A 972,565-nucleotide genomic window follows, 5' to 3' on the forward strand; every position below is an offset into this window, starting at 1 on the left:
AGAACAAGAAATACAACCCCAACCAGCCCTTCAGGCAGCCGGCCAATTAATCTTCCCTTTGCTGTCTGCTGCTTGTTCACCTTTCTGCCTTCAGCAGTTTTGGAAGATCTAAGCCAGGCAGCGGCAGTGACTTCCTCCCGCCTGGCCTGCAGTGAACCCCCGAGAGCCGGCCCAGAGGTGAACCCAGCAATTCCCTGGGCTGCATCTCCCGTAAAGGGCCGCTCTGGAAATCACCCGCCACTCTCGGCACGGGCTGCCCTGCGGGCCAGGCCAAACGCCGTGCGCTCCCCGGTGAGGCGAGGGGCTGCGTAGCCGCCCGCAGCTTACGAGCCGATGTCCGCGGAGCTTGCGGGTGGCTTGAACTCAGAGGACCGCCGGCCTCCTCGGCGCTGGGACCTGGGGACCTTTCTAAGGACAGTTCTCTCATCACCTGGGGTTGCTGCAAGGAGGGAGGAGGTACAGAGGCGAGACGGGTCGGACAGAACACGTCTGTGCCGTTGGCACTGCAGGATGGTGCATGGTAAGGGACAGCACGGAGCACTGGTTTCTCTCCCCACTGCTCCCAGAAGGTTGCCTGAAGCCACAAGCCCACATGCGGGTTTGCATCCATGCAACGTAGGTTGAAGGAGGACATGGGCTGAAGGGCAGGCGAGGCCCCTTGCCCAAAAGACGGCACATGTGATGTCACCAGCCATGAGGGGGTTAATACTGAAAGGCTAACACTTCTCCAGTACAGTGAGGGAAGGCATCTTATTCTCTTCCTTTGCACGTGATTAAAAAAACCCACCCAAAACAAAAAATAAAAAATTCCCAACAAAACAAATCCATATTTTCTCATGCAACATTTTAAAATGAAAAAATTTGCATCTCAGATCAGAAATATGATGTCAGCAAACTCCCAAATCCCACTTGTCAAGAGTAGTTTTCCTCAATGTAGCATTTCTAATATATTTTTTTTTAATCGGAAAAAGCTGACTGATGAAGCTAATCAGAAAGAGGTTGATAAGCCCCAGCAATTTTTGTTCTGACAAAATATTCACTTTCCCGTCAAAGAAATTTCCCATTAACATTTACTAGGCAGTAGAATAAATGAGGCTGCAGAGCAGAGCTGTTCCACAGATCTCATTAAAACTGCTAACCTAGGAGCTCGGCATGCTCCATTTCGGAGCACTTGTGAATGCTCTGCTCCTCTGGAAAGGCAGGGGTGAACCATTCGCATCAGATATCTCAAAAGTCACAGAATTCCCAATCAGTGGCCATTTAGAAGATGTTGGCCCCAGTTCAATGGATTTTAAGTTTCAGCTACTGTACATGTCATAACAATCAAACTGCATGAAAAGAGACACAGAAAGCAGCAGGTTCCTAAGAAATACTAGAGCCAGGTCTTGTTGAGTAATGAAGGAAAATGCTCACCTATGGGACTTTCCACAAGTCTTATCAGTTGTCAAAAACCCCCAAGAGACACACATTCTCTGGTCTCACTTTTTTTCTGGGATGAACTTCCCAGCACTCTGGGGAGGGGGGAGAGGAGTGGAAGAATAGAAAATCCTTCTTGAACAAAACACTGAAGTAAATGCCATTAAAACATTGATATTTAAAACACCCGCTCACGTTTGGACAGCCTGGGAAGGTCAGCCTGCAGTGGATTCCCCAGCCCAGTGCATAGAACAGCTTCTGGTTTTGTCCAGCTGGGCACTATTTCCAATAAAGCCTGTCCTCATTATTGCATCTTCCCATCCTGACACACAAAGGGATAGGGAGAGCAGGGAGGACGTGATCTCATAGGAAAAGAGGCCATTTTATGGCTAAAATCATAATTGCTAGAGCAGAAAGAGTGATTTCTTGCTTTCTGTACTTCAGTATTTACTTGCCCTCCCCAGTCACAACACAGCTGTCACTTCAAGGAGGGCAGAGACATTGAATACCCCAGCACCGGGAGTGCCCGCATCTCTTGTGTAGGTTACCACCACTAACTCCTTCTCCTTTCTGGGACAGCTTTTGTGGCTTTTCTTGTACAGAAGGCAAGTCTCAGGGCAATAAAACCAGCCACCTTGCCCTACTAGCAACACAGACGCTGCCTCATCTCTGTAGCAGAGGGAAGCTTTTCCCCAACAGACCCTGCCTGGCTAAATCCTACTGTAGCAACGAGCTGGAGTCAGCCTGTAAACAGCACACACATCTGAAAGCAGCTGGGCAGCTTGTGTAAATGCTGGCATTCACAGTCAAGCACTCGGAGCCCTGCTCAAGTGGAAAAATTGTCTGCAGTGCAGTCCTTGCAGTAGGGAGCTCTTAGCTTCGTGATCAAGCCCAGGAGTCGTTTCCCTGAAAAATCCATAGACCAGCACAGATTAAAGTGGCTGCAAGGGAAAGGCTTTGCTGGTACATTTTGGCCCCTGACTTCAGTGTTAACATACTCCCAGCTGAGCAGGAATAGGTCAGGAGATATATGGCATGCCCTCAGTGGGAAAAGAAGAGGACAGATATATAGGGATCTGGGGACATCAGTTTATACTGGTTGAAAATCTAGCCCTAAATATCTTACAAAATTTGGTAGGAAACGGCACAGACCACTGCCAAGAGGGATGCTCCATCCCAGGGCTTCAGAGAAAAGACAGAGGCAAATTTGAACCTGTGATTGTCCCCAGAATCACCCAGCAGAGGCCCAGCAAGAGAAGTGCTGCATTTGAAACAGGCTCATATAGTGCCAAACACTCCCTCTGACTCTCCCAGATAAAGGGAGAGGAGTTGTTCTTCCACCCCCCAGATCAAGCCTTGAACAAGGTAATTAATTTGAAGAGGGCAATTTGATTAGACTCAAATTTGCCTGGGGTAAAAAACATCCATTAACAAACACCAACTAATGGGAAGGTGTCAAGTTTCCCCTCGGCTTTCTGGCTATGTCAGTTGGGAGCATGTACTGTGGTGGATTCATCAGCACTAAAGGTGACAAGTTACGGTTTAACATGAGGTACTGTAAACAGCCTTTTTCAGACCTTCACATAGGAAACAAGCCCAAGATGCTCAGCTCTTCACAACACTGACGTCCAGAAGGGGTGCATGGGCAAACAACACACAGACGCCTGCCTACGTCCCCACCACCCCAGACATTGTCCCAGGGCAGGAGCTGCCACGCCAAAAAACCCAGTGGTAAAGTCACCTCCAACAAACAGCAGCGTAAAGCCATCAGTGGCAGGTGGGAGCTACTGCCGTGGTGGGAGATGCTCCCATGATCAGGCCACAGCTAGCTTGGCTCACTGGCTCAAATACCCATAAATCCCACATCTCTACACTAAAGGTTGACCTTACAGCCACAACTTCATTTTACGAGTTTGAATGTGGTTCATTAAACCTATCTAAATGGCAGATGACAACCTTTCCTGGAGGACCACACAGGCAGAGTTACAGAAACACTAGGTGCAGATGCAGAGCCATTGCTGTTCTGGTGCTGTGCTTGCTCTCAGTCGAGGATGCTGGAAAGTGTTCTGTACAGCTATACATAACTTCCTCGCTCAGTGACTGTGTGTGCATATCCACCCACTCACGTGGGCTCATTCACGGCTCTGCAGTATAGTCTGGGCACAACCTGATGACAACATTGTCACGGCCTGAGGTCCTGAGGTACACTGCCACCAAGCATATGCATACACATTTAATCTCACAGCAGAAGCAGCAATGTCTCCTGGGACACTCAATACAGAGTCTCTAAGGGGAAAACCAGCTACGCCAATCACATGGATGCCTTTGAGAGCATTTGTCAGTATTGTCATAACACGGTATCTGCTGGTTCATGCACCAGCAGATCCATTTAGCGCTAAATGGGTAACATTTTGACTAACTCCCGTTGTTTGAGCCAAGCTTGCAGAGGACACCTATGTAACCATGGTACACCTCCCTACTGCCCTCCCCTATTGGGCTTGAGTTCATGGCAGACCCCTTGGAAAACCCTGGAATATCTCCTTATTGCACAAATTTTAACAATAGCCTTTGTGCCCTGCCTGTGTGGTAACGGAGTGTTTAAGCTATTGACAACGCTGAGTTCCTTGAAGTTGCTAATGGGTTAAAGCTGGGACATCTGGTGAAACACTAGCCTCAGCTGTTCCTCAAATGACATCTTCTTGGGTCAAATTTATCTCTTCTTGCCAGTCCATCTGCTCTCAGCCTGTCAATGGTAAACACTTGAGAGCCACAGAGCAAGCGAGGCGGCAGACAGCAGTGAAGGACAGCATCTTGGAGTCTAACTAGATAGTGATACAGGAGCAAAAATAGCCTCCGTGCTCTCCCCCTCCCAGTCATCTTCCTCCCGCTGCGCTCCAGGGTCAGGGTCAGGCCAGGGAAGCAGTGTGCCACCCTGAGTACAGAGCCCAGACCAGGCCAGCCGAGAGCTAACGAGAGACTTGTTTGTTCCCTAAGGCAACAAGGAAAAAGCCACCACGCACAACTCAACACACTACTGTACTTGCTCATTCTTCAGATGCCCCAGGGGAGCAGTTCACGCCCATGCTGCCAGCTGGTGAATGGTCATTTCTTTCAGCAAGGCACTCCAGAGCCTCCTGGTCTTTGCTTGCCACCCCTGGGCAGTCCTGCTCATATAGCACCAGCCCAGAGCAACGCAGCAGGAGGCACAGGGGACCTGGAGGCTACCAGGGAAGGCACAAGATGCTTCTCACTTCCCGAGGAGTTGGTACATTCAAGGGCAATTGCCTCCTTGCCCATGTCTCTAGGAAGGACACCTTTCTTCCAGAAGGCAATGACCCTCACTGTAGACATGACTATAACCCTGCGCAGACACACACACACTCCTCTCCAAAGCACTAACTCAAGAGCTCCAGATCACCTGGCAGCCTGTAAAAACAATAAGGTGGGAAACATATATGGCTTCCCCTGCTGCTCTTAGGAGATTATGTATCGGGGGGGGGGGGGATCATATAAAACCCATCCAAAAGATGAAATATTGCAAGGATTCCTAGAGGTCAACTGGTGTGCAAGAGTGGGCAGGGACTCACCTCACAATTAGGGTAATCTATGAAAAGCAGATTAAGCTGTCCTTGGTGTCATCTGACCAGCAACAACCTCTGAAGATGCATTAACCTGATGGGTCACAATCTGGTGAATAAATCTTGTGGTTTAAAAAGGTCAAACACAGCACAGGGGCCATAGTTTGTTCCATGGGTTACGAGGGGATATTCACAGTTAACGAGCACTCTGTGCTGTTGTGTCTTGCTACCACAGTGGTGATGTCCTGCAACTAGTGAGGATCAGTTTCAAGTTGGCCCTTTTCTACGCAATGAGAAATTTCTACATTGAGTCACTCGGATTCTTTCACAACAGTGTCATAACACTGCACTGTGCTATTGCAGGGCACCTGCTCGTGGCCTGATGCTGCCCAAAACACGGCGAGGAAACATCATCGTGACACCCATGAAGCAATGAGGCTTCTTAGCATGCTACAAATACTCTCGAAGAGAAAAAGCTCTTTCACCCTGCCAGTGCTATGCAATTGCTCTAATGAGCCACACGACTATAAGAAAAGCATTTGTCTTCTCCTTCACAGACTTCTCCATATCCCCAATTAACTACATTAACATCATAACTAACCCTCTGTCCCTGGCGCGTGCTGGCAACTGGCAAAGCCCACGTTTCAAGACGTGCTTGATGCATCACTGCACAGTGGATCAGGAGACAGACATTTTAGTGTGCGTCAGACACCGCATTTCTCCATCCTTGAAACTGATCCTGCCGGAGTGTGCTCTCTGCAGAGCCAGGACTTTAACCCGAGAGCGCAGCTGCATTTTTAAGTATCATGTTAATACAGTGTCGTGGTGGGGATTTTGTTCAAGGGAGGATGGCTCCACTCTGACCTTTGGCTCCAGAGGCACGCTTTAAAATTAAAACCTTGCTTATTGCGTGACCCAGCACTCATTTCTCTCCATTCATACAATAGTATGATTATAAGAACTGGTCACATTCTCATCTGATAGTGTGCATGGCACTCTGTACGTGCCAGCAGAGGCCAAGAGAAGAGCAGTACATACTCTAGTGTTTTTAACCCAAGAAGTCTTTTATAGATGTGTTAACTCAGAAAACAGAGAAAGATCTTGGTATTGTCCCTCTGGCTTGGTGGTATCCCAGCTCTGAACTTGGGTTCAGAGCCACAGCTCGAGGACCCTGGACTCTGGTGAGGAGGGAGCAAGGAGGACGGTGGCCAGGAAGAGCAGGAGCAGCACCGGGAGCCCTGCTCGACTTCTGCTGCCACGCGCTCCTGCTTCACCGTGGCAAGTCCTCTCCTCACCATGAACTTGCTTCTGCTCCTGCACTGCCCCATCCATCGGGCAGCAGGTAGCCTGGAGGCACTGCCTGACCACAGGGTCTGCGGAGATCTGACCATCCCTGCTGTGCATCCCCCAGCACAGCCAGTCCGACTTCAAGAAATGAGACCTCCTTATGCTTTTAATTGTGCTACCCTCTAGTGGCCAATCCCATCCCCTTGAAGCTCAGATCATTGCTCTTGGCAGAGGAGAGGCATTGGACTGCAAACCTTCAAGAGCAGAAACCAGCTTGGTGCTGTGCAAGAGTGACTTGCACATTTCAAAGGAGGCAGAGACCTGGCAAGGTCAAGTGCCAGCGCAGGCAGAGTGCACTCCACAACCCTGTCTCTGCTTTGGCCTTAGGAAGGGAAAGATCCCCCTGCTCGGGCTGAGAGGTCTTGGCAAAAGCAGGGTGCAGTTCAATATCACGTGCTTGCAACACAAAAACCACCACCAAATTTGGGCTCTTGGCAGGCTTTCCAAGAGAACATGCTTCCTTCCTCCTCCCTGCTTTCTTCCCCCACTGTCTCACACAAGGCACTCCAGCAGCTTAGATGCGGAGCAGAAACACTCAACACGTCAATAAAAATGGGTTAGAATTCAAGGAACGTCCTTGCAATTACTGAGATAATTGCTACATTTCAGAACCAAACATTACTTAATGGTGCTCAATTATCTTGTGGCAGGGCCTGCAATGGCAGCAACTAATTGCTTAACTAAAGACTTTCTTCTTTCCACCCTGTGTCAACATGCACGCATGCAATTAGGCCATTGGTGCAGGGAGGAGAGGAGATACCTGTTGTGAAAAGAGTCGTTAAGTAGCAGCCACAGCCATGTTTCAAAGCTCAGAGGACAGGTGTCTTGCCTCAAACATTATAAGGATATGAAGCAGAACTGGAGAAGCCCAGGAGGGAGCAATGATACAGATTTTTGCTTCCTGTGTCTGAACAGGGAACTCAAATGACTGCACAATGTGACTAGTGCCACTCTTAAAAGTCTATACGCCCCCCCCAGGCTCAGCTGTACGTCAGTACCCTTTTCATAGTTTATCAGTCTGGAGAGTTCATGGATACGAGCAAAAAAAAAAAAAAAAAACAAACACAAAAAATTCAACTGCCTAACGAGCTAATAGAAGACTTTTTTTTTATTACTTTCAAGCTTGTTGAAAACCTGCTTGTTGTTCGCCTCTTCACGGAACAGGTCTCTCATATGAAAGCAAACCAAAGGGAAAACAGGTGTACTTTCCTTGTTATTTGCCATTTCATCATTTCTTCACAATCCCGTTTACTATCTCAATAACTCTCATAAGCAGAGTCTTTGACTCTGTTTTGACACAGAACTACTCCCCGTCCTCCAAGCCCCCATCCCTTCTCCATGGCTTTTTCAGCCTCTCCTCTATCTGAAGGTGAAGCGCAATGTCCCAGATCAGGCCATTACCCTTGTGAAAACATCAGGTCTAGGTTTCTATTGCTCCCTGCTCATGTTTGGTCTGTTCCTCTGACCAGACAGAGCTCACCACAGAGCCAGCCTGAGGCCTCATCTCCTGAACATTGGGTACCCTGGATCCAAGGGCTGTGCCTGTTCAGCTCTGCTCATCCTTCCCAGACTCACATTTCTCAGGCATGAATTCCCAAGGCTGTTTTGTTGTTCTATTACCAGCTCAGCTCGCTCCCTTTGAAGCCCCTCTTCGCTACTCTTAATGCCATTTTTTTCTACAGTTCATCATAGTTTCCACAGCACTAGTAAACAAACTAGGGTTGACTGTCCAGCTCAGAGACCTCCTTGGGGGCCTTCAGCTTTATGGAAAACTGTTCTCATCCTGGTTTTGTACATTTGACAGTTTCAAATCATAGCAATGGTTTACTCTCGCCCTTCAAGTTACTGAATGGCCCTGTAAGGATTTGAGACAAAGACTTCAAGACCCCCAAATTATATCTTTCAAATCTCCTTTTTCCTTTTTGCTAGATGAACAGCTTTCATGGACTAAAGAACAGTTTCCTTTTCAGAACACCATGCAGGTTTGTCCTCATTTCTCCCCATCATTCAAGTCCTGTGCATGCTCTTTGGACTCATTTTTTCACTTACAAGCCTCGGATGGGAACAAGAGCCAGTGGGGTACTAAGGTTTTGTGGACTCAAACTGGTCACTTAGAAGAATTACAACTTAGCAAGGAAATAGTTTACATCCCCTAAAATTGAGGACAGTTTTATAGCAGACACTTCAGTTTGCTAGTAATGCACCCTCTCCATTTTCACATGTGCACGCATGGGCTAATTGTTTCACAGTAGTAACCTCACCTGCAATTAGCCACTGTTTTAAGTCTTTGATCTTTATAACTCTCCAGAGGACAGCAAGATTCCCACATAAAAGCCTTTTATTATTTTATTCCACATGTGGGAGTGACCCTATGCTCCTGTATTTATTAAAAAAAAAAAAAAAAAAAAAAAAAAAAGTCCTTACCTGATCTCAGAGATTCCCATTGAGCTGAGTGAAGCTGTGGCAAGGGGGAAATCTCACTCTGGGGGGTGGCTCTCCCAGGTGCTAAGGATAAGCGATTACAGCCCCCACCTGATGGCCTTCACCTGCTCCCCAAGCAGACTGATTCTCTGCTGGCATCACAAGCATCGAGCCCATCCTGGAGATGGACTTCTTGGGAATGTGTCTTGTCTTGCTGATTCTTTTCCTAGGGTTATTTTTATTTGTTTGAGCTATTGTCTAATTCACAGTTAAGGATCAGCACACATTGTCCCTTTCTAGGGAGTTTACAGTAGCCAATCGAGCTCAGCTACATGCTGCGGAGGAGAAAACATCTACATCTGCTCCCCTAGCACACGCTAAGGCAGGAGGGTGTATGCGGCTCCTTAAGAGCCAGTTGCTGGGGTTTGCCTGGCTGTTTTTTCAGGGAAAGCGTTGGGGCAGAGCGGGTAGCTCAGAGGCCCAAGCCATAGGTCTGGTCCCAAAGAAAACAAAACGTCAGGGCCTCAAGGCTCTTAATTAACTCTATTAGAGTGATAATCGTGGCCTGCCCAACCCCAGGGGAATGGAAAAAACCCTCCAGTATGAGACATGAATAAAGGTACTGGACTGAAACATGAATATTTTTACCCACTGTCAGTGGTTAGAAGGCAGTGGGGGGTGCGGGGGAAGGGGAGAAGGAAAGATCCTCAGCTCAAGGAGCTTCTGGTTTAGCACCAACACGTAGGAAGCAACCTAGAAATCAAAGTGATTTCTGTGAAGTGCTTTTGCTTTTCGCAGGACTGCTTTCGAAACATCTGAAAAATTTAGACTCTATATCCTTTACAGTTCATTAGTGCACAGTAAAATATGCCCCTAACTACTTCCTTTTTGTCTTTTTTTTTTTTTTAATTAGAGTTGGCTTAAAAATAAATCTCTTTCACATTTCCTTGCAAAGGAGCTATTGGGACAGTGCTGTAGGGGAGCCAGCATTGCTTCTATGCCTCTGTAAAGAGCTGGGCTCCAGCGAGGAGGCTCTTTTCATCTCACAGGGATGTTCTTTCCAGAGACTGGTCTGAGGAGGTGGGAGAGGCTTCTGGTTGCCACAGCTACCAGAGTCAGACCAGTCACTGGTACAGCAGCTTCAAACACCTTCCAGAAAATTCCTCTAGATACAGCCAGCTGGTGGAACTGATTTAGCACTGGGGAAGTAAATCCATGCTGTCCTACGTTGCTTCCTGCTGAAGGAATGAGCAGAGGGGTTTTGTGTGGTTCTGCATAGCAGAGAGTCCCATGGGTCTAATAAGCCCTTCTCCCAGTGGCAGATGCAGTTCTGTCCCTGGGGTGCCTCCTTCTCACTCTCTGGATGTGGAGAGACCTTACGGCAGCCAGGGCAAAGCCACTCCACGTGAGGAGCACCCTTGGGCTGATGTGAAAGTACACAACATCTGGCAGGCTGTAGGAGGCAGGAAATACTCATATCACTCAAACTGTGTGGGTTTGGGGTTTCAGAGGTAGGGCCAATGAAGATGCATAATTAGAGCACCCCAGAAGCTGCTTTAAATTATGAAATCATCTTAATTTGTCTGCTGCTTTTGGAAGGAAGAGAAAACTTCACACCGCCTTTCTCCATCTGAGTTTACAGGCAGGAGATGCTGACCTATGCCTTTCAGTCATCTCAGCACAGTGTTTTCCCCTGCCATTTGCAGTTGTGTATCTATCTCCAGCACATGCTGATAGAAGATGTTTTAGAAGACAGCCTGAAATGCAGCGTTATCAGGGTGCAGTCCTGGCAGGCTCCCCTGGCTCTGCATCTGGTAGCAGCTTCTCCCAGCTGTCCACCAGTGCAGCGTTCTTGTGTTTAAGCACATGGCACATGACTGCCACCAAATTAAAAAATCCCTCACTCACTAAGCACCCAGCTCAACCCAGGGTCTCAGCCCTGAGATGTCTCTTTCATCTGCTTTGGCTGTAAAACCTACAGCATTAGCTCATCATTTATAAAATGCCTCATATCACAAAATTGCTCTGAAGTATGGTTTGCCCCAGTTATAAAAAAAAATAATAAATCAAACAATCAAAAATAAGGTATACTGAAAATCATCAGTTGAAGGTTTCCTTTGCTTTCTGGTTTCTTCACTTTCAGGCAACACATGCTTCACCTTTTCGAATTTGCCTTTGCTAATCTGGGAACTAGAAATTCCCTTTGATCTTAATGCACCCTGAGATGGGGGCAGAGAAGTGCAAGTGACTGACTGGCCCCAGCTTAATGCATAACTATTCCCCAGCTGAACCACAGGCTCACCACTCTCCCATCCCGACCACGAGAGCTTCAGCTGATGGTGCAGCTACTCTGCACCAGAGGAAGCATGTTACTCCAAGAGCCTGAACTCTCTGCCATGCTTCTGGAGCTGGCATGCTATGGGGGAAAAAAATGAAAGGGCAAGTAACATGAATTTCCGCATTAAAAATCCTGAATGGTGACACTGGAACTCAAAGTCAGACTTTATTTTCAGTTTTAACCCCAAAAAGCCACTTGGATGCCAGCCCTTCTGTGTTGTTGCTGGTGTTACTGCATCTCATGGAGGGCAGACCCCATCAGTCGTTTCATCGCCTCTCTCCTTTCATCTCGCAGGCCCCTTACCTTCACACATGACTGGAAAAAGACTGTATCAGCCAGAACACATGGTCTGTACTGCCCTGGTACCTGCGGGTAGCATTCAAAAACAGGTGCTGCAAGCACAGGGCTGCTCCTGCCCTGACACTCGTGCCAGATGCCTGTCAAGCAGCTGCTCAGTCTAAACTGTACCCTGCTTAACAGAGCACAGTGCCTGCCTTTTTTTTTCCTTCTCCTCCTCTGGGAGCTCATATTTCTCACCTCCCACTGTAACACTTATCAGAAAGTATATCCTTCACCTCTAGCCTCAGCGTCCCCTTCCCCAGGCTGGAAAGTCACTGATGATGGGGGTGGAGGGTGGCAGCTTGTTCTCAGCTCATCAATCTATCACAAACCTCTGCAGCAGGCTAGCTGGCTCCAACCCTTATTTATTTTCAAGCACAGAGGATGTTTGTGTTTGATCGGATATGCTGGATAAATTATTTCAAGCTGTGGATTTCATTTCATCACTAATCACAGACGTGGGTTGAAATCCTGTTCATGAAGTTGGCGGCTAAACTTCCATTGACCTCCCTGGCAAGGTGGGACGCTGGTCACCCTGAAATAAATAATAATGTAAATTAAATCAAAGGAGGCCACAGGAAGGGGATATGCAAGAAGGCATCATTCATATCATCCTTAACTTTACTCCTAGTCTGTGGATTCACATATGAAAGGGATCTTTGCTTTCCTGTGTTACTAGTAGCTGTGAAACAGAAACATGTCATTAAGGACTCTCACAATCCTAGCTAAGATAAACCCCAGAAGCTTCTAAACAAGTCCCAGGATGCTCTTATAACATCAGTCAGACCTTTCAGCTTAGTTAATAGCTTTGATAACCCTATGGATACAGGATGCCTCTTCTCTGGGAACAGAAAAGTCTTACAGAAAGCCTTCCCGTGAGGCTTCCACCATCCTGCTGGAAGTGGCGCTGCAGGGGTCAGGGCTGGCAATACGGCTTTTGGCTTTCTACCTTCGGCATCGTTCACTTCCCTTTTCACTCCATGCCAGCAGAGACGATGACCCGGACTCCCTTTCCAACGACATGAAAGGTTTCCCCTTCCAAATTGGTAAATCATGCAAGTGCTCAACATGGAGCTCCTCCCAGGAATGAGGAGAGCCATTTCATTTCTTACTCTTTTTTTCTTAAATGGTATTGATTGATTGTGCAGTAGGAGCTATATATGAATGCTTGGCTCTTTTTTCACAAAGACCCCAAACCCAGAAGTCGGACCAGGGAAATCAGATATTAAAGCATCTCTCTGCACCTCTACTCTGCCCAAGCAGGCTACACTGACAGTTGTTCAGTGTTCTGCATGAAATGAGCTGGTGAGTTCTCAGCCCAGCCCTGCAGTATAGCATCCTCTTTGAACAAAGACCCTATAGCATGTATAACATCACAAAGGAGAGACAGAGGAGAAGAAAATGGAGGTAACTGGGTGACAGAGTGAATAGAGAAGACAGCACAACAAAGAAAGATCATGACCTGTGCATGTTACTAGTGCAGCAATACTCTGCATTTCACAGCTTGTAGTCTGTGCCCTGGAGCTGCTCTAAAGGCCCTCTTCTGCTTCTGTGCTATGATGTGCCATGTCCTTCCCTGTGCACAACAGGGCCAGGAGGGAGCTTTTGGGGAAAAGCTGCTCTGCATTAACTATAATGCCTGTGCTCAGCAGGGCAACGTGGGCATCGCCTCCTTGTCTTAACAAGGAATGGCCTCAGCATTGCGACCACCACAAAAATGCACTTGCCCGCATGTCTCTATGGCACCTCATTGGCCTCCAGAGACTAATTCCTGAAATTAGGTTCTAGGGCAGAGGTTTTTGCTTTCCAAAACAGACAATGTGCTGGAGAGTGGCCAGAGGCTGTGGGTACACTGAGGGTGGGGTAATTTGGGGGGGAGCTTTCTGCCTACAGGGAGAGCAGGATGCGTGAGAGCAGGTCTACAGCACTCAGCTGGAGCAAAATTACAGCAGATCATCAGCTCGATAGCAGGATTTAGTGCAGGGAGGGCCAGGACAGGTGAGTCACGGTGCTGCTGCTGCCAGTCACAGGCTGCTGACAGCTGTGATATCCCAATGAGCGTGGAGTGGCGACCAGCAGGGAAATTGCCAGGTTAGTTGTGGAGCCAGGCGCTCTCAAAGGTTGGCAGCTGCTGCCTGTGTCTGTGCCCCTTCACAGCACCAGATACTGGGCAGGACAGAGCACCAGCACCCAATACTTGCTGGCTTTTGCCACTCATTACTGGCTTGGGCTGCACTCTGGGCACGGCACAGCCATTTCTCCCCCAGGAATTGGGTGAGGAAGCAGGTTTTGCTCCACCAGGAGCACCTCCTCTGGGGTGGACGTGAGGAGCCCAACCACAGTATGGCAACAGCTGAACTTTGCTCACTGAGCCGTGGTTAAGCACTGGGGACCCAATCCCATGGCCAAGTTTCTGGGCAAGCCCAGACCAAGGATCTCAAAGAACAAAAGCAGAGAGGAAGAAAGAAAAAAAAAGAACAACAACCAAAAACCACCCCAAAACAAGAAACAGTCATTCTGGTCATCTTCAGGATCACCAGGCCCTGATGGGACAGGCAGGTCTGGGCTCCGCTGTCTTCAGCTCAATCACTTGCCACAGCAGACGAATGAGCTCAGATGCTTGCTAATTACTTCAGACGTCGCATACCCAGCACCCCACTGACCCCCAGCAGGTACTGTCACATCAGCTGACATTTTGACACAGTGGTATCTGACTGTTTCTCTGTGCAGGTCTAAATAGCACTGGGATGGGCTCCCAAACAGTCAAGCTCAGTCTGTTAACCAGGGATCACGTCGCACCAAAGGGTGAGGAGAGGCCCTTGACACCAAAACATTTTGACAATCAAACAAACATCCCCAAGTGACTCTAGGCATCGAGCACAACTGATGCACAGGTAGCCAAAGCAGCTTTGAACTGTCTAGCCAAGCAGCCACACAACAGAGAGCTCAGCAAATACTTTCTGAGAAGCTGGGTGAACTCTTGGGTTACTGCTACACATGAAGCCAGCTGTCCTGCCTGCACATCCAGTGCTATCTATGCTAGCTAGTCTGATGGTAGCTCCAGTCCATGCAAGCTGATAACCTGGTGCAGGCCAGTGCTACTACCTGCATGGTTTTAAGGAATAACATCCACTGTATAGAGTACAGTAAACTCATCACCTTCTGCATGCCCTTCCACGTGGCCAGCACTGCACCCACCAGGCCTTCCCCACAGCAAAAAGAAACACAGATTGCACATACAAGCTGCTGAACAGTATTTGCAAGCATGAGGCTCCACAGATTCACTGTTGTAAGCAGTAAGGGATGGAGAGTTCAGGTTCCCTGGCTAACACTCCTGCAACTCCTCTTTAACAGCAGAGATAGTTACTTCCCTTGCTTTGCAATCAGGGTCTCTGCCCCATGGATGCAAACTAAGCCCAAACACACCATCTACCCATTGCTGGGGCTTCCCCATTCCCTTTGCTCCAGGTGGAGGTGGTGACTGGAGGTGATGAGGTGCTACTTGGCCTGAAAAATCTTTAGATGTTGCAATTCAGTGCTCAGGGGCTGCAGCTGGAGTAGATTAGGTTAGACCGGGCTAACCAGAGGGATTTTTGCTGGGTTTCTCCAGCACCATGTTAACCACAAATCATGAAGCAGCAAGAAGACCTAAGAAAACGTTCACATCTGAAATGCTTTCTCACAGAGCAGGTCCAAAAAATAAAAAGTCCCATGAGTTCAAAAGAGAAATGAAAATCAATCGTCAGGGTCTGAGGTTCTACAACGCATAGAGTATTGAAATGACTCATCCTGCCATAGTCGAGCTACCAGATTTCCTGTTTGCTCTGCCCCAATCTTTGGGTGTTTTTCAGCGACTGGAACTATGAATTAAACTCCTACACTAGAAAACAGCTGGTGGCAATGGAGGTGGGGTAATTTCATGAAGTAACTGTGACACACCAATGTGAGAAGGCTTGTGATCCAGTTTTGGTTTAAATTTGGAAACTAAAGTTCACCTCAGTCCTTATTTTGTCCAAATGGCTTATTCAGCCCAAGAACATATTTTGCATCCCTATTTCCCCTGCTGCACAATGCAATATGATGCCATGCACTCTGCTTGTCATAGCTCAGATCCTGTCGTACATTTCTCTAATGCCTTGCATGCTGGAGAGTCTTGGCATGTTTCACAAGCTGCTGTATACATAGCCAGAACCAGACATGCGGCCACTTCTAGGGTGGAAGACAGCAATAACTGCATGTGCTGCACTAGGAGGAATAAGATTCTGTCCCGGAAGAGATACTTTCGCGTAATATGTCATTAATGTCAATCTCTGAACACCCAGCAAGCTGCTAGCTACAAGTTTGGCTGCATCTGAAGGACTGGAAATATTACTGCTGGGATGTGAACCCATAGTTCCAGACAATCTATTTCTGCTTAACCTGCTAGGTTGTTGGTAGCTGTTTTCATTGCTTAGATACACTGTAGCCCAGTAATAGGTATATATCAATGTAGATGACAACCTTCTGTGCCTTCTGGGAGGGGTAATGCCCTCTCAAAGGATGCCTTTGAGGAAGGATCCAACACTAGGTGGGAAAGGAGTCAAATTGCCAGAAAAATCATCTTCTCTCTTCCACCTCTCATCATCTGCAGGTCTCTCTTCTCCTCACTGCCCCAAAATGTGGAACTGCAGCTGGCAGAAGAGGCAATGCAAGGAGGCGAGTCCTGCAGGTTGGGAGGGTGAAGGCAGAGCTGCAAGGAGGGAGGTCGTGGTCTGGGCTGTGATTCTCTCAACACTGCATTAGCTGCAGAGATTGAGGAGTGCGCGGCAGTAAGGATGTGGCACAGGCTCTGTCCTCCCAGTGCCTTCTGCAGCCCTCAGGGTCCTGCACATCCCTCCCCTGGTTGAAGAGGTAGCAGTGTGACAACTCGACTATCACAATGCAAGTTTGGTGCCCAGAGCTAACGTATCCACATTGAACACACTCTTTAATTCAGGCTCCCAATCCTACTTCCTCATCAGATGCCAAACTCCAGGCTTCCTGCAGCTTCTGTAACACCTACATGGAGCCCTTTGCCACAGCCTGCCCACTCATATCCATCCCCTCTCCCAAAAGCCAAAAGCATGTCCTTTTGGTCCGAGGGAAAGGTTCCAGCAAGGTTCCTGTTGAGGTACCTACTAGTTGCCTTGCAGCACTTGGGATGGTGCCAGTGAAAAGGCAGGTGATGCTTAGCAGATAGGACGCTGACCAAGAGCACCTGTGACCTGGTCACAATACTGCTGCCAGCTCCTTCCTCAACTGGGTTTTAGTTTCCTTGCTATTATGACTTTTGACAGACATACAAACTGGCTATTCTTAGAGAAGGAGAAAGAGAGGGGGGAAAAATTCCCTTTCTCCATGCCAGCCTTTCTTAACGTCACCCTGGAGCTAAAGAGGGGAGACTGATGCCCCTTTCTCCCACACTGTGAGAAGGTACAGAGGAAAGAGCAGTTCTTGTGGCCCTGAGCACTGCCTGGGGCAGTGGCTGGCAGCTGAAGAAGACCTGGTTTCCAGCCGCACACCCAGCTGCTGCGGTGTGCATCCTACCTCAGCCTGAATCACAGCTGCTGGCGGGAGTGAACACCCGGGTTTGCAGGGGAACACTGCCTTCAGCTGCACCCAGTTCTTTGTGTTCAGGAAACCACAGCCCTGGTTTAGTGGTGTAGCTGTAATGTGGGTGAGTGTCTTTAAGTACACTCACAGTGGGCAGACTACAGCTAGTTTTTAGAAGGCATTTGCATTTTGGTGGGGTAGAGGATACAAAGTGATTGCCTAAAAAACAGGGTCTAGCATACTGAAAAAAATGTTTGTTGCTGACACACAGTAGCCCTGAGCCAGTCAATCCAACCCTTGCTCTCAATGGCCATGTGGCCACAACAGCCTCCCAAGCAACCAGCTAAATGCTCTGCGTGCAGTGCAGCAGGGTGCTGGGTACCAGATAACGTTTGGAGTTTGCTGGAACGTTAACTTAGCTTCCTTGAGCAACCGTGCAGAAACAAAAGGCTGCTTAAAGAGAGCATAGCCGCTGAATAACCTCCTTACAGTTAAGATGGACATTTTGAACTCATTGCCCTGTATGCAGAGTAACTCCATATCACAGACGGAGAGCACGGGGGACCGGGCTTCCTGCACGTCCACCAGCATCTGGTCCTGCATGTCTGTTCCGTGAAGCAGCACAAGCGCCTGCACAGTGCAGCCTCACTTGTGGCTGCTGGGCCCAGCACGGGGTAGGCAACATGAAGAGGAGCCACTGCGGTTCTGTACCAGCACAGCAGGGAATTTTGAGCAAGTCTATTCATCCAACCACCATGCAAGCCCTCCTGAAAACACTGAAAGTGTGTTATATCAGTCAACGTTGATCAGCAGCAAGCACTTATTTTACTAGGCACTGGCTACTTAAAAGCTCTTCCTATTTCTCTCCAATCCTAAATCATAGTCATACTCATTGTTTTACTCAGGTAAAGACTTTTGGCTTTACACCAGGGCAAGATTTGCACTCGTGTAGGAATGAGAGGTCCACTGGTGAGCCCACATACCAGCCCATCTTTATAGGATGCTGTGGCTGAACAGGGCTGAGGCCGCACCTCCACTGAAGTTGGTGTCTGGATACTGAGCTTGAAATCAGCAGAGAAACAGAAGAAAATCAGACTCATTCCTGGCTCTGCCTTTCTTTGCCACCATGTGCCATCCCAGATGCTTCCTGCTTCTCAACAGCATCTTCCATTTTACAACACTTTACAGTGTTTCCCTTCATCTTAAAAAGCACCGTGTGGGGCAGGGAGACAGCAAAGCTGTTGCCCGATGTCTCACAGCCTCGTCTCTGCCTCGTGCATTTCTGCGCAGTGCCGAGAAACATCGGGGCGGGCAGCCCTGGGACAGCCCCTATCTTCAGCCCTGCCTCTTCTCCCTGACCACATGCAAACCTAGTGCTGGTTCAGGCCAGGATGTCTGTACCAGCCTCCAACAATGTCATTTCTTCCATCACCTGGACCTGTTGTTTTCAAAGGAGCAAAGGGCCAAGGGATATATTTGTTGATGGTGTGTATGTTGGTTACTACCAGGATTGGCAGTTTTACGGATTTTCCATGTATCGTGTGTCCCTCCATGTTGCAGTGCTGTGACCCAGACACAACACTGACAGCTGCAGGGTAAATAAATAAAAACAGAGTATTTTGATCTTGGAGGGAGAGGTGGTTTGGAGGGGAAGGGGGGGGCAGGGTGTCAGCCAGACAGAACAGGGTGGCCACAGCTGTGATGGGAACAGATGCGGCACAGGGAGCGGGGAATAAAGTTCTGCAAATGTAAGCAATGCTGGAAAGTCTTGGAGAATGGCACGCATATTTGGGACAGGTGGGAAGTGTTTACATTGAAATAAGAAGGACGATGGCCTAACAGAACTCTGGTCACGTTTCCTGTGACCCAAACTGACCGACCACAGTTCTCATGGGCCTAGAACATGAGACCACCATCTCTCTGTCACAGCAGAGCCCAGTGAATGCATGTAGGGTCCTGCCCAGTGCTATGGGTGTCTGGTGCACGTAGGTCTTTTGTCTCTCTCACAAGCAAGCTGACATTGGCTCTAAGCCAGCCTTTATCCCAGTCTAGCTTGTAGTAGGTCTCCGTAGTACCCCTGTGCAAGCCTTAGGCCAGGTGGGTACGAGGCAATGTCAAGACCAGGCTCACCTGAGCCAGCAAACCTGCCAGTGTGGTCTCCAGCACAGCTGGAACACAGCTGTCAATGCCCCAGGCTGACCCCAAACAGCAGCCCTGCCAATGGCTGGGTCCCACGCTGGGTACAGTGGTTTGGTGGGGTTTTTTTGTTTTTCGGGGGGGTTGTTTTTTGTTTGGTTGGTTGGTTGTTTTATGTCTAGCAGAAGCTATTTCTCAAGTGATGTTTAAATGATGAAACAACTAGAGTAGCACAATTTTTTAGTTCTTGGAAGCGGCCCTGCTGCCAGGAGGAGCTCAGCGAGGCCCTTGCAGGACAGGTAACCTGCTGCTAGCCGCTGGCTGGCTGCGCTGGCATTTTGGTACAAAGCAGTTGCGGTGTGTGCGCTCTCTGCTGATGGTAACTAAAGATAAGAGGTTGCAGGGGAACTTTGCAACGCTCCAGTGAATTCTCTCCATCCTAAGGACTCATCACAACTAATGACATGAACAAAATCCTTCTTTTCTCCTGGCACATTATACCCTTTCCATAAAACATTAAGGGCTGGATTTTTCAAGAGTCCTAGAGGCACCTGTGTTCTCATTTAAAATTAATGGAGGGCTGGGAATCCATCTCCCTAAGGTGCTATTGAAACCCCAGCTAAATGAGTTGAGCTGAGCCCAGCAAAGGCATACAGTGCGGCTCTGGCGTAGCTGCGAGATGAATGCCTGCGTCACACCTACGTCACCTAAGAGTGGCGAGGAGAGTTGTCCAAGGTCATTTCATGTGGCAGTGGTGCACTGAAGAATAGAGACCAGAGGCTCCACCTCCTAAGCCTCCAGACTGCCTCCAAGCTTCCCTTTTGCTCCTGGCTGCTTGCTGCCTTGTGTGACCCATGGGAGAAGAAATCCTTCTCAACTGCAGCTATTTCACCGGAGGATGCTCAAAGGCAGCTTGCAAGAAAGTTTGAGCATTTCTAATCAAGTTGAAGGAAGGCTCAGAAACACAAAGTCATGTTGAGAGACATTCTCTGCATTTATTCACACCCTAGCCCCTAGATAAAAATAGCTTTATATGTTAAGTTTAGGACCACAGAAAGCCCAGAGGATAGCAAGGGATTATCACAAAAGGGCAGCAAGGCAGTCAAAAAGAGCCTGAGGGACATCTTGTACAATTTCCATGAAGGGAATAATTAATTCAAACTGTATACAGACAGCTCTGGGAGTGTCCACTCTGGAGATGTTCAAAGAGTCCTTTGCTGCTTTGGGCTCACTTTAAATCAAGTGTCCTAAAAAAACACTTCAGCTATGCATTTCATTTCAGTTATACAGGGTGTTTAAATGCCAAGGGATCAGGGAAAACTTTGTTATTAAAGAGCTGCAAGACTTTAATAAGGTACACAGTCATTAGAAAGTTGTTGAGTCATGAAAATATTCTCAATAATTTGAAATTAATGTTTAGTGTATGCTGTACCATAAAATGCTTAGATGTTGTGGCCATGGATACTAAAGAAAAACCTTAAGGCCATGACTACACGAGCAAGTTACCGCAAGGTAAGCTCGGATGTAATTTTAGAGCACACCACTTACAATAAGGTAACTTCCCTTTTGCCAGCTCTTGTCCTGGGAGCGGGGAGGCAGTTAAGACCTTGCTGAAAATGACACAGGCTGCCCTTTGAGGGCTGCTGGCTGAGGGCATGCGTGTGGCTGGGTACAGTAGAACAGATAAGGTGCAGTAAATCGGTGCAGTAACTGACCTTTTAGTAACTTTGCTCTCCAGCATAGATGCAAGGATGGATGGACTACCTGTAGCAGCCAATGCCATAGAAATGGACACAATTAGATAACCAAGAAGCTAAACAGAAAGGGCTGGAACCTAATGCAGAGATTCTGTCTCATGATAAGAATAAATACATATATTAATAAATGCTTGCAAATGATAAACAGGGCTCTAGCTTCCTTATACCAGTGGCTCTATCAAAGAGGTAGGGAAAAAATTATTAACTACCAAGAGTTTCCCTCTCTCCTCTCTTTTCCAGAAAAACACAACTATTTGAATTCAGACTGCTTCTGGTGATCTGCCCTTTCTTTTCCATCTCTGGATCCTGCCAAGCAAAATTCATCGAGTTCCACTTATGATTTTAATAAGGTCAGAATTTCTTGATGTAGCTGTTGTGGAGTGTGTTCCTGATAAATCATTTAAAACCAGAACAACTATCCCAAATCAAGGATTCATCCCTGAGTCTGCCCTGAGCCTGTCCAATGCTAGGTGGAAAATCGCTGTCTTTCTAACCCCAGTGGCTAGGGCATCCTGGAGCCTGGGGATTTTTCTTTTCAACTCAATAATGATCATTGCAGGACTTTTCTTTCTTTCTGCCCACTGGTTATTGTAATGAAGGGAGAGCTGTAAGTGTATTTCCTCTCCAAATTTTGGAAACTGCTTGTACCCTCTGTTGTAAAACAGGGAATGGAACTTCACAAAGAGAGCCCTGCTACTACTGCTCAGGTGAGGGGGAGGAAGCTCCTGAATCCTCCCAACCAGCCCTCCAGGGCAGGTGAGCAATCCTGATATTCAGACCATGTCTACAGTCTCTTCTTCCATCGAGGCATATGTTATAAACTTTGGGAGAGTGAAAGAAAGAGACTACAAAGCAAACCATGAGCGTGGTGAGTACAGCAATCAACTTTCATTGCCTCCCACAAGATTAAGACTTCATCAGATGAGAGTGCAGCTTCCTTTGGGAAGATGCATTATATTCAGCAATGACACCTATCCATCCCGCATATCCCTCTCGTTTCACGTTAAGAACTAATGATCCCATACCCCTTCCCTTGTGGGCTGGCCTGTAGATCAGGGCTGTAGGAGTCTCACTGGTTCATGAGCACCTTAATCAAAGCAAAACTATAAATATAACTTGCTTATATCCCCAAAACCAAGACAGACCTAGAGTACTTTTGTAAAGCCTGGCCTATGCTACATAAGTTTTGCAGGCATTGCACACCACTTTGTATTCTCCAGGTGGGGAAAGTGGGAGAAGATGAATAGGAAGAGGAAGAAAAGGGTTTTTTCTCACATCAATTGTTTTCTTTCCTCATACTCCTACAACCCTCCCTCTGCGCCCAACATGACCTTTCTGACCAAGGGAAGAGGGAAGCATTTTGGAGCTGTCACGGCTTACACCGCAGAGGAGCATACCATGGTAGATGTTGCTCAGCATTCCTCATAATCCTTATGGAAGCTGGGGGCAGGATGCAGAACCCAGCCAGCACACTGCCTGAAATTACAGAGGAAATTAAGCAGAAATTGTGGTTCCCTTGCTAGTAAAGAGTAACCTACATTTTTATTGTTGCCTAGCTCTATAATGAAGAAGTATTTTTCTGATGGAGTGCACAGTACTGTAACTGTCCACCACTGCTCTTGTCTGTAGGCATCTGTTTTCTTCAGGTAATCACTATGTCAGTGTCTCAAGAGTTAAACTACCTGGAAGAAGGGGATTTTAGTAGAAGATCCGCAGCAGCAAACATTATCAGCAGTGTTAATCTGTCACATCTTTCCTGGACTGTACATACCATGCTCCATCACTCTGGCATGTCATGGCCTGCATTGTTACAAGATGTACTGAAGCTGTAGCCAGCCATAGTTTGGCATCTCAGTGAACCTTCTGATCCAAGAAAATACGGGAAGGAAAAAATAATAATGTAATTTAAAGAAAAAAACACCAACCAACAAAACCAACCCCCTACACAAACCAACCCACCTCTATAAAAAGCAACCAAAACGAACCCCAAAACTTCTAAACAAATATTAAAATAGAATTTTTCAAATACAACTATAGAGCAAACCTGTTTGAATGAAAGGTGAGCTAGACCCTTGAATGCACACCACTAAGGGATGCCGGATGGCTCAAAAGCTAGGGTTTTTCTTTGTCATGTTTCTCTCATATTCAGACACATACATAGAAAATAAACCAAAACCCATTTGTTTTCCTGGTTCCCGTTTCTTGGTTCAGGCAAGAACCTGGCCAGCAGCCAGGCTGGCCTGAAAACATCCCATGTTATCTGAGCTTGGAAATGCAGCAGACTCAAGCTGGACCAGTCCTTGGAGTTGACACCACCAGAGTGCCCAGAGCCCACACCCTGAAGCAGGCACTGGACTGCAGACACCAGATGAGAGGGAAGGCTCTTGGCTCTATTGTTGTTGTTGAGCTCCTGGAAAGGAGCTCGGGAGAGGAAAATGTTCTGGATTGGATAAAAAAAGTCTCAAAGGAATGGATGATCTCACTTGTCCACACACACACGCCCAGATGTACAAATATATATAATTAACTGGAAAATACTGTGTGGTACAAAGGTTTCTTCGGCTTGGGTTCATCATAGCTGGGCTAGTCAACGTTGGTACAGCCATAACAAAGAGTACTTCCCACACATCTCCTGCTAAGAGCCCTTCTACCACATCACAGCATTTCAGCATGCATTTATATCTGTTGATAGGTACCTCTATGCTTTCCACACACAGAAAACTAGACATGTAATACAGTTATTAAATGTATATGTAATAGCCTATACAGTCATCAATAAGACTATATGGGCTCTATGTACACACATGTACTTATACAGGCAGTTCGTTGACCCCTTTAAACTGTTGCAAGGGTGTATAAGGGGCAGAAGATGAAAGGACTATCCAATTCAAATGCCATAAACAAGACAACCCAAAAGAAAGAATAAAACCAAAAACTACTGAAGGCAGTCTCTCAATCTGCTTTTGTCCCTGTGATGCCATATTGCGTGACAAGTCTGTGCTCTGTTCTGTTACAAATAGATACTTTTAAAATCTGGGCTTATTTTAAATGAAGCACATATGCCTCTTTTTTTTTTTTTTTTTTCTGGGGGGGGGGGGGGAGCAGTTTGGGAGGGGGATTTGGGTTTAGTTTCTTTTTTTTTTTTTTTTTTTTTTTTTTTTCAGGAAATGCTATTAAGCATTGCCACATAGTTTCCGCTCACCCTGCAGATGAAATTGTGTCCCTGAATACAGCTAGTGGTGCCCATAGTTTCCAGCCTGGAGGTGCACAGGTTCCCACAGAGGCATCCTCAGCTCTGACCAGGCATCCTTATTCCTCGGGAGCCAGAGTCTGAAAGCAAAGCCAAACTTCCTTGCAGGAAGCCCCCACATCATCTCCTAAATCTTTGCAAGACCCAGAACTGTCTTAATAAAACCAAGGAATGAGAGGGAGAGAGAGGAGCTGTGCTACTTCTGCTTAGATACCTCCAGAAGCCACTACATACTTGTAGCATTAAATGGAAATAGTTCACTACTTCTACTGTCCCGCTAGAGTAGGAGCTGGTATGTTGTTTGTCTTGCACTGAAGAAGTAGGCCAGTGTTTCTCAACAGGAAGGCTTGTCTGGATCCCAGACAAAGAGTTCTCAGGAAGACCAGCCCTCAAATAACCTAACCACTCGCTCATCCCGACCCTTTACACATTCAAGAAAACTCACCACCACAGCTGCAGATTTATATCCAGCTTCCCCACAAAACAGTTAACTTAATCCCTGAGCAGAGATACTAATGAGAGAAGCCAAGAATGGTTATTTTTTAGGTAACAAGAATGCCCCAAACTTTACTGGCCTTACATGACTTTTAGCTTCTTGTTCCAAGCTCCAAGCTACTGAAAAGTTTGTCTGTTTTTTAAGACTCCAGGTCATTCCTTTCTCTGAGTCCAAGCTGTTCTTCCAATATCTTTATAAATTGTGTTCTTGTTTCCAGTGAGTAGACTCTGAGCGACAGGAAAAACTCTGTAAGAGAGATTGTCTTCTTGCATATAAATCTCACTTTGAAAGAAGACGGTATTTTTGGAATTCAAGGGCTGGTTTGTTGGGTTTTTTTCCCTGCAATATTTTTTGTTCTGCCACTTACTCGTGTCTCTAGAAGGAAGATGCTTGTTCAACTCTAACCTGAAACAAGGGGCACGAGGTAAAACTCTCCTTTCCTAAACACATTTTCTAGATGAAGGAGATGTTTTCTTTTCACCTGCTCAGGCCTTTCTTCATTTGTCTACATCCAGGTGTGCAGGACTTCTAATGGGTAATATGTCTTCCCCCTAAATCAATACAGCATAAATTTTTATTTTTTGTCTCACTCTAAGATGCCCTGTCTGCTCCATGCTTCCCCTAATCATCAATCAGGAGCAATGGTACTCATGGTACAGACAACTCAAAATGTGTAGCTGAACCTCAAAGCATCTCTAAAAGCCTTGACCAAAACATTATTTATCACTGGTTACTCAACAACACCAGCAACAACAACAACAACAGCAACAACATCAACAACGACAACAACAACAACAGATGTAAGCTTTCAAGAATGAGTTAGGAGTGTCAAAGGAAGAAAAGTTTGCCCCAAAGGCTTATGCTTTTTACAAACATGATGACCAGAAAGAGCACAACACAATGAAGAGAAGCTCAGAAAATGGCTTAACATCAGAAGCAGTGGACAGGTTTCAGACGCCTGCAACTATACTCATTAAAGCCAGCTCCTCACCCTTGAGGACTTCTTGCATCCATCCCCTGGTCTATGCACCACTGCTCTGACAGGCTGGCTAGTAGAGACTCTGCTGAATGCCCATGTCTGTCACCAGTGTCTGGAAGCAGCACAGAGCTGGAGAACAGCTATCAGGCCCCCCACACACTTAAAAGTCAGTTAAAAATCCCCCTCTGTGAGATAAGCCTGGCGCTATGGGCTTTTCTTCACCATGGGACCCAACACACCCCAGCACAATAGGTCATAGCACGGTCTTATGCTTGGGCAAAGGAGATACGAAGAGATTTGGGGACTTTGTGTGTAACTGATAGCAGGTCTTAGTAGGCTCTGACATCCTAGAAAGAGGAAAGACAATCATTACTCAACAATGTGCCCAGGTGGTTGCACTAACCATTGAGGCATACCTCCAGGTATCTAGCTCATTAAAGTGCAAAGAAGGAGATATAAAAATTCAAGATGGGGCACTGGCTAATAGCTGGCTGTTCCTTTCTCATCCCCAGAGACAGCAGAAGACCTGGAAAACATGGACAAGGGCAGGACAAATCAGCTTTCTCATCTGTTAATGCTTACATGGCCACACTCAACATGAGAACAGGGAGAGGGATTCAGCTTGCCTTACAGTGCAGGTATCTCCATCCAACCTGAGCACTCTGGGCTCATATCATAGCTGTTGGAGAAAAATAGGCATATTTTTAGAGGACATTAGCCAGGCTTGTTTGAGCTGTCAGGGTAAGGTGACTCAGCCCCTAGAAGCACCTCTTGCTTTCTGCTTGTTGGAAGGGATGTCTAGACAGCTCAGGTGTAGGCGTTGCCGTGTCCACATTCAGTGGGATGAAACCCCCTTGAAGAACTACATGCTGTGCCCTCTAATGAGGCCCTTGGTAAGCAAGGCAGAGTGATACAAACAGGGAAAATAGGTGTAGACCCCCACAGGGATTTAGTGGCCTCACTCCTGGCTGACTTGCACAGTCATGCATGGGCTGTATGCAAAAACCAGCACCCAAACGCCAGCTCTCCTCTGCTCCCAGTGTGTTTTAGTAACTCTGCCGCTACCCTCTTGGAGCTCTGCAGAGACAGCAAGGAGCCATGCAGAGAGGGGGCAGGCGCTGACAAAGCTCCCAATTAACCTGCCTGACGGATGGGCTTCTCCGAGCAACTCGCAGCATCTGGATGCAAACAGGCACGCTGCCCTCGCTGCTACATGGTCTCCAGGGCAACATCTGTGGGTGCGTACACAACAGGACCGCCAGGTAGCTGCTTGTGTGCCACCAAGCATCATCACAACCTTTTATTCCTGGCATGGGGCACAGAGAGATGAATGAGGTTGATATGAAAAATGACACCACCCTGCTATAATGTGTCTAATTATCAAAAGATGACTATGTGTCTACATACATACACAGACACACAAACACACCTCACTGCACTTTGTCACAATACCACTCAGTTGTACCAGCACTACTTACCTTAAAAGAAGCTAAGAAAGCCCAAAATCTGTACCTAACATGTTCCAGGACACCATAACCTCTCTCTCTCTCTTTTTTTTTTTTCCCCCCTTAAATTTATTTTCAATACTTCTGGTCTAATCCTAGTGATGTCCATATGTAGCAAAGGGTGGCAATCATCATGTTTGTCTTTGGGAATGGGCTCAAATAGCTTGGGACTGAATAGTGGTACGTGAATAGTTTTCATAAAAATGTCTAAATACAAACAGAAATTTGGAGCCCAGTCCTGCTTCCATTTGCAGTCAATTCCTTGAGTAGAGAGGTTCCAACAGTAACTCTGGAGATATCTCCAGTGTCAGAATGAGTGAGGTCTGGAAGATCCTGCAGAGAAGTTGCCTGTCCTAAAGGCAAAAAGGACTCCAAAGAGAAGATTTAACGAATGAGATTTACTGCCTCGCAGAGTGGGCATTCACTTGAAGAACTCTACTCTCTATGAACCAGCTACAGCAATTTCACCAAGTGCCTTGGTGCTCTTGTCTGATGGCCTGTAGGTTTCCAGTTCTCCAAACCTTGGAAAGCACTATTAAACAGCTTGTTTTACTTTTACCACATATATCAAAGTTCAAATAGCTGCACCTCTTTTGGTAACTGGGCCTATGATGATGACCATGAACTTAATCAGTCAAAGGACTTTTCAACCACTAGGACCCTTCCCAGAGGCATGAAGAAAAGACAGCCCTGGAAGTCAAGGGACAACGAATACACTAACAAGTAGGTAGACAGGGATTTGTGCAGAAACATCTGCATGTGCATGTGTGAGGGGAAGAGACAAGATGAACTAATCCCTTTCCTTGAGGCTATGACTTTACTCTTTCAGACTGGCACGTGTCTCCTTTGTTTTCGATAATAGAGGTAATTATATCTGAAATGTTAAACTGTAAATCTATCACGCAATTAAGGGAATTCAAACTGCACAGAACTATGGGAACATTTAAGGATGGATTATGGACAGAGATTCTGAAAATCACACTCCATGTTTTCAATCGCTTGACTCAAAGACTCAGGCAGTTTACTTCTTTCCCCAGGGACTGTCTATCTTCCCACCACAAGATAAGAGAACCACACACTGATTCCAGTGAAAATCACCAGTGTACTGTGGTGGAACAAAAAAGCCTTCAGAGAGGGGTTTACGGTTTGGGTTTCCTTTCATTTTTTTTGACCCTTCTTATCACTAAACAAAAGCTTGTGGTCTTTCCTAGATAATCAACAATTAAACTCTTATAAAACCGCATGCCTGGATAAAGCTACTCTTATGCAACTTGGATGAAGCTTTTTTCCCACTGTAATTATTATTGAAGAAATCTATCATTATATTTTACAGGGAAGCCTAAAACGAAAAGCACTTAGTTAAAAATACAGTGTATTTCCAAGTCCTCCCACCCTCTACCACCTATATTTGAAAATAAAAGGAGAAAGAAAAAAAAAGTACTAAAAAAAGACGACTCATTCTTTCCTCATAGGATCACCAGTAATACTCACCTTTCATGGGCAGTGAAGGAGGGAGTGCCTGTGCTTATCTTACAGTTCTGTCTGTGTGGAAGCCTCTCCAGTTAAATGCTGGAGCAATGGCACTGGTGAAATCACGGATCCAAGGGTGGGCTTAAATACAGGGTCTGGTGTCCTTCATGCCTATCTGTATTGGTGGCTGCTGGCCCTGCTCAGGCCCAAGGTATCGGTCCTTGCTTAGAAAGAGTGAGCTTGGACTTTCTGCTGCTGGGATGGTGCACAGCCGTGCACAGCTGGCCTGAGCTGCCAGGCCAAATGAGAGGAAGGCACTGTGTTTTCCCCCTTGGGAAGGGGGCCGCCATTTCAGTATTTTCTTATAGGAAAGGAAGGAGAGGGTGGTTTGAGCATAGCCTCAGACGTGGGCTCACCAGCAAAACAGAGGCAGAGATCAGGAACAAGAGATTGCTCAGATCCTGCTGGGTCTATCTGGTTCTTAGTGCACGGGTGAGCTGTATCTGACATTAAGAGCAGAGACAAGAGTCATTTGCACCTTTCTTCCCAGCAGTTCTTTCCCAATGTGAAGAGAGTGTGATTTTTTGGGGGGTGATCTTTGGGTAAGGAATGCCATTACTTACACCACAGTCACTTGGGGTAATATTTATTACCGATAGCCATTCATGGGGCAAGCTCAGGCAAGAAAGATCAAATCTTTGCTTCAGGGTATCCATTGACTTGTAACTGCAGAAATGCCAACAACAAAAAAAGTCAAAAGCAAAATGGAACATGAGTGTACAGAGGTTGACTCAGAAACCATAAGGTTTGGTGAGGTTTTTCTGTTTTGTTTTACTTTGGGGTTACATTCTACATAAGTGTAAGGGCTAGAAACACATTTTGGTGTTTTGTTTTGGTTTTTTAATGAGAACTGAATTTCTTAGATAATAACAGATTATTTTTTCCAAAAAAACATCACACTGCAAAATTCAGGATGAAATTATGAGAACTGGCTAAATATTAACTACTACTCCCACTTCTACATGGAGCATTGCAAAAATGTTAAGTTGATTCAAAACTAGACAACTTTCTTCCACTCACCACATTTGGATTGTTAAACAAACCAAGTATCTTCATATTTTGAGTATCATCCAATCTTACTTGAAACTTTTTGACTGGCCTGGATTAGTTTCTTTGCTGGAATGACTGGGACAAGTACTCCACCCCTCCTTCTAAATAGACTTAAGCTGTATCATTTAAGTTACTTGGAACAGGGTGCAGGGACTGTCAGGAAAGGATTAACTGTAACAAAATCTTTGTGAGGTTAAAAACTGGACAAGCTGCCCATTTAAACTCTGTGATGGGCCATTTCCCTGTAGCAAACCAACCTTCCAAAAAACAACCTAATTACATGTATCTGCCCTAAAGGTGATGTATGAGGGTTTCTGTTGTTACTGGAAGATGCGCCAATGGAAATGCTTCCATAAAGCTTTTAAGAAGCCACCAACTCAGACAGAGCGGACAAGTGGACTACAGACTAGGATTTAATCAGTGAGAGGCGTGAAAAGCCAGCAATCCGGCCCAGCATTCCCTGGATTTCGTCTCTGGCACAGGAAGGGTTTGCATGTTTCCCGCTTGTGGCTTCTATTTTAGCCTGTATTCATTGCTGAGATGCTTCGACACAGCTGTGCTGGTTCATTAACTGCCCAGCATGTCACTCAGACCAAGCAAATGGCTTTGGGGAAGTGTTTTCCAACAACTCAAGGGAAGGGTAGACCTCTGTAAGGAAAGGAAGGTGTTGGTCTAGGAGATATTTGAGAATCTCATGAGTTACATTAAAAATGAAGACCAGAGAAGACAACACGAGGAGGAGCAAGGCAGCTTCCCACAGCAAAATGGCTGGGACTCGAGTGGATATTTCAGGAATAACGCTCAGCCGTTGAAACCCTACTGAGACGCCATTGGCCAACAAACCAAGATCTCCTTTGTGTTACAGCTAATATCTCTGGTAGAGAGCTCACTGCTCCTGTGGCTCTCCTTGTAGGCTCAGAAGTGAACACTTTGCAGGCACTAAGAGGACACCAAGAATGAGGGAAACGGACACTCAGCATCCCCACCCTCTTCTGCTCATTGCATCCTGCTCTCAGGCGAGAGCCATTCGCAAAATTAGAGCACACTCAAGCCTTGCCCTTGAATGCTTCAGTTAGGAAAGTGCCCTGCCCTGTTCCAGAAGCTGTGTCAGAGATGTGCTGAGCCATGCAGCTGCTAGTTGGGCGCTGTTTCCAAAGAAACGGGGTCCATATCGTGCCACAAGTGACTCATGCTGAGATCATCCTACTCAGGAAAAGACAGAAGGAGCAGTCCCACCTCTTCCTCCAGGGAGGGTTCACAGCATGGAGGAGCAAAGCAGGTAGTGCAAGCAGGGAGGTTTGGGGCTTCCCGCTGCCTTTGCTCCTTGGATCCCTGCTTGTGCAGAGGAGAGGGAGACAGGCCATGAGGTACCAGCTGTCTGCCAGCCCACGCTATGGCATCCATCACAGTGACAGCCCTTGGCCACGGGCAGCCTGGAAGAAGCATCCCCAGCATGTGGTTCCAACATGCTGGCATGCCTCCGCTCCTGTCCCCAAGCCTTGCTGTAACCACTGCGCTGCCCCACCATAACGCGGTTTCCTTGTGCCTCACCATGTGCATTAATACAACCCCCTGTAACTGCCCGCTTCATCCTTCACATGGATAGTCTCTGGAAGACCACTATGGGCCAGTTAGAGTAAGGGACTGTGGATACTTGGTTTTAAAGGCAGGAGATTAGGAAATCCACATGGCACCATAACAAGCATGAAGTCTCCGTGACTTTTGCCATGCTGGTACTAACCCTATCTCAATAACAAGCCATGGGGTCACTCATCCAAAACGTTTCCCAAGGCATCTCAAACAAGTTTAGAAAACACTAGTTTTATTCTAAAAACCTGATTCAGTCTCAGGTGGCTCAGCAAGAAGTGATCCCAGCAGCTCTAGAGCTTGTCAGTCCAGTCCCCTGTTGTGGCACAGCATTGCTCAGCAGCAACCATTGCCAGGTCTATCATTTATATGCTCGCATCTATATCTCTAGAAGCATGGCTGCTTAAGAAAATGAGGACTCTGTTACTTCCCAGTCCATCCTGGTCTGCCTGTCCCTGGGTTGTTTTAGCCTTTGACCTGTGCCATTACAGTTCTTCCCAAATGGGTTCCCCTGGTAGTTGCCTCCCATGCACATGTACTCACACATGTCTGCACCACGCAAGCTGCTTACGCCTGCTCTTCCAGGCACTCATTGCTGTTCAAATTGCCCATTAGAAACCCAGCTTGGCCCAAAAACTAAAGAGATTAACAAAAACACATTTTGCTGCTCTTCCTGCAAAACTCCTGAACTCCTGAAAGTTGAACACATGAAAGCAATCTGAGGTTAGCGTGTAATACACAAACCACATAAAAGAGATAATTTAGCATTAGACACATGTTACCAGAAGCAGGTTGAAACTAATACAGGTTTTGCATTCAGGTCATAAAATACAGCACTTATATCATCTTGTGAGGCGTCCCTACTTAGTGTACCTTGATGGAAGAATAACTACAAGTACTCTGATGCGGATACAAACTGAACACAAAAACCACCCTTCTCCTTCACCCTTTTCCTCCCTCTGTGAGAGAGATGCTCACATCTGCAGGACTGTCTCTGAACAGTGACAGACAATTCAGGAGAAAGACTGGCCAAAACTATTTTCTTCTTTTCTATTCCCATTCCAAGCCTACTGAAAGGCCACACCAACAAGCTGAATCCAAGCACTTTGGTTATCCTATAACACTATTTTTTAGCACTGATGTAATATGCCTTAAAAACCTGATGCCAGTGGTCCAGTTGGAGCACTAACAGGGAGAGTACATGGTCCCCAGCGCTGCCCACTGACTATGCCTCTGGCTTGGAGGCATGAGCGCAGAGATCTGCCTCCGAGCAGTATTAAGGAACCTGTGTGAGATCTCTCTTCTGATCCTGGGGGAAGCCACACACAACCTAATGCTAGCAACTTCTGTCCGCGGTTGACTCCTGTAGGATTCAACCATGTTACCACTGTTTTTACAGATCTCATAGCCCAGCTTCTCACTTTAAGCCAGAAAAAAACCCAACAAATTCAACATATTTCAAACAAAATGGAGTTCTGAAAATAGACCTGTGTTGCACCTTTAAAAAGTATGTTGGCAGAGAAACTGGATTTACTTTGAAAAGTTAGTTTGGTATGAAAGAGCTACACAGCAAAATGCTAAATCCCTTTAGAGAACAGAATTAAATAAAAGCAGATTTTTTTTTTCTTAACACCTTGTCAGCAAAATTCTCCTTCCTGGGCAAGATTTTTTTCCTTTTGCAAAATTATTGTGCTAGTTTGCCAACGATGCTTTTCTAAGAACAACCGCCTAAGCAACGTAGCTGCTTTCTCATCCTGCCTCTCCCAACACTTCAACACTCCCTCCTGCAGCCCAAGAAGAAAATTCTTTGCCTTGAGGCCTGCAGTGAAACTCATACAAGTTACTGGGAGAAAATGCTGTAATGATGCAGAACCCATTTCCCTCTTTTCTGTGTAGCCATGTGTTTTTCTAAGTTCCTGATGCTGACTTTCAACTACTGTTCTAGCTAGAGTTTGAGAAATTGATTTGATTTGAGATATTTCTACCGATTTGTTTTAGACTCAAACAAACTTATTGAGGGATGCTAAAAACATGAAGATCTATCAACTCAAAGTTAGGCTGAAAAAACCAACAGTGTGACCAATGGCCTACTTACCTTCTGTTCCTAATGATGTGCTGGGCAAACATAACAATTCAACTGATTTTGCAGTCTGCATTCAACTTACTCAGCCTTTTAAAGAAAAACCTGGATGGAAATATGAATATTAATCAAAACACACTATCACCAAGAATGTTTATAGGACCTTCCTGTAAACTGGGCTATCATCAAAGACTAAAGGAGAGTCTACGTCCTATTTTTAACTATTTATTCACCATCCGAGAATAGCTGGAAGAATAGCAAAGTTATCACACACTGACCTTAATTAAGACTGTGATTCACCCTTTGCTCTCTGAACACAAACAGAACAGCTTGGAGCTGGGAGGCTTACATGCAAAGAGAGATTGGGTAAAGAGGTAAAAATTACCACGCAGGACCTCTTTTGAGGTAGAATATAGGGTTCCTGAAAGACACATTATCCCGGAGAACAAGCACAGTCATCCATTTGTTTTTTCTGGAAACCTAGGGAAACACAAGTACGGAAGATAGTGGGTTTTGAAAGTCTGGAAATCCCAAGTTAACACATAATGGTACTCTGATCCTTATAAAAACAAAGCCTTAATCAATCTAACGATACAATATATTTATTAAAAAAAATAAAAAAATTACAAATCCAGAAAACAGAGACGAGGGGTTTTTTATTCTTCCTCACCTCATTTTCTTGTTCCAGGTGAAATGCTCTTCCAGAATATCTCCAGAAAGAATGTTTGCCTTGTAAGATTTAGCATGACATATTTCAGTATTATTTTTGCTTTAATTGGATCCTCAAAGTTAATTTCAACAGCATTTTTTTCCTTGACTTAGGAGATCCAATATTGACAGTACATTGGAGAAGGGAAAATTTCTTTCTAGTTTTATCACCGAGTTGTTGCAGAGGTCTCCAACTGATCCAAACCAAAGGCTACCACATTCATACAGCACCTTAGACTGGTAAAGAGCATTTCCTTACTGCATTGCAAAGCTCCTGGATTTTGACTTTAAAGTAGATTTCAAAAAACAAAACATGGAAGAGGACATAGATAATTTGCTGTGCAGCCCGGTTTTTGCAATCCAAGAGCAAATGCTCTTACAATGCTGTTATAACCAATGGCATGGGTGGCTGACAGTGGGCTAGAGCACTTAGCATAAGCGCAGAAACTGCGAACACCAAGTTCACAGCTGAACCCTTCCAAAACTTTGGCACAGCACATGCCCTGGACAGCTTCCCCGTCAGTCTAGGGTACTGGTTTGGACAAATTTCTATGAAGTGAGGGAGCATTTGCAGCTGACCAATACTTACGTGCATTAGGGATGAAAATCCCATGAAAAAATGTGCTCAGAGAGTGAAATTCAACCCTGGCCAGAGAGCCAGCAAAGAGTTTGCCACTGCTGTTGTATGGATGCTTCCCAATACATCCACAGGCGTGATCTCTGTGATGAAAAGGCTGTGTGCTGCCTTGAAAAGGGGTGTATTCCCTCCTTTAGCATTCATAGAAATGATACTATATTTGGGATTTAAAAAGAAAGAAAAAAAAAATTAACAAGAAGTATCCCTTAGAGTTCCCTGGGGGATGGGATTTCAAAAGCCCAGGTTTGCACAGGCAATTGAATAATCACACTTGTTCTGATTCCCCAAAAAGGCCAAGAACCCTGTGTAGGTGTCAGCATGGAGTGGCTGGTGCAGGACCACAACCAGCACAGACAAGTGCTGGGTCCTTGTTCTGGGCTCTCTTCACAGCCTGGGTCGAGAAAAGGAAAGGGAAGATAGTTTGTCCTATAAAAATGGGGGAAAACTAAGCATACGGAGTCAACTTCAGTCATAGCAGAGTCTAAGTCTTATAAAGGAGCTTCTGGAGAAAGCATATTGACATGAAAGCAAACAAAAAAACTTGAAATAAAACATTTCAGATCAAGGCTTCAACAAAATTTCCTTGCATCATATTATCCTGGTGACAACACCTTTCTGTAGCAGGAAGCAAAGTGGCCTCTCTTTGGTAAACTCAAGGCTCAGAAATCAAAGCAGCCCAGCAGGGAAGTGGGTAAAATTTGGTTTGATTTGAAGACTTCTAAGTGGTCCTAGAGAAGCAAACCAGAAAGTAGTGTTTCTAAAAAGGAAAGAACCCAAATCCAAGGCTCAGAAGTGCTCCAAACTTGAGGTCTGATCTCATTCAAAGAATGTTAGGATTCAATCCCAATTTAGCGAACACTGAGATGTGCCATGCCCATTTCTGTTTTTAAGGGCTGGGGAAGATTTCAGGCAGACTTCCTTCTCGCAGGGTGTGTGCAGTATGGGTAGCAAAAAGGCAGGCTTCCTTGCTGTGCCATTGCCAATGTGCTTTTTTGCTGCCCAGCAAAAATGTCTCCTTAGAGAAGAAGGCAGAATAACGGCCAAGGTGCAGACTGCCTGGTAGTAGAAACTGCTAGTTCAGGCTTTGTTATCAAGAATGTCAGGGGTAGGACCTGACACCAGACACATGGTTCTTCTCTTCCCTGCTCTCCCTGGTCTGTTTCATGAATGTTCGTGGATCCTTCTGCCAAACTGACTTCAAGCCTTTGAGAAAAGGAGCCTGACTCTAACTGTTCATTCAAAACCTCCTGCCCTGCCCCCTGCCAAAGGCTGTGTGCTGATATGCAAATTAGAAACATGGAGAAATGGTTTTGAAATTAAAATCTAGTCCCTAAGCTTTTCACATGATCAAAAAAAATCTCACATAAAAATACTTCCACAAATTCTTGTTTTTCCTATCCAGTCCTATGGTGAGGCTGGAGAATGGAGTTTAGGATCCAGATCAGACAGCAGAATTTGTATCCGAAGGATTTTGTGTTTCTATGTTATGAACATTCGGAGTGAGAGCTCCGATTTATAAATTAACAAAGCTAGAGAGGACAGCCATGGTCAGCTAGGTTTGCCTTCTGAAAGGATGCCAGCAACAAGGCTGCTCTGAATGAATACCCTGCATGAACCAGAGAGTAACTGATGGAAAAAGTATCCTATCTCTACTGCCAATGACAGAATAAATCACAGCCCTGACTTTCGGTCCAAGAATGGTTTCCACAGTTAAAATTTGAAGACTTATATACAGTATGAACTCATCCAACTTCTGACTACCAATTCTTATTAGACTATTGCCTGAAGGAGCTTCTGTTCCTGAATTTCTCTTCCTTATATAGCATACTTGAAAACCAGACTTGAGCTTTTCTTGACTTGCTGTTTGGTAAGCTAAGGAGATGGGCTCCACTGTAAGGCATGTTTTCAATCCTTCAGTCATTCTTGTGGCTCTTCTCTGAAAAATCTCCAGTTTTTCAACATCCTTCTTCAATTGTGGGTACAACAGCTGGATGGAGTATTCCCGAAGTAGTTGCACCAACGCCAAACACAGCAGTAAAGTGATCCCTGGGTATATAAGCAGGGAATATCAAGTAGGCGTTAGAAAGGATCCAAGGATTGGTTTAGACCCTTTGGCTACAGCACTGGAGTGAGAGATGACATTTAGCCAATTATCCATTCAAACCCTCAATCCTTTTCCAGATTCCTATTTCTCAACACAGTCTATTCCATCTGGTACATAAATCTCAGAGCTTTAATTTCCTTTACCTGTAGCATCCTGAAAGAAAAATTATTTGCTATTTCCATGCTATCAAGGGATCCAAACTATGCTAAACCAGTCTTTCTGTCATCTGCTAATATCAGCAGTGTGGAGTTAACCTCTCCTTCCAGTCACTGCCACACCATGAACCGACTCAAAGCAACAACTGGATCCCACTAGGAACCCAGCTATTTGATGTGTTTACACTACAAATCTATTTACAAATCCCACTTTGAGATCTGTAACTGAAATGGTGAGAATCCATGTACCATTTCCTATTTGACACTGTACCATTTGAGTTTATGAATCCATACATATGGAAGCAAGTGAAAGGCTTATAGGAAGTTCTTACATCAATGTTAGTATAATAATCAACCAGGTATCTTTTTTTTTTTTTTATCCAAGCAAGGTTGACCAAAGTTATTTTCAAAAAATCAATGCTAGGTGCCTCTTCATGTGCTACATTGCTTTAGTATGCCATTCGTTGTACAATTACCTTTGCATTTCCTTGAATTATTTAATATTAATGTTAATTATTAATGATCATAGCAATCTATTTAAAATATTGATCTAAAATTAGATTTCTTTTGCCTCTAGAACTTCCCCAGTGTTGTAAGGCTTATTAGAAATCCAAATAAAAGACCTAGGGGGCTCTTCAGCTTTGTAACTCTAGGATCTGGAGTTAGAAAACCCTAGTGATTTGCATACGTAACTTTAGAACCTGACTGTTAACATAATCCCAAGTTCCAATGAAGTGAAAACTATTCCATTACCCAGAGAAAACCTTCATCCTCTGTTTATTCACAAGACACAAAGAAGGCTCTTTCTGTGCCACTATTGCCAATTTTATCACAACTAGTTGGCCAATTGAACTTCTACGGATTTAGTTTAAACTCTGTTATTTTCTTTATTTATCTGATTTTCCAAGTGATAGTGCCCTAATCAGACCTTCCATGAGGCACCAGAATTGAACACTAATTGGACATTCATGGGCAAAGGAGCAGAGGCAGTTTTCATGCTTATGAAAGCAAAGAATCCAAGCATCCTGAAAAGATCTGGCACACAGCATTTTTTTCAGGCCACAATCCTACTGTGAGTGTTCCCATACTTCCTTACTCTCTAAAAAGCTGTAGGTTACCTTCTGCCTCATTGATGGCAGACTCACTCCACACTGGTTTGAGTGCTGCCTCCCTGAAAACATGGATTTCAGATTACCAGCAGCTAGCTGCCGAGGGAGATGCTGTTTCAGAATTGTTAAGTTTGCGATTTTACTGAAGGTCATTTTCTCCCCATCTGCAAGCGAGCACGGCCCGACTGGCTGGTGCATTAGAATAAACAGATGCTATCAGCACCAGCAACAAATTATCTTCTGAGGCTTTGTAATTTCTAGAGAGTAGCAGGTTGTGGCAAGTCGATTTACATTTAGGATGGATAGGGAGTGAAACAGAGGTTATATCGGCATTAACCCGTAATTCAGCATAAGGGAAAAGGAACAGTAAATTGAAGCTGGACAACTACCCTGTGAAAGAAACCATTATCTGTGCACCCATATCACTCCTAGTGAGGTACACAGCAAACCAGATATGGACATACGGAGGTTTTGCATCTGAAAAAAATTCGTGTTTTATGCTCAAGTGGTAAAAACCCAGAAAGAGCATGTGCATATGCATGTAAATGCTCTGGGAGATGCAACTGTTCACATGAAACGCTTCCTTGCACCAGGACTTAGGGGTGTGCTGCAGTCGGCAGCTGGAGGGGAGAACTCACTGCTTGCTGCTTCCTGGACAGCACTTTTCTAAGGCTGAGAATCCCAGTCCCAAAATGAGAGCGGTGGCATAACTGAATTCAGGAATCCTTTCACTGCTTCTCTGCAAGAGTGGAAGAACACACCTCCCTATATATTTTCAGATGCACAAGTAGTTTAGCTTAATAGTATTGTGCATATGTACCTGCACATAAACTGGCAGAACCAGCTGAAAGCCATGGAGGAACTTTATAATAAAATGAGGAACGGAGCCCCATGTTCCCAAAACCCAGCTTGAAGTCCCAGTGAACAAGACTCACTCTGCTTCCTTGACCCAGACTTTGTCTCTGCTACATTCGGAGGCAGCGCACATGCCTGTTTGTGTACGGAACTGCAAGATAAGCCTGTATTTGTGAATTTATGTAGTATATCTGGGCAAGGTACCCATTAAAGGCAAGTCCTACACCTCTGCTTTTAGCCACTGTATCTCTCCACCCACTTCATATTGGTATGCAGGGTCTGCACTGCTTTTTCATAACATTTCCCTCAGTGTTTTAAGAAGAATTCATTTTTTCTGATTGGGGCTGAGGAGCAATGAAACCATCTGCTGCAATCTTATTTGCAGAAGATACCAGCCACCCATTTCAAAACTAAACTGGCTTTATTATCACAGTGAAATACGCTATTTCAGCATTCCTATGTCAGAATGGAAAAGCAAAGCTTCCATACATCTCTATGCAGGTGGCTGTTCCTCCCTCTGGACCCAACACATTCTGGGATCTACCTCCCTTCCCACGCTGGCTGGCACAAATGTTTATCCCAGCACTCCGGGGCTTTAGCGATGTTGTTTTCTACCACTGTCAAGAAAATATCTGCAGATATTGATGAGTTTTGATGTTACTCTCACAGCAGTCCAGAGCTGCCTACACAATCTGGCATTAGTTTTCATTTCCCCAGCCCAAAAAGGAAACTAATCTTGCCAGTCCTGAAAGGCTTCAGTACAAATGTGAGTAAGCCACACATGCAACTCAAAGATATAGAAATTCCTTTACTTTTTCTATAACATCACATATCTATTTTTATTTTAGAGGAATATGTAAGTTAGTCATCAGTGATGTTTGCAGGCTATGTTAGAGGGAAAAATTTCCAAAAAAATAGCCACTTGCATAGCATTTCAAATATTACTCTATGTTCCCTGTCAATTCTTCTCTTTTTTTGACACAACTTTTGATCATTGTCACATGACTACAAGGTTCACAAGGAAGCTGTCTCAGTTGGTCTTTCTATCATGAAACACAAGAAATTTTACATGAGGTAGTTCAGCAACTCAGGTTCAAGACAGGACCATCATCGTTTAGTACCTATGGTTTTCACCTGCTGTCCTGATTCATCATTTCACTTACCTGACAGAGCACGCTGAAACTTCCACTGCAGCTCTTTGCCTGGTGTTCAGTGAAGGTCTCATAGGAGACACTTGTAGACCAAGGGTATCAATGGAGCAGGAGCAATCCTTCCTTCAAATGATTCGAGGGATTTCTCATGCCTTCTCCTTTCCCCTACTAGATAACCAATTCAGAACAAAGAAATACATTCAGTAAGATGACTCAAAACTAAGAGTTCTCAACCATTTCAAGACAGTAGCTTTTCAAATTCTAGGGCAGTCTTCACGTACAGCTGAAAGCAATTGGTACCAATCTAGATCATTCTATGAAGAGTCTGTTTCATGTCTCTCTTTCAAACTGCTGGGTGAACTGTAGTACAAGCAAAATCAGGCTGGTGATTCTATGATTTAAGAGCATTCAACACTAGAAATCAAAGAATCCAGTCTCCTGTCTCATTTGGACTGCTACCAAACCTGGGCTGCATCTCATCTTTCTAGCATAATGTTTACAATATTCTGTTATTCCTCTCTCAGTCACTGCTGAGGTTCCTTGATTTTCAATTCAGTTCAAGACAGGGGCAGTACTTTTTCTTTCTCTGTCCTAATATATGTTTGTATTTTAGGGAAATCCAGGTGAAATGGCCTGTAATTAGCTTTCAAGCAGCAGATCTATAGATTTTACTATAGACAAATCACTACATCTCTCAACATTTTAAATGATGCTGGGGAAAAAAAAAAAAAAAAAAAATCTCACCAGAGAGAGAAGTCCAATATTGTCCCAAGAAAATTGGGCTAGCACACTTAAAGCACAAAAGTTTCCATAGCCAAAAACATTCACATCTGGATGCTTTTAACATTGTCAGCATGGCCAGACACCCACTTGTATCTGGGTGTTGTGCAATTCCAGCATGAAATTCAAACTCACACCATGAATCCACAAGCAGCAGCCTAACACTCTGCCATAACACACTTTCTTGTAAATCTTCAGTCCTAGAGAACTTCTTCCAGCTCTAGGGTTTGGAATAACTTGTTTTCAGACCAAAGCTGTCTTCTCCAAACCAAGTCCTATATCGTGGCTGAGTTAGCTGGAGTTAAATCAGCATAAAACTAAAATAGCACAATGGAAAGTCAGGCCTACTGTTAAATCATGCTTCTATTTTTATCTGGCAAAGCACTTAAACATGTGCTTGAGATCCACAGAAGTTAGTCCTGTGTTTACATGCATTAAGTCAGGGCTTATAAAACAACTGATTTTGTGAATCTGGCTAAAATTTTGTCATTTTTAAAAGAAAACACACAATGCTGATCTCCACATACAAAAAGTGATCTATAGGCTCAAGATGCAGAAACTTGCACATAAGCATGAAAAGCTGAGTACTTGCAGTTGGGCCAAAAACTCACAAAACTTACAGAAAGGAAAAGGAATATTTCAGAGAGAACTGTGAGATGGCACAAAGCAGGAAACAAAATTTGGAGTTAAGCAGGTTCAACCTTAGTAGAAAAGGGATACAAAAATGGTGGTGCAGATAAAGCCAAGCTTTACCTAACCCAGCAGTTTACCTGCAACACTGTCCAAAAGCAGATACTTAACAGACACAAAATGCAGGACAGGCACAGAATGGTTACAGTCTTCCAGTTTCTGGCCATTGGTAATTTAGGGACTTGAGGCAATCTCCAAGCCCACACAGGCCACTGTGTTTAGTAGCCTCAGATGAATGGATCCTACAGGATTTTGGCTGATCCTATCTTAAATTTATTTCATTTTGCTATTTCCAGTATCTATCATTACTTCCACAATATAATAATGAAAAAGTACTCCTTTTATTCTATGCTACTATCCTTTTAGTTTCTTTAGCACCCATGGTTCTTGTGTTACAAGGAGGAGGGAATAATCAGTTCCCATTCACCTCTTCCATATCACTCATGGTTTTATGAGCTTCTGTCAAATGCTTCTTCAGTTTTCAAGGCTGAGGAGCACTACTTTATTTAGACTTGTCCATAAAAAAAAAAAAAGAGAGACATTTCACACCTCTAGCTACTCTCACTGCTCTTTTCTATGTCTTTTCTATTTTTAATACATCTTTTTTGAAATTGAGTGAGCAGTCCTGCATGCAGCAGCCAAGATGAAGGAATGCTACAGGAAGATCAACATCTCTGTCCCTCTCCTGTATAAACTGCAGTGGCATAACCTATTTGTTTTGTTCTCAATTATTCCAAATAACTCCAAAAATTTCTCTTTGTCATTTATAGGACTTCTAGTACTGGTCTGATATTTCTGGAAAATCAGCAACAATGACTTTATTAATTGTTTTCCTGAATATAGAAACCATAGAAAACATAGCTACCTAGAGGCATAAATGGCCAAGATTATTTTCCTCTCTATTATTTATGTATATTAACATTGACTTTAGTCTGCCACTGTACTGCTCAGTCTCTCAAGATCCTCCTGCAAAGGACCAAAAACCTTTTGTTATCACTGTCATAGTGATTTTTTGGCATGAATGAACTCCATATTAATTTTTTTTTTTGCAGGTAGGACTGTTGAAGAACACAGCTCCCCCTGCCCCAGGAACTCTACGAGGACTGACCCCCCCCCCCCCCCCCCCCCCAAAGGATCACAATAAGGAACATGAAAATTTTCTATTGTGATAATTGCCTAATTATAGCTATCTTTTTCCTCCTACCTTGGTGAGACCTTTTCAAAATCCATTCAAAACCCCAAGTACACTATATTAAGTCTCACATGCTTCTCCAGATGCTTATTCATTCCTTCAAAGAACTTCAGGGTTTGCAATGCATGCCTTTAATTTACAAAGGCCGTGTTAACACAGCTGCAATATATTGTATTTATCTATGCTGCCACTAAATTTGTTATAATTTCCTCTCAATTTTTCCTGGTACAGAAGCCAGACTTGCGTAGCCTGTAGTTTTTTTAATCCCTGCTGGAACCCTTTTTAAGATTGGTGTCACATTATTTACCTCCTCTGGGATCAAGGCTGACCGAACCCAAAAGTTTCATACCAGAGTAATTTAGAACATTTGAGTGAATATCATTTGTCCTGCTGATTTCTTATTGTTCATGTCATGAACCTGTTTTAAAAGCTCTTCTATTAACATTCAATTAGAGGCCATTCCTTGGGCTCAAATGTTGGAGGACTTTCTACTTGCTAGGCAGCCAGTGCCTTCTGCCACCTGCTATACAGTGGTCTTACTGACTTCCACTGCTCCTTTCACACCTCAGTCATTTGCTGAACGCACCATTTGCAGGCAGACTGCCAGCTCCTGTCATATTTGGAAGAGCTTTTGTTATTAGTTTTCATGTCTTTTGTGAGTCACTCCTCAAACTATTTTAGTTTGTGTTGTTGTTATAGTTTTACATTTAACTTGTAAGAAAATATATTCCTCTCTGTTTTCTTTGCTTAGGCATGATTTCCACTTTTTAAAGGACACCTTTTTATTTCTAATAGTCTCACTTACTCCACTCTTTAACTGTAGTAACTTTTTGGTGGGTTAGATTTGCTTTGGGAACAGATGAGATGTTTTCTCCAATTTACAGGGATGCTACTTACACTCTTAGCTCATTTACCTGCTCCTTTAATGTTATTTAAACTGCTTTTTAAAGAAAAATATTGTCATGGTCTTTGGGGTTTTCTTAGTGCTATTATTCCTGCAAAAGTATTGAATTTGACCATGCAATGGTCACTACTGCCAAGCAACTCTTCAGTGCAACAGCTATAGTTTAAACAAGGTCTTAGTCAAGAGTGTCTTTCCCTTTTATTTTTCTTTTTTAAAATGTTGACTAAAAGTTGTTCTTTATATCCTAACTAGGACAAATCTTCTCCAGTCTATTTTCTTGTATACTGTCTTTCCATTGCCTCTGATCTTTCTTAGTATTTCATGGATATTTTCACTGCCATGGTCAGCTGTTTAAAAGGGTAAGCTTATTATAATGTTTTTCTTGATTTGGCATGGCAACTTTCAATCCATAGAGAGTGGGTGGTAAATGATGACACAGATAACTGATTTATCTTATTGGACTCTCATTTCCAACAGACTGTGAGTCACTCCTCCAACGGCAAAATCTATTCTTGTCATTTCTACATAATAAGTATCCTGATAGTACAGCTTCATACTGATTAGCTTCATTCAGTAAGATTTCTAGGAGGCCAGTACATTAAAATTCACCGATCCTTACTTTATATACATTTAATATTTATAGAAAAGCACAGATACTTTTGGTCTTTCTCTAGCTGCCCATCTGTGTGTGCCTTGTTTAACTGTGGATTTGCTTAGACTGCTCTATTTTATTTACAACCTGAATGTTATTGGTGGCTGTCCTACCTTGCTGTGACGGTACAGAGATTTCCATGGTGGGGAACTTGTCACCAGGATGAGTGTGTTCTTCTCCAGGTCCTCATCTCAAATAAATTTAAAGATACCTCTAGTATTTGTTTTCATTCCAAGTGCCACTAGCCTGGTTGCCCCCATTTTACAAACGACCAACCCTCCCATCCATTCTTAGCATCTCTCCTGTTTCTAAGAAGTCTTCTGCCCACACCACTTCCTTAGGCACACATTGCATCTCTGTGTGTCTGGGACAAGTATTTCCTGAATGCTGTAACAGAGTTCCTGTCCTTTACCATCCTCTCCCAACAAAATGTTATGTTTTGCCTCCTAGAGCTCTCCCTTATATTTTCCTGGTGCTCATATGACCATGACCAGACATGACGCACAAGGAAGGTCACCAGCTCCTTTTCAGTATCCTCTCAAAGGCTGCCCAGATATCACAGGATAGAAAGCCTCCAGAGCTTAGGCAAACCACCACATGCTCCTTCCTGGCCTCATATAGCCAGTTATCAATCCCACACAGCACCACAGCCTGCCTCTTCCTACCCAGCGGGATTGTTGTCCTTTTGCCATGTGTCTTGCTGAAGTGGATACACAAAGTCGCCTTCCAGCAGGAGGGAGGTGTCACGTGGTCAGTATCTTTTGCACACATGTTTACTCATTCGGTCTGAAACACAATTTTATGATTTGCCTTATTGTCTCCTAATTCAAGCATCAACAGCAAATCGAGCCAATTATTCCAACCAAATCTCTTCTAAAAGTTCATTGTACATTCAGCACCCAGAAAATAGAAAACTTCTTTTACCACAAATCTAAAACCAACACAAAAACACGTGAACATATTTTCCAGAGAGAAAATTTGGTGCTTATACTTCCTATCACCACAGTTCTCACTCTCCTGTGTTTAGGCAAGTTTTCTTCTATTTGGAAGCCAACCTTTCAGGGAACGTGATTTTGGTTTTCACATTTATGTTATTTTCTAAAGGCTGACTCTGGGTTTAATTTTCAGAGACCACATGGTACATAACAGATCAGGGAGTCTGGCACAGAGACAGGAGGTACCTTCATCCCTTGGACAATTAAGCATGAAATGTAAAACCTGGCAAGTCTTGCTTTTAATCCTCTTTGCACCCCATAGCCCCCTGCCAAAGATCAGAAATCCTTCTCCTCTTAAAAAGAATAAAAGATTTCAGAACACACCATCAACTCCTCCCTTCAGCCCTCAATACTGACAGTTTTATCTCTATACACAAACTTCTCCCCCTTTCTCCAGCTTGGCAACAAAACCCAAGCTCAATGAATATTTTATACGTGTGTGGTTAATGGAGCATTCTGGCTCCTGTCCATTAGGAACCTTACACAACGGTGTATTAACTGCTTCTCAATGTAACATTTTGAGTCTGTCCAAAAGGGATGTGTGTTTACCAGTTGAACCAACACACTATTATTGTCTTGTCAGCCTAGTTCCTGTCTTCACTTCAAGAGCAGGGTCCCCTGCCACAGCAATTTGCCACCATTGTGCTCCCAGCAGCTACCCAAGAAGGTTAGCCCAGCTCCAAGCTCTATTTTTCCACTCTACATTTTGAGGTCTGTATCTCATGTGGGGTGGGGAGTGCCTGCAGTCTTTCTCCTTCAAAGATATACACAGGGATAAGCAATCACAGCACAGATTAACACAAGGGTAAATATAAAGTAGTTAAGACGAGATCTTTAATTTCGATGGAAACTAGGCCTCCATATTCTTTCACCAGCTCTGAAATTTTGGCCTTAAAATCCACCTGATTGATCGAAAAATTGACAGCAGAATGACAACATTTGACAAAGTACTTATCACCCTCTCACTTTAAAAACCTCCTTTGTTCCTCAGGGCCATCACAGGCAGAGCTCCATCTCCATCAAAATCAGCACAAAGTCATCTCAACAGACAGATAGGCACAGATGACTCCCCTCAAAACAAGGGACAGTATAATTCTACCCTGCACATAGATAACATCCATGGTAAATGGTAAAAAGAAGAGAGCTGCTGGATTTCTCAGATGAAGAGCCCTGTGAGAGTTAGGGGTCTAGATCTGAATGTTCACCTACACCTCCCTGACAGTTTGTGGAGAAGGCAGAAGCTTCCAAAGCATGAATCATCCCAACCTACAGCAGATGTCTAGAATGGGTAAGATGAATGGCATGGGCTGTTTATCACTCCTCACCGACCAAAGAGGGAGCCTAGATGACAATCTTAGACTTTATGTCTAAGTTTCAGATAACTAAAATCAGGTGAGATGATTCCCAGCCCCAAGGTTTGCAGACTCATTACCAGACAAGCCGCAGACCCTGACAGACTTAAGGCAGAAAACAACAAGATAAAGAAAATGCTGATGTGGAAGGACTGATCTCATTCCTTCCCTGCCTGAAAGCAGAAAGAGCTTATGTTTCAGAAGGCAAAGCCCATCCTTTGCTCTCATGTCATTGCTGAAGCACAGTGGAAGAAAGGGAACGCTGTTGTTTCATTCCGCAGGACCCCACAGTGCTGTCTACAACATCTACGTGAGGTAGTAACCGTCTACGAGGGGCTTGGGTATTACAGGCCAGTAAGCAAGGCCCAGAGGAGCCAGGGGGAGACTGTTGGCCAAAGAATAGATGAGGTGAAGGCTTTCAATAGGTAGAGATCACCCCTGGACAAATGGTGCTTCCTCACCCAATAGTGACTGCACACCCATGACTTACCCAAAACAGGCAGTGGTAGAAGGTTCTGGAGCTGAAGGATGAGGGGAGGGGGCTCAAAGACACATGATTGAGGGAAACTCCACGCAAACTTTGAAGGAATTTCCTATTACAAGGATTCGGTAGAAAAAGCAATAGTTTCCCAAGAGCACTGACAGGATCAGCATGTCTCATATCACACTTGAGAAAGGACAGGCACTGCACAAATATAATCAAAAGCCATAAATCTGACTAACCAGAAGCTCAGCTGCTCTGAATACAGCTCTGAAATCAGGTTGTTTCTCTCTCCTAGAGGCACATGCAGCAAATCATTCCACCAGTAGATAATCCAGTTACCAGCCCTCTTTCTTCTCCTTCCCAGATCTCTCAGCTCCCCTCAACATTTCCCCCTCCCCTTCCCCTCCTTCAGAGCTATCATCAATGGAAAGTTTTGAGAATTAGCCGAAAACAACCAAAGCGCCTAATTGACTGAAGAAGGGAAATGGCAACTTCCATCATCTCAAAAAGCTGCACCTTTCTCCTACTCATCTCAAAGATGAATAAAGGAATTAAAAACATAGCCTGGGGCAGCCAGCAGAGATTTACAAGAAGCAGACATTAGTTCTCACTCTAAAGGTTGGGCGTGTGCGTGTGAGCCAGAAGGAGCAAACACAGAGAAAGGGAGCAGAAACATACAGCGTCTTTGCATTTAAAGAGGAGGAAGGAGAAGGGGGAAAAAAAAAAAGAAATCAACAACGTTTAAACCCTTCCTAATAAAACAAAGATCATCCTGGCAACGTGAAATGCTACCCTACTTTGTTTATTTATCGACACAAAGAAAGAAGCAAGTTGGCACCTCAGAGGGTATTAAATGCTGTTTTTTTGCTGACTGAATGACCTCAGCCAAAATATTTTCCATGACAAGAGCCCAGAAGACGCTGGCACAGTGTCAGACAATAAGATTTTCAGAGTGTATTTACATTCTATCCATGGCCCCAGGCTGTTCCAAACCCATAGGCAGGTGCTGCCTTTATCTGTTCTTTGCTCACCTGGCTCCCTAGCAAAATGTTCTGAGGCCTGCAGCTCAGCTGCCTTAACTGTTTGCTGCCTGGTGCTTAGAAAGCTTCAGAGACATCTGGGATCCTGGCAAATGGAGATGGTGACTCTGGTTGCCCCTCAAAGCTGACCAGTGAGTGGTGTGTAAGGAGTTTTTCCAATAAGCAGAGGGAAAACAGTGGTGATCCAATGGTAAAAAGACAACTAAAAACCAAATGAGTTCACGCTGAGAAAAAAAAAAAAAAAAAAGATACTTTTTAAAAGAGGGAGAAGGTAGTTCTTTCAGGGATGCACTGCATTCTTCATCACTTGGGATATTTAGCTAAGTCTGGATAGCTCTCTAAGAAGAACACACGCAAGATCCTGCAGAAGACCAGTGGAGAGGGTCACAATTACAACTTCCAGCCTTGAAAGCTGTGCAGGACAATATGCCACTGTCAAGCAGGGGATGCTCACCAACCCACATCCCTGCAGCAGTGGACAAAAGAACCACAGGGTTGTGTCTTCCAGCTCTACGGCACAAATTCCCTACATCACAGGCTTCCAGCTACATATTCTCCCATAGACCAGCTCCTGACCTGGTCTTCAGCAAAACAATCTGTTCCATCCCTGCGGTGGAAACAGCTTTCTCTTTGCTCAGTTTAATTTGGCTTCTAGTGCACAACTCCTCTCTCTTGAGTAATAAGCCTCCAGGAGATGCTGCAAGAGGATACGCCCTTAACACCGCGCAACCAGGAAGAATGATAATTACACTTTTAACAGCACTATATACAAGGCAGCCACCAAAGCAGAGGAAGCATGAATTAAAGCAGGATAAAAAGGAGGGGCTTTACCATCTACCTAATAAGGTATTATTCATGCTTTTGGAAAGCTTCCTTGCAGAGAGATAAAGAGAGACATAATGGGCAGTCAGAAGCAACTGCCTCTGGAAAAGGAAAGGCCTGGCTGCGATCTCACAGCTCCATTGTCATGCTGGACTCAGCTTCTACCTTCCTAGCCTTCAGCTTCCCTCCCTTTCCCATCTTCTCGCTATTCGTCCTTTAACCCATTTCGTACCCAAGTCAGCTCCCCGTTACCCATGTGCATGGCTCAGGACTGTCCCACTCACGCACGCCTTCACACCAGTTCCCTCCAATCCCTCTACCTTCACCCAACGAAGGAAAATTTCTTTTTTCCTTTCTTCTTCCCTTTCTCTTATCCCTATCTTCCCTGGAAAGTTCTTCAACTCAAATTCACTCCAGGCCTAACGTGTGCAAAGCACATTCCCTTTCACGTCCCTCCTCCAACCTACACCTATCAGCTCACCAATGCCACCCCACATCAGATAGGGTGCACACATCTGCTAACTGTGCTTGTAACTGTATTTATGTTTTTGTCTGGCCTCACTTTTCACCCAGGAAACAAAACTGTGACCTTGCCCTCCAACAAATTTATCACAGTAAATTTTCACTCATGAGCCCAAAACAATGCTGAATTTTAAACATCTTCCCAAAAGTAAATTAACCATTGCTCACTTGCATAATTTGTCACCATTCTTTTAAATCCTGTCCAATTGGCTACGATAATTTGTAAGTATCTTGCAGTCTCTGCCATTTCTGAAGCTGCTTCTATGTGTGCTCGATGGAGCTGTGCAGGATTTGCCACGCTGGGAAGTGTACCCCTGGGAAGCCTTTCCTGCCAAGCAGAAAAACAAACAAACAAACAAACAAACGAAAAATATCCACCCAGATCATATTTCATAAGGCTTTAGCTGCATGGTAGATGGACCCCTAGTGGAATTTCAAAGGATCCTGATAAAGTTAGACAATTCTGTCCCATCAAAGTCACAGCAATTTGGGTATCCAACAAGCTAAGGCCCTGTGAAAGCTCTGTATGCACCTTCAGGAACTAAAATGCCTTTGGAAATTGGAACTAGGTGTTAAACGTTTAACCAGGTCTGTAGGCAGCTCTTTGGTGCCTATCCCTGGATCAGATCAGACGCATACATGCACTAGGTAAGACCACCACACAAGTAGATGCACAGAGAGCACCTTTTCAAAGCTGTCCCTTCCCTGGCTCTGCAGTCCCAACCTAGCATCATTACAGACTGGTTTAAAAAAAAAACAAACCACACAGCAAAAACAAACAAACAAACGACCCCAGCAACACACTCAATCAAACAATCTGTAGTCCTCCTGGGATTAAATAAATGTGCTATGAAAAGCTCCTCTCAGCTGGAACAGTGAAGATAAAAATGGAAGAAAACATGAGACTAACCAGGTACTGCACATGGTTATCTGCCCCCTATCACTCCCAGCAGGAACTCTGAGTGATGCCTGCACACAATGTTGCTGCTACTGTCCAAAGCAAGGACATCTTTTAAACAATGCTTTACTGATAATCCTGTAAGGATTTTCAACTCTGTCCTGTATAGTATTTTAATTACTCGCACTGTTTCAGGAGCTCAGTCATTTATGAAAGGTATTTTCATCCCACTAATTGTAGGTTTCCCAGAGTAAGTACAGTATTTCACATCCTCAGTGCTATTAAATGCTTTAGGAAAGCATCCAGACTTCCAGAAGTCCATTTTTTTGTGTGCATATGGTTCTGGGGAAGAAGAGGGCAAATCAGAGAAAGGAAGATTTTTAGGCCTTAAACAAAAAAAAAATTCTGGCTGTCAACCTTCAGGAAAAAAAAAAAAATCAAAAAGACAATATTTCAGATAATATTATAACAGCCTCATCTAAGTCAGCAGCAGGTCTGGAACCTGCTATTTCTAATGCTAATAGCATGCAGCTATACCCCTGCACCGGGAAAAGTAATTTCATTAGTTAGTAGCTAAAGGTTATATCTATATCACTAATAGCATCCACACCAGGGAGCGATTCCCAGCCTCCCAGGACAGGTAGTACAGAACATCTCATGCTGACACCGCCCAGGGCTAGCTTGGCTCTAGAGCAGACTGGCCATGCCCATAATGCATGGCACTTGGCCTTGTGGCCATAAGACATAATAGTTGCTTGTGTGTGGGCTTGAAGTCAACATGCCTAAAATAATTTGAGAGTTATGTGGCAGCCCACGAAAGCAATGTTTTTACAGCCTGATGCTGAAGGGCTGTGTTGCATGCCCTGCAGAAAGGGGTGGTGGTGGCAGGGTACAGCCAAGAGCAAATTTGGTCTGAGATGTGATGGAAGGACTGCAAGGGGCAGAGGGAAGTCAAACCAGGCACAGTGCTGTGCTGCCTGCTGGGAGCAGTCCTGCAGGTCTTCTCTCAGTGGGGTCTAGCTGGTTCACCCCGCCACCAGACATAAAAATGGGCCAGGAGACTGAGTTGTCTTGCAGTGTAGGTACATTTACTGCAGGCTGTCACCCCTCTGAGCAGGCAAACCATTACAGAGTCAGAGACCCACAGCCTCCAAATGCATTAACTACAGCCATGTATTTTGAAGGAAGGGAAGAATGGAGATTTCCAAGTGTATCTATATAGCATATCTGAAAAGCAATAATTGTATGCTACTGCATTCCCTGGAGTGGTGGTAACATCATCCCTTCCCTCCATGCCAAGGGAATTTAGACACAGCCCAAGGAAAAAACTGCAATTCTAGTGGAAAAAAAGGCTGAGACCTGCCAGCTCCCTGGAGTTCACAGCAGTGGGAGGGTGGTGGAGATACAGCAGGTGGGGGTCTGTAGCCTAAAGGACAGCCCCTTTTTCCAGCCCCTTCCCATGGGGTACAAAGTGCTCTAAAGTGAAGATATTGTTCGGCCTTGTTCTCCATGATCCTGTAATGGTGGAAAAGGCTCACAAGTGCTGTCCCATCAATGAAGACACTTGTGCATTAGCTGACCCATATACATGCTCTTAGTTACGTGAAAGGTAGGTTTGGCACCTTGGCTTATAACAGGGGCTCTGAGCTGATCAGCAATAAAGTATTAGATTGCTGTACATTAACCGTGACCTTGAGTCTTCAGCAAAAAAAATTCCATAATTATGATCTCTGGACTGTTGTGGTATGCAGATCCCAGGAGGCAAGTCTGGTTTACTCTGGCTCTTAGCGAACGCGAATCTGCGTCACAAAACCCATTATCACAGTTGGCATTAACCAGCAAGCATCTTGCTAATTATGTCTGCAAAAATACCCAGTTGAAATGGCCTGGGCAAGCCAGAAGACCCCTACCTGCATGAGAAATGTCCACACTGATGTGAATTGGCTGCTCAGGATATGAGAACATGCAGCAGCTCTGCCAGTGCTGAAGAGGAGACTTCCTCCAGCAGCTCCTTTTGTAGCTCTTTATAGATGGTTTTTGATGCCAATTAAAGATGATGGATCTTAGCACTGGGTGGAAATTAAATCAAATGGAGCTCCACTAACCAAAAATAAAAATAACGACAAGACAATCCATTGGCAACTTCTCTGGACTTCAGGTGTGTTTCCACTCAAAAAGTTGACATGGATTGCAAGGACAGGACCACTAAACCAATTACCTGACCTGTGGGTCCTGTCCTGACAGCGATTTTATCTTGAGAGAATTCACTTGCACTACCCACAACCCTGCACCCCAGCACTCTCACTTGGCATATCTGACTGGGGTAGACCAAGAAATATTCCAAAAATGGAACTTTTACATCCCCCACAGGGGTACAAAGCACAGAGCAAATGGCATGACTCAGATACTGCCTGGAACATATAATAAGCATATTAAACTAGATCGTCATTTTATAGGTTACTTTATTTTTAATTGAAAAAAAAAAAAAAAAAAAAGAGAAAACACAGAAGCCAACCAACCTACATATTTGGCCTTCAGATGAATTTTTGGTTTTACGTGACAGCTTTTTCCCCTACTTAAAAATTTGCATAAATACTGTCAAGACAGGACACGCATGGTAAAGAATATGCAAAAGCCAGAGCTAAGCCCAGCTGCCTGCCTCTCCCACTGTGCTCTGCCAGGACAGCAGAGATCAGCAGGGGCTGGTACTGGGAGCAGTCCCTGCTTCTGCATGTCACTAGATCAGGGACTTGGTCCTGCTGGCACACCGCCTTCTCTTTAGAGAGCCTTTCCTGACAGACCCTAAATGGAGAGCCTGATTTCATTTCACTCAGCCCTTTTCCTGCATAGTCACCGTGATGGTGGAGAATGAGGGGTTACTTATTTTCCTGTGGGAACTGAGAAGAATAAGCTTCGATGTGACCTCCCTGCCAGGGAACTGCTGCCATTTCCCTGCCAAGAGGGGAGAGCAGGAGGAGCACAGCAGGGACAGACGAGGACGCTGGAAGGAAGGTGTCAACGTGAGGTTGTGTTTACCCACGCAAGGGCACCCTGCACAATTTCACACAGATTTAATTCAGCTGGTGCAAACTCCCGTGCAGACACTTACTTGGGGTTCAGGGAGGTTTATCTCTGCTAACAGGATTAGGAAAGGTTTAAGCTAAACCAAAAGAGAAGAATGCACACAAGTGCTTTCACAGCTTACAAAATAAACAAATACAGAGCAAATCTGACTTTAGACACGGCCAAAGCAACCAGAGCTCCCTTCCCAGCACCCCTCCTCACAGAGAGCATTTTACCTAATGCCGTCCTCTTTGCTGCTTTTCCTGCTGCAACCCTACCTTACCGCCCAGTCACTACAGAAGGTTGCTGCACTTTACACTTACATACTGCTAAATAACTTACATCACTCCAGAATTTGGCCCCAGTAGCCACACTGGCATACGAAGAAGTGTACAAAACAGCTAAGCAAATGGGTTTTGTCCTTCTAAGATGGCAGTGGGCAGCAGAGTGTGCCTGTGCTGTGAGAGCCTGGCAACATGCTGCAGTAGGAAGAGCCAAAGGCAAAGGGGAGGGAGGCTCCAGCCGCTATGCCGTGTTCAGCCCAAGGAAGCTATTGCTCAAACCAGGTCCCACTAGAGCTTCCAAAATCCCTACTGGTGGGAAAATACCTCCCATTTAAGGTCCCTTTCCAGTGAGGACACTTGCACACGTTAATTGAAAGGGCATTTGCTGCCTGCCCAAGTAATACTGCTGCCATCTGCACTGAACTCTGCAGCGGTTCAGCTGGAGGTATAACGTGACCAAGCAGTGAAAGCAAAGTTTACTGCATCCTCCTGAAAGGGCAGGGTGGATCTCCATCTGCAGGGTGCGGTTACCTTGAGATGGAATTTGGTTGGGACTCAGGGGTAATAGCAGGAGTCCCGTGATGTTCGCTCTCAAGAGGTGAGGATGTTGGTTTTACATTTTTTCCAAAAGGTTAGGGAGTTGTGGTGAGCCTAATCATTCTGGCATGTCAGCCTGTGCTATCTAGGGGGAAGAGCACCACCTTCTGAATTACCAAGTCAAATTGACTGTAGCAATCAACTTTTCCTTCTGAGTCCCCATCCAAAAACAAACAGGCCCAACCCTGCTTAACTTATGAGATCATAGCCCAAGGCACTGTAGCTTTCTGGGACATCACTGCCTCGCCCATCATCTACAAACATCAGTTGTGCAGGGATGGTACGGATCTCTCCCGAATTTCACATACACAAAGATCTCTGACCAATGACATAAGCCCACTAGAAAGTGCCTGCAGCACCTCTCCGAGGTGGTAGGTAACCAGCAGAGCCATGGAAATAAGGACAGAGTGGTGGAGTCATCAGGAACATGTACTGCGCAGAGCTCTAACCTCTCCTGGCTGGCTCCCAGTGAAAACTTCTTGCCCAAACTGGTGCTTGTCATTCAAAGGCTGCCTTTTGTGAACCCTGCTGCACCAACGTTTTGCTGCTGCTCAGCTCCACTCCGAGTAGCGTATTCATCTTCCCATCATCACTTCAGAACCTATTTATTTGCATTGTTAAATCACTAAGAGAAATTGTTTTTCCCTTGACATCTTTAAATCAAGGCTGCCTGAGCTAGAGATCTTTCTTTTGTTAAAGCATGTCACTACCTTTAATGGGTTTCCCAAACACATAATCCATACCTTGCACTTCAGAAGTCATAAAGACTTATTGTCCCACAATTCAGGCCTGGCCCAACATCTTCTGAAGCAAAAGCAAAAAGTTCTCATTGACTTTTTCTGGGATCTGGCCTTTTCATAGCATTAGTTCTCTGACCTCAATGTAGAAACCCTCGCCACTGCCTAAAGAAGTAACTTTATTCATCCATACCTTACATGTGACAAAATACAGGCATGACAAGCTGCAGATATTTGTGAAAGGTCAGGCTGTGACTCTAACTCTGAGCTGAGATCAGAAGGTCTGAACTCTGGATCCAAGATAGCTCTTTAACCACTACCTACCACTTTCCATTAGGTGCTTTGCAACACAATCCTCTCCTAGCTAGAGCAGGAGTACTGCTGCCTGAAGTATGTAACTGATACATCTGATGACCATTTCATAAGTCTCATCATCTTGGGCATTCTGCTTGACAGCCTTGTGCCTGGGAATCAGTTCCATTCAGTAGTTTCACAAACAAAATTAAATTAAATAACTGAGAATATGTATACTACTTCTGCAGGCAACAAAGCCAGGAAGAGCTGACATCATATACAGCAGAGGATTCGAAGTCAAAATGATCTCGATGATCTGGAAAAATTGCGGGGGGAGGTTTAATTCAGTAAAAATCAGTGCAAGAGACTGTGCTTGTAGAGGCATCCTTCCTCCCTGCTCAACATAGGTATGGTCTCGAGAGTTGGGTTGCCTCTAGCCTCAGACCCACCCTTCAAGAAAGAGTGGACAGACCGCAGAGTCCAGAGAAAAGCAGAAGGCTGGGAAACACCATCTCCAGCAACTACATGAGCTGGGGTGTTTAGGCAAGGGGAGAGCTGGTTAAGAGGAGCAAGAGGGACATCTTCAACTGTGCAAAAGGCCATGCAAGAAATGGGTTGGACATCAGGGCTTCCAACCAGCCCTCCTCCAGTGACTGTATGATAATTTCACTTTTGATTCCTGGTGCCATTTCTGTAACAATTGTATGCTTTCTGGCTAAGAAAGAAACTTGATAATTTAAGGCTATTATAAAGGTTTTAAAAGTTGAAGATAAAAAAAAAAAAAAGCTTGAAAAAAGTTTGTCTTATGTCATGATTTGGCTCATGCGGGATGAGAAGATCCAGAATTTATCATCACCTTTTGGCAATGCTTACTTGCTTCCCTAAAGGGTTTTAAAATGGCACTAACATTATATCAACCATGTTACCTCCTCCCATTGTCTATGTTTTTACTGACGTGGGTATCTTGAACCTGATGCAGCTTTCCAAAGCACCCAGACTGCACAGGGGTGGGGAGCGCCTCTCTCTATTTTATTGCAACTTAGCACCAAATTATTCCTTATTTTTCTGCAGAACTTTCTAAATCTCAATCTGATTTGCTCTGCACTGACCTATGTAGGTCTCGCAGCACTCTTCACCTCACAGATTTCACTCTTTGTGCCCAACAAGCATTAACATTCAGAGTAAGTTTTCCCTCCAGGTATGAGCTTGGCTTTCTTTCAGAGCAGTCTCATTTTCCTACATTCATGCACACTTGTATTTCCTTAAAGAGCTTGAACTCCCATTAAATAGGAGAGTCTAAATGACAAGTGTTAAAATAATTTTTTTAACCTGTTCTCATTCAGTAGGCGCCCTACTTCCCTGCAGACTGGGCACTGTCTCCAGCCTACTCAAAAATCTGTGTCCTTATTGACACCAGCATCGCGTTCTTATCCTGATTTTCTGTTCCTTGTAGACAACAGAAAACGTAGCAACTTGTGTGGATCACATCTAAAACCACGTGCATAAGTTCAAAGATAATTATCCTTTTAGTTGCTAAATGCTGTGCAAAGCACACATTTAACAGCTAAAACTGATTTTAATCTTTGCTTAATTCTTTTGCCAGAGAGTCCCATTCATAGTGAGGCAGCTGTCTAAATATCTCGGCCCCTTGGGGCGAGGAGACAAGGGAGCCTCTTGCAATGCTCTTGAGTGACCCCACCTGGCTACTCCCCCGGCAGCACCCAAGAGCCCCTTCCAACTCATTTGGGGCAGAGGATGCCAGTGGAGCTAGACCCCCCAAAAGACAATGTATATGTGAAGTACAAAAACCGTCTCTTTCCTCAGTTCAGGTAACCCTTCTTAAAGTTGTAACAGAAAGTTGGGTCGCAAGAGCAGCAAGATTAATGCAAAGTAATGGTCTTACTAGTGAGGAATTACATGGATTTACACCCCACTGCCTTCACGCTGGCTAGGCACAAAACCATCAGTCACTGCATCCTTTGCCCCACATGACAGTTAATAGAGTCTCTCCCTTGGGTCTAAAAAGCCCTCAACAGCCAGAGGGCAACTGCAAACGGTGGGACAGTTGCACAACTGTTGTACCCAAAACCACAAGGCTAATATTTTTTTCTTTCATAACACCTTGTCTAAGCTTTGCTATGCTATGAGCATCACCTTGTAATTATACTCCTTAAAAGCAAGTAAATATTTTTTTTTTTTAAATCCTCTCAAATGGCCTTCTGCAGAATGTGATTAGACATTAGTGCTTTCTATAGGCAGGCAGTGTACACACATCCAATGAAAGAGATGATGCGAGGACACAACAACAACAACAAAAAATTAATCTGCTCTCTGCAACAGGCAGTAGCCTACACTGAGGTTTATTTACTCCAGTGTCTTAACGTTCTCCAGCATTTAGGGAACCAAGACATTGCTGCGTAACCAGATGATTACCCCTGCGTGCGGGATATGTAACGCACCGAGATGGGAAGGAGCTGAACTAAGGAATATGCCTATGCCTGTGATATGATGAGAAAATATGCTTTGCTCCTTCTCAAAAAGGCTGGTGCATTCCTCAGCTGCAGTCCAAGACTGACTATCATTTTAGTATTAAAATGCACATTATGCTTTTTTATTTTTGCTTGACCAGTTTCTCTCTTATTGGCCCTTAGGTTCTAAAATATAGGGAGTGGCATAAAAAATTGCATTATCTTCAATACGTTCCTGACATTTAATCAGGCAAGGCTCTCAGTTACAACTGCTCGCTAGTCTTTTCCTCCCTCAGACCCTAGGAGACGAGAGGACACAGATTGCGAGAGACATTTGGAAGGTGAACAGCCACCACAAGACAACATTTTACTTTCAGGCCCACGTTCAGACCATCTAAATTGTCAGTCAGTCCCTCTGCCAAATATTTCCCATTGGGTGTCTCTCAGTGGCTCCCCTGCTCAGCACCATACTTCAATCCCAGGAATAACTCCTCAGAGACACAGTGTCAATTGGGAGTACTAAGGGCTTAGGAGGAGTTCAAACGCCCTCCAAATGGCAGGGAGTTTTGTTCACCTACTCATTTACCTAAGCTGTACAGTTAGCTAATAGCTTGCACAGCACTTTGAAAAGGGAACTCTCTAGACAGAGGAGCATTAGAATTAGTCATATGAAAGCTAACATGAAGAAAAGACTTTTGTTATTTTCCACCAGGTTCCCTATAAACCCACTATCTCAGGTCTAAAAGAGTATTAGCTCACACAAGAATGATAAAAGCCTGATCTTGAATAAAGAGCCAATGGGGCTCAGAAATCACACCTAAGAAATGATAGAAATGATTGCCTAGAAACTGAGATTTAAAAAATAACAACAAATCCATTTGGGATCCTTCAGACTTGCCTGCGAGCCTTGCAGTCACCTTCATAAGAGTTCACACCCACACTATGATTATACAAGCCCTCTTCTCTTGCAAAATCAAGCAGAAAACAGAGTCTATCACAAGACAGATAATAAAAACATGAGATTGACAGCTTTACCCTCAACATCGCTACTATTCCCAGTTTGAGATACCTTTTCCCAGCTTTTACCATCCAGGAAATGCTACCCTTTCCTTCTCATGTGAGGTTGGTGGTTGCTGAGGGCCTCCTACAGCTCAACGACGGGCTCAGCTCTTGCAGGATACAGCTTCAGATCAATGTTCTCCGCTGGGTAGATAAAAAATACAAATAAATCAAACCACAACCAAAAAAAGCCTCTGGCAACCCCAAAGACAGCCAGTAGTCATTATATTCATCTGCAGGATGTGAACTTTCCCTGTCCTTACTGATTTCTCTTATTAAGCAATCATCAAGCACTGATAGGATTTTTTTGCAGGAAATGGGAGTACAATTGTTCACAAGAAAAACACCAATAGAGCAGGCAGCCAATATGAGCCCACTTGACATTTCAGGAAATTAAGTTATACTGTGGTCCCAGCTTATAAGTTCAGCAAGACCCACGAGGGAACTCTTTGGAGACCTGCTCTGCTTTGATTTCAAATGCAACGGCCACATGGGCTAATTGAGGGCAGTAGCTGTGTGTGCTCTCTCACAGCCATCCTGCTGCCCTTCCTCTCTCCTGGCAGTTCCTACGCTGCTCAGAGCCTGCGTGCCCCAGCCAGCTTTGTCCTTTGGATGCTGAGCACGCTGTTCTGGGGGTGAGAAAAAAAGAAGATTTGGAAGGTCAAAAAAACCCAGGGAAAAAAATAATAGAGTTTCACAGAAAGCCTCAGATCTCTGTCAAACAGAGCTGAATGTATTTTTTGGGACGCCAAGTTCAAAGCCCGAAGTATCTCAACCCTGGGTGACAGATCACTTGGGGATTGCAGGTATTGCAAGTACAAACTGGGGAGCCAGGGTCAAGCACTGAAGCTCACAAGCTGAACAGATTTATAGGTTGCTTTTGTCCCCATCGTTGCCAAGAAGGCAGAAAGGAGGAGGTTGAGCAACAGCAGTATATGGGCCAGCTGTGTGGGAGATAAGACAGCCATCCTGAAATGAAGGAGGCAGCCACCAAGGCTGGTGTTTGTTCAGCCATGTTCCTGGGGGACCTCCCGCTGATAGACGTGGGGACAAGTCACGGTGAGCCACCTCGTAGAGAAACATCCTCTTCTCCCTATGATGGCAAGAGAAAGACAGCTATAGCAAAGACGACACACCCTTCCCTTGTGAGGAGGACAGAGAGAAGAGGGAACTCTGGAAGCTCCTGGGGACTGTGCCCAGGCAGCCCTTCTCTCAAGGGAGTGCCACATACTCTTTTCTGGTCAAAATTTGCTTTGTGAGACCAAGGACTGCACAGGTACAAACGCAATTCTGGTCCTCAAGGCTCTTGGCTGCTCTCCACTTTTTCCCATCCAAAATGCTTGGATCATCTTGGAAAGCTTGCAGGATTGGAGCCAGTACTGCTACTATTCCCAGTTAAAGGTACCTTTAAGGTGTCACATAGGAAACTACTACTTACTCCTCCCATTAATTTGGTGGGTGCTGAGGATCTCCCTTTCAGCCCACTGAAGTGATCAGTGCTTGCAGGATATGGCTTTGGACCAATTTGGGATGGGCAGCTGCGTAGCTGCCCCGCTGCTGCCTCAGTATTACCCCGTGCACACAGCCTGGCTAAGAAGGGCTTCAATACCCACCTCAGCCTTCAATTTGCTGTGTGACATCAGGCAAGCAGACAAAAGGGAGGCCTGAGAAGCTGAAAAGACCTGCTTGAGAGATCACCCAGCTGGTCAAGAGAGGATCAAGGAGCAATCAGCGTCCCCCAGTCCCCATCCCCCTGGCAGAGCCATGCTCCTGAAAGAGGAACAGTCAGGGATGAATCAAACCCAGCAAACTTCACCCAATGAAGCATTATAAGATTGTAAACCAACCCAGCTACCAGACCAGCCTATTCAAGGAACAGCCAAAACCTTTTGGGGAAGGAGCATTGAGAATCCCATCATCTTCCATCCCCTATAACATCTGCTCCATCATTTGCAATGGGCTCATACAGAGAAGTCACACGAAGGTAAAACACTTAATTAAAACACTAATGCTGCAAACATTCACCTCCATGTAGGCGTGGAAACGTTCAAGTTTCCTTTTTATTATACGGATAGGATCCTGCTTTTCATTGGCACAATAGAAAATAGCCACAAAAATTCCACACACACAGCATCAGACCCCGGGACCAGCCTCGACACGCAGAGCGTCAGTAATAAAACACACCCCTACAGGGATTTAGCACTTTGGCTTGTGCTCAGCTCGGGGACTTGGGCAGGACTTTCACTCTTCAGACATAAAAAAAATATTAATTATAATCAGCTCTGTCATTATTTCAACCCCCGCATCCTCCCCCCCCCCCCCCCCCCCTTCTCTGTCAGCAAAGGGGAAAGGAGCCATGTGCTGATGGGATTGTGAGTTTGCATGAACGAGATGGGGCCAACTATGTGTGTGTGTACTGCATCTACCCTGGAAATCAAACAGCAGCTTTAGAAAGGGCATCCTGGGAAGGGCCCTCAGGTGCCAAAGGAGAAATTCAGGGAAATATTCTTTTATTAAAACAATTACAACAGCTGCTACATGTACTTCCTTACGCACATATGCAGGCACACCCCCCTTCCTGTCCACCACACACATCCCCTCTGCCACAGTCTTGCACAACCAGGTGACAAAGTAGTTTTCAACTTAAATCTGTACAGGATCCACAGCCCTTGTCTTAGCAATATGCCTTACATGGCTGGTGTATTTGTTCCCCTCACACCTACCGTTCCCAATGAATGTCCTGCCCTGTCCCACCAGTAGAAAGTGAGTGTCCTAAGTGCACACACAGGGGAGGTTGTGTGCTGGCACCACAACAGGCACTGCAGCCAAGAGGGCAAGGTAGAGAGTGCAGTGGGTCTGAAATGGCCAGCCAAGGCAAGGACTTCCCAGGGATTCTTGAAATGGTCTCCTTTCCTATAGACTCTATTTTACTCCCTTGCTAACTGCCTCTTCCCATGAACTGAAGTGGTGGTGTCCTGCAGCACTCTTTAATCAATGGTTAAGTGAGGGGTAACACACCAAAGTTTGAGACTTAGCTCTTTGCCAAACACTTCTGTGCTCATTCATGTGCATGGAAAAATAAAACTACTAAAAAAATATCCAACTCCCCATAAAAATTTGCAAAGCTGCTTCCACAATGCCTAGAAACATTCTCCCCTAGGGTCCTGGTTAGACTAGTTGCAAGGTGCAATTCCTGATTTTCCACTACACCCTTCCATTGTATTGTCACTTTCTCCTTCCAGCTCTACTCCACCCACATGTCTGAGCTATCCTGCTTTGGCCATTTATCTGGTATCTAGTCTGGAAGCTTGACTGGGATGGTCTCCTTGCTAGCTGTCTGTGTAGTAACCACCAACATGGGGCAGTGATTCACATCTAAAGGCTTTAGGAGGGAATCTGGTAACCCATAATACTAGGAGGACATGCAACTATGCTGTCTTTCATTGAAAAGCCTGCAAAGAAGCAGGAAAATGCAGACACGTTGGTGTTCCTCCCTCCTCTTACACATGCTCCCCTCCTTCCCAGTTTACCTGCAATACAAATGGAGTTTGGGAAGAGCTCAGGGCTCCAGGCAGGACCACTGAGCAGGCCAGGTCATCCCTGGACACACTGCATGGTGGCATACCTCTCTGCTTCCCACAGGTGGCTGCAGGGCTTAATCTGCAAATTGATCCAGATGGACAACTACTAGAAAGATGGGGCTCCAATACAGGATGGATTGAGACAGGAGGGAAGGCTATAGATATAGAGTGCTGGAGACTAGTAGAAAACCCGTAGGCTAAGATTGCCAGCTTCATTTTTACCTTCAGTGCTGCTGCTTATACTTTCACCTGGCCTTGCACCCTACCACAGCAGAACAGGTACCAGATGCTGTTCTTCAGGTCTGTTAGCGTGACACCTTTGCTTTGTGCAGGTGTTGACAACCACACTTGCATACAAAGCAGGGCAAAATCCAGCCTAGGCTGGAGAGCACCGCTCCAATGTGATCACTGGAGGCTACATTTCAGCTTGCAGGCACCACCCTGCAATAGGGTACCATGATGCTACAGCATATATAGAAAACGCCATCTTGTTCAAGGAAGGCACTTACTTACTTTATCCTCTATAGCTGGTCCGTCTATGAGAATGGTCTTCTCCTGCTCCAGCCAACTCTTTGTTCTTTTGGGGTGCGCTGGGAGAAGCAAGAAGGCATGCTCCAGGCAATTGCCATTTGCCTTTGGACAGGATGCCCTCTCTCTTCACACAAACGTACTCCGTCCCTTCCGAGCAGGCTGTAGTACCAGAAACAGAGGGATATTCCGATCAAGACCCAGACTGAGTAACAAGAAATTTGGAGTTTAAGCATTTTTCTAGTTAGACTTGCTTGTGACAAACAGCTGCAACTCACTATGCCTCAACTTCTCCATAAGGAAACTGAAGGGATATAAGACTTCTGAAGCTCAAAAAAATCTAAAATGGACAAAGGTTAAAGGGTTGCTAATAAACCCCAGTAACTTCCAACTTGCCTCAGCAGCATCTGTCTACATGCAACCGATATCCAACTAGTCTTGGTAAAAAGGGGTCAATAAGCAGACAGGAAACCTTTTGACCTGCAAGACAGCCATCGTTTGGCTAGTGGAGGCTTGCAAAATGCTCAAGCACCTTTAACAACAGCACTTCAGCTCTAAGATTTGAAGAAGGGTAAGAGCATCTGCAATGGGTTCATAGAGGGATGCATAAAGGTCTCCCAGAAACATGACACCTAGATGGGCAAAGCATTAATGTCTGTGAAATGTTTCTGTAGGGGCAGAAAATTGGCTGAAGCTGTGAAAGATCTAGCTCAGCATCTCGGTCCATTGCCCAAAATAACAAGGTGGTGGCATGTGGGATCCTCCCCCACCAAGCCCGCCAGCAAATGCCCCCAGAAATCCCAGCGTGTGTTCACCCCTGTCATCACGCTTTGCTAGGTATTAGTGGTGGACAGCACCCCACCCCAAGAAAACATGGGGCATTCTTGGCACTCCGCCCTGAAGGCAAGGTCATCAGACATTGATGATGAATTCTTTGCCTGCCATATCCACAGTGGTATGCAGGGAAACGTGATCCTGCCCCAAGCAAGAGCCAAGTTTGATTAGGGCTCATCACTCCAAGATCCTTCCTGCGAGGATCTTGCAAAGAGGGAGTCACTGGCCATCCGGAACGAGCCCAGAGACAAGAACATGAAGGCTTGCGGGGAGTTTGGCCAAGTCTCCCGAAGATATTAAGCAGAGCGGTGGAGCCCATGGAAAAAAGATGCTTTTTCTGGTCGGAAGTACAGTGGAAAGTGGCACTTCTCCCGATGCCCTACAACCCAGCATGCACAAGTCATCACAAATGGACATGGCAGAGCCGTCCAGGCATCCCTTCCAACTTGGCACTGATTTGGCCCTTGGAACGGAGAAACTCTGGCCTTTTCCACAATGACTTGCCTCACACAAGGCTCAAATACTTGGCTGAGCAGAGCTGGGATCCACCCTCATTCTCCTTCAGGCACCCTCTGTGGGACCTTGAATGGATCTCGTCTTCTGTACTCTGTGCTTCAGTTCTCCATTGAGGACAACAGCTCTTTCTCACCTCAATGGAGAGCTGTGCCTAAACGTTGAGAGGACACTCTGGTAGCACAGTGATGGCCTCACCCCACCCCAGCCAGCTCTGGGGCACGTATCTTGTGAAGCTTTCCCTCCTTCTCTCTGCAGCAGCATGGCAATGCCACCACAGATGCCTCGCAGATCTGCTGAGGCCCACCGGGATCCAGAGGAGTCCGAAGGGAAGAGCCAGACCAATGTGCAAGGCCTCCATGGAAATGACAGCTCAAGTCCAAATTATATTTATTTTCACTGTGTGCAAACTACATCTCAGTCTTATGTGTCATCTTTCTTCTCCCTGCGACAGAAACCCACCCTGCTTCAGCTAGCAAACAAAGGAAACTACAGAGGCAGCAAACATTAACAAAACCCTGTCCTAAAGCCTCCCCCCACCATATTATCCCCACTGCCATCTGTTTTGCAAATGCAACAAACTAAACAACCCCCCGGTAGCTAAATTCCTTGCGTCTCAGAAAGTACATGAATCCCTGTGCCAAAGCAAACAATTTCATGGCTAGTTTACATCCAAAAAGTGCTTTAACTTCATCATGAGCAAAGGAACAACAAATTGCTTCAAAGCCTGCCACAGTACACTCTATGGGAACACCCCCCAGAGAAGACAGGAGCAAAATAACCATAGTGGGACTTTCAATGCACACTCAGCCTGGCACCCTTACCTTCAAAACAGCTTAGGAAATACAAACCTAGTGTTCCTACAGCTGTCACATTATTATGTGCCAACCAGCTTCCCGCTAGTGCTGCAGGTTTAGTGGCGGTGCAGTGCAAAAGGCAGCAAGGATCATGCAGTTAACAAAGGGAGAAGGAATTACATGGCCCTGTTGGCTGGCTGTGTGGGAGACCTGGTTATGGGCTGGCTGAGAGCTGCATCAGGTGCAGAAAGCCATTGCAACGCAATGTCTCTGCAGCCATTCACAGCAACATGATGATGCAGTGATGGAGGAAAAAAAAGAAGGACTAGAAATGTGCTTTCTTCACATGGAGCTTCCTTTTTCTTTGGGTTCACGTGCAAGCACTGAGTTCTGGGATATGAGCAAGTGTCCAACAATTCAACCCAAAACCGATCTTCAGTCAGTACAGACTACCAGCCTGACAGTAGAAAGAGCTGGGGAGGGAAAAGAAAACTCTCCCATTTCCACACAAGGCTATGAGCTGGCCTGCCTTTGGCTCTGATGATTCCTGAGCTGGAAGACCACCTCCTTTGGGGAGAGTCCTAGACCCACAGCTCTAGCTGGAGTCTCAAGTTCAGCGGGATGCAGGCTGAGGACAACCCCGCTTAGACTGGGCCAGAAATCCCTGGAGTTTGGCCTCAGGGGCTCATGATTTGAGGTCCATTCTTTCAGTACATCAACCACCAAATTCAGCTCTTTATAAGGATACGCTTCAGTGTGGCCTAAGTGAATTCAGATGAAAACCCAACCTCACACTGAAGAAGGAGTACGCAGATACACTTTTCCACCAGCTGAGAAACAGACTTTAGTTAAACCTGTGCAATTTTCCCAAAAAGGCAGCATTGTGCAGCTTGAATTCAGCAGCTCCTGCCAGAGCCCAAAGCTGGGAGATTTATGCAGGTCACTCATTAACTGGCTCTAGTACAAACTTCTTTCAAGTTGTCCATGCTCACGTCATGTTTCAATTACCAGGACCCATAAAAAGAGGCTTTTCGATCCAGACTATAAAGAGCTGCAACCTAAATGCATGTCCCAGAGTGTTAGCTCACCCATGTCACTACCAGGAGGAGTACAAAAGGTGCCTCCCACAGAGCAGAAGTGGGCTGCTCGATGACGCTGCCCCCATAGATCAGTATGGCACTTTTCAAAAGCTTCTACAAAAAAACCTAACAACAACAAAAAAAAACCAACCCAAAACCTCCCTATAATCACTTCAAAACACATTGATTTGGAATCAAAATGCAGAGAACAGATTATTCTCACATGCCCCAGCTCCTGCAGAGACCCATGTAAACTGGCGTGGCACCCCAGGGCTACTGCAGAGACTTGGGAAACAGTCTGAATCCCAGGGGCCTTGCTTAAGTATCACAGACAATTCTCTTTAGTATCAGTTACAGCAAAGGAATCAGGGAAGATGACAGATTAAAGAAGGGCAATAGAAAAAAAAAAATATGTTTTTTTCCTCTCATTACACACTCCTGGAGGTGGCATACTGCAGAGAGCAACTGAATTAAGCAAATGCTTTCCAGTGTTTTAGATGTATTGATTATTTGATGGTCTTCTGTTCAATCAGTAGCTTTAAAAGCTCTTATGTAAAGGACATAGCTGAAATAGATAGAGCTCAAGTTCGGATACAGTCTCTGCTGGCATAAATCAAAACCAAGTCCATGGATAAGAACAGAATTAGAGTGGATACAATGAGTACATGAAAAATACTCAAGGCAGCTTACAGATTTAATACATTCTGCTGATGGGGAGGAGCAGGGGGATGTTGTTTATTTAATCCAGAGAGTTTTGGGGCATACAGAAAAACAGAAGCAGGTAAGGCTAAACCTGGATCCCAGTGCAATTTGAGGAGGTTTGCCTATCAATTTCTATGGCTTGGAGCACTTGCTTCTGAAGGCAAAGTTCAAATGAGTATTGCCCAGGTGGCACCATACAGTCCCCAAGTTGCTAATCTTCATGCCGGAGAAGCCAACAAATTGGCAAAACTAGTTCAGAGGGCAGTCAGAGGAGGGATGGAAGCACCACACAGTTGCCTTGGAGTTATCCAGGGTTATCTACACATCATGCTGTACGCTCCCTGCTTCTCATAATTAGAGTGTCTAGACAGGAGATGATGCTGGTGAAGCAGCAAGTAAAAAGGTTTTGCAGAGTTTTTCAGAGGAGCCCAGCTAAAGCAGTGATTACAACAATGACAGATACAAGACTTGCCGAACCCAGCTGAGATTAGAGCCAATTTTGACCTGCGTAAAGGTCCTTTCATAACCCTTCACATCCCCCAAAGAGCTGCTGAATCAGTGCACTGATGGCTCAAGCACTCAGGAGAGTTCAGAGCTTTTGAACCAGCCTCAGACTGGAGGTTTCTGCAAAAGTAATTGCAGCTGCGTCTCAGCTTCATCCAGATGCTGGCATTTAGCAGCCTCAACTTGTGTAAACCAGCTTCACTCCACTGAAGTCAACAACAATTGACACCAGCTGAGAATCTGGCTCTCGGTGTGGTTTAAATATAGTCTAAAGAAAGAGAACTTACAGAAGGATTGCCCAATTCCTCATGTCCATTTCCCCCTTGGGGTAGGGCTGAATAAGATGAATTTTTTCTTTTTAATTTAGCTCCAGTTATTTTTAACAACAGCATTATGAGCTCACATTTATTACAGCACCTTCCATCCTCCAGGAGCCAGGCTGCCTTTCAGGCTTCACCAGGAATCACAGAGACATGGACACGGTGCTCTGCACAGCACCAGCATGGAGCCGCTTCTGGATGTAACACAGCGGATGCTCAGTGCACACAGAAGCCTGGCCACAAACACAACAAATCATTGAGGGGACTAAAACAATTTAGCTTCAGCGTTGCAAGAGCAAGCCCCAGCCATTCGCAGAAGGAAGCAATCCAAGCGGCAGTTTCAAATCCCCCCTGAGCTGGCCAGAAGATGGACATAATGTTTTTACATCCATGCAGGGTGTCGTGATCACACACTGTGGCCCTACACACACAACACGAGGCCAGATTACCACACATACTGCTGGGGAAAGGCAAACATGAGTGACCTTTGAGAAAGGAAGAGTAGCTGGATCACTCCCACTGTGACAAACCAGGCCTCTGTTGGCATTCACCCATTCCTTTAGCTCAAACCCCTGCAAAGCCGAAGGATATGGCCCCGAAGCCAGTTATATGGCAATCTCTGTGTGCAGCATTACCAGGCTGCGATTCTCCAAAGATTTAGCCACACTGCAGTGACACTTATACTGATTGCTAACCAAGGCAGTGGGGGGTCACTGGTGCCAGTGGCAGGAGAGACGTTTGCTTCAGAGGAGCTTCAGAAAGCTCAAAGGTCTGACATCCCTGTTTGGGAGCAGGTGGGATAGTCACCAACTCTTTTTCAATACAAGAGAGAAACTGGGAAAGTAGAAAAGGAAAAATAAGCTGTCTTATGTGCTTAAACCTGTGCAGTTATGCTAGAGGTAGAGTGACAGCAAGTTTTGTCAACAGTGGTATGGTCCCTTTTTTCTGCTCTCAGACTAAGAAACTAGGGCCCACTCAGATGCTACCATATGGGAACTGCACGGAAACAACATCTTCCAGACAGTTCCCCTCAAGCCACCACAGAGCAATGGAAATGCAACAAATAAAAGCTGTGGCCACCACCCAAATGCTCCATCAAAGACATGAACTCTGGCCTCTTAAAAAAAAAAAAAAAAAGAGAGAGAGAGAGAAAAAGAAAACCAACACAAACAAAAAACCCAGATCCATTAATGAAAAATAAAGCACAAGGCAAGGGGTGATGAAAACAAATAAAACTAAGGCTGTAAAATGCCTGGTATGTAAGATGTGTTGAAACTTGCTGCTGACAGCAGCTTGAGCACACATTCACATGCAGCCATTCATAAGATGCACAGTAATTACCTTCTCCGGGAGGCTGTATTATGATGATTTCTTTAAGCAGAGCACAATATCTCTAGCAACAGGATATAATTACAGCAAAGGATATGCCTCTTAACCTCCTTCCACCCCCCCAGCCAGCTCAGGGAGAGAGCTGGGAGCCGGGGGCTCTGTGGGGAGGGTGAAAGTAGTTTACCCTGTGCTACTGCACTCATTACCTAGAGCCAAGCACGCTTTTGATGGGAGATTGCGGTGGCATTGCTCTCGCAGGAACCCGACCTCTCTCCCCCTCGGCTTAGGGTGGAAACACTCCCAGCACTGTGGGACTTTGACAGAGCTGGCAGCGGCCACCAGGCCACCAGAGGAGTTCGGCACAGCCAGCCTGCTCTGGGCCGACACCTCGGTGGTAAATAAATAAACACCAAAAATAAACAGGCAAGGGAATGACTCAGAACTGGAAGGTGCTGGCAGTGCTGTGAGGCGGCAGGACTTCCCATCTCCAGAGTGGGACCTTGCTGGCCCCACATATCCCGCTGCAGGGCCCCTTTGCAGAGCTAGCAGGCTCTAGAGTGGAACCCAAGGCTCCCAGATATGGACTGGCACCATGCCCAGCATGGGCTGTGGTGTCTCCAAGGGATGGATGCCACCTCCTGGTGATTACCTGGCCCCCCTGCAGCAGCCAAAATGCCAGAGTTGGTCCTCCCAGCTCTGCTCCCCGTGGCTGACTCTGCTGCTGCACTTCCCCAGCCCTCCTGCAGAGAGGCACAGGAAATCCTATTGCTGCAGCTGTTGGATTAATTCCTTTACGGTCCAGAAGTAGAGAAAGATGCAGGCAATGACAGAGCCCTAACAGCTGTGTGCTCAGCCAAGGGACCCGGTCTCTCACATTGCCCCCATCCACTCCCCAGTACTCACTTCTCCAGATTTCTCTGGGATCGTAAAGCGGCCAACGCAGTCAATGGCGGTCAGCGAGATTTGCTGCACTGGGAAGCAAGTGAAATGTGGTGAAGTCCCATTTGCAGACCAGCAGGAAGGAGGCCGTGAGCAGCATGACTTTCTCCTTCTAATTATTTCAGTCATCAGTCCTAGGGGTAAAAGCAAAGGGTTAACCCCTAGTCCCGTGCCTCTCCACCCCAAACCAAAAATGCAATGCTGCATCTGACCCTAGGCTCTGTTGTTTCTAGCCCACACACTGATTATCTGAAAAGCAAAACAGGAGCTCAACCTTCATTTTCCAAAGGCATCCGGAGTAGCAGCGCTCAGTGGCTTGGGCTGTCCATGTCAGATACTGAGAGCAGATAGTCTGGGAGGTTTTCAGAGCCCCTTTTCAAGATCCAGGCAGGTTTAATTCCCATTACAGGGTAGAGGATGTTTTTTATAGATGAGAGACTGGAAAGCTCCTTTCTCTAATATGAAACAACTAAAATGAAAGAATAACCAACATTTTCCTCGCTAGTCTGGAAACTGTGTTACAAGTGAGAGCCTGGTGCAAGTTTGCAAGCTGTGATATCAGTAGGAGAATTTCCCTTCCCATTTACAAAAGGAAATGAATTTTGCATCCACCGGATGGCAGTATAGGGAGAACAATCATACTAGTTGTAGTATTATTATTTTCCTTGTAAGCCTCTCAAAACTGACTGCAGACACAGCAATTCATTGCTTATTAAGATCCTCCTGCATTACAACGAGGGAAAAAATCTAGGTCTCATTAATAAACCATCTTCTAAGTTCTCTATAAGAAGACAGACTCTGATTAGCCAAGATCGTTCAATAAATGATTTGGCTTGTTGGGCAAAAAGAAATGATTGATTGGGAGTGTGCTTTAAATAGTTCACTCTCTATAATAAAAACAAAGACTTTAGATAGAAATACAAACAGTAAAAAGGCAGTATTTCTACTTCAACAGGAGAAAACTTCATGCACCAGGCTGGCAGGTGCTGGCAGCATACACGGAGTTCACTTGAGAGTTCAGACTCCGCAGGACCGAATTATTTTAAGCCTGCAACGGGAACGTTTTCTGCAGTTGCTCTTGTCAAAACGTTTCGGTGAGCAGGAAAGTCTGTTCTGCTCTCAGACGCGGCAGGACATTAGTTATCGACTGCAGAGAGCAAATTTTTGTTTCCTGCATAGCATAAAGCTCTAAATAATAAAGCTGAACGTTAAAATCCAGGTCAATAACATTACTGAAATCCATCGTATCAACCAGACGATCGCCCCAGAGTAAGAAGCGGTGGAAAACGAGCAGAACCCAGCGCTCGGGAAGCCCAGCCACAGGCTGTCCCACTGCCACTAGAGGGCAATAGCAAACAAGCGACCAAAAAAAAACCCGAGGCGAGGCGTCGATTGCGAGGAACCGGTCAAAAATTGTCGAGTTGTGTTTCCAGAGGCAGGAGCGGCGGCGTCCCGGGGAGCTCCGGCGCAGCTCTCCCGGGAGCAGCGGGAGGTGCCGCCGGCGCAGCCCCCCGCTCTCGACCCGGACCCCCGAGCGGCAGGCAGGGAGCGCCTGCCCTCGGCTCCGGCTTCGGGTTCGTCTGGGTTAGGCGGTGGAAAATAGTCACAGATGGGTTTTGGTCTAGAAACGAGCCACGAGTAAAAGAAACGCTTTTAACGGCGTGTTTTTAAGCACCATCAAATAGGTGGTCAGATCGCCGCTCTGAACAGATGATTGATCCGGCACAACACATCATTCAATTCCAGATGTTGCAGAGAGAGGGAAGGGGAGATGGAAAGACTTCAGCAGCCTGATCTGTTTGGCTTACTGAAGGGAAGGTTTGGAGGTGATTTGATCTAAATCTATTACCGTTTCTCAGTGGGGGACTGTGGGAGATGCTAAAGGACTCCAAGAATCTAACAAACAAAACTCTAACTAGATCCAGAAGCTCAAAGTAAAAGCTGGATAAAATCAAACTGGAAATAATATGAACATTTAAAAATTAAAACTTGCAACAATGCCAGTAGTTAATCGCTTGAACAAATCATGCAGGGGAGAGTTTTATTCTCCACCCTTGGAGCTCTTAAGACAAGATTTGCTGTCTTCCTAAAATATGTGCTGTAGCTTAACAGTGAATTATTAGCCTTGATGCAGACATTACGGGTACAGGTCTCGTCTGAATGAGGCAGAAGGTGAGACTAGATTAGCAGCATGGTCTCTTCTTGTAATTAACAGTCTACAAATATCAAGGTTCTTGTTGCAGAGAATTGTCTTTCAGCTGTAGGGGCTGACTCCCACCTTTGCAAACTCATTTCACAGGCTGTGTCGACACAGCAGTGACAGCGGTTCCAAGGACTCTGCCACACAAGGAGCAGAGGTGGCCTTCGGCTAATGGGACAGCTTCTGTTGCCCAGTCATTACCTGTCTTTTCAAAGAAAAAGAGTATGAGCCTAAAGAAACTGTTCTCTACACCAAACAACCAGGTCATTCTTGTACCCCAGCTGGGGTACTGGTTCCTGGGCTGTGGTGCCAGCTGAGAAGAGGCTTGGGCAGGAACTGATATGTGAGTGATGGAGAAGACCTGTGGGCCAGTTTCAGTGTTTTGAGCCTCCAGAGATGTTAGTTGCACAGGGGTTATTTAGCACAGAAAGTAATGTCTGCAGTGCCTACCCTTCTCCTTCCCAGTCCTGGGCGACAGGGAGATCTTCAGTGAAGGAAAAGGTATTTATAGTGGATACAGCTCCTTAGGAGTTGCATGTTGCATAGACAGACACAGACCTGTGCCTCGGGTATCCAAAAGCATCGTACCACTGAAACACCCCCAGCCTCAGCCCAGCCCTTGTGTGCTGCAGGACAGACAACACCAACATAAACACAAGCTCAGCCTTTCCCACCAGAGACACAGAGCAGTGCTATTCCAGCTGTAAACTGTTTCCAACCTAACCAAATGTCAGTGCTTTACAGGACCGGACAGTTATAAACCAGACAGAATGTGATGACAGCACATTGGCCTTTGCAATACTCAGGGGCATTTCTCTGCAGAAGCAGTATGGGGTGGTGCAGGAATAAGGCAGGTAGCGAGCAGAAGCACACAGCACTCGGTGCTCGCACTCCTCTGCGGAAGAAGGGCTTGCAGACCTGTCCAAGTTTTTTGTCAAGGCTGAAAGGTGCTGTCAGTGAGCTGAGGGAGCTCACTAAGAAACAGCGCAGGCACAACAGACATGGTGCACTGCACTGGACAGGGGACGATGGCCCAGGTGACTACACCTGCCAGGCCTCCGAAGGTCTGCCTGCCATAGTGAGGGGCTGATGGCTCAGTTTTCTGAATTGGAAAAAAAATCCCACCAAATTAAAGCAAGAGGATTTGCTGTGAAAAGGGGGGTGGATAAGAATGTGTTCGGACGTTGTACTGTTTTATAGGACAGGATATGCCCTGGCCCAACCTCCTTCAGGCATTCCCCCCATGACTCATCCGCAGCAAGTCTCCCCCCTCTCCTTCCTCCCACTAACCCCAGTCTCATGTAAGAACTCAAAGGTGTCACTCCTCCTTTCTTCAGGCTTGAACTCTCACGTGTCTGCTCACACATGATGTCTCTAATGTCTGCAGCCTACCCCTGACAAAGAAACCACATCTAAGCAGGACTCCTGTTTAGCCAAAATAATCAGCAATCAAACCCCATCTCTTCGGATCAGCCTGCACTGCCTTTCTTCTTCTGGAGTGCAACTAGAGCAGTTCTACAAATCAACAAGTTGCACTACTCTTCTGGGCAGTTCATCTCCAAAGCAGAAGGCCTGGAGCGACAGTGGCTCTCCCCCTTTCCAGGGCCACTGGCATATGGGGTGCACCTTTACGCACGCTCACATGCAAAGCAAACACCATGACCTTAAAAGTAAATGCTGGAGCCAAGACCATGTCCCTACACTCCCCTACTCAATTTGCAGAACAGGAGGAGGTTATGGGGCAGCAAGTCTGATACAGGCAGCTGTCAGACTGACACACTGCTAGTGGATGTAGGAAAGTGAAAGCATCTAGGTGGGAGTGCATAGCCAAATTAGGGGTCGAAGGGTTAAGAGAAGAGAGCCCATTATTCATCACTACCACTATGTTCCAGGCATAAGAAACATTTGGAGCTAATTAGAGGGAGAGCAGAACAATGCACTAGAGAAAGCAACAATGCCCTGGTTCAACCCAGCAGATGAGCTCCGTGCTCAAAGCAAATTGGTCTAAAATGAGTACTGCTCCATCTCAAAACCAGAAAGGTGTGACCTACTTCTCTGACCCTGGCATCAGCTGGCAGGAAGAGAATTGACAGAATGATTCTTCGTTCCATCATGCGAAGGCTGAGCATATTCAATTCCATTTCAGAAATAAAAGCCAGTAGCTTTTCCAGCTGATTTGGGGTAACTAATAACACAGAACTGCACTCATTAACTAAGCTGGCTTGTATTGTAAAAAGCTCCGAGGCAACAACTAAACGGACTTGATACAAACAGCCATGGTACTGTCTATGTGACTTAGGAGCCTTAACTAATAGCCTTAACATTTTCAAATGTAAAGTATATTCAGTTTTTAAATTATTTCCGTGGACTTTTGTGGGAATTTCGCTCCTGAATAGTAGCAATTTTCAAAACTGACACTACAGCACCCGGATGCTACACTCTATGCGAGATCCGGGAAGTACTTGGGACCCTCTCAGACAAACACCCCCAGAGAATCGTAAATAATTAGCTGTAGTTCTGGAAGTTATTTTCCAAAGCCACTTACAAGCTGCAGTGTCAAACTAGCTTGATTTTATTGTGAGCTGATTATTTGGGTGTCGTCTTTTAGTGAAGCCACTCTCAGCTTGCTGATCACAGGGTTCATGCTCTGAAGAAGAAATGAATACCTCGTTTTGGTGTCTGGGGAAGGAGGGAAAATGTTGAAGGCTCAAAAGAAACTCATTTATCAGTGGACTTGTGGGTTTACAAGCAGGTACTTTTAGGCAGCCTGGTTCCCTGGTATTTGTCAACAAAGAAATCTCAAAAGCTCCTGGGTCCCAGAGTGTCTCAGTGAAACCTGCATGGGCACTACCTGTATTTGGTAGCCACTAGACAGGCAGCTTTAAAAACTTTTGTCTACAGGAAGAAGTCTACAGGACTGTAGACTTTTGTCTACAGGAACAAATGACAACTACTCTTTATAAGGGATGCCCAGCAAACATTTTCAAACCTTACACAAATCACCACTTCAGCTGAACTGGCTTGAAAGCCACTTTGACACATTTTCACCACACATAACAAAGCGCAGGACATGGAGGATGGCAGCAGGCTGTCCCAAAGGGAAAACTGTCCCATGAGCCAGTCTGGCCTCCTCAGCGACCCAGCTATGCTTCACATAAGGAAAAGCACATTGCATTACATCTGCTCTATGCCACCTTCCTTTGCTACATGGGCTATTTGGAAAAATAAAGCAAATACGCATGATCGCCAGGACAGACAAGTGCTACCTTGAGTATCATTGCTAAAAGGAGGTATTACCTCCAGTCGTCCAGGAAGAATGTGGATGGGCTGACAGCGTCAGGGGATCACAGCACCATTCCCCACCCACAAGGGACCTGCACTTACTGTTGTTTCCAGTTGGCGCTTAGCCTATCATTAGGCTAAGCAACCTGCAGTGTAATTACACTGCCATGGCAGTCTGCACCCAGCCATTACAAGATAATTTCACTGTAGTTACCAGGATGCTAGAGGCTTCAGTGTATGGATGGTAGCCCCAGGGCTGCCACTTGCCAGACCAAACGCCACTATGACAGTGCAGAGTTGCCACCTAACTAATTGCATCCTTAAAAAAGTTAATATCACCCCCCACCACCCCCCCCAAGAAGGGCAAGAAGTGAAAGCAGAAGGCAAAAGTCAATGGCAGGGATAAAATGCCAAACAAGAGAGCAGAAACCTAGCCTTTGTGTTTGCAGGACTCCACAGACCTGGATTCCCATCTTCTGCCAGAAACTCCCTGCATCTCAGAGCCTATCCAGTACAATGGTATAGATCCTTGGGAGCGGACATTGAAGAGATGCCTGCACTGAGGAGGCAGAAACAGCCTGTTGACAGCGTATGTTCTTGTCGCCAAATGATCACATCAGTTGTTGCAGGAATCCGTGTATATTCCCTATGCTGTCCACAACAACTGGATAATAACAATGTTTTTGAGACCAGATTCTTCTGTGCCCACACCAGCTTAAAACTGGCTTCGAAAAAGGAGTTTCTCCACCCCTGCTTTGTCTGGTTTGTTCCAATCATAAATTCTTTGGAAAAGGGACTGGCTGAGGGTCCGGGCATGTGTAAATGTCACCCAACTCTAGCAAATGCAGCATCAGTTTTGGCATCTTGTGGCAAGACCACATAAAAGGCAGACTTGGCACCTTCAACCTGGGATTTAACAACAAGAAGGTATTTCAATGACATCTGGGAAGAAAGCTGTCTGGCCACTTAATAATGGCTGTCTGCTAGGTTGGAAGATCTTAATATTGTTTTAGTAAGAGCAGTCTCTAGAAGTGGCAAAGCCGTTTACTCAATCTTCTCTACTCTTTTCTGCCTTCACCTGCTCCACTTAGATCAAACAATGCTTCTTGTGTGAAGTGTCACTTCCTGCAAAAGCAGAAAGTGGATTTTGATTATAGACTTGGCCTGAGCAGCAATCAGCTGTGAAGTGGGTTGGTCCCAAGTTCAGATCCAACCTTGGACAACAGTGGGAATTATTCACTGCCATAACACTGTCATGGAAATGGATGCCTTGCAGTAATTCTAGCCTAAGCTATCTCCTCCTTTCAACAGTCTTTTTAGGCATGTTGAATAATAATAGTATGAGAGTGAGAGAGCATATCAATGCCAGTTCTCTATCAGTGATGCTGGCTCCTCCAGCAGCTATCCATTCTCTTACTGGTATAAATGGCCACCTTCCTTCCAGCCACATTAACCTTCACTAACTCAAGATCAAGTGGGGACTTCTTTTCTGCTCCTCTTTAGAATGGCAAATAGAAACATGACAAGTTTTTCAGAAAGTATCGCTCAAGAAGGGAATCAGTATTTAAGACTTGGAAAAAAAGGCCTTCTCTCAATGGATGACATTTCATGGATGATATCTCAGGCTGATATACAGCTGTTTAGCACAAAATGGCTTTCCAAAGCACCTAAACGTGATCCTGCCAGTATCTACTCCTGCACTTTTCAAATGGCTTTGGGAGACCTCAGAATTGTCAGGAATGGCAATAGATGTTATTCTTGTCTCTGCTAAATCTAGGGTGCCACCTGCAAAGATTCTTAAGTACAGAACATTTACACTCCCAGACAAGAGTGATGTGCCACCTATTAGACTGAAGAGTTGTCATTTGCCAACTGCTAGGATTTTCGTAACTAGAAATAGGCACTGCAGAGAAGCACCACGTTCCAGCAAAAAGAAGAGCTCTGGCATCAACCTTTATTGTTTCCTTTAAAGAAATTGCCAGCAGAGACCTTTAAAGTGAAATCAATAATGATTCAAGTTCCCATCTCCCCTTGCCTGCTCTGAGCAAATCACAGATTCACTGACATTGACATGTCTGTTATTATTATCTTGTCTAAACAAAGAAAATAGTAATAACTTCAAAAACACATCCAGAACTTGTAATCAGTATGCCTCCAAGTACTTTTCAAAAAGGACAGTGTAATTATCTCAGTTTTATGGGCGATTATCTGCATTTTAATAGTGGAATAACTAAGGCACGGGAAGAGGAATTAACTTGCCTAGCTGGCCAATGAAATACCAAGGAACAGAGCCAGATACCTGAATCTCTATCAGATGCCCTCCAGATAACACTTTTGCTAATATAATCAATTAGAAACATTATATATCACCCATCTTCAAAGAATTTCACAAACAGTGAACAGACATCATCAGTGTTAAACCACACTGTGCATCTCGGTATCCCATTGCAGCACCTGCTTTGATCATCTTTGCTCTGTGCCTATAATTCATGTAATTAATAGTTCCCATTCTAAGAGGAGTGAGATTATTTATTTATCTAGCAATCACTTCAGAAAGAATATTATTGGAAATAGGTCTGCATTCTTAATATACACCTACTTCTAGGTAAGTTAGGCCAAATACCAGCTCCATCCAAAGCGATGCTAGCACCAAGGCCGGCATAATCCAACTGCTTGGGCATTTGTCCTGTGCCCACACACCTCACATGCACTACTGTGTTGCACCTCTCCCAGGCCATCCATGTCTTCTTTCCAACAACCCATCACCCACATCATTACCACTGCCAGACCCCACAGGTACTTTCATGACCTCTCAGTCAAAATCCAGAAGCTTGAGAAGTTTTCTCTGTGCTCTTGATGACATGGACCTTCTATGGCTTGGTCAAACACTCCTGGCTAAAATAAGGGAACGTTGCAAAAGAATAGTAAAATAAATCTGACAATAAAAGACCACAGCTAAAGTATAACTACTTCAGCTTCATTTCCAGATCATCAGATCGATGTCAAATGTGTAGATGGTACCTTCATAGAAAGCCATTAACATTAGTTTGCTTTACATCCTGTGCTCCATAGTAGCCAAGCCAAATTTACTCAGCTAGCCCATGACCTACCCAATATCTGGCTTAAAAAAAAAAAAAAAATAGAAAAAATCTGTCCCAACATGTCTCATGCAGATGGCAACAAGGCAACCATAACATCCTCACTGACAGTCTGTCATAGGATTCATCACAAGGGAAGACCTACTAGCTTTGAGCAAGCAGTATCTCGGTCACCAAAAACAAAACGCTGAAAACTACCAAAGCAATCTCAAAGATCTTGACCTGTTACAACAGAACACAAAATGGAAGTACAGGGAGCTGCGTGGGTTACTACAATCATTTGTTGGTTTATGGAAGTTTCTAGCATGTTTAAGCGGATTCCTTTTTGCACGCATGTTACTTCAGCAGCTTTCCTGAAACTACATCAAATGTAGAGCAATGTTAAATAACGAAGGAAAAAAGAAAAAGAAGAAGAAGAGGAAAAAAAAAAAAAAAAAATCTAGCTGATTAAAAGAAAATCTAGCTGATTCTGTGTATCAACAGCTGACACAAAAGACAGAGCTGGAGGTGAAAAAGTGTGTAGCTACTGGTTGTCTCTCCTGAGATATGAGAAGGTGCAAGAGTTGTGTGAAGACCCCAGACCTCACGTGTTCCTCCACCTAGAAAGTCCACAAGCTTCAACATGAGTGGCTTTTCACGTCAGTAGCAAAAGGCAGAACCAGGAGCATTTCAGATGGTTTCAGACTCCCTAACATTCCTCCTGCACAGCTCTGATTTGACTGTATTGATCATCTTTGCTCAGAGGAGATAAAGCTGCTTTCCACAGAGAAGCGCAGAGCAAAAGGATTAGACAGAAAGGACCATAATTAACAAAGCGAGATATTTTTTCTGCTAGCAAGTAGGACTCAGTTCTGAAAGTTACTGTCTATACCTTTAGTGCCCAAAGCACTTCTGATCTGCCTCCCAGCGTTGGATTCAAAGCCAGTAAATAGTGACTTTCTCACATAATCTTTACACTTGGGGTTTTAACCATCTGAATATTAACCTCTAAAATGAAGGCTCAGTTATGAGTGTGCTTATATGTTTGATTTCATACATTTGTGTTATTATTTGACTCATGCAGGCAGAGCATTGTGTGGCAGAAATCTCCAGATTAGTTTTTAGGAGTATGTAGCAAGCCCGAATTGGCAAGACCCAAGCCTAAGCACAGGGAACTTGCCTATTACAGTTTTGCTGCTCACAGCACAGTGCAAGCTATGGCACAGCAACAAAGAGCCATTAATTAGACAGTAACGATCCCATGGGTTTAGCTCCATTCCTCTATACATCACATGTTCTTAACTGTCAAATTCAGGGATAATTATTTCCGCCTCCCCTTTGTCTTTTGGGTACAATAGCTCATGGACAGCCACTGATGGCAGCTTATAAATATCTCTGCTGATGAGTACGGCTCTCCTGAGGTGGTGTTTTGGAACAGCAGTCTCCAAGAAAGAACTAAAGACCACATTCACAACATGTCACAGATTAGTGGCTTTCAATGCTACTTTTTTCCTTCCAGAAAGCCTCTGTACCCATCCCTTAGAGTGGTACAGAAACGAAGGACACAGCCTTGCAAGGTGCCAGCAACTTCTGTTTCAGTGAAGGTAGCAGGAGTTTAAAGCGTTTAAAATTGAACCCTTGCAATAAATGACTGACACAATAAATGGCAGTGATCGACGAAGCACACCCTAATACCATCCTTGAACGTTCCCATATTACATTTACTACTATCAAAGAAGGTGTTGCAGTTGGTCACTGCAAGGTAATTTCAGCCTCTACTGTGGCCTGCTTCCTAAGCATAAGGGGATAAACCACCACCAGTATAACTAATTAGACAGCAACATACGTTAGGAATTTGCTGCAATTCCAGCCCTCAGTGACTAGCACAGCTTCAAGTGTAAACAAACAAAAGCTGCAATTTGCGCCAACTGTTTACTCTGATTTTAAGTCAGGGTTAGCTTTGCCAGTACAAATTATGCCTCCCTTTGTCTTCAAGAAAGCTGGCTGTAGACTAGAGGAATTGGGACAAATTTTTTTTGTATTAAATGAGCTGTCTGATTAGATAGATCCCTTTTCACCAGCTTATACTTCTCTGTCAATGACCAGGGATTTTACAGCATTTATTATATCCCTTGTCTTCCACCATTACTCAAGTATAGATTTATCCTGTATCCTCACTAAAAGTTAGGGAGACAGATTCATCTGCTGGTGCAAATAACAGCATGAATACCAGTGAATGAGATTAAACTACTGGGCACTTCTTTGCTCTGTTAATGTAAGTCATGAAACTCCAGTTCAAATTTGGGGTCATTACAGCAGAGTGCCTATGATTTTCTTGGCTGTATAAAAGCTGAGTATTCCAGCTGAGACTCCAGCTCCCCAACAATTCTCAGCATGGATAGACCAGTGAATAGTGAAAATAAACTGTTATTGGCTTAGCTTACCCTGGTAATGAAGAGCTTTCTCATGGGATGCTGCTATGCACAAGAGCTTGCACAGAGAGTTGGTTTGGAAGTCACAGGTGAGGGCATGGGACTCCCAATCAAGTGAGAATCTGAAGCTTTCTCATTACTATCTTTGTCATGCTTCTCTTCCAGTTGCCCCATCTGGAATTCTTGCTTGTTTTTACCATCTGACATTTCAACAGCCTAAAACCAAGCAAAACAACCCCTTTAAACAACCAAAATGTTTGATCAGATCTTTTATATAAATGAAATGCTAGTGTACGCCAGGCATCTGAACTTGGTAAAAATAAATGAGTGCTTCAAACCCACTATTGTTCTCAAGGTCTCTGACCTTCAAAACATCATTCTATTCTATTTGTAAACAACACAGACATGACAGAACATGTGAATACCACTTCACCCTTTGGTAGCAGCATCTATCCCAAGACCCCAAAGTGTTCTGCAAACATTAGCTAAGACTCTCATGCCTCTAAAGAACTCCTACTCTTCTACAAATACTAGCTGAATCTCACTCCCCACCACTCAGCTTATAGGAGCTTACTACTATTCTCCAAGTTCAGAAAGGTTGAATGCTCCAGCTAAGGTTATTCCAGAATTCTGTAAAAGACTCAGGCAACAAAAATATGAACATCCAAGACTTTTATGTATGCCTGAACCTTTGGAAGCTTGTCCAGAGCATAATCCAAACCTGCGTGCCACTTTTGGCAACTTTAATAACATCAGACCCAAATCTAAACCAATCCAGATTTAATTTATAGAAGAGAAAGCAACCAGGAAAACTAAAATGCTAGTTTAACCACTCACTTTCTCTTCCCCACCGTTTTAAGTCTCACAGTCGTTTATCCTTTTGTGCACAACCAGGTAAACCAAGGAATAGGAGGCCTCAACTTGCATTTAGTAAAGACCAAAAAGTGGCATGGGGCCTGAGTGCAACACACTGCACAGTTAAAGTGAGTGGTGATGAACATTAGTTTAACTCACCCAGGTTTTAGGTAAATAGCAGTTTAGCACAGCTGCACTGGGCCAGTTGCTAGCCACTGATGTACGAACACAAAGATAAGGGCATGGTAACTTCAACAAGGTAAATAGCCTAAACTTCCTAAGAGGGCTCATTAGAGGCAATTCATTTCCAAGGCACAGAAAACACGATCGGCTTTTGCTCATGTCTCTCTTTTGCATATTTTGTAAAACCATTCATGGACATTTATTTAATGGAAATTTTCAACACACCTTGTCAAAGGGCATCACTCTGAGCTCTGGCCAAAACTGCAGTTTACATTGATTTTGATTCCCTCTGGGCTATGCCTCCATCAGATAGGAACACCTTACCTCTGTGCTGTTTTGCATCACCCAGGCTTCCCAAGCTGCCCGTCCACTTCAGGATTACCACAAGAAATAAGCCTCACATAACTGGAAGCTCAAAGCCTGCATGTTGTAAAGTTGAAACACAAAGCAAAGTTTCCAAATATGCTTTTCTGGCCTGTAAATGACAGTTTATTTCCATCAGGGAATCAGTTAAGAAGAGTATCTTCCTAAAGGAGTGATACTACTCTATATTAACATGAAATTGTACCCAGTCTAATATGATAAACACAATGCCCAGATTACAGATATTGATATATAGATAACACATTACAGATAATGTGTTAGGGGGTTTTGCCCCACAGAATTCTCTCTTCTGTATTTTATGCAGTCTTCAATCTGCATTGCACCTAAACTGAAAGAGCTGAGCAATGTTGACACAGAAGAAAGCAACGATGATAGCAGTCAGTATGAGGTTACGGTTCTTCAGGTGGTTACTTTATTGTTGGATAGAAAAGGCCAGTCCACATGGGTGTTGGCTTTTGGCATTTTTAGAACATATTGTTGACTCTCGGAGTGCACTGTGACCATTACACACCAATAACGAGCGTTCCCAGAGCCTTCCAAGCACCACAGGAGCAAGAAGAGAAGGACAATGGACAACTTCATGACAGCCTACAGGTACTATCTGGTTCCCTCAATAGGGAAAGCTATTTATTACTACAGTGCACTTAAAGCCACAGGTGAAACACAGAACAAAAAGTGAGAGCTAGGAGCCTGAGCCAGCCAGCCAGCCAAATTCAGAAGGAAAACAAAACCTGCATCATTAACTTGGGGTTGGGTGGGAAGGTCCAACACAAGTGAAGTGGTGGACTGTTTCCCTGAATGTCTGCAGCTCAAGACTGGGTACATTTCTGGAGGTAGAACAGAGGCCCCAGCTTTTGGTGGAAGGGTAAGCATGCAGATTTTGGTGCTGTGACTTACGGAGTTGACTAAACTAGAACAGCCAGCCTCAGTCTTTGATACAGTGGTTCAAAGTGGGGAAGCCAAAAAACCCAAAAACTGCCCAAAACCCACAAAAAACCAAAAAGAGGTCTGAAATCCACTTCCCTTATTCTGTGACTCAAGTTGTTAGAAGGAAGAGAGAGTTCTTCAATCAATAGAAGTGATTTTTCAATCAGCAGAACTGACACACAGGCCAAAAGGGTTAAGAAACACTTCTGCTCTTCATAAGAAGCCTGCAGGACTTAGAATGGCACCCAGATTCCCTCTTCCAAGAGGTCTGATGGAGGTCATGCTCTCAGATGGGTAGTGTGCTCACTTCCCAGGCACTTTGGCTTTGCCTCTTGGCTATTGTGCCCTGCTCCGAACTCCTCACCACCTTTCTCTTGAAGCCGGGTGTGCAGTTAAACACTGTGTACCCCTGAACATGGTTACCTATCTTCATGCTCTCCAAAGGCTTGAAATGCTTCTGAGGCAATCCAGTGGGGCAGAGTGTCACAATTCTGGAGAGTTTCCTTTTTTCCAGAAGTAGGTTAGGAAAAGGAATCTGCCTCCTCTTTTAATAGGCTCCTCCAACTCATAATTCCCTGGCTAAAGAGCTGCTCTCAAACCTCCTCTTAGCTGGTATGATGGAAAGTCAACATCTCCTTGTGCTGCCCTACTGCAGATGGTGTAGAAAGGTGCTCAGCTGGAATTACCCCAGCACAGGGAGAAGGACAGACAACCTGGTTGCTGTATCGCTCCCCCCTCGCTGCACAGAGCCCCAAAGACTCCCCCTGGGACTTGCTGAGCTGAACTGGCTCTGTGGGCTCCAGACTCGCCGGGCGAGTCCCCCCACCCTCCCATACACACAGGTTACAATCAGCACTGCCAAGAGGCCCCAGTACCACAGGCAGGTTCCCGTTCTGCAGGATGTTGTATAAATGTAAGCTAAGATACTCCCTGCCCTGAAACGCTTTATGTTAAAGCAGAAAAGAAAAACAAAAGATAAAAAAATAAAGAGGTGGCCTTAACGAGCGTACACAGTTAATCCAAGAACTTGGGCTTTTGTTGCAGAGCAATGCAAGGTTTACCACTGATGCTGCTGTTGGTGTTTCTAATAGACCAGTGGAGTCACAACACACCTGGTGTGTCTGGTGCTTCCCACAGGCTGCGCACACATCCGGGGAGTGCTTGGAGTTAGGCGACCTTGTCTTTGATGTTGGATGTCGGGATGAACAGAGGACGAATCTGCCTTCGAAGTAGGCATACCTTCATACCTATCAACTTATGCCACACCACAGACTTCTTTTGAAGCAAGAGCAGTTGGACAGCATTCTCATCTTTGCTTTCCTGCTGCCCCATCCATCCATCCATCCACGAGGAGGTCACATCCCCTCTAACAACTTCTTTGCTTTGCAGCTTACTCCTGCTCATTTCAAAGGAGCTGTCAGTGTTGCGTTCTTTTCGTAGAACCCCAGGGAACTTCTAACCTCAAAATTAAGCAAAACAAAGTCCTTTGAATATTTTCCAATTAACCTGAGATTGACACTAAGGTTTTTCTCTTAGTGTTCCCACTATTGGAACAACTGGATTTCTCCTGTATGCCCCTGTTGCCTGGCCTTTTACAGCATCAAAGGTCTAAGTAATTCCTTTCCCAAAGATCACTGGTTTAAAACACAGAGACCCTTTTCTGCTAAGTTCACTTCTACATTGCTCTTCTACACTGTGTCATTTAGCAGCAGACATCAGAGAAGCCTTGCAGCAGCACAAATCCAGAGCAGATATCAAAGAAGAGACAGCATGGCAGGTTTCTCATATACCAGCAATGAGGGCGAGTTAACACTGCTGAAAGCCTTCAGGGTTGCGTTCTGCTCCCAGTCTCACAGCATAAATATCCAGAGAAATGCCTTGCTGTCATGACAGAGGATTAGTTCTGGATGTCCAAAGCCAGCAGAGAGCATAATTGCAATGCCATAAAAAATGTCAACATTTGTAATTCATGCAAGAGGCTGGAGGTAGCAGGCGCTGTCCCAGTCTGGTGCTTGCAGAAGCATGCCGGCCTTCAAGAGCCTGCAGGCACCATGGCCCATTAGCCAAACTCCATTTGAGCTGATGGCAATGCTTGAATACAAGAACCCTCTCACTCAACTAAAAAGGCAGTTCTGCCAGCAAAGTCACAGGCGGCTTCCACGCAACCCGGAACAAAGGGAGGAGAAAGCTCCCAACACATGGCAAAATAGCAGTACTCCCTGCAGATAACACAGACCACACAGCACCTAGGGAGCAGCCAGCACATTAGAGACAATGCGTTTATACCATTTATCGCCCACTGTTGCTTAGGTAAGGCACATCTAAAAGCTATTGGGCGAATTGCCAGCATGTCCCAACTGCTGAGGTGGGGAGTTTCTGAGCGCTTTCTGTCCATTAGCTTGCAAACGTCCCTCTGAAGAAGGTAAAATATTGTCACCCACACTTTATAGATAGGAAAAGTGAGGCACAGAGAACCACCTATCCCAGTTCTCCCTCCCTTCTTTCTAAACCATAAACAACAATAATCCTTCCCCCAGTTACTGCAGCCAAAAGGCTCTTTCAGAAAATGGGAAGCTGCCCCTTGCCTGGAACCAAGTAGACAAGAGTAGCTGGAGGTAGCAGCCTGAAGCCTATGCAGTGCCTGACATGGTTTTACCCTGAGATCTTTTCCTCCAGCACGTCTCTGAGGTCCTTGCTTGTACTCAGGAAAACATGCTGTGCTCTGTATGCTCAAGGAGTTCACCTTCAATAAATAATCCGAACAAAGGGAGTAAGTGCTGGCACAGTTGCACGGGTTGCTGCAGGGAGAGTTTGCAGCAATGTCAAACTCACCTTTGCTGGTGGCTGCTGCCACTTGCTGGGAAGGAATCCAGCCCCTAAAGGGGAACACTTTGGAATATCAAGAGCCAAGAGCAATTTCACCCCCATTAGTTAATATCAGATACAAAGGACACTTTCCAGCACATAGCAAGCAGTCATTGCCTCCTTGAAAGACAGTTAAGAAAGATCTGGGGTTTAAGATCCTTAAATGATAAAACAGAAATATATAGAAAGAATTTGTTTTGCAGAATAATTGCACGATAATATTGCTCAGTAAGCATCAGTAGCACTCAGACTACTGCCTGGAAAAGTCCTGGGTCAGAGGCATATTGTTGATCCAATCCAGAGAGCAAGCAGTGAGCCTCATGGGCAGTACTGTTCAGGATGTTGGGCAAAATGGCCAATAGTATCCTTTCTGGTTTTAATAAAATGAAGTGGCATTCATTCTCCCTGTCCTGGAAAAACAGAGAAAACAATGGGTGACAGGTCATTCTGAAGGAAGAGCAGGATCCAGGATTAAACAATAAAGACATATCAAAGTACTGCTGAAACAAAGTACTGCTGAAACTCCCCAAAATAGTTAAGCAGACCCACACTATGAAGCAGAACGATGCAGCTTTCAAGCCGAGATCCCTTGGGGTACTTGGGGTCTCTTGCAGCCCAGAGCAGACTTGTTAGTGTTGGGTCAGCGTTCCAGCCTGAAGCTGGTCCAGAGAATGCTGTTTAGTCTACAGGTGTACAACAATAGGCTTCAGCAGCAAAGGTGGTCCTTCCCAACACTGAATTTAAGAGGATGAAGGAAAAGATGCATTCACCTCATGGCCCTTGAGAGATGACTGCAGCCCTACAGAAAGGTAGTAAAAGGAGCAAGAAACTTAGTAAGGGTAACGAACATTGAGAAGAACAGTAGTCAGCTTGTCTAGGAATGCAAGTTTCCAGTCTGGCTAGCCCAGAGCTGATGGTAAAATCAGGCTCATCCTTTGACTCTCCTGACCCTTCAGGGACAGCAGCTGTGCTGCACCACTAGAACACAGCCTGCCTTCGCTTGGGCCAGGTTGGAAAAGAAAAGCTGATGAAGGGGTCATGTTCAGATGGTGGATGTTCACAGAGCAAGGAAAAGGGACCCAGAAAATTCCTGGCTGACTTTGGTTCTTCCATGGATGCTCTGCATGGCCTTTTGCTAAACATCAGCCTTCCTTTCCTTCTCTATCCTCTCCTCTCAAAATCCTTTGTTTCTCTACCTGGAAAAACTCAGGAATAAAAGAACTTTCTCCTCTTCCATGAGTCAAATACACCAGTGACAGCAAAGCATATAACAAAAGTTGTTATTGCCTAGAAGAGGAGAAAGAAATTCTCCTTCCTTAAGGTCCCTACCACCACCACACTCTGCTACAGTTTCTAAGTGCAGCAATTCCTAGCAAAACCTGGATCAGAAACCAACTTCACTGCTGAATAAGTGCTAGTACAAATAGGTAAACAGCCTTGCACTCCGTCATACTCCCTGAAAGACTGAGCATGCCAGCAAAGGCAGCACAGACTTTCAGAGCAGTAAATAACCAAGTAGGCAGAACAAACAAACATTTGAAAGTCCATATGGCAGAAAACCTCTCTTTGGAAGGAGGGGGCGAAAACAATTTTGTCAGAAAGGAGGAATTTTTCTCCCCTTCCCTTCTCTCCACTTCCCCAGCCCTTCCTTCTCTTGTTTGCTTTGTTTCCCTGTTTCTAACCAAGTAAGAGAAAATCTGGTATTTGTGGAACTGGGCTCTTTCTGTTTAACTCCAGCTGTGCCCACAGCCCGCATACTGGCTTGGTAAAATTTGCCCAGTCTGACAAAGTGGTTTCTCAAGCTTGAAATAAAACCATAGTGATTTTTACACTACTAAAATGACTGGCCCTTGACGGGACTAGCAATTATCTATGAATTCCAAAGAAAAAGCTTGTTGCATGGCACAGCACCATGTCTGAAGATGCAGGGGCTTTTTGTTCTTTTTGCTCTAGATCTTCAGCCTCTTTTGAAATATGGCAGTACAGGGAGCTCCACAGCAAAAAAAGAAAAAAAAAAATCCCACAGAAAAACAACTCAGAGAATTTTTACCTGTCACAGGTGTGGGGTTGGAGGGACCTCACTGTTAGTCTCACATCAAGGAAGAAGCAGCATCCAAATTCAGAGAAAAACTCTTGCCAGGAACACCAACCATGAGGCTCCTTGGGGGAAGCGGGCTCCTGCTGTGGTCCCCGCTACAGGGTGGCTATACCACTTTCTTTATGGGGAATACCTGCATGCATAGACCCAGAGATGAAGAGGAAGGCAGTTGATTTCCTTATGTTTGATTTAGGAGGAGTGGCTGCTTTGGGATCTAACACCCAGCTCTTATCAGAGAGGGTCTGGGGCCTGCAACTGTGTTATCTGGTATCGGAAAGTCCCCTTGGGCAGGGACTGTGGGAGCAGATGCTGACCTCAGCCAGGCAGCGTGAAAACAAACCTCAGCACAAAAGGGCAGGATGCCATGAAATAAGAGTCCTTGGGAAAGGAAACAGGGAGAAACCAAAGCTGAAATCTTGATGCTTCTAGGAGACGTGGAGAGGGATAACTGAACAGGATGAGACATGGCCAGCGCAGGGTTGCACGAGGGCAGGCTGAGGGTCTGAGCAGGGCCAGCAGCCTGGGCCAGCTGGGGGAAGAAGGAGCAGCAACACCTCTGCTGCAACCAAGGGCTGCTTCCAGGGCGGCAAGCAAAACCTGTCAGTGCCAGCCACGCTGCTGCTTTCCGTTTGTCTGCTCGCTGGGGTCTGGCAGACAGACGCGCCCTTCGATGTCCGCCTGGTCAGTGCCCAGCATAGCAGCAAGGGCCTCTCAGTCCTGCTTGAAGGGAGAGAACAAACCTTTGCCCAGGATGAGACAGGCACGGGGAGGGTAGTGACAAGCCTGTCTTGCTTTCATGTCTTTTCAGACTGAACGTTTTGGAAGGAAAGTTTGCCTCGGACCGAGCCTCTGTCTGGGATTAATTCAGCTCAAATTTGTAGTCACCGCAGGCAGCAGGGAAGCTGCAATAGCTATTAGAGAAAAAGCCAAAGAAGTAAAAGCAAGCAGGGACAAAGAGTAGCCCTTGCCCTCCCCTAAAAACGGAAAGGAGGCACAGGGATCCAAATTAAAAAGCAACTACTAGTCACCAGTACTAGCAAGTCACTGCGGGCTGGCCAGCAGCACGACAGCCGCCCCAGCCAGAGCCTGTCTGCCAGCAAACGGCTCTGGCGCAGCAAGCGTGGCACACCCTCCTCGGGCGTTCAAGCCCCAGCCGAGCAGCCCAGAGCCAACTGGGAAGGCCAGCGGAGCTGGGAGCGGCCGCGAACTGCGGTGAGGGGAAGGAGGGAGAGGAGTCCTGCTCCCCACTCGCAGCTCCGCTGCAGGGGATGGAGAGAAGCGGACAGCTTGCCCGCTCCTGCAGTCGCTCCTGGCCGGGTGCCTCCAAGATGTTGGTGTCGGTCATTCTTTGGCTGCGGGATCCAAGCGGCCAAGATACCCGGCAAGAACAAACTGCAAAAGGAAACGAGACCGTTGCATGGCGGAGACAGGAGAAATGCAACGAGACGGGTCAGCACCCAGCGACATCCCCCAAGATGACTGACGTCCTCTCTGCCCTCGCACACATAGGTACCACTGCCAAAGCCTCGAGGAGATGGCAACTTCCTACCTGAAGGCTGGAGATGGTTTCCCATCTGCTCATCTTGGCTTCCTTGGCTTCGTGCAGGCTCTGGGCAGCGCCGGGCCCCCGTGGTCCCTCCCCACATGCCGTCGCCTGCTCGGACGGGAGGTGGCAGCAGATGGCCGCCTATAGCACCCAGCCAGGCGACACCCTGGTACCCGGGGGAGAAGCCCTCCCCGACCCCCAGGGACGGGGCAAGGATGGAGGAGCTGCTCCCGGAGAGCATCCGTCCTCCCCGGGGCGCGCTTTGTCCCCAGCCCGGCCCTGCTGGCTCTGGAGCCCCCATCCATTTTCACACACGCCACACCCTGGAAGAGCTTTGCCACAAATTGAGATGTTTTAAAAAACAGCCCGTATCGAGAAAACAGATGGCAGCAGCTAGGAAGCTCTGATTATTATTGATTAATGCAGGATTACGGCTGGCAATAAGAGATATCGGGAGCAGCAGAAATTAACGCAGACGTTACCAGTGGAAGGGGGAAAAAAGCTCAAGGAAGGAGAGAGGCATGCTTCCCAGGTCTCAACATGCTCTCAACAATCAGGAATCATGCTCAGATAACATCATGATCTGCAAATGTTTGTCCCCTGCATCATCTGTCAGCCTTCACCAGAATAAAACTTTTTCTGAAGTTCAAAAAAAAAAAAGTAACTAGAATTATTTTCCAACATTTTGAAATTTCCATTTCCATCTGCCAGCTTAGGAAATACCAATAGGCAATCAGACCAGCCCAGAAGAAACAGGGAGTCCCAGAAATCCATTCTTTCTGGTCCCTAGGGCTACCTTCCTCAGATCTCTAAAGCCTGAAAAACAGCTGGATTTTAGAGTTCCTGCAAGTCATCTCTTCAGAGCGGCAAAGGAAATCTGAGAGTTTGGTAATAGTGTATTGAAAGAATGGCACAAAACATCATGGACACCAGTACAAGGAATGGACTGGGACACCCCTGTTGGCCAACCCCTACCATTTCCCATCTCCACAGTCTGGTGCCTGGGTCACTCCAGCCTCTGTCCCCATTCAGATGCCCATTTCACGCAGGCATCCTCCAGGCAGTGCACCACTGGCTTAGTTTGCTCCTCTAGCCCAAGTGAAACTTGGTCTTTCAGGGAAAGAAGCTGTGATGATTGAAGTTGCTCCTTCAACCATCCTTTTTTATTTTCATGTGCGGGACCTCACCTCTCTCACATAGTATCTGCCCTTCCAACAGGAGAGGTTCACACACAGCTGTCTGCCAGAGGTGGCATCAGACAGAAACCAGCAAGCAGTTTTCATATCCTCTTCCCAGAAAAAAACAGACCTGCTTCCTAGGAGAAACCCCTAGGAAACATAATGGATCATAGAAGGTAGTGTGAATGGGAACTCAAAATTCACCAACACCATCCCCAGTGTCTTAAGACACAATCATCTCCACTCAAACTATTCCTGGTCTGGGTTTCTTGGGAGTTGGGTTTGGGTCTTTTTTGGGGGGTGAAGGGTGGGGGGTTAAATCTCCAGCAAGGAAAATTGTATAACCTTGTTCAGAAATACATTCAAGATTAACTCCTCTTACCCTCAGAAAATACTGTCTCATGCCTAATCTTGATCACACTTTCTGTTTCAAGGTAAGCCCAAGACTTCTGGGCCTATCCACAGGCGATGTGAATGTTTTCTCTTTGCAGTGTCTGTTTACATGTTTGAAGACTGTTCACAGTTCCCTGTCTCTTCACCTGCAAAAGAACCCTTCAGGTTGTCTAGCTTGATGTAATGGCAACTCACATCTGTTCAAATTTATTGGCCTTCTTAGGCTGTTTCAAATATAACAAATAAGGGGAAGCAGAGGGATAGATCTTGAATCCAGCAGCTCTTTAGTAGTAATGGAAGTTACATAATCCAAAAGTGTGGTTTATTTTGGTTTTTGATTTTATTTTTTTTAAATCAGATGTACAATCTGTTTACCAAAGACTGTATCAGAGTAGAAGATGTAGACTTGCCTGCTTTACAGGTTACTATGGAGACATTCTTCCCTTCATTATTCTGCAAACAGACCATGTTACACAGAAGTGAGAAGTTCTTATTTTTGGCCATTTAAATATTGGCCGTGATTAGAGCGTTTCATGTGCTATGAGCTAGCAAACATCTCTGGTGAATTGGTTTGTTTTATCCCAAGCTTGGCTAGGGGGAACTTGACTGACCAAGAGATGAAGGTCAAAGATACACATTTTACTGCCTTACTGTTCTTCTTTTGAAGTCCCATCAGAGAACTGATGGCTTCACTTGCTGCTAAGTTCCCAAAAACTTTGATATCTGTCCCCAGAATAACACAGGCAAACCCATCAAGAATAATTAATCACACCCCCTTCTCCTCAAGCATGTTTGTAAGGAATTATTGTAAATTACTTTGCACAGTGTCAGAGTAGAACTGATATCAAACATTTGATATAGATAGCACTGTCCATTGATTCCCAACAGCCTTCAGGTCACAACTACCACATTTTTTTCTTTTAGATCATTACAAGTAAACTAACAGCCCTTTTCTGTAATCAACACTATGGCAACACCATTATCAATGATCTACGGGTCCTAAAAATATGCCTTCAACTTTCTCTTTTTAATTGCACCAGCACTCTCCAAATGCCCAAGCTGCAGCACCTGTTAATCTTGGCCCTTAATACTGCTTCCTCTGTACCAACTTCTTGACAGTTCACTACAGTTTGCAGAAACTACAAGAATTTTCATGTATTTCTATTGCTTATACTGCAGTTCTCTTTCTGTAAAGCTTTCCCAGAAATCAGAACTAGGACAGTCAAAGCTGCAGTAATGAGGATACAAACCAAATAAGAAACAGGTAGCAAAAGATCAGCAAGGCCTAAATAGAAGCAGAAAGCATAACCCATTGTGAAGGTGGCTCTGTCAGGAAGCTCTTGCTTGAGTCAATCAAAATCCAAGTCACAAGCCATGCATGCAGCAACCCTGTTGGACAACCTCCTTTTGGAGAGGTGGCCACAAACAGTGCTCCCATGTAACCAGGAGTCACTCATGCCAAAGGGACAAAAAGCTCAAGCACTTTTGGTTATCAGAAGTGCTAAGATCACCAAGATAACCAGCAGTGACAGGACAGAGATGGTCTCCATCAGACACCATGAGGACACTATACCTCTGCAAACCAGACCTCTCACTTTTCAAGGCTGGGATAGCATTTAGGGCAGGGTTCTAAGTCATCTGAAATGAACTCTGCCAGACTGAATCCACAAGCATCTGAGGGCTGAGAGCTGTAGGTATTTCCCCAGAGCACAACGGTATCAGTGCCAAGAAAACCTTGAGCAGGACATCACAGGCCTTGTCTGTCGTTGTCATGGGGCACCAGAGCATGGGAGCAGAGAGGAGTGCAGCACAGCCTAAAGTCTCTGGTGATGGAACCTGAGGATATAGGTTAAAAACAAAGAAAACACCTCCTCAGAAAAGAATCCTCCCTTCTTCCCTTTCCAGATGCAGAGAGTTTCTGCTCAGTTATTTATTTTGCAAAACCACAGCTATTCCATTGCTTTTTTTTTTTTTTTTTCTCCTTACATGGAAATATGGATGATTACCAGAAAAACAAATAATTGGGATGGAGCCCAGTTGGATATCACTGAGGCAACTAAGTGAGTATGCCTTGTGGAGGAGGAGAAGAGAGAGTTACACAGTTAGGAACTGTCTGTTGTCACATTTAGGGTAAACATGACAAGCAAGAGCTGCTTGTTCTCCAGCTACTGAGGACAAACTAACCACTCACAGTCAGGAAAAAATTGACCTGCAGGTTTCCTCAGAAGGAGGTTTAAGCATCTGACTTAGGAATTTATTTGGAAATACCCCCTTTTCTACCCCTATTCACGTACGCACATAAACACGCATATTTATTCTTAAATTCCATCATATTTTCAGAATTTAAACCTGTGCTAAAATACTTTCTTGAACTGCATTTTTATCTTCCTGGATTAAATTTGGATTAGTCACCTCCTAGGGGAGATGAGATGTCTCTTGGTCTACTTGGTTCTCACAATGGTTTCAATAGCCACAACAAGCAAATACAGCAGTAGCCTAAAGCTCAAAAATGAGACCCTCCTAGGTCAATCCTTGCATTTTTAATTGAAGTAAAGAAGACAGAAAGATGAGGTTGGATTGAGGCTGGCATGAGCACACCTATTTTCTGTCTCCATGTAAAGCATAGAATTTTCTTCATGTGAGCACACATGAAATATTCTGGCCATCTGGAACTGAGGAAGGTCCAAAGTCTACCTCATCTACTCTCTGGTCCAGGTCTTTCTCCTAGCTACAGCCATTCTCTGAGAAAAAACTTCCTTAGCCAACAGCTTGTTTCTGTTCTTCTCACATATCCGCCTATAGCTGTCCCCTTCTACAATTGCCACAGCATTATGGGTTAGGACACTAAAATATTCACAAAGTGATATTGCAGATATGAGAACCAATGACAGAGCCAGAATCCAAGCTAGGTAATATACAGTTTCCTATGACACAGCTCTACCAAGAGGTATAGAGAATTGTAATAAAGAAAGAAGCAGTTATATCCAAGAGGCACATTATTCCTATTTAAGCATAATACTGCCAGGAAGCACTTTGGGATGCTACAGTCACTCATAGCTTCAACCATACAGGGTTGAATCTTCCAGGATGGAAGAGTAGCCTTTGATCTGCTGCCACCTTTCCTTCCTATATCTCAGAACTTGAGGTTGTTGTAATCACACTCTTGGGCTACTGACACTACTTCTGTCTCCAGGTCTTCTTGACAGCCAGATGCAGGCCTACATTGAAATAACTTCTACTCATGAGTAATTGTCAGAGAAGTTTCTAAGAAAAAGCAGGTGTTAAGATCAAATGCACTCAGTAACTTTTACTTCTGACCTTAGCCCACAACCTTAACTCTGCGATTCTTCACACATCAAAGGCTCAGGGCACCAAACACACATCAGCAGTTTTGCAAGTAACAAATAACACGAGTGTGCATGAGTAGAACAGATGCTTGCGGTCCTCAGGGTGGGATTGACCAAAGAGAGCTACAAATAAGCCAGCAGTGCAAGCTCATGACTCAGATGCCCATGTCCCTGCCAGGCCACGGCAATAGATTTCTTGCATCAAACCCTTCCCTTCAGATCCAGCTTGTATCTTTTTCACTAAGGCCAGAGCTCTGAGTGCCTCGGGGAAGAAGAGCCAAAGACATCCATCAGAGCCGACAGTGAGAAAACACTCTGAATTATTCATAACACTCAAATAGCAAAATTAAAATTAAACTACCTTACATGACAATGGGAGATATGCTAACACTGAAGAAATTCCAGGGCTACTTTTATGTGCTGTGCAATGAGCTAAAGCTGGAATGAAATACTTAATGGCTAAAAGGCTTGCCTGTTTGTTTTCTCTGTGGATGGATATATTTCTTGTTTTGCTTACATTTATTTCAAGTCTTTACATAACTGTTGGCTTCATACCCGAGGCTATCTTCCTGAATCAAAATCTCCCCCATACTGGTAGCAGAATAGGCTGCTTCTAGCTTTTTAGCTTGTTAATAATGAACTTGCTCTTGTCTGATTCTCCTTGTCCCCTTTTCCCTCTGCGATACCTGCCTTGGGAAGTACACGGCTTTTGCATCAGTGTTCAAGTCAGTTTTCTGTACTTGCTTAGATGGCTGTCAGGGCTAGTTTCTGAGGTACAGTCTCCCTTCGATGGCTCCCAAGAAGGTGTGCTAGAGGAGAGCCAGTTCCCGAAATATATTTCTCTCACACTTGTTTTTCAGGGTTCTCCACTCTGCAAGGACTGACAGTGTGGTAACGAGAGGCACTCCAGACTGGATTTAATGCTACCATATGCTAGACAGAATGAGAATCCATACTGCAGGAGAGCAGCCGGTACATTTCCACGTTAACAGAAGCCTGATTGCAAATTGCATTTAGTCTCAACAGCTCAGTTCACTGCACACAGATGCCATGGGGGACTGTAAAGTTAGCAAGATGTGGGGGAGTATGGCTGAATTTTTAAAAAAGAGCCTTGGCTGATAGGATGCCACAGACATTTGGAGCTGATGCCATGGAAGAAAGTTGCTGCTGCATTTGTTCTGCCAGAAATAAATAATAAGAATAATGTCATGAGCTGTTAGTCAAATTACAAAGTCTTGCTAGGCTGGTGATTGTCTGCTGATACAAACGGCAGTACCGGCACTGTCAAATGCTGCTTTTAACTTGACAGCCAGCACATAAATGAAGTCAGAGAAGAGGAATTTACTCTTTCAAAATAGGTCAGCAAGAGATGAGATGGGTTTTCAGACGGAGTGTGCCATGTCTCCCTGGGCTGGCTGCAAAGTGCACCTCTTAGCTCTTACAACAGACTTCACGCAACTGGAGGTACAACGAGACTAAATGACTCAGGCAGGTTTTTCTCTCAGCTCATGGATCCACTCGAAGCTGGTAGAGATCAAGAGCTCTTCTCTGCTTACTTGCGCATGATCAACCAAATCAACTCAGTGGACTCTGTCCAGGGCCTGTGCCACAAAAATACTCAGCTCAGTTCATCCGAATTGGCCTTTTGATGAGCAGGCTGAACAGGGAGGCCAAGGACTTTTCACTCCCTGGCCTGAGCCACTGGGACACAAATCCAGGACAACGTAAAGATGCCAGGCAATATTTTACCGGGGTGGTACAGAGGATTTCTCTATCCCAAGCTCACAGGCCATCACCAACGCACAGATAACTTGAGCATTTTAAATACTAAATGGAACCATGGGTGCAGAAGTACTACATGTAAACACAGCCCTTACGTTGCAGGGTAAATGCTCTGCTCCATGTGAATCAGGTGAGATCTCTTCCTCCCTCCTCTGCCTTACTCATCGGAAGGCATCACACGGTTCAACTGCTTAAATCAGTGTTGGTAAATGAAGCAGGCAATCTCTCAAGACCCCTTTTCCAGTCTGATATCTCTATAAAGCATTCCCACATTCCTGAAGAATAAGGAAAAGCTTTCCGCACCCCCACTGTACAGCCAGCCTGCAAAATTCACTGTTACTGAAGGTCACCAAGTCAAACACTGCAGCTGGGTCATTTTAGAGCCATTAATAATCCCTGTAGCTCGGAGAATAAAGATAAAAGTGATCTAAATCCTGCTCTTTAGGACATGAGCCAATCTTCCCCAGGGTCAGGAAGGAATTGCTCCCACACATACATCACATAAGGGATTGTACTGTCCACCAGGTGCTTAGGGGGGGTAATTTCTCCCCCCTCTCTCCCACCATGTGTTACCAGAAACCACAGGGGCAGACAGGAGCATGCTGTGTACCACGCTTCTGTAGTTTCACAGATCAGTGACCACCAGCCGGAAGATCCAGGGCTCCAGGTTGCTCAGACATGAAAGCATTTGCATAATTTCCTAAAGCCCCACATCAGTGAGGTGGCAATAGCTCCCACGTGCTGCGAGCTGCCTCATGCAGTTCCAGGAATAAAGTGCTATGGCTCAGCAGTCCCCTGTGGCACTGGCTTTACATTTCTAGGCAACAACTTTACTGCTAGGCAAAAGGCGTTTTCAAGACTCTCCCTCTAAACAGATTCCCAGGAATCAAGCATCCAAATGAAGAGAGAGAAAGAGAAGAGCCAGTTTCCCAGGAGGTCTCTTAGTAAAGCCCAAACAAGAAAAAAAAAATAAAATCAGATGAGTTTGGGATTTCAGACAGTAAGAAGAGATGCACTCTCCCGCTCTGCCCACTCCACAGGCAGGATGGGCACTACAGACCTGTTGGCAGAGAGCTCTGTGTCTAGGGAGCTAGGAGGATTTTGTGAGGAGCAAGGATGGTCTACATAGGGCTACCAAACATCAAGCTTCCTCAAGGAAGGCCTCTTTTCCTACCCACAAAGCACCTAAAGCGCATTAGTCGTTTGTCTAGGGATGTTCAAGAGACCAGGATAAAGCTCCCAGTGAGAGCTCAGCTCTCAATCCCAGACCAAAATACAGCAATAAGAATTGCTGGGAGAAGATGGCCAAGTTGTTTGAACAGTCAGCAAGGAGCTCTACATAGGAAGCAAACCCACTCGAGCAGGTAGCTGCTGAGTTGGCTGGTAGTGAGCCATGGAGCTGGCTGCCTCTTGGGTGTCCATGCAGCTGAGCAAATCAATTTAGACCTGCAAAGTAGACATGAAAGTGAGATCCGGTTCCCAGCTGGAGCTGGATGCTCCCATGAAACTTATTCTGTGCTTCCAGGCATTCATGCTTCATCCCACAAAGGCAGAAAATCCCCATGCTTTTATACATTTCTTGGCTTTAATTTTCCACTTTTTCGTTACATAAATTGGTGGTTTAAGGTTTCCTTCCACTGCTTAGAGTTCTTTGTGAGGCAACTGACTCCTTCTCGCACTCCAACATGGATGGTTGTGTTGTGCTCTTGCAGCACCCCATTGTGTGCTGAACAAGCCGAGGAATAGAATGATTCAAATGCTAAGGGTGTGCAGCACTGAGTTTAGTGGTCAACTCTTATCATCAGCTCTTTCACTTAGTCACGCCTCAATGCTCAATCTTAATTACAGCTATCAGAGCTCCAAAAAGGCACCAAGAAATATCACCCTGAGGAATACCAGCATTTCCAAGAGCAAGCTCCTCTCCTCAAGTCCAGAGGCGTGAGGGGAAGGTGAGTGGATTCCTGAAGCTCCTAAAAGAATTGTTGCTCCAGGCGAAGTTGTGAAGCTGCAATGAACTCTCAGAGAGGGCAAGATTGTTTTCTTATGACTTTGAGCAGAGAAAACCAGGGTTCTACTAGTGTAGTCACAGTATGGAAACCCCCTTTAGTTTATGCATTGTGTGGAGACCTCCTTTACTTTCTGCATTATCAGTAAATAAAGAAGTTAAGAAGTCTAATCTTAACCTCCATTGTGGAGACTCTCCTAGTGACAGGATCCGTAACTATTTCCTGCACTTAACCATGCTTCCTCTTCCCTGCCCCATTTATCAGTCTCACCTGTGTTTTTATCAGTCTTCCTCAGTCTTCTGCACAGGACTTTCCTTAAGACCTTCAATTGTTCCTGTGGTTTTTACAGGATTGGTCTGAGCAGCCAAACCAGGGAGGAGCCAATGACCCAGGAGACTGGCGTGTTCATACCAATACCAGCAGCATAACTCTTGTTTCTGTCAGAACAGTAGCCTACAGAAGGGCCTTCCTTAGAATTACGGAAGATGTGCCTAACATGATCATATAAGGGTGGTTTTCTGGTAACGCATCTATTAGAAAGATGAGAACTGTGTAGCCCATATTCAGATTTTCCAAGCAAGACGTTAAGATACGGATTTTCCACACTTTGGAGCAAGACTCTGAAATATAACTCAAGTACTGTGGTTGAGAATATCTGCCAGGTCCTAGCCACATCCATCTGATTGACACCATTTCCTAGAGCCTGGCCCTGCAATAACCCCCTTCAGCTGGGAGAAACACCACCAAAGACAGAACTGCTCAGCCTTACCCATATTCCCATCCCAGCAGAGGAAATATCATGAGGATTTGTTGGCAGACCCTGAACACACTGAAAGTGCTTTTTTTTTTCCTCTTTTCCATTTTTTGAGAGAGAAGAGATGTATAATTCAGCAATAGATAGCTTCCCATAGACATGTCATGCAAGGCACCTCCTTAACACCATGGAAACCCCATGAACCCTTTGTCCTCTAAAATCCAAGATCCTGCTCTAAAATATGGGACTTAAAGAGAACAATTAAGCTTATTTTTGTTATTTGCAAACAATTTCCAGTCTCGTTCTCCAAAACAGCTGAACCACTTTAACTGGAACTTTCCAAAACACAACGAAAGAAAATAAAAACAGGACCAAAATCAGAGAGAATAATGACCTTTTGCACTGTAGGCATCAGCTGAAGCAGTTAACCTCCGCAACCTGTGAGCTCCTGAAAACAGCCGCTTTTGATGAAAAAGCATTAACCTTGGTGATCCTAACATCTCTACCTGTAATGCATATACTGTAAAAACTGACACTGCTCTTCTCTGAGTGGCTTGCACAATAGGGGAGAATTACATACTCCTGCAGCATAAAGGAAAAGTCCTGGGCCCACCAGCATTCAATAGTTGGCTTGGCTGCAGATGCAAGGCTTGACTCAAATGAGAGCAATTCTGCTTCTGCCCTGGACAAGGTATTGCAGCTTGTCTACTGCACCGTCACATCACCCCATTTCACACTGCACAGAGATAAGTCACCCTAAAGATTACAGTATGACAGGTCTGGGTGCCAGCCAAACTTCCTCAACAGGAGGCAACTTTTTTTTCAGAAATAAACAAAAAAAAGAGGTGCTGTAGTTGGTGCCACTGTATAAGTCATCTACCCATAGTCCCATTACTGACCAGGCAGCATGCAAGAGCCAAGCCTCAACTAGTTCTCCTGAGCATTTTCTTGGCCTCTTTACCTGGTCTTTAAAACTGCTTTGAATTTCTTGGATACCAAAACTTTCCCTCTGAGTTGTACTCAAGCTCCAAATGAAAAAAAAAAACACAAACAAACAACAACCCCAAAACACTAAGCACCACATACAAAGCTGTTATATCATCCAGCAAACAAAAGGCTGTCTACTTGAAGCTCTGGTTGTTTGGTACCTACAGACAGCAGCTGTTTCTCCCTTTGCCTCCTTCCCTCCACACCCAGATATACTGGTGGGTCACAATTATGAAAAACAGAGCATTGTACCTGGATACCTAGCAGAGATCAACTCAAACTGGATCTTTTCCATGACTTAAGGGTGGTGTTCCTGCCATGCTTCAACAGGACAGCTCCTTGACATCCATTCTGGGAGATTTTTCAATACCAAGGATGCTGGAGGGGGAAAACGAACAAAAACCCCACAATGCACAAGTGATTTCATATTGTCCTGATTTAGGGACTGAACAGCTCAGTCCACAAGAGGGTTTATTTCAGGTCCTATCTATACCACTAGTAAACCACTCATTGTTCAACATCCCTTTGGTGAGTTTTGTGACTTGGGACTTTGCTCTTAGCTTACTGCTAGCTAAGCAGGCTACCAGGTACCACCCTGTCTTTCTGGGAGCACCAAGAACCATTTTCCTGCAGAAAGTAGACAATTCCTGTTGCTCTGTGAGTGATTCCCTGGTGCAAGTTCTTCCTTGTTGCTTCTCTGATGTCTACTCATGAGCAAGCAAATGTTTCAGTCTTTTCCCCTCTTTGGAGCTACTCGGTGTTTCTTTTGTCTCTGGCAACCCCTTTCTTTGAAAACTTGCAGGATTGTAATACCTTGGTTGAAGGTTCAAGAGTTGTGTGGTATGGGACTGGGAACGTGCTCTATCCTTCCTTCTCTTCATATCAATCACAAGCAACCCCCCCAAACACATGCTTTCCAGGGTGCAAGCTGTCTGATCATGCTCCATCTCCAGAACGCCCTGTACCTCTGTACAGAAAGTCACTTGCCATTCTAACAAGAAGCATAGAGCTTGTATCTCCTGTGTGGGCTAAGCTTATCTGGAGGTGATGGAGGACATTCCTCCTGGGACATTGTCTGGCAGTACACCAAGATGACAGACCTATGCTGGTCTTCACTGCGCTATGGACTCATTGCAAGCTCTAGATGTAAAAGCAGCTAGCTAGAAATTCAATGGACAACTAAGGGTTATTCTGCACTTGTTTGATTGTCAAGCACCTGAGATATGACGACAACACATTGGCACACTGTAATTGCAACATATTATTAAGTACCTTCAGTCCCCAAAGGCTAAGACACTTTTAAAAAAATAATAAAGCTAATGCACATAATAGCCTGTGTCTTGTTATTTAAGAAACCTCTTCCCGGCATCGGACGTCGACAGTACGTGTAAATGCACTTTCTCCAATAACTATGCACAAGGAGCAGTTTGATGGAGTGCCAGAAAGCACAATGACTGTTCTACCTTAGCAATGTACAGAAGATGACATGTTCCCTTTAGAACTAATTGCTTTATTCAAAAAAAGCCATTTACTAAATCCTAGCCTGGTCTCTTCCCTTGATGAGCAATTTCAGACTCCACATCGGAGCTTTTGTTTGTTGTTAAAAGACAGGGACAGAAAAGTGTTTTGTTGAGTCATTTTAATTTTCATATTTAATGGAAAAGAGTTCAGAAGGGTATTTTTCATTATATTATTTGAACATTTGCATTATATATTCTGCTGGGCCTTCCCTTATGTGACTCAAGGCTGACAAGTTCAGGCTGTCAAACACAACCCTTTGCATCAAATAAATTACCCAACACCAAGATCCAGTTATAACTATTGACACAGACCAAGCTACACATCTGAAAGTCAGAAAATATTCTTAACTTTGTTATTATCTTTGTTCTGCATTCTCACACGCATAACATGAAAGCACTTTCAGAACTGCTTCCAAAATTCACTGCATTCTTACTGTCAGACTGCTCTCCACTTCCCTGCATTAAAAAAAAAAAAAGTCAGGAATTCCTCTTCTTGTGCCTTCAAGACAGAAACAGCTGTAATGACTTCACAGACAAATCAATGCCATTTCCAACAGAATTATTTCATTTTTTCTCCGTACTTCGAAAAATTAGAACAATTTCACAATGAGCCCTGGGGAATGAGCTCATGAAAATGCACAGAGCAGACAGCATGAGAAAAAGTCTTTGGTTATATATTTCAGGAGGCAGCAAATGATCCTATCTGCTGCTCTGTGAGCAGTGAGAATAATTATGTATGCATTTGCTGCATCCCATAATCATCATCATCACGGAGATGACATTTCATAGCTGAGTTGGGAATCTGCCTTTCCCAAAATTATTTTTTGTTTGGAAGGAGAAATTATTCTAAAAAACGTCTGGGGAGGATAGATATAGGAAAGCATAGATTTGAGAGTCAGACACTCTAGAGTCATAATCCTATCACCAGCTCTCTAAATAATTCTATTATATCGTTAAGTTAACTCCACATTTGCAAAATGGTAACACATCTGTCTATGGCAGAGTCCCAGGCTACTGGGAATTTCCATGAGGTATTATATACTGGTGCATTAACATGAACTAGTCAGACTGCGTCTGCATGGAGGAACCCCTGTGGGCTTTGTAAAACCTTGGCCAGATTTGGAGGGTGGGGGAGACTCTTCATTGTTTTATCCTGGTGAAAGTGCTCCAGGACCCAAGTCATTGCCTTGCCATAGAACAATAGGCACTAAGGACAGGGAGCATCATGAACTTGTGTTTATTAGGTGCACCTCTGCTTCTCTTGGACAATCCAGAAGGAAAGAGCTCATCTCGTAGCTCAGTGATGAAGGACAGGACAAGAGGAAGAAGGACCAGCTTGGGGCACAGTGGGCTCAGTCAACATCCCTTCCCTAGGACTATTTCCACCCACTGGGTCACAGCTAATGCCATGAAAGATGCATCAAAGCCCTGTTATCAAGCTCCAAACCCAGGGGAGGACTTACCCAGTTGCTTGGACTGAACAGGCTGCTAGATCCCCACAGCATGGAAGAGAGGCCCCATATCCAGCCAGGCTCACATACCTACCCATGCCTCTTCTCCAGTATCCTGGCCTGTCTTCAAAAGAAAACCAGACTGTCTTGCTAGTTCCATATTAGGCCACACTAACTGATCACAGAGCCGCATCTCATCGCTTTTTCTTACTGGGATGGCGCTAAACCTAACCATGTTCCTTACCAATCCTCCAGCTTGGGTGGAATGAAGATCAGGGCATAGCTGGACCTGTAGCAGCTCCTCCATGGGATAAACTGGATTGTCAGGTAGAAAGTCATGGCACTTCTAACCATAAGACCTTAGGTGAATTATTTCACTCATCTCCCTTCTTCTGGTGGTCCTGGAATCTGGATGTTGTCTTGAAGGGGACAGAACTCCAAAAATTCTTTTAAAAAACTAATTTCCATTTTCACTGGTGTGGCAAGACAGTGGAGCCCTATTTATGACACAGGTGCTACAACAGTTTAAAGAAAGCTGAGAGCAAATGAGACCCTCACCTCTGGAAGGGCTGTACTGTCATATTAGGCATGAGGACTTCATTAATAGGCACACTGGGTTAACATCACAGCACTTCTTTGCCCAATATTCCAGTGGAACTTTGGCTTTCTGATCCACACCAGCTTTTCATAGCCAAGAGGTTTGTACAGGCTGACTGGACTGGTATGCAACAGCTCGGACCAAACTGCCTGCTTGAGTGCAACACTGGTTTGAAAAGGTTTCCTTGTAAGTATGTAGTGCCTAAATCCTAATGCTAGGAACAGTATCTGCAAAAAAAATGTAAGCTTCAATGCAATGAAGGCTCAAGCACTAAATTAGCCATGAGACTGTCTTTGTCTGCCTAACACACACAGATCAGCCATCTTTGCTTCTCTGCTACCTCAATATGTAGCAACTACTTGCAAATGCAAAGCATATTCTCCAGGTGTGCTGTAGAGTACACACTGTGCAGAAAACTGCTACCAAACTTCAAACCAGGACAAATTGCTGGCTGGACAAGAAAGCAACACTCACCCAACAACATGATGTCATTTATGCATATGTGGGAGGAGGAGAAAATCTTGATTTGTTCTGGCCATAGATGAGGACACAGCTTGAAATTAATTGATCATGAGTGCATTCAAAGTAACAGCTTGATCCAGTTCCAGCAAAATGCAATGGCAGAACTCTGGTGCACAATATTGAACGTGCCAGACTTTCTTCTCCAAAACTTTATCTCACACTTCACTGTTTAGAAGCAATCAGACCCTCTCTGTCACCTTGCTAGGGGAAGTTCTGATTAGGCATTTGGACCTGAGCTTTCTTGGGGGTGGGGTTTAAGAGGGGAAAGATAGGCTGATGTGTAAAACATTTTCTTTGTTTAAAGAATATTTAAGGTAGAGAACCAAATTAATTAGGATGAAACTTGTGTGACGATCCTTCAGCCAGGAATCCACTTCACAGCTTGTTCATTCTTTCTACCTGCATGATGTCCACTATCATAGTGTCTCAGCATTTTACAACCTCTCTTTCTAGCTACTCTTTGAGGCAGGAAGATGGCTGCTGTCCCCTTTCAACAGATACATCTCTGCAGAATTAGCATAAGTGTCCTAACAGCAGTATTCTGTAGGATAACCCTTCCCTCTTGCAGGTCCAGCCTTCGTTTGCTGCAATGCACTTTTCCCTACTGTTTGCTTTTCCCCCACTGATGCCTTACACTCAACTTGGAAAGCAAAGCTCAGCCAACCTGCTTTATTCCCATTTATAATCAATTTAACTTCCTGGCTCTGGGGCACCTTTTGCTGTGCTCGAGACCACTGCCACAAAGTTCTGTTTAAGTCCAGAATAATTTGCTGACATGGAAATTAAACCATTGTTCTTCTGATGCCAATAAACTGAAGTGCTGACAATTGAAACAGTCATTCCAGCAAAATGGCCAGGAGTATTCACGTTTGTCATCTCTTGATGACTCCAGATCAAGAGTGCTCAATTCATAAAAAGCCAGAAGATGAGTTCTTTAAGTACCAATGTCACAAAATTGGAATCTCAGTGTGTTTTCTTAGAGCTACTTAATAGAGAGAAGTGTCTTTATTTAGCACCTGTCATCTCAAGTTCCCAAAACGCTCTCTCAAAAATTAAGTTTCCTAATAAGCTTCCTAGCCAGACATCAGGCTCCAATTTACAAGGGGTAAACTTGTTTAAGGTCACCCAGCATGGGAAAGAAGAGCTGGGAAGCAGCTCCAGGAATCTAGAGGACCACACCCCTCACTAGCCACTAGACCACACAACTGTCCCCATTTCACTCGAGTCATTATTAAGCAGGATAGAAGAGCACTGTGGTTTTATTTTATGTTAGCTGAACTCTTGCATTAACATTTTACTGTCCCACTGATGTTTTGCCTAGAACATTCTGTAATCCACAAATTAATATGTGAAGAACATCCAGTACAGTTTGGAGGAATAAAAAAATTACACAAATGGCAATGGAGTTTTGATTTCCAGCAGTTTCATAAATCAGAAGAGTTGGAGAAAGAAGGTTCCTTATTTTATCACACATAGCCTTGTGTAATGCCAGCAAAACTGCTGCCCTTCCCAAAACCAAGCAGAAACCCTATTGTTGCGGCAAACCCCATCTGGTCACATGGAGAACTTGAAACCTCGCGGCATTCTGTTTTGCATGGACAGAGGGAGTTTTGCTCCAAATACATGACAAGGGCCAAAAATAAGTGTGCTCTACCTATGCACAGTATCTGAAGCTTTTGTTGCCTGCTCTTATTCATCACTTCATGTTTTCTATGATCTTGCCTTTAGCTTCTGAAACAAGGGTTTCTCTGTCCTGCAAATCCTCCCCTAATCTCATTTTTTGTTAAATTGCTTTAAATGCTTCTTCTGGGTGGTGGAAGCAGATCCCCTCCTTTTAAGGATGGGTCCATGCCACACACAATGCAGTGAAGCACAAACGTAAGGCAAAACCCAATCTCTGTTCAGAAGGTCTTTAAGCAAAGTACCAGGAAACTTGCCCATGATAATGAGGCTTGGAGCAGGCATAGGCCCTGCTTCCTCAGAATGCAGCTGGGGAGGATGTGTCCGATCACAGAGGTGTGCCCCATCAAGAAAAAAACCCCATTGCTATCACCAAGAAGAAAAAAACCCCATTGCTATCACCAAGAAAAATCCAGTGCTCCAGCCCGACTCGCAGACTGAGCATGGAGCTAGGCAGAGCGTAAACTCTAATCCGCACAGAATTATTTAAAATCTGTTTAAGGCAAACTAATTAGGAAACATCTCCCATCTGCCAGATAACGTCGGATGTTTTGCATCAACACCGCCTGAAGTTGCAGTCCCCGCAGAGCTGGCACTGCGCGGTGCGGAGCCGGCTCAGCGCCCCGCTGGAGCTCTCCCAGTGCTGAAGGGGCCCCTCCTCACAGCCAGCCCTGCAGGCTGGAGCGGAGCACGGTTAAATATTGAGCGAAGCTGCGGGGAAAAAAAATGCAACTACAGGGCTGAAATAAGACTTAGTAAGATCGACTGACAATGAAGGAGGGGAAATGCCAGCAGGGAACATCTCTATTGCTGGCATGAGCTGGGTGGAGGAGAACAGCAGCGTGCCACATGTCGAGTTTGAGAAAAGTGGCTCCTTTCTACCCCCCAGGAGCCTCTACTTAATAAGATGGTGCTCTCCCTTTGCCTCTCCTTGCAAACCTAAGAACAGCGTAAAAAGCCTCATGATGATAACAGTTTAAGAGAAACGAAGCTAAGTTCCTCTGGTCATTAAAGGTATTATACCACTTCACCCAAAAGCAGGACTGTTAACCTTAGTGTCCTTGGCCAACTTCCAGCTTGGCTTGTCAGAGTCTGTGCACCTAAATTCAACTCTCAGCAGTAACCAGAGAGTCTGTCCTGCTTCATCCTTCACGAGTAAATATTGTTCTCTATCATAATTCCAGCCAGAGGTGGATACATGTGCCTAGACATCCAGCACTTTGGATGGGCTTCAGGCACATCTAGAATGGAAGAAACTAAAATACAGATCAGAAGGTCAAGGAGAGGAAGTTTTAATACTCCTCAGTAGGCACGAGCATAACACAGCTGTCATGGCCTTAGTAAAGGAACACAGAGAAGGTGTGTCTCCTCTTCAAATTACCTGGAATGACAAAACTGAACTTTGATGTCCTAGTCTGAGGCAGCAGCTTCCTTAGCATGCACAAGATCAATTTTATTTGCTCTGTCAGCATAACTTCTTGATCCTTTGTGGCCACCCACAGACTGATGTAGAAGTGATTGCCCTGATACTAGCCTGGCTGGTATTTACCCCAGTGATATCATCTATCCTAGGCCACTTCAGGGATCCAGTAGTTGTTTCATACTCAGTACTAGGCTGCTGCAAGTTTGGATTTTGCCAGATTGTATGCCACTCCAGAATCAGTGTTAGTAAATACAGTAGCCAGTGGGCTAATGCTGGGTTTGTACAGCACAGAGTAAAACATCAGAATAGGAGGTATTTATGTTGCTCTTACTGAGGAGCCTGGAAAGCAAAAATCTGTGGAAACAAGTTTTAGCACTTTTGGGCCAGTAACAGGATATCTACTGTAGGATCAGGGGAGTGTAAACTAGTGTTATATGGGAATGCACCTGTAATCACTTCTCCAAATGGGAAAATCTCATAATAGAAGCAATTTTAATAGGGCAAGCACACTGCAGACATCCCCATTGCATCTATCAACATGTACACTTGGGGAAAGCCAAAATATGACCTGCTTCACCTCTGGTTATTATGAGGTTGCAGAACATATGCAGCTACCCAAATTATTATGCATATTACTACTGTGCTTAGAGGCTGCACCTGAGATCTTAGCTGCCCTATAATTAGACCTTCCTAATATAATCAAACCTGTCCTGTGAGTGAAAGTTTAGGGGCTATTCCCCACCAAGCGACAAGCTATGACTGAATATAGCAGAAGTAACACAGCTAACCTCTTTCTCCAGGGGCTTACAGTCTAAATAGGCAAGGGAGATAAAGACAGATTGGCAGAACAAGGTAGGCTGGAGGAACAGTTTTAAAGAAATGCAGTGTAAGTGATGGTGATACTGCAAGCTGCTGGGGTCAAGCAGTAAAGACCTGTAAGGACACACCTCAGAGGAATCAGCGTCAGGAGAGAATCAGCATCGTGGAGAGCACTAATGCTGGGTGTCACCACAACCCATCGAGGTGACAGAGGGGATCTGGCACTGAGGTAAAATCTAGTGCCAGGGAAATCTGTGCCAATGACTTTGTAAGGACACAACACATTACCTAGATGAGCAACAACTGCTTTGCTTATGACAGTGGCAAAAGGCAGCCAGCACTGGCCATGCACGTTAAAAGAAAGTGCACAAATACTTAAAAGATAATGGGATGCAGCCTGTCAGTGCCTCTGCCAATGTTTAGGCATGCAGTCCTTCCAAACACGCAGCTAGCGAAACCAGTGCAAAGGAAGCTTCAGCAGAGGTTATGGATCTCTGCAGACTAATGACACAGTTGAAACAGGTGAGCATGATCTACTGCTTGTATAACAGCAGTGTCCAAAGGTTTGACCCAGAAAGCAGATTCACCACACTACACTGCAAACATTCACAAGGGCAGACTCTGTTCCAAAGAGCTAGAGATTCAAGTAAATAAGATAAAGACAGGGTCGTAGACAGGTTTGAGGGCTTGCCTGTGGTCATGTGTGTCACTGGCTGCCTTCTCAAAAATCCAGCTAATATCTCCTGAGCTTCAGTCTAGCTTCCTGTCCAAACACCCCACCTTCTCTTTAGCTAATACTTCCTTGTCTTAAAGCAAGCCACAGAGAAGACACTTCGAACTACAGTACAGCCTTTGCACTGGAAATGAACACCTTTAAAGAGGCCAACAACTATGTTTCTGCATCTACTGTCAACTGACTAATTTGCTAGTTTTTTCCAAATATCTTTTCCAAACATATCTATTTGCAAGTCAAACCTCCAACGGTGCTGAAAAATAACAGCACCTCCTTCCACACACCGTGTTCCTTACCCATGGACAAGATCTCTCTCTAACATGGTGATGAAAAGCTGCTTCTGTAGAAGCTCAAAATTACTATTCTTCCTGCTCTTGTCAGTGGCAGTCAGTAAGGTCAGTGCAGCATGAGCTCCCATTGAATGTCTAAAGCTATTCAATTAATCTTAGTTTGCTGAGAACTCAGAGAATTTAAGTAAGGTCAAAGAGTTAAAGGAGATCAGGAGACACTACACTCCCACTGACACAATACTTCCTGAAGAGCTGACACAGACATATAAGTTACTCCACTGACAAGAAAAGAGCTTTCTGCAATCAACACATATACATTCACTTTGAAAGATAGCAAAACATCTGGACAATCCATCTCTGCTTGCTGCTCCCATCATTTTTCTGCAGGAAAAGGCTCTGTTTTTTTGTTTTACAGATCATTTGTTCTGTAGTTATTGTGGGGTTAACCAGACATGCTTATCTGCTTCCTCAGGTGAAAATCAGACTCCCATGGGTCAACTGCTGTAGTCCTGGGGACATCATCAGCCCCAAATACCTCCTCCTTATGTGCTAGGCATGGGGTAGAGCTCTTGAAGATCTGGGCACTGTTCTCACACACCAGAAATCAATAGATGAAGACAGAAACGGTGGGAAGGGTGCAGATCATAGTGCTGAAAAAAGGGGAAGTCATGTAAAGAGCTCTAAGCCCACAGAAAGAGCCATGCAAAGTGGACCCAGACATCCCACAATTGAAGTCTGTCCAGGCACATTAGAAGACAAGAGACCCGAAAAATTTCCCCCTTTATCCAGCCTCTGCTCCTCAAGGAAGCCCGCCAGTGTAACCCTTATCTGTCTGTGCAAGGGAGAGACCACAGAGCTCAGGAGCTGAAAAGAGCAGCACAGAAACCAGGCAATCAGCAGCAGGACAAGGATCCCCACAGGGAACAGCAAGTGGGAATTATTAGGTGCCACTTTGAGCTATAGAAGTCACGGATTGTGCCCAGGCACAGGTAGGTAACAGGACATGAAAGAGGCCTCAGTCAGAGGTACACCAAATCCAGGTGCCCCCAGAGACTCAATCACAATTGACTCCTTGAGGCAAGCTGTTCTCATGCATGACTCAACTACATGCGCACACTTCAGCATGTCCCTGAACATGCATTTGCTCAAACTAAGTTCAAAGCTAGAGGCTCTCACCCCAGTACTAGGGACAATATTTGGGACTAGTGCTGAAGATACCACCTTTTATGGTCAGCGTCACACCGAAGGAAGCAGCACTGGAACAGCCCAGCTAAGCAAACCTGTCAACTAGCCCAGGCAGGGCTAGTAATGGTGCATGCAGGGATCTGCAGTCCCCACCCAGGTCAAACCTCAGTGCCTAAGAGCTAAGCAGGACAGCATTCAGCCCAACTTAAATCCCCAAGCTCTAGCTAAAAGGAGCTTGACAGCCTTCTATCAGGCTAGCTTTCATTATCACTTCTTGGACTGTCTCCATTATTTGCAAATGCAGAACAGATTAGAAGGTCTATCTATATATTATGAGATTCTTCCTGCTGGTGTAGGAATGCATTTCAGTAGTTATAACTAAGTGGCAGCCACAGAAACCCAGCTTTCCTGATCATTTTACAATCGCATCCTTGTAAACAAGGAGACAGATGTTGCTCTGATCATCAGCAATGGAAAAACAGCTCCTAAATGCCATGTTGAACACAAAGCTGTGCTTGTATCACCCCCGCAGTTGCCTACGTAGCAGGGGATTCCTGGCAGCTTCCTTAACAGAGAGGGCAAGCCAGGGCAAGGAAGCAAAGTGGTAGGAGTGTAGTTTTGCCAGCAGTGTTAAGCCAGAGCAGCCCCCAGGCAGCTCTAGGATGAGTTAGGGTGGGGAAGCAAGGAGTCATGATTCATAGTGAATCCTTGCTCCAACTCCCATTTCTTCTCTCCTCAGCCGTACAGAGTAGCTGGGTGAAAGACAAGACTGTCCTGCTCCTAGGGACAAAGCAGGAAGACATTTGGGGAGGTAGTCACTCTACAGAGTAACAGGGAGAACTGTTAATGTTCCAAAATAAGCATAAAGGGCATGTTTATAACACTGATTGCTACAAACAACATGCTCTCGCCTCTCTTGGTCTAAAAAGGGACTATGCAGACAGGAAGGATGGAAGGTGATGGTAGGCAAAATGGTCCTGGGAAAACATCCCACTGAAAATATTTACAAGGGAAAACATGCATAACTTTGGAGGCAGTCAATGCTGCCAGCAGACCAACCAGAATGAATCCTTGCCATCAAGATGACCGCTAGGGTTTGTAAGCCCTTTGCTGGGAGATGCCAGGATCCATAATGTATGGATTCACACAAGTTCCCTCTTACAAGTAGAGAGCACCGTGAACACCATCCCCATGTACTTGCCTGCTCTTCTGGGATAGCTGCATTTCCTTAGTCTCCAGCAACATTAGCCAGGCACTGTTCCTCCACTTGCCAATGAATAGCCTGGTAGGAAACAAGGATAGCTTTATTCAGGAAAAGTGCAAAAATGAAACACCATTTTGGGAAGACACAGCAATAATTTGTCTGCTTAAATGATAAATAAAATACTTTCCCATGTAACCTTGGCAGTCACCCGTCAGCAGCATTCCACGACCACTAGTGGTCCAATGGGCAAACATCCCTCTTCCGCATTACCTCCCTCTCCCATCCACTAAACCCCACTCATGGTTTGGCATCAGTGGGTAGCAGGGACCTAGCATAGCGAGGTCACTTAGGGAATAGCTCTGTATGGCATCTTGCAAAGTATTTCTTGATTTGTTGTGAGAATTCACCACTGATCCCAATTACATGCCACAGTGTTGGGAAGGGACTCACTGGAACTAACTCCACTCATTCCTCTGCAATCTTATGCAAAAATTTCTGTTCAGAGAGCTGCCTCTGCTTCAGCTTTTGCTGAAGACTGCCATCAAATGCAAAGTCTTAAAAGGGAGGCAGTATTACACATGAGTAAAGCAGAGACCTTGCTATAAAGAATCCATATTCTGCTAGAAACTAAAAGCCACTTCCCCACTCTGTAATTTAGCTCCCATCACCTAAATGTTTTTAAGGCTGTGTCATACTACAGTGACTCCCAAGGCATTACTAGAAGACTTGTGAGCACCCTATCTGTATTTCCTCATCTCTCAGAGTTTGTCTTTACAGCATTGTGTATGAAAAATTTCTGTGGAAGAAGCGATTCTGCGCTCATCCTTCTTGCTGTTCAACAACAAGAGTAGAAAGCTCATTGCCTTCTTCTGTGCCATCATACTGAAGATGACTGCATGGCTATACCATCTTATGGAGTGTCAAAGACTGAATAGGAGTTTGCTCATTGACCTTCGTGCCACTGTTTTTAAACACCCCACATTTTTTCAAACATTTTATCAGTTTTTCCAAACTGAAAAAAATCCCATTCATTATCTAGAAAGCAAACATTTCTCATCTGCATCTTACAGCCAGAGAAACTGAGACATCAGTTGTTTAAGCAACTTCCACTTCCCCAAAAGAGGAACTGGGACATAGAGGACCCTCCTCTCAAAACCACTCAAACACATAAAGTTGAGAGACTCAGTCTCGGTATTGCTAGAGTAAAGTCTCCAAGAAGGGAAAGCACTTCCCTTCTGCCAACTCTATGCAATGTCAACATTAAAGATGCCTGTGTCCATGGGTGCTCCTCGAGGTACTGCAAGGAAGCAATACCTTGTAAATGCAAGGGCTGCAGTTCAAGCATGAGACTGATTTCAAGGGTGACCTTAATGCCCATTTAACAAGAAAACTCCAGTCTGGCAGCCTGCTCAGAAAGGAAGGGCAGGTGTGTGGCAGCTGGTTATACAGCTCCCACATTATGTGTTCTGCTCTAGGCAGACTAAATCCCTAAAGACAAAGAGAAAAGCAGCCTATCCTACCACAGGCATAGCCAATGGGCTTCTACACAAGAGACCCTGTCCTTGAGCTACCTGCTACAGCATTACCAGGAGGCACATGCAGGGCCTTAGCAATACCCTACCTTGCAGAAACACAGGTCCAGACCCTTGAAACGATTCACGTGCCTATTACATGTGTTTTGGTTTTGTTTTGGGTTTCGGGTTTTTTTTTAATTAGCTCACCTTACTTCACACCTTCCTCTTCAGCCTGAGGGCTGGGACCAAGTTGGCAAAAGCTGAAGTTCAGAAGAGAACATACCTGACAAACAGGCCTCCCTTCTCTCACCAAACAAACCAAGCTTAAGGCAATTCCCACCTCACAGGCATCACACCCAAAGGACAACACAAATAGAAACAGCCTCCCAAGCAACAGCAAACATCCAAGATTGAAAGGAGGTGTGACTTGGCTTTCTTGAGTAGAAGTGTTAACCTCCCCAGAGGTCAGATCCCACGTGAACATGGGCTTATTATCAAGGAACTGAAAGAGGCATTGAAGAGGCACCAACACCTGACAGAAAGGTCTCATAGCCCAAACCACACTTACACTTGGCTCTGTGTATCCACTTGTCCCTAGCTCTCTTCTCAGTCCCAACATTCCTATATGTCTAAAAGCACCACCAGCCTCCTGCTAGGCAGCTACCCCTTCTACATTACAGGTGCTCTTTGTTTCAGGAAATAAGTAGTGGTTATTTACTCTATTGATTCATTAATTTCTGCCTGATGGTTTTGGAAATAGCAGGCTTAGCTTGGCTTCTAGCAAGTCCCACAAGAAACAAACCATAACACTAAGAAGGATGCTTGTACTTAGTACACAAAGTCAGAATTTTGCTCACAAGCTGTTGATACAACGGCTATGTGGTGTCATATAACATTAACACCAAGCTACAGGATCACTTGCTTCCAGAATTTTATTCTAAGCCTTGGATGAAGTTCTCCCCAAATCCTATAGTGTGTAAGTTAACATCACAGTAAGGCTTCCAGCTGGGAGAAATTTAACAGTACTGGTTTATATAGCACATCTCATTAATAATAAGTAAAGCATTGGACAGTTAGAAGACGAATATCTACCCTGTGTATATGGAGCTAACAAGGTCACACATTCAGATGTTAATATTGGTATGGTGTCACACTGATCTAGAAAACCTTCTGGAGCTTCTTTTATCTCCTCAGTACACAGATTTCTAAGACAGCCAAAAGTTGAAGGACTGTACAGATTGATTAGACCCAAACCAGAGTTTAATGAAGCTGTGAGAAACTAGGATAAGAAGATGGTCAAAACCAGGCAAAGAAATTAAATATCCATGAGTACTGGATCCGCAAACCTAGGAAAGAACAGAAAAGGCTTTCTGGTGGGTTCCATGGCTTTGCCTTTCCCAAATGGGAACACCAGGATAAACCAGGTTAGATAATTTTTCCGCTTTTTAGAGTCCCTTCAGATCCATTTACATTTTATCCCCAGCCATATGCAAAAGAAATCCCACCATCAGCCTAAATTCTGACTTCTGATTTTGAGCAACAGATTCAGCAGTATTTGGAGTGTTACAACAATCTTTTGATACACGTATCCTAACCCTTGTTTAAATGTCTTCAGAGTTTGAGTATGTTTGGGTGCACACTCAGAAGCCTGCAGTCCTGCTCCTTAGATGCAATCTGGAAGGGACATACTAACAGCAAGGTAAGTGGTGTTGCTTGGTTAGCCATGCCAATCATCAAAACAGTGCACTTGGGTGTAGCTATTCTCTGAAAAACATTTAAAATAGAGCCAGATCATACCAGGCTGCATGCCTACTGTGCCACTTGGAAAAATGCTCTTGGAGCAGAGGTCTGGGTAAGCTCCTGAAGAGCTACCTCTATAGGTAATATAAAAGACCAGGCATTACTACCTTCTGAGCAAAGAGGAGTCTGAGACGTACTTTAGGCCAATATGCAAGAAAAGGCACCATTCCCATTACACTGCTGCCTCTTCCATAGCTGAGTGATGGAAATAACCCCCTATACAGCTGTTACTGATCTCATGCTGCCTTCTAAAAGCAAAACAGCAGGGAGTCAGCTAAGATATAAGCACTTTGCCAGAGCACCTGAGACTAATTGCTGGCCCACAGTTTTGTTATAGACTTTAACTACTAACTTCCAAACACAGGTATTTATGTGCTTAAGTCTATTGCTTTAGCATCACCATGGCTAAATTGCACACACAGTATATCTGAAACACTGGCTTGAAACTAGAAAACAGGAGTAGAACTAGGTCCTACACCCCTTAAGACCCTTCTCCAGTCAGAGTATCTCAGCACTTCTTGCTCTTCCCAATGGTAGATCTCAAAAAAATATAGCTACACAAGTACACAATAAATCAGTGACAAAATAGGAAACTGAACCCAGTTTGGATGCCCTGACTGTATGGAACTTGCTGTCTCTAAAGTGTACAGGATCCTACATTTTCCAGCACTTTGTCCAATTCACTTCTAAACATCTCCCAGAGGGAAAAATATTTCATGGTCTAATAAGCATCAGTGTTGGGAAAACCAGCTAACATTTCCCTCTGGGGTTAATGTGGACTAAACACCATGAGAATTACATTTTGACTAAGTAACTCAGCTTCCTCTTATGATTTCAAAGCACCCATCTCGGTTGAGGTCTCAGGCATCAACTCCTCAGGCATTTTTGCCTGGTTTACTGTCTCCGGTATCAGCAAACACAATCCAAAATTTGCTGAAGTCAATAGAGGAGGTAGTTTAGCTTGAAGTAAAGCATTTTCTCTATTCTAAGGCTTATGGTTTGCAAAGATAGTGTGGAAAAGTTTCCCATAACTCAAAGAATTTGAAGGATATATTAGATAGTTATGAGAAAGTGTCCTAAGCAAATATTGGTTACTTCTGGTAGCTGAGCATGAGGTATGTTATTTTTCACGTTTGGCTAACCTAGTCTTAAAAACCTCTGACCAGGAACCCCATGACATTCCCAGATACTTCAAACTACCACATCAATATCTTTACCACTAGAAAGCTTTCCTAAGTGTCCAGCTTGGCTCTTTCTTGTTACAATTTAAGTGCATTATTTCCCATCCTATCTCCATTGCTATGGAGAACAGCATCTTTCCCTGTCTCTGCATGAGTCTTTCTATATATTTTGAAAATTCTGTTGTACTTGCTTTATTTTAATTCCAGTTTAGCCAGCTTCCCCCCCCCCCCCCCCCCTCCTTGTTTTGAGGTTATGCTTTCAAGATCTACAATTGTTCTCCCTGTTCTCCTTTGGCATCTCCCCATTGTCCACATCTTCCCTGAAATGTACCCAGCAAATTGTACACAATGCTCCAGCTGGTTCCCCAGGACTCTGTAGATTAAAAGAATTACAGCTGCCTCTCCTGACACTACATGAGTACTCATGGTTCTTCATAAATCTAAGTTTTGTTCCTTCTCCTGCAACTATATACCAACTCCAGATATTACCTTCTGTTCTCCAAGATCTGGAATAAGCAAAGTTCTTCAAAAATACAGTAAGGGATGTTAAAAAGAATCCCAATTTAAAAGAGGGTTCCATTAGAAGTCATCTTTATCCTCCATTTAAGAGGAAAAAAGTCTCTTCGTCCTTTCATTAACTTATCTGTACTCTTTGTGCCAGGTCTGTTTAAGCACACTGAAGCCTGTCAATAACATTGGAAAGGAAGAAGAAATTAGTTATTCTCTGGAGGCATTATTATGAATAGCATGTGTTCCTGGCTGTTTCCTCTGGGCCTATTTTATGAATCAGTCCCGAAAAGCAAACAAGTCATTCAACAGTCTCACAATAGGGTCACTCATGAGCTCAGGTTTTTATTTTACCAGGACAGTAACTAATGTAGAAGTTCTAGGCTACTGAAAATTCCAGCTTGGTGCCAAAACAGAGCGATGCTACTGAATCAGAGTTAAGCTCTCTTCCACACTAAAGAGACAGCTGCATTGTTCTCTAGTTTGTGCTAGAGTTGACAGGAGCCATCTCTCAGAAGGGAGAACACCAAACCCAGACTTGTTACAGATATTAAGCTGCCTTTTGTTCTTTCCACATCAGCATAGAAATATTGGCCTCAGAGTCATCCTAGCACTGAAGAGTTACTATACAGAACCTGCATCACTTCTGCAGGACAAAGCAGTGGTTAAGCTGCTGTCTAGAGAAAAAAGGCACAAAAGCATTGCCATGCACTTCACAACAGGTAATCAAAACAATCCAATGAGGATTAAAATACAAAAGCCAGAATGTAAGGCAAAAATAAAAAAATATTATTGTTTGCAAGTTCCAAGGCCTGTATTTCCACCTTCCTCCACCACTTTGGTTCTGCAAGCTTGTGAAAACATGCTGTTCCCTCACAGGTCGTCAGGCTCTTTCTTTATAGGCTTCATTGGCCTTTGAGGTGGCGCAGTAGATTTTGAACAGGAAAGGCGAGTACTGGACTATTTTATTCAATAGAACTAGAAGATAAAGGGAAATGAACTTCATATTTTTTGGGTGCAATGCCCAGAATTACAATCTAGATTGTACTTGGATCCAGAGAATTAGTTCCATCCATTGTAACAAATGGAACCAATTGCAAAATTTGGATGTGGGTCAGTATTTAGACTCAAATCCAACAGTTGATGGCAGGCTTTGTTGCAACTCCTAATGTTTAAAGAGCAAGGGAAGAAAGAAATTAGTAAAGAAAGCCGATTTGGCACAAGAACACTCTGAAGTGCTGAAACCCTGAATATCAGGATACCTCCTGATCATCAGGAACAGAAGATTAGAAATAAAAAGTGGCATCAGCCAATCTTTTAAACACGGTTGATTAATAAGGTACTAGGAGGAACATTAAAACACAATACTTGGTCCTGGGTGAACCCCTTTCGGTATCCTGATTGGATTTTGAGCCTTGGAAATAGTTAGGGAGAGCCCAATACAAGACCCAAAGACCTTTGGGCAAGCAATATGACCACCACCTATGCTTTGATATAATTTTATCTACTGCTGCTTCCAAAAGGCTCCCTTCACCCCACTCACTACCCCAAACACCACCATTTCCACCTTCCAGTCTCAAAAGGGCTGGAACAGCCACATAACCATACTGTGCTTCCAAATACTGCAAGTTGAAAGTTGGGATATTCTGCTTGCAAAATACAGACACAGGTTCTGGAATCTCCAGGTGAGCTAGTGCATTTCAACATAGTCCATTTTATGCTTCTGTTTGCAAACTATTTTCCAAGCTCACACCAGTGGCTAGGAGAAGCAACAGTAGCCTACATAGGTGAGCACCATGTGCCAATTCAGTTTCCTCTAATGAATCAGGCTGGTAACTCAAGGACAAGCAGTGCCACTGTGAGGGGAGACACAAAGTTGTCACATGCTTCAGGCATGGTAGCAGAAGCCAGGAAAGCCAGCACTGGGACAGAGATGGGCAGCCACATCCCCTCACCTCTTGTGCCTCCTTTTCTGAAGCAAGAGTAATCCTACTTGCCATTCAGCCTTCTGGGGGCATCATCAAGGCTTGTTAATGCCTGCACAGTATTCAAAGATCCTTGGAACCAAGATCTTTTAAAAGCACAGACTAAAGCTGGAATTTTAAGTCAGCCAGTTCAAACAGTAAACAGGACACTTATTTTTAACAGGGAAGGGGTAATTGGCCTTTGGCACTGCTGAGACACTCACTCCGGATGGGAGGACTTTGTGCATGCCATGGTTCAGCTCAACCACCAGATATGGGCTGCCTGCAGGAGCAACTGGCTGCAGATCTCTGGCCTGTGCATATTAGCTAATGCCATCCTCCTGACCCTGCTCTTTCTAGGCAGAACTATTTTAAAACTAACCTTAAAATCTCTTCCACAGAGCCAGCAGCAGGAAAAAACCCTCGTTAGACTGGAGACTGCTACTTCCACCACTCACCAGCATTTCCAGAAGTAAATTGGCTGAAGAACAGGAAACTATGGAGGTTTCAATAATCTTTTAGACACAGGACTTTAGCACTAGTTTTTGTGCCGCTCAGGCAGCAGATGTTGACAACACCAGGAGGCTGCCCAACTCTCCTCTACCAGCCCTGTTTGTTACCTGGAAAGAGTGAAAAAACAGGAGTATTTCAGCTTGCTAAACTTCACAGCTAGATTCCCCCAACCCCTGGTTACATCGGAAGGTTTGCTCCAAGTTGCCGAAGAGGCTTTTACGGTCAGAGATGGAAGTTATGGGCAGGATTTAAATGCCAGCCCTCCAGAGAATACTCTGGGTTCCTGTAAACAGGACTACAGAAACAATCAAGCCCTCCAAATTCAAAGAGGACCCTCATTTCTAGGTTTTGACAGTTTGAGCCTTCCTTAATCCAGGGTCACTTCCTCCCAGTGTACTCCCACCCCAGTTCTGAGGTTAGGAGTTTTGATCTGGTGAGGAGGCAAGTGGTTATATCCTTGCATGTGCTTTGAAGGACTGGGAGCCCTGCAGCATGTGTTGACCCAGGACAAATACAAAGTGAATTTGTCTTCAGTGACAATAGCAATGCCATAAACAGGCTGGTGAAAATAAAAAACAATCACTGTGCCTACAGGAATACAGCAAGAATATTAGCACCCCAAACTCTCTCAGCAGGCATTGCTTTGAAATGCTTTTGTCTTCTGAGGTTGCCCCCCACCCTTTTTTTTTTTTTTTTAATAGGTTAAAATTCTAAATTAGGCAAGCAGAGATCATCACCCACATCAAACTGTAAACAGTACCCCAAATTAAGGGGTGCTTACAGGGATAAACCTGATCTCCAGACGCGAATCTCTCTCCTTAAACACTAGGGTGGCTTGAAATCCTGCCTCAGAGATAAGGCCAGGCTTGAGTCCATCTTCCAAACAGAACTATTCCAGGCCCAGTGAGTAATGCTGGGTGAGAGTCAAGAGAGCTGGAGGGCATAAAACCCCCTCCTTTTTCATATGTTAATTCTGTAAAAAATAAAACACAAATGAAATAAACCAGGGGACTCATAAATCTATAAAATCCAGGGGGTAAAAATAATAAAGTTATTTGCAACCAAGGATTTTTGGACTGCTGCGAGTGATTTTTCCCATGTGTGTCTCATGCTTTCTGCATTGGCTATTTGGGCTGAACTTGGGGCGGGGGCGCATAGAAAACCATGGGAAAAAAACCCCACCACCGTAGCCTGCAAGAGCAAGGAAAGCTTTTCAAAAGGAGGGGAAGGAATAAGACTCACCTGCGCCAGGAGAGGGCGTTTTGAGCAGCCGCGGCTGCAGTAGGAGCCTACAGCCCTGCTCGCCCCCCGGCAGCCGGGCAGCGCTCCCGCCGCGCTCCGGGCTCCTGCGCTTCCCAGGGCGCTCCGTATCAATTCTGTCAGCCCTGTTTATCCCGCACAGCTGGTCATTCGTCTTCTCCAAGCCGACAGGTTTTTTTTTGCTCCGCTCGCCTGGCTCCATGTTAGCGCTCGGCTGCCTTACATGACACCATGACCTACTTTCCCCCCCCCGCCCCCTTCTCCCGGAGAATAGCAAAGCGCTGCTTCAGTGTGGCTTGCAAGGAGGAACAGCAAAATTAAGGAGTGCTGGCAGAGCAAGCCAGGGCCCTTTTCAAAAATTCGTGGCTGTTTGCGAGAGGTTAGGCAAGGAGAGGTGAGGCCAGCCCAGGCTCTCCAAACTGCACAGCTGAAAATGAGGCAGTAACAGGAAAACTAAGAGAAGGGTCTTGTGTTTTGAGTCTGAAAGAAGAGGCCTGTAATAGCTTTACCAAAATCAGAGCATTTCCCCACCTGGCTACCGCAGATCTAAAAATCAGCCAATTCAGAGGCAAGGGTAAGAAACACCATCATGGGCAGCAGCAGTGACTCAGGCAAGGGAGGATTGTGGCTCAGGAGACACCAGCTCATTTCCATCCTCCCCTACAGACATGATCTAAGGAAAATGCTTAGACCCAGAGCCTCCAAGATAATCAATTACATGCCTATATACCAGAAAAGTCAATCAGCTTAACCCTAACCCCAGGGAAATCCTGCTATCTCCACCAGTTTCCAGTGCAAATTACAAATCTACATTCCTTTGAGGATGTGGATTTTAGTCTCCATATGTCTCACCTCCCTGGTGTTTGAGAAGAGATAAAATTTCCCTAATTCTGCAAGGTATTCTGTGCAGCAGACTGTCAGGCATGCCTAATAACTCAGTGAAGGAGTACCCAAAAGAATAAATTGGAAATACCTACTCCTAAAATAACTAGAATTTGGTCTGTTCTGTGAGGCTAAATAATCCTTCAAGGATTTTTTTATTCTCTCGTCCACCCAGACCTCTTTAGTTCTTGAGCTTTCAAAAGCTTGGCCAGCATGATTTCAAAGGTACACTGCTCTGGCTTACCATGGCTTTCTTGAAATACATGGATGGTTGTCCTTGGTAGCAAGCTCAGAGCACAACTGCAGCAAGGCAAGCAGTATTAGTCTGCACTCTAGCCAGACTGAAGAGTCAAGACAAGCTATTTCCAGGCTGGTATTTGCTTTCTTCATTGCTGGAGAGCTTGCAGGACAAACAGAATGTATTCCCACGCTTGGAGGTCAGGTCCAAAGGGGTCCTCATGATTTTTGCTCTTTTCATTTCAGGACCTAGTTTGCAATGGAGCCAATACAGACATGGTTTGGCAAGAATGGCATAAACCCTGGTAGCAACTGGAGAGCATTCATGTGCCTTGGGATAACGCTCACTGGCAGAAGTGTAACCCTGCACCAGGTTGTAAATGTCTGACCTAAGGAATAGCTCTAATCACTTGCAGAAGCTGCAGGCTTTTATATCTTCACTCTCAGACCTTTAATCATTACAGTGCCTGCTGCCAGGGAGGAGCAGAAGAGCTCCAAGGTGTAGCACTAAGCTTTGAGAGCTTCTTACTGCCAAGTTTAGGACCTGGCCCAGCTGGATATCTGCTGGAAGTCACTGCATTGTACTTACTACCCACTGATGCAGAAGGGCTGGGCTACATTGCTGCGGTTCAGGGAAAAGCATCTTGTTTCACTCACCCCTGTGTATCCCCTTAGTGGTTATTCTTGCTGAAACATGTCAGTAGCTGGGGCAGGAGGTGCTAAATGTCCAACCTGTCACACCTCACTTCAGTACAGCACAACACCAAGGCCCCTTCCAGCTCTATGTTCCAGACACACCACTTACCCTGTGCTGTGTTTGGCTGCACTGGCCCACAGGGCTGGAGCAGGAGATGCTGCAGCTGAGAATGTTCCAAGTACCCATACCCTGCTGGAGAGCCAGCTGCAGATTGCAGCCTCTCTCCTATCACATACCATCCATGTCTCCTTCATGTATGACTCTGATTGGCCCTCACATATTAGGAGAAAAAAAAGAAGAAAAAAGTTCTGATGAACTGTTCTTCATTACAGGATGCATTTGTGAATAGAAAACAGGCTCCAGGGCTCACAACCTCACTGCTGCCCCCAGCAGCTCCTAAAAATGCATCTCCAAAAAACCACACCTGAAAACCACCCTCGAGTGCAGAAGACCCTTTTCCCTTCTGAGCATCTTTTTTTTCCAGAGCCCTCCTGGAACTCAGGTGCTCTGCTAAATCCCAACTCAGGGACAGCACACAGAAGCCCAGCACAAGCTGCTCTCAGTTTTCCACTGTAATTAGCATAGGTGTTGTTTATCTTATTTTAGAGTAACCCAGCTCCTCTGGGGAAAGCCCTTGTCTCCAATTCACTCAGAAGGACACAGCCATTGCTTCTGTGCTCTCAGCATGAAGTGGCCTTGCAAATGGTTGGGATGGATGACTATAGGATAAATGAGAGTCACTACCACCTAGGCACTGAGTATGCACAAGCTCACCACTAAAGAGCTGGAATCCTCCCCCAGAGTCCACACATAAGTCTCAGTGGCCACGTCAAAGGCTTAGGGAGCTTCTTTCCAAAAGCCACAGATTCCTCAGATTCCCCACAGGTTGCCCACAACTTGTGGATGGAAGAGCAAAACAAACTTCTTTCAACTGACCTACATGCAAAGAATAAACACACAAGAGACAATTGGCAGGATCAAGGCACCCTGTACTCTCTCAACCCAAACGCATGCTTTTGGGCTTTACAGTTATGCAGCCAGCATGCTCCAGGAGCTACTTCTATCTTCAGACATATGTTAGCATGCCTAGAGCATATCTACACAAGCGTCTGAATTCAGACAAACAGGTTGCTTTAGAAGTAGATCTCCCAGTTGTCCCTACTTACTGCACTTCAGTTCACATCACAGGGTGATCTTGGAGGATGCAACCTGGACTCCTTTCGGATGAAGCTAGACTGGGCAATACATGCCAGAACACACCAAATGCACTCCATCCACTAACATCCAGTTCTAAGGACTGGTCCTCCAAAGCAGAGTTAATCCAAAGTAAAACACCCCTCGAAACGCAGATAGCACTGATCTTAATTTCTCACCCCCGTCTGATTTACTCCACAGAGCCACTCGCGCTGCTCAGTGGCACCCTCAAAGCCACTCCAGCTACACTTTGCTCCCACCCATCTGACTGTTTTCACCTGCTTCTTTTGCCTGGTGCTTACATGATCAGTCCTCAGAGACGAACCCTCAGCTTTCATTGCATACAATTGCAACAGCTATTCAAACAGGGCCCTTAGCCCTCCCTGCCTGAGATGTCTGAATAAAATGAAATTAATTCATTGCAGTTTTTACTGCTTCCAAATTTGCTTTCTACAGATGTTTCCCCCATTTCACCAGGAACCATTATACTTCAGTTGCAGTTGCAGAGACCATTAACCCATTATGAATGGGCAATATTGGCCTATTTTGAAGAGCTGGTTCTAGTTCCTCTGCCACAATAAACAATAGCAGCAAAGCTGCTTGGCACTAGCCACCTTCTGAGAGGCTATTCATATTCTGGTGTTTGTGCACACTGCATGGTTTACGGCAGGGATTTTGCATTGTTTATTTTCTGTTCCTCTGCAGACAGTGGCATTGTTAAACAGCATGTGTCCGAGAGAATCCGCCCTCTCCATGGGATCTCCTCCCAGCTATTACAGCACTTCCCAGAAACCTACTGCGCTCTGGAATAAACAAGTCTCAATGGGGGGACTGAGCCCACACCCGAGTGGAGTGCCATGAAGCATCCACAGCAATGAAAGTAACTTGGCTTTGCATGAAACCTTCCTTTTGCCTAATGAAAACCCTGTGTTGTCACCCTTCCTAATGACGCTTTCTTGTCCCTTGCAGGCAAAAGATGGAATAATGGACCTTTCTCCGACTTGCTCCAACTGTGGTATGGGCCACAAGAACTGATGTTTTTTTCCTTCTGACCCAAGAGCTTGGACACTCAAAGCATTTCACCTTGGACAGAAGGAACAGAGATCAACCTTCAGTGCAGATGAGTGGTGGGATGGGGGGGCATGCCAGGGTTCCTCCCACATGCTCAGCTGGTTTGGTTTTCCTCACCCATGCAAAGTTAGACAATTGCCAGATCTGGGGACAGGAAGGAATCTCCTTCAAGTCAGATTGCCGTGACCATTATGTAAATAACTTCTGTTTGTCTTCCCCCCTGCCCCTGCAGTTTGGGGCCTGGTACATCCTCAGTGTCATCTAGCCATCCTCTCCTGGCAAACACCCTCACAGCAGCACTGGAAAGCCTTTGCTGGCATTGTGCCTTGCATACATACACTCATCTTTTGTCATGGGATACGGAGAGATGCTCTGCAACATGTTGTATTAACAAGGGTCAGGAAGACCCTGCTGGTCTAAACATCCCATATGCAGTAAATTAAGATTGTGGCAACTTTGATTCATTGATTCAGGCAGTTCATTTCATACTCCCATTCCTAGGGGGGCGGTTCTGGCTGGCAACAGATGTCCAACATTTCTGCTGCACAAGCGAATCACTAGCAGTTAATATGCAGACTCGTTGCAGGATCTGTAGCTGGAAACCCACCTCTCTTCTGGGCCAGACCAGGTCTAGGCTGACAAGCAGTATCAATGATTGTTCTCCCTATGGCACGGCACGCAAATATTCTCAAATCTCCCTGTGAACACTCAGTCCTGCATTTCAAAGATTTTGCCATCTATCTGACCTTAGATTTGCTCTTTTTTATATTGTCTTTGAACAGCCTTTACCCACCTATCTGGGTCTTTCAATGTTGCTATGTTTACAAGACATGCACATTTTGCTCCTATTCATAATTCATTCCCACTATAGTCTAGCGCACACACAATCAAAGCAGAAGCCCTTCAGAAGCACTAAACCCAGTACTAGGTTGCATAAAAATGATAGTTCCCATATGTCCTTATAAACACCATGCCAAACTGTATTTGTACTGTATTTACATTGTGTTAACATCTACCAAATTACCAAGCCAGCAGGAGAACATACACCCATTCACATTTCTAAACAAAGCTTATAGTCTGGGTGAGCATTTATTTTTTTTTTTTAAAGCAATGTGTATGAAAAAAGAAAATTTTAGCATAATCTTGGCCTGCAGTTTCATGTTACTTGCCAGAACTAAAACATCTGCATCCTGCAGTATCAGACTACTTGGGGACTTTGTTAATTCAGAGGCAGCTAGAGTCTCAGATGGGATTACCCTGGGAGAGCTTCCTGTTCTCCTGACATTTCACATGGTTCAAAAGAAGAGAATTTAAGCTACCATGACTAAATTCTTTCTCTCCTTTACATTTTAGTCTATTTTCAAGCATACAGTTCTCCAAAACATGGAACCAGGTCCATTAATACAAGCTGAGGTTCTGAAACTACACTCTGGAAAGTTCTTTTCCTATCCAGGGATATTTCCTGGCTAGCAGCCTTCTGATTTTCCTTGGCGTGAGCTTTCTTTATAGTTAGTAGCTGATCAATCTCAAAGCTTGTAATGAGACCCTCCCTGCAGTTTTTCAGCTGAGGACCAAACCTGAAGTTCACTCTCTGGGGAGACATAGGAAGTCAGAAGTGCCAAACAGATCAGAGCAATGGTCTGTTAAACCTGTCCCTCCCTAACAGCAGCACAAGAGAGACAAAGATTTAGACCTCCTGCCCAGGGCCATGAAATATTTTCCAGGCCTGACAAACTGGGCAGTAGATTGTATTTTTAGGCAAAAGGCTGGGATCTTTCCTTTTAATACTGCTTGTTACTTATATCTGTACACAGTAATTGGTAAGATTCATCCTAAGACCTCTGTGAGGTATCTCCACTACTACAGCAAACCAAATCACCCAGCTCAGATTTGAAGCAGAGGCTGAAGCCAGGATAAAGTAAAAGTTATCTGTCCTTTAGAGGTAGGTGTCAAAGGTTCACTGTGCTGTACATTCAGGGGAATTATGGTTGCCTCTTCCAGTATAAAGAGCTGTTCAGTAGGATTTGAGCAGCAAAGCGCATCAGTGCCCTGACGCGTCAGTGCTGAAAACTGGAGACCGTAATGAGAAGCAAACCTGAACCAGACCAGAGGCTGGAGACAAGCAGCGCAGTGGGTCACACTAGCCCCTGTTGCACGACCTCAGAGCACTTGTATACAAGAGGGTTCCACCATGGGACCACTCAGGCAGGCTTTGATCATAGACTATTTTTCTTGCTGTTTACTCATAAGTCATCACACTCTCCAGCATCCCTTGCACAGCTCACTAGACAATGGCAGTTTTCAGTCTGCTGTCTTGGGCTTGATCTAAAAGGACAGCCAGAAGAGATAAAAGACCTTCTAAAGTGTTGCTCAATTGTCCACTAAACCTGTAGCACCAGAGTGGAGGAGTGGCCATAGGCCTTGATTCCTCATACACTGAGACTCTATGTAATATTGTGGACATATGAAAGTACAAATTCAAATTAATTTGTCATAGTCTAAGTACTAGTTTATAGTTATTATATTGATGGCAGAGGGCAAAGCACAATGATGTTTTGAATTCATCATACATGCGTTATTACAACTTTCTGCTTATTCTTCACATTTGGGACATTTGTCAGATCTAGAACAAAAGGAACACAGATCCCTACTTTCAGGCCAACAAAATTAGAGGAGATGATTTTCAGATACTTCAGTTTTGAACTACACATGCATTTGGTAGACAATGCAAGTGAAAAGCTTTGTAGTTAGGAACTCGGGCATAAAACCCAAGGGAGTTCCTGGGTGGTCATGTCCAACTCTCCAGGCAGCCATATTTTACACAGCATTTCAGATCATCTTTGCAGGCAAGCTTATGCTCAGGCCCCGGATTTCAACCAGGATTTTGTCCTGGTTTTGTATGTGTGATGGTGATGCTGATATACTCAGTTTGCTCTTGTAGCAGCATACCTTGACTATACAGGATGAGCAGAGGCAAGGAATGGTTCAAGAAAGGATCTCGTGCATAAAGGAGGATTTAAGCATATTAAAAAAGAAATCACTTATTTTGTCAGGAAACCTAATCTGCATCAAGACTTGTGGTTGTTTCATGCTACTCCAGGGTTCAACTGAAAAAAACATATGAGAAGATGCCCTTCACTTAGCCCAGCACCCTTCCTCTCCCTCATTTCTTTGAGGAACTCAGAATCTGATAAAAAAGATCACCACAGGAGCAGGTAGGACACACACATCCTGACAGCCCCTGGTATACAGGGTGGACCAGCTACCTTTCTAAGAACAAGTTCACCCATTCTTCTGCAGGGGAGGAAGCAAGGCACAAGAATTTGCCTGTGGTCCACATCTTATTTATAGCCACAACTACAGTTAGAGCTCAGGTCTTCCTGGCCACTAGGAAAGCACAGTCAGAGTTCCAGCCATCTGTTTGAGGGTTAGGCAACTTCAATCTCTGCCAGCTCCTAAACTTTAAATAAAAAAAGAGTTGTTCTTTTTTCCTTCCCTTAAATCTCCTCCTGAGCCTAGATTCAAGTGCCTAACAGTAACATTTCCAAAATGCCTCAGTGATCTGGGAGCACAAGTCACAGTAATTTCATGCAGACACTGTGGTGAAGACTGACCACTGACCAACTCCTAGTATGGAAAAATTTTGGCCACCATCATTCTGAAAGATGGTAAGGAAAGGGCTAATCTCCAGAGAGCCTCAGTACAGCCTTTGAAAAACATCTTAGTAATACTTTGTCATGCACAGCGTCAATGCTGGAGTTGCTAGAACTCATTCCTCTGGGATATAAATTCTTTTCCCCAAAGTGATATTTAAACCATATAGTCATTGTTTTTGAGCACAGTTCAAGACATTCCTTTTCCCTTAACATATATGCCTGTTTAACCTAAAATTAAGAGTTGTGCGAACTCTGAAGGACTTTTGATAAGTGAGCTAAACTGTACGTGAAGGAATATAATAAATTAATCTTGAAGTCAGGGAATGTCCACAATCTAAACTGTAGATTTCAGTTAAGGTAACAGAACATCTTAAAAAAGTCTAAATCTAGCCTGGAATTTACCTGTGTCTTTTGTGATGAACATATTTCTTAATATCAAAGTGAGTCCAGTTTTCTTAACATCTACCATGTTGTCCTGAAGTGGCCCTTCCTACACCATCTAAAAAAAAAGCCAACACTGTCTTCCCAGAGCATTGGTGGGATCTTTCAGCTGAAAGGGTCAACCGAGGGGTCATAAAATGCTGGCATTTAATTTCAGTGTAGAAGAGAAATCTCATCCTTTCTTCCTTCTAGAAAAGCTTCAGGAAATGCTTCAAGACCAATATGTCCTGCTAGCAGAAGCCTTATTCCCCATAACCTCCCAGGGGAAGTCTCACAACAGGAAAGGCTCTCCAAGACAAAGTTCTCTTCCAACCAGCTGGTAAACAACATGCCTTCATTAATCCACTCAAGATACTGGGAATTTCGCAGAGGTATGCTACAGATTTGTGCAATACGTAGTGTTACAGCTCTCTGGTCTCCAAAAACAACGTGAAAGAAGGGATGGGTGGGAGAAGCAGCCTGCAATAGAGACCTCTAATTTCTGGTCTTGCATCTGGCACCCTTTTTAGAGTAGCATAAGGAAGATCAGGACTCTCCAGCATTGTATACCTGCTGTATCCAGGGATGAGCGAGCACCCAGCTGCTTGGTTTGCCCCTGTCCATACACATCTCGCCCAAAGATGTAGAGGTAGAAGCTCTTGTTACTCCCTCACTGTCTATCACATATAACATCTGTCACCTCCAACTAGTCGCTCTCAAGCACAGAGGTGACCCCTGCCCAATGCAGTTCCCAATGACAGAGAAAGGTAACACAAGTTCCCCAATGTCACACACCAGTTCAAAGCCAAGAACAGAGCCCAGTAGCCCTGGTGTGCAATCAAAGTGCTTATCCCCTTCACCTGCATGCTTGCTGTTACCAACTGACAGCACACAATGTAGATATGAGGGTGAAAAGACTTGCATCTGAACAAGTTTGCACATCAAAACAGAGTTAACATTTTCCTCCTTCGCACAAGTCTAACCAAGATCACCACTGAACACAAACTCTGTGATCTCCAAGGACCACAGAAAAAAAAAAGCCCTGCTAATGAACTGTCTGTTCAGTAAAGAAAAGGCCTTAGTCTCTCTGGGATGGAGATGAAAAAAGATATGGAGCATAAAAACAAATGGTCACAGAAGACTGGCTTGGCAAGGACTCCACACCAGCTGAGCAGCTCTAACATCTGGGAGCCACGAGCTCCTCAGATCACAAGCTCCCAGACATGCACTCAACACCACGAACAAAGCATTTCAAAGCAAAGGGTAAGGTGGAGGCAAGGCTGGATTTACTTACCGGCAGCATCCAAACGTGCTTGAGAGGAGGGACCAGAATACCAAGCCAGTCGGAGAGGACAGTCAGTTATCACTCAGCAGGCAGGTAGGGAGCTATCTCTCAGCACATCATCCACTTCCATCAGGGCTTCAGTTCCTCCATTAGCACAGCTAGGCTTGCTGTGAGCAGTTGGTAGCGACCATCAGTTAACAACACCAAAGATACTCTCCTAAACCACAGTCCTTCCCCAGAGCTAGTAGCAGTGCAGTATAACTTCCTTATCCTCCCCCATCTTGAAAAAAGTAGGAAAAGGTGGCATCATCAGTATTGCCTTTCTTGCTGGGTTGGACTTTGCCATTGCCTGTTACTTGCTCCTGACCAAGAACATCCTAGAAACACCCAACACTGAACAGAGCCAGCACCAAGCGTAGGAGAGGGGCTAAGCACAGCAATGGGTCCTCTTAAAAGACAAGGTGCAACGATCAGGAATAGCAACTACAGGTATTTTACTTTCCACACGCACAAACACCACATTAGGAAATTCTCTGGAAAGCAAGAAAAAAATCCCCGACTTTTTCTGCTCCTTAAAAACCACCAACACTTCCCAGACAGGGAAAGGCGAGTGGAGGGTCAAATAACAAAAACCCCAAGTAACTTGAATGACAGATATGCATTTTGGCACACAAATTAACTCTCCAGACAGCTTCTGCAAGGCCTAAGCAGCTTAACAAGCATGTGAAGACCAAGAAAATTTCAAGAGGCAATGAACTATGCTGCTCTGAAATAGGTCAAGCTTTCCTAGCCTGGCTACTTCCATTATCCCTGACTTCATCTTTTCCTGCAGCCCATGACTGAAACCTTTCACCATGCTGTGAGGGAAGAGGGCTTTGTGATCAGATTTTAGAATAGGCTTCAGACAGGCTGGGGTCAGCTCGCATCCCAGTCCACCACTTGCTCCCCATGGTTGTCCCACACCTCCATTTGTATAGACAGGCAGTAAATAAATTAGCAATCTACACCGTTCTGGATCAGTTATGACAAGGGCCATAAAAAAAGCTATGAATGCATCAGAGTCTGCAAATCTCTCCCTTCCTCCCCGTTCTGCCCTAGGCTTGGGTTTTGTTCCCCCCCTTTCCTGGGAAATGTGATGAAGAAGGGTGGAGTGGCTCGGGCTATGTACAAATATTCAGACAGTCTCTTAGCAATAAATGGATCTCAGTCAGTTCTATTATCTGTCTGGCTGTGGCTCCTATTATCTGCTGTGAATTGTAGCAGCGATCTCTGGAACAGCATTCAGGCACCATCATTACTAACTTCCACACCCTCCAAAGACCACACTGTAACAAGGCATGCTGGATAATACTTGCCATTAGAAAAGGAAACATAAAGGATTCAAGCTATGACTAACACAGTAAAAAGCTCTGTATGGAGCTTTACATTCATTGACCCTGGTTTGTTATTAAAGAAAATTCTAGGTTCAAAACCTAGACCTGCATTTTATACAGTGCATCAGCTAATTTACACAAAAAACTGATTTCATCCTGTTCTTGCTCACTCCCTCCCCACCATGCTAAATCTTTATAGAAGAGTACAGCTGGAGAGAGCAGGGAAGGCACAGCACAGGTCTGCCTGCAGCTTACGTTCCCTGTTTGGGGACCGTAAGCCCAAAGGGGTAAGTTTGTCATGCCCGACAAAGCACCCAGGAGCCCGCGATGCACCACAAAGGGTGACACTGCAGGGAACGTCTAGCAATTCAGGGCTAAAAGTCTCCAAAGCTGCACTCAGATGGCTCCTTGTTAGGAACGGGAATTTCGGGATCCAAACCCACATCTGACTTCCTTGTGTTTTTCACAAGCCCTCCAGTTCATTTGGGGCCCGTCTGCAAAGCCTAGATTGAAATCCAATATCCTTCCCCAGGGTAGGACGAGGGTTTTAAGAGAAAACTGCTTAGGTCTCCCTCCCATAGCCAGTAAGGCAAGGCCACAGACATTAGCTCCACCAAAGCTCATTTTCTTATGGGTTTCTACCTGGCAATGGATTGGTTTCAGCCTCCTGGGCATAGAAGCTCTGAACAGAGGCTTTCCTGAAACTGGGATGTTTCAAAAGCCTCCCTCTCCTGTACAGCTTCCCTGATGCTTTTCTCACTTGGAGACCTATTTCATAGCAGGGCTTAATATCTGACTATTACCCTTCATTCAGCATGGCTGAAAAATTAGTCATCAACCTAAAAAAGTTATTAGGAAACACTTGATACTATGATTGCTTTCCTGTGGAATGAAGGAAAGAGAAGAGGTGGGGGAGGGAAGGTGGGTGAACCCTCACACTTACAGTTGGGAAGGCTTTTCCAGCACAGGCACAGCTCTCCCAGGGACCTCAGCCCACAGGGGAGCACCCAGAATCCAAGCTTGGCACAGCTGCTCCCACTGCTGATAGCCCAGAGGCAGCTGGCAGAGACTGCCTTAAATAGAGCTGCTGCTCCCTGCAGCCATCTCTCCGGGCAGCACCACCCATGGCTAATGCAGTCCAGCTGAAAGTCATTTATCGTCCAGCAATTGCTCACAGGCCTCAGCTGGGAAACTCAGCCGGGTGCTTCTCTCGGGTCTGCCCATAAGCATTCGGGTGCAGGAGTGGGACTGGCTGCTGTCCCATTCGTGTGCAGAACGGCACAGGGATGGTGTGAGCAGCCAGCTCTGAAGCATCATGCCAAGGGTTGTGAAGCCCAGGGAAGGGCTGAAGGTAAGGGAAGGAGCACAAGGGATGAGGTCCACAAGGTCCACTCAGGTCAGGGACTCACAGCTGTTGCCACCACCACCATCTCTTATGCGTCCCCATGAGGAGTCACTTAGGCAAAGTGGCCCAGTGCTGTTGTCCTGCATCCTTGGATGGCTTCTGGCCACCCCAAACTGCTGTCACAGCCCACCCTCTGCTCTTGGCACCACTCCTATCCAGCATTCTGGGAGCTCCTCCAGCTCTGCAGATGGTGTGAGGGGCAAACCTGGGCTGGAGACAGCAAATGGTGCTGGAAGAAGGGAAGAGTTACAGTGGAAAGATATGGAGGAAAAGTAGGACCCCTGAAAAAGGCTGCATGGCATTGACCACAATCATGAAAAACATGGAAGAACAGAGTATTACACCTCTTCATGGCCGTTTTCATACCATGCACAATCTAACTTAAGTCATCTCAAAAGCTAGGGTGGAGGGAGAAGTAACCTGTTGATGAAAACCAAGAACCAACAGCCTGGAAAAACATGCCATCTCCTTAGGCAAGATTTTTTGCAAGGCAGAGCACAGCCATTGTACCTACCCACTCAACCCCACTGCCCTACAGCTGAAAAGGCATTTGCTGGGAAGGAGCTGCCGCTGGCTAATAGCCCTCGTGCCCACAGCAGGGCTGGCTGGAGCTGGCCGTCTAAAAAGCTGCATTTTAAGTGGCTTTCTGGCAGGCAGTGCTAAACATTTGCAGAAGATGTTTTGAGAAGGAAAAAAAAAAAAGGACTCCCCCCCATTCTTATGGTAATAAAATCATATTTGATTTGTATACAGTTTATATGCTTCATAAAAATGCTAATTACTCTCCCAAACAGAGGAGAAACAGAGCAATTTTTTGCATCACACCCTTCCCCCTGCACTACCCTTTATACTTTTATGACGCAGCATTTATTTAAGTCGGAATTGTGCCCAGCTCGTTCTGTCTTTCGCACGGCGAATCCTCTCCTCTCTTCCCACTCGTAAAAAAAAATAATAATAACTTGCAAATTTATTTCAGTGGAAATTTGGAAAAACATTAGGAGGAAAAAAAAGCCTCCAAACATAAAGCACATAAGGACTCCAACACTGTCCCCCTCCCCTTCCACAACTTTTTCCTTTGGTGCATACATTTTTCCAAGGTCACCTCGGAGGCTTTTCCTAGTTGGCTATTAAAACAAAAAAAAATGCCTGCCCCAAGAAACACATGAAGCCATCTCTGTGGCTTGGACTGTTTCCCTGTGTACGGATGCCACGGGAGAAGAAGCAGGGCGAGGGGGGAGCTGATATTTTTCCAAGACTTTTTCTCTCACCAGAGGAGGAGGATGAAGATGGAGTGATGAGTGAGGTTCCGTTTGTCCGGCAGCATGAGTCACTCAGCAGCAGTTTCCGATACACACTTTTTTTTTTCTTTCCATTACAGAATTTGGTGTCATTTATTCCTTCCTCCTCCTCAAGAAAAGAAAAAAAAAAAAAAAATCCCGCTACCGTTATGTCTAATTTATTCTGGGAACTTGTTTGAGGACCCACCAAACATGGTGGGGGAAGGGTGATTTGAAACTCAATCCAAAATATAATCGGCTCTGGAAGCTTTTAAAGAGACTCCTTTAAGGCTGTGCCAAACCTTAAAGAAGGAAAATACTTCCACTAAATCCCTCCCACCATGAATGGGATCCTGTATGTCTGAGGCTTTTTATTGGCTGGGTGGGTTTGGGTTGTTGGTTGTGTTTTGTTTTTTTTTTATATCAAAGATGTTACTCTTTCAAATAGGGTCTGAGCTCTGCGGCTTTTCGGCAGGCAACGAATTCTTGCTCCTCGGGCATGCAGTGATCTGACACAGCCCTCCCCCACACTGGGTCGGGTTCTCATGCTAAGATCTGGCTCCTGGAGCTTGAGCTGTTGTTTTTTTCTGGAAGCTGTTTTTTCCCCTCTTCACCCTTTAAAAGCAAAACTAAACACAACTAAGCCCTTAAAAATAAAAATTAAAAAAAAGGGAAAAAAAAATAAAGCCAAGTTCCACAGGGCCCAGAAACCCAGCCTGGCCTCCCTACTCTTGAAATATCCCCATCATCTGTCGGCAAGGGGGGGTGGTGCCCGCTCAACCTCCACCAGCTCCTCTGCAGCCAGCCAGCACTGGGAGGTGAGGCAGGAGAAGGCCCCATCGGTGGGCAGAGGATGTGCATGAGACATCGCTGGCGTAGTCAAGACGACCCAATCAACGGTTTCATGAGCTATGTATGGACATGCGTGGCCATGTTGCCTCTTATCTCCCCCAAAGTAACTCCGTTCGGTCTTGCTCCAGATCTCAAACTGAGCAAACCCGAGCGGTCCCCCTGCCGTGACTCCCTCCCCTGGGTACCTTCTGACAGAGTTGGACCAGGTTTGAAATGGTGACATTACCTATCCCAGTGCTAAACCAGTCCCCTGCATTGGCAGACAGCAAGAATGATTGCAGGGTTCATCTGTTTATCTATTTTGGTGGAAGAGTATTTCAGGGAGCTCTGGAAGCACTGTTATATTTTATCTAGAGCATGAGGTCCTGCTGCCCTGTCGCTCTTTCCTTCCAACTACACTTACATCCAGGTCTGGAAACGCATACCGCTACCATTTCTTTCTTGCAACAAATGGCACTAATTCAGCCCCACAGCCTGTGCAGTATTTAATCCTGATTGTTTATTCTTTCAGATGCCACATTTAGCTTCTGCTCCTCTGTCCAAGTCTCAGTCTCAGCTCCACCAGTCCACTCGGCAGAGACGGTAAACAGGAAAACTCAGCAGCGGGGAAGGCAGTGCTCTAGGAGCAGCAATCTCCTTCCTCAGTTCAAAAGGCACAGGGAAGAGGCTGCAGGGAAAATGAATGGAAGTTTGGTTGGAGTGAACCCCGTTTTGTCTGAATCCAGGCATACGCTGGAGCCAAAGAAGGGACCTTTGCTCCATTGACTAGGAGGTCAGGGACCTCAAGGCATCCTGCCCACAGCAGCCTCATTCGTCACATGCCATGAGCAACTTCTCTTCTGCATTTCAACTTCTTCTCCAGTGCAATCTCACCTGAAACTGGTAAGGCCCATCCTTGTACCAGTGACTCTTCTTCTAATTCAGACCGGAAAGCCAGACAGGAACCCTGGCACCCTGACAGTGTTTTCTATTTAATTAATATGCTTCTCATAGGGGACAGCTGCAGTTCAAATATTTTATTGCTGTTTCTCCTCCTTCCTCCAGAGAAGCATGTGCTCTTGGACTCCACCGGCAGCTACGTGCAAATGGCTGCAGCAGAAGGAAGCTGGCTGTAGCCAGACCTTTCCTAGCTGGGCGCTGGGTGACTCTGGAGAGTATGGCGTTTCACCTGGCCACCTCATGGAGTGGCCCAGGTCGCCGTGTGGCATTGTGCCACGTGCCACGCCGACCACTGACTCGCTGTTTTCTGCCTGGCCGCTCTTAAAACACTTGGTCATTTGGGGCTCCAAAGCAATCTCGGACACCCCACGAGAAATACTCCCCCTCAGTTTTGATTTCCTGTTTACAATGACGTTTTGGGATGTGCTTCCAAGCCAGTGTTTAATCCTTTTACCCTGCCACATTGATTTTGAATTATTCTAGTTTAAGTGTTATGAGTACCAAGACAAATATTTTTCATGAGTCTCAAACCACAAGTATCTTTATTGACCTCATTTTTAATTTCATCACAAATAATCCCAAGTTTAGCTTGACAGGATCCATCTTCCACAAGGTACCAGAAGCCTTCTGATTAAGAACCAGCCTCATGAAAGCAGCTACTTAATGGGATTTCAAGGCAGCTCTGAAAGAAATAGGTTCAGACCTCCTACCCCACAGTAAAAAAGGCACATAACCCCCTCCAGGAACGCAACACAAACTGTTCTGGAAGAAAACAGAGCTCATCCAGCTTTACATTTCTTATGCATTAGGTTTCAGTAGCTGCCAAAACACGACTGGCATTTCCCAAACACACACAAACATTATTTATTAAAGGAAATTGGAGTCCTCTTCCTGAACAGACAGTGGGTCCTCAGTCTAAACAGAACACAACTCGAGCGAAATCCAGAGCATGCAAGTACTGCGGACTCCGAGCACTGCCACATCCATCTACAGGTTTGTGCCTATTTGCAGCTCAAGACAAGTTCAACGCAAACTGAATGGCCAATTCTCTACGCACAAGAATACCATGGGATTTTCTGGAAAGACAACTTGCAGCAGAAAGCTCAATGTATTTTTCTTCCCCGTTTGACAAAAGTTGTGATTCAAAGCACCACCGTGACCCAGCAGAATGTTTTTTGAATCTGTGGAGGAACCCAATTTAAACATCACAAGTTAAAGGGAAGAAAAAGAAGCCAACCTCACATTAGGTTTTGTGTGCCAAACCTCACCATATAGGCATGTGCAATTATGGAACTTCCTGAAATATATTTTTGCTAGAAAGAGAAATGGGTAGAAGTTACATGGGACTCCAAAGAGCCTCATGAAAGGATGCAGGATCATAACCAAATGACTCACTGAGTGGGGAAAGAAAACCACGGTGCCCAGTTTCAGGTGGCAATCAAAGTCCAAGCTCTCAAATGTATATGACAAAGAAGGTATCCACATACAATGCATGCCAGTGTGTTTTTTTAAAGCACTGATTATACCTGCAAGCAGCGGGCCATGTGTGCCTTGCTGTAGATTTGGAGTTACTGGCATGAACCCGCTCTTTCATTTCCAGGAAAAAAAACCCATTTTTTTTACAGCAGTGTGTTCTAATCTAAACTTCTCTGGCCTCTCCTAAAATGTCAGCACTTCTGGTCAACTGCTCAGTATCACCAAGAGAGAGCTGGAACCTCTCCCAGCGCAAGAGCCCACATCTCACCCCCTGCGGGGCCCTGGGACAGGCAGGGTTTCTTCAGCCTTCATTGCGTTCCGATGTGCTCACTCATACAGCTGTTTGTGACCTTTTATAAGGGTGATTTTTACTTTTTTTTTTTTCTTTTTTCCTGATCCTCATGAACCCTAATTATGAATCCAAGGTCATTATCAGCGATGTCAATTATACAATGGCTGAGCAGCTGCTCCCCCTGTTGCTGGCCTAATAGTGCCATGTTGAAGTAGACAGCAGAATTTCTTGTGCCATTTAAAATTTGCTATATCATGAGTTTCCTTTCAATTGCAAAAGCAGAAAAACAGCTTGAGTACTTTTCCTCCTACATCTTTACTTCAAGCTGCTTTTACAGTCCTCAGTACATCCTTCAGCATCTCCCGCCTTAAATACATATCCCAAGGGGAATAAAGGGGTATTTAACAAAGAACAATTTTTCCCAGATGGTACCCAAAGTCATCTACAAACACAAAGATAGGAACTGCTTTAAAATAAACTCTATTGGAGATTTTTGGCTGTGGGAGTGTAGGGCATGTGGCCATTCACATGTTACGAAGTGCTGTACTTGGTACTAAAATACAACCACTTCAGGGTGAGAACTCAGAAGCAGCTTACTAGTGCAGAGCAACAACAGATAATGTTTGAGCACAGGAAGCAGAGCAGTATTTCGCGTGCAGCTGAAATGAAAGGGGGCCTTTCTTCACCTTGATATATTTTATAACAGTTTAGATGACTAGAGGGAGGTAGCCCCAACAGCAAACTATCACAGTTATCAGCAATTTCCTCTTCTGTGTGCGGGGTGAGGAGTGTGGTGTGCCACATCCCACCATATAGGAAGTGTGAACAAGCACTGACTTTTTCATGGCAGGCATACAGCTAGCAAATATCAAAAGAGACCTAACTCTTCCCCTTTCACATCTTTCACTTATTTTTTTCCTTCTTCACCTCGAAAGATGAAAGAAGGTAGCTGAATTCACACGGGGTGACCTCCTCTGTGACTTCTTTTACAAGGTGACACACACTGGCACCACTCGGAAACACCCATTTGCCAAACCTAAAGTTTATGGAGGAATCTGCTTCAGTGCCTCTTCTATGTAAAGCAATACTAATGTGATGTTGTACAGAGGAACACGGCTGTCTTTTAGTCTGCACATCAAATGTTCATAAATGGTTATGTCTTTTACTGAAGAGCTAATGGCCTCCTCTTCCCGTCAACCTCCTTACTTCCCATTCCAAATTTCTGCCTTGCAAAACTCTTATTGGGGCCTGAGTCTAAAGTTGTGTTCTTCCTTACTGAGTATTATCCCCAGCAAGGAAAACCAATGGGCAAATTTATTGTCGTGTTGATGCTTGCATGATCCTATCTCTGTCCCGGTCTTTGCTGTGCCCCCTCTTACTGTGCTAATGAGGATAGAAAGCAAATTTAAAAACCTTGCTGTTGTCAGTGCAGCCAGCAGCTATGACTCAGAACACACAGAGGCTGCAGATCTGGTGAGTAAGATGGAGCTTTTTCTCCCTATACCCTCCCCGCTTTTTTTTTAAAATAGTCACAGTAGAGAATAGAAAAACTTCAAAGAATGTTACTCTCTCAAAATTACTATATGATTAAGGATTTCTGCTGTAGCCACCTTTTCAGCTAACTCCAGTGACTGATGAGGTTCTCCATACTGCCAGTTCTGCCTGGTCTAAGTAGTTCCAGAAGCTTAAACACCTCCCTGAAGCCCTTAGGGTTTCCACATCTGGGCTTTAACCATGCGAGATCCAGAACTCTTGATGTCTTCAGACTTTGAGAACTTCCTGCTTAGGCCAGGAGGATGCTGTCAAAATAGACTTCTTTACTGAGCGACTCAGTGTTGCTTTCAGTCCTTGCCAGAAGCCGAGTACAGAGGCATGAGGAAAACAAACAGAAGTTACTGAAGCATTTCAGAGCTTTCAGAAAAGTTTGGTTCAGCTTTAATTCCAGTAAGCTCAGAGAAGGATGAAGCAGAAAAATATTTCCTAACCAAATTCCCCATGCAAAGGCTCTTAGTAGACAAGCATGTGCAAATTTTGCACCAGTTTTGCATTCCTGGTCAGGACCTGTGAGGTTCCACATCCAGATGATGGGAAGGACAATGCACACACAGAACACATGGAAAAATGCCCTGAAGATACCAGCTCAAGTTTTGCCCTCAGTTCTACTCCCATGGCCAACAGACTTCCCTGGAATTGCATAAGTGTTTCAGAGCAGACTTCAGCCTCTTTTTTGTTTAGTGTTTTTTTTTTAGTTGTTGTGTTTTTGAAGCGCTATAATCACGTTATGGAAGAGCCTGGCAGACACCAAAGGCTGCACGCACACAAGCATGCTTGCTGGGAACTCTCCCTTAGGAATGCTCAGCTTGGATCTGGCCAGCTTTTCATATAATTCAAACAGTATAATACCAGTTTTGAAAACAAAATAGTCCAAATATATTTAAGTGTGAAAAACAAAGCTAAATTTGCCTAAAGTTAGAGGAAAAAAGTTAAACCCCAGACATGCTCGCAAAATAATTCCATGCCAAAGCCTGTCTTGGATCTGCATTCACGCACTCCCTCATAGGTTGTTTGTGACTAACATCAGTTTGAAACTGGGGAAAGGGAACCATTGGATACATCAGCAGCTTCTTCCCTCCTGCCTCCCCCCAGAAAAAGTACTGTAGCTCAAAGTAGGACAGCAAAGCAAAAAACGTAGTCGCCCCCCAAAGCTTGTGATAATGCCACAATGGAAAACAGTATGACAAAAATGTTGATATGCCATGTAAAAAATTGATTTAACGTAGTCTGGGCCAAAGAACACTGAAATTTCTTCTTCATAGCAACACAGTTATTTTGTAACAGTGCTGAACAGCAGAGGGAAGTTCAAGTCCCTGAGAATACTGCTACAATGATATTATTTTAACTTTAACCTTTTAAAATTTCTTTTAAATATAACTGTCTGCTTCATGGGGTTTATAATACTGTTATTTGGAATCATTCAGCCACCCTACTATTTATTTTTAAACCATGCATTTCACATACATGTATACGCACAAACTCAAATCCATCTTAATGAGAATTCCCCAGTCTTTAAAATTACCAAGAAAGCTACACAACCATACATGGAGATCTAGCCTGCAAACCAAGGAGGAACACAGGCTCTGCAGCTGGATGCAGCTATAGCACCTATAGCCACAGCTGATCCCAGGGTCCAGACGCGTGCACAGCCCACCTCCTCCCATCAAGTCACCAACACCATAACATCATTTGGCACACACAGCTGCAGAGAAGGGTGGTCATTTCTCCTCCGCAGATTCATCTTGATCAATAGCCTATCTGCAGGCTGCTTAATCCTAACAGACAGTAAACAGTGATAACGTACCTTAATTGCAAGCTGACATCTTTAAACGCAGCTGTGCACAGGGTGTCTCTGAATTTCAGCAAATCTCAGATGCTGTTTTGTTCCATCTTTACAGTTATTCAGAGCAGAAGCATTTATTTTCCCCTCATTATTTACAAATTTAAAGTCTCCCATTCAAACTAGTTAATGAAGCAACTTGTAAGTTCTCTGAAAAATCCACAACATGCAAAGTCCAAGGGCTACAAATTTAAGGAAGTCAATAGGCTATCTTTTCTATGCAGGACAAGAGGAGTTAACTCTAGCTTTTTACACAAAATAGAGCCTGTGATTCATCACTGCACCAACTGACTAGCACAGTTAGACCAATTTAGGCAGTTTCCAACAGACTACAGAGCCCAAACCAAACAGTCAACAAAATTAGACCAAAAACCTGTGCTTCGGGGGGGGGGGGGGGGGGGTGTGTGCATTCTGACCCAGCCATAAACAGCAACTGCAAGTTCTTCAGTCAGTGTTTGTAAGGTCACACTCCCCTCATCAAACTCGCTGGAGATCCAGAAGACAACTTCAATGGGTTCTCCCAATTAAATAGCTCGTTTGGATCTAATACAACGTTTATTGACTCCTGGGCCTGTATTGATCCTGAATAGTCTACAGCTAAGGTTTAGTAAATGCCTTGGAGATAAATCAGCATGCAGGTAATAAACTGCAGATCACATAAGCAAACATGAGTTAATTATATTCCTATTAATATATTGAGTCTGTAATGAACTTTTGAGGCATTTAATTATCAATTTGACAAGATAATCTAGGGGTAGTTAATGATGGACCAGTAAATTCTTAAAAAAATACAGACATTTAATAAGTCTCCTAACTGACACTGAATTAACTTGTTTTAGCTGTCTGGTTAAATAGACAGCAGTTAATTACAGAGTGCTTAAAGTCTTACAATTTTAATATATGACCTCTTTGCTGTGCAGTAACCATACAGCAGGAGACACAGGGCTCCATGTATTTCCTTCAGGTGGCTGAATTACTTGCTGTTGCAACCACTTTGTCTTCAGTAAGATTCAGCAGTTAGGCCTTTATTATTTACAAATGCAATGAACCACTCCCTCTCTTTAGAGATCAGAAATCCTTGTGTGTTTCAGTCCCTGCAGGGTTAATAACAAAAAGGAAATTTTTCACTCATAGGAGGGGTAACACATTGGAAATGGAAGTGGTCTCCATGAAGCTCCAAGTGGTCCCTGGACACACAGGGACAACTTCTAGACATCCTTGCTAGCCATGGATGTCTGAACATTGCTGTCTAGATATTCATATATATCCAAGAAATGTTTTTTACCCAGTGCCGAAGTGCAGCTCCTTCTTTGGATAAAATCTGACACTTCACTGCAACAACTGGTTCAGCACTGACTCATAAAAGATGATCACTTGCCATAGTGTTTTGGGAGCATTAAAAAAAAAAAAAAAAAAAAAAAAAAAAAAACACAAAAAAACCCCAAAAAACCAACAGGCAAATGAGCCAGCAAAGGCAGCACCAGAGACAAGAATTAACAGTTCATCCCAGGGGTTAGCGAATAAGGGTAACAAATATTAATAGCTGTGACACCTTCTCTAGGAATAGCCTCAAGCTGCACTGAGGAAGTACAGCTTCCTCGAGCTGGGGAAGTCTTGGCAATAGTTGGTTTGAAATGTAAAATACTGCTGATAATCCTGGGTTGTGCATGAATAAAACATTGTAGATCCTTCATCAGCTGGAGAAAACACACACAGGTCCTTTAAGGAAAAGACATTTCAGGAAGTAGAAGCAATGTTGTTTGACTCCAGGAGTTCAGAGGCCCCAAGTCATCAGTCTCTCCTATCATTAGTTTAAAGAGAAATTTTCAAGTGCTGGTACTTTTAATTTATTTACTTTGGGGAGTCTTTAAGGACCAAGCTTTTTTGCCTCAGTAATTATGCAGCCTAAAAGCCCTTTCTCCAAAAATAAATAAAAACATTCATGCAATAGCACAAATCTAGGAAGAAGGGCTTTAAAAAGCCACCAAATGTTATGAGACTGAAAAACGTAAGCAGAAACCCCAGGGACCCTTACTCAGCCAGACATTTGCATGACAGTGCAATGACACCAGCAACATCATTCTGCTCTTAAAGTCATTAGCAGCTGTGGTCATGTTAAGTAGCAGGGTGAGTGGGTAGACTCCTTCCATCACAGCCTCCTTAAGGTACAAATTCAGGGGAGACAAACCCTCTGTCTGGGAATGAAGAAGTCATCGTGAAACCTGTGTCTCTAGCTGCTTCATTTAAGTCATGTCATGTTCTTCAGAGCCAGGCCAAAAAAGACTGCACAGGCTTGTTGCAAGGCACAGTTCCCAAGGCATCGTTCTCCAGCTTCACCCAAATGAGAGGAAAAGGTTTCTGCCACCTCTGGTCTGCCAGCTGGGCTGAGGGCAGCTTGGACACCTGAGGAGGCTCTGTTGGTTGCTGAGGACACCCCCATCTTCAGCTTGAGCAGAGCTGCTTAACTGTCCCTGCAGACCTGTTCTCCCCAAGGAACGCAGGAAAAGCTGTAAGGAATCTTTGCCACCGCCAAAGTATTGCTTGCTACATGGTTATCAGTGACAGAGAGGGAGGGAAAGGACCAGGTCTTCACACTCAGGTGTTCCCAGGTCTTGCCCTCTCACCCAGCTCCCCCAGACTCAGCACTGATTTCTCATCCACTGAGCAGTGACATCCCTTTGAGATGTACCAGGTCATTTTAGGGCAAATCATGGTAAGACCAGCATCTACACTGATGGCTCCTCAGAGAGGGAGCAGTAGGGGAGGCTGCAAACATGCGCAGCCCTTCAGCTTGTGATGCAGGTGGGACCGTGGCTGATTCACAGACCATCCCCTCAACACAGCAAAGAGGAGAAGCAGCGCTGAGTTTAACCCCTTGCTTACTGAAAGAGAAGGCAGTTCTTTCCCTGTGCTGCCACCAAGCCAGCCAAGGTCACTGCCAGGGCTGTGCTCTGCAGGATACTTGCTCATGCCCAGTTGTTTTGGGCATGCCATTAGAGAAAGCATTTTGCCAGAAATGTTGTCAGATTTTCCACCAGCTCTGCATGTGGAACTCAGCACACAGATCATCAGTGTGCTGCGGTGTTTTTCAAAAGCCACTTTTTGTCCCAGCACCCCTCGGGATGTCTAGAAACAGGCTCTCACTGCACGCCAAGAAGCACAAGTGCGGCCTATGGTGTTTCTGGACTGGCTGGTGATGGAGTGGTTGGTCATGGCACGCAGCTGTGCTGTGGCCTGGGAGACCGGCTCACAGCTGTGGCCCTTGGGATCCTTGGCCAGTGCTGCTGTGGTCCAGGGCCAACTTGAAAGCTGTCGTCCTTCTCTTCAAGACCTCTGCTTCCTCTGACCTCTCCCCGCAGGCTCTTTCTGTGATTTCTGCTCACAGTGGGCAAGACACTCCCATTGCCCCAGGGCGGGCAGCTGTCCTGCCCTGCTGGGGCTGCAGAGGTGGGCTGTGGGTGCCACCAGCCCTTCACCTCTCCTCCCAGCATGGATGAGTGCTCCAGCCTCTGCACATCCCTCCTTCTCTTGCCACAGATGGTTGCCGGGGTTTCTTTTTGGCTGCCGCTTTTGGGCCCAGCTGCAGGAGGGCTCTGCTCCAACACAGGCTCAGCTGGGCTAGCACAATGGGAAAACAAAGGCCCGCTCGCTGGGGATCTAAGCCTTTTCAGCCCCGTTTCCTTTTCCGATGCTTTCATTTCCTCTGAGCAAAATGCTGCTGAAAGGAGGACAGTGTCGCTGTGGCTGCTGCCGTAGGCATGAGGGCTTGGATGTCACTGGCTGCTTCGTCTGGGTCAGTGATTTCTAAGGGGCCTTCACTCAGCTCCTCCCTTAGAGATAATATTTCTTCTAAAAAGGCTTACACAGGCAATCAGTAGAGACCTGAGATCACTCTACCTTAGAAACAGCCAGCTTCTCCTGACCTGTGTTCCCACAGCAGATCCCAGAGGAGGTGCTGGACATCCCAGAGCGAGTACAGGCGAGACAGAGCCTAGCAGAGGCTTCTTGATTTTTGGCATTTGCTCTGCAGTCTTCAAGGCACCCAGCAAACCTAAGGAAGCATTTGGGGAGCTCAGGAGCACCTGGGGAAGTTCATCCTTTGGCACTTACGGGGTGGGGTGGGAAAGGAGAGGAGGGAACGAATGTGGCTTGATTTATAGCTTGGCTTTACTGCCACCACCTTTGACATTGAGGGGCACTTTCCCTGCTGGAGAAGGGGAGGCTGCATCAATTTAAAAGTTTTTTGGCAGGTGACAAAGGTGTCCTTGCTCGATAAGAGAGAAGGTGTTAATCTGCGCATTTGCTAAGGAAGAAATTAATATTCCCTGACCTTACAAAAACTTTTAAGTTAAACCAAACGGAACCGCGTACAGAAGATTTCCCAGAGGTGGGGCTCCTCAGTGACCCACACCTCCCCAAACAGCCCCGTACGTGACTCCATCACGCTCTCAGGAGAGCTGTAACCCCTCAGAAACGCCACCTCCACCTCCCCACGCCCCCGATTCCAGCCTATGCCTGCTTCCCCCCCCCTCTCCATGGAGGCATTCCGTCGTGGTTTTCGGCTTCCCCAGGACCGTCGCATCCAACGCAGGTGGAAGGCTGCAGCCACCTGCGCGGCCGCCTCCCGGCTGCTCCGCCCGCCGGCACCGCTGGGGTCCGCGGGCAGCCGGGCCCGGGCCCGGGCCTAGGCCTGGGCCCAGGGCCTGGGCCCGGGTCCGGGCCTGGGCCTGCCCCCCCCTCCCCGCCGCCTCCGCCGCCTCCGCCGCCCGCCCCGAACCCCTCGGCCTGCGCCAGCCCGGGCTCGTCAGCAGAGGGCACTCGGGGAGAAGGATTGCCGTGGGGCCGGCCGGGAAGGGGCGGCCCGGGCCGGGCCCGGCGGTGGGGGTATCGCGGCGGGGTACGGGCCCCCGGGGCCGGCCGGGCAGGGGTTGCCGGCAGCTGAGCTGCCCGGTCGGTGTTGAGGTGGCCCAGAAAGGCGGCGGGGGGAGGCTGTGGTTTCTGCGGTGCATCGGCCAGAGAGGGGCTGCCCGGAGCCCGGCATCCCGCTGGGATCGGCCCGGTCCTTCGCCGGGCTCCCCTTCCCGGGGGCGTTGCGGCCCGGTCTCGGTGGTGCTGGGATGGAGGAGAGAATTGCGCCAAATGTCCTAAACGCCAGGTCAGGGGACCAGCCTTTGGCCTGGTCTGCTGCAGGACCCAGAGTGCTCCCGGGATGCGGCTCGTTTCCACCTGGGCCAACCTGGCTCACCTGGAGAAGACCCAGCTTCTGAAGGCAGCACCTTACCCTGCTTCTCCCTATCCCAGCAGCGCTGTGGGCTCTTTTAAAAAGGAGAATGGATTAAGAGCAAAGGAAATGCGTGTCTGAGTGGAAAGACTCGTGGGGGTCCCAACATAAAGGCACCAGGCACAGAAGCAAGCAGTGAGGTCCTTGGCCAGCCCAGCCCAATGGCTCCTAAGGATGGACCTGCTCCAGAGGAGGAGGAAAGGGATGGAAGCAAAGCACCTCTGAGGACAGAGTCTGGCAATGTGACATCTTTCTTCCCCTCTCGCATCCACTCCACTAGCCTCCATCCTGAAATCTGCTTGCTGAACAGCTACCAAGAGTTGTGGGAGATGGGGATTTTTGGAGATGCAGCACCCTCTCCCTGCCCCTTGGCTGCCTCTGGCTAGGACCCCCATTTCTGGGGGACCCACCCCCTTCCAGCCTGCAGAGCCTTCACTGCCGTTGGTTTGCTTTATTGCAAGTTGCACCAAGTAACACGGGCTGCATCGTTTAAGCTCAGGACCTTCCTTGGCCCGTTGGCTGCAGTTTCACAGCACTGCACCCCTTCCCATGGAGGGGAACCAGCCAGCTCCTCCAATGCAGGAAGGCAACTCATGGAGATGGTGTGGCCAGAAACATCGTATATGGCTGTGCTGGGGATGGCAAAGGGAGGTACATAGGTCCACGGGACGATAGCAGCACCCGCTTCAACTTGCACAAGGGTTACAGGGGGCTGCAACCATGCAAAAAGGCCCTTACTTTGAGCCCCTCTAACCACGAGCAGCAGGAGCAGCACGCCTCTGGAAGCGACTGGTTTGCTCCAGTAGCCTCTTTACAAGCACCAAGGGACAGCTGCTCAGGGACCGCTGGGTTTTTAAAAGGCCACTTATAAGCTTTAATACTGTGCTGGGGGAGAGGGTAAGGAGAAGGGGGGGTCAGGGAGGGGTGGTTGCATTGACTGGTTAGGACTTAAAGCTGTAAACCTCTTCTTCCCTTGCTCATTGCTGGGACGTTTTTATTGGCGAGATGAAGGGAGACAGAGCACAGCTCCACAACTTGCTCTTCTTCTAGAGGTTAATGACCCAGTTAGCAGCTCTTGGCTGCATTTCCCGACATTTTGCAGACATCAAGACCCGTCTCCCTGCCAAGTACATTCTGTTCCCTGGAGCTCGGCCAATGCATCTCAGATTACTATGTAATGCGACAAAGAGGGAGAGCTGGAGGTGAGGGTGGGGGCTGGAGGGGAGATACAGGAGCTGTTGGGAAGGGGGCAGGGAAAGGGTGGGAGAAGGGGAAGCACCACTTCTAAATTTAACATCTCAGATGGAAATGAATGTCCCAAGGTGCTTATTTGCTGGATAAAAACGTGAATCCCAGGATAAATTGGAGTGATGCTTCTGGGAAACAGATGCAATCAGCAAATAATTCCCCCCTAGGGACCGCACAGGCCTGAAGCTCCTGCTTCTGATGCCCTTGTGCCCAGGACAAATACTGCTAGGGAACTGGGGCTGCTTTCCTGAATGAGTCCAATATCCCAAGAGAAGTAGGGGCTTAGCCAGGAAAATGGGGGATAAGGGGAGAGAAGAGGAAGAAGTTCCTGTGTAGTCTTCTACTTATCTTTTTGCACCTGGGGCAAAAAATGCTGCTCAGACACACTGTGCTTGGCAAGCTTGTCTGCTTCAGATCCAGTCACTTGCATAGTACAGGGAGTAAAGTCAGACCGTAGGGAAGGCTCTGCTGGCAAAGGTTGAACATGCAGCTCGCAGAGTGGCCAAGGTACCAAACCTATTAGTAGGAGTTGTCTGCCATTGCTAGAGGCCAACACGATCATACACCCTACACATGCCTGCCAAGCCTTTGCCCAGTGAACACCCTGGTGTCCTCTCCTGAGCCATGCTGGGGTCTTCCCCTGCAGCTCTGCTGAGATTCCTTGGCTATTACACACACTGAGACCCCCTTGGCCCTTGCAGACTTCCCCTCCCAGGCATCCTGTGCCACATTTCTGATGAAAAAACCACATTGTTTTCCAGGTGGTTCATTGAACCAGAGACCCTCACGTGTTGGCAGTGTGGAGAATGAAGTTTGAGGTCCTCACCTGAGAGGAACCTTTGCATCCCCTCCTCTCCCAGGCTGGCATCTCTGTTACAGCTTTCCCATCCTACCTAGGTGCAGTATCTCCTGCTAATTCAGCTCTGGCCCTTGCCCACAGTTGCTCTGGGAACCTTGCAGCTAAACCTGCAGGTCCATCATGCCCTGGGCTTCTTGCACTGCCCTGGTGATGTGCCACAAGCCTTTCTCTGCTTGGGGCACAGTCTCTGGCACATGGTTATGCCACTTCTCAGCCCCAACCCTTGCCAGGCATGGACTTTTCTTCCCTCCCACCCTCTGGCATCTGTGCCAGCTCCACCTGGTCCCAGCATGTTCATTACAGACATCCCAGCCTTGGGCTCTCTGCCCAAGCCCACACTGCTGTAGCAACTCACCTGGTCCCATTCCTCCTCTGCTGCTCTTCTCAGATATAGCCATGCTGCTGCATCATGGTCCCAATCCCAACCCATTCCATCTTCCATCCTGCTCCTGCCATATCTGCCTGTTCCCATGTTGTCTCTCCTGCTCCAGCCCAGCCCCTCCAGGGGACAGCCTGCTGTTGTAGGGCACCAAGAGTGTGTGGGGTCTCCTCTCCTGCTGCCAGCATGCTCACAGCTGAGCCTGCTGGCACAGCCCTCTCGCAAGGAGATGTGCTGGGAAATGAGCCTTGTGAGCCACTTCTGACCAAGGTGTGCATGGACAGTGTCAGGAGCAGTGGATGAAGGTGGGAGTCCACCGAGCAAAGCAGGAGGCCTGGGGAGAGCTCAGGGGAACAGGTTGCCACACACCAGGTGTCAAAGCCTGCCCACAGAACCTGAGATACCCTGTGGGCATGCCTAACACTGCTCCAAGCCCTGCTCTCTTCATGGCATGGCAGGAGCAATCAGGCAGGGTCTGGGCTCACAGCTTGGAGAAAGGGTTAATCCCTGGCATTGCAGTGCAGCCAGGACATGCCTCAGGCAGAAGGTCTGTTCCCCCGTTCAGGGGTGGCTGGGTGGGAGCCAGGCTCCCTGGCAGCACTTCGGGGCTCTCACCCTGCTCCCACAGGCTCGACAGCCCCCTTTGCATCACCCCTCAGGATGCTGTCTCGTGAACTGGGAAGAGAAGAAACATGAGAGGTCTGGCTCAATGGGACTGCTTATCTCCCCGGAGTAGAGCCCTCCCTCCTCTTCAGGAATTATTTCCTTGAAAGAGAAGAAACAGCACAAAACTGCCTCTTGCTCAGCTCCATCTGCCACGCGGGGGCTGAGTGCTGGGAGGCCACGATTGCTCACTGCGTTTGCCAGAAAATGGCTTTAGGGGGATTTTTCACCACCTGCAGCCCAAGAAAGAGATGAGCTGGGTTTACCTGTACCAGGAGTTGCCCAGGGAAGTCCTGGAAAAAGATGTGTGTTTCTGTGGAGAGGAACTTCATCAAGAACCACAGTAAATGCCAGCAACTAAAAATCTGGCACTTCATTACTTCACTGCTACGCATCTGTCCTCAAGGCCAGCCCTGCAGACAGAGTCATCAAGGGCCAAAGCATCCCCTAAAACACAAGCCTAGGCAAACCACAAACATGCAACCCTCCTGACTTCTAAGCCACATGTCAGCTGCCTCCAAAGGATAAGAAGGTCCAGACACAGTTCTGTGATGTAGGACAGCTGGGAGGAGGGCACAGGTTGCAGGAAGGGAGGAGCAGCTCCTGCCCGGCAGTACCCTTACAAGAGGAGCTGGGTGGAGGCGTACAAGGAGTCTCAGTTTTCCGGCAAAGTCAGCCTTATCCTCTTTGTCTGGCTCACGTCGTTCCACAGCAGATGCCCTGCTATGGAGATGAATCCACGTCACAGCACAGTGCTAGATGCTGCATGAACCCAGCGTGAAATCGGAGTCCTGGCCCAATGCGCCTGCCATTTTGCTGCCCAGCAGAGCTGTTTGCAAGTGGAACAACTTTCAGTCAGCAGGGAGGGCACAGATGACGATGGTGTGCAAATGGGGAAAAAATTGCCAGAGGCATCTCAGCATCTAGTACAATGCTGAGAAGACTTAAGTTGGGACAATTACAATTTTAAGTATTGCTGCTATTACCAATGCCAGAAGAAGTATTTGCCCCTTTTTGGGCTAAATAATAGCAGGAAGGTGACTGCTAAGTTCATGCTACTTTTTCCCACCCTTCCGTTGCCCCACAGATCCGTGCTGGAATAGAAACCATGGCAGCGGACAAGCATCAAGGCCAACACGTATAAAGACAGAAAAATGTTTCACCCCTGTTTATGGAGCAGGTCGAGCCAGGTGAGCACCAGCTGGGTCCTCCACATGACTTGTCCTGAGTGGGGAAGCTCATCCCAGAAGCTAAGACTTTTTGTGGGTTTAGGAGGCTGGTGAAGGCTTCACTCCCATATCAACTGGCTCTTGAATTTACCAACTCACAGAAACCATCAGGCAGTTTTTGTGAAACAACTACAGCCAGTCCGGGCTCAGTTTCTCACTGGATAATATCACCCCCAGATCCACCCACCAGACAAAGCAGTAACCCAAGTCGAGTACAGCTGATTAGTCCCATGTGGGCAGGGCAGGAAACAATAAGCTTAAAGTGCATCAAGGAAGGTTTAACTTTGGCACTATCTCTAAACATCTCAAGTAATAAACACAGTTAAGCACTGAAAAGATTTCCTAGGGAGACAGTGGAGTCTGTATCTTGAAATGCTTTCAAGAACAGGGCAAACATCTGCCTGGACTCGTTTGGGTCCAGCTGGTCCTGTCTTGTGGCGTGATATGGACCAGGTGACCTCTTGTTATGCCTCAGCCTTCCCCGTCCCAGTTTTCAGGTGTGTTTGTTCAGCTTCCCTTGGTCTCGTGCTGTCCCCTCTCTGTGTGTTCACAGGATGTGTGGCACACTGCTGAACCTGATGCTGAGCAAGTTGGTCTGACTTGTGAAATCGTATTTTCCTTTAAATTAGGATGAGTTTTGAGATATACATAAATGTATAGAATCCCAGAGAATATTTATTAGGGTTGAAATTAACATTGATTGATTTGATTTTTGCTGATTAGCTAATTATGAGAACTAAAGGGGTAATCACCTTTTCGACGAGGAAATGAAACAATCATCCAAGTTAGACAAGTCCTGAGTTTCTAATTTGAGCAGGGGGGGGTGTGTGTGTGAAGCTACAGGTGAAGATCAAAGAGCAGTATCTATGCCATGTTGTCTCTCACTCTCCAAGCAGATCTGGGCTTTTCCTACCATGCTCATCTCAGTTTTATGCATCGATACAGTGCCCTGTGAGATCAAGCAAGGAGAGTCGAAAGGGTTAGCCCAGGGACCAAAGCAATGCAAGGACCAGTTCTTGGCTTAGTCTATGCCTAGAGGAGGAGGAAGAAGCCTTCCCTACAGCTCTCCACTTCACCAGAAGTATGGCCAGATCTGTCAAGTCCCTGACAGCTGAAAATGAGGCTCATGCGAGCAAGTCCTGCCTTGCTCCCCTCCCTGGAGGTGTCTCTTGCACATCTGCAGTCCATCAGGGCCTCTCTCCCCCAAGGTGCCGGACTTGTTTGCTGGATGTTTGGGATATCTTCAGGGCTCAACATCTCGGCGCTCCGGGATTTCTTCCCCAGCTAGCAACACAGGAAGAGGCCACTGGGTGCAAACTTCAGCCTGACACCCCATGTCTGCCAATTGCAACCCCTTGCTGGCTCATGTATGGCTTGGACACCCATACCAGTGCCATGGCTCCTTTTCCCTGTTCCCACCTGTATTATAATGGATGAAGGGAGGCTCTGGAGACCCGGCTACCATCAGTCCCTTAAAAACAAAACAAACAAAGGACTTTTCTCAGCTGCAGTGGCATGAATGGAGCTTAGTCCCCTTGGCCCCTCCAGGATGTGGCTGAGATATATCAGGGAAGAGCAGCTGTCAGCATGGATGTGCCTAAAATTAGCTCAAAGGGAAGGTTTCCTCCATTTATTTATTTATTTGCTCCTTAAAAGGCCCCTTCTTATTAGATGCAAATTCAGCACAAAAGCTTCAAGCCAGTACAAAGGCGCTGCTAATATTTTTCAATTACACTGTGAGGGAGGTCACAGCACTTTGTGTTTGAACTTCTGCTTAGTTCTAGATATTCTTGGGATAGAGGCTGTAGCGATGGGGTGACTCTTTGGATGTTTGGCTGCAGGAATGTATTTGGAAGAGCTGTACCAAGTGCAGCAGGTTCAGGTGGTGAGTTGGTGTGCTGGAGACCAGCATGTCGTTTATTTGGTGTTATAGGTGCTCCAGGAAGGAATCATGGAAAATGGGTCTCTAACCTTAATTTATGTCCTTTCAGATATACCCACATACCCCCACACCCACACCCCCCAAGAGGTTTCTTATTATACATAATGGCATTACCTGCTTTCATTTGTTTGCCATCTTTTTGCTACCATCCATCTTTTCCACCCTCTGATAACTTCAGGACTCCCTAACCAATTTCACTCCCTCAAACTGGAGGGGAAGGAAGGGGGTGGAGAGGTCTTAAAGATACTAGATTCCAGCAAGTTTTTGTCAGAGAGAAATACCTCAATAAGGCCTTTTGTAAGCAAAAGACTAGAGGGTGAATTCGCTCCTTCTTAGCAAAGAATCTGTAGAATCTTGGCATAGATCCGTAGAAAAGCAGGCTCGATCGCTTCTGCTGCTCAGGGGGACCAGCTGTTAATTATAGAGCTCAAAAAACTTCATCTGATCTCCTCCATTTGGCTTGTGCCACAGGGATTGAAATGGGAGTACCTATACAGACATTTAGAAGTACTGAAAAGTAAAAAGAAAAAACTTTATGGAAAAAACAACCCCAAATTTCTTTTAATGTACCTATTCCATCTCACATATCTATCTCAGAAAAAAGCCATCATATTTCTTTGAACATACTCCCAGAATGGGCCTTACAGGACACCCATGTCTGCCTTCGACTTCTTCCTGACATCTTGCTCTGCAATGACCCACAGCCCATCAAGGGCTGGTTTCCTGAGGCTGCTGCCTTTGTGCTGACTTGCAGCTCTCCCAGCTGCCTTCTCTTGCTGCCTTTCATTTTTGACTCTGCTTATCATTTTTTTGAGGTGAGGAATTGCTGTCACCATTGCACTAAGGCACTAGGCAAGACTGGGGCAGGTGGCTCCTACTGCAATATGAAGAGCCAATTAATGAAGTGGGCAGTAAGTACCAATAGCTGTTAATGTGGCTTCACAGCTGGCGATCACCCCTACACACAGTTGTGCTACAATATAATATAGTCTGGTCTAGCCTAGTCAAGTGGTGCAGTAGTCTTTGTCTCCTGAGTCTACAAGTATTTGGACCCAAGTTTTTGATTTGTACAAGCAAGGGAGGCCATAGACTACGACAATGTGCTATGGGAGCATAAATAGTAGGTGAGCTGGAGTGCTGACTCTGATCAGACCCTTCCATCTAGAGCCAGTCTCTATATTCAAGGTCCAGGAGCAAAGTTTCCAGATTACAGCTTCAATTTTTTTCTGATCCACCAAGTCAACTGGAAGCACACACAAGCTGGACCTTGAGGACCTTATGGCCTTTTAATGAGAAGGTGAGAACTATTTACACTCTGCATAAGCTTTTCCCTTGAGACAGCAATCCTGGGCAGGGCTAAAGGCCTGCTAGAGCTACCTGCCTACGGTATCTTTATCCTCTTCGCCAGGAAAGTATATCAGAGAGCAGTCAAGTCAAGTCAAGCAGCTCACAGTACAACTGGCTTAAAAAAAAATAATCCTGCCCCCCCCCCCATATTGCTCTTCCGTCTGCTCTGATGGCTCTGAACAGCACTGCAAGTAGTGCTGATTGCAGAGCAGCAGCAGGAAGATGGGAGTCATTAAAGAGACCGAGCCAAAGCCCTGTAATTAATTAGTTAGAAAAGCATCTTGGCGTTATTAGAGAGGCCTCAGCAGAGGAAGCGACACCTCCGTTCTAACAGACTCACCTTCCGCCAGAGCTGCTGCTGCGATGTTTGACATTGTGCTGGTGTAAACAGAAATTAGAAGTTGGTGTGACAGGGAGAGGAGCCGCTGGCAGGCTCTGTCCTTGGCCAGCGCTGTGCTGTGTACCGGGAGGTTTCCATGCTCTGCTTGTGGGCAGAAATCAGATCCTGGAAAAGGCTCAGGTAGGGATGATTCCTACTTAACCAGGAAGACCCTGATTTTTGCTGTGATTAAAAGCAAGCCCATTTTTCCCAGGGTGCCGAACAGAAAGCTGGTTATCCAGGTGTTTGTGATTATAAACCGCTGAGCATATACAAAATTGTGACCCGAGGCACCAGGAACTGGTGTCTCTTGGGATCTATACACATGCAGGATGCTGCTGTCCCTGGCAAACATGCATAGGCTGGCTGCATGGAGAACTGGGCCATGCTCAGAGCTGCATATTCATGGCATGCAAATGTTAAGCTACTTGCAAACTCCCACAGCTGTCATCAGCAAACACTACCATGGCCATGAGCCCCAGAGATGGAATAATATCCTATGGGGAGCAGCAGGACGCTGCAAGATCTGTGTGCTGCTGAATATAAGAGCATCAAAAAGAAGATGGAAAGACAAGACTAAAATAGCCAGGATTGCTTTAAGGAGTCTTAATTTCCTTTGGGGAAGGAGGCCAGGCAATGTGGCTAGTACATGGGGCGAGGAGGCAGGAGGCCTGGCTCTCCCACTGACCTGCCGTCATACCTTTGGCAACTCTCTTTTTTCCCATGTGCTAATTTTGCCCTTTCCCCACTTGGTACTGTCAGCCTTTAGGAATTCATAAGTCTTGAGTTGGGCCTCCAAACACCATGATTTTGGCTTAAAAATCAAGAGCTATAAGCATATACATATGAATTATGGGCCTTTTTGAAAGGCATTGTGGTTTCTGACTCTTTAGGGATCATATTTCCAACTGAGCGGGTCAGATTTTTTTATTATGATTATTATTATTTTAAATGAAAGCCAGGAATTTCACATAAACACAGGGCTCTGGCAGCTTGAGCTGGCAGCGCCGCCCGCTCTTCATGTCTCCTGCCTACTTAGGCTGGGAGCGTCTGAGGCATGGGCCGTCACTGGCCATGCCTGCACAGCATCAAGCAAAACCTGCCCAATCTCAGTTGGCTTCCTGCACTTCCCCAGGACAACTGACAACAAACAGCCATTCCCCCAGCTGTTTCCAGTGAGGATGGTAGGTGGGATAACTCCTCTGAGTTTGACCTGCATTAGAGAACAGGTGACCACTGCAAGTGAGCCAAGAATAGGCTCCCAGGGGAGATTTTTGGTGCATCCTATTTTGGCCCTGCTGTTGCAGCCTTGCCAAGGTGCTTCAAGTGCTCTTCAAGGTAGCAGAGAGATTAAAAACTGAGACCATGTCAGTGCATGCATTTGCTGTTCTGTCTGCTGAGTTTCAGTCCGGGTCCGGGTCATCCTCTGGGCAGAGGTCTGAGTGGGAGGTTGTGCTTCGTTGAACTGCCTCACTCATCCCATGATGTTGAACAACTCATATCCCCCGCGTTTTACCTTGCAGATGTGTGGATGCACGATGGGATGCTCCCTGTCTGAGCAGCTGTCACCAGCTCTGCAATGACAAGAAGCATGTCTTTGGCTCTCAGATCTGAAGCTCATCTCTTTACATTCTGAATTGAAGACATTCTCTGAATAAAGGAACAGAGATCTTCAAATGAACAACACATTCTTCCTCAGGTCAACTTTGCAGAGAAAGCAAATATTTCAAGAGAGTATGGTTACTGCTCATAGCTCTTTGGAGCCAGCCTGCTAACTCCTCTGCGGTGGCTGTAAATCTGGTGGTGGTTCAGTTTAAGGACCTCACAGATGCTGTTTCAGACTGATATAGTGTACCATAAATGGGATTGAAAGCTCCCACCTATAGCAGACAAAGCCTTTCTGGTTCATTCAAGCGCTGAGGAAACCAACTATTGTATATATGCGCAGTTGGGGTTCATCCAAAAGTGAGTGATAGCCGAAAGAATTTACACGTTCCTTGGCAGGGGAACATGTTGATTTCAGAAGGCAGCAAAGGTAACGCAAGGATACAGGGAGACTCCCTTGCCTGGCATTTAGTACTTGAATCTCGTCCTTTGACTCACCTCAGATGCCCTGTGAAAGGGAAGAGTCCCAGAAGGACGGAAGACCCCCCACCATATATGAGATATTCCTGGTTTAAAGGCAACAAGGCCTTTGGTCTCCATGGGATGGCAAGCAAATAGAAGCTGCTCCCACAGCCTCAGGCTGAATTTTAGGGGGTGTCTGTCTAGTTAAAGAGATATATCAATATATGTAACATCACAGTCTTCTATAAAGCACTGTGGAGAACCAAGTGACTCCAAAAAGGTTTGGAGGTGTAATTCATCAGCTCTCAGTACAAGTAACAGCTACCAAATGCACCATATAATGATAAAGGTTAAAAGCAAACAAGTAAACCCAAATGGATGCTATGGTGGGGGGAGCCTGCCTTCAAAGTGTGAAACCGTCTCTAATTAACGGGGGTCGGGGAAAGGTTCTCGGGGGCAGACCGCCACACAGCGGGGTGTCCTGGGAAGCAGTGCTTCTGGCATCAGTCCCACGTGGGCCACAGAATGAGAGGGATCCTTGGTCTGATCCTGCCTGGCAGTTTCTGTGCAAAACGGGGCCAGTTTGCTCTGAAGCTTCCCACCCCCAAGGAGGGAAGAGGTGGGCCGCGAGTTTAACAAACATTTTGGTATTTGGAAGTCATTCCCAGCTCTCGTTTAACACACAGACTGCATTTCCCATTGCTAACTGGCAGCAAAGAGCTCATCAACATTTAAATAAGAGGCTTGTTAATGCCAGCGTGAGGCAGGTTTGCATGCCAAGGCTGGCTAAGGTTTCGTGCCAAGGATTTTCTAAGAGAGAATTTCTCTAGGAAACTCCTTCAAAAGGAAGAATTCACTTCTGGTTAAAGAGAACGAGGGCTTAATTTGAAGAGGTGCTGAGCTGGTTAAGTCAAATGGATGGTGCAAGAGCTGAAAGCCTGTGAAAATCAGACTCCAGCTTTTAAATCAATTAGCTGAAAAATGGCATGTGGTGTTTTGCAACTGATTATGCTTTCTGCAATGCAATAACTGAAGGAAAAAAAGGCTATGCATCACCTTTTCCATCAGTGCCACTGACTTGCCCATCAATGCTAAATATACTAAGGTGAGGCTTTAAATGCACCTGTTACCCAAGCGTGGGAATATTATTTTCTACAAAAGGTCAAATGCATAGTACAGGTTAGTACAGGGAGGATCTGCAATATTTGACTGTCTTTCTAGATCTCAAGTGAGTCCTATAAATTACAAAGAATTTTTACCCTGTGACTTTGTTTTGAGCCTTCCCTATGGAGACTGAGCCCTCATTTCAGAGCCAGTGGAGAGGAAGGGTGCTGGTTTTGGCAAAGCTGGAGTCCTATACTATACATCTCTAGAGCATGGTTTATTGCCTTTCCTTGTTCTGTCATAGAACAGGAGTAATGTCCATGGTGTCGGAATATGCGCATGGTAATTGGCTTTTGCTGTAATTAAATGCCTCAGTGCCAGCGTTTAATCAGCCGCCAAAGCCGTTTATTGCTTCATATACTGCTGCACCATGAGCATTACCCCTTAATTAGTTGCTGAAATAGTGATGATTTAGCAGCGTCTTTATATTTATACTTTAAGACAGCAGATTCAGTCCAACATCAACAATATTGTAAGATAAAAAAGCAGCTCATTCTGCCATGCACCGATTTGGGCTTATTAATTTTTCCTTACCTTGTGGAAAACAGTGTCATGTACATCTCCTGGTGACACCGCACTGAAGGTGCAGTTAGCACTTCAAAAGCAGTTGCTATGTCTCTGCTCCGCTCCAGGACTGACCTTGTGTATTTTAAGTGGATTCAGTATCAATAAAACATTTTCCCCAGAAACTCTCAGTAGCAAAAGAGGTGCAGGCTTCCCCCACTTTGACTCACCGTTACCAAAAGCGCCTGGATCTGGTCGAGCAGACCAGAGGCAGAGACCTCCCAGCCTTCCTCCCAAAATCTCCCTGTGGAAGGGAGCTCCTCTGTGTCACCTGCGGAGTGGCACTTCATCTTCTATGGCCCTGGCAGGTTGTGACAGGTGACACTACAGGAGCAGCAGTTTTCCTGACAGCCCCATCCAAACTGCTCTTCCCTCCTTTCCCTGCCTGCTTGTTTTTGCAGCAGAGGTGGTGCTGTGTTATGCAGCCAGCCGCTTGCCATTTTGTGGGGAACAGGGCAGTGAAAGAGCATACTCACTGTGTCCATTTATCACCTCCGATTTCAGTTGTCTGAAAATGAGAGGTCTGGTCTATGCTGGTCTTTCAGAGCCCCTTGACAGTTAATGGACTGAGAGGTATCTCCAGAAAACAGTTCATCCTGCCATGAAGAAGGTGTCCAAGAGATGTTGAAGGAATGGCCCTTTGGAGGTGTCCACCTATCACAGAGGGAGCCCTGCAGTTTGCTTGCATTGGACTCTTCTCTCCCAAACTATTGGAGATGGAAGAGATGAACCCTGCGCAGAACACCAATACTGCCTGCTAAGACTGGCACTGTGGACAGATTCCCCAGCTTTCCAAGTTTGTTCCCAGCTTTGAAAACCCCCAAAGAAGCTTAGAAGGCCCCCGAGGTCTTCTCAAAATTGACCAGAAAGTGAAAAAGTCATCCTTGCTCAGTAACACAACTCCATTTGTGACACAGAGGAAGTCATACAGCAAATTAGCCGGATATCTTCAAGATAAAGATACAAGACCCATCTCTGTTTAAAGCCAGGTGGTTAAATCTACAGTAGCCACAGTTGGAGACAACCATCGCATTGGAAGAATGCAGCTGTACAACTGCTTCTTCATTCGACCAGGAATGGCACCACCAGAGCAACCTGTGGGGCTGCCAAATAGTCTACATTGCCTCCATCCCCCCCTAAACCCCTGGTATGGCTAGCCTTGGCACCTGGGTTTTAGATACACTTCACCCCCAAAGCTATCATTGTCTTCAAAGGATTCTTGTTACCTTTGATTGCAAGAAAAGCAGCGCCAAACTATCGAATGAATAGCTCCCCCACCCTTGGCCCTCGCCTCTGGCCCCCGGCCTGATAATGCATTTTGATTTGTGTGTGGACAACATATCCCTGGAACTTTTCCATCGTTACAAGGTTAGGAAAAAACACCTTGTGCTATAAAGGAAGTAATAATATCGAGTTTGGAAAACTATATAGCAGTTTGAATGGACTTGAAAGCCTACACTATCACACTCCCTTTACTGCCAAGACAAAGCCTGTTAGACTCCCATGTCCTGCAGGAACAAGCTGAAGAGTTCATCCTTTCCTGAGGGAGAACACAGGCCCTTCCTAAAGTCCCCTGGGGAAGGGGAGGAGGAGCTGGGAGTGAAGCTGCTGCTTGTATCTCCTTCCATGGCTAACAAGCATTCCCTGACAACACACAACCTACTAAAGAAGTCCTTCATGTTCACTGGAGGTGGGAAAGGAAGTATGAGATTTAATTTGCAGCCAAGAATATTTAGTCTGGACAGTAGGAAAGACTGTCCAAGGGCGTAGGCAATGCCGCTATGGAATGGGCTGCCAAGGGAGGTTGTGGGATCTCCACCTGCAGATGTCTTCAAGGGGATGCTAGATAAAATTTTGTTGGGAGTGACAAACAGGGAATGGCTTTAGCTCTATTGTGGGCTTTGGGATCTTTCTACAACTCCGCAAAAAACTGTTTTAAGAAAACTACTTTTGCTGATATTAATGGAGGACAGTATTCATCTCATTTAACCCTTAAAGACACAAACCAAACCTGTCTCAGATGCTCACCTAAAGAAAAGATGACAGATCTTCACCGACTACAGGGCCACCTTGGACAACAAAGCTTTCTTCCAGGCTGCTAAAATTCATTGAGATGAATCCCACCTTGAAGACAGCCTGTGCTGTCTGCACAGGAGATTTCTGAGAGCAAAGAGCTTTTATAAAAAGGTCCAAGGATAGAGAGGGTAGAAAAAACAGAGGCTATTAGCAGGGTGTAGATATTTAGCGGGCAAGAAACAGTCATTGGAAAAGCTTACCAGGATACACTGGATTCTCCATCACTTGAAGCATTTCAGTCAGGGAAAGCGTTTGGTGAGGGTTTGGTGCTGTGCCAGGTTCTCTGACTGGAGAGGTGAAGGTCAGGCTGTGTGGTGATCACCGGTTATTTTTGAAGCAGATTGGACTGGACTGGGAACAATCCAGATTATTTACTGGACAGGGAACAAAACAACTTCCTAGAAGAGATAGGCTTTGCAAACCACACTTCCTTCTACTCTCCCTGTAACAGTTTGAATAATGTTCCTCCATTCATCTACAAAGCAAGGTGTTTGGATCTGCTGTTACCCCATTGGAACGCAAATTTGAGAATATTCAAAATAATGAGGCAACTTCAGCATATAACCCACCTCTGTGGATAACCTCATGGTTTAGGAATGGAGCGCTCTACTGCAAAGGTGCACATTTTTAAGACAGTGCAAAATTCATCAAGAGATGGCCAGTACAAACATGGGGTAGCCTCTCTTGTGACATATTTTGAGCATCATTGCTTCACCCAACAGTGAAAGAGGCTCTTGAATTAAGTATGTTGAGGAGCCACACAGTGAAATTTTGAACCCGAGAGAGAGAGATGGAGGATATGAAGCATAATTGCAGGTGGAGGTTGGGAGAAAGTAAATACCATTTGACTTGAAAAAATAATTTCACACGCTAGCAAACAAAAATGAAATTTATAAGAAGTTTATTGGATTGGTAAAATGTAATAAAAAAGCATTTGTGATACTTCTTCTGCAAAGAAAAAAGGCATCTGGCGATTTTGCATATTTATTTTCCCTTACAAAACATTAGAAAAGCATAACTGATAACAAGGATAACAACTGAAAGAGCAGAGCAAAGAGGAAAATACATCTCAATATAATTGGATAATGCGTAATAAAAATACAGAAAACACATGCTTAAAACAGCTTTCATTCTCTTACTGTAAAAAAGTAATTTTACGTGTTGAATAAAAAATATATGCCGGTTGCTCTGAAAATAGCAGTTTAGAAGAGGTAACTAGCTGAGAACAAAATATATATATCTATATATATTTATAAATATAGAAAACGTGTATATGCTGCATCTGTCCTCAGAACAAACTGGAATAAATGGTTTTCAATTCATGCACACAAGTTACCAGAGAAAAAACTTCATATATTACCTAGTGGACCAATCCTGTAAGGTCCTGACTGCATTTCCTGAGTGCCCTCAAAGCCCTATGGATGTAGTCAATGAAGGAGACAAGTAGCCTGATGGGTTCGGTGGCAAGGGAGGCTACTCAGCAGCTCACAGGAGGCGCACTCAGCACTCACAGGATTTGGGAAAACTCCAATGGCAGCAGGATTGGGCCCCTCACAGACTTGGGTAGTGCTTGTGCTCAGCAAGGGGTAAAACTGGTACCCCTGAGCTATGACAGATAGGAGACCAGTCCTAATAGCTCAAGTAATGTTACTTCATTAGGATCTGAGGGCATGGAGTGTGCAGCAGAAGGCATCCCTCATCCAGGGAATGCCTCCTTGTGCCCCTTTCTTGCCCAGATACCTAGGCTAGTGATTCACATTTAAAAGGAAGATGCTTCCCATACCTCTGAGAGCCTCTGTCTGCTGGCGCAGGACAAGGAGAAGTGTGCTCAGTCACGCTCCACTCCCAACAGCAACAAAGGCAACAATGCAAAACCTCCTCTATCTCAAGGGCTAAACCAACAGCTACTATAAAGCTGAAATACCACCTCAAGCCTAGCCTAGTCATCCACTATGAACTACTGCACATCCAATAAACATCATCACTGGTGAACCCTAGAGCAGACATGTCTACAGTTGGCAGGGATTAGGCCAAAGCATAGCAGCTACATAGGACAAACATTCCTGGGGGCACTTCTTCCTTGCAGTTTGAAAGATCTAAGCCAATCTCCCAGCCCTTGGTGGGTTTGCCATGGGGCATTTAAGCCAAGAGGAATCCTTCTGGAATGACCCATGTGTGGTTCAGACCCCCTCGTATCAGCCCACAGGTAAAGCCAGCATGAGAGATTACGCTCTGAAATACAACAAACCTCTGCTGTTTGTTCGGAGCTGGAAAGTGCCGTTACCAAAACCGCAGAATTAGTACTCCTGGTCTCTCATTTGACTAACTGGAGGGAAGGCACTGGGGGCTGCCCTCCAGTCTCTCTGACAGTCCAAAACACAAGCTGTGGTATGGGAAACTATAGGCCCCTTAAGGGAAGCGGAAGTCTCACCAAGGCAGATCCTGTCTAGCATGATCATGAGAAAGTCCACGCATAACTTTGCTGTGCCTACACCTCTGCCAATATTCAGTCCTCACTCTCCAGACAGAGGTCACAGTGGTGCAGTACTGAGCATCAAAATATCAAACCCTTCCCTTTGCTGCTTTTCCAATAAACCTTGCATTTCCTCTCTGACCACAGCAGGGAGAAGTTTCCTAAAACACGATTTTGGGGATTGAAAGTGAGAGCACATCAGCCTTTTTAATACAGTAGCACCAATCAAACACCCAGCCTTTGGTTCACCTTCAAATTTTCTAACGTTATATAAAAAATGAATAATGGAGAGCTTGTAAGAGACAATATTAAGCGAATAAAATCTCCAGATATGAACGACTCTGGAGTTCTGATAAGATAGAGACGTTTGAGGAGATATACTCAAGTACCTTTGCTACTGAATAGTTGCCTACCAGACAATGAGGTGTGTTAAGCAAAGTGACAAGCAGTGCTGATGGGATAAGCCATTGCTTTGCTCATCTCAACGGAGAACAGATGCTCAAAATTAACCTCTTACTTCTCTTCTACATCATTCTCATAGTTCACATCCCTGCTCGGCACTAGGGCTATTTCTCTGCTGCCCATAAAGGAGCACTGCAGGTCTCTGAAAAGGCATATAGTGAAGAAAGTGGAATACACTTTTTGTAAAAGCAGCTCTGTTAATAGCCTACTCTTCACCTTGCGGGTTGTTCTGCTTAGATGCTTGTCAGGTGCTTAGGCATTAGGCACATTAGAAATACTACTTTTTAGGTAGATAAAGCAAAGAACTAGATCAGGCTGAGGGGACAAGGCAGAAAATGTCCATGTGCCAAACCAAAATGGGTTTCCAACCCATACAGAGCTGTCAGTAAAGCACTGGCAGATGTAAAAAAGTGCCCCAGTTCTGCATTTTCAATGGGTACTGTCTCAACATAGTTGAAACGCAAACTACAACCTCCGGCTGTGCATTTCAGTGCAAACTGCTCTTATCTCATACAGCCCTGAATGAAACATTAGCACAAAGGCAGCCTAATTGGAACAGGATCTTCTCCCTCCCTGCAAATCCTAATCATTGCACACAATCCCATAGCTAACGGCAGAGAGAAAACACCTGCTTCTGGCAAAACTACTTGCACTAGGAAGGCAGGATCAAGCCCTAGGCTGGACACGGACTCACCACGGGGAGCAGCTCTGACTATGGAGAGGATGAGGTGGACCTTGCTTCATTAGCAGATCTTCCTCGCTCCCATGCTGCAGCAGTGCGGCAAGCTGGAGCTGGAGCAAACATTTGCAGAGCAGGTGCTAGGCTTGGGCTCTAGCTTAGGGAACACTTCAGAGGGTGGCATTTTTCTCCTTGGCCACGACCAAGGAAGACAATACAAGCAACAAGAAACTACCCTGAATGGCCATCTCCCTTTCATTCTGAAATCTGAGCGCTTTCCCAAATGAAGGCATTTGTCCTATCTAGAACTCATATTTGGAAAACCTCCCTATATCAGAACTGGAAAATATTCTGATTGCATTTTCTGGTCCTAAACTCTAGGTGAACTTTCCTGGACAGAGCTCCTAACTTTGTTTTAATTCTGTGCCCAAACCAAAACGGCTCCATACCATATAGAGACCAGAGCAAGACTAGGACACCACAAACGACAAATAAAGAAAAATGACACCATGAAAAAGGACATGGTCCTATCAGAAATGCTGAATAAGCGAAGCTTCTATGGAGCAAAATTAGCATGAGATGTAGGAACAGTCATTAAGAAAAAAAAAAAAAATCAGGGCAATTATGCCCTTTATTCTTTGCCACATTTATTATTTTCACCTCTCTCTTCTTACAGATGAAATGGGGCAGGCCAATTCTTTCTCCTATTCAAGTCGGCTTTGCTCTCCGGGCTGTCACGCTGCTGGCACAGACCTGCGGAGACAGGACTTCCCGCACTTCAGGGGAATGCTGAATTGGGGCTATTTTTTAAACATCAAACTATTCCTGTTCACCATACACTCTGCTTCCAAAAATAAAACAAGCATCCGAGTCTTTAAACAAGCGGATGGACCCTTTAAAGTTTCATAACAATGTTTTAAACCTGGGGTAGGAGGGATGGGAACAGGAATACATTTTCCTACTTATGGGAAATAATAAAACCAAAGTTTCTGGATATGAAAAGCTGGGTAATAACAAATCAGAGGTCTGTTGCTGAGCCCGTTCTGCCAGCCCGCCCCTGTGAGAAAAAGACAGCAAGAAAGGTGGGGTTTTTTTGTACTGATGAACTTAAAATGAAAGGAGGGGCAATACACGGGAAGGAAGAGGGTAGACAGGTACACAACATGGAAATGACTTGCCTGGAGCAACCACACAAGTAGGCAGAAAAATGGCAAATATAACCTGCCTCCTTATTCCCTTAGCCCTGTTTCCAAAACTAGTTTGGGAATGAACTGGGGGAAGGGGAGGAGAGAGCAGCAATTTGAACACAGCAGATGCTCCAGTTTAAACCGTATCTTCCCAAAGAGGAACCGAGGGTGGGGGCAGGAGAGATGGCTATTATTAATGTCCTTCCGTATATAGCAAAGCAGACATCCTGCATAATGGCAACACAATACATCAATAATAGCCCAAGAATAGCTTCCTACCGGTTTTTTTTCCCTTGACAGTTAGAAACATAAAGAGAAAAATCAAGCTGCTGAGATAAATAGCTGAGTCTCCACCCCCACCTCAAATTGCCTTGGCATATTTTAAGAGATAAATGGTTCTATGAGAAATTTAAATAGCTTTCTCTTTTCTTTTTTGGCAGCTGCAGGAACTGGGTCAGGTGTAGAAATTATTAATTTCGAAGCCTGAAAAACCCATGTTTGAAACTAAGTTTTTTTTCTTTAAAGCATCAACTTTCTTAGAAGTAGAGTTAGAAAAAATTTAAAAATAATTGAGCTTTTTTTTTTTTTTTAACAGAAGTCAGACCAAAAATAATTAAGTATCAGTGCAAGCTGGAGAAAAGGGACAATTTGCATAACAGTTCAATGGACATTAAAAGTATCCATAGCGGGTTGTTAATATTTTTTTGCATAGAGTGTAGTATTTGCACAATGGCTTTCATTACTCTTGATTAAACATAGCACTGGGAGTATGCCTTGAAGAAAAAGACTGGGGGGCACCATTCTGTAGTTTTACCCTACCTTTAGTGCACATTTCCAAAGAGACAAGAGATTACTGCCAGAGTGACCAGCACCAAACGCTTTCACAAGGAGCCCATTTACTTATTGCCAGGTCTCAGGATTGAAAGCCCAGCGAGCCAATCTGCTTGAGGCTGTGCTCACTGGTGCTCAGTGCTGGTGAACCTGGTACTGAGCCACGTGTAAATCACTGCCTTCCCCTTCCACTCAAGTTACTCTTGCTTTACACATTGATACCAGGATTTCTAGCCCAGCTTCTCTGCAAGATGCCAAAAGCCATCTCCCTCCTCATGCCATATGTGGAAGGATCTCTTTGCAACCATAAACCCCTAAATCTTACAGAAAAGAAAGGTCAAATCCTCTGAGCAAAGAAATGCTGATATATAAACTCCCTCACAGGATAGTACACTAGTTAAGACCTGTAAAAGGTTCAAATTTCCAGTCCTACAAAGATTCCAAGATCTTGAAAGATACCCAATTGGCATGCAGCCTGCTCCCTCTGCTGCATGGCTGGTAAACCCCCTCCTGTTCCCTGTGCTCTGTTCCGTGTCCCAAATCAGGCAGATACCTGAGAAGGACTCTCTCGTTTAGACTTGCTGCACCTCGACAGGGCTCACAGCTTGTGCTCTACTTCCCTTAGTGACCAATCAAAAATTTAAAAGCTGACAAAGACACAGATGTAAATAGAACTGTGGTGCCTAGAAAGTCAGAGCACAGATAGGATCAGAAGACAGACTGTAATTACAGGCCCTGCTACTTATTACATAGGCCAGTTGTGCTACATGAGCCTTCGGTGGAAACTTCCTGTGCAATTAATAAAGGAGAAACAGAATACTTTTGCAATCACTTTTCTAGCTTTCACTGTGGGGGTCCAATCCTGCCATCCTGGATTGGCTCTAATCATGGACAATCTTTCTCTGTGTAAACTGAAGGCATCTGTTCTGTGAGACTTAACAAAAAAAGAAAAAAGGAATAAAGAAAAAAAGGACAAACCCCTCATTGCAAACCTACACCATGCAATCAAGAAGGAAAGGAAATCGATCCTGAAAACCCCCACCCAGATTGTAATCTGACAATGTTTTCAAGGCATCTGGCAAAAAGGAAGAAGAAAGAAGAATGCTATGAAATATTTAAAATCCTACTTTTGCCAGGAATACGTGAGAGGGGAAAGGTGAGGTTGAAAGGGCTGCACTATTTGTAAGCCAAAACCTGAAAGCACCACCTTTTGCATAGGAGCACGAGATGCCCTTGGCCCAAGCCAGAGCTGTCCTGAGAACATGTACCAGGCGCTGATTCAACAGGGACTGGCGTGACAAAGTCAAGGCTGCGCGTAAGCAGGACAAAAGAAGCTGTCCTGCGCACCACGGCAGGCACCATGGGATGTCCAGGGTAAGGCAAACGAGAGAGTTAATAATACAGTAAAATAGCTGCGTGTTTGCATCCCATAACTGATCCTCCTCATCTAAAGCTTCAATCGGATTTTCAACAGCATGAGAAATAGGGCATCCCCAAGGGAGGATTTCTCCTAAAAGCACTTCTCTTACTGCTGAGACTCTTACCAAAGAGGGACATGCAGGGAAGGGGAAACTGCCCTGTGAGGTCTGAGATGCACTGAATGGCACTTCGATTTGCTCCTGCACCCAGGATCTTGCCCTCTCCATTCTCAAATCCCCAATGGTGTGGAGCACCTTTGCAGAAAGATCTCAGCCAGGCCTCACCACTGGACTAATCCCAACCTGCAACAGGAAAAGCAGGTGCAGAAAGAGGCTGGATGTGCCCAGCTGTCATAAGGAGGGGAGCAATCAAGCTGACACTCAGGAGTTACAGTGCTCAGCTGCGCCTTTGCCTTGGTCACATCCACCTGCCTGCTGTACAGTTCCAGTAGAAACCATAAAAGACTTCAGGACAAGCACTGGGCATACAAATGGGGTCAAAATGGTCCTGAAGCGCGGAAACAAAAGACACTTTGGAACAAAACTGGCACAGACACAATCCCCACAACGCTTGCATAAGATAGAAAGAAAGAATCCCTAGAATGTATTTATCAAAAGCCATTTTATGCAGATTTTTCCTTCTGAATATTTAAAACATGGTGAATATTAAGCTTCAGAGATTCTTAATACGTTCCAAAGCCCCACGGACCTTTGAAATGCTAGCTCATCAATATGCAACATCTAATCTTGTCAAAAAAAAAAAAAGGGGGGGGGGGGGAAGAAAAGCTATTCATCCTCTGCACATAGAGGTTACAGCGAGAATCCCAAGGAAAAAGAAAAAAAAAAAAACAACCTTCCAGCATCTTATGCAATAGGTTAAATTTACTCTGGTTGGGAAAGTTTCACTTTCTGCAAGAGAGAAAGTGCCTGTACGTGCACTGCTGCTGGAATCTTCTTCTGAAGTGTGAGGCTGAAACTGTGTAGCTGGATTACAGTAAGTAGTTTATTAAAGAAACCAAAGCTTGTGGCTTTGCATCCTGCTCCACTCCAATGTAGTCTCAGGATCCCCTCTCCAAAGGCCAGCAGACAGTGCGCCACCTAAAAATCCATTCTAGTCCAAAATGCTGTGGTTGAAATGGCTTTGCTTGTTTATAAAGTTTAGTGTTTCATATCGCTTGCATCTGACCTTCAGCAGAAAGAAAAGCTCAGTTAAATTGTGCAAATATGTACCAAATGGGAGCAAGGGAAAGCAGCCAAAAATGCTGCACGAGCTTTTGCAGGGCTGCAGCCTTTCAGGAGCACCAGTGAGATGAACTGGATGAGAGGCCAAATTGATTTAGGCTCCAGGCAGGAGCTTAAAACACCATGACATCCAAATTCACAAAGAAAATGTTCTGTTACTGCAACCCCAAATTTCCTGCACATGAAAACACTGTTTTCTTTCATCTTTAGGAGATGCTCGTTCTGTAAACCGACATTTAAAAATGAACAAACAAACAGAAGTCAGCTGACAAAGGATTCTTGCTGGTGAATGGAAGTAGGTCACTCTGAGTATTTTGCCTTTACAGTCTGGCTTAATATTAGTGTTGTACACAAAACAGTAACAAAACTGCACTGGAGACAGGGAAAGACTCTAATTTTGTCTCTTCTATGAAAATTAGCATTAACATTCGGCATTGATGTGCAATGCCTCCGAAGCACCCGATATCTGGTTAATTAAAAAAAAAGAAACCACAAAGCAAACCACACACTAAATTAAACAACAACAAAAAACCCTTACTGGTCAGCCTACATTTAAAGACATCTAAGTATGAGTAATCAGGCAGAGAGGAATTTTCCTGAAGGAACATAAAAGAAAATGAAAGTTCCACATACAAGACCAAATAAAATCTTCTGTCTCTCACGAATGCAAATTCTGGCTGCCCTTTTACACAAACATATTAAAGGAATAAAACTGGAGGAAAAAATAAAAGAGGAAAAAACTAATAAATTTGGTTTTGGAGAAAAAAATATTTAAAAACAAACAAACTATCCTTCAAACAAATTTCTTCATGATAAATCCCTGCAATCATGTGGTTCTAAATTATATGGTTAAATATGACTGAAAAAGTAAGGCACAATTTCATAATCATTTTAAAAGCAATAATTATAATCATTTTCTTTGATATCCATGTGGCAGGCCACTGATACTATGGATGCTCAAAACTATTGGATTAAAGATCTGGAAAAGTTTTTCCAACTACTAGCTAAGACTCACAATACCTCTGTGAAGTAAGTAACATACCGTCTTCACTGCAACGATGAGTACACATTGAGCAAATGGAAAAAGCGAGTAAGAGAGCTGCGTGCAGACAAAGGGAGGCAGAGGCAAAAAAGTAGAGACGCTCCAAGTGTCATGTTCTTAGTGAGGGACTCTATCCCTGGAAATGTAAAGGTTATGCCACCACCTGAGCCTTCTGTTTCCTTCCTCATTTTCTAGAAGATCTAGGTATGATGAGAAATGTGGACAAACAGCAAAATAAATAAAAAAAAAAGTTTGAACTGAATGCTCTTGATACCAGTGATCAACCCCATTGCCTCCACATGTAACATGAAGCCAAAGAGACCAGGAACGCGTAGCCAGGAATAAAGCCCACTGGGGTATAAATAGCAGTGCGCAATATTGCAGCCTGTATTTCTACTTAGTTGTAGCCCCACAACCACCTTACGTGTGCGTGTGAGTGCATATGTCAGAGTGGTTTGCAAGTGTTTGAGCTTAGGTTTTTCAGATCACAGCAGAGAATTTCCAGGCTGAAATGAGAGCTGTTCCACAGTGGCCACCAGGAAATCTACCACGGTTATGGTTTTTTTTGCTTAGATTTTAGATGCTGGGTGAATGTTACAATTTCACAAGTCTAAAGTCTACTCTCTCTCATGCTCCACATGCCAGTCAGGCAACCAACTGTTGCAAATTCAAACCTGAAATGCTGAGGAAGCCAGGTAGTATTTCTAGAAATGTTTAAGGAGAAATGCCATTCCCAAGCCCAGAAGGGTATGTGGGAAGTTAAATCAGTATCTCTTGGTCTTTGTGGCAGTTGCCATAATGTGCTTATATTCTTCAGTAATTTCAGGGACAAAATAAAACACCCGAAGAAGAAAATTGCAATTGCCACAGAAAAAGACCCTGGCACTCCCCATAGCCAGCCACTCCATGGCTTTAAGACGCGAAAGAAAAATGAACCCAACAGAAGTAACGCTGTTATCTTAAGAAAAGTCACATTATTTGGATCGTTCTAACAAAGGAAGCAGTGACTTCAAAATTAGCAAAACTAGTTAGTTAATAGGGAAAAAATATCTTGTGAAAAGTTTCAAAGCTTTTTTTTATGTCACCAGGTCCAATATTGAACCACTTCCCAAGAACACATGTGCTTGTTTTTAAATAGAATTTTTATCCAAAGAAGTTTTCAAAATAATCACAGAAACTTCAATTTACCAGCAGATGAAACCCAAGAACTACAAAAAACTGAGGAAGATGACATGGGGTTTTGAGAAATAAAAATATTTGTTAACAATTCTGAAATTTATTTAGATAAAAATTCAATATGGTTTTAATAATAATAGCAAAGAAAACCCAAGTTGTTGTGGATAACATTGCAAAAAGAGAGAATTTCTCATTAAAAAAATGGCCCTTCCGACATCACATAATTTAGTGTAAAAATTGTGACCAGCTCTAATTAGAAATAGTGTTCTCACAGCTCTCTCTTAGTTTGTACTTTACTAACCTCTAGATAGTACTAAGTAGTTCTTGCTATCCTTTGGCAACAAACGCTCAATTACCATCACTAGTGTTTTCTTGTGTGAATTTCACTACAATGAGATTCTTCAGCACACCTCTCTCTGATAGCCTTGACTTACAGTATTGAAGTCTATATAAGGTGTAGTCAACCCAGCTCAGTGAACAAATAGCAAATCTACATGATGAACCAACTGCAGGAAACAGATATCAACAGAAAACAGTTATAAACTCAAATCCTTTTTGAGCCATTCAGCTGAAGCTCCAGGTGTCTAACATTTATCTCTGATGCTGAAGAAGGGCAAAGACACAGAGTTTCCCTCAAGGACCTTCTCTTGGGTCCTGTTATCCCTCATCTGCTGGACTTTCTCAAAATCAAAAGGAACCAGCATTTATCAAACCTAAGCTAGGCTTAGCTGACCAGGGCCAGACACCAGCCATAACAGGTCCAAAGAGATTTCAGTATGACTTGTTGCACATTCTCTTCAACAACCACCATTTCTCTGAAAGACACTTTTTTGTCATTCTTCTCAGGCACATTTTGTTGACAGGCAGAAAGTCAACTTAAGGCCTGTGTCTCATCAAAGTCTCACTCCTGCCGTCAGGTTGAACGCTATTATGTAGAGTTCACTATGATAAACACTTTGGTACTCCCACACTTCTATGATTAAGTCATTACCCCAGTGTTTCGCAGCTGTGATAAAAATCCAGAATTAAAACATTAGAAAACCCAAAACAAAATTAAAGGTGCATTATCTCATAGGCTAAGGCAATTGTGTTGCTTTCCGTTTTTAAAAACAATGTTCAAGCAATGATTAAAATAGGTGACAATAAAACCATCACATTCACAAAATACTAGTGTTAGCCTTGGGGATGTGCTTAAGGATTGGGCTGTAACCAAGGCAACCCAATCTTCTGGAGAAAGTTTAAGCAGACAGTTTTAAAGCCATGGTTCAAAGATACAGCAAAACTGGCTGTAGGGCTACTTGTGACACATGGAAAGTGCCACAGCCACCCGACACAAAGCACTGATCTTGCGATAACTCATCATCCTGTTGTCCAAATGTTATGTTGGATCAGCCACTGGGTGCCTTCCTGCAGTTGTCGTAAGGGCAACACAGGACCCATTTCATGTGTTCTGGGTAATTTGACAGAAATTTGACTGTGTCCACATCCTACCCAGATCAAATCTGTATGACTGGGTGATACAGAATCAGTCTGGTATTAATGACTGTAGACCCATGGCTTATGTCACACCATGCAACGGCTTTAAGCCTGTGCTTAAACAAACCCCAGGGGCTTAAATATTTTGCTAAATTAGAACCTGATCCTGGACCCTCCTGTGCCCCGTCTGGCCACACAAATCATGGGATCAGGCCCTACTTGCCAACAAATGCTAGAGAAAGCCAAAGCAGCATAAGCAAAAACTGCAGACTTGAACAGAAACGTCTGTGTGATCTTCCAATTCTTTCTGAAAGGAACAGTTTGGACATTACCACAGCCACAGATGACGTGAAATTTTATCATGGCTAAGAAGTCCACCTTAAGAAAAGCAAGGTCTCTTTGGCAAAAAAACTCCTTCTTTGGAACAGATAAAACAGGATATATTATAAATATGTGATAAATATTGTGATGAAGCAATATCCCAGTGGTTCTTAATTGCAGTGCAATTGAGGTAAGTCCACCAGCATTTCCTAATTAAATCCTGAAGCATCAGAGGGGAGATTTCCATACACATGCGGGTGATGTGAGCCTCTGCGACATATGTACATTTATGCAGTATCTTTTGAATACATTTATAGCAATTTTAGAAGCCAAAACCACATGCATTATAGAAAATAGAGTGTTTTAGATGCTCACTCCTTCCAACAGGCAGATGGGTTTGGTGTTTCAGGGGTGAAAACAAAAGGATGATAATACCTTTGACCAGATGTGTCAGGTTTAGAAATTAGCCACAGTACCTCACATATCAACACTGCTCAATCTTTGTCAAACGTCATCCATCCATGGGTTGTTTAATGCTTGAAAAGTTTGGCTCTCACCTCCCTGCAGTCAGCCCAACTCACCACAGCACCCTAATAACACAGAAGATTCAGATCTAGATCTCCTGGCTGGCCCTTAGCTTTGAAATGGGCTGGAATCCCAAACCTACATACCAGCAAAGTTTTCTGGAAAGAGAAGACAGAACTCTAAAAATCAGTAGTTTGGGTCAATCTGTGATTAGTTTAATTCCCATAACCTCCCTGGGAAGTTGGAAAGAAGCCCTCTCGTGCAGAGGGCAGAAGACGAGAAGCCATATGACTTGCTCCAAGTCCAGCCTGTGACAGGGCCATAAAAAGCCCAAAGGCTCTGGACTTTGGTCCTCCTTAGTCTAGGTCACATTCTGCAGGAAGGCACAACAGCTCATTTCCATCAGTTACCCCAGTGTTATTCAAGAGTCTCATCAGCCACTTGATATAATGCTAACAAGAATAAGGAAGATCAGAGCTATGTTTGCTGCCTGATGAATGGCTTACTCTGCACCCGAGCGCATCACGTTCTCCCCTGTGCTTGCAGAGATGTAAAATCTTCCACGGGGATACAATGGCGTTAGCAATCCAAGCTCTGACCTCCCATGTTTTTGTAGGGTTAGTTCGAACTGGATTTGCTCAATAGTTGTGAGGGTTTTTTGACTGGTGGCAATGCAGACTGCATGTAAAGAAGCAAGCTCAGAAGTACCTTACGTGCCATGGTTCAAGGAGCAGGAGCCCAGACGGAACCTGGCAGGAGTCATGGTGCAAAAAAATCTGTTTATGTCTGAGACAGTAAAGTTCTTGAAGGCCAGGGTAGAAATCTAGTATAAAAAGGCAAACTGCTTCAGTACAGCCACGACGGTGGAGAACGATTTCTTTGCTTAATGATGCCACCCTTCTAACAAAGAAGGATTCATTCTGAGCTGTGAATTTTGGGAAACTTCCCTGACACTGGTGGAGTTTGCCAACATATAAACCATGTAAGGAACAGAGGTTTCAGACTGGTATTTCTGTATTTGAATTTACTGTATACAGCTAAAGCTATTAAATTTCACAGTGCTCTTCCATAAAGGTTAGTGCTGAACCGAAAGGAAATGCACCATTTGCAGGAGCTGCAGTGAGTATCTCAATTTTTCCTCTTTGTTTCCTATCGGTCTAGCTCACCTAACTTTTCTTTTCAACGTTAGTGGGTATAATTATACCAGGTTTCTGTTATGGAGAATAAAGATGAAAGCACCACATTCTTACTGTTTTTCAGTGGGTGCATGAAAAAAATTCTTATAACCTACTCTTGAAAAGTGCCAGTTTGTCACTTATATGGTCAATCAGCCTGCAACTCTTTCAGATCTGCTTCTTAATTTGTTAAGTGCAAAGAAAAGTATTTTCTTTGATTACATCTGCAAATAAGATATTAATGTCAATTCAGTGATATGAAAATTACTCCCTCAGTGTAATTTGCACCTTAGTTATTATGGGTTTCATGAACAAGAATATTACAGCTGCTCAGAGTGCTGTGTATTTTTAATTTTTAATTATTTTTTTTTAATTAACCAAACTAAAAAAACCCCCACCAACATGAGAAAAAAAAAAGATTATTAGTGTCCAGCTTTTATTTACCTTGGCATATATATTAATTCTGGACCGAAGATGAAAATGCTGCTGCTGGCCCAGCAGTCTTCTGCAATGACATTTCACCAGAGAGAAGTTATAAGTAGCTGGGATGAAAATGAAAGAGGAAGAAAAAAATGCTTCCTTTTTGGAATGACATAGAGAAGGGTTTAATACCTTCTTCAGCTTTCTTAAAGATAAAAACTGAATGACAGCATGTGTTTAGGAGGATCCTTTTTGCCGTTGTTGAAATAAAAGATCCTTAATTTTTTTAATGAGAACTCCAGATCATGTGTGTTAACATCAGAGAAATGTATATCCCAAGGCCTGATGCAATTCCTGTTACAGGTTAAGGAAAATCCTCCCACTGCAATAAACAAGAGATGGAACAAGACTCTATTGCTTAAATGTCTACCCAGAAACCACCACTGCCAGTGGTCCCATTAGAATGGGGTATGTGAAAGAGTGGCATAAGATTTTTTGTAAGCATCGCTTTGCACTGCAGTTCTATGTAGTCATATGTTTTTTTTTAACCACTGGGATTTTAAAAATGTGTTTCCAGCCCCACATCCTTAAAAGACCTTTTCAATGGACATGATTGGCTTATACCTCTGGTAAATCAAAAGCACATTGTGTGTATGTGTGTGTAGTGTGTGTGTAGTGTATAGTGTGTGCAAGCTCACATCTTGCTGTGATTGTTCATACATTGTGAATTGGAAGCATCACTACTGAATAAATTTATGCAATAGCAAAATATAATTTCATAAGAAAAAGAAGAAAAACCCTATTGAACTGGAAGGAAATGGAGACAAGTAAGGGCCTAAGAAAAATGATATAGGTAACAAATCTGTGTCCCAAGGATACAAGGTCACACCTACACTCTTACGTGCAGTACAGTTGAAGTTGCATTGTTTGCGTTGTGATGAGAGGAGTGCTGGGTCTGCTCCCACACTTCCTAGGGCAGTGGAGCTACTTCTGCTGGTGATGCAGATACTATTAAAGTCAAATGGAAGCTCCTCATGACTTCAATGAGAGCTGGTCAGGTTCTCAAAATAACTTGGGAGAAAGAACTAGCTCAGCCATCTTTCAGCTTCTACCTTCATGTACCTCTTAAGAGACAGGAGTCAAACACAGCATTATATTTGGGACCATGTTCAGACCTCCTTCTACAGGCAGATAACTTAGGTGCTGTGACCACTCATCTCCATCAGCTGCAGAGACAGCAGGTGGTCTGACTCACTGCCCTCCTGAAAAGTCATGTCTAAATTAAGTGCCTGTCATGGGCAGTCTGAACACGGCCTCTTGAACTGCCCTCTTGCTCCAAGGCCTTCCAGTTTTCCTTTTTTTTTAAACACAGATTCAGACCCTAGGCTGGAAAGAAATCATGCAAAGCTTGTGCAATATCCCCCAATGGGCATCCTAGGGAGGGTCACAGTTGATACTCAGAGATCAGTGCTGGCCTTGGCAGTCAGAGCCTGGATCCGAGCAGAGTTGCAGGTCTTGCAAAGGATGTGCCCATCCAGAGGGTAACAGCCCTGATTGTCCCCTTCAGACAGGAGGCCACCACAGTCCTAGGAAATAAGCAAACACAGAGAGCAAAGTAAATAAGAAAGGAGAACAAGATTAAGCGAAGAATCTATTAGCCAAAGAAACCCTCTCCTCACTCTCCACCTTGTAACAGGATCCAGCCTGAGTCAGCATAAAGCATGAAGCTGAGGTACGTGATGTCTTTCACGATTAAGCCATTTCCTGATAAGAGACAATGCTTCAGAGAAGATGGGTTCCCAAGCTCTCTGCTGAATTTAATCCAATTGAAAATAAAAGGAGATTATTCTCCTCACATTTCTGAGGAAGGAAAGGTCTTTAGCATTGGAGAAAACATCAAACTTAAGCACATATTTATTAATGCAAAAAAGGATAAAAAAGAAGCATCACTGGGAAGAAGTTTGGAACTAATATCTGACTACAAGTAATCTCTTTTGGAAGAGATAATGCCGCAAAGCTATAGCATCCATTCCAGGGGTGACAGCTAAGCAAACTCCCTGCCTGTCTACCATTACCAGAATTGTCACCTGTGTTTGTACTGCAACTGGCCCAAAAGGTTGTGACTGAAGGGAAGATGTCACTGAGACAGGCACATGGAAACCCCACTAAAAGGCCCCAAACCTGCTCCAGAGACCTCAGACTCTAAGTATGTAAGGCTAAGCATAGCTGCTAGGAAAGTTGGGAATTATCCCTCACTGTGTGATCAGGCAATCACTTGGCCCAAGACTTCTAATGGAGCTGCAGTGAGGGGATTACGGCTTGCTTAGAGGCCCTGCCTCTTCATCATAAATCTGTTTGTAAATATACTTGGCAAGCAAGTGGTGGAAAGAGGAATATCATTGTTGTTCTTTTTGAGATAGCTGAGGCACAAGGAGATCACGGCCAAGTGAGTGTCTGTGTCCTGTGTTCTCAACTGCATCTACTTCTGACATTCATGTGTGTGAAGCCTAGGTATCTCAGCAGCCAGCATGGGGACGTGCTGTATGATGAATTAGGCTCTACAAAATGTAGTGTAGGAATGCCCCAGTGTCTTTAAAAAACCTGGGCCTAAGTAATGGGCTGATGTGTACCCTGGAAGCCAAGGTCAGATCGAGAAGTCAACCAGATGCCTCAAGTTTCAGCCTAGACCTTTAAGCCTTAGTCCATCCTTCTTTCCAGTTAAAGTTATTAAAACCTGCAACTGCAATAAGAAATACATTTGGTCTTATTTTCTTACCCTGCCATCTGGCTGATGTATTATCCAACAAGTAACACTTGCATTGAAGAATTCTTGAAGGTTCCCTAACACAGCTGTTCCCACATGTTAATTGCTTTAAGGTGATTTTTCTTCTCTGTCTTCAGATTCTTACCATCAAAATTATATGAAGTGCGTAATGAAACTGAACAGGAAAGTAGCACAAAAAGCATTGCACAAAACAAGAACGATCATGTTTATGTGTCCATTAAAATTCTTCAACCCAGAGCCATATGTTGAGTTTCCTGTACAATCTTGCTCAAATTCTAACATGCATTAGCTTTCATTTTAAGAACATAAACATGACCAACATTTGTGTCCAAGCTATAATTTATGAAGTTCTCAAATATTAGGCCCTAATTACCTGAGTCACATTCTCTTGCTCTCCTAATGAACCTGTTATAAACAAGGGACCTGATTTTCTTCTCATTTGCGCTGATATAAATGAGGAAAAATTCCTTGCATGCTGAAGTCAATGAAGTAATTTGATTGTAGAGCCAGTGTTACAATAGGGTATGCCTGTCGTGCGTATAACATGAGACGGTGATGAAATTAAGCCAACCTTTGCCTTCTGTCCTTCATGTGATTAACATACTAACCTCACATCGGTAGCACTGGACATGGAAATCACGATCCAAGGCAACAATGCGTACAGTCTCCTCTTGTCCTGGGGCTGGCATGATGGGCTCCTTACACACGGAACATCTCGGTGCAAATTTCCTGAAGAAAGAAGAGACGGTCCCAGTCATCCTCAAACTTGGAGCAAAAGTTTTTATTAACTGCACCAGCAAGCCAGAAACATGAGCATTTGTACAAACACACACACTCATACGTACACATGTGTCACAGTTTGCAGCTTTGCACAGCTGCTTCCTCGGAAAGAAGACAGGAAGGAGTACTTTAGTCTTACAATGCAATTTGAGGCTTGCAGGCTATCAAAGAGCATTTTGCAGACTATTAGGAGAGGACTTCAAGAATATCTGACAAGCAGCAAAGCATAATCTGCTTGCCCTATTTAATAACTAAAGTGCCTGCTGAATGACCCATGATCGTGACACCTATGCACTGCCATAACCCTCAGGCTCAACCCCCAGCCTAACTCTAAGAAAGTCCATGCAAATCTTAAGGTTAGAAAGATGACCAGAATCTGCTTCAAGAGCATCTCTTTAAAAAAGTTTCAAAATATTAAAATTTGGAGATTGGAACAAATAGGTAAAAACTCTTAATAGACATGGTAAAAAGATTTGTCTCACACTACACTAATTTGTTGAGGTTTATCCCATCCATTTTAAACTTCTGAGCCATCTTACCCACTTATGCACACAGGACTACACTCCTGGCTGGGCTCACTCTCAAACATGAAGCATCAGGGCAATTCTGACCAGCTGCATTTTCTAGCTAACCAACTCTCCATTATCCATTAGTGGGTTGCCCAGGCTTGAAAGAGAACAGGTCTGGGTGCAGAGACACCAATGCTCTCTTCCACGGTCAGCCTGAGTCAGAAGTGTGTAGTGACAATCACTCACTGTGTGAAGGGACTGACCTGAATCGGGGTCAGCTCAGGGATCAACAGGAACACAGACCTTTCTTTTTCTCCTTATATGGGCCACTGTATGCCCTTCTGTCTAATTCACATATGTTCTGTATTAGCTCTGGTTTTGCTCCTCCCAATTGCCCATAAGAAGTGGCCATCTCTGCTCCTAGGCAGGTGGGTATGCTTGAGAACCTTTTAGCCTGTGGTGAAGCATTATTTGCTGTTTTGGTTCAAAACGTATGGGTACCAATTCCCTGCCTGCAAATTCTGCTTACAAAACCCAGAAACTTATACCTACAGAATCTGCTGCCATGTAATGAGAGTTGGGGTCACGGGCTATGGAGCGTGGGCTATGTCCACGACAGAGGGCAATGCTTACGGCAAACGTCAGAATATGAGGAGATCAAAGCCCTTTTCTTCTGAAATGCCTAGGAAAGATTGACTCTGCCACCCAGTCTGTCACATGAACCACCTCAGAATTAACTAGCTTAGAAAAGAAAAAAAAAAAAAAAAAAAAAAATCAATCTGTACTAGGAATAAAGAAAAATATTAATTTCACTGGCAGCAGATGAAAGATGCCTGTGTAGCTGCGATCTAACGAAAAAATGAATTAAACAGTGGCTATAGCAAGCGCTCTGAAAAATAACTTAAATGGATCATGATATGACCGGAGCTGTAATCGGAGTTAATTATATGCTGCTTCATGCAGGCACTTCGTTGTGCCATTTAGCTCAAATGTGGAGCTTAAAAATACTTCAACATTTCTCTGTCCAGGCCACTGTGGGTAATTCATTATGAGCCAAATATTAACTCCCAGGACCCAGAGATGACTCCTGCAGATTTCAGGGGATGTGGATGTGCTACTGCAGGGCCTAAGCTCAGGGGATACCTAAGTGACAGCATGAACATCAGGTACAGTTTTGTTATCAAGAGAATGTACAAGAGCACTTGACCTCCAGACCAGGAGGACATGTCATCCCTAATCAATTAAAACTGGGCTGGCCAAAGTGCTGCTAAACACGTGGCTGGCCAAAGATTTCTGAGTGTCACGTTAGGTCTCGTGCTATTCCCGTCATCTTTCACTCAACGATTGTGTGTCCTTTCCTTGGATTGACAGCCTCCCACTTTCTACTCTCAGAGCCCTGAGGTCTACATCCAGTCACTGCCAAAAGGCTTCAACATGGGACATCAGCTCTTGCTCCAAACCTTTCTCCTGAAGGCATGTGAGCCCTTGGCCTGTGGGGCTTGGGGAAGGAGCAGTTTCCAAATCGTAAGTGGGTGTTAGGGAAACCCTTCAGGAGCCTGAGCGGTGTGTAAGCCTCCTGCTGGGCCTGTGCTTAGGACCAAATTTTACCTTACGCACAACTGCTGGCACAGAAAAGCAAGGCAACACAGCAGCTGCCAATTAACCCAGCCTATCTGAGCTACAGGGAACATCCTCATGTTGGATTTTAACTTGCCAGTTGATAGCGGCTGCTTCCCTTTCTGTCAAGTCAGCCTGCTGCTTTGAGCTTTCAGGCCTACACACTGATGTCACAAGGCTCTAATTAAGTCTACCCCCTTAGAAATTAAGAGATAAATGGTTGAGATGTAAACTCACATTTGTCAGTATTGATTTCCTCTTTTAATTGAGGGGTGTAATGTGTCTGTCTTTTCCATACAGGGGAAACATTTGTGCTCTGATTATATCTACCTGTCTTCCCTAGATTAGTTGTTATGATGGGGGTGGTAGCGTGGCAGTGACAGAAACTACTTGCAACTATACCTTTCAACTTACTTTAAATAGCAGTTTCACTATAAATTATTACCAGGGCTGTATTTTTAGCAGCTTTAAAAAGCTAATTAGCAACTAGAAACAAAAGGAGCTGTGAGCATCCTATAGCCAGCTAGATCCCTCTAGCCGGTAAGCAAACACCTGCGGAGTGCAACGGTACAGGACCTCTCTTAATTGCTCGGCAGAAGAAGCGGGGAGACGCTGATGTGGAAGTGCAGGTACAGGCAGCAAGGAGAAACACGCACATGCTGAGTGCAAGGGAAGGCAGGGGGAGTGTGGAACATTTAAAATGGAAGAACACAGAGGATATCCATAAATTCAGATCTAAGCAAAACAGAGATGAAGCAGCATCGGCTCCTAACCAATTAATCTTGTATGCCACAGTGTGCCTGCTTGGAGCAAAGCTCTGCCTACTATTTAAGAGCCTTGGGAGGAAGCGGCAGAGGGTTCAGATCTTTTTGGATACTCAGACTAAAAAAGGGAGAATTTTTATGGACAAAAGAGAAAGACAATAAGCAAAGCCACTGACGACAGCTTAGGCCGTACTTATGGAAATCCTCGATGCAGTGGATGTTCCCACCAGCATCCACGGTGAAGGGGATCCCATCCAGGCTGCGATGGCACATCACGCAAGTGAAACAGTGGGGATGATAGGCCTTCCCGGTGGCTCGGAGGATCCTTTCCATGATGGGCTTTGCACAGACACTGCATTGCTCCAGTGTGTTCTGCAAACAAAACATACATAACAGATATAAGCACCATCTCAGCAGCACATTTACAAAGGTCAGCTGGGTTGCAGGCTGCTGCTGGTCTACTTGGAAGCTTTAGGTACTTTCTTTTCATTTCTTCTACATAAGTGCAGTACAGGCAACAAAGAGTATGATAACAGCACAGGGCCTGGGTTAAGCCTTTAGTATAGTGTGAGAACACAAATCAGAGCCTTCTCTCAGCAGCTCTGATAAACCATCAGAGATGGCCCATCAGGTGGGTGCATCTGAGACATTACAGCTTCTGTAGCCAAGAGCACGTGAAAGAGTTATGCAGCTTCCACGCCTGGGTTTTCGCCTGCGGACTGCCCAGCCTGAATGACCTTTTGCAGCTGAGTTGATTAGAGACAACCTCCACAGCGTGCAGTGCAAAGCTGAAGCGCCAACTCCTGGGGCTGCATAGAGACCCCCTAACTGCTCTGCCAATACAGCTCCCATGAAGAATCTTTATCTGCCTTGTAAGAAAATCTTGATCTTCCTCTCCCACCATGGAGACTACTGTTGAGTCTGGGGAGAGAATAAAGAAGTGTCTGCAATGAAAGCATTGCAAGGACAGGAGTTCAGGATGGTTTAAACTGTTCATTTATCCCTGGCTCAAGATGTTTGAGATAATGACTGGGAAATGCCAGCCCTAAGGCCATGATCCTTACTGCACAGCTTTTACATACTGGCCTGCTCTTGAAGCGCTGGAGCCAACACCCCCCCCCCCCCCCCCCCTTTCAAGTGGGGTCCATTGAATGATTCATCTCATTTCAATCCTCAGTCACCCTTGCAGTTAATTATAGAAACACCAAGATAATTTTGCTTCAGATGGTTGTCTGTGAGCCACACCAGCCCTTCTGACATCAACTGTGCAACTTACTCTTTCAAACCAAGCACTTTAAAGATACGTGCCGTGAAAGGAGGGTGCAACCCACATAGATGCAAACAATAAATCTGTGGCAATGATTTGAGTCATTTCACTGGACTTTTGGAAAGCAAATTTCACCTATTACTCTTACTTGGTGCATCTGGAGTTATCAAATAACATTATCAACCAGTGTTTGAATCTTGGATGAGGTAGAAAATCTATGATTACAATATTGATTATGATTAAGATAGAAATAAGGAGGGGGAAAAAAAGGAAAGGAAAAAATCTAATGGGACAGAAATACAGCTGCTGGAAGGCAGATCATGTTGACAAACACAGGAAGGCTAAAGTTCTTCTGCTTCCTCATGCAACAAAATTCCCAGGGAAAGTAGTGCTCTGACTGACCACATTGTTATTGCTTCTTTGAGCCAATAGTCTCAGGGGCAAGATTCAGTCCTTACATGTGCAGCCAAAATGTACTGTCAGGAGATGAATCACCCAGGAGCTCAGAGAGGTTACTTCTACACTTCTACATATTTGCTATCGGACGTTATCTCTGGGCTGCAAATCACTGGTAAGATACAAACATAGAAATACACAGGTTCGTATCAGGAGATCAAAAGGATTGCTTTTGGAAAGGTCGATATGAACAGTCCTGAATTTCAACCCATATGAGAACTGCCTCACACATTTTTAAAGAGAGCACAGCCAGATTAGTGTTGGTTTCAGACTGGGTTTTGCTTTATGCCTTGTAATAATGGGCAGGAAAGAATTATTGCTGGCCTTTCTGTCTGGTTGTTGTCACCATCATCATCATTGTAACAGTAGCTGGTATGCCAGAAAAAGCAAGGTCAATAATTTTCTCCTTGGGAGAAATAACCTGGCAAATGTACCATTTTGCTTTGCATAAGCAGATCGCATCATCTCAGTCCGTATTCATACTGCTCTCTATATTGCCAAGGAAGGAATGCAGCTCACCTGCAGATACTGATGGAAGATTGTGCCATTCACAAGGCATTTACTATGACACCTTCTGACTATATGCAGGTATGGAGTGTTTGCCTCACCAGGTCACTGCTTGCTTAATTTCCAACGGTTGCCAACAACAGAGGCCAAAGTATGAGAACAGGGCAAGCAAAACACAGCAATTCCTTAGGCTATGCTTCCAGCTTCCAGTGATTTCTGGCTTAGGGACTTCCTGAGCCAGAGCTTGGCTTCTCCATACTTAGCCTCAAGTGGATGTTTCTCCCATGAACTTCCCTAATCACTTTTTGAATTCTGATAAAACTTGAGCACCCACAACATGGGCAGGAGTTTCATGGCTTACCTACACAGTGGGGGCTGATCTGCTAAGCAGTTCCCTTGGTCTCCTACCGCAGCCTATATAACAGCGCTCCAGACAGCAACACTGAGCACAGCCTACCTGGTACTGTGAACAGAGCGGAAACCTGGAGCTGCAACCTACCCTGCAAAGGGATTTAACACCAAACAGCGTGACCTGGAAACGCTCTCACTATGGATCCGATACAACCCCTACTCGCATGTTTCAGACACAGAGTTTAAGACGGCAAGGGATCATTACAATCATCTTGTCTGACATCTCGCATTAGCGCTGACTTTGGTGGGAGTTTTGCAGTGACCAGGACAGCAGGTAATCATGCTTCTGGATTATACCTTCAGAAAACACTTCTTCTGCTCCCAAATCTCAGCTCAGTCACACTGTTTGATATTCTCACAGCTAAGTAAGACAAGCATTTTAAATTAACCAACTCGTGATTAAACCTTCTATACAACCTGAAAATCAGACCTGAGAAATTTATTCTTTTCATGCTTCCAAGTCTGTACCAGTGAGGAAAAACAAGGTCATTAGTTTCAGACTCCAGCTCACTCCCCGTCTGGGAGTGTATTTGCTTAAGCCTCTTTCCTTACTAGAACCTTGGCTCAGACCCTTCTCTTCAAGGTGTTACCAGAAGATGCCAAAGGGAAAGCTTCTTTCATTCACACCCATTTGACATCAGGTTGCTGTAAGGCAGGATTTGGCCTGTGGAGCTAACAGAGTTTTCTTTGATTCTCTAATCAGGTTATCCCACATGCCTAAGTGCTGCCCCAGCAGCTAACAACCTGCATAAAGGTATTTCTGCACATTATGGGAATAGCATCCCTGTAGGATTAGAAGTTTGCCTTCTTGATTTTGCTCTCTTTCACAGTTTAGCTAACTCTCCTAGCACCTCCTGGAGCTTTCAGACCTTCAGAAAGTCAACCAAGATGAAGAAAAAACCAAACAGACCTATTTTTCTTTTCTCCCAAACTGCTATTGCCAGCTCTCTCTGTAATCAACAGGTAGAGCTAAATGCATCTGAGGAGCTACAGAGAGGGCCAAAGCTAGGCACAGAAAAGAAAGATAAGAACCAGCTAGGAAACATCAGACCTAAGGGTGGTGATCAAATTCATGTCATAAAAATATGGACCACAAATCCAGCATGGGCTGAGGGGAAAGTTTATCATCTTTTCCCACATTTTTGGCTAAGATGCAGAGGGTGCCCTTCTTTTTTAGAGACACTCATGTCTCCAAATCCAACTAATTTTGGGGGTTTGAAAAGGATGGGGAAGGAACCATCCATTTCTAAATGGAAGATTGGCCCAAGGTTAAAGGCTGATTCTGGGTCCACATCTCTTGAGGGCAGAACTGCTTATTCATGGCAAAAGAAAAGAATCTCACCTGGGGAGAATAATGCACCCTAATATACCAGTAAGAAAAATAACCCCAAGCAAAGACACACTAAAATATAAGCAAAGAACTGAAATGACCAGGACATCAAGCATCAGCTTGCAAGTGAAAACTAAGAGACTTAAACATATACAGCACAATCAGCAACACAGTGGGAACAAGCTGCTTGGGAACAAGTATCTGACAGCAAGTGGTGGGGGAGTTGTTGGAGGGCCTCCCTATAGCAATACTTGGCCCTTTAGAAACCACAGAAAGCCAAAGGGAGTTGCTCTGCAGATGTTAGGTTTAAACATGGGACACAAAGTGAAAATCCAAACTGCTGGAAAAGACTTCTGGGGTGCAAGAGCCATTGAAAACTGGAAGTGGGAAGTGTTTGAATCCCCTCCTGAAAACCTCACAACCCATATGGACAGCTGGCAAATGGCTTCGGGGCGCAGAGCTGCAGTGACAACCTGTGGGCTGCAGCTCATCTTGCTTTCCTAATGCTGTAGATTATAACCTCTCATAACCAAGTTTTGGGTGACAGCAGTAACTCACAATATAGTGCAGCACAAGGACCCTCCCACAGTGACCTAGCAATGAATACAGAAGAAAAACCACACAGAGATTAGTCATTGCTTCTTCTGTATCAGCAATTCATCCAGAGTTCTAATGAACGTAAATAATCTCTCCTGCACTCTGAACAGCAGATCGAGAGCTCACACACAGGGACATGAGCATGGTATAGCTTATTTTGCTGGGAGAGGGGAGGGAAGTTGCTGGAATAAATTACATTGGCAACACATGCACAGGGACATGAACTCACTTTCTGCGACCATGGCAGAAGAAACACATTTTTTGGAGTGACTGCACAGAAGAGATGGTATTGGCTGCGGGAATCAAAAGTGACTGTTGTGCTAAAAACAGGCATATGGTCAACTACTGTAGTTGAACTGTAACTTAGTAAAGTGTGGTAAGTGAATTGCTTTAATCTTGTGACTCCGTCCTTCATTTCCTCAGACTGTGAGGAGAGCAGAACAGGAGACATTCTCCCCATTGTGGGATAATTTTTGAGGCTTGAAAATGTTTCCATACTTAAGTGAAGACAGAACACTTTAATCTCAAGAAGTCTGGTGAATTTATAAACCCCAAATTAGATCAGGTCAATTGAAACACTGCACTTCAAATAATTTCAAATGGTTTCATTTAGGTTTTAGGTCTGCAAATACATAGTTGGATTATAAATTAAATATAAAGCAGACATTGGTAGAGGGGTTAAGTGTCAAGATGTAATTTCAACACTTTTGAAACCTTATTTTTGGCATTATTTCTAGAAAAGGAAAATCTAAGACCTGATTTCCACCCCCAAAATCCCCAGCCATCCCCAATTGCTATCTTCACAGATGGGTAAATCTTGGCAAACACAACATTTAATTCACTAATGGCCAGCATGAAACTCCTTCCTCCATATTTGAGGAGAGAATTTGGGTATGTGGGAGTTAATCTTTCTCACTTAGCTTGACCAGCTGGCCACATTATTAGCAGTGGGTGACACTCCCCTTCCTGCTGCTCTCAGAGGGATATGTCCAGCAGGGAAGAGCCCTGCGGAAGCATCTTGGCCGATTCTCTGATATTCGGGCCACATTGCCATAGCTGCATCTGTGTGTTGGGGCAAGAGATGTGACCCCTGACAGCCTAAAATATCCTGGCAAAACCCCCTAATTCAGACACAGTGGTAAGCAGTGAGGGTGCTCTTTAGCTGGTATAGCTTGTTTTGCTGGGAGAGGGAAGATACTGGAATAAATTACACTGGCAACCCTGTAACATTACCAGCATGATGTGGGTCTGAGCTGGGCATACAGCTACCAGCTGCATTGCATAGACTCAGGCCCTGGAGATTGCTGTATTCAGTGGCTTTCAAATAGTTCTACCATTCGGCTCAGTTTTTAGTGGCTTTCCCAGCACAGTAGCAATACCATGGCTGGCATGCTTCCCCTCTGCTGGAATTTGCTTTTCTTGTCAGGAAAACCGAATTCAGCTTTGTACTTTTGGACTCAGAGCAGCTGGAGGTGAATCTGGCAGAAAGTCCTCTCAGCATACAGGGTGAAGGAGTCCCTGTCCCTTGCCCTATAACTATTAGAGAAAGACTAGATATATTTTATGGCTTATGCTAGTAGCAAAAACGACAATGACATGCAATTGAGTCCACAAATGTGCAGTAACATAAAGGCCGTGATGAAAATGGAACAGGGCTTGAGAAACGCTTCACAAACGATATGCAGATGTCAAAATACATTCTACAGTGAGAGAAGGAAGGAGCTCCATTTTCTCCTTCGTAAGACAGCTGTCTTATCAAGTGAAGGCTAAGGGATGGCTTTGCTATTGTCTGAGCATACCAAAGGCTGGAGAGGAAACCTAGAGAAGGCTGCTGGTTCCAGCAGGCACACAAGCTGGCCATACTACCTGGAGAAAGGTATATATTTTTAATCATGAATATAATTAACGTTTGGAACAGCACAGGCAGGGACAGGGTGACTTCTCTGTTCCTCAGCGCCAGTTTAGGTAAGACCCACGTCTGTCTCTAGTACCACCAAGTTGAGAGTGATGAAGGAGCATCAGAGTTAAATGATCTGCTCTGCATTGGGCTCAGTGTCCAACCACAATCACACTGACTCCTTCCAGCTAAAAATCCACAAGAAGCCTGATGTTGGAAATGACTTAAGTACTTTCTGGCACTCAAAGCTACTCATCTTCTGCACACTCCTTGCTCTGACAACACAGAGATCTTTGTCACCTTAAAACAGCAGTGCTTAAGAATGTAACAAATGAGGGACTCGTTCTCTAAACTGGTGGGCTGGAAGATAAAATGCCTGGATTTTACTTCTGGCTTTTCAACCAAGTAACTGTCAGAGGCCAAGCACTCCCATGCTCTATGCCTCAGTTGGCCTGTAAATAAAATGGCTGTAGACATTGCATATTCCAGTGAGAAACTGGATGCTGTTAGGCTTGATAAATACTTGTGAAGTAGTTTGTGTGCCCAAATGGTTACTTGATGGAAACAAGGTATTTTTAACAGCAAAACCTCAATTTTTTTAACCTATAACAATTGCACACACCTCAAAAGTCAGCCAGCTCTGACTTCAGGAGGCGCAGTACTGGGGAACAGCACCTGAGCTGCTACTCGGAGTACTCCAATGTGGCTACAGCAATTTGCAAGAGTAAAGTATTTTAATACTGCAGAAATGCTTCTAACTTACAGTTGACTTTTAAAAAACATGGAGAATAAAAGGGTCTATGCTTATGAAATTTTTTCAAAACAATAACTATATTCGCATACAATACTACAGTAAACCAAGCAACTGAAAGCACCCTTAGCAACTACTATGTAAAAGGACATCGTTAAAAATTTTGGTAATCGGCTCCTGTTCCTTCAGTGATTTTCATTCTAGTGAAGGTGCATTTGCAAACCTTCTCACATCTTTTCTACTGCCAGCAGAAAAGAGGAGCTGCATATTCCCCACAAAATTGAGACAGTGCGTTGTGCATGTTGGCAAGCACAGCTCACGCTTGCTGTCAGCACTGCCGACCACACCAAACACCAGGTATGAAGCCCAGTATAACCACGTGAAGTCAGTCACACTACACCAGGACTGCATCTGGTCCAGAAAACATCCAACCACTAGGCTAGGGCAGGCTTCTGGAGTGCTGGAGAGATGAGCGTTTGTAAAGCACCAGCAGCACCACCAGAGCACAGGAGACAAGCCTGCCTTGGCACAGAGGGATGATCTGATAAGACAGTTTCCATCTCTGATTTCTTCAATCCAAAGAGATCCTGAGCTCACGACCAGACCTTTGGCCCTCGTTCCAAACTGTTGCATAATACAACGCCTGGCGCAAGATGCTGATTTTCAAAGATTTCTAATTTGAAGGAAATCCCTCAAAATCCCTCCCAGAATGCCAGAGGTAAACAGTTTGTTCGAGGCTTCTGCTGCTCAGACAAACTGGCACAGAGCTACTGCTGAAATCCCTAGACCCTGTCACACAACGGCAGCTATGCCTCGGAAGATTAGTATTGCTTCATAACACTGGGGTCGCTACCTAGAGATACATCATCTGCTGGCTTTGCCGACTGCAGAAAGATGGGTTCAAGGATTTGTTAGGACTCTTTTTTCCACTGGAGTGAACCTCGGTAGCTTAAAAACTATGATATTCTATTAGCTTTCCTCCAGAGGGACAGCGGGAATACATCGCAGGTTTTGATAGCCTGAGCTTTTACCTATTATTAACACCCGCATGTCAGGTGACAGCACCTACAAACCATAATCATAACTTGGGGCTCTGCAGTACAAAGTGCTCTGGGGGATAAAGCAAAGCTGTTCCCTATGCCCAAGCGCTTCCAGTCTGCACTATAGATGTAGCACTGCTTGCCTTTACATGTTCTCACCATCAAATCCACCTCTTTGCTCAAAACATGATGTGCCTGACCTTGTATGCCACCCTGGGAGTTTTGTCTAAATAAAGACCGAAGGATCCGTCCTGTTGCGATTACTTTCTGCGCAGGCAGCAGAATTACATGCAGCTGGGAGATGTGGCAAACAGTGAGCAGATAGACTCTGCTCCTTGTTTAGATACAATTGTGGACAACAGAGATTTCAAGCTTAATTAGCAACACTGAGGAAGCTGTTAGGCATTTCAAACCGCTTGCAGTTTAAACTGATTAGAACTTTGTGAAAACAAAACAAAATTGTGTAGCAAATTGTTAGGCTAAAATTCAAGTCAAACCGAACTGCATCAAAGGATATACAAAGAAGTGACTATCGGCAAGAAGTGGGCTTTTTTTTCTTTTCTTTTGGTAGAGAATTTAATTTCATAGCCTTTAATAAACCTGATGCTCCAATCCAAGCTTGCCACTCTGGCAAAGAGCTTAACCAAAATAACACTGGAACTCATAGCTGGCAGACCAAAGAGACTATAAATTGGTCAAATCTGGGCAGAATACAAGAAAAAAAAAAATCCAAAATTCCATTCAATCTTCCTGTTTTAGACTTTTGATGTAACTGACCACTGACATGGAAATGTTATCTTGACCTTAACTGCTAAAGCTGAGTTGTGGAGGAAAAAATGACTGACTCTGTGACATCTCAGTGGTTATTTATAGTTCCCCTCACCCTCCTCTTTCTTGGTATTTTTACATTAGAAATGAATTCTTGCCTGCCATGCTTTTCCTGAAGGACTGTCTGAGCAGTGCAAGAATTTGTGACATAAAAACCATCAAGAAAATGGAATCTTGTTGATTAACATGGAAATCAAATTTTAAGTGGAAACTGTCAGTAAACTAGTATCCAGCAAAGCTGAGCTTTTCTTTTTGGTTACAGATTGAACACCACCAGCCTTTTAACTACAACCTGTTTAATGCTGGCATTTTATGCTTCCTGCGCTCTCCAAGAGAGTTTTCCTGGACAAACCAAGGGAAAAGACAGGGCTACTAGTTGAGAATCGAGGTACTTCTAAACTTTGTACAAAAAAAAGGCAGAATCCTTCCTCTTCACTCCTTGAGAATAAAAAACCCCTCATCTCTCTAAGCCACAAGAAAAGGCACACAACCCATTTTCCCCTGGTTATTTCATGTCACAGATAATGGCATCTCTAAGTTGCTTCTAATAGCTACCAAAGGTTAAATATTTCAGCTGAATATCAGTTTAACAGCTCCCCCTTCCACCTAAATTGCTCAAGCAAAGAGAATGCAAAGCTTCTCCTGAATTTGTCTTAAAAGTCAAAAGAGAAAGTTGTGTTTTCTAGTGGCAGGGGCAGAGCACTGGAAACTAAAGGTGCTTGGCTTCTGTCCTTGGGTTCACCAGTGACTCTGAGAGTTTAATTTCATTATTTTCCACCTCTGTGCTTCACATTATCTGTGGAGTGGTTTTAGTAAACTGTTGGGAGGCCTGTGATGCTCTGACAGAAGTCATGTCTCTCTTACAAACACCAAAGTTGGCACCTAGAACTACCAAGAAATAAACAACTCTCCAAACTGAACCAAACCAAAAAACCAAGCAAGAAGGTAATAAGATTTTGCACAGAATTTCACAGAGCTTTCACCAAAACACTTTTTGAGTGCAAGATAATAATTTTTCAGTGTACATGTGCAAGGTGTGAAATACAGGTCATGGCAACAGTTCAGCATAAAAATAGCTGCTTTTAATAGATAACGTAATCCAGTATAAAGCTTGGAAAGAAAACCCCAAAACTCACAGCACTTGGATGCTGCTGCTACCCAAACTGACAGTAAGAATATGATCCCCCCAAATCCCTGATGTGTTTCTTGAAGAGTTGCCAAATGCATTTAAGTCCCTGATGTGATGAGAATGTATTGGAGCCTTTAGGGGAATGGGAGACTTATCTGTGCCTGGAATATGACAGCTGAAAAGTTTGTCGGTGCTCTGAGGTCTTTCCAAAGGAAGGGGAAAAGGTGGCTTCTTATTTCCTGAAGAAATGCTCCTGAGTGATATGCATATTTTAAAGACTTTGGAAGAACACTGGGCAGGGACCAGAGGCAACCAGCACTGGCCATTGACAAGAATAACACAAAGCAGAATTTAGTGAGTCAATATAAGGCAAGAACTGTGTTTCTATACTCTTTTCTCCTCTACAACAAGACCAGGATTTTTTTTTTTTTTTTTTTGGGGGGGGGGGGGGGGGGGGGAGGGACCAGGATTTCTTCAGAGGCTTGAACTAGTTATCCCCTGGAGCGACACCTGTTATTCTGTCTAAAGTCAGACTCTAATTGGAAATAAATGCAGGCTGCTGAGTAAGTCCAGGGCCAAATATATCACCTAGCAGGTACTGGGATTATATTTAGATGCACTGACATCCCTATTCTTTTCATTCAGATGACCTGGCTGTTTGCTTCAGCTCCTGGTCCGGAGAAGCAAGTTTGAGCCACCTGCAAAGATAAGAGTGACAAAGAAGAAGGGGATACAAAAAGGGAAAATGGAGACAGCTATGTTAGAAGAATCCAGACAAGGCATGGCACAGATAAGAGAACTTCCCAAAGAAGTCAAGTGAGATGTGAGAAAAGTGAAAATCCACCTGCTTTCTAGCTGGAGACTGATGTTCCACCCCGAGAACCCATCCATCGCCTTCCTTCCTGCACTATGAGATGATCTCATTCACAGAAAGACAGAGATAGACAAGATGATTTACATCAGCCCCTCTGCGCCTCCAGCACACCTCCGAGGGTGATTCTGCTAGAACTTAGCAAGATGTACAGTTGGGAGAAAAAGGATGATACATTATTCCTTCTAACCTTACAAACTGATACCCGCGCTATAGATGAGAACCTTCCTGGAATGTGTGAACAATAGCTTTAGGCTACTCTTCTATTCAAGGCACTGTGATGGGACTGGTGGGCAGAAGATTCCTTGCAACACAACTGCCTACCTAGTTGATCTAACCTCTTGGCACTGTTCTTTTGCTCTCAAACTAGAAAAATTAGGCTCCTTGTGAAAAAAAAAAAAAAAAAAAAGAAAAAAAAAAAGAAAAAAAAAGGAGTTTTCTTATTTTGGACAGACAACGTGGAGACTTGGATACAGAGATATTGGATGGCAAAACCATTGGAATGCAAATAAAAATGTCTTGGGCTCAGAGTTGCCATCAAGAGCATGTCTGAGTAGGTGGTAATTCTCTGGTGTCAGCAGGGTTAGTCAAGGATGTTCAGAGCAGGAAACCTGCACTCTAAAGTAATTTCTTTCCCTTTCATCACCACAAGAAATTTTGGATTAATTTGGAATATGAAGGACACTGGTCTGAGCTGTCGGGAAGGTTTATGTCAGAGCAGAGCAGACTGAAAATCAAGCTGACAGTTGGCATTTCTTTACCAGGTCTTTTACATCACTTGAGGAGGCTGCCCTGGATGCTATTTAAAGTTGAAAAGCACAGCCACTGAACACTGTGCTAGTCAACTAACTGTCAGTTCCTAATATATACTAACCAGATTACTCCTGAGTTTGTGAAAGCAACACCAAAGGCTTCCAGCCAAATATTACATTTTAAAAAAGAAACAACAGTTGAGAAAAAACAGCAAAACCCAAACGTGAATGGAGCTTTTGAAGAGAAGAGATTCACTTGGTCACACACAGCAGTAACACAAACTCCACAGTCTTGTGACAGCACTCAAGAATCAACAAGCAAAGCAGAACAGCAACGGAAGGAGAAACCAACTTGTCCAACCTCACTGTTTTCCTAGTGACACAGTTACATAAGAAATGTGCATTTATATAAACACACTGAATGTATAATGATATTATATAACGTGTTCATTCTCCAGTCAATAGCGTCCTCTCAGTGTATGGACTCTCCGGCTGAAATCACAGTGGTTATGGAGTATAGAGGAAAAAATAACATTATTCCAGGATCATTCTGTTCTGTAACTGTTCCATTTTGTTATGGGGATTTTCTTTCCATAACAGTGGAAAAGACCATGCTCTGGCGCTTCACACAGTATTTTAAAAGGCCTGAGATCACCTGCACCAGTGGTTGTTTCTCATTAACGTAACTGCGGAATTGCTCATCTCCATCCTAATACAAGTTACTTCCAACTTTCCTTTCTGAAGACCAGGAATTGCCATTTCCCCAGCAAGAACATCTGAACACCCAAAGTAATCTGACCCTTGCCTTTTGCCAAGTAGCTCACGCAAAATAAAACTGGTATGGCCCGCATCTTTCCATAGCTGCTGATTTAACGGACCCACTAGTAACAACAGAAGGAAGGGCCGTTCTTTATCACGCTCCAACTACGGACCAGACCCAGGTGCAAAGGGACAAGACAGTCTGGAAATAACACGTGTCCCGTGTACCTGATTGATCCAGCTAACGCAGGCAATATGGACGAGTGCTGGTGGTCTCCTAATGAAGGAAACACATTTTGTTGCTGGCACCATACCACCCTCCTGTGCAAAGTGGTCCCTCCCCCCAGCTTCCAAAGAGATGAGGGAGAAGGACAGAGGGACAGGGAGTGGCAGTGAAGGGTGGGGAGCAAGGAAGCGATCTAGGACTTTGTGAATCATCCTCTTTTTCCGGGTTTGCTGCTGGGGCAGCATAGCCCAACTCTGCCCTACCTGCAAGTTTTCCTATGGAAAAGTTAACATTGGCTCCTTCACATGCAGCGTGAGTCCAGCGAGCATCCTCCTGCCAGTTCTGCAAGGGCAGCTAAGGAGTCTTGCCGGAAATCTGGCCCCAGAGAGAAACAGCAGTGGAAAGCAGCCATTTCAGAAGCACATTATTAAGCCATCAGACCAGTAGCTACAGGATCCCGATGGAAAAGTTGATCCAGGCACTTTGTATAATTACTTGAGCCCTCCCAGAGTCATTTATTCCCCTTTGTGGTTGGCAGGGAAAGTCAATATCTTCTGGAGCTGCAAAGTCATAGGGCTTTTTAAGAAGCCAGGTTTGTAGGTGAAGACATTTCTCTTTGCAAAATCTTTGCTTGAGTACAGTATTCAGCAGCAATCCAGGCTTTCTGCAGAGCTAATGCAGCAAGTTCAAATGAGCATGGCACACAGGCAAGTTTAAGCTTTCCATTTGCTTTACCCACATATGTTTTAACACTCACATTTTTAGATGAGGAGGCATAAAAATAGCTTAATTGTGCATATTGCCTACAGTACTGCTGGACTCCACCTGTGGGAAGGAACTGGAGTTTAAATTTTATTAAAGTTGCACATGTTTCCAGGAGGTTGCTAATTATCCTGCGTGTTTTATACAGTATTTCTGGCTCCAGGGTCTTTCTGTACTTTTCTGAAAGAAACCCAACACAAAAATATTTGAGCTGAGATCTGGAATGCGTGACTGAAAACCAGGCACTCACTCCAGGGTTCATCTGACCCCACATATCCTTGTTCTTACCAGGCTTTGGAAAGCGCCTTGAGATCTGCTGGTGAGAAAATACTGCCTGGATACCAAAGACCTGTCTTTCCAATTTAGTTCTCCTGCTTCCACGCACTTTAAACTCCACCGTTTGCCTGGCATTCCTAGGACTACAGCTGGGTGTAGACCTGATCTTTTCAGGGCCTACTGTGTGAATTAATTCACTTAGGGTACAACCCTCCTTTTAACTACCAGTCACTCACAGTCACACACTGCAAAGTGTCCTCAGGGATGGGGTGTTCTGTATTTTAGGGTGGTTAATTCAAACCGCCTTTTCTTAAAGACGCTCTATGCCTGCAGCTTGAGTTGGGGTATGTTCAGCATCTTGGAAAACCAAAAACAAACAAAGCAGCCCATAGTCTCTCACGGAGAAGACAAACCACAAGATGGCTAGAAAGGAGGCCAATTTTTGTAAACACCAGCTTTTACCTCTTCTGACCTAGATGGCTGGCCACCCCAAGCACCACCTCTAAGTGCTTTTCTTGTGCTCCTTATACAAAGGCAGACAAATCTCCAGTGGCCATAAATCATCATTCTTCAGTGGTATCTGCTGGAGTTACTGACATCTGGACCTGCCATAGCAGTAGTCTAACAGGAGGAACGTGTTAGCTAGTGCCATGTACGGGACATGGGGATCTTGCCAACATACGATGTGCATGCTTCCCATCTTCCCACCATGCCTGGGCTCTCTGCTCTCTTTTGGGACTGTGACAAAAAGAAAACAAAACAAGGCACCACTCCTTCTACCCCAAATCCACAGTTCGTGAGACCCTTGGCGCTATCACAGCATTGTTTTTGTGCAGAATCCCTGGCATCTAATCCACTTATGATTTTTAGTGCTTTACAGGTTTGACTAAATCAAGACTTCCGTAACAGTGTCCAGGCATAGTCTGAAGACATCAAGAGATGCAGACTTATTGCTTACTAGTCTTTTGTTCCAGTAGTAACCAGTCATACTGTTAAACTGTCTCGTTTCTACTACAAGTGTTTGGCTACTGCTTCCACCATTGTTCTGCCTTTCACCACTAGAAAAGTTTCTTTATTAGCCAGTACATCACCCTTATACATTATGTCACACCACCTCTGAGAAGCTAAACTGTCTGAACTCACTTTAAAGTATTTTTTCTCCCACCTTTGGCTCTTTTCTCCACCTTCTTCAGTCTTTTAGTGTCCTTGCTGAATGGACAGAAGACTAGACAGGGGATTCCACTCTCTCCCCAACAGTGGGCTTGATATAAACCCACTCGTCAACTTAGTCTTCCCCACTCTTTGCAAGCAGGTCTTTTGCAAGGGCTAGTATCAGCCCTTTTTGCCACAACACTGGAAGGCTTCCTTAGCTGGCTGTACAGAAAGCTCTGTTCCTTCCTAAGGAAGGCACTTTGCAGCATGAGCCTCCAGTTGTAGATAGAGCTGGTGTGCCAGAAAGTTATAGTTTTGTTCCTGGACAGATAGATGGCCTCACAGTTGGGTGTATTAAACCAATTTTGCTCAAATGAATCCAGGATGTTCATCAGTCCATGCCCCTCCATTCCACTGCTCTGACATCTTACTAATTCCCTAATTTTATCAGCAGTTTTTTTCTTTATTGCTAATAACAGATTATAGATAAGCATCAATTACTATCAGTTGTAACAGTTCCGAAGTACTGCACTAGAAATCTATTTTAGCCATGCTCTTTCACATGCTTTCTCTTGTAGGGGCCGTTGCACTGCTCCCAAAGAGGTGGTTGGGGGACAGACTGTTTAGCCCAGGCTGCCTGGTTATCATCACAGGGAGTCTTAAGCAGAAGCCATTAATAAGCTGTGTGATTTAACGGCATTTCAGGGTTTGCATAATGTGTAGTAGTTACTCCACATGTCTATATGAAATAAAAACTTCAGTGTATAAAAGGTTTTTGAGAAAGATTTAAGAATTGCTTCAACAGGAGAAAAAAAGTATTTTACCTTACTACAGGGAAAAAAACCCCAATGCTAATCACTCTGACAAGTCCCTGGAAAGCAACAAGCTGACTCTGGTTATTATTGTGTAGGTGATAGTTGCATTTAGGTATGTCTGAGTGACAACATTTTCAAAGCTACTGGTCAAGCCTACTTCTGCAACAAGGAAAGGGCTCAAAATCACCAGGCAGAGATAATCCTAAGGCTGGAAGCATGGAGAGAGCTTGGAGACTGACTATCCCCCAAATGACAAAACTGCAGTATAAAAGAAAGTGCATTTCCAATACCAGACCTTTCACAAACAGAACTACGAGAAAGAAATGTGGGGAACTGGGGAGCATCTGCAACAGCAGATACAGAGTGAGGGAAACCTCTGAAACTAACCTAAGTATAAGGTAGTTTTATGCATCTGTAACTCCATTTCTGTAGGCTGCAACTTTATAAACCTTATTAATAATTCAGTGTCTTTGGATGTTACACTTACTTGCTGTAACCTTAACTCAGTTTGAATTAATGGTGGTGATATTACATTAAGGTACTTAAAGTGGAGTACCAGGAGCCTCTAGTGATGCCCTCTGTCAATAATACACTGCTGCAGAGAAGAGAACGTTTACCGCAAGCTGCTCTGGCTAGCCTAAGACATGGTAAGATGTAGAAGAGAAATCCAGGTAGGAGAAGCTCCCAGCACCCCAGAGCTGTGGCCATCCAGTCAGCTAAGCCCTCTGAAGTCACTCCATGCAAATCTCAATGAACAAACGATTAACATCAACCCATTTCTCAGGGAGGTAAAACCAAGGCACAGTGAAGCAACTCAAGCTGAGCAAAAAGTAGACATAAGGCAGCAGAAGAATTCAGAGTAAGAGCAAGGGCTGTGAGATATGGACCCAGGACTGTGTTCAAATAGCTTAGCCCCAGCTACTTTAAGTTAACCAGATTTCTCATTTTCTTCCTCCTGCTCTAGGGCACTCTCAGCAACTTTGGCATGCTGGCTTGAGGCCAGCACACAGACCTGCTGGATTATGGATTTAGGAGCTAAGGGAAACACCGAGGGGAAGGACTGGCAGGCACCTGAATGGACATAATGATGCTCTGGGCAGAGGGAGGAAAAAGCCATTTCCCAGCTGGCTCCCAGTGCCCAGACATTACAGAGTACAAGAGGTAACTCAAACACCAGGAAAAACTCTTGAGGGCAATGTGGACAGAAAACCTCAGAGTTGAATGCAGCTCTGGCAGCCTGGCCATGCCACCCCAAATAGATCATGTCACAGAGGGGCATAGGCTAGCTCACCTGCCCATACCCTATATGGGGTAAAAGCAGCACCACAGGACCACTTTCCCATGCTGGGACCTCCTCCCCACAAAGCACACCAGGACCTCCTTTTGGCAGACTTTTGAAGGGCTGGTTACATTTTCCCCTCCCCTTCCTACAGGTACTGCTATTTGGCACGTACAGGTGACATTAGCTACACATGCACCTGAGCTTTGTAAAACCCGTGTAGGAACATGCTAGCTCAGACATGCAAGATGAACTCAATGCATATTGGAAGAAGAGTGACATAAGTAGACCCCCATTTTTTAAATCTTTGGCAAGGATTTCAGAGGGTAGGGTTGTCTCTACCCTCTGTTTTCATAGGCTAGGATACTTTCCAAAATGGCTTGTGCTTTAGATCCCACGCACTGCTTAAAAAAAGATATTTTTCACCAAAACCTACTGGAAAAGAAATCTATCGACAGAAAGGGGCAGCTGCACCTTGCAGATATGCACAGCTGAAGATCTTTTATGTAAGAATCCCCCTGACCGTGTGGAGAGCTGTTAAGATGTCAGATCATGGTTTGTTGCTCCCAGGGAAGCTGCTGCAGCACTCAGTCAGAACAAGTTTACGTCTTGGAGGAATTAATTTGTCTGAATAATGTCATCCTGGTTAAACAAAATGTTAGGGAAAATATTGCAGCGTTCTGGTGCACCTCCCTGAACTGATGCCTATATATGGGGATTAGCCAGCGTGAAAGGGATCCTGCTGAGTCAAACTGGATTATAGCAGTATTATTTTATAGAGACAGAAGAAAAGGGGAGGGAAGGAGGAGCTAGGGAAGCCTTGCAAAAATATCAGCTGTTTGACATGTTAAAGCAAACAGCACGGATGTGAAAATGCTGCCTGCTTACATGAGTGCATCAGAGCCAGGTCAGCTGACAGCAGCAACCAAAAATAAGTTTTTACCCCTTTTAGCCCTGCAGGCAACCCAGCTCCCAGAAAGCAAGGTGGACTCCAATCTCTTCTGAGGCATCAGATGTGTTGGCTGCGTACCCGCCATGCACCCAACGACGTGGCAGCAGCCTGGTGGTGATGTTCCTCACATGGGGAGGATGTCCTGGAGAGCCTCACTAGGCCTGCCCGATTGCCTAAACAGCACGTAAGGGAGCAAACGAGCTTGCAGACTCAGCTCTCGGAGCCCTTGGGAAGCTGGTGCAGATGGCAGGATGGAAAAACATGCAGGCTTTCAATAAAGTCCCTGAGGTGCCTCCATTTTTCATCACCAGGCATTCACACAACCACTTATGCGCTGATTGTTCAATGCTGGCTGGAGACTTGGGGCTGGTGGCAAGTCACAAATGGGACATGCCCTTGTACATCTTGTTTGCAGAGCTGGATCTGCAGTGTGTTCTTAGAGCGTGCCTGGAGGGCTGATGTCCTCTCTCTCCAGCAAACAGCTTGACCTTACAGTGATAGCATCAATTCCTCTGTCTGTCTCTCTGGCCCAGCAAATATTTATCTGTGCAAAGCAGAAATGCTTGCCCAGGAGAAAGCAAGAGATGCCTACACCAACCATCTGTACCCTGCAGAGCAGGGCGGCACACTGAGGGCTGCCTTCCACCCCTCACTTCAAAATCAGCCCCAAATATCCTACATCTCAGGTCAGTGCTCCGAACAGTGAGACTGTGCAAAGGGCCTGAGGGTGGGTGAAGAAGATGCCCCCCCTACCCTGATTATGTCATTAAAGGACAGACCTTGCTTAAGCACAGAAGAGCAGCAAAACTCAGGCAGGGGGAGGAGGTGGTACTTTTGAGGCCAGAAAGAGATGCCACAGTAAGAGGCAAGGCTTGTGCCTCTTTTTGTAGTGCTTCTATTCAGCAATGCTGGCTTTGGTGGATCAAAATCCCCATGCCTGCTCCTCCTGGGAAGTGTCAGAGCCTAACTGAGTGTGGTGGACTGTGCTAAAAGTTGTGCTTTGCAACACTGAGCTGAAGACTGCTGTGGTAGCAGTGGAAAAACACTCCTCCATCCTCCACTGCCCAGTGCCAGAGTATCAAATGCAATGCTATGCTAGCCAGAGCTTACAAACACATGGTTCAAAGGGAAAAATTCAAATGGATTTGAGTCATGGGAGTATGAAAAAAAAAGATTCTCAAAAAAACAAATAGAACATATCAGTCATGTTGTAACTTAGAAAGCCAAAATTTCCTCCCAAAGCCAGCAGTGAAACAGTTTCCAAGATTCCAGGGTGCATCTCTGTCTGGAGCTAATATAGACATTTTTTTAATCCAAGTCTCAAGCCCAGTAAAATCCACTTGACAATAAGAACCCCTCCTGTCCAGCCAGCCAAAGAAATCACACCTCGCCCTCCCAACCCACCTTTTCCCCACAGGTAGCATTGTAGCCCATACAGCTGTACCCCTCCAGCATCGCCACCAGCATCCAGTGCCCACCACACATCTACCATGGAGCAAGACCCTTTTCCACCCCATTTTTGCAGTCAGCAGTATTAGCCCTGTGCTATTCCAAGTGGGGAGCTGGAGCAGGTTGGTAGCCCATGGTGGAAGGAGAGGTGCAGTCCTGACCCACATCCTCCCAATGAGTACTTCCATCCCTTCCCGGCCCCTCACCAGCCCTGCACATCCCAGGGTATTATCTGCACGCTGGCCTCCACTGGAGCTGCAACAAGACCTCTCCCCAAGCAGCCTCTCCACTCACATCTCCCCTACATCTCAAGGAAAGGGCAGTTTTGAGGTGGTTTTGCCCTCCAGTTGAGGAGGTTTCAGAGCCCCTGTCACTCATCCCCATGGCCCGTTTCCCAACCACATACTTCTCAGAAAACAGTCCGGGCGTACCGCACCTTCACTTTCTTTTCCTGGCTGTGTCAAACAAAATGGTCAGAACTGCCTTTTCTGGTGGAGCCAGCCCTGAACGAGAGTGAATTAGAGCATGACTAAACAACCAGGCCATGCGGGAGCTACAGGTGGAAGAAAACCTACTTTCTAGGTACTCAGATGCAGCTTGCCTTAAATACACCGAGCAAAGGTGACATCGACACTAGGGTGATTGCAAGACAGTTGTAGGTAGGGCTGGTTAAACTATTCTTCCCTGAGAGGTACCAACGAGTCTCCGCCGTCACTCCCAAGAGACGTGCATGTCAGACCAAGCACATGGCTTGTAGCTAGATGAAGTTATCTGGGATGAATTCCACCACAAGCATCAGACCCATTTAATAGAAATCCAGTTGTCTCCAAACCAGACAAAAAATGCGCTCCCTTAAAGAAATAGCAGTAAAAAATAAAACACACACACCCCCCCCCAAACACCCTGTGTGTAAACATCAACAAAAACTAAGTAGTTGAATACATTTTGCAAAAGTAAAACCAGAATAAATGCTTTGCCTCCAACACATAAGGAACATATTATTACCACATTGTCTTCAGTGATTATTCCAGCAATGCATTTAAACATTTAGAGAGAAGAATGTTTGCTAAAATATTGTTATGTAACATGGGGAAAATGACTAATTCTGCCCTTGATCTTTTCGTATTTTGCTCCAAGTAAGAGTCACTAGATCTTATTCTCTGGTCAAAGCAGCAGCACGGCTGAATTCTGACCCGATTCCCCCAGTGGCTTTTACAGTGGGCCGATCCCATCCTCTGCAGCTGAGTTATTCCAGAGTTACTGAGCATAACTGTCTTCTGAATCAGTCCTTCAGGGCTGCACATTTCCAAAGACAGGTGGAATAAACAGTGCGCATTTCTCCATGCTCCCTGCTGACAGAGGTCAGAGATCATTTACTTCCAGCTCCTCATGACTTGCGTGGAGTCTGGAGCCTTACACATAAGCCAAGTGGGGCCAACCCCATCCAGCAGTTGTAAGCATACTTCAGCAACTGCTGACTCATGGAGTGGGTTTGCTACGTGAATTCCTCTCCTCTCCTGATATCAGATGCAGAAGTTACTGAAGATCTATCCTGTGGGTATCCTTATTGCCAGTGCATTTGCATCAAGAGTATACATAAAAGACAAATAGGTCTGTTCTTACAGACACCTACTGGAAGCTGCCATTTTCCTATCCCAGTGGGGGAGGAGGGGAAAAAAAAAAAAAAAGGAAATTTGGGGTTTATGAACTTTCAATAGCCTTTTTTAAGCTGTGGCCCAATTCAACCTGTATTGGAGTAAAACCTGTCCTGCATACACAGAATGAAGGTGACACTGACCCTGGGGGGTATTCTCAGAAGACCTGTAGTTAGGGCTGGTAAAAAAATATTTTGTTTAAAGCTTCAGAAATGCTCCTGACTTTCCCTCCTCAATGAAAATTTCCATGGGAAATGTCTGATCCTGACACACTTTTGAAAGGAGCTTTTCACTAGTAGGGAGAAAAAAAAAAAAATCTGTTCTTGGGGTTTCCTTTCAAAGCTTTTAGATTCCATCCTTGAAAACATGTGATTAAGATCTTCCTGTTGGGGGATAACTGGGGTGAAAACAGAAATTCCCAACCATCTTCCTTCAGCTGAAATACATTTCTTGTGCAACTTTGAGTACATGCCCCTAAGTCACTGGAGAGGCAGTGATGGGTTTTTGCTCTCACAGGGCTGTGTTGCCCCATCAGGTGATGCATCACAGCTCCGGTATCTGCAGTCCTCATCAGGCTGGGAGTGTGTTTTTATCCTTTCTATAACCTCCAAGTAGGAGCATCATGCTGTGCATGATGAGATGGGCTGGACAAATCTAGGTCTTGCTTAGGTTGGAGTTAAGAGGGAAGAGAGTTGTTGAAATCAAGCGTTTGGGATTTATCCAGATACTCCCCCAGACAGAATCCAGCTCCTTGGAGCCAACCCTATAACATTCTCCCTCTTTTCCTAGAGGCTTCCTCAGACTGAGGTTGAAAGGCACTCATGAAGCTCTGTCACTGTATTAACCTGTACCAGTGAGATTTACCCAATCTGCCACAGAGGCCCTAGCTGTTACCCACTGAACACCTGTTACGACACTTCTGTTATTTTTAATTAACAACAGCCAAAGCAAAATTACCAGCTCAGTCCTCAGTGAGTCTGACTTGAATCCATGCCCCCCCAGTAACAGCAAGGTCTGCTGTAAGCAGATAAAAACGCATCAACCTGCTAAGGGACAGTGAGGCAGAAAGCTCCTAATCATACCAGAAAGTTTCAGAAGGCAAACAAGGCTCCTTCTCTAGCTAGAGCACCAGGGCTTATTTTGCAATTAGGAAAGAGAAGATAAAGGGACAAGTGAATTTCCTGCTGTGATGGGGCATTTGCAATAGAGTCTCTATAACTACATCTTGTTCCTAGTGGTACCGGTCTATGCAGTACTGGGTTATTATGTAGTGTCTTGGACTGCTTGGAGGTAATAAACATTCACTGAAAATGGACTGCTATTAGCCACCGGCAAAAGCTGATTATAATAGTGCCAGCACTGGAATATGTTTTCCACCCATTTACAAGAGGAGTAAAATAACAGGAGGAAAAAAAAAAAAAAATCACATTTGCCAGTGTTTGGAGCGTAGTGTGCTCTACATACAATTATCGAGAGAATGACAGGAAATTGACCCATTTACTCAGAAAAGTTCCTATCGTGTTCTGCACTATTTCATTTCATGCCCATTTGAGAACAAGTCATTTCTCTTCAGGGCAGAAGATAAATTGTCAGCTCGTACACACATCTCTTTTCATTGCCAGGCACAAAAATATCACAAAGAAACATTTCCCTGCCCTCTGCTTAATTTTCTTCTTCTTCTTCATCTTCTCTAATAAATGGTGCTAACTATAAAAGTCAACGGACTGTAAATAAACTCAATTCTATACCTACCTTACCTTATGATTGATTTTTGGACATGATGTATTCCACCCACAAGGTCTTTTGTCTGATTCGACCGACCACTCTTCTCAGTACCAGAGAAAAATCAGATAACAACCTCAGTGGAATAGCTTTATGTAAAAACAGAAACATTTGGCAACTACAGTTTTCTTAATGGCACGTTGTAATACACGCTACACTGCATTATGGCCCAGTGGACAGACTTTGTGTCAGTACCAAGAGCGTGTCCCCTGCAGGGGGAGTCTTCTGTGCAGGGCCTTCCCTGTGCATTTAGGCAGAGGTGCTGCCAGCATTGCCACTACAGAAAAAGAAGCAGCATCAAGAGGTGCTTAGGTAATGGTAGGTATGCATGGTAGACCCTAGCCACCTTTCCAGCTCTGCCCTTGGACTTAACCTGTCATTTGACCCAACCACTTCTCTCACCCTGAATGTGCTTGACAGAGGGGGCAAAAGCAGCAATTGGATCACCATAATAGACAGGAAATTCACACAAAAAGAAGGAGCCAGAGACCTGAAGGCAGCAAGGTGCAGGGAGAGAGGCAGCAGGTGCGGGTAAGAATCAAAAAAGGATGTCATGGAAATACCTCTATCTACATCATGAGCTCAGGTTTCTAGAGAACTGGGCTTGCTGTCCCTTCTGCTTTCAAGCGACAATGCTCAGTCCTGGTTAATATCAAGGACATCAATGAACACAGAGTTAAATGGCATCCCCGATGGAAGTACCAGCAGTCTGGGTCTGCAAGCAGAATGCAGGTGTCTCCCATGCTGTACGGCTGGAGAACTGCTAATGTAAGGATGAGCCTCAGGCACGGAAGAGCCAGCATGGCAGTAATTTTGTACTCCCCAGCTCCAGCCATATCCTTCAAACACCCTTCCAGTCCTCAGCTGTGGGTTTGGTTTTTTTTTTTCCCAGTTTCTTGATGTTTAAGTTAAAGCAGCCCAGCAAACCCTGGGTTCACACAACCTTTCCTGCAGCTGGCGTGTTGGCCAGCACACCTCAGCTTACCCTCCCAGCCACTGCTCTGCAAGGCATAGCCTCCTATTTTGTATGTCTGTAGTGCATACAGGGAACACACTGTTCATTTGCTCTAGGACTTCATATTCAATCTGATCACTCACCACAGTTCTTTTACCTAGGTATTAGCTTCCCTGTGCTCTTCCATCGTGGAGCATCATTGCCAGGAGTGAAAATTACCAACCATTTGGAGCAGGAAATGAGATGGGGAGGGGAGCCCAGACACAGCACCAGCCTCAGTAGTTGTAGCACTTCAATCCTAGACCAAAAGCAGCAAAACTCCTGTTTTGCACAGAAACCAGCCATGGGAAGTGTTATTCTGACCATAGTTTTGACTATGACACAACAGGAGCTTGGGAAGTGTCTTGCGAAGAAAAGAAGAGCCTTTCTTCACAAACAAGCAAAATGTTCAAGGTTCTGCTAATTCACATCCAGGCTACTTTTTTTTTTTTTTTTTTTTTCTTTCTCCCCCAGAAAACTGTTCACCAGTTAGGAGAAGGGATTAGCAGTGTAACAAAAGGAGGAGTTTCCAGGTCTAGATTCATTTGGAAATTATAACCAAAACCAAAATGTTGGGGTCTGCTCTTTGTCCCAGGGAAAAGCTGTTTGCTGCTGCTTAGTACAGAGCACAGCTGCCTCTGAAACCCAGAGTCAGCACATGCCTACAGGGAATGTGAAAAAAGGAGGAGAGAGAAAGAAAACAGCTCCCTGCCTCTCAGCGAGAGGGTTTTGTTCCTTTCTGGCTGACAGCATGGACCTTTGGACATGTGCAAGGGAACAGCAGAGAGCATTACCTGCTTGGGAAGAGGACTGTTGTTCCCCCCCGTGAGGGCAGTTGGATTCACTCAACTCCCTAGAAAAACAGCGAAAGCATTAAGAGACCTTTTACCTTCCTGTCTTCATCAGCTGAGGAAAGAATTTCCTGTGGCTAATTACATATTTTAGCACCAAGACTGTCCTCTGACTGCAAATATCTGCCTCCACCTGGGGTAGAGCCCAGCTCTGACCACAGGACCTTGGGCACTGGCATCAGGCAGCTGCAGGACAGGATGGTGGTCCCTCACCTCCTGCCCTGTGATGCAGACGCAGTTACGGGAATGTGAACCTTGCTGAAATGGGATCCAGCACTGGAGGAGCCAGCTGCTGACTGTGCAGCCTCCTGCTACACGCCAGCCCCAACCAGTCCTCCTCCCAGCCACCCTCCCTGCCTGCTCAAAGCCCACATGGGAGGCCTTTGGGTCTGCTAGCTACCAGGATCGGAGGTCTTCCCTTAAGGTCAGACTCAAAGCCCACCAATCCACATATCTGTGGCAATTTTTCCACTGATGGGGTATGGCTTTAGCTTTTATCAGGTAATTGTTTGCTGCTTATCCACAAGCCAGGCTCATTGGGCTCACTCTTGGTCCCTTAGAAGATAATCAAATACTTCCTAACACTGAAAAAAAGAAGACAGGGCTCTTCAAATGCATGCCTTACTCCCTCTCCTTGCTTCCTATTCCTTTGTTCATAAATGTTGAAGTATGAGCTAAACCTTGACTGTTGTCACAGCCCTGAAGTGATGTCAATTCCCATACAAGGGTGAGAGCAGGGATGTGACCCACCTACCTGTCCGTGCAGGAGCAAACTCCCTTGCACACAAGGAATTTACTTCCTGACTCCCCACCTCGCTTCATACAGCAATGCTCACCTTCTCTCAAAACAAAAACAAACAAACAAACAAAAAGGAAGAAATGAAACAAATATCTTCCTCTGCCAACACATACATGCATACACATGCACAAATATTTTGGAAAAATTGAAGAATCTGTAGATGGAGGGGTTAGTGCCAGATTTTAAAAATTATTAAACATTATGTACAAAGAAAACATAATGAGCTCCTACGGGATGTAGAAAAAATTACCCATGAATGAGGGGAAAATGGATAACCACTCCTGGGTTTGCCACTTGTGAATTATTTAATAATCACTCCCCAGCAGATGGAATATATTTATCCACCCCATTGGAGCACACTTTGCAATTTATTTACACTGCTTTAAAATATGATTATTTATTTAAAAAATAAACAAGGTATCCACAAGGGAATAGGGAAGTAAACACAAGCTTAAAGGCGGGGAAAAGCACGTTTTTAGCTTTTCAGTTTGTTTTAGGGAATTTCCACTAAAATTCACTTGAATCCTCCATACTTATCTTGTACTTTAAAAAATGGAAACTGAAAACTCTTCTAATGAAGCCAGTCTAGATTCCTCACACAATCAAGAGGACCACTTTATGAGATGGGGTCTATGCATCTTACAGTTTCATTAGCCACATTGTCTTGGGTACCAGAAGTCTGATTCAGCTCCCATTAATATCAAAGAAAACATTCAAATCAGGATCAGTGAGAGCAGGCCTATACCTTAGACTAATTTGATTTACGGGATCAGATCCCTTGTCTAATCTAGATTGACTCTACACCCATGGCCCGCCAAACAGCACTTAGCCTTGCCATTTAATTAGCTACTTACTCTAAAACGCAAAGGGTGCCATTTAGAAAAAATTGAAAATGCAAAAGGTACCATTTAGTGCCGTATAAGTGCACGAGTATACTGCCGGCTCCTAAAATTAAAAGTCCAACTGTGAGCAAAAGGCTTTGCCCACTCAACAGCAAAGTATAGAGCTGATAATTGCAAAGCGATCTGGACAAACCTGAGGGAAAGTCCACGATAGGAAGGAATACCTTTCCCAGGCAAATGCCAAATAATTTCAGACTGCATTCAGGCTTCCAGATTCTTCCTGTGCAAGCCTGTGTGTACGTACATGTATACATTGGCCATGGAAGGGTACACAGAAACTCTATTACCCAGCTGGGCACAGATGCTTTTAGGAGCCAGAAGTCACCTGGGAGAGGAGAGGTCCTAAGACAGACCCCACACTGTAACACAAGTTTTCATACTTTGCCCATACAAAACAAAAGACAACCCCCAGCCCAAACCCACTGTCCCCTCACCAAAGACAAGACTAGTCGCTGCTGGTGAAAACTCTTCACAGTTAGTTTTTCAACAATCCATTGTGATTTTCTTTAAGACCAGTGAGGTTTATTTATAGATCTCAAATGTGGGAGAGTTCCATGGCAAAACCACCATCAGCAGCTACTATAGAGGCAACACTTTGGATGTAACACTTTCAAAAGTGACTAAAGAATAAGATTACTTAGTAATAAGAGTTTAGGTCTCATTGTCAAAAGTGAGTTAGCAAACCAAAAAGCAGCAAGTTCCTCAGTTGTTTATGTGCTTTTGAAAATGTTTCTCCAGGTCCTGAAGCTAATTTCTTTCTCATACCCGGTTTCCCCTCCCCAGACCAAGAAAATTTGCCACTAACATGGATCAAAAATACATATTTGTAAAAGATACCACCTCAAAAAAATAGAGATCTGATAGATGAAAATTCAACTGCAGGCATGGATGTCAATGCTTTACCAGATAGCTAGTTTAGTAAAAGGCTACTCTATAAATAAACTGGTATAGTGAGTGAATGCTATACATCTTTAAAGTCAAAATGAACTACTAGAATACCATTACTTAAAGAGTTCAGACTGTGGAGAGCAAATCGAGGCGTCCTCCTTACTAGGAAAGGGCTCAAACATAGGCACGCACCCTTTTGAACTGGGAGTGCTGCACCTTCCAAAAAGAAAGCCAAACTGACCTCCAAAATCTCAGCGTCCTGGAAGAATAAAAGCAAGTTCACTGCATATTATTTCTGGAAAGACAGACAGCAGATTTCAAAAATTGCTTCCACCACAACAATCTAACACATGATTACAGACACAAGTACAGATGTGCTCTTCTCTGCTGGGATGTGGACATTATAGGCAAGGGAGCAAAAATGCTCCCCTACCCCCTCCCGAGAATGCAAAATGGAAGTGTCAAACGCCTCATGTAGAGTTATGCACTCATTTATTTTAATGACAGAAAGGATTAAATACATCTACATAAAGGAAAGAAAAAGTGTTTAAACAACAATAAAAAAAGATTTAGTGGTATTAATAAAGAACTCCCTTAAACCAGCGTGTCACCATTAAAGTAATTAATAGGGCATGCAAGACACTTCAGCGGAAAGTGAGCAGTGCTCACATTAGAGCCTTTTAAGTTTTCACATGACCTCAAGACAGACTACGGCATTTCTGTGCAAAAGTACCCTCTAAAACAGAGATGGGGGCATTCAAGTCTATAAAAAAAGTGATTTTAAAATTTAACTGATATGGTCTAAGTCTAAAATACAAAGGTTAAGGGAATATTAGAAGGGCAATAATTCTATCTGATTAAACTTTTATCCAAAGTGACAATAAAATGTTCAAAATGAATTAAGGATTTTATTAACAGATGCAGAAGCTCTATAAAAGAGTCTGAAATCTAAGTAGCAGAGAAGAGAGGTTTTATGGATTTTTTTTTTTTTTTTTTTTGTCTGGATGGAGGTGATATTGCTGTAAAACTTTAATCTTATTGCCATGCCACAGTGAAAGTAAACCTGTCAGAGGTAATAGAGCAAATCAGGACTGCTTTGTCTTCTTCTCTATGTTGCAAGGGCCTCTTTCCAGCATATGAGTATGAATATGTACCTTCGATGTATGGCATTGATACTATAGGTGACAGACACATGTAGACAGGTTATGTGCTGGTGATTCACCTGGACTTCTGCTCGTTGCAATAGTCCCAAGGTGGTAAGTACAGGCAAGTTATATGGACCATTCCAAATGAGTACTGAGTAAGAATTGGTGCTACACCACCAGGGACTCTTCAGAACATTTCAGCCTTTCCAAAAAGGAATTAACTATTTCAGGACTGTTTCAGATATTTTAGTTGTTTATTAGTACTTCTGTGTAATAAGAGGATCGCACCAATTTCTGAGCTATTGAACAAATGCATTTCACTACCTTAGAGTGATTAAGTTTAATCCCATAAATCTGTGGAACAGGATAAAATACAAGACTTCTGTGAAAATTATTACTAAAAGCAGGGCATATATTACTTAGAGCAGAGCTCAGCTCCATCAGAGCAGTTTAGGCTCAGTAGCATTTGCCAGCCGTGATTTAGGCCATCACTAATTTTTCCTTCTGCCTTGCTGCAGCTCAATTTTGGCAACTTGGTTGCCTTGGTGATGGCTGCAGTGTCTGGGGCAGATGCACTGGAAGCCATCTTCCAAAGTGGTTTGGCTTTTCTGGGAACTCTTGAGCCTTTTGCATGTTGATAGGTGTGCTGCAGTGGCCACCTGTGCCGTGGTGGCTATTCTACCACGCGCCGACCCACCAATGCCAGCTGCGGGCACAACTTGTTCCCTAACCTGACCCTGTCACACACCGCATCCCCCACGCAAGGACCCAGGGCTCAACCTCTTTCACTCCCTGCAAAGCCCCATCATGTGCTACAGCTGTCCCTGACTGCTGCTGAGGAGTGAGCCCAAAAGGCAGCTTCAGGAATGCCTATACCCTTCTTTTGCCCTACACTACCCATGAGAAAAGCACAGCTCCTAAGAGGAGCAATTGACTGCAAATTGCCAGGGAGACTAGGATGTCAAACAAATATTTTTCTTTTCACAACAGAACATAAATATTTGGCAGCACATTTAATTTAAAAAAGTCTAAAAGTTACTCAAATAGAGTGGAGAACATTGCTACGATGTTCGTTTGCTTCCTAAAATATGACCAGTCACAGATGGCTTGCTGTAGGAAATATTAAATAAATTTTTAAAAGCGTTGTCTGGCTTTAACACAGATTGCATTTACACAGATACCTCTGCTGGTGGAACGCCAAGATGGTGTATTGGTTCAAACATGTCCTTAAACAAAAACCTACATTGTCAGGAGCTAATGGAATATTCATACTTAAAATATCAATCCCTGATAACATCTGAAAGTTAATTTACATTTCAACACTGTTCTTTTTTTTCTCCTCTTGCTATATTTCCCTTCACAAGCAAGGGAAAATATCCAGGTTTGGTCAGCAGCAACTTTTAGGTTTTGGGCACCATAACCATTATTTGTTTGGATTTTCAGAGTAGTTTGAAAACATACCTATATAAAGAGCATTAGGTAACATGAGAATCTGAAAACAACAGAAAGCCACTTAGTGTTAAAGAGTCAAACAGCAAGGATATAAATACAATGAGCCACAGCATTAAACTATCACATGTTAGCAGATTAACTTCAGCAAGACAATAAAAATCAAAACAATACAAAGATCTTTTCCAATCCCCAGTGTCTGCTGGAGCACATTCCTATGGTGCCTGAAGAAGCCTATCAAATCCCTGCTTTATACCTGAAACCAAAGATGTTACAAAGGTTCTTGGTATGGGTTTTTCCCCTCCAGGAAGCTCCATTTTTGACAACAACAAAAGCCTTTGGAAACATGGGCTTGTAGTGTAAAGACTGCCACCAGTTTCCGACTCCTTGCACTTACTGCGCTGCCTCAGAGAGCTGCGTGGTAAGCTGCTTTGAGAGTTACAGCATCAGGTTGCTGTGAAAAACCCATGTGGTGCTTCTACGCCAAACGTTTGTCAGGAAACAGCAGCCAGGGAAAAGCAGGGGCAATCCTGTGTGGATCTCTACTCATTTTAAACCATCCATATGCCCCACCAGCTCCATGCTCGCCGATGCACGTGGTGCCATCGCTGCCTCAACTCATACGGATGGTCCTCACAGGGATGGGTGCAGGCACAGGGACCACAGGTCTCACTGGCCACATTAACCAACGTGCTCTCCGCTCCCATGAAAACTGCTACCTAATAGCGCACAATAATCTCTTGTCCCCAGCAAATGCTACAGCACCAGAGTTGAGCTATAATCTGGTCTTCCTTCTGCCCAAAATACCCCAGTGGATGATTTACGTCTTCTGTCAATATTGTACTTGGCCCACAAATTTATAATCAAGGCAGCTGAGAAAAAACAACATACTTGCAATTTGCTTTGACCCTCCATGAGCACCAAACACTCACCATACTCTTAGAATCAATGACTTTTTCTCCTGTCATCATTCATGCTTGTCGCGCTTTCCCTAAACTGGCATGATTTTGTTTTTTCTAACCAGAAATCTACCAAGTCCACTGGGGTTTGTGTGTGTGTGCGGATGGCAAGTTAAACAGTTTCCTCTACTGCAAACAAACATTGCTCACAGGCAAACTGATGTCCTGGAGTGAAGAAACAGAGGCAGGACGCTAGAGGGAGGATCGACTCACAGACTGAGCTTTTGCCAGAGCAAATTCCTCAGAGTGTGGCTTCACCAAGGAGACGGCTGAAGTGGCACGCTGCAAAAGCCGCCTCGCCTCCCTGGCACTCAGGCTTGCAAATCACTGTCTGGATCGAAGTAAGAGGGCATCTGGAATTGGAGAGTGAGCGAGACAAGACTTTCTGTTCTCTGCAAGGCTGCTAAGGGGAAATCATACCTGCTAAATCCAAACACACCCCTCCCAGGACAGATTCAGCTCTGTTACTGGCAGGTATCACAGCCTGGCTGCAAGGCCTATACTTTACCAGCAGCTCTGCTAGCATAGGAGCAGCAGTGCAAAATAATCAAAAGATTTTGCTAAAGATATTAACCCTGTATTTGCTTCAGCGAGTTCTGATTTTTTATCTCTGGATGCTGTGCAGCGCTTTGGCATCACTGCATTAGGAAGGACAGAGCAAACTCAATAATACATGGATCTGATGGAAATGCACACCTAAATTACAGGCCCTATTCCAAATAAATCACAGCCTTTCCAAAATAATTGTTTTCAGCAGTTTGAATTGACAAATAACTATGTGGGGTTACAAGCAAGCAGTAAGACTTCATGGAAGGGAACACTGCCATGGTACCTCCCACCCTCCTGGGTTTTCCAAGAGCCCTCACTCAGCTTTCAGCTGCTTGTCCATATTCATGCCCAGTCCTTAAACAGGAGTGGTTTGAGGAGGGGAAGAAAAGAGAGGTAGCTCCTTCACTTGAAGATCTTTGCAGGCTGCCACTTGGCAGAACATTGGGACATGGAAGACCTGAGCTGCATGCTGCAGGCTGTATTTGTGGTCCTGGACAGGTGACTTGAGCTCAGAAATGAATGAAGCAGGGCTAGAAAAGACCCCTGGGCCTGCTATTGCCCAGAGAAGGCTCAGCTTCATCTTAACTGTTTTTTACATATGTTTGTCCGACCTGTCCTTGAAGGCTTCCAGCAATGGAGATCCATGCTGTAAACAAACTGCATTTGGGATCAGTTCTCTATCTGCAATATGGAGGCAATGCCACTGGCTTCCCCCCGTTCCCCCCTTCCTTGCTGCTGTTCACCATGAAGGTTTTTAGAGGCAGAGGCTATCGTCTGCCATTCACTGACACACCACAATGAGAGTTTATTACAGTAGGATCTCTAGATGCTACTCAGGTGGCAAAGGGTGAAAGCAGCAAATAGCTTGCTGAGAAGGTGGTGAAGTACAATTGAAAGAAAAGCAGGGATGAATGCCACAAACACTAGACATGGCTTGCCATCTAATACCCATCCACACTTGACCGCAAATGAAAATTTTCCCACTATTACAAAGATGCTGGTGCATAAGACTTTACTCTTTCCTTATAAGCTGTTTCTGCTAGCTTTCAAAGTCATACAAGAGCTGGGCTATCTTCTAAAGGGAAATCTGAAAGCACAGCTTGAAGTCATGCTAAATGACTTCAACATCCCCTCTACTGTAGTATGATCCATAAGCAGATGTATAGCCAGGAGCCATAAAATCCCAATGGACCTGCAGAAAGGAGACTATTTTCTTCCTAAGAATATACAGTTGGGTCAGTGGAATTCACCCTGTGAGGCGAGAAATTCACTGCATGGCAGCAGCTGCTCCTTCACAATATCATCTTTTTTCAGTTACACTAAGAACTCCCTACACAAAGTTTCCCATGGTACAGTTTTTCTAGATTACACATGTCAAATCAATGTCTAGTTCATATAATGAAATATGAAAAAAGCCCCTAATTATGAAAGCACAGAGACAAGAAGACAATTCAAGTTGTTATGGCTGCCAACACATGCAGGAGGAAAGATCTGGGTTCTACCAAGCCATCACAAAGGTCTCAAGTAAGCCAGGTGCAGAGGAGGAGTCTTCACCTAATAAGGACACATTCTTAAAGACAGACCATGGAGAGGAGTGGGAAATCCCTCCCTAGCAAAACTTTGAGCTACCAAGACATCACTGAAGTAGTTAATCAGCACTGTGTGCCCTCTCTTTCAACACAGACGTATCTATTACGATACTGTCCAGCACCACGGTGACTTTTCCAAAAATATCCCCCTCATAACACTGCTATCATTGGTAGCAGCAAGTTGCTTTATCTCAACAATCCATAGCTGGTCTTCCTCTAAAGCAACACTCTGCTCAGCTTTCTGGAAAGTCAATTATACCAAAGTGTGGCCTGATCCTCTCACTACCTACTTCAACTTCAATCAGCTGCATTCACAACAGTTAACACCATGAAAGCAAGCAGCAACTGTAGGTTGAAAATAGTGTGCACTATTGCATCTTGAATCCCATCAAGTGATTTTCACAAGTTAGCCAAGCACATCCTGCTGCACTGACATCCTCTAAGCCACCCACAGCAGACAAGTGTGTGGTCTCACTCAGAGAATCCTTTGTCAAGGTGGTGAGCCCAGTGCAATTCTTGGCAGGGCTCATACTCTCATGTCTTCTAAGAGCACTAGGATTTTTTCCTCTTACATCCTTGGTTTGTAGACGTCTTGTCCTGTCCTCGTTGGACAGTGAGATGAATTGTCTCTGTCCTCTTTGATATGAGCCTCTGATCTCCACAGAGGAGTTCCTATATTGCATACCTCATCATCTGATGGTATGCTTTCTCCTCTTTCTTTATAATTACAGTTTAGAAAGGAGGTTATTGACCCCTGTCCACCCACAAAGGAACCTTTTCCTGCCGTCTAGTGACAAAATAAGAGGTGTGACCCATCTGCTATAACAACTGGTAGGCCACTGAAAAAACAGATGCAGGCTTCAAGTGGGTCAGCTAAGTTCAGCATCCTTCCCAGTATTCACAGAAGCTGTTTCATTGACATATTCTCTGTCTCACACACACACACACGTTTTTGTACATCCTAGACTTGGACTCCAGGAAGCTCCATGGGCAGCTTATGCAAAAGCACCCCATCCTCCTCTATTTTATGCCCTGATTGCACAAGACCATTTCCCACTCAAAGTAGTAGCGCTGAGCTTATGGCCGCCATTCCTCCCCCAGCTTCCATCTGTATTTTTTATATCAACTGTTGCTGGGTGATATTAATAGAAAGGGCTGTTACACTCTTAAGGGATTTATTCATTTTTCTGTTTTACAAATGATGATCAGTTTACCAGGAATGAGTCTTGCCATGATTGTTTTACAAAGAACTAGCAAAACTATCAAAGCTAATAATCAATAGGATTAAAACATGCCTGTAAGCAAACCAAAACTCTGGACCTGTTTTGTGTCTGCTATGCCCATGGACATCTTCTGTTGTGGGTAAGAAATATCCAGGGCAGGAGCCCACTGCCGCCTGGTGCAGCCAAGCTGCATCTCTCCACTACAGCAGCCCAGCCTTAATGCTTTTAGATCCACAGGTCACAGGTTCAGCTCACTGCTGCTGATGACTCATGCAGGAGCATCGAACTAAAACTAGCAACACCAGCTTTTTTCTAGGAGAGGAACTGAAGAAGAGCATTGATCTCAGTGAAATATTTTGAGGGCAGAAAAATTCCACCACGTAAAGAGTGCGTGACTTCTCTTTAGTTTATTTTATATTTTTGTTCCAGTTGTCATTTTGAATTCAAACTCTTTGGAAAGCAGGCATAATAGTCTTAATGATCCCATTGAGCAGTTTAAATTCAAATTGTGGAGCACTCGCAATACCATGCTGGCAGCACTTTCCATAAATTACTCTCAAATTCAATACGTTGCTTGACAAAAACAAGAATAAAGGGCTTTTTACTTTAAAAAGAAGAAAGCTTGTATCATAAAAAAAATCTTTAAATTATAGTTTCTCTTTTCTGGTCCAATTTAAATTGTTACATGGTTGCTAAATTAGTGCTGTAATCTCTGCTTACAAATTGCAGAATTATTTTTAAAAATAGATGTAATTTTACTGCAGGGATCAACCTTACACTTCAAATTGTATGTGCTGGAGGTAGCTGCTCTTGCATAGCTTTCAAACATCCGTACTCACGTGCGCACACAGGGTGAGGTTTACAATACCAGTCGCACTGAAGCCAATAGCAGTTTTACCAGAGATTCAATGAGCACAAATTGAGTTAACACTGACATTTCAGAATGATTAGCAAAATTAAGCTTTCCCAGGATGCTCCATGGTACCAGAGGCTCTAGTCATACCGTTTCCTAAGACATCAGCACTTCTCTTGTGTTCTGGTCTGAACTATCTTCTCCTACTGCACTACAGCCTCTGATAGGCCAGGAAGTTAGAAGCTAGTAAGAGAGAGAAACCTTGAAGATATGTTTTGCTCACAAAAGAAATAATCGGGGGAAAAAAATGGAGCACTATGATCGTGAGTTTAAAGCTGGGGAACAGCAGTGATCAGGGCGTGACTTCCATGCACAGCTCTTCCCCCTTCAAGCACTTCCACAGCTTTAGTACTACGGAAAGATGAACCTCACCCTGCAAAATCCTTTTAAGTGATCTTTGGGGTAGGGTTTACAGTCATGTCCTCAATATCTCGCAGCACGCAGCAGAAACAGGAAACCTCGATCCCCGAGTCTCCAGAGGGCACTGCAGATCATATCCACCATCTTCTCCCCCTCCAGCTAGACAGACAGACATGAGACAGTTTCTTTCCTCTCCTTCAATTGCTCATCGTTTCTAGCCCACCACTTCTCTGAACTCTCTTTCATCTGACCCTGGTTATTTCTGCTTTGCTTGGTTAGTTATTTCTGCTTTCTTGTCCCCTTCCCCATCGCACCATGGTCCTTCCCTCAGGGCCCAGTGGTGGGTCACATTGACTTGGACACGAAGAGAAACCCCCGGAGGCCAGGAGCATCTGCAAGATCTTGCTGCTTTCTGCGCCGACTGCAGGTACACAGCAACCTCTCAGCCCTCAGCCTCAGAGAGTTTATCTCCAACTGCCAACCACCAGACTGCCAGGAAAGGGGATCAAGAATGGAGGAAAATTTCCACATCCCGGAGAAAGTCATCTGGACATCAAAGAACATCCCATTCACAAAACAGCAGCATCACTCTTGCCAGACCGGTGTGCCTGGTTAACCTTGTGTTCAGTCCTTATGATAATACGGTATTTGGAAAGGAGACAGCTGGCACTGCTCTAACATCTTGCTCTTCAATCTTTTATAACAACGGTTCCACTGATACTACTCTTAACCTTTTCTCTGCACCGAGTCCACTGCTAAAATCTCTTCAGCTACTTAGAGGAAGCAAACCAAATGTTTTTTGTCAGTAATTTGCCCTGTAAGGGAGGGGAAAAGTATACTGGTAACATACTGCAGACACAGCATACATCACGTGTACAGCCGTACGCTCATTACACTGGAAACCCTATCATGATATTTCAGATGTTACTTGACTGTCTTAATGACTTGGAGACATCTGTCTCCTATTAACACTTTATTTTTTACAGTTGCTTTTAGTTCAGCAGAAGTGTCTTAATGGAGAAGACTGGTACTCTTTTAGAAATAACATCAATAATGAAAGAATCCTTGGATGCAGAGCAAAACCAGCAAACACATTGGCAACAGAACTCACTGCATTCATAAGATGTAACAGGAAATGATAGTGACTGGCTTTTGGGTGGGGGTATTTTTGTGTGAAAGAAATTAACTCTGGTACTCAAATTCCCATTAGGAAAAATACTTTTTTAAAAAAAAACAGGTGATTGATCTCCTTAGACATTAATTCAGACTTTTGGGGAATTTCATCTTAACTGGGTCACTGATAAATAAAACCAGAAACAAAAACAAAAAAACAACCCTTCTGCAGGCTATTTAGGCTTGGTATTGACTAACCAGTAATTAAATACAGCTCTTCGCAATAATCTTAATTATGGCTTCACTCCACCACAACTAAGAAGAGTCACATAATAAACTGAGAAAATTAGCCAATTCTAACTGTTGAAAAACGTGTATTTTTCTTTTTGCACATAGTTTTCATGCGCGTAAGGCCACAAGTCACACAAGGGAATTATTAAAAAAAATAAAAATCAAAGAGTTCATGAATTTATATATCACGACCAGGCAAATATTATAGTTCATTTTATTATATAAATGAAGCAGCTTGGCCTGATGGCTTGCATAATAGACCAAAAGTTTTGGACCTGGGGAAATGGGAATGTGTCTAGAAATCAGTGTGAATTAGGTAGACCAGTAAACAAGCTTCATTGAATTACTCAGATTTATACCAGCTGAGAATCCTGTTTTCTCAGCTGGCCACAGCCATGGATTAGCTGTGCAATCTTGGGCTAGTCACACAGGCTCCACCTTTCATGGGAATTCAGGTCCACAGGAATCTGAATCTGGGTTCTTCAGTCCCATTGATTTCCTACAGAACTAGGGCTCAAGTGTCCAAGTTAATTTCTGATAATGGGACTTGGGGAAGCTCCAAAAAAATCAGAGGCCACAATTCAGCAGAATCCTTAAGCACAGGCTGGATTTTTAAGCAGGTCATTAACTCTCATTGACTTCAGTATGACCGCATCGCACACCTAAAGGCAAAAGCATTCAGACTGTGCCTCAGCAATTTAAGGGCCCCCAATCCATTTGCAAAAAACAACTTGCAAGCCTAGCTCAGGCCCTTAGTGTACTTAGGCACTCATCATCCTACTGAAGCCAATGCAGACCTCATTTCATTGAAAAATCAATGAGGCATATGCTCTATGACAAACTCCTAAAGCCAATAGCATGGCAGGTGCCTAGATCTGTTGTAGACCTGTCTTTCAGCAAAGCAGAGTCCTGAGCTTTCTGAAGCGTATTGAGACTTAGGCTTCCAACACTTGTTTCTTCGACATTTAAGAGTTTAACGTGTGCTTGGGCGTTTGGTTTTGGTTTGGTTTTTTTTTGTTTTTTTTTTTTTTTTTCCTTCTTTTCTTTCTTTCTTTGCTGCATCAGATTGCCAGATTCCTGCTTTCCATTCCCCACTCACGGTACCAGCTGTCCAGCTACACATATGTAGCCCCATAAGCATTGCCATCCTTTCCCCTGCATGTGCAGCAGCAGATGGATCCAGACGTGTTTTGGGTTAAGTCCATAACCAAGTTTTTGTGGACTGCATGGATAAACATTTAAAGGCCCCTTCTGGATATATAAAAGAAAGCTATTAAACGTTTACTCTTTCCTCTGTACTCAGAGCTGCAAAACCATATCACAGAACGTACAAACACAGATGCAACCAGGCAATTATCGTTCCTTTATCCCTTAAATAGATAGAAGATAAATTTGAAAGAAAACGAGAAAAAGAATCCTTCTCCCTTTCCTTTTTTATCCTTTTATCTCCCAACGTAGGAAGTTTACTGAACCCTTGCCAACAATTCACTCAGGCTAATGAAGTGTGTAAGTAATGGGATTAAATAATCTTAAACCATTACTACAGTGGCTAATGCAGATGTTTTCCCAAACTAAAGCAGATGACTGGTGAAGAATGCATGCTTGATTTAAAAAAAGAAGAAAAGAAAGTATCAATCTGCAAGCAGATGAAGTCAATTCCAGCCTGAAGTCAATGAAATGTTTAATTCCAGTTACATAAAATTGCTTCCATCATATTATGAATTCACCTTCCTGAAGTCTGCAGTGCTTTGCACATGGTCAAACTTGCCATGAAATTAACCTTAAATTTTTTATGGTGCAATCATTTTAGTGCAAACAAAAATGGAAATGGTTTAAAAGGTACATATTCCATCAAAAGATCATTTAGTTTTTAACAGCCAATTAACAATGCCCATATATTGCTGCCATTGTAAATAAGACAGAATCCTCCCTTTTCATATTCAGTATTTTAACAATAATCCCACTACAAAGGCTCTGCAGAAACAGAAGAAATAATGGGATATTGTTGGCATTTTCAAAAATACATATTATTGCTTTAATTATTATTGGAATGCCAGAAATGTCAAGGAAAGCATCAATTTTTATTTTCAGAAGTGCAAATCCAATTCTGGAAGGGTCTCGGCTCCAGTGTTTATAAAAAGAACCCTGAATTGGAGGTTTAGAGAAAGACCTATCAATGCTTTAAGAATGTTTCGGTGCTTTTCTTATTCTAAATTACAAGGATTATCCCTATATACTGTATGCTAAGGTCACACCAAGGTAAGGCCTCAGGCACATTATGTGATGTTTCTTTAATTTGCTACTATGCAACTAGCTCCAACCAGCTCTTATGGGATCCTCTTAAAAGGTGTAGCTCCTCAGAGCAACTGTTAATTGTTTGCTTTAAGAGCTTGTTGGAGGCATGAAATGAAATTTTAGGATAAGGTAAGCTTCAAAAGATATCCAGTCCAAAGACCCTTAGTTCAGTAAAAGGACTTCCATCAAGCAATGCAAAGGTCTTGATTTTAGAAGTTTTAGTGCTATCTTGCATCCCATTCCCTTAATCTTAGTGGGTACCACAGTTGGTGAGCATTTTGGTATCAGGTTTCTCAACACAGAAAGCTTCTGAGTGCAACACTAGCCCTTAAAAATCACTGCACAGTCTGCTCCTTACAGAGCTGAAATAATCATAGAAAGCACCTCTTTCCCCTGCTTTGGGCACTTCACTTCAGAGATAGGTTAGACCAGGAAAGGAAATTCACCAAGGAAGCTGAAAGATCAGAGTTCTCCTGAAGACCATGGAAAAACTGGCGCCCATGGTCCTGCTATGGGATTGCCAGGTTTTAACTTTAAGGCAACTGTACAGCAATGAAAGAAATCAATGTTTCCAATGCCTGTGCATTAAAATCAGGGTGCAAACAAGAATGGGTACTTACAATATAGCAGGGTTCACAGTAGGCTTTCTTCTCCACTGCGTAGAAAGGCTGTCCCCTCAGCTTGTTGTTGCACATCATGCAGGTGAAGCACTCCACATGGAAGACCTGGTCCATGGCTGTGCAGCCAGTGCCTTCCCCAACAACATTCTCCCCACAGCGGGCACAGCGGCCTGTCACCAAAGGGCAAGAACATGAGTCAAAGCAAGCTCCTGGTCTCAACTGCAGAGAAGATCCTCCCACACGCCTGTGCTGCATAGTGGGTAAGGGGGACATGGCAGCTCAGACAACAGAAGAGCAATTCGTGCCACTGCTGGCAAAGATCCAGTGACACTGGAAGGCACTCTGGTACTGGCCCATATGAAAAGATCTAGAAAGGCTTGAAACTGGCTCCCAAGACTGCACTAATATCAGTTCTATGGCTGCTAGCCAGTGATCATCATAAGGAGTTTGAGGCCCAGATGCAAACCATTCAGCTGTCATCTAACCCGGCTATATAGTCATCCTCAGCTCCTCAGTTAGATGGGATAAACCTGTGCCTAAAGCCTTGCCTCCACATGAAAGGGTTTTGTGGTAGGATGCCTCATAAAGCTGCCTGGTGGCAGTGCAATTGTTACCATTTAAAGAGTAGTTTTTGCTTGTACAGCTTAAACCAATTCCCTCAATGGAACCAATTATACTGGCAAAAGGATTTCACTTTTTATGCTTTTGTCAGTATAGCAGTATCAATCCCCGCGCTCTTGCTAATGTACTGATGATGAGCTAGTTGATATTTTAAATAAAAAGTTGGTATTTTAAATAATTCATGCACAGTCATGGAAGGTATTTTAGGACAACCTCAGCCACCCTGCACAGGAAAGCCCCACCGAAGGCAACAGAGTAACTATGGTCTGGGGCTTTGTCCCACTCAAAATGGTATTCTCCAGTTTGAGAATAATTGTGGTGTCCGCAATCTTGGGACCCTGCACTTCTCCTTCAAGGCTTTATGTATGGAGTGGTGTGGTCACTGAGGGTGGGAAGGAAGGGAAGGGAAGCGAGAGCTGAGGTGCAAGCAGGAAGGCAGACTGAGTTCCCTAATAATTAAATAATCCAGCCATTATGTGATGTTCTGTCATGCCACGGTCTGTGTTTATTGGCCTTTTCAAACAAATATTGCAAAACTTCCTAAAAGGAATTGGACATGCCTCATCATCCCAACAGCAGGGCTGCTGACCTTGCGCAGTGTAACATCAATGTCCCTGGACTCACGACTTCTTCCTTGCCTGTCCCAGACTCCAATAGGCTACATCCAGGGAACAAAGCATGTAAACTACTTTTGGATCCCTCAGAATGCAGCAGGATGATATATATACACATTTCAGATATATTAGAAAAGCTTGGAAAAGAACCCAAATCATTCTGATCTGCTACAATGGCATAACTGCAGTTGGCATTATACAGGGCAGTTTCCTGACTCAAACAGCTCCCAGTCTGAGCAATGTGGAGAAAGAAGTCACTAGATAAATCCGGACAAGCCTGGAAACCCCCCAAAAAGGAATTAATAATGTTGTTTTTATACTTAACTTTCTTTAGCATTTGTTATTAGCATTTTGATTGACAGTGTTGTGCTTTAATCACTCCACTGTAACGCTTCTTGTGAGGACTCCTTTTTTTACGAGCAGAGAAGGAATGCAGGGTTCCCAGCATGGTGGTGAGGCTACAGAGCATGGGGGAAGAATGGAAAAAACCATGAGGACTAGGAAGAAGAAAAAAAAAATCCCACTGGAGAGAACTATGGGAGCAGTACTGCTTTGCGAAGGACGCAGAAGAAACCTACTGTATACACCACAGGACTTGCACGTACAACAGGAGAACACTGCTTGCTCCTGTGTGCGGACAAGACCGAGCGTGCTCCGCGGCCTTCTCCAAACTGCTCATGTAGCTGGGCTGTAATATGAAGAGACGTCTGGGGAGCAGTTAATATCTCTATATATAAAACATGAAATTGAAAGCCATTAGTGTATTGCTTTACACAGTGTTTTTCCAGAGGGAATATTCCGCTGAAGAATTTATTTTCCCTGGTGTGCCATTCTGTGATCATCCGGTATTATTTTTATGAGGCATTTGGACACGGAATAATGTAGAGTCTATGCAAACACTTCTCAGCTTGCTTTGTTAACATCTGAGTAGAACATGTGGGAATCTTTTCTTCCCCTCCTCCTCTTCTCACATTCATAATTTAGCCAGCTTTTGTATACTTCAACATTTATCATCCTCTTTGACCAAGGCATCTCTCCATTTGCTGGAGAAGTTGTCTATATGTAGACCATACTTCTGGCTGCACTTCTTGTGTCAGGAGACCTGGGTCTGTTTCCTAACTGAAATATACACTCTTGTAATCTCTGTCAAATCACTCGGTGCCTTTGTACATCTGTCATCTCTTTGAGCAAAGGGCATAAAGGCATCTTCTCTGTCTCCCAAAGGTGCCCCGAGGCTACATTCCTGCATGGTTCCGAGGCATTCCCCAACTACACTGCTGGTGGCCATGTACAAACCAAAGAGCAGCACAACAGAAGTCTTGGCCAACTTCTCCCCTTGAAGTTGGTATTTCCTTAGACTTTCCCTCCTCCTTCTGGGTTTTTCCACAGAAGATTCCCATTCAGGCAGTGATAGACTTAACTCATCTACATTTAGGAGAAGTCCAGCTTCTGCTATTATGTACACAGAAATGCTCCTGTAAACTCTTGCACAGGAAAGCTTAAGGAAAGCTTCCTTTTTCATAAGTTTATATGCAAATTGTAACACTGTGGCCCAGAGCAAACCATGTTTTTCATGAGACATGGCCGCTCCAGTGAGAATCAAAACGCAGGCTCTGTGCCTAGCACCACCCCCAACTGACTCACTCACCCGAAGGGTAAAAAGCAAGTAAACCAAAATATTCAAATTTGGGAGCTTACAGTTAGGTGGCTGGATCCGCGTAAAGGCACGCGGGCAAATACACAACTGATCTGGCTTGCAGTGATGCGGCCGTTAAAGGCTGAACCTCCTGCAGACTTTGGTGCAATCTCTGAATTCACAAGACTTGTGTAAAACCAGATCACTTCCCCCAACCTCTGCGCCTTGCTGAAATTTGGTTGAAAATGGCTATCAGTTTCAAGCATTATTGGTGAGAGAGGAACTGACAAACAGACAGGCACATGCACACAGGCGGTGTGATTGCACAAACCTCATTTCCTTAGAAAACCAGAAAAACCCCACTAAAAACAATGTATCTATCATTATGTCTGATAAAAACAAAACAAAGGTCTGCTTTTCCTGTGTGCCAATTACCAACGGCGAAGGTATTTGTGGTCAGACTCACCACAATTAAGTGCCCACACATGTTCCCCATTTTAATATTTTCACACTGGTTGAAATAACCCAATCCGTTGTGTGCAGAATACCCATGAGTGAATACAGAACAAGTTGCACTGCTTATTGGGAAAGAAGTAGCAAAGGCAAAGCTTGCAAGACTCAAGAACAAACAGATTGCACAAAAAAGATTACACAAATAATCTAAGAGAAAAATAGCAGGCAGCGTATTACAGTAGAAACATAGAACAACGTGACCCATTTGCTTCCCACAGAGACAAACAGCACTTAAAAGGCAGCTTAAAGACAAAGGACAAAATTAGTACTAAACAGCACGAAGATGAAACTATGTCATTTCAACATTCTTCTTTTGCCCCTTCAGCCCTTTTTAGGTCCTTTTTCAAGATCATTTCAGCACAACTAGAAGGTGACACGTTGGCAGCAAGCCTGGAAGACTGGAGTCCTCTATTTTTTGCATGAAAGAGGTTCATAACCTTGGCCATGACCTTCCTTCAGCCTAGCCTGGCTGCCATATGTTGGTCTTACCTTGGGGGGAACATAAAGAGGTGCCCACAGAGGCTTCCCTGCTGAAAATGCGATCATATCACCAGGGAAACACTTCAGCAGCTAAAAGGAAACATCAGCTACTATACTTTATTCTGAAACCTCCTCATTTACTGTCTTCTGTTGTATAAAAAATTTGAAATACTGCAAATCTGAAGGAAGAGGGGCAAGGGTGGAGAGGAGCTCATATTACACACGATGCTACATTCTAATTTCTCATTTTTTTACTATTATTACAGGTTTTTTGCTTATACCACCCCAGAACCTGGCTCCTCAGATTGTGGAACAGCCCTGTGTGCTGGGTATTGGACAAACACGGAATTCAAGGAAGGGCCCAACTGCAGGAGCTTACAATCTAATACAAGCAATAACAACTGGGTATAGATAGGAAGTACAAAGAAGCCATCAGACAAAACGAATCAGCAAGGAAAATTGTGGTCTTAGCACTCTAAATAGTTTACTGTTGACAAGGAGTCTGTAGACAGCCCAGCAAAGGAAAAGGTTAAGGAAGAATTTGAAAAAGGATCCAGAGGGACTTTGAGGGAAGTTTAATGGGATGCTTCTGAGGAAAGGACAAAGACAGCACAAAAGGGAACATAAGTGCTTGAAGACTGAACATAGACACCTGGAGATGGGAAGGATAAGTCGATATGTCACTGGAGAATACTAGAGGAAAAAAGGGTGGGAATAGGTCATTACAGACCATGCAAGTAAAGACAAGAAGCTTCTGTTTGATATGATGCAGAAACTAAACTGGAATCGAGATTAAGAGGCAGGAATGATCTGGCCTAAGTTACAAGCTAGAGAGTGATTTCTGCAGCTGCATTCTAGTTGAGCATGAACAGGGAGAAACTGCATTTTTAGAAAAGGATGCTGCTGAGATTCAAGGTCACTGGAGCTTGGATGCAGGTTTTATCTGTGAAGATGAATAGGAAAGGCCATAATCTGAGCTGTTACTCAGCAAGATTCTTAAGGTTTGGCCAGAGTCTGGACGTGATCTGGAAATGAGGAATTAGATACACGGTGTCCAACCTTATCTGGGATATGATCACTTTTAAATGTCAGGTTAAGAATGTGAGCCAATCAGACAAACATCCACCACTGACGGTGGATGATGGAATAGGTACATGCCATACTAAAGCTTACTGTGTAATATTCCGATAGCAATCACACTGGAGCCAAATACGGAGGTAATGTAACTCCACCCAGCCAGCTTCAGATGCTCCTGTTTGCACATGCAAGGACTGCATTAGCCTTTTTTAGGCTACAGCATTATTTGTCTGTCATACCTACTTAGACACTAAGGCATCAGGGGCACCGACCACCTCTTGCTATGTGATGTACAGTGCCTAACACAGACAATTCAGGCAATAACTAGCGATACTAAGAGTAAAGAAAGCAGAGAAAAAATGTGCAAACCTCTACAAAGGGTTTAAATTCATGAATTCAAAGCATGCATTCTATGGAGAGAGGAGATAGGGGATAATTTTCTGATAAAAGCATCAAAGTAGGAAGGTTCTGCATTTGCTGAAATGTGGGGAAAAAAATGTTGATATCTGAAAAACTTCTGCATGATGGAAAAAACTGTTTCCCACCTAACTGTGCTGTGGGAATATACCACAAGGTCATATCCTCAGTGCCTATCAATTACACAATTTCCCTTGATCAGCTAAGTGTATTCCCCGCTTCTCACTGCAGCCCTGATACACTATGCAAGAAAGAACTGAAGAAATACGGCATACTGCCTTTATAAAAGTGTACTAAGAACATTTTAAAAATACGTAAATACATTGAACAAAGTATCTCGCTAAGAGTTTCCCTGGCAGCCTCAAGACAGCCCCAGTATTTCCGCTGCGTTATTTTTCTAATCATCTCTGTTTAGAGTTTGCCAGTGAATGCATTTTAGAGATTCATGACACATTCTGCTTTTGGATGGCTTTGAATCAGCTGGCAGTAAATGTGGAAAAATCATTATTCCTAATGAAGAAATATTGATGACAAAACAGCATTTCGAGGACAACGTTGACCATAAGTCAACAATGTAACAAGATTTTCCCCTCTCCCTCCTCTTTCCTAGTGACTTTTATCCAAGGGTTTTCAAGCATTTCCCAAGCACGTGGGATTCCTCAGGGCACCTATGTCAGACAGGCACAATTATTCTGTTTTAAAGGGATACAAGAGCAGAACTTAATCCATTAGTATAAAAGTGTAACAGCAGACCTTAAGTGCCAGTACACCTTAACTGAGCTAAGTCTCAATAGTAGCGATCCTGCAACTCGTAAGAACCCAGGGTAACAGGTCCTGGGTTCCTTGATTTGTCCAAAGGCAATAAAATAGGAATGTCTGATCCACAAGAGAGGGTTTATTTCCTTCCTGTGGAGCATGGGAGGTATGTGTCTGACTGTTGTTACATTAGGGAAAGATGCATTGATTATATTTGTCCCAGAGTTATTCCAACACTTTGGCACTCAGGGCACTGCAATAATAGTACAAAGGGAAACCCACAAGTAGTTTGTGCATTTTGTAAGAAACTAGGGTATTTTTCTCATCTTATCCTTGCCCTCCTTACCTACTGGTTTTTTTTTGCTTTTGAACTCAGACTTCTCACTGAGTGGGAAGCCCTTGGCAATGGTTTATTGTGCCAGGATCCAAGCCTGAAGTTTTGCCATTTGACAGTAGCAGACTGTATGTATCAGTTGTCTTACACAGCCTTTGGACATGAGACAGATCAGTCTTAATTCCCTCTTCTTCAGCAGACGTCAGAAAACACAATCTTTTCACAGTAAACAGAGCTTCATGCTGCAATGTGTGCCTGTAACACTTCATAAATTAAATCCAAGGCCGTGATTTAATTACCGTGTCCTGGTTATTCCGCTTTAGCTGCATTGCGCTTGCACTCCAGATGTACAGGTCCCTGCAGTGACCTCCTTGTCATTTGTACTGTGCTCGTCCAGCAGTAGCTGCACTCTCCTGTTGTTTGCATCCCTTCCCTCCAACCACAACACAACTTCATATTCTCACTTTGCTTGGCTGCAAACCTGACACATTCTCAGTATGCCCCGGAGGTCCCATTCCACTCCACACAGCAAATGCACTGCAACTGTGCAGGCTCATGCTTTTACACTTTACTGTACCTTTTCGAACGCTTCTCCATGCAGTTCGTCACAAGGTTACTATCCCAGCCAGTCACTAGCCCTCGTGGTGAATCCTTCCAACACCTTGGAAAGGTGGAGGACTATTAGGACACCCAACAAGCAGGTGGGGAACTTGAGACCCACACAGGTTAAATAACTTTTCGAGGGTCACACAAGGAGTTTGTGATGGAGCCAGGAACCGAAAACACATCTTCTCAGTCCCAGTCTAGTCTCTTGAACCACAAGACCATCTCTGATAAGGCTTGATGGTGAGACAGGCTTGCAGCACAAAAACTCCTCCATTCCAGAGGGAGCTCCCCCCACCAGTCCTGCTGGAGCCTGGCTGAGCCATGTAGCAACTGAGCACGAAGAGCTTTGTGCCTCTGCTACTGTCCCCTGTTTAATGGGAGTGGAAGAAAGGCCTGTGTTTCCTTCTACATCCATGTGGTGATGGTCCCTGTCCCTTACACATCCACATCACCCTCTCCTCAACAACCTGGGACACAAGAGACAATTAGCTTCTTTCTGATATGATGAGTGCTTACCAACAGGGTAGAGGTACCTTCCTAAATTATTGTAACCACAATGCAACACTGCCACAAAATAAATGTTTGGAGAGGAGCACTCCTGGTTTTCCCACAAAGCTATAAAAATTCAAGTTGAACAGGATCTTGAGAGGTCATGGAAACTATCTTACTGCCTCAAAGGCAGGATCAACTCTTTCTACAACATTCTTGACAGATACTTGTTTAACCTGTTCCTAAGAACCTCCAGCAACAGAGATTTCACCAACAACTTGGGCAAAAAATTTCAGCGAGTACTTAACCTTACCACTAGCAAGCCTTTCTTTCCATCCAACCAAAAAGTCCCTCACAGAAATCTAAGTCAATGCCTTTTTACTCGACTCAGGATGGACATAAAGAACACATACAGGTTTGGTTTGGTCTACACCAGTTGTACGAGACCAAAGGTGCCCCCTCTTCCTCCCCAGGCAAGGCACCTCGCAAAGTAGACAAACGTTGATCTGACTGCGTGCCCAGCACATCGATGAGGTACCAGTCCCCAACTTGGGTGATCTGCAGTGAGTGTCCCAGCCCAGTGGGGGTCAGTGATGCTCTACAATATTTAAGGTCCCAGATACTTTTTTTGCAACATGCTCTGCTTTTTCTGTTGTTTTTTTTGTTTTGTTTTGTTTTGTTTTTTGTAACATTGTGTCAACTTTTTGGCACATGTTTTACCATGTGCAAACCGGTTGAAATAGAGCCTCAGTAACATCTGGAGACAAAAGAAAGGGGGTGAAAAAAAGAGTGCAAGAGAGGAAGCATTCCTCCCTTTGCTGATCAATCAAGGAAATGCAAGGGAGAGAGTAAAATGTACTGTATTTCCTTTATAAACGTTTCCTATAATGCTGATGAAAGTTGCCAGATGACAGAGACTACAGTTATATATCCACTGAAGAGCCCCAGCTCGGGAAATAGAGGAGCGAGTTGTTCGCGTAACTTTGCCAGGCGCTCTCAGGCAGGGCACAGGACGTTGTCTCTGGAAGCAACAGCAATTCCTCCTCCAGCCCCTGCTTCCCGCCGGCTCTCCAACACTGCGAACAGGGTCCTATGTCCCATGCTGCCTCCTGGGCACTCCTTGCTACCTGCTTCTCCTAACTCCCAGCTGGGCTTAACACTAGGCATGGATATAAGAAAGAAAAGTAGTTTTAAGTTGCAACATTTCATAATTATTTCTTTTTTAAATTAAAAAGATGTTTGTGTTTGGGGGCAAGACTTTCAAAGCACTGGTCTGCATCAAAAATCCCAGCTGAGAAATGCTTAACTAAATAAGGAATGCAATCATTTCATCTGGTAAAAAAAAAAAATAAAATTAAAAAATTCCTACTTTCACAAAAGTCCCCCACCTTCCTGTACCCATCACTCCTTTCCTTCAGGGGAAACTGATCACATATAGGAAGTTTAAAAAGTAAGAGACATAAAAAGCTGCCTCTCATTTCCCTCCTTACTTTTTTTCCAAAATAAAAATGGGGAAAAATTTGTAAATGCTGTTAGAAGGTGGGGCTTTCCCATGCTTTCAAAAGCTGAGAAAGCTCTTCTTTTATTTTACTTTCACAGGAAAATGAGAGTTTTTAAACCAGATTACTCTTCTCCTTGGAACACATCACTAATGTCAAAATCTTATTTTTTAGTGAGACATTACAATTACATGGCACCCAGGGAACAACCTCAGTAGCTCTTCACTAAAACCCCAGTGAGGGAGTGAAGGCAAAGGTATCGGGCAAGTCCTAGTGGGGCAGGCAGGAAACTTCTCTCTGGGCAACTTATCCCAAAGCTGATACTGTGGGCTTTTGCCCCTCCTGGGAAGGACTTTAGTGAGGGAAACTGTTGCTGGCAGAGCTGTAGATGAGACAAATTTTGGCAGTTCTGGTGATCTCAACAGCAGCAACCACTGAGCCAGGTCCCTTTGCACTTACACTGCCAAAGCCACGTGGCATGACAAACCCTGGACAGTGGAAGGACCAAATATATGGCAGCACACAAGGTAAGCAACCATGCTTGTCTGGCCCCCCTGCAGGGAAAGGAAGGCAGGATAGGAGGCAGAAATCAATTCTCCTCCCACCCTCCTCAGGGGTGATGGGCAGAGGGGATTTCCTGGGCGATCCCCTGGCCCGCTGGGCTCACTCTGTAATGCTGTGCTAGATTTCAGGATCCCCTTTTGGAAAGCCACCAAAAAATACCTTCCAATTACTGGGAGGACCAGTGGCGGAAGCCTCGGCCAGCGGCTACGTGGGGGCAGGTCTCCCCGGCCCGTCTGGGCCCCCCCACAGGTGTCTCTCCAAGCGTGCTGTCCCAGTCTGCTCGCCCACTGACTCAGGAGATTAGACTTGCTGGTAGAGCAGTGGAGGGTAGTTTCAGGGGCTGCTGCACCCGACCCCATACGTAAGCAGTGGCTGCAAAACAGAGCAGATCTGGAGGCCAGACGAGCTGGTCTCTTCTTCAGATGCTTGGTGCTTCTTATGCAACGGTTCATGCATCTTCTCCCACCCACTCCTCCAGGTGGGGAGGACCAGCGACTGGCTGCCCACAGGCTTATGCTGCTGCTCAGTGCAAGCATACCTTAAATGCAGATCGAATTCTCCTTAGCACTTGCTTTCTTAAGCAGGTTTTGCTGAACTGAGGGTGTAGTGAGAAGGGACCAGCTAAGACTCACACTGATACAGATTGCAGACTTTTTGTCTAGGTCAAAAAATTAGTTGCCTTTTATTGTCTTCCCAAAGGAATACAATTAGGTTTGCAGCACAAAAGCAGCCCGAGAAGCTCAAGCGATGGGTCGAGGCCCTGTGATGTTAGGTGCTAAACAAAGAGCAAACAATGTTCCCTTTCCCAAAGACTTTCACCTCCAACTGCTTCCATGTTGCGCAAGGGCACTTCAAACCACTTCTGTCGCCGAGCCTAGCCGACCCATTTCATAAGCCCAGGACAGGCGCCATCAGTATGTTCACCAGACTCAAGACCAGCCAAAAATCACATCCGCTGCTGGGCATGAATGACTCAATTCACTCTTCCATAGCCTGGCTGTGATCCAGCTGGTATTCGGCAGCTTGTCTCTGCCTCGCTGCATCACTGGGAGGGTGGTGGCATGAAGTGATTTTTACCAAAGGCTCTGTTCAGTGGAGAAGGTGAAAATGCCTGAGTAATGGTGAAGTTTTGAGTCAGAGATGCTTCCCGTGCCAATGGCTCTGGCCTACCAATCTGGCATGCCTCCTGCATGCCTGCCTGGGGAAAAACGTCTGATAAAAAACAAGAAACAGGGAGGGAACCTGTCTGCTGCCTGCCAAAAGTGAAGAGAAGAAAAAAAAAGGGGGAAGAAAGGCTGGATCCCACAAAGAGTAGAGTCCTGAACAAATGGCAGCTCTCATATTCCCAACAGCTTTGAGGCCTGGGGCTTTCAAAGGTGTCTGACTGCATTAGAAGATGTCCCACCAAATTTCAACCAGCACCTCATTTATTTAAGGCCTTTTGAAAACCCTGCTTTTCACAATCCAGCACTAGCCCAAAGCTTCCTTGCTGTTTTGAAACACACGTTTTCAGCGTGTCGACAGCAGCCCTGCCATAAATCACATCCATCAGGCGCTGGAAACTGCCTCACCTGTACGCCGACCATCCGCCATCCCTTGCACTGAATTCCATCACTCCAAATTTCTCAGCAGCTGGAATCAACTAACTCTGTTTTTTCTCATTAAAGCAACCTACTGGACAGAGGTTTCCTTCTTCACCCCAAAATCTGGGACTTTTCCAACCAGGTGCAAGGTCCAATAATTTGTTTACTCTCTTGGACAAGTAACAGGAGCTGAACAACCTGGGATGGAGAGGTGCTCCCATTCTGGAGGGGATGTGCAACTTTTGTTTCTAACTCAGGATGACCAGACATAGCATAACCTTAAAATGTGACATTGGTAGCGAGAGCAAAAGTCCTTTTAAAATAACAGTTGATATTGATGACACCACATTAATTATACTAATATAATTATGCAATAATTACAATTCTGTTCATCCTTTGGGTCACGGGACCAGCTTTTACTGGCTGAGGTAGATGGAAAGTAATACAGATAACTCTCTCAACTATTTTCAAAATAACCTCCCTGTGGCACATGCTGCACATCTGGAGTCCATGATGGAGCAGTACTACATCACGTATCCAGATATTCTCACCTGATTGTCATGTTCTCAGAGCTTGATGGAAAAAGAGACAAAAGTTTTCTTACTTGGCCTCCATTAGAAGTGAATTAGTGTAAAATATGAGATACATATTTATAAAATTTATTATTTTATTTAAAGAAAGTATGTAGAAAACCCATCTGCACAATTGCATGTGTCACTCTCACACATCCTACAGCTTTTGATTCATAATTAGCAAGGCTTAAAAAATAGTAAGTTGTTAAAACAACCTCATGCCATAACGCCAAGCTCTTTAGTGGCCCTAAGACTGCTCTGAGGTGGTGATTTAGACTCTAGGGCCTGTTGACTAACAGTAGTAGATATGGGAAATGTGGCTTCTGATCCAGATTTATCATGATACAGATCGTCCTGACATTTAAACCTGAAGTCCTCCATGAGGAGGCTCTGATGTTGATCTACATCTACAAAGGCGCACTCAAAGTATTACTCATCGCATTTCCAAGATGGAAGGTTCTTTCTAAATTGGCTTCCGCACGAAGGGCACCAATCCTTGTCTCCTGAATTATTCACACAATTCTTGACCTGAGAATTTTGTGCCGATGGAAACTGAAACCCCAAAAGCTTTCCATCCTTGTGACAGGGCTGAACCAATCGGAAAGCACCGATCTGATATCCAGAGGTCATGATGAGTCCTGCCAGTCCAATGTCCTTGAGTGGGCATTAAAAAAGGCTATCATGAGCGGGGATTATAAACGTTTGCCAAAAACTTGATGTTGAAAGACCTCCTGAACATCCTTACCCAGTGACGGCAACCTCTATATGAAGAAAGTTGGCAAATTGTTGCGCTCTGAACTTTCAGGGTGCACTTTACTGGTTTACTACATACATGGGAGTTCACTGCGAAGACGGTAAGTATATTTAATCCTCATTAAGCACTTTGTTATGACAGTAGGGGAACCTGATGGACTTGGTTACATGTGATTAACAGGATCATTTGAAATCCACCAGACCTCCAAATTTAGATCTGAGGTGTGTGTAGAGATACTCATTTCAGTTTATCCCAAGCCTGATTTTAACTGATGTAAACTTAGTCAACTTCAGGTACTTTTGAATTTTTATGACCAATCCCAGAAAGCCAATGCTGGTTTAAGTCAGTTGGTTTCCATTAGCACCTAAAACGATGCAACTCTGTCATGTTGACAAAGTCAGATGCGATGGGTAGATCAGGGAAGCTATTATTCACACCCCAGCATAGGAAACCGTGTGGGAGATTTTTGTCCCAGTGAAAGGCTACAACTTGCAAAAGTGAGCATCCAAAACAGAGAATTGCAGCAATGTGAAACTCAATGCAAATATTTGAGCCTTCAAACATTTTGGAAATATCTTTCATTGTTTTGCACTGCTGTAAGCATCCCCTTTGCAGCTCTGCACAGATGAGGACCTGTGAAATAATATGCTTTATGCAGCTCCTGGGAAGTCTCCAGCCCATGTTCTAGACCAGATGACTCCAGAAACATCTGAGTTAAGGTTCAGATCCATGTCCAAACATTAGAACACCCAGAAAAAGTCTGAATTCCTGTAATGCTTCACAAGAAAGTCAAAGCAAACTCTCCATAACAAGAAAGAGATAGACTGGCATTTTGGAAACCACAGACTAAAGACTTGGGAACTCCTCTTCCTGCAGATGAGCCCTGTCTGAGGTACCAAGGGTCACCATAGGATATTCCTAGCTAAGAGGGACACAAAATTAGTAAAACACTTGTCCAGGGGAAACAATATGAATATCTCATTTTATGGTGTTATTTCCGTTGCACACTCTTTTGTTCTACTCTGTCCCCAGAGCACAAGCACGAAGCCACTGCACACACTGATCTCCTGAGAGCTTAGGCTATATTTAGTCAGCCAGACCTCTAGCCAAGCTGATGTCAGTTCGAGCGTCTTCTAGTCAACACACACCTATTGAGATGTGACCCACTATGCGTCACGATTAGACCATGCTTCAAAACTTCATCCTGTAAAATGTTACTTGTTCTTCTGAACAGCTGCAATTTTCCTAGGCCAGAACAGCTCTTGTAATCAGACATTTGCTGGATGCACACCATTCCTACTTGCTGCCTAGCAGCTGTTACTCATAGTCTCAGGACTTTGGTCATTTACAAGAGACTCAAGGCCACAGGTCAGCTTTCTCTTCCTACCTAAATGAAAGAAAGTTGTTCTGCAAAGGGCAATAGGCAGTGAGACTGTGTGTGAACACCTTACAATTGTACAAAACACATGGAAGCTGAGCCTGGCAGACCTGAAACAGCTTAGTTATGGCTTCTCATGTGATGCCCTGCTGTAATCAGAGCAAAGAAATAACAGAAAAACTAGTAAGATCCCAAGACTAATTGGCTTTCTATGAAATATTGTTTTTGTTTAAAAGACCAAGCCACACTTAGATCAATGGGCCTTACAAACAAAGCCCTTTACTCATGAACATGGTATGGCTAGGGCTAGCTCAGGGCACAGATCTGCAACCCCAGAACAACAATGTCTCTCTGCCCTAAGCTTAGGGGTGGCCTCTTTTCAGATACCCATTTCTGACCCTCCTGCTAAGGCTCCTGAAATTCGTGTTATCGGCGCAGTTTTTCGCCTAACTCCTCTAGACATTAAAGTATGTGTCTCTCCCGTGTGTGAACAAAGAGAGCAGTTCCCATTCCTCACTCGGTATAGAGACAGCAGTGCAGAAAGAGACTGAAAGAGTTTAAATGACAAGCTTTCACTAGGAGCTGGCCTTATTACTGACACAGCCCTCCTGGCTCTCCTCAACTGCCCTTCTGAAGGAGGGATGCCACAGAGATGGCAATGCACCAGCTGTGCACATCTGCAGTGCACATGCTCCACTTTCTTCACCTTTTGAATTATGCCTGTGAAAAAACAGTGGAAATAATTCTGCCCATAAGCAACCTCCCTTTTTCACTCCCCTCCTCGTCTTATTGCCTTGCGTGGAAATTGAGAGTACACAGCGTAAGAGGTTATGGTTGTTTAAGCATCAGTAGTGGCCTAACGGAATTACACAAGCATGGCACACTGAAGCCTGTGCTTTGCCATTATCTTTAGAAGAAGCCTATGTTTTTAGACATATACAGATAAAAGATGGAATATTTAAAAATGTCCCACTCAAACATCCACTCTTATTGTGCCCGTATCCTCCTCTGTCCTGTCCTCCCTCCTCACCTTCCTCCCTCCTCTAAACACACACGTTGGGTTTGCCAGCGCTGGAGATAGTCACACTTCACAAGACCATGTAGGCATTGAAAGCTGGATCGGTTTATGTGAGATGTTGAGATGGAGAATGGGGAAGAAGGGAATGCCATTAGAATCCAGGGTCCATGCAGCATCCTGCACTATATATATATATATGCACACACACACACAGATAGATACATATATATATATACACACATGCATTTTAGGATTCTTACTAATTTCAGTGATGGGACAGAAATGAGAAGCAGCTGCCCAGCTCATGGAGATGACAATGAGAACACATGACTGGAATTAGCTCCACATTAGCAATGATGATCACTAGGACTTTCCTGTCTAGAAGAGCTGACTGCACATGACACTCTTCTGCAGAGCATAAATGACCCACGTTAGCGTCCCTTCCAGATGTCTCCCTTCAGGAAAGTTCAGCCAGACACAATTCCTTAGCTCCTGATCACAAACAATCCCCATGCTAAAAAAAGGTGGAAAGTCAGTATTGTCATGTCGCAGCCATTCATCAACACAAGAGAAATAGCTTTCTGCAGGTTTTTTGGAAGCCAGCAGCTGAATTCACTTGCCTTTCAGGGCAAGTAGATAATGAGGAAATAGTTTAGCAAATAGAAATAGCACTTTAAAAGCTTGTTTATTTCAGACTGTAATTTTAAATGACAACAAAATCAACCAAAACCCCCACAAAAACTTTCTCTACTTCCAACCTGCCCTCACATTAAATCCTGCACATCGTTTGCTCGGTCTGTCCCTGACAGCACAGACAGGATCAGAACATGTGCTTAGTAGATAGTAAGTTATTAACCTCTCAAGATACTGTCTGGAACCAGAATTTGTTGAGGAAATTGTATATTAAAGTCGAACACTGCTGCTAACTGAATACAGCCTGATTCACAGCTTTAAACAAATAGTTTAGTGTGGCTGGGACAATAATTTGGAAGGATCTACAAGAGAAACAATTCACATCCGAGGTCCAGCTGCCTGCCTTTAGCTGTGGACAGTGTCTTACGCTTTGGAAGATGGTTGCACCCACACCTCTGAACTCTCTACGAAGGTGTCTGTTATAGTCAGGGTGTTTTACTGAACCACTGTGCTCAACGTGGAAATTCATTTTGTCAACTGTTAAAACCCATACACCTACCTGTGCTGTCCCCTTTTGACCCTGCTGCTGTGAACGTAGTTTTTCAGGGGTTAAACTCTCACTCTTAGCTCACACTATGAGAGGTAACTATTTCTACATCTCTGTGTATGCCTTGGAAGGCACACAAGAAAAAAAAAGAAAAAATAAATGCAAATGAGCAAGTTCATAAATGAAAGCTGGTGACGAGGTATCAGATGTGGTCTCCCGTCTCCGCTTTGCACCCACAGCAATCCTATTGCTGTTGAAGTTTTCCATTTCCCTCAATGGGGCTGGCTCAGGCAGGGCCACAGGACAGGCACGGTGCTTTGCCACTCTCTCCTAATCAGCTGACAAAATCTGTGCTGGCACAGTCCAGGCAGGTGATATCTTAACAGCAGGTTTCACAAGTCAAAACAGGTTTACTCTTGGCTGCTGGTAGCATCCCAAATGTCTGCCAGGGCTGGCTTCTCGTGATCTGCTTGTCAGTTCAGGATGACAGTCTCCTGACTTTTGAGCACCGTTTGTGACCTTGGGTTGTAGCCAGAGACGTGAAAACTGTGTTCATGTCCAAGACGACATAATGAACAGCATGGTGCATTTGCAGACATGAAAACAGCGCAGCTCACTAAAAGCAGCAGGAAAGTTTAGCTACTTTTGATTCTTTTCATTCTTTTAATCCTCTCCTACCTCTTTGCACCACTGAGAAACACTCGGTATTGATTATGCTGACATTGACAGCAGAACTGGAATTTTTTTTAATTTTTTTTTTTGCACATCTCAGATGAGAAAGTGGGTTATGATTCATCTCACACAATCTGAGTAAAAGTGATTCCTTAAAAAAAAAAAGAAGAGAAAAGAAAAGAAAAAACCAAACAGTTTTGATGCGTTTCCATCAGAAGAGAACAAGCTGGAGGAGAGAACACTCAGCAAATGAGACAGCCCCGTTTAATTCTTTTTTTACCATATTTCACACTCAGATAAAATCTGGCCTTTCCCCCCAACTAAACTTCAAATGACACTCAAAATACCCCCAAAAGTTACTGGCAAGAGACAAACCACCATATCAAAAAAGACAGCATGAGACAAACGCCATCAGAAAAAGTAACAAATGCCACACCATGTCCCCCCCGCCTCCTCACCCCCATGGAACGGTGATTGCTAGACTGGAAAGTAACAGATTACTACGGTGAATTATCAATTTTCCTAATAGCCTTGAACTATCTAAATGCTGAAGTGTGAGAGCATTACTGGGTACATTATATTAACAGCAGTTAAAATTACCAAGTGCAATCCTGGAGAGCTTTTTTACCCCTTTCTTATTTTCACAGCCACGTTATTAACCCTGGAAAATAGGGCTTGTGATCTAAATGCTGGGAAGAGACTTCAGACCAGTTGTGATTTCTCATCAGACGAGGCTCACGAGTCCATTTTGTTGATTTTCACATAAAATAAAGAGTGTGGCCACGGCTGTGGGTAAGGCACGGGACTTGAAGGAATTCTAGGCTCAATTCCTGCTTTGCTACTGGTTCTCTGCATGACTCTGGGTAAGTCATCTAAACTCTGCCAGTGAGACCCTCGTTTGTAAATGAAGGACAATAATAATTTCCTGGTCCTTGCTGCATTTTCAGTTTGGGAGCTCTGAGGGATGCATACTGTTTCCTACTTCATGTTTAATTTGCACATAGTGCACTAGCAGGCCTTAGATGTTACTGCAGTACAAATAAACCATAATATAACATGGAAGCAACTGCAAATTTAGTGCAACCAACTTCAAACAATAGGTGAGCTGTTTTCAGTTTTAAAAAAGCAAAAAAAGGGTTCATTTATGCCAGGTCACGTGCATAACTAACTCAAAACAAAGATAAATTGAACTGTTTTCATGTTACTGGGACAGATTTGTCCAGGACTGCACGACTGAAGTGTGGTTTCTAACTCCAGCTCCAAAAGTGACTGCCTCTCTACAACATAGCCGTAAGCTATGACCAAAAAAAGGACATCTTGATGCTTAAAACACTCCAAAGCTCTATCTGAAGTGAAAATTCTATCTACAAAACTACAATCCAGAAAAACATTCTGACTCATTCACAGATACACATACATACACCGCCTCTTAAAATACCTGTGCGTGAGAATTTAGTGCTTATGAAATCCTGGTGGAAACTCCTGGTTTGTCTCCATAAAACAGATCTAACAGGAGGAGAGGGAGAACAAACTTTCTCCAGCCTGCAATGCCCCTAGACTAACAGTCTGCCTTCAGCCCCTGGCCTCCTTGACCCCCCGCAACCAGGGGTCCTCTGGGTGCCACAATTTATCGTTTTTAGTGAGGTGATGACGTACCCACAGAGAACCCCCCTGAGACCAGCCATCTCATTTCATGTGGGGCAGGAAACAGCCCTAAGGTAGGTCACACTTTCGCTTCATAATGACCTGAGTTAGCTAGGGACTAATGACCAGCAGCCGAAGACTTGACGGCTCATTATCAATTTTTCAGCCACTTCAGTCCATAGAGAGTGTAGTTTGGGCATGTAAGTTTATCATGAACAAGCTGGATTCTCTTTGAACTGCTTCTCAAATAAAGGTAGAAAGATTTACTTTATTTTCATGTAGGACTATTAATTTTTGGGGGTTTGGCTAGTAGCTTCATCATTGTCCAAAGTCTTTTCAGAAAGAGGCTGAGCTTTGCTATCCATTTGTACAGTTCCTAGCATGCTAAGGGCCCTACCACAGCATAAGAAATATCTACCACCCTCATGGATTTTTTTCCATGGATATGTTAATTTTTAAACATGCTGAAGAATCCTGTAGAATATAGCTGTACTTTAGGAAGACGGATCCCTGATATTTCATTATCACATTTCACTCCTCTTAGAAGACAGCAGGGAATTGTCAGCTTTCATTTACTGACTGTTGGGACAAACCCGATTCCACTCATGGCCTGAAACCCACCTTTCTTTCACAGCACACAGGTGATCATGGAAATCCCTTTGCTAAAATGCTACCTTGGTATTCTGCACTTATTCTCCCTTAAATGACTTCTGTATCAAATCAGTTCTATTTAAAAGCAAAAGTATGTCTAGGTTGACTGTCAGCAATTCAAGCTAAACCAGGGACTTAAAACCACCAAGGAAGTATGCTGCTTGCTACCTGTTCCAGCTGGCATTTTACCACCTTCAGTAACAAAGGGTAATTTTGGTTTTGATGCAAGATTTAGATGACATTTGTGAAGCAGTGGGGGTCTCTGAAGAGACTGTGCTTCAGAAACACTCATGATGCTAAGTCTGGTCCACTGTTGTGTGGATAAGAGGAGGAAAAAGGGAACAAGAGTCTCCTGCCTCCTGGCACACGTGGGTACCAGGTGCTCAGGGCTTACAGGAGCGCAACTTCCCCTCATTCCTGGCTGCTACATCTGCTCGATCTTCATTAAGAGATGTGCACTCAAGACTTTATAAGACTAAGATCCCTGGCATAAAAAGATCTAGGTGCTTAGCTTCACAAAACATTTTCCCCACAATTATTGCAGAGTAGGATGTGGATCACATCAACAGCTGGAAGAATCAAACTTTTGCATAGATTTACACAGCCTTTCAAATGCTGAAAAGCAACTTAAACCAGCTCACAGCCTCTTCATCCCTGTTTTCTCTTGCTTTTCTCATGGCTGGAGATAAATGCATGTAGACATGGTATATTTTGCTCTCTAACCACTCACTGGCCTCCTCTTTTTCTCTTCCTACTTTGGAACTGTGAGCCAAAATTCACCCTGTAGGTTGCATTGAGACTATCCTTATGAATTTGCTCTCCAAACTCTACCTGCACTTGCTGTGCAAGGATGCCGGCAGTCACAAGACTCCTTGAAAGAAAGCTAGACAGAGGTGGCAAGCATTGACAGAAGTGAGACTGGAGAAACAGGCTCTGAAAGCCATTTAATAGGGTAATTAAAGCCCCTGGGGAGCAGAGGGAGGGTGACTCCCCTTGCGGCAGGCCACAAGAGGGCAGCTGGATGTTGATGGTACTGCACCATGACCTCCCTGAGCACAGGCTGTGTGCAAGTGCTGGAATATGGCTTGAACATAAAAAATAATAACTTTAACTACAATGGAGAAAAGGGTCCCCATTATATGTCTGTTATTCCCGCTTTTGTGAGCAGTTACATAACAGAAAATGACTGTCGGCTCATCCGCCGTTGAAAATCTAACCTACTATTTTCTGACCCAGATGTTGTTCAGATGAGGACGTATGCCATCTTGCACCAGAAACCCTGACTTTAAACAAAAGGCATGATGACACATCACATTACATGGCAAAATTACAATGTAATTATGCTCTTGTAATAATAATATGCATCTTTTAATGAAAACCTTTTCAGAGCAGACCTAGGAATACAGGCAAGACAACTTTCATTTTCTGGTGGTAATTCAGATGAAACTAAGAGGCTACCTGAGCCTCTTAGAGGCTACGGAAATGCCTGATGAAGATTGAAATGCAGTGCAGAACATGTTCAATTTAGTGACACTAGAACCATTCAGCACACAAATCCAAGTCAAAGGAAACAATTATACCATGAACTGAAGGAAGTTGCACCTGGACAACCTAGTGTGCCTCCTCATCTCAGGCTTCTGTGACTCTACCACACTCTCTCCCATATCTTACTTGGACTGCTACCTGCTAACCCATGTCCTGCCTCTCAAGAAGTAAAATTAGGGAACACCCTTGACACCATTTGGACACTGGGTCTCTGGTCCGAGTGAAAGATTTTTAGCTTATGAATGGAAGCCTAATGGAGACACAAAGGCAGTGAGTGGAAAGGTTGACAGAGCTTTGACAGATTCAATACTGGTGCCACTTATCGTTCTTTAGTCGTAACTGTGACACAGCATCTCAAAGAACCACTGGAGATGAAGTCTTCTCTGTGGGGGGCAACCATACAACTGCTGCTGTTAATCAGGTCCTGTCTGAAGGACTATGCAGATTAAGTGCCCTGCAAACGGTGAAGGGGAAAAAAAAGGATGTTTGGAAAAGTAAAATGATCTGACACAGGTCTCACAAGAGGTCAGGATGAGAAGCAGAAAAGCAAGTCAAACATCCTGCTTGTGGCCTTGCTCCTCAGCCTAACTCTGCATCACGTCGCCCACTATCAAAGTCAGGGCATGCAACAAATACACATAAGAAAACTACACATCCTGAATTATCAGCTCTGAGACGAATCAAGGTCCTGTTATTGCACAAACTGAGTGTTTTCAACAGGACCATCTTAGTACCTCTCTTCTACCCATGTGCATCCCTACAGCACACTGGAACTACAAAAGGAGACTGCTACTGGTGGTTCCTTTGGTAACTCTGAGAGCTTACAGTAAAATACCAGTGAAAGTTTCTTCCCACCAGTCAGGGAAACTTCTCTGCTGTGGGGAGTGACTCAGCTGGAACACAGTCCAGAAAGCAACAGGAGATGAGGGGTCCTGATGATGGCACTTTTCCAGTCTTAATCAGCACTGTCTGCATGGTGATAGAGACTTATAAGCTGCCAGACGTAATTTCTTTCTATGAAACAGTGGTCTAGAACAGTTGAGATCTTTGTGTGTGTGGATTTTGTTGTTTGGGTTTTTTTAATGCAAAATCAAGGGCTTTAATTTCCCATGGTGGCCAACAAACAATTTTTATAGTTTCAGCCTAATCTCCTGTAGATATCCATTTCTTCTCCCCCAATCTTACCCAATTTCAGCTCCACAAAGTATTCTTTTTTTTTTTTCAACAAATCAGACATGCCTATCTACAATAGCACATTTATCAACAGGGAGGGCTGTGACAGAGAGAAACCATCCCTGCTGCACAGTGCGTAACACATTTGGGAATCCTTTCTAATAAAAAGGGATTTGATTAAAGACAGCCAACTACCACAGATCAGCAACTGAATCAGCAGTAAAGAAGGAAGAGTAGCTTAGAATTAAGAGACTTCAATTTGCTGATCTGCCAAGGACTTCCCAGGAGAAGTCACTCCATAACCTACAGGAGGGTAGGAGGGGAAATACACCAAAGATCGGGGTGATTAGACTTAGTATGGTAGTGTGGCCTTTCAACAAAACTAAGTGAGGCAGAATACCCAGCATGCATGTTTAACTCCTAAAAATTCACAGTGTTTTTTGTAATGATTATGCTTAGTGATGGTACTTCAATGCATAAGCACTGCCTTGCCAATGGTAGCTAGAGGATTTCCCAGTGACTGGATTATGCTGCTGTGGTAAAGTCTAGGCAACAAAGAGCTGCAAACTGTGATGTTGCTGCTCCGAAGTGTGTCTCCAGCATGCTGCTTCTGGCTCTTGCCATGCACCCAGGCTCCCCAGGAATGCAGTGTGAACCATGCTGTGCTGCCAGCTGTATGTGCTTGCCTGAGTGATCAGTGGCTAGAACAGTTCGCCCGACTCTGAAATCACCTTCAGTAATTTCCACCCAGGGAAGCTGCAGAGAGGTGTAGTGAGCACAGACCTGAGGGAAGTGCTGGCTGTACTGCTCCTGAACTCAGTACACTTGGTCTGCCAGCAGTACCAGCCGTCATTTCCAGAGCAAAGAGACAACTTTAGCGGCTCCTACTCCTCTTCCCTCCTCAGGAACCTCCGCTCTGCCCACACTGACTTCAGAATCAAGATGGCTTGATTGAAAACCAGAGATACGGCAAGTGAAATTGCAGAAGATGGTTACAGAAAGATCCCAGAATGCTGAAAGGCCAAGTAAAATGACCTTTCTTCAGCCCGACAGTTCAAATGTAATTATTCCAACAAATTATTTTCATGACTTAATATAACGCCTTGAAGCTTTCTAGCAAGGTTAATTAGATTCCTCAATTCAAAACCTATCTGCTCTTAACCAACTTCTAATACGCTGAAATCCAGTTTTCTAAATTCAAACTAATAAAAGTGATTAGCTGACAGCTATCTGGTATGCTACAATTACCATGGCATTTAGACCTCAGGCAGAAGATATTAAATGCAAATCAGAGTCAATGTCTCTGCCCATTTGTCCTTTTTCTGATTATTTGATCAATGTGCCATATGAATCTTGTACAATCCATGCTACCATGCTAAACAAATAAAGAACAAAGGCAGAGATATTGGTTGAGACAGTTAACCAAAGTTGAAAGACTCTTTTTTTCCTCCCACACTTAATTTGTTCTTTCCATATGAGCATGAAGTTACTGAAAGGCACTGGCTGACAGCTCAAGTAGATGGGTATTTAGCTCTGACATAGCCAGAATTAGTAGAAAACTCCTGGCCTGCACTGCCATATCAAAAAGCCTCATCCACTGTGACTCCAGAGACCATCTTCCCCTGAGAGTAGCTTGGGCTGGAACAAACCTAGGAGGATGAGGGCTGCCCAACTCTTTGATTTTATCCAACCATAAAAAGCAGTTGTGCTCCAGAACTCCTGGTTTCGTTTTATGTTTTTCTTGGTTGGTATATAATTAGTTGTGGCTGTGTCTCCCAAATGGCTGCATGGGGCACAGCATGCCTAGAGAGCTGAGGAGGAGTTCAGCTCAACACACAGTTCTACTGCACATCGAGAATGCCAAGGCTGGACACCACTTCAGAGATGACCTTCAGTGGCACAGACTCAGTCCAATTATAAGTTCAATCAGGTGCAGCTTGTAATTAAACATCACCTGCCCAAGGTAGGACTAGGGTGGTTGTTTGGTTTTCATCTTCCAGCTTGCATCATGCATGATTATTCCATCTTTGATGATGCTACTGCTTATATAAACAACACTGGCAAAATTTCTGAATGCTCTGTAGCCTCCTTTCCATTTTCTTGCCTCCTGCTGAATTAAGAGCTATTGGCACAGCATTGGTCTGACCTCCCATCTGATAGCCAAATTGATGACCTAACATTGAGAGACTTTATGTTCCAACTCTTTGAGCTATGCTTCCCTTTTGGATGAAAAAACTTTGATGTACCACACTCAAAGAGAGCAGAGCCATCTTAGTGATACAGCATTAGTCTGCAAAACCCGAGCACTAAGCTCCACTTCAGGAAGCAATTTCTGAGCTGTGAGGAAAATTAATCACTAGAACAGCTTATCAGGGTAGGTGGTTGACTCACCATTGCTTGAAGTCTTTAAGATAAGATTAGATTTATTTTTTTTTAAAGTCATGATTCAATCATGTTTCTGGGAGAAACTGAGAGTAGGACATTAGGCAGTATAATGGCAAGGTCCTTTCTGACCTTGGAGCCTGTGAATCTCCAAGTTCTTTGTTGACCTGCCTACCTTCTTGGGCTACGAAAACTGGATGGGCTTTAGTCCCTCAACCAGCTCCTGTCACTCACAGCTCTGCATTAAGAAAATGACTATAATCAAATCTCATGCCTCAGGGCTTCAGCCATTTGCCTGAAGGGAGCGGGAAAAAAGTTTCTCCCTCTTGCCCACGCATATTAATGGCTAAATACATGTTATGTTTGTTTGGTTGTTGCTTCGCTTTTAAAACATCAGAGAGTGAACACAAATGGATTTGGGCAGAGATGAAGTCAAAGGCAGCAGCACAGAAAATGCTCTCTGGTTATCCTCTCTTCAGCTAGTCATTCTTGCTCACGCCTCAGAACTGTGCTAGTCATCAACTCTGATGACTATCAATGTTTACAGAGAAGACATTTCGGCTGTGAGGGTGGAGACCACAGAAGGTAGAAGGTACTGATGGAGAACGGGGACTGATATCAACCCCATCTACAAGGGCAATGTTTGTTTGATGAGAACATCTTGACCTTCTCATGTAATCAGATACTTGTCACTGCAAGATCCTTATTAGTGAAACCTTGGTCCCACCTGTTTTCCAATTAAACCAAACCACTGAAGTTTCTTTAAGCCAGAAATGTTTTGGTCCAACCTAAATCTATAGCAAATAGACCTAAAGGGCAATCTAAATGAAGTTTTTAAGAAATTATGAAATAAAGGAAGATAAAGAACACAAAATGAATGGCCTACCCCAGTCTTTAACTCTATGGACTACAGCAGTTTCCTAACAACACTGTCACCCGAGCCTGTGACAAACTAAGCACACAGATGAGATGCATCCAATGTGCCCAAAGCTCCTGACTTTAATGCAGAATTCAGAGGCCATATCACCTGTATTTTATATAAAGGCAAGTTATATATTTTACACCTATAGATGCCTGAGATAATTCTGTTCTATACCACTTAAAAAGGAAATTAGCTGCTTATCTTTTTCCAGGCAAGGAAGATGACATGGTTCTGAGCCGATCAGTTCAGATTTGTCTTCCTCGTATTTGTTGGACTCAGTTCTGGGCTAACAGGTCCCCATGTAAAACCAACCTGATTGACTTAAAATGGATTTCCTTTTAATCTATGCCAGCATATAGAAAATGAAAACCCATGCCTTGGGAGCAGAATACATTTACACTGCCAGGTTTTTTGCAGCTGCAATGAAAAGGGATGGGGCAGGCGGGCAAGACAGCACACCGCACCTGAATTCAGCCTGGTAGCCTAAAAGCTGGGGACAGATGGTGTGAAAATGAACCAGACACTGAAAAATTCAACTTTATAACCAGAAAGACTATAAACATACAGCAAGTGAACATGAGATTTATGCTGAAATTACAGAGGAATTCCTATGGATGATTACACTTCCAGCCCAAGCACGGAAAGCAAATCCATCAATACGAATGTCACTACATTAAAAGCGCAGCTGTCAGGCCTCCCCATTACCAAACGTGGTAAATACAGAAAGGGGCTATGGACACTTGTGACATGGCACTGCTCACCAAAGTAGTCATCAGAGGGAGGATTCTCCATGTCATAGAGCATTTTCTTGGTCAGATGTTCCAGCTCATCCTCAGGCCTGAAGGCAGGAGTGCTTGATGCGGGTCCAGAGCTTGGATACCCACTCTGAAAAAAAAGGACAAACAGTCTGTGATGTGGTATAAAAGCATTCACCCATAGTAAGAAGGTCTAATGGCTATTCAGTGTTGAAATTAATTCTTTGTCTTACTTTTGCTTTTTTTAAAACCCAAGGGATTCACACAAGTAAACATCTCATTTAATGTAATGAATATGGAGTCCTAAAAACATCCAGTGAAGTGCTACATATCCTCCTAGAATGAGAAGTATTCTGTGCCTCATAATTAGGTGTCTGCTGAGTAGCACATAGTAATAAATAAAGGAGAAAATTATTCCAAGGATAACTTGATACAAACATTTTCCAACACTGAAAAAGGCTTTGGAAGCATTTCAGTTTGGATTTGGCAAAAGCTTCCATCCCTTAATAATGCAATATAAAAGATGCTAGAACAATCGTTCCTACAGTGGTGGAGTATATGGATAAAGACAGATAATCCCGAGGAACTAGTTATGTTCTCTTCTTGTGTGTTTTGACACAAATCCTGCTGTTAACTTTAGTGAGAGCAGGAGCTGGTCCACAGATTTTTAGTACCAGGGATACAAGGGTTTTAATATGTTCTGAGAAACTGAGGCCTCTTGGCCTTCATATGCTAACAGCTGGCATACAGTTATTTGCAGTCTGTCTCAGTGAGTCTTCTCCCTGGAAAACAGCAGAAGTACGGGCATATTTTGAGAAGCACAGAAATAGTCTCATGCCTAGAAGTTTCTTAGAAGCTAAGTTTGGTGTCCATAATGAGAAACTCGGTCATTTCAGGATTAAAAAATGCTGACACCAGCTTTCCTTGTGTGCACTGCTTTCTTGAAAGACTTGGATGTGAAAACTAACTTATTTATGAAATGCAGCATTTCAGTAAAGGAAGTGATTTCATTGATTAATTGCTGCCTTCATCAAGGATTGGACCTTAGATATGAAACTTATGAACCTTAGTCTACAAGGAAGCATTCTTCCACGCTCCATACTTACTTAAATGGGAAGAAAATGTAAAATCACTGGAGAAACAATACACTGGCCACTTCTCTCTGGCTTATAGACACTACATCTGACATGATGAATCTTTATTGAGCCAGTCATGTTCAACAGAGAACAGCAGCTTTGAAGCACTGCAAGAGAATTAACTAAATGCTTTCACGCTTTTTTCTTTCAGGCAAGAAGGAGATTTCAAATGAGACATCAATCAATGTAGAGAAGGTCTCAGAACGGCGCTTAGCAATAATACTTCAATCATGCACTCCCAGAAATCAAACACTTGCATATTTCTGACCTTGTCATACTTATTTTTCTAGGGCCCATGCTAAGCTGTACACCATCACCCCCCTTCGCTTGTTGACCTGATCTATCTCACAGGCACTGCACCCATGAGCACAGCAGCATGACTGCACTCCCTGGAAATGCTGGATTTGCCATGAACACACTATACAGCAGTTGTACCTGCTCCCTGCCGGCCAATTGCTCTCTAACAGAGTAGCAGCAGTGCACAAGGGAGGTGGGTGGCATGGTCCTTTGGAAGAAAGGGCACCTGGAATAAGCCTCAGGCTGGATGAATTTCCCAGGGGGACTGTGCGAGGTCTATTTGCCCTATGTTCAGCCTCCCTGCCTGAGAATATAGACTAGACCTACCATCCATTCAGGTCTTCCTAGAGATGTTTTCTTCTGCTGCTGAGGGATATTTTTCTGAGCAATATTCAAGGATTTTGTACATTTGCCCAGGATTTCTAGATGCCTAGCAGTTGTTCTGAGGAAGCTGTTGAACATCTGGATATCCTAAACATCCACACACAGCTCAGTACACTCTATCGTACAAATGCAAACACTTTGATGTGTTTGCATTACCATAACTTATTTTTTCATATGGGGAGACAGGCCAGTATGGTGCACAGGACTTGCATTTGCTTTCTAAGCCATGTTAAGTGCCATCTCTGTGGGATGTATCATTTTGGTGGGGATAAGGCCACTCATATGACTAGGAGTTTCAGAGCCAGGTACTTGACCCAGCACACCCAGACGCCCTTGGCCAGTGCTTTGTGGCTGTTTTTAGAAGGCTAGTCGACAACTATTTCATTAGAAATAATAAATAGCATAACCCTCAAAAAAAGAGTTTTATTAATAAGCCAATTAAAGGTGCCAAATGTAAAGCATTTAATCTTGGAACAACCTATTTTTTTCCTTTGCTCTCCTGTTCCTAAGAGCTGATCATGAATCTTGCCTGAACATATATTTTAACACAGCAAGTGCAGCCAAGGATTTATTAGTTTGAGAAATCAATCTGGCAACTGAGCCTCTTAAAATATTATTCCATCTATTGTACCTATTTCAGTTTCCATGCGGAAAGGAATGACCATTGCCACACCATCAACTGAGACTCCTTCCCTAGACTTTGCGCAGAGAAAATGGTATGTCACAAAGCTGATGATAAACCCCATCCCTGTATTTCCCTTATTAATAATTAACAGTGCGGCACGAACGTGTGGAAGTGCCACGCTCTAGCCTGTTCTGCTGGGCTCTGTCCACACATAATCTGAAACAGTGCCTTTACCCTTGGGCCTTATAACATAAATGGACCAAAACAGAAGGCACAAGCTGCTGTCTGTTCACAGAAAAGGGAAGTGAGACGCATGGAGCTGAAGCGATTTGCCCATCATCATGTGGGCTCTAAGGCAAAGACAAAACCTGCAGCCAGGCTGCTGCAAGCCCCATGTCTTCAGCCTCACACAGAACCTGCCGGGGCCGGACTTAGCACTGCAGACCTACACCGGCCACTCTCTGACCCAAAAAGCTACCACATCTGCAGGCCACCACCAGCCAGGCTTCGGCAGGAGATCCCAGGCAGGTGACGTGTGAAGCCTCTCCCTCTCTTCCATGCTGGCTTCCCACACTTTCTGATTGGGGGCCCTGCTCGTGCCCGCTTCAGCTTGGGCTTTTTTTATTTTAAAAGTTTTTTTCATTTTAAAATGAAAGACCAAAATCTGCAGATTTTCAGTTCTGTCTGACTTTCTCTGGTTTTGGAGGCCACGTTGCCTCATACACACAATAAATAGGCTGCTCTCATATTTTATCTACATTGCACTTTTCCAAACCAGGCAGATTTCTTATCCAGTACACAATGTCAGCAAAAATAACAAATACCAACCACAATGTTATGAGATGTTTTAACTTATTTTGACTAAAATGCTATGCCTTTTTGACCAACATTTAAGCAGTGCTAGGCACATCTTTTTCCTCCTCAGATGGCACATGTTGACTATGTGCCTCCAGGAAAATGCACTTCATGCATATGACTATGCTGTTGAGTTTGCTGGGACAAGCATGCACACAAATGTAGACAGAGATAAGTGTATCCTTAGTCCGATCTAAAATGCTTGTTTCAGCAAAACGGTTTCCTTCCTCCTCCTTTGTTAGGTCAGGATAAAAATATAACTCTGGCTTTCCTTACAAAACAGAGTTGTGGTGGTGTTTTTTATTAAACTTCCTCTATTTTCTCCTGATCTGTAGAATGATCAAGGCTGTCTAGAAATCCAATTTGCCATCTAAGCTACCACAGTTATCTTTATGCATTCTCTTTTCTCCACGATGCCACAATGCACACAAATATATGCTTCTTGAGCCAGACACAGCTCAAAGGTGTGGTCTGTGCCGAACTGCAACACGGCCTCCCAAATTCCCTGAGGACCACTCTGTCTGGTTAATCACAGCAACATCAGGGATGATAAACTGACCCACGAAAATGGAAAAGAGCCTTGGTCAGCAAAAAGCTAGCAGAAGGGACCATGCTTTGGGAGCAGGAGCACCTGAGTCCAACCTTTGCTACTGCCGTCAAATATCGAGCAAGCTCAGGGAAGAGCATGATGATTGCAGCTGCATATGCAGATGCAAATACATTCATAAACAAACACTGTCCTACATGCTTAGTTAATGGGATGTTTAGGAAAATGCCAGCCTTCCCAGGGTTAAACCCCGTGGCAGAAAATATCTTCATGCTACAAATGAAAGGAAGCGAGTTAATCGCTTGTGCCACTCTCAAAGCGCTGCAACATCTGGCTCATCTTCCTCATTAAAGTTCAGTTCCTAAAAAGCTGGGTCAAAAGAAGCAGTCCGTGGAATCACCGTGTAATTGTTTTGGTACACGACGTTGATAGTTGTTTCAGTGCTTCTCTGGCGTGTGTTTTCTACTCCAGACCTCACTGGTAATCAGCTGTCCCTGAAATAATGGCTGTCCAGAAAAGGGAGTTCTGCAGTTAGTGCAATGCATTTGCCAACATAAAACTTCCCCATCCACATATAAATTTTTACTCGAATGGGTATAAACCACAGCACAAAATCTACAAAGACATCTGAAGATGATGCTGTGATGAAGGCACCACCATTCAGAGTGCACTGTATGTAGTCATTTCTCTTGCCCATTTGCAAATGTTGTAGAAGAAGCTGATTCTCTCTGAGAGAAAATAACTTCAATTATGTGTTCCCAATTACAGAAACATGGAAATTATCTTCTTTTCAGAAGGTAGAATTAGCCCAATTTGGAATTGAAAGGCAGCCAGAAACATCTTCCACTGATACTTACTTTCCCTTTCATTTTTTTTTCTTGTTCATCTGCATAAAGTTAGCACTTTCCTTTCACTTCACTCACCAAAATTGATCATCAGTTAAATAAACAGTTAAATAGCATCGCAGCACATTTTTTATTCAATGGCCTGACAAAGACCATACTTTTTCATTTAAGTTATTGACTGTCCAAAACAATCGCAAACTTTCAGACCAAAAAAATCCAGCATGGTGCCACATCTCTCATGAGTTGAGCTCCCAAAGAAATATCAAGATTGCCTGCAGCTGTAATTCAGTTTATAATTAAGGCCAACTGATCTCCCTTACAGAGGAGATGCACTGGAAAAAAATATTTTAATTCTTGATTTATTTTCCCAGTGAAAAGTAACAGCTGCCAGAGTACATACAGATTCCTGAAAAGACGATTCTGCCTGGATTCCCTGTGACACGCACATTCCTGGGTTTACTCCTGGTCAGAGTAATTCATCGAGATCCTTTGCAGGAGCTGCCCTGCACGAGGAGGTACCCACTGAGAGCCAGTCACCTCCTGCCCGCACCAGCAGCCTGAAGTCACAAGTCTTTGGGCAGGCAGGAGCGAGGTCTCCTCTGGGATGTGCCAGAGTGGGACCAGCCATCGGTTCCCTTGCTGACTACCTGCCCTGCCACCATTTCCCACAGCAAACCAGCAATCCAGAATGGGCAGTTCTCACAGCAGGGCCCTCATTTGTTAAACACTGGCTTGCTTTGAAATAGGACAGTTTTATAACTACTTCAAAGCTCTAGAGGATATTTTTCTTTATTTTTAAACTTCATTATTGTAACTGTAGCCTCACTTCGCTGTCCATGCACATTCCCTGTCCTATTCTAATCCTCCTGCTAAGCTCTTAGTTTCAACAATCTCTTGTGACATTAAGTTACACAGAATTTGAGTAATAATAACAACAAAAAAATTTTTCTTTCTTAACTTCGCAGCCTGCAATTTTGCCCAAATGTCTCTTTTTCTTACAGTGTGAAACTGGGATGCAGACAGGTGGAAGGGGAGACATCTTGTTGGTAGTTTTAAAAGCAAGACTATCATAGAGTTAGAACGCAAAATTATTAAAGAGCTGAGAAGTTCCCAGGACTTCTGAAAATCAGTCTGCTCATACAGATGCCTGTTTTGACTCTCTGGGGCACAGCTTTTAGCTTACAGTCATGAAACCAAAATCTTGGTCTCTGTGTATTGATACTGAATTCAATAGGATCACTGTATATGCACCCTAATTACTCTGTAAAAGGGGTTTAACAATATTTCTCTCTTACTTAATCAGTGCCTGCAAAGCTCTCCAAGCTTCTGCAATGTAAGTGACTACACAGAGACAGAGCGTTTTATTAATCATCAAGCACGGTAATAAATGAGCATGACTGTTTTGTCCTTGGATTGTTTGTATGCTATTATACGCAAACAGACTAAGCAGCTTTTCTTGCTATTCTTCACGTTCTCACTAATGTTTTGAATCTGGAAGGGCTGGTTATTTTTGCTACATATTATAAAAGTTGGATAATCTGTAAACACCACTATCTGCTGCTTGCTTCTGCATTGAGCACGACTGTGTTAAATGACAGCTTCCACTTCTATTATGGAGAGTTTCTGCTGGACACTGTGGTTTGTTTATATATTCAGGGTTAACAGGAGATGAGCTAGATTTTTATGGAGCAACATTGGCCATTTCTCATTAGAAAAAGCAAACCAAACAGATCTCCAAGTAATAAATTTTTTATGTGTTCTCTCAGGAAACAGTAGATTTAAACTATATTTCAAATAAGAACACCTACAAAATACTACATTTTAATGTCCCATTGGTGTTTAAATGTATATACAGAAACAAGTGCAGCAGTGCCTGATCTTGCCTGGGGCCTCTTGGCCCTATCATTACACAAATACGCTTTACTTGTCAAGGCTTATCTCACATGAAAAGGGGAGCAGGCTGTTTTGTTTTGTGTTTTCCTATTACACCACTTACTTTGGTAACAGACATTTTAGGCACTTTTTAAAAAATCCAGAAAAAAAGGCACAAGCTGGATGGTACTACTGAGAGGGAGAATGAGGCATCACCATTATACCAATATATGGATAAAGAGATTGCATCATTTTAGCCCTATGTTTTTGGCTGGAAGAGCTTGGTCTGCTTTATAAAATTACATCAGGAGGTCCTATGCTTACTCATCTATTTGTTTAAAGATTGAAGGTTTTATTCTGCTCTAAGCTGCTTGCCTTGCCACATCTCTCCGGGCTCAGAGTCAAGCACTGTCTTACTCCCATGTATCAAAACCAGCACTAAAGACCCTATAGGCTGCTTATTAGCTCCCCTCCTCTTTATGCCATAATACTGTAGGCTTCCAGGGCTGTCTTCAAAGGATTAATTAATTAAGCATTATATTTACTGCTATCAGCAGGTCAAAATCTGTGTTTCAGAGTAGGAACCATAAGCATCCATATGAGATGACAGTCTCAAAGTCTTAGTTCCAAGCTGCAGAGGGAAGTGCTGTAGAAGGGTTTGAATTCACTTCTTGTCATCTTGGCTACACATCTTGGGGTACATAGTGCCATCTAGGGCTTCTTGCCTGGGGAGATGATGAGCCTCAAGACCTGTACAGAGGTCCTCATGTAAATCCAAGGTAGCACTACTGAAAGACATCGAGCTGGAGGGAGACTGTGGTCACAGCGAGTGGCACTCCAAAGCAGGGCTCATAGTCTCCCCACCAACTGAGCTGCATCCTTATCTTATAGGACAAGCACAGGGACACACACACCTAGTAAAAATGGGAACGCTCCAAAATTCATACTGATGAAAAGAGATGTGTTTGCTCACACAGTACACAACTAGCCCGGGCAATTAATTGCCACAATAAACCCACTGAAAAAACGTACTCTCCTTCCAAAACCTACCCTTCCAGAAGCAGCCCTAAACCACACGGAAATAACTGAGCTTTGGGGTTTTTTTTAAGTTTTTCTGTTGCAAAACACTTTATAAAGGCAGAACTTAACTGTTTTCACAGACAATGAAAAATGACACTGCATGACGGACTTACACACACCTCTGGTGCATTGCCTTCTCCAGTAGACCACAGCGACAAGGGAGCTCACCGCCATTCACCATGTGGTGCTGGGGGTTGAACTGGGTGTTTGTGCAATGAGCACCACCTGCCCTGTGGTTCAGGTTCGTCGCCTATTGAAAAAATAGGCTGTCCCAGCTGCAGTGCCTTATCAGGTAACAAAAACAGAAGTGCTGGGGCATCACTTGTTTCAAAAGAAAAATAAATCTCACAATTTTAATGGTACTAATTTTGCATGTGAAACCTGCATTCATACTGTATTAGCAGTTTAAATATAGCTTTCTTGCCAGATGCCTGAATATGCTAGAAAAGATACTTAAAATATGCAAATTTGGTTTCTGTTTTAATACACAAAGAAACTTAAAATCACATCACTTTCCATCACCAAGACAGGTTTCAATCTAAGCTTTTTTCATGTGAAAACTGTAACAGCAAACAAATGGTTAACCAAATGTGTTTAACCCACTAGCTGTAGTCTCACTTTTAGTCAACTGTGACATGGGCCATTACACTTCCCAGGACACCAGTGACTTAAATGAAGACTACACATTTTGCTTAACATTAAAAGATTATATATATATAAATTACAGTAAAAAAGGCTTCTCAGACTGGCACGGGTGCTTGGTTCAGCATCCATAGCATTGGAGGACAGGATTCCTGAGTTTTATCCTCAGCAATATTCTTAACCAGTCTGATCCTGCACCCTGCTGTTATAAATGGTGTTCATAATGCTTGGCTGTCTCAAGAGAGTTTGAGAGTCTCAATGAATTCTTGATTACAAAATGCTTTGAGACCCTTGAATGAAAGATGTTGCATGAGTACAAATTATGACTATTATTAATTATCTTTAGTAGCCAAAATTGTGCCTCCTTCCACTCACATTTGCCTACTTTTTGTCTTCTAAGATTATAACATCTTCAGAACAAACACTGGTGTCCCAACATGCCCCTCAGTGGTCTTGCTGTATCAATAAAAGTGATAAGAATAATATTAGCGAAAACAATAGTGTGCCAAGAACAAAATATATTCCTGCTGGACTCAGAAATTTCTTCCTTATCTCAGGACTGGAAGATTTCTCCATTTTACTCCTGTTCTGATCCTAGAATCACCTGTTCTCTTTTCCTCATGTGTAGCTGCTTTCGCTCTAAGAGCTTTGCTCTTTTTTCTTTTAGCTTTGCACAGGCCATGTTTCTTGAAGTGGTTACTGGAGGGTCCCAACCCCTTTTAACAAAATGAGTTCAAGTTCTTTTGGAAAGCGGATGGGGAGCTCCGAACACGTCAGAGAGTGTATGCGCTGAGTACGATCCTTCATTTGACTTTCACTCTCTCAGGTGACTGAGTCAGGGGAAAGGAAGCAGAAACAGAACAGACAGTCCAGACATCTGGATTCTGCCCAGGCCATCTATTGTGCTCACCCCTCAGCTGAGGTGTACTTCAGGGATGACAAAAAATATTCAGAATGACACCTTTTCTAGCGATGCAAGAGAAAACAGAATTTGCAAATAATAATGAGAAGATTGCTACTCTTCAAAGTCTGAGGGAGAGCTCATTTGCTTGTACCTCAAGGATTTGTGGTGAAAGATTGTAAAGAAGAGTATTAAAAGGGTACTGCCACAGCTCAAGACAATATGCAAGCAGTAAAGATCAGAGTTCATCCTCTAATTTCTGCCTCAATTAGAGTATCTCTGTATTTTATACCATCTATACAGATGGTTTTGTTGCTGAATTGCTTTATACACCTTTAACAGACTGAAGCTTTACTGCATTTAAGACAATTAATTCTCCTCATGAAGAGCCCTCTGCAGGTATCTCTAGGTCACCTGAATCTCAGCTCAGCCATCTAACATGATGTCAAGTACCATTTGCAAAGATGCGTTATTTAATTCATGAGGAGCAATCGCCCGGACCGTCACTGTTGAGGCTCACAGCAGCTCACACATACCACTTCTACTGGCAAGCCCTCGCCTCTCTGTTATCTCCAGCCCAAGCTAGGACAATAGCCTCTTCACAAATTTACCAGACTGGAGTTGATCATAATGACTGGCGATTAAAAACTTAAAGATCCCTCTCACCTTTTGGAAGTGTCCATCAAACGCAGGCAGTTTGCTTACCCACATTAGAGTCTGGGAAAGTGTTTGGCAGCAAGCTCGCGGTGCAGCCTGCATCCATAAGGCATTAGCTGTACTTGCAGGTGCTACTGTGGTGCTGAGCACTGTCAGGCAGAGGATACAACATATCGGCAGTAAGAAAAAAGGTGGTGAAATTAAACAGTGCCAACAGGAGCAGAGGGAGTAATTCACAAGAAAAGGAGGAGGAGAGAGTGAAGGGCTGCAGCCCCCAATGAACATCATCTTGATAGCCTAAGCACTGCTGCTTTAGAAGAGACTTGCACATGTTTCACTATCAATTACCTCAGGATAATCAGAAATAATATTTTCAGAACAAAGGAGTGCCAAATTCTATAGCGCACTTGGGGGAAAAAGGCCAGGGTAAACGCCCGTCATCTAGATTATCATTTATTTCACCCAATGTACTTATGAAAATGATCTCTCATTTGGCTCACAGCAGTAGAAATTTCTCAACAAAGTCATAATTCTCCTGTAATACAGTCCAGGGCAGTTAAGTATTACTCAGATAAAAGCTTCAAGTCTCCCTTGAAACACTGTCCCTGCTCAGGAATTTCCCACAATTGAAGGGAGGTGGGAGCTGAGAAAAGGGCAGCAAAAGATGAGGAATGATTTTCCCCCAGAGAGAACCACAAGTTGAGGACCGAGCACGTCCCACCTGGCAGCCAAATTGTGGCAGGGAGGCAAAGCAGCAGGGGTTATGGTCTATCAAAAAATGCTGCAGGAATTTTCACCACAGCTATTCAATATTCAAAGGGTCTCAACCTTCCTCTTGCAACCTGCTGGAACAGCAGTGAAGATCTGAGCGGACTGTGCTACTCATGGCTGTTGCAGATACTACTCATCCTGCTTGTGGAGAGGGGAGGAGATGGCCCTCGGAGAGAAGAGCCACATGAGCAGAGAGGTCAAGGTCAGATCTGGAACGAGGGCTCTGACAACATGGGGAAAGAGCCAGGGGAAAGAACAAATTAGCCTTTTCCAACACAAATCTAACAACTAAAAAAGGCAGAACTACAAAGGCAAGAGAGAAGTGCTGGCAGGAAGAGGGGAAGACCAGTCAGCATGCAGTAGGGGATTTGAGACAGAGCCCAGCATCAGAGGTGAGGCTAGGATGAGGCAGAGAGGAAGGAGAAGAAAGTACAACATGGCTGGGAGCTTCCAGAGCTGGCAAGGGCCCACGGAGCGAGGACTGTGTGTATACACTACACAAAGGAGAGTGGCTTAGGGAAGACTAATGTGCAAAGGAGCTGGATGAAATGGAAGGATGGACTAACAGCATCCTCAGAGCAGAGAGCAAGCAGGAAACCAAGAGCCAATAAGAGGTATCACCATCAGCTGATTTTACTGAATCAGCTCCCTTGTACAAGAACTATCTAATGCTAACTAAAACCCACCGGTTTTAGACTATGGGATTGGTCAGATGCTTCTGGACACATGTGCATGTGTGTTTTTGCTGGGGCATCAGGCAGGGCAGGCACCCAGAGCAGAGCACTACACCTTCACTTGATTCCCACACAGTAGGGTTATATGGGCTTCAAATGTCACACGCTCCCCCACTCTGCTTCCCCTCCCGCATCTAGCGCATGATCCCACGTCCATCACAGGCACACTTTCCAGCCAAACGGAAAACTACTTTGTGGTCATGACACTCCAGATGGTAAGCGCATAGGTGCTTGTGCTGTCGGGATTATGCTGTGTACTGCAGAAGTATCTATGGTCTCCAAGCCAGATCAGGCTAGGAATAAAGAGCAAGGAGAAGAAATTCCCTGTTTGGCACTGAAACCAGAAGGGGATGCAGGGCTTCCTGGATTCAGAGCCACTCTACTGCTTTCCCCTGTCCTCTGCTTTGCCATCAGCCTCTTAAAAAGCCCCCAGATCCTGGCAGCCAAACCAGGCTGTGAACCAAGAAGGGAATCTGAATTCCCCCAGCTACAGCCTCTAAGGCTGCTGCCAGCCTGAGGGTGAAGCCACTGCACTGACACAGAGACCAAATGATCTGTGCTGTTCAAGGCATCAAATGCTTGAAGAAACTTGCCCTGTTCTGAAGGCCACGCTCGAGCTGTATTTCTGTGCCATCTTTTGTGTGAGGCTGGGACTGACTTTGAGGAGGTCAGGAAGAGCCTGATGGCTCAATAAATAAGAGACGCTTGGGAGAGTTAGCAGAACTGACAGCTCAACAAGATCCATGTTTAGCTGTCAAAACATTCCTCCGTGTACAGAGATGCAGCTAAGAAGGCTGTCCACATACCTCCTGGGCTAGAGACGGACTTATCTTGCTAACTGGTCAAGTGGTACTTTGTGGAGAATGGAGCAAACTGAAAAAGGCGGTGGCATCTGCAATTAGAGCTGAGGAGGCTGAGGCCTGTGGCAGGACGTAATGCTGTGCCTGGACCACTTTGATGTATTAAAAAGATCACTTTGTCTGTGAAACGTTTTTGTGTCCTGTTCAACCACAACAGCAGCAGCCCCCTTCTGTTTTTTAATGATTAAGCAGCTCGCAGCTTGACTGAGCAAAGGCTGAAGGGGAAAAACAAAAAGATATATATATAATTCTGCTTGCAGAATTTACCTGAAAAGGATGGGCTAGACCTTCAGATGGTGCAAATCAGAGTCGCTCCAGGGAACTCGCTGATTTACACAGCAGCGGAGGACCTAGCTCAGCGTGCCGAAGTGAGCAATGTATACAGGTGTATATTGGCTGGTTGAAAGGCACTATCTGAGTCAACAAGGCTGTCCAAGCCCAGCCCAGACTAACTGCAGCTCCCTGAGCACTCAGCTGCATTTGTCTTTCACAGGAACATATGACACAGGGAGAAAACCGGCTCCCACGCTGCCAGACCAAGAGCGAACGCTGCAGACAAAGACCCCGCTCTCTGGGGATATGGGTGATTGAAGTCTGCTTCCTTGCAGGTGACACTCTAGGGCGTACTTAGTTAAAGTCCCTGTCCCCAACTATAGGGCCCCTTTCAGTCTGGCTTTCACGGATTCCTGCAACCACCTCTTGGCTCAGACTAACCTGTTTTTAAGGGCCTCCTCTCTCCTTGTTCCTTTTGAGGAGCTGGCTCCCTCTTGGAGAGGACCTCGGAGCAAGCATGCCTCCTCCCACCTCCCTTCTCACCTGCCCTTGTTCCTAAGAGCCAAGCAAATTTCAAAAGCATACCTAGAAAAAAGTTGTGAACGTCAAACACTTTACAGACTACTTCCTCTTCTTTCCCTCAAAACTATGTATTCTGGTCTCCATGCTCCCTTTCTGCCCCTCTGCATTAGTTTTACATTATTAAATAGGGGGGCTCAGGCCCCCTCCCGGTGTAGGACACACATCAGAAAATCACTCACACACTTTAGAGGGTTTGCAACGTGGAGGAAGAGAAACAGCGAGGCCAGCAAAGTGCTGGAAGAGATCGCCTGGGGAGAGTCTGTGATTTTCATCACTGAGGCTTTTCAGAGTAGGAACAAACAAATATTTGTGAAGAATGGCTTAGGCAGAGTTGATCCTGTCTCTGAGCAGCAGACAGATCTTCAGGTCTGTTCCAGCCTTATTGTTTATGCTTCTGTGATTGTGATAGCAGTTGTGACGTATTCTGCAATAGAGTTGAGCAAAGCCAGCTGAAGGCCCTATGGATCATCTTCAGGGCTGAAGCTGCTTACAGGAAAGGAAGCTCATGTGCAGTATTAAGTTACTTTATGGTTTTGTTCCAGATGCTGAATCAAAGAAACTTTGTTCAGAAATGGTATGACAAAGAAGCTGGGTCCTAATCAGGCACAGTGACTGCCCTTCTTTTACCATCTCCAAGAAGCTGTATCTCCAGCTTAGACTTCAGGTGCATGAGGCAGGTCACATTCAGAGCCCCCACTGTATGGGCTGTAAATATTTGTTAGACAAATAGAGGGCTTCTTTTGTCCTGGTCCACAGGAATTCCCATCTGGCACTCGGTGCTGAATCCCCATTAAAACCTCCCAGAAGGCAGACAGGATTCAGTGAGCCTGGCCAGGAGCAGAGAAATGGCAGGCAAGGAAGCATTCAGAAAATCAGCATAGGTGCCCCAGACAGCAAAATGCTCCACGTGTCTGTTGTGCAAAGACCCACGTGTGTCTGCAGTGGATGGAAGGAAAGAAGTTACTCCAGAAACATCCCTGCAAGCCCTCCCTGCAATACCACCTTATGGGGAAAACAAATGGTACGGGAGCTATCTAATCTACTCATCGCAAAGTCTTTAAGCCACAAGACGGTATTTACTAGCTGGTACCAGAAAACATTCAAGCAAGAACAGAAAGTCACTTTCCCAGCCCTCCTTGTGAATTGCTCCCATCTGTGCAAGAGAGCAATCCAAAGTCCTTATGCCCATGACAGCACTGCAATCACATGCCTCGGTTTTTAAACCCAAAATAGCGCGAGCCAGACCACGGTGAGGCTAGTACATCACATGCAGCTGCACTGATAAAGAGGAGACATTGCAAGCGGCTCTCCGGGGTACGGGTTGCTAGGGAACGTTGCGAAGCCGCTGCAGATTTCACTGCCACTTGCTGGCTTTTTCCCCTCTTCCCACCTCGCCCGCGCTGTGCCAGCTTCTTCGCCCCAAGAGTGCTGTTCTTCCTGTCTGAAGTGTGCAGAAACAAATCTGCCAGCAACAATGGAGCACGATTGCTTGGCATGTGTTCCCAAGGAAAGAAATCTCTCTAGCCTTTGATTTTCAAAGGCAGCCAGCTGATGGGTTGGGTTAAAAAACACTCTCACCATTTTCTCCACGTCTGCGTATTATTTCATTCAACCTGTGCTACCATTAAGGGTGGGTGGCAAGCCCAGGTGGTGCAACTCAATGGGTTGACTTCATGGGAGCTGTGCTGGCTTGCAGCCGGCAAGGCATAGTGCCCTGAATGCGACACTGTGCCCCCCGGACCCCTCCTCTTGCTCTAAAGTGCTGCTCTTTGGGAGGTTGTTGAAGGAGCCAGCACAGCTCTGTGAACACGGCTGGCTGGGCACAGCATGGTGCTCCCACTACTCCAGTGGGCAGCAGGGCTTACGAGAAAGAGCACACAAGCAAGGGAAGGGCTGCTGGAGAACTGGGAGGGACGGAAAAGGAAACTTCTGCCTTCTCAAGAAAGAGCTGGGGGAAGGAGAGACCAGTGATCGAGGCGGAAACAAAAGGCTTTCCAGTATTAATCAATCTTTAATCAATTTGACTGAATGATTAGGAAATGCAATGCTCCCTACTGAGGCATTAGAGTTTTATATTTAGATGTTGGGTGGTTTTTTTCCACCCTGTGTTATTTTTAGCTACTAATTGATGCTAGGCTGGTGGTGGCTGCTGTCAGACCGATGAGGCTCTCCTGCGATGGCAGCTGGGGGAGAGATGGCAATTGGAAGTGGGATCTCGTTCACCCTGGGATGCTGCCTATTGCTGAAACCCCTGGCTGTATGAGGAGACAGCGCCAGAGCAGAGCAGTGGCTAGTTCCCCAGACCTGTACTCGCACACTGAGGCTGTGGGCCTGGTCAAATGCTCTTCAGTACCAAGAGGGATTTAATTAAACTCTAAAAGCGGCAGAGAGGAGACACCTAACAAGCCTGTATAACTCTAGGAAATAAGAAGAGAACAGATTTGGAAGTGACTTTGAGAGACTGCTTAATAAACCTCCTTATCCCAAGAAGAAGGAAAATACAGTATGTGTTTGAGGACCTGTTAGACATGTTATTTCTGGAGACTGAGGAAGGAGCATTTCATTTTCCTAGCAATAGCACAGCACAAATCTTGGGTGACCACAGTGCTTGTACTCACAACACCCTCTAGACAAAGGGAAACTCATGTAATCCCCAGGGCAGACCAGATCTGCAGTTTCTACCTGCTGCAGGGTCCTGTCTTCAATGATGAAGTGGTAAAAAATACAAGAAGCGTGAACCAATAAAATACTAAATAGTATGTCAAAAGACTAACTCTCCCTTGACTCCAGGTAATTTGTAATTAGACTGCTTTGAGATAGGAGGATTTATGTTTCTGCTCAAAACCAGACTCTTACGCAGTGTGACAGCATGGTTTCTTATCTCATGACAAGCCAGGCAAGGATGGTCAAGGTCTCATCTTGAACTTCGCTCAGCGGCACAGCAGCAGCACGCCAATATGTAAATACCCTCCATGCATTTGTGTTATGTATCACATGTTAACCTCTACACAAACAAGGATGATTCTCATTTTATGAGGGAATACAAAATGTTGAATGCAAGTGCATGTCAGTACATCAGCATTCCTATAGAGAACTTGTCCTGCACCACTGTGTCATCCTCCAGTGACCCTGTGGCATGACCTGAAAAATGAGAAATAGTGCCAGAACCTCCTAGAGCAATTGTGCGAACAACACTAGCCCACCTTCATTTCCCCTTTAATCTATGTTTCAAAAATTATATTCATCTGCAGAGACATGCTAGGTTGATACATGCCAGGCACAATTTATTCCTCAGTTGAAGCCATATGGTTCTAATAATAGTGGCTAATGAAGGAAGAGTATGTTTTCACCTGTAATTTTTCAAATCCCATCAAAAAGTGGAGCAACACAGAACACTGCAGACTGCAGCACAGCACATGTGCTCAGTCACATTTTGCACTGCTCTGCACTTGCTCTGCTAATGGCCCTTAATTAATATGCACAACCAACTCAGCATCAAGGGCAAAGAGAAAGCGGTATAACTATGTGTTTGCAGAAATGGTACCTTAAATTAAAACAAACAAAGCAATTGCAAGTTTAATAAAAGTGTGTTTTGGGATCAGAGCCCTGTAGCAGACTTTGGAAATAACCAGAAACAGAGGACATCAAGTTATCTAATGGGTTTTTGGCAATCATTTTACTTCGGAAATAAATTTTCCAGTAGTACGGAGACAAATGCTCAAGGCCAACCTTGACATCTTGGTCTTGGCATGTCTCAATAACTTCTCTAGTTAAAATCATCCATTGGGCACTTCCAGGAAAGACAGCCAGTAGATCTCTCACAGAGGAAAATCAGCAAGTAGCAACCATAGCTAACTCAGTAAAGCTTAATGGAAGGGAAACAAGGGCTATGGCTGGTATTAACACCCTGGTCCAGAGCTAGGGGATTTCCGCCTAATTTATTGTGGCAAAAAGTACCATTCACAAAGTCATCCATAGAGTACATACTGCAACACAGCATTTAATGTAATAGCTTGGCATCATCTGACTCCAGATGAAAGGGAAAGAGGATACATTTATACTGCACATGACTCCAGCCTCCAAGAATGCACCTCAAGGCAGTAGCGATGTGGTTTTTTACCCAACGGTATCCTTAGCCTGCCACAACTACCGTGCTAATCTGCCACAAAAGCATAGGTGTGTGCAGCCAGGCTGGCTGGGTAGAGGTTGGAGTATGGTTAGCAATCCAGCAAGTTTTGCTCCACCACTGAGGCACTCGCTGTCTTCTAGCTGCCTCCCACAACTCTGAACAAACCCGAGGGCCAAGCAAAATCTTCTAGGTGACTTTTTGCTTATGGAAGAGAAACCCAACAAGCCATAGAGAGGCTGAGCTGGCAGCTGCACAAGGAGCTGCGGCAGACAGGTGCCCTTGGAGATCCCAGCAATATGCACACAGCCAGCGAGGATGCATGGACTCGGGTTTCACAGCTCACCTCTGGGCTGAGCTAAAACAATGTTCTCTGAAACTGAAAAATCCAACAATGAAGACAGGCCTACTGCAAAGGACTGAGGCAAGGCACAAGGCCAGCTCCACAGGATAGCCTACACTTCTCAGCACAAAGAGGGGTTAGTCCAGGGTAACTCTGGGACACAAGTCTCAACTGAGGTCCATGTTATGAGTCTTGAAGTCCACTTGAAGAGGACTTCTCTTTAGGGGCTGCAGAATAAATAGGATCACACTCAAATTTCTTATTAGATACATGTTTAACTGCTCAGGGTGTCACAAACTTCAGTGCAGCACCTACAAATTAATTCCCTCCCTTACTGCCATGTTTATTGGTTCAGCTCTTCAGGACCTGAAGTCTATTATTTCTTATCTCATGGGTTAGGAGGCCAAAAGATAGTGGAAAGGGAAAGAATAAGATGACCACTGGAAGTTTTCTGCTATCATTCAGGGGATCCAGCTGTTTACTGTATATATATATTCCTTTAAATCCAGAAAAGTTTCTGTCTACAGCAGGAGAATTTTGTACACAGAGTGAATGCCAGAAGCTTACATTCCTCTCTTAGGGGTCATATCTCCTGATACACATGACCCCTACTGAAAAGCATCCAACTGGGGACACTTCTTGTTAACATCACAGAAAGAATCATCATTAAAAAGCCAAGCCCTCTGGAAAGGGAGGAAAAAAAAAATCATGATGCTAATAATCGAGTGGCTCATTTCTAACTACATTTTTTTAGTCCAAGATGTATTTTTCTCTTCTCAGCAGCTTTTGGATTTTCAGACCAGATCCCCACCAACACCTGCTCTCTCTGCTCAGTGAGTACTAGTGCTAGCATGCTAGTACTAGCTCTAGTACGGGAACTAGCTGACGCACAGTTCACGGCTGCCTCTGCTTTGCATCCCATGCACTTTCCCAAAGCTAGCTGCTGTGTTTTCAGCGACCTGAGAAGAAATACTTGTTCCCTTCGTAATTAGATTCACAGTAAATGCGGGAAGCGAAGCAAAAAGAACACAATGTTCAAAGCTGCCACTCATGGTTAAATAATTAGTCAATATTACGCTCAAATGCTGCCTCCAGTGTTCATGCCAATCTGTACGGGGAGGCATTTGTCCTTACATTACTTTGGCGCCTCGTTTCAGTAATTTCTATAAGCTGGCAGTCTGGCCTCAGCAGAGAATGGGTCATACCACTGCTAATTCAGATAGATTACTAAATACAAATAAGAACAGAAAGAGATTAAAGGTGGTGAGGTGTTAACAAAGCTTTGGTAAGTAATATATGCAAGAAATCCTTTCACCTGATCTTTATAAAGTAGGCCTTGTCTAAAAACAAGGGGGCTAATTAGCTGATAATTAATGCAGAACCATAATCCTGCTTGGTCTACATGTCTGTTATACACACCAAAGTGGTATTGCTTCCTGATGAGAGGGATTCAGTTGCTTCTCCACTCTGCATAGGAGCCCACTCCTTTTGCTCAACAGTCAATAATACTGTTATTGACTGTTTAATTAATAATACTGTTAATACAATGTGGACTCTAGTAGGATCCTGAAACAATTCCCCAATCTGGAAACAGCAGTTCGCTGAGGCACTGCTCCATCTAGATGTTTCTGTTGCTCCTTCCAGTGCAACATTTATCATGGCTGTATTTTTCCCCATAGCATTTGTGTGCGCTAGAAGGGTTTCCTGACAAAAGGAGTTGTGATGGCTTATAGCTGATCTAGAGCTGAACTTGATTCTTTTGGAGCACTAGGTGATGCCTGAATGGATGCTGTTGCTTGTGTAAATAAGCTAACTTAGAAAGAAAGCATGAAACATTTTATGAGCAATAGGAACAAGTAAAGACTAACTCCTGGAATGTTCCTGCATCACCTGCACGGCCTTTCTAAAATGCTTCTATCAAAGGAATGGAGACTATGTCAACATTTAGCTTAATTGCCTAGCAGGTGCATGGCTGCCTAGCTCATACCTGGTTAGGCTGTGGAAGTTTCACTTCCATCTCATGCCACCCAAAGGCAGGAGTACTACAGACATGAATCAAGTTACCCTGCTGTAAACCAGAAGCAGGAAGAAAAGCCAGCTCTGGCATAGAGCACCCCTTCCAGCTCTGCTGGACTACAAAGCCCCTGCCTGGAAGCTGCCTACAAGGAACAACATTATGATATTAGGAAAAACTTGCTTCCAATGCATTTCACCAAGACTGAACTCCATAAGGGTCAATAAAACAGCCACACACCACAGATGTGGCAACAAATAGGTAGGTGATCTGCAGCATGAAGAAGTCCAACCAAATACCAGCTCCTTTTCATAATGCTGCTTGCTCCTGGACCAGAGCCACTTCTTCCTGATCTTCTTCTGGCACAGAGACTATTCTGACTTGGGCTACTAAGAGCATCACTAATGAAACCAAGAGCATGTCTCACAAACGGGTCCTGCAAACATATCCAATCAGCTAAGTGCAATCCTAATTTACAGCACCTGTTGGATATGGAGACTAACAAGCACTGAGGTAGTGGGTGTGTGCCTGAGCACCCTGCCCAACCTTTAAGCATGTGAAAGAGGAGGGAGAGGAGAAACACTGGTAAGAGAACTCTGAAATGATTCATTTTGTCTGAGTTTTACTATGCATGCCTGACAGTGACTTCGTTAATCAGATAGCTCACATCTGGGTTGCCACCCTCCCCTGGCTGCTTCATCCATCCACACAGCTTGCTGGGCAAAAAGAGAGTGAGATGGGATCCAAATTAGAAACTATTTATGATTATTGAAGTAGAAAATTAATTGCTTTTCTTCCTCTTCTTCCCCCATTCTGAAACAGCCCTCCCAGGGAAATTTGTGCTGCGAAGTCCTTGTGAACAAACACATGGAGAGTAACAGAACATGGTCCATATGTACTAGCAACCAAAAATAAACTGAAGTCTGAAATGCATACAGTCAAGTGGATTCATAATGTCTATCTCTACGCCACGGTAACAGATGGTCAGTGAACTGTTACAAGACAGACCAAGACTAGTTAAACAGATGGGGAGTATTATTTTTATACTGGTTTGTAAGTGAATATTTAAGTTTCCACTAGGTTATCTGAACTACCATCAAAGGAGCACACTCCTGAAGTCCCCCTCAAGCCAAAACCAAATTCCGTGGAAGCTTTTACCCAAGGAAGCTACTGTGATTTCTTCTCCTGGCCTTCTGCTGATGCTGCTAGTACCTGTGGCAAAACCCTCTCAGACGTCAGCAAGGATGGCCCAATGCTGTATGCCTCTGGAAGTCTTGCTGCTGCCTACAGCAGCCTGGGGCGTTCGCTCTCCCTCGCTGACCCCGCCGCACCGCAGAGCTCTGTCCAATGCTGAAGGAGCCACGGCGGTGGCGGTGTGCAAGCCACGGGGCTCCTATGGCCACATCCCCTCGTCTCTCTTCCTTCAGCAGGTTTTGCCCCAGTTATTAATTCACGAAGCAGGAGGGATGTCAACAGCTGGAGCTCAACTCAGGGGCTGAGTGGATAGTGGTGGCTAGCAAGAGCCATTACGGGGGGGGGGGGGGGAAGGGAAATGGGGCATTTTAGAAAAGATATGCATTTAAAGACTTGTCCATGTTGAAGGAATGCATGAGAAAGACGAAAGACACAGCAGACTTCTCTCCATTTTTACAGTTCACATTAATTTTTTGGCAAGTCTCTCACCTACAGACACAGCAGTCAGGTTTGCTTTCCCCTTCTCAGGGTTTAAGCAGAATATCTGGCTTCACAAGAGGGCAGGACAGACTACAAAATAAGTTAATTAACAGCTCACAGTACCTTAAACCACATTCAAAAACCTAAACCAACATTCGCTGAAGTCACTGACACATCTCGCTGCCTGGCGTCTTGAAGGAACTGGGTTTTTTAAAACTACTGAACACCCTTTGACTATAAGAGCAGCCCACTGTTTTCAAGGTGGGCAGAAGAGTACTGGAGACAACCATATTCACTTCATTGCAAGAGGGGAAAAATAGAAATGAACCAAAATACTTGTGTTCTGAAAGTGCCCATACACTGAAAAAAATCAGTCTCCTGTCTACAATACGCCTGGTTCACATCTGCCCTACACCTTTTTAGCAATTTCTGCAGTGGGCAGGTGCAGATTAGTTAACCCCCACTTTAAAACCATTTTTTTACAACCAGAGGGCTGCACAAAGGCTTCAAGTATGACTATGATTCAGGCCTCCCTTCAGCGTGACTCTGCTGCAATCAGATGTGGTCACAATTGTTGGAATGGTGCTTAGCTTTGAAATCCCACCATCCAAATCCATTTCTTACCTTTCAGAGTGACCATTATCTTCTCCCTGCTTGAAATACTGCTGACTACTGCTATGAAACTGCAGGGTTTTGCCTGCAAGCCTCAGAAGAGCTTGTACTTGCACTTCTTTATAAAGGAGTTCCACTTCGTGCCTGCATTATCTGTCCAGCTGCCATCAGAAAATAGTGCTAAAGAAAAATGAAACTCTCTTTGCAAGTATTTATTCCTAATTTACTAAGGCTAACAGTATCCAGTGACAAAACCCAAAAAGTTCTCATTGAAATATTTCATTTACCTACCAGCTTGAAATCTCCAGGCTGAAGATTATATGCACACACATGCCTGTGTGCTAAGTCTTCAATTAAAGAAAATATAAAAGCTTTGCAGTTTAGCCACTGGGAGACTTTTAAGCATTCACAGCCTCATCTCTTTGCACATGAAATGTTAATGGGGCAACCACGCACGGCTGGCTCCACAGATAATGGTTCAGATAACAGTGGCTTTGCGATACCTATCACTGGGCTTCAGAGGTGAGGGGGCCTGCCTTGCTTCATAGCTGATGACACCTTGTCAGCATGCCACGTTCTCCAAGTCAGTTCAGGAGTTCATTACATCTAGATAACACCCTTTTTGCTCTCTGGCTCATGTTTATTAATGCCGTGCACAACTCAGTGATTCATCAGAGAAGACGGAGCAGTGTTCTGCAGCAGGCAGACAGCCTTCAGTTGATCCACTGCCTTGGTTGGAGTTCACCACAGGGCTTTTAATTTCATGAATTTATTTATTGCAATTCCTGAAACTCCAGTGCTGTTACAGAACAAGCTCGTAACTGCACCTGACAAAGTTCAGGGCTTGTCAAAATTGGTCTAATTTGTATGTTGTGTAAACAACATTAAAAGTTTGGAAGTTTAGCATTAAGCCTTCAGTTATTAAAATGGGATTTTAAAATATGCATGACTAGAGAGATATTTGCAGAACACATTATTGTTAGCATGGCGGATAGCCAGCACAGGCGAGTAGTCTGTGCTGTGCTACTCGGGGCTGTTCCACAGACAGGACAGCAACCTACTGCTGCTCTCTTAGGCCAAGTGTCACAGTTCACTGCACTCTGCTGTGGAAATTACTTTTCCGAGACCCTCTAGCAATTACACAGAAAAGGCTTTGTAGTTTTGCTTGATAGTTTAAAATAACTCCAACTGAGGAACCGGCAATAGCAAAAACACTTTTAAAACCTAGTAAGGGCTTTAGGCCTGATGCACAGAGGTCGATGTTTTGAAACCTTTTGCATTAAACTTGCTTTACTTTACTTTTGCTTGGGCATGCTTGCAACATCCCTTTTCCACTCCTTCAATCTCAGTCAATTGAACATACCCTCTCCACGTTCTGCTTTGGGTACCAGCAAAAAAGAGTTGCTGGGAGAACAAGACCAAGGTTTTTCAATAATATAAACACAAGTATATAGTATACATATGCATAATACATACAATATCCACTTATACAGATAGTATAGCTATATAAACACCCACCCACCTATAAAGCATCTAAATCATGAATCTTGGCAGCTCAATGAAGTGAGCTGGAAATGCTACCAGAACAACATTTTGAAGATTGAGTCACTTGCCTTTGTGCCTAATACAGATGCAGGAAATTTCACCTTGGGTCTGTGTTTCTAAACTCATCTCAGAGAACAACAGCATCCTGCCACTGGAGCTGTGATCCTCTGAGACAGTAAGGCAAAAAGGAAAGAATGGCTCTGCACTCTATACCAAGACATAAGACAATTCTGTGCTGCTAGATTTTTGATTTAATGCATGCATATTTTATAGGGGCTCTGGTTGAGTATGAGAATGTAATTTGCAGGAAGATTGAAAAATACAAGGACACTTAAAGGGCCTTTGATGTGACTCAAATTCACTTAAATGAAAAAAATTGGTGCTTACTATAACATAGGTGAAATTTTGGCTCAGCCAGAGTCAGTGGGAGTTTAACCAAGGGCCAGGATTTCAAACTATAACTTCTCTTCAGAGGCTAGCAAGATCTAGTATTGGATTTATCTCATGGTCTGATTTTATCTCTGGAGAATGGGGCTTTTCTTGGGGGGAAACACAAGAGTGACTGTTTCACTGAATGAATATACAAGATACACAAGATAACTATTGTTATAACAGAAGATATTACTATTACATTTAACTTTACTTTGACTGCTAAATATACTACCGCAGAACCACTGTGCCACACTTCTCAGAAACAGCAGTCAGCTGAAGCTTGGAGGATCAGCAAATCCCTGCTTTTCAAGAAAAAAGGAATGGTACCTAAAATAACTTCAAGAACTAAAACCAGCTAAAATCCATTCCTCTCTGTTAAATAGAGGTTTATTCCTGAAACAGCCTTTTTAGACACTTTATTTTCAATCCAATTTGGAGTTTTATGGACCAACCTGGTGTTATGGTAGTTGCTAAAGCAGTTACATTAGCTGTTAGAATTGTGTCTTCCTTCCACCCAAAGCCATAAACCTTCCCACTTGTTGAATAATGCTGCAATTACTCCATAAACTCTGCTAGTCTGTTCATTGACTGCAAGTAAGTGTCAATGAGAGCCATTGGCCTGCACAGAGGATGAGAATGCAAATGGCAACCAGGGGATTCACCAAACAGATTTATGGAGGAGTGTGTGTTGGTCATTATCAAAATGTCCACAAGATTCAAACTTTCCTCAGCAAATAAAATTTGCAGTTGTAAAACAACAATATTGCAATGGAACTTTCCACTGCAGGATGTGAAGAGGGAGAAAAAGAAATGCTGCTGCGCTCAGGGAGTTTATGCTCGCCCCCACTGCCGCCCTCCAGGCCTTAATTCCACTTCTCTAACCCCCAGGGTTAAAAACATCCCCTTGCTGTATGTGGTTGTTGGCCTCTATAGCGGCTGGAAAATGCTCAGACTCTCTCAGGGGTGCGAAGAGAAGCCCTCGCTCTGACTAGCAAGAAGGAATATGGACAAAATGCCAGCAAGTTGGTTTTTATCTTCAATTTCTTGGACTACTGCACACTATCAAAAGCCTTTTGCTTCTTCAAACCCTGCAGTTCCTCTTCAGCTGAGCTGTGAAGTTGTTTCATCAACAAACTCAATATAAACTCTCAATGACAAGCCTGGAAGATTTATGATTTTTGTCATCTTTAAATAGCCATCATAAAAAAAAATATATTGGCAAGTTGCTGAATTCATTTGCTGGGAATTGACACTTACTGACGGCTGCTGCGAAGGGATAATGTGGTGACCTGCTACAGTAATGACCAGATAAGAGCTGGCAATAAACTGAAAGGGGAAAAGGACTTTAGGTCAAACATTTTCAAATTCACGTGCCTGAAGTGAAGCTTTGAGTTGCATCTGTAAACACTAAATCAGAGGTCAGCTTTTCTGAACTGCTCCATCCCTGCAGCCCCTATTGAAGTCAAATGCATTGTGCTATGGAAAATCATACCTCGGGCTGCTTCTTTAGTAGCCAAATATAGATGTATACGTCTAATGCTGGGTGCCAGAGAGAAAAATTGGCCTCAAAGGAAAGAAAAACGAGAAGAGAGATTGCAATGTGTTACAGCTGCAGTATCACTCACTGCACAGTTACTTCTAATGAGAAAGATCAGCTTTCAACTTGTGTTTGCAAAAGTAGGGTTCGAGGCCTTGATTTTAGTTTGTAGAAAAAAAATCACCATTTGGCAACAGAACTGCAGATTTCCTTCTTTTAAGAACAGAGAAGACAAGGCTGCCCATGTCTCAAACCCTACCAAATCTACTCCTAAAAGCACTGCACCTCACCAACCCCACAGCAGGCCTCCATCTCTAGTGATATCAAACTTGGCATGGAGGAAACACCTTGACAGGGTTGGCTTGACAAACATATACTGGGAGAGCCTGGGTGTCCTTGTGGCACCACACCGGCAGGAATTTGGGTAAGGAGCCTAGGAGGTGTTCGGTAGCAACAGCAGGATTCCCAACCAGAAGTAGCCTTTGCCAGGAGAAGTGTCTGGGAGCTGCTCCCTGGGATACACTTAATCCTGCTTCACTGACAGGAATGGGATGAGATAGTCTCCATCCCTCATGGCCTTTACATTTCTAAGATTCAATGAACTGAAGCATCTTGGGTGACGCCAAGGCATCTGGCTGTTCCCTCAAGAATGTACACTTTTGGCAGAGAGATGTCCAAATTGCTCCTCTCCGCCAGCAGGAAAGACTTTTGGCTTTCCCTCCTGCTCTCCATGCTGGAAATCAAGAGGGAAAGTGTAGCCAGAAAGGGGAGACAACTGCAGGGACCTACTAGTTATATTCCACTGTCACCAGGGATTTTCCCTACTCCCCCTCCCTACCTCTTTCCACACAGTCACTGGGTGACCCCCACTTTTCCCTGTTGGTCAGTGTCACCCCATTTGTCCCATGCTCCCCATTGCTGCAGGACACGGCATGTAGGAAATGATGCCCCATCCTTACCAAAGGTCACAGATGCACAGAGCTGGGCTACCACAACTGCTCATCTCTGAAGCGCCCTTTTTGTAATGCCACCAAAATGCAAGCAGAGCAGAGGCTGCCCGGCTTGGCTCCTGCATTATGGAGCTGCTGTCCTGTGATGGAGCAGAGTTACGGTGATGACCACATTGTTAAAATTTTGCTTTCAGCACACTAACGGCATGTTGGGTGCTAAATGCTTCAGTCTGTCCCCATAATATGACTCAAAACCCAAAGAAAACCATTGGGTGTGAATCTTTCTGCTTAATTTTCTCAGCTGTGCACCAAACGCTACCAGCATGACTGTCAGTGCAGAACAGCAGCAACATGGAGGGAGTAATGGGTTCTCACGATGGACAAAAAGGAGGGTGCAGATGTATGAAGCTGAAGACAAACACCAGGGGCCAACCAATGCCAATCATGGTCCCAGTCATGGCCGTCATGGTCCACCCAGGCACCTGAACAGAGGTGGTGTCAAAAAGGAAAAGGGTGAGGACCACAGCAAAGAAGTGACTGAAGCTGCAAACAGGTGAATAAATCATGGATTCTGGGCAAGCTACCGCCAGATAACCAGGAAGGAAAAGTCGGTATAAATGCAGTGAGCAAAGCCAAACCTACTCTAACCCAGTCCAAAGAAAGGCAGCATGCTTTGGACAGATTCAGAGATAATGAATTAAGGGGAAAGAATAAAATGAACAACTTTACAGGCTAACCCAGAGATACTGGGAAATAGGCATCAGCACCAGCATGAGTTAATGGCTGAGGAAGAGTCCAGCCATGTCTAGGCTCAGGGACTGGTCAAGTGACACCCAGGAGGTTAGTGGCTCTTGCAGATGGATCACAGGGCCCTGCAAGGCACAGCACTCATGTATTTCAGCATGAGCAACCTGGCCAGCTGCAAATCCTACAGGACTTAAACAAAACGTGGCTCTTAATCAACAGATTGAATACTGAGAAACCTGAGTGCGACGTGGGTGCCAGAACCCACAGCCAGTGAAAGTTGTTATGCACCAGAGGACATGGCCAGACCAGGCTTTGAGTCTGAAATGACTGTAATGGGAGCAGCATGTTTTCTCTTTTTAATGCATTGCTGTTTCCTGCACCATGTGGTTACAACAATGCAGGTGACAGTGCAGCTGAATGGTGACACCACATACCGCAAAGACTAACTTCTCATAGCTATTCATGGGGCCCAAGAGGTGGTAACTCACCATGGCTTTCATCTGATCAGTCTTAGTAAATTCAACAGGGTTGCTCAATGAGGTGCAGAAATAACAGAAGTATTGTCCCTCACTTGAAAACGCTGCAGTCTCTTGAGCTCAGGGCTGGCCTCTAGTAACCAAACCGAAGTGCAAACCTCATGTCTGTAAAAACTGTCTCGCAGGCAATAGGAAACTATGCTTCATTAAACAGCAACTCAGCAGCTTGCACATGTGCTGTGTTTTGTAGTGTAACAGATGTAGGAATAGCAATGGCTCAGGTTGACATGACAAATTTGGAAAAGATAAAGACAGGAAGATTTCTCAAAGCTTTTTACAAGGGGGTTTGCAGTCATTTCCCTGTGGTTTCTTTTTTCTCTCACACCTAGCAGAGGAGTCGCATGCTAGAGCTCTGTCAAAACCCTTCAGAGTCACTCTAGCCTAATTCTGAGCACTGGGTTACCTAAGTGCTGTCCTATACAACAACCATTTCAAAGCTGCTTTTGTTTGTGGTAGACATGAATCCTTAGTGTCCTGCTTTCTCTGGGTCTCCCATTCCTCAGCTTTGGTTTGCTCTGCAGGGAACAGGGCTTCCGTGCTTTTTCAGTGCTTGCTCCTCAACTTTGGTCAGAGTTTCTGCTGTTTCCTGCTGAAACTTTCTGCCTTCCCTTCTTCATATGGGAAATTTTATCAATGGCTCAGAGGGTAACATATTCACCTCTAGAACAACTGCTGAACCAAGACCTCACTGTCCTGTTAATGTATTTAGATTTTATTTCTGACTGTAGCCAAGGATTACAGAAAATTGGAAACGTGCAGGCTCTTCTATACGCAAGATCTCTCTGCCTTTTATTTGTATTTTAGGTGCTGTAAGGAAATAAAGAGACGGTATTTCTCTTGTTCTTCTAAATGCTGCAGGCTCTGCAGGATCTGTCTCATAGCCAGCCCAACACATGGTAGAAAATCCTGTTCATGTATGTAGCTAGCTCTGGAGGAACTGTGTTTAGTAATGCATCCCTGAGAGGGGATTTTTCAAAGGGGATGCAAAATAAGGTATTTGACTCCCTTATGATCCCTGCTGCCAATACATCCTACTGCTGCTCTCCAGTCCAAATCACAATTGTTAACATTCATTACAGGGCACCATCTCCTAAGCTCTGGGCAAAACAGGCAAGAGCAGCTGGGTGTGCTTCTTTTGATAAACAGGTGCACAAGCACGTCTTCCGAACGCTGCAAGTATGCAAGAGAAAAATAACATTCCCTTTCATGGAACTTATTTTTGGAGGTTGAACACTTCACAAAGAGAAACTGTTAGTGCAAACACTCAAAAGGTCAATCTCTAAATAAACAGAGAGACAGAGTGATGAAAGGGGTTAGTTGTTATTAATGAAGCCGAGATGATCACAAGTCGAAAAAAGCCAAGCAGCAGTGAAGACAGAGAGCTATGAGCATGCTAGAAGTTTTGGCAAGATCACATGTGACGATACAAAAAGCAAAAGTTACATTCTCCAGCCTGAGATGGAACATGCCCCAAAAAATCCTTCTTTACTTTTCCCTGGGATTTTCAGCTACTTTCACTCAGTTTAGGAGGATCAACGACTTGTTTTGCACTAGAAATGAGCACTACCTATCCCCACATAAATACTATACTCATACTAAGATAAAGGATGAAAACAAACCTAATCTGCACCTACTACACAAGCCTTGCTTTATCTTCATGCCTGAACAGGATTTCCCTCCAAATCAGATCCACATTTTTCCCTGACACATAATACCGGTAAAACATGGTGTGTAGCTCACATTAAAAGAAATCTGTAGAGTCAATTAAGAAAAACAAAAAACAAACAAACAAACGAGACAATGACAACATTAGACAAAAGATAATAGTTGAAAATATTTAGGGGAAATCTGATTATGTAAATCCTGTCCAAAACTTTCCTATTTTACGGTGTTTACTTTTGGGACTTGCTTGTTTACCAGTCATGTGGCAGCGTTACATTAACTATAAATACATACTTTACAGAAAAATGCACAACTGTAGCATTTATAGATCAGTTCTTGGCTCTGAGGTGAAATTCAAATCTGATTATGTATCCCAGTGAAGGACAGGCCTCCTTATAATGAGCTAAGCCCCAAACATCAGCACAGTAAAAATTTGGCTCTATAGTTTGCAGCTTGACCCTAGGTAAACCTCAAACAGAACCATTTGTGGTTGAAAAGAAACAAACAAAAAAAAATCCCTTGATGTTTCTGAGCTATCACATTGCATTAGTACAATTTTCAAAGTTGGATTTGTCTCAGTTGGCCAGAGAGCTTTTGGTGGGATCAGTAAGTGGTTCGCGACTCAAAGGTGATTTCGCATCAAAGACACCACTTGTATGGATGGAAGACCTATGTGAAAACAGCCACGTGTTCACATCACATAGAGCCTCATGTCCAAGGCTATGAGTGGCTGTTTGCAACTGCTCAGAACCAGGCCTTAGCTCGCCGAGAACAAGGACAGCACTTTGGACATTCCTGTGAATATTAAACATTTGCTAAAAGGGCAGTATGAAGTCTTCCCTCACACATGAGTAAAACCTCTCCGTGCCATCTCATGTTGTGCTGTACGTCTTGTCCTCCTCCTGATGGCACCCATCCAGGACAGTGTAATTAGAGGACACATGGTGTGACAAGAGCAAACAATACGGCAAATACACACAGATCAACGGCCCCAGCTGCACAAGTGCCAGTGTCCCAGCACAAGCAAACAAAGGTGCTCAAGAAAGCCAGCAGCTCCCCCCTAGACACTGAATGACAATGGGAAACTCTCCAAAGCAAAGACTGGGACCAGAACAGCTCATGCACTGACAGGAAAATTAGCAAGTCTCCCAAGATGCTGATCTGTATACGTGGCACCAGCAGATTTGCAAATGACCCAGATAAACAGAGGAATGGATATATCCAATGGCCTTTCACAACAAAGGGGACTGCAGGAACTGGTGAGTCTAACAGTCTCTTGGCTTGGCAAAAAAAAGTAAAAAAAGGAAGGGCTGCTGGTATTACAGATCAGGGTGCTGAGGAAACAGGAAAGGAAACAGCAATGAACTGCTGGAACTCACTGCTACAAGAAATAACCAGGACAAACACTGCTGGGTCAACAGAGCATCAAACATGATGGAAGCCTGGCCCTGGTCGTGACCTGTGGCCTCTAGGTTAAAACACGTTCATGTTAAAACATGAACAGTGAAGGAGAGAAATGCTGAAGGTCAAACCTGCAAGGTGCTCGATGCTTTCAACAGAAGCCAGCCAGTTGCACAAATTCCTTCTTATATGTTAGAAGATGCAAGAGCGAGATATGTAGAGTGAGGAGATGGGAATATGTACATTCATGAATCAGCAAGTACTAATGTGTGTTGTGGTGGCAAGAGAGTGAGAACAGGGAGAGATCTAACAAGCAGGACTGACTATGTCTTGAGCTATACTTAAAGCCTTTCTTGAGGTTTGCTCTTTCAGTGCCATCCACAGGAGGAATTTGGGCTTGCTCCATTGTCAGGCTGCCCTAGCCTTTGGACTAAGACAAGGTGGGGGATAAACCTACGTGCTGTGTGGACAGTGCTATCCCCTAATAAACAACACAACCAAATGATTAATTGAGATAACGTTTCACTAAAGGCGGCTGGTGACCGCTGGCTGTCCCCTTTCCCTTGTGCTCTGAAACAAGCAGACAAGGCAGCTGTGCTCTGATGTGCAAACACACAAACGCACCCGTGTTTGCTTTGCTTGCTGCCCGGTGCCTGTGCACCCCAGCTAGTGAGGCAATGTTGTTCTGTAGCATCACTTTAAAGACATTCCAACTCCAGCTCCTGGCCTAGCTCACCCATGGTGCCCAGCAGCTCCCAGGACACCCAGACATGCCCAACCCAGTGCAGCAGGAACAAAGGAAAACTGACTCACTTGACACTTGGATTTGGCGGTTTGGATGGCCTCACACAACAACCCTCAGACCTGACAGGTGCCATCACAACTTCTGCTTTTAAGAGGAAGCACAGACCGCTGCGTGTCAAAACCTCTGGGTTCACTTCCCCACTTCAGCACCAACTCACTCTTTGGACTTGGGCATGTTAATTAACCCAAGCAAGGTTTGGTTTCCCCGCCTGCATGAAGAGTGCCAGCTATTCAGAGGCATTCTTATGGTCCTTTACCGCGTGTACACAGAAGTCCCCAGGCTTCTTCCCTTGTGGGCAGATTTAGAGATCCACCAGAGACCCTGTGAAAGAAGAATGAGCCACCTGAATCACAGATGCCTGGGGCAAGCAGGCCTATGTCGGAAATCAGTGTGGAACAGCTCATCCACAGTAACCCCCAGGGGATAGGAAGATAACATAGGGTCCAAGCTGTCAAACCAAACCGGCAAATCATTTGATCAGAGTGTGCTAAAGGCTGACATTTGGCCACTTTAACCCACCTTTTGGTTGAAAACAACTCATTGCCCATGTTCAGCTGAAGGCCATAAGTTGCAGTCCTCAGCATTAAAGTGCTTTGAACTTATTGGATAGGAGGCACAAAAGGAGCAGCAACCATGGGTGATCACAGGTGAACAGCCAACACCGAGAACATGGGTAGAACTCTAGAAGTGCAATTACCCAGCTGATATTTGACTACATATGTGCGCATGCATGTGGGTGTTACTATCCCACAGCAAATCCACTCAGCGTATGTCAGGCAGATGCCAGGTTGCTTCCTTTTGTCAGGTAGTTTCTTACATTCATTCCTGTAGTCTCCTGATTTATGAGTCCTCATGGTTTTCCCAGCACTCAAATCTCTTGGGGTCCTGCCAATCTAAATCTATCCAGTGGCAATCACACAGGTCTGAGAAAAGCTGCACACCTTTGCAGAGGAATCAGTCGCCTGCGATTCAAGTGAAAAATCAGTGCTGGGGAAGAAAGGCATCTGCAGAACAGCTGAGGCAGATATGAGCTGATATGAAACCATCAGCAATAAACTCTCATCAGCAAAAAAAGCTCAGTGTAGCTGCCTTGCTCACTGTCATCACAATGCTCTGGACCTTGTATATTGAACCTCACACACAGAACTTGGATACATTCATTGCTGAGGAGAACTGAACAGCTGCCTCTTGTGCAGAACGTAAGAGAAGCAGGAAAAATCCTCTCTCCAAGAAAAATAGGATGTGAGATTCAGAGAAGTCCTTCTGGGAAAAATCAGGAGTAGGTGCCTTGGAAAGAAAGCTTAGGAGGAAGTACATATCTGTAAAAATGGCCCAAGTTTTCAATATTATTTCTGCTTTGTGTCTGTAAAAATGGCCCAAGTTTTCAATATTATTTCTGCTTTGTATCTGCAAAAATGGCCCTAGTTTTCAATATTATTTCTGCTTTGTATCTGTGAGGATGCATGTTCACAACCAACCCATCCTGACACCCATCTTTGCTCTCCACCTATACAGCCAACAGTCCTTTCTGACCAGTCTTACATCACTGGTGGTGTCTGTGCACAAACAACCCCAGTCACATCCCACTCTGAAAGCTACAGCAAACCGCCCCAGAAATGCATGGGTATCCACTGCGGGGTGTCATTTACTTGAGCTGTTCTGTTACTGCATTCCTCTTCTCGTTCTTTACAAGAACTCACACACAAATACTTTGTTACATGGGAAGTAAAATCTCTGTTTGCTCAGAACCAATGTCTCACCAAAGAAAGTATCAAAAAATGTTAAAGCTAGTATATACCAGTCCTGGCTCTCCTACTTACCATCAAGTATAAGGTGTCAATTCCCCTAGAGCTAACCGTAAAGTTACTCTAACATTAGAATTAGGTTCAATGTGTAATTGTTTTAGGCAGGCAGGGAGTAACAGAATAGAAGAGGCCGCTCTGTGATTTACTCAGTCTCCTAGTTGTTGCTTGAGAACCCCAGATGACAAACACTATGTTAGTCTCTGATACATACTCCCAGCTGTTATTAAATCAACATAGTTGCTCCAAAGTTAACACAGCTATACCAACATCACTCTGGTCCAATACACATACCACAAAATGGTAACCTGTACATTACAACTCAAGTGCCTTCATAGCATAGATCAAACTCACTGCTAAAATATTATTCTATACATATTCTGTATATGGGCTTCGTATACGTGGTGTTGTATACGCTGTGGCTTTTTTGGATGTGTGCATGTTTCCATTCCTGGTTTCTCATCTCATAAACTCACAACAGCTGGAATTACTGTACAGAGATAGCCTGACTCCAGCTGCAAAACAGCTCCTTTTATAAATAAGTTTGTTTTACAGCCTTCTAAAATCAAATGGGGCATAACGTGGCCACCAAACATCCAATGAGCCATCCCAGATTGAACACTGAAGGAAACTGGTTAAACAATCCCAAACACTGGGAAATAACATTTATCCTCTTCCTTATTTCCCACATTCTTTGCATCTGGTTCACCATAAAACATGCAGATGCTTCAGTAACAGAAAAGCCCAGGATGCTAATAGTCATGCCTGATCTCACGGGCCTTTCCCCATGCTTGGCAACAAAATAAAACAGGGACTTATGCCATAGCAAGGCACTGTCTATTCCCACTCTAAGCACACACTCGACAGAAGATGAGAGTAGGCCACATTTATCCTAAATCCCACCAAAGCCCTTAGATCCAGACAAGGTCAGAATGCTGCATTTCTCCTCAAGGCTAGCATGTATATACCTCACTGTCCTAAAAGCTAACTCATCCTTAAAACCATATGACTCAATTAATTCATTCTCCACCTCTGAGGCAACCTTTTTATCTCCTCAGCATAGGTACATAGCTATAGCTCTGTCACTGCACCAAGACGCAGACCGATGGAGGAGAAAGCCGTGTGCCTGCTATCCATGTGAGCCCAGCTGAGTTACTTTCTCCTCTCCCTCTGCACGTATGGGGAATTGACCATAAAAGCAGGATATTGCTGTACACCTTTCAGAGGCTTTGTGAAGTATTTAGTTAAGATTCATAAAAGGGTTCTGAAAATATAAAACACTACGTAAATGCCAAAAGTTAACTGTTTTTAATAGCCACAGATTTAAGAGAGGTCTTTTCTTCATTTCCATGCAAAGGTGCAGAAATATCCTTCATTGCAAATAACCACTGCGCCTGCTGTGAGAGGCTCTGCACATGATTTCAATTGCCTTTCGCATAGAAAATAGGAATAATACTTTGCATTTATAGACTTTAAAACTACTTTGCAGACAATCAAGTTTCAAAACCCCCACTGTGATACAGGAGGCAAACATTATACCCGTTTTACAGAGGAAACTAAGAGGGAAAAAGGTTAAACTACCTAGCTTAGAGCCAGAAAGGAGACATTTGAGAAATGAGGCATGCTAGCAAGGCCTATCTAGACCCATACTTGCTCACTTGCTCTTCTTAGTACACAATTAGCTCTTCTGCTCCCAAACTTCTATACCACAAGGCATACGTACTATATGGCAAGAGTGGCCACAGCATTTATCTCTATTACCAGCATATTTAATCTTCTATAGATACTTCTCTTGACCACAGAGAGTGCCTGGAATTGCATGAGGACACTTATTCCATTTTCTAGCATGTGTGGCAGTAGAAAAGTTGTTGACAACTAAAAGTTAACCAAACACTTATTTTTAGAATCTAAGTCCGACGATATAGTGTCTGGACTCATAACTACCCATTTCTCTGACATTAAGCTGAGCTACCACATGAGAAAATTGCTAGAATGATAGTATTTCCAGGGCATACTGAGTCACTGTCCAACATCTAAAATGGGAAATAAAATAATTTCTCAGAAACTGTCAGCACAGTGGGAGGCAAAGTTTTCAGGAACTCAGCTTGTGTAGAAAATTTCAGGTTTCTACTCTAAAACAGGTCTCTTGGCACTAAACATGCTTTTTTTAATTTCCTGATGACAGAAAAACAATTAGGTCCCATGGTATTGATTTCTTGGCATTATCTAGTATTTAGAACAATTATTAAGCAACACTAGCAAAATTATAATGGTGATAACCAGGGAGCAGCAGCAGCAGCACTGTGTAGACTCAGAAACACGTATCATTTTTTGCTTTGATCTGATCTATCCTAGGCATGTGCCACGGTCCCTCCCTGGAGGCTCTTTCTGTCCAGTCCCTCAGAAAGATGCTCACGAACCTTGTCCTCGCCTACAGCAGGAATTCCCAGCCTGTGAGACCACCTTGGCATGCCTCCTCAATGGCCCATGGGGAATGCTAATGTGAAAGAGTAAAAAAGTCCCTAGGGCAGTGGTTTTCTGCCTCTTTTAATTTGCATACCTTTTTTTTTTTCCTCCCTTGGACATGCAGGCCCCCACATAATGAATTTAAGCTTCCGACAACAGGCTTTCATAGATCAGGGGGAAGTACAGCTCAGAAATAATTTGCTGACGCTTGGGATTTGCAAGGTGAAAGTCACCAATCTACTGTAGAGGTAGGGGATAGCCTGTCCTCGAGAAGCATCTATCTATGGATCCACAGTCAATGATTAACTCCTAAATGGAAGAAGGGTTGATGACAGTTTAGGACTGCATGTCCTTTGTATCCTTTTTAGGAGGAGAAACAGATGTTTCCAATCACCACAAACCTCCATTCCACAAATCTCCTGCTCTGGCTGTTACCTTGGGGCAGTGACTTCCAAAAGCTGAATTAAAAACCAACCAAACAAACTGCTTTGCTGGAAGGTTCAGAAAAGAGTCTGGGGTGGAGAGTCAGAGGTTGAACACGTTCCCTCACACAGCAGCATGTCTCCTGCCTGCTCAGAAGGCAGGAGACAGCATGGGAAAATCCTGTTCTAACACTGCTTTTTCTGCTGGTAATCAGCATCTTCAAGACTGCCAGTTCAACTGGAGAAGAGCCCTGGAAAGTCTTCTGCGCTTTGTCAGTGACATGGTCTCAAGTATAAACCCCATCTCATCTGTCAAAGCACACAGTCTGGATACTTTCGCTAGCATTAATTTAATTTTCTAAACAAACACCAGACCCTACCAACTTATGCAATGGTAAAGAAGTTAATTTTATCTGAGATGTTTTGGGTCTGCCCCCCTCCCCCGGCCTTTTCTCTCCCACTTTAAATTGATACTGTCTTGATTTAAAAAAAAGGGGAGGGGGGAATTTTTGAGTGCTGCCTGCAGATATGCATTTGTATGCATTTTCCATCTTTTAACTAACAAAGAGAAGGAAAAAAAGTTAATTTTTCTAGCAGCCTGCTGTGATATAAATAAAATAATAGGTACATTCACAGATTTTGAACTTTTTACAGCCACTGCTGCAAAAAGCAATTTTAATTTATAACCACGGAGTCTTGCAAAACATATAACGAAGACATAATAAAATGGAATGTTTATCCTGTGGCTCCCATTAGACCTCTTCCGTTCGATGGTTGTAACTAATGACTTGTTTTTCCACTTTTGTATTGGAAGCCTTATTATTGGACTGCACAGAGCATACCTTATTTGATTTCCCTAGCAATTCCTGCACCTCTTGCTGAAGCCTGCAATTAGATGTTTATGAAATAATATTAAAAAGCTGCATAATCTCATCTGTGGTCAAAAATTAAAAAAAAAAACACAAACAAAAAAAGGCAGCAACAAACCAGCTCTGTGTGTATAATATTATACTGAGTACAATAGACTAATGTTCACTCCAGTGCATGTGTCCTTTTGACTAACCACTTCTATCTGACAACCTTTTTTTGGCAACAGAACACATTGTACTTTTTGGATAATTGACTGTGGAATATAATGTTGTTTATTCAAAAGCAGGTCACACAGAACTGAGCTTCCAGTTGTCTTTATCCTTTTACCTTTCTTATCTTCATACTTGAAATTTATGCTGAATTTCTTTTAATTACACATATGGTTTTAATTGCTGTTCTGTATTCATTCACCAGAAAGTGACCTGATGGTGAAAGGGTAAAGAAAGGTGGGTGGGAAGCTGAATTCAGATCTGAAAACTGTATTTGGACATATTTATTGGTGAGCAATCTCACAAAGAAACAAACACAAGCACATGCATTTCCAACACCCTTTGTTACCTACAGGGCCACATTTGCCTGCAATACAACTGTGTTGTTTCTTTGTACTTAAAATCTACTAGAAAGACTCATCCATCACTTGCTCAGTGATCTGGAAATTCAACAGCAGCAAAAGGCCCAATTCTAAGCTTAAGCCTAGGGGGACAAGCACCCTCAAGAAAAATGATGTGGAAACATGTAGAAGTCATGAAAAATCTAGATTGCAAGAAATGCAGTTAAGGAAATGGGTTCAGGAGAAAATTTTAACTGGAGTATTCAAATGAGGCTGTGCAAGAATTGATGTGTTTCTAAAGCACGTTCTTGGGATGCAGCCTGGGGCAAGAGAGGTCATGAGTAAGTGTTGCTTAACAGGACGGAGAAAGGACTTTGATGCGGCAAAGGAAACAGAAGAGCTGCCTTCTAACACAAGCCGGAGAAGGAGGTGCAGGGCACCTCTCTGATGCTGATCATCAGACCAGGGGAACACAATAGTCACTTGGGACTTTTAAGTCTGCAAGGGACTCACGAAACTGAGTTTTACAAGAGTACAGATGTTGCAGGGCACTTCTTCATGGACATTTCTTCTGTCATCTGACTTAGACTGAAAAATAAACCCCACAGGGCTTCCTGGCGACAGCCTAGAAGGAATCCATCAGTGGCATACACACATCAGGAGCTTACTTGGCCACTTACGTAATTTTTCTTCCCTGAAAAAGCCATGAGTTTTCACTTCAAGCTCTCTCACAGCAACAACAGAAAAGAAGGTGATTCATTTAATGAGTGACTAGCTCTCACAAAGCTGGAGGAAACCCCTGAAAAAAACTATCCTTCAGGTGTTGGTAAAATACAGTCTAACTAGGCAATAATGGGATGAAAATTATTATAGCTAATCTGCTGTTTTATAGCTCAGGTGTAGTTCCATTTTACTGATGGCCAAAGTAATCCTAATACATCAGTTTAAGTTACTGCCAATTAATTTGAGGAAATTTTGTTTGTTTGTTTAGAAAAAGATTTAATTGGGGGGAATGAGTGATACTGACAGTAATAATAATTCATCTGTCTGTGCTGGTGCTAAACCACACTGTGGAAAATCCTTGCTAATTCTAGATTGATCAGCTAACACACAGCAGCTCCACTCTTCTAATTTGTTTTATGTAGCTGACTTTAGGCAGCACATTTCAATCTGGGCTATTTTGAGGATCCATATAAAACTAAGTCACTGCCCTATTAGTGTGGATAAAGAGGCATATGAGTACTACTCTGCTACAAGCAAGACACAGTTCACCTGATATTTTTTCAAGCAGAGAGAATACACTGTGTCTGGAACAAAGAAGAAAATGTGATTGGAAAGTTTAGAGCCCTTAAATTAATTCCCTAGACAAAAAGTTGAGGCACTAGATTCATAATATCATGTTATGTAACTTGCTCTGGAGCCAGGCAGCTACTAAGTGAAATAGTATGAGTTATAAAAACAAAATATTGTTGTGAAAACAATTTTACAGCTTTATAATTCACTATTATTTTCATTTAAGAACAAAACTGTCAGTATAATTGCAGATTCTGTTTGTCTTGCAGGAGTTCTTTCAGCTTGTGATAGGAGACCTCTTTTTCTTTTTTTAACTTTTTTTTTTTTTTTCCCAAAGGCTGCTATTTAATTTACTATATTGTGTTTCTTTATAGTTATTCAGAGGTAAATCTTAACAGGAAGCCTATTATGTGGGGGTCTAAGATAGTTTAGTACCAGAACATTTATGATCAGTAAATGTAACCATGTATTACCAACTTTTTCTTACCATTACTCTTGGATGAAAAAACATTATATCAGCAGCCATTATAGACTACTTTCTACTCTTTATAACTGTATAACTTATTTTAGGTGGGATCCTACATGGCTCGCACTGCTCACTATGGACCACGACCATTTTCTAACTTGCCTGCTTACAGAAGTACTAGGCTCAAGAGTCTAGTTGTGGACAAGCATGCCTGTCAATGGAGAAATGAATCATCTTTTAAATTGTGCACAGCTCCCTACACAAAGTGGCACTTTAGTAACGAACCACACATGCCATTAAGAATGGGATTAAGACCACAAATATGCTTCATAGAGGTCAGCGAGAAAATCACCCAAACGTAGGACGATCCATGCCAAATAACATGACCAAAATATCACATCACCCAAAGCATCACAATGACACGAGCAGTTCCTTGTCTTAACACTGGCATTACCATTGGGTCATAAGCCCAAAGAGTTTCACACCAACAGGGCAGCCAGAGCCCTTCCCCTTCTCACCTCAAACAGAAGAGCCGTCCAATCACACCAAGATGCTCCATGTCGCCTCGTTCTCCCCAGCTCTCCTAGCTGAATGGTGCCTAAGCTTGGGCAAGTTTCCCTATCCACTCATGTCCTAGCTTCATTACAATGAACTTGACAATGACACAGAGGTTATTTGATAGAACAGCTTCACCATGTGCTCTGGTGTGTTGGCTTCGGAAGAATTACCATGTGGTTGGACTCAAGTGTATTTTAAAATGGAAGGAAACAGCTCCTCCAGTAATCAGCAGCACCATCACACATAACAGCCAGAGTATGCCTGTGAATTAATTAAGTGGCACTCACTTTTATGGGTGCTGCTTTTTAAACTGAAAGCTGTAAACCAGTAGCAAGGCTAACTGTCCTGGCCTCACCATGCTCCAGACCAGGCTGCCCATTAGAGACCTGAGCTCAGCTGGCCCCAGGGTTCAGGCAAGCATCACTGCTCAAAAACCAGACAGCCTCCCCATCAGATGTAAATATACCTTTCCACCTACAGGTAAATATATACTCACTACATTTATGGCCTCAGATACAACATCCTTTTTTGTTAGATTGTAACATGATCTGGAAGTACCTATTGAGGTAGACACTTGGTTATCAGGAGTTAAATGGCACAGGAACAGGGCTCTTAATTAACTTCAAGGTTGCCCCATGCCTTATCATGTATGGAGGCATTGTCCTCAGCTTATTTTAAGAAGGAGCAAGAAAGAACATCCAGGTATTATGCCAAAAGCCTCTTTCTCCATTATTCGTCTTATATTACTAGCCCATTGTGGCTGACTAAAGGCTAAAGCTGCAAAAGCTGCATCCTGAAGCTGTAAATTTAAGTTGGTTTCTCAGTATATGCTGACCTAACTCAGTATATGCTGACCTAACTTACTCGTGTAATTGTTTGGCAACTTGTTTCTCTATTTCAGGAAAGCAACTCAAATATATGATTCCTAAGAGACAAATCTGATTAATTGCTCTGTCATCAGCTGGTTCCTGCTAGTATATGACGTGCTTAAATAATAAAAATATAATACAATGAACAAACAGTAAAGTTCCGAAATGAAAATGTTAAACACATTTCAAGCCAAGAATTGGGCTTTGTCAAAAGTTTAGGGAATAAACCAGACTGTGTCAGATTCCTGCAGTTGGGATAAGCATGCCGTTATGAAAACACCTCTTTGCACCTCTTGCCAGCACCTTTTCACATGAAAATCCTGAAGAAATTCACAAAGATTTTGATGCAGAAATTTGTAATACCTTGAAGAGGAAAACATCATTCTCAATGCCACAGCGTACCACCAAGTCCTAACTCTGAGCTTCTCAACTCATTGTTAGACACCACTGCCTTCTTTCCCTCCTCCTCATTTTAACAGAAGCAACAGCATTTAATTTAATCCACCCAGAAGCAATCACAGAGTCAGCAGCTGATATACAGCTAGTACTGGTTAGAACTCAGAATTACTGTTTTGTGAAGAATGTCAACATTTTGACATTTGTTGCTATTCTCATGGTAGAAAGGAACTACATATTCATCTGGAAATTTTGAAATGTCACATTGAAATCACAAATTCAACTCTGAATTTTGGAATTTCACCTTGTATTTCATTTTACATCAGCTTTCTGTCTTTTTTATTCATTAAATGCCAAAGTAGAATATTTTAAATAAGCCTTTATCATTTTACTTGGTTTTGCTCTATTTTAGCATTTTAAAACTATGGGAAGCCACTGTCTCACACTGACAGAAAACCAACTTCGACAATCATTTTACACCATCTCTGAATCCCATCCAGCGGAATTTTTCGATCGGTGACTTTTGGCAAGAGGACACTTGGGTGGAGATACGAAATTCTGGGGGATAAGACGCTTGGGGGGAGGCAGGCAGCGTACAGCAAGCTGCCTGCCTTTCTCCACAAGCAAAAAGCAACCCTAAGAAAGAATATATCCCTGTGACAGCAGGAGGGGATCTGGCAGATTGTATTTATTCATCTGCAGAGAACAAAAAATTCCTAGTCACTAGATTAACAGCAAAGAGCAAGAGCATTAGTCTCAGTTCAAACGCAAGTGCCGGAGGTATCTACTTTATGTGAGTGATGGCAGACTGTAAAAATTATTAAACCAGTACAAGAGAAGTGCATCAGTCATAGCAAAGGACACTGGTGAGCAGATGTTTCCAAGGCAAAGATGAAACTTCCAAGCGAATATCTCCATCACAGGTATTAAATCAGTGGAAAAACTGACAAAAGCTGTGTAAAATGAGAAAACAGCAAGCCATCAGTCCCCTTTTGGGCACTGCAAGTTTCATGAGACCGTGTCAATGCTGGTTGCAGCAGGCAGCAAAGAAACACAACCTCCAGCAGTGCGGAAACGATGCAGTGGTTGAGGCCTGGTAATCATGAGCAGCCACCACCACCTAAACCATGCCAGAAGCATAAGCTGCCTCGTTAATTTTACCTCCTGATTTCCAGCTGTCTCCCCACTTCATTTCCATGGCACTCACCTAGAACGGTGCACAACACTGAAGGGATGCCTGAAGAGGAGGTCAAGTTCCATATGCACCGATGCCTGTATTATATACGTACATGGGGACAACGTGACTCGTGGCTGCTCTGGGCCAACTGGGTTAGGGAACTCGTACACTTGTGCCATGTTAGTGAGAACAGACACAGCTTCCAAAGGGACACTGCTCCCTTGCTCCTTCTAGCAAATCTGCCTCAAAGGAGCATGGATTTGGATGCTGTACTAAATCAGAGCTACAAGACACTTTTGTCCTCCCCAAATCGGCAGATCACTCTCAAGAGATCAATGTTAAGATCTCCGCCATTCTGGACCAAACCCACAAGCTGTCTCAAGTGATTTCAGTGGCACTCAGTCTGGATGCTGAAAATGTGCAGGCCCCCTTACAAAGGAATGTGGTTCCCCAGGCCTAAGGCTAGATTCAGAAAGAGGAAGGAGAATACAAGGGATCTGAGATCTAGGAACAACAGTCCTCCCAGGTCTCTACAGTGGCCACCCCTCAAATACACCAGAATCCACATGAAAGATCCACAAAGCCACCTGGGAGACACAGTGTCTCAAAACCACTCAAACGTGACCAAGAACAGTGAAAGGACCTAGGCCTATTTGGAGGTATGAGAGCTTGACAAGTGTATTTGGTGTCTTAACCAGTCCAGCACAGAAACATTTGATGACAGCTGGGCTGGTCAGTGGTGGGGGTTTCGTCAACTCTGTTTTGGCCACAGGGCAAACTTGCAGCAATTCTCCATGTCAGAAACTGGCTTTGCCATTTTTGTCTTCTACTATGGATATCTTGGTGCCAGAAACCAGCATATTTCATCAGTCACCCTGGTCTTGTGCTCTCTGGCCTTTGGGAGGGGAGAAGTTAAGAGAGAGGCTTCAGATTTTGACTTGGTCTGAGTGGGCACAGCACCGCTGGCAAAAAGCACGAGAGTGACTGGTCGTGCCACATGTTTCTGTGATGGTCTCATGACAACTCTGCTGCTGCTCCTACACAAATGCCCACCACCTCCCACCCAGAGGAGAAAGCTCCTGAGGTTTTTGGCCAGGAATGCCCTTGAAACACATGAAGGTTTAAATGAGGACACGCACTCCACCAGTTCATTTCCTAACTAGGACTTGGGCATTAATGCTAGACGGGGTGCTACAAAAGACTAAAATGCACAGAGGTTTCACATGCAAGACTCTCACTTCCATAACTGGCCCAAAGACAGAATGCAATGCAGCGTTGTGTGTGAGTAAAACTCATTGTTCTCAGTGGGCTTTAAGAACGAGTACAGATTATTTGCTGTTCCCATACCAATCCAGATTTATTTTGGATCAGCAGCGACTTCAACAGGATTAATACACAGCAAAAAACACAGAGCCACAGTACCATGAACTTCTTCCTAGCCAGAATGCAAAATATAAACATCCTTTCCCCCCCCCCCCCACCTTTAAAAACCCTAAACAAATTTAATGAAAAATTTTACCTCTTACAGTGATGGACCATGGTATGTATTAGAATTAAGGACCATGAACTTCTAATGTGAGATGGATTTGTTACAACATCCTTAATATTTTGCACAAAAAATGTGTTCAAAACTACGAATGCACTTTTTTGAATACATTTAGAAATTGTTTTATATTTTAAGATCACTCCCTTGCAAGCAGAAAAATTCCTAAAGGTCTTCTTGCATTTTACGTGACATGTATTAATGCCTGCTTCATACCGTGGCTTCTCAAATCAATTTCCTTAACTGAAAGGCCTCAAACCAACCTTGAAAAGGCAAAACACAACAAAATGCAGAAGCCACTTGTGTGCAGGAAAATACATTAAAATTCACATTGTAGCCAACATGTCAAATTACAGTGATAATTCTCCCTATCAGATATCTGGCTCTAACATAGCCTTCCCTTTTTTCCCTTTAAATAATATTATTCCAAAAGTTGATTTTATGAATGAGTTAGTCTGCAAAGGAAGAGAACAGCATGCGGTAAAACTGGACAACACGGCTTCATTGGCAAAACACACAGTGTTTTATTACTGAGCATTTCCTATTAGGCTGTAAGATCACCTTCAATTCTTCACCAATTAAACTATATATGTCACAAAGCAGCAATCAAGCCGAGTTTGCCACCAATATGTGAAAGAAGAGTTGTAAGTTCAAAAGTGAAATAGGTAATAACGCAAATATTTAGCAGGTTGGAAGGGAATGAAAGTTCTGGAGGGATTTATCACCAAGCAGATAATAGTCTGTTTTGCAGAAGAACTGGAATTATTTTTATAGAGATACATATGAGGTATTTCTGCATGTGTATTTGCAAATGCCACGTGCACGCACACAAACATACATGTATTTTTATATATATATGCATACATGAAACCCCAAACTTGAGCTAAATTAAATTGTCCCTCTAGCTTTGTAATGCAAATGAGCCTAACAGGCTTGTGCTGTTTGTGGTTCGAGATGATTTGTGTTTCCATAGAGATGCTGACTGAACTAAAGTTTTTAAATTTTTTATATATGTAAGCCTACTTGTACCTATAAAAGTCTAAATATGGATCTGCTGTACCTCAGTATTTCCTCAGTGAGTCCACTGGAACCATAATGATTTACACCAGTTAAGGCTAAGTGCAAATTTTGTGACTTTCATTACTTTCCAATCTAGGCTCTATACCAAGTACCTGCTTCTTGGTAAGGAAGGGGAAGAAAAGAGAAAAAGCAGTTTCTTAGCTGCTAGTAGATAATATTTCAGGACTTTTGTAATTTTTGCCCTCTCTAAACTGCCTGGAGAAACATCTTTGCCTTTAAAAGTTCCCACTGTCAGGAAATCTGGAATTCAGAGAAAACAGTCTGTGTGATGCTAGTGATGGAAATGCCAAAACGTGTCAGAAGCTTTTTCCTCTTTCCCTGTGAGCACCCACAAGCTGAAGAGTGGGGATATGCTGAGATGAGCCAGGGTGGGCCCGGGCAGCGATGGCTTCACTGCCTTCCTGCTGGGCTTGGCCATCCTCACTCTTTGGCGGAGCTCGTCATACACTACAAGGACCCCACAAAGCCAAAGCGCCTATGTCCTCCCAGAGCTATGTTAGAGATGACCACCAGCAGAATCGACAAAAGCCAGCCAGGATGGCAGAGTTTGGGCAGAGAAACCAGGCGGACCAGCTTAACTTTCTGTTTCAAACTGGCTTCACTTTATGAGGTCCAGGCACCGGTGCAAGTGGATGGAGGCCACCCAGCGTATCATCACCTGAGAGGAAAATCAGAGCTGAGCTCTGTGGGAACTCATTTCCCTGTGGTTTCAGCGATAAGTGATTTTGAACAGCAACACACCAGAGGTCAACCTCTGCAGTCGCTCTGAACCACAATCAAAACCAGCCTCTTGTGTACCTCCTGTCCGCCCGAGAAGAGGAAGGGATTTGTCTGGTGAACCAGAGGTGTCCACCAGCACACGGAGCAGAAGCTCACACCCAGCCTCTCATTTTATCTTGGGAGGGCCCAGAAGGGAAGACCCAAGCGCAGCAATGCCGTACGGAGGTACCGCCAGTGAGCTCCTTGAGTAACGGCACGTCAGAGGGATGAAACCTCCCTCCTCCCCACAGGGTGACATCATGCCTCCACACGTGACGCCATCTGGCCCTTTGAGGCTGACGGCGTTTCCAAGCCCCAGAGTTCCTACTTCCAGCTTTTAAGAAGCCATAGGGAGGGAGACCTGCCCCAAGCCCCCCCCCCAGGCACCATTTAACACCCCCCCCCCCCCCCCCCCCCGCTGCCCTTCAGGGAGGGTCCCAGGGCACTTTCAGCCGTGTGGCTCTCCGCTCCCCGAGGGAGGCCGGAGACTGTCTGTGTCCCCTTACCTTTTGCTGCAGCGCAGGCGGCTGCGGAGCCAGCACCGGGTCGGTGATGTAGGTCTTCTTCGTGCCGGGTGGCTGGTAGAGCCCAGAAGGAGCCTGGCCCACGGTGTTACTAGCGGGATACGCTGGCTCAGCCTTCCAGGAGCTCTGTGGCACGTAGGGTGCTTCGGAGCCGTTCCTCCCCCCGTACCCCCCATAGTAGGGGTCCTGGTAGCGGCCCTGTGGAGGTGCATAGCCGTAGGCAGGCTCCGAGGGCCGGGCAGCCGGCGGGGCATAGCCGTAGTCAGGCCCGTGGGGCTGCGAAGGGCCATACTGCGGGGCGCCGGGCGGGCGAGCCAGCAGGGGAGCGTAGGGCTGGCCGGGCCCGAGGCTGCCGTAGTGTGCGGGCTGCGGGCCGGGCGGCTGGTAGTGTGGGCTGGGCTGCGCCGTCCTCACCTGGACGTTGAAGGCCGGGCGGCTGGGGGTGGAGGCTGTGGCGTAGGAGGCCGGCACCGGCTGTGGCTTCAGGGTGCCGACGGGAGTGACCGGGATGGGCGCCGGCTGCCCTGGGCCCTTGGCGGTGGACTTCTTGGTGGCGGTGAGGGGAGGCTGGTTGGGGATGATCATCCGCTTGTGGCCAGTGACAGGGGTGGAGACGGACGGGGTGGTGGCGGCGGCGGAGCTGCTGGAGGTGCCGGAGCCCTAGGGAGCAAGGAGAGAGAGCCACAGCGTCAGCAGGAGGGGCCGCTCGGGCATCAGGTCGAGCAGCGAGGGGTTAAGTGGAAATGGGGTTTTACAGCAGCATCTGGGCAGCAACTCAAACTGCTTAGAGAAGCAGGAATGTACCTGGGACCACACGTTCGAAAATGGCAATAGCAACCTTTCCCTGCTCTGGCAGAACAGGGATGGCGCCGCGGCAGCCGAGCAGAGCTGCCGTGCGCAGTGTTTCGTCTCTCCTCAGGGTTTTCTCCTCCGCCTCCCAACAAACAAACTAAAAAGTGATAAACACAAGAAAAAGGGAGACTCGCTGGAGAATAATTAGGGGAAAAGCCCATGCATTCCTGTGAAAACGAGTGTTTTGAAAAAGAGAGAAAATGAGATTACAGTCTCTATGGAGACATGAAATTCCTTGGGTCCCTAGAGCACTTGCAGGGTAGTGCCCTCGATAAGGCAGCTCCTTTGACAACGCAGGAGGCAGCAGAATGGGATGGCCTAAAAGCAGCTCGCAAAGCTGTAAGAATTAACTTAGATCAAAGCAAAATATGGAGGTGTCCCTGTCCCTGGCTCTGCTCATAAACACTGCTGGTTGAAAGCCTGGAGTGATCCCAGAGAAGGCAAATGTTATACCTGGCTCATTAAAGGGGAGAAAGCAGGCCAGGACTCCCCAGAGCTTCAGAAGTCAGCTCCCACCACGGCAGCCATGTAACCCTGCACCAGTGCTCCAGGCACAGCAGCGCTCGGGCAGCCAGGGAAGAGGTTCACAGCAAGTGCCGCAGCTTCCTGCGATTTGGCCACCAAATGAAGATTTAGTGCAGTGACGCTGTCCTAATAGGCATCGTACATCCTTCTGTCTAATGTACTTGTTTGTCTGGCTTACCTCTTATTTAAATCCCACGTCCAAAACCACCAGTGTGAAAGCACGTCTTTGTTAAAGAGCGAACAACGTGAAATAGTTTCTGAAGAACACTGAAGATCACCCTTAAGTCTTTTCAATAAATCAAAGAATTGCAAACTTGAATTCCTGGAGTTTAGGAATATGTAAAATTTCTTGCCTCTCTATTTTCCTTTATTCTGAAAGAGTACTTGAATTTCATGCCTTCCTATACAGAGATGCATTAAAGTGAAGACATGCAGTTTGACAGTATTACTTTGCTGTTGCACTTAACACCATGGTTATATGAGGTTATATCTCATCTGAACGTCCTGCACCAGGCTTGGTCTCACCTGTGATCTGCTTGATAATCTACAAGTTCACAGCAGCCCCAAGTCAGACCAGCTCAGCCCTCACCAATGGTTGTGTTCACGCTAAGGCAGGCACGTGCCGCCTCTCCCTAAATGACCAATCTTGTATTTGTCCCCAGGTGTTCCTGCTTTATGCACGCACCCTGACCTCTACCAACTGCCCCATGATCCTCTCGCCGGGACCGCTGGACAGGGGAGAGAGCGGTGGGGACTCATTGGGACACCCCCCCCCGCCCAAGTTCTACCCGGGCCAGAGAAATCCTCTGCCTGGTCAGCAGGTGGCGGCAATAAATTGCTGCCAAACCAACACAGGCCAGTGGCTGGAGAGGAACTTCAACCACGCATTTCTCTGGGCCTCCAAGGCTACCAAACTCATCTTCCACAGAAGGTGGGAGAAAGGCAGACCGCCATTCCCCCCGCCCCATATTTGGCAACCACCACACACGAAGAAAAGGGAGATAAGCGCAAGCCGCTCAACTTCTAGTCCACAGCCCACAACCAAGTCTACCAAAGGAATAAGGAAGCTCTACTACCCAACTGGTAGCTCTTCCCCGGTGACGCGCAAATACATTTTTGCTGATGCATTGGTAAAGACCTTACTCCTGCAATCACACCTTCAGGGCAAACCTCCCATGAGAGTAAACCTCCCATGAGGGCAAACCTCCCATGAGGAATCACTCTAAATGAGCGAAAAAACAGGCAAATAAGAGCACCAATCTGTTTTGAGAGATGTAAAAGATGTGTATGCAGAGGTGGGGAATAATAATAAGGCAGCAAACTTCTGCTGGAGAAAAAAACATCTCAATGTATTCAAACCCTGACCTGGCCAACAGATCCGTGACAAGGCAGTACATAGACAGACCGAAGAGATTTTGAAACTGAAAGCAAGGAAGAGCTGAAGCATGTCTCAGTTGAACTGCAAGGGCAGAGACAGGTTAAGGGTCTGTAGCCCTCCATTAATTCTGCCTGATTCTTCTATTTCTGAAACACCTGAAAAGGAGCAGGCATTCCTCCGTCCCTGCATCAGAGCACAACTGCACCAGCACTCAGAGCTAGCAAGAAAATTTGCTTTCTGTCGGAATTATTCTCCCATGTCAGCTTGGTGTTTATACCTGGGAGTGCTAGAAACTTCCCATTTCCTCACCTATTTCAGTCTTGTAAATGACAGTAGTTTGTCCACTTACTGTAATGGGATGAAAGGTCCACAAACGCCGCACTGTGTAATTACCACCAGAAAAGCATTTTTCTTTTCTAGGTGAAGAGAGAGAAGGTAGATAATGTTTTAAAGACAATGGCCTATCGGGGGAGGGGGAAAGCCCAAAGCAAAACAACATAAATGAGCCCTATTCATCACATCTTATGTTTCCGAATGCAGACTCTGGAAGCAGGTGATGACAGACCACTAGTAAAGCTCTTGCGATGGAAGTCTATTCCATCCCAAGAACCAGGGGACTTTAATCTTAGATATAAACATCCATATAACACTTAATGTGTTGATGCCAGTCTCCTGCCTGGACTGGAATACACCTTAAGAATGAATGATAACCCCTTTCTCCAAAAAACCCCTCACTGCCTATTGACTGCCACTCTGAAAGGCTCTGAGCAGCTCCTATGTTTGACACTACAAAGAGGATGACCTGAGAGTCTTCCCTCCTGCACCAGAGCCCCGTGAAGGAAGGTGGTAAGTTGGGGGTGCCCGGGCCAGAGACCAAGTTTTGCCATGAACTTCACAGCAAAGGCTCGAGCTAACAAGTACCGGCTGCATTGTGGCATTCAAACCACAGGCTGCCTTGAGGAGGAGGAAGTTTGCATCAGTAGGAGTCCCCAGAGGCGTCCTGTGTGACTCATTCTGAATTCCTCTGAGGGTGCTGGGCAAGTGTGTGATGAAAGCTGGGCTTTAGGGGAAGGAAGAGGGTATAAGGCTAGTTACTGTGGTGTAGTAGAGAAATGGGACAGGTTAGAGGGAATTTAACACTACTGGAACACTGATGATTTATGGGGACGCACATTGGCTATAGCTCCTGAGCAAGGGCACAGGTGAGGTATCACCATAAATCCTCTGCCCTTTTGCCTGGGAGAGAGAAGGGTGGCCACAGTCCAGCCTTCTGTACGCACTCAAATATCACCCCAGGCTTAAACATCTAGATTATTAATGGATTAAGAAAAGACTTTATAAACACACATGAACTATGGACAAGATTCCTGCTCTGAGGACAGGGATGTACAGAAGGATGAGGAAAGGGTACTCAGATACCACGGGGAAGAGTGATTTCAACAGGTGTCTGGAAGGCAGTAGGAGGATAGGAGGAATGGATGAGGCTATAAACATGCCAGGTAGATGGAGAGGGAGTAATGAACAGAAAGCTGGAAAGGGCTATGTCACTGGGTACAGTCCTAGCAAAACAGATGACTGTCACAAATCTTTCATCCAAAAGAGTCCAGAGAACTTCTACTAGCGCAACGAAGTAGACTCATCCAAAAGTACATCGAAGTGACAGCCCAGAAGCATGAAAACAAGTAGAAATAGGTGAAAGAAAAAGGAGAAAGACAAAGAGTGGGTTCATAGGAGTGCAGGCATCCCTTCCTCTAGCAGCTCCTGGACAGCTCATTTCAAAACCATATTGCATTTGCAAGTGACTATCACAGCCAAACACGCTCTCTGACATCCTATAAGGGCTGTTTTCAGAGGAAGACAGGCTTTCCTCTGCTCACCATGCACTAGATGAAACTGTCTGACACACTTTGCAAGTGCAAATTAGAACCATGCTACTTACCATCAACCCCTTCCTGCAAATTCATATTTGCAAAAAGAGAGTAAACTAGAAACCCCAGGTGCTGATAACGCAGAGTTGTTAAGAGAAACTAGAGTAGGAAGGAGTTAAATTCAGAACCTCATCTACCACAAGCATTATAATACAAAATCTTTTTTTTTTAATGGGGAAAGCACAAGAGCTTTGTTTAAACACAGATGGAAGTACCTAAATGTACTGCCTCTTCTACAAATGAATTATCCAGCAGTTCAAATAAAGGTGAACTAATACTGACAAAATTAAGTAAAACTCAATCAATGTGGGAGGAAAAACCCCCCAAAACACTTCTCCTAAAAAAAGTTACCATGTGTAACCATAAGTGGAATCATTTTGCTTGGTAACTCCTGCCCCATGTTCTCAAATGCAGTGAAAGTTTATAAACATTTGCAGGAGTTTCTTGCACCAACCATCATGTGAGAAGTCTATAGTGTTGTGATAAACCTGTGCTGTCCTAGGGGTCTGACTGTGAAAGCTGCGTATCTGGATTCAGAGCTACCATCGTGGGGAAACCCCAAATCCTGAGTATCTGTGTGATTCTTCATTCTGTAGAAATTATATACATAGATCTTTAAATTAAATGCAGTGTACACCTACAACTAAAAAGTCACCACATAGGTACTAGGGATGAAACCCTTTCTACAGAAATTAGCCTATAATTCTATACCATTTGCCAGGGTTACATTTTAAAAAGAGTACAGAATAACTATAGTCTACAGCAGGAGCATGATTCTATACGATCAGCTGGAACCCTTATGAAAAGGACTTCATTCTCCTTTTATTTTGTGCATTTGTAGTGTATTTTCTATAGAATCCCTTCAGTTATTCAGTTTCACAGACTAGATCAAAAATGCCAACACGAAGTTTATCACATTCTATTCAATTCTCCAGGCATTTTTCATAAAGGTACAGTTGAATACCTTTAGCCCTTTAGCTGTCAAATTATCACATATAAAGATACATTACTCCAGCTCAGTGGTTTTCAACCTTTATGCTTGGCAACCCCAAATGTTTTCCAGGAGATACAAGCTCCTTTACGGAGAGAGTTAATCTACTGACAATAAACATGTTTTTTTAAGTTACCTTTCACTGAATTCTTCTTAGTTACCTTAGGGCTGATCCACGGACCCCCAGCATTCGCAGAGCACAGGTTGAGAACCACAGCTCTAGCTGGGGCTGCCTTTTTCAAGCATTTCGGTCACTATTTACTCCAGGGTAGGAATGAAACAACCCTTCTTCCTCGAAAGACAGAAACCTGGCAACCTCCGGCGGGCTGAACCCAGGATGCAGCGTTCCCAGGGGGCTGCCAGCTCACCGTGCCGGTGCAGCATCTCTCTGCCTAACTCAGCCACTCTTCTGCATGGTCCACCAGCACAAGCTGGACTGAAACATGGGGCCAGCTCAGGCATGTGCCAGCTGAAATCTTTTAATAGTCCTCAGTGGTGGTGGCAGTTGGAGGCCTGGGTGAGAAAGGCGGCGAAGGGTGGAAAATTAACTTGGCTTCTCCTGACGCTGCAGATTGGCATTCACCTCGGCTAGCTGGAGGTGCTTAAAGCTCCCTCTGCAAAATGCATCTCCACGGGGTCATTTATACCATTCTAATATTGAAGCCTAAAACAGGGGAGATGAATCATCCACTGGGGGAATCTACTTCACTCCACTGACTGTAAAAGAAGCATAAAAACAGCCAAGACAAGTCACTGAACATTTAGACAGCACAAGTTAGTGGAGACAAATTCCACAATAAGCAGGTAATTTTGACGTGACTGTAAGAAGCACAGATACCTTTTCCCTGCATTAAGTGCACTGCCACTCAAGCTCTGCTAGTGCTGCTCACCGAGCGGATTTCTGAGTGCCAGCAGCTCAGCCGATCAGCCAGGACCCTGCCACGCCATGCAGCCAACGCAAGACCAAGAAGCTGGGCTGCAAAGGCATTTCCAGCATACGAAGGGGGGCGACGTGGGTGGGCCGCCCTTTCCTACCTCCTTTTCCACCTCCGTGCTGAAGAGTGGCTCCCGCTGGACCTGGAGCTGCTGCCTTGCCAAGAGCAGCAGCTGGGCTGAGCCTCCCTCCTGCCTAAGGTAGCAGATCCCAGCTCCCCCTCAATTTGGGAAGGATAACCCCAGAGAAAAATCAAATACTCTGCTTTGAAACCTGGGCCTTTAGGTACCTGAAAATGTGAACAGGCATTTTACGGGGTTTCCTGATGTGCAGACACATCAAACTCCTGCTGACTTCAAATTCTGTATTTGAACAAGCTGCCTTGCTAGTGATAATGTATGGCCAGGTTCCCCTGAACATATCCTCTTTTTCTGTCTGAAATAACATCTGGGTGAAAAAGAGTAATCTGGCCTTTCATTTGGGACTTGCAGATGCCTGGAGTCCTGGTAGAGCTCCAGCTAGGTTGCTGAATGTCCGGAGATCCTGGGCAGATGCACTGCCCCATTCAGCCTACCTGATACATTTTCAATATACGGGATTTTCTGGCCTTCTTTATAACATCCAGATAGTAGGCCAAGCACACTGAGGACACGTCAGTCCCCTCTGCACTGCTGCTATGTGGTGCACACAGCTCAGTTACTAACACAGATTTCTTTAGGTGTCAAAATGCCCTTAGAATCTGGTCCAAAACGTTGAACTCTGGTCCAAAACCTTAAAACCCTCAGCCAAAACACGTTTATAATCAGATGAAGCTTTTCTTTACAGTTTCATCATTCTCTCATTTCTAGTTTACAGCTGACAAGTGAGTGTCACAGAGGCATGGGCTGTGCATGGATCAGCAGCCACACTCATGCTTCCCAGATGTGTTTATATGGGATTCAGATTGTTGGCTTGATCGCCAGAAGCTATCAAGATATTCGAATGGATTGCTCCTAGGCATTATACCAAAAGAAGAAGAGGAGAAATCTAATAAAGTGTTCATCTCTGGTTCTCAAATGAAGAGAATACCTTACAGATGCCATAAAGTGTTACAAGAACACAACTGCTTCTGAGCTTTGATCTGTTTTTCAGCTGCTACTGCGGGTGGAAAAGGAGTCAACATAGTTGTTAATGTTTCTGTTCACAACCTCTTTTGTACTCCTTGTGATGGCCCAGCTTGAAACACAAGGGAGAACAGGGTGCACAAAAGAAAAGGTGATAACAAGTTGACCTCCAATATTTTATCATGGAAAACAGCCTTTCACAACTGACCTACACAGTTATAGACACACACCTTGGTTCAGCTTTCAGTACGGGTGTCAAGTGTTTTAGGCAATCTGGGTTTCCACTTTCCAACACCCCATTAATTCCAAAGAGCCTGAACACATCTGAGAAGTTTGGTCTCCAAAACACAACAGGGAAGAATTTTGCTTTTCCTTCTCGGTTTCATATTTACTTTTTTATTTGTTTACCCCAATACTATCACTACGATGACTACTATGAGCTTTTTTTTTCGGTTTTCCCTTTCTGATGAGTGATCATCTGGTATTTATGAGAAGGACTACGTGAGAGACCAGTTTTAAAAGATGTGCAAACAATTGACCTAAATACTTCTAGCTCTGGTGGACAGTCAAGGGCCATAATTTTAGCTTAATTCATTGAAAGGGCTAGTTACAATTAAAACTCTCCTATTTAAGCAATTCCACTTGACCAGTTCAAATGCCGTAGCAACTTCATCTACGAGAACATTGGCTATCAGCACAAGAAATATCTTTGTCAAAAAGCTACAGAAGATGCTAGTCACAAGAAGTTAAATGTTTTCTGAATTAATCTTGGAAAATTTCTGTGATTTTCCACTCTCATCATTAACACAACAAATTTGCATCAATCTGGACCTCAGGAACTTGCAATGGCAGGCCCCTGCACTGGCTGAATCAGTGGCACATCAACTCAGCAATAAATTACGTAAGGAGCTGTGCACCACAGCCCTTTGGTTACATCAAAACACAGAACTACTGAATACAATCCCCAAACTGAAGACCACAAAAAGGGTAGAGCAGTACCATGTGAACACAAGTCACTATGTGCATGGAGCAGTGAAACTGAGCTTCTTAAGGAGCACCTTCTTTAAGGCTTAGTAACGCAGGAATGTCCAAAGCATTTCCATTCAGCAACTGGGGCCCTTCTAACGGGCTGAACAAGTCTCCTTGCTTAATTTAGGCAAAATGTTGCGCTGCCTGACAATGGGGAAGCCCCCACCTCCCTATAAATAAGAACTTTGGGTAAGTAAAGTATTTTTATGACTTTTGCTATTACTAAGCTTAAAGTATCATAATTACACCATCCACAGACTTTAAAACCTTTTTTTTTTTTCTTCCTTTTATAACTTGCTATTTGTAATGGAAAAGAAGCTCATGTGTATGATAAATATGGGCAGGTCAGAGGGATATACAGATTATGCTGCTATCCATGGATGTGTATCATAATTACAAAAAATGGATTAAAAAGGTACATGGAAGATGAGTGAGTGAGGGGAAGGGATGTGCACCTGTGATTGACAGGACAAAATACACGTATTTACGAAGTCTTCTGGAGAAGCCTTCTACAACTTATATGGAAAAGTTATCATTTTCTATTGTGTGTTGAACAACGGATTTAAGGAACAGTCCAAAAATTCTATAAAAGCTTCTCATTTCCTAATAAATTGCAAAGGAATTTCAGAGCGTTTATAGAGTATGCAAGCTTTCTTCCTTTATTAATTCTAGAGAACATTAGAAGAGTGTGCATATGCACACATAAAATAATACGAATTACATATGCACTCAGACACTACTTGGTTTACTTTGTGTTACTTGTTATTTGTTCACGATTCCATTTATTTGCCGCATTGCTTGCATTTATAACCTATTTATCTTTTCAAATTCCAAAACTCTATTAAACCAGATTTAAAAAATTATCCTACCACAGGGCATAAACATTTTCAAATGTTAGTATTGTCTCTATTTCCTGTGAAAACCATGTGGTTTTATTCTTCTCTTCTCCACATTTTAAAGCCTGCGCAAATAGTAGTACAGAAGAGCAGAAGCATCAGCGAACAATTCCGTGTTCATACAACATCTGCTTTCTTACGGTTCACTTGAGGTCCAGAACCCACTGTCATCCGCCAATATTTTTAGTGGGCTACAAAATGATTCAAGTTAGTAACTTGAGTGGTTAGCAGCAAAGAAAAACTACACAGCTTCACCAAAAAAAAACCCAGCTCAACCAAAAAAACCATAAAAGAGAGGCAGATGTGACAGAGAGGTTATTTTCCTATTAGATCCAATGTACACCTTTCCAAAAGGCTGACGAGCTCCAACAACAGGTCAAATTTAACTGTTTTCCCAGATGGATCCTTCTGGGAAGTGGAGTGGAACGTTCCCTCATTTATCCGTCTGCCTGGGTTATCACCGCTGCCTGAAATACCTTAGTCTTTCCACAATATCACAGACTCCAAGTACAACGGTGAGAAATCTATCTGATTGGAAAGGTTTTTTTCACCTGCTGTGGCTTTTTAAATTATTCTACAGGTATATAAATACATACAGCAAGATACATAAAATTTACCCACTGCAACATGTCTAGTCAAAACACCAGGGCAGTACTGTAACAAGTCAGGAAAGTGAAAAAGAGAGCATTAATTTATAGCACGAGAACAAATGCCATCTGTACCACAGAAATACTCAAGTATAAAACAATACAGAAAGTTAGAATATTTTTAAAGTATTAACTCAGAATAATCACTGTTTCCTCACTATTTTCCTCTCTTCATAGAGAACATATAAATTACATTAAATGTATGGTTAATAAAGTGTTTACTCAAAAGACACATTGATAAAAAATTAGAATCATAACAGTATCAGTCTAAAAAGCCTGTGTAAAGCAATGTCAAATCAACTGCCTCACTAAGCTTGGTTCTGTTGCAAATGGCATTATAAATTAATCCAGTTTTCCTAAATATGCCTTGAGGAAACAAAACCACAAATAGCCATTGTAAGTTTTGATATAAAAAAAAACACAAAAAACCCCAAAGAACAAAAAAATCTTCTCTTCATTCTTAACCTGAACCGAAGATCTGTGTTTGTAACGACTGATATTGCTGAATAGGTTACACACTTAGTCCAAAAATGTCAGCTTAGTCCCACATACTAAGGCTTTCTCCTATGCCACACTCCTCTCAGCTGAGCAGTTTCAGGAAAAATAAAATAAAAAAAAAAAAAAAGATTGCTAAACTTCATCAACAATGACCTAATGAGCCCGATTAAGTTATGATTTATAATTTTCCTCGCTTATACTGTTCTTAGACCAAAATAGCATCCCAGGACATTCGCTCCATTGCTGCTGATTGGGTTAAGGTTATCACAGTCACACTGAGAATCAGGATATTCTTCAATACCTCTTGCTGCCTGAGTTACATTTTTTAAGAACTGCCTTATATCAAGCCAGATGCTGATCTCAGTGACACTGGTGCCAGCTTAAGCACGTCTGTTGACTCCAGCAGATTTACTCCAAATATGCTGGCTGTTGCCGATCAGGATTTGGCCTACTACTGCCTCTCAATCTGTAGGGTTTTTCTCCCCACTGGGAACACAGTGGAGGTTTCTATGAAAACTGTAACGAATCCTACAGATCTAACTTCCTCCAGGTCATAACCGTCTAGCTTCGCTTAAAACTCAACATGTAACGAGATCTTGGCAATTCATACTGCTGCAACCTGAACGAAACCAAATGAAATTCATAATCGAGGCTAAATATAGCCTGCATTGGACTAAGCCTCAGCACCTCCAAGCACCCAGCTCGGCACATAACGGCAGCAGCATCAACCAGTCCAGCTCTCACGCCAGCTGTGCACCCTGACCTGTGCACCCATCCACAAATGCTTTTGCATTAGGAATTAAAAACAAGCGTGCTAATTCAAAACAAACAGACATATCCTCCCTCTCTCCTCACTTCTTTCCTTGCGGTGGATGTATAAATGCATAGTGATGGCTACTGGGATTTATAGCCTAACTGATTTTGACATTTTTAACTCCAGAATTTGAAACAGTGACTTTCTAGCCCTGGGGCAGGAGTGCTAAATGCTAAAAACTTTGGGACTAGGGAGTATTAATTTAGTCCTTCTGAGCAGCTTGGCTTCAACAATGGTCTAACAAGGGCTCAACGCTCTCCAAAACTCAGCAGTGGACGCCCAAAAACTGCAAGGAATTTTGGATCCAAAACGGAGTTTCATGGATTTCATTCTTGTTTGTCACCGGTTAAATTAAGCTCCAAACCTGAACTTGAGGGGAGTCGGGAGAATTCAGGTCTGGGTGTGAATTTACGGCGGGATTAAATCATATTTCATTTCTAGTTTGCAGTGCATCTTTTTTTTTTCTTTTTTTTTTTTGCGGTTCATGACGTATTTGTATATTAAGAAAAAAATTATGCACAGAGCAAGCGTCCTGGCATGACAAGTCATCAATAAATCTCTTTTCCATAACAACCCACAAGAATTCACTGCAGGACCCAATTGTTAAAACACAAAGCAATGACATTCTATAAGCTTTCAGAAGTATCATTCTAGCCCTTGTGGACTCGCTGAATTCTCTAAATGAGTCACTGGCCTCTCAACGGAATTGTCAAAACTTAGGTTAAGCCAGGTTAATTCCCTCCCCTCTTTAATTTAGAAGTCCAGCTGCAGCGTGTGGCTTTCCAGTGAAAAGATCTAAATGCAGACCCCATTCAGCCCAAACAGGAAATCTCGTGGGGCCCAAAGCTCACCTTTTCCTAAAAGCTAGAGATAAGCCACACTAACGGGAAAAAATGTGTTTTCCAAAGCCTCATGGGCCATGTGATGTAAAAATCAATACTCCTCTCACATGGCACGAATCATTTTCTGCTGAAGGCCAAAGGACCATAGTTCGAGCCACTATGGTTGGGGAGGGGGAAAGGGCAGCTGTAAGAGGTGGGGGATGAGGAGAGCAGACACTGTAACCAGCGCAGGGACAAGGGAGACGCCAAAAACGATCCTTCTGACCAAAGCAAGCAAGCAGACGTGGCATCTGGGGTTGGGCTCAGGGCTTCAGCTAGGTGGGACATGGAGAGGACATCCCCTCTGCCCTGCACGCTCTCCTTAGTGGGAGCTGAGATGATGGGTACTCATTCTTTCTGTCCGGGGCTACTTGTGACAACTACAGCTTGCAGCACGGCATCCTACTTCAGCTACGTTACCTCTAACTAACAACTAACAACTAACAGTATCAGCTACACTGGAACCCCAAAAAGAAAGGTTTTGCTGGGCAGCCGCAGCACATCATACTCTTCATAAAGGGATAAATTATGCTGGAAGCAGCTCAAGTGTTTGCACCCCGACCCCTACTCTGCCAGAAGATCATTTGAAAACATCACTGTCTAGTTGGTTAGAAAAAACCCTAAATTTGCAGGCTAAATATTCCATGTCCAGTTTGTCCTTAGGAATGAGTACAACAAGCAAAAATCACAGCAGATCATGCCATTGATTTCAGTGGTCTATACACATTTGGCTGAAACCAGTAAACTCTCTTTAACCTTCCAACAGCACCACAGTTTTCATCAGTGAGAATATATCCTAAGGAGGAAAGGTTTTGCCTCAGCTGTAATTCTTTTTTTAATAATAAAAGAAAAACCTACCAGCAATTTTTTTCATTAAAGGAAAAGATGGAAAAGGATAAAAGGAAAAAAAAATGAAAAAAGGAAAAAAGGAAAAGAAAAGAAATTGTTTATTCTGCTACCACTGCAGAGAAATATTTAACTGAGGATTTTGGACTTCATTAAAATAAAGTAGTTTTTAAGATTGAAGAAAAAGCTTAAAACATGATAAAAGCTAAACAGCTTGATGGAAAACTAAGAAGAAACTGAAATAATTTTTTTTTAAAGAGAAAATACAAATTATTTTAAACTGATCCCATGATATTTTTAACAGCTGGAATTGATAATGCTGAACTCAGGCATAATTCTACTATATTTAGTTTTGTATCTATCAAAGTCCACACGACTTTTCCATGAGACAGACAGATAGATATATAGGCTGATAGACAGATGGATAGATACATAAAAAGAAAAAGGAAAAATATCATTAGGAAAGGGAACATTTTCTTGTCTGTTCTTTCAGTATGATTTTTTTTTCATTTCAATTTCTACCTTATTTCCTATAAGTAGAAACAGATTTTTCTCTCTTTCAAAAAATTCTTAAACAGAAAACCTCCTTTGACAGTTTCAGCAGCAGATTAATCACTTTTGCAACCCACAAAAAAAAAAAAAGTTTTCTGGAAAGCATAACTGTCTGTAAATGTAAATGTCAGAATTACTCTCTCTTATGCTAAGACGCCTACACATTCTCTCACTTCCATGACTCAGCACCAGATAAAAGCTTGCGAGATAATAAGCAGCAAACTTTCCTTTAGAACAATAAAAATGGTTAAAAACCAACTCTTGCTCCCTGCGCCCCCCAAAATAAAAAGAAATCCCCATGGTGTTAAACCAAATTCTGCCAATGGATTCCCCCCTCACTGGAATAAAATACAAATATCCCAAGGACTTCAGAGAGGAGAGGGACCAGGCTCAAGTAGCATCAAAATCAAAACACATGCTAACACGAGAGGCTTTTCTTTTTCTCCAAATGAGCAAGAATGGGTCTGTTTCAACAAAGAGGAATTTTATTACTGTTCATCCCCTGCCTTGCTCTAATTTGGTAGACAAATTAGTTGAAATTTTGCTCACCTATAATGAAAATTTCCAGGCACTCTAACGCAACGCACTCATGCCCAAAATCACAGAAACCTGTGGGGAAGGGAGGGGAATTTCAGTGGGACTTCCCCTCCTGCACTGTGGTCGTTGTCTGACTTGAGCTCATTAGAGCCAGAGTAACTTCTCCTTTCAGCAAACCATGTCAGTGGCAGACCGTTCAGGCCAAAATATGACTCTTATTTTGGACAAATCTTCAAAAAAAAAGCTGAAAAGGTGGGGCTCAGACCTCAGCTAGGCTCTTCTGATGCCCCTGAAATGAACAGGCATGGTCTTGACACCGAAACGTTGCTAGTCAGCTCGCAAATGCTGGTGGAACAGAGACAGCCACCTCCTCTTCATACACCCTTGTCAGCCCCAGCATGCAGGTTAAGTAAACGAAGTGTGGTAATTAAGAGAGGGCTGATTATTTACTTATTAAGCAGAGATGCTGTGGACCTGAGAAGGAAAGGGATGACTTCCCAAGCCCTGGTGCAGCTCGGAGCCCCCCTTGCTGAGTGATGGACATTTCTGTTAAGAGCTTCCATCACCTCATGTGCTGAGTGGGTCACCATGAGTCCGTGTCCCTTGGAGGCAGCTCACGCTACCAGGAGCCGAAAATAATTATTTAGTAAGTAAAGCAGCAAAATGCTGCTCATGCCTGTCACCTCTGGAGGAAGCAGAGTCCAGCCAAAGAGTACTGCAGCCCCTCCTGAACGTGCTGCTGCTGGTGGCTTTTACATTTTTTACGGTGGAAATTGTAAATTAATGGTATTAGCCGTTAAAGTTGAAATTTAAAGGAAAGCCCCAGGGCAAGGCATCCCGGGCCATGGGTGCGGGACTTCTTGTCAGAGGGATGCTTTGAACTGAGCCAGAGGTAGAATCAAACCCTTCAAAATACCTTCATTAATAAAGCGCACCTGCTCCGGCAGGAGGCTGGGGAGCAGAGCCGACATCTCAGCGTGGTGCTGGCGGGGCCACGGCTGGAGCACACGTGTGTCCCAGCCAGACCGAGGAGTGGGCAGGAGCATCCCCATCACTGCGTCGGGAGCACTGAGCAAACGGAGCAGCGTTCAGATGCTCCAGCTCAGCTGGCTGCCAGGCGGGTGAGCGTTGCCACTGACCAATTCAGTGCCCCTCATCTTTACAGAGCAATGTCTTGAAATTTTGGGCAGGGTGCCCTTAGCGCTGGATACGTCCCAAAGAGAGAGACCAGGGCTGGGAGAGGCATGGGGAGAGGGTTCCCATGCACCCAAACACCGTCCCTTTTCCCCAGCGTTCCCAAGGAGAAGACCTGTAAGCTCTAGATGAGAATTTGCAGGCCCAGAAAATGACAGCACTAGCCCGTTTGCATTCGTGTCTCAAAACCATGCTCTTTATCTCACAAATAACAGATTTCTGCATCCAAATCTGACTCAAAGCAGGTGTAGCTCCAGTTGTTTCTGTGCAGCCACATCTGCTCACACTCCAGGGCTAACGCCAAACTATTTATTGCTACTTAAAATTTATTGCATTTTTAGTCCTCCATCCCGAAATTGCTTTTGTTCAAAAATTCCTTTTAAATGCTTCTATGCTGACTGGATAAATCAAACCTGACAATTAAAATGGTAAATTGTTCAGAACCTCAGAGTTTCCACCTGAGGACCTCCAAATACTTTTGGAACTTAAATACACGTAATCACTCCCATGCCTCTTGCAAAAAGGCGGGGGGGGGGGGGGTGGGGGGAAGCATCTTTTTTAATTCTCTTTTCACAAATGAAAAACTGAAGTCCTGGGAGCCCAAAACGGCCCGCTAGGAAGCCGCCTGCCCCAAAGACTGCTCATCCAGTAAATCAGAGGCAGGGCTGGGAAGGGAAGCCAGGAGTTTCAGCAACTCTCAGTCCTCTTGTTCTCACCACTTCATCAAACAACAGGCACAGATATGTGATCATGCAGTTGTCAGTGTTTTTCCTCAAGGGGGCTGGACAGAAGATGCTGAAAGCATTTGATCCACATGGTATTAAACGCTAGCACTGAACGTTATTGTTCAATGATGAAAATTCAGACATAAATAACTGGCTTGTTTTGAATGAGTAAAAGGATGTCTGTGTTTGCAGGAAACTCACAAGAGGGAGTAAAGAACCAGGGTGTTCCTCTTCTTTTATTATTACTCTTTTTATTTCTTTTGTAGTGGTGTCTGGAAATAAACCATCAGACAGAGGAGCTGCTCCTGCACTGCTGTGGCAGATGGCAAGCAGGGCTCGAGACTGGGGCTCTGCTTCGGCAGGGCTGCGTGGGGAATTCTGCAGCGGGAGGAAACAAGGCAAAATGTGCAGGCTGCCGTCTGCATTCAGATAAAGCACTGTCTGTTGCTAGCAGCACAAGTTGTTCTGAAAACAAGAGTCAATCATCTGTAGCCTTATTTCTGTACATTTCCTGCAGGGGTCTCATGAAATAAATGAGAATAAATGTAAGGGCGAGAGTTCCTATTAGGAGCAGCCTCGTCAGCATCACCCAGCCAAGCATTTACGTCATCAGCATGCTAATTTAATCAGACCTGAGCAGTGATGCTATAAATGGATTACCATCCCAGCTAGTGTGGTTACCGAGGTAACTCAGCCCTTTGTGCCACAGATACAATCGGCTTAATGATAATAAAAACCTCAGCACAAATGAAACAGAAGGAAAAGCCTGACAGGGCTGATGCATACACGACCCTTTCTCTCCTCTCCCCCCTCCCCTTCCCCAACCTCAGCCGCTTACTGCAATAAAATTAAGTGCTGCTGTGATCTGTATGCACAGCATTCCCATAGGGAACACGCAAGTAAATAGAACCCATGGAAATAATTAATACAGGCCAACAACTAATGCCGTCAGCACTACTTAGTCATTCCACCAACCCTGAATGGGAGAGGGACACACAGACAGAAATGCCACACGGGCAGGGCAGACTCCAAAAAGCCTGCAAAGGGCTTCAGAGAAGTAGTTGCTCACCCCCACGCAGCCTTAATTATACCAATGGAGTGCTTCAGCCAAGAGCTGACTGCAACAGTGAGTTTGGACACTGACTACCCCTGCCAGGAGGGAGGCATTTCCACATCATCTCCTGCTCATCCGAAACTGGAGGTGACCTGACAGTGGGCAGCCCGAAGGCCAGGGAGAAACTCAACTGCAACGTCACCAACCCAGAAGCGGAGGTGACTTGGTCCTTTGCAGGGAGGGCTAAAATGGACTCTGGGCTTTCCTGCGTTCCGACAGCTCTGCAAAACCAGCAGCCTACTCACCTCCCGGCTTAGCCTGGGAAAGGACATCCCGTGCAAAGAGCTAGTCTTGATGGGCTAAAAGGCAGTGATATCCCTGCCTTAAAAAGGACAGAAGATCATACTCTCCAGCTCCTCTAGCTCTTTGCCCGATTCAGCACAAAGCTCCCTGTGGATGCTGAATGCCACGCATTTTCCTATTCAGATGCCAAAGACCAAATTTCCCATAGCTTTCAAGATCTGATTTTCTCTTCCTCCCACCCAAAATCTCAGCAACTATGAGCTCAAACACCAGCATCTAAGTGCCCAGCTGCCAGAGCAGTTCAGGCGTTTCACGTGCCCTTACTGCAAGCCACCACCTCCTCACCTACCGACGCTCATCTGCAAACACCAAACACTACGACCACATCAGGAGCAGGAGTGCATACTGTAACCTCAGGCTTATCAGGCTCCTGGTGGGCAGTGCTCCAGTCCAGGCAGAATCTTAAGGAATTAGCATGAGACCAATAACTTTTGATGGATTCACCAGGAGTGCAATGAACTCTCCATTGCCTGTCACGTAAACACATGCATCAGTCTTTTTGCTTTGTAAATCCCAAAACACAGCTCACGCAGCCTTTGGGAAAAACCCACAGAGACTTCCCAACATTTAAAACTGGACACGTACAGAAATGGCTGTGCCCTTGCCTTCATTTACACATCAAAGCTCTGTGTATGTTGGTGGTGGGATTGCATTAGGGCAGCTCATTCCACCTACGGGAGACCACCTCAGCAAGCCAACCCAGCACTTTTTCACTGAGCAGAGGTACCCATGCGTTTGGACCCAAAACAAGCATTAGTGAGATCAGCTCTTCCAGAAGGAAAAGCCCTTTCTGAAGTGGTGGAACACCAGCAAAGCCAAAGCTGCTTCTGTGCACTGTTGCATGTCCCTGCAATGAGCAATAATAGCAGATCTGTCTATAGAATAGACGCATTCAGACTCATCTCTTGGGAAATCTCACTAAATACTTTCTCACTCCTCCACCACGCAGAAAGCACCAGTCCTCCCGGGAAATTTATTACATGCTTCTAGAGAAATAGTTAAATAGTTCCTTTAGGAGCCCTTTTAGATCAGATTACAGGAGTACACTTTTCCCTGGAAGGGAGAGAATCCTATGCAAATGACACCAAATTACTATGAAAAGTTACGCTCTTGGCTGGAGACACCTGACTGGCTGAAAGCACGGAGTTGTGTGTCCTCATCTAACCGTGCCCCCACAGCAGCCAGGCAGGTGAGCTGTGAATAACCCCAGGAAAGGAGGTTGGGGGGGGATAAAAATCGTCAAACCAAAAGGCAGACGGCAGAGTGCCAGAACACACAGCTCTGGAAGTGGCACGACTGTTGATGTGAAAAGGAAGCCATCACCTTTGCTTCAATTTAAAAGTCATCGTGACAGCTTGAGAGATTTTAACATTTAAGCGACACAGTGACAGCTTGATCCAGTCCAACAATTGCAATTCGCAGACATGTCTAAACACAAACTCTGCTTCCCTGGGTGCAAAGCAGCTGCTCGCTTGGGAAAGGCACGTATCAAAAGTGGGGATGTAATGTTAGAAATGCTCCTCCAGGATGGTCACTCAGCCAGTTATTCTGCATATACTGTGCTTGTGAGACCGGACTGGGGCTCTCTCCATCCTTGTGGCACAGAAGGGATCTAGGCAAAGACTGATGGATGGAAAGAAAAGGAGAAGAATTGGCATCGATGTGAAGTGTTCCATTAATTTCAATGGGAGCTACAGGTGTGCAGCACTTCAGAGAAAGCCCTTAAATAGCTTTGCTGCCACAATCAAGTGAAAACTGAACTATGCAGCCTCTCTTTTTCCCCTTAGACCTTGCTCCTCCTGGCAGCCAGGTGGGCCCTAAGGTGTTTACAGTGATGCAGGGCAATGCAGAACAGCCCTATCCAACCGCAGGTGTCCCAGCCACATTAAAAAGAGAATTAGGTATTCATTAAAATTTACAGTATACTTCTAACCTCTTTATAGTTAGGTGCTTGTTCTCTTGGCCATGAAGTTATACCTAATGGTATGCTGGGCCTAATAATGGCTCTTTTGGTGGTTTTTTTTCACCTGCCCAATGTCCGGCTTATACAATTTAGTGCTGTGGAACGATGCCAGAGTAACAACCCCAGGCACCAATGTCTTCCTAGGCAGATGCAGAACAGCCAGTGCTGGCATTTCTTTCCCCAAGGTGGCTCCTTTTAGGTCCCTATAGCACACCTGGGAAAGATTGCTCTGAGCCTCTCTGGAGGTGACTTCTGAATGCAGTAGGATTTCTGGCCATTTGCAAGTGGCTTCTAATCCTGGGCGCCAGTTAAATCAATGAACAAAAACGAAATACTGGAGAATTTGTCCATGAAAAAAGAGTCATTAGGCCAAATACTTATTTCACCCCTTACAACTGTAATGGTAAAGTGCTACTGTGCCCCTTCCTGCCGCCCAAAGGCCTTGTCATCCACAGGCAACATCACAAGAATGACTTTGTTATTGTCATTAAAAACATGACTTTTTCAGTGACCCACAAAGGTAAAGCAGCACAACACACGCTTGCCAACAGTTATCACTCCACATACAGTCTAATGCTTTTAAAAAACAAGTCAGCTCTCTGTAACCAAGCTTATTTCACAGTTTCAGGTTGTCTTAAAACCAAATAAATAAATAAAAAGATGAAATATTTTTGCAGCTGTTGAGCTTCCTGAAGGCACATTATATACTTAAGAAGCATTAAGACATGACCATCATGAACAGAGAAACCAGTGGCTACAGCGCTCGCCGCCTTTGGAACATCTGCTCTGATTTGCAAGTCCCTTGGATTGCAAAGGAAGCCAGAAAATGAAACCTTCGGTAGTGGCTCATTTCCAAGCCTTTATGGACAGATCAGTGACAGGGCACCAAATTATTCTTAGAGAGAAAGCAGGGCATCCTCAGCTGTTCCCTGTGCACAAAAGCAGTCAATTACTGCAAGGCAGCCGCGGACTTGTAGGTCTCAGATTTTTCAGGGGAGACCACGCGCTGCCCCTGCCTGAACACACCTGAGACTTCAGCTCCCTCGGGGAATGGGAGCTGGTCAGAGGAAACCCCCTGATGATGTAGTGTGGCCTCACTTTTCTTAAGCAAATCTTACAGGTTGAAAGGGACCTCAGGACCGCCAGTTCAGTCCAGTCCTCTCCCTTAAGGTAGGACTGACCCTGCCTAAACTGTTCCTGACAGATGTTTCACAACCTGACCTGAAGTCCCTCCAGTAATCGAGGACCTAACGTGTCTCCATGCCACCTTTTTCTGCAGCTACCTATCGCTCCTATAGCAATTTTACCCTAATGGCTAATCTAAATCTCTTCAGCTGGATTTTATGTCCCAGACACTGCGCTTTCCAAAGTAGATGTGCAGAACCTTTCATTCCCCTTTTCTTTGCAGCTGGAAGCAGACAGACCCTGAACAATTAGGAGGCAAGAACACCCACAGGGAAGAGGTTATTTACATAAACAGGATCACAATGTGTGTGTGTTTATGTATTTATTACTTACAAAAAAATACCGCAATCTCTTTTCTTTTCTAATTAAAACACCCAGTTTGCCCTGCTGCACAATTGCTAAGCAGATTTAAAATGGGGACTTCAGTAGCTATTTTATGGCTAATCAAATGAGTAAATATAATGATCTGCTCCAATTCCCATTCTGATTACGCAGTGTAGCTATTTCATTCCCTCAATAAGATCCTTGCACCCTAAAAGAATAGTTTAACAAGCTTAAGTGCAGAATGTTAGGCTCGATTTCTCTAAAGGGTAATAGAGTGGGAGTGTCTGTATAATTAGCTTTGTTGGGCTCCCTCCCTCACTTTACAATACTTTCTATACAGAGCTTTCACTGTCTCTACAGGTCCCCATGTTAAAGCAGCAAAATAATGCAGAGCACATTAGATCCATACTGGTTGTGCAGAGGAGTTTTGGAAGACAGAAAAAGAGCTGGAGAAGTGCTAGTTATTTCAGCCCAAAAGGGCTCAAGTTTTAATTTAACAAAGCAATAAAAGCACACATGTTCATGTACATATCTTATTCATCTCTAATGTATTGAACTTTTAGATGTTTCTAAAAGTTAAGATCCACCAGACTACTAACACACTGATCAAATCATAGTATAAATCACTAAAGTGCACTCAACATTTTCTTCTCTGCATAGGACTTGAAATTAAATTAACAGCACACAATCTATAATGCGAAACATTACCTAACATATTTGGAAGGCTCTCATGCTGAATTCCCTTATAGAAAATAAAAGTATTTGATATACTGATTTTTCACTACAAGAAACATTTTTTTACATAAGCTGGCAAAAACATAATATTTTGTGCTTGCAGAAGAATTTTCAGGTGAAGATCTGAAAATCCTTTCTGAAGTCAGACAGCCAGGCGCAATATGTGATTATTACCATCTCTGTTTTACAGATGGGAAACTTAATGCTAGAACAGTTCAAAATCTTACTGAAAATACATGGGACATGTCAGAGATCTGGGAGGAAAGAGAAAACAGCAGGTCTCGTTTGGTTCCAAAGTACCATGGCTGCATCAGACCTCTCCCAAACCAGCCACCTTGTATCTCTCCTATCACTTTGTAATTGCGAGCATCAAAGTGCCCATGGATACTGTCTTTGGAAACTATCGTGCAAAAACCTTGGCAAAAAGGTCAAAATCTAGTCAAATTGTTTAATCCTGCAATGATTGAAAAAAAGAAAAATTTTGAAAAAACAGGACACTAGGCAAGTTACTCCTAAAGGAAAGTCCCGCAGCTGAATCACAGGCTTCACCTCTAACAAAACAAAATCCACAGTTAATCCATTGCTTCAGAGTAAGTCAATAGCAAATAACAAAGGCAGTAACACAGGTCCAGGAGCCCGTCCATTTTTTTGGCATTCAAACTCACCAGTCTGCAGTTAGACAGCAATACCTGATCAGAAACAAATGGATACTGCCCTTAAATTTTTCAAATTCCTCTGAAACAACTAAGCATACCAGGAGCCTTGAGCCTTGAAAAGACACAGCCAAAACTCTGAGTGGTACAAACAGGAGGAATGATTGTTCTGTCACTTCTACTGCTAGAAAGAAGCAACATGAAACCACCTTAGTGGGAGGTAAATGGAGAACATAAAGAAGAAGGTGGGTCTTCCCCACCTCCATGGGACTCCTTTGCCACGGGATGCTTTAAATTCCAGAGATTTACGACTTCATAAAGCAAATGGATGATCTGATGGAGGAAAAATCCCTGACTGAGTATTATGGAAGACATAATTTTTATCAAGCCAATCTCTGGGGACAGCAAATTCTTAGATAAAGGGAAATATTCTGGGGCAGTATTGCCATGAATTTGCACTACTCTTGTCTTCTTCCTTTGGTATTTACTGCGAAGGACAGTGAGCTGGAGTGACCATTCATCTGACGCAGGATCCTAATTTCAGGCTTATATACACTGACACTTGACAGAAAGATACTGAAAAGCCAAGGCTTAAATTCTGATTTCTGATCCAGGCAGGTTCTTTTTCTAGAAACCAGACTTGTGCCATTTCTGTCTCTAAAAAAAACCCCAGCAGTAGACCAGCACTATAATGATAGGAGTTGGGTCAAAACGTACCTGACCGAGTGCACTCAAGATGTGACTTCCCTCCAAGCTCAGTTGCAGACAACAAGGTCCTACAACATTACAAAAGCATTTATCTGAGTCCAGGAAGCAGGATACCAATGCTTTCATCAAATGAGCCAAGCCAGAGCTGAAGTTGGGTCTTCACAACAGCCAGCATTTAAGATGCTCAAGAAAACTTGGCAGGTAAGTAAGATATTAAAAATTCCCCAGGGGATAGTGTTCCAACAGAGTGAAACTGCAGTCTCTTCTGCATGTGAGAAGTCCGATTAACAGAGGGCAACTCAACATCATGTGATGGAGCTAGTTCTGGATGCACTGGTACGCCTACGCACAATGCATCTCCAAGGGACATGGCAGTTCTGACCACAAAGCTTTACTGCCTCCTTATACCGTGCTGCACTTGTCTGCATGAAAAATTCCCAGCTGTTGGACACAACATCCCACTTGGGAAGCCAGTTCAAGCATCTTTGCAGAACAAGAGGATCTCCTTCACGTTTCCTTGAGTTGTGAGCTTACAGCTCCTCAGAGATGTGTTAGCAGATTGAGGGACCTGGTTTGGGTGTATAGGGAGTTCTTAAGCTGTTCAAGCAAAGAACAGCTTGAAAATGGAGAACAGCACCTTGGTAAGTATTTCAAAGACAAACAGACACCTGCTTTGGTGTTGTCTGTGCCAGCTTAGCCACACAGAAAAGTGAAGCAGCTGCACAAATTTGCAAAGTTGTGCTCAACATAAGCTTTGGAGGGAGACAATTTATCCTAATCCACCCATACTGCAGTCACAGAAGGGTGGAGAGAAGAAAGCCCCAGAGGTCCAGATGCAAATACTGCAGGTCACAAATAGCACATTACCTATGCATCCTCACTGCATCAGGTACTGAACACTCACCCAAACACCTTACACTGAGTAGGCAGGCAAAGAAATGGGTTTATCCCCATTTAACAGAAGTGTGGCCCAGAGACAAAAGACGGCTCAGCCAAGGTTACACAACAGCAGGTGACAGGTCTGGGAGTCTCAGGGACACATCTACAACACGGGTCTGAGAAGAACTCACCTCCTTCTCAGGTTCAGGGTGGGACTACGTTGAAAGAAAGTCCAGGTTAGTGATAAATGCTTCAGACCAAGTATTTCTTTCTTCCCCCCTCTTTCAGTATACCCTTACTATCTTTAGTAAGTTTAGAGGAAACAATTAGAAAAGCTGATGCCAAACAGTCCAACCTGACCTTTCTCAGGGCCAAAGGCAAAGCTCTGACAGACATATCTGAGAGTCCTGCAGAGTGCAGCAAGGAAAGCCCCTTCAGGGCTCAGGTTGCTGTTTTACAAGAGACATTTTTAGCCTATAATTTTACCTCTTCCATCTTTCCCCATTGCTTGAAATTAAATTAAACATGGACCAGGGCCTAGGATTTTATCTGTCACATATTGCTATCATTAAACACATTTTAAATGAGTGGGCTTAGTTCAAATAAAACTGCCTCTTCCCTCTCCCTTTCTCAGCTCAACAAACATAAAATAGGAAACTGCACTCCAATATATTCAGAGGCAATACATGTTACATCATGAGTAGATGATCCATCTGGCGGGCTGACATGGTAGTAAGTTTGCTTAATTGTCAGGTCAGGCATATTACAGACCCAGTCTGTCAGACCTTTTAATACAGCTTTGTATTGGGGAATTTCAACCTCCTTGTACAGTATGTATAGACGTGGTATGCATCCACATGGTAGGAGCACACATGCATGGACACATATATGACGTGTCACTCAGAACAAGGAGATTAAATTAAGCAAGGAAATGCTGAAGTCAAATAGCTCTTAGCAGCTGTATACGTTTCAGTCTGGAATAATCACCCAAAGAAAGCAATGAGATATTTACATTTAATTTATTTGAAACTGGGCTGAGGAAAGCACTGATTATAGGGGATAATCCAGCACTGGCTCACAAGCGAAAGAGCCAGACATCCTCAGATGTTCCCTCCATTTATACTTTCTAAGCAATCAGCCCATCACTTCATTTTTGGCTCCATGCAGTTCCTATCATGCAGACAGTCTCCTGAGATTGTCTATATGTCCTCCTTAGAAATCACTGAGTACACTCAGCAAATGATCGAATCCGTCAAATGGTTGTTTTGCCTTTAAAAAGCCCACAAAACAAAACAAACCCCCCCTCTTTCCTCCTTTGCCTTTGTACCTTACCTCATCTCCTTCTCTTCATTAATGAGCTCAATTCTGAAATTATTTTGTTTACAGGAAGACTTTAAGGTGTTCTAAAATACAATTTGTAGGAAAGATGCCAAATACAAATTATATTCTCTAGACCTGCATGTATTTGTGATTTTGCATGAGCATGCACACATATGTTCAATACAGAAGCAGCAGGTGTTCTCTAAAGCTTTATTGCCATTAGTTAGAAATGACCACATTACTCAACAGTGTCAAAGCCAAGTCTTGTCAAAGGCAAGTCTTGCCAAAAAGCTAAAAAGCCTGATGATTTCCAGTGTTATACAGGCCTACTTTGGGGTGCTAGCTCTTCCAGATACCTCCAAAACCTAACAATGATCTACATTTACCCTAAAGAAGCACTTGATGATTGTATCCTCTGCGTGGTATCTCCATGGATTTTCATGCGACACAGAGCATGCTGTCTTGAGCACGGTAGCAGCTGTCTGTCACCGGAGCCTCATAAAACACTGTGACCTTCGTGGCCACCCTGTTCCACAGCCAGATCCCCTGTCTTGCACTTTGGACATTAGCTACTTATGAGGACTCGAGTCAAAATGTTTCAAGAAAAAGATTAAATAGAGTTCAATACAGTATTTGTACTATCTCCCTGCTGCACTATATAGTGCTTAAAAAATCCCAGCCAAACAACAGTGGCTTATCCATCACTTTTTAAGACTGCAAAACAGTCTTAACTGCACAGGTATCTCGTGTAATGCGCAGTTGGTCTTTTTGCAAACCAGCACAGTAATCAAGCCTGACACCTTCTCTTCCCCTCTTGATAATCACAGCTTGAAACTGCATGTGCATCCTGGCTTTCTGCCAGATGGAAACAGAACTGTGCCCTCCATCTTTCTTGAATTCTTCTTGGATCATGAGTTAATGGTTTTGTAAGAGGGAATCAAAATTGCCCAACCCCCCAGGATGACTGGAGTGATTGCTGGTATGCAAGATGGCAATTCTTCATGGCCCTGAGCTTCCCGCAATGGGCTCTCATCAACTTCTCACAAATCACTTCAGAGGGGGCAACATACCCAGTCTCTCGTCAACCCAAAGATAAACAACAGTGCTACTTATGACAAGATAGCAAAGTCTCTGACCTGGGTTATGCTTACAACCAGGCCAGACAATTGCAACAATCTTACCTGTCTTTAAACATAATGCCATAAAAACTGCACAACCTGCCCTTGCTCTCGCTGTACTTACGCACATGAAATTACTTCTTTCCAAGTGAAGAATTCATCGTAAGACTTTGAATATTTTGCTTGGGCAGGGAGGAATCAGTCTCAGATTGTAAACATTAGCAGAAATATTTATAACTGCATCAAAATCTCATTTTTCTGGCCAGGTACATTTTTTTGTTTGTTTTTTTTGTTTGTTTTTAAATCTGTGGGACAAGACAGTAATACTCATTGGACCAACGCATCATTGATTTCCCATTGTGATGGGTTGACCCTGGCTGAACACCAGGTGCCCACCAAAGCCATTCTATCACTCCCCCATCCTCAGCTGGATAGGGGAGAGAAAATATAACAAAAGGCTCGTGGGTCGAGATAAGGACAGGAGAGATCATTCACTATTACCGTCACGGGCAAAACAGACTCAATTTGCAAAACATACTCAATTTATTACAAATCAACCAGAGCAAGGTAATGAGAAGTAAAACGAAATCTCAGAACACCTTCCCACCACCCCTCCGTTCTTCCCGGGCACAACTACCCTCCCGGATTTCACCACCAAGCCCCCCCAGCGGCACAGGGGGACAGGGATGGGGTTTATGGTCATCACACGTTATTTTCTGCCGCTTCACCTCCTCAGGACGAGGGCTGATCACACTCTTCCCCTGCTCCAGCGTGGGGTCCCACCCACGGGAGACAGTCCTCCACGAACTCCTCCAACGTGGGCCATTCCCACGGGCTGCAGTTCTTCACGAACTGCTCCAGCATGGGTCCATTCCACGGTGTGCAGTCCTTCAGGAGCACACTGCTCCAGCGCGGGTCCCCCACGGGGTCACAAGTCCTGCCAGAAAGCCTGCTCCGTGGGCTCCTCTCTCCACAGATCCGCAGGTCCTGCCAGGAACCTGCTCCAGCGCGGGGTTCCCACGGGGTCACAGCCTCCTTCGGGAACCCACCTGCTCCGGCGTGGGGTCCTCCACGGGCTACAGGTGGAGATCTGCTCCACCGTGGACCTCCCTGGACTGCAGGGGGACAGCCTGCCTCACCAGGGTCTTCACCACGGGCTGCAGGGGAATCTTCGCTCCGGCGCCTGGAGCATCTCCTCCCCCTCCTTCTTCACTGACCTTGGTGTCCGCAGGCTTGTTTCTCTTACATGTTCTCACTCCTCACTCCGGCGGCAGTTTTTCTCCGTCCCAACTTTTTCCTTCTTAAAAATGTTATCACAGAGGCGTTACCACTATCACTGATTGGCTCGGCCTTGGCCGGCGGCGGGTCCGTCTCAGAGCCGGCTAATATGGGCTCGCTCTCTCTTGAACACAGGGGAAGCTTCCAGCAGTTTCTTACAGAAGCCACCCCTGTAACCCCCCCCCGCTACCAAAACCTTGCCAAACAAAACCAATACACCCATAGAAACAGCAGCTAGTTAGAGTGCTCACTTTCAGCTGTGAAGCAGCATGTTAGGTTTATCTTGCTATAATATTTTTTCCGTGTCACCCTCTTTTACATACTCATGGAAGTTTCCTATTCGCTATTGAAACACCATATGGTGATAATATATGCTAACACAGGCACACTGACACAGTCCGCAAGCCTGCTATTGAGCAAAAGTTGACAACATAAGGCTGAGAAAATCATAAGTGCTTCCAAGCCACAAGATGTACGTCACCTAATTGCATTTTACTGTGATGCAAGGAAGTCTGAGTCAAGGAAGGAACTTCCTTACAATGAAACTCTAACAGCCTGGAGTAATTTACAGTTATTTGAAGAGCTGTAGCAAGGATCTATCAATTCATAGCTTTCAGATATGGGCTGGGTGTGGTTTGGGTTTTCTTTTAGCCTAGGCAGCTTTAATATACAGAAAGAGACAATGCATCTCAGCATCACAGTCATTTCTCAAAAGGTTCCAGACAGGAAGGCAAAAGGCAATCAATAAGAGAAAATATAGACGCAGCCCCATAAACCGTCCACAGATGCATCTGCCTCTTACTTTAATGGTTAATGGTTTTGAACGAGGAATATCTTGCAACAATCCTGAGATATGTTCAGGCTATAAATGTATCATGTTTATTTATGCACTGGTAGCAGGGTCTAATGTAGAAACTGCATGGCCAGCTCTCATTTTTCTGTAGGGCTCTGGATTCTTCCAGGCAGCCCTACCTGAAATGAGGCTGGGAAGAGATCTGCTTTGCTCTCAGACTGTCCAGCAAGGGCTCTAGGGAGGGGTCCTCTCTTCCCTGTAGGACAGACCCTTGTAAAAACAGACCGCGAAAGACAGGGTGGACCAGCAAATGACACTATCCCAGAATGTCACCCGATGCATGTCCCAAAGCGTTGTTTTACAACGAGCTGCACGGTCTTCTGGTGCCTCAGCTCTCCATTTGCAGAACAAAAGAATCAAACTTCTCCTTCCTCAGGGCATTACAAGGATAAACACATGAAAAGCTGCAAGTGCTCACGCAAACAGACACCAGTAAGTAACCACGACAAACTTGTGAAGGCCACACTTGATATGCTAGAGCTCCCTAGCATGTTTTAGCCTTCACCTTTCAAAAGTATTTAGAAACTGCAACTGCAGAAGTTAGTTGCCCTCCTCTTTTAAAGAGCGCAACTCAACAGTAACTCATGTCAGCAGGATCTACAACTGCCCTTCAATGGTCTCTGGATAGATTCGAGGCAATTTGAAGGCATATCAAGGCAATGCTCTCCTTGCTGTGAGTGTAATGCACAAATCACAAAGCCATCGTTCCCACTTTGGTGGAAATAGCCTGGGGAAGACATCCAGCGCAGGTCACAGTGGGAGCCAAGTCCCAAGTGATGCATTGCCATGCAGGTGTTTCTCTAAGTTGCTGTGCTGTTCCCTTGGCTCTGAACTATTTCCTTTCCCTAACAGGGAGGGAAACGCAGCTGGTTCCTAGTGTGTGCAGAAGAGAAACAGTCAACGCAAAAGGAACAGAAACCTTAAAGAGCGGTGCAAAGGAAGCCTAATTTCCTATGGACTTGTGTCTTGCATCTTGAGCAGACTCTGACCCTTCCTGTTCTCCTCCGTTACCTCTCCTGACCACCCCTCCTGCTTCCCTTCTCCCCCTAGTATTAACCTTGGCATTTATCTGTGTATGTCAGCCAAACAATCTGTGTTTCAGGTCAGAGATCCTGCTTACAGCACAGTCTGGAAGAGCAAAAGTTCAGGTTGCCTGCAAGACGCGCAGCGGGCTCCGAGCTCGCTGTGCACGTCTGTGGATGGGCCAGCCCACGGGCCACGGCGAGGACAGCCAGCACCATACTGCAGCTCCCCGAGAGACGTGGGTCTGGGTCCCTCCTCCCCAGCCACTGAGTTTTGCATACGTATAGTCCTCTCTTAGACCCACTTAAAAGCAGCGAGCGGCTGGATTCAAACCGTAGGTGGGGAACAGCCAACTGCTGGACACCGATGGGTGCTGGGTGGGGAGAATTAAGCAACTACGCTTTCATTTCAAAACGTGCTAGCTATTTCCTTGGTGGGAATTGTGCAGAAGAGTGGCTGCCACATGCGTGGGGAAATCACCACCTTGTGGCACAGGACTAAGTTCAACTTCCAGCCGTACGCAGGTGGGGAAAACAACTTCCCACTTCTAGAGAGCTGGGTAGATCAGAGAGTGATGATACAGGAGCAGGACACCACAACTTTCTGGGCCTGAGGGTTTGAATCCTTCAGGGTTCACTGTCAAGACATTGCATCAAGAAGTCCGTTGGCTGTAAATCACAAAACTGTAGCTGAGTTTCAAGCAACACCCTCCCACAAAAGAAATGTAAGGTTTTTTATTTTTCCTGCTTGGTTCATACACTCCAGGAGAAAGGTGGATGCATTTCCCCACACCTGAGACCTCTTCAAATCCTCCTGGCAGGGGATGTTCTCATGTACGCTCTGCCCATCCATCCACATGTGCTACAAGAGGAGGAGAAGTCCATGACGGGATGTCCATGGTCTGGCCTCAGCTCCTCCAGTGACCCGTGAACAAACCAAGTCATCTAATCTCCCAGTGCCTCAGTTCCTCCTCGACCATGAAATAGCAAGCATACTTCCGTATTTCACAGGGCTGCTGTTGTGGTGGTAAATCTAATGCCGCTGAAGCACTCGGATGCATCGACCCATGCAAGGATGCAAGCAGAGCCTGCGTCCCAATGAAACGCAGGTCTCTGCCCTAGAGGCGGCTGCTCTTTGCTGGCTGGACACATGAACAGCTTGTGAAGTGTGCCAAGTCCCTTTGAGATGAGTGCCAAACCATGGCAAGTGCCAAAAAACAAGGATGGGGAAAAGATGACAGGCTTCCTGAGATGATGGTATACAGCAGCTTGGTCCCATTGCGTGGAAAAAGATAGAAAACATAACAATAGGTAGAAGGCCTTGAACAGCTTTAGAGAGTAAGAGGCCTGCTCTCAAGCACTCACAACAAAATAATCACAACTGCAGAATGAAAAAAAGACCAAATTATGAGGTACTATTTGCTTTTTATCACTGTTCCCAAAGTAAATGTTTATCTTTATCCACACACAAATTTGAGATGCTTGCACAGATTTTAAAGTCCAATATATCCAACACTAGTCGTCATCTAAAGCTGCAGCCAAGCACGTAGGCAGAAAACCCAAATGGATGCAAAAAAGAGAAAGGGGAAAGGGGAAAAGTAAACCTTACTGAGATTTCTGTGAACTTGATTATATATCAGAAAAAAGAAACAGCAGGAGTAGTACTGCTTTATTTTCACTCTGATGATAGTATAAGAGGAAGAAATAATACCCTGCAAAGGTCACTCTTATCCTGTTCATCTGTGACGAGCTGATAATCTGGGATCTCAGAAAACTTTCTTTAAAAATCTTCATGGACATGCTCTTATCAAAAGGATTAAGGTTTAATACATACCAGCAGATGCAACCGATTCGAGCATCTGCTAATCAGAGCAGCGTCAGTTTGCCACACGCACCGGCTGGAGCTGATGAGCACGGGAAGGTTCCCCTTCTGGTAGAGAAAGGCCAAATCCAAACATACATGAAATCATCTCTTGGCTATGCCTTCCAACTCACAAGTACGTGGCTGAACATCCCTGCGCTGTGCATGCTCCTCTGCCCACAGGCGTGTCAGGGACGGCATAAGAGACGTGCGCTGCTCGCAGCCAGCACGCCCGCAGCGCTGCTCCTAGAAAGCTTCAGCCTTGGGACCATCTCAAACACCACCCACGCAGGGTGGGAATGTCACTCTGCCTTTGGAGAGGGGAACCGCAGAAGGAAGAGTTTCCTGGACGTAGAGGCTTTGCTTCTCAAGTGCTGGGAGGAACCCACTGAAATTGCTCCAGATGGGACACTTCCTTTTCTACTTTAAGTAATCCACCCAGATTTTCCAAACAGCACAAAGCCAGTGTGCTGGAGCCAGAAGCAGGAGCACAGCTCTCAGAGGTGACCCCATCAGCCCGTGCAATTCCTGATGTCCATGACTACGGCAAAAATGTCACAGCCCGCTGAGAACAGCCCTTGCCAGCAGCCCTGTGGTGAGCCTGCATGAGCCCTCCAGTGCTGCCAAAAGCGTCAGAGCTCACCAGTTCAATGCCAGCTTGGGCACACTTCTGTGAGACACCGTCGTCCCTCTGTGTCCACACAAGTCATACAAGTCAGCAGGGAAATGGTGGCACCTCATGGCCTTCATGAGAAGCTTTGTGTAGCGCCTGTAGCTCTGGAGAAGCTGGACTGTCCTACTAAAAGGTCATCAACACTTTAGGATGGACAGGGGATGCTTCTCAGTTTCACCAGATGGGCTTATTCCCAACGAGCCTTTCTGTCCCACAACCCAAGAGATTAAAAAGCCCAGAAAAACCAAGATGCACAGAACTCAAGTGAACAAATACAGCGAGACCCTTGCCACGGGGAAAGCACTGCCTGGCTACCATGCTGTGCTGCTGGACTCAGAAGCCTCTTTGGCAAAGCTGCACAGATGCCCACAGATAAGACATGCTCAGACTAGCAGAAAGAGGCCTGGGCACTTTTATTTAACTCGGATATCATATCTGAAGACAGCAGAAGCTAAGCCATCCATTTCAGCCCAAATTGCATTGAAAAGACTCAGTACTATTCTGAACACCTGGAACAGCTGAATCCCACCAAGCCTTGTAACTGAGGAACCACAAACTCTCCGTCACATAAACACTACAGTAGGGGGGAATTAATTCTGAACCCACCAAGTGAAATCTTAATCTTCTTGTACCCCTAAATTTTCTTTCTTAAAAGAAAGAAAACCATTCCTGACAACAACTGGGATGCTAGCAAACACTCCACAGACTGCGCTTGCAAAATCCTTTCGGTGCATACCTAAGAAGCCAGGCTCAGACAAATAGCAGGAACAAGGAAACTAGACTCTGAGCCTGGACTAGCAAATTCTCACCTGTTTTGAATATAGGTTCAATGATCTGTTTTTCACAGAGCCCATATGTCAAGCCCACAGCCCAAACCAAGAGCAATCATAAAGCTCCTTTTCGATGCTAGGGGAATGCACTGTTCTTTGTGGAGCAGGAAGCTTTATTCATGGTTGGAGATACAGCTCCACGTAAACAAAGAGAAAACACCCAAACTCTTAGCCGTGCATTCCTGGCGCAGCTCTAATTGGGGCAGTAAAATTAGAAATGCACATGGAAGAGTACTACTAGTGGCCTTCAGCACTCAATATTTTCCCTTGTTTCATGGTTTGCCATCCTACAGCTGAAACTGTTCAATCCTGTCCCATCACTCTGCAAAACAATACGTCCATTGCCTTTACGCTGCCTTTGTTATCCCCAACTCACTGTCAAAAGAACTGATAGGATAACAACCAACGCTGTCAAATATTTAAATCCCTTTTAAATTCCAGTCATTAGAAGACATTATTTCCCAGTATGTTTGGAACTTAATGAAAAAGTATCACTGATTTTTTAATTTAATTTTCTTTACTTTTTTATTGTTCTGCAGCTCAAATTGAGAATGAGCTCCTTTTCCTTCAAAATATTACTCACTTAGGGTGACAGTGTTGGATAGTGGCAGATGTCTAGTAGTGGGAGCAATGATACAGAGGCAGGGACATAGGTGTGAATCTTCAGACACCTCGCCTAACTCTGCCTTCCTTTTCCCCATCTGTTGGATGAAAAGAATTATTTCTTTCTCGTTTTCATAATTTGTACAACCACATCACCTAAAGGCCTTCAACCCAGACCACGGTTTTCATTTGCTAGATGCCATACACATGGGTAGCAAGAGGCAAATCACATTGAAGAGGTTGCCAAGCTACAAGGACAGAAGAGATTTTGAGAGGAAGCAGAGTAGAAATGCTACGTTCAAGGTCATTTAGCACAGTGGTGGTAGCTGGGAATGAAACAGGCCTCCAGAGTGCCAGCCCAGTCCCCTTTGGATCAGGCTGCCTGAGAGCTGTACACAAGCACATTTGATCTTGACCATCAAAGCATGGTTTTTTGCTATTTAAATACTCCATAAATTTTGGCCACCCAGTATTTGCTTTTAGAAAAAGGCTAATTACCTTTGGACCAGGTACATCTTACTACCGGGTACACCTCCCACAAAGTCCTATTTTGCCAAACAGACAATCTGTTGGAAATTCAGGATAAAACTCAAGAGTTTCGGAAGGTATGTGCCCAATTCTGGACAAAGCAATCAGCATTCAATACATAATTCACAGCAGGGACAAAAAATCCAGAACTTTCATATGCTGCTATTTCCACTATTTCATTTTCACAACCTCTGCTGGAAGCCCTCTCTCCAGAGTCATAAAGTTTTCTTGTTTTTAAAAAAATGCAAACATTTATTTTATGGGCTGAAATTTGGCATGTTTTTTTGCTTAAGGTCTTGCTGCACTCATCTCTTAAGCCATGATTTAAGCAGAACAGGTAAAAATGGGGGGAAATACCCTTTAATAGAGGAGCCAGATGACCACAGCATTCACCAGCCCCCCCAGTTGGGGTTCACCCAATTTAGGAATAGCCCCTGCTCCCATTCATGGAAGTTATGCACCTAAATGCCTTGTCTATACAACCTCCTTTTACTAATGAAAGGCATAGTGGGTTCTCTGCCTCTGAACTTTCCAGCGGGTTACTGCAATTTAGAAGGTGTGATAAGTAAACAGAAAACACATTGCAGCTACACAAGAGGAGCTCTGTACTTTACTCATCACACCAGCATTTCTAAACATTACCAAACAGGAGGAAAATATTAATTAGATTTTTTCATAATGCATCTGCATTTCTTCAAACAATACCTAAGGCAAGCTCATCTCTTAACATACCATTGCAGTCATGGTAATTTTGAGATCATGTTGGTCTCCCTTCTCCATTTCAAGTCACTGCACCAGAATGCTGGAACTGGCCATGCTGGTGAAAGTCACACAGAAACCTCTCAAGCTCAGGTGATGTTTGGTCCTTTCTAAAACTTCGGCTCCAGCTGAATTCTTGAAATATGGTCTTTCCTACACCACCTCTCATGACAGAAAGCATCCTTAGATGCTGCTGTGTTGCAGCTAAACATGACGATACAGTCTTGTAATTTTCTGCTCTTTTTGATATGTGCAATTTTGAAAGAAAAAATCTAGCACTTTAATCACTTTGGACTGCTTCTGTGACTCAGAGAGATTTTCACTTGCAAGTCACGGGCTCAGCCCGGGGCTGAGGTGATAGCGATCAAAAGCTGCTTCTCACCCGCATATTGCTGATGGCCAATATGAAGTAAAATATCAATGCCTAGAAAACCTCTGCTGCGGGGGACTCTCTCAACACACGCCTCAAGACAGAGACAAGAGCTAACCAGAAACGAAGCCTGAGAGAATCTTTCACTTTGAGGTTCGGCAACACTGGGGCCGACTCACACTGGGGTACCAGACTCGCAGGACCTCCTCCCACCAAACCTGCTGCTCTGGGGAGGAAAGACCTCTTCTGCTCCGTAAGGGATCTATGTTGAGAAAATGCTTTTCAAACTTACCACTTCACAGGAGAAGGCAACAGAGGTCTGCAGGACAACAGCATCCTACCACCCCTGCCTGTGGCATGGGAAGCAGCCAGCAGGATCTGGGTGACTCTCTACCTTCACTTCTCAGCTCAGCTGCCTTGAATTAGGCAGGACCACTGGGAACAAGGAGGGTACTGCTGACCGCAGGTGTCAAAACTCTGTCCCTGCCCTCTATTAACGGTGGCCATTTTTAGCTCGTGGCAATGCCTTTGTCACCTGCCTGGCACACAAAAAACATTACCCATGTGAAGCCCAGGTAAGCAATGCAGGGGTGGTGCAGAGATTCATACTCATCCATGTCCTCAACAGCAGGTCTGCTGACCAAGGGGAATTGTCTGGGGTTGACATCGGCCCACCCATTCCAAGCATTATGGACTTTCCAAACCTACTGTGGAGGGTACAAGTCCCTCTGCTTCAGAGGCACCTCTCGGTGCAGTGTGTCTCATAGCAATCCTGAAGTCATACCAAGGATCGAAAGAGCTTCTCTCTGTGTGAATTTATGCCAATGGGTAGGGTACGTTAAATAAACTGCTTGTCATTATCCTGCTATCACTCCTACTCCACTGAGAGAGGATGATGTTACAGTTTAGTTTATGTTGCTTTAAAACTATCTTGAAGATAATATAAAAAAGAAACCTAACAATAAAATTTCTCTTATTCCAGAATAAGAGTATCCCCAAGGGCAAGGTATATCTATAAAATTATTATAATGCTTTAACCGCATAAGCACAACTGGAAACGTCTTCTCTGAAAACAAGTCATAACTCTATTTCCCATCTGCAGCCATTATCCTGATAAATTTGGGAAGGTCAGCTAAGGTGTAATCCAATAAACGTGCTGATGTTCTGAGTAAGTACCTCACAATTTGCAGCCTAATCTATTATCCTACCATAAGACCATCAAATGACTCACCAGTTTTAATACCTAGTACAGATCAAACAAAGGAAAATATCAAAGCTTTACTTTCTAGTTCCACCTTTCAAGGACTTGTTTGAGTACTCTTTAATTACAGCAGATGATACATTCAACTCTGGCATTTTCTTTCTCTAATAGCTATAGTTAGAAGTTGCTGTAGCTGTACTTTTCACAGGACATCATTATGCTAACCAATAAATCCTGAACAGTCTGATAAACTGAACAAAGAAAGTTGGGATTTGGTCCTAGAGATTAAATTCAGCTGCTTCTGCCCACTGGATAGCACACAGTGATTGTAACCCATCAGGGAGCAGCAACAACCCATCACTCCTGGGCACAGGCAACAAGTCTTCAGAGCCCCCACCTGAACTGCGGGCCAAAAGCCACGGGAACAAGTATATGCACAGAGCAACACATGTCATCTTGGAGGCTGATAAACTTAAGAAGTCGGATCAAGTCCAAAACTTGGGCTATGCCTTCCAATCCTCCAGAAACTCAAATACACCTGCAGAACTTTGAATTTGAACACGGTGATTATTTTAAAGTTTGGTGTTTGGTTTTTTTTAAATTATGTAGGTACAAAATAAAAGTGAAAAAGCAACCTATTCACAGAACACCAGATCCCAAAGGAAGAAGCATCAGGAGACAGTCAGCAGTACTTTTAGGAAACTGCAAACACTCAGCAAAGTCATTACAGAATTTATATGTCTTTACGAAGATGTTGGAGCTGACCATGGGCATGACCAAGGAAAATGGTGAGTACAAATTTCTTCCAGTAAAGTCTCGCAGTGTTTTGACACTATAAAGCATTTCCCAGTAACAATGTGCATTCGTATGTGTTTGGCCCACGCGAACAAAATGAACACTAGTTATTCAACACAGTGCCTGAGCACTCTCACTCTTAAAACTTGTCTCATTTATCGCAACAGCAAAAGCCCACTGGGAAAAGGACTGAATTGTATCTGGTTTACATTGTTGCTCTTTGTGACTGACTGACCCAAATCACACTGTTTTTCAAGGACAAGTATGTAAGTTTATGCAATAACTGTGTACATGCTGCTAGAATGAAAGAAGAGTTTATTGGGAGGTCCCTGCAGAAGGGACGGAAACCACACAGGCCACTACGCCAGAGCTTCTGTGCGCAGATGGACGCTTTCAAAAGTGCACAAATCTGATTTAACTCTGCTTTTGCCAAGTTCACATACTTAAACAAGAGCAAATCTAAACGAACTCTGATCACTTTAGCTCTGTTCCAAAGGTATCGGTTCTCAATTACTTAAAAGAAATGCAACATTGAAAAGAACCGAAAGAGCTGCAAACCAAAGAGAAGGCCTGTACGGATAGTGGTTATGCACTGCATCACTCAGCTATCCCTTTGATACTTTTGACTTTTGGGGTTTTATTCAGGGCTGACATCGGTAAGACAAACACGGCATGCATACAGCTGCATACGTGCCGACAGATCCATACATATGTAAGAAATTAGACAAGTCATGAGATGAGGAAGCAAAGGCAGGGCACAACTGGGCACAAACACGTCTGGGATGATTTTATGAGATCTCAAGAATTGCCCTTTTTAAAGTGCCACTGGGGTGTCACTGCTTCCTCTGATAAACAGATGACATCTCACCAGAACTTAAATAGCTCCACTCAAGCACTACCTAGATGAGTGACAAAAATTAGCTGAGCTGCTGTCACCCCTGCAGTCCTCGTCTAGACACAGCAGAATAAGTGCAAATTCCAGTCTGCCTTGCTGGGCTACAGCCACCCTGACAGCTGAGCTACGATCCAAGCCACTTCGTCACCGCTGATTAGACAACAAAAACAAAAGAAAACAACTTGAGACGTGGATATCTGGATCCTTCTGGCAGCGTGACAGATAAAAGTTAACAAAACAGAAAAACAACAAGAAAATTAAAGCGTAAAAGTACTTGTGAACTGAGCAGGTTTTAATTCACAAGCTATTGTTGGTGGAAAGTCAAGGAGAATGACATGCCATTTTTTAACAATCTCCGTGGCAATCTAACAATCGGGATCAGAGGCCCTTCGCTCAGAGGTACGGCAGCTTTTGAGCTGGTGCCCCCTTCAGAGCGGCTGCGCCCTTCTCCCCGTTGACAGCCACATCTGGATGCTATCAGGAGGAACTGGCATGCCTGCTCGCAACAAATACCAAGCGGTTAGTGAATTGACTCCAGCAGTCGATGCTGGCCACTTTCCCACTCTCTGTTTACGCAATGTGCCACTAACCTGTTGAGTCCGAGGTTTGTAAGGAGAGCTGCTCTCTAGATCGGCCAGGATGCTGGTCAGAGAGTCGATTTCTGCATCTAAACTGGACCGCCTCTCCTCAAGCGTCTTGCCACCAGGATTCACCTTAAAGAAGAAAGAAGTGTTCCAGTTATTCAAACCACTTGGCCCCGTCACATGGTTTCTTACTGTCCTCATAGAGCCGCTACCATGTCCCGCAATAACTCTTCGGTTGCAGGGACAAACATGCTGAAATGCTGTAGCTCTCTCCCAGAACCAGCAGCAAGCCTCCATCTCACAAGGATTTAGGCTGCTTTGGGGCTTTTCTTCATGGATTTCCCACAATGGTCCCATTGTGTTAAGTTGACTTGGAGGATTATGCAACTCGGTGTGCAATCTGTTGCGGAGGTGAAGAGGCAGGACAATCCCCACTCCTGCAGATGGAGAAGATGTATTTTAGAAGGATGCCTGGCTGGGCAGCCAGAGCTGGGGACAGGCTTGGAGCACCTGGATCCTGAAAGTATCTCTTCTGCCATGTCCCCATCCCAGGCAAAGCACAAAATGAGCAAAGCTGCAAGCCACAGTGGCCAGTGACTGGCCACCTGCAGCTATTATTATTTTAAACCAATTTATGGTAGCTGTACCTGTCTGATTCAACACTTCTTCACAATTTCTATCTAAAAAGAAGAGCTCCTTCAAGGAGGAGTGAAAAAGTTCCATTCATTTCTAGCAGATTCAAGGTAAAGGGTATGATTTGCAGCAAGCGGTCACAAAATAACATAAATAAAGTCCTTGCAAAAAGGGCTATTACACGGGAAAGCCCATGCCCAGAGCAAATACCAACCTACAGCCAGGACCCTTTCTGATTCAATACATCTTGCTTTCTCTCTGCTTTCAAAACGGCCCAGCCCCACTTGTACCCAATCTGGTAGGGACGCTCACTTGGAAGGGAAAAGACATGCATTTTCACTACAACCACCCACCTCCAAAAGTCAACCCCAGGTCTTGGCACCACAGGAGAGTATGTGATCCCCAAGCCACAGTTCAAGGGCTGCACTGCAATCCCTGCTAGAATAAGCATTTTAAAAGAGGACTCATTGACACACTTTGTTTTTGAAAAATCAATTTAGCCCAAAACCTCTGGGAAGAGCCTCTGTGCTGTACAGCCCAACCCAACAGTGGTACCTCCCAGCAGTGCACAAAGGCATGTACAGGCTAGGAAACATCTTCCCTCCTCAATGTTTTCAGTGCTTTGGAAATTAGGCAGCTCTGTCAGGAATAAGAAATTCAAGAAAACCAGCTAAGGATCCCTATCAGGTGCGACGTAGGTGCCAGGAGCTAGCCCCACGGAGCCAGCCCACATTTAGGGCACGCACAGAAATTGAAGCTCTTGAGTCAAGTGAAATATCAGACGTTGAAGTCTTTTCTTAACCTGAGTCATAGTCAGTTTTTTTCTTCTGTCCTTCCATGTCTCACTTATCTGCAAATCCCCCAGACAGAGTCTCTCTGCATACGTGCAACTACAGAGCTCAGTGCAGAAGAGTTCATTTGCAGCTTGACTACTACAATAATAAAAATACTAAAGAATTACCTAACAATTCACCTAATTTCAACTGTAAATTCTGTTCAGACCGTACCAGCACTTCCCACAGACAATCCAGCTCTGTTTGCTTTCACTCTCATGAAGTTACTTCAATTTCCAAGCCAAAAATTTGCCTTTTCCTTTGGCTAACTGGCTGTTCCAGATAGTTTTTATTTAAATTTCATTTCAGGTGCGTTCAATCATTACGTTTTTACAGAACTCCCAACTCATCAATCCGACACATAAATGGCAAGTTGGTCAAAGAGAGACAGACTATGCAAAGCAGGCAGGCTCTGATCTGCCAAGCTTATACGTGCTGAGGCATTCATTAGTTCCTAATGATTATTAAATCTTATTGGATTACAATAAATTTGGCTTGACTAACAAGAAAATGGAAACTCCAATGTGCTTTATGCAAGAACATGTCATTTAAAAGGCTGAGAGTCAGGTTAGAAACTACTTATAAACTCAATTCTTCTTGCCTATTTTTATTATAGAGCCAAAGTTTTTCCATTGAAACTATTGTTCAAAAAAAAAGAAATACTTTTCACAGGAATTACCCCAGACCATTACTCCTGGCTAGCTGTAGGCACCTGGATTTTTAAATCTGCAAAAGTACAATTTCCTTTCCACTATTAGCGCACTTCACAGTTCTTACTTGTTTTTTCTCCATCCTCCAGTTGTTGGCCTATAACTGCAGGGCAGCCACAGGCTTCCCAGACACAAAAACTGTGATTGCTCCACTCCAGAGAATTTTTAAGCTGAGCAGCCAAAAGCCAGCCTGGAAAGGGTGAGAGATGTGAACAGCATCCGAAGCCCCAACATTTGAGGTGATAAATCAAATCAATGGCAGACCCAGGCATAAAACTGGAGCCCACACAAGGCCTGTTTGGTACCCTGACCCCGGAGAGGAGGGATGGTGACAGATGAGAAGATCAGCCGATTTCATTTCTGCTTCTTAGCATTTCTGGGCCATATTATTCCCAGGTTCTCATTCCCCAGAACAATTACGCAATAGCTGACTAGCAAATGCTGCAGAACAAGTTGTAAGGTTGTAAAAGTTAAATGTCCTTAGGAAACCTAGAAAAATAAAATAAAAATAGCATGGAAACATCTCTATTGATTCTGGGCTCTGTAAAAGATTTATTTATTCAATTAAAACAAAATCAACATAGATTAAGAGCCCAATTCTACAAATGCTGGAGCACAATGTGGTACGACAGTGCCAACGAATAATGCTACTGATGTGTGTAAAGGCCTATTGGGACAGGACTGGACTTTAAGTACACTTAAGAAATGGTAATCCTCGCAAAGACAGGTTTCTGCTTGCTCTCTCTTCCCCATCTCCATGAAACTTGCATTTTTCTCCCCACAGTGCTCCAGACTTGCTGCATATAGAAACAGGAGAAGAATTTGCAACACTAACTTTAGCAAGAGAGGGTTAAGTTATTTCTCTTCTCATGCTCTTCGTCATGACGTTGCTATAAAAGTTTTATGATATTGCTCTGGAACGAAACCCAAGCACCAGGTCCCTAGGCACAACAGGTTCACACAGACACGGCTCCATTCTGAGGAACCCAGACTGGTTAAGCTCACGACCTCGCAGATACAAACACCGGAACCAGAAAGAACTGCTAATTCTATTTCTGTCTGGATTTATGGCATTGTAGCAGACATGTCGCTTGTGCGCCTGCCCTTTCAGCCAGCAGAATATGGAAAAGCAGGTTTAAAAAGAAAAAGGATGCTATCTTTGGCCTGGCCAACATGAGTTCAACAAAAAGCAAACATAAGCCAACCCAGTCCAACAAATTACTCATGCCAGAGACTATCCACTCATGTGAACTTCTGCAACGCCTACACTCCTATCTCCTGGCTCAGTCCCTGCTGCGAGGCAAAAGAGAGAAAAACAGCAGAGAGCTTCACTGTTTGGCTAGTTTGTCTGCCCCTGAATTCCTGGTGTGCAGCTCAGAGCAGCTGTGATGGTAATCCACTCCTGAGCACCGTCAACCTACTCTGTTCCAATGAAAACTGGCTTTAATTTTGCTAATCCTACCACCCAACACCAGTCAGTGCCACAGGTCCCCCCACACCACCCCAAGGGATGTTCATTACAGATCATGCAGTGCAGAGGGCAACACAGGACCTCAAAGTTTGCCTCACTATGCTAAAAAGGCAGTAAGACTATTCACTGAGCTAGAAGACGTGAAACGCACAATGATTCCCTAGATGCTACCTTTTCTTACAACCTAGATCACTCACTTTTATCAAATTTTGCAGGTTACAGCAGAGAAACAAGAATGCATCTCATTTGTGCAAGCCAGCTCCTTGCAATGGGCTCAAAGAGAAGAATCTGGCTCCCAGATGTCCTTCGTAGCTCCTGCTCCAAATTCCTTTCCCAACCCAGACCCAGCTGCCTCTTTTACTCTGTTTTCTCCTCTCTCCATGCCCTGTTTGCTGCCATGCAGTGCTGCAGCTTGGGACAGTTATTAGCCCCTGGGACGAGAGATGCAATGTGGGCTGCCAGGTTGGCCTCTGAGCCTCTACGGGAAATCACGCTGACGCCCACTGGTGTTGCTGTGGCAGGGAAAGATGGAGGGTGGCTTTGCAGCAGCGACCTGCTGACTTACACTGACAGCAGATTAGAAGTAACTCCAGAGTCCCAGTGTCTATTTTCTACCAACACAAGGCAACAGCCAAACTCATGAACACTTTCAGAGCATCAGGATGTTGCTCACTGCAGTGCAATTTTCTAGCATCAAGATCCACCTTCTCCCCATCCACCTTAGCCTTGCTCAAGTCGTCTCTAAAGTAGATTGAGCTGAATGCATTTCATGAGCATTATGGCCAGCTCATCTTCTGAGCTGTGCTCCAGGAACACGAGCTGTCATTCTTGGGAAATGCAGTGCTGTTATATATGTACAGACACGTCGAAGACAGCAGAGCTACAGCTAGACACACAACCTTCCTCGTAGCGTCAACCCGCTCTGCAAGCTGTGCTATCGCAAGTCACTGATAACCTCATATCTCACAAGTGGAAGAATGGAAATGAACACCATGGATATTAGGAAAGGTCGTAGCTAATGACTCGAAACAAACAGACTGGTGTCCCCCAGTGCCTTCTGCTCCTGGTACATTGGTTTTACTGGGAGCCTGAGGTGCCTGGGGAGCTCTATTTGGGCTGCGACAGGTCAACACTGTATTTACACATCCAAGAACAGGGAAAAGCAGGGAGCAGAAAAGCCCTTTGCAGCAAAGATAATCATGGACATAAAGGACTTAAGTAACAAGAGGAGCAAGGAAGAGGGGAATTTGGGCAAACCAGGGGTTGTGAGCAGGTAGATAGCAAATAAGGACTTTTGTCTTTAAAGACTTTCTTGTCTTTTCCTCCAGTAAATGAGACTGAGCCACAGACGAGGTGGCAGAGCTGATAAATTCGGTGACCGCTGCCTGCTTCCAGGAGGGTGCACCCACAGCAGCTGCCTGCCACACTCTGCAGGCTGTCGAAATACTCAGGTAGGCACTGAGGTGGTAGGAAGAGCAAATGAAACAGCTCTCCAAACAGGGAGTTAGCATCTCTTTCTACTCCATGGCCTCGGGCGCTGGGCTTAGAGCCGCAGACAGAGAAAGAAGAATGGGACTCTTATTTCCTATTTTAGCTGGGAGCAGGCAGGGGACAGGAGGGAAAGATGTTTGATTTTGACGGCATACACTATACATACAAGAAGGGACTGTGAGAAATATTAATCAGGAAGAAGAAAAGAAGTGATGCAGTCTTGATAAACTTCAGGCTGGGGTTTGTGTTTAATTTTTTCCTTCTTTTTTTCCTTCTTTGCACTTTCTCCAACAATACTACTGCCAGAGGCAAGATCCTTTTCAGACACAGACCCTTGCTACCCCATATCTCTCACTGTAGAATTTCCCAGTCTTTACAAGGTCACAAAAGCCATCTAAAGCCCCAAAAGACACTGCAGTGGCAAAAAGATGCATCCTCAAGGGCATCTACCAGGAAAATGAGGTACCCTGAAGATGAGCTGCTGTGTCTCTTCTCCCCTGAGCCTAAAGACAAGTGCAAACATTTTCTTTCAAATTCCCTAATGTAAGTTAAAACAGTCCCAAGAGGCTGCCCCACCAAGCACGCACACGGAGACAAGAGCTGACTGCAGTATTCGGGGCGAGGGGGGTCTAAGATGCTTGACTGATGCCTAATTGCCATTCCAGGCACCAAGGAGGGGCTGGAAAAGTAGTCGTGCCCTTTAAAAACAGAAAGATTGAGTCTTTTGAAACAAATCTGAAATGATGGAAGATTTCAGCAGATGTGACCGCAGTGATTTCACCAGACGCGATTGTATCAAGGATCTAATAGAAAAGAACTTCCCTGCTGTTCCATCAGGCTGAAGCCAGGCCTAAAATATCCTTTTTAGTCTTTTGATGACATCGAGGATAAAAGCCAAAGGGAAGTTAGGTTTTGATTTATTTTTTCCCCTGCTCTTTCTTTTTTTCAGGCACAGAATAGTTTTACCTGGTTTGTGTTGCTGGGTATTAGCAGGACCAAAGGAAAACACTTCAAAAGTTTGAAGTGGGCTGTTCAAAGGCATCCTTTGGTGTCTCTCAGATGCTGCTGTCATTTAACTGAGCAACATTTCTACAACTGCAGCCACTTTTGAAGATCTCCCTTGTAAGAAGGCAGGTGGGCCTACCCAGAACGGGACTTAAATGGTGTTGGGGGCGATCATTCACTAAACATCAGCCTACCTTACTACCCCAAAAAGGGCCAATAAATGTGGCAAATATTCTCCCTTGGCAAAGTTCACACCAGCAGCTGTGCTGCAGCAAACCGCGGGAGACACAGCAGGGTAAACGGGGCTGCGCTCCTGAGGTCCAAGCTCAGCTCAGTCCCAGACCTATGGCATGGGTCTGGGGTAGCCACAGTCCCACATTCAATTCTCACATCATGGAAAATGGAAAAAGCACTGAGTATCCTGAGGATTAATTGATCTTATCTCTGAAGCAACAAGGTGTTGTAAAGAACTGCCACAGGCTTACAACTGGGGCAACTGAACAAGCAGATGAAGAAAAGTTATTTGCTAAGCATTGCTAGGAGACATCTTGCAAAACCTTAACAACCAATTTATAAACTCACGGCGGTGTAGGAAGCTTATAAAAAGGACAAATAATAAAAATATTAAGACGAAAAACAAAGCAGAGAAAGCAGATAACAGAAGAAGAAAAGCATGAAACTAGAAAGCATCAGTCTCAAAACAAAGAAAAGGGGGTAGGTGTTTTGTCACACAACATGCTGCTAAGCTGCAGAGCTACTTCTGCTGCAAGACGCGGTGGTTGCTATGAGTTTACATGGATTTCAAAAGCAGCTGGAGAAACATGTGGAAGAAAACTCCACCAAAATACTTAATAAATAAAAAATATTCTGCGCTTCCCCTTTTACATTTTTCTCTGGATACTCACTACTGACCATTGGTGATCTGATTTGGTGCTCTATAGTCATTTACATGAATCCTCCAGTTGTGCTTTCTATCCGCCAGCTGACACCACCCAGGAGTCACTTCTGCTGGTGGGTACATGTCAGACTCTGCAGGTTAGTAACTGACCATCGCCTTAGTGCCAGGACTTGGACCAACACCTGGAAACCCGCTTCTTCCCTCCTTTTAGCCGAGACAAGAGAAATCACAGCCAATTGCACTCAGCCTCCTGGGACACATATATGAAAGACAGCAAAGACTTAGTTGCAGTTATGAATCTGTATGACAATAAAGGTTTATATTTCCCTAGAGATCAGTGTGACAGGCACTGCTCACATAGAACAGTTAGGAAACATCCTTGTCCCAAGGAGCTTCTTGTTAACTGGATACCAGCCCTGGGAAGGGAAAGCAGGTAGAGGGGTGGGAGCAAGGGTGCTGCAACTAACACAACCAAGCTCCTTCTGGCCATCAGATAAAGACACTAATCCACCGGGCCAACCCAGCTCCTTAATGGACCTTTCGTTCTCTGTATTTGCTGTCCTAGCCCTGAAAAAACATGCCGGAAGACAACAAACTGCTGTCCAAGCCATCCAAGCTCCAGCTGCGATTTCACTGCAGGATGGCCCTGACTTCACATGATCAGAGGGCTGGATTCGAGCCACCGCCAGGCCGAGCACTGGCTTCTGGGGCAGTGACCCTTCTTCCACCACTGTTTTGTACGCCATTGCCTTCTGCACATCCTGAGAGGGTCCCCAATCCCAAACCCAGCACCTTGGCTCAGCTCAGGGGCAGGATGCCACCAGTGCGGAGGGGCAGGATGCCACCAGTGCGGATGGGCAGTGGTAATGCCAGGGCAGAGCCCGGGGTACGTTCCCTTCCAAACAGCTCCTGCCCCTAACACCGGAGACAAGCTTTTGCCACAAACACCCACAGTTTGCCCAGACTTCTCAAGACCACAGAAGAGGATTTGGCCCTGGATATTAGATGAGTGAGCAGAAACAAAAAAAGGATGAAGCTGCATCATAGAAGTTTAGCTAGCAGGCTCCATGGCTAAAGCACTGGGTCCAAGGCCAGCAGCCGATGACCCCAGTGGCTGTGATGGGACACGGACAATAGTCCACGAGGATATGTGCAACACCCCCTGTCCCATCACCACCCCTGAGGACAACAGAAAGCAGTTATGTGACAGGAGTCAAGAGGATGCAGAAATAGGTCAAAGACTCAACATGATCTGCCTTGTAGCCCAGGGGTGCGCTTGTAGGTGCCCTGAAGCTGGAGATGCCAACACAGAGGTCCTGTGCCGTCTGGTCCCCTCAGCCCCCATCTGCTCTGCCCCAGGATGCTGTTATCCAGCCTCCCCTGCTCCCTGCATCACAGACTGACACCTCCACCTCGGACATTCAAACCTGCAGCCGGCTTTTCCAGGTTTCCGACTGCTGCGTTTTGCTCATGGAGGGAAGCCCTGGCAATTTCAAGGCTGGCTAAATGGTGCTTTTAAAACTGCAGTGCTACTGAAAACCAGCAAAACAACAAATGCCATTCAGTCGACCAGAGGATCTTTGTACTGTGGGCCAGCTAGTACATGGGGAAGAGGCACCACGATCCTCAAGCACATGAAAGCAACAGGATGGATTTGATAAGGAACAGTCGGGGGATGAAGAGAGAGGAGTCCCACGAGCCGACATCTGCCAGAGCAGCAGACCTGACAGTCCCGATAGTTTACTTAACATGTCTGATCAAAAGCTTTGGAAGTCTTGTCTGTGTTAAGTGCTACCAGATGCAAAATGAGCAGCAAGATGAGAAGTGTATTAATAAACTAAGGAGGCACATAAAGTTATTTGAAAACTGAATGGGGAAGATGGGGAGAGAAGGGGGAGAATAAAACCGGTTTATTTTTCCATTAAGGCAATTTAATATTCTCCGGGTGGAGTTACAATCACTCGTCCTTGGGAATTATATTGAATTAGTGAAACGTTCCTGTTCATCAGCAGAATATACAATATGAAATGGAAAATATCATTTTTTTCTTTATGCCTTCTGCAGGACAGCGCTACCTCTCTGTTCAAGGGGTAAGAACAGCTGGCCATGAAATCCTTTTGACCCAGCATGACTTTCAGCTACTTTAACTGACTTTACAGCAGCAGGGAATACATCCTTTTTTTTTTTTTTTAATTAATGCAATTACATTAGGACTTGTTATTGATAATTATGGTGACCATTGAAAGTTTCCCCTTTGCCCACTCCCTCAACAACTTAAAAAAATGCTCCAATATCGTCACAAATTAATGTTTAATTAGCCATCAAGCAGAGCTGATGTTCCCCGCAGAGTATTGCTGCTTGCAGAAAAACTGAGAACTAAGAGGAGATATCGGATATTTCATCATCTGCCTCCAAGGGGACCCATAACTGAAGAGTAACCAATTACCCCAATACAGTTGCAAAGTTTAATCGATGTAGGAACCAAATAGCTCATTAAGTGTCCACTGCAATAAAGGAAAACCTTCCCACTGAGTCATACAACATGAATATTACATTTATAAAAGATCCCACAGTGATGTCCAAGAGCAAAGACTCCCTTCACCTCCACATCCTGGCCAAGTCGTGATCTTCCTTTTTCCTTTTCTGGTTTAAGAGGGAAGAGGAGGATGACTCCAATGGCACAGGACGTGTCTGACAAGCCATGAATTACACACACCTATGCACAGGGTAAGCTGTCACACCCAGCCCCCTGCCTCAGGATTTATATTCCATAGGGGAAAACCACACCAAACACCAGCTCCTGCCCGGTGCTGCACCATCCTGGAGCAGGGAAAGTGCGGAGCTGAAGGTGATTTTACTGCTTTCAACACTTCTGGCAAGTTTGGCGCTGAAATACCGTGTCCAGTTTGGAAGGCAGCATTTTAAAAACTCGAGACGCCCCAGAAAAGCAGAAACAGCTGGCAATGAGACACGTAGAGAGCTCACTTGGCTTCACTTACAAAGGAGATTGAGTAGCTCGATAACAATATCTAAACAGCTTCACAGAACAAAAACGCCAGATACCACAAGACTGTCCAATCTAGCAAAATAGAAAAACACGCTGCAGCCAGGAAGCCGAAGCCAGGGAAATTCTATTTAAAAATAACAGAGATATTCACTTATGTGTAATACTGCAGGTAATTAAATGCTAGAACAAACTTCCAAGATTTGTCCATCTCTTGATGTCTGTGGATCAAGGCTGGATGCCTTTCGTCTCCCTGGGTGACTGGGCGAAGCTTTATGATCTGCGATACGCAGAATGGCACAGCTGACAATTTAATGGCTCTGCCTGGCCCCCACATCGGCAGAGGTGAGAAAGCAACAGCACTGCCACATTCATAAAGATCTATTGAAATCACTTTTTGTTTGTACCACTTTAACTGGAAATTAAATTTGCATGAACAAACTCTATCCCACACAAGACTGTATATTGTGACAGTTAAATGAAGAGCTTTTAAAAAGGGACACATCTCAGGCAATTTTAATCAAAAAAGATAGGTTTTGTTAAAGCTACCAATTTCAGAAAATTAAGGTTGACTAAAACTGTTTTTAAAAACTCCTTTTGGAATTTAATCACATGTTGGAAACCCATATGCAGCTGCTTGTGTCACCTGCAAAAAGGCTGTATAAAACATAAGCATATGCTTAATTTTACACGTGTGCTTAAGTTCTATCAACTTTAATGAAGTTTAAGCACACAGTCAAGCTTCTCTGAATTTGAGAAAGCAATCCTGAACATGGGCTATGAAGCTATTAGGAAATCACCACTGAAAAAAAAAGTAAAATTAAAATTGGCCAGTCAATTTTCACCGCCTGAATAAGCTCCAAGTGCAGAAGTTAAACATATAACATACTTCTGAATTTGTTTGCTTGTTTTGCTGTAATAGGAAGGGGTGTGTGCCAAAACATTTGCAAGGATTCAAGAATCTCCCAGCGAGCCTGGCAAAATGTCAGCAAAATGGATGTATAAGACTACATGAAAGTCAATGGCTTGGGTTTGGCTTCTGCAGAAATGAGTCATATTAAAAATCTAGTATATTTCTCTCAAAGTTGAGAGGAGGAAAATCTGGACTCTGCCTCAGTCCACATGTTTTTTGGGCGGTTAATGGTTGCAGTCCATGGGGTGGGCAAGACTGGGCTGGGCCAGGCCCACAGTTCTGATTCACAGAGGAAGGTCCTTGCCTTCTAGAAGTTTGCAATCTCATTTTCCAAATCATTAGGCCCACTTTTACCTTTCCTTCAAGGCTGCCAGATGTGTGTCTGGTATTTGACTTGGCTGGATGAACGTGGGTTTTCTTTCTTTTTTAACAACCTCCTCCTCTCGTTCGGACACCTTACGTTCTACGCATTTCCTAAGCGAGTACCTCAGCTGAAGAAAAAGGACCTGAATTACACAGAAAGGGGAACAATGAATAACTTGCACTGCCCAGAGACTGCTACAAAACCCTGTTGCAGAGAGCATCCCCAGCGTGCAGATGTCTCCTGGGTGACCTTCAAGGTTTATTTTGATACCGTCCATATGCAAATAAATTAATGTAAGTTGCTCTTTTCCAGTAAGAATTCATGTATCGGAAAATGTGTCCCCAGTGCACGAGACCTCAGGAAAATATCTTTTAACTGTATTTCTGCTTGGGGCCAACACAGCCACAGAAGCCAAATGGGATTTACTTCTGCAGAGAAAGTACATTCCCTACCTGAATGTCTTTAAGAGGCTCACTTGACCTTAGCATCGACCAAACGCCGCTCCCAGAGGGCAGCCCTACCACTACCCACGGGAAGCGCTGACGCCCTGCACAGACCTCGGCAGTGGCATCTTTTGGGAATACACGGAAGGGTATCACAGGGCAGAACCGGGGGAATTTGCAGAGCCACAGACAAGGGGAGGAAGGGGAGAGTGACTCAGGAGCGAGTGGAGTAACAGAGCTGAAGAGGAAGGCGAGACCTGGGATGTGACAAGACATGAGGCTGTTTCCATGGCAAAAGAGAGATGTGGAAAGGAGAAGATGGAGAGGGAAGGAGCCGTAGCTCAGGACTGTTGAATGAGAGGAGTTTCTACAGCACCTCTGGTGGAGCTGTCACTTGCTGGCTTCAGCAACACTTTGAGTTGCTACAGCTTTCCCAAACATTTCTATTTTACTTCTCACACCACTAAAAACAACACTAAAAACACCCTATGATGTTTTCCAGATGCTCTTCCTTACCTGTTCTTTGTGTGTTAAAGCTAATCAACATCCTGCATTTTCACCAGCAAATCAAATCTGAAAAATACAACTGTAGGGAATGGTCCTGCCAAGATGGAGTTTAATGGCAGCAGACACTTAAAATCATGCTTGCCCTTCTGTCCTGGAACAAATTCCTCCAGTTCTGGCTACAACAACAATTCTCATTGGTATTTCTGCCACCTTTCAGCTTGCTTAGACGCTGTGCCACACATTCTTCACAGAGGCAATATTTTCTGACAACAAAACCACCCGTCATGGCAGCTGAAGCTGTTTTTCACCAGCAACTGAAAAACAGAGACAGGAACCCGCAACTCAGCCACTTCCATTCTTGGAAATTAGATGCTCTCACAACTTCTCCATATCCACATCTCATTACTGCCAGGCAAAATTTGCATCAAAAATAGGATGAAGTTTGCCCTACTCCTTGAACTACTCCAGGGCTTTAAGACTGCATTTAGACAGACAACTGGATTCTCCAATCAGTATAGCTGTATTTCCTTTCATCTTGTTTGACCAAAGCTCATTTCTGTACCACACAGCATCATAGTACTTAAAAGCACCAAAACCAAGGTGGGAATCTGACTCTGTCTGCTCTATCATGTTCCAGCCTACCACCGTGCTCAAGGTGCACGGAAAGACTTTGACTTTCTAAACCACATCTTCCAATCCCAGCCAGCTTCATAGAAAAGGCCTAATAGTTTGTCTGCTGCGATTTTTAGAATTCCTTCTTGCTACTGACAGTCTGTCTGTCTGTCTTAGTCTTGCTGCTGCATTACAGTTCCCTAATGCAACACAGGCTACCCAGGATCTGACACAGCAGCAACCAATCTTGCGAGAGATCTTTCCTAGGACCTGCTAATCCAACAGAAGATTTGAATAGCACTCAGAAACGAGAAGAATGGAAGTTTCTTCAATTCTGATCATGTTACCTCACTCTCTTCCATCACTCAGCTCATCTGCTTTGATGGGAGAATTCCCACATCATCATTATCTTTTTATTTTCCCCCTGCTTAAATAATTCTACCTTGGATACAATGATGTTTTTGCTTCCTTTTTGTCTGTCACAGGCCGATACTAGCTCTGGCAGGATAAAATTGGCTCCTTTTTCCGCATGCTATCCATGCCTCCCCTATTACTTTCCACATTCATGTCTCTATTATCCACGGGCGGATAATCCAGGTTACAGATTAACCTCTCTGCAGGTGCCAGCAGTGAACCTGATTCCAGCACCGGCAGTGTGACAGTGTCCCACAAAGACACCCACACAAGCCAGGAGGTGCCCACCAGGGCTTGTAACCTTGGGCCCAGCACCGGCGGACCACAGCCCGCTGCGTGGACCCAAGCCGGCACATGTGCATAACACTGCCCTGTGTCTTAACCTGCGATGGTTTTAGCTTGATGATCTCTGACCATCGTAATCAGCAACATCTCTGACCTTTCTGTTTCCTATCACAACTTCTTAGATGGTCCCATACCCTTATTTACATATGATCTGTATTAGGCTTTTGCTTTCTTCTGCTCCCTCACCTCATCACCCGCTGTATAGCAGATTATCAAAAGCCGCTCTGTTCCATCTCCAAAAGCGTCTCCCAGCCTCAGTCACAACCCTCCTCCCAACGAAGGCGCGAGTGTGCACCAGCACAGGTCCTGGCGCATCCTGTGTGCTGTGTTACTATATTAAATAATAACATAACAAATACATTAAATAACACACTAATAAGCATGATGAAAATAATGAGCACAGTTAACTGTTTGGATCCCTGCTTCCTTTGTAGCCCTTGCCGAGAGGTTTAGCTATTAAAGGCTGTATTGCATTATAACATTGCCAAGATATTAATAGCCAGGCAGAGAGGTGAATGGCAGGCTTACGCCGTACAATTAAAACTTTTCCAGTTTACCCTTTCAGTAAAATTTGTGGTTTATAATAAGCATCTTTGTCTATTCTGAAGAGAGTAAGGATTGGAAAGTTACACAGATGGGAACAGAGGTTCATTAAAGATTTAAAATAGAATGTGGTTTGGCATTGTAAAACAAACATGCGTATAAGATGGGTTGCATCAAGAGCTGCCTGAAAGAAATGCTCAGTGTTCCTTTTTTCTTGTGATCCTGGATCTACTGGTCATGCTACCCACAGAAAGGGATAAAAAAGCAGCAGGGATAAAATGTGCACGCTTGTTCCCTAATAACATGGAGGTCTGCTCTATATGCCCACTCATTATGCATTTCTCATACACATATAGTGTGTGTATATATATATGCATACGAGAAAAACATGCATTTTATCTATCACGCATGCAGATATTCATCATCATGTACAGACTTCGTACTACTGATTTTTCACATCTTAGTGCCTAGAAACCCCTATTATAGAGCAAAGATGTATTGACCTGTAGAGACCCTGTGAGCATTTAAACATGCAGAGAGCATACATGCTATTTGTTCAAGTCTAATTCAGAGCGCAGCACATTCCTGTTTCTCAAACACACGAGGAAGGCAGAAGAAGGGAGACAGATCAAAAGCATTCCTGCAAAGCCAAGGTTTGAGTAAGAGGGTTAACATTACCAGGTAATTTATTTATACTGTTGGACACGGCTTCAATTTAGATAAAGGGCTAGTTGCTTATCACATGGATTTTAATGAATCAGGTTAGGAGTTCCAGAAATCTGCAAAAGCTGGATCTCAAATGCCAAGCGATACACACAGACTATGGCTTTATTTACAGAGTCACTGGGAGCTACTGCTGCTTGCCCGGAGCCAGGCAGCCCTGCCGGCAGCTAGAGCTGCGCTGCATTACCGATGTTCCTCACCAGCGAGCACCTACACCCAGGCCAATAATCCTGATGATTAACAAAATCTAGCACTAGAGGGAGGCTGAACACATGTTCTGCTCTCTTTGGCCTTTTCAGCTTCTCCAAACACTGAAAGGCAGGCGATTGATTTAAAGCAAACCCAGCACCCAGGCAGAGCCCAGCTGCCACGCCGCTGAGCAGGAGACGTGCTATTTAAGGCAGCACCCCCTGTAGGCAAAAATCACGCTCTTCCCTCCCCAACTATTTGTCAATATGTGCATCCAAAATTTTTAAAAAAAAAATAAATTAAAAAAAATAATTCCTCCATTCCGGCTGTTTCCTTAGCTGGTGAGTCACAGCCCACGAAGAGGCACCGCTGCCGCCGCTCGCCAGGAGGGAGTCAGACAGCAAAATGCCTGGCAACCTCCTCCGTAACAGGGATGAGAGGCTCTCGCTGCTCGCATCTATCAACACGTTCCCACCTTCTCCCAGGCGTGAGCGCTAGGTAGAAGCGAGCTGGGTCTCCTCTGAACAGCCTTGCAGAGGAAGGCGCATATGCCTTCAGACTGCATTTCGGCATTTCTCCTTCCAAAATTCCTCGGCAATAGGAATTTGAGCCCCTTGGCTCGTTTTCTGCGTATCGCAACAGGATGATAGAACCATTGAGTCCGCTAGGGCTGAACATGGGAACAGTTCCCTGCCCACGTAGCTGCAGCACTGCAGCCCCTCCATGCATAGGTGGTTATAACAAGAACTGGTATATTAAACTATTTTATATTGCACTTCATGCAACTGTTCAAAGTGTGACTGTTTCTTCACTCTAACCCCCCGTCCTAAACCACTTCTGCACATCCTCTTTGGCATATACCAAATTCTTACTGTTTTCAGCCGCTGATGGTGTTCACTTATTAATTCACAGTTCTTACAGTAATGAGGCGGTGCAATGTAGCAGACAGAATTGCTCTGGGACGCAGGAGATCTCGGTCCTATTTTTAGCCTGCTGCTGGTCAGCCTGTGACCTAGGCAAAGCACTTTCCCTGCTTCAGCTTTCTTATCAGGGAGAGACTGGTATTTCTTTTGTAAAGTGTTTTGTGGCCTGTCAATAAAAAACACACTGATAACAGCCAGGGGTTGTTGGGAAAGGGGCGATCTCCCAGCTGAATACAATCCTCTCCTTTCTGTGTTGCAGTAGCGTCTAGGGTCGCAAATGAAAATCAGATCCATACTCCAGATGCAGCACCTGCAGGTAATTAGCGGCGATTCGTAAATGCCTGTTTTTCCAAGGTGGCCGTTGGCAGGTCCGCAGTGGAGGGTCACATCTGCTCTGAGCCACCCAGGTCCTGCCCCAACACAAAACGCTGGACTCTGAACCCCTCCTTTAAGGAGAACTGGTTATTTCAAAGCCAGTGGAGATGTGAAGCCCGCTCAATACAGCTTATCGAGATGCCCCCGTAGCATACACAGCTGCAGAGCCAGCCTTCCTGGCCACGGGACGCAGGGTAGGGACCAGCTTTTCACACTGCTGTGCACAGTCCCCATCCCTGAGCAACCCTGCCTGGCGAGGAAGGAAGAAATTGCTGGCGCCATCAGCAAGGGTCCCTCTCTGTGAGCAAACAAGGGCACTCGAGAGGTTGCTTAAGAGAGTTTTTCACTTTGCTTTCTCTGGTCTGGGCAGAATGCCTGTTTTGAAACTAGAAGGCAAAAAAAAAAAATTAAAAAAATCTGCCTCCCTCCCTCCCAGATCTATCTATTTCCCTTTGACAAACAGTGATTTCATTTTTCTTCCCATCCAGGATTTATTTTTTTTTTCTCTTTTAAACTGAGCCCAAGCCAACGTGGCAAAAGACTCTTTGCTCATGTCCTTATTTGTCAAACACACCATCACCGCGCCCTCACCACCATTCTGGGAACAATCCCTCGCCTTCACCGGCTGACTTCAGCCGAAGGGGAACTTCCCAACACAACTGTCCCCCAGCCCCAACGCACTCTTTTTTAAAATAAAAATTTCCTTTTCTTTTTTTTTTAAAAGCATTACAGTTTATAAGAAAAGAGTTTAAATTTCCTTCCCTTTTCCTCCCTAGCCCTGCTGTGAATCCAAATATGACGGATCTAGATGGGAAAACAGAAATTACAAGAAAGTGCCAGATCTGCTGCAAAGGTATTTCACAACCCAGTCCTCCTCTCATTGCCATGGGAGCATAAGTACCTCAAGGGAAGTCAGATACTAAAGTACCTTTTTGGATCTGATCCTAAGTGGCCAGTTCCACTGTCCAAATAGAGATCCAGAGATAAACAGGCTTATGAAAACTGGGCATTATTATTTTAACTGCTGCTCTTAAGCTACAACTGCGCAGCTTTTACTTTCTGCTAACACTAACGCACGAAATGATAATAAACTAAACTTATATATATTCTGCTGCCCTCATCAACTTAACACCTAGTATAAAAAGCTTTACCTGGAGCCACAGCACACATATTTCATCAGCTGTCATCAGCACTCTGCCATCCAGAGAGAAATTTCTGTTGTAAAGGGGCCGATTTGCTGGAGCAGATAAATTTCAAACTCTGGAGTAAATCTGGAGAGCTCGCACCAGGCCTGCAGGAGCCGAACCGCCGCAGCCAGCAGCCTCAGATCTGGTCCTTGCTCAGGAGGGGGTCATCTGCTCCAGCACTTACATCCAGCAACGGGGAAACTGAGGCATGGAAATTAAGTGGCCTGGCATCGGAGAGCAGAGTCAGGCTTGGCTTTAGTTTGGTGGAGCCCAATCCAACACATGCTCATGAGATCCCTGCCTTCGGGCAACCATGGCCTGAGGGCCGAGAAAGGATTCACAGCAGAAGGAACACAGCCACCGGTTGTTTTGCTCCTTCAGCACAGGAGCCTCTGCCCGGAGTTGTAAAAATGATCGTGTTCAGCAATCATTGTGCATTCAACAAGGCACAAAGGCATCGAGCAGCTTTCTCCACCGCCACCTGCCCTTTTCCCTCATCTCTCGGGCCTTACGTCTCGCTTCAGCATGGCTTTTGCTGCTCCTGCAAGATAAGGAGCTGATCTTGCAGCATGAGACCCGTTGGCTCCTGACTTAGCCCTGGCTTTTGTCTGCTCCCAATCTCCTTCAGAGGATGGAAGGGAAAAGAAAGGGGAAAAGGGTGACAAGAGAGCACAGATTAAAGGCAGGGACCCGTGCTTGCTGCACAGAGTACATCTGGGGGTCATGACAGGCAGGAGTGCTGGTAGGCTTGCCTTCCTCCAAACAGGGCGCCACACGAAGGAATCTCGCTCTCCTGCCAAAACCCAATGCTGTGAACACGGCTCTAGCCCCAGCTTCCCAAAGCCAGAGAGAAAGAGTGTGAAAAATAGCAATTTCATGAGCTCAGCGGGGAAGAGCCACCCCATCGAGTAGTTCTACCAAGGGGCACGTCCCAGTGACAGCCCTAAGTGGCTCAGGCACATCTTTGGACCCATCGCGGAAGGGAGGCATGAGGAGCTGAAGACACGAGCCCCTTCCAATAAACACGGCGAGGTCCCCTCCTTGGGTGACCAGGCAAGGGGGAAGCCTGACCCCAGAGAAGCACGTGAGGTGCCGCAACCCCTTGCCGCTGCCCAGGCTCCTGCGCAGGCAGCCATGCCGGCAGGACTCTGCCCTCGCCAGGAGCCTGCTGCATCGCCGCTTCCCAGGACGGTCTGGAAGCTCCCCTGCTCCCATGGGGTCCATTCTTCTCGGAGAGATAAGAGACAGAACAACACTTGCTGGGGAATTACTTCATTCCCCCAAGGCTGGGAAAAAGCCATGCTCCGCACTTGGCTAATGTCCCTGATGGCTGCAGCCTTTCCTGGCAAGGGAGAACACAATCCTCGTTAACCCCTTCCCTCTCAAAGGCTGCTTGTAATGCTGAACAGGTTGCGGGAACACGCTGAGACTTCGTGATAGCATCTGAACATCTCACCACAGGCAAGAGATCACAGGAAGCCCACGAGGGAGGGAAATGTTTTCTTTTTACAGAGGCATAAAGTAGACAAATTGACTCTAGAGTTTGTGGTGGGGTCAGGAACTAAGTCAGGTCTCTTGAACCCTGTTTAACGTCTGCCCACTAGCCTACTCTCAGGTTCAAATCCACTGAAGGACACAGGACTGCCACAACCTTCCAGGGTCATCAAGGGCAGCCCCATGGCTGTGGATACGTGGTTACACAACTCTCATCAGCCTCGGACCTAGATTAGGCTCACTCTGCTCTCACTCCTCCTCCCAGAAGGCTCTTCCAGACCTTTGCAGCCTCAGTGCTTAGAAACTTTCTAAACACCAGCATGAAGGTACTTCTGGCAAGCTCACCCTCTCCTGTTCCTGCACCAACACTCACCCAGAGCTGAAACATTTCTTCTTCTCTGGTGCTTATTCCCCAAAGGTACTTCAAATTCGCAACCATACCCCCTCCTTGGCCTTCCTTTTGCTCAGCTAACAAGCCAAACTCTTCTGGTCTCCACTGGCAAGATCAGCTCCTCACTCCCTGATCACCTTGACAGTCTGAATATACCTGTCTTGAATGTGCCTGAGCTAACACAAGAGTACCTGGCACCCCAGGCAAGCTGGCAATGTCTGCATAAAGGTGTTCGTACCTTTCAAAGGTGTTCAAGGCATGTCCCTATCCACACAGGACATGCCACCATCACCTGATGCCTCTTAAAAGTTGCACTTACATCCAGATGGCAAATCTAGAGGATCCAAGCCAGCAAAAAGGGGGTGAAAAGGGTCTCAAGTGACATCACTGGAGCCTGGGCCAGGGCTTATTTGCTCCACTTAATTTTAGGCTTCTAAACAAAGCACTTTTAGGATCAGATTACTGCCCTAAAGTCTCTCCACGGTCCATGAAAGAGATGGCCCTTCCAGAAAACAATTCATTCTGGGAAGGTTTCACTCCCATCCGCCATCACAAGGACATAAGGCAATTAGTCTTCTAATTCAAGCCGGATGGGAAAAATCCTTTAATAGCTCTGCAAGTTTTGAATGGAAATATTCCCTACTTGGGAAACACAGCTTGCTAAAGCTGACTTGGTCGGTCCTGACACATGATTTCTAACCACAGCACTTTGCCACCTCATTTTATTATCATCCATTCATTTCCACAATTTTTAGATCAGTTCTGCATGAATGATGAAATTCTTCTCTTCCTACCTGCACGTTGAATGTAACGTCATCCAGAGCGGGTGGTGGGGGAAAGGCACCTTGTGATGATGTGATGTTCCCAAGGTCATCCACAGGAGGTGGGGGTGGAGGAAGGAAGTCCCCTAGGAGAGAAAATGGGAGAACTTAGACTCACCAGCATTTCCCCGCATCATGACAGGCATGATCAGGATGAGCCCTGCAATATTCACAGCTCTGCCATCGGTTTTGTGGCACAGGAAGTAACACATCATTTAACCATTAAACGCTCAGCTGCACCCCTCGCTGCCTCAGGAGATGGCCACGACAGCTTGGTAACGTCGGCAGATCGCTTCGAGGTGCTCAGACCGCACAGAAGGGGTCACCAGCAGAAGGTGACATGCCACAAAGCCTGAAGGCACCAACAACCAGCCCCACAGATAGAAGCTCGCATCTCAAACCTGCTGCATGCGACTACAAAACTTGCAATAACGAACGCCCCATGCCCAGCCTTGCAATGGACCCCATCCAGTTCACCCCCTTTGTGTGCTAAACTATACCAGCTCTTCTTGATCATTAGAAAGACAGAACTGCATGCTGTCTAAAAGCAGGGATTCCCTGTTGCAGAGGATACATGGAGGGCTGGAGCTGGAGCCCAAAATCTAGACCAACCCATCTCCTGCATCCTTGCTGCTGGCAGGCAGCCATGCTCTCTGCATCTCCCTTTTCCTATAGGGACCTCGCAGCTTCATATAAAGAACTGCTGGGAAGATCACAGGCTCTTAGTGAAAACAGCCACGTGATGGGCCAGGTGCAAGCTCAGAAGTATCCACCTCTTTTAACTCTGAGGAGGCTTTTTACATAGGGCTGATGTCCAAAATATCTACACTTTAATTCGCTCATCTTAAACTTCCAAAAGTGCTGATGTGAAGACAAAGCAGCATACTGGCTGTGAAGCCATCCAGCTTAGCAGAGGGATGGGAGATCTCTCCTTGAGAACTTCATGGGAGGTGGGAGCACAGAGGAGAAAACAAGGACAGAGCAGCACAGGCTGTGGGCAGCAGGACAGCAGGCTCTGAAAGCACCCCCTAAGGATGGAAAAAAGGGCATTTGCCATTAGCACTGGATTTGGCTCCTGGGGAGGCAGCTGCCTGTAATTTGGACCACTTTGGTATATTTTTATTTCTTCTCATAAAGCTTGATGCTGCAAGTAAAGCTGTTTGCTGTTGCCCCTCCTGTGTGCAGCATCTGGGATGGAAGTTCAAGATGAGTAAAAGTGTGATATATCACATGTATAGGAACTGTTGCTTTTGGAGGGCTTTAACCCTTTGGGGAGGAAACATGCACTCCCTACTTGACCCTCCACATCTCCACAAAGTGCCACACTGCGTCCCAGGTACAGGCCCTCGGCGCCATCCCCAAATACCAGCGAGCAGGCTCCAAACCGCTCAGAGAGGTGCTGAGCCAAACCCCAGTGACCCACAGTCCTCTGGACCACCTGTGCCCAGGCACGGGCACCAGCTGGGCAGCACCGCCGGCACGGCACCTTCGTGCTATTTGCCGTGGGAAGCAGATGGGTCTGCAGCCCTGGAAAGCTTTTCTGCTTGATTTCAGATCACTCTCTAAAAGGCACAAACTCCCCCTAGGACTTTTAGGGAACTTATTTCCCAGGAAAGTAATTCCTTCCCATTTTCCCTGAAGTGAGCATGGATAGGACTCAAAAAACCCCCTCTGAATCCCTTAGAAAGTATCATCCTCAATACAGATGCAAAAAGACAGTTTGAAAACAACACACTGAAAAATAATTTAAGACAACCATGTTGCTCCAGTACATAAAATCCCGTGAAACCTACTGGCTCATGATACTACAGAGTTCAAGACTGATTTTTTTTTTTTTTTTTAAATTATGTCCAATAACATCTGCAGTATCCTCCTCTTTGCCCTATAATTAATCCAATCTTTTATTTCGAATCATATGAAATACAATACAGAGTAAAAAGAAAAGAAGAAATATTTTGAAATTAATATCTTGGTGTTTAGTTCTAAAAAATGCTGGGATGTTTGAGTGCTAAGCAAACTTTTCTCCTTTGCTCTCAAGATGACTCTCCAACCAACCAACGTGATTCTGCAAACAAATTCAACTCCAGCGGACGCATACTTGCCCAAGAATACACTTCAGATGATGTTTCTCCAGTTAGTCCTGGCTCTGAAGCCAAAGACTCATCTCCCTGCACAGCACATTAGTCAGACACTCTTGCTTTATTACAACCCTTCAAAACACCCAAGCAAAATCAAGGCAGAGATTGTGTTGAAGGGGACGAGATAAGGAAAAGGACAGGGTTTGTGCATAAACAGAAGGCAAAAATAACAACTGCTATAAGAGAAGGGGAAAACAATGACTGCTAGAACAAACACAAAACAAATACCATTTTGCCCCTTTGGAAGATCTGTTCCTCCCGAAAGAAAAAAACATTGGCAAGATTTGCCAGAAAAGGAGCAAAGGACAGAAACAGAGAAAAGCCCTTTTCTAGAGTTTGGAAGAAAACACTTTTCTTTGCAGTAGGAGACAGCTGGCTTTACTGCATCCCAGCCCAGCTCTGCTGACTCTGTCCTCTGTGTCACATAAGCTGCTGGCTCTGCTATCCCCACAAATGGGAAGGTTTTTAGATTGGGAAGCAGAGAGCAGATGCCTGATGAACTGGGGGGACCTTGCAGATGTTTGGCCTTTTCCTGGTCCTCTGCGAACAGATGGACTTTTCTCCTTCACAGCTTTAGTTATTTATTCTGCCACTGCACTTTCCTCTTTCCCACACACAGCCATAGGACCCGATGCTGTTCCCACTGCACTCGCGGGAGAGTATTCCCTCGGATGCAGGAGGGAAAGCTGTTACTGTATTATTATTATTGGCATTGCTGGAAGCCTCCCTCCGGCAGAGAGGGAAGCATGCAAAGACTGTAAAATCTGTGTCCTGAGCAGTGTACGGTTTTAGATGACACGTGGAAGAAACAGGTCTACGTTTGAAGGAGTAAAGGAGGAAAAAAAGCTGAAAGCAAGCCTCCTCTCCCTTTAAGCAGGCTCTCCCTACAATGCACCTCAGGGACCTTCCCTCACCCCCGAAGCTTTGCAAGCCAGATTTCACTTGCTTAGAGCCGGCAAGCCACGGGAGGAAGCAGAAAAGTCCATGTGCAGGCAGAGCGTATCACTGCCACCCACTGCTGACCCCTCCAGTGCCAGCCAGCTACGTGGGGAGCCATGTGGGGAAGGGACCGTCCCCTGGTCCGCATGGATGCACCAGCAACTGCGGGAGAAATGGGGCTCTGGGGTTACCAGAGTTAACCGTGGGCTGGTGGAGGACACATCCTACCCTGAGTACTCAACCTCTCCCGACTGATTTAACCCTGCTGCCCCTCCGTGAATAAGGGATAAGATGGGCAAAAGGCTTATTGGTATTGATTGCTGCTCAGCACCGAGACTGGCATTTTGGTTGACATTCACCTGGCATCAGCCCCAACACTTGGAGGTACTTAAGAGCGACTGCCAAGCTTCGTCATCAGAGAGACATCAAGGCACCTCCAGAAGGCAATTTATACTTCAAGGCAGGTGAAAGCACCTTCCTACGGCAAGTCCTCCTACAGAGGCAGCCTGGGGGAGGCACGTTTGCAGGCAGGGAGCCGCATCCTGCCCCTCCTCGCACCGTGGCACAGCCTGCCTTCAGCTCTTGCAATGAGAAATCTCTACCCATTACCATAAGTTGAGAGGAGAAAATAAACACTCCTCGTTGCGCCAGCTACTCATTTCTTCTTCTTACAGCTGTGAAGACCGTGACTCAACCTACAAAGGGGCTGCGCAGTGCGACACATGCGCCAGCTTGGTTATTTCAGATACAATGGCGCAACGCACCGTGAAACCGCAGCTCTCGGCTCTTCTCTCAGCACCCGTGCCTGCTCCTGCACCGGAGCATCACCCGGTGCAACCATGAGAGATGATACCACCAGCACTGGTAATGCTCTCCCCGATATTTTACATACAAGTAACTAGACAGAAATTAAGTTAGTCCGTCCTGGCTATCTTGGGAAACTATAGCAGAGCCATAGGCAGAAGTGATGCCTCCCAAGCCCCAGCCCGGCTTCTGGGTCCGATCAGATCTGTGCCATGCAGATGCGTTTGCAAGGTTTTACTCCTCTCTTCCCCAAAATTTCTCCTCTTACACTTTCCAAGGAGATTTAGGCATTTCATTATTACACTTTTCAAATGTACAAATAAAAAATTGTTCAAAGCCTTAACAGACATCTACATCAGGACGAGCCTGTCAGGCTGAATAGAAACTCTTTAAGATTTTTGTCATTGGCTGCCTGATGCCTTCTGGGTACAAGTACAAGCTGAGAAAAACATCCTGTCTCATGCACCAAGCACCTTTCTCACTTACAGTCTAACCTTTAAATTTTTAAGTGCACTTCAGGTTTTTTTGCAGGATCAGGCTCATGTCTCAAGCCTTTGTCTTCAGGGAGATGTATCAGCCAGTCAACAAATGAATTGCAGCACAGTAATTGCCTCCCCCCTTGACTGACACAGTTGTTTAGACATGAAGATTTGCAGCTTTGAAACTTCTAGACATGAAGAAGATCTCATATGTTCAGTAAGAAGAGACTGTTTTGGGGAAAAACCCTCAGAAACACAAAAAAGCAAAACACCATATTTTTCCCTGAAACAATAACTTAATGAAAGCTATCAACCAACAAAACAGGGTTCACACTGGTCTTCCCAGATCTCTGGCTGACATCTGAAGACTATATGCCCAGATGTTTTTCATTTTTCTCCTTCCAAACAAAAATAACCCTTTCTTGTCTTCATCTTGATAATTTCTGACTCTGAAGCTGGTTCAGAATCAGTCTTCATCACCTGAAAAACACAGCTCTCCCCTGACTCAGAGACCAGACTAAGGACAGTGATGGAGCAAACCCCCACTGATGTGTTTCCATTCTGATCCAAACAGCCTCCATTTGGCAAAGCACTGAGCAGATACAGGCACTTCCCATTTCTCGGTCAAGTATTTACCTTCTACTGCAGAAAGCCAAAATTTGCAATTTGAGGGTGATCTACATGGAAACAATGAAGATTTACACTTAAGCCCTAATTTGTTTAGCACTGGGCTAAAATCCTTTTGATCGAGACTACCATGAACCTGTATTCCACAATAACCACTGCAAAAACCTGCACAGTATCACAGTATTACTAAGTGGTCGGGGAAACTTCATACTGCGAAAGTGATGCCACAGGATTTTTATAGAAAACTTCAGCTAGATATGACCTGGTGACTCTTAGGTGTGAACACGTGTCTCGCTAAGTTTCCCAAAATGAACATTTTCCTGTAACATCTGTATTTAACACACAACACTGGACAAGGAAAGCACACGATTAAAATAATGATTTCTGTTGGTGCATCCTCGATGAAAACCATGTCGTGAAGGGCCACCACCACCACGTCAGTGCAGGGGGAACCATTGCATGATTACACACCAGCTCCACAGTCTACCTAAATATACCACATTGGGCTGTGGTTCCTAAAATAAAGCAGCTCCACCAACCCAAAGTACTGTTTAAATTACCACTCTCTTACCAATCACTAATCCTACCATTTGAACTACTTTTGCTAATCAGCTACTGTATTAATAAGCAGGAGGGAGAGAAAAAAAAAAACAACACACCAGCTAATTTCATCCTCAGCATTTAAAAAAGGAATACTGAGTCTGTCAGGTAGTTGCACTGAAAATTTACTTCACCACCTGCTAGCTGAAATATTGCTTTTATGGATTTATATTGTATTAAAAGGTCACTGGCTGTTTAAGTCTTAAACAGTTTTAATCATTCTAAAAGTCTCTTAACAGTAAGAAAAGGAAGCTCAGAACAAACAGCAGCAGGGATTCTAATTAAAAGGGCCAATTCATCTAATTTTATTTGGGGTTAATTATTCAGGATTCACTCTCTGATGTGTAAGGAATAGCAATTAGTAATTTTAGTGATTTGAGGAACATTGGAGGTGTAATCAGTTAAAATGAGTGAGTGTTTACAACACAAGATGTTGAATTAGTTTCTCCCAGCTGGAGAACAGGAACATTAGTCCCCTACAGTTCAGGACTATGAATAGCAGTCCTGCTTAAAATATTCTCTTCAAATAGGAAAAAACCCCCACACGCCAACAATTATCTAGCAATTTTGTTTACTACATGGAAAGTCAATAGGTAACGTGCACCATGGCAGCTTATGCATCCTCACCTTCACCTTCATCCCACCATCCGACTACCCAAACCCCTGGGATTCATTGGAAAAAATTCCCAGCATTTTCTTATCTGTACAACTTCAGCCAGACTACCACCCTCCTGCCACGCTGCCTTTTACCACAGCTAGCTGAGATAATGAAAGAAGCAGCCTGTGAAACTTTAAAATGTTAATTAACTTCAGTGGTTAAATATACGGAGGAAAAATGACCATGCGCTTAACTTAAAACCTCTAGGTACAATTCCTCCTGCAAACGCAAATCCAAAATAGCTGCATTGGAATCACTCTGGATTTCTTCCAGCATTACTAGAGCCAGAAAAAGGTACTAAAGCTTTCAGGAGTAGCAGATGAGACTCTGACGGGGACAGAGGAGCCATGTGGGAGAGTGCCAATGGGGAGATCCAACAGTGGCTGCATTGACATTTGGGTTTGAGCTGAGGCAGCAGCTCAAAAGCCATTTTTTTCCACCTCTCAAGAGGTTACTAGGTTTTACCACCATTTAGGCATAGCCAGCTGCTTCAGTGGGACTGGAGCTGGACCCCTTGCATTGCCTACAAGTTTGTGACTGCTAGAAGGAGCGGCGTTGGTACACCACGCCAGGCTCGGTTCAAGTGATGCAGCTTTTATTGAGCAACTTGATTTAGCACAAATGGATGCTATCTTTAGAGTCCTGTACACAGATCTTTCACTCCAGCTCTGGTCACCAGTGGGGAAAATCCCACCCAACTCTGGTTCATGTTAGAACTCACTGACCTCCCTCTCAAAACACCCCAAAGGCAGTAATTAGCACGAGGGTAGCAAACAAGGGCTCAGTTCCCCAAATTATGCAAAATCTCAGCCACTTCGCCACAGTGGATGCCCCTCATTGTGAAAACAAGACTTTTTTTTTTTTTTTTTTTTTTTTTTTTTATGAGACTGCGTTTTTATTCAGCTTGTGTCTGTGGACATCTAGCCGTGCCAACCTTCCCAGCAAAACGCAGCCGATGCTACTGCAGTCCCAATGGTTGCAGGGTAGGGGGAAGCAGGTATATCCACATGCCAGGTTGTTTTCCCCCATGCACATAAGCTGAACGTCCTATACATCGTACGCTTACGATACATGCTGCTAAGTACAAAGGCATCAATAAAAGGCTGCATTTTGATTCTTCAACTTATTTTTTCATATGACTTTGGGGCAAAGCATTTCAGCTAATGTCCCACACCGACCTCTCTGCAATAGAGATGACTTATTTTGCTCACCTCAGAAACCTGTTTTGTAAACATGATGCAAATAAGCCAGTTCTGCTCCTGCTCAGATCACATTATATGTAATGGTTATCTCTGTAACGCTGATATCTGCTTAGGAGAGGTCTGCTAGTATCGGAACTCGGCTCGATGGAAAATAAATCAGTACTTTACTAAAGCTTAGTGAAGGACTAAAGTTGACCCAATGCAAGAAACAGCCCACGGCACTGTAAAACTTTAATTAAAATCTGTGCTAAAATAGGAGGAAGAAGAGCCATAAGATTAACAGAAAAGCTCTAAGTACCGTTCCTTGTCTTAGACTTCTTTTAGGACTTTGGGGATGTCACCTAGTCCCACTGTCCCTCTGTCCATGGGCATGTAAAGCCTTCCTTTGCCTTCTCTCCAGTGTTTATTTGTAGACATAAGGATAGAGTCCGTCTTACTTGGTCTGTACAGCAATTAGTACAATGAGATCCCGCTTTCGGTTGCAGCTGCTCAGGTCCAATAATGAGAACAAAAGTAGTTCCGAATAATTAAAAAAAAATGATAGCAAACAGCCTGCTGAGATGGAAAGATTTCAAGACAAACAACTGGAAATATGCTAGAAATCCGGGCATCTAAGTCAGAAGAGCAAACCCTGTCCTCAGAGGGGAAACATGGGCTGCATTCTGACACACCATCCCTCTCCTCTGCAGAGCTAAAGATCCATGAAACAACTCCAGAAGGGAAACGCTGCCTCGCTCAGAACAAAACCGAAACAGGTTATCTGTTTGTTTATTAGATTATGGTGTTCAAGTCATTTGCTCATTGCTAAGGGCTCCTGACAAGAGTTGACATATGCATTAATTTACTAAAGAGGGCTGTTGCGAAGGAGTTGAAAAAGAGAAAAAAAGAGCTACATCACTGGATTAAGACCTCATTCTCCCTGGCTGTTGTTGCCTGGCACAATCAAAATGAATCTGGATTTTTGGTCAGCTTTCTCCCCTGAGGAGGCGGCAGCCAGGGAAGATGGGGACTGTGTCCTTCACATACATCCTTTCTTATCTCCAACCAAACACTCTCCGTGCCTAGTGATGAAATACAAAACACTCCACAGATCACAAAAGAACACCTCCCAGAGCTCTTTACTGCCAAGGGAATTCCTCAAGTTCCGGAAGCTGCAGCCAACAAGTTTTAAGCAATCTCAGACTCATCTTTGCCTATAACTGTTTTGTGTTGTTTTCCCACTTTGGAGATGAATTGCAATCCGAGTGGTCAGAGGAAACCCAATGTGCTGCAGCCTTGCCTTGAGCCTCGGAGCCACCAGTGGTTCGTGCTGCAGAACATCTGGAAGCGCTGGATCGATTCTGCTTGCCTAGCACACAAAGGAGAGGGGCAACAAAAACCACTGCCGTAACCAGACCATTTCCCCGTGTGATGGGGTCAAGCTTCTTGCAAAGCGTCCTCTTCACAAAGTCTTCTGCTGCTGGCTTGAGAAACTGGAGCAAAAACACCAAGTAGGAAATGCACGTATGGCTCTCAGATGAAGTGATCAAACAAACACCCGTAAACTGATTTTCAAACTGGCTCATTTAGTTCCTCCCATCCTCTTCCCCACCCCTCTCTATGTAACTCTCATAAACATCCAAACTTGGAAAGATTAAAGCAAAACATGTGTCTTTATCAGATGTGTCTTAGTTCACTGTTTTCAGCAATACAAACAGCCCTGGCTTTCTTCCTTCTATTGCAATTAGTCAGTGCTACTGGGGACCAGAAAAAGTAGCTAGATTTTCTTCCCGCTACAAAATTAATCACTTTCTTATTCACCAGTGTAACAGTTGAATAATAAATTACATCCTTAATCCCTGAAGATAATTTCAGATAAAATTAAATGTTGGATAAATAGAATTCACCTCTATCATCTTCTTCCAAAGTAAATAACTAATGCTTTGTATCTCCATATATAAATTTATTTAAATATATATTTCTGTGGAGTTGTGGTGGTTTAATATATATTTATATGGAGTGGTGGTGGTTTTTGTGGAGGGAGTTTGGTTCCTTTCGCTGGTACCTACTAGAAATGTTACACATGATCTGGCTAGACCATGGAAGAGAAATGGGATTATAACCAAAAGAAAAAGGAAAAAAAAGGGGAGGAGGGGGAGGCATATCTTCCCCTGGGTAGATTCCACCTGGAGGTGCTCTACATCTTTTCTACTGTACCTCTGGATAACAGAGAAGGCAGAGGAGAAAAAAAATTATGCAGGCTTTCTCTTTGAGCTGAATTTTACCCTAAAACACTGATGCATAAGCTTTCTGAACCAAGGATCACTGCCCAACACCCCAAAGTTATTATGCAAACTTACATGTGCAGTTATTGCCATATTTTGAGCAGAAATGCTTTAAAATTTAAAATTGAATTTTGCATAATTCAACAAAGTAACTGGTTAGGAAACAACATGCTAAACTGACTTTCTAGATAAGTAACTACATTTATATTTTCTGTATTCCACAAAATCCCAGAAGCGTGGTGGGGAAAGCAAGAGGAGAGAAAGCACTTCCCATCAGGAGTGTCCTAAAGCGGGCGAGGAAGAAGTGAATGACAGAGGCACAGAAAGGACTTCCCAAGGATGAGAATGACATTCCCATTCATGACACTGATGATATTAAAATTCACTCCCTAAACTGACCCAAGCAGACTGCCTATTCTCAGAATAGAAGCAGGGATAAATGGTGGCAGCATGGTACCTGTGCTGGTTTTGGGGGACACATGGCTCTCATCTTGCATTCCCAGCAGGAATGACCATGGTATTGTAGTTATCCAAGCACACATTCCAAACTTCTGACCATTCTGAGAAAGCAGTTGATCAAACCCGCAGTTTTACTGTAACTCTGCTCAGGATATGGTGCCTCCCTTCCAGAGAAAAAGTATTAAGGTCTGGCAGCAGCCCAGGGTAACTGAGAGGGCACCCGTGCAGTAAGACATACCACACCAAAAGCAGGGTCAATTATTTGGTGTAGAGAAACCTGTGTGAGACAGTTTTCAGACTGAATTAAAACTTTTCTATTTAACTAACAGAAAATGAATTACTGAAATATTTGTGGACATTGTTAAAAGGAAAAATGCGGAAGAAAATTAAAATCTTCTTCAAAGATTGTGGTTTTGTTTGAAAAGGCAGACATTTTATTCTTGAAATAAAATGTTGTGGAAAAAAATGATAACAAACTGTAGTAACATACTGCTACAGTTTCCAGGCTGGACTTCTGAAATCTTCGCGAATCCCAAGCACAAATACAGGCTGGGCGATGAGTGGATTGAGAGCAGCCCTTTGGAGAAGGAGTTGGGGGTGTTGGTTGACGAGAAGGTCAACATGACCTGGCAAAGTGCGTTTGCAGCCCAGAAAGCCAGCCGTATCCTGGGCTGCATCAAAAGAAGCGTGACCAGCAGGTCGAGGGAGGTGATTCTCCTCCTCTGCTCTGCTCTCGTGAGACCCCACCTGGAGTACTGCATTCAGCTCTGGGCCCCCCAACATAGGAAGGACATGGACCTGTTGGAGCGAGTCCAGAGGACGGCCATGAAGATGACCAGAGGGCTGGAGCACCTCTCCTATGAAGACAGGCCGAGAGAGTTGGGGTTGTTCAGCCTGGAGAAGAGAAGGCTCCGGGAAGACCTTATAGCAGCCTCCAGTACCTAAAGGGGGGCTACAAGAAAGCCAGAGAGGGACTTTTTACAAGGGCATGTTCATGACAGGAGCAGGGTAGTGGCTTTAAACTGGAAGAGGGTAGATTTAGACTAGATATTAGGAAGAAGTTCTTCACTGTGAGGGTGGTGAGGCACTGGAAGAGGTTGCCCAGAGAGGCTGTGGATGTCCCATCCCTGAAAGTGTTCAAGGCCGGGTTGGATGGGGCTTTGAGCAGCCTGGTCTGGTGGAAGGTGTCCCTGCCCATGGCAGGGGCTTGGAACTAGGTGATCTTTAAGGTCCCTTCCAACCCAAACCATTCTATGATTCTATGATTCACTCTAAGGTTTGGGTTTCCATCAGAGTTACTTGGACAATTTTAGGAAAAAAAAAAAAAAAAAATTAATTACGTTAGATGGGGAACGCCTCTTGATTTTCTTTCGTCCTAACTTCTTTTCCAGCCTTGCTGCAGTAAAGTGCAAATCCATTCTTTTCAGATTAATGATTGATCTTCATTCTAAATCCCCACTCCAATATTAATAACCTCTCAGAAAACAATTAAAATGGATATATTGTTTGAGTGTGTGCTCAGGGAGCAAGAGAAGAGGATAAATCTTCTACGATCACAAAAACCTCTATCATACTTTGAGGCCTGCTGATGCCTGTAGTGACATACAAAGGTTATTCACTGTAACATATGCATCTCCCCATGCTACCACAAGTACATGCCTGGAACAGTGAATTGGAAGGAGATGGCGCTTAGCAGCACAGGGAAAGAATGGATGATCCATCTCACCTTTTAACAAAAAACCCTCCACCAGTGAGATTGAAAGAGTAGACATTTTCCTCTATCAGATAGAAGACGCTGCGGGAAGGAGAACAACTTCCAATTTGACATTACAAGCAAGTGCAAAGAGCCAGACAGAACCAAGGCAGGTGCTTTGCTCAGAAATTATTTTAGTGCACAGAGATGCCTGATGTACTAAGGTTTTATGATGACTCATGGAGCCCGCGTCATTCAGAGTTGCTTATTAGCCCAGCCTCCCTGAGCTCTGAGAATTTTGTAGCCAAGGCCTTTACTTTCTTCATGAATGACAGCAAGAAGAGAAGTGTCTTCTGGGCCAACTGCTCTGGACTGGCTTGTCTTCACACTGCTCAAGGTTAGGGCTTTCTGTAGCAGACTGGTTGCACCCAGCCCCTGGTCTAGATCTCCACCATGACCTAAGCGGTGTCCTGGACCTGAGGACTATCACTACTCTCTTGCCTTTTTCCAGTCCCAAGTGAAATAATGAGAAGGTTGTGTTGCTGCTTGCCAATGTGGTGTTTTTACAGCATAACAGTGAGAAAGCATGCTGTCTGCCCCAGTAAGAGGGCACACTGAGATATTTAAGGGTGCAGAGTTTTCTTAGAGGACCATCTTTGGCACAGTGAGACAAACTTGAGAGTCATGGCCCTGGTGTCTGCCTAGAGAAGAGGAGAAGCATCCTTTGGAGAGTACTAACCAGCTTTGCTAAATGAAACCAAGCAACAGCAGGTTTTGAAAACTCACACTGCAATTTTGCGATGCATGACTTGTTGCATGCAGTCATCCAAGGTGACTGCTTTATGCAAAAGCAAAGCTCATTCCTAGAGGATTTAAACAATCACAGTCAGATTTCCTCGATGAAAGGCACCCGAGTGAATAACAACCTTATTTAAGGAGAAAACATGGCATGTCTGGGTACTTGGGCTCTCATGAAAACAAGAAGTAATCAAGAACACACCTGAGAATGATCTGAAATTAGCCAATGTTTATCTTTCTAGACAAAGGAAGAATTTTAAATTATAACCTAGCTTTAAAATCCAGTACCACATCTAGGCAAAACCTAAATGTGGATGTTGAGGATCATTTAAGGAACGGGATTCTCTGCTTTCAAAAGACTGAGAGATTTACTGTATATCCTTATCGGGCCATACATATCACATCATGTCATGGTGATTAGCATCTTGCTTGATTAAAATCTTTAATTCCACTGGATTTAAAAGGCTAGTTTGAGAGCCACTCAGACAAGAGCCCAAGGCTGGAGCTGATCACAAGCACAGGATGGCATGCTCCGACTGCAGCACTGATATCTGCTCCCCTAGTTCTTCAAAATGTTGCAGCTAAAATCATCTAGCCAGGACACGTAAACAAAGGTGTGTCAGGTCAGTCAGCAAAATCTTTCAAGGCAATGGCTCTGCACTCATCACGAGAAAGAAGATAAAACCTACTTTGGCCCTCCTTTACTATATATTTAACATTTGCAAGAGAAAAATCAGATGACTGCTTAAAGCTTGGGATGATGCACGCCATCTTCAAGCTATTCTTGAGCAAAATGTTTAATGTTTCATGTGGTTTGGAAATGGCTTAAATTCCCTGCTGAATTTTTCATGCCCATACACAATTTAGCCTTTATCAAAAAAAATCCCCTTCAATTATGTACTCTGCAGAAAATGCAGAAATTCTTCAGAAGGATTCTAGCGACTTTTTTCCACCCTTTTTTTGTTTGTTGTTTTTCAGCTTGCTAGGGTCTGCATAAAATATCTGTGTGGATATGCCCACTGAAGTTATCTGGACTTCACCATTTGTGCTAGTCATAGAAATTCAACTGTGCTTTCTTTCCCTCTCTCTCTCTCCATGCCTTTATTGTAATTGAGGGGAACAGGAAGAGGAAAGAGCACTGGGGAAGGGCTAAAAGATTGCAAACTTTTGGACAGACCCTGCTTTTTTACCCTGATACACAATAGGGAGCTGTAAATCTGCAGCAGCGGGGCTGCCACGGAGCAAACCCGGCAAGCGGGCAGCCTTTGGGCAGCAAAGCCTGCAGAAGGCACGCCGTTCCCAGTGCAGGAGATGTGGCAGGAAAACAAGGATAATTAGAGCACTGCAATGTGCCAGCTATTCTTGGAGGCAGAACAGCCCCTCAGGAGCTATTGCAGGAGAGCAAAGCGAGGACAGCCCTCGGACCACTCTAACCCACGTCACAGGCATCCCCAGGAACATGAAGCCATCCTCCCCTGTTCTGTCCTGCCAAGCAGCTCAGGCTAAAGATGCCGTCTCTCTGCTGCTTTTGTTCTCTGAACACCTTCATTTTGCTGAGCATACATCCCCTAAGGTTCCAGGAATATTAACATAAGCTACACACACATACTATTTTAAAGAAGCGATTCCCATAGTTCTCCTATTTTTGGAGATGCATCTTAAAAAAGCTTCCCTAATGTACTGGAACAGGACCCATATTATCTCTTCATAAAATGAATCCAACTTCTAGGCTTCTAAATTCACTGGTAAGCAGTTCAGACTTCCTTTTATACTGTAAGATTTCCTTCCCATAAGACGCAAGATATATTGCCTCAAGGGAAAAGCAGCCTTGTGAAGAGGAAGCTACGTGTGCCAGAATTGTTCTCTTCCATTATTTGCAACATCCTTTCTCCCTCCCATTGTTTTAATAGAGCTGGTCACCAGAAGAACCTGCAGCAAAAAAACACCGATACCCTCAGCAGAGCATTTACCTGACAAGAGCCCCAAACAACATCTGCTCTCCTGCAGAGCCTTCTCGATGTCCAGAAAACATGTTTTCTGTGCGTGCCCCATACGCAGTTCTGATAAAAACGTGACTTCGTTAATAAACTTACTTTCTGCTGTTGCCACCAGAACAACTTTTAAGGAATGAATGGCTCACCAGTAATCTCCCACTTACATATATTTTTGTAGAACTTCATTGAATAGAAGGATGAAGAAGGAAAAAAAGAAAGAAAAAACACATTCAGTAGTGACCAGTGCTACAGGAAGTTAAAAAAATAATAATTCAAAAATCTGGTGTCGATGTTCCTACACGTGATCCAGAGAAACAGTCTCCTCATGCATGCATGTAGCACAGACCCAGGATACGCTTAAGTTCAAGTGCATGCTTAAATGTTACATCCCACAGGCCTTCGGAAAGCATGTATCAAATTACGCATTTGTTGAAATGCTTTGCTAAGAAAAAGGATCAGTTTATGTACTTTCCCCAAAGATTCTGCTGAAATCAGGCTGAATGGTTGCAGTGGTACCTCTCAGGAGATCCCCAATTCTTCCCCGAAGTACTCATTTGCTAGGATTTGATTCTTGCACATTCAGCTCTGGGGAATCAGTATGGGAAACTGGGACCAGGGAATTTGCAGCATTAGAAATGACAGTATTACCACGGGTAGCTAACGTAACCACAAATCCCTCCCACTGAGCCAGATCACGCACCCCACGAGGGCCACTGACGTCTCTGCAATTCCTTTTAAAATCTCCTCTAAGGGGTACAATCTCCCCAAATTCAAGCAGACGGAAATCCAGGGTTCCCTCAAATCAGAAACTACTTGATTTGGGACAAAAGGAATCTGCTGCCAGCAGGACTGAATGGAGTTGCTAAAAATAAGCAAATATTCCCAGTGTTTCTGCACTCCTCTCCCTGAAGTGAAATGATCAAGAGGGTGAATTTTAGAGTATGCACAGTTTTAATGTGAAAAAAACCAAGTTGCATCTTAGCTTTTAAGCAAAGACCAGATGGAAAGTCTATCATTAGAAATGCCAAAGGGAGAATACACTCAAGGTTTGCTCCGGGATGGAAAGGTCATTTCTAGTCATCCTTGTTTTAAATGCTCAGAAGCACTCAAGTCTTTTGTAATAAGATGGTTTTCTTTCAGTTTACCAACTTGATTTCCTCCAAAGTAAAATAAAAAAACTCCAAAACGAAACAAAAATCACCAAACAATACAAGACACAAACTTTAAAGGCAGGCGCCAGCTCTCTTTCTTCCTCTCCAGAGTAAAAGAGTCATTAAATTTTTAATGAATTATTGTTTAGATGACAAGAAATGCCACGAAGATGATCTGTTGATTCCACCCAGGCATGTTTACTTAGAGCTTCACCAGGAGATTTATGAGATGACAGGCAATAGACAATGTGTCAATGAAGTCTGAAAGGCAACGCTTCGCTTATCAGGTACCGATGTCGATGAAGAAGATGTCAAACTGATGAGAAATGGATCAGGTTTCACCACTGTGTTCAAAGCAAGGTCCCAAACCCCCAGTAAAGACCACAGGCCAGGTGACCGATACAAATCCACCAGCCCATCTGCATCGTAACTACCATGGTACTGGTCATAAGATCTGAGAGGCTCAGTAAGAACCTCCTTACGGCTAAAGATGCCTTCTTAACTCTGGTAGCTCACATAGGATGACTAGGAGGAGGCAAAACTGTGATTGGTGATTTTCACCGGAGTTACTAGGGTGACCTGAAGATAACGCAGTGCTCACACCTTTGCTCCACTTGCTAACTCACACGAGAGCTACAAACACTCAGCTTCAACTGAGATTTCAGCAGCCCGTGGTCTCCATGTGCCAGCTAACTGTGAAACAAACTCCCTCCCCATTAAAATAAGCCCACAGCTGAAGTACACTATGCGAATAAGCCTGCTGGGACACAGCTTCCAAGCCCTAACAGGAAAATATTTAATCGAAGACAGAAAACTCCATTCTCTTATTTTCCAACAAATATAAAAAAGTACAGAGATATGATGATATAAAATTGGCATTTTCACAGTAAACACATCCGTGTCCCGCTGCAGATTATTCCCAATAAGAACTGGAGCTACTGGCTAAAGCTGAAAGTACTTTTTCCTTGCAAGCTGTGCCTTTTCTCAGCTCTACTGGGCCAGCCCTAACCAAAAGGATCTGGCTTCAGGTCTTCCTTGTGCATAAATAACAAACTTATTTGCAAGGTCCAGATAGCTGCATTTATGTAAATCCACTCAGATGAGCCATCACTGACCTAACTTAGCAGCAACTGGGCTGTGCAAGTGTCAGAGGGAAATGTGACCTGTGGTACCCCTGAATAAGGGACAACCATACAAAACCAAGATTTCATTCCCAAAAGCCATGCTAAAACATTGGGATCAGCATACAAATGCTTTGTTTCTTGGCCACTTGCAAATGGTCTTTATTCCATATGAAATAATTAACAAACAAGCACAGACTCCTCCAAGCTCTCTTTAGAAATCTTCTTTTCAAAACACACACACATTTTAATCATTTACCAGTTGCACTAGAGAAGGAGGAAAAACAAGAAGGTAAGAAACCGGAGATAATCAAACCTTCCTCAGTCCCCAAAAATACACGTTTGCTGCCTTCCAATGAAGTCTTCCTTGACCAACCATTTTTCTAAGTAGCCAAAAGATTTCACAGTTAAATGCTTATAGAAATAAGATGCATCTTCCTGCTCCTTCTGATGCCTCATGAGTTTTTCCGACTCCTTTCAGAAGGAGCTTTCATTACGCTGAGCATGACGGAGCAGAACTGCTACAAGAGAAAGCTCCAATTTCAGCTCCAGCCCGGTCACCGGCTGAATGCCCAGAACCTTCATCGCTGCTCTTGGATCATGGGGTTAAAAAACAAAACAAAACAAAACAAGAAAAGGGGATTTTGAGTCCTAACATCAGAACCGCATTTGCTGCACAGGTTTGTTAGAAAAAACAGTCTCTGGACTTTGTGTAAACTAAGCGTATTTGGTCAGGTACTAGGAGATCAAATAGATAGGGAGCCTCACAATTCCCTTCCTGCAGCCTCACGTTTGTGGTGACAACTGCACCTTCCACCGACGAAAGGTGACCTTTAGGCCCTGACATTTAGGCCTAGATTTACCAACTTGCGTTACCTCCGCCTCCAGTTTCACAGGTGGAATTCACAGCACTTTAACGTTTAAATAGTTGGCAGTGCCCATCAAACACGAGCCCACGTCTTATCCAACAGATTCTTAAAATGGAATATTCCCGCTCCAGAGACCCATGCCATGCTGGATGGTCAACTTACATGAGATACTGGACGTGCCCTATCTCTCAGGAAAATCAACATGCCAAGCGAAAGCTCATCTCTCAGAATAGTTACCCTACTACCTTATTTCTCTTTTATTTGTTTCCCTACCACAGTTACACAGCACATTCTCACTGGGGCAAAAGGGTTCATTAGTAAGAGCACTTTTGGACACATACAAACAGGCAGTGCTAAATGTGCACCAGAAACAGGAAGATTAATAGTCTTCCCACATGAGAAGGCGTAACAAGGCAAAGGGATCCTCCGTTAGCTTGTCTCAGTACTATCTCAGGAAAGCACCATATACTCAGAATGGAAACGTGGTGGTTCAGCGATTATTTGTTCAAAAAGTCCAACTGTGATTGTAGGGGAAGCGCTCAGCTGTGATCACGCATCATATCTCTTGTCTTGGATTAGTTGCTAAATTTAAAGTATTTTCTGTCTGGCCAACAAGCACGATTTACTGGCAGGGAGAAATGTTTTAAACATGAAGAGTTTTCAGGCTCAGCCAAACCAGTTGTTCCTGCAACTTTCTAAAAGACTTTTGTCCCTAATGAGCGAAGTGAACAATTGAACGAAACCTAGAGATCCAGCAGCTGGAGATCCACCAGCCCGACCCTCTCCTGCTGCCGCAAGGTCATTTCTCCCTCTTGAGGGCATATGTCCCGTTTTTACGCACACAGGCTGAGTGTCTGATGCGCCAAGAGAAGTCGGTCAAGTATTCTCATGTCACAAACCCAGCAGCCTTTTCTGCTGTAGAGAAGGGTTTACAGGCTCAAACTCTGCAGGACCACTCTTGGCAGGAACGGGTTAACAAGGAAAATTCAATTATGAATTTAATTCAAATCTAAGGCATTGAATAGACTAAGCAGAAGATGAGGAATATACTGCAACACTTCATACATTACCCATTATAACTGTGTGGTCTCATGTCCACACTGATACCGGAGGAGATGCAGGCCAGCTATGATTTTACCCAGCTCACACTTCTTTCATGTGTTGCCTCTTGTCTTTATAAATTCATTTTTATGTAAGACGGCTGTGTCAGACTTGAGCTCCCAGTGCAATTTTCTCTCTATACTTGCAAAATGAATTCAGTCAGCCAGGTCCTATTTCTCCTTGGGTACCACACAAAGAATTACAAATGGCTCTATTTGTGCCCAGTTGGTACAAAAAGTGACATCAAACACATAACAGGAAGGAGGAAAAGACCCAATTACAAAAGCACGATCTGTGAGATTATCTTGGTCCCAGGACAGTGAGGAGTGGCAATTAGGAACATCTCATCTATCGGTCAGTTGAAGTCATTCAATAAGCATGTTACCAAAAGGTGGCACCTTGAAACGCCAGTTACAACTTTCCGGACCCAAACTGTGCTTCAGCCTCCCCCTGTGCCTTCATCTCTAACACAACAGGAAGGTAAGCTTGAGCAACAGGAATTCAGTTTTCAAGAAGGCACCTAATTGTACTGCAGTTTAACAACCAATTAATGGTTTTGCAGAAGTTGCGCACTCCACCCGGGGGGCTGTCTGGCTGCATTGAGGAAGTGCATGGCATTGACTTCCCAAACTGAGTCACTGTTGTAAACCCTAGGGTGGTATTTATAGAGTTGGGGGAAAATTTCCAGGAAACGTCACTTACTGGCACTCACAAAAATAGCAAGGAAACTCTTCAATTACTAAACTTTTAAGGAAGAAAGTCTTTCTTCTTTATGACAAGACAGCAAAGCAGCAGCCCCTACGATTTGCTTGGAAGCAGTTACAATTAATATTGTTCCTTATCTCACTTTTCCCTGACAGTAGTAGATGTTGCTCCTAAGCTATTAATTCTGTATGGCTTCAAGGTTGTTTTTTTTTCTCCTCTCTCTTCTACTGATTATTTCCAGGATAAGATGCTGAAGTCAGCCTTGTCTCCAAAAACTTTAGCAATTCTCTCCCGGAACAGGTCTGCAATACCATCCATAGGTTGAACCTAAGCCCATGAACGCAGAGACTTGAGCAAACACTGGTACCAACAACAGCTCAACCACAGCAGCTCAGAGGTCAGCCTGAACCCGTTACCCAACTGTCCAGGATCCCGATTTGGGGGAATGGTTGCAGCCTTCATTAAACCACACAAATCTGCAAGTAAACCTGCCACTGGAAGTCAAGCTATCCCATGCCGAGGTGAGTTGATCCCTCTGCACAACCTGGACATGTCCTGGGATCACAGAGCAGACAAAAGCAGAGGAAGGGCTTTTGTAGGTGGATCAGAGTAGGTAGATCAGTCACCTAAAAGCGTCTGTTCCCCTCCACGTATGCAACAGTTTTCTTATGTCTCCTCAGAGCCAGGGACTAAGCCAGGCTTTCAGAAACATTTTGGTCTCACAATAGTTTTAAGCATGCAACCGCAAATTTAGGGGAGTCTCAACCATCTTAGAGCATGCACCTTTCCATTAAACACACGTGGATTTATGCTCTTGCTTAGTGAGGGTGGGCAGACTATGCCAGACATGGTCCCCTTCCCCTAAACAGCCACTATACCCCATCAGAAAGGATGTAGTCTAGCTGACCGCAGAAGTGCAACTTGCTAGAATAAAAATAATCTTTTAAAAGCACAAGATATGAGCACACAAGCTTGTCCCCGTCCCACACGCGAAGTGCAAATACCTAATTTCTTGTCCCCAGCCCAGATGCAAAGTGCAAATATCTAATTTTATTACTATGATTTCCAGACTGTCCCCACCACCGCCCTCCCCCCTGAGCTCTGGGGCCAATGTTGACCAAATGGTCTTTGAGAAGGCCTTAGAGATGTTCCCCTACATGTCTTACACAAACCAGTAGCTCAGAAGAGGACAGAAAACCAGGGTAAAGAGGGAAAGGCTGCTGGCATGAACTCGACCCGTACCTGTCCTGTTTGACCTCTCAGTTGGGCTGTCCCGGCACGGCCGCTGGGAGGGCACGTCGGGTAAAGCTCTCTGCCAAGCTGTCAATCAGCACAACACACGGTCCATGACACTCATGGGACGTGACACCCTGTGCAATGCAACGGAGACCCAACAAGTTCGTTTTGTACATGCCACCACGGCATCGGCAGATACAGCAACGTGCTTTTGGCCAGTACTGACATGGGAAGCATTCAAAGCACTCGTGCAGAGATAAGAGGCTCCCCTCAGCTCCCGCCTGCGACACACTGACCTCCCCTCCCTCCCTTCTCCCTGGCTTTGTTAAGGATAATACAAAAAACTGCCACTTATTTTTTAAAATGTCTCTGTTTCAGAGGGGTTTTTTGCTCCTCCCCCCCCCCCCCCCCCCCCGTTTTTCCGAGGCCAATTAAAAATAAAAGTTTACCAGGAAGATGACAAGAAAAAAAAGTGTCTGATATCATTGGATCCAGCGTATAAGCATCTCGCACATAAAAGAATTATGTCCCTGAGCACTTTCCAACAGACTTTCAGAAAATTTCATCTTTCTACTTCCCTGCCTGGATAGTCTGTTTGAGTAATTTTCTCTTTCTCCTGGGGCTGGTTGCTAAGAGACGCACTATTACTTCTCCCTCTCTTATGACCCGATTACTGTGATCAGCAAAGACAGCGTGCAGACAACAGCCTGACACGGCTCATACAAGAACATCGGGCTCGTTACAAAATGATGGACTGTATTAACACTCCGCAACCCCTTCGCTCGCCGTGGCCTTTGCAGAGTCTCCTGGCACAACTGGGGGCTTTTACTTCCCCGGCTTCTGAAGTGCGTGTTCAAACATTTTAAATCGCAGGACTGGGAAAGGAGAAGAATGGACCTTTACCTCCTGTGTTCCACTGCCTGCCAGCGGAGCAATGTTAGTGGATCCTGTGCTGCTTTTGGCTGGGATAGAGTTAATCTTCACAGTAGCTACTATGGGGGTATGTTTGGGACTCCTGCTGAAAACTGTTAAAAACACAGGGATGTTTTCGTTATCGCTGAGGAGGGCTCACACAGAGCCGAGGCCTTTTCCGCTTCTCCCCCCACCCCACCAGCGAGCAGGCTGGGGGGGCACAAGGAGTTGGGAGGGGACACAGCCGGGACAGCTGACCCCGACTGACCCAAGGGATGGTCCAGAGCACACGACGTCATGTTCAGCATATAAAGCTGGGGGAAAAAGGAGGAAGGGGGGGACTTTCGGAGCGATGGCGTTTGTCTTCCCAAGTAACCGTTATGGGTGATGGAGCCCTGCTTTCCTGGAGACGGCTGAACACCTGCCTGCCCACGGGAAGCGGTGAATGAATTCCTTGGTTTGCTTTGCTTGCATGTATGGCTTTTGTTTTACCTATTAAAAGTTTTGACAAGTTTTCTGACATTTACTCTTCCAATTCTCCCCTCCATCCCAACGCAAAGGGAGTGAGCGAGCGGCTGTGTGGGGCTTAGTTGCTGGCCCAGCTGGGGTTAAACCGTGACAGATCTTCACTGAGAAATCCTCCTTTCCTTACCCTTCCCAAGAAGTGGCCCAGGAACCACAGTTATCCCTTTTCGCTCTCCTGCAAAAAACTTTGCAAATACATAACACATATCAGGTTAAGAACATTCCCTTGAAGGGTTCAACAACACATTGTAAAGCTGATCCTGACACTTCAGGGGCCAAGAGGTGACCTGGTCCTACAAAGAGCTGAGCTGAGCTGTATTGCTCTGGACAAGGAAGGCAGCTGGAAATGCACCCAACTGTAGGTGCACAGTGGTCCCAAGAACACCCAACGTGCTCCCAGTATGTGCTGAAACAGCCACAGCCTGGCACTGTGTCCTTGGCATAAGAGCCCTAGGTGATGGGGCCAGTGGGGCAGTTGGGAAACTTGGAGCTGAGATTGTGAGCTTGCGCTAAGGAGTACATGGGGCAGAAAGTTAAGGAAAGTTGATTTTGTTGATGCTGTTAAAGAACGGGTCTGCTGCCAGCTGATGTAGCTCAGGATGGGGTCATCAACCTCAGAAACCATCAGTCTCCACTTAGTAAGAATTTAACCCTCATCACATTCAGTTTTTAGAACATAAATTTCAAACTTCTACAATTTCTTATATTAAATCGACTTTCAAAAGATTGCGTTTACTAGTACTGTTTTAGTACCATCTTCCTACTCTTGAGGGCCCCCTCTCCTCCCACCAGCTCTCTCAGGGGCAGCTCCCACAGCAGGACCCCCGGGCAGACCCTCAAACCACAGGTGCCCAGACTGTACAAAGCCCAATGCCATTGCAGAACACCTAGAAAAGCCAGTTGCTAAATCTTTCCAAATGGATCTTGTAACAGAGGTAGCCCAGGTGCACAGGGTCCTCCTCTTATAATTATTCCTCACCTCCACGGTGTTTCCCGTAAACTCAGTGCTTGGCAAAACAAATGCCAGTTCTCATGTCAGCGTGATTTCTACCAACCAGCCCTTCAGGCCAGGCTTTGCATTATGGTTTGGTCATGTCTATACTAAACCAAAACCTTTCCTTAGTCATTGTCATCACAGGAATTAAGAGTTGGAAAAGACCTGTGAGTCTTTTGCACTTCACAGCTCCTCAAATAGTGTGGGTAAATCCCCGCTTGAGCTCCTAGAGCATGCTTGCACATTATTCCGTGGCTACGACTTTCCAGCGTGCATGCTAGTTAAAGACGACGACAGAAGGGGAATTTTTAGATAGTGATGTCTGCTTATTAGGAACTAGACCAGATTCCGGCTCATCCACTTCTGCATTACTACCCTCTCCGGGGCAGCCAGAGCCGCAGGACTCTCAGTCCTACTCAGAGACCCTCAGCTCTTGTGCCCAGTCCATCTCAACACGCTTTGCCTAGCAACAAGCATTGCGGGCTCCGTATATTTAGTCCAAATTGTAATTGTGTAGTGTTCACTGCCAGAAATGCCTGCTCTTTGGCCACAAGTACAGCTTCTGTGGCTTCAAGAGTTGCTCATTCATTCTTCTAACCTTTTATTAGACCAACCTGTAATATAATCCAATAGACATTTATTGGTTGCTCTGACTTAGCAGTACTCTGTCTGGCAGTGTAAAAAAGCTTTAGGCAGAGAAAAGGAAAAATACACGTACAATCCTTTATTATAACAGTTAGTATTCAGGGCATAGAAGAGCTGCATTGTATGAACAAGGGCAAAAAAATAAAAAATATTTCTTGACTGTTAACTGTCATATAACAATTGTTATTATTTAACAGACTAGCATCTGGAGGATGTTAAAAATTCAGATTAAAATAAAAGGGACAAGTGCTGCCTGCTTGAATTCAAGCCATTTCTGCATTAACATTGCTCTCTTGCTTTGACTGGGCACCACAGCCCTTTAAAACCATATAGGGGGCAAACATTATCTTTTTAAAAATAGGTTTGATATAGTCAATGACAGATGTTTGCAATTTGAGTTATAAAAAGATGGCTTCTTTCCATTCCAGTGTATGTCAGAACCATCTTTTTTTCTCTTTTTCCCTTCCCTTTTTTGCCCTTTTTCTTTATTCTACCCAAACTATTGTGGTTCACAGAACAGGCCACTGCAAAGATGAATCACTACGCAATGTTTGAAATAATGAAGTGGAAAAATTAAATATAGTATCTTGGAAGAACAGACAGACAGGAGGAAAAGAAAATGAGAAAAAAAAATAGGCATGGAAGAAAAAATTAAAAATCTACCTGCTGAGGAGTATAGTGTTTGCTTTATGATACCAAATAACAGAGAAAATACGAGCTCACTCACCAGAATGAAAAACAAGGCTAGGCACTACTTTAAGTACTTCCCAAATAAGAGGCAACGTGTTCCAGAGCCTGTGAAAGTTTAATATTTGTAATTCTAACAAAACACAGTCAGAATTGTTAATAAAACCTGGTGGCTTGACTTGACATTTTGTGAACTATGGATAAGTAGATGGGTTCAATAATAGTTTTTATGCACCTGTTTTATGTTGCGTTTTTCCCAGTGCCATTATCTGAGCTGGTATTTCAAGAAAGAAAATGTTCATCCTGAGAGCAAAGCCGAGAGCACAGACCTACGTATTTGTCTCTAACAAAAAAAGCAGATGCAGACACTATTATCCAGTTCAAGTAGTAACAACTTTTGGGATGACCGCAGTCAAAACAGAAGGGCTCACACATAGCCAATTTACACTGGTGAGAATCACAAGTCCCGATACTGGTCACTGTGCTGTGGACGACTGGGCAAAACTCCACGTCTCCGTAACTCATAAGATATTGAGTAGAGAGATGCTGCCCAGGCACAAAGGCACCAGCTTGGTCTCATGCCTCTTCAACACAGCTCGGCTTGCTTGGGGCAGTTGAAATCCGCTATTATACAAATGAGAACCACCACTCATTTCCAACTGGTTTCACTTGGTTCTTAACCAACGGGGAAGAGGATGTCATTAGAGAGAAATCAATGGACACTTCCGAAAGGCTGCTCTGAACTGGTTCGCAGCTACCCCTTAATGAGGGACCCCCGCCTTCCTGCTTGTTCTGCGGGGTTCGGGGGCTTTGTTTTGCTTTAAATGCTCTTGTGTGGAAGGTAGCAAAGCCACCACAAAGAGGCCTGGAGCTTCAAGTTAATTTTCACTGGCTGTATTTTGTAAGAGCCTGTGGATGATGCAGTTCTGACACTAATGAATAAAGTATTGCTTCATCTGCTCCATTTCATTCAGCACAAGAAACACATGGAAGAACGAGAGCGAGGATTAAGAAGGACTTTAGAAGTTTATAATAGGCACTTTAAAAAAGCTTTCTCTAAAAAACAAGCACTAATATGGGGGCTGTGCTCAGGTTCAGTCAGGATGATTTGCAACACTAAGGTTACCTCTTTCATCCCCCTACATTTTTCATCTCTGTGACCTCAACCCTGAGAGGGATGGGACCAGAAAAGGATTAGAGCACTTCTCAGCCTTTTTTTTTTGTCCCATCACTGAGACACTGCCTCCCAGAGCATCAGTGATTTTTTTCAGCTGGTGGCAGAGCTGAGGAGTGAGGCAGGAGGCAGAGATGAGCAGATCCCACTGGAAAAACTCTGGTACTCACAGGACTCAATTCAGCATCAAACCGACCAAGTAAAAATGTATTCCCATGCCTCATCTGGGCTGCAGCAATGGTCCACATGCATAACTCACAACACGTGCAAGACAGCAAGCCTCTGCTTCCACTGTGATGAAAGACTAAATCACATTATCTCATGTTAGTGTCGGACAAGGTGCACACAAACCACCACCGGAGTGCAGCTGAGACAGCTCTCTGCTCCTGCACCCCAGCCTCCTTCCAATGATGAGCACAGCACTACAGAAGATCATGAGAAACACCAAGGAGCAGGTATACCACCTCACTGCCTCTTAACCAACACAGCCCTCCCACTAGTGAAGATTCCTCTTGCTATGGCGCACACACAGCACAGACAACCAGAAAAAACAAAAAAACCCCGCAGAATCTCCCAAGTCAGCCTGAATTTATCCTTGCAGGGCTCTCATCCAAGTAATGAATAGACTCTCGACCTGGTTAGCTTCTATGAACTGTCAAAGATTGCAGAGCAGGGAACGGCACAGCTAAAACATGGAGTGTCTAGTCCAATAAATCCATACCCAAGCTTCAAAAATTAGACAGAGCTACTGATAGCAGCTGCTGTAAACAAAACCCACTAGGTATATCTGCCTATTAAAAAAAAAAAGACAAAAACAAAACAACAAACTGATAGTTCACGCTCCCAGTCCCCTACAGACACAGCAGAATATAATTTGCCAGTGCTCAAGAGCCTCCACACACATGAAGGGGAGGAGGGCAGGGAGAGTCAAGCCCTGGGAAACCTGGATCAGCTGGGTTCAAGCATACACATTGGTGGCAACCACATAACCTCGCCCTGGAGCTGGTCCTGCTGTTGTGCCTTGTCTCGTAAGTCACTTGCCCTGTCCTCTGACCAAGGGAAATGGAAGGAGATGGTTTCTTTTTTTGTTGTTTTTTTTAAAAAAAAAAGTAATTAAAACCTCAAAGACCTTCACATGAATCTTCTTGTTCACCATATCTGAAAGTCACCTAAGGAAAGGAAGGAGAAGGGAAGAGCTTGCTTTGATTCTTATCCCTTCATTTAGTTTCCATTATTAATTCCATATTAACCGTTTCTGCAGGTATTATATTCACCAAGGGTGGCAATTACAAGGAAAAGACATCAGCACTAATAAATACTGAATTTAGAAGGGCCCAGCAGCATAAACTAAAGTGGCTAATTTTGCAAAGTATGTCCCCAGAGCCTCAGAGGTTGACAGAGAAGCACATCCAAGTGCTGTGCAGCCCCGTAAACCAAGCGACTGTCCTGGGAGGGATGCTGTCTACACATCCCTTTCTGGCCAGGGCTGGCACTGTGGTATCTCAGTCTGTCTTAGGCAGCTTGAGAAACACTCATTGTCGGATTTGTATGAATGAAAGACATTGCAAGAATATGAGGAATATTGGTTTCTTGGGAGCAGAGACAATCATCTTTGCAGGACCAGGAGACCTCCTGGGTGCCAAGCAATGATCTGGCACTTCCTAGTAGGTGAGGAGGGACTTGTTCCCTTCCCTGCCACCATCAAACCACCCTTCGAGGGACCACGCGTGATGGCAGAGGAGGTGTATTCAACCCGCAGGGAGCTGTGGCAGTGCTCACGAACGCTGGACTGGAAAGCCCAACCTTGCAACCCAACTGGGCTTGGGCAGCTCACCGGCTGTGCTCAACCTGCATCAGCACAGTGTGGTTGGTTCCTCCTGGACTTGTACTGCTTCATGTCTGCAGAATTTTATTTGAAGGGGATGGGGAAAGGTGAGGGGAAAAGAGCTTTTGCAGTTATGAAAACAGGCTTGAAACCAAAAGGATCCAAACTAGAAAGCACATCAAACTGCAAAGCTTGCCACTCACTGTGCTCAAGCCATCCAACAGCCTGAAGAGCCCCAACTCAGGCTTTTCTGAGTGCTTCAGGCTGACAACAGATTTTTTTACACATTGTTGAAGCCTCACAACCCGTGGTGCCATCCGAGCGCACCCCGACTGCCCTGCCCCAGCGGCATTCATTTGGGAGCAGCTGCCAGCTCCCCTCCCCGTGCCACGGAGCGTGCAAGCTTGGGCTGGTGCCGATGCCACCAGGCCCACAGCAGCGTGCACAACGCTGGTAGATCAACCTTCACCAACCTCACTCCGCGCCAGGCGCCTCTTTAGTCCGCCCTGGAGGGTGAGGCCCCCTTTTCTGGGACTAGGGAAAAGAGGAGAAAAAGGAATTTGCTTCATCTGCAAGCTATAAATCCTCTCCATCTTCCTGAGCCCAGCATAGACGGGAACATCTGTGTGGCAGTTTCCCCAAGGCCCCAGCCCCGTTGAAGACGCTGAAATACTGATGTAAGTGTAAAAGCTGGAGAGCAGGAGAGAAATAAGCAGCAGGGAAAGGAGGGAGGGCATCCACAGAATCACAGAAAGGTTTGGGTTGGAAGGGACCTTCAAAGATCATCTAATCCAACCCCCCTGGCATTGGAAGGGACATCTTTCACAGATCAGGTTGCTCAAAGCCCCATCCAACCTGACCTTGAGAACTTGCAATGATAGGACATCCAATGCTTTTAAAGGAAACAAAATTAATACCGTCCCTTTGGCAAAAGGCATTCTTTTGCTTAAAAGATTCTTTTGCTCAGTGAGTACAGAGGACAAGACCCCTTATGCACACTGTTGGACAGGGTCTGCTGAGGAACACAGGGAGGAGGCAGGTAGCACCAAACACGTGAGCATAGGGAAAGAAGCCAAATATAAGCGCACTGTCAAGACCCATGGCTGGATGATGTCTCATCCACCTCGGGACCCATCTTCTCCCAGGAGGAAGAAAAGATGCTCTCAAACTTCAAACACATCCAGCTCCACCCAAGGGCCACCCTTGGCGCCAGTTTCACTCTTTCAGGGCCACTGCTCCTAATTTTTGATTTCCAGCCTAATTCATTAGCAGCTACACTTCTGCCCCATGCACACTTGTTTATCTTGTAGAAAACCATCTTCCCCAAGCTCGAACAGCTCTCCTCCTTCCATGGGGTAAATACAGAGCTGTGTAAGAAGATGTCGGGCACCTGCACGTCCTGGGGACTGCGGTGCCTATGCCTCCCAGGATCAGGCAAGGTTAATCCCCCGCAAACTGTCGCAGAGGGGAACGCTAGCACTAAATCCTCCAGAAATCCAGACCAGACCACAGCATGTGGAAGTCTGGTCCAGTGTTTCTAGGACCTATAAAAAACACAGCTGTGCCCACCTCTTTAGCTAGCTGCACAGCAGAGACCTGTGCAGGATGTTAATGAGAGCTGTGGTCTTATCGATTATTATTACTACTGCTACTACTGCAGTCATACCTGGGAGCCCCCAAATGGATCCCTGTGACAGCAAGACATGGTCTCTGCTTTGATAAGTTGATAAATCTAGTTTGAAACAAGTTGCAGTGAGTCAGCACGGCAAATAACGAGGAGGGGGGCTGGCAGCGCTAGGAAAATTGCTCAATTAGCTGGTCTAAACCATGCACACCTTGAGTGCTTCAAGTCACATTAAAATGCTGCTGGTTTATAAACTGTTGGCTGTTGCGATTTCACTTTTTTTCAGTCATTTAACCATTCCTAACTTCTTTTAAAGTTCCATTGAGTAGCTTTTAATCAGCACCTTCTGGGTGATTTTTGTGCAGGTGTTGGAGGGGGCGGGGGGGGGAATAATCAAAGTCAAGGTGAGACCAAGGAAATGCCTTGGTGGGAGGGAGAGGGGGGTACAGCCGATGCTCCCTGGGCACACAGAGCCTGCTCCACACCCTGTCGCTCCAGTGTCTTTCCCCTGCACTTTCAATGTGATCAAGAAATAAAACCACAAATGTGATCAGCTGGGCAGACTTGCTACGTGCAAGCAACATGCCTACAAAATAATAATAAAGAAATGTGAGGACGGAGGATGCATTTTCCCTGAATGCTAAGAGCAATGAGCTGAAGAAATTACCGGGAACAGAATTGGTTGGTCTCCCAGAGAGATTCCCGATACTGTCCCTGCAGCCTCTGGTAGCGAGGAACCAACTCCAGCAACATGGCTGGGGCAGGCAAGGCTGTGCCAGGCTGTGATGTGCGTGGCCGCTTTCCGCCCCATCGCAGCCCTGGAGCAGCGCCCGCTGCTCGCGCTCATCTCCCGCAGAAGGATGCTGCACTGCGTGCTACCTGCACGCTGGGTGGAAAGCCCATACGCCTCCAGCAAAGCAGCTCTGGCGGGGCAGGAGCAATGAAAACACGCAGGGGTGGTAGGGGATGGTGCAGCTCCTCCAGCTACAGACTCACAGCTAACCAGATGGGAAAGACCTGTGACCAACAGAGAACAAATTTAGGCAAAATGACTCCTTTAAGCAGGGAACCAGTGGGGCACAGAGCTGTCTCCCAGGCTGAATTATTGCTGCAAAAACAATGCAGGTCATTGAAAAAAACAACTAGGGAGCCTGGAGGAGAGAAGGGAGCCATAGAAAGTGATTGAAGCACGTTGGGCTAAGTATTTTCTCACTGTCCCCCTTCTCGCCTGCCAGATCCCAGAAGCCTCATGTTCTTAGGGTTATATATGGCTGGGCTAATGGCTTTGCACTGGCTGCTGACACCAACCAGCAGCATGTCACCTTCCGAAAGTGGATTAGCTTAAGCTGCAGGCACGCTGTCACAATCACTAAGCCAGTCCCTGACCGGGTCTTGGCCAACCCTTAGCTCTTCCAGGCCTGTCAGATAACGACGGGATCTCCAAAAGCCCAACATCAGACAAGGCAAGAGATTGGCACTGAAAAAGTCCCCCTGTGAGCTCCTCATGTCTCCTGGTTTCTAACAGACCTGGTGATGCTCAGCTGCTTGCAGGACCAGGTCATCAGGGTTGCACGGGAAATGTTTGTGTGCTTCGTCTCCCCTTCTTAGCCTGCAGCGCCTGCTCTGCTCTTAGGGAAAACCTCCCTCCCCAAATGCCAAGAAACAAAGGATTTTTTTAGAAGGTGATAATGTTCCTGAGTCACATATAACAGGATCTACCATCACTAAAGCACTGACAATTAAGGCATACTGACATTTTTCACAAAAAAAAAAAAAAAAAATAGTGGCTGATCAACAACAGTGTTCCTAGGAAAAAAGTGTCATTTTCCACTATTATTTTAAATTTTAAGACAATTAGAAAAATCAGAATTTCAACTTCACTTGAAGGAGACATTTTCAGAAATGGATTATTTTTTACTTTTTTAATTCCAAATGTCTTTCTCTTCCTCGCTAATGTTTTGTTACTGAAGGCAACAGAACAGGTGCATATGACTTCGCTTTTCCCCTCCAACACATTTTCTTTTTTCGTTCTGAATTCTCCGAAGTTAGAGTGGCAGAGGAAAAAAAAAAAAAAACGAAACACTCGTCAGACTTTTCCAACTTTCCTACAAAATGTTCTTAACTTTAGAAAATTGTTCAAGTGCGAGATTCAATATGCTACTTTGTTTTTCTTTCTCCTTTCCATTATTCTGTAGTCTTCCTGAAAATGTGTATGCTTTCAAAAGATAGAGTAGAAAAAGGAAAAAAAGATACCAATGACATTTATCTTATTGCACTCAACACAAAGAGGGAAAAGTGGTGATGGAACAAAGTAGAGCATCCAAAACTGAAAATCAAAAGCTGGTTTGGCAATTTTCTTGAATACAACTGAGTTTTTCTTGGGAGGGGAGAGGAGGATAACAAAGAGTTTACCATGCATTTCTAACCATAGTAAATCACCGGGAATAGCCAAGTCACTGCTCTGCCTAGACAGCTACCACTCTCACCTACAATCCTTGGCTTCCACCTTGTTTCTGCTGCAGTAAGGTTCCATCACACACTCTCCACTGCCAGCTAGGGGCATCTTGGATGCTCCAACTGCAGGTTTCCCATTGCAAACCCCAGAGGTGCTTCCCAGCTGTGTGCTCCCGCTGCTGGCAATTCCCTTCCTCCATGTGTCCGCAAGCCAGGGAACCCAACTCCCACGCTCGCTGCTCAACTACATGAAGAGAGGAGAACAAGCAAGCAAGAGGTAGAGGAAGGCCGACACACAGTGATTGGCGGGTGTTTGTTTTACTGACGTAACAGCTCCAGAGGCTATTGCAACGGTTACATAAATATCCTCAGAATTACATCATTACATTATTTCATATTCAAAAGTGTTCCATAGTAGAGGTAAAAGAATAAAACTGAATCAAACCAGCAGGCTGGACAGGAAGCAATCCTAGACGCGTTCTACCAAACTTATGCTCTACCACCCCAATTATACCCATGCTCCCACAGCTCAGTCCCACATTTGTAAAGGATTCCCATTGTGCTGGGATGAAAGAACCAATACTGAAAAGGATTGTTCAAGCCCCAGCTCCTTGGATCAACACATGCCAGCAGAGACCAAACAAGGAAAAGCCCTTGAAAAGTACCAGTCTTGGACATAGGACATCTGCTTCCAATTAAAAACAAGAAAGATCTGTCCCCGTGTCCTCCCCCAACCCTGCACCTCTCAGGAGGGTAGCTAGCCAGAGTGAGGGTAAGAGATACCTCCACATTCTTCTTGATTTGAATGATCTGAAACAGGGAGGCTCCCTCAAACTCATCAACAAAGAGCAAGTCAAGAACAGCCTGTGTTAGCAGTCAATTCCTCTGCATTAGACGGCTGTGGTTCCTTCCTAAAAAAAATAAGTACTTACCATCACCTCCTGGTTGCTTGTATGGGTTGTACTTTGGCTTGGGTGCAACAACAGGCGCAAACTTCTTTGGCGTCTGCTGAGTGGACACCGAGATGCTGGGAGTCCCAAAGGTGTGTGTGGTCTCCATCCTTGCAGTAACGTGACCAACAGGCTCGTTGGTACTCTTGGGTGGCAGCCAGGACGGGTGGGACATGGTTCAGATCTGAGAGTAGAGGTAAAGAGAGTCACACGTCCATTAGGAATTTAGGCTGGGGAAGTAACAGTTGCAAACCTACGACTTTGTTGGTTTATAAAATCAAATCTACAAAACCCTGTAATATGTTTAACTTGTGCATGCTTATCTTTAAGCATATTGGTCCTAATGTACGGGACTTAAGATACAAACCAGTCTTTCTTTCTCCAGTAGGTCAGAATTACTGATCAGCTTATCACTGGTGCCTGCAAAAAGCATTGCTATTTTCCTCTTCAAACCATAGCGGAGGCAGGCTGATACTCTGGAGAAGCCCATCAATCCCACCATCCATTCAGCACAGCAGTGATCTATTTCCCTTTCCCTGTTAGGCTTTTGTGAGTATAGTAACGTACAACAGTGCAGGTGGCTCTGGGGACAAGTGTAGTCAGATGGGCAGACACCCTTCCAAAATACACCTTTAGCACTTTTTCACGTCATTTAGGACCCCATGTCCCAGTGATTTTCATTCAAACTTTTAAGAAAAAGGATTTCAAAAGCTTCTAATCATTCTTGATACTTCCACTTCTGAATGCCAAGCTTAAGATATTTTAAAAGCATATCAATTTTGAAAAAATGCCAGAATCCCACAACCGCTGACAACCAGGCTCCTTTTAGACATCTCAACTTGTGTAACAGAAAACAGAGGCAGCCCAAGTCATTACTTATTTATGAAAATCTTGGTTTTGGCCTCTTAAAAGCCTACATCACTTTTGAGAACTGGACTCAGACACTGCTGAAAACGTTGCCCATAAAAAAACCTGTTTGTTGCAATGAACAAGTGCTTTTCACCGTGCACAAACCACACTCGCTAGGTAGCAGTGATGGTCCTACAGTACCATCAGATGGTCCTACAGTGCTGGGTTTGAGATGTAATGAAGAGGTGAAGAGTCCACACAAACAAGAACCAACGTTAGTTTGTGAGCTCTTGAGCACCCTCTCACTTCTGCCCACGCTGTGCTTTGGTGTCAGGACTCTTCAAGGCCACCAAAACCAGAAGGTAGCTGTGACCCGATCAGGAAAGACTTGTTTTGTTCACGGAAAAGGATCAGTGCAAGAGGCAGCACCAGGCCACGGGAGACATTAGCAGACTGCCACTGCAGAAAAGCACTTCCATCTAGGAACAACGGGACAAAACAGAGAGGCTGTTGGATTTGCAAAGAGGTGGTGTCCAACTGCAGCAGCAAGTGCAATCTGCCAGGGCTGAGGTGCAAGCCAGAGCCGTAGCTCTGCTGCGCATGGCAGCAAAGGGCTGCATTAGCTGGTGTGAACAGTCTTCCGAGCTCAAGGTGGGAAGAGGAAAGGGCACGGACGAAAGATGGCCTCTGGCAGGTGTAGAACCCCCTGGAGTGAAATCATTATCGAAGTCCACAGTGCTACAGCTCTCAGCTATTCTGACACAGCTTTGTGGTCATGCATGCAGCCATCTATTTGAATGGCTCATGAGGCAGTATTTCCAAAGCTGAGAAGTGCAGCCCCATGCAGCTCACTGATACCATGCAGGAATGCAGCCACAGGTCCACTCCTAGCCTACCTGGGCATATTCTTGGTGCCTCACAGATAAGACTTCCATGCACACATGCTTCTTGGAGAAAGAAACAACACTGAGCTCTTCAACCAGCCCCCAGGATTATATGGAACATTTAGGCAGGAAGAAGGCATATCTGATAGCATATTTAAGTCTACCTAGAGAAAACAAAGCAGAAATCACACTCCATTTCCCTTTTCTCCTAATTTGGGCTCACACATCACTAGAAATGTCAAGACTAAGCTGTTGGGACTTAGGAGTAGAGCTATTTTGTCAACTCATCCTGGCTGGCAAAGAATCTGCATACTACAAGGTCCATGGTGGAGCAAATTCAGTTGAGTCCTTTATCAAAAAAGCAAATGAAGACTCTTGGGTAGAAGGGTTCCTGCACGAATAGCCTTGTCCTAGCAATTTGCTATTAGCAATGCTGAGTCAGTCTGGTGGAAAGGAGTAAGGTCTCCACATGGTAGTGTGGGGACAGTACTTCCAGCTAACAGCAATGACTGCTAAAACTGATGTATATATATATGTGTGCTTATTCCAGCCCAGTAATTTTACTCCAGGTAACAGGTTTCCCACTTGAGGAGTCATTTCTATTTAAGTCCCAATGTCTGACCCAACATTAGCAGACAGACAATTTATGGTCATCTTCCACCTCCATTGCTCCTTGTGTGGGACTGGAACTGGCAAGTGCCAAACATCAGTCCCAACACTTGTGGCTCTTCCTTACCGTGCAGTCTGACTGCTCGGCGTGCACACAGCGGTTTTGTGATCCCTATCACTACAGGATGAGCCTGTTGCACTAGACATCCAATACCAGTGAAAGGAAGCCACTGGGACTGGCTAGAAACAAGGCAGATGGGAGTGTGGCAGTAGCACCCTGGAGACTGACAAGTATCCAAGGCTGAGCTGCAAGGATGTGACTTTCCCCCGCCACACGCCTGCTATCCGACCTTACAGTCACAGTGCAGAGCATCATTCTGAAATCAAGAAGTGAAAGGCAGGTCCTCCACACAGGGCTGGAGAGGAAACCAGCCGTGACGGCTGGGGCAGAGGGCACGCGAACCATCCGGAGGGCTCCCACCGCCTGGTACTTCCCATTGCCAGCACCAGTCCTGACAGACCTAGAAAACAACTGCCACTCAAGCAGTAAGATTCACCTACACTGCTGCCGCCTCCTCCCACATCCTTCAAAAATGTAAAACGCAGCAATAAAACTCAGGCAACTATCAAGGTTTTAAGAGCAGAAAGCAATGAGGGCACTCAGCCTTAAGAGCTAAACAGGACAACTCTGCACTCTGCAGAGTTATTACATCCAAAGACGACTATACCTTACTCATTGCTAAAAGCATCCTGGAGTTTTATTCTGACAGGTTTTCAGCCCCTGGCTTGGCATCTCATATGAAAGAGCGTGAAGCACCCTCAGACCCTGGACATTACCTCCATACTGATTCAAAGCAAAAAAAAAACCACAAAAAACAAAAACCAGTACCGACCATATTATCATCATTCCTGTTCTGGTAGCTCCCTAGTTGTTTTTTAACCACCCACCAGGCAACACGCCTTGGTCCCACTGAGCTCTCATGGTCTGGCCGGTTGATGGTGCCAAGCTGATGGCAGAGATAGGTTGAGTGATGCACAAACCAAGAATATCCGCTTCAGTAGCTAGGCTGCACAGTGCTGGGGACGGCTGAAGACAACGTGCATCTCAATGAATGAGCTTAAAAAGCAGACTGGTCTTATGGACAGTTTGGGAGCGTGAAGACCACACTGCTGTAACTCAATTGCTGACTGTAAGCTGGCACGCAGCTCCCTCTCAGCTACCCTCTAATGCATTTGTTTTGGCAGTGGTGGTATTTTCTAATTGTTTCCCCGTTAGACTTTTCTCTTCCTCTTTCTCCCCCTCTCATTTGCTGTTATGCATTTGCTGCCATTCGTTTTTGCTATCTGTGCCTTGACAATGTTTTCAGCAAGTTCCCTTTTCCTCGTCTGTTCCAGCCCCAGCTCCCTAGCCTCAATTAAATTTAGCTTAACTACTTTGTGAGGTCATAAAAAAAGAAAATGAATTAATCTCTTTTTAACAGCTGAAGCTAAACTTCTGGGTTTGCTGTTATTTCCCCCCCATTTTTTTATCTGGTAAAAGGCCAAGAGCAAGGCATAATATAAGGTACAGTGGCTCGCAGAAGGCCACAGCCCCCCACCTCTCTCTGCAGACTTCTCCGTGGTGGAGCACCCTGCCTAATTCAGACAAAGCCATCAGCGCTCCCTCACCATTCCCTACAATATTGTCTGGTTTTCAATCAGAAGCTTTTTTGGAGCAAAACAGATGAACATTTTGTGATGTGGACAAAGTAATCAAAACAGCACAGGGAAACTTGGGCTTATAACCAGTCCTCTTACTCCAACCTTACTCTTGCGTATGCCACCACCTCTGCATCACTGTGGTTCCTGCACTTGGATGAGAACTTCCAAACAGGTAAAGGCAGCACTTTTCTGGCTGGTCAGCAAACACAACTAGCAAACACATTTCACTTTTGTCTTTGAGGTGTTTCCTTCTAAATATGTTATTTCTGCCAGTTCTACAGTAAACAGTTTTGTTTTCAGAAGCTTCTAACTAGATGTGGGATGTGGGGGATTGCAGAAGTCAGTGGTTGCAAGAAGGCTAGAGTCACTGAGAAACCCAGCCAATAAAAGGAATAAACTGTATTGGATATTGCAGGCTTGAGAGAACGAAGGAACAGGTAAAACACAATAAAAGGAGAATCAAGATGGATGGCCTCGGGGAACTCAAGATGCAGGACCAGAAAAAACATCCTGGCACACTGGCAGAGAACAACGTGGTGAGGTGGATCTGCTTACCCTGGCTGCCAGGGACGGACGGAGCTGTTACAATAGCTGTATTAACCATTTCTAAGGGTGAATACAGCAAGCTCCTCCTTCAAGGGTAATAGTGGATGGAGTGAATAACCATCAAACCCAACCTGATCACTTTGGTTCTTCAAAAAGAGTCGTCGTCCCTGTCCCCCCCCATTAGAGAATAGCGAGTCTCACCAGCCTTTTGCTGGACAAGCCACCTATTGCTGCTCCTTGGATGCCAAATGCAAAGGGCCTGATCCCTCTGCTGCTCAAGTCACTGGCTGGACCAGAGAGCTCTCACTGAAGAGTTAAACTGTAGGTTAAATCTACAGTTGCCCCCACATTTCTGCTCCAAGCAAATCATTTGTCAGGCATGGTTTGCATTCAGTGAGCCCCTTCCTAGCAAACCTGAATAAATGTAGCCACCCAACACTTAACACAGCCAGGCTGAACAATCTTTGTCATCAGAGCTCACGTCCCTGGGAACCCTGGCAGAGGGACAGCAACCTCTCGCTTCCCCACCAGTGCCACATCTCCCTCTGTCTCGGCTGAAGCCTTCTGCATTTCTGCCTGCCGCTCACACAGCCATCCTCCTTGGTCACCAGTAACTCAACAGCTCCGCTCCTGATCCGGCTGCTACTAGCTTTTCCTGTGACTCCTTACTCACTCTGGCAACACCCCTTTCCCAAATTCACCGCCCCACCCCAGACAAAAATCCCCTAAATCTTCCTTATGTCACTACTTTGAAAGCCCATCTCGTCTAGCCCTTCTGTACTGTGCAGGATACTGAACTCTGCCCACACTATCACTCCACAAAGCTTTTGCTGAGCTAAAGAATATTTGTTACAAAGTATACGTAGCCTCAACTGAAAGAATGCAAGTATTGGAGAATCCACCACAGCATTACGTAAATTGTTTGGGCAAGCAATTAAGCACCATAATTAAAGCTTCTCCTTTATGTCTGCCTTGAAATTTACCTAGCTCTGCTTCCAACCATTGGATTTTGTTACGCTCCCATCATCTGCATTACAGACCCGTCTCTCTTCCTTACACAGATCCTTTCAGAACACAGCCAGGTCATTGGTTAAATCAAATCTGAACATTTAAATTAAGTATCAATTAAACTCACTGTAAAGAGCAGACTTCTCCTGATTCATTCATGTATATTTACAATGAACTCTCTTCAATTTTTCAGCTACCTTTTAAGAAATGGTGGATGCTTGCATAAGATCATTTTTTTAAGAATGGTAGCTTAAAATGAAAGGGGTAAAATGATGAATAATATCAAAGACAAAAACCAGACTGAAATCAGCTGTGGCTGCCCGAGGTTCTGTTATACTTCCTTCCTTGGAAGCATTAGTCATCACCTACTTTTGGAGGCAGAGGATAAGACTGGACTAACCATGATAAATAACATTAAAAGCAAAGAGTGAAATCACACTGCATAAATAAGGAAAACAGTGTGCTCTGGTTCTATCATTAGGATGATCTTAATGCCGTAAGTTCAGAAAATTCTAACCATGAAAGAATACACCGCAGCAGAGGAACTGGGATCCACGAGTCCCAAGATGAGACCACATTATCTAAAAATGTCAGACCAGGAATATCAACAGAAGATAATACCAGGCAGTAATAAAAGCCTGACAAGGTTTTTTGTTCCTTTTTTTTTCTTTCCTTTAAAGTGTGGGCATAAGTGCTTGTTTTTGCTTTTAATTACAGGATGCCATTCACCTTTGAGAAGCAAAGGTAAAACAAAGAGGGTTCCAAGTCAATTTAGCCTTACATCAGATAAGCAATGGAAGGGTACAGTATCAATTTGTCTGCTCTTGAAATTGTTAGTACATTAATCTCCAAGACAGGCTGGCTTTTCTGTGATTAGACTGTACCCAAATAAATCTTTATTTCATTTTCATATTTTTAACATGGACCAAATACTCCTTGGATGTTGATGGACTTTGCCAAGACAGAAGAATCTGTCCCCGAGTTAATTAAGCTAATGCTTCACAGTGGGTAGCAACAGTGTTTAACAAAAAATGAGCAACAACAGTCTGTGCTTCCAGACAGTCTGCTCTGTCTTCCATCCCACTCCTTCCTAAATCCACTGGCTTGATGTAGGTCCATAATGTTCTGTCTTAGTATCAGCCATGCACAGTTAACCATCACTCCTAAGGCCAAGGAACTGACCAGATACAGGGAATCAGGATCTTGTTTTCTGACAGTAGATGCAACTGGAAGCCCTACTGCAGCTTCTCCCTGATACCATTCAGGAACATGATCAAGATATCCCCCTCCCTGGATAACCCAAGTTTGTGTCTAAGGGCTTACAAGAGCCACGTGTAGAAAGGCAGACCGCGTTCCCCCCACTCTCCCTTCTCTTCGTCCATGTAAAAGAAATCAAAGAGAAAACTTTTGACTTCACCTTCCAACTGAGTTTTAAAGATCAGCTCTAGCACTGAACCAAGGGGACACCCTTCATGATGCAAAATCATGCCACACATTGCCCCTTTCAGTTAGAGGTACAACCTACAAGACTGGATGTTTTTACTCTAAGCTTATTTGTCTTCATTTCTTTGCCTGGAATTCCCAAAAGTACAAATGCAAATGTCCTGTTACAATACAGTTCTTTGCTTTGTCCTCATCACCTCCACTTCACTAATTAGCCAAAAGCAGTAATTGAAGCTGACCAGAGAGATTTGCTCTTTACAAACTCCCAAAGCTGCTTGTTTCTCTTGGCACTGTTCCCCTTTAAATGTTAAATGAATTTATTTCTCCGTTTATGGCCAATGATCTGTAGCCATGAAACTTTCCTGCTTCTTGTGGCCTCCAAAAGAGGATATAATGTCAAAATTCTGGTCTCATTAGAGGTCTTTAACCAAACATAAGAAGTGCCATAGGTACTCACAAACTCAGCCCAAGCTCTCCTGGGACGTCTTTCCCATGTGGTACTACTTATCCTCATCAATTTTACATCATATGAGAAATTATGTGATTTGGGGAACTGGGATTCCTTTTGAATTCCCTTAATCATTGCTGATCTGCACAGCATCTCACCAAATTTAAGTCCTGTAATACTAATCAGTCCAAAGCAGCTCCTCCCTCAGACCCTCCCAGCAGCAAATTGACTCTGGCCCTTAGTGCTCCTCAAACGTCACATCAGCAACCAGGAGAACCACAAAGCTGCAGGAACAACTCTGAGCACTGGGAATCCTGTGCGTGGGGCTGATGTGACCCTCATCACTGGTGAGCAGTGGAGACCTAAGAGGAGTCAATTGAGCCACCAAGTGACTCTGAGATGTGATGAAGAAGAATGGAACATGCTGTCACCTCCAGTGACTGCCTTCTTGACCACATGCAAACTTGATGCACATGGACTCCGACTCCTTGTAGCACATCTCTCCCTGAGATCAGGTTTCTTCGCTTGCACCCATTTTACACTGTTTATGGATATTTCTTGATGCTTTACTTTAGTCTTTCACAGCAGGTGTCAGCTGGTGCAAGTTTAACTCTCCCTCTCCCCCCACATCCAGAGTTTCTTCCAATTGCTTAGACAAGGCAGGGGTTTGTATCCTCAGCTCAATCCCCTCTAAATAAATAAATAAATAAAAATCAAAGTCACTTCTTCAGTTAAGCAGGGCTGAAAGCATTCACCAATTTCCTGCTGTGGGACATCACTAATGTAATCACAGGAATTAAAGGAGAAAGAAGCCTAGTTAGAGCACTGCTTGTGCTGAATTATTCCTCGAAGCATATAATCTAGTATCTTCTCACTCTGACTTTAACAGCTTCAATAAAATTTCCATGGGATCCTCCAGAATACCTGATTTAAATTCAAAGTTCACCCTGCTTTGAGCAAGGGGTTGGCCCAGATGACCTCCAGAGATCCCTTCCAAAATCAATTATTCTTTGACTCTAAAACCCCAGACTTCCAGCTGTGACTTCATCTGCACTCAAATGGGTTTGCAGTGATATAGCTGTATCCCACTTAAGATATGGCAGCAATATCACCTACTGGCAATGCAACATTATATTCCTTATTCTCTAGTTGCAATGGTCCGCAAATGAACACAGCAGGTACCCATTCTTTTAACTAAATAACCAATACTTGGAAAATAACTTTCTTTTTTCCTACAGTGGCTGCAACCACACTTCGGGTTTCTTTGCCAGCAGATCCACACCAGATTGGGATGTGACTTTCGTTTTATGTACTGAAGTCACTACAACTTCTACAGTATTACTCAGACACAACAGGAAGACACCAAGTCCATTGTGGAAATTGTAAAGACATAATGGTAAAGAATGGTGTCTCTGCTAACAAAGACGCTTAGCACAGGTTAACGTCACCACGAATATAGTTCATCAGGTACCAACCCAATATCACATTCATTCTTACACCAAAACCCTGCTGCTGGGACAATTTTGGTATCAACCAAAAACTTACTCTTTCTTAAGTTTCCTTCTTAGCTCATTTCTCTTGTATCTGCTTCAACATTGGAAAAGATAGAAGGGCAAACTAAACATAAAACTTTTCTTTCCCAATATAATTGCATTAGTAGTTTTGGGATTAGATGCAGGCTATTTGAATTTGACTGCTGCTGCAAAAGACACACATAAAAGCTGATGAATGAGATCTTCCTTTTACAGCCATGTCACATCCTGGTGTTAGATAACAAAGTAGGCTTTAAAATCCAAATAAATTGAACCTGACTGGCCCATGTGCATTGAAACAAAGAGATAGTACTGGCTCCCTGGAGATAGATAGATCTATCTATTCTAATACAACTCTAATGACCGCATTACAATTTCACCAGAGAGCAGGCTGATTCTTGACTTCTGTGGTATGAGACAATCCTTAGCTACTCCAAACATAATCATTGGATAAAACGTCAATCCAAGGCCTCAGCTACTTGTGGTCACAACAAACCCCAGAGCAATTGCAATGGAGGAGGTAGACCTGGTGGCCAGCCCAAAATGCTTACTCAAATACAGCAAAGTTTGTGGTTGAACCTTAAGAGCTGAGCCAGGAGGCAACTCCAAGCCAGACAATTTCTTCCAATTCTTAAAGCTTCTCTTCCTGATAACTTAACCTACAAGTTTGTGAAGGTGTTCCTGCACAACAAAGAAAAGCTTGAGATGGATGTTTCAGAATTTTGTGTATAAACAGAGAGAGGAAATATATTAATAGGGACAGCAAAAGAACAGGCAGAATAATGGTGAAAGGTTATTTTGGGAGTCCCAGACCACAAGCTCCCTTACACAAATACTGTTTTCCTGCACACGATTTATTTTCAAGATCCTTCTGCCAAAAGAAAAAGCTGCCTTTATTCCTTCTGTGCCCATATTCATTGTCTTCTCTGTAGCACAGCTCAGTACTTGGCATCCTACTTCAGCAGGGCACTGCCAAGCAACATAGTGCTTATCCATCAAATAAAAGGTTAAGAGACTGGACTTCTCAACCAATGGAGACATACTGGAAATCAGGCCTATCAAGAGTCCCACATAAGAGAAATCAGGACAGCAAGAGAAGGCAAGGTTAAAGCTTATTGAGCAAGCCCAGGCTGTTTGGATGCTGATGCTGGCTGTAAAGAAGAAGGAACCGTGCAGAACTAACATTCAGCTCAGCAGTGAGATATCAACAAGACCCCAGTGGGACCAAATGGGACCATGGCAGCGTATTGACACATAGATAATTGTATTAGCTTTGCAGAGCGCTGTGTATATATGTCTCAGCATGGGGAGAAACAGCAGGGATCTGAGCTTAGTGGGAAACTGATACAGAGTGAACAAGGAAACAGGGTAGAGCTTGAGGTCCTACCCAGCAAGGCTAGTATGGGTATAGGCGCAACTTTTATTTATGACGGGTTCCCTGCAGTCCACTTCTCTTCTAAAATAGCTGTGATTGCAGGAAGAGTCAGCTGCCACCATCCTTGGAAGAAAATGTATCTGCTATCGGCAGTCTGAACCCCAAGCCATTGAGAGGATTTCTGTGAATGGAAAAAGGAGCTGCAGCCCAGAATATGGGCACAGCATGGGCCCCACTCAAGAAGGATGCGAGCGAGGGGCCAGTGCCACTATTACTTTCTTGAGACACCTCAAGGGGCTGGCAGTATGACCCCCACTTTGAAACTGTGATGCCTAAAAAGCAAGCAATTAAATCAATTAATGGCCAGGATCAAAATCTTTAAACCCTGCTTCTTTTCCTCCCACCTGATCCACTTAACTTTTCCTCCCCCAGATCCCAAGCTGTCCTGGAAGTCACAGCGTTGAGTATGACAAATCCCTGGATGATTTCTCCTCCTTCTTGAGCACTGTACCAACCTGTGCCTCGGTTTTGGCAGCTCAGCCCATGGCACCTTGCAAATAATTCAGGGGAAATAGCCCTTTTCCTATGGAAAATCCTATATCCTAACACATAGAAGAGTGATTGCTGCCAGATGGCTGGGAACTGATGCTGTGGAGAGTTTGCTAATTAAAGCAAGATATTTGAGTGCATGGAAACTGTAGGGAAGGAAATACACAGACCCCTTTGTATAAACAGTCAGAAAAAAGACTACATTTCTCTGAGTTTCACAAGAACAGGTGATTTGACATGATCAAGACATGAGCACCCCAATGTATTCTAGTCTCCTTTTTGCAGCACAAAGGAAAAATAAAGATTTAACTGCTTCCTCCTTTAAGAAGTGGAAAGCCTACAGTATTGTCAGGAAAGAAAGAGGATCTCTGCAGGTTACCGAGTCCTGCTTTTAGCAGGAGACTGGACTACCACCAACACCAGATAAGGCTTGCTGCGGCTTTGCCCTTGAAAACCTCCAAAATGGAGAAACCCCTGCTACCTGGTGACTTGTTCAAGTGTTGCACTATTTTCCCAATGAAAATGTCTTTTCAACTCCCCAGCTGAATCTCCCGATCCACTATGCTTGTCCACGGCATTTTATTTTGCCGTCTGGACAGAAGCATTCGGCTCTGTCATCTTCGTAACGTCCCTGGCAGTAGTCATAGGCTGCCGTTGAATCACTCTTTCGCCTCCTCTCCATCAGAGACAGGATGCAAAGCTCCCTCAGCCTCTTCTTGTAGGCCATGTGCTCTAGGTCCTTGACTGCCCCTCTGAACCCTCTCCAGCTCTTCAACATCCCACTTCAACTGGAAGACTCAAGACTGGATAACAGCTTCACCAGCAGGGAGTAAGGGTGAACAACAACTCATCTCAGCCCACCGTCCAGGCTTCTCCTGAAGCAACCCTGTATCCAGTTTGCTTTATTGGCAATGACAGCACACATTGGACTCATATTTGACCTGGTGTTCACTGCCTACTCCAGGTCCTTTTGTCAAGGAATAAAGAAGAATAAAAGGCATATTCTGAGATGGTGCCTAAGCTGGAGGAGCTCCAAAATGTCCGCAGCCAAATGGATAGGAAGGTAAGGCATAAGGTGTTATCAGCTACCCCTATGCTATTTGCAATAAACACAACATAAAGCTCATTGAGATGACAGCTGTTCAAAGAGGGGTGTTCTAGAAGCATGGGGAAATGGGTGAAGAGGAATATTAAGAGCAAAGGCAAGCATGCCATGACACTCTGGAGCACATCAAGATAAAGCTCTGTTTTAGTAACCATAGAACATCAGTTCTGCCTTGAATAGAAACTTGTGACTGAAGACAAGTGTTTGAGATTTGATTTTCAATTCTTCTTTGAAACTCATAAAACCACCAAGCACCAGCCTAGGAAACTGTTGCTCTTCCCTTTTATCTCAGTGCCCGTTCATTCAAGAACAGTGATACTCAAAGCTCTGGGAGCTAATTCCTCAGTTGGTGCAAACCACAGAGCCAGCAATGAATTTAACCCAGACAGGCACCCACACTGGCCTTGCACTTTTGCTAAATAAGCTCATCACATTAAAAAGCTAACTCCAGTGGCTCCACCACTATCACATTGGTGTCTTCTGGTTCTGACCACCCAAATTAATCATTTGTTCTGCTTCCCAGAAATCAATATGAAGTTTTGTTGTGACAAAAGAGTTTCCATACTAGACTGGCCACATCGGTTCCCTAGATGTGAAATGGCTCAAATCCGACAGTCTCCAGGAAAACATTACAGTGCTCATCTATCTCCACTGCACCTTCTCAGAAGAGAGTGTGGGGGGTGGTAGAAGAGAGGAAATCAATCAGGAGAAGAGGGAATTTTTGGAGGGAAGGAAGAACCAAACTTTTAATGTATCTAGAGATAGTGATACACTGCTGCATTTTAGCCACTGCTGGCAACCGCTTGTGTTCTGCTTTTGAACTACACTAGGGCAGCTGGGTCATGCAGCTGGTAAGTGCACACACAGGTCAGTTAATCAAATGCCCTCCAATAGTTGCTACCTCTATCTCACAGGTCTAAGGCAAAGCATGTTCCCACACACAACTAAGCGTCTGCAAGGCATTTCAGCATGCCTTTGCCGTGTAATGCACATATTTCTCTTTCAAAGTAACACAGCTGCCAACACCTTAATCATTCCATGGGGACCTTCAACGCCACCAGCCCCATAAGTGCTTCATTACCTCCAGCACACTCCTGCAGAGCTCACATCCCAGGTGAGCTGTATGAGCACAGCTCTCTGTCAGCTAAAGCAAGCAGGCTGAACTGCAGGAGATCAGAATCTGGGCAAATCAGGTCTAACAGCCCATCTACCATCACTCTTTGTTCCCGCAAGTTTGGCCTCGTTTACTGCAAAATATCTAGGACAAAAGGCAAGACAGCAACAAGAAACCACCTTTGAGACTGAAATTATTGCATGTTTCTTTTCATGAGATCCTGTGGGAGAGAAGATGCTTGCTCCTCTGCATGGAGTCTCTAAGGGGCTATGGAGACCAGCCAAATAACGTTAACTGAGGCACCTAAGTTGTGTGTACATCCCCAAAGCTTTCTTGTTTTTAAGTTAGAAACTGCTGCCTCAAGTCATAAAAATACTATGTTTTGAAATTGTATTGATATGTTCTTGGCACAGAAAAAAAAATAAACTGCAAATGCAACCAATACGGAAACTTGAGCTGCCCTTTGTTTCTGCTGGACTTAAAACACTAAGGGGAAAACCTAAGCAACAAATTAAATTGATCCATGGAAAGATGCAGTCTGTTAGGACTGGTACACAGATACCTATTTTGAAACTAGCTCGAGCACTTGAAGGCATAACCTACCCTTTGAAGTTTCTAGGTCGCTCCCATCAGGTTCCTTGAGATGACGCTGCTGGAGATGCCTTGGAAGTTATTCCTCAAGATGGCAAGTCCCTTCTTAAAGCAAGCTACCTCAGGGCCATTTTTTGTGAAGCAACACCACTGAGGAACAGCTTCACCTGCTCTCTCCATGCCAGCTCTGCCCTCCCTCCTCTGCAGCCCCCTCTACAAGCCATTGCCCTTCCAACTGAGGTTATGATCTAATGGCTCAAGATGATAAAGGATGGTTATTTAATCATGCAAGGAACATGAACATATGCACATAAGTATGCATACACATGTGCATCTCCTTGTTTTTTTGATTCTACATCGTTTGCTCAGGAAACTGGTAGAGGGGAAGAATAAGGAGAGAAACCAACAGTTGCTCACATGGATCAACACTTCCAGGCTCTCTCTTTTGCAGCTCATCTCACTCATACTTGTGGTTTTAACATGTGATTCACATTAGGCCCCTCTGCTTGCCATTTGATGGTTCTGCTAAACAGATGTGAATTTATTTAGTCACAGAGCCTCCTCTTTACACTGCCTCTTTGTAGAGCAGATGGGCTTTCTTTTTTCCCTGTTCTACAATATTCAGATAATGATCATACCCAGTGCACAGGTTTGCTTGATGATGTCCTATGAAAAGGAACAACACATGAACACAGACACGATCTCACATGAGCTCTCTTCAGCAGTTAGGACACACCGCGAGAGGCAATGGCACTCATGGAGAACGCCCAACTGCAACACCAGCAACCTCTAGAGAAGCCCAAGGTCTCAGGGATCCTTGAGGCCAGCCCCATAATTTCAGGCAAATGAGTGATTCACACCGAACTTAGTAGGGTCCAGAAGACAAAACGCCACCAACCGCCCATTGCAAAGCATGTGTCCCCATGCGAAAGCTCTGGTGGAAGAGCGAGCTGAAGGGTAAGCTCCTGCAACATTCATGGGGACATGAAACCATGTGCATCTCCTGGGACTCCTCAGCATGGTGAAATAGCCTGGAAAAGTTATTCGCTCCCTGTGTGGGCATTCTTCTTTCTGCACTGAGAGTGCATTTGGCAATGGATGAAGCAGAACTGCACAAAGGCCCTCTCAGAGCAGAATAAGACTGCCCACAGGAGAAGTACGCTCGGAACAGCTATTGCACTTTAAATTCACACCCTGGCTTTGTTTCGCAATACTCTCCCTGCGCAGAAAGGCCCTAGGCTTCGGATTCAGTTTCTGCCCATATCATCAATAGTTGAGCACTGCTCCCATCCAAGGGTAGGATATGGCCTATACAAGAGGCCACAGTACAATCTGGGAGGAGAAGGACGAGCTTCACATTTACTTTGCACTATCCCGTATGTGGATGTGCCTGTATATTGCTTTAGTAACTGAACACTGATGACTTCACCGTAGCAAATGGCCCTGCTATGTGGGTAAATCATCTCTGCTTTACCACAGAAACCAAGCACAGGATATGTATACATGGTACACACAAATGTCATGCCCACACCTGTGCAAGGATCTAATCCGTTTCCAAAAGCTGCAGCCCCGTACCTCAGTCACAGCTTTGCCCTCCATGCATTGCCCACCTGTTACAAAGACGACCTCAGTTTCTAGGAGAATCTACTTAGGACTCTGATTAACTCACCAGAAAAAAAAAAAAAAAAAAAAAAATATACACACACACACACTTTAAATGTGGTTATATCAAAATTTGGGTTATCTAGAGAATGAGACTCCAAGTTTCAGAAGGGAAGCAAAAGTGGAATTCTCTGCTTGAAAGGCACTTGGGACATAGCCATTAACACTCCTCCCTGGGGGCCCTAAAGCTGAACATTTACAAGAGCAGAAAAATATGTGTGGCTTTCTTTTGGGTGTATATGCATACAATTAAGCAGTATTAAAAAGCTAGTAGGGTATTAGGCAGTAAAACATTTTCAGTAAGAGAAGACTGGAACTGAAGAGGACAGCTGAGTCCTTGCAGGGCGACAGGCACTTCCAGCTACAAAGCACCTCATGTCTTCTGAGAGTTTTTTCTTTCTTTTTTCCTTGGCAAGTTCTGAGCCATCACGGCGTAATTTTCATTCCTGTTAATGACCATGCTATCCAAATATTTTGTGTACGGACCATACACCAGCACTTCACTCTTTTGTACATCTTAAGAAGCAGCAACAAAGCAAAACACTGTGAAAGAGAGACTTTCATAAGCATAAAGCAAATTTATGTGTCCAATTCCCAGAGGCTGGTTGCCTAACCTTCAGTATGAGCCTTCAATAACTTTCTCTGAGCAGCTGAATGATGTGCTTTCTTTCCTCCATGTAAGCAAAATGAAATTCCCTCCCACTTCACCCCACCTGCTCTGCAGACCTTGTGGGGCTGGTGCTTCTGCTGGGGCAGGACCGATGACAAGACAGAACACGGCATCGGGGAATAGGGCTCCCCTGCCATCCCTTCGGGCCATGTAGGAAATCTTTCCAGGCATCACTCTCCATCTGCATCCTCCCTTCCCTGTCACCTCGATCCAGACACTGGGGACGACATTTAGGCCTTTCTTTACAACACTTTGAGCTGAGAGACAGAAAGTGCTCTGTAAGGGCTATCCCATTGCAAAGTGCACAGAGCTGAAAGGCATCCAAAATGCAAAGTACAGATCTACAGATTTCAGTGGAGGGTTAAAACTGAGGGAGAGTGGAGCTATCTCAGCTGGCGGAGGCTCATGATGGATAGCAGTGAGCTGTTCAGAAGAAAATTAAGAAAACATTTTGAATGCCCTTCTAAAAAGGAACAAATAGGTCCAACACTCCAACAGAAGGGGATTTTTTGCATCTCTGAATGATAGCGCTTCGCTTTTATGGCCTGCGGCTGCTTGGGAAATTCAAAGCTATTTCTCTGAAGAATTCACTTGGACAAGCTTTATGGCTTTGATCAGTTAACTATTTTTTAATGCTAATCCACCCCAGTGATATTTGTCCTCCTTTTCCCCATGTGCGCAGAAGCACAGACACAGACAAATACTACACAAAAGCAAACATTAGCCAGATGAACAGCCAGGAACAATGACATCCAGAGCCCATAACCAAACACCAACTTCATTCTGTTTTATTCTTTTCTCTTCTAGCGGCTCAAGATCCTTTGTCCCAGTATGACCTGCTAATGGAAATTTAGGAATCAAATTTCCGTGCCCAGCAGGTATAATGCTCACACAGTGATTTGGCCACAACTATTCTCACTCAAGTAAAAAATTTAAATAATTTCCCCTAAAAGCTGCAACAAAACATGTAGCTGAAAGGCCTTATTTGAAACTTAACACAAATCCCTGCAAGTAGCCCAAGTGCTGCCCCATCCTCCAGATGAACAAATAAAGGTGCAGAAATAGTGATTTGCTTCCACTTATGGAGCAAAAATTAAAATGAGCCAAGAACAGGACTGAAGTTACCAGACATCCATCATCTCACTGGAATTGCTCTAACCTCCCCTGCAATCTCAGGCTTATAACCTGAGCACCATGCTAAGCAAAACTCCATTTACAATCTCAGCATATAAACTTGTCTCCTTGTTTAGGGCACCGAAGTCTAACTGTGTACCAGGAACACACCGAGTATCTAAGCCAATACTCAATTATCTGTCATATTAGTTTCACCAATATGACATCCTATGATGTATATAGCAGCCACTACACCAAAAAAAAAAAAAACCCAAAACCTGAGTAAGGGACCCTGAGTAAGTCCCTGCTCTGCAGTACCTTTGTGATTCAGGCTGCTATCTAAACTTTACTTGCTGTCTTTGGGTAACAGATTCAGGCAGTATTTCCTGTGGCAGAGAATTACACAGGCTGATTACCCTCTGCGGAAAAGTGAAGAAATCCTGGAAGCAATTTTCTGTCTCAATTGTTCCCAGAGTGCAGTAACAATCTTTTAGCCCTCTTCCTATTTTCTGCTCAATGCCATCCAAGCTCAGCGGGCAGAATCCATCACCACGACACCTCAGGTCTAGGTACTGCAAACACTCACCCAGGTGAAACTTTACACGTGAGTAGCCCCACAGACTTCAACTAGCATCAGCCTTGAACTCGGCCACAAAGTTTTGAGAGGACAAAAAGAACGGAACGAGATAAGTGAGAAACTCAAAAGTACCTGGGAAACATTCAGTCCTAGGTAGGACCAGGCTTATCTCAACAGCGTAACACAGATAAAGTGGGTTTGATGCACATTTTTTAACCTAGCTCTTTCATTACCAGATTTTTAAAGGAAATAAGGAAAGAGCAGCTCTACCTAAGAATTGTGCATCACAGGTAGAGCTCATAAGACAACAGATCATTTTCTCAAACTAAAAATTTCATTACCATGGAAAAAGAAAAATAAAAAAAGGACAGATATTTTCGGGGGGGGGGATGGACCCACACCATTTTTAAGAGAAAAATCTAAATGCTGATGGCTTTCTACTAGAGCCTGAAAGCATGCCCATGCAAAAATACCATCCCAGCGCTGACAGCATTTGTAGGTGTGGAAGGAAGGCTGCTTTCCAGCTTCTGAATTGCCTATGTAGACTACACAGCCCAGGAGGCACCACCGTCCCAGTGCACAGGGGACTCCCAGGCTACACGGACTGAGGAGATGTGGTTTGGCTACAAGACTCACCCACAAAGAGGGTGAAAAGACTGGGTACGGCATACCAGTCCACACCCCTCCGTGTACGCTGCAGCAGTGACTCCAAATACAAATTTTTCAGCATTTTGACAACACATACTTTCCACCCAACTACACGCCCACACTCAGAATTAGTCAATCAGAACCTTATTTTCCACCCAAGAGTTTTGATAGAAAATTTTCAATTTGCCCTAATCAATGGGACTTAAGCTTCAGTCAAAATATTTTCTTGAATTGACACAGACAGTGGCAGAGCGGGAGAATAAGCTCTTTAGATAATGTGCCTCCAAAGGCAGGCACTGACCTTTCAGTTGCATTATTACTTTTTCTAATAAAGGTAACATTTAAAATATTGTTACTTTTCAGTCAACGCTGTTGGGAGAGAGGGAGGGAAGGCGGCTGCATGCCTGCTGCAGAATCGCACGGCCAATCTTAGTATCGCTTAATTTTCAAATGAGGAATTTGGTAGTAAACAACCTTTTCCTTGTACACAAACATTTTTAATTTCATGCCCTGCTAATCATACATCTGTTAGAGCTCCTTTTCCATCCATCGCAGTACCGATAACAAAAGAAAAATCATCGCGCTAACAATGTGGTTTGTCTAAAATGAAAATTGAATAATAATCAATTTTCCTCCGTGGGATGAGGGGACGCAGCAAGCAGCAATACTCGCTCGATGAAGGTGACAAAGACACAGTTTGAAAAGTGACACCTTCACACTGGCCCTGCCGGTGGCCCTCGCTGCTGGCAGCCCCTCTTCCCTGGCACATTTGTGTAAGAGCCTTTTGGGGACTGGTTTCACCGGACAGCTTCTCTCAGGGTTCCTGGTGGCCCACGCCAGGCACCACCACCAGCAGAGCCTCTCATGCCATCATCACCGCACCCACCAGCCATCTCTTTCCCCCCCTCCTTTCCCCTCTATTTTTTCCTCACCTCCTCTATCGGCAGGATATTACCGTGAGATATGCTACAGCAATACCTCCACCTTCCCAAATCTCTTTCCACTGATGAGACCCAGCAGGCCTCCGTGTACCAAACTTCAGACGTGTTCAGTGCCCTTACCCGTGCCTCCCACATACGAGAGCTGGCAAATGTGTTACTCAAAAGTGCACTTAAATATGTGATTACACCCCTGAAAACCAGTTATCATCTCTTCAATAATGTTAGTGAAAGAGTTGAGGTTGTTATTTAATAGACATGCCCAGCTGAAATGCCAAGTTAATCAGGCCCCAGGAAATACCCACAATCAAGAAGACCATTTGATTTAAGGAAGAAATTTTTTACTATGTGACACTGGAACAGGTTGCCCAGAGAAGTCTCAGATGTCCCATCAGTGTAAATGTTCAAGGCCAGGTTGGATGGGGCTTTGAGCAAACTGATCTAGTGAAAGATGTCCCTGCCCACGGCAGGGGTGTTGGACTAGATGATCTTTGAAGTTTCCTTCCAACCCAAACCCTTCTATGATTTTATGAGTCTAAGATTTACTGTCTTGCATTGCCCACAATCGTCTTTTCTGGATTGCTGATACACAGCTTTTGCCTTTTTAGACTCCTCCTATTCCCATAGCTGTGCTGGGCCAATTCCAAATCATAAATATTGCACTTGTAAGACCTACGCAGCAGTAACTCTGCGAGTTCTAATAAACAATGGGAATCCATCTGAAGCCCCAGGCAATGTGGCACAAAGACGTTATGAGCAGAGGTACTCCTACACCTGAGACTCCTCTCTGGCCTCCAGTCTCCATATTAGCATGCCAAACACTCTCCTTCCAGAAGCTAAAGCACAGTTATCTACATAAGCTCTCCCTTGACTTCATCATGAAGTGCAGTTGTTTGAGTAATCGGCTTTAAGGAGACTCGTGAGTTAACTAATATCAATTCTTTACTTCCATTTTGCAGATAAGCAAACAAAAGAACAACAAAAAAGGAAGTGTCCTGGTCTAAATTCACAGAGGGGAGTTCAGGGCACAAACACACTCCTGAACCTGGCTCCAGAGTAACCAAAGCCGCTGGGGAGAGGACCTTGGCATCCCAGCCTCCTGCCTCCTCCTCTTCCAGGAGCAACACCAACCCTGCCCCGCACAACCACCCCTTCAGCATATTGAGGAGGCACAGGCAGCCTTGAGATCTTTATTTTGCTTGTCCCTTCATGCCAAAGCTACAGGGAGTAGAAATGTTACTATATAAGCCAGCTTTTTATTACTCAACAGGCAGTTTTCCCCAGCTGTCCTAAACGCAGTTATGCCTGGATGCACCAGGGATGCTCAGACGGGGTGTCATTTCCACGGGTGCCGCTCTCTGAGCCCCAGCACACACAGCCAGCTGGCTTTGGGGCTGGCAGCACACTCCCAGTCCCACCAGAGCTGCTATCATGCACTCAAACCAGTGAGGTCCTGCAGAGCAGCTACTCTGGGGAGCGATCCCCAGGTTGGTGTTGGGAAAGATGTTTTTAATCCCAAAGCAAGACTTGCTCTCCTCGCCCAGAGCATCCCTCCGTTTCCCTTGATAAAAGAGAGCTGCTTGCATTACAACACTCGGCAGTCCGTGAAAACGCTACCAGGCTGCGTTTTCCATTACCACATGCCTGCGTCCACATTATGGCCATATATATCGAAATCAGAGCATCCCACCTCCCAGTCACAGCAGGCTTGGGGCAGACACCGGGGACAGAAGGTGAAGGTGAATCCAAACTAGGCTGTACCTAAGACTAGGTGACCACGATCAGCAGGAACACAGGCATTGATACACCCCATCTGTCAATACACAAAAGCATTCAGCTCTGGATTCTTCCGACCTCTAATCAAAGTGCATTCAGTCAAACAACTCTACCAGAATTAACAGTGAAAAGGGAGGGGGAAGGAATAAAAAAAGACTTTGTTGAGCAAAAGTACTCTGAGACACATTTGATGTAATAGTCATATGATTAACAAACTGTCATATCAAAGTTTTCGGCAAAGTAGGAACACTCTGACAGTTCATATTTTAAAAACTGACATTTTGATTCATTACTGTAAATAGCACTCTGTATTAAATATTGTGACAAGGCATACAGTGTATTTTTTGAGCTCTATAACATTTAGGAAGTACTGGATTTTTTTTTTTAATTTTTTTTTTTTTTTTTTTAAAGCATGTATAATATCAAAAGCAGTTAAAGCAGAACTCCAAGAAAGCTTCTAGAGGAAAGAATCATTATTTCTGAAATAACCTACTTCTCTGCCGTCATCTCAGGCACTGCTGGGAACTTAGGCCCACAAGGATCTTAATGTACTGTTTGCATAATAAAATAGGGAATTGTCTCGCAGAACAAAAGAGCTATAAGGAAAGTGGCTACATTAAATAATGTAAAATTACTCACTAGCAAATCATCCTGAAGTTGGCGTAAGAGGAAGAACACTAAAAGGTGCTGAATTACCACTCAGAATATCTGAGAGTGAGGGTTCATAACCAAGATAAACAACGTGACAACCAAGTGAGCGTCCAGACGTGCATTTCTTATCCCCTCAGTCTTTAGCCACATGTCTTGCCCCTCCTCTGTCTCACCACTCGCATCTCTAAAGGATAAAAGTGACTATATGGGCAGAAATGAGGGTTGGGGACACACGGACACAGCAGGACCACCTCTTCTAGCAATGGTACGAACTCAGGCTGGTTGAACCTGCTCATGGAACCACCCCCGAGTTCAGTTATTACCCATCCCTTGACTAGACCATGAGCTCTTACAGACAGGAGATGTCTCTCCCTGGGCAAGGAGACCTCAGCCGGTCCCCCAGGACCCGCTGAAACCCGAACATGGGCAGAGAGCTGCTACCAACGCCTGCAACCCAGCACAGCCATGCCCATCGCAGGCAGCACTCCCTCGCTGCCAGGACGATTAGGAAGGGCTGCCCAGAGCTGTCGAGGACTTCTCCTTGCCCCGGGGTCCACAGCAGGGCAACTCGAACTGTAGGGAGCTGTGAGCCACCAGAACCGACCCACCAACCAAGACCACTTAATCCCTTTACCACTCCCCGCCAAGTTCCTCCCAGCTCGCGGATCCCTTTCCTTGGATTACCAGTATCAAGGCAACAGGACTGGGCCCAGAAGCAATAATGCAAATGTATTGCATTTCCCCAAAAGCAGCCCACGTGATAGAGAAATTAAAAATAAAAGCTCCAGCTAACACAGAAAGACCTTGAGAGAGCCGCAGAGGAAAAACAGAGGCTGCCTAGCCTGTTTGCAAGATGTTCAGGTGTTATTAGGACTGCAGTCAAGGGCTGTAGAAAGAAAAATGGTTACCATTATCATTACTTGCAGCCAGCTGCAAGTGGAGCTCTGGGCTCAGTCTACTGAGAGAATGGATATGCTGCCATAAACACGAGCTTGAAGCCTAGTCCGGGACATGGTGAGGCTGTCACACGCACCAAAGATGGATCACAATGCTATTTTAACAGGGGTCTGATCCAGCACAGCCTGCATTTCCCCAGGAGTGGCTACACCACTCCCATGCTGGAAATCTTGTCGATGTGTTTGCATGCCAGCAAGTGTGGTAGTAGTAGCGGTCTAGCCAGACATCCAAAATGTATTGGCACCACTATAATTTGTCCATTCACCAATATGTTTTCCTAAAAACGCCCATATGCTTTTCCTGCAGTTCCCATATGCTTTTGCGAAGAGAAACAAAAACATTTTGTTAGTTGCAAGCGATTGATCGCCACATATTTCACAGAAGTCAAGTAGAAAAAACAACAACAAAAAAAAGCAGTCAGCTGCTTCCCCCTCCTTTTCTTCTCTGTTCACGGACGGAACTGTGAAGAGCAGGAAAAAAATTCAGCCCACAGCAAAATACACACAGAGCTCATTTTTTTGCACTGCAAGATATTCTAGGAATTACAGGAGGAATCTTCATTAAAAACAAGTTATCAAAGATCTGGCAGCCAGCGGCATACCAGGCAGTAATTCAGCGTTGGGTGTTCGGCTCCGTGTTCGGTGCTAGCCTGGGTCCTCACCACAGGTAGTGCAGCCCACAGGAATCCGGGCTCCCGGAGAAGCACATTAAACAAGCCTGGGGGTGGGGGGACAGTGTGATAAAGAGGTTACAGCCTTTCTGATTCACAGGACAGCTCATTTGATGTCAAACCTATCTATACCCGAAGGCATAAAGCCCCCTCTCGTGGGTAGGGCTTCCCAGGGAGGTACCGCCTTGCTAATGCAAATCCCAAAGCAGCGAGCGTGCGAGGGGAGCAGGCAGGCTGCTCGGTTCAACTGGGAGCAGGCACGTGGGTGTACAAGTATGCGTGTGTCAAGGCTGGAGCATGTGGGAACTGTAGCTGTTTAGTTAGAGACTCATTAAGAAACGCGGCAGACCCAGGGCCAACATTCAAAGAGGAGCAGTGTGAAACATTTCTCTGGAGAAAGATTAGCGCGTGTTCTCCTTTACACAAATAAAATTAAAGAGAGAATCATAATATGGACAAATCTATTAACTTCTGAAAAGCCAAGGGCACTGCATACAAGAGCAGACGAGAGGGGAGGAGCTTTGTTACAGGGACACTGAAGCCAGGCACAGCCTTTCTTCCCTGGAAAAGAAGTTCAGCTATTGCTGCATGAAGTTCTGATGTTAGCCTTGTCTTCATCACACTCACAAGAACAAAGCTGCTTCCTTCCCAAAATGGCCATACACATACCTGTATATTGCTATAACCCTATGCATGAAGAGCTTGGGATAATCTTTGTGAAGACTACGAAAAGTACACATGGTTAGACACCAAAGGACTACTTCAGTGCTTGACTTGGTAGTGTCAGGCTTAAGGTAGGAGTTTGAGGTTGACCTTCTATACAGGACACCCCGAACAGCATGCACCCTTCTACCAGAATGAAGACTTCCTGTGACACAGTCCCACGTTCTACAGTTCTGCCACAAATTTCACCAGGAATGCTCTTTCCAAAGTTGGTGTTTTCTTACAATGATCTTATCTCACGCTAAGCCTAATGAGAGGTCAGATGCAATAGGTCCAGAGCCCAGTTTTCCACAGAAACAAAGTTCAAAACCCAGTCAAGAGAAGAGAAATCAATCTCTTGCACTGGACACAGTTTAAAAAAAAAATAAAGAATTGTCAGAGACAGCTCGCTTGGCAAGATACATTTTATGTTATGTTTTTGTCCTGAGAAGAGTTGTGAGCACCTGAACATCTGACTTCACCACTCACAAATACATCGATGCTGCTGCTTAAGCTCTGAATGGAAAGCAAAACTAATACTGTCTGATCTAGTTAACAGTCTATAAGGATGGGCTTCTTCCTAGATTTCATATTTACAGCAACCCACTGGGACAGTTTATTAGACATAGCCAGGAAAGCTGCCACAGAAAGAGTGAGACTAACAGAAGAGCTGCCATTAATCTTCCATAACCCAGCAACTGGGAAGACCAGGCCTTGAACCAAATTCTACTCTCCTGCTATTAATCTCCTGTCCTCTACTTATTAATCCCTGGTCTGTCTTTGTCTTTCAACATTTATTAATGTCCCCAACTCTTTGAAGTAAACAGGATGCTGAAATCTCATCTCCAGCTAGCCATAATTTACACAACAAAAAAAAAAAAAAAAAAAAAAAGAAGGACCAAAAAGAAAACCACACAAAAAAACCCAAGAAGAGGGTAAAGGAAGAAAGGAAGGATGTACATTGTGTATCAAAAGGGCAGAATGAAAATGCAGTTATATTCAGTGACACAACAAGGTAAAGAAGAAGCACTCGTGAATTTGGCGTGCCGTACAGACACCTTATGATTCTCAAGTCAGGTAACGTCAAGGCAAATGAAGTAGCTCCGCTAGCCAAAACCACCAGGGTAGCAGAAGAACAAAACCCGGCATACACCTTTCCACATGGCAACGGTTTTCTCTGGACCCACACTGGCTCGCAACGCAGTCCCCGGTGCATGTACCACGCGTGGCCTTCTGGTGCTGCCACCGGGCTTGGGGAACCACCACCGCAGCAAAGACTGCCCAGAGCCCCCGCACCCTCCTAAGGCACCTCTCCTCCTGGGGACCTTCATGGCCACTGAGCAGTTACAGACCAGCTACCAGCTATTCCTGTTCATTTGTTATCCACTTCTCAACAGGGCTGCTCGCTGCTTTCTTCCCCCAGTGGCCGTGAATTTGTAGCACGTCTAGCACCTCTTTTCCCTCCTGGGATGGTACAACTGAGAGAGGCTTGAGGACAGACCTACTGCCCTGACGGTGCTCCTTTTTTTCAAACTTAGCTTTGCTGCAATCGAATCATCGTATCATGGGATGGACACAAAGCACAATTCATGTCCTACATATAATCTGGCAAGGGACTCCTACAAGAGTCTGGGGTAGTTTATCAGGGTGATCCTTAAGTCACAGCTAAATACCTCCACTGAATTTGATGGAACTGGCAATTCTGAAGAATGAATTAATTTGCTCCTCACATAAATTTCTATTCAGGTTGTTCTTAAAAGGCTTATATACTTTTCTGCTTTTGTCTACTGAAGCACGGTTAGATTAAAGCTAGTAATATGGTCAGCTCTCCATCATCAGCTGGGAGCGTATCCAGGCTGCAGAAAGCCATGCCATGGACAGAGAGTGAGTTCAGCTCCACAAGCAGGAAAATCTCCTTCAAAAAGAAGTCAAAGTAATATGGCCCACAGCACCATGCAATCATTCCCAGGAGGACCTGCACATTTGCTGCTTCCAGACCTGGACCCAGAAATAGTAAAACCACTTTGAGCCTCATGGGTTAGCCTGGCCTCCCACCACCCTGGGCTTTGAAGGAATGCCCTTCATTTGCTGACTGACCGAACATGGTCTCAGGGTCTTCCCACTCTCTCTAAACACAGCAGCTGGCAAAAGCCCTGGGACCTGATCCGTTCCTCACCTGGAAGTAAGGCAGCCGTGTCAGGCACTCAGACAGACGTACGGACAGGCTCTTCCAAGGGACCCCTGCAGGTGCAAATAGAAAGGTCAGAATCAATGTTTTGCTCATTGTAAAAGCAGAAAGTAAATCAAGCTGGCTGTGACACCTCGCCAAAAAAACAGCCCCAAAAGGGACCGTAATGCCAACTGCCCTCCTGTGCGAAGCGGACCGCAGCTTTTTTTTTCCCCTCTGATACAACTCATGTGTCAGTCTGTCCCTGTTTTGACCCATAAAAGGGTTTTTCACATGTTGGCAGGACAGATTGTCGAGCGTCGGAGTAACTGAGATTTATTTGGGAAAGAAGCTACTTGTTTTAAATCACTGTAGAGCTGGTGAAAGGTACTGACGTAAGGGCTGCAGGTAACAAAGTCTCTTTCAAAGCCTGACCAGACACCCTTCTGCCTCTCGTGCTTAAAGGGCCTCTTCTTCCCGAGCCTCTTCCAACGCTCAGGCCAATGGTGAGTCACCCCCACAGCATTGGCTTTGCCATGTGAGCACCAAGAAGAACTGAAGCTGAGATGGGATGCATTAAACACACAGCAATTGTGGAAAACGCGGCAGGGTGGGACAGCCCAAACCCCACCTCCACCTCCAGCCCTGGTTTCCTTTTGGGTGCCTCCAAATATACCCGGTTAAAAAGAAAACACAGGTTTTCCAAATTACCACAAGCTGCTTTCAACCAGGAGCCTTTCATACTTCCAGCTTATTGATATCTGAACCTACTCTGGTGCTTCCTATTTCCTTTCATCTCAGCGCTGGAGAAGAAATAAATTTAAAAAATACTAGCAATGACTAGGGAAAGGTCCAGTCCACCTCTGCCTGCCCCAGCTCTCCCAGCCCACCACACTCCTGGCTGCCCCAGGTCACCCCCAACTCCTCTTAACTGCATCCTCACCCCTAATCTCCTAAAGCCTAAATATCTCTCAACAAACATGGTTGAGATTATCCAAGGAGTTAAAAATCATTAAAGAAAGGGAGGCGAGACATATCTAGTCAGTCACATACATTATTTTTTTTGAGGAAACCAGGATGAAACCCATTATCCCCACCACCAGCTGTCTTTGCTCAGGAGAACTGGGTCTGGCAGGGTAGCAGCTTCACCCTCCTGGTCCATGGTGGAGGAAGGAGAGCACAGGGGAAGAGGACTGCAGCAGTTGCTTCAGATTCATACCAAAGCGCAAGAAGCAAAGAGAAGTTTGCTGAGAACCTGCCCACACAGACACTGGGTATTCCTTTCATATCTGCCATGACAAAAAATTCATGTTAACATTTTTTCAAGCACTGTAAGCCCATATCAAGTAACAGCAAAGAGGCAGACAGGTGTCCTGACCACAGAGAAGACAGCATATGCGAACAGTTTGGAATTTATTATTATTGTTATTTTTTAAAGGGGAAACAAATCCCAGAGATTTTTCTGTGCGTGATACATTTTCTGCTCCTTGTTTGATGTTGCTTTCAGACTGAAGACTTCAAATAGCTAACGCTAACCTATGCCTGAAGCCTGCTTTAAACTAATGCCCCTTATGTGACCAGAAATGAATGCATGGTGAATCACTTATGCCACACACAGTGGGGGTGATGAGCGGTGGTCCATGTCTCCTGACTGCTGCATGGACACAAATACGTTGGCGGAAAGGAGATCCCAGCTCTCTCTACATTACAGCCTGATAATTCAGCAGTGGCACCTTTCCATTTTTGGAGCTGGAAAGCACAAGCTCCAGGTCAACAGCCCAACCACGAGTAGTTAGAAAGAACAACGTAACTACTGGAATTTTCTGCAAAGTATGTAGAGACATATACACAATCTGCATAGGCTACACTTCCACACTCTGCCTGCCTTTGGGAGATGCTTAAGAGAAGTTGCATTTTAATTACTAGCCCAAATCAAGGGAATCTGATCTTGACAGCAAACCCAAAGTTACAGACTTTGGGGTATGTGGGTCCCAGCTCTTCACTTCTTTGCTGACATTACTGCTTCCAGGAATTAAATCAAAACCACATTTAACCTCAGAGAGGTTGCAGTTGGCATCTAAAGCACTGCCTAAGCTTCAGTTGTAATAAACAGATAGAGCTCCACCGAATCGAAGGAGTTATTCTGATTTTGTCTGGTTACAGATCTACAGAGCCATTAACATTACAGCTCACCCAACCTCCAGTTAAATATCTTCTAATAGAAAACCATTATCTTTGTTAGATTGATTGGGATAACTTGTTTAAAGAGCTCTTGAAGACTCATTAGCATTGTTGGGTTTTGGTGGTTGTATTTCAAGAATAAACCCCAGCAGCTATTAAACACTTGAAAAAGGCATGTTAAGAGTTTACAAACAAAGCTGGAGTGGAGATGTAACTATGTTTTTGGATTTTCATTGGGAAAATGGTAACATGAAGGGAGCAAAGAAAACAAAAATGAAGCTGAGCTGTTCACACACACTGAAAAGTCACCTGTGTTATTTGACAGATAATGAATTTAAAAGAAACGCAAGAATAAGGGAAGCAAAATCCTGCTAGAAAAACCCAGTCCTCTCCTCTGTTTGAGCCTTACTGCATTATATTTCAGGTATAGCAGACAGACAAGATGACATGCACCCCAGGAAATACAGATGCACTTCGCTGGCTATCACTGACCTAACAGCTGATCTCAGGTCAAGCTCCTTTCCCTTGAGCCTCTCTTACCCCCCTGTAATAAAGCATCCCAGCGACAAGCTTGTGCGGACCATGTTTCCCAGCAGCAGAGCAATGCTACTGACTGGTTGTGCAGCTCTCTGCCCAAGGGTGGATGCTACTGACCATCACTACATGCATACCATGGACCCACAGTTGTCGTCTTTAAACCATCTCACCAAATGAACTGGTTCCCTTGGGCAAAAGGCCACCCCATCCGCTGTAACTGAACTCCTATTTCAGATTGTTGTGTTGCCATAGCTTTGTTGATGAAGGAGACCTTGGTTTGTTTAGCTTTTTCAGTCGTCCTGCTGAAATTATACTGCCAAGTATCAACTATAAGCCAAGCCTCAAACAGCAAGAGGTGGAAGACTCTTGCTTGATATTTTGCAGAAAATCCACAAGCATCCCAGGCCCTGCCCCAGGGTTCAGGTGCTGCTTAGGAAGGGCCACAAACACCTCGCCACAAAGAAGCCCGTTCCAGCAGCTCCTCAACCTGTAAGACTTCTGAAGGGGCAGTCCTGACCAACATCACAACCTGGGTCAGCCAGACAGAGGAGTGGTGGGGAAGGTTTGAGCTATTTCCTCATCCGATTTTCATTTCTCTCATTTATCACTCAAGTCAGGGAAATACTCCGAGATCCTCATGTTTGGATGTCTCTCACCTCAGAAACAGCTTTACAAGCCAGTGCATTAAGCAAGGCAGCAGTACTGCCCGGTCCTGCGCTAAGAGCATAACAAGGGCACTGCGGTGCCAGCCCGTGTCTCACAGCCTTTGGGCTTCAGGATGGCAGCAGATGGGAGCCACACGTCCCAGCTGCTCTTCTGGGCTGGCACATCACCACACTTACGCGTGTGGCTGTGACACCCACACAGGTGCCTGCACTGACCACAGCTCTCCGCTGGCTGAAAAGGCCAGAGAGCAGCACAGACGCACAACAGGCACCCACCGTCAGTGTGTGCACAGGGGTGGTGGGGGACAGGGGCATTTACAGCCCCTCAAGGTGCACTCCATCATAATTCCCTTCCACTCTTCCAGCCCTGGATTCAACCTTAAAAATTCATAGCTCCAGACATCTAGCCCACATGCTGCTACTCCAGCTCAATGAGGAGAGGATGAGCTCAATTTTGCCAGTCAAATGGGAAGGGACCAAAAAAAAAAAAAAAAAAAAAAAATTAGTAGTAGTAGAAATAGTTAAAATCAAACACCTGCCAGCAAATCAAAGACAAAACAGAAGAAGGGATAGGGAGAAACAGTCTCTGCTATTGCATCAGTGGCAGAGAGCAGCTCCCAGTGGCAACCAAAGCTCAGGTAGCTCCAGGTGCAGGATGAAAGCCATCACAGTCTCCCAATGTCCCACTCCATGGTACTGTCCTCCTGTACCAAAATGCTACTGAACCATGAGAGCAGCTCATCTGGGAGGGGAAAGGATGCTCAGACACGCCGCTTACTGCTCCCCAGCAGTTTGCTGAGCTAGATCGGCAGGAACAGCAGATCTGGGACAACGATCAGACACATTCCTCTTGCACTGCAAATCAATGGCCAAACCACAAGCACCCAGGTGTACAGGGCACCACAAGCACCCAGAGGTACCTGAGTAGGCAGGGGTTGCCAACAAGCCGTGGGCAGGTTTGCTCCCTGCTTGACAAGGACCCTCTTTCCACCAGCCAAGTCTCCCCACTGCTCTGTAGAAGCTTCCAAGAGAGACCAAAGAGAAATTCAGGCACAGCTCAAATAGGCACCTGGATCTACAAACAACAGATTAAATTCTCAAGCTACAAAACTATGTTTTAGCAAAAGTGCTATTGAACTCCATGTACTTGTTACATTTCTAAATATAGTTTGGTTGTCAAGACAACAAAGAGACTGATGGATCTCTAAAGTGTACTGTATCTATTTAATTGTCAGCATTTCAGACTGACTCAAGGAGGGAAAAAAGTGCTGCGTGATAAGTCTAATTGTCATGGTTACCACTGGCTAACCCCATAATAAAAATATGTATATTCTAGCTAAATGTGCCAAGCCATGTGAGGAGCAGATGGGAGACATTCTCATTACTGCGACAGCCTCCACTGGAAAACTAAACTTGAGGAAGGACGCGAGAGACTTTACAGAGATCTCAGACACAACAGACATCATGGGTTGCATCTTCCCAGTCGTTTCGCAGCAGTCGCTCAGGCTTTTCCGCCACGCTCACTCACCCCATGCACGCTGGGACAACCCATGAGGCTGGGGCTGCCTAATTTGAGAGCGTTCCTGTCTGGGGATCTCATCCCTCACCCAAAAAAGCCCAAGACGTTGAGTTGTTACTCCTTAAAAGCCTCTGACAAAATCCCACGTGCAACTGCCTCAGATTTGCACTCCCACCCTCGCCCGCTTGCTCTCCTCCCTCTGGGCAGCCGTATCCGACCCCACGGGCATTGCTCCCACAGGAGGCTGCTGCAGCCTGGCCCTTCTGCTCTCGTACTGTTAACAGCTAAAGTGATGGCTACATCCAGCCTTGGAGAAGAGAAACAAGTGGAAAGAAACAGCCAGACACTACTGCAAATACACCAGCCTGAGGCTGAGCTGGGAAACAGCATGCACCCCCAGCCAGCCTCTGCGCTCCATTCGACAAGCACGACTCAACAGCACGAAAAGCATCAATATTCAGGTGAAGTCCCTCCTGAAAGAGATGCTTTCCAAAAAAAAAAACAACCAACCCCCCAAAAAAAAACACCTCAAACATTGGCTTTTTACGTGGAAGACCTCCACAGTTATGTCCAAGAGATCTACCCATGTACAAAATGACTGTGGCTTTCCTTCACTGACCAAAACTCATCCACCCATGCTCGGTTCTCACTTTTCTTTCATTAAACCAAAGTTTAAGTTGCAGGAGGAAGGCACAAGTTTCATCCAGGTATGAGAAGCAATGGAAAACAGCTCATGTTCACCTGGTGAACACTGATGTCAATGAAAGGTCAGGTTTCCAATTAGTCTGAAGCTTCCCCAATGTTTTTGACAGAAACCACACCAAAGTAAAATCATCCTTAAAAATCTCCCCCAAAACATTTCACTCCTTTGTACAGATAAAAGCTCTGTATCTCTGCTGTCAGACACTTTCATGGAAGCCATAAGGCATTGCCTAACACCCTCTCCAGGAGACCCACAGAAGAAAATTCGATCTGGTTGGAAAACACTACTTAAGAGAAACAACACTTTCCAAGTGCCTCAAGCAATACGTTTGAGTTCGTGATATTTTCCCTGGAGCTTGCCCCCGCTCATCACCAAGATGAACAATTTCTGAATTCCAAATATGAGATTCTCAGTGATGTAAAATGAGCTTTCGCGCCTACCAATACAGTCACCGTGCGGTTCACCCTCGCGTACTGCTTCACAGCGTGGCTTGTGCACGGAGATGGGCAGTGAACATCAAAACAGAAGTAGCACAGAAGTGTTATTTCCGGGATTTGTGTGAGAATTATTTCAAATACTACTAAGGTTAGGCACTAAAAAGGAGTCTTAGGCACAAAGAAGCCTACGTCTCAATTAAAGCCAAAGGGACTTAAAAGGCAACTGGTTTTTTACAAGTATTTGGTTACACCCAAAGTGAAGCAGCATCAGCATTTTGTCCCTAGGTGCCTAAATAATTTTGAAACTAAGCATTACCTATAAGGAACTTCAAAGAGATTATAACCCTTCTGAAAGCTGTACCCACAGCTTAACTGAGCTGAAATCCCAAACAACCGCGAGCTTAAAATCATGGTCCAAAGTGCGAATTTCAACATCATATGGGTGCAAGAACCTAACTTTGGTTTTCCTGTTACTGAAAGTGCTCGCCGAGGGCACCAGGCTCTTACAGTTATGGCTTTGGGACAACTATTACATTCTGTTCTAATAAAGTATGTGCTCTCTGGAGCAAATTCCCCAGGATGACTCCTTTGCTTTGGCACAAATGGACTCATTTGCTTGAGATAAAAGGATGTTCCCCTGCATCATTTTCATTTGATTTTTTTTTTTTTTTTTGGTAAGATAGAGAAACAGTTAATTTTGCTAAATGAGTGCTCTGTTGCCATGACTTCACTGCAGACAAACACAATGCCATCAAGCTCCTTTTCCTTGGGCGTTGTGTTTTTTTTAAACAGGTATTTGATCATCTCGATTCCCTTGCTTCTCTTCCCAACATCTGGATTTCCAGCAATATCCCATAGTCTGACAGATACATAATGGCTACAGCTACTCAGTAAATTAGAGAGATATTCCTGCACATATTCATCCCCTCACAATCCACCTCTGCCAGCTGTGCCAATGCACCCTCTGTGACTCCAACACGCAGGGCAGTGCTGCCTACTGTTGCAGGCAGCAAATCCCTCCAAAGGAAAACCTAAACTTTTCAGGGTTTAATCCCTGAAAGTCAGAATTCCCACGCTCCCGCCAAGGACCGAAGGATAGCTCCATCCTGCTCACTGTCAAGCCAGGCTGTTCCCAGGATTTTGCCCCAGTCTAAAACCAGAAGCTTAATTTAAAGTCCTTCCCACTGCCTCAGTTTCTCAGGCAGATGAAGAAGGCTGCATGTACATGTCATCTGCCTCCGTGAGGTGTTGCGACATTGGCTCAGTTAATATTCACAGAGTACACTGGGGATTAAGAGTATTATAGCCTTTACTGAGGTAGAGGGGGTTTTCTTTTTTCTTTTTCAATGTTTGCATTGAATAGACAGACTGAGACGGCATTTGTAGCCTGCAGCCATTATCCTAGTAAATGGCTTATTACAGCACACAGCCTACCAGCTCACCTCCGTCCTGTCTCACTTAAACGTGTGTAGGTGGAAGTGCTGCTCATTCCAGAGAACTTTCTTTTTCACTGTCTCTGTCTGATGGAGACTCTTGATAGCTGGGCTCACAAGACAGGGCTTAGGATATAAATACTTCAGCATGAGCTTGTTGTTTGGTACCTATTTATGACAATCACGGAACAATTAATTACTTCCCGCCTAAGACTAATTCCCGTCTCTTCCAAAAAGGCTGCAGGGGGGGAGTTTTGTCTCAAGACTTTCAATTTCCTGATGAGTCACAGCAGATCCACTACAATAAGCTCAATACTTCAATCAGACTGTTTCTTATCCAGGTATATTCAATACATTACTAAGATGTGAAGTGTGCTATTTTAAGGGCTAATTTCAGGCATTGTATGCATAATGCCTTCTCATCTGAACACGTGCTTTCTCCTGGACGAGACAGATGCACCTCCTGCACCACCATCCCTTCTCCCCCCCAAATCATATAGATAAATAAACACCACAAGAGCAGAAAGTGAAGAATTGTACGTTTGGTACACTGATTTTCACAACACGTAGCCCTTCAACAAGTAGCCCTCTCTCCCACTTCATTAGTTCATTCCCTGCCCTTTGGCAATAAAATTACTTATGTGACAGCAGCATCTGACAAGAAGAAAACATTCACAGACTGCACGGGTTGCAACAAGTCCACAGCGTCTTGTTTTCTTCGTTCTAGGGCCAAGAATCATACATTTATTTTTCTGCCCCAAGGAGCAACTCTGCATCCCTGTACGAATCCTCAGTTGTCCCCAGTTCCCACGCCACCCACTCAGAAGCTCCCAGGCTCCATCAAGCTGGCAGGAGACACGTTTCCCAACCTCTGAGGAGCAACACAGGTTACGGGTACCAGCAGTGCCCTCTGGTCCTTATTATTTACTTTATAAATAACTCTTAGATATAATTTATTGTGTCAGTTGGGCAATTGATTCGAGATGGGTCATTTGAGTCTACAACAGGTTGCACTCTGCATCAGCCTGACCACAGTCAACTGCAGTGCAAGCTGCCTCATCCAAGAAGACGACGAAGAGCACAGAGATGGTCGCATCTCCCCGGACCATGCACAGGCCTAGGTTCTTCCAAGCTATGCAGTTAAAAGCTCCCAGACACCAACAGTTGCCTAAAAAAATGCATGGCTATGATGATAAATAGTTTAAAGACCTAAGCATTTGGGTGAGAGACCAGGTACAGGGGATAGCCAGTCATGCTCTCACTTTTAGAGTTGCTAGTGTGCCACCAAGGGACATCAGCTGCTGTAAAAGCAGTCACTGCACACACACCACCTCAAAACTACACTTGTGCTACTTGCTAACAGCAGTTTTCCCCATGGCACAACTGGACTATGCAAACAGCAGCAGTGCCAGTTTCTGCCAAGCCCATGCTAATTGCAAGTGATTCCAGCTCAAATGCTTTTAAGTCAGAAAGTATTTACGTGATGTGTAACCAAGGTCTCACATTTGTCTCACCAGCTCTCCAGTGGGGAATGAACCTACACTCAGCTATGAAGACCTGTCAATGTCTCTTTCCTTTCTTACTCCTTGGAAAAACTTTCACATAAATTCTAATTTTATGCCAACAAAACTGCAGAACATTTTTGATCCTCACAATGCCCTCAGCCTGTTGGTGTAATTGAACCATCAAAGCAACACAAAGGACATGGCCACTGATGTTCCATTAAAGTCAACAGATCCTTCAAGGCTCAGTGGTTTCTTGGGTGCTACTTTGAAAGTGTCAATGTCTCTGCATGTATCACATTTATCTAAAAACCTCAGGGCCCCTTAGGAATATTCAACAAGTTTCACAAAGTCTGTGGGAATGAAAAGGGCAAGAGGTGAAAGATCATTTCACACAGCCAAGTCCAACGTGGAAGGACCAAGGAAGCACATAGACTGAGTTGAGCTGTAAGTTCAAAACATGGCAAATCTTCTCTGAGTAGGCTCAGTTAGTTAAGGTCACTTTAATTAAGGTGAGGATACTCACCTGAATTTTATAGATTTCCATGAAATACACTATTATCTCAGTCTGATTGTTTATGGGACAGGCAGTAGGCTCCACAAGATCTACAATGACATTCATTTTGAGCTGCATGTGACAGAGCAACACAGCTCTGAACACATACAAATCCCCGCCGAGAATCTCAGCATCAGTTCTCTCTATTTTAGATTACCTGTGACAAAGTTTCTTGAGCAAGTTTGGACTGGACTAGCCAGTATCCATTTCTAACAAGACCAGAAATGTGTGCTAGACTGTGCAGCTCTCCATTGGTGGAGGGCAAGCAGCTCCTTTGAAGAAAGCATCAGGCAGCAGCAGAGATCATGAGCTGATGGCCTCAGCTGTGCTGCAGAAAGTGCCTGAGGAGTCACTGCCTCAAGACAAGTGCAGACAACTTTCTTAAAAACTAGTGTTATGAATAAAAAGAAAATATAGCACCACATTAATGAAGATGACACAAAAAAAAAAAAACCCAAACAAAAAAAAAACCCAACAAACAAAAAAACCTCAATTTAAAAGGGATCATAAATTCTCTTTTTTTTTTTGGACAACATTGCTGGTAGCATATGGGTCTGCAGCCTAAACAGACAAGTAATGAGATTGAGGCTCATCTCATGTTCTTAAAACATGCAAGACCAGCATTCTCCCATGCCAGGCAGTCAAGTCCATGTTGCCCTCCTAAAAAGCCATTTGGAAAGTTTCTAAATGCAGTAGGAGAAAAATAATCCTGCTCAGTCCACACCTGTGTCTCCCTCTCCTCTCATTAGCACACAGGGAGAAGGCTGGCTTAGAGCAACACAACATTTCAATTTGAATATGAATCACTCCTCTGGTAATAAAACAAAACAGAAGCCCATTTCACACAAGCCTTATCTGAAGATATAATGAAAGCCAACACATCTAACAGGAGCGATGGAAGTAAAGCACGGTGAAAATACTGGCTCAGACAAACAAACAACAATACTTTCCATCCTAGAGGATCCCAAAGTGCTTTACAAACTCATAGAGGCAGGAATCATTTCATCTGCCACTGAAACACGGTCAGCTCTGCGCGGCTACTCAGCTCAGCACCACGCCGTAGTTCACGACAGAGGGCAGAAACTGTGTGAGCATTTAGGAAGGCACGATCCTTCAGTGGGAACTGGACCACTCTCCTGGAAAGTGGAAGCTGGTTTAATTGTGATTCATACGATTCAAAATGGCATTATGTGGGCTGAGCAGCTGAGCACCAGGCGCACACGATGTACTTAAAAGTGCCCAGCTGTAAAAAGGATGGAAATCAAGTTCGCATATGCTGGTGCTCTCCAGCTTCTGGTTCAAAAGGTTACAGAAAACAGCAGCAAGGTAGAGGACTAAAATTTCTGAACCTGCCTGGGGATTACAAATGAATTTCTTATCGTCCACAGGACTGAGGGATCAGGATTTCCTGCCCCTGGTTCAGCTGCTATCTCCACATGGAGTTTAGGGTAAATCGCTTCTCCCCTCCCCAGCTCCCTCCCAGCAGGCACAGTGATATTCAACCACTGTTAGCAACAGTCTGGAAGAAAGCAAAGCATTACTGTTGAGCATTGCTCCTGAAAGCGGGTCTTGCCTATCACCAGCTTTGCTGAAACATTGACAGAAGCATCATTTTCATCCCTCTCCCCTTTGCCCCTTCACTCTTCCCATCCACCTGCTGTGCCCGCGGTCCGTGCTGTCACCTCACCGGGGACAGTCACAGCCCATTGCTACAGCATTGGTCAACGGAGACTCAATCCAAACTCAGGCCTTTCACATGCTATTGAAATACCAACAATCAAGAAACATAGAAATCCTTCAAGAAAGAGGCCCTGAGCAAGTGATCTGCACTTTTCCAGAGCTAAATGTGTACTTCTCCTCCTGGCAGCATCTGGAAGCTTACAGACTATTTACCTGCATCTTGGGAACAGCTATTTAATCCTACAAACACATCAACAATTCACCTTGACTCGAAAGAACGGCTTTCTGAGCTCTGAGGAAACAATGAACAAAATCATCATCTTTCTCTTATTTTTTTGGCAAATGTCTGATAAAGCTTTTCTGAAAGGAGCTTACTTCATCTTTCCCCACATTATATTCTATATACAGCTGCCATTCCAGAAACAAAACAAAACAAAACTTGGTGCACAAATGCAAACAAATCAGGGTTTGGCCTGATCTGCCTAAACCAAAAGCCAACTTCCTCGTCTACTGGCTCAGCAACAGAAACCCAAAGCCAGTAAGTTCCTAGCATTTCCGAGAGGATGACTTTTGGATGGGTTTGTGCAAGTTTGTCTTCAGCGCCTTGGAAGTGCAAGACAATTCAAGGGAAAATGCCCTCAGAAGGAAAACGGATGGTGATACATCGATTTGGACAACTACTACCAAGCCATTTCTCTCTGGAATTGACCACTCTCCAACCACACGGTCATGTTCTTGCCAGTTGGAGACTCATCCTCACCTGGGTTTAAACAGAACTAATTAATTTGGTTTTCCTGGGCGAGGGAGAATAATCAACTAATCAATAAACAAGAAAGAAAAGTTACAATGAGCTGAACATGATTTACAGGTAAAGTGAATTGCCAGGGTATTCAGGCAAAAATTCATCGCTGATTCATCAAGCAAGTGATTGAGATGTCTTAAGAACAAGCTATCAAGAGAAGTCACTCTTCCTCTCCACCTCTTATTATTAGTTACTGCTGGCAGTGACCTTTTCTGCAAATCTCTAGACCATTTTGAAGTGCTGGAAACTTTAGGAAGCGAAAATTAGTCTCAAAAGGAACTAAACCACTTCAAAAACATTTTATTAAAGGCTCTATCTTGCTTCTCTCTCACCCGTGGGTATTTAGGATGAACTACCCGCTACAAGAAAACAGCCGCTGTGCAGTTCCGAGAGTCCCAAATCTGGCGAGACAGGTGCTTATTAAGTTGTAGAAACCAAAGGAGAGAGAAGTTGCTGAAACCAAGGGAGAGAGAAGGTGCCCAATGCCACTGGAGCAAGCCCGTAGCAAAACCCAAGGAGAACCAAGGAGCCCCATCCCTCAGCTCTGTCTGCAGCCTTGAGAAGAGCTTGGAGAGGGAGCTGGCATTGCCTGCAGCCAGCACAGCGAGCTTGCCTGACTCCAGAATCTGCTCAGCCTGGCAGAAGAGTAGGAGGTGCAATTGCTGGCAGGAGCAGGCAGAGCAGCAAAGCTGGTGGAGATCGTAAATGGAAAAGTGTTGTAAAACATGGAGGTGAGCACAGGCTGACACTCACCTTCACAGTTCCCCCACAGAAAAGCACGCCTCGCTAGACTCTCGAATCTTTGAAAGGCATCCAGCCTTCGCTGGATTGATCCAGGAACCTCATTCGTATGCGTGTTTGTTCTCGCATGCAAACATGGCAAGGTTTTAACCACACACATTTTCCCCAAGTCCCGCAGGCCCAAACTTAAAGGTTACTCAGGAAACTTGGTCTTAAATGGGATTGTAAACCAAAGGAAAGAGATTACAGGTAAAGGCAAAGACCACAAAGAACTGCAGAGCAATTTGGGTTGGAAGGGAGTTTTAGAGGAGCCCAACACAGAGGTTCCCCAAAACACCCAATCTTCAGAGGATTTTTTTTTTCTTAAAACAGAACTTACTTAAAAGATTGCACTGACTGATCTTCCAAAACTGATTAGTCACAGGAAAATATGGACTAGGCTGTCTTCATTTAATATCGCTCCAGAGTGGAAAGTTCTCAGCAAAGCTATAATACATTCAGTTCCAGAAGAACAATTAAGTGACATTAGATAGGTAGTTGTAACTCTCAGAATTAAATGGCCTTGCTATTTATCAGTATGTGCTGCGCCTTTAAAAGTTTCCAAAAGTGATGGTCTTTTTTTGTGCATGCTGGAATATTCAAGACCATTTCATATCTATTCTCATATCAAGAAAAGAGCAATTAGATCAATAATGAAACAGGAGTGCTCCCTTTTACTTTCTGTGGTTTGCAAAGAGGTTCATGTTTCTGTGTGAGCACAGCTCTTGTTTTAGTGATGTGAAAGTGTGTGGTTTGTGCGATACCCAGTTTCTTCTAATATTTGAGTTTCTGTTGTTATCTACCTACAATTTACAGTAAAGCATCTTTTATTCTCACACCTCTCAATCTCAAAATTAGATCAATTTTCCCAACAGCAAGATTTTATTACCAAGTATAGACCTTTTGCAAATACTGGAAAGCTTGCCGACGACACACTCTTCTCTAATACAGCGTGAAATCACAGGAGACGGCATTAGTGTTACCAAGTCTACCTATGCATGCATCTGTGTATACAGACCCATCAAGCAGCAAACACAAGCTTTTCTTTAGGGAAAAGGACTGATTTTGTGTTTGAAAAAGCAACTAGAATTTGGTTGCAATCTATGCCGAGAGTCCCAAGGCACTACACGCAGAGGGTAAAGATTACTGAGTAACGCTTGAACCACTGTTGACACATCAGAATTGTGCTATTCATTGTGATTAGATTATTACTATTTTCAAAAGTATTCAAAATATTTAGAGCTTCCCCACCACCACTGCAGAGCATGAATCTAATTCTAGCAAAAATTTCTTAAGAACTCTCCAAAAGGGAAGGACACTGTGACTACTGGGGATGGATAAGCCACTGCTTCCAGCACCAAACCAAACCATGCCATTTATAGTTTTTTGGCCCTCTCCACAACAGGCAAAAGCACTGATATTTTAGCCAGAAATGTTCATTTTCCAGGCAGCTGTTTCTGGCCACGTGCTCTACTCCAGAATCCTTGACTGCGCTGTCCCTGTGGCTCTCAGAGAAATGCGTCTTTGTCAAATATAGGAAGGTCCCAAAGAGAGAATTTCATCTGCTGCTACAACACAAACATCAATCCAACAATAAAAATCTCAAAACAACCAGAATACTAAATATTTCTGAAGAAGAAAAGTAAATCACCAACAGCAAAGTTTTCAACCCTGTGGCAAGTCATCTGGTCAGCTCTGGAGTCTGAACCTACTACGCGCCCACACTAAAGGACTCTCCACTTCTCAGTGATTTCCCTGTTCTGCACCTCTCTGGACCAGCCTCGTAGTTTGCACACAAATATTCTTAACGGTCATAAAATTGTCGTGCCCTATCTGGCATTAATGTAACAGCAATGGCATAACACTGCATTACCTAGTCATCCAGCTGCTTCAACTAAGATTAATTTAGGCAAGCCAGGACACAAATGTTCAAACTCCTTGATGCATCTTGCACCCAACCCAGGGAGGACTTGGCTTTCAGCCAGCCTGCATAAACCCTGGTGGGATTAGCCAATGTTCAAGAGGCTCCTTTATGGGATAAGTAAGGAGGTCAAGCGCTGCAATCTAAAAAAGGACATGACGGGTGCGTATAATCCCCCACAAAGCACATCCCTCCACCCTTTACAGCCAGCAACAGGGATGACTAAGGGCACACAGCAAAAACCATTATAACCAAGGCCATGGAAATGAAAGTGGCAAATGTACCATTTAGCCTGCCATCTTAACATGAAGTGAATTTATCTGATTTTATCATCAAACGTGCCAAAAAGGAAGAGATGCACGGAGAGAACCGTGAGAATACTGCTTACTTGATTCTAGCTGGAGCAGAAGTGCTGAAACCTTCTAGTTTCGTTCCTTTGGATTCGCTGCAGATAGCCCCGATGCTATCATGAGATGGCAGTAGCTAAATCTGGACTAACACAAGGCACTTTAAAACATTCTTCTCAACTGTTTGGGCAATGCTCAATAAAACTAACTTACAACACACTCTGCTATAAAAGCACCCAGTTAGGTGTTGCCACTGTGGGCAGCTGTAGGTCAGAAAGTGCTGTTTGACCACATGTTTAAATTAAGGGTGGGTGCTAAACCAAAAATATTCTTTTAAAATCAATGTCACAATAGATCACACTGATCACGGAGCTCAAGCTTGCCAAATTTCAGTGGCACTTGGTTTTCCCACTGCTGTCTCCATGCAGGAGATATATCTCCCCGCATCCAAGCCCCTCCAGGTCCAGGTATTTCTCAAATTTCAATGAAATTGTGGGATCTTTCTTTGGAATATAGGCAAAGACAGACTGGATACAGCAAACAGACCATGGGAACAGCTTTGTTTATTCTAACATGAACTGCTTACACACTTTAGGAGAGCCATCAGCTGGCCTATCCCTCACCAAAACACCAGAAAGGAGCTCATGCTGCTGCTGCAGCTTAACCCAATGCTGGGAACGGCTCCAAACATCTCTCTGGAAACTACCGTGATAATAAAACTTCTGCTGAAGTCATATGGCTCTCAGGTAGCTCAAGATGGGCTATCAGGAAGTGGGACCCATCTCAAACCCATCACAAGCTCCTCACCAACAGAGATCTCCCATTGGCAACACAGCACCAGCCACTGCCCTCAGCTGGGCGCTTGGCCATTAGAAAACATTGGGAAAGCCTCTTCCATTTTCCTCCTCCCTCAGACAAGTTTACTAACCACCACCACTGGACACCAACTGCCTGCCCTCACCAACAACCCACGCAAGATTTGGACCACCACAGATGAGGTGAAAAGTTTTCTCCCCATCCTCCAGACCAGCCCGCGCACCCTCTCCCCCATCCCAACATTAACAGAGTTTGTCATCGCCTCTGAGTGACCTTGGCGCAAACAATAATTCTTGCCTCTCTAAGCAAGAATTTGGAAAACCAGCTTTTACTGGACAGATACGTCTGGCTGAGATTTGTGATCAGATGCAATGCACGGTACAGTGTGTGACCTGGAGAAATATTACCATCAGCTAACAACAGCACAAATTTCTTTCCTCCCTGTCCTTCATTAGCCTCAGAAGCTGGCCTTGCCAGCAGCAGTAATGCAAGCTGAGACAACAAAGCACATTAATGATGGGCCCCGTCATGTTCCGTATTAATTACTGTAGCTAGTAGTAAACTGTTGGTTATAAATTATATTTTGATAAACTGCCCTTTCTTTGACAAGCCAGCTCCAATGTTTAATGTTGCACTTAATCCTCAGATAATACCCCAGGAGTCCTCGCTGTGCCCAGCAACAAATCAAAGCAACCTTCAAAAGGCTGGCACAGGTCCCCTTTTCCTACGCACCCCGACCTGAAACTATCCCATTGCACCAACTTCATTACAGGTCAGCTTCAAAAGCTGAGTTGCCAAAACCAGCAGCACGCACAGTTACCGAGGGTCCTACAGAAGTGCCCCAGCACTTCTCTGCAGGGGGGGAGCAAGGCAAAAGGCAGTGCAGATCATGTTTATATACATGAGAATGTTTATATACATATATAATAGTTCTCCAGAAATGCTGCAGTATTACAATGTTCTGCAATGTAAAATGGCAGGGTAGTAACCCCCAGGTTATCTCAACATTCAGAAGAGAGGAGGACTACTTCTACCTGGGACTGAAATAGTCAACTAAAATCTTTATCTGAAAACACCATTCTTATTTTTGTTTCTTTTTAATTCAGTGACATTTAGCTAGCAGAACAGCTGTTAGCAAAGGTCTAGGAGAGGTGGAATCCCATTTTCTATATAAAGAAAAATGTTTTGGAGGAAACTGCAATTTGACAAAAATACCTGTTTAGCAAAGTACATTTTAAAAAGTGGGAAAACATGTTTTGTTTTTTCTAAGGTAGCAAAGATCCATCGCAGCTCATGAAAAGGATCCCAAGTCCTAGGAACAAAGGTATAAAATTATTTTGCAACACACATCCAGGAAAATAAGGAGGACGGACACGCCCTTTAAGAAGCAGCATGGGGAGAGACCCTCCCCCATCTCAGCCAGATGTCCCCATCACCTCCCACCACCATCAAAGCACATGGAAAAAACAGCCATGGTCTTCCCAAAGAGAGGGTCCAGCTCTCGTCCATGACAACCAGGAGTTTGCATCTGGCTTCAGACAGAGCTGGGTCAAGCCTGGCACAGTCAACACTCTCCTTTATTTTACTCTGAAGGCACAACTTACCACACTGAGCAAAGACAAGATGCTGTACATGGGCTCTACAGTGCTAAAAACCCAAAAGCTCAGGGAGAGGATCAGCAGTGGCAACGGAGAATCCTGTCCTCTCCTCTGCAGAAGGATGTGAAGCCCTCCAGCCTCGCCGCAAGCTGCAAATTAAAACTGCTTACAGCAGTCCAGGGTTCAGTCTTGTTCTTCCACCACTCATGGCAGATGGTGCGTGCTATTATTAAAACTTGATTTCCAGCTTATAATAGTAATTGTATGAAAAATTCTGCCCTTGGACAACAACTCACTATCTTTATTTTGGGAAAAAGCAGAAGAAGTCTTGCAGTTAAATAACTTTCCTATTTTAACATTTTTTTAAAAAAATCATAACATACTTCTCCTAATTGGAAACACACAGAAAGTAGAATATGGCCCTATTAGTTAAAAGCCAATGCACATTTACCCAACTCTTTCGAAACTGACAGTATTCTCGTGACAGCCATAAAAGCTGCTTTGAATTTTAGTTCCCTAGAAAGTAAATATAAGGAATCCCAAAGCCATAACCACAAGTGCCACAACTCTTAACACTGATGTCATATTCAGCTTAATGTGTGCTGCAGAAGTCAGGATGGTAAAGCTTCAAAATCATCTCATCTATGGTATACAGGAAGAAAACAGTAATTATCCCCCAGCCGATCACCCCGGGCACGTACCACAATGCCTTCATTTGATGCAACGTTAACAGCAGGACGTGTTTTATTCCCCAGCATTTAGTGTGGGGCACTGTGGGACTGGTGGGACCATTTATGGGGCCTGTTGTAGCCAAGTATCTCATGCTACTGTACATTTCATTTCAGTTTCCAACTGCTCCTTCCAATTCCAACTACCAAACAAATGTTCCCTTTTTTTTTTAGGAACCAGTTTACATTCACTTGTACCAATTTGTTTCTGTATCAATTAGCCAGGGCAAAGGGGTTTACCTTTCAGACCATTTTCTGGTACGTTAGACATAAGGGGACAGTGTAATTAATAGATGTCAGCGACAGTCCTCCTTGATGCATTGATTTCTTCCTACTTAGGAAACACTCGGGGAGAACATGATCATCCCTGGCTGTCAGGTGTCCTCATAAAATCCATAGGCCTGGATTTACAGAAACTGCTAATCATTTTGGATGCTGAGAAGGGGGAAGGCGGAGTCTGATTTTGTAAAGCAGAAGAAATCTCTTATTAGCTGTAACACCTTAGTATACTTCAAAGGGAGCTTACAGGTACGCAGAGCTGGACAGCCAAAAGACTTCCAGAGCAAGGGCAACTAGGAAAAACCCTTTCGGTCCCAAGCTGCATCGAGGGAGATGCAAACACTCTCCCCGAGCTTGGAGCATCATCATCTCTGAGGCGCCCAGACCAGAGATTACTGCAGCCGGACCTGTTTGCTCCCTGGTTCCCCCACTGTCACACCATATCACAGTCATGACCTTTCCAGCACAGACAATTTGGATTTCACCAAGCTATCTATATATAAAGTTGAACTTCTAGGAAAAACATTTTATGGCTATACACCTTGGTTATTTCCTTTTAAGGTTTAATTTTTCCATCTCTTACATAAAGTCCTCAAAAAAATTCTCAAGATATTTGAATATTTTCATTACCCCCTAGTTCTGCCCAGGAGTGTGTAGCTAACAAACCACACAAGACCAGTATCTGTGCAAAGCTCGTTATAACATCCTCATTCTGCAAATACGAAACCTCCGAACACACACCACACAAATAAAAAGCACAGAAAGAAGACAGTCCGCAAGCACATCGGACAATCTTGCTGAATATTATGCTTAGCTTTGCATAGGCGATAAAGTATTCTTCACTGTGCACAAAGGCTCAAACCCAAAAATGGCTACCAAGAACTGCTCGCTCTTACCCACCCCACAAGGCACAGGACACCTTTTTCTAAAGAAAAATTCCCTTTCTTCGACTTGCTGAGTGATGCTAAGTCTCTCTGGAGACATAACAGCACTCTGGCTGGGCAGCACGTTTTAATACGAGATGATAGAGGGAAGAAAGGTTCTACAAGAAAGGAGATGTCAGTGCCATACAGCCAGCACGCTGCAATCCTTGTATTCAAACCAATATAGATGGCAAATTGTTACGCCTCTCTCTTTAGAAGTCAGAAAATAGCCCTCTTTGGTGTTTACCTTAAAAATACTGCCCTACGTAGGCATCTAGACAATCCGGTGATCTGGTCTATGACACAGAGAGGTGCATGGTGGAGAAGACAAGGAAGTAACGGCTGGTCTGAAACAAAACCATGTGCACCTGGTCCTGCACCACCACCCACCAAAGTACACATCTACTAGCAGCTCAATTTCTGCAGCCTGCAACTGCTGAATGCCTTTCCCACTGGAAACCTTTCCGCGATGATAATCTACTACAGAGGGAAAATCACTAGAGGAGGACACCCAATAGCTTCCAGCCAGAACGCAACACGCCTTCAGCAAGACCTTTGATTTTCACAGGCACACACTGAAGTTGCTCTTCACAACAAAGAACAGCCCGTCTGTTGCATAACTAACCTTAGGCTGCATTAGATAAGTCATGCCTTCTCACAGATCAACTGACCTTAAATAATGTCCCCAGTGTATTCAGAGCCAATAGGTTTCTCTTAGAGCTCAACTGACAGGTCTTCTCCTTCCAGCTATTTCTTCAGAAAGGCACACAAAGAAGGTTTCAAGAGAAATCTCATGCTTACTGTTCCAACAGCAGCTCTCCAGCCCAAAAACGAAGCACGAGACCTCAGTTCCAGAGTCGCCTCTCCCTTTGAAAGCTTCTTCAGCACTTCATTGCAACAGAGCAAGTGAGAGCCTTTGCAGGACAGAATGGGGATTGAAGCAGATGACAACTGGAAAGCCCAGTATGCCTCGGGAAAGTTTGCTGCAGTTCTGCCACTGAGTCAAGCCAGAAGGAAAACAGCCAGCCGTGCAGATGAAGCACTGCTTTGTATTCTGGATAAGGCAAAACAAAGGTCTGGTGATGAGGAGCTCTCGTGTGTCATGCAAGGGTCAGCAGCAAAGGCAAATTCCACCATGGCATTTCCGTTCTGTTGCCCAACCCGTTACTAACAGTGGATACAGGAGGATCTTTCACTTCTTATCCAAAAATGCCATTTAACACAGCTCTGCAGCATCACCCTGCTGCCACGTTCCATTCCAGAGGTGGGATATCAATCCTTGCACAGAGCTGAAGCCACAGGGCGCTGTGCAATGAGCAGATGAGCTCTTTTTACACCATTTCTCCAACCCCCATCCTGCGTGCGAGACGATGCAAGAGCTCTGCAGCAGCCGGAGAGGTGGAAATGCTCGGGAAGAGACAAAGACAGTGTGAAAGTAAGCAAGTGTCTGCACCGCTCCTGGCAGGTCGTTTCATTGTCCGCGCAGATGTCTGTGCGTTCCCCGCTGGTGGGAGCAACGTTTGAGAAGCGAAATGCTTTGCAAAGCAGAGCCGTATCCCTTTGGGAACACAAGTACTAAAGCAACTGCCCAGTAAACCTGCAGCAAAGGCAGAGGCACCAAAAGCCTGGCTATTTTCTGACATCAGCTTAGCTGTCATACAGCCTCCCCTTGAGCACCAATTTCCCTCCTTAAAAATCAGGGCCAACAGGGCTTCCCTTCTTGATACGTGTTGCTCCACTCATGCAACTGCTGCTTGATGAGAGTTTTGATACAACGGCAGATATAACACACACATCCAGCAACTCCCTGACCTCTTCCGATGGAGCACATTAGAGCAGGAGCCCTGCCTCACCTCTTGCCATCGGCCAAACCAGGCCTCATTGAGAAGGCTCTGCCCTAGAAAAGAGCCACGTTATTTTCTGTATAAGCCATCACGGCCTCTCGCTGTAACTGCACGAACCCAGACTTGAAAGGGTTGTTCATGCCAGAGGAGCTCCACAGCCACTGAGGAGCTTTCTAGTAAACCGAGCCCTGATTGCGAAGCAAAGGGCTTGCAGAGCCGAGTTACTGGAATCTATTCCTCCCGCATTAGTCAGCATATATGAATACATCCTCTTGCTTCATTAAATTTTAATTGGAGTACGTGTGACTAGGTTTTGCTGGTTACTTAATCAAAGGGAGTCCGAGTACAAGGTGTTCACATAAAAATCTAGAAAGCAGCATCCTTTCTAGCTTTTCTTTTGGATTTTTTAAGCATCCGTTGTCGATCTCTTCAGGTCAGTTGACATTTTGGGGCTGCTGCAAAGAACCACGAAAAGCAGCCACAAAGTGCAAATAAAGCACTTTGGAGGGAAACGGGACACAGATCATTAACCCCATGTTTCTCATTATTATCCAGACAAAAAATTAAATGCAAAATCCGAGAGCAGCTGTTGCATTAGCTAGCTGATTGCTAGTGCTAAACACAACGATTGCTTTGCTGCTGTGTGTCATGCATGTTTGGGCTGGACTGTCTGGAATGTCATTATTTTAAGTGTCCTTAGGTACTCTGAAACCACAGCAGATTTGAACCTATAAAAAAAAAAAATCCTACTTGTAAACTCTGGGATTTCCTCAGTAATCGCCTTCTCTTGTACTGCAATACAGATGCTTATTTGTTCACACACGCTTTCCCTGAGCTTAGAGAAACTTTGCATGTACTTTCCTGCCTGCCTCAAACAGGACAACCATCTCCAGAACTCCTTCCTTACTAAAACCATGAGCTGTATGACTGGATTCTCCACTTCCATAAAATCCACATCGTTAGTACAGCTTGAATTGACTTACAGCAGTTTACACCGGCTGAAAATCTACCAATAAAGTAACTCCAGTCTGCAAGAGGCACAGCTGGGGACAGGAGCTCAGTGCCTGACTGCGTGAGAAACAAAAAGCAGCTATGTTGTTCTGCACGGCACTTTTTGCTAAGTGAATCAACAAAAAAAACAAACAAACAAAACAAACGAACAACAAAAAAAAAAAAAAAAACAACGAAAAAAACGAAATCGCAGCCATTTAAAACCACAACAAAGAACTTACTGGACGGCTCCTGCACGCTTGCTCGGAAATGTATATATTCTGTACAGTGATAGGTTCTGGCAGCCTGGGACTCTGACACACTTTCTATGGCAATGTCCTAACATTAGAAAAATTTGGTCATAGGCTAAAAATGTTACAGAAATAGCATAGGATCATAAGTTACCAGCTGAGTCAGAACTCGATCTGCTACTTGACTTTTATACTACTTTATTCTTTTTTTTTAAAAAAAAGGCAGCACATCACACAGTGGTTTCTTTTAAACAGTTTGCTTCTGCCATCACTTACGAAGAAGAATGAGCCTTTGTAGGGGAAAAGTCACTCAAAATGGCAAAAATCGATCTGCAAAGAAACAAAGGACATGGATCCCCTCATACACCACAGCCATGTATGCAGCAAGCCCTTCATTAACAACACAGCCCCTCTGCGTGTAAACTCTGGTGCGCAGGAGGCTGCCTCTTGCTCATGCACGTGCAAGGAGTCCTCCATCAGAAACCCAGGGATGATAATGGGATTGTACCTGCTAGTACAGTGGCATAAATCCCAGGAATCCAAGGTGTGCAATGCAGTCTTTAGCATAAAAGCATTTTATTTGCGCTCTGTACTTGTAAATCCTTGGTAAATAATTAACAGACAGCATAAGCATGTAACAGAACTGAGTCGCAGGTGTTGGCGAAGGAAAACAGCTATAAATGAATATGTCATGGTAATAAGCTGCCTGTTCACCTGTTGGGTGCTGTAGAAATTAATTAAACAATTTAGTTTTCATAAATTAACCCATGACACCCAGAACCTTACTAGAAAGCACAGCCGTATTCCTTCTCTGTTATTTATGACCATAACTCTTTCTCCTTTCACAGCTTGGGCAGTCTTTACACGAAGAAGCTGTGAACCGCCCCAGACTCCTCTTGCTGGGGAGAGCCCCAGGGCCACACAAAAGCCTGTTCTCCCCTCCAGCAGAGGGAAGGGGAGGTGGAAGCGAGGACCCTTGCCCCAGCATCTCACTAGCAGCTGCCGGAGTCACTGGCTGCAGCAGCGAGAAAGGATTTCCCTAGTATGAACACCTGAACGTGGCAGGCAAGGAGACCCCCCTCGTTCCACATCTCTTCAATTTCTCCCTCCTTCCTGCCGCTCCGCGGGTCCTCCAGGCTGTTTCTGCAAACACAGCCCAGGAGATTTACTTTTTTTTTCTTTCCTATGTCTAGCAGGAAGGCAGAGGAGCAGAAATCCTCCTGCCAGGCGTCACACTGCAAAGGACCCAGCTCTGCCTTCAGAGCTGTCCGCACTCCTTAAAACACCGGAGACGTTCGGCATCGCAACATTTCAGCCACAAACACACAGCTGCTTGAAGAGCAACAGGCAGAAGCCTGCTAAAACGATGAGGAAAGGGGAAAGGATGAGTCCTCAGAGAAAAGCAGATGACTAAAAAGTTATTCAATCCAAAGCAGTGCACCAAGGAAAGTAAATTGTCAGCATCTCGCAGTTGTTCGCTGCGTGTCCCTCGCAAAACACGCAGATCCCAGCTAGTCTGCAGCTCTGCCTGGAAACAAGACCCAAAAAGGCCCTTTTCTGACAACTTCAAAATGTTTAAGCTCATTTTACCATGTTTGTTTTGGTTTTGAATACAGTAATATACAAGCGATGAATTCTTGATTTTTATTCCCCCCCCCCCCCCCCAAAGTGCAGCTCCCATAAGCTTAAAAGTAAATGGAAGTGCTTAGCTTCCTGGGGTATGTAACTGGAACATTTTTCTAGCACCTAATAAAACATTGTTTGGTTGATACTAACCATTAAAATATGTGTTTCAAGTCATGTAATGTTCCCTGTGAAATTTGCCTTTTTGCTCCATGAAAAAAAGGGCACTGAAAGGAATCCTGCAGCCATAAGGATCTCACTTATTTCATGGAAGTATCATTTTAAAAGCCTCACAACATGATCAAAGCACTGTTGAGAACAGATGTTCCAGGCTTTACAAATTCCAGCATAAGTATTTTTATGACATTTATCACTGCTAAATTCTTTCAGCCAATTTTTTTTCCCCTGCAAGAAGCGTGCAGGCACTTTCCTCCTCGAGGAAGACGTGTTCACACACGGCCTCGGCTCCAGCCACCGACCCTCTCCTCCCATCACCCCTCCCCATCCATCACGAAGGAGAGCCGGGCGGTTTCCTCAGCGGCTGTGGTGGCAGCCAGCCCTGCAGAGCTGGGCACGGTGTTCCCCACCTCACAAGGGGACTTGGATGGAGGACGCGTGTCCCTGTAGCGCTCAGACTCTGGTTCTCAGCTGACCATTCATACGGACCCTCTCCAGAAGCCTCATTGCTCCACTACCTTGACACCAGACTACAGCCTCCAAAGCCCTCCATAAGATTTCTTATTGACCAAGGCAGACACCATCACCATCCCTGAAGACCACACCAGACCACCACTGCCATGACAAGCCCTGAGCCACTTCACCCGACCTTGAAGCTAACCCTGCTTTGAGCCAGGGGCTGCACGAGAGACCCGCAGGGTCCTTTCTACCTAAACTATTGGAGGACTATAGATCTCAGGTAGGAGCCACACAGAAATGCCCTCAATCACATCAACACCCCAAGAAAGCTCCTTCCCTGGTCCCCCAGCTCCTCCTACAGATGTAGGAACCTTCTGCCTGTGCACAGAACCTAGAAGGGTGCTTCCCTGGCTGTAGTAGAACACACTCACCACTACCTAGCTAAAAGACTAAATGCAAGCAGGAGATGCTCAGGTAGCTAATGTGTTGGATGCCAATAAAGCCAGATGAGCAGAGCCAGAAGGAGTAATAATAGCGGGGACCTGCAGGACTGTGCAGGAACCTGCTTGTTCTTGGGAGAGCAGCAACAAGTCCCCATTCCTGGAATCGACCACGGCGGCAGAGAGCGCATATTTCAACTGCAGTTCAAATCACAGCCAATTTTCCACTGAGAGTGAAGTTCCCAGGAAGTTTAGCTTTCCACAGTCAGTTTCTGTGTGTTCATCAGCAGCATCACCAAGCTCCCTGGTTGACAGAAAGTCTAAACACCATGCAGTACTAGGCAGTTTCGTGAGAGTGAGCTGTGTACCAACACAATACTCGTGACTACCCAAGAATCTGAAACATACGGTTTTCCTCTGAAGAATAACATGGGTTTTTGTACCCCCAAAAAAACAGGATCTGAAACAACCAGCTCCTTTCAAATTTCACATATTCGCAGAAGATGGTGTTTGTGAAGAGGACCCCACAAGCACATCACTTCTCTATATGTGCCCAGTTTAGTTTCACCTGATTCCATACACACCCTTCCCAATTCCTACAACCTGCTTGCACATCCTGTTTCACTATGAACACGAGCTTCTGCCCCGGGGCAGCGCCGCCTTCACTTCTCCTCATGGGGTGAGCTTAGATAGCAGTCAAAATGGGAGCAAAAAAACCAGACAAGTTTACCCCTCTTGCTCATCCAGGCTGTCAGCCCCATCTAGGCATTGCCAGGGCTGTGGCGGCTCTTCACCACGGGCATTGGGTACCACCAAAATGGCAGAGTGACGCGTCCACCATGTGTCATCCATCAAGAAGATGGGAGAGCAACCTCCAAAAAAGCAGCGCATGGCAGACGAGGTCCCACAGAACAAGGAAAGCTGAGGAAAACACATGAGAGGAGAGAGACCCCAAGTTCCAGTGATGGGGAGGAGAATAGGGATGCTGGAGGTGAGCACAGGTCTGAGGAACAACAAGGACAACTGAGGGTGACAACCTGACGAACTCAAGCAGAAGCTGAAGGGTGTTGGAGAAGCAAACTCAAGGAGTTGGGGGTCTGAAAAAAGCCTCCACCAGCAAAAGAATTGCAAGCAATCAGAGCAACAGTCTTCCTCTTGCCAAAATGCTTGAGCTGTTCTTGATGGACCTCTTAGTCTGAGGACTTCCTGTGTTGTTGAAAACTCATTTACTTCTTCATTTATAAGGTACAACTTTGTATTTTAAATGCACATAAAATTTCCCCTCAAAATGCCTTTTGCTGAAAATTAAAATACACACATGAAATCTTGCCATAGTGGCAACAGGGACTTTCTGCGTGCGTGCGCACACACGCATGTATGTGCACAAGCAGGTGCATGCGCACAAACGCGCGTGCATTCCCGTCTACGCTACAGCTTTTCTGGAAAAGGGCTGTTCCCCAAAGCGTCCTCGAAGGGAGAACAGAAACAGGGGGAGCGCGCAGTGCTGTCACACAGCCAAGCCGTGCTCCTCCGCTCCAATCTCAGAGACAACCGGCACCGACATCGAAGTCCCGTTTTCCTGCAGGTCCTGTCCGGTCCTTCCCTCGTCCGCGGGCGCATCATCCCCGCCGCACACGGCCGCGTTGCCTCCCAGGCTGCAGCCACCGCTGGGGCATGGGGCGAAGCCACCCATGCCCTTGCACTGCTCCAACGACAGCGCCATCAGTTCGGAGGGGGAGGATGGTGTCTTCAGAGCCTGGGACGCAGCGAGGGAATCTTAATAGGGCACTCAAGACGGCATCGGGACTTACCGAGATTGTTCTGCTGAGTTATTAACGTCACAACCCCGCTCCAGACCCGAGTTTGTTTTGTTATCTCGTCTTCCCACCCCAAGTGAATTTGCTGAGCGATTTTAAGAAACAGAAAAAGGCTGTGACCAATTTTCAGGCCTTCTGATTTAGCCATTAAAAAAGAAAAAAGATCCTACAATGTTTCCCTCTTGTTTTTCTAAATAAAAATAATCTATAGCCCTAACTTGATAATAAATATGCTCAAAAGCTGTCCTTAAGTAAAAGCTTTTGATAACAAATTGCCTGTGCTAACTGCTATTTTACTGTTGAATTTTTTATTGTTGCTTAAGCACCGCAATTATGCTAATAAGCCTGAGAGGATGGTACACTAAAGCATTGAATGTGACAGATATAATACTCAATAAAATGTTAATCTTACCTGAAAATTGGAATCAAACAGCCTTATTAGTATTTATGGATGTGGCATCTCCAACATGTTTCTTAAGAGGAATATATCTATGCAATAGATATTTCTAAATATACCTTCCTATTTCTCATGTCTCCATACTATTTAATTCAAGGTGGCTATTACCCCTGCTGCTAATTGCCAGTCCCTTTTGGAATAAGAAAAAAAGGGTGTCCGTGTCTGGGCCATGCAAAACTCCTGCATATTGAAGGGCTTTTCCCCTTGACACCTTGAGGATGGCAGCTACCCATGGCAATGGGGAGACCTCTCCCCAGCTCATGGCAGGGCCACCAGGCTTGGTAGGGTGCAGCAGCACACAACGAAGGCACTGCCACCCTCAGTCATCTATTTTTCCCATATCTCTACTTTTAAGTGCAAGGCAGGTAAATCTAACAAAGCGTTAAGTTACTTACAGGCGCTGGAGAAATGGCTTTTGGATTTGAAGATGGGACTAATTTACTTATTTTATTTTTACACTTTTCAGCTGATGCTGACAAGGAACCAGACCCATCTGTTTCGCTGTAAGTTATGGCGTTGAAGAGTTGGACCCCGAGCCGCTGGGCTGTCACAGGGGATCTGTCACTGAGGTGCCACATGACTTTTCACAAGTTGCATTGCATTTTGCACCGTTATTTCACTAGGCAGTCCCAGTCCGCTTTCTTAATTGATGGCATAATTTTTTCAGGGAACAAGCTGCCTTTCACCACATATAGCTTTTTTTTTTTTTTTTTTTTTTTTTGGCCAAACCTGTGGGTCTCAGACCCAACCTTGGGGCTCCACTGTCATGCACTTTCCTGTGTGTAAAGCCAGTGCTCGTCAACACCTTCACTGTCTCATCTATGAAAGGAGGAAAAAATAACCTCAGAAGAGCCACATGCTCCTGACAAACTATATTTACATCCACAACCAGGGTCTATAGAGAGACCATTTCTACACAACGGACTGGTGTGCTTTTCAAACACTGCAGGTTAATGCTTAAATAGCAGCTGCTGGCTCCCAGCTTCATTCCTCATGCTGCTCTCGCCCACAGAAGTCAATTCTGCTGACAGGACAGCAGAAACATCGATCATCAGCATTATACTTTCTGATAGACAAGCAAGATTCTTGCCGCTGGATGCTGCAAGGCTCCTTGGTAGCAAACGTTAGGTAGGAGACATCTAGGCATTGTTTCAACGAATAGTCACAGTGGGGAAAACCCAACCAGCTGCCCACCAAAATCTGGCATTCCCAAAGCTTTCAAAGATCACAACGAGCAACCCACAGGGCGCAGCTTGCAACACACCAGGATGCACTAGGACTTTCTTAAGCAATGCTTGCAATGCATGCTGGCTTGCACTTGGAGCGCAAGGATTGAAACAGGACTGCTTTGCAGGACACAGAGCTTAGAGCAGCTCCATAAAATGTCATTTACAGCTGTAAGCAAGGAATGCAGTATTAGGGGGCGTGGGGAAGAAAAGACAAGACTTTTCAGTTGCAAAATCAAAGAAAACTACTAATTGACTGAGCTTGCACCTCAGAGAGCCAGGAGATGCACCCAGGGCTCCTCTGCCCCAAGTTAGCCCCAGCACAAGATGCCAGACGCCAAATCTTCAGGCACAGCCAGCAAGTTATCCAGGCACATAGCTGCAATGTGCTGCGGGACCATACGGCAACCACTCCCATAAAGGTGGCAGGACTCATCTCTGCCATGTTAAGTGAGTCTTGTCATTATTTTCAACCCTGCAGGGAAATCTAAATTGAACTTTGGCATATTGTTTTCTTTTGCTAAGCAGCAACACTTGAATGTTAACTCTGGTCCTGACAGGCATATTTATGGAGTATTCTTTGCAAATAATCTTACCCTGACCAGTCCAAAAGGTCAGAATCATAAAAAATAATAACAACAATAAAAAAAGCACAAGGCTGGAAAACCATCACTGCCATTGGCACAACCCCTCAACTATTAACCGTCCTTGCAATAAGGTGAACTGCAAGGTCTTGGATTTATTTGATTGATTGAGATCAAAAGATCAGGGGGCACACAGTAAATTGTATCTTTCCATGAATGCATTTTGCTTTCAAGATTTAAGTAGATAGTTGCAGGAATTGAAAAGCTCAAGAGGGGAAAAAAAAAAAAAAAAAAAAAGAGAAAAAAGACGTGTACAAAGGTGACTTCAGAAAGGCATCCCCTTATTTCTTTCTTGACACCATCTGCATTTCTTAGAGCTATTTGGAAGTTTCTTCCATGTTCCCGTACCCCTGGGACACAACAGCTTATCTCTGCTAAGCAGAAGATGATAACAAACAGTAAGACACTAGTATAACTCCAGGGAAGACACCAGTATTTGCTGACATTAAGTATAAAAGGTAAATATTAGGGAAACCAATGAATCCCAAACAAAGTCCAACAGGAGGTTGAAGAATTTCCCACTGAATTTCAGGTGCCCTATCTCACTGTCCTTCTTAATTGGACCAAGGAAGATGAAGCACCCGAACCTTGTTCCTCTCATGATGATGGCTCAGAGGCTGCCTATGCCCAGGCTATGTTTGTTGTCTGCAGCTCCCAGGGGAGCAAAGGAGAAGCAAGGGAACTAAATGAGCAGCCATCTTCAGGACATAATTTCAAGACCCACCTGGTGACCCAGCATTTTTAAACACAGAAAAAGCCTGCTGCGTTCTCTATCAAGACAGGACAAAGAAACACAAAGGAGAACAGGAACAGGAGAACAAGAAAAGAAAAATTAAACTCTCCTCCATTTCATCAGCCCCTGGAAACAGAAAGAAAAAGTACTAATTTGGTTCCTCTCTCTGTGTTCCATGTGATATTTGTATTTTGCTCAGTATACCTGTATCTGTAGCGTTGTGTTCTCATGTCACAATAAAATAGATGAGATTACCCATCTGAGAGAAGAGAAGAGCCCTTACATGGATCACAGAAGAGACCCAAACTCCCCGGAACTTGCTACAAAGGAACCAGAATTGATACAACCTCCTGTTCTTATCACAAGTTTACATTACATGCCAACAACAGAGGATTAAACTCCTTTTCCGTGAGCTTACACTTCCCTCCAGAACAACATCATCATTCAGGTAACAAAGACACCTAGCACCACAGTTAATTGCTGTTGCATCAAAGCTCATAATCAGACCAGGCAGCTCCTTCTGCACAGATACACTGGGCTTTGCTTTTACCTCATGAGTTTTGAATAAGGTTGTCAAGATAAGAATTTCACATATTCTCATTTCTAACCATCGTCAGGTTAGAAGGACTCTCCAGAAGTCATCTAGTCCATTTCTCCGCCACATGGAAGGATCAGTTCTCCTAAAAGCACATCTGCTAGAGCTTTCCCAACTTGTTCTTAAAACTTTCCAAAGACTGAAACTGCCTAAGCTCCTCGGGCAATCCACTCCAGCACTCAGCTATTCTTAATGCAGGAGATCATTTACTAATGCCTCATCTAAATTTCTTTTGCTGCAACTTAAGCTCATAATTTGTCTTATTTACAGTAGGCAGTTTTACAGTTTATTCCCTCTCTCCATGACAAGTTCACTATTTCCAAAATTTACAAGCTGAGGCACCAGTGTGGCTTGCCCTCTCTTTGCCATTCTGCTTCTGCTCAAGCACATTCTTAATCTTGTGTCTCTGTATGGGTATTTCTTTCCTTACCCCAAGAGAACAGGCAGCTGGGATATCACAAGGCTGTTTCAAGGGAAGACACTCACATCCAAAGGCTGATGCATTCAAGCACACCCAGTTATAAAGCACTCTGAAACAAGAAAAAGAAAAGATTTGTCTTTAGGACGGTAGGCAGAGGGTCCAGTAGTACAGAAAACCTGACAACTCTGAAGTGTAATTTCTTCCACCCCATTATTTAACATTCAAACAGATCTTCAAAAGCAACTTCAATGGCTGTAGATACATCATGCAGCACCACTCAAACTTGGCCACATTTTCTCTGACAACCACCATAAGGGTTTGATAAATCTGTGTTCTAGGAAACAAAGTGCTCACTGACTTTGCAGAAAGTTCTGCCAAGCTATAAGCAATACCCAGCACGCATCAAAATCAGATGGCTCCGACTCCAAAGCTTTATTCACCATGACAGAGGACAAATCTTAATGTTGCCTCCAGTGACTTTATTTACAGTGTCACTGAAACCAACAGAGGCAAGACTTCTAGTCTATTCCAAGATTTGAGTATGTGTAATTACGGGACAGACCCAGAGGAGAAAAGTCAGGTCTGATGAAAGATTGAGTAACTTTTGTGTTCACAACACAGTACTTACCTCCTGATCTTCAGGATGTCCTACCTAGCAAAAAGAAATCTTTCTCCTGAAACCAAGGGTTTGGTGACAACGAGGAAAGAATAAAGAAAAGATTTATGTGAGCAGTGTTTGGAAACACAGGGGAGAGCTCTGAATAACAAAAACATCCCAAATTTCATGAGAGAGAACAAGCAACAAGGGAGAACAGCAATAATGCATTTGCCATCCTACTTTTGGAGGCTTTCAGAAAAACAGAGCTAGATGGTAGCAGACAATTTGCCACAACAGCATCTTTCACCAGCAGATCGCCTTTTGCACCCCATCTCATCCAAATTCCTGTCTCCCTGCAGCAGGGGCTGCTGCTGGCCCCAAAGGATCAAGTGGCTTTGTAACAAATATACCTTTTCAGAGGGCTGAAGCCAAGAAACACTCAATTTGCCACCTGCTGTGAAAACAAGATGCCTGTTGCACTTCTAAGGATGTGCCAATGCAAGAACTCAGCATCTTCTCTCTTGCATGCACTATCCATCTGACTATCCCTTTTGCTACTGCACTTTGTCCATCTCCAAGTTTCCACTTCGGATGTTTTTTTTTCCTTTTCAATCCTTCTCAGCTGCCCCGGGCTTTTGCTTTCCCTGATCATTGCCACTTCTACCAATGCCAACACTTACAGCCAGCCCAACTGCTGTCAGCACAGGAAGGTGACATGCTCCTATTTAGCACAGATTTGTTAACAAAAGTGCTGTTTCCAAGGCTAAAGAGGAATACCTGCACCAATAATGACCGTACGGCAGTACACAATAGGTAAGGAGACTGAGCAATAAATGCCTGTTAGCGAAGCTGAAGAACTCAAAGTAATCTCAAAATGTATGATGACCAACTACTAAAAGAGTTTAAATGCATGCTGATCTTTAAGGGTGAAAGTAGCTCCAAGGACTTCAGCAAGATCATCTACAGCATCAGACATGCTACCTCCCAAAATACTAGTGAGATAAGGATGTTTAGCAATGGATAGAGAAACAAGGAGTGCTTCCACCAAGAAAATACACCCATTTCTATAGTTGAATTATGACAGCTGTTGAAAACCATGGAGTAGCATTGAATGGCAGCCCAGGACAAGGAGCCAAGACGACTACCACATGCAACTGAAACTGCCAAGGGATTAAGTCAGGTCAAATGTAATTACACAAACTGGAACCTGGCCAGGGTACTGGCTGGTTTAAGAAAATTAAAAGAGGTGTTCAGAAGTTTCAGAGATGGAGTCCTCCTCCTGTTAATTATTTGGTGAGTCAGTCACTGAAGTCTCAGTACTCTGGGAGGCTGTCTGAAAAAGGGGAAAAAATGAGGCATAAACTTGAAAGGCATTAGAAGCGATTAGCAAAAGCCTTTGTTCTCCATGGCAATCCTTGCTGCACTAGTGCGTGAAAGCCTTTCATGTTCATGCTGAAAAGTGGCCTTAGTTCTTTTGATACTTCTGGGAGGAAGCATTTAAATTTACAAATATCCCACTGTCAGAAGTTACAGACAACAGTCGAGGAACTAGATCGGACCTAGCTTTTAACCCAGCTCCCAGGCAGGCAGTGCTCCTGCTAAAGGGAGGAATGCAAACAAGGACACATGGAACTCACTGAGACCTGGAGCAACATCTACTCTACTTGCTACTGGTGCATGAAAGCCAGGTCATGTGGAAAAGGAGGTTGCAACCATGTGGGACAGTGGCCTCCTCACGTTCATTCAGTTTTCGGAAGGTGAGGAGCATGCAAGGCAGGCAATGGGAAAGAGACCAGAAAGGATGCTTCATGGTCTGGCAGCTGAGCATCACTTTGAAAGACTGGATCCTGTTTATGCCTCTGTCATAAACCTCCTGAACGATAAGAATAAAGTCACATATAGCAAATTTTTCCCAGATATTTATTGCTGTGCCTTTTCTGGCAAACTAGAGACACAGAAAGACCATGTCCGGAAGAGACAAAAACTGGCAGTCATAAGACTGAGATTCTCTGTTCAATCTCTAGTTGAGACTTCTACTATAACCATGTACAGTGCTAGAAAACATGAAGTATCCTGAAAAAACAGGCCTTGTAAGTCTCAGTTTTGGAACCTGAAAGTAGAAGCCTCTGCTACCTCTGCATCTGGAAATCATCATCAGAGATACACTCATTACTGTCTTTGAAGCAGTTGGATGCAACAGTAAAAGCAGTATGGAATTGAAGATTAACCTTTTTGGGTAGCTTAATCAGTGAACTATTCAGATGATGCACATTAAATAAACCAATTTTTTTACTGATGGGGAAAAAAATAGAAAGATTAAATAACTAACTTCTCAGCAAGTACCATACACCAGGCACGTTGAGTGACATGGTTTCCTCTCGAAGCAACAGCAGGTGAACACACGACCGAAGCCTCTGCCATATTGATTTCATGCACTTTTTTTTTTCCTTTTTCAGAAAACAAGCCATGAAAAGGCAGACATTTCACAGCACAGATTGATGCAATTTGTGCTAATGGCCTAAGCATAGATGCAAGCAGCAGCTCGCTTCTCTTCATGTGGAACAGTCAACAGGGACAAGTTCTGGTGGGACAACTGCTGCCACAGCACACCTTGCCCCAGCCCAACAACACCTCCTCCAACAGCTTTGTAATGAGCAGGGCAAGAACTACGAGCACAGGAGAAAGTCTGCGCTGTCTCGCAATGGTGTGGAAAAACGAGGGGCAAGCAACCATGGAAAAAGGTTGCAGTCTCTGCTGACCATGCGCAAGCTGTCGCTCCTCCAAAACGTAGTCAAATGCTCTTCCAGATAGCAAAAGCACAAATGCCCTAAATCTCTTATCCCTGGCACTCCTCTAACAAGGCGAGTCACTTCCTTGGAGTCCTCAGGCACCACAAAGACAGCAAGGACACAGATTCCTTTTATAAATAGGAGCACAACAGTACTGTAGTTCTTCCCATTCTTCCCAAACGCCTTCCAACCAGACTCTTCTGAAGCAGCTCCACTGCTTTAGCTGGAAAGACCCGCGAAAAGAGGTTTTGACAGAAGCAGAGACCTAGCATGGGAAACCAGAGCCACACTGGCACAAGTCACAGACGATTGTAAGCAGCAGTATTATAATGCTTTCTGAGTTTAAAATATTCAGCAAGGTCAACATGGAGCATGTAGTTATCGCTGGGCTTGTACATGCCCCAGGCTATACTCACCGACAGCATTATGCCCAAGGCAGCCTCACCCACGCTAGGTCTCTGCAGCAGAGCCACCAGCAGCTCCCAGCCCTAAACACCCTAATTAGCAAAAGGTGGAGAGTACACTTAACAACTTAACAACAACGTCATTGCCCTGAACGGCAGCATGCCTCATCCCTTCTCCTCCAGTCGGGATGAAAAGCCGGGCAGTGCATCGCTGTTGCAAGGAGCGCTCGCCCCACTCCTTCGACGTGTGCCGTCGCCAGAGCCACGCGCGGGCACCGTTGCGCGTAAGGGGAAAGCACAGGACTGATGCTACGCAGACCACAAAGAATATATTTTTCAGCATGACTGCACACACCAGGCCAACCCACACAGCAGAGGCTGGGGAGAACAGGGCAGCCCGAAGGGTTTTGTGCCGAAGAGGGACCTGCTGCTGAGAACAGAAGGTGGCTGGAGCGTGCAGGGGGATGTCTCCCTGCACCGCAGTGGTGATTAACCAATACTGATAATGGCCTCTAGTACCTGAAACAAAGCACAAGAATATAGCACAGAAAGGACTAATGTCAAGCAGTAATAAAGACGGAGTCAGGGCTGTTGCTCAAATAAAAAATTTTTTTTGCCTAGGTTACTTGTTGTTAAAAAAAAAAAAAAGTTTCTGCATGCAGGGACATCCTGTTCGCTGTATTAAATTAAAGGGATGATTCAAGAGGGAACAGCTTTTGGTAGGCAGGGGGGGAAATCAATTTCAGGTTGCTATGGACAACTGGGCTGTCTCCTGTAAAACTAAATTGGATTCAGCTCTACAAACCCGAACACTAAACATTCCCTGAAATACAACACACACACACACTCTCTAAATAAATAAATACAATAAAATAGTCTTGTGTCATCTCCCAGCTTTTTTTTGCTGAACGAAGGACGTGCTCAAACCTGCTAATTACTGCAAAATACAGGACTGGAGTTTTGGCTCAGCAGTGGCTTTCTGACTGCCAGTTCAACACCGGCTGCTGCCTTACAGGGGAAAAGATATTTCATGGCAGGGTGGCAAAACGAACCAGAGCAGCACACCCAGACTCACCTCACTCGGGCCCTTTCATGTGCTCTGGGCTTGCAGCAGGTTCTAAAACAATGTTCTGCTGATCCAGGCTCCTGCAGAGTTTAGCTAGCAAGGGCCAGAGAAAGCTCAGCCTGGGGCTTTCCAGCATGTCCTGGCTGATACTGGATGGAGGCAGTTTAACCTGCCCACGGTCTTTGAATGGCCTGAATACAACCAAGACCCTCCACTTGAGCAGTTGACCTGTGGTCACAGCAGCTGGGTAGGGACCTCGCATGGAGGGACCACTGGGGACAGACAACACAGTGGCCATGGTCCAACGGCTGCCCTCTCCCCATACCCCGTGCTGGAATCATTTCTAACAGGTTTTAAGCACCATCCCCGCTGCCTGCAGCACGTAAGGATGCGTGAGCACAGGGCTGCATCACCTCCATGCCTGCGGGATGTTCTTGTCCAGCACACCTTCCGTCAGCAGTCCAGAGCAATGTACTGAGACCCCTCTGCAAACCACAGATCCCCCCCCCAGTCCTCACGCCCCCCCGAGGGAGGAGGGCAGGGAGCGATGGCAGCCCTGGCAGCCTCACCACCCTTCTACGCCAGGCACATTAATCCCTGCGGTCCTCGGGAGCCCAGGTGAACCGGGAGCTTGGGAGAGACGTTTAAGAAAGCAGAGGCACAATTTGGCAAAGATCAGAGCCACCAGCCAGGAGCTGCATCAAGGTTTCTCGTGGGTTGGAAGGAAGAATGTGAAATCGAGGGGGGGGACGGAGCTGATGCCCCATGAAATAAGGGAATCGGGCAAGGGACAACTGCGCTCCGTGTGTGCAAGCACCCGCTGCGGCACGGCCTCCGGCACGATGCCAGGCTGGAACCACACAGCTAGTTATGTTCCTGTAGTCACATTTTGCTCAGCACCAGCCATGTCGCATCCTTCTGCATCGCGGATGGTCCCAGGGGACGGACACCAGGCCATCACGGCAGCCCGCTGAGAAAACAAAGGGGAAGAGCTAGATGCCAAACTCCAAACCCCTGGTCAGAGAGGCTGGAGCAGAGGAGACGAGGCATCCAATTCCATACCCTTCCCCAATAGCTGTTAAGCAATCAAATAAATCCATCTAGATCAATCTCTTCGTCAAGACAACAGGAAACATTCCCATCCCACGATACTATAAGTCTTAATTTTATGGCAAAGTTGATGTTTTTCCAATGAAACGTACCATTAAAATATAAGATTTTATTAGCAAAATCAATGATGTGTGCAGAGACAGTCCCTCATGGCTTTTAAAAAAAAATCTATGAATAATTATAAAACTAATAGCAATAGAGAACATTGTGCAATTATTACAGCTGTTTTACAGGATTCTCTAATAATGCCCCTACTTCTGGTAAGACACCTTAAGGCAGTACCACAAACAAAAATAAAGAAACAGAAGCACAGCATTCCCCTGCACTTAGAGGGTACAAACGTGCTGCCTGCTTTGTGTTTATTGAATTACCTTTTTTTTTTTTTTCCTCCGAGCAAGAAGATAACATTCTGGAAACAAACACACCACAACATTTACAGAAATATTTACCACTTGCCAAGTCTCTTTCTCCTTCCCCACCAGTTCCACTGTTTTGTTGCATTAGAAAAGCAACTGGGGGAGATTTACTCCCATTTAAACCTAGCAGAAATGTATGCAAGAGAGAGACTGTGAGCTTTCAGCACCCACAAAACTCATGATGGTCCTTAATCATGCACACAGGTCAGGTATCTGCAGCATCCAAAAAACCCTCTACAAGCATTATACCCACTGGGGACACAGGAGTGGAGTCCTGACACCCATTTCTCCCACCAGGCTCAATGGTTTCCCATGACGAGCAGCCACAACGCCCAACCCACAGCCAGGGCTTTGTGGCCACCTGAGCACGGCTGCCCTCCAATGTTTCATCCAGCATCAGCTGTGGAGCTGGGGTGGTTGGGACAGTTGGATCTCCTCATCTTCAGAAGGAAGCCAGATGTGCACAGGAACCCAGCTGCAAGTCCAGCACCCCAAGCGCTCACTATCCTCACCTCCCACAGGATGCTATGAGCTTACCCAACCCTCCCAGCTTGCCAGTCTCCTGTTCTCAACCGGTAGCCATCATCTACATCAATACCATCATAAAGAGCTCAGATAGTCAAAACATCAAGGCACCCCAAATCCAATGCTCACCAGGCCCACTGTCTAACTTCTCAAGGAGCTCTGGCTAACACGCAAGGAGCATCGTTAAGTCCCATTTACTGCAAAGCTCTCAAGAATGCGCTTATGTGAAGTGGTGCCAAAAAACAGCACCTGCCAGTTCTACCCCAAATGTTTTCCCTAGCACCCATAGCTATCTATTCACGAGAGCCTATGGTCCACCCAGAGGAAAAAAAATAAAGTCTCTACTCCACCTGGCTTTAAACAACCTCCGGATGCGTGTGGGGATGGATGAGGAAAGAGTAACAAGAATACTCAACAGATGTTTTCATTAGCATAAATTTGCCATTCATTTCTCTTTCTTCTACCATCAAACTCCTCTATTATCCTCGCTGGATAATTTACAGTGCTTGTTGCAATGTACGGTCTCCGAGAACAGAGAGAGCATACACTTGGTAATGTAGAAGTTCAAAAAGCTGAGCCACGCATGACCTGCAAGCGGATTGTTGCTATTTCCTTGCACATATAAAAGGGCTTTGCCTTCATGCAATGCTGGAACTTGTCATCATGAAACACCCTCTTATTACAACATGGCCCAGAGAAGCTACTATTTTGGGTTCCAATAACGTGCTTGGTTTTACAGGAAGGCGAGTAACATGGAACGACCCAGCTGTCAAGTAGAGAAACAGATGGGATCCTCACAAAACTACACAGATTGCCTTAGTCAAGTGCTGTCACAGCCCATCCTTGAGATGGGAAAGCACGGTGCAGGAGCTAGATGAAAGGAGCTTGTGAAATTAAGTAGCATCATTACCTCCACAAGGCCTGCAAAGAGACAATAGAGAATTGCTTTCCAGGCACTCTGATCCCAAGGCAATAAAACATGACTCAAAGCTGTTAGGCTGTTTTGTTCCCCTACTAGAAATGCCTTTTGGCTGAGTGACAATTGCCTAATTCTCCCACCTTTTTGGCCCCCACGAAACACAAAGAGTATCCACGGAAAGACGCACCGGGAAGCACAGGTCACATCGGTCGTCCTGGAAAAGTTTTCTCCCTTCAGAAGTGAGTGCAAACAAGGCTGCTGGAGGTGTCCCCGCTAGCATGGCCCCAGGTGCTGGCAGGCAGGCAGGCCGCCCATACGCAGGCAGTGCTGTGATTCACTCCGCCGTGGCTTCCAGTCCACAACGTGGCTTCCAAACAGTCGAGGAAACCACAACACCTGCCACGGCGGTTCAGCTCCCACGGCGTTGCAGGAGATGCCTTTGCACACCAGGAGTCAGTGGCAAATCAGGAGAGGTGACGGGCTGGCTTGACCTTCCTCCTTCAAACTCTCGAGAGGATGCTAAACGCAAGCTAACAAACCAGTGCTTCGGAAACTCGGGCACGCTTGGAGATGTCAGGGCGCACATCTAATAAATACAGGGCCTGTGCTTTGTACCTACAGTCCGAGCTTGGATTAGAGCAGCCCCGGAGCGCAGCCGGCCATTCATGCCCATAGTTATTCAAGCAACGAAGGCTGCACGCAGAAGGAGGGCTGAAGCCAGATTATGAATGAAGCACCAGGATCAATTCCCTTATCTACCCTCTGCCTCCCACTAACTAGAAGATGCTATTCAGGGAAAATATAATTTAAAGGCGGAAGCTAATGATGAATCAGATTGATTTTTAGGACAAGAAAATAGATGTAATTGCAGTCTACCTGCTTGCAGCTTGCCAAGTCATAGCGAGTTTCAGGACAACCTGGCCTCACCTCCCCTTCCTCATCCCAGCCCCTCTCCCTCCTCTGTCCCCCACCAAAGAAAGAAAAAACCCTCACAGGAAAGAAATTCCTTTACACAAGACAATTAATCGTTGCCTGGGGCCAGCTCAATGCTGGCTTCCCTCTCCCTACTAAACAGCACAGAGCCTGAATTAATAAATGTGCAGAAGGTCCACTTTCTGGGGAAAAGCAAATTCTGAGCTTGCAGCTGGGAGGAATGCATCGTATGTCTGGTATTCACACTGCGCCTTCTTTTCCTCTTCCTTTTTTTGGCCGTATAAGGAGCTAAGCACAGCAGGCCAGGCCGGGGAGCGCAACGCTGCGTGCTTAGCACCATCAGACTTCCAACTTTGTTTGTCTTTACTGGAAATCCAATCAATCCATCTAGGAAAAAGGCTAGTGCATGCACCGCAGAGTGTCAGGCTCAGAAATCACACTCCTGAAATGCAGAATAAAAGGAGAAGCAAGCTGAGCTACACCAGCCCAGCAAGTGCTCCTGCAGAGATGCATGCACATGTACACATGCACAGGCTATAATTTTCTTAATTACACTGGAGGGAAAGGGCGTGCTAACTTAAGACTGTTGCAGCTACAGTCCGAAAGGGTTATTTCCCAGGTTAGCAGCACTCAAGTCATACCTCTGCAGGAAATAAAAGGCAGCCTGGCCTTCAGTGCGTGCACCTGGGGCCAAAAGCATTACACACCCTCGGCCACAGAGAAATATGTCCTCTTTAACACACACGGGTTATAAACAGAAGTGTGGGACTGCACTTTAGAGATGCAAATTCCTGGGAATTTTTCCTTAAGTCCTGACAATCTCTAAATTCAAGTCTATTGCAGCAATTTCAGCAAGAGACTGGGATTATAGTATCCCCGATGCAATTACAATATTACATGCTGAAAAATAGAACCTTTTTGCCATTGCTGCTTCTTCTGTAAACAAGACTATCCCAGTGGGCACCCAGGACTTTGAAGGACCAAAAAGGGAAAGAGAAAGACACGCTCCTCTGCCAAAGGCAGGAAATCCTGGATCACAAACACCTAGGAAGAATCTGCATCAACTCCCCTTTCTCAGCCCTGTTTGGCGTTGGAAGAGCTGCTCTCATTTCATCCTGCAGGAGAGTGGTGACAACAACTGCAGGGATGGGGAGACAAACGTGGAATCGATCACCATCAGAGCATGGCAAACAGCCCCAGGAAAGAAGGAAGCCCACAGACACACTGCCAATGTCCAGACTTGTCTCCAGTTCAGTCCTGGCTTTTCCTCCCATACAGAAGACCTGAAAAGATCTGCACAACCATCTGTGCTGTGCCTTACCCTCAGCTACATTAGAGCACCGTGCTTCTGTCTGTTTTCCTCAGCCAGGCATTGGAGTCCCATATGAGGCCACAATAGAGCTGGCCAGGAAGAAGATGGGGAACCTTAAAGAAATCAACAACTTGGCCCACTTACCGAAGGGTGTTGCCTTCAACCCAGGCTGGTTCTCGATGCCTTGAAGGATGATGCAAATCCTCCATAAAAGGCAGGTTCGCAGTCTCCTGTCCCAGATACCACCTCATTCCAGCATCCAAAATATAAAGATTAAACCTGCTGCCACAGGATTAAGTTAATCTTACTCCCAATTTTATTTTGTTCTTTTGCCAGTAGTCGTTAGCACTGAAATAATTCTTCACACACACAGAAGCATCCAGTCTGCCTTTGGATCTTAAGTCATCAGCCTCAGGAGCCTCCTCTAGCAACAAGCCCCATGCTCTGAATTACAGGTTGGGTGACAGAGCTGGGGTTTTTTTGTTTGTTTGTTTTTTGGGTTTTTGTTTGGCTTTTTTACCAGCTTCAAGATTCTCAGCTTTCAGCTTTGACTGACCACTGTATGTGTCTGTGTATTAAGACAAGGAGAACAGACACACCAAAACTGCCTCCCCACTTACAGACATCTCTCCATGCTCCAAAGAGGATGATCCCAATGCTTTCAGTACCTCTGCAAACACATTTAGAGGGCAGGGCGCTGCCTGGGCAGAAGCGGGACATTCCCCATCAGCACTATGCTACCTTCCCTCTGTGGAGACCGACAACCATCAGAGCCCCTCACGCTTGGCCCCAGGACCACAGCAGTGGGCAGCAGCTCATGAGCAACGCGAACCCACCCAACCGCCCGGTCCTGTCCTCCCACCTCTGCCAAGCACGTCAAGTCCCATCCCCTCTCCAGCACCAGCACCTTCAGGGCTGCGGTTCCCCATTGCCACCCTCTCCTTGGAGGTCCTGTCCCACCTCCTGCAGCTGCCTGCTCCCAACCCTCCACCTGCGCAGAGTTGCCTGCACGAGGGAATGGGAAGGACAGTGGTCAGAAACTTCTTCATGACATCCAAATACAGTCTTCAACCTTCACCTGTTGTATTCATATGGAGTCAGGGATGCTCTGAAGCACCCAGTGAAGTGACTTGAAGACACAGTTGAAACTCAACTGGGGGAGGGGAAGATTTCTAGCCTCATTAATAACAGCCTGAAATTAAAAGCAGAGCTTATAGTACAGCTGCAATTCCAGCTACCCTGCTGCTTGTGTTAACAGTGTGGCTTTATTATGGTCAGGGATAAAAAACAGCTTCAACAATTAAAGGAGGGAAAAAAGAAAAAGAAAAACCAAAACAAACAAAAAAAAACGACCAAAAGAACCACCACCACCAAAAATCAGTAAAATAAAAAATTCCTGTGGGCTGGAATGATTAGCAAAAAAAGTTGTGTGCCGTGAGAAGCAAGAGTGAATGCTTCCTTCCGCCCTGCCAACAGGCCCACACATGCCCCCTGCCAAGTGTATTTGTCCCCTACCCACGGGAAGCCGCCCAGTGCCCTGTGGCTCAGACCAGCCACGGGTCCCCCACAGGATGTCACCTCCTGCCCCAGAGTACGTTCTCTGCAACCACCCTGCTCCAAGTAGACTGCTTGGAAACCTTCCTCGCTCCCGCTGACTAAATGCTACAGCATTAAGGAAAAAAAGGAAAAGAAAAAGTCTTGCAAGAAATGACTAATATGCCTGGAACTTCTCAGGAGGCACCAGTCCTCGCCGAGCAGCCAGAGGCGGAGGGGCAAGAGGTGGGGAGGGTCAGCGGACCCATGCAGCCACTCTCAAGAGCCAAGCAGAAGCATGCCCATGTTTCTCAGAGGTGAGCTGGTTGCCCAATGGTTCCTGGAAAGGCAATCACCCTGCATGCCCCAACACCTGCCCACAGCAGCCTGGTGACCAGCTGGAATGAAAAGCCAGTGGGAAGCCTCAGTTTGTCATGTCTCAATACAATAGTTGTTGTCTTTGAGGGCTTGGTCAATAATGCTGAGATTTGAACCTACTTTCTCCTCTTTATAGAAATTAAAAGCAATAAATTCATGAGAAAGAGGAAAACTATCTCCCTTCTCCTCTTTCCCCCACTTCCTGATACAGAACATGCCCCTCTTTCTTTTCAAGCACTGGCAGCTCACCAAGAAGGCCAAATCTCTGCAGCTGAATCAGGTTTGTCAATCCAGGCACAGGTTTGGCAATCAGCTGGGCTGCAAGCCCAGCCCTTCCCAAGGGGAGAGACCCCTCCAGACCTCCACAGGAACAGCTACAGGGACCAGAGGCTATGCACAGACCTCAAAAGCCCTGGGAAGCAGTTCACACAACTCTTGTGTGAGCAGGAGGGAAAATAAAAATAAATTAAAAACAACGAATCACCTCTGTGCATGCACATGAGCCAACAAACAGAATGGGAGGAGGCAAAATAGACATTCAAAGCTGTTTCTCCAGGTCTCCAAGCATTAGTGATTCTTCACACCCCAATACCCTGAGGAGGGGCAGACCCCAACCCAGGCAGGGGGGCCGCGAGGAGCAGCCCACCCTGATGCTTGTACAGGACCTCTCCCCATCTCAGTATGCACAGCAGGACTCGCTGCTTCCCTCCAGTTTTGGGGGGCACAGAGGCAGAAAGTCCATATTCAGCAAGGAAGAGATGATCTTTCACTCATTGTTTTTGCCATCAGTGCCATGCAAATTGCCATGGTTTGACGCTTGGCACCTTTCATCTCCATCAAGATGGGATAAAAACTAAAGGTGATGTTTCCAGGGAAATCACTTACGTTCACTGGAAAGCTACTAAGGACCACAAGATCCCTAAGGGCCAAAACTATCACACGCAAGGTTCACACTTGCTTTTTCTCAATGGTGTTTCTCCTCTCTGCCCTCACAGGTTTGTAGCCCAGCTGCCCAAAAGCTTTGGAGTTTGCGATTTCTTTTACTTCTTTTGTTTCACTGTTGCTTTCGCCTTTGAACAACAAAAGAAAGAGAGCACAGCCACAGCACTATGGGAAGGCAAAAGCTTCCTCTCAGCCAAACACGGCCACTCTACAGCTCCTCCACCACTGCAAAAAGCTTGGCCTTCAAAGTCAACCCAAACCTGGCCCATCAACCAAAGATGCTTTCTTTGCGCTATGTGGATATAAACCCAAGGACCAGAGGACATCCGCAGAGATACGCTCTGGGCAACAAATTCTTGCAGCTACCACAGAGCTGCAATGCTCCAGAGCCAACCTCCCGACACGTTGGTGGTCATCTGCACCCAAGACAACAGACCCGGATTCCTTCAGTGTTTCCCATGGGGACACAGAGGACAAATTTGGTCCTTGTGGCTGCAGCACCTCAACAGTAAAAGCAACACTGGGAGCACCCAACAGATCTGAGCTCCGTTCTTGCTCTGGGACGGATGCAGAATCGTTTTCCTTAAGGGATCAAAGCTCCCTTAACAGGGATGTGACTGTAAGTTGACAGAAAAAGTTTTTGCCATTTTTGGAGACAGAACGGTGGATTCAGGTAAATTCCTGCTGCTGTAATGAAGGACAACGATGCCCGACCCAAATGAAGACGACCGTCATTATATGACAATGCATGTGTCTAGACAGCTGCTCTCAAAAGCCTGCCAAAAACATTTTACACTGTTCATTTTCATAAGCTCAGAACTCCAAGCCAGGCTGTGCAAACCCTTTATAATTCCCTTCACTGTAGGGCAACAAAGAGCTTCAACAGAATTGTACTTGAAGCCGTGTCTGCAAAAATATCACAGCTAAGGTGGCAAGTCCCCAGCAACCACACAGCTGTCTGCACCATGTCCAGGGCTGGTTTGATAGCATAAGAAAACCAAAACCTCCTTTCTTTTTCCCAGCAGAAGTCTCCAGTATTTCGAAAACATTTAAATTAAAACTAATAAACCCCACAATACACTTTCTTTCTCAGACACCAGAGCACTTTCTAAATACCAAGGTGACTGCAACCAAAAGTCACCATGGCTTAACAAATTTGGGCAATGTGACTTCTCGGTGGTTTCAGCTAAAGGGCTTTGCCTCACTTTTGCAGCAGGCTGGGAGCACAAACAGTCACCGCAGCTCAGCCAACATTCAGCTGTGATAATGAACCAGCCCCCTGCAGCCTTGCAGCGCCACGAAGGGAAGCATTATCCCCACTTTGCAGACAGAAGAAATGGAAGCTCAAGAACAACAAACCACAAAAAAAAACCCCCAAAAAAATAAAAACAAACAAACAAAAAAAAATAAAAAAAAAAACCACCCCAGAAAGGAGAAAAAAAAAAAAAAAAAAAAAAAAAAAAAAACAAAAACCAAAAAAAACCCAATCCAACCCAAGAGGTGAAGTCTGGAGCTACACTACCCCATCACACTCACTCCTGGATGGAAAAGAACAGGATGCTTGAAGGATGTGGGAAGGTGGATGCACTAGGTAGAGCCTGGCAGGATGTAAACAGGCTGGGCCTTAGGGAAAGCATGTGGTACCAGGAGAAGCCAAGCAAGTGCCAGCCGACAAGGAAGACGCTGTGGCCGTAAGGTACGTGGCAAAAAAGAGCAAAAAATTGGATGATTCAGATCCTGTCCTTACAAATAGATGCTACAGTATTTATCCTACATAGGCCAACTGCACTAAGATTTGACCCTCTACATCACTGCTTTTTTGGTGTAAGTTCCTGCACAAGCAGATGGGCATGAACACTATGGCTGTTGTCAAGCCAGGATGCTCCTTCTCTTAGAAATCTGTGCTTGCAGCTCCAGTAGAAGAATCCCCATAGGCTCAGGCACCCCAAATGGCCAAAATTAGGCAAGTGCTGAACACTGTCTTCCCTTAGAGACTTTACCAACAAACATCTGAGTGAAATCACGATGGGCCACCTGCATATACTCCTCAAAAAATGTATTCGGTTCAAACCCACTCCTCCCTCACCTCCTCTGACATAAGCCCATGTTTCTCCTTTAATAGTTGAAGTGCTGCTGACACCCTGAGCAGGAGGGTGTTCCTTTTTCAGAGCTGATCCCCCTCCAGAGCTTCCAAGTTGCAGTGAAATAACCAGCTGCAGCTCAGGGTGGAAATCAACACTGGGACCAGTAGCTAGAATAGCTCTAGAATTTCCTTTAGAGTGTTACTGGAATTTATCGGGTTAAACACGCTAACATATCGAACCCACCAAGGACTTAAACTTTGTACCTATACAATGCAAGAACACGCTCATTACAAATGTCATAACACACCTACAATAAACTATCACTGCACTTCCAGAGAAGGAAATCTAGACACCTATAGCAGCAGTGGGTTGTCAGAGAGATGAAGTACTACAGTCAAGGAAAGAACTCAGGTTTGCCCCATTTTCCAGCCTATCACAGACACATGCTCCCAAGAACCCAAACCGTTCTTCATTAATTGAGGAACCAACCAACCTTCTGGGGTGACACCTCAAGCTTTGGTTTTTGTTCACATTTTAGCATGTGCAAGCCACGAGGAGCTAAGGGCACCTGTGAGCTGCTGCTTCTCAGAGAGACCAGACACTCCTAACAACAACCCTCGGTAGTTCAAAGCTGGCACCTTTCAGTTTCTGCCAACTTCCTTGGTTCCCAAAAGATAGTCTATGGTCCTCCTCTGAGATTGACAAGTCCACTTTTGCACTAGTCCTCTGACAAAAACAAATGGATGTTTGATGCAAAGAAACATGCACCAGCACAGCTAGGAGATGTCAGCGTTGTGCAAACAAGCCTTCAGCACCACATCATCTGTGGAGATGAAAGCCCCAAGATCCTGTCCTCCTCTTGCTAAAGTACCATTTGTATTAGTGGGACTGACAACGGTTTTTAAACATTAGCTGAGAACTTTCCTCAGAAAAGGGGGTCATCCAGGCACCTTCACAGGAGCAAACCTCCTCCTTAGGGTGACCTGAAGGTGGAAGGTTTTGCTTGGGCCAACACTGGAGAGAGGACTCGATCAGAAAAGCACCCAACATCACTGCTGGTCTTGGCAAGGTTGGATTTACTACAGCAAGGATTAGAAAGAGGATCTGCCTAGTCTGGAGGCCAGAGGTCCCAAAGGCAAGCCAAAAAGTAACTCACTCCCTTTCCTAACAAACTGTGTTTTCAGCTGGAAGTTGCTTGGCAGCCTTCCTACCAGAGGATGCAACAGGTCAAGACAAGGGTTCATTCCCGGCCAGGCTGAGTGGGGACACAAAACACAAGAACAGATAGAGCTTTGCAAACGTGGACTGAAACACCAGGAGGACTGCATCTGCTGGGCTGTCCTTGGACAGCAAGGGACGCTGCTGGCCAGAGTTGCGAGGCTCCGGGAAGCACCAACCTGCAGTAGAGCAAGGATGGAGTAAGTCCTGAGGCACACAGAAAAGTAGCCAAAGCAAGTCTTCAGGCACTCAGCTGCACCGCGCCTGCCTTGTGAACACCTTTGGTTTCGTGTTTCTGTGAAAATCAAACAAGGTGGCACTCTATAAGAAAAAATGTCACTTAAACTCCTTATTAAAGGTAATTTCCTCTCCCACCCCTTTTCATTAGCAACGCTCAAGTATTCATCAAATGATCCTGTTATTTCCAGGCAAAACATTAGTCTTCTTAAGAAGAACCTATATATTAGCACCGTCTATTGTTATAAATGTAAAAAGTTCTACCAAAAAATCAATTCAGAAGCAGAGGGTCCCATCCACCTGAATAGGAATTTACCTTAAATAACTTCATGCACAGGGAAACCCTTAAGTGCTTGGGGAACAATGCTCATATGGGGAATAGATGCAGCGGTAACCACATTACTTTTCCCTTCTAGGCAGTAGCTTTCCACCTAAATATTATACAATGCACCTGCTTATTATTCTTATTACACAATATCGCATTCAAATCCATGCTGCAAGCATCCCACTCACCACAAAAAGACTTCAGGAAGGAGAAAAAAACAATTACATTAAAGGAAAGTAATCTATAGTAGCACATTGCACTGCACCAATTTCAAGCAGGCTGTCATTCTGATCACACCAGACGGCATTTAGACTCCAACAGTATCCTTCAGTGAAACATCCTTGTTACGGCATTATTCTTGCTACGCGGAGCCCTTTTGAAATGAATGGTACAAATTCTCTTAGTCATTTCAAAAGGACTGTGTTGCTCAAAGAGCTTTAACTTTTCACGTCATCTTTTCCAATAATTTGCAAGGCAATAAGGCCAAAACAGGCCATCTTTAAGGTAAGAATTAAAAATAAATAAATCAGCACCTGCCTTGGGAAGGAACTACAGAACAGGGCTGTGAATCCCAACTCAAGGGAGCCTTATGTGCTATTTCAGATCCAGGCCAACTCAGAAAATCACTTAAGTACATGATTAACTTTAATATGAGCTTAAGTTGCTTTGACTTCCGTAGGACTTAAGCATATACTTACGTGCTTTCCTGTACAGAAATACTCTCTTAAACCAGATCCTGTTTTGTAGGGATGCTGCAAACATACACACATGCACGTGCAGCTCATGCCCTCAGGAAAGCTCTGACTCCTCAGCCTAGCTGCAAACCAGACTGCCTTAATTTTGTGCCCACCAATTGACCAAAGCTTTACATAGCCACCCTGAGGTTTGAAAGTGCTTTATCTGGGACAGGGACTTTATGAAGGATCAGCTCTAGGTTTTAGACTTCCTAAGTGATGCAAAGGCTGATGAGAGACACTACAACACACTGGAGTTGCAGATCTGTCCAAGAAGAGATGATCTCCCTGGGCCCAGTTGCATCTGCCCTGGACCACGCTGTGGACCAGCCCTGGGCTGGGCACACACAGCAGGTACTGGGAGGACCTTTCACTGGTCCCTTCTGAGCCACCACTTTGCCTGGTGGGTATGGGTTATGGCTCAAACTGCCACAGGGTTTTGTCCATATGTACAAAGATGTACAGACCCACAACCAAGAAGCCTCTCAGCTTCAAATGGGATACCACGTTTCCACGCCTCTCCATGCTACCCATGAAGAAGACAGAGATTTCCTCCCAGTCTTCCACCACACTTCTTTACCGGGCATCTGCAACTGCTAAACTTCCATGTCATTTCTGGTCTCTCAGATGCCTGGCATCTTCTGTGGCCCAGGAGACCAATATAAAGTAGACTCATGAATAACAGGTGTATCAGGACTCCACTGGCATCCTTTTCCTCCCAGGACGCTCCATGCCAAACCCAGCAAGGTCTTAGATTCCCAGAACAGATGTTCCCAGTTCACTGTGCCACGAAGGAGCAGAATTATGGCATGGTGCTGCAGCTGACCACTCACCGAGGACCACAGTTACTGGCCCACATGATGCTCGCAGCCACCACCATGCAACCCAGCATATCCCCCACTATGGCAGCTAGTGCCACGCTGTCTCACACAGGCAACTGCAGAGCCAAGAGCAAAGAAGGATGCAAAAAGTGACAGAAAGCATTCTTTAGTCCAGCCCAGCAAGGTGGGCTGAAGGACTACAGCAATGACCAAAAGGCACCTGAAATACCCCTATCATCAAGGAGCTCTCATGTTTCAAAATAGAACCTCAGCCAAAAAAAAAAGCCCCTTTGCCCAACCTCTCCCCTCACCAGCTACTCTCTTGCTATTACAGTCAATTGCAAGCACATCGTTCCTACAGCTTGTCTGATAGAAAAGAACTCCTACTACGTAAGAGCTTGGTTTTCGCATTTTGCCCATTGTCAAGGCAATACAATAAATTATTATTATATATGTCGTCTTTGCCAACAACTAAAGCATCCATGCTGAGTGCCTGCGCAGGGGCATGCTGTTTCTCAGTGTGATCCGAAATAGCCAAGATATTAAAATCCCACAAAGAACTGAGTTTCTAATGGAAAAATTGATGGGCCAGATGTTGACACTGATGATTATTTTGCTAGCCCGGGGCAGAGCCCAAACCCCTCTAGTTTAGAGGGCGTCACCCTTTCCCGTTCCTCAATGACCCACATTACAGCATAGCTGTTCCCACATCCACACATGCCTTGGTTTATTTGCCCAAAAGAGCAATGCACAATATCCTTTCCAAGCCCTAGCCCTTCCCCTGCATTAATCATCACTCCCAAAGCACCTGGATAAGGGATCAACAAGCTCTTCAGCACTCAAGTTGGCATGGGAGAAGAAACACTTCACAGTAAGACATCAGATGCTGCATCCAGGTTTTGGATTCCACTAGCTCAATGGCTCCACACAACTCTCCATTTGGGGAAGCCCCAACCAAACAAAACCCAACTCTGCTTCAGCATTCTGTTCAGCAGTGCAAGACGACTTTATCCTACCTCTTGAAATCCCTCTCTTTCTTTTGGATGCCACCCAGTGAAAATATTATGATGAGAAACCTCTGCAGATTCAAGATCTCAGGGTCTTAAGATCAAGCCCTTTGCCAGGCAGCAGGAAAGGATCAGGACATCAAAACGCACACTCCCACTGTGCCTACAATTTCTCTGTGCCTGTGATTGTTGTCTGATTCAAACCCACACCGGCCTTTTTAAACTACTTCTCCCCACGGTGGCGAAACAGGCTCCAGGAGCAACGGAGCCGCCTGACCCACCAGCTTTGTGCCCAAAGCCAAGTCCAAAGGTGCTGCTTACCAGGGCCGCTGCACGGAGGAGCACTAAGCGACATCGTTCCCTGATGCAACACAACTTCAGAGCTTTCCCCCCCAACTCTGGGACCTCCTATACCCTGTGCAATGGAATCCCGCATCTCCAGTAGCGGAGGGGCTCGCAGAGCCAGGGAAAAGTCTCAAACTGCACCCCCACAGAGGGGTGAGGGGGCTTGAACTGGAGGGTCTCTGTGCAAGTCTTGCCTTGAATACGAGATGTTCAGTGATGTCAAGCCTTGCTCCAACTGAAGGCTAAATGCCTGCTTTCCCCCCTCAAAACACAGATGTCGAAATATCTGCTGATCAGACAAATTACAGAAACAATTAGAGACCACATAGTGACTGCAGGGAGAAGGACAATCATTGCTGAAAGCCTGCCCCGGGGAAGTGCAGCATCTCAACGTGGCTCCCGCAAGAATAAAACCAAGCACCGTCCAAAACTGAAAAGAAAATAGAAAAGTTTACTGCCTGTGCCATTTAAACATGGATTTCTATTACAGAAACACACCAGGAGCCTGCCTCCCTCCCTCAGCCCCTGCACAGAAACACATCATCTTCCTCCAAAGGTGACAACAGAGCAAATAAGATCAGGAGTGACAAAGAGGCAGGAGTAGGACGAGCTGCAGGGTGCTGCCACTTCCCGTTTCAAAGCAACAAACTCTTTCTACTATCAAGTTCAATTGAGTATCAATAAAGGGTAAGATCTGAGAAAAATACAGGTAGTTTCAGCACCTACACTTGTGCTGAGTCCCTTGCCCACCTTTTCAATATGTTAAAAAAAATAAAATAAGTGGGTTTCAGCAGTTTCTTTCTCTCCTGGTTGCTGTGGGAAAGTCTTACATAAACCATGGTAGAAACTAACTACTTTGAAACACAAACAGGATTGCACACACCTATTTAACATGAAGCAAAACTGAAAAACATGGTTTTCCCCAAATTATAGTGTGAAATTTTGATAGAAGGGAATGTATTTTCTTTGAAGACAGTGCCGTCCTTTCAAGCCGTGCTTCAGTCGCCTGAATCACGTGCCCAAGACCACCAACGTGATGCAATTTCCATCTCCAAAGCTATGGTCTTGTAGGATTTACTCGTTTAAGCTGCGAGAGAGGGAAGCACATTACATACTGCTGACGGCGTGCTTTCACGCGTGTGAACACAGATGAGGATGAGGTGAGATTAGGACAAGCTTGCAGGGAATTAGCCCAGTAGGTTATTTATTCCATGACAGCACAGATTAAAAAGGCTGACTGTCTCTTTGGCCTTATGAAGACTCATGTGAGTTATCAAGCACATTTTATTTTGGAAGGAAGGGGAGGAGATGTTATTATCCAGGTAAATTTCTCAATTAATAAGCAGTTTGTGCATTCAATGAACAGCACTTTGCATGTGATTAGCAAGACACCTCCCAGGATCCCAAAACATCTTACAAAGAAATGCTCTTTTTAAGCCTCCCTGGGGTGTGTGTGCTGGATCAGTCTCAGCTGACAGGCAGATATGTTGAGTCAGAGGGACCGACTCCCCAGCCCACGATGTAAGGGTCCTCAGGCAGGACCAGTCTTGCCCAGTATGCTCCAGTTCAGCAGCATCACCTGCAACTGAAGCCTCCCAGTCCCACCTGGGCATGGACAAGCGCCTTACTCGTGCCCTGTCCCACTGGACCAGGCTTCACCGAGGCTCTCAAGGGATTTAGTAGTAGGAACCAGGCAGCCTCATTCCTACTGACCCATTCTCACTGTAACATATTTCTCATTTCCGAGCGACTGGCTGTTCTCTCTCGATTCTGGTTAATATTATTTGTGTTTTAAAGCTTTCTAGGAACCGTTCCAGCTTTACATCACAACAAATACCACTGGGTAGGGGAAACACTTAATCTGCCTGGCTATGCTTTGGGTACTTTGCTTTAGGAACTGGTCCAGGCAGTCAGATAAGCAGCATTGCCTGCCCCGTGGCCAGAGCTCTCCCCACACACACTCAGCCCCACTGGAGACACGGCCCATAGGTCTGAAGGTGGCTTTCAGCAAGGTTGAATTCTGGAGCTCCTCCAGAAATCCTCCAAGGAGCGTGAGCAAGCAAAATAAAGGGAAACCCACAAAAGCTTGAGATCAAAGGAGTCTCTGGGTTCCTTTTCTTTGCAGACACATTGGGTATTTCCCATTTTCTTCTTCTCAGTCTCACCAGCAGCAGGTCTTTCCACAGCCATCATTGCAGTACACGTCTGACTGAGGCTGAGCTAGTGTTGTACAACACCCAGGAGGAGGTTTCCACAGCACCGCTTACCAGAAGGGTAAGCTGAGACATAGAGAAGCATGAGAGGTGCTTTGCCAAATTCAAGAATCAATTTACTTGAGACTATTGATTCCGGTACTAACCTTGAGCCTGGCCTTTTTAACTTACAAATTTCCACATGAAGCCCACCAAAACACACCAACAGTCACACTGGCCTTCTGGGAAGCACTGAAGGGGCCCAAAATTACACAAGGAATCTGTGACAGAGCTGAAGACAGCAATATTGGATTTTGTGGGTTCACAACCCAACTTACCCTATAAAATATTTCTGCATCTCTCGAGGGCATCTGTTTTATAGGATTCCTAGGATTTTACACACAAAGTGGCACCCAGGAGAAACAAAACAGAAAAAACCCTTGGCTGGAGCCAGGTGGACTCTCACAAGGAGAGGTACCAATGGTTTGGTGCCCCAGGAGGGACAGCAGAGAGCACAAGGTTTGATCCTATTAAAACATACGAATTGTCATCTCTTCTCCTCTCCTTCCACCTGCCTCGAAAGAGGGCAGGAAAGATAGCAAGTAAGAGGTCCACCTTTGTAGGAAGACAGCAGGCCTCTGGGTAGGAGAGCTTCTGGGCAGGACGGACCAAGCTCTGCATGGACCATGCTCCATGTCCAGCTCCTACGCTGGGGCCACACAGGACCCCAGCAATGCTGCAGGAGCACCACATCTTCTCGCTTCCCTGGAACCCCAGCACACAGACTGACCTGTGCAGGCACTGCACAGCCTGACAGCATGCCTAAAACCAGAGCATGGGCAGAGCCATTGCTCCAGCCCATAATATACCTTTGGTTTTAAATCAGCCCAGAGCAGTGGCACTTTAGGGTGACATCCAAACCAGCTGGCAGTGTCCCAGGTCTCTAGGGAGTAAGTGGGGCTGACACAGTTGCACATGGCAGGGATCTGGTGTACAGATGAAATGCCCAAAGGAGCTGGAACTTCTTGCTGTTTCACGAAGGGCTTTTGGACAAATAGAAAAAAAACGGGATAATCCCAAAGTTTCCAGGACAGCAAGCAACTATGTTCACAGTCTAATCCATACCTACTGCCTTGGGTGCTGGGGAGGCCACTCTGCTTCTGACAATCTCAACACGGCAGTTCCCAACAACCTACTTGCCCTGAACTTCTTTGTTACCATAAGTATAGCTTTTATTCATAGCGCAACTCAGGGGTCTTCCCAATGAAAAATACAATACAGAGACCAGTTGCACTTCACACTTCACTGCAGCTTTCAAGTGTGTGGCCTCTAATCAATGCAACCAGGACTGATGCAGAGGCTTAGGGGAAAGGATTTCAGATATCATTTCCTTCTACTCCCTCACCTCCTGGAGAGCTACCACCACTTGCCTTTTGGAGATGGTATCGCAAGCAGGAAGGGATAGTGCAGACTCTTCCACTGCCATTTCCCACACTCTCCTTCCCCGCCACACTGAAGCACCTTCTGAGAATGGCAGGACAGCTCGGATCCCTTGCTTGCCATCCATGGAGTCACAAACCCATGAGGAACCATCATACTGGGGCATGCACAGCCCAAGTCAGCAGACATCACCTATCCAGACTCAGCCAAACAGGACACATTTCACTCATTTTCATATCAATATCATATCAAGAGAGTCAGTCCTTCTTATCTTTATACACTAGTCTGCTGCAGAAGCACTGACCGCTCCAGACCCTTTTTGCCATCACGTCATGCTAGGAGGTTGCACTGAACTGCTCATTGACACACACCTCAAAACTCCTTTTCAGAGCCACTTCTTCACAGGCCACAACTCCCGCCAAGGTTTTAACTCCCACATGTTGTCCCTTCCTTCCCATCCTCATGTCCAGCTCATGAAACCGATGCTTTACAGCAGCCAGAATGACCTTCAGGTCTGCCTCCAGCCAGAGGAAGAGCTGTTCACCCAGATGAACCTTTCGTTCCAGCCCACATTGGTTATGGAAGGCTTTTTGGAGTGATGTTTCTCTTTGCAGTGCACACCCTGCTCAGGTCAGGAGGAAGCAGGTAGTAGACGGGAGCACGTATCAGGCACATCCACCACGGAGCTGGTGCTTCCTGATGTAAGTTTGCTCTGGAAGCTCAAACCAAACCCTAGCCAAGTGCAGCTGTTTGCATGGAATGGCTTTATCTTTGCACCAGTTTGAGCAGAAAGAACTCACTTTACCTTCTTTCAAGCGAGAAGCTGTTTTCTCCACTGAGCAGGGATGTAACCAGATCAACAAAGACTTATAGCTCAGCTCCTCGTCTGCAATTCCACCTCTCATTGCAGTTTGTGCATTATTTACTCTCACAAAGAGGATGCAGAAGAAAAGAAAAGAAAGAGAACCCAATCACAGAGATCTGCTCTTTGGGACAGGCAGGACAAGCTCAGAAGGGGAATATTCACTGTCACCAGTCAGCCCCAGGGAGGGGAGAGGAGAGGGAGAGCTCAGTGTTACGCCACGTTAATTATTTACCCATAGATTTTCTCAGGAACTTGTAACCCACACCCAGCATCTCAGGAGCACGTCTGCAGGGTGTAGACCATGAGGAAATCGGGGAGAGAAAAGAGGAGGAGATACCTTAAATCAGCAGGAAAGCATTAAGAGTTCGAGACCAAAGATTATCAACCAGACAGAATTACCCAGTTGCGCAGCCAAGAGGAGCAGGAGGGTAAAAACCCCAAGGAGGTCTGAGCACTGTTAGGTTCCCAAAATACACAAAGCACAGACAACAGGCACAACCAACTGAGAGCATTACATTAAAATACAGATTACACAGCATCTACCAGCATTTAAAAAATCCTCACAAAACTTTATCTGCCTCTTCCCAGCAAACCCACACAGTGCCGTGGAGCAGCAGAGAGCATCTGAGCTCCGGGCAGCACCTGGAGGTCTCCCATCAATTTATTCTTCAGGAGAACTCTGCTTATCTCCCACCACCAAGTAACACCACTTGTGCATGATTTTTAGTCAGTATTTCAGTGTTTTGAAGGGGAGGGAGCTTTGTGTTGTACTGTTTTTCTTAAACCAAAGAGGAACTAAAAATCTTGAAAGTTCAGATTCTGGAGAGATCTGTGGGTTTAACCACTGACTGTGCCACATCCAGCCCCAGCACATCACTCCCTTCCCCTCCTTCCTGGGCCAGTCCAGCTCCCAAGCACTGGTTTTGTGTAGGTCCTATAATCGCACCCACCACACAACGTAGTAAGTGCTTGTTTAGACTTTTTGGTTGGTTGTTTTTTTTCTTTAACCTAGTGACATTTTTCAAACCAGATGACTTTTTCCACTTTAAATGTTAACAAGAGAGTGTAGGGGGGAAATGGTGAAGAAACTAATCAGTTTATCTTTCTTCTCTGGTTTGATGCAACACTGCCCTTACTCTTTTATGCAGTAGCAGCACTTTTCAAATATATTTCTTTCACCAAAATGTTTAAATACTGCAGAGAAATTATCTAAGATGATTGGCCCATACATTCTCTCTTTTCTACCACTTTTCAATCAGCATCTCTCAATGCATTAGAAACAGTTGTTCTCTTGTGTCCTCTACTAAGCTTCTTCACATTGTATATAATGCCCCTCCTGCTTTTAAATGCCACAAGGTAGAGAGCGGCTCAGGCATCAGGAACACAGTCCAGATGGATCCTCTAAAGCCACTCCAGGATAATACACAGGAATCAGGTGTGCAAGGTCTAGGACTAAAGTTTTTAACAACAAAGGCAGCAGCACTTAGGAGATTATCATGCCACATCTCCTCAACCTACTGGAGCATCAGCAAATGTTTGACACAAGACAAAGGCAATTTTTGTCCCATCCCAGGCACACCAATGCCAACAGTTATCATTTTTAGCCCAGTTCATCTTCCTGCTTGAGCAGGAACCACTCACTGGTTGGTGCTGCCAGATGAGAGCACCTCATGTTTGCCAAGGTGAGCAATGGGGAAGGAGAGCTTCTCTACATGATACAAGAAAGGGAAACATACAGTTCTTGACCTTGATGCATGGAGCATGGAGCAGCTTTAACCATGGAGACCACTTCAAGAGACGGCCAGGACAGCAAGCAACTGCTTGGGCACAGGGAGAATAGGGAGAACCACCACCTTATATCCAGAGTGACTTCTGGCACAGAGAAGTGAAGGGGTTGTTCTAACATCCACCTCTTATGCATGGATACGATATTTTTTGTTTTCTTCCCTCTTCAGGTGCTCTCCTCCCAGTCTCCAAAGTTTCTGAAAAAACATTGCTTTCTCTCCTACACAACACATCAGTATTTTGAGTGCTCACCAGCAAGTCCAGTCTCTTCCTGATCCCGATAAACTGGATGGTGAGCCTCCCCCTGACTAGAAGCCCCTAGCGTGCTCCACACACCACTCCTGAAGCAGCTGAGGTTATCAGAGCAACCTCAGGAAAACAAAGGTAGGTCCTCCCACACCCCCAGCCTAAAAGCTGTTCCTTGTGATTACTTTAGCCCAAGTCTGAAAAATACAAGACTTACATAGACTAAGAATAGAACATGGCAGGATTAGACCACAGCAGTCACCAGTATACTCCAAGAGCCTCATCAATTTCCACTCCAACTTTCTTTTCCTCTAAATCCTTCCCAAACACACTTTCCATCCCCCTGCCCACCTCCAAAAGAAAAAAAAAAAAACAAACAAAAAAAAAAAAAAAAAACAACAACAACCAAGCTGGGACCCAGCCTAGATGTTCTCCCCATATAACCTGTCCAAAGTCTACAAACTACTGACTTGTTGTCACACATTACATAAAGAGGACTCAAGCTTGCAGGTGAAAAGTAAAGCCTCATCTGTTTTATAGACCCTCATGGCAATTTGCTGTCAGCCACTGGCATGTCCATCTGTTGGCTGCCAAGTGCATCCCAGCTCCTCAGCGCTGCCCTCCTTCCAGCAGGAAGGCACGGAGCAGGCACCATCCCTGATGGTCAATCTGAGAGGTAACCCAGCCTGCGCGTTTCTGTTTAACCAGTACCTTGCCTTCTGGACCAAGGTCCAGTACCCAAAAAGCAAGGATTTGCCATCACTTTGGTTCCAGCAAATGTTTTTTCATAAAGGAAAGGAACAAGGAGGAAAGGATCCTCCATCACTAGCAAGGAAAGCCACTGGCTCTCCATCAGTGCACCTACTGTGGTCACTAGGCTTGCAGGGACAGGAGGTGGGGACAAGCAGTTTGAATGTTGACATTGGGCACCCATGGGAATTCAGCTTTACTTTTCCCCTTCAGTCCTGCTCTGTCCTTTTCCAAAAGAAAAAATAAATTTAAAAAAAGGTGGGGGGAACCACACTGGAGGTGCCACGCTGCTTGTGCAAGATGAGCAATAAGCCCTGCCACAGCACCCAGGTGTGGCAGAGGGAAGAGGAAGTTTTGCCATTGATCCAACCGATCCCTCTGATCCCAATGCCAACACGTGAGCGGGCAACTAGCCCAGCTATGGATCACACCGTTCAGCTCTGCTTTCTCCTGGGAAACACGAGACGGGGGGACGCAAGCGTGCTGCCAGAGAAGAATGGCGGTTGGGTAACAACACACCGAACAGGAGGCAGGAGGGGTTACACAGCACTGGGGGAAAACAAAACCCAACCTCAACATCCCCCGCTGCCCCGGCAGTCTGTAGGGACAGGCCACTTCACAAGCCCAGGCTCCGCTGCAGAGCATCAGCCATCCCTCCAGCACCGCCTGCTCCCCTGGCCACCAGCTCCACGAGGATTTTTCACCGGCCAAGAGGCCCATGACCGCTCGCAATGTCACACTGCCTGCCCAGAAAGGCAATGCTGTAATCTACTCCTGTTTTCCATGAGCTAAGCAAAACAGCTTAAATATTACCCAGCGCTGCCAGCCCTTGTGATGGGTAAATGCTTTCAGGATCAGGGGACATCTTTATTTAAATGGCATCTGTATGGCAGGTGGAACATCAGCTTGATCACCCAATTCATTTGTGTCAACCCCCTATGCAACCAGGTGCAAGTATGCCCCGTCACTCACCCAGCCTGCTCATACAAAAGGATGATGTGTCAAGCCAGGGCACGGAAGACAAGCACCCTGACCCCTCTGTTAAAATCAGCATCAGCCAGCTTTTTATAGAAAACAGCTGATCTCCTAAGGACTCCCTGTCACCATAAAACGAATTGCAGAAGTTTCAGGGCCAGCCACATGGTTTGGGATGTGCCCACCCAGGTAGGTAGCGACTTCAAAACACAAAAAGCTCACAGAAAATATGCCCAATGGAGATCACCTTATTTTGGGAAGAACAGAGCTTTTTTCCTCCGTGTGTTAGCTTACACCACCTTCCAAAATAGCCTGAACTAAGTCAAAAAGGCATGTTCGTTTTGGAATGAAGCAGCATGCATATGAAGCGCTCGCAAAAGAGCTGTGGCAGAACAACTTGTTCCTCAATAGCTATTCTGAACCACGGCTCAGTAACAGATCCAGAGTACGTCTCCATAAACGAGACGTTGTGTTGATCTGACAACCCAGTTAAAGTGGTGGGTAGAAGCTTAAAACCTTTACAAAAGCATAAGCTCTCGCTGACAATTCCTTTGCACTAAGGACATACCAACCCAAGAAAAATCAGACATCATTCGCTTCTTTTCTAGAGACCTGCTTTCCATCCTCAAGTGTTCAAAAATCATTATCAGTTCAGCCTTGAAGTTGGTAAGACTGGCTTAAAATCTACACAATAAAAATAAATGTTTTAAAGTTTTCCCCTTATTGGCACTCTGTATAAAGAGCCCTTTTCCCAAAGCTTTCCTACACAACCATGAGGCCCAGAACCTTAAGTTTATTTTAAATGAAAGGTTAGCTATTAAAGGAAATTACAGATTTAAGTGAGCAGGGGCTGTAAAAGATTTGATATAGGGCAGAGCTTACAACAAGATCACAATCAATAGAAATCACTGAACATCTTGAACATTAAAGCTAAGACACTGAACATTTCAATTAAAACTCTGTTTTGCTCATTACTATTATTTGTGATTGCAAGGTCCCAGATCAAAAAGTACTTCAAAAGAATGACCTTTGTCCTCACTGCTTTCACACAGGCTGAACACTGCCTTCCTGAAGGGAGACAATTTCTCAAAATACAGTGCTAGTATTTTTCTTATCCCCCCCCCCCCCCTTCAAAATTTCACTCAGCATTACAAGCAGTAGTTAATGCAATGCCTCTCCACGTGCTCTGTTTCACTGTCAGGCTCTCAGTACCCAGGTCTCCAGTACGTGTGGGAAAATCTTGAGGAAGTGACATTTTAACAAAATAAACTACAGAATTTTTTCCCCAAAAAGGTTTCACAGGCATAGAGTTTTATACAATAGCTTGTTTTTTACAAAATGTAAATTCGGGATCCAGTTTAAATCAGTGCCTTGTTACAGCCACCCTGCCTAAAACATGCACTTACTTCCTTTTCAGCAACGTGAGTTTGTTCACCATGGCCAACTCATACCACATCCATATATTAGATAAATATGCATATACATATACATATATCTAGGCACGTGCCGTCTCATCTGGAGCTAGCTATGACCGACACAAGGCTCATTCAGCCAGGAGGAGGGTTACTAAACTGTTATCTGCACTTGAAGCGGTTTAGTGTTACCGGGTTGAAAGGAAACAGAGAGACATCCTGTTTATAGGCTGTAGAGCCCCAATGGATAAACAAGTGCACCTCAGTTAAAAGTAGGGGAGGGGGGTTGGAGAGCAGAAAGAGAGACTTAGCGGGTATCAGGAGAACGAAATACCAGCTAAGCTGCATGCCTGGCAGCACAACCCAAGGCTGCCGGGCGGCCCCACGTGCTGCAGAACGTACAGAATGTGCCGCCACGCCGGGGCTGCCGGCTCCTCCGACCCCGCGGCAGCCGGACCCTGCTCATCTTTCACCCAACGCTGGGATGCTTCCTGGCACCCGGTGAGGTGACACCGGAGCTATTTTTCCACACCCCCCCTCCTCTCTGTTCTCCCAACGCAAGCCCACGCTGCCGAAGCTTTCTACGTATTTTGGTTTTCATCCGCCGGCAGGGCCGCGCCGTGCGTGCTCCAGGGTTTTGCGAGGTCGGAGCGGGAAGGACGTCGTGCAAGGTCAGGGCTCGCCGCAGCCGTGCCTCTCTGCTAGCGATGCAGGGACGCTGACAGTCTTCCCTTGGCACCTGCTGTTGGCCACGGGCTGGACGGACGTGGTCCAAACCGACCCGGTGTCACTGCTGTAAGACCAATCCCCAGCTACAGCAGGGAGCAGGCAGCCCCCAGGTGTGTCCCTTCCACTCCTCTCCTGTCACGAAAACACTCAAGGTCCATCTCCAGGCTAGCGGGAGGCATCAGGCTTAATCTCATTTGAATTATCACTTGCATACGTTGGCCTGGCAAGAGTGAGCGGGTCCAGGCCAGAATTGCGGGATGGATGCAAGAAACGAGGTCTACTGAAAAACCCTACAAACATCCCTCTGCTTCTGACATTAATGATGGACTGAACAAAGTGATAGAAAAAGTTGAGGGTCTACCTTGGTCCAGATCCAACAGTCCCTCGTGCCGCCAGTGAGCATAAACCCACAATACACCCCTGCTCTTGGGCTGCCCTTGAATGGGAAGCAGAAACCTTCTGGCCGTTCAACACCTCGCCAAGCACCAATGTCACGGCAATGTCGACTCACTAGGCCAGTTCCGTGGAGCTACAGGCTACCTCCAGCCTCTACAGCAAACCTTCCCCCAGTAACACCGCAATTCTGCAAAGAGCTGGCACACAAGGATGCCTGGCCAGTGTTGCCAACACTCTACCAAGCCACGGGCAAACTGGGCAGGGAACATGGCACACCTGCCAGGCTCAGACAAGTAACAAGCCCCACAGGGACTCTTCCTACCTGGTCAATCTTCGTAAGAAGAGTTGACTGTTTCTAATCCCACTTTGCACACCTTTGCTGCTCCACTGACCGTTTTTTCCCCTCACCAGTGAGCATGGGAGATGGACCCACATCCAAAGCCTCCATCCTCACCCACCAACCCAGAAGGCAAAGTTTTGGCTCCCCTGCTTTCAGCTGCAGGACAAGCATCCCAGCCCAGCACACGGAGGAGGATTTGAACAGAGCCCCGATACCTTGCAGGATAACCCGAAACAAGAGACCCAGGTCAAGGTTCAAGTGTGACTTCTCACATCTGTTGCCTTTTTGGTTTGGATTGCTTTACTTTCTTTACAGGCCCAGGAACTCTCTGCAATGGAGGTACAACCCCCAACACATTCTCCAGCCTTTCCAGTCTGAAGGACTCCACCCAAACCTGGTCCAAAACACGAGCAACGGAGATTCATCCCCGCACGTAACGACGCCAGTGTTCACCCTCTGAGCGCTTCCATCAGAACATGGCTGGCACGGCCAATGCTTCACAACCACCACAGAAACCCCACAGCTCTGCAAGGACACAGAAAAATGGGACTTGCCCACACTCTGACAGGTCCTGGAGATGAGGAGGCACTGCCAGGTCCTCAGCCGATGAGGCCCAGGGAACCTGAGAGCTACTCCCAAAAGAAAGTCCTGAGCAAGTCATTTCTCATTTGTTTCCTATCCTACTTTTTGTCTCGTGCAACCGAGACGGTTCTGACTCATACCAGGTTTCCGCAGGGCCTGACACAACAGGTTGATGGATTTGCCATGAAATAAAACAACAGCAAGCATGAGATGACTATGTCTTGGCCAGGAAGGACCCAAATTCAAGACAGCCCTCAGAGGCACAACTCCAAGGTAAATAATTGTTAATGAACTCCTTGCTCATCAGCTCCGTGTAGTTCTGAAGCCTTTATTTTGCCTGCCTTCCAGCTGGAAAGAAAGTTCATTGAGAATGAAAGCTAGCGACTCGCGGGGAGGAGTGACAGATGCTGCCTGCCTGCATGTGTGAAAAAACTCTTGACAGGCAGAAATAACGCATCTCACATGTCTTATGGTGACGGTGAAGCAATAAATAATCTAATACACTACTAAGGCTCATAGTAATAACATTGTGCTCCCTTTTCAGAAGCCACTCCCCACGCCGGAGGACATCTGCCATGGTATAGGTGTTCCTGGAACAGGGAGATATTTTTAAATCTCTCAATGTGGCACAAAACTGTGAGTGTATCAGCCAAAATACCAGCCACCATAGCGTTTATATATAGCCTTGCACATACCGTCTGTAGATGGGAACATAGACAGCTACTCGGTATCTAGCAGCATTACAAACAGACATTCTTCTGCTGGTCTTGAAGCACTTGAGAAGAAACTTCCCAGCCAGCAGCTCTGCCCATGTCGCCCTGCCCTGTGCATCTCACCATCAGCTCCCGCTCCTCAAGTGTGTTAAGTGCTGCGTCTCAATTCTCAAGGATCATCAAAAGTCTGTCCCTCCACCTCCCCACGTGTACCCTCTACTACAGGGCACTGCAGTGCCAGTGATAGGGTTTCCCCACACCCCTGAGCACCCCTCCGTACAGACACCTTCTGAACCAGAACCCATGGGCCCCAAAACATCTTCTCTGCTTGCTGAGATAGGTCCTGAAAAGGGGTGAGAAGATCTTCAAGGCAGCCCGATTCGCCTCCATCTGACACGTGAAAACTCTAGGTAGGTATGGTTCCTATTAGAGGCAAGAACAAAGAGCTGCTCATAAGAACAGAAAAGGATTTGCAAGCTCAAAACTAGCAATAGCTCCCCATGGAGCACCTGTAATTGCTTCCCAGGAACTCTACTGGCACCCAAGTTATTTGCAGAGGAAAAAGGAAAAAAAAAAAAAAAAAAAAATTAAAAAAAACCAGTGGCTTGAGATAGTGCGATACATTTTCTCACAAGCATCAAACGTGCATCAGCATTTCAAACAGAGCACCGCAGCCTTCAGAACCAGGTTGATGTTTAAGCTCTTGATACAGTTATCTGCCTAATAATAACCCCATAGAGCACACTTTGCCTGGCTGCCTGCCAGACCACATGCAGCCTCTCTGCCCTTTTTTTTTTTTTTTTTTAACTTTTTTAAACTTTGTCAGACATGGAAACGTTGACTCTAAGAAATTCAGCCTCTTCCGTGAAAGAGACTGGCTGAGACTTCTTTTTTGTTGTTGAGGAAACCATGATTTGGCAGCCAGGGAGGGGAGACAAAGGGGAAAACTCACGTATTTTGTGTTCACGTGTGCTTTATTTTCTCCTCTGGCAGGAAACAGTGAGAAAGGATCTGACCAGTTGCCGTCAGCTGCGTTGGAAGCGATTGTATCAGCTCCACCTGCTTAATGTGCGTATTATTCAAGACTGCAAGGACAATGATTTGGAGACAAATCAGCAGCGACTGGTGCGTTCTCAAGGGACAAATGCAACACACTTGTGCATAACACAAGCAATCCACAATAGTGGGACAGTCTCCAGGTTGGGGGGAGGAAGGAAAGCGGGGAGGGAGGGCTGAACATCTCCACCTGTTTGTCTTGGGGAAAAAAAGAGATATTACAAGGAGAGTGCAGCTTGTTCAAACATTTCAGTTTGCTCCACATTAATTCCAGCACTTGGGAGCAACAAAAGAACCGCGCTGAGAGATCCAGCAGCTACGGCTTGGGGAGGAATATCGTGTCTGTGTCAAGCCTTCAAAGCCTCATAAACCATGAGTTAACAGGGTTCCTTTATATTCAGAGAACAGCCTTGACAGAGCTGGCTGTGAGGTACCACGCTTTGCCATTCACACCTACTATGGATCTGGCCCCATGCACCACTGAGCTCAAGTACGGTGTAGCCCCACTGAAGCAGGTCCTACAGACCATTCGTTACAGCTAGTCGACTTGTGAAAGTGGTATCAAAATACAAAGGAGCCTCCAACGAGCATGTGGACAACAGTACAGGGTGAAGCAACTGCTGCCGAAGCACCACAGAGGCACTTAAACGGTGTTTTTAAAGGAAAAGATAAAAGGAAAAAGGGAAAAAGTGTACCTTTGCATGTTCCAGCACAAGCAGAAAGCCCCAGGTCACTGCTGTAGCTAACCAGGAGGGCGACGGCAGCGCTCGCTCCACTCTTTTAAGCTCAGTGAGGCTGTTCTGAGCAGGTGCCCCACTGTCACAGCTCAGCACAGTGCTATGAAACATCCTCATGCCTTCTTTTTTTTTTTAAATCAAATTAACTATACACAAACAACATCGTGTCCATAGCAGGCTGCTGATACGACATCCATATCACACCAGTAAGACTCTGTGAAGTTTTAACAGGCAGGTCGTGCCCGCAAAGATTTTGTCACCCCCTGTTCTGCCCACCACGTACCCCGTTCCCCAGTGGTTTTACTCCCAACAACTTCATGGGCTTTCACCAGAACAGCTGCTCAGAGACAGCAGCCTGGGCGCAGACACAGCGCATACGGCTCAAGTGGAAGAAAAGCCCTTTAGCCCATTCTGCACCTTAGTCCTGCAGGATTAGAGTAAATAACACCTTGATATCTTGTCCAAAGCCCTGAGAAATGCCAGTGTGCTTGCTCTATGTACTTAAACATATGTACCCATATACACACGTAATCATGCCAAATGACACTCCACCAAAACACATGCCGGCTTTTCATAGGAATTTACCACTTTTGCCCCTACACAATCAGGAAGGTGGAAGCAAGCTCTGGGAACGAAGGCAGGCATCGCCCTTTGCAAACACCTAACGAGCCTAACCAAAAACACCAAGTGCAGTGCCTTTGGAGACATCCCCTGCACACTCCAGCAGGGCAGGCGATTAGAGATGAAAAAGACCCCCTGGGAAAGCTCTTCCGTAGAAGCTGATATTTCAGCTATTAAAGAAGTTTCTGTTTAAACGGACATTAATTGCATACACTCAGGAATTTCTCAGTTTTACCACTTAAAAAACACCCAAAGCCACTTTGAGGCTTTTCCTTTTTTCTCTCCTGCCTTTATTTGCTCTGTAAACACATTTGTGTGCACCTGGATCCCGTAGAGTTCAGTTTCTGTGACAGCAGCTTCAAAGCAGCACAGCAGCTACCTAGACAGCTCACCAGGGACCGCCAAGCATCCTGGATCCTGCCCCCTCTGTCACGGCACACCACGACGCAGAACCTCGCATCACCCAACTCCTCGCAAGACCTTCTCCCAGCGCAGGATGAAGCAGAAAATGTCGTTGGTGCTGTTTGTACTAACAGATAACATTATCAGGAGCGCATACTCGTGAATACAGCCACCTCCCTCGCAGGTTGAATTTCTCCCAACAAAACCCTATCTGTTAGCAGTGGGGTTTGTTTATTAAAGCAGTGTTGCAAGTTTACCAGCAGATCAAGGCCTCAATTGCAGCAGGTGGAAGATGTGCTACAACCGCAAATACTTTGCAGCCTTTTGAAGAGGCCATTGAGGTCAGCCCAGTGATATTTCCCATCCCATTCTCAGGCACGCGGCACTTGCTGTGCCAGGCGAGAGCAGCAGGTGGGTCCCACCTGATGGGAACAGTCCCAGAGGAGAGCACCCTCCTGTGCGCCAATAGAGCTATGGCTAGCTGCTACTATAGTAGGGCTGCCCATAAAGGTACCCCTGAAGATCCCAGGAAGCAGGTCAGGACAAAGGGAGTCAGGAAACTTGGATCAGTTCTTGGCCTTGTATATGCATGCCCGTGCATACGCACAAATGCTTATATACATCTGTGCACATCTGTGTAGCTTTGGGCAAGTCCCTTAGCCTTCCCCCTTACTGGTCGGTAAATGGAGGGTAATATTATGCTCTAAACATACTTTAAAACCCAAGGACTGTGTAAACACCCACAGGCAAGAGAAATCTCAACATCTCCATCTCCACCCTATCACTGCAAACAGCAAGAAACTTCAGCATGGACACACCACTGAAACATCTCATCAGCCCAAGGGAGTGATCAGTAGAACCAGCCCAAAGGGGCTGCTGGCAGATATCCTGTGACACTTTCTATTATCTCTCTTTATATTGCCTTACGCCTTGCACATCTGTTGGTCTCCATCCCAAAAAGGAAGGCTGGGAGTGACTCCTCTCACCAAACATATCTGCTCCATGCCTCGAGTGACGTGAAATCCCCTGAGAGCAGCCAGGAATCTCTCTCCCTTCTGAAAGCAGGTTATTTCCACCATGCTCACCCTCAGCCCACCCAGAAAGTAAGGTCTGAACCTAAACTCAAGACGCCCTTTTGCTGGGCTGGCTATGTCACTGACCTACATGCACCAAGAGACGCCACCACAAGGTCTAGCAAAGCAGCCTCTGCGGCATCTCACAGAAGTGGGGGTGGGAAAGGGGAGTCATTTTTGGCAATGAAAATGTAATGGAACATTTTGTATCGATCTATTGTGGAATGAGTCATTTTTAGAGTGACTCGCCTCCTCTTCACCTCACTTCCCCACCCCCAAATTATGGACTGCAAGAAATGAGCCGAGATAATGGGCAATTTAAAATGTTCTAAACTCAGGTTTTTCTCCTGCTGGAACAGCATGCCACAACAGTAGATGGACCAAGCTCCAGAGGAGATGAGTTTCATGTTCCCACGCCTTTTACTGGCTACAAAGAAGTTGTGTCCAACTAATGGGTAATTAGGAAAGGACTAGAAGGATGAGGGACCACTTCGGAGAGGAAATGAAGAATCAGAAGGAAGATCTGGAAAGCATCAGCAGTGAAAAGAGACCCAAAAAACAGATGGGGATCAGACACAAGCCCCCCAGAAAAGATAAACAAGCTGGAGGGGGATCAAACTGGGGAGAGAAAGGTCTAGGTTAAGCTACTACAGCTGCTACAGGAGAACTCTTCTGTGGACTTTCCAGTCTACAGGCCCTTACCAGCGTATAAATACCACATGTCAAGGATAACCACTTCCAAAAAGACAGAAAAAAGAAAAAAAAAAAAAAATCAGAGAAAGGGAAATAAGGCTGGTGACAGTAAAATCTTCCTTGACTCCTTCAGTCCTTGAGGATGAAACAAAACCCATAAGGAAGCTGTGGAAGTCCCAAGGTATTTTTAGGGAACTGAAAGCTGCATATGTAGCAACCAGGTGACCAGTGAGTTTTCCCAGCTCAGTTCCAAGCACAGGGACCTTTATGCAAAGATTACTGCTCTTTCACTGGAGAGTGGGTATGGTGCAACTTAAACCACTGATCCCACCCATATCCCATCAGATGTCACTGAAGTGCAGCCTGCTGTAGTCAAAAAACTACCCATACCATATACATCAATATTAAATATATATATACACACACAAGCCAATCTCTGATATGCTGTCTAAGTCTCCAGAGGACTAACTTTGATGGCATTAAGCAGAAGGTGGCAAATTACTTACATGCTTGCCTATTAAGGTTTGGCAATGGTGCACACACAGGACTGCATGGCGTGTAACCACCCAGCACCCCACCAGCCGCATGGGGCATTTGAGCCCGGGCAAGAGATCTTCCAGCACTGGACTTCAGCCAGAACCAGTACTCTCCATTCAGAGAAGAAACTGGTACTTCATACACTGGGAGATGACTCATCACAGTAGCTGAGTTATGGCATAGCTTTTAACACATGACAAAGAGACATTAAGGTCATCTCAACTCTCATCTACAGCATCCCCTCCCACAGCTGACTCGCTGCTCTTTTCTTCCTCCTACTTCTTTTCTCGCTTTCTACCCTCCCATTCAACCTTCTTTCCTTTCAGGTCTTCTCACCTCCTTCCATAACCATTTACGTTCCTGTGTCTATCCACTCCGCCAGCACCTTAAACACCCTTCTCATCACCCACAACTCCCACCTCAGGACTCCTTTTCTTCTAGGAATCCACTTTATTTGTATTTCGATCTCCAGCAATCACCCATGCTGTCCCTTCCCCAGCCTTCAAGTGCATATTTGTCTGCCTTGGATTGCAGGCTCTTTAGGACAAGGATTGTCTTCTTCCCCACTTGTAAAGCACAGTATACTCTTACGGGGCGAGTAAATGATAAATAAGCAGTCTCAGCATTTCAGGATAGCTCAGTGTGGGCTCCCTTCACCAAGCTCCCTTGGTGTTTGCCTTTCCTCCACTCCAAGCTAATCTACCTATAAGACTTTTTCTTCCTTATCTCTTAGTTACAAGGTTATCACTTAAATTTATCAGCATTCTTCAAAAAACAGTTGAGAAAAGGAGGTGGGGAAACAAAGGGCTTCTACCAGCCCTGCTCACCCATAAGCTCAAACCCCAAGATATAGAGGAGCTTGTGGGAACACTGCGAGGGGAGAACACGTCCAGAAATAACTCACTGGGATTATTTCAAACCCCACATGCCTCATTTCTATTCAGTTTTCAGTGGGTTTCTGGATGAGCAGACACACACGGCTGTTTGCTGGGGGAGTATCTATCAAATCTACATCAACTTCCACCAGCTGAGTGTGTCTGCCTTTGCAAAGAGGTTGGTAAAGAGGCAAGTGGGCTGTTGAAATGGAAAGCTGGGGTAAGGAAAAAAAAAGTTATGAAGATTACCCACAACACATAGGGTATGAAGAGGTGACTAAGAGGAAGCCCATGCTCCAAGGGAAAAGAAAAAAGAAAAAAATCAGTGAAGGCAAAACGCCCCCCTGCCCTGTCCACGTCAGGGCTGAGCCAATGCATCGAACCGGCCGGCTGTTTGGCAACAACACCCATGCATGATGGGGGATTTGCATAGCAGGAGTAGCACTTCTCAGGAATCCATGTGATAAAATGCTCATTCAACCAAAAAAAAAAAAAAATAAAAAAAGAAGGCGTCAAGAGTACTTGCTAGACAGTTCACAGAGTTGACGCTATCAGCTGGTTCCTTATCTCATGAGAACCTGAGCTGTCGGGGGTTTCCTAACACCCCAAGTTGCTGCTGTCTGGCCCCCTGCACTCCTCCGCCACGTGGACTTCACCCCCTGCTTCCCTCCACACCAGCCCCCTGCCTACAGGGGAACATCACCTCGGACACTTCAAAACACCCATCTCCAGCACCCTCCCACCTTTCAGAAATTCTTCATTGGGAGGACGCTCAAAAGCCACATGCTTCTCTTTCCCTACAGCCTTATCAGCCCCTACAAGACTATCTGATGTAGCTTTCTTACACTCATACGTCTTGGCAGAGAATTAGCTGATAACTAACAAAGCACTGCGGGTAGCGTGTGCATCAGGAAGTATTAAGCGATAACGCCATTATGCTGTGAGAAACCTCATCCAGACCCTTAGGAAAAATTACAATTTTTGTTATTCGTTTCATCTGAACTTACCAGCTATCCTCAGACTACACAGCAAACAGGAATGCTTTCACGTAAATAATCTGGGGGAGGGGGCATTCAAACCACCCTGTGATTAAAGGAGACGGTCACTGAGTCGGTGACAAGGAAGATGCAATGAAAATTAAGAAGGAAAGTCGAGGACAAAGCAATCACCTAGAAAACAACAGGATATCGCCCAAGAACAAATCAAACCAACAAGCACCCCTTCCTTCCCGCCGAATGCACTTTTCTGCGTAGCAGCATTTCACGAGATAGAGAGACTGAAGAGCTGGTGCTTAACACTGTCCCTGGAGACTTGCCCAGAAGTTTTTACATTGCTCAGCACCCAGTGCATAAAAGGGCAGCAGCGACGACACTCCCGGTGAACTCCCGCTGGCCAAGCTGTCTGGCAGGTACAGCTAAAAAAGCCATTTTGGGAAAATATTGCCTTTTTATAGCTTATCTCAGTGCAGACAGCTGCCTCGCGTCTCTAGAAATAGCAGGATTTAACAGCCATGTTTGCAGGGACAGATTTTTAAAGGTTCCATCTTCTAAGAAACAACCTACACATCCAGAAACAGGAGGCCAGATTTGTTTTGATACTGGAACCCCCTTCCATATGCTAAGTGTGCCCACGGATTTGCAAAAACTCTGCTCTGAAAATGCGATGTTCATTCAGCAACAGGCAACAAGTAACTTGCACTTGCCTTGCTATATAGTCTGTTCCCAGCGCAATCAGCAGCAAAATAGCACACGATTAGGCTGATATTGCCTTTTGCTGAAAAATGCTGGCATTTTGTAAGTAAAATAGTGGTGGAGGAGAGCATTAAACACTGGAAAAACAAGACTAATAAGTTAAGTAAAAAATACCCTGCAGCTACAGCTGATCAGCACCTCTCTGTTGTTCCTCTTGGGATGGAGCGAGCCAGGATCAGATCCCAAACGTTGTTATGATTCGTTCGAGGTGATAAAGACAGAGCTGCAGGCTGTGTTCCTAGTTCGGCCCCATGGCTGCAAACCCCAACCCCATGAGCCTGGAGGAGCCTCTTCAGCCACCTCGCCTCCATCATGTTTGTGAGTGCAATGGGGATAATGTTATTTTCCTACCTTTCAGCAATAACAAGCATTTTTAGATAAAAAGCACCAAATTCCCATGACTTTAACACTGAAAGAGCTGATGCTAAGGATGTAAATGGCTCTGAATGTAAAAGGGCGTTGTAAAATGTCCATGGTACCACCTTTTACTAGCAACAGTTGGACCAGTTGTCTACAGCATCTTCCTCATTATGAGATTTATTTTTTATTTTTTTTAATAACTGAATGAAGGGGTACTAAAGACAATGACCTGCTGTGAAATGACCGAAATTCCCATGCAAACAACCCATTAGCAGTGTTCAAATGCAATTTAAATTACTAGTTGTTAAAGTGCTCCTCAATTTCATGGTAAGTTTCCAAGGAAAATTACATGCTATGTACTATTTAATTGATTGTTTTCTACTTCTTAACATCCATTTATTCCCTCCTCCTGTCTTTTCCTTAATTTCAAGGGATGATAATGACTTTTCAGGGAGGAAAGGGGAACAGCTAACACAGTTGAAGAGGGATTTACCTGAAGAACAAGGATGTAGGAAGGAAGTGGCTGCCAAGAATGGGCAGCTTCACTGGAACTTGTCCCTGTGATATTTTCACAGTAGGGGTGTGAGACAGCACAGCACAAGGACTCCTTTCCTCCCAACCACAGGCAGCCAGGCTTTCAAAACCTGATGTTTCTTTAAAAGGTAGTCACACACCCCACACTCCCCCCCCCCCCCCCATGTCAAGCAATAGACACAGTTAACTATTAGAAGCCAGTGGTAAAACAACAAGAGCAACTTGTTTCCTCCTCCCGGGCATGCTAGTCCTTGAACCGACAGGCTCACTAGAGGCAAACAAGTTTCTCATTTGGGAGATCTCATCCCAAATGCAAATACCTAGCTCACAGGAGCAAATTCCCCCCCTTAAGTTGACTGAAGGATTAGGCTGCGAGTGAGACCTCCTGCTGCTTGCAACAGCTGGTACAGGAGAGTGTGTATTATAAAGTTAATAACGACAGACATTTCTTAAAAGCCTGCATTCTGCTCAGATCCTAGGAAGGAGCAGCGGTACGGTTAGGTAAGGTGCCATCTGGAAATTCCTGAAGTAACGATACATGTTGGAATCGTGTCACACACTTAGCAACATATATCAACTTTATGAAATACTCAGTATGACTTGGTTTACCTTTAAGCAACTGATGCAGAAATATTTTGTGCTCGGAAAGGTATGACTTTATTAGAGTAAGAGAGATGGTTTAACAGTACCACTCGGTATGAGGCTGCAAAGCACCCACCTGTCTGCGGGAGCTGAGCATGAACCATCACGTGGAACCTGAAGATTTGCACTTTTCCCGAATTTGCCACACGGTGCCTCAGTTTCTATGCCAGCACACCAAGATAACACAGCTTTCCTCAGCCTGTGGGCATGATTTAGTGTTTAAGGACCCTGAAACCTTTGCCTACGGAAATGCAAAGTATCAGATGTGTAGAGCCATCTAGGCTTGTAACCTTGTCTCGCCTTCATCCCTTCCATGCCCACATGTGCTAGCCCCATGCTATCTGGGGCAGCTTCCCTTACCTGCTGTGGGGCACGTACACCCAGCCCTTCGTGCACAGTAAATCCTTCCCAGCACCCAGGTCACACAGTGACAGTGTCACCGCTTCACCACATCCTCTGCGGTGCCAGCCCTGGATCGATCGGTGCAACAGCTGGGATGAAGGATGAGGTGCGAACCAATCCTCCTTACAGAGGAACTAAACCAAATCCTCTGTGTTTAATACATCATTAGAAGTGATTGAGGGAAGCTTAAAGCAGGCGGGCATGGAGCTCTCTGAGCATGCTCAAGGCCCAGTGCCATGGAAGGCTTCTCAGACTTGAGTGTTTACCAGGTGCCAGGCTGCAGGAGGAAAAAAAAAAAAATCTTTAGACAGCTGTATTAATTTACAGGTCAGCCCTTAACGGCTCTTTTCCTGGAGCAGAAGAAAATCCAGTGTGGATTCTGGTTAGCATCAGTGATCACTGGATCTGCCCCGGTCCTGAAGAAATACCCGATGGAGAGCCCTGGCAACCTGCAGTCCTGGCAGTGGGCATCCTCCAGAGCTCCTCCAGCCCTGCCCAGCATCTGCGGTGGGGGGGACACAGGCAGCACACAGCGAGCTCATCCTTCACAGTCCATCCAGCTCTCACGTCACGTCCTCGCAGCGATGATCAGCACGTGAAGATTAACAGCCCCCAACGTGCTTCCCCAGGCGTGCCAGACCAGCACCGTCTGGAGCCCTGGGTTACAGCACCCGGGCACTGCTCGCCCTTGTCTTCCAACAAGCAGCCCGTCCTGGTGAGCAGGAAAGGGGGGAAACTGCGAGGGGAACAGAACATCATCATTTACAGTCCCCGCTGTGCCGTCCCCAAAACACCAAGCTCGGCCACAAGCCGCTGGCGAAGCCCGGACACACCACATCCACATGCCGCCAGAAGCAGGGGCAGTCCAGGGCACCACGGAGCAGGGGAGGTGTGCGCTAGGAGGAGGTATCGCTCGTCGCACGAGGCCGCGTGTGCACACGCGAAGGCAAAGCGAAGGTGCACGAGGAGCGACACAGACCGCCGGCTCGCTGCCTTCCACAGCTTGCCACCACCATGCGCGACAGAGGACGGGGGGGCTCCTTGGCGAGTCGCTGGGTTGAGGCTTCAGGTGCTGCACCCGGCGCCCTGTTTTCCAACCCATCACCTACATCATCCGTTCAGGCTGTACGCTCTTTAGGACAGCAGTTCTTTCCTTTGCACTGGTACCAAGCCCAGCCCAGCGGGACCCTGACCCCAAAAGCTGCAGTAATCCAAGTAGCTTGTTGAAACAACAAGGACTAAAATGCCGCTAAAGTCTGCAAACTCCCAACACGCCCCACCTGCAGGAACAGGCTCCAGCAGTCCCTTCATCACCTTTTGGGGCCAAGTGCTTTTCCCGTCCTTGTGCAAACTAAGCCAAGTATCTTCCCCTGCCCAGAACAATCAAGCCAGTTTCACACCTCAAGGACCTGCAGCAAATCCACATCTCTGGAAAAAACAAGCCTCACACTGTGTATTAATCCCTATTTAAAAGGGCAAAAGAAAACTAACAAAAGATTTAACTTTCTAACAAAGGTCTTAAATTTAAAACAGGAAGAGTATAATAACAACAGGTTTGAATCAGCCTAAAAATACCCGTTAGTTGAGAAGATATAAGCATCGCTAATCAGCAGTAGGAGCTATAAAGGGTTTTTTACCAACACCCCTTCCCAAGTAAAAGAATGAAGTACAGTGCTTTCTGTCTGAGGTATGGGACTGGCGGCTATGCAACCCCCGGAGCAGCGTTAAAAGCACTCTATACATGTTACATGCTCCAAATGACAAGAGGAATGTGGGACAGTGGATCTCCACTCCAGATTCCCCAGGACAGTTTTAGCTGCCATGAATAAAACAGGAAGCAAAGCATCTTCCAGGCTCCCCCCACGCCCCTGACTGGATGAACTGTAGCTTCCTTTCAGGAAAGAGAAAGGAAAGAGGGGAAAAAAAGAAAAAAAGAGAAACAGCCAGCTGCAATACCAGGCAGATTAAAAACTACACACTAAGGAAAAATAAAGAATAACAGGAAAAAAACCAGACACTGAACCTTCATCCAGCTACAGCAGCTAAACTTCTTCAGGTCCCTAACAAACCAGGGTTAAATATTAATGTCCCAGAGAAATATATCCATACGTTATGCAGCCTTTTTAACATATACTTTTGCTTAGGAGACATAAATCATATTTAAGCTATATTTTACTTGCTGACCGCATGCATATATATTCATTTAACTCTACAGTGCTCTTACTGCCTTGCTGCATTAACCAGCGAAACTAAAAGGAAGAGTGTGACTGAATGGGAGCTGGCTTAAATTATCTTTATATCTAGGCCTGAAGAAACATTTTGCCTTTGAGACCAATCCACTAAGCCAACTTTCCCTGCTACAGAAGGTTTCATTGGGTCCCTTGCTGTTGACTGGCGATCCACATGCCTGCCTCCACCAGCAGCGCACAACACTTTGATGCAATCCATCTGACAAAACAAAACAAAAATCCCCCAAGTTGCTTGCTAAAGCAGCAGTGATGCACTTACCAGCATCCAGGCAAGCTCCTTCGCTAACACGCACCCCTCTCGAGCAGATCAAATTTAGAACAAGGTCCAGGAGCAAGAGAGAACTGAAAACTGACCACAACAAGCTTCCAAAACAAGAAGGGGGGGGGGGGGGGGGGGGAGAGAAAAAAAACCACCACCCTTACTACAGGAATTCAAATCCTGCTTCCACCAGACCCTGAGTCACCTCCCCTCCCTTGCAATAGATCAGAGCAATGGGTAAACATTTCCAAATATGGAGATCAAAACTCCAAAGGATGTCAAAAAAAATCACCCTTCTCTCCCTGGCTTTGGCACAGGGATGACTTGCCCCTCTGGAGCCTGAGCTGAGCACATCACTGTTGCTGACCTACGTACACCCTGGACACCGGGCCACACAACTCTGTCTTGACCTGCGCTTTGGTGGCTCCTGGCTTAATGGGTGACACTGCATCTCTGTCCCTTCCCAGGGATGCGCAGGAAGATGCAATGGGGGCAGCTCCAGGAGCTGTCGCCCCTCACCCCCTGCAGCAAACCTCCTCCTCATGCCTCAACTCATCAAGAGAAAACCTTCTTGAATTATTTTTTGGAGTGCTCTTTGAAGGCAAATAGGCAAATTCAGGCTGTGTTTATAGTGACACCAGCTCACTACCAGAAAAGGCAAGGCTTAGCCATCAGTCCAGCTACAGAGGTCCTGCTGCCAGGTCCCACACCGGCTGCTCACTTGGGGCAGGGAAATCTCCCCTGACCTGGCTCATCTAGCTGGTGCTTTGCAGAAAGCATGTATTTGATTTCACATTACGAAAAAAAAAAACCCACAGCTCCGAGGAAAGGAACATGCTGCTTGGACAAAGCAAGATCTCCCTGCAGGGACAAGGAGCTCCAAGATGGCAACAGCCCTCGATCCCTGCTGCGACACGCAATGCAGCATCCCATGGCAGGCAGGAACGCAGGAGCATTCAGCCTTCCCCACCCCTGGGAGAGGGGCTTGAGGGCCAATGCTCGAGCCCATATAACAAATTTCAGAAGCAGAACAGTTATGCTTAGAGAGCACAACCGTCCCTGCAGAGCCTGCCTGCACACAGGAGCAATATACCCATGGCACCGCTCCCACGGGCATCACTCCTCGGCTGCAGCCACTGACCTGCGGGCAGCGGGGAGGTGACTACGCCTGTCAGCACAGGACGACAGCCTCCTGGTAGCTGCAGCCATCGGCTAGAGGAGAAGGCAGCCTCTCAGGAATGTGCAAATCGGGACTTTTCAGGGGAAACGGGCTGCCAAGGCGATCCAACCAGACCAGAGTGATTCCCCAGCACCACCCACAAGATGCTATTGAATTTATAGGGAAGGAATTCCAGAGCTGACTCTGCCCATGTATGGCCAAAACAAACTGTAAAAAGGCGACATTATAGTACATCTGGCTTTCACTGGTACTGAAGCACAGGCCTTGGGAGGAGCTGAAATCCTGCAGTGACAGGGGCTGTACAATTATCTCCAGTAACTAGGCAGAGGTCAGGGGCCCATGGCAGCATCAGTTTAGCCCCTGATAGCACAGGTGACGGAAAACGTGCAAACCTTTTCTTCAGAGGAAAACAAAGCTTTCTGCCTTTTAGAGTAAGAAGCACGTTTAACATAGTGATCCATCACTACCACTGCAAAAAATAAACCTTGCCAGGCAGCACCAGCACATGTCCATTACACTGGTAGTTATAAAGGCAGGTTTATAGTGCCAACAGTCCAAATGGCACTAAGTCATATACCAGGGCAATGCCAACGCAATGCAGGTTGGGACTAGCTCTCGATAGGCAGCTGATCAATTACTTTTCTAAAATTCCACTAAAACCTTCCCCCAGAGCCATGCACCCCAGCCAGCAGCTGGGCCACCAAGAGCATTCTCCGTGGTCAGAAATGGAGATGTTCTGAGCACAGTGGTAGAAGATGCTCCAAAACCAAGATAAGAAGGGTCAAGATTTACAAACTCTGACTCAGTTTTCCAGCACCTTGCAGAAAACAATTCCCAGGGCATTGCTTTTTGCAAGGACAAAGAGCGCGATGTAGTAGAGAATAAGGTAAGTCAAGAAAGGGAACAAAAGCGGGGTGGAGGAGAACTGGAATAGCAGAAACCCCGTCCCAGGCATGTACCAGCCCTTCTGCCCTGGGCTCCTGCAGCGTGAACAGATTGAGGTTCTCCTTAACAGTTAAATGCCACTACCTCGCCTGCCCTGCCAGTGGGGGAAATATTAGCTGTGTCAGCTTGAGAAGCAAAGGGCTTACCGAACCAGAGAGGAATGCAGGCTGCAGTGGCACACGCGATGGGGACAGGGAAACGAAACCCAGGGGAACGCGGGCTGCTAGTGCTGCCTCTGCCTTTGCACCAGGGTCAGGCAGGGTATGTTTTACAGCTCCTGGGGTTGAAACCTGGGACTAATGGCTTCATGACCTTAGAGGGGCTCTCATACCAGAAACTAATATATAGCTGTTAGAGGGGCTGGGAGCTCAGGGGCCTGAGCACAGGAGGACAAGTTGGTTCCTGGCTCCTGGCAGGCAGCCCAGCACTGCTTTTCAATAAGTACAAGTCATAACCCATCGAACTGGGAACAAGTGCACATCTGAGCGGCACTGCCCGATGGGAGACCCACCATGCAGCTATTCCCCCACCTCTACGTTCCCAGGGATTAGAATCTCCCCTTAGTTTCCCAGCTAAAATGGCATTATACCCTCTCTCTTGCTACTGCTCTCACTTTAAACAGCGGTACCTAAGCACGAAGTGGGGTTCAATGCCTCTGCTTTAGAGCATCTTCCACCCCAAACGACACAGAGAAACCAGAGAGATGGACACATCCATGTCTAACCACAGCCTAACCAGGAGCTCCCTGCTACACGGCACCCAAAGTCCTCTCCTTGCCACAGTCCTAACCCTGGAAAGTAAAAGCTTGAGGGCCTGGGAATAAAATCCAAGTCAAGCCTCCCGCACAGCAGTACAGGTCATTATTAATCGGCCACCGGGTCAGGTGTGGCTAATTTAATTTAAATGACATTACATAAGCAGGACAACTGAGAATATTTGATTCATAAAAATCCCTTGAAGGGGCAGAGCACAACTTGCATGGCATACATAACACAGGGACTGCTGCAGCATCACAGGAACACAGACCACGTAATGCACACAACAAGGACCAGGGATGCTCATATGTACACATCCACAACTATGCACACATACGCCTCCTTCCCCAACATGCATAAAAGCAGACTTAGGACTTGCAAGCTGAAGTCCTGTGCAGCCAAAAGTTAGCAGAAATGTTTGTGACAGTTCCACTTTGCAGGCAAAAGCAAAAAACGGGTGCAGAGGAATAAATATAGAAAAAAGTCAGGCAGGCAAAGCAGGTGCTGGCTTGTAAAACCTTGGCCAGAAATGCTCCCCAGGAGGTTGAATCTGGTAGTTTTGCAACAGCTCCACAGAGAGACAGAAGAGACAGAAAAAGAAAAAAGAGAACATGAATGCATATGCATTCTTTTATCACCATATATAGTATATACAGACATTTGGTATATACACCCCCAAGCTCTCATACACCACCATATAGTATATACTATATATGCATTGCACATCTTTGTTTCCATGTGCCTAGATTTGTACAGAGTGTGTGTGTGTGTATATATATATGTATGTATGTGCATTTCTCATGCGTGCATTTGTCATTACCCCCACAGCACCTATCTGTGCGTGCTGTCACACAACACACCACTTGACAGAGCACATCTAAAGCCTTACCACCATAGTCTGGGATGACTTCTGAACACTCACACACTGCATTACTGAACTCTCTGCTGAGCCCTTCCCCACCAACGCCTCTGGGTGCAAGTACCACCAGGGAACCACCAGTTTGTCTTGTGTTTTCCAGTGATCCCACCCCACCTCCACACTCTGTTAGGAGAGGACTTAATTTTTTTTTTTTTTTTTTCTTTTCTTCAGAGAACCATGAACAAGGTGCCACTGTCAGAAAAGCCACAGATCCTTCCAAGAAGCTTTCCCTCACGCTTGTGAAACATGTTTACGTACCAGTTCTCACGCTGCACAGCCTTGATAGTGGGATGAACTCAGAGCAGGGCTTTTGGAGACACGCAGGGTTCTGCCAGAGTCACGACTTTGGGTTTCTTTCCCAGCCCTGCAGAGAGAGAGAGAGAGAGAGAGAGACACCCGTGTGATGCATGCCGGATGGGCCTCCTGACGGCTCATCTCCAAAACTTGCAGTTTAACCCACACAACTTCTGGGAAATGCAGCATTTTCCTCCCCAGCTTTCTTAGGCAGAAGCCTCCATACTCCTGGGCTCCTTTTGGCACCCCGCAAAAGCGAGCATCACCACCTCAAACCAGGCCAACGACCAGCACCCGCTGTCAGCTGCCACAGCTCAGCCAACAACTTGCATCTCCTCAACCCACAGCTCCTTCACTGCTCTTGATGCCCCTGAGAAGGGGGAGGTGAAAGGAGGGGTAAAATGAGGCATAAAATAAGAGAACAGGGTGAATCGATCGCTCATCTCTGACCTCAGGCACAGTGAGGGAGCTAGGAGGCATCACTTAGTTTGGTTTGAAGCTCATGGGGTTTACCACTACCACGAATGGAGCTACACCACCATCCAGTCCACCAGCCCTCCACCTCGGCGCAGCCTTTTCTCCGAGGAGCTCTGCCCCATTCCCATCGGGGACTGCCTCACTCTTCCCTGTAGCTGCAAAGCAGATGCGTCGCGTTTCCCCTCTGCAGAAGATGAAGGTAGAGCAGAAGGGACAGCCAGGCCGTGCGACCGCCACCTCGCGCGTGGCGCGCCGGGACGCGTGGCGGGTTGCATCCCGTGGAGATAGGCGGCATCTGAATTGCACACTCCTTCCTGCCCAGCCCCATCCTGGTCACTCCGACGGCCCTATCTCTGCTCGTGACAAGCACAGGCTTGCCTCGTCATCGCCACTCAGCAGAGAAAGTTACTGCTGTTTGCTGCTGTGACAACAGAGATGCTCGGTTCAGGCTCGCGTTCGTTGCATCTGTGCTGCTCCTGAAGCTGCACGTGAGCCCAGAAGTCTACAACCGACACGCACCAAAACGCAAGAGTGCTGGTGGTGGCTCACAGTCCAGGTCCCTCGTCCCTGTCACACAGTGAGATGGCTTCCTGCCCCCGCCAGCATCCCTTGTCCCCCACGACATGCCTGCTGCTACAAGCAGCCAGCGGAGCGAGACAGCTCTCATCTCTCCCAAGCAGTGGCAGATCTCCATTACACCGACACCACGAGAGCGCACCAAGGTTCACCCTGACCCAGGCAGCACCCTCCCACCTCAGTCCCATGGTCCCTGGGGTGGCACCCAGCCCTGACACCCCACAGGGCTGGGCAGGTATAAAAATCCCCAGGACCCTCAACACTCCCCTCAGGTGTGATGAGGACAAATTCCTATGGCGATCGCAATGGCCTCTCCCACTCACTGCAGGCTTGGGACAAAGATGAGTAACTGCAGGGTTTTATTGCTGGTGAACTCAGCCAAAGAGCAATTTCTCTCCATCCATCAAGGAGGAGACAAGTACAAGCAAATATTATGGTTGTGCATATTTACTTTTCATTTTAAAATGATGTAGAGTTATATACAATTTAGGTCCTTCCCACAGGCTCCTGGCAAAATGCCCTTCAGTCTTATCTGCAAAGGCAGAAGACAACAACATTCCCCTCTGGTTCCAACACCATTTTGATTCAACTCACAACAGCACCTCCGGGAGCTCCAGGTAAGACGGTATTCCTTGGAACCCAACCTGTGTTTAAAATATCTTGGCTCAGGCTTGTCTTTCACCAGGTTTAACTCAAGAAATGTTTACAAGATCAGTTATAGGACTCGGCAGACTTGGCTAGTGGAACTGCATCTTCCTGGCTTTACCTTCCATGCCGACTGTCCCCATCACCTTGTGACTGGGGTTCCTGCAGCAAGGTGAGCCACCCTTCCCAGCAGAAAGTGAGACCCAGCATGATCCCAGAGGGGCAGCAACCCACCGACAGACAGGCAATGCACTCCCTCATGGCCACACATCCACAGCTGGGCAGGACAGGGACAGCCTGACTGGTCATACCAATATCCACCTGAGCCGGTCCGTCAAACTACTCCATTTTTGACCCCATTTCTTTAGCAGAAGGCTGAAAAAGTGAGTCTGGGTATTTCTGCGGTGAAAGACACAGAAGACAGACCTTGAGGACAGGCCCAAGGTAGCAGAAGAACTGCACATCTGCTGCATCACAAGCCATCAAGCCATGATGCCACCACCAAATCAGACCTCTTCAAGACACTCTCAAAAGCATTTCCTATTGAGGAGCTTTGCTTGAGACTCGAGGCCCCCAGACTCCAAGATAGCAGAGCTCCTCTCCCCAGAGTCCCTCTTCTCAGCGGTCTGTACACATCCCTCAGCAAGGAGCACCCCAAGAGCCTCACACAAGAGAGGACTATACAACAGTTTAGCAAAGCAATGCCTTAACCATGCCAGCTCTGCTGGGGAAGGAGGCAAGGGATACAGACCTTGAGAGACAAGAAGAAGTCCCAAAAAAGGGTCTGCCCCTCAGTCATGCTCATTCCTGCTTTGGCTTAGGTGGGGAAAGACAAATGAGTGCACAGTACAGACATACCCAAATCACTGCCATCGATTCCAGCACAAGTCTTCCCCCCACAGAAGTCCCCAGAGAAATACATGCAAAGCCTGTCCCTAAAGAGCCACCTCTAGGTTTCATACATCCCCCCACAACCATTATGGGGAATATCCAGGTGCTTTTACAGCAGAAATAGTAACAACGGGCAGGCTTTTAGCTCTATGAAACTGAGGTCCTCCTAGTTCAGAGCCACCGCAACAGATGCTTAGTGGTCTGTGCACAGCTAATTCTGATTTTCATCTTGCAACAAGAAATCCCAGCTTTCTATCATGGTCCTGCAAGCGATAACAGCAGGAAAGTTTCTTTGGTAACACAGCTTTACGCTGTCAAGCTCCCATCTGGCATAACTCAGTAAAACTTTTGTGCCTCCAGATCACCAGCCACAGCGGCCGAGACTTTGTAGTCTGTATACACCTACGTGCGCACATCTGCATCTTCATTTTTATGCATAGCACAATACAGACCACTTATTTTAATGCACCATTTCAATAGGCAATTTATCATTTAAAAGTAATCTAAAGCAAATGCCCTAACAGCAGGAATCAGCTATCACAGTCAAAGCACTAAGTAGAGTCTGAACAAACTACCAGAACCAGCATTTACCAAAAGAGCACATCTTTTACAAAAGATTGTTTTCTTCATTTGTTTCTTCCAACTAGTTAAATTTAAGGTACAGCTCATAAAAAGCTGAGAAAGTGATTACAAGTTATAAAAAGCCAACCCAAGCTGAAAGGAAAATAAGGTGAGAGGGTGAGATCTACGAACTCTAAAATCCTTAAAGACGTGATGATCCGAAACAGTTTGTTCACTCAGTGGCTGATAATACCGATGCTGTATTATCAACGGTAAGAATCAACATTTCTCAAGAAAAAATAAAAAATACAGATTTAATACAAAAGTACAGAAAGCAAGGTTTCCTGTTTGCAGGTTTAAATCTATAAGCAGTAGTTTACAATGCCTGAATTTAAACTTCAGTCCTCTGTTATGGTTTGAGTTTTCTTATATTGTTCAAATTTTTCAGAAACAGACAGTTTAAAACCTCTGCAAGACTTCCAAGTTTCAAAGAAGTGCAGTCAGCACTTTCAGAAAAATGGGCGTCCCTAGCATAACTTTACAGTGGTCACTTAGAAATTGAAGTAAACAGACTCCCCAACCCCTTTAAAAGAAAACCTTACCTGTGAAAATAATTTCAGCAAGTGCTAATTACACTTCTCACATAACAGCCTGGCTGAATGTCATCTGTTTTTCTGACTATTCAAAAGTTGCATCTACATTTAAATCTCCTTTACACTTGAAAGTGTTACCAATACTCAAGAGCTTAATTTTTATTATATTATCAGTATGGTTATACTGGTAGAAACCCAAGCGTAAACACCAGTTAAACTGGGATAAAGTAGCCTCGCGCTGGGGTCCTTTATTCCCATTCCTCCGTAGAGCAGATGGCTCAGCCTGACTGCCGCAAGGAAAATTGTTGTTTTAACCGTTCCAGTCACCAATTTTTAAGCGCAGACAAGCTCCCAGCAAGTCAGCCATCAGCATGAACTGACACGGGTCCCCCAGTATGATTGGCAGGTGCACGTACAGGTCCCCAGACAACAACCCCATTCAATCTGACCTTTTCGTTTTAAATGAAAAACACTTAAAAGCCTGCCCTGGTCTGACATATGCGTTTTTATGTCTTTCTAACGCTGTGCCAATATATTTGTATTTACTGGCCAAAGTCCCCAAACTCAGAAATCCCCCGTTATCTCCTCTGCTGCTGGAGCCCTGATCCTCAGCCGTTCTGGCCACTGCCAGCGCTGAGGGAGCCATCCGAGGTCTCCATGTCCTCACACATTGGAAAATCAGACCCCTTATACGCAAACCTCAATTCAGAGTCCAATCCTGACTTAAAATCCAACTTATATGCATGGGTACCCTTACACTTGAACACAGCTGCCTGGAGATGTGGACTGATCTTGCTACCCCAGGATATAGATGCCTGCAGGATTTGGCCCTGACTAACAGCTTTCTGTGTTTGCTTCTGTGCTTCTTGGGTTTCATTTATTAAAATTAAACTGCTCGATTCAAAAGAATGCTGCTGAAGTTATCTAATAAAAAGATCATGCAAGGCAGGAGACGTGTTTCCTCCACTCTGCTGCCAGCAGCGGCACCTGCTCAGAGAGTCATCAATACAAACAGTAACAGCTAGTATGCCCGGCTGCTGCCTTTTGGGAGGCCAAATCCTGTGCTGGTGTAAAGCAGCAACCATGCAAAAGTTTTGATCTGCAGGGAAGCACACACCCCTCTATCTCATACTCGGCATGGAGCTGCTTTCAAATCTGCCACAAACCCACGCGTCAAAATTAGCTGTAATGAGACTTATCACTTCCGAACTCCTGGTCCAGCCCTCACGCTGGAGGAAGGCTGATGCCGGCCACAGCACGGACCATCAGCTCCGATGGGGAAAATTAGCTCCCATAAAAGAGCAAACTCACTGGCAGCCCCTCCATACTGCAGGGCGCAGAGCCTGGCATTAAAGCGTTGACCTGCAGGAGCCCTGGGGTCCTGCAGCAGTGGCACACTGGCTTCAGGGCCAGGGGACTCATTTTTATCTTTGCTGTCACATTCGATTTTCAGGTTTGTCCTGGGGTTCATAAAATGAGACTAAAACAAGAAGGAAAAAAAGGAGCAGGAGAGTAGGGGTAAGAAGGAGGAAAGACCGCTCCAGCAGCACGGCAGCATCAAAGGGATGGCATCAACCTTTCCCAGATGGAGACTGCTGTATTCTAACAAACAAAAAAATCATTTGGGGCAGAACAGACGTAAGGAGTGGCCGAGGAAGCTGCAAGACCGCCCTACCTAGAGCATCCCAGTGACTGGGAGCCACCCCACTGGCTCTCAGCTGGAGCCACTGGGCGATGGTTGGGGACCAACCCATCAGCTGGAGCAGCCATGTCACAATCCTGTTATTTTAAATGCACAAGGATGGCTAGAAAAGAAGGGTGGCTAAGAACAAGAGGAATCAGCACGTCTATGCCAGAAAGCCTGCGGGTCCCATGCTGGAGCAGCCTTTCAGCAGCTCCCTGCCGCTGCCAGCAGCGCTGCCTGTGATTTACGTGTCTTTAAAGGACACCAGGATCGGACTCTGTATTTTCAAGCACAGACTACCAACCTCACACTGTTTGCACTCCCTCAGTCTACTGGGAGTGGAAGATTTTCAAAACAGCCTCACTGATTTTCATTTCTTTTTTCTTTTTCCCCCCACCGTTTGCTGTCAGCATTTCACTAAGCCTGGTCAGAAAGACCCTTAGCAAGAGGGGGGGTAGTTTTGCTTTCTCACTCAAATGCACACCAGCTTCTTGATCAAAGAAGGATAATTGATTTTGCTTTCAACTTCTCATGCAGTATCAGAACACCACAGAGCCTGGGTTTCAAACAAAGGATTATGTTTTGCAATCCAAAACCAAAAAAATGTCATTTTTTCCCCACCGAGGAATGGCCATCCTCACCAGGCAGCACCAGCAGAGTGCTGCCCTAACACTCCTCCTGCCTCTTAAGATGCTCAGTCAAGAAAAACAGACCAACAGTGACCAAAAGCACCAGGGAGCAGAGAAGTGCTGTGCCCCAAGGCACGGAGGTCGGGAAGGTGCCCGGCTCTCCCCACTCCCAGCCCAGGGTCTTCTGCAGCCCGTCTTTAGGTTGCAAACTCCTAGGGCAGAGATGGCTTTTTTGTCCATGTTTGTTCCAGTCTAAGGGTCTTATTACAAAGTTTTATTACAAAGGACAATGTTCCTTTAACCATTTTAGTTTTAAATGGGCAAAATTTGAAGGCAAAGGTCACCTTCTCCCAGACTTGCTTGGGTGCCACCACAATGAAACCCTTGGCACCATGGCGGGCTCTCTTATCGCTCTTCTTAAAACCATTTGGAAGTGAAACTTTTAAAACTGAGAGCGTACATGACCAGACAGTCTTTGTGTTCAAGGCTTCTGTTTTATCCAGTTTGGGCCAGATCATTTGAAAATAGCAACAAATACCTGACAGCCAACTGGATTCCCCACTCCTGTGCCCACTTAGTCAGGCTAGGTATTTTTGAAAGCATTATAATCCATCATGATGTTTAAAAAAAAAGCACAATAGGCCAGGACCAGTGAATCTCTCTGGTTTGGAAATGTCTGTCCCCTCCTTTCCCACCATCTCCAAGGATGACCAAGCATTAACTATCTTCTTTCATTTTTATACCTTAATAGCAAACTGCCCTGGTTTTAGCCTTGGAACAAATACCTTCAGGTGGGATGAGCAACAAAGGGCTTCAAACACCTGTATTAAAAAAAGAAGAGTTTCTCAGTGTAGCTGCTCCTCTTTCCAAACAGCTGTTTTGAGAGGCTGCGGAAGCATATTCCTTAAAAAGGGAAAAGCCCCAATGGGGCAGAGGCACCCAGGTTAACGTGGAAGCATGGCAATTAGCCAGCAGAAACTGGAGCCGCCTTACCACCGACTGCTCTTCATGAAAACATTTTTGTTTTCAACAAATGTTGTTACCATCACAAATAAAAGAATTAATTACAAAAAAACCCAAAAAACACTAAACTTTTTTTTCCCTTTACAAAACAAGAACTGAGTTGCAAGCTGACTCTTCCTGCAGAAAACTCCATTTTGAGAAAGGAGCCATTTGTACCAAATATAGATAAAAATTTCTGGAGTGATTCTGACAAGCCCTAATAACTGCTCTTATATTTGAAAACTAGGAGGACCACAGATGCCTGTGGATGTGTTCGCCTTCTGAATGAGAAAGTATCATAACTTCCATCATAGATGGGGACCGAGACATACAGATAATATATTTAAAAGCTGGTTTAGTTCCTAAAGTACCCCAACTTCAGCTGGAAGCCAGGCTCCTCATTGAATTTGGCCCTTATCGCCAAGGGAATTAAAAAAAAAAAAAAAAAAAAAAAAAGCAGAGGCAGTTTTTCTGGCCATGCTTAACACTGATAAACTTTTCCTCCCTGTGACAGGGAAACTGGCCTGCCACCGCAGAGCCCCGATGGGGAGGGATGATGGCAACGGTGCTCTGGGCCACCCCTCGCTCCACTGCAGGATAACACACACGGCTGCTGTCACACAGAGCCACCAGACCTCCACCACAGACAAAGCCGCTGCCCCTCTTCTCCCTGAACCTCATCACCACTATCCCCAGGGTGCGCAAGACTCAGCCTGGCACTAATAACTAAAATGAGGGGACAGAGAGGGTCTCCAGCGTACACAGCAGCACAACAACGGGAAGGAAAAGTGATCTTAATCCCCCGGTTCAGCAGGACCATGCACACACCATCCCGTGGCAGAGCTGTCAAACACCCATCTATCTCAGCACAACGACCGGGCAAACTGCCTGCAGGAGGACACGCAGCTCCACACGCTCCCCCTACATGTCAAGGAGGGACCTTCTCCCCCAAAGGTGACAGCGGTGGGGATAGCAAGGACATGAGCATGTAGCTGTCATGCTGTTTGCCCAGCACCCAGCCCTATACACACTCCCATCCTCCCAGCTGGGGCTTGGGCTCAAGCAAAGAGAAGGCGGCAGGGCTCAGACATCCCTCCATCACCTTGTGCAGAAGAACCTGCACTCGGACTTCCACAGGAATTCTGCAGACTATCCTCCCCTCAGAGGAGCTTAATTAATTGCCTGTAACAGGGGACTGGGATTTATCACACAACTTCATTTAGCACAGTAAGTGCAAATATTGTTACATCTTTCGTCTCCTTAGAAATGAGGGATAGCAAGTCTTTAGTCCCTGGATGCCATTTTATCTTGACCTGGAGAACTATATACACTGGAATTGCACTGCATTTTGTTTATTTTTTGCCTAGCACCAACAGCTATTATAAAACTGCACTCGTGGACCTGTACAATTTGGTTCACTTTGATTGCGTTCCTGTTTCTCAGTGGAAAGAAGGCGGCTTTTGGTTTGCAGAATGGCAAAGTTATCAATTAAACATCCTCAGCACCCTTACTGGACCTCATCAGCGCTCACAGGGAGAGATCACACTTCTTTCCATGTACCCGACGGTTTCTCAGCACAAAGTTTTCTTGGCTCCTAATTCTGTGTTCTTTCCAAGAGTTTGCCACATGTTATCCTCCAGCCTGCTGCACCTGAGCTCTGTATTTTGGAAGAGTACGTGCCTATTTGTTTGAAACAATAGTTACAGTGTATGGGTGCAACATCACACCGAAGGTATGAAACACTTGAGACCAAGAAAGGTCTTTTCAGCCTTCTTCCACCTTGCTGGTGTGATTCACAGGAGCACCTCACAGCGTAACACCACCATCATACCTGTCCTCGCCTACTCCTACCCTGCCATACTGAGCTTGTCAGCGGGACTTTTGTCAAGAGCCCTGAAGCCAACATTTATGTTATCAAGCCAAGTGTTTTTATTTTTTTTACTTGGTGATAGGGAAAACCAGAAAGGAACTGCAGAAGCTTTTGGAGACAAAGATCTCTTCAGGATGTGCCAGCTGATATTTTCAAAGACTGACTTGGCACAGCATCAAGAAAGCCAGCTTCCAACATGTAAGCAAGCAAGACCAGCTCTGTGCCAGCCATCAGCCAAGCTCAAGAAGCATTAGTGCCTGCAGTCAGGAAGGAGGACAGGAGCAAAGGCTAACACTGCACCTGTCACAAGAGGTACAGCCACATGTCTGGTCACCACCCAAGAAGGAAACGCAAAGAACAGAATGAGGGAGGACCTCTGTCAGCAACCGCAACGTCTCCGATCGCAGCGGCCACGTACAAGTCAGCGCTCGCCAAGACTGACCACGCAGCGGTGCGTGAGATACCACACTTGGCCTTCAGCCTAGAAACAGGAGACACGCGTGGGAGGCTGTGTGGGCAGAGCTGGCAAGCGAAGACGATGTCCTATCAAGCCTGCAAATCTGCACGCTGCACAGAGAGGCTCACAGCAGCCTCACATAAGCCATTCACCCGTAGCCACCATATATCTAGTTACAAGCCCCAGAAACACATCTGACTTGATCACCAGGCTTTTATCAGCATTCAGAGAGACCAGAGAAGGTCAAGAGAGCCATCACCCAGGAACAGAGGACAAGCACAGTGAGCTCAATGGGAACTTGACAGGCCAAGAATGACTGCAGTCACAGAGGACCAAGGAGAGCTCGCTCATGTTGCCCTCTTTTTCTGAGGCTCTCGAAGACGACAAAACCTCTGACCTTTGATTAAACCACGCTACTCTCAGAAGAGGGGGTGGCTTAGGGGCTCAGGGACTCAATAAGAAACTATTTATCTCAAGGTCATGGGTTCATACCCTCTTCAAGTTCTTTTTTCTTGGTCAATTAAAACAGGGGACTCAATCTGCATTAAAAAACCTGTTACTAAGGGCACAGCCAGATACTGCCTCATGAAACAGGCAGATTAAGAAAGTACAGCCCCTTTGCTGTTCCTTGCAAAGCTCCACAGGCAAGCACAGCAACTTTGCGAAAGCTCCCTGTGCAAAGTGAACACGAGCGGCTTTTGCACCCAGGGTAGCAAAGCAGAGGACGGGACTGCAGGTGAGCAGGCACGGCTGCCATAGCCAACCTCCAACATCACATTGGGCACATCCCCGTAAGGTGACTTCTGCTCATCCCCATACCACTGCTTTGAGAGGAGGTACGCTCAGCTGGTCACCACTGCCCAGATGGCTATTCCTCCTGTACCGGCTGGTGCTCAGAGGCCAAAACCCAACCACGAGTTGGTGGTCATGGTGGGGATAAGTAGCAAGACTAGAGATACGCTTCTGCCTTTGCACGCACAGAGCAAACAGCACCCACAGGACTCCAGCCCTTGCTGCCCAGGAGCCCAACCACTTTGGACTGGACATCTTCCAGCCCTCAACCCGGTGGTGACATCGGACAGGCCCTCCGATTTGCACTGAAGGAGCACAAACACTTGGGTGGACACTGAGGACCAGCTGAAGGGAGGAGACCCTCTCTCCTCCTCCTGCTGCAGGCCCAGCCCCAATGGTGACAGAAATGTGACAAACGCAGAGGTTGAGCAAATGGTGAGGACAGAGGACACCTTCCACTACGTCACCAGGCCCAGAACAACGCATGAATCAAGGTTAATGTGTATCTGAAAGCAATTACTGATAAAAACCAAACTATCTAGGAACTCCAGCTGCTGCATTCAGGGTTCCTGGTAGTGAGCACAGACACAACCAAAACCTGTTGCTGTTGTTTTTTAGCCTATAAAAAAGATAAAAACGTGCTCCTGCATGCAGGGTGCACACATTCGCCTCTGTCACCTTTAGCGGCTTCTCACCGAGAAAAAACAACCCCCTCCAAATGCAGCTATTAGGTTTCATAAAATTTTTGCTAACTCGATGCTTTTCCTATATTTACCCTTTGGTCCAAAAGCAGAGAAAGGATTCAAGCACAAAATCCCTGTGCACCAGGATGGAGCTGCTGGCCCTGCCCAGGCCCTCCCATGCATTGTGGCCAGTGCAAGGGTAACGTGGCAAAACAGAGGGGTTTGGAAACAAGCGGGAAGCAAGCAAGAGTTTTCTTCCATTCACTGAAGACGGTAATTATTTTGGAGAGGACCACATATCCTTTTGGCTTTTAATTAGTGGCAAACCAAGTCAACTTTGGTTCATATGAGGGAGAAACTATTAGGGGCTATGGATCTGCAGCCAAGGAAAACAAATCTGTACCGGTCCTTCACCCCCAGAATAACTTCTGATTGTCAAGCACAGTTACCAGGGGAATGAATAGCTTCTCCTGCAAGCTCCTCACTCAATTAAACTAATGCAGACAAAAAGGCCAGGCAGCAGCAGCCGGCAGCACAAGGCGAGTCAGATGCACACACTTGGCGCGCACGGAGTAACCGCAGCAGGTTCAGAGCGACGAGGGAGAGGAGGAGCGGCCCAGAGCCTCCATCATCACAGAAGATACCCAAGGCTTCTCCTTGAGATGCTGAATGGCAAAAATTGGCAGGCTCTGCACCCTGATGAGACTTCAGGAAGCTTTAATTGAGAAGACAGAAGCACACCTCAGTATCCAGAGCTGTCACCCATATTTAACAGAGACTGATAAAGATCTGAGTGAGGAAACACCTAAGAAAAGTCCTTGATTTATTACTAATCCAGAACTATCCTCTGGCTGCCTCCCCCTCTACTCAGCAGCCTTGTAATTATAACTCTGCCTGCAAAATCAGGACAGCCATCAAGCCAGAACACAAAATAGAGGCCAGGAGAAACGAGCACAATCCTGGGCCCTTCCTGAGCAAGAAAGCCAAGCGTCTAAAGCATCCCAATCATCTTTCAAAGCACCAAGGGAAAAAAAAAAATTAGATGCAGCAGGAGCTCATTTTTGTTCCCAGTTGCTCTTTGCAGACCGGCTGTTGGGGCACTAATGATCTATATGAAGAGGATCAATTCCTGTTTCTTCCCCCTTGTGCAGCTGAATTTCATTAAGAGGATGAATACAGGCCTTGGAGGCTACAGTGACACATACGGGCCTTCCTTACTCTTCCCTCCTCTGTGATGTGCTACAGCTTCATTTTCTCTTTGGAAAGTTAGCCAAACAGCCTTTTTTTGGAGCAGCCAGGACATGAATCGCAAACTGCAGAGTCCAGAGACAACTCCAGAATAAACTGCTGCTTCAGCAACACACATCTATATAACCCACTTGACCTCAAAGGCATCATGGAGCTTGCAACTAAACGTTCACGTCTGGGGAAAGAGAGGGAGGCAAGCAAAGGATTCAGGCCAGCCAGGAGCATCGTGCCTTCACACACCTCTGACAAGGATGTCAGCACGCGGACAAAGGCAGGCAGCAAGCAAAACCCACAGCTCCCTCCTTTCAGTTGGATTTTAATGAAGTGTGAGTGTGCAAACATAGAGCTAAAGCCCATTCCCCCTCAAAAACCGAAGAAAGTTTTGTCTTTGGTTTCAATGGAAACCCAGCCTGGTCCTTGCATAGCTGAAGGCAGCACAAGCCACCGTGGTCAGACCAGCCCCATGTAGCGGCAGCAGGTGCTCTGCAAAGTGGCACCCACACGGCCATGAACGCGCCCCAACTTAGACAGGCTCTTCCAGCAGGTGTTATTTGAATCCTGGGCATCTCTCTAGCAAAGTGCAATGATATTTAACTTCCTTGTGGGCTCAGGAGGCTGCCAAACATCTGTTGGGATTAGTTGGTTCATGTTTGTAAAGTGCATACAAATGCTATCGTAAGGAAGGGGCTGACCTATTTATGGATGCGAATGCTGGACCGAGACCCAAACCCACATACTGTATTTGCACATACGGCTGTATCTCCCCTGCCAGATTTTACTCTGTGAAGCTAGGATGGAGGCACGAGGTGTCAACTATAACTTACAGCCCACTTTTGGTCACTGGTAATTTAAGTGAGTCATACCGCTCCCCTCCTCCACTTTACCCCATCCAATTGCACAACTGAATTTTGTTAACACAGCCGGGCTAGTGCAGCTCTACCAGGAGCCCCCAAACACCACACGCATTGCCCTTTGCAGGAGAAACCCACCTTCCCTCAAGCCTCCATCCCACTCCCTGGAGCCCCACCAGGGCTGCAGATCACAGACTCTCAGCCCACAGATCTCCGGCAAGCTCCCAGAGGCCAAGCTGCAGAAGATCAGCCACCCAAATTCCTCGTGGCAAGGGACTTTGCATCAAGTTTCACATTTCTCCTGGGTGCCCCTCCCTCCCACACAGGCCTCTTGTGAGTAAGGGCTGAGGAATGAGATGGCGAGCATGCACAACCCAGAAGCCACAGTGATAAACAGCCGTGAGGGAGATGAACTCCCCAGGAAGGACGGGGAAGAGCCCAAGTAGGTTTCAGATAGAACCGAGCTCATTTGTTAAAAGGATTATAGGTGGCAACTGCTTGTGATGGCAGGGCCACAGGAGCCGTACGTTCCCGTGACTCAGAATTGCTTTGCACCAAGTTGCAAGTCCTAGACATAGAGCTTTGCTCTGCCAGGAGCTACTGCTCCCCTTTCCTCCACAGACACATTTCAATACTTAACAGGTTTCCATCTTAGTCACATTCTGCTAACACTCACTTTTTACATCCTTTTCATCTTCCCTTATAATCAGTCTTTTAACCCCCAAGTCAATCACTCTGCTCTTCTCTCACCATTCTCTGCTTTACCTTCCCTTCCCCAGGCAGGAGCTCCTTAGACCCAGACACTGCTCCATGGGTACAGCCTGTGCTCTCTGCTCAGGTACACAGGACTTCAACACGCAGTTTGGCAGACTCCCTACTCTCCTTTGGGTAGCGTACAAGTGGCAGGCTCAGTCAAAGATGCTACAGGTCAAATTTAGAGAGATGGACAACACTAGAAAATGTTGCCTATGGGATATGGAAGCAAAAACAAAGAGAAGGGCGAACAGGAGCCCAGGAGCATACCAACACAATACCCAGAATTACTCTAGTCTTTCCTTAGATGGATAGGCCTTGTCTTGTTCTGGAGACCAAGAGCATCTGGAATTATTTCCATTACACATTACATGCAGAAAATATTCCCATCCTAGCAGGTGCATCTACCAAGACAGCTGGAACTAAACCAGATGATCCAATGTGGGACTGTCTGATAATATAATGCTAACTTTGCACATCCAGTTCCACCCATGAAATTGGGCACACCCTTAATCAGGTATGAATCAAATCATCTGAGACATGAGAAATTTATCAAGAGCTGTTGCAAAAACATAAAGTTGCTTGTGCCTCACCGCGCTTCACTTTCAAGGGATGAGCAGCTGACACGGGCGGACAGCCGTCCTGAACAGAACAAAGCTGGAGCACATCACTTTTGCTAGGACTTCTTGCACATGACGGCATGACCCAAGACCTAAAATACCACCTCAAGCATGCAAATGCATGCAGACCAGAGGCTTGGGCTACAGCATTCAGGCAACTCCAGCAGGCAGGGAACCCGAGTGGTGCATGTACGGGTATGACACTCCAGCGAGCGGCCTGACCCCAGACAAGGTGGGGCACTACCAGCACAGATGATCGTTGTAACACACAGGAGTCCTCTCTTTTTCACCTCAGGGTACATCACAGCAAGGCAATACACGAGGCGGTGCAAACGCGAGGTGATGCCAACCCATCTGCCCTGCATCCTCAGAGGGATCCGATACCCACCTGCAACACCAGTGACCACAAAACACTGCCGTAAGTTGTGTGTGCAATGAGGAGATGGGAGCTAACTGCATGCAGAATAACTTAGAAATGAACCCACCCTACAGGGATCTTTGTGTATAGTAAGGCAACAAGCTCTGCTCTCATAGCTTCTCCACCGACTTCCCCAGCCTCCACACACCCTGAGTTCACAGCTGTCCCACAGAGCAGAGCAAAACACGCCATGCCAAGCCATGGAAGGAGGTGCACAGGCACTCCGTAAGCTGCCATCCTTTCACCCAGACGCTCCGAGTACCTTGGTGGGCAGAGTGCCTTGGAAAGACGCTCTCATTTACATTGTTTGAAGTTCACCTGCTGCTCTGGCCTCATTCCCAAATCTCATACGCAGAGGGAGACTCTCAAAGAGGCATCACATGCCAAGAACGCCGCACTCATCCCCACAGCGACGCAGAGGTCCAAGGCGTTATTCCTAACTTCCAAAATATGCTTGTGCCTCACAGTTCGTCACTTAATGCCACTGTTAGAGGCTTGCAACTTGTCTACCTCGCTCACAGTATGATCTCCTGCACTGTACAAGGCTGAGTCTTCATTGCAGCGAGGCTACGGCCATTCTGCATTCTACAGCGCTGCTTCAGAAGAAAAGAAGCCAGACAACTCCCCAGATAACTTAACCCTTTGGCCCATCATTTCTGCCCCATCTGTCTGCCTTGGAAGCAAATTAGGATTCGGGTATAGGACAGTGCTTAAAACACTTGCTTATCTTTAGGCACACAAGTAGCTGCAGAGAGTTCAGCTGGATTACTCATACACTTGAATTTCAGACTTACTATGCAGAAGGTTCACCAAGCGCTCCTTAAATGGCAAAGATGCAATGCCGTGTTTTCCAAGCTTGGCTCTGTACAACCCAAGGAACCCGAGAAAGGAATGGATTCTCTGAATAAGCACCAAAGTGGAACTGTGCTAGGAAGTCATAACTCTCATTCTCCTGAAAAATAGCCTGCAGGATCAGAAGTGATGGAGAACCACCACAGCTTTTAAAGGAAGCTTAAACTACCCTAAAAAGTGGCAGTCTTGCTGTACACAGGAAAACAAGCCACTGAGGAAGCATCCAGAGGATGATGTATAGTCTCCTTTACCCTTATTCTACTCCTCGAAATATGTTTTTATACACAAATACCAGCTGGACCTTAACCATTTTTGCGGCTCACTTCTGGACCTCCCCACCACCACATTTCAGATTCAACAGCATTAAGCTGCCACAGTTTCTAAATGCCAGAGGCAAAGACTAGGTTCCACCCTAAGCTAGGCATTTCAATACCCACGCAAGATAAGTACGGGCCTTGCCCCCCAATCAAGGATGATGATGATAATGCATAAGAGGCAGGTAAAAGCGGAAAAGATGGGGGAGATGGACTGTAAAGATAGGCATAACTGCAATAAGCAGTTCAGAGTAATCTCCAGAGTTGGGTAGAAAGGATACTAACTTCAGTCTGTAATTACAAACAATTCTTTTCAACCATTTCTATGTTTGATTATCAGTTATGACTGCAAACTAAAGAGAAAAACGCTGGTCTAACTGGCTTTTTTCTCCTGGATTTCAGTGTCAGGGATGACACAAGACTCCCAACGCCACTCCTCTCCAAGCCTCAGTGTTCCATCAGTAAAATGGCAAGAATAATTTTCCTTCATCTTGGGAAGGCACTGCAGAAACAGTCCCTCCAACTTGCAAAGCACTCCAATGAAAGAGCAAAGAGCACTCCAGAAAAGCACAAAAGGAAATTAATAATTCTGCATTCAGTCCCAGATTTGAACAGTATGTAGTAAATAAGGCTTGGGGCCACACATTGCACAAAAGGAAAACAAACTGAATAGCTGCTCATTAAGCATCACCTTCCACTCTGGGCTCAAAGAGTAGGTGCTCTGGCAATTAAGCGGCTATATCATAATACCTGCTTGCAGGGGAGGCCAAATTAAGGTTTCATCAGTGACCTTCATTCTGGCATTTCATACCTTTGGAGCACTCAGACTTCACCACATTAACACCATTCTTTTAACTAATTTCACTGCCTGTAAATAACTACAGGACTGCCACGTGGCTGCCACAATCACTATCTGTTTCTCTTGGGAAATCCAGATTAAAGGCTTGTCTTGGCCACGGTTAATAGCTTGAGGTATCTCTCAAGATTTGCCCAAACCCATGAAAAGCAAATCAAGCCTCTACCTCAAGCGATGAGGTATGTTAAATTCAAGCCATCTGATCTCCTTCAGGGCTGAGCTGAAACGGGGACACCACTGACACCCAGGCAAGCGAGGCAGAGGAGATGCAGCAGCTGGAGTTACAACCACTTATCAGCTGCTAATCCAATCACTCTCCAACCCAGTCACTGCATGCAGCACAGTGTCTGGGAGATTCCTTGCCTTCATTCAAGCTTGCCTCATTAAGTGGAGTAATTCAAGTCTGTTAAGGTGAGGTAATAAACTGCTGAAACAGAGAGCTCCTTAGGGTACATACACACAGCACATCGAAGATCCACATGCCCGTTACTGAGATATAAACCACTGCAGCTGGGGTACAATGAACACAGCAACCGCAGCAGGACTGCCGGCAAGTCACCTGTGAATCACCCCAAGCTTCTCTTCCCAAAAAGAAGACCTCACCAACCTGAGTTTCATGCAGCCAGCCACACTGCTGCAAAAGCCTTAGAGGAGATATTGTAAATTTGCTCTGTTATACTTACCTAAAATTTGGAGCTAGACTGCTTTTACCCCATCGTGCAGTGCATCCCTACCCACCCCACTGGGCTCCACAGCCCCTTCCTTCAAGGTCTGCGGTACGATCGGTCAGCCTCCTCCATCCACAACAAAGCAGCCAAGTCCTGGTTCCTCAGCAGCGTCAGGACCCCCAGCTGCACGGCCCTGGCAGGGGCTCTCCAGCTGGAGGAGAGAGCAGGAGCAGAGGGCGAAGAGGAGACGACTGCAGCTCCCCACAATGAGATCCATCGGCCTAATAAAGGGGGGACAGGTTACAAATTGACGTACAAACAAGACCCGACTCTGTAATTCAGAGCTAACAGGGTAGTTTACTGAACGTTAATTAAATCCTCAGTGCCTGTTACCAACTGTGGAGATCAACTTATTTTTAAATTAAATAAGCAATAAATGCTTAGATGAAGTTCTATTAAATTTCACCCAGTGAATGAAGTATGTGGGGCTTTTAATAGACATTAAACAAGATAGTTATGGCAAGTTAGTTGATATTTTATTACCTAAAGATAATGGCCATATTAAATCTCAACTAACTATTCCACTGGCAGCACAATCATCCGAGACTTGGCGGAAGTTTGCCTGTCTTGAAGCATCACTGGGCAGCGGCAGCAGGGGGAGGAAGGCAGCCAAGTGCTGAATGGCACCTACTTAAAGGATGCTCAAGTGCATAAACCCACTTAGGCACAAAAAGGGATCCCTCCCAGCCACATCTGGAAACCCCAAAGAGGGCTGATGGGCTATCACGCAGAAACAAGCTGGCGTACACCAGAGACCCTCAAGCATCCCAATCCCCCAAACCAAATAAAGCAATTTATGGGGTTACTGAGGAATCACTCTATTACAAGGTTCCCTTACGGCATCACTGGGCCACAGAAAACATTCTTCCTAACAGCCTGCAATGCTCAAAAGCTGGTATCTTTTTCTAAGAAAAGGTTATCAACAGCCCACAACTCCACCGATGTTTGTTTTCCTTTCCTGAGCATATTGCAATAGCTTGGGAGTGCTTGAGTGACTCACACGTGTGTCACTGTCACCCACAGATCCCAACAACAGATACTGACAGTCTAAAATGACAGAGACTTGCTGACAGCAACTTAAAAATGATCATTTTCATGCCAGCTCTTGCGCTTGCTCAGAACGTGATCGAAACCAGCTCTTTGAGATGAAAGCAGAATCTCTACCGAGGTGTCTCTACCAGTAACCTTAATCACAATGATTAAGTGTGGGTAGTGGGGGGTTTTTTTCAGCCTGGATTGGAAACATTGCGAGCCCTACCTGCCCTGCTGTGCCCAGAAGCAGGAGGAACGGAAAGAGCCGAACCCTGCACCATGCTAACCCCCACTTCTTGGGCGGGCACAAGCTCTCAAAAAGCTTTTAAACTTTGTGGGGTTTTTCTGGTCTGTGGTTTTCAGTTTGATTTGTTGTTTTCTTTTCTCTGTTTGTTTCTATTTTTACAAAACAAAAAGCTCCCTAAATTAAAAAGAGGAAAACACAGAGCTCTTCAGACTTTACCGATGCTCTCCTCCAGCATCCCAGTGCACATGTGAAAGCCAACGTCTTCCCTCCGATCCCTCCTCTGGAACCATTGTTCATAAAGTTACTTCAAGTCCTATATTTTCCTACATATAACCCACAGTCTTTAAAGGTATTGTTCTTTGTGACTCCGTCCCTCACATAACCCACATCCTTAGATAAGCTATGGTTTCCGTCTCCTCTGCTCCTGCCCGCTTTTGAAGCGTGGCTACAGTTCCAGTAAGCTCTCTAGTTTTTAGCAGAATTACCCTGCTGTGAGAGCAAAGGGAGAGGATGAAGCTACCAGGGTAAGACAGCAGCTGCAGGGGACCGAAAGCAGGCAAGAGCATCGCTGTCTCGCTCACGTGTGCACAGAGCAAACACACACGCTGAATCCCAGACTTCTGGCGGGTCACCTAGACTTGGTATTCATCTTGCTTCCCTGAAGGCTTCTCGCCATCGAAAAAATAACGTGCCTAAAAAGCATAGATGTACCTAGAGGAAATGCATATTTCTTCGTCATCTCAATGCCATCTTTAAAACCACTCCATGCATCCACTGGGACTTCCCCCCACCCGGAGGGATTACCAGAGCTACCACAGACTGCACTGGGAAGAGCATCGATGTCCAGCCAGAGGTGAAACCCAGCATGGTGCGGGGCCAGCCGGAGCGGGGGGGTGCTGCCCAGAGCCACGTCAGGGCCAGAGGAGTTTATTAGGAGAAAGGCGGAGCTGTGTAGGTCAGGCTTTCAGATGCTCGACAAAGTGCCACCGAGGATGCACTGTTCGCACAACCATGAAGGAATAGAGAAACCACTGCGGTCACCCTGAGGGTATATGTTTCCACAGACGCACGGAAACTGTCTTCTTGCAAACAATTTGTCATCCACCCAAGCTACTGCTTTTCTCCAGCTACAGTCAGCAAGAGATGTTTCAGAGAAACCTGTGCCAAACAGTCTCTTCTTTCCAATCAGATGTTTACAAGAGCCATCACCATTAGGTGGTATAAATCTGAACGTACCTGACGTTCATACAACCACCCCATCTCCTTTCCACGCTTGGCTAAATTCTTGTCCTCAGCAACGTTCTGCATGATAAATGCCACCATTTAGTTACACGGAAAAGTACTTAATTTTGTTAATTTTGAATCAGCCGCTTTCACCTTGGCTTGCACTGCTACAAAGGCACAGAGACCCCTTTTCCACTGCACTCACTGTTTCTGTGACAACTTTCTTACACGTATCCCTTACAGAGGAGCAATCCCAAACTACTGGTCAAACTCCCTCAGGTTTTCCAGCTCCCCACCATTTTTACTATCCCTCTCCAAAACTGCATACACCAGGCTTCGCTGGTCATAAGGGAGTCACTGAAGTTTTATAGTCAGGCATTATACAGACAAACGCAAGCAGCGATTTTAACAAACAAGGCAACAGTCGGGCTTTGAAATTAAGTGAGTGGTGTCTCCATTCTGACCATGAACTCCCACACCGCAATTTGTACTACGAGTTATAATTAAAAATACATACTGATGATCATATTATATATTTAAAAGCACTCCAGCTCCACTGAGACTGTAGCTGACACTATTAGGTGCCTTGCAAAACTCATTAGTCCAGGCCTGGAGCTTCACCCCTGAACATCCTAGAGAAACAAGGGATACACATCCGAATCCGCACTTTCATTATCTGAAAGCTTGAATTACACTGCACCAGTTCCTGATGCTGGTAAGGCGGAGCCCATTATCTCTCACTAACACAGCACAGCTGAAGACAATATTCGGAGCAATGCAACTTGGAGATGTGATGTCCTCTGGGAGTTTCCATGAGACAAGGCATCTAAACTGCACAGGAACCTGGAAATTTCTGTACCTAACCATGACTGCTGGGATACGGGATCTGAAAGCCAATCCTGGACCACCAGTCTAGAAGCAGGTTTTTGCTGGTTTGCCCTGGTTTCACGAGAGCACATCACAGACTATCATTCAACACTTTTACCCTCTAAACCTGGGTGACTGCTCATCCAAACTAGCAGAAGAGGACAGGACCCACAGAGCTGGAGCCCACACCGAGATGGACACGCTCACCAGCATCCTGCCCCGACACCTGGGCTCATCTCCAAGCTTGCTCCAAAGGTGAAAAATCTCACCCTGGTGCAACAGGAATTGGAGCTTCTCTCCCAGCTCGGTACCGGCTGCCCAGCCAACCACACCGGGCCACCGGGACTTGCACAACGGAGACAGCTACGCACCGACAAAGCTGTAATCCTCACCGACCCAGGCATCCTGCACTGTGGAGACTGCACAACAGCAATTCATAGCTGTTTGGGGCTGTACCGACAGAAGCTTCAATGAGACACAGTCTCAGCTGCATTTTCCTGGACGCGTCCTCTGTTTCCACCCAGGAGTTTGCCCAAGCAGCATACGATGGCCACGTATCCCTGACTGGAACTTCTGGACAGCAGGACCGCTGGCAACACAGGACACGTGCATGGCCAACATGCCGACGGCCTCCACACGAGGCACGCACTCTAGGGCTAACTTTTGGAAAGAGGGCATTAAAAATCACTCAAGTGCCCTTTCTGTACATAAGGAGCACATTTTCACAGTCCAAAAGATTCATTGCACATTGCCTACCCGCTACCAGGCACCTCTCTCCAGCCAAGAGACCCCCAAAAAGCCTACAGTGACTTTCAGCAACCCACGCGCTCCTAACAGACCATCCAGCACAGGGCTGGGAGAAGAGCCTACAAGGACCAGAAGACATCTGATGGCAGGAGAGCCCCCAGCACCATAAGCGATGAGGACTTTGCGCCACCACCGTCCTGGACCAGGTTCCCCCAACTTGGTAGCTTTTCCCAACAACAGCCAACACAAGCAGACTTGGGGGGGGGGGGGGAGACCAAAACAAACAAACCCTGAAGAAAACAATTCAAGGAAAACTGTATATGAAAGTCAACAATTAGAGGGGAGCAGGGCTGAAGGCCCCATTAGCCGCACCAGCATCCCGCTGGAGCTGCAGGCAGGATTAGGCACGGGCAGGAGCTCGCTGCCAGGTGGCCCTTATGGCCACCACCCACACCGTCACCTGCTGACAGCCCATCCCGTAGGGAAAAACCCTCCAACAAAGGCTAAACAACTGAAAGAGGGGAATAAAAGAGCTCATAAATTGAGGAGTGACAGGATGAAAGGTCATGGGGTGGGTGGGGGGAAACAGAGTAGGCCAACGGGCAGAGAGAAGTTTTCAATAGTAAATCTTTATCCTGAGATGGAAATATTTCCTGAGGAAAATCCCATATTCCAGAGCACTATTTAGCCTTGCCTGGGCCAGTCCTACTGCAGCAAGGGTGGGGATAACCAGAAAGTCCCTCGCATGCCCAAACTGCGCTGCTACGCAGCGGGCTGGGCTACACACAGGACTGCAACCAACATTTTCCAGCGTGAACGCAGCTGCGTTGTTCACATACAGATGAAACGCTGTGTCCTGTTCCCCGGCTCCATCTGTTCCCCTGCCTTCCTAATATCCCGTATCTGCAATTTCTTGGTGAGTCAGCACCTGCTGTATCACCCAGGTCCTAGACATCGAGGGACTCCCCACTCTCCTGGATCTTGCCCCAGAAATCATCCCTGGAAAGTATAAGCACAAACTCTACAGGTGAATGAGTCCCAGGAAGCGAAGAAATCCTCAAATCTAGAGTGTTTCCAAAAACCTAACGCTTCCATGCGAAACCTTGTATTTCACGTGGGTCAGAACCATTTTGCGCACAGGGGCCAAGGTGGTGTGGATGTGCAGGAAGACACATCAGCAAGCTTGAGGGCTCTCGCAAGCTCTTAAAACTTTTGTGTACCAATCGCCTAGCAAGACAGAAGGACACCAAAGAGGAACCTAACCCAAAAACCAAACAACTGGGCCAAAAAGCCAACTCATGCAGGCATAGAAAAACACCAACCAAAAAATAATAATCAAGACAAAGCAAGAGAATCCAACGCTCGCTTGTTTCACCAACGGGGCCAAACTGCACCTTGAGGTACAGTAGCCAGAGCAATTATGGCATGAGTTTCACCATCAACACCTCCTACTCGGGAGCACTGCCTGCTCCCCAGCACAGCCCCAGGGTGTGGAGAGCGCTCCTGAACAATGGCAGGAATAAGATTTGCCTGTTCAAAAGGGGAGGGGAAGAGAAGGGGGAGGGAAAAAAAAAAAAAAAAAATTTATATTTTAAAAAAAAAAAAAGCCCAGGGTGACGTAAGGCTGTGGGAAACTTTTACGTCCTTACCTGCTGGGGAAGGGTGGGCCTCCCCTGGCGTATAAAAGGCTGCCAGGGCTTTACTCAACTTGTTCTTTACTACGAGCCCCGGCCGAGGGGGCGGCCGGCGCAAGGTGCGGCGGCGGGGCAGCGCTGCGGCCGCCGCGGGGGCGTAGAGGCGGCCCCCGCCCGGGCCAGGTGCACCTGCGGCCGCCGGCACCGAGCCCCGGCCGCCCGGGCTGGGTGAAACGGGGGGGGGGGGGTATAGAACGGGACCCCGGCCCGCGGGGCAGCCCCCGCCCGCCGCGGAGCCGGGGGGGAGGGGGTGAGGCGTGCAGCCGGGCCGCTGAACTCCCGGGGAAGTTGGTCCCTGCCCCACACCCGAGAGCTGCCCCCGCCGCACGGCCCAGCTCGCACCGCACCGGGTCGGGCCGGGCCGGATCGGGCCGTCCCCCCTCCGGCGGCCGCGGCGCCCCGGGCGGAGGGAGGAGCCATGCGCGGCCCCCCCCCCGGGCCGGCCGGCAGCGCTCCCCGCCCCGGCCGGGGGCTCCAGCTGTTGCACAGCTGCCTCGGCGGGCGAGGGTTTGAGGGGGGGGAGTGGGGGGGGGTAGAGGAAGGGGGCAAGTTATTATCTGCAACAATACCTCGGGGGGAGGAGGCAGCGGAGGCGAACGCGGCGGCGGCGGCGGCGGGAGGAGGAGGCGGCGGGGGGGAGGCGGGGCCGGGGGCGGGGCCGGGATTCGGGACCGCCCCTCCGCGCCCGCCCCCCCCTCGGCTCCGCCGCCGGCCCCTTCCGCCCGCCGGCCCCTTCCGCGCTCCGCGCCGCTGCCCCGGGGCACCCCCACCCCGCATCCCCCCGGCATCCCTCCCTCCCCCGGCCACCCCCTCCCGCATCCCTGCCTCGGCTCCCGCCAGCCCCTCCCGCGCCCCTCCGTATCATCCCCCCGGCCGCGGCGCTCCCGCCTCCTGCATCCCCCCCCCCCCCCCAACCAAGCGACCCTTACCTCCCCTCGGGCGGAGGAAGGGGAGGGGGGGGGCCGGCAGCCCCGAGCTCGGCGGGACGCCCCCCCGAAACAAAAAGCGAAAGCGGCCGCCGCTGCCTCCCACCCCGCCGGGCTGCTGCGCTCTGCCCGGGGCTGACGTCAAGGGCCCAAATTCCTGCCTTTCCCTGCAGGCAGATTTGTCCATGTAAGGGCTGGGGCCGGGGCCGGGGCCGGGGCGGCCGCATGGCGGGGAGAGGGGGGGGGGGGGGCGGCAGCTACCGGCACCTCGGGGAGGGGCGATGGGGCTGGAGGCAGCCCCGACCCCGGAGGCATCCCCCTCCCGCCCTGCAACCCGGCGGGGTTAGGCCCAGAAACGCGCAGCGTTCAACTTTGGGCAAGAGTTTTGTCCGGGGCTTCCTCTGATTTTGGGGGACGCTTTTTCCAACCGGCTTTTCCCTCAGTTCTGCCCCGAACGGGGTGCATGGAAAAGGGGGTGGGGGGGGTGGGAAGGGAAAAGGTGCTCAGAGCTACAAAAGGAGCTGCCGGCGCAGAGATTCAAAACAAAACCTGTCGAGCATACTAAGGAGCGGGGGAAGGGAAACTGTTCTCTGGTCGCTTTCTGTTGATTGTTTTGTGGCTATTTATAAGGACTGCAATTAAAATAATTCGGATTTTGAGTGTGATTGTTTTTATGGTGGAATGTTACCCTTTAAGTAGCTGCTGGGTATCTGCGTTTGCCCTGAAGAGGAGAAGACAGAAGGGTTACATTGCATTCGGGCTGCGGAGGGGAGAGTTGCCAAGCCTTACTCATTTGGAAAGAGATTTCTGGATGAGTTTTTAAGCACTTTAAATATATTTCATTTTGACAGTAAAGGGCTCTGCTGTGCGCTTTCAGAAGATGTTTACAATCTTATCCCATTACCAGCTTTAATGTCTACAGTCACCGCTTGACAGCCCCAGGAGGGGAAGTTTGCACGTAAGGACCCAAAAAAGGACATTAAGTGCCGAAAAGACTTCAGAAGCTGGAGTACCGAGCCTTGAGCCAGCCTCCCTCCCCCTTCCCCGACTGCCAAAGTGTCTAAAACGAGCAAGCGTGCTCCCAGGTTGACCTGAGCGCTCTGGCAGATCAGGCACCCCAGGAGATACCACCCCACCCTGACGGGCACCCCTTCCCCAGCAGGCCCCGCAGCAGGGGAAGCATGACATAGCCCAAATTCAGTCCCCAGTGCAAATCCCCCATCTGTGGTTGATTTGGTGTCCTACGCTGGCCCCCGGTTCCAGGGGTGCTAAATTCCTCCCGAGGGATGGAGAGGGCTGCCGGGGCCAGATGCTGTCTTAGAAGCGCGGCAGCAAAAGCTGCGTGAGCCTGTCGGTCGCAGCCACGGACGTTTTCTAAGCGTTAGGACTGTGACTAGAAATACCCTAGCCTTGTCCTAGCTGCCTGCCCTGTGTTTAAACCCTGCTGAGATCCAAAGCCAAGGCAGAATAGCGCATGAGTCACCAGGGCCCCGTGCCGTGGGTGTACCTAGAGTGCCGTAGAGTGCCGATAGCGCTCGGCGAACATGGCCTGTTGTGAAAGACACGGGCATGGCTGCTTTCTACAGCGCTGGTGGATCAGACCGTAGCACCAGCACAAGCTGAGCGGCCAAAGCCTTTGCCCGAGGCCCTGTAAAATGAGGTTCAGTTCCCTCCCTGGAGAACCTACAGTTCACGTGTCTCCTTCCAGATGAGTGCTTTGACCACCAGGCTGCAAGGTCGTGCTCCTTCATCATCGAGCGCCCAGGACAACTCACGACGGTATTTTCTGCCGCAGGCGGTCATCACAAGGGACTTCCTGGCGCTCGTGTCTGTCAACCTCAGCGTGGTGGGGCTTTCGACGGAGCCTGGATTTGTAATGCTCTGGAGAAGCAGATTTTCAGAGGGGTTGTTGTCTGGGGTTTTTTTCTTCTCTGTTCGGTCTCTCTTGCAAATCTGCAACAGCCCTTGTGTTGTGTCAACTGGTATCTAGGGGAAGCATCTGAAAACTAAAAGAAACTGTTTGGCCCAAGATGAGAGACAAGTGTTCTCCATTTAGTATTTCAGAGAAAACCAGTGGTCAAATATTTTCCTTGTCCCATATCCAACAATTATTGCTTCTTTATCCATCGAGCTTATGCAATTTTCCAGTCGTGTTAGCAGAAGAGAGAATACTTTGCACATCCGTAGCAGCCTCCTTTGAATGATCCCAAAAGTTTGAAGCTTTGAGCCTCCAGAGTGTGAGATAGTAACTACTACTACCTCCATTTTTCAGGTAGATGAACTGTGACTAATCCTCTGCAGCACAGCAGCAGAAGTTTGATTTGCAGCCCATTACCCTTGTAACACGCTGACCAGAATGGTCACTGCCTTGTCAAGCACAGCGTGAATTTTCTATTTTTTTTCGGTCTCCTATCATGACCAATATCATACACTTTGGAAATGAAAGTAGAAAATTCAAGGTGTTGAGCCTGGCTGTGAAAATCTGCTCTTTGCCTGGAAAGAATCAAAAATACTGGCAACATGCAATCATTCCTTCAGCAATATCTACCGCACCCTGCACCATAGCAGCAAAATGAATTAAACAGCAAAAGGCTGAAATGCCTGACATTGCATAGGCCGCTCAGGAGGCAGTAATACAAGAGTCGGACTGGGCCAATATTAATTCAAGGAAATGAAGTTTTTTAGTGGTTAAGGTGCATGACTAGAAGGCTGGAAACCTGGCCTCGGTTCCTACTTTTCCTGTGTTGTACGACTTCAGACCAGTCGGTTCACCTCCCCATGTCTGGAGGAGCCCTTATAAACCCACAGCGCAAGGTTTCGTGCAGGGAATGACACACCATGACCTCCCATCAGACTGCATGCAACCCACGTCTGTACAAAGTTTCCACAAGTCAGCAGGTGAAACCTTGCTTTTCAGAGTTTGGGTCTCTGCTTTTCGGTGACATTTCAGATGCAAAAATCACAAAGAAAAACCAGGATGGGAAGAGCCCTTGGGAAGCCACGGGAATTCATCCCTCAGGCTGTAAAGCAGGAGCAGCATTGCCTAAACCATGCCTGATGGAGGTTCACCTACCCTAGAATGGATCTAGAGGATCCATTCCAGAGCTTCACAGTTAGAAAAACTTTCCTTATCTCTAACCCAAGTAATTTTTGGTGCAATTCAACTCTTAATCAGATGAAGTTGTGGGGATCTGACGTATTCTCTCACTAGCAACAATTCCAGAACAACAGGAAAGTCGCCCACCTGGTGAACTAATCCTTCTGTGGGTAAAAGCCAGAGAGGCTGGAAAACACACTAAGCACGTGTTCTTGGGAGAGTTGCCACCTAATTTTCAGACAAAGATCAGATGCAATTAGCCTTAGATCAACTGGAGACTCCTCTGCCCCAAACCACAGCACTTTTCACCCACCTCACCATGAGGACACCCGTTCCCATCAAGACACACACTGCAGCGGCACACTTGACCCTTTGGTCTCCAAAGGGTATTCTTGGAAGCACATGCAAAATCTGAGCTCACAGCAATAGCATTCCTGTGGCACCGGGGAAGGAATGAGGAAACACCAGCATGGATACTAGGCAGACAGGAGAGAAAAGACTCAACCTGCAAGTCTGAATTCATTTCCAATCAGGGTGCATGTTCCTGATTTAGAGATACACACATGTTTGCTGACTGGTGGAAGGAATCTAGGAAGAGCAGTGGGCCAAGCTTTGTCATTCCCTATTTTGCAGGTATGTTTGTATCCAGACAGGAATGCAAGGCACGTACTGGGCAGGCATTACTAAATCACAGATCACTGACAGTGATCGAGTCTGGGCCAGAGCCCCAAGGGAATCTTCACTGATGAGAAATACAATTTCCAACTACCTCCCCAACTTTCCATGAGTATATCAGAGATAGTGACCATCACCAAATCCTGCATCTCTGTACACATCTTTGAGTTGCATGTGATTCACCAGATGCTCGGTTTTACCTGGCAATCAGTCCTATCTGATTCCATATCATTTCACTGTTGGCCACGGTGAGTTTTGGGTAGCTCAGGAAAGCATAAACCTCCCTGCACCCATTTCAGGCTCTGCTCCCTGCTCTGCTCTGTCCACCATCTGGCCCGTAGCTGCCTGTGCCACACTTGGAAGGAGTGGTAAAGCTTTGCAAAACTGCTAAATCCCAATGCTGAGAAGTGCAGCTGAGCAACTTGCCAGTGTAGCATACTTAATTTTAAGGACATACTTAAATCCAATTTGAGCCCAGAGAGATTTTAGCTTAGGTTTAAGCGTTCTGTTGAACAGGGCTGGATTTAAGGATTGAAGTGTTTTGCTAGACTGGATCTTTGGTTAATGAGGAAGGAGGGTCGCTAGTGCCTGGAAGAAAGAACTGCCTGGAGCTCTGTGGCCACAGGCAAGCCATAACTAGCACTACTCCATTTTTCTAATCAGTTTCAATGAAATAAGCACATAGAATTGGTAAAGAAGTCAATAATTTCATTAAGAATCCTCACTCTCAGCTTAGTGGGGAAAAAAATCAGGTTTGTAGTATCTCATCAGAATGATGTGAAATAATTAAAGCAGAAGTCACTAGACTTGGTATTTTACACCATCTGGTATCTTGCATGGTACCTCACTAATGGTGAATGTCTCATGTCCAGATTTTAGCGCTGAAATCATGAGTGCTTTGTTTTACAGGAAGGGAATTGGTCAAATTCTTTACAGAGTCTACACTGAATAAACAAAGAAGTACCCCGGTCTTAAAAGAAATGTTTGTGGTAACAAATATTTTGGGGGACATTTTTACATAGGCTCTGACCTCCCTGTTGAGAATCAAAGCAAAAATATTGAATGTACTAAGCAGATGTCTTCTCCTAGTGACAGCAAGATGAGCAGAGACAGCTGGTTAGAAGAACAACAACAACAAAAACACATCATCATTCCTGCTTTGGCTCCAAAAAATCTTGGACTTGTTGTCAAGGAAGAAAGCTATGTATGTAAGAAGCCAAGAAAGAGACAAATATTATTGAATCTGGTAGCATTTTAGTGAATGTGCTGGAAATAACTTAAGTAGGAAGAAAAACTGGATGCGCTCCATTGTTTATTAAAAGAATGCCTCTTCTTATTTCCACAGGGACCTATAGCCTATACAGTCATTAACACATTTACAAGATGTGTATTTTAAATATGTTGCCTCACTCATCAATCTTGTGGGTTCTTCTTCTAAAGTGAATAGCATTGCAGCATGTAAAAATGTGTACAGCCACATAAATATAATCTCTGCAAGCTAGAAATGCCAACTGTGAATTTCACATGTAACTCCTTCAGTCAGGGAAGATGGGTGTAGTACAGAGACACCTAGAGAGATCCAAAATATTAGGAAGGGTGGAGAAGAGAAAATTATATTCCCCCTGGTGAAAGAGAAGAAAGATAATTCACAAAAAAAAAAAAAAATTAAAATATGAACAGCTATTCTGGATGAAAAAAAGTCTGATCTGTGGTGAATAACAGATCACAGAGGAGTTGTTTGACAAGCCTGCAAAATAAACCAGTGACCTTCTGGCCTCCTTGCTCGGAGGTAGTACATACACTCTTTCTCTTGATGGTTTTCATCTGAACAAAACTTGAACTCTGCGCTTGGCCCCTGGACATTTCCATTTCCCTGAGCTTTGGGCAGACTAGAGGGAAGAACGACAGGATTGATGGGAAGAGCTTAAGAAATCAAAAGCCATGCAGTTTGGCTAATGTCAAAGACCAGTAGCTTAAGGTGGACTTTCCAGGAGGATTAGGTAGGCCTAAGTCCCGTGCCATAAGATAATGCCCTGTGCAATAGCAAAGGTCTGGATTTGCTGGCTCAGGAGTTGCCTTCCATGGAGTGCTTCAAAATCCGTATTCATCTCCTACAGAGGTCCTAAATAGTTTAAAGCCTCAAAGAAGAGTTTAAGATGGTATAAGGAATGAGAATTGAGGGGTGTGACCAATCTGACAGACCAGCTTTCAAACAGAGGACACTGAAGTCAAAAGGAGAAGACATGGCTGCTGGGTGTCCAGTCTGTGGCTGCCAGCTTTGCCAGTTCTCAGCTATGTCATTAGGCAGTCTGTGTACCATCATTTTCTTTGTAGGAAACTGGGGTTAAATCTCCTGCTCTGCAACAGAGCAGATGTGGGACCTTGGGAAAGTTGCAGATTGAGCTAAGCTGGATACAGCTTCCACCATTTGCCAATATCTTGGAGAGTCTGGAAGCTTTCCCATCTCTACTGTGACAAAAACAGGACTTCTCAACATTTTTGGAGGACTTTTCTCCCTTGTAATAAAGGACAAAAAGCACGCAATGAAAAACAAATCACATTGCCAGAACCGGCTGAAGATCAGGGCACCGTTTTGCCTGCTTTGATTTCCCATTTTGCCAGCCTCAGCTCCAAGACCTGACCTGCAGTCTCCCAGCCACCCCAGGAATGACCATGCCATGATGGAGGACCATTTTGGCCAGAAATTCCATGCTGATTACAAGAAAATGTTTCCTAGAGTGTCTTGCTGAAATGGATGCACTCCCACACACACAACATGAAAGGAATCATGTCTGACAAATAAACATTTTCTAATGAGAAACATTTATCCAACATGTTGCTCCCCAGTGACTCTGGAGCTTTGTGTCTCAGTGCACCATCTATAAAAAGAGACAACAGCCCTTCCCAGCCTCTGGGAGAACACAGTGGGATAATAAAGCGATGGACACACTACCTCCATTAGTGACCCTAAATGCTCCGTATACCTCAGAGCACATAAGTATAGACTGAATCAAGAATTTTTATAGGCCCATTATAACCCATGTGTTTGACCTTGACCAACAGCATCTCTGCCCATGGGCTGCTCCATCTGCTCCATTCCTCTGTGGGACACAGAGGCAACACAGGGCACCCCAGCAGCCCTGGGCTCAGCCATCCCCACATGCACATTTCCTCGCACCATTGAGAATTTGGATCGCTGAGGAGCCAGCCCAGCCCCGCTGCCAGTGAGGTGACAGATCCCTGGCACTGGAGCTGGGCTCGAGCTGCTCATGAGCTGCTTGCGGCTAGAGAGGAATGTCTGCAGAGAGCTAAACCAGATTGCTCATAGATCTCTTCCAAATTGCTTGCCTCTAATCTAGCGGACAATTTGAGAGTAAATGTGCACTGCGAGCACCATCTTCCCCTCCCTTCAGAATAATAACCCGAGAACATTGAGTCTGTGCACAGCTATTACGAGATGGCTGTGCTGGAGAAACCTTAGGATCTCACTGGTGCCTTGGCAAGTGCATAAGATGTCAGAGCCGCCTATGTGTATCATTCACCCTCTTGCAGGACACGTCTACTTCAATTACTTGTTTGATGCTATAGACCCACCACAGCCGCCGCAGCTGCAGGAGCACAGTAACGGTCTGAGCGAGGGCTGGCACTCTGGACTGAGCTTGTGAGCATGAAGCAATACACGTACAAATACCTGCTCTGCACAGAGCTTTTGGAAAGGGTCAAATGGCTTCAAAACTTCAGGAAAGCTGACAGTTTGGCATCACCCATACTTTCCAGGCTCACACCTACCACAGGGGAAAAAAGAAGAAGTTTTCAGTTGGTATTTGCATTCTCCTGCCTATGTTTCAGCCACACAGTTTCAGCATTTGCAGAAATTCTGGAAGCCCATCTCACGTGTTCAACATCTCACCCTTCCTGAGCGTAGGCTGAAAAAAGCCACTTTTCTCCACTATTAAATCAAAAGCTGGCTACACCCATGTGTCAGCTGTTTACCGCCCTCTGTTCCCTCCCCTTGGGCAGCTGACCAGCGATAATGACCTATATCCTTGAAGTATTTGTTTTATTTAGCATTATGGAGAAGGAGAGTTTAAGGCAACAAGCAACCTAAGAATATAACCATTCTCACCCTATCTTATTACAATCAGAGAGATCAGCTTGCATCTTTGCTTGTTGGAACACAGCAGAACCAGCCAGCTCAACTCTTTGAATGTCCAAGACTTCATTTGGGCTCTCTTCTGCTCTGTCTTTGTCCTAGACAGACTGGTTCCAGCACCTTCCAATTAAGACCTCTCACTCATTCTTTACCTTCAAGTAGGAACAACAAGCTACTCGGCCTTGCTTTAGCCACGTCGGTGCTGCTCTAGAGATGCCTAGATGAGGTGGCCACCCTGTACACGTGGTAGCAAGGCACTGGTGGAGAAGCTGAATGTCACAAGGAAGCGTTTGAAAACACCAGGACTCTGTCACAGCCACCCAGAGCATTGCACCAGTTGACACTGTTGGTGTTGAACACCAACTGCAAGCTCTGCACAAGGATCTAGGAGTGGTACACGCCCTGTATCAAGCCTCACCCCATGATGAGACAGTCAGGCAAATGAGAAAAATAGGGCCCTGGCCCCTTCCTGTGATTAGATCATTATAATGGGTAAATATTTTCCTAGATAGAGAGCTGAGATAAAGGACTCCTGATGTCTGAAATGGAGTTTGAACAAGACTCAGAAGGACTATCCCTACCTTCTAGTTCTTTGTAATGTGCTTTCAGCCAAATGAATGCCTTTTTCCCAAAAATACCTAGGAAACTAAATGGGAACTTGGTAATAGCTAAAGATGAAGATGTGGATCTCACAGAATAAATTTTTCACTGAATAGCAAGAACTGCATAAGAACTGCAGCTCGGTTTTAGTCTACAGTCAAATTGTTCACCAGTAAATATACAGAATGGATTTAGTAACAGGTACCAAGGGTTAACTCCCAGAGGACATTGCAGCTCTACACCATTCAGTCTAAATATTTACTGAGGAGTAGAGAAAAGTGTCTGAGTGGTAGAGGCAGAGTCCCAGAGACTGGCTTAGTGAAGTCTCTTTAATAAGAGCCTGTTTCTGCACAGAAAAATGATGGTGATTTTTTTAAAAAATTAAAATCAGTGTTCTCATGCTATAGCAAACAGTGATTAATCATTCCCTATTCCTGTTCTCTGCATTATTCATGGTTTTCCGATCTCTCCTCTATCCTCTCCCCTGGTGTTCCAATCTCACCCTGAGCTTTCTCAGGGTTTGTGGGCTTTGGTATCAGAGAGGCTAGTTTATAAGGTTGTCTTTGAGGAACAAGTCTGACTTAAATCTCACATAATATCCAAGAATGTTCTCTGGTATTTGACCTCTTCATGGCTGAAACAATATTCTTCAGACACAATAACCTTGGTGTTCCAAAGTTGTAACCGGCACCTGTGGAGTTTTCAAACAAATAGGCTAAGCGTTCCTTGATGCGCTCTTCATTACTGCTCCCACGTTTGATTGTTTTGCAATTACACTTGTAAAACGTGCGATGGGGTTACACATAGGGGAAAAAAAAATAATTAAAAAATCACATTTCAAAATAGGAGGGGATTTACGGGAGCTGCAAGACAAAGAAAAACCCACCTTTCTTTCTTTCTTCATTGTTGTCTTTGGAAGGCAGCCATCAAAGTTTCCTTGTCAGTAATACAGGGATTTGTAAATAGAACAAAGAGCTTCCTCGCGCTGAGGCTCATTATATAACCCCGGCACAGTCATGGTGTGTCTTCGCAGGCAGTTCCCTTGAACTTTGCATCTCGCTCCTCCTGAGAACAGACCTGCATGCCAGCTTGAACAGATGTGGTTTCCTTTAGGAAAGGTTTTCTGTTAGGGTCATTCTGACTTCCCTTTCAGAGCTTTCCAGCCTCGTGTGTTCTTTGCTCAAGGGATTACTGCAGTGGCCACTAACTCTGTGTGCTACTGTTAAGCTTGTCCTCACCTGCTGGCTGAGCTGAATGAACGCCGAAATCTCTGTTCCACAGAAAAATCTGACATTTCATGTTTTCCTGAATCAAACCGGAAAGTTGCAATTTCCTTTGAACCCAAATTCTGAGAAACATCATTTCAGAAAGAGCAAAATGGCCTCACTGCAGCCTTTTGTTTGGGTGTTACCCACGGGTTTTTATATGAGACTCAAACTAGCTTAAAATGCATCACGTTCCAAGTGATCCCAAATGCACCCAGGCAGGACCCACTGTTCCCAAAGAAACCCAGGGAGCTGTGGAGTCTGTGGAGGGTGCTCTGCCAGACAGATGTAAGGAAACACGTCTGGAGAGGTGATACTGAGCCAGATGCAATTTTGTCTCACCCCACGTACTTATTCTAGTATTGTCACCGCTTCAATTCCACCAGCGCACTTACCTACTTTGAGCTTACAAGCATTTAAAGTCTTATTTTCCAGCCTCACTGAAAGCAAAGGCTTTTACTGTATCTCACTGAGGATATAACTCAAAGACAATAGGTTGTACAAGCCCGGCATGATATTTCCAACACATCGAGTAGATGGAACTAATTTAAAGAAGTACAGCTTTAAGAAGATTTAACTACATCAGGGCACAAGGCTGTGCAAACCCTCTTATTTAAGTATCAATAGAGCTGGTTTTTAAGCTCTGGTTGGTTAGAAGAGGGTTTTTAAATGAACGAGAATAAGACATTCTACAGCTGATAAAGAGCATCAAATGCAAAAGTTCACACTGGTTGAACTAAGCTGAGATAAGCTTATGTGCAGGCAGCTCTGAAGCAGCAACAATATAGCAGGAAAAGCAGCCCTGCCCTGTGAACAAATGAGAAAAACAAAACAAAGAAACAATGGAGGAAAAGCTGGTGCTACCTGGCCTTAATGGAAAAAAAAGAAAAAAAAAAAAAAAAAGATTTTTTTAAAAAAAGGAAAAAAGAGAGGGAGGAAAGAAACACAAATATACTTCAGGACCAAAATCTCATCAGACTCAAACTCAGTGTAACTCCCACATTGCAACAGTTTGCAGGTCTAATGGGCACAAAGCTGTTCCTTCACCCGAAAACCAAACACAGAAGTCACGGAAACCCATCATGCCAATTCTGCGGCTGCTTTCCGGAGCAGAATCTCTCTAAATGTCAGTGTTCCCTTTGTTCTGTGCACACTTTATAATGAGTCTATCATCTGTTTGGTAAAAGATCCAATGAAATATGTAATAAGGTTATCTCACCATCTCTCTCTATTGTAAAGCCGTATCTCCTCTTCCACTCATTAATTATTGTCTTCCATTTCCTGTGTCAGATCTAAATCAGAAAATAGGGACTCAAGACTTACAAGCTTAACAACTTGCCATGTATCAGCGGAGCTGTGGTTACTCTCCCTGTGCTCCCTCTTAGCCCGTAATAAACAAAACCTGTGTGACTTTGCAGTGCATAGGCTTGTAGTCTATGCAATTCAGCTTAAAGTCCTTTTATTGTCGGCTAAGCTGGCAGTGATAGTTACCATGGCTCAGCTGATGTTCAGTCCTCATATGGCAAGACTTTGCCTTAAAATCTTGGGAGTATAGCTCTACCATTGTAACTATCTGGAAAGCTACAATAATTTATGTGCTGTCAAAATACACTAAAAAAAAAAAAAAAAAAGGCACAATTACATGATTATCAGCCAATGCCCCTTGGTTTGCAGTTTTTCAAGCATGAACTGCTCAGATTTTGGATCAAGAAGTGAAGCAATCTGTTTCTGAAGTGCAAACAGGGAAAAGTTATATGAGTCTTCTAGCAATTTCAGGCAAATATATCACAGAAGCAGCATGCTTAGCCTTTTTACTGTGCATCTGTCTGAGATTTCCAGTAAGATTTCCCTGATATATAGTAAGAGTCAAAACTCTAATCTGTTTTAACTCTTTTTTATTGTCTCTGCAGCACTAACTTTGAAAAATGGCCTTGTCCCCAAAGAACTGCACACAGTCCATGTAGGGAAGTTGTTAAAATAAATGCGTTACGTAAAAATATTGCAGAGGAACTCGGCTCTGAGGGTTTGGGAGCTACAACATATAGACATAAAACAGAACAGCTGAAGTATGAGTGGAGGTCATAGTCCAGGAGAGAAGAAGGGAAGTCCCCTGTCTGGCAGTTGTTGCACACTATCTCCGAAATCAACAATTCTTACTCTTCTTTCTCAGGGCTGCAGCCTTTTAATAAATGACTCTTCTCATGTTAATGTCCTTCTGCCTTCCTTCTCACTGACCTCAATACACACTGAGCTGATTCATAAAGTTTCTTCTTTCACTGTATTTGAGTGCTTTCTGGAGACCTTATTTGTGCTGTTCAGCCTGCAGGACATCTGGCTGATTTATAGAGACTAAGACACAGTCAAGCGCTGCATTGGCCACCCTACCTGAATACTGTATCATCTCCTACACACTGTGTTCCTATCTCTGCCCGTACCATGGTCTGATTTTAGATAGTCTGTACATTTTTCAAAGAACAGAGCATACTTCGCACCTCTCAGAAAATCTTCTGAGATCCTCGGAAGTAAAAATGTGCTTTTCCACCTGTCTTTCTTGCAAAGCAGCGATATCTGTCTAGACACTGATTGGGGAAATTCAGGCAAGGAATAATGTGCAAATAAGAACATGATTCAGTAGTGGGAAAAAACAGACAAATACCAGGTGCCTCAAAAGGTTGAATCACAAACAAGACAGTGAAAAGATCTAAGAACGCAGGAGATGATGGAGGGGCTCGGCTTGGGGTTTGTCTATTTATTCCAGCAGGATATGCAGATTCCACCCTCATGACATCACTGCATCATCTCGCCTCATCAGTGCCTTATGACACAACCCCTCTCTGTAGCGCTGAGTCAGCATTGTTGTGCGATCTCCTCTTGGCCATACAAGATGGGGAGAAAGGCTGTCCATAATGGTAGAAAGCTGTGACCAACCTGTCAAGACGTCCCCAAAGGGATTAAAAAACTCATGGTCACCTCATGAACACTCCTTCCGGGAAATAACATGGGCTCAGAAAATTTTTCCATGAAGTGACACAGCACTGTGCTATGGAGGAGCTCCCACAGCAGATGGAAGAGTAACTAATATTGTGGGTTGAAATGAAGGATGGAGGAACACCTGCACTTAGCTCCTGGAGCTCCAAAATAAGTTGCAAAGTACATTTTCCCTGTAACCAACAGTTACTGCTGATTCTGCCTGCTGCACTCTCCTAGAGGCCTGGAGCCGACAGAAGACTTCGTAAAGCATCGCACTCAGCGTAGAGTACTAACCTTCTGCTCTCCTAAGCAAACAAAAGCTGTTTCCTATTTTGGCAAAAAACAAATGGAAAGAATCTAAAATATTCATACAAGGGTTGACTTACAAGAGGCAATGTAAAGAGCAGCTTTATGTTAGAAGAAACCCAGCCACACAAACATTAAAATACTGGGCCACTACTCCCGAGTCTGGTCTTAAACAGTCCCTGAGGCTTGAAACACAACCCTAAAAACATACCATGCTACACCTAAGCGTATAATTCTGTACAACAGGGCCAGGAGGAAGAGCTCTTCCTGGAAAACCAGGTCCAGAGGCCAGGAGGCTCTTGTCGTATTTGCACATACTAGTTGCTTTTGTTGGGGGATTTAGGTCACAAGAGCGTAGGAAAGGCAGCTCTGAATCACCTGGCTCTTGCACGTGTTGCCTACACATTGTGCAAAGGTTTCTGAACTCAGCCTCCTTTCAAGACACACCCTTTGTTTGTTACTTTCTCTTAGGGCTTTTTCGCAACCCCATCCACTGCCAAAACAAACGAGGTTGCAACATCTTCCTCCAATCCGTCTTGCTCTACTCTGCTCTAAATGTCAACCAGCAACATAGCACTGTTCACTTGCTTAACTGGGCAAAATACCGGCCATTGCAACCCTGTATCTTGACTCTCTTCGGGAGAAAGTTTCTTGGGAATGGTAAGTGACAGAACCTGCATTCATGTTGATGTTGTCTTAGTCACGTTGATACCAGACACCAAGAGCCTTGCTCAGGTAGGACATGCAGTTGGCTTTGCTGAGCAGCCATTAAGCATCCGTAAGGCACTGGGGAAGGTTAGGAAGAGTAGCTATCAGGGATCACAATGGCTCGTAGAAGTCATTCCTGCAGTTGCAGAGCTTTCTACTTCTATGTGCACCCTCTGCAGTGTGTACCCTGTGCATCAGGTGCAGGGGAGAGAAGATGCTGCCGTTCGAATGGCTTTTATCAGCTCGTGTAAAACAAATTGTGGGACCTGGTTCCACTCCTAATAATTGGGATAACTAGACTAGATCCCTTCTCACTAGAGGGACGCCACCACAAACACTCTGTGAGAACTGTCTGTAAGCAGGGAGGAGACACAGACACCATGGAGGACCTCCTAACTCCCAAATCTTGTCCACACCAGAAAGTATCCACTGAACAGAGGATATCTAGCAAGCCCAGGAAAATGGAGGGTTGCGTGTTGCTTACACTCAGCCACTCCACGCAGCCATTACAGCCGAGAGATTAGTACGGCTGCCCCAGGACTCCCCGCTTATGGTGCGTAATATATGTTTGCATCTGTCCGCGTTTTTGGCATGGCCTCCTGCCTGCTCAGATGGAGCTGTTCTGTGCGTGGGATGGGACAACATCCTGTTATGCTCTTACCCGATGGCTGCACTCACCGTGCTGGACCGTCATTAGCCACCTGAGCCTCTGCCCAGCCTGGCATGCCAGAAGCCAGGCTGTGGGCGGTGCTGCTCACTGGCTGGAGGCGGTTGCTTTTATCAGCAACCTTGATCATGGGGATTTTCTCTTATTTCATTCTCCAGCTTCCTTCAGCCTTGGATTTGCATAAGATCCTGGGTTAGGACTAATCTGATCCCAGGGTGAGAACATTGCATCAGGGCCAGCAAATCCTCCATCCCAAACTGTCTCTTGACTGGGTGTGTTGGCACTGGAAACAGAATCGTGCAGGGACAAATGGTGGCTTGAGTTTTCCTTAGTAATAGGAGGTGCCTTGCTTTGTATCTCATTTAAACTCCTGTGCTATGTGCAGGATTGCAGCGGCAACTCCCAGTCAAGTCTCTATTTGTTTACAGCCCTTGTTGCCACAGTAGCCAGGTGCTTTCCATGTTCACTCCAGGTTGCTGAAATGAGAAGCATGTCCAGCCTCCAGGGCTTGCCAACAGCTATTGACTAATAAGAGCACATTGTCCTTCGTGACAGAAGGTAGCATCTTGCTTTATCTACGCATTCCCTGGCAGGCAGCAGCAGCGGAGAAACACGAGACGTCTTGCTGCATAGGTAAAGGCAAGAATTCAAGTCTCTCTCTGGTCATGCTGATGGATGCCCCTGGCTGTAAATAAGTATGTGGCCATTCAGTTCGAGGAGTTAAAGATAACGGGTTGCAATAGTAGCCATGACACCTTCTGAGGGGTTGTTCACTATGGACATGTGTCTGATTGATAGGCTTTTCTAGGTCCTGCTGGATTAAATCCATGTGCATGGTTGAGGAAGTGGGGGTGATCATCCAGGCAGGGTTCAGAACTACTCGTAAGGTTTTCACTGGGTAAAATGACAGAGCAGAGTCTAGGCTTAGCAGTACCAGGTATCTGATACAGCAACCGCCATCTATCCTGTTCAACTTTCCATCACCACTGTATGGCCAAGAAGGTGGCTGGAGCTCTTTCCTTGCTGAATGCCAGATTCACTTGGTTCAAGTACAATTTGGCATCCTGACCTGGAGCTGTTTTTGTAAAATACAGACACAGGCATGTACTATTGCAGGATGTAATATGAACATGAGGTTGTGAATGACATAGGGGTACAGCCTGCCCCATGTCCCTAAATCCCTCAAGACAGTGCTGATCTACTGTAAAACGTCGATTATCTTGCTGTAATATATAAAGAGATAGTCTTCCTGCTAAAAATGGCATGCTCCACTTGCCAACTAGATGCAATCTAGACCTGTCTCTGTCATTGCAGCATCCAGTGCTAGGCAAGCCAAATACTGACAAACTCTGAAACTGAAGACAGAAAAATGACCAGTGGAATAGTGCTGATTGTGTCAGAGGTGCTCGTATGGGCAAGGAAATTGCCCATCCACTCCCATGAACCATCCTCCAGCTCACAGCTGGTCCAAATGGGTATGTCCTTGGCAGTTCAATCACTGCTGTCCTATCGGCTGGAAGTGTCATTATTTCAGACATTATAGTATACACAGGCTCAGCCAAGATGTCACATCATGAAACTAAATGTGCAATTGTAGTGATGGGTGAAAACTCCAGTGCTTTGTTTTCTATCAGCAATGCTCAAAAGCTAAGAGTTCCTGCTTAGAGCATCCAAGAAGTAAAATATCCTGTACTTTGCCCAGTTACAAGCAACACAGTGGCTCTGCCTCATATCAGAATGTCTATTCCTGTAGGGATTGGCGCTCGGAAGATCTCGCGATGTACGGAAAGAGAAGGGTTAAGGGAGGCGGGATGACCGACAGACAGTATATAAGGGCGTGACGCAGTTGAATAAACGCCATTTGCAGCATCCTCATATTGGTGTCAGTGCTCTGTGGCCCAGGGTATGGTGGACCCTGTGCCGAGTCCCACGGGGTGATCAGACGAATGTCTACAATTCCCCAACATTATATTTATTGGAATGATAGGCAAAGAGAAAAAATCTGCAGGTTTTGGTTTTTTAACTTTATCTTGTACTCTTAAGACCGGAAATCTTGCAATTGTGGTAAGAGCTTTCCTTGCTACTGAGAGTAGCTTTCTGTATATGCTTTCAGTAGGGATTTTACTCCATTGAGAAGTTTTCTGTTTTGTTTGGGGATGTTTCTGTCCTGATGACAATTTTGGGTCATGCCAAACCTCCACATGAACATCACAGTTACGCAGCTGCAGCCCCACCTTTTTCTGAAGAGACACCGGAGCATTCCTCCCCCTCACAGACAGAGAGAGCGAGCTCTTTGCCTAGAACAACAGAGGAGCCTGGCTTTCCTGGTAGCAAATACCTATTCATATAATCACCCAAAGAAGAAGACATGTTGGTGACAAGTCTTTTCCTTTTTTTGTTCTTTCCATGGAGAAGGGCATTGTTTCCTACCTGAATTCTGATTCTGTTTTTTTTTTCTTTTTTTGTTTTATGAAAAAGACATCACCATGTAAATGGCGTTAAACTGCTGTTGAACCCAGATGATGGTGGGAGGATGGCATTTTGCCGTTCCTTCTTCTGCAAAGCTAGTTCGTGGAGTTGCACCCTGAGTTGTTGACAATACGTCGCATTATGGCTTTGCAGCATTGTGTACACTTTATTGGCTCAGTGCAGCAAGCCTGCCCCACACCGTACAGTCTTGTACCATTGAGCAAATGAAGTAAATTAAGAAAAGAGTTTGACACTTAGTTTGACAACTGTAGTGAAATGACTGTATATGATGATAAATAAAGAATATTTATCAGTGCCTTCCCTCTGACAATCAGGCTAACAGTAATTAAACTTTTCTAAACCCCATTTATCAAGTCATCTACATTTAGGTACACTGAGTCACAGAGATTTTTCTGTTGGCATAAATATAAGACAAAGGCAAGAGTCCCAAGTCTCATCCCTTACTTCAGACTCCTAGATGCCAACCTTCTTCTCCATGAGGACAAAAAGAGGAGTTGGCGCTAGAAAATATAGTCGGTGTTTACATTATATTGAACCACTAGACATTGCTGTTGGCCACAACATGACAACAGTGCAGCAAAGAGAGCCTTTCATTTGCCCGTGCTTGGCAGAAAGTGTCGTTCTTTGGTTACTCAGCTGAAGCTGACAAGTTGCCCAGTATTTTTATTATCAGGTTGTCAGCTCAATCTCACTACTGCCCTCTTAATTTATTATTTTGCATTTCAAAATCACAGGTGTGACTCATTGCACAGCCAGAGGTTATAATGAAGTATCCCACTCGTCTTTTAGCTCACCCTTTGTTCAAGACAATGCAGATTGCAGAAGGTTTCTGAGGAGGTAAGAGAATTGCAAAAGACTCGAAGATTCCTCTTTTATCTAACCAATGTGTGGGCAGTGAAACTACCTGATATGAAACCAGTTGGGTACAAAGGTGGGCATGGAGGTTCATTTGTCATTATGGTGAGGGTTGAAACTCAGAAGATAGATAGAGCAGCTGTTATTGAAGATAGGCACCCAGACTTAAATCACCTCACCCTGAGGATGAGGCCAAAGAAGGAATCCTAGGATAACACGCTTCTCTCAAGATTTCCTCTATGCTTTAGTTTCCAACAGGACAGAAGATGAAAACCAAGCTGCCAGTTCCTTTTCAATTAAAAAGTCTTATTGTGTGCTTTTTGTCATTTGAATTGGGAAGTGACTCTAAGTGCAAGATTTTGAGGTATTTGTTCTGCCAGCGTTGTGGAAATAAGAATCTTGTTGCATTAGAGTTTTTGAAATATAAATATATGTTCCTTAGCATAAAATGATGCATCATCTATGTTTCTCCTTGGAGCATCTGAGACAGTTTGCTGGGGAAAAGGAAGATGGAGCATAGTTCTGTTGGAAAGAGTGTCTTCCTGCTGACTATGAAAATGATGTGGAAATCATGGGATGAATTAAATATTTGTCTGTATGGGAAATTGATGGCAATGCTTCCTGTTATTAACACTTCATGCTAAGCAGAGGAAGAGACCCTTTTATCCCAGAAGAAGAGTGTCCAAATCCACAGCTATTCTGAATCAATTTGCTCATTTAATTGGCTTCTACATGCAGCTGGCCCCACAGCAGAGATCCTGAGTTCACACTACAAGAAAGCAAACTGCATAAAATTGAGAAGGTATAAACAATTTGTTCCTAGCAGGAGGAGCTTCCAAAGTCACCCTACACAGTGTCCTGGCAATTCTTATGTCCCTTCCCAGGGGGAAAATTGCATATCCTATTCCCAGTCCGAGTACCCTGGAGCAGTGACAGACAGGGGCAGAACAATTGGGACACTCAGGTTTTTTAAAGCTGCAACATGGAGCTGTGGCAATGCCAAAAGTGTACCTCGTCTGCTCTGTCTCACTGCGGGGGCGGGGGGGAGTTGTGACTCAAAGGCTGTCCAGTGGCAACAGAGAAAACTACACCAAGAGCACTTGTTCAGCTCTGCCATATCCAATTTCTATCAAGTGTAGAAGAATAGCTATCCAGCGAGCTGGGACATGCTTTACCAGCATCAGTAGAGTTGTGCTTCAGAGCATCCCTCGAGGTAGCAGAGAATTATCCCCATTTTATAAATGAGGTAACTCAGACACAGGGATTAAAGCCAAAATGTTCCAACCTGGCTGCCTACTGCTAGGTACCTACACCCATATTTACGCAACTCGTGGCCTGATTTTTCAGAAGGGCAGGGCAATGAAAATTTTGGCCTGAGGGATTTGTTCACACACAGTTTACTGGTAACAACGCCCAGGATGGAAGCCTGGTCTCTGCTACCTGTCTTACACCTTAACCACTAAAAACATCCTTTCTGCCACTGGCCAACAGTTGGCAAAGGTTCCTGCTGTCCCCATTCGCCATGCAGGAGCTCAGAATGAGCAATGCAGACTGGCTGCCTACATGCTCACAGCTAGAGACTTTTAAAGAGCAGCAGCACGGGTAAAACTGGTACAATTTCTTTGCTTTTCTCACAGCTCTTCAGATCCCAGGTAGCTTTGCTTGACTTGCAGTGCTTTGCTAAACCAGCAAGTCCGGTGTGGAAATCTCTGTTCTGCCTTGTGCATGGTGGCATCCTCCTCCCCTCCTGCCCCTCAACACATCCTGCTCGGGGCACCTCAACTGGCAGAGTGCAGGTCCAGTGCGGAACCAGTAACAGACCAGTCGGAGAAGGGGGAAAAACCACATGGATATCTGAACTGCTCAAAACCACAAGCACCAACAGGAGTGAGTTAATCCCAGTGCCCCTTCACCTCTCTCCTTTACTGTCTTTCTGGTTTTAACTGAGCTTCAGAATATGCCCTGGTTTATAGGCAACTCTTGAGAAGCAAGAGAATTTAAGAAAAAACCTCCTCCCATACCAACAATTAGCAAAACAGAGGAGGCAGAGCACTTGCTGGCTGGCTACAATCGAGCTTTGCAAGTGTCCCTGCTAAAATCATCCCTGCTAGGGGCTAACGTGATGCTTGTCTTCGTTAGAGAGCCTTGCTGTCTTGAGACATGCACTTGAAAAATAACACTGGTGGTTGGTTGCTACCTGAGGGAAGGAGGACAAAAGATCTTGACTGTCTATGTGGAACGGTCACTGGTCAGGTCACCTTAAGCCTGACCTGCAATACCAAGTGCATGCTGCAAATCCATTGCGGTCAGCCCCTGTGCCTTGTCTCATCTGCCATGGAGTCCCAGCCACCTCTGAGCTCTTCTTTCCCTTCCCTGAGGCCGTGCCTTGCTCATGGGGCTCCCACTCAGCAGCTCTGTAGCATCCCCCCACCCAAAGGGAGGACGGGCAAGAGGTGACAACCTTCAGCAAAGGTTAAGGCTGGAAAAGAAGGAAGAGTCAGCTCAATCAGGTCAGTTCAACCAGCCAACTGCTTCTGTAATCCCTCTGCCCCAGGTCCCTGCACTGTTCTGCCTGTGCGCTGCATGCTATTGTACGAGCAGCACCCTCTTCACCCTGTCCCCACGGTACTGCCAGCCTGCAGCATCCAGGCAGGGAGATGGGGAAAAGGGATAAGGAGGAAGCAGCTGGTCATCAGAACCTCCCAGAACTGTTTCCAGCCCTCCCCTGTTCAGTGCTTGTTGAATATGGACTTTGAGATAGACCTTACTCCTACTGATGTTCAGAAGCGCAGACTTGGCACCCCCTGATTTCTTCAGAAGAAGGCTGAGAGCCAGATCTGAATCAACTCTTGTACTGCAGCTCAGCTCCATATTCCCAGCAAACCCAGAAGTTTTAAGAAGTGGGTGGTGAAATGGCCCCAGTTCCTTCTGCCCAGGTCTGAGGTGCCTGTTCTGGGATGGAAGCAACTGAGTCTCACCAATCCGCCAGCAATCAGGAGGAAGCCAGGGAACACATGCCTCCTATTCAATAAAAGTTGCTGCTGCACTTTATACGGCAGCCAGTGCATTATTCCACAGTGAAAACAAACCCTATTCTTCTCTGCCAGATAAACACACTTGATCCTATAAAGAGCAGCATTTCTGACTGTTCAACAGCAGCCAAACTCACGATGAGAAAAATAACAGGTGTTTGTCAGGCACTCCTTCTTTATTCACAGTGCTTAAAATAATTGCTTAAAAAAATCCAACAGAGATTTAATTTTCTATGCTCCCACATTTAAACAACAAAAACAAAAAACCCCTAAGCTTGGCTCATGGTAGTTGAAGGCAATTCATTATGAAAGAAGTGTTCTTTCTGTTGTGGTAGCAAAGAAACCTACTTATGAAAGCTCCAGAGGAGCAGAATAGTAGAGCAAATTCCTGCCTAGAACTGGCACCTCCTCATGCTTTTCATTGAGTTCTCCAGGTGGAAGCTTTCTTTATCAAAACGTGTAATTTTATTGTCAAAATGGGATGAGCAGGGATTAAGCTTCTCCAGTCAGAGCCCATCTTTGGCCATCTCCATCACTCTGCCTTTTAGAAAGCAATGATAGCCTTCAGCTGGCTTATGCCCTTCCCTCTTGTTCTGATGGTGGAGCAGGAGGTAAGTGCACTGCCCCAGGGAGGAAAGTATGTATCAGAAGCACAAACCTCGCTTCAATCACTGCTTGCTTCTCCGGGAAATAATTGGCAATGGATCCTGATCAATAGACCGCTTTCCAGCGAGGCAGGCTGACACACGGTGCTGGGGGAAGAGGAGAGAGACTCCGTGTCTCCATCCCCTCTCCCCATGCTCTGCTTACAGCACAGATGGGGGAACATCCCTGAGCCCCTCAGCGGGGTGAGGGGACACTCAATGCCTGACAAAGCTGCCTGGCATCTCAGTGCACGGCTGCTGCAGGGGTTTGGTCCTAGGAGACCTCGTGGTGGTGAATAGGCCATGGATAACATCCCTGCAGGAGCCACTCAAGCATCGTTCCTGAGAGCTACAAGCTTCATGAGACAATGGTTGTGGTGGTCTTCTGTCCTCAGGCGTTTCCCTTCCTACAGGGTATGCCTTTCCTTGAGGCTGGACCGCTGCAAGCTCTTGCGATGAGTCACAGGCGCTCGGTAGCTTCCCAGGAACCTGGAGGGAGCCTGGAGCTATAGGAGCCCACCCAGGAGCATCCCAGTGGAGCCCACCCAGGAGCATCCCAGTGGAGCCCACCCAGGAGCATCCCAGTGCTGTCCCAGCCCCCAGCTGCTGCTTCTGGTGGCTGCTGGGCTGCCGGCAGGGTCACGGGTGGATGTAGCCACAGCTTACAGCCTTGTGTCCAGCGTGGGGCTGAGACCCTCACTGCAGTCAGCCCAATGCTGGAATAAACACAGGCATGTTTTTGTCTTTACTGTTCCCGCAAAGGTGCAGGAGGGGCCACACAAACCAAACCTTCTCCCTGGGAGGACTCATTTGCCTCCAGACAGTGGACGTGAGACACAGGCCAGACTGTGGTTTGTGCAGACGAGGGGCAGAGCAGGGACATGGCTTACCGTGGGGACACGGCTTGTAGTGGGGACGCCGCTTACAAGCGCTGCGGTTATTATCTGCGTTCCAGGAGCGTTCCCGGCTAAGACTAGGCTGTCACGGTACCGTCAGGCTTCTCACACGCAGCAGCCTCCAGCCTGAGCAAAAAAAGACAGGTGAAAGCCAGAAAGAGAAAGAGAGGCAGAGGGGAGAGCAGTAATTTCCCGGAGGTCAGGCAGCAGAGCAGAGGTCGCTGCCGGCACGGCGTGGGTTGGCGCGGTGCTCAGCGCGGCACCCACTGCCGCACGGGATGCAGCGGCGACATGCCCCACTGCAAAGGGGCTCCTCAAAGAGCGATTTGGATGAGGCTGACCGCAGGTTTCGAAAGGGCATTTCCATGGGCAGAGAGGAGAAGATGAAAGAAGGCCGGCTGCAGAGCGTGGCAGGGCGAGATGAAAGGGGTTTGGAGGCTGGACGAGCAGAGAGAAAGGACTGACTGAAAGCAAAGCAAGTGCCCAAGAGGCAGGGGCAGCTGCCATGCACAGAGCGGCTCCGATGTTGGACAAAAAGCAATGCCACAGCAAAGGCATGGGGTCCGAGAGGGCAGCCGGCACGATCAAACCCGTCCTGAGCCCAGCTAGACCGGAGATGTCTGAGCAACAAAGGACTTGGCACTTCTTGAGTGCCGGCCATCGGAGGCCTGCAGGGCAAGGCAGGGCTTTATGCACACAAATGAAGTACAGCCAAGTCCTGCATAGCTGGTGCACTGACCTGAGCAAAAAGCAGGGAGATGGGAAGGAAGGGCAGGGTCTTAGAGGAGAAATCGAAAGGCAAAGCTTGTCCCTTTGCTTTGGTGCCGGTCAGGAATCAAAACCCATGAAACATCATCCAAGATGGCAACACCCACACAAAGAAATGGCATTTCCAAGACACCCGGTGCCTTTCAGCATCCACCCGTGAGCTACTTGTCGGCATGCCTCTGGAGCAGACGTACGCGCATGAATCTCCTTTGGAAGGCAGGCAGTCACCAACCCTGTGCAGCATTTCATCTCCACTGGAGCGATACTGGTGACTCAGCGCTTCCCCTGCAAGGCGGTGCGATAGCCTTGCTCCAGTGATGGGATTATAGCAGCAACCCGAGTATAATAACGATGCAGCTGAGCAGCAGGGATTTATGAGCAGGCAAAGAAAATAAGAATTATAGGTGTCCAGTCCCTATGACAGAACCACCATATATTTCCTCTAACAAAGCGTATGACAACAGCTCCATAAATTCACATAGTAACAGAAGCAGCGAGCGCCAGCTCGTCATCGCAGCTATTTAAGGAGCCAAGTAGTACTCTGTACCTATTGCAGAAGTTCACAGTTAGTTAAAAATGAGCATTACAAAAAGTCACTTTTGGACCCTGGCTGAATAAGGCTTTTTACTCAAGATGCCCAGCACTGCATCCCATCTCTTCTCCTTTTATGCCTAGACAAGCTCTCCTTTGCGGCATTTGGCGTTAGGCATTGCCGGCTTCCTATTGAAGTAGCTTAACTTGGGATGTGCCATAATCAACTGTAAAACTTAGCAGTGAGTATGAAATACTTGACTCTTTTCAATTACCAGCAACTCTGAAATGTGCTTTAAAAATTCTTGAGCTGCAACCCGTTAAATATCTAAAGAGACCTTTCCTGAGATATAATTGCTGAAGAAAATAACCCCAACATCCACAACATGCCGAATTGTTTTTTTTAATGCTGTCTCATGATTAGATTATTTGCAGTACCTGTCAGCTAATGTGCTGTTTTCATTGCTAATTTAACACTTCTTCCTAAAGGGAGAAGAGGGAGAGGGTGAAAACAACTCTTCACAGTGAACCGCAAATCAAAAAATAGCTGCATGTTTTGTTGTCACTTCTGCTACTCTCCTTTCTGACATATAAAGAGAAGCTCATTTTATAAAGACAAACTCACCTTTTAAATATGAGAAATATCAAGTTTCTCTGAATCCCATGGCTTTTTTCTTTCTTCATGAAGCTTTGGGCAAACTCTAGAAGAAACATCTCAGCTAGACAGAAAAGTTGGAACTTTCTTAGGTTAAGGCTTAATATCAGCAGTGATTGGAATGTAATTTTCCTACAAGAAAAATTTTTGCATCTCAGTGAAAAACTGAAAGATAGGAAATGGAAATTAAGGCTTGCTGTCTGTGGAGTTGAAGAACCAGGGAGTTTGGCCCCATGTACCCCCAGAGCCCTGCTCAGATTTGGTTTCCCATGCAGCACTGGCACTCCTGCCCATTATTCCCCTTTTTTTGGGAGCCCTTCCTAGGGTCAGGACAGAAGGTGAGAAACCTGCTCCTTGGAGGCTGATGAGAACTTGGGGTCTTTGAACTAAAATTTTGCTGAGGCACATCCTGTGACATTTTCCCAGGGTCAAAATTATTCAGATTAGCAAAGAGAGAGGAGATTCTTGTTTGGTTGGTTTAGTAAGAAGTTGACGTTTTGTACAGAAATGATGTAACTTTGGAGGAAAAAAATAAGGTTACTCAAGAACCAGGTTAAAAGAAAAGTTCATAATGGAAAATTTTCAGCCAGCCCCACTAAGATCCCTTCTTTATCTCCAAGTTTGGAAGAGCTGCTGCTCTGCTTTCTGGCGTGGCTGGTGTCACATTGCACGGCTCCTCCAAAGGCAGCAGATTGCTTATGCATTAGTTCTCTTGCATAATACTAGTAGCTATAGTGGGCTTGGGGTTTTTTTGTTGGGTTTTTTTGTTTTGTTTTGTTTTGTTTTTTAACACACATTGTTCGCTGCTAACAAACTCAGGAAGGAAATTTACAGTTCTGAATGGCAAGTGAGGTCTGCAAGGCGTCCCCAACAGGACTGCGCTGCTGAACTTTGCAGTGACTCAGACGGCACAGGAAACATTTGTTCTGAGCAGCCCCATCTCCTGTCTGTCCCCCTCTGCTTCAAGCACAGGGTTTAAAAACAGGTCGCAGGAGTTTCTTTTAATTTTGCTTTTCGGGTTGTTTTTATTCTTTTTATTTCCATGTACAAGGTTATTTACTAGCAATAAAAGGCATTAAATGGACAACATGCTTGAGCAGAAAGTCTTGGGAAAGGGATCTTCAGCTTTTGTGGCAGAGAATCTACTATTCTTGGTTGGATGCTACCGTACTGGTTATGCTAAATTAAATGCTCTTGTTCTCTACCTCTGTTCCCACCTTTGAGGCTAAGTATTGCATGCAAAATTGGAGGGCTGCATATGAGGGAGCAAGGCTCAGACAAGAGGGTGCAACAAACACAGAGGACAGAGAAAAATAGAAATACAAGATCAGCACCAGGACCTAGGGTTTCATGCAGAGAGCTCCAGCTACATTATTATATTTCTATCTGCCAGCAGCTCTTTGTGTTTGGCAAATTCACCCCACCTCACCATTCCCACAACTGACATGTAACGAAACCAATTAAAATACTTGTTAGAGTAAATAAATAAATAAGGGTGCTGTAGAAGATGTGACTGTTCAAAGCCTAGCAGCTTGTACTTGTGCATTTTTGTCTCCTAATTAATCTGTTTATGAAAGGGTTTTGATTAGTTGCATATATTCAGCTTCTAAAGTTAATACCTTAGCAGTCTAAAGTGTTTATACCAAAGCTAACACTGAATTTTCTCTCAGCTGCAATAAACATGTAAATCTGAACTGATTCATGCATGCAAAGCAAGTTCTAAAATTGAGTTAAAAAAAAACGGTTTTCAAATAATGTTTAAAATGCTATGCTAAGAAATGGCACAGGACACCTGCTAGTTTATTCTGGCCAGGGAGACTTCATACATCCCTGTATTTCTGTATGTATGTTTGTGTCTGGTACAGTGACTCACATCTTTTTAATTACTATTCTATAAGATAATAAAAAAATGCAGCAGCTCCAAAGTTCTGTTCAGCTCTTACCTCAAACCCATAACCCAGCCCCTATCTGATCTGATCCTCATCTGCACATACACGATCCCAATCTTATTACTGCTACATGCTCCTCTCTACTTGTTGCAGCACAGCTAAACTTTGTCTTAAAGGAGACTCCCACTCCTATCAACACTTAAGCATGTGCTAAGCTTCATTCCCATGGCTGGGGTGGGTTGGTTTGCATGCAGACGGTTAAGTGCATGTATAAATATTTACAGAGTTTGAGACACGGTCTGCCTAATTAGGTTTCCATAGCAATTAGCCCAATATCTTGATTAGGACCTGAGGCTGCTTCTATTATAATAAAAAAATAATATAAACCTCATTATATTGAGATGATGAAACCAGACAGAGCACTCTTACAAGAAGAGTGTAAATGTTGGCTCTGCGACAGGCAACGGCCTTAGCAGGGACACTATATAAAACAAATGAAAGCAACATTCTGCAGTGTGCAGAAATACTCTGCATCTAAAGACACAGATTTAAGAGTTACAGAGGAATTAGGCATCTTTGCTAAGAGTAGCCATAGCCCTGCTTTTCCTGGGTTTTAAGCCTGCTTTTTGTTGCTGTTTTTAACTAGCATTCTTAGAAAAATGGTGTTTGCTCACATGATAGACAAGTGCCTACAGCTTTACATTTATCTCAGAAATTTTTGTGTGGTTTTACCAAAGGGTGAATTCAATATTATTAGAGAACTCTCACTGAAAGTGCAAAATACAGGGTCAGCAGAGCAGTAACTTCTTCGCTGAGAGAGCATTTCATGTCTCAACAGTTACTAACGTTGTACATATTAATTACCATGAGCAGCAATCCATGAAGAAATTACATCCGCATAGCAGTCCTGCTAGTGCTGTAGGTCTGCTGCAGCCGTTACCGGGGAGGTCAGTGCTCCCAGCTGGCGGGGACCAACAGACCACATGCACGCTGGACAGACAGATGCATAGGGAACTGTAAAACTGCCCAGCCTTGTCTCCCCATCCCACATCTGCACTGAAGTCAGTAGGAGGGGCTGGCACTAACCCTACAAAACTCCAGTGACAAATTCCTGCTTTACAGACACTGATACCGCTTCCCACTGAAACCAGACTTAAACCGGCATCAGACCAAGGCTGAATATGCTTTGCCTTGTTATGTAGTTTGGACATCATTATTTTTCATTCTGCATCATGACTTTTCCTTTTTTCACATACAAAGTTACAATATGAATTAAACCAGAGCTATATCCTTGGATTCTGGATTTTTTTTTAAAAGGAAGATGATGCAGAGTATTGTTAGAGCCATGGCAAATCTAGATTAAGCAAAATGGCAGCTCATTAGCCTTCATGGACAGGCATTTAAAGTACTTAAGAGGGGACATAGAGTGCTGCCCTTTACATTTACTTTGGCACTAATATCAGATTAAAAAGGGAAAGGTTATTAAGTAAAGGTAATTGTCTGTTTTGTAGAGGGAATCTTTCTGAGGCACAGCCTGAGGCACTAAACTTTAAGAAGGTTAATTGTCTCATGGTGGAAGTCAAGCTATTACTGTTATTATGGACAGTTAGGAAAAATTCAGCCTGACATCCAAAGTCCAATAACGAGCCTCAAAAATGGAGCTGACTGGCTGATAGCCACAGGTCTATAATTAGAAAAATTGGCATTAGGAAAATAAAGACGAGCCAGTGGTGAGCCCTATCTGTGCAGATGTGGTACAGCAGCTGCAGCCGGAGCACGGTGCAGTGCTGCTCTGACAGCCAGCCGGGAGCCGAGTTTAGGAAAAGCCCTTGAGCTGGGTGAGTGGGGGGTGGCCACGGAAAAGGCTTCTTGGGGGGAACATGACGCTGTCCCTGAGCGAGGCCAGGGCTGCTAGCGTTCATTCTCACATGTGACAAAACCAGGCACTGGCCCTAAGAGCTGTAGAGGTTTAACTGGGAGTTTGCACTTGCAGCTGATTGGGGAAAAAACCCTGACTCTCATTTCCTCCCTATCAAAGAAGTCAACATTTTGTCCAAAATGCCCAGAAAATGGTTAAGGGTTTTAATCCTCCTGGCTTGGCTCACACCTGTCCTTCACCCCCTGTTCAGGCCTCCTCAGTTCCTTGATGTTCCCCTTTCCCAACTGTTTTGAGAGAAACAGCAGGAGCAAGAAGCTCAATCAAGCCTGGATTTAACTTTGGAGACATGCTGAGAGGCAAGTCAAGGCTTCTCCTGCACCTCTCTTGGGCACAGGTGGGGAAGACCGAATATTTAGATGTACAAAAATACCAAAAGGTTCATACATGTGATTCTGGCTCAAACTTACAAGCTGCTGGCAGAAAGCTCAGCAGGAAGCCCACCGCAAACTTCCCCAGGGATAAAGTTTCCCTCTATTTGCAAATATTTGTTTTTGGTAGAGAGGCTTGAATAACAAAACTCCATCTCCTGGACAGCAAAATGCTGGCTCAACAGCTTTCTGTCCCCTCTCCTGGGAGACTCCATCACCTCCAGGTCCAAAGGAGATGTTCAATTTCCAGCGCTCAACTTTTCCACTAGATTTTTACCCCCAGGCTGGGGATTCCTCCTCAGGCACAGGAAAGCCTTTTTCTCTGTGAATCCATCTCTCTATGCTACTCAAAGTATTGCCTTACTTGGCTTTCAGCTTTCTGGGTCTGGGCGGGCAGGAGATGAGGGTTTTTCACCACCACGGTTCCCATGTGCTGGTACCAGGGAGGAACAGCTGTGACCTACGTAGTGCTGGCAAAGAGCTCTGGGATGTTTTACGCCGTAAATCCCTCGCCTGTTCCGGAAGAAGGCAACTATTTCTTCTGTGTTTGCATCAATATTTAAACACCTCAGCACATCCTGCTGACAGTTTAATGGTAAAAGTCAGCGTGGATGTTTTCCTACCCCCAGCCAATTTTCATCCTCCGAAGCCCCCAACAAACTGTGCCTTTGCTGATGCTACTGAGAGGAGGGGCTGTCATCAACCACGTTGCACAGCTAGGAGCAAGAAGGGGACCCAAATGCAAAGGGCTTGTCCCCAAAATCTGTGACTCAGCCCAGAAATAGGATGTAGAGCTGCAAGTTGATGGTCCCGGGGCAGCTTTCCCTGTCAAAAGGGCTGCAGCCCTGAAACCAGGGCGTGCAGGATCAGAAGCAGCCGTAGGGCTTTTCATGGCGACCACACGGAAAAGAGCAGAAACACAGGCTAAAGGCAAAAATAAATCAGAGTCATGCAGGTTAGACAGGACAAGCAGTGAGGCAGGGACTGATTTAGGAGTGAGTCTCCTGTTCCTCACTCGGACACTGCAGTGTGCTGCCAGAAGTCTTGTCTCCAAGACCCTGGCTTTTGAGCTGTCTGGAGATGACTGGCTAAGGACAAGGGGAAGGCAGATGAATGTGCTTCGGTGACATGGCTTGCTTCACGCAGAGAGACATGTTTCAAGTAATCTCCCTAGACAGGGCAGGCCAGGTCAGGGGGATGGCTGCGCTCATGAACAAAGTCCTGGAGTCCAGGCTGCAGAAAGTGTCTGGGACCCAAAACTGTTCATTTCCCAGGAAAGCATTGTGGGTGGAAATTAAGAACAGGGGGGGAAATTGGAGCAGAAGGTGACATGGGCCAATAGCCTAAGCAAGTTGTGCAGGGAAGGGGCTGTCCTTTTGTCCTGTGCTCCTCCAAAGCCCAGCATGAAGTTGGCCTTGAGGTACACACTTCAGCTGTGAGATGACTGACCGCAGCAAGGAGAGGTGCTGCACCTGCCAGGGCCGGTGGCAGGGCACTTGCAAAGGCACCACTTGGCAAGAGTAACAGGAAAAGAAACTGGAGAGGACCTTGGGAAAGGTTTTCTTCTGGAGCAGAATGAACTCTTTGGAGGTCATTCCTGGTTTACTTGTTCCTTACTTATGACTCTTGTTTGTGGAGTTTGGCCCTGTGCTGGTGAGAAATCTCTCACACCACCTTTATTGTAGTGCTGCTGAGAAGAATATCAAAACCAAACCACTGCAATTATACGTTCTTGTTTTGCAGCTGCTAAGGCATGGGTAAATAAGAAAAGCTTTGGGATACCTACTGATGCAGCATTTATTGAGTAGAAGAGCACAGCCTCACACAATATTAGACAGCTTGTAAGTTGAATCAGAGCCTTATTATACCTTTTGCCTTTGTGCCTGTACTACAGCAGGGTCCCCAGATGTGGACGGGACCAGGTGAGTGCTGTGGTGATCAGCAGAATTATCTCAGCTCAAGCTTGAGAAGACATTTAGTAATTAATGGAGCTGAGTCTTGTCTCACATATTTTCCTCTGTATTTTTTGTATGGACAATTAAGCCATGTGTAAAGAAGAGCACAGAGTCTAGGCAAGATCATCCTGCACATGGGGTCCAATGGTAAATATTTTGCACTGTACAGACTGTGCTGATTCATACCAGTGGAGGGTCTGCCTCAGCAATTCTGCCTGGAAAAGTCAGCACAATTAATCCTTCCCACTTCAGACCATGAAAAGTGCCTTTCCTTTATAGGACACTAACATAGCAGAGTATTACTTTACTGCTGCAGAAACAGAGGCATGAGTTGATGCAGTGATTTGCCTGGGGCGCTGCAGCTTTCTCATGGTGCCACCAGTCTCTTTTGCCCATCTAGGGCAAAATAATCTAGGATGATGAAAGCCCAGGTGCCTGGACTTCCAGTCTAACGCCATATCCAATAGACCATGCTACCCTTCCCATTGCGCCTTCTCAGCTGATCAATCCTCTCCTGGTTCCTGCAACTGCTCTTCCAAGTCTGCTTCCCCCAACACCTATAGATGCACAGCCAAGACCCTCCATCTCAGCTCAGGGGAATAAGGGCAGGATGAAGCCACAAGTGGTAGGTAGCAGTTTCCTTGCAGCATATTTCTGCTGCCAAGGAGAGAGAAAATATGGGCCCACAAGCCATGGAAGTTGGCAGAGTCCCCGTGAGGCCATTCTCTGCTGGCCAGCCTTGACGATGCGCTGTAGAACAAGAACTGGCCAGGACCCACAAGGCAAACCTGCTGCCGATTGCGGGAGAGCTTCAGAAAGGTTAAAACATTTTCCCCATTTCACTTTGACATCTCTGCAGCCCCTTCCTCCAGCCAGAGCTCCACTTAATAATTAATTGGAGAAATATCCCCCTTACCAAATAGCAACCAGAACATTTAGATTCTCCTGAGAAAAGCTACGTCTGTATTTCTGTCATGACTGGCAGCAGGAGATATGAGGCATTTACAGAAGGAGGGTGGAGTGCTGTCGCCGCTGAATCAGACTATCGACCTATTCTTGCCAACCACTTCAGGGCTTGGTGCAGGGAATTTTTCATCCCTTCAGCATCTGCTCACTGCTGAGCTGAGCTGGTTACAAGGTGCAGGTTGCACAGCAGTTGTATGGAGGGATCAGGAAGCAGTCCTTCCCCAACAAGCCAGGACAGAGAAAGACCTAGGGAGGACATGGGAGGCCCAAGCAGAAGTGGATCCCAGGTCATAGCTCCACTGCTAATATCATGCTGCTGTCTCTTGTCCCAGCAGAGAGAACAGGATCAAAACACCAAAGTTCATGAGATTTTAGCTCAGAGAGAATCAACAAGTTTACCTCCCAGATCATTCCTTTCCCAGGAAAGCCATCCAAAGGGACCTTTTTCCTCTCCCTTTGTCCTTTCACATGCCATAAGCTAGGCAGTTCTGGCACTGGTTGTGGTGCCTGGTCTCTTTCTGTGCCTCTTTGAACGTGTATGTGCTTACAGGTGGGTATATAACCACACCCAGCCATGTACATGAGGAGGCAGCATGTCCAGAGAGTAGGACATCACACTGGATATAGAGGGAAATTAGATTTGTACTCCTCCATGTCATATGTAATGGCTTGCTCAAGTCTCAGATGTTCACTATATCTCCCAGATATTAATTTTCACTGCCAGTATAACATGAACAAGAAGAATTCCTTACAGAATGATCTGAGATCCTCTGATCAAGAACATTAAGTGTTATTGTCATATAGATGACTGAAGTAGAGGCAATAGCTGTATGACTAGTTATATTTATGGCAGAGTCTTTATCATCATTCATTTCACATGTGTTCTTCTCACCAATCCATATTTACTGCTTGGAACATTTTAGGCCCTTATATAGCCTCATAAATCCTAGCCAATTTTGATTCAAGATGGGCAACATTATGTCCTAAGCAAGTAGCTAAGCTAAGGTCTAGCAAAGCTAACTACAAGACCTTGCATCTGATGGAGAGCATATAATTCACATGCTACTGAATATCTGTGTGCTGTGAAAAGGTGTGATTTTTGGTAAACAAAGTAAAAAGCTGGAACTAAAGCTATGTGGAAGTTTGTATGCATAGTTTAGAGCTTTTTAATTGACTACTTCATCAGTAAGTTAGAATAACTCAAAATATCCCAGTCCAAGTGCTAGGAATTGCCTTTCACAATTTGTATCAGACTTTGTACTCAACCAGGCCAGATAATGATGACTTTCAATGTTTTTTTAAAACTATCATGGATATATATTCCTAACTTCCTTTTTCCTTTTGCAGATGTTGGGCTCAGGGTAACTAAGGATCCTGAATTCACAGACAGAAGGATAAATGTATAACTAAATGTTGCAGTGAAAGCTTCCAGAAACAATATTATTTTCTGGCAGTTACATGGTATTAAAAATACATCAAGGCATAGGGGAAGAGGCTATTGATACTCACTGGAGATGATCTCATGGGTATAATGGAGGTCACACCAAGTCACGACAAGAAATTGCACAACAATATCCAGTCTAATTTCTCCAGTACACACTGTGCTGAACTCTCACTGTTCCCCACCTGTCCTGAAATACTTTGTTTTGCCATGTCACTTGCCACCAAGTAGCCCTGACATCTTGTAACAGAGAGACTTTCTCTACCCAGAGGCTCGGTGGCTTTCACGGCTCTATGGTGGGATGTGGAGAAAGAACAGATCAGTAGGAACACAACTGAGCTCTGAAGTCTCATTTTCCTCCAGTCCTTCCAGAGGGTTGGACACGCTGCCCAGAAGTCCCTTCACATTGCTCTGCAACAGTGCCTCTCTGTTAACCCTGGAATGACATTAGACTCTTAAAGACCCATACTCCCTGTTTCAGGCAGCTCAGTCCTCTCTGCCTATATGTGTGGCATATTCACGAGCCAAAAAAACCCAAGCCCAGGGTAGATCCCAGGCTTCTGAATCCAGATGCAGGCACCCCAGCCCTGCAGGCTGAGATTTCTGCTGGAGTGAGGAAGCCTTGGCTGCCCCCAGTTACCACACAATGAAAAGGCACTTTCCCCCAAAGGACTCTCTTGCTGTAGCAAAGAAAGGATCAGCTGATCCTTCTAGACGAGTGTCTTTTTGTCCAGGACGTTTTGCCTGCGAGCATCTCCCAATTTAGACACACAAGAAGTACTTTCACCACTGTTTGTACTGTTCCTGGGTGGGGACAGCTTGATATCAACCCTCCTGCAGGTGATCTGGCTTTTCTCCATGGCTACTCAGCTCACCCAAGCAGTCTCTCCCTATGTCTACACACAATGCTTGCCCATTTCTCCTCTATGACCCAAGGCCTGTCTGCAAAACTTACCACATCCTACAATCCCATCATACTCCTAAACCCTACCCATTTTACTAATCTTATTCTGAGCTCCTGAGCACAAGCTGCCACCTATGCCCAGCTGTAACATAATTTTGCAGTAAAGAGGAAACCGGGGGCTGGCTGTTGTTGCTGAAAGCCATTTTTATTCAGGTCAGGTCAACTTTGTGAGTCTGTGTTTAGGATAAGTGGCTCACAAGCCAACTCAGACTTACAGAGTATATTTTGAAAACCATCATGAGCTCTATTTCAAAACAGACTGAGAAGGCAGAGTATTTTTCATTTAAAAAAAAACCAAAACAAAACACAAAAAAACCAACAAAACTGCATTGGCTGCTCTCTTATTAAGGGATTTAAGATGCTTTTTTGTGGCTCTGAGGTTCTGACTTCTGATAAGTAGCAACTGGGATGTTCCTGAATACATTTCAGTGCTGGATACATTTGGTTCCTTAATTTCTTGGATGCCTTTGCTTCTTCCCTGATAACAAAAGCTTTCCATCTGGGGCATTTTATCCTTTTGTCTCTTCCACCAACAAAAAGGACCAAAAAAAAATGACTAAGAGAACATCATGACTGGGCTGCTGTCCCAGGCTGGCAGTCCTTAGCTCTGTTGCTTCAGGCAACAAGGAGATTTTCAGGAAGTTATTTCTAGGGGAGATCCTCAATCTGTAGTCCTCACCACATGTACATTTCCTCCAGTGCTTTACAGGAGCCACTAGTGTATTTGTAAAAGTAGTAAGATTTGGGATTAGGGGCCCTAGTTCCACAAGCTATACCAATGCACTGCTCCATGTCCTTGCACCACATCACATCCAAGGGGATTTAGAGTTATGTGAGTTCACTGGTGATGCAAATGGAGGAGCAACAGCAGCTGCGGTAAGCCCCTATGAGCTACCTTTAGGACCAACAGCACTGCAACAGCAGCAGCAAAGACCTTGGTGCAGGCAAAAACCTTGCCTAGGAATCCAAGCAGGCGTTAGGGTAGCTGGAATTGAGTCCTGTTGACAGGACTATACTAATATTGGTACCCAACCCAGCCAGTCTGGCACCAAGGATTTTGTTGCTAAAAGCTCTGGTTATGCCACGCTGCAGAAATAACCACCCAGCACAGATCCCCAGCCAAGGGCTGTACCACAGGGACTGGATCACGGTGTGCCTGTGCATCAGCTGAAGTCAGGTCACAGTGTGCAGATGGGCAAGGCAGAGCAGAAGAAAATAAATGCCGATGTTTTACAAATAAGGGAACTGAGACGCAGAGAAAATAAGCAGTTAGTGTACAATCCTATGGGAATGCTGAGATAGAACAGGGGATCGAGCAAATTCTCCAGAGTCCAAAGTCGGGGCCCCAGTTGTGGTGTCAGCCCTACACACACGCTCGCACACAAACACACAGAGCCTCTCTGGCATCTGCCCTGTGGGAAGCAAGGAATTTAATATTTATCTCTTAAAGACTCTTGGCAAATGAAATCATGAATATCTATCCAGCACTTCAAGAACCTTGAACAGAAGGCTTCATCAAAGCACTGTATTAATAGTTTGTTTGTTTTTGAAAAAGGGAACAGATGGACAAAATCTTGGAAAAAGAAAGAGAGAATCAAGATGTGATTCTGTGTTGTAAAATTCCTTTCCCTTTTCCAGAAGTGACTAACACCCTCCACTTGGTGCCATTGTACAACAGAGATAAAGGGTAATGGGTTTGCTAGATTTTTTTTGGTATGTGTAGAAATCCCTTTATCAAGGAAAGCTATAGACTGCTGGCCCCACTCGCCACTGTTTTAATGAAAACTTGACATAAAGTTGCCAATTGATAAAGCCATTTCTGGCATTCTTTTATTTCCTTATCTCCCTTGTTCTTGGGGGAGTGACAAGGCATTGTCAGGCACAGAGCGCCTGGGTGCTGGATTGCAGGGGGCACCTCACAGCAGCTCTCAACAGAAAGTTCTATAAAGATAGACTTCCACTGACAGGTCATTCTGCACCACTCAAAATAGACTCAAGCTGACGTGCCTTTTCCTATGCTTCTGGAGGCCTTACTTATTTTGGAGCAACTTCATTGTACTCCTCCCTGTGGATGCTCCCAGAAAGCAAAGCCAGTTTGTCCTGGGTTCTTCATGGATTTGCTTTCAGAGCTGCAGAGAACCTGTAGAACCGAACTCAGGACATGCCTTCACCTGCAAATTCTCTTATGAAACAACAGTGCAAGTGATGGTCACTTGAAAGCACACAACAAGAGCAGGAACAGAGCTGAGTTTTCCTGCTTCCAAGTGCCTGTGCTTGAGGTGAAGCAGTCTCCACTTTGTGTTTGCACCAAGTATTCTGCTTAAGATACAGATGAGCCCTTTCAGTTCAACAGAACAGAGTAGGATCCAACAGCAAGCAAACATCTTCACAGCTATTGAGGTAGCTTCCATTAATACCCACGTAGCTCCTAGCTCCTGACAGTTTCCCAAGTAATTTTTAAAGTCAGAAACCTGCCTCAGCCCCATCCAGCCCTTTAACAGGCAGGTGAGCTGCATGCTAGGTACAAGATGAGTGCATTTGGTTCCACAGTAGATTTAAGTGTTATAGCACAGCATGGTTTCCAATCAGAAAGGAATCACATTGATATATCCTCCAGAAAAGAAAATTCCAACCAGCTGTACTGTTTAATTACCAAACGTAACTCATGCGTGTGTGTGTATTTACACATATGTTTATATGTAAGGCTATTGCAATCAAAATTGAAAGGTTTCATTAAAAATAATGATAGCTGAATGTTGTGAGAACCTTTTCCTGTATAATAGCAAAACTGAGATCTCAATGAATAACAATATGACTTTTATAGCTTTTCAGTTCTTTCCAACAAAAGGCTCAGCTGGAAGTGCAAAAAGCCAGTATAATTCCCCAAAATGGAAGGCAGCAGGAGACAGCTACAAATGCTCCTTCTCTAGCAGAGTGTCACAGAGCTCCTGATGGCCATGAATACCTGGGACTCCCCTCAGGTCACCAGTTTGGCACCCTCATGTCCTGCCAGGGGCTGGAGCACAGTGCTGCCTGGCTGACAAGACAACCATCACTCCCATCGTTCTACAAGACATGGGTTTTCTAGGAAACAGCAAGTTCTTGCTGCAGGCTCGAGAAGTTTGATGAGATGTGGCATGAGGTGGTGCAGCTGGGTCTGAATGTCTTTGCTATTGAATGTACTAGCTGGAACACAGAACTAGATTTCCAGCCTTCACTGAAGCACATTAATTACCTTTGCACAAGGTTTAAGCATGACACCATCATGCGCAGAACTTGCCTGGCAGTGCTCAGCTACTCCAAAGGTTAAAAGGAGGACGGTGAGATTCAGGCATCATTCAGGAACGCCAGAACCACAGAGGTGGTGATCAATCAGACAAACAGAATATCTTCATGTGTCTCCACACAACGATTGCCGGTAGTGGGAAGAGGTGTGCTTTACTGCATGTCCCATCCCCTCCAACCCTTCCTGCCATCCCCACAGCAGCACGCTGGCAAACAGCTTCTGCAAAGAGCATCCCTGAACTCCGCAGATTCTTGGGGGCACGCTATGAAGAGCCTGCCATTGCCGTAGTGAATCCCTCGGGAGAGGCGACAGCAAAACCATACCACGCTGCCGGGCACTTGGGGAGGAACTACACGATTCCAACAGAGGAACACCGAAACCCCTCACAGCCAAGGAGCTATCCTGGGAAAACAGAGGCGAGCGGTGCTGAGGGCCAGGTATTCAGCACCAGCGGGAAGGGGAAAGCAGAGCCTGGGAGGAGGCACGGCTGGGGCCGGGAGCCGGTCATCGGGACAGAAGGGAACCTCGGGCTGCTGAGTCCAGTCTCCTGCTGCTGGGAGGAAACACCTCCTAGGAGTTTACCAGGTCCGTCTTAGGACTGCTTCAGGTCGTTGGGTTTCGGTTTGACTTTGTAGTCCCAGTAGTTCTGCTGGGAACCGCTCTCCAGCCTTTGTTTCCTGGAGAGTTGCTGCTGAGGTCAGGAGAAAGCAGGAACGCTGACTTGATCCCATGCTGTGTTTCAACACATGGGAACAGCGCTTACACAGAATACAGCCCAAACTGCATGTGTGAAGGGAGGCAAGGTGCAAGTCAACACAAGGTCTTCCGCCAAGACAACGGAGCACGAAAACATCTGAGTGGGTTGCATGCACAGCGAGGGTGGGGCGAGTGTTTCACGTACAGCTAGTTACAGATGCACTTCTGTCCACACTAGGATCAAAGACTTTTTATAACAAAGAGCGTTACAGAACACAGAGATGCGATGCCTGCTCCCGAGTGCTTGTGCTCTACATGCAGGTCTCCAGAGATACTCCGCTGTGAGGCCAATTTTGCTGTGCAGACTGGAGTAAGTCACCCATCATCTGTGTCAGCAAAGTGGGGATTGCTGTACTCTGAGATCCTTGGATGAAGATCATCATTCAATACCAAATCCTTTGCAGTCCCATTTCACCATCTGATTTCTACAGCAGCCAGTGCTCTATATAGAAATGTCATTCGCTTCATCTCACAAATCCACTGATGAGCTGTTACAGGCCCAGATGTCAAGCTTTACAGCAAGAAAAAAAAAAAAAAAAAAGAAAGAATTAAGGTATTTGTGGTAGTTTTGTATTTTGCTTAATATAAAAATAAAATAGGCATTCTCTGTTAGAAGAGAGGACTGAGTTACTGGATGGATTTTCTCTTAAAGAGATTAAAAGGACTATCCATAGCAGCAGAAAAGAATTGGTTTGGATCTTCTAATCAGCAGTAGGAAGGAGGGATGGGGAAAACTCAGGTGCTGGCATGTCTGGAAGAAAGGATTGACACAGCCACTACAGTGTCAGAGATACAGCACTGTCAGCCCTAGCCTCACAAAAATCACGGGTTAAGACACTAAAAGAATTTAAAGGAAAATACAAATACTTTTCCCTGACAGATGGTGTAATCTTACCTGTGTGCTTTCCCTCAGCCACCATAAGCATTAAAAAAGAAGCTTTCTTAAAGAAATTTACCTCCTAGATTCCAGGAGCAGGGCCCTACAGGAGACAGAAGAGGGATGATAAAATGGCAGGAGCTGTGCGTGCTGGGAGCTAATCTTACTTCACTTTCTCTAGCAACTGCCAAGGGACAAGAAAAGCAGCAATTAATTATGATCATATTTTTTGAAAACTTCTTTTTGCTTTGAGAATTCACTGTTAGTAAAGGAGCCAAGGTTTTTATTTTTAGAGTATGGCTTTTGTTTTGATATTGGCCAGTCCTAAACACATGAAATCACCTCTATAATAGGGGATGTAGAAGGGTGTGTGCAGAGGGGTCTCTGGAGTACATCCAGCCCATCCTCCCCAGGTGTCATGCCAAATCTCTGAGCAGACATTTTCATTTTCCCTACACAGTCCAAGCATATGCAAAGGGGTGGGAAACAACCTCCCGCTTCTTCTACAACTGAGCACAGTGATATAAAAACCTCATTCTCTCTCCTTTTATGTTGCCCATAAAGCTCCAAATGTTGCTCTTAAATGGAGTCCCCCTCATGCATATAATTGAATGATTTCTCAGCCACCTGCATTATGATATTACTGGGCCAAATGTTGCCTGTTTCCTATGTTAAAGCACTTTTTGCTGAGTTTTCAGCTGCTTCTACGCATGAATTTTCCAGAGCCAGAGCAAGCATAGAGAGCAAGCAGTGTAGGACAATTAATATTTCCAGTTAACCTCATTAACTTCCATTGTGCATCAAGTAGAAAACAATACAAGATTCGGATTGACATCATTTGCTGCTTTCTTAACAACCCTGACGATCCTGTGCATTTTCCTTTTCTGAGAGCCTACAGACAGAAATAAAAAACCCAACAGATCCAGAGTTAATTCATTAACACCACATTGAGTGAATGCAATAGCTCCCTGACAGTGATGCGTAGGAAGGCTGGCTTCCTCTTGCTCCTGGCAGGCTGGATTTTCTGATGTCTAATAATGCAGCTGAGCTCAATTTGCAACCTTAGTTGTAGTAGGATTTCCCCTTCCTTCAGAAGACAGGTTGCAAAACCAGGTAGAAAGTAAAAGTGTTCTTTACTTCATTTTTACGTTATTTTACTTCATTTATATATGTTTTCGTTGATTGCTTACTAAGACATCATATGGGCATCACTGTCCAGCTTTCAAAGATGTTTCAAAGACAGAAGAAAACCGTACCAATTTCTGTTCTACAAATGGGGAAACTAAGGTATCCAATGGTCATGATACATCCCAACACTCACACAGATCACAGGGGCAGCTTAGGTTTTTCCCAGTTCAGTGTTCTAATGTACCAATAGCTGCACTGTCTGATACTTGGGCAGAATGGAGTAAAATTATGACAGTGTGAGACCTGTGATGAGAGTACCTTTTTTTTTTTTTTTTCTGTTGAACATAATGTTTTGAGGAACAGTAAGGTACAAGTATAGAGAGAAAGTTGGAGTTCCTCCTAGATCATTAAAACTGAAAGTTGTATAAATAACACTTTTTTGCAGCATTTCTCATAAGGACTTGGATTTAACTTCTGTGCCTGCTGTTAGTTACTAAATTGTTTCTAGGGGCAAAACAACCAAATGTAAAGAACAGTTTAAGCAAGGAAGACTCTCCTCTTTCATACTTGACTGTGCTACCTCTGAGACAGACAACTCGGGGCAGGTCAGACCAACTGTACCCACAAAAAAAAAAAAGAAAAATCTTGAAGCCTGCATGCAACAGCTCATGCATCTCTGCCACCCCATGCTAACCACTCCTCCTCCATCCCTGCAAAAAAATTTGGCTTGCATGGACATTGAAGAATGGGGGTCTTTCTGCCTCAGTCTCCAGCTGGACTGTGTTTCCCACCATACAATGCAGTCAGCCCAGGGTTGCGTTGCAGCACCCTTCCCCCCTGGGGAAGAGGCCAGAGGGTCTTAGGAAAGACTGGGATTCACCCACGAGCCTGCCTCAAAACAGACCGCAACACCCAACCTTGGATCCCCCACAAGCCTCTGCTGCTTTTCCACAGGGAAAATATTTTTAATCTGAAACATTCCAGTTTAATTTCTGCCAAGAATCAGCTTTTTGAGCAGATTAAAAAAAAAAAAAAAAGAAAAATCTTATCTTCTCTGTCTAGCTGCATTTTTATACATCATCAGACTTAGCAAAGCCACCCTCAGTACATCATAACCACGCATTAGATAATGATCTATCTGTACTCGTATTTTGCTGTCTTCCTGACTAGTTTAAATGGATGTTTTGATTCCTGGCAAATTCACAAATTAGGTGGCAAGGGGTAAATATGCAGTACTTAACATGCAAAGCAAAATCAAGGACATGTTGATCTTCGTTTGGCTTTGCATTGTTCAGTGTAAACAAAGTCCTAATACTTCCATAAAGGAAAGCTAAAAATGAAAGAATATGACCTTTTTTTTGGTCCAGTGGAGATTTTGTGCCTCCCTCTGCTAGGGTTTAACCCCTTCCTGTTGCTGTATAAGCAATTTCTTCCTCATTCAGAAAGGTTTATGGAAAGAGCTATCACCCCATCCAAACTGACCTACTCGCCTTCTTTCTGGAAAAATAGAGCACAGGTTACGAGAAGTGAAAAAGATCCAGTAATCCCACCTTATCCTCTGCCTGGTGATGCAGAATTACATCCTATAATCTGTCTTCCAGGGCAGAGTCTATTATGTGACGAGACAGGACACAGAACAGCTGCTACAAGTTTTTCTGACCCAGCACATACATTGCCCTGGATGTCATGAATTAATTGGCTGCTAGAGGTAGTTTATTCCTTTCCCACCTGGAAATTCCTAGCCAAGTCCTGCGTGATCAGTAGCTGCTGCTTCTTAAAATGGTGCAGACTGTCAGTGAAAGGCTGATTAAGCACTCAGATGCACACAGTACCTGTAGCTGACACTGGTCAGGGGGTAGCTGATTTCTGTCCTGGAGCACCCATTCTCTCTGCGTGTTTATCCTGTCCAATATAACAAAGGAAACTCACTGAAACCTTTGACAGCTTTTGACCTCAACTTGAGATAGTGACTTCTGCAGCCTAATATACACACCTCCACTAAACACTTAATCTTTGCGTTCATTTTAGATAGAAATATGGTAGAGAAATGGCCCTTCCACGAATCAAAACAATTTGTTCCAGCTTCATTTTCAAGAGACTAACAAAGCGCAGCAGACACTTTCTGCTGTAACTCTAACCCCCCATCTGGGAAGTAGAGCGGCATCAGTCCCAGCTTTGGCAGGAGGTGCCAATGAAGGCAGCTACTGGTTTAATCCCGGCAAAGCTGTGTCAGGAAGGGGCAGTGGGGAGCCTGGTGCTTGGCAAGGGTACAGAGCAGGAGAGACGGGTAGTAAGATCTTTGAGGGCTGGAAGGTTATTTGGAGATGAGATCCTGTTAGGTGACTAACAGAAAAGAGGCAAAAAAGGGTATATTTTTTGTTCTGTGATGACTTGTGAGACCTGGAAACCAGAACCAATTCCTTCTACTGGAGAATGCAATGGGGACAAGTGGAACGGGAGCACAGCAAAAGGAGGAGCAACCAGTCTCTTGGGATAAGAGTGAGTAGGGGAAGGGACCCACCATGCATGGCATAGCACCCAGGGTGTGAATACCAAGCACATCTGAAGATGAAGAGCTAATTCTTGCTGTCCTTTCTCCCCACAAAGAGGGTCAGGACTGAGCAGAAACATGTGAAATGGGTCATGTTCATGGCAGAGGCTGCTGAGGATGGCAGAAGAGCAGAAAGCTGCAAGAGTGCATGAGGGCAGCCAGGATTTGGCACCAGGAGCCATCACCAGATAAGGAAATGCTGTTTGCAACCAGCAAACGAAGGCAGGAGTTGGCAGCCAGCACTGTCTGTTGAACCTAGCTCCTCACTCTTCATATGGGGTTTGCAGAAAGCAGGAACACTCCTGCAGCCTTCATGCCACTTTCCTTGGAACAAAGCACTGGGGCACCCAGGAGGGTAAGAACAGGGAAAGCAACCACCTACTGCTAGTGTTATTTGCACCGTGATTTTGTACCTAGCTGGTCTGGGCAAAAAGGCACCAAGGGCCCAAGACAGTTGTTGCCTGGAATTTTTTAATTAGGCGAAAAAAAATAAGACTGACATGCAACACAGCTTCTGAGCAAAGGAATGACAAGCACTTGCTCCAGCCCTGCCCTCCCTTTTCCTACCACACTGGTTATGACTCTGCAGTCACCTGATGGACCCTGGCACCTCATGTTTTAGAGAATAAAGGTAAGAAAAGGAAAGAAAATGAAAGGAATTTTTTTTTTTTTCCAAGTGGGAAATAGAGGCACAGCACCATGTTACTCTGTTCTAGTGTACACTAGCCAGTTTAGCTTCTAGAATGATGCTTACTTGTACCATGGCCTGATGTTTCCTGAGAAATAAGCCACATTTAGGTGAGAGTTACGGCTTCCTGGGAGGGGGTGCATGTAGTTACTGGGTTTTGCTCTTTATCTACATGATGCGCGAGAGATCACAGCAAGCTGGAGGTTGAGCTGGACCCGGCCCCTGTTCATACCGTGCTTACTAGACTGATTCCCTTTTCTTAGGGTAGCAAACATAGAGGGTCTAGCAGAACTAAAACACTGAATCACCAGACAACCTAAACCCTAAAGCATTGTGAACAAATACGGGGGTTACTCGTATACTTAGTACTAAAACAGTTCGGTCCCACAGCTCCCAGCTCACACCATAGGTGTCAGGGTCAGGCTCGCTCCCACAGCATGAGCAAAGCTGCCAAGAGCCTCGCTGGCAGCCAGCCCTTGGGCTGCACTGGGCAGGCTCCTGCTGAGTTGCCTCACCTTCTGCATGTAGGGCCAGAAACCTCCTGGGGATCGACACAGCGGTCAGGAGGAACAATATGAAGATGAGAGGTCTAGCCCGTACTGGCAGCTCATATCTGCCCCCCCAAACTCTGATTTGGTTTAACTACCAGATTTCTGCCTTAACCACAACCACCAGATGCACCTCAGATGAAACCCAGACCCTCATACAGTTTCTCAGCAGAACTTCCTTCCAGCTCAGACACCGCCTCACTCAGCAAGTCCCTGGTCACCTGGTAGAGGTACCATGAAATTACAGTTATTACGATTCCCCTGTTCTTTCCTGGCTATCTAGGCTGGGCTGCTGCAAGTTAATAGCGTCAATGCATCCTCATGCCACATCCTCTCCCTCCAGCAACTTATGGCTGTATACCTTCCTTGCAGGCTTTTTTTACCCCACCACTAGACCCGTGGTAAGGAGACCTCTCTCCTGCCCAGCAAGCCCCCGCAGAGCATCTGCCAGCAGTGACTGTGCCCTGGCCCTCCCTCCACCCTGCACACAAGCCATTACCCCTTTCCCTCTCAGCCTGCTGTGCTCTTACAAGCCCAGGACAATTTGCTGGCCCACATGGGTTTTGGGGCAGTCTTCTGCCCCAAAAGCCCAAGTCACAGGAATTTATTCTCTAGCAGCACCTTACCAGTCTCAGCCCACCTCTCAGTCAACAGCAGTCCCCAGCTACTAGGCAGCCTACTCCCTTCTGTTTTGGCAATGTTATCAGAAAAGCACCCAAGGTTAAATAAGTACAAGAATCAAGGTACAAGTGTCAAGATATATGGGGTACGTTATGTATCCTTTGTGGGAGAAGGTAGCTTGCTTCCCAAACACACCCATCCATCTCCCAGTAGGGGGAAGAGCTTGGGAGACACCCAGATTTCATTCTTTTTCTGCCTCATTTTTCTTTACCCTAGTGAAGGGCCCAGCTGATTTCTGTCATTTGCCCTTGTTTGTGGTGGTGGGTAACACCAACCCTTAGCAGAGGGTTGAGGAAAGCACAGTTCCTACCCACCCCTCCCAGCATCTTATCTTCCACCTTCCCCATTGGGACACACTGTGGTATTGTGTCCTGCCCTGGCACGGGCGGCTGCCTGCAGATGCCACTGCCATCCAGATAATCAGCGATTATTGCTGTGACAGTCTCTGAATGTCACTACCCAGAGGAAAATTTGGGGTGTTTATTAGGCCATGGCAGTTTGAAAGTACAAACTGGGATTAGGGTCCCTCATCCCCATGGTCCAGACAGGAGGAGAAAATAAGTCCCTTGCACCTGTCAGCGAGCCTTATTGCCAGCAGAAAGGAGCTGTATTTGATTTTTTTTTTTTTAACAGCTCAGTAGATCATGTCAGCAGACAACAATGTGCTCACTCCACAAGACACAGAATTTGACAGGCAAAACAACCTGCCAGTTACTTATCATTAGTGCAAATGACTGATTTTTCGGTTCACTGGCAGTTCAGAATAATCTGAAGGTTTTATTTTGAGTCAAACTGAAGAATTTTTTTTCAGAACTTTCAGCTCACCTTGATATTTCACATTTCTGCTCCAATCTCTTCAAAAAGAAACTTTTTATTCTCTTTTAAAAAAAACTGCAAAAAAGAGAACGCTTCATTTGATCCAAAACTATTTCTGTTAGTTTAACTTCCAGCTAAAAATGGGGGGATTCAATAGCAGCTATTTCTCCCAGTAAAGAGGAAATTCTGGTCAGTTGAAACCCCAGATTTTCCTCGGACAAAGCCCTTTTATGAAAATTTTGGAACAGCCTTAGCCTGCCTTTTTTTCCATGCCCACCTCCTGTCATGCTGCAAAGGGCATCACCCACATCTATTTTTTGTAGGCTCAGAGATCACAAGTCAAAAGGAAAAGGGCTGCTCCTTTCCCACCACTCTACCCTCACTCCCAAGAGTGTCCCCAAGACCTTTTGCACATCAGCAGCATCCCATTCTGCCTCATCCCTGACTATTTTGGCCATCCAGAGCCAGCCTTACGCCATCCACTGGCTTGGAAATAAAAATACATTGAAGAGTCAACGAAGGGGAAAAAAAAAAAAGCAGTAGGTGTGCAGGCCAACCCTGCAGGTGCTTCTGCAATTGAGTCTTGGCTCAGGGCAGTAAGCATTAGTGACTTTTAATTTCCTCTGTCCCCAGGCATCCTGGATAATATCACTCAGATAGCACTGATTCAACTCCTGACCTGGCAGACAGTGCTGGGTGTCCCACCATGCTCCATTGAGTACAGTAAGCTTCACATAAGCCCGCTAAGCCACTAGGCTAGTTTCGTGAGTCATTTAATAACACTGAACCTGCTTTTTCCTACAACTTTGCAAGGAGGGGAGGAATCTACTCCCAGGGAATTAAAGACCCCCAAACAAATTTTAAACACAAATTGAATTTTTTAATTGGACTGGAGTGCTGAAGCATATCCAGATCTTGACCTCAAATCAGATCAGAAAGGAGAAGTAGGAAGTCAGTTGGCTCTGGAGGTTTGTAGGGGGTCACAGGTGCCTTTAATAACTGATTCTGCAAGTTAATAGCTTGGTTAGGGATGGGAATAGACTAAAGATGATACCAAGGAGTTCAAGTTTTAGTCCAGTTTGCTTTGAGACAAGAGCTGATATCACAGGAAGATCACAACTGGAACAGGAGCTTGGAAAGACTCACAGATTACTACATTTAATCTCTTGCTATTGCAAATCTGCTTTTCTTGTAATTGTGACAATTTTTAAGTTTGTCAAGTCACATGCTTAGGCAGGACTTTCTTGCATTCATTGTTCCTACTGGGAAGCACCTTCAAAATCTGAGGGTTAGAAACTTTCTCCTAATTAGCAGCCCAAGACTCTGTGGTTAGCAAATAACATTCTCCTTTAGCTTTAGAAGCTATTCTCCTCATCTCTTTAGGAGCAACTCACCAAGAGGGCCCATACCTGAATGGCAACAAGGAGCAAATTATATTTGTCCCAGTCTTGGGGGGACAGCTGTCAGCCAACTGCTGGATCATGACCACACTGTTTTATAGTTGATGATTCTCAATCAGCTTGTTGCTTACCCTGAAAAAAAGCTGAACCATTACTTGATCTCCAGCTGCCCAGAGCCACACTTTCTGCTGTGGTTTGCCCCAGTGATCTGGAAAACCTACATATGGTAGGTTGTAGGGTGGGTACCAGTTGTTACAGGGGTCCCACTACTGTTCAGAGCAAGAACAGGATTTAGTGTCAAGACAGAGTGGGCTTCACAGGTTTCATGGGCTAACTGCTCAAGCAACCACAAGCTGAATTGGCCCAGCAAGCCAGCTGCACTGCTACCCTGCACTGCCTCCCATCTCATCCTTGTTCTCTGCCTCAGCTGCACAGGGGTGCACATTTCCAAAGGTGTCAGATGGTGCTGAACCGAGTTAAGAGTTTACACGTAGCTTCCTGGAGCTGCTTTGAAAATTGCAGACTCCAGGCAGAATTTCATGTCTACATATCCAGTTCAGCACCTGCCAAAGGATCACAAGAACATCTTTGTGAGTGTCTGAGAGCCACTGGGTTGCAAAGTGCTTAAGCATTTGGCTGCTACTGAGAATCCCTACTCTGGTGTTTATTCAAGTCATGACCTTAGCACCCACAGCTCCTATTTGCAGACAACAGGAACCAGGAGCAGTCGACATTTTTGAGCATCTTCGATCTGTTAACTGACATCTTCTGAAGATGAAAAGCCTTTGGGTTGACTGTCCAGGAAAGAAAGCCCCCTGCCCTCCAGACAGCTCCTGCATGGGCCTTGGCAGTGGGCCCAGACAACATCAACAAGCTTTGAGCATGACTTATAGCACTGAGACAGTGAAGAAAGTGGAAACTCCCATGACAGCATTCACATTCAGGTCTTGTTGATGAAACTACTAGTCATTAATGCCAAAAACAGCAGAGATTTTTTTTATTTTTTTTTTTTTTTTTACCATGTGGCTTCAAAATTCATGTCAACAGGCAGCATAGCATCTTTCACATAGCAGTTTAAAACATCTCTGTGCCACAAGCCTACCCCTCACACCCATCTGGCAGCAGGCTGGCCCATGGCAAGGCACAGCTTCCTCCTTGTTTCATCCTCCTCCAACACTCCCATTTGCGTTTTGTCCACTTGTTGCATCCTGTCTAATTCCTGTTCAGGCGTTCGTCAGGGAGGGGAAGGTTGTTTTTGCTACTTGCCTGTGCTGCACCCAAAGTAATGAGCCCAGAACCTTTATGCGATCTCCTACCTGATACTCTGATTTAAGCTGGGACTACAAGAAAGATTTTCCTTTCCTCCCCTCCTTGACAACCAAGTGGAAAGCACACAATTTTAGCAAAACAAAGATAATAGGGAAACGTGCTTCAGGGTCTGTCCAAAACATTTAATTTGACAAGCAAAACTGGGGGAGTTATTTAACTTTGCCCTCCCACTTTCCACACTTTCAAACAAAAGTTCTGCACATAGAAAATATCCTTTTGAAACAGAAGTCAAAATGCTGTCTGCAAGCTTTGGGAAAATGTTTGATGTCAACATCCCTATTCTTCCCTTGCCCAAAACTCAAACCATATTTGACATTAAGGAGCAAATAGGCTGGGCCTTACAGAAGCAGTTTTGGGGCAAATTCACTGCTCATTCACAAACTCTAAACAGTTCTTCACGCAAAGCGACACAACCACAACTTCAGGTCACTTGTGACCTTGGCCTTATTTGAAACAGATGAAAGCATAATGCTTACAGATTCCAAGTCCTAATCCCCAAACATCCAAACCTCACTTTGTTTGCTCAGTATTAAAAAATAAGGGGTTTTCTCCCCCTTCCCCCTGCTTTTTTTCAAATAAATCCTTCCTGCCGTTGGACAAGCTGACATTGTGCGCGTCCTTGAGTGTGTTCAAAAGCAAGGCAGAGTGTTTCTTTCTCATTACATGGCTTGGCTTATCAGCCCAGCAAAGGTTTGGGTTTCAGGTGTGGCTCCGTGCCAGGTGTGACAGGCCACTCGCCACTCACACAGGGGTATGAAGCATACATAGGCTTACAAACTTTATCACAAGCACCAGGAAACAATGCTCTTACCTGCTGATCCTTGGACAAGCAAACAGCCTCTAGCCCCAAAAGATGGATCAGGAGGAACTACATTATATTTAACAGGTTGACTGAGACACATTACATGATTTGCTCACTGAAAGCAGGAATAGATTCTCAGCTCTATTTTGATTTCACTGCTCCATGGCCAAAACCCATAGAGAAGAGGGGCTGATAAAACTGGGGCAAGACATCTGCTTCTTCTAATGTATCGTCAAGAGCATTAATGCAGATATTTTTACTTCCTAAAGTGGATTGGGAGTTATTTACAAGTAAAGAACCAACCAGGAAATAGTTCCTAGACATGGTGACAAGCTGGTGTGCTAGGTAATGCCACTGCAAAGACAGGCTGCATCCTAGGTCACCCATAAAGACATGACCACCTTGAATCCATTGAGGTGTCCTGTTACTGCATACTAGTAACAAAACAAACTGGTAACTCAGCTTCCACCTATTAATTTGGAAACTGCTTACTGTATTTACATATAAATGTAAAATACTCTACATGTGAACTGTTTTCAATTATGTCTCATAACGAAAATGGACTCCATATGCTGTCTGGATGTTCAACAACACCCCCCCCCCCAAGACCTTCTACCATTCTTTCTCATGCCACTTTTCATTCACCTAATACCTCATGAGGTCACTCAGAGGTTACTGCTAGGATCATTCAGAACATGCATCTCCAGCAGGATTTGTAATGAACAGTCCACATCTCTCTTCCACCAGTGAATCATTTGAAACCATGCCCTAGTGTTCTTCAGTTGTCCAAACAGGTGCCCCTTTGGCTGGCTAAAGTAGCCAAACCAGCCTTTGCCTGTAGTGGATTGAAAAGCAGTGCCATTGACCAAGGGGCCACCTCTTTCTCCTAGCAGACCAACTCTTGCAGAAAGGAGGGAGGGGTGGAGATGGTAGGAGGAAGGGGAAGTTCCTCCAGAGATGCGGTGCATGTAGGGAGATTGCAAGCTTTGAGAGGGCAGTGCAGGCAGTGGTAGCTTATCCAAGTTCCTAGTAACCCTTGCACTCATTTGAGTTAAGTGTCTCTGTACCCAGGAGAAGTTGCAAACATTTGCAGGCTCTAGGTTATCCCCAAGCAGCTAGCTAATTATGCCCTGCAGCTCTTCTTCGCTCGAAGACTGAATTCATAGCCCTGGATTCACAGGCTGAATTAATTTCCCTGATTCATAGCCTGGACAGAGCTCTTACAACAGGGCAACCTCAGGCACCCGGTGCTTCTGGTGCAAGTCTTCAGGTGACATGCCAGTTCAGCAAGACCTTCAGGATTTGCCAATGTTTTCACAGGAGGAGGTCCTGAGCACTCAGATGGTTACCTGGTCCCTTCCCACACCCTGGGGCAGGTTCAGCACTCCTAAAACTTTTCCTCAAGCCAAACCATTCCCTGAAGCATTCAGCAGATAAAAGAGCTCAGGTCACTTTTTATAGAGTAGGTACTGATGTGGCTGTCCTGGTCATAGGAACACAGTATCTTGCAGTCTTAGAGGTGTTTACCATCACAATCCCACAAGTTAGGGCAGTGTTGCTGTTTCCATTGTACTGCTAGGGAACTGAGTCACAGCACTGATGTAACTTGCCTGAGGCAGAAGATGAAGTCTGGGGCAAAACAGGGAACTGAGCACCGAGTCCCTCAAACTCCTGGCAGGCACTCCAAGCCCAGGCCATCCCAATGGCCAGTCACGTTTATGAAAACATCTGGCATGGCTTTAGGTGGAGGTTTAAGATTTTTACTTGCTTGAGCATGCATGGAAGTGCCAGCCATACCTATTTGGGTGAATCTGCTGCAGCAGGATGGGATGCCATTGCATCACAGCCCAATAACGTTCTGCAAAACCCTCAGGAAGAGAACCTGGTGCCAGGCACGGGATCGCCAGACAAACTGTGGGCAGCCAAGGAACCTCCAGCACAAGCAACATCATGCAGCACCTGATCCAAAGCCCAACAGCAGCCATTGTCTCCAGCACACTTTGAACACGCTTGTTCAAGTGATCACTCAACACCAGAGGTATTTGTGAGATCTGCTTTTGCGTGTGGTAATGTCCAGCTGGCAAGAGATAACTATTAGACTTCTGCAGTGCCCTGCACACACTCCAGATCAAGCAAACCCAGAGCTTAAAGGCATAAATCATAGCACAGTGTTTTCTCTTCTAAGATGAGGCTTAGCTCTTTTAAAATCAAACTTCAACATAATGCTCAATTAAAGGTGCAGAAGCCACTTAACTGAATTCACTAGCAATGCTCCTTGACACTTTGAGATGCCCCCATCTGTTCAGAGCTGTCGAGAGATGACAATGCTCCATCTCTGGCTGACTCCATATCTTGGGGCTTTGTTTTGTCAGGACAATGGTGAACATGGGATGAAAATCCCGTTGAAACTGATGGAAGGCATTGAGCACACTTGGGCTCAGCTCTCCAGTAGCAGGGCACTAGCCAGCAGGCACCAGGGTGGGCTATGATAGCTTTTACTTTTTATTTTACAAAGATAAAAACCCTGCCTGGAGTTTGTACAGCTGGGAGATGTATGGAGTCACTGCACAGAAACCACCCACCATTGGCAGCAGCAGAGAGATAAAAGTTGCTAGAATTTGATTGCACCCATTATTAAAACTTATCTTTAACCATCTCTCTGTCTATTGATTTCTAGCCAACTATTAACTAGCAATGACCTTAGTGGCTTGAAAATAACTGGGGAAGTCAAGTAAACAAAGAGGAACCCAGCTGCAAAGAACCAAGATATTTACAGAGACCCTCTTTTCTTCTGCTCATTGCAATAAACTTGTGCTGAGTATTTTTCCATTTAAACATCTGAGACAATGATTCAAGAAGCTGAGGGTGTGGACAAGCAACCGAGTATACAGAGGAGCAGAAGGAAGAAATAGGAGCTAATTGTAATTGTGTCTAGAGCCTTGAATTAAAGTAATCTCAGGCAAAGTCAGAAGACAAAGGTTTTGGGGTTTAGGAGCTTAACTCCACTGGCTGCAAGCCTTCATGTCTATTAAGCAGAAGCATTAATTATACACAGGTCAATTTGACTTTTTCAGGACATACTATTATACTGTACCTAGTGCCAAAGAAAGCCAGTTTGTGTTGTTTAAAAACCTGATGAAAATGGGCAATATGAGTTCTTATAGAATGAGAAACCAAGTATTTTATCATATACATATTTTATCATCCAGGCTGTTCCAGGCCTCATCATTCCTCTTTTCATGATCTAAGAATTTGCACCCTATGTCCTTTCACTCCAGAGCACATCCACCCTAGTGTCACCCACATTTCCCTTTTTACAGGGCTCTGAGATCCCCTCTACAGTCACCATGACCTACCCATTTCCCAGCCCAGTACCAATGGCATCCTCAAAACTCTCCCTCTTTCCATGTCCTGTAGCTATCAAGTGGGAAAGAAGCAGCATTTGCTGTGGTTGTTCCAGGCTATTTGTGCTCCAACTGGACAGTCAGCCAGCTGGCCAAACAGTAACTATAACTTTTGAAAATTCCCGGAGTCTTGATACAGGACACACTATTGCCTGACCGTTGATTTTCAAGAGGCTTTTAGTAACAAAATTATTTGGCTTTCTGCTTCCCTGTTCAGATTGGCTGAAGATGGTCAAAGGGTTCTAAAATTTCTAAAGGAATACAATAAAGATATCAGTACTACTATTTCGGCAATAATTAACATTCTTACACACCTTCTGCACTACCTTGGTTTTGGCCTTGCTTAGAAATATGGTTAAAGCAGTAGTTCCTAAGCAAGTCTCTCAAAATCTTGCAAAAACATTGCCAACACGTAAGCTTGTTGATTTAAATCCCATCCTGGATCCAATAGCCAATCTGTGTGTGAGAGGAAAATTAAACATCTCCAAAATAGGACCAACTGTGGTGACTGTACAGATCAAAGTGGGAAATTCCAGAGAGAAATGTGGAATCCATTGGGTTTCAAAAGTCAAGTGTGGGTCTATTTCTCCTTAAAGGAGAACAGACATGAGGGCATTCACATATCCGAGTTCACATAGGGCATAGTCAGCTGTAGTAGAGGAAGACAAGCCAATGTCTCTTTAGTCATAGTCCCACACTACAGAAGAAGCTCTTGCAAAATTCTGGTGCTTCCAGTTTGTGAGGAAATCCTTTAGAAGAGCTTTGTGTAGTTTCTCGTTATCAACATAGACAAACCAGGACTGCAGGGGCAGCATAAATAAAGTAATTTGAGGCCAGAAGAGGAAGCTATCCAAACTCTTCTTAATTTGAAACCTAAACAGACGTCTAGATATTTTGGCAATTCAGCCATCCACACAGATGATTATTTTTGGACTGACACTCAGATGATTCTCCATCCATCCTCCTCAAAGAACCTCTGAACCTTTTTGACTCAATTTGGTCACATTTGAAAGAGTGGTAGAAATTTCAGCAACAAGAAGTGCCCTCCCCCCCCCAGGGTTTGGAAGAACCCATGGAGGAGTGGAGGTAGAGAGCCAGATGATTTCCCCACGGTGGAAAGGCACGTGGTACCCAACGCTTTAGAAACAGCCGCCTGGCCGAACAGCACGTCCTGGCTGGCCAGCTAGCACTTGCAGAGCTCTGTCACAGCTACAGCATTATGTTATCTTCTGTGTTGTAGAGTCACAGGAAGAGCAGTGTGAAAAGAGCTGGGGGTATTATGGTAGAAACAGAAGTAGGATGAAAAGGCCAAAGGACAAAAATCCACAGGAGACTTCAGTAACTCTGGTGTTCAGGAAACAAGGCTCTTTCCCATCCCTTCATCTTCTTCCTGTGAAGGGTGAGATTACCCACCCTAAAGGCAGGAAGACACATACACCTCCCTCACCAGAAAAGGCATGGCGTTATAGTAGCAGGGCTATTTTTTCCCCAGGAAAAAGGATGAAATCAGCTATTTACACTGGACAACTTACAAGCTCTGGAAAGCACACGAGGCATACAAAGAGAGCAGTTGTATCACAAATAAAAATATGGTGGGGGGAACTTATTGATTAGCTTTGTAAACGTGGTTGCCCAATCAATAGCAATTTCTGAAAATGCCTGGTACTTATTTGGTGCATCTTGTACAATGAGGATAAATAATAAGAGTATTTAAGGAACGCGTCTCCTGACACCATTGCCGAGCCCCACACAACACAAAAACAGAACATGGTACAACAATTGCACAAGCCAGAGCTAATTCACTATACCTCTAAAAAAAGAAAAATCACAAGCACAAATCCAAACACGGCCACGCTATCAAAATAAGCACCTGGATCCTAGAGGTATCTATACAAGTTCCTACTGCTCTTGCTGTATATGGCTGACGCGGGACCCAGGACAGTGTGAAATTCACCCATTTGGTATGACCAGCTGGGCAAGCCATGGGTCCCCCTAGGATCCCAGCTGTATGGAAGTAGACAAGACCCTCCCCTGCTCCCTGAATGACTAGACTGCTGCAGGGGGACCCCTGAACACAGTAAAAGCCCCAGATCTCAGAGGAGAAAAAAATGGACAAAGCAGTTTGCCAGGCACAACCCCTCCATGCTAGCACCAGCCCCTTGCCTCTTGGAGACTGGGTTTGGACATGCTGCCCTCTTCCCATGCCTTGTTCTCCAAGGGGACCCAGCCATACTGGGGCAGGACGGGGTCCCAAAGTGGGCAGAAGGACCCCAGAGAGACCACAGCACACGCTGCTGGCACAACAGCAATGCAGCAAGAGGCATGGAGGGTGAGCATCTCACCAGTCGGGCTGCAGGGAGCCCCCAGTTAACCCTGACCCAGGCTCCTGGATATGCCACAGCCCTGCACTAAAAGTAGCACCTGATGGGAAGGAGGGAAAATCCACCTCAGCTCCCCAGGGGCTTCTCTGCTTCCCTTCTTCACAGATAGGAAGTTTGTTCACATTGTAACATGAGATCATAGCACAGGAAAGACTGAGGAACCAGACGCTCGTTTAAGCTGCAGCTTTTTTACTGCAGCTGCCAAGGATAACGATGTTTGCTTGAAATGTGTTTACAGATATCACTCACAGCCCTCCAGTGAGGTGGCCTGTGCAAGAGCCACTGGCCAGCTCATCATAACAGACTTTCACCCGCCCTACTTACTTTAACCAGCCGCATCACTCCAAACAAGACGGGGCAGGCAGCTTTCCCATCTACCCCACAGCACCCAACACCACCCGCGGAACCGATGGCTGCAGGAAGAAGAAAAGGAAAGGTGCTTGCAACCTAGTCCCTGATATAGTTTTTGGCTACTAGTGTATTTGCATGCAGATTGCTGCCAGCTGGGTGGTGAGCGGACAGGATAGCTGCTCTTCTCACTGGGCATAGCCTGCAGGTGTTTCACATTCTCCCGTAGGGCCCTAATGACTTTTCCCATCAGCACAGCCTTCCTCAGGAGGTCTCAGGACACAGGTGTGTGGGGCAAATGCTGAAACCTTGTCTTCCCTACAGAAGAAGTGTCATTGACTCCATCCCTCAGTGAGGGACTCCCTGGGACTGCGCTGGTTTGTAAATCACGGCAGGATGAGAGAGAGGAGTTTATGTGGAGTCGAAATGACTCATTTTTCTTCTCCTAAAATGTTGGTATTACTCACCAGAAAACTCCCCACATATTCTGAGGGATTTCAGTGCCTTTTGTCTTTCATTAACAGCTCATCTTGTTTGCTTCCTTGTCACAGCATCCTCCTCGTAAGAACTTCCTGCAGCCTTCGTCACTACCTCACAACATCATCGCGGCGGCCAAACAGCCTGTGGAGGCTGGAAAAGACATTAGGCAGTTAGTGATTGCTTTGTCACTTAGAGAAGGCCACATTAGCCTCCATGACTTCAGCCAGTGTCCTCCAGCACCGTTAGACGTTGAGGTTGTGGGTTGCATGGATTTTCCTTGTGACTCAAAGCAATTTTCATTTACAGTCTAGAGCTGAGCACGCATTACCAAAGGGTGCGTAAATGAAAGCCTTCAGGCTTATTGCACAAATGGGATTTGTACCCTTACTTGAATTCCTGCATCTCCTAGGAGGCAGTGCACACGTGCTGCTTTTGGGTAGGATCATGATATAGCCGGTATGGGGAATTAAAGGCATAGCCAAGTTATTTCAGCTATCTCTCTGTGCCTAGATTTCCTAGCTGTTAAACATGTTTCCTTTGCATTGACCTTGAGGCTAAACATAATTTTCTAGGCCTGGAGCTGCTACACAAAAAAGACTGTACCAAAATAAAGAAAATTTCTTGGGGACCTGGGAAGCAGAGAAAGGGAATACATTTAACTTAGGATTGTTGTGGGCAATGTCTCCCCTTTACTTTCCCTCCAACCTACAAAATCTTAAAATTGCCCTTCTTGCTTTTTGTTGTAAATAAGTGACATGTGAAGTGCTGACTCATAAGTCTGGGGTTACAGGAAAGGAAACTTTGTTTCTTGGTTAAAATACTAATTTCACAGCATAGGCAGCTTCCTCCAGGGCTGGCTGGTGAGTCCTTGGCCAAGTAGCGCGCCCTGCAGACACCGCGGATCCGCCGGTGGTAAGATTTCCCAGATGGTGTGGTTCTGCCTGTCATTCTGCAACAGGGGAACCCAAATTCTGCCCCAACCAAGAGTTTGGCAATCCTGTTTGGATGAAGTGGAGTGTAGCAGAGCTCCCTTTCCTTGGTGCTAATGCAGAGGTAGGGCCACGTGAGAGTGCCAGGTCGTGCCCTGCTCTGCATCGTCCGGACCCACGTGGGCTTTTTACCTGCTGCTCCACTCGAGCAAAAGGAGTTTGTGCTGGGGCTGCAATGTCCACAAGCTGTCCCCTGCCTGTAAACAGCAGGCTAAATTTTGGTCTTCCCCAATTATTGCTGTGCCAAAAAAACAGTGAAGAAGAGTCTCCCCAGAGCTCAGGACGAGGCTGCAGCCGTGAGCACAAACCATTTCATTCCTCAAAGGCCTTACCATATAAAGGAACAGAGGACATATTATCTGTACGTCACAGGAGAGAAGACGCTCAGATCCTTAAATTTTTTTCAGCACCTGACCTGCACTGATTTCCACAGCAGGCAGGCACTCACACTCCTGCAATGAGCCACACGTCAGTGACTCACCCAGCGTCAGACAGAAAGTCTGCAGCGCGGCGGCGAAGACAACTTCACTTTCCTGGCGCTCACAGAGGCACTTCTAGCACCCAGGGTGCAGTGACACTTCCCCTCACTCCCTTCAAGCAGCATTATTTCATCATGTCTGTGAGGCACAATTTGCTGCTGGAATTTGGTACTTTTATCTCTAGTGTTTGATGGACACCCCTGTGGCACATTTGACTCATCTTCTTTCTAATATTGTCGTGATAGAATTCAACACCCCCTCCATTCTCCTCAGACTTTGCAGAAAAGGTGAATTTGGAAACTTCATTCTTAGAGCAACTGATAATAGCAGCTCCATTGTGCCTGAGAAAATCAGTCACAGTCTGTGCCTTCAAAAACCATAGGAATGTTGTTGCTATAGCTGTGCATTGTGTTGACTATGGCTGTGCAAGGTGTGCAATAGAGAACCAGCCTCCGTCCTGCAGAGCTTGCAGTCATAACAACAATCCATACCCTGAATGTTTATGGTATAAATATTTAGCTTAACAAAGCATCCAAGTCAGATAAAAGCTCAACGTGTCCAAAAGGTCAATGGAGAAACAAGTTTTTCAGGAGACTGAGTTTATTCATAGTATGGCAATTTACAGAGCTTCCTTGTCATATTTAGAGAGAAGTGAAAGCTCATAGGAGAGAAAAAACCTTGAGATGTAAACCCTTCCCATGCAAACCCTTCCTAAGTAAAGTCTCCTCCACTTGAAAAAGGAGAGGAGTAGAACTGCTCCAGAAGTTGCGCAGCACCTGCCTGTGCAGGACTGACCGATCTGGGAAGTGCTCAGTTCCTGTGGTATGGACAGGTATTTGAGAGATAGGGTAGAAAGGGAGTTATACTGGCTTGAATCTCCTATTAGGACAGATTATTTCATTGAGGATACATCAACAGGTACAGATGCTGCTGTGTATACATGAGAGAAAAAGAGATGGCACATCACAGGCAGCATTAGGAGAAAACTCCAAGTCTTACTCTTTTATTGGGAGCAAGATTTCCTTGAGCTCTTGATGCTTATGGGAGTAAGGAAAAAGTGTTTTTCTTTACTCTTGAGGAATGCTTTCCTATTTAAATAATAACCAACTCTAGAGTGAAGTGGGATGTTCCTATGCAGAGCCCACACAATAGCAAGCTGCTTTTTTTTTAAACAAAGTTCAAATCACTAGAAAGTGCTTAAAGATGCTTCCCTTTAGCACTCATGCTGCATACTGCAAACCACTGAAAGGCAGGCAAACAAGGACTCTTACAAACATGGAAACAGGACAGGTTCACAAACCTACACCTACTTTAAGGGCTCTTAAGGACCACTGAGGAACCAGCGTCTGAAGCCTGTGAGACCACACTGTGGCTGGGCTTGAATTCCTACTGTTCCTCCGTGCCATCTAAGCAGCATCCTCTATGGCTGCTTCAGAGGGTGGTGGGAGGCAACCGCAGGATCCAGGAACCACATCTTCTCTGTGGTGGCAGGACAAGAAAGTCAGGTGCATGATTGCATAAAAGGAAAAAAAAAAAAAAAAAAAGAAAAAACAAGAGCTTCGTTTCCTCTTGGCCAGGCCAGCTTAGTTAACTAAAATGCTTGGAGAAACTGTGGGTAGAAGCTGTGGTCTTGGCAGTGGTGTGGAGGGCTGTCTGAGCAAGGGTACAGGTCCCTGGGGAACAGCCAAAACCACAAACATTTTTTGTGCTTTTCAGATATACCAAGGACAGGCCATACCTCTGCCCTTCAGCCTCTGAGGACCGGGGGTATTGGGGCATGAGACCCAGCCCGACTGCCTTGGGGAGACATTCTTCTTCACCATTCATGTGATGGCTCGGTCCCATTTGGAGACCTCTGCTCCCTGAGTGAAGGTACAAGGACTTGTCTCTCCAAAACATGCACAAGTATCTCTGCATGTGTGTATAAACATATACATATATACACATATGTGTGTGTGTGTATATATATGCACTTTACCTTTCAGGTCACCTAGGGTGCACAAGCTTAGACTTTCTGAAAGGGATGGCCCACATGGAGGAACGAGTCCAAGAACAAGTGACTTTAGAGCAATTTAACTCCTGTTAATTTTTACAGCCAGAGAGAATACTTCATATGGTTGAGCGCCCCGTGTATCTTTACTAAATTTACCTTTTGGAAACACAGTGGTGAACCAACATTAAGGCACGGCTGTGACAAGTGCATTTCAGTAAAGTTCAGGTTATTTTTCCCCTGTCCAGTCACGGTGTGGCCAGACAGAGCTGTGTATTATGTAAGATGGGAATCAGATGACCGATACAATTCTTGCTTCAGCAGAGGACTCTTGCTTGCTGCCAGCAATACGAACCGACAGAGATGACTCTTGCTTGCTGCCAGACAGGCATGTGAGCAGCCCTGCCTTTTGAGTTTGAAGCAAGAGTATTTCAAAAGAGAACACGTATTACATATTTTGGGGTTTGATGCTGTTAGCTTTTAAAAAATTTATTTATTCTTGCTGGGAAAAGCTTGTGGTTAGTGGGCTTTTACTCTGCATTTCCTGTCTTATGATATGTGTTGTTCCTACTGTAAAATACTGAATGCGAGATAATTCAAAACAAATTGTTTATTGTCATATTCTCAATGGCCATTATGACATCGCAGACTCCTTTTCTTCATCACCTCCCTCCTGTGAAGCCTGGGCAAATGAGACTTGTCATAGAGAGATCCATCTTTCAGTTCTTGGGTGCACTTGGGATTACCTTGGTTTGTAACACACTGTAGTTTTGTTTTCATCTGTGTTATGCAAGATTTTTTGAATAGACTCTTCTGGTCAGCATCAGACACAGTGTCTCTTGGTAGGTTATAAATTGTTCTGTACAATGAAAGAGAAAAACTGGTGGTTTAAAAAGGGCAAAGGCCGGGATCCAGAATCCTTGGCATCTGTTCCCAGACTGAGCAAATTACTCTCTGTGTTGGAGCCTCGCACAGACCACTTACACGAAGGTCAGGCAACCCCCAACAGCCCCTCGTCCTGTGGTAACTGAAAGGCATGAACATTACGCTATCAAAGTTTACCCAATAGCACTTCAACACATCCCATCAGCAAAACCTTTGAGACCGCTAAAGTCACATACTCTTCGCTGGCTGAAGCTCAAAAGCAAGCAGGACCTATGAGGTTGTTCCCTTTGCTGCTTTCTAATTAATGCTGCTGCTCCCCACTCCAACAGCTCCTGGAAGTGCACAGCACATCCAGGGACCGCATGGTGCAATGATGCCAGACACCTTAGCAGTGTCCAGGGGCCTCACAGGCTCTGCTGCAAGGTGGCCTTGCTACAGCGGCCAGACACGTCGGGTAACACGCAACCTGTTCAAACTTGCAGGCTTCACGCAGGCAGCCGGGGCTTACTTGGCTGCTGAATGCTGTAGGTATGTCCACTTCACAAGGCACTGGTCGGAATTTCAGATGTTTCTTGCTGGGCAGAACTCATTGTGCTGTAGGTATTTTCAACGAAATGTACTAAAGTGGTCATATTACTGCAGCACTGAGGATGCCACTTCTGGGCCAGGACCTTTACTACGTGAGATGCTGTAACACCGGACAGAAACATTGCGTGCCCCCAGAGCTCACTGTAAGTACAGTCTGAAGGGCAAGGGGTGCAGACAGAGGGGCTAGTCCAAGGAAATATAGAGGTGACACAGGTCAGCATGATAGCCAGTTGTTTGAGTGCACCTTGACCCTAATTTTTGCAAAAAGAGAGGCTTGATGGAGGTCAGCAAGGCGCCATGCAGGAAGTTTTGGGGTAGTCCCCCCAGGCATGCATGGCTGCATTCCCAGCACCCCATGGGAGAGGTCCCATGTCTCAGGGAGCATCCTGGCCAGCAGCATCTACGGTGTGTGCAAACATTCCACCTATGGGAAACATGCTGAGCTGCTGAACGTGTCTCCAGTTATTATAATGGAATTATAATGATGGGTAGTACACCAATTGCAGCCTCAAATCAACACTGGAAATCTCACTTGGAGGCTGCAAAACATGCAAAAGTCTCCCTTTGCTAAGTCAATATCATTTGAGCCCCCATCCAACTTGGGCAAATCAAACCACATCCATTTCCTCCATGTCAGCAGAACTGCACGGTCTAGCAAGTGCTCAGAAAGGTCTGGTGTGGATTTGCAGCTTGTAAATACGTGCATAGCCAGGTACATCTCCTAAGGAAAGAAATAATCCTCTGGAAGATGTCAAGAAGACAAGCCTGCATATCACAATCATGTAACAAGGGGGTGGTGAAATTGCTGTTGCGTTAGAGCTGAGCAACTCATGATTGCTCTGTCCTGAAAATGTTTTCAATGTTTAAAATTTTTTCCTTAAATGCAAATATAGGTGATGATGAGCATTTTTACAAACAAAGTGTGAAAAAAAGCTCAATGGGGGCAATCAACACTGCTTCATTTTGATAACTTTGAAGTGTTTTGTGTTCAGCCACATGAAAAAAAACCCTCATTAGCTGAAATTGTGAAATCAAAAGTAATTTTGAATGAAATGAATTTTTCATTTCAGAAATGATAAAAGGGCAATTTCTAACCTTTAAAATACAATTCAAATTGAAAAATTTGGCCAGTACAACCCTTTTCAGGGAAAATGCTTCCTTTCTCACATATTAGTATTTTGGGGTGACAATATGGTTCATCAAAAACCTCTGCGCCTCAATAATCTACATCTAGGCTTCCCCTGATTGCATGGTGACTGTGCGTTGCCTAATTGCGTGTGACTAATACAATTTCATGTGCATTTCCGTGCACTGGGGATTCATTGTTGCCACATACTACCATTGGGAAATCGCTAAGCGTGTGTCTATGAAACAATGACAGGGAGACCAGAGTACCTCCTCGGGAGAAAAGACCTAGGAGGAGGCGGATGACTGGGAGCAACAAATTATCAAGGCAGAACAGACAGAAAACAGAGCAGCTGTGCCTTTTCCCTGGTTTGTGGAGCACCAAGCCTCCTCTGTTGAACAGGACTTACCGGGACAGTATTTAAGAGGTCCTTCTTGGATGACGAGAGCAATGAAACCTAAGCAATGCTTGAGAAAGGGGGGAGTGGAAGAGAAACCTCCTTCTCAGGGAGAAATGTCCTGGGTCCAAAGAGCCAGGTGGACCACAAGTCCTCAGCTGCGTGAGGAAGGCAGCTTAAGAGGGATGTCTTTCCCCAGGGGTAGAAGGACAGAGGAAGGGTACAAACGAGCTCCAAGCAAGCTACTGTCCTGTCACGAAAGGGTTGGGACCGATCAGGCCAGAGAGGGGGAAAGAAATGCACCACCGCATGGCCTCAGCAACAGCTTACAACAGAAGGTTACAGTAACCCTTCATTCAAAGCTCACTGCCAATGGCTGTTATAGCCAGTATAGAGGGTAGGGAGCCCTCCTCTCTGTGACCAGCCCTCAGACCCCTGAGCTGGGGGCCTTTCCAACCCCTCCGGGTGCAGCGGCACCCAAGCTGCTGGAGAGGAAGGCTGGTCTGTGAACGGGTATTTGTGATACAGGGCTGCTGGTCCCACCTCTCCATCCTCTGCTATAAAACCTCCTCTGCTGTTGGAGGGTTTCTGGGTACTAGGTGTAGAAAGGGGAGGAGGTACCTAATTCAGAGTGGGCCCTGGAGCTCAGGGATGGGGATAGGGCTCTCTAGGAAACATGGGAGAGCCTCAGAAACGGGATCCAAACAGAAGCCATCCTGAAGAATAAACCAATGGTGGTTGAACCAGAAGGGGAAAGCAGGAGTGACCATAGTTTTCTGTCACTGGGAGGAAATGCTTCTCCATCCTTGTATATGCACCATGTGTGATACTGGAAGGTGATGCACATGAGTTCCTTAACCAGGAGGCTGAAGTGAGTCACCATTTCACTAGGAGAGCCAGGGAGTCAAGCCCAGACAACCTGTAGCTTGGCAGTGGAGATGTGTTCCCGCGTAGTGGCACATCCTATAAGTGGGTTGGGTGAGTGAGAGGGAACATGCACACCTCGTCCCTAAAAGTGGAGCAGCTTGTTTGGTGTGTGTCTTACATGTGCTCAGAAAACATCATCTAGAAAGTGTCCCACTGGGAATGAAGGCATTTCTCCACCTAGTTTCTGGATGTTGGAGGTGTAGGCTGTGTTGTTCGACGCTACCAAGAATGAGTTGCTGTATTTGGTGCAGGGGCAGAAACAGAAATATGGGTGCCTTGAGAGTTGGAAGTTACCAAAAAACTTTGGGATGAGGCATGGCTAAGGTTAAATGGCACCTGAGTAGGCTTCTTCTGGATTTAAGTTTTGGACCTGGTGCCTCATTTTCAGCCCTGTGTGCCTACACACAACTCCCTGCATGGGAGGGGTAAATATGAGGCTAAATCCAGTTAAAAACACAAAGTATTCAGATGCTGCAGAGAGGGGAGCCCTATAAATAACTACAAGTGAGGGGATGCAAACAGCCATCTCCCAGGGGAAGTATCTGCTTTTTTGCAATATTTATTAAAAAAAAAAAAAAAGAAACCAGCAAAAGTCCTGAAAAGTCCACCACGCACTACTGCTGGAGGGGAGGGGCAGGAAAGCCCTTTGATGAAAACTTCTGTGAGAGCGACAGGCTTTCCCTGCCTGGCTGCAGTCCCGGCCAAGCTGGCTGCTTGTGCAGGGGACTGCGGGATGCTGCCCTGCCCTGCTGGTCCCCTCTGCTAGCCACAGCCCCCAGGGAAAGGCCCTCTCCCTGGCCCCTGCCTAGAGCTCGTAGGCTTTGTAGGAATGCAAATAATGCATATGGCAATAGAGATGCCATTATTGTTATAATTACCGCTAATGCCGCCTGAGTAAAAAAAAAATAAATGAGATAATAAAACCTGTTCTGCAGGCAAGATGACAGGAAAAGGCCTTTTTATTCAAACAGGAGGGACCCGTCCCTTTTCCTCTTCTAGTAGCCTCTGCTTTGTTGCCTACAAAATTTTCATTGTCTCCAATCAGTGTTTCTTCTTCTTTCTTCTTCCCCATATGCTTGGTGTATTTACTCCCTCCTCTGTACTCATCCCAAACCCACACAGTTACACCAATTGCTTATCATCCTCTTGATCCCCAAAGCCTTTCGCTAACCACTTAGCTGGCTTCTTGCCTTTTAAATGGCAGAGTTCTCTGAGGCAAGGGCTCCCCTTTCTGAAGTGCCGACATTGCTCCCAGCACACAACACCCCTAACCCTAACACCAGTCTTACTGTCTCTGGCATCAAACAAAGGGGGTTTAGTATCTACCACAATGGGCTGGCTAATGAACTTGTTGCTACAGCTGGGCTGGTCTCCTGAGACGTCTGTATGTGGAGGGAGTTCTCTTCAAGAGAGAGAGGATACACAATTTTGGATTGAATACAGTGCTCCAAAAAGGAAGGTGACTCATTGAGCCTAATCATTAGGGTGTGTGATGATATTATCTAATGAGGAAATGCTTGATGATGCTTTTAGAGACTGCAGAGAGCAGCGAACTGGCTGTAGAGGAAATCAGAATGTGAGCGCTTTCGACATAAACAGTGTTCAAGAAATGGGATCTGAAATGTCTTTGGGGAGAAGAGCAGAGCAATTTCAACACCCTCATGTTTGCATCAGGGTGTGTTGCTGCTTCTGTTTAATCTTACTTGTTCACATAAGTATCTCCTTAAATAACCAACTCTCTAGAATTCAGGACAAAGGAGCCTTGCCTGAAGAACAGATGTCATCTCATTTATTTTCTGAAGTTTGGTTTTGTTGTCGTCGTGTTTTTTTCTAAGTTGAACTGCGGATGAGGTTTTAATTAAAGGAAACTGTCGGGCTGGTGTAGGTCCCAAATCTAGGTTTAGTTAAGTAAGGTTTTTTTACAGAATCTCTAAGATAAAGAGAAGCATTTCAGCTGTTGCTCTTTTGGTTTGCTGTGGGGTTTTTTCTTTGTTTGTTTTTTAAGAAATCTGCTTGAAATTGTTTGCTTGGCTTCCTCTAAAGAATCTGCAGCTTTTTACTACCTCATGAGAACCAGAGAGTGAAACTGTGTAGAAATACCGAGTGGTAGTCCCCATTCTCTTTTTTCTAAGTTGAGAAAGATGAATGAGCTAGCTGCCTGACTTGCATTTCTCACTCCCATCACTACTTGTCTAAGGCATCTGTGATACAGCTGGGCAGTTTTCAGCAAGGCACCACAACAGTGAGTATCATCATGCCCCAGGAAAGTCAGTAAAAGGAGGAGACTCTGAACACCTCAGGAATACCCACCAGAGAACAGCCTGTTTTGTTGTTTTCATCAGGTGGGAATTTGGCCCTGGTTATCTTATTTAAGTCCTCAGCATCTGATAAACTAATGTACTCATCAAGAAAGAAATATTGCAGAGGAAATAAAAACTATCACAAATTAAGACTTACCTCATCCTTAAAATAGCAAGAAAGGTCTGCCCTTCCAAAAACTACAACATCATCAAATCAGGCTTTCTTTGCACACAAATTTTCAGTCTTATTTAAAATCCATTACAGCTAGAGTGATTTAAGCCTGTTCTTCATGTATTCAAATTAAACTAAGCTGACAGAACACAGACAGCCTTTTGCAGCCCTTTGACTAAATGATGTTAAACTGGTGTAAATAGCCTTGGATACTTTTCACAAGCGTGGACTTCAACCATTGAAGCTCTGGGTGCACATGAGACTTTAGCTCTGTTTTAAGTAAGAGAAAACGAAATGAGACTAGAATCACGGTCAAATGAAGGCTAAGGTCTTGTATGAATGCTGTGGCAGCTGTATCTCTGATGTAAATATCTGCAGAAATATCAGGAAACCCTCGTGCAGGTGTTTGGGAATCCAGACATAGTTACAGCAACAATTTGGGTGGGTTTTGGGTTTTTTTTTTCCTTTCTCCTGCTCTAACTAAATACATCACTGGGCTTGAAAGTACTGTGTGGGCTAAGGCCAGGCTGGTCTTACGGCTGCAGCTGTGTGTATGTGCGTGTGTGTGTGCATTCCTTCTCACTCTCGTAAATGTGCAGCAAAAGTGTGAAAAAGAGCAGCTGGCACATCTGAGAAAGAAAATTGCAGTGGAAACATGGCATATTTTTTAGAGCTCGGTTACTGTGACATAAATCACAAGAGCTCCCATCTTCCCAGGAAAGACTCAAAGGTCAAGTAAAACAGAATCTGGCCTCCCAGTCCCCCGCGACCCCAAGGCCAGTGACATACTGGGGTGTTCAGAAGGCATGGGCCAGGGTGTTTCTGTTCTAGTTGATTAATTCTGTCCATTCCTCAGACATGTTTTACTGTTAATAATCATGCAAAGACAGAGGAAGTGATGAGGACAGCATTTCTGAAGAAGGGGTGGCTATCAAATGCAGCATATCTGGGCCTCCTTTCCACAGTGTCTTTACAAGACTGCAGGGTCTTTGCAAAACCATTTGACATGGCCGTCAGGGAGGTAATATGTGCTTCAGGGATGGTAGCTGAAAACTTAACACAGCAGAAGAGCCAGTTTGAACTCTCTTTATAAAATATTCTTCTCTTGAGTGCAGCTGCGCTTCTAACATGGATTGGCTGAGTCAGGAGAGCACATAAAGAAAAGCAGGAGCTCAGCTCTTCAGCTGCTAACACGACCACATCCCACACAGAAGTGGACTAGCTCCATGCAGGTGCTGCACAATCTTCCAGTGCCTCCCTGCAGTGCACCCTTGTAGCCAGGAAGGACAGACAAACTTTTGCAACACTCACCAGGGAAAATTTGCCAAGCAGGTCAGCTTAGCGTAGCGTTAGAAACCTGTGGGATGCTTGGTCCCTCAGTGAGACTACAGACCCAAAAGTTTCACCTTGCTTTATAACACGATAAAGCTGGGCTGACTCAAGGGACTTGAGCATAACCATCCTCAGGCATTTCTGCAGGAAAGTCAGCATCCAGCACCTGAGAACATCCCTTCCTCTTTGCTTCTCCAGATCTTTATCTCAATGGAGTCATGGTATCCCCCGATCAGGTACTGGCACACTGGAGGAGGGTGGAAGGAGCAGGCAGGGACAGAGCCCTTTCCCACTCCTCTGTCCTCGAGCTGGTGTTTCAGGCAAGCATAATTTAGTGGTACATGCCCAAACCCAAGAGACAGTCTGCAGGGATGTACTCCTGCAACAGCAGCCACAGTCTAGCCCATACCACGTAACAATCAGTTGCTCTGAGCCACGCTCTCCAATGCATGCCCAACTGCTGTGCACAGCATTCATCAAGCCATTGCCATGCCCTGAGTTTCAGGTAAGCTAGGGGACTTTGTGGTCTTGCTAGGTTGCCCTACTGGAAGGCGCGACACCTAAGAGACCAACAATATAGGATCAGTCTCCCCAATTAAGTGAAGATAGCAGATGACTATAATAATAATAATAACAATAATAATAAATAATACAAAAATTAATAGTGGCTTAGCGTTCCCATCTTCTGAGAATGTGACTCAATGTTGTTGTAGAGAAAATAGCATTTAACAAACCTGATTTAGTTCTTTGAGGAGATTACAAAGTTACCTGATAAAGGTAAGTACGCAGATATGCTATACTTAGATTTCCTACAAGGGGATTGAGCTAAAACCATGACATCCTGCTTAAAAAATAGCACAAAATAGTATGAAGCAGAGGATATGTGAGACAGATTGAGAGCTGGATAACTGACAGATCTCAAAATGTTGTTGTCAGTGAGGACTCATCACCAAACAACAAATTCCAAGCAGGTTTGGGTCTCAGCCCTGCCTTATCCTATGCCTTTTATCAGAGATCTGGAAGATAATGTAAAATGACCCAGCTTTGGTGGCAAGGTGGTTGATGAGGCAGCCACGCCAGGGGATGGTGACCACTAGGTAAGGAGGTCTCACCTGAGATGCATTCCTGCAGCCAACGCTCTGAGGTATGAGGAGAGAGGAGGAGCGCGGGTCGTCCCTTACGAGCAGGACTGGCCACATGTAGCAGAGCTCCTGAACAAGGACTGGAGGTCATTGTGGGTGAGCGGTTCAGTGCAAACACCTCCCCTGGCACGGTGACAAACAGGGACAAGGGCCGCCTGGGAATGAGCACACAGGGAAGGTAGTACATAGGATCAGGGTGGTTAATTTGCCTCTGTATAAAGCACTGAGACTAAAGTGGGTAAGATAACACATCCAGGCCTGGGGCTCACATTTTAATATTCAAAAGGCGGTTAAAGTGAGGGCAGGAAAGAGCCACAGAAATGAATTAAGGAGTAGAGAAAATGCCTTAGAGCGAGATACTGAAATTGTTCGATCTGTTTCATGCACCTAAAGGGGGAAGGAGGGGAAAATTAAAGGGTGAGTTAAGTTCAGCATATAAGTAATTTCATCGGAGGAAAATAGGGAGTGGGACAGCACTATTTAATGTAGTAGAGAATAGCATAAACACAAACCGCCACTGGCTAGAAGCTGAAACCAGACAAATTCAAATTAGCGCAAGGCGCACGTGTTTAACAAAGAGGTGATTAACCACTGGAACAAATGACCAAAGGGAGGGGCAGCTTCTCCTTCTCTCAATATCTTCAGATCGTGACTAGACACCTTTCTAGAAGAGATGCTTTAGGCTAGCGCAAGTCACTGAGCACTGGTAAGGGGTAGCGAGGTAAAAGCAATCAGTCTGCGCTCTGTGGGTCAGATTACACAGTTTAATGATTCCCTCTCACCTAAATCCTCTCAGTCTCTGGTACCAAACCACTCTGCATATAGAAATGCCTTGTTCATCTGCCCAGCGCCCTGTGTCACCCTTGTTAGCACCCTGTTTCTTAGTGAATTTATATATGAAGCCCGTGCCAGAGCTTGGTGTAGAATAACTCCTGATTCCCACCTGAATGTCTTGACTTCAGACACTATCTTCCCTGCAAGAACCACAAGATTATATCTAGGTCATGCAGACTTTCCCCCAGAAACAGCCTCTGGGTATAACAACAGTGTGGCAGATACAGCATCAGATCATGCATTAGTATATGTGCTTTGAAAGGTTATGCCTCCTAGGCATCGGCTTGGGCTGGGAAAAGAAGGTTCACTCCTCTCCCAACATGGACAGCAGTAGATTGATAGGCTACCCTAACGTTTGTGATCTGTCCCTCATCCTGCATCATTTAGGTAGTTTGTCCTGTACAGCATTTTACTAGGTGGTTAAGAACAAAAAGGGAAGAAAACATGCTGTATTTTCATGCCCATAGCTGGGCTGGGGGGGTAACTGGGGAGAAGGGGCTTTACGTTAAAGTTCCCCTTGAGTTACTCACACGTGCATGCAGTCTGCATTACTGCTGAATCACTTTTTTTTTAAACCAGCACACTATACGTGTGAAAATATAGTACTACCATGGTCTATAATGGGTCAAGGCCTCACCAACACATGCAAAGAAGGGGGAAGTTGTTCATGTAGCCATGAAGAATGTGTTACCTCCTGTATCCTGTTCAGTTAAATGGAACCCAGAGTGGGTACCCAAGTTAAAAATATCTACATAGTTTATATAACAACATCTATATATTTTTATATATCAATTCAACCTATCTATCTCTTCCCTTCAAATACCTTGGGCTGATGCCTATCAGCAAACGACCCATGCTCTGACAGTCTCTGGCCTCCATGTCTGCTACCCCAAAGAGAAAACCCTCCGAGCCCAGTGGGCGGGGGTCCTCCAGTTTTGGGTCCTATCTCCCCCAACCCAGACGTGTTGGTTGGACCAGTGACCATAGGGCTTTCTTGAACCCCACACTGGCTGGTAAGCAGTGCGTGGGCTGGCACACGCTTACCTCTGTGCATTGTCTCTGTCCCTGAGGAGCCTTTGGTTTAGGGCTCTGATGCTGGTGTCTGCATTCATGATGAGTAAGCCGTAAGTCCCCAGCCAGCTCTGCTGGGTCCACAGACACCGTACTAGTCATGGGACCCACTTTAGGAAAGACGATGGGATATTCAAACACTTTTCTGTCCTAAAAGAGGGGTATTCTGGTTCTTGTCACCCATGAAACCCAAAATGTGTATGGGATACCTGCTACAGTCACAGTCTACTCAGTTTAGCTGGAAGTCAAAGACGCCAATGTTTCCCAGCCACTCAGGCTCTTCCAAAGATCCCAACTGACATGACTGCACCACACAAGCTGCATGCGCGAACCATACTTCCTCACTAGCAGCTTTGCTGAAGGGTCATCAGCACACAATGCCAGTGGCTATGGAACATATTGGCATGGGATAGATCCCATTTGATGGTGTTACTGTGGAACAGTTTTGGCTCTGACACAAATCAGAAGCCTCCAAGTTCTGCCTGGTGGTGGATGGGGAAGACTTCAAGAGGATGACCTGGGATGGGGATGGAGAAACAGAGTTGCTGCTGGTGCATAGCAGAGTCTGGGTTTCCATAGGACCTTCTGCCTGCTGCCCAGACGCTCCGTGCCCAGGACCAGGGTGCCCAGCGAGGCAGGATGTTCTGCTCCACAGGGGAATTTTCCTCCGATGCGATCAGGCAGGATCTGGGCCCTTCGTCCCACCTGTGCTTGTGCCAAGGGCCAGAGCACAGCACAGCACTAATCCAAGGCTGGTTTCTGGGACAGATTGTTCAGCCAGCCCCTAGTGCTTAATGCATGATCTCACCCAATGGCCTAGTTTTTCCAGTGATAGTGCTTTTCAGGAGCTTTGCAAAGCCTTTCACAGCATCTGAGGTATCAAGATGTGAATCCTTCCCCCCCCCTCGGCAAACACAAGGGCCACAAACACATCTTAGGCATGAGTAAGTGGCACTAGCTAATCTGACCTGCCTGGCAGCTCTGACAGAATAACACCAACAGTTCCGCTCTTGAGCGCGTTAGTCAAAATCTGACTCGCTAAAGTTGGGCAAACATCATCCTCATTCAACACAACCACTGTTGTGGGGAGGCAGAAGGCAAAAGAGCCACAGGCCTGCAGGCTGTGGATGGGAGGGGAGAGGCAAGCTGAGGACCATGCCTGGAATCTCACACGCTGCTGCCCTGACAGAGGGAGGACGGGCATGTGGCATTTTCCGCTGGCATGCAAACAGCTGAGCCTATCTGATATCTGGCACACAAGTGTTTGGCCTGCTATTTACCAGCTCGCAAACAGATAAAGATGCAGTGGGGGTTGCTCACAGCTTCCCCACAAAAGGGAAGAGGGAGAAAGAGAGAGACACAGGGAGGGGGGAAGGAAATCACAACCCAAAAAAAGAGAACAGGAGCGGGAGTGAGAGTTGTCGGTGCCCGCAAGCACTCGCTGGAATAATAGCAATAATCACTGTCATCCGTAAGAGGCTCTTGCGCCAGGTTCTGCCTCTTCCCCTCCCTCTCTCCCCTCGCCTTGCTGTCTGAGTCACTGGATCTGAGTCACACTCCTGTTCTATTCCTGTACCCTTCCCTTCAGCTGGGGATGTAGATTTGTTTTGGCTGGAACGATCTGGGCACAGGAGGGACCATCTGCTGCTAGTTCTTGCTTGCTTTGCTCTTGTTTCTTTCCCAGAGAAGGGAAGTGAGTGCTGCCATTGCAATAATTCACAGAGAGCATGCTGGGAACATACACCCCTTACTCTACAGCCAAGGACTGCCATTTGTCATGTGAAGGCTCATTATCCGTGGTTGACCCTGAGCAGTTGTCTCCACGTGCTTAAGCAAGCAACTCTGACAACATCACTTCCCCGTGTATCAGCTCTTCCCAAGAAGGGTGTTTTCCCTTTGCTCAAACCCCAAACAGTTTTTATGGGCAACAGCAGTGCAGTGGTGGGATCCAGTGTGGTTAGTACAAGCTTTTATCATCGCTGTGATGAAGGAAAGGTGCACAAAACAACCTGACAGCATGCAGAGACACGCTGTTAGTATGAGTGGCAAATGTTACGACGGAAGGAGTGCTCCCTTCTGGTTTTCCCGTCAGTAGCAGCAGCCACAGTCAGTGTGTGCGCCCTGTCTTTTGCTGCAATACTAGTAATTGGCAGTGGTGAGGAAATGCAAATGACTTAATGTCTAATTCACCACAACCGGTGTCTTGGCTGATTCCTGCATCCACAACTTGAATAGGAAAGTCGGCAGAGCAAAAGTGCATAAGAGAAGAATCCACCAAAAAGCTGAACAAAAGGTGGGCTGGATGATGGGGCTGAATGAGCAAGAGCAAAAGTCTGGGAGAGAGCAAAGTCACGCTACAGGCATGCCAGGGTTTTCAGGAGTGACCAGACCTTTTAGAGGCTCTGTGTCTGGGGCATCTCTCTGGAGGTATCTTTGAAGGATGTAGCAGTCAGTGCTCAGACCTGGTACTCAGCGCTCTCCAAAGAAAAGGCTGCTCCTGTGAGCTCTGCCCAAGCATCCCAGGAATGGAGGCCCCACAATGAAGAGTTGCCTTAGGAAAGCTTAACCCTGAGGCCGTGCAGCTCAACCAAGTATTTGACAGACCTGTTTATGGGAGAGACAACAGGAGGGGTTGCTTCATGCCTGCAAGAGAACCCAGCTATCCATCAACAAGAAAGCCAGAATCCTGGCCCCTCTGGAAAGCCAAACCAACCAAATCAACATCATGCTTTTCATTTACAGTCCATGAAGGCTTGTGAACTTAACCTAAGCTCATGAAGTCCTAGAGCACTCTGTAGGTGAGTGGTTCTGCAAGCCCTGAAGACAAATCCATGTCCAGTGATACCTTTCTCAGTTTCTCTCCTTTCTGTCCCTCCTGAACGATTAAACTGGGTTCCCCAGAATCCCAGAGTTTTAAAATGCTTTAAGTGGCCCATCCCAGGGTGGAGAGTACTCAAACGCCTGCAGATCAGGGAGTCCTCAGCAGCGGCTGACTGATGATAGCTACCACGCTAATGTCATCCCACCTGAAGATCAGGGTTGTCACCCAAACTGATTCTCTGAAGAGTGATCTTAGCTCTAATTTCAGCACAGTGGCAGCTCTTTTTGAGGTAAGGATGCTTCAAAAACAGCCTGGTGATCTGGGCATTGCTCAGAGGGGCTAAGATGTCAACACATGCAAACCCACCACCTCCATTGGTACACGGGTCACATGAGCATCTACGGCACTTGTAACTTTAATGTCTTTAATGCAGAGGGACATCAAATTACCAAAAGGAGCTGACTAAAAAGGTCTAGGCCAAGTTCTCTACGGGTGGAGAATGGCCGCGTAATTCTTAATGGAGCTACAACAATGTGATTTACCCTCCCCACAAGTGATGGCTAGACACTCACATCACACTTCCACCCAAGCTAACTCTAATTTGCTCTGGGTCTGAGTCATCTGCCCAAGCAGAGACAAGATGCTTCATCTCCGAGTGGCTGAGACAGGCACCCGTTTGTTAAGGTTTGCCTTGCAGGTGTGCCCTAGCCAGGACCCCTGGCTCTGAAGGCTGCCAGCACAAGTCACCAAAGGATGGTCCCTGCCTCAAAAACCTTGCAGTGCATGCAAATGTCACCGCAGGTGCTTCCTGACTTCTCTAGGGGCTGGACACAAGTTACAGCAAAGAAGACTGCAGCCTGGCAGGAGGAGTTCATAGGAGAGACAGGTTAATCACTCAGCCTTTTCTGGGGTGCTGGTTTACTATTTTCAGTGCTCTCATTCAATCCCAGATTATGCAAAACCATAGGTCTCCAAAGAGGGTCCTGTCCCACTTCACCACTGCCTACTGCTCCCATCCCTGCTTCCAGCATGTCCTTGTCCCAGCAGAGAAACCCTGACCCCACTGGGCCTCTGGGACTGACTGCGCCAAGTTGCCCCTCAAGCTCAGCCAGTCTCTTCCAGCTGGGATTTAACCTAGATATATTTTCTGGTTTCTGCAGCCTTTTCTGAGGGAATTCTCTAAAAGGGATAATGCAGGGCACAGCTCCTGACCCCTTGCTTTGGCCATGTCCATTTGAGATGGCCACCCAGTGCAGCTGTCCTCACTCTAAGAGACATGGAGGGGGAGTTTTGACTTATGCCAATTAAAAAAGCATGTTAATTGCTGTTATGGTTGTGTTCCTCCTCTTTGTGCAGGAGATGTTTCCCGTGTGCTCTCCCCTATGCATTATTTAGCAGCAAGTACACCCAATTTCTCTCAAGGCTACAAGAGAAACCAAAGACCAGTCTGGGGTCTTTGGTGACATTGCTTTCTCCTCAATGCTCCTTTCCTCCTTTTTGCATCGTCTCTCTTCTGTCCACCAGATTTTACCCTTTCCATAACTCTGAAACTTGAGGCTGGGTACACTCAGCCCAAAGCAAAGTGTGAGCAGAGACAGCTGATCTTTGCTGGTCTGCGTTTCTGATCCCAAGCACACTAAGGATGACGTCCTCCGCATTTCTCCTTTTCCCTGGGCATGCTTTGGGACACCCTGGAATTGCAGTACATGCCAGTCGCTGAGATTTACAGCTCAGCAAGTTTAACCTTAAATTCTTTGAATAATGTGCACACGTCTTGCTAAAACTGGTGCATTCAGTGAAGGCTTGACATACTATCTTATGCAGCTGTATTAAAAAAAAACATGCCACTTCAACCATAATAACCCAGGCATACATTATATCTCTAACCACATGTCATAGCCCAGTGCTGTCCCTTAACTGTAAAGCCTCCCATCTGCAGATCTGCTGCGTCTTCAGAGTTTGGTTTATTTCTGACTAAGATTGCTCGAACAGCAAATGTAAGATAAGAGGCTAACACATGGATTGTAGAGCCAGAGAGGTGCAGGCAGGTAGCAACAGCCAGTCCGCCATGCATTTGCTTCAGAATTTGCCAAATAAGACACATGTGTTGACTAGAAAATAATTATTGTTACTGCTGGCCCTAACTGATCAAGTGTAAAGTACACAGCCTGCTTTCCCCTTCACTGAGCACTGAAAGCCTCACTGAAGAGGTCTCATGCTGGCAAAGGGCAGTGCATTGCATCGGGCCTTTGCCTGCCTATAGAGAGTCCCAACATTCTTGTCCTCCAACTCGTGGGACTAAGGGGATCTTATGAGAAAATGTCGCATTTGCTGCTGCTGTACCCTCCAAAACCCAGACCTGCCTCAGCAAGGTTGGACTCACGAGAGAATCCAGAGTCATGAGACCTTTGCAAAATGTATGTGAATCATCCAGTTTGCACAAGCATTTGTCACATCGAGAGCGATAACATGCAGGATCAGCCTGATTCCTAAAAGCAAACATGGAGATCTGTGCCCCACACAAAACTTTTACAACCAGGGCTAAGATTTTTCCCCCAGAACGGCACACCATACTGCTCCTGGACACATGCGTTCATGTATCCTGTGAACCTTGCCAAAACCTGGTGAGCAAAATAAGTGTGACGCTCTGTGAAACCCAGGGAGAGGCTCAGACCTGGGGAAATGGGAGGCGACTGAAAGGCAGCTCTGGCTTCTGCCATGCCCAAACTCCTCGTCCAGAGCAAAGAAGTGTTTCTCCTGATGCTTTGCCATCTGACGCCCATTAAAATAAATTTGACAGCATTGTTGCCCTGGACTTGCACAGGATGCTCAGGATTTCATGCTGCAGCACTTGTAATTTCATCCATCTGAAGAACAGTCCACAAAGTGATTGGAATTTATTAAAACAAGATTAAACAATAATAAGAAGTTCTTAGAACAGCCTGGATGAAGATGAACAGACTTTGAAATCTCAGACAGCACGAGTTGTATCCATAGTCCTGAAACAGCAGGAATCAGGAGCAACTCCTCCAATGAGACACAGTGGTAACAACCTGATGCAATTCACCTCTAAGGCAGGACTGATGCTTGGGGATCGGTGAAATCAGACCCTTTGTTTCTGAGTGATGACAGCTCCGAAGTTTTAATGTTTGTAGAGAGATGTTTTCACCAAATGTGATACACAGTGATTAAAATAATGAGCTGGAACAAGCCGAAGTTATAATTGCTCCTTTTCCTCCCCTCCCCTGAGTCGGTCTGAGCGCTTCGTTAACTACCTTGATGAACCAATCAAGAGTTGGCTAAATCAGGGAAGGAGCAAACAAACCCTGGGAGACATCTCTACAAGAAAAGGCATAATCTGGACACTGAGCTTTGAAGGCAAGCTGTATAATGAGAGCTGACTATATCTCAAAATCCATGTTAGCTTGAATGAACTTATGTAATAAACATTTATCACAGAACATATGTCACTGAGCACCTGCCAGACTTCAGGAGCGGAGCCAACGCAGCTTGAATCGTATATGTATTAAAAAAAAAAAGGGAACTTGGCGGCAGGAGGCTGGCAGACGCTTTTACTAGAAAAATCAGAAGTGATTTTGAGAGGAGCAGAAATTTCCTGAAACCTCTCACTCTGCGTGGGAATATCGTACCTGGAAAAAGCCACAGGCTGATTAGCCTGCATAGGGTGGAGGGAGCAGGATGAACTCCTCTGCTCAGCCCCTCTGGAGGTGTCCCCGCATCCCCACCACCCCCGGGCTCCCCGTACGTGCCACTGGCTGTGGTTGGGATGAGCTACAGGGAGCTCTGCATCCCACGCCATGCAGAGCGTGGTTCGGGGAGCTCGTGCCTGGCTCTGCCCAAGCGAAAAGGCAGCGCTGGACGGTGCAGGGCGGCTGCTGGAATAATAGCGAGCATAGGTGCGAGCAGGGCTGGAAGGTGAGTTTGTGGTTGTGCAGAGGGCACCGCCAGGAAAGGAATAAAGCTACCGAAATCGGGAGGATGTTAGCACCAAAATCAAACAGGTGGTCAAGGGACGAATGGAGGCAGTGAGTGGGAAGGAAGTTCAGAGCAGTGGCATTCAATAGAAATCACATCACCAGAAAGATAGGGCAAGGTGGTGCATGGGCTTGGGCAGGGCAGGATGAACCTGGCCTGGGACTTTCTTCCTGGGACAGCACTCCCAGGGAAGTGGAGGCAAAGCAGCAAGGGGCCTGGGACAGATGTTTCTATGTGGTACAATAATGAGGCCCAGGGCAAGCAGGGAAAGGCTGTGCCAGTCGTGAATCGCTAAACTTCAGACATAGGCTGGGCGTGAGAAGCTAGAGGGAGCTGCGAAGCAAAGCTGATGGAGGCAGGTGAGAGGATGGGGATTGCCTTGCTTTGCCACCGATGGGCACATCTGCACCACGCTGTGCTTTGTCCAAAGCTACCCTGTGCGCACTCTCTCAGGTACCTGCAGTGGGGCATCCGTGACAGCACAGTCCCTGCTGGAGGTGACAGACCTTGTTTCCCCACAGCACTATTAACTCAGGCCACGCAGGAGATGAGTGGGACTGTCCTGCTCCCACGCCGTGTGTCAGCAGCGCTGGAACAAGCTCGGGTATCTCTGAAGGGCAGTGCCTGTGCACTGAAGCCAGACCCTGAATTTCCTGTCTATCACACTTGCAAACTGACGGCCAAACCCAGCCCTAGGGAACGGGCTCTCCGGGAAACAGAGCAAGGTTTACCTTTGCAGCAGATATTGTCTTTTTTTTTTAACTTGTTATGGGCTCTTCCTGGCATATGGCTTCAAGCAGAGCTGCTACAGGTTGAGGAAGGGGAGTGGAGATAATTAATACACATAGCAGGGGAGAAAGCTGCCCCAGGACATGGTGAAAAGAAAGGTCCCCAGAAAGCTGATACTGTTTTTAAAGTCCAGTCTAGGGTTGGAGGGCAGTGAAGAGAGAGATTTGCTGGTCAGACTGTCCAAACTACACCTGAATAAATTCCAAACCCCGCTTCCCTCCTGCTGTCTAACTTCAGCACTTACATGACTGCCATTATCGTTGTGTATGAGCACCATGGGATGCTTCCATGCTTTTATTATTGCTTTTCCCTGCTGTAGGTGTCCTTGCTTTTCCCTGCAGCTATAAATGAGAAACGAAGCCTTGGGAAAGATAAACAGTTGATCCCCAATTGACCCTTTGGACTGCTGACCCTAACTGAAGTGACTGGGAACTTGCCACCTCAGTATTAACGAATAATCTGCCCTGCATTTGGGCTAGAGCCAAGCACTAGTGGCCAGTTCAGTACATGCGCGGGGGGATTTTGCCCAACCCCATTCATTTCAGTGGTCCTACACTGACTTAGACCAGCTGAGGATCAGGGCCACTAAGTGCAAATGGGAAGACTGGAAGAAAGCAAGAGAAAGAAGAGAGAAGAAAGATGGGGCACTGACTTCGCGAGAGTACAAGGAAGAGTGCGCGAGGGCAGCATTAATACTGTCCTTCTGCAGGGAGCTGCTGGCTATTCAGAGGAGCCTAAGGCTGAAAAAGCTGACTCAGATACTCAAGGCACACATACCACTCCTTCATCTCCCCAAACGGCTGATCCCAGCTGCTCCACAGGAAGGCAAGACCCTATCTGGAAAGAAAACCCTCACTAACCACCTGATGGTACAATATTAATGATAAATGATTCATTGTTATTGCAACTCTCTCTGCTGCACTGATCCAGGGGCTTTCATTAACATGCATCCAAGCTGGCTCTGCCACAGGTGTGCAGCATTCGCCTGGGTCACAGCTTGCTTGCTGACCTTCAGCTAGTTATGGGTTTGTGCCCTGGAGTCACACCACTTGGTTTTTTCCACTTGATTTTTTACCCCATCTCTGTGGAAATACAAATGCTGATCCTGTCCGTGTGTCAGATTCTCTCCTGTATCTTACCACAGGAATTGCTTCAATAAAGCCCTGCTAAAGCAGACCTCCACTTGCTGTGATGGTTAACGGTTGTAAATTTCTTCCACAAGTGTTGAACATAGGCTAAGATTAAAATGGATCTGGCAACAGTACCTGCTTAGATTCAGGGTCTTTTGTAATTTAAAATTAGTTTTTTAAAAAAAGTCTTGCTGAAGATTTGTGGAGGGAAATTATACTTTGGACAAAATAAAAATGATGGTGCAGAGAGGAAGGTTTTTCTGAAAAAAGTTCGAGAGACATCCTTCTCTCTCTCCTTCTCAGCTGCCAGACACTGTTGTTGCCCCCAGCTCCCCCCCATTTTTGGATGAAGAATGTCTGTTTTGAGTAGCCAAAACTAAACAGAAGTTAAGCTTCCCAGGTGGGAGCTGGGTTTCCTCAGCGGGGAGCTGATGTTGTCACCCAATGGCCCCTTCCAGCAGGCCCAGCTTGTTTTACCATTCCTGGAATTGGGTGATTAAAGGGCAAACCCTTCCTTTCCGCGGTGCCACATTGTTTGGAAGACGTTTTACTCATCTGCCTAACCATAACCTACATCGTGATAATGAATGAGTCAACACTTCTTTCTCCATGCGACAGCGACTGGCTGCTGGTGGCTGGAAACAGGTAAGGCGCCCAGCTAGGCAGGAGGGTGACGGCACCCACACGGACACCCCCGGTTCCCGAGGCGGACTCTGCACTCCCACCGCCCTGAGGAGTCTCCGCTGGGGGTGGCCAGATCTTGCAGCGTAGGGGGGACACAGCTCATCTACCAGCTATGACAAAAACACCCGACCCGTCAGCCCGGTGGGGAAAGAAAGAGGCATGAAAGTGAGAGGAAGTGGAAAAGATCAAGGCGAGAGCGCAAGGCGACAAGCTCACCACCGGAAAACAATAAAAATAAATACAGTCAGAAATAGCATAACTGACATGCAAAGAAGATCAAAACAGGCCCTCAAAATATCTCTTGTGGGGGGCAGGATGGGGTGTCTATGGTGGACACCACGGTGCAGCCAGGGGACGTGCTGTGGGTGGCAGCGACAGGCGAGTGTTGGCCGTCCCCTGGCCACCTCTGCATGCTGCCTGGCTCCCCAGCTTCTGACCTACAGGTCTCTGGAGGCTTTGGTCCCTTGGGAGATGACGAGCACTTCATGCCTTCCCCAGGGCATCAGAGTGCACGAGATGCTGCCAGCACCTCTTAGCCAAGGATGCTGTAGGGGCTCTGCTGGGGGTGCGGGCGCTATTCCAGTTTGGCCCATCCCCGTTTGTCCAACCATTCCTCTGGTACGAAGAAAAGCAGTTGGGTCCTGTTCCACTTGGCCCAGCATAAACTCAGAGCGTGTCCACTTTAAATCAGCAAAGGGACTGGTCAGAAGGGAAAGGAGAATCCAGTTCTCCAGGGTTTGCTTTGCTGGAAAGTTCAACTGCTCTCAATTTGCCTTCGTGAGAGTGCTAAGGTCTTAAGCTACTGAGGCATTTAAGCGTGCTCTGACCTTTAAGCAAAGATAAGGCTCCTGAAGTCAGCATTGTTTTGCAGTAGGTTGCTCCTGTGCTTAGAGCTGAGCACACCCTTAAAGACTTGCTTGTGCTATGTTCTAGGCATGTGCTTCAGACTGCTGTGAGCACAGCACCAGGGAGCAGGGCTAGGTCCTGCGGGTCCATCCCAGCTCTGCTTCTGCCCAGCAGCGTGACTGATCGCATGCAACCAGCTCTGCTGCCTGTCTCTGAGGAGGTTTGGTCTCCTGAAGCACCAAGCACAGCCTACACATCAGAGGTGGGGCACTGTCCTGCCACAGGTCCAGAATAATATGTCTTTCACGCCTGGCACAATAATAAAAAAAAAAAACAACAGAGAAATCACACCAAGCGTGGTTAGATCTCCAGATCCTGGTTGCAGGCTTGCTGCTGTTCTGGTGGCTTTCTAGTGCCCTGTGAATGAGGGGGGAACACTGTGACTGCCACTCAAGGACAGCAAACTGTTTAAACCATAATACCATATTCCCATCTGGTGCTCTGAAATGCATGGATGCCCATGGACGTGTTATCCTTCATTCGCTCTATAACAGAGCATGTGATACAGAGTTTTCTCCAAGGAGAAGCAGGGTGAGCGAACATAGTCAGGGAATATCATCGTGTACCTTGGTAGTGTAAAAGGTAGGGCTAAGTACTAATTATTATAGCTGCTTACTGATGCTAGGGATTTTTAATATTATTATTTTTGTGTGTTACCTGAGCCAGGGCCATGGCAACAGGAAGACAAGAGGACCACCTGCCTGGGCCATGCCCAGGTTTAAATATTGATTACAGATATCGCAGGGTCAAAATGCTCGGGAACGTGTGTCCTGGTTGGGCTGGGCTCCACCTTGGCTGGCAGCAGGGACCTCCATCCTCTGGCTCCAGACATTCTTGATCAGAGGTGGGGGGACTTCTAATTCTATTGCAAAGCAGGCTGCTCTCCTTGAAACAACTAGCCAAAAATGGCCAGTCCACAGCCCTGGTCCTGCAAAGACACTGGTTGCATCAGGACTTTGATACACCAAAACACCACTGTTTGTGTGCTTAAATTTTGCTGCCTTGGGTGATGAAATGAGGCCAGGGGGATCTGGGCACTGCATATTCTTGCTCCTTGAATATCAATTCGTGCTGAAGTAAAGTAGAAGTAACATGCTCCTAAGTGTGAAAGGGCAACATTTTGTTTGTATTCATGGCTTCACAAGGCAAGGCAGAATTTTGCCTGTGTGTTGAAGGAAGTTTAATAAAGGTTTAATTAAGTGCCTCAATCTAGATTTAGACGTTCTCACTTCTAGTGTTGGAGCTTGAAGCTGTTAGTCATTAATACTCATCTCAGGTAACTTCCACCACCCTCAGCCCCTCACCTGACGCATGCACACACTTGAGAAAGATTGCTGATATCCTCTCTGAAAACTAATGAAATCACAGTGTGATATTTTGATTTCAAGGGCATCAAAGTAATGCGAAATAATTATGGGATAGGAAGGCTCTGATACCACCACCACAAGGCAGCTCTTCTTGTCTCTAGATCTCAAAGCATGTTGTGAAGGAGATCCAGATCGTTCCTCCTCTGTCCAAGTCAGAGAAACCGAGACACAGACCATCGAAGAGATGCAACCAGCCGGGCTGGGATAGAGTCCAGGCTCAAAGCCAGCTGTCCCAGCCCCAGGCTAATGTAACAGTCATTGACCATGCTTTTCCCTAGAAGAGAGAGATGGAATCTGCCATGGACAGGAGTTCTCTATGTATGTGTGTGTTTGTCTATGGGTACACGTTTTACAGAGAGAAGGATACCAGACACAATAACAAACAAAGAGGAAATCAATTCTATGGTCAGCTGGGACAGCAGGTCCTGCTTTAGCTAGTTGGAGTTTAAAGGGCAGCAGTGGCCACAGGAAAATGCTTTGTAAGGGCTGGAACAGTAACCAGATTTTTTCCTGAGATTATTTCACAATATTTGTAGTTCTTGTTTGCTGTGCATGAGATTAGGCAGAGAGATCTGATCCCCAATTTGTCCTTTTTATCAGAGGAGAGTATTCCAAACCTGCAGATGGGGAGAGCCCGTGGTCAGAGCTGCTGCACTAATTCACAAATTACTGACCTTCAGCAGAACAGAAAAGGGAATAGAAATGATTCTGTATATTTTAAAAGAGTCTTGTGGAAAGTAGAGGGATCATTAGCAAATCTCCATGTGGGGCTGGCAGTTTACTGCTAAAGAACAGAAAGCACAGGTCTCTTAAGGTTATTAATAAACGCAGCAAATGTTTCCTCTGTTTACTAGTCTGAGTATGTCCAATTTTTGTTATGGGAAGAATGCGATGCCATGATGAGGGTTATTACAGGCATCACCTATACATGCAGACATCCCGATGCATCTGGGAAAGGTTTGCCTGCTCTCCAGAGATGCTCTGGGTTGCCAGAAACCTGAAGCTCAACTAATCAAAAATCTCTTTTTCCCTTCTTCCCCTTTCCCTTCAAGGCTGGAGGGACTGAGCTGCTGGAGTACGCCCAGCACTCCTGGGAACCTGTCCCGAAGGCGATTGCTCCAGACAGTGCTGGGGGTTGGGATTCATCATGCACCCCGGGGAAAAGCAGAGCTTGAGGGTGATGCACAGCATGAAGTGCCACGCTGCGGTCACAGTTGCTGGGTGTCTGTGGGCTAGAAGCCTCTCTGAGTATCGCAACAACTCTCTCAAGATGACTGTGCTGGTAAGTGTGATATCAAGAGCTGTGAGGCTTTGCGCCTGGAAAGTCGTGGGCATAAAGGCTCCGGGTTTGCTTCAGAGAGCTCTTCTCCTCCTCCCTCAGGAGCGCTATGACTGAATCAACGTGAACAGACTCAGCCTTTCAGCTAGTTTGCAGACAGGGAAACTGAGGCACGAAGAAAAGTGACTCACTCCGTAGGTATCTACCGGTCAGAAGCTGGTCTAAGGGACAGAAGCCAGGAGAAAAGTCCTTGCAAGAAAACACAGTTTTCCCTAAGCAAGGTAAACAGCTTTCTTCAGGCACTCAAGCAGGGGCAACCTCAGTAGCTTGCAAAAGTCCTCCCGAGCCCGCAACCCCACCCCAAGCCTCTCCCAGCCAGCGTGGCGTGGCTGTGCAATCACCCTGCGCAAGGGAGAGGAGGGTGGGATGGTCCAGAGGCTGCTGGCAGCGCGCAGGGCAGGGGAAGGCATGCCCACGTCTGGCCTTGGGCACCCAAGACGTCGCTTGCTCTCCGCAGAGGTACCGCAAGCGAACGAGCGGTGGCTTCATGGGAACAGCCCCACGGCGGAGCAGGGACCTGCCTTCCTCACGTCCCCGTGGTCCTTGCACCTTGTCACAGGTTTCAAGGTCACTTGATATCCCCCACTGAGGCCAGAGGTGTTTTGGGTGTTTTTGGTATCCTGGGTCTTATCTGGAAGGCTTTGTCTCTTCTTGGTTTTGGTGCCAGCCCAGATGTCCACTGGTGCAAAAACCGACACCAGCACAAATGCTCCACTGCTGTTGATCGCCTGGGGAGCCCAGGCCTTGGGCCTTTCCCCTATCAGTTCTGCCGCTAGATTGATATCTGCACTTGAACAAGAGCAGGGCGCTCAGAGATACATCCAAATTCAAATGGGACCCTTGCCAGTAATGGAGAATCCATCACGGCCCTCCAAGGCTGTGCCAGTGGTTAATTAAGGCTCCTGATAGAAACACACCTTAGGCCTAATCTGCATTTGTCTGGCTTCAGACTGCATCCGCTGGATCTTGTTTTACATCCCATAGCTGGGCAGGCCTGACGTTATTCCAATCCCGTACCACATCACCTCCCAGCAGGACTTCCCTGGGCCTGGGTTGCCCTGGGTATCTCTTTTCCCTGCCCAGAAATGTTGCCTGGGTGGAAGGTGAGGGCTTCAGACTTTCGTTTGACATTTTGGATGCCAGACAGCCTATTCAGAGCTGTGTGGGCACGGGTAAGGGAGCTCACACATGTTTCCCCAGGTTTAGAATGACTGTTCATGTCCTATGGATGCTCTGCATGTGCCCAATCTGTTACCCACAACTCAGACACACCAGAGTCCCCCTCCAGCTTCTGCAGAGGTCAGGACAGAGCTGGGGATGCACTCACTGTTCTTCACTATGAGGCTCGTTTTTCTCTCTTTTCCTTCTCTGCACGCTCCTGAACCACCTTCTCCTTGAGGGATGGGAAGCGGTACCCACCCCAGAACCTGCTTGCTGTCACCGCCTGGCAGAGGGATCGCGGCTGCTTGGATCACCCTCACTGCCACGTCCAGCTCCGGCTCTCCTGCATCCCCTTCCCAACACCCTGCTCCTCCCACGGGCAGCCCCTGCCTCCTGCTCTCCCTGCCTCCGCCTGGCTTCTCCCCTTGAAACGCAACCCTTCATCTTCCCAGCGAGCCTGCGTCCTCAGGGAACGCGGGCTGCTCTTGCAGCGCGCGTGCCCTGATGGATTGATTCAGTTTGACTTCCTCCCGCGTATTTATTCAAGTTTCCTAGAAAGCCTTTTTCACTGGAGGCTTCCTGAACAAAGCAGGTGGCGTGTACATGCACGTGTACGTGTGGGGCTGCGGGATGGTGAGGAGCTGAATCGCCAGCCCCTGCCGTTACCCCCAGCACTGCGATGCACCGTGCCAGCTCTGTGCATCCGCGCAGCGAGGGCTGGAGGCATCTCGGCATTTGTGGAATGAGCATCTGGGAATGTGCATCTGATCCTCAGGCCACGTGAACAGGGGGCTAAAAATAATAACCAACTGCCGCTCCATTCCTCGGTAGCATCTGGGGGAGTTTGTGTAGGGAGGAGCATCCATCAGCCTCTAACACCACCCAGCAGCATCCCTCTGCTTCGCAGCCTGGATTTATGCATATAAAAGGGGTCAAAGGCTGCAAGCTAATTTTTTTAAAAGGGTTTCTCTCAGGGAGGGCTATGTTGTGAATTTTCTCCTACCTTACCCATCTGCTGCTGACCTGGCCTATTAAAAGATGCCCTGGTTTTGCGCTTGAAACCTCATTTGCCCTTTGCAGAGGAGCTGACACAAGTGCCCAGTGTATCAGTGAAAAGGTGACAGCTTTACAAAAGGAAGGCTGTGAAGACCATTCCTGTGAATACAGGTGGAGACCACATTTTCAGAGCAGCCAATGCCTTCCCCTGCTGTAGAGTTGAGCAGAGTCCGGCTGTAGCAGATCTGCAAGATTGCTGGTGGGAATAGTCACTGCCTTGCCAATGCATTTTTGCACTTCTTTCAATCATCGGCTTTAGCTGTGCCACCCTCTCTGCAGTGGCACTGACCAACTGTGGGCGACAGAGCCAAAGAAGAGTCGCCTGTGGTGACAGCTTTGTTTAAACTTACTTGTTCTGTAGGGTTTCTTTTCCTCGCTCCTAATCCAAAAATAGCTTTACCCAGAGATTTCTTTCAGTGAGTAAATACCATTTCCAACCAAGCAACAGCAGCAGTGTATGAATCTGGTGCTGCACAGCTAGGGGAGAAAAGTTCAGCACAGTCCAACCCAGCTCACACCTGGATTCACTTTGGTCCTCTGCAGGGGCTGGGCAGCTCTGGGAAAGCAGAGTATGGTTAAACCTCTCTGTGTCTGGTTTCTTCCTCTGTAAAATCAAGTTCATGTCACTCCTGTACTTCTTGGCGGAAGGTGGGGGAATTCTGCCACAGGGTTGCAGTCAGCAGTACAGCCTGGCTGTGGTCCTTGGTGGATGCTGGCTCAGCCCCACGCGGGGATTTCAACTTCTCTTTTTTCATCCTTCAACCAGCTCTGCTGCCCCAGGGGACACTGGAATGACCAAGGACTGAGCAGTGAGAGGTTTCTCTCATGACCTACAGACCAGAGAAATGGGCAAGTCATAGAAGCTGCTGAACAAAGGGAGAAAGGTTACTGCCAGCACCAGGAGGAACAGGAGCAGGGAAGGTGTTGGGAAGCACAGCATTCCTGCAACAACTCTCTTGCAGGTCTCCTGGCTCCCCAAAACTAGTGCTGTAGCAGTTCAGGCTTGCAGATGGGGTAACACCTCCAAGGCCGGGCAATTTGTGGCTTGTGGGCTGCCTGTGGTTCACAGGCTGTTTAAAGCTGGTTCTTGTGCCAGGTGAGCAGCAGTCGCTGGCAGGTGGGCTGCTGCATAACCCACATCCCTGGCTGGGAGGCAAAGGGGGTGAACCCACCAAAAATGATTTTGCTGGGTCGTGCAGCTACTGAACGCCTGTCCCTCCTGCTCCACTGGAGAGCCAGAGGAGCCCTGGGAGCATTCACTTCTTCCAGCATCATAGACATGGTTTGGTATCTTTGGGATGACACCATTGCCATGCGAGCGTGAAGGTGCGTCGGCTGTGGCCTGATTTCTACCAAGAGCAAGGTCAAAGCAACACTTGCTCTGCAGAGCAGAGGTGTGCGAAGTGGTGGGAGAGAAGCAGTAGATTGCAAAAGGGAGATGGGAACACCAGGCTGCCGTGTTTGGCTTTACCAGTGGGTAGGGAAAGGCCTGGCTGGATAGAAGCTGCAACCACCACCGGGATGTGCCAAGACCGTCCCCGAAATCCTTGCATGAAATTGGGTCTCCTGGGAAGCCAGCCCAGAACACAGGGTATATAATGCCCTGCCTGACTGGCAGCCCTGGCAGGTAATGAGCAGCTTGAGTCATACCTGGGCAAGGTGTCCCCAGGCTGCGATAGACTCCCAGCTTGGGTGGGTCAAGGTGCAGTTGCCAAGTTCTGTGCCCCAAATTTTGAGGCAGGCCCGGATGCATCACTGGCAGAAGGCTGTGTGGGACAGAAGATGACAGCTAGCAGCCTGCTGGAGGAGACCCGGCTTGGCAGGGAGATCAAGGCCCTGGGAGTGGGAAGGAAAAGGAGAGGAACGAGGAATGAGAATTGGGTTGGGGTGGGGTGTGGGAAGCGGAGCTGAAAAGAAATATCTGAGAGTCTTTCTGTGGGAGGATGAGAATTGGATTCCCCTGGAGCTGGCAGACCCATTAAGCCATGATCCAGATGTTTCCAGGCAGGCCATGGAGCCTCTGCAGCATCCCCACCCCTGAGCCTTGCTCTCAGCAGTACCCAGAGGAGCTGGGGAACGACAGCAACAGCTCTGCAAGCTTCGACACCTCCCAGCTGCTATGAAACCTTGTGGAGGAGAAGCCCCATCTCCTTTACCGTTTGCCAAATACAACCCCAGATCTAGCTCCTGGATGGTGGCTCCTTCCTTTGCATGGGGCACCAGGGGAGGGGACAGCCTGGACAAGGACACGGAGTACCTGGGGCAGTGTGGGAGCACCAGGGATGGGAGCAGGAGGGTGAGCATAGCTGCGAGAAGTGTCGTAGACCCACATGCTTAATTGCCTTGCCTGGCTGGAGGTAAGAGAGGTGAGCTCAGGATGTGCAGGTGATCCTTGCATTTCTGCTACGTGTGGTCAAAAAATGGTGTATTCCTTGTTTCTCCACCACTTTCCTCCTTATCCTTCCAGCCACTGAAAATATTCACTTTTTATTTGTAAATGTAAATCTCTCTGAGTTGGGAAATCTGCTGCGGACTCTCAGGTTGTAAGCCCTACGCCCTTTCGAGCTTGCCGGGAGGCGGGCTCCCTGCACGTGCTATCTCCTCTGCGATCAGCTGTGAATCATGGGCCATCGATGGCAGCCCAAGCAGAGGGAGAAAGAGTTGTAATTACAATCCCCAGGGAGCTCTGCAGCCATCTCTCTGTGCTAAGCCTTTTGAGGTTTTTAGTTGTTCATTAAAAAATCCCTAATTTCCTACTGAAGACATAGAAGAAAAATTTCCGACTACACAGTTCCCAATCTGTGGCCAAGCCACAGAAGATTTGCTGTTTCTTCCTAGCTCCAAACTCAAGAACCTGTCTAGCCAGGGGCTGGTGCTCACAGCTGAGCCTCTGGAGGTGCTTCACGAGACTAGCCCAAAACGTGGCCTCCACCAGCAACACCACGCTGCTGCATGCTCCTGAATCCAATTTATCCGATTGCTCCTGTTGTGCACACCAGGAACAGCTCCACAGAAGTGAATGGAGTTACACCCCTGCATAACATGAATCATGTCCAGTGAGTCTTGAGCTGACCCTTGCGAGGAGCTCCTGAGGCACTGCATGAAAATTATTTATGGGTGGTTTTTATTGCCTGTAAGAGGATGTAGAAATCGGACAGCGCCCTTGTGGTTTTCTTCTGTCAAATTATGATCAAGGTTGCTATTTTGCTGCCCAAATATTTAAGCATGAAGCAGAAATCTTTACAAGGGCTACCACATTCCTTAGGTTATCTATATTGGTCCTTCCTGGGCCTATAAATTCTAGAGGGACTACCAAAGTAAATAATACTTTTGCCTGCACATATGTTGCTTCAGGGGATCTCCTATTTCCTGTAGCACAAAGGTCAGTAGGTCAGGGACCTACTTGCAAATCAATAGAAAATTACCTTTCAAGTGACACCTGCGTTAACCTTTGACTCTTGTTGGTCTGGATGAGGTTAAGGCCAGTAGTCCCTATAAGGAGAGCCCTCCATTGTGCCTATGATTTATTTGCATTATTTGTTTTCCCTGCTTGATCTTTGGAATTGCTGGCACAGTTCCCACACGGCATGTGGGGCTATTTCTCTGTGGTCAGGGATGGCAGGAGATAGATACACAAGGCTGTGCTTTTTGCTGACAGGTGTCAGAAACAATAAGGAAAATGTATATGTTTGGAAGTGAAAACAAACAAACAAACAAACAAAAAAACCCAAACAAAAACCAGGAAGCAATTACAAAAACCCCCTGACAACATAAAGCTTTTCTATCCAAAAGATGTGTCCTTAGCTCAATCATTAATGACACACATAGGTCACTAAAAGTGAATGAGTTGTAAAATTCAAACTCACTTGCCATTAGATCTGAGCTGGAAAGAAAATTGCTGGATCCTACAGTCTCCAGACTGGTGTGCATTGTTCCTTATTTTCATCAGAGGCTGGTTCACACTTTGTATTTCTTTCAGCTTGCATGAGGAACTCAGACTGGTCATTTCACTCTGCTTGTTTCTTTTGCTCTCCATCCCTTGCATTGCTGCAAGCCAGCGCTGATCCACCAGGAGCAAAGAGCTCAGCAGAGCACCCCCTGCTTTTCCCATCTCTTATTCCACAGCAGTGCTCACACGTTGCCAGCTCAATGTCGCAGCTCACCTCCATCTCCCTAGCCAGGACTTCACTTAGCAAAGGGGTCATGGTGCTGGCCAAGACCTGACAAAGTGGTCCTCAGACCCTATGCTGGATGCTTTCCCCATAAGCCAATTGCTGTGGGAATTGGGCTGTGACCCTTCCCTCTCCCCTTCCATAGAGGCTCAGAAATATCTCTTTTCTGGGTATTATTGAGCTTGGATTATCACACAGGGACTCATGAACACAGATCTCTTTCCATCACTTCAGATTCTGTTCCTTAGTGTATGAGGCAACTACATCTTTTGTTTATTTCTAATTCCTCCTTTGCACCCCAGAGAAATGCTGCTCAGTTGCTTTGCTGCTGGTGAAAATCCTTCTGCAAAGCACTGCTCTCTGAATCAGGTAAGGGATGGGGTGATCATCAGAAAATACCTGACGTATTTCAAATAGCTCCTGTAAGGACTGAATTCCCAGTCAGACCAGGCAATCCCGCCAGAGTGTGTGAAATGCCCAGTGGGCTTTAGATAACACTGAGCAGAGCTCGACTGGCAGGAGGGCACTACATCCTCAAGCCCACCATGCTGGCTTGACCAAAATCCACTGGCACAGGCCACCACCCTGCCCCTGCCACCATTCTTCGGTCCATGGGGAGACCCCGGGTGCAAGGGGGCCACACAGCTCTCTGAATCTGGGCTTCCCATTGCTCTGGGCATGTGCATTTTTGGCCACCGGCTTCTGATTATCACTTGGGACCTGTGGGTGCTTCTGGAAAGCAATTAACAGCCAGAATTAAAATGGGCAGACCATAGGACTTGGCACAATGCAGTTGGCAAATGCTCCCTACCCCTCTGGCTTACTCAAGCCCTAAACCTAGCTGATTGTATCCTGTTAACAGGCTTTAGTTCTGGATGCTGTTGAAAGTCTGCCAAGCACAATCTGTAGGATGTTTTAATTGGAGTAGAGAACAGTAATAAAAAGACCTTTGACCAAGCCCTGCAGATCAGGCTAATGGGAGGAAGGACCGTGCTGCCGTTTGGTCTCTTCCCTTGACTTGTCCTTGTTAGAGGGAACGGACCCATGGTCCTAACCTGCTTGCCAGCTGTCCCTTCTGCCAAGGCACTTTGTACACAGTAGAAGTGTACTCTGACCACCTAAAACTGCCCAGGCACAGTAGCACTGAACAATTTGCTGAGGCTTCCCTGAAATGTGGTGGTGGCATCCCTCGCGGTCTCAGCTGGGAGGCTGGAGACATGTGTCTGAAGGTCCAGCACAAGGATGGGAGGTGAAGACATTCCCTTCCTACAAATGCCATCGGAACAGGTATCGAGAAGCAGCTGGGGAAGAGCTTGCAATGTAACATCCTTCTCACCCCAGTCACATTCAAGTGATTTCACTTTTCAAGGAGCTTTCTGGAAATCCAAGGTCAGGATCTGTCACCTAGTCTTCACTTAGAGCTACTCAAAGCAGCAGCATCTTCACATCTTTCTCTTTGGCTCATCTGGGTCTTGCAAGCTGGGCTTTGCCATTGTGGAATGTCACTACTCGTAGGTTTCTTGCAGGAACCTCCTCTCCAGAGCAACCAAGGTGACCAAGCCACCACCTCTTTATGCAACTTTTGGGACACTCTCCCTCAGCAACTGCAAGCTGAATCACAGAACAGGGCTGGACAAAACCTGTGCTCTGTCCCAGCAGGCAGGAGGATGGTCGTTTCCCAAGGAGACTGCTGATCTGCAGCTCTGCTAGTAAAAGCTCGAGCACTGGGACTGCTCTGCCACCTGGGAGCCTTGGCAGGCAGCAAACGTTTTCTGCTTTCTACCCTCCTTTCCTTTCAATGTCTGCTCTGAGCTGCCTGGTGTCCTTGCTGTGCAACATCACACAGCACCTGTACTCTGCTTCAGAAAGGGCTGCATTCCCACAGGGGTCGGATAATGCCCCTCTAATCTGCAAGCCACATGCTATTAAATCAGCAGGAGAACATCAAAGGAGGGACAGATTTCACTATGGCAGCAATCAAATCAGTGCTGCCACAGATTCCCAAGGAGCTGCAATTGCCAGGGACCAGCTTGGCCACAGAGTTCCTTGAGGATTGGGGCATTTAGTCACTGGGGGGTTCACCAAGCCCTGCAGGTCCCATTTGGGCCAGGAAGAGAACATCTTAGATTATACGACGGCAGGTCAAAAATCTAGTCTTGGTCCTCCTCCCATAACGCAGCCCTGCCCAGGGACCCCCACTGTGGGCAGCACGGCTGGCATAGGGGTGGATGGGGCTGCGTGGGGCCAGGGAGGATGGTGGGTGCCGGTGTGAGAGCCCAGCTCGCAGCATCCCAACCGTGCTGACTGAAAGCACGATGTCTCGCCCGCTGCTGCACACCGGCACGGTGGGATCACGCAGGCAGGCTCACTGCTGAGGGGGCTGCCGAGGGGGAGCGCGGCGGGGGGGCTCGACTGGAACCTTGGTTTCACTTCCTGCCCTGTGTGGGGAGAGATCATTAAAAATATCTGACTAAGGCAGACTTCTTTGTTCTCGGTATTACTAAGCCCTCCCTCCTCCCCAGCCCCCCTGCGATGGTGTGGGCAGAGCTATTTCACTTTCCCCTGGCTTGCAGGCTCACAGCTGGGCAGGCAGGTGTACAGCGCTGCTGGACTCACACCTCCCGGCCTCTCCCAGCCTCGCCGGTGCACAGTCCTTTCTCCAATAGACCTGGGCACTTTTCCCCATTATCTCAGCGGGTCACAGCATCTTAATCCTCCGAGAGCTCTGGGGACACCAAGCCAGGGTAATGTGGATGATGCTGAGGGACATCAGGTGGGGTTCAGGTCCCGGGGATGTTCAGAGCAAGGGAAGATTTGGGACCCCGCTTGCCGGACACAGCAGAGTTAGGTTGCACAACTGTCTCCTATGTGGTGTCACAGAGAGGGAGAGCTTGACGATCTCAGTCTTGGCCGCCATCAAGTTCATCATAAATTGATTTCCTCTCAGATTAATATGGTTACCATAAAAGATATGAACATTTTAATATCTGCCTCCACAACTGCAATATTGGTTTTAATGGCCGTGTTGACTAATGTGCACAGTACTTTACAAATCATGCCTTTACAAAACATGCCTTTTCTTGCCAGAGCAACTTGCAGCCTAGTGCACATACAGACATTGCAGCTTAGAGGAACAGTGGTTTGTAATGAAATGTATCCCCTTTCACATGCAGCAAGCCCTGTGGTGCAATTAGATGCTCTCTTTTGCAAAGGCAGTAATTAATGCTTCTGCAGTAGCCTGCGAGTTGGGAGTGGGACAGGGCATGTGAGGTGAGCTAAAACCAGATTGCATTGGGTTGAATGGCTATCAGAAGCTCATCTCTGAAACAGCAACAGTCAAGAGAGTGGCACAGCAGGTCAGCTGGAAAGACTGTTTCTTCTTGTTTTTCCACTCTTGCCTTACTAAACCTTTTTATTGATTTCACTGCAGATAAAGAAATAAACACTACACCTACATGGTCTGTCATAGAGGCCCATGTTTCATTCCATGTTTCCAAATTCCAGACTCACTTTGACTCTTGGACTAGATCAGCTTTCCGTGTGTATATTCTGCCCATCTCCAGTGCCATTCCTCCAGCTGTACTGATGATCGCTATGGGATCCCATCAGATGTTGGATCAGATTTCAAAGTGGGTGAGATTAACCTGGGGCAAGATATTCATGTACCACCTAAGCTCTAAATCCCATGAGTTTTGTTGTTAAAGAAGATTTGTGTTTTCACCCTCTTGGTGCAAGCAGGTGGCAAACTGGCAGGTGATAATCTGCTGATATTAATACTGTGCTGCAGGTAACTGGAAGCTGCCACATCTCTCCATCAAGAACTTGACTGGCATTGGGTAAGGCTGTCAGGTTCTGCTTCTGAAAGCTTAGGTGGGATGACATTCAACCAGGAGGCTTGCTTAGCTCTGCTTGCATATAGCAATGAGGACTTTGCTGCACTTGGGATGGGAGCCCTGGAACCCTGCTCTGCTGTGGCCCATTCCCCCCACCAAGATATTTGGGATGAGCACATGGGGAGCCATCTAAACCTTGCATATGGAGCCATTTGTGGAGGTGGATCCAGGAGGAGATGTGAAGGGTGGAAGGAGCTGCCCACCCATGTGAACATCCCCAGGGAAGTCAATGGTGCTGACCGGGGCTGATGAGACCTATTGCCTCCCTGGAGCAGGCTGTGCCTGTCAGGGAAGTCCTGGCAACCCTGCCACTGCTGTCACTTCGCATGCAGCTAGTGAGACCAGGAGCAGGGCTGGCATCCCATGGGAGGGCACTGTGAAGGAGGCACCCACAGCATTACTTCATGATAGCAGAAGAAGCCGATGAATAAGCCCAGAGATGCTGGGCCAAGCCCACTGTGGGAAAGAGAAGGTTTTCAGTGAATCCATACTCCTTTTTCCTCACAGGAGTGACAAGACAGATAGCCGCAGTGGCAGAAACGCAGCAACCCCATCCCCTGCACAGGCTGCGCATTCAGAGCAGAAGAGACTGGTCAGAGCAGGGGGGCCATTTTTGTACAAAGTAGCCAGGAATTAGAGATCAGTGGCTATTTTCAAAGTTTACTTTAAAAGAGTTGGGGGTTTTGCATATGATTTCATAAAACACGGGAGAGCCCTTCCTTAATAACACAGGTTTTTAGGAAATGTGAGGCTACGTGCACTGTTTCCAGCACGCCAGGGTGCTGCAGGTGTGGGGAGTGCTTAGGATGCTTCAGAGAGGAAGAAGGAGAGCGAGAAAAGCTTTTGGGATGAAGTGGTTTTCGTTCAGCTAATCAAAGATCCTCACTCAGGGCTAGAACAAAGCAGCCAAGACCTCTCCATTTTACCATCGTCAAACGAGAGAGATTTCTGCTGGTTGTTCGTCATGCGGGAGGTTGCAGGTTGCTGCTATCCTGTTGTCAAGGTCTGAAGCCCTGGGTAATCCCATCCTCCGAAGCAACACCCTGTGCTGGGCAGCGCAGCCCCTCTGGGTGCTGGTGAAGGACATCTGTCAGTCAACACCCCCCCCGTCCCAGGTCCACCCTGAGTAGGAACTGCCTCGGCCAGGTGGGGTGCTGGCCTACAGACCCCAGCCCCAGGGCCAGGACCCACCTCCCAAGCTACCCCAAATCTCCAGTGCTGACCAAGGGCACTTGCAATTTGCTTTGGACAGGAGAAGCTGAGTGTGGCTGGTGTCAGGTGAGTCCTGGGTAGCAGTCCGAAGGTGGCCGGTCCATACAGGAGATGCTGAAAGGGTGCACCATCACCTCCTCCAGCCCTTCCAAGGGCAGCAGGGGTGGGAAAAAAGGGGTGAGTGTATGGTTGTGCATAAATGTGCACGCATGCGGGTGTGTGTGTCTGCGTGGGTGTAGGACAAAGCACATAAATAGAAGTAAAGAACATGCCGTGTATGTGAGGATGGAGGCTGGGAAAGGAAAAATTACTTAGCCACAAAACAGAACTCCTTTACCTGTTTTTCTCATAAAGCAGCATGAGGATGTTTCTGCTAAAGCAGCCTCCTTTCACAGCAGCTGCATTATGAAATGACTTCTTTTTAACAAATCCATCTGCCTGCTTTTTAATAAGCAGGGCTTTCCACCATTGTATATGTGCGAGGTCTGACCTTTTCATAGGAAAAAACATTCATAACTAAAAACTATAAATAGAAACCTTCAGACTGGAGCAGATAAAGATGTAGGTTATGTGACTTTTTTTTAAAAAAAAAACCATAATGTGGGAGGGAAAGGAACAAGCTCTTTTAAAAAGTCGTAAACTTCTGTTATTGCCTTAAGCTTTCTTAATATTTACTGAAACATTTAAGGAAAGACTTAAAACAGTAGGGCTTATAAGTCATCTGTATCTAAGCAGATATTTTTACAAGGGAAAGGAAAAAAAAAGATTAGAAATATGTTTAGTTTAGGAAAAAGGGTATTTCCCCCAACTATGAAACAAAAAGTTTATACAAGGTTTGTATTTCTAGGATAAGTTAAGTTTTATATTTTGTTCATGTTCTGGTTCTGCAGGCTCTCACATATACACGTAACTTTACTCATGATTACAGACACTTAGCCTTCAAAGGGACTACTCATGTGAGAAAATCTGATCATTCATTGTTTCCACTTCAAACCATATTTGGTTCTGTATTTTAAGCCCCAGCTGCTGGAGGCAGGTGATTACATGAGAATCTCAGCTTTCTTTAAAAAAGAAACACATAGAAAAGTAAGTTTCTAAATCTTGTGGTTGAAGAGGAAGCTTGAAAACATGTCCTCCACGGAGCTTCAGCATCAGAAGACAAATAATATGAAACTAATCTTCTGTCTAAATCTGCTAATCACACACATGTCTTGATTGGGAGCAATATTTGTTAAGTGTGCGACAAAAGAGTTCAAGAAAGGGGAGTAGGAAATGATCAGTGCAATTGTGGCTTATCTGAGCCACGTCAGCAAATCACTGTTGCCACATACAAAGACCCTTGGTGGATGCCGGCTCACAAATGCTCACTTAGCAAACGCTCAGGTAAGTCAAAGTGAATCAAGAGAGGCTTTGGTTAAGCATGCATTTAGCTCATCCGCTGTATCCCATGCCTCAGATTCTAGGATATGCATAACTTCTCTGATATTTAAGACAGCACAGAAAATAAATCAACTTGCTTGGAGCTGTCAGCATGGAAATAAAGATAAGCAGTTAGCTGTAGCCACTGAAGGGTGCAGTGGTAATACAATACTTAGAGTCTCTGTGTTGCTTTTTGATATACTTCAGCAGCATAAGAAACAATTACACTGATCCATATTTCATCAGGTATTGCAGGCTGAGCATCTTTTACGACTATTGTGTAAGCTTCTCAGGTGTTGACTCTGGTTTCCTTAGAGAGGGATCTTTTTGCTGTGACTGCTCAATGCCAGGCTTCTTTCTCCTAAGATGCAGTATCTCGCCATCACAGCTCCATGGCGTAGCGCGGTGACACCCTTCCCTTGAACCGAGCACCTCCGGTACTGTGACACCGCTCACGCGAGGAACAGAGCCAGACCAAATAAAGGGGTTTCTCCAGCAGCCGCAACAAGGAACTTTGTCTCTTTTCTGCTACAAGGCATTTTAGGTTGAGTGCATGTCACCACTTCCCTGATACCTATAAATATTTTTTTCATATATAGAAAATGGGAAGCTACTTAGAGATCGTAGAAATGAGAGCAGGACGGTGATTTCTGCAGAGATGTCTGTTTGTGCCACCGCAGCTCTGTGGGCGCAAGCGCGTGTGTGTGCTCACCGCACGTAGAGTTTGCCTTGTAGCTTCATTTCTCCCAAATGATGACAGCCTGTTAACCAAAAGCCTCCTGGGCAGGAATGTTTGAAATGTTTTTCAGAAGCTGCAATTGCTGCAGAGATATCGAGACCCAAAAGTCACACGAGTGAAACACAAACTGTTGGGGCAGCTGGGAAAGATGTCATGAATTCTGCATGGGTGATTTGAAAAGAGGGGAACCCCACCATCCACGTGCAGAGAAGTGGGGCATGGATTTTGGCCAGCACCTGGTGCGTGGCTGCTCTCCATCACTTGGGGTGGATGCAAAGAGGGAAGAGGGGCTGTCCTTGGGAGAACTTGAACTCTGCAAGAGATGCCTGTTATGAGAACAGAAACATATTTCTTTCTGCAGGCCTGCACTTGAAGTGGTCATTAAGGTGAAATCTAGCCCTGTGGAAGCTGATGGCAAAGTCCCTAGGGACTTTGGTCTGGTCCGAATTCCACCCCTTGGGTTTGACTGCAATCCAGCAGCTGCCGAAGCCCGAGGCTGGCTGCCTGTCCTCCACCAAGTTGCCTTCTACAGCAGTGGAACGGGGCCTGGGTTGTATCTCACCAATTAAACAAATAGAATTAAATGATGCAAGTGTGTTTGAGTCGTGATTTTCATCAGCGTTTCCTTTTCACTGAGCTCAAAGTCTAGTTTGAATGCAGCCTACTATTTCAGTCTGCCAGAAAAGGCTACATAGAAAATAGGTTTTGAATCAGATGCTTTACATAAACCATGGGTTTTACTAAAAACTGATCCATTCTTCTCTTTTTCACTCCTACAATAGCAACTCTGCAGGGAGACATTAGAAGTTTCAGTACTTTCATCTTGTCTCAGAACATTTAAGGTGGCCAAAGCAGGTAATAATAATAATAATAATAATAACAACAACAACAACAACAATATTGAAATAATTTATCACAACTGATTTACTGGAGGAATTTTGCCACACGTGGGCGTGATAAGTCATCCAGAAATAGGTCACGATTTTCTGAAATGTATCTGAGGTGCAGGATTAGTTGCCAGGTAATTTACACCAAACAAATCCCTCTCACTGTTAGTAGACGGTGCTTTTATTTTGAGTTGTTTTGACTGAGTAGCACCATGGTTCACATGGTGAATATCTGTTTCTTGATTGGGAACTGGAGCAGGCACCTAACTTTAACCATGTGCCGGATATTTCCCAGCTGAAGCCAGCCATAAATGCATGGTCAGGCTAAGGGAACACAGGGAGGTTGATTCAGGTGACCAGTCCATGTGCCAGCAATACAGAAGCCTTTCAGCAGCAATGAGCTCGGCACTGTCCTAAGCCTGGAGATGCCGTGGTGGGGAACAAGAGCACTGTTTTAACTGCCTTTCCTGAGATTCAAATGGGTTGAGGAGGCTGTCCCAAAACAGCCACGTAGGTGGTGAAACCATGAGGGCTGTGGGAAGACGAAACAGAGCCTTCCTTCTGTTGGGAGAAAGCAAACCGTGGTCCCCCTTTGCTTTGCACCCAGCCTTGCTTGGTCCTAGCCGATGCACCTGGCTTTTTACAACCCCGCTCTGAACACCGCTCTTTGGGGTACCCCTGCAAAGCCAGGCAGAGAGGCGGCTGGAGCCCGCCGTGCCTCCCATGCCATCGGCTTCCTATCCACATCGCTGGGGCTTAGATGTGGCTGAAAGCACCTGGAAAAGCTCCTGGACCTCCTGGTACACTGGGCTGTGAAGGGGTCAGCCCTCACCCTACACTGCCCCATCTCAGCTTCAGCAGGGAGAGTTTGGACTCCTCTCCTGGCAAAGGCACTGGAAGTCATCTGAGCTCAGTGCCGAGTGTGCAGCTGCTTACAGATGGTGTGGAGAACTTGTGGATGGACTTTGGACTGTCCTCAGTACAGACAGAACGAAACCCTGGCTTTTTATTCAAACCTAGGGGATCTCCAGCGTGAAGTGGCCGAAGACAACTTCAACAGCTACCCTTCGGCCCTCCCCAGAACATTCATAGCTGTCTCTGGCACTGTGATTTATACAGAGTCCAGCTACTTTAGTGCTTTTAGGGAAAAGAGTCAAGACTCCTTATCCCAAGGGGTTTGCAATTTAATCAGGGAAAGAAAAAATTCAGTCCCAAACTGAAGCAGACATCTTTGTGAATAGAGAACGAAGATCCATCAGAACTGCTCTTTTTAAGAGTTTTGCAGGTGTGTGAGCGAGTGGGCTTTTAGAGTGGCTGAGATCAATCTACATGTAACAACTAATTTTTGCCTCAGGAGCTGCTTGGCACTTGCAGGGCTTGAGTTGGTGGTGGGGATGAGGAGACTCTTTGTAAGATGACCCTCTGAGGCAGTTGAAGGTAGACTCACGCCCACTGATGTCAGCTAGAAACCTTTCAAGGTGTGTGGCAAATAACATGAAATTGCAGCAAATACAAGGTAAAAGAAGTTTGTCAAGGCCATCGCAAATGAGATTTTTGTCAAAGTTGAATCGTCCGTCCCACTACTTTCTTTTGAACTCATCCCACAGTGTGGAGCAAGCAGATGCTTGCTGATTTGTGCCTCAACATTTATTGTAAGCCTGTGTCTGTGTGTGGGAAAGCAGGAAACTTCCCTACTGTGCTTGGAATTGTAATGCTATAGAGGTGTTTATACGTGTGGGGCTTATTCCTTTATGAGAAGGGGGATAAATTATACTTGAATAAAGCCATCACTACATCTGCCCTAGGGAATTGCTCTGTCTGCCTATCACTCTAATGCTCACTCTATCATTCTAACTGCAGTAGTTAAAGAAAAACATACTCTTGACCAACGCAACACACAAGTACAAAAACCAGCATAGACCCAGACTTTTCTGCTTTCTATGGTTCCGGCAGAACAAAGGCAAATTAAATTGGTTGTAAATTAATTTCTATGTGCATTCACTTTTGACACAGCCTGAACTGTATAAAAGAGCTTTGAGTTCGCTCAGAATTAGCCTGAATAAGTTCAGAAGGCCATATTTCTTTACACAGCACATAATCATTTCCAAAGCATCTGCCATAAAAGGGGGTGATTGAAACAGATTTCCTAGTGGATAATTTCCTGCCTGTTCCTAACACTTTCATCTCAGGAAACTGAATCCAAAACTCATGGTTGCCAGTGTGAAAACTCCATTGATCTCAGCGGACTTTGGTTCAGCTCTGAAAAATAAGAGAATAGATACTGAGAATTTGTGTTTCCGGAGCTGGGGGCAGCACTGTCCCTATTTGACACACCACAGCAAGACCAACACACGGCAGGGTCATTTCCACAGCCATCGTCCTGTGGTCCCCATCCTTTTCCGATGCTCTCAATGCAGCCAATGTGACCTGGGGTTACAGAAACGGGTAGTACCATGGGCCCGTGGTCTGGGAAGTAGTTCTCAAATTGACACGGTTGCAGACTATGGGAGTCATTCACTCATCAGATGGTGTGGGTTAGGATGGAAAATCTCATGTTCAGGTGGACCTTCCCCATGTTTCCCATTGTCAGCCCTCCCCTGTTCCACCTCAGCACATGGGTGTGGGGCTAATGTATCTCCAAGAAGGGACATAAAAATGTGTAGTGAATGTCTAGGGAAGCTTCTCACCTTGTATTTTGAATAAAAAACCCTCTCTCACATTGCAAAACAGGTACCTTCATTCCCATAGGAGTTGGGACAGCTGGTTCAGTGGGTGGAAACCCTGTGCTAACTGAGGTAGCTATTGCTGATTTGAGTTGAGAACAAGATCTTCAGTGAAATGAATTGATGGTTTCAGTTCCGGATCTGGTGGGCAAATAAAAAAAAAAAAAAACACAACAAAATTGGGCTGCGTAATTCAATGCTTGCTTTCAGGAAGCCACACAGAACAGAAGCTGAGCATGGAGACTGACTCATCTCTCGCCCTTCGATATGAGCCCGTGCCCCCCTGACCGCGGGAGGTAGGAGAGGTAGGCAGGGACCCTGCCTGGAGAGCTGGCAGCAGCCAGGGCGTGGAGGGGTTTGCTCCTGCACGTCCCTTCTCTGGGAAAAAGAGCAGCACCGGGGAAAAATAGTGAAGTGGAAAGCAAACCTCCATCTCTGCGAGATCCCATTCATCCCAAGACTGTCCAAAATAATTCAGATATAAATATTATCATACTAGAGCTTGCTGGCATTTTCATTCAAGTACAGCATACAAGGGAATTTCAGTTAACCCTCCAGTGGCCAGAAAGTGTAGCGTGGTGTAATTTATTGCACAGCTTAGGAAAGCCAGATTCATGAGAGCTGGCAAGTCAGCATCCCTGTATCTCCTGCCAGTTATACCAGTGTGCGTTTCTCTCTCTGTTTCAGCCACCTAAGGAACTGTAAGCAGCTTTCAAAGATTTTAAAAGTCCCCACCACATCCCTGTGCAAGAAGTAAAAAAACACCTCTTTCGACAAGGAGGGAGAAGGGGGCAGTGGAGATGAAAAGTATGAATTTAGGAACCTGGTGGCAGAGCAGTGGGGAGCAGGCAGGAGCTCCTGGCTGCTGGGAACATGGCCTTCCTGAGCAGGCAGTCAACAGGACGAGTAGCAGGAACAATGAGCTAAGTGCTGCAATGGAAACAAACACCTTTTTTTAGGCACTCTGCACTAAGCTGCTGCTGCTACTTTTATCACGCCATTCATCTGGGAAGAAAGCAGCGCAGCAAAACAAGGTGCGTGCACAAAGCTGCGCGCTGGGTCTGAGCTGACACAAGCTACCGGCCTGAAAATTTAGTTGTTAAATTATTTCATTTAATGGTTTGGGATTGCAGTGTTCTTGTATAATGTTAACTCTTTGTAACTGGATGCAGCTGGGTGGATCCTTAGCGCAGGACCTGGCTGATCCATAAGGGGACTGAGGACCACAAATGGATGCTAACTTCTTCTGGGCAGCCAAAGCCAACATTTCCACTGCGCAAGTCTTCCATGAAGGTTCTTGAGCTGTTTTCCAGAAAAACAAATACACATGTGCACGTGAAACCCCCTGGCAAAACCAATGGTGGTTTTGCATGCCAAATGTGCCAGTTGCATTTCTTTTTACGATTGAATTCTTTCTCAAGAATGCAAAAAAAAAAGCCTAGTGAGTGTTTAAATTTAGGGCATTAATTTTGCATTCCACTGTAGAGGGAACCCAACAGTCTCAAACCTCAGAAAAAGCCACTCCACCTCTGCTTTATGGGCAATTTCATTCTGCTTGTGTTTCCAGAGCCTACTTCAAAGTGCAGATGCATTTCAGGTAAATAATGACAGCTTCAGAACAAGTTTTCCTTGTAACACAAATCGCCTCACTAATGAAATCAGGGGAAAAATTCAGAACAACTTGATATCCATCTGCCTGAAATCAAATCCTTCTATTTATATAGTGTAATAAGGGGCATGATTGCTCCCCTGATCAAATCAGGGGTGAAACTCCTGAAGACTCAAGTGGGAATAGGACCAGCCCTTTACTCTTGCTTGGTGACCGCTGCCCGAACCTGGGTGAGGATGCCCTGGTCCTTCCAGTGTGCGGCAGAGAACGTGCCTGCGGGTGCAGCAACAAACAATGGGGTCAGGTTCAGAAGAATATGAGCCACCTTCCCTCAGCACGGAGAACAGTTTCTATAGTTTCCACATTTCCTTCCTGCTCATGTCAGTCATGCACAGGAGAAAACAATGAAGAAACACCAATCCCACGTGGAATAAAGTAATGGGAACCCAAGAATGAGCCACATGCTAAAAAGAAAGGAGTCGTCACATCCAAGATTGAAAGTATCGTCTGGCTGGACTGCCAAATAAATCAGACTAGCCCTGGGGACTTGGATCTATACCTGTACTTACCTCTTCACCTCAGACCTCAAGAGCAAGCTTCCCTTTTGCTTTGGAAGCCTGGAGATGGGCGGATGGTGCAGCTCTTGGTCACCTTCATCTGCATCGCTGAACCACTTGCCTCACCGTGGCCCCGCGCCTGCCTCCAGAGCCACTGCTTCTCTCAGGTCCCATCAGCCTTCCCAAAGGCTCGGCAGTGGGATGACGGGGGCCCGAGATGTCCACTTGGCTTGGCAACAAAGAAAAGCAAACTGCACTTGAACCTGGAAATTTACAGGAATGCAGAGCAGCCGTGTTGCTAAGCCAGCTGCAAACCTGCTTTGCTCGGGGCTCTTCCCTTTGTAGGGTTGGAGGAATGAGGAGTGAGTTGCCAAGTAGGACATCAGTACTCCAAACAAATGGAAAGCCCTTATCCCACCAGCAATCTCGACCTGGTTAACGGGCAGGCAGCTAGAGTAACAAGAAAGCTCGGCTCCTCACAGAAAGGGGAGGCGGTAGGACACAGGTTATAATTAGAGCCACCCACAGCAATTTTGGGGAAGCTTCAGCACATGGATCAGGATCTTATTGTAAGTGCTGCCAATTCACCATCTGCTTGGACTGGACCAGTCCAGAAACCCAGTGGCAAGCACCCGCAGACACATCTCCTGCTTGCCTGGAGTTTAGCAGTGCTTTAAGCCACCTTGGTGCCTGCGGGGGAAAGTGCAGAGCAATGGGAATTTCTGTATAAACCCTTAGCCTGAGTGTCCTCCTATTTTAAAGGATTTGCTTCAGCTTTGGAGACAAGCTCACAGCGAAGCCCTCACTCCTTTCTTTCCACCGGATTATAAAATGTCAGAGGTTCATCCAAACTGGATCTCCCCAGTACAGTTTCCTGCAGCTGGACAAACACCAGTTCTGCCAAGCACTGCATGCCAGGGGCACAGCACGTTTCACAGCGCAGCCACCCCTTCCCCACGCAAAGCCGCGCAACTGTCCACCTGCAATAGCAGCCTCATGGAGCACAGTGTGAGGCACACGATGTGCCCATGCCTGGACTGAGGCAACTCAGAGCCATCCCCAGCTCTCCGTCCAGCTGCCATGGAGGCTGAGAGCAAGCCCTGGCCCATGCCATGCTTGCCTCAGACAGGTCGGCTCACATCCTCAGAGCTCAGCTCCAGCAGTGTGAGGGTCGGTGTGGAGGAGTAAGGAGCTGATGTGGTCTTTACACTAGTGGCACATGGGTCTTGCACGCTCCTGGGCTGAGACATGAGCACCTCTGCTTTGGTCCTAACTCTTGTGGTGCTAATTCACAGCGCAGATTTGATACCTCATGTATGAGCCTTCAGGCAGCAGCATCTGCATCAGCATTCACATCTGCATTGGCATCCCTTTCCCTATCCCTATCCCTATCCCTATCCCCAGGCAGGAGTTACCCCCTCTCAGACATCCTTTCTGACTCCCTCAAAAGCAGCGCAGGCACCCATGGTGCAGGCTAAACCCCACCAACGTGAAGATTTAAAGTACCTGTTTGGGAAAGCTAAGCCACAACAAGCCATTGTGAGAAACAGGGTCTGCCTAGGACAAGTGGGACCTCAGCAGAGGCAATGCTGCTTAAATTGTTACATTTGCTACTGCACTTCTCATTAACAGCCTGATTTTTGGTGCTTTCCCCCAGATCCCCACTGCAGTGCCCTGGGCCCATCTGTAAGAAACTCAGCTTCTGCCTCCTTGATTTTAACCGCCTGGATTTCTGAGCCTCCCTCCTTGCAGAAATAGGCTTCAAAACATGATCCCAGCACTCTCAGAGGAAACAATTTCAATTTTTTTTTTTTTTTTTTTTCTTTACAGCTGTGATTTATTTAAAGAGGTACTTGGGGGCCTCAAGAGTTCTGGGTACTGCTCAGTCTGGGGAGAGTAACCACAAAGCCATTACTGCAACACAGCCACCCTGGGAAGCCCTGTGATAACTATTCTGTGCTAGCACCCGTGCTTCACGCAGTGCGGAGCAGGTACCTTTCCAGCTGAAGGCACAGTGAGAACTTTCTTCCAGGTGGATGCAACATAATTATGCAGGCTGTGAATGGCGATGTGTCTGCAGGAGGGTGGGAGACCGGGCGAAGGGGGCGTTAGTGTGTTTTGTAAATGCTTTGAAATGTATTTGTGTGTTTCTGAGATGAACCTTAAAGAAATACCTGAAAACTGGTTTTGCTTTTCCTAAAGCATTGGCTCTTTCAGGCAGCAGCTTTGCCAAAAGTCATTAATCACATCTTTATTAACACGGGCGGGGAAACAGTGACCTCAAACAACCGAGGAAAACAACTAAAACTGCATTCATTTGAAGGACTGCTTTCTAAAATCTCTTCTGGCCAGCACATGCTACTGTTGATGTATATTTAAAGTGTGCTGAGCCTTTGGGATATATTGGGACTTCTGCACAGAACCAGGGGAGGACTTGACCCAAGGGTGTTTGACTTAACTATTCGTCTCCTGGAGTAAAAGGGGAGAAAGAAGAAAGTTTTTAAAAGGTCTTCACACTTTTCTACTACGTCAAAGTGTATATCATGTGAGCGGGACAGGCTAAACACACAGGCTCTTCACTTCTGAAGCCTCAAAATTCACAGATTCATGGATCTCATGATGTGCATGGTTTAAATCCAGAGGGATCATGATCACTCAATTCCTTCTAGCCCTGCCAGCCTGTTTGCTCTAAACTATCCGGCCCTGCTGTAAACACCATGGCACAGGGTCCACCACATCTCTTGGTAACATGCTAATTTTCTCAGTTAAAAATGCAGAGTCAGCTGAATGAGCAGCCGCGTTAGGTGGGGGACCTAACCTACGCCATAAGGACTGCTGCTCTTGGGGTGGGCACGGCAGAGGATACAGCCCCCACACCACTGCTTTGTCCTGCCGAAACTCCATGTTTGCTCCTCGTTCCCTGCTCTGAGCTGGTTCGTCAGTTGCGTTACAGGCATCAGTGAGAGAGCAGGGACTTTTGAGGGGATTTCTGGAGCCCACCTCAAAACGCATTTACTGCTGGGCGGGCTGTCGGCGGCAGCACAGGGAAAGGGCAGGTCCCCACCTTGGGCAGGATGCTAATTGGTGCATCGCGGTAGGCAGACTGTGAGCCCAAACCCTGGAAGGCTGTTGCCACTGATAACGCCCATCTGCTGTGGCATCATGTCCGTTGACATAACCTTAATTAATGATATTACCAAGCTAATGAGGAGATAAACCACGGATCCCAACTCCTGTTAAGAAATTGTCTTAAATACCAGTCGCTAATCACTATGGAGAAACAGATAGTGGGCCAAAATGCACACCTGGAGTAAAGAGGTGTGGCTGCTATGTTTTCTGGTGAAGTTGCATTTGTTTACTCCAGGACCGACTATGAACCATCCTGATTCACACACAGCGGGTGTGCGCTGGGTGGGAAGTTGTAAACAGCACCAGCCTTATGTAATGGCATGGGTCTTGTGCAAGAACTGTCATCCAGATGGCAGCAGGATTGATGGCTGCAGAGATCAGCAGGGTGCCAGCCTGGGGTGCAGATGCGTGTGGGAGCGCACCAACCCCCAGCTTGCTCTTCCCAAACCCTGAGCCGGTGTGGAGGGGCAATCTGGCCACCTCTGAGCATTGGGATGCTTCACAGGGATGGTCTAGTCCATGCAGCTTTGGGAGTAGTGGACATCACCAGGCACTTCTCGGTGGCTAAGAGCTTCTCGGGCTGCTTAATTGGAAAAGATCTGCCGGTTGTGACTAGAAGACTTCCCGCTACCATTGGGGTGCTGTGAATGTAATTCATAAAACAAGGAAGGGACCTGTTTCACTGCGCTGACTTGATTCTTTGACTGTTACTTTATTTCCTTGCTGTTGTTATTCTGATCCAGTGAAATTAAAAAGGCATGAGTAGCCTATTTGGATCTGAATGTGTGAGTTCCTGCCCTGCAGAGCTTTCAGTAGAGATTAGATTTTACATGCCATTGTGTGGGGGAGATGTGCCATCAGGCAAAGGAGGAACAAATGCAGGCGGGGCGAGACGGGAGAGACAGAAGCCGGTATGCTTGCATGAAGCTGCCTGCTGCTCATTGGGGTGGTATCTCCAACTCAGTGATGAGATGGGTATCTCAGAAAATATTCACTGTCTTTGGTTTCTGCAGGATGTTTCGCTCCCGAAATATGAGAGACAAGGCAGCCACTTCTTCCTCACATTAGCCTTTTAAACCTCGTCCCTATCCCAAGCCTCATGTTCCTGAGCATGCAAGCAGGCTAGCTAGGGGACCCTGGCCCTTAGGAATAATCCTCCAAGTCGCTGGCGAGGTAGATATGCACTCAGTCTGCTGGTATCCAAATAAATGTTGAGGGATTCCAAGGGTTTACGTGCTCACATGACACACAACACAGACATCAGGAGCAGACAAGCCTGGCACATTGCTCGCGCTACCAACTTTTCACATATTTCAACTACTTCACTCTAGCACTCTGTGTTTCTATTCAGTCAGGCTGTTTCCTGCTTGACAAAAAAGGGTGTTTGTTTGGTTTTTAAGTGATCACAAGGCATGCATATATTAGGAAAAAAGAAAGGATCTATCTTCTTCTTACATCTCTATTATTTCTATTGTTCAGGTATGCCTCAGGTACTTTCCCAGACACGTTGCCTTCTGTTTTTAACATTGCCATCTGGGAATCAGACACTGTACATCTTTTGTGGTGCTGTTCAGCAGGAAGGGAATTTGTTATTACTCCTTACAGATAGTTCTGGCTTGATGCACATGGATAGCTCAGAGAAGAGGGATGCTATCGGCCTTGTGGCCATTGCCCTCCAGCTCGGAGACAAGCTAAGGCTGTGCGTGCGCAGTACATCTCGGGAGACAAGCCAAGAAAGTTCTCACGACACTGGCAAGCCAGGTGATGTCCACAGGGTCCAAACTCCTTCACTGTTGGGAAGGTATTTGGCTGGTTAATTTTGCAATCTGGCACGCTTGGTAATGCCTTTAATAAGCACTTGCTTTGTGAAAGTCTAAGGAAAGAAGAGGTGATCTCCACGCAGCAGCCACAGACCAAATCAGCCTAAACTTCAGGGCAGTTGGAGCTCCATGCAAGAGCAGATGCAGAACTGAGCTCTGTGGGTTGGACCCATCTCTCAGAGTTCATTCTGATCATTTCCTGGTTCAGAGCCTTGTGCCTTGACCACAAGCCCACCATATCCCATCCTCTTCGGTGTACATCTTGATTTGGTCCTTTAACTAAACACTGCTCAGTAAACTCTTACAAATTCAAGAAGAGAGGCTGCTAGTTCAGTCTCAGATTATCAGGGCAGCTGGAAAGGAAAATTAAAAGCAACGAGAATCAAATCAGAGCCAGGAAGAAAGCCTGGGTGTTTGAACACTGGCAGATACCTGCTTAAGACATATTTCTCCAGCCTTCATTACACCCATTCCTGAACACAAAAACTAGCTAACCAAACTGTGCAACAACTTGTAGGTTCAGGTGGGTTACTCCAAAGCGGGCTGTTCCTGACTCTGGTAGTTTTCTGAGATTATTGCTCTTCATGCTCCAGCCTAGAAAGCAGAAGAGCCGCCAGCCCAGTGCTGTTATATAACTGTAGGAAAGAGGAGTGGAGCCATGTGCCAGTATCACAGCAGGGAGGATCTTGTGGGATATCGAGAAGTGAACAAACTGTGACAGAGTGTGCATGTGCACGGTTTCTTCTTTAAAAGTAAGCTTGGCGGACTCTCCCCCCCCCCCCCCCCCCTTTAAGACACAGTGGCTAAAAATGGCCTTTCAAAAATAAATCAAGCCTGAGGCTGGGTCTGAAAGCACTTAACAAGGGGTAAAAGTGGTTTAAAAAAGGAAAAAGAAAAATTCCCATGCTATTCCTAGCACAGACTTCCCCAGCTCTGCATGTAAACAGTAGCTGCATCATGCTAGAGCACTTCTACCAGTTTCAGACCTGGCCCGTTTAGGACAGGTGATGGGAGAGCAGAGTCTCTACCCTGAGACCTTCCCAAGAGGCTTTTGTCTCCTGGAGGCACTGAGCACCCCATCCTAGACATCTCCCAGCATGGCACAGCATCTTCAAAATCACAAGGGCGTGACAAGGTTTTAAAGCAAAACTACACTACGCAATAAGATGAAACCAGTTGTGGACATGATCGGAAAGCTGTTGGGGAACTAAACTGAGTAGAGTTAAAAGCTGCAACTATTATTTGTGGCAGTCAGTTCAGCCTTTTTAAATGAAAACCAGGCCTTTCAGACGAAGCTAATTATGTTCTCTGGAGAGGTTGAAAGTTTGGTTGGGATAGATTTTGGCAAGGTGGTTGACTTATCACATTCTCTTAACAAATAAGAATATATGCTATCAATAGCATGCGTTGTACGTGGCTTGGGCAGCAGTGAGTTTAACGCTCATCCAAATAAGCAGTCCCTGGCGGTCACTCAGGCCATGTCCCCAGAGGAGAACCTCGGAACTGACAGGACATTCAATAATTTTCAATGCTTTTCTCAACTATCTGGGAAGTGGTGCACAACAACTGCTGCCAAAACCTGCAGACGACACCAGGCAGGCAGAGAGGTGGCTGATGAAGAGGTGGGGGCAGCGGTGTGGAGAGATCCGGGTCACTGGGCTCACGGAGGCAGAGCCCTGCGCTGAGGAGCCAGGGATACAGCCGACTGGGATAAAGGAAGAACCACTATCCTGGAAAACAGAGCAGGGAGTTGGGAAAGGGTGCTGAGGTCAGAGCAGACAAGTAGCCCTACCTGAATGTGGTATTGCAGTGTGATATTGCAGCTAAGGGCCTTGTAGGAGATCTGGTTGGATGGATGGATGAAGAGAGGAGATGAAAACTGAAATATGGACCAGTTCTGGTTCCACAAAGGGTCTTAACCAGGCAAATATTTCCCCCTTTGTTAGTTTCTGCATTTTAAGAAAAAATTGAGAGACTTGAAGAATTTAACCTGCTAAATTAATCCAGAAATTAAGTGAGACATGGTGTCATTATAATGTGTAAGCACCTTCAGGAAGAAAAGGTGGTAGGAAAAAGTTTTTAACCTCAGGAAAGGCCCACGACAAGCACAACACAGCCTGGTAATTTCAAGTAAGAAAGTAGCATGCATTTTATCAGTGAAGATGCTTAGTCTTTGGGATGAATTCCAGGGGCAGGATTGGATCCACATTTCATGATGCCATCAAATCCAACCTGGCTGCCCTCCTAGGAGGTCTGATTGAGATCAAGTTATGCTTTGCCAAAGACGAGTCAAACAGAGAGGTGAGGGAATGATAGTCAGGGTTCCCTGAAGTGCTGGGGTTTAGGAGGGAGTCTCCAGCCCTCCCTTGCAGCCATGAATTCTGGGACTGACAACTACAAAGCTGAGGAAAAAAAATATAATTTAAAAGGCCTGTTGCCTCCTGGAAGGTACAGGAAGGTGAGAAAGCAAATGAAAAACCCTGGGAGTTCTTGATAACTGCTCCCAAACTGATAAACATACCAAAAAACCCTCCATCCTTTCTCTTTGTTGCCTTCGCATTACTGTAAGTGAAATAACTTGATTATTTTATAGAGGGTTTTTGGTAGTTATCCTTTTAGCGCACTGGAAAGTTGCTCCTGTTTTGGTTTTGTTTGGGTTTTGTGAACAACTACAGTTGGGTTTTCCACTCTTTGTTTCTGAGTGTGTGTTTAGGACTTGCTGAGAACAAGTTAAACACAACAAATGAGCTTTGGACAGAGCTTTGAAAGAGATTAATTCTGTGGTCATTCATTCTCCTCTCTCGGGAAGCAAGTCCCATATGCAGGCACTGCTGCTGAGAAAGTTTTGTCTTTGTGGTAGCTGGCATCCTTGCCTAGTAATGCTTGCAAGGCATGAAACTGAGGACCAAAGGCCCAGTCCAGGAAGATAACAACAGGTATTTTACCTTTAACATTGCCCAGGGATCAGTTCACATATTGATGTACCAGTAGGGATGGAGTTGGAGGATACTGGGCAAAAAAACCCTCACCAAAATCCCACAGAAACTCTGTGGCAAACCTGGGATTAGCACCAAAAACACAGACTCTGTGGCTTTAGCAAGCCAAGAACGAATAGGGCAGGTAGTAAATCTAGAAGAGCCAGTAGGAAGGTTACAAGCTTTGGAATTAAAAAAGAACAGCTAAAGAATGAACCAGAAATATAGTTGCTGAAGGAAATAATTCATATAGTGTTGATCATCTCATCCTCATATGCTTGTAATAATTTTGACAAGCATTTCATTTTATCTATTATTATTAAGAAAATTATTCCTTTAAGGGCAAAATCTAACTACATTTTTCAGGTCAGCTTGATTCTGGGAATCATTCTCACTTGCCTGTGGTTTTTGCTATCAGGCCAAACTTAATCCCTGGTGTATTTTTCTGGACTCTGTGGAGTTATGTTGAATACCAGCCTGGCCTTAGGGCCTTCAGCTATATTGCCAATGGGTTTCTTTAAAGGGATATTTCCCTAATTTGAATGCAGTGATTCCGGGTAGTGATTTTCATTTTGCAGTCTGGAAGCATTCCTGCATATCTTAAGGAAGTTTCAGTTATTCTGGTACTGAAGAAACCTTCTTTGGCAATAGATGACATGTATAATTTTCATCCCGCTGACGGCAGGTGTGTGCATGTGCTTCGGCTGGTCTGTGGATGGCAGTCTAGAGAGCCATCTGACAGGTGCCTTCCATCCTCAGAAAAGTCTGGTGAAGAGTCACAGGAAGGGACATAAAATACATTAACAGCCCCACAAAGCAGCGTGAATGCTATTCACAGTGTTTCTGATTGACAGAGCAGCATCTTATCTTCCCCCAAAACCTCTGCACCCGACCCTCCAGGTGTGTGTGTGTGTGTGAGTGTTTTGGGAGGGAGGCCAGTAACCTGATTTTGTTAGAAAGCTGATTAGAGGGATTATTTAGATTCCACTACTGTGAGGGACCAGCTCCTGGTAAGAGTCCTTTGCCTGGAGAAAGATGAAGGGAAGACCCAAAATACGAAGGATGGGCCTTTCAGTATCCTCCAACCTGGACCTCAGCAGCTGCGAGATGCCTCTCGCTAAAGGCAAGTGAGTGCACATCCAGTACCTTGGCACAAACTGCTGCTCCTACAGGGCCGCTAAACCCTGCAGGAGAGGTCAGCACAAGGAAGGTGTCACCACAGAGCCTTCTCTGCACTTGTGCTTTTCATCTCATGAGGTCCTGGAGCAAAAGAAAGGGCTAGAAACTGGTGGGTGTGGGATGGTGTCAGGACAGTATCATACCTGCAGAGATGGTTCAGCACCACTGCCCCCTGCCCCGAATGTCCCAGGTGTTGCCTGTTTCAGCTTGCTTTGGCAGCCAGGTTACCCCGAGTGCTCCAAATCACAGCAAAAAAAGTCATGAAAGCAAATGCAAACCTCTTGGTCTTGCTTCATGCAAGATGTGGAACCTACTAATGAACCTGACTATAACCAGCTTCCAGTTGCTTGCTTGTAACTGAGCAAGGCATGAGGCTGATACTGCAGTTCTCAAGAGACATTTGTCCCCAGGACAATGAAAGAGACCTGAGAAAGCCCAGGGCTAGGTTCAAACAGGCTGGGAATTGTTATGAAACCAGCAGCACAGAGTATAAGGTATGTGACGTACTTGCGAGCTTCTAAACTGAACAATCTTCTTGTAGGGATTGATGATAGGCATGTCACTGAAAAGCAATGTCTACCTTGCTTTAGTGAGGGCCTTTGCTCTTACTATGACCACGTCTGTTCAGAAGAGAGTGAAGACCTGTAAATCCTGATGACTTGGTATGATCAGACAAGCCAGAGTCTGAGCTCTAGCGTTGCTGTAGGGTGCTCCAGCACATGAATGTGCATCAGAGGAGAGCATGGTTTGAGGGAGCAGGGCTCAGGGGTGAGCTGCTTCTGTCTTTCTGCAGCCACTGTCAGATTTGCACAACTATCGCAGTGATCCAGCAGCCTCTGAAGCATAAAACTACTTGAATGCAATTTGGAGCCATGCAGCATCACATAACTGATTTCATTACCGTGAGAGAAGAGGGCTGATGTGATTTCTGTATAATACAGCCAATGTGCAGACCTGGTGGCTGATCATCAGCTCCATCAGCTCTGGAGATCTCAGCTCTCCCCCATCCTGTCATCTCCATGTGCCTTCTTTGAAGACCAGGTGCCAAAAACCTTGGCATTAGCAACCTAAAGACAAGTGACACAGTTACCAACCTTCACTCGTTGCTCCGTCTCCATCTCAAGGAGACCAACTTTGAAGGTGGTTCTGGTAAGGAACAGTGGGAAAACCTTAAAGGGCTGGGTTCTGCGTCATCTAAAGCAGCAACTGGCTGACTCGGAGAGCAGAAACCATTTGCTGTTGTGTCTGGAGACCTCTGAACAGCTGCAAAATCCCAGTACTGAGATCTTGGTAAGGTCGCAGTTGCAATGGGCTGGGCACATTGCCAGGGTGGAAGATTCCAGGATCTGCAGCCTCCTGGGAACACCTAGCAGCCAACACAAGCTTTGTAAAGACACCTGAAAATCCTTGCTTAAAGCTTGTCAGCTTAACGTTAATAACTGGGAGGGAAAGGGTTTGGAGCCACCGCGGTGCAGCCTGTGAGGTGAAGCACAAAGCCAAAATGGAGGAGAGAAGAGAGTGAACTCAAAGAAAATCAGCCTTGCCATTTAAAAAGCACAACTAGAAACATACTCTCTCCTCACAGACTGGCCTAGTTTTACGGGATCATACACATGCACAGAGCAAAAGTAAAAATAGCTAAGGGGACGGTCATTGCAAATTGCAACAAATAACAATTCAATAATATGATTTTAATGAAGAAATCCATGGCACCCAATAAATTAAAGATTTGGCACAACAGCAGTGTCCAATAGCCATAAATAAAGCAATTTGCTAATGACTGCACATTCCAACTCATTTTCCTTAATGTTTTCCATGGCGTCATTCCTCTGAACCACAGCTTTTCTTTTAATCTCATCTTAATCTACACCACCATTAGGTGCTGCGCTTCTTCCTTGACAGCACTGTATTTGAATGGCCACTAAGTAGGGCCTGCTCCGAAGCCGGTGAAGGTGAGGCTGTAACACACGCTTGTCTCCTGCAGGCTGAGCCCGGAGAAGGCTGCAGAGCAGGCCTTGACTGCATGCAGTCACTCACACATAATCAGCCATGGGTTATTCAGAGCCAGAACCACCCCCGTGGCCCCTAACAGATTCTGCACTCGGGATTCAGTTGGCTCCTCAGGTCTGACATGTCATGACAGAGACGTTTCTTCTTCACGCAGCTCATTTTGACCTGAGCTAATGAGAGATTAACCAACCGATGGCAGCAAATCAACTGCTGCTGGTCTAGGGAGGGCATCTCAGGTTCTTTCCTTAACGAGCTTCACATTTGGCTTTTCTTAACTGAAGGAGAGTTCATCATCACAAACATCTTGCCAGTGATATGGTCCTTATCTGACAGATGGAGCCCAGGGAGAACTGTTTGCAATGACCTAATGTTGTTTGCTGCTTACCTGGCAAGACACCAGTGAGTTGTTTGTCCTCTACACCGAGAAGTCCCTAAGCAGATGCACGTGTCTCCCAAACAGAAAATCTCTCACTTTTTTTAAATAAAGTCAGGGTTTCCAACAGATCAAAAGCACTTCAGAGCCACTCTGTCTGTTCTACTGCACACTGGGTTTCTGCGGGGACCCTGTTTCTGCAGGGGCTGTCCCCACTGCACTGCTCTCACAGCCTAGGAGAAGACTGGGACTCACATGGACTTTCGTGTGGCCCTGTTGGGAGCGTTGGGAGATGATTAACCCTTTTGTCACCACTAAACCACAACGGGAACATCTTCCTCTTTTTCTCAGTCATTAAGTTTTTTGCATACTGGAATTATACGGGTTAAACAAGGAAGTTTTCCAGTGGGGTGCGCATCCTTGAGTCTTTCTGTAGAATGAGTTTTTTGAGTGTCCATAATCACAGAGTATATGACAAACCACAAAAGAAGCTTCCTTAATTTTAACTTCTTTTGGCCTAAGTTGGGTAGGACCTGAAGTCAGGGTTTGAGAGAAGCTCAGAACTACTTTGCCATTACCATAAAATCCCATTCTGGGGGAGCTTTGCCATTCAGTGTTGCTGCATCTGCTTCATTTCTCTTCAGGTTTCCACCTCAAACTTCTTCCTATTTAGTCCTGTTTTCTTATGCAACTTTATAGGCTGTGGTAGGTGGAGATAAGGAGGCCAAGTTCTGAAATTATCTGTCTGCTTTTGTTTTGCAACCTCAGTGACAGCAAATATTAATGGGCATGTGTTTACTGCCCAACTAGTCTGACCACTCTGCATTGGCCATTCTGGTGACAAGCAAAAACCTTCCACACACTGATTCCTCAAACACCGCAGAAATATGGTTAATGCTATTGTGAGCCCCCAGACGTGCTTTCCTCTTTGCACCCCTCTTGATTTTTTGCGCATCGAGGATGTTCCAGGTCCAGCATTTCTCTTGTGCCAGGCCCTTCCTGGACTGTGGCTGTGTTACACAACTGTGCCCTGTGGATTGAGGCAAGAATTAAAGGTGTCCAACTTATTAGGAAATCAGAGCAGTGAAAGGTCAAGGATCTTTTTATTTTCTCTTGGCTTCGGTAGGTGGTTGCTGAAAAATCACAAATGCACTTTGAAAACAAGGGGTAGCGAGGTGCAGCTTTCCAGAGCACTTGTTGGCATTCATGTCTGTGCGTGAACTATTTACAGGTATGGCAAAGCGTTACTAATCTCTGAGCTATTTAGAAAGGAAGCACCTCTAGGATCTCCTCATTTGTCTCCCCTGTTTCTTAAACACCACTGAGTCATGCTGAATCTCCTCCCCTCCTGAAAAATTGCTTTGCAGAGCTCCCTGAAGAAAGAAAAATGTCCCTGGACAGCGAAACAAACAATCCCAAAGTGGGTTGGTCTCCTCCTGTAAGCCCGTGACCTAGTAACTGGGTAAAAAATCCTGGAGACCCTGGAAAGGAGAGGTCAGTCTAGAGGCTGCCTGAGGTTTCAGATGCTCTCAAAGCCCAGGGGAGGAACTGTCTTATCAGGGTCTGGAGTCCAGCTGGAACCAATCTGGACCTGACCCTTCTCAAAGTTCGTGCGTGTTTGGATGGAAGTTTCTGATTCAGACAAATCTCCGCTTTCAGACAGCCCCCTGGAAGACAGGGCTGCCAGTTGGCTTTTCAAGGCCTTGCTGGATGTCCAGTTATGTGTGAACTTTCCCTGTTTCCTTCCCCTCCGCTCCAGTATGCCTGTCTGCATCTGGCTTCCTGTACAAACTTAGCCCCAGATGTATTACGTTGCAGCTCAGTTGCTGGGATGCTGTTGCAAATGGCAAGAAATTATGAACAGGATTCCCAAAGGAAGCCACACTGAAGAAAGAGCTGAGAGAGAGGGAAACCTCGCCATTGCTATTTAATTTTTTCTGAGCTCATACTTCTTGCATTGCTAGTTTCAGAGAAAAAGGAAGTGTGTACAAAGGCTGCCTTGAACAACAGGAGGATGCTGGCTCAGGCAGTGAAGGGTGAAAAGAAGAAGTAGGCACTGTGGGAGAACTGGTAAAGATGAGGTGGGTAAAGGAGGTGCTCCAGCGCCTGGTTTGTGTGTACCATGAGCAGCAAGCAGCGAAGACTAGACAGCCATCAAAACAGATGGGTTAGGCAGCGCTTGAAGAACAGACATGAAATGAAAAACGACATTTGTGAAGAAAAGAAAAAAGGATTTTCTCACAGTAGAATAATTCTGAAGTGCAAACACCAAAGGACGGTCTCTCTGCTTCCAAACATAACCTGACAAGCAACAAAGCAAGAAAGCCAGAGCTCCTGAGCTCTGATCCTAGTGTGGCAGTAACTCCTCGACCAGAGCACCTACTAATTGCACGTGCCACAGGCAGCTTTCAAAAGCTAATATAAAAACATGGAGCAGGGTCCTCAGAACCATGGAGAAGCAAGTCAGGCTTGACTCAAGGGGATCTGAGCACATTCAGTGCCTAATATCTCTGGCCAGCTTTTGACCATCTAAGAAATGGAGCATGTCTCATCTGCCACAGACGATGCTGGGAGGTTAATAATGGCATTTCATGTCTGAGGTCCTCCGACAGAAAGCTGCCACGTAACACAACGCATTATTCTACCCTAAAGCCAAAGTCTCCTCCACCCAAATAAATATATATTTGTGTTGCCTGCCTCCCATTTTTAATCTACCAGCAATTCTTACCAGAAAAATAACAATAAATAAAAATCTCTGGCCATACAAGTGTGCCAAGCGCTTGGCTAATGAGCAGGATTCTAGTACGTTGCTACAGATTTTGGCAGCCTTGTGTCAAGAAAATGATGCAACCCAATTCCTGGGAACCAGTGCGATGGAAAGCGCTTCCAGCTGATTCGGATTGTTTATTCTAGGTAAAAGTTCGCAACGTTTCCATTTGGTTTCACCACCGTGAGCTTTGCCAGGCCTTTATCCCAGGCAATGAATGCTTTCTCATTTCTCTGCTTGATCTCCTACTTGCTGGTTTAGCTGTTACATTGCTTTTATTACTCTGGAAGGCATATACTAGTCAAGAATGGGTGGATTTCATCTTGCAAGAGGTGCAGCACTTTCATCTCATGCTGACTTCAGTCAGACTGCAGGACCAAACACCCATCGGCATGAGCAAAGGATCTATAGTCTTGAAGAAGAATAGATTATGTCAGAAAAATGGCCAAAGCATGGGCAGGAATGCATTAATCATTATTATTACATTTCTATGCAAACATTTAACCTGTTAGTGCTTTCACGGAACAAGGAAATGCATAGAAAATGCTCCTTGCATGGCTCTAGAGTGCAGAGCAGCCTGGCACATGGTGTTAAGCAGTACCTGCAGCCTTGCAGAGCTTTGGTCTGAAGAGATGAGTCCAGGCCAACCTTGTTAAGAAAAGACGAGTCAACTGTATACAGGGATTCCTCCCTCGGCTTGAGCCAGGCCTGCGTAGGGGCTGAAAGTGTACTTCCAGGAACACATTGCTCTGTTTTCAGCCTAAAACGACTATTTCCTCATTCTCTTTGTTCCTCTCTGTCATTTCTTCTTTCTACAGCAATATAACGAAGTTCCACTTTGAAATGAATCACTGTTCTAATGCTCATTAAATTAAGGAACTGACCATTCTGGTAAGACTCACACTGACTAATTGCAGGTGCTGGTTAAATTTCCCCAATAAAACTTCTGCAAAATCAAAGCCATTCCTAGCTGCCACTCAAATTCTGGGTATCTAAGGAGCTTAGAAGATCCAGTTAGGGTGGCTTTCTAAAGGGAAATCTCTCACAAAAATGTCCTAGTCCATTGCAGCCTGGCTGAGAATTTGACCTTTTATTTTCCAACACAGTAGGGTCATTGGCTGGCCAGGTCAGCTAATATGAGATCTCCTGACCAGTTTGCAGGCTGAGCCATTGTTTAAAATAGCAGCATCTCTCAGAAGGAAGCATCGCTGGCATTGCAGTGGACAATATATTCACATGGTCAAGTCCCCCCTCTGTTAAAGAATCATGGTTAGGACATAAATGCTGAAGTTGGGCCACTTTAATGACCCAACATGTAATCCCTAGTAAACTAGGTGTCATTGAAAATTCAGAAAATCATCTGATCCCTTTTACATTAATTATGACCCAGAGAGATTTCCACTTTGCTTTTCCCCGTTGTGCTCATAGGGAAAATAATGGACCCAGAAATATCTCTTTTCCAGGACTACGCATAGGCTGTTTGGGGGAGTTTTTTTGATGAAAGATGGTCTTGGGGTAAATCACAAGTGTGAGCCTCCAGACGGTGTGTGTGAAGCCCTAATTCAATGCCACATTTCCTGGGCAAATCACGCAGCTGTGTGACGGTTGTGCTCCCCACCTGCGCAATGGGAGCAGCAATCTCTTCGCGTGATGATGTCGCTTGTCCCCCATTGGAGAGAGGACTTTGGAGGAAACTCTGCCACTTACTAAAACTTTTCACAAACTGTGTCACAGGAAAGCTTCAGTCTCCAGGTTCTGATGTTTAATAATAAACCTGCTGTTTATTTTGCGGAGCTCGTTTCCTAGATAGAGCACCAAGGAGATGTCATGAATACCTGTGTGCTATACTCACATTTCCCATGGTACGCTCTGTCCCAGGCACCTGGCAAAGGTAGCTCAGCACCGTCAGCCCCACTGAGGCTGGGGAAACTGCGGCACCGCTCCTGCTGCAATGAGGCAGAGGCAGATCCAGGCACTCCTGGCTTTTTAGCACCTGTGCCTCAACCACAAGGCCAAATTAGTACTGAAGGGACCTGTATTTTACTGCCCCCTTCTTCTGCATTAATTAAAACACATCGCTGCACACTTAAGCAATTTAAATGTTTTGGAACGAGTCTCGGGACGGCCAAGGGCGTTCAAAGTGAAGGGAAGGCTGGCAGCTTGCCTTCAGCTCGCTGGCTTGCCTGTCTATCACCAGCACACGTCATGCATTACAAAACTGTGAGATCTCTGCAGACCCAGTGACAATGCTACAATTTAAGGAAAGCTTGCAAGGCTGAAGTCAGAAATCCCTGGTCTTCCTGAGGCTCTATCACATGGACTGGCTGCCAACATCTCTGCTGATCTTTTTTCAGTTTACACTTTTTTTCTTTACACCTCTCCTCTATGAAAAGCTGGTGGGAACTCCTGTAATAGATAACACCAGCACCACAGTGTATCATGGAAAGCCCTGCTAGACCTGGGTGTTAAGGTATATGCCTTCCTCTTGTGGACTTTTTTTGAGCTATTCAGGGCAAGAGAGAGGGCATTAATAGCACCTCAAATAACATTCAGGGCTGGCAAAGACTGTGTTTTACCCTCGAGGTGATACTGAAGTTCAGGATGTAAGTGGACCTTCCCCCAAAGGTCTGTTTGCCTTTCTGTCACCTATCGGTCGGCTGCGGGAGGCGGCAGGAGAAGGGACCTCAGGTGACCTCCAGAGCAACTTGTGCACTCTGAAGTCCAGGCAGCAGACAGCTGACTACAGTCTAGAATGGAAATGAAGGACAAATTTGCCCAGGGACATTCCCTTTTGTATTTTAAAGTAATGCAAAGTGTCTTTTCACTTTCAGCTCTGGATTTGAGGCCTAAGATGAAGAGTCACCGCCATTAGATCCACATCATCACAATTGTAACATCAAAACAAGGGCTGTATTAAAAATAAACACAGCAGGCATTCACTGACATGATTAAAATGTATACATATGGGTGAGGTCATTTTAATAAAGGCCTTATGCACAGACATATGCATTTCTTACCGTGGCCCTAGGCCTAGAGCAGGAACACTATGCATCCACAACTACCTGCTCTTGTGCAGTTGCATCAGCCCAGGCTCTCTGGCTGTTCAGAACAGCTACCACAAGTGTCTTTATCACATCCATGTGCATTGACCTTCCCTTAACCCTCACAAAGACTAGACAAATCACAGCCATGGCTTACCACATTAGCAGGACGTCTCTATCTCCATCAGGCCACTGTGTCAAGGTCCTCCATCTCCTCTATCAATCTTCTGAAGGCACATTCCGATGCTGTTCGGAAATAACTCAGTGAAAATAATTCCTTTGTCCTATCTGTGTGCCTGGAAAAGGCTCTACTAGTTAAAGGAAAGTAAACTGGACTTTCCAGAATGACACAAAAAACTGCAAAGCCATTAATGTCTATGTACACACTAATGAAAATCTTCTGTATGTCACTGGAAAAAAAAATCCAGGACTTCTTAAAAGTTCTGGCATTATGTGCCTTCCTAGATCACCCTGCACCATAGCTTCTGCATCTCCCACTATGATCTGTCAAGCCTCTACAACTCAGGTGAAACACTGCATTCACTGACAAACCCCTATAGCAGGCAGCAAAGCTGGCACACCAGCGGCTTTCCTACATTTTGGTTATCTCACCACAAGTGCTGCCACAGCCAGTTACCTGAGGCTGCCGTTCCCATTGCTGCTGGTGAGGCATCCAGGCGGTGCTCCAGAGATAAACCTGCTCTGGGAAGGTATGTAGGAGAGATGTCCCCAACTGGCTTTGGTCTCTTGGTCATAGGCCTGTAGGTATCCTGCCTGCAGAGTCCCTGCCTGACTCTGGAGCAGCCCTGGGCAGTCCTAGGTGTCACCATGAGGATCCCAGTGCTCCCCAGTACTGCAGCAAGGGATGCAACTGGGGTGTTTGTCCTCAGACTGGGATGCCTGCTGCAACCTCAACAAATGATTTTTGTACTACTCATCTTATTGATGGTTCTTATACTGATGCCCAGAGGAAGCTCCAGCCTGCTCCCTCTTCCCAGCAGGCAGAAAAAAACACTAGCTGCCTCCAAAGAAAATCTCATCTTTCTAGAGAGAGAGGAGGGAGGCTTGCATTAAATATCATTCAGAGTCCAGTGGAGCTGTTTACTATTTTCTTCCCGATGCCTGAGACCTCTTTGGAAATGTCTCTGCTTGTGATACTTCTGAATAGATGTCCAGCAACATGCAGAAAAATGAAGCTGCCAATGGCTTTTGCAATGTCCTGAACCACAGGAGCAAGGAGGACAATGTGCGGAGACAAGGCGACCTGTGTGTTGTCTCCTTGCAGAAGGTGTCACAGAAGACAGAAGTCCCAAAAGACGCCACAGAAGACATACATTTCCCCCGAATGCTGAGCGAACATTTCCAAACATGACTTGTGCCATAATGACAGGGATGCTCTGGGGCAAGAGGAGCACAGCCAGCGAGCCAGGGCAGCCTCCACCGGTGACATGCAACATGGAGACACAAAACCTACGCGCAAGCAGAAAGCACAGAGGAACCCGCTGCACATGGAGAGGCTGCGTGACAAAACCAGGGGTGCCATGTGGGTGCTTGGAGGTAGGGCACAAAACCTCCAGCTCTGCTGGCAGCACCGCTCTTCTCCATCCCAGCCATGGGAGATTGGTGATGATCAAAGGTCTGGGCCAGATCCTGGCCTGATTTCCCTCCTCTGATTCCCATGGTGTTGCACCAGTGGATCTTGTCCTGAAAAGTTTATCCAAATCCTATCTGTACTCTTTGATCCTCCAGACTCAGGCTCACCTTCTCTGCAGGATACACCTTCCTGGAGGATTTTCACTGGTCTCTGCTATGGGATGAGCCATAAATCACCCCGGGAACAGCTTGCTTTGCTGATGTGTGTTTTCAACCTCAGTTCCATTTTAATATATGATAATATAGACAGTACTGTCCCCAGCCAGCACCCAGAAGGAGTGAGATGATTAAAAATAATTCATCTTACACTGAATTAAACAACTGAGAGCCTCAGGAACAGTCCCATTTGAGTTCACTGCAAATCATGGGTGACAATCTGGGTCAGTTTTTATTGGGCATGCACCTTTTTGCCAGCCCTAAATCTGCCATCCATCAGATAGGTTTAATAAGAAGGGACAACAAGGAGACAAAAAAGGTCAGTCTCTACTCAAAAGGTGGTGGAAGGAGAAGGGGAGATGGGGCAGGGGAAGGTGGCATGTCCCAGCAAACATGCAGGAGGTGATGTTTCCCCAGGAGAGGGACAGGCAGCAATGCACCAGGTCTTTCGGAAAGCAAACAGGGTGCACCTGGAGCCCATTCTGCTGTTTGCTGAGACTAGGCAGTCCGGACCACTTGTGGTTTCCTCTCTGAGTCTTGCCTCTGCCCACAGTGACATACAGAAAGTGAGGGAACGGAGATGAGACACGCCTGCCACTTTCTGACCAGCCGGGGCACCGGGAGCACAGGGCTGTTTTGCCCACCCTTCCACTAGGAAAGCAGCAGCACGTTCCCCTTCCAACCACCTCTGCTGAGCCAGAAAACCCTCCGTGCGTGCCATCCCTCCATGCCAGGAGGTCTGTGTGTTGCATTCCCCTGCCTTGGATTAAACCACCTCACTTCCCCCTCCCGGAAATAACACGAGCAAGAGTAAGAATGAGTCATCTGTGCATATGAAGACATGCATACTCACACACACGAACACATCTTATATGTTGAGAGAGCCCGGGGCAAAAATTTCACCCAGCTTTTGAGCTCCCTGGTTCACACGATTCTGTGAGGTTTAGTGAAAAAAAAAAAAAAAAAAAAAAGTAAAAATAATCAGAACGGTGCCAAAATAGTGAAGAATTAGCAAAAGTAAAAATCAAATCCAGTTACCATGCCTCTAGCTTCAAAGGAAATGTTCCTCCTCATGTCTGCTCTTGCATTCATGTCCCGCCTGGTCTCAAACCAGCGTGGCTCTGTTCAGTGAGCAGGGAGCTGGCTTGCTCAAGGACTGGCCCACAGGTGACTGCTTCAAATCCAGCTGTGCCACGTAAATCCCAACCACTGCCATTAGCCTGGGAAATGGGTAGATGGTTTCTTTCCCTGTCTTCGTAAACAGCTCCTTTGTCATGGTTCCTGGCCAGGGACGCTGATAATGGACACTGCACACACGCCGGCGGCATCAGTTTGAGGCTGAGTGAAGACAGTCAGGTGGCATTTGCCCGGACCATTCCTGAAGCTTTAGAAACTCATCTTCTTCCATAACAGTCCCTGGAAAGCTGCAACATCCCAACGAGGGCTTGTGAAGCTTTGTAGTTGTGTCTGGTGTTTCCTTGTCCCCTTCTCTGCTGGGTTGCATGAAATCCAGCATTGAATGACTGCAGCAGGGGCATAGAGGCATGACCTGTACTGAACATGGCCAAGCACATCTGGAGCTGTAGATTCCCATTTCCCATCACAGCTGAGGCCATGCACACTTCCCAGCTGCAAGGAGTGGAAAGCAACAGAGCTGGACCCTTGGCCACCAAAATGCACCAGCCAACACCACCGTACTGCAGTGGCGAGTTCAGCCCTGCTGTCACCCCTGCACTCTGCTTTGGCATGTGGGATTGTACTGCTCCAGGCCTCCCTCAGCCAGCAGAGACAAACACGACAATATGGTGGGTCTTAAGAACAGAGAATCCTTTTAATTATCCTGCCAGCAGAGCTGAGCTGGTAGATGGGTCTTGCTGCCCAAGGTTTTTGCAGCAGGGAAGGGAAATCAGTTTTTCACCGCAGTATTGTTGCGACCAGCCATGATAAACATCCTAAGGCGGCTGTGTCTGGTGCAAGAGTCATCAGATGGCATAGCCTAGTAACAGCAGCTGCTGCCTTTTGCTTGGGTCAAAGACCCTTTCTCCACAGCAGCCCCCACAGCCACCATTTGCGCCCTGGCAGTGTGACATGATACATTTCATCAGCTATGGGAGGATGCTAAGCTCAGTGACACCCATTACAGCCAAGCTACATTGTTTAATAAAGAGCACAGTAATCACTGATACCAGCTGTAGAGGATTAAGGTTGCCTTCCCCCTCCAGTGTATTTTACCCTATATCTCTTTTGCTCCATTTTCTCTGCACCTCCAGCCTTTCTTTCTCAGGACTGCTCTCACTGGTTCCCTCAAGAAGAGCAGGGTAAGTGTGTGAATGGTAGAACTGCAAAGGAAGGAAGTGGTGTTGCTGATTCAATAGAGTGTGCTTTTCCTTCTGAGTCAGTACAGAAGAACTGTCTCACTGGGCTCAGAAGGTATTAGAACAAGAATTCTGCCCCGGGTGTGTGTGGGCTTGTGTTTTAATATCTCTGACCCAGAACATGGAAAGGTTGCACAGAAGGGATTTTAATTATCTTGAAAGTTACTAACATCCAATTAAAACTGTAGAGTCAGCTCAGCAGGTCACCCATCCACTGTATCATTCTGTGGGCCCACTGTTGTGATATAGGGATATATATGTAACAATCACAGGGCATGAACCTGCTTCTAGAAAGCAAAATGTGTCAAGAAGCAGTATTGCTAAAGGCCAGGTACAGGACATTGTTGGATCACATGAGTTCCTGCCTGGAACTCCAGCCTGGACTCCATGAAGAAGCATACCAGAGACAGCAGGTCAGAGGCAGCCAGCAGGCTGGGGAGAAAATGTGACGGGCAAGGATATAAAGTTATCAAGCTAGATTTCCAGACTTTCCTGCAGCAGATCAGAGGTAGGAACCCTGCAAGAAAATCTGAGGTTTGCTGGACCATTCAAGACAAATACTGAAGAAAAGGAAATCACACGGCAGCTAAATTATGGTTTCAATTCAGCATCACCCCTCAAGCTATCAGGGTGATATCTGGTCCCAACAGGAAGACATGATGGTACACTGAAAACTAAAAGAAGAAATGTTGGAAAAAAACTCCAACTCAGGAGGAAAAGTCACAGCAGTCATACTGCTCATGCAGAGGATTCGGTGGGAGTTTTAGAGTGAAGGAGCCAAGATGCTTTAAAGATTTGCAGGGATGCATTCAAATCAACTCCTGTATCATGGGTTGGAAGGTAGCAAATGTTTTCATTCATATTTTTGTTTACAATATTATTAAAAACATGAACCACCCTCCAATTTCAAAGTTTCATGCGCATTTCTAGAGAACACAGGCCCAAGCTGGAGGAAATCCGGGTAGTGTCCTCTTTCATGCTACTTTCTATTGAGCTCATTTCACCTCAAAGAATTGGGTGAGCCTGAACCCTAAACTGAAAGCAAAACTCAAGCGGGCATAAAGGTAAGGCAATGGAAAGTGATTGCCCAAGCCACTGTGAACTGAAACTGCCATGTTTTGCACGGTGCAGGTGTCAGAAACCTATTGAGTTTACATTGCAGCATCCTGAAGCAGCAAAGGAACCTGGCTTCCAGTTCTGAAGCTCTTGTGAGCAGAACAAGCTTCTCCATAAACTGCTGAAAGCTGCATGTGCTCCACAAATGATGACCAGGAAACCTGGATCCCTACTGCTAGATGACCACCAGGGATGTCAGTGCCTCATATGGGCAACAGCATGGGTGTCTAATTCTCTCCTGGGCTCTCACACCAGCCTGCTCCTCATGTTATTTCTGTGCTTTTCAGTTGGGCAACAAGTATCTGTCACGTATGGCTTTGTCTTCATTACTCCTGGGCTGTGGGCGAGAAAAAACAGGGATTTTCTTGGGACAGTCTTAGGCTCAGTGCCCAGTTCTTGATTTCAGCGTAAGGATCATGAGCTGAGGGATCCCACAGTGTGGATTGACTGCCTGGCAGAGCTCTGTCTCTCTCAAGTACAGCTCGAACTTTTATTGTAGAGAGCTTTTTTGTGCTAGGGAAGAGAAATTACCAATCCAAGTTTCATGCCACTTTAAAATAGTCTAGGCCAAGGTTGTCGCAAAAAAAAGTGTCTCAAGGATACAGCTCCAGGCTTCAAACCTGATTCAATAGCTTACTGTCTTTCCAGAAAGTGCTTTTGGTGCTCTGCAGGAACAATGTGGTGGATGAAATTAAGTATAACTCTTTGGCAAATATATATTAAGCTGCAGCTGAAATACACTGTTCCCAAGGTTTTCTTAAAATGAAGTAAGGTGGTCCTAGATTTGAAGCTCATTATATTTATACTGTTACCTTCCTATTCTTTATTCCCCACTGAACTCTCCTCACTCGTTCTGCTCTTAAATCACATTTTGAAACACCAGCATATGTATATGCATAGAGGCACACACGCACGCACGCAGAGCCCTCAGGAAGGCTGTTAAATTGCAGCACTCCGTATGGTTTCATGATATGAATGTGTTGCTCTATGTGCTGCTGCCCGCAGGCTGCTGCAGGAGCCTTACAGGTCTTGGATGCAACCTGGCCAAGAAGTCATAACGAAAAAGGGGAAATCGCAAAAAGAGAAAGCTGACCACAGCTGCTCCTCCACACTTCTGACAGCCATCGGCTGGGCAGGTCTCCGCTCCCCAGCCCGCAGCCCTGCAGCTGCAGCTGACCGAAACCTTCTCTTTACAGGGAGGCCAGCGGTCCCCCAAGCGAGGTGTGTTTCAGCTCAAAATCTGATGGCAATCCTTTCACCGCTTAAAAACCCCAGTGCACTGAAACCAGGCCCTTCCCCACCACACGCCTGCCCTGCTGCAAACCCAGACAGCCAGATCCGCTCGCCTCTGTGAGAGCTGGAAAGTGTCTTTTGAAAAGCGAAACCTGCCAGGCCAAGCACCTTGACCAGGCTGAGCAAAAGGAAAAGGAGACCTCTTGTCTGCACTGCTATTCTGAGCCCAGGGAAAGGCACCTATAATGTATGTCTGTATTCTTCCCCATCCCTTAACTATATCTTTTCAAAATGCTTAAATAAAAGCTCCTTCACTCTGGAAGGGATGGCATAGAGATAAGTTTAGGCACAGCTCACAGCTGTAGGACATGCGGTAGCTACACAGAAGCTTATTGGGTTATGCCCTCATCAAATACAAGAGTAGAACAAACATCCCCCAGACAACAGGCATTTGCTGGGTGCTGGTTGAATAAATTCATAAGTGCAAAGGAATGACCAGCCCCACTGATGACAGAGTTTTTTTCCTTCAGAGAGCAGAAAGGATGAAACGCAGGGGCTGCGCCAGGCTTTACTGTGGCCACAGCAACCAGAAAGTGGGAAGAGGAACGAAGGAAGGAGAGGTGGCTCTGCAGCCTGCCCGCCCACACGATACCGAACTGGACGGCAAATACATCCTTTACAAACATGAACAGCTTTGCCATCCAAAAATCCAGTGCAGGAGGTTAGGCAGACGGGCAGAAGCAGCACTTCTTGGCGGGCAGAGGTCCGAGAGCAAGTCCGGGGCTGGAGGAGGAGGAGGAGTGCGGCGGGAGTCGGGGAACTGTCCAGCAGGAAACGGTGGAGAAATTGTCCAAGGATGGGGATGGAGGAAGATAAACGGTTCCAGCAGTCAGACAGGCACCCTGCTTCCAGCAACTTCAAGTAACAGCATTGCAGGGCCCCAAAGGGCCCCCCAGTAACCGTTCCCGTCAGTGTCGCAGGTTCGGCAGGTCTCTGGAATGTGTTTCTCCCCCACATTCAAGAGAGTTTGGCTTGTTTAGTCTAGCAAATCTAAGGAGGAGAGGGCATAGCTTTGTTGTCTGTAAATACACCAGAGGCATGAACGCTGGGGTGGGAGAAGAGCTATCCAACCTAAAAGATCCTGTTGGCATGAGAACAAATGGGAGATCAGTTGCTGTATGAAAACGTTTGGGATAAATTTAGGAGGAGGCTTCTAACCGGCATGGAGTTTGGCAACAGCTGCCTGTAAGGAGCAGGAGCTTCAAGGGATGGCACTAGTTTGAGGATGAAGCTTGAGTAATTTTTGGAGAGGATTATAAAAAGTTAGATGAGCAGGGGACTGGGAAGTCCTTTATAGCTGGAATGAGGGCAAAGGAAATGGCAGGCAAAATGGAAAATCAAGAACTTGAACTGGGCTCTGTGGAGGAGGCTCACAGAGAGCAGAGGAGAAAACATTTCCAGATCAGGAATGGATAAGCACCACTGAAAAGGGAAAAAGAGGCCAAGAGCTTTTGGAAGCACGGATGAAACATCTCTCACCCTGTCAACAATGTCTGGGGAATTGTCCCTCTGCTGAAGTGGCCTGTCTTTATCCATGCACTGCCTGCCTGGAAGGCAGTGCTGACTTGTAGACAGAAAAAAAAAATAATCACAGCATCCAAAGCATTTCTGTCTTCCCATTACTGCTGTTTGAAACATGTAAGAGATGTCCCAAGAGATGTTCCTCCTAGATGAGTCCAGAGGATTTCCATCACCTCTGAGACACAGCAGGAAGATTAGGGAAAATCACCATCTGCAAAATAATTTCTGACAGCTTTCAACTGGGACATCCCTCTCTGTGCCCATCTAGTTACAAGCATAAAAACCTCTGCAGAGAAGAAACCCACAGATCAGGGAGAACCCTGTGCATGTGGGAGCAGGGAGCCTTTCCAGTGAGTGACAGACAGGTGTGAGCGTGCACCCCTCCGTACCCAACCTTATCATTGCAACTGAGCCACAGCCTTGAAATGGGAAATAAAACCTTCTGCTTCAGGAAACACACCATGTCCAGGAGAGGGGTCCCAGATGGCAACATCTCTTCTTTGGCCCAATGGCACCATCTGCTTTACGGCTAAGAGAAGGTCCTCTGGTGGAAAGATTTTTGAGGTGAAACCACAGTCTGCCTAGGAAGGAAAACAGTCCCAATGTGCTATCCCAGACCAAGTCCCCCACCTACTAGGTATAAGGCACATTGACGTATTTTTTCATACTTGCATTCTTTAAAACACAGATCCGAGACCAGGGTACACTGAGGATGAGAGACTGTGTGTCCAAACAGCCTCGCTTTTATTTCTGGGGAGAGAGCAGCATGCCTAGAGGTATTAATCTGTGAGTGGGAGGGAAGGAGAAAGCTGGGAAATCCATGCCTGTATCTGTGTTTCCATATATGCATGTATAGAAATGCCTATAAATGCACACAAAGAAAACAAAACAGAACAGAACAGTCCATTACACACGGTCTTTCCCCAGGGAGACGGCAAGAGAACAAACAAGCAGCAGATGTGAACCATGTCACCGTGCCTAACGCTGGAGGAAGATCAGATCCCATGGTGACAAGGTGGTGTGAGAACCCACCAGAGCAGGAGGCAGCAGGAGACCCCTGAGGCAGAAGACCATTGAGGCAGAGAGGTCTCCGAGGTACAGGCAAACCAGCGACTCTCCTCCCTTGGTATCATGCCAAGGTAGGGAAGTGCCTGTGGATGTCCTGGTACCAACGTGGACCCTAAGGGACAGCCCTGAGCTCCTCCGTGGAAGAAGGGATGGGCCAGGAGGAGGGCTGCAGGGTGACTTTTTTTGCAAGGAGCTGCAGCAAAACCCAGAGCTCACCCACAGCCATGTAGCCTCAAGCACCATGCCAATCCCAATGCCAGGAGGTATGAGCTCCTGCGCTGCCTGCAAAGAGCAGAAATGAGAGAAAGAGAGACATCTTCTAGCCAGATTAAGCAAAGTTAATAAATGGACATGTTTCTCAGTTAGATATATCTTTTTCTATCTTCCAGAAGAGTATAAAGGGCCTTGGAGTGAACAAGAACATGGCCCCCTCCCCCCAGCTTACCCTTTAGTGGTGTTTTGTGTTTCCTCATCCATCCCAGGGCAGTGGTGCTGAATGCTGATAAGGCCAAACTTGGACAAGCCTCAGTCAGACAGTTGGTGCAATTTGACTTTAAAGGATACTTAATGATTTGTTTTGAGTATTGGGTTGGGGTGAGTTGGGGCATTTGTTGTTGTTGTTGTCGTTGATGCTGTTGTTGCTTCTCCCCCTCCTCCTTTTCCAACCAATTAGGTTCAATTTATTTTGGCAGAGGACATGATTATTGGGGCTGGGCTCCAGATGGTTGGGCGCTCAGCCGTTCACCATAAATAACACTGGATGAGCAGTGCTCCTGCATGCAAAGCTGGGCAGCGAGAAGCCTGGGTCACCAAATCAGAACACCCCATGGATGGCTTGAGAAGGCTTTGTGGGGACTTTGCCCGAGCCCTTTAGGCTGCCAAATCAGAGCATCCCAGAGCTGGCTTGGGAAGGACCTTATCTGAGCCCTTTGGCAAAGGCACTGTCTAACTTTTCCTTGGATATCTCCTGACATGGATTCGTTACGGCTCCCAGGCAATCACTTGTAGGGCACCTCTTGCCTGGCTGCTCCCTCACCTCTGAATTCCACCCCCTCCTCACTATAGCATAAGCCCATGGCTTGCAGCTGAGCCTTAGCAAACATGGAGAGCGAGTCTCCCCTGTTTCCCCCTGCAGCATCCTTCTGTCTGTCTGAAGACCATCAGCTCCTGCTCCTGGTATGGACCTCCGTGCTGAGCACAAGTGAAGGCAGACATTCTGTGGGGCTGATGAGCCCTGCCAAACCCTAGCGTGAAGTGGGACACAGCTGCTCCATGTGCCACAGGAACAGTCACGGCTAGGCCTGCTGTGTCAGCACTGCAGCAGTCGGGCCCCTGGTCATCCCTCAAAATCCTAGTGGGAGTCTGGGAAGGGGTCGGTAGTGTTTGGGGCAGAAACAACCTCCGTAAGGAAGCAGATCCTGCAAAGAAAGCTGGGGAAGTTTTCAAAGCTTTTCCAGATCTGAGACTTTTCAGTGTTTTCCTAACAAATAATGCTTTTATTAAAGCAATGCCCAACTTCCTCGTGTTGTGAAACCTTGCCGATTACCTTCTGCAACACACTTTAAGATCTTCAATAAGAGAAGAAATGAAAGCACAAAGCTTATTGTTATTGTTGTCTCAGTATTTAAGAAATACTTAGTGAATTGCAAACTGAATAGTTATTCAACATTTTACATTAGCTTAGGCAGGCAAGCAGTTGCTGGGAATGTCTTATGCTTTAGGGCAAAGCTGATTATTGATACATTTAGTAAGTAACAAATAGAAAGCTATATTCTATACAATAGGTTTACTATGGATGTAATGTGACAATTGTATTAAAGCTAAGGGGCAGACAGTACAGCGTGGAGAAAGTAACTATGAAGTGCTAAAATGCCTTTGAACTGAGCATTTCAAGCCTCTGAACTGAGCTCTTTCCTCCCAGTGCCGAGAGCTGCCCCATTTTCCTTCAGTGCATGGAGGGGATGTGTGCACGTGGCGTTGCCCGGGGAGTCTCACTCACAGGAGCACACAACAGCAGACACACCTGAAAGTGGCATCTGCATATGGTGAAATAAATCCCATTTCGGTCCATGTCCATAGTCCAGCTCTGCAAGCTCACACCTCGGTGTCAGAAGGTTTGCAAGTGCAATTGCAGGTGCAAACCTGAGATCCCTGTCCCTTACTGAGCACTGCCCCAGAAGGCCTCCCGAGATGCGCATGCCTTGTCCATTGAGCAATCTCAGACTCTGCTCCCTGGACCGTTCACATCATAAATCCCCACACCCAAGCAGGGCGCTGGCCCCACTCGAGTCTGGGAGCTCTCTGCAGTGCTTTCAGAGCTTGAACCTGGTTTGGGTTATAATGTTAGCCAAGCTCTTGTTCATGGAGAGACAGGCATACCGGAGCATGTTACAGCTCTGTCCACAGGTGGACAACCCACAGCCAGCTCTTCCTAAGCCGAGGATGCCTCTCACGTGGCTCAGCTGTGATTCTGGGCTGCAGCTAAGCTCGTGCCAGCCACATGGAGAGGAAGCCTGGTGCAGAGACAGCTGTTCCCACACACATCTTTGCTTATAACAAGGATACATCCCCCATGGGTCTCGCTATTCAGTCTCTGAACTGCCTGGATAGCTTTTCTTTTTGACCAGTATCAGGGAGGAGCAATGTCAGAAGAGATCCATTGTACGGAACACTGGACAAAGCTGCTTTGCACCATGATCCATGTCACACTTTCGCCATGCACAAGGCAGCTGTTTAGTAGTGTTACACAGGTGTGGTGTGTTTATTCAAGTGAATGGAGCTGGCCTCATTGCCACATACAGGTGGCTGGAGCTGAAGCAAAATGCTGGTGCAAGTGCTGCAAATGCCAATACAACCAGTAGAATCTTGCCTGGAGCCCAAGGGTTGCTGTGCCACTCCAGTGATGTCTCACAGTGCACAAAGACAAGGTTATCTTCCAGTCACTGTGTTGTCTCCAGTTGGAGATTTTCTGGAGGGATGCTGTAGAAACAAACTTTAGGTCAAACACAAGCACTGAGAAAATGGGTACTTTTCCAGGACAGACCCAGACCCTGCACCACTGGGAAACAGTTGTAAATCCCATGACCATGGTGGGTATCATGTGCAAAGAGTTGGAGCAGATGTTCATAACTGACAAGATTTGTTCTGGTCTAGCTTAAAGACATGTAAATTGGAGGGGTAGCAAGCCCTCCCCATGTAATACTGACCAGAACCAACAGTTCACACAGCCACTCTCGAACAGGTTCAGATACAGTCCTGTTCATCTCTGGACCCATTGCAAACCCATGTGTACAGTAACGCGTATTTTACAAAATGCCTAGGAGAATCATGACAGAATCTAAAGAAGTTAGAGGTGGAAGTCATCTATTAGGTCCATTTGCAACCTCTCATGATCTAGGCAGAATTTTTCATTGGGCTATATTCATTCCTTTGCCTTGTCTCGTTTTTAATCACTCAAGCAAAAGGACTAGAACAGCCAAGCAAAGTTATGTCATACTGCTGCAGAAGCGGCACTGGGGAATCTTGTATCTCTGATCAGAACTGAGTCCCACAGTTGTACAACGTATACTTAAGCATGTTTAATGTGGTTAAACAAATCCTATGCAGAAATGCATTTAATTTCTGTAAGTACTTGACTTCCAAGAATTTTTAAGACCTTGCAATAAACATAGTCAAAGCCATCATTCAACAAATTGAAATCACACTTGTATTAATGGGTTTGCTATCTTCAGATTAAATTTAACCCTCATGACTTTATCTTGTAATCCAGCAAAGTGAGCAGGTCAACAGAAATTATGATCAGAGAGCTGAGTGAACATTTCTTCTCTGTCATCTCCTCCACCACTTGCTTGATTTAAGGCACTTCATCCAGGGACTCCTTACCTAGGTGGAGGGCACTTGCTAACATAAGCCTGAGGATGCTTTTCCTCCACTGAGAGTGTCTTCTGGATTTCATATGTTAAATTCATTCAGTGTTGTTTTCTAAGGTCTACTTATGGGTCTGCTCGTTTGTGTCAGTGACTGCTTTCAGGAGGACGATGTTCCACCTCATGAAAACAAAGAGCAGTCAATGACTCAGAAAAAATGTAGTTGTAGAAGTCATTTTTTTACCATTCAGGGTCCTGGTTTTCTTCCCTTGAAAGCATAACACAAGAAAGTCCCCTCCCAGCAGCCCAAAGAGATTGCAGCACAGATAAACTGTGATGTGCATGCCATGCTCTAGTAGCTGGGCTTGAGCAAGGTAGAAGTTCGTACTGCTGGAGACATGGGACTCTGAGAGTAAATTCCTCAGATGCTCAGTTGCATCTAGCCAACAGACATGTTTTGTTTCCTTAAAGTAACACTGGAGGTTTCTGGGGTCAACAGAGCTAAATAAAACAACCAGCAAAACCACTGTGGTCTAGGAAAGGGCAAGATTTTTCAAAGGCTCAGCTCCCCGTGGTGGTACGGCTCCTGTACAGAGTGATGAAAGTGTTTAAGTCATCAGAAAAAGCAGGCAGTGACCTGCAATAAAGTACACAGCTTGGTGAGATATGCAGCATCTTGCTAATGACCTCCAGAGCTGGGTCAGCAGATGCCACTGCAGGGGGACACCATCATCTGCCAGGCAGCAGACAGGGCTCCGCTGTCTTGGCATACCGCCATCCTCACTACAAGCCTGGGCACACTGGCTCCATGGAGGCCCAGCGAGAGCAATTTAGATTTTTGGAAATAACACCCAGGCGTGGGGATTCTTCAGAAACTTTTCAAGAAAACAGCAATCCACTCTTTCCTATGACCTGCAGACCCTGAAGATAAAAGCCTCTCTGATAGTGTTTGGCTGCAATTGCTTACCCTTTTGTTACCAGAATTAAATAGAAACGTCAATGAAAACAGAGTGAAATTATATGGACTGCTCAAACTTGCAAAAACCATTTGGGATTTTGCTCGGTCAAATATTTGAGCTAAAAATTTGGAGACAGTTGTAAATTTTACCCCAACAAGCTCATCCTTTTATTCAGGCAAACCTGGCAGTTTTCTGCCCTTAGCACATGGCGCTGCCTAATGAGGATACAGAGCAGGCCAGCCCAGAGCCAGACTTATGCCTGATCCAGGAACCATCTTCTGGCATGGAGAAAAATGGCTGAGGATTGATGGGTTGGGAGCGTGGTGCCAGACACATCCTGCTGCTCCAGCTCCTCTTGGATCTGTCCGGATCCCCTTCCTCCCTGCCCAGCTGGCAGATTGTGTGGACTGCAACAAAACAAACTGGGGCACAGGGCAGAGCTTGCTCTTTTGTGCAATACAGGAGCTAATCTCATTGCTGCAGAGTGAGATTTGGTTCCCAGAAGGCTTTTGGGTTTAGGTCTATGTGTGCCCCACATAAGAAAACAGTTTCCAAGTGGTCCAGAACCTTGTCCAGGTCTTGTAGCACCGGAGTGTCGGAGGTCTGAGAGCCACACTACGGGGTGTAACCAGGTCCGTGGTCCTCAGGTCCTCCCAGGTACCAGGCTGGGACTTGGCATTGCTGCCATGTGCAGCGAAGCACTCTAGGTATTTCTCCCCCATTAGCATATCCCTGCAGCACAAGTCTCAGTTCGGCACAGCATGTTATTGCTAAATCTACACACCTCGTAATCCTCACCCTCTCAGGAAACAGAGAAAACCCGATGCACAGCAGAGATATGCCCTCCCCACCAACAGCGGCCGTGTCGGCTGGCATGGCCAGGGTGGATCTCAGCACCTAAAAGCACCCCTTTCAAAAAAAATAATGAACTTTTAAACTTTGGGCCTTGGATGAGGGCATGGGGGAGGGTTGGAAAGGCCCCGTTGCTTCACGCTGCACATTAGCAGCCGAGTTCACTTCACAAACACAAGGTGCGCTGTCAGAATAGCCCGGGGCAAAGTTTGTACTTTGCTTGAATTCTAACTTTTGTTTACCAAGGTAATAAACCGGTCTTCTCTTCCAGGTGTAAATGCTATTATGAAAAGGCATATTTGTGTTTCATCTCACCTCAGATGTACAGTATGTGCTCACATCCTACACTGTGTGTACAGCCCACATTGCTCCAGAGCCAGGAGAAGAAAGAAAAAGGGATAAAAATAAATATCCCCACTCTGTCCTCAAAAACACAGTATTCTGGAGAATCTGGGCATTTCACTGGATCTCTTTCTCTTCAAACCCTGCGTGCAGCCCTTTCTCTACCCCGTGAAGACCAGCTCAGACCTTTCCCACATCCCTGTGGTCTTCCCTGTTAGTGCAGCTGGGCAGACCCCACGTGGGGAGGTGGTGGAGACAACCCATTCGCTCCATGCAGACAAGTTGATCTCCAAACAGTGGAGTTTAGTTTCCACCAAACTAGTTGGGTCGCCAGTTTGGCTCCCTTCCCCTAAAACCACCCGCATCTCCATCGTGCCGCGTGCATTCAGATGTGCTGCTTTTGGTGTAATCTCACTGAAATGGATCGGGAGAGGAGAAGGAGGTGAAAAAAAAAAAAAAAAAGAAAAAATCCTGGCATTGTTTTTTCTTGCACTTCACCTCCTGTTCCTGGTGTTGTGCCCACTTGGCAAGATTTAGAGATAGCAGACGAGCTATGGATAAAAATGACCTAAATGTTTCCTCATCCCTTCAAACCTGTTTGGTGGCCTTCTGTCTCCAACCCACTAGTAGTTTGGCCTGGCCGCTGGGGCTGCCACCTGAGTGCTCCCAAAAACCAATGCCATGAGATCTGCAGCTACTGAAGTGATCAAAACCCTGTTCCGGAGCATGGCTCCCCCGAGCGTGGCACGGCACGGCGGGCGCGGGCAAGAGCACCGCCTGCCGAACCAGCGCACCCACTCCCGGCGTCGCCTCGTTCCTCTCCCATTAACGCACTGACCTTGCCTGCTCCCACTGAGCTTGTAAAATTTCATGAGATGACATCTTGAAAAGCTAAGTGTGAAACACTGAGCTTGGACGGAGCCCTCACAGAAGCTGACCAGCTGCAGGTCGGCAGTAATTTCCTCCCTCGTCTGTTGTAGCCCTTTATGAGCAGATTTAAGAGGGCAATAACCACGCAATAATTTTTTTTTACACAAACTATTTATTCTATTAAAAGCCCGTGCCCATAACTCCATCTGTACAACAGAAGAGCTGCTGCAGAGAGGCAAAGAAGGGGGCTGAAGAAGACCACAGTCTGAGTGGTGTCTGGTGATAGCTCGGTGTGCCCAGCGCAGATGCTTTCTCAGAATGCCTTTGCTCCTGAAATCAGAAACTCCACGGAGAGACCCAGGCTGCCAGCACCTCGCAGGTCTGAGCCTGCCCCGGCCCAGACGCCTTCCCCACCCCGGTGTTTACGCCGAAGCACTCGCTCCAGCGCAGGCTGAATCTGCACCCCTGGCTCCTGCACCCAGTGGGGCCCCGGCACACTCTGCTCCCCGGCGGTGTGGGCAGCGGCAGGGCCTGGCACCCCTCGGTGCTGCCCACCCCGCCGTGGAACTTGCACGGTCCTTCCCATGCCGGCACTGGACCCGAGCAAACACAAGGCAAAGAGCTACAGTGCAGATGGAGAGGATGGAGGTCCCCAGCTTCATGTGCTCATGCCTCCTCGTCGCTTCTGGAGCCCACAGAAGCTGTTTTAGCCTTGGGGATTTTAACGTCCACAAAACGTGTTGAAGGTTCTTAGCAGCTTTCTCATTTATTTCTCAACTTCCACTATTCCTTTATGCTTCCACAGCTGGGCTAGAAGGAACATCGCTCACAGGAAAGCAATTCCCCTCACCCATCAAACCCAAGCATTACCAGCAGCTCTGCTATCCCTTCCCACCAGCTTTCCACTCAAACACGAGCTGGGTGAGAACACCCTCAGCATCAGTGACTTCAAGCAGGGCCCTTGCAGCGGTGGGATGAAGGGCCCAAATCTGGCCCATCATTTTCCAGGAGTGCGAAGCAACTTCCTACTAAGGAGGCGAAACCGGCACTGCCCAGAAAACCGGCCTGCACTCACCTCCTCAGCAGGGACTGATTGCAAATGAGCTACTGGTGAGGGTGGTAGAGGACGGGAACAGTGAGGGTTTCCCCCCATGGTTAATTCCTGCCATGGTGCCTTCTTGGATTCACCCACCCCCTTGAGCTGGGTGGGGCAGAGGAGACCACGTCTGGGTCCACCCATGCGCTCCCAAAGAAGGAGTGACATGTCACCCCAGTTTGGGAACAGGTGTGTTCAGTGGCCAGATCAAGGCGCGTTAGGAGACCTGGAACTTGTTTGACATGGGCTATTATTTCATGGCATCTTGAGTATATTCCATATGTCCTTTAAGTGCTCCAGCAAAGTAATGGCCCAGGCCAGCCTTTCCAATCACGTTCCTCTAACACGTCAGTTTGGTTCTTCCAGAACAGGGAGGGGGTGGCGTTTTGCCAGCGTTATGTAAGAAGCAGAGTGATTGCGTAAGTTCAGTTGGTTGCAAAGGTATAAAATAGGCTTTATTGGTAGTTACTGCAGCTGGAAATTTTTCCAGAGGCATCTGTTCTTATTTTCCAAGCAACTTGTCCTTTTCTAGATTTAGGGTCTTCTGGGATCCTCTTTCTGCTGATTACTTTTGCTGTGAGAAACCCCTGTGCAAAGGGGAATGTTCGCTTTTGTGTGGGAAACAGAAGGAGGAGGTTGTATGTCACTTCACTGGAGCTGCCTAAAGTGCTTGAGTTGCTCTACTGACCTGCAATCTGTGCACAGAGGCAGGTGCTTGTTTTCAATCGGTTCCCAGATGCAAGCCCAAGACACTTGGTGGACTTCTTCAGTCCTGAGAGCGACAAGACCATATGACTGCAACTAAGAAGAACTGCTCTACTTGAGGTCTTTCTAGAGAATGAAATAGCAAATAACATCTGCTGAAAACACTAGTTACTTGACATAATTTTGGAAGTTGGAAAGGATCATTGCATTCCACATGTCCAGGTGGGGTGGGATCTTGGTCTTTCACGGAAGGGGAAAAATGATACAGCATCTAAAAGTGATCAGAATGTGACTCACTATAACTCTAGTAACACAAAGAGAAATGGCAAACTTAGCTTTGTTCCTCTGAATATCTCCTATATACATAGCATTAAGCATATGGAAAAGGCTTTGCAAGACCAAGGCCTGATCAGTAGCTAATGCATTCCCAGGTTCAACAACAAGTACACTTTGTACATCAGAGGAATGGCACACTGCCCAGAGCTTTTGGGCAGATGCTGTTTCTAAAGAAATTAAATGCGTGAATAGATAATAACCAAAGAAATCCCTGCTGGAATAGAGAATGGACGACCTCCTTCTGATAAAATCAAGTTCTTGCTCAATCATTCCCTACTTGAACACGAAGACCAAATTGAGTCAGTCCTGAAGGTCCTGGAGTCTTCAAACAAGCAGTTGGGTTTCTTTCCTCTTCGTCATGCTGTACATTATCCTAGGAACTGGCAAAACATAGCAAGGATGACTCCTCTGTCCCTTCCTAAAAGAGGGACGTTGCAGGAGGCCAGCTGGCTCTGCTAGGCTGAAGGAGTCACCCAGTTCCTTCTCAACTGGTTCCCTCCAATCTGCTAAAGGCAGGAGGGAAGGAGGAGAGGAAAGTGTGGCTAGCCCATGTCCTCGCCATGCAAAGCAGCGGAATCAAGTGGTGACCCAGCAAGGAAGACCTGCAGAACAGCAAGCGGGAGTGGGGGCCCAGTGGTGAAAAGATGAACATGAGATTGGCGAGGACTGGGTGAGCTCTGACGTGGTAAGGAATGAGGTGAGGGTCAGGGTCAGAGGGATGGAAAGAGGTAACCTCAAACCACCTGGGTATTTCAAGCATCTTCCAGTCATGATGCAAGGTGAATTCCTCAGGTGACCTCCCCCACTACTGAATCTTCTCCCCATGCTGCTACCAGAACCTGCCATTGCCGCATGCCCACCTCTGGCTGAAATGGCTTTCGCTGGCCTCACTGGGAGCCCTGCAGGAGCCAGACAAACACTTGGCCATGCTGAATAGGCTTCCTGGCAGGGAGACCTTATACCTACAACAAGGCTCAGAGAATGGGTGGGTAAAGTGCACATGGTGGAGCAAAATACAGCACCTGAGTGGTGGGATGCTACTGTTGATGTTGGTGTGGCCACTGTCAGCTGCTGGCACAGGGAGGTGGTCAGAGGCAACTGGTTTGTGCCCTGGGAACCAGGCTGCTGGCACCACATGAAGGCTCTGGGACGTGCAGAGATGTTTGGCCAAACCTTTTCCAAAGGCCAAAGTCCAAGTCTTGCTTCTCTTTTTCCTCTTGCTCCCCATGGCCCATGGGGGTGGTACAGCCTCACAAAACCTCTTCCAAGACCACAGGCCCTGGATGCAAAGGACAATGACTGTTCTGCCCAGGGCCTGACTCTGGAAAGCAAGGGACAGAGCTTAAGATACAGCTCAGGAGTGGGACCCTGCTGGGTAGCTGTAGCTGAGAGGCAGGTGGAAATGCCCTGAGCAACCGGTGGGACATCTGTGGATGACTGACAAGTGAGACAGTTGCCCACCAAGCCCACAGGCTTACCCTTTGCCTCCTGGTGAGGATGGCCAGGGTACTAGCTGTAGTGTGATTGCCAAGGCAAAACCCTGGTGTAGATACAGCACAAGGCCAAGAACATTTTCCATGCAGGCTTGGTGCCCCATCCTGGGCTGTGCACTGCGCATGACTGGGATGTGGTTCTTGACCATTGGGACCACTGGGGCCACTGGGATGCTTTTGAAATGCCTCACTGAGGGGGAAGTTCGGTGCAACCAGTCATCCAGGATAGCTGCAATATCTGATGTTCCTGGATCTCACTCAGTCTCTGAAATACATTTATGGTCTACGTGACAAGTGGTTTATTTTCAACACCTAGAGCATGGAAGGCAATTAAGATGATGGGCTGTCATCTAGGGCACTTCATACTTGTTTAGTGCCAACTATGTTACAATATCATTTTTATGTCACCATTTTTTCCCCCTGAAATAAAAAAAAAAAGAATCCATTGCTAGACAACATTTCTCAGCAGGGAGATTTCTGGATTTGATTTCCATTACACCTGCTTTTTACGACTTCATTGGCTTGTTCAGAAGAGGAGGAGACAGAAACTAGTGGGAGAAAAATTAATACATTTCTATATTTTTAAATCCTTTTAATTGCAAAAGATGTGAACAATCCCTTAAAAAATGCCTGACTTCAGAGTGTCAACACATAGTTGATGTCATAAAGTATTCATGGGGGCTGGGATTAAAGCTGACATGTTTTAGGGTGATTAAGTTTGCGAACCTGATGACTAGAGCTGGGTTTTCATTATTCCCCTGACATGAGCAGAAAGTTTCAGAACTTAAGAGTTTCAAGTATCCAGCCCATCTCTGTGGAGCCCAGACAAACGGCCTGGGGAAATCAATAACAGGTAGTACCCAATGGTGGGTGCATGGTTTCTTCAGCTGCATCTCTCAAACCCAGTTACTCATATGCAGTACTTTCATCATCATTTGTTCCACAAATTTGCCATGCCAGGCTTTGCAAGCAGGCGACAGCTCCTCCGTTCTTAGATGTCTCTCGGGGAGCGGCTGCAGGTGCCAAAGCATTTGCCAGCTGTGGAGGGAGCAAGTGACGCCTGGCACAGCCAGCCAAACCATCGCCAGCTCTCTACGCTGCTGCTGTAAGAGAGACAGACACATTTCTGAACACGCTCTCTAGCCATTTGTGCCGGATTTGCTATGGTGCTCCACGTGGGACTGGATGGAAGCTTCTACCCTGGAAGCATCTGACACAGGAGATGTGGTAAACCAGAGCCTACACACCTTTGGGAGATGCTGCCGGACACAGAAAGCCAGAGTCCTCTTAGAGGAAGTTTTTCCACGCAAAATAGTGTCCCTGCCTGAATACGACAATCTAGTACCAGCTCAAGGCCCCTCTCAGGAGACCTGTCCTCGGGAGGAGTTTTGTTCCCAGAAGAAAAAGCTCTGCGGAGGATTACTCTGCAAAGTAACATGTCATGAGGGTTTGTAAATGAGCTCTGCAAGGATCAAAGTCTCCTGGGCAACACTTCAGAGTGCACAGGCTGAAAAAGGCCCAAACTCCTTGTAGGGAAGCCCGGGGAGACAGGTCAGAGGTTAACTGCTGAACTGCTGAGCAGGTCTAGCCCCCAAACTCACGTGCAAGAGGAAAGGATGGAGGCGGGGAGGATGCCCAGCCTGGGCTCTCTTGCTCAGGACCTTCCTCACTCAGTCAAGTTGCTCCAGCATGACCTGGCAAGACAAGACTCAAACTTTACAGGACAAGGGGAGTTGATTTGGGCTGCCAGAACCCATGGCATTGACATATGAGAAACTCCCCAAAACTTCCATCCCTCTTCTTTCTCCTCCTCCTCCTCCTCCTTCTCTCCAGTCCTGGCAGCACCTCTCTACAATGGCCGTGTAGTGGCAGCACCCTGGCATTTGCCTAGCAGGGCTCCTACAGCTGGCATTTTTGGGCATGGGCCTCCTGTGTACACCCATCTTAACTGACCCACATCTTTCCACAGGCTGTTTCTGGGGCAGCGTCAGCATGTTTTGCTAGTGCTGCTCACGTTGCCCCTGCCCTGCTAGGGCAGTTTTCCAGGCAGGGCAAACATTTCATCATCATCTCCTTCATGTTTCTTTTTCTTTCTCATTTCCCTTTTTCCACCCCCATCTTTTTTCCTTAAATATTGCCTAATTTCCACACGGGTGCAGGCGGTGGGGTGAGCTCGTTGTGTTGCGTGCTGCACACCAGCCCAGGGGTCATGCAGAGCCAGCCTCCTCCATCCCACTGGAGGCACAGGGGCTGCGGTGCCCACACCGAGCCCCTCCATCCAGGGAGACAATCCTCAGCTGCTGGCCTCACGGAACATCCCAGCACGACATTGGGTGGAGGGAGCTGGGCCACTTCCATCAGCATCCCTGATGAGAAGACGTGGCTCACTGGACGGCAGAGCAAAGCATCAGCCCCACCATGGTCCTCATCTCCACTCCACTGTGCAAAACCAATTCCTTCCAAAAAGGCTCATCTTCTCATGTTCCCCACTGTGGGGAAAGCAAAACCTTGCATTTCCACGGGGCTGGTCACCTGGGGGTGGGGGAGGCAGAAAGTGGGCAGGAACAGCACGTAATTACCAGGGCAAGCTGCTGTCTTCCTGCACCGTCTCAGCTCGGGCCTCCCAAGAGACGGAGTGGGAGCACGCTGATGGCAGAGCTCACCAGGAAACGGTGCTTTCTGCAGGAAAAGCATTTTTTGGTTTCATTATTTTCTCTTTCTGCTCTTATTATTTTTCGGAGGGGGGAGGGGAATTGAGCTGGGGGATTTCACTAAAAGTATATATTACAGGGGAAAAAATACCCATTTTCTGTCTAATCGGGAGAATTTTCTTGATGCAGACAAATATCACTGCCCAGAGGGCTGAATTGCTTCTGCTTCCAGTTGCTGAGAACTACACTTTGTTAGATGGGAGTTTGATGAAAACCTTAAGTGGTGGCAAAAATGGAAATTTTGCAGAGATAGCTGCTGGAACCCTCAGAAAGGTCATGCTTTGTTGCTGAAAAGGCGTTTTAAACCTTTCTTTGGACCAGATCTTTCAGCAGCATGGCTTCGCCAGAGAGGAAAGGAATGGTTTTGGAAAACGGGGTGGTGCCGCTTTCTTAGGGACAGATACAGTGAGGAGAGATGGGGTAAGGAATGAAGGTCACCTTGTGCTAGCACATAGGCAGAAGGAGCAATCTGGGACTGATGGATAAGAGCACGGCTAGGGTTTTGCTTGGGGACTTTTAGTCTCCTAATTCTAGATCTGGTACCAGTAACTTGCATTTTCCCCCAAAAAAATATTGTAGAGTAATTCAGAGTGCTACAAAGGTGATGCTATGCAAATTTCTGGTGGGAAATACAGCTGTCTCAAAACATTGATAGCCTGTGGTTTCATTTATGTGGTGGATGTTAATGCACCTAATGGTTCTGAGGAGAGCTGTCTGAAAAAAATGAATTTGGAGTTGTTTTGTTTTATGAGTAGTTCTGAAAAGTCAGGAAGGAGGGAATTAGTTCAAATTGCAGCTAGGACTATTTATTTAAATTACAGCAAACGTGAAAGGTGAGGAGAAAATGCTGCACTTTGATTTGGAGCAATTTACAAGTAAAATGGAGGGGAATTTCAAACTGAAATAAACATTGCAAATGTACTTTCTTGGAATTTTTTTCTCAGGACAAACAGTTTAGTACAACCAGCACTAATGCTCAAAACTATTTGTCACCAAATTTGCATTTTTCACACAAGGGAAGTTTCAGGTGAAAGAATTTCACCCATCCCCAGCTCTGAGCCTGGGAATTGAGGATATCACCCAGCCCTTTGCCATTGTGTGAATTAACTCAGCTGGGTGTTTGCACCTAACATCTCACTGCTGAGGATATATCTCCAGACCAGGCTTTGCATATTGTATTTGGGCAGCTCTGCGCTTTTAATGTTTTGGCAAGGTCTGCCCCCAATGTGGTGTCATGCAGAGAGCAATCAAGTGGCACACAGAGGTTCTTCAGCCCCTGGCTGAGTTTGTGTGGGTCACTCTCCTTCCTATGATGGCAGAGGACATGAGGCCAGTCCCCAGTCTGAAGGCCAGGGAACCCACCCACACTGGGACAACCCATCCCAACACCACAGCGACCAGGCCACGGATCCAGAGACAAAAATACCACTTCCAAGCACCCAACATGAGGTCCCCACCTCAGCTGCACGGTTGCAGAAAAACCAACCCTCCTTCGGGGCTCTGCTCCCTGATGAAATTCGTCTCCCTGATGGGGGGGACAGCAGCTGCTTCCCTGCACCAGCACCCAGGGCTGGAGGGGACGAGCACCCTCCCAGGGGACGAGGGCGGGTGGTCACACAGCCCGGCCCGGGTGGAGCTTGGCCAGCCCTGTCCTTCTGAGGTCCCAGTGAAAATAACAGTGGTTAATAAAATCAGGCAGCCAAGGTTAGGAGCAACATTTTTCTCAGAAGTAAGTTAAGTGAGAGGAAATGGTTTTTCATCTGAAATGACCTGAAAGTCTGTTTTATAGCCATGTGCCTTAACTCTTTAGTAGCAGCAAGGTTTGGAGACACCTCTAATGGCTGTCATGAATCTTTCAGAGTGGGATGAAACAGAGCAGCTTGGGAAATGATTCCTATTTTCTGAAACAGCTCAAAAAACATCATTAGGGTAGCCTGAATTTCCTATGCTCCAGAAGCTAGACAAAGAAACCATAACAAAACTAGACATTTTTAAATCCAGCCCCCCATTTTTTCCTGTCACTTTAATCATTCCCTGTGACCCGCAACCCAAAAAATGAAGCAGTGTTCTGGGACCTGAGAACCATTCATTAATGTTTACGAGACACTGAGATAATAGGGGAAGAGAGCCATAGAAATAGTGAATACACATAAATGCTAGAAATAATATGTTCAGTCTCTGTGATTACTCATGCTCTCAGAGACGAGCAGGTGCACAAGTTTTTACAGGTTTGGGCCTTGGTTTGATCCAAAGATACCTTCAGAACAGTCTGTTTGCTCCATGAGCGGAGCACTCCCTGGATCCACTTGGCTGCTCTAGGTAGGAAGGGGGAAGCTGTGGGGTACCAGGAATTTGGCACTATCACTGCGCCACTTCAGCCATGTTAGTGACCCGGAGGAAGGTCACGTACCAAAACACTGTGTTGATAAATGCCACAGAAGTGCGGAGCTGGGGAGGTTCAGAAGGACAAACACTGTTTAGGTTTTACAGTGCAAATTGCACTAGGAACGGAAAAATGTCTTTCCGTTTTCCTGATCCCAGACATTCCTGGGAGCATAGGCCCTGGCTGCTTTATTTTTAAAATCAACAAGTTCTTCTGAAGAAAAAGCATTTCTTGATCTCGTGACTGCCATAGCAGAAAGGTCTGTCCCCTTGCAGCCAGGCGATGTGCTTCCTGCCAGCTGGACTTGCTCACTGCCTAAACCCTATCCCAGCAATTCACAAGCTGTCTCTTATCTGGCAGGTCAAGCCGGAGGAATGGGATTGAGACATTTCAAGATATCATCTGGGAGAGCAAGATAAATCAAGGTAAGTTGATTTGTCAGTCTCTGCTGTACACTGTAAGGCACGCAACTGGTGCATTGCCCCTGCAGTTCCATCTGCACCATGTGCCAACAGCACCTTCGCAGCATGCTGGGCAACCCACCACCCCTGCACAGCCAGACCTGGGCATGCTGCTCTCCAGATCGGCGAGGCTGCTCTGCAAGGTCAGGGGGATGCTATAGCCTCATCCAGCTCTCACCATGCACACACACCACCATGCCCAGGAAAGGCCAAGGCCACCCTTCCTAACTGCTTTGCCATTGCATCCTCTAAGCAACCCCGAGGGTCTTGTACCAGCTGGAATAAGCTGGATTGTGTAAGAAAAGCAACTTCTTTCCCCTCACCATGAAGTTGGATACAGTGCGATGGAAACACCTGCACAATAGATTTTGTATGGAAAAGTGTTTTGCTCCAGAAAAATGCAAACCTGATCCTGCTTCCATTTTCTGGCTGCTTGCTTGTTCTCCCTTATCTCTGCATTACATTGCGGCACGCTGTGCCTGAAGCCTGCCGCCCCATCACCAGCCTGCACCACCTCATAGATGCAACTTGGGTTTAGTCCAGTTTTGTACTGCCTACTTTGTAGCAGTTGAAACATCTTACCTCCTCTGCTGGATCAAGGTCTCCCCTCCCTGTGTTGCAGTTTACCAGTCTGGCACATTGAAATGGCAAGTTTCAGCCATCCCCAGCTGTTCTGGGTCTCTGTGCACGAGACGCTGCATTTCCCTCTGACATGATCGCTTTACAAACTGGCTTAAATCTCACCTACCTGCAATAGGGTATAAGCCCTTGCTTCCTGCTAAGGATGCGTTCAAGCTCTCTGATGGATAAGGCTGGAATTAAGCCTGTGTCTCCCTGAATAAGCACTCAGGTGGGGAAATTCAGCTTGACACATGCGGCTGGCAGAAGTGATGCTCAGAGGCAGGAATAGCCGGGGGGTCCCATGCTACCTTCAGGAGGGGGGTGATTTCCACCTGTTGGGGCAGAAATCCCTCCACTTCAGAGCCAGGGGGGCACGCAGGCAAGGTTGGATCCTCAGCCTGAACAACACACAGGCGTCTGTCTGAGAGGCAAAGGCAGAGCAGGTCGGACAGCAAGCCCTGGCACCCTGCTCCGGGTGAGCGGGATGTGCTGCAATCAGTAGCAAACTGAAAATCGGGTCTGTTAGAGTGAGCCTGGTGAAGCACAGCTGTGCCCGAGCACAGCTCCCAGGAAAGCTAATTTGGGGAGATGGGATCAAAGGCATCTTCCCTTCTGCTGCTAGATGGTACAGTGCAGGCGCTTCTCCCCACAGCAACATCTCTAATAGAGTCATGACACTGTATAGGGATAGTAAAGCAACATCCACTATAACAACAACACCGTGCACTAGTAGTGGCCTCCATCTGGAGGGCTCTGTGACATTAATTAACCTGTCTGTCCTCCCTAGATCACAAAAAACAGTTATCCACCTTCTGCTGTAGGGTCAGCAAAGAGAAGAGATGGAGACCCATATATCCCAAAGCCTCCGCTGACTTTCTGTCCTCTGTTTTAACCCTGGCCATACAGGAGCAGCGTGGGCACAGCCTGGCTCCGAGCCAGGGCACAGCCAGTGCTCTGACCCGCTCAGTACCAGCCCAGCAGGCCCAGCGGCTGGAGCAAACAGGGAACTCCAGAGAGGGGTTGTGTTTGAACATCTGCAAGGCTGGTGCTCGCATCTAAGGTAGCCCTCTTGATGGTCCATAGAGGTACTTGTAGGGCAAAACCAGCCTACCGTGGACTGCTCCTTCTCAATGAGATGAAGGGCCTCTTGGAAGCATCTGGTTTTCTGCACCCGTTACAGAAAGAGCATAGCTAGCCAGCCCCAGTGAAGATGCTCGCGCTGGGGTACCTGCCCAGGTTCACACTGCAGCCCAGCGGCAGGTCCGGAGGAGAAGCTCAGCATCCCATCCGCCTGCTCCCCTCTTCCCAGCCATTCGTCTCCTCACCAGCTCTCAGACAGCAGAAGTTGTTCAGGTCTCCAGACTGAAATTCTCAGTATTATCATTACTGTCACAGCATCTAGAGGGACCCAACCAAGACCAAAGGACTTGTTTTGCTGGATCCTACACATCACATGCTTGGAGGGAGTTTCTGTGCCTGTGAACATACTCACTAAGTTCCTGGTCTTGCAAACGCTTAACAGGCATTACCATAAAACCTCTGAGAAATTATGTGGAAAGGAAGATGACCAGGCCCTACTGAAACTCTGTTCCTCTCCCTGAGTTTAATTAATCTGTCCACAGGCTTAAGCTGTTCTGAAATACTTTGTGGAAGACAAAGGCAGGGCAAGGAGAGCTCCAGAGGAGTTAATGACCCATGGAGAGCACTACTGAGGCTGCACGGGGGCTCTGCTTGTCGTGGTCCTGTGAGCACATACCACGTGTGGCTGGTGTCCTAGTTTCAACTGGGATAGGGTTAATTTTCTTTCTAGTAGATGGTATAGTGTTATGTTTTGGATTTAGTATGAAAATAATGTTGATAATACACTGATGTCTTCAGCTGTTGCTAAGCAGCGTTTATACTAAGTCAAGGATTTTTCAGCTTCTCATGCCCAGCCAGCAAGAAGGCTGGAGGGGCACAAGAAGTTGGGAGGGAACACAGCCAGGGCAGCTGACCCAAACCGGCCAAAGGGATATTCCAGACCATGTGACGTCATGCCCAGTGTATACTGGGAGGAATTGGCCGGTGGGGGGCAGATCGCTGCTTGGGAACTAACTGGTCATTGGTCAGCAAGCGGTGAGCAATTGCATTGTGCATCACTTGTTTTGTATGTTGCAATTCTTTTATTATTATTATTACTGTCATTTTATTATTGTTACTATTATCATTATTATTTTCTTCCTTTCTGTTCTATTAAACTGTTCTTATCTCAACCCATGAGTTTTACTTTTTTTCCCAATTCTCCCCCCCTCCCACTGGCGGGGGGGGGGGGGGGCGAATGAGCGGCTGCGTGGTGCTTAGTTGCTGCCTGGGGTTAAACCACGACACCCATATATTTGACTGTTCGCAGTCAATGAATGAGTCTCACTGTCTCTCCTGAGAGACTCTCCCATCAAGGCTGGAGTTTCCTTGTTTTGGATTTCTGCTCACTGCACAAACTTTTTTACTACCCCTGAGAGCCGTCTTCCATAGACCCCCATGCCTGTGTGTGATGGCTGCAGCGCTGACCTCTCCAAAGCTGGATTTGCAGAGGGACTTGAAAATCTGTGCACTGCCTCTTTCAAATGCAGACCTGAGCTCTGTAGTGACCCACTGTGAGCCACCACGTTGGTGGTGCCTGGCCAGTGTCTACATGCTAGGAGCTTTCTCTAGCCCGCTCTCTCAATGACAGAGCTAGACCTGATCTGTATAATAGACCTGCTCTCTCCCGAGGGAAAGCTCTGCACCATCATCTTTTTGCCTTAACCAGACAGACAGACCAATGAACCTTTGTAATACTGGGAACACCAGCTACTAACAAGGTTGGCCAATGCCTGGGATGTCTGGGGGCTGCAGGCGTCTTAGCTGAGCTCTTCCTGCTCAAGAGAAGGCTAATTAATCAGCTCTGCTATTCTGGCATCACCCAAAAGTGAAAATACTTTCTGGCAGGGCAGCAGGCACAAAATTAGCTGCTGCATTAAACTGCCAAATCTCCTTTACTCCTTTATTAGTTGCATTTGGTGATGATGAGGAGTGAGGCATTAACTAGTCCCTGATGGATAAAGAAACTATTACTCTGCTTTCTCTTTGCAGCAGGGAGGAGGAAATAGGTTTTATTACTGAGATTTCCTTGAAGACATTCACTTGACTTTGTGGCATCAGAGGCGGAAGAGAAATGAAGAACACAGAAATCTTGGCACAGCAGGAGAGATTGTGCACAGATAATAAAAGGGAGAAGTACTGGGTCAATTGGGGTCTGAAATATACTTAGGTGATTGAATCCTTGTGTCGGGTCGAAGCTCTGACGATCTGCTGGGCTCAACTAATTCCAGCATTACAGACAGGATCTCTGCTAGCACTCTAGGGCCTAAACCAGGAAACTTGCTAGGACACACATCCGTGATGCATTAGAATAGAGTAGAATAGAATAGAATAGAATAGAATAGAAATTTTAGGTTATTAAGTCTTTTTTTCACTTCTTTTATTTTTTAGGCCTCAATCCTGGCTAACATGGCATGACCCTACTAAAAGAAGTACGGACTGGAAGAACCTGTGCAAATCACGTTATCCATGTTCTGAAATCTCAGAGGGTTCACTCCTGAGACATCTGTGTCCTCCACATACATCCATGAGTCACAGCATGGAATGGCAACCTCTTCAGCCACCACAGCTGTATCCAACAAGGGTCATGAACCAAAGCCCCACATACTAACTGCAGAAGGAGGTGGTGATTAGGGCATGGGACAGGCTGCCAGGTTTGTAGCCAGGTTGCAGGACACATGGTGCGTTCTGCTATCTCTGCTCCAGGGCCAAAAAGAGGGGCAGGGATCAGTCAGTCAGAAATGGGCAGAGATCTATTAAATCACTTTGGAATGAGATGCTGAATTTCCTAAGGCATAGTCCCAAATTCTTGAGTTTTCTTGCCGTTTCGAAGCAAGACAAACACAGCCTGGACACAGATGTCCGAGACCTAGAGCATACAGGAGCAGGAGGGCAAAGCTGGTACAGAGTTGACCTAAGCATGGTGGGGGACCAACGGTCTATAAACAAACAGAGGGTGGAAACTGGAAGAAGCACGCTAACCATGTGAGGAAAGAGGTCCTGCAACAGGCAGCCAGAGGCAAAAAGCCAGCCTGGCGAGTTTGTAGCTGCCAAAGAGGATGTGGTGGCCCAGAGGTGTGGGACTGGGCTCCAAAACCCACCACGTCCCTCCTCCTGTTGGTCAATGAGAGACCATCCTCATCTCGTGGGGTTCTGGTGTGTGGAGCCCAGGCACCGGGAGGGCTGGGAAGGGGAACCGCATGAAACCGTCTTGTCTCATCACTTCTGACACTGAGAGCAGATGACATGGGCTGGTGGCCAAGGGATACCCTCCTGACCAGGGTGCGTTTGAACCTCCCAGGAGGGAAAGTTCAGGCTCCTGGCTCCGGAGCTGGCTTGAATATCAGCACAGCATGGTAGGATGAGCTTGCCTCGCAGGAGAGGTCCACCAAGAGCCTGGCAGTGGCCAGAGCTTTGCTTCAGGCAGGCCTTGCTGGCTGCTGCTCAGGGCACTGCTCCCCAGCTCTGCTGCACCTCCGATCCTCCCGCCTCCCTCCGCTTCACTTTCCACATCTACAACGTGAAGCTAAAGCTAATTACAGCCCCTAGAGCGGAGCTGCGTGGCTTGGCTTTACTCGCGTTTCGAAAACGCTCGGAGATGAAAGGTGCTGGAGAGAGCAGAGTATTGTTGTTACTAATAATTACAAAAACTAACCAAATATTTGTCTAGCAGCATCCATCTCTGCTGCTGTTTCTTACGTGGAATACACACATGCTCTGACTGCCAAACCAAAGACCCAGAATCACTACATCAGCCCTACAGTATCGAGAAGGGGGGCAAAAATTGCCTTGGGTCTAAAAAGGGTTGTCTGTTCCAGCAATTAATTTAATTGGCCTAAATATAACCCAGGTATACTGCAGATCCAAATTGCTCACTGACAACAAACCCAAACAGGGCCCACAGGCTGCAAGGCAGCAGGTTAAACACTGCCTCTGAAGCTGCTGGGCTGATCCTGGCACCCAAGTATTTTTTTCTCCTGGTATTCGCCATCGCTTGCTGCTGTGGAGTCGGGCTCTTTTATCAATGCCTGGGCATCTTCCAAACTGAGAAAGGGTGCATGAGGAGAGAAGCGTCCCCTTGCAGTCAGCAGGGACTGGATTTCATCACTTGTTTTAATTCCCGTCTTTATAATTTTATTGCTTTTTTCCCCCCTGTTTTCTAATAAGCTCTTCTAACACCTAATAAAATCAGTCTTTTTCCCTTCTACTTACCTCCCCCTGCTGCCATCGCGATTACCTAGACAAGAAAAATACAGAGCACGGGGTCCTGCAGGCTGAGGTATTACTGACTGATTTCAACCGACGTGAGCAGAATAGGCAATACACTTCAATGTCATGGTATTTTGATTCCTCCTTCTTCCGTATTGTGTGAAATATCTGAAGGGGACAAACACCAAGGAGTGAGAAGAATTCTTTTGGGTCATATAGCCAAAAATGAAACTAAGAAAGGAGCCATTTCCAAAGAGGGAGATGCAGTCAGCTGTGCAATAGTTATCTGTAATAGATGGCATCTCTCACTGACGTGATCTCTATTATCCTCCTATCTCAGCATCTCACAGTCTTTAATAGATTCTTCCCTCCAGCATCTTTGCGAGACAGTGCCGTTGTCCTATACGCATTTTACCAACTGGGACCAGAAGCACCAACAGGCCAAGACCCAGCTCCCCTAACGTATGTTGGCAACCAGTTCCCACTGGTCCCAGCCTAAAAATCCATCTGTAATCTGGGCACTACACTATTTAACTGTGAATTTATTTGCAAAGGTAGATAAAATGCTCTCTGACCACAGAGAGGCAAACAAATCTCATAAAACCCAAGTTTGTTATTTCCTGCTCTGCTTTCAAAACAAAACACAATAATTTTAGCAGACAATTAAACTCCCTGATTTCCAAGGGAGGCAGGCACACAAATACTTTTGAGGATCTGAGCCCACATGATTATGTAAGGAATTAGCAGGAGGGAATTAACCCAATCGCTGGAGCATCCTTGTGGAGAGGATCTCATCCACACTTGGGGCTGCCGTACGGGAACATACCGGAGTGAAATATAAAACCCAGAAATACTTAACGTTTAAATCAGGGAATTGCCAGAAAATGTCACAACTTTGCTCCAGGTCAGGGGAACGGCTGACCTGGCCCCTCTCTGCCTCCTGCCTCGCCACCATGCTGCCTTTACTCCCCGAAGCCAGGAAAACCAAGCCCAAGGTTGCACGTACCCCTTCCAAGCACGCGGGACCTCCGTGCAGGGCAGACAGAGCAGAGGCAGCTGCCTGTGGACTGGTCGTCCACGCGTTGCCCTCTGTGCATAGGTAATAGGCTCTTTGGGGGGCGGACAGCCCCCGGGCACCCGCAGGAAATTTGGCAAGGGGGCCAGAGGTGCCAATGTGCCAGCCCCACTCCGAGCAGCCGCAGGGATGCGAGGACGAGGCAGCACGAGCGCAGGGTTTCCACGACTCGGCAAAGATCTCGCATTCCTCCCTCCACCCCGGGGCTGCTTATTAAATATGCTGTCATATTAAAACAAAACTACTCCGAAAAATAATAATCAGTAGAAGCGAGCAGGATGCGGGGAAGTAATGGAGAAGTTTGTGGGCCTGATCCTGCTCTCCCTCAGGCCGGGGTAATGAGGAGCACTGGGTTGAAGCCTCTGGGAAGGCAGGTCCGAGGCAAGCTCCTTCATTCCAGTCCGGGTGGGACAGAAAGGAGATCTGGCCCCTTTCCCATATTTAATGCTGTCACAATTGAATTTGTCACGCTGAAACCGGTGGAGTTGTTTGCAGGAGCGAGGACTGCAGCAGCAGCAGCAGCACCCTGGCAATGCAGAACGCAGCCGGGGAGAACCAACCCTCCCTGCCCGGGATGGATGCAGCTCTCATCGCGGCACTGACAATAAAAGCATACCTTTCCCGGGCAGGCAAAGGCTGCCCGAACTGTCACTTTAATTGAAACCTTCTGCAGTCGTATACTTCACCTTATGTTTAATGATTCACCTCTTAAGCAGCCCACTTGTACCTTTGTAATCTTTCTGAAGGTTAACTTGTTGATCCTAGAAACTTGCCTGGAGAGAGTGAGGCAATTTGCAGGGAGGCTCGGAAGAAAAAAATGATCATGTTTTCTGATGAAAAGTGTTTTTCTTGAGGGAGAAGGAAGGAGAAATAAATTGCATAATTCAGAAGAGCCGATGAGACTTCGGAAAGAAAAAAGAAAAGAAGAAGGAAAAAAAAAGGAAAGAAATGCCCACAAAAAAAATAGGAGGGGTGGGGGGAGCAGTTGGGTTTAGTTTCCAGCTCCTGGGAGACTTTTTATTTCTGCTTTGTAGGAATTAAAAATATATTTGTCATTTACTAGATTAAATAAAAATAATTCTAGAGTTAAATTATTTTTAGGACATTAAGAGTTACGTTCTTATGGGTAATAATCTATTTGTAACACTGTAATGGAGTAACTGGCAGTTTCATACAGCTTCGGGATCGATCCTTCCCTATTTGCCATGTACCTATGCAAATAAATATCCCATTCGATTCATGTCCATATCGTAGAATCTGCCTGCTTCTTTCTTACTCCTTTAATATTTAATTATTTAAAACAAGGAGAAATCCCACGGGAATTTTTGTCTCAAAAAATAGCTGACTTATTCTTGTCATTTGAGAATAACAGAAAAAGATGAGAAAAATCTCATTCTTTTTCAGTCCTAAAACTGAAACTCAAATAAGAAGGACGAGGAGAAAAAAATCTCAAAACCCAGAAACCAAACTTCCCCCGTCCCTTCTTACATGCATATTCTGGTTTTTACTGTAGCTATTCATAGTCGTACCTAAATGTAGTCTATAAATCTACTAATATATTATTTAACACTCTAACTACTGGTATAAAAAATTATAAAATATTCTGTTGGCAATACATTTAATTGAATTCTTTTCAGAGACAGCTTGTTATTGCCAGACATGCTTTTAAAGATAGTACAGAAAAATAAAAGAATTTCAGGAGGCAGTAAAACAAATAATTACCATTTTCACCATTGCTTCCAGATACCCTCCAATCCAGTCACTAAATCCTTTAAGCCTAAATCAAAGGGTTTCAGTGAACAAAATTGTACAGACCATTTCAAAGAATATAAAAATTACATCAATATTTTATTTGAAGAGAGAAATTGAATTTCACGTAGCACTCTACTGGCTGAGACGTCCGAGGAGTTACTAAAAAAAAACCAACCAAAACACAAACCCAGGCTGGTTTAGCCTGAACTTTAGAGGCCTGTTTCAAAATGATCAGGATCAATGCAAATCCCTCTTAATTTCATTGTGCTTGTGTCTGTAACACTTTGAGGCATCGTCCTTCTTCTTAGGCTTTCTTCTGCTTTTTAATGTCAGGGATCTGCAACATTCTCCAAAGCATGAGTATAACAGTAATAAATCATACTATTAACCACCCAAAGCAAGCACTGCCTTTATTCTTTTTTTTTTTTTTTTTTTCCCCAACAAAGCAACTACTTTCATATTAGGTTTGAACTACCTCAGCATAACTCCTTATCAGGAAAGTATCTGTAGGGGTTAGTGAGGTTTTTTTAATCTTGACAGCTGAAAGTTGACAGGTCTGCTGAAAAGGAAAGAGGTCAGTAGTGCCGCTCAGCCACGGGCCAGGGATTTTCAGCTTCCACAGGTCACACGCTTCATATTTTTGTGGGTGCCAGGATGACAAGACTTGGGGACAAGCAAGGGACTGGGCTGGGGATGCTGACCCGGCGAAGGGTCCCCTACCACGTGCCCTGCCAGGCGGCTTCTCACCCGGCACAGCCCCTCCGAGGCACTGCCAGGCTTTGGTCCATCATCGGTTAAAAATTGATTGGGACTGGTGAGGGGTGGGAGGTAGTAATCTGTGTCTGGAAAACCTCTGGGTGAGGTTTCCCTTTTAAATCAAAGGTGGAGCAGAGATGGCAGAGGGCTGTTGGTGCTCGGCGGGACGGGGACAATCCTTACGGACCCCCTGGTAACTGATGTTTACTCCTAGGCAGCGTTTGGGAGGTGAGGCAGGCAGAGAGGCAGGTATCTCACTCCTTTGCCGATGGGGGAGGAAAGTCATTTTTGACAGGCAAGTCTCCACTGTCTCCTGGCAGCAAGAGCCGAGCAGATATGCCAGTTATTTGGGCAATTTTGCAGGAATATTATCCTGGGGTTTTATCTGAGCGCAGATGCGCAGCCCTCCGTCATCGGAGCGGTTCCTCGCACGGGTTATTGGTCCGAGTGCGATTCGTTACCCCAAACGGGGTGTCCGCACATGGCACCGAGGTGACAACACGCTCTCAGGCGGTGCGGGGAGCCGTGTCATTGCACGAAGGCACTGCAGGCTGCCGGCCCCACGCTCCTCCGCAGCCTTTGGCTGTCTGTCCCTCCCTCCATCCGTCTCTCCATCCCTCTGGTCCTGTCCTCCGGGGCACCCCGTGCTCCCCCTGCCATACCAGTCCAGCTCCAGATACCAGCAGATGCCGAGCAGTACCTACGGCCATCTAAAGCCTCTGCACAAAGCGTGACGGGACCAAGGCAAATTGGGACAGGGGCTCGTGGATGGGCAAGTGGTTGGTGGGCTGACTGGGAGCCGGGCTGGGCGGGGGTGAGGTACGGTCAGGTGTGCCCAGGGCGTGCTGGAACAGCCAGGCTTTACCACGACATTCAAGTTTTTCCACTTCCAGTCCTTTCCCTAGCAGTAAGGACCCAGCCAGATCACAAACACTCCAATTAAAACAAAACAACAAAAAAAAATAATAAAAGAAAGCAAGAAAAAGGAGCCCCGATGAGTATCACAGTACTCCCCTCCCTGCCATTTCCATACGCCCGGCTGCTGCTCCCTCTTCTCCTCCCAGCCAGAGCCCATGCCTCTTCCGATACCCAGGAAAACATTTTGTTCTGCGTTAAAGGCTAAAGCTAACACATGACCAGCGAGAGGCAGCAGTTTGTTTAGCTCTTGGAGTTTATTTTAATTGCGGCCTTGTTTTGTAATGAGGACGGCTGCGGCAGGGGGAGCCTTCTGGGATCCGGGGGGCTGTTCCGGGGGAGTTTCCTTATCAATAAAAAGAAGTCTCGTCTATTTAAGTTAACAAGAACTGGATGGAATGCATGCTCAGCTGCTTTGTTTTCTTGCAAGTTAAACTGTACACATTTGCTTATTAAGGATTTTGGTGGCTGTCTGGGATCGCAGGTCCCCTCCAAGCGCTACCTTTAACATCCCCAACCTCCACTGGGGAGGAAGGAGGGGGAAAGAGTCGGGCCCTGCGTTCATGCTGACAGGCAGAAAACAGCCTGGTAAACCTGAGTAGTTTGTTATGATGATGCATGAAAAAAAGGAGGAAAAAGAGAAAGATCATGTGATTTTTATGCAAATCAGGTGAATTGGACGGTTAAAAAAACCCTAAATGTCAGGTAGATAAGATCACATACACCTAGAGCAGTGTCATGATATTCTTTGTACGTTACATTCATACTGGAAACCAAAACGTGTTACAGAAATCAGACACCCACAAAAAGCTCTGAGATTGCACTGAGAACAGGTTCCTGCAAAGCACCAACCTCTGACAAAAAAAAAAAAAAAAAAAAAAAAAGAAAAGAAAAAGGAAAAGAAAAAAAAGTAGGTTAGATTAGAAAACAAGATAGTTCAATTCAGCCAGGGAATAGGCTGTCCCCGCGCAGTGTGCAGCCTGGCCTCGGTGCACGCGCATTAATATGCACAAAACTCCTTTTAAGTAACATTCATGCAGCGGCACCCGGCTCTGAAATGGACAGGCTGCTCCCGCAACCCATCCTCAACTGCCACGGGGAAGGGGAGAGGGTTATGGGCTCTCTTCTGTCAGGCTAAACTTTTCTCACCCAGACACTTTTTTTTTTTTTCTTTAAAAGTCCTGGCAGCTATTTTGCGAGGGGATGGGTAAGCCTCATGGCCTGAAGGAGTTAATTTCAAAAGAAAAAATTATAGTGGGGCACTGTTTATTTAAGCAGTATTTTGTAAAAGACAAGACGCTTCTTTCCAGAGGTGCAGTTCACCTGGGAAAAATACACATTGGCCTCGACACCGCTTAAAAACCCGCTCCGTGTCTCCTGGGGGGGACGACCCAAACCCCTGGGGGCTCCCATCTCCGCCAAGCAGCACCTCCGGCTCTGAGGGCCTTCGACATCAAACTGCAGCTCTCAGGGAGAGCTAAATAATTTCACACCACTTTGTGCCCCGCATGCCAACACGCAGGCAGAGGGGTTGCTTTTCCCCTGTGGAGTTTTGCCAGGGGTGGGGGGCAATGGAGATGCTGGAGCGGGACGCCCCACGGGTGGGTTCACAGCACCTGTAGCGATGCCCAGCACCGCTCCTGCCTCCCATCCCACTCCACAGAGCTGCTCCGGTGTGCCTGGGAATACCCCTGCCAAATCCAAGGGGACTGTTTTCCAGCAGCATCGCCCCCATCCCGGCATTGCCACCTCTTCGCAGGGCGGCGCGTCGGGCTTCAAACCCCTGCCTGGGTAAGGGGCTCTCTGCAGGGTAGGGGGGGTGCTGTCGAGAAGGGGGGGTGCGTGGGGCTGACCCCCCACAGCGGGGTTACCGCGGCCCCCCACCAGCCGCTGCCCCTCCACGTGCCGCACAGGCACCTCGTGGGTGTGCGGGAGCCGTCCCGAGGCCGAGGCCGGTGGGGAGCGTCCCACAGCCAACATGGGGGCTGCTGGTGGCTTCCCACCTCCCCCAGCAACCCTCCCCACCACAGGGCCACCTTCTCCCCCCACAAGCGAAGCCGCTTGCTGTCAGCCGGCGGAGGCGAGGGCGGCCGCCCCGCCGGGAGCATCGCCGCCCTGGCAGCCAACACCAACGCCACCGGCTGCCGAGCCGGTCCCCGGAGCTGGGATCCAGATGGGACGGGCAAGGGAAGAGGGTGACAAGGCCTTGCTCGGCACTGACGCCTCTGGCCAAGGCCGGGGGAGAGGGGTCCCGGGGAAATGACCCCGTCCCCGGCACCCCGAAGCCCTCGGCGAGGCACCGCAGGGACCGCGGCTGCTTTTTGGGGGGCAGAAGGAAGCGGTGGGAGGTGGGGGTGGGTGGCAGGAGCCCCTGGGGAGCTGCAGCCGGGTCCTGGGTGACGGCGAGGGGGGGGAAGAGAAGATATGGAACCGGAGAAGAAAGGCCAAACACCCCGTGAAGGCGCCCAGGCCGCTCAGTTCCCAGCCTGAAGGGGATGCTGGTGGCTGCTCTCTACATCTACGAAGGGGGTTAGAATGGAAACTCTGATGCGAGCCCAGCTTGGCAGGGGCCAGGCAGAGCGAGAAATCCCCCCCCCCCTAAAAGTGCTACTTGAACAGAAGCCGTGCTCGACCTCGGGTCTCCACCAAAAAATAAAAACCCCAAGCGGCAGCCCTCTCGCCGCTCCCGAACGTCCCACAGGCGCTGGGCTTCTCCGGGCACACGCTCCGGCTAAAGCGAAAGCGTCACACGCTGCAGAGAAATGACAAACAGAAAAGATCTGCCCCCCCCCACCCCAACCCCCTTCCTTTTAATTTCATTGCTGTAAAAAAAAAAAAAAAAAAAAGAAAAAGAAAAAAAAAGAAAAGAAAATCAAAATCCCAGAGCAGAGTTTATAGGATTGGGTCCGTTCCTCCTTCGGCCGCTCGCAGACACCCGGGGAGCCCCCTCCGTGCCCGGGGCCGGGATGGGAGTCACACAGCTCCGAGCTGCGCTCGCTCCCTGGGAATTACATATTGCTTTTTAACTACAGGAAAGCCGTCTCTCCAGCATATCTGTACCATCTCAAGTGTCTCGGGAGTACCATCCCTGTCTTGCCACTGGGCGATTTTTAATGATAAGATGAGTCGGATTAGCAGAAGGGCTTTCTTCCTAATTTTTTTATTATTATTATTTCCCCCCCCCCCCCCTCGTTGCTTTAAAGCGTTTCGGTTCAGGAGCTCAGCTGAGAAATCAAAATAAAAAGCAGCACCCGAGGACTTTGCGTCCAAGGTGGCCGCTCCGTGGGGCTCGGCGGTGGCTGAATCAGTAGCTCTGAGCAATTGCATTAGCGGACCGAGGGCACCGTGACCCGCGGTGGTTATTCTCGTCAACAAATTTCTATTAATTGCCACGGCCCGGGAATGCCATCGCAGCCCGGAGCGCGCCCTCCCTCTGCTCCCCGCCACGGCACCTCGCAGCCCAAAACACCCGTGGGGACAGAAAAAAAGAGACTCGCTGATGCAGCCCCCCCCACACACACACACGACAAACCCTCGCAGCAGGCCCACTCGAAAGAAATACGCCAGGCTGGGGGATAAAGAGGCACGAACCTCCTCGGATTTGCAGACAGGGCGATACATTGCCGTACAGGACCCGGGGAAGGCTGGCGTGACGGGCCCCCCTCCCTCCGCACCCCCCCAGCAAAACCCACCCGAGATATAGATTGCAAAGGTTTTGCACTGTTTCCCCCCCCCGCGCCACCCCACGCCTCCCAGCAAAAGGCCTTTGCCCAGCAATAGGCGAAAAATGCCGAAATAAAAAGCCCTTCCAGAAAAGCCAACGCGGTTTTGCAGCCCCGGCACGGTCCGACATTTCCATACAAGCAAAGTATTTTACAGACTTACAGGTTATTTTGCAACAATAACAACAACAGCTACAAAGAATTAACCCACCACTCCAGAGTCCTGGAAAGGAAAAGAGAAAAAGGATCAAAAAAAAAAAAAAAATTTTTTTTTTTTTTTTTGGTCTGGAGAATCCTGGCAAAGAAATTAAAAAAAAAAAAATAAAAATTAAAAGCAAAAAGGAACAAGAGAAGGGGAGAGCGGGTGGGGGGGGAGGGTGTCAATAAGGAAAAAAGCTTCTTTCCCCGAGAGTAAATCCTGTCGGAGGCCGTAAGCCGAGCGTGGCTGTTTGCAAAAATTATAAAACAAGCTGATTGAGGGAAAAATAATAATAATAAAAAAAGTAAAAATCCAGTGCAATGCAGCAGGATCCTGGCTTTGCTCGCTTGGCTGTTGGTTGGGGTTTTTTTTAGGGGGGAGGGTTGCTTTTTAAACGCAAAAGTGCCCCCCCGCCCCAATTTAAATATAAAATAATAATTAAAAAAAAAAAAAAAGCAAAAGGCGTATTTTTTTTTTCAGATTTCTTCCTTTTTCTCTCTCTTTCGGAGAGGGATGGGGGGGGGGTGGAGGTGGTGGGATGTGTGTTTGCACCGCCCGAGCGTTGCACCCGGGACCCCCCGTTCGCCGCCGCCGCCGCCGCCGCCGCCGCTGCTGCTGCTCCGCGCCGCGCGCGCTGCTCCGCGGCCGCGCGCCGCCACCCCGCCGCGCCCCCACGTCACACACAGCACCCGCCGCCACGTGACCCACCGCCCGGGCGCGACCACTGCGAACGGGGAGGGGGGGGGTGTGTGTGTGAAGAAGGGAGGTCGACTCGATGGGACCCCCGCCGCCGCCGCCGCCCTCCCGGGCCGCGCGCGCCCCCCCGCGCCGCCCCCCCCGGGGGCGGCGCGGGGGGGGGACGCGCGGCCCGGGAGGGCGGCGGCGGCGGCGGCGGAGCGGCGGGGGGAGGTCCGCGGCCCTCCCCGCGCTTAGCGCAATGGTAGAGTCTGCAGCTCAAATTCCGAGAATTGGGCTCTGTTGATTCTTAGAACTGGGGTTCTTAGAAGTGGTGATGCAAGGAGTTTCTAGGAAAGCCCGGAGACCAGGTGATTGCTGCTTCTATTGCCGCGGCCGATTTTACCCTTTAATTCTCTCTCTCTCTCGCTCGCTCTCTCTTTTTTTTTTTTTTTTTCTCTCCATTTTTTTTTTTTTTTTCCCTCCTCTTTCCCTCCCTGCCCCGCTCCGACGCCTGGCGCGGAGCCGCCTCTATATATTTCTACCCTTTTTTTTTTTTTTTTTTCCCCCCCTTCTTTCCTTCTCCCCCCCCACCCCCCATTTTTCCCGCGGCAGGTGCCCCGATAGCCCTTTAATATTTTTTTTTATTATCTCTCAAATTTTAATTTTTTTTCCCCCGCTTTATTTATTTATTTAATTCACACACATTTCCCCCCCCCCCCCCTCCTCCTCCTGTCAGGCGAGAAAAATAGAGGTGCCTGCACGTCTTCACGCCGAGGAGCGTGTAGAAGGGGAGCTGGTGGCTGTGGTGCCGGGGGGGGGCGGGAAGAGGGGTGGTGGTGGTGTCTCCCCTCTCCGTCCTCTCCCGGGGATTATCGGTTATCTGGGATTATTGGCTTTCCCGCACGCGTGACGGCCGGGTGGGGACGGGGAGGACGGCGGCGGCTCCTCTCTGCACCTGCAGCCGCCCCGCGGGCGCAGGACGGCGGCGAGCGCGGCTGCCGCCCGCCGAGCTTGTGGCGTTTTGCGTGACTCGGGGTCGGCTCCCAATGGCTGGATCCCTCGGTCGGGGTGTGTTATTTTTCTTCCCCCCCCCCCTTTTTTTTTTTCTCTTTCCTTCTTCTTGTTTGGTTGGGGGGGGGAGGTTGGTTTTGGGGTGTTTTCGGTTTTTTTTGTGTTGGGTTTGGTTTGGGTTTTGGTTTTTTTTTTTTTTTTTGGTGCGTGTCGTGTCGCTGTTGTCGTTTCGCCGCCGCACAAAGCCGCCGCGGAGCGGGGCTGGCGGGGGCTCGGCGGCACCGGGCACCGCCGCTCCGGCCTTTCCGCATCGTTTTTCCCTCCCCCGTCTCTATTTTTTTGTTATTCTATTAACATATCGTGATCGTTGTTCTTATTCCGTCCCCGATGCAACTGCGAAACGGCTGGTGCCTTTTTGCAACCTGTGGCGGGGCTGCGCCGCGATCTGTCAAGCCCCGGGCTAAGAGCGGGCGGTGATGGAGAAGACTTGCGGCATTTCTCTGCCCGGGGAAGGGGGGGAGCCCGCGGGGAGGCTCGGCCGTCGGCTGCCGGCCCCGGAGCACCGCGGAGCGGCGGCCCGGGCCGGGGAGGCGGTGGCGGGAGGGGAAAGAACCGCGGCTCGCCTCGACGGTGTGTGCCGGGGCGGCCGCGACGGGCTTTTGCCGGCTGGAAAAAAATAAAACGCGATGCAAAAGCTCGGGAAAGTGGATGGGGCAACTCGGAATTTTTACGCGCAGGGCTCAAAATAATAATACCAACAACCCCCGCGGGGAGGAGAGGGGGGGGTCCTCCGCCGGCAGGGGAAGCGGGGGGCGGCCGTGCAAGGGACGGGGTGCCGGGTGCGGTGCGGGGGGGAGCACCCCCACCCCCGGTGCCCCCATCGCAGCCCTTCCCCTGTGTTTACTACCGCGGCGGACTTGGCGCGGCGACAGGCGCTCGTAAATCTGCCGCCGGCAGCCGCGGGGCTGGCCCCCGGCCACACGCTATTCCTGGAGCGAGCGGCGCGGAGAGCCGCGCAACCCCCGCGCCCCCCCCCCCCCCCCAGCCTCCCTCCGGCTCCCCCAAAAAACCGAGAGCGGGTAGGGGAAGGGAGGCGGCTTTTTTTTTTTTTTTTTTTTGTTAGGTGTGTATTTTGGTGTCTCTATACGATTTGTTTTTTAACACCCCCCCCTTAAAAAAAAAAAAGGGGGGGGCAAAACAAAACCGAAAAAGCCCAACTTTGTTATGAAAACTTTCGTGGTCGGGCGGCAGCGACCTCTCCCGGCCGCCCCTCCCCCCCCCCCCCCCCCCCCCGGCCCTCCACCTCGCCATCCTGCTAACACCCCCCCCCCCCCCCCCCGTCTTTAGTTTGCAAAGTCACAGTATGAAATGTTATGAAATCGCCTCTTGGGAAGGAGGAAAACAGAAAGCAAGGCGTTTGTTTAGAAAAATCTGCGGCAGCCTTTCAGATGTGCCTAAAAAGCTGCCTTTGACCCCCCTGTTGCATTTCCAGGGAAGAGGCAAATCTGGGCTTAAAATCATGAGTCAAAAATCAACAAAAACAAACCCGGCACGGGTTAGTTTTTTCCACTGACTTCAGTAGGTGCAGGATCAGTGCGAAGGGGGGCTGGGGCCAGACAAATGAGGCTCAGCAAGAAGCACTGCGCTGGTCCAACATCTCTGTCTGGGGCCAAATTCGTACCTGCGCCAGTGGAAGTGTCAGCAGGGCCGGGTATGGGATCAGGCGCTCATTCGATCTGGGGATGCTTATTGATTCCTCTCCTGAGGTTTTAAATGCTTTAAAAATTATTTGCCGTATTGTTTCAAAGGTTTAAAGGAAAAGTGCTTTAAGAGCAAATACAGGCTTCTTCCTGCAGTCCTTGGGGGGTTACAGTTAAAAAATTGCTTTAAAAGAACATTTTAGGGGAAACCTCTCTTTATATGTACGTGGAGAGGCAGAACCCGGGGTTCTGCTATTTCCTTCTAACGCTAGCATCGCAGGTTTAAAAACTTACATTACAGATGGCAATTTTTGCCCCATGAAACAAATCATCAAGCCATTAAAATATTCAAAGGGTGTCTAGCAATTTTCCAGAAGAATGGATTATTACATTGTTCCAGTAAGAAAAGACTTCATCTCTGAGCGTTCAATTTTGACTGGCAAAACAGATCAAAGATCTCTTGGGATGCTTTTCAATTCCAATTTCCAATCCCCCTCAGTTCTACTGTCTGAGTCAATATTGGGAGAGGAAGTGGAGGTTAACTGGTTAGTTATTATTGCGAAGGAAGAAGTCGGAATGAGAAGTGATTCTTACAAATCCCACCCCAAAAAAAAGAAAAAAAAAAAAAAATCAGTCAAAAGTCTTTATGATACTTTTTAGACATCCCTGTTTGCGGTGCTGGGAGGACTTCAGCCTGCTGTCTGATGAGACAAAAATAAACCGAGCAGAAACATTAAGTTTTTCAAAACAAGGCTGGAAAAGCTCATAAAAATAATGTTGCTCAGACGCGTTTTAAGAGAAACAGAATTACATCGACAAAATTATATGTTTTCCAGGTTTGGTTGGGGTGTTTTATTTTCCAAGGGGAAAAATTGGTCCTGCAGCACAGCTAACTGGTGCCATCTAGTGTCGTGTCTTCTCCCTCCTCCCCGGCCAGGACAGGGGCTGGCGGAGCCCGGAGCCTCGGCAAAGGGGAACATGTTTATTAACTGCTCGTTAAAAAAAGAAAGAAAAAAAAAAAAAAAAAAGCTTGCCAGCTAGGAGGAAGGTGGCAGAGGAAACTCTGGATGCCACTGAACTTACTTAAGGAGCCTAATTGGAAACAACCGAGCGCTTATTAAAGTCACTGACATTTCCATATGGAGTTCTCTCCGGTCTGGTCATGAAATCACATGTGAAAATCTTTCCGAGTTGTGGTGTTAATCTGCCCTTGAATTTCTGCCTAATTTAGGACGTATTGTAAAGCTATGCTTTTTTTTCTTTTCTTTTTTTTTTTTTCTTTTTCTGGGGCAGGGGGAAACTTTCAGCCCCTGATGGCAGCAGCCTAATATTAATTTGTAAGAACGGTGTTTTGGTTTGGTTTGGGTTTTGGGGGTTTGGGGGGGGGTGTTAGTAAACAGTAATGTTGTCCTCAAAAACCCATTACAAATACAGGTGGTAAAACTCTGTGAGGCAGTCCTGTGTTGTAGGAGCAGGGGTGGGTATCTTCTCATTTTATGTGAATGCTCCATTAAGAGAATCTTGTTACAAAGTCTATAGGTGAGTAAAATGAAGCTCTAACCAGTAGGTGCATTTCTCAGTGTGTGACTTATGTATCTTCAGGTATTCGTGGTGTTGAGTTTGAAGAACCATTTCACGCCTGTTTTAGTCCATGTGCTGTAATATTTGGGCTGCGAAATCCACACAAAGAGCTTTTACTGGTTCAGTTGGAGCCTGAAATGTTGTTTTCAGGTTTCTAAGAAGTTTGTAAAATCTAAATTTGGTGAAAAGTTGCCTGCATGCTCATAACCTCTTGTTCCATTTTATAGTAGCATAGGAGTCTATAAACGGGAGCCCTGTATGCCGAGTGCCTGTATTCTTTTCTAGATCTATTTTTAAACCATTCTTCTGTTTGGCAAAAAGTGACACTTGGTTTCCATGTTTACAGCAGGCATTGGCAAACCTCAGGAGTTCACAGTTTGCAGTTTGGTTAGATGAGTATCCAAAAGTCAGCATCTGACCAGTAAACTCCTTCAGACTGTAAATTTAGACTGCAAATGTAGTCCTCCCTGCATTTTTTTATTTTTTTTTTTTTTTAAATCCATGCTAGATCTTGTGTGTTCCCATTGCTGCAGGATGCTGGCAGCCAAAAGACACACACCCCTAAATCAGCAAGTGTGTAGTCTTCAGGATTGCTTTAAAACCCCAGTAATCTCAGTGGAGCTTCACATCTAAAACACAGGGAGAGCTAAGAGCATTGGGAGAGGGGAGAAATTTCTGGGCTATGTTGTTTTCCTCCCCCTCTTTCTCCTGGTCAGCATGCTGCCTTTGGGCTGCACCCCAGGTACCTGCAAGGAATGTGGGACCCCTGTTTATGGAGGGGAGAGCTTGGGACAAGCAGGACAGTGGGTCCTGAAGAATGTGTCCGGTAGGACCGGGTACCCTCTGAAACGGGTGTCCTTAAACCTGTTTGGCTGAATAGAGGGGTGAGAGGGTGTCTCTTCCCTGGCCAAGGGACCCCAAGCTGCTTATGTGTCTCATCTCATCTGGGCAGGATGCCAAAGCAGTTCCTTACTGCCAAAATGAGCTGTGCCACCCTCAGCCCCAGGAGGACAGAGGCAGGGAGGGAAGGGTTGGTGCCAGCTGGTGATCGACTGCCCCGGTGCGGGCTGGCGATGATGGGACACCTCCTCTGAGCGCAGCCGGGCCAGGGACCAGGCTCAACTGCTGGGCATGCCTGGCTCTGGCTGCACCCTGCCATCGGGTCGGCACCTCGGTGCAGGGCTTGGTGTTGGCAGGGCATGGTGTTAGTCCCTTGTTCTCTGGAATAGCTCCCTTGACTTCAGCCGGGACGTGGCTCCTGCCTTCCCTTGAAAAATTAATGGACCAAATTGCTTGGGGTTGTTTGAAATGCTGAAGAAGGCTTGACTCCTCACTTCCCAAGGGCATGCGCTGCCTCTGCCTCGCAGTCAGAGCTTGGCTCCGTAGAGGGCAGGGGAGTCCTCTTTAGTGGAAAACATTAGAGGCAGTTTTAGTGTGCTTTCCCCCTCCTCCTCTGTGTTTTCTTCTGCAAAGACCAAAACAATGTGGAGACTTGAGCCGGGCCAGCTTTCAAGGGCAATCCTTTTAAACCCTCTTTTGAAGTACAAACTATAAAGTTCCCTGCAGCGCTCGAGAAAATATGCAGTTTTCCTGGTTCCAAATGCTGATAATAAACCCCTCCAGATAATGTATTGCATTTCCTAGAAACATTTGTTTGCTGGCAGGAAATTGGATCAGATTGAAAGTTAGCAGAGACCGCTCGATAGAGTGAGTGCAATTTGCTCACAGAAGGGTACGATGGAAAATACGACAGGGCTTGCACTAGTGATGCTGCTTTTGATCTGTGCTGACACAGTGCGCTAGGACTTCTCTCGGTCTCTTCTTTGGTTATTATTAACCCAGCCACGTTTTGGCCTAGACGCCAACCAGAAGCTACTAAATTAATAAAACTCTGCTGTGACAGCTAAAGGACACTTAGTGCCCCCTGATTGCATGACATCGGGAAAGCTGAGCTGGGTGCTTGCACACCCCCAGCCAAAAGCATCCTCTTTACCGTGGCTTGTAGCACCCGTGATCGTGCCTGGGGTGGGTGGGGGCCCAACACCACCCCATTTTTCTTGGTTGTCCCTCTGGTCACTTCAGGAGAAACCAGGCATCTCTCGGCAGGGTGGAGAGGCAGCTGGCAGTGTGCCCTGGCAGACAGAGGGGATGTTCCCGTGGGGCTGGGATGCTGCAGGGTGCTGGGACTGGGGAGGAAGGGGGGGGGGGGGGGGGGGGGGGGGGGCAGGATGGAGCTTCCCCTGGGCGGGCAGTTTCGGAGCACTGTGTGGGATGAGGCTGTGGGGAAGGGAGACTTCACCCAGCCACCCCTCCAGGGTGATGTGAGGGAGTCAGCGCTGCAGGCTCTGGAGGGGTAGGAGACTGGGGCCCGGGGAGGGGGAATGATCGGTGCCCTCCCCCAGACTAGGCATTTGGGGGTGGGAGAGGGGCAAAGACCACGGGGTAGCCCCCATGCAAAGAGGGGTAGGGGAGCAAGGAGTCCCTCCTGTGCACAGGGAGGGAGGAGGATGGTTGAAAAAGAATTCCCTATAAATGGGAGAGCGGGTGGATGGAGGGGTTTCCCTGTGCATGGCAGAAAGATGGGTTTGGGGGTAGGGGGTAGAAGTCCCTGGTTCTCCCCTCTGCCCTGGGGTGGGGGAGCTGTGAGGGTCTCCCCTTTGCACGGGGTGGGGCTGAAAGGTCTTCCCCCACATGCAGGTGCACCCTCCTCTGTGCTCACCGAGCTGGCTGCAGGGAGAGCAGAGCCAGCCCTGGGCTCCCTTCCAGGAATGGGTTTTCTCGGGGAGGTGCCGGCAGGGAAGGGCTGTTCCCTGAACCGCTGGGGCAGACCCATTGCCTTCCTGGAAGGCAGTAGCAGTGACAGTCCCATGTGGCCACCCCTGAAATGAGCCCCGCGCCTGGCCCAAATCTTCCTCTCTGGGCACAGCAAGCCCCGGCGTGCAGCCTCGAGCACTGCCGGAGAGCCCACACCTGCAAGGTACTGGGCAGGAAAACTGGAGGGGAGGGGGACTTGGGGTGATGCTCTGGCCCCAGCTGAGCCTGGGGGAGCCTCGTGGGTTTTGAGGGAGGTGTGGATGGCGATGACCGTGCAGTGGTCATCGCTGGTCTCTGCTCCTTGTTGCTGTCCCCTTCTCTGCTGGTCTCTGGTCAGAGCATCCTCCCATGCCGGGGTGCAGAGCCGGTGCTGTGCAGAGGCCGGGAGGGGCAGGGTTAACCCAGCTCAGCCTAGCGAGGGGAAGGAAGGTCCCTTTCCCTTTTGCATGCCCACATCCTGCAGCCGGGAGCTGCTTGGGATGCACCTGCCTGGCTCCCGGGCCAGGGCTGTGGGCGTTGTGGCAGCGCTGGTGCCAGGGAGGCATAATTTGGGAAGGTGGGGAGAGGGCTGTGCTGGGGTCCCGCTCTGGGAGAGGAGCTGGGTGTCTCCCCGGGCAGCGCTGCGGCCTCGCTGTGGGTAAGGGAATTTGGCGACGGCAGCAGCTTCTCACGTGATGCTCACAGGCGCAGAGTTCATCTCGCAGTTTGTAACTTTGTTGGTTTAGGGATGGGTCACCTCCTTGCGTCTGCGACACCGGGGCGAGTCCCCGGCAGCCCCGCAGAGCATGTCTGCTGGTGTGGCCGAGGTCAGGATGCCACCCGGCTGCCTGCCCCAAATGCATACATCCCCTCGTACGGACACACGGATGCGTGCTGGGCCCCTTGCAGAGCGCCGCGAGTCCCTTGGCTTGCAATTGAGGGTAGCGAGCAGCTGGCAGTGAGCATGTACAGAAAGGTCAGAGTCTGCAGTATTTGGGAAATGAGTCACTTTTTGTGTGTGTGTAAAGTTTTAAGCTAGCCAGGCTCAGAGTGATTCTGAAGATTTGCATTTGATGGCTGGAATGGGGCTGTGAGACACCCCTCTGGGTTTTGCATGTGATACTTTGCCTTAAATCTCATTTCTTCATCCTACCCTGGTGTCTCCGCAGACGTGAGGGGAGCTTGGGCTCCAGATCAGCGCATCTCCCACAAGGGAGAGGGAAGGGGACACTTGTCCTCACAGGGCTGGGTGGGTTCTCTGCAAGTGCTGGCAGTCTTACTGTCCATCTAGTTTTTGGGGATCAGTCCTCAAAAGAATGTGATTAAGGTATTGGGGTTTGTTGGTTCACTTATTTATTGCGCTTCTCCCTGCTGGGGCATCTGCCTGAGGACCTTCTTCCTGCGTTGGTGCCAGGTCAATTGTCTTTGTTGGTTTTAAGTAAATTTGGGAGTAAAAGCGTGAGTTCTGGAAGGCAGTTAGCTCCTGGGTTTCCTTGCCTTGCTGCCCCAGCCTGTGAAGCCAGTGGCTGGAGACAAAGCTTGCAGTTTAGGGGAAGGCTTTTCCAGCAGCCAGAGGAAGGCATTTGTTCTGGGTCCTCATCCGTCTCCGCTTCCTATGTGATCCTGGCCAAGTCACTTTGGTACTTGAGGCCCATATCCTCCCAAGTCTGTTCGGCAGTCCTGTCCCAGGGCGTTTTCACCGGTGGCTGAAGCACGTGGGTATTCTGAGAAGGGCAGTAGCTGTTTTGGAGGACTGGGTTCGGGCTCCTTCCAGGTTTCTGAGCAGAATGGCAGCAGATGTTTGTGTGTAAGTCATACCTGTTAACAAGGTGATGGGAATATGGCATTGGTCTTGGATGTGGCACGGGCCGGGAATTCAATCTTGGCAGGGGAAGAGTTATCTCCGAAAGAAGTGGTGAGAAAATTCTCGCTTGACTTCCCTTCCCCACCTGCCTTTAAGTTCCTGAGTCATGGAAATTAAAATCTCCTTGGCATACGCCCATGGTTTGGGCTAGAGGGTGTGGAAGAAGCTATGATTGGATTCTCAAAGCCTGTGGTTGTGATAAGAACGTACTGTACCGGAAGAAACAAATGTTAACCTTACTGGAGAGTAGAAAGGTTTGTTATCTCTAGCTTTTATCCAACTGATACTCAAGCGAAACAGCAGGCTTGTGTCCTGCCATGGCCAATTCATAATTACCAGCTAATGTGGCATTTCTTTTCTTGTGCTTTATTTGTAGGTTTGAAAGAAACTTTTGGACTGTGAATTGAGGCATTGGGTATGTAAATTTAAATTTTGTGCTTCCCCTCCTAACCCCCCACCCCCCTCCCCTCGCCTTTCCTTTACTATGTTGAATGAAATGTTTCATTAGACCCAGCTGGAATTTGTTTTCAGGAAAGCAGCTGCTCTGTAGAAAATACTGTACGTTCATATGCTGCTGGGGAAGGAGGAGGAGCTGGGGTTGTGGGAGGGGGTTGATCATGGAGGAATTTGATGCTGAGGATGCATGTTCCAGCCAAACTTCAGGCACAGGGACATGTGGGCTTTCCTGTGTGCTAGTTGGGAGAACACCTCTGAGATGGGTCAACGGGTGTTGTGTTGGAGAAGGCTTCATGTTCCTCGACTAACCCAAGCCTTGCTCACTGGAGAGACTGGGCTGCGGTGTGGGTAGCAGCCCAGCAGGTTAGATGGGTTCTACTCCTCATTGCCACCACCGATTCATTGGGAAGTTGTGGACAGGTCTTCTCCAGAGTGGCCACCACTTGGGAGCAGGAAAGTAGTTTGCTGGTGGGTGAGGGTTGGTGCTCCACTGTGGGATGGATTTTCCAGGTGTTGAAATCCTTCAGCTTCAGTTGGCACCTTAAGGCTTGTTTTGATTCCCATGGCTGGATGTACTGCCAGCCAGCAGGTGGGTGAGGGGGATGGCTCTTGAGGAAGATCTGAAGGCTAGGAAGCTGTACTGGGAGCTTCATAGAGATGAACCCGAGTGGTGGTGGGAGGAGTGGGCTGGGGTGGAGCCACCATGGGTGAGGCAGGGAGAAAGAGGAGCTGGTTAGCTAATCCTCAGGAGGGTCTGGTCACCTTCGCCTGCCAGCCTGTTGGGTGGGACTGAGACATGCCAGGTCTCGCTGTTGGCCGAGAGACCTCACTGGGCAGCCTGGCAGGCACTTGGCGTGGTGCAGGGCTGTTTGTCTTGGGACCAAGGAGCTGGTGCTGTCCCTAGCAGGAGCAGTTGGCCTTCTGAGCACATCCCAGAGCAGCAGCTGTCTCTTTTTGCTGGGTTTAGGGTACTTGCCTGGCTGCTTCTCCATTCCCATCCTCCTCTGGCTTCTGTTTTGAGCAGACTCAAGATGGCCTCACCAGCAGACAGCTGCATCCAGTTCACCCGCCACGCGAGCGATGTCCTCCTCAATCTCAACCGCCTTAGAAGCCGGGATATCCTGACCGATGTCGTCATCATTGTGAACCGGGAGCAGTTCAGAGCCCACAAAACAGTCCTGATGGCCTGCAGGTGAGAGCAGGGTCCCTTCCCTGCCTCCTTTCCCCACTCCCTCTGCCTTTGGCCACCAGCAACGCTGCTACAGCCCCAGGGAGGCTTGTGGGGTTAACAAACAGGGAAATGGGCAGAGAAGCAGAATTGAAAGGAGCTGCCAAGAAATTTGTACCTGTAATAGGATTAGAGCTGAGACCTTCCGCCTCCAGCACAGTGCCCACACCTCTCTCCTTGCATGCCCACACCTCTCTCCTCCTTGCATGCCCACATCTGCCCACACACGGCCCATGGAGACAAACAGGAGCACAGCAGATATGAGGCACATCCCCGAAGGCAAAGCACAAATGCTCTGCAGGGACAGGGGAGGGGAGGGAAGGCTGGATGCTCGCTGGGGTGAGTGAGTCCTCTGTGACCGCTGCTGCTATTTTTAGAGCTATTCCTCCCTGGCTCCCAGGCTGCTGGCTGCACCCACCTTTGTTGATGTTTTCCAAGGCTGGTGGGGTCTGAAATCCCTTTCCAGCTCCTGCGATTGCTGGAATTGCTTCCTAGTGAATGCTAATTAACATCCCACCATTGCCTAGTTGAATTACTGCAGATGCCTTCCAGGGTCTCCTGCTGATAAAGTATAAAGATTTGAAAAAGCCAAGGGTTGACTATTAAGACATCTGAAAAATGTTTTGCCAACATTTCCTTTTTTTTTCTTTTTTTTTTTTTTTTTTTTTCCCCTGGTTACGGAGTGAGTGTGGATGCCCCAAGAGGCTTCTGAAAGAAATGAGTCACAATGGGAAGGGGGTGGTGGTAAGAACAACAACGGAAAAAAAAAAAAGAATTTCTAAATGGAGGCAGTGGGGAGTTGTTGAGCAGGTGAGATCTAAAAGCAGGCTGTTCCAGTTGGGAAAAGTGCAGTGCAGGAGACGCTTACTAAGCTGAGAAACCAAGCTTGATAATAAGGGGGAAGCTCAGGGAATTCTGTAATTGCCTCCTCCTCCCTTCCCATGCACGAACCCCTCTGTGCTAAGGCATTTTAGACAAATTCTCCTTTCTTCCTCTGAATTGTCATAACACATGTCTTCTCTCCTGTCTCCTCTCTGCAGTGGCCTCTTCTACAGCATCTTCACTGACCAGCTCAAGTGCAACTTGAATGTCATCAACCTGGACCCCGAAATTAACCCTGAGGGGTTTTGCATCCTCTTGGACTTCATGTATACATCCCGCCTGAACTTGAGGGAGAGCAATATCATGGCCGTGATGGCCACAGCACTGTACCTGCAGATGGAGCATGTGGTTGATACCTGCCGAAGGTTTGTCAAGTCTAGGTGAGTGCTGTGAGTGACCTTTGGAGAGCCTGGGATTGTGTGTTTGGGTGGGAGGGGGGAGAACTGACAGAGTACCTGCAAACTTATCCTCATTGCCTGAAAATGACTGTCTCATTCCTTTTTGCCTGGTTCCAGTGAAGCAGAGATGGTGTCTGCTGTGAAGACCCCAAGGGAAGAGTTTTTGGCTGGACGGATGCTGAACCACCCAGAAGTGATGGCTTATCGGAGCAGAGATGTCTCCGAGAATGGCATGCCTCTCCAAAATGGGTCCCTCTGCAATGGGAGGGCCTTTGCACCTGGCTTGATCAATAGTTTGTCTGGATCCCCCATTTCCTACCATGGATACAGCCCTCTCCCTCTAAATAGCTTTCTTGTGGATGATGAGTTGCGGGAAATGAGGATGCCTCTCTCTGAACTCTCAAGGGCAGGTGCCTTCCCCAAGGAGAGGATCCTGCCATGCGACAGCTCCAGGACAATCCCCACGGAGTACATGAGAACCATTACCGACATCTCGGCCAACATGTGCCATGCTACCATCTATGCTCCAAAAGAAGGTGCTGCTGAAGAAACCAGGAGTGACATGCACTACAGCGTAGCCTCTGGCCCCAAACCTGTTGTCCCTTCGATCCGGAACAATCCCTATTTCTCTTGCGACAAAGTGGCCAAAGAGGAGGAGCGGACCTCTTCGGAGGATGAGATCAGCCAGCACTTTGAGCCCACCAACACCCCTCTGGACCGCAAGGGACTCATCAGTCCCCAGAGCCCCCAGAAGTCAGACTGTCAGCCCAACTCACCAACTGAGTCCAGCAGCAGCAAGAATGCCCGTATCGGTCAGAACTCCAGCTCCCTCTTCACCAAGAGCCCAACAGACCCCAAAGCCTGCAACTGGAAGAAGTACAAGTTCATCGTTCTCAACTCTCTCAATCAGAACACCAAGCAAGACAGCACTGACCAGAACGAGATGGGAACCCTCTCTCCTCGCACCTACATGCCAATGTCCACTTGCCAGCAGTCCATAGAGCCGGAGCATCTCAATGTTCAATCCCCCACCAAGATGAGCGTGAATGGAGAAGACTCTACTATCCCACAAGCGAGCAGACTCAACAATATTGTTAACAGGTGAGACTTCCCCACCACCCACCCCATGAGAGACAGGACTCCCTGTGTTGTTGATGAGGGTTTGGAAGTGTGTGCAATAGCTGTAGCATTGGGCTGGGGAGTCCAGCCATGAGCAGATGGAAGCCTCTACGTTTGGTGGAGCACTGCCAGTGACATCAGCTGAGTACCAACTGTCCCCACTGTAGTGGTGACAGCCTGGACTGGTGATGGAATTGAGAATACTGGGTCAGGAATCCCTAGCTCACTTTGGCAGCTGTGGATGGTTTCTGGACCCTGGATTTGCCCAGCCTGGTTTTCACCAGACTCCCTGTGCCGTCGAGCTTTTGTTTGGCTATAAGTGTTGGAGCGGCCAAACTACCAGGGAACAGTATGCTATCCACTGGACCTGGATGTTCCTAGAGAGCTTTGAGGTTGTTTGGTGATAGTCACCTGAAGGATTGAGGCTCAGGAACCTGTTGTTGATCAGGGCTATGTGTGCGTCTCGCCACAAGTGTCCCCATAAAACATGACTGTCCCTCATGTCAGCAGGGTGCAAACAAAGGCCCAGTAGCTCAAGCACAGCAAGAGCCGTCTCATGGCTGTGTGTGTTGCTGTCCTTCTACAGATCCCGGGATGGGTCCCCTCGGAGCAGCGAAGGGCAGTCCCCACTGTACATGCATTCGTCGAAGTGCAGCTCCTGTGGCTGCCAGTCCCCACAACATGCTGAGATGTGCCTTCATACCCCTGGCTCAAACTTTGGAGAGGAGATGGGGGAAACCCAGTCTGAATACTCCGACTCCAGCTGCGGTGAGTCTGGCATCCCTGGTCGCCTTTTTCAACCAGCAGGCAAGGGGGCTGTGCAGCCTGGGGGCCCGTCCACCCAGTGCCCTGTGTCCAAATGGCAGTCAGACCTGTTCCTGATGCTGGTGGATCCCAAGGTCCTTTACAGTCCCCTCTTAACTGGCCGACCAGCTGTGTGCATGCATGTGAGGGACACACACACACATGGGAATTGCTTCCTTCCTCCCCTTCCCCAGCACCGTCCAGATAGCTGGTGCAGGGAGTTAGTCACCTGCTGCAAACTTGGCAGCTAAGGACAGGAAACAAAGTGCACCCCACCCCACCAGAACCACAGAAGAACAAGCTTGGCAGATGTAATGACCCTAATGGGGATTGGGCAAGATGGTGTGTCTCATGCATCCGTCATGCTATCTTCATTATCAAGGAGCCCAATGTGCACATCTGGAGAAATGCAGATAATGAGGCTTGCAATCTTGTTGCCAGACTCCACAAGCCCAGAGACAAGTATCTGTGCACCCATCTGCCTGTAGCTCAGGAAGGGGGAATGCAGAATTGTCACCTGTGGTGTGGGCAGAGGTCCACAGAGGGAACCCCACTGTGGTGATGCTCAAAGCTACATACAGTGTTTAAGAGTTAGGCACCCTCCTACTGGGGGGACCTGCCTTGTGCTTCAGATGATGATGGTCTTCCCATGCTCAAGGAAGACATCTGTACATGTAAAGGTTTAAGACCTCTAAAGGTGCTGAAGTTGCTCCAGAGCTGAACATCCATCCTTTGGAGGATGCCTGATAACTTGGATGCCTTTGTGGACCTTTCTGAAAGATGTCCAGGCAAGATGCAGGCTTGCTGGAAGCAGCTTGTGTTGCACTGAAGGAGAGATGCCTCGTGATGACTTTGCTCTCTCAAACCATGCATGTTGTTGCTGTGTGCACAAGGAGGTCAGGAGGTAACAGCACGGTGCAAGCGCCGCTGACCGCAAATGTCTGCACTTGGCTTCTTGTTCCAACACTTATTCTGGCTGCCCCTCTCCACCATCCCAAACCCATTCTGTGGCCTACTGAGGAGCTGACCCCTACATTCCCTATCTCATTGCTCTCCTCTCTGCCCTCCCAGAGAACGGAGCCTTCTTCTGCAATGAGTGTGACTGCCGGTTCTCTGAGGAGGCCTCTCTCAAGAGACACTCTCTGCAAGTCCACAGTGACAAGCCCTACAAGTGTGACCGCTGCCAGGCCTCCTTCCGCTACAAGGGGAACCTTGCCAGCCACAAAACCGTCCACACAGGTACAGTGTTGGCCATGGGAACAACTTACTGGGGAGGCTGTGGGTTGCTGGGTATATGGATGTTTATGGCTGGGTTTGTCCCAGGCGGGGTGTCCCCAGCCCTGTGTCACCTGGTGTCTGATAGGAAGAGCAAGGTGCTTTTCTTGGCACTGCCAGGGAGCCCTTGGGCAGAGCAGCAAGCCTGGGAACGGTGAAGATGGTGCCTGGCCTCGCAGCAGGGATGGAGCTCAAGCTGCTTTGCTGTAAAGCACTGGGCACCACTGTTTCTAAAGGCGTCTTGCAAAATGCATGGCTGGGAGCAGATGGAAGAAGTCTGGGATTTTCTTCCCCTACATCCTAGAGATCCAGATCATATCTAGCCTGGCAGAAACTCTGCTGATGCGAAAATCTCTGAATGGATGGACTCTGTGAATTGGCACAATGAAAGCTGAGAAAAGAAGGGGATATTAAGGGTTTAGTCATTTGCTGACAAACCTAGGGATTTTTTTTTTTATGCTTTTATTAGTGCTTAACGTGTCAACAGCCTGTTCGCTAGCTGAGGAAGGGAAGTCTGTGCTGACAACTCAGTGCTACTGCACTGAATTAGACAATCTCCTGCGGTCTCAGCTGAGCTCCAGGAGGGCTGTGCAGGTGAATGAGATGACACATGTGCCAGTGCAGGGCTTGAGGATGCATGGGGTCAAAGCCTGGAAACAAAAGAAAAAGGCAGGAAGAGATAGACAATGGGTGTTTCCCACTCCCCATCGTGCCCATCTTCAACCATCCTAAATAAACTAGTTAAAACCTTTTTGCAGCTCCCGCCATCGCCGGGGACCAGCAGTGGTTATTGTAACTGAATAATGATTTGGGAGCTGGGTTGCTGGACATGCCTTGGCTTTCCACTCTATCAGCTCTTTTCGCTCCTCTAAAGAGGTGATGAGTGGCTGAGGCAGGATGTGCTGGGGACCATGAGGAGCCCGAAGGGAGCCAGGTGGTCCTGTGTCCTTACTGACAGCTGTAGGGAGACACAGGCGCCAGCTGCTGTCGTGGGGCCAGGAGGAGCAATGCTGTTAATCCTCGCTGGCAGAGATGCCTGACTTTCTCTCTTGCCCTGAAGGCTGCAGCTCCCAACCCAAAGAAGAACAGTTACCTGCTGTGCCTGGGTACCTCCTGAGCTCATCCTGCTCTGGGGACACCCTGAGCTGTCCTGACCGATACTGCTTGTCCACAGTCATCTCCAAAAAGGACAGGAGTCAGGGCTACTGCTTCATGCCATTGGTCTGGCGCCTGAAGGGACTTAGCTTTGGGGAATGGCATGGATCATGGGGACTGAGCACACCTGTACTTAATCCCTCACCCTTTCTTCTGGGCTCTGCAGGAGAAAAGCCATACCGCTGCAACATCTGCGGGGCACAGTTCAATCGGCCGGCCAACCTGAAAACCCACACGCGCATCCACTCCGGAGAGAAACCCTACAAGTGCGAGACCTGCGGGGCCAGATTTGTCCAGGTGCATGTGGCCTCTGGGACCTGCAGTGCCAGGGGAGGTGGGACATGGCCGGACCTCCTGCCTGAGACTGGTGACCCCTCATGGCAGGGAGGAGGCTGATGGGCCATCACACTCACTGCCTTGGGCAGCTCTTCCCATGGTGTTCTGGGATAAAGAGGGGCCTTAAGGCCCATGTGGGCCAGTTTGGCTTAGTAGGAAGCCTGATTGCTGGTTTTAGCTCCTCTCCTCCATTTGCTGTTAAGGATTGGAGATACCAGACCTCAGGCACGTGTGGCCCTGACTCCCAGCTAGAACCCAATAGAGCAAAAAAAAAAAAAAAAAGACAGCTGGGCAGAACCCTGCTCCTGGTGGGATGCCCTTGCTCCCATGGGGATGCCCTTGCTCTTGGTGGGGTACCCTAATCCCTGGGGCTGTCCTCACCCAGAGCTGTTCTCTCTAGGTGGCCCACCTCCGTGCTCACGTGCTCATTCACACCGGGGAGAAGCCGTACCCCTGCGAGATCTGCGGCACACGCTTCCGGCACCTGCAGACCCTCAAAAGTCACCTTCGAATCCACACAGGAGAGAAACCATATCATGTGAGTGATCCTGGTTTGTTTTTTTTTCTGGGGGCTCTCAGCTGGAGCTGGGGGAGGATGCTGCCAAACCTGGGGAGCTGGGAAGACACCGGGGCATTCTCATGGGCTGGTTGGCAGCACCCCAATGCCCTTTGCCAGCCTCATGAGGCCCCATGCCAAGGTCATGTCCCAGGTCCTCATGCCCCATCCCCCTCTAATGCATTAGCTGATGCTGGCATGGTATTTTGTCGTGAGCGGCTGCTTTGGAAACACTGACGTGCAGCCCAGGCTGGGTACATCTTAGCTGCAATTCTTTTCTTCCACCCCATCTGGAACAAGGTCACACTTCTCCAAATAGCTGTGGCTTAAATTACAGCCACCTACTGTGTGCGGGGATGGCAGAACGGAGCAGAAAGCCTAGCCTGGCCTGGGGTCCCCTGCGCTGGTGGCATCCATACCCAGCGAGGAGCCCGCCCTGCCTTAGCTGCAGCCCTGGGGGCTCCCATCTCTTTGCTGAGGCTTTTCTGCCTCTCCCCATCCACTAGAGAGAGAATTGGAGCATGTGTTATCGTCCAAACTTCCCTCTGGAGCCATCCAGCTTGTCAGGGGTCAAAAGCAGCTCCTGAAATAGCCCTGTAGCTGGTTTGAGTATCTAGATAAGGAGCTTGGTGCTAATGTCTGTCAGAGCCAGGGCCCTCTCCTAAGGGACCTCAGCCTTTGTGCATCCCATAAACTAAAAAGTGCTGCTGAAAGCCTGGGATGGGGTGTCCCCAGGTGCTGCTTCTCCCACCACGTCCCCACTTTTCCCTTGTCCACCGGTAGAATGGGTGCAGCATCCTGGGGTAGCTGGCGGAGGACAGGCGTTTGCTGTAGGATCCCCACCCTGAAGGGAAGGACGTGTCCCCTACCATCATGTTTCACACCCTCTGCCTTTTCCTCTCACCCCACAGTGTGAGAAGTGCAACCTGCATTTCCGCCACAAAAGCCAGCTGCGGCTTCACCTCCGGCAGAAGCACGGGGCCATCACCAACACCAAGGTGCAGTACCGCATCTCCGCGAGCGAGGTGCCTCCAGAGCTCCCCAAGGCCTGCTGAAGGCAGAGGATTTCCCAGGAGGAGGTCATCTTGGGGGGGGTGGGTGGGAGCAGCTGTCCAAAGGATACTTGCAACACTTTAAAAGAAAAAGGAAAAAAGGAGAGAGGAAAAAAAAAAAAAAAAAAAGGAAAGAAAAAAATGCATCACATGATGGAGTGCCTCTAAACCCATAGTGCAGATAGGTGGACAAACATTAGAAATTTAAAAAAAAAAAATTACAAATACACGGGTTTTATTTTTCCCAGTTATGTGAAACTAAAAGAAAAATAAAATTATTCAGATCTTACTGTATATAAAACATAAAAAACAAAAATAGTCATTTTAAATGTCTGTGCAGTGGAGTGTTGATAAACTCTGGAGTCTAACCTTCACAGCCTTTGCCGTTTGAAGATGAGGAATGTAATGTTGATTTATGGGAACAGATTTTTTCTTTTGTATGCAAAATGTGTGTTCTTTTAAAGAGAAAGTATGCTATTAAAGAGAGGGCTTTAACTTTTTTAACCAAAGGTGAAGGAATCTATGGCAGAGTTGTAAATATATATAGATATAAATATATAAATATATATATAAAATAAATATATATAGACCTTTAAAAAAGCTATATTAAAAATATATAAAATGCATTAAAGGCTCAGTTGGACTCTGCAGGCAGAAGCCACTCTGAGAATCTTTATTATGATAGAGCACTTAAGGAGATATTTTAAAGTATTGCATCTGTACAAGTAAGAAAATATTTTGTCTAAATGCATCAGTGTATTTGTATTTTTTTGCAAGTGAAGGTTTACAATTTACAAAAAAGTGTGTATTAAACCAACAAAGCTGCAGAAGGAATTTAAAATAATAATAAAGTGTAATTTTTTTTTTGTTCTAGTTCTCAGTCTGTATATATGTAAAATGTGGTTTCGCACGGTGCCTTTCTTTTCAATGGAAGTTTTCAATGTATGGACTATATTGAGCTCAGTTTCTTCAAGGTACAGCCTGATGTTGCAAAAGGAGTTTTGGTGGAACTCTGTATCGGGAAATGTTTTATTTTTGTTGTTTTTGGTTTTTTTGGTCTTATTTTACATGCTTGTGTTATAAACAATCTCGGGAGACAGGGTTTGGGCTGTGTCTAAACTGCATTAATGCGTTCTGTAAAATATAGCTGTACAAATAAAAGAATAAAATGAAGAAAAGTGAAGTATGATGGAGTGAGGGGTCTGTTCTTGCCTGTGGTTCTCCTTAAGCACCTTGAAGGCCCGTCGGTGTCCCGGGAAGGGGCTGAGCCCTGGTAGGAGCTCTTGGTTTGGTGCAGCTCTGTCCCTGCATTGAAGGCAGGGCTGGCTGAAGCAGCCTTTACTAGGGTCAAGTGAAGATGGTCTCTGGCATGAGGTCAGAGCAAGACTTGGGCTCACTGCTCTGCATCCTGGTGGGGACTGGCCCACTGTGCCACCTCCTTGATACTTTCTGCATTTGCACAGAGTGGCAGAAATAGAGCAGAGCCTGGGAGAGACCTTTTGCTGACCAGCCCAGGGCTGGTTCCAGATGGCCGGGTAGTTATTTATATTTCCTGGAAACCGATGCAATTGCCAGAATTGCTCAGGGAAGAAGGCTGCCTGCTGCTCCTCTTGCTTTCCAGTGCCTGGCGGGGGTGGGTGCTGCTGGTTTGGCTGCTTCGTGCAATGGTTTGGTGGAGTGGGGTCTGTAACCCCCTCCGGGAACTCACTGGTCAATAGCATCACTGGGCTTCCAGCTGCTGCATGCTGGCTGTGGGTCAGAGCTGAGAAAGCCCAGCGTCAGGGACTCTCCCTGCTCTCCCTTAGCACTGTGGTCCATTTGGGTGGCTGTGCAGAGTTGTGGGCTGAAGCCACTGGGGTGACGATGCCTTGTGCTCTGTGCAAGCAACCTAGCAGCTCTTTGCTGCTGAGGGCTCCCTAGTTGTAGAAAACCAGCAAGCCTCATGCAAAAAGCTGCTCTGAATTACACAGGCAGGACCGGCTGCAACCAGTGCTGGTGTGGAGCCTGGCCACAGCTCAGCATGGCCTGGGGTGGGGTCTGAGCCACACAGGGCTCGTTTCATTTTTAGTTTAGTTAATTCATGCATAATTTTGTTGCAGGGTTTGGCGGGGGGGGGGGGGGGGGGGAATGACTCACAGTGGGGGGACTTGGAAAAACCAGCTGGAAGGGGAGGGCCTGGCTGTTTGCAGGGTCAGGAGGGGCTGCAGTAAGGAGGAGCTGGAGGTGAAGAGGGAAGATGGGCTTTTCAACACACCAGGGGCCAGAGGTGGACATGAGACAGCCAAAGCAGCCCTGCATGGGAGGGAAACGCCAAGAAGGGTGAGACCCAATTTGTGGCACTGCTTTGCAGGAGCCCCAGCTTCTCCAGCTTGTCTCCCAGTGGACCAGAACTGCTGGCACATGAAGAAGCCCCCTAAAAAGTGGGGACAACACTGAGCTGGAGCCAGCCTCTTCCTTCTCCTGCTGTTGGATTTGGCAGAGCAAGACAGCTGCCTGGCAGCCTGCAGCAAGCGCCCGCCTGCTGTGGGCCAGGCTTTTCATGGGATGAGGTCCTCTCAGCCACAAAACATCTCTCAGCGCGCATCCTCCCAGGGCAGGAGCCTATTTCTCACCCTGCAGGCTGGGTGCACCCTGCTGACTGCTTGGCAGGGCTGAGCCCAGCATGAGCCCTCACCAGCTCACTCGTGTTAGGCACAGGGTGGGAGCATTGCCTGAGCGTTGGGAATAGCAAAAAACCTGCTTTCCCACCTTGCTCCCTCATTTGCTTCCCCTTTCCACCTCTCCCTGGTAGATTTTGAATGTTTAGTGAAGCTGGTTGTCCTCATGACGGGGTTTTGACACTCATACTGTCCTCATTTGACACACATATACTGAGGTTTCTCCCCTCTCTGTCAGGAGCTGCCTGTCTTTGAGCTTGCTACCTCTCTGATTACCGCAGTTGTCACTTCTGGAAGTGGCTGGGCTGACAGCCCTGCTTGCCCCAGACAAGTGGGCTGCGTAGCCACGACCTCTATTTCCCATTGACTTGTTCGACTGCAGTTGCAAAATAAATACTGTGTTTTCCTGGATCACGGCTGCGTTTCTTCCTGACAGATTTTTTTTTTTTTTTTTTTTTTTTTAAACAATGATGTCATGGCTTTTCCAGGCATTTCAGCTGAAGCGATAGCAATCGCTCCCCTACTATCTGCAGGGCAGAGGTCTGCAGGCATCTGCACAGCCAGCCCGTGCCAGTGAGCTTTGCTCAGCTTGTTTGCAGAGACGAGGGAGCAGTCACACACAGGGATGCCCCTACATGTGCTTTATGTCTGTGGAGTTCACAGACATTGAACTGGTCAGGCCTGCCCGTGTTGATACCGCTGGGTTATTTGCCCTTTGAAAACCCGGCTCCAGATACAGGGTTTGATTCTTGCCAAGCCTCAGATGAAAGGTCACCACCAAACCGATGAACTGGCCAGTTTCCAGGAAGCTTCCCAGAATGTGTTTGAGCAGCTCTTTTGGTACCCATCATCTCCTCCTCTTCCTACATAAAGACCTGCCCAATAGGTGGGGATGTGGGCGAGTTTTCTTTTTCTTCAGCTTTCTTCTGCACTAAAAAAACCACCTTACCACACTGCCAGCTCCTTCCACATTTTACTTCTCAGCACAGGCTTTGGAAAGGCCCAGCAGAGAAATGGGGATACACCTTTCCTGCGGCTGAGCAGGGCTCTAGGGATGCCCACAGCGATGCTGTGAACGGCTATGCCGAACTTGCTGCACTTACCAATCTATTCTCAAGTCCTTGGGCCTGGTTTTGGTGCTGAAAAACCCGTGCCGAGTAAAAATGCCACTAAAACGGGAAAGGCTTAAATGTAGGCACCGAGGCTGTGACTTTCCACAACGTGGATGCTTGATCGGCGTATAGCTGGACTCAGCGACACCGTCGGGGCTTGCTTTCTTTTGGCAGCTTCCCTGGCCGGTTTGTCCCTGCCTTCCACGTCCCGTGTCCCCCTCCCCGGCCCGCGACAGCCCCGGCCCCACGCTCGGTTCGGCGGGGCCGAGCTCCGCACCGCCCCGGCGGGAGGGTTCGGGACCCTCCGGCTGGATTCGGCTGTATTCTGCCGGCTCTCCACGAGAGGGCAGGCGAAGACGGGGTTTAAGCAAGGAGTCCCTCGGAATAAAGAGCTCGGTCAAAAAAAAAAAAAAAAAACCAAAAAAAAAAACGGTATTGTAGCCCGGCCTGGGATATCCGCTGCTGTCGGGGAAAATCTTACAACCCGGGGAAAAGTTTGCAGGCAGGAGGCAGGTGTTTGCCTGCAGCTTGTCCCCAGGGCCAGCCCGACGTGTGTCCCCCCCCTCCCCGGTGGGGGTCTGCTGTGGGGAATGACCTTCTGCAGCCCGAGGTGGCCGGGAGCAGGCTGAGAGCCGTTGGGATCCCCCGGGCAGGATCCTGGGATGTCACTGGGATGCACGCTGCCTGTTCGTGGGGTTGGACCCACGGGCCCAGGGCCACCTGGAGCCTCCTGGCCTGGCCTCTCGGCGAGGGGGCCAGTGTCACAGCCGGAGGGAAGGGAGGCCCGAGCTCTTGCTGCGGAGCTGGTGTTCATAGAGGAGAGTTATATAGGGAGAGAGAGCAGAGGCCCGTACTATTTCATGTGCTCACCCATCTGTATCCATCACCTCTTGCCTTATGCTAGTTATCCTTACAGCACAGGTCCGCATCTCTTTGTACGGTCCCTAACACAGCCCCTTCCGTAGCTCCTAGTAGTCACTGCAGTACTGCTCTTAGCTCATCCCGTTCACCTTTGCTTCTGCACACGTTTGTGCTGATCTTTCCCTTGTCTGACTTCAAGGGGGCTGCTTTCAACCCTACAGATGCCATGGCAGCATCCTAGGAGACTGAGACTGGGAATGAATCTCAGGTAGCAGAAGCAGAAATCCTGAACACAGCTGGGGCTCTTAGAGACATTGCAAAAATTAGGTAGCAGGATCCCTTGTCTGTGAACCTCCACAACCTGGCTCCCCTCCCACTTTGCTACCTGGAACAGAAATCCCAGAGGCCTGTAATTAATGGAGAGTCCAATTCTCTTGGATTTGTGCCCAGGTTTTACTGTAGAAACAGCATTTTATTCAGAAACCTCTCAGGGCTATTGCAAGTCCATGTACAATCCTGACACCACCACTTATTGAGCTCTTGTGTTTCGTTATCACTCAGGCATGACCGACTGCTCTTCTTCCGCTCATCTGTATCTCCTGGGGCAGCATCATCCCTCCACAAGCATGAACCTGCTCTATTAGGTTTTGAGCAAGCTGCAAGACCTGTGGGGCTGTGGCAGCTTCCCCACTGCCCCACAGCACCGGCTGCATGTCCAGAGCCAAGATGAGGAATTTCATGGCCCTGGCTCCCAGAACACAGCTCAGCCCTACCGGGTTGAGTGCTAGAATATAAGAAAAAGGGTTTTTCCTTGTAAGGTAGTGATACGTGGCAAAACTGTCCTGCTCATGAAAGCGGAGCTGAGAGTCTGGAGAGCATTTCGTAGGTGATAGCCAGGGAGGCAAGATGCGATGAGAGCCAGGCTTGTGGCCTTGGTGACAGCAGAGGGCACGCTTTGCTGGTACAGCGCTGAACGTGCAGCCTGTGCGCACAGTCCCAGGCATGGCTGGACTGCTCTGGATCTGTGGACCAAGCTGGAAGCGTGGGGGTAAGGAAGCAGTCACAGGAATTCAATGCAATTCAATCGTCTGCAAAGCCACATGCCCTGCAGCGCTGCGGCAGAAAGAAAGGAACAGAATCGCCTTCACCGCAGCCGAGCGGATGATGGATTTATCTGGCTGGGGAATGAGCGTAAAAAAATTCAGAGCACACTGATCCCATAGAGGAGCGGGGGGAGGGGGAACTGGGAAATCAATCTGCAACTTATTCTCTGCTCCATGCCTGTGCCAGAGTCATAAGGATGTCTGGAGGTCTGCCCTTATCCCTTCCCCAGGAGCCCTCAGTAGGAGACAGTCCAAAGACGTATGGAGCGGATCGATTCCCTTTCTCCACTCCCTCATTGCTGGTTCCTTCAGGTCAGCACAAGATGGTTTTCTGAACCAAGGCACATGTTTTCCTCTTTGTTTAAATGGTATTTTTCCTTTAGGTTTTCCTTGGGATGAAATGTCAAAACTTTTCAGATGGAGAACATCAGAGTGATTCTCCCAAATACCACCTGAGATCACAAAGAGCTTTCATCTATTCAACATTTTATCCATCAACAAGGCTCAGACCTGATGGGAACTCAGTTTCTCTCCTTTAAACCGCCTGAGATGTTTCTAGGGAAACATTCCCACTAAAGCCATGGCGCTGGTCCTGCCTCCACCAGCCTCACAAACTCAGCCGAATCCCAAGAGGGGAAAACCAGCCAAGGTGGATGTCAGAGCCTTCCTGAGGCTGCTCTGGCTCAAGAGCCACGTGATCTCCTGATGGTGCACAGAACCAGAGAGTGGAAAACGAGAACACCCTTGCTTTCCTCAGGTAAGTGCCTGAAATTCGGTGAGACAAATCCAAGACATTTCCCTGCAGTAATATTTTTCCTTTTGCTAGAGGACACCGGTGCCAATTCCTCCAGCCTCCCCCAAGCAGGGGTGGGGAGCGGGGGGACAGCCCACTCAGTTCCAGTGCTGCACAGAGAGGTGGGGTCAGACCCAACCTGGTCTTCCAAACCTTGTCCCCCTGTGGCTGGAAGAGCCACAGTAGCCAGAGTGACCATCAAAACCCAGGATCCCCAATGTGACTGAGGGTCTGTGCTTGCCTGCAACTTGACTGTAGGGAGCACATCTCCAACTGCAGCAACATTGCTCCTAGCCCAAAGCCCTGTTGGGCACTATTGCTCTGCAGCAGGATGCCCTGCACTGGCAGATGGCCAGGGACGGTTGGCAGGGCATGGTTGGGGTGGATAGATGTTAAAATGAAAAACAAAGGGTGGGTGAAGACAGGGCCTAACAAGGAACAGCTCTGGGCTAAAAGTCTTTAGTAGGGTTGGACTCATGCACACAGAGGGGCTGCAGGTAGCTGAGAAAGAGCGGGGTGATGAGCAGTCTGGCCTCTTAAAACCCTTTCAGGACTCCAGCCTGATATCTTCCCCGCTTTTACGCCAACATGACCATACCAGCTTCCTAAAACCAGCCCTGCTGGCCCACCCAGAACCCATCCATCTCAGACTGAGCTCTGCACCTCTGCAAAATCCCCTTAAATGTGTCTGAGTCTTGCTGGCCCCACACAAAGTTGGCAGGAAACAAGAAAGATGGGGAACTCATCAAGGGGGTTGTTCCTGCACTGTGCCAACTCCTGCAGCTCCCATCTCCATGTTGGTGTACAGATGGGTCCTAATGGTGCTGAAATGTAGCACAGTTTTCCATGCCATGCAGCAGGCCAAGGCTGCACTCTATCCTGGGAAATACAGACACTGAACTGATCCCTGCAGCCTGGCAGTGCAAATCCATAGCTGTGGCAGCTCAAGGAGCTGGTAGCCATTCCTCCCTGCTCAGGAGTGATGGCGGTTCCCAGTGTCCCCTCCCCTTTGGGGTGACAAGCTGAATGGGAAAAGGGTGACAGGCTGGACAGTTACCTACTGTGTGAAGTGGCAGGGGACATTAGGTAATGGCTTCCAATAGCCACAGGGCAGTCTGGAATAACCCAGTGCTGCCTCCCATTTCCATCTCTGCTCCTCCCCAATACAGCACCCAAGCAGCCTGCTCTGCCCTGGGCTGTGGGAGCTGGGATGAGCTGCTGGGGAGTTGGGGCCCTTTGCAAAGATGGTCCAGGCTGGCACTGCAGCCTGCCACAGCTGGGTTGTGCTGTGCCAAGGATGAGAGCCTGGGGGCTACAAAAGAATTCTATTCCCAGTGCAAGCAAACTGGGAGAGCCCAGCTTGCTGCTACTGGTACGGCTGGGAGAAGTGGGGAAATTACTGTTGCTGGGAGAAACCATCCCTAGGAAATCTCTCTTGAATGCAGGCAAGAGGGCCAGGGATAGGTTTGCTGCCCTGGCATCTGCTGCCTTGGCCATTTGCCATGCCCAGGACTGGCTCTGCTTCTTTGACTGCAGGAGGAGAGAGATGCTGGTCCAGCTGCTGGCACAGGGACATGGTGGAGAGACAAGCTCTAGGAGTCATGGCCCTTGGAGCCAATCTGCTCTTTTGGATCCAAATCACTCCTGTTGGCCTTGGCAGGAGGCTGTGTCCTGCGCCTGAAAGAAGGGAATGTGTCTGAACCAGAGCAGGGGCAGACTCCTCTCTACCAGTTCTCCCAAAGCAACACCAGTGCTAGAAGACAGATGAGGTCCCAGGAGTGCAAGGCTTGGCCTCGTTCAGATCAGGCAGCTGGGGAAAAGCTGGCTGTAAAAGCAGCACAAGTCAACTCAACTCACAGGGTCTCCTGGGCTACAAGTGAAAGCTTCTTCTCTCATGGGTGTCATTCATTTTGCACCATGATTTGGGAAGGACACAGAGGATGAAGGCTATGAGTGGCTGCAGATGCCTGTACAAAGGAAAGGAAGGCAGTCCCAGTTCAGCCCAGAGGTCTGCCTGGTCTGGAACCAGCAATCAGCACCCATTCATCTTGCTGGATGGTAAAGCAGAGCAGGAACACCTTGGTTCATGCTTCATGCTCCCAGGTCAGCCTCAGCAAACCCAGCCAGCAGCACCAGGGTTGAAGGGGGAAAGGTACATTAATTCAACATGAAACAAAACCTCCTTTTAGAGGTTTCTGGAGACCTTTGTGAAGTACTTGGGTCCTTGTCCCCACAAGCCTTTGACTTTCCTCAGCTGGAAATTGAGACAGGAGAGCCCCTTATACCCCTTTTCTGGGTGGTAGCAGAGCCTCTTCCTTGCACATCGTGCTCTGCTCCTGCCAGCTGGGAGATAGCTGAAGAGGCCCGTCCTTCGGGGTGACAGGGGCTTGCAGCAGCTTTGCCCAGCGTGGGCATCAGCCAGCTCACGGGGACAGGCGTGGCGGAGCCAGGAGTGGGGGAGACTGACCATCCCAGCGGGACGAGCACATCTGCCATGGGGCCAGCAGGTCCAATGGCCCTGGGATGGAGACAGGGGTCCCTGCAGGCTCAGCCAGGGACCTGCATGCCCCGACCGAGATTCCTATTTGTCGCTGCTTCCCCGAGCTATCGCAGAGCCGGGGCACTCTCCCGGGAAGCTGCCGGCTGCCAGCAAAGCCGCCCCGACGGCCGGTGGAGCTGGCCGGGGCCCGGGAGGGGATGTCTGGGCAAGGAGAGCCCCCAGGGGCCGGGGAGGCAGAAAGGACCCCCGGGGGTAGTTCAACATCCCCCACTCCCTGCTGGAGCCGGGGGTAAATCCACCCCTAAGGGGACCCTTTCCAGCTCCCCGGACTCTGCAGCCGTTTCTTACCCGACGGGGCGGGCAGCCGCGCTAGGACGAGGGGCTTTGGCAGCGGGACTGCTGGAGGGGGCGGGGGGGGGGCTTAGCCCTCCGGCATGGGGCTCAGACCCGCGGCGTGGGCGGTGCACAGCCGGGACCCCCCACCACCACCACGCCGGGGAGCTTGTGGCTGGGGAGGAGGGAGCGGATGAGCAGGATGGGGGGCTGCGGAGGGGGCGGTGATTCGGGGAGAAAACGCGCCGGGGGTCGGGGGCGGCCGGGGGCTGCCCAGAGGCTCTGAGGGGGGCGGGGGGGGGGTACTCCGGGGGCACCGCGGACGCTTGGCCGGCCCCGGGCAAAGCGGAGCATCCCCGGTCCCGATCCCCCCCCCCCCCCCCAAGCCCGGTGCCGGGCAGGGACCCACCCCCGGCGGCGTGGGGCGAGGGGGGCGCCCCCGCCTTGACGTCAGGAGAAGGGTTTATAAAGGCGGCGGGCGGCGAGGAGATCCCCAACGCCGGAGCCGAGCCGCAGCGGAGCCGTCAGCGCCGCCCCGCCGCCTCCTCCCCGCGCCCGACCCGCCGGCGAGATGCTGTCCTGCCGCCTCCAGTGCGCCCTGGCCCTGCTCTCCATCGCCCTGGCCCTCGGCACCGTCTCGGCCGCCCCCTCGGACCCGCGGCTCCGGCAGTTCCTGCAGAAGTCCCTGGCTGCCGCCGCCGGGAAGCAGGTGAGAGCCCCGTGACGGGGCGGCCGCCCCCCGGCGCTCCTCGGGCACCCCGCTGGGTACCCGACGGCCCTGCTGCGGACCCCCGCTTCTCCGCTGCGGACCCCCGCTTCTCCTCCGGAGACACCCCCCCCCCCCCCCCCCCCCCCGCCCGATTCCCCGTTGCAGACCCCCCGTTCCCCCAGCAGAGCCCCCGGCGCTCCCGGTGCGTACCCACAGCCGCCCTGCCGCAGACCCCTCCGGTTCCCCCAGTACCCTCAGTGCAGACCTCCAGTTCCTCGCCAGACCTCCCCAGTGTCCCCGTCTCAGCCCCCCAGTTGCTTGCTGCAGAGCCCAGTTCCCTGACAGATCCCCTGGATCCCTGCCGGGGCTGAGCCAGCGACAGGCTGGGCAGCTGAGGGTGGGATGGGGAGACACCCCCCCCCCCCCCCAACCCAGCCCAGCTGAGCGCTGGTGGGGGATGAGGAGCAGCCTCTGCCAGGGCAGAGCCCCTAGTGAAACTCTCCAGGGCTTCGCCGGGGCACTGAACCAAGGCAGCTGCCCCGGTGCAGCAGGAGGATGTCCTTATCCATGCAAGGTGGCAGCTGGAGCCTGGAGGGACAAGAGGAAAAATAACCCCCAGTGAGAGGGTGACCCGACTCAGCCTCCCCTGTGAGCTCCCCCAAAGAACTTTCCCGTATCACTTTAGCGTCCTCGCTGAGTCCGGCACAGTGTGCTGGAGCAGTGGGAAGGGAAGGGACGGTGATGTGGTGCTCAGACGAGTTTATTCTCTACCACAGCCAGGACAGTGGTCTCTTTCCCACACCAGGTAGATGTCAGCGCTCTTCTGCTCTGCTTTATTTTGTAGGTGCAGCTGCTGCGTAGCAGCTGTCGGGCTGGGCTCTTTGGAAAGCCGGGGCTCCCCTTCTCCAGAGTCCTGCGGTCTCTAATCTAAGCACACAGGTGTCTTAGAGGGACAGAGTGGTGAGCCCCCAAAAGCCACGGAGTAACTGTGGTCTCTCGCTCTCTTTCTCTCTCTCTTCTCCCCCAAGGAACTGGCCAAGTACTTTTTGGCAGAACTGCTCTCAGAGCCAAGCCAGACAGAAAATGAAGCCCTGGAGTCTGAGGACTTGTCCCGAGGGGCTGAGCAGGATGAAGTGAGACTGGAGCTGGAGCGCTCGGCTAACTCAAACCCCGCTCTGGCACCCCGGGAACGCAAAGCAGGCTGCAAGAACTTCTTCTGGAAAACTTTCACATCCTGTTAGCTTTTGAAACCCACCTCTCCTCCCCATCCATCCCTGCCTTCTTCCTAGCCCCCTGCCCTGAGCAGAACCTTCACCACAAGAGGCGAAGACTGTAAATACACAATCCACGGTTATGGTGAAATTAAACAAACAAGGAAAATTTGAGTTTGATTTCCAGTTGTTTTAATAAAACTTTCTGTTCCAATTGTACACAATTTGCTTGAGTTGTGATTTCTGACTAGTTCTTTAATGACATGCACTCTGCAACTCTTTCAGATGTACTATTTTTAATTCTTTGTTGCAATAAAATTTATGTTTCAAACGGTGATGCTGAGACTTGGTGGTCAATGAGAAAACCTAAGTCACGTCTCAGGTTGCTTGACTTCGAAATGCCGCCCATCTCAGGGCAGCAGCAGCAAACAGCATCCACACTCACACATAAGCACATACAGACAGTATCTCTTAAAGTGGGGGTTTTTGTTGTGGTTTTTCTAAGGAACCTAGAGACACAGTGGTTTTTTACACATCAAATCCATGTAATTGTGGCTTAGTCAAATCCACAGCGCTGGCACTTCAGTCGGTCTAGAGGGTTTACACCCATCACCAGAGGCATCACTATAAATCACAGCCATGTATTCCAAGCGATGGGGATCATAAAAGTGGTTCACAGTACAAGTTTACCCCACACATACCTCATTCCCTTCTCAGCCACAAACGCTAAAAGGATTTCTTACCTGGCATATTTTACTCCTTTGCAACATCACTGACAAACACTGCTTCTGGGATTCCTTCAGAAAGTTTTCCTTTGTTCTGCTGTGCAGGGGAAGGTTTTGCATCCCTGTAAAGCTGAGGAGTTAACCCCATGCCATCAGCCCCTCTCCATCTAATAAGCTGGTTACAGCAGTTTTTCTACCCACTACATATCATCATTAAAGGCAATATCACAAGGTTCACTAGAGTCGGAGATAGCATCGGGAAAAAGACATGCTCCTCTCAATGGAAGAGAAATTCTTCGTGCTTTTGCAGAGTCTCTTCCCTTTCTGGCCGTGCTGGTTTGTGACATGCAGTCGTGGGTGAGTTGAAGCCATAGAACATGCATCCTGCACAGGAGACAGGTATCGGTTTGATGAGAAATTCATCATACAGGGTTAAAGGTAACAAACATTTTGTAGCCATCAGATGTGAAAGAAAGGTGAAAACCAGGGGATCTTAGAGATGTTCATGGGTGGAGAGCTGAGCATGACCCTGGCGGAGGTGGATTCCACAGCTGAGGGCTTGTTAAGCTGCCTCTGGTCTGTGCTGAGCGTAGCTCTCTGTGGGGCATCGTTCTTGATGGCTTGTGGGCCGTTGCCTTTATTCTTGGTCTGCACCTCCTCTCCCTGTGGGCAGGGGTTTGTTGTTAGATTCGGGTCGGGGGCGGGTGAATCCCTTGTCATTGGGAACTAGAGCAGTGCCAATATGAAATCCCAGCTCTGCCACGCTCACTCGCCGCAGGGCTCAGCTGGGCTGCTCCACAGCCGACTGGCAACAGGTGAGGGCAGCGGGGGGGACGTACCCGGGGTGGGGAGCTGCTGGCATCGACCCCTCCGAGCCCAGAGGCAGGACTGGATGCTGCCCTCCCTGCCTGCAGCCGGGCAGCCGTGGCTGCTGCCTGTGCTCCAAGCGGGGTTAGGGGCTGCCTGCTCCCTGCCTGGCTGCTGCCCACCAAGCTGGCTCCTGCACCTGCTGGAGAAGTCTTGCTGTGACATGATCCTGCACCTCCCCAGCTCCTGGGAGCATCCTCTCCTCCTGCCTTGTAAAAGGGACAGGTTTTGTGGTGTGACCTGGGGAAATGCACGGTCCTCAGCCTCCACTGCCCCACATGCGGTGGGGTTAAGGGTTTTGCCCTCTTCACCGGAGCTGGGTGTGTTGCAGACTGGGCAGGGACCGGTGGTCCTCCCGGCACTTTTGGGGGGACAGGGGGAGAGCTCTGGCAAACAGGGCACCCTTTTTTCAGCCCTTGGATTTCTGTGGCTGGTACAGCTGTGGAGGGTGCAGGATTAACTCACCCTTGGGAGAGGGGGAGGGCTGGCACTGTCGGGGGAGAAGCCTTCAAGAAGAGATTTGAGAAGCGCAGGTAACGTAGATCATTTCTCAGCCCTAAAAGCAGACAGGACCTGTACAGAGAATAGGACCCTGTTTGAAAGCGTGGAGACAGACTCACTGAGGAGAGAGCAACAGTCCTAGCTCACGTCTGATTCCTTTGCTGCTGTGCATCATCAAGGGAGCAGATTTTAGGGGATTCAGTAAAGCAAAGACCTCCCCATCCCTGGCTGCTCCCTCTTGTCTTCACTGAGGTTCCACTTAGTCTTCAAAAAGCAGCTAATTCTTAAATGCTGAGACAGCCTCAAGACAGCAGCTACAGGAACAGAAAGGGGGTGGAGGTGCCAGGGGCTTGAATATTCTTATGCACTGAGTCCATCTTTCATGGGATATAAATAGACCACTACTCGCCTGAGGTTTTTCCTCTTGTTCACTATGCTCAGCCAGTGCTTCTGAAAGGAGTTTAATCCTGCCAATTGCTGGAGTGAAACTCATCACAAAGAAGGATGTGGATGATCCTCAAGCACAAGCAGGAATTAAAGACAGAGTGATTCACACGCTACACCGGCCTGTTTCAGCAATACAGCTGGCGTCACGTCACGGCAGCTTCTGCAAAGCTTAATGAAGATATACTGGTGGAGGCATCTGCGAATGTCCTCAGTTTAGAGGCAGAAAGACAAACCTGCTCCTTCTGCCAACTCAAGAGCTCCTGGAGTTTGGGGAGATGGCTCCCAGGGCATTAAATACGGTATCACCACATGTAATTGCACCGCGGCAGTGCCAGCAATCCCAGGTGCTGGAGCTGTACAATGCAAGAGACGGTCTTGCCCTGCTAAGCTAAAAAGACTAGAAAGACAAAGATAGATTTATTGTTTCTCTTTGACAGGTGGGAATTATGGGGTAAAGAGATTAAATGGCTATATTTAAGCCCTGGCCACACAGCCATGAAACAGTGTCCTAGGCTAAGAAGACTCTTGCTGGGCAAAGTTGAATCTGGGATGAGCACATCGGTACGGTCAGCTTCCATGGGCCAGACCTGCTGAAGGAGGGAGCAGTTTTTGAGATAGGTTTTCAAGTGATGTTCTCTGCAGCTCAGAGCCAAGGCTCCATGGAGGAGCAGCCTCAGCAGGGGCCTGAGGGAGGTTATGGGCTGTGATGATCCACACACGGCTGATTCATCTCCCCTCTTGCACTCAGTGTCACGGGCAGACCCAGAGCAATCCCCATTCCAGCAGGTACCTACCTTCAACCTGGTGATTCATCTGAGGCAGTGCAGGGAAATGTCCATGAGGAACCACATAAAAGGGCTTGAAACTGCTGTCTGAAGAGTTGCTTTTAATGAAAACCAGAAAAGATTGTATAAGGCCTGGAAACACACAACCCCTGATGGGAAGTCAGTGATGAGCTTCTCAGCCATCCCCAGCAGCAAACTCTCCCACTAATGATGCCAGGGGGGGTCATTCGCTCTAGCAAGCAGGCCAGGATTTTTTTATGTGTAGCCCAAATTGGTAAAAAAGGCAAGTCTTCCTTGGTCCAGAAGGCTTGTTGGTGACAGGTAGTTTGAAGCCATCCTAGCTGTGGTGCAGAGGAAATACTGGTGGCATCCAGATTTCATAGCCTGGGTCCACTCTGACACCAGTTTGCTCCTTTTGGCTCTGCAGAAAATACCAAGAGCCTGGACCCATGGGCACAACTACCCTTCACCCAGAACAGCCTGTAAGATGCTCTGCACGGCCTTTGCATTTACTTTGCCTCTGTGGCTCCTAGCAAGCATTACACCATCACTCTGATCTGCAGCCACTGGGAGCATCTCGGATTCCCAGACCGCTGCTCTCACCACTGGAATCTTCTTCCCTTTCATCCTGCCCAGTCCCAGCACCTCCAGGGAGCACCGGAGCAACCTCCAGCCCCCATATGGGTCAGCACCAGGCATTTGGAAAGAAGCACTTGCTGCTGCAACTGAGTCCTAATTCTCTGAAAGCAAAGCAGCAGGATGTTTACTGACCAGGGTGAGAAAAGCTATACCTAGGCAATAAAAGTTATTATGATAAAGGAACAGGCTGTACTATCTGCTCTCTGAACACCTTCTGACTCTTTGACAGCTTCTCACCAGAATAATGCAATAAAACTCACTTACACTGAGCATTTTCTTCTCCTTTTTCTTTGTTTTATTAGGGAATTATTTGTTACTTTTTGTCAACACCTAATTGCACTTCTGAGAATAGCGGTTTGGCCAGATGCTGTGAGTAACTCAGAAGGCTTTTTGGATCCCAGTCTTAGGAGACTTACCCCATAAACAACTTATAGAACACATAAAAAATTAACAAGGTCACAAAAAAATTACCAAGTTCAGTTTTTCTCATATGTATAGTACAAATGCCAGTTTGTGCCATGAACTAGTATTTCCAACATTCATCTGACAAAGAAACCCACCCAGTCATTCAATTAACAAAATTAATTTAATGAAGTTTCCTGGTGTTTCCTAAGGAGACATTCTCTGAAAAAGCATAGAACCAATGCCCTCAAATCCAGACTTTGTTCATCACCTGGGTTAGCTGCTGGACCAGAGAGAGAGGGACTTGGTCCTGCACACAATGCCAGAACATGCCTCCTGATGCTCTCCGTTGCCTGCCTCCACTTCCCATGCAGCTGGCTCTTGCAGCCGGCAGTCTGCCGTGCTCCGTGGTACAGACAGAGGAAGCACTTCTGGCCTCCAGCCCTGGCAAGCACTCCCGGGAGGTTAGCCGAGACGTGCTCCTGGGTCCTCCCTTGCTCGTCCCTCAACCCTTGTTAGGAGATTCTCCTGGGTGCAGAGCAGAAGTCAGTGAATCCCTCCCAGCCCGGCAATAAGCCCGGTGCTGCTGTGCCCCGAGGTAGAGCGTTTGCTCCCTTACACAGCTCTGTGTTCTGCCTTCAAGAAAAATCTCTCCTTTTGCTCAGGACTGAGGTTTAAGGAAGAAAAAGGATCCCCCTGGAAATTGGCTGTCACATTTGCAAGGCTCTTTTGTAAATCTTTGCTGCCACCTCTTTCCTTCCCTATTTTACTTCTTGTGCTTGTCAGGGTTTGTGATTCTTCCCAGAGGCTCAAATACCATATTTCTTTCCCTGCGTTTCTGCTCCCCACACCAGCCTCTTCCCCGAAGGGTGCATTGCTGAGCACAAGCCCAGGAATGGGGTGCACTGCAGCCAGCAGAGAGAGCCAAAGAGCACAGATTGTCCTATTTATGGTCCGTATTTGTAAGAGCAGATGCTTAGGATGGGTGTCCTCCGTGCCAGGGGCTGTCCAAGCTCTGGCTTCGACCTCACCAAAGGGAGACGGGCTGAAGACAGGGGTCCTGCAAAGAGGGGCTTTCCATGGAGCAACATTTTCGGGGGCCAGAGTTGTGTGAGAATGCAGGCAGTGCTGTTGCACTGACAAAGATTTTTCCCCCCAAACTAAGTGCCTGCTTGTCGTTTCTAAACGGCATTTCTCATGTCAGAGTTGCCAATTTTTAATAGGTTAGAATAAAGTTAAATAACATGAAAGTAACTGAGCTGTTCTATCTAGGGTTAAATGCAGTGGGGTTTGTTCTAGTGGCAACCGGTAAGAAATCACTTCCATGCAAATCTCCTTCCCCTCGCATTTTTTTGTTGTTCAGCATCCAAAACAACCCCTTATTCCCTCAGCTCTTCTGACACTTCACAGTCTAAGCAGCAAAAGCAGGGGCAGAAGGAGGAGGGGCTGTGTCCAGTTAAAGGCTCACAGGACCAGATGGCCTGTGGTGATGGAACTTTGTCACACTGTGTAGCAGTCACCATTTCCCAGACAGAAGAGCTCCAGGCTGCAGGAGACTGCATCTTCCGTGGCTTGAATAAACAGCCCACGGAGGCAATGAGGGCTGGAGGTGATGTTACCTGTGCTGATGTCTTCTCCTCCCAGCTTCAAGAAGTGGTCCTGGACCTTGGAGTCTCAGATGCCCCTCTGGGAAGAGCTGTAGCTGCTTGTGGCAATGGGACACCAGCACACCATTGTGGCTCCCTGTGGGCTGTCCCCCCAGCACAGCTGGGGTCGCACCAACCTCACAATGGCTGGTGCTCTCTGGGGCTGTTCCATGGGCTCCATGCGCCCTGCCAGGAGGGGCTCAAAGCTGCTGCCTTAACATCTCCATCCCTTCAGCATGGCCTAGTGGCAGGGACACCCAGTAATACTCTCTTGGTCCTGGTTTAGGGTCCTTGGAAGGAAACCTCACCATCCCTGGAAGGACAGAGGCCAACAGCAAATAGGAAAAATGGGCCCAAACAACATGTTTGAACTGGAGCTCTCAGCAGAAGAGTGTAGGGAAAAGGTGGCATCTGTTCTCCCTGAAACCTGCATACAGCATTTGGAAAGCAATGATTGGAAAGAGAGGATTTCCAGCATGGATATCCTTCAAAAGACTGTTAGTGAGTTGAAGAAAAGTGAGATACCGTGCCAAGCCCTGGTGAGACTGCTGTCACAAGGACGCAAGGAAACAAAGCTCCAGGTGATGGAGAAGAAACTTCACACCATCACCTTGCTGGCCCAGAAAGGGGACTTCTCCAGAACATCTGCTCAAATCGTCCTGGAAAGTGTGGTGGAAATGGTGGGAGATGTGTTATGCAGCAACAATGCTCAAGGAGCCCTGACAGCTATAGCAGAGGCATGTTCATTGCCTTGGACTGCAAAGACCGCTATGTTGTTGGCCTTCTCACAGGATAACTCCAGGATCCATTCCAAGTTCTTGGACTGGCTGTCAAATGCAATTCTGGAGTTTGGTTTTGCAGGGATGGAGGCCAAGGAACTGGTCAATACCCTGAAGCTCGCTCTTGCTGCTGTTCACTCAGGTGTGCAGAGATCAGCCATCACTTTGCTGGGGGTTATTTACCTGTACATGGGAGACTCACTGAGAGTACTGATTGAGAGTGAGGAGCTGCCCCTTCTTCCCCAGATACATGCTGAGCTGGAGAAGCTGCACGGACAGGTCCCACCAATTCCCAGTCGTGCCAATCCCAAGCCATGCCCAGATGGCAGGGCCCAGGAGGACCCAGGGGATCACAGAAGGACTGAAGCCATAGACATTGGTGACAGGATCACACCAGAGCTGGTGTCAAAGCTGCAGGAGAAGAACTGGACCATTCAGAGGGAGGGCCTGGAAGAGGTTGCAGGCATCATTCAGGATGCCAGATTCATCCAGCCAAACATAGGAGAGCTCCCAAGAGCCCTGAGGGCTTGTCTCTGCAACTCGAACCCCACCCTGGTACAGATGGCCCTGAGGATCCTCCAGCAACTGTCCACAGCCATGGGTACAAACGTCAAACGGCACATGAAGGACTTGGGCATTCCCCTCATTGCTCTGTTTAGGGAAAGCAAAAGCAGCGTGAGAGCTGCCGCCCTGGCTGCTGTGAATGCCTGGGCTGCACAGATCAACGTATTGGAGTGGCTGGATGGGCAGGACATTTCAGAAGATCTAGGTGAAGAAATGCCTTTACAGAAGCAAGAGCTGGTGCAGTGGCTGGCTGAACAGCTGCCAACCCTCAAGTCAGCTCCCTCGGACCTGCTTCGGTGTGTGCCTCACCTCTACTCTTCCCTGCAGGACAGCAACAGGGATGTGCAGACAGCCTCACAGGCAGCCCTGCCTTTCTTCATAATGCACCTTGGCTTTGAGAAGATGATCGAAGCCACCAGTGCACTGAAGGCAGCTGCAAAGGACCACGTACTTGCAATACTAGAGAATGCCAATGACGGTACGTCAGCCCAGTCCACTGCTTCTGCTAAGTCACTTCCCAGACACCCTAGACTCACCACCATGACCGCTTTCCCCTCTGTTCTAACCATACCACCTGCAGCATCAGCCTTGTCTTCACAAGCGTCAGCTAAAGAGCCAGCACCCAAAACCCGCAGAGAGGAGAAGCAGGGTCCCAAGGAGCCCAGGTCAGGAGAAGCGGTCCTGAAACACACAGGTGCAGCCAAGGGAAATGCACAAATGAATTCCACCCTGAAGGATGGGGTCAGCAAACTGGGACCTATCTTCAACATTGTCCCCAAGGGGAAAGAGCAGAGAATGAGGGATGAGAAAGGCAGAAAAATGCTACAGTGGAACTTCACTGCTCCCAGCGACAGGTACGTCAAGCAGCTGAAAGCTCAGATGAGCAGTTGTGTGTCCAGCAGCTTCCAGGTGGAAATGTTCCACTCCAGCTTCCCGCACCACATCAAAGCCTTGGCCATCATGGCCAGGCACTTAGAGACAGAGAAGGAAGGAGTTATCAGCTGCCTGGACCTGATCCTGAAATGGCTCACCCTGCGTTTCTTTGACACCAACACATGGGTACTTATCAAGAGCCTAGATTACCTCAATCTGCTGCTAACCTTGCTGATCCAAGAAAAGTACCAGCTGATGGACGAGGAGGCCTTTTCCTTCCTCCCATACCTGATCCTGAAGATGGGGGAGCCAAGGCAAACTGTTATTAAATTGGTGCATGCTGTCCTGAAGAGGATGTGCCTGGTGTATCCAGCTAAGAAGGTGTTTGGCTTTCTCATGGAAGGCATCAAGTCCAATAACACTAAGCAGCAGGAAGGCTGCCTGGTGGAGATGGGTTATCTCCTTGAAACGTATGGCCTGGATGTATGTTACCCAAACCCTAGCAAAGCCTTGAAGAGGATAGCTGCATTCCTTGGAGACCAAGACAGTGCTGTTCATAGTGCTGCTCTAAACATAATGGTCACAGCTTGCAAAACGCATGGGGAAGCCCTATTCAAAATGGTTAGGGATCTTCCTGAAGACCGTATGAGAATGCTGGGACAAATTGCAAAACAGGAACCTGGCAGGTCAAGGGTTTCTTCAGCAAAGTTTTTCAGTGAGAAACCTCAGCATGATTCAAACACAAGATCTGAAGTCACCCATCAGTATGCAGGAGATGCACCTTCAAAGCTAGACCCCACCTGCTCTCAAGGAGACAATTCCAATATGGTGGATGTGGCTCCCCAGACACTGCCTCCGCATGTAGGGGAGCAAGCAAGCAGGCTGGTCTCCAGAAAATATAATCGCTTTAGACTGAAGGATATTATTCGGCTAGAAACGATCCCTGAATTCCAAACCCTGCCTATCTTCTCAGACACTGATGACACATGTCATAACATGACCTTCACCATTAATTCCCTTATTTGTCGCATTAACAGTGGTGATACTGACACCAGCATCCAGGCAATGAAAGAAATTGAGGAGATCCTGAGACAGAAGAACAAAATAGAAGCCATGTCTGGGCACATTAATGAATTCCTTGTAGCCAGCTTTCAATCACTCAAGTTTATCCAGCAGCAAAAGGAAGCAGATAAGAAATGGGGGAAGGAACAAATCATTCTGCAATGTAACTGTGTCATCCAGGCCTGTAACTGTGTCTTCCAGGAGAAGAAACTGGCTCAGGAGGTCTCAGTGGAAGTGCTTAAGGATGTAATGAACAACCTCTTTACCTTAATGCTAGACTTCCTGGACGGAGATGTAGAGGAAGATCGGAAGCTTGTACAGTCCATTAATGTCCTCATGAAGAGGGTATTGGAAAAATCTGACCAGACGAGGATTTTTTGTGCCTTGCTGAAGCTGCTCCAAGGCAGCCTGACTGCTGAGGGCACCCCAGATAAGTTTTCTGACCTGCTGGTCAAGTGCCTGTGGAGGACCACGTGGCTTCTCCCAGGCACCATCAGCACCATCAACCTGGATGAAATCCTGCTGGATGTCCACATACTCATGAAGGCTCTCTCAGAGCAAAAACTGAGGCAGCACACAAACAAACTTCTGCTGTGGACCCTGAAAACTCTGCTGCACAACTTGTGCAAGCTGAAAGGAGTGAGGATCCTGAACCACCTCACCCTGATCGAGGACGCAGCTGGCTCCGAGGTGGAAGCTTACCTCCGAAAGACAGTCAGTCCTACTGCCAAGCTGGGGGCAAATGAAAGAGCTGTGGGAGCAGGGGAGGAGGTCCCCTGGGAAGCTCGCGGGGTTGCAAAGGACAAAGCAGGTAATCTTTTAGAGAGCATCTTCTAAAAAATTTGCTTCAAGAAGAGTTTGAAAGAGGGTCTAGAGGTTTTATATGAATGTAAGAAAAAATGGCCCAAGGGAAAGTTGGAGTCTTTCCTGGACAACCTCTCCCTCTTCTTGCAGAGCTATGTGAAGCAAAGCCTGGCCATCATCTGGGCAGAACAGGACACGAGAGAGCATCTTCCTCCTTCTCCCTTGGGGATGTACCCTGTGGTGGAAGCATCTCCCCTTAGATCAATGAGGATCCCAGGAGGGACCCTAAAGGGGAAGGAGATGATGCCAGCCTGCCACCTGGAAAACCTGCCATTCGCCTGCAGCAGCAACACAGCCTTGAGAGCAAGGCAGCCCACGTCAGGTTCCCTGCCAGCCAGCTCCCCTCGAAGGATGCCAATGTCATGCTTCTCCCTCCTTTCCAGGGCTGCACAACAGTGATGTCCCTGGGAGCGTGAAGAACCACCAGCAGAAATAGCACTGGGACTTCAGAACTAGCCAGCCCTCCTCCACACACACATCAACGGGCAGATGGTGTGAACCACAAACCAATAAAGAAGAACTCCAGCATGAATACCGCGTGAGTTATCTGTGCACTAGCACCCCAGGGCTGCAGCCCCCCAGGAGCTGGTCCCAGTTTCTAATGATGTCTCTCTTGCTGTTGCTCAGAAGAGCAAAGAGTGAGGCAGGTAGTGTTGAGGCACAGGCACTCAGCTGGGGAGCATTAAAAGCATGTGTGTACCTAGGGAGTGTCACTCCAGCTCAGGCTGGGCTCCTTGAGTGAGCATGCGGAGGCTGATCTCTTCTCCAAGGGGTGCAGGTAAATAGAAAGAAGAGCAAATTGCTGCTCTTTCCAAAGCCAAAGAGGAGGTAGGTCTTAAGACCAGCAGATGTGGAATGCAGGCAAAGGGAAGAGGGTCTCCCAGGTTCCCTGTGTGCTGCAGGGAACAGCTATAGGGTTTGCTTTGTTTCCAGAGCTTCAAGTCTTCATGTTTCCATGTCAGAGCACAACTTTTTAGCCTTTAAAAAAATAAGGTGGGTGAGACAGATACCTTGGGGCACAACTGAACCCAGAGCACACAAATCTCGCCAGGGCACAGGGCAGAGAACCAGTTGGCGTGCTGACCCTGACTGGACAACCTCCACAGGGGTCCTTCTGACATGGGATTTTCTGGCAGTCAACACGTTCATGGTTAGTAAAGTATCAGGCCAACAGTGCCCTGGTTCCCGTCTGGGAGCTCCCTGAAGAGATCGGGGCTTTCAAACAGCATCTCTACCTTTCTGCACAATGGCCACCAGTTGCACAATGAGCCTATCAAAGGCAAAGGTTGCAATAGGAAACGCATTAGGGAAAGCGATTTGTACAACTTTCTGTTTTCTCTTAGGTAAAATCAATAAGACATAGACTTTCAAACCCACTTCCACTTGTCAAACTGAAACAGTTCAAGAAAGCAGACTTGCTATGGACAACTGCAGAACATCAATGCCTCATCCCAGCCCATCCCTTCCACCAGGGAGCACACTGCTGTTCTCATGTAAAACCACTTTGATTTGTCTTTAACACCCCTCTTGCCTGTAAGTTCCTGAAGGTAGGACTTCTCAGCTTTGTGTTGGGTATAACAGTAAGCACTTCAAGGATGCTCACTAAATTACAAGGCTTATTTACTAATAGACAATTCAGCCAATTACAAAATGCTATTAAGCGTTTGTACTCAGGCAGAGAGAGCTAGCTGCCTGGTGAACATGGCAAACCAATATTTTTAATTAAAATAAGAAAAAAAGGAATACACAGTCTGATCACTGGCCAACAAGAAAAATACACCCCAGAGATCTCAAAGTGTAATTATCCTTTCTGAATGGCCAAAGTGACTTGTTTGCTGCAGAATATAATTCTCTCTAATGCCACTACGAAGTCATGGCCACCTCCTCACCTGCCCCAGTCATCTAGTGCTGTACCTGCCCAGGGGCTGCGCCAGTACCCATGAAATCAAGCTCTGGTACATCCATATGTAGTTTCTGCCTTACTTTCTGGGTGGGTAGCTAGAGGATTCATAATGAGAACATGGCTGAAGCCTCTACAGTTCCTATTCTTTGATTCCTTTCTGCTCTGTCCTTGGGACACCCTCTCTTTTTGTGCTGAAGGACATAAGCTTTGAGGCTGGAGTGGAGCAGTGTAGCTTACATGCAATGCAGCTGGGTGCCATTTATGGGGCCATCCAAAAGTAAATTCCTACCCCTGTTGAGCTGTGAGGTCAGGTGACTGGACATGCTGTTCCAGGAGGTTTCCTTCAATGCTGTGCTCCCTTTTTGCTGGTAGTCAGTGCCCCATGAGCAGCAGCTTTTACAGCTTCCTCGCCACTGAGTCCTGGAAATGCTCTGTACAGATGCACAAACATCATTCTGGCACAGTTACCTGGGAGGGCTGTCCTTCTACTGCCCTGTCACTCAGTCCACACTGAAACTTGCCCAGTAATAGCATTCTCTTAGCAAAAGCCTCGCTGGCAATGTGCTATCACCAGGCTGTCCTGACCCATGCTGCAGCTGCAGTGCTGCATCTGGCACACTGCTAGAGGAAAAGCCATTAACTAGCAGACAGCACTCATATGCTGAGGCCACACACTATCTTGTAGCCAGGGGACATAGGCAGACTCCACTTCTATAATGCCGAAGGCCTGATCCATTCCTTAAGGGTTCCAGAGAATGTAGAAAATGGAGGAAAGTCAAGTGTTTGGAAGCCTTGCAGTATTTGCCATGCAGATACTTGCCTTGCAGTATTTGCCACAGACTATTCATCGTTATGCATCACGTTATCAGACTGCCTCAGTGCCCTTGTCAGCAGTCAGAAACCTCCTGTAGTGGGTGCAGCACAAAGTCAGAGCAAGTGACAGTCCCTGTCCTGCAGATATTACATGTGATAGGAGATAAGTGCATCAGCAGAGATGACCTGGAGTCCTACAGGAGCAAGCAGCCTCTTGAATATTCTCAGCACGTTCTCACACGTGCCCCTCAGCGCAGCCCCTGAGCGGCAATCAGGAGTGCCCTGAACATCAAGATGATCTACAAGTTATTCTTGCTTGCACCTCCTTGCCCCTGCAAAGAACAGCATGCAATGGGGTATCATGGTCCAGCCTGGGTCTAGGTGCTTATTCTGGATTTTACCCAACAGTCACATTCAGGTAGTGTTAGGAAAGAGAGTGAGGCTTAGAAATATGCTTCGCACTCAGATCTGGACAGTGAAGGCCTGTGCCCTGAAAGCTATTTCCAGCACATTGAACCCGGCCTGCCAGGAAATCATGCCTTCTGCCAGGGAAATTTTACATTTTTAAAGAGAGAGAGGAGCAGGTTCCTGCCTGCGAAGCAATGGTGAAGGAATGGGTCCTAACACACAGGATGAAACCTTGGGGTCCTGCAATGCTCCTGTCAGCACCGCATCCTGAGGTTTGCTGGGTGGAAATTCAATTTTCCCCTATTCTGCCTCCCAGACAGCCAGTCCTCCAGGCCGTTCATCCTCCCTCACAGCCCTAGGGAAGAGCAAAGAGCAAAAGAGCACCTGGGTCGGGAGGTGAAGAAAGAGAGCTGCAAAGAGCTCATAAGGGAGAGCTGACCTCGTACCTTTTGCTCTTTCCTGGTTCAGTCCTCTTCCATTTGCTGGAATCATGACCAAACTGCATGCTCAGGAGATAGCAGGGTCAGGGAGATCAATGACTTATAAATAAATACAGTATAAACAAATCAATCAGAGGGATAAAAACATTCGATAGAGCTACACTAATTAAAAATATCATAATCCAGATAGCGGACATTTATTTTAAATGGTGCAATTACAGCTTTTAATCATCCAGGTTTAAATTAACAGCAGCAGCAAAGTGGCTGTGCAAACGTGTTTTCTGTAATGAACTGATATTAGAAAGCCAGCTTGGTGATCTCTCCCTCTCTCAGGCTAATTCTCCCTCCTCTCGTTGTAAAATAACCTTTTGGTGTCGTTTTCTTGTAGAGTCTTGAAGATGAAGACACAATATTGGAGCTAAATTAAATCCCCTTCACATATTTCTCTTCTTTCAAGCTGTAAAAATTGCTGGTATCAGTCATTCAGTCTCTAGTGCTGACGCAACCACACTTGAGGAGAACATCTGGGGGCCCCAAGAGTCATTATAGGGAAAATAAAATCCTATATTACAATCAGTCAGCAATTAAAAGGCAGGATGCAGGAGGGCCAATCCTGCAAGATGCTGAGCAGGCTTGGTGGGGAAATCAAATGGTAGACTTGTGATTCTCTGAGGCTCTTTTCTTCCTCACTGGGTCAATTGAAAGGATGTTAGAAAACTTCAAAATCTGCTCCTGCCCAGCACAAATGGTCTTGGAAGTAGCTTGTGTTAATTCAGGTCAGTGCCGATCCAGAGGTCACAGGTTGAGTACCTATTCACCGCCAGCTAGCCCGGTCTGTGAAGCTGTGGGGCCAATCTTGCCTTGGCTCAGCAGGTCCCAGCCGGGTTTGGCATTTGAACAGATACGGTGTGGCTGAAGGCAATGCTCAGTTTGCCATGGGAAGCCCTTGTGGTTAGAGTGGGCTCAGCGCAGGCACAGGCAAAGGAGAGACATGAAAGCTCTCTGCACCTGGCATAGTTCTGACTTAGCAAAGTGATGGGTCTTATCTGCCCTGGGCAACTGTCTTGATCTTTCTCCCACATCTGTATCTACACCTGCTCTGTAAAAGCATCTTTCCTACAGAAGAGCCCAGTGTCTACCAGCCAAGACGCTGACAAGTGCTCAGTGCAGTGATGGACACCTCACAGACACCTCGCAAGTAAAACTGCTGCAGGCAAAGCCTTCCAGACACGGCTGTCCTGAGGTGGGTTTGAACCAGCAGCCAAGGAGAGGCAACTGTCCACTGGCTGCAAAAGCTCTCTCCTCCCTCACACCTCTGTCCGTTGCTCCATCCTCTTGTCATGGTCTGCACAGGGAGAGTCGCAGCAGGGCAGAAACTGCCCCAAAGTTTCCTGAGCTCAAGACTCAGCTTCCAGCAATGCCCCCAGCATGTCTGTCCCACAGCTCATGCTGGTGACAGTGCGGTGCTGGACCTGCTCGCAGCATTGGGATGCTCCATGTCTCAGCTGGATTTGCCTAAAGGCTGCAAGGAAAAGGACAAGAAGAAAAAAAAAACATGGGGAAAAAAATAATTTTGGAGGTGTGGAAAGATTTCTGTGTGGGGAAATGAACACCACATTGGGAGAACGTATGTGTGACTCTGTGTGTGCATGCCTACACAAGTAGTTCTGCATACGTAAGTCACTGCTCCTTCCAGAGCTGCTTACCCACTCCTGTTTTTTGGCTGTTGTCACCAAACACAATTACCTACCTGCATCCATAGTCCTGAGTACACAATTAAAATCAGCAGCCCTTTGGAAAGAGAATTTCATCTCTCTAATTAGCACCAAACCTTCCTCTCTTTCCTGTTTACCCGAAGGGTGTGCAAACATACAGCGAGAGCAAGTGAGAGTCACGCAGTCCTCACTGTCACAATGAGCTGTGTAATTACCTGGCCTGCACATTAAGATTAATAAATATTAACTTGTGTTTTTACTGTCCACCTAAGATGGAAACAATAAGCTTTACTACTTAATCAAATTAGAGCTATAAAATTATTTGCCTTTTAGAAGGTTCAGTTCTGTTTTGCTGGCAATTAATGTTGATGATTTGAGTCCCATCTTTAAAACTATTTGAAATATGGAAAATGGCAGAAGTGCCACAGTGCATTAATGGAGCCATAATACACATCAGGTAATAAAGCATGAAAAGTCTGTTTACTTTGAGTACTCTAATTATTTGAGAGCTTTTTAAAAAAAAAAAAAAAAACACAGCATGTGAAAACTTTCACTTAATTTGAATTAATTTTTAAAAACAAACAGGAAAAAAAAAAAAAAAGAAACAAAACCCCCTTTTTGAAGCGTTGCTTTGAAATTCCCTGCAGCCAGGCCAGGTCCCAGGCAGACACTGAGGAGCGAATTTTCCCTTTTGTTTTTTTCTTGCTTTTCTCTCTTCAGGGTGTGCAGGGCAGGGGAGACCACTCACACACTGGATGCTCACGCAACTGCTCCTGCACCATCTCTTAGAACACCTCAAGGAATCAATGCACAGTCTTGTAGGAGACTCCGACCCCTCACTGAGCTGCAGGGGACAGAGTCACTGTCATTGCCCGGTCTGAGAAATCTGAAAAACCTTTCAATCCTTTAGCACAACCAGAAAGTATTCGTCAGCTGTACCTTAGTCTGAGACACACCTCTCCAGTGAGGCGGAGTGCAGCTCCCGCATCTTCCTTGGCCTCTGCAGAACTAGCAAAGTTTAATTTCTCTTCTTTTCAAATCGGCACCAAAGCAGCAGCACAACCGAGGCAGGATGAGACCTCTGGAGGTCTCTGGTCCTCCCCCCCTGCACGAAGGGGCCAACTTCAAAGTTAGGTCATGTTGCTCTGGGCCTTGTCCTGCTGAGTTTTTAATATCTCCAAAGACAGAGATTTCTCCACCTCTGTCCTCTCTTGGGACCACACCACTTGTTATGAAGGTCTTTTTTTCCATTATACCCCATTGGCATTGCCCCTGCTGTAGCCTATGCCCGTGGCCTCTTGTCCTGTTGCTGTGCATCTCTGAGGTCAGTCCAGCTCCAGCCTCTCGGTTCCCTCGTCAGTAGCTGAAGCCAGCAGTGAGATGCTCCTTGTCCTTCTCATCTTCAGGCTCAAACCCAACCCTTCCACCTCACCTCGTACATCTGCCTTCGCCATCTCAGTGGCTCCTCACGGACTTTCTCCAGCTCAGTGTGCTCCAAGCCAGATTGTGCAGCCGCTCCTCCCCATACCTGCCGGTCCTCCCATCCCGCTTCCACCTCCACCATTTGGCTACGGCCACAGAGAAGACAAAATTCCATGGAAGAGACCAAATGGCTGATAGCAGAGAGAGGAAGCATGGCCAAACCCTTGCGGTCTCCCTTGACGTGACTCAGTAATGCCAACAGGTTGGCTAGGGCCAACCTCTCCCATACAGAACTTATGCTGCTGTTCATATCCAAGCACACTGTTTCCCTGACTGGTTGCTGGCATCTTAGTGAGTTCTCCTCCGTGGCCTGGCCAGCAGAGGTTTTAGCCTGTCCCAGCCCGGGTGACACGCATTAACTTGCACGCTCTCACCCTGGTCTGATCAGGTAGCACGGTACAACTGGTTGGCACAGGATTAGCTCAAGACCTTTGTGACCACACAAAGAAAATGGCAGTGCAGAATCTGACCCCAGATCTGATGGCCTGGTTTTTCTAAAGCATGGCTGTTCTCCCTGTTGCAGTGCATGGATTTCTTCCCCAGTCAAGTGTATTTGCAAGGCTATACAAGCCAAGATAAATTTGCCCCCAAAGTAATAACTTTTCAATTACCTTCATTATTCCTTGCTCAACACATGAACAGCACTGCACCTCTTGAGGGAGCAGCTGAGTATTTCTCTCCAGGGTGCACATTTATTATTTTAAGAATCATTTAATTTTTCATCTGAACAAAAGGGGCGAATGTAGGTCCTGAATGACTCCAGGGCCCCGTTCGATACCTTGCCGTGTTATCCATCATGGCAATTATACATGGTAATTCATCTCTGAGAAACTTCAATATGCAGATCTGAGAGCATTTGAGGTACCTGGCACGGCTTACAACTCTGGGAGCCCATGGAAAGAAGGCATCATAACTGGGAAGAATGCCATTATGCCCAAGAAACTCAGGCTAAGTCTTTAGTAATGGGACTTTTAGCATACCAGCAACTTGCAGCCTGGCTCTCCAATGCCTCTCCCAAACTCTGCCCTCCCACAGCACACACCTATCCCTGCAAGTCCCATTGCTGGGGCCAATGTGATTTACAGCATTTATGCAGTGATGTTCTTCAGAAGGGGTTCCCTATTGGGTCAGGCTGAAGGTGCTGCCAGTGTGAGAAATGTGACTAAATGCCACCAAGGCAAACAGTCCAGTAGAGAAGCCACTTACTCTCTGGGATCTGCAGAGCAGCACCATGACCTACAGGGCTTGAACCAAAACCCACTTAGGGATGAGGATGAAAGTTTAATTACAATTTCCATACCTAAAGGAAATATCAAGACAGCTCTGACCTTATAGCTGAGGTATTTCCCTGCTTCCAGCTGCTCTTTGCCACCTTTTTTGCCTTTCAGTATCCATTTAGAAAAGGCTGCCTGGGCTAGAGACACTACCATGGGCTGTGAGTTCGTCTTTGGCATAGATCTAGCCAGGATTAGGTCTCCAGGATATTCTCCAGAGACCTCCTTACATGGCTGCTCATTGGTGGTGTGAATATAGCCCTGGTCTGTAAAACAATTCAGGGATCAAGCTGGGCCCTGCAGGAGTGCACATAGCTGCAGGGTGCTTAGTCAGGAGCTCTCCCCACTGACTGGGAGTGGGTGGACTCCTGTCAGCTCCTCAGAAGCACAAGAAAGAGCCTCAGATGATGAAGCAACAGCACTGTCGCCAGGCTCAGAAAATAATGAGAACCTTAGCTTTCTTCAGAGTGCTTTGGTAACAGGTACGTGCCTCATGCTGAGAGGCCACTTTGCATGACTGCATCCTCATGCAAGAGGAAGTGCTGATGCCCAAGGACAGGCACCCCTGAGAGATTCCCCATCGTGTTGCTAACACGTGTGGCAGCGCTTAGCGGTGATGAAAGCAGACTGTAGCCCAGGTACACAAGCGATGTCCTGACTCTGTGCTCACACCTCTAAGGACTATCCCCCCTCCAGCCCCCTGAGCCCATCACACAGGCAGACTGGCTGTGGGTCACCTGCCACCAGACACAAGAGGTGGCTATTCCATTGGAAAATTAAAGGTTAGCAGAACAGAGCAGTATTTTTCATTGGGTGACACTTGCCTCCTTATGGTTATTTCTTATCCTGTCCCCAGCATGCTTCTTTGCCCAGGCAGGTCACTGGAGTAAGCATCCTCGCAGACCCCAAGGAAGGGATGGTTTGAGTCCTTACAAAAGAAAAAGCTGAAAGTCAGTCCCTGGGGATTTTACTTCTCTGAGTCTCAGGAAGATTAAAGGCAGTAAAAAGTCTGGTTGCATGTTGGTCTTTGGTCAGGGGAAGCCAAGCAACAGAGAAGCAGAGGATTTTAGTAAATTTTTAGCACTAGAAATACTAATCTGACCATTTCTTTTGACTTTCTGGACCACACAGTTCAGAAAACTCCACTCAGAAATCCAATGAGCACTCCTGATTGAATGGACCATATATTTTTAGGGAGGTTTCCCATCAGTGTTCAGGCTGTTGGACACCTGCAAACTTGAAAAGTCCTGGCGCTGCTGCAACTCCAAGACTAACTCAGAACAGCCTGTATGGAGACCTGGGTCCCCTCCAGCCAGGGTACTTTGGCAGACACAGAAGGTCCTGCAGGCTGCGTTGGAAAAGCCCCATGAAAGCCTCCGAGATACAGATTCAGGGAAGAAAATGTATTAGATAAGCTGGTATTCACAGACCAAGTGTGCTCAGAGCAAGATCCACCCACAAGGCTACGGCGATTTGCATCTGTCGGCAAGGAATCACTGCTGTAAATGAGGCAGTGGGTTTCTTTAGTTTCCACCTGGACAGTCAGGGTTCTCTGTGGCCCTGCAGGAGCTGATTGAGCTAAAGGGATTGCTGAGCTCACTGGGTGCCTCCTTGCTTGGGGACCAGCAGATCCTCTCCCTGAGCCCGACCCCTTTGCTGCAGCGGTCCCTGGAACTGCATTGATCCAGTAGCATCTGCAGGGGTCCAACACTCAGGGCAAGCCCCAGACAGGGAAGCAGAGCTCCCTTTACCTTCATTTGTTCCTCATTGCCACAACTGTTGTAAAGCAGCTCTCTGGCATTTTGCTGGACACAAGGACATGTCCACGTATGAACCTGTGCCTGACTCTCATGGTTTCTGCAAGAAGGACCAGGCAGCAAGGTGAGTTGAAAGGGTGGAAATGACAAGCAGGGCTGCATAGCACATTGGTGAGTTCTCCACAGCGCTCACGGGAGGTAACCTGAAAGTTTGGCTAATTGGAAAATCATCTCCGTCGGCTGTGGAGGTAAAGGGCTGCTCCTGAATTATCACTGCTCATAGAACCATTACTAACAGAGCGGAAGAGAAAAGATATATCAAGTGTTTGCAATCCCTGCTATTTTCCTCTCTTTTCTCTATTCAGCTGGTAAATAATTTATTTCTTTGCAATTCCCCAAATTATGACAAGCCTGGAAATGCCTAGCTGTTGTCTCATTTAGCAAACAGTCTCCCACGGTGCCAAAAAGCATACAGGTCACTCAGCTCAGTTAGGAGAGAAGCATGACAATGCTCAGATAATGCTATCATTATTCCCAGTATCATCCCCCATCAAATTGTCCAAGGGATATAGCTTTTCCACAGCCCATCCCAAAGGTGCACTGCTTTTGCTGAAAGTGCATGCAACCATGGGGAACCATCTCCTCTGCCTATACGAACAGGAGCAATCCCCCCGTCCCCCCGCTGCTGTTCGCTGCCTGTTATTACACTCCATTTACATCTAGGAGCAGAGGAACAGGTCTGAAATTGGACTCAATCTGTAATGTGCACATTTTCTGCCTAAGATGAGGTCTCGCATCCTCTGAAAGAGCCAGGTGCCAAGTAACTGATGACCATTGAGTTTCTTATATGTCCAGTTCTTCCCACTTCTGAAGGTTTAGGTCTGTGCACCAAAACACTTGGCTGGGGGATTTTAAGCCAACAGTTTGCTGTCTGGCACAAACCAGGATGCCATATTCAGGTGAACATTTCCCAAACTCTAGTTAGGTTTGCAAGAGACTCACATTCTCCTCTAACCACCTTAGTGCACTCCTGCCACACAAAATACATAGAGGGCTCAGCAAGGCAATGTCAGGACCCAGGTCCGTTTGCCAACAAGGTCCTTTAGCATGGCCAGAAGAGCCTCTTTGCTGCTCCACTTCAACCTTTGCAAGAGGCTAAATCAGCATGTGAGCAAATGCAAAACATGTGGCATGGGTAGCTCTTTCATCTCTGCCTCCATCTCCCTCTTGAAAAACAAAGCACCTAATTCTAATTGTGTAGACTGACTGTCAGCTAAGGATGTGACAGCAGTGTGAGTTGCAGAAAAAGGAGCTTAGCAGATTTTTCAAGCAGTGTGAGGTGGGCTTTTTCCAGGAAGACCAGAGCATATCGGCACTGTCAGACACATGAAACAAGGAGAACCGCTGTGTTTTAGTAGCACTGACAGACCAAGGAACTGTGTAAAGATGCTGATCTCACTGGGTCTTGCACAGATGAAGATGCGGTATAACGAACTTTCTCCCAGCAGAGTGTTTAGAGGATGCTGTTTGTTTCCTTTTGCTGGTGATTGGAGAATAGCCACTATCAAACATCTGACACCATGCAGGGGTCCAAGGAATAACAAGAAAATAACATGGCTAATTAGCCTCATGGATTATTTTAACCAGCTCCCTCTGGAATACCCTCATTCAACAGGGTTAGATTTCTTCCCTTCCCCCATAACTGATCCTCACATTTAATTACACTGGAAACTTGGCTGTGCCCAGCTCAGATGGAGTATTTTACTGCTTATATGGTCTTTGCAGATAAGAGACACTGCTGCTATTGCACAAGTGGAGAAGTGGCTTTGAGGGGTTTTATATCTCCCTTAGGAGGCTGCAGTTCTAGCCACCTCGAGCAGTAAGACCAAGGCAGAGGCAGAAATCTATGAGTAGAAGCAGTAATTCCCATGCCTTGTACAGGAGAAACAACACTGTCATTGTCTTGATCCTTTCACCTGATTGGAGAGGCTAAAAATGGTAAATGGTCAGGTGAATGGTCTATGTGGGGGAGAGGAGATGGGATCCATTCCAGCAGAGGCCAGACTGATCTCACAAGGATAGCGAGCTTCTTTGATAGCTTACTCAAAGGATGATGTCAGGCAGTGTTTGGAGAAAACAGGATGGACAACCCTTCCAGACAAGGGTATTCAAGGCAATGAAATTGATACAGTCAAGGTGAAACTGCAGTATACAAAAACTTCCATCCCATGAGTTGATCAACATATTTTCAAAGAACACAAAACTGGTTCCCTCCAGAAACTGAGCTATCATCCCATGGATAAGAGAAGATACAGGACTGGAAACCCAGCATTTAAACTGGAATTTTTTATACCAGCCACTGATAAGATCATAAATTCTTTAATAACAAGGCCTCGACATCATCTTCTCTTCTGTGCTGTGTCCACCCACAGACAGGCACTGTGTCTGCCCCGAGACAAGCCTAGCTGAGGGCTCAGCAACATCCTAGAGCTCTTTATGATACAGTTGGACTTGGTTTCCATGTTAGACTAGCAAGAATTATGTTTGAATCACTTAATTGTACAAAATTTTCATCCTCGCAAGTCATTTTCTTCTGACAGGCTGAATCCCTCCCCTGCGTCTCTTCTTACACTAATATGGAGCTTTTCAGACAAAGATTTCAAACTAATTGTGCACAGCAGCAGGTTAATATGATCAAAGAAGCTAATATGCTTTCATACGTATTTACATGATATAAGGCTCCCAAATTCAAAGACTGGATCAAGAGAGTTGCGATAAATTGCATGAGAATTATTTGTCTGCCTGTTGTGCAGCAGAGGACTTGTCTGTGCTCTGTTGCAAAAGTCAACAGAGTATTTTCCCAGGCTGGGAAATTGAAGCTTTCCCAATCACACCATACAGCTTTCACCATCTTCTATAAACACAGGAAAACCTCGAGTAGCTGGCATTAGCTAACCAAGATCCTTGTACAAAAGTGAAAAGAACATATGTCCCCAGTTGTGAGCCGGGCTTTGCAATGTTGAGAAGATGCTCGCGGGCAGAGACTCTCTGCTGAGCAAGGGACACCAAGGCAGACACAACAGGAGGAATGGGCAGAGGCTGGGAACGAAATTACATATCAAGGAATGGGGGTTTTGGCAGGAAGATTGAGCAAACTTTGCCTAGCAAAAGCAATGTCATCTTCATCATTGGCTGTTTAAAATTTTCCCCAAGGCAGGGGACAATTTATTGCTGGAGGGGTGATACTCTAAGCAGGGTCCAGGCAAAGTGTAACAGGTCTGTTCTATTTACCTTGTGGAAAAGTGGAGCAATTTGAGCAGGCGCCAGCGAGAGAGAGAGATAACAGATAAGTAAGGCTTTTTTTTGTAGAAGGTGTATGTCCAAATCTCCAGTCCGAATCAAGCAGGTGAGGGATGTGAAGGTTCCTGTGTTCCTCATGTCAGTCGGTCAGTAGAAGATCAGGGTGGGAACTCCATGTTTTTTTCATTAAAATTCCACAAATCCTTCTCTTTTTTTCCAGTTCTGATGTAGAAAAACCCAAAGTTTTAAACTTTTCCAATGTTACTAACTTATAAAAGTGTTTTAATTAAAACGTTTAGTTTTAGTGAATTCGAGCTTCGGTTTGCTTTGACCTTTAAAGCTATATGAGATCTCTCTCTCTCTCTCTCCCTCTCTCTTATAAACTGTGGGTTTGGTTTTGAATCAAAACAGATGAAAAATGGAAATCATCCAATGCCAGCATATGAATACAGGATAATTTGAGCCTCTTTTTCCTAGACAATATTGTGCTGAAATTGATATGTTTTGAAAAAGATTTTCATTTAAATTAAAATAGCTTTTTTTCATCCAAAACTGTAAAGCTTTTCTGGCCATCTCTATTAGGGGTACAGCTGATTATCATCTCCTTTCTCCTGGTATGACTCTACTGAATGCAGTGGAGCCCACATCTGCAGCTGGGATGTGACAGGCTGAGGCAGGGAGCTGTGCCATGCAGCGTTACTGGTGCAGCAAAGGGGGACAGTGGGGCTGAGGAGGGGGGAGATTGTTGTACTGCTGGCAGCATGGTGTTGTAATCTCCCTTCATGTCCCCCTGTGTCTCAGTTTTTGACCTGTTACTATGAGACAGAAGACAAAAGAGGACATGGGGACACCACCACATTGAGTGCTACTATTGTGACCTTCTGGATCTGCAAACTTTGCAAAGCTTTGCGAGATCTCCCCAGGAAAGATGCTGCTTAACAAAGCTCTTTGCATGGCCTTTTTATTTCACTAGCAGATTTGTGGCTTCGCTCCAGAATAGTACGGTCTCAAAAGAGAAAAATGGTCTGGAAATTGTTATCTGCTTAGAGAAGAGAGAGAGGAAGAAAAGTGAGACATGAGGGAAGATCTGCGGTTTTGATACCCACTCTGCATGGAACAAAGTGCTCTGCAGTTCAGCCACAAGACTTCCCAATGTCCTGCATGGGCAGATGGAGTTAGGCAATGAACTCCTCTCCTTCCAACATAATTATCATTTCTGCATTGAAACACACAACCTTTGGACATGAAAGCCCATTTCCTGGAAACTGGGAACATGTCAACCATGCTGATCCTTTTGGGGGAAAGAGAGAGAAGGGACGTGTCCTGGGAGGTAGAGAAGAGACCGCTAGTGGGATGGGAGCCTTGGTGTCAAGCAGCGTCTAAAATATCCTCTTTGCATCATACTGGCTCTTAATTGTCACCAACCACGGAGGAACTGATTGAGCCCAGCAAGGGTCCGGCAAAATAGATAATTTCTCTCAGGCATCTAAAATTCATGAACGCGGCGGTGGTCCCGTCACACCATTGCTATGTTGTTCCACAGCCCAGAGTCTCCCTTGAAGGGCAAAAATATCAAGGGTAATTTTTTTTTCCTGAGAGCAGAATACATTTGGGTTGTTAACGCACGGCTCGCACTTCAGGCGGATCCTCACCGAAGGGCCGAGAGCTTGTCTCAAACCGCGTGTTGTAAATTAACTCTTAATGTGATGAATGCATTAAAGGGCTGTTAGGCCTGAAGGATGTGCTTGGAAACCTGAAGTTCTGATTAAGGGCTTGATTCATAAAAGCTTTACGCACCATTTACGCAGGTTTCTTTATTGGAAATGTTACTTGGAAAGAGCTCTTGAGTGGCTTCTTCCCAGAGAAATGGGGTTAGGACTGTGGACACGCAGGCTCACACGTGTGCTTGCAAACATATGTACTCGCAGAGGCAAGCAAATGGGGGTGGACACGCGCAGAGACTCACAGGCACTCGTTACACACTGTTGTCACACGTGTCTGGTATGCACTGAGCCCTGCAGAGCAGGCAACGGTCCTCCTCCAGACCCAGACCCATGCATTGCTCAGCCTGTAAACCTTGGTCCTGCTCAGAGCTTTTTCCATGTATTGCTACTGCAGACTGCAAATGGGCCGGGGACTCCCCAGCCATAGGGCTGCCTTCCCTGGTGGGACTTTGGGGCACAGCAGCCCCCTTGATGATGGGGCAGCATCTCCAGCTCAGAGAGGGAAATCTGAGCAGGACTAGCGAGATGGTACTGAGCCAGGGTGAGGGCTGGAGGACAAAACCCAGAGAAATGATGGAAAACTCTTCCAAGAGGGAAATCTCTGGGAAATGACCCATGCTGGGTAGAAGAGGGAGGTGTGGATGGGATGAGCAAATGAATTCATTTTCTTATGCCTCATGTGTAAAATTTTGGGGGCTTCACCTTTACAAAAAGGGTCAGGGACCTCATGATGCAGGAATTGCACTGGAGCATCCCCAGCTAGCTTTTGTCTCAGGGCAAGTGAGGTGGAAGCCCACTGCACTGAACTGAAGGGGTGCTACCTGGGCTGCTGGACACAAACGGCTTGTGTCCCCAGGGGGCTTTGATCAGGGCTGTGTCTCTGCAACCAGAAGCAATGAAGCAGCCTGACAGCTCTGCTACCTGGGCTCCTGCCTGGGGGAAAATGTGTCCCTTGAGGAAGCAAGTTGTTTAATTTCCACATTGGCTGCATGAACGGAGATATATGCCATTTTCTATATCTCGCAGATCTATAGAGAGGAGCAGTCAGAAAATTGCTGGGGGATAAAAAATAATTCATATTAAACATGTCATTCCAGGGGGATCCGGATGAATCAGGTTTTAAGTGACACCCCACGCTGATCATGACAAACATCCTACTTGCAAAGCAGCCCCAGGAATTTTACAGCCTTTACTTGAATAGCTTACACTGGGAAACAAGGAGAGTTTGCTGAGCACTGAGCAGTGGGGTAGTGCTGTGCTCTGTGCTGTTTCTGCCCTGTGCCATAGGTTGAAGGACAGCCACAATAACACTGGCTCTTGCACAAACAGCCACACTGACCCTGGTGACACTGTCAGCCTCCACAATCTCCAGGCAACGTGTTTTGGAAATGTGCTACCTCTGTGCAAAAACCTTCCACCTTGTACCTGGTTTAAATTGGTATCCTGCTAGTTTCAGTGACTGTGCTGTGGGATGTGGTGAACAAGTCGGCAGTCACCTTACCTAAAACCTTCATGATTTCAACCCTCACAAGTCTTCTCCTCTCCCTGGTAAGAGTCTCAGCTTTTTTATTCTCTCCTCATAAGGCAGCTCTCCCATCCCCTGCATCACTGCAGTCTTCCCTGTAGCCCTTCTAACCCCCTTCATCCTACATCAGTGTGGAGACCAGGGCTGCCCACAGTGCTCAAGTGCATCCCCAAACCCACAGCAGGGCTTGAGACTCAGGGTCCTACCACCCACCTCCTGTGCTAGCTTCTTTGAATCAAGGACATGGCAGGTGTTATCATCAGTTAAGGCGATAGCAGTATAGCTAGTCTACTCCTTCAAGTCTCTGAAATTACCTGATATTATATATTCCTAATTCCCCCAATGCAGCACAAGCACAATGTGCTCCCATGTGCCAAAACAGAGGGTGCTGCAGAATCTGTCCTCTGCATTTCACCTGACATGCCTGGATGTGCACAACGCCAGAAGCTCTTCTCATCAAAGTTTAGCGATGACATCTATTCTGGTTTTAATTATAACGTGCTTCTGTGAGTCTGCTATTAGTGGGATAGAATAATGGCCCGTTCAATCCAAGCAGTCTGCCTGATCCCAGAGATGTTTAATCAGGCATCAGCAACTGTACCTGAAATCATCACATTAGCTATATGGCAACATCCCTCCTCTCATGATGCTGCAATAATGAGCCCCTGTTCAACAGGAATGGGCTTTATTTGAAGGGCATAAGGAAAATGACTGATTCTTCTGGGTTTAATCTCAGTGTTTATTGTTATCAGCATCTGCTTCGACCTCGCAGCCAGTGCCTGCTCCAGAGCCCCTGCATGGGGATGGGGCAGTTGTAGGTGGCTGCTGTGTCACATCCATTGTAGTCGCCTCTTGGTCCCGAGTACCTCGAAGTGAAAATGGAGGAAAGAGGAGAAAAAAGTCAGAGGATAGCAAATCAAACAAAAAATGTGATTGCTCATTTATGGCATGCACGGGTGTCTCATTTCCAAATGTTCTAGCAGAAGAGCTGCTCAGCAGGGAAATTCAGGGAAACGACGTGCTGGGAGTGGATCACTGGCTGCGTTCGGGCAGTAACTCTGTGTGTCAGGAGTGATACCACATGGCCCTGCTATACCTTAGCACCCTATTAGGTCTGGCAAAGGCAGCTCCCATTTGGGGTGCAGAGTCTCTGACCAACCAAGAGAGAAAATGAGCAAGCAGAGAGCTGTACCCAGCTAATGAGTGATCCCCACGTCTTTGCCACGTGCAGCCAGGGCTCCAGGTACCCTGTCTCTGCTCTCCTCTGCGAGTGAAGCTCACAGTCAAGCTGGAAAAATAAGAACCTGAACAGTGGCAAAATCAAAACAACAAATGAGTTTCCCAGCTGTGTTTGAAATAAAAATCCTGTTCAGTCTGGCAATTTTTAAGTGAACCTCAGAATTTGGAAGAAGGAGGCTGGTGTTCACTGTCTGAATGCACAAGGTGAGCAGGGCAAGCTGGAGGGCTTCTCCTGAGAGCTTGTTTACAAAGCTGCTTTTTTTTCCTCCACCTTTTTTTTCTGGCAGCATAAAGATGCAGTTTAATCACTGTTTGCTGAGGAACAGCCACAGGAAGCTCTGCTCCCAAGAGCAACAACCAGAGACATTCAATTTTGAAGCTGCCAGTCAACAAAAGGGCATGAAGTTATTAGTGCTGAAGACTCCATTACCTGCCAGTTTGGACCCCAGATACCATCTTTCATAGATTTTTCTGGGTATTCCCATTTTGGGTAGGGTCAGAGGCCAGATTACTGCTAGGTGGTTTCCAAAACACCTCCCAGATGTACAGTGAATACAACTCAATGTTCAGATTTAGTGTATTTCGCTAAAAACCAGCATATTCATAAAATAGTTATGCCCAAGGATGTTTCCATCCAGATATAAAAGTGCTCTTAATGCAAGTAGATGAAAAGCACAATGATGGGAAATTTCATGGACAGACGAGGCCGTTTTACTTCCCCAGTTCCTATGCGGTCCCCAGCCATCTCCCAGGGCATCCCCCCGCTCAGCTGGGGATCCTCTCTCAATTGCCAGGGCGAGTTGGTGCCAGAAGTGCCCCCCCCTGCAGAGCACGAGCCTGCAGGGGCAGGACCAGCAATGCCTCGTAGGAACAGCAGGAACGGTCTGTTTTGAGCACCAAGAAGAAAATAAATAAGGGTTTGCTGCTTAATCCCTGCTCCAGCCAGGACTATTTCAGATTTGGCAGTTTAAGCTGCAGGAGGATTTATCTATCAAAGAACAACTTTGAACACCTTAAAGTAATGCAGGCAGAGGCCACTAAATGATGGTGTCAGGCAGAGGGAACTCAGCAGATATCGTGGTGAGGAGTGAGAGAGGGATCAGTCCCCGTCCATCTGTCTGTCTGCCTACAAAAGTAAGTGGATTAAATGAGGAAAGTGAGCAAAATCCCCTAGAGTGGCAAATAAGGTTTAAACTGAGTAGCTTCACTACACACCCCAATCTCGGTGGTTAATAGACTGGGGAACCTTTTCAGTACATTCCTCTTGGAGCATTTCCCATCATTTTTATCTTGAGTAATCAGAGGCTCCCTGGTCCCCAGCCCTCCCCTTCATAGCACAGCGTTAATAGGAGTTTCTGAGCTGCAGCGGCTGCTCAAAGCATAGCCTCCCAACCGAAGTACAGGGCTATAATTTTACAATTTGCCTGTGGGTAATGGAGTAAATAGAATGGAGTTCTTATAGTCAGGGTTTAGAAGGAAAAAAAATATCTGTATTTATGGGCAGAAAGGAACGTGCTCACAGATATCCTCCACTGTGAAGCTCTTCGTATCGAAGCTGGATGATGCTAAGCAGCTGGATGCAAAGATGCAAAATGTGCTGCATTTAACAAGCGGTGGTGGCATCTGGACAAGATCAGAGAGGAGAGTAAGGATCACAGGGAATTGTAGAAGCGCCAAGGCGGGTTCGCCCACGCTGGAGGGCTCGCTGCCTCTCAGGACTTCAAACAGGATAAATTCACAGGGGGTCCTCCCTCAGCTTTGCATGCAGCCAGGGAGGAGGAATGATGTCTTCAGGGAGCAAGTTGGAGATGGCATCAAGCCTGAAGTCCTCCTTGTGCTCTGATGGACCCCCTTTCTCTTTCCAGTGCCCGTGGAGAAGGTTGGGGTCCAGGCAGCTGGTGTAGCCAGACAAGGACAGGGCAGCACCGGGGTGCAAAACAGCCTCAAACCGCCACCATGAAGCTCAGCACAGGGCACTGCCTGCTCCCCTCTGGCCCCCGTGCTCTGGGCAAAGCCTCACAAAAGCCTCTTTCAGGACCTGGGAGAAACCTCTGACAGCATTCCCAAGCATTACATAGCATCAGAGAGCCATAATCTAGCCTTGCTGACACTCTAGGCCAAGTTGCTATCCAATTTATCTCTGCTAATCCATTCCTTTATAGGTCTGTTAAGATAGACATCTCGAAATTGAAGAGAGAGCTGCCAGAAAGCTTTTGAATTGACAGTGGGTTGCTCAACTGTTTTAGCACACTATCATCCTAAATTGCCTGCTGCTCAGTGCTTGTGCCGACTGCCCTAATGGCACTTCTGTACCACGCAGAACTGGAGGCTGCATCTTCCTGCATTTATGAGAAACTAGGACATTATGTGAAGGGGGAATAAAACATCTCTGAGACCAATTGTTAGTGCCAGGGATGTTTTATCAGCTGGTCCATGGGAGAAAGTTTGGAAGAGTAGCAGGGATGCCCCCAGGGGGCTGAGCAGCCAGACAGATGGTCGTTATTGAAGGCCAAGATCAAGTCCTTGATTGTGAATTCACAGAGCGGATAAAATGCCACTGGCAGCAGAAGGAGGCTCAGTTAATGGGTTTTGGCCATGGTTTGGAAGGACCTGCCCCAGCACAGCTTTTAACTGCCATTCAGAGGCTGAGTTTTGAGGAGAATCTGCTTTTACATTTTCTGCAGGGAAGCAGACATTCCCCACCCCTGCACGGGGTCTATCCAATAGCCCTGCGATGGTCACAGCTCCCTAAAACCAACCCGAGTGCTGCCTTTAGCAGAGAGCAAATGAACATTGCTGAGACCTGGAGATGTAGTAACCTTCAGGAACCTCCTTCAAACCAGTCTTTTTTGAGACGTTATTAGAAGGAGACAAGTTGGAGCCCGGCTTCTGAAATCCTTTTCGCAGCCAGCGATATAAACAAAGCAATTGAGTCAGAGAATCATTGCCTTGGGGAAGGGTTTTCCTCTGTAACGGGTAGCTATGAACTGGGAAAACTTGTTTTGAAGTACATCACTGCTGAAGGAGGCAGTGAGGAAGGGAAAACCACCCAGGCCCTTCAGGCACTGTATTAGGGAGCAACAAGGCTTCGCTCAGGCTGGGGAGAGGGAGCGTGGTTCTGCTTGGAGCATAGTCGGAGTGACCCTGCACCCTTCTGCAGAGTCTCTCACTCTTCCATACCTGTCTGTCCCAAACAGTTTGGGGGGAAGCAAGCAATTTCCAGCATGTTTCTTCTGCAACATGGGCATACCAACACAGAGGGTGCAAGGGAGCTGCCAGACACTGCAGACTTTGGAGACAAACCTCCTCAGAGAGCTTGAGAAGGGAGGAAACCACCCTGGACACCAGATGCTCAGTGGACAGCTCAAGACAGGTGTCCTCTGAAAGCAAATCACTGTGGCAGGATGAGCATCTTTTGCTCTGCAGACATGCCTCCTCCAGGGTCTCATTCAGTCTGCGTGGTGGTGACACACTTCCCTGCTTAGGCTTGGCCAGACCATGCAAAAGGTTAAAACTGGGGCTCTGGATGGCAGACTGGTACTCCCATCTCGCTACACAAAAGGTATCATGTCACAGCTGCAGGCGGGGAAGGAGTGATTTTCCAAGTCAACATGATTTGGAAGAAGACAGCTTAAGGCTTGGTCTTTATTGCACCCCATTGTCTGATCTGCTGAGCTACAAAGGCGTCCCACATCCTGACTGTGGGTTGCCAACCGCTTGTGTTTCCTACAGTCCTCAGCCTTCCTCAAATTACCATCTTAGTTGAGCCAGAGTATATCTTACCATGAAGACATATGGGAAGGCCACAGTATATACAAGGAGTGAGCCAATGCCTTCATATACCTCCTGCAAGATCACTCCTTCTGCTGGAGGGAACAACCTTGTTGACCACTCCCCGACTTACCCAGATCAATAATTCTCAAGCCTCTGGTGTCTGGTCAAAACACGGGGCCTGGGGACAGCAGCAGAGACAACTCCAACTTGCAAAATGTTTCATTAAACCCATATCGCTGAAGGATCATGTCTTATGCTGCCAGAATCGCTCAGCGTCTGCTCGTGGGAGCTGCACAACGGCCGGCCCCGTGTGCCGCTGCACAGAACTGACGCGTTATGTTATTTCAGAGGCTGTTGTAGTGAAGAGGAAACAAGAGCGTTGCATTAGCAGCAAAGGCAGGTCATCAGTGTAATAATTGAGTGCAAGATCTATCCAGTGGGGGGGTAATAGAATAACAAGCAATCAACTGCAATACAGGAAGAATAAATTAAGCGGCGTGTGTCTGCTTTCATCCAGGCACAATTAATGTCATTAGTCCTGAGAGATGATCTGGCTTTCGGGGGATAACTTGTGAGACAGGTGATTCTGCCTGCACCGAGGAAGGGGCTCCAGCCCCCCCCCAGCCACTGGCATTTGCAGATTGCTGCACAGGCATTGCTGCATCCCTGCCTTCCCTCTGAAAATCCCCCCCTGCTTGGCCAGAACAACCCAGCAGAGTTTTGCTTGAGTCACTCATTGTGGCAGCTCTCAGGGGTTTATGTGACCTTCAGGCCACGCATAGCTGCAAATGGCCATCAGCTGGTAAAAGACCATCCGCGAGACTGGCAAAGCTACAGCCCTATCGGGCTCTGGGTCTGATACAAAAACCCAAGGTATCCAGAGCTCTGAATTCTGCCCCCAACTTGAAAGTGAATATACTGTTCACATAGTGAAACAACCTGTTTACAGTCTCTTCGCTTTCAGCCAAACAGTCGAATTGCCTCTTGCCTGCAAGTGATATTTGTCACCTTATAAATTAATCACTTTCAGGATGTTCCTCAGCTAAAGCTGTTAAGATCTGGAGAGTCTGGGACAGTTTAATCTAGAGTAAACAACTCTGCAGGAGCTCGTCTTATTTCTGCCTTGGTTTTCTTTTTTTCCTCTATCACACAAAAAAAAAAAAAAAGGTTGTATTAATACTTTCCTGATGTTTCGTCTCAGGAGCAAAACTTCAAAGTGATTTCATGGTCTAGCTCACTCCTGAAAAGAAATAAATCACAAAGTCAAAGAGGCTGGTGGTGGAGCTATGGCGGGGATTGTTAAAAAAGCTGGTTTCAGCCTTTTCCATTTTCCAGGGAGCTCTCCCAAAGACTGCCCAAGGGAGTTATTTATTCTGTGTTACTTCAGGGAAGACGTAGCTGAATAGCCCAGGCTTGTTCCTACCTTACTGATTAATGCAACAAAGGGGGGAAAAAGGCTACAACCCAGTGCACACAGCACAGGGCACCTCGTGGGCACATAGGGACAGTGGGGCTGGGACATTGCTGACCACAGACTACGGTAGAGCTTGTGACAGTGGCACAAACATCATCCTAGCATCATCCCTCCACCCCACAAAATAAAGAAAAGGGATCTGATTTTTTAAATTATTTCCCTCTCTTACAAAGCAAGATGCCCTGAGCAGGGTGGCTGAATAAATAGTTGCACCTCACGACTTTTAAAAAAGAGTCTGGCTCCATCAGGCTGTACTTTAGAGAGCGGGGTGTAGGAAGTAGCCGGTGGATATGGGAGCAGTACAGGGGTCCCCAGCCCCTCGTTGGTCACAGGCAATCTCATAGGTAGGATGCTCTGGAGAAGACCAAAAGTTGCTTTTCATTGTGAGCCCGAACCACCTAAAGGGTGGGCTAAGGGAAAGCTTTACAATAACAGCTCAACTAATGCATGAGCAATAGCAGGGCTGAGGCAGAAGCTGTACTGATTAGTGTATTGTCAGCGCTGAGGCCTCCCACACAGACAGCGCTGTCTGCTTTCCCTTCCTTCGCATACTCAAGGATGCTACATTCATTAGCATGTTTCTGAGCTCAGTGCCCTCCATGTCTCACCCAGTGTCCTCTGCCTGTTTATTCAAGCTTAATGCCAAGGCAAATAATCCATCTACAAGGCACTTTTTCACACTCCTGGTGAGAAGCTCTGTGCTTCGGGTTAAAAGCAACAATCCCCATCACTGCTTCATCCTCAGGAGGGCTGGGGATGTCAGAGTCAGAGCTGGCTGCTATGTGTGTCCTGCACCCAGAGCTGGGTGACATCAAATGCTTCAGAGAAACCTCAGCACCACCTCCAGGTAACGCTGGGATGCCTGCAGGGAAACTTTCTGCCCATCTTTTCACTGACTGGCTTTGAAAAGGGAGAGTCTGGGCCTCTGTCCTGCTAGACTTTGGACTAGACAAGGGGTTTGATTTGAAAGTGCACACAGTTTTGGTCCATTGCTGAATGAAGAAATGCTAACGCTTTTGTAAGGGATCATGCAACAGACTTCCCCTCTTTGCCCTGCATGGCCTGGGGAGTCTTATGAGGTGCATAAATGCAGCGGTGGCTTTTTGAAAAAGCCCCTGTCCCAGCAGACAAGAAGGAAAGGGGACACGTCCACCTGGCCACGGGGTGCAGAGAAACCTGGGCTGGAAGCAACAAGGGGGTCCCTATACACCTCACCCTGGGATATACCCAAAGAGAGAGAGGGGATGCCCTCCCATCCATGCTACCCTGCAAAGAAGCTCAGGAAGACAAAGTCCCAGATCCTCTAAGGCCCTTTCTGGCTAAATCTGTGGGAATTTATAATTCCTCAAGCCATGGTGCCTTTCCTCGGGTCCCACAGAAAGCCCAAGGCAGAGGAGAACACCAAAGCCCAACCCTGGGCATCGCCAGGGCCACCTGCTGCTCCAGAGTGTGCAAACCAGTGTGCGGTGATGACCTGTGGCTCTGCCCTGTCCCAGGCTGTCACCGCCATCTCCTGCACTTTTGGTTTGTGTCTGCTCTGGGGTGTTTGTGTGCAGGAGGCAGAACTTCTCCTCTGGAAACTCACTGCTTGGGACCTGCAGCAGCATATATTTGCACTTACCCTTCTGAAGGGTGGCAGTTTGCAGAGACCCAGGGTTGGGGAAGCTTTCCAGTACAAATATATGTTGTGATGGGGAGTGATTGCTGCTTCCTAAGCCAAACTTCTCCAGAAGAGCTTTCCTAAGGGTCATCGCTGAAGACAGGGACAGTCTGGTGGTGTGTCAGCTGATGGGGAGACTGTGATCGCAGACCAGCCTGGCTCGCCCCAGGAAAGGGAAGGACGGGATGGAAGTGGTCTCTGAAGAGAAGCAGAGCTGGGCTTCATATTCTTAATGTGAGTGATGGCGTGTGAAATAAGGCTTAGTCAGTGCTGCTCCAAATGCAGCTGTGGGGTGGACAGACAGGGGCATTACTGGTGCCCCGCAGAGTTCAGTGAGTCTGTAATGCTCCCTGTCCTCCAAGACCTCCTTTTATTCACCTCCACCCTCCTTTTACTCAAGGACGATCTGGAAAGCACAAAATTATCTGTCTCCCTACAGTCACTGCCCCCTGTAGCCATCTCCCACCTGGGACCAGTGAGAATGTGGCTGCTGACATGTCATTTCATTGAAAATCCTGAAAAACAACCGCCCCTGGAGTTCTGAGATGAATTTGGGTCAGTCCCAGGGAGATTTTTACTAAGGGAGCTTCAGAGTCCCCTGCACCAGTCCTCATTAGCGGAGGCTCCACCAAGCCTCCAACGCAGCGGCAGGCTCCGTGGGGGGAGCCACGGGGAGCCGAGTGCAGGCAGCTGCCTCCCCCGAGCAAACCCAAGGTTTTCGGTACAGGCAGGGCAGCATTATGAAGCCAAGATGGTGCGGGGGCTTTGCGGGGGGCAGGGAAGGAGGGGTACAGGTGGGGAGAGGCTGGGCAGAGGGAGCAAGTATGCTTGGGGCTGGTTCAGCCAAGCTCCTGGAGAGAGCTGCAGGGAGGGACCAGGAGCCAGGGTGTGATGGATTAGGGAAGCGACACACTCAAAGGATGCCCCGGCTTTGTTTCAGCATCCCAGGCTCCTAGAGGAGAGCTGCGATAGCATCCCAACAGTTAAACAGCAGCCAGGCTCATTTCCTCGCTCTGATGTGGCTTTACGTAAGGGAGCCCGGGATGCGCAGCATGTGCTGGGGATCTGGAGGTGGGGGCCCCTCGGAAATGAACTGTGCTCCCCTCTGATTGCCACCTTCAGCCAGAAAATTGTCCTTCCAGTTCTAATTAAAAAAAAAAAAAAAAGAAAAAAAAAAAAGGAAAAGATCCATATGCGTATGTGCATAGATATAGAAAGCAATTGCAGCCCCCACAGAGTGAAAGGAATAAATAAAGGAGTGGGAGAATGATTCAGTAGCAAAGGCTGGTTATGTGCGTGCCCATTAGCAAAACTTAGAGAGGAACAGGACTAATGACATTGGAATAATAAAGTCATTAGAGTGAACAGCCAGAGCTGGTGCCTACACCTGTAAGTGCTCCTGAGTCTTTGAGTAGATTAAGTTCATTTTAGTGACCATGGCTGTCTCTTCTAAAGTAATTATTGACAGATCCGTGAGCTGTTTGCTTTGCATTTAGCGATCAATTAGAATGCAAACACTCTCGCCTTCCTAGCCAGGCCTGTGGGATGTTTCTGTAGTTAATTATTTAAATGCTTAGGTGACAGGATAACGGATTTCAGGAATTTTGTTGTATTTAAAGCCTGGCTGTGCCCTGTGATGTGGAAACAATCTGACTCTCATTTTAAAATTTCCATCCCAGCAAGAATTTGCTGTTAGAGAGGGGAAGTATCTGCAGATGCGTCATTAAGAGCATGTAATAAAATGGAGCATTAATGCAGTGCTCTGAGCTGGGAACCCATTGGATGGGGAGGGCTGGTTTGGGGGGGGGGGTGGAGAAAGGGGATGCCAGGAAAGCCAGGGACTTTTTTGACTCAATGCAGCTGTTAGTAGGGGTGTTGGGAAAGCACCCACAGGAAAAGACCTGGATGTGGTGGTTATAAGAAGGACCCTGAGCAGGTTCAAATACAAGCATTAAGGTTAAATGCACAAAATCTTAACTCTGTCATTTCCTCCTCGCTGCCCCGGTGTGATGGTCATCAGGGCTTTGAGCATGGCCAGCATCTCTCCCCGAGACCGTGGCAGTGGCAGGCACTGAGAGACAGCAGGAACTGTGATGTTCCACTGCTACCCCAGCATCAAACACTGTGGGCATGACAGCAGCCAGGACCATCTTTTTAGGCCAGGGATGAAGCTGCCCTGAGCAACCTGCCCATGCCCTGCAGCCAGATCCAGAACCACCCCTCTCAGGGCTGTTGTCTTGTCTGGCAGAATCCCAGCTTGAAAATAAAAACTCAGCCCCTTTACTTGTGGCTGCAAAGGAAGAGTCACCAATACAGCCCAGCAGCAGTCAGTGTAAAGATGAGGGTGCAGTGGGAGCCTTGAACAGTGACTTGCAGGTGGCTTGGCCAAGCCCCAGCCCCTGAGAGAGAACTCGTGCTGGTGTGACTGACTGCAGGTATCTGTTTGTTCCTTGGCAGAGAAGGTGCTGCCATCCTGGGGAATGATGTCTCATAACACCATGTTGGGTGGAGCTGCTACTGTCAAAGGAGGAACCCAACCTAAAATGCCTATCATGGAGGAACCTCAGAGGAGTCAAAATGAACCAGATGATGCTGAGCCGCTGCCTGCAGCTCCAAGTGCTTGGCCATTTCCCAATCTCCCTGCCCAGGTGAAGCTGGAACCCATGCAGAGACACCTGTGGGTCTGTCCTTCCCAACCTTCCTGGAGAGGATGTCCAGAAAGTCCTGCTCAGTGCTGGCATCTGGCCCTTGCTAACGAACTCCGCAGCCCCTATCCTCCTCCTCCGTGCAGAGGGGTGGGTTTCTCACCAACCTGCTAGCAGAGTACTGCCATCGCGTCATCCTGCACACCCTTGCAAATGCCTGCATCCAGATGGTGCTGTGGCTGGCAGGGGTTCCCCGTGCCAAATGATGTGGCATCGTGGGCCCTCTTTGGCCCATGGGCCACCAACCCGATGTCACCTCGGACTAGTTCCTACACCCCTCTGAGCTGCAGGTCAGCCAGCTCCTGCTGCAAGCCATGCTGTGCCCGTCACCAGGATGAAGGGACCTGCCGGGGGAAGGACCTGCTCTGACCAGCATCCATGCCAGAGCAAGATGGGGCCATCCAGCCCCACACCCCAGCCCTCATCAGCCACATCCCTGCGTGAGTCTCGCAGGCAGCCGCAAAGCTCCTCTCCCCCACAGTCAGGATGGATTAACATGGCAAACCACAACCAAGCAAAAAACTCTGTATCCCATTATCCATCTCCTAAACCATCCTGTCTTCCAGTACAACATTCTTCGCAGAGCAAAGCAGCATTGATTTCAGTGCCAGTTTTCCAGTCCTGTTATTTATTTAGCATGAAAAGGCTAGTTTGCACGCTGCTTCCCTCCCTGCTTATCAGTCAAGGGATGTTTACACTGTGAAAGGCATCTGTTAAGACAACAGCATCTTTCTCCATAGTAATTTATTGTCCTCAAAAAAAGAGTGGGGCAGTTTAATATCTTGTTAACGAGTCTGTCAAACAGACTGTGATGGCCGGGGAAAAAATACAAAATAAAAAATGGAGCTTATATCAAAATCAATGGGAGTTTAACTACTTTATAAAATGGCATTTTTCCCATTGGGTGTTGATTAAGCTGTCAGACTTAATAGGCCTGTCCCAGAAAAAAAAATATATCTTCAATAAATAAATAGCCTAGATAAATACATTAATAACTGGTATGTACTGAAGGCTCCTCTGCTGATATTTGTTATCTTTTTTTTCTCCTCTCTCAAGTTTACATAACTGTCTGAGAGCTAAAAAGCATTTAATTCTCTCCTAGCATATGGCTATTAAGTAGGATTTACTGTAGAAAGTGCTTTCTGACATGTGGCTAATAAAGTCTGTATGTCTCAGCTCCTTAATAGACTCTTGAACTGCAGCCGCATTTCCACACTGCTGAGAACTCAGCCACACAGTCTGCTCTCTCCTGCCTCCCCTATCTACCAGCTCCACAACAATTTGGCAAATTTGAGAACCTCCTAGTTACTTTTTCCTCTCTGGTCACAACTGCCCATCCCTGTCTTCGGAGAGCATGTGGGACCAGTGTTCCCAGTCCAGAGAGGAGCTCATGTGCTGGCTGCCAAGAGGAGAAGTCTCATGGAGCACCTTGGGCACCTCCTGGGACTGGGCAGCGCTTTCCAGCGCTTGAACCATGCTTCTCTGCCAGACCAGAGCTCTGCCCATGCTCCAAACTCCCATGGTCATAGCAGGGCCAGGATCTAGGGAAGAAAGTCATCAGGATGCTTAAAATAAATGGTTCAAAGGCTCTGTCCTAATTTTTTATGCCATGACTCGGCATTCTCTCATTTTCCTGCCCAAAGACTTGATGGGAGAGGCATCTCTGGGCACAGAGATATAACATCAAACCGAGGGCTTCACCTGCTCTGGGTTTAAGCAGCAACAGATATCCCTGAAATGGCTGGGAATCATCTTAGGGAAACAACCGAGGGTGAGCCCTGAGTCTTGCAGGCTCTGTGTCCATGCCAATACATAGCTGCCAATGCATCAGCCTCAGGGCACAGCCTGCTCATCCTTCGGGCTTCTTCAGGTGCCTAACCCCCAACTCTGGGTGTCTGGGACAGGACTGCCCCCCAAGCATGTAGACCTGTGATGCTCACTACCAAGAGGTCCTCCCAGAAAGGAAGTTTTTCCAGCTACTGTGTAATACAAACAAGCCGCTAATCGAGCAATCGCCTGGCAGAGTTACGTGCTGCCAAAAGCATTGTATGTGCTCAGCCCTCAAACCAAGGACCCCAGATTTCAGGTGCAGATCTGAACAGACTCTTCGTACAAATGACAGGTAGCATCATGGGCTGCTCTTTGCTCCTCTCGCAGCACTTTTCTCAGCAAATAATCTTCTCTCCTTCTGGATGAAGTGAATGTCTTTGTTAATTCTCCTGTCCAAGTCACACGCAAAGTCCCCCTGAGGCCCATCAGCCACCTCCGGGGGTGACAAGGCTGGCTGGGGCTCGCGCATCCTGCTGTCAAGCGCAGTGAGCCAAGACATCCCATCCGGGGATGCTCATTAACACCCGGCCATTCCCATTAGAGCAGCGATGACTGTAAGTCATGGCAAAAATAGAAACTCCCATGGAGCGGGGAGCATCTCTCCGCGGCAACTCTGATTAGTTCCCTGGGATGAATCGCTTGCCGTGGGGCATTCGGGGGTCCCATGTCACAGGGCTCAGAGAGGTGGCAGCCCCCCCGCCAGGGTTGAGCTGCCGTTGATACAACTAAGCAGAATTACTTAAATATTCACAGTCTCCTTCCCCCGTGGTATTTACTAGGAATTTACATTTCCACAAATACTTTGATTTCACCACATTTCCTTTCATTCTTCCCCCAGGGAAGGGCCACCAGGGGAGGTTTCTTCTCCTTTGCTTTCCAGCAAAGCTTGAAGCCCTCCTGTTTCAATTTGGAGTGTTTCCTTTTTCCCTTTCCTCTCTCCACTTTCCTTCAAACAGAGAAAGCAAAGAGATGACAGAGGAGAGATGAAGGAGAGCCTCTAAAAATACCAAAGTCCTCCCCCACCTCCAAAAATGCCACATAAAAGCCCTCCAGTGTTCCCAAGCATTCCAGGCTGATGAAAGGGCAGGTCTCTGCCAACTTCCAGAGCTAAACCCATTGCTCGAAAACACTCACGAAAACCCTTTCCTGTTTTATGCCCAGCTTTGCCCGACACCCCAGCATGGCAGCTCTCCTCCAAATGGGCTGCTCCCTTCCCCGCACTTTCTAGTCTCCCACCTTTACCGGCAGGCAGCAGGCAGTGGAGCTACCACTTGCCGCTGGGCTCACTGGCACGGCGTGCTCGCTGCTGAGCCAGCTGGCCACGGCACGGATAAGCTCGTGCTGCTCGGGCAGCTGCCAGTTTTTTGGCTACCAACCTGGCCAGACAGCAGGAGCTGCCTCTCTGCGGCTGGCAGCCCTGGTTCTTCAGGCAGCCTGTCGGCCAGATGCTGCGTAGATCTGCGCTACAGTAATAACCATAATTAATAACAATAACATGCCTGCAAACCATGATGACAGCAGGCACTAATCTTTCATAATACTTTTAAGACAGGAAGAGGAGAATCCTGCCATACAAGTCCTGCTCTATATCAGTTTGGAGCCAGTACTTAGAGGAGGCAGAAGACCTCTTAAATGCCATGCAAATTCGTTTTTCATTGAGCCAGGTTCTATCAAAACCTTCTGTCCTTACGTTGTCACTGAATTTACTTTATCCTAGTCTGTGTCTATAGCATTAGGCAGCAGACCTGGTCCTTGCAGGCAGAAAAAAAATGCAGGAAAATGGTAATGTTGTACGGTTACAGCTGCTCCACTAAGGTGGAAACCAGGGAGGACTTACTGCCATGCTGAGCACGTGGCCTTTTAGTGCTGCTGCTTCTCCTTAAGCGGGTGTTTGATTTGGTTCACTGGAAATCAGCTGGGAGGGGGCTGGCAATGGTGCTACCTGCATCTGTGTTGGTGAAGCAGCGTACAGGACACCAGTTCCCAGGAGCACAGCGTCTCTCTGGAAATCGGGGCTCGGTTTCCCCAGCGCTGCCATGTGTCAGGGTAAAGGGCAGGAGCTGGTACACCTACCCCCTCCTCACTTCACAGCATTGGTCTCACACCTCCTCCCCACGCTGCTGTCTCATTTATTTCAGGCTCATATGCAAACTATCATTCAGGATAACATCTGTGTTCGGTCTGTTTAATTCCCTGCCCATGAGAGAAAAGCGCATAGCACAGGCTGCTTCGCTAACCTCCCACCTCACCCCCTGCCTCCCCCGGCTCTTCCCTCCAGCACCGGCCCCATTTAAACCAGTTTTGCCCCCACTGTGAGCAAGAAGCCTCTTGCCCCACACAGTAGCTGATGGGGCAGAGAGTCCTGTAGAAGCTGGCCAGCCATATCCAGACTGTCTGAGGATGAAAGGACACCTTAGGAAATCCAGACCATGAAACTGATGCTCCCTGCGTCTGGCTCTCTGGAAACACGTTTGGAGGGTGGGGTTTTTTTTGAGGGGTAACTCCTCACCTCTGCTTTTGCTCACCCTACACCCCTCCAGGGGCAGAGAGGAGACCACACTATTCATGCTCTAATTCACAGCCTTCTGCCTCAGTTTGCCCATCTGTGACATGGGGGTTGGATAATTACCTGCTGGTCCCTGAGGATAAATTGGGAGGTTTTCAAAGCTGTAGACAACCAGTGGGTACCTAGACACTGTGGCAAGCATTTATGAAGTGAGTGGAGCTCCAGGGGCAGTAGTGTTTCAACACAGGCATCACAGAAACAACAGATGCTATTAAAAAAGTGCTGTTACATTGTTTGCTGAACCCTGCAAGGAATGATTACAGAAGGTCCCCGTGAGATGTCAGAACTGATGGGCCCCTTCACCCTGCCGTGTCTCAAGTTACGGGACTGTGTCCCAAAATAGTCATGGTAGTTCAGTGGCTGGGTGGGCTCTGCCACAGCGGAAACATCTCCCAATTACGCTAATGAGGTGTGCAAGCTCCCCAGAGGGGTCTGGAGATAAGACACATCACTTAAAGAAGATTTTAATTGGCCTGGGAGGCTGAGGGCTACCAGAGGTGCACGCCAGCCAGTGGAGGCTCTCCAGGGTCCCACTCCTGTCTCGGTACTCAGGACAGGCAGGACGCTTTGCACATCCATCACTGTCACAGCTGGGATGGACATGGGGTGACCTCGACGAGGACACAGAGCACTTTGCAGCCAGCATGTCCAACCACACCACCAGGACCCTCAGATAAGCCTGGCCATGATTTGGGCTTTCCATTGCCCTGAGGACTGTGACTCTCCATTCTGCCGTGTGGCAAAGCACCAAAGATGAGCACCCATGGAAAATGGAGGCTTGCTCTTCAGAGGGTCCTCTTGGCATGCTTGCTCCCAGGGAAGCTGCCAGGAGAGCCTGGGCAGCTTGAGCTGCTGCCACTCGTAGAAGGAAAAAATCCAGTGTTTTATCCTGCAGAACCTTCCTAGCTTGTGTTGCTGGTAAGAGCTGCCTGCTGCTGCGCATTAGCAGGGGCAGGACTGAGGGCCCAGATGCAGATGATGGAGCCAAGCCTTGATCATGCAAGGTTGGGGCTGCCCTGAGAGATCTCTAAGCCCTCGAGAAGGAGAAGGGCGGCTTTGCGGGGGTGATGCTATGGTAGTGACACAGCGGAGAGTTCTCTCTAATGGGCAACTGCAAAATGCTCCCCTGGCACTTTCTGCAGGGGAGGGATGCTTACTCAGCACCTTTCCTCCTGGGCTGGTGCCTCTGAATGGGTGTAGATTCCCATCCCTCCTTCTTGGCTGCAAGCCATAAATCAGCTGTCCCAGCATCTTTCTCCTCTCTTGCATGCTGTCACCTTCCCCCATCCCCTGCCTCCCAGCCTACTTCTTCCTCCCACACAAGAGCCTGTGGGAATGAGGACAGCATCATTCCCCATCCAGGGAAGGGAGCAGTGAGGTACCTGTCTGCCTCCCACCAAGCTGGCCTGGGAGACAAGAGCAGTGGCAAGATGAGGTGGGAGCAGGACATGTGAGATGTGCAGGGGTAGAGGGTAAATGCAGGGCAGCAGCTCCCAGCTCTGCCATGCCCTGCCTGCCTGCTGCCCCTGCGCTCCCAAACACTCTGCTGGGAGCTGGCTCGTAACCACATGCCTCGATGTGAAAATCCCAGGGTGCTTCTTTCATTCACAGCGTGATATCTCCTGCCATGTTGGGACGCAGTAGCCCGTTCAGAGGCTGTTAGGTACAATCCAAGGTAACCCTTTTGTGTTTGCTTTATCAGAAAGGCAACCTTGGGAGGAGCAGTGTAAAAGTTGCTGAAAAAAAAGATGGTTTTTCTTGACAAGCACCACAAGGTCCCGCTCTGGGAGCTCCCGCTGCATTACCAACCCCCGCACACCTACAATCTGGGTTTTGTAGCCCGAGCGACTCTTGTTCCCCGCAAGGATGGGGCAAGCATGACACAGATTCCCCAGAGGGGCCATGTCCATATGTCACTGCAGGGTTGGACAAGCTCAGCTTCCTGCCCCGGTTCTCCTAGAAAGAGCCATGTAGAAGTACCAAACCCTACACATATTTTCTTGGGTCCCTTTGGCAACAACTGAGCCTGAGTTGCAGAGCCTGAAGTACTGCAAGGAGAAGTGATAAGAAAAACGAGGGGAAAAATAGACTTTAAAAGGCTTCTGCTTAATGTGCATTTAACGAGAGCTTCATTGCAGTCTGAGCTGTGTACCAGCTCGGCGGGGGATAGCACAACTATCTACTGCCTGGGCCAAAGGACCAGCTCCAATCACCGCACAGCAGTTGCTCACTCAGCACCTGATGACATGATTCAGGCCTTAGATGGGACAAAGATGTGCTTTTTTTGTAGGGGTTATGGTAGTGGGCATGCCTGAGTGCCTGGGCTTGTGTACACCAAACCCACCCAGTGCAACTCCAGAAGGGTATAGAGGTAAATATGAGGGTGGATGGGTGGGCTGCTGTGTTTGTGCAAACATAGTGTTTGTACATCGGTGCATAGATAACTGCCGGGTTCAATGTGGATGGACGGATGCATGGACATAGATTCACTAAATAGCAAAATAAGCCAAATCCTCAGAAACAAGATATTTGAAAACTCTTGCTAATGTCTGCTCTGAACTCACTGTGACTGTCTGCTTTGTCGGTCTCAAACTCAGAGAAAAGGGAAAAGCTTTTACAAATCTCCATCATGCCAAAGGGGTAAACAAATGGGATCACCTGCTCCTCTAACTTGGGGTGAACTTGTCCGTCAGGTGATTGGAAATCTGAAAGTAATGGGAGCTTTAGAAAGAAATGTCATTATCTATCAGCTTTGCATTTGTATTCTGTGTTAATCCTTTTTGTTTCAACTCGGAGAAAAGCAGTCCTTCACTTTGGGGGGATTTTTGGATTTTTGATGTGTGACTGATATTTTATAACACTGCAGAAACTGACCAATCTGGAGGGGAGGATTAATATTATTCTTCCTGCTGGGAAAATTATTAATAGAGCCGGGGGAATCGTTCTCCTTATCTTTATTTCAGGTGCAGAACTACAGCATCATGTACCAGGCTTAGTGGTGTAATCCCATTCCACATCTGCAAGGCTAACATAAGCTTTCTCCAAAAGGGCTGTAGGCAAGATCAGGAAAGTTTATATATACATATGTATATGTTTATGTATAAATGTATAAGTGTATAAAATTGTCCATACTTTAAGTGTAGGTAGAATTTACCCATTCCCTCCAAGTAGAAGCACTGAAAGAAATACAGAGCGTGACAAGCTCACCATCATAATCAAAATTTTCTACAACATTTTAAAGGAAATAAATTCAGTTTGGTTTCTTTGGGTGATTGTTCTTACTTTCAAAAGTAACTACCTGCTGTCTTAAGAAAAGCCTGCAGATGAGGCAGAGACAGAAACTGCTTATTCAGAATGCTCCTTATTATGGAAATGTCTGACTGCCCTTTTGGGTTTATTTCAGAGGAATTAGGCACAGAAGACTGGAAGGGAAGAAAAGGGTCTTCAAGCCACATTCCTGGCAATCACAGCCCCAGGGCAGCCACCTGATGCAGAAGAGTCCCCAGACCATCTCCTCCACACCCCGCGCATAGGACACCCCGGCATCCCCTGTGATGTTGGAGCCGTGTCAGAAGGCAAAACCACAACTATCAGATGGCACAGGGAGAGGGCAGAAGCAGTGACCAAATGTCTGAAACCACAGTGGATTTGCCTGGGGAAATTCAGAGATGACTGGCTCAGGAGATGGGTCGCTGGAGCTCTGCACCCCCGGGTATCACAGCCCATAGGATTTTAGTCGGCTGCTCTGTGCTGAGCCCACTTACATTTGACAGGGCTTGTTCTGCAGCAGGACCTGCAGCCTGGGTCAGAAAGTGCTGGGAGATGGAGAAGGCACTATACTCCTCCCCTGCCTGTTCCAGGTAGAAGCCACTTTGTTAAAAATGTATGACTCATCGAATGATCTGCCTTCAGCCCCCAGCTGCTTGATCCTCAATCGCTTTTCTCCGCCTGCCCACAAAGCCTTCCAGCACTTTAGTGCTTTTCCCCTTTGCCCTGCCATCAGCTCACCCCCCAGGCTGCCAGGCAATGAGATGTGCAGAGGTCTTGCCGAAATATGGCTTTTGCCATCTGTGTCATCCACACAACAGATGGACACACTAAATAGAGGTCCTGAGCAAAGGGCCATTTGAGCCCTGGACTTTGACGAGCTGTCTATCACACCCATTAACAGGGCCAGCTCTGTACACAAGCAAATTAAGTCGCTGCTAAGCCAACACAGTGATGAGAACGGCGTAAGAGCTGTGGGCCCACTGCTTCCTTTGGCAAGGGCAACACTTTATAGAGTCAGACTGATTGCCCGTGTCGGCTCCATCCATAGGGAAGAAGTGGCTTTTCCTAGCAGCCGCAGGGAGAAAAAGCTATGGTCTTCTGGCTCTCTCTCCTAGCTCTTTCCTTCATGTGTCCCTTTCCACTCCCATAGCAAGAGTAGCCCAACTCCAGGTTCTCATCAAGAGCCATGATTTGGTCTTAGCCTACAAAAGCAGGTCTGAAAATTCAGAAGGAACTCAATTAGCAGAGATCACAGTTTCAATGATGAAGGTCCATGGTGTCAATGACAGGGACTGCTTGAATGTCAGTTGATCCAAGTATTGCCTCAGCTCTGGGACTGTGTCACAGACCTATAAATACAACTGTGTGACCCAAACTCCTGACTGCAGGAAGAGTCAGCAAAGGCTGCAGGAACCTGCTGTAAAACCCCCAGCCCACAGAACAGGGAGCTTTCAAGCAAAGGGACATGGCCTTTGCACTCACCCTTTGTGCAAGGAGACTGACTCATGAGTGATTTCATCCACCATGGATTTCGTCAGCCTCACCTCATCTGCTGTTCCTGCAGCCTGGAACATCCTTCTTGAGCTGTTCCCCCTACACAGCCCCCTGCATTTCTCTCCTCCAGTCACGCCCCAGCTGGAAACGTGCATTTTTCTACTATTGACTCAACAGAGCCAGTAGCAGGGCAAAGGGGCAAATGAGTTTCCGTTCTGCTTTGCACGTTAGCAACAAAACATGACTGGCTGCATCCTGATTGCAAACACTTTATTCTTGGTGACAGTATGGTAGAGGCACAAAGGATACAGCTGGATTTGCAGAGCCCAAGATGAGCTCTGCAGAACTGATAATTAGAAGAAATCATCTTTTTGACTTGTGAGCTGAGCACATTTGAACTGAGATCAGTGAGGGGGAATAAATATGAAAACCAATTATGTCATTTGAACCAAGCCACTTCCCTGATTATAATCACCTCCCCATATGGGCATAAAAAAGGTGAAAAAATGCCCATGTCAAATTATTAAGTGAATTCGGGTGACCAGACTGCACTTAATGACTCTGTTGCTAGTAGAATTTAAGTGAAGTTGTCTGATGGGATTCTGAAGTCAGACATGCACCGAGACGGATAACTGGAGCATCGAGATGAGGATTTATGGCACCATTGCGGTAGAGGATTCCACGTAGGTTGTACAGCACTGCACCACTACAGCAGGAAATCTTACTGCTGGCAGGGGGTGGAGTAACAGCAGTGAAGCCTCGTATGTTCTGCAAGGTATGTTCTGCAGGGCAGTGTCCTGCCAGAAGGTTTTGCTACAGTGAAATCCAGAGTTACACAGCCTGACGGTCCAGCACCACGCGTGACATCCCAGCAATGACTTCCTGATTGCGGCAAACGGAAGAAGTGAGGACTTCACTCAGAAAGACAGTGAGAAGTCAGGTAAATGCCGCATGAAACAAGCAGTTGCAATCTTCTCCTGAATGTGGCTGAGATCCAGCTGGGTCAAAGACCCACAGACACAACCTCTAAAAGCAGAAATGATCCCAAAGGATGCATCCCAAACCCATTTATCACCAGTCTAAGGCTGGATCTGCAAGACTCTGAAGCATCCACAAAGAGGTACCCAGTTTCCTCCCTAGAAACACATTCAGATTTCTTCTCTGTCTGGTCTAAATTCTCTGAGATTAAGTCAAGAATATGCCTACGCTGTCCCGGTGCTCCAGGCAAAAGACAAACCCTGCCAGCAGCCTGCAGTGCTTGCACAAAGCTCCAGCACCCATCTCATCATCATAACCCTCTGGAAAGCCTTGAGATGAGACAAAAAGCTTAAGAGCTGTTTGCTGGCTTTTGCTGTGCATGCATGAACCGAGCCTGTGCTTAGGAGCATGCTGAGCAGTGTTTACACACTTACATCCACTAAGCTTCAGCAGCTTTGCTAGCTCTCAGTGGAGATGTTTTAAAAAATACGGTTTTGATCCTTTGTTAGCTATGCACTGGAGGTCTCATGGAATCTAAATTAAATACCATTAGGAGACCTTTCATCTGCAGTGTTTCCAGTAAAACCAGATGGTCTCTCTTGAGCACACAGGCTCATTCACTGAAGACTCTCCCGGCACACTTATCCTCAACACTAGAGCTCAGAAAGTGAGCCAGGCGCTCAGCAGGTTTGAATTGGCTGGGTTCCCCCACTGTCAGAGGGGAAAAGGCAGTCTGTGCCAGCCAAGGGTCTGAACCACTATTTGCTCTCAGGAAGGAAATCAAGGAATTTGGATGGGTCTTCCCAGCGGAGTGCCAGGAGCATCTAAGAAGCTACATTGCTGTCCTCTGCCCACAAAACAGTTCGGGAAGGCACCAATACTTCTGTCTGTCAAACTGTTTAATCTCCCTGGCTTAAGCTGCCTGTCCAAATTTGAAGCCTGACTAGATTTTCTCCAGACTGCTTGTAACTTTGTCTTATTCTTTTATTAAGATGAGGAGGATTATTTGAAGCTTTTGTTCTTTACAAATCCCCTTGTGCAAAGGCAAGGTGGTACTTTAGATGAAATCTTCATCCTGGGCTTCTCAGATGAGAGATGCAGTCCTTTCTCACAAAGGATTTAATGACATTGGATGTTGAAAATTGGTGCCAGATTGTTTGAGGGATCTGTGATGCTCTAGTCCCCATGATTGCTGCTTTTCTTCCTTTGAGCCTAAGAAGCTGTGGCTCTTCAGCCCTGCAGGAAGAGGCAGAAATCCTCATTTTTCGTGCCAGAAGCATAAAAATATGTAAACTTTCACTTGAAATGGAGGACAGGAAGAGAGTTCCATCTAACTGCTTACAAACCTTGGTTCCTCTGGAAGCCTTCGTTTAGCTGCATCACTTGCTTTTATTTGAACTTGCTTTAATGACTGGCAGTTGGCACCGCTTAGCTAAAACAGGTAGAAATCTTAGCGTTGAATCTCTGCAAGCTAAACGACCCTGGGGAAAGAGTGAACAGGTGTCACCTAAAATGAACAACCGAAAGGGGGCTAAAGGACATTTGCTAGCCGGTACATAGATGTACAGGTCTGCTGAAAATGGGCAGCAGGGACATCAGCTGGACAATTTTACCCCTAGCTAGCTGGGGGTTCCATCCCAGACCAAGGGCTTTAGAAAGCATCTGGCTCCACTTACGTCCCCTGTCCAAGGAGCAGGGCACAGTGATGATACACATCTATACCTCATGCATCCTTGAACCCTGTAAGACCCAGGGACTGAGTGTTCTGGGTGGAGAGATAGGTAAGAACTTGTGCCTGCAAAAATGTCAACTACCAGCAATTGCAGGTGCAGTTTAGGGGAGCAGGACATCTCCAAAGGAACACTCAGACCCAGGAGCAAGGCTCAAAGCCATGCTCCCAGAGAGCAGGTACTGTGGTGAGTCACTTCCTTGCTCAGTTTTTCCCAAGCATTTTTCAGAAGAGGAAAAAATGCCCCTTTTGTTGATGGGATACCCGACTGGGAGCTGTGCCAGTTTTGCAGTGGCCTTGGGGGAGTTTCTTAGCATTGGTGAGTGCCTGAGGTATTTAAATACCTTTCTGGAGTTGAGTTTTCATTTCCCTGGGTTCCAGCCTCTGTCTTTTGTATAGTCTTTACAGACTGTAAGTGTTTTAGAGCAAGAAGACTCTTTTATTATGTACGGCACCTAGCACAACATAGTCCACTTGATAATGTTATTAAAAGCCCTGCTACACACTGCCAAGGGCAAAGGTGGATGCTGAATCAAAGGAGTTCTCATTAGCAAGCCAGGCAGGGATGCCGGAGGAACTGCCACACTTCGTGACACGCCGCGTATGCACCCAAGAAGTCACGAGCTCCTTTCAAAGCCACCTGATGGTTCCCTGTGATCTCCTTGCAGGATGCTAACAGTGCCAGCAGGGAAGAAATGTCTGACAGGTACAGCCTTGGATTGTTATTGTAATGTAGCGAATATTAGCAGAGTTGGGCACTGGATCCATCCCTCAGTGCCCATCTGTGCCTGTGTTACTCAGTATTTTCCCGTTGCGGTGGCAGAGCCTCCCCTCCTAGGTAATCTTGTTGGCAAGTTGCGGTGACTTTGGCTTAGTCTTTGGGAAGTTGTTCTGGGGAGTGGAAAGTGGAACATCCCGTAAGCAATTAGCAGGAGGAACACGTGCATTGCAGATGGTTAATCTGCCTGCTTTCATGTGAACAAAAGAGAAGTCCCTTGAATGAAAGGAAACGGGTAACTTTAATGCAAGCTACAGTAAATGCAAATTAACTCCACAAATAAAGAAGCTTTTCTTCTTGGAGCCAAGAAAACATTTCTCAAAGTCTGTATTTTAGATATACAATAATCTCTTTTGTACCTCAGAAAGCGTCCCTGCCGTGAGCAGTCTGATATCTTCCTTGCAGACTGTAATCGGCCCATCACCAGCACTCAAGGATGAATATTAATGTTTGATTGTTCTCTTTGTATGCTGGCACGTCCAGTTGCGGGGCTGGAACCAGACTGACTTCCCCTCCAGCCTGCAACCTGCCCGGCCTCAGGTTCAGGCTGGAGTCCAAGAAGGTGCCTCACACTGAGCACTGGGGCATCCAAACATCTTGGTATAGACCTACTGCCCTCCTCAGCACTAGGATGTATCGGATTTTTCATCCACTGATCCACGATGCTGCAAAGCCCCTGTATCAATTCAGCTTGCCCCAGGGAGCTCATCCCTCGCTAGAGCTGAACAGGGCTGTGCACCCCTTCAAGGACACCCGTCCTTCCCCAGCTGCTCCAGGATAGCCTGAGGGCCAGGCAGAGGCAACAGCTTTAGTCTGATGGCAGGGTAGAGCTGAGACAAACAGAAAGTTTGGGGCACTTCTTCAGGTAAGGGAGCCCATGCTAGCTAGGAGAACCACTGCTGCCCTCTCCCATTACAGCAGTGTCAAGGCACAAAGATGCCTCCGTTGAACACTCTTGGGCTGAGATCAAATTTTCACGAGCAGGGCAAAAGGTGAGGGCGACAGCAGCGTGCAGTTGCTGCGTGAGACAGGTCTGTGCTTATGGAGCAGCTGGAGTCACTGCTAATGGCCTGGCTACTGCAGATGCAGGGGAAGAGAGTGGAGCCAGATGGAGATGGCAGGCTGGGCCAGGTGGCCAAAGAGTCTGGGGAAGCATTGCCTGAAGATAAATATGCAACTGAGCATCCAGGGCAATGCCCCAACCTCAAAACTACCCAGCAGAAACTCCCAAAGGAGTAACCCCATCCCCTTTCAGCACCCATCAGGGCAGGTCTCACCAGCATCTCCAGCCTCAGCACTGCCGGTCCCAACTCCAGCCCAGTGCAAAACACACAACAGCCACTTCAGATAATGCAGAGGATGATATGCAACACCGGTCTCCAGCAAAGGTTCAGATGGTCCCAGTGCTGGCTCTTTCCACCTGAAGTTCATGAAAGGGACATGAAACCCAAAGCAGTGGCAGGCTTCTCAGCCCGTTCCAGCATGACAGATTTGTAAATCAGTGAAGCTGATGGCATTTGGGAGGATTTGGTTGCAGATGGATCAAAGAAAATCCATCCCAGGAGAGAGCGTTTGCAATGAGAAGTGGAGTCTGTGTGTGAGACAGGGAGGAGGGAGCACAGTGGGGGTAGAGGAAAGGACACAAAGCAGAAGATCATTTTAATTTCCTTCTCCTTCAGGCTCTTTATTAACACCCTGCCAGATCCCTCTCCCTGGCTGTTGCAGCGGTGGTAGGAGCCAGGCTAAATGTGATGGCAGGTGGGTGCAAATCAGGGGCAAGAGAGACTAAAGCATCTACACATCCCACATCTCTCACAGCAGCCCTGAGAGCAGAGGGGGGCTAGAGGGGACGTGACAGGAATGGGGAGGAAATAAAGGACCGGTGACAGCTCCTGCTTCTTGTGACTGATCCAGGTGACCTGCTGCAAACACAACCCTGAGAGGTGCTAATAGGAGAAGCTGCAATATCCTGGTCAATCCACACCTGCTCAGGTCTATACATCACCTACTGCCAACACGGCTGTGCCAGTCAAGCAGCCACTTGCCTTCAAGGCTTGCTTGCAAGGTGGCATTCATGGCCTGATCCTCAGCAGGACACGCAGGCAGGGAGGGAGGAGAAATTCTATAGCAGCTGTGGCTGGTACTGGGGTTTAAGTCCATCCTGGGGCTGTAGAAAAGGGGATGTCATGGTACAGAAAAGAGCAACTAGTTTCAGCCCTCAGGTGTGGAGCTGCTGCCACGATGCTGCCAGAGCTGCTGCTGCTTCTCCCTTGGCTTCCTAAAGGGACGGGGCTCATATGGACCTGCTGAGCACGGGAGTACCATGCTGTCCGAAGGGCTGCCAGCCCCCACTCCTGAAGCTTTTAAACCTTCAGGCCATTTCTAGAGCATGTTTTTCAAAGGGACAGAGATCCTAGAGAGATGAAGTCCCCCCAGATGTTGTGAGCTGGATGACGAGGCAGAGGAGGGGGACCCTGTTACTTTCTCCACAGAGCAGCTGGAGCTCAACCCCTTGATAGACAACAGAGGAGACATACCAACACACACACAGACATGTGCATGCAGACACAGAGCCAAGCCGGGATGCACTTTGGGCAGATTTCACACCTTTCTGTGTGCCAAAGAGTGCAATCATGAGAGACGGAGGCACAGGAAGGATGGCTCTATGGCTTGGTACAGGCTCAAAGACAGCTCTAAGTCATTTCCAAAATAAGGACACACATAACCAAGTGAAATAAAGTCAGGACTGAGGGAGCCGATGAGGAGACAGGGCAATTCCTGACTCTCCTTGAGGTGCCTCTGCAGGTGGGCGACCGAGCAAGCGCCTGGAAGCCTCCGCTCCGTCAGGGGCACGGGAAGTTACAGCAACACCAGCGAGACAGGCCCTGGAGTATTAGCGCTAATAGCCATCTCAACCAAATTAATTCAAATTGCGTTCAGTCGACCATTAAAGCGTTGTTGGTGGCAGCGCTTCCCCATCCGCTCACATTTTCGTGAAGTAATTAAAGCCATTAGAATGTAAACCAGCTTTTTTGGCTTGGGAAGGAAAGAAAGCAGGAAGGAAAAAGGGAAGCTGAATAACAGCTTAGCTAATTCAGCTAATATTCCCATTATTTCCATATAGACTAATTAGTTCCCATTCTCCAGCCATTTCCATACCGATGCATAGGCTTGAATCGTCTGCAGAGGTGCCTACACCTCTGTGCAGTGGCACCCCTGAACCCAGCTCAGCATCCGTCTCAGGGAGGATGCAGGCAGCCGGCTTTTCATCCCGCCAACCCTCAACCCACAGGGGTTTGCATCCCTGGATGCAAGTCTGCTCTCTCCCCCATCGCGAATGTGTGGGAGGAAGGGAAAGAGCAAACAGATTTTGTGCTCAAAGGAAAGGAACGCCCCCACGAACCCCTAAACAAATGGAGATAAGCAGGAGATTCAAGGTAACCATGCTGCCCTGGGAAGTTATTTCATGACTGAGAAACCCTCCCCATGACATTCAGCTGCAACCTGAGTTCCCTCCAGTGATGGAGCTACAGGTGCAGGGTCTTTACTTATTGGGCAACCGAAGGGAAAGGGCATTGCTGAAGGCAGACGGCCTAAACCAGTACCTGGGTCTTAATTCTCTGCCTGGCGCTGGCCTGCGTGCCAGAGGGCAGGCACTGCTCAGAGCCAGCAGAACCTGCAGTGAGGATGGCTTTGTGACAAGTCCAGTGGTCAGAGAGAAATGGGCTGGAAAGCAGAGAGGTGAGAGAAAGGGATGCCCAGCAAGGTGCGGAGGGCTGCTGGGGGAGATAAAAATGGCTTGGCAATGCCAGAGAGGAGGAAATCCTACTGGACTCCAAGGGCAGACGACAGCTGTGTCTAAGGCTGGCCTCCTGCTTATACAGCTTCTTCCACTCTTCCCACCCACTTCATCCTCACTGTCCCTGCTGAACCACCCCCGTGGGATGGCAGGTTTCTCGGGTCGCACCAAGGACCTGGGCAGCACAAGCCATACCTCTGCCCACACCAAGCCTGAAGAGAAGAGCTGCCCATGTGCACTTTGCACAGGCTTGAGCCATGCAGAAAGCTCTGTGGTGGATGAAAAAGGCACAATATAGTTGTGCAAATACCTGGGCAGAAGTTCATCGTGGAGGTGCTCCCCTTGTCTCTGGCTCTCTGCAGTCTGTCCCTCGTAAGCCTACCTCTGCTCCAGGTAGGCAAGGGGGGTGTGGGGGTTATCTGACATTTATTTTCAAGGCAGAGCACAGCAGAGTTCAAGGGCATCTGAGGGGCATATTGTGTCTACAAATAACAGCAATAACTCTCTCCTTGCGAGGACCTTGAAGGGGACAAGGGCAAGTAATTCTGGACGTGGCACCTACCTGGGGGCTTTTCTGAGCTCAGCCTGTGCTTTATTGGACCATCTCTCACCTTGGCTGATTTATTTCAACAGTTCAGAGCTAAAAGCCTGGCAGCATCATGCAGCCTGCAGGACCCAGAATGGCATAACCAGTTGGGCTTGTCATCTCTCACATCAGCAGGTTGGAGCATCAGGCTGAGAGCTCAGCTTTCCCAAGGGATCAGTCCATCTGAAGGATGATGTGCCCACAGCCAAGCTGGGCTAGGGGATTTGTGAACACTCCTGGCTTAAGCTCAGCCAGCTGACTTTGCACAGGAGTGGCCTAGGAGCACTCACGTGGACCGTCCTCTGTGTCCAGTGCTGAGACATGGCAATGGGTCGCTGTGGATGGCTACTGGGACTGATTGCATGCTGGTCGGTGACAGGATCTGGATTAAAAAAGTTACCCTTTTTTCAGAGGGCTTTTAGCTTCATCCAGATCATTTCCTGGGGCTCCTTCAGTGGAAATGGCCCCAAAGACCTGTACCAGTATGATGGAGGGGCAGCAATAGCAGGTAGGAGATGCCAGGTACCCCTGGAGTGGGTTTGCAGCCAGATACGTGACAAGGTGGAACAGCACCCTGTACCACTGCTGCTTTCACAGCTTTCCCAGCAAGGTCCAGCCCAGGACTCAAGGAAGACAGGATGGATGTCAAGTCTAGAGCATCCTTTACATAGCTCTAGGATGCCTTTTTATCAGCACCTTTGGATATCAAAGAAAAAAATCCATTTGGGAATCTAAGGAGCAAATTTACCTCTAGGGTTACTGAGGTAGTAGGTAGTAGTGCAAATCAGAGAGTTTTCCCCAAGAAGTACATTGCTATTGATTTCAGGGAGAGTGAGGGGATGCCCAGTCTTCAAACTGGGGTCCCCAGCAGCAGCTGCTTTTGCACACACACCGCAGAGATCTTGGATTAAGAAGCACTGGGAAGCAGCAAGACAAGGAAGGAGCTGCATTTAACTGGCAGATCTTTGTAGCAGGACTCCACTCCGGGCCGCCCAAATCCCCCAGCTCAATCTCACTGCTGCTGTCACAAAGTGCTCCTCTGAGAGTGAGGAGGATGGCACAATGCATCAATCACCCCAGGCATTCATCCCACCTGGGTCTCTCAGCACGATGTGGGGAGTGGTGCTTTCAATCAGGCAACATTAAAAATAAGAGATATTCACTTTTCCATTGGCATCAGCAAAAAAGGAAGAAGAAGATGCCAATTGAACCCAAGGGGCTAAATAGCATCTTTCAGTCGCTTTTCTATGGGCTCCCAAAACTATGGGAGAAAATTGAAATCTGTCTCTTTCTGTCTCCTTTTCTTTCTTTTTTTTTAATAACTCCTGGTATGTAAGGCCTTGTGCCGGGGCTGGTATTGGGGGTGATGAATCCTGAGTCAGGCGGCGGGGAGGTTTGTGTCCTATCAGCGTGTGCTTGCCGTGGTTTGGGATAATGTGCCTGCCGGCTTGTCAGGTGCTGATGGGGAGCAGGAGGGGTGGGGGGGCTGAATGCATTTTTGATTGCTATAATTGCCACAGATTGGATGCTTGAGAGGAGCTAATTAACAAGGAGGCTATGGGCGGATTATACTTGCAGAACAGAATCCCATGCAGATCCTTTCCCTTTGTGCCACATGTATGAGATCATTGGTAGGTGATTATGGCTGTGAATACAGTGCTAATTTACTTTGCACGTCTGACGAAAATCCTGTACATAATAAACCGTGGAGGCAACTTAAAGTGGCCCAGTTCAGAGGGGAAGGACAGCCCTGCTGCTAAAGCACCAAACACAGAGTTAAGCTCCTGAGGTCTCCTACTTTCTCTGAGTAACCATGGCTGAGTGACAGTTCTCCCTGCCTCAGTTTCCCTCCCTACCAAAGGGAGAAGGCAAGCTTGTAGCTATGGACATTTGCAAGACGCTGTGCACCCTATCAGGGAAGTTGCTGTAAAGGAAAGAACAGGAATATCATCATGCCATGGGAGTAGATCAGACAGCGCAACAAAAATAGCAGCCAGAAAGCTGTGCACTTGGAAAAAATACACATCTTTGTGAGCACTCTTGCTCTCAGAAGAAAGGAGTGAGGCTGCAGCTGTTCCTGCAGCCTCAGGATTAGGGAGAACTGACAGGCAGGATTAGCTCTGCCATCCTGGTCCTGCTGCTCCAACATTGTCTCACCAAAATCTCTCATACATTCTCCCAGGCTTACCTCTGGTCCCCGGGCCCCTGAGCAGGAGAAGAGCAAACGTTTCTCCTTAAATGTAGCTCTTATCCTGCTGGAGATGCTTGGGCTGGGGTTTAACCCAGGCTCTGATTTCAGGGCAAAGCTACAGTTGTTTTACTCTCGGGCTGCTGGGTGTTCCTGGTGACCAAAAATAAGGAGCTGCCCTATAGCTGCTGTGCCAACGTACAGCTCGAACATCACTGGCCGGGCAGGGAAAAGAGTTACTGGTCACAAAGACTGAGTATCCATCCATCCATCCATCCATCCATCCATCTGTCCATCCACCCATCCCTCTCTCCATCCCTGAGGGCTTTAGGAATAGGTTAGACTATGCAATGCCCCTGTCTTGATCTGGAGAAGGGTTTGCCCAGGGTCCTTTCACTGCTGTCTGTGCTGGTGGGAGTTAGGCTGGGCAAGCCTGGAGGGTTTTGGCTTTTCCAAGCATGGCAGAAGTTTCCCAGCAGAAAGGCTTTGCTGGGAGTCAGGCATCTTGATTAAGTACCAATAGACTCTTTTAGAAAGTTGCAGTATTCCTCACAAATAAATCACATCTTTCCATTCAAAAAGGGAAGTGACATTTACATGTTTGGTCAGACCTTTTATAGTATTGGATAATTTTCACTCAGAATGTTTTCTGCGCTTTTCAATGGAATTTTTCTTTGTGTGTGTGTATGTGTTGTGGGTTTTTTTCATTAAAGTCAGCATTTTCAGAGGAAAAGAAACAAAACCATTTTCCAAGGTTTTTGTCTTTTAACTGAAGTCATCATTTTGGACTCCAAATTATATACAGGGAGTAGATCTTTGGAAGGAAAAGGTCTATTTTACCACGGTCATCTTTTGATTAAGGTTACTGTTTCAATAATAATAGCTCCCTGTTAATACCAAAACAAAAATATCACTGGAGGATCTCCCAATAAGAATACACTGTTTCATAATATCTCCTCAGTTTTATTTCAGTTTGTGCTTATTTATTATGCTCTGTATGATGGTTCCTAGAAAACAAAACACCACAGCCAGCCTCGTCCTGCAATCCAGAACTATTCACCTTTAAACTTTAAGTTTAAATTATTCAAGCCCAAAGAGAGAAAAAGCTCTGTCCGTAGGTTTAAAAACAGCAACAGGAAAGGGTTTTCTTCTAGAAAAAGCAAGAGGTGTAAAAATGGATTTCCACTTCTGTCATGACTGAATTTAAGAACAATCCATGAATGAGAAAGGATTGGTTCTGCTGAGGGAAGAGGTTGCTGCCCATTAGTAATCTGGGCTGCTGGAGTCCAGGGAGATAAACTGGAGAGGAAATATTTCATTTATTGAGAGGCAGGATTGACTGTCCGCGAATGCTTTTAGACAAGATAACGATTGCCTCTGCACAACTCTCCTCTCTTCTTACAGGGATGAGAGCAGAGCATCTGCGGACTGCCTCTCACTGCAGAAAGGAAGACTAGCCTAAGACATGAAATAATACCGAGAAAGGAAAGGGCAGTCAGGCTAAAATCCTGTTCTTGGAAAGAACCCCGGCTCATTGCCACAGAAACCATTTGCGACATGTTGGTCCAGGTCCCAGTTTTGATGCTGGCCATTTTCTGACAATGTCCTGACCATGGAATTTGCTTTGGACCATTTTAAACAATGTCCCCATCATGCTGAAGTTTCTCTTTTTGAACGAACCCTCCATTCTTTTTTTCCTCTCCTTAGCAAAACGTTTTCCATCCCTTCAGGTGAAACTCTGGAGATTTCCCTTTGGAAAGTTGGAGAGTAGACAGGGTAGAAGGCAGGGATCAAACCCAAAAACGTGGAGTCACCTCCAAAGACAATGTGATGGTAAACTCGGTGGGATGGGGGTGGTGGGAAAAGAGAAAGAAGACACATAAGAGAATGTCATAAGCGGGTTGGCCTTTTTTAATCATTCACATTGAAACATTGGCATGATTTGCCCTAATTTCTAAGCAAAATATGTATCTCCGGTGCTGAGGAGAGACAGGTTGTCACAGATGTGGAACAAGCAGGGTAGAGATACCGGCGGTGCACATTGCTAAAGGAGCTGCATTAGCATATTGGCATTTGGGCTGGCGCCTTATCTCAGGCTGACTTCTGAATTAAAAGTAATTCCAGGTACTCTCTGTCTCCTGGAGCAGTTTGTTACTTTATTATTAGGATTGATTTTTGTCCTCTTGAGCTCTGCTTTCCCCTGCCGGGTGGCCAGAGAGGCCAAGTCCTGCCCTGGGGAGAGGAGGGGGCGGCCACGAAGGCACAGCCTTGTCTCCCAAAAGCACCGGCGGGGAAGGAGGCGCGGGGCTGGCTGATAAGGGACAGGAGGGGAGCAGAAGAAAGGCCCATTGACGAACCTGGCCCAGACAATGAAGCGCTATCCGGGCATGCAGGCTGGCAGCCGTTGGAGTGCACGGGCCAGATAACGAAGCGCCGCGCACCTGCGCAGCCTGCGACCCCCTCTCGTGTGATGTCAGGGTGCTGCTGTCCCCTCCACTGCTTCCCAGCATCCCCATTCCCAGCCATGGCTTCTGGGGGATGCCAAAATGTTGCTCCAGCTCTGGGTCACAGTCTCCAGTCCTCCCCCATGATGTGCAGACAGCATTCCTCCCTGCTGACAGCCCTCCCCATGCCGGCTCTGGAATCCTGCTTCTACAAAGGGCTCTCATCCCTCTCATCTTTAAAGAAAGAAGAGTCCCATTAAATACAATAAAGCATTTATTGGCCGATGGGTGAAATGAGCGGGTTTCTTTATGACTGCAATGATCATTAATGAAACTTTAGGGTCCCTGTTGGGACTGTGAAGCAGAATAAATGACCTCTTGCTAGTCATTTTCTCCCTGGTTTCTAGGACTCTGCACCAGAAATGATCCAACTTCATTTAAGGAAAATCAGATTAAAAACAGATTAAAGTAAAAGCACCTCATGCCCCTGTTCTGATTTAACTGTGATGAAAAACAGACCATGAAGTAACTTTATAATGGGAGGAAGCTCATTTAAATATTCCCCTCCCAACAGAAAGAGATTTAAGAATTAAATGAATGAGGAGATTTTCCTTTTAATGAGATTAGCCTTTTATAATTGCTCATTATGGACCACTCAAGAGATTTGAAAGAAAAAAAGTTATACAACATACCTGGAAAACACTGCATTAGAAACCAGAAAACGCTGCCTGTCCACGATCAATTCCAAAAAGTGAAATTCAAACTAGTTTCTACTTACAAATCACTCATCTAAAGTGGCTGCAACTCCTCCAGATCCTCTCTGCAATTACATGGCTTTGTAAAGAAAGTGAAACAGAGGCTTGAGATTTGCAAACCTTAATACATTTGCTAAAAATTCTCCCTTTTCCCCATGGAAACACAGATTTTATTTTTGAATGTCAGCTGTCTGGCAAGACCATGTGATTTGATTTCATCTTTCCAAATTTCAGTCCTACCAAAAATAAAGACTGGACAGAGCCGACCCTTCTGGGTTTGAAATGCCGGCTTGATTTAGAAGCTTTACAGTGAGGTTAGACTAGAAGTTTCGTGTCTGAACTTGAAGCATTTGCCTCCGAAGTCCCAGCTTTGGGCCATATAATAATATCACAGTAAGGACACATACACATGTATTGTTTCATCCCTCTCTGACTGTGATTTATATTTAGCATCGGGCTCTTTTGCATGAGCTGAAACTAATACTCAGAGCAGGCTTTTCTTACAAGGTGGGATTGAGCAGTTGCTTACCCCATTCCAGTTGACGGGAACAGGCAGTAAATGAGATCAATAGCACTCTTTCTCAGCAAGCGTTTCTCCATGTGCTGCATATTCACAACGATAGTCTTGCTCCTTTTCTTTCTCTCTTCACCTGCAGTGGTTGCTATGAACTGGCACTTGGCAGCCGGCAGTACTGGTACGCAGGCACCTCTCAGCCCTGTGCTGCAGGATGGATTTTGCACCTTTCGTATTGGGATCCCTAGATCCCTTTCCCAGCTATTCTTTCGGGATACACAAAAGCTACTAAATACAAGGAGAGACTCTGCTCCCTAAAATTTAGCTGCCTTGGAACTGAGCATGTCATCTATGATGTGAGCTGTTCTGTCCTCCCTGCAGTCAGAGGGGAGAGAGGCATTTTCAGAGGATGCTTAGCTTCACCCCTGGAAGGGCTTTTAAGGCAGGTGGGACAATGAGTGTGCCAGAAGGCCACTTTCTCCTGACATCTCCCGCAGGACCAGCTCAAATCAGACTCCTCGCTCTCAGGGGCTGAATTCAAGACAGCTGGATCCTGACCAGAATCCACTGGGTTTTGATAAGGCACGACCCAGTGGAACCATGCTGAATACTGGAAAGCCCCGCTGGCTGTGACACTGGGGGGTCAGGCTGGGTGACCACAGCCATGCGCCCAGGCAGCCGGTGCTCGTAGGGAATGGCCAAAGCAGCTCACCAGGGCCATCAGCTGTTCGGTGCAAGGCAGTGGTCAACATGTCAGTGGCTGCTTACCTGGCTGCTAGAGCTGCTCAGCTCTTTTCTGTCAAACCATTTGGCTTTGAAGAGAATTTTTTTCTTCCAGTTTCATTTTGTTATCAGAAGTCAAGTCCGTTTCTACAGCTGTTAGGATTGGTTTACTTTGATTTATACTTCCTTTCCATATTTGCAAAGGCAAACAGGCACCGTTTTCCAAGCATCTCTGCTACCCACTGACTGCATTCCCTTGTAAATCTGTGCTGGTACCAGAACCATGGTGGAAAGTGAAAAATGCCGTTAATAAATCCAACATTTCATCCCTATCCACCCACCATCTGAGGGTGTGTGCTCCGCCCCCCCCCTCCCCCGTGAGCTCACCAGGGCTTGGGAGACCCTCTTAATTGTGCATCAGATAAGAGGAACTCAGCTTAACCATTCTTGGCCTTGAATGCATACAAATAAGCTTTATGCTAATATTTGCAAATAGCTTCTCAGAGGAGAAAGATATCTCCCAAGCTTCTCATCTTCTGGGGTTCTCCAGGCAACAGAGGGGGGACGGATGCAGCCATCAGAACAGCCCAGGGATGGGGACAGAGGCAGAATGACAAATATTCAGCTTAATTCATCCAGCTGATGGGGAAGCCAGCAGTCCTGTGAGGTTCTGGCACTCCAGAGCACCCACAGAGCACCCTGTGGGTGGTCTCCTGAGTGGAGCTGGGCAAGGTTTTTTCAGTGAATCGAGAGGGGTGTTTTTGCTGAAAACCAGTTTTTCAGGAGGGCTGGAGCTATTTGAGAATTCAGGTCAAATGCAGCAAGGAGTCTTGGTGAAGACGAAAGGAGGGCGTTTTGAGAGAGAATGTCAAAACATTTTTCTCTCTTTCTTTTTTTCCCCGTTACAAAGTAATTTTTTTGTTTCTTCAAAAATTGCCCTAATTTTCTGGAGATACTAAAACAAAACACAGACAAACAAACTCATCTGCAGAGGATTGAGTGGAAGATGGGTGCTGACTCGAAACTACATTTTCCTATTTTGTTTTCACTTGGGGAGCACAGGGAACTCAGAGAGGGGGCTGCTCTCATAGAGAGGAAAAAAACCCTCCTTTTTAGCTCACCCAAATCTTCCTCCACAGACAGACACTAACCTTACCACTCTGTTAGTGAGCCAGCTCTTTTGGAGTAGAAAGGATGGAGTAGCTGGGACAGTGTCCTATCAAAGACCCCTATTGCTTCGGGGTGTCCATACAAGCAAAGTTTGGAGACTCTAGTTCATCATTTTTAAAGAGGAAAGGAGGAATTGCCACATTCATTGCTGGGGTGGCTGTGCCCTACCCCCCCTATCCCCTCTGAGCAGGCTGCCTGGGGAGCGACGTCTCTACTGTCCCCGTCTCCGCGGCACGGAGAGGGAGAGGCTTTCATTCCTCCTTTGCTGTCACCTCAGCACCATCTACCCCTGCTAGAGGCTTAGAAATTAAAATAATAAACAAAGCAAGCAACACTGCGTGTGGAGGCTAATGTACCATAATGCTCTGAAACACAGGCAGCCGCTGGCTCACGCTGAGCAGAGAGAACATGTTTGAAAAATGTATCTTCCTCTGACAGCAGTTATTTCAACATTGTCTTTCTTTCTTTACTTCAAATAAGGCATTTACTTCCCCCCCACCCCCAGCTCATAATCTCCTCACAGAGAAGAGCAGAGGGCAGCAGGGAAAAGCAGAACAATTACACTTTTTAGCACAGTCAAGGTTGGTGGGATTTAAATCATGGGAAAACAAACAGAATTTAGCCGCCTGGCTGAAGTCACATTCATGTCGTGGGTATTTATGGCAATCATCACTAACAACAGGAGGAGATTAGATGTTGCTGAGAGCCTGAGTGCCAGCTGGGGAGCAGGGGCTGACTCTGCCCGCGTGATCTTTAAAGCCAGGATTGAAGGGTGTGCGTGTACACACGCATCGCTGCGTGTGCCCAGGCGTGCGGTTGTCCTTGGTCCATGTATTCGGTGGCTATCTCAGACCTTTGCTGGGCTGCCAGGGAGCTCCCCCTTCGGCAACAGCCCCATGAGCCAGGTGAGCACGTAGCATCCCTCGACGCATCTGTCTGCATGCTCAGCCTGGCCTGGGTCAAGACCCAGTTTACCCTTTCCCAGCATTGTAGATTTGCCAAGGGACACCTAAGTGAACCTGTTTCTGGAAGGAGGCAGCCTGGACACCTTTCCATGTGGTTTGGATGGAGGGGGTATGGCTGGGTCCAGGGACACAGCAGCCTCTAAATACTGACTACTGGTATTTTACTTCCCTGAGCATCTCCCCTCAGCCAGCTGAGCAGAGCCCTAATGGGTCAGTTCCCCAGCAAAGCCATCTCATCTCTTCTCCGGGAAAATAAACCCCATATAGCCAGAACCAGTGAATTGTTCCAAGGGATAAAATCCACTTAGAAATCCCCCTTTTCCAATTCCCAAACAAACATGGCCATGTTAATAAAGCGAAGTGCTCTCATCCAGAACATCTCCAGCAGAGGAAAGGGTTTTAATGCACTGAGCGGGAGGGAAAATCAATTTGCAACAAGAGCTCTGGCTGGGTCCCCTGGGCCTGGGCAAGGGGCAAGGTTGAGAGACCTGTTTTAGTCAAATTGCTCTTAAAAAGCAGAAAAGGAAAAGCTCTCTCAGAAGTCTGACCCTTGGCACCTCAAAGATGAGGGCACAAACTGTATCATATACTGACTCAGAGGTAAGAAAAGGGTCTGGAAACAGACTGAGTCTTATTCTGGAGTGGAAAGTAAAGGAAAGAAGACAAAGAGGTCATCTGCTGGCTGGTGGAGTTGGATTGAAACCCATCTCAAGGCATGATGGCTCCAAATAGGACCCGTAAGTCATCCCTAGTGGGAGCAGCTTTCAGCTGGGCTTCAGCATCTCCTTAGCCAGCTCCCTGCTGTGATCATACTCCGTGCTTGAGTTTATTTGTGTTGGAGGCTCTGCAAGGAAGGATGAACATGAGAACTCACTGCACCTGAGGAACTAGACAAAATAATTAGCAACAACATCAGTGAAAATAAATTAAATGTGCACCAAAAGAATGGGAAATCTCCATTCCCCATCTCTGCCCTCTGGACGACACTCTGCAATGGAGATGTTGGAGACAGAGGCTGAGGCAAAACTATCTGTCGCAATGTGAATATTGAAATTCCAGAGGCACCAAGCACATCTGCACAGATGGGAAAATTATAGTTACCGCGCTTGGGTGGTGTGACAAGTAATTTTTCTGCACCCGAAAAACAACTCAATTGTGGGAGGAATGTGTCAGTTGCAATTTTGTAACTTAATGAAATAAATCAACCAGATGGAAAGAAGAGATGAAGATGAGCCCACACAGTCTCATGGGAACATAAAGGCCACACGGAACCAGCTGCCGGGAAGACAGGATCTTGTCTGGAAGACTTCAGAGCCACCCTTGGGGTGATGACAACAGATTCCCCAAGTGAGGAAGCATCTTTGAACTTTCTCCAGCCTCTGGGCCTGAGGTTTCAGGAACGTATGGCCACCGAGCTACAAAAAGGCAGCTTCTTGCTCAACTCAGCAGCGATCTCAGAGGACTCTGGATGGAGTCCTGTCCTTCTGGGACACTGCTGGGTCTCCTAAGCGGAGCAAAACTTGAAAACCTAGGAGGCTGATATCTGTAGGACAAGCAGAGAGCGGCAGCGGGATGAGTCAGACCCATGCAGCAAGGCTGGGAGAAACAGCACGGCTTAACCCTGCAAAGTTGAGGAGACGCTGCCGGCACTCACCTAAGTCCAAGCAGACCGAGTAAACCTAGAGCTGAAAAGTCAGAGCAAGGCTCGGCAAACCCCGCGCTGCTCCCTTGTCATGTAAAGGAGGTAGAAAATGTATGGCACGTAAACAAGGAGCATCTTTCCACAGTGGAAGCCCAAGACAGCACATCCTTTGGCCAAGGATACGTAATGCTGCCTGCCTAAAATAACCCCCAAGGGCCCACAGCACCCAGCTCTCCAGAAAGGAGATTTTACAGCAGGAAATTGATTTCCAGAGGCTCCCTCATTAATTTTCATGGCACCCTCATTGTAGGTTTAGAACAAGCAGAACTGTTAATCTTCAAAGTTACCTGAGCGCTGTCAGGAACGCAAGACTCTCTGAGAACCAAAGCAGGGCTGACAAATTGGGGAAGAAAAAGCCAAAATCGAGCGGGTGCGTCCTTCAAGGCTCAGCTGGGCTTATCCTTGGAGGTAGGCAGAGGGAGAAAAGCAGAAACCTTGGAGAAAAGGTCCCGTGCACCCTCTATGGCTCTGCTGTTTGGAAGGAAAAAAATCGCATAGACATTTAGCTTTTAAAAGGGGAGAAAATTGTCTAATTGCACAAGCTCGGGTCTGCCCTGCTTCTGAGCCACCCCAGGCTTCCAGGGAGCAGGATAGCAGGCAATTAGGAAGGGCTAAATATTCACAAGGGGTAGAGCTCACCACTGGCTGGCAATGCCGCTTTTGCCCTTGAAATCACATCTGAGCTTTGGTGACATCTCAGCTAATTAATGAGAAAACCAGCCCAAGTCTCCCAGATTGAAGTATTAGTTTTGGTCAGACATAAACCAGTATCCCAAAACTGTCCTGAATTACCTCCTGGCTAACACAGGAGGGAGGATAGGCGCCCAAAAGCTGCAAAGGCATCTCTGTCTAGCTGTCCTCCATCTGTCTGTGCACAAACAGCCTCGTTCCTGAGCACATCAGGGCTTTTGGGCTGCTCTGCACCCACAGCCTGCTCCTGCCTGCCCCCAGCTATCCCTAAGGCCAGCCACTTCCTTGCATCTCCAAACACAAGATCCAGCCACAGCGAGCTGGAGGATTTTGCTGTGCCAGGGGATACTTGTTGGCTGGCACCACATCGCTTGTGATCTCGCCCCATTGGAGCAAGAGAAAATAAGTACCATTTGTTAACATGCCAATCGTTCTTTACACTGGCTGATTAAAAAATAATTACCTGCAGCCATTATTGAGCACTCTTGCAAATGAGCTGTGGGAAGCTGTGACCATGCGCTTAGCACACAGTGTGTCTTGCTTGTTTCAATATTATTTTAATTAAGTATCTGGGTAAAAGGCCTTTCTAATGTAACTTTCTTTTCATAAGCAGAGAGCAGGGCTCTGCGCTCGGTGGAGCAGTGTCGGACTGGTGTAACCCAGCATTGCTCCGGGCTGCTTCCAGCATGGTGGCACAGTGGGACCCCACTGCTTATTCGAATTCAGGATGACTAATCTTAGGCAGACCCACGAGGGGTAGAGAGCTCATCTGCACCCAAGGGACGTGGCCGCAGCAGATAGCTGGAAGGCATCACTGCCCTCAGATCTACCAGCTGGTGCCACCTGGTTTGGGCTGGGATGTGGATAAGGTGGAAGTGGTGGCCAAGGACATCCCTTGTGGCTGGGGGACTTCGGGCCAGGTCTCCTGCAGGCACAGGGGACAAGCCCTGCCAAGGCAGGCTGGCCCCCCCGGCTGGGCGAGAGGAGAGGACCTCAGTCAGAAGAGCTCTGGGAGAGCTTCATCCCACTGCAAGACCACAGAACCCCAGCACAGCTTCACTTGCCATGGACTTTTTTTGTTCTTTCCACAAAACATTTTACAAAAGAAGAAACAGAAGAGGTAGAGGAAAACCCACGTGTGCTGGTTGCCTGTCCACCTCCCGCAGCTGCCTTTGCGCATAACTCAAAGCAGCCACATCAGGCAATTCCACCTCTCTCTTATTTACGTGTTTACCCCTTTCTGCATCCCAGCCGGGGCTGTATTTAGCAGAGCACATGGTCACCATCCTTTATGTTGGGGGGGGGGGGTGTTTGCCTTTTCCCATGTGCTTACATTCTCTCACGTAGCATTTAAGCTGCAGCATTGGTTTCAATTATCTCTTGTCTGCAAGTGAATTAACTCAGCAAACACATTTCAGATCCTCAGCCAGTGTAAAACTAACATTGCATTGGAGAAATCGAATTACCACACAGATTCAAGCAGCACAAAACAGCTCCAGAGTTTCCTCTTGATCTCTCAACTCTCTCTTATCAGTGAAAATTGCCTCTCTGGTTATTTCTATCAGGATAAAAAGAATCCCGAGCAGATGGACTCTGAAGTCCCTTTCGGACCTGGCAACAGGGAATTGCAGCCAGGCTGGGTCCCTGCTGCAGGCTCTGTTTTGGGGGATGCAAAAGCTGGGGAGGAATAAGATTATTGGACACAAGAGGCAAATTTTTCACAATTAGAACAATCAGCCACTGGAATAATCTCAACAGGGAAGTGGTGGATTCCTCAACATTGGACACTTTTAAGATTCAGCTGGACAGGGTGCTGGGCCACCTTGTCCAGATCATGCTTTTGCCAAGAAAGGTTGGACCAGATGATCCTTCAGGTCCCTTCCAATCTGGTATTCTACGATTCTATGAAGATGTCAAGAAAGGTGCAGCTGTAACGAGCCATCATCGCACAAAGAGCTTGCAGCAGGGTGGGTGAACGATCTCTGACACTTTCTTTGGCAGAGTCAGACTGGTGTCGTGCTCTACTCCTGCAGCAACACAGAAATGACGTAGCTTTTTGATCAAATGGACAATTATGTTTCCCCAGACAATTCCTCTTTGTGAGTCGAGAAAGGCACTCATTCCAATAGACGCTCCAGAAACCTGAAACCCTGAGCTTCATCCTTCAAATAGACAAAAATAAATAAAAATCAGAGGGGTTTCCCTTGCTTCAACAAAAACATATGTTCTCACCAGACTTTTTTTAACAGGGAAAAAAAATAATTCCCAAACAGCTCTAGTTACTGCAGATGACTTCGTTTCCTATCTCAGACACTGCCATGGCAGGAATGTAGAAAGCAGAATTGATTATTAGACCAGAGTAGGTTAGATAAAGAGCCTCAGAGTAGGTTAGATAAAGAGCCTGGTGATGAAAAGCTGCTGCCACTCCCTCTGCGCCCATCTGGGGCCATTAGCAACCTCCTTTCCTCTCACCCAGGCAAGGTGCCCCGTTGTTGAATTCTGCTCTAAGTAGCTGCACCATCTCTCTACATTTTCTCCTGCAGCTTTGGTTTTCAAGCACATTTTGCCCCTGTGTGTGCTTCCCCCACCGGAGGTGGAGCTCCAGAAAAACAGGAAGGAATTGCTGTATACATAGTTTGGCAACACACTTTGGGATCCCATGGGATAAAGCTTGCTGGATCAGTGCACTTTACTATTATGAGGATGCTGATGACTATCCTGTTCTCCCCTGAAAGCCAGGCTGGCAATTTCCAAAGCCTCTTTTTTTTTTTTTTTTTTTTTTTAATGCAATAACCCTTCATTGTACCTTTCCCCAGGTAAGTTCTGTTTCCAGTGCAGCTTCACACTAGCTCACCGAGATAACCTGGAAAGAGCCATTTGCCAGCCCCCCCTATCTGCAACATAATACTACTATATCTTATTTGCCACTGCATTAAGCTAGCTGAGAAGGGAGCAGGGTTGTGGACTCAGTGCAGTTTGCTCTAACAATCTGTTTAGGGTTGGGTTTTCCCCCCCCCTTTCCTTGGATAATTTCATGGTCCATTAGTTTCCTGTAGCTGCTCCCTGCAAACACACACACATTGCTGTGGTGTATGAGCTTCCCTCTCACTAGCACAGGCACCAGGCAGGCTAGATATGTAGCAGTCACACTTGCTCCAGGGGCACAGGAAAAGCGGTTCACCCACGTTCAGGGCAGTGCAGAGCAGGATCCCCAGGGATGCTGATGTCCACCATGCTTGGTACATGCTAAATGCAGGCATGCAAGTGCTGAGCTGAACCAGTGGGTGAGGACTGGCCCAGATTGCCAATGCCCCGGCACAGCGTGGTTTGCATGACTCCCATCTGGCAGAGGCACTGCATAGAAAATATAGCGGGGAGAGAGCAGCAGAGGGGGTTTCCGCACTAGCCAGCCCCACAGTTACGGCAGGAGCTGGAGCATCCCTTCGCACACCCCAGCCAAAGCAATCTCTGGGCTGCCCCAGCTCACAGCAGCTCACCCTGAGCAGCCAACGAACGGGTCACGGTGCCTGCAGCATCCTGCCCTTACAAAGAGAGCAGCTGAAGCCTTATATGAGACCCCTGCACTGGAATAGAAGATGCAATCTGTCCCTTATTTTTAAATCACCTGGTGGAAAAAAGAAATAACCTGTGCATGAGGATTTTGCAGCTGCATTAACTGGTCAGTCCTGAACCTTGCAGAATCGGGGAGCCGCTTCCCAACAGCAAAGTCTGTGCCCAGAAGCTGCAACTCTGAATTTGCAAGGAGAGACTGGGGGCAGCAGGACCAGCAGCCCCTCTGGACAGGCACAGTGTGGGTGGAGGGAACTGATAAGACTGCTCTCTCTCCAAAATGACAGCTTTTGCTAGGAGTTCGCTTTCTCTCTCTGACAATTGAACTTTGAAAAAAAGAGCCAGAGCAGAATGTGAATCCTGCCTGGAAAGGCAAAAAAACCAACCCCCAACAAAAACCCAACAAAACAAAGGGAGGGAGGGAGGGAGATTTGGTGGATCTAAAACACAAAGAAATGTTATTCATGGGCATTATTGATTAAGTTTTCCTCACCAACACATACGTAAATACTTATCTCTCAAATGAATAAGAGGCTCTGTAATGCTGGAGGGAAGAAGGGAAAAGATTATTGAAAACGTGAGGGTCAGAGAAGCATCCGGCTGCAACAGATGCATTGAGAAGATAAACGAAGACATCTTTGTCAACACATCGGTCTGCCAAAGACCAAGTGTGATAGAAGGCAGCGATTTTCAGGCACTAGAAGCAATGCTTGGGCTTTGATAACAATGAAATAGAGATTATGGAGCTGATCCTCACCTGGGCTAATTCAGTGCCCTGATCACAGGGCAGCTACATTGATTTACATCACCCAAGGATCCTGCCCACTCTGAACAAAACAGTCCGTTAGCAGAAGGGCAGAAGTGAAGATTTATGACAACCTCTGTAGGCCAGGGAGAAAAGGGAAGAGCAGCAGTGAGTGGGATCAAAGGAGAAACAGAGGAGAAATGGGGGCTCTGACCCACAAACCTGCCTGACCCCCTGGGTACTACCCCATCCCCAGCACTGCCTTGTCTCCTGCCACACGGTGGAGCACACGGGTCCTTGCCTGCAAACAGCTCCTGCTGGGGCTGGCTGGGACACCAAAGAAAGGTGCCAGGTCCAACGAGACTAGATCTGGCCCGTGAGCCAAACGCAGTGTCTCATATAGCACCATGTGAAGCAGGTTTGGCAAGCAGAGCTGGGGCCCCCACCCCCAATAGGAAGGGAGCAGACAGGAAAGTTTGGTGCTGAGCATTTGGTGGTATCAGCCCAGAAGAACTTGAGCCATCTGAAGGCTGTGAGGGACCATTAGGATAATCTGTTCTGGCATCCAGCATCCCCATGGGATCGGGTCATGCATCCTGCCTGTAATTCATGGCTCCAACACCACGACTGTCTCAGGGATGTATTCAACCTGCTCAGCCCAGCTCAGGTCTTAATCTTTCTGCATCTACATCTGTCACCATGTGGGGAAAAAACACTGGGCACCATACAGGCAGGCTTTCCATTGAACAGGACATTGCAGCTGGTGTGCTGACAGTGGATGCCCAGCAAGGAGTTAAGAAGAAGCCAAGCGACCCCCAGCATGGGGGGGGCTCAGCAAATGCCAGCACGGGCGTTGGGCTTGCAGAGGTGCGCAAGTGCAGGATCGAGGGTGCGTGCACACCAGCAGACACTACAGTTCCCCCAAAGAAGCTCTGCTGCTTCAGGCCAGTCGCCAGCCCTCAGGTCTGCCCAGCTGTAACCAGAATCAGGTCCCTCAGCAGCTGTGTGGATTTTGCAGCTATTCCCCACACACAGGGGGTTTGCTCCTGTCCCCTCGTGTGGCAGCAGCCAGAGCCAGGTGCTGGGCTCCACCTGTGTTAACACCCCTCTTGCCCTGAGCTGCAGAGCTGGCTTGCCATCAGCCAGGCCAGCCATTTCAACGGCAGCTCCTTGTGCCTCAGTTTCTCTGTCTGTGAGCGGGGACACAAGCTACATCCCTGAGGATCCAGATTTGCTGCAACACCTGCTCAATCCACGCACAGGATAAGGGGGGGAAAAAAGACTTCGGGGCTTTTCCTACCACCTTCTCTCAGTGCCTAAAAACACAGACAGCAAAGCTGCTGTTAGCCCTTACAAGCGAAGGCTCAGGAGCTGGAGCAGGGCAGCCTCTAGTGGCTGCAAGCCAGGAAATACCGGTCCCCAAACCTGTGTTAGGGGATGTTTGCTCTCCAAAGCAGCCAGCTTGAATAAGCGACAGCCTGTGCTGCTACATTGCCCCATAGTCCACAAATATTAGTCCTTGGACTCCCCCTCCCTGGTTGCTATCTTTGCCTCCCTGCTGCCGCAGCCATCTCTCACACACTGCTTCCATTCGCCCCTCCAAAAGCCTCTGAGCCCATGGCCTTCTGCTCTGCCCATGCAGCCACAGGTACCAAGAGATGCATGTTCCAGACCTCACAAATGTGCCACACAACATATCCACAGGGCTCGTTAGCATCGCTGGAAATAGCTCCAGCCCCAGTGCAGATTCAACCATTCAGCAGATTGTGGTTAGCCATCGGATCTGCAGCACAGTCTCTAATTGCTGGAGCTGAATATTGACAGCAGATCCATCCAAATTCATTAATGCCCCATCTGGACAAGCACAGCCCTTTCTGCTGCAGGGTGCTCTGGCCCTAGGGGACGCACAGTGGCCTCCACTGCATGGGGAAAAAGGCTCCCCAGGTCTGCTCTGGGAAGGGATGGTCAGGAACTGAAAGACTAGCCCTAATCCCAACATTGCATCTATGGCCAGAACCACCAATGCCTCCTTTGCTGTTTTGACCACCCTCTGCCAGCAAAACTGCCTTACAGGTTGAAGGCTCATGCTCTGCAGTCATTCCACAGCTCCATTGCAGGTCTTCAGCTTCCTCTCCCACAGGACAGAGAAATTAGTAGAACAAGCCAAGTGAGACAAAAATCCTCCTGGCTGCCTCCAAGTGCCATTTGGCTTCACCTCAGCTCATCCCCATGCCCTGCCACATCCCAGTTTTACTGGTGAGCCAGAGCTCTCCAGCTAATGGTTGAACATCAGGGTGGGGATGAGATAAGAAAGGCAACCAGGGACCAGGCTGTTTATGGGACATATCAGAGGACAGACATCTAGACAGACAGACATATAAATCAATCGGGTAGAGTTTAAAGCAGAAGAGGGACTCTTTACACACCAGTGTGGGATGGTCACTTGCCATGAGTTGGACAGAATGTTTTCCTGCCCTGTGTTTCAGGGTGATGACCAGTAACACAGAACAGCATCGGCACAACGGGTTGGCTAACCACTAGCTGCCGATTCATCAATTATGCAAGCAATTTAAACATAGTTTATGTCAATAATTCAGGCAGTGGCTTTACTTTTACAACACCCTAAAATGAAAAAGGGGCGGGGAGAGAAATCAAGCAAAGAGGTCTCTCTGCAGCAAGGAGCCCCATACTTCATCTTAAGTTGCATGCACCCAGGGACCCAGCACCCATCCTCCTGCTGTGCTCCACGTCTGCCCTCAACCTGCCCCACTATAATTTTGTTGGAGAGCTCAGGCTGTGGCTTAAGATTCAGGGACAGCGCAAGGGTACATCCATAGTAGAAACAAGGAAATGCCTTGAGGATGAGAAATACAGTAGATAAATCCCATTCCTGGATGCAAGAATGTTTTCCTCTCCACCTTGCAGTCTCCTAGCTAAGCAGCACTGGCCCACAGGCAGCCATGCAGAACATCAGAGACTTTCCTGCTGCTCTGGACATCACATTGAAAGTCCTTAGCTGCAGCAGGGACAGGCTGTGTAGCTCCCAGACACTCAATATTTAGGTTATGGGATGAACAGTTCCCAGTCTACACGTTTTTATGCATCTTGTCATTCCCTAAGTCCAGAGGAGACCCTACCCTTACAAGGGAAGAAAGCACAGGGTCTCCTAGTCAGGAACAGAATTCAGTCAAGTTCAGGTTTGAAATACTGAGAAGAGGGTGAAGGTGATTATCAGTTGGGTCTGGATTGTTACAGGGCTGAGAGCATCCTCTGTTAGAGGCTTAGAGTCCAGACAGGCTGGGCTGCATCTGTGTAACATGAATTACTTGGCCAAAACCAGCCAGGGAGCATGGACATATCAGAGAAATTTTTCCTTCTCCCCGCTGAAATTCACCTTGTTCCTTTTGACTGTTTCTCCCTTTTGTCTAGACAAAATAGAAGCTGGAATTGTCCAAAAAGCTTTGTGAGATTATTTCTTAAAAAAATCTTAAAAAAAAAAAAAAGATCATTCTCTTTGCTAGTCTGTAACTATTCTTTTCTGAAATCATTTATGTTTTCAAAGGTATGATGCTTCAGAGTGAGAGATTACAGCCGCCCTCCTCAGAAAATGTATCATAGGCAAGATAAGGCAGGACAATGGCCAAACGAGCCACTGAACAAGGTTATTGGGAAGGAGATAAGAGGAGGACAGGGACAAGATACAACCTTTTATCCTCTACATTCACTGAGACATTTGTCCCGTCTTCATTGAAGCAGACCTTCTCCGACCAGCAGCATCTGCACCAAACAACCTGAACCCACCTCCGCCTGGACGGTGTTGATGAGAAAGGCAGCTAAGCAGAGGAGGAGGCCGTTTTCAGCCAGACCTCTGTGTTCTGCCACCGGGAACACTCAACATTGCCTGTGCTGGCTCTTCGACACCAAGGCAACGGCAAAATTAATGGCTGTGCTTCTGAAAGGGATTTGGACGTTAATAATGAAGAGGGGGACACAGCTCCGCAAGGCACATTAGCCATCATTCAGGTCTTCATTCGCCTCGGATGATTATGAAATGGCATGTGTATCACAAGGGTCCTCTTGTGATGGGGATCCATCTATTGGGAGTGGGATGGAGATGCGAGAGAGCCTGGGCTAATCTTACCTTAACTGTACCAGACTGGTCCTGTCTGCCCTTCACTCCCTTTCCTCAAAGCTGTAGTGGGTCCAGGTATTTGGTTTCTTGAGAGCATGGAAAGATTTTGTGTTAGACCCACATCTCTCCCAATGTTGCACAGTTTTCCAAGTCACACACAGATTACCTGATCTGTCCCCAAAATTTGCTCTCCTTCCAAGGCTGTGTGTTCAGCTGTTTGAAAGTACAGAAAAAATTTGTCTTGATCAAAACAGAAAAGGGGCCCACACAGTTTTGTTTCCATCAGAGAGGCTGTCAAAACTGTTCAGAGGAGGAGCAGGATCTGCATCCAACTCACCCCGTTCATCTGACAATATCATCAGGGCAGAATAAAATCAGAAAGCCGGTGGTTATAGGGTTTGTCAGCTCCCACAACATCTTCCCCAGCCATCAGGACTAACTCCTTCCCCCACTCAGTGAGACAAATCACCCACACACCCCATTCCCCAACTTCCCAGGAAGCTCAACCTGCAGAGATGCTGCAGATGAATAAGCTTCCCAGGTGGTTGGTTCTGTCACAGTCAGCTCACATATCCAACACCTAGATGTCTCCAGCCATCGAGACACAGCATATTTGGCTCCATGTTCATTATCTGTACTGTGCTGTGAGCAGAGGCGTTCAAAGACAAGACCTCCTGGACCAAATCAGATGAAGTGTGCCCTCTGAGTACTCTGTACTCACTTTCTGGTTGCTGAACTTCTGGAGTCAATCTCAGGTCATGATTTTCAAGCTGTTTTCCATTATTATGAAGCATAAAATGTCCTTTTCTTTACTAAAAGCTTAGAGTCGCAAAAATCCCTCTGAATCCAGAATCCAAAGCTTTAGAACAAACGCCCATTCTTGCAAACATCACAATAAAATTATGTGAGCCAGCGATACTTGAAATAACACCCAATTTATCTTCCTATTTCCCCTGTATGATTATGTCTTTCATTTTGCTGGGGTAGAGAACCTTGAAAACAAATGAGTCAGTTTGATTTTTGTTTCATGAAGAAGTTCATTTCCTAGTTCCTTTGCTCGCTCGCAATGTTCAGCTGATGGTCTGCATGTTTTCTGAAAAACTGAAAGACTTTGGAAACTTTGGCCTTTGTGGGCTGGGCTGGGCGGGCGAGTTCCCAGCACCCTCCTGTCACCCTCTAATTCTGCAGCAGCATCTCGGTGCCTGTGGTACCCAGAGCACAGAAATGTTTCCCTGGCCTTCCACTAGGCTCCCAGCTTTCCTTCTCACAACCTTCCCATTGCTGAACTCAACACAGCAGACAACTGACAGCCTTAAAGTTTGGCAAGATTTACCCAACACATTTAAGATGTAAATAGCAAATAAACCACCCTCAGCATCACACAAGCCTGTGCTATGGTGGTGGGAGCAGAGGCTTGCGAGCCCTTCCTCTTGTCAGGTAACCCTGACCGCTGCCAGGAAAAAAAAACACAGAGCATCATTTACCCCTTGGAAATGAAGGGGAACAGACCTTTCCACCCCATCCTGAGGAAGAGCCTTGCATCCTTGATGTCAAGCCCCTTGACTTGCTTTTCAAGGTGACTCCACCAGGTGATGGAGCGGTCCAAGGATTGTTGAACCTTTCCCTTCCCCAGACCTTTGGGTATTTTCCTCCATTCCCTAGGTCTGTCCGGAAGACAGGAGCCCATCACCCTTGCCAGGAGGTTAATCATGTCTCAAAGGGCATCCCAAAAACTCATACTCAGCACCACTCTCCACACCTGTGGGAGCAGACCTGCATCGCTCCAGCCAAGGAGGCACTTGAAAATCTCAGTCTTCCCTCCCCCCTCTCCCAAACCCTCAGCACTTCATCTCACCCATGCAGCAGCTACCACACTCTCACACACAGTCTTCTCCAGTCTCGTGAGGAGATGTGGCCAATTTAGCAGTATAATGAATGTACGTACATAAAAGTTCTGATTCAGACACTTTCATTAGATTTAGTCACTAGCTTCCAATACAAAATGACGGTGACACCAATTCCTCCTCAGCCCGAGTGACTAATTGTGACACAGAGGCAATTAGGCTCAGTTAAATGATCCATGTCCCTTCAAAATAATGGTCTGTCAAACTGCATTCGCCCAAAATAATCCAGGATTGACTTGGCAATCAAAATATCTGTTTCTTCAAATTTAATAAAAACCCAGAGCTCCTTGTTTCTCCACGGTGCAGCTGCAAAATGAAAGGGCTGCCTCACTGCGCATGGGGAAGGATGGGCCACCCCGAGAGAGGTGGGAACAGGCATTAGAAGGCTAGATGTTGTTAGAGGCAAGAGCTACTTGCTACAGGCAGAATACAGCTGGATAGACTGCTCTGGGCTTTTGCAAACCTCTCTCCAGGGTCTCCAGCACAGGCAATAGCTGGAACACGGGAAGATGGGACAGGCAGGGGTGTCTGGTCATCTGCACCAGGCTGTTAATGCAGGTCAGTCTCCTCATCAGAGGCCCCAGGCCACCAACACGAGCTTTGCTGGTTGCACCCTGAGGGTAATGTTCCATCTCTGGGAGCTTCCCTCTAAAGAAGCCCTGCAAACAGGCGTCTGTGGCCCATGAGGTGATCCTGCAAAACCCACAGCCCCGTGGGTCCTGGGAAGTGTATAGGCCACCTTGTGGAAACACCTTGCAGAGAACACGGTGCTCACATGGACTGCAGGACAGTGTCTGCTTTGGAGACAGAGACACTCAGGAGATGGGAGCCGAGTTTCTCCAGGGTTCAGACAGCAGATTCCAGAGACCCTGAACTTCCCCATCCGATATCCTAACCCAGAATTAATAAGGACCAACCCTCAAGTCTGTTACCTAGTTATCTGCCTCCAAGGGGAGCTCCTGCTAATTAAGCACAGTGGGTTAATTGGAAAAACCCACCCAGACCTCCCCAAGGAGCAAGCCCCAGGAATGAGCTCCCCCCATCCCTGCTGCCCCATGCCACCCCATGCTCTGCAACCCCCGGAGAGTTTTGTTAGCTCTTGCTGCAAACCCAGTACAGAGGAGGGCACCCATCTCTGTGGGACCTCAGGAAAGGCTGCCCTGGCAGCTTAGCTAATTTCTACATCACCCCCAAATTGTGCCGACGCAATTTCCATCCACTCTGCACAGCTCACTGCACCCAGCTCAGAAAAGGGAATTACAAAGCAATTACCCACATTCGTGGAAGCAGATGCTCCATCCTGCCTGCCTTGCTGCTGTCTCTCCACCCAGAGGGCCAGTGGCAGGAAGGTGCCATGGAGCCATCTAAGCACAGCTTGTGACCTGCCCGCATCTGCATCCCACTTGTTCACACCCATTCTTCCACAGGCAGCAGAGCCCACGAAGGTGATTTTTCAGGGACCTTCCCGAGTGGATTTTTGCATGTCTGATGCTGGTGAGTTCACCCCTTGGAGGCACCAATCTGGGGCTTTCTCCTTCCCCTTTCATTGAACTGAAGAGGGACTTAACATCTTTGAGACTCTGCCCCATGACAGCCTTGGCTGAAATGGGGCAATTGGCTCAAGTTACCTGGGGCTGGTGTGAGAGACGGGTAGCCAAGCTCCTCATCTCATTCCTGGATGGAACGAGCTGGAAAATGAAAGATTTCACATCCAGAGCAATTTACCACCTGGGAAACAAGAAGTGGCACTGCCTCCTCCCAAAACACTAGTCCATCCCACACAATTTCCTCCTCCATGCAACTGCTTAAATCAGTGTGGACTGAGGGCAAAGGTCCAGGGAGAGGCTGAGCCTTGTGTTTGCACGCTAGGTGAGCCCTTGCCAGCAGCAGAAGATGGAGGAGGGATCCCTGAAGTTTATGTGATGTTGTGCATGTGACAGAAGGGAGTCAGAGCTGATGCCATAGGTCTCCAACCGCTGTGCTCCACAGTGAACTCAGCAGTACAGTCAGTAACAGATGAAAATAGCAACTTACTACTGGGAGAGATTTTTCACCAAACTGTCATTTCATCTGTGACTGTCTGGGCTGATCTTGAAAAGACAACTGTAAACCACCTCCAATGAGACATGGGAAGAGAAACAGTACTCCACTGGAAAACTAAAAATCACTGACCTTTTAAGGGATAGTGGTTTGTTCATGGTAGTGGTCATAGCATGTTGTAATCTCACTCCCCCACAGCATTGCCTCCATGTTGCAAGGAGACAAATTACTTGTATCCCTCATTTTCCAATGGAGAAGACTGGCCTATTTTTTCTGCTCTACCTAAGCCTCTCTGCTCCACAGGCACCAGCGGCTTCAGCTCTTAGGTTAAATGGATCAGCATGCCCACTTAAGCTCAGGATGGTTGCTTTCAATTTATTCCTAACTTCAAGGCTCCCTTCTGACACAAAGTGACCCAGCCAGGCCTCCTAGCCCTGGGTCTCCAGCCCGATATCCTGGGGCTCCTACATGCTCCCAGACTCCAGCAAGGAAAAGAGCCACAGCTCTAGGCATGGCTGGAGGTGGGCAGGAAGGTGTTAAGTCTGAAGCTGCACTAGCTCTCCCCCTCCTGCAATGAGGACTTCATTCTTTATTTATGGGCCAGCCTCCTCTGGATAGGAGACATTTAAATTTTTCAGCAAGGTCTATGTCCCATCACCCAGGGCAGTTTAAATTTTCTCTCATTTCATCATGCACAGACATCGGCACAGGCATCAGCAGGAGGATAGTAATTACAGCAGGAAAAGGATGAAAAAAGGGTCAGTTCTGCAATGATTACGCCTATGTAAAATAGAATGATGTATATTTTACAGAATGAAAGTGATCAGCCTGTTGCACTATTCAGCCCTACCCACAGCGACAGAATGGAGACATTAAAAGAGCATCTCATTAAGGTGTTGTCTCAGCCAAAGAGCATTGCTGCTGAAAACAACCACTAAACATGAGAAAGCCCCACGTAGCACTCGGCTGGTTTTGAGCACGATGTGACCAATAGTGTCCGATTGCTCATCAAAAGGCAGCTCAAGAACAGAAAGTTGTTTGGCACAGGAGTCTCCAGAGTTGTAACATGGTATGTTTCCATGTAGAGTGCTGACATCTAACACTTAAGGGCTCCAGTTTTCAAAGACTTGTGAAAACCCAGCTCTGACACAGCAGGAGAGTCCTTGCGGTCCACGGGAAGTCCCCAGGCTTGCTGCCTCCTGTCACCAACTGCACCAAGAGCAGAAGCCACCACCGCCCCAGCTGCCAAAAGAGATGCCAATAGGGGAGAGCTCGTCTCCTCACCAGACCAGGTTTGATCACCAAGCATGCTAAGACAGACTGGTTTTATGTGTAAGAAAAGGTTCAGGCTCCCAGCAGAAGCTCCTGGGCAATTTGCATAGCTCAACATAACAATTTGCTCATGGATAACGTTAGGGGAGGGAGGAGCAATGCTGTCCGAGTGCTAAAAAAGGAAAGCTGGTCATTGCCTTGCCATCAAGGCATCACTCAGCGACCGTTTTGCCAGATTTTATTTAAATGGCTAATTATGGCTGCAGGAGAATAGAGAGATGTTGAGCTGCACAAGGGCAGGAAGACCATGTCCAACCAAAAGGGAGGGCAGGCAGCACGAGTGGTCCAATTCTTCCTCATTGCTGGGGAAGCTGAGGCATGGGGAGACAGTGACTTGTTTACAGTCACACAGGGAAGCTGCTGCAAGGGTAAAAACAGAAATCCCATTCCACAGCTACCCACCTGGGAAACCCAAGTGCTTCTCCTTCCTTTCCAAGCCACCTACCCCTATCAGCTGGAGCTGCACATTTGCATCCTTCCCACCCCTCCAGACCACTGCCCCATGTTGGAGGGCTGCAAATGGTCACCAAGTTTTGTGGACTTGGGCTCCCTAACAGCACAGCAGGGAGGTGGCACAGCCCAGCAGTCCTGCACAGAAGTTCCCACTCCCAAGCTACCATGGCAGAGGGAAAGGGGATGCCCCGGGAACCCCGCTTGGCACTTCTGGAAGGGGAGGCAAAAAGTTTGTTTGTTTTTCTTTCATGCACTGGAAGCTCTCTAATTGCACTAGACTGTTTCCCGGAGAAGGGTGTAATTAAAAGTGAATGGCTCCAAGTCCTTTATCATCATGAATATTAAAGAAAGATAAACACTACATCAATATTCATTTAAGCAGAAACAGAAAATGAAAGGCAGAACTTGATCCCAGCTGACACTTCAGCATTTTATAAATGAAATTACACAGCTAGGGGAAAAAAAAAACAAACCACAAAACAATAATGACCTTGGCACAAAGCATCTGGGACAGGCTGGAATTGGCAGACACCCCATGCCATGTCCCCAAATTTAGTTGCTTCAGAGGAAGGTACAGGACATTCCCAGGTTAACAGTTGCAGCACTAAATGGCCCAGTAGCCATCCCATTAGATGAGGGATTCATCTCACCTTTGTTCACAGCACTGATACACAACCATTTGTTAGAGTCACTCCTTAAATGTACAGTTCAAACTGGATGCTCTTATTGACTACACCAATAGTCTATTGTGCTTCAGTGCTGCTGTGGGGTGACCCAAAACCTGCTGAGGCAGCCAACCCCATCCCCTCACAGCCCTGTAATATGTTCAAGATCTTCTCACTTGGAAATGGATCTCAGTCACATTTTCTGTCCACCTTCTCTCTCTCCATCCCTGGTTTCAACTTCTGCTTCTTTTCTCCAGCACTCCCCCAGCATCAAGGAGACATGAAGCATAGCTCACTGCTAGCAGCTGCTGCAAGCAATGGGGCTACATGGTCCTTCAATCTCTTGTTAAGGCTGCTGGAGTCTCATCAGTGACCTGTTTCTGTGGGTTTGGTATCTTTATCACTCTTTATAGCATGGTAGCACACAGCACTTCCACTCACCTACACTGGCTATAGACACAGCTCATCCCCTGCACACCACACCCTCCAGCTTTCAGTCATCACAGACCAGCTTTCCCCAGAGAGTCCAGACTGGGAGCTGAGCAACGGTTTGTGCGTCCCAGCTCAGCCCCCACGAGCACTATGAAGATACCATTAAGCAGAAAACGGACATAGCTGACTTGCAAGAAAATCCTCCTTGGCAAGACAAGCCTACACCCTTCTGCAGGAGCTCAAAGGTGTCACCACCCACTGCACCCGGTTTTCCTAAGGACCAGGCACACCTCACCTCACCCAGACTGCATCCCTCAGCTTTCTGAGTAGCTACTCACACTCCTCCATGCCCTGAGCCTGATGCCAATGGAAACAGCAGAGGAGGGAGAAAGAGCAGCAGGATCATGAAAAACCGCAAGCTCTCCCAAGGCTCAGTACAACAGCACAAGCCCCAGTTGCTCTGCAGCTATTTATGCAATTTCCAGGCTCCCTCTAACCGGTCCCCAGGCAAATCCAGTGCACCTGAGTCAGACCAGTAAGCAGCATTAACCCCCGGTTTTCAGCCACCCTCAGCACCCTGCTCTGTGATGGGAGTGTAGTCCTGAGCCATGCTCTGAAGCTGCAGAGCTTTGTCTGAGGTGTAAAACCAATGTTTAAATTTCTTCTATCTGTAAGCAAGGGCACAGGTGTGTCTTGGTCACTGCCTGATGACAGGCACTGGCTTCACACTTCTCCCTTCAGCATCGTGCCCCCACTTTGTTTCTGCACTGGTAATGTGTTCTTGGTACCTGTACTCTGCCCCAGAAGTGGCCACATCCTAACAGAGAGTGAAATCACCTGTGTGCAAATCGTTTTGCAATGCTAGAAATATTTGGTATCAATTTTTGTGCTCAAATGCACCCCCAAAGGGCTCATTCATGAATGAATAATACAGAAATTGCTCTCCACAAATACAGCCCAGGGCACAATCTCTCTCTGCCCTCTGCTGCACTCAGGACTAACAATCTTCTGCTTCTCCCAAACCTATGGCTCATCATCAGCTGAGTTTTTGTGTCTTGAAGGGGTTGGTTGGGGCATGAGTAAGAACCGAAACGTGACTTGAATGATATTGTAAATGCAGTTGTGCGTAAAAGCACAAGCCACAGCAGATTTTGAAGATAACTAATGGCCCATTGCTGGGTCTCATAAATGCAGGTGGGTTGTTAAAATCCACCCAGCACTCCTGTCTCCAGCTATGTGATCTACAAGCTGTGTTCCCCCTCCAGCCTACAGAACATGTTATGCATTGCCTGCCATTCGTGGGGTCTCTGCACACCTCCTAACGACAGGTGGCGGATGATTAACGGGGTTGTTAATGAGAGTAGAGCTGGTGTTTGTTGATAATACTCCACAGTGAGACCCACACAGCCCACATGAAGAATGACTGCTCCTGGGCCGGTTTGGAGTAATGCACAGAGGCAGGCAACAGCTTGCGGTCCTCTCCCCTCAATGCTCCTTCGCCGAGTCCGCTCCTACCCTGTGCATTGCTGCAAGTTTTCAGTCTTCGTATTGCTGCTCCAAGGGATGGTCAGTTGAAGGGTTAAACATCCAGACCTTCCTTGGATGGGGTTGCTCAGAGGGCTAGGACAGCTGGCCCTTCAGTTGGCCACAATAAAGGCAGCAGCTCTGGGAAGCACATTTATCAGTTAGCAGAGCAATGACTTCAGCATTTGTATTGCCATTATGACTAATGGCTCGACCCTTCCAATGCCAAAGCATCTCGCATGCCTTGACGGTCATCCTCAGCATGAGAAAGTGACAGCGAGGGAAACTGAGGCAGCGGACATGGGGCCCCTGCCATGGATGCCACGCTGTGTGTGAGGCACAGCTTCTCAGGCGAGGCACACATCCAGCTGTGGCTGTGGGGACCTGGGGGTCTCTTCAGCAGTAACAGGGTGTGCACTAGCATCACTAGTCGAAAGACTTGTCTGAGACACCTTCTTCTTGCAACTTCCCCCATACATCTGTATTACCTTCCAGCCTTAGCAGCTCTACAGCAACTCAGCTGCCATGTCCCACCCCAGAGGTGGCCACATGTCAGAAGCAAGAGGGAAGATTCCTGGAACGACTGAAAGACCCTGTAAACGTGTGGGTTTCCATGCTGGCAGCAGCAGGGGATGTTTCCACTCTGAGAGCAAATGAGTCACTTGGCACTGGTGCCTGTACAGGAAGAGCTGCCTCATCACTGACCCAGTCCAACACCAGGGGTTTGCCATCAGTTTTGGCCTCACCAAGTCCAGAAGCGCTGGATGTCACAGTGGCATTTCTCCATACACCAGACGTTCCTTAGGTCCTTTAATTTCCAGGCCATGTTGCTTGAGGTAGCCAACATTGTGATGACAACACCACCAGCCTTGAAAATGCTTCCTACCAAGGACACAGACAGGGGCCTGAAGCATAAATATGCATTGGTCATGGCACACGTGGGCAGTGTCCCCAGGCCCAGTGACACACAGCAAATTGCCTACTCGCCCCAGCTCCACCGAGGACCAAATGGCACCACCAGGAGCCACCACTCATGGTGAATTGCTTCCTGGTCACCATTCTACCTGGTGCCACCATAACCTAGAACCCAACAAGCAGGTGGACCCAACACATCACTGCAGTTAGCAAAGACCTGCAGTCTTCCACATCCATTGCAGCCTCCCCACCACCATGTCTAGAAATGATTGCAGCAACCCAGTAGAGAGGGCTTCCCCTTGGGGGAGATTTGAAGGGTCTACTGGTCCCAAGAGAAAACGGACCGGACATCCATCTTCTCCAGTAGCAGGAAGCTTTGGGTTCCCCAGGCCATTGGTTTTCAGCCTTCCCAAGAGGAGAAAGAGGCTGCATTTAGGGCAGAGAGTTACGCACCCAGAACAGGGGCTGCAGACCCAAATGCTGGGAGCTACGAGCTACGGGGAATCGCAGTGAACCCTGGGCACGTAAGGGGCTGGTGCTATCAGGTCCAGCAATGACACACATCATGGTTCAACACCCACCAGCTTCAGCCAGGCCAAGCTTTTGGAAATGAAAAAAGAGAAGGAAACAATGCTCTGAGATTTTTCTGGTTCGTTCTTTTTTTTTTTTTTTTTTTTTTTTTGCCCAGGGAAGCAAGATCCTGCAAACAAACTGTTGATTGAGCTCAGCCGGCTCACGTTATCTGTGCTTAGGAGCACAGCACAGCGTGCAGTCCCCTCCAATGCCACGGATTTGCTATCATCCCCTGCCACCCGCATAATCACTTCAGTCACGCCATGCTCTGCCCCCGCTGCAATTTCACGGCCGCTCGGTCAGGGGGAAATCACAGCGATTTGGGTTTGTCTGAAAGTATTACAACTGCACGCTGCCTTTTAGAAGGACACTAGTTTGCACGGAGAAGGATTGGCCACAGTGGGGCCCTCATAGGGTCCAGAGCTCCCCAGTGAGCTGCTTTCCACCAAGACAAGGGCTTGGACAAGCAAAGGGTGCAAGGTCTGGGCACTTGGGGATGGAAAACAGACCCCTTCCCATGCCAAGAGCTCCCCTGGACTGGGGAGGGCGTGGGGCATCAGGCTGTGAGGCAGAACCATAGGCTTAAAAGCCTGTCAAAGCCCCAGCTTTCCTCTGGACTGCTCCAAAAAAGTTTCAGAGGTCTTTTTCTCCTGAAGGCGTGCAAGGATGCTCTGCTGCCTGCCTCTGTGGGTACTAAGTGCCTAAACTCTTCACAAGTCTTGTGCCTGTCTTTCAACAGTGGCGTAGTCACAGCCAAGCTTGTATCCTGTCATGTGAGAATGATGCTTCAGCACGTCAAATCTCACACTCTCAAAAGCATTTAGGGGCTTCCCTTCCCGTGGCATACAAAGGGGACCAATGCCAAAACACCGATCAAAATCAGGGCCAGCACACATGGTTAAATACCAGCACAAAGTCACGGCTCTGGGAGCTGTCAGGAGCCAGTGATGCAGTGGCTGGGACCCAGCAGTAGAAGATATATTTGACTGAGCCAATATATGACACAACATCCTGATTTCTCTGTTTTTGTTTCAGTGTTACATGCATTTTTTTCCTTTGTGCACCCTTTGGAGTCCTCCAAGCATCCCCCAGTCTCAGCAGAGGAGGGAACGCCAGGTTGATGAAACAATCCCGATCATCTCGTATCAGTCATGAATGGGCTTTGATGGTCAGGGTGCGTCCCGTGACCTGTGTCTCACAGTTTGCATGCAGGGGCAGAGCATGGGGCTGAAAAGGGGAAAAAGAGGGCTCAATATTTCCATCCACAGCATTATGGATCTGATTTTTCTCTTGCAGCCAAACGTAGCATTGATTTATTGCAAATAGCCCCTGGACCGTGCTGATAGTGCACTAGGGGTTTTTTTAGGTACCTTCTAGTCGATGCTGCCTGCTGCCTCGGCAAGTTACTTCTGCAAAGGGCTGTGGCGTGCGCCTTACCGAGGGGCAGATGCCAGAGGAGGGCCAGCATTGGCCCAAGGGCAGGGAAGGAAAGCTGCGTGCAACTCACCTGTCCCAAAAAAGCCCTCCCACCTCTAAAATTTCTCCTTACCCAGCCCGCAGGGCAGAATTATCCGTGGGAACCGCCTGCAAGGAGCACTTCTGAAAGCTCCCCCCGCCCGGAGCCCGGCGCTCCCCGAGCTGCCCCGGGGACCCCCGTGTGGCTGGGCGCTGGGGCCGCCGTCCCCGCCGAGCTCCCCAAGCAGAGACTCAAGTGCCATCTAGTGGCCCCGCCGGACACACGGACGTCCCCACGTCCCGGGCAGCAAGCCTTGCCCTTGCTCACCGCCTCGGCGCACGCTGCCTCCACGCCGCGATCCCCTCTTCTCCGCAGAGCCTGCCTTTGGCCTCCTTTTCCCACCTCTTGTGTATCCTCTCTTCCCCTTCTCCACGCGCCTTCTCTTCACCATTGTCACGTATCCCTCTTCTTCCATGCCCGTACATTTCTCCTCTCCATCCCTCCAGGTCTGGGCCACCTGCGCCTGGGACCATCACAGCGCACCGTGCAGCAGACTCCAAGGGCAGGGGACAGCAAAGCCTCCGAGGGACTTGACTTATCCCAAGCTCACAAAGCAGGGAGATGGCTTTGCGATGGGACTACCAGCCCTGTTCAGACTCCGGCGTGTCTCCGTTGTCACCTCCATGCGCTGTCCCCCAGTGACTTCCCCAAGGTGGGTCTTGCTGCCTCCCTAGCATGGGGGCTGCAAAGAGAACCTGCAGCAGGCTGCGGTGGGTCCCACCAGCAGCTCCCCAAGGATGGCTTTGGTGGGACCTCATCGGTTGTAAGAGCCACGAGGGGGCTCCAGGAACCCATCTGAGCCAGAGGAGAGGTGCCAGGAGCAGAACTTGCATCTCCTGGAGGATGGAGGAGAGATGCTAGGGACAGAGTTCACATCTCCTGGAGGATGTGGTCTCCTCCAGCATCCAGGGTGAAGGAGAGCAGGACAGATGTCACAGATCTGTCGAGGAGCAGGGTCCGCCAGAACTTTTGTCCCTGTCACATACATCATGCCAAGGAGCCGTGCATGTGTTCCAACGTGCCCAATGCAGGGCCTGAGAGAGGCTGTGGCATGGACTGTGCTGGCCTGACCTGGGGGCCAGCAGGGCCACAAGCTCTTGCAGGACTCTAGTGTTCAGTATACGATCATTTACACCAGATTCACCCCACAGTCTTATTCCTGCAGGTCCACATTTATCCATCACAGCTGTTTTATCCCTAACTCCACCAAGTGTAGGGGTATTATTTCCAGGAGGTGAATTTGACCCCAGCATTAAAGAAATGCTTTGGATAACACTGCTGAGCTCACTCCTTGGCAAGCATCGTGGACATGCAGAAGTAACTCCAGGGATGACCTCTTCAAGTATGGGAGACATCAGTGAGGAAGCAGGTCGAAGTCTGTCTGCTGGTTTGTCACGTTCTAACTCCACTGTCCCACCAGCACTTGGGGAAGAAAACACTCCTTGTTAAAGACTCAGCATGCCCAATCCTGTTACTGCACGCTGAGGCCTCAGATAACATTTTTGCAAGTCCCCTGCTAAGGTGGGGACAAGACTCAACACCCCTGGCATCGCTGAGATAGCTATGTGTTAGCTGGATGTTTTAAGTAAAGAGTGGGTAACAGTGTACATGAGACAAGGTCACCCTTGCCCAGCACTCTGCCTGGCCAGCACCAGATCCTCCTCGCAGTGACCTTTTTTTGCCTTTACTCTCGGTGGACACTTCACACAGCCGTGTGAGTGTCCAGGCCTGGCCACGGCGGCCCCTCCTCTCAGACAGGTGGGAATAACACTGGAGACGGCATTGCAGCCAGAGCAGATTCTCCACCACCTTCCCTTTGCAGGCCGTTGTCCGTCTTTCCGCCAGCAGAGTCTGCAGCACAGGGTTTATATTGCTGCAGAGGCGGGGGACAACCTGGAGCGCCAAGCCTGCACGGCTGCCGGGTGGCACCATGGCTCAGTGGGAAGAGCCCTACCCAGCAGCCCCAGACCCACAGCAGCAGTGGGGTGCAGAGTCCATTGGTGCTGATCTGCTCTAACCAAGGGAGTCAGTGCAATTACCCAGGCTGGCTAATTAGGGCTCCAACAGGACTGGTTTGGAGAACTGAGCCACTTAGTAGAGGACTGGGACACCGCAGGCGTTGGGGCTGGGGTTTGGAGCAGGAGGGAATGGGGATGCATGAGGCTGCAGATAGCTTTAGACACTTGGGGACAGCAGAAATAAGATTGTGGCCATTCAGCCACTGCCTCTACACTTTCTTTAGGAGCCCACGCTGTCTCAGGTCAGATTTGGCCAGGAAAAAAACCTGATCCCTGAGCTGGTCACCGTGAGCCTGCAGGTAGCTGCGATTCTGCACACCAAGGGGTTTAGGAGGCTGGTGGGTGGGGACAAGCACTGGGGCAAGAAACCCCCCCAGGATATGGCAGTCTGGCAGGGAAATCAGCTCAGAGGGTTGCTGATGGGGTCTACAGTGACATGCCTCTTGGTCCAAAAACATGTTGAGCTTGTGTTGCTACTTCAGGTGTCCCAGTCCAGCTTCACAGTGTAAACACAGACTTTGACCCTTGGTGATGAGGCTTGAAAGAGGTATCAGCAGGCAAAGAAAATGTCACTTCAGAATTAAAGTTGGCCCTGAATTAAGAGGAGCTGTTCTAAAAAGCTATAGAAGGCTGTCATGATGGAAAAATGAGTGCGTGAAGGACCCACCCTGCAGAACAGTCAGGGAAAAAATAGATCACAATGTATTCAGGGCTCAGACAAGACCACACTTGCCTGCAAAAATAAAGCCTTGCATTTGACACATTGCTACATATTAATTAGTTTGATCAGCTTGCCTGGGTGTGTTAACACGAGTGAGACCTCGCGTCTCTACAGCTATGAGCTGTTAAAACTTCCCCTATAGAGCTACAAATAACGGCAGACTGAGATCTTCCTTTTGCCCAGAGCCTTTCTGCTACTTTTCTAGTGCTTTACCACTCATATTTTTTCTATTTTACTTGACCGAGTCTCCTAGGTACCATTTCTTCCCCAGCACAGAGCCAGAGACCCACAGGAGCAAGAGAAGCAGCTTCTGCATGGGAAGCCAAGGAACCATCACCCCCCAGAGCACAAAGACAAGGACATGGAAAAAGAGGAAAACTCTCTTTTCTTCGCTCTATCCCCTTCCCTCCCAGCTTCTCCAGGACGGCTGGAGGTGCAGCCGCAGAGGCTGGAGTTAACATCGCCCCTTTAACGGCAGCGCTGCAGCCTGACATCAGCAAGCTGGGGAGTCCGGGGAGGGCTGGGAGCTGCTGCTCCAGGAGTGGTGCCAACACATCCCTGTTTCCCTGCCTCTTCCCCGCTCTTGTTTGTGTGTGCCTTTTAACACGCCGCATATGTATCCGTGCCTGCCAGTGGATGTCTGCAGGGTTTACATTAACCAGCTCAAGCTGAAGTTGGTAAACAGCTACTAAAGTTTTGTTCTTCATGTCTCCAAGGGTGTCATTTCTGGACAAGGGAATCACTTGCATCCTTTGACTTCCTACGGGCTATTCCCTTGTTTGCAGCCCAAATAGATCTTCTTCCCACATAGCTATGCAGACAAGAGGGGTTTGGGTTGGTTTGTGCCTGGCGCAGGGAGGGGAAATGAATCTCCTGTGGCGTAGTGGGGAGCGTTCATGTTTTTACCTGTTTCCTCGACAGGAGGGAGTCAGGCTCAAAACCTGGAGGTTTAGTGTTTAAAGTTCTCTCTCCCAAGCAGAGTCTGCACCTAAAGCTGCTCTTTTGCCCTGGGACAAAATGCTGAACCCAGCAATTCCTCAGTTCTGCAGGAGGCTGCAAACTAAGTCTTGATTTTATTCAGACTGTCACAACTCAAAAGTTTCTCAGAAACCAGATTCCTGTCCCAAACGCTGCACGGCACTGAGCAGAGAAGCCAAAAGCAAGACCCGAACACCGATCTCAGCTGCAGCAGCACCACTAAAGCTATTTAAACCCGCACAGGTTTTTTTCCACACGTTCTTGCCTTCTGTTTTTGCTGGAGCCTCCGACCCTATTGAGAGGCAAATTTTAGCCATCTGGCAAAGCAGGCTGTAGGGGGACAAAAAAAAAAAAAAAAAAAAAAAAAAAAAGGAGAGAGAGAGAGAGAGAAAACACAATGTGCATGGGCACACACACACACACATACGCGCAAAACTCTGGAGATTAGGGAAGACAAAAACTTCGCTGAATGCCGCGGCTTTTGCTGGAGCGCACGGGCAGCCCCGCGGCGGGAGAGGAGGGAGCGGCGGGGAGGACGGTTCCAATGCAGGCAGGTCTGCCTGCGTGCCTGTGGGGATGTGGGGAACGGTTGCAGGCAGGGGAAGGCGTGACCTGCATGGAAAATGCCAGACAACTCCAGACGCACACACACATAGGCGCACACACGCTCGCAAATCTCCGGACGGAGATAAGGCGGACAGCGGAGCGTTTGGAAGGAGGCAAAGCCGTCCACCGCAAACCAACCAGCGATCCTCCGAGCCAAACCCGCCGGCAAACCCTCCCGGCAGCAAAATGAGGTGAGTACCTCCGCCACGGGCTGACCCCGGGGTCCCGCACGCCGTGGTCTCGGGGCAGGGGGGCCATCCCGCCGAGGAAGGTTTCCCTCTGATGACCGTGGCTTCGGATTCCCCATCCGCCAGCGAACGAGGCGTTGCTCGTGCCTCGGCTTCGTGCCGCAGCCCGGCTTGTGTGCTGGCATCCCGGCAGAGCCGAAGGGAGCCTCGGGCGACGGGCACGCAGCTCAGGCGTACCGCTCTGCCGCGGTCCATGGGTGAAAGGTGCGAGTGAGGCTGGACGCCCTGCACGGGCTTCAGGTTTCTGTGCACGCCACGGTCATTTATCACTTTTACGTGAGGGCAAGACTTTCCTGGCATGGGAAAGAAGTTTGATGTTGTTTTGCCTCCCCTGCTTAAAGGGAAAGCAGAGAGTTGCACCAGCAAGTGGCCTGTTCGAGTCGAGGAGGTGATGCCCATTTACACCAGCTGAGCATCCAGCCCCGTGCATGTACTCTGACCGGAGGAGAAACAGTTTTTCCCTTCGTGCATTTTTGTGGTTTCAGACAAGCTGTCAGAAAAAGGCATGTTCAACCTCACTCTGCTTGAAAGAAAAATCAATTCAAATTTCTCAGCTCCCATTAACTTTGCTTTGTAATGAAGAGCTGGGAAAAGTGATGGCACTACACAAATGACCCCCAGAATCTACTGCCCTGGTTTTGAAAGAACACAGACAGGTTAAAAATAATCCAGTTATATAGCTTCAATTTCCTCATGAGCGTACCTAAATCAAGCCCTGATTTTGAAACCGGGTGTACGTGTACATGAGAGTAGTTCCAGCATCTGCAGTACTCACCTACAAGCCTTTGCCAGGCCTTAGTACCTATTTTAGAAAGCGGAAATTTTTGTCTCTAATGGCTCTAATTTCCTGCACATTTCTTTTCTTTTGTGTGCTCCACTGGGTGTAAAGAGCCTGAGGTCTGCTCCTCTTTCTGGGTCCCATGCAATGGCACAGGCTTTTGTGTTTACATCTCCAGCACAGGCGGTGTTCTCCCCTTGCACAGAGAAATACTCGGTTTATGCTCACTTTCACGCTCAAATGGAGCTCGAGGCTGGTGCGAGGTCAGCTGAACTGCCACTGATTTACCTGTCCTCTTTCCCCTCCTCTGGGACAAACAAGTTGGTAACAAGTTGGGACAAACTCTTCAGACTGAGGTTTTTTAAAAGCTGAGTTTGGTGACTAAAGATCCCTAAGGATCTCAACCCCTGTGTGCTTCTCCATCTGGGGTGAGTGGTACCCTAAGAATTGAAGAGAAAAAGAAGAAAGGAAAAGAAAGGAAAGGAAGGGGGGAAGGGGGGGTGAGTGGTACCCTAAGAATTGAAGAGAAAAAGAAGAAAGGAAAAGAAAGGAAAGGAAGGGGGGAAGGGGGAGGGGAGAGGGAAGCAGGATGAGGGAAGAGAAGAGAAGAGAAGAGAAGAGAAGAGAAGAGAAGAGAAGAGAAGAGAAGAGAAGAGAAGAGAAGAGAAGAGAAGAGAAGAGAAGAGAAGAGAAGAGAAGAGAAGAAGACCAGAAAATAGTGGAGAGTAACATACTGGGTTACACTGCTGGGGCCCCAGTCCCTCCTTGCCCAGCTGCAAAGATGTGTGCTGTTTATTGAAAGTCAACAATCCCAATTTGGCAGGATGAGGCTAAGCAATAATAATAATAATAATGATACTTAGCAGTTATTGCCATGATGTTTTCATTAAACCGATTTAGAAAGCGTCATTATTTTATTAAGTATCCTTATGCTTATTCTTCCATTAAATGAAGATTTGCCCATCAGAGCCCCATTAGTTAAAGGATGCGTTGCCAGCGGCTGCTGTTCCCAGAAGCGTGAGAAACACCGAGCTCCTGATGGACCCCAGAGCTCGCTGGGAACTGTGGAGGTGCCTCTGCATTGCACGTGGCCCCTGTGTCACTCACCTTTCGAAGGGGCTTTCCCCTCCTGGGAGCCACGTGCAGCTCCCACCCTCACCTCCACCTCCCTGCAGCTTGACGGGGGTTTTGCTCATGGTGACACGGTGCTGCACCTCCTCTCCCAGGCATTTCGAGTGTGTGACCTTACATGACCCACTTGGGAAAGGAGACTGAGCCCTCAACAGGTTTTGGCATTGCCAGAGTTTCATTTCATCTTCTCACGTGTGTTTTCCAGGTACCCCCTGACCTGGTCCTTTTGCGCCTTGCTGCTCTCCGCAGCAGATGCCATCGAGCTGACGGACATGTTTGGGGAGATCCAGTCTCCCAACTTCCCTGATTCCTACCCCAGCGACTCGGAAGTGACATGGAACATCTCTGTGCCCGACGGATTTAAAATCAAGCTGTACTTCATGCATTTTGACTTGGAGTCATCCTACCTCTGTGAATACGACTATGTGAAGGTGAGCTGTGATATCACGGGGCAAATGGTGGGGTAGACAGCAGACCTGTTTGGCCAGCTGAGAGAGGGTACTGCTGGAAAAGCTGGGAACAAACTGGTTTTCCCCATTTATTGGGCACAGGAGTTGTCAGTCCAGTGGACAACGGGGAGAGCACGGGTAAGCTGACAGCATCCATTGGACAAACAGTGAGTGGACACCAGATTCAGAGCTCACCCCCAGAGGACCAGATTTCTGAAAGTATTTGGACACCTTATTCTCATAGGACCCAGTGGGATTTACACACCTACGGGCTGATGAAACCCCTGTGGCTAAACCCCAGCCTGTGCCACACTGATGCCAGCCAGGGGCAAGAAGGATGCCTGAGTTGGGCACCCTTTGCCAGGCCACGGCCATGGGTGCATCTTGCAGCCAGCCTGGATCCCTGGCCATGGCTTGCATGTGTCCAGCCCCCAGGGAGGCAAGTTGGGGTATGCAAGCAGAGCCTCCCACAAGCCGCAGGGCACAGACCCAAAGGTTCCCTTGGGTTCAATGCAAAGCCATTTCATAGCTGAGATATAGAAATTTGGGGGCCACTGCTGGCAAATACCTGCAGCACAAACAAGCTGTGGAGGTTCCCAGGGAGCTGTCATGGCCAAAACCACAAAAGATTTCAGTCTGCTTCATTGCTGGGCAGTAACCCATCAGAAACTGCGGTGGACCACACACTGCAGTGCCACAGAGCATCCTTGCGTCTTGCACCACAGGTCTGTCCAAGCAGGGCTCTCCTTCGCATCCAGGACAAGTTGGGTTCTCTGTATCTTTGAACTTGGTCAGGTTTGGTACTTTCTAGCAGACAACAGTAGCAAGCAGGTGCTTTCTAGGTTTGCCTGGCTGAACATGCCTTACCCCATTGCCCAGCACAAGCCTCACCCTGCCCCTCCTCACAGAGGCAGGCAGAGGTTGCACCCAGGTCTGGAACTGCAGAACTCAGCCCTGGTGCTAGTTGCCAGCTAATTGAAATTATTATTTTATTCTTGCCCTAAGAAAACAAAGCAAACATTTGGATTTTTTTTCCTCTAGGGTCTGTTGTTCACTGCTTTAATTTCCCCTTTGTGCTGGCACTCATTCTGCTACTAACAGCTCTCATTGAGCTTTGATTAGTTCTTTCTGCTTCTCCTGGATCTTCTCCAAGCACAAGGGCCAGGGACATATATAGAGATATATTGCTTTAAAAACCCAATAAGCTCAAGGAGCAGATTTGTTGGAAACTTTCCCCATTCCAGGCTTTACCCCTCCTCCTGCCCTTCACCCCCTGCTCATTTTTCCTTTTTCATAAGGCTCCCTGTTATTTGGCCATAGTGCCAACTTGGCACCATAGCTCTCCCTGCCGCTGGATTTCCATAAGAAGGCGGTATTTTTCACGGAGATTTAGATCTCAGCTGTATAAATTTGCTCGGGGCTGTAACTCAGCTTGTGGAGCCTCCACCACAGAATTACATTTGAAAAGTGCTGAAAATGGATGGATTTACGGAAGATCCGTAGGCTACTCTGCTGGGTAGGGGTGCAACCTTGATGCCGCTAAACCACCAGCTTAGAAAACATTGAGAGCAGCAAATGACTCCATGGCTATTTTCCTCCTTGGGTCTGTATGTCCAGCCTCTGTCTGCACCAGCGCAAGACTTAAAAACAGCATCAGCCCACCCTTTGACAGACGCCAACAGTGCATGGCTATAGAATATAATTATAGACCCGATACATATAGGTGCTTCTCTGTAATACTCTGCCAGTCCCAGTGAAGATGCTCAGAAAGCCACAGGTGGTATCTCTGCATTCAATGGCACTTAATGGATTCCCCCTCCATGAATTTGTACCAGTGCTTTCTGAACTCATGGGCGACTTTAATCCCTGAAGCATCCTGTGGCAGAGAGTTGCACGGGTTAAATATATGATTATAAGCCTTGGCATGTGTGTGAAGAAACACCCTCTTGTTTGTTCTGACCACGGGTCTGACCAGGCTCTCCATCAGGGTCTTCATCATCATGACTGCCATAAGAAGGAGGAAAAAACGGGCACTGAACAGCCCCGATACAAGGCAGGGACCCAGCTCAGGACAGGCAGAAAGCTACCATGCCCTGGCCTTTGCTTTCCTTACCTCCTTGGCTGCCCACGCGCCCGAGCTCTTGAGCAGTGTAGAGTCATCCTAAGTGGCAAGCTCAGGGCGAGCCAAGATGTAAACCCACGCAGATTTCTGCCTCCGGGGTGGTCTTCAGAAGGGAACAGTTTCCAGAGCTCTGAAACAATGGCTAATTAAAACAATAGCTGTTTATTTATATATATACACACATAGATGCATGCGTGTGTGTATATATGTAAAAAGAACATGGCTCCTAAAGAAATGTTCACAGGCCAGAAGGCTTGTTTTTGCAAACGAGGATAGCAGAGAGAGGGAGTAGTACTTCAGTAAAGAAGTGAGCCAGGAGCAACAGCCACCCCCAAAATACCCACCCAAAGAAGCCCGATGCAGGTAGGAAACACCAGCCGCACATTGCCTTGGGAAGCTGAGCTCTGGGCCCCGGCGTGTCAGAAACAGCCTCTCCCCAGGTTTTGGATGGCCGTCCTCAGCCGCCTGCCGGGTCCAGGGGGACGGGGAAGGAGCAGCCATCCACGCTGGGCTTTTGGCTCCTGCCCTCTGCCGTGCTCCTCTGCAGGCTCTACCCGCCTCATGGCTGTCCCCAAGGAGCTTATTTGGGGGGTTCTTCATCTGCAGGGGATCTCACCGTGGTTTGCCCAGCTCCTTTCTGGGGTCACCCAGCACTGAGCACTTTTGCACACAAGTCTCCAGCATTGGCCTGGGGGACCCTGAAAGCCATGGCCGTGACCAGGTAATCAGGTTAAGTGACTTGGCTGGAGTCACTGAGGAGCACTGGTGGCAGAGGCAGGGAGATGGGAGGTGAAATCCCAGTGGAGCAAGCCCTCGCTGGCTCACAGTCCTCATGGCGTTACATGACTTCATCCCAATCCCCGCCACTGAGTCCTGATTCAGGATGGCACACGCTTGAGACCTGGCAGGTTTCAGCACATGCCACAGGGCTTTCCTTTCACTCCTTCAAGCCCAGGAGCTGTCTGTGATGGGTCTCTCCAACTGTGGATGGGGGAAGAAGGGCAGACGGGTCCGTTACACTTTGTGGGTCTGGTGGGTCCCATCTCCTCTGACACAACCCAAGTCTCCCTTGGATGTACCTCTCCATGTTGTGTCCAGACTTCTGCCCACATATGGCACTCGGGATGCTTTCTTTTCTGCAGCTGCTATTCACACCCGTGTCCCCAGGGAGGATCTGTGCCCTCGGGTGCTCACCCAGGCAGGACTCTTACTAATCCCATGTGTGAGTGCCCAGGAGTTGGCCGGGCATCTCAGCCAAAACCAGTGGCTGCAAATAAATTTGCTTGAGGGTGGTCAGGGGCCCAACCGAGTGCAGGAGGCAGTTTTTGCCAGCCCTGGTGAGGGGAAAACAGGGGTATGGGCCAAGCTGGGGAGGCAAGGCTGCAGGCAGAGCATCCGCTAGTGCCACCGCCCCAGGAAGCGGCACTTGGGAAGGGGTATTGTGAAAGATTTGTGATGTGGTGGGGCCGCGTCCCCCCAGGGTTTGGCACGGTGTTTAGGGTGAGTAGCAGATCGGCTTTGCACGCGGCATCCTGGGCTCGCAGCGTGCCATCCCCTGCCACGGGCGATCCCCATGGGGCAGGGCTGTGTGCCGCGCTGTGCCAAGCGCTCGGCGGCACTGTCCCCGGGGACACCCTCAGTGCTTGACACGGCAATGGCAGGGGCCAGGCAGGGTCAGGGAACGAGCTCGATGCTGCCCAGCCTAGGGCTGCGAGAAGGGTGCACGGGACACATTTACACCTTCCCCTGCTCAAAGGGGAGGGGAAAAGCACAAATCAGGGCTTGGCATGAACTAGGGGATCAGGGGAAGAGTATCCTCTTTTGGTGCTGTCAGCTGGCATCAGCCAGGGCGTAATCCATGCCCTGGGACTGTGGGGTCCCAAGAGGAGCACTTCAAATCCTGGGATGCAGCTAGGAGGAGGGAAAGGCCCGGGGCTTTGCTGCTCGCCTTTCCCATCCTGTTGGCTCTGCACAGAGGAGTCTGGTGGCACTGGCCACCCCCTGCACCACTGGGGACCACAGTCACCCCCTGTGCAGGGGAAAGAGGAAGATCAGGCATGGAAGTGAGCCAGCAGCTCTGTCAGCACCCCAGCATCACGCCTGGGCTCTCCTTGCACCCCCAGCCCCCCCCAGGGAACAGGCCTGGCCCAGAAATAGGGCATGTGGGCTCAGCAACCCGTGGGACAGGATGGTCTCCAGACTCTGAGCCAAGTCCACAGCAGGGGAAACCGGCCATCCTCCCCTTTCCCCCACAGCACAGCTGCCATGTATGTTCCTGTGGAAATTCAGGTGCATGTTTGCAAACGAAAGGACCCTTAATGTATATCAAGGAGAGGACACATGCATGTTCGGGAGAGGATCTCCAGGAGACCTAGATGGAGGCTCCTGCTGGGGCTGCCCCATCCCTGCCTCATTTCCAACGGTCAGCAGCAGCAGCATCAGTCATTTTGCAAAAAAACCCCGTTCATCTGGGTGTTGCCTTCTTGGGTGTACTCGAACTGCAAGGCGGCTCGGCAGGGGCTGTTTCGTGCCCTTCCCTGTCTCTGAGCGTCTCCTCTCTGTGTCATGTTCCCAGTGTCTTCAACCCAGCACTGCGATTTCTCTGCCTAATGAGCCATTTATATATATTACAAGTGGTATGTTTGGCCTTCATCAGTCCAATTAGTGCATTCCTGGAGGGCTGGAGGGGGGGGTGGGGGTGGCGGCTGCATTTCCGTATTGCCGGCTGCCTGCTCCTCTCCGGCAGCAGACACTGAACTGCCGGGCCAAATTCCCCTTGGTGTTCGTGGCGTTCCGTTAACCCACTGCAGAAGGTATCTCTGGAGCATCGCTGCTCAGGCACCCCCAGCAGCCCAAGACCTGGGGCAGCATTTCTTTCCTGCCGAGCTGGGGCACCCCAGCTCCTGCCTTCTGCCCCAAAGGGGGAAATCAATATGGGGCAGAAGGGGGCCACACAGCTTGGGTCACCACTTCTCTTAGCCACAGCCCAAGCCAAAATGCAAGGGGACAGAGCCACAGCCGGGGAGGGATCCCCTTCTGCCTCCATCCAGAGGGGCAGAAATCTTAACGAGGGAATGAAGCGGCAAGCGGAAACAGGAAAGATGGCAGGAGGCAGTGGCAAGGGTAAATTTAAGGCACGAGAGTGTTGTTATATTGTATTTTTCAAAGGAGGACTCTTTCAGCGTATTTTTACAGGGAATTTCTCTGCGGCAATTGATATTTCCCTCAGGGACACATCTTCTCTAGTGAAAACGTCGACATCGTGACCCGAGAGGGAGAAACTCCAAACAAACAACCAGGATTTAATTACCAGCCTGCTCACTGGATGTAAATGATCTACGAAAAAGTATACAGTCCTCAGCAGAAGCAGCAAATATTAACCAGGGATGATGACCTCTCTGTTTAGTTTACTGCTGGAGGGCTGTCTCTGCTCCCTGTGGCTCGGGGCATGGGACCCGTCACAGATAAGGGGCCGAGGATACCTTCGGCGAGGAGAGCACAGCTCTCCCGGGCCTCATCCTGTCACTCCAGGGCTGTATCCAGGGATGCTGGGAGCAGTGTTGGGACTGGGCCCAGGGCAGGAGCATCCTTGGGCCAAGACACGGGGCCCCAGGGAGGTTTTCCCGCGCTTTGGTGATGCTGTGCCATGGGTCCTGCACCAGCTGAGGCCGGAGGAGAGGGATGGGAGCTCACACGGTGGCTTGTGTGTCCCTGGAGAGGTGACAGCCACCGGTCCCGCATAGACGAACTGGCTGGAAACCGCTCCTTCCCACAGCTTCCCTTAAAAAAAAGCATTTTCTGCAGAAAAGGCGGTGTGCCACACGCTCATGCTGCCACAGCCGAGACATGGTGTCGGGGCCAAAATGCCATTCTCATTTGCTCTTGGTGATGGTGCTCCCGTTTTTCAGTCTGAAACGCTATTTCATTTCATGGATTTAAAAGAGATTCTGAAGCACTACAGTATATTTCAAAGGGATTGAAACCAGATGGATCCCAAATTACTTGTTTTCCTTTTTTTTTTTTTTCAGAATGCTATTTCACAAAAAAAAAAATAAAATTCAATTGGGTTTTTGTCCCAATGCAGGGTGCGTGTTTTTCTCCAAATTCTCAAAATTTATCATCGGAAAGTCTCTCTCTTTTCTGGCCAGCTCCAGCTTGTATGAGAGGATGGAAAATATCTGGAGGCAATGTCAAGGCATGCTGAGTTACCATTTCCACGTTGGCTTTCCCTGGTGTGAGCGAGTTTCCGCCTGCTTGTTCAGCCCTGGGAAATTTCCCTTTCTAGCCCCAGACCCTCCCCAGCCAGTGCATCCCGAGGGTCTCCAGGAGACAGGGATGCAGCTGTAGGATGGATGGTCTGGCCTCGCCAAGGCCACGCAAGCCAGGGATGGCATTGCAACATCTCCGGGACCCCGTGGGTCCCTGAGCTGGCGGCTGTTTTCCTGGGCATAGGCTGGGGGGCTGCATGCTTCATCACAGCCTCAATAGCATTGGCTTGGCATGAGCTGCGGGAACTGGTGTTGTGGTGTTCATCACATTCCTCAGCCGAGGGGTTATTCATATTCAAATCTCCTGGGGGAAAGCAGGCAGGGTGCTGGGAACTAGCTGGGAGAGGTTGTGGTTGGGACAGGGGCTGAGGGTGGGATCTGCAGAAGGAGATGGGGTCAATGCTGAAATGGTCCTGGGGAAAATGGCAAAGAAAAAGGAAGGGAGGGGGTTTCCAGGGAAAACTGGAGAGTTTTCCGCAGGTATTACTATGCTTTAAGGCACAGGCAAGGCTCTGCTTTAAAGGGATGCACATAGAGACTAGTGAGCTGGCATGACAACAGGGCACATTGGCTCATTTGTCCCCTCCTGTAACCCTCTGGGCGCATGGCTCCGAGTCCAAACAGTGCCTGGCACTGCAGGTCTGGAGCCAGACAGGGATGCCGGGTGGCAGGGATGGGACCGCGCTTGTCCAAGCCAGCCCAGGGGACAGAAACGCCATCCAAATTACAGCTGCTGCTTTGAGCTGATGCAAAGCCAATGGGCAGGGGCTTCTCTGGTGTCCCAGCACTTTCCCAGCAGCACAGCCCTCACACAGATGCTTCCGCCTGGATCAGCATTTAGGCTGAGGGAGGAGGCAAGGGGGAGCATCTCAGGTACTGACAGCTCTGAGTGGGAACCACACAGCCCGGGGCTGATTTTCACACTCCTTCTTCTGCACCTCCTGCCCATGTCCTCCCACCTCCCAAACAGGCTCCTTCTGTGCAACCTCCCCTTACACCCCCCAGCTCCTCCCTACGTCCTGGATGCTACCTGCTCTCTCAGCATCTGCTTTAGAGGGAAACCACAGGCAGGAGCAGGCTCACCTGAGTCCCTGTGTTCATTTTGCAGAAACCATTTAATTGCTTTACTGCAGTTAACGGCATCTCAGAGAGCCGGAGCAGTGGGAGTCAGACCTGCCAATGCTCTGAGCATCCCCAGGCTCCTTCAAGCTTGGCTGCAGAAGGTGAGGTGAATGCAGCAGAAATGGCTGGAAATTGATTTTTAGGGCCAAGGCAGCTCCAGCAGGATGGAGCAGCCATGGGTGCAGAGCTGCATCCTTAGGCTGTGGCCATCAAAGGCTGCCAGACGGGCAGCCTGCCCCGTGGAGACACTGCTGAGTCCTGGCAGGGGACAGGCTGGGCAAGCGCAGGCAGAGACCTGAGCTCTCAGATGCAGAGCATGGCTCCAAGCCCAGCCTGACCTCCCCCAGGAGAGCACCGTGGGCTCTCTGGGCTTGCAGACACCCAAGCCCTGCTGAGCGCTCACCCGTTCTTTCTGCTGACAGATTCAAGCTGAGGACCAGGAGCTGGCAACCTTCTGCGGCAGAGAGACGACAGACACAGAGCAGGCTCCTGGCCAGCAAGTGATCCTGTCCCCAGGGCCCTACATGGGGCTCACATTCAGGTCTGACTTCTCCAACGAGGAACGCTTCACTGGCTTCGATGCCCATTACACTGCCGTGGGTAAGCAGCGGTTAAGCCTGCAGGACTGGCTTGCCGGGGTAGCACAATAAATTTCCTAGGATCACATCCCAGGGCAGCCTTGGGGACGCTAGCAAGAGAAGTCCTTGTGTGCAGCCCTTGGGCCATATGGGACTTGCTGGGTGCTCGAGTGACCCACCATGTGGGACAACTAATTTCTCAGTGCTGTAGCAAATGTCCCCATGAGGAGTGATGCGTGGGGGGCTGCAGGGTGACCTCCCTTCCTTGTTATCTCCATTCTAGATGTGGATGAGTGCCTGGAGAAAAGTGACGAGGAGCTGGCGTGTGACCACTACTGCCACAACTACATCGGCGGGTACTACTGCTCCTGCAGGTTCGGCTACATCCTCCACTCTGACAACAGGACCTGCAAAGGTACCACCCAGGCACAGCTTGGACATGGGGATGGTCACACAGAGGGGTCCCTGAGCAGGCAACAGACTTACCAAACACAGGCAAAACTGCCCTCTTTTGCTGCCAGGAGGGACGAGGTGCCTCTTCCCCTACAAACCAATAGCCTGAGACTGGAGAGCGCCCAAGGCCTGCACTCCTTTTGCATAGGAAGGAGATGTGGTTTTCCCATGGCCTGCACTCCCCAGCTAAGCGCTATAGACCTTCTCAAGTCAGAGAAATTAAAAGGTTTGGTCTCTGCGCTGAATCTGCATCACGTAGATTAGCTGGGATTAGCGCTCAACCCAGGACCTCTATACCACAGGCGTATTTGGAGGTTGGCTGTGTGAGGTTCTTCTTGCAGGGACCCATATTTGGTGTCCATGGACCCACCCAGCAGACCCCACTCTACTGGGAGGGCTCCTGAGTATGATCAGGCTGGGATGTGGCTGGCAGTGCCCTGAGCGAGCCATGGTTGTGTTTCAGTGGAGTGCAGCGACAATCTCTACACCCAGAGGAGCGGGGTGGTCACCAGCGCCGACTTCCCCAGCCCCTACCCCAAAAGCTCAGACTGCCTGTACCGCATCGAGCTGGAGGAGGGTTTCTTCATCACCCTGAGCTTCGAGGACAGCTTCGACGTGGAAGACCACCCCGAGGTGACCTGTCCTTATGACTACATCAAGGTGAGCTGGGCTCTTGCACACTCCTCCTGTCCCACTCTCCTGTTGTTTCTCTGGTGATGGGACCAAAATTGCCCTGATCTAAACAGGGGTGATGAAGCCAGCAGGAGCGCCGTGCTTAACTGACCCCATGTCTCTTACCACATCTGATTTTGACCCTCTCAGCCAATAGTGACCCTCTTTCAGTTCACATCCCCCCCAACACGTGGTGCTTAAGCCCCACTGAACCCACTGCAGCCCCATCCGTTACCCTCAGGGTGAAGCGATCATCAGGGATCAAAGATCCCCCTCAAACCACCCACTCTTCTTTGCTTTGGCAGATCAAAGCTGGACATAGGGAGTTTGGCCCTTTCTGTGGAGAGAAGTCCCCAGGACGCATTGAAACCCAAACCAACAGTGTGCAGATCCTCTTCCACAGTGACAACTCGGGAGAGAACAGGGGCTGGAAGCTGGCGTACACAGCAATTGGTAACTCCTGCTGCTTTTTTCCATTTGCTGGGCTTGGGCAGTGAGAAGGGCTTTATAAACCCTGCAGGTGGAGACCATGAGTTTGGTGGTCCATGATCCTGTCTTCAGAAAGGGTCTGTTCCAGGAATCACAGGAAGACAGGAATAAAACAACATGGAGCCCTCCCTTCAAAGGGTGCTTTTTTTCCCTACATCAGATGGGCCCTGAAAGAAGACCACATGGCAAAGCAGAGCAGTTTTGGGCAGGGTAATTGCACAAGTTACTGTTATTAGCTCCCAGCTTTGTAATGCCCAAAGCCAGGGTATTACAGATGGGAGGAAAGACCTGGAGCCTCCATTCCTTCTAGGAGAAGAGCCTGGCTGAGCCATGCCAATGTAGGCTGATAGCAAGAGCAGGGCAGGGCTGTTCACACTCTGCTATATGGACTGGGTGGCAGAGCTGGGACTCTCTATTTCCTCCATTTATTCAGCTGAGTTTTGTTTTGCTTCGTTTGCTTTTTATTCAAAGGAAACCCATGCCCACTTGTGCAACCACCGATCAATGGGAAAATTGAGCCTTCCCAAGCCAAGTACACCTTCAAAGACCAGGTTGTCATCAGCTGCAACACCGGATATAAAGTACTGAAGGTATGGGGTGACGGTGTGGAGCTGGGCACCTGGATAAGAAAGGGAGGATCCTTCCTCCCAAATCCATTGCATCTCTGGGAGAGTGAACACAAGCCATACACCATCCTTACCCCTTTCCCAGGGGCAAGGAAAAAGCCTCCTCTGAAAGCCACCAACTTTCCTTTCCAAAGACAGAGGGGAAGAGCCATCCTCTCAGCATCCCTCCGGAGCTGGCCAGCTCTGCCAGAGAAAAAGCCAGCAAAAGCCCCGAGGGAGCTGCCAGGGCTCTGCCTGCTCCCCACCTCAGAGGGTGCTGGCTCGGCTGCCCAGGCAGCCCTGCAAAGACCAGCCTCCACAGACAGAGAGGTCCTCCAGGACTTTGGGACAGCTTTGGCAAGTCAAGGGGGCCGGGATTTTGGCAAGCCCTCTCCGGAAAACAGCTGAGAACCATGGGGAGTGTGGGTGACTCACAGGGTGGCTGTCTTCCCTCCAAACCAGTAGCCCGCTTTGACTTCCGACATGGATCTGGGTATTTCTCTGATCTCCTCCCAGCCTCATCCTTCATGCAGAGCTGCCTCCTTACCCATCTCTGCACCTAGAACAGGAATAAATGACTCCAGCTCTTTCGCATTCAGCATGCCACTAAGTTGCTGGCAACAAGTTTTTCATTATGATTTTATTGCAATTTTTAGCTAGAAAAGTCCTATTCCAGGGAGGTCTGGATATATCTTGACTAAATCACCAAGAAATTGCCTTTTTGTGGAGCGATTCATGTCCTTGTCTTGTACATTGATGTTGGTTTTCTTGCTGGCATCTTCTGCACAGGATAACCTGGAAAGCGACTCCTTCCAGATCGAGTGTCTGAAGGACGGGACATGGAGTAACAAGATCCCCATCTGCAAAAGTAAGGACACCCTTCCCCACCCTGCCAATGTCCTTTTCCTGCTGAAATCATTTCATGCTAAAGGCAGCTGCCCTGCCAGAGCGGAGTTCCTTGCTCAGAGACACAAACCCAGCCAGAGAGGCTACGTAACTCTGCAAAGCTCTTTTGGCTCATTCTTGGATAACATAACGGGGCTCGCTCCAAATGCCGCAAGCAGGAGGTTGGTGCTTTTATTTAGATTACTCGTATAACTTGATTTGCAAGCCGCTTTGCTGTCTCCCTGTCAAAGAGCAAGCCAGGCTCTTGAGAGCTGGCTCTGTTGGCTAAATCTGGGACAATTTGGGATAATCTAATTCCTGGTCCAAATTTCCTTCCCAATGGAGACTACTAAGACCTAGGGCATTAGAGATGTCCCAGGTACTAGCCTAAATTGGGCGCTGCTCAGCTAAGTGAAAGGTTGCCCAAATATTTACAAACCTTAAAATGGGAGAAAAGGGGAGGAGAAAGGAGATGCCATTTGAAAGGACGGGTGATGATTTGGATCATCTCTCCTTTCATCTAACCCAGCTCCTCTCTCAGCTCAGGCTTGGGAAGTGTACCTGGTAACAGCTTTTCCCTTTCCCCCAAACACCCTCAGCCCTCAGGGAGGCTCTCACTGCTGCTCAGTCTGCTGTAAGGCTGGCCCAGATTGGAGAAAAACAGCAAACACACTCAGAGAAGGTCCCAAGACCTTCCAGGAGAGGCAGGATGAGATGCTCTCAAGGGATGTTGGGATCCAGACTCTCCTCATCTGGGCAGATCCATTTCTTTTCATGATATTGTGGATATTACCTTAGAAGAGTATTTCTGGAGTTTTAATTTATGTTTTCTCACTCAAAATGGAAACTGGGAGGCTCTCAGACCTGCTAATTAGATTCATATCCGAAAGGGCTCCTTAGAAAGTGTGGGGTCAGTGATGCCTCTGCCCTACCAAAGAACTCCCCACTCCTATAATTCTCACTGCCACAGTCTCCCATTGATTTTATCCAGCTTGAACTGGAACTCACTTTATGAGTGATCAGATAAAACTTGGCATTGTCTAGGAAAAAAAGAACAAAAATCGAGGTAAATATTTTTAACCTCAAAAAGTATTCTTTTTTGGAGAAAATTGGAATTATTACCTGCATTATTCCAGCTGGACTGGAACTGATCCCTTCTTGTGTGATATGACTCACTACACTAAATTTCTAACACTTATTTTGGAAAGCCAAGAAGCCCCTAAATGGGCAATTCAGGCCTCCAAACTGCAATGCCTCCCACCTCCCCGGGATGTCTGAGAGAGCCAGGGCACAAGCAAAAATGGTTTTAGAAAGCAATGCAGAAAATAGAAAACTTCCCAGCCAAGGTGGATAAAATCCAGCTCCGTGGCCTGGCAAGTCTAAACACAAACCTGTGACGGCTTCTCCCAGCCACTGTCCCCAGGTCGCCCCAGCCAAGCAGAGCGAGCGGGTCCAGGGCACAGCCGTGGCTCCGCCGTCATCCACGGTGGCTCGGCTCGCCGGGCACTCATTAACGATTTCTGGTGATTTGGGGGCTGGGTTTCCTGCATGCTTCTCTCTGCTCATCTACTAATTGGGCTTTCTCTCTCTGCTCTCCTCCTTCCCCTCTGCTTTCGGTGCAGCTGCAGATAGAGCCGACAACCAGACAGAGGGAAGAGCCGGCTCGGAGCAAGTGGCCGCGTGAGGCTGGCACCGGCCGCGCCGCCCCGACGGGCAGCCTGTCTCGATGCCCTCTCTGATCTGTCCGGTACCCAGGGCAGGTCCCCTTTGCCCCTGGCCCAGCTGCCAAATCCATCTCCATGGCTTGTCTAACCGGCATGGCACTCTTAACCCCCCCCCCCCCCCCGCGCCTGGTGCTTTCTTAACTCCGTCTCGAGAAGGGGGAAGGAAATTCGGAGTCGAGCCCCTGTTTCCCACTGCCACGCAGCCCCACGGGAAGGGTGCCTGCCGGCCCCTGGCACTGCTGCCCGGGGACTGCGCGCTGCCGCCAGCTCCCGGCACATCCTCCGCATCCCTCCCTCTCCACTCGGATGCCTCGGCCTGGCTCGGCTCCCCCTCCAAGGCGGCAGTTGCGCAAGGAGCGCGGCATGGCCGCCTGGCTGTTTGTTTGTTTGTTTGGATTCAGCCTCCTGCTGCCCTTCTTCCCCGGCCCAACGTCGCAAATAAGAAACACTCCTTCCTCTCATCTCTCTGAGAGTCCTGGTGCCTTTCAGACCCTCCGGGCAAGGAGGCCTGGAGGATGGGTTGCCATCACCAGCCCTTTCCTGCAGGCACTGAGCCCTGGCACCAGCACAGGGGGGATGGATGCTCCTTCACCTCCCCTTTCGTCCCCACTGCTGGCCTGGCGGAGGTGAGGATGGGCTGGCGTCAGGCTGACTGCACCTGAAGGAGGTCAGAGCCTGGTGTCTGGCCCCACTCATGTCCTCAAAAGTCCAGGGCATGCAGCCTGAATTTCCCAAGGCATCAGAGGCTTCACTGGGAGGATGCTGCGGTGTGGACCAGAGGCTGGGAGAGGAGGAGAAGGTGCGTGTTGGGGAGCTCGGTCCACCTCTGGTCCTACAAAGACGGAGATGCTAAATGGCCCCTTTCCCAAGGCAAAAGTCTGGAAGGCCTCACGGCACAAACTCCCGCCCCTCACCCTTTGAGCAGAACCCGGGACGCTGGTGGGGCAACCTCTCTGTGCAAGAGCCCATTCTCCAGGCATCAGGCTTGCCCCTGCCTGGCCTGGGGTACACACAGGGAGGGGATGGGCTGTGCAGGCCAGCGGATGCTGCCCTGCAGCCATAACCAACCCCACGGCAGGAGTGCCAGCCAGGCTGGTCCCTCAACATCCATTCCCTCCTTCCTGCAAGCCCCAGCATCCCCCAGCACCTTAGAAAGGTCCCCCAAGTTGCTGGCACCATGGCACAGGAGCACTGTGCACTCAAGCACCACGGGAAGACAGCAGGAAAGCTCAGGCCAGCTGGGGACCCCCAGGGCTGGTGAAAAGGGTCTGTGTCCCCTCCTCTACCCCTCTGCAAGGCACAGGTACCCAGAGCCACCACCCAACCTGACTGCATCCACACACCCATCCCATCACCTGCTGTCCCTACGGGGGGGAGGGGGTGGTGGTGGAGAAGACCCCGGTGAACAGTGAGCTGCAGCGTTTTGCCATAAACCAGGCTTTTTTCACCCAAGCACGTGGTTAACCCTGAGCATCAGTACATGTCCCTGGTGCCAGCTACTGCTTCTAGTGAATTCTCTCTTAGTTAGTCTGGATCACTGCATGAGGATTTAGGGCTCCTATCTTTGCCCCCTTCCCGTCCTGGAGCACACAGAGACTCACAGAGCTCATGCCATCCCTGATCCACAGACCTTGCTTTCTGCAAAGTCACCCATCCCCTACTCAACCCCTCATCTTAAATGTGGCAGGTTCCAGCTTCACAGCACTGCATTTCCCGGCAGGATCAGACCCCAGTTCCTGCCCTCCCCTGGGGCAGGTGTCCCAGGACGGGGCAGGGGGGAGCCCTACAGCATTGTCCAACTGTGCTGTGAACTGCCCACATGGCAGGGAGCCGCAGCTCCCACGGGGTGTCTCCTGGTTTTGTTGGATGAACTACCTTGCAGCCTGGGGTCCTTCCTGGAGTGGGTGGCACAAGCCCAATCCAGGGGACAAGCTGGGGAGGAGAGGCTGGGCAGGGCACTGTGAGGGATGTGGGTGAGAAAGGGGACCATGGACAGGTCATGGGAAAGGGCAATGGCACCCTAGAAATCCTTCTTCCTCCACCAGACCCTGAGCCCACACCAGGGATGGGAGAACCAGAGCCAAAACTGCCCATGTGCTGGAGGATGGAGGAGGTGGGATCTCACCCACATCTGCTGGCCTTCCCCCTGCCTGCAGACCAGCCAAGCCATGCTCTCAGTGTCCCTTACCTCCTGCCATCACAGGACAGCTGGGACCTGGGGTTGCTCAGCCTGATCTGTAAATATTTATCAGCACTGTTTGGAGAGCAAGACTCAGAGCAGGAGGGATGGGGCCATGCTCTCAGCAAAGCCCTGTGCATAGAGGAGCACTCCTGATGCATGGCATAGGTTAGTGAATCACTGCCTGCTTTTCCCTGCCCACTCTGAAGGGATGCAAAGACATACTCTTGGACCATCTCTCAACGGATCTCACCTGCCGGAGCAGGTTTCTTGCCCTCTCAAAGGTATAGCAGAGAGATCTCACACTAAATGAAGTGCACAGAAGGGGCTCCCAGGACTGGGGTCTCCACCAGCATGAGTGGTGTTGGCCATACGGCCTGTGGGTGAGCCGTGCTGCTGGTGTTCAGCGGTTCTGCCCGCACACCCTGTCTTTGCAGGGTGGCCGTGGTGGGGTTTCACGGGGCCAGGCTGCCCTGCCTGGGGACAGCCTCCTGCTGCCATCTCAGGCCATGTCAGGCTGTGTCCCCCGCGGTGCCCCAGAGAAAGGGGATACAGGGCTATACGAGCCCTCACTCTGCCCCATAGGACCACCATCACGTGCCTGCCCGCTGGCTGGCTGGACACCCCAAGAAAACAGCACAGGGCTCAACCCCCCTTCTGTGTTGGCTTTCAGTTGCTGACTGCAAAGCGCCGCTGGAGCTGGAGCATGGCTTTGTCACCTTCTCCTCCAGGAACAACCTGACCACCTATCGAGCAGCCATCCAGTACCACTGCCAGCACCCCTACTACCACATGGCCCCCAACAGCACCGGTGAGCAGTGGGGCCGGGCCGCATCCCCACGGCACGGTGCGGGTGGGCGCGTGGCCATGCGTGCGTGCGTTTGCAAACGGGGGGAGCTTGGGATGGCTGCTCTGGGATGCTCTGCAAGCAGCAGGCTGTGGATGTAGCCTACACACATCATACCCTGAGTCTACACTGCCTGGATTGTCAGATTGGCCCCATCCTGCTCCGCAATGAGGTAGGATGGAGTTAGCACTGTCTGGTACTTTGCGTGTGTGTGTTTCACAGCCTTGGCAGAGCAGTGTGGTTGTTGTTCTGCACTCTGCCTTCTCACCCTGCCATCTGCTCTCTACAGCATATGAAATTTTCTGTGTCTCTGTGAAAGGAGCTGCTGCTGGAGAGAGGACCACATCCAGCAGCCTCAGAAAGGCCTCCACAAGGCTCCCCATCCCAGTACCCAAATGTCAAGCATAGCCAAAGCTGGACAGATAGCAGTGGGATCATGGCAGACTGAGTTTCCCCTTTATCCCCCTGGTCCACGACCAAAAGACATCACAAGGTGCTTTGCCAGGCACCACATGCCTCTGCACCCTTCAGACCCAGCTCTGGGCAGCAGCAAGGGTGTGCACACACCCCAGCCCTTCTTCGTCCTCCTCCCTTTGCAAGCACAGCCAAAGGATTTCCTCACATTCCTGTCTCCGTGCTCATATTCCCGTCTCCCGGCTCATATTCCCCTGCACACCCACTGGCCCCGCGCATCTGGTCCCAGCATCCCTCATGCATTAGCGGAACAGGCGCAGGCAGCATTAATGGGGCAGCAGTTGCCAGCCGAGGCTGAGGGCGCAGCACAGCCCTCCAGACAAATCAAGGCAATGAAACCAAGGATGGTGGCATGTCCCCTGCATGGGGGCAGGGCTGCCAGCCTCCCCCCAGGGAATGGAATACAGCGAGTGTAAAAGGGAGGTCACCTCCTGCTCTAGAAAAGGGTTCAAAAGGTCCTGACGGCTGGGCAACATCTCCTCACTGCAAAAGACGCCCCGTCATGCCAGGGCCACAGCCCAGCTAATGCTTTGTTCTCTTCTAGCCACCTACACGTGCGATGCATCAGGGGTATGGAGGAGCGAGGAGCTGGGAACCAAGCTGCCATCTTGCCGACCAGGTACTACTGCTGGGGTGGCCGGTTCCCATGGCAAAGGGTGCGGAGCAGGGACATGCAGGAGGAGGATGGCTCCATGCCTGACCTGAACTGCTGCTTCCTTAGGCAGGGACCCTGTTCCCTGGTGGCAATGCCATATGCCTAGGCTATGTGTTTCCAGCTGCTTCCGTGTATGGCCAGGAGCGTGATGGGGACAGAGGCTTCCTGCTATCCCAGCTAGCCCAGGCAGTCAGGGTGCAGTGGTGGCACTGGGCAGCAGTGATGAGGGCATGTGTATCCCTAGCAGTGTAGAGCAGCAGTGGGGTCACAGCACCAAGCTCTCTGCTCCAGCAGACAAGGAAACCAGCAGCCCCAGGGCAGACCCCACTGGCCATGTTCAGCCCCCAGCATCACCAGAGATGGTTCCAGCCAAGGGCTGAGCATTACCTGCCCAGCGCCACTAGCTGTCAGCTCCCATTAGCAGTGTGTCCACATGCAGAAGCAATTAGCACCTCTCCAAGCCTTGCAGAAAAACCCAGCCACTTTGAAGGGAAGGAAAAGTCCCAAGCCTTCGAGCAGTGGCAGAAATGTTTGCAGCCAGCAAGTTTCCAGGCCAGGCGCCCACTCGGGATTAAACAAAAGTCCCTGGGACGTTGGCTGGCCATAGCCAAGTGTGGGGCCAGGTCTGGCTGCCAGCCAGGGCAGCTGGAGGCAGCTCCGGGTGCAGGTTGTGGTTGGATGTGCAGGGACAGCTCTCCGGAAAGGTGCAGGGATCTGGCTGCCGTGCAGCAGCTGCAGCTGCAACCACGCTGGGGTTCGGGAGCTGGCTCAGCCCCATGGAGGGTATCTGCTCTCCGGCCAAGCTGAGGGACAAGACCAGAAGAGTGACCCCCCGAGACTCCCGGCATCCCACGGACCTTCAAGACCAGGGCTGCGGCTGCTCTTGATGCGGCGGCTGCTCCCTGCATCTCTCCTTGATGTTTCAGCCTGAACTAATTTGAGCCGGGAGCATACGGGGACATCTTTTGGGGCCATAGCTGCTTTCATGGGCCATTTCCAGGCCTCCTGATTAGTGACAGAAGTCAGAGAGACTTCAGGAAAATGGAAAATCCCAGAGAGAGGGTGACGCTCTCCTGAGATCGGGATCTGCAGGCAGCAGCTGGCCAGCTGCTCTTCAGATCTTTCCCCGTGTCTCACGCCACCTCCTCATCAATAGAAACTCCTCTTCCAGGCCACTCCGCGCCTGCCTCTGCCATTAGTGGGAGCATTTGCAGCCTGGTCAGCATTTTTGATATGTAATTTAATAGAATAAATATTTGGCTGGATGTGCTTCCTCTAAAACCATCTCCCTGGGACAGCCGTCAGCTTCGTTGCAGCAGACCAGCTGGGCTGGGCTGGGATGCAGGAATTATTTGCCCGAGCATGTTTTCTATTCCTCGCAGCACTGGGAAAGGCAGGGGAGCCCAGCGGAGCACACGCGGAGACACTTACCACGCTCCCTCCCTGCTGGAGTCGCAGTTTTCCTAGTGGCAGACCTCAGCCACAACAAATCCACATTAGCATCTCCTGGTGCTCCTGCCCTGGTTCCAAGGCTGACTCCCAGCCCTGATCCCATCACCCTGGGGGGTCAGACTCTCTTTCTGTGGGGCTTTGCATCCTCCCCTTGCAGCACAGGGGGCATCAGGGCAGAGTCCTGGCACTTTCCATGGAGGATGTGGGTTCTCTTTGCAGACTCGGAGGGATGAGAGCAGCACCAGAGCTGCTGTGATTCAGGACTCTTCCAGCTGTAGAAGGGCAAGCCCAAATTGGCTCCCACAAGCTCCCAGTGATATCAGCACCCCCAAGCAACCTGGGAGTCCCCCTCCACAGGCGTGAACCAGCCCCACCATCACCAACTATGTCCCAAGGCTTAAGTTCCCCAGGAGCAGGATTGTCCCTGCCCACCTTGTCTAACCCTCTCAGAGCCACCTTCAGCACGCTGTGTCCCTCCTCTTCCTCATGCCATGTCACAACATCTGTATAAAGCTCCTGGAGGCAAACCAGGCAGCACGTCAGGGCTCTTCAGACATTAATTCTGGGTCTGTTGAGGAGCTGAGCAGAGGGATGCTGCTTTGACCGCCAGAATTGTGGTGAGGACTTGAGATGCAGGAGTAAAGCCCATGGTGCTAGGCAACATCCCACGGCTGAGCCTTCTCCAACCACAGCTCCTCTGGGAGGGCAAATGCCATGGCCATGAGACCACAGACCTCGTGACAGGTCTCAGAGTGAAGGGTGAGGCTGGGCTGATGTCAGGCTCCAGTCCTCCCACTGGTGTTCCCTTGGGTTTCTTGGCACACTGAGCAGGAGCTGGACAAGTGGCTGGATGGTCTGGGAAGGGCTGAGCAAGCTCACAAGCCACAGTGAGGCTGCAGGATTATTCATTTGGCCTTTCTGCTTCTGAAGTGGTGTGCACCCAGCCAAATCACTCCTGAAACTGAACTGCAAGGAGAGGAATTGCAAAGTGCAGGCTGGCCCTCAAGCCATCTCCTTGTCACACCTACCAGCTCAACTGTACAACAACCCTTTAAGTCGCAGCCCTGTTTTACTGCAGTCCAGGCTTGGCAGAAATCATAGCATCTGTCAGGTCTTCAAGACAGCAGAAGGATCCCTCTACTTGCCCTTCCTTAAGGAATCCGCTAGCACCATGGTCCCCATCTGGAGCACAGATCACATAGATGGAAACCAAGACTAAGGTCTGATACTACTTACAGCCCTTGAAGTCCCACCCTGGCTCACATGTTTTGCTGAATTCATGCCTGACTTCAGTGTCAGGAGATATGGTACAGCTTTGGGATAGCTAACCCTGGATGAAAGCCTCCTCGGCACCATAGTGTGCTATACACAATTCTGACTGTCCACGTTCATGCGCAGTGGGCAACAGCTCACTCTTTACATCAGATGAGCCTGTTATTTGCAGGGTAAATCCTTCAGCCTCTCTGGAGTAAAGGTCCAGCACATGGGACCTTGGCACAAGCCCACCCTTTTCATCAAGGGCTCTCCACCTCCCTTCATGACAGGGCCATGTGTGCTACAGCCCTGCCCTGACAAGTGCCAAAAGGTTGACCCTTCCCAAGCTCAGTGGAGACTCTTTGGGCCTGAGACACACCTGGGCTGGTAACCAGACGTGTGCCTAGAAAGTCCATGGTCTCATGGCCAAAAGCATTCACACCATCCTTTCACAGCCTATAGCAAGGGTGAGGAAGGAGAAGGCAGCTGGGAGGCTACATTTTTGGAGCAAACTTGGGACTAACTGGGCCTTGACTGCCCATGACCAAACTCAGAATGGACTCCTGCAGAGCCAGGACAGCAGGAGCAGGGAGTTCCCAGGTCTGAAGATCCCTCCTTCCCTGGTCCAGCATGGGGTCTAGTGGCTCAAGTTGGTTTCAGTCCTGTCTCATTGCCAGCAAAAGAATGACCTGTTCTGGGCAAGCTGCCATAACTGCAGGAGCCACACAGCCACACTCCAGGGTGCATGAGTGCTGGGGAGATGCAAGCAGAGTTCGGATTCTCTGCCCCACCATGAAGGTATTGCAGGCCACAAACGTGCAATGATGGATGGTGCTGAGCAATGTGCACTCGTCATTGCAGGTAGACTATGCCAAAAGCCTAGCGATACCTCCTCGGACAGCTGCCTGAGATCCTCCCTTGGGTCCCCCACGGTGCCATATAGAAGCAGATGTCAGGACTGAGGTTTCCATGGGCACCTGGGGAAAGGGGGCCCAAATCCTGGAAACCAACAGGTTCTACTGACCCATAGACAAGACACTTCTCTAATCTATGCCTCATTGTCCACTTCCACAGAAAGCATGGGACATCCAGAGGGCTTTTTTTAACTCTTGGAGATCTGAACCCAATTGTCCTGGGGCTGTGAGCAAAGAAACATGCTCTGTGCTCCAAAAGTATTGCTCATACAGCAGAGATAGCACTGAGGTCTCCTGGTTTCATGTTTAACCCTCAGGTGTAGAGAAACATAGGGTGGCTCCCACTCCACAGAAGAAACTGGACAACCCAGGCAGGCTTCAGACTGGCCTCTTTGTCCATGACTAGCTTCACAAGAGCTGAACAAGGTCACCCCAGCATCCTCACAGAAGAGCAATAGGTTGCCCCTTTTCCAGGAGGGCAAACCGCTGCCATCAGCAACGGTTCCATCAGGCAAGTAAGACACAAAAGGAGCTGGGGCTGTCTTTAGTGAGCAAAACCCTTCAGGACGGATGTGTTCCTTTCCCAGACATACCTCCAAAGACCTGTTAGCATAGGGGATGGGGTGTAATGCCCAGCCTACTCCAAGCTCTGAAGCACACTCTGCCAGAAGAAGGTAAACATGGCAGGGAGGATGGGCTTTATCGACTGAGAAAAGGAGAAGACTTGCCCTCTATAGAAAAAAAAGACACAAGTGAGTATTTGGTTTGAAGATAACAAGCCATGTGGCATAATCTACAGGAATGTCCCTTTTCATTTGTTCCCTAGGTAAGTGCTGGGAGTAACTGTCCTGTCCTTTTTCTCCCCAGTGTGTGGCCGGCCAGCTCGCCCTCTGCCTGGGATCATCAAGCGCATCATTGGCGGGCGAAACGCAGAGCCCGGCTTCTTCCCCTGGCAGGCCCTGATTGTGGTGGAGGACATGTCCCGGGTACCCAATGACAAATGGTTTGGCAGCGGGGCCCTGCTCTCAGACTCCTGGGTGCTGACAGCCGCCCACGTGCTCCGCTCCCAGCGGCGAGACAAGACCGTCATCCCTGTCTCCAAGGAGCACGTCACTGTCTACCTGGCCCTTCATGATGTGAGGAACAAGATGGAGGCCGTCAACCGGACAGTGGAGAAGATCATCCTCCATGAGGAGTTTGACATCCAGAACTACAACCATGACATCGCTCTGGTCAAGCTGAAGGAGAAGGTGACCATGGGGAATTATGTCATGCCTGTCTGCCTGCCCCAGTTTGAGCACGAGCTGGAGGGGCCTCACCCCAACACACTGGGGCTGGTGGCTGGCTGGGGTATCTCCAATCCCAACATCACGGTGGATGAGATCATCAGCTCGGGCATGAGGACACTGTCCGACATCCTGCAGTATGTCAAACTGCCAGTGGTGCTGCATGCGGAGTGCAAGACCAGCTACGAGTCACGGTCAGGGAACTACAGCGTGACCGAGAACATGTTCTGCGCTGGCTACTACGAAGGTGGGAAGGACACTTGCTTGGGAGACAGCGGGGGAGCCTTTGTCATCCAGGACCCGGGAACCCGGAGGTGGGTGGCCCAAGGGCTGGTCTCATGGGGTGGCCCAGAGGAGTGCGGCAGCAAGCAGGTGTACGGTGTGTACACCAAGGTCTCTAACTATGTGGACTGGGTGGAGAAGAAAACAGGCTCCTCAGAGAGGTGGACATTTCTGGAGCCAGAGCTGGAGAGTTGAGTGACTAATCAGCCTGCTGCCGCAGCTCCCTTTCTTGTTGTTGTTGTTATTTAATGTACTCCAGACTCTGGTCTTTCGCAAGCGGTAGCCACGATGCTCAGCACACGCCAGGCCTTTGCCAGCCCTCCACGTCATTTGTTTCGCTTGGTCCCGCATCCCTTCTCTTGTGCTCTTAGGAAATGCTTCCTAGGGAGCTGGGGGAAGGGAGCGAAGGGCGAGAGCTCAGCCGGCATCCTCAGCTTGTGCTGCCCATCTCCAAGCCTCCACACTCCCGGGAGCCTCCCTCCAATCCAGGACAAAAGCACAGCGATGGAGGCAGCACTTCTCTGCCACCAAAGATTTGGGCCATGCACAGAGAATTGCCCCCACCCCTGGGGCTCTCCGGCCAGATCTTCCCATCAGATGACGCAAATGCAGGAGCTACAGAGGCTACAGACAGCGCATGTAACCCACCTGGGCAGGACTGGACCTCACAGATCCCCCACGCTGTGGAACACCTCTTCTGTCCAAGGAGTAGTGAGAGAGCCCTGAGGGTTTACTATTATTTTTATTTGCAAACAAACATACCTGCCTGATGGCATCTCAGGTGATGTCCACCTGGCCCTGGGGATGTGAGGATGCATCCACATTAGCCCTAAACTTCAGCCATGGCTGGAAAGCTAATGGCTGCCAAGACGGCACCAATCCAAATGGGCTACCCTTACCCCACCATGTGGGATGGGTGCCCCACAGACGACACAAGAACAGGGAGCAGGGTTTGGACTCAGTGTCACCATCACCTCCAGCCACCAAAACTTCTCTGACCCTCCATCACCTCAAGTCCTTTCCAGTTGTCTGCCCAGACTAGCTCCTGGCATGGTTTCCAGCCACAGTGGACCTCCCAAGGAAAGTTTTCCAACACACAAGATAGCATCACATCTGCTGTACCTAAGCAATACTTATTTTCAGCAGAATAATTCCAGATAAAATGCCCTTCCTTGGGGTTTCACCTCTTCTTTAGGGGCCTGGGTAGTCCTGCACGGCAGTGTATTTATTCTTGCATGAACTTAGTCCCTTTTAACTCCCTTTAAGGCCATTGATTTGGCTGATTGACAGGTTACTGATGGTGTTCATGGCTCCCCTGGCCTATTGCAGGTGTCCAAGTCATTCTAGACTGACCCCAGCTCACCTAACACACCAGAAGTATTCGTGTCTCCCCAGCCTCCCTCCACGGCCCATGCAGGCAAGTAAGCCCCACCAAGGAACAAGGTCAGGTGAGCTTGTCTTCCTTCAGCAGGGACATCATCTCCTTCACTTGCCAGCAAAGCCCTCCTATAGCTGTAAGCAACATGCAAAAATTGCCTGCTGTCCTCTCTGCATGCCTGTAGCTTCCTTTGGGCCTCTCCTCCTCCTCCTCCTTTGGTTTTGCCATGCAAGGAAAGAGTCAACAGTGAATGAACTACTCTGCCATTTTGCTATCGTCCAAAAAGCCATTTGTAGAGCACATAGAGGAGCAGAAGGCCTAAGGAAGTTCAAACTTGCAGACACGCTAAGAACTGTACTCTTGGTTATGTCATGTAACTGCAAGGTATTTTTTTATATATATATATATTTCTTTTTTGATACTACATTCTGTAAAATATCCAATGTCATGTAAGGATGGTTCTGTGTAATCTTCCTCCTGAGAACAAAATAAAACTTTGATATATAGTGAGTTTGTGCCCTGAGGCTTTTATTCCAAGAGGAACATGCTCAAGGCTGGTTGCTATTCTCTGCCACGCAGGCCTGCGGTCCCAGGGGGATTCTCACACTGTCCCTCACCCCAATGGCTGCTCAGCCATGGCCCGTGCAGCTTCCTGGGCTGAGACAGACCCTGACCAGCCATGAATACAAATTGCAAAAAATGACAACAGATGAGATCCTGTCCTTCAATTATTTATAGCTTTAGCACATCACTGAAGACCGGGGTGGTGGCAGGAGGAGAGTGCAGCAACCTGTATGCTGAGAATAGCAATTAAACCTGGGTTCAACTGACATGCAGAAAAAATAACAGATATGTGACTTTTGCTTTAAAAGGGGTGAAAAATCACCCCATCCCCGCTAGCTGTTGACCTGAGAGAGCATGTCTTCACAGCAGAGGCTCTGCTGCAAGCACAGATGGGAGCTGAGGCAGGGACACAGCTCTGCTGGGCATCTCTTCTCTACATCACAGAGCATCACAGCTTTTGGAGAGAGCTTAAAATCATGGGCAGTGTTTCCTATCATGTGCCTGGATCCAGGGCTAAGAGATGGGTTATTGATCCGTATTTTCCTATGGCACAGAACTGAAATAACAGCACCGGGCTCCTCTGGGTTGACAGCAGGGAGGAGGGCAGCAGGTCTGGCTCTCTCACTCACAGATCTGCTAACATGTCCAGAGACATCAGAGGGATGAAGGGGAGGAGAGAGAAAAAGCAAAATCAAGGCATGGTCCCCTGAGCATTAAACCATCATCTCTAGGATCTGAGCCTAGACAGCTCCAGGGCAAGTTAAAAAATACTGCTGCCCTATAATAGATCAGTCAAAAACACAGACTCTCCTCTGCCTCCCATCAATAGCTCTGCCGGGAAATCCCTGACACAACCCAGCCCTCGTCCCCTGCTCACCAAGCTGCTGTGCTGGCAAGTGCCAACCCTTGTGCCTCGTGGCCGCTGCATCTGGCTGGAGGGAGGGCTGGGAATGGGCAGCAGAGGAGAAAAGTGAGAGCAACAACAGGCTTTGCATTCGCTGGCAACTTGCAACCTGACGGAGTGGTGAGAGCTTCTCTTCAGGGAGACAGGGGCAGAGACAGCAATTTATCAGTCTGGCTGTGGTAAAAGGCCAGCTAAACGTCCCTGGGTGAGGTTTGCCCATCCCTGGCTGCGTTTGAGTGCCAGGCATGAGCTGAGAGTTGGCTGCAGCAGAGCGCAACCTCAGATGGACCAGAGGGGACAGCCAGGACCTGCTCAGGACCCACGGGGAGAGAAAGCGTCCTTCATCCCTCAGCCGCTTTCCCCAGGATGAAGTCACCATGCCAGCTGGGGGGCTGGCCACTGCTCACCATCCTTAGGGGCTGAGCTGAGCCTTGGAGGCTTGCTCTGGGCTCCAAAAGTGCCAAGAACCACAAAAAGCAGGACTTGGAGGGCAGTTTGCTAAGAAACAAGTGGGAGATGGGCACAACTGCACGTTGAAGAGGGGTATCCTGGAAGAACCCAAAAATGAGGCTGAGAAGCCCGCGTATGCATGGGTGTCTCTGAGTAATGGGGAGGGGATGAAGGGGCTGCGTGATGGAGGGCACATGCACGCACAGCACAAGGAGACTGGCAGGCAAGCAGGCAGCGGCGGGGAGGGGACCAGAGAAAAAGCAGTATATGCACACAAGGCTGTGGGTGGGGGACCGCGGGGGGGGTGCAGAGGGCATTGCGGGGGAGCAAGGGATGGCTTTGCCCTTGTAAAAGAGCAGAGACCCAAGCAAGAAAATAAGGACCCCTGCAGGGATGTGGTCTCCACCAGAGTTAGCTTCCCAGGCGGAGGCGAGGGAGTTCCCCCTCAGCAGCTGGGTGGCTGGGGAGGCTGCAGACAGCCAGACGTGATGACTGGGGCTGGGAAAACCTCAGCATGGAAAGAAGAGGGCTACAGGCAATGGCAGCAAGAATCTTGGCCATGTCTCTGCTTCATGACATAATGCCGGCGGGGAGAGGGCTGGCTGCTCCCAGCATTGGGAGAGCCATGCAGGAGGGGAATGGGTCCAGGCTGCAGGATCAGCCTCCTCCTCCCCAGCAGAGCCACTCAGCCCCAGGCACCCCAAGCAAGGAGGGACCTCCTCCAGAAAGACAGGTCCATTCAGATACAAGACTCTTTGGGTCCCACGCACTCCCTCAGCCACTGTTGCCCTGCCAAAAGTGCTTGGGACACCACTGATATTCACTCCAAGGGGGTGTCAAAGGGGGACAGGTCACGCTGGCTCTGCTTCCCAGGGAAGTCCCTGCTGGTGGCATCACGTTGGTCGCCAGCCCTGCTGTGGTGGCACCACTGTCCCCCAGGCAGAACTGGGGACCAGGAGGGGTTTGAGGCCCCACGCTTTGCATGTATGCATCTCAGTGTGCTCTGAGACTGGAAAATCACAGAGAGACACCAGTTCATCCACAGACCAGGACCATACCCATGCAGTATATGGTTTGGGGGGACCACACTACAGGGAAGGAGCTGGGCACAGGGATGGGGGGGAGGGCATCCCCCATCTCGGGAATGCTGGCCCGTCCCAGTGCTGGAGGGTCACTGGTCCCAGTGCTTCCCAGCGCAGTGCCAGAGATCTCGCAGCTCCATCTGCTGGCGCCACGGCCAGGGCTGCAGAGGCTGAGGACGAGGGAAGGTGTTGGGGAAGGAGAGTTGGTGGGATGAGCAGGACAGAGCACTTACGAAACAAAATCCACATGGCCTCTGGATCACGCAGGGTTTTCTTCTTATTTTCATTTTTTTGACCAATAACCTGCAGGTTGCAGATATGAAAATATGACAGAACCTTGCACTAGCAAAATAACCAAACCCATATGAGCAGTGTAAAAGGCCCTGCAGAGCACAGCAAGGAAAAGAGCACCTGGGAAGCTGCGTAGCCAGAGTCTGATGCTGTACAAGCTGCACTGATGACGCTGGGTTTGGTTATTGCCTTTCCTTCAGTCCATCTTTCTTCCTACCATGTCCATCTTCAGCATCAAATCATTCGGAAAGTCAGGAGGGGATGGATGCAGCTGCCTCAGCGGCTGTGCAGGTCTGACCCTCTTTGGACTTGTTTGACAGACAGCCCCAAAAACAGCCAAGTGCCCCAGGGCTCAGGTAGGGTTGCAAGCCATTTTACAGATGGGGAAACTGAGGCACAGCACAGCTGCACAAACTTGCCTAGCACCACTCTAGATGTGACCATGTCTGAGGCTGGACCAGGCATGGGAGATGGGGGAAGCCTCCTGTTACCATACCGGTTTTACAGCTCATGAGAGAGGGTGAGACCCTGCAGGGAAGGTAAGAGGCTGAGGGGTGTCAGGCTGCAGGGGGACAACGGGTTTCCTCCGAACTTTACGATGCCCACCAGGTCCCCTGAGCCCTGCAGGGTGAAGCAGCAGCAGGCAGGAGTCAGCATCCCTCCCTTTGCCCAGATCCTGTAGCCCAATAAGTACAATTTCCCTGTGATTGACTTAACAGGGCAGAGACTTGGGACTTGCTGCCACAGCCTTCTTGTGCTTGCCAACCTTGGGCACCCTTTGCCCCCACCACAGGGTGCCCAGCCAGCTGGGAGAGGTTTGTGTTTGCCAGGGTATTTTTCAGAGCCATAGTCATAGAATCATAGGATGGTTTGGGTTGGAAGGAACATTAAAGATCACCTAGTTCCAACCCCCTTGCCATGGGCAGGGACACCTTCCACTGGACCAGCTTGCTCAAAGCCTCATCCAACCTGGCCTTGAACACTTCCAGGGATGGGGCATCCACAGCCTCTCTGGGCAACCTGTTCCAGTGCCTCACCACCCTCACAGTAATAAACTTCTTCCTTACATCTAATCTAAATCTACCCCCTTTCAGTTTAAAACTATTACCCCTCATCCTATCACTACACTTCCTGATAAAAAGTGCCCTCCTGAAAGCTCAGCACCCACATGTTTCTGGAGGATGATGCAATCCCCAGGTCCATGGTGACACAAGGGACATTCATCGGTACATGGGGCCAGAGCAGACGCTGCTGTACACAGGTCATAGGAGGCAGTGCCAGTGTCCCCTAGCACCAGCTGCCCATGACTTTGCTGCAAACCTCTAGCTCTAGGTGCCCCTCAGCTGCTTTGGGTGCCCAGTTCCACCAAGGCCAAAGGCAGGGGAGAATGGGGATGTGCCTCCCTGGAAGTTGAGCCCAGCTGGTGGATAAGGGCAGCCCCCAGCTTCCCTCCAAGCTGCTCACATGTACCTAGAAAAGGCTTTGGAGAAATTAAAAAGTACAAATGCATCCTTGGGCTGAGGAGAAAGGGCTTGTTTTATTCTTGCAAGTACCCTCATCCTTTGCATGGGGCAGCTGAGGGTCATCCTCATAAAGAATATGTCCCATAAGAAACCATCAGACCCACCAGGCTCCCCGAGGCTGTGGGACGAGGTGCGTGGCTGAGGCACCCCGCTGTGTCTCCCTATGCCCCCAGCATCCAGGGAAGTCTCGCTGTGCCATGGGTGAGGGCTGACCTTGGGCATCCAATTTTCAGGCACTCCATCAGCGCCCCCAGCCATCACCCTGGTTCCTCTTTGCAATCTCCAGCTCCCACTACTTCTTGGTGAAATAAAGCAGAATGAAGAGGAGCACTGCCAAAACACTGAGAAAAGAGCTGCCAATGCAGCAGCAGCATTTCCAGGGGAAGTTGCTACCAAAGGGCGAGGGGTGGTGGGTCGGGGTTGCATAGGGCCTCATGCCCTGGCGTTTCAGGGTGTGATGGGTCCTGGCCTTGTCCGCATCCATCAAGGGCTCCCAGGCATCCAACGCCGGGGCCAGCCGCTGTGACACGCTGCAAACGCCAAGCTGGCAGCCCTCGCAGCAGGCAGTGTTGTGCGGACCCGTCACCAGTGCGTCCACCACAACTTCCAGTAGGTCGGAGGGTTGGACAGGCACGTGGTAGAAGTACTTGAGGATCTTTAGCACCAGGTTGTGCAGAAGCCTCTCCATAGTCTCCTGGCTGAATTCCGGCTCCTCCAGCCGGGGGTTGGGGCACCGCCTGCACGCCTGGCGAAAGGCTCGCATCCACACCGTGCCCTGGCCCCGGCGCCGGCTCATGTGGAACAGCATGTGCACTTTGGCCGAAGACCACTCATGAAAGCATTGGGAGCACTGAAACCTGCCAGGGCACAGAGGAGATCAGTTCATCCCAGGCTCCCTGTGCTGAGCCCCCAGCTTTCCACATGGTCAGTAGGGACCAGGGCAGCCAGGGATCATGGATTAACTTCACTCATGCAAGCTTTACACTGAACCGTCCTCCCCCTAACAGCATGATGCCAATCTGGGGAGTTCAACACAGGTGTGAGTTCAGGGCTGGCCCCAGCATTAAAGATTTTAGGAGCCAGGCTGCCTGCTGGGCCCACCCTGGTCCTCTCTCCTAGACCATCCTGGCCCCACTGCCAGGAGCAGGGGTCCTGGGGGTGGGAAGCATCAGGCCCCAGGTCTATTTGGGGCTCCAGCCCCTTACCCATGCCGGCACATCACAGCTCAGCAGAAAGCCAACATCAAACCCGGGGCTGGGGAAGTAAAAAAAAAAAGAAGAAGAAAAATAGAAGGAAGGCGTGGGTGCAGCCTGCAGGGCAGGTGAGATGTCTTGAGGAGTCGAAAGGTGTGTAATCTGCAGCTCTTCATCTTGCACAATCCGCGTGGGGGCTGGCAGCCAAGGTCTCCATTTGCTGCCACCTGGGCAGAGTGTCTGGTCGACACCCGGGGTCCTGCCTGGGGTGGAAATGGTTGGGATGGGGCCTCTCATCAGCAATGCAGGGCCACAGCCTCTCTGTGCTCCAGGACCCCGCAGTCTGCTGCAGATGCAGGGATGGCTGAGGCATCACCCCATGTCCCAGCAGACAGCGGCTCTCCCTCTCCTCATCCTCTGGGTGCAAACCCAGGAGATTTGGCTCTAGTGTGGTATAACTACCCCTGCTTGATGGAGGAGGTCTTTGTATCTTGACACCAACACGGAGAAACTCTGGCCAAATACCAGCTGCCCTCTGGCCCTGTGGAGCTGCCACACTCCTCTCCCCTCCAATTATCATGATTTTTTCCAGTTTGGCAATAACCCACCAAGCTTGGACCAAAATGGGAAAGCCCCTCCCAGCCTCACCCACCTCCAAACTGCCCCTTTCATGTCAAAAGCTGTTTCCTACAAGCAAACTTTGAGAAAGGGGGAGGTCTTCATGGTAGCCCATCGTCCCTGGTGGCACTCCGACAGGGGCCAAGCCGGCAGTCCCCTACCTCCCAAGAGCACGGCGCTGCACAAACTCCTTCCAGCCAGGCTTGAGGACGTGCACCTGCAGGGTATCATCCTCCTGAAGTGTCCATGGCTCTGTTAAGTGCATATCTGCAATTTTCACTGCAAAAATGTCCTGCCAGGTCCCCATGATCCCACATGGAGTTGGCGAAGAATCAGTGACCAAGCTTGCAGGTCAAGCTTGCAGCTTCTGAGTGCTGATATATGTATGCAACCGTCTTTTCCCCAAACTTTTCCTCTTTGCACAACGTCTTTGTGCTTGGAGAGGGGAACCTTTGCTCCCGCATGAGCAGCACCGCCCCAGCCCGATCCCTGTGTCAACAGGCTCTGCTGACGCTGCACCAGGTCCTGGCTGGGCGAAATGTCCCCCAAAGCAAGGACAAGGTGGGTTTCCCCAAGCCCCACACATGAACCCCTGACCCTGCCGAAGCCGTGCTCTCGTGATATTGCTCTGTCTGTAGGCAGAGAGGCTGGAAACAAAACCCCCTGCCAGGCTGCCCGTGCCCATCACTATCACAGCAGCGGGGGTGAACCAGCAAAGACTGTGCTCAGCATAGGAATAATGGAAGCGAAACCCACTGAAAACACAGGACTCAGCAGCTGATAAAGCCCCAGGTAGACTTATCTCTCTCGATAGCTGCCACCAAGTACAGGCTGTTTTTAACAACTTTCAGCCAACTTGAGCAGAAAAAGGCCTGATATGAAACCGCAGGGTGGAAAGTCGGGGAGGATGGTACCGCACGTAAAACTGAAAGAAGTGAGGTGTACTCTGAGCTGAGAGCACCCAGGGAAGGTATAAACAGCAGGGCCGGGGCTGCCTGCAGCTCTCTGCCCCCAGCTCACCCCTCTCTGGGTGCACAGGTACCCCAGAACATCCCATGGAGAGTGATCCAGGACAGGGAGCAGGTCAGATAAGATGCCAAATGAAAAGTGGTCTCAAGTTAGAGGGAGATCTGCAGCTTGATAAGGCAAGCTCAGCTTGCCATGGAAATTGAGAGCAGCCCTGCGGAGAAGGACTTGGAGGTACTGGTGGATGAAAAGCTGGACATGAGCCGGTAACGTGTGCTCACAGCCCAGAAGGCCAACCGTATCTTGGGCTGTGTCTAAAGAAGCATGGCCAGCCAGTCAAGAGAAGTGATTGTGCCCCTCTACTCTACTCTCGTGAGACCCCACCTGGAGTACTGCATTCAGCTCTGGGCCCCCCAACATAGGAAGGACATGGACCTGTTGGAGCGAGTCCAGAGGACGGCCATGAAGATGACCAGAGGGCTGGAGCACCTCTCCTATGAAGATACGCTGAGGAAGTTGGGGTTGTTCAGCCTGGAGAAGAGAAGGCTCCAGGGAGACCTTATTGTGGCCTTTCAGTACTTAAAATGGGCTTATAAGAAAGATCGGGACAAACTTTTTAACAGGACCTGTAGCAATACAACAAGGGGTAATGTTTTTAAACTAAAAGAGGGTAGATTTAGACTAGATATAAGGAAAAAAAATTTTACAATGAGGGTGGTGAAACACTGGAACAGGTTGCCCAGAGAGGTGGTGGATACCCCATTCAAGGGCAGGTTGGATGAGCCTTGAAGCAACCTGATCTAGTTGAAGATGTCCCTGCTCATTGCAGGGGTTTGGATTAGATGACCTTTAAAGGTCCCTTCCAACAGAAACTATTCTATGATTCTATAAAACCCTCTTGTCTAGCATGAAGCTTTCAGAAGAAACCATCCTGTGCGCAGAGAGGGCACAAAACTCCTCACAATGCCTGGCCTTGGAGAAAATGTGCCAGGTGGCTGCTGAGGTTTGAAGCCACCATGGAAAGTTATGGCAGTTCCTCACGTTGAGTGCCCAGAGCAGCACTCAGGCTCCCAGAAGCAGGGAGGGTTTAATGCAAAGGCTATAGGATATTAAAGCCTAAATTATAGCCTATTAAAGCCTAGGACAGACCTCAGTTTAAAAAAAGGGCAGAAGGATCTAGGAATCAGGCTTAAAATACTTCACATGGCTTCAAATGAAGTACGTCCCTATGGCAGTTCTGGCTTGACACCCCAAAAGCCCAGGTGCCCCACACAGCAGTGACAGTGGCTGGCTCTGCCCTGGAGCTGGCTGGGGGAGTGGGATTGCTGAGGATGTAGGTGACAGCACCTGTGTCCTCACAAGAGTGGCACGGTGGCTGCCGGCAGCAGGTGACAGTGGTTGTGAGGTCTTGAGAGGCACCAGCACATCAGGCTCATCCTCCAGATCCCAAAAGGGAGGCAAGTGATGTAGATAAGTCCAAGTAACCACAGGTTGGCAGGGAGCCTCTGATCTTTACTGCTGGAAGGAAAAAGCCAGCAAGTCATCTGTACCAAGAGCCCTCCAACACCTTCACAACAAGTGCTGCCCCTCCTGCAAGAGCAAAGGGAGATGACCAGGTCCCAGGGCAGAGCCCATCTTCAGCTTCGAGGGTCTTCCCTGCTTTGAGGTCCTTCCACTCTTAATTATGCCTTGATGCTATGACCCGGAGCAGGACTAGAAGGAAGGAAAGGAGGTTTCCTGGAAGCAGAGGAGCCAAGTCAAGGTCTTCGGGATCCTTATGGAGAGCTAGCAAAGCCCTAACCTGTGGATAGGATCTGAGTCACCCCCTTCCCAAGAGCCCTGCCATGGGGACATGGGGTCCCACTTGGGCTGGGGCAGCGACCTACAAGCAGGACGGTGAAGGAGGGGTTGTCCCACCAGCATTTCCGATGCTCGCAGGTGGGGACCAGGAGATGTTCCTGGCTCGGGTCTGGTGCATGGGGAGGAAGAGAGGGAGAGCAGATCTCCCTGCCCCACCTCTCACCCCTTTGCCAGAGCACAGCCCCCCCCTTTCTGTAGGTTCACTATAGAAGATCCCTTCATGCAGCCCACCACAGAGGGGTCTCCAGGGCTGCAAATCTCCCAGTGTGGAAAGCGGGAGCTAAGCGAGAGCAGGGCTTCCCTTGCAGCTGGCACCGTGCAGTACCTGGCAGCGCTGTGAGCCAGCATGGCGCGGGGAGCCACCAGCAGCAGGGTGACTGGGATGGGGCCATCCACCCTGTAGCATCGCCCATCCCCTTAGACCCCTCTGTGTTAGGAGCTGAGATTCACCCTGGAAGGGGGCTGAATGCAGGAAAAACCTAAAGGTTTTGACATCTCCCCTTTCATTCTAGGGCAGCCACACCTGTATTAAACACACCAAGCTATTCTGAGGAGGAGGAGCCCCCCAGGGAGGCAGCCCTCTCTCCTGGCACTCTTATATTCACCCAAACAAACCAATCGCTTCATCTGGGGGATCTGTGGTTTCAACCTAGCTCTTCCTCCCTGAGGCTGCTGCCACAGGGAGGAGGGATGCTCCCCACAGGGCAGGCACCGCTCCCCATGCTGCCTGCCCCAGGGGCAAAACGCTGCTCCTCAGGCACACTGCTCAATGGGCTCTGGTGGCACCACTGGCATGGGGATGGGCACCTGCCTCCAAAACCCGGCTGTGATGGAAACCAGCCCCCCGTTACATCATGGCAACACAACTCAAATCACAACTCACGATGTGCCGAGCCCTCGCAGTCATCTCTCAGAAAGAGCCCGGTGCTGGTCCCTCTATTAAAGCCTTTGACTTGCTTTTACTAAAGGGACTTTCCCAGAACCACCCACAGAGCCGAAACTGCTTTGACGTCCTGTTCCACTTCACACACACCTCCCAGCGCTGCCCAAGCACCTTGCCGCTTACTGGCACCTGCCTGGAAACAAAAGCTGCTCCTGCAGGTCGCCCCACAGCCTGGCCTTGGCAGGGACTGGGAACGAGCCCTGTCCCAGCCCTAGCATGACCCCGCTGGGCTGACCAGCCCCTGCCAGGGCCAGCCCCTGCCAATCCTCTCCATCCTGGCACACTGGTCATGGCTCCTCTGCGGGATGCTTGAAGGAGTCAAATATAAGGTGAAGCCCGGGCGGTAATTTCCCTGCCGCTTTCGTACAGCCTGAAATTATTTTTTACTTCAGCTCCCACCCCCAAGTGAGCCGCCCAGGTGAGAGGAGGAAGGTTTCCCAAAGTTCTTTCTCCTCCTCTCCAACTCTCGCTGTGTGTCAGCCTCCCTGTCCCCCACCCCTCCAGCCCAGGGACAAAGTGCCCACACTGCTCATGAGGACACTGCTTGGCCCACAGGAGCCCCATCCCTGCTGGGACATCCATCCCTTCCCCTTGGGGTCACACCATACCCAGGTGGCTCCATCCTGCCAGCAGTGCCCAGGGGGGGCAGAAAGGGACATTCAACCCTGGTCCCCAGGCAGGACTGCAGAGCAGGACATCCCCTCAGCAGTGGGGATGCTGTGTCCGTGGGCACAGCAAGGCTTGCAAGACAGATGGACTGCCATCTGAGCAACACGACATAACTCTAAACAATTCTCTGTCTGTCACTGCTTGCTTCATACCGGGCCTTTTTTCTCACTCTGAAGACTTCCCTCATCTTTTTCTGCACTAAACACCCCCAATTCTTTTCCATCGGTCGTTCTTTCAGAGAATTTTTGCTCCTTTCTCCAGGTCATCAGGGTGAATTTGATTTCTAACCCTCCTCCCAGACGGCCCCTACACCCTCCCTCAATAGCATATTGCCTTCATTTGAGCTGTGCTTCCCCAGAAAACCCCTGTGCGATATCTGCCATCACAGGCTATTGATAAGTGCTCACGGGATATAGCTTCTTGGGTAGCCATCCACCCACAGTGGCAGAATTTCCCATTTCCCTAATTTGCTTATGAGAATGTCACGTAAAGCAGCACAAAGATAGCATCGTTCCCACTTTCCCTGCAGTACCCAGGCCATCACACTAATGAAGAGAAAATGAGGTTGGTTTGACACAACATGTTCCTGCTAAATCTGTGATCTCAGCCCCAGTGCTGCCCTCTCGGTGTTTACCGCTTGGCGGCCTTACTAATTTGTTCCAGTGATTTTCTGGGTACCGAGGCAGGCTGACTCATCTAGAGTTTCCTGGATCCTCTTTTTTCCCTTTCCTTGAAGCGGATGGTGAATTGGGCTCCTGTATTCTCCTGGGACATGGCTCTACGCCATCTTCTGCACCCCTCTCCCCCTCTGACCTTGCTGCTGTTGACAGTGAATGGTTGTCGCCTTGTCACGGTGAAACCCACCACCTCTAGGGACAAGCAAAAGCTGTGGGTTCCCTTCCAGGCTGGACTGTCTTCATAGTCGAGCCCTTAGAGTAGAGGGGCCCACCTGTCCCAGGGTGGATATGAGGCAACAGGGATCAGGTCCTCTGGAAATAGGGACATGCTCAAGGTGGACTGTAGAGAGGGGACATTGCTCCATCACTCTGGTCTTCTGGGATGGAGAGGGATGCTGAGGGATGGGGAGAGATTTGAGGGAGGAGGTGGATGTAAAGATGTGGGCAGGTACCGCCCTACATGGGTTTGGGCTCCCTGTTCATCTGGTGGGCCTCCTGATGGTCCCTCCAGGCATAGGGAGAGACCTTGGCCCCCTCTGACAAGGCTCTGTCTGGTGCCATGGGCAGTGGGTTTGGTCTTGGGGGCCCTGGAGAGGGCTCCTGCCTGGCCCTCCGAGCCCCTGCACGCCAGGACCTGGCCTGCCGGCACCCTCCTCGAGCAGCACATCCCGCCAACAGGAGGAAAAGAGAGAAGGAGAAACCCTGGAGCCAACTCAAAGCAAAACTAGAGAAAGCAAAATGAGGGCGGCGGGAGGAAACATAGATGTTCTGCAAGCCTACAGCAGGCTCGGTGACAGGCAGGGCAAGGCTTTTGGGACGGGATGGAGGAGATGCTGTGAGCCTGGACCACTCAGAACACACCAGGGCTGTGCAAGCTGGCCACGGTTAAGGGTCCAGGCAACCTGCCTAGCAGCCCATCCCTCCCACCAGCAACCACAGCACCCACCAGCTCGTCCCAGCCTGTCTCTGCCAGGACCGATAACTGCTTTTGCAGCAAGTTGAGGCCATGGCAATGCTCCCACACCCTAGTGCCAAACAAACCAGTCCCACCCACAGATCACCCCACTGACCCAGGGGCCAAATAACCCACACACCCCACGGCAGCACCTCCAGCCCAACCTCTCGCCATCAAAACACAGCTCTGAGACCTCCCAGCGACCAGAACAGTGCTCACGTGTAAGTAACCTTACTCCCACACAACCTGAGTGACCCTTCTCTGCCTAGCATCTGCAATGTCCCTTTTTGCAGGAATGGTGCTTTGCTGCTCCATGACGTGGCTCTCAAAGACACTGCTGCAAGCAGCAGGAGAAGACTTCTTCCTCTCCATCTTCCTCTGCCTGCCCAGTTTTCTCAAGACCTGTTTTTTGGGCTCAGGTTTCTTTAAGGGATGCTTGCTCACATGTTTTTCCCAACAACCTTTAATCAAGGCTGGGGTGTATAAGGAGCCAGGCTGGCTCTCAAGCATCTGTATAGGGGGGTTTGCTTGCTTAGGTATAGCTCAGGCATGCTGAAGTCACACATACTGCTTCCTGCAGGTGCTGACAGGGATCAGTCCCAGCTCTCCGAGGTCTCCCAGCAGGGTCTGGCCATTCTCCATCAGCAAAACCCCAGAGTGGGACTGGGGATGAGCTGTGCTCTCCAAGGTCCCAGCCGGTGTGCAGTCCCAGGGAGCTGACAAAGCATTTTGGCACCAACTGTGGTGGCAGCTACTCCTCGGGAGAGGGTGTCCATGGTAGGAAGTGGTTGCTCTAACTGCCAGACCAGAGCGTGCAAGAAATGCAGCAGCTTTGGTGCCTGCAGCCACCCCCTCGGCTGCACATGGGTCCTGGCATGGAAGGAGCTGTGGCACACGGATGGGGTGCCTGGGGTTGAGGGCCCATATGTCTGTAGGCGTGTGCATGTATTTGGCATGCAGTAGCTGTGCAAATCTGAGGGTGTGCACACAAATTTGCATGGGGAGTTGTGTGCACATCTGTGTGTTCATGAGCATTTGTGTGTGCTCGCGCATGAGTGTGCATGGCTAGGCTGGGGATGCTTGCTCTGGGGTGATACAGGGGAATAAGAATTAGAATCCCCCCGGTTTGGCTGCTGTGCACTTGTGAGCACAAAGCATGGGGGAAGGGGCTGTCGGGAGCATCCTCCATCGCTCGCATCATGATGCTGGTAGGAATGAGGTGGGCAGACCCAAACCTATGCCCTGTCCTCTCTGGCCTTTTAGGAGTCATTCCCAGTGACTGCACGTCCTGGGAGCACAAAAGAGTCAGGTGCAGGTGCTATTTAATTTTACAGGGCCTTGTTTTACTCCTGTAAGCCTCAGTTTTCCTAAAATGGGATGCTGAGGACCAGGCTGGGGCCCTGCTCTTATTCTGTCAGTGGCCAGTGGCTCTGAGACACAGGCGTGAGCCCTGGCAGCTGCACTGCTGCAGGGAGCAAAGTTAAGAGTCAGAGCCAGGTGGTAGGGTCTGCCTAACCACTCTGCAGCAAACCTCCTCTCCGCAGACTAAACCAAAGACCACTGAAACCCTGCCACCCACGCCCCTCCAGAGACAGCAAAGCAGCTGTGGCAGAAAGGGTGAACCCCAAAACCATACCAGGCCCATCGCAGCCCAGCCTCTTCTTGGTGCAGGCAGGAAAAGCCAAAGGACTTGAGGGTGTCAGCTCAGCACCCGCCAGAAAACCTGACGCAAACCTTAGCAACATAGGTTGAAATGAGTTTACTTAGGTCGCTGCTTAATTTGGAGTGGAGAAAAGGGGCATAAACCTGTCAGTTGGCACAAATAGCGGGCAGCCAGCTGGTATGGGTGCAGTGGTGGACAAAAGCAGGAGAGCTGTGACATGGAGTGAGGGGCAGGGGAACAAGGGATGTGGGATGGTGGAGCTGGGAAAGCCAGAACTAGAGACTTGTCAGGACGGGAGGTAAAACAGCTTCCTCCAGATCCCGCACAGTGACTCCAGGAAGACTGAACTAATATCACCGTGCTGGAGGGAGAGTCAAAACCGTGAGTGGCTGCTCTCCTGGCTTGCACAGAAAGACAAGAGCAGCTCCTGCACACGAATGCACTCGGCTCCCCATCCCCAAGGAGGATGCTGGGGCATGGGGACTGACACCCATCTCAGGGCACTGCTTGGTTCAGGGATGCTCAGTTGGGGGCTTGAAACCTGCATCCCGCCCGGAGCTCATCCCAGCCATGTTCCTGCTCTGGCCGCACAGCCGGTGCCGTGCCCAGCGCAGGGGAGCATAGCTCGGGTCTCTGCCAGTGCTGGGCACCCTATCCTCCAAAGAGGGTTGGAAAATGGTGCCTGGCAGCCTGGAGCATCCCCACCACACACCCCACACATCCCCAGGCTCCAGCCTTGCTCCCTGCAAGGAGCATGATTGCAGCCATGCTGTTGGGGGACTTAGAGGGGCAGAGGCACTGCTGTAGCCTGGGTGTTCTCCCATCCCAAACGGCAGTGGGAGATGTTTTTGCTACACCTTCGACCCTACCGGATGGCTTGGGAGCCTCCACTTGGCTGCAGACCACCATCCATGTATTGGTTTTGTGTGGCAAGGTTTTGGTAGCGGCGGAGGGGGGTTACAGGGGTGGCTTCTGTAAGAAGCTGCTGGAAGCTTCCCCTGTGTTTGAGAGAGAGCGAGCCCATACCAGCCAGCTCTAAGACGGACCCGCCGCCGGGCAAGGCCAAGCCAATCAGTGATAGTGGTAACGCCTCTGTGATAACATTTTTAAGAAGGAAAAAAAGTTGGGACAGGGAGAAACAGCTGCCGGAGTGAGGAGTGAGAACATGTAAGAGAAACAAGCCTGCGGACACCAAGGTCAGTGAAGAAGGAGGGGGAGGAGATGCTCCAGGCGCCAGAGCAGAGATTCTCCTGCAGCCCGTGGTGAAGACCCTGGTGAGGCAGGCTGTCCCCCTGCAGTCCAGGGAGGTCCACGGTGGAGCAGATCTCCACCTGCAGCCTGTGGAGGACCCCACGCCGGAGCAGGTGGGTTCCCGAAGGAGGCTGTGACCCCGTGGGAACCCCACGCTGGAGCAGGTTCCTGGCAGGACCTGCGGATCTGTGGAGAGAGGAGCCCACGGAGAAGGTTTTCTGGCAGGACTTGTGACCCCGTGGGGGACCCACGCTGGAGCAGTGTGCTCCTGAAGGACTGCACACCGTGGAATGGACCCATGCTGGAGCAGTTCGTGAAGAACTGCAGCCCGTGGGAATGGCCCACGTTGGAGGAGTTCGTGGAGGACTGTCTCCCGTGGGTGGGACCCCACGCTGGAGCAGGGGAAGAGTGTGATCAGCCCTCACCCTGAGGAGGTGAAGCAGCAGAAAATAATGTGTGATGACCATAAACCCCATCCCTGTCCCTCTGTGCCGCTGGGAGGGCTTGGTGGTGAAATCCAGGAGTGAAGTTTTGCCCGGGAAGAAGGGAGGGGTGGTGGGAAGCTGTTCTGAGATTTGGTTTTATTTCTCATTACCTTGCTCTGGTTGATTTGTAATAAATTGAGTTAATTTTCCCAAACTGAGTCTGTTTTGCCCGTGATGGTAATTAGTGAATGATCTCTCCTGTCCTTATCTTGACCCGCAAGCTTTTTGTTATATTTCTCTCCCCTGTCCAGCTGAGGATGGGGGAGTGATAGAACAGCTTTGGTGGGCACCTGGTGTTTAGCCATGGTCAACCCATCTCAATCCACCAAGAGGGGAAGGGACCCAGCCCCAACCACTCCTGGAGGAGCCACGGCTGCAGCCAGGGAGTGCAGGAAGGGCTGAAGACCCAGCACCTCCACTGCCCGAGAGGCAGGACGGAAAATATGAAGCAGGGCCCACCCTCTCGCTGCTGTCACGTCTGACGGGAAAGCCAAAACCAAAACTGCTGACTGAGCTCCTGCTTATCACCCGCTGTGACTGCCTCCTGCCTTGGCTTTCCGTGTGAGCTGAGCCCAGCTGGCCACAGCAGGTCTCTGCTGGAGCCGCTGGGGCAAGGAGCAGGGCTGCTGCTTGCAAAAAGCCCCAGTGGGCTGAGCCGTACATTGGCATGAGTGGATGTTGTGGGAGTTAACGGCACTGCCCATGGTGGCTTCTGGGAGCCTTCAGCGGCACCAGGGACCAAGGGGGGCCACCACATCCACTGTCCTGCCCTGAGGAAGGGTGAAAGCCAGCCCAGATGGATATCCATCCCATCTAGTCCCCTCTGGAGGTTTCTCAGGGACTCCCCAGCCCCCACAGGGGACAAACTGCAGTGCTTGGCATGCCTCACCCCTTCCCCCAGCACCTGAGCTGGCTCCCACAAGGCTGCACTGGTTTTACTGGGGGTAAGGGAAAGAGAAACCTGCTGACGGTGCCACCAAAGTAAGATGCAAGTGACTCTTCTCTGTTTCCGCTAGGTTTTTTGCTCTCCCAGCAGCTCTCTGCTGCCTCCAAAGCCACTCCTTACTGGGGTTTCTCCCTTCTCGAGCAGTTGTCACTTCTTTCCGTTCCAGTTTCCGGCAGGCAGCACAGCCCTGGCATCGCTTTCAAGAGGGAAAATGGAAGTTTGGAGCCAGAAAGCTGCACCGAGCACCATGTTGTGAGCTTTGCCCTGGCTGACAGCAGCCAGGTCCCTGGCACGACAGGGATGCTCATCCCAAACGGGCTCAGCAAGAACCCTGAGACAAGCCTGGTAAGGGGGGGCTCGATTTGCAGCTGCACCTGGGTGACCAGCTCAGACAGGGGCGAGAGGAAAAAGAGCGGCGGCTTCTCTAAATTATTAAGAGCAGCTTCGTGGAACAGCGGCTTGTGTATTGCACGGAGAGGCCCAGGAACCACAACAGACGCCGCCACCTCCCGGCTCTCGCCTGTGCGCTGCCAAGAGCCGTTATTTGCCTGCCCACGCACTTGCCATCACGAGTCAACAAACTCCCCGGACATGAAACCCTTTATTCAGCCCCCAGGGCCAGATCCATCTCCCACCTGTGCAGGGAGGGACATGAGGGTAGATCTCACCTCTTGCAGAGGAGGAAAGTGCCTGGAGACAGGAGGAAAAACAGCCAACCTACTTCTCAGGGGTTTCTTTAAATAGCAGTACACAAGGCAATCTCTGCCCCAGGCAAGGAGAAGCCCTGAGGCCCAGGCTCCTGCGAGCAGCATCTCCCAGGATCCACTCCAGCTCTGGCCTCCAGCATTTCCTCCCACAGTCATGCTTTGTTAGTTGGGCTGGACCTGGGCAATAGAAGCATTGTGGCCACTCCAGAGAGCCCCAGGTAGAGGTAGAAAACTGAGGCACGACGTAAATCGCCTTTGGGACAGACCTGTTGGCATCACTGCTCTGCCCCAGCCCTCCTCCCAGCCCTGAGCGAAGAGGTGGCACATGATGCCCAGAAGAGACCTTCCTTGTCCCGAGGTACCCATCTCATGGCCACAATCCCACCACGGCCAGGACTGTCTGATATCAACTCCAGCAGCGGCGCCTCTGTCGCTCTGGTCCTGGCACACTCTATTTGTCCCAACTGCAAACTGCAGTGGGAGCGAGGGTCTGGGGCAGCCTGTCCCTGCCCACACCCCCTGGCGAGGAGGGACCCCAGCCCTCAGCAGGGCTGTGACTGCAGCTGCCGAGTCCTCTCATCTTGGTGTTTCTTCCCCCGCTCCGGCGTGACGGGTTTCTCCTCTGGGAAGACGATGGTGGCGTATTCAGTCTGGTCAACTGGACAGGTCTCGGGGGGCACCTGGGTGCGCTGGTTGCACTGAAACTCCAGCACGCCGTAGTCCACGGTGGATATGGACACCACGGGGGGCTTCTCTTCTTTCTGCAAGGAAACCCCATTGGGGCACTTCATCATCCAGAGGCACCCGCCATCCCCAGCACAATCCCCTTTTTACAGCAAGTGCTGAAACCAGTTCTGAAGCATGCTGGGAAGGTGAGAGCGACACAAAGCAGAAAGACACGCAGACCTGGGATAGCATTTTCCCAGAGAAACAAGACTGTGAGCCTTGGGGTCACCACCGAAGCCAGGTGAGTCTCAGCTCTCTGCCTCTGCAGGCAGGTTGGGCTCCCTGCCTGCCCAGCCATGGAAGGCAGGGTTGTACTAGGAGCCCTTTTCCCACCTCTCCATTGGGCTCCGAGCTGGCACAGGGTGCACCAGGAGAGCCCGGGGCTGAGTTTGCTCAGCCCAGAGAGGGGAGAGCAAAGGGCGACCTACTCGCTGCCTTCAGCTACCTAATGGGATTGGAGAGTAGATGGAGCCATACTCCTCCCGGTGGTGCCTGGCAAAAGGAAGACAGGAAGCAGGAGCTAGCTGCAGCAAAAGAAATTTCAGCTTAATATATTGGGGGAGGAATGTTTCCTCCCATTTTCTATAGCAACACAATCCACTATCAAAGATAACCCTGTTTTGAGCAAGGGTTGGACTAGAGAGGTCCCATCCTCCCTCGGGCAGTTTTTTTGATTTTGTGATGGGGCTGTGCTGCAGGTGCAGAAATGCAGTTGTAACTGTGCAGAAAAGATCAAGCAGCATCAGAGAAGACAGGAGGAGCGAGAAGCCTGTGAAGGGCTGATAAAGGGAGGCCCTGCACCCTCTGCACCCCAGCAATGTCACAATGCTCCCCTGCAGCACGGAAGGGCATCAGAGACGGAAAACTCACCGCTGGTGTGTTTTCACTTGGTGGTTTCTGCACATCTGCAAAGTAACACATTTGGTTAGAAGATGCCAAGATAGCTCGAGCATCTGGGGCTGGGGCTGACCCAGCCCCCACATCCTAGGAGAGTGCTGGACATGGCAACCATTGCACCACACTTCCTCCATCTCCACTCCGGTCTAAGACCCTGAGCATTACAAGGACAAGTGAGATACCAGCCCACTGTCTAGGGTTTAACTGGGATTCGTGGGGTGCGATTCCTCAGGGGTCCCCTCCGGGAGAGCTCCCCTGGGTGCCTGTGGCATGGCTGAGGCAACGCCCAGTGCTGCAGCAAGGAGATGATGAGGTGCCCCAAAGGTGCATGGGAGGGATTCACGTGCAACATTAAGGCACCGCACTAACGAGCGCTGCAAAGCCACAGCATGTGGTCTGGGGGCTCTATGAAGGGCGAGCAGGGCCCAGAGAACCCTTCTCCCCTAGGCATGGAGATACCTGTCCCATGGGGACATCCCACAGCTGAGTGTAGCACATTGAACCAGCCCGTGTACCCCAGGGAGCTGCAGGCATCTGGCTGCCCCAGGTCCCAGCTGGGTTTGCTGGATGAGCATCACCCATCAGGTGCCGTGGCAGACCCCAGCCCCTCAGTGCAGCATGGTCCCTGTGGAGGATCATACCTCCTCTCCGGTACGTGATGGTGAGGTAGCCGAAGATCAGCAGCACAACCGCCCCAGTCAGCAGCAAGATGCCCACGAGCACAGCCCTGCTGTGGTTCGGGGCACTGCCTTCCTCCATCTCGGGCTCATCTGTGGCATTTGTCTTCTCAGGGGCTGCTGTAATAGCCATCCAAAAAAGGGAGAACAAAACAGCAGGTCAGGAGTGTAAAATGGCCTCTAGTCCTTGTGAAAGGCAACAGGGGAACATGGGGGCTGTCCCCAGAAAGGGCTCAGTCCCAGGCGGGCTGCCACAGCCTCACCAAAGGCCCTGAATTTCGGCTGACATGGGGGATGTTTTGGCCATGTCCCATTCCTTCCCATTGCAGGTGGTGAGGATGATCCCACACCGCTGAGAGTTGGAGTGCAGGGAGCCAGGGCACCGCTCTGCAGCCAGAAGCAGCCCTGCAGCATGACCCCATGCCCAACAGAGCCCCATGGAGGACACAGCTTCCCCAAACCTACCCGCTGCTTCCATGTCCTGGCGCCATCACAGCATCAGCTCACGTTGGGAAGAGATGTGAGAGTGACTTCTGCAGTGCTTGTCCTTTTTCTAAAAGGCTACCTTCATCCCCACAAAGCCTCCATGCTGCCAAGCAAGGGCATGGAAGATCTTGCTGCAAGATCTCAGTCTCCCACGCCATGGTGCTATGAGACCCTCCCAGGGCATGGTTTTGCAACAAGGGTATCTACACCAACACTGGCTGTTCGAGAGGTCAGAGCCCTGGTCGTCACCCCAAACACAATCTCTATCCCCAAAGGAGCTGTTCAGGGGTGAAGGCAGCTCCCTACAATGGTTCCTGCCTCCATCTGTGGGTGAAAGCAGCTCCCTGTGCTGGTCTCCTGCCTCCATCCATGGGTATGGACTCACTTCTCCCCACAGCATCATCGGGACACAGTCCCAGCAGGTTATAGAGACCTCCTGCCTCAGGACCAGATCCAGCTGCAATGCAGATGGGGGAGGACAGCTTGTGTCCCTAGACCTCAACCCTGCATGGAAGGAGAGGGAAAAGGGCAGAGCTGTGCTCTCCTGACCCACACCAGGTTCTCCCTCAGCAGGGTACTGCCTGCCTTATGCCCTGGGGCTGCACTGTGTTGGAAGGGGTAGCACTATGGGACGATGCCAATGAGCTGTTCCCATCAGCTCAGCCCCCAGGCTGACCTGTGACCACCAGGTGGGACCGGTTGCTCTCCATCACTTTATCGGGTTCAAAGAAGGTGATTAGTCCACAGTAGTAGGAGCCTGAGTCATTCTGGTAGAGGTTCAGGATCTCAATCTTGAAGGCAGGAGTGTGGTTGGTGAGCAGGTACTTCTCTGTCTTCGTCTGTGGGTTGTTCCGGCTGATCTCAGCGATTTTTTGGGCTTGGCTGTGGTTGGTCTCCTTGTACCAATTGAGGCTGTACTCTGAGCCAGAGTCGTTGTCCATGGAGATATTGCAAAAGAAGGTGGCTGAGCTGCCTGCAGGGAGAGTTAACACTGCTGGGAACAAGGTCACTGTTTGGGAGAGAGGAAACAAGGAACAGACATGGTTACGGTGGGCACAGGTCTCAGAAACCGGCATACCCCCCATGCAGGAACCAAGGATGCAAGGCCAGTCACCCCAGATCACAGGGAGGTACATCACACCGCGTCTCCCCTTTCTGAGTGTGTGCCTGCCGGCCAGAGGGGGATGCTCAGGGGTAGTAACTGTACCATGAAGTGGTTTCAGCAGAGCTGATTGTGGTCTGGGCTACCTAAAATCAACCCAGAACACCTGCACAGGGGAAAACAGGCTTTGGGGATTGTATCCTTTTTAAATTTATCCTGTATTTTAGTGTCTGAGTCATCCTTCCTCCAGCTGATGTTGCCTCTGAAGGCGAGCAGAGGGACCAAGTCCTGGGCTGGGGCAGCACTCCGCAGCGCAGCCCATCGCGTGCCCGGCTGCCTGCCAGGGTGCTCCGGCTCTGCCCACTGCTCCATGCTGGGAGCACAGAGCCGGCAGGGGCTGCCCAGGGCACCGTATTTGCCATCCCCAGCCTGAGACCATCTGATGGGGCAGAGTGACCTAGAGCTTACGATGCCGTCCCTTTCCAGCTGCCTGTCCCCTCCTCGCATGTAAGTGGGCAGCCAGGCACCCACCCCGGGGGGGTCCTGGCCAGCCTTGCCAAGCTGCTCCCAGCACAGAGGGCAGTCAGCCACGGCCACAGCCCCCACAGCCCTTAGCACCAGTCCTGCTGCTTTGCCACATTTCCCTGCCCATTATTCCAAGCGGCTCATCCCACTCCGGGCAGCGGGGATGCTGTGAACATGAACATGGGCCAGGCTCTCAACATCCCGGCTCAGCCAGCCCCATCCAGCAGGACGAGGCAGTTGCTGCATTAACTTTTGTGGGGAGCAATAAAAAGCAGAAAGAAGCATGTTTCACACAATTTATCTGACCAAGCTATTCAAACTGCCAATGCTTTGAAAAGTCCCTGCCAGTAAGAAGCTAATCTTGCCTTTTCAGAAATCAACACTGATAGCAGCCCCAGGGCTTGCAGGCAGAGTTAAAAACTCCTTCCCAGTCGCTCCAGTACTAGCCTGAGGCCATAGGACCATGACCTCAGCATCACCAACCAGAAAAGGAACCAGGACAGTTCCTTGAATAGATACAGGATTAGATGGAAAACTGGGCTGAGAAATGAGGGATGAGACTGAACGGGAGGAGGGAGGGAGGGAGGGAGGGAAGTGCCCTGGCTCCCACAGGCAGTGCTGGCCGTGGCAGTGCCCACACCGAGAGGTATTATTTTTGCAATGTTCTGGGTTTCTTCTGTTTAACAGGAAATATTCAGCAGGCTCAGGGCTTTGCTTCCTACCCAGTGCTGCTGCCAGAAATGAATGAAGCACTCGGAGGACTTCTGAAAGCCGAGGTTGCATTTACATGTTTCCCTGCATCTTCCCAGCACCAGAGGTAACATCTGCTCCGAGGGACGCCCAGCCCTGCACACAGCCTCGGGGCAGAAAACACCTGAAGCCACCAAAGAAAGAGCCAGGCTGGGAGGAAAGGGGGACACGGCTTCATCAGGGCTCTTGCTCGCTCTGCCCAGACTCACTCCTTCCCTTCCATCTCCCTTTCTCCCCCAAATTTCACCCTGAGCAAAACTGCACACAGGACCCTGGCTCCCTCAGGATCAAGTCCAAACCGGGAGGCGCAGCCCAAAGTCACAGCCCGAAGCCATGAGAGCCAGAGCAGAAAACCCCAGACCCTGCATGGCACTGGCAAACCCAGAGGCTCAACACCAAACCCTGATCGTAGACAGTGTGCCCACAATGCGGTTCCAGTGCTGCCACCATGGGAGGGGGACATGTCCCCTTCTCTATCCTTTAACCCCATTTCTGCCCTGAGCATCCCCGTTTCTGCCCTGAGCATCCCCATTTCCCTCGCTTCAGCTGCACGTCCCCAAAAGCTTTGGGTTTTCTGCCTTCTTGATGCCAGAGCTATTTTTAACTACAAAGCTCCCAGCCCTTAGACGTTTTCCACCAGCTGCAAACAACACGGGCCATATCGGCGAGCACGCCATGCTCCGGTACCTACCCCGGCGGCAGCTGGCCAGCATGGGGCCGCAGCAGAGCAGGATGGTGCAGAGGCCGGTCAGGGCCACCTCCACGCTGCCCCACATTGTCTTCGAGGCACGCGGAGCCATGGCGAGCCAGCTGGTCCCCTGCCCTGGCAGGTGTGCCTTGCCGTGCCGTGCCATGCCGTGCCACCCCCGGCTCTCTCCTTTCTTCCTTCCCCACAGTGGCAGCTTGTTCTCTGGCGTGCGCGGCAGGGGCTGGGGTGGAAATGAAACGTGCCCATCTCTGCCCCAGAGGGAAACCCGGGCTGCCTCCCGCCCCCAGCTTCCTCCCCACAGACGCGAGGATCAGCTGAGCCAGCCCTGGCCCCTTCCCCTCCCCGCGCGCTCCCGGTGCGCTCCCACGCAGGCACCCGGCTGCCGAGCAGCGGGGACGGGCACCTCTGAGCCCGCACCCTTTCTGGGGAAAGCTCCCAGGGATGGAGCAGGCAGGGACCACTGGGGACATGTCCTCAACCGCAAGCCTGGCCCATAAGTCAAAGGGCTGTCTTGGGTTCCCAGGCACCCATGGGTGCTGCCAGCAGGTGCCCATGGCAGTGGGGTGTTGGGGGACATGTGGCACTGGGCAGCCAGGCAGGGTCTGAGCAGCTGTGGGGCACCATTGGCAGGCTGCTCCCACCGGGAAGGGATGGGAGAGGAGGAAGAGGAGAAGAAGTTTTACCTCCTTAGGTGTGTTTCTCCACAGACAGATTTGCAGAGAGCAGGGTCAGGTGCCCAGGGCTGGGGTGCTGTTATTGGGGTGACCTTTGCAGCAGACTTCTTTAATTTCTCCACCGGTGATGTTCCCCGCTCGCCTCACTGACTAATACTCGCATAGGAAATAACCGAAGGTGAAAGCACACTGTGGCTGGCTCCTCCGCTTCTCTCGAACACACCTTCAGTGCCCTGCAATTTTGGAAAGTGTGAGGGGAAAATTAATAATCGGGGTGAAGGATGTGATTCTCACGATGATTTCATTATTTTCTGGGCTTTCAGAAACAAGCAGCAGGACCGGGGCTTGCTCACCTCTCGCTTTCAAACATGGCCCTGGCAGGCGAGCGGGCTGGGGAAGCCACCCCTAATTCGGGATGGCCAACGAGGGTGTTCTGAGCCAGGGCAGGCAGGGCTCACCCTGGGTTGGTGGCTCAATCCAGCCTGTCCTGGGTCCTCTCTTCCAGTCTCCTCCTGGCACTGCAGCATCACTCCTTTCTCATGAGCTTCTTCCCCTGCTTGGGCCACACAGCAAGCCTGGGGGGGGTTGTCCCCTCCTTGTCACCTTCCCATGCCACCTGGCCAGAGGCCACCACCTGGCAGGGTGGCAAGAGGAGGGGTCTCCACCATGTGCAACGGTGCTGGTAGGCTCCAAGGTGGACATCGCCTCTTTCTTTGCAATTTCCTGCATTCTCATTAAAAAAAAAACCTAACTAAACTAAACTAAACTAAATTCCAGAAAATATGGAAGCTGACAGCAAGGCTTTTGCCACCTATAGGCTTTGTGTCCCCAAAAGGTGACACCAGCCATCTGGGCCGTGTGTGGGGAGGCTTGTTTGGCGCTTGCAACATGTTTTGGTTTCTAGAGGTGGAAGATGTGACAGGTATCACCACCGAGATCGCTACTCACCAAACTAGGGATCAGCAGGAAAAACTGGCTCACCCTCCCCACCCCGCATAGCAGCAGAGGGCTCTGATTAAAATCGTAGCACGAATTGCTCAAACTTTCCAATGCACGCTCGAAATGGGGCACAAGCTGGTATCCGGGGCGGGGAGGCTGCCACGTCCACTAGAAACCAGTGGTGGCTAGATGCAGACCATACAGCAATGTTTACAGATGCTCAGCTTCCTTCGGAAACCTGTGTCCCAGCGCTCCCCCTCTGCTCCCCAGCAGGCTGGGGACCGGCACCAGAGCCTATCCAGGCTGCTTGGGGTGCAGGATGAGGCTGTGTGCAGTCAGGAAGCACCAGGGAGCTTGCAGAGCCGCAGAGCACGCAGCAGAAACTGCAGAGGAGGGCAAGCCGGGAGCTCTCCAGCAGCACGCTGATGGAAAGCTTGCTCTGTTGCGAGAGAGAGAAAAGGGGGTTTTTTCCTCTTTTTGCTGAAAAAAAAAATTTAAAGGATGAAAAGAATAAAAGAAAAGATCAATCTCGCTCCTAGGAAGCTGCTGTGGGGGAAAGTGAGGTGAGCAGAGGTGGTGTGCCCCAGCCCAGCACATGCCCTGGGTGCCGGCATCGCGGAGGAGCCCGGCCTCGGCCCCGCAGCAGTCCCCGGGCTTTGGGCAAGCTTTGCATCCTGCCTGCACCCTGCAAGACCAACACAGCTCCTGCTGGCTCTTACGCCAGCTTCTCCATCGCCAAGGAAAACAGCCTGGCTCCAGCTGTGCTGTGGCTCCCCACTCATGCTGGTAAATCCCCTCCACCCCAGTGGGGTGGATGGCACATCTTGGGGTTAGCTGAGGGGGGCCTGAAAAAGATCCTTGGATACTTAAAATAAATTATCTTTCTCTGAGCTGAAATGTGGTGAATTGCATGGGGCAGTCCTCTTCTATTTGGCCACCGAAAGAGCAAAAGAAGGGCTAAAAAGGAAGGAGAAAGAGGAATAAGTGAGAAAACCATTTGTTCTTCATAACTTAGAGACAGGAACTTCAGCAAGCACGTCACACCACTTCTTTGAAGCATAAATGTCCTTTTCTTTCCCAAGAAGAAGTTGGCCCAATACGTCAGCAAGGGTCCCAGCTACACAGCTGTGACCCAGACGAGGCCCCAGTCTCCTGCAGCCACCACCGTCGAGGCACACAGCTATCACCCTGAGCAATCGCCTCCAAGGATCGAGGTTCAGTCCCAAAATGGCTTAAAAGCATCTGGGGTATTTAAGGAGCACTCAAAATTTGGAAGATGAAGAAGAAAGCAATGACCAAACACTTCAAATGGAGCTGACTGAAGCCCAAAGCTGAATGTCCTCAAAGTCCAGGAAAGCAAACTTCCCAAATGAAATGGGGAACACAAATTACCACAAAAAGATGCTGAGGAAGAGAAACGCGCATGTTCCCAAAGATCCCTCCCCCTGGTTTAACTGAATTCACATCTGTGGGTCTGACCCAGACAGGAGGCGATGTGGCTGGGGCAAGAAGAGGAAATGGTTAATAGTGTTTGCAAATAAACACAGAGAGCATCGAGGTCTTTCAGATACTTCTCAGAAATTAGGAAGGCCCCTGCAAACTATTTGCATGAGCAACGCCTGACCCTGCGGGGAAAGGCAGAGGCTCTGGAGGGGGGTTGGTGAGTAAGCAGCAAGTAAGCAGAGGGATGGAGCGGAGGTACAAAACTGCTCCTTTAGCAAGTGGAAATCTGCAGGGCCTGGGCAGGGCAATGGTAACTGTGATGTGAAGGTGCCACATGGGTATGGCATGGGGCCACCGCCACCTCCGGCATGGCAGCAGAGTGCTGCACCTGCCAGCGAGCAGAGCTAATGCCCAGCCTGGCAGTACCAAGGGCTCTGATGGATCATCTCTAGCAAGCGGTGCTGCTAAAACCCGTGGAAATCAGGAGCTGCTGCTCCTGCTCAGGGTCTCGGGAACCCACCCGCGCTCAGAGCGGGTTGGGGCAGGACCTGGTGCCAGCCGGGATGAGTCTGTGCATCCCGAGCAAAACCCCTGCAGAGGTGCCTCCTGGTGCAGCCTCACACCCTCCTGCACCTGCAGGCAGCACCCTGCCCACAGAGCCCCAATCCCTGGTGCCCCCCAGCCCTGCCGCACATGATGGCCCCCTGCAGCCCCTTGTCCCCAGCACCAGCACGCTCCGCACCGGCTGTGCCTTCACGCTGTTTCCATTCGGAGGACCGTTCTCAGCGGTGTCATCCGCTGCACGTAAGAAGCGTGATCGCAGAGATTTCTGCATCAAGATAAACAGCGGAGGAAGCAGGATGTCAGCTTCTCCGGAGAGGGCTGTGTCATACTCAAGCTGTCGTTGGCCAGACTTCCTTGGGACAGACGGCAGCTGCGGACAGTGAAAAGAGGACAAGGGTGTGACGTGGGGAGGATATCGGGGAGCGGCAATTTTAGGCCTTTCTGGAAGATTTAAGAAGTTTCTGGAAGAAAGGAGCGAGGCTGGGATCTCTGTGCCGACGGCTGGGATGCGTGGCCCAGGGGCAGGAAGGGAGCGCGGGGTCTGGCAGCAACGACAGGGGCAGGAATCGGGGGAAGAGGCTTCGTAACGGCAACGGTTTGGGGCTGCGCTCTCCTCCGCCTGCACCCGCTGCCCCCGCAGCAGCCAGGCGCTCCCAGCGAGGCTCCTGCGGCCGCAGCCGGCGCCGGGGGGCCGGGACACCGACGCGGCCCCCCTCCGGCTGAGGCCACGGGCTTACGAAGACATCTGTGGGCTCGGGGACCCCTCTGGCCCGGCTGGCAGCCGAAGGGCGCGGGCGCCATGTCCGCGGCCGCTGCAGCCCACCCAGCCCTGGGCGAGGGAACGGGCAGGGGCTCGGGCTCGGGCTGCCAGCCCGTTTTGGGTGGGAGGAGGGCACGGGGAAGCACCCAGCGGTGCGAGGGGGTCTTCGTGGCTGAGGAGCCGCTCTCTGCCGCCATCGGACCCCCTGCCGCGCTCGCCCAGCCCTTCACGTGCAACTGCAGGTATTATTGCAGTCAGTTACCATTCATTTACCAATTTTTTTACGGTATAAACTTTTTTAATTGTAAAAAACGTCACAAATGTCAAACACACGCACACACACACACACATATCCTCCCCCCCCCCGCCGGTGCCGCCGCGCTGCCCTCGCGGCCACGTGCGAGACCCGCCCCCGCCCTGCGCCTCCCTCTACGCGCGACGGGGAGGGGGCGGGGCGCGGCGTCGTGACGTACAGTGGCGCCCCGTGACGCGTAAGGGAAGCGGAAGTGGCGGGGGTTGCCGGGGTAACCAACGCCGTGGCGGTCTGCGGGGGGCTGCAGCCATGGGCGAGCTGGGCCCGGACGATGGGGCCGGGAACACGTACAGTCTGCGGCCCGGCCTGCAGCGCCGGTGAGCCCGGGGCTAGGGCCCTGGGCGTGGGGAAGGGCGCGGCTCCGGGGAGGGAGAGGGGATGCTGGGGGCGGGGGTGCCCAGGGGCTTTTGGGTCTGGGGGGGGGCACTGGGGACGTGGGACCTGCGGTGGGGCTGTCGGGGAGGGGGTCGCTGGGCATGGGGGGCTGGCATAGGGCTACGGGGGCTGGGTGGGCGTGTTGGGAATGGGGGAGCGCTCGGGGTTTGGGGACTGGGGAGGGGCACTGGGCTGCCAGACCAACTTTGACACCAGCTAAAGGGGGATGGGGGTGAGGAGGGGAGCACAGGTGGGGGACGCTGCTGGAGGGGCAACCTCCGATAGGGCTGTTTTTGTACCTGTGTTTATGGGTGTTTAGCTTTTGGCAGAGCTGGTTAAGTATCTCCATCTTAGCTGGGCTTTTTTCCCCCATGATTTTTCATTTGTCATTTTTCTTCAATATGTGAAAGCTAAATTTTCCCAGGTAAGGTTATGTACGTTTCTACACGTTGCGTGAACTTTCTGGGCCTTCTGTTGCTGTTTTTTTTTGCCCTGATAGATTTAAATCATCCACAGTAAAAGAATGCATCCATGCAATACTGAAGGAGAAGCTGGCCAATGTACAGTACATCCCAGAAGAAATGCCTCAGCTTACAAAATCATTATCAGAGACAATAAAAGACAGACTAAAAGGTAAGGAGGCTTTCTGTGGAAGTTGTTTCTTTTCTTACTGTGTCTTCTCCCTTTGAGAAAATCTCTCTTTCCTCCTTTATTCTTGAAATCTGTTTCTTCCCCGTTGACTGACTCAAGCCTACCGTTATGAAACATTCTGGCCTATATACGTATGTTCCTCGCCTGTGGAACCAGAAACCTAATTCAAGCAGACAAGATTTGGTTTTGTATAGACTGGCTGGTGTGGGATGTCAGCCTCGGAGAGGCTGCAGGGGGAAAGAAGCTGCATTAGAGAGAAGGAAGAAGTGATGCTTCATTGCTTCTTACTTCAATAAACAGAACCATTCCTGCTTTTTTTTCTGCTGCAACTTAGATCAGAGTTGGGTCAGAGTGGAATAGCAGGGAGATCAGAATAAGACCCAGTGAGAGCAGCGAAGGGGGAGAGAGTTAGGAGCATAGTCAGCCAAGGAGGGGCGTGACTACAGCCTTACAGTACTGAAAAAAGGTCGTGGTGGTGCTGTGCAGGGTGCCCTTCAATATTTTTGAGTTCAAGAGCTAAACTTCAGGCTCCAGCAGGTGTTTCCTGTGTTTGTTCGGTGCTGGAACAAGTACATAGATGTGAGTTGGCAAGGTCACTCTCCCCCCACCCCCCACCCCCTCCTTCTTCTTGAGGGCAGGTTGGTGCTCCATCTGCTGGGCTGGCCAAACACAGTGACACAGACATACTGTCACGCTCGGCAGGAGCCGTGGATTTATGCTTCTCCCAGAGTTATGCATCTGCTTTAAAACCAGCAGCAGCTGTAGTCCCAGCACGTGTTGATGCCAAGCTAATATGCACAGGGCTTGGCTTCAGTAATCTGTAAACACACTTGCAGTAGCCTGAAGCGAGACTGGCCCGGTGTGGCCATTGTATCAGCTGGCATCTCTGATAAGCATTGACATGCTGCATGCTACCAGACCCAGCATGCTGTGTTCAGTTCTCCAGTGGAAACAGTGTGCCAGAGTCTTCCCGGGACACTGCTTTTGGAAGACAGGCACTAGGATCTATATTTTATTTTAAACATGCTTGTTCTGGTTTGGCTTCTGGAACATTGCCATGGCCTGATTGGATCTGGCCTGTGCCCCGAAGGTATTTCTTTACTATTGTAAAACAACTGCGTATCTTTGCAGACGTATAATGTAGACCCACATGTGCTTTTATGTGGCCTTTTATCCCAGCTCAGAAGCAAAGGAAACACCTATGTGGCAGAAGAATCTCTACAATACCTTTGCATCAGGTATTGTACAGTTTTAAAATAAGCCAATTTCTTTTCTAATTGGATTTTGTCCAGCAGCAGCCTTATTTACATTCTTTCCATGTGTTCAGTTCTTGAAAGTTGTTAAAGTAGAATGCTGACATACAGCGTGGCTGTTCAGGGGTGTCTTCTGCCATAGATTCATCTTTCGATGGATGCAAAATACCCTGTTCACCCTTTAACTCCGGTAAGACTGTGGTGCTCTGTACCTAGGAAAATGAAGCCGCAAGGCAGCCTGTCCACTTTGCCAGTTGCATGGATTTGTACAGGACACTGCTTTCTAACCAGAAATCTTTAGCTTTCTGCATCCTGTTTTGGGCTTATATTTTAAACAAGTTGTTGTGCTCACTATTACTTTCTTCTTTCCCTCCAGAGGAAGGATTTGACAGGTACAAAATGGTGGTGCAGGTTGTGATTGGAGAGCAAAGAGGAGAAGGAGTGAAGTAAGTTTTGCATCTTCTAATTATATTTCTATAATTTTTGAGTTTTGAGAGTTTGTTTTCTTTGGAAGCTGCTTCCAACTTTCCTAGGTACAAAGATCTCTCTGCAGATGGTAAAGTATAAAGCACTTTCTTTTCTCTTTAAGTGGCAAGTGAGGACTTGGACTATGGCTGATTGAATTACTCAGTGATAATTGGCTGTATGATGTGTCTTTACAAGCTGAAATGCTGAACAGCATTTGTGAGCAGTGTTGCAGAAAGGCATTTTATGTTGTATTCATGATGAACTAGAGCACACTCCAAGTCCATCCTCAAGGTCCTGCTGGAGCATAAGCCATGGTAACTCCCTTCTGTCTAAAGCCAGGTTTCCATAAGTACGTCATTTGTATTTAATCTCCGCAAGTAGCCATTTTTCAGAAGTTTAAATTTCTGTAATCCCCATGCAATACTGTCATGGGAATCAAGCTTTGACTGTGGGTGCTGAGCACTTGCAATCTAGCTCCAGATGCCTGCAATCAGACAAAAGAATTCCTCTTGGCTGCAGTAGTGGGCTGTAGCTTTCCATTACTAGTGAGTGGGGAGAAGACAAAAGAGAACAGCCCATGAGGTTTATGTGCTTTATCTGCAGGGCTTATCTTTATTATTGTGCCTGGTACTCCAGCAAAAGATAAGTACAGCAGAGCTATAATCAGATCTGCTGCCTCAATGCTCTGGAGGTCAGGCAGGAATATCTGTACCTGCTGCTCAGGCATTTGTCGGGAATGCCTGTCTGCAGGCCGACTGTTCCAGAAGCACCGTACCAGGGTGAACGGTTCATTGAGGTGTTGTGATTTGAAATGTGAAGCCCAGCAACACAGGCTGACAGAGCAATTGGGGAAATTCTCTGGTTTGCAATAGACAGGAGGCAAGACTGAAGCATGATCACTAACATCCTTAATGAATACTGGGTAACCAAGGTATTTCAGAGGCAGAGTTGAATACTGGACTGAAAAAAAAGCAGAATGACCCTGAGGGTTAAGGTAATGGGAAAAAAGGATGAAATTCGCCAGTCTTAGGACAATAAGTCATACGTCTGGGGACTAGGAACAATACACTGTGCCACAAACAGGGATGCCGTCAGCTGAGACTGACTGGGGAAGGCAGGGAGCTGGGCGTTTGCAGCAGAGAAAGGGGAGTGTCAATGACATTAGACAAGGCAGTAGCGAGGTCTCGTCTGTAATATCCTGTTAGGGTCTGGTCACTTGTCTTCAGGGTAAGGCTTGGACTGAAGCAGGTGTAGAAAAATGCCAGCAGGATGGTCAGGGAACAGAGAGTATAGATATGAAAGGACTAGAAGAGCTTAGCTCGTGGTCTAGTAACACGACGTCTGCCAAGGAATATGATAGCTCCCTATAAATAAATTGGGAGTACATACCATGAGGGTGCAGGAGGTGAAGGACAAGAACAAATAAGCTAATTTAGCTACCAATATGCATAGGCCAGAAGTCAAATGTTCTTAAGCACCATAGCAATGAGGTTTCAAGCCCTGCTGCACAGTGGAGGTAGCAGGGTTGGCAGCTGATGAGTTTGAAGATGGAGCTTGATTAACATATAGAGGGGGTTACAGCATGTGGAATTTAGCAGTGGGGATCTAGGCTTAGGATTCAGGGGAACGCTCCCCATTTCCTTTATCTTTAAAGGAAACTCAGTTTGCTTTTCAAGGAAAGTATCTGCAATCACTTAGGTCCTTACACGTGAACTCTGTAACGGCTCTGCTCTGTCTCCTCTGTCTAGTATGGCTGCGCGATGTTTCTGGGATGCTGATACTGACAGCTATGCTCATGATGTGTTCATGAATGTAAGTATCGGCTGTTCTACCATGGGATAGTGTAAAGCTACTTGCTTTTGTATGAGAGGCAGAGTGACCTTAAATGTGGAGCAGAAGAAAAACAACCACTAGAAGGAAGGAACCAAGACTCTGTTGAAACAGTATGATTTTATGTCCTCATTCACAAAACTTACATTATATATAATACCCAACATAGTAAAACTTATTTCCTGGGTAGGTCATAGAATACTGTGCAAAAGTTGTCATAGTCACACCATTTTACAGGTGGGGAGAGGAAGCACAAGAGAGAAAGTCTTTTCTTATATGCTTTGCTGAGCTGCTGCCATGGAGTATGGCTGGAATCCAGGGCTGAGCAAAAGTCAAGGGTTTATTTCATTATTATTTTACTTTTATTTTATTTTATTTTAAACTGACACCTAGACACCTGTGGGTGTGTGGATGGAGTAAACTGAGGCATTATCTGGCATTCAGACACACTGACCTGGGTTACACCACAAGTGAGGTTAATAAGAAACTAACAGACAGAAAATTATAATATACTGCAATATAAGGTTATGCTCTGGTCTAAATGTTCTCCTAGGTTAGCCTTTTTCAGTTAGGCTAGCAGAGAGCTTGCCTTTACTAACACGGAGCCTTTCTCTGTTTTCCCCAGGACAGCCTGTTTTGTGTGGTAGCTGCATTTGGCTGCTTCTATTATTGAAGATTGTAAACATTGCACAGAAGGACAGAGGTGGGGGAGAACGCTTTAGGGTATTTTTTGTTAATGTGCACAAAAGCATCATGTTCTTCCTGTAGTACCTACAAAATAACAGCTCTACAAAGCATGTCCTACACACTACAACTACCTGTTCTACACACTACAACTTTCCTTCTTCCTTGTGGATATCGATACAGCTTTAAGCACAACTTTATAATGTCCTTTATTTAAATCACCCTTTGTTTTTATTTAGTGTTGGTTTTGTCCTAAAAGTGTATTGCCAATAGTCATTGTTTCTAAGGCAAACTCAGCTTTCATCTTGAAAGGGTTCTGTTGCTTTTATTGTTGTTAATTTTCTGAAATGAATGAAATATTTATAAGAAATGTAACATAATAAATCTATGTATTTAATATTTCCTCTCCTGTGGGTTGACCCCTGCCATTTCCACTGTTTGTCTTTTTCCTCCACTCTACAAGATGCACTAGCCTGGATGGCTTGTCTGTGCTTCTCAGATGAGCATTTTCTGAGGATTCTTTGTAAATTAGCCCATAAAGCTGACCTCATATTCTGTTTATCCAGATTTGTTCCTGTGACTCCCATAACAAATGGGCTGTGAATCCCAGCTGTGTCACAGAAGATGGTATTAACTGATAGGAAGACAAGGTATTTAGGACATTAGGTCAGGCCAGCAGCCTGCATACCCGACTGCTGAAACTCCTCCCTGCTGTAACTTCTCATCGGTTTGGTGCAGTGTGGTACCTGCAGATGCTGTGAGTGATCATTGCTCATTGCCCTCTTCAGCAGATACTGCAGTGCTTTCTCAATCTTTGCCACTCTAATTGTTTTGGGATATGAGGGTGGATGTTTGGAGTCCCAATTTGTTAGGACTTCAGCCTCGGAAAGGAGCAGTAGAAAAGGCTGCTGCAGATCAGAAAAGGAGTGCTGAAGTCTCTCACCTCCCCAAAAGCTAGAGGACCAGATTGGTTCCTGAGAGACTGGGTGCCAGCAGAGTGCATCTCAGGTGCCCATCAGAAGACGAGATGAGTTGCAGTGTGGTGATGCTTGTCCTCTCTGTGCTGACCGAGGAGCAAGCACAGCTGAACAATTTCAATGGCATGAATGAGTTTTGGAGTGACGAAGTTGGGTGAGGCGAATCCTGAATCCTACCCTCACCAACTGTTAGAGCAGAACACACTCTGCCCGTGCAGCTCATGGAAAGTGGGGAAGTAACAAATGACGATGCATCTTCTAGAGTCATTCTTTCGGCTACAATCCTGGAGGCAGAGCACTCCTGTTCCTCTGTTTGTTTTGAAGTGGCTTCCTCTCATTTTCCTCTGATGGGAAATAGAGAGTGACTTCTCCCATTGCTTAGTCGCTACCTGTGGCTGTCAGTTGCTACGGGAGCTGTGGAGACCATGCAATGGTGCCGTTGGGTTTGTGCATGAGCCTGGGAGTGCAAGTTTTGGGGAACAGTGAATCCCTCCACATAAGGACACTTGCCAGGAGATCATATATGCCCTTGGACTCTTGTTTGGATGCTTTCATCAAGTCACAGTGATTGAATCATGATTTTTTCCACCTTGCGCTGGCTGTGGTTTTGGAGGTTAGTAACAGCTGCTTCGCGAAGGCGTTGTACAAAGCGGGTTTGAGTCTGTGACCGTTCAGCTCCAGCCACCGTGGGGTGGGTAAGGGGTGCTGTGTTTTCCCCACTCAAAGACCAAGCAGCCGCGGAACCACTGCGGGCCGGTACTCCTGCACCGCCAGCACGGGCAGGACGAGACCGGCCGCGCACAGCCCGCAGGGCCGCCGGCAAGCTGCGGGGAAGCCGCCGTGGCCCCGAGCAGCCGGGTCTGCTGTAGGGGTGCTTGGCTCCCTCCTTCCACAACCCCCGGAATTTATCTTTGACGCGTGAGGGGCCGCGGCACCAAACCCGCGCTGGGCCGTCCCCCCCCCCGGCCCGAGCGCGGAGCCGCCGCGGCGGCCGGCACCCCACCAGGGGGAACGACCCGTTGCGCGCCGGAACGGAGGTTCCGGGCGCGGTTTCCCGGGGCACGGCCGGTCCCTTCCTGCCGCCCCGGCCCGACACGCAGCGGCTCCGCCCGCCGCCCCGTTGGCGTTGGCGGGAGCGGGGCGGGGCCGGCGCCGGGAGCGGCTCCGGCAGCGGCGACGGGGCCGGGCCGGGCTGGGCTGCGGAGGTGAGGGCGGGCGACGGCGCGCTGGTAGGGGGGCGTCAGCGGGGAGCCCGGGGGGCGCCGGCACGGGCGGGGGGACACGAGGGTGGTTGTGGGGTCCGTCGCTGGGCGATGCGGGGGGGCACTGGGGTGGCTGTGGGGGTGTCCCTGTGGGGTGGCTCTGGGGACAGGTCCCTCCCCGGGAGCCCTCTCCCTGCAGGGTGGCCGTGGCACAGGCACGAGGGCAGCCCCCCCCTCCGCCCCCGGGTGCGGCGGGCTGGCTGTGGGGCAGGGGGGCTCTGGGAGGTGCTGGCTGGTGGGGACGTGGGGCGCTTGGCTTCGGGCAAAGGGGTGGTGTCCGCTGGGGAGGGGACGTGGGGCGCTGGTTCCCCGTTGTGGGGCCTTGCGGAGGGGCTGGGGCTCGGGCACCGTGATGGAGGGATGGCAGGACCGGCTGCGGTGGGGGCAGGCGGAGAGGAGACAGCAGCAAGCGCTTTGGGAAACTTTGGGAGTCCACCCGCAGGGCTGGGAGCGTGGGGGCTTTGGGGGACATCCCTCCCCACCTAGGGGACGCAGCCAAGGCGAACAACGAGGAGGTGGCCCTGACTGCGGAGAAGGAAGGTGTGACCTAGCTGCTGCACGGGCACACATCCTCTCTAACCCGCTTTTTGTGCCCGCCAAAGTCCTGGCTGCGCTGATTAACGGTTGTGTAATTAGTTAAAATCTGCAGGAATTCTGAGAGCTGCGACGCTTCTTGGTAGCCCTCGCGCGCTGTGGAGGGAGGTGCAGGATGCTGCAGGTGGCCTTTCCTCCTCTGTCCCCAGCCCGTGCCGTTGCAGCACCGGGTTCCCCCAGCCTGCGGCTGGCAAAGACCAGCGTAGTCAGAAGCAGGTACTGGTGGGTGTTCCATCTGCAGGACACCAGGGCCTGAGCAGAGCCACCATATTTGCTTCTGAAGTTCAGGTGACAAATATCCGTGCTTTATTTCCTGAAGAAGCTTCTTATATATACAGAATTATTAAAATTTGTGACTTGGAAGTTTCTTGGTCCAAGATCTGGATTGTAGTTGTCTTGAAATTACTGTAAGATGAGCTACAAACAATAACTGTTGAAGCGAGGATTTGGTACGGATGTGTAAACCTCCTAAAGGAGGTTGTCTCCTGAAGTCTCAAAAGGCCCTGCTGTTAAGCCCTAAAAATGAAACACGATGCAATGCAACACAGAAGTCAGGACAGAACGACCGCCCATCCTTGTACTTTCTTGTCCCTGGGCGGGCTCCAGATTTTCTCTGATATTCTGCATTTCTCTGCTGAAATTTTGCAGACACTTTGTCACATGCTAGGACACTCAGTGCCTCGGGGTTGTGGTGTACCCAGAAGGGCTGTGAATTCACCAAGGAGGTCTTGCCAGCAGTTTCCCTTTTTTTGTGTGTGTATTTCATAGCAGCTCTGCCTAGGTGATCACGCTGCGCTGTTTTCAGTTGTGGTGGTGTTAGAGAGAATTATCTTGAGCCATTTGGGACTTCGTTGGTGAAGAGCAGCATCTTTTCATCGATTGCAGGACATGGGTACCAGATCTTCAGCTTGCTTGGGCTCTGCCTGAGGAAATGTTATCAGCCCGCCTGTAGCAGCAGGGGATGCGAGGTTTGGGGATTTGTTTTAGCCAGTATAGCAAAGGCCCGGGTCTGGGTGCTGTTGGACCAACATGTGGCACTGGCTGAACTGGAATCCCTTTTATACGTTCACGAGGCTATTAATATGCTGCAGGATAGCTGCTTTTGCTCAACCAGAGTAGCTGAAGCAGCCTATGTTTTAAGTGTAGACAGGGGTCTGCCTGCCAGATCCTGCAGTAACCTTTATAAGGGGCTTGAGGGCTTAGACCATCTAGGTAGAGCAGATGCTGACTGTGGGGAGAGCAGCCATGCTGGGGAGAGTCGCAGTCTTCTCTGGAGGTGAGCAGGCTGGGTCACAGCCTAAAACACTTAGTTTTTAAGCAGATGCTCTCAGTCTGGAGATTGGGGCAGAGTTGGGCCTGGCAAGCCTGGGCTGGGAATGAAGTTGCCTTGGAGATCGGGCAAGATTTTTAAGCATGGATTGAAGAGAGATCCTGATCTCTCCTAGTGATTCTGTACAGATTAACCCTCATCTTGTAAACGGGCTTTTATTGGTTTTTCGGAGCCAGTGATGAGTCTTCTGTCATTAACTTCTTTTGAGTCTTTCTGTCTACAACAGATCTTTACAGGAACACACACCAGTAAGGTTGATTGTAAACTGGGGGTTGGAGGTGGGGGAGAACAGTGGGAAAAGGATTTTCTTCTCTGCATGACCAAGGAATGCAGGGTCCTTTGGGTACTTTACAGCCTGGCGGGGGAATTATCTGAAGTGACAGGACTTATTCCTTTTCCCTGAGGCTCTCGCTTACGTGCAGTCCATGTGTCAAGGCAATGCTTCTCTGCAGACAGCTGGCAGAGTGCAAAGTTTAGTAGTATTTGCCTGCAGATGAGTCAGCAGAAGAGAAATAGCTTGCTCCCGTAAAGTGGAATGATCTTGTAGGCAAAGCGGCACATGACAGTCACATCTGACTGTGCCAACGCCTTCCAAGTTCAGAGGGACGACAGGGGAGCCTGGGAGCAGGCAGTGCCACCCGGGGAGCCTGGAAGCTGTGGGTGTCGGAGGGGCCTCGCTGGTCCAGTGTGCTGGCCTTGTGCTGACTCGGATCCCTGGTGAGAAATGCAGCAGCTTTGAGCTGGAGCATTTACTGAGTTGTTGCAGTAAGCTCTTGTTTTGCACACGCTTCGAGTTTAAGTAGCAGGATTTATTTTGTCTCGGTGCCTAAATTTGCAAGCAAAAAGCAGCGGAAGTGGCAGAAGAAATCCTGCTACTGCATGTAGATACGCAGATAATTGTCTTCAAGAAATTCCTGGGGACATTAAAACACAAAGAATGCAGATGGGCCAGGTCCTCATGCTATCAGCGTGCTTAGGGTGCAGAAATATCTGATCTGCTTCTCCGGTGTAGTGTGAGGCAGGCAGTTCCCTGACACCACCAAGGATAAACAGAACATCAGTACTGTCCATAAAGATGCAGACAGTAAGATAAGGCTTTGGCTAAGCAAGAAGATTTGCTGCACCTATTCTGACCTTCTCCATCTGCCAGAGGTGTTAACTCTGGTGTTGTGGTTAAATTCCAGCTTGGATGATGGTGTAGTTCACTCACACTAAGGGAGAAGTTTTAAATTCCTTCTCTGCCTATGTATTTTTTTTCCTTCATGGTAATCAATGCTTGTCCTTCTTCCCTCCCAGAAGTGGCTGCGCTTCAGTGGGATTCAGTGATTCCCTGACAGGGAGAGCAACTCTTCTCCCATCTGGCAGTCGGCTGCTTCTCGCAGAGCCTGTACAACTCTCTCGAGGTGAGCTAGCTGGCAGGTGATGCAAGGCATCTCTTTGATACAGAATATGCACCAAAGAAATCAGTTTCAGAAGCAAAGCCCCGAGTGTTTTGTAAAGTGTTGCCGAGACTGTGATCTGCCCATGGCTTTACTGAATGGGGCACTTCTTAACTTTGCTCCTAGCAAGCAGTTTCTCATGTTCAGCACGGACTCAGTAATGCAGGAGGGCAACGCCTTAAACAAAATAGAATGATGTTAACATTTTACAGCAGGACTCTTTCTTCTGGTTATGCCTGGTTTTTAACTTGGAGTTTTTCAGAATGAGCTTTGAGAGTTATCTTCTCTTCCCCTTCCCCATCTGCTGCAAATGTAATTAATTTTAGAACAGTCAGTGTTTTATGCATTTGGGGAAGCAAAGCTGTGTGCTCATGTGTTAAGCTCAGCTACAGATGCTGGATCCCTTTGTTAGTAAGTAATTGTTTGGGATGCTATTTTAGTCATTTGGGTCAAAATAAAGCATTCTAAGATTAGTAGCTTTATTGCAGTAAGGTACGGTTTGTTTTTAAAAACAACATGCTCCCAGTTTTTAATGAAGATGAGTTTGTTCCTGGGAGGACTTCCCAGAAATGCGCTAGCCACAGGATAGAGGTTTTAAAGCTCTGAAGAGTGGTAAAATTATTGTTTAATTTCTGCATTAATTTGAGTAATTAGCAGAGCTGCATCACTCTCATGAGGTGCCCAGCCCAGCTCTCCAGTTGCTGCAGAGGCTCCTTCAGCAACATCTAGCTTGTAACATTAGAGCAGAGAGAGCATATTTACACCATCCTCAAAGCTGGTTTCTCCCTTGGTATGTCAGGTAGAGCTGCTGCTGCTGGGCAGCTGGTGCTGTCTGACTGCCGCTGCTTACTTAATGCAAAGCAAATCCATTTGCCTAAGCTATTGTTTGCCATCATTTGACTACCTACACCTTGAGAAGTGGAAAAGTGAGTTAGGGTGGAGGAAAGCAGATGGTTGGGTGTGGAAGGGGTTGGAAGAAGCTGTTGGAGATTTCTTCTGGGCTTGGACAGTGCTGCTGTACATCAGCATAAAGCACAATGTTGCCCTGTGCTGTAACCTGCAGTTCTTTGGCTGGCCCTGAGCCCTGCACCCAGCAGCAAGATGCTGGCAGTAACTCAGCAGAGAGTGTACTTGTGTGCAGAGAAGTCTGGTTGCTCTGACAGGCCAAGGTATTCACCTGTTTGTGCTTGGAGGCTGCTATGTCCGTCCTTCAGCACCAAAGCCTCTGCCAGCGCTTTTTAATGTTTTGCTGGGCAGCGGATCAGAATGACTGCATTCAGCACGTTAACAGACCTTTTAATTCTCTCCGAAGGGAAGGAAAGCAAGTGGTCAGAGACCAACAGGTGACTTGAAGCACAGTGAAATTATTTTGACCAAATAACAGGAAAATCTACTGCTGTTTCCATGAACGCTGGGGTTACATGAACCAGAGACAGAGGTCTGCTGCTTTTTGTGAACTGGATGGTTTCTGCTAGGACCATGGTGGTAAAGTAAATAACTGATACAGAGTGTGCTTGCAAGACGGCACCTTGCAAAACCTAAGAATTACTTGTGTCATACCCTGTGTTTTCACAGAGGCACTCTGAAAGCTGGTGCATTTATAGCACAGATCTTGCCTGAAAGTTAAATGTTTGGTGAAGTGTTTGAAGACTTGGAGCTCAGCGTTGCAAACTCTTTTTGCCTGAGATTGCTTTTGCACACTCCTGTATGTTTGTCTGTTGTTAGGAAATAGTAAATTAGTTACTGGAATGGGGGAAACTCTGCAAAGTTTACTCGCAGGCATTATGGAGTGAGTGCTGGATGGCTCATGCGGTTCTGAAATGTCCTTGTGGCTGCTCTTCACTGTCCCTTTTGTATTCTCCCCAATGTTATTTTGGTTCCCCACTCACGTAAGATTCTATTTTCCTGTTCTTAGCGATTTGTGTTAGGTCTAGCAGAGCAGTCTGGGATACTTATATGCATGTAGCCCAAAACCAGTTCGGCTGTGTTTGGCCCTAACACTGTTCATAAGGTATCATCTTGCTGATGGTAGGTGGGGAGGGCAATATGTTTGCGTGTTATTAAACTATGTTTGACTCTTTACTTTGGAACATTCCTTAACCTGGAGTCATTTGTGCTTGAGTAAGTCTGATCACTAAATCTGCTTCTTAACAGCTCTCACAAAGCCCACACTTCTTGGCTGCTGAACAGCAGAGCTTTGCCCAGTGGCCATCACTGAGGACAGTTCCAGCTTGTCCCAAGCAGGAACACTCAGCAGAGACGCTCTGCTGAGGAGAGAGGTGGTGTTCAGAGGGACATCTGCCCTTTCTCATACCTTGTGCTTGCCCCACCTAACATGTTCCAGCACATCCACTGCATGTGGGTGGAGAGACATTTTAAATTCCACACAGCTCTTGTTATTAGTGTGTTGAGGCGCACACGTAAGCATCATTCCTGGGTGGAGGGGTCACGCTGCTCTTGGGAGCAGCAGGTCAGAAGTGCCATTAGCTGCACTGGAAAGCTGCACACTTCAAGTGAGCCGGAGAGATAATGCTGCTCTTTAGTTATAACCTTTGCAAATTTAGCACCCACTTCTAACTCTTGCAGCAGCTGAAAAGGGAATGTTTGCTGCCATGCCTTTCTGTAAATCCCTAGCTTTGCTTCAGCTTTGTGAAATGCTGGGCTTCCTAATGCTCTAGGGCCATTTTGGGAAGATACAATGACTCCAGCTCAAAAGCACAGATAGCTTTCTTCCAGATAGCTGTCAAAATTTCTGTCCCAAACTGGTTGTCTTTCTGTCTATTCATCACAGAAGCAGTTCAGCTGAACCACCGCTAATTACAACCTGGTACATAAAGTGCCAGAAGTAAGTGTGCCCTAATGTGGTGTCAGCAGCTGCTTTACCATCAGCTGAGTCACCACTGCAGTGGGGACAGGGGACGAGAGGGGAGCATAGTGGCAGCCATCCCAAGGTGAGCTGACCCCACTGGGGAGCTGCAGCTTGGTCTTACACAAACTGTTGTTTGCAAGCAAACAGCAAGCTAGTTAGTTATTTTTTATGACCATGGGTTGCACCCCTTCCCTCAACCTTATTCCTTCTGCTTAAACCTGCTTTTCCCTCTCTTCAGGATTGTACAGGGATGCAGCACACCCACCAGCTCTTGGGGTGGGAGGGCTTGGGGAAACACAAAAGGGTAAAAAAGTGTTTGCATTCATCAAAATGAGAGCTGGGGGAGGGCTGAATGCAGACTGGGCATGCCTTAATCCTTAGGTTGCTTTTCAGATGCTAAAATAGCATAATTAGCCTGTAGTAATGATTTATAACTTGCATTGCAACTCTTGTGTGAGTTCCTTTTCAGCCAGCTGACTGCTGCACACTTCTGTCTGCAGAACGGCTCCGAGTTGCATTAAATGATTCAGTATTCCCACCAGGCACTGTTTGTCAAGCCTTGGCAGCTGATGCCAAATACAACTGGCTAAGCCCCTTGTTGGGTGGCTGCGTCTTTGCACTGACCTTCTGTACACTGTGCCTGCTATTGACTGATTCTGCTTTGGAAGAGTTGAGAAATATCTCTTCTTTTGGTTTTTTTTTTTTATTTTGGTGGGGGTTCCCCCCCCCCCCCCCCTTCTTCATTTTGTTCCAGTTCTTACTAGACGTGCTTGGCAAGATGGAGCCACCAACCTCCTCCAGGCTGAATTCCCGAAAGAGAAGAAAAGATGGATCTGGCCCTAATGGGGCGACAGAGCTGGATGGAATACCTCCAAAAATGTCCCGACGTTCACTCGTAAGTAAGCAGAGATAGGAGCTTTATGTGCTTGTGAGATTAGGACATTGAACCGTAACAGCAGAAAGATAAATGTGATGGTTTTTCTGTGGACACAGAAAACAAGTCAGGAGGGGGTGGAGGTGGGAGAAGCAAATGACAGTATCTATCCTTCTCGCAAAGCCAGTTTAAAATCTTCCTTTGTTCATACTAATAACATACTTACAATGTGGGCTTAAATTAGGTCTGAGGCAAGCGTCGCTAAGCTGCTTTTGTGGTGTGTCCGGGCTGTTTGTAGTCCCTTAAGCTGAACCCAAACAGGCATGCATATAAGATACCTGTGGAGAAGTAAGCATTCATTTCTCGCAGGTGGGTTTTCTTATGTGACCCGGCAGGAGGGAGAAGTACTCCAAACAAGCACATAACAACTCGTGCTCCTTGCAGAAAGCAGTACTGTTCAAGTCAGGGGAACTGCAGGAGGGTCTGAAGTCTAAGCACCTGCAAAAGCAACCTATTGAATGCATGCTCTGAAACACTGGGAATATGACTGTTCTTTTGATTCTCTTGGTCTAGCAGGAGACTGCATTTGTGTTGCTGGTACTTCAGGAGTGTTCAGGAAAAAAAAATTAAAAAGCGGAAAGGATTTCTCCTTCTAGGTCAACCTTGGGATGGCTTTAACAAGCTAAAGCCAGTGGGGTCTCTTTTAAAGGGAGTCTGTGCCAGTTAATGCTAGTGTAAAGGGCTGACTTTAACTTGTCCTTGCCGCAATACTGCGATGATGGGCTTTTTACAGCTCTTCCCTCTTCCTGGAGCTGTCCTGTGTATCCCATGTGCTGTAGTTGCTCTTTCCTTATCTCTGTCGAAAGCCAGCTACCATGCCTGCCACATCATACTGGGGTCATAGTCCTTGGCAAAATACAGTGATGTGTTGCAGCTTTCCTCTTTGATAACAATGTTTTGCTCTTCAGGAGTACTTCAGTCCTGTCCCAGAGCATTTGACAGACGGTAACAAAGTAAGAACAGCACCAGCAGTGAGAATTGGGGAGGCAAGTGTTGGGAATGGAGGCTTGAGCTGTTGCATGACTTATCCTACAGACCCTTTATATCCTTGACTGCTGTCAAAATGCACCCGGTTCATCTTAAGGACCCCATGTATTTCATTAAGGAAGAGAAGTGTGCAGGTTATTCCATGGTGTCTGTCCTGTGTTAGAAATAAAGCATCTGTCTATGAACAGCACAAGACAAGTAATATCTAGCCACTTTCTAAACTTCCTGGCTGTTTTTTAGCCACAAGGCTAACACAGACCTCCTGATAAAAGATTTCTTTTGTCTTCCTTTTGTGAAAGATTTATTTATTATAGCAAGAGTAATAATGTTGCCTAACCGTGATATTACCTTGAAGCCTTTACCACTCGCAGCTAAACAGCTGGCTGGCAGAGTGTTCCCCTGAAGCAGCAGAGCTCAGCAGCGGATGGTGGTAACAAGCCTGCTGATGCATAAGCCTATTTTATTGTGTACATCAGGTTGAGTCCTGACCCTCGTAGGTGCTGCAGAGGAAGGGCAAGACTCTGGCAGGAGCTTTTAAGGACATTTTGCTGTGATCCTCTGATAATTTTGATAGGGAGTTTTTTATGCTTTTATTTCTAGCTTCATATCGGCTATGTGCCAACCAAACTGCAAAGAATCTGGTTTTATTCACAAGTCCCAGATATAATGATAGTGATGAAAGCAGAGACCTGCAGGCCTTACCTAACAGTAAGGATCCTGGTAGAGGAGGCGGCATGTGAAATGTGGGTACTAGAGCCTCAGTGAGTTAAAGGAAATTTTCAGCAGTATCAGTTTGCTTGAAAGCAGTGGTTGCTTTCCTGTGCACTTCACTTTGAGCACTCTAATAAGGAATGACATTAGCACTAATAGCGGCGGTCTTTCTGGTTGCAGTGGTGTTGGGTACCATGGCAGGATACTGCAATGGGACAGGAAGCCAGAGAGGAAACTGCTGGTCAGCTTTTTGCAGCTTGAAGGTATTATTGTAATGATCTGCAAGCTTGTTTCCTCGTCTTCTGGCTCAGGAAAGAGACATCCATTGCTGCCCCTCACCTTCAAGCTAGAAGGAAATTGAGCTGTTTGCTCTGCTATGGGAAGGGCAAATGTTTTGTTTCCATTCAGAGGAGAGACCAGAAATGATAGCTGGTCTTCAGCTGCTGATTAAACATACTGCTGTGGTCAAGCTAGCAGATTAGAGGGGGGTTCCTCAGCAGTTGGAGACACTCTGCCACAGGTCGAGGTCAGTCTCTCGCTGTATGGCTCAGAAGTGGGTGACGATACCCACGTTCCCTGGGAATATGTGCTGCTGTTGGTATTGCTCTTCTGCTCATTCATATACTTAGATTGAGGAGCTGTTAAAATTTGTACATCACAGCACAAGCGCTCAGGCATAGCAAGTGATGGTCTTACCTGGGTGGGCGTAGCTGGAGCTGCGACAGTGAGGTTTGACGAAGCTTGGCTTGTGCGGCTGTGAACTGCTGTTTGTCAAAAGCCTGGTTTTACTAGCTGCAGATCCGAGCCTCCAGTTTTCTTGGGTCCAGTATGACTACCATCTTCTTAACTCTACTTTTTCCCTCTCTGTCCCTCTCTAAACTCAGGCTAATCGCCCTGCAGGGCTGTTTTTGAGGTTTAACACTAATTAGTCTTTCAGTACATGTGTTTGAATCGTGCAGAGATACAGTGAGTCACTCCGTGACTGGGACACTGCAGTGGCAGTGCTGCCGCTAGGTACTGCACTCACCTTTGCATTCTCACAGCTAACCTTCTCTGGCTGTTTAGGGACTGAGGGAACCAGCTCCATTTTCAGACGAAGTGGAAATCGATTACAGCAAGCCATACATCAGAGTAACGTACGAAGAAGCGATGAGAGGGACCCCTTGTAAGTAAAAAAACAGACCAGAAGGCGATTGTATAATTGTTGGGCTTCGGGGGAGGCAGGTGTGATTGTGATATCTCTGAGACCAAACCAACCTTGTGTGTCAGACCGAGTTTGCAGCCAATGACTTTGTTAAATGCTTTGGTGTTTAGGTAACTCTTCCCATGTGAAATTGGGCCTGCCAGTATACAGAAATTGGAGCTTGTGTGTGTGAGGAGCCATACCTTCACCAATAAGACTATTTGAAGCAAATAGTTGTGGTTTAGATCTTGCTGTGCCACTGACAGCTATAGAATAGTATCAGAGCTGAACATTTTTCTCTGCTGCTTTGTCTGAGGCAGCTTAAAGTTAAGCACTTTAAAATTGGTCTTTTCTGAAACTTGAAATGGGCAAGTAAAACCAACATACATCTTTGTCCAGAATGTCCCCTCCTAGCCTGGACTTGAATTACAAGTGTCATTAAACACAGTAGGCCAGCCCCACAACAAGAACATGTCCTTTTATTCTCTAAACCAGGGAGAAACACTGTTCACTTTGCAAGTCCAAAGGGGAGGCAGAGGCAGGACTGGCTCCTGAAGGATGGCTGCCCTCTCTTGCCAAACAGAGTGTGCAGCCGGTGCTGTCTTACTTGGCCTCTCTGTTATGGCTACAGAGACAATAAAAATGCTACACTTCTACCTACCTGACTGCTGCTGAGAGATAAGCCAGCTTGAATTGACACGTAGCAATAGTTTCCTGCCAGAGGTTCTGGAAATCCAATGCATTTCACAGTCCTCATTAATTTCCCAGCTGAAAGACTCCAGAGCCTGCACAAAGGTCTCTGATTTCAAGTGATGGCTCTCCTGCCTGCTAAAAGACTAAAATACACTGCATGCTTCCTTGTTGCTGTTATGCCTGTGCTCAGGAACTGCAGCTGCTGCAGGTATGGAGGAAAAGGGAAGGATGGCCCAGCCAGTTTCCAGAACATGATTGCACTTTAGTAAAGGCCTGCAAGGACCAGTCCTCTTCTGGCAAACAGAAAGCCTTTGCCATCTCAGACCTCCAGATCCTTGGCTCTCCGGAGCCTCCTGGCATCTTTGAACTGAGGTGGATTTGCTGAAAAGTGATTGTAAGAGGCTGCCCTCAAACTGACTCCTCTGCTTAGCTTGAATTTAACAACCTACCTTTTCATCAACTCATCCTCTTGCTGCCTCCCAGGCTCTGTCTCTAGGTGCCTTCAGGGCCCTGCCCAGACCTGTGGGGTTTCATCTCTCCTGCTAGGTCTTCTCTCTGCCCTTTCCTTGCTGCAGCTTTGGTGTGCCTCTGCTCACACTACTCCTCTGAGTCTGTCTGCCTGAATTGGGCCAGAGAGCAGCAGGCCATTCCCAAGTATGTCAGATACCAAGAATGTGTGGCTTTCTGTTACCAGTAGCAAGAGGACTGCAGTCCTGTGTGGTCCCAGGAGACCAGAAGGTAGGGAGCCTCCTACTGTTATGTGGCAGTCCTAGACTATCTCACTTTACCTCTGCTGACCTCAAAGAGCTAAGCTACAATTTCCCCTGGCAGAGGTGGCCTGAGGAAAGTTTCATTCCACCTTACTTGTCTATGAATTTAGCTGTTAGTGCCAGTGGTTCAGCAGAATTGTATCTGCCTTTCTTTGAGTAGTCCAGCTGGGTTTTTGGATAGAGCCATACTCTTCATGGGTCTGGGGGAGCTGATGATGCTGGTGGGGAATCAGAATGGTCTGGTCCCTCAGCTAGACTGGTAGCTGTGGCAGTGGGCTGCAGAGGAGGATGATAAAAAGGTCTTTAGATGCCATCCTGGCTGGCAGGGGGAAAACGGGCACCTGTGAAACATTTGGGCCAGTTCCCCTCTGGTAGCTTACTGCTGTGCAAAAATTTAATGCTGCTTTTGGATTTCTATAGGAGGGAGATGTTCAGGGTTTGCTTTCCCCTTGGTCTCCCCTCCCTTGTTTCAGTGGATATGTGGTAGGCCTTAAGTCTGTCTTTGAACATGGTTGTATTTCAGCTCTGTGCTCAGCTGCATTTGTTTCCATGTGGGAAGGCAGAGCGCCAGCCATTTCTCTTCACAAATCTTTCCTGGCTACGGCTCTGCATTCTGCCAGTTTTCTGCAACGCCCTCATGAATTTCAGAAGGTCCCCAAATGCGGGCATGAGCAGCAGCTGCTTCTCCAGGAAGGCATCTTCACAAATGTCTCTCTGTCCCTTTGGCACAGTGGATCGCCCCGTCAGAGTTTATGCAGATGGAATATTTGATTTGTTTCACTCTGGACATGCCCGGGCCTTGATGCAAGCGAAGAACCTCTTCCCAAACACATACCTCATTGTTGGAGGTAAGGAGTGACCTTGTTGACTTTGGCTGTCATAGGAGTACAGTCTACCTCCGTCCGTGGTTGTGCATACAGATGGCATAGCAGGGTTTTTGTGTTTATGGCCTCAGTGGATCTTACTGCAGCCAGTTGACCCAAATGTTGTTGGAGTCTTATTGCAGTATGTTGAGAGTTGGATATGTCTGCAGAAAGATATGCTGTACCAAATCAGTGCTTAAGGAAAAGATTTTTGATCACGCTGTTCTAATTTGACCCCTCTATTTTGTGACAGATACTGGTGAGTTGCACGTCTGAGTATCAAAATATGTTAGAGGCAATTGAGCATCTGCCTCTTGAATTAGACAGTTAAAGAATGAGTAACAGTCCTTCCACAGCTGGTTGAGCTTTGTGTCACCTGTATTGCCCTGCAAGTCATTCCCCGCTCCAGCTTTCTGCTGGGGATTGCTTATGGCTAATCCCAAACAGGTCCCACTAGGAGCATGGAGACCTCGGTGGTTCCTTGGGCATGTGCCTGGCCACGTGGAAGTCAGTGAGGCCCCATTTCTCCAAACAGAAGTTCCCCATTTTGTCTGTTAGGTTCAAAAGTCTTTAGATAACGCCAGGAATATACTGCTGACTGCCTGAGGGGATCTAGCAGAGGTGTTTCAGCCAGGCCTCCTTCAAGAATATAACAGGGAAAAAAGAAACCCTTTCTTCTGGCTGCTGTAATACGTTGGCCTCTGTCCAGGCAGTGCCTTTGTGCCCATACCTTCACCCACCTTAAAGACATATCAGGCTGTGCATGTTGTCTATCAGGAGGTGACCTCTGGTCAGGCTGTGTAATGATGTTAAAGTATCAGAGCTGAGAATACCTTTAACTAGTTTTCTCAACTACCATTAGCTTCCTGAAGCAAAATGAAACTCTGATCCTGTGATAGAGTGATGATAACATCTTTGTGTGGTTTGTTTCCCTAACAGTTTCACTTGCTGCTGAGGGCATTTTTATAGTGGTACTTCTGCATTTTTTGTGTGTGCTACAGCAGTGTCTGGAAGGGGAAAGGAGGGAGTAGAGCTGAAATAGTTGCTCCAACCTACAGGCGCTCTGAGCTTAGAAATCTTGCAAGCGGAAAGACATCCCCATGTACATAAATGTTGTACATCGAACAGGACAATAACTTCAGGTCAAATTATTAACATGTTAATGTAGCAACGTGTGTAACCATGCTCTCTGCCTCTGAGAGACTGGTGAGGAGGTGGAGGGCAATGAAATGCTCCCCTTGCACCAGGAACTGAGACAAGAGGCCACAGCCCAAGTGAACATTAGCTCCAAGCTGGGAGCAATCTCACCCACTCTTTATCATTTGTTTATCTAGAACATAAATATGTCCAATACCAGTGAGACTGGTAATACTTTGTTTACTTTTGAGTCTGATAACTAATAAAACTCCCCCCTTCACAATGTCTTACATTGCAGATTATAAAGAGTTGTTAATTTACTTTCTCATAGAACATAATAGTTAAGCTAACTTCATTTGCTGTCAACTCACACTTTGTTTTAATACAACTTTCCAAGAGCTAGACAGTGGTACGGCATTTTATGAAATCAGAAGCTTAGACAGTGGGTTTTTTCATGGGCTTCACTCTCTAAGCCTGAGACATCCATAGGTTTAAAAGCAGATTTCTGCCCGATAGGCCCCCAGGTGCCATTTCATACAGGAGAGTTGTCTTCTGTATTGGCTGGTTTTCTTGAGAAGCGTTGCAGGCTCTAGAGGTCTTGAGGGATTGGGGTGTAGGTTCCCAGCATGGGCAGAAATTCCCCAGCCTGCCTAGAATTGCTCAGGAGTTTAGTGCCCTGCACCGCTCCCTGTTCCTGGTGCTTTGTGGCTGGAAGAGCTGAGTTTGAAAGTACCAGCCTCCTTCAGTAGCTGGCATTGCCTGTTTTAGCAGTGGTGTGTGCAAGGTCCTTTTACTATAAAGCGTTGGGGTAAGTACCTCAGGCTCACTCTTCTCTGCCTGTTTCTTCAGTCTGCAGTGATGAGCTAACCCATAACTTCAAGGGCTTCACAGTAATGAATGAAAATGAGCGGTATGATGCTGTGCAGCACTGTCGCTATGTGGACGAAGTGGTGAGAAATGCGCCGTGGACGCTCACTCCCGAGTTCCTGGCAGAGCACAGGGTAATTTTTGACATCTGATCTGTTCTGAATTTTGATTAGCCTCTGTCTGTGCTTGCTGTTTACAGCAAGAATTCATCCATGGGGGTGACCTCTGCCTGAGCAACCTGTTACTGTTGAAACTCCTTAAATATAGAATGAATTGGGTTATAGAAATTGAGTGGGTTTCTTGGGAGAATAGAAGCATTTGCTGAGCTGGCAGGTAATGTTAAAATAAGGTAGAGATTGTAACATGGTGAAAAAGCCTGAGAGGGTTCTCGCTGTTCCAGGAGACGTTGATGCTGGTTACAGATCAGTGTGAAAGCAGTAGGGAGAGGATAAGATGGATTGGAAGGGATTTCTGGAGGGCGTCTGGTCCAACTCCTTGCTTATGGCATGAGCAGCTTAGATCTACATCAGCTGCCTGGCAGCAGGAGACGAGGCAAACTGTCTTTGAGAGTCTTTTATCAGTTAGTAAGATAAAGTGAAATGAGTCTTTAACATCTGTTGAACTGTTTAGGGAGGTGGAGGAGTCTCCAGGGGAGTTTGCTTAGTTTACCCTTGTTGCCATTAACAAGCCATTTCTCTGTGGAGCTTAAAACAGCTGTGTCCTTAGTCCCAGCCTTTCCTCTCTGCTGTGTGCTTACAATTGATATGCAATTGTCAGTGAGAACTTGGGGCTGCTCTGTGTTGCTTTTTAACGGAGGAAAGTGTCTTGCTGTTCTCCATCACACCCCCGCGTGGAGGTGTTGAGCAAAAAGTTACCATCCTTTGACAGAAAGCAGGAGAGCTGCATGTTCAAGATAAAATGTTTACTAGCATTGCTTTCTTAACTTTCAGATCGACTTTGTTGCACATGATGACATCCCCTATTCTTCTGCTGGCAGCGATGATGTTTATAAGCATATAAAAGAAGCAGGTGGGTCTGAGGCAGATTCGCCAGGGCTTCCCATCAAAAATCTGCTGTAGCTTCTCCTGTGCCCCTGTATGGCAGAATTATGCCTGGGGAAGTGGCTGTGCCCCTCTGGGGACAAGGTCTGCCCAGGACCTGCTCTGAGGGCAGGAAGAAGCCCAGCTTTTGGGCCCCACTTCCTAAGGCTAGGACTGTTCCATGTCCCAGGCCAAGCATTGCCCAGCATTAATCCATACTTCCAGTCTAGTTATTGTGATTGAATTAACAGCCACTTTTTTCAAAAGTACTATAGTTTGGCTTACAGATTCTCACAAATGGAGAATCTCGTGAACTTAGCAAAGTGGTTGCTCTAGCTGTTTGCTGTAAAACTTAGTGGGGGTGCAGCTTATTTAAATTATCCAAATCCAGCTATCAGAGCTTGTTATATTTCCACCCACTAAATTGTAGGACCCCTTGTCCTGTCCTTCTCACCACACTGTTCTATATGCAGTGGATTATAGTCAATAGTCTTTAAAGCAGCTAAAGGGAAGAGCTTTTCGTTAGAAGACATGGTGTTTTGACATGCTTTGGTCTTGCCCAGGTCTTCCTCATAGTCCCGGAAAGGAGGACCGTGGTATTGTACATTCAAGGACAAAGATGTGGTGGTGTGAGGACAGTTAGGAAATGAACTCTTGACAGGAGAGCTTGTTTCCTAATAGAGATGGCAGCAGCTTTCTGCCATGTGTCTTGCTACAGCTGTCCTGGGTCCTGTTCCCCAACTTTAGGCATGTTTGCGCCAACTCAGAGGACTGAGGGCATCTCAACATCAGATATCATCACCCGGATTGTGCGGGACTATGATGTTTATGCCAGACGGAACCTGCAGCGGGGCTACACGGCTAAAGAGCTCAACGTCAGCTTTATAAACGTGAGTTGAAGAGTGTCTCACCACAAGATGCATGAAGCATAATCTTACAGAGCGTGGAGATGTAGAGTCTTCTCTAGTGCTAGCACAGTCCTGTCACATGCCAGTAAAAGGCCAGTCTGCAGAGCTAAGCAGTTGCACCAAACCAGTGTCCCTGGAGTAGAAATTAGACGACTTCTGCCCCTGAAACTGCCTCTGGCACCCACCCAGAGGAAATGGGGTTTTGCTAATACTGTTCCATTGTCAGAAATGTCTTGGTGACGTTTTACCTGTTGAAAGAGCTGGAGACAGGGTGTGTGGCAATATGTGTGTTTTCTTGAATTGAATGAAGTGTGGGTTGTTCTTGGCAGCAGCTGCTGTGTCTCATCTCTCTCCTCTTCCCTCAGCCGCCTTCTTAAGGTGGAGTCATTTGTTGGGATAAAATCTGATCCTGTTGTCACTGTACTATTCCCTTCCTGAAGCTGCAGGAGCGGTAGTGCTTGGGTAGGAGAGAAAGACATGCTCTGATCCAGTGCTGAGCAGCTCTAGCCCGCAAGCAGAATACATGGCAGAAGGCACTTCTGATGTTGGAAGTAACGTAGTAAACTTTTTTTTATCACTCAGATACTATGCCTATTTTTTTAAATACAATCATATACAAAAACAAAACAGGAGAGGTAACGGCTGTTTGGCCTCTCTTTGGCATGTAACTGCCTCTGTTTAAAAACACCCAGCAAAAAGACTTGTGCTATCATGATACGCAGAGACCTACAGCAGGTCGCTCAAATCTAATCCGTATATTGTATAAATATTTCCCTCTTCCATGCACTCCTATTAGATAAGGCTTATCTCTGGGTTTAGTCTTGCTCTGTGTACTGTGCCAGTGCCTGCCACAAAGCAACTCACAGCCCCACTATGTCTGCCATTTAGTCTAGGGAAGAAGTGTCACTGAAATGAAGGAGAAGTGTCACAAGACTAACGGAGACACTGAGTCTTAAGCAGCAGTTCAGCGTAATAACACAGAGCAGAGGTGGTCGCCACTCAGATCTGGTGAGCTGTATTCTGATCCACCGTTTACTGTACAGGAGAAGAAATACCACCTCCAGGAGCGTGTGGATAAGGTGAAAAAGCGGGTGAAGGATGTAGAGGAGAAGTCAAAGGAATTTGTCCAGAAAGTGGAGGAAAAAAGTATTGATCTCATTCAGAAGTGGGAAGAGAAGTCCCGGGAGTTCATCGGCAATTTCCTGGAGATGTTTGGCCCAGAAGGCGCGTTGGTAAGGAGCCGCTCTGGGAAAAGAGGGCAGGGGATTTTGGAGAGCTTGGCAGTCATTGTAGGGCTTCTGGAGCCCATGGTCTGCAGAGCAAAGGTTTATGGTTTGTTGCAGTGATTAATGTGCTGCCAGTCTCCAGTCAAGTTGTCCTAGGCTTGGGCAGCCTGTTCACAGGGAGCCCTCACCCATGCCAACTGGATAATGCCAGTTACGGCTGTAGCATGAAAAGTTCCTGCATCCCCACAAGCTGGCCTGTAAACTCCACCTTGTGTCCTGCAGGCTGCTGAGCAGCCAAGAGATTGGCGGTCACTTTGTCACTGGCCTGGGATGAGTCTGAAGCTGCTTGGTTCTGCCAGGCTTTCCTATGCTGATGAGTAAATATCACAGGCACTTCATGTTAGAAGTGCTTGAGAATGGGTAATGGTTACACAGTATGCAGTTTCCAAAGCCTAGAGCGATGCGTGGGCTTTTTCTGCTCTTATATTGCACGAAGCATTGAAGGGATGCAACAACTCAAAATGCTGCACAAGCTGTAAGTAGTGTCCATTTCCATTGCTGTTTGAGCCGTGCTAACTGTCTTCCTGCTTCCATCGCTAGAAACACATGCTGAAGGAGGGCAAGGGCCGGATGCTGCAGGCCATCAGCCCAAAGCAGAGTCCCAGCAGTAGCCCCACGCACGACCGCTCCCCGTCTCCCTCCTTCCGCTGGCCCTTTTCAACCAAGACTCCTCCTTCCTCACCGGCCAATCGCTCCAGAAACGAGTCTGCAGTCACCTATGACATCAGTGAGGATGAAGAGGATTAAGCTACCAGCAGGGATTTGCCGCGAACCGCTAATCGACGAATCCTAAGTCTGGACCCACTGGGGAACTCTAAATGAGCAAGAGAGCCATAGGAACAGGGCTGACGGTGAGCACAGGGCCTCAGAGGCACCCGTTGCTCTTAGCAAGGGCTGCTGCCTGGAAGCACATTCAATCCTCCTCTCCCTTCTCCTCCCCAAATCCCCTTTTTATTGTTTACGTTCTAGTGGTTTCCAGGGGAAAGATGGTTTTTATATTTTAAGAAAATACTCTTTTAAAGCGCAAAGAATAGCACTCAAGCGTGGCTTTTGTTTTGGTTTCTTTTCCCTTGTTAAACCTCCAGGCAAGAGGGAGAGTGGGAAGACCCATCTGTCTCTTCTTTCCTTCAGCTCCTCTGTCTTATTCCCCCCACCCCCAGGCAGTATCCGTGCAGCTGCCAAACGAAAGACCCCCTGGTTCCTCAACCAGCGTGGCCTCGAGAGCACGCAGGAAGCGGTGGTGTAAAGAGGCTTTTAGGAAATAAGAGACATCTCTGCTGCGCTGGAGCTGATAGGAATCTATCCAGCAGACCCTGTAGTGCTCGCACGCCTCTTAGTTGAGCTTCCCAGCATGTCGCAGTGAAGACGTGCTGGGTAGGGAGCTACCAGCTTAGCACACAGGAGTTACACCCTGGAAGAACTTACCATAGAGTCACACATCCCACAAGTGCACAGCATTTGCGGCTCCAAATGGTATGGGGGCTGCAGGGGAGAGGCCTTTCCGGCTAATCTTAACAAGACTGCTAAATCTTGAGCTAAAATTCAGCCCTCAATTGCTGTTGGAGAGAAGAGAATGAATCTTTGCTTTGGGGCACTTGTTGTCTGTGCATTTCCTTGGGTGTATGAGAGCCCAGGTAGGAAATGAATGTGAGTACTCCGTTGAGAAGTTTCTTGTCCCAGTCTCTGGTGTGTAATAAGTTTTACTGTCTGTCCAAATGGCCCCTCAACACTGTGCTCTGTGCGTGTTTGTCTGTGTTTCAGTTGCTGTACTCTAAGGGCTGGAGCAGTCCTTTACACTGGTGCCATGAAGTCGCTGCTATAAGGACAAAAAGTGAATTCGTACAGCCAGTTTGCTGTCCGTGTTGGTGTGTGCAGCTGGACAGATGAAGGGCACATTTTACCACAGTGAAGGGTCCCAGTCCCATGTGACAGTTACCTGGCTTGCACAATAAATGCACAAATCAGTGCCCGCTTACTCTGCTCCTTGAGGCAGACCAGAAAGAGCACCAGAGAGCGCTGCAGCTTTTTAAGATTTTAAACATGTAATCTGCTCGTTTCAAACCATGGTCCAAGTCGTGCCTGCTGTCATGTCTGTAATAAACACTGAGCTTTGTGGCTTGTGGCTCCCTGTGGCCAGTTGCCCTCCCCGTGCTGCATGCCTGTGCACAGAGCAGGTCTGTGCACTCTGTCCCAGCAGCCAGCGCTGGAGGGACTGGACTTGCTGTCGTGTAGCTGTGACACTCCCGCTTGCTTTTCTGTGCGGATTTGCCTGTGATACCCGTTGTCTCTGGGTGGAGCTGCTGGGCCGAGTTGCCTGTATCCTGTGATGCTGGGAGCAGAGGAGAGCTCGGAGCCCAGTCAGCAGTGCTGCAGGGAGGTCTTCAAAGTGGGATGTGGGGCTTGGGGAGCAGCGGGTCCAAGGACGCATATTGTCAAGTGGTGCCACAGGCTCTGCCCAGTGTGATGCTTCCAGGGGACACAGGGGCCCTGTGGTAGGAGCAGGGCGTGATTTCTTTCCAGCTTTTATCTTGCTGATCCTTTGTCACACTGCCTAAAGGGCTTGACAGAGACTCTGTGCTTCTGTTGAGGCCAGAGCCAGTATGGGAAAGGGTATTTTGGGGATTCCTCATCTGCCATTTGGACCTCTTTCAGCAGGGACATGCACGGCTCTGGGAGCATGGCTGGCTGCTATGGATTTTAAGCTGCAAGGAGCAAATAATGGTCACTCGCTACAAGCCAGTTGTTAATCCCCTGGTTTTTGAGTGGTAGAGCACTTACTTTATATCACCCACATTCTCTCTTCCTTCATCTTCCCCACCTTCCCTTCCTCACCCTTCCCTCAGTATGGGTGTTGCATTGCTTTCCCAAGCTGGATCACAAAGGCCAGGCTGCTTTAGAGCCTTACTACTCTTTTAAACACAAGTTATGCAACAGTGTTCTGTAAATGTGCGTAACAATGGTGTTTTGGATGGTGGGTTGTTCTGCAGAGACCTTAACGTATTTCTTGGTCTCTCTGCAAAACCTGGGGTGCTTGGTCAGAAGCCAGCCATGGTTTTACATGTAGCTTGGAATAACAGAGCTGTTTCTTGTAACCAGTAATCCCTGCTTCCTCCTTGCACTTAAATTAAATTGGACACTCAAATCCCAGCCTAGTCTTTTTTTTTTTTTTTCCCCTGTGTTTTTTTGTTTCCTCCTGGATTGCCTCATCTCCAGCACTGCCCTGTCCTATCAGGAGTAGGACAGAGCTTGATCTTTGGGCAAAACATTTGAGCCAAGTTCTCCAGGAGCATCTTGTTACCAGTGGTGCTGCTTCAGGGCTGTCATACACACCCCTAACCCATCCCACACTCTTCAAAAGAAGCATCTGGAAGAGACATGCTTGAATTAAGCATGAAGTAAGAGGTAGAGTGGAAAAATAAAACTTTACTAGCACACATTGAAGAATGTGTGGGGTTTGATGCTGCTAAATCCAGAGGTGCCAACTCCTGCAAGACAGCCCTACTTCAGTTCCTCTATAGATCTGGGGTGTGAGGCTGCTGGCACCAGCAGCCAGCCCCTGGGAGAGGATTTTCTGATAGCAAAGAACCAGCAGCAGCAGGGCAAAGCTGAAAGGTGCCAAGGATGCTGGCAGAAGCAAGACATGAAGAGCATGGCACTTCAACAGCATATTGCTTAGAGCTGTAGGAGAAGGTCTTTAATCTCTTGAGAAAATTATGGTACACATCTGCACTGACATGATTTTGTGCATTTTATAGAGGGTTGGGACTTTATTGTGCAGTCCAGTTCTTGTAACCAGAGGCAGGTGCTGGAGCAGTGAATACGCTTGGCAGTAGCAGTGACTTTGGTGGCACTGACCCTGCATCTTGTCCCCTGTCCTCAGGGTGGGCTTCTTACTGCCAAGGGTTCCCTGGCGTAAAGGTGTGGGCTTCCTACCTGCCACATGTAAGGAACTGGGTCCGGTTGTCTGACAGGGCTGGGGGGGATGAGTTCCATATTTTGCTGCTAGCCTGGGTATTGCCTCTTGGCAAAACCATGAGATTACTGGGTCCATAGCACTTCTGCTATGCCTAGAAAGCTGTGTTGGTAGTGGCCATGTACTGTTGCCAGGAGTCTTGTCAAATTTGGCAGTCTCATAACAAATCACCAGTGCATCTTCTGGCTGAGCAGTTTTGCTTTGAACAAAGCCACCTGCTGAAAGCTCCGAGTCACTTTTCCCCCCTCCTCCTGGAACGGAAAACTTGGTTTTTCCCAAAAATGAATCAATTAAATAAATGAAAGTTGGGAGCTTTGGCTTTCTGACTCTTTGCTTCCCTAACGTGTCATGCTGGCCAGAGGTATTACACTGGGAGGGCACCTGGGTGTGCAGGTCAGGGGAAGCTTCTGTGGTGTCCAGCAGCAGCCTCTGGTCTTATCACTGATGATCTGGCATCTGCTGCCCATCTCCAGCCACACTGCATCACCCAGTCCTACTGTCACCTCCAGCCCCGCAGCAGCGTCTGCTTCGAGCTGGCTCTTCCTGGTCAGTGTTTACTGCGCTAGTTTCACTGTATGGGCCTGTGTATGCACCATGTGTCTTACTGGCTTGTTCTGGAGTTGGGTTTTTGGCTTTTATGTTTAGCCAAATAAATGCAAAGTCATTTTACTCAGTGTGTGCCAGATCCCTTCTGCCAGCCGGCTCCCATCGTGGTCTCTTCACCTGCCATCTTAGCAGTGGTTTGATCAGTAGGGGTCAAAAGATTACCCAGTGGTTTCTGCAAGTCATCATTGCTCCTGATGTCCATCCCCACCTCTGTTGTAGGTGTAGAGCAGATGCTGCTACTGGAGCAGATGCCAGGCAAGGCTGGTTAAGGCAGCATTAACTAATTGCCTGTGTTATGGAGGTGCTTCAAGGCTCCTTCCTTTACCTGGCCCCAGGCTGGCAGGTGTGGACGTTCCTGCTGTGCTCTTGGGAGCAGCCACTGCTGTGGAGGACATGCCCCAGGGACAGGCCAGACCCATCCAGAGGTCTTGGGAGAAAATGCCACTGTCCTGGTGTTACCTTGGCCACCAGACCCCAGCCAGCAGCACCCAGAGGTCAGTGTCATGGCTGGGTGTTGAGCACCCCGTGACAGCCCCATGCCATGGCTGGGCTGGGCTCTGTCTTCCTGATCTCCTTCTATGAACAGGTGACCCACCTAGTGGATGAAGGGAAGGCTGTGGATGTTGTCTACCTGGACTTCAGCAAGGCCTTTGACACTGTCTCTCACGGCATACTCCTTGAGAAGCTGGCAGCTCATGGCTTAGACAAGTGTGCTCTTTGCTGGGTAAAAAACTGGATGGATGGACAAGCCCACAGTGTTGTGGTGAATGGAGATAAATCCAGTTGGCGGCTGGTCACAAGTGGTGTTCCCCAGGGCTCAGTTTTGGGGCCAGTTCTCTTTAATATCTTAATCAATGATCTGGATGAGGGGATTGAGTGCCCCCTCAGTAAGTTTGCGAATGACACCAAGTTGGGAGGGAGGGTTGATCTGCTCGAGGGTAGGAAGGGCCTACAGAGGGATCTGGACAGGCTGGATCGATGGGCAGAGGCCAGCTGTATGAGGTTCAACATGGCCAAGTGACCGGTCCTGCACATGGGTCACAACAACCCCATGCAGCGCTACGGGCTTGGGGAAGAGTGGCTGGAAAGCTGCCCGGCAGAAAAAGACCTGGGGGTGCTGGTTGACAGCCGGCTGAATATGAGCCAGCAGTGTGCCCAGGTGGCCAAGAAGGCCAACGGCATCCTGGCCTGTATCAGAAATAGTGTGGCCAGCAGGAGCAGGGAAGTGATCGTCCCCCTGTACTCAGCACTGGTGAGGCCGCCCCTCAAGTCCTGTGTTCAGTTTTGGGCCCCTCACTACAGGAAAGACATGGAGGTGCTGGACCGTGTTCAGAGAAGGGCAACCAAGCTGGGGAGGGGCCTGGAGCACAAGTCCTGTGAGGAGCGGCTGAGGGAACTGGGGTTGTTTAGTCTGGAGAAGAGGAGGCTGAGGGGAGACCTGATCGCTCTCTACAACTACCTGAAGGGGGGTTGTAGTGAGGTGGGTGCTGGTCTCTTCTGTCGGGTGGCTGGAGATACGACGAGAGGAAACAGCCTCAAGTTGCGGCGAGGGAGGTTTAGACTGGGTATTAGGAAAAATTTCTTTACTGAAAGGGTTGACGGTTGGACTCAATGATCTTAAAGGTCTTTTCCAACCTCAACAATTCTATGATTCCTCCCCCTGCATGGAGTTGAAGTCGTCTCCCACCCAGCCTGGGCAGGAGACGATCTGAGCCCAGTCACTGGTGCAAGACTCGGCTACAAATTTATCTTTATTCGGTGCCACACAAAAGCCTCCCCAGGTTGGAGGTGACTTCACGGATCCCTTTGGCTTGTGGCTTTCAGTTTTCAGACGCTTTCACCCCATGCCGAGATGCCCTTTCCCCCTCTGCCTCCTCTGCTGCCAGCAGCTCCCCAGGGCCGGAGGAGGAGGAAATGATTGTACAGGGCAGACCAGCCCCTCGCCTCACTCTGCCCCTCGGCACCCCAGTTGCTCCCTCCTGCTCACGCCTTGACGTTGGTGCCTGCGGGTGCACAGCTGACGGGCTGGTAGCCTGGCTTGTCATCCTGCTTGCGGTAGTACATCCGTGTCACCACTGCCAAGATGAAGGTTTGAGGGATCAACAGCTGTACGTTCATCTCTGGAAGAGAAGAAAGGTCATCTGAATCTGCCTTCATCCACCATGCCTGTTCCCCACATCCTGCTATGCAACGGAGAGGCTTGGCCGGGAACATGCGACGCCGCTCCCCCATCTCCTGACTTACGCTGCGACCTGGCCTTGGAGGAGAAGGGCGGCGAGCAGGCGATGTTGCCATTGTTGGCCAGGATGCTGAAGATGGCAGGCTGCAGTGCCGTCAGGAGGAGGAGGACCTGCGACCACCAACACCCAAGGTGGCGGGGGCCATGCTGCTGCCAGGCTCCTGCCTTTCACCTTCCTTGCTCTCCCACAGCCAGACGTGGCTCTTGCTCGCCAGCGGCTCCTGCCCCACCATCCCCCCCACTCGACCTCATCCCGTTCGTGCCGGAGGAACCCCTCACCTGGGGGGAGCCGGGCAGGATGGGGTCTCACCTGGAAGCAGGAGAACTTGGCCTGGATGTTCTGCTCGGCCAGGTGCAGCCGGGCCTGCCGAAAGAGGATGCCCAGGGCCCACAGCCCAAAGAGGGTGGAGGCACCGATCACCGTGTTGATCCAGAGGGCCACGCTCTCTGCCGAGATCTGGAGGGGAAGTCAGAAAATGCGCCTGGAATGACAAAGCTGCTGGACAAGGCAAGGGCTGGTGGAGGCTCCCTGTCCAGGACGTCACCCTGCCCATCACCGTGCCCTGGCACTCACGTCAGCAGGGTTGTAGTTCCCGTCGGTAGCCAGGACCAGCCCCAGGAAGACAGCGACCGCCTTGAAGAAGGCATACTGGAAAGTCCCCAGCATCAACAGTTGAAGCTTTCTCCTGGCACAGCAAGAGACCAGTAGTACCCTGAGGTCCCCGAGCCCCTGCCCAGGGACTTTTCTTCCAGCCCAGCAGAAGCAGGGGGTGAAGGGCCTCCCCAGGGGCAGGGGGTTACCTCACCTGCTCATGGTAATTCGGGGCAGGCAGGGGCAGCAGCAGCAGCAGGGCCCCGTGCTGACCACCATGGGCACATCTTTCAGGGTGCTGAGCACTGCCTCCTTCCCCCCGAAGCCCTCCACCATGACCAGCATCAGGAGGTAGAAGCAGATGGCAAAGTACCTGGGGAGGAGGAGGAAGAGGAGGAGGAAGGCAGGTCAGGCCCTGTGGGCTCCCAGGTGCCCCTGCCCTGGGGCAGGTGATACTCACATCGTGGTAGCCATCTCCACCACCATCATGGAGCGCGGGATCCACAGCCCGAAGCAGCTGACCACAGACACAACCTGGGAGATATGCAAGCTCGGCACGCTGCCGCTCCCCCCCCCCCCCCCCCCAGGGGCTGGCATGCCTTGGGTGGCCCTGGCCCCCTCCAGTGATGCCCCCCACCACCCCACACCCCAGCTCACTGTAGGGGCGGAGCTGCTCCAGCAGAGGGTCTTCATCTTGATGGGACAGCGGATTTTGCGGGTGAGGTAGAAAGCCTCCTCCAAGAAGATCGCAACTGACAGCAGCGTCATGATGGTGGCGAGGCCCATGATGGCGAGTTGGGCCATGTCCAGCTCTGCCGGGGAGGGGTGAGAGGCCGGCTCCATCCCATCCTGTCCCCCCCTGGGGCCACCACAGCAGGGAGCTGCCACCCAACCCACCACTCCACAGCTTTGGGAAACCCCTTGCCGCGTCCTCAGCATGTCTGGCCTCACCAGAGCTGGTGCTTCTGCCCTGCTGCTCCCATGTCCCATGTCACCTGCCCTGGTGCTGGCCCTCCCTGGGCTGCCTGCCCCCATTCCTGCAGGCAGGGCTGTGGGGTGGGAGGCTGACACCCTGACAGCACCCGGCTGCAGCCACCCTACCTCCTTCACCCCTGTCCTGCTCCCACCAGTGGCAAAAGGAGGGTCCTCCCTGCCCAGTCCCCCCACCTACGCTGCAGCAGGTGCCGGGAGGTAGGCGGCAAGGAGAAGCAGGCTGCCGGCACGCTGAAGTTTCTGATCAGCATCTCCACCAACGGGAGGGGGAACCTGCGGAGAAGAAGGGGAGTGGGTGCTGCACGGGGTCGGCAAGGACATGCGGGCACCCAGCCCTGCAGGGTCCCCGGGGTCCCCTGGCTGGCACACCTCACCCCCAAGCACCTCCCTTCTGTTACAGAGGGAATAACCCCAAATCTTGCTCCAAAAAGTTGGATTTGCCTGGCTGCAAGGTGACACCGGGGGTCCCTGCCACCCACCTGGGGTCCTCTGCCAGCTCCATGGTGGGGTCCATCCTGCTCTGCTTCTCCCTGGCTCTGTCCCAGCGGCTGCGGGGCTGCTCAGCACTGCGTGCCTCAGCTTCCCTCGCCGGCCCACGGGGTCAGAGTCCCCAGGGCAGGGACTGCGGGGAGGCTGCCGCGCCTCGTTCCAGTTTAACCAGCAGCCACCGGCGCTCCCCTCCCTCTCCCGCGGCTGCGGGCGCCCATTGGCGTGTCCCCACGCTGTCCTGGTCCCGCCGAGGGCCTCGGCCACCCGGTTATTGACCCGGGGTGCCGGGGAAAGTGGTTATCGCCCGTGCCGGCGCGCCTGCGCGTCCCCAAAGGTTGGGGAGCAGGGCATCTGTGCTGGGGTGAGTCTGCCTACGCATCCCTCGGGTAGCTCAGAGAGGGGCTAGTGGTGCCAGGGGTCCCCGTGGTGCCATGCAGGGTCCAGGACGCATCCTCGTGTCCCCTCAGCAGCAGCCGTGGCCTGGTGGGAGGTGATGCCGTGGGGCCACGGGATGCTTGCCAGACCCTGCATGGTTCTGCGGGCTGTGTGAGGAGTTTGCAAAGGCTCAACTCAAGGCAGCCCAGGGCTGAGCCCTGCTCAGAGCAGCTCCCGCGACACTAGAGGGCAGGGCTGGTCCACGGCTCAGCGCCCCGGCTCAGCACCCCGGCTTCTTGGGACAGAAGCAGAGCCCAGGCCTGGGGAGGGGGGCAGTGGGCTGGAGGAGGCACACTGAGTGGGGACGTTAGACGTGGGCACCAGTGTATCCTTGTCCTAAATGGATCTCAGCATCCTCATGGGTCCCAGGGGTGCCAATGGTTCGTGGTGACCTCCCAGCACACCAAGGGAAATGAGCACTGGTTTGCACTGGGTCCCCAGGGACCTTTGAGCTGCCACCCTTTGCCCCTCTGGCAGTGGGCTCCTGCTGAAGCCAGAGTGGCACCAGCACCACACATGGGTCCCCTGCACCCTGCTGTGGGAGCAGGATGCTGCAGTTGCCATGGGAATGGGGTACAGGGTGGGGGAATTCTGCAGTTGCCGTGGGAATGGGATGGGGGGGAGAAGGGGGATGCTGTGGTTGCCATGGGAATGGAACGGGGGGGGGGGGGGGGGGGGGGGTATTCTCTGTGCCTGCAGTGGGAGTGGGATGCTGTCCATCCTGTGAGGCCAGGGCCCTGCAGCTGCCCAGCCCACCATGGAGCTTCTCATCCCCCTTCATTTCAGCACCCTCATCTACCTGAGCTCGCTGTTCTCTTTCCTGTAAGTCACCCCATAGCCACGGGCCGAGCCCCATCCCAGGGACATGGGGCAGCAGAGCTGCTGTTTCACACCAGTGTCCTCGAGACATTAGAGCCAGGCATCAGCTCAAACGGCCTGGATCTGCATCCTCTTCCCCACCACCCCCCAGCTCCAGCAGCCCCTGGGGCTGAGCACCCCAAGGCTCTCTCCCCACTCTCCGCCTCTCCCATGGCAGCCCCAGGGCTTGACCCCAGCCCCGTCCACCCCGTATCCCCGCTTGCAGGTGCGTCTGGCTGGCTCTGCATGTCGCGCTGCTGGTCCCCGGCTCTACCACCATCCTCTTCCTCCTGCGTCTCACGAGCTCAGTCCTGCTCTGCGTAGTCAACCTGGGGCTCCTCCAGCTAGGTGGGCTGACAGGGGACCAGGGGCTGCTCCGTGGTGGTGTGGCCCCAGGGGCTGGCCCCAGGGCTGGGAGGACACTGTCCCCATGAGTCTCCTGCAGTAGTGGCCTGGGAGGACAGGCTGAAGCAGGGGTTCTGCAGCACAGCGAGACAGCGCTGCCTATGTGGGTGCTACTGTCACAGCTGGCCACGTGTCCTCTGCTTCCCGCACTGCAACCGCTCCATGGAGGTGAGGGACGTGGGGCACCCCGGGAGCCTGGGGGGTCTGCACATGTCGGAGGTGCTGTGCACACCCAGCCCTACCCACCCCACCCCTCAGCCCCATAAACCAAGCCCTGTACCCCTGTCCCTACACACTGTATACCCCCACCCCATCTTGCCCTATATACTGTGCCCCCACACCTAACCTGGCACACTGCACCCCGTAAACCCTATCTGTAGCTCGCATGCTCAGCCCTACATGCTGCACCCCATATACACCCATCCCTATACATTACACCTTGCACACCCAGCCCTACTCCTTGCAGCTCCTACACAGCATACCCTACACCTAGCCCAGCACACACAGCTCTCCGTGTTGCACCCTATATCCCTGTCCATACATCCTACACGTTGCACACCCAGCCCTGTGCACACAGACACTCCTTGCACACACAGACACGCTCACCCCCACCTTGCACGAGCACACACCCCCATGCACATGTGGCCCCTGCGTGCAGCACTATGCAGAGGGTGGCCACAGCCCTGGGGTGCTTCCAGCCCCACAGGGTGCATGGGACCTATGGGGGCCCCCCCTGCCCAGCACCCCCTTGCCGCACCAGTTTCACCAGCATCGCCTTCGGCTGAAGAAACACATCAGCTCCTACGACATCTGCTGCATCTGCCTCTTTGTGACGGTCGGCGTGAGCTATGTCATGGCAGTCCTGCTGTCCTGCCTCATCTACCTGGCGCTCGTCCCCCTGTGGTCCATCACCTCAGTGACGATCTGCACGTATCCTTGGCCCTGGGAGGCAGAGCCCTGCACTGGCATGCACGCACACGTGCTGCACCGCCTGGGCTGTCGCGTGCAGGAGCCTATTCAGCTGCCTGCACGTAGCCCCGGGGCCAGCAGCACCCATAGGTGTCCATTGCACAGGGGTGCACAGTGTCCCATTACCCAGCACACCTGTGTCTGTTTGTCCCTGACTCACTGCTCCAGCACCTTGATGACCCTCCTCACCACTGTCTGTCTAAGCCTGACTGAGCCCTGGGTCCCCTGCGTCCCCCGAGCACAGCACACCCTGAGGTTCCAGGTATGGCTGCAGGGCACAGAGCATCCCGCCAGGCCGGGAGGGGGATATAGGACATTGCTGCAGACCCAAGCCCAGAGCAGGGGGGCAGCCCCACATAACGATGCTCTGCGTGAGTTGGTCCCGCCATGCACGTACATGCATGCGTGGGGGGGCTCCGTCACTGCACACACTCCCCTCTCCATCCCCTCTTGGTGCTGGATGCACCGATGATATCTGGCAGCACTGATCCGCCTCCACCCGCACCGAGCCCCCAGCCCCATCGCTGTGTCCAAGCCCACCCTGTCCCACACCACGTGGGGCCAGGACACATCCGTCACACCATCCTGCTGTGGATGGCGCGCTGTGGGGCTGGGTGTCATCACCCCAGAGCTGTACCCCGAGGACACAGAGGGCTCTCGCCCCTGCAGCCCATGGCCCTAAGCCCTCCCTGTACCAGCAGGACAGGACGTGCCTGCAACTTGCTTGCTCTGACCTGCCCCAGGAGCTGGCAGAGATGGATGTGGAGACGGAAATGCAGCAGGATGGGGTAGCCCAGGGTGCCCCACAACTTCTCCCCTTATTCCACCCCCTGTCCATGCTTGGGATGGGTGGTCCTGGGGCCACCAGGGACCATGGTCACCCTTCTCCCCCAGTCACCCTTCTCCACACAGGCTGCTACCACGGCCAGAAGCTGGCAGGATGGGCAGGAGCCAATGGCAGGTGAGAATTCCCTGGCATGGGCAGGACAGGGGGGCCATGCAAGGCACCGGGCAAGCCCCACCAGCTCAACCTCAGCCCCGGACCCCTGGGATGCTCCAGGGAAGAGCAGCACCAGGCATGGGGAGCCCCTTTCCTGCCAAAAACCTCTTCAGCAGAGAAGGAAAATGGAGCACTGAGACAGGAGCCATGCACCCACCAGCCCAGGGCAGGGGTGGTTTGAAGGCTCGTGGCCCCCTCAGCATCGGGGTGGCTGTTTTGCCCTGAGGAGCTGGCGGAGAGGCCAGTGGCAGGGCTGGCAAATCTCCCCATTTGCTCAGTTAGCTTTTTTATTTTAAACAAAACTGTTTGACTATTGAAATCCTGCCCCCCTCAAAAAAAACAAGCAGACCCTCTTGGCATGGCTGCATCGCCCACGCTGCTGCTTTGTCAGCGTTCCCCAATACTTGGAAAGTGCTTGAAATGCAAATATTTGCAAGGGTTTTTAGACAGTTTTCCACTCGTCTCTAATTCCCCACAGTTATGGCTGGAGGGGCTGACCCCAGCAGGCATGACGGGCTCCCAGATAACCATCACCAGCTTTCCCCATGGCCAGGACACAGTAGGGAAGGAAAATCCTTGTTCAAAGGCCCAGTAGGTGCTGGTAGGAGGCCAAGACGCGTTCCTCCCCATGCTCTCCTCTCCCACCCAGAGCCTGGGGCTGTAGTGGATGGCGGGGATGCCACGGAGTAAGAACCTCACACCGAGCTCAAGCTGTGGTCCGGCCGGACAAGTGGACAATAAAGATCTTTAACCTGAGCTTTTGGTGAACCATGGTCACTGCTGTCCCAGGACACAGAGCGACAGACCCTGTTCAGCGGGATGGAGCAGCCAGGATGCTCCCTCCCCCAAGGGACATCCCTTGCTCTGCCCGGTCCCTGTGCCAGGCAGGACCGGCACCCTGAGAGTAATGGGACAATGTGGTGCAGGGGGATGCCTGGCACCCACTTCTGGGGGAAACCACACACCACGGACATCTCGTCATAGGCATACCCATGCTCTGCATGACCACAGGTGACCCTGCTACCCCCCACCCCAGGGTTTTAGGGGAGAGGCAGCGTCCCCACCCCACCGGTGTCCCAGTAGCACCCCACCAAGCTGCTGGAAGCAGGAGGGTGGGCGCAACTTAAGAGAAACAAATAAAACATGGAGGTCAACCAGACTTGTGAAAGGGACAGGAAAGCCTTTCCCAGGGCGCTGGCCCATCTGGCCGCCCCCAGCCCCTGCAAGCTTCGCCCCGGTGAGGAAACCACCGCTGAGACTTTGGTGGAAGTGGATGGGGGGGGCAGATCCTGCTGGCGGTCACACAAGACAGCTGCCACCATCCGCCTTCACAAGCCCCACCACAACCCACAACCACCCAGCGTGACAGCCTCAGCTGGGCCCCTGCAATTCCAGCAGCGTCACGCTCGCCGCTGGGCTGGGGAGGGAGGTCCCGGCCCCCTCGAGCATCCCCCCGCAACGGTCAGCGTGGGGCCGTGGCAATGCCCCCAGCCCTGGCCCCAGCGCGGCAGGGATGGGGCTGGCTCCCCTTGGCCCCAGGTCTGGAGCCGCCCTGCTGATAGGGATGGCAGGGAGCCCTAACCTGCAGCTGGCCCACAGATAAGGCCCGTGTGCTCCCCACTGATTGCACCAGGAGGCAGCCGGTGCGGCAGGAGTCACCATCCCCGGGAGATAGGGCCGGGAGGGAGCAGCGAGCGAGGAGGGCACGGGGGCTACTGCAGAGGTGTGAGACACCGAGCCTCTGCAGGTCCCTTTTTTCTGGGCAGGGGAAGGCTCCCTGGCTCCCCCGAGAGGTGGGGCGGCACAAGGTGTGGACCCCCTGGCAGAGCAATAGCCCCCACTCAAATCCTCCCCTTCCCAGCAGGGAGCAGTCCTGCTGCCACTGGAAAACACCTCCCAGTGCCCTGCAAACCCACGGGGCTGCATCATGGGCTCGCTGCAAGGCAGGGTCAAGGACTCCACGGGGCCTCAGTTTCACCACCTGTAAAATGGGGTGAGAGCCCTGCGACACGAGGGCAGAGAGGGCTCAGTCTCTCATCTCTCCAATGCCCGGGCACGGACCCATGCCAGGTGTTATTTATAGACCAAGCTGTCATTTCAGGTGGGGACACGCTGCCTTCGGATCCAGCCAGCTGCCTTCAGCCTCTGCCTCAAGGTCACTGGGGGAAACACTGGGCTCGGAAGGGCTCGGAGGGGTAGGACTCCTGCTGGCCTCAGCCTCACCATCTGGGCAGGGAAAATTCTGCTTCTCCCAGCATGAGGGGTTATGGATCATTCCTGCCTGAGCCCCCTTCCCGGCCACAGGTGATGGGAAACACCAGTGGGGTGGCCATGGGGCAGTGGTGGCACGGCGGGACCAGAGGTGTGCAGCGTGCTGAGGATGTCACACCCAGAGAGGACTGCGTCACCCATCCGCCCCCGGCAGAAGCACAAGGGTATTTTCGCTAACCAGAGCAGCACGCTGCTTCACGGAAAAAACAGCCCCCGGATGTCTCATCATCCCCTCCCTCACCCTCTCGAGAGGCAGAAGGTGCATGAGCAAAATCTCCCCATGCCCCGCACCCCGCCAGCCCCAGCTCTCAGAAACACTGCCAGCTGTGGCTGTGGGGCCGGCTCCTGCGCACAGCCCTGGTGACACCCCCACAGACCCTCCTGCCCCTTCCCCGGGCAGGTCTGGGTGCCACTGCGGGTGCTGCCACCCTGACCAGGCTCCCGTGCCGCAGGACCAGGCTGGGGAGAGAAGTGGGGCGTTGGCACAACTGGGGGCATCACCACGTCCATCCCAGAGCACCTAGAGGGGTGACACTCCCCCCCCAGAGAACTTGCTCGCAGACCCTCAGCAGGCCAGCTCTGCAATTCATGTCAGCAAAATGCCTCTTCCCAAAATTGCTGAGTTTCACCATATGTATATTAATGGAAAAGCCATACATAATGTATACACACGCATCTATAAATATGTATATGACTTGATATACTATATAGGAGCTTATATAGTGTCTATAAATTGCAGTGAGCTGGGATGTGTGCACCCTCAGGAGTGGAACATCTCATCCTTATGGGCTTGCTTATCGCCCAAGCCATAGCCTCAATCATGCTTCCAAACCCGTGCTCCCGGGGGACTGGCCCTGCTGCTCCTGCCCGAGGGTGCCCCCAGCCTCAAAGGTGACCAAAAGGGATGCCTAGGGCAGGGTGCTGCCCTTCACAGTGCCCAGCATCCCATTACTGTCACTCTGAGGGTCTGTCTCCCAGCCAGAAGAGAGGAGGAGGACAGTGGGGCTTGTCCCTGGCATGGGAGGAAGGGGAGTCCACCATGAGTGGGAAGAAGCCCGGCAAAAGCTGGATGAAATCCTTCTCCCATCTGAACCGAGGCCATAGGAGCAGCTTTGACGGCTCCAGCCTTCTCCTCCCTTTTGAACAGAGCCTCGCAGATGGGGCATCTCATAACACCCCTGTCTTCCGCCCAGTCCTTCTGGCTTCCCTCCTGTTTGCTTTTCCTCCTAGCAGCCCCACATCCGACGGTGCTGCGCTTGGCTGGAGCGGAAGCAACCAAGCCATGGGGCTTGGCGTGGCGGGGGCTTTGTCTCGGACGAACAAACAGCTGGCGGTCCCCAACGCAGCTGGGGGGATCCTGCGGAAATACCGCAGTCAACACTCTCGGGAGCCGCTTCCTCCTCTCTCTGAGGCTTGGGATGCAAAGAAGCATTTTGCTGCCATAAGGCAACGTCTGCATTTCCAGAGGGTGTCCTGGTGAAACGTTGCCACTTTCTTAGAGCCGCTGCTAACCTCTGAATGAAAAGGCACCTTGTTTGAAAAACACAGGGGCTTTTTTCTGCCACAGCCACCTAAAATATCGCACGTCACTGCAGATATTTGCTTTTTGAGAATGACGAGGTAAAAACACACTGCGTGGGCTGCGGGCGTTTACTTTGGTTGGGAGTTTTATTTTCATACTCATCTGTCTCCTGCAAGAAGCTCACAGGTGAAAATGCTGAGGCTTTTGAAAAGCCCTGCCCCAGACAGACAAATATTTTTCCAGAGAGCCAGCAGAGATGCAGTGTGTTTATGGAAGGGGGGTGCTGCTCCCCTGATGGCCCTGAGCCCTCCCAGCTCCATAACACCCACCCACCGACCTCAGCCACCCCACGGGGACGGGCCCAACAGCCATGGGTTGGGCACAGGGAGCAGACCCACTCACCAGAGGAAAGCCTTCGCCCCTTGGTGGATCTTCTTCAGCAGGTAAAGGCTGTCCCTGAATGATGCTGCTTCCCATCGCAGGTGGAAGGCGGAAAGCTTCCTGACTTCAGCTTGGTGGGAACCAAGAAAAACATCTCCCTTCCCCTCCTGTCGCCTCCACTGGTGCCGGATCCATGCCAGGGTGGCGGGCAAGCATTCCTGCCCTGCTGCCCGCTCCCTCTTGCTTTGGCAGGCAAGCAGGGAAAGGAATGGGACGGGGTGGACATGCCCGCGGAGGTGTGGGCGCACATGTGGGTGCCCATGTCGGTTGCGCATGTGGATAGGGGTGTACGTGTGGACGTATGCGTGTGTACGTGCCCATACTTGAGACATAGATGTGTGGGTGCACGTGGTTTTGTCCACCTGGCTGGCGTCCACACCTGCAAGCACAGCACCCTACGGCACCCTATGGGGTGCAGGGAGCCAAGGCAGGGGGTGGCAGGGGGGCCCAGCATCACCAGCTCTTGTTTGCTGACAGCAAAGCAATGCTCAGCCCTGGCCAAGCCTCTCTCCTGGGCCTCACTTCTTCCCCCAAGTCCCTGCTGAGGGATAAAGCGAAGGGACAAGGCTCCAGTGGTGATGAGGAGGAGGGCAGGGAGAGCTGGGGCAGCACCAGTTCCTCCGGAGAGATGCACATCCCCACGTGCTCCTTTTGCATCACGGGGTAATAAATAAAACCTCCAAATTCACATCTGGAGAAAGCTGTAAAAGCCACTGGGACATGCACAGGCAAAGAAAGGTGCTTTCTCCAGAGAGGGGTAATTGCACCCAACAAAACCCACAACTGCACCCGGCTGAGGAGGGAACCGGGGTGGGTGCCTGCACCGGCAGAGCGGGCTCAGCACCCCCCGGGGCAGTTCTTGTGGACAGAGTGAGCCAAGCAGAGCTAAAGGACAGGCTGATGCTAGAAACAGTCCCTGCTGTCCGTTCCTTTACAGGCCACGGATACGTAAAAGTCAGGAGGTAAAAACAAATACCAGCCCACTCTTCACTGGGGAAGCAGGGAACAGAGAAGGAGAGGTTGTTTCTATTGGCTTGACCAGAGTTCTTTTAGCTGCATGGAAGACTTCAACTTTCAGGCCACATCGAGACAAAACCACAAACTGACTGTTTTTTTTCCCCTAGGGTGAAGTCAGCTTTTCCCACCGCCTTGCCATGCATGCATCCCAAAGGACGCCTGCTGAAACCAGGGGGATGGGCAAGGTTGTGCTTCCGCATAGCCCCACATGGACATGTGCCTTTGGCACCCCATCCCTTGGAAGGGACATGGGCGACAGTGTCTGCCTGGGGCAGGCGGCTGTCGCAAGGCAGACCTGGGAGGGATGGGAAGGTCAGCAATTTGGCTGAAGCAGGGGGCTGCTTATCTCTTGTTTCCAAGAGCTGGGAGGGTCATAGCCCTTCTCCAGGCACACAATTGCCCGGAGATTTGCCCTTGAGGCGCTGCTGACCTGCCTCACATGCCCCAGGGAAAACAATACCCTGGCCTCACCTTTAAATCAATCCTGCCTGCTGCCTGCCTGTGCCCAGGGGCAGGGGCTGGCAGCAAACTGCAGCCTGTGAGTTTCAGCTCAGGCCCCGGGACCCTGCAACAGCCCAAGGAAAAGGCATGACCCCCCCCCCACCCCCGCCATGGCCATGCCAGCACCTGAATGTCAAAAGCATCCCAAGCCCTCTGCCTGCTGGAGCCGGACCAAGCTCCCCTGGTTTGAACACCACATCTCACCCTCTGCTCTGTAAATAAACCTACACCCCCCTGGCACAAAGCTGGCACACAGGCAGCCACGGGCAGGTGTCACAGCCTCTGCCAGCAGAGATAAGGGGCAATTAGCAGGTAGGAAGAAAGCTCCTGCTCTCCCTGCTCAGCCCAGCTGCACTAATCCCACCCCAATTAAAGCCCCGTCTTTGGTTTCAGATATTGCTGTGAGAGATTAATCTGCCCTAAAACAAGGCATTTCCAGCAGGCAGCTAAATATCGGGTTGCAAAAGTCTCCAGCACCTGCCTGGGAGCGTTTAATTACCCTGACAATGGCTTCAAAAGCGAAAAAGCCACCGAGGCCTGGAGAGCCCTGCAATCAAAAATCCACAGAGGAGGCACTGGCTTAGCCTGCTCTTTCTGGATGCCTGGGGCCAGCACCTGCTGGGTACAGCCACTTCCCAAGAGCAGAACCATCATCCAGCCCTCTTGGGGACACTTTTTCCCTGCAGAGCCTGCAATGCTGCCCAGGGTGCTGGCTTCTTCTTTGTGTTGTTTTTTTCCTTTGTTCTTTGGGCTGCTCTTTTGCCAATAAACGCACTTTATAAAACCACGAAACAGTGGACAAGTCTAATCTCCTGAGTCAACATGTTCCCACCGAGCAGGCTCGGGCTATCCTTTATCCAAAGGCGGCAGCAGCATGTGCATGCACTGCAGAGCAAATCAGAGGCAAAACTTTCCCGGGCTTTCCAGCCCCTTCCCAGGCCCTTTAGGGAGCACAGGAGTGAGAAGAGAGGGACTCTCTCTCACAGGACCGATCCTGCTAGAGAGGCACAGCAGACACTGCAGGACGCTGTAGGGCAGGCACATGTCTGGCATACAAAGCACACCCCTCTCACCATATCTTCATGTCCTTTCATGGCTCCATCCAGACATCGCTTAGAGCTTGGCTTCCTAAGGCTTTTGGGTAACAGTCACTTTCCTGCTGGCTACATGGGCTTCTTGAGCAAAACACCACAAATTGTGTATGGCATCCCTAGCTTTCCTGGATTCAAACCACCAAGTCTGGAAGGGAAAAAGCCCAACAGCCCCCAGCTGTGGCAATTGCTGATTCAAGGCAAGTGCTTGTGAAATTGCACACAAAGCACTTTGCAGAAATGACCTGAAATGCCTGCCTGGAGGTGCACGGAAGGAGGAAAGAGAGGGGCTGTGTGCTGCTCTCCAGATACAGATCAGCAAGGGCCAGAACAAAGCCAGACAGAAGGAACTCCTGAGAAACCCCTGATCTGGAGGCAGAGATCCTCAGGGCTGTGTCCCAGCTCCTGCGTCGGTCCTCTCCCCGCTGCCGTCTTTTCCCTTTCCGCTTCCCACCATTCAAACCCTCTGCCCTTGTGCCGACACGATGCCGGGGCCAGGTCCATGGGTAGCCATCAAACACATGGGCTTTTTCGGCAGCGCAGAGCGAGACGGACCTTTGATGTGCCCCAGGGCGGCCGCGCTGCGTCCCCCTCCTTTTCAAAGGCCCATCCTTGGCCATTGTGCTCACATCCTGAGCTTGTTTGTACACTGGTCCAGGCCCCCAGCCCCGCAGCCCCCCTGCCGCAGCGACAGCCGCTCCGACTGCCAGATAAAAGCAGCCAGGCTCACCGGGCAGAGTTGCTATCAGAGCAACGACAAGCAGCACAGTCCTGCGGTGCAGCCGCTGAGATAGCGGGAGCTTTGCCGGGCTGACCCTGTGCCACTAAAGGCTCCAGGTCAACAACAGCTCCTGCTAGATCTCCACCGGCCCCGGCCGCCGGCCGCAGGGCTGCCTGCGCGATTCGTCTGTTGGCAGGAGTGGTATCAACCCTGCGCACACGAAGGATTTTTTTTCTCGTACTGCGGCTCTCCCCCACAGCTGCACCTGGGGAGGGCCAGCATCTTGCCAAAAGACATAACCGATGGGCGGGAAGCAACGCTAAGGTCTTGTTCTTTGCTAATTGCCTCGTCTCCCTGCATCCTCTGAGCAGGGATAAAGCAGAGATGACTACCTGCCCTTCTCTGCGTAGGCAGGCTCGGGGCGTGCAAGGAGAATAGAGGGGTCCAGACTTTGGGGGTTAAAATCCCAGTGAAACCCAGTCTTTGCAAGCAAGGAAGCCCCGTTGAAAGAGCCAGCCTGTTTTAACCCCACTGAGGTAGAGTGTCCACGCATGAGCCTCTCTGCTGGGCCACCATGGCAGCTCCTGGCAAGCAGAGCAGCAGTAACGAGCACCACCACATCCCCTTCCCTCCTTGTGTGGTCTCTCTGGTGGCAGAGGCAGGAGATGAGCTCCCTCACTGTAGGGAGGCAAAAAAACCCCAGAGGTCTCTGAGAAGAGGGTCCATGGGATACCCCAGATCTGCATATTCATAGGAATGAGGGACCGCAGCACCCTCGGCCCCATGTCTCTCCCCCACGTGCTTTCTGGCTCCTCTCTGGCTGACAGGCAGGAGCACTGGGGCAGCTGCAGATGATGCAGAGAGCCAGGCTGGACCCAGGTGCTTCCCGGGGAAGGATGCAAAGACGGTGTTATTTTGAAGGGAAGGCGGAGCTGTGGCCAGCTCTCAGCATTACCTGCTGTGTTTCCACTCTCTCAAACACCTCCTGGCTGCACATGACTCATCCCTTGCTTCCTCCACAGCCCCTTTGCTGCAGGAGAAGAGGCAGCAGATCCTCTCCAGATGCCAGTACCTGCCGGGATCCTCCTCCTTCCTCAGGCTGCACCGTAGCACGTGCCAGGACAGTGGCCGACTAACCAGAGCTCCCGAGCATGGCCATGGGCACCTGGATTGCTGGGAGCAAGCAGGATGGGGTGACCTCTTCCAAAGCAGCACGATGACTTTTCCTGCTAGGGACAGATCCAACTACTTCACCCCTCTTTCAGTCTGGGCAATTGAGAAATGCAGCAGTAAAGGCCAAACCCACAAGGTCTTCTAGAGGATGGGAATACTCATGATGCTGTGAAATTCTTGGATATTGCGCTGCTGGCTGGGGGAGACAGGAGCAGAGAGGGCAGGCTCTCCCAGGGGCCATGCCTGTCAGCCCCGACATGGAGCGGGGTTGCAGCATGATTCCGAGGTTGCAAAAACCTGGATTTCCCAGCTCCCTTCTGGGACCTATAATAGCTGATTGCACCCCGGTGCAGCCCATGAGTTGAGCAGGGAGCACAGCCAATGTATTGCTCAAATCTGCTCCCAGAAAGGCAAGAGCTGGCACTGCCCACTCCCACACCACGGGCCATCGCATCTCCCGCAACCCTCAGCCTCAGCCCAGCAGCGTGTGCTTGTCTTGCAGCACCTCTGACTTGGCACCATGCTCCAGCACTTGATTCTTGTCTTTTCCATCCCTTCCAGATTGAAAAGCCATGTTAGTCACAGTACTTCTTGCCACAAAGTGCTCATCACCTCCCAGTGTTGTTTTTGATAAGCTGCTCACAAAGCACAGGGCATCCTTTCCAGCCTGTTTATCTCTGTGGCTCTTGTTTTCCTTCTGCTTTTTAACTGCCTTCCCAAAATATGCATAAGGCAGCTGGTCACACGAGGGTCAGCCACGCTGCAAAGCTGAAGTAAAACTATTTTCCTTCCCACATATTTTTTGTCTCATGTCTTAGCATTAATCCTGCAGGAGGGACACTGTCACATCAGGCGCTATTTTACAAAGGAATGCGGAGTCACTTGAGTCTGAGTCAGGGGACTCACAAGCCCCCCAGGAGTTCAGAGGAAACAGGGACAAACATCTCCTAAAATACCAGGGTCAAGCTGCAATGAGGAGAAACACCCTGATGGAAGCTAGGCTAAAGTGAGCTGTTAGGAGAAGCACAGAGGCTCCTGCACTGAACTGCAGGCAGGAGCTGGGCCTGGCAGGGAGCAGAGCGGGCAGAAGCAAGCAGGAGCTCGGTACAAGCTGCAGATACCTATGGTGTGGCACAGCAGGGCTCAAACAACAGTCTGCGGCAGCCAGCTCCAGAGTTGAAATGCTCCCACTCTTTGGGAACCAGACCGAGATCTCCAGGCGGATGGCGATGGCTCTTGATTTTTATGGGCCTGAACTGTGCTAAAATCATGCACGCAGAGACCATGCATCTTGCTGGGATGAGGGATCAGCAGTCACCAGTGCTACATCCCCTTCCCTCTTTGGCCATTTCCCAGCTTTGGCTATCTCTGCTCCTTGCAAAAATTTTTGTCTGAGCTGGGCAGCCTGAGCGCCTGGGCTCAGCATCACCTACAGCACAGGGACCGCTTTCTGAACAAAGCAGGTGCCAGCCCCGAGAGAGGTGGCTCCAGCCGCTAACGGCCGGCAGCCAGCCAACTCCCACTCCCCACCTGCAGCCAACACAAGGTAAAGGGCGCTCGACTGCTCTCAGGTACCATGTTCCATTTGAAGAACTCTCATTTTAAGGTATTTCACTGCCAATGCCGGTTGTAAGTGCAAAAATATCTGAGTTTCTAGAACATCAGCTTTCTTTTTCCTGGCAGGAAACAGGGAACTGCTCAGCACATGGTCAAACATACTGTGAGAGGAACAGAAAATACCTGCAGCGAGTATCTGTCAGGGCAGGTCAGGGCTGGCATAGCGGGGCACACGGCACCTCCTCTGCTAGCTGGAAGGGAGACACAGTGGACAGAGGCCAGGAGGAGAAATAAATCAGACTGCCCCTTTCGGGGCTTGCTTTTCCTAGGAACCTCCCGAGTCCGAGCTCTGCTGCAGGTGTCCCTTCTCCTCCAGCAGGACCTCGGTGTGGAAATACTGCTCTGCTCAGCGGCGCTGGCCAGCGGTCATCACAGCCCCGCACCTGGCACAGCGCGCCCAGCCAGCAGGCACCAGTACCGGCACTGCTGGAAGGTGAAGGCTTGGTGGGAGGGAGCCCGGGAGGAACATAAAAAACAGGGCAGGGCTAGGACTGTTTTCCCTGGGTTATACTTTCCTGAGCAGCAGGCTGCATCCAGACCCTTGTGTGGAGGAACAATCGGAGGATCCAGCCTGTAGGACTGACCTAATCTCTTTCTCAATGCTCTTACACCTTCGGCTTCCACCAAGGCACCCGGCAGCAGCGCATCCCACGGGGCAGCCACATGCTGAGTGACGGCGGTGTGCCCCCCATGACTGGCATCACCACACCCCGTGATGGACGGAGCTGGAGAAGGAAGAGCCTCGGTACTGGAGCCTGGCTCAAACCTCCAGCAAACGGAGCTGGTATTGCTGCTTTACAGAAGGCTTGTCTCCAGACAGCCGCACTGAGTTTCAGATCTAGTTAATCCCCCCTTTATCAGCGCAAGAATGTATTGCTTTTCACAAAACAATCCTCTTTGCGATCATGTGTTCTGCCAAACTACAAACCTTCTGCTCCCGTCCTTCTTTCCCAGGAGAGGACTTGAGGCAATAACCCAGGCCTATCTTATACTATCCTTTATTTCTTTAACGAGCAAGGGACAAATGAGCACAGCATAGCAGAACATGTGCACACCCAAACCTTGAAGCGTTCCCCAGTTCTGGCACGCCTTTGAGGGATGCCCTGAGCTGAAGGACCGAGGCTGGAAGCAGTGATGTCCACTCATGCTAGAGCCTAGACGGACAGGGCAGAGGAGGCTGCGGCCACCCCCAGGGCCCACTCTTGACCGTGGACAATCCTGGAGACAGCAAACATCAGCAGGTGTTTGAGGAGGGCGAGATGTTCTGTGGGGTCCGTGCAGCTGGGGTCTTCATGAGATTAGCCATCAACTGGAAGTAAGTGGAGCAAACATCACAGCCCTCGTAGTCCGCGGGAAGCCGCGGCACAGAGACACCCTGGCAGAGGGAGCTCCCTTCGCAGCCCCAGCTGGTGCCTGGCCGAGCCGCGAGCCTCAACCCGGCATCACACCGACAACTGGGCATAGACTTGCCAATGGCATGGGTGGCTTATGGGTTCCCTAAATACCCCCCAGTGTATTATTTACCATTTTCGCTCTAAACCCACTGAGCTGCCTCCTTACCCGTTGCTTCACCTTATGAAGCCTACTGAAAGAAGACGTGTGCTAGAACTTTGTTTCATCAAATGACCGAGATGTTCTACCTCTGCTTCAGGTTCCTTAGAAACAAAACAGGGAACCTCACCGCTCTGCACCTGCTGGCTTTCAGAGACCCGAGCTCTGCACGCCGGGGAGCTCCCACTGTAGCGTGGGGTCACCCTGTCTGCCCCAGGGAGAGGGCTGGGGTGAGGACTAGTTAATTCCGCACTGGAGCAATCTCATGGCACCCACCAAATGGATGCTTTTGCCAGCACAGCCTGGGTGGCCACAGAAACTGCCCTGCGGGCCACAAGCAGCCCGTGGCCTGACTTGGGCTGTCTGCGCTTCTTGTGTTTATGCCCCACTGGGGCTGGCGCTCCTGAAGGCCTGCCACGCTTCTCATCACGCAAATAAAACAGCAATCTCAGGTAGCACAAGATGAAGGAAAGGCATCCTGGGTGCCCCTGCTCGTTCAGATCTGAAAAGGCAGCCCTGAGCACGCGTGACTTGCTGGGACCTGAAGATGCCGAGCGCTTCCCAAGCCAGAGCGAGTCCTGCGTCTGGTTTGCACCACCCAGGGAGGAAAATGGTTTTTTTTCCTGCCCTGTTCCCTCGAAACGCTGACAGGGTGGGAACGATGAATCTGTAACCCGCTCCTCCTTACCGCGCTAAAAGCACGCCCGGCCCGGGAGGAGGTGTGAAACTCACCTCCCTACCTGACCGGCGGCCAGTCCCGCCTCCAGCCCCTTCCCGTGGGGGGGGGGGTGCTGGAACTCGCACCCACCCGGGAAAACACACGTCGCGGGGAAGGACCCCGCGGCGCCGCGGAGGGAAGCGCGAAGCTGCCGCCGAGGCGAGGAGCCGCGGGGTCCTATCGCCCGCGCGCTGGGGCGCCGGCGGCTGCGCCGGTTGGCTGGCGGGCGCGGTGGGCGGGGCGCGGGGAGGGGAGTAGAACGGCGCTGCGGCTGCCGGTGCGGCATTTGGGCCGCGGGCCGGCGAGCGGAGGGGCGGTAGGTGAGAGCGGTAGGGCGCGCGAGCCGGCCGTGAAGGCGGGGAGCGGGCGAGGCGGCCGCCCTGAGGCGAGGGGAGGCAGCGGGGCGGCGGCGGCGGAGCGGGGCGCAGGGGCCGCACAACGGGCGACGGCAGCAGCCGCAGCCGCGTTTGACGGCGGGGCGGGTGGGGAGGGCGCGCGCGCATGCACGTGGCCGCGGCGGAGCGTGCCATGGCCGCCTGACCTTGAAGGTGGGTAGAGCCCCGCGGCTCGGGCGGGAGTGCGGCCGCAGGCCGGGCCGGCCCTCCGCCGGGCTTATCTGGCGGCCCGCAGCCGGGCCCTGCCCGCGATACCGGGGCCGCCCAGCCCCTCGCCGGAGGCTGCTCCTGCTCCGGGTTGGTGGTTTTTTTTAACGCCTCTTTCCCTTGTTTTTGAGGAACCGGGAGTTGCTGGCCGCCTCCCGGGCTGCTGCTCGGCGGGAGGAGGGAAGGTCCCTTCCCCGTGAGGCGGCCGGGGCGCGGGCTCTGCGCGCCCCCGGGATGGCGGAGAGGGGTCGGGCCGTGAGGGGGGGGTGGGCTCGGGGAGGGGGGGGGCGGCCGCCATGCCGGGTGGCTGGGGGGCATCCCGGGGAGCATCCCTGCCGGGTGCGATGCCCGTAGGCCCTTCCCTGGCGCTTCCCCTGGGTTAGCCGGTCTGGCTTTCAGGAGACCCTCCGTACGCCCGCCCTGTTGTGCCCTGCCTGCCAGGTGGGAGCCTGGGCCTGGGATTGTCATTTGGAAAAAAAGCTTCTCGAGGCTGCTGGGGGTTCGTCCCCACGTACTCTTGCCCTAAACAGAAGGTGAAATGAGCGGAGGGGCGCTGTTAACCTTTGATCTCCAAATAAAACCCGCTTATATTGCGGAGCTCCCAGGTGTAAAGCTAATCCACGTGCACCTGAAGACCAGTTCAAAGCCATTTCCTAGCAGCGCTACTTGAGGGCACGCTCAAGTTGTATGCTCCCAACCTAAATGCCTGTCTCAACCCAAGCTGTCTAGTCACTGACTTACGAAGCTTTTTCAAGCATCTCTTTAGGAAGAAATGCTGAAGTAAATCAATTACAGTTTACCTTTCAGATAAGTTTGCTGTCTAGAGAAATCTAAGCTATAAAAGCTAATGAAATGCTTTTGGAGAGTTGCTCTTAGCTGTTCTGTTATACTCCTCCCCCGCTCAATCCCTGGACTTCAATATAGTCAGTTTGTTCGTCAGAACTTCTATTTGCGGTGGGAGTATGTGAACTTCTAGGTTGCATTCAAGGTTGATGTAGGTTCACCAACATTGTGACTTGCGTAGAAGCATGCACATAAAATCCATGGGCAAGCATTGCACTAGTGGCAGTGACTGACAACCTTGGATGTCTCGTGTAGTGGCAGGGGAACAGCCTGACTTGACTTGTTGTGTTCTGAACTTCTAGGGCTTTGGTCAAGTTGGTGGGCACTCCTCCTCCAGAAGGCAATGGACCATGCCAGAGCAGCAATCTCTAACTTGGTAAGGCACAGTCCACCTGTGCCATTTGTCTCTGGGTGGGCTGATGATACCTCAGAAGAAAGGTTCGACAACATCCATGTCAGTATCAGAGAAGATGATGAATCCAAAGCAACGTCAGATGCTGTTGTGTGGGTTGTGAGCCAAACGTCAGCGTAGCTAGCTGGCCATGATAAGGAGGTGGCTTAAGCAGTTCAGTGCTGGTGGGGTTATCGTTAACTGCTATGTCTTGAGTGTCTCAGGAAGCTGATAAGGAGGGGGGGTGAGCCTTGAACAATGTTCCAGGAGGAAGTGCTGCTGAGGAAGCTGATTAAACGCCTATCAGGACAATCAACATGTTCTATTATGTTATTTTGGGGGTGGGAATTCAACCACAAGTCCAGCCTTTGAATGAGACCTGTGCTTTAAACAAATGTGCAGGAGGAGGTAGCACTGAGCTTATTCAGCCAAGCCCGCTGGTCCTAGAGAGCCTGGACTGTGAAATGACCGTAGGTTAGGACTGCAAATGTGATGGTTTGGTCTCTGAACAAGTAGGGAGGATATGTGGGGTTGAGGCATGCACTCTGTAAAGTGTGAGGATAGCCAACCTATCAAGCAGTTGAGTCAGGAGACTGACTGCTAGGATGGACTGCGGTGTTGCCCTTTCTGAAATGTGATCAGCCAGCCACTTCATTGCAGATGGCATGGGCCAGAATGGAACTGCAGGTCTGAAATGACATTCGTTTAGTTTTGACCAATCAAGCTGAGGTCTGGTGTCTTCACCTCCAGCCACTGACTTGTAGTTTGAGAGTGAGCTGAGAACTGTGGATGAGCTGCTGAGATTGTAACAGGGCTTGGGCGCTTACCACCAGCTGCTTCTCCAGTACAGTGGAGAGGGGCTGCAGGACCGTTGCTCCCAAAACTTCCTCTGGCCTTTTAGCCAGTCTGCTGCCTGTCCCCAGCACAGCCATGGCCACAGGCAAGTTCAGGGGCTCTAATGGAAGCTGAGTGGTTCTGCTCAGTGCCTGGCTACACCTGGAATTGAATTTAACTCTCTGTAAATCTGAATGACTGCCTTGTGCACAGGCTGCTGTTCTGTAGAGGGTTGGACTGTGTGTTGCAGCCGTTTAGAAAAGTGGGTTCCAGACTGGAAGCTGCTCTACTTGGGCACTGATAAACACCTGTCGAATGGTTCCAGTTGCTGGTGGATGGAGGAGGTGTATCCTCAGCTTTCATGTTAGCTGAGGTAGCAGTATTCCCATGGGTCATCTCTCTTCAGCCTGGCTGCTTTATAATACTCATCAATAGTGTAATTTAAGAGTAGCCTGGGGCAGTTTAATACAAGATTATCTAGATACTGGATGAGACTATTTACGTCAAAGTGGATGTGGCTCAAGGGCACAACCATGGAGGGGTTGCCTTCCCTTTCCTCTGCCCTGATCAAAGTGCCCTTCCGTGCAATTTGCACATATTCAGGTCAGATCAGTATACTCCTGATTAAGACCAGGAGTTTGTTTCAATCAGCCTTTGCCATGGGGTCATGTGGGAAATGCCAATGCCATTGGCTGTGTTGTATCTGTAACAGACTCCAAGCTAGACTTTGACCAGTGTGGTTCTGAACTTGCGCAGGGCAAACAGGTGCTAAGTAGACTCTGGAGACCCTAAGTGGGTCTGAGTCTGTCTGTTTAAAGCAGCTGGCCTGACTTATTGACAGCCAAATGTTCAGGCTGCGCTGGAGCAATTTCAGATGAACAAGCTGTATGTGGTTTGGAGCATGGGTGCCGCTGGCTGCAGGCACTGTAGGCTGGTGTAGCAAACTCTTGATCACATGATTGTCTTTCAACACAGTTTGGTGGCGAACCGATGTCGTACACACGCTTCAGCATTGCCCGGCAAATGGACGGAGACAACAGCCATGTGGAGATGAAGCTGGCGGCTGATGATGAGGAAGGAGGGGAAATTGGGAGACCGGAGCACCTGCATGCCAACATGCCTCCTCCATGGAGGAGAGGCAAGAACCGCTGCTTCCTAGTCATTGCAGCTGTCCTCCTCCTTTTGATTGGTAAGGAAGGGTGGGAGGCAACTGCATGAAGTGAACTCTGGTATTGAGCATATTTGAGGCTGTTAACATTTGAATCTGTATTGTTTCAGGAGATAATTAAAGAGCCTGGATCTAGGCTGCAGCCTCTTGTCACTAACTCTAAGTATGTCTAGCTCAGACTTATGGTACAGAATTGGCACAAAGAAGTGTGAAGTTTGACAGTGGAACTGTGACTTAGCTAAAGGGCAAACTGATCTGCATGGCAAGTGTACTGGTTTTCCCTCGATTAACTCTTCACACTTCTCTAGAGATGTGGGTCAACGTATCAGTAAAGCCTCCAGTGCTCATATCTCAAGGGTTTTAACACTGCCACTGACCTAAAGTAATCATTCTCCTTCCCAAGTTGTGCTGGAGGGACTCTGCCAAGCACAAGATCAGATTTACAGTGTACCTTAAAACATGCCAGCTCAGGCAAAATGTCAGGCTGCATATTCCTGTCTGTCCTTAGGTATGCCAGCTTGTCAAAAATGGTGTGAGAGCAGAGATGCATCTTAACCCTGAAGCTGCTTTTAATGCACTTGTATGATGTGGGGCTCATTTAGTCATCTTTCTGCAGCACAAAGAAATACCTCTTCTGTCTGTAGGGTTTCTGATCGGCTACTTGAGTTATGGTGGACGAATGCAGAAAGCTAGCAGGTGTCTGGATGGAAGTGGCAAGTGTGAGATGACTCCTACAACATCTTACTTAGTGGATGATGATGAAACTGAGGAAGAAGAGGTTCCTGGGCCACCTGTCCTTTACTGGCCTGAGCTCAGAACCCTGTTGTCAGATAAGCTGTCAGCCAGACGTCTTGAAGACAACTTGAGGTAATAGTTCCAGAAAGCTTAGCTGCAGCTATGAGAGAGGCACAGCCTGTGAGTAAAACTCAAGCTCCTTTGGAGAGCAAGGGCCTTAAAGATCTTGTGGGGTGGCATGTGGTTAAACATGGGCTTAAATTGCCCATCCAGCTTGAGTTTGCAGGCTGGAGCACTGCAGTGCAACCTGGTGCTATAGCCTAAGCTGTCCATCTGTTACTTACAGGCAAAGAGCAAGTAAGGACTCTTTTGAAGCTGGCCAGAGTGAAGATGAGAGCATTGCCAGCTACATTCATGATCAGTTCACCAGCTTCCTCTTGGATGAAGTGTGGAATGATGAGCACTACATCAAGCTGCAGGTCAAAGGCAGGTATGTTAATGAAGAGAAGCAGATCTCTTCCTTACAGCATGGATATCTGTAGTCTTGAGCAAACACATGATTTCTGCTGCAAGCAGTGCTAAAATTGTGAGCCAGTTACACCTCTCCAAAGAAGGCCTCAATTAGCCAAGCCATAGCTTCCCTTGTCTCTTCTCAGGCTTTCTAAATGGCAGAGGCTCTGGCAGCAGCCCTCTGGATTTTTTCCTGGGACAGCCATTTCCTCAAAGCGTTCTTAGGAAGTGGAGAGAAAACAAACTTGAGTAAAAACTCAGCTGAAGGGCAGATTCCCTGTGTCTAAAGCTGCTAGTGTGGGCAGCTCTGCCTTGTCACCCAGACAGGTGTTACAGACCTGGCAGTGGCTCCTATAGTAGTTCAGGAGGGTATAAACAGGCATTTTGTTGGCTGACAGCTCATACCCTCATGTCTTACTTGCCCCCTCATGTCAGGGGAAATGAATTTTCTTAGCTCCTCTTAGGAGAGGACTAAGAGACTTGGAAGCAGAGATACTTTCTGCTACTTGCCTCAGAAATTAGCCTTTGTTAATGTTCTCTGACCAACCCCAGAGTTTCTTGCATGGAAGTACTGGGATAAGTCTGCCCGTTTCAGGCTCTGCATTGCCTTGGTCAGAATTGCGAGGGCACAGACTGAAATAGGGGAGCTAGTTAAATACGGAGTTTATGTATGAAAGAGCATAACACTGTCTCTTTACATTTAACAGTAGCAACAACAAAGTGTCTCTTCTGGAAAATGGTAAAGAGGAGGAACTGGAGAGTCCCGATGCATACGTGGCATACAGCAAGAGTGGCTCAGTTGTTGTAAGTGACTCCCAGAAAATTCTGGAAATGTGCTTGCATGCTTAACCAGGTGGCAATGTCCAAAATATGTCCCTTCAAGATATGAAGTGTTTAAAGCCCTCCCAAGTTGGGGGGGGGGGGGGGGGGGGGGGGCAAGTGGGCCCACATAGTTTTATTACTTTAACAAGATGCAGAAGTAACTGTTTAAACTTCTCTGCTGGGGTCCAGACAGGAACCTTGACAGAAGTGCTGCTTCAACAGGCACGTTGTATGTGATCAGAGTTTACATTGCTGAGCTTGAACTCCCTACTGTTAATGTTAGTGTGACTCTGTAGGTTGTTTTGGGTATCTTACTGACAGGACTGCTGCGTCTATAACCAGTGTTTCTGTTCCAGGGCAAACCAGTCCATGTGAACTATGGACTCAAAGCTGATTTTCAGAAGCTACAGAAGCAGGGTGTTTCACTGAATGAAACTATAATCATCTTCAGAGCTGGAAAAATAACCCTTGCTGAGAAGGTAAGCAGTCTGTGCCTGAAAGCCTGGCCAAACTTGGCAGCAGGAAGCTATGCTTCCTCCTCTTTGAGGTGCAGAGGTGTGTCTTTGTTCATGTCTCTGGAACTTGTGTATGTAGGCTTGTCCCTGCAGGTCTGGTCTTACTTGTTTGCACTAAGCCTCCACGTGCAGGCCTGGACACCAAGACTGAACAGAGTTGGTTGCTGTTTGTGGTGCCATTCTTCTTGGCCTCTGGCAGTCTTGCTGGGACAGCCAAGCGTCTGGAGTGATGGAACTGTGAGGCAGAGAGAGGCAGCCTAGGGGCTACAGAGTGCAGAGTTGACTGATATTGGTAGATGCAGCAATAGGGTTGCTAGAAGCAGAAGAGCCTTGCCTCCAGAGCACCTCTTGGGGCTGCAGCCAGATACTGCAGCCAAGCTTTGAAAGTATCTCACTTGGGCCCTTCCTGACTGTTCACTGCACCAAGTGAAGGTGTTGGCACTGCATGCCCAGTCAGCTGCCTTGCATGTTGCTGTAAGGTTCCCTCTGTAGTGAGTAGAACTGAATAGTCAAGCAGCCTAAAGGATCCAAGTCCTTCTGTACACAAGCCTGTTCTAGGTCTGACCCAGAGCTGCCCCTCAGGTGGGGGCTCCTGGGGAGGCTGGGGCATAGGACTCTTTCCAGTCAGACTGCCTCTCTGCATGCATCAGGCACAGGCAGAGTTGAAAGGTGCTTCTGCAAGACCCCTTGCTCACTGGTTCTCCAATCCCTTTCCCACTTTTCAAACTGGTGTCTAGCCTTGTAAGAGTGTTTATACCGGTGGCATATCGGAGGCAGCTGGGTTGTAGGTGTATTAAACAGGTACCCGATTAGGCCACTCTGCCTTCATTTTCCATGTGAAGATGAGCCTTCAGTGGCTGCTTACCTTGTCTTGAGACTAACCTAATCTTGGCAAAACAGATGGAGCATGATCAAAATTAAATAACGTCTGTCTTCTAAGCTGCTCTGATAAGCAAGTGTGAGCTGGAAGGAATCATAGGATGAGATGGTAACCGTGGAGTGTCCTGACTGTTCAAAAGGGCGTTAGGCACACTCTGCCTGGAATAGTACGGAGCTGCTAGTATTCAGCTTCATTGTGTGCCTATCGCTGACAGGTAGCTGTTAAAATCTGTTGCAGAGTTGGGCATTCAGGAGCACAACCCTTCACACCATTACTCCATGTACTTGCCTTAACTGCCCTTGCTTGCAGTGCAGATGTGCAATTAACGTTCCTCTTTGCTTAGGTTGCAAATGCTGAAGAGGCAGGAGCAGTTGGTGCCCTGATGTACCTAGACCCCTCTGATTACAAGATGACAGATGCGCTTGCCCCCTTCGGACATGTGAGTATGCAGCTGGCTCCCCTGTTTGTTGTTTTCGTGAACCTTTCTCACTGTGGACTGCAGAGAGCAGCAGTCCTGCAGGCCTCTGGCTCAGCAGTGCTTCATGCCGTTATGTAGATGAGAACTGTTGGGTTCCTCTGAGACTTGAGGATTCCTCTTGCTTTTCACAGGCCCACCTTGGAACTGGAGACCCTTTCACCCCAGGCTTCCCTTCTTTCAACCACACCCAGTTCCCACCAGTGGAATCTTCTGGACTACCTCGCATTGCTGTTCAGACTATCTCTAGCAAAGCAGTAGGCAAGCTGTTCAGGTAACTGTTTCTCCTGGCTTGCAGGCTAGGCTGCTGTGGCCCTCTTGCAGAGGTGAGGGTGGTGTTGACATGCCGTGAGCCCAGAGAGCTCTCTGCTGGTCTCTGCTGTGTATCGCAGGAGAACTTAGTGGAACTGGCTGGAGAAATGTTGCTTGTGTCCATGTCTCATGTCTTAAAGACTGAACTTAATCTAGTGTTGGATTCCTCTTGGCCTCTGCATCCTACCTCTCCTTGCATAATTAGTGGTACAGGACTGCAAGCTATTTCCTGAGCAGGTCCTGAACAAGGCTGCACCTGCAGTTGCAGGCTTGCTTTTTTCACAGCATAGCTAAATGAGGTCAGAGCTAGATAGTGAGTTCAAAGGATCTCTCTTTTTTCCCTCAGGAGAATGGATGGAGAAAATTGCCTTCTGGAGTGGAATAGTGGGGTCTTGGGATGTAAGGTGATGCTGAGCAGCACAAGCAACCTGACAGTGAAACTGAGTGTGAACAACATTATGGTGGACAGGAAGATTCTGAACATCTTTGGTGCTATCAAGGGATTTGAAGAACCAGGTAACAGCAACTGCCTTGTGGCTCAGTCTTGAGGGGAACCTTTCCTCTTCTGTGATCATCAGAGCATGACAGCTGCTTTCAGACAGAGAAAACCACTTCCTCAGCAGAGCCAAGACCCTTCCCTAAGGGTCAAGGCAAAAGCTCAACTGCGCTGCCAGGGAAAGGCTAAATGAAAGCAAGCAGTGTGCCAGATTCAGGGGTCAAACTCCACACTCTGTCCTAGTATAAAAGCTCAAAGCTGCTCTTATGATAAATGGTGTTTGCAACCTGAAGCTTGCAGCTCAGATCTTGATGTCTCCTTTATAGATCGGTATGTTGTGATCGGAGCCCAGAGAGACTCCTGGGGCCCAGGAGCAGCCAAGGCTGGTGTTGGAACTGCCATATTGTTGGAACTTGCCCATGTGATCTCAGACATGGTGAAACATGGTAATATTTGTGTACAAAAGCTTGGGGGTGGGAGGTGATGCAGGTTTAGCTCTGCATGTGTTAACATTGGAGAGCCCAGTTGCAAAATAATCCTTTGGGAAGGCATGGGGAACCTAAGAAAGCTTCCTGAGAAGCTATTACTTGTCCAACATAGACAACTTTTCTGCAGTGAGTACTCACTTCCAAGAGACTGCTTGCTTGTATCTGGTATGGCTTGAATGCAAGAATGTCCTTGGATAACACAGGATGCAAACCTCAAACTTGAGCTGTCTGTTGGGCAGCCAGGCCTGAAGGTGGGAAAACACTGAAGTGGCTGACCAGCTGGAGCGGTGGGGGCTGCATGGTGGCACTTAGTTTGAGTGTTCTTGTCTCCAGGTTTAATTTTGGGCTCGGGCAGCTAAACAAAAGGGGGAAATGCAGGCAGCAAGGTTTTCCTACACAGTTCTGCAGTATGGGGGGGCAGGGTATAGTGTCCATGCAGCCACTAGTGTGCACATTTGTCTGCAGCAGCCAGAATGCTTCAGCTCTAAGGAGTAGGCAATTCATCAACCCAGGCCCTCAGTGCTAAGCTTACATCTCCATGGGGAAGGGCAGACATCTCAGTGTGTCTCTCTTTGCAGATGGCTACAAACCAAGGCGCAGCATCATCTTTGCTAGTTGGAGCGCGGGAGATTACGGAGCTGTGGGTGCTACTGAATGGCTGGAGGTACTGTTTCTTTGATAGGCTTCTGCGTGCTGACTGCGCAGTTGTGATTTCCTGTTCCTATGGATTAAACATCCTGGTGTTGTACTGCTCATCTTAAAATACTTGTTTTGTTCCAGGGGTACTCTGCCACACTGCATGCCAAAGCCTTCACTTACATTAACTTGGATGCTGCAGTCGTAGGTAACCTGCTACTCTTAAGTTTTTTGAAACTGAGTGGGACCAGAATAGCCTGACAGGCATCCCTTAACCTCCAGGAATGGGGGCTGTGCCAGAGGTTGATGCTGGGTGTTTGGCTGAAGACTGGCATGACTCCATTTATTCTCCTGTTGTCATTGAAGCTGCGAGGTTGCTGCAGCTTGAGCCAGAAGGAGGCAGCTCTGCTAGGTCCCAGTGTCCTGTGTCTCTTGAAGATCCTTTGGCAACAAGCTGCAGATCAGTTATTGCTCAGTCACAGGGCTGAACAGCTCTAGCGGTAGTGGTTACTTGTGCCAGCATGTCAAACACCCTTTCTTTTTTGCAGGCTTCAACCACATGAAGATTTCTGCTAGCCCGTTGCTGTACACATTGCTGGAGAGAACTATGAAGGGGGTGAGTTGAAGGGTCTTGGGCTAATCAAGGTGACTGTGGTTTTAAGGAGGAACTGAAAGCAGCCAGGGCAGTGCTGGGTCACATTCCCCAGCTGGCACCTTCTGAGGAGAAAGCTCCTTTTAGGAGAAAGGGCTGGGATACTCTGGAGGGCCCTGTCTGAAGTCAGCTGGGCTCTGGGAATTGCAGTTCAGGCACGCAGAATCTAAAATCAGCAAATGCCACAGTTCAGTGTGAGGTGAATGCCTGTCCCATGTGAACTGTGCCTGTGTGGAGAAAGGTCAGGGGAGCACACCTGAGTCTGGCATCTGCACAGCAATGCAAGCTCTAGGATGGGTCTGGAAGCCCAAGCAGGGGTCAGAACAAGTGCATTGACTGTCATCTCTGTGCAGGTGAAGGACCCAACAAAGGATTCGGGAAGCCTGTATGACAGAGTTGGCTCTGACTGGGTAAAAACAGTGTAAGTATTGTCATCCTGCTCTTTGGGAAAGCAAATCTCTGTAAAGGAACAAACTAAATAGCTTCTGCTCTTTGTGCTGGAGTGTCATACCACTGTCTGGGGTGTGCTCTACCTGCTGCAGTAGGATCAGGCAAGCAAGAACAGTACAACACTAGCTGTGCTTAGTGCTGCCCCAAGCTGCCTGTAGGCAGCCCAGACTTTTTTTTGTAGGGCAGGAACAGCCTTGTGCAAAGACCGGTGGCTGGAAATGGACAAGCAGCCCTTAGCACTTGGCCAGGACTCCTTGCCAAAAGCAGTCTTGTCTGGACAGGGTAGTCCAGTTGGCTCAGAGCTTCAACTCTAGGGCTTGTAGCTTTTCTCCTGGGATGTCCAGTTGGTAACTACTCAATACTTGTCTTTTTGCAGTGTTCCCCTTGGTCTGGATAATGCAGCATTCCCTTTCCTGGCCTACTCGGGAATCCCGGTGGTTTCCTTTGGTTTCTGCAATGTAAGTATTGTCTGCCTGCCTGGTGTACTCATGCTGTGGAAAGTGCTGTAAGGGTATCTGCTCCAGGATGGCAGAGCACAAGCTCATTGTCCATGCAAGAGCTTCTCTGGGGGAGGAGATGCAGCCTCTGGACCCGGTGGCTGTGGCAATACTTGCTGTGAAGGCTGTTCCTGGAGCATGGTGGGCCCCTACAGTCTCTGTTCCAGAGTCCTGAACACTCATGTTTTGTTGGGAGAGGGGGCACTTGCTCCTCTGGAGGCTCAGATGTCAATGATTCAGAAGCTAAAAGTACTAAAAAGATGTCAAGCTGTTGTTGCTTCAGTGAAAGACTGTACTACAGCCTGCTGGTCAGCAAGCAAAGTGCGTTGAGGAAACAGTACCATTGGCCAGAGCAAGTACTGACTTGGGCTGTTCAGGTCTGCTGCTGCAGCTTGGGGCTGGCAAAAATGGCATCAGCCAAGCAGCCTGCTCTGTTACTGCAGGCATGCAGCTGGGACCCTTTCTGCTAACAGCTTCCTCTGCTTATGAATGCTTGGATTTTGTTAGCATCAGACCTGTTCCACAAAAAACCTTGAGTTATCCTGCCCAGAAGGGTTGGAGAGTGCTGCTGGCTCATACCAAACTGAGTGCTGGGGTTTGCCTGCCTGCACTTCTGCAGTGACCTCGGAGGGGGAAAAGGTCTATATGTCTTCAGGTCTAACAAACCCACAGAGCATCCTGCTGATCACTGGAAATTGTGAGGGACGAGTTGCAGGAGCTCCATTCCCTTCCCCTGTCCTTTGAAGTTTTGCCACTCAAGTCATGCTACTTAGCCGCATGAAGAGATGGCATGTGGTGGAAATAGCAAGCAAACTGTAGTGGGAGGTAAAAAATCCTAGCTGGAGAAGCACTCTTGCTTAACTTTAATGCTTTCTTTCTTGCAGAAAGAAGAGGAATATTCCTTCTTGGGCACTACTGAGGACACTGTGGAAAACCTGAAGAGGATTGACAAGTTGTATGCTCTTATGCGTGCTGCTGCAGAAGTTGCTGGACAAATAGCTCTCAGGCTGACCCATGATCATGAGCTCTTCCTGGACTTTGAGAGATACAGTGAAGAATTGCTAGCATTCCAGGAGAAGTTTTTGCCCTACTATCGGGATGTGAAGGTAAGAAAGGCTCCAAGTGGACTGAATCCCTGTAGACTGTTATGGGGCCATGTGCTAATAAGGCTCTGCTGCTATTGGTTACAACAGGGTAGACATCTTCCTCCTTTGGGCACAAGTGTGTAGCAAGTTGTTACCTAAATCGATGTTTCTTATAGAGCAGGGCAGGCAGAGTGGCTGTGGCAGAGAGATTTAACTAATCAGTCTGTGGTAGGCTCTTGAGGAAATGGATGTGGATGGTTTCTCATCTGGTTATCATTCACAGCATGGTGCAGCTTTGCATCTCATTTGCACCTCTGCTGAAAGCCTACAAGAAACTGTGGGTGGGGAGAGACATCACTGAGCTCAGTGACCTCAGAAGAGTCTGCCAGGAACTCGCTCTGCTACTTGGTTAAACTGGCAAAAAAAACCTCCAACACTTTCTCTTGGTAAGAGAGCAGCAAAAGAAGAAAATCAGGTTTGCTAACAGCTCCTCCCTCACAGGCACTGGGGCTGACCTTGAATTGGCTGTTTTTTGCCCGTGGTGACTTCCAGCGAGCTACAGATGCACTGAGAAGAGATATTGCAAACAGTGACAAGGAAAACAGGGTCGTCCGCAGAGCCCTGAATGACAGGATCATGAAGGTGGGTATCTGCAACTGGTTTTCCTTTCTTCACGAAGGAGGAGAGTGCTGGCTGGGATGGGCATCTTCCTTAGGAGCCATGGGCACTGTGCAGACCAGTATCTCTTTCACTTGCTTAGCGTCAACATGACCGACTTTTGCACTTGCTATCGGGAGAGGGTCTGGCCCTTGCAGAGCTGCTGTGGGAAAGGGCTGGGTGGGGATCAGAGTTTGGGAGCTTGTGATGGGGCAGATTAGGAAAGAAAAACTTGGGAGGTGAACGTATAACCCTAAATTTGCACCTCTACTCCAGGTGGAGTATGACTTCCTCTCCCCATACCTCTCACCAAAAGATACTCCCTTTCGCCACATCTTCTTCGGCAAAGGCTCCCACACCCTGCAGAGTCTGCTGGAGAACCTGCAGCTGCTGAGAACCAGCAGGGACAGCGTGAACGTGAACATGCTGAAAGAGCAGCTGGCCCTGGTGACCTGGACCATTAAAGGGGCTGCCAATGCCTTAGTGGGTGATATCTGGGATACAGACAATGAATTCTAGACATGGCAAACACCTGGTTAAGGTATAGGATTAGGGAAACCCACTCCCTAACATGGCATTTTTTTTCTGTGGATTTTCTGGCAACAGATCTTTTTTGACCAAATTTGAGCATAAAATTTAAATCTCACCTTGACAAATTCACAGGAGGCAGTTTTAAGGCAGGTACTAAGATTACCATGAAATCTCCTCTGACCAGGCTCCCATCTGACCATAGTCCAAACCGGTCATGTACAGCTGCTTGTGGGGCTTGCTCTCCATTGTACTTGAGAACTAACAGCTCAGGTGACTCCTGAACCGGTACCTTGAGTGGGGAGGTACTTCATCTATTTAGGGTTTTAATTGTTGGCCCCCTAAACCTAGTGACAAAACAGGGAATGGATTCCTCTTACTGCTTGTAATGAGGATCCCTTCTCTGAGAGGGAGCTGCAGAGATCAACCTGTAGTTCAAAAATAAAACAACCTAGTAATAGCCTGCAAGTGCTGGATTATCAGCAAGCTCTGAAGTGCCCAGCCTGCCTTTACTCAACAGCAGGGTCCCAATGACATCTTGGAGACTTGCTTCTGCTGAGGCATGCCTCAATACCCAGGGAAAATGATCCAAAGATTATCTAATGCCCCCTCTATATCCTTAGCTGGCACCTCAGCAAGTCCTGCAGCATTGAGAAATGGCTCTAGACTGGCACTTCAAACCTTGCTGCTCTGCGGCCTTTTGTGAAATCGAGTCTCTTGCTGGCCAAACCCTGTTTGACTGATGCCATTTTGCAGGATGGCTCTTGTTTGGCACTGAGATATTTATTTGTTTATTTATTTATCAGTGACAGCGTTCACTATAAATGGTGTGTTTTTTTATAGAAGATAATTATCGGAAGCAGTGCCTTCCATAATTATGACAGTTATACTGTCGTTTTTGAATAAAGCAGCATCTGCTATTACAATCAAACATGATACTGGAACTTTGCATTTAAAATAATCTAAACAGGCCCCTCAAAAAAAAAAGTTTTTGAAAACTAGCAATTAAGCTTTCTGTGGCAAAAACACCCCTTTGGAAGGAACTTGAAGGTGTAAACCTGGTAGCGCGTCTCCGGGTTGCACTCCAAAGTGATCCTTGAAATGCTGAAAACCCAGGTGGGAACTCAAATACTAGAAATTTGCCTTCCCTGCGGTGTCCGTGCCCCTCTGTGGGCTTCAGACTCCCTCTTCACCCCCCTTTCTGGATGCTGTGTGCTCACATGGGGAGCACAGCTTCCTTCCTGGCCCCGGTGGAGGGGCTTGCTGTGTAGCTGTAGCTCCACCTGTGGCAACACAGGCAAACTTCTTGTACCTCAGATTAGGCGTTGGCCCGATTTTTTTAAATGGCAGCTTCCTGCAAACTTCCAGTACTTTATGTATCATGAAACATAACTGACATTATCGGGAGCAGTGTCTTCCATAATGTGTAAAGAACAAGGTAGTTTTTGCCTACCACAGTGTTATATCGGAGGCAGTGACCTCCATATGTTGCACTATGGGTGTACGTAATTATCGGGGACAGTGTTTCCCATAATTGTTCTATGCTTATCATGCAATGTCATCTGCGAAGCTTGATGGTTAGTATCTAACATGGATCAATTTCCTGCAGTCCTATTTTTTCACTCTCCTGTGGTGATGCAGATACAAACTTTGGTCTGTTATGTACTTCCCTAGACTCTACCTTCTCTGTAGGCTGAACTGTTTCAAATAGCTGTGCTGTCTTGAAGTGGCTTCCTGCCTCCAGTCACAGGACTGGTGCTTGAATGTTTAGTGGAAACTAGGCTAGTTAGACTGTGTGCTCTGTGATTTAGTAAACTTCCTTCAAATCAGTTACAAAGACTTGGGGAATTAAAGGTGAATGTAGGGCTTGGGGCTGAACTGCTCTCTGGAGGGCTCTTGGTCACGGCTCTAGATGGGTGTGCATGCTACTTAAGAGGCTGGCCTGCTTTGGCACTGGGGTGATGCTGGTGTGCATGCATGGGAAGCTGCTTGCTCCCCAGGTCTTGCTGGAAACTGCAGTCTTGCCTCCTGGGTGTTGTGTGGAGGGGGGGAAATTGGTGGCACCTTTCTCATGGTGACCCTCTGCTCCCTGACCTGAAGCTGAACACTGCTCCTGTGTGATACCTGCTAAACTGTGCTGCCTGTTCCCAAAAAGCAGCTGGCTGGCTGGCTGGCTGTCACCAGCCCTGTACTCTGCAAACAGTTTGATCTGGCATTTAAACCTAAAGCAAGCAAGTGACCTGAGCCCCAGCAGTAGTCCTTGAGGGAAGGAACATCGTTCAGCTGGAGCAGAGACCTGGGTCTCTATAAGGAAGGGGTGAGAACAAGGCCCCCGCCTAGTTACTGAGCTCAGTACTCACCAGCTTGGAGGGCTGGATTTTCATCTGACTCTCTAGAAGCCTGATGCTCCGCCTTATGTAACATCTTGCTCTTCCTTAACTACCTTGCTGTTTCTGAGGCATGTGTACAGCCCTGTCTGTGCTACTGTTTCCTGGTGACACTTCTCTGGATGGCATTTAAGAGCTGCTGTCTGAGAGTCCTCACTGTAGTGTTTGCATGCATCTTGATGTCAGACTTAATCATGCGCTTTACAGCCAGCAGAGAAAGACGAAGCCTGTCTCCTGCCTAGGCAGCACAACTGTGACTGCTGGGGTGTTGGGATGCCTTGCTCAGTGCTGGCATCTGACTGGTGTGGGGGTGCTAAACTCTGTTTCTGGGTTACCTGCTGTCTGCTCAAATAAAGTTTTAAAGCTTGAACACTCAACTGCTCTCCTGGGTTCTTGCAAAGCCACAATGCTCTTGTGGCTGTGGGTGAGCTGGGGAGGGAGGCTGGTAACTGGCAGCTCTGGTACTACCTCACTGATGTGCAATAGCAAGTCCAAATTTCACCCTGCAGGCAACTGAGGTGAGGAGGACCCTGGCCAGGGGGTGGAGGAGCAATCTATACAAACCCCCCAGCCACCCTTCTGCTTTCATGAGACCATGTCCTGCCTGCTTCTTCTTGGCCAGTGTCTTGACCCTAAACAGCCTGCCTGGATGTCGGCAGGAGGATGAAACGTCAGACTTGCTGCTGGCTGTGGCTTCACAGGTCTCTGCTGGTGAGAAGGTGGCTGGGCAGGGCTGCGGGTGGCTGTGGCTGTGTCCCAGGAAGCCAGAGCTGTCTCCTGCCTCGCCCCTGCTCCTCATCATCCTCTTGGAGCTCCCCTGGGTCAAGGTGCAGATGGGTATTTATTTGGTTACTGCTTAGAGCCTCAGAGAGCTCTGGTGGAGCAGGAGCTGCATCCCTGGGCCCAGAAGCCTGCTCAGGTGAGACTGCACCGGTTTGGGACTTTGCGTTTTACATATGCTCTGCTTTTCTCCACCATCTCCCCCCATCGCCAGTGCCAGTCTTGCCTCCTGTTTTACAAGCCCGGTGTACCCCGTGAAGATGCACTGTTGCGGGTGGGAGGCAGCTTCTCCAGGATCCCTGCTCGTCTCTTACGGGCTGTCCCGGCATAGCTCTGGTCCCTCCTCTTCCAACGGGGATGATTTACTTGGAAGCACGTTGTTTCCCGCATCTCCCTGCCCAAATCTGGCAGGGCCTCTCTCCCTGCAGTGGCTGTGCAAAGCACCCGGGGGGGGGGGGGGGGGGGGGGGCAGGGCCGGGGCTGTGCGGAGCTCTGCTGCAGCCAGGCAGAGCCGGCCCCGCCGGGGCAGCAGGCAAGGGGGGTGCAGCCCCTCCCCACGAACTCGGGAGCAAGAATTTGGGGTCCCCCTTGGCAGCGCAGGGCAGGCCGTGCCCTGTGTCCCGCCTCCCCCCCGGTCCCCGCAGCGGAGCGGTCCCGGGGCCCGGCGCTGTTCGGCGGTGAGTCTGTCCGTCTGTCCATCCCCGCGCCTCACTCCTCACCCATCCCTCTGCCCGCCCGTCCCCGCTCCGTCCGGCCGTTGGCCCCCCCCCCCCAAAACTCCCCCGTTACGTAAAGCGGCGATGCGGCGCCTTTAAGAGCGGGGCCGGGGGCCGGGCTGGCGCGCGCCGCCCCGGGAGCTCGCGCCGGCGGCGGCAGGAGGAGGCGGAGGTGGCGGCGGCGGGGTAGGGGGGGGGAGAAGGGCGGCGACGCCGGGGCTCCAGCGGCGCGGCTCGGGGAGGGGGGGGGAGCCGCGGCGGGGGGCGGCCCCGGGAAGGCTCCCCCAGCGTGCGGGGCCGGGGCGGGGGCCGGGAGCGCGTGCACCATCCGGGGGCAGGGGGCGAGCGGGGCCCCGGAGGGTGGGGGGCTGAGCCCGGGGGTGCCGGCGGGCGGCGGGGTGGCCCCGGGGGTGCAGGAGGAGGGGGGTTTCTCCCGGGGGGTGCAGGAGGCGGGGCTGGGGGCGCTGCCCCGCGGCCAGGAGCTGGTGGCCGGCGGCAGCGCCGGGGAGCCGGGGGGCGGCGGCGGCGGCGGCGGGGGGGCGGGCCGGTGGCACTGGGTGCCGCTGGGGGAGCGGACGGGCCTGCAGGAGTGGGGCGAGCGGCCCGGGCCCGTCCCCGCCATCGGCAGCCCCAAGGCGGGCGCTGAGCCGCGGCGGCCCCGGGAGCGGGGGGCGGCCCGGGGGGGGCGGCGGCGGCGGGCGAGGGGCGCCCAGGAGGCGGCGGCGGCGGGGGAAGCGGGGGACAGCCCCGGGGCGCAGCCCCCGCGGCGGGCGCGGGGCGCGGTGCGGGGGGTGCAGGAGCACGGCCCCAAAGCCGGGCAGGAGCAGGGCCTGAGCCGGCGGGCGCAGCAGGAGCGGGGCGGGGGGCGGCGGGAGGCGAGCCCCCCGGCCCGGACCCGCTGGTGGGTGCGGCGGGGCCGGCAGGAGGAGGGGGAGGCCCGGGGCGGGGTGCAGGAGGAGGGCGAGCTCTACCCGGGCGAGCAGGAGCACACGGGCGGCACCCCCGGGACGCGGACCCCGGCGCAGCGCCAGAGCCGCAGGAGGGCCGCCCGGGTGTGAGGCCGGATCCGGGACCCGGTGCCCGCCGCCCCGCGGGGGATCCCACCGGGGACCCGGCCGCTGCCGCCGCCGGCGTCGACCGGCGCACCCCGCCCCGGCAGCCTGGCATGCCGGCTGTCCGGAACGCCGCCGTGCCCGTCGTCTCTCCGCGGTGACGCCGCAGACCCGACGACGCAGGATGCGGTGGCAGTGGCGGTGAGCACGGAGGTAAGGAGCGAGGCGCGACCCCTTGCTGGGGGGGGGCGATGCAAGGGGCAGGGAGGGTTTCAGGGTTTGGCACTGCCGCACTGCCCGGGTTGGCGTCCGCCTATGCCCGCTGCGCCTCACCGGGCGCTGCTGGCACCGTGCCCTGCAGCACTGCGGGCTGCCGGTGCTGCCGTCGTGCCCGGGCGTTGGTGGGGCCACTGAGCCCCAGCCGACAGCATGCCTGACCCCCCCTGCTCCTGCCTGCCAGGGCAGAGAAGGCAGTGGGGTCTGGTGCGAGTGGGCGCCCGGTGCCCTTGAACCCTCCCAAACTGCAGCGGAAGCCGGGGGAAGGTTGTTGGTTGTTTTTTTTTTTTTCCTGGAGAAAAGGCGGCTTTGCTCTGCTCTTCCTCTTCCCTGGGCTTGTGGGAGCTCCGGTGCTGAACAGAGGATCCTTGTCCTTCAGGGCCGGCCCCACGTCTCGGGGTGTTGTGCTGCTGCCGAAAGCCGGAGCAGCGGTGAGGTGCGGGGAGCCTCTGCTCGCCGGCTCAGCGGGCAACGCTGTGGCTGTGTCCGGCCATGTTGTGGCAGGTTTTTCTCTAAATGCTCAGGACCCTTTGGGTTCTTTTGGTCTTTGTTGGCTTTGCTTTTTTTAAATAAAACCTTTAAGTTAAACCTGGTAAGGTGGTGCTGACAGCCCAGGCGACGATCCCACCTCACTGGGAGGCCCCTGCTCAGCTTCTCCTGGCACGGTCGGACCCCTCGCCCGCTCTGCAAGCGGCAGCTGGGGAGTGGGTTTGCAGGCAACTGGAGGAGCCCAGGCGGGGCTGGTGTCTTTGCCTGCAGAGCTGCCACCAGCCAGAGGCCGTGCCAGGGCCGGGCAGGCTGGGGCAGAGCCTGGCGCTGGCACTTCCCCATGCGCTTGCCTCCCTGGGGCCGCCTTGGCGCAGCGTTACCCCGGGTGCCCCGGTGCCGCTGGGCTCTGACATCAGCTCACTGCCCCACAAGGTGGGTCTGCCCTGGTCAGGTGCTCTGGGGGTCATGCGTTCCCCCCCCCCTTTACTCAGTCCTTTGAGCTGGTTCAGGACAAAGCTCTTGAAACAAAGGGTTTTTTCGGTGGTGGGCTTTGTAAAACTCTCCTGAAAACAGGACCTGCCCAGAGGGGGTGTCCCTGAGCAGGTCTGTACTGCCAGGCCCCTCTTTAGGGAGAGGGTCCAGGAGGGACCACCCCACATGCTGCAGGCCCACCCTCAGCTGCAGCCCTGGTCCTGCTGCCGGCCCCAAGCCCGCTGCTCCCCGCAGGGAGTGGGGCAGAAGCAGCCTCTGCACCCCTCATCCCGCCTCGCCGAGGCCCAGGGGTGCCGGGTGGGGGCCGTGCAGGCTGTGCAACCTGTTACCAACCCCTGGAGCTACCTGGGCCTCGTTATCCCGGTATTCGTTAGTGCAGGGCGTGGGCCAGCCCTGCTGGCGGGGTATTGTGGGTATGGCTGGGGGGAGCTGGCCATGCCTTCCTCCTCCTCCTCCTCAGGCAGCTGCTAGCCTGCTGTCCTGCCTCGACTCGGCCTGTCCCGAGGCACGGCGGGCCTTCATGGGCAGAGGAGCAGCCCCTACGGGACCAGGAATTGCTGTGGCTTATAGCCGACCTCGCTCCATGCCTCAGTTTCCCCCCAAGAGGCCCTACCCTGCTCCTGGAGCACCAGGGTTTTGACTCCAGTCATGCTCACGAGGGATGGTAGCCGGCTGGGGCAAAGCATCCTGGGGGGCATTACCCACTTGTATGGGTTTTGGGGGGGCAGGAGGGGGGCTCTGCCCCACGCGCAGCCCTGCTGGGACAGGAAGGCTTTAAGGAGAAAGTCTTGCTCCAGCCCTCTGCTGAGCAGCCATGGGGGAGGGGGTACTGCTCATGCTGCAGCCTGGCTAATTAGGCTGCTGTAAATTAGTGCAGATGCTGGATGGTCTGGTCAGGGTGCTGCTCTGCTCTGGTGCTGAGGAAGCGGGAGGATTTGGTCTTTACCTCCCCCTGGCTCCAGGGGTCCCACCTCCCCTGCAGCCAGCGCAGACGGGAGCTGCTGTGGCGTGGATGTGGCTTTGTGCCCATCTGGCTTGAGACCTGGCAAACTCGTTTCATGCCAGCTGCAGTCTGCCCCGAGGGCACGTCCTGCAGCGGTGTGGGGATGGGGGTACCAATGGCAGCACCCCTAGGGCGGAGGGGCCGATTGGACCCAGGGCTCAGGGCATGTGCTGGTGCCCCCTTTTCTGGCAGGACTGGGGGCAAAGCCCATCCGTGGCCCAGGGAAATGGGGGGCAGCTCCACAAAGGCTCTTTCAGCTGCCTGGGCAGGGTGGGGGGTAGCCCTGGGTGTGGGGAGACATTCCCACCCCTTAGCCCCCAGGGAGTCTGCAGGGTCCAGGGTGGGCAGACGGGGGCTACCGTGCTGGGGGGGCCCATCCTGACCTCTCCCTCCCGCTTCGCCCCAGGGGGACCCCGTGGCCGGTGTCACCGCAGCCCTGCCAGCCCCATGGCTGAGCCCTGACGCCGTGCCCCCTCGCACGCTGCCCAGCTCGCTGCGACACTGGGGCTGGCACTGCCGAGGAACCCCCGCAGCACCGCCGCCGCGGCCCAGGTGAGATGAGCGCAGGGGCTGGCGGGCACAAACCAGCTGTGCACCGGGGCAGAGTGGCAGCGTCCCCATCGTGGCAGCGTCCCTGGGGGCGGTGATGCCAAGGCTTAGTGATGCCAAGCCTGCTGCCCTCTCCCCCTCCCTGGCAGTGCCCATGACCGTGGAGCCAAGGGTGGGCAGTGTGGGCCGCGGGGTGTTGCTTTGCCTGCTTGTCCCCCAAAACATCACGCTGTGTCCCTGCCTTGGGAGAGCTCGGGGCCAGCGACTCCTGCTTGTCCCCTGCCCGTGTCGGGGAGCTGGGAGGCGCAAGATGGGCTCAGCCCGCCCTGGCTCAACCTGCGTAGGGGATTTAGCGGAGGAAAAGAGGCTTAGGGAGGGGATTGGGGTTGCGCCGGGCTCTGTTGGGGGGGCACCCCCCAGCTGCGTCTCTCCTCCCTGGGCGGCCGCTGCCGTAGGCAGGGTCTCAGAGTGGGCGACGCTCTGTGCCAGTGGGCAGGATTGGGCCATGGGGCCAGGCTCTGGGAGCCCGGAGATGGCAGCGAGGGGGAACTTGGCACCCCGGCCTCCCCGGCCGCCCCCGCCACGGGGGTCACCAGCCCTCCGTGCCGGTCCCCCGAGACCTTCTGCTTGCCCGAGCCGGCCAAGCAAGCAGCATCAGGTGCCAGCACCGAGGGAGGCAAAACACCCACCGGTACGGGGTCCCACGGCGGGGGATGTGGGGTGATGCAGTCCAGCGAGGGGCTGGGGGATGGTTCCTGGGGAGCTGGGTGGCAGCAGCATCCCAAGGGTGGGCAGGATGCGGCCGGCAGCCCCATCTTTGGTGGGACCAGGGTGCGTTTGTACGTGTGGGTATGTGCGTGCCCGCACACCTGCACCAGTGGCCGGGCCAGGGAGTGTGTCACCGCAATTTGGGGCCGCCCCCAGGGCCCCGCCAGGGCTGAGCGAGCCAGCCCCGGGTGCTGTCACGGCCGCCCTGCTGCCGCCGCAGCTGGTGAGATCACTTCCAGGTGACACAGCCACCAGGAAGGTGGCAGGCGGGCTGCGACAGCAAGCGGGGTGATGTGCCAGAGGTGAGTGGGGGACCTCATCCCCCTCTGGGAGCTTGTTTTGGGGACCCACCGCTTCCCAGGGTCCTCTGTGCAGGGTGGTGGGCGCAGGGGGTGCTGCGGTCCCGGACCCCAGGAATGCTGGAAGGGATGCGGGGCCAAGCATGGTATCCCAGAGGGCTGGGGAGGTCTGGTGTCCCCACGGAGGGAAGGGACACCCTGTGGTCAGTGTGACTGTCACTACCTTAGGGGGCAGGGGACAGCGTTCCCTGGCCGGCGGCTGCCATTGCGGTGGGAGCCCCTGAGTGGGAATCGCAGGCAGGTGGGTCAGGGGTGGCATGGCGTGATGCCATCCATCCCCTTGCAAGGAACCTCACGTTTGGGTTTCAGCTGAGCCTGGGCAGGCCAGGAGGACCCGACGCAGGGCGGGGGTGACTTGAATCCATGCCCAGGGCTGTGGGGACAATGTTTGCCCCCTTTCGGCTTGGTGACCCCGCAGCATCGCTCTCGCTGGGCAGGCTGACGAGGGTTTCGGGGCAGTGTGGGGTGGCCGGGGCCGGAGGGAAGGTGGCATAGCACGTGCATCAGTCACCGGCCTGCGGCGTGCCAGCGCGGTGACGCCGGCGGGCCGTGCGCGGGGGCGGCTCGCTGCTCCCACGCCGCGGGCTCGGCCCGCCTCAGCTCTGCGGCTGAGCTCACCTCCGTGGTATGGCAAGAGGAGCCACCGAGGGGCTGCCCCCAGCAGGCCCCCCCCAACCTTGGGTGGGTGCCCCTCAGGAACTGTGGGTGTTTCTTGGGGAGGGGGGGCAGGATGGGATCATGCCCCCTGCCCTGGCACAGTGACAGCCTGGTGTCACTCTTCAGCTACACTGAGGTCTCGGGGGATGGGGTGGGGGGGGAGGTGTGTGGGGAGCAGGAGAGGGGTCTTGGGGGTGCTTCTGGGGGTCAGGACAGGGCATCGTGCCCCATGGCATTGGCATTGTGCCGTACCCCAAAGGACAGGCAGATCCCAGGGGGCTATGGGGGGCTGCAGGGTCCCTCCTTGATTTCAGCCTGGGCCAGGGGCCTCAGAGAGGTGCTGCGGCCGGGCAGTGTTGGGGTACGGGCCAATCTTGATGTGCAGGTGGGGGGGTTCCCCGTCGGGGGGGGGTGGCTTCCCAGTGCCACCTGCCCCTGCTGGGGGTTGTGCCTGGTGCAGCACTTGGCAGAGGTCTAGGAGACCCCCAGCTCCCTGTGAGAGGGTGAGGGGAGAGGATTGATCCTGGGAGGAGTCCTCCTGGTGTGCCCCCCCGGCCCACATCCCGGCAGCGCCCGCCGGGGCCTGGCTGCTCTCCCAGCCCTGCCGTGCGTGCGCCAACGCTGCCGGGTTGCTGCGGAGCAGCCATCTTCCCAGCACATCCCATCCCCCTCTGCCGGCACAGGGAAGCGGGAGGGATGCTGGGGATGCTGCCAGCCCCAGAGGCCCCCCCCCCACCCTTCCGCAGGTGCCCAGGAAGGGGGTACGGTGCCTCCTCACCCATCCCTCTTGCCACAGAGCCCCGGCTGCTGGACGATGCTCCCCCCTCATCCTCCTCCTCCTCCTCCGCCCGGCTGCCTGCACCGCATCCCCGCTGACAGGCTGCACTGTGCCGGGGTGGGGGGAGAAGGGGGCTGCGAGCGTGGCGCTGGGGCTGGCAGCGATGCCACCGCCTCTTCGCTCGGGTGCTGGAGTGGGGACAGCAGGCGAGCAGTTGGGCTGCTGAGCCAGGAGGAAGACAGCGGTGCCAGGCTGGGACTGGGGTGAGGACGGGCGCTCGAGGGGCTGCCTCCCCTTTTCTTTTCCCCATCTCCTCTGCATCCCTCCATCCCCCCCTCCCCTCCATCACTGTCACGGTCACCTTCACCCTCTCGCTGTTTTCCGGAACTGCAGCAACTTTCTGCCATGTGATCCCGAGCCCGGCTCCAGCCCTCGCCACCCCCAGGCAGGCGCGGGTGCCTCCGCAGAGCCCCTCGCTCGTCGCCGTGCCGCAACCGCCACCGCCGCGCTGGCCATGGGCGAGAGATGCGACTACCAGCGCCTGAGCAGCGCCGAGGAGGAGGAGGAGATGCTCGGCCCCCTGCCTCACAGCTTCTCGGACAGCACCGGGCAGCGGGCCCTGCGGCCGGGCAGCAGGCGCCCCATGCCGTCCCCCCGGCAGGACATCGCCCCAGCCATGCCATGCCGGCGGGTCAGTGTGGGGGGAGCCGGAGGTGGGGGGAGCGCCAGGGGCCACCCGGCCAGATTGGGTGTCCCCAAGAGGGGCAGGGTCCCGCTGTGGGGCGCGGATCGGTACCTGGCATGGGGCTGGGGGTGGTCCCTGCATGGCATCTCCTCTCTCCGGCGCTTGCGGTACCCCGTGGCATCTGGGGTGGCATGGGGACGGCACCCCCCTGCATGGCTGTGCTCCCGTCCCGACCCACAGGAGTGGGGGTCCCTGTTCCTTCTTGCTGGGGAAACTGAGGCAGGGGAGAACGGTGTGTGGCAGCGTGGCTCAGCCAGGCCTGGCACAGCTCTGGGGGGGACACAGTGCCCAGTGCAGGATGGTGGCCCTGCAGGCTGCCATCTGCATATAGGGGTGTCAGGCCGTGCATGGGGGTGTTGGGGGGGGGGGGGGGCAGGGAGTGCATAGGTACGTGTGGAGGGTGCAGCTGCCTCAGGGTGTAGGGCAGGTGTTGGGGCATCGTTGTAGGTAGGAGTAACTGGGGGGGGGGTTGGCCACCCATGTGCCAGCTCAGGTGGGTGCGCATGGCTGCATGCGCTGCCGGGCGAGCGTGGAGGCGAGGAGCGTGCCACGCTGGGGGCAGGCACCCGTGGGCGCGCAGGGGTGCAGGCGGCTCCAGGTGTGCATCAGGCAAAGGCGGGGGGGAGCGGGCCGGTGCGCTGCCGCCGGCTGTGCGGCGCTGGTGTGTTTGCGCACGTGTGGCCTGGCAGGGCGGTAGCTGAGGGGGGGGCTGTGCATGGAGGTGACGCCTGCGTGGGGCGGTGGGGGGGGGGGCGGCTGCGGTTGCGCAGGTGGCGGGAGGCACGCGGGGTGCCGGGGTTTGCGCCTGTGTGGTCCCGGGGTGCACGTGAGAGTCGTCACCGCCCGTGCATGAGCCTGGGTGCACGTAGGGTGCATCCCTGGGGCTGCAGGGGTGGGTGCGCACGGCATGGCGTGTGTGCAAGGGCATGGGGAGGCCGAGCGGCGCCTAGGCCGGGGGTCTTTGCCGCCTGCTGGGTTGCAGGGGCTGGATGGGTGTCTGTGACCACCTCCCCCCCCCCCCCCCCCCCCAGGATGGGGGTTCACCGGTGGGACTCTGCTTGCCAGTCTCGGAACCAAGGTTGCGGTGTTACCCCCTGCACCCACAGGTCTATTGTGGAGAGAGAAACTGAGGCATAGAGGCTCCCCTAGCACAGTGGGCAAAGCTGGGTCCCCTGGCTCCCTTCTGGAGACCAGTACTCCCAGTGCGGGTGCTGAACTGGGCAGTCTCACCCGCGGTTTGGGGGTGCAGGAGGCGGCGCACCAGCCCCCATGGGTGCCAGTCCTAGCCGATGAGGGTGATGCACCGTTGCAGGACAGGGAACCCCCCGCGTCCCCGGTGTCCCCTGGGCCGGGGAGGGGGGAGCTGGCGCGTGGCGGAGGTTGGTGCCGAGGGCACCGTGCCCGGGTGTCCCCAGTCAATGGGCTTGTTGTGCCGGGCGCCTGTGCCGCCGGGTGCCAGCTGGGATCCCGGTAGTGGAAGCCACAGCAGAGGCTTCTCAGCTCCTGGGGATGCGCTTAGCCCCCTCCCAGCTGCCCCCCAGCACAGAGGTGGCTGCAGTTTGGGGGGGCTGGGCAGGCGGGGGCCACAGCAAGAGGTTGCGGCAGGTCTTTTCCTCTCTCATGCCGTGGCTCGCCGGCACAGCCAGCTGTTTTCCCTAGGGAACCTGCAGGCGGACAACAGCGCTGGGGTTGGGTGCCAGCCCCGCCAAGAAAGGGGAGTGAGCCCCAGGGTGCTGGTGGCACCCCACAGCAGAGCCCCGCAGGGGCTGGCAGCTGGGCAGCGGGTACGTTTGCCGAGCCAGAAGCTCCCCCCGCAGCGCCCATCGCCTTGGCGTCGTGCCTGTGGCCTTGGTTGGGGAGCGGAGAGCCGGATGTCTCCTCTCCCTCCCTCCCTCCCTGCTTCCTGGGGGGGAAACTGAGGCCCGGGAGCATTTCCCAAGGCCGGAGCGGGTTTCCATGGAAATGGAAGCGGGGGTCCGGGCTCCCAGCTGCCGGCACCCGCCGAACAAGGGAGAAAGCGGCACATTGATGGGAGCCCGGCCCCCTGGGCGCGCGTCCCAGCCCCGGCTGAAAATAACCCCTCCCGGGGAGCTCTGCGCAGGCAGCCCGCCGGGACCAAACCCCGCTGCTGGCCGGGGGTCCCCAGGAAGCAGCTCCAGCCAGGAGGGGTGACCCCCAGTCCTGCCTGCCACCACCCCCCACCCCCCCGGCCCCAGCCCCGTTGCGTTGGGGAAGGGGAGGGCCGGTCGGGAGGATCGAGAGCAGGACGGAAGGAGGGGGAGAGCCACAGCCCGCGTCCGGCCGACGGACGCCCCGAGCCCCCCTGCCCGCTCCAGGGGGATATATGGGGTGACTGAGCCTGGGGGGCGTCTCTGTAGCCGAGCTGACGGGGCTGCGGGTGCCCTGGCTGCGCTGAGCGGGCTCTGCCGCGGGACGCCGGCACCAGGGAAGGGACATCGGCAGTGCCAAGGGCCAACGGCGGGCAGCCAGGCAGGATGCGACGCTTCCAGGCTTTGCGCCGATCCTTCCCCTTCCTCACCCGCTTCCGCCTCTACCGAGTAAGTGCTGACCCCCCACCCCGGGCGGACCCCACGCTGGCCGTCACCCGGCCCTGTCCCCGTTGCCTGCGGGCAGGGAACCGGCCGTCCTCGGCCAGCCGCGGGCGCGTGCCGAAGGCCGGCGGCTGCTTTCGCCCCGCGTGCCCCCGCGTGCCCCCATGCGCCCCCATGCCCAGCTGCTTTGCCGCACCCGCCGTATTTTTAGCCCGGTGCCGAGGGCTGTAATTGTGGTGACGCGGCCGAGGGACCCGAGCGTGGGGGTCGAAGACGCCAGGGGCCACGTCGTCTCCTGGGGGAAAGGAGAGGATGGAGGGAGCTGCCCTGCTGTGGGGCTGGCACGGGGCGGGGGTCCCACCTCCCCTCCGGTTCTCGGTAGTGGGAGGCAGAGCTGTGTCTCTTCTTGGAAAGGTGTCGAAGAAAGCAGGGGGGAGAGCTGGGGCAGCGGGCAGGGATGGGAAGCAGTGGGGGACATGTTTTGGGGGGGGACATGGGGAACTGTGGGTGAGACCTTGCCCCATCCCCTCCCTCCCTGTGCCCTGGTACGGCTAGGAGGGTGATGCCAGCAGCATTTAGGGTGCCCTGTGCCTGAGCCCTGGGACACCAGGACCCCCTGGAGACCCCGATGTCCCTGTCTGCCCCCCCCCCCCCCCCCGTGGCTGCCTGGCAAGGTGCCACCACCTGTGACAGAGGACACCTGCCATGGGTCCGTGCCGCAGCTCGGCCAGGTGCGCAGGGATGCCAGGGTGCCAAGAGGCAGTGCTGAGGTGGCTGTCCCCCTCCCGCCAGGCAAAGGGAGTGTGGCAGGCACGGCGCCGGGTGTGGGGTGCCCCCCTCTGCAGGCGCAGTGCCAGACTGTGGGGTGCCCCTCAGCTGGGGGCCACCACTGGGCACGTCCATCCCGTGCCCTGAGGCTCTGCCCCCTCCTGTGTCCTTGGCACCGCTGTCTGGGGACAGCCTGTGCTGGAGCAGAGGGGTGGGCTGGAGTTTCTAAGGGCACAATAGGGCAGAGCAGGGGTCCCTGCCCGTCCCCGGGGGTCCTGCTGATGGGGTGCCTCTCCTAGTCCTCCCGGGGAGCTGGGGATGGGCTCAGGAGATGAGTCCCGCTAGCATCCCTCACACCCTACCCAGGCATGACCCCAGTCTTGGCTCTCAGCCCCTGGGGGTGACTCCCCCAGGGGGGACAGGGCAGAAGGGAGCTGGGCAGGGTCCCCCCTAACCTGGCATGGTGTCCCGGCAGAGGCTGAGCTGTAGCATGCAGGCAGAGGAGGGCACGGACTGGCTGCTGGAGCTGCTCACCGAGCTGCAGCTGCAGCAGTACTTTCTGCGCATCCGGGATGAGCTCAATGTCACCCGCCTCTCCCACTTTGAGTACGTCAAAAATGAGGATCTGGAGAAGATCGGCATGGGACGCCCTGGTGCGTACATCCCTCCCCGCCCCAAACCTCCCCCCATACCCCCGTCTAGCTGTGCAGCATCTTTTGGGGAGCCCAGAGGAGCATGCAGTCCATGGGGCTGGAGGGGATCCCCCATCCCATGCTGGGTTAGTGACAGTCACTGTGTCCTGCAGGCCAGCGGCGGCTGTGGGAGGCAGTGAAGCGGAGGAAAGCCATGTGCAAGCGGAAATCCTGGATGAGCAAGGTAGGGATGGGAGAGGAGCAGGTATGGCAGGGAAATTGAGGCAGGCAGGAGGAGCTGGACCTCTCCCCGTGCTTTTGGCTGGTGCCTGGCTCTCCCCATGCCACTGGTCCCTGGGGGCTGGCAGGGGGATGAGCAGAAGCCCCTGCCACGCATGCCCTGCTTGTGGCATGGCCCTGCCAGCATGTGCCCAGTCCCATGCGGGCTCCTGGGTGACTTCCTGGCGAAGGACAGCCCTGCTGCCCCGGCACTTTAGGAAATTCATTCCCCCCTCCATTATTTGCCTCTTTGCCAGGAAACTCTTCGCAGCTAACGAGCCATAGAGCCTGTGCATCTTGCCCCAGCCGGGTCTGTGGGCAGCAGCGCTGGCCGGCCCCCTGCCCACCTTGCAGCGAGGGGGCACAGCCTTCTGCCTGCAGGCTGGGAGCACGCCAGGGCAGGGGACCTTGGGATGCTCATGTATGCCCTGATGCCATCCCATCCAAAGCTGGTACTGCTGCCACCCTCGCACCCCCTGGTACCTTGCACCCCCAAAAGAGCAGGGTGCTTGTCAGCTGGGTGCTGGGTCGTGGCCTCTCCCCTGTGTGACTCATCTGGGCCGGGCCAGGGACGGGCTTTTAATAGAAGGCTACTCAGCCTCGCACCGGGCACAGAAATGCCACCTCCCACCCCGGCCACATGCCGGGCCCAGCCCCCGCACACCCCGCACGGGTCCTGGCTGCCGAGGCTGGGATGGACCCCATTCCATGGGGCACATCATCGGTCCTGGAACATCATCGGCCCCAGCTGGGGGAGAGGGAGGGAGAGCCTGTCCACCACCTTCCCTCTGGGCTGGAGGTGGCAGCAGCGCATATTGCAAGGCCCACGTTGCTGCAGGGATGTGTCACCGCACTTGGCCCAAGCTGGAGGTTTCTCTTGGCTTCATGCCCAGGTACATCGTGTGGCTGCAGCCTGGCCAAGGAGTGCCCAGGGCCCTCTGGCTACCGGCCTGGTTTGCCAGGGCTGCTTTGAGACACACAAACGCTTCCCTCCGTGCGAATCACAGAGCAGAGCCTGTTCCTGCAGCCAGCCTGCCCTGGGTAATCACCAGTTAGGGGTCATCATTAGGTTCTAGAGTGTACAGCCCAAGCAGGGGATCATCCTGGCACTGCTCACTCACAGATCCAAGGGCTTAGGGTGTCTCTGTGCCTGCGTTTCACCTGCCTCCGTGTCCCACAGGTGTTCAGTGGGAAGCGCCCTGAGTCAGAGCTGCAGCCCCAGCCCCAGAGCACCTTCCGCAAGCCACCCACACCACCGCCCCCCGAAGCCGGGGGTCAGCACTCCCTCACCTGCCTCGTGCGGGAGCGGGACCTCTCGCTCTTCGAGAAGCTGGGTGACGGCTCTTTCGGTGTTGTGCGTCGTGGCGAGTGGTGCACACCCGCTGGCAAAACGGTGAGAGGCTGCTCGTGGTGGGCGGGAGCCAGGCAATGGGACCACCCGGGGGGGGAAGATGCTTCGGGGCTCATCCCCGCTTTGGCCGTAGCTGAACGTGGCGGTGAAGTGCCTCAAGACGGATGTGCTGAGCCAGCCAGAGGCACTGGACGACTTCATCCGGGAGGTGAATGCCATGCACTCCCTGGACCACAGGAACCTCATCCGCCTCTATGGCGTGGTGCTCTCCCACCCCATGAAGATGGTGAGTGTCAGGGGATAGGGCTGATCCCAAAGCCACCCCATGGGGGGTCTTGTATGATGGGGCGAGCAAAGCCAGGCTGGGTCTGTATGCCAAGTCCTCTGCTGGCATCCCCAGCAGGGCACAAGAAGGCTGGAAACCAGCCCAACCAGGGTGCCCCTGGCCTGACTGACCTGTTGTCCCCTGCCTGTGGCCCAGGTGACAGAGCTGGCCCCGCTGGGCTCTCTCCTGGACCGCCTGCGGAAGAACCAGGGCCATTTCCTCATCTCCACCCTCTGCCAGTATGCCATCCAGGTGGCCAAGGGCATGGCCTACTTGGAGTCCAAGCGCTTCATCCACCGTGACCTGGCTGCCCGCAATATCCTGCTGGCCTCCAACGAGCTGGTCAAGATCGGGGACTTTGGGCTGATGCGGGCCCTGCCCAAAAATGACGACCACTACGTGATGCAGGAGCATCGCAAGGTTCCATTTGCCTGGTGAGCCCTGGGGAGGGGGGGACCTGGGGGCGCAGCACCCAGAACCTCCTGATGCTCACGTCTTTCCCTGCGCAGGTGTGCTCCCGAGAGCCTGAAGACACGTACCTTCTCCCACGCCAGTGACACCTGGATGTTTGGGGTCACCCTGTGGGAGATGTTCACTTATGGGCAGGAGCCTTGGATTGGCCTCAATGGCAGCCAGGTGGGTGCACAACAGGGACCTGCCCCCCCCCCCTGCCCCGGCCTTGCCCTGGCAGTGCTGTGGGTGACCTGGGACTCCCTGATGGCACCCCCTGCCCCGCAGATCCTGCACAAGATAGACAAGGAGGGTGAGCGGCTGCCACGGCCCGAGGACTGTCCCCAGGACATCTACAACGTCATGCTGCAGTGCTGGGCACACAAGCCCGAGGACCGACCCACCTTCGTGGCCCTGCGGGACTTCTTGGTGGAGGTAGGTGAGCAGGGAGGGGGACAGGGCTCTGACACCCTCTCCCACTGGCTCTGCTCGTGCGTGGGCAGAGTTAAGGCTATCGCCAAGGCGGAAGGTGATGCTGGGGGACTTGGGCCAGGCAGCCCTGCAGGCTGGGAGGTGGCAGGTGGTGACATGGTCATAGCAGGAGGACCCTGGGTGCTACCTTGCCCTCACCCACCCCAGTGGTGTCACAGCTGAGGAGGGGCTGGGAGCAGGATGCTGTCTCTTGCCTGTTTTGGGGGCTCTCCTGCCCTGCATGGGGCTGGGCCTAGCCTCAAAATGGGGCAGGGATGGACATGGGAGGCTGTGTCCCCTGTCCTCACCCCCCTCTCCCCCCAGGCCCAGCCCACTGACATGAGGGCGCTGCAGGACTTTGAGGAACCCGACAAGCTGCACATCCAGATGAACGACATCATCACGGTCATCGAGGGCAGGTACTGCACGGGAGGGGTGGCAGGTATTGCATGGGGGGGGGGCACAGACCAGCTGCAAGCTTCAGGGCTGCCAGCCTGCGTGGGGAGAGGGGACCCCAGGAACGGGGAGACTGTGGGCACTGGCAGAGCTGTGGGGAGCAGGGATGGGGAAGGGGGGCTCTGTCCCCCCCCCAGCACACCTGGCTGCGTACCCCACAGGCTGGCAGAGCTGCTCTGGCTCCCCTGAGAAGTGGGTGATCCCCCAGGCAGCACAGTGCCGTGAGACCACCCTAGTGTGGGGTCGGGGGGCACGGCCGTGCCTGTGGGCAGCGCAGCCTTGCCCGTACTGCCCGCACCGTCCACCCCCACTGACTCAATCCACTGTGCCTGTGGGTTCGCCCCAGCCTTGCCCCAGGGAAACCGCACACCCCAGGGCTGCTCCTCGCTGATGGCAGTGGGGATGTGCCGTTGTCACCGGCCCGGGAGAGGCACTGGGGAACCTGTCACCCCGTGCGCCGTGGGCTTCGCTCCTTGGTCCCTGCCGGCTGCACTGGGGCACGGCCACCCTCCTCCACTGCTCCTCCACCTTTGGTCCCTGCATCCCCATCCCAGGACGTGCCCGTCCCCCTCCAGCTCGGGCACAACGGGGGACCCCGTAAAGGAGCTCAGTGTCCTTTTGCCCCACTGGCACACGGGAGGCCGGCTCCCCCCCAGCCACGGGGGGATGAGGAGGAAGGCTCTGTCCTTCCCCCTCCCCCCCCCCCCCCCTTCCCTCTCCCCCTCCCGGGGCCGGCTCCCTGCGGTTAGTCACGGCCCGGAGGTGAATCAGGCCGGATTTGTGTGTCTGCAGGGACCGGCTTTCTCCCCGGCCGCCGCCGCCAGGGATGACTCTTGCCCAGGGTCTGGCGGTTTAATTGCAGGGAGGGGAGGGGAAGGGAAGGGAAGGGAAGCGGCGTCGGCGGAGGGAGGGAAGGAAGGAGGGAGGGAGGGAGGGAAGGAGCGGCGGAGGGCGGCGCGGCCGCGCCAGTGCGCCTACATCGTCCCCGCTGCCGCATCACGGCCGGGCTGGGGGTCCCGCTCCCGCGCCCCCCGCCCCGCCGCCGGCCCCAGGTGAACCGCGGGAGGGTGGCGGGAGCGGGACGGGAGGGAGACGTGGCGGTGCCGATGGGTCGGGGAGGGCTGGGAGCGCGGTGGAGCCGGGGTGCAGACTCCTCTGCCTCAGTTTCCCCGGGGGATGCCGCTCCTCGGTGGGTCCCCGGGTGGGTACGTTTTGGGGGTGTTGGGTCTGGGCAGGCGGGGTGGGCTCTGCAGCCGGGGGGTGGCGGGAGCCCCCGCGCTCCCGGAGGGGAGCCCCCTCCCCGTGCCTCAGTTTCCCCCGGGGCGGCTGCCCACCCCACCCCTCCCACCGCGCTGCGGGCGGGGGTGCCCGGCTGGGTGAGGGGGGGGGGGGGGCGGGAGGCGGGGGGCTCCTCCCGGGGGCCGCATCCGGCCCCGCTGAGGCCGCCCGGGGCACCGTAAACACCCCCCACCCCTTTTCAAGCCCCTGCCTGTCGTTCGGCGGGCGCCGGGCGTGCGTACGTGTGTGTGGGCAGGGGCTGGGACCTACCTGAAAGACCCCCCCGGGGACCCAGCCGGCCGCGGGAGGGGGCTTGCGGTTGGGGGGGGGCGGGGGGGAAGCGAGGGCAGAGCCGGAGCGGGTTTGTGCCGGGGGTCCGAGCCCGGATCCGGTGGGAGGGGGAGCGGAGGGGCCGGCCCGGCCGCAGCATCCCTCCGGCGGGATGCGCTGGTGTCGGGGAGCAAGGGAGGTCGAGCGGAGGGGACCTCCCGGGAAGGGGAACCGTCTCCCACCCCACCCCGGCCCGCCGCGGGTGAGGGAGGGTGCCCGGTGCCGGCTGGGCTCCCCGAGGGGTCCCGGCGCTGAGTAAGGCGGCTGGCTGGCGGCGAGCGGGGAAGGTAAACAGGAAAAGGGCTGAGCTGGTGGCCGGGGGTGACTCACAGGTGACTCCAGGAAACCCTGGGGCCCGTGCCAGCCTCGCCAGGCTGGCACCGCACAGCCCGCCACCCCCCTGCCCGGTGCCCGCCCTGCCCACGGGGGGCCCCGGCAGGCAGGGAGGAGGGGGACGTGGTGGGAGCAGCAGGGGGGTTAGGGTTGGACACACCACCACCACCACCTTTGATTTGGCATAGGCTGGGCAGGGGGCACTGCTTGGGGTGCCCTTCCCTGCATCCTACCTGTCCTGTCCCCCTCTTCCCGGTGCCCCCGCGCTGGGTGACCGCCCTTTCCCACCCTGGAGGTAGCCGCATCTTGGGGCAGGTAGGGGGCTCCTGGCTGCCTCCTGGGGCACACTGGGTTCTTTGGGGGGCCGGCACCCTGGCCACCCTACTCCATGGCCCTGGGAGGTTTTGCAGCTGGAGTCCCCCAGCCTGCCTGCCCATCTTTCCCTGCCCACGCCAGCCTGCACAGGGTTTGCCAGTAAACATAGGAAGGGAGCAAGGGAGACACCCCCCCCAACCCCCCCGTCCCCCCATCGTGGGCCCCCCAGTTTCCCCTGCGGGACTGGAATATTTGAAGGTTCGTTAGCAGACACCGTGCACATGCTTTGTGCCATCCCCGACTGTGTGGGGCACAGGGGGGACCAGCGTGGAGCAGCTCAGTGCAGGCATCGCCCCAAGGCTCCCGCACAATTTGGGGCAGCTGGGAGGAGGAGGAGGAAGGGGCGCATCTTTTCGGGTGCAAATAGGGAGCTTTGTTCCCCGCCACCCACATCCCCGGCACCTCCCAGTGCAGGGGCCATGCAGGGTGGGAGGCAGAGCATGCTGCCGGCGTAGGGTTGGGATCCTGGGCGCCTGGGTTCCCCTCCTGGTTGTGCCACTGCCTGCCTGTGTGGCCTTGGGCAAGTCATCTCGCCTCCTCCCCGTCACCGGGGCAGGCGTGTGTCCCCCCTCACATCCCCTCATTGGTAACGAGGTCCTTTTTATTCTTTAGGGCCGAGAATTACTGGTGGCGGGGTCAGAATAAGCGGACCCTAAAAGTGGGCCAGTTCCCCCGAAACACGGTGACCTCGGTGGCAGGGCTGTCGGCCCACGACATCAGCCAGCCGCTTAAAAACAGCTTCATCCACACAGGCCATGGAGACACCAACCCGCAGCACTGCTGGGGGTTTCCCGATAAAATTGATGAGTAAGAAACTTTCTGTCTTCTCTGCATCCCCTGCCTGCTCCCTGCCTTCCCCGCTGCCTGCTGGGCACAGGAGCGAGCTGTGGCTTGGCCCCCCCCCTTGAAGCATCTCTTCCCCCTTGCTGTACTGGGCACAGTGGCTCTGGGTAGGGTCCCTGCGGCTGGACTAACTCCCTCACTTCTTCTTACTAATGGGGTCAGGTACATGGGGGGCTGCTGTGCTTGTGGGGGGCTATCCTAGGGGGGAGCACCTTCTCCCAGCCCCGCAGCCCCTCGTGGCTGTCCCGGGGCGGGAGGACATCAGTAAGCACCACCCCAAAGGTGGCCACATTAGCCCAATGCTTTTGGGGTGTCCCAGGGCTGCTAAACCCGCACCTTTTCAGCGCCTGCGTGGAGGGAAGCCGTGGCAAGGGTGCAGCTGGGCCCCACGCTTTTAACAGCATGAATCCTCTTAAAAAGGAAAATACGCAAAAAAAAAAATCCATTAAAATGTTCTTTTCCCCCATGCTCCATCAGGAGAGACCCCAGTTGGTCTGGAATGGGGAGGGGGGTCGGGTGTCTGCACCCCAGGGGGCCCTGTGCCCCCCGCCAGGTGGGACTGGCCGTGCCCAGCGTGGGTGCTGGACACGGGGGGCCGGTGGGCAGGGGTGCCTTGGCTCAGGGCGTGGGGGGTCTCTACCAGCACGGGGCCGGGGAGGGGTGGGGGAGATGTGGGAGGGCTGTGCGTGGGGGGCAGGATAGGATTTCAAAGCCTGGAAACCTTCTGCTGGGTAGAGCCAGCTCCTGCGCCGGGCTCGGTGCATCCCCTGGGATGGTGATCCCCACCGCCGTTCGGCATCCCAGCCCTGGGACAGCTCTGCCGGTGTCCTCAGTCCCAGCCTGACACCGACTCCCCCACAGTGGCCCTTGCCTCAGGCTGTGCCAGCAGCCCTGGGAGGGTTGAACCGAGGCACCGCGCACACGGACCTGGCTCGTGCCCCGGCAGGCCTCCCCGCGCCCCGCTGCGTGGGCACGGGCGCTGGGTACGTGCCGCCCGGGCCGCCGAGAACGCACCGAGCTCGGCACACGCCCAGGCCTTCGGGCTGCGCCGGCTCCCTGCCTCACCACGCCTGGCTTGCGACGGCTCGCCCGGGCCTACCGGCATGCCGTACCGGGGTGCCGTGCCCTGGGCGCAGCATCGTGCCGCGGCACCCTGGCGTTGGGAGGGTGTCCTGGGCACCACCCCTGGCACAAGTACCCCGGGCATGGCACCCGGTTTGCAATCCCCCGGGTACGGCACGCCGTGCGTGTGGAGATGGAGAGGGGTGGGTGACACCGGGATGGCACCGGGCTCTGTGCCATAGCACAGAGGTGCGGCCCTCCGACACTCGCGGGGATGGTACTCGCTGGGGCAAGGTGCATGGCGGAGGGACTGGGGGCTGTCCTGAGGGACGTGGTGTGGGACTGAGGGGTCCTGCGTGGCCCCTGCTAACCCCCAGGTGCTCTTCTCCTCTCTCCCCACAGGCTGTACCTGGGAAATCCCATGGACCCTCCTGACATTTTAGGTGTGGACCTGAGCGCTGCCAGACCCACCCAGCTTCCAGGCAGGGCTAAAAGTAAGTGGCTTTTCCCCTTCCCCCTGCCCGTCAGCTGCGCGAAGCCCCATCCCCGTGCCCTGCTGCCAGGATGATGGGCTGGACCCTCTCTTTTCTGCCTCTCTGCTGACACTTGCTTTTTGCAGACCTGGGGGGAGCTGGGGTGACAGGGCATGTTGTCACCTGGCCATGTGCTGCTGCCAGCAGTGTGGGCGGCGGGTGGCTCTGCCTGGCTGGACTCTGCCCCGCTGCCCTTCGTCCAGGTCCCTCATCCCATCCCAGCTTCCTGCAGCTGGGCTCCCCGCTACGGGGGATCTCAGCGGAGCCGCCACAGGGAGGGAGCTCAGACACCGTGCGTGTGCTGCAACCCCCCTAAGCCTGCAATTTCCCTTGGGGGGCTTGCCACCGGCATCCTCCACGCACCCCACCAGTGACAGGGGACATGATGAAGCATGCACTTGCTAATGAGCGCCCCGACTGCCGCTTGCTCCGCGCGCTTACCCCACGCCTCCCCTCCTCTTGGGCTCTCTCTTCTCCTGCAGGGCAGCCGCCTCCGCGCCCGCCTCAGCCTACCGTCCTGCTCACCAGTAAGTCAGGCTTTTTCGGGTGCTGCTTTCTCTCTTCTGTGTCGCCCTTCTTTTCTCTCTTAGCTCCTTTCACTTCTTCTGCCCGCCTGGGTACCACATGCACCTGTGGGTGATGGTATCTGTGGTGGGGACACAGATACGGAGCAGGGTGGTCAGCCTGGGACCCTTCCCCACCCCAGGGCCCCCGGCACCCTGCCCAATGCCCTTGTGTTGTGTCGCTGCACCTAAGGGGGGAGCAAAGGTGGCTGAAGCTATGGGGCAATTTGGGGGTTTGGGGATGCAGTTGCTCCCTTTTGCACCCCCAGGATGGCTACTGGGACCTTCACCATCCCTTTCCATCCCCTCCTAGAGCCCTGCTACGACCCAGTCAGTGAGGAGGAGGAGGGTCTGCCAGGTGGCATCCGGAAGCTCTGCCTGAAGAAGCCAGGTGCAGGGAAGGGTCTCCGACCGGTCAAGCCGTCAGCACGGGTACCGGGCACTAAGGTGGGCGAGCGGCAACCTGGCCAACTGCCGAGCGAGGGACCGGCGGGTGGCGAGGTGACCCTCATCGATTTCGGGGAGGAGGTGCCTCAAGGTAGTCCATCGCCAGTGGGGGAGCTGACAGCCCCGTCATTGGCCAAGCTGGCCATGGAGGCCTTCTCATTGCTGGACAAGACTCCGCCGCAGAGCCCTACGCGGGCTCTACCCCGGCCCCTCCACCCCACGCCGGTGGTGGACTGGGATGCCCGCCCTTTGCCCCCACCACCCGCCTATGATGACGTGGCACAGGACGAGGACGACTTTGAGGTCTGCTCCATCACCAGCCCCCCAAGCCGGCGGGGCAAGACCAACTACGGCTTCGTGGATGAGGGCGAGCGGGGACCAGCACTGGAGGACAACCTCTTTCTGCCCCCCAAGGAGACCAAGCAGCCCAGCCTGACACAGACCACTGAGCTCTTTGAGGAGCTGCAGCAGGAGTGCATGAAGAGGCTTAATGTCCCCCTGGGACCGTCCGCCCCCACCGACGACAAGCCCCAAATCCCCCCCCGTGTCCCCATCCCACCCCGACCCCTACGCCGCAACGAGCCCGGGCGCTGGTCGGGGGACCTTTCCCCGGCTTCAGGAGGTGAGGAAGACCGGCCACCCCAGATTCCCCCCCGGGACCCTCTGTCGCAGCCCAGCTCCCGGACACCCAGCCCCATGGCCCTGCAGGTGGGCTCCCCCCAGCAACGTGCTGCCCTCTGCTCCTGCCTCTCCACCTCACCGGGGAAGCCCATGCCCACCACGCAGAGCTTTGCCCTTGACCCCAAGTACGCCACCCCCAAGGTCATCCAGGCACAGGGCAAGGACTGCTCCAAGGGGCCCTGCATCCTGCCCATCGTGAAGGACGGGCAGAAGGTCAGCAGCACCCACTACTACCTGCTGCCCGAGCGCCCTGCCTACCTGGACAAGTACGAGAAGTTTTTCAAGGAGGCCAAAAGCCCCGAGGAGGTGCCGGCGTCCCGCTTGGTCACCACAGCCACCGTCCGTCCCATGGTGCAGCAGCCGCTGCCAGACTGCAAGGCCAACTTCTCCTCCAACAACAGCAACCCTGGGCCCAAGTGCCTGGTGAAAGCCTCCTGCAGCCTCCAGAAGATCGTCTACGACGGGCCGGATGGCTGCCGCCCCGCCGACAAGATCCGGCTGGTAAGTGGCATCCCCAACATCTGCGAGCAAGAGGAGATGTGGTGGCAGCAGGCTTCCTTGGGCAAGAGCTATCCCTACCCTGTGCCTCGGTTTCCTCAAGTTCAACCCTGGGGGGGTTGGCTACAAGGCTGTGGGACGTGTCACTGCAACTCCAAAATGGGGATCACAGGCCCTTCTAACCCAAATTAGCCCTATCTACAGCCCCAGGAAGGGAGGGGAGGAAGGTGGCTGTCACTACGGTCCCCTTGGGCTCTCTGGGCTGGGTCTGTGGTGGCCGGGAGTCTGCACCCGAGCCCAGGAGAGGCTGAAGACTCCAGGGATTGGGATGGTCCCAGCTCCAGCCTCACGGTGCTTCCTAGAGACAGAGCTGAGATGGGGGGCAGCCCTGGTGCCCCCTTGCTCCAGCCACAGCCTCCTTGCTGCCTGGGGCTGGCGGCAGGCGCTGACCACAAGCTCCCCACAGGTGCAGGACACTGTGCATGGCGTGACCACTGAGGAGTGCCAGGCAGCCCTGCAGAACCACGGCTGGAATGTCCAACGGGCCATCCAATACCTGAAGGTACCGCACACCCTCATCCCCTCTGTCCCAGCTCCCGCAAGAGTGGTGGCACCCCTGTCACCCCCCTCGCCGTGCCCTGTCCCCTTGCAGGTGGAGCAGCTCTTCTGCCTGGGGCTGAAGTCCCGCGTCGAGTGCCACCGGGTGCTGGAGATGTTTGACTGGAACCTGGCCCAGGCCAGCTCCCACCTCCTTGATCCCTACAGCACCGCCCGCCAGAAGTAGGGGAATGGATGGGGTTTTTTTCTGGGAGGGGGGGTCCTCCATGCCACACTGCTCTTGGCCAGCTGGCACCATCACCCCTCCTGAGCTCATGTCTTCTTCTCCTTACAGGCGGTGACAGTGGGGATGGGGCGAGCTGCGTCGGATCCAGAGCAGGCATCTCACCACGGGGCCACCTGCCCGGTGCCCACCCCCACCCAAGCAACCTGCTGCTGGACTCTGGACTGAGCCCCCATTTGGGGGATGGAGACACACCCCAAAAGGGAGCCTGCTCAGCGCCCCAGACTTCACGGGGTGCCTGCACCCTGGCTTTGGCAATGGGCTCTGTCCCCTGGCCCCCTGTTGAATTGTTTTTGTAAAGAGAAATGTAATTTTAATATATATATATTATATATATAAAAATATTCTATGGAGAGGAGGGTGCTTGTGGCTGTCTCCAGGTCCATCCCTGCCAACACACAGGGACAGGCCATGTCTCCACGGGTGCTGGTTCCTCCCTGCAGGCAGCCGGGACCGGGACCCACAGGACCTGCTGTGGGCCTGGTGCAGGGTGCCCGGGAGGGGATGCACGTGTGCTGTGGGGCCCAGCAGGTGCTGGGGATCCCCAGGGAGCTGTATGACACAGGCACCTATAAACCCACCCCCCCAGTGATGGCTCCCAGGCTGTTTTGGGGTGCAAAGGTCTCCCTATTTGGGGCTGCTGGAGTTAGTCACAACCTGTCCCACCCCCAGGCCCAAAACTTGAAGGCTGGGTATGGTTTTGCCCCTTCTGAGCGGGCAGTGCTTGGCCCAGGGTGATGCCCCCCTGCAGGGGAGCCCCTGTGGCAGGGTCCCCCCCCCCTTTCCCCGGTGCCCCATGGGACTCGGCTCCCGGCTGCCGCCTGACTCATGCCCGGGCAGGGAGTGGCGGGACCTGCGTCGCACCCCCACCCACGCGAGGGGCGTTGTGCAACTGGATGCCACCGCGCAGCTGGGGCCAGGTGCTGGGGGGGAGGTGGGGAGCTGGCCCCCATAGGGTCCCAGGCCAGGTGGCAGTGCTAACCCCCCAAGTGGGTGTTGGAGCCCCTTAGCTGCGTTCCCCGAGGTGCCACCTTGCAGCAGCAGCAGGAAGGGGTGTCTGTGCAGGTGGAGGAGCACCTCTGTGCCCAAACCCACTGGCTCCGTGGGCATTGGTGGTCCCCAGGATGCCCTCTGCTCCAGAGCTGGTGGCTTCAGAGGAGAGACCCCGTCATGCATGGTGAGTTGCCTGGCAGGAGGGACTGCCTCAGTGTGGCTGTGAGTCCCTCCCTGTGGCAGATGGTACCTGGCCACATCACCTATGTGCCATGTGCACCCACAGCTCCACTTACCCCTGGTCCCTGGCCTTCCCTGAGTGCGGGGACAGGGAGGTTTGCTGGTGCTGCTCTGGGCACTGCCATGCGTAGGTGTTTTGGACTCTCTGTGCCTCAGTTTCCTCATCTAAGGTGCAGCTACCATGGCATGGCAGCTGGGTGGGATGGCTGTCAATGCAAGTGAGGAAGGCACAACATCTTCCAGGACTTATTTCCCCCCTTAAATGATCCTGGAGCTAGGCTAGGCCCTGTGAAGAAGCAAACGTGTTTGCTGCAGTGGCCCCCCTGGATCTCTACACAGCCAGGCACGCCTGCCCTCTGTCCCCGGTGGAAGGTGACCTGCAACCCAGGGTAAGGCCACGTCCTGCCGCCCATGTGGGAACAACACCCCCCCCCCACCAACAACAACCAGGCTTGCGTGGGCGTTTGCCGCGATGGCACAGATAACCCCTGCACGCAGGGCCCTGGGCTGCGGTGCCGGCAGTGCCAGGAGTGGGGCCGGGTTAACGCGCGGGACCCCGAGGCGGCAGTGGGAGGCTGCTCCTTCCTTCTTCCTCCTTGGTGTCGAGCCAAGCCCTGCCAGGGGTTATCGGCTGCCCGGCCGAGCGTGGCGGGGATCTGGCAGCAAATGGGGGGATGGATGGGGGGTGCAGAGGCACAGGATGACACCCCCCACCACCACCAGAGGTGCTGGGGACCCCTGTCCTTGCTTGCCATCCCAGGGCTTTTGGGACAGGTGACTTCACAGCTCATCGGGTTGCTCCCTGGGGGTTGGGGACCCCAACCTTGGGGTGTCAACCGTGGGGTCACCCTGGGAAGGGCCTTAAAACCTCCCATTGCAAAATGGGTGTCCCCCAGCATCGGTGGGTCTCCAGGGCTGGGACGTGGCAGGCTGCGAGGACATGGAGCCGTCAGTGCCCCAGGCGGGGCACGTGGCGTCCCCGTCCCCCCCACCCGGGGGAGTGCTCACCGGTGGAGCCACCCTGTTGCGTCGTTCCCCTGGGACGGAGAGAGCTGCAGCCCTGTCCTGCCGCCGAGGAGGCACCATGGGGTGCCGGGGTCAGCGGCTGCTCTGGAGCTGGGTGCTGTGGGGGCTCTGGGTGCTGCCAGGTAAGTGCCGGGGTCGCCCGCACCGCTGCCGGGCTGACCAGGTGGCCGATACCATCTGGGTGACGGGCGATGGGCGACAGACTGCGAACAATTGTCCGGCTGCTCAAACGCTGAAAGTTTGAGCCTGAGTGCCCGGCCGGGGTTTGCCCCGTCTCTGCCTGCTGGTGGCACAGCTTCGGCATGGTTCCCCAACTCCGGCGAGGGAAGGGAGGGGGTTCTGGATCAAATAGGGACTCTCGCCCATGGGGAAGGTGTCTGCCTTGTTCTCGCGTTGGTCCGGCTGTGGGTGCTGGGGTTGGGACCAGCCCCAAGGGCTGGGGGCATCTTCCTCCCACAGAAGGGGGTGACGGGGACCTTGGGCTCTTTTTTTTCCTCATCCTGCCCTCACCTTCCTGCTCTGCTGCTAGCACAAGCAGGGGAGACAGGGGAGCAGCCCCTTTCCCCCACGCCAGCCCCAGCAGAGCCGGGCAGCATCTCCCCTGTGGCCGACAACACCGGTCTCAAGCTGCCTCCGGACCTGGGCACGTGCCAAGCGTTCCCCACCACCACGGCCACCCAGCTGGTGCACCCCTCTCCTGCCGGCAGAACCGCCACCTCTGCGGGCAGCCACGGCTCAGGTAAGGCTGGCAGGCAGCTGGCCGCGGGCAGGTTCCTGCCTGCTGGGGCCACGGTGGGGTTGATCCAGCTGGGTCTGCCTTGTCTTGCTCCGCAGGCAGCCTGGTGCCACAGGTGACGGCGAGAACGCTGGTCCCAGCCAGGACCAGTGGTGAGCAGGGAGAGCCTCCCAGCGTGGCAGTTCTCCCCGGGGGTCTGGCAACGCGAGGCAGCCCCCAGGCAGGGCTAGGGGCTGGGGTCTCCTCTCCAGGCGCTGCCAGCCACCTGACCAGCGTCTCTCCGGCTCCCACCACCACTTGGCACAGGCGGCTCCTGTCCCTTGTGCCAACGGGGCACACAGTGGGTCTTGCCATGGGCAGTGGTGGTGCAGGGCCAGCCACAGCCACATCATCCCCAGCTCCAGGTGTTCCTGCTGTAATGGAGACAAGCAAACCAGCATCAAACAGCAGCACTGCTCCCAAGCAGGCTGTGGAAGTGTCCAGAGTGGCTCTAGACAACACCCCTGGAGAGCCAGTCCTGGGAACAACTGTCCCCATGCACAAAGGGACTGTGGCTGAGCCACCCATGGGTGCTGCTGGTGCATTGAGAGGTGCCCCCCCAGCGCCAGGCGGAGGTCTGTCCCCACCAGTGGCACACATCCCGGCTGCTCAACCAGTGCCAGGGACAAAAGCATCTTCCTCAGTCACTGGTAAATTGACTGATGCCAATGAGTTGGTGCAGCTGGGTGATACTGTCACTGCGGAGAAGACGCTGGGGCCAGCGTGGACCACAGTGCCATCGCTCCCCCAGGACGAGCACAGCACAGGGACGCCACCTCCCAGCATCGGCAAGAGCTCTGCTGAGCCACATGCAACTGCTGTGCTCCCATCCCAGGAGGTCACACCAGGGCTGGACAAGACCACCTCACCTCTGGCCACAGCAGCCAGCATCTCTTGGAATGCGGGCAGCCCTGTGAAGCCGGCAGCAGCCTCGGCCAGCCCTGCCACTGGCCTCTCTAGGGGTCCCCCCAGTGCAGCCACAGAGGGAGCCAGGACGGCGTCCCCACTGTCTGCTGACCCCCCAAGCGCATCCTTAGCAAAGGTCACCTTTTCTTCTGCCACCATTGGCATCGGCGCGGCTACAGAACCAGGGACACGTGCTTTATCCAAAGCTGACCACAACGCCTCGCAGGACACAGGGAGTGTGCCACCCGCTCAGCTGCCTCCAGCCCTTTCACCCCGGCTCCCTGGTGGTGCCGTGCCGAGCACAGGAGAGACACTTCCCCCCAGCCGCAGCGTGGCCCCTGGCACTGCTGGAGATGGGCTGCCTGGAGCCAACGCCATCACCCACCCCCAGGCTACCGCATTAGCTCCGGGAGCACCAGTTATGGCAATGGATGTCACCCCTGCAGAGCATGTCCCCACCATGTCATTCCCAGCTCTGGGAAGCACAGGTGCTGAGCTGGTGTCCATCAAGAGTGAGCCCAGTGCCAGAGCCACGGCAGGCACCGCTTCCCCAGAGACCAAGGCCACCCCAGTGAGGCTCAGCATGAGGCTGACCCCACACACAGCTCCTGTCAACCCTGGTGGTCCCTCTCCAGGACCCTCTGTGCACTCCATGGGGTTTCTGCTCGCCCAGACCCCCTCAGCAGGCTCTGGGGCCACCACCACAGCAGAGGCGGCTGCAGGTGGATCCCCTCCAGCCAGACCCAGTGTGGCCACATCTTTATCCCTCATGGGTGCTGGTGGAACAAAGCCAGATGGGGCCTCTCGAGCTGCTGCTGCGCCAACATCTTCCCTCAGTGCGTATGGCATCAGGACTGGGCCAGCTGCCAAGCCATTCTCCCTCGTTAACAACACTCCAATTAGTGAAGTAGGGGTGGGAACAGCATTGCTGGCCAGTGACAAAGCCACCACAATGCTGTGGGACACCGGAGCCACCCCAGCTGTACCTGATGTATCTCCCAGCCGCAGACAGCCTGGTTCCACTGCAGACTCAGCATCCCCGGGAACTGGTGTCATCCCTGGACCTGCACTAGCTCCACCGCTCCGGGCTGGGCCCCGTCATGGGGCAGCGACATGGTCACCCAGCCCTGCACCAGCCGTGGGCACAACTGTGCCAGGCATGCCAGGACTACACAGAGAAGCCAGCATCCCCATGGCATTGCAAGCAGGTACCCCCCCTCTCCTGGATGGCAGTGCCACTGCAGGGATGGCTCTGGGGGTGTCCCCATCCAGCATCCCCCAAGAGATGGCAGCAGGCATGTCCCCACTGTCTCTGGCCACCCCACCATCAGCAATGGGTGCTTCAGGTGACCCCCACCCCGATCGCAGCACTGCGGGGAGAGCGGTGGGGATGACATCCCTGAAGGTGGCCACAGAGGAGAACCCAGGTGCCAGTGCAGTGGGGCCAGCTCCCAGCCATGCAGCTGTCACTGCCGGGCCATCATCAGAGCCACCTGCCCAAGGGACCGATGCTCCGGAAACCAGACCCCCAGCAGATCTGCCTCTCCTGGCTCCCAGGGGCGGTCGCTCAGCCCTACCAGCCATGGCTAACCCCAGCCCAGCAGTGGCCACAGCCAGCCCCCTCCCCAGCACCACGACTGGCAAGACACCCCAGCCCACGACACCACCACCCCCTGAAAATGCAGCCGTGGAGGGAGGCAGGGACAGGTCCCAGCCGGCAGGACATGGCAGCACTACACAGGCAGCTCCGGGCTCAACCTCAATTGAAAACACAAGGGCAAGTGCCACGACAGGTACCCCCGACAGCGGTCGCACCACCCTAGGGAGAGCCCCACCACCGTCAGCCCCTGCCACAGCCAGTGTCACTGCTCAGCCAAGCATGGCTGCATCGGACCACGGCTATCACGCTGCTGAGCCCACCACGGACATCGACACAGGCATGGACTTGGACACGGACACAGTTTCTCCCACCATGGGGAACAGGGCTATGGGGCTGTCCACTGCCACGGCTGGGGCGGCCAAACCAGGCACCAGCGATGCTACCCCCTTGGCACGCTCTGCCCCGGGCAGCAAAAGCCCTATGGCAGTGGCCATCATGGGCACAGTGTCACCCACAGCTCCGGAGCTGGTTATAGCACCTTCCCCCGGCCTCGCTCACAACACTGCTGAAGCAGGTGTCGCTGTGTCCCCTCCCGTCCCCAGGAACACCCATCCACTGGTGGTGATACCCTCTGTCACCCCCAGCATCACCATCACTGGTCCAGCAGCAGGAGCAGGTGATGCCAGCCTTGACAGGGTCACAACACCCCTCTCTGTTGTCGCCAGCAGTGCTTCCACTCCACACAGCCCCCGTGTCACCCCGAGGCCATCCTCTGAGGCCACCGACAGCACCCATGACCCAGCCTCAATGGGTCTCAGCCTGGTCACTGAGGACAAGCCCATGGCCAGGGTCTCCTCACTGGCTGTTGGCCACACACATGCATGGGAGACTACAGCCATATCCCGGTCAGATGCTGGGGGGAGTACCACCGCCCAGGGGGACACCACCCCCTCTGAAAGCAGTGCCGAGGGTGCAGCACCCCTAGCCAGCACCAGCAGCACCCATGTGCCTGTCTCCAACACTGCTGGCAGAAGCCCAGCCACCATGCCAGCTACCAGCATGTTCCCCAGCAACACCATCCCACCAGCCACCTCAGCCAGCGGGGAGACGTTCGTAGTGACCGCGGCCACCACAGCCATGCCATCTGCCCCAGCAAGGGCCACCAGCACCACCAGTGTCCTGTCCCTTGCTGTAACACGCAACAAGGCAGGCAAAAGCGGGCAACCTGTCCTATCCCCAGCAGAACGTAACCTCTCAGTAGAAACAACTGCCGGGCCCCGGAGCATCCTCAGTCCCAGCCCTGCCATCGCGGTGCCCAGTTCACCCCTCCCCAGCCTGCAAAGCCCAGCGGAGGGACCAGCAACAGCCCCCTCGTCCCTGCTTGGTGTTAGTGCAAGCAGGGAATCGGCAGCCGGATGGGCCTCCTCTGAGCCAGCAACAGGCACGTCTTCGCCCATGGCTGTCAGCAGCCGTGCCGTGGGACAGGCAGCGAGCACGTCATCTCCCAGCTTCTGGACACCTCTAGGGGCACCTGCCCGGGGGGAGAAAACAGCCATCACTGCAGGCAGTACCACGGCCATTGCTGTAGGCAGCACCACAGCCATCGCTGCCAGGAGCACCACAGCCGTCACTGCAGGCAGCACCATGGGCATCACTGCAGAGAGCACCACAGCCATCACCGCAGGAAGCACCCTGGCCATGACTGCAGGCAGCACCACAGCCAGCACTAGAGGCAGCACCGCAGCCGTTGGTGCCGGGAGCACCACAGCCATCACTGCAGGCAGCACTACAGCCATCACTGCAGGCAGCGCAGCAGCCATCACCACAGGCAGCACCACAGCCATCACTGCTGGCAGTGCCGTGGCAATTGCTGCAAGGAGCACCACGGCCATCACTGCAGGCAGCACCACAGCCATTGCTGCAGGCAGTGCAGCAGACATCACTGCAGAGAGCACCGCAGCTGTCGCTGCAGGGAGCACCACGGCCATGACTGCAGGGAGCACCATGGCCATCGCCACAGGGAGCACCACGGCCATGACTGCAGCCAGCACCACAGCCAGCACTACAGGCAGCACCGCAGCCGTTGGTGCAGGGAGCACTCCAGCCATCACTGCAGGGACCAGCACAGCCATCACTGCAGGTGGCACAGTGGCCATCACTGCAGGCAGCACCACGGCCATCGCTGCTGGGAGCACCACGGCCATTGCCACAGGGAGCACTACAGCCATCGCTGCAGGCGGCGCAGTGGCCATCACTGCAGGGAGCACCACAGCCATCACTGCAGGGAGCACCACAGCCATCACTGCAGGGAGCACAACGGCCATCACTGCAGGCAGCACGACGGCCATCACTGCAGGGAGCACCACAGCCATCACTGCAGGGAGCACGACGGCCATCACTGCAGGGAGCACCACAGCCATCACTGCAGGCAGCACCACAGCCATTGCTGCAAAAAGCACCATGGTCATCGCTGCAGGCAGCACCACAGCCATCGCTGCAGGGAGCACCGTGGCTGTTGCACCCACAGCCCCAGTGAGCCCAGCCAAGGAGGTGGGAGGTCTCCTGGCCCCAGGCACCATGGCACCAGTGGGAACACCAGCCACCACCAGTCCTGCCACCAACCCATCTCCTGCCTTTGGGACACAGAGGGGACTGGCCACAGCACCAAGCACAACTGCCCACACCACTGCTGGCCATAGAAATCCTGCCCCTGAGCCCCAGCCATCCCATGGCCTTATCAGTAAGTATCTTTTCTTCTTCCCATGGCAAAGAGGAGGAAGGGGTTGTTAGCCAACCAAGCACTGTGATGGCTGAGGGTACGGCCCAGCCCAGGGTGACTCGTCTGCATTGCACATTGGGCTGCCAGATTCATGGGGAAAGGTGAAATAAGATATCTGTAAGCATTGTATTCCAAGTTAAAAACTGGGTTAAAAATTGGGCTACAAGCCATCAGAGTGCTGGTGTGGTCAGGGGGAGCGCAGGCACAGCATCCCAGCAGCAAGCAGGTGAGTTTGCCCCAGCTACAGGAAGGATGGAGCAGACATTAATGTTTTTTCACCTTTTCAATTAATCTCCTGCCCGTGTCAGTGCCAGCGGCCTCACTCTACCCCTTCGGCATGGAGGGAGGGGACCAAGAGTGCGTCCAGAGGATGGTGGATTTTAACTCCCCCCTGTTCAAGCCAGAGATTGGATTCCCCTTTGGGAAGTCGCTGCGGGATGCTCTCTATGTAAGTCCCACCCTCACTGAGTACGTAAGGGATGTGCAGCCTCTTTGGTAGCAAAAAACCCATGGAAAAGGAGCAGAAACTGAATTTCATCTGAATGTTAATTTTTTTGCAATTTAAAATGGCTGGTTTCTGCTCATCCATGGACGCTAAAAGCCTTCCCAGGAGCTACCTGGGATGTCAGCAAATAATGAGTTATTTTGGTTAGTTTACAGATAATGGACAGATCATTTTCCCACCCACGGACAACTACGTCCTCTCCAACCCTAACCCACCTCCTCGAGGCTTCAACGGCTGGGAGGGTTTACCGATGGTGGCCGCCTTTTGGGACGACGCAGATTTCTCCCAGGGTGTCGGCACCACCTGGTACCAGGTCGGGGCCACCAAAGATGTTCTCCTGGGAAAGCCCAGCTCCCAGCTCACATATTTAACCCTATTTCTTGCCAACTGGTAGGAGTACTCCACCCTCAGCTCTGCCCAAGACCCCCTTATCCATGATGTGGAAGCAAAGATTGAAAAATATCTGAAAACCCCTTACATAGCCAAATGGACCTTGAAGGTGACATGGGAGAAGGCTCCGGCATACCCGTCCCAGCGGGATGACACTCAGGTGAGCAGTGGGGGACCCAGGTGATGGAGGGGACTGTCACCAGCAATGGCCAGGGCAGGGCTGGGCTGCTGGTCTCCCACAGCTTGATGCAGGCATTTTGGGTCTCATCGCCTCTGTCTGCACTGTGAGGAGAGCAAGGGAGGCTTTGGGGTGCTAAGGGGGTGCCTTGGGTTTCTCCAGACGAGCACCTACCAGGCAGTCCTCACCACCGATGGGAACCGTTCCTTCGCCCTACTGCTCTACCAGGATGGCGGGATGCGGTGGGACTATGCCAAGCTGGCTGAGGGCAACGTGCTGATCGGCTTCTCCAGGTGCCGTGCACATGTGTGGCTGCCTTTTGGGACAGCAGGGATTTCTCCCAGCACTATGTTGGGACCATGGGAGACATTGTCCCAGGAGAGCCCAGCTCCCACCCCTGGAGCACCCCGTCCCACCTAAACCCTCTCTCCTGCAAACTGCAGCAGTTCCCACCCCAGCTGCTCTACGGGGGGTGCAAGAGGGTCATGTTGGGAGGGTGACCCCAAACCTCCTTTCTCCACGCAGCGGTGATGGCTATGCCCAAAATAATGAGCTGACTCAAAAACCACCAGCTGTCAAGTACCGACCCGACCAGCACAGCAGCACTGGCACTGGTATGGCACCGGGAGAGCCCTCGGGGTGCGTGGGGATGGAGGGAGCCGTGTGCGTGTGCTCCGTGCCGGTAGCATGTCCCAGCATACATCCCTGCGAGGCAATACAATGGGCCAGTGGAGACACGGGGCAAGGGCTGGCCACTGAGAGCAGAGCATGGGTGTCCCGTGTCCTGCTGTGGCCATGGCCACACCAGCTCTAGAGGGAGCCTGGAGACCTCGTGTGAGGTCAATGGCCAGAGCCGGTTGTCCCACGGGATCCCCCTCAGCACAAGGCGAGACCCAGGCTGAGCTGTGCTGGTCTCCGGTGGTTGCTCCCCCAGGTGTGCGCGGGCTGTGGATATACAGGCTGGACAGTCGCTCCCGGGTGAATTACAGGCTCCAGTGCCTGGCGTGGCTGGATGCAGAGCCAGCGCCGGCCACCTGGAATGACCAGCTACCTCCATGCCCCTGCTCCCAACCCCAGGCAGAGCTGGATCCCCGCTACCGCCGGAGCAAAGGTGCCAAGCACAGCCCCACCAGGGCCAGCCACGGGGTGGGGGGACGGCAGGGGGTCCCCTTCTGCTCTGGGGGTGGCCACGATCCCCCCACACCATTTCAGGCCCGGCGAACACCTCTTTGAGGATGCTGCGCACTGCATCCCCCAGCCCAGCTGGAGCTGGGGTGCGGTGTCTGTACCAAGATGGGAGCTTGCTCGAAGGCTGGCAGGAGAGAGCATGGAGCCCCCCCATCCACCCTGCCACTGGTAAGTGGGCATCAGTGCTCCTTCATCCTAAACCACCCTGAGCACCGAGTGCTCTGCAGGCACAGCAGGGACCCTGACAGCCCCCAGCACCCAGCCGCCTTCCTCCGCAGACGGGGAGCTGGAGGCATTCGACTGGTGCTGCCGGCGCGTGGGGAAGCCTCTGTTCTGTGCCAGGTTTGCTGAGAAGAGACCGAGGGTCGGCTGCGAGGGATATGTGCCACCCACCCCCGGTGAGTCCCCAGGGCTCTCCCTCCTCTGTGCCAAAGTACTGAGTGGGTGGCACGGCTGTACACGGACCCCATGCATTAACCACATTTTGCAGCATCCTGGTGGGGACTGCTGAGCCCAGTGCAGCACCGGGGACTGCTCTCCTCTGTGCAATGACACTCATTTGCTTTTCTTCCTCCCTGCCGAAATGGCTCTGCCTCCTTTGGACCCCAGCTGGTGCCTTTGGGGACCCCCACATCACCACCCTGGATGGACTCACCTACACCTTCAATGGGCTCGGAGACTTTGTCCTGCTGCTGGCCAGTGATGCCCAGACCAGCTTCATGCTGCATGGGCGCACGGCCCGGACCGGCATGGCCCAGGCCACCAACTTCATGGCCTTTGCTGCCCAGTATAACTCTGCCACCACCACAACAGTGAGTAGGAGCAACCCGGGTATCAGTTTGCGCTTCTAACAGGAGAGACCCCTCTGGCAGGTTGGGCATCGCCTCTGCGCAACCTACAAGTGGCCAGGACCCGAGGAGCATCCCCTCTCCTCTTCCTACCACCTCCCACACCCCCAACAAAGTGCTGATAGCAGTGGGTTGAACTAAGAGTAACAAGACACAGCTCTAACACCTCTTGTAAGCTGGCCAGCAAGGGCCTGGACCTCTGCAGAAACACGGTCTGCTCGACCCTCTTCATTGCACACCCTTCACCCTGACCACCGGTCTCCTCCGGACACCTTAGCACAAGCGCATACTCTTCCTTGCTTTGCAGAATTGCTCCCCACACCCGTTTCAGTAAGCAGAATCTCCTGGTGGCACCAGAAGCAGTTGTTGAGCAGTGTGAGGAGGGGAGTCAGGGTCTGGAGCCCACCAGCACAACTCTCCATGCTGCCATGGTCAGCCGAGCAGTAGCAGTGGCCTGTGCGTGCCCCATGCCAGCAGTGACGGGGCAGCTTGGTGTCCTCTTCTGTGCAACCATCAAAGCCGCTTTATCGTGTGTTTGCTGGGGTGAAGGGCCCTCAGGCTGAGCCTCTCTGCCGGTGCCGGAGGAGGACGGGGTTTAGCTCGAGTGTCCCCAGCATGGGGGGACAGCAGGAAAGGATGAGCAAAGGGGTTGACTGGGACATCCACTGTGATTTGCAGGTTGAGTGGATCTTGGGGAACCAGGGTGACATCCATGTCCTCCTGAATGACGAAACCATCCAGTTTTCCTATTCCCAAGGTGAGCAGGGTGTGCTGTTAAATGTTAAATCTATTTGGGGTGGACAAGGGGTGTCTCCATCCCACAGGGACCAGCCCTGCCCAGTGCGAGGGCAGTCATCCTGAGCTCCATCAAACGTCTGCCACCTGCACCCTGTCTCTGACTCAGCTGGGTTGGATGGGGAGTGTTCCCCTCTCCAAATTCAGGGGCATCATTTCAGACCCCAGCCTTGTGTGGACTCTCCCTTTGTGCTTTCCTTCTCTTGCAGACATGGGTGCTGAGGTGTACTATAGCCCCGGTGTCTTGCTGGTCAACGCCTCCTCCATCACGGCTGTCTTCGATGGGGCCATTGCCGTCTCCATCTCGGCAGCCTCCAGGATCCTCAGCGTGGTCTGCAGCCTGCCTGATCGGTACCGCAACAGCACCAAGGGCCTCCTGGGTGAGGACTTCTGGCACCACTGCAGAGCCAGGGTGCAAAGTCCCCTTCCCACCCTAAAGCAGGCTGGAAAACACAGGGAACGTGCTTGTGAGGGCAGGGGCCCCTGGGTCTAAACTAAACACCAGTCAGCACCAGAGATGAGGTCAACACCAACATGGGGGACTCCAGTCCTCTGGTAATGCTCCACCAGGTGTGTGGGACCATGACCCCACAGATGACTTCCAGATGCCGAATGGCACCAGCGTCCCTGTGAACAGCAGCGAGGAGGAGATCTACAGCTATGGGATGACCTGTAAGTCCAGGCTTGGGATCCACCTTGACGATCCCCCCGTTCCTGCACCTTCTGGCCACGCTTTGGCTGGAGACATTTAGACACTTGCTTGAGCAAAAGTGGTTCCAGGGAAGCCCTTTGGTCTCCTCGCTGCTCCCTGGAAATGAGCCCTAAAATATAACAAACCTTAAAAACCCAAGGCCATACCCATGGTGTGCTCTCTTGCAGGGGCTGTCGGAGAGCACAGCCTGTTTTCTCAGCCTCTGGACTCACCAGTAATGAACTTCACACCCATCTTCTTGTCTCAACTGCGGCAGGAGAATGAAAGCCAGTACCAGCTGGCGGCCTCGCGGTGCCGTGGCAGCAAGGAGTGCATCTACGATTCACTGAGCACAGGGGATGTGGCCCTGGGCCTGGCCACCCAGAGCCTCGCAGCTGACTTCCAGCAGAAGAAGGCAGTACTTAGTAAGTGGAGTGAGCAGATCCTCACCTCCAAGAGGGCATGACTCGTGTAACCAGGCAGTGCCCTGCTCCCTCCCCGGGCTCTCTTGCTCCGTGTGAGGCAGGAGAGAAGTCACCAAGGTCTCGGAGTTGCATTGCTCAGATGGCTGGTCTCCAAGCCTGGGAGATGCCACCATGCTGTGCAACATGAGGGCCCTCTCGGTGGGTGGTCATGGCAGTATCTGCCTGGGGTCCCACCCTCACGAGGAGGGACTCAGAGCCAAGGGGTGCCAAAGCCATGTAGGAACCAACTGGCTGTGTGCTGGGCTGCTGTTTCCTTAGATGCCTTCCCTCCCGTCATCACTGGTGATGCGTCACTCACAGCCTTCAGGACAGAAAGGGTCAGGAGACAGTACCGTGCTGTGGGGGTGGGCGCACGCTTTGTCCCCCACCTCTCGCCAGAGCTCAACATATCAGGTAAGGAAGGAGAGATGGGGCAGCTGGGATGGGATGGGGGGACACTGGCCACCCAACCCCTTTCCTCTGCCACCTCCTCTCACTCCCACCTCTCACCCCGGCAGAGAGCGGCACCCTGACATGGGAGCCCCACAGGACGGCCCCGCTCACCGTCAACCTGGAGGCTGTTGGGTCCAACAACCTCTCCACCCTCCTCCAGCTCCACTTCACCCTTTGCAGCTGCAGCAGGAGCCAGGAGTGCGACTACAGCGACACTGTCACCCTCGGGGGGTCCTCCCTGCAGGTAGTATGCTGGAAAGCTCCTATGGTGCCACACCGTGCCTGTCCCCGTGCCAGCCACACTGGCTGCCTTCTCTGTCCACCCATCCTTGTCGTGTCCCTTAAGCCAGTATCACCGTCCCCTTCCCAGCTGGCAGCCTGCAGGTGCGAGGGCGGCTACTCGGGTCCCTTCTGCCAGGACCCTCCGGACCCCTGCGCACAGGGATGCTTCCCCGGTGTGGGCTGTGACTCGCACACCGGCTGCGGCCCCTGCCCAGCTGGCCTGACGGGTGACGGGCGGCACTGCTCAGGTGACAAGGGCTCACCATGGCCACTGGGAACCCAGGGCACCCACGAGACCCTGGCCGAGGTATTTCTCCCGGTGCCACGCTGCATTGCCTTGGCAGATATCGATGAGTGCGCACAGGGAATGGCGTGCCCGGGGAACGCCACTTGCACCAACACAGTGGGCAGCTACATCTGCTCCTGCGAGCAGGGTGAGTACAGGCACTCTGGTGGGCATGGTCCTCATCCCCGTCACCCCCTGGGCTTCGGTGGAAGAGGGCTCCCGGGGGACCCAAACTGGCTAAAGAGCAGTGGAGGGGGAGCTCACTGAGCTCTGAACCCAAGCCCTTGCTGTCCTTAACAGAAGGGAGCAGAGTTCAGCCATCCCTCATGCTCCCAGGCTGCAGATCTCACTAATCCACCAGGAAGGGAAACTTTTCCTGTGCAAATTTTCTCTCTGAGAAAAAAAATAATCTCATCGCATCAAAGTTCAAATGCACACGTGGAGGTTGGGGGCTAAAATCAAATCCTGTTTTCAGATGGCTGTAGTGGGGTTGGGGTGATGGTTTTTGCTCCTGTTCTAATGCAGCAGGCTGGGATTTCACAAGAGAAAAAGGCTCCAGCTGGGAGAAGGGGGTGCAGGGCTTTTTCTTGAGGATCTGAATTTATACTAAAAGTCCGAACGCATAAAAAAGCCCCACCCCAACACTTGGAAGAAAGGCATTACAGAGCAGCTGAGGATAGATCAGTGCTCTGGGACTCTGCCCCTGCAGCCAGGCTACTGCCTCCACCTGACCCGGTCTCCCCATCCCGCAGGCGAGGGACCAGGCTGTGGCTCAGCCTGCGGCTCCCGCTCCTGTCCCGAGGGCTACTGCAGCAACGGGGGACACTGCCACCTGCACCCCGTCACCTGCACCCCAGCCTGTGCCTGCCCCCCGGCTTTCACTGACCAGCGCTGCCTGGTGGCAGGGGGGGATTTTCGGCCGCTGCCCAGCACAGGTGGGTGTCTGTGCCCGGTGGGGGATGAACCCCAACCCTGCTCACCCTAGTCCTGGGGTGCCAGAGCCACCGCTGTGGCTTTCCCCAGCAGATCTCCCCCGAAGAAGCGTCCAGCTGCGGGTCAGAACGCTGCAAAATGCCACTGCTGGGGAAGTCAACGGCACCGTATGTCACCAGAGGGGATGGGCTCGGGGAGGGGGACGTACCGGCACACTGGCCAGCATGGCAGCTTGGGGTGCCTGTGCCTCCATGCACCCCCCTCCTGTGGGATCCCTGGTTATCCAGCAGATCCACAGGGCTGGAGGGAGGCAGCGCCAGTCGCATGATGCTGGCTGCGGCTGTGGCTATGTGCCAGGTCCCCAGCGCACAAACGAAAGGCCAGAGCGGCCCTTGGGGCTTGGCCATGGTGCCTGCATTGCCCTTCAGCCTCTTTCTACACCGGTGCAGTCCTGCCCTCCCCTAACTCCCTCCCACTCCCCCCACCACAGGTCTCAGCCATCCTGGACTCCCTGGAGATAAAGGCTTTCCAGAGCAACACCAACATCACCCAGACGTGAGTCAGCCTTGGAGCTGCCCCATGCCCACCCCAGGGAGCCAGCAGGGCAGGGCTGGGCATGGGGCCACAGGGTTTGGGACACAAAGGTCATTTCCCCCCACCCCAGAGTCTGTTTTTCCAGTCCTGATGCTGATAAACCCTTGGAGACACAAGCCCCATGGCACCTTCCATCTCCTGCTTCATCCCTTCTTTACCACTCCCCAATGGGGAAACTGAGGCACGGTGATGTGATGCAGCAGAGGCTCTGCCAGCAGCCCTGTCTTCTCCCCACAGGACAGACGGTGATGGCTTCACCTTCACAGTGGTGTCCGAGTTTGCCTATGATAGCCGCAGCACCGTCATCCGGTTCCTGAACGATTTGCTGCCGGGGGCCATCACCAGCGCCTTCAACGGGAAGCGGGGGCGGCGGGAGGCGGGTACACGCCTCCTCTTCCAGCACCTGCACCGGGACAACATCACCGACCTGGTGAAGCGTGAGTTGCTCCCAGCACTGAGCTGGGGAGCCCAGGAGGAGAACCCCACTGTCCCCATTGTACCCATCACCCTGAGTGCCCTGGGGTTTGGGTAATGCCTGCAGGAGATGCGGGTGGGCAGCAATCCCCACCCCAGGCACGGATCCATCTCAGGGAGACCTGGGAAAACATCAAGGCGTGATGCTCTCACACAGCCAAACCTGTCCCTTCTCTCCTCAGTGACAGTGGCTGAGCTGAGGCACTATTTCCCCTGCGGTCTGTATGGCTACAAAGGCTACCAGCTCCACTACGTGGGGACCGTCGGCTTTGTTTGCATCTCCCCTTGCAAGATGGGCTACTGCCAGCATGGCGGCCAGTGCCAGCACCTGCCTGAGGGACCCACGTGCAGGTAGCAGCAGCGCTGGGGGTGGACGAGGCCACCTGGCCTGGCTGCTTCTCCCCACTGCATCACTGCTCCTCCTTCCCCATCCACAGCTGCCTCCCCTTCTCCATCTTCTCCCCCACGGGCGGCCGGTGCGAGCGGCTGGCCGTCAGCCTCGCCGCCTTCCTCGGCATCTTGCTGGGAGCCCTGGCTCTGCTCTGCCTCCTGATCGCCGTCGCCTGCCTGGCCTTGCGTCTCTGCCGCCGGCACTGCCACCGGCACCAGGGGTGAGCCACGGGCTGGACCCAAGCAGGGGTGGGTGCTGTGGGTGCGGCAGGGAAGGAGGTTGGGTGTCAGGAAGGAAAAACTGGTGGAAAATCTACCTCTGGAAGATCCACCACTGATCGATCTATCTGGCCTGGGTAAGGGGAGCCTGCCCTGGCGAAGGAGCTGGGCTGGGTGATCTTTTAGCATCTTCCAGCCTCTTTCCTGGTCATCTGCTGCTCAGGGGTGCAATAACATCAGTGGGTTGAACATTAGCGTCCCTTTTTCCCCCATGTCATAGAATATTTGCATTTCTTCCTCATCCTACCCGGTGCTCGGTTACAGATGGGCTTTCTATTTCATTTTAATTTGCATAGCATCCAAATGATTTCCACTGCAATTTGCGTTGGTCTGGAGCAAGAAAAAGGTGGTTGCAGGATTGGACCTTGCTCTCTGGCAGAGCAGAGAGTTACCAGATGGCTGATGAGGTGCAAGGCTGGGGTGCAAGCACCAGCATCTCCTCCTCCCCTCCACAGCCCTTAGTCCCAGCATGGCATCCACACTTGGGGAAGCCCAGCACCCCAAGCCCCCAGCACCAGTTGGAGCTGTGTCCTGCCCGTGCTGCCGGCTCCCTGTTGGCCCTAGAGCCGAGGCTCTCTGGGAAGTGCCTCTGTTCGTTTGCACTTGTGGCAAGGCGAGAAATTGTGTGCACACAGCAACTGGGGCTTTTCATCCTCTCATAGTCCCATCTCGCCCCCACACTCAGTCACTGCCCCCCTCTGCCATCCGACCCGGGTGCCAGGACCAGGCAGGGGCTCTCCCAGCCCCCCCCCCCCCGACGTGTCATCCCATTTCTGCTCCCCTCCCAGGGCCAAGGAGACCTTCTGGAGGCCACGGCCCTTCTCCTGTGAGTACATCTCTGCAAAACCCCCCACCCCAGCTCTGCTTCACTCCAGTCTTCTTTGAGCTCTGCTCATCTTCCCTGCTCCAGCTCTGACGATGGCAGAAGAGCGAGCAGAGCCCACCCGCTCCCACTCCCTGGAAAGGTGTTGGGAACTGCAGCTCCAGGCCATCGACCCCTCAGTCCAGGTCTGCCCAGAGGTTATTGTCCCCATGGGGGTTGGGGTGGGGGGCCGTGGGCTGGGGACCCATGTCCTGGCCCTGTGCCTCAAAGATGCTTGGGAGCCATGCCTCATCCCGGAGCATCAGGGATGCTTTCGGTGGCTTTGGGGTCTGCATCGCTGTTTGAGCTCATAACAAAGAGCAGAGCCTGTGCAGTGCCGACAGCATGTCATGGCCTGTCCCTCCTTTACAGATAAGGATCCAGAGACCCCACGTCAGGCCTCCGAGCCAGCCCCCCCAGCAGCCCTAGCCTGCCCCCGGTCCTGCTCCGGTGCCTCCGGGCTCACGGAGGAGCCAGCCGCTGCTGCCAGCCCTGCTGCCCGCTCTCGGGGTCTCCGGCAATGGCACCTGCATGGAGGCAGAGGATGGGCAGCTGCCTTTTGGGATCTGGTCTTTGTGGGAGGATTCACTCCGGAGGAGGTGCTTTTTTTGAATGAAAAATGTGGGTTTATGTTGGGTGGCCAAAGTGAGAGGATTTCACCTTCCCCTGAGGACCTGCAGAGGCAACCGGGACAGTCCCTGAGTGTCTGCACCAGGGTATGCCCTAGTGCAGTGTAACTGGACCCGGCAGAGCCACTGATAGCAGACTCAGGTGGGGCAATGCAGTGATTATAACCTGTTAGGAGCAAAATAGAATAAACCAAAAATTATGGCAAGCTGCTCAGTAAGTTGTCTGCACCCCATGGTGCCTGTGTGCCAGCCCTGCTTCCCTGTTGCCAAGCTCTCAAGTCTCTGCTTTCTGCTGGTCCCATCCACAGAGCCAAAGAGAAGATGGATGTAGCTGTCTTTGTTGGTCCAATCCCTCATTCCCCCTACAAGGCTGCAAGTCCCCCCCACTGCTCTCCCCAGGCACCTCTCGCAGTGGCTCAGATCACACAGGTCGGGCTGTGGTCCCCACGAACACCCCACAGCCCTTTGCCCCTGCTGAGGCAAGGTGCTGCGCCCAAAGAGGGTGTATCAGACCCCAGCAGACCCCGGCTCCAGCCCCACTGCCCCAGAGCCCATCTCAGCCACAGCCCAGACGCTCACGTCCCCAGCACCAGCCCCAATCCTGCAATGCTGCTGTCCCCAGCCTGTCCCCACCACCGCCTCCCACCCTGGTTCAGCAGAGGACATGGCTACCGCAGAATTGGTGATGCTCAGACCCCTCAGAGGCTTTATTGAACAAATAAGATGTGAAAAGGATTTTTTTTTTTTTCCAAAGAAAGACAGATACTCTCTTGTGCACAAAACCATCATTTTTCTCCCAATGTTTCTGATCATGGGGTTGAATTTTGCCCTCACACACCGAGCAGAGGCATCAAGCAGACTCTGGCTTGATCCAGAGAATTGCCCCTTCTCCTGGGCACAGGGCCTGGGGACCAGCCAGGGAGGGATGGCTGGGGGACAGAAGTGGGAGGCAAGACTGGACTGGCTCACAGGGTGAGCCTGGCGCACCACGGCGCTCAGGCTCACCTGCAGTCAACCCACAAAAGGTGCAAAAACTCATTCCCCAGGTGCTGGGGGGCCAACCTCACCCTGCAGTGTGGAAGGCACAGAGGGGATGCAAGGAGGACAGGGGGTGGTGGACACGGTGGGGGGTACCTGCCCACCTCCCCACCAGCAAGGAGGTGCCCACAGGCACTTGTTCAGCTGCAGTTGGGGAAGAACAACTAAAGCAACTGACTCCTTGGGACTGGTCTGGATGAGAAACATGAACTTGTGCCAGTGAAGGCAACTGCAGGCACTGGCCGAGTGAGCTGCCCTGTGTGGTGGGTAGGGGTCATGGGTGCTGGTGGGAGCAGGCGGACACAGGAGATGAGCAGGAGCAAAGGACTCGGAGGATCAGCCGTGGCCCAGACCATGCTGCAGGTGTGCAACCCCCCAGTTACTTGTCCTCTCCATCTGCAAAGAAGGAACGAGAATTGCCCGGCCACCTCCTCCCTGGGGGCCTGGGGCGAGCTGGGAGCCCCAGAAGAGTTTCCACATGGGGAGACAGGGACAAAGGGAAGTGGCCAGCGGAGAGGAGACCCCCCCCAATCCCGCTCACCTCTCTGCTCCTCTGAGTCGCTCTCTTGCTCCTCGGAGGAACCTGCTGGGGGTTGCAAGGAAGTCCCACATCAGCTTACACTGATGACCGCATTAGCTGTGGTCCTCCCCTCCCAGTGCTGTCACCACCAGACTACGCTGGTGCTAACACTATGTGCTAAGGGAGGTGCCCCCCGCAACCCCACACAGCCCAGGGCACAGCACAACCTGCATGTGGGCACCCCAAAACCCATCCCTCATCTGCCTGGGGCTCTTGCTGCCTTAACCACAGGGTGGCTGGGACATTCCACCCCCCAGCTCTGGGCACCAAGACAGTATCACCCTGGCACACACAGGCTGCAAACCCACCCATGCTGGGTGGCTGGTATCCATCACAGCCGATCTTCGGTCTCTTCTCGCTGTAGCGGGCACAGAGGCGGGCACTGCCCGCCTGGTTACAGCACCAGTCGTACAACTTCAGCTCCTGGTCTGGAGGCAAAAAGGAGAGTAAGGAGATGAAGGGGAGACGAGAGGGAGATGAGCTAGCTCCGGGCAGGCAAGTCGCTCGCCTCGGCTTTTGGCAAGTCCATGCTCCCTCCGAGGGCAACAGCACGTCAGGAAACAGGTTGGCGCAGAGATTAAAATGATTTACAGGCTACAGCGATGCCAGCCTCAGCCAGGGGATGCCAGGGCTGGCTGTGCTTACCACGGTAAGGGGACGCCTGCCTGGAGGATCTCCAGTACCTCTCCTGCCGCCCCTCGATGAGCTGGCTCTGGCTGTCGTACAGGCAGCGGACACCGGCACCGTGCTGGTTGGGGGACGCAGAGTGCAGCATGGAGACGCGGGCAGCCCACCAGCCTGCAACAGGGCAGCAGCGAGCCTCAGCGCAGCTCTCCCCGGGGCCAGCATCCCTACCTCGGGGCAAGGAGCGAGGCCGGGGCTGGCTCCTTGTTATCCATTACTCCCACCGCATCACCCACGGTGCTATGGGGCTTGGAGGGACTGACGGACACCATTCAAGTGGTCCCCCAGGGTGAGACCCCGGTGCTGGGGAGGGGACCAGCTCTGACCAGTCTAACAAGACGGGGACAGGTCAGTCCTTGTTCCTCCTCATTTTCCCTGTCTCTGCAGGGAAGGGCAGGCCCCCCCCCCCCCCCCCCCCCCCCATTTTCCTTGGGGTTGCCTGCCCACCCAGCCAGAATGGACCCCAGCCACCCTTGCAGGGGAGGTGGGGAGGGAAATCTTGGGGACGAGGAGGGTGGGGAAGCAGCATGTCCACTTGCCTCCACGGCTGCTCTTGAAGCGCGGGTCCTGCTGCCCTTGCTGCAGGGAGCAGGGGCAGGCAGGCAGGCCCTGGCTCCACACCCGCGGCTCCTGCTGCTGCCCCGTCCACGCCAGGCACTTCAGCCGGTAGTTGACTCTCACGCGGCTCTCCAGCTTGTAAATCCACAGCCCACGGAGGTCTGAGTGGGGAGAGAAACCGCGAGCTCTTACCTCTGGCCAAGGGAACCGCCAGGGCAGTTTCGGCTTGAGGCGAGAGCCAAGTGTTGCTGATGCTGGAAGCTAAGCCCGTGTTGACCCCCAGCCATGGGACCCCATGCTTAACAGCCACCCAACGGCACGGAAACAGGGGGAGAGGCTCTTGCTAAAGAAGAAAGCCTTGGGACAGAGCTATTGCAACAAAAATGGTCCATGCATACGTCAAGGACATTTCAGCCTCAGGGCATAGCTTGTACCCAGGGGAAGCATTTTATGTGCTTGGGGGGAAAACTTGGCCTTGGTGAACTGAGTGAGAACCTTGCCACAGCAGCAAGCTGGATTTCATCCCCTGGGAACATTTCCCTCCCCGCACAGCCCTTCCCCAACCCCCCGGGGGGGCTGCATGAACCCACCCTGGCTGTGAGGCACTACCTGTGTTGTATCCCCTGAACTGATCAGGGCGATATTTAGCAGCTGGAGGTCTCTGAGTCAGGTCATCATTGCGGTAAAAGCCATCCCCACTATGTGCAAAGAAAGGGAAAAAATCAGGGGTTGCTCTTCCCAGGTGTGGTTATCCCAGCCCCAGCCTGCCCTTCAGCTGCCCTGATCTTGAGCCAGCGGGACCCCACAGCACCCAAATTGCAGCTCTGGGGACAGGAGGGCAAAGGCACCAGCTCCCTCAGCCTGCTGCCTCCTCTCTACAGGGTGCAGTTTGTTCTGGGTGCTGCAAATGCTCCTGCTGCATCATGGGCTGAACACGCAGACATCTTAAGACCCCTGCAAGCAGCTTCCATTGTTTCCAGCATCTTGCAGTGCAATACAGAGCGGAAACCTATAAGCGGTCGTGCACAGGCAAGCACACACATACATAGACGCATGCCTGTGCCGCCCGCACTTTCCGTCCCAGTCACCTTTTTCTTACCCAGCTGCAGCAAGCAGCTAATGAGGAAACCCTAGAGACGGCGTGCACAGGGTGAGACGTAATGCGAGGAGGCAGGAAGCAACCGCTCCAGCCAAGTGGCGGAAATCCCTTCCCTCAACTGGTGCAAAGTTCAGCAAACATCCCCTGTTCCCCACTCCTTCCTCCCAAACCACCAGGATGCTGTGGGCCCTGGACCCCAGATGGACGTGTGGATCTTACAGCAAGCACAGCCCAGCAGGTCGGCGTGCTGCAGCATGATCCAGCCACTAATGGGGCAAATTTGGTTGTGAGACCCCCATGTCTTAGTCTATATGGGTGTGCAGACCTCATCTGGGCTGTCCTCCTCCTTGCAGGGCACTTCACGGGACACAGGGGAAAGATTAAACCAGCTGGAGCTGGGGGTGGAATGCAGCCCTGTGCTCGGAGGAGGCAGGGGCTGGGTGCCAAGCCTGCTGTACCTGGTGTAGCCGATGAGCACGTTGGTGGTAGTGAGTCTGGTGTAATCCCATTGCATGCCTCCCTCCTGGTACAGCATCAGGACGTAGGACCTGAAGCCATCGGTGGTCAGGACAGCCTGGTATGTGATCGTCTGGGAAGAAGCATTGTGGACATGTAAAAAAGCGAGCAAAGCTGCTGGGTTTAAAATTAGGGGTGTGGGTCAGTGCTCACTGGGGGACGGCAGGGCTAAGGTCCTGATGTGCAAGGCAAATGCAGCCTGGGCTGGTTCTCATTTTGCATGGAAAATGTGATGGTTTTACTTTGATGCTGTTCCATGAGAAGCCTCAAATTAACCCAATTTTATGCTCCTGAAGAGCAGTGCTTCTGGTGCACAATAAAGGCCCACCACATTAAAGGGAAAGATTTTATGGAGCAGGGAGAGTTCAACTAAAAATGTCCCTCCAAAAAACCTGAAGACCTACAAAAACATGGGCACAGCCTAGTTCTTTTTGGCAAAAGTCTTCAAGACTGACCTTTTTCACAAAACTGGTTATTATTTCCAAGCACAAACAAGGTGATCCCCCATGGGTCTTGGCTTTTTTTTGACAAAGCAACAAGCCCTTGAGCTCCATCAGCCCCTTACCCTCCGAGTGTCAGTCCGTGCTGCATAGGCAGGTGCCTTCTCCCAGGTGATCTTCAGGGTCCAGGCTGCGGAGTAGGAGGACCTCAGGTACCGCCGAACCTTCGCTTCCACGTCACGCACGAATGGAGGCTTGGCCGTGTTAAGGGTGAGGAACTCCTGCGGGTTGGGTACAGCCACATCTGCGTTAGCTCTCCAGAAGGTAAAGACAGGTCTAGATTGGTGTCATGCATGGAGCACTGTAGCTAGGTGTCTGGATGAGATTTGGACGGCTCAAGAGGTGACCCACACAGGACCAGCAGCTCTTAGATTTTTGCCCAGAAAAGGGAAACAGTGCTTATGGGCTCCATCAAGGACACATCTCAGGGGGCCTCCACAGAACAGGTGATGAGTTTATCAACAAAAGGTGTTTCATGCAGCCATGCACCCAGGTGGCTTCACTCACCTGGTAAAAGGTGGTGCCAACACCTCTGGAGAAGTCGGCATTGTCCCAAAACACAGCGATCATGGGAACCTCCTCGTGGCCATTGAAGCCGCTGGGAGGAGGGTTAGGGGACGTGAAGATGCTGTTATCTGAGGCTGGGAAAATGATTTGTCCATTGTCTGTAAACTGAGCAGAGGGAAGCCTCCATCAGGTGAGGACAGGACCGGTGGGATCCCCCAACACAGGAGTGGCAGCCCTCCCATTTCCAAGCCCACTTTGAGCAACACCCAAGGAAGGCCACCACCAGCCACCACCAAAATGGCCACAAAGTCATCTCCTGCTGCAAACAGACCCTGGCAGCATTCCAATTGATTTGCCCCTGCAAGGGTCCCATCCCAGGCACCTGGTGCCTCCCCCAGGTTTTGGGCAACAGCCGCTTGCCCGATAGCAAGTCAAGCCAAGGTAGACTCACATAGAGAGAGTTGCGCAAGGTTTTGCCAAATGGGAATCCAGTCTCAGGCTTGAAAAGCGGAGAATTAAAATCCACCCTCCTTTCCACGTACTGTTGATCATTTTCTCTCACTCCATACCCGTAGAGGGGCACAGCTGCAACTGGAAAAGAAAACAAAAAAACCAACCCCAAAACACACTTACAGCAAAGCCTTTGGTCTGTGTCAAAACTCAAAGGACAGAAATGATTTTGCTTCTAAAGGGTCACAGCCTGGGCAGTAGGAGGATGGGGGGACACTGCCAATAGCCACCTGGGACACCCTGCTTGTCACCTTCCCTTGCAGGAGCTTGCTCCCACCCTTTTCACTGCCTTACACGTACACAACTGCCCTAAACCTGCTGCGATGGCATTTGTGGTCACTGTCCCCTTTTGCTCTAGCCCTGTTAGGGCACCACACTGAAGGACTGCCATTAGGAAAAGAAAAACATTGTACAGGACTGTGGTAGGGGGACAGCAGGGAATTAAACACCCACAGCTCTTTCTAGAGATGTTTACAGCCTCCAGCTCTCTATTTATGTCTGTTAAATAAAAAAAGCATTTGGAGGGGATGGGTTTTCCAGCTGATGAGACCATACTCAAAGGCAGGCTCAGCCTGCCAAAAATGCAAGCTCATGTGCAGGAGCTCCTCATCATGCATCTCCTCCAGGGGTCCTGGCCCTAAATAGCCCCCATCGGTCTCTGGGCACTGAATGTGCCCCAGGATGGTCCATCAGGAGGCCAGACGTGGTCCTCCCACCTGGGCTGCTCTGCAAGCATCACATACCTGCAGGGACGGGCAGTGGGGTCGGGGCGGCCGCCGGCCCTCCTGGCAGAGCTGGAAACATGGGGGACGATGCGCGGGAGGTGACAGTGGCTGCTCCTGGCCCGGGGAGCTCCTCCTGGGCCCTGGGGAGGGGGGCTGGCGGGGCTGGACTGGCAGTGGCTGGGCTGCAGGACGTGACTGGGCGTGCTGTGGCTGGGACCCCCCCCCGGGCTCCCCCCTGGCCTGGCAGGACTGCAGGGAGGCTCGACCCACTGGCAGCAGGGGCTCTGTTTGCCAGGCTGGTGGTCAGCTCACCCCCCAAGAATGGCTGCAGGGCAGGAGGTGACGAGCCACCGGCAGGTCCTGGCCCCGGGGTCTTTGATCCGGGGCTGCCAGCAGCGAACCCAGTGGAAGGCAGGACAGGGACCCCTGGGCTCCCCCCCACTGGGGAGCGAGTGGGGGTCTCCACACCTGCCCTGGCTCCAGTCGCGCTGGGAAGGAGCTGAGCCACATCCCCTCGTCTTGCCATTGCTCCGGGGAGCATAGCACTTGCTTTGTCAGTCACAAGGCTGTCAGCATCCCCGGAGGGGGCTCCAGGGCTTCCCAGCTGGTGGGGAGGCAGGAGCAGGGCAGGCCCCCATGGCGTGGCAGCCCCCAGCTCTCCCCTTCCCCCTGCAGAGGACCCCGCTATCGACTCACGTGCCGAAAGCGGAGTGGAAAGCCCAGGGCTGGCAGACACCCCTGCTGCAGCGTTTTGTCTCTGTGGAGCAGAAGGCAGTACCGGGGCAGTATTGGGGGATGCAAGGGCATGGGGCGATGCTTCTCCCAAAGGTGCAGGCATCCCTGAGGCCACCTCATCTTCAAGAGACCACATCTGAGCACCTCCAGCATCTCCTGCCAGCCCACCCTGTGCCCCTGGCACCAGGGCTCTGCTCCCACTCTGGATGCCAGAGGCAGAGCGGGGGTCCCCGCTGGGTGCCAGCCCCAAGCTCAGCCCGTGCCCGGGAAGAAGCAGAGAAGCAGCCAGCGAGGCAGCCATGCTGTCAGAGGTGCCACTGCTGTTTGGAGCCACGGGGTCCAGGGGCTGCCTTTCCTGGGGGGAGGTGAGGGCGGACGGGTCCAGCGCTCCCGACGCGATCTGTATGATGGCTCCTGTGCCCTCTCCCAGGCTGGCACCAAGGGAAGCTCCCCTGTTCACCAAGGCTCCTCCAGGCACCTCCACCACATTGACTTGGCTCAGTTTTGCATCAGAAAGTCCAAGATTGGCACCATTCTGGATGCTGGGGGCAGACACAGGAGGTTCCTCACGGCCAGCAGGCCCCAAGCCTGTGTTCAAGCCACTGCCAGCTGCACCAGCTCCTTGAAGGCTTGTTCCGTTAACAGCCTTGCCAGCTGTTCCAGGTGATGAAGACCCCTCCGTAGATGGGGAAGCAGATGCAGTCTGCAGAACAGCTCCCATTTGTCCATCACGGGCTCCTGAACCAACTGGTCCCTCTCCGGCAGTGGCCTGGGACTGCTCTGGGGCCATCCCATCACCAGCTGCTTCACCTGCCCCTTCTCCTGCAGCAGGAAGGACCCCAGGCCCAGCACCCAGGGAAGGCTGCAGAGCTCCAGGAGCACCACCTGCTCCTCCGAGGGCACTCGGGCTGGCTGGATCTGAAATGGAGGGTGCTGCAACCACATCACTGGGAGAGGCAGGACCGGACGAGGAATCTCCACGAGGCTGTTGATCCCATGCTGAAGTCAAGCCGGTGCCTGGTCCATTGGCTCCAGGCAGACCTGCTCCCTCGGAACCACCAGTTGCCGTCCCCCGTGGCTGTGACTCCCCGAAGGATGGAGACATGGGTGCTCCCTGAGCAGCACCAGGGTTGAGGCTTGCTGCTGTCTCTGCCCCAGACACGGGGCCGGCCACAGCCCCAGGAGTGCTGGTGGATTCACCGGGCAGGTCCCCTGGTCCTTCTGCCCCTGCGAGACTGGGCTCCAGCCCAGCACTGCTGGGAGGTGCGGGACCAGGTGGGGACACTTGTCCCAGTGCCAGGGCTGCTCCTGTTCCTGCTCCGTCCCCGAGAGCTGATGGAGGGGACAGGTCAGCATTCACCAAAGCCCCTGTTTCTCCTGCTGGCAGCTCTCCGTTGTTAGCAGCTTGCTGCTGAGTGCTGAAGTCTGAAGGACTTGACTGCATGTAGGGACTTTCGCTCTGTGGGATTCCTGCCTGTTCCACATCCCCTGCGCTCTCAGGCCCCTGCACCAGAGTAAGCGCTGGGCCAGTTTCACTGTCTGGAGAGGCCAGGGATAAGCTGTCAGGGCCAGGGGCTGCATCTGGCACGGGTCCTGCTCCATCACCCTCTGAAATGGAGGGTGCTGCCACCACATCACTGGGAGAGGCAGGACCGGAAGAGGAACCTGCACCAGGCAGTTGATCCATCACAGATGCCATCACGCTGCCTGCAGTGGAGCTAAGGGATGGCTCAAAACTGGTCCCACTGCCTGCTCCTCCCAGCACCGGCTCCGCTGTTCCAGCTCCATGCCCCTCTGCTGCTGGAAGCCCCAGGTTTGTGCCAAGTTGGACCCCAAGGGCAGGTGATGAAGGCTCTGCTGGTCCATAAGTTGCTGGGCTGGAAACATCCCATGCTGAAGTCAAGCTGGTGCCTGGTCCATTGGCTCCAGGCAGACCTGCTCCCTCGGAACCACCAGTTGCCGTCCCCCGTGGCTGTGACTCCCCGAAGGATGGAGACATGGGTGCTTCCTGAGCAGCACCAGGGTTGAGGCTTGCTGCTGTCTCTGCCCCAGACACGGGGCCGGCCACAGCCCCAGGAGTGCTGGTGGATTCACCGGGCAGGTCCCCTGGTCCTTCTGCCCCTGCGAGACTGGGCTCCAGCCCAGCACTGCTGGGAGGTGCGGGACCAGGTGGGGACACTTGTCCCAGTGCCAGGGCTGCTCCTGTTCCTGCTCCGTCCCCGAGAGCTGATGGAGGGGACAGGTCAGCATTTGCCAAAGCTCCTGTTTCTCCTACTGGCAGCAATCCAGCGTTAGCGGGATTCTGCTGAGTACTGAAGTCTGAAGGATTCATGTCACTCTGGGTATCTGCAGAGGGACTGCCATCCCCTGGACCTCCTGCCAGTGCCGTGCCCCCTGCACCCTCAGCTCCCTGACCCTGGACCCCAGCAGTGGGCCGTGCAAGTCCATCAGGTACAAAAGATACTGGGATGGGAGCATCTGAAGCTGAACTTAAGCCAGTGCCAGGTCCGTCAGCTCCCTGGGGAGCACCAGCTGCCATTCCCCATGGCTGTGACCCCCCAAGAGATGGAGACAAGGGTGCTCCTGGGGCAGCAGCAAGGTTGGGGCTTGCTGGTATCTCTGCCCCACCATCAGGTGCAGGCAGGGTGCTGGCCCCCGTCCCTGGGGGTGGGTAAGCAGACCCGGGAGCGCTGGGGGTGTCCGTGGGAGATGGCAGAGCAGCAGCAAGCAGCGGTGGCTGTTCTCCAGTGGGGGTCTGCCATAGGGCAGGCTGCAGGGATGGTTTGGCCAGTCCCACAGCCCCCACATCCCCTGTGGGCAGCGCAGTGTCTGGGAGTGGGGGATTCATGTCACTCTGTGTATCAGTGGGAACCAGTGGTGTGATGGCCGTGTCCCCTGTCACCTTGGGTGTCATGGGTGCCTCACTGTCTGCAGGTGACAGGGCTGAACCAGGAGCCTCTGATAACACCCCAGGAGCTCTCTGCCCATCCCCATCCCCACCACCGACCGGCAGCAGCAAAGTGGCTGGGCTCAGCACTGCCTGGCCATGGAGGAGGGAGGGCTCCCCTGGGTTTCCCACGGTTCCTGACACTGTTGGGCTCTCCAGAGGCAGGCTGGATGAGCCAACCGTGCTGAATTCACCATTTACTGCATCTCCCGTGTCTCCATGCACCAAAGCTGAGGGACTTTCCTTGACAGTGGGGGCATGTTCTCCCACTGGCTCTGGGGTGACGTCCATGGCCCTGCTCACCGCCCCATCCTGCTGGGTTGTAAGCAGCCCCCCAGTGCCGGGGCTGGGGCTTAAGGAGTTGGCACTGGCTTCGCTTTGGGTATCCACAGGCAGGGTTATGCCTTCCTCAACTGCTCCTGTGGCTGCGGTCAGCCCTTGGCTCAGCAGCTCGGTGACACCAGCACCCACGGGGCTGCCAGCAGTTGGCTGTGCAGCCCAAGAAACTGCCAGCGGAGGGGTGGTGGGGAGGGACACAGCGCTGGCAGTGGGGTCTAGGTCTGCTCCTTCTCTGGTCACAGCCGCGAGGATGTCCTCCTTCACATCTGCAAAGAGAGGGGTGGATCCCAGGGCGGCATCGGGAGCAAGCCCCGTTACATCAAGCTCTGCTTCTGGGGTGACAGCGGGGTGCTGTGCAGAGATGGCGGCAGTGGTTGTGGCTGCAGTGGGAGCAGCCGAACCCCTCTCAATATCCTGAGATGTGTTAAGAGGCTTGGTCACATTCATCAAAGCTGGTACTGTAGAGCCATAGTCGCTCACCGCTGTCACCAAAGCATCCGGCTCAGGCCCGGGAGGGGAGGATGGGCTCGACAGATTCTCCACGAGGATGCTATCGGCTGTCTCAGCATTGGCTGCCACAGTGTTTGTCTCCGCAGTGCCCACCACCAGGTCATGGGGCCCCTCGCTCTCCAGCATGGTGGGAGAAGCTGTTCCCACAGCAAACAGCCCCTCGGTGGTGACAGGGGTGGTGGCAGCAGCAGCCCCAAGCCCTGCAGAGAAGCACAAAGCAGAGCGTTATGCCAGGTGCCAGAGCCGGCAGCCTGCCAGGCTCAGCTGCGCGTCTCCTCTGGTTGAGCGTCAGGAAGCTCCCACCCCTTCTTAAACCCTACTGCCTCATCCCACGGCCTTACAAGCTCTGATTTAAGACCCAAGGAGTGCAGCCAGGGCTGCCTTAGGCACAGCACCTTTTCATCCCCAGCATCAGCAGCCACCAGCTGAGACAGGACACAACTCATCACAGGTCAGGGAGAGATGCTGGTGCAAGCATGGAGGCAAAGGCAGCCGCTGCAACCCAGCCCAGTTATGCTGGGGGTGGTATCACCTGGCCACTGGGAAGAGCTGGGGCTCAGTAAGTCTAGTGCATAGCCCCAGGGGTGTCTGTGGAGCTCTGCTGCCCAAGGACAGCCCTCAGCCCTCTTTGCCTCCCTTCAGGGACAGCCCTAAGTGAAGTCACTTCTGCAGAGCCTGGGGGGTTCTTGTCTTTTTTCACCTTTCAGGTGTCTGAGGGACATTTAAATACACTTTACCCAAAGCCCTTTGGCAAATAGGACAGCCAGAGCTTAGTGAAACATTCCCCAATTGTAAATGGCTTCTGACCTGCTGCAGTTAAAGTTAGGTTCATTAAATCTCTCCCATGGTGGGAGCCTGCCTGCTCCAGCCCCTGTCCCAATTGCCCCTAGCTGGGCGCAGGCACCAGGGGTTCCCTGCCAGTGGAGTGAATATTCACAGGCTCCCAGAACCAAGCCCTGCTTACAGCTCCCTCTTCCTGCTGCCAAAATCCTGCCCCACATCCAGGACCTTTGCTGAAAGGAGAAGGAGACACCACCCCACATCCCAGGCGTTTCTCCCAGCACTCACTGGCACCCATGGGTGACGTTTCTCCCAGTCTTATTTTTAGGACAGGGGGTGTCTGGGGAGACCAAGCTGCCGCCGTTGGCTCCAGGAGGAGCCCGGCAGATCTGCTGACGCTTGGCTTCAGGTGGTTGCAATTAGGGGAGACGAAGGGCACCCCGAGGGCAAGACCCAGCAGGATTTTGCCACAGCCCAACAGCCCGAGCCTGTTCCCCATCCCAGTGCTCCGGTTCCTCAGGTTCCCCCTGCCAGGCAGCCAGATCCCCCTGCAGAGGAGGTGCCTCCAACCTCACCGCCGGCTTGGCTCATTAGCTTGTGGATAACTTGTGCCAGAGTCATTAATCAACATTATCTCCTATGCCAGACCATTCCTCAAGGGGTCCATCCTCCTCCAGCCCCCGTTCCCCCTCCCAGCAGGCTGCTTCCTCACCATCTTCCCTGGCTGAAATAAGCTTTTTGCACCAATCCCCAACCCCCAGCCAGAGAAGCTCAGCTGCTTCCCTCCCCATCTCAGGGAAAACAAAGTGCATCAGTCAAATCCCCCCAGGTTAGTTTGGCACACTCCATCCCAGTAAAACCGTGTTTTATCTTAATTCTTCCATGCGGAGCAGGAAACACCATCTACCCCACGCAGCCCGTTCATGGGAAGCTTGTGCAAAAGAGGCCTCAGCATGAAGCACTGGCGTTTGCGCTTCCCTGGGATGTGGGAGGGGTGGGAGCATCCCTGGAGCCCTGCTCTGCCAGCTGGCTTCCCTTGGCTCCCTTGCTGGAGGGGTACACGGCTGCACACAGGCTCCTGGGCTGGGCTCTCACCTCTCCCACGGGTCCACGCCTGCAACCAGCCCCTCAGGGTGATGCCTGCCCTGTAAAACACTTTTCTAGCTCTTTGGCTGCAATGGATTGCAAGGACTGGTCATAAGAGGAGTTTCCAGTGCAGCCAGGAGGGAAAAGCATCTCACAAGCATTCCTGCCCTGCAAGGGCTCAGGTAGCACGTGCGCTAGCAGAAAAATACAGGACGTACCATGCAGAATCCATATGCAGCATCCCATGAAGGTGGAAAGCGTCCATTCCCTGGTCCCCATGCCTCAGGCCTCCCCACGGGCAGAGCAATGGGAAGCTCAAAGCGAGGTGAGAGCGGTGAGGAGCAGCTCCGTCCTTCCGTCCCTCCCTCTCCTGCAGAGCTGGAGTCTCGCAGGTGCAATCCTGCTCCTGCTCCCTCCTATTTATAGGGATGACAGAAGGAGGCAGGTTACAGCTGCCGTCCCCTCCCGCCCCCGATCCTTTCCCTCCCATGTCCCTGTCACCATTCCCTTCCTGCCGAGCCCTCCCCTTCCCAAGGGCTGGATGCCCTCTTCAGCTGGGGCATGGGTTGGGGGTTACCCAAAGACCACCTTGCAGGGACCCATTCCCCCCAGGGACCTGGGCACAGCCCAGTGCAGCTCCCCGGGCCACTGGCACCAGCTGGCAAAGCTGAGCCCGGAGCAGCACGTGGCACTGCCAACAGTAGCATGGCAGCGACCCCACAGATCCCACAGGACTTGCTGCCCACAGCAGCCTCCTCGTGGTCCCTGCTCCCCATGGCAGCCACCCCACAGACCCCACAGGACCTGCTCCCATGCAGAGGAGGGGGCCACAGAGCAGCAGGTGGTGGTGACAGGGCAATGCCAGCTGGTGCCACCATGCCTATGAGGGCACCAAAATCAGCAGCTGAGCTGTGTCTCAGCCCAGGGCAAGGCAAGATGCAAATCTCCACTTGGCTCAAGGCTTTCCTGGAAGCAGAGGCAGGTTATAAAGCAGGGAGAGGCATAGCTGGCAGCAGGCCCTGGGGTGTCAGCCAAGCCCCCCAGTGCTCAGCTGCAACTGGGAGCACTGGGGATCCCTGTCCAGAGCCCCAGCATGCCCCAGCAGAGTTTTAAACGTGCACCTCAGTATGGGCACAGCAGTGCCAGGGTGCTGGAAGGGGGTGAACGGGCCAGTGACACTCCTCTGCAAGGTGGGACCAGCATCCCTAGAGGCTGGCACAGTAAAAGGCGCAGCCCCAGACCCCCCCACCTGCTACAGGGGTCCCCTGGGTCACTTCACCCTGATCCCCTGGGTCACTTCACTCCTATGTCTCCCCTTCTGCCCTTTCCCTGGAGCAGCAATTCCCGCTCCCCCCCGCTTGAAAACTGCTGCCAGCTCCTCCATGAGCAGCATTATGCAAACCCCCATCACTACATGGTTTTGTAATCAATTAAATGCTTCTTAACCAGAAATGCCCCCAGGCAACTCCTGCAAAGTGTTATTAGGGGTGTTAGGCAGTACACAGTGTCCAGCCAGAGCCGGCCTCCATCGGGCAGGCGGCAGCGGCAGGGCACGCCGAGCGACACCGCAACCCACCGGGCGGGCAGCGTCGACACGGGGAATGCCAGGGGAGGCCAAGTCACGGCCGACGAAACCCCATCCTGTAAACCCACGCATTACCCCTGGCAGCGGGAACAGGGCACAGACCGTAAATCAGGAGAGAGCACCGCTCGCCCGGAACGAACGCCTGCCCACCGAAAATGCCAGCGCGGCGGGGAGGAAGGTGCGTCGGGGGCCCGTGCAACCAGCATTGAAGATCAGGGGCTGACCGCCCAGCCAGCGACCACCCGAGCAGCTGCCACACCTGGGCCGATGAAGGATTAGAGGGATGCAAACCCGCTGTGGGAGAGTCATTCTTGCCTGTGCTGACGATGCCATATCACTTTGGAGAGCCACCCCGACGGGGAATATGTGCTGACGCTGGAGAGAGTTGCTCCAGCTGGTGTTTGAGGTGCAAAACGTGGTGGGAACCACAGGGGTTGTTGCAAACATGCTGCTCAGCATAGGGGAAAATAACTCAGCTGAAGCAAAGCGCTTCCAGCCCACCTCATCCTCAGCCTGCCTGCAAGCTCCTGCCCGTGGTGCGCTGGGACCGGCATTGTCTGGAGACCCTCATGCCTGTGTCTCCTGCCCATGCTGCCCCCAAAAAGCCCCATCTCCCCTCTCCTCCAGCAGAGTCACGGGGGTGACAAACTGAGCTCATGCCTCTGCTCTGGCATTGGCATACCCTCCCAGGAAAGCCTGCAGCCACCATGGGGCATCCCTCATCTTGAAGATGGTGCCCTGTTCCCACCCTGGGAAGGGGCTTTTCATTGATCCTTCTGCTACACCTGAAACCAAGGTCTCAGCAAGCTGCTGGCTCCTGCAAGGATAACTGTCATCTGCAGTTATCAAGGACCAAAGCATTATACAGGCACCCGAGCCCCTCAGGAACCCCAAGTTTGGGGGCAATGCCGTGAATCCCAGCACCTGGGGACTCTGCACCATCCGGCACGGTACAGCATGGCCCAGCACTGCCCAGCACAGCCTTATCAGCCTTCCTGGAATTAATGGGCTGGTTGTTCCAGCCCTGCGGAGATCCCAGCATCTCCTACCAGCACTGCTCTGGCCTCCTGGCAAGGGCATTTGGAGAGGGCTCAGTGATGGCGGGGGGGGGGGGAACAGGTTATCCATCAACCCTGCAGGTTCTGGATGACTTGGCAAGCCAGGTGTGTTGCAACACGGGCTATAGCCACCCATGGGGGTGAAGGGGAGGGGGACATTGGAACGG

The 972,565-nt window shown here is 48.3% G+C and overlaps 15 protein-coding genes and 1 long non-coding RNA gene across 71 annotated transcripts; 9 read left to right on the forward strand and 7 right to left on the reverse strand.

Annotated features, from left to right (window-relative positions):
- Window positions 1-161,050: 161,050 nt before the first annotated feature.
- On the reverse strand, window positions 161,051-713,177 carry LPP (LIM domain containing preferred translocation partner in lipoma). 34 transcript variants are annotated; one of them, XM_049802988.1, is made up of 15 exons: window positions 491,012-494,281; window positions 490,526-490,631; window positions 486,469-486,572; window positions 458,563-458,678; window positions 442,166-442,265; window positions 411,082-411,146; window positions 384,770-384,971; window positions 352,133-352,245; window positions 331,877-331,999; window positions 292,969-293,646; window positions 246,773-246,896; window positions 220,932-221,101; window positions 181,242-181,420; window positions 177,987-178,107; window positions 161,051-176,179 (listed from the first exon to the last, which is right to left on the reverse strand). In XM_049802988.1, the coding sequence occupies exons 7-15, from the start codon at window positions 384,960-384,962 to the stop codon at window positions 176,051-176,053; spliced, it is 1,830 nt and encodes a 609-aa protein (XP_049658945.1). In that variant the 5' UTR covers window positions 384,963-384,971; window positions 411,082-411,146; window positions 442,166-442,265; window positions 458,563-458,678; window positions 486,469-486,572; window positions 490,526-490,631; window positions 491,012-494,281; the 3' UTR covers window positions 161,051-176,050. The 34 variants fall into 34 exon arrangements, 21 of the variants coding, with proteins under 21 accessions (XP_049658945.1, XP_049658958.1, XP_049658959.1 ...); XM_049803001.1 differs by lacking the exons at window positions 458,563-458,678; window positions 486,469-486,572; window positions 491,012-494,281 and adding exons at window positions 508,017-508,282; window positions 514,802-515,013; XM_049803002.1 differs by lacking the exons at window positions 458,563-458,678; window positions 486,469-486,572; window positions 491,012-494,281 and adding exons at window positions 508,017-508,282; window positions 514,442-514,490.
- On the forward strand, window positions 674,676-693,783 carry BCL6 (BCL6 transcription repressor). 2 transcript variants are annotated; one of them, XM_049802984.1, is made up of 10 exons: window positions 674,676-674,763; window positions 683,721-683,759; window positions 684,825-684,992; window positions 686,069-686,290; window positions 686,426-687,409; window positions 688,014-688,195; window positions 689,303-689,470; window positions 690,828-690,958; window positions 691,398-691,535; window positions 692,465-693,783. In XM_049802984.1, exons 3-10 carry the CDS (start codon window positions 684,832-684,834, stop codon window positions 692,606-692,608), a joined length of 2,130 nt encoding a protein of 709 aa, XP_049658941.1. In that variant the 5' UTR covers window positions 674,676-674,763; window positions 683,721-683,759; window positions 684,825-684,831; the 3' UTR covers window positions 692,609-693,783. The 2 variants fall into 2 exon arrangements, with proteins under 2 accessions (XP_049658941.1, XP_049658942.1); XM_049802985.1 differs by lacking the exon at window positions 674,676-674,763 and adding an exon at window positions 680,937-683,598.
- SST (somatostatin) lies at window positions 702,475-704,152 on the forward strand. Its single transcript, XM_049803009.1, has 2 exons — window positions 702,475-702,673; window positions 703,702-704,152. The coding sequence occupies exons 1-2, from the start codon at window positions 702,536-702,538 to the stop codon at window positions 703,912-703,914; spliced, it is 351 nt and encodes a 116-aa protein (XP_049658966.1). The 5' UTR covers window positions 702,475-702,535; the 3' UTR covers window positions 703,915-704,152.
- Window positions 710,259-714,474, forward strand: LOC126039414 (cytoskeleton-associated protein 5-like). Its single transcript, XM_049802505.1, has 2 exons — window positions 710,259-713,985; window positions 714,422-714,474. Exons 1-2 carry the CDS (start codon window positions 710,259-710,261, stop codon window positions 714,472-714,474), a joined length of 3,780 nt encoding a protein of 1,259 aa, XP_049658462.1.
- A 79,032-nt stretch (window positions 714,475-793,506) lies between these two features.
- Window positions 793,507-820,274, forward strand: MASP1 (MBL associated serine protease 1). Its single transcript, XM_049803546.1, has 11 exons — window positions 793,507-793,727; window positions 795,899-796,124; window positions 804,077-804,254; window positions 804,516-804,647; window positions 805,149-805,345; window positions 805,663-805,810; window positions 806,318-806,436; window positions 807,241-807,319; window positions 811,913-812,050; window positions 813,105-813,179; window positions 817,703-820,274. Exons 1-11 carry the CDS (start codon window positions 793,507-793,509, stop codon window positions 818,596-818,598), a joined length of 2,409 nt encoding a protein of 802 aa, XP_049659503.1. The 3' UTR covers window positions 818,599-820,274.
- Window positions 820,275-824,590: 4,316 nt separating this feature from the next.
- Window positions 824,591-826,844, reverse strand: LOC126039456 (receptor-transporting protein 3-like). Its single transcript, XM_049802628.1, has 2 exons — window positions 826,568-826,844; window positions 824,591-825,452 (listed from the first exon to the last, which is right to left on the reverse strand). Exons 1-2 carry the CDS (start codon window positions 826,711-826,713, stop codon window positions 824,888-824,890), a joined length of 711 nt encoding a protein of 236 aa, XP_049658585.1. The 5' UTR covers window positions 826,714-826,844; the 3' UTR covers window positions 824,591-824,887.
- Window positions 826,845-837,916: 11,072 nt separating this feature from the next.
- On the reverse strand, window positions 837,917-843,491 carry PDCD1 (programmed cell death 1). Its single transcript, XM_049802845.1, has 5 exons — window positions 843,383-843,491; window positions 840,991-841,323; window positions 839,793-839,948; window positions 839,121-839,159; window positions 837,917-838,282 (listed from the first exon to the last, which is right to left on the reverse strand). The coding sequence occupies exons 1-5, from the start codon at window positions 843,489-843,491 to the stop codon at window positions 838,071-838,073; spliced, it is 849 nt and encodes a 282-aa protein (XP_049658802.1). The 3' UTR covers window positions 837,917-838,070.
- Window positions 843,492-848,277: 4,786 nt separating this feature from the next.
- DYNLT2B (dynein light chain Tctex-type 2B) lies at window positions 848,278-858,901 on the forward strand. 3 transcript variants are annotated; one of them, XM_049802124.1, is made up of 6 exons: window positions 848,278-848,410; window positions 848,968-849,101; window positions 850,749-850,818; window positions 852,589-852,652; window positions 853,296-853,373; window positions 858,814-858,901. In XM_049802124.1, exons 1-5 carry the CDS (start codon window positions 848,343-848,345, stop codon window positions 853,341-853,343), a joined length of 384 nt encoding a protein of 127 aa, XP_049658081.1. In that variant the 5' UTR covers window positions 848,278-848,342; the 3' UTR covers window positions 853,344-853,373; window positions 858,814-858,901. The 3 variants fall into 3 exon arrangements, with proteins under 3 accessions (XP_049658081.1, XP_049658082.1, XP_049658079.1); XM_049802125.1 differs by lacking the exon at window positions 858,814-858,901 and adding an exon at window positions 853,921-854,104; XM_049802122.1 differs by lacking the exon at window positions 858,814-858,901 and having other exon boundaries at window positions 853,296-853,660.
- PCYT1A (phosphate cytidylyltransferase 1A, choline) lies at window positions 855,423-877,846 on the forward strand. 8 transcript variants are annotated; one of them, XR_007506274.1, is made up of 10 exons: window positions 858,934-860,299; window positions 862,580-862,720; window positions 865,523-865,622; window positions 867,835-867,951; window positions 869,953-870,104; window positions 870,921-870,999; window positions 871,758-871,900; window positions 872,962-873,150; window positions 873,745-876,679; window positions 876,751-877,846. XR_007506274.1 is itself a non-coding variant. In XM_049802119.1 (9 exons), exons 2-9 carry the CDS (start codon window positions 862,604-862,606, stop codon window positions 873,949-873,951), a joined length of 1,104 nt encoding a protein of 367 aa, XP_049658076.1. In that variant the 5' UTR covers window positions 855,423-855,536; window positions 862,580-862,603; the 3' UTR covers window positions 873,952-877,846. The 8 variants fall into 8 exon arrangements, 7 of the variants coding, with proteins under 7 accessions (XP_049658076.1, XP_049658077.1, XP_049658074.1 ...); XM_049802119.1 differs by lacking the exon at window positions 858,934-860,299 and adding an exon at window positions 855,423-855,536 and having other exon boundaries at window positions 873,745-877,846; XM_049802120.1 differs by lacking the exon at window positions 858,934-860,299 and adding an exon at window positions 855,935-856,133 and having other exon boundaries at window positions 873,745-877,846.
- A 1,670-nt stretch (window positions 877,847-879,516) lies between these two features.
- SLC51A (solute carrier family 51 subunit alpha) lies at window positions 879,517-882,310 on the reverse strand. Its single transcript, XM_049802592.1, has 9 exons — window positions 882,087-882,310; window positions 881,786-881,880; window positions 881,272-881,426; window positions 881,075-881,148; window positions 880,829-880,987; window positions 880,597-880,708; window positions 880,333-880,479; window positions 880,028-880,133; window positions 879,517-879,903 (listed from the first exon to the last, which is right to left on the reverse strand). Exons 1-9 carry the CDS (start codon window positions 882,119-882,121, stop codon window positions 879,767-879,769), a joined length of 1,020 nt encoding a protein of 339 aa, XP_049658549.1. The 5' UTR covers window positions 882,122-882,310; the 3' UTR covers window positions 879,517-879,766.
- Window positions 882,311-897,108: 14,798 nt separating this feature from the next.
- Window positions 897,109-898,552, reverse strand: LOC126039525 (uncharacterized). The gene is made up of 3 exons (XR_007506342.1): window positions 897,945-898,552; window positions 897,678-897,772; window positions 897,109-897,426 (listed from the first exon to the last, which is right to left on the reverse strand). It is a non-coding gene; the product is annotated as an uncharacterized LOC126039525 (long non-coding RNA).
- Window positions 898,553-898,647: 95 nt separating this feature from the next.
- TFRC (transferrin receptor) lies at window positions 898,648-914,726 on the forward strand. Of its 4 annotated transcripts, none has more exons than XM_049802487.1 (19): window positions 898,648-898,702; window positions 900,134-900,207; window positions 902,032-902,245; window positions 902,869-903,091; window positions 903,306-903,449; window positions 904,177-904,273; window positions 904,648-904,770; window positions 906,030-906,125; window positions 906,296-906,435; window positions 906,820-906,989; window positions 907,296-907,415; window positions 908,036-908,121; window positions 908,238-908,301; window positions 908,642-908,709; window positions 909,099-909,166; window positions 909,572-909,653; window positions 910,577-910,798; window positions 911,279-911,419; window positions 911,711-914,726. In XM_049802487.1, exons 2-19 carry the CDS (start codon window positions 900,175-900,177, stop codon window positions 911,951-911,953), a joined length of 2,334 nt encoding a protein of 777 aa, XP_049658444.1. In that variant the 5' UTR covers window positions 898,648-898,702; window positions 900,134-900,174; the 3' UTR covers window positions 911,954-914,726. The 4 variants fall into 4 exon arrangements, with proteins under 4 accessions (XP_049658444.1, XP_049658445.1, XP_049658446.1 ...); XM_049802489.1 differs by having other exon boundaries at window positions 898,667-898,706; XM_049802488.1 differs by lacking the exon at window positions 900,134-900,207.
- Window positions 914,727-916,993: 2,267 nt separating this feature from the next.
- On the forward strand, window positions 916,994-938,403 carry TNK2 (tyrosine kinase non receptor 2). 10 transcript variants are annotated; one of them, XM_049802727.1, is made up of 19 exons: window positions 916,994-917,110; window positions 919,564-919,709; window positions 922,237-922,531; window positions 922,662-922,959; window positions 926,809-926,986; window positions 927,139-927,209; window positions 928,425-928,637; window positions 928,729-928,881; window positions 929,077-929,354; window positions 929,430-929,556; window positions 929,659-929,805; window positions 930,166-930,260; window positions 933,226-933,420; window positions 934,921-935,012; window positions 935,534-935,578; window positions 935,928-937,243; window positions 937,707-937,802; window positions 937,893-938,020; window positions 938,133-938,171. In XM_049802727.1, the coding sequence occupies exons 3-19, from the start codon at window positions 922,305-922,307 to the stop codon at window positions 938,137-938,139; spliced, it is 3,666 nt and encodes a 1,221-aa protein (XP_049658684.1). In that variant the 5' UTR covers window positions 916,994-917,110; window positions 919,564-919,709; window positions 922,237-922,304; the 3' UTR covers window positions 938,140-938,171. The 10 variants fall into 10 exon arrangements, with proteins under 10 accessions (XP_049658684.1, XP_049658685.1, XP_049658689.1 ...); XM_049802728.1 differs by having other exon boundaries at window positions 922,287-922,531; XM_049802730.1 differs by lacking the exon at window positions 922,237-922,531 and having other exon boundaries at window positions 917,000-917,110.
- A 1,995-nt stretch (window positions 938,404-940,398) lies between these two features.
- Window positions 940,399-956,447, forward strand: MUC4 (mucin 4, cell surface associated). Its single transcript, XM_049802538.1, has 29 exons — window positions 940,399-940,462; window positions 940,870-941,079; window positions 941,175-946,361; window positions 946,709-946,848; window positions 947,054-947,218; window positions 947,300-947,455; window positions 947,636-947,766; window positions 947,999-948,087; window positions 948,408-948,584; window positions 948,686-948,829; window positions 948,940-949,059; window positions 949,271-949,473; window positions 950,188-950,266; window positions 950,514-950,684; window positions 950,875-950,976; window positions 951,184-951,420; window positions 951,739-951,873; window positions 951,978-952,156; window positions 952,283-952,442; window positions 952,539-952,646; window positions 953,233-953,415; window positions 953,507-953,580; window positions 953,904-953,968; window positions 954,245-954,444; window positions 954,664-954,832; window positions 954,919-955,092; window positions 955,939-955,976; window positions 956,061-956,158; window positions 956,385-956,447. Exons 1-29 carry the CDS (start codon window positions 940,399-940,401, stop codon window positions 956,439-956,441), a joined length of 9,015 nt encoding a protein of 3,004 aa, XP_049658495.1. The 3' UTR covers window positions 956,442-956,447.
- A 1,011-nt stretch (window positions 956,448-957,458) lies between these two features.
- Window positions 957,459-959,053, reverse strand: LOC126039623 (mucin-4-like). The gene is made up of 4 exons (XM_049803058.1): window positions 958,905-959,053; window positions 958,568-958,687; window positions 958,221-958,265; window positions 957,459-958,075 (listed from the first exon to the last, which is right to left on the reverse strand). Exons 1-4 carry the CDS (start codon window positions 959,032-959,034, stop codon window positions 958,059-958,061), a joined length of 312 nt encoding a protein of 103 aa, XP_049659015.1. The 5' UTR covers window positions 959,035-959,053; the 3' UTR covers window positions 957,459-958,058.
- A 130-nt stretch (window positions 959,054-959,183) lies between these two features.
- Window positions 959,184-970,163, reverse strand: LOC126039422 (mucin-4-like). The gene is made up of 9 exons (XM_049802540.1): window positions 969,974-970,163; window positions 964,055-968,089; window positions 962,575-962,714; window positions 962,124-962,288; window positions 961,682-961,837; window positions 961,059-961,189; window positions 960,111-960,199; window positions 959,391-959,662; window positions 959,184-959,246 (listed from the first exon to the last, which is right to left on the reverse strand). The coding sequence occupies exons 1-9, from the start codon at window positions 970,032-970,034 to the stop codon at window positions 959,184-959,186; spliced, it is 5,112 nt and encodes a 1,703-aa protein (XP_049658497.1). The 5' UTR covers window positions 970,035-970,163.
- Window positions 970,164-972,565: the final 2,402 nt, after the last annotated feature.

This window comes from Accipiter gentilis, chromosome 6, assembly GCF_929443795.1.
Source record: "Accipiter gentilis chromosome 6, bAccGen1.1, whole genome shotgun sequence".
Lineage (NCBI taxonomy): Eukaryota > Metazoa > Chordata > Aves > Accipitriformes > Accipitridae > Astur > Astur gentilis.

Excerpts from the sequence above, each read along its gene's own strand:
- LPP (XM_049803003.1), bottom strand. The coding sequence starts at position 384,962 with ATGTCCCACCCGTCCTGGCTGCCACCCAAGAGTACCAACGAGCCTGTT. Across the intron at positions 293,647-331,876 it reads ACAAACCTCGGACTCAACAG|GGCTCCGGCACCTCCAGCAG; the intron begins GTTAGTGGCACA and ends CTTGCTCCCTAG. Across the intron at positions 178,108-181,241 it reads TGCATCGAGGATTTCCATAA|GAAATTTGCACCGAGATGTT; the intron begins GTACGGCCTAAG and ends TTCTTTCTTCAG.
- BCL6 (XM_049802984.1), top strand. The coding sequence starts at position 684,832 with ATGGCCTCACCAGCAGACAGCTGCATCCAGTTCACCCGCCACGCGAGC. Across the intron at positions 690,959-691,397 it reads GCGGGGCCAGATTTGTCCAG|GTGGCCCACCTCCGTGCTCA; the intron begins GTGCATGTGGCC and ends TGTTCTCTCTAG. Across the intron at positions 691,536-692,464 it reads CAGGAGAGAAACCATATCAT|TGTGAGAAGTGCAACCTGCA; the intron begins GTGAGTGATCCT and ends CTCACCCCACAG.
- SST (XM_049803009.1), top strand. The coding sequence starts at position 702,536 with ATGCTGTCCTGCCGCCTCCAGTGCGCCCTGGCCCTGCTCTCCATCGCC. Across the intron at positions 702,674-703,701 it reads CTGCCGCCGCCGGGAAGCAG|GAACTGGCCAAGTACTTTTT; the intron begins GTGAGAGCCCCG and ends TTCTCCCCCAAG.
- LOC126039414 (XM_049802505.1), top strand. The coding sequence starts at position 710,259 with ATGTTTGAACTGGAGCTCTCAGCAGAAGAGTGTAGGGAAAAGGTGGCA. Across the intron at positions 713,986-714,421 it reads GGTTGCAAAGGACAAAGCAG|GGCTGCACAACAGTGATGTC; the intron begins GTAATCTTTTAG and ends CCTCCTTTCCAG.
- MASP1 (XM_049803546.1), top strand. The coding sequence starts at position 793,507 with ATGTGGGGAACGGTTGCAGGCAGGGGAAGGCGTGACCTGCATGGAAAA. Across the intron at positions 805,811-806,317 it reads GCTGGCGTACACAGCAATTG|GAAACCCATGCCCACTTGTG; the intron begins GTAACTCCTGCT and ends TTTTATTCAAAG. Across the intron at positions 813,180-817,702 it reads GCTGCCATCTTGCCGACCAG|TGTGTGGCCGGCCAGCTCGC; the intron begins GTACTACTGCTG and ends TTTTCTCCCCAG.
- LOC126039456 (XM_049802628.1), bottom strand. The coding sequence starts at position 826,713 with ATGGGGACCTGGCAGGACATTTTTGCAGTGAAAATTGCAGATATGCAC. Across the intron at positions 825,453-826,567 it reads CAGCGCCGTGCTCTTGGGAG|GTTTCAGTGCTCCCAATGCT; the intron begins GTAGGGGACTGC and ends GTGCCCTGGCAG.
- PDCD1 (XM_049802845.1), bottom strand. The coding sequence starts at position 843,491 with ATGGCTCCGCGTGCCTCGAAGACAATGTGGGGCAGCGTGGAGGTGGCC. Across the intron at positions 841,324-843,382 it reads GCTGGCCAGCTGCCGCCGGG|TGACCTTGTTCCCAGCAGTG; the intron begins GTAGGTACCGGA and ends TCTCCCAAACAG. Across the intron at positions 839,160-839,792 it reads CATCACGTACCGGAGAGGAG|ATGTGCAGAAACCACCAAGT; the intron begins GTATGATCCTCC and ends GTTACTTTGCAG.
- DYNLT2B (XM_049802124.1), top strand. The coding sequence starts at position 848,343 with ATGGGCGAGCTGGGCCCGGACGATGGGGCCGGGAACACGTACAGTCTG. Across the intron at positions 848,411-848,967 it reads CGGCCCGGCCTGCAGCGCCG|ATTTAAATCATCCACAGTAA; the intron begins GTGAGCCCGGGG and ends TTGCCCTGATAG. Across the intron at positions 849,102-850,748 it reads AATAAAAGACAGACTAAAAG|AGGAAGGATTTGACAGGTAC; the intron begins GTAAGGAGGCTT and ends CTTTCCCTCCAG.
- PCYT1A (XM_049802115.1), top strand. The coding sequence starts at position 860,156 with ATGTCCGTCCTTCAGCACCAAAGCCTCTGCCAGCGCTTTTTAATGTTT. Across the intron at positions 860,300-862,579 it reads AAGTGGTCAGAGACCAACAG|TTCTTACTAGACGTGCTTGG; the intron begins GTGACTTGAAGC and ends ATTTTGTTCCAG. Across the intron at positions 862,721-865,522 it reads AAATGTCCCGACGTTCACTC|GGACTGAGGGAACCAGCTCC; the intron begins GTAAGTAAGCAG and ends CTGGCTGTTTAG.
- SLC51A (XM_049802592.1), bottom strand. The coding sequence starts at position 882,121 with ATGGACCCCACCATGGAGCTGGCAGAGGACCCCAG. Across the intron at positions 880,709-880,828 it reads CCCCGAATTACCATGAGCAG|GAGAAAGCTTCAACTGTTGA; the intron begins GTGAGGTAACCC and ends TTGCTGTGCCAG. Across the intron at positions 880,480-880,596 it reads GGAACTACAACCCTGCTGAC|ATCTCGGCAGAGAGCGTGGC; the intron begins GTGAGTGCCAGG and ends CTTCCCCTCCAG.
- TFRC (XM_049802487.1), top strand. The coding sequence starts at position 900,175 with ATGGACCATGCCAGAGCAGCAATCTCTAACTTG. Across the intron at positions 908,302-908,641 it reads CTTGGATGCTGCAGTCGTAG|GCTTCAACCACATGAAGATT; the intron begins GTAACCTGCTAC and ends TCTTTTTTGCAG. Across the intron at positions 909,654-910,576 it reads TTTCCTTTGGTTTCTGCAAT|AAAGAAGAGGAATATTCCTT; the intron begins GTAAGTATTGTC and ends TCTTTCTTGCAG.
- TNK2 (XM_049802723.1), top strand. The coding sequence starts at position 919,804 with ATGCCAAGGCTTAGTGATGCCAAGCCTGCTGCCCTCTCCCCCTCCCTG. Across the intron at positions 927,210-928,424 it reads GGAAATCCTGGATGAGCAAG|GTGTTCAGTGGGAAGCGCCC; the intron begins GTAGGGATGGGA and ends CGTGTCCCACAG. Across the intron at positions 935,579-935,927 it reads GCCTACCGTCCTGCTCACCA|AGCCCTGCTACGACCCAGTC; the intron begins GTAAGTCAGGCT and ends ATCCCCTCCTAG.
- MUC4 (XM_049802538.1), top strand. The coding sequence starts at position 940,399 with ATGGGGTGCCGGGGTCAGCGGCTGCTCTGGAGCTGGGTGCTGTGGGGG. Across the intron at positions 941,080-941,174 it reads TGCGGGCAGCCACGGCTCAG|GCAGCCTGGTGCCACAGGTG; the intron begins GTAAGGCTGGCA and ends CTTGCTCCGCAG. Across the intron at positions 954,833-954,918 it reads CCTGAGGGACCCACGTGCAG|CTGCCTCCCCTTCTCCATCT; the intron begins GTAGCAGCAGCG and ends CCCCATCCACAG.
- LOC126039623 (XM_049803058.1), bottom strand. The coding sequence starts at position 959,034 with ATGCTGCACTCTGCGTCCCCCAACCAGCACGGTGCCGGTGTCCGCTGC. Across the intron at positions 958,688-958,904 it reads GCAGGCGTCCCCTTACCGTG|ACCAGGAGCTGAAGTTGTAC; the intron begins GTAAGCACAGCC and ends TTTTGCCTCCAG. Across the intron at positions 958,266-958,567 it reads ATACCAGCCACCCAGCATGG|CAGGTTCCTCCGAGGAGCAA; the intron begins GTGGGTTTGCAG and ends TGCAACCCCCAG.
- LOC126039422 (XM_049802540.1), bottom strand. The coding sequence starts at position 970,034 with ATGGGGACCAGGGAATGGACGCTTTCCACCTTCATGGGATGCTGCATA. Across the intron at positions 962,715-964,054 it reads TTCCACTCCGCTTTCGGCAC|TTGCAGCTGTGCCCCTCTAC; the intron begins GTGAGTCGATAG and ends TTTCTTTTCCAG. Across the intron at positions 961,190-961,681 it reads CACGGACTGACACTCGGAGG|ACGATCACATACCAGGCTGT; the intron begins GTAAGGGGCTGA and ends GCTTCTTCCCAG.